Source organism: Calliphora vicina, chromosome 1 (assembly GCF_958450345.1).
Source record: "Calliphora vicina chromosome 1, idCalVici1.1, whole genome shotgun sequence".
In the NCBI taxonomy this organism is placed as follows: Eukaryota; Metazoa; Arthropoda; class Insecta; order Diptera; family Calliphoridae; genus Calliphora; species Calliphora vicina.
Window position 1 is genome coordinate 18,452,851 of NC_088780.1, and position 1,137,954 is coordinate 19,590,804.

General features: G+C 28.5%; 30 protein-coding genes, 1 long non-coding RNA gene and 7 other non-coding genes across 58 annotated transcripts; 22 read left to right on the forward strand and 16 right to left on the reverse strand.

Moving 5' to 3' along the window:
- Positions 1-474: 474 nt before the first annotated feature.
- On the reverse strand, positions 475-3,155 carry GlnRS (Glutaminyl-tRNA synthetase). The gene is made up of 2 exons (XM_065509451.1): positions 3,026-3,155; positions 475-2,969 (listed from the first exon to the last, which is right to left on the reverse strand). Exon 2 carries the CDS (start codon positions 2,955-2,957, stop codon positions 621-623), a length of 2,337 nt encoding a protein of 778 aa, XP_065365523.1. The 5' UTR covers positions 2,958-2,969; positions 3,026-3,155; the 3' UTR covers positions 475-620.
- Positions 3,156-38,018: 34,863 nt separating this feature from the next.
- Positions 38,019-45,208, reverse strand: by (blistery). The gene is made up of 2 exons (XM_065512360.1): positions 44,922-45,208; positions 38,019-44,840 (listed from the first exon to the last, which is right to left on the reverse strand). The coding sequence occupies exons 1-2, from the start codon at positions 45,196-45,198 to the stop codon at positions 42,040-42,042; spliced, it is 3,078 nt and encodes a 1,025-aa protein (XP_065368432.1). The 5' UTR covers positions 45,199-45,208; the 3' UTR covers positions 38,019-42,039.
- Positions 45,209-85,148: 39,940 nt separating this feature from the next.
- alphaTub84B (alpha-Tubulin at 84B) lies at positions 85,149-87,446 on the reverse strand. The gene is made up of 2 exons (XM_065513363.1): positions 87,286-87,446; positions 85,149-86,785 (listed from the first exon to the last, which is right to left on the reverse strand). The coding sequence occupies exons 1-2, from the start codon at positions 87,286-87,288 to the stop codon at positions 85,436-85,438; spliced, it is 1,353 nt and encodes a 450-aa protein (XP_065369435.1). The 5' UTR covers positions 87,289-87,446; the 3' UTR covers positions 85,149-85,435.
- Positions 87,447-89,135: 1,689 nt separating this feature from the next.
- Positions 89,136-89,719, forward strand: e(y)2b (enhancer of yellow 2b). The gene is made up of 2 exons (XM_065514584.1): positions 89,136-89,330; positions 89,396-89,719. The coding sequence occupies exons 1-2, from the start codon at positions 89,275-89,277 to the stop codon at positions 89,619-89,621; spliced, it is 282 nt and encodes a 93-aa protein (XP_065370656.1). The 5' UTR covers positions 89,136-89,274; the 3' UTR covers positions 89,622-89,719.
- On the reverse strand, positions 89,683-92,699 carry Mco4 (Multicopper oxidase 4). Its single transcript, XM_065498877.1, has 4 exons — positions 92,639-92,699; positions 92,211-92,567; positions 90,417-91,651; positions 89,683-89,961 (listed from the first exon to the last, which is right to left on the reverse strand). Exons 1-4 carry the CDS (start codon positions 92,697-92,699, stop codon positions 89,707-89,709), a joined length of 1,908 nt encoding a protein of 635 aa, XP_065354949.1. The 3' UTR covers positions 89,683-89,706.
- Positions 92,700-97,410: 4,711 nt separating this feature from the next.
- On the reverse strand, positions 97,411-188,917 carry Alh (Alhambra). Of its 5 annotated transcripts, XM_065515239.1 has the most exons (13): positions 188,100-188,917; positions 176,281-176,797; positions 175,716-176,219; positions 174,845-175,646; positions 174,680-174,767; positions 118,126-118,606; positions 117,678-118,050; positions 112,323-112,944; positions 108,455-108,644; positions 108,237-108,389; positions 102,681-103,020; positions 101,509-102,349; positions 97,450-97,584 (listed from the first exon to the last, which is right to left on the reverse strand). In XM_065515239.1, exons 2-13 carry the CDS (start codon positions 176,633-176,635, stop codon positions 97,543-97,545), a joined length of 4,791 nt encoding a protein of 1,596 aa, XP_065371311.1. In that variant the 5' UTR covers positions 176,636-176,797; positions 188,100-188,917; the 3' UTR covers positions 97,450-97,542. The 5 variants fall into 5 exon arrangements, with proteins under 5 accessions (XP_065371478.1, XP_065371311.1, XP_065371232.1 ...); XM_065515160.1 differs by having other exon boundaries at positions 101,509-102,346; positions 174,845-176,219; XM_065515080.1 differs by having other exon boundaries at positions 174,845-176,219.
- A 1,509-nt stretch (positions 188,918-190,426) lies between these two features.
- On the forward strand, positions 190,427-195,048 carry LOC135963568 (secernin-3). Its single transcript, XM_065515523.1, has 4 exons — positions 190,427-190,534; positions 190,622-190,972; positions 191,031-191,471; positions 194,530-195,048. Exons 2-4 carry the CDS (start codon positions 190,823-190,825, stop codon positions 195,007-195,009), a joined length of 1,071 nt encoding a protein of 356 aa, XP_065371595.1. The 5' UTR covers positions 190,427-190,534; positions 190,622-190,822; the 3' UTR covers positions 195,010-195,048.
- Positions 195,049-216,393: 21,345 nt separating this feature from the next.
- Positions 216,394-222,112, forward strand: Asator (asator). The gene has a single exon (XM_065515643.1). It carries the CDS (start codon positions 217,029-217,031, stop codon positions 221,346-221,348), a length of 4,320 nt encoding a protein of 1,439 aa, XP_065371715.1. The 5' UTR covers positions 216,394-217,028; the 3' UTR covers positions 221,349-222,112.
- A 7,887-nt stretch (positions 222,113-229,999) lies between these two features.
- On the reverse strand, positions 230,000-231,629 carry LOC135948725 (ELMO domain-containing protein 2). Its single transcript, XM_065498139.1, has 2 exons — positions 230,790-231,629; positions 230,000-230,730 (listed from the first exon to the last, which is right to left on the reverse strand). The coding sequence occupies exons 1-2, from the start codon at positions 231,303-231,305 to the stop codon at positions 230,299-230,301; spliced, it is 948 nt and encodes a 315-aa protein (XP_065354211.1). The 5' UTR covers positions 231,306-231,629; the 3' UTR covers positions 230,000-230,298.
- Positions 231,630-245,298: 13,669 nt separating this feature from the next.
- On the forward strand, positions 245,299-247,951 carry LOC135949349 (uncharacterized). The gene is given in 5 exon segments (XM_065498878.1): positions 245,299-245,341; positions 245,412-245,464; positions 246,862-247,050; positions 247,378-247,633; positions 247,636-247,951. Coding segments are annotated over 5 exon segments (738 nt in total). The 3' UTR covers positions 247,833-247,951.
- Positions 247,952-249,394: 1,443 nt separating this feature from the next.
- On the forward strand, positions 249,395-251,724 carry LOC135948727 (uncharacterized). The gene is made up of 4 exons (XM_065498140.1): positions 249,395-249,510; positions 249,601-249,653; positions 250,914-251,096; positions 251,162-251,724. Exons 1-4 carry the CDS (start codon positions 249,477-249,479, stop codon positions 251,624-251,626), a joined length of 735 nt encoding a protein of 244 aa, XP_065354212.1. The 5' UTR covers positions 249,395-249,476; the 3' UTR covers positions 251,627-251,724.
- A 2,262-nt stretch (positions 251,725-253,986) lies between these two features.
- Positions 253,987-257,810, forward strand: LOC135949350 (uncharacterized). Its single transcript, XM_065498879.1, has 4 exons — positions 253,987-254,020; positions 254,095-254,147; positions 257,098-257,280; positions 257,346-257,810. The coding sequence occupies exons 1-4, from the start codon at positions 253,987-253,989 to the stop codon at positions 257,808-257,810; spliced, it is 735 nt and encodes a 244-aa protein (XP_065354951.1).
- Positions 257,811-276,649: 18,839 nt separating this feature from the next.
- Positions 276,650-288,422, forward strand: LOC135948760 (pancreas transcription factor 1 subunit alpha). The gene is made up of 3 exons (XM_065498198.1): positions 276,650-276,840; positions 276,932-277,236; positions 288,015-288,422. The coding sequence occupies exons 1-3, from the start codon at positions 276,650-276,652 to the stop codon at positions 288,353-288,355; spliced, it is 837 nt and encodes a 278-aa protein (XP_065354270.1). The 3' UTR covers positions 288,356-288,422.
- Positions 288,423-301,080: 12,658 nt separating this feature from the next.
- Positions 301,081-303,058, forward strand: meigo (Solute carrier family 35 member B1 homolog meigo). Its single transcript, XM_065515760.1, has 3 exons — positions 301,081-301,373; positions 301,435-301,902; positions 301,965-303,058. Exons 1-3 carry the CDS (start codon positions 301,169-301,171, stop codon positions 302,315-302,317), a joined length of 1,026 nt encoding a protein of 341 aa, XP_065371832.1. The 5' UTR covers positions 301,081-301,168; the 3' UTR covers positions 302,318-303,058.
- A 2,813-nt stretch (positions 303,059-305,871) lies between these two features.
- Positions 305,872-584,886, forward strand: SNF4Agamma (SNF4/AMP-activated protein kinase gamma subunit). Of its 9 annotated transcripts, none has more exons than XM_065516510.1 (13): positions 305,872-306,030; positions 334,822-334,970; positions 338,984-339,132; positions 438,737-438,840; positions 439,912-440,512; positions 440,576-440,698; positions 466,850-466,886; positions 528,714-528,847; positions 562,943-562,991; positions 581,767-582,057; positions 582,127-582,314; positions 582,646-582,849; positions 582,977-584,886. In XM_065516510.1, exons 2-13 carry the CDS (start codon positions 334,841-334,843, stop codon positions 583,793-583,795), a joined length of 2,829 nt encoding a protein of 942 aa, XP_065372582.1. In that variant the 5' UTR covers positions 305,872-306,030; positions 334,822-334,840; the 3' UTR covers positions 583,796-584,886. The 9 variants fall into 9 exon arrangements, with proteins under 9 accessions (XP_065372582.1, XP_065354126.1, XP_065372423.1 ...); XM_065498054.1 differs by having other exon boundaries at positions 305,873-306,030; positions 582,136-582,314; XM_065516351.1 differs by lacking the exons at positions 305,872-306,030; positions 334,822-334,970; positions 338,984-339,132 and adding an exon at positions 428,223-429,904.
- On the forward strand, positions 357,839-359,653 carry LOC135948826 (leucine-rich repeat-containing G-protein coupled receptor 6-like). The gene has a single exon (XM_065498280.1). It carries the CDS (start codon positions 357,887-357,889, stop codon positions 359,651-359,653), a length of 1,767 nt encoding a protein of 588 aa, XP_065354352.1. The 5' UTR covers positions 357,839-357,886.
- LOC135963843 (leucine-rich repeat-containing protein 15-like) lies at positions 365,154-367,346 on the forward strand. The gene has a single exon (XM_065515871.1). It carries the CDS (start codon positions 365,421-365,423, stop codon positions 367,197-367,199), a length of 1,779 nt encoding a protein of 592 aa, XP_065371943.1. The 5' UTR covers positions 365,154-365,420; the 3' UTR covers positions 367,200-367,346.
- Positions 392,240-400,134, reverse strand: Snmp1 (Sensory neuron membrane protein 1). Its single transcript, XM_065498192.1, has 7 exons — positions 399,685-400,134; positions 399,448-399,595; positions 393,641-393,895; positions 393,280-393,576; positions 393,020-393,229; positions 392,780-392,958; positions 392,240-392,716 (listed from the first exon to the last, which is right to left on the reverse strand). The coding sequence occupies exons 1-7, from the start codon at positions 399,951-399,953 to the stop codon at positions 392,479-392,481; spliced, it is 1,596 nt and encodes a 531-aa protein (XP_065354264.1). The 5' UTR covers positions 399,954-400,134; the 3' UTR covers positions 392,240-392,478.
- A 427-nt stretch (positions 584,887-585,313) lies between the features above and the next one.
- Smyd5 (SET and MYND domain containing, class 5) lies at positions 585,314-587,035 on the forward strand. The gene is made up of 6 exons (XM_065498214.1): positions 585,314-585,466; positions 585,522-585,898; positions 585,962-586,199; positions 586,265-586,442; positions 586,508-586,722; positions 586,785-587,035. Exons 1-6 carry the CDS (start codon positions 585,431-585,433, stop codon positions 586,920-586,922), a joined length of 1,182 nt encoding a protein of 393 aa, XP_065354286.1. The 5' UTR covers positions 585,314-585,430; the 3' UTR covers positions 586,923-587,035.
- A 528-nt stretch (positions 587,036-587,563) lies between these two features.
- Positions 587,564-588,820, reverse strand: Ddrgk1 (DDRGK domain containing 1). Of its 2 annotated transcripts, XM_065498582.1 has the most exons (3): positions 588,599-588,820; positions 587,692-588,535; positions 587,564-587,619 (listed from the first exon to the last, which is right to left on the reverse strand). In XM_065498582.1, the coding sequence occupies exons 1-2, from the start codon at positions 588,687-588,689 to the stop codon at positions 587,733-587,735; spliced, it is 894 nt and encodes a 297-aa protein (XP_065354654.1). In that variant the 5' UTR covers positions 588,690-588,820; the 3' UTR covers positions 587,564-587,619; positions 587,692-587,732. The 2 variants fall into 2 exon arrangements, with proteins under 2 accessions (XP_065354654.1, XP_065354585.1); XM_065498513.1 differs by having other exon boundaries at positions 587,564-588,535.
- A 650-nt stretch (positions 588,821-589,470) lies between these two features.
- On the forward strand, positions 589,471-590,640 carry eca (eclair). The gene is made up of 2 exons (XM_065498690.1): positions 589,471-589,664; positions 589,726-590,640. The coding sequence occupies exons 1-2, from the start codon at positions 589,532-589,534 to the stop codon at positions 590,241-590,243; spliced, it is 651 nt and encodes a 216-aa protein (XP_065354762.1). The 5' UTR covers positions 589,471-589,531; the 3' UTR covers positions 590,244-590,640.
- Positions 590,641-595,717: 5,077 nt separating this feature from the next.
- LOC135949259 (solute carrier family 15 member 2) lies at positions 595,718-602,797 on the forward strand. Its single transcript, XM_065498800.1, has 8 exons — positions 595,718-596,057; positions 596,148-596,357; positions 600,378-600,606; positions 601,064-601,338; positions 601,399-601,604; positions 601,703-602,011; positions 602,182-602,292; positions 602,349-602,797. The coding sequence occupies exons 1-8, from the start codon at positions 596,024-596,026 to the stop codon at positions 602,667-602,669; spliced, it is 1,695 nt and encodes a 564-aa protein (XP_065354872.1). The 5' UTR covers positions 595,718-596,023; the 3' UTR covers positions 602,670-602,797.
- Positions 602,788-610,501, reverse strand: nmdyn-D7. The gene is made up of 8 exons (XM_065498915.1): positions 610,377-610,501; positions 605,823-605,936; positions 605,597-605,763; positions 605,376-605,540; positions 605,107-605,308; positions 603,284-603,517; positions 603,095-603,208; positions 602,788-603,004 (listed from the first exon to the last, which is right to left on the reverse strand). Exons 1-8 carry the CDS (start codon positions 610,377-610,379, stop codon positions 602,867-602,869), a joined length of 1,137 nt encoding a protein of 378 aa, XP_065354987.1. The 5' UTR covers positions 610,380-610,501; the 3' UTR covers positions 602,788-602,866.
- A 1,394-nt stretch (positions 610,502-611,895) lies between these two features.
- Positions 611,896-615,097, reverse strand: p23. 2 transcript variants are annotated; one of them, XM_065499106.1, is made up of 4 exons: positions 614,890-615,097; positions 613,082-613,168; positions 612,764-613,017; positions 611,896-612,691 (listed from the first exon to the last, which is right to left on the reverse strand). In XM_065499106.1, the coding sequence occupies exons 1-4, from the start codon at positions 614,904-614,906 to the stop codon at positions 612,510-612,512; spliced, it is 540 nt and encodes a 179-aa protein (XP_065355178.1). In that variant the 5' UTR covers positions 614,907-615,097; the 3' UTR covers positions 611,896-612,509. The 2 variants fall into 2 exon arrangements, with proteins under 2 accessions (XP_065355178.1, XP_065355102.1); XM_065499030.1 differs by having other exon boundaries at positions 611,896-612,694.
- Positions 615,098-616,015: 918 nt separating this feature from the next.
- LOC135949582 (cytochrome c oxidase subunit 5A, mitochondrial) lies at positions 616,016-616,858 on the forward strand. The gene is made up of 2 exons (XM_065499214.1): positions 616,016-616,138; positions 616,223-616,858. Exon 2 carries the CDS (start codon positions 616,224-616,226, stop codon positions 616,668-616,670), a length of 447 nt encoding a protein of 148 aa, XP_065355286.1. The 5' UTR covers positions 616,016-616,138; position 616,223; the 3' UTR covers positions 616,671-616,858.
- Positions 616,859-619,282: 2,424 nt separating this feature from the next.
- Positions 619,283-622,623, reverse strand: Kyat (Kynurenine aminotransferase). 3 transcript variants are annotated; one of them, XM_065499272.1, is made up of 6 exons: positions 622,559-622,623; positions 621,841-622,010; positions 621,630-621,780; positions 621,322-621,558; positions 619,665-620,262; positions 619,283-619,607 (listed from the first exon to the last, which is right to left on the reverse strand). In XM_065499272.1, the coding sequence occupies exons 2-6, from the start codon at positions 622,008-622,010 to the stop codon at positions 619,387-619,389; spliced, it is 1,377 nt and encodes a 458-aa protein (XP_065355344.1). In that variant the 5' UTR covers positions 622,559-622,623; the 3' UTR covers positions 619,283-619,386. The 3 variants fall into 3 exon arrangements, with proteins under 3 accessions (XP_065355344.1, XP_065355414.1, XP_065355313.1); XM_065499342.1 differs by having other exon boundaries at positions 622,555-622,572; XM_065499241.1 differs by lacking the exon at positions 622,559-622,623 and adding an exon at positions 622,142-622,269.
- A 3,602-nt stretch (positions 622,624-626,225) lies between these two features.
- Positions 626,226-821,557, reverse strand: LOC135950209 (leucine-rich repeat-containing protein 15). Its single transcript, XM_065499776.1, has 3 exons — positions 821,088-821,557; positions 718,614-718,731; positions 626,226-627,934 (listed from the first exon to the last, which is right to left on the reverse strand). Exon 3 carries the CDS (start codon positions 627,898-627,900, stop codon positions 626,608-626,610), a length of 1,293 nt encoding a protein of 430 aa, XP_065355848.1. The 5' UTR covers positions 627,901-627,934; positions 718,614-718,731; positions 821,088-821,557; the 3' UTR covers positions 626,226-626,607.
- A 92,196-nt stretch (positions 821,558-913,753) lies between these two features.
- Positions 913,754-945,376, forward strand: Esyt2 (extended synaptotagmin-like protein 2). Of its 2 annotated transcripts, none has more exons than XM_065500089.1 (11): positions 913,754-913,875; positions 921,372-921,444; positions 929,131-929,584; positions 929,648-929,689; positions 932,603-933,154; positions 933,220-933,390; positions 933,825-933,910; positions 940,830-940,878; positions 940,944-941,558; positions 941,617-942,138; positions 944,921-945,376. In XM_065500089.1, the coding sequence occupies exons 2-11, from the start codon at positions 921,440-921,442 to the stop codon at positions 945,005-945,007; spliced, it is 2,583 nt and encodes an 860-aa protein (XP_065356161.1). In that variant the 5' UTR covers positions 913,754-913,875; positions 921,372-921,439; the 3' UTR covers positions 945,008-945,376. The 2 variants fall into 2 exon arrangements, with proteins under 2 accessions (XP_065356161.1, XP_065356125.1); XM_065500053.1 differs by lacking the exon at positions 933,825-933,910 and adding an exon at positions 934,281-934,378.
- LOC135949634 (U6 spliceosomal RNA) lies at positions 940,529-940,635 on the forward strand. Its single transcript, XR_010575885.1, has one exon. It is a non-coding gene; the product is annotated as a U6 spliceosomal RNA (small nuclear RNA).
- Positions 943,532-943,638, reverse strand: LOC135949635 (U6 spliceosomal RNA). Its single transcript, XR_010575886.1, has one exon. It is a non-coding gene; the product is annotated as a U6 spliceosomal RNA (small nuclear RNA).
- Positions 944,179-944,285, reverse strand: LOC135949636 (U6 spliceosomal RNA). The gene has a single exon (XR_010575887.1). It is a non-coding gene; the product is annotated as a U6 spliceosomal RNA (small nuclear RNA).
- Positions 945,377-946,109: 733 nt separating the features above from the next.
- On the forward strand, positions 946,110-946,216 carry LOC135949637 (U6 spliceosomal RNA). Its single transcript, XR_010575888.1, has one exon. It is a non-coding gene; the product is annotated as a U6 spliceosomal RNA (small nuclear RNA).
- Positions 946,217-946,649: 433 nt separating this feature from the next.
- On the forward strand, positions 946,650-946,756 carry LOC135949639 (U6 spliceosomal RNA). Its single transcript, XR_010575890.1, has one exon. It is a non-coding gene; the product is annotated as a U6 spliceosomal RNA (small nuclear RNA).
- A 725-nt stretch (positions 946,757-947,481) lies between these two features.
- LOC135949640 (U6 spliceosomal RNA) lies at positions 947,482-947,588 on the forward strand. The gene has a single exon (XR_010575891.1). It is a non-coding gene; the product is annotated as a U6 spliceosomal RNA (small nuclear RNA).
- A 693-nt stretch (positions 947,589-948,281) lies between these two features.
- Positions 948,282-948,388, forward strand: LOC135949641 (U6 spliceosomal RNA). The gene has a single exon (XR_010575892.1). It is a non-coding gene; the product is annotated as a U6 spliceosomal RNA (small nuclear RNA).
- Positions 948,389-959,731: 11,343 nt separating this feature from the next.
- Positions 959,732-1,016,815, reverse strand: REPTOR (repressed by TOR). Of its 4 annotated transcripts, none has more exons than XM_065500212.1 (7): positions 1,001,560-1,001,877; positions 997,418-997,807; positions 964,094-965,729; positions 963,201-964,028; positions 962,866-963,121; positions 962,323-962,448; positions 959,732-959,877 (listed from the first exon to the last, which is right to left on the reverse strand). In XM_065500212.1, exons 3-7 carry the CDS (start codon positions 965,525-965,527, stop codon positions 959,771-959,773), a joined length of 2,751 nt encoding a protein of 916 aa, XP_065356284.1. In that variant the 5' UTR covers positions 965,528-965,729; positions 997,418-997,807; positions 1,001,560-1,001,877; the 3' UTR covers positions 959,732-959,770. The 4 variants fall into 4 exon arrangements, with proteins under 4 accessions (XP_065356284.1, XP_065356241.1, XP_065356211.1 ...); XM_065500169.1 differs by lacking the exon at positions 1,001,560-1,001,877 and adding an exon at positions 1,000,984-1,001,414 and having other exon boundaries at positions 997,418-997,802; XM_065500139.1 differs by lacking the exon at positions 1,001,560-1,001,877 and adding an exon at positions 1,000,984-1,001,414.
- A 45,908-nt stretch (positions 1,016,816-1,062,723) lies between these two features.
- Positions 1,062,724-1,063,437, forward strand: LOC135949162 (uncharacterized). Its single transcript, XR_010575854.1, has 2 exons — positions 1,062,724-1,062,992; positions 1,063,045-1,063,437. It is a non-coding gene; the product is annotated as an uncharacterized LOC135949162 (long non-coding RNA).
- A 1,295-nt stretch (positions 1,063,438-1,064,732) lies between these two features.
- On the reverse strand, positions 1,064,733-1,067,277 carry LOC135951182 (BUD13 homolog). The gene has a single exon (XM_065500817.1). It carries the CDS (start codon positions 1,067,182-1,067,184, stop codon positions 1,064,836-1,064,838), a length of 2,349 nt encoding a protein of 782 aa, XP_065356889.1. The 5' UTR covers positions 1,067,185-1,067,277; the 3' UTR covers positions 1,064,733-1,064,835.
- Positions 1,067,278-1,137,954: the final 70,677 nt, after the last annotated feature.

The window sequence follows — 1,137,954 nt, forward strand, 5'->3', positions numbered from 1 at the left end:
AGTGGTGGCCAGGAATTTAAGACAAAAATATTTCCACAAATACATATGTATGTATGCATGAGGACTATTTTAAAATATTCGGACCAAATTTCGTATTTTTAGTTCCATTAGTTTCGGTCATATCATGTTATTAACAGCAGATGTTCGCTGAGGTGGGTCAACGTATTTCCACAAAACTTTGTCCATATATGTTTTACCGATTTTTTCAAACATTTTTCAGAAACTAGAAACAATAATAAATTTCATACCCTTAGAGGTCCTTTTATTTTGGCTCTATTGCACTTAAAATTCAGTTGATGAAAAAAATTCAAGTATTTGACTTAAATTGGTGGAAACCACTGTATATATTGTAAAATATCAATCCTTTAATATTAATTTATTGAGAACAAAGATTAATTACCCAAATTTTTCACTGTCCATTACACTGTATATCAAACACTAACACAGCATCTAAATGAACTGAAACATTGCAAATTCCAATTAATATATCAAATGTTTATTCGTTATAAAAATGTGTGTAAAGTTATTCAACACTAATTTTAACGCTAAAGCTTTTTTTGTTTCTCAACAATTCGTTCATCATATGTTGCTTCTTGAGGATAAGTAAACAATTTAATTGTTTACTTCTTACCAGCATCTTCCTTCAGACCCACTGTACGGTTAAAAACCACCTTTTCCTTAGTAGTATCCGGATCTACCGAGAAGAAACCAATACGCTCAAACTGGAATTTATCGTATACTTTGCACTCCAACAAAGAGCGATCAGCATACGATTGTAATACAGTTTTAGAGTCCGATTTAATGTCTGATAAAAAGCCTGCAGGCACTTCGTTAGGATCTTCAGGGTTTTTGTGTTTAAATAGCAATTCATATAGGCGGACTTCGATTTGTATGGGCTGAGACACCCATTGTATAAAGGCTTTTGGTTTTTCAGCCGTATCCGTAGACTGGCATTCGCAAACAAGTTCGGTTACATGACCGGCAGCATCCTTTTTAACTTCTTTCAGAGACAATACGAGATTGGCATGTCTCAAGCCAACAGTCTGGCCAGGAGCCAAACGACGGTAGCCCTTTTCTGATTCCTGTTTAAAATCACTTTGTTCTATGTACACCACACGATCTAAGGTGATTTTGTGACTACCCAATTCAGGATTTTGTGGGAAATTAGGTACTTCAATTTCTACCGGACCAGCATGAGGATAATTTTCTAGGGTTATTTTTAAAGGTTCCAATACCACCAATCTACGGGGGGCACTCACATTAAGAACATCTCTTACGGACGCTTCCAACATAGTAGGATCCACAGAAATTTGTGCGCCAGTAACACCCATTTGAGCACAGAAATTGTTGATTGCTTCGGCGGGGAAACCACGTCTTCTTAAAGCGGTCAAGGTAAACAAACGAGGATCATCCCAGTCATTAACAATTTTCTCGGTAATCAATTTAGCAATTTTACGCTTTGATACCAGAGCATAATTCATATTCAAGCGACCGTATTCCCACTGTACCGGACAGTAGATATCCAAGGCATTGCACAGCCAATAGTAGGAAGATCTTCTCGACTGGAATTCTTTGGTACACAAAGAATGTGTAATATTTTCCAAGGAATCACACAGACAGTGAGTGTAATCGTAGGTGGGGTATATACACCATTTGTTGCCTGTACGATGATGAGGTATAAATTTAATGCGATAAGCTACGGGGTCTACTTTACCCTCTTCTAAGGTTACTTTTAATCTCAAGGTAGCTGCACCTTCATCAATTTTACCATTTTTCATGTCTTCGAAAAGTTGCAAGGACTCTTCGATAGGACGATCGCGCCACTCACTAGGTTTGGGATTGAAACCCTTCATTTCATCAGCTGTCTGATGGCATACATAGGCCAAACCTTTGCGTATCAATACTACAGCCCATTCATATAATTGTTGGAAATTATCGGAAGAGTGAGTGATTTTGTAAGGTTTGTAGCCCAACCATTCTACCATGTCTCTAATGCCCACGAAGAACTTTTCCTCCTCCTTTTCGGGATTAGTATCATCGTAACGCAAATAACAGACGCCATTGTGGGCGGCAGCATAACCGAAATTGATATTAATGGCCTTGGCATGACCAATATGCAAAATGCCATTAGGTTCTGGAGGAAAACGTGTGTGTACTCTAGCTCCAGTTGCCTTCAAATGTTCCTTAAGTAAACGTTCGGTGTTGTCGGTGACCACATAGCCATCTGTCTTATAATTCTCACCTGGGGCATGAAAATGAACTTTAGTTTTCATTAATTCAGCTATGGTCTGAGCTCCATCAGTGCTTGCTTCTTCCTTTTTGCTATTGGCCGACTTATTGTCTTGTTTTTCAGCTGCTTTGGGTTTTTCCTTTTTCTTATCACCCTTAGCTAATGGTTTCATATCTTCTTCAGTTTTGGGACCCAACAAATCAAAAATTTCCACATCTATAGCTGCCTTAACACTCTTAGCATCAGCCCATTTTAATTGTTCTCTCACCTCTTGCATGATTTTGAAGGCATTGAAATGATAACGTTGTTCCAGCAACGCATCCTTATATTTCGCCACCTGTTGCTGTACTATCTTCTCAATTTCTTCGGGTGTCACCACAACACCTACGCCACACTCCTTATCCAATTCTTTCAAATTAATAGCTTGTCCCTTCTTCTGCACTTGCTTGAGTAAATACTCCAAAGCAGCATCCACTCTCATGGTAGAATCCAATTTTTTCTCCACAATATAATTTACCAGCAAAGGTAAATGTTCGGCACTTTGTGGTTTAATTTTAGTTGCCATATGGTACAGCAGCATACCTACACCTTCTCCCAATACAGCATCTTTGCAATGGTCCAAGGCCAATTGTAGATTTTTACTAACATTTGCATTTTTAGCCGTCTCTTTGGCTTTTTGTTCGCTCATGCCAAGAGCTTGAAATTTAACCACCAATTCTTCAGTCATTTTTCCACTAGACTAAAGGGAAATATGCTTGTTATTTATTTTATAGATAAGAATCATTATGGAAATACCTGTGCTTAAGTCGTAAATTGTGTAAATAATAGTTTAAATTACAAAAGAATGTGCCTGCTGATGAAATTATTTTATTTCGGCCTGCAACAATGTACGGAAAGCAACAACAAATACCGCAATGTGGCCAATTAAAAGGTTGCCACTTCTTTCACATACACAACATCTGTTTAGTGATGACACATTCGCTTCGCTTTGCCAACTTGAAATTAGTTTCATTTGCAAAAATATAAAGATATTGGCAACGATAGAGATTTTAAAATAATTTTGTTTGATTTTTAACGGTAAATTTTTAATTGGTTATAATTAAGGTGAGTTATAATTGTTATTTAAAGCTTTTTTCGTCTATTTATTGTAAAATGAACGCAAAAGTAGTGACTTATTTTTACCATGCATTTTCGTTCTTAAAATATTAGTGATATTTATATGGAAAGCAAAAACAAAATTTCAAAAATTTTAAAAATTTGTTTTTGTTTTATATACAAATTCTTAACAGAACAAACGCACCAAAATTCAAGCGTTGATTTGCCTTTCATAATTTGAAAATTTTGTATATAAAACAAAAACAAATTTTTAAAATTTTTTAAATTTTGTTTTTGCTTTCCATATAAATATCACTTTCGCGACGTGATTTACAAAATTAGGGCCTAAGAGAGCTACATACTTTTTTTGGGGAAACAAATTTTGGTGAAGAAAAAAATTTGGTAAAAAATTTCTGAAAAAATATAAATAAAAGAAAATCTGGTTAAAAAATAATTTTATGGCGTTTTATATGTTTGAAGGGTACATATCTGTCATTTATTCTCACTTAGTTATTGACACAAAGTTAGTTTTTGCTTCGAAAATGTCGCCAACAAAGCGTCATATGCGGAAACTTATGCTTTACTTCTTTAATCTGAACAAAAAGTGCCGCTGAAGCACACAGATTGCTCACCAAAGCTAATGGTGAATGTGTTCCATTGGTTTCAATGTTCGAGAGATCACCCAGGCCAGCCAAACAAGTTTGAAGACCAAGAAGCAAACAAGTTGAAGGCCAAGAACTCAACTTGAGTTAGCAAAATATTTGGGAGCTAAACAAGCAGCAATTTCAAAACGTTTGGGTAGTCCCCAAAAGCAGGGAAATTGGGTACCATACGAATTGAAGCCGAGAGATCTTGAAAGACGATTTTGTATGTCTGAAATACTGCTTGAACGCTATAAAAGAAAATCATTTCTGCACCGAATCATTACTTGAGATGAAAAATGGATCCATTACGATAACCCGAAGCGTAAGAGATCGTATTTGAAGCCCGGGAGTTAGGGGTCATATTACAATACTTTTACTCGTATATCAAGAAAATCATACCTAAAGCTACAAAAAAAGGGTCTTACACCATTAACACTGCCAAAAACTAACATACGATTTCACATTCAAATCATTCAGCAAAATGAAATGAAATAATTTAAATTAAACAATTCACCAAATTGGGCATACATACAAATAAATAAAGCTAATTATAAACATAATTTTGTTTTTGCTAGATATAATTTTAATTTTGAATTTAATTTCCTTTTCATTTTGTTTATGCTACCACCAACTTGCGATAGACGAATAACACCAGCCAAAATGTTAGACTTATTTAAGACCCACATACCCATGATAAATTCATGATAAATATTTCATTATTAAATATAAATAATAGATTTGGTATAAAGACAAGAAAAGTATTTCAATAAATAAATAAATATATGCATATGTACTTATATAAAAACTACGTAAATATATCAATTAAATTAAAAAAAGAAAGAGTTAAATATGTAAGTAGTTATAAGTTCTAATATTCTAAACAAACAAGTTTGAGTTAAAACCATCAAACCATTAATTATAATACACAACGTTCTATACGAGGAATATTTAAACAAAATAGATGTAGATATTGTGGCAAAAAAAAAAATCACAACTTATTTAAAGCTTTTAAAACTTGATTAAGTGTCGTGTACTGGGTGTGAGGTGCGAGATAAGTCAAACTTGAAAAAGCCGTATTATTGGATGTGATTAAAAATTATGGGTAATAAATCGTTGACAGCTCAAATCTGTAGATTTTTCTCAACATGAGATGATGACATTAGATTCCTTCATTATATAGAATGTTGTGTGGCATAATTATAAATTACGAGATATTAAAATGTGGCTATCGAAATAAATTGCTGATCTCAACTGTAAAAAATTTTAAAAACTCGTATAAATACACGCAGAGAAAATGCATGGTTACGACATCTATACTGTCGCAGCTGTTACTCTAGGTCTCAACGTAGCAATTTTTATTGCTAAGCACAAGCAATAACGTCGGCAGAACAACAGCAGAGCGATTGCTGATTGCTTTAGGTGGAGAAAACGTTGTCACAAATACAAAATTTTCAACACGAGAAGTTCTATGAAAAACTGAGGTGTATTTTACTTATATTTTGTGTTGAATGATTTTTTTCACTAATTTCTTTGTTTTTTTTTATTTTTGGTACTTAAATAAATTAAATATGTATGAATTTTTCGCACCGAATCATAGAAAGAAGAAATTTTACATTAATGACAACTGAACTGACAGCTTATTGCTTAGCAATAACCCTCTGTCTATACTAGACAAATATTCATCATAACAATAAATGACATTTGTTGTCAAGACAAAGTAGTCTGAGCAAAAGCACTAACAATTTTGTCATAACGAAGCAATAATACTAATATATGGTGACTATACCTGATAATTTTGTATCTTGACAACCATATTGACGTTTATCATGATACAAATTTATCATGTATAGACAGGGGATAATTTCTCAGGCAATCAGTAGAGCAATCATTGCGCAATAGATTGCTACATATGGCAATTTGCCGTCTACACTCGCAAATTTCATTGACGCAATCAAATTTGTCAATTGGAGCAATAAATATTGCTACCGGTTTCCCGTTTAACCGAAAAAGTGTGTTTTTGAAAAAACCGGTTTTGATTATTGTCTTTTAAAAACCGGTTAAACGGTTTCTGCTTTTGTCTTCAAAACAACCGGTTTATATTAAATTTTTATTTAATATAAATAAGTTATCCTTAAATTTATTTTTATTTGTGGACGCTAATGGGGAATGTGTTAAGAATTGTGTACTAAATCTTTGGAAATTTAGCTTTTTTTGAATTCTTAAGACTCTCTTTATGCAATTGCTTTATATATTTTACGAAATATTGTCAATTGCTATAATTTTCCAAAAAATAAATCAATATTTTTAAAAAATGATTTCAAAGTTTTTCATAAATATGTTTCAATGAGCTTTAGAAAAACCCGGTTTGTCAAAAAACCGAAAAGTTAAAAAAACCGAAACCGATGGAGTTTACAAAGATGATACTCTACCGGTTTGGATACTCTATAGTCAATGTATCCCTTATAGCCAGCAATTGTTACTAATGTCTGACCACTTTGCTGACTCCAATTTATATATTTTTGGTTATTTGACACGTATGTGCTCTTTGTAGTGCAGATTGAAGTCAATTGGTTACTTTATACAACCCATGTAATCTAGCATGAAGACAATTGTTACTTAAGTGTCTCTAAGTAATCTAGAGTGTAGTCACTTTAAACGTTTATTTTATACTGCACTATTTTGTGAAAATTATCATAATGTACAGCCTCCTCTGTTTCAATTTGACTTATTTGTAAACAAAATTAAGACAGTTTAATTTCTTCCCTATTAAAATGAAAAAATTCTTAGAGTTTTCTAAATAATCAACAAAAATTTGACTGGTCTCTGTCTGTTACTGGTAAATGGCATATAAACAATTTGTAATTTCTATTGTGCTGAGTGTTTATTGCTTATTTGTTTATTAATATATTCTTATGCATAGGAAAAAATAAATAAATTTCATTTAACAAAATAAATTCAATTTAATAATTTAAATAAAGTAAAGTGGAGAGAACACTTGAATAATTTTTCACTTAATGAAAACGAAATGAAAAGAGTATGTATGTATGTATGTATGTATGTATGTATTATATTTATTTGATTTTAAGTACATACGATTTTTTTATTTCTAACTTGGCGACATTTAACATTAACCCTTTAAAGACTTCAAGTGTCTTAAGTCATATTTATCTAAGAAATTTAGAATTTTTATCCACTTGATAAGAAGCTGTTTGTAAACATTCAAATAAATAAATGTTTGTAACGCCCAAAAATATTAGTGTAACACCCACCTTAAAGTATACCGATCGACTTAGAATCACTTTCTGAGTCGATTAAACGATGTCCGTCCGTCCCTCAGTCTGGTTGACTAGCTGTCCATGTAAACCTTGTGCGCAGAGTACAGGTTTTGGAGATATTTCGATCAAATTTGGTACATATTATTTTTTCGGTCCAAGGACCACGCCTATTGAAACTGGCTGAAATCGGTCCATTATTTCACCTAGCCCCCATACAAATGTCCTTCCGAAATTGGACTTTATCGGTCATAAATGTTTAATTTATAAATGTATCTCAACAAATTGCGCTCCAAATAAGTTTTATATATCGGTCCATAATTAGTCATAGCTCCCATATAAGACCCGCTTCCGAAAATCACTTTAAAGTGCATAAATCTCTTAAAAATTATGGTATATACACAAAATTCAACATAGTAAACTTTCATATAGACATAAATCAAACGACCTAATTTCATGGTGAACGGTCCATAATTGGTCATAGCCCCCATATAAGGCCCACTTCCGAAAATCACTCAAAAATATAAATTATTGAAATTTTAAAAGAAAAATGTTTTTGCTCTTTTACTTAGTGTAGGGTGTTATATGGTCGGGCTTGACCGACCATACTTTCTTACTTGTTTTAAGTGTAATAAGCCGGCCATACAAAATTAGTATGTAAACTATGGCTTAATGTCAAAAAATGCTAATATAACGGTTTGTTTTGGAAAATAAAAAAAAACACAAAATAATTAGATGTATTTAGATCATATGTATATGTAGCTACAATTTGTTAGATTTTTTTTTGCGCAAAGTTAACATAATTATTATATTAAGTTTTGTGTTGTGCCACTGTAGTATGTCAAAATTTTCTAATTATGTATTTTTGGAATTTTTCATTTTATTTCATTTTTTTGGTAATTTATCACTGCTGACTTATATAGTTTGTAATAGACTCATAAATTCACACACATACAACTTATTTAGGCATGTGTGAATGACAACAAACATAAAGCAACAATAACAAACAACAAGTGTCAGTGTGACAGATGTCAGCGAAAATAACAACAAACGTATTTATAAATAGTGATACTCTACATAATAGTTTCCACACCAATATTAAAAAAAATAGAAAAAAAAAACATAATAAGGCAAAAGAAAAGAAAAGCACACTTTCCCAACACCATCGCAATACAGTACAATAAACAATCAAACATTAAATAAACAACAACTAAATTGTTTAATTTTTCTATTTTTGTTACTTTTATTATAAAGTTTTTTTTGTTGTTGAACTATGTACGAGTTATTTAATTTCAATTGTTTGTTACATTTAATACGACGTACAACCAGCCCAGTGGCTAGTAGTAAGTAACCAATTTAATTTGGTTTTTTTTTAGCAGAACTGTTAAGAACTGTAATCATTATAAGAAATCGATTTTTTATCTGACCAAAAACCGATTTTTCATATGAAAAAACCAAAAAATCTAAAATCCTTAATAACATTGTAAATAAGCGTTTAATCGAGAAAAGGAGCACGATCTGTGATCACTCATATTTTTGACCTAAAATCGATTTTTAATATGAAAAAACCAAAAAATCTAAAATCCTTAATAACATTGTAAATAAGCGTTTAATCGAGAAAAGGAGCGCGATCTGTGATATTTCTAACCAAAAATCGATTTTTTATATGAATAGAGAAAAAAAAGCTCGATCTGTGATCACTCATATTTCTGACAAAAATCGATTTTTTATATGAAAAAACCAAAAAATCTAAAATCTTTCATAACATCGTAAATAAACGTTTAATCGAGAAAAGGAGCACGATCTGTGATCACTCATATTTCTGACAAAAATCGATTTTTAATATGAAAAAACCAAAAAATCTAAAATACTTAATAACATTGTAAATTAGCGTTTAATCGAGAAAAGGAGCTCGATCTGTTTTTCATATTAAAAAAACGAAAAATTTAAAATCCTTAATAACATTGGAAATAAGCGTTAAATCGAGAAAAGGAGCTCGATCTGTGATCACTCATATTTCTGACCAAAAATCGATTTTTCATATTAAAAAAACGAAAAATCTAAAATCCTTAATAACATTGTAAATAAGCGTTTAATCGAGAAAAGGAGCGCGATCTGTGACTCATATTTTTCACCAAAAATCAATTTTTGATATGAAAAAACTCAAAAAATCTAAAATCCTTAATAACATTGTTAATAAGCGTTTAATCGAGAAAAGGAGCTCGATCTGTGATCACTATATACAACACTGACAACACAACACAAATATATGCAAAAATATGCATTTAAGGGTAAAATATGCAAAAATATGCACTAACAAATCAATGCCAAAATTCTTAAATAGTTCTGAAACGTGTAAATATAAATATCTTATCCATGTGCTCATTAGACTCACCAGAAAAAACATGCATTTGCATATTTTGGTTTCCCTGGTGATCACTCATATTTTTGACCAAAAATCAATTATCATATGAAAAAAAGGAAAAATCTAAAATCCTTAATAACATTGTAAATAAGCGTTCAATCGAGAAAAGGAGCTCGATCTGTGATCACTCATATTTCCGACCAAAAATCAATTTTTCATATTAAAAAAACGAAAAATTTAAAATCCTTAATAACATTGTAAATAAGCGTTTAATCGAGAAAAGGAGCTCGATCTGTGATCACCCACATTTTTGTCTAAAAATCAATTTTTCACATGAAAAAACCAAAAAATCTAAAATCCTTAATAACATTGTAAATAAGCGTTTAATCGATCTGTGATCACTCATATTTTTGACCAAAAATCGATTTTTCATATGAAAAAACTCAAAAATCTAAAATCCTTCATAACATTGTAAAAAAACGTTAAATCGAGAAAAGGAGCTCGATCTGTGATCACTTAAATTTCTAACCAAAAATCGATTTTTCACATAAAAAAACTCAAAAATCTAAAATCCTTAATAACATTGTAAATAAGCGTTTAATCGAGAAAAGGAGCGCGATCTGTGATCACTCATATTTTTGACCAAAAATCAATTTTTTATATGAAAAAACCAAAAAATATAAAATCCTTAATAACATTGTAAATAAGCGTTTAATCGAGAAAAGGAGCTCGATCTGTGATCACTCATATTTCTAACCAAAAATCGATTTCTAACCAAAAAACCCAAAAATCTATAATCCTTAATAACATTGTAACTAAATAAATATCTATTTTCATATGAAAAAACTCAAAAATCTAAAATCCTTCATAACATTGTAAATAAGCGTTTAATCGAGAAAGTAGCTCGATCTGTGATCACTCATATTTCTAACCAAAAATCAATTTTTCATATGAAAAAACCCAAAAATCTAAAATCCTTAATAGCATTGTAAATAAGCGTTTAATCGAGAAAAGGAGCGCGATCTGATATGAAAAAACCAAAAAATCTAAAATCCTTAATAACATTGCAAATAAGCGTTTAATCGAGAAAAGGAGCTCGATCTGTGATCACTCATATTTTTGACCAAAAATCGATTTTTCATATGAAAAAACCAAAAAATTTAAAATCCTCAATAACATTGTAAATAAGCGTTTAATCGAGAAATGGAGCGCGATCTGTGCTCACTCATATTTCTAACCAAAAATCAATTTTTCATATGAAAAAACTCAAAATCGATCATAACATCATAATATTAATAGGCAAGTCGATTTCTTTAGACCCCTTTTACTCTCATACATTTAATTTGGGCAAGAAATATACCATTTTAAAGGGATTTATTCACAGAAGTGCAGAATATATATTTTATTAAAATCGGTTCAGTTTTTTAGGAGTTATAAGCGTTTAAATATGCTACTAACACATATGCAAAAACGTGTACATGTGAACCTTAAGCTAAAAAGTAAACAAAACATTGCGTGTTTGTTCAATTTGTTGTTGTAAATAAATAGGAGAAAGAATTAAACAGTATTGATTTCGCTCTGTTTTAAGTGAAAACAGAATTTAGTAATTTAAATTCGCTTTAATAAATATATTTGGAAGGTGTTTTTTTTTTATTTTCTAACTCCCATATGCATAAACAATTTTTAAATTTATCAAAGGTTTATAAACAAAATTTATTTTATAAACCTTTGACAAATTTAAAAAAACTGTTTATGCATATGGGGGTAAATATATAATTGTAGATAAGTAAATAGTTATTTTATAATTGTGACGATTTTCAACGGTTTATCACTGCATGAAGTTTAATCAAAATTGGGACGGGTCGGAAGAAATGGTGAGCCTCCCATACAAAGTAAATAGTTATTTCTAAATATTTTGTGAAATATAATTGCAAGATTCTTCAAACTTAGTCTAAATGGCTCTTTTATAAATTTTCATAATTTCGCTGAAATTGTTCGGGATTGGAATAGTGGGCGTGGCACACCCTATACAAAGTATATAATTAATTTCGAATATCTGTAGAACTATAATTGTAAAAGTGTTTAAACTTTTAGCGAATTAATATCTTATTACTGTGCGGAGTTTAGCTGAATATAGACGGAATTAGATTAGAGGGCATAGCACCCAAAATGGGAGAGGTCGGAAAAGGATGTGAGTCACCTCCCATACAAAGTAATAATTGCAAGGTTCTTCAAACATTGTCCGCATAGATCTCTTACCATTTTACACAGATTGGCTGAAAATGGTCGGGATTGCATTAGTGGTTATGGCGCAAAGTAAATAATTTTTAATATCTGGAGAACTATAATTCTAAAAGAATTTAAACTCTGTATCAATCAATTTATTACCATTTTAAGGAGGTTAGCTAAAAACGAATTTATTCCTGATCCCTGTTCGAAGTTTAGCTAAGCATGATCGGCTTATTAGGATTGACCCCTCCCTTATAAAGAAAAGTTAAAGTAAAGCTTGATATTTACATAAAAGGTTTAAAAATGGGTGGGATCAGAGCAGTGGAGTGGTATCTCCCATACAAAATTAGTTAGTTATTTTCGACTATCAAGTGAATTGTAGTTGAGAGATTCTCAAATTTTATATGTGTTATTTTCGTATTTCCATTCATATTTTTTTAATTTTACTAGGGTAGGGGTAGCGAAGTGAACCGGGTTATGCTAGTTGTAAATAAGCGTTTAATCGAGAAAAGGAGCGCGATCTGTGATCAGTCATATTTTGTGACCAAAATTCAATTTTCATATGAAAAAACTCAAAAATCTAAAATCCTTCATAACATTGTAAATAAGCGTTTAATCGAGAAATGGAGCTCGATCTGTGATCACTCATATTTTTGACCAAAAATCAATTTTTCATATGAAAAAACCAAAAAATCTAAAATCCTTATTAACATTGTAAATAAGCGTTTAATCGATAAAAGGAGCTTGATCTGTGATCACTCATATTTTTAACCAAAAATCGATTTTCATATGAAAAACTCAAAAAATCTAAAATCCTTATTAACATTGTAAATAAGCGTTTAATCGAGAAAAGAAGCTCGATCTGTGATCACTCATATTTCTAACCAAAAATCAATTTTTCATATGAAAAAACCAAAAAATCTAAATTCCTTAATAACATTGTAAATAAGCGTTTAATCGAGAAAAGAAGCTCGATCTGTGATCAGTCATATTTCTACCCATAACATTGTAAATAAGCGTTTAATCGAGAAAAGGAGCGCGATCTGTGATCACTCATATTTTTGACCAAAAATCGATTTTTTATATGGAAAATCCAAAAAATCTAAAATCCTTATTAACATTGTAAATAAGCGTTTAATCGAGAAAAGTAGCTCGATCTGTGATCTATATATATAAAAGAGTAACGTTACTGACTGACTGACTGACTGACTGACTGACTGACTGATTCATCATCGCACAGCCCAAACGGCTGAAGCTAGAATCACGAAATTTTAACTGTGGGTTCCTCCCTCTCCAAAACGATCCGATAAGAAGGGATTTTTGGAAATTCGAACGTTTAGGGGGTAAAAAAGGGTAAAAACGGGTAAATTCGGTAACCTTATATCTTCAAAACTAATAAAGATACAAAAAAACTTAAAATAGCATGTTACTCCATTTAAAAAATAAGCTGACAGGTGTTTCGTACTTTTTGGAAATTCGAAACTTTTAGGGGAGAAAACGGGTAAAAACTGTATTTTGGTACTTTTTTTGCACCCTATGTATCTTTTAAACCAATAAACATAGAAACAAATTTTAAATCGTATTCTTTAATTAACAAAAAATAAAAAATATAAGTTTGGTACTTTTTGGAAATTCGAACCTTTAAGGGATAAAAATTGTGTTAATTTTTGGTACTTTTTCATAAAATATGTTTTTCTATAATTTGACATAGACATACGAATATTTTATTATGAGCTCCCACCACGTTACAGAAATTTATTTGAATGAAATTGTACCACCTCAATGGGGATAAAAAAGGTACCAAAAAGGGGATAAAATCGGGAAAATACATTATATTTGAAATTATTAAGCCAATTTTGATAATTTTTTTAACGTTGGTTCCTGGATTCATACAAAAATTAACTAACAGCGTGTTATTTGCAACTCGAGTACCAAGGTGTATATTGGGCCAAATCCAGGTAAACAGTTTGGTACTTTTTTTAAAACATATTTATTCTTGGGCACATTAACACAGATTTTAATATTTTGATACATGCCTATAGCATAAACAATTTTGGCAAAATGGAATATTTTTAAATTTCAAACTTGAGGGGTGTTCAAGTAAGAAAAGGGAAATTGGTACTTTTCTCCTAATGGTACTTTTTTAAAATTTTAAATTATTTCAGTTATCGACATTAAAGTTAGCTGATATTTATTTGAGTGAAGTTAGTGTTAGGAATAGGGGATAATATTTAGGTACCAAAATGTGTGAACTGAACTATAGGTACTTTTTTGTTCATCTAATGGTACTTTTTTGAAATTTCTATAATAATGGACTTAGAAACATGAAATTAAACATATATGGTCCTAAGTGAGTGAGATTCTAGCGGGGGACTTTTTGGTACTTTTTCTTTATTGGAATGGTACTTTTTGTAATTTCTTCACCAATGAACCTAGAAACATGAAATAAAGCTTATATATAAACCGAGTGAGTGGAAAACCACAAGTGTGGGTTTTTTGGTACTTTTTCTATATTCTAATGGTACTTTTTTGAATTTTCTATAACTATGGACTTAGAAACATGGAATTAAGCATATATGGTCCTAAGTGAGTGAGAATTCTAGGGGGAGACTTTTTGGTACTTTTTCTTTATTCGAATGGTACTTTTTGTAATTTCTTCACCAATGAACCTAAAAACATGAAATTAAGACCGGAGTGAGTGGGAATCTACAAGTGACTGCTTTTTGGTACTTTTTCTATATTCGAATGGTACTTTTTGTATTTTCTGTAATAATGGACATAGAAATATGAAGTTAAGCATATATGGTCCTAAGTGAGTGAGAATTCTAGGGGGAGACTTTTTGGTACTTTTTGTTTATTCTAATAGTACTTTTTTGAATTTTCTATAACAATGAACTTAGAAACATGAAATTAAGCATATATGGTCCTAAGTAAGTGAGAATTCTATGGGGAGACTTTGTGGTACTTTTTCTTTATTCGATTGGTACTTTTTGTAATTTCTTCACCAATGAACCTAGAAACATGAAATAAAGCTTATATGGAACCGAGTGAGTGGGAAACTACAAGTGGGTTGTTTTTGGTACTTTTTCTATATTCTAATGGTACTTTTTGAATTTTCTATAATATAATGGACCTAAATATGAAACTAAGCGTATATGGTCCTAAGTGATTGAAAATTCAAGCGGATACCTCATGGTACCTTTTGTTTATTCTAATGGTACTTTTTTTAATTTTCTATAGCAATGGACTTAAAAACATGAAATTGAGCGTACATGGTCCTAAGTGAGTTAGAATTCTAGGGGAGACTTTTTGGTACTTTTTCTTTATTCGAATGGTACTTTTTGTAATTTCTTCACCAATGAACCTTGAAATATAAAATAAAGGTTGTATGGACCAGAGTGAGTGGGAATCCGCAAGTGTATACTTTTTAGTACTTTTTCTATATTATAATGGTACTTTTTTGAATTTTCTATAACAATGGACTTAGAAACACGAAATTAAACATATGTATATGGTCCTAAGTGAGTGAGAAGTCTAGGGGGAGAATTTTTGGTACTTATTCTTTATTCAAATGGTACTTTTTGTAATTTCTTCACCAATGAACCTAGAAACATTAAATAAAGGTTATACGGACCCGAGTGGGTGAGCAACTACAAGTGGGTGCTTTTTGGTACTTTTTCTATATTCTAATGGTACTTTTTGAATTTTCTATAACATAATGGACCTAGAAATATGAAATTAAGCGTATATGGTCCTAAGTGAGTTAGAATTCTAGGGAAGACTTTTTGGTACTTTTTCTTTATTCGAATGGTACTTTTTGTAATTTCTACACCAATGAACCTAAAGCCATGAAATTAAGCTTATATGGACCCGAGTGAGTGGGAAACCACAAGTGGCGGATTTTTGGTACTTTTTATATATTCTAATGGTACTTTTATTGAATTTCCTATAATAATGGACCTAGACTTTCCAAAAAAATCGAAGAATTTCAAAACCGCGGTTTCGGTTTTAAAAACTTAAAAACCGATCGGTTTTGTGATAATTTATTAAATCTTAAGTATTATAGAAACAAAATTAGTTGATAATATAGAAAATGATATACAAATCTAAAATTCAAGCTTGACGGGTTATGGTTTAGTGAATGCGAATTTAAAAGTGATAATCAATGGTACTATTTCCTTATTGCAATGGTACTTTTTGAATATTTTATAATAATAAACATAAAAATTTAAAAATAGGAACACATTTTGCATTTTCTATAATAATGGACCCAGAAATATGAAATTAGACATTTACAATTAGATTCACAAAGTGAGACTTGATAGTACTATTTCTTTCTTCTAATTGGGGTGGCGAAGCGCACCGGGTCAGCTAGTCACTCATATTTCTAACCAAAAATCAATTGGTTAGGAGGAGCTTGATCTGTGATCACCCACATTTTTGACCAAAAATCGATTTTTTATATGAAAAAACTCAAAAATCTAAAATCCTTAATAACATTGTAAATAACCGTTTAATCGAAAAAAGGAGCTCGATCTGTGATCACTCATATTTTTGACCTAAAATCGATTTTTAATATGAAAAAACCAAAAAATCTAAAATCCTTAATAACATTGTAAATAAGCGTTTAATCGAGAAAAGGAGCTTGATCTGTACTCATATTTCTGACAAAAATCGATTTTTTATATGAAAAAACCAAAAAATCTAAAATCCTTAAAAACATTGTAAATAAGCGTTTAATCGAGAAAAGAAGCTCGATCTGTGATCACTCATATTTTTGACCAAAAATCCATTTTTCATATGAAAAAACCAAAAAATCTAAAATCCTTCATAACATTGTAAATAAGCGTTTAATCGAGAAAAGGAGCTCGATCTGTGATCACTAATATTTTTGACCAAAAATCAATTTTTCATATGAAAAAACCAAAAAATCTAAAATCCTTAATAACATTGTAAATAAGCGTTTAACCGAGAAAAGAAGCTCGATCTGTGATCACTCATATCAATAAATTTTCATATGAAAAAAACCCAAAAATCTAAAATCCTTCATAACATTGTAAATAAGCGTTTAATCGAGAAAAGGAGCACCATCTGTGACACTCATATTTTTACCTAAAATCGATTTTTAATATGAAAAAACCAAAAATTTAAAATCCTTCATAACATTGTAAATAAGCGTTTAATCGAGAAAAGGAGCTCGATCTGTGATCACTCATATTTCTAACCAATAATCGATTTTCGATATGAAAAAATCTAAAATCCTTAATAACATTGTAAATAAGCGTTTAATCGAGCTTAAAGGAGCGCGATCTGTGATCACTCATATTTCTAACCAAAAATCAATTTTTATGTTAAAAAAATTAAAAAATCTAAAATCCTTAATAACCTTGTAAATAAGCGTTGAATCGAGAAAAGAAGCTAGATCTGTGATCACTCATATTTCTGACGAAAAAACCAAAAAATCTAAAATCCTTAATAACATTGTAAATAAGCGTTTAATCGAGAAAAGAAGCTCGATCTGTGATCACTCATATTTTTGACCAAAAATCGATTTTTCATATTAATAAACCAAAAAATTTAAAATCCTTCATAACACTGTAAATAAGCGTTTAATCGAGAAAAGGAGCGCGATCTGTGATCACCCACATTTTTGTCCAAAAATCAATTTTTGATATGAAAAAACCAAAAAATCTAAAATCCTAATAACATTGTAAATAAGCGTTTAATCGAGAAACGGAGCTTGATCTGTGATCACTCATATTTCTGACCAAAAATGAATTTTCATATAAAAGAGCGTTTAATCGAGAAAAGGAGCTCGATCTGTGATCACTCATATTTCTGACTAAAAATCGATATTTCTCACCAAATACCAAAAATCAATTTTTCAAATGAAAAAAACCAAAAAATCTAAAATCCTTAATAACATTGTAAATAAGCGTTTAATCGAGAAAAGGAGCTAGATCTGTGATCACTCATATTTCTAACCAAAAATAGATTTTTTATATGAAAACACCAAAAAATCTAAAATCCTTAATAACATTGTAAATAAGCGTTTAATCGAGAAAAGGAGAGCGATCTGTGATCACTCATATTTCTGATCAAAAATTGATTTTTTATATGAAAAAAACAAAAAATCTAAAATCCTTAATAACATTGTAAATCGAGAAAAGGAGCTCGATCTGTGATCACTCATATTTTTGACCAAAAATCGATTTTCATATGAAAAAACTCAAAAATCTAAAATCCTTAATAACATTGTAAATAAGCGTTTAATCGAGAAAAGGAGCTCGATCTGTGATCACTCATATTTCTAACCAAAAATCGATTTTTCATATGAAAAAACCAAAAAATCTAAAATCCTTCATAACATTGTAAATAAGCGTTTAATCGAGAAAAGGAGCTCGATCTGTGATCACACATATTTCTAACCAAAAATCGATTATTGATATGAAAAAACTCAAAAATCTAAAATCCTTAAGAACATTGTAAATAAGCGTTTAACCGAGAAAAGGAGCTCGATCTGTGATCACTCATATTTTTGACCTAAAATCGATTTTTTATATGAAAAAACCAAAAAATCTAAAATCCTTAATAACATTGTAAATAAGCGTTGAATCGAGAAAAGAAGCTCGATCTGTGATCACTCATATTTCTAACCAAAAATCGATTTTTGATATGAAAAAACCAAAAAATCTAAAATCCTTCATAACATTGTAAATAAGCGTTTAATCGAGAAAAGGGGCTCGATCTGTGATCACTTATATTTCTGACCAAAAATCTATTTTTTATATGAAAAAACTCAAAAATCTAAAATCCTTCATAACATTGTAAATAAGCGTTTAATCGAGAAAAGCAGCTCGATCTGTGATCACTCATATTTCTGACCAAAAATCAAAATAAGCGTTTAATCGAGAAAAGGAGCTCGATCTGTGATCACTCGTATTTTTGACCAAAAATCGATTTTCATATGAAAAATCGAAAATATCTAAAATCCTTAATAACATTGTATATAAGCGTTTAATCGAGAAAAGGAGCTCGATCTGTGATCACTCATATTTCTAACCAAAAATCGATTTTTGATATGAAAAAACCAAAAAATCTAAAATCCTTCATAACATTGTAAATAAGCGTTTAATCGAGAAAAGGGGCTCGATCTGTGATCACCGACTAAAAATTAATTTTTCATATGAAAAAACCAAAAAATCTAAAATCTTTAATAACAGTGTAAATAAGCGTTTAATCGACAAAAGGAGCTCGATCTGTGATCACTCATATTTTTGACTAAAAATCGATTTTTCATATTAAAAAAACCCAAAAATCTAAAATCCTTAATAACATTGTAAATAAGCGTTTAATCGAGAAAAGGAGCTCGATCTGTGATCACTCATATTGCTGACCAAAAATCAATTTTTCATATGAAAAAACCAAAAAAAATTAAAATCCTTAATAACATTGTAAATAAGCGTTTAATCGAGAAAAGGAGCACGATCTGTGATCACTCATATTTTTGACCTAAAATCGATTTTTAATATGAAAAAACCAAAAAATCTAAAATACTTAATAACATTGTAAATAAGCGTTTAATCGAGAAAAGGAGCTCGATTTGTAATCACTCATATTTCTGACCAAAAATCGATACATCATAACATCGTAAATAAGCGTTTAATCGAGAAAAGGAGCTCGATCTGTGATCACTCATCGATCTGTGATCACCGACTAAAAATTAATTTTTCATATGAAAAAACCAAAAAATCTAAAATCCTTAATAACAGTGTAAATAAGCGTTTAATCGACAAAAGGAGCTCGATCTGTGATCACTCATATTTTTGACTAAAAATCGATTTTTCATATTAAAAAAACCAAAAAATCTAAAATCCTGCATAACATTGGAAATAAGCGTTTAATCGAGAAAAGGAGCTTGATCTGTGATCACTCATATTTCTAACCAAAAATCGATTTTTTATATGAAAAAACTCAAAAATCTAAAACCTTCATAACACTGTAAATAAGCGTTTAATCGAGAAAAGGAGCTCGATCAAAATCAATTTTCGATATGAAAAAACCAAAAAATCTAAAATCCTTAATAACATTGTAAATAAGCGTTTAATCGAAAAAAGGAGCTCGATCTGTGATCACCCACATTTTGTCCAAAAATCAAATTTTCACATGAAAAAACCAAAAAATCTAAAATCCTTCATAACAGTGTAAATAAGCGTTAAATCGAGAAAAGGAGCTTGATCTGTGATCACTCATATTTTTGACCAAAAATAGATTTTTTATATGAAAAAACTCAAAAATCTAAAATCCTTAATAACATTGTAAATAAGCGTTGAATCGAGAAAAGGAGCTCGATCTGTGATCACCCACATTTTGTGACAAAAATCTATTTTCATATGAAAAAACTCAAAAATCTAAAATCCTTCATAACATTGTAAATAAGCGTTTAATCGAGAAAAGCAGCTCGATCTGTGATCACTTATATTTCTGACCAAAAATCAATTTTTCATATTAAAAGAACGAAAAATCTAAAATCCTTCATAGCATTGTAAATAAGCGTTTAATCGAGAAAACAAGCTCGACTGTGATCACTCATATTTCTGACCAAAAATCAATTTTTTATGTGAAAAAACCAAAAAATCTAAAATCCTTCATAACATTGTAAATAAGCGTTTAATCGAGAAAAGAAGCTCGATCTGTGATCACTCATATTTCTGACCAAAAATCAATTTTTCATATGAAAAAACCCAAAAATCTAAAATCCTTAATAACATTGTAAATAAGCGTTTAATCGAGAAAAGGAGCTCGATCTGTGATCACTCATATTTTTACGCAAGATCGCAAAGTGCAGTTTTTAGTTACTGAGCCAGTACTTTTATGTTCATGCCTTCACTTAATTCCTTTATGCAACTGCAAACAACATACAATATATTATTTGTCATTTTGTACATACAATAATATATTTTTTTTGCAATTAGTTACGACACAGCAGCGACAGTTTAAGTTCCATTTTAATTACGTTTATACTACTGCTATAAGTAATATAGTTTTTGTTGCTGATGTTTTGCTATTATTAAAACTTTTTTTCACATAATTTTGTTTCGTTTTCAGTTTTCCAAAGATAAGATTAAATTTCAAATGATGATTTATTAGCCACAGTAGACGAATAAGCGCTCTCATTTTCTACTTTATTATTTCTGTTTTTTTTTCTATTTCACTTTGAATTAAATTCATATCAAAATTCAACAAAAAAAAAACTATTATAAAGAGTTTTGTTTATAAGAAAAAAATATTTGTGTGTACATGATCATCTATTTATATATAGCAGGTTAGCATGAAAAGTCTTTCAAAAATAACTCCTACTTCTAAGGAAACTTTTGCGAACTGTTCTAAATTCATTCAAGAAACTTTGTCAAAAATAATTTGGTATAGATGCGATCGCAATAACAATTTTCAAAGTCATGATCAAGTGAGAAGTATTATCATTTGATTCAATCGGTCACCTTGACCTCCTTGGGCGGCCCACTTTCCTTGACCTAATTCGTCGCCAACAATTTGGCAACACTCCAATGACAGTTGTTATTTATTAGAAACATAATAAGTGCGTCAATTGTCAAAACTTTTTCGCCTGCCTTCGTACACATGTACTTAAATGTGTATGCAAAATAAACTAAAGAGTGAGAGTGAGTGACTGATCTACAGAGATTAAAGGAGAGCAAATGTTTTTTTTTCATATTGTCTAAAGTATAATAGATATTTGCATATTAATTTACTATTAATTCAAGAGCTTAATTAAATATTTAAACGTCTGTAAAATTTAAATAAATAATGAAATATATACATTAGTATACATAAAATCTATTTGTTATTTATTCTAGAATTAATTAAAAATAAAAAATAAAAATAAAAATGCCCAACATGTTCATAAGTACATATTTGTTTATTTCCATAGACAAGGGTAGTTACAGTGACAACTGGCTAGTTATGAATTAAATATTGAATATTTTGTACACATTATTTGCCGGCATAAGTAAATAATTAAAGAAAATTAAATGTGTTGAAATTCTCATTTAGTAATTTGACAATTCAATGTAAATTTATTTAATTTATGTATTTGCTACAATTACATTAATGCATTTAATTATTGTTGCATTCATTTGAAATATGTAGGAATAAATGAATTTTTAATGAGTTTTTTTTTCAAATTCTTTCGGAAATTGTTTATTTGTAGTATTTAAAATAAAAAAAATCATGATAGAATTTTTAATTTATATACACACCCACTGAAACATGTATCTAAATTAAGAAATATGGGTTTTTATGCCAAATTATGTTTTCAAAAATATTTGAAAAATGTTTATCAATGTTATGCATTCTAAAGTTTTTTTTTATAAACAAAAACAAACTAATAACAAATATTTATCATGAACATTAATTCAGCTTTCGTAAATGCACCGAAATGACATCACTGCTGTTTAGTACGAGTATAGCTTTCGAAACCGCATATTTGGCATCACTGGTTTATGTCAAACGTGTTTGCAAAAACGTTAAATATTAAATGGTTGGCAATGATGGCACAAATTTTTGCAATTAAAGGAAAAACTTGCAGTATTGAACAAAGTCTGTTTTTGGGACACTGCTATATTGACCGCGATTCAATATCGCGATATTTACTGAACGTGTAGCATGCAGTGTTGATGGATCGTGATCCAAATAGCAGAATAACCTAATTTTGCGTGATCCATTACAATGGATCGCTATCCAAATATCACAATATACAGTGCCGGATTTAAATATTCACACTGCATACAGATTTATCTTTAATCTTCCATATTTTTTAAACGAAGCCCACAACTTTCGTACGGGTTTCAAAAAAATATTTATTTACATATAACTTATTGAAATATATGTGAAAAACTAAACATAAGTTGGCACATTTCAGAAAAAAAAATTAACTAATGTTTCGAAGTTCGATTTTAAGGGGACAAAAATATTCACACAGTTTCTTATTTTTATAAGAAAATAGTTTTTTTTTAATAGTTTAATATTTTGTGGAGTAGCCTATCTTTTTTATGACTTCATTTAATCGTCTTGGCATTGAATTGACCAATTTTTGGTGACGTCAGCTCCAATATTTTGCCATTCTTGTGACAGGATTTCGGAGGAGTCGGGAGAATGTGGGGAACATGATGCACTATCCATATTCGGACCTCATGGGCTGTGTGTTTGGAGTCATTGTACTGTTGAAAGTAGAAATGTTCCCTAGCTTTTACTTTAGAGCGCATTGTAGTAGGTTTTCTTTTAAAATATTAAGGTACACTGTTTTGTCCATTGAACCGTCGATGAAAACTAAGTTTCCTACACCAGATTCAGCCATACAACCCCACAACATGACACCTCCTCCACCATGTTTGACAGTGTTTACTACATTGTTCTTTTCCAATTCAGTGTTTGGCCTTCTCCAAACTGTTACTCTGCCTAATCGGACGGCAGAAATATATTATCTATGAATAGTATTCCGTTCCAGAAATCTTCAGATAAATTTTTATAAGATTGTTTGTAAGTATTTTTCAATCGGAAGGCAGAGTAACAGTTTGAACGTGTAGCAGTGTCCTAAACACATAAATTTTTCTTGAAGCAAGTCTGAGTTTATAGGAGAGATAGGAAAGAAGAGGGGAATACCTAAAACTTACTTCAGTTCTCTTTTGTTAATACCGTTTCCGGTATTCGGTTACAGATTCCATGGTAAAAGCCGCCGAAAAAAATGTGGTTATCAAAAATGGCAACAAAAAATTCAATTGTATGACGAGGAATGTAAAGTCACCAAACATCCCTTATGAAGCAGTATCGATAGTTGAGAAGGAAGGAAAAAACGTATATTTAAAAGAAAGAAGAACGGGAAAAACTACAATGCGAGGAGATAGAGAGTTAAACAACCTACAAAAGTGTATGTAGAGAATTTGGAATTAAGAATTTTTCAAATTATTAGCTTCCCAGATCCAGATGAAGAAAACAACCCAATGTAAGAACGAATGAGATCAGATAATACAGTGCAAGTAAGAGGTAGTCTGTACAATCTGAAAAAACGAAAGCATTGTATTGAAATCTCAGCATACTACCGGACATAGTACGCCGATGTTTCAATCCTTCTATACTCCAATAAGAGAAAACCTTGTCTACATGTGATATCGCCGCAAAACGTACACGCCTTTGCAGAATGAAGCGGTATGATAAAGTAGAAAAGCGACCCCTCTCAATTATTCAGATCTAAGGCTTAGAGTGAAATTTCTTCAACATTAAATGGAGAGCATTTAAAAGAAAGTTGACATGCTCTTGAATCGGCATAGTCGGTATGATATATATATATATTCCCCTCGATCCTATAAGGAGCATAGGGCCTCAACAAACTTCTTCCAGTCAGATCTGGTCACCGCAATAGTTTTTACTTCACTCCAGCTTTTATGCATTTTACTAGCTTCCATTTCAATTTGCCTTCGCCATGTATGTTCTGGTCGGCCTCTTCTGCGACTCCCCTGAGGGTTCCATTCGATGGTATTCCTGGCAATATCGGATAATGGCTTACGGAGTGTGTGTCCTATCCAGTTCCACTTTATTCTCTGTATTTCTACACACAACGGTATTTGACGTGTTTCAACCCACAGATTGTTGTTAGAGATAGTTCGTGGCCAGAAGATTCGTAGAACTCTTCGGAGACAATTATTCACGAAAACTTGCAAACTGTTAATGTCTCGGGAGGCAGCGTTCCAAGTTTCACAGCCATATAACAGTGTTGATTTTACGTTGGTGTTGATACTTTGCTGAGCTGGCCAAAAGTTTGTGTGGCTTTTTTCATTCGGCTTGCAATGTCTTTACTAGATCCCCCAGTTCGGTTTATAACAGCTCCGAGGTAACTGAATGTTTCAACTTCTTCTAATATTTCATTATTTATTAGAAATGGATTCCAGTTTACAGAGTTTATTCTCATAACTTTGGTCTTTTTTACACACAGAAAACAGATTCGTAATAGCAACCGAATTTGTTGTCAATCGAATGATTCGGTTGTACATATAGAATTTTTCGGTTTTAGTAACAGAAAATCAGTAGACAGAGAAGAATTTCGATTGAAGCAACCAAACTTTTGTTGCCACTTCTAAAATTTTATAGCCACAACTGTAAAATTCGGCAGAATCATTCGATTGGCACCAAATTCGGTTGTGAACACGAATCTGTTTTCTCTGTGTATATTGATTTTCAGCCCGGCTTTATATGATATGTAGGTGAGACACCTTAGTTGTGCGGCCATATCAGAATAGCTATGAGAGAGAAGGCATATATCGTCTGTATATTCGAGGTCCTCCAACCTTTCGTTCAGCCCCCATACGATCCCGCGGTTTTCCATCATTGCCTGGTTCATCACACTATCCAGCACTATATTGAATAACAGTGGGGACATCATACACCCTTGGCGAACGCCAGTGCCAACCTCAATCTTACGACTAAGCGTACCATCATGTAGAATTCTACAGCTTGCCCCGGAGTACATACTTTTTATTAATTGGTTGAGTTTAAGTGGTACCCCTTTACATTCGAGAGCATTCCATATGACGTTATGGGCCAGGGTGTCAAATGCCTTCTCGAAATCAATAAAGATAAGGTACAGAGGAGACCTCCATTCAACTAACTGCTCTACGATTACTCTTAATGAGTTTATATGGTCCACACACGACTTGTTATGACTTGTTGTTTCCTTAAATTTGGCATTAGTTCGTCCTTGCAAAGTTAAGCCAGACTCGATGGTTCCATTAACGTTCTAACATTCCATGTTCCAAATCTTGTCCGGGTTTTCATGCTAAAGGTCGTCATCAGTAAATCAGATCGAGTTGTTTCATTTGTTTCGGTTTTGTTAAACATTTAATTTTAAGACGAAGTAGCTTATTAGGCTTCCGCATCCGATACTGGTGCTGCCAACTGCCTTCCAGGCAGGCGTTGAATATGAGTTTATCGAAGGGTATATTCTGCTTCCTACTACTTCCTGAGACGCTAATCAAGCCATTCAGGGCACTCTGTTGGTAAAAAAAAATAAGTTTCACAGATAGTTATCTCCTACTGACCTGAGACGTTGTTCTATAGCCATTTCCCAGGGAATACCTGGCCTAAAGCCGAAGTTCGTGAGACATTACAACAAAGGAATCATTCCTGATCGCTCCCAAGTGAGTAGCAATCAAGAATTTTCCACCTTTACTTGCAATGATCATTCCCCGGAATGATATTGAGATATAACTACATCTCATTAAGAATCAGCGTCCCGCCGAATGAAAAACAACATAGTTGAGTCCGGTCGGCAGCTGATATAATATCTGGCATCAAATGCATAGAAATGTTTTTAATGGTCACATATTCATATACTACGAGGGTGAGTATAAAAAGTCCTCGCCTTTTTGAATGAAACACAGGTTTTTGGATAAAAAAATTATTTTATTTTTCGACATAGTCTCCTTTGAGCTCTATGCACTTTGGCCAACGTTAATGCAGACGAAATTCACTTTTTTCCAATTTCTCCATAAGTCACGAAGTAGCTATCAATGAACGTTAAACATAAACTAAATGAAGCAGCTTGTTCAAATTTTGACAGGAGTCAGCTGACTGATGCCTGTTGATAGGAGTAGTGTTGTCCTTTCCATATCGAAGTATATATAATATAATTACAGTTTTTAAACGAGATGAATTGTTCTAAGAACGAAACAGTTCCGACTTCTGGAACATAGTGAAACATCTTTGTTTGTTCCATAGTCTAGTATCGATATTCTCTGGAATAACTATCTAGTTTGGACGACATTGAGCAAATTCGATAATGAAGATTTGATTGGCATCAAAGACACTGTACCAGAATGATTCACAATCAATACATTTATGATTTAATTTAAGTTTCTCTTTGAATCATTCATTTACCGTCAAATGCAACAGTTCTTCGGAGCTCCTTCTCTGAAGAAATCAATAATTTGGACATCTGGACAACAACTTACTTTGGCCGATATGAAGGAAATTCGGTAATGAAGATTTGATAGACATGATGGATACTGTTCCTGATTGATTCCACATTAATTTGACGTCACACGCAACAGTTCTTTGGCGCACTTTCCCAAAGTCTTTGTTTCATACATACACAGAGAAAACATATATAGATTCGTGATAGCAACCGAATTTGTTGTCAATCGAATGATTCGGTTGCACACATAGAATTTTTCGGTTCTAACAACAGAAAGTCAGTTGACAAAGAAGAATTTCGGTTGAAGCAACCAAACTTTTGTTACCCTTTCTAAAATATTGTAGCCACAACTGTAAAATTCGATCACTAATGCAGAATCATTCCATTGGAAACAAATTCGGTTGCTATCACGAATCTGTTTTCTCTGTGTACTTTGGGCGATATTTGGGAAATTCGGTAATGAAGATTTAATAGACATCATGGATACTGTTCCTGATTGATTCCACATTACCGTCTAACGCAACAGTTCCTTAGCGCTGTTTCCCAGAAGAGTCTTTGTTTCATAATATCGATGCAAAATTCCGTCCGTAGTCTTAAGTTTAGTTTCATGATTTTGGACGATCTTCAGGAGTTTCGTTCTAAGTCAATATAATTCGTAAAATCGGCGAAACACCTTGATAATAGAGAGTGACGATTTGATTAAAACACATCGATAATCTTAAAAACATGACGGGAAAATATTCACGATTAAGAGTAACCCGCAATCGCAACATTTTTTTTTAGAGGATTTTCCCTAAAAGAAACAAAAAGTTTTTATTTATGGAATAAATTTATGAAACTTTGTTGCACCCAGAGTCCTTTAACGTTTTAAAAATGCCTCCGTATTTCTTAGTCATGAGTTTTTGATCTAACCTTTTGGTTCCGTTTTATAATATTGTCTGGTACCGCAAACGATTTTCCATGACGACTTTCGCCATAACTGAAAATCAAGCATCTCTCATTATCTAACCTCCCCAGGCCTCCCTCAACATTTTATATTACACAACATCTTCAACTACTTTTAATTGTTTAAAAAATAATCTTTCCTTGTATGTCTGTAATTTCAAAACAATTTAGATCAAATGAAACACAAAAATAAAAAAAATCATCTGCGTTTTAAACGGAAAATTTACGATAATTTGCAAACAAAACAAATGAATTAGAATGGAGAAAAAAAATACAAAACAAAAATAAATGTATTATAACAATATTTTCCAACAACATTTAATTAGTGCTCAATGTTTATAAAACGAACAAGTAGCAGTATTGTACAATTTAGTTTTATTTATACAAAATGTTTTTCTAGGTTATTTTTATAAGATAAACAATTCTCGTAGGAGTTATCTAAGCTTTTGTATACGTGTTTATATATGAAAAAAAAAACTATATATTTTTTTGTTTAATATTTCCAACACATTGAACAAATTCTATGACCAGTTTAATTATTTATTACATCACCCAAAAGACACCAACCAACCAACATGTTCGCTTGAACGTTCAACGTTTTGTTTGTTTTTATTAAGAAATTAAAACAATTATCGTTTGAAAATAAAATACTTGTACTACTAAATGTCCATCAAAGTGGGCATTTAATGTTTAAACATCTATCAACAAGTTGGAATTGAAAAAGACAAAAAAAAAATTAAATGAAACAAAACTCAAGAAATAACAACACAAAAGTGCAAACACGCCAAATGTTCAAATATTTTGATTGAAGTGGCTGGCTGGATGGATGGAGTGGATTGGAGTTTCTTTATTTAATTTATTTTTGGGCAACAAATTATGTTTGCAACATGACTTTATTTTTGGTTTTTATGAAATTTGACAAGGAATGTCTAGACTTGGCGTATTTTCACTAGAAATCGATTTTCTATTTATTTAAAAATTAAAAAGAAACATTGAAGGCTTAAGATCAGTTGTGGTAATCAATTTTGTCACACTATGACTCACTCTATAAATGTTTAAACTTGATGCATGTGCAAGCAATATTTTGCAAAGTTTAGCGTATGTTTGTAAATGCAGCAATATTGTTGCATCACTGCTGCATAATAAAAGTTTAATGTTTGAAGATGCATATTTGGCATCACTGTCTTACGTCAGAAGGTAGTGATGCCAATTGCAAATGTTTGGCAGTGATGCCACACATTTTATATCTCCATTAGAGAGATGCGAATGTTGCTAAGCGCCAGAGAACGGATTCTTCCTCCTTTGGATATACGTCTAATCTTATATATACCTAGACAAAGTCTGATCGAGATCCCAAAAGAGTATTGGTCCCTTTCTTTGCTAAGAATCAACTGAACAATCTGGATATTCTACATGTGACTCTCTGAATGCCCATTCATTGATCATATTCGATATCGCCGCTAAATGGATGCGAATGCCGTTACGCTCCAATGGTTCTTGTGAGGTATACCCGTTTTTTGCACACTCATCAGCATTTTCATCCGGTGAACCATATTAGCCCAGATAGCGCCGGATTTTTTTTTTTTTTTTGGGAAAATTTAATTTTTATTTCGGAAAGTAAATTCCTAATATACAATTAAACCACGAGAAAGAAACTTCTTTTATCAGCTGACGCTTTAAGGTTCAGAAGCTTCATAACATAAAATAAACAATGAAAATTAAAAAAAAAAATGTGCCTTTAAATGCACGTACAAAGCCGGTTTTCCCGGATTTCTGTATAATTTTCGCTTCGGAAACTTCGGATATGGCGTGAATTTCCGCTTGGAAAACGGTGCAGATATTAGGCGGTCTGAAAGATACCCTAAGCTTAAAATCATCAGAGAACATTTTCGATTCAGTGTTCGTTTCTGTCCTTTAACTTCCGAAGGTCAGAGTTTGCAGCCAAGTCTTCTCTTCTTAATAATCCGATTTCCTTCTCCTGAATTCTTATTTGTTAAACTAAAAAAATACATAAATCATTGTTGTTTTAAGAAATCTCTAAATACTTCAAATGTTTAACACCAATTTTAACAATCTATGATCTACAACACAAAATTTAGCATTTCTTTTTGTTTTAACATGTGATTAAAGGTTGACATTTATATAAAAACGAGTGTGTGAGTAATTTGGACTATTTTATATTACGATTCAAAAGAGCTATAGAGAATTTTGTTACGGTCGAATGAGCACCATCAACGCGTAACGTTCGATCGAGCTTACTTCCGATACTATTAAAAAAAATCATTATCTGATTAATAGTGTCCCACTAATGTCTGTCTAAGACAATCACCTCTGCTCCCTGATTGAATTTCTAGGTCTAAAGAGCAAGGGATCTATCAAGAATAGAGTCAGACCACTCGTCAAATGTAATATTCCCTAGATCATTAGGGATGCAAATGGGGAAGGTTCTAAATGCAACCAGAAGGCGTGCTATATTCCAGTTGGTCATTAAGTCGGGACCAAGACAACACACCACGCTTAGATATTATTTAATTCCTTAGGAATCTTTGTCTCTTGACAGTTAGGGCCGTGCAATCGTAGAGAAGTTAGAAAATCGTTTCCTTGTTTTCATTGTCGAAGGGAAGACCGAGTCGACTTGCATACTTACCTAGTACCCAGTGACCCGTTAATAATATCAGTACAGATACAGATATTTTAAGCAGGTCCCATTCTGGATCTATGCACAGGGACATAATCGAAAAAATTAAATCCCTGGTAGGTATTTATACAGCATCGAATATGATCCATGAATGCCGAACATCCTTAAATGAGATGACGAGCCATTCGACGGTTGTACTCACATGGGTACGTGGATACAGGGACAATGAGGGAAATTGTATTCCAGATTACTTGGCGGAAATAGGAGCCTTGATGTCGGAAGACAAAATAGACTTCCTTTGTGGAATCCCGTGGTCTACTTGCAAGGAACTGATACATGACGCATATTACGAACTTGCCCAAGCAAGCTGGGGTAATGAATCCACCTGTGTCATTTCGAGGATGATATGGCCTGCGTTGGACTGTAAACGCACGTCGTATCTACTTCGACTACAACGAAAACGACTCCGTGAGATAGTGGCGGTGATCACCGGGCATTGCACTTTCGGTACTCATGACGCAAGACTTGGTTACCTTATCACGACTTCTGCAAAAGTTGTCAGAATGAGGAAGACACCATCCTACACTTCTTTTGTAATTGGCCGGCACTGGGTGATCTACTTACCAGGCTTTTAGTTGTCCAGTTGTTGAGTAACCCCAAATCATTGGAGTTATCACATCCGGAAACAATCTCGATACTAGTATCACTATATTGTCCGCATATGCAACGAGATGTTCCACGTCCAACTTGCTTGGACTTAACGCTGTTGCCAAGACTTGAGGTAACATGGTTCTCGATATCATCATGGATATAAACTAGTTGCTGATCTACTCCTCAACATCCAAGTTAATAAGAACTAGTTGAATTGTAAGAGTAGCCATGTTGTCAAAAGCTTACACATTAAATTCGAGAGATCTATCTATAGCTCTTACAACCTCGAGTAGAACTTTTTCCATAGAGAGCGACCTTTATGATTGACGTTTTAACTACTTGAAAGCCGCTTGTCTGTCTGTCAGTCGTTGCCTTATATGAGTCTTTTTAAAGTTTGAGTAGCCGCGGAACAAATAAAGTATTGTTACGAAATTGTACTTGAATTCAAATATAACGATTTTAAGGGCTGATTTAAAGGTAGCATAATGCTTTCAAATAACAGTGCTGTAATAGCAAACTGTAACATATATGTGGGCATTATTAAATAAAAGCTTTCAGTTGATTTGATAGTAAGTTGGCAACGCTGTATTCGAATTCGAATATTCACTTAAAGAACATTGTAGAAAGTACACCACAGATGGCGTATGTATTAGTAAAATCTAGAATATTCGAATTTTGACAGTTAAAGAACAATCTAGAGTGCAGATGGCAGTGTTATAAATAGCGACAGAGGTTGCAATCATTAGTGAGTTTATCAGAGACGCTATTTGAATAAACATCAACTGAGTGCCTTAAAGTGTGCTGTATTTTTCAAGTGAATTCGTATACATTATAAAGTATCTGTATTTCTGAGAAGTTATAAACGTGTATAAAAAAAACATTGAGTGAATATTTAATTCTGTTGTTGTACATTTTAAATAAATAAAGAATTGTTACAATTTTCAAACTACTAAACGGCATTTATTTGCAATCAAAAGTATCCGGTTTATTTAAAGGAAATAAACCAGCGTTTTGAAAAGGTTAAAACGTAACAGTATCAAGGGATATGGAATAGGAATATTCACATATTTACTGATAGCAAAGCAGACATTACATCCCTAGAAAGTCTGTGCATCATATCAAAAATTGTCCATGACTGTCGGGTGTCTCTAGAGAAGATAGCGAAACAGTTATCGTATGGACACGGACACTTCCGAAAACCATAAATTCAAATGAATTCAGATGTGATATTGACGTTTCTTTTTTGAGGGGTAAAGAACCGGTCTCCTACAAACTTCATTTAAATGTCAAAGAAAATATTAGAAAGAGAACCCAATTGTTAAAAGGAACCATATAAATCTGCCCAATTTGCGATAAATCTGCCTAGAACTCATCTAAGGAACCTCAGGAAACCCATTTGATAAATTGAGTCGAAGAGTTCTTGGGCAATAAACACTTATCGACAAAACCTCCCTATCAAGAAGTGATTTAGGTAAAATCCATTAAAGAAAAAGGTTGTCTGGATAATGACGGCGGACAAGAAACATAGGACGAACATGAGATGGACACAAGATATCACAACGGGACCCACGCTTGGATAGCTGCCGAAACTCGCATTCTCATGACTTCTTCTAAGGATTTTGGAAATAAAAGTGATGTTAACCCTCCTCCTGTTGGCCGGAACAGGGTTAAAAGAATGTCAGAACGTCATTCATTATTCTGTGAAGCATCCATTGCAGGCCCAGTGGCCTTTAAGGGGGAAAAGGAGATGTTTTCATCGATTCTGGATAGTCATTATCAGCCCAGTTATGAATAAAAATTCCCCGGGAGTTTTTTCCCTTTTCTCATTTTTCCTATTCAAATTCAATGCGAAAAAATTCCCGGGGAACAAACTCCCGCTGAATTTTTTATTCATAATTGGGCTGTATATCTAACTAATAATCTCCGTAGCAAGATCCGTAAAGCCTGGGAAGTAAGTGTTTAGGTATTCATACGAAAGCGGAATAATCAAAACTGTAATATTACAAATTACCACGTACAAAACCAATATACTTTCATATAAAACCTATGACATACCAGTAATTTATTATTTATTACAAATAATGAAAAAAACCCTTTGGACAAAATTGATTAAAAAAACGTGCTTAATTCATTATTACTTTTATCAACAATAATTTACATAAAATATTAATGGAAAACAGCATTAAAATAGCCATAATTACGTGTAATAAATCACAATATTTAATAATTCATAACAAACAAAAATATAAATACTTTTATAAAAAAAAATACAATGAAATGAAATTGTACCATGACATTAACATATATGTTATTTGATTTTGTTAGGGGGAGTTGAAGGGAGTTCAATGTTTGCATGTTGACCATTTTCTAAGTATAATTGAAGTGTAGTTATTATTTTTTTTTTTGCTTTGAAAATATGGGGGCACATATTTTTGTCTATTTTTAAAATCAAGCATATTCAACGTAATTGTACTTGTAAAAAAAAAATAAAACTAAATTATTTTACTCATACCATATTGAACTCATAATAAAATACATAAATAATAATGAAATACATTTGAATTTGGTTAAAAATAAGAAAAATTATAACGAGAAAAATATTTCAATGGCAAAACAATAAAAAAGTGTAAAGAAATATTTAAATTGTTTTGAGAGTATGCCTAGATTAGGGTGAACAATTATTTGAGTATTTAAAAAAAAAAATATGACTTCCAAACTTTGACAGTAGAGAACTTCTGCCGGTCGGTCGGCTAACTACAGTATTATTACGAAGTAAGAATTATGGCCTCGTCTAATTATGCTTTATTACCTGGGAGCAAAGTATAAGAAGATCGGGACTTCGATTCTAGCTTCACTTGTTCATGCTTTTCTTATGAACTATTTGGGAATTATTTACAAATATATAGTTAAATATTGTTACGTTTTAACCTTTTCAAAACGATTGGTTTATTTCATTTAAATAAACCGGATTCTTTTGATTGCAAATAAAAGCCGTTTAGTAGTTTGAAAATTGTAACAAATCTTTATTTATTTAAAATGTACAACAACTGAATTAAATAGTCAATCAGTGTTTTTTTATACACGTTTATAAATTCTCAGAAAAACAGACACAATTTATAATGTACACGAATTTACTTGAAAAACACAACACACTTTAAGGCACTCAGTTGATGTTTATTCGAAAAGCGTCTCTGATAAACTCAATCACGACTGCAACCTCTGCCACTATTTATAACACTGCCATCTGCATTCTAGATTGCTCTTTAGTCCCGGTCCACACTGTGAAACATTTGCTGCAAAACATTTGAACTTTGTTTCATGTACATAAAGTTTTTGTTGAGTATTTCATCCACATTAACTGAATATTCGAATTCGAATACAGCGTTGCCAACTTACGATCAAATCAACTGAAAGCTTTTATTTAATAATGCCCACAGATATGTTACAGTTTGCTATTACAGCATTGTTATTTGAAAGCATTATGCTACTTTTAAATCAGCCCTTAAAATCGTTATATTTGAATTCAAGTACAATTTCGTAACAGTATTAATTAAGTTGATTGAAGATTTTTTGTAAATTACTCTCAAATTATTAAACTTTGGTTATTTTATAAATTAATCGAATAATCTTTATTCGTTTAATAATCTCAAAAAATTAGTATTTTGTACCCAAAATAAACTAAATTTATCATTTGTTCACCCCTTTTTTTCTGCCCCTTTCTCGTCTTAAATTGTTTAAATAATAGCAGAAGAAACACAAATTGAAATAATTTCTTTCAATAATCGTGTATTCAATTTTTGGGAAATATTAAGTATAAAAAAGTGAACACAAACAAAAAAAAAAATGAAGCAATCTGCTGTTTTTAGCTACTGGTCGCGTAAGCAACGAAAGCGCCGCCACCACTCACTCACTTTGTGGTGTACGATGAGTATATTGAAAGGTATTGTTTTGGACGCTGCAAACGAATGATGATGATGATGATGCCACAGCAAGCATATTGTATATTTTTAGCCTAAATAAATTTCACATTTGGAATAACAAATTATGAAGCATCATCAGCCGAGGCGAGCAGCACACAAAATAATATAAACATTTAAAATGTTTTTCTTCTGCGTAAAGAATAAGAATAATTCAAAACAAAAACAGGCGCATTAAATTGAAAAAGAAACGCAGTTAGAAGATTATATTTAAATTGAAGATTCCTTTTGTTGTTTTCTTGATTTCAGAGGTATAGGACAGACAGACACACATGTTTACATTTCATATTAAAGTTAATACAGTTGTTGGATGTCTCCCTCTAAAAAAAAGGGAGAAATATTGAATATTTCAATTAAATGGCTTTTGATGTTAATGACCCAATTTGTATTTTTGCTTACGAATTGTGTTTTTTTTTTAAATATTTATAAACATATTTCTGGGAAATATTTAACATTTTTGAAGTTATTAACACTAAATTAAAATGAGCAACAAAATGTTGAAAATGTTTTTGATTCCCTTTAAACCATTTTTTTTTCATAATAAATGAGATTTTCATTCTTGGAATCCATACATTTACTTGGAATTTATTTTGTTAAATCAAAATCATAGCGAATTTTTAATATCTCATATTGTTCTATTAGCCTTTGGTAAATGCAAACATATTGCAGCACTCGTACGGAAAAGCATATTTGGCAGCACTGCTTTACGTCAACAATTATTTACCCATCTATACCTGATACATTTTTATCATGATAAATGACAAAATGGTTGTCAAGATAAAAAATTATCCGGTATAGTCTCCATTTATTAGTATTATTGCTTCGTTATGACCACAATTGTTAGTGCATTTGCTCAGATAACTTTGTCTTGACAACAAACGTCATTAATTGTCATGATAAATATTTGTCAAGTATAGACAGAAGGTTATGCAAATGGTTGCCAATGATGCCTCATATTTTTGCCACCATCAGCATCAGTGATGCTCAAATTTACTGCACTTACCAACGAACCCTTTAGAAACCATAAAACACCAAATTTAAAACTATTTTTGGTCATCAACGATTTTTTAAATAGCAACCGAACGAGGACTATACCCGATGTGTTGATGTATCAATTTTTCTGGCAACATATGGATTCCGAGCCAAAAAAAATGCTCATCTTTTGAGACCAAGAACGAATCAAACCAATTCCGAATACTCTGTTTTAAGGTGAAGTGTATCCCAGAGAAAGCGAAACAAATACATATTAGTCGGTCTGGACTATAAAGCGGGTGAGGCAAATCTTCCCAACCACTTAATTTTTAATACTTTTAACAGTCATTGCATAATGTGGCCGAGGGATGTCATGATGGAATATTCGAGTTTCATGTCTGGCCGCATATTCTTGGCGTTTTTCGGCCAATTCTCACTTCCAATGAATCAGTTGTGTTCGGTCTGACCAGATTTCAGTAGCTCATAATCAGGCGCGGATCCCGGTTAAACCTTTGCGGGGGGGAATTAAAATTTGTTTTTCTTTTTCTTCCTATTTACCCCCTATGGATCCGCGCCTGCCATAATATATAAGACCCTTTTGCTCCCACCAAATACAAAGCATTACCTTAGCGCCAAGGAAATTTGGTTTTGGTGTCAATTCGGCTGGTTGGCCGGGCTTCACTTACGATCTCTTACGCTTCGGGTTATTGTAATGGATCTATTTTTCATCTCAAGTAATGATTCGGTGCAAAAATTATTATCTTTTTTAGCGTTCAAACATCATTTCGGATATGCAAAATCGTGTTTCAAGGTCTCTCGGCTTCAATTCGTATCGTTACGAAATTGTACTTGAATTCAAATATAACGATTTTAAGGGCTGATTTAAAAGTAGCATAATGCTTTCAAATAACAGTGCTGTAATAGCAAACTGTAACATATCTGTGGACATTATTAAATAAAAGCTTTCAGTTGACCATTGATTGTAAGTTGGCAACGCTGTTTGAATTCCAATATTCAGTTAAAGAACATTGTAGAAAGTACACCACAGATGGCGTATGATCTAGAATATTCGAACTTTGACAGTTAAAAAGAGAAATCTAGAGTGCAGATGGCAGTGTTATAAATAGTGGCAGAGGTTGCAGTCGTGATTGAGTTTATCAGAGACGCTTTTCGAATAAACATCAACTGAGTGCCTTAAAGTGTGTTGTGTTTTTCAAGTAAATTCGTGTACATTATAAATTGTGTCTGTATTTCTGAGAATTTATAAACGTGTATAAAAAATATTGAGTGGCTATTTAATTCTGTTGTTGTACATTTCAAATAAATAAAGAGTTGTTACAATTTTCAAACTACTAAACGGCTTTTATTTGCAATCAAAAGTATTCGGTTTATTTAAAGGAAATAAACCAAACGTTTTGAAAATGTTAAAACGTAACAGTATGTTACCCAATTTCCCTACTTTTGGATGAATCCTGCAGCTTAGTCCCCATCCAGACTGTGAAACATTTGCTGCAAAACATTTAAGTTTGTTGATGACAGGGAAAAGAGGAATGAAAAAGGGTACTCTGTTGAGTATGTCATCCACATTTATTCGTTCTCATTAGTTCTGTACAGAAATGTCAAAAACTGAAAAGCAAAAACTTCACAGTGTGGACCGGGACTTACTAACGTCTTAAAATAGCTGCTTAAGTAGCTCCAAATGATTTTGCAAGCTCTTGTTGAGTTTGACAATAAGCTTAATGCCTTCAATTCTTGGTCTTCAAACTTTTTTGGCTGGACTGGGCGCTGAAGTAACAGGTAGCTACAGATAGTAAGGAAATGCTAATTAAAACCTAAATTAGAGCATTTAATTGCATTAACTAAAACTATGTGGGCAGTTTACATGTTTTTTTTAAGGTGGACACCTCCACCTTACTGAGATTTCAATTCATATGTTTCAATATTAGTCGTATACCCACCAGTTTCTTTTTACAAATTAACAATTTGACAATATTGTCGTAGCCAAGTAATGAAAGAATTTTGTTTTATTTACATTTTTATCGATACAAGTTTTATTATTTTTTTGTTTGTTTTTTTATTACCAAATTTATATTTTGGGTCGGCGTTTTATTTTTTATGTCGCTCACTATACTAAATATTATAAATATGCGCGCGTGTGTGTTTTTTGTTGAATATATGTAGATTAGTGTGTATTTAATAATGCTTAAAAAAAGATTTTTGCTCACGCTCAAGATCAGTTAAATGTGTATATTTTTTCTTCTCAAATACATTAAAATACATTTGTATATATTTTTGTTAAAAAAAAATATAGAAAAGAAAAACAAACTTAAGGTTAAAAAATGAAAAATAAACAACATAAAAAATCATTTAAAATATAAGCAAACAAAGAAATGTAACGGCTTTTCTATTTTAAACCATTATTAAATTCAAAAATACTTTAACTGACCTTGAACTTCCTTTGCACCTTAAAACTATTAAAATTTATAAAAAAAAAATATTGTTATAATATTAATGGTTTTATAGATACTTTTAAATATATATTAATTTATACAAAGGTGTGTGTAAAGTTAGTTAGTTATAGAAAAAGAAATATATAATTGATTAAATCATTAATAAAAATGACTCATACTTCAAACATTATTGAATTTATAAACGAACGGGAGAATTTACGATTATTACTTTTTGTATTTTGTTCATACACATAAAAACAAGCAAAGCAAAACAACAAAAAATAACACAAATAGTTTAAAGTTTAAACAAATTGATTTGTTATCAGGTGAAAATTACTATAAACAAAATAATAATAATAAAAATACGAAATACCTAAAATTAAAAGCCATACATGTGTAAATTAGCTTCTGCCAAAGCAAAAACAAAACAACAAAGGTAAATACGAGAGTAAAGTTTATTTCTGTTATTATTATTATTATTGTTGTTGTTGCTGTCAATGTGATTGAACAGTTATTATTATTTATAGAGAGTTTACAATATGGCAACGCGACGTAACGTCTGTCTGTGCTAAATATATATGTGTGCGTGTGTGTGTTTGTATGTTAAAACCTGACATTGTAATTGTTTGCAAATATTTTAGTTTTGTTGTTAAAATTTATAGCTAAAAATCGTAAAAATTATAATAATAATAAAACAAAGACCATTTTAATTTCTAAAACACTTTTCTTCTTGCTTACTCACTACTACAACTATTTTTTTATTTTTATTTGTTTATTTGTTCATCTTTGTAATTAACTCAAGAGGCAAAACTACAATGGGGTCGGCCGGCGATGACGTCAATTATACCTAGCTAAAGCAAACAAAGCGCTAACAAAAAAAAAAACTTTCTCGTTTAAATGTTTTTGTTTTGTTTGTTTTTAATATAAATTTAAATTCCCTCATAATTTAGTGTTTAAAGCTTCCTTAATTTAATTTGCATACAATAACAAACAAAGTAAAAGAAATTTGAAGAATGTGAAATACTAATCATCATTTTAATTTTAACAGAAATTTAAAATTTCTGATTTCAATTTAATTTAATTTTGATAACAAAGTTTGAACACTAACTAAAAGTAATAGAAAAATCTAAACAATTTTTCTGAGATTTTAAAATTCTTAAAGTTTAAGTTTTTTTTAAGACATTTGTAAAATTTTTCTTACAATTCAAACACTTATTAAAATCTATTGGGATTTATTGAAAAATTCCGAATTACCAATTCGAAAAAATTTAACTTAAATCTCGATTAATCAAACTTATTTATGTGTCTTAAAATCTACTCAAAATTTAACAAGTTTTATAACATTTTAAAGAAAAACTCTTAATTTTTGGTAATAATACAACTTCAAATTGGCAACGCTGTTTTTATACGCCGCCATTTTAATAGCTGCCACATGATTTATGGTTGGCAATTTTGATTCTGTGAAGGAATAAAAAGATTATCAATTTATAGAAAACGGATCCAAAATATTCCGATTAAGCAACAAAATTGTTGGAAATAATAAAATGGGTGTCTTTGAATAAATAGCTTAAGTCCGTTTCTATTACTCCGCCCTTGATTAGCTGTCATATGATTTATGGTTGAAATTTTTGATTCTGTGAAGTGTTGTGGCTCACATTCAGCTCTTTAAGGAATAAAAAAATTATAAATTTATAAAAAACGGAACCAAAATTTTTCAATTCAGCAACGAAATTTTGGAAATAATAAAATGGATGTATTTTACTAGACGTTTACCATTTTATTAGCTGTCACATGATTTATGGTTGAAAATTTTGAATATGTGAAGTGTTGTAGCTCAAATTCAACTCTTTAAGGAATTTTAAATAAAAAAAATTATAAACTCATAGAAAACGGAATCAAAATTTTCCGATTTAGAAACAAAATTGGTTGTCGCACAGAATTGTTGTTGAATATTAATGCATTTTAATAAAATTCGAAATTTTGTAAAATTTTAAATCTTTGACAAATCTTTTGGTTCTCATTGAAAATTGAAATTTGGCTGGGTTTAAAAATTATCTTATTTTTGTATAAAATTTTCAAATTTTTTTCAATAAATCTTATATTTTCTTTTCAATATTTTTAAATATTATTAATTATTTTTTTGTCTGTCATAATCTATTAAATTCAGAATTTCAAATTTCTAATATTTTGAGAAAAAAATCTCTGTTTTTTATATGATGCTTTCAACACTTCGAAATATTTTTCAGAATCTTTTTTAAATTCGCTTAAAAAAACTTAAAATTTCTTTACTTTTGATTCATAAAATTTAAAAAAACTTCTTTCAATTAAAATTTTCAATATTTTTATCATCATTTTTATATCTTCGAAATATTATTGAAGTTTTTTAAAATTCGCTTCAATTGACTTTAAATGTTGAATCATTTCCAGGTTTTCTTTGAAATCAAAGCCAAACAAATACTAAAAATAGATCGAAATATTGAAAAAATATTCGGAATAAATTTATTTGTAAGGATCATTCCGAAACGCGTATTACATAGTTATCCATCGCTTTAAAATGATTTTCGTTCTGGTAAAAAATTCACTCCATTTATATTACAGTTATTTACTGTTTATTTGACATTCGAACTTGAAATATAAGTGGGGAAAAGTCAATTTCAAAACTTTAATAAATCTTAATTCTAAATCCATTTACTTTCTATACAATAATACTATTATTTGTGCTATAAAACTATTGAGTCATAAGTATTTTTCCACAAATAAGTTTCAATCGTTTATTAGGACAAAACAAATATATTTGAACTCAAAATTTAAAGAAAATAGGACTTGTTAATGAATAACTTTTGTCAATTAAATTGTTAGTTTTTCTGTGCAAATTTGTTGTATGCAAATATTATAAGAAAATATGGGAAGCTTAATTACAGGAAAAACCCAAGTTTGATCATTGAATAAACTAAAATTAGAATTTAGTTAAATTAAAATTCAATGACAGCCGAACATGCAGAATATTTAACATGAATACGACGAGTATTAGATTAATTTTTCAAAGGTGAGACACTACACAAATACTACTACAGAATATTAAATAGAAATATAAAAAATATATTAATTGAAACTTTAAAAGCCCTTAATTGCAATTACACTAAATCCCGTTTAGAATAAAAAATTAATCACAGTTACCCCCATTAACACGAAACCTGGTTAAGCGTTAATTAATAGTTATACTGTCGGTTAAAATTATTTTTGTATGAAAACTGTCAGTATAACTATTAGTTAACACATAACCAGACTTCGTGTTACTGGGGGTTATTACTTTTAAAAACTGCTAGTTAACTAAAAAACCTAAATTAATGCCGAACTGCTAGCAGGATTTCATATCCATATTAATTCCGCGATATCAAGAATTTGTCAAAATTTTTAAATTTAGTTTTTTTTTTATAATTTAAAGGTTACATGCTTCTTTTTCAACGTCATCGCCGCCGTTTTCTTTGATTTTTCTTTTTCTTTACCAACTTCCTCTATTTCCTGCTGCCCTACTTTTTTTAAACGATTCCTATTACCAATTTTTATGAAATCTAGCACATCCTCTTCTCAGAGAACATAGTTCTTTTGCTTCTCTGTGGGCAGAGTTTTGTTGACAAACGAGACAATAGCCGAGGCAGGTTGATTTATGGCCAAATCACAGAATATATGACACTGGTTATCCTTCGAGCTGGGCGAACTACGAGCCACAAAGGCGAAAATGGTTTTCTTCAAAGCCCCGACCACGGTGGTATTATCGTTGCCATGCTCCTGCATGGTCCACAGACGATGATCGGGATCGATGGCACAAAATGATATAATATCGGCTGTATAGTGTTTGCGGAAGAACTTCTTGCGTGTGTTATCGGTTAGGGTAATGCCTTGTTGGGTGACCTTAAAGTGGACCTCTGTGGGAGTGGGTGGCGAGGCTAGAGCATACATTTGGCGTATGGCTTTGCGTATGGCTTCTTCGCCCGTTAGAGATTCGGTATCGCAAGAGAACAGCCATAGAACATTGCAGGCTGCACCTTGGGTTAAGAGTTGTTTTTGGGCTGGTGTATGCTCGACTAGTGGTGGCACTAGATCACGTTCGGGTATATGCAACAGACAGGGCAAGGCCAGCTGGTTTATGGAGTGTTCATAGACCAAGGCCGAGAGGGAAGTGAAGACGGGTTCGTTGGCACAACCCTTTAGGCGTACACCCCGTGTAGTGGGTTCGATGAGGAAGTGTCTGACCAATTCATCGGGTTTGCCGGTGGCGGTCGAACCGGGTGGCGGCTGCGAAACACGCAATACCAAACCATAGGCATTTTTATAGGTGGTTGAATCGCGAACAACAAAAGTGCCGGGATTAGCATTGATTAGCAGAGAAATGGCTTCGTCGCGTGACAAGTTTGGTTTGTACCAGAATTTCGAAGAATCTTTAGCAAATTTCACTAAATGAGCAGCCACCTCTTGTGGCTCACTGTTGGCCATAGATAGACTAGAATTAAGGCGCGGTCTATAGTTGGTGCCATAGATTGTTTCCGTCGAGTAGTTGTGCTCTACAGCGGGCTGATAATGTTGTTGTTGTTGCTGGAGTTGCTGCGTCTGCTGCTGTTGCAGATAATGATGTTGCTGATAGCTGCCATTTATTTGTTTAGTGTTAAGTGTGTTGGTTTGTGAGGCGGCATAGCCATTGCTGCCGCCAGCAAATGGTGTACGCGGCGTAACAGGAAATGCTGGTGTTTCGGGGCGTTGTGAGGTTGGTGAGGGATAATCCGCCACACTCATAGTTGTGGTTGAAGTTGCAGAAATTGTTGCATTATTATTGTTGTTGTTGTGGCGATATGATGGCGTTGCTGGTGCCGATGCAGCAGCTGTAGCTAGAGATGATGATGTTACCTTTTTCGTGCTGGTGGCATAAATAGGTGACGATTCTCTATCCGTCATTGTTTGACCAAGATTGGTGTGCTCATGACCATACAAGTTGCCATTGCCATATGTGGCATAGTCAGTTGAACGCTGTGTACGTTGTAAAGTTGATGTTGTTGTTGATTTTGATGTTGCTGTGGTGGCCTCCAAAGGCTGCATCGTCATCATCGTCATCGTATTTGAACGTTGCTTGTTTGTGGCACCACTGCGCTCATCATAAGGCGTTGAATAAATGTCAAGCATTGAGGTTGGACTTAAAGTTTCTCTGTTGTAGTTGTTGCTGTTACTGTTCTTGGCATGTGTGGACGATGCTGATGATGAACTAATTGTGTGATAATTACGTTCTACATACGGTGACGCCAATGGAATGTCGCGCGTTTGATACAACTGCTGTTTCTGCTGTTGCACATAATGCTGTGGTTGCTGTTGCTGTTGCAGCTGACGTTGCGGTGCACTATCTATGGTATTGGTGCGTCGCCGCATTAAATCAACATTATCAACCTCATCGCGTTCATAATAGCGATCGTTCACATTTAGATTGAATTCAATATCGTAATTGTATTTGCTATTTTGACTCTGACTACGATTGGGTATTTGTGGAGGATACAATGACGACGACTTCTGAGAGCTGAGGGCAGGCGGTAATGTTGAGGGCAACTGTACGACGCCGTGGGAAATACGTCTGGGCGGTGGCACTGGTGAGGCCTTTGGTGAGCTGCCCAGATCATATGTTGTTGTTGAAGTGGTGCGATATTCGTTGAAAACCTTCTCACGACGCTCACGTAGCAATTCATCAAAATCATGTCGAGCTGGTGTTTTTGTTGTTAGTGTGTCACCACCAACACCACCAGTTCCAATACCACTGCCGTACATTGTTTTGTGGCCATAGTTATCGTTGTTACTGTTGATATTGCCATTTACGCCAAACTTGTCAAAGTTGTTGTCTCCAATAAAGCTGCCGTTCTTGTTGCTGTTGTTGCTATTGTTGCCATTACCAAAATTGTAGTGGTAGGTATTTGCAATAGTGTTGGTTGTGGAACGCGTAGGTGATCTACTGTTGTTGTTGCTGCCATTACTAAGAGTTTTACGCACCAGCAAAGGACTAGTAAGACGTGGTTGGGATTTGATCATGCTGGCATCTGTTTCATCCACCGTTTTTATTAAATTATTAAAACTATTATTCAAACCACTGTTATTATTGTTACAATTATTATTATTATAACTTTGATTATTATATTTCACTGTTTGTGAACAAGTTTCATTCAAATATTTGTCACTATTTAAACCAGCGTAAAAATTATTACGTTCACGATCGCGATCATTGTGTGTCAATAGATTAAAATTGACATCTTTGACACCACCAACACCACCACCACCACTCCCATTTAAAACACTATTCTGATTATTTGTGGTTTTACCGTAACCGTAATCCAAACCGAGTGCTGTATGCGAACGACCTGTAGAGTTTAAACCAAAATCGAAATCAAAATCGAAATCATATTCGTTACCGTTTTTATTATTATTGTTAGAATAATTACGTGATACCGTAGACGTCAACGACGACGACGACAATGTAGCGTTTGTATGTGTTGGCCTCAATGGCGTTGATGTTTTACTAATCTGTCCGTAACTGAATGGCAGCGAATTTTCACGGGCGTGATATGGTATCGCACCATTACTATTATTGTTGTTACTATTACTATTATTATTATTGTTATTTAGACTAACACTATTATTGTTATAATTTGTTGTAGCAAAACTACTACTCAATTTATTTGTTTCGCCAGCAGCGAAATCATCGTAATGCGACCGCATAGTTCGCGAATATTTTCAAGACTGCCTGCCATATGCTGCTCAATTCTCCAACAACTTTCAGTTCATAAGTGTCATATCGATACGTATGTATGTATGTATGCATGCACGTATATATTAATATTTAGGTGTATCTCTATCTATCAACAAACACGTATCTGTATCTGTGCTGTGCTTTGCTTGCTATTCATTCATTTAGCCAAATCTAAATTGGTGAGTAGAAACAATTTATTTACATGGCAGTGAGCAGTGAGCACAAGCAACCATTTGGGAGTGAGGGTATCTGTGTTTTGAGAGTGTCGGTCTAAATAGATGTGTTATTTGTATCTCACAAATACATAAAGAAACAGTGATGTAGCTATTGGGGAGCAAATTATTTCTTTAAATTCCAATTAGATTATAATGTTCTAGGGCTTTACTATGTAATAAGCAATGCTAATGGGAAAGCCAATTTAACTGATAGACCTCTGATTCAAAACTATATTCATAATCTCCTTGAATAGTTTACAGAAAGCTTCTCTGACATTTGGTTTTTAAAACTGTAAAGCTGACCTTGAAACTGTCTAATCATATTTCAATCTGAACTTAAACATTGAAGTGTTTTGTTAACAAACGATACAATAGCGGAAATAGGTTGTTTTATGACCAAATCAATATATGACACTGGTAATCCTTTGAGCTGGCCAAACGTGGAACAACAAAGATGAAAATGGATTTCTTAACGGCAGGAGTATCATTATCATACATACTCCTGCATGTCCACAAAGATGATGATCGGGATCTATGGCACAAATTTATATAATATCGGCTGTGTAGTGTTTGCAGACTTCTAGCGTATGTTATTAGTTAGGGTAATGTCCACTTGCGTAACCTTAAAGTTGACCTGTATGGAAGTGGATGTAGTGGGTAGAACATATTTTGTGTGGATTATTCGCCTGTTAAAGATTCGGTATCGCAACAGAACAGCCATAAAATATTACAGGCTGCACCTTAAACATTTCAGTGCTTCAATTCGTATGAGCAGACTCCCAAACAAGTGCCTTCCTGCATCAGATTATGGTGCAAAGACTTTTGGAATATTAAGGAACTTTCCGACGAACGGAAAGAGGGTTTGATCATTCCTAAGAAAGGTGATCGCAAGGAGTGCAAAAACTAAGCATGATAAACAAAGTAATCGCAAACATTATCAATATGAGACTTGCTAACTTCCTCGACAAAGAGTTTCGTTTGCGAACAGGCTAGATTCAAAGCTCAAAAATCCTGTGTAGACCACATAATCAGCCTTCGCATAATAATTGAGGAATCAATGAAAAGCAGATCCCCCCTATATCTGGTCTTCATCGACTTTGAAAAATCTTTCGACACACTTGTCCACACTTACCATTTGGAAAGCACTCACATGTAAAGGCGTAACTAGGAAAATAATAGGGATTATCCAAGAGCTATAGAGAAACGAAAATTGTCGTATACTTCAATAAAACTCAGATAGCGATAAGGTTTCTATTAAAGCTGGTGTACGACAAGGCTTCATCTTGTCGCCTTTACTAACATTGTCATGAGAAATGCCACTAGCAACAACAGAGGCATTACATGGGGTTTAAGCGGCCACCTGACCGATCTTGACTATGCCGACGACATATGCCTTCTAACACACAGTCACTCTGACATTGTGCAAAGCCTTCAAATGGTAGACACAGAAGCCTCAAATGCAGGACTCAGAATAAATATAAATAAGACAAAGGTAATGCGAATAAATGCAACATCCAACCGGTCATTCGCTATCCAAAACATCCACCTAAAATTGCACCTCTTTTGCTACTCGGGTAGCATCATAACATCGACTGAAAGCTCTTCTGATGATGTCTCAAATCGCACCATGAGAGCTCGTCAAGCTTTCGGCCAACTAAACACAGTGTGGAAATCACCATCAATCTCCACCCACACTAGGAAATAATTTTCAATTTGTGGGTTAAGTCTGTGCTCCTCTATGGCTGTGGAACGTGGAATATGGCTGCTAGAGACGTAAACACTTTAAAAGTTTTCACCAACAAATGCCCAAGAAGAATATTAAAAATCTACTGGTCCAACAAGATATCGAACACATACCTCTCTAGAGTCACACATCAAAGCCAAATACATTCCGAAGTTTTGAGAAAGAAATGGCAATGGATTGGATGTAACCCGTAATGTTGTTGACTGGAATTCGCAAGGTAGCAGAAGGAGAGGACGGCCTGCCCACACTTGGCGAAGATAGTTAGTTAGGCTTCGCGAGCAGGAAAAAGGCTGGCATAAAATTAGGAACTCAGCATCAAACAGAAACGACAGGAAATCTTTTGTTGTGGCCCTATGCTCCTTATAATAACTGAAGGAGTAACATGGAACTAGACGTTTCGAAAATCATATAGAGTATTCGTTTGTCATCTCCACAGCATGCTCCAACATATAATTTGGACCGAGTTTATAAATCTGTCATTGATTCAGGGTTTATTGTTATCTTGCTTGTGACTGTCTTTGTTCAAAGAGTCCTTTAAAGATGTTTGCATTAAATGGGATTATTTCAGGCATCCTTCTCTTTCCCTAGCGGATTTAAGATCCGTGTTTCAACATATTTTTTGGGTTAAAATCTTCATGTTTTACAATGTATAGTTAGGTAGCCTGACAATTTGAATTTCCGTCTTTCTAATATAGTACATTTTGAGTACATGACTTCGCATTAAAATAAAGTTTCATGTTTAGTTTTATTTGTGTTGTTGTCTTGGGATCCTCTCACTTAGATAAGTCCATTGACAATTTCCCTTTGATAATGATTTTGGAGTTGCCTGCTCAGTTGACTCTTGCTTGAACTACTTCTTCTCTTTTTGAAGCAACAAACCCAATCTTCTTTTTTAGCCATACCATCCAATCTTTTATGCTCATCTTGCTTCCTTTGATTAAAGTACGTCAGCTAGCGATATACAATTTGTGGTTAGGAAATATCCTGCAACTTTGTTTAAGAATTTTTAAAATTTAGTTAATTCCATTTTCATTACTTCTCCTTGTCATAGGAAGAGGTTTAATAAGGAAATTATATTAATAAATGGTAATGAAGAAAGTCAGCATTTCTGATAGGAGAATTAGGAAGAAAGTTGGTTTTACTAAGATTATAATATTATATGGATGGTTTGAAAACTGTCACACATTTTCGAGAATGCAGTCTGTGCCAAAGTAGACAGGTCTTACAGCTTTCCAGAGAGAAATTCGGAGAACACTGAGTGTTTTGATTATTTTTGGAAATAAAAAGTATGAATTGGCTACACCGAGAGCTCTCTTTCACACATTTAATGGTTCTGGATCTTATTGTGGTAACGAAGGTTCATGCCAGGATAATGGAGCATGATGGATAGATTAGGGTTCTGGATGTGGACGGACTTCTGAGATTGTCGAGTGACTCTATTGGTGAATCGAGTGTCATTCAAAAGTTCGAGGCATAGAGAAACATAGAGCGGAAACTAGAAAAAAACTCAAACAAAAAAATAACTCAAAATAATCACACATACGAGTGTTGTTTTTGTTTTCACATAGTTTTTTCTACTAATACATTCTCACTACTTAGGTTTCTGACAACTGAGTTAGGTCTTTAACAGGAGAGTTTCCGCTCTATGTCTATTCTCTATGGTTCGAGGAGTTGACTCTGCTCTCTGACGAGGAGCTAGATATCACTGTGATATCTACTAACAGTTAGAAGGCAGAGGGATCACCTCCCACCGACGAGGACAAGGGAATCCAAAAGAGCCGATAATTAGAAGGACTTCTGTAGGTTGTGCGAGGATATTGAGGAACTAGAAACAGTGGAACATATTCTGTGTAACTGTCCTAGACTACAGGTCAAAATGGAAGTGTACCCCTTCAAATCTATCTATCAACTGCATAGTCAATATCTATTCATTTCTTGGGATATATTGATCGAATTTAGATCTAGAGTTTTGTTTCAGGCTCCATCAGGGAATATACCATTTCCATGACCAATGAATCTTCACATCGGAAGCTCATCAAAACAGTTTCAACACATCGACTATTTCCGAAGGAAATTCAGCAACAGCCAATTAGGTGTTTTGTTATTGTTGATAACTTAAAAGGACCAAATATAGTCAATTTACCCAATACTGCAACAGCTGGAAGTTCTTTTTCTACCTAAGATATGTATTCTTAACTTTAGGAAATAAGCTTATTCTAATATTCAACAAAGTCACCTTCAAATGATCATGAGAGTTTAATGTTTACCATCTCAATGATCAAAATAATGTGATACGAATTTTTGTGACAAAACCAATCAATTGTTCTGGAATAAATCGTAAGGAGCTACATCTGAAGAATATAAATAAACGACTATTTATATACTGAAATACAGTATTTTTGCTTAGCTACCCAAGGACTGTTTCGCTTCGATTGATTTCTCAATTCTGATATGTTGTGATTTTTCAACATATTGCGGCTCCTATGGAATACTGCAATGGAACCGCAGCGGACCGCATTGTTTCGATTGCTGTCCTATTTTAGGTATGGATGTTGTGATATATTTGAAAAGTTTTCAATAAAGAGAATGATTTCAATAAAGGCATATTGAATATATTGGATTTGAACCCAATGTAATGCCACCAGTGAGCTTTCCATATTTTAAAATATTTCTAGGGGAACTATATATCCCTCTCTCCCCCAATAACACAACCCTTCTGGCACAATACGCCTTTATTGATATCATTCTCTTTACGATGATATTGTAAACATTTCAAATTGAGTAGGGGCCCAACTCACTCACATAGAGAGCCACTAGATTATGAGAGCCGTCTGATTCTCAATGCTCCCAGCCAAAGTTAAGACATTATCATTGCAGAAGTGTGTGTAACTTTTGCAAAGGTGTATAAGATAAACAGCTCTATTGGTTTATTGGTATTGCTTGAATATATATATTTTTTTTTGCTGCCATCCATTTGTATGGGTTTGTTTGTATTTTCTACGTAAAGAAAAAAACAAAATTTTTGTTATTTTTTTCGCTAGTGATGTCATCCGGCACAAGTTGTTTTTTAAACTTGTTTAAGTGATGTGTGCGGCTCATATAACACCAACAATAAGATACTTTAAAAACATCATACATACAAACATACACTACACTACAACAACAACAATTTATTAAGGCAAATAATGCGAGTAAGATGTACTGGTACTTGTACGAGTACCCGCACTCCATGAGCAGCCAGAGAGCAGTTAGTACTACTCTTTTTCTTTAAGAGTTTTCCTTATAGTCGTATTTATTACTATTTGTTTGAGGCGAACAATATTTTGTCAGCTTGTTTTTTTTTTATTTTTGCAAAATTTTTTGTTCATTGTCTGAGTGATCTTATGGCGTCGGTGTTTCCTTTTTTTATAAACTGATTTGTTGTTGCTCTGTTCAAGATTGTTGTTTGTTTATATCTGTGTTTCAATTTTGCAGTTGCTGTTGTTATTGGTTTTGTTGCAAATTCATATAGTACTCATATACATATATATATGTATTTAATACGAGGGAAATCTGTAGAGGTCTTTCAAAAGATACGTTTTCTGGAGCCACCAACTGAGCTAGCATCTAGAGAAAAGATTAACAAAATTAATAAGTTGCCAAGTTGTCTTTATTCACCAAAATGATGTTGAATTGCAAATATCCCACACGAAAATTGAGGATATCCTCTAATTAATGACTAATTTGCCTAAATTCCACTTTAAATACAATCGTTTAACTACTATGAAGAAGTTTAGGATCTATTTCTTAACAATGGACTTTTACAACTTGCCAACGATGTAGGAACTATCGACACCATGAGTTCTCCTGGACATATTGATGTCAAAGGATGCCTAGGAGTGTCTAACCACACGAAAATTGGGGATATCCTCTAATTAATGACTAACTTGCCTTAATTCCACCTTAAATACAATCGTTTAACTACTTTGAAGAAGTTTAGGATCTATTTCTTAACAATGGACTTTTACAACTTGCCAATGATCTAGAAACGATCGACACCATGAGTTCTCCTGGACATATTGATGTCAAAAGCTGCCAAGAAGTGTCTAACCACACGAAAATTGGGGATATCCTCTAATAAATGGCTCATTTGCCTCAATTCCACCTTAAATATAATCGTTTAACTACTTTGAAGAAGTTTAGGATCTATTTCTTAACAATGGACTTTAACAACTTGCCAACGATCTAGAAACGATCGACACCATGAGTTCTCCTGGACATAATGATGTCAAAAGCTGCCAAGGAGTGTCTAACCACACCAAAAATGGGGATATCCTCTAATTAATGGCTCATTTGCCTTAATTCCATCTTAAATACAATCGTTTAACTACTATGAAGAAGTTTAGGATCTATTTCATAACAATGGACTTTTACAACTTGCCAACGATCTAGGAATGATTAACACCATGAGTTCTCCTGGACATATTGATGTCAAAAGCTACCAAGGAGTGTCTAACCACACGAAAATTGGGGATATCGTCTAATTAATGGCTCATTTGTCTCAATTCCACCTTAAATACAATCGTTTAACTACTTTGAAGAAGTTTAGGATCTATTTCTTAACAATGGACTTTTACAACATGCCAACGATGTAGGAACGATCGACACCATGAGTTCTCCTTGACAATTGATATCAAAAGCTGCCAAGGAGTGTCTAACCACACGAAAATTGGGGATATCCTCTAATTAATGGCTCATTTGCCTCAACTCCACCTTAAATACAATCGTTTAACTACTTTAAAGAAGTTTAGGATCTATTTCTTAACAATGGACTTTTACAACTTGCCAACGATCTAGGAACAATCGACACCATGAGTTCTCCTGGACATATTGATGTCAAAAGATGCCTAGGAGTGTCTAAATTTAAACACAATTTTTCAACATGAAGTTTTGGATATATTTCGTTGATCTGCTTCTTCCAACAAACCTCAGATCAAGGAACCTTCAAAATCCTGCTTTCTCTGTACATATTGAACTTAAAGTTCTTACAACTCACCAAATATTTAGGAACTGTCAAACTCCTAGGCTTATTGATGTCCAAAGTGGTCAAGGAGTGACTAAATTAACTTACAAAGTTTTGCATATATTTTGAAAAGCTGGACGAAACGTAAATATTTCACAACAAACCAAAGATCACGGTTTCTCTGGATATATTGGATTTCTATGGATATATTGAACTAGAACTTCATACTTTGTGGGTTTCTCTGGACATATTGTATGTGAACTTTTTAAAACACAGCAAAGATCAAGGAATTGTCAAAATCCTAAGCATATTGAAGTCAAAATAGGCTAAGGAGAGTCTAAAATAACTTACTAAATTGAGTTGACCACAACTACAATTGTTTAACAGTTTTCAAGAAGTTTTGCAACTATTTCGTTAAGATGGACGGAACCGTTATCTTACAAAACTCGCAGATATCAAGTAACAGTCAAAATTCTGGGTTTCTCTTGAAAAATTCAACTTGAACTTCTTACTAGACACCAAAGATCAATAAATTTTCAAAATCTTAGGCGTATTTATTCCAAAAGAGGCCAAGGAGTATCTAAATTGTTTAATAGTTTTGAAGAAGTTTAGCAAATATTTTGTACGGTACGTGAACTTCTTACAACACATCATAGATTAAGGAACTGTCAAAATTCTGGGTTTCTCTGGACTTGAACCACACAGCAAAGATCAAGGAACTGTACAAATCCTAGGTGTTTTTTTCTCCATTACCCCACTTGGGGGCATGGCTTCCACAAAGCATCTCCATCTTATACGAATTGTTGCAGTTGTTTTTCGCGTATTTCCCATGTAGATTGCACTGTCCTAATTATTGAAGTATCGTACGATGTTGCCATTTGTCCATTGTTATTATTTGTATCAGCTTAAACGGTTGTTGTTCCAGCTAAGTAGATGATTGGTCTGCTATCTTCGAGTCCTCGGATACATGTATGATGTTGCCATAAGGATTCAAATGATTGTTATTATTACCTTGTGCCAGTTTAGTTAATCAATTGTTGTTCCAGCTAAGTAGATGATTGGTCTGCTGTAGCTGGTCTAGGGTAATGGTGCTGCCATCTGTCGTTGCCTAGAAACAACGCCCTCTGTGTATTTGGTGTAGTGTTGGGGAACCTTGCTGATCTTTGATTCCTACCTTTTTTCTTCCAGGGGGTGGCGGGCTGCCTGACATTTTCTTTTTCCATGATGTTATGTTATCCTATTTTCCAGGTGTAGGAGTGGTCAGGGGGCTTCTTGGATGGATTGTTTAGAGGGAGGTTAATTTTTAAAAACTCGAAAACCATGATTTAAATTATTCGTCCTCTGCCAGGGATCGAACCTGGGGTGCTGAGTTTTATAGGTAAGCATTTTAACCACTACACCATGTCGCGGCATGCTGCCACACAAATCCTACGTCGATGTCAAAAGCAACCAATGAGTGTCACAATCGTTCAATAGCTTTAAAGAAGTTTTGTCAAAACCTAGGTATCTCTGGACACATTGAACTTGAACTTCTTACAACACATCAAAAATTGAGAAACTTTCAAAATTCTAGGTTTCTCTAAACATATTAAACTTAAATTGCTCACAACACATCAAAGATCAAGACACATTCAAAATCCTAAAGGCCAAGGAGTGCTTCAATTAACTTACTAAATTGTTTAATAGTTTTAAAGAGTATCGGAATGTGAACTTCTTACAACGCACCATAGATCAAGGAACTGTCAAACTTCAGGATTTCTATGGAAATATTGAACTTGAACTTCTTAAAACCCAACAAAGATCAAGGAGCTGTCAAAATCATGGGTATTTCTGGACATATTGACGCCGAAATCCGCATTAGAGTGCCTGATAATCAACAAGATTTTGAAGGTCATTTATTTGGGATGTGCGAGGTATAATTACTTGGAAACATTTTTGAACATTGAAGCTATTTCAATGAGGCTTTGAAGACATAACAAACATATTTGGATAAATAATATGTTTGTTATGTCTTGAGAAAATTCCAAATTAAATTGAGAATTTCCATTTTAAATTGAGAAAATTCCAATTGAAATTGAGAATTTCCATTTTAAATTGAGAAAATTCCAAATGAAATTGAGAATTTCCATTTTAAATTGAGAAAATTCCAAATAAAATTGAGAAACTCCATTTCAAATTGGGAAAATTCCAAATGAAATTGAGAATTTTCAATTGAAATTTGGTGGAATTATGTTGTATAGCTCTACTGCAATATCCAGTAGTTATACAGGACTTGGAATCGTTAATTAATTCTTGAATATATAAAATCCTCTGCTCTCCTACTTTAGGAGGATTTACGGTTGGTATATTCATTTTTGACTTCACAATACTTTTGATTTTGGACCAAATTATCTTAATAGGGTTAAGCATTGGTAAATAGGAACTCAATCGTAAAATTGTTCCTGGAGAGTTGTCGAAAATTTCACGTAAACGACTGTGGCAAGGAGCATTGTCTCATACCAGAACGAGTTCAGATAACTGATTACCCAACTCTTGCTATAAACTCTTTTGACCCATTCGTTTGCGCTTTCGGCATCAATTTGAATAATGCCAGCGGTACCAATCGCACCTATCAGGTGGAAGTAGGTATCGAAAGAACTGTTCGGGATCCAACACCAGACCAACCATGTTTTCTACGACAAAATAAATTGAAATTGGTTTATCTATCCAGGCCACCACATCTTTCCATATCTGATATAATCGTTAATTTTGTTTTTTTTTAATTTAAAATAATTTATATAAAAGTTTTTTAAATTTTATTGAGAATTTTCCCAATTTCACTTGGAATTTTCCCAATTTCATTTGTAATTTTTTGAATTTCTCAATTTCATTTGGAATTTTCTCAATTTCAATGAAAAATGGTGTAGATGATACACACTTGTGCAGTCAATTTCTTTCCAAACATCATGAATTGAGTTACGAATTGTTGCCAAATCCATATATCCAGGGTACCTCGATATCGAGTGAAATTTATAGTATTTTCTTATTTCAGATTATGACATTAATATAATTTCAAATCATTCGATCACGAATGCGGTAATTCGTTCCAAGTTTTAGTTCCCTGTTGTAGTTTTCTGTCGATTTAAGGTCATTGTGAAAACAAATGTGTGTTTGGAAGAGTTTAACAAATCGTGTTATTTTAAAGCCATCATGAAATTGCAGAATTATTAAACGAAGTGAAGAAAACTTCCCTAGAAAACCGTTACAGAACTGTTCCCATTATTGGTTCTTCGAGAAGAGGGTCCTTTTCTAGTTCTCTCTCATAATTGGACAAATGATTAGTCCTCTTTTCCCATGTGACTATTGCGTGACACAAATTCCTAGCAGGGTTAATTAAATTAAAAAGTTTAACCCAAAATTAAGTATTTCTCTCTTATTTTCAACCAACTTTTTATCCAGCCCTCTTACACCAATTGATGCGCTCATCATCAGCAGCATCCATTCGTTTGAATTAAGAAAAGTTTTCTTTGTTTTTGTGGGTTTCACATTGTTGTTGTAGTTGGTTGGCAAATATTTTTGTTTGTGTCTGTCTGTTTGTCTATATGTTTGTTGTTTTTTTATAGTCATTGTTGTTAATCTAACGATCGTCTATAATTAATGAGTGAAACCATTCATTATGTCTAAAATGCCGTATTGTAGCTTTTTTTCCTCCTCCTCCTCCTTGTTCATCTTCTTGTACATCATCTTTAGTTTTCTGTTGTTGTTGTTGTATTTATTGGTTTGCTGCTGCGCTGTAATTTGTAAAAACTCTGTTGTATGTCGTATGAATGAAAATATGCGATTTTACCTTTTATTGACATAAACATATTTGTGGTTTTGACATTTGGTCGCCTCCACGCAAAATATGTTAATATCATACATTTAGATACATACTTGCACAAACATATATGCTTACGTTCGGTGTGGTCAATGTTGGAATTTTAAAAAGCACAAAGATTGAAATACTTTGTTGTAAACCTGGTGTTTATTGTTATGGTAGCAGTTTTGTGTTATTTCCCACTTTATATATAGTACACGGTATCGGCGAACTAATGATCCTATTTCAAATGCTTTTACTAATATTACAAATAACTTCATTTGTCACTGTAAATTTGGCCTTTTGCGAAGACAATATTGTTACGAAATTGTACTTGAATTAAAATATAACGTTTTTAAGGGCTGATTTAAAAGTAGCATAATGCTTTCAAATAACAGTGCTGTAATAGCAAACTGTAACATATCTGTGGGCATTATTAAATAAAAGCTTTCAGTTGATTTGATTGTAAGTTGGCAACGCTGTATTCGATTGCGAATAATCCGTTAAAGAACATTGTAGAAAGTACACCACAGATGGCGTATGATCTAGAATATTCGAACTTTGACAGTTAAAGAGCTTTCTAGATGGTAATGCAGTGTTATAAATAGTGGCAGAGGTTGCAGTCGTTAGTGAGTTGATCAGAGACGCTTTTCGAATAAACATCATCTGAGTGCCTTAAAGTGTGTTGTGTTTTTCAAGTAAATTCGTGTACATTATAAATTGTGTCTGTAATTCTGAGAATTTATAAAAGTGTATAAAAAACATTGAGTGGCTATTTAATTCTGTTGTTGTTGTTGTACATTTTAAATAAAGAGTTGTTACAATTTTCAAACTACTAAACGGCTTTTATTTGCAATCAAAAGTATCCGGTTTATTTAAAGGAAATAAACCAGCGTTTTGAAAAGGTTAAAACGTAACAATATATACAGCCGTCAATGGAGGGACTAATAAAATATATAATTTCCTAAATAATGAAGCTAATTCCCATCATTAAGCTTTTAAGTCAATGAAAATTCTCCAAAAAAGAAGATTATTGCAAGCTTTCAAAGTCGCCTATTCGGTGTTTAGCGTGTATTTTTTTTTAGGTTTTCGCCGGCAACACTGTTGCTTCAGATTAGTAGGAACTACCAAACCAGGTTTAAAAGATTCCTGTGGGCGAAATCTTATAAATTGGTTTTGATTAAATTTGGATCCAGCAGCAATCCGAAGTCCCCATTTACACTGTAAGATTTTATTTCAGACAGTTTGCACATTAATGTGTGTGTATGTAAGTATTACGAACGAAAACACAAAACGAATTGCAAGTACATCAGAATGTGTACCCGTTTCTATTCCTCTTGCCTCTCTTGCCTATAAAGTAAACTTTCATGCGAGGAAAATCTGCATGTGTAAACGGCGACAAACTATTGAGCATGTGGCTTGCACGACCACAAAAACAAACGTTTCACAACTTTAAATAAGTTTTGGATAAAGTTCCTAACATGCCAAAGATGAAATAACTGTGGAAACCGAGAGTTCTCTTGGGCGTATTGATATCAAAAGAGGCCAAGGAGTGTCGAAATTAACATACTAAGTTGAGTTGATCACAAACAGAATCGTTTAACGATCAATATTTCAAGCAACGATCAACATTTTGAGCATGAGTTTTCCCTGTCAACTAATTACTTAAAATATCCAAAGAAGAAGGCTGATGCATCCTCCTTTCTTTGCTTCGTCGATCTCAGCCCCAAAAAAACATCAAAAAAGAATATAATAAATAAATAGCTCATAGTATTGAGAAGAGAAATTGTATTGATGAGAGATATGACAAATACTGTAAAATGCGGCCAAATATACAACAACTTTGGAGGCGATCTCCACAAAGAACATTATTCCCACATATTTCAAGGAGGTAGACGCAAACAAATATCTAGATGATCTAAAACAAAGTGCCCCTATAACAGAGACTAAAATTGCCAACTCTGATCGCCAGAACAAAAAATTACATAGTAATGAATTAATGCAGAAGTCATGCATTAATTGTATTGCTTCGCGGGCTGTATTGCATGTGGCTTGTTTAAATCACAAGTCAAACATATTGATAACATGCAATTTACAATGTCACGAAGGCACCTCTGTAATCACACACAAAATTGTGCTAACCGGCAGCACTTGGATTATGGATAAAGAAAAACCTTGTTAGCTAATTACAAAACTATTAACTTCTACGAGTGAGGTGACATTTGTTGAGTGATATCCAGTGAAGAAATCTTCAAAGCTTTAAAATAATCTCGTATGAGGCTGCCTAATCCAGATCCATTCTGGCATAACAGAGTTCAGGATGAAGCAACTGCTTAATGCCTTCTGAAGAAATAAAGCTTGTGATCAGTGTCCTCTTGAAAATCCTTATATTTTCAATTCGCCAGCAAAGCCTACCTCAAGTTCAATGCTGGCATGTAAGACATGATCGAGATGTATAGAGAAGCCATGCAGGATATCCCTTAGAGGAGACAACAGTTCTATCAGTCAAAGAACACAAAGTCATGCTGACACATCAATTCCTTCTGGTATATCATCGGACTATACATTCAAACTTGGACATTCCTGAGTTGATAGCTACCTCGAGACATGTATCACAGGATCTAGAGGTATAGAGAATCCCAGCACGATATTGTATTTCGGCATCCCAACACCAGATGCCGAAAAGATGCTACCGCGGAAAACAAAAGCCATTCTGACACAACAGAGTTCAGGATGGAGCAACAGCCTAATGCCGACTGGTTACACAAAAAGCCTACTTCAATTCGTTCAATGGCTACCTAGAGGTATGTAAGACAGGATCGAGATGTATAGAGAGGCTGCCCATCACCACTACACATCCAAACTTTGACATTCCTGAGTTGGTGAGTACCTCGAGACATGTAAGACAGGAACGAATGGTATAGAGAAGCCCAGCTGGATATCATATGAACGTCGCACTTAGAGGCTAAATATACTGAAGATTCTAAAGCGGTGCCGTTCTGGCACAACAGGGTTTAGGATGGAACAACTGCCTAATGCCTTCTGGTTACACAAAAAATAAAGCTTGTGGTCAATGTCCTCTTGAAAAGCCCACTTCAATTCGTTCAATGGCCGCTACCTCGAGACATGAAGCTGCCCATCGCCAGATGCCAAAAAGATTCTACCGTGGAAAACAAAAGCCATTCCGGCACAACAGAGTTCATGATGGTGTCCTATTGAAAATCCTTATATTTTCACTTCGCCACCAAAGCATTCGTTCAATGGATTTATATATCCATTCAATTGAGGTCACTTGAGGATCACTTCACTAAAATGTTTTCTAAATCCCACATTCTACAATTTTAATAATGAACCAAAATCTTGATTCAGAACTCAACCATTTAAAGAATCTACTCATGAATGATTCACCTACTGACAACTGACAGTAAAGAAAATTTGTGAATAGATTATGGAATAACAAGTGGAAGTGTTCAATCATAATCAATTGTCAGTAGTTGAATCTATCGTAAGCAGATTCTGTAAATGGTTGAGTTCTGAATCAATATTTACATGAAATTTCTCAAAATCTTAATTATTGAGACTCCATTGCGAAGCACCTTAAGCAGTCAATAAGAAATTACCGGTTTATATCCAATTTATTTTGATTTTCTCCTATTAGGACTCCTTGCAGAGCCTAACTCTCAGTGTTTTCGGAATTTTCAAGGAGTTTTCAAGACATCTACTTGTATTTCCATAATCTATTCACGAACTTTCATTGCTGTAGACGAACATTAGGTTAATGTTTCGTGTAAAGATTCTGTAGAAGACTTCCTTGGAATAGAATCAATGTTTAACATGAAATTTCACAGAATTGAAGCAGTAGTGTATTCAAACCCTAATTTGGGAAGCCATTGGTATAGATCCAGGAGTGTCTGTGCAAAAAAACTTAACCAGGCAATAGGAACTGGGCAATTAATTTACAAAATATGTGGATTCTACTTCACTGAAGTACTTTGCTGAATTCATGTTTCTGGACGCACAGCAACAATCTCACTGAACTGAACTTTCAAGACGAATGTAATGATTTCGATTGAAAGATTAGCTGCAGTAGTTCTTTCGTATTCTATCCACGAACTAGAATAGAGATCTTTCTTGAAAAAAAACAGTTTCTTTGGGACAGAATCAATGACTGGTATGTCCCCTTTTACAATGCAGAAATTGAAAGGCAGACATTTTTCTAATTCTCTTTTGAACTAACCTAAACCTGTGTAAAACACACTCTACCTCTTGAACCCCTCGCCTACAAACTTCGTCTGTCTGACTTTCAATTTCTGCATTGTAAAAGGGGACTATGCAATATCACACAGACGTAACAGAGGTGTATTCGAATTCTACTTTGGATCCTAGCGCAGCTTCTGGAGGGAGTGTGTCAAAACTTAAGAAGAGTAGTAGAAGCCCGATTATTCAGCTGTCAACCAGCAAAAAAACATTTCTATCAGTTAAGAACAAGAAAGCTAGACTGAAATTTGCCAAAGCCCACATCCAAAAATGAAAGACAGTACTGTTCCCTGACGAATCCAAATACAACTTAAAAAGTTCCGCTGGAATAAGGCGTGTACGCAGACCAAAAGGAGAAAGACTGAATCCTAAGTATTGCAAAGGAACAATTAAACATGGAGGTGGCAATGTAATGGTCTGGGGTTGCTTTTCTGGTCAAGGATTTGGGCCAAATCATAAAATTTATAAGATTATGGATCAGTTCATGTACCGTGATGTATTGAAAGCTGTAATGTTGCCTTATGCCAGTGAAGAGATGCCAATTATAGGGAGCTTCCAACAGGATAACGATCCTAAGCACCCCTTCAAAGTTTGTAAGACTTGGCTACAGAGCAATAAGATTCAAGTTCTTCATTGGCCTGGTCAATCTCCCGATCTCAATCCTATTGAGAACCAGTCAATAATAGAGAGATTCAATTCCAAAATCTATTTTGAGTCTAGTCCACCGAGTCACCTTGGAATACAAATATTTCATCTCGAAATAAAATAAAACACTAAAACTGTATTAAAACCTCTAAGTTAGCCACACGGTTATACATACAAACTTGCATAAAAGGGGAGAAGGAGAAAGAGCCTCCATGTTACTCTTTCTCTAGCTCTCTTTCTCGTTTTAATTGCTTATTGTATGTGAATGTGTTAGAGTTCGTGTATGTATATAAAATTGATTTATTTACATTTAACTATGTGACTGACTCTCAATGTCAACTGAAGTCGAAATTGTAAGGCTTTGCGTTATAATTTCTTAAATAATTTTTTTTCGAGTCATGTCGATCGCTATGTTTGTTATGGTTTTGTTGTTGTTGTTGACGTTGTTGTTGTTTACCTTTATAAGCGAACATCTGTTGTTTATACATCCAAATTTTTAAGGTTTAACGTCATTTTGTGTGTTATGTCGCTAAGACTGGCCCCACACACTACTCACTTGAAGATGTCTCACATTCTCACACATGATAAATTGCAAAAAAAAAAAAAAAAAAACATTTTGATGGTTGCTCTCACTTTCGCTTAAAAAAAAAAGATCAAAATTGTTCACTTAACAAGACAAAAATTGTTTGTGTTATACAGTGAGTTGCAAAAAAAGTGTTTAGCTCATTTGAATTACAAATTCCAAAATGGCCTATAGTCATCATGTAATTAAAATGTAATTTATTCTTAAATGTTTGTAGTTTCATTCATTTTTAAATTTTTTTTTAGCTGTGATATTATTTTGAATGAATTACAAATTATTAATATTTGTTGAGTATTTGTGTATTTTATAATTAATGACATCTACGGATGTTTATACTGACATTTAAATCAAATTTACATAGAATGTGACATGAATACTAGTAATTGTCAGATTTGTTGACATTTAAATATTTAGCCGCAGTTAATGCTTCATGTTTCCAAAGTTTTGTTATTAAAGTTATACGATTTTTCTTTTGGATATTTTAATAAATGAAATTTAATTAATTTTGAATATTTGGTTGATGTATTTTGTAAATTTAGCTACCAATTATAATTTAATTAATAATAGGGGTATTAAGTTATTAAATTAACATAATTTGTTTAATAAATACGAAGATGGTCTTAAAATTACTCGACACTAGCTAAGTAAAAAATGTTCTCGGCATACTTTTCTTGCTTGATATGTAAAATTGACCAGTTTCAATTTCACTGAGACTCTTTTTATAGCAAGAAGAGTGGAGTTCCTCCTTAAAGTACAGTGGTTGACAAAACAATGGAAACTTTTCCAAATATTCCATATGTAGCCCAAAATTTAAAATATTTTTTTTAGTATTTTACTTGTATAGTTTTATTTATATAAATTAACTGAAAAACAAACAACATAATTAATTATATTCTGAAAAAAGGGAACAAAATTAAAAATATTCACTATATCGTTACTGACAAAACAATGGAAACTTTTAAACTTCTGCAAGAAAGAATTCTAAAACGAAAATAATATTTAAAAGAACGATGTAAAAAGCATCCTGTTTACAGTTATTTTATTTTATTTTTAAATTCTGGTAATCTTTCACAATTTCTTTTTCTAAGTTGTTCGCATAATTGATTTTTTCAAAATTAACGAAAATGGCTAAAGTTAAGATTTGTGAAGACTTAAAAAATAAAATAATTAACGATTTTAAAGCTGGTTTAAAACAAAAAAGTATCTGTGACAAATATTCAATAAATAAATCAGCAGTTTCAAAAATTATAAAGAAATTTCGTGAGACCGGTTCTGTAAAAACTCAACATTTAGGAGGAAGACCTCGTAAGACTACTCCTAGTCGAGATAATTTAATAGCGAGAGAGTTCAAGAAATTCCCAAAAATAACTCCTCGAGAGGTTGTTAATAGCCTAAAATTAGAAATAAGTAGCCGAACAGTTAGTCGCAGGGCAAATGAGGCTGGTCTTGGTTGCTATCGTCCTGTGAAAAAACCACTCATTTCTAAAAAGAACCGTTCTGCTTGTCTACAATTTGCCAGGGATCATTTAAACTGGTCGATACAGAAATGGAATACTGTCCTCTTTTCCGACGAATCCAAATACAATTTAAAAGGCAGTGATGGGAGAACATTTGTAAGACGACCAAAGAGAAAAATATTAGATCCAAAGTACACAAATAAGACTTTAAAGTTTGGCGGTGGCAATATTATGGTATGGGGATGTTTTTCAGGGCAAGGTATGGGCCCAATTCATATTATAAAAGATACCATGACAGGTATAGGATACAGAACCATATTAAACGATGTTATGTATCCATACGCTGAGGAAAATATGCCCCTAGTTTGGAGATTCCAACACGACAACGACCCGAAAAACACCTCTAGGGTTGTAACCGAGTGGTTACAATTCAACGAGGTACGTGTTTTGAAGCGACCTGCCCAATCGCCAGATCTCAATCCCATAGAAAGTCTATGGGAAATTGTAGATCGTAAAATAAGGACCCAAAATTACACCAGGAAGGAAGATTTATCGGAGGCGGTTATAAGGGAATGGCAAAATATTTCAAAGGAGACCATTGACTCTTTAACTGATTCAATGCATCGTCAATGTGTAGCAGTTATAAAAAATAAGGGATACCCAAAAAAATATTGAGTTATTGCAAAGTTTAGACCATATTTGTTAAAATAATACCTAAGTTTCCATTGTTTTGTCAATGCCGTAATAAAGAAATCTTTTAATTTTGTTTTCTCATTTTTAGAATTTCATTATGTCCTTTAATATTACAAAAATGTTAAAATTTTTTAAAAAATTATTTCAGATTTTAGGCCACTAATGAAATATTTGGAAAAGTTTCCATTGTTTTGTCAACCACTGTAGTATATCCCTATTGAACAACGCATTTATTTTATGAAACTATGTCATTATGCAGAAACTCCATTTGAATATTTCATGCAAATTCTGTTCGTATACATGATCTGATCCTGCCTGATATGTCTAGAAGGCGACTTCAATGGCATCTCAACTGTTGTATCACCATGACATTTTATATCTGACATTCAGAATCTTTGTCTCGTGGACTAGATGAATGCAGATTTGGATTTCGTGCTTGATTTGTCACCATCCTTACAGAAAGATTTGTAGAATATATATTAATTCAAAGTATTGACCATTGTTATCTATGACCTTTTCTCATCTTTCTGGCAACATATGGATTCCGAGCCAAAAGAACTGCTTATCTTTTGAGGTCAAGAATGAATCAAGCCAATATCGGATACTCTGTTCCAAAGTGAAGCGCTTCCCAGAGAGAGAGAGAGTTCTGCATGGATCGAAACAAATAGTAGTCGGACGGGGAATGGTCTGGACTATAAAGCGGGTGAGACAAAACTTCCCAACCACTTCATTCTAAATAGTTTTTAACAGTTATTGCATCATGTGCCGGAGCGTAGTCATGATGGAATATTACAGTTTTATATTCATGTTCTGGGCGTTTTTCGGCCAATGTTCGATCTTAAAACGAATCAGTTACATTCTGTACAAGTTCCCTGTGATGGTCTGGTCAGATTTCATCAGCTCATAATCGATAGGACCCTTCTGCACCCACCAAATACAGAGAATTACCATGGATATTTGGCATTGGTGTCGATTCGGCTGGTTGGCGGGTCTTCACTTACGATCTCTTACGCTTCGGGTTATTGTAATGGATCCAATTTTCATCGCAAGTAATGATTCGGTACAGAAATGATTTTCTTCAAGCGTCATTTCAGACATTATCTCGGCTTCAATTCGTATGGTACTCAATTTCTCTGCTTTTCGATGAATTCTGCGAGTTTTACAACAATCTTCATGGAGAAATGCCTCCAATTCTTGGTCTTTAAACTTTTTTGTCTGGCCTGGGCGATATATGTCAAATTCACCACTTCTAAACCGCATAAAACATCTCTCGCACGTTCAAACCGATGGAACACATTCACCATAAGCTTTAGTGAGCAATTGGAGTGCTTCAGCGCCACATTTTTTTTCAAATTAAAGAATTAAAGCAAAACTTCCCGCATACGACGCTTCGTTAGTACAAAATTCGACATTTCCGAAGCAAAAAAAAATGTTTACTACACTATAATGTTCAATAACTAAGTGAAAATAAAAAAAACCGCGTTCAAAAGATACGCCATCTATTGTAAATCCCGCATTTTTAAGTCATACACCGAATATTATCAAATATATACATTTTATATTCTCATCATACACCGAAAGATCATGTCTCACATATCTTGAGAGTAAATTCGAAGTCATAATAAGACCAGTCAGTCTGTAATGATCCATAAGCCTGCTTGTTGGCAGCTTTGTATATTTCATCACTCCAAGACCTCCACAACCTGCCTACGATTCTTGGAACTTCGCTCCGAAACGACTCGAGTCTCGGCAATAGTTTGTCAACTCAGCGATATCTGTATCAAATGGATGTTTTTTCATCGGTGAAGAATTTTCGACGACAGCACCTTTTGCAACAACTAACCTGGCAATCGTCTTGTATTTAGTCAACAAAGTTTCTTTATCTAAGGTCCAAGAGCATTTGGAGGATCTTGTTTCTGCAGTATTTACCAATAAGGGCCGATCAATGTTGCCATTCTGAGGCGTCCATGTTTCTTTTCGCAGCGTCTGTCAAATCTATTCTTTATAATTCTGTCAATGATGCCAAATCACAGTGGAAACTTTATTATCACATACAGTGAGCCTCAAAAGTGAGTATACACCAAAAAAATATTTGATATTTTTTAAGATAATGAAAATCCTAAAATTTATTCATCGATTAAAATTTTAATATTTCGGTTTGTTGGAGATTGAGTTGAATAATAGATTCGGTTGTGAAAAAAAGATTTAAGTCGGACTATAATAATTTTCATGATCCTAAAAAAATCATAAAATTCGCGGTTGTTTACTCACTTTTGAGGCTGTGCATATAATTTGTTCGGTAGTGCAAAACGTCTTTATCTTCACCGGAAATTGGGGTATATGAGAAAACGTCAACCTGCAAGAGGTTCAGTAGGTGGTAATGCACCCACAAAAAGTTACTGTTTGGTGAGGTAAGTAATTGTTGGAAAACAACGTTGGTGAGAACATCTTTCGTCAATGGCGAGCGCTACAGATCTATGGTAAACAATTTATTTTGGGCAGCATTAAACCATATGGACGTGGACAACATGTGGTTCTAGAAGAATTATACAAAGCAAACTGTGCAATGGACAGTCTGTCTGAAAGGTTTGATGATATGGTTCTCTCGTGTATGTGTCATAAATTGGCCACCAAGATTCAGCAATTTGAGCCCGCTAGACTTTTTCTCTGGGAGGTTTTCTGAACTTGCAGATCTATGCCAATAAGCCATAATCGACAGGTGCCCTCAAAATCAATATAATCCAGGAGATCGCTCATATTCTACTGAATCTATACGGCAGAGTCAATGAAAATTGGTGTTTCTCAAATGATAGTAGCTGTAGTTAATATGTACTATTTCTCTTGACATTGAGATTCTTCTAAATGTGATTACATATGTATTTTTTATCCTAATCTTTCGGGGAACGATTCTGAAAGTACTATGGAGCGCTCGTCATTATTCCCAAAAGTAATAATTGTATTCTTTGCAATTTTTTAATATTAGATAAAGAGGCTGTTCCACATGACAGAATTCTATATGACCATATTAATTTTACAACGGCCATATACAAGAATATCCTGTAGTTTATGTTTAGAGCTGAACGAGAACCGATGAGCCAGTGCATTTCAGTAGACATTAGTTCTATATGGGTCACTTTGGATTCCATATGGTAGGTCAAGATGGATACCAAGTTACCATACATGGTTTTATTTTGAAATCCTGATATTGTTAATCTGTATTGATGGACAACTATATTTATCTAAAGTGAACGTCTCCAACTCATTGATGTAATATTGGATTTTTCAGATGCTGGCATACATGACCTTGCAACATCAACCGGTCCTTATTGAATCCCCTTTACTTCACAATTTGCGCTTAATTGAAATGGCATGAGGTGGATAAATGGAAACTTCTTAAATCATTGTTTTTCACAATCGGTGTTTCGACGTCATCGATTCCAACATCATCCTGATAATCATCATCAGGATAATGTTGGAACTGTTTTGTGATAACTGCAGGTAATTATCATCCACTTGAACTTTTGGATTTCCATTGCAAGGAAGGTTTGTCTCTTCCACTTGTTCACATTCCGGATTTCTACGTTTTCGACATATTTTAGTTTTTCTTCGAAGGTGTCCAGATGGATGATGGACTAAGCAAATGAAATTTTTAACAGAGAGCATATAATCCGTCATGATAGTGCGGCAGTCAGCATATGAGATCAGTTGCACTCCTTGTGAAGTTTCGCGGAGTTTATAGAGGTAGGAGTATACCGGGGATACCGTCCTGGTGATATTCCTCTTTTTGGACGATTGACATAGTCAAGCTTCTTATTGTTGGACAGTTTGAACTGTAGGAAGTGGAACTTGTGAGTAGAGATGCCAAACGGGGAATCCCGTACCCGAAAATCCCGCGGTTTTCGGGATTTCTTAAACCCCGAAGCCCGGGATTTTTTAATATCAAATCCCGGTTTTCATAAATAAATTGGGGAAATTGTCATTTCTGTGTGCCTTTTTTATGCATTTTGACATTCTAAATGCCCGAATATCGCAAAGTGATGTTCAGCAAAGTTGTTATGCTCAACTCCTGCTACAACATAGTTAATAAAGGAAAGCGGTATTTTTGGTTTTCCTAGAGTGGTTCTCTGGAAAATCAATTCTTCACATTTTTTTGTAAGTTATCTAACAAAACTCAATTTAAATCCTCTTCAAACGAAATTGATTTTATCTCAGATGAGGAGCTCGAACAAAATGAAAATATTTTGATTGCTCAAAGGCTAAATGATATTATTAATAAATGTAAAAAACCCATATAACAATAACGAAACCAAGTTATAATGTAGATTTGCAACTTGCAAAAGAAATAGATCACTTTATTTCTGTAGGAACAAGAGGAAAATACTTGCAGATTTGTTATAAGTATTTGCAAACGGTTTTGCCAATATGAAAGATGTTTTTCGGCAGCAGCATATGTCTGAAACAAAATTCGTTCCAGAATGGCAGACGAAACTATAGATGAAATAGTATGCTTTTTACTGTCTAATAAAAATTAATTGCTAAATAAAAAATTTACTTTCAATTGTAAAGACATAATTATGTACGTTTATCTATATATATATAAAAGAGTAACGTTACTGACTGACTGACTGAATGACTGACTGATTCATCATCCCACAGCCCAAACGACTGAAGCTAGAATCATGAAATTTTAACTGTGGGTTCTTCCCTCCCCAAAACGATCCACTAAGAAGGGATTTTTGGAAATTCGAACGTTTAGGGGGTAAAAAGGGTAAAAACGGATAAATCCGGTAATCTTATATCTTCAAAACTAATAAAGATACAAAAAAAACTTGAAATTGCATGTTACTCCATTTAAAAAATAAGCTGACAGGTGTTTCGTACTTTTTCGAAATTCGAACCTTTTAGGGGAGAAAACGGGTAAAAACTGTATTTTGGTAATTTTTTGGCACCCTATGTATCTTTTAAACCAATAAACATAGAAACAAAATTTAAATAGCATTCTTTACTTATCAAAAAATAAAAAATACAAGTTTGGTACTTTTTGGAAATTCGAACCCTTAAGGGATAAAAATTGTGTTTATTTTTGGTACTTCTTCATAAAATATGTTTTTCGAATATTTTACTACGAGCTCCCACCACGATACAGAAAATTATTTTAATAATATTTTACCAACGCAATGGGGATAAAAAAGGTACCAAAAAGGGGATAAAATCAGGAAAGTACATTTTATTACAAATTATTAAGCCGATTTTGATAATGTTTTTAACATTGGTTCCTGGATTCGTACAAAAATTAACTAACAGGTTGTTATTTGGAACTCAAGTGCGAGTGTGTATATTTGGCCAAATCCGGGTAAACAATTTGGTACTTTTTTTAAAACATATTTATTATTGGGCACATTAACACAGTTTTTAATCGATTGAGACATGTCTGTAGCATAAACAACTTTTGCAAAATGGAATATTTTTAAATTTCAAACTTGAGGGGTGTTCAAGGAGGAAAAGGGAAATTGGTACTTTTCTCCTAATGGTACCTTTTTAATATTTTAAATTATTTCACTTATCAACATTAAAGTTAGCTGATATGTATCTGAGTGAAGTTAGTGTTAGAAATAAGGGATTATATTTAGGTACCAAAATCTGAGAACTGAACTATAAGTACTTTTTCATTCTTCTAATGGTACTTTTTGAATTTTCTATTACAATGGACTTAGAAACATGAAATTTAGCAAATATGATCCTAAGTGAGTGAGAATTCTAGGGGAAGTTCCTAGGAGGAACTGTTTTGTAATCATGATATTGTTACGAAATTGTACATGAATTCAAATATAACGATTTTAACGCCTGATTTAAAGTTGCATAATGCTTTCAAATAGCAGTGCCCAAACTTTAACATATCTGTGGGCATTATTAACATTGAATAAAAGCTTTCAGTTGACCATTGATCGTAAGTTGGCAACGCTGTTTGCTGCGACCGTATATTCGAATTCGAATATTCAGTTAAAGAACATTGTAGGAAGTACACCACAGATGGCGTATGTATTAGAAAGCTCTAGACAGTTAAAGAGAAATCTAGAGTGCAGATGGCAGTGTTATAAATAGTGGCAGAGGTTGCAGTCATTAGTGAGTTTATCAGAGACGCTTTTCGAATAAACATCAACTGAGTGCCTTAAAGTGTGTTGTATTTTTCAAGTGAATTCGTGTACATTATAAAGTGTGTCTGTATTTCTGCGAATTTATAAAGGTGTATAAAAAAACATTGAGTGACTATTCAATTCTGTAGTTGTACATTTTTAAATAAATAAAGAGTTGATACAGTTTTTAAACTACTAAACGGCTTTTATTTGCAATCAAAAGTATCCGGTTTATTTAAAGGAAATAAACAAGCGTTTTAAAAAAGTTAAAACGTAACAATATTATGATCCCTGGCCGAAAGATCCATTGCTTTTTTGTTAATTTTGATTATGGGGTATTGAATTTTACCTCCTTAATTCATGTGGTGAACAGTATTATCAATGACATGATAATACAGTCGTCTGCATATGTGATCACTTGTACTCCTTATCACAATTCTTTTCATCATATTTTTGGACAATTTGGACAGCAGGATTAGAAATAATGTGGGTGATAGTACACAATCCTGTGTGAAACATTTTCTATTTGGAAATGTTCGACATTATTTTTCAGAGTTCAGCTTAAACTGACTCTAAACCTAAGCAAAATTGTATCTACTTTTAAAGGCTTTCCTCAGAAGCATTTATTTGCGAAGTAACAGTGCTAACAAATCGAAGTAAACGACAACGATTCATCTTATAGCCTAAATTATTTGTCTCGTCACTCACTGTATTGTGTTACATTTCTAATTAACAGTCTTTGGCTGTTATTCTTGCCAGTTTTTTTAATAGAGAAATAAAACGCAAAACATATTTGAAATATTCTAGACTAACAGATATTAGCGAATATGATCCAATATGACCTCTCTCTCTTTCTCTCTCCTCACCAACAAATAGTTTATGTTTCCACTGTTGATGCTAGTTTTTTCATTACAAAAATATTTCGTATTTTCCCCCTACATTTAGACATGTGCTTCAAATATGGTTGAATAGACTGGTAGTTGTTGTACAAGTAGTAGCAGTAGTTTTTTTTAAGTTTTTTTTAATGTTTTTCATTATATGGGGGCTGTGTATTACGGCTATAAAGTGGGAAACAACAAAAACTATTATTTGTTTATGTTATACGTGTCATTAATATATTTGTTTGTACTTTAGTTTTGTTTAATATTTGAGTATTTCTTTTACACTTTATGCTCCAATTGTTTATATAATTTGTTTTCATTCACCTTTTTTCTGTTTATTTAAATAGCTACATGTGTTTGCCTATAAATATGTAAAATAATTTGCTAAAACAAAATTTGCCAAAAAAAATAAAACAAAAACCCGTTAAAATTAATGTTTGTTCTTGTGTGATAGAATGACGCTTCTCTTTACCATTTCCTGTTTGTATGGGAGCGAGCGCAAACATTGTTTCACTAAACTTCCGCCTTCAAACATTATCATCAATTTTCCTCCATTTATACTTTCATATAATTTACAGGCAATTTTCCATATTAAACAGAAGTTTAAAAGAAGTAATTCCCAGCCTCTTGCTCTCTCGGATTTCCATTGCAAGGGGAATTTGTCTCTTATACTCAGTAATGAGCAGAGGAATTAAAAAGACGGCCAAAGGGAAAGGCGGCTGAAGCACACCGAAGTTTATGGTGAATGTGTTCCATCAGTTTCAACGGGCAAGAGATTGTTTGTTCGGTTCATAAGTGGCGATTTTGACACGGAAGACAAAGATCGCCCAGACCAGCCAAAAAAGATTGTAGATTGTTGTAAAAATCATTAAGATTTTGCAAAATCATTGGGAGCTACTCAAGCAGCAACTTTAAAAAGTTTGCGAGCAGCAGGATTCATCCAAAAGCAGGAAAATTTGGAACCACACGAATAGAAGCCTAGAGACCTTGAAATACGATTTTGCATGTCAGAAATGATGCTTGAACGATATAAAAGAAAATCATTTTTTCACCGAATTATTACTTGAGATTAAAAATGGATCCACTACAATAATCCGAAGCGAAAGAGATCATATCGGAAGATCGGCCCACTTTATAGTCCAGACCCTGTGCCGTCCGACTACTATTTGCTTCGATCGATGCAGAACTCTCTCTCTCTGGGATACGTTTCAATATTGGAACAGAGTATCCGATATTAGCTTGATTCGTTCTTGGCCTCATAAGATGAGCAGTTCTTGTGGTCTGGAATACATATTGTTACGAAATTGTACTTGAATTCAAATATAACGATTTTAACGGCTGATTTAAAAGTAGCCTAATGCTTTCAAATATCAGTGCTGTAATAGCAAACTGTAACATATCTGTGGGCATTATTAACATTGAATAAAAGCTTTCAGTTGACCATTGATCGTAAGTTGGCCACGCTGTTTGCTGCGACCGTATATTCGAATTCGAATATTCAGTTAAAGAACATTGTAGTAAGTACACCACAGTTGGCGTATGTATTAGAAAGCTCTAGACAGTTAAAGAGAAATCTAGAGTGCAGATGGCAGTGTTATAAATAGTGGCAGAGGTTGCAGTCGTTAGTGAGTTTATCAGAGACGCTTTTCGAATAAACATCAACTGAGTGCCTTAAAGTGTGTTGTATTTTTCAAGTGAATTCGTGTACATTATAAATTGTGTCTGTATTTCTGCGAATTTATAAAAGTGTAAAAAAAACACTGAGTGACTATTTAATTCTGTTGTTGTACATTTTAAATAAATAAAGAGTTGTTACAATTTTGAAACTACTAAACGGCTTTTATTCGCAATCAAATGTATCCGGTTTATTTAAAGGCAATAAACCAACGTTTTGAAAAGGTTAAAACGTAACAATATGTTACTTTTCTATAGAAAATACTTTAGCTAAAGCTGAAAATCATTCTGAGTCTATATTTGTTTAGCACAAAAGTTTTGATCTTTTTTGATATCATCTTACTAGGGAATACATTACTTTAAAGAAATTAACTCATTTCTTCTAGGTTGTGGTAGCTTTGTGAATGTGTGTGGCATTTTTGCTATATAAATTCATATTCTCATTGGCGTTTTTCTATTTTATGTGATTTTAATTTCATGACTACACGCAAATGTTAGGATTTCTATCAATTCAGTTTGGTTGTTGTTTTTTTTAGCATTTTCGTTTTTTTTTTGTTCACAATTTGCGAAAATTGATTTAAAATGCGGTCAAGCGTCAAACGCGGCTCCTTTTGATTTCTGCCGCATTTTGTTGTAATATTGACAAGATAGTTGGTTGATTGCTGTTGTTATTATTGCTGTAAAATGTAAGGCCAAGAAGAAGGAGGTGTGTGTGTGTAGTTGAAAGATTATTATAGAACAGTAAGAGAGCGAAGAAGAAAAATAAAAAAAAACAAGGAGTGTCAATGCAAGTTATGCATGTGTAATTGATTTATAACCTTAATAGAATTTATGATAAAAACAACAACAACAACAGCAACAAAGAAGACTGATTTTGCATTTAGAAAAATAATAAGAACAAAAAAATTAAGGCAATTTTTTACAAAAAAAATATTTTATTCATCAATATTATTAGTATTAGTGATATTAAAAAGCGATTATTCGAATTCCAACAAAATTTAAAAACATTTTGAAAAAAAAGTCCCACATTGAATAAAAAATTATTTAAAAATTTCTAAAATACACATTTGGGGTATTCACACGGCCTGCTATTAGTCATATTGTCATAATGTCCTATTATATTATAATAGTTGTTGTTGTGTTGTAAACAAAAAAGTATTATTTTATAACAAAACATAAACATAGTTCAAATAGTCATTAGTTTAGAACATAGAGAATTATTCATAGAGACGAGACACTCCGATTTGTCAAACAAAAATACAACAACTCATATGTCTGATACAAAAACAAAATACATTGACTAGCATGTATTTTGTTGTTGCCAGAGATAGGTTTTTGACAACAGACTTAGGTTTCTGACAATTACGTCTCGTCTCTATGTTACCCTATGGTTTAGAACATTTTGGTAAATCAAAAGAAATTTTTTTTTATTTGTTTTATAAAATTGCCTGATTTTATTTATGTCAAATTGGAAAATTGTTGATTTTTATGGTGAAAAACTAGTTTTGGATAAAACAGTGTTCATGTCGGTAATACAGTTACAATATATCGACATTGGCGATTTTTCCAGCGATAAATTGCTGCGATTTTTTTGTTTGTTGACTAGATGTGTAGAGAAGTGATGGACAAGTGGATACGATAAGTTGTAGGATAAAACAGTGCTCATGCCGGCAATACAGTTAAAATCTATCAACATTGGCGATTTACCCAGCCATAAATTGCTGCGATTTTTTTGTTTGTTAACGAGATGTGTAGGCTAGTTGACATGATTTTAATTTTTTTAAGTACTATTACATATTCAAAATATCCTAGTATATACTTTTGCTCATTTGATACTATCAAACTGTATTCCTGTAGACTCTGAATGATTTTCTGCTATAGCTAAAGTATTTTATATAGAAAACATGATGTATAACAGTATTTTATATAAAAAATCTTCATTATAACAGAAAATCTTCAGTATAATAGCGTTTTCCCTAAAATAATCGGATGTATTGTTGAATTTTCTATAGAAAAACATCAGAAAAAATAATTATCTATCAGTATAATAGTATTTTCTATAAAAAATCTTCAGTATAGCAGCATTTTCTATAGAAAATCCTGTTTGTAAGAATATTTTCTATAGGATATCTAGTTTATAACAGTATTTTCTATAGAAAATATTTTGAATAACAGTATTTTCTGTACAAAATTTAGTTAATAATTGATTTTCAATACAAAATATTGTGTTAACAGTATTTTGTATAGAAAATCTTTTTATTATCAGTATTTTCTATAGAAAATATATTGAATAACAGTATTTTCTATAGAAAATCTTGTGTAAAACATTATCTTCATTCGCAGAATTTCTATCGAAAATAGAATCACTATAACTGGATTTTCTATAGACAAACACGTTTCTAACAGTATTTGCTATAGAAAATCCTGTGTATAAAATTTTTTTTGAAAAAAATAAATTGATTAAAATCAAATTTAACTTGTCAACGAAAATCGTGCTAAAAATAAAACTGCATTATCATTAAAATGGATATTTTTTTAAGGAAATCCTAGGAAATGTACCAGAGAAAAGTTATAATATTACATAACATTAAATTTGTATAATCTCAATTCATAAAAGTAATTACATAATAGTTATTTAATTAAAAAAGTAGAATTTTTAAATTTTTCTATAAAAAATAAAATTGACTTAAATAGAATCACAAATAACAACTATGCAGTATTAATTTTTTAAATAAATAAAAAAAATGTTTCCTTTTGTATTTTCATAACAATTTGGATAAAAATAACGTTTTATTACCATTAATTAACGTTTTGTGAATACTGTCGGTAAATTTAAAAACAAATAAACAAACGTTTTTTTTATTATCTGCTTAACGGTCAAAACTGTGTTTAGTATACATATAAATATGGTAACACCGTTCACACTGCGCAGTGCTACCAACATTTAAATATCATAACACAAGAAAAGCATTGCCAGAGTTGAATATTAGGTTGAAAAAGAGGCTGCCAAACAAAATTAAATGATAAACAAAAAGCGGAAATCAATAAATATATGTAAAAATTAAAATAAATGTAGATGTAGTAAAACTAGATAGATATATGTATATATATTAGATGAAAATACAATAAGTAGCAAACATTTTAATGCAAAAACCTATAACTAATAAAAGTAACTTTAAAATAACAATATTTTTAATTTATGTAACCCTATGTTTTTATTAAACATTTAGCTCATTTAATTCTTCACAGTAACATAAGGAATTATGTTTTCCACTTTATTAAAAGAATTTTATTTTGCAAATTTAACATAAGAAATAAACAAATTGTTCGTTTAGAAATTCGTAAATTTTATAAAAATAAATATGAAATATGGCTACATGAGTAGCCATATTTGGTTTCAATTGCTTGAATTTATGTAAAATATTTTGTCACATTATTAACTTATTTAATTTTATTTAACAGTTTTGCAATATAAAGCCAAAATAACAATATAATAGCACCTAGTACCCCTATTATATTTCAATTTAAAGAAAAATCTATGTATTTTTCATTCATTATAGGTATACCCAAGAATTGTATTATGCATTATGTCATATCCCATTTCATGATTTCATTACTGTTTTAAATTGTGACCTCTAAACCACCCAATTAAGTAAATAAATACTTGAATTGAGAGAATTTTTGTATTTTTGGTTTGGTTTTCTGTGTTGGTTGTAACACTTCAATCTAGCATCTGGTTTTATTTGTACAGGAAACTTTTAAGTAATTTTTGAAAATTACTTTAATTTCCATGGCAATTAAAAGTAGCTTAAGTGAAATTATGTTTTATTAAAACATTTCTTCAAAATATTCCCATCTCTAGCCTGTAGAAAAAGAAGAGAAATTCCAAAAGCTATTTTATATCTGGTAATACAAGAGTAGTTAATGGTGATAATGGGAAACCAGTTTTAACTATTTGCCTAATATGACGTGCTGTTCTCTTTTCTTTAGCTTTTTTTTTTTTGAAATAAATAAATAAAGTATGACTGTGTTTTGCCAAATTAAGGCACTTGTTTATAGCGACAATAATAACAGTGTGACAGCGTGATTTAAGACGCCATACCTGGGAGAGCATATAAAAACAAAATTATTTGAAAATATTGTATAAATTCAAAGTGATAGTAATGTAGGTGTAGTATATAGAAGAGTGTTAGCAGACAACTTGAGCCATTTACAAAGATTTTACTTCGATTTAAAACTCGCCTACATTGTGATGTTTAGAAAAGAAACTACTTTTTTTTAGATTTAAGATTCATTTAGTTTAATGTGTGGGTTTCTGTTGTTGTTCGTTACGAGTTTTGAAACAAAAAACAAACCTTTTTATTTTCAATTTCATTAAAACTTTTGTAGGTATAAAATGAAGGTTTAGAGCTATTGAGTAATTAATTTAGGTAAAAGTAGTTAACTATAATAAAATGTTTAAGATATTTAACTATCTTCAGAAACTCCAATTTTAAAATTTTGTAAAACAAATTATAAATATTTTTCGAGTTCCTTTTTAGGTTAAGTTAATGCAAGACAATAAATTTAAATAAATTCCTTGTTTAACTTGAGGTGGCCGCAATTTGAATTCCGCAGATACCAGAAAATCAATAATTTTTAGTAATAATTTATCTAATAGGCTAAATTTTGTTACTATTTCCAAAGAATAACACTATTTCAATAAATCGTTTTCGGTTTCATATGAATTTTTAGATAAAATTGCTTATTTTTATAGTAAAATTTTTGGAATATGTAAATAAATCTTTCTGTCTTAAAAAAATTTATTTTAAAATTTTGTAAAACAAATTATAATTGAGGAGTCGCAGAACAAAAGTTAATTTTTCGCACATTTCAAATTTTTGGGAAAATGAATTTTATTTATTTCGCCCCCTTAAAAAACTGCATGAACCTGAAAATGTTTCTTACTTATCAATATCAATAGATACATCTAACTGCCATAAGTCACCACATTAAATGTTAAGGATGTTTGATATAAAACCATTTTAATATCGGAAAAATAACCTTTTGTTAAAAAATAAAAAAAGTACGTTTTGTTAAAAACAAAATTAAAAAGTATGTTTTTTAGGAGTTTTTTTTAACGATAATATTTTAAATGAATGTTTTTAATCCTGATCTAGTATATAAACAAATTACATATTGAAATTAAATACATTTTTTAAAAAATAAAAAATATATTCACTCTTACGACTGTTTCGTACTAGATTAAAGATAAAATGCAAACTGTTTCTTTAATCTAGTACGAAACTGTCGTAGGCGTATGAAGTTTACGCCAACCACGATAAGGGTGATTATAAAATGTTTGATAAGATGCGAAAAAGTACCTTTTGTTCTGCGGCTCCTCAATTATTATTTGAGTTCCTTTTTAGGTTAAGTTAATGTAAATTCCTTGTTTAGCTTAATGAAGCTGCAGTTTGAATTTCGCAGATTTCGGTAAAATCAAAATTTTTAGCAATAATTAGTTAAATAGGCCAAATTTTGTTTAATATTTCGGTTTCATATGAGTATATCAAACTTTTCTGTGAAAATGCAAAATTTTAAAATATATTTGGCTGTGCCGAATCTTATAATACCCTTATATTCAAATATATAAAAAAATAATTTGGTAGCAAAATGTTTAAGTGAAAAACAAATTTTTGGAAAAAAAGTTTGGTTATAAAAATTTTAGGTGAAAAAAATTGTTTGTTAAAAAAAAAAAAATTTGATAAGTAACAAACTTGGTGGATTGTTCTGAACTCTTACTTTATTTTTACAACAGTTTTTGTTTTGGCAGTTGTAACATAGGTTTAACTGGTCGAAGATGCTCAGTTAAACCTAGATTATAAAGTAAATAAACAATAAGTTTTAAGTGGTAAGCAAAATAAGTCAAAAATTGTATGTCTTGAGTTACAGAACATTTATTTTGATATATATCCCACCCGCATCCCACTAAGCAACTAAAATCCTCTTAAAGGAATGAACCTAAACTTTCTTTTGAGCAAAAAGGGCACATTTTGGAAAAAAAAGATAGATTTTCCAAAAAAAAAAGTCAAAAATTGTACGTCTTGAGTTACAAAATATTTATTTTGATAGATATCCCACTTGCATCCCACTAAGCGACCAAATAGCTCTTCAAGGAAAAAAAATAAGCTTTCTTTTGAGCAAAAAAAAAAATTAAATGTTTTTGATTATGCAAAAAAAGTCAAACATTTTATGTTTAGAATTGCAAAACATTTATTTTGCTAGATATCGAACTCGCACCCACTAAGGTCTTCAAGGAAAATATCTAAGCTTTCTTTTGAAAAAAAAGGACCCATTTAAAAAAAAATCGGAAAAAAAATTTTTTTTCGAAAGATTGAAGAAACAGCTATCTAAACTATTTGGGACACATTTTGCCAAAAATTAATAGGTAATAAGCAGGGAAACCGGAAATATGCTCTAAAAAAAGCGTTTTAGGCGCTTTAAATATGCAGTAAAAACTTTAAAATATGCTCTTAAAATTTAAAAAATATGCTCTTAAAAAAACAATCTTTTACAAAATTTTTAACCAAAAAAAATTTACTTAAATTTTCAAATAAAAATCGTTGTCTATTGGATCTGAAAACATTTTTAAACATAGAAAATGTTCTTTCGACATCAACTGATATTACAGGAGCAAATTTAAAAGACAATATTTCTTTAACACTTAGAACGGTTAAGTTTGAATTAGAACTAAAATTTGATATTTAGATGGAGCTATTATTAAAATAGTGCTTATTTTATATTAAAACAAGTAAGAGAGCTTTATTCGGCTCTGCCGAATCTTATATACCCTTCACCTAATTATACTTCAAAATAAAAAATTTAAATATTTTTAGGTGAACAAACATTTTTTTCAGTTTTTTCATTTTTTGGATAAAAAAATTTTTTGAATTGTTATTTTAAATTTTAAAAAAATTTCTGTTTTTTAATTTTTTTTTTTGGTGAAAAGCCATATATTTTTCAATTTTGAATTTTAAACAAAGGAAGTAAAAACCTGTAACACAACAGCGAAAAATAAGTAAGACAATATTTGTTTTTGATAAACTCAAAATATGCTATTAAACAGTAAAATATGCTCTAAAAACGCAAAATATGACATAAATATGCTCTTAAAACAAATATATGCAAAAATATGTATTTATGGGTAAAATATGCAAAAATATGCACTAACAAATCGATGCCAAAATTCTTAAATAGTTCTGAAACGTGTAAATATCTTATCCATGTGCTCATTAGACTCACCAGAAAAAACATGCATTTGCATATTTTGGTTTCCCTGGTAATAAGTTACATGGATGAGAAAAAACACATGTTTGACCAAAATGTCAAATTTTGACATTTGACATTCTTGACCGATTTTGTTGAAAAATTGTGTCTGAATTACAATCCAATAGGTCTAACCTTGGTACAAATTTCATCCCGATCGGAAGATATTGATTTCAAAAGTTGGTTCACTTGACATGTATCCATATATGAAACTTATTCGTGTTGAATTTTATTTGGATTCTAACATATTTCAGAGATTAATGCTCATTAATGAAAGTTTCGAGAGTACTCCTTATAAGGCAGCTATGGTAAATTATAGACCATCGGTTCTAAATTTGGTAGTGAGAGTTTAGCTTATATAAAACTTCTTTGTGTTGAATTTGGTTTGGATATCTATATAATAAAGATATTTGTGAGAGCTTAACTATTTTTAAATGGGACAGTTGTAAAGGGGTAAAAGAAATAATGGACCGATTCTAACGAAATTCGACAGACTTTCTCCATTGGCAGAAGAGTTTCATAGAACCGCCTGTCATGGGTATGAAAAGAAATTTTGTAATAAAACTTCCTTATATAATTACATATTTTTATCTAGAATGATAAAAAACAATCTTCTTTCACCTGCCACGTAATCTTAAACAAAACAAACACCTTTTCCTATTTTCTTATTAAATAATAAAACAATTTTACAATTTTCCATCTTCCCTTTACTGACCTTTAAACAAAATTCCTTATATGGCTATGAAAAACATGCCGCATTAATGACTCATCAGTTGCTGGTGCTCAAAAAAGGACTACATATTGTTTTCTTATGTACACACAAACATGGCACAAGAAGAAAATCGATAATTTTAAACACATCCATGGTAATACATAACTAAAATATATACATACATACAACATGCATACAAATATGTATGTATTCCTATGTAGTATATAAAATGAAAGTATGTACATAGAATGACACATTCTGTTTTGTCGATAAGTTTTTAAGGAGTGGTTGGCAGATGGCTGCCAAAATGTAAGTCTGTAATGTAATTTATACACTATTCCACTGCATTCTAAATATGTCTGTACTTATAATAATAATAGAGACAGAGAAATTTCCGTTTAAATAATAAATTTAGGCAGTTGGTGTGAGTTTTTAGAAAATAAAGCAGGTAGAAATTTTCTAAAATAAAACCATTAAATATTTCGTGTGGGTTTTTCCGCTTCAGAGACTAAGCGTTCTTATGAAGTTTTAAAGCATTTTTCATTAAATGTAAATGCATTTCATGCTAATTAAAACAATTAAATGACTTTTTAATAACAGCATTTTAAGCTATTTTTTTTTAATTTCAGTTTTCCTTCCAAATAGTTTTATGCTCCACACTGAAACAGAATAATTTTAAATAATGCAAATTGAGATTTCGGATGTCGAAGTTTCAGTTTAATAACCATACTAAAATGTCATGGAATTCTCAATATGATCGATTTATCATCATACTGGGGGGTTACTGCGTAACTTAATCCGAATACGAAAATGTTCGAAAATGTGTGCTAAATGCATTGTAAATCGAAAAGATTTTCTTGTGACCCTGGTTTATTTAAAGTTGTGTAACTCCTAAATTGTGAGTGCTAGGTTTTTAAGACCTTGTTATGAAATTTGTTACACTTTCAGAGAGGCACTTCCATTTGCATTATATACATAGTCCATTATCTAAACTTTGGGCCACCACAAATGTGAAAACAAAACCTAGATACTGTCTTATTAACGAGTCCTCAATGGAACACTATCACTCACACAAGATCACATTTTTCAATCGATTTGACGATAATTTTGTAAATGTCCAGGTTTTACATAACTAATGAAAAACTGTCAAAAATCTAATAACCAGCTAACTTGTATCTTTAGAATATCAGGAGCCGGAGTTTTTTCCCTTAGGCACAATATGTCCCATTTGCAAATCACCCATATTCCGTGTGTGGAACAGGTTTTATTCAAACAATTAAACATTTTTCAACAGTTTGGACAATCGACTGGAAGATAATCTTTGAATATTTATTCTGAAACAGGCCATGTTTCAGAATAGAATTCTAACTACAAGAAGATTTTTTCTTTAACATGACAGCAGCCGGAAGTTTTTTGCTTCGCTGGTATAAATAGTCGGAAATTTGTTCACCTCCTGAGAAGGAACTTTAACTAGCCATAGTTTATATAGAACTTTGTTAACTTCAAATAGTAGTTTTTTTTAAGAAAATTATAAAATTACAAATTAATTAGCAACTCACCCAGTTCTAGGCGCTGCATATTTGATTGCACAAGTTGAACCATTTGTTTTAATCACTCTCTCAAGATTTTTCGATCAATTTTACACAAATTAATTACTATTTCTTTATATAGATTTTAAAACCCATTTACAATTTTCTTTTTCTTATCACTTTTTACAATTTTATCTTAAAAAACACCAACAAACATAACTTTAATATTTTACAAAAAATTTTCAATACGTTGTGATTTTGGCGCTTACAAAACTGTCACTAAAACTGCAATGGCAACGTTAAACGACAGGCGACAGAAATTTACATGCTGAAAACTTAAAATGATGCGACAGGCGATAAATAAAAATCGATACTGCTATTAATACCACCATCAAAAAAGATTTTTTCACAAATACTCTCTTGGACTGGGCAATATCAGTCCATGATTTAAAATTCTAAGTTTTATGTGAAAAAAAATATTAATGAAAACACATAACATATTTGGATTTGATCATTTATCCAATCTGTTCCATTGTGGACTCAATAAATGATATATTACCAACACCACTAGCGACCATACACCCCCAAACCATTACACCACCAACACCATGGTTTTTTTTTTTTTTCCATGGGTAGCCACTCTTCAAGCAGCTCACTTGGGTCCATTCAAAACTGATCCCATTGTGATACCCAGGGGGTAAACATCTTGGTATTAATTATACGTCCGTTGTTTCCAGGCTAAACCAACCAGATTCTCTGATGAAAGAGTAGATTCGTCTAGGACTATGGTTTACTATTGGCAACAGATTGTATTTTTCAAAAGTGGCCACAATATTTTTCTACCCTTGATCCCAAATATGTAGAACTTACTTTCATCGGAAAATAAAACACGCTCCCAGAACTCGTAAGGCTTATTTTCAGAAATAAAAGGTTTTCTACGTGCCACACGACTGTGATAGTGTAATGGTTTGGGGGGATCATTAACGTATAGTATAAAAAGAAGTGGTTCCAAAACTGAGCCCTGTGGAACACCTGCAAAAAAGGGGAAGTATCCCTGGATATACCCCACCGATATCAACAAACTGATGCCTATCAGACAGATACGAATACACCAGCCTATAAGCAGAACTTGAAAATTCGAAAATACCACCTAATTTGTTAATCAGTACAGAGTAATTAATTGAATTGAATGTCTTGCTTAAATCTAGAGAAAGCAACGTGGTCAATCTATTCCTATTTAGATTATCCCGAATTAAATCTGTTAAATTTAATAAAAAAGAAGTAGTATTGTGTCCACGTCGAAAACCATATTGAGATGGGACAATGTCCCTATCAACAAATACAAAAATTTGATCTTTAAGAATCCACCTTCGAAAGCGCCGGAAGTATTGAAATTGGTCTAAAATCCCCCAAACCACGGACAACTCTGGATTTAGGGATAGGAACAATCCGAGCTACTTTCCATGAAGATGGAAATGTATAAGTAGTCAATATAGAGTTAACATGGAAAATCAAAAAACAAGAAATGTAAGGAAATATAATCTTAAGAAAGCGAATGGGAATGCCATCAGTTCCCACTGACCTAGACTTAACCTTACAAAGAGCTAGCCATAACTCATCCTCAGTTATGCTCCTAAAAGAAAAAGATCCATAAGAATTGCCAAAGTCAACATCATTAGACCGATACGAGGTAGCAACATTAGCAAAATATACAACTTCGAAGAACAGCAAATATGCCACTTGCTGCTAATTTTGAATTAAATATTTCTGTCTTTGCTAGATAATATATCATTTCACGGGCGGTTATTGTGCAATTTGATGCGAAAGAAAGCGTTTTCGAAATGCAATGTAAAAAGCAGACAAATTCGAATGAATTTCTTCAGGGAATATACTATCTAGGTATAATCTAATTCAAAAAAGCTGCCCAAATACAGAGTAAATGGAACTCTAACAATTTAGATTGATTTGGAACACTCAGATAACGTAAAGACTATTTTTTTTACAATTAACTTATAACGTAGATTAATAAAACTAAAGAATTTTGAACGCTGGATATTTTTTTCTTTCATTTAGGATTATCTAGTTTAATTAAATGTATAAAATGCTAAATACTGAATTAAAAATATGCTAATTTCTAACATCCTTGTAATGCCAAGATTTAATATTATTCAATTTATCTGCAAAGATTTTCATACTTAAAATATTATATGATTATAGAATTTAGTTCAGAGGAACAAAAGTTATTTCCAGAACCGTTTATAATAAAATTATTTAATTTAGCTTCAATCATGTTCAATTTTTGTTGAGTAGTGTAAATCGATAGATTCATTTCAATGCTAAAGCAAATATACTTTGAACTTAGCGGCTACTAACTAACATTTATAATAAACTAAACAATTTTAAATAAATTATACTTATAGGGCCTCTGCTTACTACGTTTACTACTTTGTTTAAACAAATAAAGTAAATCAAACAACTTAATATCTTTGTGGGCAGTGATTTCATCCAAATTTAGTCATGTTTCAAATGTATGTAACTCTAAATAAAATGTAAATGAAATCATCATAACAGATAAAATTATTATTATTCATTCATATGACCATAAAAGGCAATGTGTGTGAGTTACAAATAGAAAAAACTCTATACAAAAATAGTTATAATAAAAACCCACCACATAAAACTCTTTATAATAAAGACCAACACACAGCAACAAAAGATATTAAAGGCAGCTGGCTGAGCAGTTGCTAGCAACAAATAGAACGCTGAGAATATAGAATGTTTAAAAAAAACTGTACTTGGCAGGAGGGGAAGATATGAAAAATCATAAATAACAACGACGATTCATTAATGAATGAGTCATAGCTAAAGAAGTCTGAGAATTACGGAAGTAATGTTGTTCATTATCTCTAAAGTAATTTTTCAAACATTTTTGTCTTGAGTTCAGCCATTTCTTTTATTTCAAGTTGTCTATTTTTAAATTAGTTATGTCTTCCGCTTATACACACACAAGTGCTGTTTATGCACCATGCATTTTTAGTTTCCACCGATTTATTTTTACGAAAAAACAAAAACGAATACAAAAATACCCACAAGTTCATTAAACTTGAAACAGTCATTTCAACAAGCCCATTTTCTATTCCCATCTGCCTTTTGCTAACATTTCCCACAAATTCTTCCAACTAGATAAAACTATTTTTAGTTTCTTCTAGTGGAAATCTTTTCCCATTTTTCTTTTAATAAAAAAACAATAAAATTTATGTTTTGGAATTTTTCATTCAATGCAGCTTAAGCCATTCATTTATTATGTTTTTTTCATAGTATAGCTTTTTTTTCGTGTTTAAAGTGCATTTCTTTAATTTTTTTTTAGTTCTTTTTTTAAATTTGAAAATAAAAAATTTACAAGGGGTAAAGGATTCGTTATCATTAAGAGTTTTGTAAGTATATTGAATGTTTAGTTGGGTTTCAGCTAAAGAGGTCGAGAATTTTTTCAATACACGCTTCTTCTTTGTCTTTTTCGAGGATGATGATGGGTTTGGCTGCTTAATATTCTTCAGCACCTTCGCCCTCACCGTCACCGGAGTCCATACCGACTTCCTCGTAATCCTTTTCGAGGGCAGCCAAATCTTCACGGGCCTCGGAGAATTCACCTTCTTCCATACCCTCACCGACGTACCAATGGACGAAAGCACGCTTGGCGTACATCAAATCGAACTTGTGATCGAGACGAGCCCAAGCCTCGGCAATGGCGGTGGTGTTGGACAACATGCAGACGGCACGTTGTACCTTAGCCAAATCACCACCGGGCACAACAGTGGGTGGTTGGTAGTTAATACCGACCTTGAAGCCAGTGGGACACCAGTCAACGAATTGAATGGTGCGCTTGGTCTTGATGGTGGCAATGGCGGCATTGACATCCTTGGGCACAACATCACCACGGTACAACATGCAACAGGCCATGTACTTGCCGTGACGAGGATCGCACTTAACCATCTGGTTGGCGGGTTCGAAACAGGCATTGGTGATCTCGGCGACCGACAATTGCTCGTGGTAGGCCTTCTCGGCTGAGATGACGGGAGCGTAGGTTACCAAGGGGAAATGGATACGTGGGTAGGGCACCAAGTTAGTTTGGAATTCAGTCAAATCAACATTGAGGGCACCATCGAAACGCAACGAGGCGGTGATGGAGGATACGATTTGGCCAATCAAACGATTCAAGTTAGTGTAAGTGGGACGCTCAATGTCCAAGTTACGACGGCAAATGTCGTAGATGGCTTCATTGTCGACCATGAAGGCGCAGTCAGAGTGTTCCAAGGTAGTGTGGGTGGTCAAAATGGAGTTGTAGGGTTCTACAACAGCTGTGGAGACTTGGGGAGCGGGATAGATGGCGAATTCCAATTTGGATTTCTTGCCATAATCGACAGACAAACGTTCCATCAACAAGGAAGTGAAACCGGAGCCGGTACCACCACCGAAGGAGTGGAAGATCAAGAAACCTTGGAGACCAGTACATTGATCGGCCAATTTACGGATGCGATCGAGGACCAAGTCAACAATTTCCTTGCCAATGGTGTAGTGACCACGAGCGTAGTTGTTGGCGGCATCTTCCTTACCAGTGATCAATTGTTCGGGATGGAACAATTGACGGTAGGTACCGGTACGTACTTCATCGACTACAGTGGGTTCCAAATCGACGAATACGGCACGGGGCACATGCTTGCCAGCACCGGTTTCGCTGAAGAAGGTGTTGAAAGAATCATCACCACCGCCGACAGTCTTATCAGAAGGCATCTGGCCATCAGGCTGGATACCGTGTTCCAAGCAGTACAATTCCCAGCAGGCGTTACCGATTTGTACACCAGCTTGACCGACATGGATAGAGATACATTCACGCTATAATGAAAAAGATAAAACAGAAAACAATGTGTTAAAAACGATTGCAATATTTAAATTGGTGAAACTATTTTGGCATAATGACGTTAGTTAATTAGCAGAAAAAAACATGACGTCAACTTTTTTTTCTCTTCTCTATTTTTCCCCCTTTCTATTATTAATGCATGGGTGCGGCCGGCTTCAAGAGGTAGAGAAAATTTGCACAAGAAAATGTATGTATACTTTTTCTTTTAAACAATATAATAACCGGTGAAATTTGTTTTTCTTTTTTCAATTGTTTTGCATTTCATTCATTTTCACAAAAATTTGAAGAATTTTATATATAATACACAATAACGTCCAACACACATGGCGAAATTCTAGATCATTTTTTTTAATGTTATTGATTTTTTTGTACATTATTTTACTACTACACTGTTTTTTCTGCTAATTTAACCAATTTCATTAGTTTTTTTTTGTAAACAATTTGTTTTTCTTTTATCAATCTTTTAAAAACTTACCATTTTGATAAATTAGTTTTCTTTTTACACACAAGGAGAATAAATTCAAAAGTTTATTTGTTGTCTTGACGTTAAGTTCGGAGATGCCGGCTATGAAGCTTACCAAACTGATATCGAATGATTCAAATTTTGGACTACACTTGTATTTATACGCTTTTCAACAAATACAGACGACGCCTACTTCGTTTCATTGATTTCGCATAATTGCAGTGCATTTCAATGTTGCCAGCACTGCCGAGCTGTGTTTAGTTGGTATAATTGTTACAAAAATTGGCAGCACTGTGACGTATTTTAAATGTTGGCTAAGCTGTAATAGTTTATTAAGTAAAATGGATAAAACAGTTTTATAGTGTGATTTGAATTTGGTGAAGTATTTAGTTTAAAAAATAATTAAATTGGTATCATTTAACAATTAATTGCTGTTGATCTTAATGTGCACCTTTTTTAACATTGTTTGAAGGTAAGTTCAACATTTTTATTGGTATTTAAATCAGTATTAAACCGTTTTGTGTTTGTTTAAAGAAGCTGCCACATAGTGAGACATTATTTTCATTTGTAATTATAAAGTGGTACAAATATGTAAAAATGTTGTGCAAAATTCATTTCAACTGAATTAAGTTTATCAAATGTTTTGTTTGTTTCAATTAGATAACTTTGTGGAAATATATGAAGTGTAAACCAACTGGTAAATGCAACATGGCAAATGTTTTTATTGTAAAGACATGACACTCCCTGCCTCTGATTTTACAACCTCATTTTTAAATGATCAGTTTGGCAGTTTTCATAACAAAACTATTTTGTGCAAAAGCATAATTTAATTTTTTTATTCAAATCTTCGACCATAGATTGTTAGCTTTGTGACTGTTGTATCAATAGGGAATTTGTTTTCTGAGAAAAAACATCTGTTACATAAACTTAATCCACAATAAATCGTGTTTTTCATAAATAATTTAAATTGTGTATTTAAAAAAACAACAGTTTGGATTTTAGTATTTTTTTGTTGATAGAAAATCTTAATTATAAGTATAAAATCGTTAAATTTTTTTTAGGAGTTTTGGGATTTTAAAATCATATAAAATAGTTGATATCTGCTATAATTAATGAATTATCTGAACAAATACGGTATCATTGAATAATGCTTCAAAATTATTTTCATCTGTTATAGAATAGAGCACAATATATATTGTGAACCAAAACTACATATTGAATTCTATGACAGTACTTAAGAAAATGTCGATATACCGAACAAATATTTTTAGGGAAGTCGTTCGATATACCCTAGAGTAGAAAGTGTAAATAAAAAGTGTAAATAAATGTGTGTATCGGAAAATTGTAACCCCCTGTCTATACTTGACAAATATTTATCATAACAATGACGTTTGTTGTCAAGACAAAGTTGTCTGAGCAAAAGCACTAACAATTTTGTCATAACGAAGCAATAATACTAATAAATGGAGACTATACCTAATAATTTTATATCTTGACAACCATTTTGATGTTTATCATTATAAAAATTTATCAGGTATAGATAACGATAACAAAAAGTTGCCCACTTTGTTTTCTTGCGACTCCGCTCCCCATTGGGAGTCCAAATTCAAATCTTAAACTCAACAACACCTCTATGGCCATGGGAAATTTCATTTAAAATTATAATTTGTTCCCAGTGGTATGTGCAGTAATCTGACATATTTTTCATATGAAAATACAAACAATTTTATCTCGAATACTAAAATGTTAGTAAAATTTAAATTGGAATGTTAAAGTCGATAATGCCGTGCTATTTTTAAAGTTGGCATTACTGTTGATTCTAAAACAACTCTGTTATGTTTAACAATGAAGTCGATAATGCCGTTTACCAAATGTAAACAAACAACAAATATTTTTGGTGAAATTGTGAAAGAAGCCTCTACAAAACTAGATTTTATTCAATATTAACGGTATTTTTCATTATACAATACAGCAGCCAACATAAGTCCATTACGAAATAAAATGACTTTAACAAAAACCGTAGATCAAATGACGATTTTAAGTGGAGATAGATCCAAGTAAGTTTTGAATATCAAAATTCCTGCCAAGAATTCTCTACAATAGCTCTACCACTTTCGCACAGACTTAAAGATTTACTTTGCAATCGTTTGGCTGAATGTGGTTGGCGTGATGAGGTGCGTCTAATGTGCCGCACCATTATCAAAGACAAAGGCAACAATGTCAAAGTGGAACAACTAATAACCGAAGTTACACCTAAAGCACGAGCCATTGTACCAGATGCTGTCAAAAAAGAATTACTCATGAAAATCAAGGCCATATTAGCTGCCCAAGAGGGCATAGACTTGTAGCATAATTTATAACTTAACTATTGTATACAAAAAATAAATTAAACAATTATTTTCTTTTAAAAAAATGTCCATTAAATAAATTTATTTAAGACACTGAATTGCATAAACCACAATTACTAACGGGACACATTTTCATTTGAGTATCTTCACCCACACGCAGCACAGCCGCCATGCCATTTTCCGCATGTGTAGATATGTGACAATGGAAAATCCAATAGCCGGGATTATTGGCATAGAAACGTATAATTGTATAGCCATAGGCGGGTACTTGCACAGTATCTTTAAGGGGAGCCTTGGTAAGACGTCGTGGTAGTGGAGTACGGCGATCGATTTGTTCAATCTGAAATTAATAATATAAAGTTTAAAATGTATAATTAATAATTAGCAATATCTTTCCTCAAATAATCGATTCGATTTCTACACCAAAACTATTTGTTTCTTAAATTTAATGAGATTTTAAAATGACATGTTTCATTTCATAATCTAAAATATGGATATCTAATGATAGACATTTGAAAGTCCTTTCCAACGAAGTAGAAATTCGGACCAACAATCGGCCAAATTGGGAAAAAATATTTTTTAACCGAATTTTGTTTTCACCGATTGAAAATAGCTTTTAATCATTTAAAGTGATGCCTTAATAATATGTAATTAAGAAAAATATGTATACAGACTTGTTTTTCATAGAATTTTTGTTGGCAAATCTTCATTACTACGATTTTTTGCACTTAAACCCCTACAAATGTATATGTATTTGTTTTTAGAAAAATAGAGAGAAAACAGAAATATATTTACCTTATCTATTTTATCTTCGCCCAACACACCCATACCCACAACACGAAATGTATAGCCGTGTAAATGTACTGGATGTGCAGTATTCGATTTTCCCGATATCACGATTTCTATGTGTTTAAAAGCCGGAACTTGTAAAACATTCGAGCACTTGCAATGCCGCTTCAAACAATTAAAGCCCAACCCTAATTGCTGAGTACGATTACAAAACAGTTTGCCAATGCCTAAATTACGTGTTTGCAATAGCGATACTCTGGGCATAGTAAAGGTAATATCATCCATTTGAAAGAGAAAGGCACCCCCACGTATAACCACATTCATACTAGTATATAATGTCATATCGGGACTTTGAGTTGGTTTATTTTTGAATAGTAAAGCTTTGACATCATTAAAACCAAAACGTTTACGACTTGCCGATGTACTAATATCTAAACCATTCATTTCCACAGCATTGGGTGGCTCATAGGAATAATTGGGTGCAGCTCCTTTGGGCATAGCCAGACGATCAGCACCCAAATAGTGTAAAACAGCTTCTTGATGTAATTTATTAATTTCACAAAATGTATAACCTTTGATACGTATCCAATAGTTGTCCACCGCGCGATTAGCATTCAATACAAAATCAAAACGTTCGCCACCATGGAAGGTAATTTTTTGCACAACTACGGGTTCAATATCATTGCCATCACTTGATATTACCACCAAATCATGCTGATCGATGCTTAAACTAACCGGACAATTGGTAACGCCATTGAATATTACACGAAATCTATAACGACCGCCACGAGCCACAGAGAATTTGGAATATAGTATAGGCTTTGTAGGATCCTTTAAATTGCGACCCAGACCATTGATTAGTATACTCTTGGGTACCGTTTCATCCAAATCTTTCATCCAATCTTGCAGCATTATAATATGTTCCGTATAATCGAAATCATATAATTTTGCATGCATATTATCTTTGCGCGGTTGACGCACCACCATACCACCGGCCAAACCAAATGCTCTTTGATGATCTGTATGACTATGCCACCAGTGAGTTCCGGCATGATCGATCTCAAAACGATAGCGATAAGCTTGACCCGGTTCTATGGGATACTGGGTTACATGTGGTACACCATCCATATGGGGATTTGATGTCTGATGCATACCATGCCAATGTATGGTGGTTGTTTCATGCATACTATTGATTATATCGGCCACAATGGTATCGCCATTGCAAGCTTCAATCACCAGACCTAAAGTTTGAAGGGAATACAAGAAAATAGAAGAAAGCAATATATAAAAGGACTTGGAAATTTCACGCCTCCTCTGATTTTTCAAAAAATAGTGGAAATAAATCTCTAATTTCTAAACGGATAGTCCGATTTTAATAAAATTCATGGTTATAGAATATGGACAAAAATGCCATTTTTTGTACTGCGTAATTTTAGTATGACCTTAAGTTTTCGCTTTTAAACGAATTCTTACATTTTGGTGGTTAGTAAATCGAATCGTTTTACTTTCAATGCACAAAATCGTGTGATTTAAAGAACTTCAATTTGTCAATTAATTTTTTATATTAACAGGGAGGGAAAATATTTTTAGAAAACTCTTATTTCGGATTTTTTAAATACTCCCAGACTTTCTCCTAATAATTTAAGGGTCCTCACAGACATTTCCTACTGATTTTATACTGCTGACATTTGATAAAATTTATTCATTTAATTCATGAGAAAGTCAAAATGTTTCATCAGATCTTTTACATGAATATAGTTTAAAAATTGTTTGATTTCCCGCTTTAACTTCACTACTCACCTGGCAGTTGACCATTCACCACCATTACCTCAGTTCGCGTACCATCAGCATATTTGCAATCATCAAAACTTGAACCTTGGAAATTATATGCATTTACATATTCCCGATTGCCGTATTTATAACGATTTTTAGCATCTAAATAACGTGAACACCCCGGACCCATAGTTTCATCATAATGCACCACCATATAATAGTAACAGGTCATTTGTTGATTGGCCACACATTCCCGTTTGCAGGGATGATCTTGTAGATTATCACTGCGGGCCATACGCCAGTAGCGGGCTTCGCCAACTGTCGCAATTTTTGGAAATAATTTACGTATTTCATCAAAGCGCGTTGAAGGACGATTTGCATAAACTTGCAAAAAAAAAAACAATTATTTTTTTTTAAACTCTTAACACCAATAACAAATAAACCGTAATAAGTACCTTGCTTTACATCTAATATGACTATGCTTAATATCACAATAAATAACCGATATTTGTCCATGACTCTTTTCTGTGGTACGGTTCTATTTCAACTAATATTACAAATTTAAATCTACCGCCGCAATTTGTTTCTTGAGGAGTCAGTCAGTCAGTTGGTTGTCTACCTTTCATTTGATTTATTTCTGTTAACTTATAATTACCGTGTAATAATAATAAAAAAAACACAAAAGTGAAAGATATGAGCGGTTGTTATCATTATTTTCAAGAAGTTTTTCCCTCTTTTCGATGAATAATTATTGAAAACAACAAGCAATAATAGTCATTGATATTTAAGATTGATCTAGTCGGTTCGGTCGGAGTACAGCGATAGATGAGTTAACGACATGTGTATCTTAATAATTATTATTCATATTCAGATATTATAGTTTATCACAATATTTTGATTTCTATTTTAAGGTCATATTTGTAATCATTCAAATATTCCTCTTTGTTATTTAACTTGACGCAAATGTCAATGCGAGAACAATTTTGATCTGGGAAATGCTTTCATTGATAAAGCTTATGTCATTTCCGTTAATTTTATGGAAGTTGATAAATTTTAGGTTTGTTGAAAAATTATGGATTTTATACAAGAGTTTTAATAATAAAAATAGATTTTTGGTATAAAATATGAGTGATCACAGATTGAGTTTATTTTTCCTTAAATCGCAGTATTAACAAAGTTATTAACGATTTAAGATGTTTTAGTTTTTATACCCTTCACGTTATTATAAATTTGTCATTCCGTTTGTAATTTCCACAATATAATTTTCCGACCCTATAAAGTATATATATTCTGGATTCTTATAGATAGCGGAGTCGATTAAGCCATGTCCGTCTGTCTGTCTGTTGAAATCAATTTTCTGAAGACCCCATATATCTTCGGGATCCAAATCTTCAATAATTCTGTCAGACATGCTTTCGAGAAGTTTGCTATTTAAAATCAGCAAAATCGGTCCACAAATGGCGAAGATATGAGGACAACCTCGATTTTTACCTATTTTTGATCTATATCTGTATTACTAAGTCATTAATATAGACAATATGGATATCTAATGATAGATATTTCAAAGACCTTTGCAACGACCTATATAAGACCACAGTAAGTTGGACCTACAATGGGTCAAAATCGGAAAAAATATTTTTTAACCCGATTTTTTTTTTCACAAAAAAAAATTTTAAATTTAAAAAAAAAAAATTTAAAATAACAATTTTTCCAAAAAAATTAAAAAAACAACTTTGAAAAAAAATATTTTTTTTACCTAAAAATGAGGATGCACTAAGTAAGGTGAAATCAACAACACAGCTGATTTTTATTTATCTATTTTGAAAGTGCTTGAGTTTTGTCAAACTGAATTTATTTTGAAAAATTTATAAATTTTATTTTCAAAGAAAAAAATGTTTAAATCAAAAAACATGAATGAAAAATATTGGATAAAGCACTATTAAACCGTTGTTCTTTTTCAACTATAATTTAACGGCCGTTTTTTAGTTAATATGCATAAATAACAAAAGCTTTGTGTTTACATTAGTAATGGTTTTGTCAAAGATTATTTACATTGTGTGTTGACATAAAAAATAATAATTTTAAAAATTCTAACAAAAATTAAAATCTCTTTAATTTTGAAGCAAAATTTTGCTAAAATCAACGTTAATAAAAATAATAAATAAAAAATACAAAATAATCAGGTGAGTATCAATAAAATTGAACTTAAAAAATAAACATCCCATTAAAAAAATCTAAAAGATGCCAAAATAAAATTTGTTTATTTTTTATTTGATAAAACTTATGCACTTGTCAGCAAGAAGTATTGTGTTTGTTGTCGAAACGCTCTCACCTTACATATTACATCATGCCTAAAAACATAGTAGAAAAATAGAAGGTAGTTTCATTCTCTCTTTATTTTTTCAAATTCTATATTCTTTGAAAAATATAAAAAAAAATTACTTTCAAATTGAGCTAAGAACAATGCTAATTTGTGAACATTATTTTAAGAATTAACAAGCATGAGTTCCATTTTCCCCAACTGCGAAAATACAAAATATTTTTGCAACAATTCAAACATAAATTAGTTTAAAGTCAATAAATTACCCAACAAACGACAAAAGTGGCTGAATATATGTAAGGAATTGAATAAATAACATCCAACACTACATAATAGCGGTATTCACAATCTTGTGGAAATGGTCTAGCATCATTGCAAATGCAAAATTTTACAGTAATCCAATAACAAAATACACACAAAAACCTATACAATTTTGCATTTGCAATGATGCTATACCATTTCTACAAGATTGTGAATACCGCTAATACATTTTTATTTAAATTCTAAATTGTAAATTACACATTTTTTTATAAAAAATTTCACGAAAATAAAAATAATTTTTAGGAATGTGGCAACGCTTTTTATATTGATCACAAATAAAGGAAACTTCAAAAAACCTTATTTAAAAAAAAAAAATTTATTGGAACTACCTTCTATATTATCATGGCTAAAAATATTTAAAATTTGTATTTTGAAGTATAATTTGGTGAAGGGTATATAAGATTCGGCACAGCCAAATATAGCTCTCTTACTTATATATACTAAAAATATGAGTGATCACAGATTAAGCCTAGATTCCTTTAAATCCCAGTATTAACCCAGTTATTAACGATTTATGATATTTGAGTTTTTTATACTAAAAAACGATTTTTGGTATAAAATATGAGTGATCACAGATTGAGCTTATTTTCCTTAAAATCGCAATATTAACCAAGTTATTAACGATTTAATGTTCTGTTTTTCTATAGCGAACGTGTGCTTTGAGTGGACGTTTTACATGTATTTTGTTTTTGTTACAATAACAAAACACATGTTAAATTTCCACTCAAAGTACTATTTCGCTATAGAAAGTGAAATCGCTGCATTAACCAAGTTATTAACGATTTAAGATATTCGAGTTATTTTATACTAAAAATCGATTTCTGGTATAAAATATGAGTGATCACAGATTGAGCCTAGATTCCTTATAATGGCAGTATTAGCCAGATTAAGTATTAACAAGATATTTGAGTCATTTACTACAGAAAAAATCGAATTTTCAAAACTCCCTTCCCTGGATAAGGAGAGGGTAACGTTTGGTCCAAATTTCATATTTCTATCTTTATGCGTTTGAGCTGAGCCGTGTTGAATCGGTCAGAAAGAAATAATTACCTTTTGAGTACAGTTTACACAAAATAATAGACATGTTTGATGTTTTTTTTATATAATCCTTTAAATTTTATTATTTTACAATATTAAAATTTTTATATATTTTTTATACATGTTAAACTAAATAAAATTTCGTTTCGTACACTCGAAAGAGGGAATTCTAAGTTAAACAAATAATAATACAACTAATCAATTTAATAATAGTACAATTACAAGTATTTAAACATTGTTACAATATTAATAATATTTTAATTATTCATTTAACACTACTTTTGTATATTGTAATATAATAGATTAATTTGTAATTATTTGTATTATGGTTATTTTATAAACAAAATAGGATTGAGAGTTTAGGTTTAAGGTGGTTGGTTGAATGGTTGGTTGGTTGGATGTTTGGTTAAAATAATGAATACACAGGAATTGGTTTTGTATTACTATAATATTAATTAATTTAAAAAAAATAAAACAATATTCGAAAACATTCTTTCAAAATACAACTTTAAACAAAAATGTATGCACAAAATCTATCATCTTTCGGTTAAGTACATAAAACGTACTTTTTTGCTGATATAAATAAAACTCTACTTTTATGATTTTAAGAAATTGTTTAAATTAATTAACAAATTGTTAATTATACATATGTATACATATTTACTACTCCTATTATAAACTATAAATAAGGTAAATTCACTTCACTTTGTTTTATCATGGCGAAATTAAAAACTTTTGGATTAGAGCGAAAGTTTTCAATTTCACCAGAGTTAAAAATGTTAATATGTGTGATTGACTACCTCACTATTATTTTATTATTATTATTTATTGTATTTTCCTTTAATGATTCAATAAGGAGTCTATGGAAAAATCTTTCAACTTGGCTATAGACTCGTCATTGTTATTATTTATATTATTATTATTATTTATTTGAATGTTATTGTTGCTGCTACTACTACTGCTGCTGCAGTTGTTTCGGTTATTGTTGTTGCTGTTTAATTTATTATAACCTGTATTTGTATTTAATTGTGTGTTTGCTGCTGTTGTTGTCGACGTTACTTGATGCTGAGTTTTCATTTTATTACGCGGTTTACGTAAAAACTTTGTGGATATATTAAATTTGCCCGTTTTGGGTGCCTGACGAAAATTTCTCAATTCATTTAGCGTGTTGGCGGTTTTTTCCATTTCCAGATTGTTGGCATCAAAACTTTTTAAAAATCTTTGGACTTGTTGCAACTGTTGTTGAGTTTGGGCTGAGGATGTGGCCATTAATTGCTGTTGCTGTTTGGCTTTCATTTCCGTTTCATTTTCATCTTCGGCTTCATAGTTTTCAGAGTGCTGGGACGAGGATTGTGACTGCAGGGAATCGCTCTCTTCACTGTCATTGATGATTAAGGTGGTAGTGGTAATTTTTGGATTATCCTCTAATTTTTTAGCCTCATCTGTAGCAGCTTTAGATGTTGCGGCTTTTTTAACTCCTTTTGCTTCCTCATACTCATCGTCTGAAGATAATGCTATGATTTCTTGGGGTTTTAAATCATTTGCTTTTATTGTTGCTTCTACTGTTGATTTTATAGATTTTGTTTTAATACTTTTGTTGCCATCTTTATTGTGATTATTTTGTTTTGTATTGGATTTCTTGGTGGATTTCGTTGGCTGCTCTTCAAGTGAATATAAATTTCAGCTGGCCTTTGGTATGTTATCGTTTCGCCTTAGTTGTGACTGTTGGTGGGGGGGAAAATTGAAAATAAAATTAAATTTTTTGTTAATAATTAGTTGTTTAGTAAATGTTTTTCATAGTTATTTAAACTAGAAGACATATTCAAATGTGATTACAGTGAATTTTAGTTAAATTTTTTGATTAGAGAAAAGTTAAATATAAAATATTAATCTCGGATATATTGACTTTGTTCTGTAACTCGAGTGATTTTAAAAATGAATAGTTGATAAATTGATGTTCTGAAATAAAAACTTCATTTACCAATTTGGGCCTAATTCACTAAAATCTTATTAATTGAAAAATAGATTTGAATTGATGAAAAGTTGAAACAACCAAAAAATTGTAATAAGTTATACCCTTCACCTCCGTTTGTAATTTCCACAATATAATTTTCAGACCCTATAGATAGCGGAGTCGATTTGTCCGTCCGTCTGTTTGTTGAAATCAGCAAAATCGGTCCACAAATGGCTGAGATATGAGGAAAAAACCAGGACAACCTCAATTTTTGACCTATATCTGGATAACTAAGTCATTAATATAGACAATATGGATATCTAATGATTGATATTTCAAAGACGTTTGCAACGACGAATATAAGACCATAGGAAGTTGGACCTTCAATGGGTCAAAATCGGAAAAAATATTTTTTAAACCGAAATTTTATTTTCACCAAAATATTTTTTTTTTTAAATTTAAAAAAAAATTTTAAATGTCCAACAAATTTTAAAATTTTTTAAAAAAAAATTAAAATTTCGAAAACAAAAAAAAATAACTTTGGAACAAAAAATTTAGTTTTACCTAAAAATATTTAAAATTTGTATTTTGAAGTATAATTTGGTGAAGGGTATATAAGATTCGGCACAGCCGAATATAGCTCTCGTACTTGTTTTTTAATGGATTTGAATTAAAGAATACTTGAGTGATTCAATAAGGAATGAATTCGATACGTTTGGAGTACTAAGGAGTTAAGACAACGAATTAATTCGTGCTGAATGCTTTAGTATAACTGTTAAGATAATATATTGTATTTAATTTGATTTAGAAAATCGAATAAAGAATTAATTCAATTGAAAATTCGATTGAAACTGGTTTATTAACTCGAAAGTAGAAGGAGTAAGTAAACATGGAATCGATTTACAGAAAACCAAAATATTTAACATAAAGGGAACAGTCAAATGGACCCACGTGAGCTGGACGGTTATCTGTTAACCTATATGTAATGCAAAGAACAATACAAAATCGAATAATCGAGTGATTTCAATAACGAATTATTGAAATAAATCATGTGTATAGATTTTCAGAACACTAAAATAAGAATTCGGTTTACAGAACACTCTGAACATTATGTTTACAAAATTAAACATGTCTCAAATCTTTTCCATAACTAAAATTCACTGCACTTTTAGAAAATATAATTAATAAATATACATACAGATGTTGACTTTAATCTAGTAACGAAAAACATGATGAAATATTAACTTTACATTAAACATTTTTATTATAGCAGTAATGAACAATTGAAAATACGACAGTATGTTGGTTTCTCTGACAGTTAGGTAACTGGGAGCCAAAAACATAATTCTGTTGTCAAAAATCTAATTGATGAGAATGTATTTTGTTATTGTATCACCAATATGTGTGAAAAGTGAGTAATTTTGTTTAATTAAATAAAATAGAAATATACATAGAGACGAAACTCACAAACTCATTGAGCTAATAATACACAGCGGAAACTGTAAAAAATCAAACAACAAGTTCCAGCCGTTAAGCAAGTAGTCAGTGTTGCCAAATTGGCAAACAAAAATTTGTGATTGCCCTCTGACAACGCAACTGAAGTCCGGTTGCCACCCAAAATCGACCCATTATTTTTTTTGCAAAAATTATTTTTTGTAAAAACGAATTTTTATATTAAAATTTTCAATACTCCATAAAAATATCAACTAATTCATTACTGCTTTAATTTGAATGCAATTTTAAATGATTGTTTTGACTGGATTTAAAGTCTTACTTAATAAGTATGTATAAACACTACAAAACACTAAAATATCAACTAATTCATTACTGCTTTAATTTGAATGCAATTTTAAATGATTGTTTTGACTGGATTTAAAGTCTTACTTAATAAGTATGTATAAACACTACAAAATCACTTTAATAATATATTGAATTTTTAAAACTATCACCACATACGTTTGTACACTACGCTAGAGATATCAATTCTCAAATTTTTATTCAATTTCTTTACCAAAAACTTGAATATTGTTTTAATATACTGCCCAATTATGAATAAAAATTCAGCGGGAGTTTGTTCCCCGGGAGTTTTTTCCCATTGAATTTGAATAGCAAAATGAGAAAAACTCCCGCGGAATTTTTATTCATAATTGGGCTGATAGAGAAAACGTTAAAAATTTGGCTGCGAAAAATCTAAATGAAAATCTCATGACAAATTTAAAGTATTGGTACCTTTATAATTCAGTAAACTTTTTTTGTGGTTATGTAATAATTGATTACATCCGTGTTTTGGGAGATGTATCAAAACAAATTTTAAAAATTCAATTACTTAAGAGATTCGTATTTAGCTTAAAACTATATTTATAATAAAACGTTAAGCAAAATTTGTCGACAACATTTAGTTACATAGGTATATTTGAACCAGAGTTTCGAATTAATTAATTAAATTTTAGTTTAATTCACAAAATCTTAATACGGAATTAAAAATATCAGCTCTTCATTTCATAAATCCATTTCCAACATCTAATTATTTAGTTTCATTCATTTTATCGGTGAATTAATTCATAACAAAATTCATTCAACCTTTGAATGAATAAATTTTTGAATTAAAATATTTGTTCTTTATCGAATTTTGTTTTTGTTTAGCTTTTAATGAATTGAAAAATTGAGCATTTTTGTAATAGATATGAATTGAAGAAAAATTAAATAATTCAATACATTTTTAAACTTTGAAATTGATTAGAATTCAATGAACTTTGAATAAGGAATGAATTCAATACATTTTAAATTAGGCCTACGAATTAATTCATTAATGGAATGGTTATGAGATAAACTTAATTTTGATTTCGAAACTGGAATAATTAATTCTTTCGGAACTTTGATTGCAACAAATTTTATTACATTGTTGACAAATTTTCGGAAAATTCATTAAAATCATGCTAGGCAATGTATAGCAACTCTCAAAATGTTGCAAACAATTTGCCTACGTTTATAAGCATTATATGAAAAAGTATGAAATAGTTATTGATTAAAATCTAGCTATGATAAAAAATCTATGAAACACATCAAACAAATATGTTGCTGGGGGTGGGGGTGTTTTAGGTAGGGAAAATATAAGAGGGGTTGGTACTTGGTTGGGTGTTGTTGATATTTATTATAATTATTTTTTTTAGCGGTTGAGGTTTGGTGGTGATGATGAATGTAAAATTTTGAGATATCAAAATGAAAACAAAAACAATAAGAGTAACAACTAACACATTTAATTATTTGCCAAATATATTGATGTAGATTTTTTTATATTTCGTTTTTATATACACATGAAGTGATGAGTTGAATTTGATTACAAAAAAAAAAGAAACGCGCCAGGAGAGTTATTCATTATTTATGTTATCTCTCTTTCTTTCTGGTTTGGGTATGTCTGTCTGGTTGTTCGGTCTTTAGCAACATAACCAAAACAAAAACTCTCTCGCTTGTAAAAATGTTGCGCCACAATGTTGCTAGACATTTTTTTGTTGTATGTTGTATTGATTACAAAAAAGAAAAACAAACAAGCATTATGAATGAATGAGATGAGTTTTAACATAAAATGTGTTTTTTTTTTTGTTTTTTTTTGCTTCTATTGGTATTTTTTTGTTTGTTTGTACACATAAGTATAAAAGAGGCGCTTTCGATTTTATTTTTTTTTGACAAACTACCTGAAGATGAGGTTTATAGGGCCCTGGATAATTGACGGCCGCAGAAGTAGAAGAAGAGGTGTTAGCACCAACACCGCCGCCACCAATGTTACTGTTACTAGTCGTATTGTTTAGGTCATTTAGACAAGATTTTGTTAAACTAAGACCACCAACACCACCACCTTGGATACAAGAAGCAGACGATGCCATAATAGAGTTGGCAGTGTGGGAAGTAGTGGTAGAGGGTGCATGAACAACACTACTACCACCAGCCGTCTGTTTAAGGTCCGTCTCATTTAGTAAGGCCGACGATGATGCAGAGGAGGAGGACGAGGAATAACCACCTAAACGATTGCCAGCTGTGTTGGTAGTATTTAATGTTACATTACCTCCAATACGCGATGTGGTCATTGGATGAGGTTCATGGTGTATTGCATGAGTGGCATGTGCTGTTGGATGAGACGATAAGTGCGTGTGATGATGCTGTTGTTGCTGTTGCTGGGAAGGAGGAGGTTGGTGCATTGCAGAAGCAACATGTTGCATATGATGATGTTGCTGGGAATGTTGTTGTTGCTGCTGCTGTTGCTGGTGCTGATGATGCATATGATGAAGTTGTTGATGCTGGTGCTGTTGCTGATGCTGCTGCAAACGATTTGCAGAGACTGCTGCTGTTGGTGGCATTGTTGATGAAGCCGTAGCTGCGTGCACTATTGACGATGATGCTAATGAAGCAGATGATGACGACAAAGCAGGCAGCATATTGACCATATTATTACTGCTGCTGCCGCTGCTGTTGTTATGTGCTACAGCTGTACTAGTTGGTGCTAGTTGTGAGGCCGCTGATGTTGAAGCAGGATGTCTACTAAAGACAACACAATCATTTATGGCATAAAATTATAAATAAAATTTTGGTTTTAATAATTTAAAGCGCACACACATATAAAAACGAGAGAGTATTATTATTTTTTTTCTAATTCGCAAATTATTACTCAGTTAAATAGCGCGTTGTTTAAATTTTATACAAAAAAAGGACTAAAAGGGAAAGTTAAAAAACAAGACACGATAAATAAAAATTGCTAATCAAAAGGGATTAAATAAATATTATAAAGTGCCGGTTACAACTTAATTTTTATCATTGACGTTAAGATGGCGTATAAAATTAATCAAAATTGTAATAACAAAAACAAACTTACCTCATAGCTGAGTGTGGCATTGTGCCAGCACTCATGGTCGAAGAACTATTAGAGCTTTGTCTAAAATCTAAACCATTCTCTATATTACTGCCTCCCATTGACGTTGAAGATGCTGATGTTAAACGACCCATTCTGTCATTTCCAACTGCTGGTGCCACCCCTGAGCCACCTCTGGAGGTACTCGATGATGTAGTACCCGATATAGAGGTTGTTGCTGCTGTTGCTAATGAAGCCGCTGTAGCAGCCGACGATGATGTTAGAGTGGGTGTAGAGTTTATGGTGGATGTTGGGGCTTGAATGGAGGAGGTTGTTGTGCTACTATTACCGCCTGACGTTGTAACTGTAATAAACGATTTTAATCGTATATTTTTGTTGGATTTTTAAGGATTTTTTTTTTTAATTTAGTGAGAATAAAGAGATTGCGATTTTTTTTAAGTGTAACGCTAGAGTCCTAACGAAACAGGTTTATAGGCAAAAACAGAACTGAAATGAACATATTCAGCCCAATTATGAATAAAAAATTCCGCGGGAGTTTGTTCCCCGGGAGTTTTTTCTCGCTGAATTTTTATTCATAATTGGACTGATTATTCCAACAAGAAATCATTATTCTTGTTCGAAACATACCAAAATTTTTCATAATATTAATTTCCAAAGCATTCACTTTACATTGTGCACTCCATTAATCTTGTTATTCCATTTTAAACAGAAAAAATTGTTTTTTGAGGGAACATTCAGAGTTAAGAGAGCCCAGAGTTAAATTACAAACGTTAATTGCCACTTAAAAGGTCTAGACAAAACGTTCTAGATTTTGTACAATACGCTAAGTTAAGGGTAATAGAGGAATATGGTCACTTATCAAAGGTAATTTAAAGAAAACGGAACAATCTGTAGATGAGTTGTAAAATTTGTAAAAAAAATCCAAAAACATTGATACATTTTTTTATTGTTTTTATTTTAAAAATAAGTTGCCTCTATTTGTTTTTTTTTTAATTTTTGTGTGGAATAATAAATTGGACCTAACCTCCGTGCTGAATTCTCCTATGCATTAAATAGGATTCCTGTATAATTTTTGCAACAACTGAAAACACATTCAAAAAGCGATTGACTTTTTCCTTCACAAAATTATAATGTTCGCTATTTTCATTTGCGACTGGGTGGGCAAATTTGAGGTTAAAAAGTAAACAGGCTTAAAAACACACTTTTTTTTGACAATTCAGTTTTATTGTCTCCAAATCTAAAGAAAAAATATGGGAATTAATAATGGGATATGATTTCGAGCAAGTGTCCACCTCTAGCACTTCGGTAAAAAGCCCTCTATGGTTCAAACTTTTCAAATTTGTTCTAAATAAATGTCAAAGGATGACAGCTCAGTTCTTGACATTTCATCATTTGACAGCCTTGCATATCCTGTATCATAGAATAATATATCCATAGAAGCGTTACTGAGAGGGAAAAAACCTAAGTCTGTTGTCAAAAACCTAAGTCGTGAGAATGTATTAGTACAAAGTTTTGAGATTGTGTTGGTGCCTTTTTAATTTTCACCAGACACACTGAGTTGTATAAAAATGTTTAAATTTTAATTTATGTAAATTTTCTTCTATTTTCAATACCAAAAATTGAAACTCTGTTCAATAAATTAAATTCCACCAGAAATAAAATTAAGTGTCAAAAATTAATAAAAAATATTTTTTTTTCGTTTGAGCAAAATTAACGTGTTTCGGAAATAAAATGTGCTGTAAATTGTTAAAAAAAAATCATAAAATAGTGTATAAAAGTGTAATAAAGTGGTTCGGTCTGTATTTAGTCGGAAAATCAAAGGTAAAATTTCAAGTATTTTGATGTGTTAATTTCTCTCACAAGTATGTTGAATTCACATATCACAAGCAAGGTTGCCAACTCTTCAGCTCAGAAAATGGCTAGATTTAGAATTAAAAATGGCTAGAAATGGCTAAAACCCAAAATAACTGAATACAAATTCATAAATATTGTCTTTTTATTTAGTGAGATCGACTTTACTAGTATGTAGAATATTACATTTCTTAGCAGATTAAAATATTGTAATATCAACAAAAATTGGTTCCTTTTTGATAAATTAAACAAATTTCTGGGCACTTATAAACAAAATCGGATCCATTAAATAAATGCAAAATTGATTTTTGAATATGACTGATGTGTTTGCTTTGGAAACAATTTCGCAGCCTGTTCTCATCAAATCCTCTATATACGATTTTTTCTTTGTCATTTGATGAAAAATATTGTTTTATTTTTAAAAAAATTTCAAGAAAAGTTTAAAATAAAAAAGGCTACGACAGAATAAAATGGCTAGATCTTCCGGCTAGATTAAATCTAGCCATTTTTTTATGGCTAAATGAAAATAAAATCGCTAGATCTAGCCGAAAAATGGCTAAATTGGCAACCTTGATCAAGTACGTGTGAAGAGAGGAATTATTGTTACTCTCAGTTGTGCCTCTAGTTGTACCCTATGTCCTGTACATTCTCGATATTGATAGAATAACGAACAACAGTGACAGTTGGATGCTCGAAAAGTTAAGAACTTTCGTATTTAAAACATAAGCTTTCATGTTTTTTTCATGAAATTATTGGCATTCTGTATTCATTTCTTAGTGCCATTTTCTCAATCTCTGGTTATCGATTTTCGTAACGTTATACTTCAAATTAATATTGGTTGTATGACTTAAAAATGCAATTTATTAATTCTGTATTTCTGATTTTAATTTGACAGCGTTTATGATATTAAGTGCCCTGGAGACGATCAAATAAACACATCAATCACATAGTTGTGTGCGTGTAGTCGTTCTTTTTCGGCTATACGTACACGTTATCGGCAATGATTGATGAAAATCAAAAAGTTTTGATTTGTTGTGATTGACAATCAAATTTCGTTTTCTTTGCGTTTGCCGTTCACGGATGAAAAAAAATATTCATATTATGTATTTTACGTCTCTGATTAACAAAAAAAAACTCAGTTACTTCGAGATTTTTGGTAATAATGGAAAAGTGCGTCCAAATACAAATGATGATTGACGTATTTATTTGTACGTCTTCTTTAAAGCTTCAAGCATACGACACTCACACATATGCACTGATTGACGGGTTTATTTGATCGTCTCCAGGGCACTTTAAAGCAAAAGTGAAGTTTTTAGTACAGAAACTGATTCAAAATTTTAGAAAAACATATAATTACAAAGAAATATCAATTCCACTTTGAAAACTGAAGAAGCAAAATACGATCGGAATAAAATTCTGTGACAGGCTTGATGGATTCCGAGCAAAAAGAACTCTTTGGAGGCCAAGAACGAATCAAACCAATTTCTCTGTTGCAAAGTGTAGCATATCCCAAATAGGGCGTTCTGCATCGATCGAAAAAAATTGTAATCGGACAGGGCAAGGTGTGGACTATAAGGCGAGTGAGACAAAACCACTTTATTCTAAATACTTTTTAAGAGGTATTGTAACATGTGGCCTAATGTCATAATGGAATATAACGGTTTCATGTCTGTCCGCATATGCTGGACGTTTTTCGGCAAATACTTGCTTAAAACGAATCCGTTGTGATCGGTACAGGTTCCCTGTGATGGTCTGTCCAGATTTCAGCAGCTCATAATAGATAGGACCCTTTTGCTCCCACCAATTGCAGAAAATTACCTTAGCGCCATGGATATATGGCTTTGGTGTCGATTCGGCTGATTAGCCGGGCTTCGGGTTATCGTAATGCATACGTTTTTCATCACAATTAATGATTCAGCAGTTTTTCAGATATATAAAATCATCTTTCAAGGTCTCTCAGCTTCAATTCGTATGGTACCCAATTTCCCTGCCTTTTGATTAATCCTGCAGCTTGCAAACATTTTAAAATTGCTGATTGAGTAGCTCCGAATGGTTTTGTAACTTCTTGTTGAGTTTGACAACAATCTTCATGGAGTATTGCCTCTAATTCTTGCTTCAGCGGCACTTTTTTTTTTAAATTAAAGAAGTAAAGTAAAACATTTCGCATATGATGCTTTGTTGGCACAAAATTCGACATTTTCGAAGCAAAAAAAAACTTTGTTTATGATATGTACCCTTCAAAATGACATAATTATTAAAAACAAAAATCGTGTTCAACAGTTTCGACATCTATTGTAAATCCCGCATTTTTAAGTCATATCCAGTTTCTGTGGCAGTTATTCTTAATTTTAAGATACAATTTACAAATAGATAATTATCTCACGATTTGTGTAATTGCAATTGAAACAATAAATTAGTATTTAAATAACATTTGTTATAATAAAAGTACAACTAAATTCCCTGTATGTACTAACAAGTGATTAAAATTATAAAAGTGCATAAATATAAATCTATATATTTTTTTATTGCATAAAAAGTGTGAAAATGTATGAGAAATTTTGAGTATGGATCCAATAACCAGGAGAAGAAGCCATTGTAGAAGAAATTACAACAATAAAAAGGGAGTATATATGAATATGAATATAAAACAAAACATGCGCCACCATATTAAAAAATAAATAAAAATATTTAGAAAAGCAAAAAAGCTTTTTGATTTTGTTTGTTTGTTGTTTAAAAAAAGAATTATTCTTTATTGAATTGATTTTTGTTTTGTAATTAATAGAATAGATTAACTTTTATTTATTTTTTAAACAAATAAAATTTAAGAAAAATAACTTATTTAAAAAAGAGAATTACAATAAGCCTAAAAAAGAAATAATAATAATAATGATAATAAATGTAGTAAATTTTTTATTTAAAATTAGTTTAAATAAAACACGTTTTTATAAGGTAAAGTTTTAATTAAGTATGTATAATATTTAAGAATTAATTACAAATTATTACACACAAGTAAAAAAAAATTAAATTAAAAAAAAAGGAAATTGTATTAATTTGAAGGTTTGATATTTGATTGAATTAAGCTTAAAAAATGAAAAATATACATACACAATTTAAATTATATAATACATATTTAAAAGTTGTATTAAGTATTCAAAATATATGTATAATTGGAAAGGTAAGAGTGAGTGTGTTTTGTGTGAGAAAAATTTAAACTATATATACAAAAAATATTAAGTGAAAGAGAAATTAAAATTAAAAAAAAAATACACAATATCCAGTTATAAATTTAAAATGTATGAATTAATTGGAAACAGAAAATATGTTAAAATATTTGCATTTAAAGAATTATAAAGATAAAATAACTTATTTTCTTTAATAGTTTATTATAATATATAAAAAAATATAGTAGTTTTTTTAATGATAAACTTATAATTAAATGTAGCTTTTATTTGAATATAATTTAAAAGTTTTTTTTTTTTTGTTAGTTTCTTTTAATTAATATAAATTATATTTGTTTTGTACGCTTTTTATTCTTTGTTTAAGAGCCAGGTTTTGTGAGAGAACAAATATTTTGGTTGCATTCTTTGCTTTTTTTTTAAACAGACACAGAGTTTAGTTTTCAATTATCCCTTTATTCTCTAGTGTTTCTAATTAAGGGACAAACAACAAGACAAGTTGTAAATTTCTTGTTTTCTGTTTCCTACTTACCTTGACTCTGTGTTGTGTTTGTATTTAAGGGTATAGCTAATCTAGCATTAACAGCTAATAAATGGTCACGTCTTGCTATTAAACTGGACACATGTTCCTCTAATCGCACATTTTCCGTTTGCAATTGATGTAAACAGGATAGGAGAGAGGCAACTGTAAGACAAATTTTTAGATTTTTTTAATATATAAAAAGATTTTGTTTTAGAAATTGAACTTACTGTCAAAGTGTTGGGCTTGCTCCATTAGAAATTGTGATCCTTGTTCCCATTGCCTTTCTAATAGCTGTTCCAGACTCTGGGGTATTGCCAGATTACCATTTGCTCCGCTGCCAAACATTGAAGCCAAAGGACTGGGACCGGTGGCAGCCACAGTTGTTGTGGGGACAGCTGGTGTGGTTGCAGTATTGCGCTACAGTAAAAAAAAATTAAGAATACATTAAATTGAGTATTAATTAAGGCTTTAAATTGTAAGAAATTATTATATTTTAAAGTTTCAATGTTTTATTTAGTTTATCCCAGACAAAAACCTTTTCAAATTCAGTGCAAGTGAGTAAGACCTAGAGAAAACTAAGAAAAATTAAGCCTTAAATGTCAGCGGAAAATGTTTTGCTTTAAATCTGTCTCTATTATTTACAGTTAGTGAAAGCATTTGAACATTAGCAATGAAATTCCCTGAAATCAAGTCACACTACTCCATCCCTTAGTCCCCTTTTACAATGCAGAAATTGAAAGGCAGACAGACGAAGTTTGTGGACGAGGGGTTCAAGAGGTAGAGTGTGTATTACACAGGTCTGCCTTTCAATTTCTGCATTGTAAAAGGGGACTTATGGATCTAAGTTCAAATGTAGAAATTGAAAGGCAGACCTGTGTAATACACACTACCTCTTGAACCCCTCGTCCACAAACTTCGTCTGTCTGCTTTTCAATTTCTGCAATGTAAAAGGGGACTAAGGGATGGAGTAGTGTGACTTGATTTCAGGGACTTTCATTGCTAATGTTCAAATGTATCACTAATTTTAAATAATAGAGACAGATTTGTCTTCTTGACCAAATGAAAGCAGCAAATGAATAAATGTCTAAATGAAAAGTAATTTCTGGAAACCCAACTGTGGTAAAGTCGATTCAAGGTTTTGCGGACTTTTTAGCTAAAGGTTGGTCAAATTTGAGGTTATAAAGTAAAATAGCTTAAAAACAAAGTTTGTTTTGGACAAATTCAAGTGTATTGCTACCAATGTAGAAGAGAAATATGAGAATTAATATTGAAATATGATGTCAAAGTATGAGGCAAATATGTCCAACTCTAGTATGTCAGAGGGTGGTAATATCTTTGAACCATATTGTTCAAAAACGCCTTGCTTATTTCTCCAATCTAGCGGCGAATTCCATATTTCAGAGCATCAGTTGTTGTGGTTTCAAATGGCCCCAGAGATAATCACCCCTATCGGCAATAACAAGCGAAATTTCTGTTCCCATGAAATATCCATTTCCCTCGAAGGAAAAATTGCTATCGTGATATTCCTTTTCATTCACAATAGTTGATTTTGTTCGTAACAGCTGTTTATTGTTTACAAAATTCCATTTAAAAATTTCACAAATGGGAAATTTTTTTCACGTGAACAAAGTTGATGAATGAAAAATGGGAAAAGGGAACACATTTCATGTGAACTATTGATTCGCGATAGGGGTGAATAGTCCAGTGGCTTTAAATAACAAGAACGTCATGACCAAATCTAGAAATTACGCGACCGGGAAAGTTTCTCATGCAACAATTGAATCCTTACGGCCACTACGAGCCTATTGTTGTGGTCCATCGTCAGCTGCAGTACCATAAGTCTCGAATTTAGCGATTGAATTACGCCCAGTGATCACTGAAAAAGTCTGAAAAGCTGGTCGAATTTTAGAAAGTGATACAGTAAAATGTTCACCATTTGGTTAATAAATTTTCACAATTAAAATTCGTTGTTCAAGAGAGTAACATTTCATGGTTAAAATTTCCCAAGTTTGTACAAAATAAATGTCAAAGGAGGAAAAATTATGTGCATCCAAGGGATGAATGCTCCAATTTTCATAATCGAGAAGCTAATCAGCCGGCTGGCAAACTAAACTCGGTAGTTTGGTTCTACGAAACCAATTGCCTCTAAGGATGCTAAAGTTCTAATCAAGTAAGTACCCTCTGCTTTTGCAGATGGCAGGGTGATTTCGAATCAATTTACCCAAATATAGAGTTGGAAGTCTGACAAGTATTTTTACTGAAATTCAAGTTGAAAGTGTAATTCAAACCTTGAATTATAGTCAAGCAATTGAATTACTGTTGTATTACACTTTATTTCAATAGCATTCTCCAGTAAAATGGAATCATAAATTCAAGCCAAATGTTTTTTGTTTGAAAAATATTTAATTTTTTCAGTTTTAAAACAATTACATTTGCATTCAAATCAAATTCCAACAAAAGGTTCAAGTGTTTGAATTTTTGGGGCTTTGGTGCTTATTGGGCTAGCTTTACCTCCACACCAGTCTCCTCACTTCTAGGTACTTTCCTAGGCTAAATTCTCAAGCCACAAAAGGACATTCACAATTGTGCAGTTCGCTTATTAGATATTAAATTTGGGTGAGGTGACAGAACAAGTAAAAATCTAAAGGAAGATTGCTTTTTCCAAGATCTAGAGTCCGAAACATTTAGCTACACGATCGTAGATGAGATTGAGCAAGGAAGATGCAAAGGATTATCTAATTAAAGAAATCATAATTTCAAAGGGAAACCTCATTATAACGTAGGAAGATAGTTGCCATTCAGTAGTTAAGCAGTTCGATAAAAAAAAAACACAATTCAAGGATCCAGAGTCCGAAACATTTGAACACATGATCGTAGATGAGATCGTACAAGGAAGTTTTAAGGAATTATCGAATTTTCGTAAGGAAAATCTCATTATTTCGTAGGAAGATGCTGATATTCAGTAGTTTAGCAGTTCGAAAAAACACACTTTCCAGGATCTAGAGTCCGATACATTTGCCCACATGATCGTAGATGAGATCGTACAAGGAAGTTTTAAGGAATTATCTAATTTGTGGAATCATCATTCGTAAGTAAAATCTCATTATTTCTTAGGAAGATAGCTGTCATTTTACAGTTAAGAAGATCGAGGAAAACACACTTTCACACAGTCCGAAACATTCGCCTACACGATTCTAGATGAGATCGTATAAAAAAGTTGCAAGGTATTATCTAATTTGAGGAATCATCATTCGTAAGGAAATTCTCATTATTTCGTAGAAATTTCATTTTGTAGTTTAGAAGTTCGAGGAAAACACACTTTCAAGGATCTAGAGTCCGAAACATTTGCCCACACGATCGTAGATGAGAGTTTCACGGTTTTATCTAATTTGAGGAATCATCATTCGCAATGAAAATTTCGTAGAAAGATAGCTGGCATTTTGTAGTTAAGAAGATGAAGGGAAACACACTATCAATGATCTAGATTCCGAAACATTTGCCTGCTCTATTGTTGATGAGATCGCAAGATGATCCAAGCAAAGGCAATCAGCCCAATTATGAATAAAAAATTGTCCGGGAGTTTGTTCCCCGGGAGATTTTTTTCCAATGAATTTGAATAGGAAAAATGAGAAAAGGAAACAACTCCCGGGGAATTTTTATTCATAATTGGGCTGAATATGTTTCGAGGAAATGGAAAGTTGTTTATTACAAAAAAAAAAAATTACTGATTCAAATGTCTTGTTTAAATTTCGAATGGAATTAAATACAAAAGTCAACCTAATTTAATTAAAGGCCTGTTCCAAGCAAATAACAATAAAGCCAGCCTGTTAGTTCAGTTGCCAGTATTGTAGTCTACAATTAAGGCCCTAACATGTAGTCTGTGACTTTACATTGGTCTTCACTATTCAACTCATTGAACTAAAAATGAATTCTAAGTGCTGTTTTACCCACATCAAATTTACTTGCGCAAGGCTTGAGTTTCCAGATGAAACAGGAGACAAGATTGGAAAGATTTTTTCCTTAAACTTGAAGTATGTGAACCAGCTCTAACATAAAATTTAATAATTAAAATGTATAACATTAAAGTACACTTACCATTTTCCCCGGAAACGGCACACCCACAAATTGTGGCGCCTGCGGATCAGCACTGTAAACACTATGATCCTGTATCTCCATACTCAATTGATCGGATAACTTCTGGGCCACACTACTATTTGGATTTAATTGATTGCCCAACATATGAGCGGCGGCAGAAACATTTATCGTCGAAGAGGTTGTGGTGGTGGCAGCCGGTGCTAAAGAGGAGACAGCGGCTGCTGCTGTAGCTGCTATGGCGGCACTTGCTGAAGTGGTGGCGGCTGTGGCACCACCACCATTTTGGAATATTTTAATATCTTTGAGATCATTTGAGGCTACATTTGTGGTGGTGGTGGTGGTGCTGGCAGCTGTAGAATCCTTAGCCTTGCGGCCACGTTTACGCTGAGAACCAGCCTCTGAGCCCGGTGAACTGGGTGGTGAATCTTTAATGGTATTTGAGGCTGCTACAGCTGGATTTGTATCAATACTGCTGGGTAGATTTGTGGCACCTGGTTGGGGTTCATAGGAGAATTTCAAGCCACCGCCGCCACTTAGCAGCGAAGAGGAGGAACAAGAACTGGCGGTGCTGGCATTGCTGATGTTAAACGAGGAAGAAGAGAAGACACCACTATCAGGAGTTCTGATGTTGGAAGTAGAGGAGGAGGAAGATGTAGTGGTAGTTGCAGCAGCAGTAGTTGATGATGTCAATGTTTTGTGGGATTTTGTTGATGATGACGTTGAGTTGTTGTTATTATTATTGTTGTTAAGTTTATTGGAATTTGTGTTGGTGGTGGTGGAGTTGGTGATAGTAGTAGTAGCGGTAGTGTTGTGATTATTATTATTATTAGTGTTTGGTTGATTGTGGGGAATGTTGTTGGCATTTGTTGGTGGATTATTATTATTGTTATGGTTATTTTGTTGGTTGCCATTTAAAGTAGTAGAAGTAGTAGTGGTGGTGTTGTTGGTGGTAGATATTGTTGTTGTTGTAGTTATAGGCAGGGTAGTAGAAGAAGAAAGAGAATTTGTAGAAATTGTGGTTAATGGCAAAATTTCTAAAATATCATTATTATTATCAGTTTTATTAGCAGCAACATTTTGTGAATGTTGCATTTGTTGCTGCTGTTGATTTAGTTTATTATTAGTTGAAGCATTAGTAGTAGTAGTAATAGTAGAAGTAGTTGTAGTAGAAGAGGAGGTAGAGGATGAAGAAGCATGGGAAGAGGAGTTAGTTGTTGCAATAGCAGAGCTAGGATTTAGATTTTGGGAAGAGTTAGAAGTACTGGCAGTAGCAGAAGAAGTATTGGTTTTAGTCAGAGATGAAGAAGCGGTTGAAGAAGTTGATGATGTGGCAGAAGCATTAGTGGTGTTGGTAAAAGCGGAATTGTTATTATTGGTATTAGATTTATTGTTATTATTGCTGTTGCTGTTGTTTGTTTTGGTCAAACGCTCAGGCGATACATGTTGTTGTGGCTGCTGTTGTTGCTTGCTGTTTGAAGTATTGGCTTGAGCTGCAGCAGCCATTTGCTGTTGCAAATGATTCTGTTGGGCTCTTAGCATTTTCTTATTCAAAGGTTTATTGCTGTTAGTCGATGTTGTTGTGGTTGTAGTAGGTGGTGTTGGCGCTGTGATAGCTGTGACATTTGTATTGCTACTACTGTGGTTATTATGATTTTTACTACTACTACTAGTACTGCTATTGCTACTACTATTTTGTGAACTATGACTACTGCTACTAATAAGACTATTTGCTGCTGTGGTAGCTGCTGTTGAGTTTGTTGCATTATTATTAATAGAATTATTATTGCTACTGCTAGAGTTTTTAGTATAAGTAGTAGAAGAAGAAGAGGAGGAGGAAATGCTTTGGTCATTGTGGCTGTTGTTATTATTTTTGTTGCTATTATTGCTAGACGAATTCGTTAAATTGGTTGCTGTGTTGTTATTAGTGGTAGTAGTAGCAGCTGAAACACCACTTGATCCGGCGGCGGCTGGCAATGGTGAGTTTGTATTACTTTTTCTTCTAAGCGCTGCAGTAGTTGAGGGAGAAGCTGATGATGATGAGGAGGATGATGCTGCTGCCTGTTGTCTGGTTACAGCAGCACTAGATGTCGTAGTTTCATTACTAGTATTGCTGCTGCTAGAACTTTGCAACATTACCACCGGTGAGGCTGATGGTGTGGCCGTTGGTGTGTTAGAGGGTGTTGAATTACGTGTTGAGGGTGTTGGTGTGCTGCTGGGCGGCGGTAATGATAAAGGTGAGGGAGCTTTAGGTGATGGTGTGGCTGTAGTCAAATCATTATGATAATGTTGTTGCTGTTGTTGGGGTACTGGTGATGAGGATGATGAGTTGGCCACTGTTGTAGAGCTAGCTGCCGCTGTTTTTGTTACTTTCTCTTGGGGTGGATTAGAAGCGCTGTCGTTATTAGAGCTAATTTGTGATTTATTAGAGGCTGCCCGTTTTTTGCCCGATCTTGAGGTAGACTTTTGATTAGCATTCTGTTGCTGTTGTTGTTGCTGCTGTTGTTGTGCTTGCAACATACTACTTTCACCTGAGCGTGATCTATTTTAATCCAATCGTTTTTTTGTATTTGTTTTTGTTTTGTTCAATAATAGTGTCATGGTGAAGTTTATTTATTTGTTTTTTACATATAATTTATCATTAAATTATAATAATACGGAAAAATTGCATTGTTGTTTTTTGTATTTTTTTAATTTTAAACAAATTGTTTTTTGTGGAAAGAGAATAAAAAAACATTGAGAGAAAAAATAGAAATAAAATTTATATTTCCTTTGGTTTTTGTTTTTTTGACATTTCTTATTAAAAATGAAAGAGAAAATCTTTGTTTTTAATGATTAATATGTGTGTGTGTACAAAAAAAAATTATGTTTGTGTGAGTTGTTGGGAGGCGGGGGAGAGAAGATGTGGAAATGAAAATAACAACAACAAAAAACTTATTTAATTGAATTTTTTTCTTTTTTTCCAAAAAAAAAAATAAAACAAAACACATAAAATCATAAAAAAAATTTAAATGCAGGGCGGGGAAAATTAAATGGTTTAATTGCAATGAAATGATATACAACACAAAACAATTGAAATTATTAAGGAAATTAAAGCTTATTAAAGGGAGGAGGGGAGGTCCTCCTAAATTATTATGGGGAAGGACAACTATAGATTTATTTAAAACTATGAACTTGGAACTTATGCTGCGGATATCATTTTCAAATATTCAATTAAAAATGGAACCCTAAAATATCAACTTTAGAAGCGAATAATCCATTAATATTATCAAACATACCCATTAACCCCTGGCTATGTTGAGGCCGTATTAGGAAATATTAATTTAGTATCTAGGGAGATTTGAAAAGGCAGATAAGAAAGCATTAAACCCTCTGAAGATACTGAATGAACCCTTATTAATTGTAATCTTAAGACATATTCATTCAATATTTAACCTTCATCTTACACTTGTGTAGGAAACCACACAAAATTTATCTTTTTTTTTAAAAAAATTTTCAAAAAATCTGTTAACGATGTCAATAAAATTTCAATTAAGCACAGAAAATGGATTCAGAAATTTTTTGATAACGAGATATTTTAAAAACTAAAAATTACGTTGCTATCCCTGTTGTGTGGTTTTCCACACACATGTAATTTCCATGTATTTTGCACTAGAAACAGCATTTTTTCTTTAAATGTGATGTTGACTACAGAAAACATAATATTGGTAGTGTAAAATAGGTAGAAAATTAAAATTACGCTGTTGTGTGGTTTTCCACACACATGTAATTTCCATGTATTTTGCACTAGAAACACCATTTTTTCTTTAAATGTGATGTTGACTACAGAAAAAATAATATTGGTAGTATAAAATAGGTAGAAAAATAAAATTACGTTGTTTTCCTGGTGTGTGTGGTTTTCCACACACATGTAATTTCTATGAATTTTGCACTAGAAAAAATTATATTGCTAGTGCAATATAGGTAGAAATAACTTTTGTGTGGAAAACAATCCATGAGGGTAAACAACGTAAATTATAGGAAGAAAGGAAGCCCTAACACAAAACCATAAGACATTTCTTTCAGACAGAGTTAGGAAATGGATGATAAGGGAGAGTTAATTATGTTTCTCTTAAGTTTAGTATAAATTTATATACATTTATTTCTTTTTCTTATATACAAATTAGCAATTTTTTGTTAAAATTTCGAACAGCAACCAGTAATAACAATTTTGCGGGGAGAAAACAAATTTTGTTTTTGTTTTAATAACAAAAAATTTTATCAATAGCGTTTGTTTAAACAATTTTTTTTTAATAAAAGCAAGAAAAATAATTACAGTCCAATAATAACCAAAGACTTTTTGTGAGACAGATGTTTAAGGAAAAAGAAATTAATTAAAGATATCTTAAAAAATAGATAAAACAAAATATAAAAAAAGCATGCATAATTAAGAGTAATGTATAAACGGATTAAGAGAGAGGAAAACTTCTTTAGATTCTCTTGACTCTAAACAAAATTTCTTTAGAAACCTCTTGAATATAGAGAAAACTCCTCTAGGTTGTAGAGACAATTTCTTTAGAAAACTTCTTGAGATTCTAGAAAATAATTCTTTAGAATATTTCTCTAGATTCTAGAGAAAATTTCGTTGGAAAATTTTTCTAGAGAAAATTTATCTAAATTCTTTATTCTAAACAAAATTTTTTTAGAAACTTCTCGAATATTGAGAAAACTCCTCTAGGTTCTAGAGACAAATTCTTTAGATTCTAGTTCAAATTTCTTTGGCAATTTTTTTTAGAAAACTTCTCTTGATTGTTGAGAAAATTTCTTTAGAAAAATTCTTTACATTCTATAGAAAATTTCTTTAGAATTTTCTCTAGATTCTAGAGAAAATTTCTTTAGACAACTTTTCCCGAATATAGATAATATTCTTTAGAATAATTCTCTAAATTTGAAATGAAATTTTCTCTTGATTCCCGAAAAAATTTCTTTAAAAAAACTCCTCTAGATTCAAGAGAAAATTTCTTTAAAAAACTCTATCGAATTTAGAAAAGAATTTTTTAAAATATTTCTCTAGATTCTACAGAAAATTTCGTTAGAAAACTCCTCCAGAATCTAGAGAAAATATATCTACATTCTACCCCTACACCTCTCTCTCTTCTGTTTATACATCTACAAAAAACTTATTCTGTAAAACAAAAAGTTTTGAAATATTCAAATTATTTCGAAATAAACTCAAAACCTTTTCTTTTACAAAATAAACTCTTTAAATAACTTAAAAACTCAACAAAAATAATGGTGTTAATGTGTGTTTAAAAAAAAATCGTGTGTAAAAGTGTAAAATTGTATTTTAATAAAAAATAAAAGAAACCAACTACTAACCTTGATCTACGTATAGGAGCTGACTCTTGTTCTTGTATTTGACTAACTCTGGAGGATTGTTTTTCATAGCTGATCTTTAAATTGCCCGTTTCAGTGGTTGAAGCCGTTAAATTAATGCCCGCCGATGTAGCAGAGGAGGAGTTGTTGGCTGAAGACGCTGTGGGATTAGGTGATTTACCACTTTGATAAATGACACCATGTTGTTGAGGAGCGGCAGGAGAAGGTATTGAGGTGGTAGATGAAGCTGTAGCATTAAAAGGTGATTGACGATCTAAAGTATTGGCTGCAGCGGATGAAGATGATGATAAGGAGGCGGCAGATGATTGCTGTTGTAGCTGACTAGTTGAGCGGGTATTTTGTGCGGCTGTATGTTCTAAAAACAAGGAAAAATAATTTCGTAATAATTATAATTTGGAATTTAATAAAAATTCATTAAATTGATGATTACCTCCTGTGGTCGCTGTATTTGTGGGTATATTTATTCCAGGTACATTCGCTGTTGATAGTGGCACGGAAACATATAAACTTGGTGCATTGCTGGCCGTGCTGCCCGGCGCTGTTGTAGTTGCTGCTGAGCCAGCTGTTGATGTTGTCGTCGTTACATTACCACCATTTGCTGCTGCTATGGCTGCCTGTGCAGCGGCATAACGTTCTTCTCTTTCTTTGGCCGTTATAGAACTTGATGATGATGATGCCGACTTATGCCCTGTTGTCGCCGATGATGACGACGAACCTGTTGTAAGTTTGCCCTCATTTGCATTCGTTTTATGATGAGACGCCGACGATTGATTGTTGCCGGCTGGATTCGAGGAGGCGGATGAGTGTGTGTTTGATGTTGTTGATATTAAAACGGCATCTCGACTATTTTGTGATGATGTTTCGGCATTGATTAATGATTGATGTGTGGGGGGACTTAATTCGGTTTTTTGCTAAAAAGAGAGACAAAAAAGGCAAAGGAATGGATTAATTAATTATAAAGACAGCGAGGTTATATTTGATTTAAAATAAAATGATTTAATAAATACAAGTTATATTATTAATGGCGGGTAACATTAAACCATTACCTCACAAGAGCTTGTTTCTTTGTATTAAAAATAGCCACGCCCACATTAAAAGGGTGTGGCAAACTATTATGCCCATTTTTGAAAAAAAGTCTTCAGCTTTTTGAAAACTTTGAACATTTTTTTTTAAAATATTAGAAACTGATTGAGATCTATCTGGAGGAAGAATTGGGTTATTCGGTACAAAATTCTTGCTCCACTACTGTATTTTTAAACCTTTGGGGATTTTTGTATAAAAAACACAAGATAGAGTAATTTTACAAGATATTTTATCCTGAAAATGTCTGTAAACTTACGAAAAAAAATCATTAAATTACCACACAACCCTCGTAACCCAACAATGTTCCTTCATTTAAGAGTCTAAACTAATTTGGGTTAATTATTGAGTGTTTTTTCTCTCTGTATGTTTTTCCAACTAAAATGCACACTTCCGCTTTACTGGGAAATTGCAAATAGTGTGTGTTAGAGATAAATAAATGAAATGAATAATGCATTGCATAAACTTCAAACACAACAAGTACCTAAATATCACTATAATTAAGTAAAAGAATTTTACACAAAATGAAAGAGAATAAAAATCCATATTTTTAAGAGCGAATCAAAAAAAAAAATCACGACAAACAAAAGAAGAATTGTAAACAAATATGACGAAGACACAATTGTTAAAGCAACAACAAAAATCAAATACAATATGGGAAAAACTGAGAAAAGAAAAATGGGGAAATAAAGCAACAACGGCAACAAAAGTCAATGTTGCAATATAAAACGTCATCGTTAGTTAGTATTTGCTGTTGATATGTATAGACAAACTGAACAAAAATTAAACACACAAAAACAACAACAACAACAAAAAACATGAATAATAAACATAAAAATGCATTAGAGCGACAGGTTGAATGTACTAAGACCCCAAAAACCAACAACAACAATGAAAAAGAAAAAAAAACGAACAAGCATCTGCATACAAGGAAATGACAAACAAGAAATAGAAACAAAAAAAAAGCAAAACAAAAGAGGAGACAAGAGAGAAAGAGGGTGTTATAGGTGGAGGTTGTTGTCAAGAATAAAAATATAAACACAGACGCACACAAATACATACACGCACATATTTCATTTAGTCAATAATATTTGTGTGAATGATGACGAATTTATTTATTTTTTTTTAAACAAAATAATAATTTTCTTTCACAACCCAGCGGGAGGGTGATTAAAGCTTAACAAAAACCAAAAGAATAAACAAAAACATTGTGATTAGAAAGCTTATACTAAATTCTAAAAATAAATTATTTTAGAATTTTTGTTTATTTTGTGCATTTTTCTCGTTATGTATGTAGGTATAATTTGAAATAAGGAAGTGTTTTTGTTTAGATTTTCCAAACAAAAATTATTTTTAGATAAATATTTGTGTATAAATAATAATTGAATATGACAGATATGATTGGTTAAGGGAATTAGTTATTTCGTAGGTAGGTATATATCAAAAAAGTACACCAGGAAAAGGTGGATTTAATTATTTCTTATTTTTTTTTTTTTTTAAATATGCAATTTTCTTTAGGAATTACATCCATGTATTTATGTGGTAGTTTTAAAGTATTTTATGTAAAGATGTTTGAAATATTAATGTTCGCACTTTTTACAGCTTTTATTTGAGTTTGATGGTTTTATTTTTCTGTATTTTTAATTTAGAATAATCTAAAAATTGTTTTCTGTTTAAAAAGTCCAAAAACCGTAAATATGTACCTTTTAGTTTAAAAACATTGAAACATTTTTTCTATTTAGAAATCCATGGATTTTGAAAAACACCAAAACGTCTGTAAGTTGGATACTGGACCAGTTAATAACACATATCATATCAATAATTTCATTCCAAAACAATTCATTTATCTGCCATTAATTGACACCTGAAGTAAAATATGATAAATTGTTTCCGATGCAAATAGAACAAGTAAGAGAGCTATACATATTCGTGTGTGCCGAATTTTGTATAACCTTCACCAAATTATACTTTAAAATAAAATATTTTTAAGTAAACAAAACTTAATTTTTTTTCGAAATTGTTTTTTAATTTATTTTAAAAATGTTTTTTTAAATTTTTTTTTTTAATTTTTATTGAAAAAATGTTCATGACAACAAATTTTTTTGGTTAAAAAAAAAATGTGGGTTAAAAAATATTTTACCCGATTTTGACCCATTGTAGGTCCAACTTTGAAATATATATCATTGGATATCCATATTATCTATATTAATGACTAAGTATTCAAAATGAGGCTGATCAAAATCAGGGAATGCAAGAACACTTCAGACACTTCAGTTAACAAAGTTTTTAGTTCATTAAAAGCTTGTAATGCCTCTTCCATAAGAGTAATAGCTACTTTTCTGGACATGTTTGCCTTGATTTGTGGGTTATCATCACCTCTTGTGAGATTCGTCAAGGGTTTAGCAACCTTCGCGTAGTCTCTTATAAATTTTCTATAAGATGTAATACCGAGAAAACTATTCAAGTCTTTAAGTGTTGTAGGAGGAGCTAAATTTTGGATGACCTCCACCTTACTTGGGTCTGCTCGTATCCCATCGCCGGAGACTATATATCCTAGGAACGATACTTCCGTTTTAAGAAAATAAGTCATCTCCAGATTAACCCTGAGGTTTGAAGCTAATAATCTCCCAAATACACATCTACGTTAATACAGTTTTTGTCATTTGGAGGTCCTACCTAATTGTATAACCTGCAGTTGCGATTTTGCATCATCATGAATAATCAGATTCCGACGAACCTACGTAGTCATCACAGCACATTTAATTTATTGTGAATGTTCTTCTTCTTCCTCGAAATTGACATTCATTGTGAATGACCAAATCAAACAAATTTAAGTTACTAGAATTTATTAAACACACATTTAGTGGATAGCATCGTCAAAAATAAAAGAAATTACTAAATCATTTATTAAAGAGCCTAATAATAAAATAATTATGTTGTTAATTTAAAAGGAAAAACCTTTTTCCCTCATCTCACTTAAAAACATTCTAAACAAGTTAAAACAACTAACAGAAAAAAAATCACAGAAATAAAAAGCACATAATAAAGACACACATAGAAAATGAAATGATTTTATTGTTTCTGTTTCCAGTTTTATGTTCCTCAAAAAAAAAAAAACAACACAAAAATCATCATACAAGTCAAGCAACAACAAGAAAGAAACAGAAATAACAACAGCAACAAAAAAATTAAAAGAAACTAAACCAACGGATGGCTAAAGTTACGCACCACATAAAAATGCAGTCAACCAACAACACCCGCTGAGCAGCAGCAAACTTTTCTTGTTGTTGCTGTTATTGTTGGTGTTTAGCAACAATTGGTACAATTTCGATAAGTTGTATGCAGTTGTGTGTTTTATTGTTTGTGGTTTAGAGAGAATGACAGTTTAAAAGTTATCGGAAATAAAAGCAAGAAAATGAAAACAAAAATAAGCAAATAATTGCATTTTAAAGAAACAGAACAAACTAACTAAAAATTGGCCAATATATTGTAGCTTTTTTTTAACAAACAGGATGCGGTCAAGTAAGATGTGTTTTAACAATCATACAAAATAAAGGATCATTTATAATAACTGTGTAGGTACCTTTATAAATAAGTAAGTAACCAGACCAGATGACGCATATTTATTGATTGAGCGGTGGTTGGATGTTTGCGGTTACAAAGAAATTGCATGTTTCGCTAGCTAGTTTTTTCTTATTATTTTAGTTTTGCAAATCGATATTTAATTAGAGTGTAGTGCAGAGCGTTGTAATATTCACAACATGTTTGTGTCATCGTCAGCCATATGAAATGGCCGGCAGAATTATGAATAATGTTTAGGGGGTTAATTTCCAATAAAAACAACAACAGTTGTTATTGGTTGTGGTGGTCAGTCAGTCAACATGTTGATTGTTGCAAATTTGTAATTTTAATAAAAGGTGATTATTAATAATTATTATTGTGATATTTTAAGTAGGTTTAATAAAAGGTTTTCATTTAGAGTTGGTAAGTTTTAATCATGATTAATGTAGCTATAAAACTTATTAAATTTTACATAAATTCTTTAAAATTTATTAAATTATTGCTTTAGTATTATAGAGTTTTGCAATTTGTTTTAATTGTAAATAATATGATGTGATGATTGCACAAATGTATGGCATTAACCCCTTGTCTATACTTGACAAATATTTATCATAACAATTAATGAAGTTTGCTGTCAAGACAATGTTGATTGAGCTGAAGCTCTAAACATTTTGTCATAACGATGGAGTCTATACCTGATAATTTGTTCTCTTAACAACGATTTTGAAGTTAATTGTGACAAATAAAGATGGCTTGACGTAAAGCAGTGATGCCAACAAAGCGTTTGTCGAACACTGATTTTCTATGCAGCATTGATATAATATTACTGCATTTACGAATGGATTGTGTTGTTAAATTACATGGTAGGAATAAAAGGAAAATTACATATCCTGATTTACTGTCGCTTAAAAGGCCTCTAATGTACTCAGACAAAGTACCATTTCCTGTAGATTTGTCGGACACAGAGATGGTGGAAGTTTTTTTTTGGAAGAAAAATATAGCGATTTTGATGTCTTAAGTGTCCTATCAAAAGAGAGAGATCTGAGCTGCTAGCATCTAGACCATTGGTAGGCAAAAAGAGGCATTTAATTTGTGTGCTCTTTTGGGTAAAAAATAAAATATCCACAACAACATCAAGAAACTGTATGAATTGTGTGTATTTTTACGCTCTATTACGCTCTTTTGTTCACATTCGGGTTGTTTGACGAAAATCATCGTAACCTGAACAATATGAACGCCTACCATAGATCTAGACTCAAAGATAGAAATATTTTAACTCGAGGTTGCGAAAAAGAAAATTATGTAGTCTTTTGTAGCCTTTTAACAAAAATGGGACTCTCAAATCTGGTGATTGAAGATTCAAAGGGAAGTTTACAATGTGTTTTTCGAGATATTGGTAATAAGCATGCAGCTGTGTATATTGCGAAATTAAAGGAAGAAGCCTTCAGCTAAAGACTGAAAATTACAAGGAATTATTTATAGAACTTTTAATTAGCTTTAAAAATTGTGGATGTGATCACCCCTATCGGCAATAACATGTGGAATTTATGTTCCCACGAACTTTTCATTCACAATAGTGGATTTTGTTCGTAACAGCTGTTTATTGTTTACAAAATTCCAACAAAAAATTTCACTACATGGGGAATTTTTTACGTGAACAATGTTGATGAACGAAAAATTGGAAAAGCGAACATATTTCATGTGAAATATTGATTCGCGATAGAGGTGAATGAATGATTTAGAAGAAGCTGCTTGGAAATCTTTTATTGCCGTTGTGAAAAATGTCTTAGGAATTGAAAAGGCTGAAAATTACAAAAAATTAGTTATAGAAATTGATTTAGCTTTAAAAATCGTGGATGTATTATGAACATGAAAGTACACTATCTGTGATTTGGACAAGTTTCCTGAAAATCTTGGATCGTATAGAGAAGAACCGTTTAAATCAAGATTTAAAAGTGATGGAAGATAGATAAGATCGCAAAGATGAACATATAATGGCAGATTACTGTTGGAGTATCACACGGGAGTGTCCTAAGGACTTCCATTGTAGAAAATCTAAAAACGAAGCTTCTTATTTGTAAAATAATGTAAAATCGTTTATTATAGTTTTTTACCCCTGCAATACTGTATATATGTATAAGAAGCCCCCACATAACTTTGAAACATAGTTTGTTTTCTATTAAAATCCGCCCTCAAATGGGAGATTTTTCAATAATTTTTTTTCACCAAAAAATTTTTCAATATTTATCATGATTTGGCTCAGACGAATATATTAGTTTTATAGAATAGGGCGGATTAAAGAAACTTTTTCATTGAAATTGTTTAAAATTAATGTTTGCTTGTGGTTTTAGATAAATTTTTTAAAATGTTTGCTTTACATTTAAATATTTTCGAACAAAAAAAAAAACTTCAAAACTGTTTAATACTTGAAAACATTAGCTACACTTGTCTTTAAATCGTATGATTTACAGAATAGGGCTGATTAAAAAACGTTGCCATTGAAATTGTTTAAAAATAAATGTTTGCTTGTGGTTTTTCGATAAATTTAAAAACGTTTAGTTTGACTTACACTTAATATGTCTTCAATATTAAACTTTTCGTAATAAAAAATTGAAATCAAAACAGTTTTAAACTTGAAAACTTTAGCTTTTGTCGTAATCGTAATTTTAAATTGTACTTTTTATCGAATAGGGCTGATTAAAAAACTTTTTAATAGAAATTGTTTAAAAATAACTGATTGTTTGAGGTTTTTAGATAAATTTGAAAGCTAAATATGCAAATATTAAAGATAAAAAATAATTCCCACGCAAAAATAAAATAATAACAAGGAATTTAAGTAAACAAATGGTGCCGCTCCAATATTTGTATTAAAATTATGTCAAGGGCTTATATTCAATAAGAGATATCTGCAGTAAAGATAGTGACCAAAACGGCAGATAAAGCTCTTGATGAGTTTCCTTTTTCAAAACCAATTTTTTTATTTATAAATAATAAGTCCATCCTGAAATGAGCTTTATATTTCCAAAAATTTGCAAAAAAATATTTAATTTCCTAAAAATACTTTTAAGCTTATCCGCCCTTTGTTTTAATATTTTTCCTTCCAATTTCACAATATTACTCAATTTTATATAACCCTTAATAAAAAACATTTAGTTATGTTTGTTTCCTTTAAAGGAAATACGATATTTATTACTGAAAACTATTAAATTAATTTTCCGAATTATTTTTTTCATGGGAACAATTAAACTATGTACTACCATTTCAGCTAATGTTTGTTAGATTCCAACCCTTTTAAATCATTAGGAAACACAAAAAAAAATGAACAAAACATCAAAAGTAAAGTATAAATAAAATATTGAGGTTAGGTTTGCATTTGGAATGTCAATCCCCTTTTCTGGTGTTGGTTTTTTTATTGAATTTTTATTTGTATAAATAATTTATAACAGACGTTCAAGGGTTGTTAAACATTATTATATTACAATATCATCATGACGGGGGGAAAAAATTGGAATGAATTTAATGACAAAAAAAACAACGGTAACTGCCACAACTACTTGTAACTTCATTTAAAGCAAATGTTGCCACAATCGTAAAATTTAACAAATCAAAAACTAGACACAAATTTTATTTTATTTAAATAAAACCTATTTCAGTTACCAAGTATTTAATTTATTAATTTCCTATAACACATTAACCAGTTCAAACTCCATAAAACAATTACAATTGTAATTAATATAATAAGGCAGCCTATATAAACGATAATAGTGTCATTATAACATTTCAATTAAAAAGCGTCTGAAAATCGCCAATTCTGGCAACATTGCTTGTGATTGCATACATTGTAATAAGCTGGCAGTTATTTTGTTTTGTTTTGCACCCTCTTTTATGCTTTCTACTCTCTCTCTCTCACACTCTGTCTCTTTTAGTTTCAGGATTTTTTTTAAATCTCTTGCCCGGTTTTTATAAAGAAATCCTTAGTTGTTGTTTTTTTTTGTTTCAGTAATGTTCTTTCATGTGTGTGTATGTTTTGTTTTGTTTGGTCACTTGTTTTTTTGTTTTGTTTTACAGACTTAACAACTCTTTACCGTACATTTATTGTTGGCATATGTCCTTTTTAGATTGTAGTTGTTGTTTTACATTGCCTACTTCAACTTCAATTGTTTGTCAGAATTATTTCGACTATTGTGATGTTATATATTTATTTATTTTTTTTTTGGGGGTCTACGTGACTTTAACAACATCTGCGCAGAATTTGTATACTGTTTGTGTGTTTGTTATTTCTTGTTTCAATCAAATATTTATGATGATTTTATTATGTACGCCAAAAGTAGAGGAAGTTGTCATAAAGTGTATAAAGGAAAAATATAAAGTTTTTGAAGGATATTTAGGAGCAGATTTTTAAGTTTAAAATAAAAATCAAATTTTATTAAATTTAAGTCCTGTCAAAGGAAATGAATCATTATGAAATAGAGAATTTACTTTAAAAGAAACAGCAAAAAAATAACTGTAATTTGAGAATTTAGGATCAAAAGATTTTCTACATATTTGACTATTTTTTTTTATTTTTTTGACAGTTTATGTCACGTGTTTACAATTTTAAGAAAATGTTTAACAAATTTCTACTAATTTACCGATATTTTGTTAAAATTAAAAGTTGTTTATATTAGAAAACGTCAAAAATGTACAGATTCAGATTTGCAGATCAAAAATGTGTAGATTTTCTATATATTTGATAATTTTTTATATTTTTTTGACAGTTTATATCTCGTATTTACAATTTTAAGAAAATGTTTCACAATTTTTTACTAATTAACCGATATTTTGTTAAAATTAAAAGTTGTTTGTATTAGAAAACGTCAAAAATGTACAGATTCGAGAATTATTTCAATATTTTCTGAACATTTACAGATTTTTTGACAGTTTACGTCCAGGGGCCGAATTACCGCACTCGTGATCGAATGAACTATCGTATCGAAAAATGATTTCGATATCGCAATTATAACAAAATGTACTAAATTTCATGCTCGATATCGAGTGCCGTAATCTCAAATCAGAAAATTACGATCGAATTTACTCGATATCGAATGCGGTAATTCGGCCCCAGTATTCACAATTTTAAGAAAATTTCTACAAAATAACAGATAGTTGGGTAAAACTTTGATTTGATGTTGAAGAATTATTTCAGTATTTTAAGTTTTTTTGACAGATACGGAACGTATTTATATTTTTAACCTCCAGTAACACGAAGTCTGGTTATGTGTTAACTAATAGTTACACTGACAGTTTTCATTCAAAAATAATTTTAACCGGCAGTATAACTATTAGTTAAGGCATAACCAGGCTTCGTGTTAATGTGGGTAAGAATAGTTTTTACAAATTTCTACTGATTAACCAATATTTGGTTAAAAACTTTAAGTCGACTTTATTAGGAATCATCAAAAATGTGCAGATTCAAGATATTTAATAATTTTAAAGAATTATTTCAAACATTTACTGATTTTTTGACAGTTCATGTCCGGTATTCACAATTTCAAGCAACTATTTCACAAATTTTGTCTTATTAATCGATATTTAAATCTGGATTGTATTAGGAAACGTCAAAAATGTGCAGATTCAAGATACAAATTTTATAATTTTTAATAATGATTTCAAAATTTTCTAAACATTTTATTAATTTTTTGACAGTTCGTGTCCCGTATTCAAATATTTCACAAATTTCTACTGATTAATCAATATTTGAAACTGGATTGTATTAGGAAACGTCAAAAATATGCAAATTCAAGATATTTAATAATTTTAAAGAATTATTTCAAACATTTACTGATTTTTTGACAGTTCATGTCCGGTATTCACATTTTCATGCAACTATTTCACAAATTTTGGCTTATTAATCGATATTTAAATCTGGATTGTATTAGGAAACAATAAAAATGTGTAGATTCAAGATACAAATTTTATAATTTTTAAGAATGATTTCAAAATTTTCTAAACATTTTATTAATTTTTTGACAGTTCATGTCCCGTATTCAAATATTTCAGCAAATATTTCACAAATTTCTACTGATTAATCAATATTTGAAACTGGATTGTATTAGGAAACGTCAAAAATATGCAAATTCAAGATATTTAATAATTTTAAAGAATTATTTCAAACATTTACTGATTTTGACAGTTCATGTCCGGTATTCATAATTTCAAGCAACTATTTCACAAATTTTGGCTTATTAATCGATATTTAAATCTGGATTGTATTAGGAAACATCAAAAATGTGCAGATTCAAGATACAAATTTTTTAATTTTTAAGAATGATTTCAAAATTATCTAAACATTTTATTAATTTTTTGACAGTTCATGTCCCGTATTCAAATATTTCACAAATTTCTACTGATTAATCGATATTTGACTCTCGAATCTATTAGGACACGTCAAAAATATGCAAATTCAAGATTTTTTTTAATTTTAAAGAATTATTCTATTTGGAAACGTCAAAAATGTACAAATTCCAGATATTTTATAATTTTAAAGAATTGTTTCAAGATTTTCTGAACATTTTTACTAATTTTTTGACAGTTCATGTCCCGTATTCAAATATTTCACAAATTTCTACTGATTAATCGATATTTGATTCTCGAATCTATTAGGAAACGTCAAAAATATGCATATTGAAGATTTTTTATATTTTAAAGAATTATTCTATTTGGAAACGTCAAAAATGTACTGATTCAAAATATTTGATCATATTAATGAATTATTTCAAAATTTTCTGAACATTTGATTGATTTTTTTGACAGTTCATTTCCCGTATTGACAATTTTAAGAAAAATTTTCACAAATTTCTACTGATTGATCGATATTTGAGACTCGATTCTATTTGGAAATGTCTTAAATATGCAAATTCAAGATATTATATAATTTTAAATAATTATTTCAACATTTTGACAGTTTATGACTCGTATTCACGTTATTCAGAAAAATAATTCACTAATTTCTGCTGATTAATCAATACTTGAGTCTCGATTATATTAAAAAAGGTGCAAATTCATAATATTTGATAATTTTAATGAATTATTTCAAAATATTCAAAACATTTAGACAGTTTTCAAATTTATCAGAATTTTTTTTACAAATTTCTAAAAAGTTCGGCAAAAAACTAAAAGTCTATACTATTAAAAACATCAGAGATGTGTAAGTTTAAGATATTTGATAATTTTAAAGAATTATTTCAATATTAACTGATTCAAATTATACAGATGAACCAGTATTTGTATCGATTTTATTTCCAAATATTCTTTAAAACAATATTTAACTAAAATCAGATTATTTCCTTTATTACTAAAGATTTTAAAGAAATAAAATAGTTCACTTTTATTTCCTACGTATTCCATCTGTATTCCATACAATTTATCTAACATCTTTGACATTTTGTCATTTCTGTCATTTGCTATGTGACTTTGACAGCTAGTTTGACTTGTCATTAATAAATTATTTAAACAGTTAAGAAATCTATATTTACAATTTACAATTTACGTTTGAGTTTATTATATTATTGTCAGCATTAAAATATTCCATCTCTTACAATTAGATGTATAAAATTATGGCTAAACAACAGGTGTTATTCTTGTTTTCACACTTTTTTTAAATAAAAAAAAAACATTTTTTTCTGCATTTTTCATATGGCCTGCAGAAATATGAGTGTGAAATTGTGTAAACCATACATTAACGTAGGAGGTCAAACTGAAAATTACGCTTTTTGAAAAATTTCCTCTGTCATTAAAAAGATATCAAATTTTGAAGCATATTGAGAGATTGATTTCCATTTTAATGACCGGAAGTTTCAAAAGAAAGACTGAAGACTGATAGATCATGTGAAAGTTCTAATATCGCTTTCAATATCTATCGAGAGACAACATCGAAAGAGTGTGTTTTACAATTTCCGTTCAATGGGTTCAACTGCACGTGTTTGTTCTTTGCAAAGATCCGATATTATCGCGTAGAAGCTCTGCTCTCTTGTTTTATAAGAATTAACTACATAATGAATCGTTTGACAGCTTCGAAGGTTTGGCAATGTTAAACCTCAATTTAGACATGTTTGGACATGTTCGTGACTTTTCGTAAAATTTGTCCAGTTACAATAAAAATCTACAGATCAAGGGAAGGAAATTCAAGCTGAAGAACACTTAGTTGGATTTTTTCTCCAATTAGGACATAATCATGCTGTGAGCGATTAATGAATTCATGAGATCAAGGAACATTCAAAACAGTTGCTTTCGCCGAGCTGTTAGACCAATGCGGCCAATGGTCATAGCTATTTTAGGATCCACGAGGCTTATTTTAAAAAAAATGCACGCCATAATAGATTAATTCTTTGTAATCCTCTTGATAACAAGCAACATTCAAAATCGTTGGTTTCTCTCGTCTGATAGACGCTGAACAATCGTAATATGGTTTACTAATCTTCCAATGATCCGTTTAACATTGTCTTCAGCCTAGAAATATCTTTCTAATTACGATTAATAGGTTCATTTGCCCCATGTTTCCCCAACTATTTTGATGAGCCGGTCATTCACAGAAACGATGGAAGACTGTCAAGAGTCATTGAAAGGGAGTCTACTCTCATGTTTACCGCTCGCCCAATGAGCCATTAACACTGTCGTCAGCCAAGAAATGTCTATTCGATTAGGATTCATAGGCTCTTGGCTGCTATTTGTCCAACATCGTTCACTCGTCCGCCCAATGTTTCCTCAACTATCTTTGTTCTCTTCGAATATTCTCATAAAACCACGAAATACTGTCTCCTTTTTTCCCAAGATCTCTAGTCTCATGTTTACTGATCGTCCAATGACCTGTTAACTTTGCCATCATCTTCGAAATCTCTCTTCAATTATGAATTATAATATTGTGGCTAATTTAACTCGTTATATTGTTCGCCCAATGTATCCACAAATATTTTTGATAGAGAGATTCACAGAAAATATAAAATAATGTCTTCCAAGATCTCCACAAAAGTCATCAGCTTCAAAATTTCTCTCTCAATGTTCGAGCTCAGATTCTAGTCAATAAGAAATTTGATGTGGTTTTAAAACTGTCAACAGGGAATTTATAAAATTCTGGACGTCTTCAGTTCCGAATATCCTGAAAAATTCTATCGTTTCGTCAGGTCCGTCCCGAGTCACTGGTGTGTTGCAATGGTTTCACAATTGATTTAAGATCACTAAATGGTGGAAAAACGTATTTGACTCCTGATTGATATTAAGCTGGAGCTAAAAGATCCCAAAAGTGGGAAACAAATTGGGAAAAGATTTCTAAAGCATCAAAAAATTTTGATAATTTTCCGCACATTTTTAAAGTAATTTTCAGTCAGCTGCCATATGTTTATAACAGTACAACCGTTAAAATTGACATAACTGTCAATTTGTGTTTGTTTCTGTAGCTGTTTTTTCTCCACGTTTTAGCGGTTTCTCAAAATATTAATTTCAAATCCTTAAGCAAACGTTCTTAAAGCATAAATAACATAAATAAATGTTTTAAAAACACAAAGTATTTTTAAAGATGCCAAAGGAATAAAAAGCAATTGTAAACACCTGCTTCAAAACAAAAACAGCAAATTGTACAGCCCTCATTTACAATAAAATAAATACATATTTAAACAAAAAGAAAAACAGAAAAATATAAAAATTACAAAACATGTGCAATGAGATGGCAGACATATTGGACATAACAAAATTCACAAACAAAATAAAAAGATGATGGGTGATTATTTATTAAATTGATAGAAATTTAAAAGTGCAGCCTTTACAACATCGATAACAAATGTACATTAAATAAATGTTACAACAACATTGTTTCAATTTTCTTAAGGGAATCATCATCAAGAAAACCAAAGAAAAGGAACAAGCTGTAGATACAGGCAGTAAAAATAAATTTAAGAAAACAGCTGTAGTTTATTTGCTTGTTTCTCTCTCTCTCTTTTTTTTTATTGTGTAAATGTGTGCTATTATCCTTTTTTTTATTCTTAAACCAGCTACAGGATATGCTGGCATAGGTATGATGTGTATGTGTGTTTAACAATAAGATCAGTTATATAACTAGATCTTTCTAGTGTTTTTTTTTAAGCAGATGTTGTTTAGGCATTTGCTAACGTTTTTATTGTTCCTTTTTTTCCAGAATTTTTTAAGAATATTCCTCCTTTCCTTACAGCTGCTTAGGTTTTTTTTGTAAAGGATTCTTTTTAGGATTTGAATATCATTAATAAATATATAGTTCACACATGTAGTTTGAGTGACAGGATTGTCGTTAAAATTTGTTTTTTGTTTTTTAAATGAAATTTAATCTAATGTTATTTTTTTAAGGTATTCGAAAGAAAGGGCTTAAGTCAATAATATATGTAAATTATAATTGTACACTACATTATTATCCTAAGATGCTTAATCCACTTTGAGTATACATATTTAAATAGGAAATTGATATAGGGTTGGTATCTTCCTTTGGGCCAGCTGTCTTTCCAAACAATGGGTTATATGAAACAGGAAATTTATTTCCGGTGTTGTCCTTGAAATCTATGCAAATAAATTTGTAATGCAACTATTTGTTTAAATCTCCTTCCGCCAAAAGAGAATTTAGCCACTGGGGGTCCCAAAGATCTTAAGAATGTCCAATCATTGGCTTAATTCGTGGAATTTGGTATATTTATAGGTAAAGTATTGTAATAATTGCTTATATCTCCTTCCGTGAAGAGAAAACATACACTGAGTCACCCAATAATTTTAAGAATGTCCAATTAATGACTTACTTTCCCTAGACTAGAATGTGATGTTTTTGAAATTCCTTGATGGATCCTCGAATCCACTATGAGAAATCCTCTTGTCTTTTTTTCGGTTGGTTAATAGTTGCCACCTTGGACTTGTTGGTCAACAGACTCACTTTACGACTTTGTTTCTATTCCATCTGGATAATTATGCCTCACGATTAGGAACTAGAACAAAGACTCATTCCAATTGCGGGTCGAAATGCGTTAGATGGAGGAGTATGCTGTTTGTTTTTTTTCTTTACAGGGCTATCAAATTGAATTATGTGGGGTTTAACCCAAAGTCAAACCAGTCATCTTGGCTAAGTTTATCAATGGACCTAACATGGCTTTCTTTATTTCTTTTGCAACCCTGGAGAATGCCAATATTCCAACTATTACTCGCTTGATCCTAAATTGACTTGACGTCTTCGTTTCTATTCCATCTGGATAATGAAACGATTTTCACTGTGCAAGTGTCTCAAATGTGTTGTGTTGGCTCCATTTATGTCTCACGTTTCGGAACTAGTACAAAGACTCATTCCAATTGCGGGTGGAAATGCGTTAGATGGAGGAGTATGTTTGTTTTTCTTCTTTACAAGGCTATCAAAGTGAATTATGTGGGGTTTAACCCGGAGTATGATATTTATATTTCTTCTTTACAAGGCTATCAAAGTGAATTATGTCGGGTTTAACCAAAAGTCAAGCCAAAGATCTTGAAAATGTCCAATCAATGGCTTAATTCGTGGAATATGGTATATTTATAGGTAAAGTACTGTAATATTTGCTTATATCTCCTTCCGTGAAGAGAAAATATATACTGAGGGACCCAATAATTATAAGAATGTCCAATTAATGACTTATTTTCCTAGACTAGAATGTGATGTTTTTGAAATTCCTTGATGGATCCTCGAATCCACTTTGAGAAATCCTCTTGTATGTTTCGGTTGGTTAGTGGTTTTACTTGATAGTAGTGCCGATAGGACTATACTATGTATAGGACTCTATTTCTAGTTCCATAATGATAACCTGTTTAGGTATCCAAGATCACCACAACAGCCATTGAATTAACAGCCTGAAGGTATCCGCTTGTTTACCGATCATCCAATGATCCGTTAATACTGTCTTCAGCCTACAACATTTCTTTTGGTGAGATGGACGTTTGCAGGAAAGATTTAACCAACTGCGATAATACTCAATGAAAAAGAGTCTACTCTCATGTTCACCGATCTTCCAATGGTATACCATCAGCTTAGAAATGTCTCTATAATGATAGTAGAGTCGGTAGGATCTAGACATTTACAGAAAAGATGAAGGAATGTCTTCTTTATACCAGCTGCGACAATAGTCCATGAAAGGGAGTCTACTCTCAATGTTCATTGATCTTCCAACAATCTGTCTTTAGCTTAGAAATGTCTTGTCTGCTATTTGTTTAACATTGTCTCATTAAACTCGTAAATTCATTCGCCTAATATTTAATCAAATATCTTCGTTTTCTTTTCATAGATGCATAATGATTTGGACACTCACAGAAAAGATGAAAGACTGCATTCCAAGAACCCAACAGTTGCTTCATAATGAGATGCCAAGCAGATTCTTTAAGATCCCGGCAGCAGCGACAATAGCCACTGGAAGAGAGTCCTTGTGTATTCGCTTGGTTACCGATCGTCCATTCGCCTAGAAATTTCTCCTCGATTACGATTCATAGTTTCATGGCTGCTATTTGTTCATGATTGTCCCAAATATAAAAATCGTTAGCTTAATGTTTTCCGAACTATAATTATTCTCTTTTCATAGATGAAGAGTAATTTGGACGTTCAAAGAATATCAGCCTAATTATGAATAAAAAATTCCGCGGGAGTTTGTTCCCCGGGATTTTTTCCCATTGAATTTGAATAGGAAAAATGAGAAAAAACTCCCGGGGAATTTTCATATAATCCGTTCCGTCCTATCATATAATCCGTTAACAATGTCATCAGCCAAGAAATGTCTCTCAGATTTGTCTCATTTATTTGTTCGTCCAATGTTTGACCAACTATTTTGATGAGTCGGATGTTCACAGAAAAAAATTAAAGAAAATTTTTGACAAGATCCCGGTAGTTGCGATAAGAGTCATTAAAGTGGAGTCTACTCTCATGTTTACCGATCGTCCAATGACTTGTTAACACAGACATCAGCCTCGAAATATCTCTCCAATTAGGAGAGATTAATTTGTTCGCCCAATGTTCCCCAACTATCTTTGTTCTCTTTGCATAGATACAAAATGTGTGGGACATTTACTGAAAGAATTATTTTTCTCAAGATCCGGAAGCTGGGAAAATAGTTTCATGTTCACCGATCGTTCAATGACATGTTAACACTGACATCAGCTTCGAAATATCTCTTCGATTGTGAATCATAAGTCCTTGGCTAATTAACATTGTCTCATTAAACATTTTTGTTCTTCTTTCATAAATGGCTGCAATGTTTCGTTTCAACAAGTCTTTTTATTAGATTCTAAAACAAGAAACAGTTACACAGTAGCTTACTATGAGCCATTTGTCAAGGCGTCTACCATGGCAGACGGAAGAAAACTATGTTTTTAGACTTGTTCGGTACCAATCCTCCTGGAATAATCTATCGTTTCGATAGTTCCTTGGTCATAGGTGTAATAATTGGTTTACAATTACGAGATGAAGCAAAAGCTTATTTGACTCCTTTCCTTCTACAAAAATCTATCCTTTCGATAGCTTCTTGAACTCAGCCATGTTGTACTAGTTCCATGATTGTCTTACGTTTAAGAAAAGGAATTAAAACTTGTTCGAATTACGGTCGCAATTGCTTTGGGTTTGCAGAAACTGATCTGATGTTTTTAGGCCAACAGCAGTCATTATGGCTTTGTTGGTTGGCAGACCCAACTTAGTGTTCTTTATGTTCCAGGTAGATTCTATCTTTTTATCTCTGGTGCCATGAAATAGCTCTATTATTGCCTTGAGTGATCTAAATGATACAAAATCCCATTCGAGTTAGGTTTGCATTTGCCTAATTAGCCACATGAAGAGTATGATGTTTTAAGGGCCATTACAATCATTTTCCATTTGCAAATCCTTGAGTAATATTTTCTGCGGATTGGTTTCACCCTTTTCAAGATGATCTATATGAATTAAAAAGGATTCAAGTCAAAGACTCATTCCAATTGCAGGTGGAAATGCGTTAGATGGAGGAGTATGATATTTGTATTTCTTCTTTACAAGGCCATCAAAGTGAATTATTTCGGGTTTAACCACAAAAGTCAAGCCAAAGTTGACCTTGTTGACAAACAGCCTAACTTGACTCGAAGACTTTGTTTCTATTCCATTTGGATAATTAAATAGTTTTCACTGTGCATTGATCTCAAGTGTGTTGTGTTGGCTCCATTTATGTCTCACGTTTGAGAACTGGTACGAAGACTCATTTCAATTGCAGGTGGAAATCTTTAGATGGAGGATTATCAAGATGAATTTTGCTGGGTTTAACCCAGTCACCTTGGCCTAGTTGATCCATAAACCCATCTTGGCTTTCTTCCTTACTTTTCCACCTGGAGAATGTTCAATGTTCCGACTAATACTTGGTCTCAAGTGTGAAACCAAACATAGGGAAGGGAATATATCATGTTAGTTTTATATATAGGACATCAATGATCAATTTGAAGTTCTCCAAGTTTTAATATTTTCTTATAATACTCTTTTCTTAGGATTGACCTACTTAAATAAAGTTTTTTTTTTTAAATATTTCTTCTAAACATTACATTTCACTTTTATTATTTAAATTATCAATTTTTTCTTAAGCTTTAGGCTTGTTGTTCATTTGTTTTGTTTTCGGCAATTGATAACATTGCTCTAATTTTGTTTATGGTTTAACAAATCCAATTCCCATAGAGATTACGAGTAGAATTGCATTTCATTTTCTTGCCATGATGATGATGCAATCTGGCATGATTTAATTTTGACCATTTTTATTTCTTTTATTTCTGTTTCGAAATTATTATGTTTAGGATTAGAGTTTGATTTAATTTTATCACCACCAAATAACAAAACAGAACATAAAAAAGAAGAGTGTAAATTTGTTTTGAAACAGATGGCCGGTTATTGAAACAGGAACAGATGTGTTGCCTCAATTGTGGTAAAATTCTAATTGGAATAGTTGGTTTTCTTGGGTGTGAGAGTGATAAAAATGTCTAATTAAATTTATTTCAAAAAAAGTATTGTAAATTTTTTAACTATTTGAAAGACAATCATTCAAGCGGTCAGTTAGGCTCTGAAAAAGTACATGTTGAGGGTCCGCAACGAAAGATCAGATAAAATGATTACCAATCGAATGTTCCAGATTAATTCAAGCGAATTTTAAGCTCTAATTCATGTTGTTGAAAGAAGATTAAATTTGTTCCACATCAAGTTAGGAAAAGATAATCGATTCATTGTGACAAATCTGATTTATAGTCAAAAACAAATCTTCCAGCTCTTGACGAAACTGTTATTTTGGAATAGACCCCGGTTCGGGTTTGTCATAGAATCCAATCATTGTCGGGGAATCGTTTTGGAAAACGATAAAAAAGATACACTTCACTTATGAAATTCTATAAATTTTTTTTGTTTAATCGATAAAGAATTTAATTCTAGATTGAATATAAAACCCATAACTTTCGAGTTCACGAGACTAATGTTCTTTTTCTGTCGTTTTCAAAACCGATTCCGACAATGATTGGATTCTAAGACAAGCCCGAACAGGCCGGTTACTGTGTAACTCAATCCGAAAACGAAAATGTTCGAAATTGTGTGCTAAATATATTGAAATTCGAAACGAATTCCTTTTGAATCGAATTAGGGGGGTTACTCCCCCAGATTTGTTGTGATGGACCAAAATATTCACAGATTTTTTGGTTTCTAGCTTAATAAACTCAGGGGGTTTACTGAGTAACTCAATCCGAAAACGGAAATGTTCGAAATTGTGTGCTAAATATATTGAAATTCGAAAGGATTTAATTTCGAATCGAATTAGGAAGTAACCCCCCTGTTGAGATCGAAGAATTACGAATGAAATTTCCGAATTTTTGTCATCCCAACTTAAATTTGTCTGCCGAATTTATGTCACCCCAACCTAAATTTGTATGCCACAAAAGGAAAATACGGTCATTCCCCAGTTGAGAACGAAGAATTACGAATGAAATTTCCGAAATTTTGTCACCCCAACGTAAATTTGTCTGCCACAAAAGGAAAATTCGGTTATTAAGACTGATTTATTCAACTAGCTACAAAACCTGTTTCGTATGTGTAGTTGAAAAACAATCCCCCAGTAGAGAACGAAGAATTACCAATGAAATTTCCGAATTTTTGTCACCCCAACTTAAATTTGTCTGCCACAAAAGGAAAATTCGATCATTCACCAGTTGAGAACGAAGAATTACGAATGAAATTTCCGAATTTATGTCACCCCAACCTAAATTTGTCTGCCACAAAAGGAAAATTCGGTTATTAAGACTGATTTATTCAATTAGCTACAAAACCTGTTTCTCTTTGTAGTTGAAAAACAATCCCCCAGTTGAGAACGAAGAATTACGAATGAAATTTCCGAATTTATGTCACCCCAACCTAAATTTGTCTGCCACAAAAGGAAAATTCGGTCATTCCCCAGTTGAGAATAAAGAATTACGAACGAAATTTCCGAAATTTTGTCACCCCAACTTAAATTTCTCTGCCACAAAAGGAAAATTCGGTTATTAAGACTGATTTATTCAATTAGCTACAAAACCTGTTTCTCTGTGAAGTTGAAAAACAATCCCCCAGTTGAGAACGAAGAATTACGAATGAAATTTCCGAATTTTTGTCACCCCAACTTGAATTTGTCTGCCACAAAAGGAAAATTCGGTCATTCCCCAGTTGAGAACGAAGAATTACGAATGAAATTTCCGAATTTTTGTCATGCCAACTTAAATTTGTCTGCCACAAAAGGAAAATTCGTTTATTAAGATTGATTTATTCAATTAGCTACAAAACCTGGTTTCTCTGTGTAGTTGAAAAACAATCCCCTAGTTGAGAACGAAGAATTACGAATGAAATTTCCGAATTTTTGTTACCCCAACAGAAAAATTCGGTTATTAAGACTGATTGTTTCAATTAACTACAAATCCTGGTTTCTCTGTGTAGTTCAAATACAATTTTGAGAAAATCTTAAAATAAGTTGCAAAAACTAATTATAAATATTTACCCCAGACAATAGGAAACGTATTTTCAAATTATGCGGATACGCAGTGGCCGTTGCACCCGTCACACAAATGCCCGCCGATGACGAGGAACACGAGGCCGGTGAGGCCGAAGCCGATATCGTTGACAGCGACGAAGGCGATGACGAGGCAGAGGTGTGCTGATGATTATGATGCTGGTGCTGATGATTGTGCTGATGATGTTCACGTTCCCTCTCGCGTTCCTTATCACGATGTTCTCGATGCTCCTTGCTGTGACGATCACTTCTATGCTCACGATCATGATCTTTATCACGATGTTCGCGATGTTCACGATGCTTTTTGTCTTTTTCGCGTTTTTCACGCTTCTTTTTCTTGTGTTTGCGGCTCTCCTTGTAGTCCATCATTTCGATATTGTTATTATTCGATTCCATGGAGACTACGGTAAAGGCAGCCTCTATGGTGGTGCCCGCTGCTTGTGTGGAGGGTGGTGGTGGTGCTAATTGATCGTTTTCATCGTGCGGCGGTGTTGTATCCATGGCTGTTATGCCAGTTACTAGGTTGGCAGTTTTGGGATTGGATGGATCCACCGCAGTATCCATCATCATCATTTTGAAGTAGGCGGTGGTGGTGGTGGGTGGAGTTTAGTTGTTGAACTTTAATTTTTTTTGTATTATTTTTTGTTGTTTTAGTTTAAAAAAATATCACAGTTATTTTTTTGTAATTTTAATTTATTTTTTTTTACTCTTTTTTTTAGTATTTTGTTTTGCTTCTCTTTTGTTTTTTACAGTGTAAGAGATATTAAAATGATTCTTAAAAATATACTTAAACGTGCATTCATTTTGTTTTGTTTTATTTTATTTAATTTTTTATTATTAAATAAGTTTAATTGATTTTTTTTTTATAAATTATAGGGTTTCTTATTAAATTTTCTTTTTTATATTTATAGGCAGCACTGTTTTAACTACTACCACCATTACACTTTACCACCATTATTTATTTTTCTTTTATTTCTTTTATTCTTTTTTTTTGTTGTTATTGTATTATTGGTAACAGCAACATTAAACATCAAATCAAAGAAGAATCTGTGATGTCTGGTCTAGTAAATAATGCTGCTGCTGCTTGTGTTGTTGTTGTTCTTTTTGCTGTATTTTTTTTTGTTGTATTATTGTTGTTGTACAACATTTATATATATATTTTTCTCTTGTATTTTTCTTTTACATTTATTTTTTTTTTTTAGGTTGGCGACGTTGATATTTTAGGTTTAAACACAATAACAGCAACAAACAACAACTATATACAATTCAATGGCCTTTAAATGATTATGGAGCAGAGGTATCCACCAACAACAACAACAATAATAACTTTAAAACACTCACACATTCATAATATTATACAAAATAAAATAAAATACAAAATTGAGACAATTGACGTTGAGTTTTTATGTTGGCAATAATGAAGAAGCAGCAGCATAAAACACACAAAATAATCAAACGTCAGTAGTTTTGGTGCCAACAGCATAAACGAAAATCACTTTGAAAGAAAAACTCCAAAAATCACAGCCATTACTCAAGAAAAATATATTTTTGTTGTATTTTATTTAATTTTTTTTGGTTAAAAAAACTTAAAACCCACAATAATGACGAGAAGGAGATCAAAAAATAATAATAATTGAGTAAAAACAACAAAAAACACACACACGAGTTTTTATTTTTTAAAAAAAATTGTTTTTGTTTTATCATAAAAAAAAAACAATTAAAACATTTAGTGGCGAACGCGCGTTTATACAAAATAAAAATCCAACGTTTTAATGCTGCGTCTGTGGCTAAACGACTGACTGACAGTTGAATTGGTTGGTTGGTTAATTCTACACAGCCATAGAAAAATATCATGATATCACACACACTTCCACACACAAATATGCTTTTTATGCTCTCTCTTCTTTTTTTTTGTTGTTTCCACTTACACTCTTTACTCACAGACACACACTCATCAAAAAGGTAAACAGAAAACAACAAACATTTGTATAAGTAAAAATAATAACAAAAACAACAACAGCCTACTACTAGCCGTTTATTAACCTAAAATTAAGCAGTGAGTTAAAAGCAATGCTGCCAGATTTAGACGTTTTTTGAGACTTCAAGCCAGCTTTCATAATTTTGAGATTTTTCTTGTTATTATTAGACGCAGAAGTGTTAAATAACAGAATAAGGACTGAGATCGAAAATTTTTTTTAATTTGATTGAAATTATCATTACAATTTACAAAAAATATTAGTTTTATAGTTCTAATCAATCATCTCCCATGAAATATCCATTTCCCTCGAAGGGAAAATTGCTATCGTGATATTCCCCTGAACTTTTCATTCACAATAGCTGATTTTGTTCGTAACAGCTATTTATTGTTTACAAAATTCCATCTAAAAGTTTCACAACATGAGGCAATTTTTTCACGTGAACAAATTTTATGAACGAAAAATGGGAAAAGGGAACATACAATGGTTGACAAAACAATGGAAACTTTTCCAAATATTCCATATGTAGCCCAAAATTTAAAATATTTTTTAAAAATAAATTTTTTTTTTTAGTATTTTACTTGTATAGTTTTATATATATAAATTAACTGAAAAAACAAACAACATAATTAATTATATTCTGAAAAAAAGGGAACAAAATTAAAAATATTCACTATTTCGCTACTGACAAAACAAACAAAACAATGGAAACTTTTAAACTTGTGCAAGAAAGAAGTGTAAAACGAAAATAATATTTAAAAGAACGATGACAGTTATTTTATTTTTAAATTCTGCTAATTTTTCACAATTTTTTTTTCCAAGTTTTTCGCATAATTGCTTTTTTTCAAAGTTAACGAAGGTGGCTAAAGTTAAGATTTGTGAAGACTTAAAAATTAAAATAAAATAATTAACGATTTTAAAGCTGGTTTAAAACAAAAAAGTATCTGTGACAAATATTCAATAAATAAATCAGCAGTTTCAAAAATTATAAAGAAATTTCATGAGACCGGTTCTGTAAAAACTCAACATTTAGGTGGAAGACCTCGTAAGACTACTCCTAGACAAGATAATTTAATTTAATAGCGAGAGAGTTCAAGAAATTCCCAAAAATAACTCCTCGAGAGGTTGTTAATAGCCTAAAATTAGAAATAAGTACCCGAACAGTTGGTAGCAGGGCAAATGAGGCTGGTCTTGGTTGCTATCTTCCTGTGAAAAAACCACTCATTTCTAAAAAGAACCGTTCTGCTAGTCTACAATTTGCCAGGGATCATTTAAACTGGTCGATACAGAAATGGAATACTGTTCTCTTTTCCGACTAATCCAAATACAATTTAAGAGGCAGTGATGGGAGAACATTTGTAAGACGACCAAATTGAAATAGATTAGATCCAAAGTACACAAATAAGACTGTAAAGTTTGGCGGTGGCAATATTATGGTATGGGGATGTTTTTCAGGGCAAGGTGTGGGCCCAATTCATATTATAAAATATACCATGACAGGTATCGGATACATAACCATATTAAACGATGTTATGTATCCATACGCTGAGGAAAATATGCCCCTAGTTTGGAGATTCCAACACGACAACGATTCCAAACACACCTCTAGGGTTGTAACCGAGTGGTTACAATCCAACGAGGTACGTGTTTTGAAGTGGCCTGCCCAATCGCCAGTTCTCAATCCCATAGAAAGTCTATGGGAAATTGTAGATTGTAAAATAAGGACCCAAAATTACACCAGGAAGGAAGGGAATGGAAGCGCTTATAAGGAAATGGCAAAATATTTCAATGAAGACCATTGACTCTTTAATTGGTTCAATGCATCGTCGATGTGTAGCAGTTATAAAAAAATAAGGGATACCCAACCAAATATTGAGTTATTGCAAAGTTTAGACCATATTTGTTAAAATAATATTTAAGTTTCCATAGTTTTGTCAATGCCGTAATAAAGAAATCTTTTAATTTTGTTTTCTCATTTTTAGAATTTAATTAATTATGTCCTTTGTTTTTTGTTAAATTAAGTTAATAAAAGTATACAAATAAAATACTACAAAAATGTTAACATTTTTTAAATAATTATTTCAGATTTTAGGCCACTAATGAAATATTTAAAAAAGTTTCCATTGTTTTGTCAACCACTGTATTTCATGTGAAATATTGATTCGCTATAGGGATCAATAGTGATAAATTTATGAACCATTTCCGGAACACTTTCATTAAGTTTTTTTATAGAGCTTTCTTTCACTTTATCTCCGTTTAAAATCTATCACACTTTTGGACACCTATTTTGTGCTCTTCAATTCTCTTTTAACAAGAGCCCAAAATCTCTCCACTGGCCTTAGCTCCAGGCAGTTTGGAGGATTTGCCTATCTTGGTACAAATTCCACATTATTCACCCCTATCGCGAATCATTATTTCACATGAAATATGTTCCCATTTCCCATTTTTTGTTCATAAACTTTGTTCATGTGAAAAAATTTCCCATGTTGTGAAATTTTTAGATGAAATTTTGTAAACAATAAACAGCTGCTACGAACAAAATCCACTATTGTGAATGAAAAGTTTAGGGGAATATCACGATAGCAATTTTCCCTTCGAGGGAAATGGATATTTCATGGGAACATAAATTTCACATGTTTTTCACGATAGGGGTGATTGTTCTTGTACCACTCAAGACCTTTCTTACCATAGCGACAGGATGCCAAATCAGACCAAAAATAAGTGGTCACATTAAGAAGTCTTATGAATCGAAGCATCCTCTTTTGTAAACATTCCTGGATGTAAATTTCGGTATTTATAGAGACCTTTGTAACAATTGTTTGGCTACTTTTGCCGCAACTGCATATTGCTTGCCCTACCAAGAACTTTTATGGAAAATGTTCAGCTTTTGGGTCCTAAAAAATAATATTGACCCGGAAGCTGCGACAAATTTTCCAGAACATACGTTTCGTCCTCCATTATACATCAGGTATATATTTTTTTTCATAAAATTTGATTTCAATTTCCGTGCTCTGTCTTTGGCCTCTAAATTTTTAGCATCGTTCCTTTCGTGAACTTTTTGCGCCTTGTATGTTTTTAAAACTGCATTGGCTTTAACTTTTCGTACTAAATAGTCTGAGTACTGAGCTAACCGGACTGCTTTCCTACCGGATGTGTTGGGAGCTCTTTTGAAAATGATTTCTATTTATTGGCTTTAGAAACATGATGAGGACCATTCCTTATACCTAAACCAGATTTTCTATCAACGGACAAGTTCTCCCGATACTGTTTAATAACATTTAAATCAGTTTGACGGCCGACCTTTGATTGTTTGGCCAACTTTTTGTAGGACCAAGTTCGGTTTTGTTGAAAATATTTAATAATTTTAGTACGCATTTTTTCTAATCACTCATTTTATATTGAAACATATGATCGAGCGATGTCATGATGGAATGTTACGGTTTAATGTCTGGCTGCATATTCAATGCTCGCTTCAAACGAATCAATTGCGTTCGGTACAGGTTCCCTGTGATGATCTGACCAGATTTCAGGAGCTCATAATAATTTGCTTCCACCAAACAAAGAGAATTACGCTAAGCATGGATATTTGGCTTTGGTGTCGATTCGGCTGGTTGGCCGGGCTTCACATATGACTTCTTACGCTTCGAGTTATCACAATGGATCCAACTTTCAAGGTCTCATAATTTCCCTGCTTTTGGATGAATCATGCAGCTTGCTAATGTTTTGAAATTGCTGATTGAGTAGCTCCCAATGATTTTGTAAGCTCTTGTTGAGTTTGACAACAATCTTCATGGAGTAATGACTCCAATTCTTGGTCTTCAAATTTTTTTGGTTGGCCTTTTCGATCTTTGTCTTCCTTCCAACTCTCGAATGTTGAAACCGAAAGAATACATTCACCATAAGCTTTGGTGAGCAAACGGTGTGCTTAGACGGCACTTTTTTTTTAAATTAAAGAAGTAAAGCTAAACTTCCTGCGTTGGCACAAAATTCGATATTTTTGAAGCAAAAAAAAAAAAACTTATCTTTACACAACAACAATGTTCCTTAATACGCCGATGCATTCAATCAACAATCTTTTCACAATGAGAGATATCAATCTCATTTCAAATGTGGTGTATTTTATCCCAAAGTTTAATTACACTTTTCTTTTCAACCTGGGCCACAATTTATCAATGGGGTTTAAACTTGGACTTTGTGCTGGCCACTTAATAATATAAAACATGGGTTTTCATCTTTGGACAAGTTTATTTAACAGTCCCACTGCATCACGTATGTTTTCAGCCAGGGTAATTTTCTTTACGTATTGATGCCATTGATTTGTACCAGTGGACCAACACTAAAGTAGAAGAAACATCCCCTAACAATTATGGAACCACTTCTTAGACTTGCTTGGCAATTCATGTTTAAATGCTATATGAATATAAAAATTAAATCTGTTTATTTTCGTCTCATCTGACCATAAAACTCGTTTCCAGTCTTTGTCCGACTATTCAGTGCATTTTGCCTTGTTTTTCTGATATTTACTTTTTATCAGAAATAATACCATGTTGAAATAACAGTTTCATTTAAGGAAAAAACTTAAATAATGACAGCCAATTCGACAGCAAATGTAGCTTCAACAATATGGCCGCTATCAACTGTCAAAGTTCGAGAGTCCCTATTGGGTCACACTACTCAATGAGATTTAGAAACTAGATCAAGACTCAATACTAGTGGGAAGATTAGTTGATCCAAACTGTCGTATTTCCAAGCAGTTAATCACCCCTATCGGCAATAACATGTGAAATTTTGTTCCCATGAAATATCCATTTCCCTCGAAGGGAAAATTGCTATCGGGAATATCATGATGAACTTTACATTCACAATAGTTGATTTTGTTCGTAGCAGCTGTTTATTGTTTACAAAATTCCATCTAAAAATTTCACAACAAGGGAAATTTTTTTCACGTGAACAAAGTTGATGAACGAAAAAAGGAAAAGGGAAAATATTTCATGTGAAATGTTGATTCGCGATAGGGGTGAATGTTTTCCTTATAGACAGTAATTGTCACTAACATCTGATCACTTGTCTGACTCCAATTTATATATGTTGGGTCATTTGTTAGGTATGTGCTCTTTGTAGTGCAGAGAGAAGACAATTGGTTACTTTAAACATCCCAAATAATCTAGCGTGAAGACAATTATCACTTAAGTGTCTCTAAGTAATCTAAACTTTAATTTTTTAAGAAATTAAATGTATTAACCATTGGATCTGGCATCTACGGCAACATTGCATTAAGAGAGAGGAAGAGAGAACGTAATAGAGAACACACACATTTAATTAACAGGGTTGGGTATTTTCAAATGGCAAAACAAAACGAACAAAATCGCTAAATTGCATTAAATAAAAATGTTTAAACACATTTTTTTACTTAAACTTGTAAAAAGGGAAAACAATCCATAAAGAGTTATTACATCACAAGAATTACAAATGAAACTAAAAGTTCAAAAATCAAATTTTTGGAGGACAAATTTAAATGTTTCATTGATAATTAAAATACTTTTAAAATATAATAAAATCTCCTTTTTATAGTCGAAAAATTCAGAAATGGAAATATTTTAAAATAAATAATACGAAAACTACTAAAATTATTGATATATTTTTGCATATTACTATATTTATAGGTTAAAAGATTAAAATATAATTTTTTTAAAATGGAAATAAGCTTTTTATATAATTAATACCCTAAAAAAGCCAAATAGAATTCTTGTAATCCTCAAAATTGCTCGACCGCCAAAATCTCTTTAAAAAAAGCGCCATAACTGCAACACCCAATAATAAAACTGCATTTCTTGTTCCAAACGTGTGTGCAAATAAATTAACCAAGAAAAAAAAAAACTGAATTTGTTGGTGGTTGCTTTTAAGTGATGAGAGAGAGAGAGGGAGAGTGGTTAAATATTATTTTAGAAAAATCTCTTTTGTTCTAGATTGCAGTCACGCACAGTGTTGCCAGACAAAGTTTACCTTATGTCCCCAATCTGAAAGTCGATGTCCCCAAAAAATCCCCATTTGAAATCCCCAATTTTGTCACCATAAAAAAAATTAAATTATATTGTTAATACTAAATTTTACTATGTTGAGTTTAACAAACTAAAGTTGCAATCTGGCATAATAACATACGACAAGCATTTTTACATCTATTTACCTCATTGTCAGTTTTCAAAATGTTGATTCATCGATTTTGGAACAAGTTGTTTGGAAGATGTCATTTTACTTTGAAACCTGCCAAAGAATTCTTGATGTTTATCCGATTTTTGTATGAATTAGTTTTTATAACTCCTTGAGAAATCAAGAGCTTTATAATATTCGATTTTTTATTCCAGAAAAAGAAAGTATATTTTGTAAAAAATGGACAAAATAAGCCATAATTTCACCGCATCGGAAGTGGAATCCATTTAAATATAATTTAAAAAAAGCATTGAAAAACTCATTGTCGTATTAAAATAGAACTTAAAGATAACACTCTGCTGCAAAATAAAACTTTTTGTCAGAACTTGAAAAGCGACCCAATGGTGGTTGTAGACCTAGGTGAGGGAATACTAAAACCGTTTTCAAAGATTTTGAAACTTCCTCAAAATTTTGAGTTATTTTGAAAAAAACTGTTTTAAGTAGTACTTAGTACCTCTAACTCACACATTTTGCATATTTTTTTCGTCGTTTTTCAAATTCAACAAAGTTATTTTAATTTTTTTCTATGAAAACCTATTTTTTACACAGTGTTTTAAAGACAATAGAATATATAGAAATAAACATTACTTGTCGAAATCGGTTTATATTTGCAAAAGTTATTAAACTTTTTCGAAAAAAGTTCCAAAGAAGGGTATATTGAGTTAGAGCTGATGTTTGCAACGTGCAAAAATATTGTCCCAATACCCACCTTAAAGAATACCAATATGTTCTGGATCACTTTCTGAGTCGATTTTGCGATGTCCGTCCGTCCATGTAAACCTTGTAATCAAACTACAGGTCGTAATTTCAAAGATAATTTGGTACAAGCTCTTGTATTGCCCCAAGGACGAAGCCTATTGAATTTGATTGGAATGGGTACATCATTTCTCATAGCCCCCATACGATTGCCCTATCTGAAAATAGTTAAGCTGTCATAAATATCTTAGTTATATAGATATAAAAAACAAATTCAGCAAAAATAAGTTTTATATATGCCGAACCTGCCTCACCAAATTTACCATATAATGCCCACATCCGAAAATTATTTTAATGAGTATAGATTTCTTAAAAATATTTCAAACTCAAATAAAATTCAACACAAATAGTTTTCATATACATATACAGAAGACATGTTAAGAACTAAATTTTCTTTATACATTGCAATAAAAATGTATATCAATGCATTGGTATAAGCTTTCATATCAAAATAAGTATTGAAATGCTATTAAAATCAAATTTTGTTTTTTTTAGATATTCTTAACAAAAACAATACTTATAACTTACAAATGTATCAAAAGATGCACGGTATTTTAAAACGTAATCAGTTTTCTTTCCAAACCCGTTTAAAAATATAAAGTCGGACAAAAACTGACTAAAGCTGGCCCACACGGAATGATTTGTTCGCCTGATTTGTGATTGAAAATTTTCAATTACTTGTGATTTTTATCGCGCACATCCCCATTAACAAGTAACAAGATGTCGAACACGACCAAATCATAATCACAAATCAACCGTGTGTGGCCAGCTTAAGTTACAGGTCGACGATAAGTTGAAGAACATCATTGAAAACTTTTTTTTTTGAATAAATTCTGAATTTGAGGATGTTTTTTGAAATTTTTTGACATTTTTTTCACTTTCGCACAGTGTAATTAACATTTAAATACGAAGTCAAAAATTGGCTCCTAGAGAATGATTCAGCTTTCTGTGTTTAGCAAGAATTTAAAACAATTTAATATCTGTGAACTTTTGATGAAATCCTTTTTTAATTTTTTTATTATCAAAATAGTGTCCTGGAAACGAAAAATCTAAAATTTTTGTGTTTTTCATCAAATTCTGAAGAAATGAAAGAAATAAAATATGATTATTTAAACAAAATATAAAACCAAATAGATTAGAAATTGAAATGTTTGTCAATAAATAGCTCTTCTGCTTTATTACTAGGCCAAGTACTCTACATTGTGAATACCGTTAATGTCTAAAAATGTAAAATCCCCAAAAATGGATGTAAATCCCCAAATTTTGTTAAAATCCCCAAATCCCTCCCCACGAAATTCTGTCCACAAAAAAATCTTGAAATCCCCAAATTGGGGACAAATCCCCACATCTGGCTACACTGGTCACGCATACACGTGCATGAAACAATCTCGCTCTTGCACAAAACTACCTTAACAATTTTGCTTATATTCTCAGTCACTCTATCTCTCTTCTCTCCCAACATTGTACTATTACAAAATTTTCCCATAAGCATGGCCAATAAAGAAAAGCAAAAAAATTAATAATACTCATACAAAAAAGTTCAAATCAAATAAAATTGTATGAAAAACAGACAAAAAAAGAAATAAAAAAAACACACGGACTCAACATAGACATTGCCGGTTTCTACAATCTGCACGTAGGCACAATATTTTTCCCTCAATACCTTTTGTTATTCTTAAACACTGCGATGTGTTGCGTTGTGTATAGGAACAAAAAAAAAAAGAAATAACAATGAAAGCAACAGCAACAATAACAAAGTCTTGTTGTACAGTTGTGGTAAGAAATGTACTAAAAATAAATACAAATGAAAAATATCCCCCCCAAATGTTATGTAGTTGCCACATGGATTAACGATATAATCGTCATGATAATATAAAAGTTGGTCACTTGATTAGAGGTTTGGAGGACGTTAAAAAATATCTTCACTATAGATTATTTTATATTCCAAACTTCGTTTTAGGCTAGTCGAATTTAAACAAGGTACGAGCAGTGGTGAATACGGGCTAATTCAACGGAATTCATTAATTTTCTATACCTATAAGCAGTCGGATCGAGTACCTACAAGAGTTTTGGTCCTCTCCTTTGCCAAAAAGGACTTCTACAAAATGGCCATTCATCGATCATGTTCGGAATCGCCACGATGTGAATGTCGCATCGCGAAAAAGATTCGTCCAATGACGAGCCTCTTATTGTACACATCTTAGCTCGACAGTAGTCAAGACCATCAGCGAAAATTCTTGAGTCTTTGAAGCATCAGTGTAGATTGAGATCTCATAATAAGGAAGGATAGAGTTTGCCATCCAGTCTTCTTTGGTCGGTATTCTCGGCTCATGACTCTGGACCTATCGACATGGTGGTATCCAAACTGGGTTAGGGAATATATACAATCCATTTCAACTTCACCATGATGGAACTGAGAGCCTTGGTTGGTAAAGGACTGTCCGAGCAGTTATAAATGGTCGACGACTCTTAAATGAATTCCTGTTCGCTATAAAGTAAACTAAAGCTTGGAACCTTTATTGTGCAGTCTGAGAGATATCCGATCATTTCGAACCTCTAAACGTTTCCGCCTTTGAACTATCAGTGTAGATTGAGATTGCATAATTCCAAAGTACATAGTTAGCGGTTCAGTCTTCTCTGCTGGATATTCTCGTCTTAAAATACCAAGAATCATTCACACAGATCCTTTCATGATCCGATACCCCATCTCATTCTGGAGTCCAAGCTGGGTTTGTGGATGTATACAATCCAGTAGACATTTGAAAATGTTGAAAGGGAGAGCTTTGAATGCTTCAGGACTGCAAAGTAGACATTAATGTTCGAAGACTTTTGTTTGAATTCCTGTATAAATTTCCGCTTGGATAACGGTGCCTATCAGTCTAAGAGACACCTGAATGTCAACGTAGATAACAATGGTCGAAGATTGAGTTTCTGTAAAATTCTATCAGCCAAAGCTATGACGTAAATTGAACATCGGTGCAGTTACTGGACAGTCTGAAAGATACTCAAAGATCAAGATCATCAGAGAAAATTACCGAATGAGACCCCGTTTTTGTCATTGAAACAACAGTGTATATTAAAATTGTATCCCAAATGACTGTGTTTGCGTCCCAGCCTTCACTGGTCGGTCGGTATTCTATCAAAATTCGAAGTGGGGTAGCCCATAATCTGATTACCGACACCATATTGACCTGCTCATGCTTTGTAAGGTGGTACTATGACCAGTACAGTCTTGCTTCAGTCCGCCAGACTATTTAAGTCTTAGAGCCAACTTAACAAAAGTGTTTCTAATGAAAATATATAGGAGAAGTATGTTCAGCATCGCCTTAACACTGGATTGTTTGAGGAGTAGAGCTCATCGACCCCATTGATCGCAAGACTAGTTAGTCTCTGTACTTCGTATAGAGTACAGAGATGTGTTTTGGTCTTCACCATCCTCCAACAAACAAGTCCAACATAATCCAGGATGGGTCTGTGTGTACACTCAATGTAAAATGTATTGTTTGAGTGCCCATCTTTTCCCAAACGTCTTTCTACCTGTGTAAATTGCATAATGAGCCTTTCGGATACAACTCTCAGCTCGACAGATATTTGACTTCTTTTGAGAATTCCAAAGTAATGCCATCCAATCGAAGAGGCCGGAAATACTGGTAAAAATGTAGCGTATTGAAGCTCAAAGCTGATTCCATTAGTTTACTTATGGTGGGAAGAAATTTACCTTCTATAAGGAACACGAGGTCATCAGCATATGCAACTACCTTGGTGCCTTTCAAAGTGAACAGGATTGCATTTACGACAAGGTTTCCAAAGATTAGCGATATAACACCAACTTGCGGAATGCTTCTTCTCACAAACTTCATTGTACTACTCAATACTGCACTCGCATTTTGGTCCTGCTCATGGGAATTTTCCCCCATCCAGTCCATTATTCGTTCATTCATTCTCTAAGCAGCTCAGGACTTCAAAAATTGATGAAATGTATCAACATTGTTTAATGCATCTTCAATATCCAACAATGATGTATCCAATTGATGTCTTCCTTATCGATAGTTCATGCAATGCAGTTGACACTGACGTTCCTTGCAAGTAAGCGTGTTGTGGCTTTTAGCAGTTACTCGCTGAGAGGATACTTTTGACATGGAAGTCAAGCAGTGTTTTAAATAAGAACGACGACAGACTGATCGATGTACATTCCTTTGCATTGTTCTCTGCCGCTTTTGGAATAAATGCCACTGTCAACTCCATTTACTCTTTAGGAATGTACCCCGATTCGAGACTGCCCCTAATGATTCTGATTATCCTGGTCACGATGGCGCTGACATTCACGCCTATCGTGAAAAACATGTGACAATAAACAATATGTTCCCATGAAATGTCCATTTCCCTCGAAGGGAAAATTGCTATCGTCATATTCCCCTGGATTTTGTTTGTAACAGCTGTTTATTGTTTACAAAATTTCATCTAAAAATTTCACAACATGGGGGATTTTTTCACGTGAACAAAGTTTATGAACGAAAAATAGGAAACGGGAACATATTTCATGTGAAATATTGATTCGCGATAGGGGTGATTAAGTCCATCTGCCTGGACTTAATCCTAGGCGGTGCTGTGGAATTTCTTCAAGACTGCTCCCTAATGATTCTAATTATCCTGCTCATGATGGCGCTGACTTCATGTTTAGACTATTTGGCTTATAATCCTTGGCGATGTTGTGGAATTTCTTCAATACTGCTCCCTAATGATATTGATTATCCTGCTCATGATGGCGCTAACATCATACTCAGACTGATTGATCTATAATCCTTGACGATGTTGTGGAATTTCATCAAGACTGCTCCCTAATGATTTTGATTATCATGCTCATAATGGCGCTGACATCATGTCCAGGCGGATTGGTATAATCCTAAGCGGTGTTGTGGAATTTCTTCAAGACTGCATCCTAATAATTCAGATTTAGCCAGCTCATGATGGCGCTGACATCATGTCCAGGCGGATTGGTCTATAATCCTTGGCGATGTTGTGGAATTTCATCAAGACTGCTACTTAATGATACTGATTATCCTGCTCATAATGGCGCTGACATCATGTCCAGACTGATTGGTCTATAATCCTTGGCGGTGTTGTGGAATTTCTTTTTCGCTTTTGGAATACCACTGCAACCTCTCTACTTTCTTTAAGATTATATCCCGACTGTAGGCAGCCTCTAAAGATTCTAATAAGCCATTAGGCTGATATCTCATGTTGTATTAACACTGAGAAAATGTCATCTGGCCTGATTCGACAAATATAGAAATTATTGATAAAAAAAATGTCTCAATTTCGGTTATATCAATTCTAATTAACTTATAAAACTTGTTTGCTATACATTTTTAATAAATAGTGTGTTATAAATATTAATATTGGGTTCAAAAATACAATATCAGTGAAATAAATCCTTATAATCATCATAAAACTTAGTTTTATCAGTTTAAACAAATCTGGCAAGCCTTAATTAAACCCGCAACAATATCAATAACAATAGTAGAGGAGAGAGTAATAGTAACAAGTACTAAAAAGAGCAATGATAAAAAGAGAGTAATATTGTTAAGGTGACACTAACTGAAAAAGAGCAAGCAACAAGACAACAATATCTTAATAGTGGTAACTAAAGTTTTGTTTTAACTTTAAATAAATAACATTTAGTTTAGTTATTTAAAGTAAGAAACAATCAAATCTTATCGTTAACTAAATACTTTTGACTAAAATCAAGATTACGACAGGAAGTTATAACAAAAAAAAAACTTGTGTAAATTAAGCAAGAAAAATGTTGGAAAAGAAACACAAATAAATAAATAAACACTAAATTAGAACACAGACAGAAAACTACTTACAATTGTGTTTGAAACTAAAAAAAAAAATAAATAAAAACCAAAACACAACAACAAATATAAAAAAAAATATAAAAAAGAAGTACAAATCATACACATTTGTAAGTATGATTGTGTGTAAGGCCCAATGTCAGTGCCCTTTTCGGTTTCTTCTATATTTGTTCATTCTGTTGTTGTTGTTGTTATTATTGTTAATAATAATGCTGTTTGTCTGTAGCAGCCAGCTACTACTTATTGCTATTTTTGCTGTTATTTAGATTCTGCTACTGAGTTTTTAACACATTGTTGTTGTTGCTGCTTGTTTTTTTTTTTGTCTTAGGCCTTAAGAGATTGTATTTATTATTTAAAAAAACATTGTATTTTGTTGGTTATTAGTTGTTTTAACTATTTTTAGTTGTGTTTTTTTTATATAATTTCCGTTTTGTTTATAAACATGGCCATGTAGTAGTAGTGTCATTGTGCTGCCAGAGTAGCAGAACAATTGCATAGAAAGAATAGAGAGAGAGATACAGAGAGAGAGTGTGTTATTATTACTTAATAGTGCTGCTTCTTATTATCCATTACTCAAATGCAGTTTATTGTTGTATTTTTATTAAAAAAATCTTATCGTCATCATAATTGTCGTCACAATTACGCTCACTTTACCACACCAGGTGTATTATTCACAGCAGGGATGGAAAAAGTACAATTGCATTTGTACTTTTCCGTATTTTAAACATTTAAAACTCTGCTTTAATAGCCCAAACAACAAATTAAATCATAATACCTAATTGGAAACTTTAAAACTGTAATATCAGGCAATATTTCGAAAAACAGTTTAGGTTTTGGAAATAATATTTTCGGTACCATTGGGAATTGTTACTTATCCAGGCCTGATTCATACCCACTGTTGTATTTGTTTGTGTAATACAATTTCTTATTAAGGTGAGAGAGTGTGTGAATTTTAAGTGAATGAATTGGCTGAGTAACTGATCTTTAGGTAATTTCCTAGTGTTTGAGAGTAATTTGAACGGGGGGAATTTTCATTTTAATTCACTCACGTACAATATTTCGCAATAAGTTATTAGAAAAATGTTCCAAATAGCTACAAAACAACACGCGTTTATACAATTATTAAAATATTTTGTATTTAAGAGTAGTAAACTCCATGAGATCAGTGCCAGCTAATTAAATATTTATTATGGGGAGAGGACAAGCAAGTTGCATTAGATCAAATGGAAAACCCCTAAAATATTATTTATATTGATTTAAAAGGGAATTTCTGTAGTATAAATTCCGTTAAAAATTTCATTAATATTCTTACACATTTAGCAATGTCAAATAAAGGGAAAATCCCTTTTTAATTGAAACAAATGTGTTATTAATGATTAAATTGATAACAAGCGGATATGACTCGAGTTATTTAGTAACATTTAAAAGAAATCATTACTTGCTAAAAATTGCTTCGTAAGAAACAAATCTGAAATTCAAATAAAATTACTGAAACAAATCAATAATTCTACACTTGGGAATTTCTGGGAAACTGTAAAAATTTCAAATTATTAAAGTTTTTCAAAGGTTTTAGTTAATTTAAGACATATTTTTAAATTTTAGAAATTCCTATTTTGGTTATGAGAAATCCCTTATTTTAGGAATTTGGGGGAAACATTAAAAACTGCTAATTATTAGTTTTTATTATATAATAAAATAAATTAATGGAAATATTCAACTTTTAGCAAAAATCCCAGAATTCCGAATTTAGTTAGTGAAAATCCCCCATTTGGATATTTCTGGGAAACTATAAAAATTGCAAATTATTGATTTTTCTAACAGATTTTAGTTAATTTAAGACATATTTTTAAATTTTAGAAATTCCTATTTTGGTATTGAGAAATCCCCCATTTTAGGAATTTGAGGAGAAACATTAGAAATTGCTGATTATTAGTTTTTATTATATAATTAAATAAATTAATGAAAATATTCAACTTTTAATAAAAATCCCAGAATTCCCAATTAAGTTATGGAAAATCTCCCAAGTGGGAATTTCAGGGGAACTCCAAAAATTGCAGAATATTGATTTCTATTATTTTTTTTTTCTCCACAACTCCTGCAGCATATGGCTTCCACAAAGCATCTCCTTTTTACTCGGTTCTCGGAAAATCCCCCCATTTGGTAATTTCTGGGAAACTGTAAAAATTTCAAATTATTGATTTTCCAAAAAGATTTTAGATAATTCAAGACAGTTTTTTAAATTTTAGAAATTCCTATTTTGATTATGAGAAATCCCCCATTTAGGAATTTGGGGGAATCATTAAAAACGTCTTATTATTATTATTATATAATTTAAATAAATTAGTGAAAATATTCAACTTTTAGCAAAAATCCCAGAATTCCCAATTTATTATTGATTTTTCTAACCGACTTTAGATAATTTAATACATTTTTTTAATTTTTTGAAATTCCTATTTTGGTTATGAAAAATCCCCCATTTTAGGAATTTGAGGTGAAACATTAAAAACAGCTTGCGTTTATTATATAATTAAATAAATAAATGAAAAGAGTTGAAGTTCTGTGATATTAGTATTAAGTTTGACTTATAGTATATGTTTGTGTTGTAATGATTATTTATTTATTTATTAATTCTGTGTCGTGAAGTCCAGTTTTTTAAATAATAAGTTAATTGACAATGTAAACAATAGAATTTCAATTCAACAATAAAAGAAAAACCCCTGAAGAAGTTTGAAACAAGCAAACGAAACGTTGGGTAAATAATAATAAAAATGAAAATACTTTGATTTTTATTTACACATTTGGTAACAAATGATTGACCATAAATAGCCCGTAAGATTGGAATCTTAAAAACTAAAATTGTCAACATCATTGGTCATAAATAGAAAACTAGAAAAATATTCCACTTTTAATAAAAAATCCAGAATTCTCAATTAAGTTATGGAAAATCTCCCAAGTGGAAATTTCAGGGGAACTACAAAAATTGCAGAATATTGATTTTTATGTTTTTTCTCCACGCCTCTTGGAAGCATATGAATTCTACAAATCATCTCTATCTTACTCGGTTTCCTGCCCAGTATTCCCAATTTAGTTAGTGAAAATCCCCCATTTGAAAATTTCTGGGTAACTGTAGAAATTGCAAATTATTGACTTTTCTAACAGATTTTAGTTAATTTAAGATATTTTTTTAAAATTTAGAAATTCCTATTTTGGTTATGAGAAATTCCCCATTTTAGGAATTTGGAGGAATCATTAAAAACTGCTGATTATTAGCTTTTATTATGTAATTAAATAAATTAATGGAAATATTCAACTTTTAGCAAAAATCCCAGAATTCCCAATTTAGTTATGGAAAGTCTCTCAAGTGGAAATTTCTGGGGAACTCAAAAAATTTCAGATTATTGATTTTAATGTTTTTTCCACACCTCTTAGAAGCTTATGGCTTCTGCATTTCCATCTTACTCGGTTTTCTGCCCAGTATTCCCAATTTAGTTATGGAAAATCCCCCATTTGGTAATTTCTGGGAAACTGTAAAAATTGCAAATTATTGATTGTCCAACAAGATTTTAGTTAATTTAAGATATTTTTTTAAATTTTAGAAATTCCTATTTTCGTTTTGAGAAATCCCCCATTTTATGAATTTGGGGAAATCATTAAAAACTTCTGATTATTAGTTTTTATTGCATAATATAAATAAATAAGTGAAAATTATAGAATTTTAGCAAAAATTCAAGAATTCCCAATTTAGTTATGGAAAATTCCCACATTTGGGAATTCCAGGGGAACTCCAAAAATTGCAGAATATTGATTTTTATTATTTTTTTCTCCACAACTCTTGGCAGCTTCCTATGGCTTCCACAAAGCATCTCCACGTAAGATTACATTAGCGGAGTTCACTATTAAGTGCTAATTTTACCGTAATCCAATAACAAAATACACACAAAAACCTTTACAATTTTGCATTTACACTTTCGCATGACCATAAGCATCAAACACTGAACTATTTGTGTTCTTGGGTTTAGAAGCCTTGAGGATTCCACTCTAGCGTCATCCTTGTAATACCATTTTACTGATAGTGCGGACGAAAACTGTTGCATTTTTTTCTTCTATTATTGTCTTTAATTTTTATATAATAAAAACGTTCTTGTTAAAAATGTAAAAAAATTACCAAAAAAAAAAATACTAATTTTTGCAAAACTTTGCGATTCTTTACATATTACACAAAATCTAGAGTTGGCAACACCAATCACACACCAAAGTTTATGTTGTTACAACAAAAACAACATCAAAGTTTATGAAAATGATGCAAGTTTAATAACAACAACAAACATAATAACAAATCTGACTCTCAGTTAACTAAGATACACTGACAAACCCATGAACACAAGACAAAGGAGTGAGAGCAGGATATAATAGCAACAAGCCAACAACAAACCAGACCAGACCAAAAACCAGCCAGACACATTGCCAGACATTTGAATGGCCTAAGCGAAAACAAAAAAAGCAAAACCAAGGGATGATAAGGCATAAAAAAAACACGGCTACAATAAAAAGTGGGAAAGGATGGGCGTTTATTATAAATAAAAGAAAAAAAAAACACAAAATTGCACAAAATTGTATTTCAAAATAAAGGTAAAATTATAATATTTTGGGTTTTCGGTTCAAAATACCTATAACTTTTGCAGCAAGCAAGAAGTTATAAGGGGGCACAGGAGTTAGAAAATTGTCTTGTCAAATATCAGACAACACACTCTTAACTTTAAATTAGTTTTTCTTAAAGAACAACAAGAAGGGAATTGTATGTTATGTATATTGTTTTAGAATTTTGAATATTTTTTTCTTCTGTTTAAAAGGTAGATGTAGAAGAAGTAGCAATTTAAATATAAATAAATGTAAAAATAAGCTAAAGCAGAGTGGTGTACGTAAAAGTATAAAAAGGTTATAATTTGTTTAGTTTGGGTTGACTGGCTGGTTGGTTGGTTGATTGTTTAAATGGCTAGTTTGTCCGTCTGTCAGTCTGGCAGGCTGAATGCTTGATTTGGCTTATGTGTGGAGTTGTGGTATGAGTGATTGTGTCTGTGTGTGGCGGGGCTTGAGGTGCATACGTGATTTTTATATTTTGTTTGAATCTCTATCAGTACTGGTTGTAGTTATTGTTACATTGACTCAGTTGCCAGATAAAGAAAATCTTTTTAATTTTACAAACAAATAAAATTAATATTCAAATGCAGCACTTAATATTCTCGGATAAAAAGTTTTACCGAAATCCCCAATTTTAGACATTTGCCGATTATTAGTTTTAAATACAAAATCCCAGGATTTACAATTTAGTTATGGAAAATCGCCCACCTGGATTTCTGGACAACTCAAAAAAATGCACATTATTAATTTTCCTAACAGAATTTAGATAATTTAATACATTTTTTTAATTTTTCAAAATTCCTATTTTAGTTCTGAAAAATCCCCCATTTTAGGAATTTGAGGGAAACCTTGAAAACAGCCGATTATTAGTTTTTAGTACATAATTTAAATAAATTAGTGAAAATATTCAACTTTCAGTCAAAATCCCAGGATTCCCAATTTAGTTATGAAAAATCCCCCAACTGGAAATTTCTGGGAAACTCCAAAAATTGCAGATTAATGATTTTTCAAAAAGAATTTAGATAAATTAACATGTTTTTTTAATTTTTTGAAATTCCTATTTTGGTTATGAAAAATCTCCCATTTTAGGAATTTGGGGAAACATTAAAGAACGACTTATTATTAGTTTTTATTACACAATTTAAATAAATTAGTGAAAATATTCAACTTTTAGACAAAACCCCAGGATTCCCATATTAGTTATGAAAAATCCCCCATCTGCGAATTTCTGGGAAACTCCCAAAATTGCGGATTATTGATTTTTCAAACAGACTTTAGATAATTTAATAAATTTTTTTAATTTTTTGAAATTCTGAAAAATTCCCATTTTAGGAATTTGCGGAAAACATTAAAAAACGACTGATTATTTGTTTTTATTATATAATTTAAATACATTATTGAAAATATTCAACTTTCAGCCAAAATCCCAGGATTCCCATTTTAGTTATGGAAAATCCCTCGTCTGGGAATTTCTGGGAAACTCCAAAATTTTCAGATTATTGATTTTTCTAACCGACTTTGGATAATTTAACACATTTTTTCCTTTTTTAAAATTCCTATTTTGGTTATGAAAAATCCCCCATTTTAGGAATTTGGGGGAAACATTAAAAAACGACTGATTATTTGTTTTTATTATATAATTTAAATAAATTATTGAAAATATTCAACTTTCAGCCAAAATCCCAAGATTCCCATTTTAGTTATGGAAAATCCCCCATTTGGAAATTTCTGGGAAACTCTAAAAATTTCAGATTATTGATTTTTCTAACCGACTTTAGATAATTTAATACATTTTTTTAATTTTTTTAAATTCCTATTTTGGTTATGAAAAATCCCCCATTTTAGGAATTTGGGGGAAACATTAAAAACAACTGATTATTAGTTTTTATTATATTTATATTTAAATAAATTATTGAAAATATTAAATGTTTATGCTAAATCCCAGGATTCCCAAATGAGTTGTGGAATATCCCCCTCTGGAAATTTCTGGGAATGTCTAAAAATTGCAAATTATTTATTTTTATAACAGATTTTCAATAGCATAGTAAGTTTATTTAACTTTTAGCAATTCCTATATTTGTTATAGACAAACCTCCATTTTGGGAATTTATGGGAAACTCTAAAAATTGTTGTATAGTTTTGCCATTTTGGGAAATTGCTGATTTTAAATAAATTAAGACTTTTGTTACACCATTAACAGAAAATCCTAGAATTCCGAATATCCCATTTTATTACAAGCAGCACGTTATTTTTAGAAATATGAAGTTTTTTCTCGAGGCGTTTGCAACCAATACTAGCCTTATTTGACCTGCTGCTAGCAATTCGAGAACTAATTTTCAATCACCCCTATTGTGAAAAACATGTGAAATTTATGTTCCCATGAAATATTTATTTCCCTCGAAGGGAAAATTGCTATCGTGATATTCCCTTAAACTTTTCATTCACAATAGTTGATTCTGTTCGTAGCAGCTGTTTATTGTTTACAAAATTTCATCTAAAAATTTCACAACATGGGGAATTTTTTCACGTGAACCAAGTTTATGAAAGAAAAATGGGAACATATTTCATGTGAAATATTGATTCGCGATAGGGGTGAATATTATATTTATTGATAACCTGCCGGAGCGTAATTTTTGGGAGTATCTTAAACTCTCTCGGTACATATTTGATCATAGTCCTCATATTAAGAACACTTCTAAAAATCACGCCTAATTCTCTGATAAATATCGCAATTAGTTTGTAATTCGACATCAATTTTAAAACCGATTTTATACAATTCAGTACAGCTGAATACAACTTGTTCTTGGTCAAAGCCAACTCGTTACCGCCATTCATTATTTATATCATAAAATTAATGTTTGTTCATTTAATTATCACAAACCTATTAAAGAACCCCTAATTTATATCATTTAGTTAAAATAACCATCATATTCCAAACAATAATCATTAAAACACCGCTTTTGACCTAAAAAAAAGTCGTCAATTTTATTTACTTTCAACTATAAGTCAAATCTGGCAACAATGATTGATGGCGGTGATAGTTGATAACACAAACACACACACACCGTAGACACATATAGAAACAGCAACAACTAAAAAATAATAACAAGAAGAAGAAGAGGCAACAAAATAAATACCAAACGAAACCAAATAAAATTAGTGTAGAAAATATATAAAAGTTAAGTGTTTAAGGAGGGCGTTTTGTTAATGTTAAGAAAAAGTCTAAAACAAACAATTGAGGTAAAAATAAAAACAACAACAACAAAAAACATTTCAGGCAGAGTCAGTGTTTGCAGTATGAGTGTGTTTGTAAATTAAATAAACATGTTGTTGTTGTTGCCTGCATTGCCAGACACGTGATTATGTCGGCAATAATATCTGAGACAAACAACAACAACAACTACTTATGTATACAATAAATTAATGTACAACAATAAGAAAAAGAAAAAAACATGTGCATTATGCAAATTATGACAGCAAATTAACGGTATTTGTAAAAGAACGCTAAAAGAATATTTTAACAATTTTGTTGGGATAATTATGTATGAATATTTTTTGATTAATTAAATCAAAATAAAGCAAGCAAAGTAAAAAAAAAATAAAAACTACTTATACATAATTTGGTTAAAGTTCAATACCTTTTTAGATTAATACAATTCGTCAAAGCTGTTTGCTGTTAGCATTAGCTGACTTATTCCCAAATTGGTTTTGCATTCAAAAAAGGGGAAATAGGTATTGTTTTGTTGGTAGAACTGGGGGAATTTTGTTTACACAAAATGGAGAAAATAGAAGCAGAGATGCCGGAGTGTAGAAACACAAGCTTGCGGATTTTAATGCGGATTCCGCTTCTCAGGGAAAATGCAAATTAAATGAAGCGGTACGGATATTATTATTTGTTTTCTTCTTCTTTGCCAGTAAAATATAAGAAAATCACTTGGTGCTAAATCTGGAGAATAGGGCGTATGAGGGAGCAATTCGTAGCCTAATTCAGGGTTTTTTTGCCATGGAAACTGCACATTTATGCACCCTTGCATTACCCTGATGAAAAAGAACATTTTTATACTCATTAAATAGACGCAATAACTTGGCATAATATTAGCAATTGATTGATTCCAAAAAATGGTCGGCTGACAAAGTCACCTTATCCGTCAGTCTTTGGCGGCGATTACCCCTAGAAACTCAATGTTTCGACTGCTGTTTGGTCCCTGTTGCATTGTGGTGGATCCACGTTTCGTTCACGGTTCCAAAACGACGCAAAAACTCGTCCATATTGCGATTGAACAACGGCAAACACTCCTGCGAAGTTGTCATACGATTACGTTTGTGCTTCCACAATCTCTTATAGGCAACCTTATATCAATTGTCAATTGTTTCGGGTGTAGATACCTCAACTGTGCTTCCAGAGCATTCGGCATCTGCTTTTACGACCACAACGAAATTCGGTAAACCACTTTTTTACCATTGAAATTTATCCCATAGTATTTATCGAGCTTAGCCTTGGTTTTTCGCAAACAAATTTTCTCCTTAATTCACACTGTGGTAGTCTGCTATCAATGGCTGTCAAACATAAACTAAATGACGCAGCTTGTTCAAATTTTGACAGGAGCCAACTGATAAATGCCTGTCGACAGGAGCAGTGTTGCCCCTTTCGGTTACGAGGAGGGAAATTCTAAAAGTAACGAACTCATTGACCCGTATTTGTATAAAAGAATCTCGAGAGACATGGACTTCAAATACTCGACATTTGTAAAATACTCCAAGATAAGATAATTTAATAGCAAGAGAGATTACAAAATTCCATAAAATGACGTCCCGGAAGGTTTGTTCTCCAATTGTTTGTCGCAGGGCAAATGTAGCTGGTCTTAATAGCTATCGCCTTGCGAAAAAAACCTTAGTTCTATAAAAAAACGATACAATTACATTTAAAAGGCGTTCCTGCCTTTAAATTTAAATAAACCAAGGTGTTTGTGAGATATCATCGAAATTGTTTCTTAATATGAAAGGCCTATCGATGCCATTATCTATGGAATATAACATCGTGCAAATGTCCTCTGGATGGAGCGAATCCGAAATGTCAAATTTTCCATGACTCTGGCTCATAAATCAGGCTGAATGTGAGCGATGGTATGGGTTATGTTGGCATTGAGGGCTGCTGTGTTTTGTGGCTTATTCACATAGACATGTGAGATGACAATGCCCTCAAATCGTTCGTGCAGAATGTCCAATGTCGTATTGTCTGTTGAAACCAAATGTCGTTGGTGTCTATACCATCCAATTCAGGTCAAAATAATTTGCTAATCATTGACCTATAGCGCTAGCCGTTGACGGTGATGACCTAGCCAACGATATTCTAAAAGAAATATGGCCCGATGATATCGCCAGCCCATAATCCACATCAAACTGTGACTTTTTCGGGATACATTGGACGCTCTTTGATCTCATGTGGATTGGTATCCTAACAAATTGAACAATTTTGTTTGTTGACGTTCCAATTCATCCAGAAATGGGCATCATCGCCAAAAATTATATTTTTAATGAAACTTAAAGTCAGTTTCCAACTGTTCTAGAGTCCATTTTGGTAAAACAATTTTATTATTTGCACGTGTCGTTGAACGATATATCCGTCCATTGTAATTTGGCAAAGCTAATTGAACAAAATGACAGCCAATTCCACAGATGTAACCTCAACAATATGAGGCAGTGATGGAAGAGCATTTGTAAGACGGTCGAAGTAAAAGAGACCGGACCCTAAGTACACAAATAAGACTGTCAAGGCCTGTTGTTCAGTGCAAGTTATGGGTCCAATTCATATTATAAAAGATACTATGACTGGAATTGGATACAGATTTATTTCAAACGATGTTATGTATCCATACAATGAGGAAAACATGTCTCTAGTTTGAAGTTTCCAGCACGACAATGACCACAAACACACCCCTGGGGTGTAACCGCGTGGTTACAATCCTAGTTTGAAGTTTCCAGCACGACAATGACCACAAACACACCCCTGGGGGAGTAACCGAGTGGTTACAATCAAAGGAAGAGCCGTTTCAATTTATACCCGATATTATATGTGTTGTTTTGGGAGAAAATACATGTTTTCAAAAAAAACTAAAAAAAATATTTTGAAAATTGTAAAGCTCACGATCGGTTATCACTAGACCCAAAATATTTTGTGAGACATCCGGAAGTTGTTTCTCCATTGAAAAACCTTCGAAGACAGCAGAATTATTACATCAAAAACAGTTTAGCCATATTTCTATAACTAATCTTGATATACAGTGGTTAACAAAACAATGGAAACTTTTCCTAATATTTCATTAGTGGCCTAAAATCTGAAATAATTTTTTAAAAAATTTTAAAATTTTTGTAGTATTTTATTTGTAAATTAATTTAACAAAAAATAAAGGACATAATTAATTAAATTCCAAAAATGAGAAAACAAAATTAAAAGATTTCTTTATTACGGCATTGACAAAACAATGGAAACTTAGGTATTATTTTAGCAAATATGGTCTAAACTTTGCAATAACTCAATATTTTGTTGGGTATCCCTTATTTTTTATAACTGCTACATCGATGATGCATTGAACTAATTAAAGAGTCAATGGTCTCCTTTGAAATATTTTGCAATTCCCTTATAGCCGCCTCCGATAAATCTTCCTTCCTGGTGTAATTTTGGGTCCTTATTTTACGATCTACAATTTCCCATAGATTTTCTATGGTATTGAGATCTGGCGATTGGGCAGGCCACTTCAAAACACATACCCCGTTGGATTGTAACCACTCGGTTACAACCCTGGAGGTGTGTTTCGGTGCGTTGTCGTATTGGAATCTCCAAACCAGGGGCATATTTTCCTCAGCGTATGGATACATAACATGGTTTAATATGGTTCTGTATCCTATACCTGTCATGGTATCTTTGATAATATGAATTGGGCCCATACCTTGCCCTGAAAAACATCCCCATACCATAATATTGCCACCGCCAAACTTTACAGTCTTATTTGTGTACTTTGGATCTAATCTTTTTCCCTTTGGTCGTTCTCCCATCACTGCCTCTTAAATTGTATTTGGATTCATCGGAAAAGAGGACAGTATTCCATTTCTGTATCGACCAGTTTAAATGATCCCTGGCAAATTGTAGACGAGCAGAACGGTTGTTTTTATAAATGAGTGGTTTTTTCACAGAACGATAGCAACCAAGACCAGCCTCATTTGCCCTGCGACTAACTGATCCGGTACTTATTTCTAATTTTAGGCTATTAACAACCTCTCGAGGAGTTATTTTTGGGAATTTCTTGAACTCTCTCGCTATTAAATTATCTTGTCTAGGAGTAGTCTTACGAGGTCTTCCACCTAAATGTTGACAGCCGTATTTATAACCAAAATTTAGCATGGATTTAACATACAAGTTATTTATAATGTATTTCTTATCCACTCGCTAAACGCATGTTAACGAGCGATCAAAGACTTGCTAAGTCTTTAATCAACAGCTGTTTTGTGTCAAAGTAAATTTGTAAATAAACATATAAAAGTTTTGTGTGGGAAAAAATTAAATTATTTAAAAATGATGCAAACTCTTGACCAATTAGACAATTTAGAGTTCTTAAGAGGTGAAACCCAACGTCGGTTAAAAAAAAATTTACATTCAAATTTCAAAATTTGAGGGAAACAAGTTAAATATAAATGTCAAGAAATACATCAGAGTTGATTTTTTTCATTTTTTTTTTTAAATAGTTGGCAATACATCACACTTTTCAGAGTTGATTTTCATATAAATTATTGACAGACAAAAGAGCATCATAAATAAACTCTTTGCTAACTTTCTGCTAAGCTTAATCGGTCTGCTAGTTAGCAGATCGTTGTGTGCGATGTATACACAGTGGCTAATTTTTCGTTATAGATACGGCCGTGAGTTTTTACAGAACCGGTCACACGAAATTTCTTTATAATTTTTGAAACTGCTGATTTATTTATTGAATATTTGTCACAGATACTTTTTTTGTTTTAAACCAGCTTTAAAATCGTTAATTATTTTATTTTTATTTTTAAGTCTTCACAAATCTTAACTTTAGCCATTTTCGTTAACTTTGAAAAAAAAAACAATTATGCGAAAAAGTTAGAAAAAAAAGTTGTGAAAAATTACCACAATTTAAAAATAAAATAACTGTAAACAGGATGCTTTTTACATCGTTCTTTTAAATATTTTCGTTTTACAATTCTTTCTTGCAGAAGTTTAAAAGTTTCCATTGTTTTGTTTGTAGCGAAATAGTGAATATTTTTAATTTTGTTCCCTTTTTTCAGAATATAATTAATTATGTTGTTTGTTTTTCAGTTAATTTATATAAATAAAACTATACAAGTAAAATACTAAAAAAAATTTTTTTTTAAAAAAAATATTTTAAATTTTGGGCTACATATGGAATATTTGGAAAAGTTTCCATTGTTTTGTCAATCACTGTAAATACAATATTTCCCCCTTCAGCTCAGGAAAACTTTATATTCATTCACTAAAATTAACCTTACATTTACTTATTTTTAAAAAGTACCTTCCCCCTCCCCCTCTTCTACCATCTTTAAACAATTATTCTCTCCATTACAAAAATAAATTTGTCTAAAACAGTTTGCTAAATGTCATAAAAAAAACCCAACACGTGCTAAAAAACGACATCCTGCCGTTTTGTAATGAGTTTCCAAAACAACAACAAAATACAAAACAATACTCATGATATTTATGACAGTCATAAATGTCCAACAAAAAAAATATTAAAAAAAAACACTAAACAAAGCCAAAAATCTAATGAAATCTATTTCTCAAATGAAACAGCACTAAATTAAGGTGTCACAGTAGTTGTCAAAAAACAATAATAAAAGGAGTTTTATAAAAAAGGAAATAAAAATGAGAAAGAACAAAAAGGATGATGATGATGTATGGATTTTCAAATAGATTCGTTTTGCTTTCAAGGTTATTTACAATGGCCTTTTAAAAATGTACAAAATTATTAGTTTCGCCAACGTTGATGTGCATTGCCACACGACAAATACATAATAAAACGGCAGGGTTACAATTTTGCAATACACCAACCCAGTGGGTGATACAAAGTTATGTTGCACTGCACCACTTGAGTTTTCTTGTTAGTTTTTATTACCACTAAAGCCACATAATATGAGCAGCAGCAGCATAATACCTAGTTATTAGTTTTGCTGAGATAACATTTAAGAATTATTAATATTATAGCTAACAAAACGATTTGGATTTGTTAATGGTTATGTAGACAGCTAGCTAGACAGACAGATGGAGTGTAATGCAGGGATTATTTGAATTTAAAGTTCGAACAAATTTGTTGAGCTTAATAATAAAGTTGTATTAATTGTATGACGAAGCATAAAGAACTTTTTGTTTAAGCAAAATTTTTCAAAACTACTTGATTCTTTGGAATAGGCTTGCAATCACATTAAATCCAAAGGGATAGAAACATACAGTGGTCGACAAAACAATGGAATCTTTTCCAAATATTCCATATGTAGCCCAACATTTAAAATATTTTTTTAAAATAAATTTTTTTTTTTATTATTTTACTTGTATAGTTTTATTTATATAAATTAACTGAAAAACAAACAACATAATTAATTATATTCTGAAAAAAGGGAACAAAATTAAAAATATTCACTATTTCGCTACTGACAAAACATTAAAAACTTTTAAACTTCTGCAAGAAAGAAGTGTAAAACGAAAATAATATTTAAAATAACGAGATAAAACGCATCCTGTTTACAGTTATTTTGTTTTATTTTATTTTTAAATTCTGGTAATTTTTCACAATTTCTTTTTCAAAGTTTTTCGCATAATTGCTTTTTTTCAAAATTAACGAAAATGGCTAAATTTAAGATTTGTGAAGACTTAAAAATAAAAATAAAATAATTAACGATTTTAAAGCTGGTTTAAAACAAAAAAGTATCTGTGACAAATATTCAATAAATAAATCAGCAGTTTCAAAAATTATAAAGAAATTTCGTGAGACCGGTTCTGTAAAAACTCAACATTTAGGTAGAAGACCTCGTAAGACTACTCCTAGACAAGATAATTTAATAGCGAGAGAGTTCAGGAAATTCCCAAAAATAACTACTCGAGAGGTTGTTAATAGCCTAAAATTAGAAATAAGTACCCGTACAGTTAGTCGCAGGGCAAATGAGGCTGGTCTTGGTTGCTATCGCCCTGTGAAAAAAAACACTCATTTCTAAAAAGAACCATTCTGCTCGTCTACAATTTGCCAGGGATCATTTAAACTGGTCGATACAGAAATGGAATACTCTCCTCTTTTCCTACGAATCCAAATACAATTTAAGAGGCAGTGATCTGAGAACATTTGTAAGACGACCAAAGGAAAAAATATTAGATCCAAAGTACACAAATGGTATGGGGATGTTTTTCAGGACAAGGTATGGGCCCAATTCATATTATAAAAGATACCAACCATGACAGGTATAGGATACAGAACCAAATTAAACGATGTTATGTATCCATACGCTGAGGAAAATATGCCCCTAGTTTGGAGATTCCAACACGACAACGACCCGAAACACACCTCTAGGGTTGTAACCGAGTGGTTACAATCCAACGAAGTACGTGTTTTGAAGTGGCCTGCCCAACCGCCAGATCTCAATCCCATAGAAAATCTATGGGAAATTATAGATCGTAAAATAAGGACATAAAAATAACACCAGGAAGGAAGATTTATTGGAGGCGGTTATAAGGGAATGGCAAAATATTTCAAAGGAGACCATTGACTCTTTAATTGTTTCAATGTAGCAGATATAAAAAATAAGGGATACCCAACAAAATATTGAGTTATTGCAAAGTTTAGATCATATTTGTTAAAATAATACCTAAGTTTCCATTGTTTTGTCAATGCCGTAATAAAGAAATCTTTTAATTTTGTTTTCTCATTTTTAGAATTTAATTAATTATGTCTGTTTACGCCAAAAACAACACTTAGCGATTTCCTAATTTTCCTAATTTCCCTGCAATTCCTATTTTCCTCAATATATACTAATGCAGAATGCTATGTGTTGCAGTATAATTCCACTTGTCATTACGTACTAAATTAAACGTCAAGGGTCGTAAATACTTCTCTTTGCGAGAGATACAAATCTAACTCTAACCTGTTCACATCGCTGTATTACTCCTACTTCTTCTACTTGGTAAGAATCCATCCTTCAAGCAATTGAATAAATAATTCGAAAATATACTAATTACTTGGTTTTATTTATTTCTATTTTCCATATTCATTTGTCCAATTGTTTTGAGTAACAAAATCTGAACAATTTTGTTTCGGCTCAGAGAGTTTGAACATCTCTTCCAATTATCCAGCCTTTCCCCCCTTCACACAGCTTTCCTTTGTTTTTTATGTTAAATTAAGTTAATAAAAGTATACAAATAAAATACTACAAAAATGTTAAATTTTTTAAAAAATTATTTCAGATTTTAGGCCACTAAGAAATATTTGGAAAAGTTTCCATTGTTTTGTCAACCACTGTATATTCTGTATCCTTATAGATAGCGGAGTCGATGTCAGTCTGTTGAAATCAACTTTCCGAAGCCCCTAAATAACTTATATACACGATTCATACATCAAATTCACCGGAATTTTCTTAAAATCGATAAAAAATCGTCCACAAATAGCTGAGATATAAGGAAAAAACCAAGACAACATAGATTTTTGACCTATTTTTGACCTACATATATCTGGATTACTAAGTCATTAATATAGACAATATATCCATATTCTATCTAATGATAGATATTTCAAAGACCTTTGCAACGACGTATATAAGACCATAGTAAGTTGGACCTACAATGGGTCAAAATCGGAAAAATATTTTTTAACCCGAATTTTTTTTTTTCACCAAAAGTTTTTTTTCCGCTAAATATTATTAAAAAAACAATTCGAAATTTTTTTTTCCAAAAACAATTTGGATTTTTTTTTTTTTTTACCTAAAAATATTTAAAAATTTTATTTTGAAGTATAATTTGGTGAGGGTATACAGTGACGGACATTACAATAGAATCACTACCAATATTTCATTTAAAACCAGGAGCAATCATAAGGATTGGTGTGGGCCAGAAAATATAAAAAAGTGGCAAAATGTGTTGTGGACAGACGAAACGACCATTCATTTAATTGGTAGTGATGATAAGACATGGGTTAGACGTCCAAAAAATGGCAAAAACCAAAAACGTTTAAACATGGTTGGGGAAATATTATTATATGGGGATGCTTTTCTTGGTATTGCGTTGGTCCAATTTATTGCATTAAAGAAAATATGGATAAGCACTTGTATGTAAATATTTTGGAGAATGTTATAAAGCCACATGCAGAATGGAATATGCCCTTAAAATGGCTCTTCCAGCAAGATAATGACCCAAAGCACACATCAGGTCTTGCCAAAAAAAGGTTTTTATATAACAAAATTCATGTTATGGAATGGCCGTCTCAATAACCAGACTTAAATCCTATGGAAAATAGTAAAAGACAAACTTATTGTTAATCTAAGTTATTAAAACACGCAGTGGTTTTATAAAAATCGTTTAATTGTATTCAATTTATTTGAGGTAATGAAAAATTATATTTCAATATTTTTTCATTCAACAAACAGTTTACAATAATGTTTCTATGATTTTATAATACAAGTTGTTTTCAATTAAAGTACAATATTTTGTTATTAATTGTACAGTAACAAAACTCGGACCTGAAAAATTGAAAAACAAGGAAGAACTTTGGCAGAAAATTCAGGAAATATGGTATGCAATTTCCCGATCTACATGCGAAAGTCTGTTAAATTCAATCCCCAAAAGATTTGATGCTGTTATTAGAAATAATTGATATGCAACAAAATATTAAGAAAACAACGAATTCTTATGATGATTTTTTATTTTTAATCATTTTAAGACTGATTGATTCTATTTGTATGTCGAATATTTTATTTAGTCTTTTAGATTTGACATCGTTTTTAACATAAGAATGTGTTATTTTTTTCTATTTATTGTTTACGTTATGAGCATTAATATATAATGAACAAATTTTAAATTTTGAAATCAAATTTTGTAGTTTTACCTCTTTAATCGAATTCATATGTAGTGATTCTATTGTATTGTCCGTCACTGTATAAGCTTCGGCACAGCCGAATATAGCTCTCTTATATTTGATGTAATTTTAAAACTTAAATGAAGCCGAAAGCCTTAGTTGCTAGAGCTTTTTTTTAATTATAATTTTAATTGTAATTAAAATTGATAATTAAATAAATAAATAAAAATAAAATTTAAATAAATAATTATGTACTTTTAATATTAAAACCCTTAATCGAGTACTCGTTACTCAAGTAACCACTATATTATTTTCAGAATTCAGTATCGTTTTTGTTGCTAATTACCTTAAACATTTTTTTAGAAATTATAACAATTCGTAAACGGTTAATTAAGTAACCATTAAAATTCTTTAAGTAACCACAACATTTAAAATTCATAAATTATACTTTATTAAGTATCTGGGCAAAACAATACTGTTACGAAATTGTACTTGAATTCAAATATAACGATTTTAAGGGCTGATTTAAAAGTAGCATAATGCTTTCAAATAACAGTGCTGTAATAGCAAACTGTAACATATCTGTGGGCATTATTAAATAAAAGCTTTCAGTTGACCATTGACCGTAAGTTGGCAACGCTGTTTGCTGCGACCGTATATTCGAATTCGAATATTCAGTTAAAGAACATTGTAGAAATTGAGCTTTCTAGATGGTAATGCAGTGTTATAAATAGTGGCAGAGGTTGCAGTCGTGAGTCAGTTAATTTTTTTTTTTTAATAAAAATACCTGATGGCAAAGCAAAACGCAAAAAGCCAGGATATCCCACACAAAGGAAAAAAACACGGGAAAACGTTGGGCATTGAAAAATGCCTACTTCCTCTAGTATAACGCTGTTAGTGACTAACGGTTGATTATTTCCTAAAACTTAAAAACGATCTCGTATGTTAGCTTCCTTAATGAAACTAATTAACTGAGAGTATATACCGATGTCATGAGAATTTAATAAGTCAAAAAGATTAGTGAATTTACGAAATAATTGGTGTTAAATTCTAATATCATTGAATTCAGAACAGTGAAAGATAAGATGCTCAGAATTGTCGATCATGTTACAAAAATCACAAACATCAGACGATCTCTTACGTATCATGTGAAGGTAAACGCCACTATAACAGTGGCCACATAAGAGCCTATTAATAATCTTGATGTCAATTGGATCCCAACCAACACCCCTGTGCCAAGGTCTTGCAGGTATTTCATTGAAAAGAGAGAAGAAGAATCGTCCAGACACTTGAGATCTGGTCCTGTAAAAATCTAGCCACTCTTGATTAAGAGAATTCCTTATCCTCACAAGAGCATCCCCATACGAAAGTCTTACCTCTAAGGGAGCGCCAAGAGAAACGGCCTCTTTGGCCAGGTAATCTACCCTCTCATTGAACCAAACTCCAACATGGGCAGGAACCCATACTATATGTACCTCAAGGATATGAGAATCAACTATAGAATTAATAATATCCGATACTATAAAGTTCCTCGAACTAGCACGTCCCAACAAAATACACGCATTTCTACTATCAGTGTAAATAACAAGACGCGAGTTATTATCCTCAATGGCTATATCAACAGCCCTTTTAATGGCAATTAAATCTCCAGACAGTGATGAAAATCTCTCACGTGAACTGTACAAAAAGAAACGTCCAGTGAGAAGATTAAAAACAGCACTCCTCGATTATGAACAATGGCACTGGATCCATTGTTCATAATCGAGGAGTCAGTATCAAACAAAGTAAAATTTCTCATTTTATAGAAATCAACCGACGAACGATAGTGAGCACCAAGGACCTCCTTCGACATACCTCTGTTCCTGTTAAAGGATGACTCAATAATAATCCTAATCTTGTTACTAGTGCCACATTCACCAAGTGACGGAATCGAGTCAAAAATATCCTTGTATTTCCCGTAGGCAAAAGAGTAACTGTTCTTTAGATATGAGGGTGCCGCTCTAATCAAATCCATAAGAGACGGGTTATAACACGCAACCTTTAAAAGCTCCTTGGACGCAAGATAGACCGATCTAAGATGAGATGGCAGTTCGTTCGCCAATACATAAAGAGTCAGTTTATCAGAGACGCTTTTCGAATAAACATCAACTGAGTGCCTTAAAGTGTGTTGTGTTTTTCAAGTAAATTCGTGTACATTATAAAGTGTGTCTGTATTTCTGCGAATTTACAAACGTGTATAAAAAAACATTGAGTGACTATTTAATTCTGTTGTTGTACATTTTTAAATAAATAAAGAGTTGTTACAATTTTTAAACTACTAAACGGCTTTTATTTGCAATCAAAAGTATCCGGTTTATTTAAAGGAAATAAACCAGCGTTTTTAAAAGGTTAAAACGTAACAATACGTTAATTTTTTTCATTTTAATCGCTTTTGAAGTAAAAAAAAACTTAAAATTTAAATTTTCTCATATTTTTGATTAATTTGTCTAACGAGTACCCATTATTCGGGTACCTTTTTTTAGTAAAATAATAAGTTTCAGTTTATATTTCTATACACAAATTAAAATTAAATAAAAATGCATTGTTTTTATTATTTTTTTAATTTTCTTAACGAGTACCCATTACCCGAGTAACCTTGTTAATAAAATTTGTTATATCTTCTACGAAACTTTTCAGACTGGATTTCTTATAACATAAAACATTTAAATGTCCTTCAGGAGTTAACATCATTTGTTTTTAAATGATTCTTCTTTTTATACTTCTATTAAATAAATTTTTAAAAAAAAAAACTTTTACACCTACCTTTTTCGAGCTCTTTTCAATTTCCTTTTCAAAATCCGTCAAAGGCGTTAAGGTTACCGTAACATCTTTAATAATATCGCGGAAAGGACTTGAAAAAGAAAAAACAAAATAAATCACAATTAAAACTAAAAACCAAAACTAAACCCTGCAAAAGTAAAAACCCACCTATTCACTTCATCCGTTGCACTCAATTTGGCCTCATTTTTGCGTTTCTTGGCAAATGATGATGATGACGAGTTTGATGTGTTGTTATTTAAGTGCAAATTTGAGCTGGAGTTATTGTTGTTGTTGCTGCTGCTGCTATTAGCCGGCAAGGAAGATTGTGAGTTATTTGAATTTTTATTAAAACTGGAACCCAAATGTGTTCCAGCAGTTGTATTATTATTATTGCCAGTTGAAATTATATCCATGGGTGTAGGTGTTAGATTAGTACCATCTGAGTGCAGTTCACTAAGAAAATTTGAAGATTGTGCTTGATTTGTAGCCGCTGAAAAGGGATTTTTCATTGTATCCTTAACACTGCTAGATGAGGAAATATTTCCGTGTAAATTTGCCGCTGAACTGGTTTGTGAAAATGGCATACTATTCGAACTGTGGTGGGTGGATAGATTTTGCACACCAGACGAGTGATCGAGAGCAAAGGGATTTGAAGCGGTTAGAGATGATGAGGATATTGTGGCTCCTAGACTACTGCTGTTGATCAGAGAATTAGAAGAATTAAGCAGGGAACTGTTGTCCTTATTCTTGGATGACTTGGAGGATTTTTCACGCGAGTCGCGTGATGAAAATGAAGAATCCTTACTGGAACTGGAGATTTTATTCATATTTTTACTATGTTTACCACCATCCTTGCCATCCTTGTAACTACTCGAAGAACTGCCCGTTGAAGATTTCAGATTTGCTGATGATGATGATGATGTGTTGGTGCCCGCACCGGTGGCTGGTAATGAGTTACTACCACTAAAACCTGTAGAAGATGATGTGGAATTAGTTGGATTAGAATGATTAGGATTAGCTGTAGCTGATCCTGTCAAACCTGCCGCTGTTGTATTGCTAAGATTATGTACAGAGTTTGAGGATGAGGTGAGATTTCCCACATTCAAATTGGAACTAGATGATGATGAAGACTGTTTGGTGGCATTCGAAGATTTTCGTTGTTTCGATGATGAAGATGACGCTGACGTTAGATTGGTGGTGATTTTAATGCTGGTGGCCGATGTCGAGGATGCTGTTGTGCTCATGGTCGAGTCAATTTCCTTTTCCGGTGAAGACCCTGAATCGGATGATGTATCATGGGCTATGGGTTTATAGGGCGGTATGGTTTTAACATTGCCGCCTTTCTTCAATTTGCTGTAGTGATGCTGACAGTAGCCGCAATATTTGACATTGTCCAAATAATTGCCCGCCTCCTCACACAGCAAGCCCAAGCTTTGGGCACAAGTGACATGGAATTGTTGCTTACAATTGGATTTATTGCACTGCATACAGGCGCCTACAGTGGCGCGATGTGGTTTACCCAATTCCTGGCATATATAACAATCTAGAAGTGAAAAAAAGGCAATTAAATCTAACATTTCCAAGTGATAATAATCTAAACTTACTTTTGCCATACCTCTCCTGAGGTATCAATTGCAGTATTATGGGTTCCATGGTGGTTACATTACCGAATCTCACTTCCGGTATATACAGCGCACACACCACATGAGCCCAACCTTGATTATCGGTCTTCTTCAGCGCCCCATCCCGTGAGGGACACAGCTCACAACGCACACGCGTTGAACGCTCCTGACTTTCACATTTACGACAAAACCATGGCCCCGTGGGCACGGTTACGATTCCATAACAAGCTTGATGCACAGCAACGGTACAGTTTTGGCCATCACAATATACGAGCGGGTTTTCTGGCCAACCACGCTCATCTGAACATACACAACATCCGCCGACCATCTCCTTCATTGTGGTCTGTATGAACCTTTTACGCTTGCGTGAATCTATTTTTGCAAAAATGCTTCATAACACAACCGGAGTTAAAAATTATGTAGATTTAATTATTTAAAGTTGAGTTGTTGATGCCGTTGATTTTGGAAAGGACTGGAGTTTAAATTTGAGTTTAATTATCTGTAAGAATATTGAAAAGGAAAGAATTTATTAAAGTAATTTTTCAGATTTAAGTTTTAATTTTAGAAAATTTTTAATCTGAATTATTTTGAGTAAAACATATGCTGGTATATGATGTTAGGGTTAGTATAGGACTTCGTATAAGAGTTTAGACTCAGTATAAGACAGCAATCTGGGAAAATTGTGAAAGGCTGACATCATTTTCTATAAAAATGTTTGTGTAGAACAGTATTATCTACAAAAAATGTTCTGTATAACAGTCTATTATAGATCATTTCGAGTATTGCAGTTTTGTTTATAAAATTGTGTATAACAGATAATTAATTTTGAGTATAACCGTTTTTTTCTATAGAAAATTTTCGGTATAACAAATTTTTATATAAAAATCTTTGTGTTTATCTTTGTTTTCTATAGAAAATATTTGGTATAACAAATATTTCTACAAAAATGTTTGTGAACAAACTTTTTTCTATATAACATTTTTTGTAGAACAGTTTTTCTATAGAAATTTTTCTATTTTTACAGAACATTTTCTGTTTAACAATGTTTTCTATAAAAATGTTCTGGTTTTTCTATAGAAAATTTTCGGTATAACAGTTATTTATATAAAAATCTTTGGCCCATAATCATAGTCAGAAATAAAGAATACTTTAAGAGAATTAAACTCGACTTTACTCAAGAGTGGACTTTAGGTCTATCATAGACAAGTTTAAGTATACTTCTGACGTTGAAGTCGACTTTAAATATAAAACTAGCTGAAGCTGTTATTAACTCGTTTAACAACAGCATCAGCTGTTCTTCACCAAGTAAAAAAGTTCGGCAGAAAGTAAAAAATGTTTAAGTTACAAGATATTGGTAGAGATTTTGCAATTATTGAACAGTTATCAATAAAATTAGTACCAAAATATTATAATTATTATATTCTTCTTATATATTTCATTTTTCCACAACAAACAACTTTTTTTCTTTAGTTGTCCCTTTTACTTTTATTGTTTACCTTTTTTGTTTTTTTTTTAATTTTGTATGTCAGCTTTTCAGCGTTGCCACTTGTCTGTATTTTGTTGTATATTGTATGAAAACATTTTCTACATTTGCGGTGGCACCCAGTTAAAGTCGATTCAATTTAAAACATACTTTAATTTTGACTATACATAGTTGCAAAATAATTAAAAGCAGGTTTTTATTTTAAAGTTGTTTCTAAAAAGAACCGACTTTAGTGTTTGACTATGATTATGGGCCTTTGTGTATAACCCTTTTTTCTATACAACATTTTTGTAGAACAATTTTTCCATAGAAAGTTTTTGCTACAAAAGATTTTTTGTATAACAGCCTTTTCTATAAGAAATGTTCGGTTTTTTCTATAGAAATTTTTTTTGTATAACAGTTTATTCTATAGATAATATTGTCTATAACAGTTTGTCATTACGTTTGTAATTTCTACATTTTTCATTTGCAAACCCACAAATTATATATTCTGGATCGTTATAAATAGCGAAGTCGATATAACCATGTCCGTCTGTATGTTGAAACCAAATAACTTACAAACATGATTGATACATTAATATATCGCGAATTCTCCCAGCTCGGTTGCTATCGACCCACAAATGGCTGAGATTTAAAACCGGGACAACCTCGATTTTTGGCCTATTTTCGATCTACTATATCTGGATTACTAAGTCATTAATAATACATATGTATAGACAATATGGATATAAAATGATAGATATTTCAAAGTCCATTGCAACGATGTATATAAGGCTATAGTAATATGGACCTACAATGGGTCAAAATCGATAAATATATTTTTTAAACCGAATTTTTTTTACCCAAACAATTTGTTTGACATACATTTTTTCCACTAATAAATTAAAAAAAATAAATTTTTTTAAAAATTAAAAAAAAAATCAAAATTACCAAAAAAAAATTTTTAAAATTAAAAAAAAAAATAGAAAATTCTTTTTTTTAATTTTGAAAAAAAGTTTAATTTTGTTTACTTAAAATTATTTTTATTTTGAAGTATAATTTGGTGAAGGGTATTTATACAGTGGTTGACAAAACAATGGAAACTTTTCCAAATATTCCATTAGTGGCCTAAAATCTGAAATAATTTTTTAAAAAATTTTAACATTTTTGTAGTATTTTATTTGTATACTTTTATTAACTTAATTTAACAAAAAACAAAGGGCAAAGGACATAATTAATTAAAAGATTTCTTTATTACGGCATTGACAAAACAATGGAAACTTAGGTATTATTTTAACAAATATGGTCTAAACTTAGCAATAACTCAATATTTTGTTGGGTATCCCTTATTTTTTATAACTGCTACACATCGACGATGCATTGAACCAATTAAAGAGTCAATGGTCTCCTTTGAAATATTTTGCCATACCCTTATAAGCGCCTCCGATAAATCTTCCTTCCTGGTGTAATTTTGGGTCCTTATTTTACGATCTACAATTTCCCATAGATTTTCTATGGAATTGAGATCTGGCGATTTGGCAGGCCACTTCACCCCTAGAGGTGTGTTTCGGGTCGTTGGAATCTCCAAACTAGGGGCATATTTTCCTCAGCGTATGGATACATAACATCGTTTAATATGGTTCTGTATCCTATACCTGTCATGGTATCTTTTGTAATATGAATTGGGCCCATACCTTGCCCTGAAAAACATCCCCATGCCATAATATTGCCACCGCCAAACTTTACAGTCTTATTTGTGTACTTTGGATCTAATCTTTTTCCCTTTGGTCGTCTTTGTAATGTTCTCCCATGACTGCCTCTTAAATTGTATTTGGATTCGTCGGAAAAGAGGACAGTATTTCATTTCTGTATCGACCAGTTTAAATGATCCCTGGCAAATTGTAGAAGAGCAGAACGGTTCTTTTTAGAAATGAGGGTTTTTTTCACAGGACGATAGCAACCAAGACCAGCCTCATTTGCCCTGCGACTAACTGTTCGGGTACTTATTTCTAATTTTAGGCTATTAACAACCTCTCGAGCAGTTATTTTTGGGAATTTCTTGAACTCTCTCGCTATTAAATTATCTTGTCTTACGAGGTCTTCCACCTAAATGTTGATTTTTTACAGAACCGGTCTCACGAAATTGCTTTATAATTTTTTAAACTGCTGATTTATTTATTGAATATTTGTCACAGATACTTTTTTGTTTTAAACCAGCTTTGAAATCGTTAATTATTTTATTTTTTAAGTCTTCACAAATCTTAACTTTAGCCATTTTCGTTAACTTTGAAAAAAGCTGAATTTAAAAATAAAATAACTGTAAACAGGATGCTTTTTACATCGTTCTTTTAAATATTATTTTTTCGTTTTACACTTCTTTCTTGCAGAAGTTTAAAAGTTTCCATTGTTTTGCTTGTAGCGAAATAGTGAATATTTTTATTTTTGTTTCCTTTTTTCAGAATATAATTAATTATGTTGTTTGTTTTTCAGTTAATTTATATAAATAAAACTATACAAGTAAAATACTAAAAAAAAAACAATTACTGTATATTCTGGAACGTTATAAATAGCAAAGTCGATATAACCATGTCCGTCTGTATGTTGAAACCATACCAAATCAATATATCGCGAATTCTCCCAGCTCGGTTGCTTTCGGCCCGAGACAACCTCGATTTTTGGCCTATTTCTGATCTATATCTGGATTACTAAGTCATTAATATAGACAACATGGATATAAAATGATAGATATTTCAAAGTCCATTGCAACGATGTATATAAGGCTAGAATAATTTGGACCTACAATGGGTCAAAATCGGGAAATATATTTTTTAAACCGAATTTTTTTTTTACCCAAAAAACTTATCATAACTTATTTTTCGCTAATTAAAAAAAAATAATTTTTTGAAAAATTAAAAAAAAAATTTTTAAATTACAAAAAAAATTTAAAAAAAAATATTTTTTTAAAATAAAAAAAATCTAATTTTTTTTTAAATTTTGAAAAAAAAAAATTATTTTGTTTACCTAAAAATATTTAAAATTTTTATTTTGAAGTATAATTTGGTGAAGGGTATTTATATAGCTCTCTTACTTGTTTCTTTAGAACTTGTTGTGTATTGCAGTTTCTTCTATAGGGAATGTTGAGAATAACTGTTTTTCAAAGATAGTATGTATAGCAGTTTTCTATAATAAATATTGTATATAACAGTTTTTTATAATGAAAATATTGAGTATAACAGTTTTTTTCTATGGACAATTTTGTGTAAAACACTTTTTCCATAGCAAATGTTGGGTATAACAGTTTGTCAAAGATATGTATAACAGTTTTTTATACAGAAATATTTTGTGTATAACAGTTTTTTTTATAGAAAATGTTGTATATAAAAATGTTTTCCATCGAAAATTTTCAGCATAACAGTTAATTCTATACAAATATTTTGTGTATAACAGTTTTGGGTATATGACTTAAAAATGCGGGATTTAAAAAAGATGGCGGATCTTTTGAATGCGGTTTTTGTTTTTAAATAACATTTATCTCATTTTTATTGAACACTAGTTGACCGCTATTTATGTACTAATGTAAAGTTTCTCAAACCCACATTCACCTGCCTGTTCTAATTTATTTGCAAATAAAATATCTAAATTTGTACTGCATACTTTGGGGGCATTTACTATTACAGTTGACTGGACTGAAAAAAAAATATTCCGAGTTTTACCCGGAATTTTTGAATTTTTTTCTTTACAAACCATTTCCTGAAAATTTCAAATCGATTAAAAAAAATCAGCCAAATCTGGAAGGACAGTTTGGAAGTATGTGAGCCCTATATTTATTTAATCATTCAAATAATAAATTCCTCTTTTTTGACATCTCTCTTTCCCCCTTTATACTGTCATGTTTATTTAACTGAATGTCAAACAACTTAAAATCATATGATGTTTGTTGGCAATAAATTACAAATAACATTAGAATAAATAATACAACAAAAAACACACAGCAAATATTCTACAATGTCAAGGTTACATTTTCAATTCCAACGACTACTCGAAACTACAAATAATGCATTAAAATGCATAATAAATTTACGGAATAAAAAAAATGTAATGTTTAACAATTAATATAATTTAGCATTCTTAAATACACTTTAATTCAAAAAAAAAATACCCACAAATTTTTGTTTAAAAATCGGTTTAAATTTATACATTTTGATTTGTAGTGATACTCCAAAAATGTGCACATCAAATAAATCTTACAAGTTGAATGACCTTTTAAAGAAATCACAAAAATTATATACCAAATTCATATAAGAAATAAACAAACAGTATACAAAGAAGAAACCAACAAGACAAACGGAATATGTTGGGAGAGAAAAAACAAAAATAAAACATTTTCTAATTTCAAATTCAAAATAACAGCCGGTATGTTCAATACAAAAGAGAATCATGGAACAGAAATCAAATCTAACCAAAATATTAAAGAGCATAGACAGCAAAAAGAATATGTAAACAAGCTGCATCAAAAGTGAAGTAAATTTTAACATAAATAAATAAATATAAAAAAACTTATGTAGTAATTTTCAGTTCAATTGAGAAATGTGTTTTAGAAGATAATGATGACTGTGGAAGCTACAAAGAAGATTTATTTTCAAATGGAGATTTATTTTTATGACGGAAATGTCTGCAAGTACAGGAGAATTGGTGTTGTACAAAGCAAGCAAGTTTAATATAAAATAATTTTGATTTTAAAAGGATAACATTTTTTTTAATCTTTCAATCTCCCAAAAACAATTATAAATTTATCTTCTATATATATAAAAATGAAATGGTCCATGTATGTAATGTCATCACGTGAGAACGGCTGGAGCGATTTGGCTGATTTTTTTTATTCGAATCGAAATTTTCAGTAGATGGTTTGTAAAGAAGAAAAACTTCAAAAATTCCAATTAAAACTCGGAAATTATTTTTTTTGTGAGTCCAGTCAACTGTAATAAAAAATGCTCCCTAAAGTATGCAGTACAAATTTAGATATTTTATTTGCAAATAAATAAGAACAGGCTGGTGAGCGTGGGTTGGAGAAACTTGAAGAACTAACATTAGTAAATGCTACCGGGCGAAGACGAGGCGATCAACTAGTTTTAAATAAGATAGAATCCTGACTCATAGGTCCTATTGGCAGGATTCATCAAGACCTGTAGCCTTGCTATAAGAATTTACTAGTATGAGTTTAAGATAGGGAGTCTGAATATAGAAATATAATCACACTATATGATTATGCTCATAATTTCACCTCCGTAATGAAAAAAGACGTCATTATTACAGATTTGCAACAAATGACAGTTGTCAAACAAGTAATATCAAACCGTATGTTGATTTTGATGTTCTGCAACCACTTTTCAATGATTGTGGTTTTCAGAACGAGAGCAAAAATAAATTTTTCAATAGGCAACGCATGTGATACATATTTGTCATTCTTTTCAAACCACAACCATTGTGACATTTTCTTTTGTTTGGTTTTTATTGTCATATTTCTGAAACAAGCTGATTCATATCAGTATAATTTGTGACTACCGTCTTATGCATTAATCGGCATAGCGTAAACATGGAATATGTATTAATCTGAGCAATAGTGATATAAAATTAAACTTTAGTTCGCCATCAAAATAGTGTACTTTACTTTTTCTATAGAAAAACAGTTGTAAACTAAATTTTTATATAGAAAAACTGTTATACACAAAATATTCTAAATAAAAAACTGTTATACACAACATTTTCTTTAAGAAAACTTATCCACAATTTCCATCGAAAAAACTGTATACAAAAAAATTTTTAAAAAAAACTATTTTATACTACATTTTCTATAAGAAAACTGTTATACATAAAATGTACTATAGAAGATTTTTTATTCAAAATATTTTCTACAGAAAAAATCTATTATGCATTTATAGAAAAACATAGTTATAAACAAATTTGTCTATAGAAAAAAAAACTGCTAGGTATACACAAAATTTTCTATAGAAAATCTGTTATACACTACATTTTTACAGAAAAAAAATTTTATACAAAAATGTTTTTATATAAAAAACTGTTATACGTAAAATTTTCTTTAAAAAACCGTAATAGACCAATGTTTCTTTAAAAAAAAACTGTTATACACAAACATTTTTATAGGAAAAACTTATAAAAAATTCTACAGAAAAATATTTCCATAGAAGAAACTGTAATACAATCAAATTTATAGGGAAAAACTCTTATACACACAACTATCTATAATAAAAAACTGTCATACAAAAAATTTTCTTTACAGAAAACCGTAATAGACCAATGTTTCTATAGAAAAAAATATTATACACATATTTTATAGAAGAAACTGTTATAAAAAAATTCTTTAGAAAAAACTTTCCATATCAAATTTATACGCAAAATTTTGTACAGAAAAACTGTTATACACAAAATGTTTTATAGAAGAAACTGTTATACAAAAAATTTTCTTTAAATAAAATCGTAATAGACCAATTTTTCTATAGAAAAACTGTTATACAAAAAATTTTCTACAAAAAAAGTGTTATACATATGTTATATATTTTTAGAAACATTTATAAAATTTCTTTAGAAGAAAATTTCCATTGAAGAAACTGTAATACACTAAATTTTCCATAAAAAAATATTCTATAGAAGAATTTTTCGTAAAAAACTGTAATACGATCAAATTTATAGAAAACAAATAAGAGAGCTATATTCGGCTGTACCGAATCTTATATACCCTTCACCAAATACAAATTTTAAATATTTTTAGGTAAACAAAAAATATTTTTTTCCAAAGTTTTTTTTAAAATTTTTTGGAATTATTTAATTTTTTTTTTAAATTTAAAAAATTTTTTTTTTGTTTTTTAATTTTTTTTTGGTGAAAAAAATAATTCGGGTTAAAAAAATATTTTTCCCGATTTGGCCTATTGTAGGTCCAACTTACTATGGTCTTATATACGTCATTGCAAAGGTCTTTGAAATATCTATCATTAGATATCCATATTGTCTATATTAATGAATTAGTAATCCAGATATAGGTCAAAAATCGAGGTTGTCCTGGTTTTTTCCTCATATCTCAGCCATTTGTGGACCGATTTTGCTGATTTTAAATAGGAAACTTCTCGAAAACATGTGACAGAATTATTGAAAATTTGGATCCCGAAGATATCTGCGGTCTTCAGAAAATTGATTTCAACAGACGGACATGGCTATCTATAAGGATCCAGAATATACAGTGGTTGACAAAACAATGGAAACTTTTCCAAATATTCCATATGTAGTCCAAAATTTAAAATATTTTTTTAAAATAATTTTTTTTTTTTTCGGTATAGTTTTATTAATATAAATTAACTGAAAAACAAACAACATAATTAATTATATTCTGAAAAAAGGTAACAAAATTAAAAATATTCACTATTTCGCTACAAACAAAACAATGGAAACTTTTAAACTTCTGCAAGAAAGAAGTGTAAAACGAAAATAATATTTAAAAGAACGATGTAAAAAAAAGCATCCTGTTTACAGTTTTTTTATTTTATTTTTAAATTCTGGTAATTTTTCACAATTTCTTTTTCTAAGTTTTTCGCATAATTGCTTTTTTTCAAAGTTAACGAAAATGGCTAAAGTTAAGATTTGTGAAAACTTACAAAATAAAATAATTAACGATTTTAAAGTTGGTTTAAAACAAAAAAAGTATCTGTGACAAATATTCAATAAATAAATCAGCAGTTTCAAAAATTATAAAGAAATTTCGTGAGACCGGTTCTGTAAAAACTCAACATTTAGGTGGAAGACCTCGTAAGACTACTTCTAGACAAGATAATTTAATAGCGAGAGAGTTCAAGAAATTCACAAAAATAACTCCTCGAGAGGTTGTTAATAGCCTAAAATTAGAAATAAGTACCCGAACAGTTAGTCGCAGGGCAAATGAGGCTGGTCTTGGTTGCTATCGACCTGTGAAAAAACCACTCATTTCTAAAAAGAACCGTTCTGCTCGTCTACAATTTGCCAGGGATCATTTAAACTGGTCGATACAGAAATGGAATACTGTCATCTTTTCCGACGAATCCAAATACAATTTAAGAAGCAGTGATCGGAGGACATTTGTATGGCGACCAAAGGAAAAAAGATTAGATCCAAAGTACACAAATAAGACTGTAAAGTTTGGCGGTGGCAATATTATGGTATGGGGATGTTTTTCAGGGCAAGGTATGGGTCCAATTCATATTATAAAAGATACCATGACCGGTATAGGATACAGAACCATATTAAACGATGTTATGTATCCATACGCTGAGGAAAATATGCCCCTAGTTTGGAGATAACGACCCGAAACACACCTCTAGGGTTGTAACCGAGTGGTTACATTCCAACGAGGTACGTGTTTTGAAGTGGCCTGCCCAATCGCCAGATCTCAATCCCATAGAAAATCTATGGGAAATTGTAGATCGTAAAATAAGGACTCAAAATTACACCATGAAGGAAGATTTATCGGAGGCGGTTATAAGGGAATGGCAAAATATTTCAAATGAGACCATTGACTCTTTAATTGGTTCAATGCATCGTCGATGTGTAGCAGTTATAAAAATAAGGGATACCCAATAAAATATTGAGTTATTGCTAAGTTTAGACCATATTTGTTAAAATAATACCTAAGTTTTCATTGTTTTGTCAATGCCGTAATAATGAAATCTTTTAATTTTGTTTTCTCATTTTTAGAATTTAATTAATTATGTCCTTTGTTTTTTGTTAAATTAAGTTAATAAAAGTATACAAATAAAATACTACAAAAATGTTAAAATTTTTTAAAAAAATATTTCAGATTTTAGGCCACTAATGAAATATTTGGAAAAGTTTACATTGTTTTGTCAACCACTTTATTACAAATTTTTAGTAGTTTTTTTTCAATTTCACTTTCAGATATTATTGAGTTTTTTCCTTCTCCTGTAAAGTACATAACTAAAAGTTGATATACGACCTTTCTATATTAAGCCATTGATATAATCTTTTTAATGGAAATCTATTCATATAATTTATTAAAATCTACAGAAATGAATTTAATTTCATCTCGCTCCAATTAGAAAATTAAAAATTAGGTATAAGATTTATCACACCTTAAGCCCATAGTGCACATAACAAAAATAAATTCAATTATACTTTTCTTCACGTATGATTTAATAAACTTAATATGAAAAAACCTGAATTTACTTTAAAATTCTCTAAATTCTACATTTTACACAAACACAACGCATGCACCCCAATTTAACATTTTCATGCTATAAAAATTTACAAACAAAACAGTAGAAAAATGAGGACACAGCATATTTTTTCTGACTTCTCTGCTGCTTCTTTTTCTTTTTTTTATTTGTAAACAAAAAATGCTGACATAACATTAAAATGCACACACACAAACAGCTTCACATAAATATTCACAAATAAATATGAATAGGAAAATATAAAAGAAACGAATGACAACTATACAATAGGTGTAAAAATAAATATGTAAATAAAAGAAAAGTAATGACAATTAGAAAATAGCAATAATAAAACAAAATAAAAGAGAACAAAAAGAAGCACGGAAAACAAAATCTCAAACAAATAAGAAATAAACTATAAATGAGGGAGGATGGATGATGTTTGATTGGAAGATAAAGATGGTTAACTACGCTACGCTACTACATTACAAGTAACTGTGAATAGTTAGCACAAGAAAACAACAACAAAATGCAAAAAAAAAAGCTTGTAAGTAAAATTAAGGGGGGAAGCAAAGAGGGGGTAGGTTGATGTAAGTAAGCTCAAGGAAAGCTGTTGTTGTGGTCGTTACACACAAATATGCAATGAAACTGATGTGATGGTGATGATGATAATAAAAAAGGGCGCTTTTTTTCTCTAAAGTATATGAAAAAAAAAAAGATTTGAAAAATTTTCTGGTATACTAAAAATCTATTGATTTTTTTTTGTAAAAATAAAAAAAAGTAAAAATATATGCAAACAATTTTTGGGTTCCATAAAACTAAATAAATTTATGAATAAAATCACAAAAAAGCGCGTAAACATAACTTTTCACTACAGCTAAAGTGGTCAAACAACGCTTTAAGTTAAAAAAAGTGGTCTTTGGCTGAATACTTAGCGGGTAAATGAAGAAAAGACAAGAAAATAAAAAATAAAAAAAAAAACGTAACACGCCTTTACGAAAAAAGCACCCAAGTGTGTAAAACTTGTTTTGCATTTTTACCAATTTTATATAAAATATTTCAAGAATTTTATAACAACCATTAAACAAATAATCTCAATTATTTTACATTTAAATACAAAAACTCACTTTGTCCTAAATATTTCTTAAAAACTTTATTGATTTTCTCCAGGTTTTCTTAACACCAAACACACGCACACACACTCTTTACAAACTTAAAGGCAGAGTTTAGTCAATTTTCACTTGTTCTCTACACTTTTTTTTTATTTTTTTAAATTCATTAATTTGCTTTTAAATTCCATATTTTTATAATTTATATTATATTTCGTTAGATTCCAATTATTGGTTTTAATAATTTTCTATAAAAATTTCACTAAATTGTTTGGTTTATTTTAATAAATATCCCTTTTATTTTAAAACCAGCACTCACTAACGTCAATGTTCTTAAAATTCTTTTTTTCTACGTAGACGTTAAGAATATCATATAGAAGTAGAAGAGAAAACGAAAGAAGACAAAAAAAAACTGTAATCAAAAACAATTCGAAAAAAATACACTTTGCATTTTCACATGGACACACGCACACACCAACACTTTATTTTGACTTGTTTTCATAATTTCAGTATTCTTATTGGATTTAATGTGGGCGAGAAAGAGATGGCTGTAGTTGCCATCAAAACAAATATGACAAAAAAACAATGGCTGTAACTGAACGTACCCTTTTACCAATAGACAAGAAATACTTTTTTTTTCTTTCTGGCTAAATTAGTATCTTTTTTAGTGTTTTTAAGCATAAATACAATTTAGCTTTCGCCTATTTTAATTTGTTATTAGAAATTAATATTTATACTATATTTCTGCTATGTTTTTTTGGTTTAAATTGTTATGTTTTCTAGAAATATTTGTAAAAATTTCTTTGCACCATTTTCACAACGCACTTTATTCGATTGGGAGAAATAAAAACTATTTGTTGTTTCTCTTTGGCTGTGTATTCAGGGTTGGAAAAGTTGATAGGTTGGTAATATTTGTGTGCGGCCATCAAAATTTGAAGCAAATAAATTTTCAATTAATAAAACAGCTATTTTAAAGATTATAAAAATAACATTAGAAATGTACTGTAAAAACTGAACATTTGGAAGTAAGACCTCCTAAAACTACTCCAAGAGAAGATAATTTAATAGCAGGACAGTTAAGTAAGAAACTCAAATTATCAATAATCTGTTGCAGCAGTGCAATTTAGGATGGTCTTGGTTGATATCGCTCAGCGTTTTCATCTTATTTAAATTTGAAGTGTTTTATATGTTTAACATAATTTTGACTACACATGTCTCTAAAATTACTTGTCCCGTCTTGAAAATCTATCATTTTATTAGTGTGGACATGAACATAACATTAACAAGTGGTATCCAAACGCGACAAATTCATGTGTGGGCAAGAAATTGTTCGCTAAGTGAAAAAATTTATTGCTCAACACGTGGGGTTATCAAAATATACACATCGTGATTAAAATTTTCCTATAAAAAATAAATAGATATAAAAGCTTTTATTTTTACATGGTTTTTTTATGACCTTTATAAGTTTTTCAATTGTGGTTGATCTTAATAACTGTTAACATTTTTAAGAAATTATAGAAAGAATATAATGAAAATGAGATAATGCAGGGCCGAGATGGTTCGAAAAAGTAACAAAATTGCTAATTTTAATTTAAGCTGTTAATAAAAAATTATGATTTTTTGCAATATTTATGATTTTTGTAAAAGTGATATTTTTTATGATTTTTAGTTAAAATGTTTGATATTTTCTGATTCAATGATTTATAAATTTATTATTTTAGTGCTATAACACAAAAAAATTTACCATTGAAATGAAAGTGCACCCGTTATTTTCGGTCTCTGGTTTTAATCGAATAACACTTTCCATCTCTGCTCTGTTTCAATGAAAGAGTAGTGACTATGAAGCGTTTTTATGGTTCATAAATCGTCACTTGATAATTGTTTTTTCAGAAAAATTATAAATTTCATGGAATGGTTCAGTGCGATAAAACATTAATCAAGAACGTATTTTTAGACTTATTTATGTTATATGGAGGCTTTGAAAAACATAATTCAGCCAATAAACAGACATGTAGTAAGACGTTCATCATTAAATCCACTGTCCAATATATCAGTATCCATAATTTATACATAAATAAATATTACAGAAATTAGAATCGGAATTAAAAATTTAATCCAAGCCAATCCAACCTGAAATTATAAAATTTTTCGTTCTATTCATATATTTTCTTCATTAAAGATTTATTCATGAAATCAAATCTCCCCCCTAAAAACACGCTAAATTAACAACATTGCTTAAGCTCAGCAACCCTGTGTTTACATTAAATAACAGAGTTGATTGTTGTACCAAAAACAGGGGGCAATAATAAAGTACTTTTTAGCCCCCTTCACTACTAAATGACAGTTTGACAAAATAATTTCAATCGTACATTGGCTTTGCAACACTACAAATCACCCTTCCGCATATTTGAAAGTAAAAAATTTGTCATATACCCAGACGCATACAAGAAAAGGTGAAGTGAATTGCCCACAGAATAATTAATTAACAAACTAAAGAATAGCAAAGTAAATTATAAAAAATTTTCTTTTATAATTAACAGAAATTACCATTTATTTGGCTAAAAATTCGTAAATTTTTTAAGCATTTCCTGTCTGTTATTGGCGAGCTTGTCACTGTGTGTGTGTGTGATATTATTGTTGGGTCGTTGACGTTGGCAGCTGCTGATTGAGAAAAATCAATTTTCTGCGGAAGTTTTTTTGCTTTGATTACTTTTGCTGCAATCAAATATTATTAAACAAAAATGAGTTCTCAAGGTAATTGTTTTGTTGTCATGCCACCAAATTGTGCCACAGACACCGTCATCTTGGGACGTAATGCCGAAAATGAAAGTTTGGTGGGTGTGGCCCAAGAAGTCTGCTTTTATGATAATTCCGAGTCTCTAGAGGGAAAGGTGAGTGTGTGTTTAATATTTCAAAAGCCTTGGAAATGATATAATTTATTTTTCATAGAATGAGTTGGTAGGCGAAGCTGATGCCTTGAGGGTTATATTGCAAAAACCCCAGCCTGGAGTTTGGGGTGGTGACTGTGGCTCTAATGAGCGTAATGTCAGTGTGGCCATCACTTGGAGTAATGATGCTGAATGTGACTTGACGGCATTCGATGTAGTACGTTTATCTTTGGCCACTGCCGATTCTGCTGATTCGGCTGTGGATCGTGTAGGAGATTTAGTGGCCCATCATGGCAACGACGACACTAAATTCAGTTTAATTATCTGTGATCCTTCAAAAGTCTGGCTGATTAGTTGTGCTGGCAAATTGTGGGCTGCCCAGCAATTAACCACGGGCTATCATCATTTGCCCAGTGATGGTTTGGCGGTGACCAAAACTATTGACAAATCTATTGAGGGGTTGGCTGATGCCTTGAAGACTTTGGGATGCTGGGATGGTGAGGTAAGTTGTGGCAGTAAGAGATAATTAATATTGATGTCTGCTGAGTTGTCCATGTTAAGTTAACAGAGTAGTGTTAGGTTTATAACAGAAATATGTTATATTTACAGACAACTGCTAAAAAGCTTAATGGGGAACGTTATATAGTTAAAGAGGTCATAAAGATTGACAATTATTTTTAAGAATTTTGAAAAATTAATTTTTTATGGTAATTAACTCATACTACTAATCGTAGTATGAGTTGAAGTACGATTTTGTGATAGACGTTACTACAAATCGTACTATTTCCTTTGAAAAAAATGACAAGTAATAAAAATATCACAAAAATCAAACATTTTTGATTTTCATACATCGTTAGTACGACAACATGATACACGTTACTAATTTCATACTTATACGATTTATCGTACGACTTATCGTAACGTGTATACCTAGCATTACATACACGTTATAATATATGTACAAGAATACAGTTGATGTTAAGTCTAACAGCGCAATTTTCTGTTACTATTTATATACACAGTGTCATATTCTAGTAGTTTCATGAATTATCTATCTAACAGACAAAACTGTAAAACAATGGAAAATTCTACTCTGATTTTTTTACACTTTTACACAACAAACACATGAACAAGAAGCCACAAAAAAAAATACAACTTTTTTTGTTAATAATGTTATATTTCTAGAGCTTTTAACAGCTTTAACAGTTAATGCTGTCATACCAACAAACAATGTTATCAAAATTGTTGATAAGTAGAAGTTGTGAGCACTGGAAATGTTTATAAATGAATGTTGTAAGCAGCCGTTACAGAACGTTAAAGTCAAGTCGTTAGTGCAACTTCGTAATAATATGTTGGATCGTTATAGATCGCGGACGATAGTCATGTCCGTCTGTATGTTGAAATCAACTTACCGTAGCCCGCAAATTTAACACGAATTTTTTTTCACCAAAATATTTTCCTTAAATTTAAAAAAACATTAAAAATTTTTTTTTTTTATTTTTATGTTTTTTCTAAAAACTCAAAAATATATTTTTCGAAAAGGCTTTCAACAAAATTTTTAAAAAAACTTCATAAAAAAATTAAGCTATTTCACAAAGTTTTAATTTAAAATTCACAATAAACTTTAAAAAAATTTAAAAAAATTATAAAATTAAAATTTACCCAAAAAAAATATTTAAAATTTCGATTTTTTCAGAAAAAATTTTCAAAAATTATACAAAAAAAAAAAACTAAAAAATTTCAAAATTTGATTTTTCGGTAAAAATTTATTTAAAATTTTACATAAAATTAATATTTTATTTAAATTCACATAAAGATTTTAATAAAATTTTCTTTCACAAAAAACTTCTAACAAAATTTTTTAAAAAATTAGCTTTACAGTAAAATTTTATATAAAATTAAAATTTGTAACAAAGCTTATATATATAAAAAAAAAATGATTTTCAGAAAAAGCTTTTTAAAAAAAAATTGCAAAAGTTAATTTTTACAGTCAAATTTCACATAAAACTTAAAAATTTTTTTTTAAAAGAAACTTCCAAAAAGCTTTCTTTTTTCAAAAAAATCCAAAACAGGCTTTAATGTTTTCAAAATTAATTTTTTTCAAAAATTATAAAAAAAAATTTTCAAAAATTATAAAAAAAAAATTAAAATACGGTAAAAATTTAAACAAATTTTGACATAAAATTAATATTTTATTTAAATTCACATAAAGATTTTAATAAAAGTTTCTTTCAATAAAACTTCTAACAAAATTTTTTAAAAAATTAGCTTTACAGTAAAATTTTATATATGTACATAAAATTACAATTAGTCACAAAGCTTATATATAAAATTCTTAAATAATTGATTTTCAGAAAAAGCTTTTTAAAAATATTGCAAAAGTTAATTTTTACAGTCAAATTTCAAACAGAACTTCACATAAAATTAAGCTTTCACAAAGCTTTTGTTTTATTTTTACAAAAAAAAATTTAAAATTTTTAGTTTTCTGAAACTTAAACAAAATGGTTTTTATTTAAAATTCACGTAAAACTTTAAAAAAGATTTTTCAAAAAAACTTCCAAAAAGCTTTCTTTTTTCAAAAAAAATCTTCATAAAAGATTTTTCAACAAAGCTTCCAACAAAAAATATCCAAAACATGTTTTCAAAATTGATTTTTTAGAAAAAGCTTCTTTCTAACAACATACATACATATTTTCAAGAATTATTTCACATAAAATTAAGCTTTTTCATAAAGCTTTTATGTAAAATTCACAAAAAAATTTAAAAAATTGTGTTTTACAGTAAAATATCTTATTAATTAAGCTTTGTTAAGCTTATAAAAACACTTCAACAATTAATTTCAGAAAAAGCTTAAAAAAATAGCTTTACACTAAAATTTCAAACAAAACTTCACATAAAACTTTTTTCAAAAAGCTTTTGTATTTAAAAAAACTTCTGAAAAGACTTTTCAGAAAAAGCTTCCAACAAAAAAATTTTCCAATACATAAGCTTTTCATTTCAAAATTTATTTAAATAATCGAGCTCATTGGGCCATTTACGATTAATACAATATTTTTACAATTAAATAATGAAGTAAAATTACAAAAAAAAAAAAAATTGCTAAATTGATATTTCAATATTTCTTGTAAATAGTTTTTTTCATAAAATGATTTTAAAACAAAAAAAGCTTCTCACAAAAACTTCAAAAAAAATTTCTAAGAAAAGCTTCTAACAAATTTTTTTTTTTTAAAAATGACTTCTACAGTAAAATTTTAAATAAAATGAAACTTTTGTTTTCAAAATTGATTTTTTAGAAAAAATTTCCAACAAAAAAATTTCGTTTTACTAATTTTTCCGAAAAAGCTTCTAACAAAAAGTTTTGAAAAATTTGCAAAATTTACACACTATTAAGTTTTGTTTAAAAAGCTTTTTTCATATAAAAGCTCTTCACAAAAAAGCTTTTAAAATGAACTTTTTCACATAATAAAAGCTTTTTACAAGAAACCTTAAATAAAACTATGTCTTTCCCATAAATATATATTTCTTTTACTAACAATTTACATTTTCTCTTCCGTGTCTAGGGCGACCTCAACTTTGCTGCCTGTTTCGAATGTTCTCCCAACTCCTCCACCGACTGGAGTGGCGATGAACCCTCCGACGACGGCTCCTATTCGCTAACCAGCATGTTCGAGACTTTACGCTCTGCCGCCAATGCGGCCACCTCACGTTCGGCCAGTGTTTTTGTGTTGTGCAATAATGGCATTTCATGTCACTGGTTCACCGCAACACCCAATGCCAGCGAATCGGTATTTAAACCGTTCGTATTTGCACCACAACCCAAAATATCACCACTCACTAAAGTGCCAGCTGATAATGAAATAACATTATTGCACAAACTGCATGGACAACGTAAGCCGGCCTCTCTGGAGCATTTGAAAGCTTTAGAGGCCGCTTGTGTTGAAGAAGTAGCCGCCTATTTGGCGGAACATCCCGAAGTCAATGAGGAATTGGATGAATTGATGAAGGATTGTGTAGAAGCTGAGGTAAAATTCTATCGTTAAATTGAAGACGTAAGTCTTTAAGCTAAAAGGAAATAATGTGATGCTGATTGAAAAAACAAAAAAAAAGATTTTTTTATATTTGAAAACGAAAACATTTTTACGATTATCCTCGTCTCTGAAAACACAAGCTTGCTGCTAAAAAATAACAAAAAAAATATGAAATCTATTTAGTATTTAAGTAACAAGTAATAATTATTGAAAGACTTGTTGAAAAATCAAGCTTAAGCTTTCTTTTTGGTCTGATCTTGTTTATTTTTTTTTAGTTTTGTTTAAGTAATAATTATTGATTTATTATAAATCTCATTTAAAGTGATATTTTATTTACATATATATTTTTTATTAATTTTCAGTTTGTTTTTGTTTTATTTTATAGAAAAAAAATGTAAATTTCTTGCATTTAACAGTGATTTTTAAAAAAAAAAAACGAATTTAATTTAATTTTTAAAATGCCAATTATTTTACTGAAAACAAACATTCCTCATTTGAAAAATTTTATGATTTTTAATTTTAATTAATTTTAATAGTAAATAAAAGACTTATTTTTAAAACTCAGTGCGTAGAGAGAGCAACTTTCTACAAAATGGCCGCTCAATCTTATGTTTCCTTTAAAATATCAAAGTATTAATTTGTAAAACTCTTTATAATTAATTTTATTTATTTTTTATGTTTTTTTTTTATTATTATTATATACAAATATTTAAAACTTTAAACGCATCAAAATTTTGTATTTGTCTCTCTATAACTCTTAAAAATAATTCATATTTATTTCAATACGTTTTAATGTAACAGAGTATTCGACAAACAACAAGTGCATAAATATTTATATGACAACTAAACATATAACGCAGATACATATTTATATATATTTAACTACTATATATAAAAATAAACCCACAATGTAAAACCGAAAATAATTCCGAAAAAAAATAATAAAAACTTAAAAACGATAAAGCAAATAAAAAAATAAGGAGAGATTTTCTTTTTATAATGGCAGAAGAGCGAAAAAGTACCATTTGTTGTTTTTAACTTCATTTAGGAACTAATATGGCAAATTGTATGTTTCTAAGCCCCTTAAATTTGAAAAAACATACATTTATTTTCACCAAGAATAAGTATCCTTCGTGAGAAGGGTAAATATAAGTTTGTCATTCCGTTTGTAATTTCCACAATATAATTTTCCGACCCTATAACGTATATATATATTCTGGATCCTTATACAGCCCAATTATGAAAAAAAATTCCCCGGGAGTTTTTTCTCATTTTTCATATTCAAATTCTATGTTAAAAAAAAGAAAAGGGAAAAAACTCCCCTGGATTTTTTTTCATAATTGGAATGATAGCGGAGTCGATTAAGCCATGTCCGTCTGTCAGTCTGTTGAAATCAACTTTCCGAAGCCCCCAAATAACTTACATACAAGAATCATACATAAATATCTCCGGAATTCTTCCGGCTCGAATGCTATTTAAAATCGAGAAAATCGGTCCACAAATGGCTGAGATATAAGGAAAAAACCAGGAAAACCTCGATTTTTGACCTACAATGGTTGACAAAACAATGGAAACTTTTCCAAATATTCCATATGTTCCCAAAATTTAAAATATTTTTTTAAAATAAAATTTTTTTTTTAGTATTTTACTTGTATAGTTTTATTTATATAAATAAATTAACTGAAAAACAAACAACATAATTAATTATATTCTGAAAAAAGGGAACAAAATTAAAAATATTCACTATTTCGCTACTGACAAAACAATGGAAACTTTTAAACTTCTGCAAGAAAGAAGTGTAAAACGAAAATAATATTTAAAAGAACGATGTATGTAAAAAGCATCCTGTTTACAGTTATTTTATTTTATTTTTAAATTCTGGTAATTTTTCACAATTTCTTTTTCTAAGTTTTTCGCATAATTGCTTTTTTTCAAAGTTAACGAAAATGGCTAAAGTTAAGATTTGTGAAGACTTAAAAAATAAAATAATTAACGATTTTAAAGCTGGTTTAAAAAAGTATCTGTGACAAATATTCAATAAATAAATCAGCAGTTTCAAAAATTATAAAGAAATTTCATGAGACCGGTTCTGTAAAAACTCAAGATTTAAGTGGAAGACCTCGTAAGACTACTCCTAGACAAGATAATTTAATAGCAAGAGAGTACAAGAAATTCCCAAAAATAACTCCTCGAGAGGTTGTTAATAGCCTAAAATTAGAAATAAGTACCCGAACAGTTAGTCGCAGGGCAAATGAGGCTGGTCTTGGTTGCTTCGTCCTGTGAAAAAACCACTAATTTCTAAAAAGAACCGTCTACAATCGTAGACGGAAAAAAAGAATCGTCTACAATTTGCCAGGGATCATTTAAACTGGTCGATACAGAAATGGAATACTGTCCTCTTTTCCGACGAATCCAAATACAATTTAAGAGGCAGTGATGGGAGAATATTTGTAAGTACACAAATAAGACTGTAAAGTTTGGCGGTGGCAATATTATGGTATGGGGATGTTTTTCAGGGCAAGGTATGGGACCAATTCATATTATAAAAGATACCATGACAGGTATAGGATACAGAACCGTATTAAACGCTGAGGAAAATATGCCCCTAGTTTGGAGATTCCAACACGACAACGACCCGAAACACACCTCTAGGGTTGTAACCAAGTGGCTACAATCCAACGAGGTACGTGTTTTGAAGTGGCCTGCCCAATCGCCAGATCTCAAACCCATAGAAAATCTATGGGAAATTGTAGATCGTAAAATAAGGACCCAAAATTACAACAGGAAGGAAGATTTATCGGAGGCGGTTATAAGGGAATGGAAAAATATTTCAAAGGCGACCATTGACTCTTTAATTGGTTCAATGCATCGTCGATGTGTAGCAGTTATAAAAAATAAGGGATACCCAACAAAATATTGAGTGTTATTGCAAAGTTTCGACCATATTTGTTAAAATATTCAAATGCCGTAATAAAGAAATCTTTTAATTTTGTTTTCTCATTTTTAGAATTTAATTAATTATGTCCTTTGTTTTTTGTTAAGTTAAGTTAATAAAAGTATACAAATAAAATACTACAAAAATTTTAAAATTTTTTAAAAAATTATTTCAGATTTTAGGCCACTAATGAAATATTTGGAAAAGTTTCCATTGTTTTGTCAACCACTGTATATCTGGATTACTAAGAGCTAGTTTCTTACTTATCAGTTAAACTCAGCTTAACACGCTGTTATATTAATCTTGAAACATATTTTGCCGGAATTTAACCAATGATTGTGTTTCTCACTAGTGGATTAATTTTGTTAGCATTGCCATACTTTTCAGTCAAATCACATGTTTATTCTTCAAATTTTTTCATATAAATATGGCAATACTATACATTTTATAAGAAAAAGCAACCGCGTTACATAACTTTTTTTGTAAATTTTAACTTTCTAAAAGAAAAAGCGACATAAAAGTATATAAAATGTACACATCTGCTCAAAATAATAGATACACCTAATTGGAAAAAATTTAAATGGCGGTAACATTGAAAATTTCCTCGCAAGCGTTAAGAATACATCATATTATTAAAATTTCTATCTGGCAATGTCATGTCAGTCAAAAATCTGGCAACTATTTGCTTTCATCTTGATTTTTAAAAACGAATTTATTTGAATTACAAAAAATTATTTGCTCATAAAAATAGATACACATCAGTAATTTGTAATTTGTTTATATACAATTTTTTTTTTGTGCAATTTTTTGTTCCTATTTACGTGAAACAGTAAGTATAATTTAAATTTTAGCAACAATTTTATAAAAAATAGGACTCTTTTGAAGAAAATGGGACGAAATCATCATTGTACCGAAGATGAGAAAAAAATTGTTCAAACGATGAGAAATCAAGGAAAATCATTACGGGAAATAGCAAAGAGCATAGGAAGATCTTTACATTTTGTCCAAAATGCTTTATCTAAAAAACAAAAAAGAGAAACTCGCGGTAGACCAAAGAAAACCAGTCCAGAAACAGATAGGCGGATCGTCCTTATGGTTAAAAAAGACCCTTTCATATCATCGAAAGCTATTTCTGCGGAGCTATGTAACGAAATCAGTCCACAAACAGTTCGTCGTCGTCTTTTACAAGCTAAATTGCCGGGAAGAATTGCCAGAAAAGTGCCACTAATGCGCCAAAAAAATATCAAGACAAGATTAGAATTTGCTAAAGAGCACTTACAATGGTCCGGGTGTGAAGGCGAAAAAAAATGGAGAAATATTTTATGGAGCGACGAAACAAAAATAAATTTGTTTGGAAACGACTGCCAAAGAAATGTACGCCGACCAAAAGGAAAAGAATTCCACGTTAAATTTACAAAAAAGACGGTAAAACATGGCGGGGGAAACATAATGGTTTGGGGTTGCTTTTCATGGAATGGTGTTGGTCCGATATTCCGAATAGAAGATACCATGAATGCTAGTGGGTATAGAGACATATTGGAAAACGTAATGCTTCCATATGCATCGGAAAATATGCCATTAATATGGACATTCCAGCTGGACAACGACCCAAAACATAGTTCAAGATTAGTTAAAAACTGGTTCTTGGAGAATAACGTACCTGTTTTAAGCTGGCCCAGCCAATCCCCTGATTTAAACCCAATAGAAAACTTGTGGAGTGAATTAAAGATAAGGCTTTCGAAGGAAGTTTTCAAAAATAAAGACGATTTATGGGAGAAAACGCAAAAAATATGGTACGAGATTCCATTGGAGAAGTGTCAGAACTTGATATCCAGTATGCCCAGAAGAGTGGAGAAAGTTTTACAAAACAAAGGTGGATATACTGGATACTAGCTTTACTTTAATAATAAACTAATTTTTTTAAGATAAAATTTATTAGCTTTTGTTTAATAAGAATTTTTAAAAATGTATCTATTATTATGAGCACCAAATTTTTCGAAATTTAAGAAATTTAATTTACTTTATAATATTTATTATTAATTATGCAATATTTTGTTTTTGTTTTTTACTCTCCTTTTAACTATAAATAAAAATCGACTGAATTTTTTTTATAATTTTACAATATACCATTATTTTTTTTCGTTTTTAAAAAATAAATTTTGGTGTATCTATTATTTTGAGCAGATGTGTATATTACAAATTATATTGATGTTAATAAAGCAAATAAAAACAAAGAGCTGCTGTGCTGAATTGTTTATTTTATTTTCCATCTGTTTGTGCTTTGGCATTTTATACTTAGGTTTAACTCACCAATGATGCTCAGTTAAACCTAGATTATATAGCATATAAACAATAAGTGAGAAACACAATTTTTAGTTTAATTTAGGTTTAAGCGAAGAATGTAGATTATCTCTATTCCAGAAACTAGCTCTAAGTCATTAATATATGGATATCTAATGATAGATATTTCAAAGACCTTTGCAACGACGTATATAAGATATAGTTGGATATGGGTCAAAATAAGATGTGGGTCAAAATCGGAAAAAAATATTTTTTAACCCGAATTTTCTTTTTGGCTGAATATTGAAAAGAAAATTGAAAAAACAAAAAAAAATTTTAAATTTAAAAAAAAAAAAATAAAAAAATTAAAAAAAACAACTGAAAAAAAAACAAGTAAGAGTGCTATATTCGGCTATGCCGAATCTTATATACCCTTCACCTTTGTTGTGGATGCATTATTATTTTTTATAATTAGTATATAGGTATGTATGTACATTGCCCACTTTCAGCGTACAGCATCCTAAATTTATCAAGAACACAAAAAACAACAACAACGCCAAACGAAACAAAACACCAAAAGAAAAAACAAAATACGCAAGGCAATGAAACCAACACACATCCAAACATACGTTTAATTGTATAAAAAACAACAAAAACGCCAAAAGAAACAAAATACGCAAAGCATGCACATTCAAACATACGATTTGTTGATTTTTTGTAAAAAAAACCAACACACAACCAAACAAAAGTTTAGTTGTATAAAAAACAACAACAACGCCAAAAGAAACAAAACACAAAAAAACAAAATACGCAAAGCTTGCCCATCCAACCATACGTTTTGTTGTTTTTTTGTCAAAGCATGGAATACATTGTGTTTTTTGATGAAATTTTCAGAGGTTGTCTCGGATTTTTGCTCATATCTCCGTTATTTATGGACGGATTTTGCTGATTTTAAATAGCAAAATTCTCGAAAGTATGTCTGACAGAATTGTTGAAGATTTGGATCCCGGAGATATCTGGGGCCTTCAGAAAATTGATTTCAACAGACAGACAGACAGACGGACAGACAGACAGACAGACAGACAGACAGACAGACAGACAGACAGACAGACAGACAGACAGACAGACAGACAGACAGACAGACAGACAGACAGACAGACAGACAGACAGACAGACAGACAGACAGACAGACAGACAGACAGACAGACAGACAGACAGACAGACAGACAGACAGACAGACGGACATGGCTTAATCGACTCCGCTATCTATAAGGATCCAGAATATATATACTTTATAGGGTCGGAAATGAAAAATGTAGAAATTACAAACGGAATGACAAACTTATATATACCCTTCTCACGAAGCTGAAGGGTATAATAAATTTTGTTACCTAAAAATAATTAAAATTTTTATTTAAAAGTATAATTTGGTGAAGGGTATATAATAGGGTATTCAATTAATCGGGGTTCTGGTTTAATCGGTTAATCGAGCAAATAATTAATCGGGTTTAGATTTATTCGGTTAATAATCGGTTAATTTAAAATTATTCGATTAACCGAATAATTTCTATTTTAATTTTAAATTGAAAATACAACAACGAATTTTGTGTACAAAAACATAAAAAACAGCAAATAAGGTATTTGAGATCATTTTTGTAAACATATCGCCTATTTGCTGCAACAACGTCATAACTAAAAAATCCATGTTTTTTGAACTGAGTAATATAACCTTTCATATAGTTTTATCAGTTTTCAAAAAACATCAAAATTAAAATCCATGTTTTCTCGTATATTTGATAAGTAAAAATTTGGGTTAAATACATATTAGAAAGATATTAACATCTACTATTTAAATTTCTGAAATCGCATGATTTCTTGAAATTTATTTAAGAAATAGTAAAATGTCATAAAACATTCAAAGACGTTTTTCTCGAAACGACTTTTTTTTAATTATGACGTTGTTGCATCAAATGAGTTGTTTAGGGTTTTAGTGAGATCTTCTGAAATAATTTTTTTATAAAAAGAATATAATTTAATAATTTTTTCTTTAGATTTAATAAAACTTTTCTTGGAAAAAAACTCTTTCGCTGATTGTATATATTGGAAAAATCAAAAGCATGATAAAGAATATTCCTTTTTGGATTGTTTTAGATTTTAATTAATTTAATAGTTTCGTTTAGTTATGATAAAAGACTCATTTAAAAAAAAAGTTTCATCTATACATGTAAATACAAAGTTTCAAAGACATGTAAATTAAATATGTCAGTTGTTATACATACTCACTAATCATGTTTATTGGATGTTCAAAAAATATCTAATTTTAATTTGAAATTTGTATTTGAATTTAAAGGGAAAACTAAATACAAAACAATTTTTTAAAGTTCAAGAAAAGGAATTTCGGTTAATCGGTTAATCGACACAAATTAATCGGTTTATTTGTTATTTGAAAATCGGCAATTTTAAATTATTCGAACAGTTAACCGTCCAAAATTAATCGGTTAACCGATTAACGGTTAATCGATTGAATACCCTAGTAGAGACGGCACTTCACTCATTAGAGATCTATCACATCGAGAGATCTATCGAATTCAGCAATTTTAACACTCGCCTAATGGAGCCTTTAATAATGTGAAATCTGCAATCATAATATCAGCGCTATTGCTCCTTAGGACTTGACCAATCCATTGTTATGTTCATTAGATACCTTCTGAATTAAAGGATCATTCGCTCTAAAATTTGAACGACTACAATATCTAGATATGCCAAAAGAGGCACCCCCAGGGGGATATACTATCTCCATCCCAATATTTGGTGTGGTTTACATGCCGAAGGTATCATCCGAAACCGGTGTCAACATTACCGTGAATGGCGAACGCTACAGGCAATGGAATTATTTTTCATTTTATTTTTCTTTATTGAAACTTTCTTTTAATAAATTTACAATGTTTAAATCTTAACCGCTGCAATAACCAGCATAAGTATTGGATAAATTGGTTATATAACAATCAAAAGTATCCGGTTTATTTAAAGGAAATAAACCAACGTTTTGAAAAGGTTAAAACGTAACAATATATTGCTCGTTCTTTTGCTTCTAAGTTCTTTAGCGCATTACGATTTGGAACTTTATACGACTTCAACCCAGTATTAGCTTTGGCTCTGCGCCAAAAGGATTTAAGGCATTTAACTTTAGGAGTTGCTTTTCTGATAGAAGTGTTCGGTGCTCTTCGAAAAAGTTGTACGACTTCTTTTGCCTTAGCAATATCTGTTGGACCTATTTTTCTTCCTGATCCAGATGTTCTTTCAATGTTTAAGTTTTCCTTATACTGTTTAATGGCTTTTGAAACAGTGTGACGATGAATGTTCAGATTTTTTTTAGTATTTTTTTAAAAGTCCATATTGGATTTGTTTGAAAAGTTTTAAATATTTTTTCACGTACTTTTTTCCGCCGCCCATTTTTTAATATTTTTAAAAGCTAACTTGATTAAAAAATTAACAATTCGTTGGACCAAGGATAAGTTTTGGCTGGAATAGTGTGTATAAGTTTTTTCTGACTCACTCTTTAATTTCATACTTGTACGATTTATCGTAACTTGTATACAATTATCAAAAAACCAGCGTTTCCGAATGTATGCGATTTTATTATCAAAAGAATATTTAAAAAAAATATTAAAAATTTAGTAACACAAAACTCTAATCAGAATTATATTAACGTACTTACACAAATACTGTTAATTTAATTTATCTTTATTGAATTCGATGTTTTTAGTGTTTTACTGATTAAAGACGGCTGAATTGTTTATTTACCTTTAAAAATATACATATATGTACATATGTACATAATTAATGAAATAATATAACATGATTATGAGTCGTGATGATTTTTTGAAATCTTTGTGACAAATTTGACGATTTTCTTCTCAATTATGACTATTTTTAGAATAAAAAAAAACAAATATTTGAAAACAAAAACAACACTCGTATGTGTGATGATTTTTAGTATTTTTGTTGTTGTTTGAGTTTTTCCGCTATGTGTTTTTCTCTCACCTGATTAATACGTCTTGTAATTATTATTTTTTTTTTATTTTTAATTAACATATTAAAATGTTTTATACTCTTCACCAACATATGTATAATTTAAGATAAAGATGGAAAATATTTTTTGATAACAAAGAAATTTTTTGATGAAAATATTATATTGGTTGAAACAAATTGTGGGGTAAATAAAACATTTTTTGGAGAAAACTAAAATTAAATTTAAAAAAAAAAAATATTTATCCCGTTTTTTACGGGATAAATAGTAACGGACAGCAGAGTAACAGTTTAGAGAAGGCCAAACACTGAATTGGAAAATAACAATGTAGTAAACACTGTCAAAAATGGTGGAGGAGGTGTCATGTTGTGGGGTTGTATGGGTGCATCTTAGTTTTCATCGACGGTTCAATGGACAAAACAGTGTACCTTAACATTTCTATTTTCAACAGTACAATGGCCCCAAACACACAGCCCATGACGTCCGAATATGGATAGTGCATCATGTTCCCCACATGCTCTCGACTCCTCCACAATCACCTGACATGAATCCCATAGAACATCTGCGGGATAAATTAGGCGGACGTGAAGGAAAGCACCGTATTATTAGTAAGACTCAACTTAAAGAAGTCCTGTCACAAGAATGGCAAAATATTGGAGCTGACGTCACCAAAAATTGGTCGATTCAATGCCAAGACGATTAAAAGAAGTCATTAAAAAGATAGGCTACTCCACTAAATATTAAACTATTAAAAAAAACGATTTTCCTATTAAAAATTAGAAACTGTGTGAATATTTTTGACCCCTTAAAATCGAACTTCGAAACATTAGTTCATTTTTATACCCTTCACCTTCGTGAGAAGGGTATATATGTATAAGTTTGTCATTCCGTTTGTAATTTCTACATTTTTCATTTCCGACCCTATAAAGTATATATATTCTGGATCCTTATAGATAGCGGAGTCGATTAAGCCATGTCCGTCTGTCTGTTGAAATCAATTTTCTGAAGACCCCAGATATCTTCGGGATCCAAATCTTCAATAATTCTGTCAGACATGCTTTCGAGAAGTTTGCTATTTAAAATCAGCAAAATCGGTCCATAAGTAACGGAGATATGAGCAAAAAATCGGGACAACCTCGATTTTTTACTTATTTTTTATCTATATCTGGATTACTAAGTCATTAATATAGACAATATGGATATCTAATGATAGATATTTCAAAGTCCATTGCAACGATGTAGATAAGGTTATATTAAGTTGGACCTACAATGGGTCAAATTCGGGAAAAATATTTTTTAACCCGAATTTTTTTTCATCAAAAAATTTTTTTTGTCATACATTTTATTTAAATTAAAAAAAAATTTGGAAAAAAAAAACTCTTTTTAAAAAAAATTAAAAAACAATTTCAAAAAAAAAAAATTGAAAACAAAAAAAACTTAAATTTTGTTTACCTAAAAATATTAAAAAAAAATTATTTTATTTTAAAGTATAATTTGGTGAAGGGTATATAAGATTCGGCACAGCCGAATATAGCTCTCTTACTTTTTTTTTCTAAAATGTGCCAATTTATGTTTAGTTTTTCCATATATTTCCATAAGTTATATGTAAATAAATATTTTTTGGAAACCCATACGAAAGTTGTGGCTTTCGTTTAAAAAATATGGAAGATTAAAGATAAATCTGTATGCTGTGTGAATATTTAAGTCCGGCACTGTATATACAGTGCACTTGCGATAATATGAACTAATTAAAACCAGGACAGTTCACTTTTGCAAGATTGTTCATATTTGCGAATGGCATCTAATTCCCATCAACAGCTAGGGAAGTTCAAAAATAATTAAGCAGTTGAATTAGAATTTAGCCAATACGTTAAAAAAACAAAAATTCATATTTTAAAAAACTTTAAAATATGAACAGCTTAGTTCACTAAGTTCATATTTTAGAGTACCCTATGGAAGTAAAAACTGTTCATATTTTGGGGTGTTCATATTATCGCGAGTGCACTGTAAGTTATTTGGGGGCTACGAAAAGTTGATATCAACATACAGACGGATAGACGCACATAGCTATATTGACTCCGCTATCTATAACGATCCAGATTATCTGGGTCCTGTCAAATACTTAACTCAACTATCAAAAACTTAAGTGTTGAGAATATATGTATTAGTAAAAACACTATCAGCAAAATCATAAATAAAAATCCCCATTTTTCCTATTCAAATTCAGTGTTTAAAATGGGAAAAGAAAAAAAACTCCCGCGGATTTTTTATTCACAAACTCCACTCGTATGTGTGCTGATTTTGAGTAATTTTTTTTTAGTTTCGGCTCTATGTCTATTTCTCTATGATTTTTGGCAACTGAGTTAGGTCTTTGACAGGAGAGTTACCGATCTATGTGTCTATAGCTGTATAATTTTACGTGCAGAAACTGAAAGGCAAACAGACGAGGTTTGTTGGCGAGGGATTGAAGAGGTAGAGTGTGTAGTACACAGATTTAGGTTAAAGAGAGTGAGAAAAATGTCTGTCTTTGAAAAGTGACAGAGGGTTTCCACTAAAGTATCCAAAACCAAAATCCGGTCAACCGGTTTTTTTATCTTTGTAAACTCCACCGGTTTCGGTTTTTTGACAAATCGGATTTTGTAAGTCGGTTAACCAATTTTAATGAAATATATTTTCTAAAGCTCATTCAAATATATTTATGAGTAGCTTTGATACAATTTTTAAAAATATTGATTTATTTTATAGCAAATTATAGCATTTCACGATATTTCGTAAAAGATATAAAATAATTGCATACAGATAGAGGCTTAAGAATTAAAAATTCAAAATTACCGAAGATTTAGTACATAATTCTTAACGGATTTCTCATTAGCGTCCACAAATAAAAATAAATTTAGGTCACTGGTTCAGATCCGGTTCGAAGGACCATGTACATTTGGGGAAATTGTTTAATTAAATATTTATTTAATTATAAATAAATATTTTTGCAACTGAGAAATTATAAGTTGAGGATTTGGTGCTTTGGAAAAAGAAAATAAGAAATAAAAACCAAAGGAATTAGTTTTAAAAAAAGAGATTTTATTTTAGCAAGAGATGCTTACCCTCTGGATGATGTATTGAAATTTAATTTTATGGTGGCATTTACACTTTGATTTAAAATCATGTCGTTTTTTTTGTTTTTCTTTTAAAATCCCTAGTCTGCTTTTACACAGGGCAATTTTTCTTGCGCAAGTCTAGAGTTTATAGGAGAGAGAGGCAAGAAGAAAGAAGAGGGGTACACACTTGCTTGTACTGGCAAGTCTCTTCAATTCTCTTTTGTTTTCTCATTTTCAATATGGCGTCTATTAGGTTTTGACATACAAAATTGCTCACAGAATTGCTGTGTGTAAACAGACGAGCAAGTTTAAAAGGGAATCGACGAGACTTGCTTCAAGTAAACTTGCCCTGTGTAAAAGCAGACCTACGATAAAATTTATCAACTGATTAATAACAAATTAAAAAAAATTCTCATTTCTGTTACTCAGACTTCATTACTTCAATGTGATAAATAAGAAGTAATGAAATCTGAGTAACAGAAATGAGAATTTTTTTTTCCATAATTTTTTAAAAATTACTAATAATTGCCCAATTCACAATTGATGTCGTAGTGTGTAGCATTGTATGTCATAAATATTTTTCAAACAAATTTTTCGAAACAAAAACAAAACATGAATAAAAAAAATTACGACACCAATTGTGAATTGGGCAAATATGTTATTGTATGTAAATAAAAAAGAAAGTAACAGTTATTAAGAACAAGAACAAATGAATACCAAACCATTTAAATAGAAATCATTTTATAACTGTTATTTTCAGTGATTTATTTTTATCACAAAAATATAAATCACAATTTGGGTTTTTTGATATATGGACGAGTTATTTTCGATCTCTGCTTATAACTAATTAATAATTTATACAATTTAATTCATATATGTAATTCAATTCATACAATTCATTAATAAAAATAAAATGCATTATGCTAATTTAGACAGAGACCTTTTTCGTATTAAATAAAAATTTAATATAAACCGGTTAACCGGTTTTTTTGAAGACAAAAACCGAAACCGTTTAACGGTTTTTTTAAAACACAATAATCAAAACCGTTTTTTTAAAAACACACTTTTTCGGTTATTTGGCGGTTTTTTGGACATTCTAGTTTTCAAAGCAAAAGTTTTTTTCATTTCATAATTAAAATAAGAATCTTTGTTAATGTAAAATTTAAAAAATTTAATGAAATTGTAGTGAACATTTATTGTGAATTAAAAATAATAAATTTTGTATCACTCTATCTATCATAACCACTACATACAACCTTTTTAGATAATCACCATTGAAAATTTGACAATTCATCTTAATATATCCCCAAAAATTCAAGCACTTGAAAATTTTGTTGGAATTTGATTTGAATGCAAATATACATAATTGTTTTAAACTTCCGCAAAAAACATATGACTAGAATTTGTGTATGTTTCCTTTTTACTGGAGAATGAAGTACATGTTCCCAATTTTGTATAATTTTTATTATTTCTACAAAAAATCTGTAACTTAACATATTGATATTGAATTTATTAGACTTCAAAGGTACAAGTTTTAAAAAAAAGTATTGGAAAATATAGAAGATTTGACACATTTTCTACTGAAAATCTTTTTCATTATCAATTCGTCCTTATGACGACATAAGCTAATCTATATCTGTAGTATATTTATTTCATAAATTGGATAGATATCTATAACAGAAGATAATTACACAATATCTTGTTATAATTTGGAAGAAAATCGTAAATTTTGTAAAGTATATATACAGCTATAAAACCGTTTTATCAACAAAAATCGATTTTTCGTAAAAAAAAAAAATATGTTTAACGATATTTCATATATTTCGCACAGATGATAATCAGTTATGAGGCATGGCCTCCCTCATACAATCTACCGGATATCTTTCGCAATAAGAATTGATTGTCGCAATAATCATTTTATGTTATTTCGAATAATTTTTGGAAAATTTTGTTTATAGGGTTAGGCAAGTTATGATTCATACTCTACTCAAAAAAAAACTACATTATATACATACATATATACACATAAAAGAAAAATATGCATGTATACATACATATATACAAGAAGTTCATAAAAAAATCTATAGTAATAATCCATGATATGAAAAAAGAAGGTAGTTTTTTTTATTCTCTCTATATTTCTTTTGGAAATTCTCTTTGTGACATACTGAAGGATGTTGACGTTTTCTGTTAAATTCGTGCTACCATATTTTATATATGGGAATTTCCCATTTTCATTTTACATTGAAAAAAATTTGTTTACACATAAAGAATTTTCCATTATAAAATGTGGTTCACAAAAATAAGAAATTGCTTATTTTACAAAAAAAAAAACGAAAAGCAAGAAATAAAATGTGTTAATTTAAAATAAATCACAATTTCACAAATGTTAAAAAAATACTGCAAGACAGCAAGAAATTTTCATAAAAATCGCTAATATTCAAAATTGGCTACATACCGTTAACGCTAAGCTGCCGTCAATTCTAATAACGTTATAGCTGAAATATTATTACTGAAATAATTTAAAATACCGTTATCCCATTTGTTTTCCGTAAAGACTGATTTGTGATTGAAAATTTTCAATTACTTGTGATTTTGTGCGCGCACAGCCCCATTAACAAGTCGAACACGAACAAATCGCACTCACAAATCACCCGTGTGTGGGCAGCTTAATTGAGTTTATTGAAATCTATTTCACATTTGTCCCATTTTTATACCCTTCACCTTCGTGAGAAGGGTATATATGTTTGTCATTCCGTTTGTAATTTCTACCTTTTTCATTTCCGACCCGATAGCGGAGTCGATTAAGCCATATCCGTCTGTCTGTTGAAATCAATTTTCTGAAGACCCCAGATATCTTCGGGACCCAAATCTTCAATAATTTAGTCAGACATGCTTTCGAGAAGTTTGCTATTTAAAATCAGCAAAATCGGTTCACAAATGGCTGAGATACGAAAAAAAAACCAGGACAACCTCGATTTTTTGCCTATATCTGGATTACTAAGTCTATAGACAATATGGATATCTAATGATAGATATTTCAAAGACATTTGCAATGACGTATAGAAAACCATTGTAGGTCTAATGGGTCAAATTCGGAAAAATATTTTTTAACCCGATTTTTTCAACAAAAGTTTTTTTCGCTAAATATTAAAAAAAAAATTTTTAAATTGAAAAAAAATGTTTTAAAAAACAATTCAAAAAATTTTTTTCCAAAAAATGAAAAAACTGCAAAAAAAATAAATTTTGTTTACCTAAAAATATTTAAAATTTTTATTTTGAAGTATAATTTGATGGAGGGCCGAGTTCACTCGGCCAACGGCTGACAACTCAGCAAAGACTGGTATACTAATTAAGCACTTTTTCCTATTGTAAACATTTGATAACAGTAATAATCGTATTCGAATATGGGGGTTGTTATTCAAAAAAGACTATTTGGCATCACTGCTTTACGTCAAAGCTGTTTTAATGCAGTGATGCCACAAATTTGGTCAATTTGTTTGCAAAAACGCAAGCGCGATTTTAAAATTATTGCCAGACTTACGGTTTTCAGCAGCTCACTTAAGTTTTTCTTTACTTAATTGTACTGGAGGTCAATTCAGGATTATGATAAAATATAGTGAAAAAAATTTATAATTTTTAATTTATAGCTATTTTTCATTCAACTTTTACATTTAGAATGGTTGTTATTCTAATTATAAAAAACTTTTTTGTTACGGAAATCATTTATTAATTTTTGATTTATTCCTCCTTGAATCAATAACAAAGTTTAATAAATTAAGTACCTATAATTTTAATAGTAGATTAAAATATTTATTTAAGTAAATACTTTTCTAGTCATAGTTTAAATTTATTATTATTTTAATTGATAATTTTATTATTTTTGATTAGGTTATTTTTTCAGTGTTGTAATTTCTGTGAATAAATATTTTAAAACTTTTTTTGAACTAACTCATTAAATGTTTCTCATGTATAGTTTTAATCACAGATAAAAACGCATAGATCGAAAACTCTCCTGTCAAACACCTAACTCAGTTGTCAACAATTTAAGTGGTTAGAATGTATTAGTAAAAAAAACTATGTGAAAATAAAACTATTTTGAGTAATTTCTTTGTTTGAAATTTTTTCAAACGGTTACAACCCTAGAGGTGTGTTTCGGGTCAACGACCCGACATGACAACGTCGTGTTGGAATCTCCAAACTAGGGGCATATTTTCCTCAGCGTATGGATACATAACATCGTTTAATATGGTTCTGTATCCTATACCTGTCATGGTATCTTTTATAATATGAATTGGGCCCATACCTTGCCCTGAAAAACATCCCCATACCATAATATTGTCACCGCCAAACTTCACAGTCTTATTTGTGTACTTTGGATCTAATATTTTTCCCTTTGGTCGGCTTACAAAGGTTCTCCTCACTGCCTCTTAAATTGTATTTCGTCGGAAAAGAGGACAGTATTCTATTTCTGTATCGACCAGTTTAAATGATCCCTGGCAAATTGTAGACGAGCGGGACGGTTCTTTTTAGAAATGAGTGGTTTTTTTCACAGGACGATAGCAACCAAGACCAGCCTCATTTATCCTGCGACTAACTGTTCGGGTACTTATTTCTTATTATTTTAGGCTATTAACAACCTCCCGAGGAGTTATTTTTGGGAATTTCTTGAACTCTCTCGCTATTAAATTATCTTGTCTAGGAGTAGTCTTACGAGGTCTTCCACCTAAATGTTGAGTTTTTACAGAACCGGTCTCACGAAATTTCTTTATAATTTTTGAAACTGCTGATTTATTTATTGAATATTTGTCACAGATACTTTTTTGTTTTAATCCAGCTTTAAAATCGTTAATTATTTTATTTTTAAATTTCACAAATCTTAACTTTAGCCATTTTTGTTAACTTTGAAAAAAAGCAATTATGCGAAAAACTTAGAAAAAGAAATTGTAAAAAATTACCAGAATTTAAAAATAAAATAACTGTAAATAGGATGCTTTTTACATACATCGTTCTTTTAAATATTATTTTCGTTTTACACCTCTTTCTTGCAGAAGTTTGAAAGTTTCCATTGTTTTGTTAGTAGCGAAATAGTGAATATTTATAATTAATTATGTTGTTTGTTTTTCAGTTAATTTATATAAATAAAACTATACAAGTAAAATACTAAAAAAAAAAATTTATTTTAAAAAAATATTTTAAATTTTGGGTTACATATGGAATATTTGGAAAAGTTTCCATTGTTTTGCAACCACTGTATATTTGTGTCATGGTTTTAAATTATTAAAACAATTTAGCAGTTTTCCTGTTTAAAGAATGCTCTAAATATTTCATTAAATTAACTCAATTAATTGAAATTACCCAATTTTGTAAAATATTTGGTAAACTATGTACACAAAAAAGCATTTATAAAATTATATATTAAACGAAAGGCAACAAAAGAATCCAAATAATGTAATGGTAATGGTATATACAAATTAATGAATTCGCCTAAATTTCTTGTTAATTTCGCATTGAATTGGATTTTCTGTTAGAAAAAATTAAATAAGGAAATTAATCTTCCAATTAGAAATCTTGTTTAGTACAGAAAACTCCAAATGCAAGTGATTTGAATGCTACGGTTCTTGCAATGTGCATGTAACATAATTTCACAGCTGATTTATGAAAATTTAAAAAATTTTAAGTTTTTAATCATACATAGGTATCTCCAAACATTTTATGAATAAGTTGTTAATAGTTACCGCTAATAACCGTAGTTACTGCTATGCCAACGTTACCCTAAAAATATAGTTACCAAAATAACTGATATCAAAATACAGTTACTGAAATAATTGAAAATATCATTGCCTCCAAATAAAAATCAAGGTTTAAATATTAAATTAATTGAATGTAAAATTTTAAAATTCAAAAAAATTCCGAAAATTTAAAAAAATATCACAAGTTTTGCAAAAAAATATAAATATAAATTTGTCCAAAAATCCACAATTTTTAAATTAATAAATTTTTTAAAAAATTTTTTAAAATTCAAAAATTACAATTTTGATAACTTTTTCGAACCACAAATCCACAATTTTACAATTAATAAATTTTTTAAAAAATCGTAAATTTTACAAAAAAATCTACAACAGTACAAAAAAAATTTATAAATCGTTAATTTCACAATTAAAATTTAAAAAAAAAATCACAATTCTAATACTTTTTCAAACCACAACAATGATTCATATTCATCACATTCTTTCTGAATGTAAAATTTTAAAAAAATTTCGATTATTTAAAAAAAAATCACAAATTTTGCAAACAATAGAATATTATTCAAAAAATCATAAATTTTTTAACATAAACTTAAAAAAAAAATCATAATTTTTTTAAAAATCATTAATTCCACAATTAAAATTGAAGAATTTCGCAATTCTGATACTTTTTCGACCCATCTCAAAACTGCATTAATTCATATTCATCAAATTATTTCTATAAAAACTAGAGTTTCGTGTTAGATTTTAACCGAAACCGCGGTTTTTTACTTTTAATTAATACTAATTCAGGATAGCATGTCTCTAGTTTCATGTTAATTGATTCATTGTAAAGTTCCATCCCATTTATAACGTATTCTTAGAATAAAAAAGTACCATAAATATCCACATTTTGTATTCCCATTCAGCATCATGATTCTGGGACCACTATTATAGATAAATCTAAAGAAATGTACCACTAAAGTCACATTTTGTGAATTCTAACTCTTTCAGAATCATTTTCGGTTTATTATTATAAAATAGTCAAAAAGTATTATTAGTTGGAGAACAGTACCTGTGAGTTCAAAAAATATAATTTTAAGAACAAAACTTCTTAGTTTGGTTTAGTTCTCCTTTTTTGGTATCATAATATCATTGAGCCTCCAATTCTTGATTATTTCTTTACTGAGAAGCATATTAGGCAACGTTAATGTACAGTAGTTGACAAAACAATGGAAACTTTTCCAAATATTCCATATGTAACCCACAATTTAAAATATTTTGTTTAAAATAAATTTTTTTTTTTTAATATTTTACTTGTATAGTTTTATTTATATAAATTAACTAGAAAACAAACAACATAATTCATTATATTCTGAAAAAAGGGAACAAAATTAAAAATATTCACTATTTCGCTACTGACAAAACAATGGAAACTTTTAAACTTCTGCAAGAAAGAAGTGTAAAACGAAAATAATATTTAAAAGAACGAGGTAAAAAGCATGCTGTTTAAAGTTATTTTATTTTTAAATTCGGGTAATTTTTCACAATTTCTTTTTCTAAGTTTTTCGCATAATTGGTTTTTTTCAAAGTTAACGAAAATAGCTAAAGTTAAGATTTGTGAAGACTTAAAAAATAAAATAATTAACGATTTTAATGCTTTTAAACGGTTTAAAACAAAAAAGTTTCTGTGACAAATATTCAATAAATAAATCAGAGGTTTCAAAAATTATAAAGAAATTTCGTGAGACCGGTTCTGTAAAAACTCAACATTTAGGTGGAATACCTCGTAAGACTACTCCTAGACAAGAGTTCAAGAAATTACCAAAAATAACTCCTCGAGAGGTTGTTAATAGCCTAAATTAGAAATAAGTACCCGAACAGTTAGTCGCAGGGCAAATAAGGCTGGTCTTGGTTGCTATCGTCCTGTGAAAAAACCACTTATTTCTAAAAAGAACCGTTCTGCTCGTCTACAATTTTCCAGGGATCATTTAAACTGGTCGATACCGAAATGTAATACAGTCCTCTTTTCCGACGAATCCAAATACAATTTAAGATGCAGTGATGGGAGAACATTTGTAAGACGACCAAAGGGAAAAAGATTAGATCCAAAGTACACAAATAAGACTGTAAAGTTTGGCGGTGGCAATATTATGGTATGAGGATGTTTTTCAGGGCAAGATATGGGCCCAATTCATATTATAAAAGATACCATGACAGGTATAGGATACAGAACCATTTTAAACGATGTTATGTATCCATACGCTGAGGAAAATATGCCCCTAGTTTGGAGATTCCAACACGACAACGACCCGAAACACACCTCTAGGCTTGTAACCGATTGGTTACAATCCAACGAGGTATGTGTTTTGAAATGGGAAATTGTAGATCGTAAAATAAGGACCCAAAATTATACCAGGAAGGAAGATTTATCGGAGGCGGTTATAAGGAAATGGCAAAATATTTCAAAGGAGACCATTGACTCTTTAATTGGTTCAATGCATCGTCGATGTGTAGCAGTTATAAAAAATAAGGGGAACCCAACAAAATATTGAGTTATAGCAAAGTTTAGACCATATTTGTTAAAATAATACCTAAGTATCCATTGTTTTGTCAATGCCGTAATAAAGAAATCTTTTAATTTTGTTTTCTCATTTTTAGAATTTAATTAATTATGTCCTTTGTTTTTTGTTAAATTAAGTTAATAAAAGTATACAAATAAAATAATACAAAAATGTTAAAATTTTTTTTAAAAAAAATTTCAGATTTTAGGCCACTAATGAAATATTTGGAAAAGTTTCCATTGTTTTGTCAACCACTGTACATATTAAAAAAGTACCATTAAAAGAAAGAGTACCAATTTTCCATTATCCACTTGAATTTTTAATTTGTATAGCATTTCCTATATTATTAACTGATTTTGTTTCTATAACATTAATATTTAACAAATTATCACATAACCGAAATAAAACCGAAACCGATCGGATTTAAATTTTTTGAAATCGAAACAGCGGTTTGGAAATTCTTCGGTTTTTTGGAAACTCTAATAAAAACCACAAAAACTTATAAACTGTTATTTTGAGTGATTTATTTTATTATTACAAAATAGATATAAAAATCACAATTTGAGAATTTTGTTTAAATGAACAAGTAACTCGGTCTCTGCTTCGAATTTGGTGCTTTTTTTTCTTATTTCCATTTCCTTTCTTTTATTCTCAATGTACCGTTACTGTTGATTTTATTCTTCTTTTCTTTATTTTTTTTTCTCTATGTACTGTTTTACTCCACATCATATCGATTTCGATGTGGCAACCCTCGGCAAAGGTCATTTTCTGACAGCGAGTATTTAGTTTCTTCTGGTTATTACTTATTTTTAGACACTAATAAATATTGATTTTTTGGGCTTGTCTAATGTGCTGAATAATTTTTATAAATTAAATAAAATAAGTCGTTACAAGGCGAATTTACTACTATGATGATATCGCCTTGGTGGTTGTTATTAAAAAATTAAGTTTTCTGAAAATATTTCGTGAAAATATTACATAAATAATTTATATATATATCTATACATGAGTATATGATGAGAGTGCTAATGACTCGACAGCAGCAGCAGCAGAAAAGAGAGACCCTCCCACACATTATGCTGAAGAATGAATATTGCCACAACAAGCTGGTAGTGAAAATAAATCAAATGCATTTAAGAGATCTGCAAGTTTACCGCAATAAACAACAGACCGATATTGTGCCACTTTTAGAGGGCCGAAGAACCACAGTTGCAGGCAACAACTAAATCGAAAAAATTATTGATTTTTAACACACAACAAACATCCTTATTAGAGATTGATACGATAAAAAGCTTTGAAAAATTAATAAAAACGGTCAGTCAATCAAACAATATATAAATATATAGAAAGTAACGTATAGAGAGTTGATAATTGTGTGTGAATTTGTGTTTAGTGGTTGAAATGACTTCGGAAGATCTATTACAGCCGGGACATGTTGTCAAGGAGAGATGGAAGGTGGTGCGTAAGATAGGTGGTGGTGGTTTTGGTGAGATCTATGAAGGCCAAGATCTTATAACACGCGAACAAGTGGCTTTAAAAGTGGAATCGGCTCGTCAGCCCAAGCAGGTTTTGAAAATGGAGGTGGCCGTACTTAAGAAATTACAAGGTAAAGAACATGTGTGTCGTTTTATAGGCTGTGGTCGCAATGATCGTTTCAATTATGTGGTAATGCAGTTGCAAGGTAAAAACCTGGCCGAGTTAAGACGTGCCCAGCCTAGGGGAGCATTTTCTTTGAGCACTACTTTAAGACTGGGTCTGCAGATACTAAAAGCAATAGAGTCTATACATTCTGTGGGATTTTTGCATCGTGATATTAAGCCTAGCAACTTCTCCATTGGCCGTTTGCCCTACAATTGCAGGCGTGTCTATATGCTGGACTTTGGTTTGGCCCGCCAATATACAACGGGCACCGGTGAGGTACGGTGTCCACGTGTGGCGGCTGGTTTTCGCGGTACGGTGCGTTATGCCTCAATTAATGCCCACAGAAATCGTGAAATGGGCAGACATGATGATCTGTGGTCTTTGTTTTATATGCTGGTGGAATTTGTTAATGGCCAATTGCCTTGGCGAAAAATCAAAGACAAGGAACAGGTGGGCCTCACCAAGGAGAAATACGATCATCGTATCTTACTGAAACATTTGCCTTCCGATTTAAAACAATTTTTGGAACACATACAGTCCTTAACCTATGCCGATCGCCCCGATTATGCCATGTTAATTGGTTTATTTGAGCGCTGTATGAAACGGCGTGGTGTCAAAGAGTCCGATCCCTATGACTGGGAAAAGGTGGATGCCACGGGCAATACAGCCACAGCCACCAACATCACTTGCAGTCAATCCAATCAGATTAACCATGCCCAGGTGAAGAATGAATATGTTCATGGCAACATAACACAAATGACCGTGGTGGCGTCCAATGCCAGTGGCACGGAATATTTGCGTAAACGTAATGATGTTGATACAGCCACTGTGGCCAGTGCCGAACTCTTACAACATGCCAAGGATAAGGTGGGCCATAAAAATTGCAACAACAACTCACCGCAATTGGAGAATAATTTCCAAAATCTTAATAGTAATAATCAGAATAACTCCAATAAGACGGCAGCTATAACCACGGGTGTGCGTAATATCAATATGAATGAACCGCCGCCGCAGCAAACACCCAGTCAAATGATGATAATACATGGCCAAAGTGAAAAGGGCATGATGACCCAACATGCTGGCGTTACACCGGTCTTACTGAAAAGCAACGTCATGGCCACCAGCTACAGGACAGAGCCCAATAAACCAACACATAATATATTTCAAAACAAACATGCAGTGCCGCAACAAACAGTTTTAAACGCAAAAAAGACAGTAACTTCTCCCCTAAACCAGAACAACTCGGCTCCTGTACATCACATTAGCAGTCAAAATGTTATAGATGCCATGTTGAAGGCTGAGGAGGGCACAACATCTACTTCACTCAATGGTGGTGGCCGTTTGCGAAAAGTTAATATTGTAGCCGCCAGTGCTATGGCAGCTGATGATATGAAATCGGCCAACATTAGCTTTGGTGAGGAGCAGCAAAACAATGAGCATGCTGGGGCGGGCAATTCCTTGAATTTAGAGGCTACACATTTAAAAAAAACTACACAAATTCCTAGTGGTGGCATCGGTCGGGAGGGTCAATGTGTTGTAAAATCGTCTTCAACCATTTTGAATAAACGCTGCTGTTCGTCCAATAGCAATGTGGCAGCAGCGGCGGCGGCGGGCGATGAGAGCAAAAGTGTATTCTCCAGTCGCTTGCAAAAAACCACTAACCTATTGAATCAACAACAGGAAGGAGGCGGCGGCGGCAATGAATCGAATTGTGCTTTTGAATCGGAATACGAGCCCACGGCATTTTCGCTAGAGGTGGCCAATCGCAATTCGCAGCCTTCGTCGGTAAGTAAAAACCATTGTGCTATGGAAATCAACAATTCGGTGGCTACTACAGCTCCGGCTACAGTTCCTGCTCCACCACCTGCCCGTCGTTCCAAAACCTCCACCAATCTGAGGCCCTCCTCAGTGGCCGGTTCAACACAACGTCTCAACAGTAGTGTGTGTGCTGCAGGCACCATCAGCAACACAACAAGAGGCAGTGGCGGCGGCGGTGATCATTCCGTTACCCAGTTTGCGCTCATAGATGATGAGAATGTGTCTGCCCTGCAGCAGGTCACCAAGGGGGGAGGGGCCGTTACTTTGGACAGCCAGTGGAAAAGTCATTTCGATGATTCCGAAGACACCACCGATAACGAGTGGAAACAGGAAGCCCAGAATCCGGTACAAAAAGCCAAATTAAGTTTCATCTCTTTGTCGCATCCAAATTTATCCGAAGCATCCTTAATACAACATCTAAATGAACAGCAACAGTATTGTTTGGATAACTCGACACGACTACCAACTCAAAACCAAAGCGAAGCTGTAGCTGTAGCTGCTGTTATTAAAAAAACCGGCACAGATGAAACTAAACACGCTAACGAGCAGGCTACACAAATTAAATCTTCCTGCTCGGCTGTTAAACTTAAGGCAGCTGTTAAATCTCCTAGTCCTCCTAATATAGCTCCATGTTATAACCCCAAGAAGTACAATTTAAATATAGCCGGCATAGAAAACTATGCCCAAGTGCAGGCCTCCATACCACAATGTTGGTCCGAACCGGCCATAGGTAATGCCTTGCGCCGAGACCTAGAGCCGCCCATTGTGCAGCAGGCAGCCTTCGACAACATTGTTTATCGTATGGATATAACACGCAATGTTTGTGTGCGGCAAGTGCAGGCAGAGGCCGCTGCCTTGCCGCCTAACGAAACCCAATTATTGAATAATTCCTCTGGTAGACAAACTAATGGAGTGGATAATGCTCTGGCCGGGGCTAACAATGATCTCACTAGTTTGGCCAATAGGGCCATTACTAAGCGACGCAATAGTTTACCTAATGTAGCAATGCCCAATCTTTTAAGTGTGTTGGGCGGTGGTGGCGACCAGAAACCTATGGATAATACTCAAAAATGCCAGAATAAAACAACGGCATTACCTTCTAGCTACAACCTAATACAATATGCAGTCAATTCAAACAAAGATGTTCAAGAACAACAACCTCTACAGAAATCCAATTTGGAGGTGGACTTTGGGCCACAACAAGACGAGAGTTGCATTAGCGGACGTTTGGAAATACGTGTGATTCCCAAAGAATCAACTTTGCCAAATGAATTGATCTACTATGGTTCGACTACCATCCAAAGATCACCCAGTCAACAGGTTATACTGGTAAATGCCATACGAAATGATGATGATGCTGATGGAGAAATTAAACCAAAAGATATTAAAACGGTAACTTGTGAAGATACACACGAAATAGCCAATGAGGAGGGTAAAACCTCTAGGGATTTTGTAGATGAGGAAGAAAGAAATGAGCTAAAGAACAACACACATAATCCCAATGATTTAAATACGGCAGGAGGACTGGTAGGTCCCACTGCTATAAGCAAAATACCCATATTGCAATCGAATCTCCGTCAAGCTAAATGCGCTTCGTGGGCCGGTGGTGAGTTGACCTCGCAGCCACAAGTCAACCAAACACATCTTAGCCGCAACAGTAGCCAGGGTAGACAAACGTTTAATGCAGCTGCTCCAGCTGATGCAAATCAGTTTAATGAAGCCTTGCCATCTTCCACTACCGCCGGCAACACCAAACCAAATGTTAACGAAAAGTCTGACAGTGTAAGGCGACGCCGTGACTCAACGGATAAATATATAACAGATCCTTCGCAATTACAATTACGCTTTGCTCGTCCATGTTCCCGCAACAGCAGTCGGACACGAGGAGTGCCTACCGCTTTGTTGGGGCAATTCGATGATAACTCCACAGATACATCCGATGATCAGCAGCAAACTGGTGGTGGTAGTGGTAGCAGTCGTAGAAAGTCCTCTATGAGATCGAGTGCAAAGTCGTTGGGGTCAAGTGGTGGCGGTGTTGGTGTTGGTACTGAACAAATTGAATCCCCCAATGGTTGTACCGAAAACGAGATGCTACTTTATAATTTGCTTAAAGATTTTGGGAAAATCGAAAATTCGACAGCAACGGCTACAGCTACCGCAGCAACAACAACCGCAATACCTAATGATATTACGCCACCACCTGGTGCACCCAAAATAGAAAATACAGCACGTTTAAGACGTTATAGACATAATGTAGATTAATTTATGTATTTTCGAATAAAATTATTTAATATATACAACATATATATGTACTGTGTGAATCAAAATAAAGTATACAGTTAGTAGCCCTAGAGAATTGCATAGAGCGGAAGCGAGAGCTTGCTGTCCGAAACCTAAATGGTAAAAATAAATTAGTAAAAATAAAACAAACACTCACTCACACTCATATGAGTAATTTGTTTTTGAGTAAATTTTTTTTTATTTATTTTTAGCTTGAGTTTTTTGTTTTTTTGTCTTCTAGTTTCCGCTCTATGTATAGTTCTCTATGATTAATATTATGTTAGTAAAAAACATTAATTAATTAAATTATATTTAAAAAAAAAACAAATGACAGTACGAAAAATCGAATATTGCAAAATTCAATAAACAAAAAATATATAAGCAGAGTTTAAAATCAATAGAAACAGTAAGCAAAAAAATTAAATTAAAAAAAATCAAGAAAAAACCAAAAACGAAACACATTTAAAACAAATAAAAAAAATACTTAATTCACTTCTTTCTAAAAAAAAACAAAAAACATTGCAAATTAAAATAAACGCATCAAAAACAAAGTAAATAAACAGTTAAATAAATTCAATAAATATTTAAATGCATTTTTTATACTTTGTTTGTTTGTTGTTTTCCTTCTAGTCATAGTCTGCAAGATTTTTTTTTTTAAGTAAATATCCGTTGTGATTCTGTTTCTTACTACTTACTTACTTACTTCTATTAAATAAAGCTTAAATTAAAGACTTCTGTGGAAGAAATGGTTATTTTTAATTAATTTTCTATCAGGGTGGGAATTGAGTTCTTATAGGGGTTAACTTCACCTTTTTTAATTTGCTAAACAGAGAATTTATCACTCCCTTCTGGTAATATAATAAATATTATCTTTTACCACATAAATATGTAAATTTCTAAGATAAATTCAAATTGACTATGTTTTCTATTCAAATATACATTTATAGAATGTGGCTATGCCTACTACTTGGCATTGGCAAAACCATGGAAGCTTTTACATTTCTTTAAGGAAGAATGTCGCAACCATAGAGCAACAACTAGAGTGGAAACTAGAAAAAAACTCAAACAAAAATTTTACTCAAAATAATCACACATACGAGTGTTGTTTTTGTTTTCACATAGATTTTTTTTTACCAATACATTCTCACCACTTAGGGTTTTGACAACAGAGTTAGGTCTTTGACAGGAGAGTTTCCGCTCTATGTATATTTCTCTTTGGCGCAACAAAAACAAAAAAAGAGAGTTATATCTTATATACCCTTCACTAGATTATACTTAAAAAAAATTTAAATATTTTTAGGTGAAAATTAAAAAAAAAATTTCCAAATTTTATTTTTTAAAAAAAAGTTGGGAAATTTTTTTTTAAATTTATTAGTGAAAAAATTGTAGAACAAAAAAAATTTTTTTGTTGAAAAAAAAAAAAAAAATTCGGGTTATATTTTTCTCGATGTTGACCCATTGTACTTCCGACTTTCTTTGGCCTTATATACGCCGTTACAAAGGTCTTTGAAATTTCTATTATTCGATATCCATATTTGCCCAATTCACAATTGGTGTCGTAGCTTCAACAATTTTACAATATTTAATCTGGGGATTCTGCAATATCAAGTCCAAGAAATTGTGCTACTTCAGGTGGATGGGTCCATAAATCTACTGGACGTAGTGAAGTAGGGCTGGCTGGACAGTTGAAAATGTGGAGGGTATCATGAGTACCCTGACCACATGCTGGGCATAAGTTGAGGACGTCACGGTCTATGCGGGACCAGAAGGAATTAAACCTGTTGCTCCATCCTGAGCACAGTTGTGCCAGAACGACTCTTGTTTTCAGCGGAATTGATGGCGTCTCTATGAATGTCGTTCAAAGCTGTCATATACGAGCTACGATCCAATGGATCCTGCACATACCTCTGTAAGGTCCTGTCTGACATGCCTCGGGGGAGACTCCAACTGTGTGATGTTGAAGTTTGGATGACTCCCCTCCGGTGACATCCCAGAAGAAACCGGTAGAACCTTAGTTTCCTCATGAAGGTGGTGTTCGGAGGTAATTTGGAGGCAGCCTGTAACGGTCCTTAAAGCTGCATTTTGACAGCTTTGAATATTTCTCCACTGAGTATCACTTAACGAAGGCGACCACACTGGAGCATCATAGTTAACGACTGACCGGCCAATTGTCTTGTAGGTTGCTAGCAAGGTTTCTTTGTCCATACCCCAAGTGCTGCCGGCTAGTGCCTTTTGGACCTTGTTCCTATTTCGCAGTTTGTCCTGAGGATGTAAAAAGGCTATCAAAAGTGACACCCAAGATTTTCGGGTGGTTCACTGTCGGAATTTGTACGCCGTCGACTATGATGCCTAAGTGATAGCTGCAGGTTACGTGTAGTGAAGAAATTGTGAATTTCGTTGAGATAACCATTTACCAAACCGCAAAGCTCATCAACGTTGTGACCTGTCGCAAAGATGGTGCAGTCGTCCGCATAGGTGATAACATCCACACCCTGTGGGGGCACTGGGAGTTTAGAGAGGTAGAAGTTAAACAGGAGTGGCGACAGGACCCCGACCTGAGTCCATATTGTATATATTAATGACTTAGTAATCCAGATATAGATAAAAAAATATATCAAAAATCGAGATTATATCTCATCGATTTTCTCGATTTTAAATACCAACCGAACCGGGTTTATAGCGGATATATTGATGTATAAATCATATATAAGTTATTTGGGGGCTACGGTAAGTTCAACATTTATGGATATATCGACTAAGCTATCTGCAACGATCCTTAATATAGAAAGACCCTAACTCGTGTGGTCCGCTCATATATCATATTTAGCCAACAATTCTCGACTTAAACAAATAAGAGAGCTACATTCGCCAGTGTCGAATGTTATATACCCTTCACCAAATTATACTTCAAAATAAAAATTTTAAATTTAAGTAAACAAAATTTATTTTTTTAAATTTAAAATTTTTTTTTCAATTTTTTTTTAATATTTAGCGAAAAAAAAACTTGGTGAAAAAATTCGGGTTAAAAAAATTGTTTTCCGATTTTGACCCATTGTAGGTCCAACTCACCATGGTCTTATAAACGTTGTTGCAAAGTTCTGTGAAATATCTATCATTAGATATCCATATTATCTATATTAATGACCAGGGAAACCAAAATATGCAAATGCATGTTTTTTCTGGTGAGTCTAATGAGCACATGGATAAGATATTTACACGTTTCAGAACAATTTAAGAATTTTGGCATCGATTTGTTAGTGCATATTTTTGCATATTTTACCCCTAAATGCATATTTTTGCATATATTTGTTTTAAGAGCATATTTATGTCATATTTTTGCGTTTTTAGAGCATATTTTACTGTTTAATAACATATTTTGACTTTATCAAAAACAAATTTTGTCTTACTTATTTTTCGCTGTTGTGTTACCGGTTTTTACTTCCTTTGTTTAAAATTCAAAATTGAAAAATAGATGCCTTTTTTTTTAATATAAAATAAGCACTATTTTAATAATAGCGCTATCTAAATATAAAATTTTAGTTCTAATTCAAACTTAACCGTTCAAAGTGTTAAAAACATATTGTCTTTAAATTTGCTCCTATAATATCAGTTGATTTCGAAAGAATATTTTCTATGTATAAAAATGTTTTCAGATCCAATAGACAACGATTTTTATTTGAAAATTTAAGTCAATATTTTGTAATTTATTGCAATAATAACCTTAATTGAAGAAGTGACTTTATATTTATATAAAATATCATCAAAAAATACCTCTCGAGGCCTTTTCATAGCTTAAGTTCCTATTGTTTTTATGTTATACTTGTTTTAGTTCATGTTATTTTGTTTATTTTATATTACTTTACCTTTTTAGAAATGAATTGTATTAATTTTTTTAGATAAAAGTATATTTTTGGGTTAAAAATTATGTAAAAGTTTGTTTTTTAAGAGCATATTTTTTAAATTTTAAGAGCATATTTTAAAGTTTTTACTGCATATTTAAAGCGCTTAAAACGCTTTTTTTAGAGCATATTTCCGGTTTCCCTGTTAATGACTTATGTGCTGTTTTTCTATAGCGAACGAGTACTTTGAGTGGAAATTTAACATGAGTTTTGTTATTGTAACAAAAACAAAATACATGTAAACGTCCACTCAAAACCCCCATTCGCTATAGAAAAACAGCACATTAGTAATCAAAAATAGGTCAAATACCGATTTTCTCGATTTTAAATAGCAAACGAGACGGAAAAATTCCGGAGATATTGATGTATGAATCGTGTATGTAAGTTATTTGGGGGCTTCGGAAAGTTGATTTCAACAGACAGACAGACAGACGGACATGGCTTAATCGACTCCGCTATCTATAAGCATCCAGAATATATGTATATACTTTATAGGGTCGGAAAATTATATTGTGGAAATTATAAACGGAATGACAAACTCATATATACTCTTCTCACGAAGGTGAAGGGTATTAAAAGGTAAGGTAACGATATATACTTTGTGGGGACGCAAAAAAAATGTGGAAATTACAAACGAAATGACAAACCTTGCCACTCATGGTGAAGGGTATAAAAACTCAAGTAATATAAAGAGAAATAAAATGAAAAAAAGGACAGGGATTCTCAGAGTCCTGTTACCTAAAATAGCCAGCATATTGCCCTGATAAAGCCTAACAGATTAGCTAGATCATATTTAGCTATAACCCCCAGTCATTTTTGCCTGAGATCCTGTAATCTAGGACAGTTACACAAAATATGTCACACTGGTTTCTCAATATCCTCGCTCATCCTACTTCTGTGTCTTGTGCGCCTATATCCCATTTACCAATGTAGGCTCCAATTGAGCAGTGCCCGGTTATCACTCCTACTAAAGACCTAAGACTTTTCCTATCCAACCCAATTAGTATTCTTTGGCCAAATAGCCCTCGACACCCGGCAATCCGTCCTAATATACCAGGATTGGTTCGTAGATCCCCAGAATATTTCAAAGATCAACTTATAGTTATGGCATATATGAGGTTTAACCTCCCAGTCCCTATTAATATAGTCCAGAGCCGAATCCTATCTGGCCAGTTCATCTGATATCCCATTTCCCTGTATGTTACAGTGCCCTGTTAAACGATACAATCTGATAGTTCCAATAACACATGCATTTCAAAGCCCTCAGTGCTGCCTGACTACATAAATTGTCATTACATTGCCATTTCCAGATCGCTAGGAAGAGGCTGCATTCGTCTGGGAGTCTGTATGACTCTGGCTCCAGTGCCAGCCAGATTTCATTCCAGCTGTCCCGATCCATACCACTCGTCCCTACATGGGAACACATTTAAGGGTGAAATACCGAAGTCTAAAGTTGTCACCCTGTTCCGAAGTTTCAGAAGGTATACTAGACTGATCAATTACACCGAACTACCACATACAAGAAAGGTAGGTTTAGATGAAAAATTAGCTTATAACTCAGATGTTTGTGTTTAGATTTTCTGGATTTTAAATTTCAACCGAAACAGGACTATAATCTTCACTTCTTGCGAACACGTTACTTAATTTTCAAGCGTATTATAAATTTTCTGATGTAAATTATCATTGTCAATACCTATGCAGTGAGCTCTGAATTGTAAATTAATTTATTTACCTGTGATGTTGCTGTTATCAATCCTGGTCGGAATCTTTTTCTGCTGCCCTTAGTCAAATATATGACTGAGGTTTTTTAGAGATAAAAGGAAAGTTTATTTATTGAGTCACAATTTGTCCTGAAATCGATTATCTTTCGATTTAGATGTTGAATAGCTAGGTTAACACATAACTTCCTTATGTCGAACCACATTATTCATTTTAATCATGTCATTTCCATGTTTCTGTAAACTTTAGGATATAAAGTTTTGAATTCGTTTAGTATAAATCTCATAGTCCCCTTCCGTGTTTCAAATTTCATTAGCAATCATCCCTTGGGGACATTATTCTTATTTTTCCATATTTTTGACGGTTTTTTCACACCAAATACTGCAAATGAGCTATAAAATGTTTTTCCAGAAATTTGAAGTCTCATTTTTGTTTTAAATTTAAGAATTTCCATTGTTTCTTTCAAGTTATACTTCAAACAGTAGGATTTGTGTTGCCTTGTCTGATTACGTTTGTAATTATGGTCGCCTAGCTTCTGGTAAATTATCCTTAGGATGGTAGTTGGTATATTTATGTAATATATTTTAAGATGAAGAGGTTTCCCAATTTTCCACAACGATTTTAGTTTTTTATTTAAAACTAATATAGTCGACCAATTCCACTCGCGATCATGCTGTTATAGAACAACGACTATGGAAACCTGAATTATTTATTGTATTCTTTTTAATTATTTTATATTATTTGCGAAATGCATTCAAATTTTTATCGACAAAATTTTTGCCGCCAACTGACATTCTTCTTTATTCTCCTAATAGAGATGTCATATTTACTTACTTTCGAGTAATGGATTATTTTCTTACTACTTGAGGTAATCGGTACCAAATAAATATTTGGTAGAATTTTTTAAACTAAACTGATCCGGAAGTTATTTGAGCAACTCTTTTAAGATACTTTTATAAGTTTTAACATTAATAATCTGCATTTAATAAGATCACGATATTCTTATAAGAAAAAATAATTCCCTTCATCTGTAGCAACCGATAAGAAGTTCAGGATGACTGTATTAGAATTTTAATTGCTCAATAACTGATTGTGCCACGACTTGGGTTCTATAGTTGAAACAAAAAGTCGAGTTTTCAACTTTAAATTTTTTTAAGAGTCGACTATTTTTAACTCTTTCTTTTTTACTCAGTTTATAAAATTTAAAAATAAAAACATTTTAATTTTCGGCTTTTTTTACTTCGCCTGGGTAACGATCTTGAAGCGATGCGAGGGCTTATATACACTCTGTGGTCTAGACCTCCTTTGTGATTGAGCATGTTCTCCTGGCACTTTCGCAAAGGAGGTCGCGACTTCAAAGGAGCGTATTAACTAAAGGTTACTCATCTTGTCAAGATATTGGGGCGATAGTGTGTCCCATAGCTGTCGCGTCAAATATTATGACATATATCATCTCGTGATATTCACACTTGAGTTCGCCACTTGTATAGTAGAGGCTTTACCTGGGGTACCACGAAAAATATAGACTATACCTGATAATTTTTTAACTAGACAACCATTTTGAAGTTTATCATGATAAAAATTTATCAGGTATAACCAGGGGGTTATAAAAGAGTTGTTAAAACACATGGTTTAACAACCGTGTTAAAACATTGAAAAAATGCTAACATGATGGGTCTATACCTAACACTAACACCATGTTAGTGTTAATGTTAAGCATTTAATGCCAGTTGTAGACCCAGTGTGAACAATTTTGTCATAATGAAGCAATAATACTAATAAATGGAGACTATACCTGATAATTTTTTATCTTGATAACCATTTAGACGTTTATCATGATAAAAAATTATCAGGTATAGACAGGGGCTTACAAAATATTCTGCAATCTCAAAATTTATTTTTTATTTTAAAATCTTGTGGCATAGAAAAATGTAGGCCAGTCATCACAATGTTTACGTTGAATGTCAATAGCTATTGATTTTGATCAAAAATAGGTACGTAACTGTATATTACTCAGATAGGCGTCGTGTTTTCACGACGTCGGTATATTTTTTCCAATACTGTTAGGAATCTTCGGTTATTTTTGGGTTGTTTTGGTCATTTGCCAATTGGGCTTGCACAATAGCAATTGTTGTTATAATCTTACATTGGCCGATGACGTAGCTTGAGGTGGCTGGACACTAACGGAATTCATTTTGAATGATTCACCTAAATTCAACTACTTAATGAACCGGCGTTTGACCTATTTTTTCAAGTATTTGTTTTACTGGTCAACCAAACTTATTTTGCTGTAGGCTGAGAAATTCAAGTTGAAAATAAATTTTGTTCTCGCAGGTATGGAACCTTTATTATTTCTGGTCACTTTGATAATTTTGGTTGCAAGCAAGGACTTTTTCTTATTTATAAAACCTTTCTCAATGCTCATTAAAAAAAATTCACAAAATGTCCAACAGCAACTCCTAATAAAAATTAATTTCTTATACACTCCCAATATGATTGCAAGAAAACACAAAAATCAACAAAAAAAATTCTTGTCCGAGAATCATGGAGTATTTTAAGAAGGGCATTTTGTATGCTTTCAGTGGACTGGCGACTCCAGACCAATTATTAAATATTTTAGATCATAGATTCTGGAGATGAACTCATTTTGAGTAGGTATTTATGTTCAAAGTCGATGTTATTTTTGATAAAAACTTGAATCTTGAAACAATACAATTTATAAAACTTGTTCTTATTAACATGGTTTTGTGAAATACTTTGGACAACTAGCCAATAGAGAAATATAAAAACATAGAGCGGAAACTCACCTCTCAAAGACCTAACTCAGTTTTCAAAGTCATAGAGAAAAAAATCAAACTTCGGATTTTGACAACTAAGTTAGGTCTTTAACAGGAGAGTTTCCGAATGTGAAAAGAATTATTTTCAGTATTTCATTTGTACGATATTTATCTAGTTTTTGCTCTATATATATTTAACTATCTCTATATTATCCTATATTTAAAGAAAGAAACCCCATTTTATTACATTTCTAATTAACACAGAGTGCATTTTTATTCAAAATTTTTCAATAATTATATTTTTAGACATAAAGCTTATTTTATTCTTTTTCTAATTTTATTAAAATATTCAAAATATTACATTAATTCATTTATCTTTTATCAATTTATATTAGCAAAAAAATCTATTATACAAAATATTCACTTTACTAATTACTTTACACAATTGCTTTTAATTCACTCAATTTTCAATTTTTTTTTTATTTTACAATTAAAATTTCAATTTACTTTGTATTATACAAAGTATAACGTATTATACTAAACCTCCTCCACCACCAGATTGGTTTTAAACAATGTGTTATCTCGTTGTAAAGCCTCCATAATTGTGATTTCAAAACTTTGGTAGATTTCACGGAAATCCATAATATCCGCTGGCTCCGATTCCAACCAAAAACGATCGAATTCGAACAATAAGTAACAATAGAATTTGTGGAAATGGACCAGAGAGCAGGGTTTTTTGGTCGATTGGGCCACATTGTAAAAATGGGTTTTGGCATCGCCGTTTTTGAGTAGACGATATGCCATAGCAGTGAGATTTATGCCTACAATGGCAAATGTATAGCCCAATGTGGGATGCATGGAGTGCAATAAAACATGCTGGGCGGCTTCTTTGTATTCACGGGCAAAATACAGGAGATTTTCGAGACCCAACATGCCCATGCCACGGAAATCGGTTTTGGGATCGTCGCCCTATGATTAGATAAGGGCAAATTATTATGTTTTTAAACCATTCTTAAAAAAACACTCACCTGAAATCCGATTTCCTGCCACTGTTTCGAAATCCTACCATCCAAAGGCTGTTCCGGCATAAGATTTTTCCACAGTTCCAGCAACTTTTGCTCGTGATCCAAATTATCCGAATCGTAGGGTTCGGATCTCAAACGCTCTACTTCATGCATTAAATGCTTATAGCTCCATATTTGCAAAACACAAGCTCCAAATAAGGCACTAAAATCTGGATGTATGCGCGATTTAATATGTTTTACTCTCTGCACCACAGCTATGGCTTGCGAAGGAAAACGTCTCAATTCCTCCTCAATACAATGTTCGGCAGCTTCATCTAATTCTCTCAGCATTTGTTTAATTTCCAATTTTTTGGAGAGCAATAAAGATCTCTCCACCTGTTTGGTGCGGCTAGCACCAGCTTGGGCTCCATAGCAGATACGCTGCAGTTCACATAAGCGGGTAAAGGTGTGCAGGAACCATTTGATAAATGGCCTGATATACACAAATATTAGAGGTAAAACTTTGTCTAAAAATAACATTTTGAGATTCTGTTGTGTGCTGTCGTTGTCTTAACGAGTTTATATCATTTAGCTAGCCAAAATAATGGATTTAAGTAGAAAATTGCTATTATTTATGACACCCACCAATGCACAATGTTGTCATAGTTACTCCCATAAGTCACTTGAGGGATTTTAGAATATATATTTCATCACTTAAATTACCATGGACGTTAATTAAAGTCTTATTGATTTTCTTTTAGTAGTTAGTGTTTTTAATTATTAAACTTTTGTTTTTTAATTTCTTGTATAAACTATTTGTTTAAATATTGGCTTGTTTAAATTTATGAAATAATTAGAAAATGTTATTACATCGTTTGATTCGCTTAAAAATTCTACTGTTTTTTCTTGCAAAAACAACCATGACAACAACAAAAAACATTGTTTGTATGGAACAGCTGTCAATTGCAGTTGTTGTTGGTATATTTGCTTATGCTCGAGTTGCCAACTATAAACAAATGTTCTATCAGTGTTTGGTAACGGTACTTGTGTACACTATCAGAAATTAGTTATTATTAAAAGAAATTAGGAAAAATTAAAAGATTAGACATTTATAGCTTAATAATGTTGTTTTTGTTATTTTTAATAAATAAACTACATTATTATAGTAATAATATTAATATTTAGTTGATTTTTTATATATTTTCATTTTCTCAATTGCTCATTCCTTAATTTATTAAAAAGAATCATACTTTAATTGGTAAATCCAAGGCCAATATTTTAATAAAAAGTTGCAACAATTAACTTTTCCTTTTAATGTGTTATTTTACAAGACCTACTGAAAATTAAATAAAAATTTCTATTTGATTCTTGAGTAAAATAATTATTGATTTATCTAAACTAACGAAATTGCATTGTAGGCACCTGACCACCCACAACTCTAGTGACTTATATAGAGCTGTTAAGAAACTGTCCCACAGCTATACTGCAACAATAAAACCTCTAAAAATAACAATGTCGACTTAATTACCTCTGTGAACGATCAACTGGTATTACTCTGATTTGCTTGCACCTAGCAGGGACAAAGAAAACTTCAACATCGAAACAACATGCCCTATTTTATCCGAGGTTGTTAATGTGATAAGTTCTCTTAAGAACAGGAAATCACCAGGATTAGATGGTATTCGCTCGAGCTCAAATAATCTTTCTCCTCATCGCAGACTTCTGGGAAACGGAGTCACTACCCAGTGAACTTAAAGAAGGGGTTATTTTCAAAATCCCGAATGTAACACTTCTCAGCATGATTAATAAAATAACCCAGCGGGAAAAATGATAGGACTTCAGTTTGTAGGCCTTCTAGAAGACATACTCATTCTAAAAGATCCGATATGAATCCCCTTCTAATAACAAGTAAGTAAATGAAAATAGTCTACATCAAAAAATAAAATACTCTGCCACTCTTTGATTAACTCTCTTTACAAATTTACAAAAATAAACGTGAGCCAAGATAGCGTCGACGAGATAGCGTCGATTTTGGGAATTTAAAAAACCGGGAAGTCGAAATACCCAATTCATGGGAATTAAGAAAATCGGGAAGTAAAAATACCCAATTATATAGTAATATTAATGCAAATGGAAATAAAAGCAAAAAACATAAAACCTAAGAAATACTAGAAAACTATAATTTAATTTTAACAAAAATTACTAGTTGGAATTTAGGTATAAGAAGGTTAATCAAAAATGGCAAAAAAAATCGTTGCTGATCTACCACGGGAAATATGGGAAGTGGCTCGGTACAAGCCATATATATTATGAAAGAAGACAGTTTTTGGAACATAATGAGACAATCGTGCTAAAAATCGTGTGAATGGTTCCAGAGAAAAATAGGTTCCTCCAAAATGGCCAAAAAAAATCGTTGCTGATTTATTACGGGACACATGGGAAGTGGCTCGGTACAAGCCATATATAATATGAATGTAGAGGGTTTTTGGAACAAAATGAGCCAATCGTGCTAAAAATCGTGTGAATGGTTCCAGAGAAAAATAGGTTCCTCCAAAATGGCCAAAAAAAATCGTTGCTGATTTATTATGGGAAATGTGGGAAGTGGCTCGGTACAAGCCATATATATTATGAAAGAAGACAGTTTTTGGAACATAATGAGCCAATCGTGCTAAAAATCGTGTGAATGGTTCCAGAGAAAAATGACTTCCTCCAAAATGGCCAAAAAAAATCGTTGCTGATTTATTACGGGACACATGGGAAGTGGCTCGGTACAAGCCATATATAATATTAATGTAGAGGGTTTTTGGAACAAAATGAGCCAATCGTGCTAAAAATCGTGTGAATGGTTCCAGAGAAAAATAGGTTCCTCCAAAATGGCCAAAAAAAATCGTTGCTGATTTATTACGGGACACATGGGAAGTGGCTCGGTACAAGCCATATATAATATGAAAGTAGGGGGTTTTTGGAACAAAATGAGCCAATCGTGCTAAAAATCGTGTGAATGGTTCCAGAGAAAAATAGGTTCCTCCAAAATGGCCAAAAAAAATCGTTGATGATTTATTACGGGACACATGGGAAGTGGCTCGGTACAAGCCATATATATTATGAAAGAAGACAGTTTTTGGAACATAATGAGACAATCGTGCTAAAAATCGTGTGAATGGTTGCAGAGAAAAATTACTTCCTCCAAAATGGCCAAAAAAATCGTTGCTGATTTATTACGGGACACATGGGAAGTGGCTCGGTACAAGCCATATATAATATGAAAGTAGTGGGTTTTTGGAACAAAATGAGCCAATCGTGCTAAAAATCGTGTGAATGGTTCCAGAGAAAAATAGGTTCCTCCAAAATGGCCAAAAAAAATCGTTGCTGATTTATTACGGGAAATGTGGGAAGTGGCTCGGTACAAGCCATATATATTATGAAAGAAGACAGTTTTTGGAACATAATGAGACAATCGTGCTAAAAATCGTGTGAATGGTTCCAGAGAAAAATAGGTTCCTCCAAAATGGCCAAAAAAAATCGTTGCTGATTTATTACGGGACACATGGGTAGTGGCTCGGTACAAGCCACATATATTATGAAAGTAGAGGGTTTTTGGAACCAAATGAGCCAATCGTGCTAAAAATCATGTGAATGGTTCCAGAGAAAAATAGGTGCCTCCAAAATGACCAAAAAAATCGTTGCTGATTTATAACGGGACACATGGGAAGTGGCTCGGTACAAGCCATATATAATATGAAAGTAGGGGGTTTTTGGAACAAAATGAGCCAATCGTGCTAAAAATCGTGTGAATGGTTCCAGAGAAAAATAGGTTCCTCCAAAATGGCCAAAAAAAATCGTTGCTGATTTATTACGGGACACATGGGAAGTGGCTCGGTACAAGCCATATATAATATGAATGTAGACAGTTTTTGGAACAAAATGAGCCAATCGTGCTAAAAATCGTGTGAATGGTTCCAGAGAAAAATAGGTTCCTCCAAAATGGCCAAAAAAAATCGTTGCTGATTTATTATGGGAAATGTGGGAAGTGGCTCGGTACAAGCCATATATATTATGAAAGAAGACAGTTTTTGGAACATAATGAGACAATCGTGCTAAAAATCGTGTGAATGGTTCCAGAGAAAAATGACTTCCTCCAAAATGGCCAAAAAAAATCGTTGCTGATTTATTACGGGACACATGGGAAGTGGCTCGGTACAAGCCATATATAATATGAAAGTAGAGGGTTTTTGGAACCAAATGAGCCAATCGTGCTAAAAATCATGTGAATGGTTCCAGAGAAAAATAGGTGCCTCCAAAATGACCAAAAAAATCGTTGCTGATTTATAACGGGACACATGGGAAGTGGCTCGGTACAAGCCATATATAATATGAAAGTAGAGGGTTTTTGGAACAAAATGAACCAATCGTGCTAAAAATCGTGTGAATGGTTCCAGAGAAAAATAGGTTCCTCCAAAATGGCCAAAAAAAATCGTTGCTGATTTATTATGGGAAATGTGGGAAGTGGCTCGGTACAAGCCATATATATTATGAAAGTAGACAGTTTTTGGAACATAATGAGACAATCGTGCTAAAAATCGTGTGAGTGGTTCCAGAGAAAAATAGGTTCCTCCAAAATGGCCAAAAAAAATCGTTGCTGATTTATTACGGGACACATGGGAAGTGGCTCGGTACAAGCCATATATATTATGAAAGAAGACAGTTTTTGGAACATAATGAGACAATCGTGCTAAAAATCGTGTGAATGGTTCCAGAGAAAAATGACTTCCTCCAAAATGGCCAAAAAAAATCGTTGCTGATTTATTACGGGACACATGGGAAGTGGCTCGGTACAAGCCATATATAATATGAAAGTAGGGGGTTTTTGGAACAAAATGAGCCAATCGTGCTAAAAATCGTGTGAATGGTTCCAGAGAAAAATAGGTTCCTCCAAAATGGCCAAAAAAAATCGTTGCTGATTTATTACGGGACACATGGGAAGTGGCTCGGTACAAGCCATATATAATATGAATGTAGACAGTTTTTGGAACAAAATGAGCCAATCGTGCTAAAAATCGTGTGAATGGTTCCAGAGAAAAATAGGTTCCTCCAAAATGGCCAAAAAAAATCGTTGCTGATTTATTATGGGAAATGTGGGAAGTGGCTCGGTACAAGCCATATATAATATGAATGTAGAGGGTTTTTGGAACAAAATGAGCCAATCGTGCTAAAAATCGTGTGAGTGGTTCCAAAGAAAAAAGACTTCCTCCAAAATGGCCAAAAAAAATCGTTGCTGATTTATTATGGGAAATGTGGGTAGTGGCTCGGTACAAGCCATATATATTATGAAAGTAGACAGTTTTTGGAACATAATGAGACAATCGTGCTAAATATCGTGTGAGTGGTTCCATAGAGAAATGACTTCCTCCAAAATGGCCAAAAAAAATCGTTGCTGATTTATTACGGGACACATGGGAAGTGGCTCGGTACAAGCCATATATAATATGAAAGTAGAGGGTTTTTGGAACAAAATGAACCAATCGTGCTAAAAATCGTGTGAATGGTTCCAGAGAAAAATAGGTTCCTCCAAAATGGCCAAAAAAAATCGTTGCTGATTTATTATGGGAAATGTGGGAAGTGGCTCGGTACAAGCCATATATATTATGAAAGTAGACAGTTTTTGGAACATAATGAGACAATCGTGCTAAAAATCGTGTGAGTGGTTCCAGAGAAAAATAGGTTCCTCCAAAATGGCCAAAAAAAATCGTTGCTGATTTATTACGGGACACATGGGAAGTGGCTCGGTACAAGCCATATATATTATGAAAGAAGACAGTTTTTGGAACATAATGAGACAATCGTGCTAAAAATCGTGTGAATGGTTCCAGAGAAAAATGACTTCCTCCAAAATGGCCAAAAAAAATCGTTGCTGATTTATTACGGGACACATGGGAAGTGGCTCGGTACAAGCCATATATAATATGAAAGTAGGGGGTTTTTGGAACAAAATGAGCCAATCGTGCTAAAAATCGTGTGAATGGTTCCAGAGAAAAATAGGTTCCTCCAAAATGGCCAAAAAAAATCGTTGCTGATTTATTACGGGACACATGGGAAGTGGCTCGGTACAAGCCATATATAATATGAATGTAGACAGTTTTTGGAACAAAATGAGCCAATCGTGCTAAAAATCGTGTGAATGGTTCCAGAGAAAAATAGGTTCCTCCAAAATGGCCAAAAAAAATCGTTGCTGATTTATTATGGGAAATGTGGGAAGTGGCTCGGTACAAGCCATATATAATATGAATGTAGAGGGTTTTTGGAACAAAATGAGCCAATCGTGCTAAAAATCGTGTGAGTGGTTCCAAAGAAAAAAGACTTCCTCCAAAATGGCCAAAAAAAATCGTTGCTGATTTATTATGGGAAATGTGGGTAGTGGCTCGGTACAAGCCATATATATTATGAAAGTAGACAGTTTTTGGAACATAATGAGACAATCGTGCTAAATATCGTGTGAGTGGTTCCATAGAGAAATGACTTCCTCCAAAATGGCCAAAAAAAATCGTTGCTGATTTATTACGGGACACATGGGAAGTGGCTCGGTACAAGCCATATATAATATGAAAGTAGAGGGTTTTTGGAACAAAATGAACCAATCGTGCTAAAAATCGTGTGAATGGTTCCAGAGAAAAATAGGTTCCTCCAAAATGGCCAAAAAAAATCGTTGCTGATTTATTACGGGAAACATGGGAAGTGGCTCGGTACAAGCCATATATAATATGAATGTAGAGGGTTTTTGGAACAAAATGAGCCAATCGTGCTAAAAATCGTGTGAATGGTTCCAGAGAAAAATTACTTCCTCCAAAATGGCCAAAAAAAATCGTTGCTTATTTTTTACGGGAAACATGGGAAGTGGCTTGGTACAAGTCATATATTACATGAAAGTAGACAGTTTTTGGAACATAATGAGCCAATCGTGTGATTGGTCCGAGAAAAAAATGACTTCCTCCAAAATGGCCAAAAAAAATCGTTGCTGAAAATAGTCGGAGTCAAAAAAGTCGTTTAAAGTAAAAAGTCGAAAGTACGAAAAGTCGACTTTTCATAAATTACTAGGTCGACTTTTTGAAAAACGGAAAAAGTCTAAAGGTCGAAAAGTCGACTTTTTGAAAATCGGAAAAAGTCGAAAGGTCGTAAAGTCGACTTTTTGATTCAACTATAGATCCCTAGTTTATACGTAGCATATTCGCTAATAAGAAGGATTTGCAATAAACTAACTCACGGTTTATATGTATTTCACTTTGGTAAGTCCCCTTTTACAATGCAGAAATTGAATCAGCAACGATTTTTTTTGGCCATTTTGGAGGAACCTATTTTTCTCTGGAACCATTCACACGATTTTTAGCACGATTGGCTCATTTTGTTCCAAAAACCCCCTACTTTCATATTATATATGGCTTGTACCGAGCCACTTCCCATGTGTCCCGTAATAAATCAGCAACGATTTTTTTTGGCCATTTTGGAGGAAGTCATTTTTCTCTGGAACCATTCACACGATTTTTAGCACGATTGGCTCATTTTGTTCCAAAAACCCTCTACATTCATATTATATATGGCTTGTACCGAGCCACTTCCCACATTTCCCATAATAAATCAGCAACGATTTTTTTTGGCCATTTTGGAGGAACCTATTTTTCTCTGGAACCATTCACACGATTTTTAGCACGATTGGCTCATTTTGTTCCAAAAACTGTCTACATTCATATTATATATAGCTTGTACCGAGCCACTTCCCATGTGTCCCGTAATAAATCAGCAACGATTTTTTTTGGCCATTTTGGAGGAACCTATTTTTCTCTGGAACCATTCACACGATTTTTAGCACGATTGGCTCATTTTGTTCCAAAAACCCCCTACTTTCATATTATATATGGCTTGTACCGAGCCACTTCCCATGTGTCCCGTTATAAATCAGCAACGATTTTTTTGGTCATTTTGGAGGCACCTATTTTTCTCTGGAACCATTCACATGATTTTTAGCACGATTGGCTCATTTGGTTCCAAAAACCCTCTACTTTCATAATATATGTGGCTTGTACCGAGCCACTACCCATGTGTCCCGTAATAAATCAGCAACGATTTTTTTTGGCCATTTTGGAGGAACCTATTTTTCTCTGGAACCATTCACACGATTTTTAGCACGATTGTCTCATTATGTTCCAAAAACTGTCTTCTTTCATAATATATATGGCTTGTACCGAGCCACTTCCCACATTTCCCGTAATAAATCAGCAACGATTTTTTTTGGCCATTTTGGAGGAACCTATTTTTCTCTGGAACCATTCACACGATTTTTAGCACGATTGGCTCATTTTGTTCCAAAAACCCCCTACTTTCATATTATATATGGCTTGTACCGAGCCACTTCCCATGTGTCCCGTAATAAATCAGCAACGATTTTTTTTGGCCATTTTGGAGGAAGTCATTTTTCTCTGGAACCATTCACACGATTTTTAGCACGATTGTCTCATTATGTTCCAAAAACTGTCTTCTTTCATAATATATATGGCTTGTACCGAGCCACTTCCCACATTTCCCATAATAAATCAGCAACGATTTTTTTTGGCCATTTTGGAGGAACCTATTTTTCTCTGGAACCATTCACACGATTTTTAGCACGATTGGCTCATTTTGTTCCAAAAACTGTCTACATTCATATTATATATGGCTTGTACCGAGCCACTTCCCATGTGTCCCGTAATAAATCAGCAACGATTTTTTTTGGCCATTTTGGAGGAACCTATTTTTCTCTGGAACCACTCACACGATTTTTAGCACGATTGTCTCATTATGTTCCAAAAACTGTCTACTTTCATAATATATTTGGCTTGTACCGAGCCACTTCCCACATTTCCCATAATAAATCAGCAACGATTTTTTTTGGCCATTTTGGAGGAACCTATTTTTCTCTGGAACCACTCACACGATTTTTAGCACGATTAGCTCATTTTGTTCCAAAAACCCTCTACATTCATATTATATATGGCTTGTACCGAGCCACTTCCCATGTGTCCCGTAATAAATCAGCAACGATTTTTTTTGGCCATTTTGGAGGAACCTATTTTTCTCTGGAACCACTCACACGATTTTTAGCACGATTGTCTCATTATGTTCCAAAAACTGTCTACTTTCATAATATATATGGCTTGTACCGAGCCACTTCCCACATTTCCCATAATAAATCAGCAACGATTTTTTTTGGCCATTTTGGAGGAAGTCATTTTTCTATGGAACCATTCACACGATTTTTAGCACGATTGTCTCATTATGTTCCAAAAACTGTCTACTTTCATAATATATATGGCTTGTACCGAGCCACTACCCACATTTCCCATAATAAATCAGCAACGATTTTTTTTGGCCATTTTGGAGGAAGTCATTTTTCTATGGAACCACTCACACGATTTTTAGCACGATTGGCTCATTTTGTTCCAAAAACCCTCTACATTCATATTATATATGGCTTGTACCGAGCCACTTCCCACATTTCCCATAATAAATCAGCAACGATTTTTTTTGGCCATTTTGGAGGAACCTATTTTTCTCTGGAACCATTCACACGATTTTTAGCACGATTGGCTCATTTTGTTCCAAAAACTGTCTACATTCATATTATATATGGCTTGTACCGAGCCACTTCCCATGTGTCCCGTAATAAATCAGCAACGATTTTTTTTGGCCATTTTGGAGGAACCTATTTTTCTCTGGAACCATTCACACGATTTTTAGCACGATTGGCTCATTTTGTTCCAAAAACCCCCTACTTTCATATTATATATGGCTTGTACCGAGCCACTTCCCATGTGTCCCGTAATAAATCAGCAACGATTTTTTTTGGCCATTTTGGAGGAAGTCATTTTTCTCTGGAACCATTCACACGATTTTTAGCACGATTGGCTCATTATGTTCCAAAAACTGTCTTCTTTCATAATATATATGGCTTGTACCGAGCCACTTCCCACATTTCCCATAATAAATCAGCAACGATTTTTTTTGGCCATTTTGGAGGAACCTATTTTTCTCTGGAACCATTCACACGATTTTTAGCACGATTGGCTCATTTTGTTCCAAAAACCCTCTACATTCATATTATATATGGCTTGTACCGAGCCACTTCCCATGTGTCCCGTAATAAATCAGCAACGATTTTTTTTGGCCATTTTGGAGGAACCTATTTTTCTCTGGAACCATTCACACGATTTTTAGCACGATTGGCTCATTTTGTTCCAAAAACCCTCTACATTAATATTATATATGGCTTGTACCGAGCCACTTCCCATGTGTCCCGTAATAAATCAGCAACGATTTTTTTTGGCCATTTTGGAGGAAGTCATTTTTCTCTGGAACCATTCACACGATTTTTAGCACGATTGGCTCATTATGTTCCAAAAACTGTCTTCTTTCATAATATATATGGCTTGTACCGAGCCACTTCCCACATTTCCCATAATAAATCAGCAACGATTTTTTTTGGCCATTTTGGAGGAACCTATTTTTCTCTGGAACCATTCACACGATTTTTAGCACGATTGGCTCATTTTGTTCCAAAAACCCTCTACATTCATATTATATATGGCTTGTACCGAGCCACTTCCCATGTGTCCCGTAATAAATCAGCAACGATTTTTTTTGGCCATTTTGGAGGAACCTATTTTTCTCTGGAACCACTCACACGATTTTTAGCACGATTGTCTCATTATGTTCCAAAAACTGTCTACTTTCATAATATATATGGCTTGTACCGAGCCACTTCCCACATTTCCCATAATAAATCAGCAACGATTTTTTTTGGCCATTTTGGAGGAAGTCATTTTTCTATGGAACCATTCACACGATTTTTAGCACGATTGTCTCATTATGTTCCAAAAACTGTCTACTTTCATAATATATATGGCTTGTACCGAGCCACTTCCCACATTTCCCATAATAAATCAGCAACGATTTTTTTTGGCCATTTTGGAGGAACCTATTTTTCTCTGGAACCATTCACACGATTTTTAGCACGATTGGTTCATTTTGTTCCAAAAACCCTCTACTTTCATATTATATATGGCTTGTACAGAGCCACTTCCCATGTGTCCCGTTATAAATCAGCAACGATTTTTTTGGTCATTTTGGAGGCACCTATTTTTCTCTGGAACCATTCACATGATTTTTAGCACGATTGGCTCATTTGGTTCCAAAAACCCTCTACTTTCATAATATATGTGGCTTGTACCGAGCCACTACCCATGTGTCCCGTAATAAATCAGCAACGATTTTTTTTGGCCATTTTGGAGGAACCTATTTTTCTCTGGAACCATTCACACGATTTTTAGCACGATTGTCTCATTATGTTCCAAAAACTGTCTTCTTTCATAATATATATGGCTTGTACCGAGCCACTTCCCACATTTCCCGTAATAAATCAGCAACGATTTTTTTTGGCCATTTTGGAGGAACCTATTTTTCTCTGGAACCATTCACACGATTTTTAGCACGATTGTCTCATTATGTTCCAAAAACTGTCTTCTTTCATAATATATATGGCTTTTACCGAGCCACTTCCCACATTTCCCATAATAAATCAGCAACGATTTTTTTTGGCCATTTTGGAGGAAGTCATTTTTCTATGGAACCACTCACACGATTTTTAGCACGATTGTCTCATTATGTTCCAAAAACTGTCTACTTTCATAATATATATGGCTTGTACCGAGCCACTTCCCATATTTCCCGTGGTAGATCAGCAACGATTTTTTTTGCCATTTTTGATTAACCTTCTTATACCTAAATTCCAACTAGTAATTTTTGTTAAAATTAAATTATAGTTTTCTAGTATTTCTTAGGTTTTATGTTTTTTGCTTTTATTTCCATTTGCATTAATATTACTATATAATTGGGTATTTTTACTTCCCGATTTTCTTAATTCCCATAAATTGGGTATTTCGACTTCCCGGTTTTTTAAATTCCCAAAATCGACGCTATCTCGTCGACGCTATCTTGGCTCACGTCAAAAATAAATTGCTTGTTGACTACCAGCAGCCCATCATAAGTAGGCCTTCTCTCAGCCCTCTAACAGCAGCGAGTATGCAAGGCCATGGCTCGCAATGACACGCCGTGTAAAATTGAAATGACTTTGCCATCCTTGTGTCTACAAAATGAGGCATTTAGGAAGGCCTCTTTACATTTTTCGCGCTGGAAATAGCAAATATCACCAAACGAATCTCAGAGGTTGTAACACACAGATAGAAATGAACAAATGACAGTTTCAACGATACGACAGCCAAGCTGCAGAAACTACCCAGAGGGAAAAATTATAAGACTTCAGATTGTAGGCCTTCTAAAAGGCCTCTTTACTGCATATTTTTCCCGCTGGGTAACAAATATTACAGAGGTCTGCGAATAAATATCAGCATAACGAAATAATTACGTGTTAATGAAGTTCTGCATTAAAAACCTTGAACTGGACGATGTTGACTCCTTCAGTTACTTGGGTAGCATTATAATAATGACTGGTCACAAAAGCCAGACAATCCAATATGCTGAAATCCGTCTGGAGCTTTCGAACTATCGTTCTCGTCGTGTGAATCTTAAAATATTCAACACAATGGCTGTGAAAAATGGAATGCTGTACCGCGAGGTATCCAAAGGCTGGAAGTGTTTGTAAGTGTTTGAATTAAGCACTAAAATCAAGAAATACATAACAATAATCATAAAAATAACAAGTTACAAACATAAATTACATGTATTTGTATTCTCTACGCCTTAAACCTTAACTCAAAGTTAGAAATAAAGTTCCCTTATTCTGTCAATGTTATTTTTTATGTTAAGACAAAAAATTTGCACGTGTAGACGAAGGGTTATGTTTACTTACGAATCATCCTTCATATATATATAGTGTTGCCAACTATTAGCTTATGCTTTTTTACAATTGAGACCGCTGACTACAAGCGACAGACGATAGGACACACTTTTTGTTATTTAACTAAAAAAAATTAAAAAGTTCATTTAAAAATAGAGAATTTTATAAAAATGAAAGAAAATCTATTTTGGCTAGGATATCACCAGCAAGAATTCGATTTTATTGCTTTCCATCGGACGATTAATTAATTTAACTTGGGAGAGTATGTTACAAATATTATTTAATTGCTCAACATAAAAAAGCTCAAAGCGGAGTTTTAAGACTGACTTAAAAGTTTAGCTTCAACTATGAATAATGGATGAACAATCCCCTTATTACTGTAGTGTTTCACTTTAAAGTTAACAACAAGAAGAGCTAATTTTAGTTTTCTATATTCCTTTAATTCAACTTTTCATCATATTTTATTTTGCTATTTCTATTCATCTACCACTGTGCGTGAGATCATGTGATCGTAAGTAAAACTATCTCATTTAATAATAGAGAAAATTTATTTTTAGACATTCATGTCTACAATAAATTATAGTAATAACTTATAATAGTATATAATTTAAATATTTGCTATTAGAATTTTAGTAAACACACACTTTTTAACCGCATTTGTTAGTGACATTATAATATTATTTAACTTATCAAATTACACATCGATTGAGAGCTCTGTGCCAATTTTTATTTCCAATTTTCTAATCATAATAAGTCAATTAGTAATAAAACTGTCTTGCATTAAAAACAAACGCGATTAACAATTATCACGCACATACAATTAAAAAGATATGAGTAAAATTATTTAAAAAAAATTTAGGGTTAGGTCGAATTTGATAAACATTAAAAAAAGTAAGAACAAATTTGTCAAAAGTGTTCAGTAAGGAGAAAAATGGTACAAATGATTCTAAAATAATAGAAACAGCATTTAAATTAACTATAGTTCATAGCTCGGTTGACATTACTTCTGACTTTCTCATATATTTGTTAAAATATCAGCAAAGTTTAATTGGTTGTCGAGAGTTCTTTCCTGAGGAAAAAAGTTTCTGTTAATATAGCTATCGCTGAGTTGAGAATCTTTGCCCCAGAGAGGTTCGGGTGGTTCCGGAACATAGATCTAATTGTTGTTGTATTAATATTTTTATATTACTACATTCCTGTAATATTGACTGAATACTGATATTTGAACAAATATATGAGTTCTATTATTGTCAAGCAAATTTATAATAAAATTAATTTGTTATAATTTACTTTAAACACAAATTAAACCAATTTATTAATCGACAATGGTCATTAAACTTTTTAAAACCAAAATAGGTCTATTATCTCAAAATTTCCCATTGGCTCTATATATGACGTCATGATGATTTTTACTCTTTCATACATTTAAACATTTATGCTTAACATAAAAACAAATCTTTATAGATTTGAATTTTTTAAAAAAATTTTATCAGTTAATTGCCAAGTGTACCAGCTAGACGTCGGTAAAATCAGCAACCACCAACGAGGTTGTTTTTATATTATTTTTAAATTAATACTTAATCATTGCTGGCTAGACTTTGCTACAGAAAAGTTAAAGTAATTTAAAATACAAATAAGCCAAAAATTATTAAAATGAAACCCAATAATGGCAGACTTTGGGCCACAATTTGTGAGGGTAAGTTGAAAGTTAGAAATTTTTATTGAAAACAAAAGTGTATTAAGCAATATCTTTGGTTAAATTACAGATCAAATTGAGATACGTTCATTGACCGAGGACAAACTGGAAGAATCTTTGGATGTAAGTTTAAAAATGCAAAATTTTTAATTCAGAAGAACATTTATTCAGAACTTTATGCTTTAAGAACGGGATTAGTTGAAATCTTATGTACTTGTTTCAAATTCAAATAGATTTTACGTAAATACGTAGAGGAAAAGCTATTTCATCATTTTTTTTTTTACCTGGAGTCTGACATTCTTAAGAGTGAGAAAATTAAAAACTGTTACACTAAAACGGTTTTTATACTAAAAAAAGGATTTTATCCTAAAAAACGGTTTTCATGCTAAGAACGGGTTTTATACTAAAAACGGGTTTTATACTAAAAAAAACAGTTTTTATACTAAAAAAAAACAGTTTTATACTAAAAAAAATTGTTTTTATACTAAAAAAACTATTTTTATACTAAAAAAACAGTTTTTATACTAAAAAAAATTGTTTTTATACTAAAAACCTGTTTTTATGCTAAAAACCTGTTTTATACTAAATGTTATTATTATAAAAACCAGTTTTTATTCTAAAGACCAGTTTTTATTCTAAAAACCAGTTTTTATTCTAAAAACCAGTTTTTATTCTAAAAATCAGTTTTTATACTAAAAACCAGTTTTTATACTAAAAAACCAGTTTTTATACTAAAAAACCAGTTTTTATACTAAAAAACCAGTTTTTATACTAAAAAACCAGTTTTTATACTAAAAAACCCGTTTTTATACTAAAAAACCCGTTTTTATACTAAAAACCCGTTTTTATACTAAAAACCCGTTTTTATACTAAAAACCCGTTTTTATACTAAAAACCCGTTTTTATACTAAAAACCCGTTTTTATACTAAAAATACGTTTTTATACTAAAAACACGTTTTTATACTAAAAACACGTTTTTATACTAAAAACACGTTTTTATACTAAAAACACGTTTTTATACTAAAAACACGTTTTTATACTAAAAACCAGTTTTTATACTAAAAACACGTTTTTATACTAAAAACCAGTTTTTATACTAAAAACCAGTTTTTATACTAAAAACCCGTTTTTATACTAAAAACCAGTTTTTATACTAAAAACCCGTTTTTATACTAAAAACCAGTTTTTATACTAAAAACCCGTTTTTATACTAAAAACCCGTTTTTATACTAAAAACCCCGTTTTTATACTAAAAACCCCGTTTTTATACTAAAAACCCCGTTTTTATACTAAAAACCCCGTTTTTATACTAAAAACCCCGTTTTTATACTAAAAACCCCGTTTTTATACTAAAAACCCCGTTTTTATACTAAAAACCCGTTTTTATACTAAAAACCCGTTTTTATACTAAAAACACCGTTTTTATACTAAAACCCCGTTTTTATTCTAAAAACCAGTACTAAAAAACCCTTTTTATACTAAACATTATATTCTAAATCATATTTTCTATATTTTTCAGGTTTTAGAAGGTTCTTTCTTTTTATATGAATCCGTTGCTGTAGCCACCAAAATAAATTTACCTGAAAATGTACAAGGTCGCAAAGATTTACGCGAACTGTCGCGTGTAACGGCCGATGATGGTGTATCGCTAATTGCTTTGGAAAAATCCACAGGAAAGCCAATAGCAGTGGCTTTCAATAAAATGCAAGTGAGTATGAAAAACGAAAAATCTAGACGCGCAACTACAGACAAATATGAAGTTTCAGTACTTGCCAAATTACTGTTTAATTCTGACTAAAACCTGTAAATCTGACTAGTACGGAAACATGCAAAATACTTTCGCTACAATTGCTTCTGATGGCTACAGTTCAACGAACCTGAGCCTGAACCATTGGGTTATATTTGTCTTGAAGTGTTGCCAATGCAATGATTGCTTAAACTGTCAGTTGCAGTTGAAGCCAAAGTATCAAGTCCTTCCTTTCTTAATATAAATTCATAAATCTAACCTCTCCAATTCTCTATCCCCTCTTTCCAGTTCATACCCGACAACGGCGAAGAAGTCTTCTTTCTTAAATTCCGCAAAGAAAACGCCAAATCTCCCAATGCTCAATCTCTCATGGACTTCATGGCATCGGTCGATGCCCAATACGATGTCTTTGAAAAATTCAACATAGATTGCACCTGTGAGCTTATGTTCTTGGCCACTCTACCGCAATGGGAACGCAAAGGCATTGCCAAAGCTCTAACCAAATACACCATCGAGCTGGCGAAAGAGCTGAAAAACGGCAAAGGTCTTCGCTGAGATCACGTATACCACAAGCCGTTACCGCCATATTTACCTCGATGTTTTCGCAAAAAGTTGGCAAAGCTGCGGGTTTTGAGGTGGTGAATACGGTGCCCTATACCCAGTTTTCGTTTGAGGGTAAAACGTATGATCAGCGTGTGGATCCCTTGCATAAGGGTTGTGATCATGCGGTGTATTTGATTTAAAGGATAGACCACATTTTTCTTTTTCGGATAAAGATGAGTTTTTGTAAAACCAATAGATTTTAAAATTAGATAAATATTTTTACATTTATTCATAATGAAATTTATTAAGAATAAGGTGGCTAGTGTAAAAAAGTAAGAATTTTAATAAAAAATAGAAAAAAGTATAAAATAATAATAAAACTAAAGTATAATTCACTCAACAAAAAATCAGAAAAATATTTTAAGGAGTTCTATGTTAAAACTTGAAACCAGTTTTTATATTAAAAACGAGTTTTTATATTAAAAACGAGTTTTTATATTAAAAACGAGTTTTTATACTAAAAACCCGTTTTTATACTAAAAACCCGTTTTTATACTAAAAACCCGTTTTTATACTAAAAACACGTTTTTATACTAAAAACACGTTTTTATACTAAAAACACGTTTTTATACTAAAAACACGTTTTTATACTAAAAACACGTTTTTATACTAAAAACACGTTTTTATACTAAAAACACGTTTTTATACTAAAAACACGTTTTTATACTAAAAACACGTTTTTATACTAAAAACACGTTTTTATACTAAAAACCAGTTTTTATACTAAAAACACGTTTTTATACTAAAAACCAGTTTTTATACCAAAAACCCGTTTTTATACCAAAAACCCGTTTTTATACCAAAAACCCGTTTTTATACTAAAAACCAGTTTTTATACTAAAAACCAGTTTTTATACTAAAAACCAGTTTTTATTCTAAAAACCCGTTTTTTTGTAAAAATCAGTTTTTTATTATAGGTTTTTGCTTGAAAATTCACTTGAATCATGCTTGAACATGTCGGCAGTAATCCTTTATTATACTTTTGGAAATTGTTTAAGTAGTTTATCATCTCGAAAAAGTATTTTTTTTAGAATAAATTAGCTTTATTTCTCTTTTATTATCAAGCTCAGAGTTCAACAAAAAGTTATTTTTAAAACAAGCTTTTCTTGAAAGGTCATTCTAAAATTGTTTAGTCATTGCAATTTATTTCAATTTTACACTAAATATTTTTTGTTCATTGACGAAGACACGTTTTAAAATAGAACAATTTAAAAGTGTCATCCATTCATGTGGCAAAATTCTTAATAGAATTTAAACTATTGTAAATATACATACATCTATCAATTGGTTTGTTCCCATTTTTCTATCCCACTTTTTTTTGTGTCTTCAATTCAATTAATATTAAAGACTTTTCTATTAAATAAAGGAAATATCATTCATTATATGGGTCAAACACAATGTTGTCGTTTTCATTTATAATAGAATCTCTCTCACTCTAATAGATCTGACAAATGTTTGTAGAGATGATATGAGTGATATATTTAATTAAAGTTTATTTTAATTCATCTCTCCTCTCTTTTGTTAAATTGTTTGCTCATTATTTAAAGATCTATTAAATATCTGTGTGCACATGATTTGAAAAAATTGAGACTGGAAAAATTCTTTTGTTATAGTACGTACTCGTTTAAGTACTTTATTTGCAATTGTTGGGATTTTCATATGAATAATATGAAAATTGTTGTATTTAAGTTTTAGTATAAAATCTTAAGGGTTGCTAAACGGTCATTGAATTTTAAAACTGTACACAAGTTTCATATTTAAAATAAAGAAAAAGTGTAATAAAAATGCATTCCCAATGTTTGCAGTTAATTTGTGATGGTATTTATTTAAATTTTGAGACGATAAAGTTGAATTATTTTTGATTAATTGTGCTGTGTTTTTTTATTTATTGTAATGTGAATTTTTTAGGTCAAGTGGAAATTGTAAAAATAACTGAGGATTTATATGATGCTGCCATAGAGGTAAAGTATTTTCTTAAAAATAAAAATTTTAATTTTATACAAAAAAAATTTTGTTATAAAATAAAAAACCGTTTTTACCCTAAAAACAGTTTTTATAATAAAAAACTGTTTTTATACTAAAAAACTGTTTTTATACTAAAAAACTGGTTTTATACTAAAAAACATTTTTTATACTAAAAAACATTTTTTATACTAAAAAACATTTTTTATACTAAAAAACATTTTTTATACTAAAAAACTGTTTTTATACTTAAAAAACTGTTTTTATACTTAAGAAACTGTTTTTATACTTAAAAAACTGTTTTTATACTTAAAAAACTGTTTTTATACTTAAAAAACTGTTTTTATACTTAAAAAACTGTTTTTATACTTAAAAAACTGATTTTATACTAAAAAACGGTTTTTATACTAAAAAACTGTTTTTATACTAAAAAACGGTTTTTATACTAAAAAACTGTTTTTATACTAAAAAACTGTTTTTATACTAAAAAACTGTTTTTATACTAAAAAACTGTTTTTATACTAAAAAACTGTTTTTATACTAAAAACTGTTTTTATACTAAAAAACTGTTTTTATACTAAAAAACTGTTTTTATACTAAAAAACTGTTTTTATACTAAAAAACTGTTTTTATACTAAAAAACTGTTTTTATACTAAAAACCCGTTTTTATACTAAAAAACTGTTTTTATACTAAAAACCCGTTTTTATACTAAAAACCCGTTTTTATACTAAAAAACTGTTTTTATACTAAGAAACTGTTTTTATACTAAAAAACCGTTTTTATACTAAAAACCCCGTTTTTATACTAAAAACCCGTTTTTATACTAAAAACCCGTTTTTATACTAAAAACCCCGTTTTTATACTAAAAACCCCGTTTTTATACTAAAAACCCGTTTTTATACTAAAAACCCCGTTTTTATACTAAAAACCCCGTTTTTATACTAAAAACCCCGTTTTTATACTAAAAACCCCGTTTTTATACTAAAAACCCCGTTTTTATACTAAAAACCCCGTTTTTATACTAAAAACCCCGTTTTTATACTAAAAACCCCGTTTTTATACTAAAAACCCCGTTTTTATACTAAAAACCCCGTTTTTATACTAAAAACCCCGTTTTTATACTAAAAACCCCGTTTTTATACTAAAAACCCCGTTTTTATACTAAAAAACCCGTTTTTATACTAAAAACCTGTTTTTATACTAAAAAAACGGATTTCTTTAAATATTCCCACCTTTAACTTTATTATTTACTTTCAGTTATTTCGCAATTACTTTATGAAATATGAAAATGTCAGCATAGCCTGTAATCTGGCCGACTCTCCCGAAACAAATAGCGAAATGATGCTGCTAATAAAGTCGATATTAAAAGACAATATCTCCTTTGCTGCCAGAGATGTTAAAACACAAGAACTGGTGGCCATATGCATCAATAAATTACTGGTAGGCATATTCGTAAATTAATTAAAATCTCTCAATTAAAACCTTTCTTTAATTTAATTGTTTAGAATCCCTCCGCTCAAATAACCTTAGATGAAGTTTTCGCCTCCTTCCAAACCCCCAATATGCAGACAGTGGGTAAATATCTGCACACCATTGAATACACATATGACATCTTTCAAGAATGGCAAATTGATTGTGTCATTGAGTTGAGTTTCCTCTCCACCCGCACAGATTATGGTAGACGTGGTATTGCCTTATCTTTGGCCAAATATCTGCTTGAATATGCTGCTAAGTTGAAAGAGGGAAATGGAGAGGAGTCACAACAGTTGCCGGAACATTTAAGGGGACAAAAACCTAAAGCTATAATATCGGCTTTAACCTCACGCTACTCGCAGATAGTGGGCGAGAAGTTGGGTTTTGAAACTTTATTTAAGGAAGAGAATGCTAATTTTTCATTTGAGGGCAAGACATTTGCGGAAAAAATAGATGCCATACACAAGTATTCGATATTTGCGGCCAAGAGATTGTGATTGCTGTTGTATGTAATTTAATATTTTAATAAGAAAAATAAAAACTTTGTATCTTTAATTCTTTATAAACAAAGATCTTAAAAGAAATAATTAATTAATGCTGCTCTGCGTTTTTTTTTTTGGTTATTAATAGTTGGCCTTACTGTTTAAAAGTCAGTTATAGAGAGAGAGAGAGAATTACAAAGAGAGATAAGCTTATTGTTGATTCTTTAAGTACCGTTTTTTAGATTGTAAATTGAATTTTAAAATTTATATAAGGGATTGTTGCGGGCTTTTATTTTTTTTTTATCCTTTTGTGTTAAAGCATGTGTTTTTTCATGTGTGTAGAGTTAAATAATATGGAATACTAGAGTGCAATTGTGTGTATTGATATCCTTAGAGGTTTATTGAGAAATTGACTATCGAATTTTGTGATAACAAAGCTTCATGCGGGAAATTTTGCTTTACTTCTTTAATTTGAAAAAAGTGCCGCTGAAGCATACCGACTGCTCCCCAAAGCTTAAGATGAATGAGTTTCATCATTTTCAACTTGCGATAAATGGTTTGTGCGGTTCAGTACTGGTGATTTTGACAATGAAGACAAAGATCGCCCAGGCCAGCCAAAAAAGTTTGAAGACCAAGAATTGGAGGCATTACTCCATGAAGATTGTTATCAAACTCAACAAGAGCTTGCAAAATCATTGGGAGCTACTCAATCAACAATTTCAAAGCATTTGCAAGCAGCAGGATTCATCCAAAAGCAGGGAAATTGGGAAATGATAAAATAAAATCATTTTTACACCGAATCATTACTTGGTATGAAAAATGGATCCCTTACGATAACTCGAAGCATAAGAGATCGTATGTGAAGCCCGGCCAACCAGCCGAATCAACACCAAAGCCAAATATCCATGGCTTTGGAGAAATAATCTGTATTTGGTGGGATCAAAAGGGTCCTATCTATTATAAGCTGTTGAAATCTGACCAGAATATCACAGGGATCCTGTTCCGAACTCAACTGATTAGTTTGAAGAGAGCATTGCCTGAAAACTGACCAGAATATGCGGCTGTTAAAAAGTATTTAGAAGGAAGTAATTGGAAAGCTTTGCCTCACCGCCTTATAGTCCAGACCGTGGCCCGTCCGACTACTATTTGTTTCGATAGCTGCAAAACGCTCTCTCTGGGATACACTTCAGAACAGAGTATCCGAAATTGGCTTGATTCGTTCTTGGCTTCAAAAGATGAGCAGTTATTTTGCCGCGGAATCCATATGTGACAGAGAGATGGGAAAAGGACATAGCAAACAATGGACAATACTTTGAATACGTTTATATTGTACAAATGTTTCAAAATAAAAGCTAACAATTATAAAAAAAATCCCTCATTTTTAAGTCATACACCCAATAAAAAAATAAACTGAATGTTTCACGAGACACTCGGTTCTGTCAAAGAAAAATAACAGAGAAATCATCAGCCCAATTATGAATAAAAAATTCCCCGGGAGTTTTTTCCCTTTTCTCATTTTTCCTATTTAAATTCAATGGGAAAAGACTCCCGGGGAACAAACTCCCGCGGAATTTTTTATTCATAATTGGGCTGATGATTTCTCTGTTATTTTTCTTAATTATTCATAATTGGGCTGCATATGTCTGATACAACAACAATGTCAGTTGCTGCCGTTTTCAAAATAATTAAGCAGTTGACTACACGGCGACAATTGTTGCTAGCGGCATTTGTAGTCATTTAGGTTTTTGAAAATAACGTATCGTCTCTATGTTACATAAAGGTTTCACCTACCACGTGAATTTCTCATGATTATGCTCAAATGTCAACAGGACAAAACATGCATTTGGCAATAATTTAAAACTAATAATGACTCAATGACGTTTTTATACTAGAAAAAAACCCAATTTTACACTTTTGTTTATAAATTAGTTCAAGTGGCTCAAGTACAAAGTATATTAAATATCTTTGTGTGAACTTATACAGATATTTATTTTAATGTTATGATTTGTTATTCTTTAAAATAATCTCTAGCATCTTAATAGTAAAATATTGTATTTATATTGATTTATTTGATTTATCTATTCTTAAAATTAATAATAAACAAACCTTCTACAACGCGTGGCAGACATAATTAACACGTGCCGTGATAAGAAAATTAATAAGAGATATGTATGTGTACTATTTAGTTTAGTTTTAAAATTAAGTACTTAAAGACTTATTTTTTATAAATAAAGTTTAATATCAAACAAATGTTTAAAAGGAAGAACGGTTTTCTTAAGAATAATATAAAGTTTTACATAAAATCTAAAGGGTTGCTAAACGGTCATTGAATTTTAAAAGTTTCAGATTTAAAATAAGTAATATTTGATAATAAAATGCATTCCGAATGTTTGCAGTTAATTTGTGATGGTATTTATTAATTTTGAAAATTAATAAATTATTTTAGATTTAATGTTTGGCATTTTTGTAATGTGAATTTTCAGGTCAAGTGGAAATTGTAAAAATAACAGAGGATTTACATGATGCTGCCTTAGAGGTAAAGTATTAATTATAATTTAGTGTTAAATACTGAAAAGTTTAAATAAAAATACAGATTTTAAAATATATATTTCAATAGAATAAAAACAGTTTTTTTAGAACAAAAATAGTTTTTGGTATAAAAACAGTTTTTTAGTACAAAAACTTTTTTTTAGTATAGAAACAGTTTTTTTGATACAAAAACAGTTTTATTAGTACAAAAACTGTTTTTTAGTATAAAAACTGGTTTTTAGTATAAAAACTGGTTTTTAGTATAAAAACTGGTTTTAGTATAAAAACTGGTTTTTAGTATAAAAACTGGTTTTTAGTATAAAAACTGGTTTTTAGTATAAAAACTGGTTTTTAGTATAAAAACTGGTTTTTAGTATAAAAACTGGTTTTTAGTATAAAAACTGGTTTTTAGTATAAAAACTGGTTTTTAGTATAAAAACTGGTTTTTAGTATAAAAACTGGTTTTTAGTATAAAAACTGGTTTTTAGTATAAAAACTGGTTTTTAGTATAAAAACTGGTTTTAGTATAAAAACTGGTTTTTAGTATAAAAACTGGTTTTTAGTATAAAAACTGGTTTTTAGTATAAAAACTGGTTTTAGTATAAAAACTGGTTTTTAGTATAAAAACTGGTTTTTAGTATAAAAACTGGTTTTTAGTATAAAAACTGGTTTTTAGTATAAAAACTGGTTTTTAGTATAAAAACTGGTTTTTAGTATAAAAACTGGTTTTTAGTATAAAAACTGGTTTTTAGTATAAAAACTGGTTTTTAGTATAAAAACTGGTTTTTAGTATAAAAACTGGTTTTTAGTATAAAAACTGGTTTTTAGTATAAAAACTGGTTTTTAGTATAAAAACTGGTTTTAGTATAAAAACTGGTTTTTAGTATAAAAACTGGTTTTTAGTATAAAAACTGGTTTTTAGTATAAAAACTGGTTTTTAGTATAAAAACTGGTTTTTAGTATAAAAACTGGTTTTTAGTATAAAAACTGGTTTTTAGTATAAAAACTGGTTTTTAGTATAAAAACTGGTTTTTAGTATAAAAACTGGTTTTTAGTATAAAAACTGGTTTTTAGTATAAAAACTGGTTTTTAGTATAAAAACTGGTTTTTAGTATAAAAACTGGTTTTTAGTATAAAAACTGGTTTTTAGTATAAAAACTGGTTTTAGTATAAAAACTGGTTTTTAGTATAAAAACTGGTTTTTAGTATAAAAACTGGTTTTTAGTATAAAAACTGGTTTTTAGTATAAAAACTGGTTTTTAGTATAAAAACTGGTTTTTAGTATAAAAACTGGTTTTTAGTATAAAAACTGGTTTTTAGTATAAAAACTGGTTTTTAGTATAAAAACTGGTTTTTAGTATAAAAACTGGTTTTTAGTATAAAAACTGGTTTTTAGTATAAAAACTGGTTTTTAGTATAAAAACTGGTTTTTAGTATAAAAACTGGTTTTTAGTATAAAAACTGGTTTTTAGTATAAAAACTTTTTTTTAGTATAAAATCTGTTTTTTAGTATAAAAACTGTTTTTTAATACAAAAAAACTTTTTTAGTACAAAAATAGTTTTTTGGTACAACAGTTTTTTAGTACAAAAACAGTTTTTTAGTTCAAAAACAGTTTTTTAGTACAAAAATAGTTTTTTGGTACAAAAACTGTTTTTTAGTATAAAAAAAATTTTTAGTATAAAAATGAGGCCAAGAATGAATCAAGCCAACATCGGATACTCTGTTCCAAAGTGTAGCGTATCCCAGAGAGAGCGTTCTGCATCGATCAAAACAAATAGTAGTCGAACGCGGCAAGGTCTGGTCTATAATGCGGGTGAGGCAAAACTTCCCAATCACTTCCTTCTAAATAGTTTTTAAAAGGTATTGCAACATGTGGCCGTGCGTTGTCATGATGAAATATTACGGTTTCATGTCTGGCTGCATATTCTGGGCGTTTTTCGGCCAATGCTCGTTTCAAACGAATCAGTTGCGTTCGGTATAGGTTCCCTGTGATGGTCTGACTAGATTTCAGCAGCTCATAATAGATAGGACCCTTTTACTTTCACCAATTACAGAGCATTACCTTAGGGCCATGGATATTTGGCTTTGGTGTAGATTCGGCTGGTTGGCCTGTCTCCAAATACGATCTCTTACGCTTCGGGTTACTGTAATGTATCCATTTTTCATCTCAAGTAATGATTCGGTGCAAAATGATTTTCTTTTATAGAGTTCAAGCTGCATTTCAGACATACAAATTCATGATTGGTGCCCCGATAGACTAGACGATAGTGTGCTGGACTATCAATCTGGAGGTTGCGGGTTCAATTCCCGCCAGAGCCTCTTGTATTTGCAGACAAGTAAAAGTTTGTTAAAAAAAAATTCGTCTTTCAAGGTCTCTCGGCTTCAATTCGTATGGTACCCAATTTCCCTGCAAGCTCTTGTTGAGTTTGACAACAATCTTCATTCAGTAATGCCCCCAATTCTTGGTCTTCAAACTTTTTTGATTGGCCTGGACGATCTTTGTCTTCAGTCTCAAAATCAGTACTTCTGAATCATACAAACTATCTCTCGCAAGTTGAAAACGATGAAACACATTCTCCATAAGCTCTGGTGAACAATCGTTGTAATTCAGCGGTACTTTTTTTCAAATTAAAGAAGTAAAGCTAAACTTCCCGCAGATGACGCTTTGTTGGTACAAAATATGACATTTTCGAAGCAAAAAAAAAAACTTTGTTGTTTAAACTATAATGTTCAATAACTAAGTGAAAATAAATCAAGGATATGGACCCTTCAAAATGACATTTAAGTTATTGAAAACAAAAATCGCGTTCAAAAGATACGCCATCTATTGTAAATCCCGCATTTTTATGTTATACAACCAATATTATAAATATACAGCTAAATTTCTAATCCCTAATTATATTTGCTTTAAATATTCTAACCCCCTAACACTTTATTATTCATATTGTACTTTCAGTTATTTCGCAATTATTTCATGAAATATGAAAATGTCTGCAACGCCTGCAATCTGTTGGACACCCCTGAAGCCAGTAACGAAATGATGCTGCTAATGAAAGCCACATTAAAAGACAATATCTCCTTTGCCGCCAGAGATGTTAAAACCAAAGAACTGGTGGGCATGTGTATCAATCAATTAATGGTGGGCTTAGATAACATTTAAACAAAAAAGTCTCTATATTAAACAAAATTAATTCAACTTTTTAGAATCCCTCCGCTCAAATAACTTTAGATGAACTTTTTGCCTCCTTTAAAACCCCCAATATGCAGACAGTGGTTGAATATCTGGACACTGTTGAATGCACTTATGACATTTTCAAAGAGTGGCAAATTGATTGTGTCATTGAGTTGCTTTTCCTTTCCACCCGCATCGATTATGGTAGACGTGGTATTGCTTTATCTTTGGCCAAATATCTGCTTGAATATGCTGCTAAGTTGAAAGAGGGCGAGGGAGAGGAGTCACAACAGTTGCCGAAACATTTAAGGGGACAAAAACCTAAAGCTATAATATCGGCTTTAACTTCACGCTATTCGCAAATAGTGGGCGAGAAGTTGGGTTTTGAAACTTTGTTTAAGGAGGAGAATACAATGTTTTCGTTTGAGGGCAAGACGTTTGCGGAAAAAATAGATGCCATACACAAGTATTCTATATTTGCGGCTAAGAGATTGTGATTTATTGTTTGTATGTAATTTAAAATTGTAATAAAATATTAAAAAAAAATATTAGTTCTTTATAACCAAACAATTAATAATTTTCTTAGTTGGCATCACTGTTTTAAAGACCGTTACATCGAGAGAGAGAGAGAGTTACAAAGAGAAATCTATAAGTGAGATAAGCTTATTGTTGATCCTTTAAGTACCGTTTTTTCGTTTTAAAATTTGTGTAAGGGATAAAGCACACAATTATTTTATTTCAATTTACAAAAGCAGATTTTTTGGGAAATGTATTAACTAACCCCCTTGTTAAACAATTGAGTTTTTGATCCTTTTGTGTTAAAGTATGTATTTTTACATGTGTGTTGTGTGTAGCGTTAAATAATATAGAATAGTAGAGTGCAATTGTGTGTAATGATATCCTTAGAGTTTAATTGAAAAATTGACAACAAAATTTTGAAAAAAGGAGGTTATGGTTGATTGTTTTCAATTAATAGGAATTTTTTTTAGGTTATGAAACCTTTATTAAAAAAAAATATTTTAATTTTATATTTGAGTTTATAATTATATAGAGTTTGAATGAGATAAATATTTGAAATTGAAATTTTATGGGAAATTTATTAAATAAGACTGAATGAAGCACACCGATTGCTCACCGAAGCTAATGGTGAATGTTTTTTTTACTTTTCAGAAGTGGTGATTTTGATACGGAAGACACAGATTGTCCAGGCCAACCAAAAAAGTTTAAAGACCAAGAATTGGAGGCATTACTCCATGAAGATTGTTGTCAAACTCAACAAGAGCTTGCAAAATCATTGGGAGCTACTCAAGCAGCAATTTCAAAACGTTTACAAGCGGGAGGATTGATCCAAAATCAGGAAAATTGGGTACCATACAAATTGAAGCCAAGAGACATTGAAACACGACTTTGCATGTCTGAAATGATGCGTGAACGATATAAAAGAAAATAATTTTTGCACCGAATCATTACTTGCAATGCAAAATGGATCCATTACTATAACCCGAAGCGTAAGAGATCGTATGTGAAGCCCGGTCAAGCCCAAAGCCAAATATCCATGGATTTAAGGTAATTCTCTGTATTTGGTTGGAGCAAAAGGATCCTATCTATTATGAGCTGCTAAAATCTGGCCAGACCATCACTCAGAGGGATGGCTTCATACATTTTTTAGCAGAAATTATAAAGAATGGTTGTAGATCACCGAAAAGTATATGGACCAAACTAAGAAAAAAATAAAATTTTATCAAAATTGACCACGCCCACTGCCCATACAATCTAAATAGATTTTTTCGCATAAAATATTTCCTATCCAAGTAAAAGTCTAGAAATTTGGTACAAAAGAAGAACGTATGCTAAGTTTTATTAAAATCAGCCATGCCCACCGCATACCGCCCATGCAATCCAAATTATAAGGAGTGTTCGTAGAGCATTGAAATTTGGCACCGAGAATTATATGGACTAAATTAAGAAAAAATATTTAATTTTATCAAAATCGTCCACGCTCAACGCCCACTGTCCATACAATCCAAATTGATTTTTTATATCCAAGCAAAAGTCTAGTACATTCATTTATTGAAACAAAAAAGGAACGCATGCCGAGTTTCAATAAAATCGGTCACGCCCACCGCCCACGAAACCCATACATAGATAAGAATTTGTTTGATATTTCGTTTATTATTCGACAAAAAATGTTAAGTTTTCATCCTGTTCCGAAAACTATTTTTTTTAATCGAAACAAGACACTCCCACCTTTCATTTTATTAAAAAAAACAGCTTGGGGGAAAGTGGGGCTACATTTTTTTTTCCATGGAAAATCAAAAATAAAATAATTTTTAGAGACTTATAGATTTGGGCATATCTTCTTAAGCTGGGTTTCCGCATACACCGTAATCGGCGCCGATAACGAAAACTGAAACTGAAAAACGTTGGTGTTCGTAACCGTCTCGTTGCTGAATTGTTTTAGTTTCAGTTGGATGCGTTGCGGCATAAAACAGAAACGAAATCGCACATTAAATATAATTTCACTATTTTTGACAAAATCTATTATATTTTCTTCTTTCAATAAAGAAATTTTTTTTTTTTATTCATTTCGATTTTCTTTAAATTTTAAATAAAAAAATAATTAAAATAATTTCGTTCCTACAGCACCGAAAACAACCTACTTGTAGTTGTTTTCGTTCCGGCCCCAAATGACCGGTTTTTCGTTACTGATCGGTGCCGTTTCGTTGCCGATTTTTGAAACGAACTTTTTTTCGTTGCAAATGTATGGAATTTCGTTTTTGGTGCCGATTACGGTGTATGCGGAAACGTAGCTTTAACGGTTTATGATATCCCAATATTTTTCTTTTTTTTATTTATGGAGAAATGTTATATTTTTCAAATATGTTAAAGGTAAATGGTATTATTAGCAAAATTATACATATATAAACCACTGAATTGCGTGAAAATATAAGTAATTTTTTGCATGGACATTACTTAAATTTTTTAAAAATAAAATTAAATTTTTCTTAAAACTATAAGTGTACATTTCATCTTTAAGCATTTCTCTACAAAACTGCATCATTTGATTTTTGAAATTGAGTGTTTGAAAAATTGACTTTTTGACACCAAAATCCCTCTGTACAGGGAACTTGTACCGAACGTAACTGAAGCGCCCAGAATATGCGGGTAGTTAGACATGAAACCGTAATATTCTATCACGACAACACTCGGCATATTACAATACCTTTTATAAAGTATTTAGAATGAAGTGTTTGGAAAGTTTTGCCTCACCCACATTATAGAGCAGACCGTGTCCCGTCCGATTACTATTTGTTTCGATCGATGCAGAACGCTCTCTCTGAGATACGCTTCACTTTGGAACAGAGTATCCGATATTGGCTTGATTCGTTCTTGGCCTCAAAATATGAGCAGTTCTTTTGGCTCGAAATCCATATGTTGCCAGAAAGATGGGAAAAGGTCATAGCTAACAATGGACAATACTTAGAATAAATTGATATTGTACAAATGTTTCAAAATAAAAGCTAAAAATTTGAAAAAAAAAATACACATTTTTAAGACAGTTCCGTGCTATTGGCAACCTGCTTATTCTATCTGACAAGTTTAAGGGCCGTTTTCTCAATGTGGCCGGTTGTCGATGGCCACATTAAACAGCTGATTTATGTAAACATGTTGTCACTTGAAGGCAGGGTTCCCAACTTTCACATCTATTTTGAGAGGTACTGCCATCTGAAAATAATGTTTTTTGTCGGTATATTGAGAAAACCAAAATTGTTAAAGGACAATTTATCGGCCTAATAAATTTATGTCGACATTTGGTAACAGGCAGTTTGTCGATACATTGAGAAAACGGGCCTAAGAAATTCAAAGGTTGGCAACACTTTTTATTATATGATGAATGCAGGTGTTTAAGTCACCAGGGATGTTAAATTTCCCTTTCTAATTTAGTTTAGATTATTCAATATTTATTATCTTAACAAATTTCTAAAATAATTATTAATTATTTTATTTGTAAATTCTAATATTATAAATACATAGTTTGCTATTTGAATATTTCTAAGTATTTAGATAAATATTGAGCTGGTTATGGTTGATTTCAATGATTTCCATAACTTGTATTTTACTCATTATAGAATAAATAAGGAAAATTTGTTATTAATTAGATAAAATTTATAATTGTTAGTTCATTAATTATACAAAATAAATAAAAACAGTGTATTTAAATTTGTATTTATCCATTAACACAGCTGTTAAATGGGAGCTCATTCATGGGAAGGTATTGCAGTACGACAAGATCAGCAACAAATTGCCTTCTATAAAACCCACTTGATCGACGAGATATTCTAGAATTTTGTCTTTATCTTTTGACGACAAGATAAGATACAGAATTTTAATATTATATTCTATCCACTCTGTTGACGACAAGATGGGCGACAAAGTCCTGCAGCTAGACTTATTTCAAACTCAGTTAGTGTGCACTTTTATAAACATTCTTTGACAACCAGAAAAATGCCTCCACTTCATTACAAGATGAGCGAAATAGTAAAAGTCTAATTAATAATTTTATTTTTCAACATAGTCTCCTTGGAGCTCTATTTTTTTCTGAAATGATTTCATTGTTTGAGTCAAATCTCTTTCCGTCGAGACTTTTCTTCATGTTTATAAACAATAAATAGTCACTCGGGTTTAAATCCGGAGAATAGGGCGGTAGAGAGTGCATTTCGTAGCCTAATACATGGATTTTTGCAATGGAAACTGCACATTTGTGTACCCTTTTGTGCACACGATTGTGAGCAAATGCGGGAGCCATTTTGTGGTAAGCTATCTAATACTCAAGTGATCCTTCAAAATTGAAACCACTGAGCCATGTAAGATGCCTATGGCTTCCACAATCTACCGCACTTTCAATCTCCGATCGGCCAATAGTGAATTTTTTCAATTGTTTCGGGTGTAGAGACCTCAACTGGGCGTCCAGAACGTTTGGCATTTTTCCTGCTTGTACGGCCACAATGAAATTCAGTAAACCACTTTTTTACCATTTAAATTAATGGTGCAGAGTTCGCATAGTATTTATCAAGCTTAGCTATTATTTGAGTGATGTTTTTTTTTCCCCAAAAACCAATGCTTAATCAGCTGATGAAATTCACTTTTTTCCAAATTTCTCCTCAAGTCACCTGCTATCAATGGTTGTCAAACTCAAACCACAAAGTATACAGAGATGTCAAATTTGACGTTTCAAAAATTCAAAATCAGATGATAGGGAGTTCTCTTAAAAAGGGATAGCAAATATTTTGTGCTACAATATCAGTGATGTGTTAAAGCAAAACGCTATACACAACGCGAATATGATGAAAAGGGCAGTTTATAAAGAAAGAGACAAATAGAAAACGAGATTATTTTCTGTCTCGTGACGCCTCTGTATACTTTGTGACTCAAACTGAAGCAACTGCAGCAGCCTGTTTAAATTCTGACAGGAGTCAACTGACAGATGTCTGTTGACAGGAGCAGTGTTGCCCATTCAGCCGGGAAATTCAAAAAGTAAAAAGATGGTATCAGGATTTCAAATTTTGAAGCATTCATAAGGCCCTCTTTGGGTATCTTTTAACTGTTTGATGTAATTAGAATGGTAAGTCACAAAATAAAATGCTCTGGATTTGAATTGGTTACGATATTCTTCTATTACATCCTTAAAGTCAAATTTTTTAAGAATATCACTCTGAATGCACATAATTGACAAGTTACATTGTCATTCTTGTAACCAAGGCGTATTAAAAAGGTGAGTGCGTCCCGGCAACAAATACAACAATGCAAAAACAACAGGCAAATTTGTTTTTGTTAAAATGTACGGTAAATGTCAAAATCAAGGCGAATTAAAATATTACTATATTATTTACAATAACAAATGTAAACATAAACAAAGTTTGACATATAGTGTACATAAAACCACAGCGAATTAAGAAACAGCTGATTTTATGCACTCACCTTGTTAATACGCCTTGCTTGTAACATAATTGTTCGTAATTCGTTATTCTCTTAAGCTATGAAAGTGAACACTCTCTACTACAATTTAAAATCATTAAGGAAAGGAATATTCTTGAAGCAACTTCAACGTTTGGAAAATTTTGCTGTAATTTGTGGGACTTTGCTGAAAATCGTCAAAAATAAAGTCCGATAGAACTTACGAATGGGTTAACTGTCATACTGCGCCCACTTTTTGACATTTATGATCAGTAACCATCATGAATATAATGATGATGATTGAACAAAGCTACAAAATGATCCAAATTTACTTTGAAAATCAGTCATCGATTCGCTCAACTTATAGACGATTGTTTTTTTAAATTGCATTCATGATGAGGATAATTTTTGGTTTAACGGGTTTGTTAATAAACAAAAATGCCGTATATGGAATGAGATCAATCCACAATAGCCAATACAGACTCCATTACATCCAGTTTACACGCTGTTGGCATCATTGGACCTTACATCTTCAAAAATGAACGGTCCAATGAGTTACGTTCATTGGAGATCGTTACTGCATCATGATCCGGGTGAGATGTGGTTTCAACACGATGGCGCTATGCATCGACCGCAACCATTATTAAAATAAAAATTTGGCGATAACTAGATTTCATGAAATGGATCTGTCAATTGACCTCTAAGGTCTTGCGATTTGACATGGATTGCGAACCAAAAGAAATGCTCATCTTTTGAGGCCAAGAACGAATCGGACCAATTTCGGATAGTCTGTTCCAAAGTGAAGCGGGGCACGATCTGGACTATAAAGCGTGTTAGGTAAAACTTCCCAACCACTTCATTCTAAATACTTTTTAACAGGTATTGCAACATGTGGCCGAGCGTTGTCATGATTGAATAATAAGGTTTCATGTCTGGCCACATATTATGGGCGTTTTTCGGCCAATACTCGCTTCAAACGAATCAGTTGTGCTCAGGACGGGTTCCCTGTAATGGTCTGTGTAGATTTCAGTAACTCATAATAGATAGGAAGCTTTTGCTACCACCAAATTCAGAGCATTACCTTAGCCTCATGGATATTTGGCTTTTGTATCAATTCGGCTTGTTGATCGGGCTTCACATACGCTTCGGGTTATTGATTCTGACCCAAAAATGAATCAAGCCAATTTCGGATAGTCTGTTCCAAAGTGAAGCGTATCCAAAAGAGAGCGTTCTGCATCGATGGAAACAAATAGTAGTCGAACGCGGCAAGCTCTGGTCTATAATGCGGGTGAGGCAAAACTTCCCAATCACTTCCTTCTAAATAGTTTTTAAAAGGTATTGCAACATGTGGCCGTGCGTTGTCATGATTACGGTTTCATGTCTGGCCGCATATTCTGGACGTCTTTCGGCAAATGCTCGCTTCAAACGAATCAGTTGCATTCGGTACAGGTTCCCTGTGATCGTCTGACTAGATATCAGCAGCTCATAAAAGATAGGACCCTTTTACTTCCACCAATTACAGAAAATTACCTTAGGGCCATGGATATTTGGCTTTGTTGTCGATTCGGCTGGTTGGCCTGGCTCCAAATACGATCTCTGACGCTTCGGGTTACTGTAATGTGTCCATTTTTCATCTCAAGTAATGATTCGGTGCAAAATGATTTTCTTTTATAGAGTTCAAGCTGCATTTCAGACATACAAATTCATGATTGGTGCCCCGATAGACTAGACGTTAGTGTGTTGGACTATCAATCTGGGGGTTGCGGGTTCGCAACCTCCAGAGACTCTGGGTGTATCTGCAGACAAGTAAAAGTTTGTGTCTGTTAAACAAAAAATTCGCCTTTCAAGGTATCTCGGCTTCAATTCGTATGGTACCCAAACGGCTTGATTTGCAAACTATGATTGAGTTTGACAAGAATCTTCATGGAGTATTGCCTCCAATTCTTGGTCTTCAAACAGGTTTTTGGCTGGCCTGGGCGATCTTTGTATTCCATGTCAAAATCTCCACTTCTGAACCACACAAACCATCTCTCGCAAGTTGAAACCGATGGAATACATTCACCATAAGCTTCGGTGAGCAATCGGTGGGCTTCAGTGGTACTTTTTTTCAAATTAAAGAAGTAAAGCTAAACTTCCCGCAGATGACGCTTTGCTGGTACAAAATTCAACATTTTCGAAGCAAAAATAAACTTTGTTGTTTAAACTATAATGTTCAATAACTAAGTGAAAATAAATGACAGATATGTACCCTTCAAAATGACATATAAGTTATTATAAGTTATTGTTGTGAATCCGCATTGTGAAAAAAAATTCCATTTAACTTGCAAGATTAACCCCCATTTTCTCAATATCTGGTTATCGTTTTTCGTAACGATAAACCTCCAATTAACATTTTTTTTTTGTATGAGAACTGTCAGTTTATCGTCACGATAAAAAATAACCAGAGATTGAGAAAATGGGGGTAAGATTAAGGTTATTTAAAAATATTTTAAATTCAGAAGCCATAGAAAGGATGTTGAATATTAATTAATGATTTCTGCTCTACATTTTAAAGGATTATTTTACTAAATCACCTATTTTTCTCCTCTCAACTTGATTAATGGTTAACAATTGTTATAGATTTCATCGCAACAATTATAAAGCAATACAATTTAATCCTTTTTCAGTTTTATTAATCCTTAAACATTAGCAATTTGTAATAATTAAAAATCCATTTAAAAACTACAAATTTTATTAAAGAATTTTGTCATCAACCAACCAGCATAATTTGCCACGTTTTTAGTTCAAATACTTAAAATAAACAAAAATGTTAAAGCAAATAAAACAATATTAAAAACCCTGCAGCATAAAAAAAACTATGCAACATTAGTTACCCTGCTATCTACTTGCAAGGCTTTTAATTGGCGAATTGAATAACTGCCTGTGAATGCCAAGGGGTTAAATGACACTTTGAATCAACAATTTACTTTAGAAATTACTAAAGCAGGGTGTTCATTTGATGGCATATATGTAAAGCAAACTTGAGAATTGTTATCTTCAAAACTACCGGGTTCTTTTAAAAAACATCAGAAGAGGGTGTTCATTTTTTAATGGTTTGAGTGTCAAAATATAATTTTTCATTTTTACTCATCACCATCGTCATCGTTCGCCTTGCACCGTTAAACACTCTCATCGCATGAGGGTTAAATTGAATGATTTTCGTCATCGATGTCTTCAATGTTTGATGTCCTTTTTTGTCTTTATTTTGGGAGAGTGAGTGTGTGTTCATGTGTATTTTGATGATGTTGTGCTTTTTTTTTGTTGTTTCTATTTCACTTTGTTGTTTTGTTGTTCTAAATCAATTCCTACTAAGGTTACCATAATAAACAAATTTGTTATTTTGTTTACTTGAGCAGGAAAAAATAGACATTTGCTGTTGTTGTTGGTATTATTTTTTTCTGAGGCAGCTGTATAAACAAATTATTGTTTTTTTGGCACTCATCAAAATAATATAGATTTTGATGGAATTGTTGGAAAGCAAAAGAAAAAAAGGAAATGTTGTTTTATGTTTGGAAATTAGTCAAAACAATAATTTCAATATTTGGGCGGGCATTGACATTTAAAAAGAAATTCAGGGAAATTGTGTTATGCATTCATTTTAATAAATTTCCTTAAAATCAGCTGAAGACGAATGAACTCCAAGAGCGTCCTTGTCCATTTAACTTCCCTATAACTCTAGGAGATAGTTCCTTGACACACTAGTTACCCAACTATCTACTTGGACCTAAAAATTTACAGAATTAGCATATTAATCTTGTTCATATTTCGTCTTAAATATCGCAGTCAAACGCTTTAATAATTTAGCTAGAAATTGTTCTTCTTTTGGGGATTTATAATCCAGAGCGGATCATTTTCATAAGAATACGAGCTACTAGAGGAATATGTAGGGAAATTGCTAGAAGGATTAACGCTTCCGCATAAAAATAAGGTCAACAGCTATTACAGCTATATGCTATTGGGAACAAAGGGCCACAACGAATCTATTCCATTCGATTCGGTTCGATGATAGTTGTTTTACTTCTCTCCAGCTTAGATCACTACGGCTGACTTCGATGTTCAGTTGCCGACGCCATGAGTGTAACGATCTACCTACTCTTCGTGTCCTACCCTGTGTGTTCCAGTCAATGGTAATTTTAGCTGTGTCATCTGAAGGCCTGCGCATCGTTTGACCAATCCAGCGCCATTTGAGGTTCAAGATATCAATATGGACTGGCCGCTGATGTGTTTGTCTCCAGAGTTCCGTGTTACATATGGTGTTAGGCCAGAAAACTTTTAATATTCTTCGGAGACATCTATTAACAAACACTTGTAGGAAGTTTACGTAGTGTTCTGTCGTATTCCACGTCTCGCATGCATAGAGGAGAACAGACTTGACACAAGAGTTAAATATAACGATCTTGGTGTTCTTGGATATGGTAGAAGATTTCCATACTGACCGAAGGGTACCGAATGCTTGGTTGGCTCGTGCGATTAATGACAGGTAACAAAATGACGAGACTTCTTCTAGTTCAGTGTTGCCTATACGGAACTTGTTGGTGAAGAGGTAGAAACATGCCTCCATCTTTGTCTTAAAAAGTCAAAGCCAAGGTAGGACGGCAATTGTAAAACATCAAATAGAAGCGAAGCGAGGCCAATTAAGCAAGTGCCCAGAAGTATTCCTCTAGCCAACGACGTGAAGAAGAGAGATGAAGAAGCTGGCTGGAGCGGAATGGACTTATCGCTCCATCTTCAAGTCCTTGGGGCTCTCCCGTGGTTTAAGTTAAGCAGAAAGAAGGCATCACATGATTCTGCTTCAATTAAAGAAAACTACACGATGTCACCAAGAAGGATAGCTACTAGCTACCAAGAATTGACGAAAAGAATACGAGCTACTGACGGAATATGTAGGGAAATGGCTAGAAGGATTAACGCTTCCCGATAAAAATAATTCCAAACAGCTTCTGAATTTGCCTTAATATGGCAATTATAAAACATCAAATAGAAGAGAAGCGAGGCCAATTAAGTAGGCGAACAGAAGTATTCCTTCTCGTATTAAAGCTTCTCGATAAAAATAATTCCAAACAGCTTCTGAAGAAACATGCCACCGTATATGCCTTAATTTGGTAATTGTAAAACATCAAATAGAAGAGAAGCGAGGCCAATTAAGTAGGCGAACAGAAGTATTCCTCTAGCAAAACGAAGCGAAGTGAAGCAGCTTCAAATCCTTGGAATTCACCCGTGGTTTAAGTTAAGAAGAGGGATGGCAACACACGATTCTGCTTTCTGCTTCAATTATAGACAGCCGCCTTAAAAGGTCAAGGCCAAGGTAGAAAGGTAATTGTAAAACATAAAATAAGTTGAACGACGTCACCAAAAAGGACTCGCTACCAATAATTGACACCCTAGGCATGCTAGATGAAACAAAATGGTTCTCCACATTGGACTTGCAAAGTGGTTACAGATTTCGGACAAAGACAAAGAGTAAACAGCCTTTAGAACGAGTGATGGGTTATGACAGTTTAAAGTGATGCCATTTGGACTCTGCAATGCACCAGCCACATTTGAGCGTTTAATTAAAGGAGTGTTTTGAAAGGACTTTACTGGAAGACATGTTTGGTGACATTATTTTCGTGGGAAACGTATGAAAAACCTTGAAGATGTCCTTAAACGAATATCAAAGGCTGGACTCAAACTTATTGTAATGAAATGTGCATTGTTCCAGAAAGAAGTTAAGTATTTTGGACATCGCGTAACAGCAGAGGGAATATCAACAGATGAAGATACAATTCGAGCTGCAAAGGACTGCAATTCGTCCCAAAAGATATTCGATATTCGTCCCAAAAGCCGAATATCATGTCTTCAAACGCAGGACTCAAACTTAGTGTAAAGAAATGTGTATCGTTCCATAAAGAAGTTAAGTATTTGGGGTATCGTGTAACAACAGACGGAATATCCCCAGATGAAGATAAAATACAAGCTGTAAAGGACTAGTCTTGTCCGAAAAGTCTTCATTACCGACGATTTGTACCGAATTTTAACAGTGTAGCCGAAAGATTACATTAGCTAACCAAGAAATGTCGACTATTTCAGTGGAGTGAAATACAAGAATTGACATTCCAGCTGCTAAAGGAAGTGCGAGCGAATACGGAATAGACGTTGTGCTTTCACAGGTGATCAACGCTGATCTTAGGCTATTACAGCCGAATACTTCCAAAGCCTTAGCGAAACTACTGTGTAACGCGACGTGAGCAACGTGAACTGAGAACCGATCATTTTGACCTCATATAGTTGCTGCAATTTGAACAAGCTGAAGGACAACTGGCTCGTTGGATTGAACAGCTTTAGATTCATTACCACAACTATCTGTATGGTCAACAATTCCAACTGAGAACCGATGATTCTGTCCTCAAGTGGCTGCAGCAATTTAAACAACCTGAAGGGCAACTGTCTCGTTGGATAGAGCGGCTTCAGAGCACCGGAAAGATTTGAACCGGGGTAGAAATTTTGAATCTGCAAAGTCTACGGAATAAGAAAAACCAGAAAAACTCCGCTTCATCCTCAATCTGATGATCGAAAGATTTAATCGTACTCTGGAGAAATTTTTAAGAAAAATAGTGAGTTCACATAAAAAGGACTGACGTACAGATCAGCTGTTCATGACTCTTGAACACCAGCAAAAATTGTCGTTGGAACCGAGCTGAAATGGCCTGGCGATTTATAATTTGATATTAAACCCTCAGCAATAAATGAAGAAAATGAAAATTCTAACCAGGACGAAGAGCACCTAAACGAATTCCATGAATTCATATGCAGACGAATAAAAATGACGAGGGACATAATGAAAGCTAGATATGATCGAGCAGCGAATTCTGAAGGACTTAACGAAGGCCAGCTTGTACTATTGTATAACCCACATCATAAGAAAGGAATGTCTTCCAAACTACAAACCCATTGGTATGAACCAAACATGATGATTAAGAAATTAAACGACTTGGTCTACAGAAATATAAGAGCACGAGATCTAAAATGAAGGTCGTACGTCTAGAACGATTAGCTGGCTATGGGAAAGGTGAATCTCTGACTATTCGGTACGAACAGACTTAAGTGGGGGGAAATTACATTATCAATTTGAATTTCGTAACTGTAACGGATGCTTTCAACATTCATTAAAAAACACGAAGTTTAACATAAACTAACTTTTTATAACTTAATCTTTTTCAAACTATTTATTTATTAATGTACTTTATTAATAACTGGTACCTGTTCCCCCACCAGTCAAGGAATGTTATCAGTTATGTGTTGGTTTCTTAAGGAATGTTGTGGCAATTTCTTTCTTTGAATCATCTATATAAACCTTCGTACTTCATAACAACATTACATTGTATAATCTCCTAATTGAATATCGTAGATAACAAAACAAGTTGTAAAAGTCAAAATAAAACAATCCCCTTATGATTTATTAACAGTATCCTCTTGTTTTCAAAAACTTGTTGTGATTTTAAGTGGCCACACGTGGCTTACAACTTAGAGCACGCGCCGTCAGCTAGTATTTACTACAAATTACAATAGTTTAACAAATGTTGATCTTGATTTGATACGACAACAAATAATAATATGTTTTCCATATAACATTTCGATTGGGAGTCAATAATGGCTTTTATTTGTTTGTAATATTCCAATTAGTTCAATCGATAATGTTTTAAAAGCTATTTTCGAAATTTCAACTTTTTGGACTATGTTCGAAAATTCGAACTTAATTTCGAAAATTTTAAATTTATGCCAAAATGTTGGTTTTGTTTTAATTATTATAAAAATTTAATAAAATTTGAATTTTTTTTGTATATCCTTTGATTTAAAAAATTCGAAGTTAAGAAATTTTGTGAAAAATTTAAAATTGTATTATTTTTATTAATGTTAAAAGCTATTTCCGAAATTTCTCAATTAGTTCATTCCAACGATAATGTTTTAAAAGCTATTTCCAAAATTTATACTTTTTGGACTCTGTTCGAAAATTCGAACTTAATTTCGAAAATTTTAAATTTATGCCAAAATGTGGTTTTGCTTTAATTATTATAAAAATTATATAAAATTTTAATTTTTTGGTATATCCTTTGATTTAAAACATTCGAACTTAAGAAATTTTGAGTTAAATTTAAAATTTTATTATTTTTATTAATGTTTTAAAAGCTATTCCCGAAATTTGTACTTTTTTGCCTATGTTCGAAAATTCGAACTTAATTTCGAAAATTTTAAATTTATGGCAAAATGTTGGTTTTACTTTAATTATTATAAAAATTTAATTAAATTAAAATTTTTGTGTATATCCTTTGATTTAAAAAATTCGAACTTAAGAAATTTTGAGTAAAATTTAAAATTTTATTATTTTTATTAATGTTTTAAAAGCTATTACCGAAATTTCTACTTTTTGGACAATGTTCGAAAATTCGAACTTAATTTCGAAAATTTTAAATTTATGCCAAAATGTTGGTTTTGCTTTAATAATTATAAAAACTCAATAAAATTATATTTTTTTTGAATAACCTTTCAATTAAAAAATTCGAACTTAAGAAATTTTGTGTAAAATTTAAAATTTTATTATTTTTATTAATGTTTTAAAAGCTATTTACGAAATTTCAACTTTTTGGACAATGTTCGAAAATTCGAACTTAATTTCGAAAATTTTAATTTATGCCAAAATGTTGGTTTTGCTTTAATAATTATAAAAACTCAATAAAATTATATTTTTTTTGAATAACCTTTCAATTAAAAAATTCGAACTTAAGAAATTTTGAGAAAAATTTAAAATTTTATTATTTTTATTAATGTTTTAAAAGCTATTTCCGAAATTTGTACTTTTTTGCCTATGTTCGAAAATTCGAACTTAATTTCGAAAATTTTAAATTTATGGCAAAATATTGGTTTTACTTTAATTATTATAAAAATTTAATAAAATTTTAAATTTTTCGTATATCCTTTGATTTAAGAAATTCGAACTTAAGAAATTTTGAGTTAAATTTTAAATTTTATTGTTTTTTTAAATGCTTTAAAAGCTATTTCCAAAATTTCTACTTTTTGGACTATGTTCGAAAATTCGAACTTAATTTCGTAAATTATGCCAAAATGTTGGTTTTGCTTTAATTATTATAAAAATTATATAAAATTTAAATTTTTTGGTATATTCTTTGATTTCAAAAATTCGAACTTAAGACATTTTGTGAAAAATTTTAAATTTTATTATTTTTATCAATGTTTTAAAATCTATTTACGAAATTTCTACTTTTTGGACTATGTTCGAAAATTCGAACTTAATTTCGAAAATTCAAAATGTAAGCCAAAATGTTTGTTTTGATTTAAAAAATTCGAACTTAAGAAATTTTAAGAAAAATTTTAAATTTTATTATTTATAATAATGTTTTAAAAGCTATTACCGAAATTTCTACTTTTTGGACTATGTTCGAAAATTCGAACTTAATTTCGAAAATTTAAAATTTATGCGAAAATGTTTGTTTTGCTTTAATAATTATAAAAATTTAATAAAATTTTAATTTTTTTGTATATCCTTTGATTTAAAAAATTCGAACTTAAGAAATTTTGAGTTAAATTTAAAATTTTATTATTTTTTTAAATGTTTTAAAAGCTATTACCGAAATTTCTACTTTTTGGACAATGTTCGAAAATTCGAACTTAATTTCGAAAATTCAAAATTTATACCAAAATGTTTGTTTTACTTTAATTATTATAAAAATTTAATAAAATTTTAATTTTTTTGAATAACCTTTGATTTAAAAAATTCGAAGTTAAGAAATTTTGAGATAAATTTAAAATTTTATTATTTTTATTAATATTTTAAAAGCTATTTACGAAATTTCTACTTTTTGGACTATGTTCGAAAATTCGAACTTAATTTCGAAAATTTAAAATTTATGCCAAAATGTTGGTTTTGCTTTAATAATTATAAAAACTCAATAAAATTATATTTTTTTTGAATAACCTTTCAATTAAAAAATTCGAACTTAAGAAATTTTGTGTAAAATTTAAAATTTTATTATTTTTATTAATGTTTTAAAAGCTATTTCCGAAATTTCTACTTTTTGGACTATGTTCGAAAATTCGAACTTAATTTCGAAAATTTTAAATTTATGCCAAAATGTTGGTTTTGCTTTAATTATTACAAAAATTTAATAAAATTTAAATTTTTTTGTATATCCTTTGATTTAAAAAATTCGAACTTTAGAAATTTTGACTTAAATTTAAAATTTTATTATTTTTTTAAATGTTTTAAAAGCTATTTTCGAAATTTCTACTTTTCGGACTCTGTTCGAAAATTCGAACTTAATTTCGAAAATTTTAAATTTATGCCAAAATGTTGGTTTTGCTTTAATTATTATAAAAATGTAATAAAATTTTAATTTTTTTGTATGTCCTTTGATTTAAAAAATTCGAAGTTAAGAAATTTTTGGGAAAAATTTAAAATTTTCGAAAATTTAAAATGTTCGAAAATTCGAACTTAATTTCGAAAATAATTTTAAATTTTATTATTTATAATAATGTTTTAAAAGCTATTACCGAAATTTCTACTTTTTGGACTATGTTCGAAAATTCGAACTTAATTTCGAAAATTTAAAATTTATGCGAAAATGTTTGTTTTGCTTTAATAATTATAAAAATTTAATAAAATTTTAATTTTTTTGTATATCCTTTGATTTAAAAAATTCGAACTTAAGAAATTTTGAGTTAAATTTAAAATTTTATTATTTTTTTAAATGTTTTAAAAGCTATTACCGAAATTTCTACTTTTTGGACAATGTTCGAAAATTCGAACTTAATTTCGAAAATTCAAAATTTATACCAAAATGTTTGTTTTACTTTAATTATTATAAAAATTTAATAAAATTTTAATTTTTTTGAATAACCTTTGATTTAAAAAATTCGAAGTTAAGAAATTTTGAGATAAATTTAAAATTTTATTATTTTTATTAATATTTTAAAAGCTATTTACGAAATTTCTACTTTTTGGACTATGTTCGAAAATTCGAACTTAATTTCGAAAATTTAAAATTTATGCCAAAATGTTGGTTTTGCTTTAAAAAATTATAAAAACTCAATAAAATTATATTTTTTTTGAATAACCTTTCAATTAAAAAATTCGAACTTAAGAAATTTTGTGTAAAATTTAAAATTTTATTATTTTTATTAATGTTTTAAAAGCTATTTCCGAAATTTCTACTTTTTGGACTATGTTCGAAAATTCGAACTTAATTTCGAAAATTTTAAATTTATGCCAAAATGTTGGTTTTGCTTTAATTATTACAAAAATTTAATAAAATTTAAATTTTTTTGTATATCCTTTGATTTAAAAAATTCGAACTTTAGAAATTTTGACTTAAATTTAAAATTTTATTATTTTTTTAAATGTTTTAAAAGCTATTTTCGAAATTTCTACTTTTCGGACTCTGTTCGAAAATTCGAACTTAATTTCGAAAATTTTAAATTTATGCCAAAATGTTGGTTTTGCTTTAATTATTATAAAAATGTAATAAAATTTTAATTTTTTTGTATGTCCTTTGATTTAAAAAATTCGAAGTTAAGAAATTTTTGGGAAAAATTTAAAATTTTCGAAAATTTAAAATGTTCGAAAATTCGAACTTAATTTCGAAAATTTAAAATGTATGTCAAAATGTTGGTTTTGCTTTAATTATTATAAAAATTTAATAAAATTTTAATTTTTTGGTATATCCTTTGATTTAAAAAATTCGAACTTAAGAAATATTGTGATAAATTTAAATTTTTATTATTTTTATTAATGTTTTAAAAGCTATTTTCGAAATTTATACTTTTTGGACTATGTTCGAAAATTCGAACTTAATTTCGAAAATTTTAAATTTATGCCAAAATGTTGGTTTTGCTTTAATAATTATAAAAATTTTAAATTTGTTTGTATATCCTTTGATTTATAAAATTCGAACTTTAGAAATTTTGAGTTAAATTTAAAATTTTATTCTTTTTATTAATATTTTAAAAGCTATTTTCGAAATTTCTACTTGTTGGCCTATGTTCGAAAATTCGAACTTAATTTCGAAAATTTACAATTTATGCCAAAATGTTGGTTTTGCTTTAATAATTATAAAAATTATATAAAATTTTAATTTTTTGGTATATCCTTTGATTTAAAAAATTCGAACTTAAGAAATTTTGAGTTAAATTTAAAATTTTATTATTTTTATTAATGTTTTCACAGCTATTTCCAAAATTTCTACTTTTTGGACTATGTTCGAAAATTCGAAATTAATTTCGAAAACTGAAAATTTCATATTCGAAAATTTATTAATTAATTTATTGGCACAAAGTAGATATTTAGTCTGTTTACTGTATTGTTTCCTTTCACACTGTTGTTGCGTGCCAAAAACCCATAAATTTCACATGTTCTGCTTAAATTGTGTTGGCAATTAAAATGTTTTCTTAAATTTTACAATTAAAATTAATTCGTTTTTTTATTTTTTGATAAAAACTTATAAATTATTTTTCCATTTCATTATATTTATTCTTGTAAGCATTTAATGCTTTAACAAAAAAATTACTAGCCTGTGATTGGCTATATGAAATTGAATTAGGCAACGCCCCTTGTCTTTCAAGTCTGCCGACAGCCATGAAAAAGATATAAATGTTTGTTGTTTGGGTAGTTGTTGTTATCAGGAAAACCACCCTTTATTATAAGGGCCCACCACTGATTTCATATTTATTTTTTTGTTTGTGATAGCGCCAGGATATGTTTTCAATTCTATACAATATTTAAACGTTAACGAAAAACGGAAGTGAAAAGACCTTAAAAACGGAAGGAATAAATAATTTGAACAAATTTTTGTAGTGTAACGATTAACGGGTCAATTAACAAGTGTTAGTTTTACACACAAACTCACTCACTTGCTCTCAAAAGAACAACAACAACAAATAATAATAAAAAGAGCATAAAATAAAACATAAACAAACAAAGGCATGCATGTGTCAATTAATTGCAGGCACGTTTCAGGAATTAAGTGGAAATTTTTAAAGAAATAAAGATTTCAAATAAATAAATTTGTAAATACAAGTAAAAAGAGGTGTTTTTTTATAAAACCTTACAGTGTTTTAATAAAATCTACATACATAAATATTGTGTAATCTAATCTCTTCCAAAACATAAAAGTGTAAACATATTTACAATATAATAATGGCAAACAAGTGAAAAATAATAGTGAACAGTGGATAGATAACAAACAAAAGTTGTTAAAGTCAAAGCCCCCTTACTATTGTACTCAGACACTTGTCTAAGTGGCCACACGTGTCCTGCAACAAACCTCAAATTAATTTAAAAAAAATTTTCATCATGTTCTCCATGGATAATTTCGATTTGGAATCAACAATGGCCCGCCATTTCTTCGAAGGCTCTCAGGCCACCAATGGCTCTTCTTCCTCCAGCTCGGAGTTTTTCTTTGGCGATGACAATAGCTCTGATACGGATGATGATGATGCCTACAGCAGTGGCTTTAACAGTGACCAAGAGAACAATGAAAAGACGTAGGTTTTCTTTTACAAAATAATCTTTATACCATGACCCCATTTAATCTAGTAGTATTTTCAAATGTTTTCTGTCTCCCTCTAAAAGCAGACGTTCACATAAACGCCGCCTGAAATGTGCCTCACAGGTGGCACAACAGCGCCAGGCCGCCAATTTACGAGAACGTCGCCGCATGCAGAGTATTAATGAGGCATTTGAGGGTCTGCGCTCGCATATACCGACGCTGCCCTATGAGAAGCGTTTGAGTAAAGTGGATACTTTGAAGCTGGCCATTAGCTATATAACGTTTCTAAGTGAAATGGTGAAGAAGGATAAGAATGGCAATGAGCCGGGCTTAAGTTTGAAGCGAAATTATCAGAAAGAGCCGCCAAAGAAGATTATTTTGAAGGATAGAAGTGAGTATAAAGAGACTTTCTTTAAAATTAACACTATTTTTTAAACTGTCAACTTATGAGAATGAAAGAATTAAGTGTTGGAAATTGAACCAAGGAGATAGCACGTATAGATCATCCTCGTAATAGCACAATGGGATTCATTCTCCCATCTTGTCTGAACAAGTTCATAATAGACATTATTTATTCGTTGTTTACACGTTTACAACGGAATGTCACATAGGAAGTCCATTTCATCTTCAGATATCAAGGCGCCTCTTTTCGCCAAGTTATCAGCAATACAATTGCCTTCATTATCCCTGTGTCCACGTACCCAAATGAGTAAAACTATTGAATGTCTCTCATTTAAGGACGCCCGGCATTCCTGAACTGTAATTGATGTTGTATAAACACCTATCTGGGATTTAATTGTAATATCTGAGCCAGTTGGCCGCTCTCTTTATTGTAAAATTTTATTTGGAATTGACCATCTGAATTAGACGAAATTTAATTAGTTTTATTTTCATAACAAGACAATGTTTTCTAATTGTTGTCCTCCAGTTTAAAACATCTTAACTTGAGTTATTCTAATTCAAATTTAATGAAAAACTACCCTTTATGTTTTGGAATAACTTGAAGCATTGACAGAGAGACTAAAAAAAAGTTATAACCTCGTCGTTCAAATTGCAAAAAATTGTAAAATTTTTCAATTTATTTAATCTGAAATTTCTTATTTAGGGCTTCTCATTTATTCTGGAAGGTCATAGGTTTTTTATGAATTGCATTGACATCTTTCATAATTAAAGACATTTTGATGTCTTCTTTAAATTAAGTCGTTTCTTCCATGATGTCAATGTCATGTCAATCATTGACATATTCAATAAATATTACCATTAATAACACGTGGATCCCAGAAAACACTTATTACTCACAATATAACCCAAAACTGATTCATTGGATCAGATTTTTTTTACCCGCTAATAGAACTTCAATCTTGTCCGTCCTTGATGACTCGAACACGGAAAGTTTTCATCAAGGTCCTCCATTCGAATGAGTTGAAATCGAAATTATCGTTATCAATTTAGTGATTTTTAACTATCCAAACTGTAAACAGTCTGCTTAGAGTGTGGGGTATTTTCTCCTGAATAGACTTTCAATTTAAATATTTTCTGAACTTATAGAATGATTTAACCAACAATTAAAGCAAAGTAGCCGACACAATGAAAAAGTGGTTGAAATGGAATTGCGATTCCGTCGGTTCTAGGACTGTCAAAGTCAGCGGATTGTTTCACATATAAAATTGAGAGATTTCTAATGTTCAAGTCTTGATCTGTTAAATATCCGCTTACACATTCCCTTCGAATAATCAAACATAAACAAAAACCTAATTATTTAGCAAACTATTTAATTTACTGGTAAGATCCCAGTATGCAAAATGATTCGAAGTTATGTCGAAAATGAATCATTTTTTCGTAAAATTTTATCGATATCGACTTCGATATAATGTCGAGAATGTGCGTGTTTTCCTAAGTAGAGTGCAGAGCGATAAAGAGTCGAAAATTATTTATTATTCTGATTCTAATTTTTATCGATATACTATACCTTTTTCGGTATTAAAAATGTTCTAAATTGATTCGATTTCGATTAAATATATGAACAATTTCGTATACTTTATACCATTGGGCAATTTCTTCTTGAAATAATGCGTATTCAATACCTTTATTATTATCCAATAATGTTTCGTTAGATGTGTTTTCATTTTCAAATGCAATAAACTCTGCACATATTTCTGATGTTTGCTGATTATGAGATTCGAATTGTCAAAAACGACATCAATAATTGGCTGCGCTTTTCTTTTAAGACGTCTTTGATCCATTTTTCGTATTAAACTATATTTTTATGAATATGTTATTGTTAGGATAAGAAATAAAATTTTATTTTCTCACAAATTGACAAAAGAATAATATGAATGTATATGAATTTGTCAATTTGTGCAAAAATAAAATTTGACATTAAAAAAAAAATTCGAACATTATTCGCCATTTCTATAAAATATTAAAATACGATATTCTAAAAAATGTAGATTAGATAGAGCATCATAATAAATTCATATTTTCGATTTTAATTCGAAATAAGTTCGATAAAAAGAACTGACTCGAAATATTGCATACTGGGATAATCCTTGTGAATCTTTACAGGGTTAGTTTAAAGCCTTAATCGTGGATCTTTATAGAGTCAGTTTAAAGCCTTAATCTTGGATCTTTATTGAGTCAGTTTAATGCCTTAATCGTGGATCTTTGTAGAGTCAGTTTAAAGCCTTAATCGTGGATCTTTATAGAGTCAGTTTAAAGCCTTAATTGTGGATCTTTATAGAGTCAGTTTAAAGCCTTAATCGTGGATCTTTATAGAGTCAGTTAAAAGCCCTGATCGTGGATCTTTATAGAGTCAGTTAAAAGCCCTGATCGTGGATCTTTATATAGTCACTTTAAAGCCTTAATCGTGGATCTTTATAGTCAGTTTAAAGACTTAATTATGGATCTTTATAGAGTCAGTTTACAGTCAGTTTAAAGCCTTAATCTTGGATCTTTATCTCGTCAATTTAAATCCTTAATCCTGGATCTTCATCTCGTCAATTTAAAGCCTTAATCCTGGATCTGCATAGAGTAAATTCAAAGCCTTAATCGAAGTCAGTTTAAAGCCTTAATCGTGGATATACATAGAGTCAGTTTAAAGCCTTAATCCTGGTTCTTTATAGAGTCATTAAAAATCTTAATCGTGGATCTTTATAAAGTCAGTTTATAGCCTTAATCGTGGTTCTTTATACAGTTAGTTTAACGCCTTAATCGTGGATCTTTATAGAGTCAGTTTAAAGTCTTAATATTGGATATTTATATATTCAATTTTAAGCCTTAATCGTGGTTCTTTATAGAGTCAGTTTAAAGCCTCAATCGTGGTTCTTTATAGAGTCAATTTAAAGCCTTAATCCTGGATCTATATAGAGTAAATTTAAAGCCTTAATCGTGGATCTTTATAGAGTCAGTTTAAAGCCTTAAGCCTGGATGTTTATAGAGTCCAATTCAAAAGCCTTAATCCTGGATCTGTATAGAGTAAATTTAAAGTCTTAATCGAGGATCTTTATAGAGTCAGTTTAAATCATTAATCGTGGATCTTTATACAGTCAGTTTAAAGCCTTAATCGTGGATCTTTATAAAGTCAGTTTATAGCCTTAATCGTGGTTCTTTATAGAGTCAGTTTAAAGTCTTAATATTGGATATTTATATATTCAATTTTAAGCCTTAATAGAGTCAGTTTAAAGCCTTAATCGTGGTTCTTTATAGAGTCAGTTTAAAGCCTTAATCGTGGATATTTCTAGAGTCAGTTTAAAGCCTTAATCATGGATCTTTATAGAGTCAGATTAAAGCCTTAATCGTGGATCTTTATAGAGTCAGATTAAAGCCCTGATCGTGGATCTTTATAGAGTCAGTTTTAATTCTTAGTCTTGGATCTTTATAGAGTCAGTTTAAAGCCTTAATCGTGGTTCTTTATAGAGTCAGTTTAAAAACTTAATCGTTGATCTTTATAGAGTCAGTTTAAAGCCTTAATCGTGGATCTGTATATCGTCAATTTGAAGCCTTAATTGTGAATCTTTATAGTCAGTTTCAAGCCTTAATCGTGGAACTTTATAGAGTCACTTTATAGCCTTAATCTTGGATCTTTATATATTCAATTTTAAGCCTTAATCGTGGTTCTTTATAGAGTCAGTTTAAAGCCTTAAACGTGGTTTTTTATAGAATCAGTTTAAAGCCTTAATCGTGGATCTTTATAGAGTCAATTTAAAGACTTGATCGTGGATCTTTATAGAATCAGTTTAAAGCCTTAATCGTGGTTCTTTATAGAATCAGTTTAAAGCCTTAATCGTGGATCTTTGTAGAGTGAGTTTAAAGCCTTAATCGAGGATCTTTGTGGAGTGAGTTTAAAGCCTTAATCATGGTTCTTTATAGAATCAGTTTAAAGCCTTAATCGTTGATCTTTATAGAGTCAGTTTGATGCCTTAAACGTGGATCTTTATAGAGTCAGTTTAAATCCCTCATAGTGGTTCTTTATAGAGTCAGTTTAAAGCCTTATTCTTGGATCTTTATATATTCAATTTTAAGCCTTAATCGTGGTTCTTTATAGAGTCAGTTTAAAGCCTTAATCTTTATAGAGTCAGTTTAAAGCCTTAATCGTGGATATTTATAGAGTCAGTTTAAAGCCTTAATCTTGGATCTTTATTGAGGCAGTTTAATGCCTTAATCGTGGATCTTTATAGATTCACAATCTTTATACATGTAGTAAATTTAAATTTCCTAAAATTAATTCATTTAAATATGAAACTTTTCTCACACTTCAACTTTGTATGGTTAGCAAATCAAGCATGACAAAATTGTTACTAGTAATCATACTAATCATAACCTACAAACTGACCATGTCTCATAAAACAGGAACAGGGAAAAACTTGCGTGTTCAATAACGCCCACCAAAGCGGCAGCAGCAGCTGTTTTACAAAAACTCTTGAAACTATAAAATAATTAACACACAATAAGGCAATCAAAACTCATTTGCTATAGTATGTTTTTATAGGAAAGCGATAAACGATCTTTTAAATATTCAAATAAAGTTTATGAAAATATTTTCACTGAACGATTAGTTTGCTAAAAATAAAATAAATGAACACGTAATCATCATCAGATCTTCCATCAATGTCAAATGCTTTAATATTCATTCATTGATGCATTCATTGAGTTATTTATTCCCGTTTTTGTGATTACGATTAGTTAATAAAGACCATATGGATTTGGGATTTTTTTGGGCATAAAAAGATCCTTATCTTAAATGCTGATACTTTTGTTTTTGCATCTCCCATCTAAACCAGAATGGTGGTTGTTGTGGTTGCGGTAAAGTTATAGCGAGACATGATACCACAAAAACAACAACTATAATGTGTATTAGTAGTGGTGTTGTTGTTGTTTTATAAAACAATATTGAGTTCTAATGAAATCCAGAGTTTTCATGATATAGCACCACGTCTGTCTGGAACTAATTAAAATTTTCACACTTTTGTATCCCTGTCTAACAGTTTGTATCCTGTAGCTGCTATAAAAACCATTTAAAATAATTTGTTTTATAACACTGGGAGCCGAGAGGGAGAGATATGTGCTTTAATTTGTTGCAGTTGAAGATTTTCGTATTGAATAAATGGCTAATAAATTTGAAACAATTTCGTTACGGTTTTTTGGTTAATAATTTTTCTATACAAAATGTATGACATGACGTTTAAGGATTAAGAGGAAAGCTGTAAAATTTTGTATTATTTTATAACAGAAATGGAAAAAGGAAATACATAGTTTTGAATGAGAGAAAAAAGGGGTAAAGTTTTTTAGGGTAATTTTTTTTAGAGAAAATTTAAAAAAATTTGTGTTTTTTTTTTGGAGGTATCATTTAGAAAAGTCAAAACAGATATAAATTTGAGCTCAATTTAGGTATAATTTGTTTTAAAATATTCAAATTTAAGTGGTTAGTGAAATATAGGACCGGTTTTTTCGAATAAAAACCTTTAAAATTTAAATATTGTGATTTGAGAGATTGTTGTCGCTTTGATTTGCCGCTGAGAGAGAATATATAGCCACAATAAGGACGGTAGAAGAGCAATTAGATTGTTTTCTCAAGTACATTTAAAGTGAATGAAAAACCTAGATATTTTTATAGTGAGTTTAAAGCTTTTTTTTTATAGTCAGTTTAATGCCTTAATCGTGGATTTTTACAGAGTCAGTTTAAAGCCTTAATCGTGGTTCTTTATGGAGTTAGTTTAAAGCCTTAATCGTGGATCTTTATAGAATCAGTTTAATGCCTTAATCGTGGATCTTTGCAGAGTCAGTTTAATGCCTTAATCGTGGATCTTTGTAGAGTCAGTTTAATGCCTTAATCGTGGATCTTTATAGAGTAAGTTTAATGCCTTAATCGTGGATCTTTGTAGAGTCAGTTTCAGACCTTAATCGTTGATCTTTGCAGAGTCAGTTTAATGCCTTAATCGTGGATCTTTGTAGAATCAGTTTAATGCCTTAATCGTGGATCTTTGTAGAGTCAGTTTCAGACCTTAATCGTTGATCTTTGCAGAGTCAGTTTAATGCCTTAATCGTGGATCTTTGTAGAATCAGTTTAATGCCTTAATCGTGGATCTTTGTAGAGTCAGTTTAATACCTTGATCGTGGATCTTTGCAGAGTCAGTTTAATGCCTTAATCGTGGGTCTTTGTAGAGTCAGTTTAATGTCTTAATCGTGGATCTTTTTATAGTCAGTTTAAAGCCTTAATCGTGGATCTTCATAGAGTCAGTTTAAAGCCTTAATCGTGGTTCTTTATTGAGTCAGTTTAAAGCCTTAATCGTGGATCTTTATAGAGTCAATTTAAAGCCTTAATCGTGGATCTTTATAGAGTAAGTTTAAAGCCTTAATCGTGAATCTTTATAGAGTCAATTTAAAGCCTTAATCGTGGATCTCTGTATAGTTAGTTTAAAGCCTTAACCGTGAATCTTTATAGAGTCAATTTAAAGCCTTAATCGTGGATCGCTGTAGAGTTAGTTTAAAGCCTTAATCGTGAATCTTTATAGAGTCAGTTTAAAACCTTAATCGTGGATCTTTATAGAATCAGTTTAATGCCTTAATCGTGAATCTTTATAGAGTCAGTTTAAAGCCTTAATCGTGGATCTTTATAGAGTAAGTTTAAAGCCTTAATCGTGAATCTTTATAGAGTCAATTTAAAGCCTTAATCGTGGATCTCTGTAGAGTTAGTTTAAAGCCTTAACAGTGAATCTTTATAGAGTCAATTTAAAGCCTTAATCGTGGATCTCTGTAGAGTTAGTTTAAAGCCTTAATCGTGAATCTTTATAGAGTCAGTTTAAAACCTTAATCGTGGATCTTTATAGAATCAATTTAATGCCTTAATCGTGAATCTTTATAGAGTCAGTTTAAAGCCTTAATCGTGGATCTTTTTATAGTCAATTTAAAGCTTTAATCGTGGATCTTTTTCTAGTCAATTTAAAGCTTTAATAGGGGATCCTTTAATATAAATTTAAAGCTTTAATAGTGGATCTTTTTATAGTCAATTTAAAGCTTTAATAGGGGATCCTTTTATATAAATTTAAAGCTTTAATAGGGGATATTTTTATAGTCAATTTAAAGCTTTAATCGTGGATCTTTTTTTAGTCAATTTAAAGCTTTAATAGGGGATCCTTTTATATAAATTTAAAGCTTTAATCGTGGATCTTCTTATAGTCAATTTAAAGCTTTAATCGTAGAATTTGTTATCGACAATTTAAACCCTTAATCCGAGATCTTTTTATAGTCAATTTAAAGCAATATTCCTGGATGTTTTTGTAATCAATTTAAAGCTTTAATCCTAGATCTTTTTATAGTCAATTTAAAGCTTTAATAGAAGATCGTTTGATAGTCAATTAAAAGCTTTAATAGAGGATTGTTTTATAGTCAGTTGAAAGCTTTAATAAAGCAAAGTTTTATAGTCAATTTAAAACTTTAAATTAGGATTTTTATTTGCTTTCTGATGCATTAGTTAGCATTCTGGTCCAACTGAAGCAAAAGTTCTGTAAAATTTGTTTAATTATGCCACACCACTGGGCTGTCGAGCTGTCAATAACATTAAACAGTTTGCTCTCAATTTCTATTTAGTTGCAAACCCTTGAGATGTTCCAACTTAAAGAACTCTACCAGATTATTTCCAACCAATAGTTGCTCTGCAAAATCTAAGGCTGTTTATCTAAAGCAAAATGTATACCATCCCTCCTTTTCCCCCTCAATAGCAAAATATTTATGATTATTCATTGAGATAAAATGAATAGATAGAAAATTTACCTTGATATCATATATTATATTAAATATAAAACATACAATATAATAATACACCTTCGCATATACAAAATAATGATTTCACTGACATCCAAATAATTACAATTGTGGGAACTATCTAAAGCTTTGACAGCTGGAATTTGTAGCAAAACCCAACTACAAACAAAATAAGTATAAATGTAGCAAGTTTATATTGTAGTCTATAAGGCAGGGAAAACATTCTACAAAGAAATTATCTACTAGAGGGGTTTTGTGTGTGTTGAAAAACACGCAATGTATTGAATAATATAAAGCTCCCCCCCCCCCCAAAAAAAATACATTAAGGATTCTATCGTTCTGTGTAAAATTTAATCCTGCCAACTGCACGCCTGGCAATTGTTCACACCATTTGATAAAGAAAAGTAGACAAGATGAGGAATTGTTAATAATGATGGAAAAACATGGATGTTAAAGAAAAAACAAATGAGTACAAGTTCAGAGGATGATGGATGTTAAAGTAACATGATGATGATGTGGTAAAAGAGAGAAGTGATTCGAGAGCAAAATGGGAGGAGTGTTAAGTGTATCCCTGATATTTGGCCATCATAGATTAAATGTTGAAAGGAAAATGCAAATAAGTTTATTTATAGGGGAAACTGTAAAGGAAAATGAAGTACATAAAAATCTCCAACACTCTTCTAGTCATTGAAACTTCTTTATTGCAAATATCCTTAAAAATCTAAAGAATATTTAAAAAGAAGATGTATTAAATCCATAATTAAAAACTTTATCTACCGAACAAAATAGTTTAATGTACAAATTTATACACCAAACAGAATTTATACTCCAAACAGAATCTTGATGGAAAATACAGGCTAAAGACAAAGGTATCACAACTGAAAGTATACAATCAGATTTTTAGTTAACAGCTAAGTATAACCAGTTGTCACAAACTTGACTATTTCCTCAAAGAAAGAACTCCTACAATTGCCTGCGACTGATCTTAGCCTTCTGTTATATCAACGAAATTTAAGTTTCTGAATTCAGTTGCAAATCTTGAATGAAATGGATAGATTTGGAAATTTTCTTGAATAAATAACTCCTCCCCGAATGAGATTGTTAGTGTCTTTTCAGTTAACTTTCACAATATAAATTTATTTATAGTAATGGCCATTGTTAGCTATGACATTTTCCCATCTTTCTGCCAACATATGGATTCCGAGTCAAGGAATGAGGCCATCAATAAAATTTCGGTTGCAATACCTGTTAAAAACTATGTATGAGACCAGGAATGAATCAATCCAATTTCGGATACTCTGTTCTGAAGTGAAGCGTATCCCAGAGAGGGCGTGTTTCGGGTCGTTTTCGTGTTGGAATCTCCAAACTAGGGGCATATTTTCTTCAGCGTATGGATACATAATATCGTTTAATATGGTTCTGTATCCTATACCTGTCATGGTATCTTTTATAATATGAATTGGGCCCATATCTTGCCCTGAAAAACATCCCCATACCATAATATTGCCACCGCCAAACTTTACAGTCTTATTTGTGTACTTTAGATCTAATATTTTTCCCTTTGTTCGTCTTACAAATGTTCTGCCATCACTGCCTCTTAAATTGTATTTGGATTCGTCGGAAAAGAGGACAGTATTCCATTTCTGTGTCGACCAGTTTAAATGATCCCTGGCAAATTGTAGACGAGCAGAACGGTTCTTTTTAGAAATGAGTGGTTTTTTCACAGGACGATAGCAACCAAGACCAGCCTTATTTGCCCTGCGACTAACTGTTCGGGTACTTATTTCTAATTTTAGGCTATTAACAACCTCTCGAGGAGTTATTTTTGGGAATTTCTTGAACTCTCTCGCTATTAAATTATCTTGTCTAGGAGTAGTCTTACGAGGTCTTCCACCTAAATGTTGAGTTTTTCCAGAACCGGTCTCACGAAATTTCTTTAAAATTTTTTGAAACTGCTGATTTATTTATTGAATATTTGTCACAGATACTTTTTTGTTTTATTTTTTAAGTCTTCACAAATCTTAACTTTAGCCATTTTCATTGGAATGGAACGGAATACTGGTAATGCAAATAGTAGTCAGTTGTTGCCTTAACCTCTCGCACTAAGAAAACATCTTGAACATTTCCCATGACTACAAGTTTCAGCTAATTGCTGGGGAGGCTTTTATTTTGCTACAAAAAATTAGCAACACTTAATCAAGCACTTGAGCAAAAGACCACAAAATTTAACACACCCGCATTTTGAGAGCTGTTGATTTTAAGGACATCTCGAACAAATTTGAGCAATAAAAAAAAAGCAACAAACAAGTGTTTAAGGAAGGAATGTAAAGAAGGTTAATGGGAGAAACAAACACCACCCTGTTTTTTTTTTTTTTTTTTTTTTTTTTTTTCAAAGAAGAAAATGATAAGCCCAACATTCTGATTGGAAGTTGGAAGCCTGTGTATGTATGTTGTTTTAACAGACAATTAAATTCTCAGCATGCAGCTGCAATAACAATTGTTTTGTGTTTAAAAAGGATTTTTTATTTCGGCAACATAAAACCGCCCTTATTTAACGAAACGAAACAAAATCTTTGACACTTCAAACGTCATTTTTATTTTTACCACTAATGGCATTGTAATGTAGACACTAATGTTTTCTCAAGTGTTATTTAATCAAATAGCAAATATTTAAGCAAGCAAACGAGTATTGAACACAAAAAGGACAGGCTCATTTTTGAACAATTTTAAATAGGAAAAGTTTTTTTTCGTAAGCCTTAAAAACCCCTTTTTCATTGTTTGAAAGGATTTAATAAGGATAAACAGCTTAAAAAATATTTTTTAATTTTAAAATTAATTTTCTAATACTTAATTAAACAAGACTCTAACAAGGCTTTTTTGTAATTTTTTTCTTTTTATTTATTTTTACAGCTGGTGGCATTTCACATTCCTTGTCTTGGTATCGCCGAGGTGATCGTTATCCGGGTAGCAAACTATATGCACGTACCTGGACTCCTGAAGATCCTAGATCTCATCACAGTCATCATTCGCATCATCAGCAGCAGCAGCAGCAACATGCTCCTCTAAGCCAGCAGCAGGCCTCCACACAATTACCGCTTACACGCTGCTACAATTCTAATAATTCCAATCATTCCTCCGATTCCGCCATAGACAACTCTTCAGCTAATGATACGTCTGCCACAACGGCAGCATCTACCACCCAGACATGTCATGATCTCTTCAATGAAATGCATCAGCAAAATGCTTTATAAATTAGGGGGGCAAACATCCTGGATGTTTAAATTATGTGTGCAATTATTAGCAGGGCTATGAGAAAATCTGGAATAATATCATAAAAGGAAATTTTCCTTAAAAACTTAATCTCTTCCAACCTAAGTTTACGAAGAGATTAAGATTAAACTTCGTTCATTCTTTCTTTGACTAATTTCTAAATTATCTCTGAATTCAAGAGCTTCAATAACTGTTAACGTTAGTGTCTATTATGTGATCGTATCTCTTTCAAATCCTAGGTTAGGTTCCATGGGCAGCCGCTCCTCTTGGATCCATTCAAATCTGATCCCATTGTGATACCCAAGGGGTAGACAGCAGGGTATTTACAATACGTCCGATGACTCCATATTAAAACAACCAGATTCCCGGATGAAGCCATAGATTCGTCTGAGATTTATCCTTGATAGCTCGTCCAAGCAATGTTAGGAATGGAAGTCCGAGAATACGTTCTCTTAAGTTTGTCAGAGCCGGGCTTTGGCAGATAAGCTGATACACAGTCTCTTGCTCTTCTTCATTATGACAGCTTCTACAGTAATCATTGTACCGTAGGCCTTCAAATCCTATAAAATCTTGGATAATTTTTAAAGTCGATTAACTTTAATAGCATCAAGTATCCATTACACACTATATTGTGTTAGAGAACTCAACCCTATTGTCTCTTCCAAAGTCTAGTTTCGAAATTGATTTGATTGGGGAGCTAGGCAGTTGTAATGTCAGAGCCGGGCTTTGGCAGATAAGGTGATACACAGTCTCTTGCTCTTCTTCATTATGACAGCTTCTACAGTAATCATTGTACCGTAGGTCTTCAAATCCTATAAAATCTTGATAATTTTTAAAGTCGTTTAACTTTAATAACATCAAGTTTCCATTACACACTATATTGTGTTAGAGAACTCAACTCGATTGTCTCTTTCAAAGTCTAGTTTCGAAATTGATTTGATTGGGGAGCTAGGCAGTTATATTACCGTTTTATTTATCTAAACAGTACACAGTGCCATCTTCTAGTAGTTTCATGAATTATCTAACGGAAAAAACTGTGATGTTTTAGTTCCACAATGTTAATGTTATCAGCTTTAACAGTTAATGTTGTCATACTTATAAACAATGTTAATAACAGCATACTATCAACATTGAGATATTTGCAGATATTTTTTTTTTATATTATTCCTGACTTTAATTTCTAGGCCTTACAATATGTAATTAAATCTTAAAACTAAACAATTATTGTTCTCTCAGTGGAGAATCATATTTGCAAAATTAGGTGAGTGGTAAATCAGCTCTACGCAGCCTCGAGCTGTCTTGAGTTACTGTAAGTAGCCTTGCGAGCGGGTTCGGATGATGATGTAATTTTGATAAATAAGCTTCACGAGTTTTTCTGAATTCATCTTTGACCATGGGTATATCTAAGTCTCTGTGGATGTTCTCGTTTCTTAAGTACCATGGAGCTCCCGTCATGGTTCTAAGAATTTTGGATTGTGCCCTCTGTATAAGATCTATACTGGTATTGCTTGCTGTTCTCCATAATTGGATTCCGTATGTCCAAATTGGTTTTAAGACTGTCTTATACAGGATGACTTTGCAGTTAAGGCTTAATTTCGATTGGTGGTGGATTAGCCAGTGTAAATTAGAAGCTTTAAGTTTCATGTGGAACCGCTTGGCTTCTATGTGCCGACGCCAAGTAAGACGTCTATCTAAATGAATGATAAGGTATTTGCAGATATGAAGATTAAACTTCTCTCATCGGTTTTATCCGTCAAATGATTTGATTGCCTTCCTACTACCAACAGCTACAACCCAACACAAGTTACTTGATGAGGTAATTAATTAATGGCTCCAGGTCTAGCAAAACACTGATTATTTTCTTAGTCGATTAGCTTCAGAAACTCTATGATGTTGGAGAACCCAACTTGATGTTTAAGTTTTCTTCTTGATCTAGTTGATCAGCTGTCACAAAGTTTCCTTGCCTCTTTAACACTTTAAAGAATAAGTTTACATTTTAGTCAATTTTCTGCCTAATTTATAATATTTATTTCAGATTTTTTTCTCCAGCCTTTCTCTTTAACAACCAAACTCTAGTCTTAAAAAAAAAACATGGAAAACATCCTAGTCTACTTACAATTAACTACTAGTCATTATTTATAAAAATTTATTAGGTATGTTAATGTTAGAAAGAATCAGATCATGATTCTAAAAAGAAACCAAACAATGAAATTCAAAATTATATGAAAACTATTCTGTGGTATACATTTTAAGTTAAGTTTTATAATTTGTAAAAATATGATAAACTATTGATTTTTATTTTTTTTTAAATTAATTTCTTTTAGTAATAAGTTATAGGATTTATTTAATATTAATAAAGAAATACAATAAAATAAACATTATTGTTTTTAATAATTTGTGAACTTTAACAGATAAGGAGTGAGATCGAAAAATTCTTAACACACGTTTTTCATTACATTTTTTAACCCAAGTATTATTTGAATTTTTTTTTGATCAAGTTACCTTTGAAAAACATGTCAGTTATTATGTGTAATGTCAATTATATTAATTTTTTTGTTAATCTGATTAAAATGAGTGACCAGAAAAAAGTGCGTACTGAAATTATTAAATATTTTCAACAAAACCCAACTTGGTCTTACAAAAAGTTGGCCAAGCATACAAAGGTCTGCCGTCAAACTGTTTCCAATGTTATTAAACAGTACCGGGAGAACTTGTCAGTTGATAGAAAACCTGGTTCAGGTAGAAGGAATGGTCCACATGATGTTTCTAAAGCCAAAAAAATAGAACGCATTTTCAAAAGAGCTCCCAACACATCCGGTAGGAAAGCAGCCCGGTTAGCTCAGTGCTCGGACTATTTGGTACGAAAAGTTAAAGCTAATGCAGGTTTAAAAACATACAAGGCTCAAAAAGTTCCTGACAGGAACGCTACTAAAAATTTAGAGGCCAAAAACAGAGCACGGAAATTGAAGTCAAGTTTTATAAAAAAATATTCTTGCTGCATAATGGATGACGAAACGTATGTTCTGGCAGATTTTTCGCAACTTCCAGGTCAAAAATTTTATGTTGCTGATGCTCGAGGGAATGTTGAAGAAAAGTTTAGGACCCAAAAGCAGACAAAATTTCCCAGAAAGTTCTTGGTATGGCAAGCAATATGCAGTTGCGGCAAAAGAAGCCACTCATTTGTTACAACGGGCTCTATAAATACCGAAATTTACATCAAGGAATGTTTACAAAAAAGGCTGCTTCCATTCATAAGACTTCATAATGTGTCCACTTATTTTTGGCCTGACTTGGCATCCTGTCACTATGGCAAACAAGCCCTTGAGTGGTACAAGAACAATAATGTGGTATTTGTACCAAGAGAGGCAAATCCTCCAAACTGCCCGGAGCTAAGGCCAGTGGAGAGATATTGGGCTCTTGTTAAAAGAGAATTGAAGAGTACAAAAAAGGTGTCCAAAAGTGTGGTAGATTTTAAACGGAGATGGACTACATGTTCGAGCAAAGTGACAGAAAGCACTATAAAAACGTTAATGGAAGGGTTTCCGAAAAAGGTTCAAAATTTCATCACTAGTGATTAAAACTATAAAAATAATTTTTTTTGTAAATTGTAATAATAATTTCAATCAAATAAAAAAAAAATTAAAGCTGTAAGTTTAGTGGTTTCTTTTTTATAAACATATATGTATGTTAAGAATTTTTCGATCTCACTCCTTACTTTAGATTAAAAACAGGTTATTCAATTCATGTAGGTTTGTATTAAAATAAACAGGAGAATGTTATATAAAATTCCAACAAATTGAGACTTTTTGATTGGAACAGAACAGCGACCCTATAATTCTGAAAGGGCATGTTGAGTAGATAATTTTTGTAGAATAAACTTATAGTCCAGCTGATCTTAATTCTTTTTTACAGTGGGTCAAAGTTTTAATTTTTTGATCAAAGGTAGCATTATACTAACTGAAACAAATTTTGTAAGTTAATATCTGAGAGAATTCTTATTGTCAGAGTTATATTGTGAAATTTTATGGGGATCATTTTTGTGGAAGATCTTAACCCCCTATCTCCTATTTTTAGGGGTCAAATTGACCCCTTTTTTGAGAAAATCGAAAAAAGTCCTTTTGAAAAGGACACTTAAGGATTAAAATATTCTACGAACTTTTTTGCCGTAAAATTTCATTGGGGGTCACCAAAGACACAAAAGTTGTAAATAGAGCCCTTTACGCTTAATTAGCAAAATTACACGCCATATCGGTTCTCACATTTTTTATAAATATCTCCAAAAATCCAAAGCGATTTTGTTATTCATTTGTTTCGCAATTCGTGTCTTATGCATTAAACACATTCAAGACAGCAGGCTACGAACTTCAATCTGTCAAAAATAAAATGCACACGTTTATATGGAGACGATTATTTTAACGACAGCACAGCTACACGGCCACACGACTACTCATGCCGATGTAGCCGAATTAGGCTAATTTCTATTTTTGTCAACTACAAAACAGAAATAGTGTTGCTAATATAATAAAAAAATGTAAATCAAATTAGTGCTTAAAAAAATATATTTTTTTTACTTAATTAAGAGAAGTTTCTGATAACCATATTGAAATAAATTAATAACAGGTACATAATTAATTATAACCATATATATATTTTTACTCAAAATAATTGTTTCAGTCTTAATTACTTTGGAATTTTGTACGGTTATTTTTTATTAAAGTGGCACCACTGAATTATTAATCAGCTGTTTACTTTGTAGCTGTCGTCTTTAAAATAATTCAGTAGCTGCCACACGACTACAACTGTAACCAGCAGAATTTGTGTTCGTGTAGTCGTGTAGCCTGTTGTCTTGAATGTGTTTAATGCATTAATCTCTTCAATGATGGTTGATATTTTATCTATAGACCGAAGTATATCTTCTGAATGGTATAACACAGTGAAACAAAATCGAACTTTCCGAATCGGAATGGGATAAAACCAAAAGCAAGTGAAAGCTGACGTTTTCCACAACAAAACCCTCAAGGCTTTTTTTTAGTTTTTTATAGGCATTTGATGTTGGTTTGGAATGCTTTGATAAAATAAAACTTATTTATTTTTATTATCCTGGAAAGTTGTGGTATCTTACTGTTTTTGGGGTCGAGGATTCCTTCACCTTCGAGAGAAGGGTATATATAATTTTGTCATTCCGTTTGTAATTTCTAAATTTTTCATTTCCAACCCTATAAAGTATATATTGTTACGTTTTAACCTTTTCAAAACGTTGGTTTATTTCCTTTAAATAAACCGGATACTTTTGATTGCAAATAAAAGCCGTTTAGTAGTTTAAAAATTGTAACAACTCTTTATTTATTCAAAGTGTACAACAACCACATAATTAAATAGCCACTCAATGTTTTTTATACACGTTTATAAATTCTCTGAAATACAGACACAATTTATAATGTACACGAATTTACTTGAAAAACACAACACACTTTAAGGCACTCAGTTGATGTTTATTCGAAAAGCGTCTCTGATAAACTCACTCACGACTGCAACCTCTGCCACTATTTATAACACTACATAACCATCTAGAAAGCTCTATTTCTACAATGTTTTTTTAACTGAATATTCGAATTCGAATACAGCGTTGCCATCTTACGATCAATGGTCAACTGAAAGCTTTTATTTAATAATGCCCACAGATATGTTACAGTTTGTTATTACAGCACTGTTATTTGAAAGCATTATGCTACTTTTAAATCAGCCCTTAAAATCGTTATATTTGAATTCAAGTACAATTTCGTAACAATATATTCTGGATCCTATAAGCCATGTCCGTCTGTCTGTGGGTTGAAATCAACTTTCCGAAGCCCCCAAATAACTTACATACAAAATACATCAATATCTCCGGAATTCTTTCGTCTCGGTTGCTATTTAAAATCGGAAGGAAAACCCCAGGACAACCTCGATTTTTTTACCTATCAATTCGAAAAAATTTAAATTTAAAAAAATAAAAATCTTTAAAATTTAAAAAAAAAAATAAGAAATCGATTCGAAAAATTAAAAAACAACTTTGCTATTTAAAATTGAGAAAATCGGTCCACAAATGGCTGAGATATAAGGAAAAAACCAGGACAACCTCGATTTTTGACCTATTTTTTTTACCTATATCTGGATTACTAATTCATTAATGACGTATATAAGAAGTAAGTTGGACCTACAATAGGTCAAAATCGGGCAAAATATTTTTTAACCCGATTTTTTTTTTTTTACCAAAATTTTTTTTCGCAAAATATTAAAAAAAAAATTAAAAAAACAAAAAAAAATTTAAAAAATCAATTCGAAAAAATTTAAATTTAAAAAACTTAAAATTTTAAAAATCAATTCAAAATTTTTTTTTTCCAAATAATTAAAAACCAACTTTGTTATTTAAAATTGTGAAAATCGGACCACAAATGGCTGAAATATAAGGAAAAAACCAGGACAACCTTGATTTTTGACCTATTTTTTACATATATCTGGATTACTAAGTCATTACTATAGACAATATGGATATCTAATGATAGATATTTCAAAGACCTTTGCAATGACGTATATAACCATAGTACGTTGGACCTACAATAGGTCAAAATAGGGAAAAAAAATTTTTAACCCGAATTTTTTTTCACCAAAAGTTTTTTTCGCTAATATTAAAAAAAAATAAATTCGAAAAAAATTTCAAATAAAAATTTAAATTTAAAAAAATAAAAATTTTAAAAATCAATTCGAAAAAAAAATTTTTTAAAAACAACTTTGCTACTTAAAATTGAGAAAATCGGTCACAAATGGGTGAGATATAAGGAAAAAACCAGGACAACCTTGATTTTTGACATATATGTATCTGGATTAGGTCAAAATCGGGAAAAATATTTTTTAAACCAGAATTTTTTTTTCACCAAAAGATTTTTTTCGCTAAATATTAAAAACAAAAAATTTAAAAAACAAAAAAATTTAAAAAAAATAAAAATTTTTAAAATTTAAAAAAAAAATTTTTTACAAAAAATTAAAAAATAAATTTTGTTTAATATTTAAAATTTTTATTTCGAAGTATAATTTGGTGAAGGGCATGCCAGAATCAACCAGGTAATTTCCCTAAAATGTCAAACAAAACTGAAAAATATCAAAATGGAATGTCTAAAATAAATAAATTAAATTCCGGTTTTGTTGAAAAAAATCAATTTGAAAAGTTTATGTGTGAAAAAAAAATAGTTTTATGAAATAAAAATTTAAAAAATTAAAGTTTAACGCAAAAAATTTCTAAAAACGTGCACAAATCAAATGAGAACATAAAGTGATAACATCCATTATACAATAACTGTAGAAGGTAGAATCACTAGGGAGAGTTTTCAATATTTTGCCTATAACGTCAAACTTTGATTTTGATTTTTTTCATATTTTTTTATATTTTCTTTTGTTTGACGTTACAAGAATTGTATAATTGAGAATTTATTTTCTACTGGGTGTACCTTATGTTGTTGTATCATGATAATATCCATAGTTTGACGTTGTAGGGGTAAATATTGACAACTCTCCCTAATAATTGTACCTGGTTGATTCTGTCATGGTGAAGGGTATAATTTGGTGAAGATATTTATTTTAACCTAAAACTCTAGCGCTGTCATACAAATTTAGCTATTTCTTGTAGATTGTCATAGGAAAAACGGTGTTTTACTTGTTAGATAATTTTTATGAAAATACCTCACTATACAGAAGAGAATGTCCAAACATTGATCTTAATTTTTCCTGCCTAAGCGGTGTAGGTCCATTACTTTAAATGGTTAGGGGAGTAAGCATACATTTCATAACGTTATTCAAATACTTGTTCTAGTCCTAGGTCCTATTCGATTAGAACTTAAATGATATTCAGAATTTTGAAATAACACGTTGTCAGGAGTGCTAAGATCTTCTTTAGCATTATTCTGATCTTTTAAAACTCCATTAAAATCACACCTGTGCCTAGTATGTTATAAAAGTATGTATAAACAATTATATTTGAGTACTAAAATGGTTTATCAATTAAGTTGTTTATTTTATTAACTCTCCCCTGGTTTATGGTAATAATTTCATCTTTTGACAGCTGTCCTCGAAGATTTCAAAATTCTGATAAGATTTATAAACTGATTATATCATAAAAACAACATTTATATAGGGTTTTTTTGTTTAATTAAAGTTAGCCACCACCCGGCGTATAATTAAAATATAAGCACGAGTACAAATAATGATTTTTATCAAGATGGAAATGGAGAGAAAAAATAAAAAATAAAACGATTTTTGTTTAAAGGTATAAGGGAACTCAGATTTATTGACTTTTTCAGATGACAGCTATTCTTACTCAATGTTCCTATTTTTTTCCATTAAAGAAACTAATCTAAAATAAATTGTTAGAAAAAATATTTTAATTTTTAAAAATTTTATAATATTTTTGTCTTATTTGATAGACCACTACACAAACTTCCATTTATATTAAAAATAGTAAAAAAATATTCAATAATATATTTTTTATAAACCCTCAAACTTTATTACTTTTTGAGTTTAAAGCTAAATTTCCAATATCCAAATCTATTATTCATTCATTTATGCGACTATCTAAAGCTCTTTATTGCACTTGTAGCTTAAAATATAATAAAACAAGTAAATTATAACGAAACATTTATCATTTTACACATGTTAAATGTCAATAAGGGTTAAAAACATAATCATTTGTCAAACATAAAAAAAAACCCGAACACGAATATTCATTCATTTTCTAACAAATTTCTTTATCAATTATTAAAAAACATAGAAATATAGACAAACAAGAATTATTTATTGAACACCTGGATTTATGAAATAACACAATAACAAAATAATATGATGTGTAAAAAATGATATCGAATACAAATCATGTGTTGTGTTGAGGCTAAAGCAAAAAAGGGGGTGAGTTGTTTTATGTGGGTGTAAAATACCCAACAAATTGACCCTAGTTTTCTGAAAAAAACATAAAATAACTAAAACACGCACATTAATTTTTACAAAATAACTCAAAACTAGAAAATTATTTCCGCTTTTAAATTGCCAAACAATTGTTCTATTTTTTATTTTTTTTTATAGTAGACCTTGAAAAGGATGATAAGGATGTGTAAATGCTTTACTAAACCCAGTCAGCCGTTAAATATTTGGTGTTAAAAAACAATTAGTTAAAGATTTTAGAAAAATTCTAACATTTTGGGTTAAAAAACTAAACTATTTCAGGGAAATTTGAAAGAAAATAATTAAAATGAAAAATGATTATGAGATTTTAAAAAATTGTAACGGTTTCAGTTAGAAAATGATTAATTTTTGTGGTGAATGTTATAACAAATGTTTTAAGTTTTAAGAGCTACTCAATCATCAAATTCAAAACGTTTGCAAGCTTGTTGGCGACAACATTTTCTATAGAAAGTCTTGTTGGCGACATCATTTTCTATAGAAAATCTTGTTGGCGACATCATTTTCTATAGAAAATCTTGTTGGCGACATGATTTTCTATAGAAAATCTTGTTGGCGACATCATTTTCTATAGAAAATCTTGTTGGCGACATCATTTTCTATAGAAAATCTTGTTGGCGACAACATTTTCTATAGAAAATCTTGTTGGCGACATCATTTTCTATAGAAAATCTTGTTGGCGACATCATTTTCTATAGAAAATCTTGTTGGCGACAAGGTTTTCCATAGAAAATCTTGTTGGCGACAAGGTTTTCCATAGAAAATCTTGTTGGCGACAAGGTTTTCCATAGAAAATCTTGTTGGCGACAACATTTTCTATAGAAAATCTTGTTGGCGACAACATTTTCTATAGAAAATCATGTTGGCGACAACATTTTCTATAGAAAATCATGTTGGCGACAACATTTTCTATAGAAAATCATGTTGGCGACAACATTTTCTATAGAAAATCATGTTGGCGACAACATTTTCTATAGAAAATCATGTTGGCGACAACATTTTCTATAGAAAATCTTGTTGGCGACAACATTTTCTATAGAAAATCTTGTTGGCGACAACATTTTCTATAGAAAATCTTGTTGGCGACAACATTTTCTATAGAAAATCTTGTTGGCGACAACATTTTCTATAGAAAATCTTGTTGGCGACAACATTTTCTATAGAAAATCTTGTTGGCGACAACATTTTCTATAGAAAATCTTGTTGGCGACAACATTTTCTATAGAAAATCTTGTTGGCGACAACATTTTCTATAGAAAATCTTGTTGGCGACAACATTTTCTATAGAAAATCTTGTTGGCGACAACATTTTCTATAGAAAATCTTGTTGGCGACAACATTTTCTATAGAAAATCTTGTTGGCGACAACATTTTCTATAGAAAATCTTGTTGGCGACAACATTTTCTATAGAAAATCTTGTTGGCGACAACATTTTCTATAGAAAATCTTGTTGGCGACAACATTTTCTATAGAAAATCTTGTTGGCGACAACATTTTCTATAGAAAATCTTGTTGGCGACAACATTTTCTATAGAAAATCTTGTTGGCGACAACATTTTCTATAGAAAATCTTGTTGGCGACAACATTTTCTATAGAAAATCTTGTTGGCGACAACATTTTCTATAGAAAATCTTGTTGGCGACAACATTTTCTATAGAAAATCTTGTTGGCGACAACATTTTCTATAGAAAATCTTGTTGGCGACAACATTTTCTATAGAAAATCTTGTTGGCGACAACATTTTCTATAGAAAATCTTGTTGGCGACAACATTTTCTATAGAAAATCTTGATGTCCCCAACATTTTCTATAGAAAATCTTGATGTCCCCAACATTTTCTATAGAAAATCTTGTTGGCGACAACATTTTCTATAGAAAATCTTGTTGGCGACAACATTTTCTATAGAAAATCTTGTTGGCGACAACATTTTCTATAGAAAATCTTGTTGGCGACAACATTTTCTATAGAAAATCTTGTTGGCGACAACATTTTCTATAGAAAATCTTGTTGGCGACAACATTTTCTATAGAAAATCTTGTTGGCGACAACATTTTTTATAGAAAATCGTGTTGGCGACAACATTTTTTATAGAAAATCGTGTTGGCGACAACATTTTTTATAGAAAATCGTGTTGGCGACAACATTTCTTGTAACGTCAAACAAAGGAAAATATGAAAAAAAAAAATCAAAATCAAAGTTTGACGTTATAGGGCTAAATATTGAAAACTCTCCCTAGTGATTCTACCTTCTACAATTATTGTATCATGTATAGCAGTGATGTTCAAAAATAAAAATGAAGATATTTGGTGAGAGAGCTACCCAGCAAACATAATGTCAAACACTTAAAATAATAACAAAATGAAGAAAGTTTAAATTTAGAATTTTTGTCAAATAAAACCAATTTATTAAATGAATATAATTTAAATTTTAAGGAAATGAAAGAATATACATTATACGGCCGAAATACTCTCAAATTTTTTATTTATTTTTAACTTTGTTTTTTTGTGTTCAATTGTAATTGAAACGCGTGTGTTTGCTATGCTTCATCCAAAAACCAACCAACAACAATGCTTATTGAATTTCTGAAAAAATGAGACATTTATTACGCTCTTTAAAAGAGCGTAACAAATGTGTTTAAAATTTTTAAACAATTGTTGTGTGGGATGAACATCACTGATGTATAGAACCAAAATATTAACCATTTTGTGAAACCCCATTCCACAGTGAATGCCTTAATACAACCCTGTTAAACACAGTTGTCGGCACAGGTGTCTACTATTTATTTGGCAACAACTCATTTGCACAAACAGTTTTCATTCTTGTTCTAATAAACACAGCTTTCTGCAAACAGTACATACACAGCTGTTTATTTGACAACAAAAACCACTAATTTGCACAAACATTGCTATTGTTATTACAACAAATGCAGAATCTTAAAATAAATTTTTCAATTTAAACTGTTTTTTTATACAATAATTTGAGATATATTTTATATTTTTCCTAATTTACAATTGAACCTTAGAGAATCATTAATTATTTAAGACAAATTAATAAAATTTCATGAAATTAACATCAACTTTTGATTTTTAATATAAAATCAACAAAATTTAAATTATAACGGTCATACTGTAGCATGCTAATAATATTTTGCAAGTTACCATTCCTTAGTGAATGATTGCTGTAATACAACTCTGCTTTACATACAGCTGTGCATTTGACAACAACCACCTATCATTTGCATATTTTTGTTCTTATTGTTGTAACCAAGGCGAATTTATACAAGGTGGAGTCAGTCAAACAGCTGATAATTTTTTTTTTCGCTTTTTGGTTCTAACAATTGTCAAATCTTGTTTTTATATTTAAATATCTACATATTCTAAGCTTATTAACAAAATATTTATTGTTTACATAAACAAGTAAAGCCCTCACTATTCAATTATCTACACTATATTAAGTTTAAATACTTATTTGTTAAATTTTTCATTTTGGTTTTTTGACATTTGTTAAGACCAATCATTGTTTTTGTAGAACTAACACCACCTTGTATTAATTCGCCTTGGTTGTAACTTTCAAAAACATACCAACACATAAACACACACTGCATACACAAACAGCAACAACTCGAAGAAAAATATAACAAAAATTAACTGACGTGTAAAAAAAGAAATTCTAGCTCGTCTAATAACTGTGACATGAATATCTAACAAAATTAAAAGAAAATATTCAATAAAACAAGGATTTTTTAATATAAACTAACAAGTGTTTAATTGTGTTGAGTTAAAGGTTTTCAATTTTTTTTTACTCACTATGATGATACCGGAAAAAAGCCGCTTTCTTGTATTTGCTTTGGGCATATTCTTTTGTTATTTCTTGTATGGGATTCTGCAAGAGAAAATAACGCGTGGACGCTATGGCCAACAAACCAATGAAGATGGTAGCATAGGCGAGAGATTCTCCTATGCACTGGCTCTAGTGTGGGTGCAATGTTTCTGCAATTATCTCTTTGCCAAAGGTGAGTGTGTAATTCAAGGGATAATAAGTTTTGATGCATTCTAGTCTTTTATCATTAACAGGTTTATTAACCGTAAGACCACAAAAAGAAGACACAACACATTCGGGTTACTATGCTGTCAATGCTCTTACTTATTTGCTGGGCATGGTCTCCTCTAATATGGCCTTGCGTTGGGTTCCTTATCCCACCCAAGTTGTGGGCAAATCTGCCAAACCTATACCAGTTATGATTTTGGGTGTTCTAATTGGCCGTAAGGTGTATTCCGTGACACGTTATGCCTGTGTGACTGTCATTGTATTGGGCGTTGTGTTGTTTATGTATAAAGAGGGCAAGGCCTCTACGGTCGAGTCATATGACAGTAACGCCGTCTTGGGTCAGCTGTTGTTGATCTTGAGTCTGTCTATGGATGGTTTGACGGGTGCTGTACAGGATCGTTTGCGATCATCAAGTGCACCCTCGGGTCAGCAAATGATGTTGGCCATGAACTTTTGGAGTTCCATAATGTTGGCTGTTGCCTTGATAGTCTCAGGTAAATAAAATTCAATGACTCTTTAGCTTTTCGTTTAATCATAACTGTTATTGTTTCTTTAGGTGAAGGCATAGAGTTCATACACTTTGCCAGCCGTCACCCCGAACTCTGGAGCCATTTAGGTTTGCTGGCGCTCTGTGGCTGCTTGGGCCAATTGTTCATCTTCCTAATGGTGGCTGGGTTTGGCCCACTCGCCTGCTCCGTCGTCACTACCACCCGTAAATTCTTTACCGTCTTGTGCTCGGTTGTTTTGTTTGGCAACGTTTTGATAGCACGTCAATGGTTTGGTGCTGTACTCGTGTTTGCCGGTCTTTTTGCCGATATGTTTTATGGCAAAAACACATCAGCAGCCGGCAAAAAAGCCACTGCAGTGAAAGACAAAGATTATGAGGAGAAAAAGAAATTGTCATCCTAGAAATTGGTGCCGTTGCCACAAACTGCAGCAGCTCCTTTACAACCATATAAGATTACAGTGTAATTTTATTCCATAGACAAACAGCCTAACCACAAAAGACATTTTAAAGTAAATTGCTGTTAAAGTCGACTTTTCGGATTTTGTGGTTGACAGGCTTAAAGTTTTTTTATTTAAATTTTTATACAAAATAATAATTATTTCAAAAGAAATGAATAATTTAAATTAAATTATGATTTCTAACAGTGCAAATTAGTAAAATCAACATAAAAATCATAAAGTAGTCCACAGCTGTTACACTTTACTTGGCCAAATTAAAGCATGTTTTCTTTGGCCATTTAAGTTAACTCAAGAATTTATATTTTTAAAATATAATAGACAATTATTTTTAATTTTAAATTATACTAAATTAGAAAGACTACTAAAATGTGTCAAAAATTCACCGACTAAACTTCATAATAATAAAGTTTGCTTACAAATTAATTTCTTTAAATTATTAGTGAAATTTTAAAAGAAATTAGAAATTAGCTCAATTTGTTTCACACTTTAATGGAAAATTTTATTAAAGAAAATCATTTCTAAACTAAAGACCAAACATATTTGTAGAAAAATTTGTTGATAATGTTGTGCAATTGCTGCAACATCAGTTGACTTTAAAAATGTAGTGTAATTATTGTAAAAATTAACAATAAGATAGTACTGCAATAAAATTAAACTAAACTAAATAATAAAAGAATAAAGAAATTTGCATTTTTGTTTAATAGATAAAAAGTTTTCATAGAAAAGATGGTCGCCCACAAGAAATCTTGTTGTGGGCGACAATATTTTCTATAGGAAATCTGATGATGTTGTCGCCAACAAGATTTTCTATAGAAAAAGTTGTCGCCAACAAGATTTTCTATAGAAAAAGTTGTCGCCAACAAGATTTTCTATAGAAAAAGTTGTCGTCAACAAGATTTTCTATAGAAAAAGTTGTCGTCAACAAGATTTTCTATAGAAAAAGTTGTCGTCAACAAGATTTTCTATAGAAAAAGTTGTCGTCAACAAGATTTTCTATAGAAAAAGTTGTCGTCAACAAGATTTTCTATAGAAAAAGTTGTCGTCAACAAGATTTTCTATAGAAAAAGTTGTCGTCAACAAGATTTTCTATAGAAAAAGTTGTCGTCAACAAGATTTTCTATAGAAAAAGTTGTCGTCAACAAGATTTTCTATAGAAAAAGTTGTCGTCAACAAGATTTTCTATAGAAAAAGTTGTCGTCAACAAGATTTTCTATAGAAAAAGTTGTCGTCAACAAGATTTTCTATAGAAAAAGTTGTCGTCAACAAGATTTTCTATAGAAAAAGTTGTCGTCAACAAGATTTTCTATAGAAAAAGTTGTCGTCAACAAGATTTTCTATAGAAAAAGTTGTCGTCAACAAGATTTTCTATAGAAAAAGTTGTCGTCAACAAGATTTTCTATAGAAAAAGTTGTCGTCAACAAGATTTTCTATAGAAAAAGTTGTCGTCAACAAGATTTTCTATAGAAAAAGTTGTCGTCAACAAGATTTTCTATAGAAAAAGTTGTCGTCAACAAGATTTTCTATAGAAAAAGTTGTCGTCAACAAGATTTTCTATAGAAAAAGTTGTCGTCAACAAGATTTTCTATAGAAAAAGTTGTCGTCAACAAGATTTTCTATAGAAAAAGTTGTCGTCAACAAGATTTTCTATAGAAAAAGTTGTCGTCAACAAGATTTTCTATAGAAAAAGTTGTCGTCAACAAGATTTTCTATAGAAAAAGTTGTCGTCAACCAGATTTTCTATAGAAAAAGTTGTCGTCAACAAGATTGTCTATAGAAAAAGTTGTCGTCAACAAGATTTTCTATAGAAAAAGTTGTCGTCAACAAGATTTTCCATAGAAAAAGTTGTCGTCAACAAGATTTTCCATAGAAAAAGTTGTCGTCAACAAGATTTTCTATAGAAAAAGTTGTCGCCAACAAGATTTTCTATAGAAAAAGTTGTCGTCAACAAGATTTTCTATAGAAAAAGTTGTCGTCAACAAGATTTTCTATAGAAAAAGTTGTCACCTTCAAGATTTTTTAACTTTTTAATGAAAATGGTCCGTCATGAGTATTTGAGTGAAATCTAGTTTTAAAGTCAAAGCTACAAACATATATTGAAAGAACTTACCTTTTATCAGGAAGAAATCAGCAATGGAGTTTAAGAAATCTTAATATTTTTATGAAAAAATACAAAATATACACATCTTTATGTTGAGCAGTCAAAGTTTTTTGTTATACTAAATTTTAGGTAATAGTATCGATACCGATTTTTTAATTGACACACATTTTTGAATATTTTTTATTTAATTTTATTTAAAAATATATTTTCTTTGATATTGAATATTTTTAAATTTTGTATTTCACTCATTTTTTAATTTAAACTTTTCTTTAAGATTTCATTTCACTTTTATTTAATTTTTCATTTAAATCTTTTTTTAATTTGTTTAGTAATCATTCAATTACTGCTGATTTTTATTTAATTTCTTTAAATTTTTGTAATCAATTTCTATTTCCTTGTAATTTTTTAATAAACATTTATCACATTAACTAAATTTATTTTTCCGGCTTATAATATAAAACTAATACGATTTTTCATTTAACTTAACGAATTTTTTGAGCTTAAAATTGCCAGCAATTTGAGCTGTTTTTATTTGCTAATTTATTTACTTAAAAAAATACGTTGCCAACAATATTTTTATATATTCACAAACTTTATAACATATTTTATCAATAAACTATTAAATTGTATTTAATTTTCAATTTAAACTAATTATTAAGTTAAAAGTAAAAATTCCTATGTTAAAATCAACTAATCAAGCAAATGTAAAAGAAGAAACTGACGGATGTAAGACAAAAACAACAACCATAAAGAAATTTCCCGCCATTAATTAACAATCATGAGCTTTGGTATATATTGCAGCATTGTCATTCTTATAAGAACATTTAACTGCTGTGTTAAGGCAACTCTGTTAGCTATATTAAAACAACAAACAGGAACTGAGAAAAAAAAACACACAGAGAGAGAGCAAGAACAATTCTAGCTGCACAACAACAAAGTAAACGAAAATATGAATGAATTTTGCACAGTAGAAGTCGTGAATTTATGCTCGTCTACTACGGTCGTTGTGTTAAATTGTGTACTAGTACAAAAGAAATTTGTTATAAAACAGATAAAATTTAAAAGAAGAAAGAAAAATATCCTTTATAAAAAGAAAACTAAGGTTTTCTGATTGAAAATAAATTAAAAAAGCTAATAAGAAGTGTTTGTTACTATTTAAAAAAAGCAATTTTTGTTTGTTAAGTTAAAAAGAAGGAAAATTGAAAAGTTGCAGTGAGAAAAAAATAGCAATGAAAATCCTTTACTTTACAGAAAAAGTGGTGTAAATGAAAAAAATTTTAAGTATTTTACAGAAAAAAGTCTAAAACCTGTTTATTTTTATTAAAAAGTTTTAAAATATTTGTTTAAAAATAACTTTTAAAAGCTAAACAACAACAAAATTTTTGCCAGCAAAAAAAAAAATTAACAAAAATAATTTGTTTAAAATAAGTGCAGCAGTAGTAGCGCTGTTTAATTAAAGTGTGTGTGTGTGTGTTTTAAAAGGCAAGTGTTTTGTGCAACAAAAAAGAAAATAAATTTTGTTTAAACAAAATTTATATCATCCGTTTAAAGAGTTAAAGTAAGTACAAATAGTTTTTTTCATTACTTTTTGGCTAAAAATCATTAAATTGTTTTTGTTAAGATTCGTCATGTATTTTAAAACCTTAAAAGGGACACATACAATTTTTCTTTCAACTTTTTCCTTTTTAGTTCAACTACCACCCCCTGTCTGCTTTGTTATGCATTCTCCTGTTAAGCCTACAAACAACATTTGTATTTCTCCTTTTCCTTACACACTCTCTCTCGCACATACATATTTACCATCATACTCCATGATGATGATGGTCATTATGACGTGCATGATGTAGCTGTTGTTGTTGTTGTTTGCTTGCTTGCTCAGCTGTTTTGTGTTTTGGTCGGTATTTTCTTTTAACCTGCAAATTCTTAACGACAATAATTGATTTTTATCAGAAAACAACAACATTTCGGTAATATAGATAGATATATTGTTAAAAATAATAGTAATAAATTTATTTTTAAAACAAAGGGGCGACTGTGGTCACACTATAAACAATTGTGATAACAATACACTGTACAATCTGGGAATTTATAACAGTAAATTTATGGAAGTATGATTAAATGAGAAGGAAATATACACACAAACACATGCCATTTTACATACGGATTAATAAATGCCGGTTGTTTGTGTAATTTATAGGGGCGAGAAAGAGAGTTTAGATTAATTATAACAGTTTTATTGTTGTAAAACTGTAAATTTTCTTAAGTAGTTGTGTTTTTAACTTCCTTTAGAACTTAACGAAACTTTATTTTGAAAACTAACAAAGTTTAAATGCATTTGAAGCTAAGTATATTATTTTAACATGGATAAAAAGTTATTTTTTGTCTTAATTGTTTTACCTAAACAAGCTTATTTTTAATACCAAAATAAAATTTGATTTTAGGTCATTTAAAATAGGTACTTAACGAAACTTTATATTTGAAACCAAAAGCAATTCAATAAATTTGAGGCAAGCCTCATTTAATGTAGTCCTCTATTATAGAAATTATACAACATTTAAAATTTTTGTTAATTTAAAAAACTTAACGAAATATTATTTTCTAAAGCAAACACACTTAAATACAACTTTTTCTTTATTAAATTAACTTAAAATTCTATTAAAACAAATACAAATTTTTGATTTTTGTTAATTTAAAAAAACTTAACGAAACTCTATTTTGAAAACCATACTAGATAAAAATTATTTGTTTGTTTACACTTTTTCGTTAATTAATTTTATTTATGAATCTAGAAAAAAAAATTAATTTTGGAAATTTTAAAAAATTTAACGAAACTTTTTTTTAAAAATAAAAGTATTTCTGTAGATTTTTTACTATAATCCTTTAATGCGCATTAATTTTAATTTAATTCTGGAAGATTTTCTTATTTTTCAAAATTTTAAAAAACTTAACGAAACTTTATTTTGGAAACCATACTAGCTAGAAAATATTTGTTTGCATAATTGTTTTAGTTAAATATACATAGTTATTTTTAAATTCAATGTAATTTTTAAATTTTCTAAATTCAAAAAACTTAACGAAACATTATTTTTTATACCAAAACTATTTGAAACATTTTATTCTGTTATTCATCTATTACAAATTAAATACTATTCAAACAAATACAAAATTTAAATTTTTGTTGATTTAAAAAACTTAACGAAACTTTATTTTGGAAACCATACTAGCTAGAAAGTATTTGTATGCATATTTGTTATAGTTAAATAAATTTATTCTTAAATTAAAAGAAATTTTAAAATTTTGGAAATTTAAAAAACTTAACGAAACTTTATTTTTTAAACGAAAAATATTTAAAACATTTCTTTATTATATTAATTTATTGTGCATTAAATACTATTCAAATCAATAAAAAGATTTAATTTTTGTTGATTAAAAAAACTTAACGAAACTTTATTTTTGAAACCCTACTAGTTAAAAACTATATTTTTGTATACGTATTTTACTTAGATAAACAGGTTTTTAAATCTAAAAAAAATTGTAAAATTTGTAAATTTAAAAAACTTAACGAAACGTTATTTTTTAAACCAAAAACACTGGAAAAATTTCTTTAGTATATTCCTGTATTGATCATTAAATTCTATTCAAATCAATAAAAACATTTAATTTTTGTTGATTAAAAAAACTTAACGAAACTTTATTTTCTAAACTAAAAGTGTTGCAAAACTTTTTTTAATATATTACTTATTAAATACTAATCAAATCAAGAAAATTTTCTTATTTTAGGGAATTTAAAAAACTTAACGAAACTTTATTTTGGAAACCGCTTTAGCTTGAAAATATTTGTTTGCATATTCGTTTTAATTAGACAAAGTTGTTTTTTAATTTAAAGAAATCTTTAAATTTTATAAATTTAAAAAACTTAACGAAACTTTATTTTCTAAACTAAAAGTATTGGAAAACTTTTTTTAATATATTATTTTATTACTTATTAAATGCTAAACAAATCAAAAAATTTTCCTATTTTAGACAATTTAAGAAACTTAACGAAACTTTATTTTGGAAACCGGTTTAGCTAGAAAATATTTGTTTGCATATTCGTTCTAATTAGACAATGTTGTTTCTAGATTTAAAGAAATTTTTAAATTTTATAAATTTATAAAACTTAACGAAACTTTATTTTCTAAACTAAAAGCATTGGAAAACTTTGTTTAATATATTAATTTATTACTTATTAAATACTAATCAAATTAAGAAAATTTTCTTATTTTAGAGAATTTAAAAAACTTAACGAAACTTTATTTTGGAAACCATTTAAGCTAGAAAATATTTGTTTGCATATTCGTTTTAATTAGACAAAGTTGTTTTTTAATTTAAAGAAATTTTTAATTTTTAGAAATTTAAAAAACTTAACGAAACTTTATTTTCTAAACTAAAAGTACTAGAAAACTTTTTTTAATATATTAATTTATTACTTATTAATTACTAATCAAACTAAGAAAATTTTCTTATTTTAGATAATTTAAAAAACTTAACGAAACTTTATTTTGGAAACCGGTTTAGCTAGAAAACATTTATTTGCATATTATTTTTAATTAGACAAAGTTATTTTTTAATTTAAAGAAATTTATAATTTTTAAAAATTTAAAAAACTTAACGAAACTTTATTTTCTAAACTAAAAGTACTGGAAAACTTTTTTTAATATATTTATTTATTACTTATTAAATGCTAAACAAATCAAGAAAATTTTCTTATTTTAGGGAATTTAAAAAACTTAACGAAACTTTATTTTGGAAACCGTTTTAGCTAGAAAATATTTGTTTGCATATTCGTCTTAATTAGACAAAGTTATTTTTTAATTTAAAGAATATTTTTAATTTTAGAAATATAAAAAACTTAACGAAACTTTATTTTCTAAACTAAAAGTTTTGGAAAACTTTTTTTAATATATTAATTTATTACTTATTAAATGCTAATCAAATCAAGAAAATTTTCTTATATTAGAGAATTTAAGAAACTTAACGAAACTTTATTTTGGAAACCGGTTTAGCTAAAAGTTTTTTTTTTTGCATATTCGTTTCAATTAGACAATGTTATTTTTAAATATAAAGAAATTTTTAATTTTTAGAAATTTAAAAAACTTAACGAAACTTTATTTTCTAAACTAAAAGTACTAGAAAACTTTTTTTAATATATTAATTTATTACTTATTAAATACTAATCAAATTAAGAAAATTTTCTTATTTTAGGGAATTTAAAAAACTTAACGAAACTTTATTTTGGAAACCGTTTTAGCTAGAAAATATTTGTTTGCATATTCGTTTTAATTAGACAATGTTGTTTTTAAATTTAAAGAAATTTTTAAATTTTAGAAATTTAAAAAAACTTAACGAAACTTTATTTTCTAAACTAAAAGTAATGGAAAAATTTCATAGCTATATTTGTTTATTAAACATTAAATTTTATTTAAATAAGGAACATTTTCTTAATTTGGGTTATTTAAAAAACTTAACGAAACTTTATTTTTTTAACGAAAAATATTTGGACGAAAATTTTGCCATTTTCTTATAACTGAGATGAAATACTATTAAAATGAAAAATAATTTAACAATTTTTGTTGAATAAAAAACTTAACGAAACTTTATTTTTTCAACCCAAAATAGTTGAATCAGTTTTTTACTATTTTCATTTAATATACATTAAAGTTTATTCAAAACAAAACTTTCTTCTTATTTTGGGGAATTTAAAAAACTTAACGAAACTTTATTTCTTTAACGATTAATATTTATAATAAAATATTTTTATATTCGTTTAAAGAATATAAAATATTATAAAAATAAATAAATTTTTCTCATGTTTGTTGTTGAAAAAAACTTAACGAAACTTTAAGTTCATAAAAAACATTTCTTTTTTAATATTATTTATTTTTCTAAACCAAAAACTTGTTTAACTATAGCATTTCTTTTGTCTAATGCAATTTTTACAATTGCTGTAAATAAACAATTAAATTGCAAAATATTGATAAAAACAATTAATTTTTATTACAAAGTAATTACTTTTTTACAACGCTCTATGATTAACCTTGTCTTCTTAGTAAAAAACTTACAAAAAAAACCAAATATTTGCAAAAGAACATTTAATAATAAAACATACAAAAGAAAAACCCACACATGTACACAAAATAACGTCAGTTAGTCAGCCATTTAGATCTTCACATGATTTATTTTTGCTTTAAAAAAGATTTCATTAAATTCTTTAAATAATTCTAATAAAAAAAATTGAAAAAAAAAAAATCTAACAGAAAAAAGGCCAATAAACGCATTTGACATTAGATTTACAGAGGAAAGCAACCAAATTTTGTAGTATTTTTAAATGTAAATTGCACATTTTTTTCTCTCATAGAGAGCATGAGAAAGAGAGAGAAAGTTCTTCTTCCCCTTGGCTCTTTAAAAACCAAAAAAAAAAACAAAATGTCATTGAAAACTAAGCTAAACAAAATCAGTCATCAGCTATGAAATAATTTTGTTTGCATAAACAAAATTTCAAACAAATCCACCCTCTTTTTCTTTAATAGTTTTTTTTTTATGTAGGTTTTTTGTTAAACATATTATTATTATTTTGTTGCTGTTACTGCTGTTCTGTTGTTGCTGCTAAACTGTCACTATACCAGACCATTAAACACCATCACAGTGATGTCATCTGTCACATGTTTTGGTCAATACAAATACAAAAAAAAATAGAAATAAAAATCGTCAACCAACAAAATTCTATAAATAATCACTTGTTTTCGTTGTTTTTTTTGCTGTGCTGTAGGTTTTCATCTTTTTTTCTGTTTAAGCAGCTAAAGAAAAAATCCTCTAGACCGTTAAACATTGAAAATAAAATTAATATGTAGCAGCAACCAACAACAACTACGTCAAAATAAAAAAAAAAAATCAATATTTGTTTTGGTTTTAATGACCATTTGCATAAATCATAAATAAAATGGAAAAACGCCATTAAATGGTTCATAGAAAATTGAATAAAAATTCCAAAGGTTGCAGACTCTAAAATGAGATGGATAAAAATCAACAGGCTTTATGACATAATCCTACTAATTGAAGGGGATAAAAACGGAAAACATTAGTGAAATGGAAAGATATAGCCACAAAAGGGGTTCAGGTTGTCCCTAAATGAATAATTTAAGAATATTCCTTATCAATTATAGGCCCTCTTTAAGGACACATGATATTCAATCCTAGCTACCAAACAACCTGAAGAAATAGATCTAAACTACTAGAGCGACCGACCGATTACACTAATACCCCGGTTTGCGTCGCTAATTGGGCCTGGACTCAAAACGAAGCACGATTTTCCATACATTTGTATTGATTTTCATTTAATTGGTTCCTAGATTCATAATTTTTGCTGAAAAAATACATAGATTTTTCAATACAAACATTTTCATATTAACGCCCCAACTTCGAAGCCATGCGACGCAAAATGCAACAAAAACTATGCAAATCGAAGCACTAACGACGCAACTTCGAAGCCATGCAACGCAAACTGGAACAAAAGCGACGCAACTTCGAAATCACAGAAATTTTAAAAGACGCAACTTGGAAACCGACGCAGAACGAAGCGAACGCAAACCGGGGTATTAGAGTATAGTTGATACCTTCCTTGACGGCTCAACCTCACGGTGCTCTTGAGACTGGATAGAATCAATGCGTCTATCACCGCCATTGTGTGGCTTGCAAGGAACACCCAGATCGTGAGCTCGAGCTATATCATCCCCGCCATCATTGCTAGTTAGCAAACGGCAAAGCCCACGATAATTATCAAAGCAGCAACATCCGGCCCGGTAATCCAGTCCGACTTCAAGTCTGCTACTTTTAAGATAGTAAGATACGAAATTTGTCACTAGCTCAAATATCAGTCCTTTAACCAATGCTTTGGGGTTTAAACCACAGCCACCACGTGTTCTAAACTGCTAGAGCGACCGACAGATTATAGTTGATACCTTCATTGACGGCTCAATCTCACGGTGCTCTTAAGACTTGCAAGGAACACACAGATCAATGCATCAATGGGTTTAAACCACAACCACCACGTGTTCATCGAAGTGACCTCACAATCGATCCAACAGGACAAGTGCTGGAGCTCAATAAATCCCCGTGGTCCAATCAATTATAGCCAATTATTGGCCCTCTTTGAGGACACATGATATTCAATCCTAGCTACCAAACAACATGAAGAAATATGCAGATCTAAACTGCTAGAGCGACCGACAGATTATAGTTGATACCTTCCTTGACGGCTCAATCTCTCGGAGCTCTTAAGACTTGCAAGGAACACACAGATCAATGCACAAACCCTTGCTCGTGAGCTCGAGCTATATCATCCCCGCCATCATTGCTAGTTAGCAAACAATCCTGGCAATCCAGTCCGACTTCAAGTCTTGTTCTTGTAAGATACGAAATTTGTCACTAGCCCAAATATCAGTCCTTTAACCAACGATATTCTACTCGCTTTAAGGGTTTAAACCACAACCACCACGTGTTCACCGAAGTGACCTGACGATCGATCCAACATGACAAGTGCTGGAGCTCAATGGATCCCCGTGGCTCTACATAAAGTTTCTAGTCAGCTGCGAAGTTAAACAATCAAATTCTTACCAAGACTGAGCACCTCGGAGCTCCAGTTTCGCCACATATTTTGCCTTGAGGCGTAAGATACGAAATTTGTCACTAGCCCAAATATCAGTCCTTTAACCAACGATATTCTACTAGCTTTAAGGGTTTAAACCACAGCCATCACGTGTTTACCGAAGTGACCTGACGATCGATCCAACAACACAAGTGCTGGAGCTCAATGGATCCCCGTGGTTCTACATAAAGTTTCTAGTCAGCTGTGAAGTTAAACAATCAAATTCTTACCAAGACTGAGCACCTTGGAGCTCCAGTTTCGCCCCATATTTTCCCTTGAGGCGTAAGATACGAAATTTGTCACTAGCCCAAATATCAGTCCTTTAACCAACGATATACTACTCGTGAACTATTGTGAACATATGGCCACGCGAGGTTTTTGGACCTATTGCCAACCTTCTAACGATATTACTCCACACACGGTTACCTTCCACTTCCAGGAGTAAGCTCGAAATATGACGCCAGAATATAGACAGAAGTTTCAGAAAGGAACTGTGGTCTTGGATCTGGTGTATTCTGTGACGAACTTGGGATATCTCCCAAACTCTTCCCAATGAATGTAGTGTTTCAGGCTGAAAAATTTCCAATCATGGTACCTTTGACAGTCAGGCGGCACTTCTCTCATTGAGTTGCTAGGCTGGGTATTTTAACTGACATTAATTAGTTTGGGTCTAGTTTCAGTTAGCAAGAAAGAGTTCTGCTTTTAATATCCCCAAATCGGTTTCAACATCCTCAGATGCTTTCTTCAAAAGGCTGAAAATAGATAGCGTAATTTAGATACATGGAGGGTGGTCAAGTTAATGTGCCCCTATATATCCAGGTATATAAGAGATATATAAACGGGGCACTGGGTACTAGGACTACCCTTCAAGGACCACTGTCGTAGTTGCAATGATAAGAAAATTCCAACTTCTCTGCGGATGTCCAGCCCTAACTGTCATAATTAATAATCCATCCTTGGTGAGTTATCCGGGACTAGACTTAATGACCTATTGAGATATCTCAAGGCTACAGTTTTTCCGTACCTGCGATTTAAATTTCGATTATTTGGCCATTTTTTTTGGCAAATGAGCTCTATTTCCTTGCTGTTATAAATTTTAAGTAAAACCTATTCAGAATATTATAGTCCAGATAATTCTAAATATACTATACTCTGAAAGTTTTACTAAAATTTGAAAACGTTAAACCTTAAATCGTGAAGGTCAAAGATCAAATTTTTCAATATTTGGAATTTCTAATTTAAAGATATAGAAATGTTATTTATTTTTGGGCCGATTTTGAGGAAACTTACGAAAATGTATGGGCCAATGCTTGAAAGTCTATAGCGTACAGGAAAGGGCGAAGGTGATTATTGGTGGCAGTAGTAGTGATTCGCTGGAGCATCGACGTAATGTGGGCTGCTTATTTTATATACATTTCACTTGTTTGAGTGTCAATCCTATTGTTCATTGTTTACTTATCTCATTTTAGATTTATTTATTTCATTGTACTAAATAAGAAAGCATTGTTTTTTTTTGCTTAATTCATAAATCACTTAGAGCCAGTTTTTGACTTCGTATTTAAATATGAATTATATTTAAGTTCTATTTAAATGCGAAAATGAGTTTCTCAGTGCTTTTTTAAATGATACTTAAATGGCCGACGTTGGTCATTTAAATTCTATTTAAGTTTCATAAACTATCATAAGTTTTTGACAGCTGACTTTTGTTGTTTGGTTTTTTTTCACTCTATTGTAGTAAAAAAAAAAACAAACAACAGCGTCTTGCTAAAAAAAGCGTCTTGCAAAAACTACAATTCCGATGCTGGGCAATTGGAGCTTCTTTTGTGCATTTTCCTACCAATAATTTTATTGTTTAATAAACTTTTATTTCTTATTGGGCAAAATGTATCAATTTTTGTTTTGGTTGAACAGCTGTTTTAAGCAAAACTATCGATAAATTTTTGATATTTAGTAGTGCTACCATACTTTTATCTTATTTAAATAAGACAAATTATGTAGCACTGAAAAACTCAAACTGTATTTAAATACAACTTAATTTTAAGTTAAAATTAACTAAATACGTATTTAAATAACAAGTCAAAAACTGGGCATTAGCCTGAACATTTTTAATAAAATCAACATTTTTGCGCCAAATGATAAGAAGGTTAATTTACAAATATGATTTTTTATAGCCTTCAGCATGAGTGGCTGGGGTATATATAAGTTTGTCATTCCGTTTGTAATTTCTACATTTTTCATTTGCTACTGTATAAAGTATATATATTCTGGATCGTTATAGATAGCGAAGTCGATATATCCATGTCCTTCTTTCCGTCAGTATGTTGAAATCAACTTTCCGTAGCCCCCAAATAACTTACAAACATAATTGATACATCAATATATCGGCAATTCTTCTGACTCGATTGCTATTTAAAATCGAGAAAATCGGCCCACAAATGGCTGAGATATAAGGAAAAATCGGGAAATCATCGATTTTTGGCCTATTTTTTATCTATATCTGGATTACTAAGTGATTAACATAGATATCTAATGATAGATATTTCAAAGTCCATTGCAACGATGTATATGCCAGTAATTTGGACCTACAATGGATCAATATCGGGAACAATATTTTTTAAGCCAAATTTTATAAAAAAATGTCTTTGTCATACATTTTTTTTCACTAATAAATTAAAATTTTTTTTTTAAAAAAGTAAAAAAAATTTAAAATTTTTTTTTTAAATTTTTTTAAATTTATGAAGCTTACTTATTTGATCTATACCTGGATTACTAAAAGTTAAAAAAAATTTTAAATTTTTTTTTAAATTTAAATTTTTTTTTTATTTTTTAAAAAAAATTTGTTGTAATTTATGAAGCTTATTTGATCTATATCTGGATTACTAAGTAATTAATATAGACAATATGGATAGCTAATTATAGATATTTTAAAGTCCATTGCAACGATGTATATAATGCTATAGTAATTTGGACCTGCAATAGATCAAAATCGGGAAAAATATTTTTTAAACCAAATTTTTTTTAAAAAAAAAAAATTTTTTGTCATACATTTTTTTTCACTGATAAATTTAAAAAAAAAAATATTTTGTAAAAAATTAAAACAAAATTTTTTTTTTAAATTTTGAAAAAAATAATTTTTTTTTACTTTGGTGAAGGGTATATAAGATTCGGAACAGCCGAATATAGTTCTCTTACTTGTTAATAAATTAGTTTAATGAAACTATTGTTGGTTGTTATTTAAAATAAAACTATAGTTTATATTTATTTAATATAGGGAATCTAATTTATGATTTTATTTTATAGATTTGTGATACATATTTTTTTGCTTTTGTACCTCTGGCTTATCTTTATTTTTCGATTGTTTGAATATTATAAATAATTTATTTGTTGGTGTTTATTCAAAGACACCCTCATGATTAGCAACTATGCGAGTTTTCATGATTATGACAAAATGATTAAATGAAATTTATTATTATTGTATAGAGAAAGGTCAGTATAGATTTATTTAGAAAAAAAATAAAAATAAAATACCTATGACAAGTACAATTTCCAAGGAAATTTAAACAGAATTTATAATAAATTTAAAATGAAATTCAATTTCTATAAAACTAGATATTTTCATTAAAACCCCAGTTTTTAGCCGGGAGCCCTTTTCAATAGTGTTATTAAAATATTGAAATTTAATTGAAAAAACACACTTTTACTTTTTTTTTTTTTAATTTATTACACATTTCAATTGATATAGCAAATGTTTATAATGGAATTGAAGGATGATTCTTTTCACTTTTCAAAATTCTACAATTCTATACATTTCATCATCAATTGAAATACATCCATACATACAGTGGTTGACAAAACAATGGAAACTTTTCCAAATATTCCATATGTAGACCAAAATTTAAAATATTTTTTAAAAAAAAATTTTTTTTTTTAGTATTTTACAGTTTTATTTATATAAATTAACTGAAAAACAAACAACATAATTAATTATATTCTGAAAAAAGGGAACCAAATTAAAAATATTCACTATTTCGCTACTGACAAAACAATGGAAACTTTTAAACTTCTGCAAGAAAGAAGTGTAAAACGAAAATAATATTTAAAAGAACGATGTATGTAAAAAGCATCCTGTTTACAGTTATTTTATTTTATTTTTAAATTCTGGTAATTTTTCACAATTTCTTTTTCTAAGTTTTTCGCATAATTGCTTTTTTTCAAAGTTAACGAAAATGGCTAAAGTTAAGATTTGTAAAGACTTAAAAAATAAAATAATTAACGATTTTAAAGCTGGTTTAAAACAAAATAGTATCTGTGACAAATATTCAATAAATAAATCAGCAGTTTCAAAAATTATAAAGAGATTTTGTGAGACCGGTTCTGTAAAAACTCAACATTTAGGTGGAAGACCTCGTAAGACTACTCCTAGACAAGATAATTTAATAGCGAGAGAGTTCAAGAAATTCACAAAAATAACTCCTCGAGAGGTTGTTAATAGTCTAAAATTAGAAATAAGTAGCCGAACAGTTAGTCGCTGGGCAAATGTGGCTGGTTTTGGTTGCTATCGTCCTGTGAAAAAACCACTCATTTCTAAAAAGAACCGTTCTGCTCGTCTACAATTTGCCAGGGATCATTTAAACTGGTCGATACAGAAATGGAATACTGTCCTCTTTTCCGACGAATCCAAATACAATTTAAGAGGCAGTGATGGGAGAACATTTGTAAGACGACCAAAGGGAAAAAGATTAGATCCAAAGTACACAAATAAGACTGTAAAGTTTGGCGGTGGCAATATTATGGTATGGGGATGTTTTTCAGGGCAAGATATGGGCCCAATTCATATTATAAAAGATACCATGACAGGTATAGGATACAGAACCATATTAAACGATGTTATGTATCCATACGCTGAGGAAAATATGCCCCTAGTTTGGAGATTCCAACACGACAATGACCCGAAACACACCTCTAGGGTTGTAACCGAGTGGTTACAATCCAACAAGGTACGTGTTTTGAAGTGGCCTGCCCAATCGCCAGATCTCAATCCCATAGAAAATCTATGGGAAATTGTAGATCGTAAAATAAGGAGCCAAAATTACACCAAGAAAGAAGATTCATCGGAGGCGGTTATAAGGGAATGGCAAAATATTTCAAAGGAGACCATTGAGTTATAAAAAATAAGGGATACCCAACAAAATATTGAGTTATTGCACAGTTTAGACCATATTTGTTAAAATAATAACCAAGTTTCCATTGTTTTGTCAATGCCGTAATAAAGAAATCTTTTAATTTTGTTTTCTCATTTTTTAGAATTTAATTAATTATATCCTTTGTTTTTTGTTAAATTAAGTTAATAAAACAAAAATGTTAAAATTTTTTAAAAAATTATTTCAGATTTTATGCCACTAATGAAATATTTGGAAAAGTTTCCATTGTTTTGTCAACCACTGTATAAAATAATTGTGTCTTTTCAATTGCGTTTTCACAAAAAAATTTTGTTCTTATTTTATATTCTTTTTTTTCGCAAACTATAAACAATAATAAATAAAAATAAAATGTACTTGATGTGTTGTGTATTTGTATATATGAATATTTTTTGATTCGTTATTGTTTCTGATTAATCTATTTTTATAAATAAACACAGGCATAAACAAGCAGACACATTGCATTAAACAGAAATACACTCATCATCATCACTGGCAGTCAGTTGTTGCTGTAGTACATGTTGGTGGCATCCTACATTTCAATTATTGAATTGATAAGAATATTTCATAATATGATGTGAGTGTTTGTAGGCATTACAAAGTTCATTCCCTTTTAAAGCATTGAAAAAATGCAAAAAAATTTAAATTTCTATTTAGAAAATTATGAAAATTTACTAACAATGATGAATCATTGTTATTAAAATCCTTAAAATGGGAGGAAAAACACCCAAAAAACCCTTTACTTATTTAAAATAACTGTAAAATGCAAATGCAAGCTCTTTACCCAAGAAAAACCTTCTCGCTCTCTCTCTCTTACTCTTTAGAAAACAAACATGCACATTCACACAAACCCATGCATACATACTGTATGTTTATGATTGCATGTTTACCGTTAAAATGAGTGTAAAAGAAACAGAGCAAAAATTATGATGATGATGCTTTAATAAAATTCACGTGTTTATTATTTAACTCAAATGAATACATACACACACACACACTCCCATGCATTATTCGTTTTTTGTTGTTTATTATTTATTTAGTTTTTCTTTTGTTTTTACCTACATGCAGTTTTTGTTTTGTTGCATTTCAAACTACGAGTGTCCATTTTTGTTTATGTTTTTCTTTGCTAGCTGTCTGTCTTTTTCTGTTTGTTTTGTTAATTGAGTATAACATGTGCCACATTGTTTTCTTTATATGCAGAAAATGTTTATTTTCTTTTGTTGTTTTATTTTTAATACTTTTTTATACATGCCTGTTTTCTATAGTATATTTTGCGGCATATTTTTATACCCTACACCACCATAGTGGGGAGGGTATTATGCGTTTGTGCAGATGTTTGTAACGCCCAAAAATATTAGTCTAACACCCACCTTAAAGTATACCGATCGACTTAGAATCACTTTCTGAGTCGATTAAACGATGTCCGTCCGTCCGTCCGTCCGTCCGTCCGTCTGGTTGGCTGGCTGGCTGGCTGGCTGGCTGGCTGGCTGTCCATGTAAACCTTGTGCGCAGAGTACAGGTCGCAATTTTGAAGATATTTCGATCAAATTTGGTACATATTACTTTTTCGGCCCAAGGACCAAGCCTATTGAAACTGGCTGAAATCGGTCCATTATTTCACCTAGCCCCCATACAAATGTCCCCTCGAAATTGGACTTTATCGGTCATAAACGTTTAATTTATCTATGTATCTACACAAATTTCGCTCCAAATAAGTTTTATATATACAAAATTCATGTCACCAAATTTTGTTACGATCGGTCCATAATTAGTCATAGCTCCCATATAGACCCGCTTCCGAAAATCACTTTAACGTGCATAAATCGCTTAAAAATGTTGGTATACACACAAAATTCAACATAGTTAACTTTAATATAGACATAAATCACACGACCTAATTTTATGGTGATCGGTCCATAATTGGCCATAGCTCCCATATAAGGCCCACTTCCGAAAATCACTCAAAAATGTAAATTATTGATATTTTAAAAGAAAAATATTTTTACTCATTTACTTGGTGTAGGGTATTATATGGTCGGGCTTGACCGACCATACTTTCTTACTTGTTTTTATTATTTACTTTTTAATACTGTTTTTCTGTTTATTATACTCCTTGTGTTTGTTTTTATAATCTCTTTTCTTGTTTTTAGAGCTTTTAGGGTAATTTACTGCCGTAAAAATAATAAAAGCTTTTCTTAAGGAAATTATAGAAAGTGCGGTTAGAGAGTAAAGAAAATAACCGTTATTTTAGATATTTTTTTCAAAATCACTTAAGGCGTTTTCTTTTCTAGGAAACATTTTGAAGGTAATTTTTTTGGAAATTGTTTTTTATTTTAATGAAAATTAACTCTTATATTCATAATTAATTTTTAACTTTATAAAAAAGACCTATAAAATAAAATTTTACAAATAATTTTTAATAAACTTACCGCCATATGCATAAACAATTTTTAAATTTATAAAAGGTTTAGGAATTAGGAGTTAAAATACAAAAAAATTTAAATTATTTAATAACCGTTTGTTATTTTGTAGAAAATTTTTACAATTTTGGGAATGTTTTTAAAAAAGATTTTGGGAATATGTTAAAAAAGTAATAAATTGTGTGTCCTATGTGAGTTGTCAAACCGGTTTTCGAATTATTCGAAAAACCGGTTTTTTTTTTAAATTTTCCGTTTTTTTTAATCCGGTTTTTACAAAAGGACGGTTTTCGAGTTATTCGACAAACCGGTTTCGAATTATTCGACAAAATCGAATATTTTTTAAAATTTATTTTAAGATTTTATGCTATTATTTTTAATAATTTTAATACAACAAGTAAGAGAGCTATATTCGGTTGTGCCGAATCTTATATACTCTTCACATACTTAAAAATATTTTTTTATTTTTTTTAAAAAAAGTTTTTTCCATTTTTTTTTTTTTTAATTTTTTATTTTTAAAAAATCTTTTTTGGGGAAAAATAATTTCGAACCGGTTTTTAAAAATTATGCTTTTTCGAATTTTTCGAAAACTGGGTTTTAGAATATGTCGAATATTTGACAACTCTAGTCCTATGTGATTAAAATTACGAAGTTCAAAAGATCCCGAAAACAGCAAGCGTATGATTGTTATTGATTTTAAAAATTAATCGATCATACGCTTAGTGATAAATATTGTCTTTCTTCTCGATAATTGGGTCTATATTAAAGCTTAAATGAGACTAAATAAATAACTACGATTGGAGCTTAACTAAGACTAAATAACCGGATAAATAAATAACTACGATGGCAGCTTAACTAAGACTAAATAAATAACTACGAATGAAGCTTAACTAAACCGAGATCGCCGTTGATATACAGTGGTTGACAAAACAATGGAAACTTTTCCAAATATTTCATTAGTGGCCTGAAATCTGAAATAATTTTTTAAAAAATTTTAACATTTTTGTAGTATTTTATTTGTATACTTTTATTAACTTATTTATTAACTTTATTACTTTTATTAAATTCTAAAAATGAGAAAACAAAATTAAAAGATTACTTTATTACGGCATTGACAAAACAATGGAAACTTAAGTATTATTTTAACAAATATGGTCTAAACTTTGCAATAACTCAATATTTTGTTGGGTATCCTTTAGTTTTTATAACTGCTACACATCGACAATGCATTGAACCAATTAAAGAGTCAATGGTCTCCTTTGAAATATTTTGCCATTCCCTTATAACCGCCTCCCGATAAATCTTCCTTCCTGGTGTAATTTTGGGTGCTTATTTTACGATCTACAATTTCCCATAGATTTTCTATGGGATTGAGATCTGGCGATTGGGCAGGCCACTTCAAAACACGTACCTTGTTGGATTGTAACCACTCGGTTACAACTCTAGTTGTGTGTTTCGCGTCGTTGTCGTGTTGGAATCTCCAAACTAGGGGCATATTTTCCTCAGCGTATGGATACATAACATCGTTTAATATGGTTCTGTATCCTATACCTGTCATGGTATCTTTTATAATATGAATTGGGCCTATACCTTGCCCTGAAAAACATTTCCATACCATAATATTGCCTCCGCCAAACCTTACAGTCTTATTTGTGTACTTTGGATCTAATCTTTTCCCTTTGGTCGTCTTACAAATGTTCTCCCATTTCTGTATCGACCAGTTTAAATGATCCCTGGCAAATTGTAGACCAGCAGAACGGTTCTTTTAAAAATGAGTGGTTTTTTCACAGGCCAGCCTCATTTGTCCTGCGACTAACTGTTCGGCTACTTATTTCTAATTTTAGGCTATTAACAACCTCTCGAGGAGTTATTTTTGGGAATTTCTTGAACTCTCTCGCTATTAAATTTATCTTGTCTAGGAGTAGTCTTACGAGGTCTTACACCTAAATGTTGAGTTTTTACAGAACCGGTCTCATGAAATTTCTTTATAATTTTTGAAACTGCTGATTTATTTATTGAATATTTGTCACAGATACTTTTTTGTTTTAAACCAGCTTTTAAATCGTTAATTATTTTATTTTTTAAAACTTTACAAATCTTAACTTAGCCATTTTCGTTAACTTTGAAAAAAAGCAATTATGCGAAAAACTTAGAAAAAGAAATTGTGAAAAATTACCAGAATTTAAAAATAAAATAACTGTAAACAGGATGCTTTTTACATCGTTCTTTTAAATATTATTTTCGTTTTACACTTCTTTCTTGCAGAGGTTTAAAAGTTTCCATTGTTTTGTCAGTAGCGAAATTGTGAATATTTTAAATTTTGTTCCCTTTTTTCAGAATATAATTAATTATGTTGTTTGTTTTTCAGTTAATTAATATAAATAAACTTTACAAGTAAAATACTAAAAAAAAAAAATATTTTGAAAAGTTTCCATTGTTTTGTCAACCACTGTACGTGCACTAAAGAATGGCAAGGCACCAGGCGTAGACATCAAAAATCCTTAAATGCGTAAGGCTGATCCGAGTCTTAGCGCTGAAATAATCACACCTCTTCTCAGAGACTTTTGGACATCCCACTGTCTTCCTGCTGAATTAAGTGCAGGAGTGATAATTAAACTACCCAAAAAGGTAGTTTAATTAACAGAATGCAGGAACTGGCGGGATATAATCATGTTTAATCATGATTAATTAAGGTATTAGCGAATATAATCCAAGCTACACTGTCATCATATATTTCAGCAGATCTTCGAAATGAGAAAGCTGATTTCAGACCACACCGATCATGTAAATAGCCTACTATTCTTAATGGAGTCGTTGGAATGGCGATCACCACTATGTCTGATATTTATCGACTTCGCTAAAGCATTTGATACTATCCACCATCAGGCAATTTGGCAAGCACTTCGAAGCAAGCGAATTTTAACTGAGCTAATCAATCTTATCAGAGATCTGTATGGCAACTCAACAAGCCGAGTACTGTATGAACGCTGGTTAAGCAATCCGATAGATGTAAGCACTGGAGTACGACAGGGATGTATCTTATTTCCGCTGTCATTCAATATTGTATGGGACTTAAATAGGCAGCAATCAACTCGCATTAGAAGACGAATTATATGGGGTATATACTGTCGACTGGAGGATCTTGACTACGCTGATGATATTACATAACTTTACCGATATATCAGCCAAATTGGAACAGATACATCAGCTGACATATGGTGTTGGTCTTCATATTAAATTCGACAAAACTAAGGTTCTACGTATTAATACAACTAATCTCTCCAAGTTCAGAGTCAACAACATAGAGCTAGAGGATGTGCAATCGTTTTGCTACTTACGATCCAACACAGGCGGCTCTCGTGATGATATTGAATATCGCATAGGAAAAGGAAAACACTCATTTGGTGCATTACCAAGAGTATGGAAGTGACCACAAGTACATATAAGAACTAAGCTCTGCCTATTCTCCTCAAATGTTCGCTCCACCCTGCTATATGGATGTGGGTCCAGGAATGAGCTACAAGAGATACATAATCCCTGCTAGTATTTATTAACCACAGCTTGCGAAAAATATTACGAATATTTTGGTCGAACGTAGTTTCCAACAGAAAATTTCTGGCAAAGAACAGACGAAACATCAATCCGCATAGAAATTGCAAAGAGGAAATGGAGCTGGGTTGGCCATATTTTGAGAAGATATCATGATGATATATCACAGATGGCAATTGAATGGAAGCCTTAAGGCAGCAGAAGAAGAGGTAGACCCGCTAACACTTGGAGAAGGCAACTTGAATCCGAAATTATTGAAACAGGAAAAACTTGGTTTCAGATGAGACTAATGGCAAGGGACAAATCCCAAGGGAAGAATTTCATTACGGCTCTTTGTTCCTACTTGGAACCATAGAAATCGAGATATATATAAAGCTTAACTAAGACTAAATAGAAAGCTACAATTGAAGCTTAACAAAGACTATGTAAACAGCTACAATTGAAGCTTAATAAAGACTAAATAACTACAATTGAGCACAGGGAATCTGCACCGAACGCAACTGATTCGTTTGAAGCGAGCATTGGCCGAAAAACGCCCAAAATATGCGGCCAGGCTTGAAACTGTAATCTTCCATCATGACAACATTCGGCCATATATTGCAATACCTGTTAGAAGGTATTTAGAATGAAGTGGTTGGTAAGTTTTGCCTCATCCGCTTTATAGTCCAGACCGTGCCCCGTCCGTTGACTATTTCTACGCTCTCTCTGGGATACGCTTCACTTTGTAAAACAGAGTATTCGATATTGGCTTGATTCGTTGTTGGCCTCAAAATATGAGCAGTTTGTTTGACTGGGAATCCATAAGTTGTCAGAATGATGGGAAAAGATAATAGCTAACAATGGTCAATACTTTAAGTCATACACCCAATACATAACTACGATTGAAGCTTAACTAACACTTTATAAACAGCTAAGATTAAGATTTTGTAAATCCCTATGATTAAAGCTTAACTAAGACAATATAAAGATTTAAGACTGAAGCTTAACAAAAACTCTTTAAAGTGCTACGATTAAAACTTAACTAAGACTCTATAAATAGCTGCTATTGAGGCTTAACTAAGAACAAATAACAAAAATTGAAGCAGAGTTATGGCTCTATAAAGGCCAACGATGAAGCTTAACTAAGACTCTCTAAAAAGCATAACTAAGACTCTATAAACAGCTACGATTGAAGCTTAACAAAGACTAAACAAATAAGTACGATTAAAGCTTAACTAAGATAATATAAAGAGCTACGATTAAAGCTTAACTAAGGCTCTGTAAAAAGCTTAACTAAAACTGTATAAACAGCTACGATTGAAGCTTCACAATGACTATAAAGAGCTACGATTAGAGCTTTGTAAATACCTACGATTAAAGCTTAACTAAGACTCTATAAAGATCTACAACTAAGTCTTTAAAAATAGCTAAGATTGAAGATTAGGAGTATCTTAATTGATTTTTAAAGTTTTTTTTTTTAATTTAAACCTTCAGTTCGTTAAATGGCAAAATTTCGCTATATAAATATTCATTATTAAATGTTTGCAGGTGTTTTCAAATCAGCTGGTGTTATTTTATTTTCTTTAGGAAAAAAGCTTTTCTAGCACTAGTCTCTTTGTTAAATACCATTTTCCACGCACAAACACATACAAACACGTTTCGTATCTCTTTTTTTAAAAGAGCAATTTCTAGTGATGCCAACTTAATTTTTAATTAGGAAATAATGGTAAACAAAAGGGTAATTTTAATGTTTTAGTTGTAGTTCAATATAGTTTTTCAGTTGTTTTGCAAGCCTAAGCTATAATATTAAGAATATGTAATAAAATAATTTAATACAAAGAGTATTTCAGTTGCTAATATTAAATTGTTTAAAAAAAATAACAAATTTTATATGAAATTTTACTGTTTTTCTTTAAACTCTTGTTATGGATGTAATTGGTGCTTTTTTGTATTGTTTAAGTAGTCATCACTTTAAACAAACACTTGAAGAAATTTTCCCTATTTTGTAGTCTCTCTGCGAATGCCAACACATGCGCAAAACCAAAAAACCACAACAAGAGAAAACCAAGTCTCCCAAATTTTCTTTACAATAGGAGATTTTAACAACAACATTGTGTGGTTGTGTATGATTGTTGTTGTTTTATTTATTTTAAAGATTTTTCCCTGTTTTAAAGTGAGCGAATGAATGTTTTTCACAGTTTTTTATTTATTTTTTTTTGCAAACACTGTTTATTTGGTCATAACCATAACAGCCAACAATCAATTCAACCAAGTGTACTAAAATATACTAAACAAAATCTATTAAAACCATTAAAAAAAAAGAAGAAAAAAATATAAATAAAAAAATATGCACATAAAGCATAAAATTATTAAAAGAAAAGTTGTGTGTAAATTTATGCATTAAAAAAAAAGAGATTAAAAGAAATTTTCTATTTTAAAAGCAAAAAAAAAAAGCGAAACCAGAAAAAGAAAGATTGCATAAAACCCTACAAAGTCAATAGTGAAAAAGTGGAAAAATAAAAAAAAAATAATAAAAAGAAAAATAACAACAAACCCTCAAACAATTAATATAATATACCAAATAAGTTGACATAATAATTTATATTAAAACTAAATGTGTCATAAATTTCCTTAATAACTAAATTAAAAATTTTCTTTTAGAATTTCAATTGCCAAATTTTCTTATTTAATTGTAAATTTTAATTACTTTTTTTACGCTTACATTATTTTGTTTAGTGTTTTGTGAGTGACAAACAGTGTTTGCTTTAATTTCCGTTTCAAATTTAACAACATTTTCCGTTAGTTGTACGAAATTTTGATTGATTTCTGTGTTTGTTGGCCAAACACTACTGTCAAAATTACTTTTCGTTTGAAGTGAATAGAGAGAGGGAGTGAGTGGTAAGTGTTGTATTCTTAATGAGTTCAGGTGAATTTTAATTATAAAAAAGAGGGTGTTTGTTAGACAGTCAAGGACAAATGTAAATTGCAGGCCCATAGAAGGCATTGGGGGGGATAAAATCCTTTTATATAAGTTAGCATGTGCTAAACATTGATTTTAATATTGGATAGATGACTTAAAAATGTGAAATTTTATTTTGAAACATTTAAACAATATAAATTTATTCAAAGTATTGGCCATTGTTAGGCCAATCCCATCTTTCTGGCAACATATGGATGCCGAGCCAAAAGAACTGCTCATCTTTTGAGGCCAAGAACGAATCAAGTCAATTTCGGATACTCTGTTCTAAGGAGAAGCGTATCCCAGAGAGAGCGTTCTGTTTCGATCGCAACAAATAGTCGTTGGACAGGGCAAGGTCTGGACTATAAAGCGGATGAGGCAAAATTTCCCAACTTCTTCATTCTAAATAGTTTTTAACAGGTATTACAACATGTGACCGAGTGTTGTCATGATGGAAGATTACAGTTTCATGTTTGGCCAATGAACACTTCAAACGAATCAGTTGTGTTCTACAAGGTGGCGCAAAAGTAAACTTCCAATGTTTTTTGGCTGTAATTAAAAAAATAATGAAAAACTTTGATTCTTCTTGTGGATTATTTTAATTTTTTTTACATCAAGTCGAGAATATGATGTCATAAATGGCCGCCGCCATAGTTGATTGTCATTTGAGCCCTTTTTTATGGCATTTTCCATCACTTTGGCCAAAACTTCCGGCGATAGGACCTCACACTCTTGACGGATATTGTCTTTAAGAGCTGCCATAGTCTGAGGCTTGTTGACATAAACCCGCCAATTCAAAAAGCCCCACAAAAAGAAGACTGGATCGGTCAAATCAGGCGATCTTGCTGGCCAGTGCAAATCACCAAAACGGGTGATTAGGCGCCCGGGAAATGCATGCTTCAGCATATCGGTTGTGGCACGTGCAGTGTGTGCCGTTGCACCGTCCTGTTGGAACCACATGTTTTCCAATCCCAATTCATCAAGTTGCCGCAAAAAGAACTCGTTGATCATTGCTCTGTAGCGCTCACCATTCACAGTAACCGTTTGGCCCGCGACGTCTTCGAAGAAAAAAGGTCCGATGACTCCTCCAGCGAAAACAGCACACCATACAGTGACTTTGAGCGGGTGTAATGGCTCTTCGTGGGTTATTCAGTGCCCCAGAAGCGTAAATTTTACATATTTACGTACCCGCTAAGATGGAAATGCGCCTCATCACTCATGATTATTTTTGATGAAAAATCATCTTCCTCTTGGTGGTGATTAAGGTCAAATAAATAGTCAGCAATATTGCGCGTTCTGGAGCAGTGTAGCGTAACATTGTTTATTAACGTGTATTTCGCCTGTGTTTACTACACAAATGTCAAAACAGAACTGACATTAGGGGCCAATCGCAAAATTTATAGCATTTTCTGATAGGAGGATTACTTTTGCGCCACCTTGTATAAAGCATTCGTGTGATGGTCTGGCCGGATTTCAGCAGATCATAATAGTTGGGACTCTTTTGCTACCACCAAATACAGATCATTAGCTTAGCGCCATGGATATTTGGCTTTGGTGTCGATTTGGCTGATTGGCGGGGCTTCACATGCGATCTCTTAAGCTTCGGGTTATCGTAATGCATCCATTTTTCATCGCAAGTAATGATTTGGAGCAAAAATGATTTTATTTTAAAGCGTTCAAACATCATTTCGGACATGCAAAATCCTATATCAAGGTATCTCGGCTTCAATTCCTATGGTAACCAATTTCCCAGCTTTTTGACGTTTTGAAATTGCTGCTTGATTAGCTCCCAATGATTTAGCAAGTTTTTGTTGAGTTTGACAACAATCTTCTTGGAGTAATGCCTACAATTCTTGGTTTTCCAATTTTTTTTTTGTTGACCTGGACGATCTTTGTCTTCCATGTCGAGATCACCACTTATGAACCGAACAAACCATCTCTCGCAAATTGAAATCGATGCAAAACATTCACCATAAGCTTTGGTGAGCAATCGGTGGGCTTCAGCGGCACTTTTTATTCAAATTAAATAACTAAAGCAAAACTTCCCGCATATGACGCTTTGTTGGCACAAAATTCGACATTTTTGAAGCAAAAAGAAACTTTGTTGTTTACACTGTAATGATCAATAACTAAGTGGGAATAAATGACAGATATGTATCCATCAAAATGACAAAAACAAAATCCTGTATCAAAACATACGCCATCTATTGTAAATTCTGCATTTTTAAGTCATACATTTACATATAAATGAAGCATTTTCGTCAGAAACTCCAATTGAGGGACTAATATTCAATCTTATGTCTTTAATAGACATCAATATTGGAACTTTATAGAGCCTTAGTTAAGTTTTAATCGTAGGTATTTCCATAGTTTTAGTTAAGCTTCAATGGTCGCTATTTATAGTCTTAGAACTCTCTATATTGTAGCTCTTTGTCTTAGTAAAGATTTAATCATAGGTATTTACTAAGTTTTAGTTAAGTCTTTGATAATCTCTAATCGTAGCTCTTTATTGTGAAGCTGCAATCGTAGCTGTTTATAAAGTCTTAGTTAAGCTTCAATCGTAGCTGTTTGTAGAGTCTTAGTGAAGCTTTAAATATATCTTGGTTCCAAGTAGGAATAAAGGGCCGTAACGAAATTCTTCCGTCTTGATCTGTCCTGTGATATTAGTCTTATCTCCGACCGTTTCGCTAATTTCGGATTCTAGTTGCCTTCTCCAAGTGTTAGCGGGTCTACTTCTTGTTCTGCTGCCTTAAGGCTTCCAGTCAATTACCATCTTTGATATATCATCATGAGGTCTTCTCAAAATATGACCAAACCAACTCCATTTCCGCTTTCAATTTCTATGCGGATTGGTGTTTCGACTGTTTGCCAGAGGCACTGCATGTAGAGTTCCAGGACGCACATCCATATAGCAGGGTGGTGCGAACATTTGAGGAGAAAAGGCAGAGCTTCCATACTTTTTGTAATGCACCAAATGAATGTTTGCTTTTCTTATGCGATATGCAATATCATCACGTGAGCAGCCTGTGTTGGATATGATTCATCCTAAGTAGCAAAACGATTGCACATCCTCGAGCTCTCTGTTGTTGACTCTGAACTTGGAGAGATTAATTGTATTGATACGTAGAACCTTAGTTTTGTCGAAATTAATATGAAGACCAACACCAGATTCCAGCTGATACCTCTGTTCCAATTTGGCTGATATATCGGTAAAGTTATGGGCGAGCAGGCAAATATCATCAGAGTAGTCAAGTTCCTCCAGTCGACCTTTCATACCCCATGTAATGCGTCTTCTAATGCGGGATGATTGCTGCATTATTGAGTCCAATACAATATTGAATAACAGCAAAGATAGGATACATCCCTGTCCTACACCAAAGCCTACACCAATCGGATTGCTTAACATGCATTCATGCAGTAATCTGCTTGTTGAGTTGCCATACAGAGCTTTGATAAGGTCGATTAGCTCAGGTGGAATTCCCTCGCATCGAAATGCTTGCCAAATTTCCTGATGGTAGATGGCATCAAATGCTTTGGAGAAGTCTATAAATATCAGATATAGTGGAGATCGCCATATTCCACCGACACCACTATGATACGTAGGATATTTATATGATCGGTGTGGTCTGAAACCAGCTAGCTCATTTAGAACATCTGCTGAAATTGATGATGACAATTTAACATGGATTATATTCGCTAACACCTTATTAATCATGGTTAAAAGAGTTATACCCCGCCAGGTTTCTCATTCTGTTAAGTCTGCCTTCTTGGGTAGTTTAATTATCTGTCCTTCACTTAGTTCAGCAGAAAGAGAGTGGGATGTCCAAAAGTATTTTATAATAGGTCTTATTATTTCAGCACTAAGAATCGAACCAGCCTTAAGCAGTTCAGGATAGATGTTGTCTAGGGCTCGTGTCTTTCCATTTTTCTGGGCACGTATAGCATTGGCGATCTCGGTTTCGTCTGGACAAATCATACTCAAGTCGAATATAATTTAATGTTGAGTACAGTGAGGCGCTCTTGGTCTCTATATAAAGAAGGAAACCTCTCGATTGAGGAAGTCCATTTGTCTTGCCAAAATATAAAAAGGTAGTGTAAGAGAAGGCTTTTGAATTCCTTGTATATTTGGGCCAATCTTGATGGCTCCAGAAGCGTTCTAATATTCCATGTTCCGAATCGTATCCTTGATTTAAAGCTAAAAGTCTTCAACAGTTGGGTATCATTTTGCTTTTCATTCGTTGTGGTTTCTGTCATCCGGAGAGTTTAAGAGGAACCTATGGTTAGCCGATCACAGCCGATTTTGGTATCGGGATTGATGTTGTCTACGTCTGGTGCCTTGCCATTTTTCAGTGCACGTATAGCATTGGCCCTCTAGGTTTCCTCTGAGCAAATCATACTCAAGTTGGATCTGATTTAATGTGAAGTACATTGAGGCGCTCTTGGCCTCTCTAGAAAGAAGGAAATCTACGCCTCTCGATCGAGAAAGTCCACTTGGCTTGTCAGAATATAAAAAGGTAGTGAAAGAGAAGGTTATAGTTTCTGAATTCCTTGCATATTTTGGCTAATCTTGATGGTTCCAGAAGCTTTCTAATATTCCATGATCCCAATCGTATCCTTGATTTAAAGCTAAAAGTCTTCAACAGTTGGGGATCATTTTGCTTTTCATTCGTTGTGGTTTCTGTCATCTGGAGAGTTTAAGATGAACCGATGATTAGCCGATCGTAGCCGATTCTGGTATCGGGATTGATATTGTCTACGTCTGGTGCCTTGCCATTTTTCTGTGCACGTATAGCATTGGTGCTCTCGGTTTCGTCTGGGCAAATCATATTCAAGTCGAATCAGATTTAATGTTAAGTACAGTGAGATGATCTTGGCCTCCCTAGAAAGAAGGAAATCTACTCCGCTCGATCAAGGAATTCCTTGCATATTTGGGCCAATCTTGATGGTTCCAGACGCGTTCTAATATTCCATGTTCCGTATCGTATCTTTGATTTAAAGCTAAAATTCTTCAACAGTTGGGAATCATTTTGCTTTTCATTCGTTGTGGTTTCTGTCATCCGGAGAGTTTAAGAGGAACCTATGATTAGCCGATCACAGCCGATTCTGGTATCGGGATTGATGTTGTCTACGTCTGGTGCCTTGCCATTTTTCAGTGCACGTATAGCATTGGCGCTCTCGGTTTCCTCTGAGCAAATCGCACTCAAGTCGGATCTGATTTAATGTTAAGTACAGTGAGGTGCTCTTGGCTTCTCTAGAAAGAAGGAAACTTACTCCGCTCGATCAAGGAAGTCCACTTGGCTTGCAGGAATAAAAAAAGGTAGTGAAAGAGAAGGTTGTAGTTTTTGAACTCCTTGCATATTTGGACCAATCTTGATGGTGCCAGAAGCTTTCTAATATTCCATGATCCCAATAGTATCCTTGATTTAAAGCTAAAAGTCGTCAACAGTTGGGGGTCATTTTGGTTTTCATTCGTTGTGGTTTCTGTAATCCGGAGAGTTTAAGATGAACTGATGATTAGCCGATCACAGCCGATTCTGGTATCGGGATTACCGATTGCAGCCTCCAGATATGCATTTTTTTCCAACTAGTTGTTGAGATTGGCAATTGAGTGGCGCCAATTACTCGCCACGTTGTTCCATAATTGGAGCTTAATTAAGAGTCGAACCAGCCTTAAGCAGTTCAGGATAGATGTTGTCCAGGCCTGGTGCCTTGCCATTTTTCTGGGCACGTAAAGCATTGGCAATCTCGGTTTCGTCTGGGCAAATCATACTCATGTCGAATCAGATTTAATGTTAAGTAAAGTGAGATGATCTTGGCCTCTCTAGAAAGAAGGAAACAAACTCCGCTCGATCAAGGAAACCCACTTGGCTTGCCAGAATATAAATGAAAGAGAAGGATATAGCTTTTGAATTCCTTGCATATTTGGACCAATCTTGATGGTTCCAGAAGCGTTCTAATATTCCATGTTCCCAATCGTATCCTTGATTTAAAGCTAAAAGTCTTCAACAGTTGGGGATCGTTTTGGTTTTCATTCGTTGTGGTTTCTGTAATCCGGAGAGTTTAAGAGGAACCTATGATTAGCCGATCACAGCCGATTCTGGTATCGGGATTGATGTCTACGTCTGGTGCCTTGCCATTTTTCAGTGCACGTATAGTATTGGCGTTCTCTCTGAGCAAATCGTACTCAAGTCGGATCTGATTTAATGTTAAGTACAGTGAGGTGCTCTTGGCCTCTCTAGAAAGAAGGAAACCTACTCCGCTCGATCAATGAAGTCAACTTGGCTTGTCAGAATATAAAAAGGTAGTGCAAGATAAGGTTATAGTTTCTGAACGCCTTGCATATATGGGACAATCTTGATGGTCCCAGAAGCGTTCTAATATTCCATGATCCCAAGCGTATCCTTGATTTAAAGCTAAAAGTCGTCAACAGTTGGGGATCATTTTGGTTTTCATTCGTTGCGGTTTCTGTAATCCGGAGAGTTTAAGATGAACTGATGATTAGCCGATCACAGCCGATTCTGGTATCGGGATTACCGATTGCAGCCTCCAGATATGCATTTTTTTCCAACTAGTTGTTGAGATTGGCAATTGAGTGGCGCCAATTACTCGCCACGTTGTTCCATAATTGGAGCTTAATTAAGATTATATAAATACCAACAATTTCAGCTTAACTAAAACTTAATTAAGACTATATTAAGACCTACTATTAAAGTTTACGCTTTAGGTTGCTATTACCTATTAACGATATTAAATAAACTGTAAAAAAACTATTTAAATTTACTTAACAAAATGTTAAGTTCATTTAAATATTATTTTCCCCCACTTAATCAGCATTCTTTAAAATGTCATAAATTGTATATCAAATTAAGCAATATGTCTGCCATCCATCATAGTGACGCAAAAAGAAAGATTGCCAATTTGTTTGGTCCAACTAAAATGACACTTACTAATAACCAAACAAAAAATACAATGTAAAGGATTCAAATACAAAAAAAAACAAACACGTGGGTAGGCTTCTGAGTGGGAGGATGACAATCTAGCAACAGTTGAAAACGAGAAAAAGAAAAAAATAAACTCAATTATGAGTTATTAATCCATCATTAGGAATGATAGCAATAGACACACAGGATAAGGCACTTTGAAAGCTCATACTAATAATACTGGGCGCCTGATATGACCACATTTGAGAGTGAAATATATGAAAACAATGTAAAAGAAGGTGGCTCTACAATTTATTGGATTTTTTTAAAATAAATTTTAGAAATATTGCAACGTTGTATCAAATATCATTGATTTTTTTTTGTGGTCCTCTCTCTCGCTCTCTTTTATATATATATTTTTACTATTATTATGTTGGTTGTCAGGTTTCTATGGGCTTTGTTTAACTTTCATGCATTGCATGCTTAAAGGACATTAACATGCTTTAGACATGCCGTTGTTAGTTTGACCTTTTGGTATTTATATGAAAATATTTGTTGGTTTACAGCCAAAAATAATAATAATGTTTTTAATACTGTTTGTTTAAGGCTTTAATAATTTAAACGAATTTTCTTTTCTATTTCAGTTAAAATAACGTTTACAAAATGCCGAATACCGGTGGTGGAGGCTACGAAGAAGTAGCCGCCGCTAGACGCGGTCGCTTTCGTGTCACCTCAACCCAACCTCAAGGTCCGCCAGAAACAACATTGGGCCGTTTTCGTTTAATGCCAGCATGTAAGTTATAATTGTAATATATAATGTTCGAATTATTTCTGTTTTAGTTTATTTTTATTTTTGGTGTAATTGATTCCGTTGTGTGTTATCAGTAACGCCATCTTGGGTGTAATTATTAGAGTTAGTTAGTTGGTGGTGAGAAGAGTTGAAATGTCATCAAATGTTTAATATGAAATAAATTGAATTAACTGAAAATTGAAATTAGGAAAAAGTAATAAAAAGAAAAAATAATGGTTTAATTGACTAAAATTGTTTGTGCCTACAAATCTTAATCAAATCTTTAAAGACGAGAGAGCAATATGTCCAAATATCTCCAAAGCTTAACCAAAACCATATAAAGGTCTACGATTACTGTATAACTGAGACTAAATAAAAATCTACAATTGAAGCTTAACTAAGACTATAAGATCTACGATTACAGCTTAACCAAGTCTATATAAAGATCTACGATCACAGCTTAACTAAGACTATATAAAGATCTACGATCACGGCTTAACTAAGATCACGATTACAGCTTAATTAAGACTATATAAAGATCTACGATCACAGCTTAACTAAGACCACGATTACAGTTTAACTAAGACTATATAAAGATCTACGATCGCGGCTTAACTAAGACCATGATTACAGTTTAACTAAGACTATATAAAGATCTACGATCACAGCTTAACTAAGACCACGATTACAGCTAAACTAAGACTATATAAAGATGTACTATTACAGCTTAACTAAGACCACGATTACAGCTTAACTAAGACCACGATTACAGCTTAACTAAGACTATATAAAGATGTACTATTACAGCTTAACTAAGACCACGATTACAGCTTAACTAAGACTATATAAAGATGTACTATTACAGCTTAACTAAGACCACGATTACAGCTTAACTAATACTATATAAAGATGTACTATTACAGCTTAACTAAGACCACGATTATAGCTTAACTAAATCTATATAAAGATCTACGATCACAGCTTAACTAAGACCACGATTGCAGCTTAACTAAGACTATAGAAAGATCTCCGATCACAGCTAAACTAAGACCACGATTACAGCTTAACTAAGACTATATAAAGACCTACGATCGCGGCTTAACTAAGACCACGATTACAGCTTAACTAAGACTATATAAAGATCTACGATCACAGCTTAACTAAGACCACGATTACAGCTTAACTAAGACCACGATTAAAGCTTAACTAAGACTATATAAAGATCTCCGATCACAGCTTAACTAAGACCACGATTACAGCTTAACTAAGTCTATATAAAGATCTACGATATCGGCTTAACTAAGACCACGATTACAGCTTAACTAAGTTTATATAAAGATCTACGATATCGGCATAACTAAGACCACGATTACAGCTTAACTAAGACTATAAAGATCAACGATTACAGCTTAACTAAGACCACGATTACAGCTTAACTAAGATTATAGAAAGATCTACGATCACAGCTTAACTAAGACCACGATTACAGCTTAACTAAGACTATAGAAAGGTCTACGATCACCGCTTAACTAAGACTACGATTACAGCTTAACTAAGTCTATAAGATCAACGATTGCAGCTTAACTATGACAATATAAAGTTCTGGGTTAAAGCTTAAATAACAAACTATAAATTTCTACAATTGAAGCTTAACTAAAGCTATAAAGGTCTACGTTTAAAGGTTTTCTTGGCCTAAGTGTAAAGCTTGACCAGGAATATGATTATAAAGCCCTACAATTCTAGATTATACAATAATAGAATTGTAGGAATAACAACACTATCACGCTGAGGAGTACAAACAGAAATTGGAATTTTACAACAGTCTTATCAAAGCGCTTCATGATGTCAGAAGATTCGACATTTTCATCTTTCTCGGTGACTTCAATGCTCAACTGGGTGACAAAAACACTGGCCTGGAATCGATAATGGGCAGCTGCTGATTTAGAAACATGACCGATAACGGCTACTTCCTATCGGATCTCTTTCTCAACTACAGTCTTGTCTTTGGCGGCACACTCTTCCCTCATAAGCGGTTTCATAAGGTGAAGTGGGTATGACCCGATCGCGCAACCGAAAATCAAATTGACCACATCGCCATCAGCAAAAAATGGCGTTGATCACTGCTGAATGTTCGTAACGGACGTGGTGCGGATATATCGAGTGATCACCATCTCTTAATCGCCATCATACGGCATAGGCGACCCGTTTTACCAACGCCATCAGGGACTCTTATCAAGAGAGAACAACCAGACAGTGAGGGAGATAGATGGGCTTACATCAAAAATAACCTGATCAATGCAGCAGAAGAACACATAGGCTACAGGACCTCACCCAAGAAGCCATGGTGGAATCCTATAAATCAGCGTGCAAAGCGAAAGAACGGAGTAAATTGCGCCAAAAACAGAACTGCTAAAGCTCTAGCCCAATACGACGGATTGGACAAGATGGTGAAGAAAAGCTCAAGGACCGATGAAAGGCATTGTAGCTAATAAATTGCAACAAAAGCGTAAGCAGAAGCAGATACCCTTCGCTGCCGAGACCTCTTCCAATCAGTGCGTCAATTAACGAACACCACATGCTCTACCACCAAACCTTTAATGGATAGCAATGGTGAAATGTCTACGTCGAAAGACAGACAGATTAAGATATGGGAAGAATACTACACAAAATATCTCTCCACCACCTCAATCATCGACAGCCAGCATATGCACCTGTATTCAACACCAGAAGGACAATCGATTTGAAACCCACCTGACAACATACATTCAGAGTTATTGAAAGCCGACTGTATACTAAGCGCTGAACTCCTGCATCCGCTCATATCGGACTTCTGGGATAGTGATTATAACTCTGCTGCCAAAGAAAGACAACCACTCTGATTGCAAGAATTGGAGAGGAATAACGTTATTATAGCATGGTGAATAAAATAGTAGCGCATATCATTAATAAGCGACTATATCAGAAAATGTGTCACGTAGACTACGGAACGAGCAGGCTGGTTTTAGATCGCATCGATCATACATCGACCATGTAAACACATTGCTCACACCGCTCTACTTGTGCTTTATAGACGTCGAGAAAGGGTTTGACATGTATAAAACACAATGTAATTTTGTGATCACTAGAATGCAAAGGAGTCCCCAGCAAAATCACCAGTCTAATCAAAAGCTTGTATGTCGGCGCCACCTGCTAAGAATGCCTTATGATGATATCGCCCGTTCAGCTCTGAATTGGAGTCTCAGGGTTGTTGCAGAAGAAAAAACTTAGCTTTAGATAAAGTAGAATTGAATGAATTTGTTAAGGACCTATGCTACTCCTAGGAACTACATATGGGAATATATTGTTACGAAATTGTACTTGAATTCAAATATAACGGTTTTAACGGCTGATTTAAAATTAGCATAAAGCTTTCAAATAGCAGTGCTGTAATAGCAAACTGTAACATATCTGTGGGCATTATTAACATTGAATAAAAGCTTCCAGTTGACCATTGATCGTAAGTATGGCAACGCTGTTTGCTGCGACCGTATATTCGAATTCGAATATTCAGTTAAAGAACATTGTTGAAAGTACACCACAGATGGCGTATGTATTATAAACCTCTAGACAGTTAAAGAGCAATCTAGAGTGCAGATGGCAGTGTTATAAATAGTGGCAGAGGTTGCAGTCGTTAGTGAGTTTATCAGAGACGCTATTCGAATAAACATCAACTGAGTGCCTTAAAGTTATACATTATAAATTTTGTCAGTATTTCTGCGAATTTATAAACGTGTATAAAAAAAACATTGAGTGAATATTTAATTCTGTGGTTGTTGTACATTTTAAATAAATAAAGAGTTGTTACAACTTTGAAACTAATAAAGGGCTTTTATTTGCAATCAAAAGTATCCGGTTTATTTAAAGGAAATAAATCAACGTTTTGAAAAGGTTAAAACGTAACAATATTTGTTTAAAATTAATTCAATTTCATTTTATATCCATTTTTAATAATTTGTATATTTTCTTTTAATTTTCAGCAAATTATGGCACTATATCACCCATTTTACAAAGAGGCCGTTTTGCTGTCATACCAGAAGAGCCACATGGCTCTCCCGCGCAAGGTACACCGCCAGCAGAACGGTCTTTACGTTCACCCTCGCCGGAGTGGGATTTCGATATAGAACAGGTAAGTCGTAACTAACTATATTTAATAATACAACAAAAAGAACGACTTTTTAGCAATTAAACTAAATAATTTATAGTTATAAATATAATAACAAATAAACAAATAAAATAACCCCCATTTATCATTAAAGGGTTAAACCATAACTCCTTACATTTGTTTACAGCTGTTAGCAACAGTGTTTATGTTGTTTGTTTCATACGGGGTATTTACTTCTCTTTCTCATCTGACTCTTTGTCTGACTCATTTTCTGCCCTATATGAATGATGTTATTAACTGATGGTGTCATAAATAAAACAACCAGTTTTTTTATTTTATTTATTTCAATTCTCATCACTTTTTCATTTTGTCTGCGATGATTCTTTTAAAAAACAGCTGATTTCTTGAGGAGGTCATTTATTGTTTATTTTCTTCTTGTTGGTTTCTTCTTGTTTGCAAACAAGTTTTTGTTGTTGTTATTTACTCGCTCACACATTTCCACACACACTCATGTGTGTGTGTGTGTGAACACAACAATTCCATTGTGTTTCTGTTTCTGATTGGAATTATTAAATGTAAACAATACGGTTTTTTGCAGGAATGTTGAGGTTATAGAACACGCGCCTATTGTGTGAAACGGTATTTTTAGGAATGTGTTGTGAAGTGAAACATTAAAGTGAACGTGATAATTATGCTGCCAGATTATTTTAATAAATTGAATAGGTTAAGTATTTCACAAACTCATATTTTGGATATATGTAGGTATCTGTAAAGTCACTTTTTCTGACAACTTTAACATTCAATGTCTTCAGAGTTTGAAGATATTATTTCATTAATTTATATAAATAAAACTAAAAAAAAATTTATTTTAAATTTTGGGTACATATGGAATATTTGGAAAAGTTTACATTGTTTTTTCAAGCACTGTATATACTTTGTGGGGTCGCAAATGGAAAATGTAAAAATTACAAACGGAATGACAAACTTATATATACCCCTGCCACTCATGGTGAAGGGTATAATGGCAGATATGACCCTTCAAAATGACATATAAGTTATTAAAAACAAAAACCGCGTTCAAAAGATACGCCATCTATTGTAAATCCCGCATTTTTAAGTCGTACACCCATCTTATGTTATTAAATAGTTTTAGTAAACCTTCAATTATGGGTTTACGCAGATAATTAAAATGTTGTAGATGAGCTTCAGAAACAAGTACTATTTCTGCAGAATTGAAGTGCTGGAACTCTTTGGAGACAAAAAAATTTTGAGCCTGGCAACACTGCAAGAAACTGTATGAAAATTTTGAGTATTGAGTGCTTTTTGAACTAAAAAAATGTAAATCTGTCTAAGGCGAGTTCATAAAATTATTTTTTTTAACGTAATTCTAAGATAAATTAATTTTAAAAAAATCTTTGGAGACAAACTAATTTTGAGACTAAAAGGATAATAAAAAGGCAAATTTGAGTATTGAGATGCTTTTTGAACTAAAAAATATAAATCTGTCTAATTAGAGTTAATAAAATTATTTTTTTAATGTAATTCTAAGATGAATTAATTTTTTATAATTTTTTTTTTTAATAAATCTATATATATAATATAAAAAAAATTGTCTACTATGTCCGTTATAGACTCTGAGACCATGGCAAAATAAAATGTTTACATTATACCGCTAATGCCATTTATATATTGTTACGAAATTGTACTTGAATTCAAATATAACGATTTTAAGGGCTGATTTAAAAGTATGCTTTCAAATGACAATGCTGTAATAGCAAACTGTAACATATCTGTGGGCATTATTAAATAAAAGCTTTCAGTTGACCATTGATCGTAAGTTGGCAACGCAGTTTGAATTCGAATATTCAGTTAAAGAACATTGTAGAAGAAAATACACCACAGATGGCGTATGATCTAGAATATTCGAACTTTGACAGTTAAAGAGCAATCTAGAGTGCAGATGGCAGTGTTATTAATAGTGGCAGAGGTTGCAGTAGTTAGTCAGTTTATCAGAGACGCTTTTCGAATAAACATCAACTTAGTGCCTTAAAGTGTGTTGTGTTTTTCAAGTGAATTCGTGTACATTATAAAGTGTGTCTGTATTTCTGAGAATTTATAAACGTGTATAAAAAACATTGAGTGGCTGTTTAATTCTGTGGTTGTTGTACATTTGAATAAATAAAGAGTTGTTACAATTTTTAAACTACTAAACGGCTTTTATTTGCAATCAAAAGTATCCGGTTTATTTAAAGGAAATAAACCAAACGTTTTGAAAAGGTTAAAACGTAACAATATACATATAAAAAAACCACTTGACCGATTTTGATGAAATTTTCAGGAAATCTTCAGAATAGCCTAGCGGGTAACACTGTATAGTCAGATTTTTGATATTCGGTCTGTGGGCGGAGGGGCATGTAAAAATCCAATTTTTGCATTTACCGCTAATGCATATATTTCATAAAAATGGATGTGTGTATATATGGCTGGACCGATTTTGATGAAATTTTCACGTAATCTTCAGAAAAGCCTTTTGGGTAACAGTGTAAAGACAGATTTTTGATTTTCGATCTGTGATACATAATTCTGTTTACTTACAATTTTGCATATTAGGTGCAAAATTGTTAACAAGTTAGAATGATGATGTTAACAAGCTCGATGACCAAATACAATTGAAAGTGCCTGGCGAAACAATAAATTACAAATCGATTGACACAGTAATGAACGAAGAACAAGTCGTCAATTACCCTGAATTTTTGAATTCATTGGAACCAGCCGAAATGCCACCACATGTATTAACATTGAATGTTGAATTACCGACTTTTTCCGACACTGTATATTAAAGTCGAGATCGAGATGCAATATAAAACAGATGTTTTCTAAAGGCCAGCAACGCGGACCGGATTCAGCTAGCTTAACTATAAATGTAGTTTCTACTTTGTTCAGAAAATATTGAGTAAGGTGCAATTAGTATTGTAATTTTTTAAAAAAGTATTCAATTTTTAGTAACAAAATATTAAGGGTCCTCAAGTAAACTCTTAAATGACACGCAAACTGTGAAATCTATTCATTTTTACACTTTCCCAAATTAACAAACAAAAATCGTATGGAAATAAATAAATCAGCTGGTTTTATTTACTTTTATTTAGGAGAAATAAAATATTATTTTTTACATGTGAAAATTGTGTGACTTTGGAACATAATGATTGGTTAGAATGTCATTGTGCATGGAAATATTAACCACCAACAGCTAGAACATAAGCAAAATTATCCAAACTATGTTTAACATATTAACTTTCATATTTTCAAGATCAACTTAATTATTTTTATTGTAAATTTTATTAATTTTAAGTAATTTATTTTATTTCTATTCGATCTGCATTCAAATTTCAATAATTCTATTGAAATTATAGGGTATAGCTAGTTTCGCCTTTACCTATTACATATTTTCACAATGTTACCACGATCTGTTTATTTATCAGCATTTTAACACATCTGGCAGCATTGAGTGCTGAAAAAGCTCTCTTTACTTTTTGTTTCTTTCATTGCACACACACACGCACGCATTTTCACAACAAAAGCAGACAAAAATTCTGAGCAAAAAACAACAAAAACACACACACATGTGTGTCTGTAAGAAAATAAAGTAATTAATAACAACAACAACTACAATAACACGCGATATTTACTAACTAACAGAGGAATGGAATGAAATGATAATGAGACATTTTAAGGCTGTTGTTGTTGTGGTATTTGTATTGTTGATTATTTTATTGTTAAGTAAATGTGTAAAGTAAAACAACAACAACAACATACACACAAACTGGAAAACATTTTGGAATTGGTAAATTGCAGTTAGTGTTTCGTAAACTGTTGAACCATATGTACGTGTTTTTGTTTTCTGAAATTCCGAAAAAATTAACATAAAAAAAGAGTTTAAAGAGTTTTTTTTCCCTCCCTCTTAGAGTGTTTCGTTTTTTGTGTTTGTGGTAATAAAAAAAGTTTTTTTCTTTTTTTGCGTTTTGTTGTTATCATATCAAAACGTGCAAGGCGTTTAGTGGAATATATAAAAGAAAAAATCTTGTATAACAAAATTGATAAATAAAAAATAAGTTATATATAACAAATAAATAAAACAAAGAAGATCTTGAAAAGATCGTATGTTAAACAAAAAAGAGAATTAAAGCAAAAAGAAGTTTGTGAAAAAAAAATTAAGAAAATTAAAAATTTGTGAAAGCTAAGCATTAATTACTTTACAAATTTACAAAAAAATATATAAAAAAAATAAGCCTCGTGTTTAGAAGAGAGAAAATAAAACAAAAGAAATACAAAAAAAAAATTATTAACAAAAAAGATAACACAAAAACGAAGTTGTTGATAAAAGCTGGCAAACATAAAACAACTTAAAACTGAATCTAGGGAAACAAAGCAAAATTACCAAGTCGTAATTAATAAAATGTTATTATTTATGTGATCTTTTCTTTATGTTTTCGTTCGTCATGTTTCATTTTTAATTGTTTTCTTTTTGCTACAAAGAACTTTTTTTAAATTACATACTTATTTATGTATTTCGAAATTTTGTTCAAAAACACCATTTTTTTCCAAATAGAAATTCATTTGTTTGCTCTTTTTTCTTAACTAAAATCAGCTGTTGTTATCTTTAAAGAGCTGCTTAAGGGAATGAGTAATAATTTAATTAAAAAGAGTTATAAACTAAAACAAAGAGAGTGTATGAAACACAAAAATTTCCCCTTTGCCAGCCATTATTTATCATAGTTTTCTATTTTTTAATAAAATTTTTATTATTGTCTTGTTAAAATTTGTGCTAAATCATCAAAATATCTTTTTGTTTTGTTAATTTCCTGGATTTTTTTTTTTTTTTAAATAATTTAATTTTAAAAACAAATGTTTGTTATAATATTGATCTGTCACTGTATGTAGTATGTTTTTCAATGTCTTAATTCTCGGCCTCACCTCTCCCCCTGCCATTAAATTGTTTTGTTATGTTTTTATGGAAAATTTATGGCAGAGATGGAAAATTGTGTTCATTAAAGAAAACTTAACGAAACTTTATTTTCTAAACTAAATACATTTGTAGGGAACTTTTATTATTTTCTTTTAGCATAGATCAAATACTTTTTAAATCTCTAAAGATTTAAAATTTTGTTAAGTTTAAAAAACTTAACGAAACTTTTTTTTTCAAACTGAAGTAGCTAGAGCATATTTTTTAAAATATTTATTTAAGTTACTGAAGATTTAAATTAATTCCAAAAAAAATTTCAAATTTTAGACATTTTGAAAAACTTAACGAAACTTTATTTTTGAAACTAAGCCATATTGAAGGAATATTTTGTTATATTCTTTTAGATTAGAGGAAATATGTATTAAATCTAGAAAGATTTTTAATTTTGGCCTTTATAAAAAACTTAACGAAACTTTATTTTTCAAACTGAAGTAGCTAGAAAATATTTTTTAAAATATTTATTTAAGTTACTGAAGATTTAAATTAATTCCAAAAAAAATTTCAAATTTTAGACATTTTGAAAAACTTAACGAAACTTTATTTTTGAAACTAAACAACATTGAAGGAATATTTTGTTATATTCTTTTAGCTTAGAGGAAATGCGTTTTAAATCTAAAAAGATTTTTAATTTTGGCCTTGGCTAGAACATATTTTTTGCTATATTTGATTAAATTACTGAAGATTTAAAGGAATTAAAAAAAAAAATTTTAATTTCGACAATTTTGAAAAACTTAACGAAACTTTATTTCCTAAACTAAAGAATATTGAAGGAATCCTTTATTATTTTTATTTAGATAAGATCAAATACTTTTTAAATCTATAGAGATTTTTAATTTTGGCCAATTTAAAAAACTTAACGAAACTTTATTTTTCAAACTAAAGTAGCTAGAACATATTTTTTGCTATATTTGCTTAAATTACAGAAGTTTTAAATTAATTCCAAAGAAATTTTTTAATTTCGACAATTCGGAAAAACTTAACGAAACTTTATTTTCTAAACTAAACAATATTGAAGGAATATTTTGTTATATTCTTTTAGCTTAGAGGAAATGTGTTTTAAATCTAGAAAGATTTTTAATTTTGGCCTTTTTAAAAAACTTAACGAAACTTTATTTTTCAAACTAAAGTAGCTGGAACATCTTTTTGAATATATTTATTTAAATTACTTAAGATTTAAAGGAATTGCAAAGAAATTTTTTAATTTCGACAATTTTGAAAAACTTAACGAAACTTTATTTTCTAAACTAAACAGTACTGAGGGAAACCTTTATTATATTCTCTTAGATTAGAGGAAATATGTATTAAATCTAGAAAGATTTTTAATTTTGGCCTTTATAAAAAACTTAACGAAACTTTATTTTTCAAACTGAAGTAGCTAGAAAATATTTTTTAAAATATTTATTTAAGTTACTGAAGATTTAAATTAATTCCAAAAAAAATTTCAAATTTTAGACATTTTGAAAAACTTAACGAAACTTTATTTTTGTAACTAAACCATATTGAAGAAATATTTTATTATATTATTTTAAATTAGAGGAAATGCGATTCAAATCTAGAAAGATTTTTAATTTTGGCCTTTATAAAAAACTTAACGAAACTTTATTTTTCAAACTGAAGTAGCTACAACATATTTTTTAATATATTTATTTAAGTTACTGAAGATTTAAATTAATTCCAGAGAAATTTTCTAATTTCAGACATTTTGAAAAACTTAACGAAACTTTATTTTTGGAACTAAGCCATATTGAAGGAATCTTTTATTATATTATATTAAATTAGAAGAAATGCGATTTAAATCTAGAAAGATTTTTAATTTTGGCCTTTATAAAAAACTTAACGAAACTTTATTTTTCAAACGGAAGTAGCTAGAACATATTTTTTTGCTATATTTGCTTAAATTACAGAAGTTTTAAAGGAATACCAAAGAAATTTTTTAATTTTCGCCGTTTTGAAAAACTTAACGAAACTTTATTTTCTAAACTAAACAATATTGAAAGAATCTTTTATTATATTATTTTAAATGAGAGAAAATGCGATTTAAATCTAAAAAGATTTTTAATTTTGGCCTTTATAAAAAACTTAACGAAACTTTATTTTTCAAACTAAAGTAGCTAGAAAATATTTTTTGGTATATTTATTTAAATTACTGAAGATTTAAATTAATTCCAAAGAATTTTTCTAATTATAGACATTTTGAAAAACTTAACGAAACTTTATTTTTGCAACTAAGCCATATTGAAGGAATGTTTCGTTATATTCTTTTAGATTAGAAGAAATGCGTATTAAATCTAGAAAGATTTTTAATTTTGGTCATTTTGAAAAACTTAACGAAACTTTATTTCCTAAACTAAACAATATTTAAAGAATCTTTTATTATATTATTTTAAATGAGAGAAAATGCGATTTAAATCTAAAAAGATTTTTAATTTTGGCCTTTTTAAAAAACTTAACGAAACTTTATTTTCGAAACCAAATAATATTGAAGGAATCCTTTATTATATTTATTTAGATTAGAGGAAATACTATTTAAATCTAGAAAGATTTTTAATTTTGGTCATTTTAAAAAACTTAACGAAACTTTAAACGAAAGTAACTAGAAGTTCTTTTTTAATATATTTATTTTAGTTACTAAAGATTTACACGAATTCCAAAGAAATTATCTAATTTCCATCATTTTGAAAAACTTAACGAAACTTTATTTTCTAAACTAAACAATATTGAAGGGAACTTTTAATATTTTGTTTTAGAATACATAAAATACCTTTTAAAGCTATAGAGATTTTGAATTTGAAAAAAACTTAATGAAACTTTATTTTTAAAACGGACCAAACAAAAACACAGCTTGTTCAAATTTTGACAGGAGTCAGCTGACAGATGCCTGTTGACAGGAGCAGTGTTGTGCCCTTTCAGTTAAGAGCAGGGGAATTCAAAATGTCACAGACTTATTGATCCACCCTCCTAAATTTCTTATTTAAATTGAAAATCATTTATTTTTTAACAAAACTAAATATTATTTTGTTGTTTATAGCACTGCAATTCCCCTCCCTGTTTTATAGTAAACATTTCTTTGTGTTCAACACAAATTAATTAAAAACAAGAAAGAGAGTAATATTCGGCAGTGCCGATTCTTATAAACCCTTCACCAATGTTTTCTTTAAAATAAAGATTGAAAATATTTTTTGGCAAAAAAATTTTATTTGCTACAAAATTGTTTGGAAAAAAATTTTTTTGGTTAAAAAAAAGTTGGGTTAAAAAATATTTTTTACAATTTTGACCCATTATAGGTCCATATTACTTTATATACATCGTTGGAAAGGTATTTGAAATTTGTATCATTAGATATCCATATTCTCTAAATTAAATAACTCAGTAATCTGATATATGTAGAACAAAAATAGGTCATAGTACGAGATAGTCGTGGTTTTTATGCTTATATCTCAGCCATTTGTGGGTCGATTTTCTCGATTTTAAATAGGAAACGAACAGCGACTATAGCGGATATATTGATGTATGAATCATGTATTTGGGGGCTAGGGAAAAATGATTTCAACATACAGTAGAACTTTATGGGGTTGCAAACGGAATGATAAACTTTTATATGTTTACGCTTGCAACTCATGGTGAAGGGTATGCTCTTAATATTTAAAATAATTAAAACACTTGAAAATTAAAAAAAAACAAAGAATTTTAATTTGCTTAACTTTAGTTAAGAAAACTTTTAGAAAATATTGACATGTTTAATAAAACTAGACCTGTCAGATTGCTATTTGCAAATGACAGCACAAAGAAATAGAAAAAGATCACATAAAATAATGCATGGTTTTAAGGAAAGGAAATGAATATATAAAAATTTTAAAATATTTCTTACATTTGAGAGAAGTTCAACTTTGTGATTTACCCTTTCAATCAGCGGCTAAGATGCTTCCTACTATACAACCTTTTTTAATAAAAATTCTAATGCTTAGTAAGACATTAAAACAGTGCTTGAAAACTTATCAGCTAATTTAAAATTCTAATAATTTAATAACTTATTATTCTATTTTCAATGTTTTCAGTTAACGTCATCCTTAATTATTAATACAATTTCGTATAAATACAAAATAAAAAAAACAAAGTAACAACTAAAACAAAATCAAAACAAATCATTTATCTCTCTTAATAACAGCAACAACAACAACAACTTCATACTAAAAATAAATACATATCAATAAAAAGAGAGCCATCTATCTCTGTGTGTTTTTAAAAAAAAAAAATATATTTACAGTTATGTTGTTGTGACTGTCTAAAAGAGTTTGACATATCAATAATAAAAACAAATTAATAAATGTGTTGAAAAATTAATTATTATAGTGTTTTTTTTTTTGTGTGAGAGTGTGACAAAAGTGTTGATTTATTAGTGAGAAAAAAAAACAACTGATTAAAAAGTTTTTTTTTGGCGATAATTGTTAAAATTAAGAAATAATTTTATAAAGTTCCGGCTTAACTTATAAACAACAGGTGGGTGTAATTTTATTTTACTATTTTATATACATTTTTTGATATTTAGTTAAGGGAATCTCTGTTTAATAATTTTATTATTAAAATTAGTCAATTAGCAGCATAAAAACAATGTTTTGTTTTTATGCTGCTTCTTTTTCTTTGATGTTAATCATTCAGTGTGAATGGCAGCAGTGTTGCCACTATAATTTTTAAGAGATTTTCTGCTATAAACTTAACAAAACAGAAACATTTGTTTAAATTTAGTAATAAAATGCTGAAGTTAGTTAAAATTTCAATGCTTTTCAAATGTTAACTTTAAAAGTAGTTAAACTTGATTTGTTTTCAATAAAATTTGGTACTTTTTAAAAGGCATTTTCTAAATTTATTATTTAGAAATTGCTTTCATATTTATTTTTATTTTAAAAATAGTTGCCCGTTAACCACATGTTTTTATTATAATAATTAGATCATGTCTTAATATATTTTCTATTTTTTTTTTTTCAATTTAAGGTTATAAATCATTTTTATTTGTTTTACGGTTCCTTCAATGCAGTTTTTCTGTTACTTTCTTTTATTTATACCCTTCATTTTTTTTAATTATTATCAACAAAAAAAAACTTAATATTTCCACGGGGCTTAAGTGGTCTTAAGTATTTTTTAACATGTTTTGCTTTGTTTTTTTTTTTTTGTGTCTCTAAAGCAAATTCCAATTGTCATTTAATTAGTGACAGCAAACAAAAACTGGGCGCGTGTTTGCGAAATTTTTTTCATTAACTATTTTCAACAGTTGTGGTTAAATAAAAAGCAGTTTTATAAGGGCAGTAAAAAAAATTTTAGTTTTTTATATTTTTCTTTACTAAATTATCAGCCCAATTATGAATAAAAAATTCGCTTGAGTTTTATTCCCTTTTACCATTTTTCCTATTCAAATTCAATGTTGAAATTCGGGAAAGGGAAAAAAACTACAGCGAATTTTTTATTCATAATTGGGCTATAATTACAGTGGTTGATAAAACAATGAAAACTTTTCCAAATATTTCATAAGTGGCATAAAATCTGAAATAATTTTTTAAAAAATTTTAACATTTTTGTAGTATTTTATTTGTATACTTTTATTAACTTAATTTAACAAAAAACAAAGGACATAATTAATTAAATTCTAAAAATGAGAAAACAAAATTAAAAGATTTCTTTATTACGGCATTGACAAAACAATGGAAACTTAGGTATTATTTTAACAAATATGGTCTAAACTTTGCAATAACTCAATATTTTGTTGGGTATCCCTTATTTTTTATAACTGCTACACATCGACAATGCATTGAACCAATTGAACCGAAAAGTGTCAATGGTCTCCTTTGAAATATTTTGCCATTCCCTTATAACCGCCTCCGATAAATCTTCCTTCCTGGTGTAATTTTGGGTCCTTATTTTACGATCTACAATTTCCCATAGATTTTCTATGGGATTGAGATCTGGCGATTGGGCAGGCCACTTCAAAACACGTACCTCGTTGGATTGTAACCACTCGGTTACAACCCTAAAGGTGTGTTTCGGGTCGTTCGTGTCCAAACTAGGGGCATATTTTCCTCAGCGTATGGATACATAACATCGTTTAATATGGTTTTGTATCCTATACCTGTCATGGTATCTTTTATATTACGAATTGGGCTCATATCTTGCCCTGAAAAACATCCCCATACCATAATATTGCCACCGCCAAACTTTACAGTCTTATTTGTATACTTTGGAACTAATATTTTTCCCTTTGGTCGTCTTCTCCCATCGCTGCTTAAATTGTATTTGGATTCGTCGGAAAAGAGGACAGTATTCCATTTCTGTATCGACCAGTTTAAATGATCCCTGGCAATTGTAGACAAGCAGAACGGTTCTTTTTAGAAATGAGTGGTTTTTTCACAGGACGATAGCAACCAAGACAAGCCTCATTTGGCCTGCGACTAACTGTTCGGCTACTTATTTCTAATTTTAGGATATTAACAACCTGTCTAGGAGTTATTTTTGGGAATTTCTTGAACTCTCTCGCTATTAAATTATCTTGTCTAGGAGTAGTCTTACGAGGTCTTCCTCCTAAATGTTGAGTTTTTTCCAGAACCGGTCTCACGAAATTTTCGTTATAATTTTTGAAACTGCTGATTTATTTATTGAATATTTGTCACAGATACTTTTTTGTTTTAAACCAGCTTTAAAATCGTTAATTATTTTATTTTTTAAAACTTCACAAATCTTAACTTTAGCTATTTTTGTTAACTTTGAAATAAAGCAATTATGCGAAGAACTTAGAAAACGAAATTGTTAAAAATTACCAGAATTTAAAAATGAAATAAAATAACTGTAAACAGGATGCTTTTTACATCGTTCTTTTAAATATTATTTTCGTTTTACACTTCTTTTTTGCAGAAGTTTAAAAGTTTCCATTGTTTTGTCAGTAGCGAAATAGTGAATATTTTTAATTTTGTTCCCTTTTTTTCAGAATATAATTAATTATGTTGTTTGTTTTTCAGTTAATTTATATAAATAAAACTATACAAGTAAAATACTAAAAAAAAAACAATTTTATTTTAAAAAAAAATATTTTAAATTTTGGGCTACACATGGAATATTTGGAAAAGTTTCCATTGTTTTGTCAACAACTGTATATTTTTTAACTAAATTTCCTGAATTTTTATTGTTTCCCACCATTTTATTTTCAAATATGGCAACCTTGCAACTTAATAATGTTGGCAATGTAGCGATTTACTACAATTAAGTAGAAATTAATACAATTTTGCTTAGAATACAGGAAATTAATAACAAATAAGCTATTTAACTGTTCAAAAAATATTATTTTTTAAGGAAAAACATTATTTCCAAATAGAAAAACTTCTTTAAATCCCATATTTTTAAATTGAATTTAAAACTTTTAAGCTCTAAGCTGTGTTCAAAGCGATTTTTTTTCTAGAATATCTTCTGTATCTAAAATTCTTGTCTTTCTATCAATTTGTCTTTTCTTTATTGAACAATTATCACAATTATGTTGTTGACGTTTTTTTTTTCCTCTCAAATTAAACCCAATTACATATGTATTTGTTTTGGGTGTGTGTGCTTTTTGAAACTATTTTTAAATTCTTCCAAATATTCTACCCTAATCTTTCCTAATTATTTTCTTGTTGATGACTTGGGTACACACAGAAAATTATAGACAGCTAAATAAAAATACATAGTTTAGAGTAATTTTCCTCTACAAGATCAGCGTCAGCATGATGATGATGAAGATAATGAGGAGAGAAACATTGGGTTTGGAAATGAGAAATAAGTGGTGGACAAAAGAAATAAAAGAAAATGTTAGTCTAGACAGTAGTTTAGACTCTAGTCTCTAGTCTAGTCTCTAGTCTAGATTCTAATCTCTAGTATATTCTCTAGTTTATTATCTAGACTAGTATCTAGTCTCTAGTCTAGACTCTAGCATAGTCTAGTTTCTAGTTTAGTCTCTAATCTTGCCTCTAGCATAGTCTAGTTTCTAGTTTAGTCTCTAATCTTGCCTCTAGCATATTCTAGTATCTAGTCTAGTCTATAGTCTAGTCTCTAGTCTAGTCTCTAGTCTAGTCTCTAGTCTACTCTCTAGTCTAGTCTCTAGTCTAGTCTCTAGTCTAGTCTCTAGTCTAGTCTCTAGTCTAGTCTCTAGCCTAGTCTCTAGTCTAGTCTCTAGTCTAGTCTCTAGTCTAGTCTCTAGTCTAGTCTCTAGTCTAGTCTCTAGTCTAGTCTCTAGTCTAGTCTCTAGTCTATAGTCTAGTTTCTAGTCTAGTCTCTAGTCTAGTCTCTAGTCTAGTCTTTAGTCTAGTCTCTAGTCTAGTCTCTAGTCTAGTCTCTAGTCCAGTCTCTAGTCTAGTCTCTAGTCTAGTCTCTAGTCTAGTCTCTAGTCTAGTCTCTAGTCTAGTCTCTAGTCTAGTCTCTAGTCTAGTCTCTAGTCTAGTCTCTAGTCTAGTCTCTAGTCTAGTCTCTAGTCTAGTCTCTAGTCTAGTCTCTAGTCTAGTCTCTAGTCTAGTCTCTAGTCTAGTCTCTAGTCTAGTCTCTAGTCTAGTCTCTAGTCTCTAGTTTAGTCTCTAGTCTAGTCTCTAGTCTAGTCTCTAGTCTAGTCTCTAGTCTAGTCTCTAGTCTAGTCTCTAGTCTAGTCTCTAGTCTAGTCTATAGTCTAGTCTCTAGTCTAGTCTCTAGTCTAGTCTCTAGTCTAGTCTCTAGTCTAGTCTCTAGTCTAGTCTCTAGTCTAGTCTCTAGTTTAGTCTCTAGTCTAGTCTTTAGTCTCGTCTTTAGTCTAGTCTCTAGTCTAGTATCTAATCTAGTCTCTAGTCTAGTATCTAGTCTAGTCTCTAGTCTAGTCTCTAGTCTAGTCTCTAGTCTAGTCTCTAGTCTAGTCTCTAGTCTAGTCTCTAGTCTAGTCTCTAGTCTAGTCTCTAGTCTAGTCTCTAGTCTAGTCTCTAGTCTAGTCTCTAGTCTAGTCTAGTCTCTAGTCTAGTCTCTAGTCTAGTCTCTAGTCTAGTCTCTAGTCTAGTCTCTAGTCTAGTCTCTAGTCTAGTCTCTAGTCTAGTCTCTAGTCTAGTCTCTAGTCTAGTTTAGTATCCAGTCTAGTCTCTAGGTTAGTCTCTAGTCTAGGCTCTAGTCTAGTCTCTATTCTCTAGTTTAGTTTCCATTCTAGTCTCTAGTTTAGTCTCTAATTTAGTCTCTAGTCTAGTCTGTAGTCCAGTCTCTTGTCTAGCCTCTAGTCTAGTCTAGGCTCTAGTCTAGTCTAGTCTCAAGTCTATTATCTAGTCTATTCTCTAGTCGCTAGTCTAGTCTGCAGTTCTCAGTTTTTTCTTATTTCTATAGTTGATAGCATATTTTTTTCGCACCCTCCCCACAGTGCGATCGCTGCTGATCATGTGTAAATATGACTGCTGTATACAAAACAATCTTCTGATTAAGTGTATTGTGCAGTGTGTAGTTGTAGTTTTTCAATATATATATTTGTTTTCCTTTTAAATAGATGTATGGGGAGTACTTTACTCAATCTAATAATAATAATAATAAAAATAATAATAATAAAATTGTATGTAAACATTTTAATCAGTAGCAATTGAGGCAACTCAAATACAAATTGAACTAAGAAGAAACCATAAAGACTTTGTCGGGGAGGGGCGCAATTGAGGAAATTTCTTAAGAGCCACAAGTTGTGTGTGTGAATATTTGTAACAAATTGGCAAATAAAGGAAAATTTTATAAACATTTTTTTTTTTTGATAAAAAAAAGTGTTAAATTTCGTAATTCAACAAAAGCAAACAGAGTAAATATTAGAAAATTTATTTTTAAAATGTGCTAAAAGGTTTCTTTTGTTAAACCACAAACAGATTTTTTTTAAAATAATTATGAATAAATTGTTAAAAGGTAATTTACAATTTTTTTTATTCATAAACAAAACAAAAAATATTTATTTTTTTCAAAAAAAAAAAAAAAATAAAACTCAAAAAACACTTAAATAGCCATCACATGCTTAATATTTATGTTTATTTCTTCATAAATATAAATAAATATTTTGAATATTACATTTGGCCTGCTCATATGATTGCTTTTTCTAAATATTTGTTTAACATTAACGTTTCTTTTTTTTTCTTTAATGTTTGTTTTTTCATTTATTTCATTTTACAATATTTTTGAGTGTTTATGAGTTTTTTTTTTTTATTTCCCAAAAGTTTATTGAACTGCAAAAATACGACATTTTTGTTATTCGTTTAATTTTATCTTCAATATTTTTGTTTACATTATCGACTTTAGTGACTTATTTTGGTTATTTATAAAATGTTCACAAAATTTATTTGAAATTCTACAAATTATGAATAATTTGAAATTTATTTAAGGAAACTTTTGTGTTTCTTTTGTTACATACTCTAATGGTGGCATTATTTCCCATTCCCTCTGTTTACTATTTAATATGGCATCCCTTTTTCATGTCTCTCTTCTATTGTTTACATTTTGTTGCTCTTTTCTTTTAATGCTGCCACTTTGATGTTGTTGTTTTTGTGCTTTCTCATTGTTTTTCACTCACTAATGATGATTAAATTTCTGTGGTTTTTATGAAATATATTTATTAATTTAACAATTTTAATGTCTCTATTTTTGCTTAAATAAGTTGTGTTTTGTTTAGCTTTGTTGTTGTACGTATTTCGCAATTATTTGCTTCATTAAATTGTAGGTAAAATGCAGCCAAATTTTTAAGATTTTATCGTATTGTTTTTTTTTTTAATTTTTATCCAAATTGTTTTAATGACTTTAATGGCTTATTAAATGTTAAAAAATTAGAATTTCCTGTTTTTTATTTAAATATACATTTAAATAAAATGATTATTTGTTTAATATATATCTGGAAATAAACAGATAATATAAGTGTTAAATGCAATCAGCTAAAGTTTTGAAACTAGAGACTACTCTAGAGTCTACAGTAGGGTCTACAGTAGAGACTAGACTAGAGGCTAGACTAGAGACTAGACGAGAGACTAGACTAGAGACTAGACTATATACTAGACTAGAGACTAGAATAGAGACTAGACTAGAGACTAGACTAGAGACTAGACTAGAGACTAGACTAGAGACTAGACTAGAGACTAGACTAGAGACTAGAATATAGACTAGACTTGAGACTTGACTTGAGACTTGACTTGAGACTTGACTTGAGACTTGACTTGAGACTAGACTAGAGACTAGACTTGAGTCTAGACTTGAGACTAGACTAGAGACTAGACTAGAGACTAGGCTAGAGACTAGACTAGAGACTAGACTAGAGACTAGACTAGAGACTAGACTAGAGACTAGACTAGAGACTAGACTAGAGACTAGACTAGAGACTAGACAGAAAATCCCCAATATAGATTTTTCCGCTGAAATTTATGGATTCATTCTCTATATCCATCGTCCTTTTAACTCTATGAACATTTCTTCAGGTTTGGAAACAAGAAATAGTCACTCAATGCTAAATCCGGAGAATACGGCAGAAGAGGTAGCATTTCGTAGCTTAATTCATGGATTTTTTCCATGGAAACTGCACATGTGTGCACCCGATTATGATCATTCAAAATTGAAACCAATGAGCCATTTGAGATATCTATGTCTTCCACAATATCTCGCACTAACGCTACATTTAAGCTCCGTTACGAGGGTTGGGCTCACGAATGTTGAGTCGACGAAAGATGCAGTTTCTCCTCTTCTGAACGTTTGGGAATCCCCATCCTTACAAAGCACGAGGTGTGGGTTTGCAAAGGTCTACAAAAGGATACGGGAGAAGGACATCATATCGTGATTTATTTCAATTGTTTCGGTTGTAGAGACCTTAACTGGGAGTCCAGAATGTTACGCAGCTTCCCATTGAAATTGATGGAGCAGACTCTGTTCCCATATAGCATTTATCAAGCTTAGCCTTTATTTGAGTGATTCATTCTTTCATGCTTTTCTTCAAGTCACGCGGTATCTTCTATCAATGGCTGTCAAACACAAACTAAATGACGCAGCATGTTCAAATTTTTACAGGAGTCAACTGACAGATGCCAATTGACAGGAGCCGTGTTGCAATTTCAGTTAAGTGACGGGATTTATTGACTTATCCTCGTATTTGCGTTCCTCCGTACGTTTTCCGGATATTCTTAACACTAGTATTTAGACCAGGTGTGTTATTATGTATTTCGATTCGAAACGAAACACTTTCGAAATAAAATGTATAAAGCATACAAATTCGAACGAATTTCTTTTCGAAATGAGTTACACAATAACCCCCCAGAGATGTTAGGTTGCTTCTCGAATGCAACGCAAATATTTTTTTTTTTTTTTTTTTTTTTTTTAAACAAACTGCGAAGCATTTTGCTTGTCTGCAGATACACCCAGAGTCTCTGGCCGGAATCCAACCTGCAACCCTTGGATTAATAGTCCAGCACACTATCATCTAGTCTATCAGGGCACGCATATATGACTATGACTATAGTTAACTGTAGCTGTAAATCTATGACTACTATAGGAAGCATTCTCATATAACCCGTTACATTTTATTCACACTCTATACAAAAACCTATTGTTAATTTAAAATTAACACAACTCACATAAAATTCTACATACTAATCATAAAATTAAACTGAATAATTAGTCACAAAATATTCCAATTTCCCCATAAAAAAATGTTTATGGTCTGCAGGCACATGTCACCATTGTGTAGGCTCCCCCTCTCTCCCTCGATCTGTCTCTTTCTCTCTCTCTTACGCTTTAAAATTTTCCCTTACTCTGAGCAGATACGATTAATTTGAATTAATGTAACCATAAATTAATAAACTTACAAGTCTCTATATGAATTTTTAAATAAAACACATAAAGCAGATGATACCGCTTTTCTAGCTGTTATTTCCTCCTCCATCCCACTTAAACTCCTCTTGGTTACACTTCCTATAGCATTGACATAGGTGGAGGTCAATTAAAATCGTAAAAAAATTCATATGAAATACTTAAAATTTCTATAGAATTGACTAAAATAGATAGATACACATGAATAAACAAATTCGAGCGGCCAGAATCATCTAGCCAATTTTCTATAAAGTATTATTATTAATAATTTTTGTGTTTTTATTATTGTGTGCAAAAAAAATTAAAGCAAAATAATGTGGCAGAGTAAAAAAGAAAAAAAACATGATTAAAAAAATATATATTCGCATTTATATATTGAAAATATCTATTTAATATGGATAGATACAGTGGGTGAGAAAAGTGTGAGAAGGATTTGAAATATAACGATCGACTAATTGATCTAAATATGTTTTTGTATTGTTTGTAAGGTAACATTTACAAGGTCTTGGAACTTTTTGGATGTCTACTGATGGATTGTTTTCATTCCTGTTACTCTTACAATAACATCAGACCCAATTCAAGAGGGTGAGATGGTTTTTCGAGGGACCTATTTCTTTACCAAAAGGACGTATTCCTTTAGCAATAACTTTTAGATTCTTTCTGCTATTCATTTGACTTTACAACTGAGAAACAGAGGACCCACTGTATTTTAAACAATATATGAATGTAGATTAATTTATATTATTAGCATGTAAGTATTATTACATTCTTATTAAGGTAAATCATCACCAAATAGTTTAAGATACAAAACAATAAACAAAATAACAAAGAGGAGAATTGCAATTGAGAAAAAACTTAAAATATTCAGTTCAAAATCAAACGTTGAAACCTGAACACGATCGGCAAACGGCATAGCAAAAGAAATTTGAAACCATGAAAGGATTTAAAGTATTTTTTATGATAATACTAACCTTAAAAGCCATTAAAACGGCAACGAAAGCTGAAACTCCACATGATAAGGACCAAGGTTCTGCAGCAGCACCATCAAAGCATGAAGAAGATCAGCAAGAAAATCTGATCCTAACCTCCTATAAAGATGATTATGATGAGGAAGAACTGAAAACTCCCTTGAAACAAATTCAATTGTATAACGATGATGAGAGATGCAGTGAGAATGGCTTGTGTTCCGACATGGATTATGGCAATAGAGATGAGGTGGTAACATTTGCTCGCAAACTGAAAATACGCTTTACCTCCCAGACCACCTATAAAGTCTTAGAATCCAGGAATTCTTGCTGTTTGACATTTAAGAACTCGAAATTTGCCAATTTTCCTTTAAATCTCTTTGAGGCCTTTAGGATAGAGGAGCTGGACTTTAGGAATTGTTCGTTAAAAACCTTAAAACGAGATAATTTCCTTAGAGCCGAAAATTTAAGCATACTGTTGATGTCCGAGAATCTGTTAAGCGAAATCAAACCCATGCTATTCACCTATGTCGACAATTTATCGTTTCTCTTTTTGGATAGCAATCGCCTAAGCATCTTGTACAAAGACAGTTTTAAGGGTTTGGACAAGCTAAACTATTTGGATTTACACAACAATTTTATAGAGACTCTGCCCTCGCAAATCTTCAGCTATATGCCCTACTTGCAACAAATAAATTTATCCCAAAATCGGCTCAAAATCATAAAATATTCCTTGTTTGCTTACAATCCCCGGCTGTTTAGCATACACTTGCAAAGAAATAATTTAAAAGCTATACAGGAATATGCTTTTAAGCATCAGGAGACTTTAAAACATTTGGATATTTCCCACAATTCCAATTTAAAAACCTTGGTATGTGTCAATCTAAAGGTGGAATATTTATGGGCCAAAAATTGTTCCTTGAAACGCCTCAATATCTATGGTGAAGTGGTAAATGGGGATTTAAGACAAAATTCCCTTAAAGAATTGTATTTTAATCAACCGGAATATTTGGAAACGTTAAGTTTGAAAGACAATAGCCTAGAGCAAATCTCCTGTTTGCAACGAGCCACCAACTTGCTGGATTTAGATGTCTCCCACAATCCTCAACTAAAAACTTTAAACGATTTCTATCAATTCAACTCTTTGGAAAGATTGGATCTTAGCAATACCTCACTGCAGGAAATACCTGTCAACATAATAAATTCTTCACCTAAATTAAGAGCCCTTAATATCTCCTTTAATCAGTTACAGGAAATTAAACCCTTAAATTTCAAATATCTACAGAAATTAACACAATTCTATATACATCACAACAATTGGCAATGTTACAATCTACAGCTACTAATGGATAAAATAATAAAACCCTTGAAAATCTCCTTTACACGAGATAAATACGATCACAACTTCCCTGGAGAATATATACAGGGTATTAAGTGTATGCCTGCTAGAGAACAAACAGATTATGACTATCAAATGGACTCGTATAGCTCTCGGCAGTTAGACATCACAGCCCAAGAGCTCTTCAATAGTTCAAACTCCCTCAAACAGGAGTTTCAAAACTTGGAATATATAAATGATGCAAAGGAATTGAGTCGTGAATTTAAGTCTATTTTTCAAATTTATGAACAAAAATTCAACTGGATTTTTAATAAACTAAACAATATGGATTTGCGTCTTAGGAAATTTGAACGTTTAAGTGAGAGCTTATGGCGTAATGTTGGCATTATGTTTTGAAAGATAAAGTCAAGGGGAAAGATAAAGTTTCAGTAAATTAATATTATTTTATTGTATATTTATATTTAATCTATATATTTCAATTATAATAAACTAATAAAGTTTGCAACTTAACGAACATTATGTAAAGAAGGAGTTTTAAGTTTAAGGAAGAGTATTCAATTTGTCTGCCAAGAAAAGGGGAGTTTCAGGATTTTTCCTCCATTTGTCTTTAATATTATTTTCTACAAATGAAGAACACCTGGTTATTTTGTGATCTCAAGGAATATGAAGTCTTTCTTTTCTTCACATTGATATTAATTTCCTTCATTAAGCTTCACATAATTCGTTCCTTCAAGTGAGATTCCGGAAGTCTTTCCTTTTTTTGCTCTCTTTGCCACTTGACAACCATTTTTTTTGTGATATCATGGAATATGATCACATTACAATTAATTTCCTCCATTAAGTCTGCTACGAAACGGAGTTTCAGGATTTTTCCTCAATTTGTCTTTAATATTACTCTACAAATGAAGAACACCTGGTCATTTTGTGATCTCAAGGAATATGAAGACTTTCTTTTCTTCACATCGGAATTAATTTCCTCCATTAAGCTTCACATAATTCATTCCTTCAAGTGAGATTCCGGAAGTCGTTCCTTTATTTGCTCTCTTTGCCACTAGACAACCTCATTTTCTTTTGTGATATCATGGAATATGAAGTCTTTCTTTTCTTCACATCGGAATTAATTTCCTCAATTAAGCTTCTCATAATTCGTTCCTTCAAGTGAGATTCCGGAAGTCGTTCCTTTTTTTGCTCTCTTTGCCTCTTGCAACCTTATTTTCTTTTGTGATCTCAAGGAATATGAAGTCTTTCTTTTCTTCACATCGGAATTAATTTCCTCAATTAAGCTTCTCATAATTCGTTCCTTCAAGTGAGATTCCGGAAGTCGTTCCTTTTTTTGTTCTATTTGCCACTTTTCCTGTTTATTTTTGTCACTCTACCGATGTCAGCAGGTCATATATGGAAGCGCTATTCACTTCTCCTTTCTTTTCGTTCTTTCTTTTCCTACCTATGCCAATTGGTGGATCGAATTTGCTTCCATTTGATTTCACAGTGTTCTTTCTTCAAGTGAGAAATTGAAAATCTTACTATACACTTCTATTAATTGTATTTCCAAGCTGGGAATAGGAAGTCTTCCAATTTGGATTCCTTACAAGTAAAGAACTCGAATCATATCTTTGAAACACTCAACCGATGCCAACAGTGCAGCACCTTTGACAAATTTGTATTCACAAGTGAATTATAGGAATATTACCATTCCTTGTTTCTCTATCATTTCCTACAGGCGGAAAAACTAGAACGAGTTGTTCCCATTTGGCTTCACACCAATGAGAAAAAACAAGTCATTGTTTTTGTCACTCTTGTCTCGATGTCACATGTTGCACTCAGAAACACTATAGACTTCTCCGATTTGTATTTACAAAAGTGCTCTCTTTCTTTATGCAGGAATTCTATCTTTGAGACTTTGAAACAATGCCAATAATTCAGATTGATAAGTTCAACTCACTTCTTCCTCTACCAATGGCAACAGGCAGACAAGTGAAATAAATTGCTGACATTTGACGTTGCCGCTTTCTTTTCATATTTTTCTAATGAGAAACAGAAAGTCGTAATTTTGCCATTCTATGAATGTTAACTGTCACTATATCGATGTCAATAGGGTCCTTAATTGTATTTAAAAGTGGGGCATAGGAACTCTGTAAGTGGGGCATAGGAACTCTGTACTAATGTCAATAGGAGGATCCATTGAAACGAATTTATTGTGGCTTCACAGAATCCTTCTTCAAGTGTAAAAGAAGAAGTGTTATCCTTTGACACTCTACCAATGCCAAGGTAGGAAGTCTTTCAAGTGTTGATTCTTTAAAGATGCAAATAAACCACATTTGGGTTCACAGATAATTGACACTGTTGATAACAACAGGCTGTATTTTCATGTGTAAAGCGAAACCAAGAGCAGAATATCATCAGATAATTCTTCCAGTTGTCTAAAAGATCTAGAAAGTTCAAGCATGGTCGTGATTAAACATAACAAGTAAATAACCCTACCGATACTAGCAGCAGTGTAGCAGTATAGAACTCTACTTCAATTTATCTTTAAAAGTTAGATCTAGAAGGTCTATGTCAACTCTTGGTTTAAGCGGTAGGAAACTCTCCTATTTGACACTATGGATATCAGTGCAGGGGTACGTAATTCTCTTCCTTACAAATGGAATCCATGAAGTCTGTGTCAACTCATTGTGAAGCTGTACACAATTCTTCATCTATAATTACAAAAGAGATCCGGGATGTTCGAGCCAAAAATTTCATGAAGCGGCATGAGATCCAGGAAGACTATGTTAATTCAAGCGAAGCCAAATTAGACTAATTTAGGTATGAGATGGGATTCTCCCATTCCTCTTTACGAATGAGATCCAAGAAATCGATGACGAAGTGCCAAGAAATTCCATCATTTGACTTCACTGGTTAAGGAGATTGTTGCTAACAACCGGCTCTTGGTGGATGTGTGAAGCGGTACGCAATTATTTTATTTGTCTTTACAAATGAGATACATTAAATTGATGTCAACTCTTGGATTAAGTGGTAGGAATTTCTCGCTTTAGGCTTTATTTCCTTGAATGTTTGCCTTTACAGGAAGTCAATTTTGACTCATGGATTATGCGGTACGAAATTGCTCCATTTGTCGTCGAAGGTAAAAAAGGACTCATTTAGACTGTGAAACCATATGGAATTCTTCCGTTTGTCTAGAAATTCAAAGGTAATGTACACTGTTGTTGCCAGTCAGGATTCATTTGGATGTGTGAATCGGTAAGGCATTTTTCCATTAGTCTTCACAAATAAGATCCAGGAAGTTGAACACAGACTTTCTTATGGATTAAGGAAGAGGAAAGGTTAAGAACAATCAATTTGGATATGTCAAACGATACGCAATTCTTCCATTTATCTTTACAATTGAGATCCTGGAAATCTATGTAAACAAATGAACTAAGCGTTTCGGAATTCTCTTTATTTGGCTTCGCATGTAACGAATACGATCCATAACAAGACCCCATTTAGATGTGTGAAGCTGTTCTTCCATTTCTCTTTACAAATGAGATCCTGAAAGTGGATGTTACCACGTCTCATAGAGGAAGCGGAATGTTGTTCTTGTATCTAGAGGAATAAGGAAAGCTCTTTTCTAATACTGTTCCTTGTCTTTGTGTTAGGACTATTTAGTACTTCTATCGAATCTTTAAACTTTCCTCTAAGGATGTTTAAAGGGATATATCTGATTCTTCCACAATCCTAAATTCAAACTTAACAATTTGTAATGATTATTCCAACTTAGACGTACCATATGCAATTCTTCCGTTTGTCTAGGAATTCAAAGGTAATGTACACTGTTGTTGCAAGTCATGATTCATTTGGATGTGTGAAGCGGTGAGGCATTTTTCCACTAGTCTTCACAAATAAGATCCAGGAAGTTTGACACAGACTTTCTTATGACTTAAGGAATAGGAAAGGTTAGGAACAATCCATTTGGATTTGTCAAACGGTACGCAATTCTTTCATTTATCTTTACAATTGAGATCCTGGAAATCTATGACTAAGCGTTTCGAAATTCTCTGCGGACCAACAATTCCCCATTTAGATGTGGGAAGCGGTTCTTCCATTTCACTTTACAAATGAGATCCTCATAGAGGAAACGGAATGTAATTCTTGTATCTAGAGGAATAAGGAAAGCTCTTTTCTAATAATGTTCCTTGTCTTTGTGTCCTATCGAATCTTTAAACTTTTCTCTAAGGATGTTTAAAGGGATATAGCTGATTTTTCCACAATCCTAAATTCAAACTTAACCAATTGTAATGCTTATTCGAACTTTGGTCTTTAGTCAGTCTGCTTATTTCCTGGCTGTACCGTAAAGTTTGAGGTACAACCAGGATTCCATGGGCTGCTTCTCCTCAAGCAGCTCACTTGGGTCCATTCAAATCTGATCTCATTGTGATACCCAAGGGGTAGACAGCAGTGCATTTACAATACTTCAGTTGCCTCCAAATTAAACCAGCCAGATTCCCGGATGAAGGAGTAGATTCGTCTAAGATTCATCCTTGATAACTCATTCAAGCATGATAGGAATGGAAATCCGAGGATGCGTTCCCTCAGGTTTGTAAGAGGCGGGCATTGGCAGAAAAGGTGGTACACAGTCTCTTCCTCTTCTTCATTATGACAGCTTTTACAGTAATCATTGTACCGTAGGCCCAATCTTCTAGCATGTGTCCCGATTAAAGGAGACAATTAGCCTTATTTGCTCACGACGGTATTCTATAAGTAGATTCGTCCTGTTGGCATCATATACGGCCCAAGTCGACCTTGCTGTAGCACAGGAAGGTTCATTAGTCCATCTGTATTGTGCAGTCTCATATAGTTTCTGCTGAACAGCCCATATTGAATTTAACAAGGGAAATACCAGAAAAGGGGTCGATCGCCTCATCACTCATCATTGCACCCATTTTGGCCAAATCATCTGCTATACAATTACCCTGATCTCCATCATGTCCAGGGACCCATATAAGCGTTATCCTAGAATGTCTCGCTATCTCATTTAGGGATACCCGGCATTCCTTGGTTAACCTAGATGTCGAAAAGACACCCGCTATTCCGTTAACGGCAGCCTTGCTGTCAGTAAATATACAGTTGGATGCACGTTTAATAGCTGTAATTTCTGCCTGAAGAGCAGTACAGAAGTTAGGTAGCCTAAAGTAGGATTTTATCCCAAAGTCCTCAATATAGAAACCTCCACCTACCCTGTTTCCCCTTTTAGAGCGATCAGTTTGAGGTATAGAATCTTGAAATTCTTGGAGAATCTCACTCCTTTTGAATGAATTGTGAATGGATATTCTTCTACTGAATCTTTTGATGGACATTGAATGGTTGCATAGCTAAGCAAGTCAATATCAATCACTACAATGAATTTGTTTGCTGACAAATCATTAGATTAATTCTGCTCAGCGGAAAGATGTGATTCACTACAGTCTTCCTTTAGTTATATATTTGAGATTGCAATAGCTCCATCTTAAGGTCGGAGAGAAGGTATTGGCGTCACTTTCCTTTAATGAAACCTTAACTCTACTAAAAGTAATGAAGTAGGACTTGGATGTGGAAAAAACAATTGAATAGAGTGAGGATCATTCGGGAAGGAAGATCATTCGGGGAAAGAAGATATATCATAAGAATCCATCCCCAATCCTGGATGAAAATCAAATTATCCAAAGATTTTACGGAAGCAGTTTTGTTCCGCGGCAAATTCTTAATCTGACATCTGTTATAGGAGCTGCAGTTAGATTAATTTATTGCAAATTTATTTGTTATTAACGACGACATTCCTTTTGGCTGCCACTGTGGTTTTAAACAATGTATGAATGAATACAAACATATTGTACATTAACGAATACACTAAATAAATGAATGTATGTATCAATGTATATTCCACATATAATTATTACTTTTTTATTCTAAATAATCACAAAATAGCTTCGGATACATACAACAATAACAATAAATAAAATAATATACATATAATAAACACAAAAATTGTGCAGTCAAACGTGGAGGAGAATTCAAAATGAAAAAAATACAAAAATATTCAGTTAAAAATCAAACGTTGAAACACGAACACGAACAGCAAACGGTATTGAAAAAGAAATTTTGTGTGAGAATAGAATCTATTCTTTTGTTTTAAACTAAAAAAACCATGAAAGGATTAAAAATATTGTTTATGGTGATATTGGTTGTAAAGGCCATTAAAACGGAAACGGAAGCTGAGTTACAAGATGAAGAGAAGGATCAAGGTTCTTTGGCACAATCACAGCAATCCCAGGAAAATGAAGATCAGCAAAGTGTCAGTGTTGAAGATGGAAATGAAGATAATGCGGATGATAAGGCAGGACGCAATTTGACAGCCATACAATTGTATACCGATGATGAGAGATGTAATGATATAGGCGTGTGTTCTGGAATGGATTATGGTGATAAAAGTGTGGTGGTAACATTTGACCGCAAATCACAGATACGTTTCACCTCTGAGAACACCTATAAAATCAAGGAAGCCAATTATTTCACTTTGACTTTTGTCAACTCCAAATTTGCCAATTTCCCTTTAAATCTCTTCTATGCCTTCAAGGTGCAGGAGCTGGATTTTAGGAACTGCTCGTTGGAAACCTTGAAATGGGATAATTTCCTTAAGGCAGACAATTTAAGCATACTGCTGTTGTCCGAGAATCTATTGACCGAAATCAAACCCATGCTATTCTCTTATGTCGACAATTTATCGTTTCTCTTTTTGGATAGCAATCGCCTAAGCATGTTGTACAATGATAGTTTCAAGGGTTTGGGCAAGCTAAACTTTTTGGATTTACACAACAATCTTATAGAGACTCTGCCCTCGCAAATCTTCAGCTATATGCCGGGCATACAACAAATAAATTTGGCTGGAAATCGCCTGAAGATTATACAAGATGCTTTATTTGCTGAAAATCCTCGACTGTTTAGCCTGCATCTGCAGCAAAATGAATTAACTGAGATACAGGAGTATGCCTTTCAAGAGCAGAATATCTTAAAATATTTGGATGTTTCCCATAATACGGATTTGGAAACTTTGGTGTGTGGCAATGTGAAAGTGGAGAATTTATGGGCCAAAAACTGTTCTCTTTATCGGGTCAATATCTATGGCGAGGCGGTGCATGTGGATTTGCAACAAAATAATCTCAAAGAATTGTATTTTAGTCAGCCGGAATATTTGGAAACGTTGCGCTTGAAAGACAATGAATTAGAGCAAATCTCCTCTTTGGCTCTCACCACCAACTTGAGAACTTTCGATGTCTCCAATAATCCCGGACTTAAAACTTTACCCGATTTATGGCAAATTAACTCTTTGGAGAGACTGGATCTTAGCAATACCTCTCTCAAAGAAATACCCATTACGGTATTGGCTTCTCCCCATAAATTGCGTTCCTTAAATGTCTCCTTTAATCAGCTGCAGGAAATTAATCCTTTAAATTTCAAATATTTCGAAAAATTATCACAATTTTATATACATGAAAACAACTGGAACTGTTACAATCTACAAATGCTCATGGACATGGTGATAAAACCCCTGAGAATCTCCTATACTCACGATGAATATGACAGCAATTTTCCTGGAGAATATATACAGGGCATTAAGTGTATGTATCGTTTGGAACCATTAGATGATGAATATTATGTGGATTCTTTAAGTTCCCAGCAGTTGTTGGAGAATAACGCCCAAGAGGTTTCCAATATCTCACCCTCCAATATACAGGAGTACAATCAATTGAATTTTGAACATGCCAAGGAAATGGAGAAATTGAGACGTGAATTTAAGACTATCTTTGGTATCTATGAGCAAAAGTTTGCCCTGGTAATGGAAAAACTTAATGACATTGATATGCGTTTGAAGTCCTTTGAACGTTTTAACAAGACCTTGTGGCAGCAGGTTTCCATTGTGGTTTGATAAAGGATAAACAGTTGTTATCACATCAAAATCAAATTTATGTTAATTAACAGTATTGTAATGTATATTTGTATTTAATCTCGCTATATATCTTTGATAATAAATTTAAATATTTTAGTACTTAAAGAAAGCAAAATGTAGTAAAAAGAGATGGTTTAATTTGAAACGATAAAGTTCAAGGATAGGGTTTAATTTGTAAAGTTTTGTTTTGTTTAGGATTTAAAATATGAATATTTAAAAGCAATAATCAAAATTTTTTTGGAAAAAATTAAATTTAATCCAAATGCAGCGTCTATAGCAGATGCCAAAACGAATTTGCCGCGGAAATCTAAACTGCTTCCGTAAAATCTTTGGATAATTTGATTTACATCCAGGATTGGGATGGATCCTTATGATATATCTTCTTTCCCGAATGATCTTCCTTCCCGAATGATCCTCACTCTACTCAATAGTTTTTTCCACATCCAAGTCCGACTTCATTACTTCCAGTAAAGTTAAGGTTCACATTAAAGGATAGTTAATTTAAATTAATCCAAATGCAGCGTCTATAGCAGATGCCAAAACGAATTTGCCCCGGAAATCTAAACTGCTTCCGTTACATCTTTGAATAATTTGATTTACATCCAGGATTAGGGATGGATCCTTATGATATATCTTATTTACCGAATGATTTTCCTTCCCGAATGATCCTCACTCTACTCAATAGTTTTTTCCACATCCAAGTCCGACTTCATTACTTCCAGTAAAGTTAAGGTTTCATTAAAGGAAAGTGGCTCCAATATCTTCTCTTTGACCTTAAGAAGAACCTATTACAATCTCTAATATCTAACTAAAGGAAGGCTGTAGTGAACCAGATCTTTTCGCTAAGCAGAATTAATACAAATTCATTGCAGTGATTGATATTGACTTGCTTAGCTATGCAACCAAACCAAAGTTTCAGTAGAAGAACATCCATTCACAATTCATTCAAAAGGAGTGTGATTCTCCAAGAATTTCAAGATTCTATACCTCAAACTTTATGGTTTACGGTACAACCAGGAATTCAGCAGACTGACTAAAGACCAATGTTCGAATAAGCGTTAAAAATTGTTAAGTTTGAATTTATGATTGTGGAAGGATCAGCTATATCCCTTTAAACATCTTTAGAGAAAAGTTTAAAGATTCGATAGGACACAAAGACAAGGAACATTATTAGAAAAGAGCTTTCCTTATTCCTCTAGATACAAGAATTACATTTCGTTTCCTTTATGAGACGTGTTAACAACATCCACTTTCAGGATCTCATTTGTAAAGAGAAATGGAAGAACCGCTTCACACATCTAAATGGGGACTTGTTATAACTCTTCTTTCCCGAATGATCCTAACTGCAGTAGTTAAGGTTTCATTAAAGGTCTCTTTGACCTTAAGAAGGATCTATTGCAATCCCTAATATCTAACTAAAGGAAGGCTGTAGTGAACCAGATCTTTCCGCTGAGCAGAATTAATCTAATGATTTGTCAGCAAACAAATTCATTGCATTGATTGATATTGACTTGCTTAGCTATGCAACCATTCTATGTCCATCAAAAGATTCAGTAGAAGAATATCCATTCACAATTCATTCAAAAGGAGTGAGATTCTCCAAGAATTTCAAGATTCTATCCCTCAAACTGTCTGGTTTATGGTACAACCAGGAAATCAGCAGACTGACTAAAGACCAATGTTCGAATAAGCATTACAAATTGTTAAGTTTGAATTAAGGATTGTGGAAGAATCAGCTATATCCCTTTAAACATCCTTAGAGAAAAGTTTAAAGATTCGATAGGACACAAAGACAAGGAACATTATTACATTCCGTTTCCTCTATGAGACGTGTTAACATACACTTTCAGGATCTCATTTGTAAAGAGAAATGGAAGAACCGCTTCACACATCTAAATGGGGACTTGTATATCTCTTCTTTCCCGAATGATCCTAACTACAGTAGTTAAGGTTTCATTAAAGGAATGTGGCTCCAATATCTTCTCTCCGACATTAAGATGGACCTATTGCAATCTCAAATATCTAATTAAAGGAAGGCTGTAGTGAACCAGATCTTAATCTAATGATTTGTCATCATACAAATTCATTGCAGTATTGATATTGACTTGCTTAGCTATGCAACCATTCTATTTCGATCAAAAGGTTCAGTGGAAGAATATCCATTCACACTTCATTCAAAAGGAGTGCGATTCTCCAAGAATTTCAATATTCTATCCCTCAAACTGTCTGGTTTATGGTACAACCAGGAAATCAGCAGACTGATTAAAGACCAAAGAATAATCATTACAAATTGTTAAGTTTGAATTTAGGATTGTGGAAGAATCAGCTATATCCCTTTAAACATCTTTAGAGAAAAGTTTAAAGATTCGATAGGAGTACTAAATAGTCCTAACACAAAGACAAGGAACATTATTAGAAAAGAGCTTTCTTTCCCTATTCCTCTAGATACAAGAATTATATTCCGTTTCCTTAATGAGACGTGTTAACAGCCACTTTCAGAATCTCACTTCACACATCTAAATGAGGTGTTGTTATTATGGATCGTATTCGTTACATGTGAAGCCAAATAAAGAGAATTCCGAAACGCTTAGTCCAGTTGTTTACATAGATTTCCAGGATCTCAGTTGTAAAGATAAATGGAAGAATTGCGTACCGTTTGACATATCCAAATGGATTGTTCTTAAACTTTCCTATTCCTTAAGTCATAAGAAAGTCTGTGTCAAACTTCCTGGATCTTATTTGTGAAGACTAGTGGAAAAATGCCTCACCGCTTCACACATCCAAATGAATCTTGACTGTCAACAAATGTCATTGAATACCTAGACAAACGGAAGAATTGCATATGGCTTCACATGTCTAAATTAGGCCTTTTTGATAATTTTGTATTTTACCTTCGACGACAAATGGAGCAATTTCGTACCGCATAATCCATGAGTCAACATTGACTTCCTGTAAAGGCAAACATTCATGGAAATAAAGGAAAAAATAAAAATATATATTTTTTTTTAAATATTTTTATTTAAACAAAATTATTTTTTTTTCCAAATTGTTTTTAAAAATTTTTTTTCGAAATTTTTTAATTTAAAAAAAAAAATTTTTGGGAAAAATTAATTTTTAAAAAAAAAAAATTTTTTTGGGAAAAATAATTTTTGACAAAAAAAATTTTTGGCAGATTCTACTGAAGATACAATTTTAAATGATTTAAAATATATTTAAAAGCAATAAACACAATTTTAAAAAACATTTGAAGAATCGTAAGTCCTTTTTATCGCTTTAATTACCTAAAAACATTTCAAAACTCTATTATAACAAACATCAATCATTTTATTTTTGCAAAAAAAAAAACAATTGAGATTTATTTGTTTTTGTTTTTGCTGGTAATATCTTGTCCGTGGAGTTTTTAAACATGTTGCTATGCCCACAAATAATAACAAACACACAACAAACATATTGAATTGAAATCATTTAATATTAAAACACAAACATTTGCAATCATACAAATTGATGGGAATAAATAAATAAATAACAAATAAATGAAAGAAAACAAAGCAAACAGATTGACATGACAAAGCAGTAATGCCAAATAAGAAATGTTTGCAAAAATTCTTAATGTTTTTTTTTTTTAAATTTGCCATAAAATCATTAATATAGCAAAAACGCCAATTTCACAAAATATTGTTAAGTTTACAACAACAACAGCAAATCAGAAATTGATAATTTCAGAAAAATTTTAAATAAAATCGCCAATATTACAAAATACTTATATTTATACAAAATATTAATAATTTATAAAAAAATCGCTTATTTCACAAACATTTTACAAAAAAATCGCTAATAATACAAAAATGTCCAATTAAAAACAACACAAATTTCATTAAAAAGTGTTAATTTTAGAAAAACATAATAAAAAAATCGAATATTTCACAGCCATTTCAAAAAAAAGCGTAAAAAAAACGATTTCACTAAAATGTTGAAAAAAAAGGTCTGTAGAATCATCATATTACAAATCAATCAAATCGCCAATTTTCACTTTGTGAAAGAAATTCTCAATTTCAGAAAAGTTCGTAAATTTCACAAAATATTGAGATGTTACAAAAAATCGCCAATTTTATAAAAAAAAATTTAAATTTCATAAAATTGTTTAATTTTAGAAAAACATAACAAAAAATCAAAAATTTCAATCACGCCAATGCAAAAAAAAATAAATTTAAAACGCTTATTTATTTAAAAAACAAGCGATTTTACATAAAATTTTGAAATCGCTGATATTGAAAAATCGCCAATTTCACAAAATATTGCTAAGTTTCCAATAATAAATCAAAAATTGCTGATTTCAGTTAAATGGTAAATTTCAAAAAATTCTAAATTTCATAAAGTGTTCTAGAAAAACAAGAACAAAATCGCCATATAAAAAAATTTACATAAAATTTTGGGAAAAAAATCACTAAAGATCTCTAAAACCGCTGATATTACAAAATCTCCAATTTCACAAAAATTCTTAAATTTCACAAAATATTGATAAATAAAAAAAAGTAAAAAAATTTTACAAAAAATCGCTAATATTAAAAAAATCGTCAATTTAAAAAAAATCACATATTTCAATAGTGTTCTAGAAAAACAAGAAAAAATCAAAAATTTTACAGCAATTTAAAAAAACTTGTTTTACATAAAATTTAAAAAAAAATCACAAAGGTCTCTAAAATCGCTGGTATTACAAAATCGACAATATCACAAAAATTTACAAATTTCATGAAATATTAATAATTTCAACAAAAATAAAACAAAATCGCCTAATTGCTTCAAAACATTTTACAAAAATCGCAAATATTACAAAAAATCGCCAATTTAAAAAATTACTAATTTCAATAAAAATTTAAAAAACTTGTTTTCAAAAATTTTTACATAAAATTCACAAAGATTTCTAAAATCGCGGATATTTAAAAAAACGCTTATTTCCAAAAAAAATCGCGATTTTATAATAAGAAAATATCAGGAAAAAGTGTTAATTTCAGAAAATACAATCATTTCAATAAAATTTCTGATTTGCATAAAATCGCTAATAGAAAATCGCCAAGTTTCACAAAAAAACCTAATTCAGGAAAAAAAACATAAATAAATTTAAAAAAAAAAATGGCAAATCTCATATAAATAAATCGCTAATATTATAAAAAACGCCACTTCCACAAAATATTTATAATTTTTTTGATAACAGAAAAATCGCTAAATTCTCAAGAAATTTCTAATTTCAAAATATCGCTTATTAAAAAAGTATTTACATAAAATCGCTCATATTACAAAAATACAATTTCACTTAATATTTACAGTTGTACAAAACAAAAGTTTTAAAAACTATAGTTCACAAGGAAATTTCTAATTTAATAAAAAAATTTTATGATTTCACAAAAATTGTATATAAAATCGCTAAAAAAAATCGCCAATTTAAAAAAGTTCACAAAAAAAATTTTAAAAAATTATTTTTGTAAAATTGAAGATTTTAAATAAAATCAGAAAAAAACTAGTTTCACAAGAAATTTCTAATTTAAAATAATTGCTCATTTAAGAAAAATTTTACATAAAATCGCCAATTTAAAAAAGTTCATAAAAATTATTTTAAAAAATAATTTTTGTAAAATTGGAGATTTTAAGTAAAATCAGAAAAAAAATTGTTTCACAAGAAATTTCTAATTTAAAATAATTGAAAAAATAGCATGAACAAGATTTAAAAAACGCTTAGTAATTAAAATTAGCGTTTTTTTTAATAAAAAAAATTTTAAAAGCTTTTCTAAATTGGCGATTTTTTTTCAGCGATTTTATGTAAAATTATTTTGAATAAGCGATTATTTTAAATTAAAAATTTCTTGTGAAGTAATACTTTTTTCTGATTTGTTTTTTGTGTAAAATTTTATTTAAAATCTCAAATTTTACAAAAATCATCAATTTCACTAAAACTGCATAATTTCAAAAAATCGTTAATATCGCCGACATTATAAAATTCTCCAAATTTACAAAAAAAAGACATAATTTTCCAAAAAGGTGCAAAAAAATCGCTAAAAAACAATTTAACAAAAAATATCTAATTTTATATAAAAACAAGTTAGAACGGTATATTCGGCTTTGCCGAATCTTAAATACCCTGCACCTGCATACATATTTTTTAGGTTGATATATATGGGAGCTATAACCAATTATATGGGGATTAGTTATGACGAATTTCAACTTAATAGCGATATTTATAAGATATTTATGCTAATTTAAGTGATTTTCGGAAGTGAACTTTATATGGGGGCTATGGTCAAATATGGGCCGATCCACAAAAAATTTAGTGATGTGATTTCTTTTAGCACGAAATTTATTTTTGCTGAATTTTGTATGGATACTGCAATTCTGAAGGCATTTATAGACCATGGAACCATATTTCGGGAAGAAATTTGTATGGGGGCTAGGAGAAATCATGAACCGATTCTTATAATTTTCAACAGAGTTAGTCCTTTTATTATAAAAATAACGTGTGTAAAGTTTTATGGTATTATCTGCAATATATTTACACAAATAACCAAAAATATGTGAAAATTTTAAATTTTATTTTTAGGATGTCTCACATTTTGGTTCATAGCTCTGGTTCTACTGAACCGATTTTACTGATTTTCAATACCAAACTGCATAGGTCAACAATAAACATATTTTTTGCAAGTCTACCAATTTTGTTTGCGTATTTTGGAAGTGAGCGTGTTTTACACAGACACACAGACGGACATGGCTCAATCGACTTAGAATTTCATAAGGATCAAGAAAATATATACATACTTTGTTGGGTCTCAGATGAATAAAAAAAAATTCAAAAATAGAAAATTTTAAAAATTTTTTATTTCTTGAAAAGCTCAAACTTTTCACCTTCACCACAACTGCATTATATCAGAAAAGTCACTAATTTCACTAGATATTATATAATTCGCCAAATTTACAAAAAACAAAACAGAATTTTCAAAAACATTTTTCTGTTTGAAAAAAAATTGCAGAATCGTCAATTTCACAAATAATTTTAATTTCAGAAAAAATCGCTACAAATTTTTTTTTTTTCAAATTTTTTAATTTCACCTAAAATCGCAAAAAAGGTCACAGAGTCGTCAATTTCAAAAGTAATTTTAATTTCACAAAAAATCGCTATAAAATTTTTTTTTGAAAAATTTTTAAATTTCACCAAAAATCTCCAATTTAACAAAAAATCTTTAGGTTTCAAAAATATCATACATTTTAAAAAAATCTTCAATTTCGCAAAAATTAAACGGTTGCGGGAAAAATAAACATTTCCACCAAAAAAAAAATGCTAATTTTACAAAAACTTCCTGATTTTTTTATTCTATTTATAATTTCCCAAAAATCTTTTAGTTAGAAAAACTTTAAAAATTATTTTTATAGCTCCAAAATTAAATGAAATTATAGCGGTAATGTTTAATATTTAACATGTTTTGTTCTTAAAATTGATTAAATTACAAAACGTAAAACACAACAATTTCTTACTTTTCTAATTTTAGTACAAAAAAAAAAAAAATTATTAAAAAGATTGCTGAAAAATAAAGTCATAAAATCATCATTATTTTTTTTGGAAGAGAAAAGCTAAATTGATGGATGTATTCAATAAATAAATTGTGCTGTTCTATATATTTCCACTTTATTTATAAATATATCTTTTATTTTATGGTTGCTTTTTATCAATAATAATAATTTTGCCTGGCTTGCAACAACTTACTTGCTTGGGTTAATGGTTGATGATGATGAAACGAAAGAAAAAGAAAAAAAAAAAATTGGCAATTGTACAAAAAAACATCTGATTTCAATGAATGTTTGTTTGTATGCAATTAACTGTATTGACATGTAAACATTGCAAAGGCAACAACAGCAGCAACAACAAAAACTAAGGCATTGACAACAACCAGGAGCATAATGAAAACAAAGATAATAAAAAAGAAAGGTGAATAAACGTTTTATTTATTATGATGATGACTGTGATGTTGTTGCTTGCATACAACACTGTATAGAGAATAATAACAGCAACAACAACAATAACAACAATCAGAAAATGAAAACAAAAGTTGGCAAAGCGAATTACAGGCAGCACACATTCATAGATACAGTAGGTTAATTTAACAACTTTGAAAACATAGAAATGTGACTAATTGAAAGCAGAAATATAGGATAGAATAGTTTTAATAGAAATAATTAAATAATTTTAAACATTAGGTTATAATTTAAAGAGAAATTTAATAAATTCTAAGAATATTTTTAGGAAAATTTTAAGAATTTTTTTCTTAATGTTTAAATGACATAATTTTTAAATCTTTTGCTTACAAATTTTATATAAAAAGAAGTCTTTGCCCTTAGCTTGACTTAATTTACTTTTGTTATTTATTTATTTGATTGTTTGTTTTCACATAAATTTATTAATTCGAAAATTTTCCACACACACTTTTAATACTAAAAATACCTAATAAATATTATAATATTAATAATTTATTCAACAAAACAATTAACAAGTTTACAAAAGATTACAAACAAACTCAAAAATAATAATAATAATAAAAAAAATGTAAAGAACTCCACCCTTTCACTTAAAGGAATTAATTGACAATTAAATTCAATCAAAATAATGTGTGTGTTTAAGTTAAAAGCGGCGGTCACAATATATAAATTAATAAACAAAAAAATAATAAAATTAATCAGTTTGTATTTATATTGAAATGAATATAACAACAAACAAATAAAAACAATTACGATAATAATAAAATTATGAAAATAGAAAAAAGTATTTATTGAACAATTAATAATTTGTTGCAACAGTAAAAGCTAAAACAAAAAATAATTTTCCAAAAAAAATCAGTTCAAAAATCTTTTACCCAAAAATTTGTTTAAGAGAAATAGGAAGGAATACATGATTTGAAATGTAATTTGAAGCATATAGTCAGTAAACAGACTCTTTGACAGCAGTGCCTAACTCTTTATTTGTGTAAAAACACCTAACTCTATCCAGCAGTTAAGCAAGTAGACAATGTACCCCTTATAGACAGTAATTGTCACTAAGGTCTGATTTGCATTTTATATATTTTGTGTCATTTGACACATATGTGCTAGAACTAGTTCAAATTATAAAAATTTCCTTGTATATTATACGAAAATGTAATAAAATTCATTAATTTTAAACAAAAATATGTAAAAATTTAACTTTTGTATATTCGCCTTGTTGTCATTTCTCTGTGAGTGTCTGTTATAGAGTTACCAACTTTTGTTGGGTGAAAAAAATGTTGTTTATTCTATTAAAAGCTCGATTAAGCATAAATTCCATATTTTTAGCAAATTTGTAATGAATCTTTAAAACTTTAATGCATATTGTTGCCAATTGTCTACATTCCAGTTCCACTTAATTTTAGGCGAATATAAGCTTGATACTAATTCAGATTCTGATTCAGAAAAATCAAATGGGGTACGAAAAGTTTCAGCTAACGAAATTCTAAATCAAACTAAAGCTAAATGAAATATAGTAAATAAAAATCCACTAAATATTTGATACTTTATAGAAAAATAAAAGTTAAAATCATGCATTTAAGGGTTAAGGAAAAATTATTTTCAATCATTTTTACCCTTTACTGTTTATTTAATTGTGTGGCCATAAGATTGTTTTGCTTATAAAATAAATGAAAATAAATAAATAAATGATGTTGTTTTTGTCATTTGTGCTGCTGTAAACATTGACAGACAACTTGGCACCGTAATTATTTGACACAAAGAAAAATAATTGCTTTGTAAAATAATTTTTTAAAGATTTTTTCTTTTTTTTTCATTTAAAACAAAATAAACAATTTAACAACTAATGATGATTGCACAGCTAAATTATATTTAAGGCTAAAGAAATACCTATAATTTATTATTTAAACATAAAGAAGAGGGAAAAAAACACCACAAAGAACTAAAAAAATTATGAGGAAAAATATGATAATATCGCTAAAATAAAACAGAACAAAAGAAATAAAGGAATACAAATTACGAAAAAAAAAATATTCCATTATATTTCAGTTATGACACCAACAGAGGCAGATACCAGCATTTGAAATATGGAAAATTAAGCCAGGAAATTACAATAATAAACAATACTATCAAATTACAATATGAAATATTTCTATTCAATTAGTATGCCAAATGTAATTGTAAGCATTTTGCAATTAAACTACAGCAGGGACATTCTACACATTTATATTTATAATACGGCAGCTCTTAATCAAAATGGCAATGTCATACAACAACCATTTAGGAAAAAGGTAAACAAAACAAACAAATGTAAACATACAACTGCAGATTAACTTAAGAAGTATGAGTGAAGGAGGAAGAGAGTGAGAGAGAAAGGTGTTGCCAACTAACTAACTTGTTATGTAGAAGTATCAAAGGGTTAAAGACAGATAAGAGGTAAATTGTTAAAAAAAGCTTGTTAAAACAGGAACTAATTTAGGAATCTAATCTTAATTAAAATAAAATCACTGATTTCTTAAAAAAATTTAACAAAAAATTCATAAATTTTACAAAGAAAACATAATAAACAAGAAATATTTATAATTTGAAAAAGGAAATCAAAAATTTTACAAAAAATTTAAAATTTTACAAAAAAAAGTAGCAATTTCAAAACAAAATTTTGGCAATTTAAAACAAATTTTATATTTTATATAAAACTAAAAATCGCCAACTTTAAAAAAGTCACCAGTGCTAAAATCATTAATTTTACAAATATTTATATTTTAATAAACATCAAAAATTCCACTAAAAATCCTAATTTTCAAATTGAAACTTTTACAAAGAAAAATCTTCAATCTTATAAAAAAAACCGACCGCGATTACACAAAAAAAAATGAATAATTTTACAAATATTTATATTTTACTAACAACAATTTCACATAAAATCGTAACTCTTAAATCAAATCGAAACATTTACAAAGACAAATCTTCAAAATTAATTTAAAAAAAATCTCCAATTTATTAAGAAAAATCATGAATTGTTGGTTTTTTATTTAAAATAATCTTGAATTTTACAAAAACTAACAATTTCCAATAAAAATCTCTCAAAAAACATCGCTTATTTTATACAAAATCTTTATACAACCTGAACCATTTTTTTAAAATTTAAAATGAAAATGGAAAATAATAAAAAATCCTAACACTTACATATTTTAACATTTATTTTACTCCCAAGACAAACATTAAAAAACCATCTAAAACTAATAAAGCAGCTCCATTCACAATCAAGTAAACAAACAATTAACTTAACCCTTAAATGCATGATTTTTACTTTTATTTTTCTATAAGTATCAAATATTTAGTTGATTTTTATTTATTATATTTCCTTTAGCTTTAGTATGATTAAGAATTTCTTTAGCTGAAACTTTTCCTACCCCATTTGATTTTGCTGAAGGAGAATCTGAAGCTTATTTTCGTCTAAATGTAGACAATTGACAACAATATGCATTAAAGGGTTAAAAGCCCGCTAATAGAGAATTCTAGCAGAAAATCGTTAAAAAATCCTTTTATAACAAATATTTTTAAGTGATTTATTTTGTATAACTAAACATAAGTGTTAATTTGTTTAAGTTGAATAGGGGGAGGAGTTATTTTACAGCTGCGATTTTTATAAATGAAATTTAATTTTGTTAAATAAAGAAATATCAAATTCTTATTCTAGTAAAAACAAAAAAACACTAAGATATTGTTATTGTAAAGAATTTGTAAAAACTTTAAAATGCATTATGGCTGTTGTTTTATAATATCAAATTACGAATGCAAGACTTTCAACCACAATGATTGTGTTATATATATTTATGTAATTGAAAACTTAAACACTTGAAAATCTAAAGAAAAATATTAAATTTATTGTACAGCTCTTTCTTTTTTAGAAAGACATGTTAATTTTAATTTCATTTATACATAATAGAATTTTGTTTTTATAAATAAGTATTTTGAGGAATATTTTTAGTGTAAAATTTGAAAAATTTTGATTTGTTAGGTTTTTTAGTGATCATTAATTTAAGTTTTAAAGTAATTTTCTATATTTTGAGAATTAAACATGTTAAATTGTTTGAAATATAGGCTGTTGTTAGGCTGCAGAAAAGATATTTCATTAAGATATTAGTTGTTAATATGAAAATATTTAAAGAAAATTTATATTATTTTAAAGAAAAAGATAAATAAATTACTTGAAGTGTAATTTTGTTAATCTCTTCCTTAATTTGGTTTAATTTTAAATCAATTTTCACTTAGTATCTGGCTGTCTTGTTCCCACCTTTCGCAAGTGTTTGTTACTGCATTGCCAACTTTTATTTGGGGGGAAAGCTTTGTTTATTATGTTACCAACCAGCTTTAAAAACATATTTTTAGCATTTTTATTGATTTTTTAAAGAAAAATTACAGTATTAGTTAATGATTTTATATAAATTAATAATTTACTTAAAAACAATCACTATTGAAGGTTCCCCTCTTTAAACGGCAACAAAATTTCTTGCGAATATTATGCGAAATTTGTTTATTTTTTTAGTAATTAGTTGAATAAATGTTTTGATAAGTAATTTTATTTATGTTCCCTTTAATTTTGAACTATTTTTTAAATAAATTTTCACTTAATGTTTTCTGTCTGCTTTGTTAATATTCTTGACTTGGTGTTGCCAACTTTGGGTGGGGGGAAAATGCTAGGTTTATCTGTTAAAATCTTGATTAAACAAAAATTCAAATTCTTTAAACTATTTTTATTGATTATTTAAAGAAAAAACACAGTGTTAGTCAACTATTATAAATAAATTAAGTTTTTGTGCTTGAACATGTAATTTATTTTATTTATTTTAAACAAAAATGTGTAAAAATGACATGAAATGTAATTTTTTGTTAAAATTCCCCTGATTTTTAACAATATTTGAAGACATTTTCACTTCACTGTCATGAGGCAGCCTTGTTGTCACTTCTTTGTGAGTGTTTGATAGAGCGTTGCCAACTTTTGTTTGTTAAAATCTCGCTTAATCCAAAATTCAAATACTTTAAACTATTTTTATTGATTATTTAAAGAAAAAACTTGGTATTAGTCGACTATTGAAAATAAATTAAGTTCTTGTACAGGAAAATGTAATAAAATTTATTTATTTTAAACAAAAATGTGAAAAAATGACATGAAATGTAATTTTTTGTTAACATTCCCCTGATTTTGAACAATATTTGAAGACATTTTCACTTCACTATCATGAGGCAGCCTTGTTGTCACTTCTTTGTGACAACACGAGTTGCCAATATTTTTAGGAAAAAAAGCCAGGTTTATCTGTTGAAATCTCGCTTAATCCAAAATACAAATACTTTAAACTATTTTTATTGATTATTTAAAGAAAAAACTTAATATTAGTCAATTATTATAAATAAATTAAGTTCTTGTACACGAAAATGGAATAAAATTAATTTATTTTAAACAAAAACATGTAAAGATGACTTGAAATGTAATTTTTTGTTAACATTCTCCTGATTTCGAACAATATTTGAAGCCATTTTCACTTCACTGTCATGAGACAGCCTTGTTGTCACTTCATTTTGAGTGTCTGTTAACAGCGTTGCCAACTTTTTTTGGTGGAAATAGCTGTTTATCATTAAAAACCCCGTTTAAACATAAATTCACTTATTTGTGTCATGTGACAGTCTTGTTGTCACTTCATTGTGAATGGCTGTTTTAGAGTTGCCAACTTTTGTTTGGGGGAAAAACGCTGTTTATCATTTAATATCTCGTTTAAATATCTATTCTAATACATTAAGGTGATGATTCTTTAAGGAAAAATCTAGGTTTTAGTTAGCAATTTTATAGAAATTGCTAAAAATTGATTTATTAATGTAAAAAAAAAACCTTTAAAACATTTAATGTTTCTTAAGAATTTTTCCTTTTAAATTTAATTTGATGTTAATTTGTCACAACAATTTAACATTTTACAAAATAATTTTATTGCTTTAACAAAATTTGTTTATTTGCTCGTATTTATCTAAAGATAAGCTTATATGAGCACATATATTAAAATATATTCACGAGTTTTAGTTTAGAAATACAGTAAATATCACGTTGTTTGGTTTTTATTTGGTATTTTTTTTAATTTTAAGAATTTTACAACATTTAAAAGGAATTTGTTTATTTTTTTTTTTTAAATAAAGAAACTACTATTTGTTTTGTAATACTTTTTTTTTTAAACTAAACTGATGATGACATGGCATTGTAAACTCGTGCTATAGTTTCAACTATTATTTGTTTCATTAAAATGTATAAGGTTATATTTCTGTATTAATAAAATGGCAGCTGTGTTTGTCACAAAATCTTCGATTGGCAACTCCTTCAATACATAAAAGGTTGGCAATGTGTATGTGCTGCTAGAAACTAGCAGCAAATATGATAATTTAGTTCAGATGGAGCATAAATAAAAATAATAATGCTTTGATATTCATTAAAACATTGAGTCTATTTTTCTGTTGTCCTAAATATGGACTTTTAGCTCCAAAATACTTTGAGGTTGGGAATTATTTTGAAAGATTTTGTGAAGTAATATTGAAATTATTTATACTTTTATGAAATAAACTCTTTATTTATACAATTATTTCAAACAATTCACAACACTCAACTGAAATGAAATAAAAGGTTTACCGCAATCGCCAACCAAAGCACCAGCCCCTTCCCCTAACTTTATTATACCCCTTTAGCAACTCATTGTGTACAATGTAGAGCAGAAAAATAAATATTTTTAATTTGATAAAAATATATTCTAATTGCTATAATAACAATTACTGATCTCATGATGTTAAGACTCATAAACAATTTTATTGTAAATAAAATACACACAAACAATATTATACCAGATTATAGAAAATTATATTTGAACTGAAATTATGTACTTTTAACATAAAACAATTAAAGCAATTACAGCTAAATGAAAGCAAAACAATTTAAAGATTCAAAATATTACAAATATGTCACGTGCTTTTAAACATTTCGCCCTTACTGTCGAAACAAAATTGTACAAAAAAACACATAAAATGTGATAAATTTTGCTTAAAATATTGTCACATTTTTCGGGTTTTTGTGTTCAGTTGGCAATAAATCAAAATAATTTCATTTACATTATTAAGACACAATAATAAAATCGACTATAACAGCATAATTTCACTTTCGTGTCGTTTTGTTAATTTAAAAATAAGCTTTTATTGCGAATAATTTTTTATACAAAGAGAAAAACACCTGCATTTTTTCTTTTAAAAAAAAACATTTAAATTTTCATGACTTAGAAACACAAAATTCTCAGAAATGATTAATGAATAAAACAAAATTAAGAACAATAATAAGAAAAAAAAAAACACTTTTCAATAAAATATAACTTTAATCGTGATTAAGCCTAAATATAGTATTTATTTATATAAAGTTTGAGGCGCTTTCCTTAAATAATCATCAAACTAACCTACAAATTAGTGAATTTATGTTTAAACGGGGTTTTAAAAGTTAAACAGTGTTTTTGTCCCAAACAAAAGTTGGCAACGCTGTTAACAGACACTCACAAAGAAGTGACAACAAGGCTGCCACATGAAACAAATAAGTGAATTTATGTTTAAACAGGGTTTTGAATGACAAACAGCGTTTTTCCCCCAAACAAAAGTTGGCAACGCTGTATCAACCACTTACAAAAGTGTCAACAAGGTTGCTTCTTGAAAAAGAAATGAAAATGGCTTAATTTATTTTCCATATTTGACTAATACCAAGTTTTTTCTTAAAATAATCAATAAAAATAGTTTAAAGTATTTGAATTTTAGATTAAGCGAGATTTAAACAGAAATACCCGTAACAAAAGTTGGCAATTCGTATTAGCCACTCACAAAGAAATGACAACAAGGCTGTCTTATGATAGTGAAGTGAAAATGGCTTCAAATATTGTTAAAAATCAGGGGAATGTTAACGAAAAATTATATTTCAAGTAATTTTTTACATATTTTTGTTTAAAATAAATGAATTTTATTACATTTTCCTGTACAAGAACTTAATTTATTTTCAATAGTTGACTAATACCAAGTTTTTTCTTTAAATAATCAATAAAAATAGTTTAAAGTATTTGAATTTTGGATTAAGCGAGATTTTAACAAACAAAAGTTGGCAACGCTGTATCAAACACTCACAAAGAAGTGACAACAAGGCTGCCTGATGACAGTGAAGTGAAAATGTTTTCAAATATTGTTCAAAATCAGGGGAATGTTAACAAAAAAATTACATTTCAAGTAATTTTTAATTATTTTTGTTTAAAATAAATGAATTTTATTACATTTTCAAGTACAAAAACTTAATTTATTTATAATAGTTGACTAATACTGTGTTTTTTCTTTAAATAATCCATAAAAATTGTTTAAAGTATTTGAATTTTTGTTTAAGCAAGATTTTAACAGATAAACCTAGGTTTTTTCCCCCCAACATAAGTTGGCAACACCAAGTCAAGGAAGGTAACAAAGCAGACAGAAAACATGAAGTTAAAATTTATTTAAAAATAGTTCAAAATTAAAGGGAACATAAACAAAATTACATATAAAAACATTTATTCAACTAATTACTAAAAAAATTTCGTATAATATTCGCAAGAAATTTTGTAGCCGTTTAGTGGGGACCTTTTATAGTGATCGATTTTACAAAAAATTATTAATTTATATAAAATCATTAACTAATACTGTATTTTTTCGTTAAAAAATCAATAAATATGTTAAAAATATGTGTTTAAAGCTGGTTGGTAACATAATAAACAATGCTTTTTCCCAAATAAAAGTTGGCAACGCAGTAACAAACACTTGCGAAAGGTGGGAACAAGACAGCCAGATACTAAGTGAAAATTGATTTAAAAATATAACAAATTAAGTGATTAATTATTAAAATTACATTTTAAGTGATTTATTTATCTTTTTCTTTAAAATAATATAAATTTTCTTTAAATATTCCCATATTAACAACTAATATCTTAATGAAATATCTTGCTGCAGCCTAACAACAGCCTATATTTCAAACAATTTAACATGTTTAATTCTCAAAATATAGAAATTTACTTTAAAACTTAAATTAATGATCACTAAAAAACCTAACAAATCAAAATTTTTTAAATTTTAAACAAAAAAATTGCTCAGAATTTGTATTTATAAAAGCAAAATTCTATTATGTATAAATGAAATTAAAATTAACATGTCTTTCCAAAAAAGAAACAGCTGTACAATAAATTTAATATTTTTCTTTAGATTTTCAAGTGTTTATGTTTTCAATTACATTGTATATATAACACAATCATTGTGGTTGAAAGTCTTACATTCGTAATTTGATATTATAAAACAACAGCCATAATTCTTAGTGTTTTTTTGTTTTTACTAGAATAAGAATTTGATATTTCTTTATTTAACAAAATTAAATTAAATAACTCCTCCCTCTATTCAACTTATGCAAATTAACACTTATGTTTAGTTATACAAAATAAATCACTTACCCCCATTAACACGAAGCCTGGTTATGCGTTAACTAATAGTTATACTGTCGGTTAAAATTATTTTTGTATGAAAACTGTCAGTATAACTATTAGTTAACACATAACCAGACTTCGTGTTTCTGGGGGTTAAAAATATTTGTTATAAAAGGATTTTTTAACGATTTTCTGCTAGAATTCTCTATTAGCGGGCTTTTAATCCTTTAATGCATATTGTTGTCAATTGTCTACATTTAGACGAAAATAAGCTTGATACTAATTCAGATTCTCCTTCAGCAAAATCAAATGGAGTAGGAAAAGTTTCAGCTAAAGAAATTCATAATCATACTAAAGCTAAAGGAAATATAATAAATAAAAATCAACTAAATATTTGATACTTTATAGAAAAATAAAAGTAAAAATCATGCATTTAAGGGTTAAGTTAATTTTTTGTTTACTTGATTGGGAATGGAGCTGCTTTATTAGTTTTAGATGTATTTTAATGCATGTCTTGGGAGTAAAATAAATGTTAAAATATGTAAGTGTTACGATTTTTTATTATTTTCCATTTTTATTTAAAATTTTAAAAAATTGTTCAGGTTGTTGTATTAAGATTTTGTATAAAATAAGCGATATTTTTTGAGAGATTTTTATTGGAAATTGTTAGTTTTTGTAAAATTCAAGATTATTTTAAATAAAAAACCAACAATTCACGATTTTTCTTAATAAATTGGAGATTTTTGTGAAATTAATTTTGAAGATTTGTCTATGTAAAATTTCGATTTGATTTAAAAGTTCCGATTTTGAATGTGGAATTGTTGATGTTTAGTAAAATATAAGTAATTGTAAAAATATTCATTTAATTTTTTTACAAAATTTTTCTTTTTGTGTATCTTTTTATAAGATTGAAGATTTTTCTTTGTAAAAGTTTCGATTTGAAAATTATGTTTTTTTGTGGAATTGGTGATGTTTATTAAAATATAAATATTTGTAAAATTAATGATCTTAGCACTGGTGACTTTTTTAAAGTTGGCGATTTTTAGTTTTATATAAAATAGAAATTTTTTTGTTAAATTGCCAACATTTTGTTTTGAAATTGCTACTTTGTTTTGTAAAATTTTAAATTTTTTGTAAAATGTTAGATTTCCTTTTTCAAATTATAAATATTTCTGGTTTTTTAATGTATTCTTTGTAAAATTTATAAATTTTGTGTTAAATTTGTGATTTTTTTTAAGAAATCATTGATTTTATTTAAATTAAGATTAGATTCCTAAATTAGTTCCTGTTTTAACAAGCTTTTTTAATAATTTACCTCTTATCTGTCTTTAACCCTTTGCTACTTCTACATAACAAGTAGTTAGTTGGCAACACATTTCTCGCTCTCTCTTCATACTTCATTCATAGTTCTTTAGTTAATCTGTAGTTGTATGTTTACATTTGTTTGTTTTGTTTACCTTTTTCCTAAATGGTTGTTGTATGACATTGCCATTTTGATTAAGAGCTGCCGTATTATAAATATAAATGTGTAGAATGTCCCTGCTGTAGTTTAATTGCAAAATGCTTACAATTACACTTGGAATACTAATTGAATAGAAATATTTCATATTGTAATTTAATAGTATTGTTTATTATTGTTATTTCCTGGCTTATTTTTCATATTTCAAATGCTGATGTCTGCCTCTGTTGGTGTCATAACTGAAATAATGGAATATTTTGTAATTGTTTTGTGTAGTTTTTCATCATTTGTATTCCTAAAGTGTTATTAGCTTGGTTTTTTAAGTAACATTTCAGTTTTTTTTTTAAATTTTAAATTTTTTGTTAGAAATTAACACATTTTGTTTAATATAATAAATGATTTACATTTTAAAGCCAGTAAAAATAACAGCCCTGACATTTTCGTTCATGCAAAATATTTTTAATTTCTTTAACTTTTATATTACTAACTTAAAGTTCACATAAATCACTTTATATGATAAATCGTAACAAATAATTGCTAAAATAAAAGTGGATCCCTTATTTTGGGATTCAGTGCAAGATTGCGATTTAACAAAATTGTTTGTTTAATATGTTTGATTAATTTTAAACAATTGCAATTCTGTTTTAAATTATGTGAATTTTTTCAAGGCTTATTATTGTATTTTGTTTATATAATTAAACATATTTGTTTATTAAATTGTGTTTTACAGAATTTTTAACAATTCCCTTTCATATAATACAAATAATAATCCAGCAAATATGGGTTAAATAAGTCTAGAGCACTAACCATTTGTTTATATTAAAACAAAACTTAAACAAACATGGAGGACACTTGAGTGTTACAAACAAACACTCTGTTGCTTTCGCTCTCACTCTCACTCTTTATAAATATGTATGTGCATATGTAAGTATGTAGCACTCACACGCGAGTATCTATCTCTTTTTGTTTTGTTTTCTTTTTGCCGCAAAATGACAAAAGAAAACAAAATGTAAATAGCAACAACAACAACAATAATAATAATTTCTATGCCTAAATGAAGTCATGCATATTCAATTGAAAATCAATTATAATTTCGTAGCAAGAAAAAAAAAACAACTAAAAGAAATACAAACGAAATTGTTTGTAAGCATTGAGTAGGAAACTAAATAATAAAAGCAACAAGTAAATAAATTAATGCAAATTAAGCTTAAACAAAATAAATAAATAAATTCCTTTAAAAGAATATTTAAAGCATTTATATGTAGTGACGCAAAGTTATATTTTTTCACATTTTTTATAAATATTCAATATGTATGTGTAAAAGTTTTTTTATATTCTATAATTATTTTAAGCTTTTAATAAATCAAATTTATTATTTATGGTTTATTGAAACATTGAATACTATTTAAATTATTATTTTATTATATATAGACGTCCAAATGTCTATTTTAAATTATTTTTTTTATATCAATACTTTATGTTTACTTCATTATTGTTAAGTGTTGATTATTTGTTAGAGTAAAAGTTTTGTAATCTTATCTATAATTATTTGGGGTTTGCTTAAAAATATTTGTATTGTATTGTATGGTATTATAATTACGTTTTTAATGTTCAAAAATAACCTAGGATTGACCTATATACAACAATTATTCCATACCTGTGTTATCATATTCTTAGGTATTAAATATTACAGCTCTGTTAACGAAAAGATCTGGCAATTTCTAAAGCAAATATGGCAACATTAAAATTTACTCCGGTTTGCGTACAACAATATAACGGGTTTTACTAGCGTTGCCAACTAACAGTGTTGCCAGCAAGCAAGCAGAAGAGGTTGGAAAATACAGCAAATTAGTGCTTTTCAAGTGTTTTGGTTGAAAAGTGTTGCGTACTGTTTGCTTTTTAAAAAAATACAGCTTAATTCTCTACAAAAGTTTTTAGGAAAACTGGATTTTATACCCTATTTCTTCCTCAAGTAAATTTTTGGAAATCTTTGAACTTTAAATTTCATTATGAATAAGGGAATAATTTTTAATGAAATTTTAAATTAATTTTCTATGGTAATTTTGTTTCAATAAAATAAAAATACCCTTCAGCAAGAGTGGTAGAGGTATTTCGTAATTTCGACATTTTTCATTTGCGACCTCACAAAGTATATACAGTGGTTGACAAAACAATGGAAACTTTTCCAAATATTCCATTTGTAGCCCAAAACTTAAAATATTTTTTTAAAATAAAAATTTTTTTTTTAGTATTTTACTTGTATAGTTTTATTTATATAAATTAACTGAAAAACAAACAACATAAAATTAACAAAATTAAAAATATTCACTATTTTGCTACTGACAAAACAATGGAAACTTTTAAACTTCTGCAAGAAAGAAGTGTAAAACGAAAATAATATTTAAAAGAACGATGTACATTATTTTATTTTATTTTATTTTTAAATTCACAATTTCTTTTTCTAAGTTTTTCGCATAATTGCTTTTTTTCAAAGTTAACGAAAATGTATAAAGTTAAGATTTGTGAAGACTTAAAAAATAAAATAATTAACGATTTTAAAGCTGGTTTAAAACAAAAAAGTATCTGTGGCAAATATTCAATTAATAAATCAGCAGTTTCAAAAATTTCGTGAGACCGGTTCTGTAAAAACTCTACATTTAGGTGGAATACCTCGTAAGACTACTGCTAGACAAGATAATTTAATAGCGAGAGAGTTCAAGAAATTCCCAAAAATAACTCCTGGAGAGGTTGTTAATAGCCTAAAATTAGAAATAAGTACCCGAACAGTTAGTCGCAGGGCAAATGAGGCTGGTCTTGGTTGCTATCGTCCTGTGAAAAAAAACCACTCATTTCTAAAAAAGAACCGTTCTGCTCGTCTACAATTTGCCAGGGATCATTTAAACCGGTCGACACAGAAATGGAATACTGTCCTCTTTTCCGACGAATCCAAATATAATTTAAGAGGCAGTGATGGGAGAACATTTGTAAGACGACCAAAGAGAAAATAATTAGATCCAAAGTACAAAAATAAGACTGTAAAATTTGGCGGTGGCAATATTATGGTATGGGGATGTTTTTCAGGGCAAGGTATGGGCCCAATTCATATTATAAAAGATACCAAACATGACAGGTATAGGATACAGAACCATATTAAACGATGTTATGTATCCATACGCTGAGGAAAATATACCCCTAGTTTGGAGATTCCAACACGACAACGATCCGAAACACACATCTAGGGTTGTAACCGAATGGTTACAATCCAACGAGATACCAGATCTCAATCCCATAGAAAATCTATGGGAAATTGTAGATCGTAAAATAAGGACCCAAAATTACACCAGGAAGGAAGATTTATCGGAGGCGGTTATAAGGGAATGGCAAAATATTTCAAAGGATACCATTGACTCTTTAATTGGTTCAATGCATCGTCGATGTGTAGCAGTTATAAAAAATAAGGGATACACAACAAAATATTGAGTTATTGCTAAGTTTAGACCATATTTGTTAAAATAATAACTAAGTTTCCATTGTTTTGTCAATGCCGTAATAAAGAAAAGAAATCTTTTAATTTTGTTTTCTCATTTTTAGAATTTAATTAATTATGTCCTTTGTCCTTTGTTTTTTGTTAAATTAAGTTAATAAAAGTATACAAATAAAATACTACAAAAATGTTAAAATTTTTTAAAAAATTATTTCAGATTTTAGGCCACTAATGAAATATTTGGAAAAGTTTCCATTATTTTGTCAACCACTGTATGTATGCTGGATCGTTATAGATAGCGGAGTCGATATAGCCATGTCCGTCTGCATGTTAAAATCAACTTTCCGTAGCGCCTTAATAACTTACATAAGTGATTCATACAACCATACATCGGGAATTCTCCCGGCAACCGAGCCGATTTAACTAAAAATTTTATTTTAAAGCGTAATTTTGTGAAGGGCATATAAGATTCGGCACATTCGAATATAGCTCTCTTACTTCTTTATCCTCAGTTTGTCCGTTTGGTGGAATAAATATGGGATCCAGAACGCGACAAAAAATAGAACAGTTTTTGGCTGCAAAAATTAACGATTTAAAATATAATTTAAAACGATACAGTACAATAAACTGACTTTCTCTTGAGTGTTGTGATGTTGAAATATTTGCATTCGTTTTTTTTACAAGCATGGTTTATCACGCGACATTTCTAAAATGAAATATTTTTTCCTCACATTTGTAATAAAAATTTGTTTAATTAATTTTAACTAAAGCTATGAAAAACACTCAAAACTTATTTAAAAATTGTAATTTTCATAAAATTTTTCTAAAAAAAAATTTTTGACGTCTTTTTTAAAAACGGCGATTTTTAAAAAACTTTCATCCGTTTTAGTGAATAAGATAAAATTGTGTTAAATTTTTAATAATTAATTTAATTTTTAAAAATCTGGGTTCTTTTTCTTCCTAATGCTGCCTTTTTCTTACAATTTTTAGTATACATGGCTAAAACCTGTATAAAACAATGTTAATTTTTCTTAAAATTGCAATTTTTTATAGGTTTAAACATTTAAATTATAATTTATAATCATAATGCTTTATTAATCATGAATATGGCTACACTGTGTTTGAATTTATACCATTTGTAGTATGGCAACCTCAAACACTCAATACAAAGAGAAAGAGAGAGAGAAATTGTTTACATTCACCGTAAAATGGCAACAGCTCGCAGGTTTGTGTTGCCAACTGTTTGAATGGTTAAATGGTATATGTAAATTAAAAATGAAGCGAAATATGCAGAATTTTAACTCAAAACAGCTAAAGTAACCCAAAATTATATAGATTTTCAATAATTTCAAGCGCGACTATTATTAAGGTTAAATTTTTATTAGTTTATCGAGGATTTCAGGTATTAAATTGCATAATTTGGGAAAAGTTCTTAATACAAATTATATTTTCTTAGTTTAAATTAAAATCTGCTTTATTTGGCTGCCTTTCCTTAAACATAACCACTATTTCAACATATGTTTATTTGATCTTCTTTGACTTTTATAACAGCAATAAATAAAATAATTGAACAATGTAAGATTAAATAATAAATGAAGCTACAAATGTAGAATTTTGATTCACTTATATATTCACCCCTATCGGCAATAAAATGTGAAATTTTGTTCCCATCAAATATCCATTTCCCTCGAAGGGAAAATTGCTATCGTGATATTCCCATGAACTTTTCATTCACAATAGTTAATTTTGTTCGCAACAGCTGTTTATTGTTTACAAAATTCGATCTAAAAATTTCACAACAAGGGGAATTTTTTCAAATGAATAAAGTTGATGAACGAAAAAAGGAAAATATTTCATGTGGAATATTGATTCGCGATAGGGGTGATTAATTGTTTGCAAGATTACTGTATTTTAAAACATTTTAAAGTTTAAATTAGCAATTAAATTACATAGTGTGACAAATTTTCTAAATAAAAATTTTATTAAATGAGCTTTATTAACTTGACTAATTTACTATTTTGCTTAAATTTGAAATAGCTCAAGAATTTATCTTCTTTTTTAGTTTAAAATTAATGTAAATTGCTTAAAGGTACTTAAATTAATGTTCTGTTTAATGAAATTATGATTTTTTATACGTTTTAATCTTTAAATTGCACTTTATCTTAAGTACGGCCACGCTAAATACATAACTATAACCTGCCTAGTACGGCAACCTTAAACACTCAGTGCAAAGAGAGGGAGAGATAGCGAATTTGTTTACATTCACTGTAAAATGATTACAGCTTATACATTAGTATTGCCAACTGTTTATAAGCAATCAGTTAAGCTATAAATTAAAAAGCAAGCAAAACAAATTGGTTTTAGACAAAAAACAGTGGAAATTGTTAATAATTTCAATTCTTATATTAAATATAGAAGATTTTTTTATAGTTTTTATTAAAATTGTTTTTATTTTCTAAACTTTTCTGTTTTGCTTTGTCAATTGAAATTGAAATATGTATTTTTAAGGGGTTAATAATTTTATAAAGTTGTTTACAATTTTTCTAATCTATCAAATTGTGATTATGTTATAAATATTTATAAAAAATATTAATTGATTTGTGTTATCAGTTGTGTGTAGTGTTTATTTATGTTGAGTTAAAATTATAGGATGTCTAACAATATTGCTTTCATTTCACTTCTTTAGCAAACATTTATTATCTCTAATTTAAAGAAAAATGTGACAAATTTATTTATTTATACTTCTTAAATCTTAATTTAAATGGTGCCTCTACAAGTTATGCTTTTAAATGATTTGTGCCTTTAAAATTTATCAACTTTTTGATTTGTCAAATCGGCCTGGGCTATGGCAGGTGGCTTATGCTCCACTGAATTCGTTATGTCAGTGACTGGCTTAACATTTGACACCTTATTGTCCTTGGGTGGTATGGTTATATCCAAACTATCCGTTTTTTTCATATACAAATAACCGCCACCCATTAAGCCCAGCAAAGACAAGGTGATCAAGGTCCAACGTAAGCCAGCATTAAAGCGTAGACCCCTGAAATAAATAAAAAAAAATTATTTAACAAAATGATTAATTAATTGATTAAAAAAAACCTACAAAAATAAAGTATATTTCAGCATATTGGTGTAGGTTTTATTTAGAGCAGCTCCTTCTTCCACCCAAAACATGGGCAACACCACACGCGGTATTTTGCTAACCTGTTCTATGGCCTCTACTGGCTCCAAGTCCATGCTAAACTGCAAACGTTTGCCAGCTCTCAAGGGTGTACCAGACATCTGTTAACACAAATTAATAGATTATAACTGAGTTAGGGGGCTTGACTGCTTCTCAACTTACCAATTCAAAATCTATAAAAATGGCATGATCATGTTCATTGGGATTTAAACCATTGACACCCTCTAACAACTTCGGATCAGCATGATAGAAATGTGGCAAGGAGGCTATAATGGGACCTCCGGTACAGGCCTGCAAACTCATGGTGCCCTGGGGTGGACAGGTTTCCGGATCGTCGGGATCATCACAGAAACAATGTAATTCGGGAGTGTTCTGGAGGGTTAAATAGATAAATAACATCCTTTTCCTTGCTTTCGACTTACCTTAATATCCCCAAACTCCAATGTGAAAAAGCTGGCTGGCAGACCAGCATAGGTAGTCTTGTGTACATAGTGGGCCCCCAATGAACGGCATAAATCCGGCGTAAAAGCCCACAAGCCCTCATCTTTATGCAGGAAAGGAGGAAATACAGTGGAATCGGTGCCGATTAATTCATTGCAAGCATCTCCCGGCCAAATATCCTGTTCGGGCTCGTCTTGAAACAAAATGATTTTACCCATTTTATGGACATTCTTAACGCCCCGACAAGCGGTAAATTTGCCAGCATCCGAATGATTGGCCTATAAGATACAAGCAAAAGAAATTCTTGCTCTCTCTCTCTCTCTCTCTTCCACCACAACTTACCGCCTGCATGAAGGAGAACAGAAAATGTGTATCATTCACTTGTTGAGCCTGTTTCACTTCGCCCGTATAGAAGGCCGTACACAAAGCCTTCGAGGCAAACTCCTCCGATGAACAGTCCACATTAAGGCCACGAAAGAATATATCCATGAAGGGGGCGGTGATGACACCTTTCTGGTCGCGAAATACTATGTCAATGGCTTTGACAATTAATTCCATCATGGCGGCCTTTTCGCGCAACACCACCACAGCAATGGGCTGAAAAGCAAAAAGAAAAGGGAGTGAAATTGAAAAAAGTGGGTGGTAAAATATGAAAGAAAATAGAAATTCAATTTACTTGGCTAATAAAGTATTGTAATTTGCGGCAATTATTTTATGATTGCTAATTCATAAACGTTTAGGAAAATTGTTTTGTTTCTAATGAATTTATTAAGAATTAATAGCTGGCAAAATGTAAAGAACTAAGGACTAGGTAGTTTATTAAGATGTTAAATGTAATTTAGCTGCTTTGAAGAATTTGTGAGTGTTTTGTGTTTTCAAAGGAATTTTAAAGTAAGGTTAGAAGGTCAAAAATTATTTGTCGATTTTTACAAATTATAACTTATGTTTAGCTAAAAATCATTGAAAATAAGGGTTATGAAATGAGTTTTGGTGGCAGGATTTAAGCTTTTGACCTTTATTAAAGATTTTTTTAAAATTTCTTTTTTTTAAATTAGCGATTTTGTTGTGAAAATAGCGATTTTTTTAAGAGATTCGAAATGTTCTTTTCCATGAAATAGTAAATTTTCTTGTAAAATTTACCTGAAATTCTGAATTTTATATAAAATTTGCGATTTTTTGTGAAATTAACAAGTTTTATAAAATGAGCGATTTGGATATTTTTATAAAAATTTAAAATTTTTGTAAAAGTTGGCGATTATTTAAAAAATTTTTAATTTTTGTTTGTTGTAAAATGAACGATTTCTTGCTACATTTGCAATTTTTTATGAAATTGGTAACATTTTTTAAATTTTGCGTTTTTTACAAAATAAGCGATTTTTTAAATAGGCGTTTTTTGTGAAATTTTTTCCTGAAATTCAAAATTTTATGTAAAATTTGCTATTTTTTTGTGAAATTAACGATTTTTATGAAATTATCGATTTGGAGATTTTTAAAAAATTTAAAATTTTTGTAAAATTTGGCGATTATTTAAAAAATTTTGAATTTTTTTGGTTGCAAAATTAACGATTTCTTGCGACATTTGCTATTTTTTATGAAATTGGTAAATTTTTTTAAATTTCGCGTTTTTTATCAAATAAGCGATTTTTTTAAATAAGCGTTTTTTTTAATTTGTTCCTGAAATTCAAAATTGTATATAAAATTTGCTATTTTTTTTGTGAAATTAACGATTTTTATAAAATTAGCGATTTGGAGATTTTTATAAAAATTTAAGATTTTTATAAAATTTGGCGATTATTTAAAAAATTTTGAATTTTTTTGGTTGCAAAATTAATGATTTCTTGCGACATTTGCAAATTTTTTATAAACATTTAAGATTTTTGTAAAATTTGGGGATTATTTATAAAATTTTGAATTTTTTTAGTTACAAAATTAACGATTTCTTGCGACATTTGGAATTTTTTGTGAAATTGTTTAAATTTCACGTTTTTTATCAAATAAGCGATTTTTTTAAATAGGCGTTTTTGGTGATATTTGTTCCTGAAATTCAAAATTTTATGTAAAATTTTGCGAGTTTTTGTTAAATTAATGATTTTTATAAAAAGAGCGATTTGGCGATTTTTATAAAAATTTAAAAGTTTTGTAAAATTTGGCGATTATTTAAAAAATTTTGTATTTTTTTGGTTGTAAAATTAAGGATTTCTTGCGACATTTGCAATTTTTTGTGAAATTGCTAAAATTGTTTAAATTTCACGTTTTTTATGAAATAAGCGATTTTTTCAATAGGCGTTTTTGGTGAAATTTGTTCCTGAAATTCAAAATTTTATATAAAATTTGCTATTTTCTTGTGAAATTAACGATTTTTATAAAATGATCGATTTGGAGATTTTTTAAAAAAAATAAGATTTTTGTAAAAATTGGCGATATTTTAAAAAATTTAAATTTTTTTGTTGTAAAATTAAAGCTTTTTGTGAAAACACGGTTTTGTGTAAAGTTTGAGATTATTTAAAAAATTCGAGAAGTTTTTTTAGATTTGTTTATGTTTTTGTAAAATTAACAATGGAATTGCTTAATTTTTTTCTAATTTCTAATTTTTTATGAATAAGCTTTTATTTTAAATGAAGACTTTTTAGATGTTTAAAGAAATTTGTTTTGCAGAATTGAGATTTTTGTGAAATTAGCGATTTTTATCAAAAGAACGATTTTTGGAAAAATTTTAAATTTTACGTTTTTTTTATCAAATAAGCGATTTTTTTTAAATAGGCGTTTTTTTGTGAAATTTGCTTATTGATGTAGAATTAGCAATTTTTTATAAATAAAGCGATGATTTTGAACCGAAATCTTTTACTTTTTGATATTGGCGTTTTTTTTTAAATAAAATTTTTGCAGAATTTGAGCATTAAAGATTTTTGTGAAATTAGCGGTTTTATGTAAAGTTTGTGATTATTTAAAAAATTTAAGATTTTTTTTTTTGGAGATTTTGATATGTTTTTTGTAAAATTAACAATGGAATTGCTTAATATTTTTTAATTTCTATTTTTTATTTCAAATTGAAGATTTTTTGTGAAATTTCGGATTTTTATAAAAATGACGAAATTTATCTTTTTTTTGGCAGAATTTGAGATTTTTGTGAAATTAGCGATTTTTATCAAAAGAGCGATTTTTGGAAAAATTTTAAATTTTACGTTTTTTATCAAATAGGCGATTTTTTTAAATTGGCGTATTTTTGTGAAATTAGCTTATTGTTGTAGACTTAGCAAATTTTGTATAAAGAAAGCGATGATTTTGAACTGAAATGTTTTACTTTTTGATATTGGCGTTTTTTTTAAATAAATTTTTTGCAGAATTTTAGATTTTTGTGAAATACGCGATTTTGTGTAAAGTTTGAGATTATTTAAAAAAATTGGAGATGTTTTTGGAGATTTGTTTATGTTTTTGTAAAAGTAACAATGGAATTGCTTAATTTTATTATAATTTCTAATTTTTTATGAATAAGCTTTTATTTCAAATTGAAGACTTTTTAGATGTTTAAAGAAATTTGCGTTTTTGTTTTGCAGAATTGAGATTTTTGTGAAATTAGCGATTTTTGAAAAAAAAAATTAAATTTCGCGGTTTTTATCAAATAAGCGATTTTTTTAAATAGGCGTTTTTTGTGAAATTTGCTTATTGTTGTAGAATTAGCAATTTTTTTATAAATAAAGAGATGATTTTGAACTGAATTTTTTTACTTTTTGATATTGGCGTTTTTTTATTAAATAAAATGATTAATGTATTTTTTGAGTATTAAAGATTTTTGTGAAATTAGCGGTTTTGTGTGAAGTTGGAGATTATTTAAAAAATGTAAGTTTTTTTTGAGATTTTGGTATGTTTTTTGTAAAATTATGAATAAGCTTTTATTTCAAATTGAAGATTTTTTGTGAAATTTCGGATTAATAAAAATGTCGAAAATTATCTTTTTGGCAGAATTTGAGATTTTTGTGAAATTAGCGATTTTTGGAAAATACGAGATTTTTTTAAAAAAAAATTTTTTTTTGTGAGATTTTGTTTTATGCTGTAAAAATGAATGATTTTGATGAAATTGCTTAATATTTTAAATTTTGCGATGTTTTATGAAATAAGCGATTTTTTGTAAATTGGCGATTTCTAGTGAAATTAATTATTTTTGTATAAAGATTGAAATTTTTAAATTTTTTTGTGATATTGGCGGTTTTTTTAAGAAATTATAATTTTTTAAATTTGATTTTTGGTTTGCTTTACAGAATATTTTTTTAATGAAAAAAGCTATTTTTGAAATTGGCGTTTTTTTACATTTTTAATTTTTTTAAATTTGATTTTTGGTATTTTGCTTTTCAGAATATTTTTTTTAATGAAAAAAGCTATTTTTGAAATTGGCGTTTTTTTACATTTTTTATATTCTTGTACAATTAGAGAATTTTTATGAAAAAACGACTATGAAAAATTTTGCGTTTTTGAAAATTTTACGTTTTTATGTAGAAAATAAGATTTTTTGTGGATTTTTTTTATTTTTTGAAAATTGGCGCTTTTTTTTAATCTAGCGATTTTTGTAAAATTATAGTTTTATCGTTTTAATAGCGATTTGTTATAAATCTTCTTTCAAAATTATAATTGTTTTTGTGGAAAATAAGATTTTTGATTAAATTTGAAAAATTAGCGTTTTTTATTTAATCTAGCGATTTTTTTTTTATAAAATTCACAGTTTTTTAATTTATGCCTTTTTATGTAAAATTAGAGACTGATTGGACCATCACCCAGAAACCAGTCAGTTGGCTAGTTCTGTAGCGATTATTATTATAATAGTTTAGATGAAGGAAAAAGAACTTGACAGCTTAATATTTTCTTTTTTGGATAATTTCATTTGTAATTCGAATCTTTTTACTCATATAATTGCTTCAAAATCTGTGTTTTAATAATTTTCCTAGTTTATTGCTCTAGCTAAGTTGATAAGAAGTGTTGCTTTGTTGTAGCTTTTACCAAGAGTGGGCATCACTAACAAATATGGCTGCCTATTTCATTAGAGCTGCCATATTGTTGTTAATGACCAGAGATGGGAGTTTGTGTTTATTATTTTAGATTTTTATATTAATTAAAGATTTTAAAGAAATATCATCAAATTTAATAGAATTTTATTAAGAAAAAGCTGCTGAATATCTTGAAATTAGACATTTAATGATTTGTTTGCCTTTAATCAATATAAAATATTTGAATATTTAAAAATTATGGATTTTTTCAAATGTTTTGGTTTTATTTTTAAACATTTGTACAATCAAAATTTATGCAAAGTATTGGCCATTGTTAGCTATGACCTTTTCCCATCTTTCTCTCAAAATATGAATTCTGAGCCAAAAGAACTGTTCATGTTTTGAGGCATAGAATGAATCAAGCCAATATCGGATACTGTGTTACAAAGTGAAACGTATTCCAGAGAAAATGTTCTCTGCATCATTCTAAATAAATAGCATTCGGTTGGTCCAAGGTCTCGACTATAAGGCGGGCAAAACTTCCCAACCACTTCTTTCAAGGTCTCTGGGCTTCAATTTCCAATTTCCCTACTTTTAGATGAATCCTGCTGCTTGCAAATTTTTTGAAATTGCTGATTGAGTAGCTGCCAATGATTTTGCAAACTCTTGTTGAGTTTCACAATAATCTTCATGGAGTAATGCCTGCAGTTCTGGGTCTTCAAACTTTTTTTTGGCTGGCCTAGGCGATCTTTGTCTTCTTTGTCTTCTGAGCAGAACAAATCTTTTCTCGCACGTTGAAACCGGTGAAACACATTCACCATAAGCTTTAGTGAGCAATCGGAGAGCTTTAGCGGCAATTTTTCTTAATTAAATCCCGCAGTTTTAAGTCAGACACCCAATAGTTATCACCACTTATGTTTTTGAAAACTGAGTTAGGTTTTTGATGGCAGAGTTTCCGATCTATGTGTTTTTATCTATGGCTGTGGCTTATATTCTTACCACTTAGGTTTTTGACAACTGAGTTAGGTTTGGTGACAGGAAAAGTCACCAAAGGGATGAAAGGGATGCCTTTCAGTAAGAAAAAGGCCTTGAAATTGATTTTTTAAATTTCTGTTTTTGAGTTCGTTGGAATATGACATTCTTTTCTTTACAGTTTTCTTGTTTTATACTTACCGCTATTAAAGGATGAATCATGGTTATCACCTCCTCCCCCGTTAGAGGAGCCGATGCCTTAGCATTGAATATAAATGTATTACGCATATGATAAGTAACCGTATCCTCTTCCTCATCATCTTCCAAATCATATTTGGATTTCCATTCACTTGTTTTATAAAAAAAAAAACAAAACAAATTTTGTTTAAATTTCAATATATTTTGATATTTTTTTTTTCAAATAGCTGCTCAACCTACTCAAACACAAATGGCCCAATTTCCTGTAAATTCGGTTTGGCTCCATTCAAAAACTCATTGGGATTTGTTATATTAAAAACATAAAAATAGAAATGTAGAGGAAACGGTGTATCCACCCATAACTCGCGTATATCCGAGCCAGGTTTCAAATTCACCTGTTTTTTTAAAATGAATTTCAAGATTTTCGGAAATATCAGCCAGCCATTCATTATGGCAAAAACGAATACTGCGCCCGAAACGATTAGCAATTTATTGCGATTTATTTGCATGGTAAAAGAGGAGCGTGAATGAGAATGAAATTTGAATTTTCTAAAATTTTTATAGAAATTTAAAACTAAACGAAATATATAATAATTGGTTAATAAAGCCAATTTGATAGTTTTAAATAAAATCTAAGTTTTTTTTGGTTTTTTTAATCTCAAAATTTTTCTTTCGACTCAACCGTTTTGCTTGAATTACTTGTTACAACTAAATAAAATTTACAATAAAAAAAATCTATGTGATTATTTTTTTTTGCAACATTATTTAGTGTTTTTTTCTATTCATTCATCGTTTTATTGGTACGTGCGAACTTTTGCAGTCAAAAACAAAACGTTTTGAGTTTTTTTTTTTTTAATAGTTTTCCATGTTTTTTTTATAATCTTTATTGTATGCAAAGGGAAAATCCTATTTGAGAACTTGAAAAGTACTTTAAATATGTAATTATTAATAGGTATTTTTTTTTGTTTTAACTCGTATCAATTATAAGTTTCAATATCATTAAGGTATTAGGAGAATTTTACAGGAGCTATTTCAGAAAAAATCTTAAGACTTCCCTTCGTTCCTACAAGGAGCATAGAGCCTCAATAAAATGCTTAAATATATTTCACTTCTCTCCAACTCTTGCCACTGATATTTAATTCGGCCTCAATCTGTCTTCTTTATGTCTGAGCTGGGCGTCCCCTTGCGGGTTCCAGTCTTTGGCAGTTCTAGTGATATCGTTATTCTGCCTTTTAAGGGAGTGACCGATCCACTGCCATTGGATCGTCTCCTTATTGCAATCGATAGGATTTGCTGGCTTCTTCCTTCCTGGAAGAATACACGTAGGATCTGGCGAAGACAGCGGTTCACGAATATTTGCAATTTTCCAGGATCCAGGTCAACCATTTGGGGGGAGAACAAAATTCAAATATTTTCTACATTTTTCATTTTCCCCTTTTTTATATGAAAACTTTTCGTTTTTTGGAGGGGGGGGGAATTTCACCCCCTCTGGAACCGCGCCTGCACGAACGGAAGGGTCGTTTTTACATTGGCATTGGAGATTGAAATTTTCGTAAGGCTGATTTCCAAATAGAATTTAGAAATGTTTGAGGTGCCTTCTGCAAGCAAGCGATTATCGATGTCTTCAACCGTTCCTCCGCTTTCACCAATTGGAAATAAATCGCTTCGTCACATTTATTTTCAAACCTGCTGGTTCCGCTATCACATTTGCCATTTCCCCCTTTTTTATATGAACACTTTTCGATTTGGGGGGCGGGGGGGTATTTCACCCCCTCTGGAACCGCGCCTGCACGAACAGAAGGCTCGATATTACATTGGCATTGGAGATTGCAATTTTCGTACGCAGAGATAAAAAGGCAGATTTCCAAATAGGTTTTAGACGGCCAAATGTTTGAGGTGCCTTCTGCAAGCAAGCGATTATCGATGTCCTCAACCGATCCTCCGCTTTCACCAATTGTAAATAAATCTCTTCGTGAAATTTATTTTCAAACCTGCTGGTTCCGCTATCAGCTTTACGCTTCACAACTTCTCCGCTAGATCTGAGTAGCTGTGAGCAAGGAAACAAATATCGTCTACATAATCAAGATCGTTTAGGCGATCCTGCAATCCCTCCAATATTCCCCTACCGTTATCGAAGGTTCTTCCAAGGATCATGTCCAGAACAATAACTTAACTCTCCCAACTCTCACCGTTTCACTCAGCAATTTGCCATATTTTATCCTACAAGAGGCATTACGGTATAGGCTTTTTAAAGAAGTAGGAGTTTGAACGCCAAATCTCATCGTGGTTTAGGCCTTCTGGAAGTCTATGATACTATTGGTGAGCTCCACTCTACAGATTGTTCCACAATGTGCTGGATGCTGGACTTATAGGGTCCGAATCCAGCTTGTTCCTGCCTTAAAGTTGGTGTTACCTTGTCGGAGATCCTTTTTGGCAATTATGCATAGAAGAGTAAGGCCTCGCCAGTTATTAGAGTCTGTGAGATTGCTCTTTTTTTGGGTATATTTATTATCACACTCTCAGGTCGTTGTCGAGATTTTCGCTCTCTCAGAATGTTCGAATGGTTGGCAGTATTATTCCAGCACTCGTATAAGGGTCGGACTTCAAGAGCTCAGCAGCTGGAGATTTGTTTCCTTTGAGAGTGCTAATTGAATTCGCGATCTATTTCATCCACGAGAAACTCACATAAGCATTCCGGTCGTATGAACTTTAAACCTCCTAAATATTTTCCTTGAACTTGAGTTGGCTTCTAACATGTTAAATTCTTGAATATTGTTTAAATAAGTCTAGTTTTTTTAAGGTTTATTAAGAATTTATTGACGAATAGTTCAATGTGTTTCATATCTATTAAGTGATTTAAAATATCTAACATTTTACGCTTGAAAGCAATTCAAATTGCTTACACTGTACAATAAAAGTAGGCATCCAATAATGAATATGAAAAGAAATGATTTTATAAACAATTTAATACATTTCGGCCAATTTTATTTCGATATAAAATAATATACCAGGTTATTGTTTGAAAAAAAAAGAAATACGTTGGAATAAAAACAAACAAAAGACAAGTTCACGTTCTTGTTTATCACAATAAGTAAATTGTTTGTCTCTTTACACATATTTAACGTTATAACGGGAAAAATAACCAAATAAGGCAGCCTTGCCGGTTAGAGGATTAAACATTAAAGAGTTAGTTTTCTCCTGTTCTAATATTGCAGTAAAAATCTAAATTTAATCCCTTTAAAATGACGAATTTTCTATAGCCTAACGCGCATAGATTGGAAACACTCCTTTCAAAAACCTAACTCAGTTGTTAGAAACCTAAATTGTGAAATGTAAGCCACAGCCATAGATAAAGGCATAAATCGGAAACTCTATTGTCAAAAAACTAACTGGTGAGAATGTAAGCCACAGCTTACATTGGCAACTCTTCTGTTACAAAACCTAACTCAGTTGTTAAAAACCTAAGTGGTAAGAATTAAAGGACGGCCATAGAAAAATACAGGCCAGCCCAAACAGGAAGTCCAAGAAATGGAGGCATTTCTCCATGAAGATTGTTGTCAAACTTAACAAGAGCTTGCAAAATCATTGGGAGCTACTTAAGCAGCAATCTCAAAATGTTTTCGAGCAGCAGGATTTATCCAAAAGCAGGGAAATTGGGTTTCATACGAATTGAAGACGAGAGACCTTGAAAGACGATTTTGCATGTCCGAAATTATGCTTCAACGCTATAAAAGAAAATCATTTTTGCACCGAGTCAATACTTGTGATGAAAAATGGATCTGTTACGATAAACCGAAGCTTAAGAGATCGTATTTGAAGCGAACCAGCCAAAGCCAAATATCCATAGCGCTAAGGTAATGCTTTGTATTTGGTGGAAGCAATTTGAATCGAGCAATATAAGACCAGGCATGAAACCATAATATTTAATCATGACAACGCTCGAAAATATTTTGCAATGCCTGTTAAAAATCATTTAGAAAGAAGTGGTTGGGAATATTTTGCCTCACCCGGCTTATAGTCCAGACCTTGCACCGTCCAACTACTATTTGTATCGATCGATGTAGAACGCTCTCTCTGGGATACGCTTCACTTTGGAACAGAGTATCCGAAATTGGCTTGATTCGTTCTTGGCCTCAAAAGATGAGCAAGTTCTTTTGGCTCGGAATCCACATGTTGCCAGATAGATGGGGAAAGGTCACAGCTAACAATGGCCAATATTTTGATTGTACAAATGTTTCAAAACAAAAAAATCTCGATTTTTTTCAAAAAAATCCCACATACATACTTGTATTGTCTTTGTTATACCCTTCACCTTTGTGAGAAGGGTATATATAAGTTTATCATTTCGTTTGTAATTTCTACATTTTTCATTTCCGACCCTATAAAGTATATATATTCTGGATCCTTATAGATAGCGGAGTCGATTAAGCCATGTCCGTCTGTCTGTTGAAATCAATTTTCTGAAGACCCCAGATATTTTCGGGATCCAAATCTTCAATAATTCTGTCAGACATGCTTTCGAGAAGTTTGCTATTTAAAATCAGCAAAATCGGTCCATAAATAATGGAGATATGAGAAAAAAACCGGGTCAACCTCGATTTTTGACCTATTTTTTATCTATATCTGGATTACTAAGTCATTAATATAGACAATATGGATATCTAATGATAGATATTTCAAAGTCCATTGCAACGATGTAGATAAGGCTATAGTAAGTTGGACCTACAATGGGTCAAAATCGGGAAATATATTTTTTAACCCGAATTTTTTTTTCATCAAAAAATTTTTTTTGTAATACATTTTTTTCCAAAAAAAATTTTAAAATTTTAAAAAAAAATTTGGAAAAAATTTTTTTTAAAAAACAATTTCAAAAAAAAAAAAAATTTGAAAAACAATTAAAAAATAAATTTTGTTTAACTAAAAATATTTAAAAAAAATTATTTTAAAGTATAATTTGGTGAAGGGTATATAAGATTCGGCACAGCCGAATATAGCTCTCTTACTTGTTTTCACATAGTTTTTTTTTTCTAATACATTGTCACCACTTAAGGTTTTGCAAACTGAGTTAGGTCTATGACAGCAGAATTTCCGATCTATGTGTATTTCATTATAGCTGTGGCATCCTTCAACTGAAAAACTTGGCAGCACTTTTCAGTTCTTAGCAGGGGTGGGGAAATAAGGTTAGAAAATATAGCGGAAATCTTTAAAGAATTAATGTAAGCATTTGTATAGAATGTAAAAGTATTTTAAGTTTTCTAAATGAACAATTTTTAATCTTAATAGTTCTTTACTTTTAAGGCCTACTGTTTACAGTGCATGTAATTGTTTATTTATTTTTTTTTTTCAAACATTTTATGCGTTTTAATATCTATAAATGCCGTTTTAATGTGATTTATTGTGAATTTTTTTTTTCTCTAAACGTCGCCGTTGACGTTGCTTTTTGTGTATCTTCATATAACGTCCCCCACCTTTTTTTTTATTTCATTTTAATGTTTTATATTGTAGTTTATTTAAGTAACAATTACTCTCGAAATTGATACGCCTCATTGAGCCAGAAAATACACTGAACTAAAAAGCTAAGAAAACTTGAAAGTAATTTAATTTCTATGGGTTGGCATCACTAAGAAATATGGCTGGCTATTTAACTAGAGCTGCCATATTGTGTTCAAAACCCAAAGATGGGAGTTTTTGCTTATTGTTTTATAATTTGACAGTATTTAAACTAATTAAAAGAAATTAAATGGAATTTTATTAATGGACTAATTCTTTGCTTTCAATCATTATAGTATTTAAAATTTCTGCTAGATTTCTTAAAAATTTTAAAATTTTTTTATAATAAAAAATCATTTGTTTTCTAATCTTAATAAATTTCTCTCAGTGTTTAGAAAACCTTTGTCATTTGCTTTTATTTTACAAAGTTGTTTTTTTTTTGTCGCTGCTTCTGTATTGAAAAGAAAAAGTTTTTCCATTCCATTAAAGGTATTTGCTAAAGTTTTTCCTTTTTTGTTTTCTATTAATTGCGAAGAAACATTATGGATGTGCAAAAATTCACACCATTTGGAAAAGGAAATTCTGCTATAATGACCGTGACTTTTTAAGAATTTTTAATTTGTTGCAATAACTAATTAAAAACAATAAATATTTATGCAGAAAGGACATTCAATTAAACAGTCACATGTAATTGAAATAGCTTTGACAAAGCTATCAAACAAGAAGGGACATTTGCAAAAAATCAGAAATGTAAAAATATTAATTTTTTTGTAAAATATGAAATTGGATGTGTGACTTAAAAAAGCGGGATTTTAAGCTTTTCATTTGAAACATTTGTACAATTAAAATTTATTTAAACTATTGGCCACTGTTAGCTATGACATTTTCCCATCTTTCTGGCAACATATGGATTCCGAGCCAAAAGAACTGCTCATCTTTTGAGGCCAAGAACAAATCAAGCCAATTTCAGAGTATCCGAAAATGGCTTTCCAAAGTGAAGCGTATCCCAGAGAGAGAGTTTTGCATCGATCGTAGCAAATAGTAGTCGAACGGGGCAAGGTCTGCACTATAAAGCTCGGATAAGGCAAAACTTCCCAGCCACTTCTTTCTAAACTGTTTTTAATAGGTATTGCAACATGTGGCCGAGCGTTGTAATAATGGAATATTAAGGTTTTGTGTTTTGGCGTTTTTCGGCCAACTCTCGCTTCAAACGAATCATTTGCTGTCGGTACATGTTCTCTGTGATTGTCTGGTTAGATTTCAGCAGCTCACAACAATTAGGACCCTCTTCCTCCCATCAAATACAGAGCATTATCTTAGCGTCATGGATATTTGCAGCCCAATTATGAATAAAAATTCCCCGGGAGTTTTTTCACTTTTCGATTTTTATACCCTTCACCATGAGTGGCAAGGGTATATATAAGTTTGTCATTCCGTTTGTAATTTCCACATTTTTCATTTGCGACCCCAAAAAAGTATATATATTCTGGATCGTTATAGATAGCGGAATCGATATAGCCATGTCCGTCTGTGTGTTGAAATCAACTTTCCGAAGCCCCCCAAATAACTTACATACACGGTCGCTATTTAAAATCGAGAAAATCGGTCCACAAATGGCTGAGATATAAGGAAAAAACTAGGACAACCTCGATTTTTGACCTATTTTTTACCTATATCTGGATTACTAAGACATTAATATAGACAATATGGATATCTAATGATAGATATTTCAAAGACATTTGCAACGATGTAGATAAGACCGTAGTAAGTTGGACATACAATGGGTCAAAATCGGAAAAAATATTTTTTAACCCAAATTTTTTTTTCATAAAAAATTTTTTTTTTGTCCTAAATTCTTTTTCCAAAAAAATTAATTAAAGAAATTTAAAAAAAAAAATATGAAAAAACTTTTTTTAAAAAAAAAATAAAAAACAATTTGGAAAAAAAAAATTTATAAATTTTATTTAAATAAAAATATTAAAAAACAAGTAAGAGTGCTATATTCGGCTATGCCGAATCTTATATACCCTTCACCTTTGTTGTGGATGCATTATTATTTTTTATAATTAGTATATATGTATGTACAATGCCCACTTTCAGCGTACAGCATCCTAAATTTATCAAGAACACAAAAAACTACAACAACGCCAAACGAAACAAAACACCAAAAGAAAAAACAAAATACGCAAGCCAATGAAACCAACACACATCCAAACATACGTTTAATTGTATAAAAAAACAACAACGCCAAAAGAAACAAAACACAAAAGAAAAACAAAATACGCAAAGCATGCCATCCAAACATACGATTTGTTGCTTTTTTGTCAAAAAAACCAACACACAACCAAACAAACGTTTAGTTGTATAAAAAAACAACAACGCCAAAAGAAACAAAACACAAAAGAAAAACAAAATACGCAAAGCATGCCATCCAAACATACGATTTGTTGCTTTTTAGTCAAAAAAACCAACACACAACCAAACAAACGTTTAGTTGTATAAAAAACAACAACAACTCCAAAAGAAACAAAACACAAAAAAAAACAAAATACGCAAAGCATGTACATCCAAAAACATACGTTTTGTTGCTTTTTTGTCAAAGCATGCAATACATTGTGTTTTTTGATGAAATTTTCAGAGGTTGTCTCGGATTTTTGCTCATATCTCCGTTATTTATGGACGGATTTTGCTGATTTTAAATAGCAAAATTCTCGAAAGTATGTCTGACAGAATTGTTGAAGATTTGGATCCCGGAGATATCTGGGGCCTTCAGAAAATTGATTTCAACAGACAGACAGACAGACAGACAGACGGACAGACAGACAGACAGACAGACGGACATGGCTTAATCGACTCCGCTATCTATAAGGATCCAGAATATATATACTTTATAGGGTCGGAAATGAAAAATGTAGAAATTACAAACGGAATGACAAACTTATATATACCCTTCTCACGAAGCTGAAGGGTATAAAAAAGTATTTTTAAGTATAATTTGGTGAAGGGTATATAAGATTCGGCACAGCCGAATATAGCTCTCTTACTTGTTTCCTATTCAAATTTAATGGGGAAAAAATTCCCGGGGAACAAACTCCCGGGGAATTTTTTATTCATAATTGGGCTGTTGGCTTTGGTGTCTATTCGGCTGGTTGGCCGGGCTTCACATACGACCTCCTAAGCTTCGGCTTATCGTAATGGATCCATTTTTCATCGCAAGTAATGCTTGGGTGCAAAAATGATTTTCTTTTGTAACATTCAAGCATTATTTCGGACATGCAAAATCGTTTTTCAAGGTCTCTCAGCTTCAATTCGTATCAATTTCCCTGCTTTTAGATAAATCCTGCTGCTCGCAAACATTTTGAAATTGCTGATTGAGTAGCTCCCAATGATTTTGCAAACTATGGTTAAGTTTAACAACAATCTTCATGGAGTAAAGCCTTCAATTTTTGGCCTTCAAACATTTTTGTATGGCCACTTTGTGTTCCTTGTCAAAATCATCACTTCTGAACCGAACAATCCATCTTTCGCACGTTGAAACCAATGGAACACATTCACCATAAGCTTCTGTGAGCAATGGGTGTTGTTTCAGCGGCACTTATATTTTCAATAACTAAGTGAGAATAAATGACAGAAATGTAGCCTTCAAAATGACATAAAAAGTTATTAAAAACAAAAACCCCATTCAATAGATATGACATCTATTGTAAATCCCGCATTTTTAAGTCATGCTCCCAATAGCAAAGTAACATTTTTCCTGTGAATCTGCAATTGACTTACTTTTGTTAAGTTTAAAGAGGTCACTTGTGGGGGAGTCGGGGGAATTCTGGAAATTTTCTTTATAAATAGATTTCAATAACACAATTTTGTTATCCATTTCAATGTTAAATTTATTTACTTTGAATAAAAATGAAAACAATTACAGAATTAAACAATCGAATGTTATTTAACTATATATTTTTCCACTATTTGTATTTTTTTTTATTTCTACTAAATGTTTTGCGTAAATGATAATGAAAAATTCATATAATTCACACCTGCTCAATATTCCATAATTATTTAAGTAAATAGAACACACATCTACCTGCCTACTCTATATGAATTTACTACACCCTAAAAATCAAATACACAAACAAATAATTACAATACTATTCACTGGTAACAACATTTTCTTATTTAAACTATTTTACCAAAGCAATTATAACAAGTCTACAATAAATAAAAGAGAAAATATTTAACAAAAAAATGAAATAATAAAAAACATGGTCTATTAAATATTTTATAGCCCACGAATATTTGCAAATACAATTGACACTTTAATTGCTTAAATAACAAACAAATGAATATTTAAATAACAAAAAATATTTGCCAGATACCTTGAAAATTTTCATGAAATTTTCAAATAAAACTTTAAATATAATAAAAACGTTTTTAAACTTATTTAGAATCTTTGAATTTGTTGTATATTTTTATGATTTTCATAAAAAGTATTAATTTTTATTCATTCTTCATTAGTTTTATAATAAAACTCTTAAAATAATAAAAAAAATTGCTTTTTCCTATAATGTAACACTGCAAACATTGGCAACACTAATATAACTGTTACTCTCTCTTAAACAAGAGATGCCACCATCATAAATTAAACATATTCACGACAGCAGACGAGCAAGCGATAAAAATTGCTAGGGCTTCAATTTGTAGGCATTTTAAAATATCTATTTACCCATTACTTAACTCATTCCACTCTCACCTTCTGCGAGAAGATGTTCTAGAAGAGCTTTGCTTCTCCTTCTAAAAACCTTCATACACATTCTAAATTACATTGCAAAATCACGTATAAAATACGTTTATTTAAAATTTAAACATGCTAGGTTTAGCAATTATTTAACTCTCTTTATTATAAATCGTTATATGAAATATTTTAAAAGATTTTCTTCAGTTTTATGCTGAATTCATTAAAAATATTTTCCCTAATAACCCTTTTTAAAGGCTTGTTTCATCATACCTTCAATTAGGCTTTTATTTTCAGTTTTTATACCCTTCACCTTCGTGAGAAGGGTATATATACATAAGTTTGTCATTCCGTTTGTAATTACTACATTTTTCATTTCCGACCCTATAAAGTATATATATTCTGGATCCTTATAGATAGCGGAGTCGATTAAAGCCATGTCTGTCTGTCTGTCTGTCTGTCTGTCTGTCTGTCTGTCTGTCTGTCTGTCTGTCTGTCTGTCTGTCTGTCTGTCTGTCTGTCTGTCTGTCTGTCTGTCTGTCTGTCTGTCTGTCTGTCTGTCTGTCTGTCTGTCTGTCTGTCTGTCTGTCTGTCTGTCTGTCTGTCTGTCTGTCTGTCTGTCTGTCTGTCTGTCTGTCTGTCTGTCTGTCTGTCTGTCTGTCTGTCTGTCTGTCTGTCTGTCTGTCTGTCTGTCTGTCTGTCTGTCTGTCTGTCTGTCTGTCTGTCTGTCTGTCTGTCTGTCTGTCTGTCTGTCTGTCTGTCTGTCTGTCCGTCTGTCTGTCTGTCTGTCTGTCTGTTGAAATCAGTTTTCTGAAGACCCCAGATATCTTCGGGATCCAAATCTTCAATAATTCTGTCAGACATGCTTTCGAGAATTTTGCTATTTAAAATCAGCAAAATCGGTCCACAAATGGCTGAGATATGAGGAAAAAACCAAGACAACCTCGATTTTTGACCTATTTTTTTTACCTATATCTGGATTACTAAGACATTAATATAGACAATATGGATATCTAATGATAGATATTTCAAAGACATTTGCAACGACGTATATAATACCATAGAAAGTTGGACCTACAATGGGTCAAAATCGGGAAAAAAATTTTGAACCAGATTTTTTTTTTTTTTTAAATTTTAAAATTTAAAAAAAAAAATTTTTTTTAACGTATATAAGACCATAGTAATTTGGACATACAATGGGTCAAAATCGGGACAAAATATTTTTTAACCCGAATTTTTTTTTCACCAAAAATTTTTTTTTGTCATAAATTCTTTTTCCAAAAAAATTAAAAAATTTTAAAAAAAAAATTTTTGAAAAAACTTTTTTAAAAAAATATTAAAAAACAATTTGGAAAAAAAAAATTTTTTAAAAAAATTTTAAAACATTTAAAAAAAATTGATTTTGTTTAAATAAAAATATTTTTAAGTATAATTTGGTGAAGGGTATATAAGATTCGGCACAGCCGAATATAGCTCTCTTACTTGTTTTAATAACGTATATGTCATTTTGAAGGATACACATCTGTCATTTATTCTCACTTAGTTATTGAACATTATAGTGTAAACAACAACTTTTTTTTTGCTTCGAAAATATTGAATTAAGATAACCGGAAGCGTAGGAGATCGTATGTGTAGCCCGGCTAATCAGCCGAAGCGACACCAAAGCCAAATATTCATGAATAAATTTATATTGTACAAATATTTCTATACAAAAGCTAAAAATTAAAAAAAAATCCCGCATTTCTAAGTCATACACCAAATAAAAACATTGTTGATTTTACTAATGGATCGGCACCAAATTTTGTTTCTTTATTTGTTGATCTGTATTCTCATTAAATGTTTTATTTGTTAAAGGATTCTTCAATGTTTTTGCAACACGCACTTCACAATAATTCTCTTGCAGTATTGGCAACACTAATTTTACAGCTACTCTCCTAAACAAGTGTTGCCAGCTTGAACAAAACAAACACAACAAATTGTTAAAAATAAAATATTACCCGCTGTCTACACTTGACAAATATTTATCATAACAATTAAAGACGTTTGTTGTCAAGACAAAGTTGTCTGAGCAAAAGCACTAACAATTTTGTCATAACGATACAAATATATGGAGACTATACCTGATATTTTTTTTATCTTGACAACCATTTTGACGTTTATCATGATAAAAATTTATCTGGTATAATTTCTTTTAATGAAAATAAGCAAAATTTTGCTGAATAAATATTTTAAATTTGTATTTTTTTCTATTTTCGGTACTTTTTTTTCCAATTTCTGTGAAATCATAATACAAATTTGTTAAGTTTTCTATTATTCTTAAGAGTTTGTATTCATTGCTTTGAAATTTCTTTTAATTTAAAAAATTCTTTGAAAAACCAACTCAATTTCAAATCAATTTTCTAAGAAATTCAATAATTTTTGCTAAAATGTATAACAAATGAAATTAGTTACACCCAAACATAATTGTATTTAATTTAAGTATTTGTTAAATTGTTTTAAAACAAATAATTAAAAACACTTAGCAACAATTGTTTAAGCATTTTCTAACCGGCTTTATATTATTACAAGCCAATACTAAATAGCTGTTTGTGTGTTTCTGTAATAGAAATCGTAAACCTTTTTAATTAAACTGGCTTTTCTTTCTTCTTGTTTGTTTAATATGGGAAAAATATGCAAATGATGCAAAAAAAAAATTCAAAATAAAAATAATTAAAAGTTAATGTTGATTTATTTATTACCTTTTTTTTTTTTTTTTTTGTTTAATTACATTTTTGTTATGGCTAACTTGTTTTTTAAAAAATTAATCAAGAAAAAAAAATCAATTAAAATTTAAATTTTGTTTAAACATTTTAAATAAAAATTACACATGACAACAAATTTATAAAAAAAAATCAGTTTAATCATTAGAATTGCTATAATTATTAAAAAGTGTTTAAAATGTTTCCAAATTATTTACTATAATATTTAATTTTTATATTTTAATGAGAAAGTATTATAAAAATAAAGAATTTTAATGCTTTCACAGTGAAATAGAATTTCACAGCTTTTACCAACATTAGCATCACTGATTGCAACCGTTATTTACACAAACAAGTGCTGCCCAGTTTTCAATGCTAGCAAATAACAATGATGCCAACTTATTGCTAACAATTACAAAGGAATATGACAAAAACCCATTGTAGTCCCCCAAATTGTGTGGAAAAGGGAACAATAAAGCAGGATAATTTAATAAGATCTATTTTCATAAAGTAATTTTCAAAATTGTCAACTAAATTCTATTTAGGTGTAAAACTGTTTAACTATTTAAAAAGTCTTAAACAAAAATCCATTATTACTAATTAGTGCTTGAGTGTAGGTGTTACTTCCCCTTGGCTTAACACCCAAAACAAAATCACAGTTAGTTAGTTGTTGACGTCGTGTGGTGTCATAAATGTGAAAAGTTACTAGAAGTAGTAGTAAATAGAGATAAAAATAAACATGTGTTTGCTAATTATCAACACTATTAGTAACTTAATCCGGTATATGATTTGATTTTTTTTTAAGCGTTGCACACTTGAATTATTATTAAATTAATTTACAATAGTGACAAGAGCAGAAAAAAATAACAATGCTATTTATTATTGTATAAGCTATAAATAACTAGTGTTTAAAAATAAATTTCTATTCAGTGAGTTTTTAAGAAAAAGAGCAATATTATTGGCTGGTATGAATTAAAACAAGTTATTAAAAACAAAAACCGCGTTCAAAAGATACGCCATATATTGTAAATCCCCAATATTTATAAGATAACTTATTAAAAGCTTCTTCTGTGCTTGTTTACATTTAAAAATCATTTAAAATCACTTAAATTATTGATTGAAATTGCAGTTCCTTTGTTATTCCAAAAGTAAATTATTTTCTACCATAAAACACTGGCAACACTGTATTAAACCGTTACTCTCACAATAAAGTGCTGCCCAATCTACAAAGACTTTAAAAACAATGTTGCCTACCTAATGATATCAAATAAAGAGAAATATATTAAAAAAAACTAAAAAAAGAGCGAAATTAAATCATCGGAAGAGGTAATAAGGCCTTTAATTACAGTAAATTTATATATATTTTCATTTAATTAGGAATTTTAATGAAAACATAAATGTTTTAAGCAGAATTTCTAAATGATTTTAAAAACCAATAAAAGCAATTTTTATACCCTTCACCTTCGTGAGAAGGGTATATATAAGTTTGTCATTTCTACATTTTTCATTTCCAACCTTATAAAGTATATATATTCTGGATCCTTATAGATAGCGGAGTCGATTAAGCCATGTCCGTCTGTCCGTCTGTCTGTTGAAATCAATTTTCTGAAGACCTCAGATATCTTCGGGATCCAAATCTTCAATAATTCTGTCAGACATGCTTTCGAGAAGTTTGCTATCCGTCCATAAATAACGGAGATATGAGCAAAAAACCGGGACAACCTCGATTTTTGACCTATTTTTGATCTATATATGGATTACTAAGTCATTAATATAGACAATATGGATATCTAATGATAGATATTTCAAAGTCCATTGCAACGATGTAGATAAGGCTATAGTAAGTTGGACCTACAATGGGTCAAAATCGGGAAAAATATTTTTTGACCCGAATTTTTTTTTCATCAAAAAATTTTTTTTGTTATAAATTTTTTTTCAAAAAAAAAAAAAAAATTAAAAAAAATTTTTTAAAAAATGTTGAAAAACAATTAAAAAAAAATTAAATTTTGTTTACCTAAAAATATTTAAAAAAAATTATTTTAAAGTATAATTTGGTGAAGGGTATATAAGATTCGGCACAGCCGAATATAGCTCTCTTACTTGTTAATCATACAGCTGTAAATTATTAACTGATCATAAAAATAACTGAAAATCACTTGAATCACTAAACATGACAATAATATGAAGTAAATGGAGTAAGTGCAGACAATATTATAGACAACTAAAGGATTAAAACGTCATTTTAAATTAAATCAGAAATAATATTAACATTAAAAAAGCAGCTCATTGCTGCTTATGAAGTTAATGTTAAAAACAAGTTTAATTTAAAAGTGTTTAACTATAAAAATTCAATAATTTTGTAGAGCCTAAATGTTAATTTATATTATTAATAGATTTGTTATGACTTCATGTTTGTGGGAGTAAATATTAATTATACTTATTATATAAAAATATTCACTAAAATCTGAATTGTTTTGATATTTTATTTTTAAATACAGTTTTCATAATAAGATGACTTGTTAGTTTTTTCTGTCTACCATGTAGTTTTGTGAGCTTATTGTTTTTTGTTGAAACAAAACTTGTTCTATTCACACGCTTAATTAAAGGTTTTGTTTTCATTTAAAATTGTACACTGACACTATTGTCTATATGGCAATGATAAGATCTTAGAAATAGACATAGTTACAATTTTAATAAACATTTAAAAAATATATAAATAATTTTTTTTTTATTAAGTAGAATTTATTGCAAAATTAAATCTAGAGTCGTTACAAAAACTTTATAATTTTTTACATTTATTGATTATTTTCTTAGAAAGGGTTTTTTTAAATGAATTTAACCATGTTTAGCTATATTTTCCTGATCATATTGTTAAACACCACTAAAATAGGAGGTATATAAACATTGGCAGCACTTATATAACAGTTACTCTCCCAAACAAGTGCTGCCACATTGTGTTATACTCTCAAAGCAGTAATGCTAAAGCAACTGCAAGCAAAAGATCTAAAATGAGTAAATTTTATAGAAAAAAGGCATTAGGATTATTTTTTAGATATTTTATTCATATTTTTATGTTATTAATACAAAAAGTAATACAATATATAAATTTTTAATAAATAAACTTTAAAACTATAGAGCAGTTCTTAAAAAAAATAAGTCAGTATTTTAAAATAGATTCATTTCATTTATTTAGTTCATTATTTTTATTTATTTATTGCTTATTACATGTATAACACAATTAATAATTAACACTACAGTTTTTTTATTTAGTAAGAATGTCATAAACAATAAAACTATAACAATAATAATATGTAAGAAAGAAAAGTAATAAATACTTAAAGGAAATATTCTCGATAATATAAAATTTTACTCATATAACTCAATGAGTCTTATAAATGAAAATTAAGTATGAGAGGGGTAGAGGTATCAAAACTATAAGATGGTGACGATAAAAATCACGTATTGTTAAGCAAACAAAACTTAAATGAAATTATTTTTATATTCACTAAACACGTGTCAATTGTAAAATAGAACTTGTATAATATAAATATTTAGTTGTTGATATTATTAAGTAAACAAAGGCAAATGCGAAAATGTTAGATTATAAGCAGAATAAATAATATGTAATATATTGTATAATTTTGTATTAATGAGATATTTAAAATAAAAAATAATATAAAAATTAAGTATTTTCTTGTATTAATCTTAAGAAAATTACATTACTGCTATTTCAAGCTTTTTAAACACTGGCAACACTGTATTAAACTGTTACTCTCACAATAAAGTGCTGCCCAGTTTTTAATGCGTACAAAAACAATGATGACAACTTGTAGATATCAAATATAAAGGAATATGTTAAAAACTCATAGTTTTCACCCAAAATTGCTTTGAAAAGAGCGAAATTAACTTATGGGAAGTGATTATACGGCCTTTAGCTCTAGTAAAAAAGAAATATTTTCTTTTTATTAAGAATTTTAATTAAAACTAATTTTAAAAAGCAGTAGTTGCTATTTTTAACTACACAACTGTAAATTATAAACCGATCATAAAAATAACTCAAAACCATTTAAATCACTAAACATGACAATAATATGAAGCAAATAGTGCAACATTTTATTGATATGTTCAACAGACTAAACAGCAGACACCTTTTTAAATCAAATCAAAATGTCAGTTCAAATAAAATCTGTTCATTGCAAATTCAACTTCACAGGAAATTGAAGCAAATTAAAATTCATTCATTTATTCATTGATTGTAGTTTTTTGTTTTTTTTTTTTGTAAATTCTATGAATTTTATTTAAACTTATCTCAAGAGCAAAAGTCAGAGGCGGCTTGTTTGTTAAAAAGAATTTTAAAATTTTCCAATCAAATTTTAAACTCGTTTTTATACCCTTCACCTTCGTGAGAAGGGTATATATAAGTTTGTCATTCCGTTTGTAATTTCTACATTTTTCATTTTCGACCCTATAAAGTATATATAGTCTGGATCCTTATAGATAGCGGAGTCGATTAAGCCATGTCCGTCTGTCCGTCCGTCTGTCTATTGAAATCAATTTTCTGAAGACCCCAGATATCTTCGGGATCCAAATCTTCAATAATTCTGTCAGACATGCTTTCGAGAAGTTTGCTATCCATCCATAAATAACGGAGATATGAGCAAAAAACCGGGACAACCTCGATTTTTGACCTATTTTTGATCTATATCTGGATTACTAAGTCATTAATATAGACAATATGGATATCTAATGATAGATATTTCAAAGTCCATTGCAACGATGTAGATAAGGCTATAGTAAGTTGGACCTACAATGGGTCAAAATCGGGAAAAATATTTTTTAACCCGAATTTTTTTTTCATCAAAAATTTTTTTTTGTCTTAAATTTTTTTTCCAAAAAATTAAAAACTAAAAAAAAAATTTTTTAAAAATTTTTTTAAGAATTTGGAAAAAAACTTTTTTTAAAAAAAAATTTTAAAAACAATTAAAAAAAATTAAATTTTGTTTACCTAAAAATATTTAAAAAAAATTATTTTAAAGTATAATTTGGTGAAGGGTATATAAGATTCGGCACAGCCGAATATAGCTCCCTTACTTGTTTCTTATTACAATTTACATTTACAGCAGTTTGTAAAATTTATGTTTAAAGTTTTGTTTTACAATTTAATTGTTGTTAAAAGCCTAGAATAGATAGCTTCTGGTAATTTACTACAATTTAATTTATTTGTTATTGGATTTAATTTTAGTTTTTTACACATTAGATTTATAATTAGTACAATTAATAAAACAAATAGATAAACAGGAAAATATTAATTATTAAAATAAAGATTAATAACAAAAGAATTTAAATTTAGCAACTTTTACTATAAATTTTTGAAAAATAAACTGGTTTTTACAGCTCTGAACTTTGGGCGTACTTTAAGTAATGCCAAGTTCTTGTCATACAGCATTGGCTGTAAACACACTGCAGCGATTATTTGTAACACTCAAGGCTGTTTGAAAAAAGGCGTTATATATTTAAGAAAGAAATTACTTTAAGCTTAACTTTTAATTTTAGAGATTCTTTAAGTTGTATGATTTAATACAAGCTTTTATTTATAAAGTATTTTGTTAACATCTATTATAATCCTATTAAAACACCCTGATGATGTTATAAAACTTTTTTTTTATTATAATTTTGTAATCCAACAAAAACAAATTTTTATTTACATTTAATAACACTAAGAAGTCATATTTTTTTCTAACATATAATACATTTTACATCATTTTTCTATAATACTTAATGACACACACCCTGTTTTTTTTATTTATTTCAATTTGTGATTGAGTAAGTGTACAGTGTTGAAGTGCATTATTAAAAAAAATAAATATAAAAGTCATTTCTGTTTATATTACATATTAGAAAAATGAACTATTGTAAAAAAAAGAAAAGCCCTAATAAACGAATTGTTAGAGAGCTACTCGAAAGAAATTGCTGCTTGAATAGCTGCCAATGATTTTGCAAGCTTTAGTTGGGTTTGACAACAATCTTGTCTGAGTTTCTTTACATTTCAAAATCATTTAAAATTACTTAAATTATTAAATAAAATAACAGTACCTTTGTTTTTTCAAAAGTAAATTGTTTTCAATCGTTAAACACTGGCAACACTGTATTAAACCGTTACTCTCACAATAAAGTGCTGCCCAATCTTCAAAGACTTTAAAAACAATATTGCCAACTCAATGATATCAAATAAGGAGAAATATGATAAAAACTAAAAATATAGTGAATTTAACTCATCGGAACAGGTCATACGACCTTTAACAACAGAAAAAACATATATATTTTCTTTTAATTAGAAATCATCACCATCTCTAGCACATTGAAACCGAAGGAACATATTTACAATTGCTTCAACTGCACTTCTTTTCAAATTGACGCTTTGTTGGCACAAAATTCGACATTTTTGAACACTTAATGTTCAATAACTAAGTGAGAATAAATGACAGATATGTACCCTTCAAAATGACATATAAATTATTTAAAACAAAAACCGCGTTCTATTAAAAATCCCGCATTTTTAAATCATACTGTCCCAGTGCTTTCTAGCGCTACAATTAATTACAGTTATTCAAGTTAGAGGGGCAGCTCTCTGTGCTCTCTTGCTCTTTTAGATTGCTCAGCAAGGTTGCCATATTGCTTCTTAGACTAAAAAGTCGTTGAAAATGGGAATTAACTATTTTTTTTTTAGAAATTTGTCTTGAATCTTTATTTATTTTCTTGTTTGTTACCAATTGTCATTACAAACCAATAATACCTTTGACATTTACAAACATTGTAATGTTTTGTACATTCTCCTTCATAATGCCATAATAATAATAATAATGATAATAATATGTATAAATATATAATTGTATAGAATTACATTTATATTGTGAGTGTGGCAGTTTATATTTCCAATTCAATAAAATTTTTATTCTATACATCTTTTATATGTATAAAATATTGTAAAACAAACACAAAACTGACATTACCCAGCAGTTAAGCGAGCAGTCAAAATGTATCTCTTTATAGCCAATAATTGTCACTAATGTCTGACCACTAGCTTGACTCTTTGTAGTGCCAAGAGAAGTCAATTGTTTACTTTATACATCCCAGGTAACATAACGTATAATTAAATGCCACTTTAGTGTCTCTCAGTAACCTAAAGTGTAGTCACTTTAAACTTATTCCCATGTAACCTGACGTGAAATCAATTGCCACTTAAGTGTATCTATGTAATCTAGAGTGTAAGTAGTTATTTATATTTTTCAAGCAATCGGTTATTGGATAATCAAGTAACCAGTTAGGTAGCTAGTAAGGTAAATGACTCTATGTATCCGGTATGTGAATCCAAAGTAGTAAACTTTGGACCAGCTATAAGACAAACTCATTTAAATCAAGGAGAATCGAAAATTTTGACCTCCTCTAACTCAGAGAGTTCTTGACTGAACTTGTTTGAAAAATTTTATTTTTTAATTTTATTAATTTTCATTTAGAGCTAGTTTCTTTGTTCGAATATTTGTATTTTTATTCGAATAATTTAATTTTTTTTATCGAATAATTTCGAAACCAATTATTTTATTCGAATAATTTTCATTAATTTATTATCAAATTTTAATAAACAAAAGTATAATTTTGAAATTTGAAAATTTTAATAAACAAACAACCGGTTTTTTATTCGAATAATTTTAAAATCCGGTTTAATTATTCGAATAATTCATAACGAAATTTTAGAAAAATTATATTATTTAAGGATTTTTGAAATTAAATTTTTTAATTCACAGAAAATTGTTCTTTTTATACGAATAATTTTATAACCCGGTTCAATTATTCGAATAATTAATAAATATTAATAATTAAACTTAGAAAAATAAAATATTATTCAAGGAATTTTTATTATCATTTTTATTAAATACAAAACCCGGTTTTTTTATTCGAATAATTAACCCGGGTTTTTGAATTATTCGAATAAAAAAAATTTTAAATCCGTGTATTTTTTTATTAATTTAATTAAAACTTGATTTCTAAGAAAATAGTAGTTTTTAACTAAATTTATTTTTTTTTATTCGAATAATTTCGAACTCAATTATTTTATTCGAATAATTTTCATTAATTTATTATCAAATTTTAATAAACAAAAGTATAATTTTGAAATTTGAAAATTTATATAAACAAAAAACCGTTTTTTTATTCGAATAATTTTAAAATCCGGTTTAATTATTCCAATAATTCATAACGAAATTTTAGAAAAATTATATTATTTAAGGATTTTTGAAATTAAAATTTTTATTTCACAGAAAATTGTTCTTTTTATACGAATAATTTTATAACCCGGTTCAATTATTCGAATAATTAATAAATATTAACAATGAAATTTAGAAAAAAATACATAGTATTCAAGGATTTTTTATAATCATTTTTATTGAATACAAAATCCGGTTTTTTTATTCGAATAATTCAAAAACCCGGGTTAATTATTCGAATAATTTTAAATCCGTGTATTTTTTTATTAATTTAAGTAAAACTTAATTTCTAAGAAAATAGTAGTTTTTAACTAAATTTATTTTTTTTATTCGAATAATTTCGAACCCAAATATTTTATTCGAATAATTTTCATTAATTTATTAACAAATTTTAATAAACAAAAGTATAATTTTGAAATTTGAAAATTTATATAAACAAAAAACCGTTTTTTTTATTCGAATAATTTTAAAATCCGGTTTAATTATTCGAATAATTCATAACGAAATTTTGGAAAAATTATATTATTTAAGAATTTTTTTAATTAAATTTTTTATTACACCGAAAATTGTACTTTTTATACGAATAAATTTATAACCCGGTTCAATTATTCGAATAATTAATAAATATTAATAAGGAAACTTAGAAAAATAAAATATTATTCAAGGAATTTTTATTATCATTTTTATTTAATACAAAATCCGGTTTTTTATTCGAATAATTTTAAACCCTGGTTAATTATTCGAATAATTTCAAAACCGTGTCCTGTTTTTAAAAAATTAATTTCAGTAAAACTTGTTTTCTTGCTTAGATTGTCCACGTGTTGAATTAACTAGTCAAGTAGCTAGTCCCGTAGCTAGTTGTCATCCTAAATGTTAGATAAAAATCACTAATTCGCGACAGTCTACCAGAACTGCTGGGAAACACAAAATTTTGTTCAATATTTCTTCTACTTTAATAAACTTGATGTGTATATATATTGTATGAACATAAAAATAATAACACAGAGTTTTATTGTTAATGTCTAATGTCATCTAATATGATATGCATTCAATATTGTATGCCAAACTGTAGCCAATATCAGTTCACTCATCCCCTGCATTGGTTCAGTTCAGTTCAATTGACGATTAATTGTCTTTAATTATTTGTTTTGTTTGGTTTTTTTATTCTATACTTTTCTTCGTTTTCTTTAGATTATGTTAACAATGATAATCGTCAAAGTTATAAAAAACATTACTCAGGGTTTATATTGTTTGAAATGTATTCACAATAATATTTGTGACTGTTTCACTAATTGTTTTGAATTTTCAATAAAAGTTATTAAATTATTAGTAAAATATATGAATAATAGATTAAATAACTGCTTACTGTTACAAAATATTTATTAAATTTATGATTAAACTAAAATTATCAATTTTTATTATAAATTAATAAAAACAAATCAGAGTTTTACAGCTCTGCAGCTTGACACTACTTGTAAGTAATGCCAAGTTAATGACATAATGAACAACTAGACAACAGAAACAAAAAGAACAGTAATGCAACTATTTTATGAAAACAAAGATTGTGAGCCTCAATCAAGGCTTTAGAAAATCATAAATTGTTTTGAAATTAATGAAAATCTTTAAAAATATTAATTTTAATACATTTTAAAATGATTGAATAATAAATTTCAAGATAAATAAACAAATATCTTTATTAAAAATGCTAACCATTGTTAGTTATATCTAATGACAGTTTGACTGATTGTTTTAAATTATTTATTTTTTTTGTTGTATTGTAATTTGCAACAAAGTGTTTAAGGAATTTCAAAAACTCTGTTATTTGTAATAATTGCAATAATTGAAAGATTTCAATTATTATAAGACTGTTTGATAAATAATTATCAAATATTTACAAATTTTGTTTAAGTATTGTAATTGTTTTGATATTTTTAGGAATTTATTTATTCAACAGGGGGTGAATTTTTCATAAATCCCAAATTTATTTGTATAAGTGGGCGAGTTATTTTCTGTGTCTCTAAATTTTAATGATCTTAAAGGTTGAGAGTAAACTGTTAATGACCTTTAATACATAATAAACAAAGTTACATCTATAATTCTATTAATACAGCCAGCCAGACATTTTTCTTAGTAATAAAAACGAATTAAAAAAATAAAAAGTCATTTAAAAAACCTCTAAAGTAGTCATGATGACGACTTTAAAAGGGTGGGGTAAACAAAATGTACAATAATTACCCAAAATGTGAATAGTTTTTTTGTAACAAACTATGAGAGGTTAAAAAAAGCAATTTTTATTAAAGTTTTTTTTTTAATTGCATTAAAACTGCCTGTAAATCATTTAAGTGTATTTTTTCAAATTCTTATAGTTTTTCAAATCAAACAATTGTAGTTTAAAGCTTACAGCCTAACCACAAAGGAAATTTTATAGTTTTTTTTTTATACGTTTGTCATTCCGTTTGTAATTTCTACATTTTTCATTTCCGACCCTATAAAGTATATATATTCTGGATCCTTATAGATAGCGAAGTCGATTAAGCCATGTCCGTCCGTCTGTCTGTTGAAATCAATTTTCTGAAGACCCCCGATATCTTCGGGATCCAAATCTTAAATAATTCTGTCAGACATGCTTTCGAGAAGTTTGCTATTTACTGATAGATATTTCAAATTTTTAACCCGAATTTTTTTTTCACAAAAAAAATTTAAAAAACAAAAAAAAAATTAAAATTTAAAAAAAAATTTTAAAATTTTAAAATTTAAAAAAAAAACATTTAAAATTTAAAAAAATAAAAAAAATTAAAATAACAATTGAAAAATTTTTTTTTACAAAAAATGAAAAAAAACAACTGGAAAAAAAATTAAATTTTGTTTACCTAAAAATATTTAAAATTTTGAAGTATAATTTGGTGAAGGATATATAAGATTCGGCACAGCTGAATATAGCACTCTTACTTGTTTTTTTAATGATTTTTTTTCAAATTCTTAGAGTTTTTCAAATCAAACAATTGTAGTTTAAAGCTTACAGCCTAACCACAAAGGAAATTTTAAAGTTTTTTTTGTTAAAGTCGATTTTAATTTAAAATATAACTTTTTGCTGTTTCTGTATTATAAAAAACATGTTAAAAAAGCCTTGAATACGTTTTTCAAACCATTTTGTACATTCAAATAATTGAAAATATTTTTCAAAAATCTTGTTTTGAAATAATAAAACAATCAGCCAAATTATGAATACAAACTCCCCTGCCGTTTTTCCCTCTTTTCTCATTTGTCCTATTCAAATTCAATGGGAAAAAATTCCCAGGGAACAAACTCTCGGCCAATTTTTTATTCATAATTGGGCTGAATATGTTAAATTCTGTTTGAATTTGGTTTTATGGTAAGAAATTTGAAATAATAGCAGACTTTATGGATTTTAAATAGACTGTTTGTCTTTTGTGGTTAGGCTGTTACAGTGTTGACTACAGTGTGGCCACAAATCGTACTGTATGATAACAACTTGGCATTACTTAAAGTAAACACAAAGTTCAGAGTTGTAAAAAACTATTTTTTTTATTTTACCTTTATTTTTAATAATAATTGCCATTAATTGCATTAAAATTTAACACCGTATCTTTACACAGCTTTAAAGATTAATTTTCTTAATGATTTTATATAAGTTTTCCTAATTTCTATTTATTTTAAAACCATAATCGTTACCATAATCGTTACCATAATCGCTATATTGTGTATGCAACTTGGCATTACTTAAAAGTAAACACAAAGTTCAGAGCTTTAAAAACCAGTTAATTTGTAGTAATTTAGAATAAAAAAAGATAATTTACTATAAATTACTCTTTTTATAAACTGTGAGATTACTCATTGCAGAATAAAATGGCCATGTTAATAAACAATTTTTAATTTTATTAAAGGAAAAAAGTTTTATTAGGAAATTTACATAAAATGTTTCATAAAATTTCCCTATTATCATATTTAACTTGAAATTTATTTTTTATATTTATATTTTTTTTTTTCTGACAACCCTGATAAATATTTTAAGTCATTTTCACATACAAATAAAAAAAAGTACCAAAAACTGTTACCGCCAAAAAGAAACAATCATTTAAATACAATATTTATTTTGTCTATCTGTCCGTCTGTCTCTCAGTCTACATTTAGTATGTTTTCAATGTTATTGAAAATTTTAATGACAGCAAATATACGACACGCATTATTAAATTATGACAATAATGTGTTCATAATAAATATTCCCCAAATGTGTCATAATTGTTTTTTGCATTAAACCTTAAAAGGCTTAAAGAACATGGAAGGTTTAAAATTAAATTATAGATATTAGTAAAAAAAAAATACATTCAGAACACTTCTTAAAATAATAACTATTTTATTTTATAATTAAAAGCTGGTAATCAGCAGGTAATTTATAGCAAATTAAATTGGTTTTTATTGTTGTTATTTATTATAATTGTAATTATTACAATAAATAATATATTTCTAGGGAAATATTAATTACAATTGTTAATTGTTATTAAAATTCTTATTGTTTTTATATAAAACTAATAATTAATAGCTAATAAGTTTAAATTTAGCTGTTTTTATTATGAATTAATGAAAAGAAACCTGCATTTACAGCTCTGATCTTTGTGTTTACTTTAAGTAATGCCAAGTTGTTGTCATAACGGACAAGCTGTAAATACATTGTAGCGATTATGGTTAATATTCCAGGCATAGGATAACATAGAGACAAGACGTAATTGTCAAAAACCTAAGACATGCAATAACAAAATACATGTTTGTCAATGTATTTTGTTGTTGTATCAGACATGATTTGTCACGTCTCTATGTTTAATTATCTATGCATCCGGGTTTCTATTTAGAAGTTAATCAATTATTTTGAAATGTCTGCAGATTACAGAAAAACTGTAATCTAATTAAACTAATATTTAATAAACTGCAAAGGATCATTAGTCAATTTTACAGCAATTAAAGCAGGGAAAGGCAACCTATACTATTGCATTTTACGATTGTATTAGTTATACACTCTCTCCGCTCTCACCACGAATCGGTGTTGCCAGTAAACTTTCGTCGCTTTTCCCCAATTAAAAATGTAAAATCTCATATTGTTCATCATACATCTTTAAATGTTGGGACATATTTTTTTTCACTGGCAACGCTGATTCTTAAATTGTGCGATAAAAAACGATACACAACCTGCTTGTTTGAGTTCTCAAGCTAGACTGATTAAAAGTTGTTTATTTCTCTACAATGCGTGTGCACACGTACGTAAGAGAAGAGTTAATGAAAAACGCGGCGCCCATGTTTTGCCTTTCCCTGAATTAAAGGAATACTTTTTTTAAAATTTAAGGCAAAATAGAAAATCTATATTAAAAAATGTTTCATTATAGCCAACAGTGTAGTTTTTACAGCTCTGAGAATTGTGTTTACTTTAAGTAATGCCAAGTTGTTGTCATACGGAAATGTGGCCATACTTTAGGGATTGTTAGCAATACTATTGGTCAATTCACAAGGTCTCTTATCAGTCATATTATCATAATGTCCTAATATATCACGACACGGCGGCTCGGCTTAACCGACTCTTAGGCATTCGGCGCAGGTCTCTGCTGGTTGGTTACGATAACACAATAAACATAGCTTACAGAGTAGTATTATTTTAGGACATGTTTTGCTTGAAAACTTATAACAACCATGTTGAAATATTAGGACATTATGACAATATGGCACGCTAAGAGACCTTGTGAATTGACCATATTATTAAATAAAATGTCCTAATTATACCCTTCACCATGAGTGGCAAGGGTATATATAAGTTTGTCATTCCGTTTGTAAATTCATTGCGACCCCATAAAGTATATAAATTCTGGATCGTTATAGATAGCGGAATCGATATAGCCATGTCCGTCTGTCCGTCTGTGTGTTGAAATCAACTTTCCGAAGTCCCCAAATAACTTACATACACGATTCATACATCAATATCTCCGAAATTCTTCCGGTTCGGTCGCTACTTAAAATCGAGAAAATCGGTCCACAAATGGCTGAGATATAAGCAAAAAACTAGGACAACCTCGATTTTTGACCTATATCTGGATTGCTAAGTCATTAATATAGACAATATGGATATCTAATGATAGATATTTCAAAGACCTTTGCAACGACGTATATAAGACCATAGTAAGTTGGACATACAATGGGTCAAAATCGGAAAAAAAATATTTTTTAACCCGAATTTTTTTTTCTTCAAAAAATTTTTTTTTGTCATAAATCCTTTTTCCAAAAAAATTAATTAAAGAAATTTAAAAAAAAAAAATTTGAAAAAACAATTTGGAAAAAAAAAATTTTTTAAAAAATTTTGATTTTTTTTAAATAAAAATATTTTTAAGTATAAAAAGGGTATATAAGATTCGGCACACATAGCTCTCTTACTTGTTCAACTTAATATTGTTATATGTATATTTCACTGTTTTTTAAGTAGTTTAGTAATGTATCTAAAACTAGTTTTAACTTTTATTACCAGCAGCCCGGTTAAGGGTTAATTTCTCATGATACTAAATTATCTCAAATTAGTCAGAACTTCTGTTAAGTAGCTTGAGCAGAGGGTGAATTTTTAAATGAACGAAAAACTCTTGACACTTTTAACTAAATAAATATTTATTAAGATATAATAATTTGTAAGAGAAATACCGCCAAATAAATGAGTCAATATGGAAATTTCTATGAAAGTAAACAACTTGAAATAATAATTATTTAAAGTATTAACAAAATGAAATAAATATTTTTAAACTGCTTTCATATTTTATAAATAATACTAAAGAAATTGTTGCATTCCCTTAAATTTTCAAAAAAAAAAAAAAACTATTAGAGTTTTTATAAAACTTAACAAAAACTGAATAAATTGTCCAATATTTTAATAATTTTGTTTTTATATAATTTAAAACCTTTTAAAATATTACTGTTTTGCTTAGTTTTTAATAATTAATTTAAATAAATTTCAGTTTTACAGCTCTGTAGCTAGACACTACTTTCAGTAATGCCAAGTTGTTTTCTTAAAGAAAAACTGTTTGGTCACTACAATTTGACACTTGTAAAGGTACAAATAGAGAAGAACTGATTGGTCACTAAATTTTTACCCATATAATTATCAGAAACTGAATGATTTTCAAACTCCCGAGTGTTAAACAGAGATTCCATAACTAAAGTTAACAAAACAAACAATTTTAACTTAATTTTATTATTATTTTCTTTTTTCATTTTACAGATAACTAAAAAACATTCAAAAACAAATAACAAAAAATTAGTTTTAAACATAAACATACACTCCAGCAGACAAGAGCCATTTAAAATCTGAAAATTTAAAAAAAAATTATCTTAAAGATAATAAAAAATAACCAGAAAAACAAAATAAAATAAAATTAAACAAATGTCGTTCAAAAGAAGATAATAATAGTATAAACAATTTAACCATATATTTTGTCTAAGTGTAACAATTCATTTTTAATTCAATTTAAAATAAAACTAAAATAAACAAACTTAAATAGAAACATTAATAAAAAAAACCCAACAATTTTTAAAAAATTAAAAACAAAAATTTCAAAATTCTCCTGCCTGCCCATTTAAAAAAATAATTCAAACCAATGGCCACAAATTGTGAATATATAGAGGAAAATCTAAGCCATCAAAAATGTGGAATTTCCAATTCGGCCTCCACCTCGAGTATGACACACGAGGAGAAACAGGATAGCACCGAAAAATCACCCAGTAAATCCTCATTTTCGGATACTTCCTCCGAAGTGGGCAGCACTAGTAGTGCGGTGTTAGGCACCACCACCCTACAAAAGTCCAAAAAACTACACAACAATGGCAATTTGCCCTTTGTACCCTCCATAGGCGACTGTGTATTCGAGGATGCTTTTGAAAAATCCATGGATGATTTGGAGCATGGCGGCAATGATGGCTATGAAACCGATTCGGAGACTTCGTTGAATGGTGAAACAGAAGAGCAGCCCTTTAAAGAATTGCACACAATTAATAGTGAGAATTTGACCTGTTCTTCGGGTTTGGGTTCGGGCCCCCTAAGAACCTTTCCCAAATCGAATTCTTTTGAGTATCACAGCAGCAGCACCGACTCGGATGATGAAGAGGGTGGCATTATACATGCAGCCATAAATATGTCGCCCAAATTCTGTAATTCCGATATCTTTCAAATGCGTCCCTATCTAATGCCCTTTATGGAGCGCCGGCGTTTGTCTCAGTGCAAAGAGGAGGAGGATGAAGATGAGGCTGATAAATCACCGCAACCCCAACAAAGTGATCAGGCTCCCAAGTTTGAGAGCAAAGCCAGACCCGCTCCCCCACCACCACCGCCCGCCAAAGATCCGGCTTCGGCGGAGAGATTTAAGGATTTGGAGAGATTAAGGCAGCAATTTATGCATAAAATTGATAGCATCAATACCAACAATCTGGAAGACATTAAAACGGTGACCGTAACCCCCGAAATGTCCTCACCACCGCCTCCTCCACCCATACCACCCACCATACTGCCACCGGCTCTCATAAATCTATTGGAATCGGCCAAATCTACAGCCGCCAAACCCTCCTCCTCTACCCCCTTAACCAGCAGTAACCCAACACCCCGTTCACCCAGCCCTGAAACTCTCATTATCCGGGGTAAATTTACTGTAACAAAAGCCCTAGAAACTCCCGAACTACAACAGCTACGCACCGAGGCTGATAAACTTAAACACTTGGACTCCTCCTCCAATGCCCACACCATTAGTTTTCCCAGCAGTTTTGGTGGCTACTCCTCCGTTCAAGGCCTATTCTCCCAACGCTATGGCAGTAATAAAAATTCTCCAGTTGCTACCCCTCATCTATCCAAGAAATTCTTCGATTCCTCTCTGGTCGAAATACGTACACCCACCGAAAGTACTTCATCGCTGAATACCTTAAATTTGGATGAGGCCACAAAATCAAGGAATAACTGTGATAATAGCATTAATAACTCCAACACAACCACAAAGACATCAGCCTCTTTGGGGGGTATGAGGAAACCAGAACGTGAATATCCTCATTTGGATGATGTATGGATCAAGAGATCATCAGATGTGGAACAGAATAGCATAGCACAAACTACAGCAGCGAACGCCTCCTCCGCCACTTTACCAAAGAAACAGTACTATACGACGGATGATAGTGCGGCTGAGAGTGGTCGTACCACGGCTGTTCAATCGGAAGATGTAAGTTTTGAATTCTTAAAAACGATTAAAAGGTGAAAAAGGGATTCAAATTATCTTAGCATAATATTGAACCATGATGTTAGTAAAGTTTTTTTAAAATAAGCATTTGTATATTCTACAATATTTAAGTATTGAAAATCAGCTAATTCGGTCCAGTACCTTTTATGTTAAACCCTTCCAAATTCACACATACTCCGAAGTGTGAGGAAGAATTTAGTTGTTTTTAAAGAATGTACTTTTTAGCAGGCTTTCAGGTCATGTTGTTCCAAAACAGCTCTTTCAAATTGGAGTTTTCTTTTACATTTTTCTTTTTTCTAAAAGGTACGTTTTTACTTTTCTACAAAAAGTACTTTTTTTTATTGAAAGTATTATTTTACTAAAAATTCTTTCCACTTTTGTGTATTTTAAACTATTTTTTTATTTCTCTATAAAAAGTACTTTTTTCACTTTTCTATAAAAAATACTTTTTTCACTTTTCTATAAAAAGTACTTTTTCACTTTTCTATAAAAAGTACTTTTTTCACTTTTCATTAAAAAGTACTTTTTTCACTTTTCAATAAAAAGTACTTTTTTCACTTTTCTATAAAAAGTACTTTTTAAATTTTTCTATTGTAAAAAGTACTTTTTTCACTTTTCTATAAAAAGTACTTTTTTCACTTTTCTCTTAAAAGGTACTATTGCTCAAAAGTACATACTTTCTTTCTACTATTTTTATTACAAAAAGCATTTTTACTGCTTTTGTCCTTTTTGTACTACATATTTTTACTATTCTTGTTAAATAGTTTTTTTATTTAAAAAGTATTTTTTTTTTTTTCTTATTTTTCTAAAAGGTACTTTTCTCTTAAAAAGTTCTGTTGCGTACTTAAGTACTTAATACTATTTTTATTACAAAGAGCATTGTTACTGTTTTTGTGCCTTTTTACTTGAAAGTACTTTTTTACTATTTACTTAAAAAGTACTTTTATTTAAGAAGTATTTTTTTTACTATTTATTTAAAAAGTACTTTTTAACATTTTACTTAAAAAGTACTTTTTTACTACTTACTTAAAAAGTAATTTTTTTGTACATATTTACTTAAAAAGTACAAATTACTTCAAAAGTACTATTTTACTTTAAAATTACTTTTTTACTATTTACATAAAAAGTACTCTTTAACTATTTTACTTAAAAAGCACTTTTTTACTATTTACTTAAAAAGTACTTTTTTACTATTTACTTAAAAAGTACTTTTTTACTATTTACTTAAAAAGTACTTTTTTACTATTTACTTAAAAAGTACTTTTTTACTATTTACTTAAAAAGTACTTTTTTACTATTTACTTAAAAAGTACTTTTTTACTATTTATATAAAAAGTACTTTTTTACTATTTACTTAAAAAGTACTTTTTTACTATTTACTTAAAAAGTACTTTTTTACTATTTACTTAAAAAGTACTTTTTTACTATTTACTTAAAAAGTACTTTTTTACTATTTACTTTAAAAGTACTTTTTTACTATATTTCTTAAAAAGTATTTTTTTGCTGTGTTTCTTAAAAAGTACTTTTTTACTATTTATTTAAAAAGTACTTTTTTACTATTTACTTAAAAGTACTTTTTTATTATGTTTCTTAAAAAGTACTTTTTTACTATTTACTTAAAAAGTACTTTTTTACTATGTTTGTTAAAAAGTACTTTTTTACTATTTACTTAAAAAATACTTTTTTACTATTTCTACTTAAAAAGTACTTTTTACTATTTACTTAAAAAGTACTTTTTTCTATTTACTTAAAAATAGTAAATAGTAAAAAGTACTTTTTTACCATGTTACATAAAAAGAACATTTTTACTATTTTACTTAAAAAGTCCTATTTACATAAAAAGTACTTTTTTACCAATTTACTTAAAAAGTATGTACAATACTTTTTTACTACATTTTCTAAAAAGTATCTTTTACTACTTTTCTTAAAAAGTACTTTTTATTACATTTTCTAAAAAGTACTTTTTACTACTTTTGATAAAAAGTACTTTTTCTACTTTTCATAAAAAGTACTTTTTACTACTTTTCCTAAATAGTACTTTTTACTACTTTTGATAAAAAGTACTTTTTACTACTTTTGATAAAAAGTACTTTTTACTACTTTTGATAAAAAGTACTTTTTACTACTTTTGATAAAAAGTACTTTTTACTACTTTTGATAAAAAGTACTTTTTACTACTTTTGATAAAAAGTACTTTTTACTACTTTTGATAAAAAGTACTTTTTACTACTTTTCGTAAAAAGTACTTTTTACTACTTTTCGTAAAAAGTACTTTTTACTACTTATGATAAAAAGTACTTTTTACTACTTTTCGTAAAATGTACTTTTTACTACTTTTCGTAAAAAGTACTTTTTACTACTTTTGATAAAAAGTACTTTTTACTACTTTTGATAAAACGTACTTTTTACTACTTTTGATAAAATGTACTTTTTACTACATTTTGTATAAACTTTTTACTACATTTCCTAAAAACATCTTTTTAATAAATTTTCTAAAAAGTAGTTTTTTCTATGTTACTTAAAAAGTACTTTTTACTACATTTTCTAAAAAGTACTTTTTTATAACTTTTGCTAAAAAGTATCTTTCTCCTAAGAAGTACTTATTACTATTTTGCTTTTAAATTACTATTTACTGCCTTGCTAAAAGTACGTAAAAAGTACTTTCTACTATTTTACCTAAAATTTACTTTTGCTACTTTTTCTAAAAAGTGGTTTTTACTATTTTTCTTAGAATGTATTTTTACTGCGTTTCCTATAAAGTACTTTTTATTGTTTTTCGTAAAAAAGTACTTCTCATTACTTTTTCTAATATTTTACTTTTTACATTTTTTCCAAAATGTAATTTTTATGTACTTTTTACCACTTGTTACTAAAAATAACTTTCTACTACTTTTTCTAAAAAGTAATTTTTATTCTTTATCTAAAATGTACTTTTTACCACTTTTCCTAAAAAGTACTTTTTACAGTTTTTTCTACAAAGTCTTTTTTACATCATTTCCTGAAAAGTAATTTTACAACTATTTTTAAAAAGTTATTTTTACTACTTATACAATTTCCTACTTTTTCTAAAATGTACTTTTTTTACCATTTTTCCTGAAAAGTACTTTACATTTTTTTTATAAAAAGTACTTTAACAGTTTCTTTTTAAAAAGTACTTTTTACAGATTTTTCTAAAAATTAAATTTTAGAGTTTTTCTAAAAAGTACTTTTAACAGATTTTTCTAAAAATTAAATTTAAAGTTTTTCTAAAAAGTACTTTTTACAGATTTTTCTAAAAAGTACTTTTTACTAAATTTCCTGAAATGTAATTTTACAACTATTTTTAAAAAGTAACTTTTGCTACATTTTCTAAAAATATTTTAGTACTTTTTCTAAAAAAGTACTTTTACTTTTTCTATTTTGCTAAAAAAGTACTTTTTACGGCATTTTCTTAAAAGTTATTTTCACCATTTTTAATAGAAATTACAAAAACTACTTTTGAATTTTATCTTAAAAAGGTACTTTTCTCTTTTTTCCTAAAAAGTACTTTTTTACTATATTTGTCAATATTTTTCCAAAAGTACTTTTTTGCTTCTTTCTAGAAAAAAAATATAAAATTATTATAATTTTTGTATTGTTATTAACCCAATTCAATTTGGTTAAGGTCAGTTTAAGTTTGATTTAACATAAATTAAACATTAATTAAAAAAAATGTTTGATTTAATCACGTGAATTAGTGACAAACTCAAAAACGTACTTGCTTATTTAAAAAATAAACTACAAACAACATTGTTGTTGTAGACATTTAATAACAAATTTTATAAAACCATATAAACAATACATCAGAAAAAAAGTAAACAATATGCAAAACAAGTTTTCAAACATCACACAACACTCAAACAAAACGTGCCCAAAAATTTAAATAACTTTTAATTTATCTATTGATATACTACAACTTGTTTTTGTTTAACATTTTTGCTTAGAAAATATTTAGAAATCTTTAAATAAATTTAAATTGTTAAAACCAAAAATTAAACCATAATTGTTACTTTTTGAGTGCTAAAATCTCCAGTAAATAAAAAGTATTGACGTCAGTTTGCCTATATGCTTTAATTTTTTAATTATTTATGACTACAACCCATTAAAAAAAAAATAAACTGAAATAATTCATAAAAATATGGAAAATCAAAAATTTGCTGTTTTAAATATGTATGTGCTAAAAAAATTTGCTTGTGTAGTCAGCCGCTTTATTGTGTTTTCAATGGAGACGTATGAAAATGCTGGTGTTGAGTTCAAATGAAAGAATGTGTTTTTCGCTTTTCTTTTGAAATTGTAAACAAATCATTTGCTTGTTTATTAATTAATTGTTTTTTTTACTTTTGCTGCTGCTGTTTGTTTACTTCTCTGGTGTTGTTTGTTTCGTTTTGCGAGCGGTATTTTGGCCATACCATTCTTTTTTACGCCTGCAGTTTAAACAAAACAAATATGTATTAAAAAAAGAAATTTTTAGTTTATATAAACCAGGTGGTGTGCAGGAATATTTATTTTTTTTTTAATATTTTAACACTATTGCATCATTGAGATCTGAATTTGTGATGCATTTGTTGTAAAAATTTCTGGCATCATTGTTTACAATTTGCATTAACAAATTGTTTGCTGTAAACTAGTAATGCCAAGTTTTACTATGTTACAGTGATGCTATATTACGGTATTAACGAACATAAATGTATCAAAAGTAAATCGAGATTCTAGTTGATAAAATATTTTCTAAAAATTATTGTAATTTATTTTATTAAAAAGTAATTTTTTCCTACATTTGTAAAACTACATAAAAGTATGTACTGAAATATGGTAAATTTCTTAAACATGATTTTTACTACTTTTCGTAAAAAGTACTTTTTATTACATACTTTTCCTAATGCATTAAACACATTCAAGACAACAGGCTACACGACTACACGAACACAAATTCTGCTGGTTACAGTTGTAGTCGTGTGTCAGCTACTGAATTATTTTAAAGACGACAGCTACAATTAAACAGCTGATTTATAATTCAGTGGTGCCACTTTAATAAAAAATAACCGTACAAAATTCCAAAGTAATTAAGATTGAAACAATTATTTTGAGTAAAAATATATATATGGTTATAATCAATTATGTACTTGTTATTAATTTATTTCAATATGGTTATCAGAAACTTCTCTTAATTAAGTAAAAAAATATATTTTTTTTAAGCACTAATTTGATTTACATTTTTTTATTATATTAGCAACACTATTTCTGTTTTGTAGTTGACAAAAATAGAAATTAGCCTAATTCGGCTACATCGGCATGAGTAGTCGTGTGGCCGTGTAGCTGTGCTGTCGTTAAAATAATCGTCTCCATATAAACGTGTGCATTTTATTTTTGACAGATTGAAGTTGGTAGCCTGCTGTCTTGAATGTGTTTAATGCATAATAAGTACGTTTTACTACATACTTTTCCTAAAAATAACTTTTGTTTTCAAAAATACTATTTTTACATTTCTATAAAAAAGTACTTTTTACTATTTTCCTAGAATGTACCCTTTAATAAAAAGTACTTTTTACAAAATTGTCGAAAAAGTAATTTGTACTAATTTTCCAAAAAAGTACTTTTTACTTCTTTTTCTAAAAAGTACTTTTTGCCACATTTTCTAAAAAGTACTTTTTATTACTTTTTCTAAAAAGTACTTTTTACTACTTTTTCTAAAAAGTACTTTTTACTACTTTTTCTAAAAAGTACTTTTTACTACTTTTTCTAAAAAGTACTTTTTACTACTTTTTCTAAAAAGTACTTTTTACTACTTTTTCTAAAAAGTACTTTCTACTACTTTTTCTAAAAAGTACTTTTTACTACTTTTTCTAAAAAGTACTTTTTACTACTTTTTCTAAAAAGTACTTTTTACTACTTTTTCTAAAAAGTACTTTTTACTACTTTTTCTAAAAAGTACTTTTTACTACTTTTTCTAAAAAGTACTTTTTACTACTTTTTCTAAAAAGTACTTTTTACTACATTTTCTAAAAAGTACTTTTTACTACTTTTTCTAAAAAGTACTTTTTACTACTTTTTCTAAAAAGTACTTTTTACTACTTTTTCTAAAAAGTACTTTTTACTACTTTTTCTACTTTGTACTAAAAAGTACTTTTTACTACTTTTTCTAAAAAGTACTTTTTACAATATGGTATAAAAAGTACTTTGTATTAATTTTTCTAAAAAGTACTTTGTACTAATTTTTCTAAAAAGTACTTTTTACTACTTTTTCTAAAAAGTGCTTTTTACTACTTTTTCTAAAAAGTACTTTTTACTATTTTTTCTACTTTGTACTAATTTTCCTAAAAAGTATTTTTTACTACTTTTTCTAAAAAGTACTTTTTACTACTTTTTCTAAAAAGTATTTTTTACTACTTTTTCTAAAAAGTACTTTTTACTACTTTTTCTAAAAATTACTTTTTACTACTTTTTCTAAAAAGTACTTTTTACTACTTTTTCTAAAAAGTACTTTTTACTATTTTTTCTACTTTGTACTAATTTTCCTAAAAAGTATTTTTTACTACTTTTTCTAAAAAGTACTTTTTACTACTTTTTCTAAAAAGTATTTTTTACTACTTTTTCTAAAAAGTACTTTTTACTACTTTTTCTAAAAAGTACTTTTTACTACTTTTTCTAAAAAGTACTTTTTACTACTTTTTCTAAAAAGTACTTTTTACTACTTTTTCTAAAAAGTACTTTTTACTACTTTTTCTAAAAAGTACTTTTTACTACTTTTTCTAAAAAGTACTTTTTACTACTTTTTCTAAAAAGTACTATTTACTACTTTTTCTACTTTGTACTAATTTTCCTAAAACGTACTGTTTTCTAAAAAGTACTTTTTACTACTTTTTCTAAAAAGTACTTTTTTAGGAAAAGGTGAAAAAGTACTTTTTACAAAATTGTCTATGAAGTACTTTTTACAAATTTGTCTAAAGAGTACTTTTTAGAATAACTAGTAAATTGTACTCTTTTGAAAAAGTAGTAAAAAGTACTTTTAGAAAAATTTGTTTAAAAAGTATTTTTTACAATATTTTCTAACAAGAACTTTTTACTATTTATTCTAAAAAAGTACTTTTTACTATTTATTGTAAAAAGTACTTTTTACTATTTATTCTAAAAAAGTACTTTTTACTATTTATTTTAAAAAGTACTTTTTACTATTTATTGTAAAAAGTACTTTTTACTATTTATTGTAAAAAGTACTTTTTACTATTTATTGTAAAAAGTACTTTTTACTATTTATTGTAAAAAGTAATTTTTTACTATTTATTGTAAAAAGTAATTTTTTACTATTTATTGTAAAAAGTATTTTTTTACTATTTACAATTTTGTCTAAAAATCGTTTTTTACTATATTTTCTAAAAAGTACTTATTATTACTATTTATTCTAAAAAATACTTTTTAAAAATGTTTCTAATTACTTACACATTTTGCTTTGTATTTTTTACTACTTTTTTATGAAATAATCGAGAATTTTTTTAAAGACCTTTGAATTTGTTATACTAAGCCTAAACGTACTTATTTTTAAATAGTACCTAAAAAGTACTTTTTTATAAAAAAATTTAATTTTCTTTGAAAGACCTTAAAATTTGTTTATAAAAGTACTTTTATACAAAAAAAACAAGTTTTTTGAAAAAAGTACCAAATTGGTATAAAATAATTGTAATTTTCTATACTAAAATTTTGAATTTTCTATTTTAAATCTGAAAAGTACTTTTTAGAAAATTCCAAAAATAGTACTTTTTTAAATGATCGTAAATTCAATTGAAATATTTTCTAATACACTAAATACTGTACATAAATAGTACTTTTCTAAAAGAAGTAGCAAAAAATTGTGGGTTACACCACTTTTGCGCTGATGGCCTCATTATATAAACAAATACATAGTAAATTGTCTAACACATAACAGAATTTCTATCCCATTGTTTTGCTGTTCAATCATTCATTTTAAAAGCACGTGACCTAAACAAGATTTTCAAATGAAATCTATTCTAAATATAATGCAATACTTCCTTCCATACGTGTTTTGCATGGCCATGCATATGTTCAAACTCAAAATCCATGACGTCATCACCAAATTTCACCCAGAATATAATAAATTTAAAAGCTTAAAAACAAAGCGAATTTTTTTATATTCAAATTTCAATTAATTTGAATATTTAAAGAATTCTGAAACTGAAAAAAAAACAAACAAACAAGAAACTTTAAATCAAAATGCATCTAAAAACATGGCTATAAATTTAAAATGTTTCATTAAACAAATTTAATAATTAAAATTTAAAAAAACGGGTTAAATTTTGTTTATGGAATTATTCTGACAATGTTTATATTAAAAAAACTGAAATGAAATTTCTTAAATTCAAAACGAATTAAGAAATAGAGTGAGTATTAACGCTTTGTCTATTTTGTTGGGGGGTGATTGTGGAGTTGCAGACACATGGTGAGTGTTTTTAGGTTTCAATTTCTTTCATTAATAAAAAAATTAATAAGGTTTCACTTGTCTTGTTTTTTTTTTGAGGGTTATAGACACGTTTTTATGACAATTAAACCGAAAAAATATTTATTATATTTGTGGTTTAATTGAATTTCTATTAAACAAAAACACCATGAATTATATTTAATTTGTTATGGATGCTTGTAATTGTGGTCATTGGAAGGAGATGAGCTTTTCTTCTAGAATTTCGTTTTTTTTTTACAGCAAAAAAGTCGTTCTTTTTTCTTTAAATTTGTATTAAATTAAAATTTCTCTTTAAACTAATGTTATGAATTTTTTGGAATTTCCAGGAACAAGATGCTAAATTACCCTCATCCAGACCGTCAAGTGCACCCGCAGAACCAAATGCCAAAGCAGCTCGCAAAGCATCCAAAAAGATGAAAGAAGAAGCCAGGTAAAAAATGCAATAATTAAATAGTTAAAAGTTCTGAAAAACTTGATATTAGGCAAAAAAAGTAATATTTTACTACCTTTTTTAAAAAATAAAATTTAAATGATTTTTTTAGTTAAATTTCTTTGTAAATCTCTTAAAACAACTTAAAATAATAAATTTTTATTTAAAAATCGTATGAATAAAAAAGTAGTATTTTACTACTTTTTTAAAATATCGTGATTTTATGAGGTTTTAGATAAAATGTTGTTTAAAATATAGTAAAACTAAAACAAATTTGTAAATTTCTTGAATATTTGAAATTTTAAAAAAGTAGTATTTTACTACTTTTTTAAATAATTTTGATTTTATTTAGCTTTCGATAAAATGTTGTTGAAAATATAGTAAAACTAAAACAAATTTGTAATTCTCTTGAATATTGTAATTTTTAAAAAGTAGTATTTTACTCCCTTTCCAAAAATAATTTTTTTTACCTCAAATTTTTTTTAGAATGTTATTAATTTAGAATAATTTGCGAAAATTACATGAATTTTGGAAATTTTAAAAAAGTAGTATTTTACTACTTTTTGAAAATTTTGTTTAATATTTTACTACCTTTTTAAAAATAACATTTAATTGATATTTTTAGTTAAATTTCTTTGTAAATGTCTTAAAATAATAAAACTTTCTTTAAAAATTATATTAATAAAAAGTAGTATTTTACTACTTATTTCCAAACTTGTTGAAAATATTGTAAAACTAAATTAAATTGCCAAATTTCTTAAAAAAAACTTGATATTAGATAAAAAGGAAAAAAAGTAGTAGTTTAGTACCATTTCAAAAGTACCAACGCAAAACTTTTTAAATATTTGTCTAAAATTTTATTCAAATTTTCATGTAATTTTATTAATTTCATGAATATTGAAAATTTAAAAAAGTAGTAGTTTACTACCCTTTTGATAAAATTAATTTTTATGAGTTTTTAGCTAAAATTTAGTTTAAGAAATTTAAATAAAAGGCATTATTCATTTGTGAAATATTAATGTGAAGAATAATAATGTTACCCCCTTTCTCTCTTCCCTTTCTCCTATTTAGACGCCAAGAAAAAGAAGCTAATCGCCGCGAAAAAGAAGCCCGCAAAATCGAACGTGAAACCGCCAGACGTCTAGAACGTGAAGCGGCCAAACTGGAAAAAATCAATCGCAATGCGGAAAAAATGTCACGCAGCACCGAACGTATGGGCGCCACCACACGCTCAGGCTCCCTCGAACGCAGGCGCAGTGGCGACGAGTCGCCCGTACTCAATCAATCGACCGTACATGGTATCGCTAGTCCCAATCGCCGACCCACCATATTCGATGTATTTCGGCAGCGTGCAAAATCCGATGCGAAAAAGCAAAAAATGCTCTTGGATCCATTGTCGGCAGCGGCCGCAGCCACGGGCAATGAAATGGGCAGTGCCAGTAGTACACATTCGGCATCGGGTGGTAGTGGTGGTGGTGTTGCAGGCGCAGGTGCCGGTACTGGTGTTATGAATTCCATGAAAGTAGCTTTACAAAATTCCGGCCTAATCGGTGGTGGCCATCATCAGAAACAGCATCCCGCCGTAACGATAACAACGGCCGATGGTAGTACGTCGGTGAAGAATAAGTACAAAGATGGTTCGGCACATCCCCATCAGGGTAGTGATGCTCATGTACGTTTTGATTTCTATAATTTTAATGGAATTTGGTTTTAAATTGTATTATTTCGTTTTCAGTATTATCATACAGTTACGGCTGTACGTAGAGCCGATGCTACCCGTTCGCCCATGACCAAAGTGATGGACTTGTTTAGACATCGTTCAAATTCTGCAGCCACAGAAGCTGATAAACGTAAAGCGGTGAGTTTTTCTATATTTGTTTTGTTTACATTTGCTTTAAGGCGTTATTACACTATTTGTTGGGTTTGCTCTAAGGGTGGTTGACTCGGCTAACTGGTGTTTAAGGTGAATTTAGTAAAGACACTTTCAAGTTGTTTTAAATGCTTTTATAGTAAGACTACCAACCTCCAGAGGGCGCTAAAGTTTATGTGAGACTAAATATATTTTTATTCAGGCATGATTGCAGTCAGTTTAAAACTATAGGTACATATTTAAAGAAATTATAGGAATTTAAGGAAAAATAAAGTAGTATTTTACTAATTAGTAAACATTTTAAAGTTTTTCATTTAAAAAAACAATAAATGAAAAAAAATTATATAAAACTAAAATAAATTGGCGATTTTTCATAAAAACTATAAAAACAAAAAAGTAGTATTCTACTACCTTTTTAAATATTAAAAATTGTTATAATTTTTGCCTTTTTTTATTTAGAATATAACTTAATTTGATAAAATTCCACGAATATTGGAAATTTAAAAAAGTAGTATTTTACTACCTTTTTCAATAATATTTTTTTTTTTGGAATTTTAGCTAAAATTTTGTTTACTAAACAGTAAAACTAAAATAAGTTGATACAATTTCTTAAAAAACTTGATATTCGGCAATAAACAAAAAAAGTAGTATTTTAATACCTTTTCAAAAGTACGTTTTCATGATTTTTTTAGTGAATTGTGTTTTAAATTATTTCAAAACAGATAAAATAAATAAAATTTCTTTTAAAAAACATATTCATGAAAAGTAGTTTTTCACTACCTTTTTCAAAAATAATGTTTTGATGAGTTTTTTGGTCAAAATTATCCTCAAAATATGTTAAAACTAAAATAAATTGGCAATTTTTCACAAAAACTATATTATGGGTAAAATAATAAAAAAGGAGTATTCTACTACCTTTTTAAATATTAAAAATTTTTATAATTTTTGCCTTTATTTTATATAGAATATAACAAATTTAACTTAATTTAATAAAATTCCATGAATATTTGAAATTTTAAAAAAATAGTATTTTACTACCTTTTTCAATAATATTTTTTTTTTTTTTGGATTTTTGCTAAAATTTTGTTTACTAAACAGTAAAACTAAAATAAATTGGAAATTTGTCATAAAAACTATATTATGGTAAAATAATAAAAAGTAGTATTTTACTACCTTTTCAAATATTAAAAATTATTATAATTTTTTACTTTATTTTAGTTAGAATATAACAAATTCAACTTAATTTGATCAAATTACACGAATATTCGATATTTGAAAAAAGGTAGTATTATACTACCATTTTTAATAATAAATTTTTTATGAATTTTAAGCTAAAATTTTGTTTAATGAACTGTAAAACTAAAATAAATGGTATAATTTCTTAAAAAAATTAATATTCGGTAATAAACAAAAAAAGTAGTATTTTACTACCTTTTCAAAAGTTACATTTTCATGATTTTTTTTAATTAATTGTGCTTTTAATTATTTCAAAATAGATAAAATAAATAAAATTTCTTTTCAAAAACATATTCATAAAAAGTAGTATTTCACTACCTTTTTCAAAAATAAAGTTTTGATGAGTTTTTTTGTTAAAATTATATTCAAAATATTTTAAAACTAAAATAAATTGGAAATTTTTCATAAAAACTATATTATTGTAAAATAATAAAAAAGTAGTATTTTAGTACCTTTTCAAATATTAAAAATTATTATAATTTTTGCCTTTATTTTATATAGAATATAACAAATTTAACTTAATTTAATAAAATTCCATGAATATTTGAAATTTTAAAAAAGTAGTATTTTACTACCTTTTTCAATATTTTTTTTTTTTGGATTTTTGCTAAAATTTTGTTTAATAAACTGTAAAACTAAAACAAATTGATACAATTTAAAAAAAAAAAAACATAATATTGGTAATAAACAAAAAAAGTAGTATTTTACTAACTTTTTTATAACTAAAATTTTAAAAATTTTTAGCTTAAATTTTATAAGAATATGAAAATTTTAACTAAATTTAACAAAATCACTGGAATATTCGAATTTTAAAAAAGTAGTATTTTTTACTACCTTTTTCGAAAATCATGTTTATATAAGTTTTTTCTTAAAATTATGATTAAAATATTTTAAAACCAAAATAAATTACTAAAATTTCTTTAAAATCTCTATGTTATCATTAAATTTTGAAAAAGTACTTTTCACTACTTTTTTCAAAATTAAAATTTATTGCTTAAAATTTCTTTTAACATGTAGTAATCCTGTAAATTACTAAAATTTTTGCTAAAATTCATTATTATAAAAAGTAGTATTTTAGTACTTTTTTAAAAAAATTAAAATTATTGAATTTTTAGCTTAAATTTTAAGGTAAATGTATTAAAAGTAAAACAATTTCATAATTTTTAATTATTTTAAAAAAGTAGTATTTTACTACCTTTTTAAAATATTTGATTTTTGATACTTTTTTACCAACAATTTGTTTGTTATATAACAAACTAATAAAAAAAACAAGGAAACTTTTTAATTTTATTGAATTTCCCATATATGCCCGCCATAAATCTCCAATTGCCCACATAATTTGAATTGATTAAAAACGTTAAAATTTCATTTTTTGCGTGCTTTAACAATTAAACATTTGCTAGAATTATAGAATAAGTTTATGACGCATTTGCTTGACTGATTAAGATTTGTTGTTGTTTCTTTATGATTAAACCGAATAATTCAAAAAGTTAATATAATTAATCAAAATCAAGCGTTCGTTCATAACAGTAAATAAACATCAGCAAAATATTGGTGCAATTGTAAATGACCGAACCGAAACCAATGTTTATTGATTGGAAATAATCTCAGGAATATTTTTCTCAATAACAAATACCAACCAACTGTAGACAAATAGGTGCTAAAGATAAGAGCCCAAGCAAGCGATAAAGAGCCAAATTTTGTTGAACTATTATAAAGATTTCTTATCAAATAGTGGTAACAACATACGACATCAATAAGCTCATTTTATAAAAATAGCAATCAAAACAAAAACACTTTATTGACAGCTGTCAATTTGTGTTTAAATAATTATGAACATTTAACATTTTAAAATTTTTTTTGAAAGAATCCACCTTTGATTTGTTTTAGTTGTATAAAAAGAAAAAAAAGCTTTTTTTCTACTTCCGTTATTTAGTTAGGTTTTACAGCCGCTCTCTCTCTCTCTTATTTGTTCTCTGTTATTGTTTTGGGGATCATTAAAGGAGAACCATAAATAAACCTGTATTTCATTGTTTTTTTAGTAAATAAACAGTGTTGGTCTTTATAGAAAAGCATGTGTGTTGAAAAATAATCTTAAAAATTTCTTTAAAAAATTAAAATGTTCGAAAGTACCAGAATAGTAGTATTTTACTACCTTTTTCAAAACTGCCAATTTTTACTTTTTTAGCTTAAATTTTTAAGAAAACAACCAAATTTAACTAAATTTTTGAAGTTAAGAAAAATATAAAAAAGTAGTATTTTAGTACCTTTTTCAAAAATTATATTTTTAGCAGTTTTTTGTTAAAATTTTGTTACAAATATTCTAAAACTAAATAAATCAGTAAATTTTTTTTAAAAAACTTAGTGTTAGTTGGTAAAAAAACAAAAAGTAGTATTTTACTACTTTTTTACTAAAAAATTTAAAATTTATGACTTTTTAGCTTCAATTTCATTAAAAATGGGATAAATTTCAAAAAAATCGTATAAAAATAACTGATTATAAGGATTTTGAAAAAAGTAGTATTTTAGTACCTTTTTCAAAAATCATTGTTTTAATTAAAATTTTCTTAGAAATATTGTAAAACAATAAAAAACTCCAAAATTTCTTTAAAAAATCATGATTTTAGGTAAAAAAAAATAGTAGTATTTTACTACAATTTAAAAAAATAAAAATTTATGATTTTTTAGCTTCAATTCATTAAAAATGTAATTAATTTAAAAAAAAATCGATAAAAATAATTTAATATTAGGAATTTGAAAAAGGTAGTATTTTAGTACCTTTTTAAAAAATCATAGTTTTAATGAGTTTTAATTAGATTTTGTTACAAATATTGTGAAACTAAAAAAAATTCTAACATTTTTTTTTAAAAAACACTTGATATTAGGTAAAAAACCAAAAAGTAGTATTTTACTACAATTTAAAAAATTTAAAATTTATGATTTTTTAGCTTAAAATTTATTAAACATTTTATAAATTTAAAAAAATCTAATAATAATAAATATTAGGAATTTGAAAAAAAGTAGTATTTTAGTACCTTTTTCAAAATTCATAATTTTAATTAAAATTTTGTTAGAAATATTTTGAAACTAAAAAAAAATATAAAATTTCTTTTAAAAAAAACTAGATATTAGGGGAAAAACCAAAAAGTAGTATTTTACTACAATTTAAAAAACTTAAAATTTATGTTTCTTTTATTAAAAATGTAATAAATTTAAAAAATCTGATGAAAATAACTGAATATAAGGAATTTGAAAAAAGTAGTATTTTAGTACCTTTTTCAAAAATCATAGTTTTAATGAGTTTTAATTAAAATTTTGTTAAAAATCAAAAATTTCTTTTAAAAAAACTTGATATTAGGTAAAAAAAACCAAAAAGTAGTATTTTACTACAGTTTAAAAAACTTAAAATTTATTATTTTTTGGCTTCAATTATATTAAAAATGTAATAAATTTAAAAATATTGATAAAAATAACTGAATTTTAGGTATTTGAAAAAAAGTAGTATTTTAGTACCTTTTTCAAAAATCATAATTTTAATGAGTTTTAATCAAAATTTTGTTAGAAATATTGTGGAACTAATATTATGGAACTAAAAATATTGTGGAATAAAAGTAGTATTTTACTACCTTTTCAAAAAAAATATATATTCATGATTTTTTTTATTTACTTGTCTTTCTAAACGTTTTGTGAACAACATAATAAAAACGTAGTATTTTACTACCTTTTTCAAAATCGTATTTTCAATTAATTTTAGTTGAAAACTGAAGATTTCATTAAAAAATCAAAATTGGCTCAAAAATAAAAAAAAAATATTTTACTACTTTTTTAAAAAATTAAAAATTTATGAGTTTTAGCTTAAATTTTATTTAAATTATAACAAATTTAAAGAAAATCTTAAAATCACTTGAATATTGCTAATTTTAAAAAAGTAGTTTTTTACTACCTTTTCAAAATTTTTTTAAATTATTTTAAATTTCTTACAAAAAATCATATTTTTAGTTAAAACCTTGTGGGAAATATAGTTAAACTTAATTAAATTACTTAATATTAGGTAAGAATTTAAAAAGTAGTTTTTTACTACCCTTTAAAAATTTTAACATTTCTGTTAAATTTTGTTTGTAATCCAATAAATTTAAACAAAAAATTATAAAATCACATAAATATTGGAAATTTGAAAAAGTAGTATTTTACTACCTTTTTAAAAATTAAATGTTTATTACTTTTTAGTCAAATATTTGTTTAATAATGTTTTAAAACTAACAAAAAAATCTTAACACAGAAATAAATTCTAAATTTTGGAACTTTGTTTAAGTTTTAATATTTTATTTTAAATTAAAAATATTTTCTGTAAATAAAAAATAACAACAGTTATTCAAAATTTACTTTTTTGTTTGTTATTTTCTTTCAAATATCACTTTGGTACTTTTGCCCTTTCCGTACAATTGTACCTTTCATTCCTAACCACCGGCATAACACACGAAGGCGTATGATTTATAATTTTCTATCATTTAATTTAAGTACTCATACTCTCATGAGTACCAGCACTACTCTTTAGTTTATGGTTTTGTTGTTATTGCTTTTTGTTTACATTTAACGGTAAATGCTGTATTAGTATGAACACAACAGAGAGCTTTTGTTGTTGCTCAATATAATCCAGCTAGATTGAGCAAATCTAACGGAGACTAAATAAAAACAAACAAATGATAGCAAAAAAAAAAACAGTTAAGTCAGCTGTTTATCTGTCAGTCGAACTAAATAAGTAGACATTTTATTTAGTTGTTTTTTTTTGTATTCTTTTTAATTTAATTTTGTTTTACGTTTAAGTATTTATTTTTTTTAGTCCAATTTTGTTGCATCCATATGACGGGCCAGCGTGCGCGTTTAATAATTAACAAAATTTTCAAATAAATACAAAATTTTATAAAGAACAAAAAAAATAAAAATAAACAATTCTGTGTGTGTGTTTTGTTGTTGTTGTTTATTTTAATAAAATTTTCATACGTGCTTGTTCGTTGGTTTGTTTCTAAACAAAATATTTACATGAATGAAGAAAATTTTACAAAATAATTTTTAAGCAAAAAAAGAAGAATTTAACAAATAATAATAATTGAAATGTTATTAAGAAAAAAAATGTATTAGAAAGTGTTAATATTTAAGTGTTTAAAGTGCCATAATTAATAAATAAAAATTTAAAAAGAAATTAACAAAAATATTCCTTTAAATTGTGATATAATTTTCTTTAAAAAAATAAGAAAATAATCTGTGATTTTTGTGGTATAAAATAATTAAAAATCATGTCAGTTACAAAAATATAATAAGAAAATTAAAACAAATGGAAATGTCTTGTTTTTATTTATGACACGGGACATCAAAACAACAAATTTGTTTCTAGATACATACATGTCATTTAAATTGATTAATAAATCTTATGTCACAGAATCTATGATGCTCTCCCTGGATTATTTAAATATAATTTATGTTAATTTTTTAAAATTTATTTAAATGATTTAAAAGCTATTTTATGGTTTTTTAAATTTTCTTAAGATTATTTACCTATTTCGACTTAATTTTATGGATTAATGTAGAACAAATTGTTCAATATTCTATTATTATCCACAGAATTCCCATTCAAAGAATTCAAAAATTTTTTTAAATTAATTTTATAAATTTTTTAATCTTTATTAAGTAAATCTTCTAGAATAATAACAATAATAAACAGTTTTTGATGATTTTTTAATCTAGCTTTGGTTATCGTTTTCCATAACGATATACTTCCACTTAATATAATTTTTGTATGAGAACTGTCATGATAGAAAATCTCGATAGATTGAGAAAATGACTAATTTTTATTTTATTTGACATTTTTTTACAAGATCTGTAAAAGTTTTAAACAAAATTTTATTAGTTTTCTTAATATTAAAGGAATTTTTTATAAAGATTTTATGGAATTAACAAAATTTTGTATATAGATTACTTTTAATTACTTTAGACTTATTTACATCTAAATTCCCTAATAATTACTCCTTTTCCTGTGTCTTTAAACATGTTTTCCTTTAAAATGGCATCTCTTCTTCATTTGATTTGTTAGTCAAGCTTTGGTTTGTTTACATTACATTCCCTTCAAATTGAAACAGTTACAACAAAAGATAAACAATACACAAAGCTACCAGATAACAGAATGTTGCCACATTTACATTGTGTCATATGGTAGCTTTGTGTATTGTTTATCTTTTGTTGTAACTGTTTCAATTTGAAGGGAATGTAATGTAAACAAACCAAGGCTTCAATAATTTTGATTTTTATAAAGAAAATGTAGATAGAAGTAGGGAAAATTGGAACAAAAAACTGAATTTTAAGTTAAAAGAAGCAATGTTTAACATTTTTTTTAAACAAAAACTAGATAAAAACTTTAAGTCATATTTTAAGCTAAACTATCATAACTTAAAAAAAAAACTCTAATTAAACAGGCACTTCGCTAAATTTACAGCTGAAAATCTTTAAAATAAAAAATAAAACTTCAAAAAATAAAGAGAAATCGAAGAAAAAAAGTTTCATGGCAACTTTTTAGTGAATTTTAATCATTATTTAAATAAAACAAGTTAGAGAGCTATATTCGGCTGTGCCGAATCTTATATACCCTTCACCAAATTATATTTTAAAATAAATTTTTTAAATATTTGTTGGTAAACAAAATTTAATTGTTTTTTAATTGTTTTTCATAAAAATTTTTTTCCAAATTTTTTAAATTTTTTTTTTTGGAAAAAAAATTATTAAAAAAAAAATTTTGATGAAAAAAAAATTCGGGTTAAAAAATATTTTTCCCGATTTTGACCCATTGTAGGTCCAACTTACTATAGCCTTATCTACATCGTTGCAATGGACTTTGAAATATCTATCATTAGATATCCATATTGTCTATATTAATGACTTAGTAATCCAGATATAGATCAAAAATAGGTCAAAAATATATGTTGTCCCGGTTTTTTGCTCATATCTCCGTTATTTATGAACCGATTTTGCTGATTTTAAATAGCAAACTTCTCGAAAGCATGTCTGACAGAATTATTGAAGATTTGGATCCCGAAGATATCTGGGGTCTTCAGAAAATTGATTTCAACAGACAGACAGACGGACATGGCTTAATCGACTCCGCTATCTATAAGGATCCAGAAAAATGTAGAAATTACAAACGGAATGACAAACTTATATAGGGTATATATAAGTTTGTCATTCCGTTTGTAATCTCACGAAAGTGAAGGGTATAAAAACAGGACAGAACTAACTAAAAGGCAGTAAAAATAGCGATAAATCTGTTAGATAGGCAGCATAACCAACTAATTATTTGTTGTATAACTTAAAAATACGAGATTTTTTAAAATGTTTAACTTTAATTTTGAAACATTTGTTCAATATAAATTTATTCAAAGTATTGCCCTTTGTTAGCTATGACCTTTTCCCATCTTTCTGGCCACATATGGATTCTCTGCCAAAAGAACTGCTCATATTTTGAGAGCTAATCAAGCCTATTTCAGATACTCTAAAGAAGTGAAGCGTATCCCAGAGAGAAAGAGCGTTCTGCTTCGATCGAAACAATTAGTAGTCGAAGGGGGCAAGGTTTAAACTATAAAGTTCCCAACCCCTTCATTCTAAATAGTTTTTAATAGGTATTGCAACATGTAGCCGAATTTTGTCATGATGGAATATTACAGTTTCATGTCTGGCCGTTCGGCCAATGCTCGCTTCAAAGGAATCAGTTGTGTTCGGTACAGGTGCTCTGGGATTGTCTGGTCAGATTTCAGCAGCTCATAATAGATAGGACCCTTTTGCTCCCACTAAATACAGACCCTTACCTTAGCACCATGGATATTTGGCTTTGATGTCGATTCGGCTAGTTGGCCGGACTTCACAGACGATCTCTTACGCTTCGGGTTATCGTAATGGATTCATGATTCCATCGCAAGTAATGATTTTCTTTTATAGCGTTCAAGCAGCATTTCAGACATACAAAATCATCATTCAAAATCTATGGGCTTCAATTCGTATGGTAACCAATTTCCCTGATTTTGAATGAATACTGCTGCTCGCAAACGTTTTGAAATTGCTCATTGAGTAGCTCCCAATGATTTGGACAGCTCTTGTTGAGTTTTACAACAATATTTATAGAGTAATTCCTCCAATTCATGGTCTTCAGACTTATTTGGCAGGCCTGGGGGATATTTGGCTTCCGTGTCAAAATCATCACTTCTGAACTGCACAAACTATCTATTGCATGTTGAAACCGATGCAACACATTCACCATAATCCTCTTTCTATAACTGATAAACGTCAAACTGGCTGTCAAGATAAAAAATTAGCAGGTACAGTCTCCATTTATTAGTATTATTGCTTCGTTACCCCCTGTCTATACTTGACAAATATTTATCATAATGAATGAATGACGTTTGTTGTCAAGACAAAGTTGTCTGAGCAAAAGCACTAACAATTTTGCCATAACAAATCAATAATAATAATAAATGGGGACTATACCTGATAATTTTTTATCTTGACAACGATTTTGACATTTATCATGATACAAATTTATCAGGTATAGACAGGGGGTTAGTGCTGTTGCTCTTGACAACAAATGTCATTAATTGTTATGATAAATATTTGTCAAGTATAGACAGGGGGTAAGCTTTGGTGAGCAATGAGTGTGCTTCAAAATTGGAAATTTTCGAAACAAAAAAAATTATTGTTGTTTACTCTATAATGTTCAATGACTAAGTAAGAATAAATGACAGATATGTACCCTTCAAAATGACATCTAAGTTATTAAAAAGAAAAACCGTATTCAAAAGATATGCCATCTATTAAAAATTCCGCATTTTTAAGTCATACATTTCATTTCTAAACTTATTTTTAAATTTTTATTGCAGTTTTTGGCAATTTTTTTAATAAATTTTCTTATTTTTCTAATATTAAAAGTACTATCTATAAATATTTTATATTATTTTATAAAATATTGTGTAAAAATTACAATTACATTTTTCTTTATTCTTGATGGCAACTAAATTTACTCATTTTATAACTAAGACTCATTTTGCTTGCAAAAAAGACTTGGCATCACTTTTGTTTCATTTGCTCTTCTCTGCTCTGGTTTGTTTACATTACATTTCTGCACACAGTTGCAACAAAAAGGTAAACAAAGCTGTCAGATGATATACAATTTAATTTAGACATGTTAAAGATTTTTTTGAAACATAAAACCAATAAAATAAAGGAAAATTGACAAATACAACAAGCACATTATATTTAAAGTAAAAACAGATTAATTTTAATTAAAATTAATTTTTAATTGAAACTAAGTAAATTTTTAAAAACTTTGATAATTTTGCAACTAATAATCTTAAAGAATTTAAGATAATCTTTAAAACTGTTAGACAAAATTCTTTTTAAAAAAAAAACTTAACATTCACGTGCTTAACCACCACCCACAGCACTCGCTGAAACCGCTAGACACAGCACAGCACAACTGAGTAGAGTGGCTGCCACAAAGTAAACACAAATACTTTTACAATAAACAATTAAATAATGCATGTTTGTAATAAATAAAGGTCGTTTCTATTATAAAATTGCAATAAAAACGAACGAAAATTTTCCCAACAAGTGTTTTGATCTTTTGTTGCTTATTATTTGTGTTGTTTTGTTTTAATATAAATGTGGCACAGATAAAATAAAAGATAATAGCAAATGATAACTACTATAGGCTGCTTAATAGAAATTTATAATTTCTATTAAATTGTTTAATGCACTTTTCACACATTCTTTAACCCTATCTATGTCTATACCAGATAAATTTTTGTCATAATAAACGTCAAAATGCTTGTCAATATATAAAATTATTAGGTATAGTCTGCATTTATTAATATTATTGCTGCATTATGATAAAATTTGTAAAGCTTTTGCTCAGACAACTTTATCATGACAACAAATGTCATTAATTGTTATGATACATTTTTGTCAAGTATAGACAAAACGGTTAAGGCTTTATGGCAGCATTAAACAGGTTGGCAACGTGTTAACTGTGAATGTCACAAGCAGAGATGGACAATTAAAACTAAGAGAATTTTAAAATTCATTATTTTTTGCCTTTTTAATTTCATTTTTTCTTTTTTTATTTACTTTTATAAATAATAAATTGTACTATATTTCTTTTAAGTAAATATATTAATTTCTTGTTGTTTTTTTTTATGCCTCTAATCTAATTACGCTCAAAATTCAAACAATTTAGCAGCAATATGTTAATGAGGAAGGCATAAAATAAAAACAAAACACAACAATATTAATATGTATGTAAATTTAAAAATACTATTGTGTAAAAGAAACGCCAAAACTAAAAAAAAAATTATATTACAATTCGTAATAATTTCAATGCAAATATTTTGAAAAACATTTCAAGTTCAGTAAATTTGTGAGGTTGTAAAAGAAAACTAATATTTTGTTCTTAAGCTGATTTAAAACTTTTTGGAGCCAGCATAAAAAGGGAAAAGAAAATTCAAGGCAAGGTTTTGCAAATTTGTCAACTCAAATGGAATTAAATTCAAACTAAGGCTTTAATAGCAAATGAATTAGTTTTAATATATGTCAATACAATTAAAATTTAACCTATACTAAGGATTTATTGGATGTATGACTTAAAAATGCTGGATTTACAATAGATGGCGTATCTTCAATCTGTTCTTTATTCTCAATTACAAAATTTTTTTGTATGCTACCAAATTCGGCAAATTTTGTTTGTTGACGTAGCCTTTCATGCAGAAATGGGCCTTATCGTTGAATGAGCGAAACGTTTGGAACGTTGAATTTCGATAAAACAATTTTTATCATTTGCAGGCAAAACAAACTGAATAAATGACAGCTGTAACTTCAATAATATGCCTTGTGTCAGCTGTCAAAGTTCGGAAGTCACTATTGCTAATTTCTATTTCAATGTTATTGTCACAAGAAATTATTGTTTTAAGAATAATGTGTGGTTACTCTTTGGTACAACATTATGGAAATAATTTTATTTTAAAATGTTTTTTAAACAAATTTTACTGTTTGTTTAACAATAAATTAATAACTTGAATAAGCTTTTTCTTTTAAAATAATTTATTTGCTTAAAACAGTTTTATGTTGTTGCTATTTCTTTATTTTGGGATATACATACATATATTTGTAGTATTCTAAAGTGAAAACACTTGTCATAAATTTGTTAAATATTTTGTTCAAAAAAAAAAATTTAATTTAAAACATGTGATTAAGTATTGAGTGAGTTAATTTTAACAAATACACCAATTCCAATGGAAATTTATAAAATTAAGTTAATTTTTATAGGAAAATTGTTTTAATTGTTTTCCTTATAAACATTATTGTAATAATTGTTTAGGAACATTTTAATTTTTTTCAACTATTTTCAATTATTTTTCTTATAAATTCTCGTGATCACAATTTTCTTTATAAAACAAAACATTGTAACACTGCAGCTTAATAAAAGGTTATGGTACGAACAATAGCAGTTGGCAACGAACTACGCAGTTGGCAACATTGCTTTAGGTCAAACGTTTGTGCAGGCAGTGATGTCATATATTATTGCTAAACCCGCCTCAAATTAAATATCAATGATGACTACATTTAACAAATATTTAGAAGCATCCTTTTTCTCGCTATAATTACCAGAGCTGTAAATGAATCATTCATTTTTTAATTAATTCGCGAATCATTCACACAAAAAATGTATTGAATGAAATTTGAATCAATTCAAATGAATTTGATGAAAATGAATTGCAATTAATTTTCAATTCATGTGAATTAATTCAAAATCAATTCAATTTAAATGAATTGGAAATCAATTGCAACTCATTTCTGCCTAATTCGTTTGAATTGATTCAAATTTCATTCAATTAATTTTTTGTGTGAATGATTCCCGAATTAATTCAAAAATTAATGATTCATTTACAGCTCTGGTAATTATAACGAGAAAAATGATGCTTCTAAATATTTGTCTAATAAAATTTAGCAAATTCATAATCAATTAAAATCAAAAAAGAATGATTCATTTACAGCTCTGATAATTACAAATTAAATGTAGCTTTGTTCGTTACAAATTACAAAAGTTCCCCTTACGGACATGTTTCTTTATTATTGTGTTGCTTTCAAGGTTGGCTACCGATTCGAAGGTAACGCTAAAATAATATTCAAAAATTTGTCTTTTCCTTTATTTCCCACTGAAACATTAAAGTAATTTCATTAAAATTGTTACATTTTTTTCAAATATATTCCAATTTCTTTTATTATTCTTGTTTGGAAAATTTCCCCTCTTGATAAGATTTATTGCGGTTTCCTCTATGGAAGTAAAATAGTATTTATTATTGTGTTTTTTTTTCTAATCTTAGTTCCAGCCTTGTTAAAATTTAATCTTTTAAGTGGACCTACCTTTGCTTTTTTTTACAAAAATAAATCATTGAAAATAATTTCAAATATAGATTAGCTAATTATTCAATCAGTATCTATCTATATAGTTGACGAAAAAACCCCATATATTTTAGCCAACTTAAAAGAGTTTCTTCCATAAATATACGACTTATTTCTTTAGCTGAAAAGTATCAATAAAATATTTAATACCATTTGAATAAGATAAGATAATATGGCAAAATAGAGAAAAAAAGCTAAATGATTTATGATTTAAAGAAAGAAAGTAGCAACCCAGTAGGAAAGTTAAGACTATCTGATACATTTTTGGTTTAATTGTAGCTGGGCTAAAACAGTGGTTTTGTGGAAATATGGTAGCACTGAAATGTCGTGTGTTTTTCTTCTTCTTCTTTGAGGTTGTCATTCACCCAGATTGACTGCAGTGCTGCCAAAAGGTAAACAAAACATCCTATAGGTTTTTTATGGTTTTTAGTCCAGATCAAGAAAGCCATTCAATACTAATTATTGGCAACATGATGTTAATATTCTGCTGGCATTAGAACAAAAATATAAGAAGAGACTGTGTTGGTGTCTGCAGCCAGTTCAATATGGAAATCTATGTATATTGATTGTAAATCCATTAATTTTTTATTATATTTTAAAATATTTCTTATGAAGTATCAGCTATCTAAACTATTTTTAAGTTTTTTTTATAAAAAATTTTTTAGAATTTTTTTTTTGTTTAATTTTAACTTCCGTTTTCTTGTTTGCTTACATTGTCATTAATATTTTATTCATTTGTATTTATTTAGGTGTAAATATTGTATAAAAAAACATAGTTTTGGTTTTAATTACTTTCTAAAAAAAAATAAGTTGATTTTTTAGATTTCTTTTGTTTGAGTTTTTTCTATAATTTATCATTTTAATGTAGTAAATTTTTATTTAATTTTAAAGGGTAAATCTTTACAAGTTAATATTTGTTAGAAAGTTTTCTAAATATTAAATAAATGTGGGCGTATCTTTTCAACTCGGTTTCTCTTTTTAATAACTTATATGTCATTTTGAAGGATACATATCTGTCATTTATTCTCACTTAATTATGAAACTTTGTAGTGTAAACAACAAAGGTTTTTTGCTTCGAAAATGTCGAAGCGTCATATGCGGCAAGTTTAGCTTTACTTCTTTAATTTGAAAAACAAAATGCCGATAAGTTCCATTGGATACAACGTGCGAGAGTTACCAAATAATATTCAATGAATGTCAACCATTTAACAACATTTAAACAGTCTGAAAATTTCCTCTTTTTACTTTAAAAATTGTTTACCAACAAATGAAGCACCCTGTTCTTTCTTTATGTTTTATTACAATTCATTCACAGACATCAAAATCAGATAAAATAACAACTAATATAAATCTACAAATTTGTTGTAGTAGCCGTAATTGTACAATTGTTTGTTGTTGTTTAGTTTGTCTGTCTATATGTTTATTTTCTATTTAGAAATCATTTTATTTGTTTTACAATTTAAGTTTTTTTTATTATTATTATTATTTCTCTGTGTAGATTTCTTAAGGTCAGCCAGCCAACCAATTTACTTTAGTCTGGGATGGTTGTCCCGGCTACGATATTAATTGAAATCTTAAATTAAATAATAAAACTTACAAAAAACTTAAAATAAATTCTAATTATATTAGATAAATACTTAAAATTGTGTTTAAATGTAAAGGTTTTTGCTATATAATAAATGGAAGGTTTTATAGAATTTATTTAATATAGATTAGGGTCCTTACACTTTTGTTTCTTTTGGATTTCGATCAGTTATTTATTTATATTAAGGGCCTGGCTCACTAAATGCGAACGAATATTTTCTTTCTTATTTTATATTGAAAACAACAAATAAATTTGAATTTTTTTATTGTTTTCAATATAAAATAAGAAAGAAAATGTTCGTTCGCATTTAGTGAGCCAGGCCCTAAGTGATTTCTTTTGAAATAGTTGGCATTACTGTTAAAATATCATCCCTGTTTTCTGTCTGTCTCTCTCTCTCTAAAACACGGTGTTGCCAATTAGTCCCATTCATATGTACAGTATTGTATTTTTAACAGCAGAAAAGGTTTTATATCGCTTGTTTGTTACAAATTTATGAATGAAACTACTTAAAACTCCTTATTATAATAAAAATAATAATATTTAAATAACAGATTTGTTATTTTTATATTTTCAAATACAAAAATCAACAAAATTAGCCAGCATTTATTAAACATAGTGGACGATGCCATAATTGAAACAATTTTAATAATAACACAAAGGAAAAATACAATTTATCACAAATTCTTTATTAAAAACTGTAATTTTATTGTTTTGCATATTTAAGATTTCAATATTAATTGTAATCTTAAATTAAATTATAAAACTTTTACAAAATTAATACAATTTTTAAAGATATTATGAAAATTATCAAAATTTTATTTAAATTTATTGATTTTGGCTGTATATTAACTTAAATGTTTGATAAATTGTAGTAAACAAAACAATAGTGTCACTATACTTGTGTGTCTTACAATTTTGATTGGTTGTTGTCTAGTTTTTTATTTATATTAAGCGTTTTATGTTGAAATAATTGGCATTACTGTTAAAATATCATCCCTGGTTTCTCTCTCTGTCTCTCTCAAAAACACAGAGTTGCCAATTAGTTTAATTCATGTGTACAGTGTTGCATACATTAACAGCAGAAAAAGTCTTATTTCCCAGTTTATATTCAAAATTAATACAAATTTATAAAAAAACTGCTTTAAATTCCTTTTATATATAAATAATAATATATATTAATAGAACTGTTAATTTTTTCTATTTTGAATTAGAAAAATCTACAAAATTAACCATATTTTATAAAACATAGTGGAAGGTACAATAATTCAGAAAATTTTATGTTTTAAAAATCTAATGATATTATGAACCAAGGTAATTACAAGTATAACATTTTTTTTTTGTTTATGTTGGCAGGAGCTGTCAAATCTGCCTATTGATTTTGTTGCTCTTATGTTTTTGTAGTATTTGCCGCAATGAACACTATAATCAGCTGATCGTTTGAACACACCTTGTTCTGAACGTAATTCAAAAGTAATTAAATTGGCATTCTCTCAAATTAACTTAAATTGTATTGAAATTCCTTGATTTTTGTGCTTTTTGCTCTATATAAACTTGAATTTGTCATAAATTTTGTAAAAAAAAATCGATACAGACCATTACAGACCTTGTTCTGAACCTAATTCAAAATTTATTTAATTGGCATTCTCTCAAATGAACTTAAAGTGTATTGAAATTCCTTGATTTTTGTGCTTTTTGCTCTATATAAACTTAAATTTGTCATAAATTTTGTAAAAAAAATTCGATACAGACCTTTCTTCTGTTCATTCTTTAAGTTTCAATTAGTTTTCGCATCTAATTTGTTTATATTAAGCGTTTTCTTTCGTAATAATTGAAATTACTGTTAAAATTACATCCCTGGTTTCTCTCTCTGTCTCTCTCTCTAAATCACAGTGTTGCCAATTAGTTTAATTCATATGTACAGTGTTGTATACATTAACAGCAGAAAAGCTTTTATATCGCTTTTTATATTAAAAGTTAATACAAATTTAGGAAAGAAGCTGCTTAAAACTTCTCATTATAAAAAGATAATAATATTTAAATAATAATCTGTTAATTTTTTATATTTTTAAATAGAAAATTCCAAAAAAATTAGCCAAAATTAAGAAAAAAATAGTGGAAGGGTCTATAATTCAAAAAATTGTATCCATAGATCTGCTGAGTTTCTAGATTTTTAAATAAAAAATCAATAAAATTAACAAAAATTCTTTATTAAAAAGTGTGATTTTATTGTTTTAAACATTCGGTAAAAGATAATTTCAATTTTTTTTAAGCATTTTTCAGAAGAACTCTACCATTTTCATTCCAAAGTTATAAGATTTCAATCTTGCTCTTTTCGAAATCATATCTTTCCCAAAATTTTTCAAATGTTAAAGAGAATATTGCAGCATATCAATTCATTAATAGGAAATTTGTTGTTTCTTATTTATTCCTATTAGCTTTACTTCCCCCAAAATATTATGTGTCTTTCTTAGGTGCAGTGCAGCTCGTTGTAATGCGCTGTAAATTTGACGTGCTGAGAGTGCATTAAACCTGACAAATTGTTTATATTTTATTTTTTTCTATACTTTTATTTAACAATCCATTTATTGAAAAATACAATATTTATTTTAGTCTTACAACAACTCAACATTTATTTTCCGGTCGTTCAAAGTATCATAAACTACAAAAAAATCTCTGACTAATTAAAACAGTTGGCTGGCAAGAATAGTATTAAATAATATAAATCTTTTTATAGAAAATCATTAAAGAAGCCGAACAATTTGTCAATGTAGTAAAAATATTTATTAATTATAAATTTTTCAAAAATTGTTTATGTCAGGAGATGGCAGTTTAAATTAAAGTATATGAATTACTTACAGCACGAATTTTTATTTCTTAGGCTTAGGCTTTCAATTTAAATTTGCGTTTAAAAATTTAAACTTTCGAAAAAGCACTGCAATGTTGACAGTTCGATAAGGATGCATCACTGCTGTATTATTATTTAGACGATTTGGCAGCACTGCTTTACGTCAAACGGCTTTTAATACAAATAGTTGGCAGTAATGCCACGTATCAGTGAAGCCACTGCATCATTTTTTACATGAAAAATAATGCAAATTTCTGTTTAGAAATACCAATGATTTCTAAATTGTGTTACTTTCATCACTCACCTCTACGTCATAACATTTAAACAGGTGACAACTCGAGAACACTTTAATTTTTTTATGAATAGTTTTTTTTTATCTAACTAAAAATTTACTTTTTTTAAATAAAACAAATAAAGCAAATACTACAAAATATTATTTGTTTATTTCATAGCTGTAAATTGTGAATATTTTTATTCAAAATATTTCCAAAAGCTTAATTATTTTTGAATTTTAGTTACATTTAAAAAAATAAATTTATATTGAAATCATTCTATATTATTCAAAATAGGATATTAATTAATATATATCTATTTAGAATATAAAGCATTAAATATTATTTGATTTCAATAGAATACGATATTAAATAAATTATACTTAAAAGTTTTTAATAAACATTTATAAAATTATACTAATAGTATTTGTATTTTAGTAACAATAAGTTGTATTTTATTTATTATATAATGAATAGATTTTAAAATATTCTAATCAATATGAAAACATGTAATTATTTTCAAATTATATTTTTATAGTAAAAATGAAATATTAATTTAGTTTATTCAACTAGTTATGAATAAAATATTATTTTACTTATTCGAAAATTTGTTGATAGATTTTATTCAAAGCAATTTTCTTTGAATAATTTTATTTCTCCAAAAAAAAGAAAAATATTTAAATATTCAACAAAAAATTTTATAATACTTTTTTATTCATAGAAATTTTCTTTGAATAATTTTATTTGTGAAAATAAAATCAAATATTTTAACAACAAATTTTTGAACAATTTTATAAAAAAATATTTTTGTTTGTGAAAATGAGCTCGGACGATAAAGATTTTTCTTCCGAGGATTATGAAAAAGATCCTTCGTTTGCTATAAATAAACAAAAACAACTTTCAAAAATAATTCAACGATATTTTGAACGTCTAATTTCACTTGCAGGGTTATTAAATAGCCTTAGGAGGAATGCCATGTAAGACGATCATTTTGAACAACTAGTTACTTTAAAAACTGTTTTTAAAAATAATTCATTTTCTTCTTCACAATTTAAATTAATAATAAACCTCAAATTGAAACCATTAATCTGTGTCCATATTCTAGTGATAATCAATGATTAATTAGTAGTTTTTAAAAATAGAATATTAGATATCAGAGAAACAATTGGTCAATTCACAAGGTCTCTTATCATGTCATATTGTCATAATGTCCTAATATTTCACAATGGTTTTTATTGTTTTTCAAGTAAAAAGTGTCCTAAAATAATAGTACTCTGTATGCTATGTTTATTGTGTTATCGTAACCAACCAGTAGAGAGACCTTCGCCGAATGCCTAAGTGTCGGTTAAGCCGAGTTGCCGAGTCGAGATATATTAAGACATTATGACAATATGACTGATAAGAGACCTTATGAATTGACCAAATATCTAAGAAAAAACAAGTTGAATCTGAAAAAAATTTGTAATTCGTTTCGAAAATAACTTTTTCAACTCAGAATGCAATCAGAAGACATTTTACATCAGTATTATTGTGAAATAAAAATATTCTTTAACATTTATTAGAATTATTTCTATTCTGTAATTTTTGGAAAAATAAATTTATTTGTTTCAAATTTGTGAGAAATAAAAATATTTCTAAAGTTTTACTAGAATTATTTCTATTCAATCATTTTTTGTTTGAATAATTTTAGTTTTTTGTGTTTTGTTTGAATAAATATTCCAAAGAAATTAGTTGATTTTATTTGTATCTAAATGAAATAAATTTAAATTTTATTCAACTTTGTTTTATTTGAATATATAAAATTTTACTATTTTCTAAAAAAATATCAATATAATTTAATTAAACTAATATAAAATGATTTTATTTATTATTTATTTGGTTTTAAAAGATATAAATATGCATAAATTTAACTGTAAATATTATTAATAAATTAGAGAAATACTTTAATTAACTAATAAATAATTTGGAAAATAAATATTTATAATTGGAAACAAAAGCTAAAATAATATAAAAAATATTTATATTTTGTATTTTATTCACAAGTTACAGCTATGGTTTATTTATTAAATTTAACAAGACAGAAACAAAAAAACCTTAAACTATAAACACACAGAAATAAACTTAAATAAAATTGATAATATTTAAACAAATTCTTATTAGATAACAGTTAAGTTATTAAATAAAATCTACAACTATTGAAAATAACATACACACTTCAACTCTTTAAGCACTCTCCAAAAACCTTGTCTACGTCAAAAATGACACTAAAAATAAGAATCTTGGCAACAAAATTAATTTATTATAAGGAAGTGGGAAAATTAAACAAATGTAAGAAAAGGAAACTTAATTTAAATGAATTCAAAAATTAATGATTTAAAAATGAAGAATTTACAATAGATGGCGTAACTTTAGTAGGCGTTTTATGTTTTTTTTAGGTCATATACCCAATTTATTTCTGATAATTAAATTCATTTTTGGATTATAAATACATTTCAATTAATATTTTTTAAATATCAATTTGAGCAGCAAAATTTTACAGCTCACTGCTCACATATTAAATTTTGCTCTTTAAGGGGGTTAATTAAAACACTTAAAAAAACACATTTTAAATAATTTAAATAAATAAACAATAAATATATTTTTGTATTTATTCTTAGATTTCCATATAAAAGAATATATAACAAATAAAACCAAGAAACTATAAATGTTGCCATTTATTTAATTTACCTTGAAATACTTATAATACATTTTCATATTTAGTAGTTTTTCTTAAGTAAATGACAAGATGTTTTTAATTGCCATGCCTCTATTTAGACAGGCAATAAATTAAAATTTGCATAATTTTTAATTAGAAATGTAGAATAATCTTAAAATATTCTTTTGTTTCCGCAGCATGCTTATGAAATTAAAAAAAAAAAAACATTAAATTATTTAAATTTAGGGCTTTTCTTTATATATTAATTGAATTTGTTTATAAATTGTGTTAAACATAACAATAGTTTCTTTATACTTTTGTTTCTTACAATTTTTATTATTTTTTGTGAGTAAAGAGTCTTCCAATTAGGACTTCCGAACATTGACAGTAGATAGCGGCCATATTGCTATGTCTGTCAAATTAGCTATCATTTATTCAGTTTGTTTTGTGAAATCACCATGTACGAATATAGAGTTCAACAACATGTGCAAATGTTAAAATTGATTTGTTTTTTATTTTAAACAATTTTAAAGATAGGAAGCCCTTAATGAAGAACCCTTTTTAAGCGTGTTCTTTAAATAATAATTGCCATTACTGTTGAAATGCCATCCCTGGTTTCACTCTCTCTCTCCCTCTCTAAAACACATGTTGCCAATTATTTCAATTCATATGTTCAGTGTTGCATACATTAACAGCAGAAAAACTCTTAATTCGCAGTTTATATTCAAAATTGTTAAAAATTTATAAAAGAAGCTGCTTTAAACTCATTTCTATAATAAAAATAATAAGCTATTTTAATAGATCTGTTAATTAGCTAAATATATAAAACTTAATGGAAAGAACAATAATTCAGACACTTACAATTATATCTATGAAGGAATGCAAGCTAATGAAAGAAAGCAAGACAAAGCATTCCTTTAAATATTCCCTATGTTTATGTTTAACAGAAGTTTCTTTACAAGTAGGTTAGAAAATATAATCCTTAGCTTTCTTATTGAATTTTTTGAATATTTTTCAGAAGAATTATACAATTTCCAATTTCAACATTTTGAAGTCATAGTATTTCTTAAAATTGTTTATATATTAAACAAAATATAGAGCCTCCTGCCAATGTTCCATACAATTTTAATTAGTTTTTGTATATTATTTATTTATATTAAGCAGTTTCATTAAAAAATAATTGGCATTACTGTTAAAATGAAAATCCCTGGTTTCACTCTCTCTCTCTCTAAAACACAGGGTTGCCAATTAGTTTAATTCATATCTACAGTGTTGCATACATTAACAGCAGAAGATTTCTTATTTCCCACTTTATATTAAAAATTAATTCAAAGTTATAAAAGAAACTGCTTTAAATTCCTTTTATAATACAAATAATAATATATATTAATAGATCTACAAAATTAGCAAAATTTTATAAAACATAGTGGAAGATAAAATAATTCATACAATTTTATATTTTAAATATCTAATTATATTATGAACTTAATTAAAATTTTATTTAATTGGCATTATTCTCTCAAATTAACTTATATTTTATTCAAATTCCTTGATTTTATGGCTCTATGCTCAATACTAACTTATATTTGTCATAAATTGTGTAAACAAAAATCGATACAGTATCTTCATCTTTTCCTCCTGGTATAAATCAAGATCAGCGAAACAGCTTGCATTTTTATAATTTCTTTGGTGTTGATAGCTCTCATAATTATAAGCACAAAAACGTTAATATTTTTCCCTGCTCTCTCTTAGTTTAAGAGTTATATGAATTTAAAGTCAATACATATAATAGTACATTTCTCATATATTCGGAAAACAAACTGATCGTTATGGGTATCATTGAATAGTGCTTCACAATACCTTTAATATGATATATAATATGGTACAGTTTATTAATATTGTGAACCAAAAATTCCTTTTTGATTTTATATGACAGTACTTCAGAAAATTTTGATATACAGAAAAAGTGATTTTAGCGAAGCCGGTGTTCGATACACCCCAGAGTTAAAAGTCCCTTCACCCGGCCGAAGGCCGGCAATACAGAAAATGTGAATATTAACAGAAAAAAAATTATGAAAATATAAACTGTTACGCGGATCTTGATTTGTTCCTTCCTCCTCTAAGTTTCGATTAGTTTTCGCATCTTAATTGTTTATATGAAACGGTTTCTTTCGTAGTAATTGGCATTACTATTAAAATACCATCCCTGGTTTGTCTCTCTCTCTAAAACACAGAGTTGCCAATTAGTCCCATTCATATGTTCAGTGTTGCATACATTAACAGCAGAAAAACTCTTATTTCGCAGTTTATATTCAAAATTGATACAAATTAATGAAAGAAGCTGTTTAAACTCATTTCTATAATAAAAACAAGTAAAAGAGCTATATTCGGCTGTGCCTAATCTTATATACCCTTCACCAAATTATAATTCAAAATACAAATTTTAAATATTTTTAGGTAAACAAAATTTATTTTTTTCTTTCAAAGTTGTGTTATTCGTTTTTTGGAAAAAAAATTTTCTAATTGTTATTTTAAAATTTTTTAGATTTAAATTTTTTTTTTTAAATTTAAAAAAAATTTTTTTTTGTTTTTAATTTTTTTGGTGAAAAAAAAATTCGGGTTAAAAAATATTTTCCGATTTTGACCCATTGTAGGTCCAACTTACTATGGTCTTATATACGTCGTTGCAAAGGTCATTGAAATATCTATCATTAGATGTCCATATTGTCTATATTAATGACTTAGTAATCCAGATATACGTCAAAAATAGGTCAAAAATCGAGGTTGTCCTGGTTTTTTCTTCATATCTCAGCCATTTGTGGACCGATTTTGCTAATTTTAAATATAAACCTTCTCGAAAGCATGTCTGCCAGAATTATTGAAGATTTGAGTACCGAAGATATCTGGGATCTTCAGAAAATTGATTTCAACAGACAGACGGACATAGCTTAATCGACTCCGCTATCTATAAGGATCCACAATATATATACTTTATAGGGTCGGAAAATTATATTGTGGAAATTACAAACGGAATGACAAACTTATATATACCCTTCTCACGAAGGTGAATGGTGTAATAATAAAATATTTTAATATATCTGTTAATTTTTTATATTTTAAAATAAAAGAATCTACAAAATTAGCCAAATTTTATTTAATTGTCATTATTCTCTCAAATGAACTTAAATTGTATTAAAAATTCTTTGATTTTAGGGCTTTTTGCTCAATACTAACTTATATTTATCATAAATTGTGTACAAAAATTCGATACAGTCCCTTCATATTTTCCTCCTTTAACTTTCGATTAGTTTTCGCATCTTATTTGTTTGTATCAAGCGTTTTCTTTCGTAATAATTGACATTACTGTTAAAATGCCAACCCTGGTTTGTCTCCCTCTCTGAACCACAGTGTTGCCAATTATTTCATATTATGTTCAGTGTTGCATACATTAAGAGCAGAAAAACTCTTATTTCCCAGTTTATATAAAAAATTAATACAAATTAAGGAAAGAAACGGCTTTAAACTTTACTAAAATATTAGGCAATAAACAATTAGCTTAGAAGAAATACAATTTATTCAAAACAGACCTTTAAAAATTTACTAGTTTTATGTTAGACAAAAGAGCTTTCACAATCATTTTAATATTTAACTTTATTTCTATATTTTTTGAAAATTTTTGAGAGAAATTATACAATTTCAAACCTATTCTTTTCGAAATCATTGAATTTCTTAAAATTTACTATATATTAAACACAAATTTGGAGACTGTTGCCAATATTATAGAACATATTTCATAAAAAGTAAAGAATTTAAAAATTATTTTATTCTTGTATTTTACTGTTCAGAGGAAATTTCCTAACACGTGCATTTATTTTGCAGAATTCTCTGCGTAAAATATTATAATAAACAAAAGCTTTAAAATCATCATGACTTGAAGTAATTTCTTATTGTTTTTTAATAAAAATAATTAAATATAAATAAAACATTACGATATTTAAAACTTCAATATTTGTTCAATTCTTAAACACTAACAAAAAATATATTATAAAAAGCTCTTAACACAACCCAGTATGCAACATTTCGAGTCAGTTCTTTTTATCGAACTTATTTCGAATTAAAATCGAAAATATGAATTTATTATGATGCTCATATATTTAATCGAAATCGAATCATTTTAGAACATTTTTAATACCGAAAAAGGTATAGTATATCGATAAAAATTAGAATCAGAATAATAAACGATTTTCGACTCTTTATCGCTCTGCACTCTACCTAGGAAAACACGCACATTCTCGACATTATATCGAAGTCGATATCGATAAAATTTTACGAAAAAATGATTCATTTTCGATATAACTTCGAATCATTTTGCATACTGGGAATTGTTTAAACAAAGTTATTTATTTTATTTAACATATTAAATGAAAAAGTTGTTTTAAATTTCTTTAAATGTTTTTGTAACTGACGGAAGTATAAGTTGTATTAAATTAAACGCCCTCTTACGTTAAATATGATAAAGAAAAAAGCTTAAAAAAGCTTTATTTAACTAAGAATTCTCTTAAAGTGGAAAGCTTTAGCTATTTTGTGCTCTAATATATTCTCTTTGCTGTTTTTAATACAGTGTCAACAAAATGTAATTAAACACTTGGAAAAGTATAGAAAATATAAATACAAAGGCTGTGTTAAAACAAAATACAAATTATTTTTTTTAAAATTAAAAAAAAAGAAACTAAACTATACAAACACCTACTAGTATTTAAAATATTAATTTAAAAAAAAATAAATAAAAATGTCGGCGGTTAAACGTTGGATTATACGCCATGCTCACTCATCATCGTCCTCTTCGTCGTCCTCGAAAAACCAGCGTGGCCGCAGTCAATCCTTAGATGTACAAGCTTTGGAACGCAGTGGCATACGTACAATAATGCAAAGTGTAAATGACGTTTTATATTCTTTATATTAAAATATTTTTCATAATATTTATTTTATTTTTTTTAAATTCTTTTAATTACAGCGTGCAGCGGCGCATCAACAACAGCTGGCAGTACAAAGTAAGTACTTTTTCAATTCAATTACATACTTTTAAATTTTATTTTATTAAAAAAACCATGTGCAAGTACCAAGTTTATTTTTTACTATTAGTTGTTTTACAGCAAAAAATAATGAGAGATGAAAAAGTTTAAAAAACTTTTCATACAAAAGTTTGTCTCTATACATTTTTTCTTTTGACTTCCAAAATGTAATAGTTTAAGTTTTAATATAAAATTACAAATATTTTTGTTTAATAACAAAAGCAATATTAATCTAAAATTTTTTTACAGCTTTATTTTAAGATTAATCATAAACAATTTTTAAATTTATAAAAAAAAATTTAAAACAAAATTTCCATAGAAAATTTGTTTTATAAACTTTAAAACTCTTTAAATATTATAAAAACTATTCTTATAATGTTTAATAATTTAAAAAATTAATTTATTTAGCAAAAATAACTTTATTACTTTAATTTTATTATAATATTTTGTTCAGTGTACTTGGTTATGTTTACATTCCACCAAAGAACAGCTATTTCTCATTTTCCCTTACCCCTCTTTCTCGCTCTCTTTCTCAGTCGTTGTTTTTATTGTTTTGCTAAAAACACTTGTTCGCCATATTTATTCTACTTGTTTTTTCTTGCCTATAACATTTTCAACACATTCCTCGTATAAAATCTCAATAAAAATTAGTAATAATTCTAATATTTATGACACAAGATGGCGCTTAACAATATAAAAACAAGATTGTTGACAATAACAGCTGAGAGTGGGCAGCTTTAAAGCAATCAACATGAACATAAATTGTACAAAGGAAATGTCAACAAAATGTTTAAAGTGAGACGATTTGTAGTGAGTGAATTTTTACAAGACTTATTAAAATTACAAACACAAAATAAATGAAAACAAAACAAACAATTAAACGTGATCGTTTATGTAATTTTTGTAAATTTGCGTACTTATTTGTTTATTTTATTGTGATAAACACAGTAGCCACAATTCTGTGTTTATTTTTATTTGTTTGTAATTATTTATAAATTTCTAATTTGTTTGTTCTTTTTTTTTTGTCTATAATAATAATAATGTAAATGGCAATATTAGTTTTGTTTAGTTTAATTAAGTGTTATAAATATTTATCTAGTGTATGGTGTGGCAATAGAGGGCTTAAATATTGAGCTATATATTAAAATAATATTTAAAAAAAAGGTTAATTAACAAAATTTCTTTAATGCGGCTCCTACAAATTACATAGATATGAATCAATTGGCTCCAGTAATATGGCAATTTCGTTGCCTATTGAAATTTTTTATTTTTCTCTCGCTCTGCAAACTAGTCATTGATAAGTGGTGGTAGAACATACGGTACGATATAACATTTTTATACCCTACATTACCATAGTGGGGAGGGTATTATGCGTTTGTGCAGATGTAAACGATGTCCGTCCGTCCGTCTGGTCGGCTGGCTGTCCATGTAAACCTTGTGCGCAGAGTACAGGTCGCAATTTTGAAGATATTTCGATGAAATTTTTTACATATTATTTTTTCGGCTCAAGGACCAAGCCTATTGAAACTGGCTGAAATCGGTCATAGCCCCCATACAAATGTCCTCCCGAAATTGGACTTTATCGGTCATTAATGTTTAATTTATATATGTAACTCCACAAAATCCGCTTCAAATAAGTTTTATATATACAAAATTCATGTCACCAAATTTTGTTACGATCGGTCCATAATTAGTCATAGCTCCCATATAGACCCGTTTCCGAAAATCACTTTAACGTGAATAAATCGCTTAAAAATGTTGGTATACACACAAAATAAATCTCACGACCTAATTTCATGGTGATCGGTCCATAATTGGTCATAGCCCCCATATAAGGCCCACTTCCGAAACTCACTCAAAAATATAAATTATTGAAATTTTAAAAGAAAAATGTTTTTGCTCTTTTACTTAGTGTAGGGTATTATTTGGTCGGGCTTGACCGACCATACTTTCTTACTTGTTTACAACTGTCAGTTGTTGCATAACTATAACTGCTGGCTCACACATGTCAAGTTTACTTGCGCAATTCTTGTGTTTGATGATGAAAGAGGAGATTGAAACTATTTTTCATCCTCTCTCTTCTATAAACTAAAGATTTGCTCATGTAAACTTGACGTGTTAGAACCAGCATTAATAATCTGTGGGCGGCTCTGCTCATACTGCCGGTTTATGTATTTACTGCCTAAAATCCCAGGTTAGCATCACTGTTAGCAGAATGTGAATTAAACCAAAGTTGCCATATTTTAAATTTTAGCCAATAACATTGCTTTGGAGCAGAGTTGGATAATTTGATATGTAAACTTTTAAAATAAAGAAAAGTTTCTGATTTTTTTAACGAAATGGAGAATTTTAATTAATAATTTACAAATTTTAGAAAAATAAAAATTGTAGTTATATTTCATGTGATTAATTTCTATTTTATAAATAACTTTCAATGAAAATGTTTAAAAAAAAAAAATATCCAAATGAGCAGCAGGATTTTACAGCTTAAAGGCGTTTCATTAAATATAATGAAAAAATTTACATAATTGGTAAATTCATAAGGTTTCTTATCATGTCATATTGTCCTAATGTCCTAATATTTCACAATGGTTTTTATTGTTTTTCAAGCAAAAAATGCCCTAAAATAATACTACTTTGTATGCTATGTTTATTGTGATATCGTAACCAATCAGCAGAGACATGCGCCGAATGCCTAAGTGTCGGTTAAGTCGAGCTGCCGAGTCGTGATATATTAGGACATTATGACAATATGACTGATAAGACACCTTGTGAATTGACCAAATATAAATAATAGTATTATAGTATGTATAATATAGTTTAACTATATTTTGATTTCCTTATAATTAATAATATTTAAATAATTACAAAGAATAGCTAAACACAATTTCAAATAATATAAATAAATAAAAAATACATATTCTTATAAACTTAATATAATTATATTTAAATTTCCTTTTAATTTATGTATATTATTTAAAAAAATACCAAGAATAACTAAAATTTCAAAATAACAAACATAAATTTTTACATTTTTTTAATTTAGCTTGAATTACACGTCATGTTTTTGCATTATTTTGTATTTTTCTTATGAACATGACAAGATAATTTAAATTGTCTTGACTAAAAACCCTTTATCATAAATTCTTTTTTTTTCATTTATATTCAAATACTTAGAAAATAATAAAAATTATTAAAAATCTTTGTTAAATAAACCATAAAATCCTTAAACTATAAGAATAATTTAAAATTACATGTCTAAATTGTAAAATGCAGCAATGAAATTATATTCAGTGGCATCCCCTCCCTCTCACTTACTTAAATGGCGGCTTTAAAAGGTAAACAGAAAAAAAACAGCTGTTTGTTTTTATTTCTTTATGTTCCTCCTATACGTATGAGTAATTTGTTACACATACGCTCTATTGAGAGAAACAGCTGTTTTTGTTTGGTGAATTGTTCAATTGCCATGTTAGCAACTTATATTATCTGTCTACCCCTTGTAGGGCATTTTTATTGATACGTGGGCGGCTTTTTATTTTGGTTGAGGAGACAGACTATTGGTTCGTGCCTTGTTTAGTGGTAGTTTGCTTTTCAAAACGCAATACTATTTTAATGTTTAAATATCAAGTAAACAAACTAATAAATTTTTAAGAAATTATTTTAGTATTTTTAAAGAAATTAAAGCATTTTTGAATTTTGTTAATGTACGTAGTTAAGTGTCTGACTTAAGAGTGTAAAGAGGCACAGTGGGGCAACTATAATAATAATTAAATTTATAAATAAAATTTTTATACAAACAAATTTATTTTATTAAGAAAATTAGATTATTTTGTGAAATTGCTACAGTTTATTAATGGCCTTAGAAGGAATATTCTTTTAACAATTACAGCGATTTTTTCTATTGCCCAACATTGTATTTCTGTTTATTATTCTAAACCACACAATTTGTATTTAATTAATCTAGAAATTATTTGCTACAAAATTGCCTAAGTGCTATAATAAATTATTAAATATTTTCTTATTAAAATTATGGCAAACGCCTTAGGCGTTAAGATTTTAGTAGCCTCTCTATCATAGCTGTAACTTGTGAATAAAATACAAAATATAAATATTTTTTATATTATTTTAGTTTTTGTTTCCAATTATAAATATTTATTTTCCAAATTATTTATTAGTTAAATAAAGTATTTGTCTAATTTATTAATAATATTTACAGTTAAATTTATGCATATTTATATCTTTTAAAATCAAATAAATTATAAATAAAATCATTTTATATTAGTTTAATTAAATTATAGTGATATTTTTTTAGAAAATAATAAAATTTTATATATTCAAATAAAACAAAGTTGAATAAAATTTAAATTTATTTCATTTAGATACAAATACAATCAATTAATTTCTTTGGAATATTTATTCAAACAAAACACAAAAAACTAAAATTATTCAAACAAAAAATGATTGAATAGAAATAATTCTAATGAAACTTTAGAAATATTTTTATTTCTCACAAATTTGAAACAAATAAATTTATTTTTCCAAAAATTACTGAATAGAAATAATTCTAATAAATGTTAAAGAATATTTTTATTTCACAATAATACTGATGTAAAATGTCTTCTGATTGCATTCTGAGTTGAAAAATTTATTTTCGAAACGAATTACAAATTTGTTTCAGATTTAACTAGTTATACCCTTCAGCTTCGTGAGAAGGGTATATATAAGTTTGTCATTCCGTTTGTAATTTCTACATTTTTCATTTCCGACCCTATAAAGTATATATATTCTGGATCCTTATAGATAGCGGAGTCGATTAAGCCATGTCCGTCTGTCTGTCTGTCTGTCTGTCTGTCCGTCTGTCTGTCTGTTGAAATCAATTTTCTGAAGGCCCCAGATATCTCCGGGATCCAAATCTTCAACAATTCTGTCAGACATACTTTCGAGAATTTTGCTATTTAAAATCAGCAAAATCCGTCTATAAATAACGGAGATATGAGCAAAAATCCGAGACAACCTCTGAAAATTTCATCAAAAAACACAATGTATTGCATGCTTTGACAAAAAAAACAACAAAACGTATGCTTGGATGTGCAAGCTATGCGTATTTTGTTTTTTTTGTGTTTTGTTTCTTTTGGCGTTGTTGTTGTTTTTTATACAACTAACCGTTTGTTTGGTTGTGTGGATGTGCAAGCTTTGCGTATTTTGTTTTTTTTTGTGTTTTGTTTCTTTTGGCGTTGTTGTTGTTTTTTATACAATTAAACGTATGTTTGGTTGTGTGTTGGATTTTTTGACAAAAAATCAACAAATCGTATGTTTGAATGTGCATGCTTTGCGTATTTTGTTTTTCTTTTGTGTTTTGTTTCTTTTGGCGTTGTTGTTGTTTTTTATAAAATTAAACGTATGTTTGGATGTGTGTTGGTTTCATTGCCTTGCGTATTTTGTTTTTGTTTTTTCTTTTGGTGTTCTGTTTCGTTTGGCGTTGTTGTTGTTTTTTGTGTTCTTGATAAATTTAGGATGCTGTACGCTGAAAGTGGGCAATGTACATACATACCTATATACTAATTATAAAAAATAATAATGCATCCACAACAAAGGTGAAGGGTATATAAGATTCGGCATAGCCGAATATAGCACTCTTACTTGTTTTTTCTTAGTTTGGGAATGGAAAAATTCAGGGAAATTGGAACCCTAGTTCTCTGATATCTAATATTCTATTTTTAAAAACTTCTACTAAATCATTGATTATCACTGGTTTCAATTTGAGGTTTATTATTAATTTAAATTGTGAAGAACAAAATTCATGAATTATTTTTAAAAACTGTTTTTAAAGTAACTAGTTGTTCAAAATGATCGTCTTACATGGCATTCCTCCTAGGGCTATTTCATAACCCTGCAAGTGAAATTAGACGTTCAAAATATCGCTGAATTATTTTTGAGCATTGTTTTTGTTTATTTATAGCAAACGAAGGATCTTTTTCATAATTATCGTCCGAGCTCATTTTCACAAACAAAAATAATTTTTATAAAATTTTACAAAAATTTGTTGTTAAAATATTTGACTTTATTTTCACAAATAAAATTATTCAAAGAAAATTTCTATGAATAAAAAAGTATTCTAAAATTTTTTGTTGAATATTTAAATATTTTTCTTTTTTTTTGGAGAAATAAAATTATTCAAAGAAAATTGCTTTGAATAAAATCTATCAACAAATTTTCGAATAAGTAAAACAATATTTTATTCATAACTAGTTGAATAAACTAAATTAATATTTAATTTTGACTATAAAAATAGAATTTGAAAATAATTACATGTTTTCATATTGATTAGAATATTTTAAAATCTATTCATTATATAATAAATAAAATACAACTTATTGTTACCAAAATACAAATACTATTAGTATAATTTTATAAATGTTTATTGAAAACTTTTAAGTATAATTTGTTTAATATCGTATTCTATTGAAATCAAATAATATTTAATGCTTTATATTCTAAATAGATATATATTAATTAGTATCCTATTTTGAATAATATAGAATGATTTCAATATAAATTTATCTTTTTAAATATAACTAAAATGCAAAACTAATTAAGTTTTTGGAAATATTTTGAATAAAAATATTCACAATTTACAGCTATGCTCTCTATAAATAATTTATACATTGTTTTAATAATCACTAGAAATTATGACGTTAACTGTGATAGGCCTGGCTGCTGGCATTTTGTTTTTATTATTTTCATTTCATTCCCTTTAACATGAAATTCCCATTCATGTATGGCCACAGAAAAAACAAAGTTATTACCATTTTTTTTCTCGTTTTGTTGATTTTTTTACACAGCCGTTGTGTTTCTGATCAGTGTTTTTTTATTCTTGTTCCTTTAATCCTTTATTCTTGTCTGTGGTTGTTTTTTTGTTAGTTCTCCTGTTGTAAATACTAACCTTGTGTTGACCTTGAAATAAAAATATTGCGCATTGACAAAAATAATATGTGAGAAAGAATTACTTACTCTCATCACACATATTAACAGACAGACTGACAGGCATACACTCAGTTATTACATATAACCAGGCCTGCCAGATTTGCCAATTTTTTTAATTAAAAAATAGCAAAGTGACGATAAGGTGATTTTTGCATAAACAATGCCGATTTTTTAACGAAATTTTATTGAAAACAGAGTCAAGGATGAATATCAGGAATTCCAGCCAAAGAGCACAGAAAAAAATACAAGTTATTGACCTTGGATTTTCCAATTAAATTTAGATAAAATAATTTTTTAATTTTAGGTTTGAGCGTGGTTAAGTTTTAGTTTTTCAAAACGCTTTAATAACGGACAATTAAAAATTTATAAAATGTTTAGAAGATTAATTTTCATATTTGTAAACGTTTTCATATGAAAGTATTGGCTTTGTTCCTGTTTTACAGGAAATATATTTGTATAATTTTATATTTTTTGTTTTGTAAGACCTTTATTTTAGGGTTAATGATTTTAAAAATTAAAATTTTCCAAAAAAAAACCAACTAAATTTGTCTATGAATTTTTGAATTTTAAAAATTTTTTTAAAAAAAGACATAATTTCCTACACTTTGATATAAAATAAGCATTTCCTAGTCAAGATTATGGATTCCAAATCAATAATATACAAGAAATTTGCTGAATCTTGTCGTTTTTTAATATATATATTTTGACACTGCATTGCCGACTACTGCATTACCAAACATCATAGAAAACCACAAGATGAAGCTAATTATTGCAAGTTATATATTTTAAAGCCGTTAATGAGATCAATGTTTAGGAAATTGTTTCTTCTTTTCAAAAATGTATAAAACTTTTAAGAATTTTAAAATTTAATAGAGGATTTCTCCACCAAACAGCACAGACAAAATGCATGTTATTGACCTTCCCAATAGACGTTTTTACAGGAATTCAAGTTGAAAGCAAGTGTAATTCAAGCCTTAAATTATAGTCAAGCAATTGATTTACAGTTGCTTTACACTTTGTTTCAATAGCATTCTCTAGTAAATAGGAAACATAAATTCAAGCCATAATTTCAAATATTTCACAAGTTTTATACATAATTACGTTTGCATTCAAGTCAAATTCCAACAAAATATTCTAGTGCTTGAACTTTTGGAACCTTGATGCTTATTGGGTTGGATCTTCCCATTTAATTTCGATAAAATAATTTTTGCTTTTTTTTAAAAAAAATCTGAAATTTTTTAAAAAATCTGAAAAATTTATTTTTAAATAAAGTTCTAGTCGAATTTTAAAAAACAAGAGATTATACTTTAAATAAAAAAAAAATTTAAAAAATTAATTTTTATACCAAAAATTTTTTTTTTTGTGAAAAAATTCATTTTAAATTAAATTTTTCGCTATTTCGTTATAAACGACGTTGGAAAGGTCTTTGAAATACAGTGGTTAACAAAACAATGGAAACTTTTCCAAATATTTCTTTAGTCCCGGTCCACACTGTGAAACATTTGCTGCAAAACATTTTTAAATTCTCTTTTGAAACTGCATTCGTGTCCACACAGTGAAGTTTTTGCTTTTCAGTTTTTGACATTTCTGTACAGTACGAATACGAACGAATAAATGTCGATGACATACTCAACAAAAACTTCATGTACATGAAACAAAGTTCCCTTTTTCATTCCTCTTTCCCCTTTCATCAACAAACTCAAATGTTTTGCAGCAAATGTTTCACACTTAGGACTTAGTGGCCTAAAATCTGAAATAATTTTTTAAAAAATTTTAACATTTTTATAGTATTTTATTTGTATACTTTTATTAACTTAATTTAACAAAAAACAAAGGACAAAGGGCATAATTAATTAAATTCTAAAAATGAGAAAACAAAATTAAAAGATTTCTTTATTACGGCATTGACAAAACAATGGAAACTTGGTATTATTTTAACAAATAGGGTCTAAACTTTGCAATAACTCAATATTTTGTTGGGTATCCCTTATTTTTTATAACTGCTACACATCGACGATGCATTGATGCAATTAAAGAGTCAATGGTCTCCTTGGAAATATTTTGCCATTCCCTTATAACCGCCTCCGATAAATCTTCCTTCCTGGTGTAATTTTGGGTCCTTATTTTACGATCTACAATTTCCCATAGATTTTCTATGGGATTGAGATCTGTAACCACTCGGTTACAACCCTAGAGGTGTGTTTCGGGTCGTTGTCGTGTTGGAATCTCCAAACTAGAGGCATATTTTCCTCAGCGTATGGATACATAATATCGTTTAATATGGTTCTGTATCCTATACCTGTCATGGTATCTTTTATAATATGAATTGGGCCTATATCTTGCCCTGAAAAACATCCCCATACCATAATATTGCCACCGCCAAACTTTACAGTCTTATTTCTGTACTTTGGATCTAATCTTTTTCCCTTTGGTAGTCTTACAAATGTTCTCCCATCACTGCCTCTTAAATTGTATTTAGATTCTTCGGAAAAGAGGACAGTATTCCATTTCTGTAACGAAATGATCCCTGACAAATTGTAGACTAGCAGAAGGGTTCTTTTTAGAAATGAGTGGTTTTTTCACAGGACGATAGCAACCAAGACCAGCCTCATTTGCCCTGCGACTAACTGTTCGGGTACTTATTTCTAATTTTAGGCTATTAACAACATCTCGAGGAGTTATTTTTGGGAATTTCTTGAACTCTCTCGCTATTAAATAATCTTGTCTAGGAGTAGTCTTACGAGGTCTTCCACCTAAATGTTGAGTTTTTACAGAACCGGTCTCACGAAATTTCTTTATAATTTTTGAAACAGCTGATTTATTTATTGAATATTTGTCACAGATACGTTTTTGTTTTAAACCAGCTTTGAAATTGTTAATTATTTTATTTTTTAAGTCTTCACAAATCTTAACTTTAGCTATTTTCGTTAACTTTAGAAAAAGAAATTGTGAAAAATTACCAGAATTTAAAAATAAAATAACTGTAAACAGGATGCTTTTACATCGTTCTTTTAAATATTATTTTCGTTTTACACTTCTTTCTTGCAGAAGTTTAAAAGTTTCCATTGTTTTGTCAGTAGCGAAATAGAGAATATTTTTAATTTTGTTCCCTTTTTTCAGAATATAATTAATTATGTTGTTTGTTTTTCACTTAATTTATATAAATAAAACTATACAAGTAAAATACTAAAAAAAAAAAAATTTATTTTAAAAAAATATTTTAAATTTTGGGCTACATATGAATATTTGGAAAAGTTTCCATTGTTTTGTCAACCACTGTATCTATCATTAGATATCTATATTGTCTATATTAATGACTTAGTAATCCAGATATACATAGATAATAATAAGTAAAAAATCGATGTAGTTGAGGTTTATTGCTTATATGTATATCAGCAAATGTAAGCTAATTTTAAAGGCCTTTGAAATATAGTTACATTTTTAAAATAATTCAGGATGATTCTTTTCATTGTTCCGATATTTCAACTTTAAAGTGCCGACTATGACGATATTTTTCATAAAATTTATCTGGCAGCTTTGCATACAACAACAAATACAGCAGCAACACATAAAACAACAAACAAAAAAATGCATTTCTTTGTTTTTGTTTTATTGTTATTTTTTGTTTAATGCAGAATGAATGGTTTTCTTTACGAGTCAGATAATGTTGTTGTTATTTCTTTTGCTGTGTGTATTTATCCAGAGAGAAGAAGAAGCACAGTATGTGTTTTTTTTGCAAGGGTTTCCTTGTGTGCATTTGGTCATATTCAGTGTTACCATATGTAGAGTTTTCCTTTGTTTTTGCAAGTTTTTTTAGATGTAAAAAAGAAATTTGTACAGTTTTTCTAATTTTATTTATAATTTAAAGAAATTATACAAAAAGGCTCTATTAGCTGTCGTTTATTAAAAAAAACTATTGTTATAATATTCACAAAACAATGTTTTTATACTATGGATGGATTTCAAAACTCCTGTTTCAAATTTTATATTGAGTTTATGGCATATTAAAAATGTTCGATCTCCACATTGATTTCCTTAAATCAGTAAGTTTTATTTTGAGGAATTTAATGATAAATATCTCTCATTTTGAAATAAAAATTTATTTTTTCAGAAATAAGTTCTTTAAAAAAAAAGAAATGTATATATGGCAACACTGGTCATGTTTGAAACATAAAATATATACAGTCAAGTCAAAACGTGCTTGTTTGAATGCATTTCATTTTTTATAAGCATTTATGTTATTTATTAAGTACGTTTTATGTTTAGTTAGGGGGAAATGAGTGATGATAAATAAGAACATTTATTTTTGTTTGTATAATAAAAATTTTGAAAAAAATCAGTGCATATTTGTTTTTAAATAAGGTTTTGATTATTTAAAATGTGTAATAAAAGTAAAATTTTCAATGAAATTTTATATTTTTATAGATTTTTAGCTTGACTTTAAAACGTTTCTAAAATTTTATGATACAACAAGACTCTACTCTTAAAAAATATTAAATGAAAATTGAAAAATTTATAAAAAAAAAATCAAATCTAAATTGCTTTATTTATTAAACCCAGCTTTCCTTTCCCCTACTTTCAGACATTTTTCATATGAAATTTTGCCTAAATGGAAATTTATAAACAAAAAATTTAATTTTAATAATAAAAGTTTGAAAAAAGTTATTTATTATTATAATTATTTACTAATTTTATTAAAGGCCTCAATAGTGAAATTTTTTGTAAAAATTGTTAAATTTACCTTTTTTCTCATTGAACTTATCTGGTAGCCCATTTTACAAATCTACATACATTAACTTATAGTGGCATCTCTATCTCTCTCTCATACTAAAATGGCGACTTTTAAATGTAAACAAAAAAACAGCTGTTTGTGTGTTTCTCTGTTTTCCTACCATACGTATGAGCAATTTTAGTAAAACAACAGCTGTTTATGTTAAATTCCATTTTTAAAGCTGATAATTTAGTGTTTAATTGATTTTTAAACTAATTTCTAGATATGTAACAAACTCATATTAAATTTCTAGTCCTTGTGTCCACATAAATTACTCAAATTCATTTATATTTAGTAAAAATATGAACAAATTACATAAAACTAAAGTTTATATTCAAAATCGTCAACCTTAGGCGAGTTTTCTCTTAAAATTACGTGTTAACCCAGCTTACAACTGAACAGAAATTAATTTAAAGTGGCATCTCTGTCTTTCTCTCTCTCTCATACTAAAATGGCGGCTATTGAATGTAAACAAACAAAAAAACAGATGTTTTTGTATTTCTCGGTGTTACTACATTACTTACAGAGAGAAAACAGATTCGTGATAGCAACCGAATTTGTTGCCAATTGAATGATTCTGTCTTAGTGACCGAATTTTACAGTTGTGGCTACAATATTTTGGAAGGAGTAACTAAAGTTTGGTTGCCTCAACAGAAATTCTTCTTTATCAACTGACTTTCTGTTGTTAGAACTGAAAAATTCTATGTGTGCAACCGAATCATTCGATTGGCAACAAATTCTGTTGCTATCACGAATCTGTTTTCTCTGTGTATGAGCAATTTTAGTAATGATACAGCCCGGGAGTTTTTCCCCTTTTCTCATTTTTCCTATTTAAATTCAATGGGAAAAAACTCCCGGGGAACAAACTCCCGCGGAATTTTTTATTCATAATTGGGCTTATACAAATTATTTTGTTAAAGCTGATCATTATTTATTTCTAGATATGTAACAAACTATGTAATATTAAATTTCTAGCCCTTTTAGGGCATTTAAATCAGAATGTGGACGTGGATTTAATGGGGAAACTGTTGGTTTGTCCGTGATGAAAAATTTATAAAATGTTTAGAAGATTAACTTCCAAATTTGTTTCTTCACTTCACTGCATTGTGAACATTTTCATATGAAAGTATTGGCTTTGTTCCTTGTATTTTTTTGTTAACTAATTTTGTGTTAGACCTTTTCAAATAGTAAATGTAGGGAAATTGATTTTAAAAATTAAAATTTTCCAGAACTACATCAACTACATTTTTTCATTCCTTATTCTATTAATTTTTGAATTCTTTAAATTTTTTAAAAATAAGACACAATTTCCTACATTTTGATATAAAATAAGCATATCTTACCTTTTTTACTAGCCAAGAATTATGTATGCCAAATCAATAACATATAGGAAATATGCTGAATTTTGCCGTTTTGCATTATGTATGTATTTTAACACTGCATTGCCGACTACTGCATTACCAAACGTCATAGAAAATCACAGGATGAAGCAAATTACTGCGTGTTATATATTTTGAAGCCATTGATGAGACTAGTGGAACAAATAAGATATAAATATTATATATCAATATTATATATCAAAGAATTGTGTCTTCTTTTCAAAAATGTATGAAACTTTTAAGAATTGAAAAATTCATGGAGGATTTTTTGTAAAAATAAGGAGTCAAAAAATTGTAAATCATTTTTTTAAAATTTAAATTTTTAAAATCAATTTTCATATAATTGCTATGTATAAAATATTTAAGAATTAAAAAATTCATAGAGGATTTTTTGCAAAAATAAGGAAAAAATATAAGGAAAAAAAAATAAAATGAATTTATGAATTTTTTAATGAAATTTTGCAGTTCTAAATAAGTGTATGTTTATAATGAAAAAGTGAAAAAAAAATTATTAATAATAAAAAAAAACAATATATAAGAGATAATCACCCCTATCGCGAATCAATATTTCACATGAAATATTTTCCCTTTTTCCATTTTTCGTTCATAAACTTTGTTCACGGGAAAAAATTCCCCATGTTGTGAAATTTTTAGATGGAATTTTGTAAACATTAAACAGCTGTTACGAACAAAATCAACTATTGCGAATGAAAAGTTTAGGGGAATATCACGATAGCAATTTTCCCTTCGAGGGAAATAGATATTTCATGGGAACACAAATTTCACATTTTTTCACGATAGGGTTGAATATAAATCCATATCCACGTTTTTTGTAGATCTCTTCTATAACAATCCTTCAAATCGAATTGAGAACTAAAGTTTTCGGTCATTTTAAATATATAGCCGAGGTACCCCAATTTGGGGCCTTGATGCTCCATCACCCCCAAATTTTAAAATATAAACTCTACTACATCTGAGGAGCCGCAAAACAAAAGTTACTTTATTGAAAATTTAAAAAATTTTGGGAAATTGATTTTTTCTACACCATTTCCAATTGTATTTCAGAAGTTTCTAATTGTATTTCAGAAATTTCCAATTGAATTTCAGAAATTTCTAATTATATTTCAGAAAATTCCAATTCAATTTCAGAAATTTCCATTTATATTTCAGAAATTTCCATTTATATTTCAGAAATTTCCAATTATATTTCAGAAATTTCTAATTATATTTCAGAATTTTCTAATTATATTTCAGAATATTCCAATTATATTTCAGAACTTTCTAATTGTATTTCAGAATTTTCTAATTGTATTTCAGAAATTTCCATTTGTATTTCAGAATTTTTAATTTATATTTAAAATGTTTCTAATTGTATTTCAGAATTTTCCAATTGTATTTCAGAATTTTCTATTTGTATTTCAGAAATATCCATTGGTATTGCTATTAGAATTTTCTGAAATACAAATGGATATTTCTGAAATACAATTGGAAAATTCTGAAATACAATTGGAAAATTTTTAAGTATAAAATAAAAATTCTGAAATACAAATGGAAATTTCTGAAATACAATTGGAAAATTCTGAAATGCAATTAGAAATTTCTGAAATACAATTAGAAATTTCTGAAATATAAATGGAAAATTCTGAAATATAATTAGAAAATTCTGAAATATAATTAGAAATTTCTGAAATATAATTGGAAATTTCTGAAATATAAATGGAAATTTCTGAAATATAAATGGAATTTTCTGAAATTGAATTGGAATTTTCTGAAATATAATTAGAAATTTCTGAAATTCAATTGGAAATTTCTGAAATACAGTTAGAAACTTCTGAAATACAATTGGAAATGGTGTAGAAGATTTCTACACAAATATAAATATCCTCTATAACATGTGTAATTTTATTAAAATCCGACTATCCGCTTAGAAGTTACAAATTTATTCCATTTTTTTCAATTCCCTTACTGTATGGTGGGTAGTGATATTCCACCGCATTATTTTATTTTTAGCGGGATCATTGCATCTTTAATTAAACATTTTTCTTTAGCAAAACAAGTTTGAAGTATTAAAAAACTTAACAACTTTTATTATTTATTTCTATAATTTGAATTATCTTACTTAATATTCCTTCTTTTCATTGGAACTTTCCCCCACTTTTCCTGAAAATGAGTTTTTCTTTGAAAAATCCCCCAAAATTCCAGTAAAATAAATCAGACCTTCAAAGAAACCGACCTTAACCAACTGTAGCTCGTGGCAATTATTTATTATATTTTTTTTTTTGTTTTCATATTTTAAGAAAATATCAATATGACGCCATTCATATTAAATTTTGTGAGGGAGTGTCCTTGTGGCCACCATTTCAAAATTCATGAAATTACACTTGCTAGCAAAGAGGGTTAACTAGCTTTCTATTACACTAGTATGCTCAAATTTCCCATTATACAATGCAAAATGACAGCAAGATTTAATATTTAACAAAAATGCTTTTACAATTTTCCCAAAACAAAGCAGAATATATTAAAAATCTGCCTAGCTTTTTGTGTTTGGAACAGGGCCAAAACAGACCCAAAAACACACCCTTTTAATGGTTTTTTGGCATGTTAAAGAAACTGAACAATAGGAAGAAGTAGAGAAAAAAACACGGATAGCTCTACATACTAGTACATACATTATTTAGACACGTAGAACACAGAGCTAGCATGCTGGCCAATCTTATTGTATGTAATACATATAGAACATAAACAAAACAATTCTAGCCGGCATGAAAAAGGTAAAAAAAAACAAGCACCCAGTGTATGGAGTACGTGCCAAATGTAACGTAAAAAATACTAGAGGGTTTTTAGCAGAATTGTAGCAAAACAAACTAGAAACTGTAAACATAATTCTCGCTCTTTTAGTTCTTCTCTCTCTCTCTCTCTCTCTCGCTTTTCTCCACCCTTATGGACAATTCTTTTAAATTCCACAAAAAATGTAAGTTAAGTCATTCAGTATTTTAAACTACACGTTACATAAACATAAATACTAGTTTTTACAAGATTTTTACTATCAAGATAAAAACCATGCCTTGTAAAATAAAAGAGAACTGTTAAAATTCAATGTTATCATTATTTATTTGTTTACAATACTTTTCTCTTTCTCTTTTTATTGTTTTCTTTCGCATTTTTAAAATTAATTTATGTTCTACATGCTTTGAAATTTAATGAGTTAATTAGTTAACAATTACAACGTAATTTAATAAACATTCATTTAAATAATACATTTGTTTTACATAAATTTGTTTAAAACATAAGACAATTTGTTTGATTTGTCAATAATTTGTTAAAATTTAGAATATTTAAATAGATTAAATAGGGTTTTAATAATATTTTCCTTTAAAATACGTGTTTTTATCAAAAATATAGCACCTATAAGGCAACTCTGTATTTTCTGTATGCTTCTTCTTTAGTTTTTATTGTACTTTAATATTTGTAAACAAAACACATGTTTGTATGTCAGCTAGTTATTTGTATGTACATATGTATGTGCTTGTGTTTGTGTATACATGTGATGTTTGTTTCAATTTGTCTTTTGGTTGTTGTTGTTTTTCCTGATTACTCTTCAGATTTGACAGCAGACCTGCCAATATTGCCGTTATTTAAACAAAAGGATTTTATTATGAAAATTAAATAAATTCTTGTATTTATGTTATAAAAGCAACTTTTCCATTGTTATAATTTTATAAAATAATGATTTGAAATGGATTATGTTCATAAGCAAGTAAATTATTTTAATCATTAATAGAATTAACACTATTTTCAATTATCAAACTGAATTGCATCTTTTGTCAAATACAAAAGAAGGTTCTTTTCAAAACCAACTTTAAAATAAAAACCAGCTTTTAATTACTTTTCAACTATTTATAGGTAAAATTAAAGTATGTTTTAAATTAAACCGACTTTAATTGGGTGCCACCTCAAATGTATAAAATGTTTTCATACAATGTTTTCATACAATACTTTCTACAATGTTATTTAACTGAATATTCGAATACAGCGTTGCCAACTTACGATCAAATCAACTGAAAGCTTTTATTTAATAATGCCCACAGATATGTTACAGTTTCCTATTACAGCACTGTTATTTGAAAGCATTCTGCTACTTTTAAATCAGCCGTTAAAATCGTTACATTTGAATTCAAGTACAATTTCGTAACAATATTATCTTGTCTATGGTGACCTAAAGTCGACTTTAGTTATCTTAAAGTATAATTTAGACTATTTTTATGGGCCATGGTATTTACATTAAAATTAATTTATGCACACTGTATAAGAACTACTTTGGTAATAAAAACAGTTTTTCTTTAAATTGTTCAGCACTGTTTTCTGTGTCAGCTGATTTGACAGTTCTCGGTGTTGTTTTGTGGTTAGTTCTAGAAGCGACCAAGACATACAGCCTGATTTACTGATTAGACCTTCAGGTTCCGCCAAGTATTTAAACATTAATGCCATAAAATTATCTTATTAACAAAGCAAATTGGATGAATATTAAAAATGGGGTTATCTGTTTTATTTCAATTGAAATTTCTCCTTATTTATATTTGGTGTATGACTTAAAAATGCGGGATTTTTTAGATTTTATTTTGAAACATTTGAAACAATATAAATTTATTTATTTATTGTTAGCTATGATCTTTTCCCATCTTTCTGGCAACATATGTATGAATTCTGAGCAAAAATAACTGCTCTTCTTTTGAGGCCAATAGTGTTATGCTTTAATCGAAATAAAATAGTACTCAGACGGGGCAAGGTCTGGTCTATAAAGCGGGTGAGGCAAAAATTCCCAAACACTTCTTTATCAATTCTTTTTAACAGGTATTGCAACATGTTGCCGAGTGTTGTCATGATGGAATATTACAGTTTCATGTCTGGCCAATGCTCACTTCAAAGAAATTAGTTGTGTTAGGTACAGGTTCCCTGTGATGGTCTGGCCAAATTTCAGCAGCTCATAATAGATATGACCCTCTTGCTCCCACCAAATATAGCGCCATGGATTTGAGGCATTGGTGTCAATTAGGCTGGTTGGGCTGGTTGGGCTTCACATACGATCTCTTTCCCTTCGGGTTATCGTAATGAATCCATTTTTCATCGTAAGTAATTATTCGGTGCAAAAATGATTTTCTTTTATAGCGTTCAAGCATCATTTCGGACATTCAAAATCGTCTTTCAAGGTCTCTCGGCTTCAATTCGTATGGTACTCAATTTCCTTTGGTTTTGGATAAATCCTGCTGCTTCCAAACATTTCGAAATTGCTGCTTGAGTAACTCCCAATGATTTTGCAAGCTCTTGTTGAGTTTTACAGCAATATTCTTGGGGTAATGCCTCCAATGTTTGGTCTTCAATATTTTTGGTCCGCCTGGGCGATCTTTGTGTACGTGTCAAAATCACTACTTCTGAACCGCACAAATCATCTCTCGCACGTTGAAAGCGATGGAACATATTCACCATAAGCTTTGGTGAGCAATCAGCAATCAGGTGTGCTTCAGCGACACGTTTTTTTGCAAATTAAAGAAGTAAAGCAAAACTTCCCGCATATGACGCTTTGTTGGCACAAAATTCGACATTTTCGAAGCAAAAAAACGTTGTTGCTTACTCTATATTGTTCAATAATTAAGTGATAATAAATGGCAGATATGTATCCTTCAAAATGATATATAAATTATTAAAAACAAAAACCGCGTTCAAAAGCTAAGCCATCTATTGTAAATACCGCATTTTTAAGTCATACACCCAATATTTTTTGTTAAATTTGACCTCTAATTCATTTAAATTATCAAACAGCCCTTTGGCGATTCTGTTATGTAAATATAAACATACTGTAGGTAGCTCAGTCTTATAATTTTGTGTATGAATCGCCTAATCTTTGTTGAAACGTGCTTTAGCTGTTATGGGTGACTCATTGCTAGGAGTAGAAACCATTAAGAATTTTATTAAAGATGAACATTTAAGTATGATTGTATGATGATAAAATATTAATATTTAAAACTTGCACTTATTTTTTCGAATTATTAAAGCAAATGACTAAGAAGATATATAATTTGTTCTATTGAATTTCATTTGGTTTTAAATATAATTTCCTTTTTTCTTCTTACCTCTATAGCATCTGTCCTATACCTTAAAAACTATCCTTTTAACTTTCCCTCTACCCTGATGGAAACACCCATATTAATCACTTTATACTTAAGTCATCTTATCTATCTTTCAGTTTATTTATGTAAATATTTACTTGCTCTGTTTACAATAACAGTAAGTATCATTATATTCTCTCAAAGTACAATTCACACTCCGTTATACATACATATGTACGAGTACATCCACTTGTAAATATGTAGTATTTATTCAACAACACCACAACATTGTGGTTACAAAATTGTACAAACAATTTAAACAAAAAAATAAAAATATATACTTAATATAAAGTAAATAAATAAAACATAAAGAATTGAAATAGTTAAAAAGCTATAAAAAAAATACAAATAAATAAGGAAATTATAAAATGAGCAGTAGAAAAGCCACCTAAAGCTCAAAGTATACAGAGGTGATAATTTTGACATTTCAAAAAAGGCAAAATTCAGTTCCTGGGGGCAGCTCTCATGGAAAGAGAAAGATTGGGTGTATGACTTAAAAATGTGCGATTTACAATAGAATATCTTTTGAACGCGGTTTTTGGTTTTTAATAACTTATATGTCATTTTGAGAGGTACATATCTGTAATTTATTCTCACTTAGCTATTGAACATGGTGCTGCCAACAACAAAGTTTTTCTTTGCTTCGAAAATGTCGAATTTTGTAACAACAAAGCGTCATATTCGGGAAGTTTTGCTTTACTTCTTTAATTTGGATAAAAAGTGCTGCTAAAGCACAACGATTTCTCACCAAAGCTTATGGTGAATGTTTCATTGTTTTCAACGTGCGAGGAGATGGCTTGTTCGCTTTCGAAGTGGTGATTTTGACACGGTAGAAGACAAAGATCGCCCAGACTAGCCAAAAAAGTTTAAAGACCAAGAATGGGAGGCATTACTCCATGAAGATTGTTGTCAAACTCAGCAAAAGAGCTTGCAACAATCATTGGGAGCTATTCAAGCAGCAATTTCAAAACGTTTGTGAGGAACAGGATTCAACCAAAAGCAGGGAAATTGGGTAACATACGAATTGAAGCCAAGAGTCCTTGAAACACGATTTTGCATGTCCGAAATGCTGCTTGTATGCTATAAAAGAAAATCATTTTTGCACCGAATCATTACTTGCGATGGAATCATGGATCCATTACGATAATCTGAAGTCTAAGAGATCCTATTTGAAGCCCTGCAACCAGCCGAATCGATACCAAAGCTAAATATCCATGGTGCTAAGGTAATTCTCTGTATTTAATGGGAGCAAAAGGGTCCTATCTATTATGAGCTGCCTAAAGCTGGCCAGACCATCACAGGGAACCTGTACCGAATACAACTGATTCGTTTGAAGCGAGAATTGGCTGAAAAATACCCAGAATATTCCGTCAGAACAACGCTCGGCCACATGTTGCGAAGTTTCACCTCAACCGCTTTATATTCCTCGCACGAATACTATTTGTTTCGATCGATGCAGAACGCTCTATCTGGGATACGCTTCACTTTGGAATAGAGTCTCCGATATTCGGGGTTGTTATAGAATCCAATCATTGTCGGAATCGGTTTTGAAAATGACAAAAAAGATACATTTGACTTATGAAATAAAGATAAAGAATTTAATTCTAGATCGAATATAAAACCGATAACTTTCAATTTCACGAGAACAATGTACTTTTTTCAGTCGTTTTCAAACCGATTCCGACAATGGTTGGATTCTATGACAACCGCGATTGGCTTGATTCGTTCTTGGTCTCAAAAGCTGAGCAGTTCTTATGACTCGGAATCCATTTGTTGCCAGAAAGATGGGAAAAGGTCATAGCTTACAATGACCAATACTTCCAATGAATTTATATTGTTTCAAATGTATCAAAATTAATACTAAACATTTGAACAAATTCCCGCATTTTTAAGTCATACAGCCAATATAAAACTTGTTTATCTTCTGTCTCGTGACATTTTTTTTATTTATAATTTTATTTCAACTCTTTTTGACATAAGTTTTGGATTTAATGATAAAATTTTTTACAATAAAATCTAATAATTTATATGACAATAACAGGTTTTAGATTGTGAAATAAATTCTATTTAATTTAGATAAATTTTGTGAGTGGGCTTTGAAGTAAGATTTTGAAAGTGTTAAACAAACAAGATATTCCTTTAATACAATTAAAATTAAGTCACGTTCGCCACTGCTGTTATATTGTAACATTGCAATTACAGCCATAATAATAAAAGTTTAGCGCTCCGGAAAATTATAGTTGGCATTACTGCTTTATGTCAAATGTTTTAAAGCCATCGGTGGTCAGTGATGCCACTTAGTTTGGCATTAGTTTATTTTTAAATGAAAAAGGAGCCAATCAAACACTGTCGCACTAATGCACACACAAATTTGTCTGTATTGAAATAGTTAGCCTTTAATTTCAATTGATTTACCAATTTACCCTCTCAATACTTTTACTTTCTGTTAAAAAAAATTTAACATCTTCTTATTAGCTGTTTATTTATGTCTGACTTCAAATATATGTATCTCTCTGTTAAGGTTATTTTATTAACATCTAATGTTATTTTTCTCGTTTCTTTATGTTTCTATTAAATTCTATCACAGTCTTGAACAAGTTATGCATAACATTTCACGTGTTTAACATAGAAACCACCACCAACTTATGTTAATTTTTAGTGTTTATGTTATATTTTATGCGTTTTAAATTTCTAGTGTTTACTTTTTATTATCTAGAAATTGAGATTGGTTATATTTAAAAATTCTGCGCAATATGTAGTTTTAAAATTAATATTTATTTGTCTACGTTTTAATTAAGTGTAAGATTTGATATATTAATTTTAAAAGCAGTAATAGATAGGGTTAATATTGATAAAGAAGTGCAGTTTAGTTTGTTTACCATCATAACGCCCAAAAATATACCGATCGACTCAGAATCACTTTCTGAGGTCCAATTTTCACACACCATTCGCAGTATACCAGGCTGTATTTCAGCAATAACGATAGTCTCTGGTTGATTTGCTTAGACCTGGAACTTTACATATCCTCAGAGAAAATAATCGAATGGCGCCAAAAAAAAAATATTTTTTAACCCGATTTTTTTTTTCACCAAAAGTTTTTTTTCGCTAAACATTAAAAAAAAAATTTTAAATTTAAAAAAAAAATTAAAAAAACAATTCGAAAAAATTTTATTTACCTAAAAATATTTAAAATTTTTATTTTAAAGTATAATTTGGTGAAGGGTATATAAGATTCGGTATAGTCTTACTTGTTAAAATTGTGTGACATTTGCTTTTAAAATTTATCTGATTTCAATGGTTGTTCACCTACAAACAATATTTTCTTGTCTGACTTTCTATAAAAATGCAAATTGCGAGTAAATTTGCAATCTTTTTCTATTTAATTGTTAAAAAATGTTATCACTTTTTTGTGGTTTCTTATTTTAGTTGCAAATTTAAAAGATTATTATACTTATTACGTTTTAATTTGAACATATTATCACAAAATCTAGTAGGTATAATTGATAAATTTAGCTTTGATTTGTAAACAAAGAAATTCTTTAAAAAAAACAAAGGTCTAAGGTGTTATACATTAAATTCTCATAATGATAGGTTTATTAAAATGTTTAAAATTAAAGGCCCAAATGCGTCATTACCTCATAAATGGGGCAATGTAAACTGTTTCTTATTATTAAACTAAAAAAAAAATAATTTAAACTTGAATACATTGAAATTTCGATAAAAAATTTATTAAATTTCATATATTAAATCCTTTTAATTCTTTGGAGTTCTTAAAACGCAACAAAATTACAAATTGCTTAATATTAAACACTATCGAGTACAAATAATAAAGAATATAATGATCCAAATAACAATTTTGAAATCATAAAATTCACAAAACTAATGAAGACATATAAACAAAACAAGTTACTTAATATTAAACACTACTGAGTACAAATACTAAAGAATATAAAACAAATTATAAATTAAATCATAAAAAAAAACCTTAAAACAATATTTCTTTAAACGTTTTAGATGTGAAATAACTTATTTCCACATGGCATCACTGTTTTTAGTAGTTTTGTTATGCTGTTAACTGTTAACATTACTCATAACGCCTCTCTTTTCATTATGTTCTGCTCTCAACAACAGTGAGAATTACTCACACTTTTAAACATTGTTTATTTTATCTAACATCATTGGGGGGGCTGTTTTGTTTACTATATTTTCTTCAATTTGCTTTGATATTTTTCTTCTTCTTCTTTCTATGGATGGGAGCTGCTGCTGCTGCTGCGGCTACTGCCTATGTCGCTGCTGCTACTCCGGTTTTTTTTAAGTTTTCTTCTTGCTTTCGTTTGTATTTTTTTATTTTTGTTTGTTTCAGTCTGTCTGTTTTGATATCATAAAACGCATTTTTTGTTAAACAAATATTTCAGTCAATTTTAAGCAACCTCATGGAAGAGACGTGAATATTTTCAGAATTATAAATAATATTTTTTCTAGTAGAGCTTCAAGATATTGTTCTATTTTCTTTAGTGATTTTTTATGTGATACAGAAAAAATCAAAGAAAAACAAAGTGAATAAAAAATAAGCAACAAAAAACACAACAACAATTAATATAATTTGATTGATAAAATAAACAAATAAAGAGTAAAAAGAAAACCAAGAAATATTTAAGAAATGTTACAACATAAATACGAAATCTAAAATATGTAAATACCTATTAAAGAAAAAGAAATTTTCTTAATAACACAAAAAAAAAGGTGTGAGAAATTTATTTAAAACAAAAAATTTTGAAATTTCAAAACTGAATTAAAGAAATTTTAAAAAAAAGTGAACATAATTTATTAAAATTGTAAAAAAAATATTGAATATTTTGTTTGATAGTTACCTATAGCTACCAATTGAATATTCATAATATAATTTTTTGTGATGTTTGAATTTAATTAAAACCGGTTTGATTGAAACAAACAAAAATTCAAGTTTAAGGTTTTTTTTTTTTTAATTACGAAAATCAAGTTTTAATTAAGCAAAAAAAAACAAATAAGAAGTTATAAATTATAAAGTGTCTGCTGGGTATTTTTGTCTATTAAATAAACAAAAAAACCATTAATAATAAGAGTAGAATTCCTACTAGAAACAAAACAAAACACCCTTTATGGGGCTTCTTATTTTATAAATTAAAACAAAATTACGTAAGTGTTTTTTTAAATATTTATCTAATTTATATTTTTGCCTTAAAATAATTTATTTTTTGAAACAAAAAAAAAAACAAAAACGTGCTTAATGTGTTGTGTTTTTCGAATAATAATGTGGACAGATTTTTTTTTAAATATTTTTAATTTCAAGTCACATGAACAATAATAAAAATAATGCACAAATATTATAAAAAATAAATTGAATATTTGGTTTAAGCTGTATAATTAGTATTTTGCCGGTTTTATATTTATTACTTTTAGCCTTAATGGAAGGCTACCGGTGTTGATAGGTATTTGAAAGTTGTCTAATTAAAATATATTATCGTTAAGAGAATTAAAACTTTCTTAAATGCCCAGATAATTGCATCACTGCAGCAAAAAAAAATGCATTATGTCAAACAGTTTTAATTAAGAACCCCCAGGCCCTATGCTTAATTTTTATTTCTTAACATAAGCAAGAACATCGGCAGAATAATGATACTTTCTTTCCAAATTTTGATGAATTATTAAGCAATATTTCACACCTGACATAATTATTTCTTAGTTTATTGCTCGTGGAGACCCCATGCCACATACATAATTTTGCAATAACAGCATTATTTTAGTTTCAAATACAAAACAGTTGCAGTTTAATTTATGTATTGAAGCAAATTCAATGAATAAACCAAAATATTAATAAAATTGAATGGAGAATTTTTTTTCTGTTAAATTTAAAGCTTTTCATAACTTCAGCTGGAAATATAATAAACGATTGAAGAATTTTGTTTAGTGAAAACAATATTATGGTAAAACAAGTAAGAGAGCTATATTCGACTGTGCCGAATTTTATAAACCTACCCCAAATTTTGCTTTAAAATAAAATTCTTTAAATATTTTTAGGTAAAAAAAATTTAAAAAAAAAATTATTTTTAATTTTTTATTGAACAATTTTTTTTTTTTAATTTTTCACAATTTTTTTTTTTAATTAGTGTTAGAAATTTTATCACAAACACATTTTTTTTGGTGAAAAAAAATTGGAACTAAAAAATATTTTTCACGAAAAATTTATTTTTTAATTTTTTTTTTAGATTTTTTTATTAATAAATTTAAAAAAAAATCTATTTCAAAATTTATTAGTAAAAAAAAATTTTATTACAAAAAAAATTTTTTTATAAAAAAAATTTAGGTTAAAAAATATTTTTACCGATTTTTATCCATTGTAGGTCTGACTTACTATGGCGTTATATGATTCGTTGCAAAGGTCTTTGAAATATCTATCATTAGATATCCATATTATCTATAGAAATTACATAGATCAAAAATAGGTAGATAAAAAATCTAGGTCATGGTTTTTTGTTTATATCTCAGTCAATAGCAACATAAGCGGGACTATAGCGGATTCAGTGATGTATAGATCATTTGTATAAGTTCTTTGGGGGTCTAGGGAAAAGTGATTTCAACATATAGACGGACATGGCTATATTGAATCCACTATCCAAAACGGTTGAGAATATATGTAGGTATATACTTTGTGGGGTCACAAATGAATAATATAGAAATTAAAAAAAGAATGACCAGAAGGCACGGTTCCTGGTCAACCATTTAAGATGGAAAATAAAGTAAAATTTATTTTAATTCTTTATTTTTTTCCTTTTTTATATTAAAACTTTTTGATTTTTTCCCTCGCCTGCCCTTCCCACTTATGTTGAGGGGTATAATAAGTATATTTTCAGTTTTTTTATATATAATATTCTTTTATTTTGCTCCTCTTATGCACGCGCCTTACTGTAAGTCACATGATTTTAAACGTCTGCCCCCTTTTTTCTAAAATACAAAATTTATAAACAAAGCATGTGATGGTAATATGTTTTTTCCATACCACACCATAAATAAAACAAGAAAATTGGTATGTTTTTTTTATTTCACTCTAACTAAAAAAAAAACGAATAGCAAATCTCATTTAAAAATAAGTGTGGATAAAAATATATAGAATTATAAAAAACACATAATAATATTGCTAGCCATTTACACGCCAACTTAAGAATAAATTTATACACAAAAATTATATAGATTGTTTTTTCTTTAAAGAAGAAAATTATGAAAATAAATGTTCGCCGGAAAAAAATATGAAAATTAAAATAATTTCTCAGAAGTGTCATAAGAAATGCCACAAAAATATAAATGAAAAGGATTTTTTTTATTATATTATAGATATATGACTTATTCTTCTTCATTGCACAATTTACCATTTTTAATTTACAATAAATAAATCTTAACTTCATAATTAAACGATATTAATCTAAAAATCGTTAAATCTGCCAAGTCTAACTGTAACTATCTTTCTTTCTTCTTCTTTCTCTTTGTTTTCAATAATTTACATTAAATCTGGTAACTTCAACACTCCTTCATCTTCTTCTTTTTTGCTCCATCTCTCTTTGTATTACGAAAAAGGTTGCCAGATTTGCTTATAAATCTGTCTAACCCTTATAATTTCTTCAGTGTATTTTAAAATTACGTAAAACACAAACCATTTGTTACCGTTTTTTTTGCGGTATTTTTCAATAGATTTAAGATAAATTGAAATGAAACAAGATAATTTGACAGCTGGCTTTTGTCAATTATTGAAAACAAAAACGTGTTTGCTACCTCGAGCTGTTTATAAACATAATTAATGCAAAATTTATTTAAATTTAACAAATAAATTAGAAAATTATAATAATGAAAACAATATAAGAAACTTGTTTTAAAGAATTGAAAAGAAATTCTTAGAATTTTTGGCTTAAAATTTGGAATTTATTAAAAATAACAAGGAACTTTGATGGCTTTAAGTAAACAAAAGAAATAAATACAAATTCCTTTTATTATTTTTTCTATTTAATCACATTCCCTTTAAAGTGATTTTATTTTCAAGCTTAATCATTTTTATCATGCTCTAGGTCAGTTTTATTTTTTTCTTTTCAATAAAATTGTTTCTATTTCTAGTCTATTGTTTTCTTTAGACGTTGAAATTTTAGTAGTAGCTTAGGAATTTAATTTATTTTTTTTTTGTTATTTCTAACATAAACAAATATATTAAATAATAAATATAATCTTTACATTTGGCAGCTAACAAAAAAGAATAAACAATGGGATTTTTGCGTTTAATTGAAATTTGTTTTTACACAAATTATATGCCTCCACAATAAACCTATTTATAATTTTTTTTTTTTGGTTTTGTAATAAAATGGATTTTATTACTGTGGTAAATTTTTCCATTTCATTTAAATACTTAGATGTTTATTTGTGTGTTTTTTTAAGAATAAATTTCTCAATTAGTAATTGTAAATGACATAAGTAAGTTACACAGAGAAAAAATATAACAAATAAAACTTTAAATTTGATTAAATTATGAAAATTGTAATTGGCATGTCTATTTTGAATATTTATGGTTAAGCTATCTTTACACTATCTGAAGTCTGATCAAAGTTGAACATTAAAAACTCATATTAAAGTCTTTTCAAGCTAAGAAATGAGAATTTTTTACTTTAATTTGAAGGTATTTTATTTTTGAGGATTATTCCATAAGATTTTTTTAAACATCTCAATGTTTTTGAAAAAACCTGTACTATTTTGTATGCTATAGACTTTAAAATGAAACAATGCTTTAAATAAAAATATATTCCATTGAAATTTAAAGGAAAATCATAAAAAAAATTTTCCATAAAATATTAAGTGACAAAAATGTCCCATCATACCGGCTTTTAAACAACAGTTAAATGAATAAATTATAAAGAAATCCAATGAATTTTTATAATTTTATGTAAATTTAATAAAATGCCAACAACTAAATATTTAAAATCGTAGTTATTTAACTTATAAAGACGCATTTAGCCACAAAACTACACATTTCATTTGCATTTGTATCAATAATATTTGCATTCCTGACAGTGTGATTGATAAGCTGTTGTTTTTGTTGTGGGGTATGGGGTAAGAAAATAAAGTAAACAAACATACCTTCATACAACAATTAAAACTGAGTAGGAATGTCAATTGAGAGTTTGTGTGGATGTGAGTGCTTGTGTAAGAGATTGTTTATGTTGCCAAATGTTCTAATTGGTGGAATTTCATGTAAAACAACAACAACATTTGTTTACATGAGAATTCTGTTTTCTTCTTCTTGTAGTTGGAGTTGTTGTTTGCAAACATTTTTACTAACAGGGTTGTATTAATCATTAATTGAGGTCAAATATTGGGATTAATGTAAAAATTAGTTTTATTTGCTTTTAATGCAAAGCAAATTTTAAAAGATTTTCTTATAGGAATTTATTAAAGTACAGCAATATTTGCCATAGTTTTTTACAAATGTTTAAAAAAAATTCTTAAACTTTGGTTAATTGAAATTTCAATAAAAAAAAATTTTGTTACATAATTTTTAAAATCTCCATAATTCAAACAATTTATGTGTTGTACTTAGCTATGTACTTTTGTTTTGTGTTAAATACGTAAAAACTACGCCTTAAATATTTAACTTTTTTACCAGAAACTATTAAAACAGAGTAATTTTCAAGTTTATAGTATTGTTTATGCCGGTCTTTTTTTATTTTAACCACCAACCCATGTATATAATAAAATTAGTAACAAAAAAAAGAAGCAAAAAAATTGCTTTTCTAGAGGCAAAACAAAAAATAAGACTAAAACAAAATCCAGAAAATAAAACAAAACAAAAAAATTAAACTAACTTTTTTTTTGTGTGCTTCTTCATGCTGTTGTTCAAAATAATAAACTGCGCAGTTTTAAAATAAATTCTTTCGTTCTTTTTCATGCTTAAAAACAATAAAATAAATATTTTCAAATATTTTTTTTGTTTGTTTTCTTTTTTTTTCAAAATATGTTTTTTTTATTTGTGTTTAACCATAATTGTAGGCAATAGAGTAGTGAGTGGTTGTTTAAAAATAAATGACGTTTCTATAAAACAACTTAAAAAAATAAATAATTTAATTTGAAAGTAAACAACCATAAAAATCCTCTTTGATTTCAATTTAAGTAAGTAATGGAGGCCATACAAATTAAGTTGTTTTGATAGCTCTATTTTTTAGAGACACCCTAAATGGAGTTGCACAAGGTTTTGCAGTTCATTTTTACATTTTCAATTTAAAATTTGTTTTATTTTACTTTTCTAAGAACTTTTAAAAAAAAATAATAAAAATTTCTTACTATTTTTTTTTTGAACGTTGGCCATTTGAACGTTACCATTGTTTTGTCAACCACTATTTTTTGGAGTTTTAAATCTAACCTATGGTCTGCTTAAAATAGTTTTAATTAAATGTTTTTCAATACTTTGGACTTTTAACTTTTAGCGATAAAAGTTCTTTAATTAATAAAGAAAGCATCATTAGAAATGATAAATAAAATAAATTAAGTAAATAATTCAATAAACATTCTTAATCATAAGCTACTTGTTGAACTTTCTAACACTTTTGGCAACATATTTTCTAGTTTTATTAAAATATATAGATTTTTTAATATTATTACGAGTTTTTTCTCTAAACTTCTGGATTTCACTGAATAAAATGCCTCTATTTGGATAAACATTATTCAATTCAACCATTTTACATTACCCGAGGTCTCCACGTAGCAATTTTTATTGCCACAATTGTCAAATATTAGTTGGCATCCCTATTAAAAATCCTACCAATGGCAACCTTTCTTATTTACACTCTGGCATCTCTTTGCCAGAGAGTAACAGAGATGGAAAGCTGCAGTTCAACAAACTTTAGCGCAAATTAAAAAAAGTTGAGTTTCGAAGTATGTAATGTATGATTAACATGTGCTGGTCACGAAGGGACTAATTGATTTTTACTTTATCACCTTTTTGCAGCTGTCAGTTGCAATTGAAAACAGCATAATTTGGGACTTTAATAATTTTATGAAATTTAACTAGAAAACCTAATAAAAATGTAATTATTTTATTCATATTGTTATTGTCAACAGCATTTTCTTTTATAAATACATATGTATGCAAAACTTTTCTATTTATTTCCTGTCAATTTCTTGTTTAAACTTCTAAAATTAGTTTTTAATTGCAAAACAAGTAATAAAACTTGGTTATATTTACTTGAACTTTATTTTTATGATGTTTTATTATATATAGACGTAATGTAATAACTTGCAAGAATAAAAGGAAATTGTTAATTAGGTAAAAAAGAGAAGGAAATTTTAATAAAAGTTTTAATTAGAAAAATAATGAACTTGAAAAGGCAACTAAACTAAAATAAAGAAAATGTTTATTAAATATTTTTTATGAGTTTTATAGCAATGAGCAATATATTGAGAAACCTATATAATTTTATCTTTAATAAATATTACAAAAAAATGGAAATTAAAATGAAATATTTTAAAAATTATCCAGATAAGAGCGATAAATGATAAGTGAGCGATAATGAAAACAAAGCAATAAATTTATAATGGTTAGTTTGAATAAATTTTCTAACTGACTGCTAATCTTCTGAGAAAACAATAAAAACATATTTGTTTAACAATTTAACGAATTATAACATTTCCATTTTTATAAAATATTTATTTTTAGCATCATAAATCTCTATTTATTATAAACATTGGGAATATACCTATTGGGCAACCTTACTTTGGCAGTCCGCCAGTCTGGTAGCTCTTTGAAACTTGTTAAGTTGCCAAACTCTTTTTAATTAAACTCCCCTCCTTTAAAAAAGTTACCAGACTTGTGTTTTTCTATTTATTTAATTCTGTAGCATTTTATTTTCTGCATATTGCTAGAATTTTCTTGTATGTTTTTGAATAATTTCCACTTCAGCCATTTAGCAATTAAAAATTTGAATATCATTTACATTAAGTGCGATCAATTTAATTAAAATTCTAACTTAATTAACAGAATATTGTTTAATTAAACTCTTCTTGACCCCATTTACTATAAAACATTACTTTTTTTCTTTCTTTAGCTTATTTTTTTATACAAAATTAATTATTAATTCTTGTTTATTAAGTTTATTATGCAAAAAATGTTTTTTTTCTGTTTTCTTTAACAAATAATGAAATAATTTATACAACAATGCAAAGTTCAATTATTCAAAACCCAACACAATTTGCTTTAACAACAACAAAAATATGAAATAATTGTAAAATAAATATTCAAAAACAAATTGCTTAATATATAAAATTGAATCATCCATGTTTAAGGCATAATTTACAAAGGGACAAAGCGATTTTGGAAACCTTTAGAAATATTTTTTAATTTATGCTTTAGAGAATTTTAATTTATAAAAAAACAATTGCAATAATTTAACACGTGACTTTATATTTTGCAGCTTGTAAATAGTTTTGTTTTTTGTTTAAGAAAACTATAAATAAACTTGTTTACTTTGAAATAAATTGTTGTTTATTTATGGTATTGTCTATATTTGAGTTGCTATTCCGTAATTTAGTTATAAAAATACCCAAAACTTACAAAATATACTATGGAATTGATTTTGAAATATGGATAGGAAATTTATTTTGAAAATTTGTATGGAAATCATATGATATCCGATTGTTTTTCCGAATTAGGGGGTAAAAAATTAAAATATAAACAATTGTTTAAGAAAATTTGTATTAAAATCCTGCTATTATAGCTTAGTAAATGTCATAAAGTTCAGCACACAGGGGTTAATAAGAAAATTTCAATATTTTAAATGTTAAAAATATTTTATTTTGTTAAATTATTTAAACTAAACTTAATTGACATTAAAATAAAGTGTACAACATTATAAAATCATTTAAAAGAGTGTAAAAATATAAATATTACAACAATTTAACTAAATTTAACAAAATCAACTCATTTCACCACACCTAACCTAAACTCAACTCAACACTTTGCTGTTAATACAGCTTCTCTGGCAGCTCTAAGACATATAATTACAGTGTGTGTTGTTAATCTGGTAACTTGACACTTTACATTGCATGACATGAGCTTGTTGTTGTTTATGTTAAGTACTCAGAAAAAGAAGGCTTGGCCGGAGCTGTTGTTTTTTATAGTTTTGTTTTTCTTTTTAAATTACAATGCAAAAAAAAAAACACAATTAAGATATGTAAATAACACACCATAAAACCATATAAACAACAAACAAATCATTTATACAGACTTCTAGTAGAAAAGTTCATTTTATAGTTAAAAATTTTATTAATAACTTGTTATTGTTATTCTTGTTAAGTGTCAATATGACACTTTTGACAAATGCAATGCAAGAATGTCTAACAGTTTTGTTGTTATTCTTATTGTTTTAATAAGTGACTATGTAGCAATAAATTAAATGGCGTGATGAGGTGTTTTTCATTATTTTTTTTATATCTTTTTGATTGAATTGTTGTAATTGTTAAGCCATGTGTAAATTTGTTTACAAACAATAACAGATTTATTATTTATATCATAAACAATAACAACAATATTAAATAGTTGTTTTTTGTAGTTTCAACTAGGAGAGAGCGATAGATAAACAAAACAATAAAGAAAAGGTCATAATTGAATTTACATAATAAAATCGTTAAAAGTTTTATGAAAAAAAAAAAAAATTGTTAATTATAGAAGTTATCTATATATAGTTTTATATTGTAGTTAAAACAAGGTTCAATTGTTTTGCAATAACTGGGAGGAAATTTTAATTTTTTAAACTCACTAACAGCTGATCTTTTGGTCGGCTTTTGATCCAGTTTCAGGGGGTTAAAACCTTTGGTACTAAAATATTTTGGTTTTTCCATACTTTTGTTGTTAATCGAGGGTAGCTCAATAAGTCCGCGTCTTTCTGAATTTCCCGGCTCTTAACTGAAAGGGCAACACTGCTGCTGTCAACAGGCATCTGTCAGTTAACTCCTGTCAAAATTTCAAACATTGAAATTGATGGTGCGAAGTTTCCATATTATTTCAAGCTTAGCCTTTATTTATGTGATTTCCGCAAAAAATAATGCTTAATGAGCAGATGAAATTCACTTTTTTCCAATTTCTCCTCAAGTCACGAGGTAGTCTGCTATCAATGGCTGCCAATTGATAACTCTGCACCATCAATTTCAATGGTAAAGAAATGGTTTACTTAATTTCGAAAGATGCCAAACGTTCTGGATGACCAGTTGAGGTCTCTACACCCGAAACAATTGAACAAAATCAGGATATGGTGTTGGCCGATCGGTGTTTAAAAGTGCGAGAGATTGTGGAAGCCATAGGCATTTCACATGGCTTAGAGGTTTCAATTTTAAATGATCACTTGGGTATGATAATGCTTTCTCATGCAAGATGGCTGCCACGTTTGTATTTTATTTTGAGACATTTGTTCAATATACATAAATGTATTGGCCATTGTTTGCTGAGCCAAAATAACTGCTAAGCTTTTGAGGCCAAGAAAGAATCAATTCAATATCTCGGAAACTCTGTTACAAAGTTAAGCGTATCCCAGAGAGAGCGTTCTTCATCGATCGAAACAAATAGTAATCGGACAGGGCAAGGTCTGGACTACGAAGCGGGTGAGGCAAAACTTGCCAACCACTTCATTCTAAATACTTTTTAAAAGGCCGAGCGTTGTCAAGATGGAATATTTCTGTACCATGTCTGGCCGCATATTCTGGGAATTTTTCGGAGAATGCTCGCTTCAACCAAATCATTTGCGTTCGTTACAGGTTCCTTGTGATGGTCTGGCCAGATTTCAGCAGCTCATAATAGATATGAACATTTTACTCCCACCAAATACAGAGTATTACCTTAGCTCCATGGATATTTGGCTTTGGTGTCGATCAGGCTGGTTGGCTGGGCTTCATATATCTCTTACGCTTCGGATTATCGTAATGTATCCAATTTTCATCGCAAGTAATGATTCGATGCAAAAATTATTTTCTTTTAAAGCGTTCAAGCTGGATTTCAGATATGCAAAATCATCTTTCAAGGTCTCTCCGCTTGGTACCCGATTTCCCTGCTTTTGGATGAATCCTGCTGCTTGCAAACGTTTTTAAATTCCAGCCCAATGGTTTTGCAAGCTCTTGTTGAATTTTACAACAATCTTCATGGAGTAATTCCTCAAAATCTTGGTCTTCAAATTTTTTTGGCTGGCCTGGGCTAACTTTCACTTCCGTGTTAAAATCCCCACTTCTGAACCACACAAACCATCTCTCGCATGTTGAAACCAATGGAACCTATTCACCAGAAGCTTTGGTGTGCTTCAGCGGCACTTTTTTCAAATTAAAGAAGTGAAGGAAAACTTCCTTGTTATGACGCTTTGTGGGTAAAAAATTCTCCATTTTAAAAATTCGTTTTTTCATAAAAATTGTTTGAATCACTTATCATTCGCGTTCGAGTAACAGACAGCTAATCTTTGAAACTGTTTTATTAACAACCTAAAGCAAATTATTCAGGATCCATAAGTTCTTATTCAGCCCAACTATCAATAAAAAATTCCCCGGGAGTTTTTTCCCATTGAATTTGAATAGGAAAAATGCGTAATTTTTATTCATAATTGGGCTGTTTATGTTTTAAATTGTGGAAAAAACAATGATTTTATTGTTTTGTGATAGCAACCGAATTTGTTGCCAATCGAATGATTCGGTTGCACACATAAAATTTTTCAGTTCTAACAACAGAAAGTCAGTTGATAAAGAAGAATTTCAGTTGAGGCAACCAAACTTTAGTTACCCCTTCCAAAATATTGTAGCCACAATTGTAAAATTCGGTCACTAAGATAGAATCATTCGATTGGCATCAAATTCGGTTGCTATCACGAATCAGATTTCTCTGTGTAGAAATTTTCGGATGTAATTTTTTAACAAACCTCGTACTATATTTAAAATTTATTTTAGTTTTCCTAATTTGTAATAAGATAAGATAAAAATATTTTATTTAGTAACTATTATAACTATTACATGTTTTCAAATAGAATTTATAGCATTTTTAAGGCTAACTATATTTAATTGATGTAGGTTTCTCTATCAGTTCATCATATGCCTAATTTAGTAACTAAATTGTATAGCAATTTTTATTTCGCAACTTTTAGATAAATGGAAAATAACTTGAATAGATTTCCTTTTATGTAACCAAGTTATTTTTTAGAATCAATCATAAATCTGTAATTACTGTAAATAAAGGGAATAAATATAACAATTGGCAACATTATTTTTCTAAACCACTGTATTTCTTGGCGTATATAACAACAACAACAACAGCAACAACATTTATATTGTCTGTCATTCAGAGTTGCAAAGAAAATGCAGCCATTTTTAATTATTCGTATGTTTGTTTACAAACTGCCATGCAATCACACAAACATACCTCTGAGTACCGGTAATAGTATAAGTGAGAGAAGAGTGTCCAATATGCAGCAGCATGTTGATTTCTGTGTGTCATTATTGTTGCTGTTAATTGTTGTTGCCAGATTATGTGTGGGTGGGTGGGTGTTTATTAGATTTACATTTGCAGCCAATATTACCTTGTCATTTAGTTACATTTCTGTGTTAATTTCCGCATCATTAATTATATTCAAATGAAATTAAATTACTTAAGAATATATTTAAAGGCATACCTATCTGTTTTGTTTTTAATACATCTGTGTAGCAGCAGTTCTTTTTAAACTATTTTAAAACTAATTAGAAAAAAATATTTCATTTATTTCGAATTGTTTTAGTTGTGGAAATTGACATGTGTAATGTGAAAAAAAAAATACGCAAGCTGCACAAAATTCTTTGACTTCCTTCCGCTTAAATTAGTGAGGAGCAATATTGTTGTATTTTTTTTTTTTGTTTATATGAAGGCATTTTATTTAATTTGTTTCATTTATTTAAGCGTTTTCTTTTGTATACATAGGTTTATATATTTCGCGTGTGTTTTTAACAAATAATGAGCTGTTTGTTATTTTTTTTTATATAAATTACATTATTTTGTTTTGTTTAAATAAAATAAAATGTAATTTTGTTTATTAAACCTTGAAATGTTTAATTTGTAAGGCAACAACAAAAAAAAAATTAAATAATACAATACAAAACGGTTAAAAAAAATATTTTTTTATACAAAATTGCATAAAATTGTGGGTAATATTAGACTTTGTTTTTAAATTGCAACATTTTAAAAAATTTTATCATAAATTTTTATTTAAAACAAGTCAGAGTGCAGGATTCGGCTGTGCCATTTGCCTCGAAAGGCAAATTTGATATCGTGATATTCCCATGAAATTTTCATTCACAATAGTTGATTTTGTTCGTAACAGCTGTTTATTGTTTACAAAATTCCATCTAAAAATTTCACAACATGGGGAGTTTTTGCACGTGAACAAAGTTGATGAACGGAATACTGCTCAACAGTGTTCCGGGGGGATATTTGTATGGGGGCTAGGTGAATATTGCCAGCACCTTTCGTTTGGGAACTAATGTGTTTTCAACAGACGGACGGATATAGCTAGATCGTCTTAGAATCTTATGAGGATGCAGAATATGCAGATTTTTGTGGGTCTGTGATGAATATTTCAATGTGTTACAAACGCAATAACAAAATCAATTTACCACTTAAATTGTTTCTTACTTAACGTAAGAAAAATGCAAGAACTTTTATGGTCTGTGCCGAATCTTATATACTCTTCACCAAATTATACTTTAAAATAAATTTTTTTAAATATTTTTAGGTAAACAAAATTTAATTTTTTTTAAAAAAAGTTTTTTCCAAATTTTTTTCCAAATTTTTTTAAAATTTTTTTTTTAAATTTTTTTTTTTTAGTTTTTAATTTTTTTTTCTAAAAAGAATGTATTTTTTGATGAAAAAAAAATTCGGGTTAAAAAATATTTTTCCCGATTTTGACCCATTGTAGCCTTATCTACATCGTTGCAATGGACTTTGAAATATCTATCATTAGATATCCATATGGTCTATATTAATGACTTAGTAATCCAGATATAGATCAAAAATAGGTCAAAAATCGAGATTGTCCCGGTTTTTTGCTCATATCTCCGTTATTTATGGACCGATTTTGCTAATTTTAAATAGCAAACTTCTCGAAAGCATGTCTGACAGAATTATTGAAGATTTGGATCCCAAAGATATCTGGGGTCTTCAGAAAATTGATTTCAACAGACAGACAGACGGACATGGCTTAATCGACTCCGCTATCTATAAGGATCCAGAATATATATACTTTATAGGGTCGGAAATGAAAAATGTAGAAATTACAAACGGAATGACAAACTTGACTTATAAACTTATAAATCATAATTTTGAATACGAAATTGTTACACATTTTTCAATTTATTCTTTAAATTTAATTTTAAAACATTTAAAAACTAGAATAATATAATGGAAAATGTATTATTAACCACAATAAGGCAGTCAATAAACAAAGAAATATTAAATTTATCTTTTGAATACAAATTTTGCATTTTTTTGCTTCATTTCTAAATTATAAAACACTTTCTTCTTATAAGCAGTTGGTAACACTAACACTTAAGCTGCGGCCATTTTGCTATAATGCTCTCTCTCAGTGTAATGAGAATTTCATGTTGCCACACAGCTTTATATTTTATGTCTTCTTAGAAACAGTTGGTAACACTAATGCATGAGCTGCGGCCATTTTGCTGTAATGCTCTCTCTCAGTGTAAAGAGATTCATGTTGCCACCTAGTTTTATACACAGTGTGGCCATATCTGTTATTATAAAAGTAAAATGAATATAAGAAACGGGAAAATGATCTGAAACTTGGGTTTTTATATAAAATTTAAATTCATTCAGTGAAAGCATACAAAATTTATAAAGAGTTTTAGACAAAAAAAAATCTAAATCCAACAGTTATAAAATATATGAGGGATTTTATGGCCTAGCTGAGTTTACTGAACAAAAGTTAACAAAACATTTTTTTTTATAATCTCCCCTTTTTTCTGTAGGGTATAATTATAAATATTTTATTAAATTTAATTACTAACAACATGTTATCCTTGTATTATAAACTGGTTTTTTTGTAATTTCATTTAAAAATATAGATATTTTAACTTAATTTCATATTATTTTCTTTTAATCTTTTTTTCCCTACCCTCTTTAACACTTTTTTTTTTGCAAAAAAAAAAATTAAATAAATTTTATTAGATTCTTGTTAAATGGTCACAAGGTTACTATTCGCTTTGGCTGGTTGTCAATTTTTTGTTCAGGTTATTTCTTTCAAATGATATTTTGTTCAAATATTACAAAAAAAAGATGATTGAGTTCAAGGTTGCTGCTAAATATGTGGATGAAATTATTTTTGGGGGTTCAATGCACCAAGTAACTGACTGACTGTGCCTGGCTTCTTAATAAGTGTGTTTAATAATTTCTATTTTTCAATATCAGCAACGCCGAAAAAAACCACATATTTTTTTTAATGGTTTTTTGAACTTTTGCAAAAATTTAAAAAAAAGAGGGCAGAAAAGTGTTGGCAAATGTTACAGAATTTATTTAAATAAAAATTTGGAATAAAAACAACACAAACAGTGATGTTATCAGTAACAAATGTATGGCATCTTCTAAGAGAAAAGTAAATAAAATGGCGGGGTAAAAAGAGAATCAGAGTTACCAGACAGGATTTAAATTCGTAAATACTGACTTTTTTGAGAAAGGGGAAATAAAATGGCGCTCAAAGAAGAGAATAAGAGTTACCAAGTAGAATTCAAATGTTTTAATTTAAAAAAGCTGGAAATAATCACAAATGTCCTGTAAAATAGGTTATTTTAATAGAAAAATTTTATTAAAATAATGAAAAATAAAACTTAAGACTTTTAGAAAGGTTTTTTCAATAATTTTATGTATAAATTATTTATTATTGATATAATTTTCAATAAATCATTTTGATTAAACACAATTTCTAAAGCTTTGTTTGTAAATTAATATTAAAAACAATACAATAAGCTTTATTTTATTAGTAATAATGACATTTTAATTAATCTAAACTATATAAAGTCAATTTTATATAAGAAAAATTTATTTATGAAAAAGAGTTTGAATTAAAAATAAAATATTTTTCAATTTATCATATTTTGTTTAATTTATTTTGACTAAAAATTATAATTGAATTAATTTTTGTTTTTGTTTTTATCTTAAAACAAATGCCTGAAATGTTTCTATTGCATTTAATATCCAATAACAACTCTAGAAAATTTAAAAATGTTCGCACTCTCTTGACATTGAATTTACAATGAATTTTAATTAAGTTTTATTTATTTTTAACTAAAACGTAACGTTTTTATGCGTGTTTTCAAACCCCCCAGCCACTTTTTTGCAATAAATTATACAAAAAAATCAACAAAAAAGAGGCAAACCTCATGTATATGTTTAATACTGGCATAAAATTTTCATTTATTATTATTTTTTTTCAATTACAATAAAACAAGAAGCTAAAAAACTAATGAATTTTTAATTAAATATATTTGAAAAAACGCTATATAGTCATCATCATCATCATCGTAAGCATGTGTTGTCAACGAACAACGAACTTTGATTTTGAATATTTGTTCAGTCGTGTTCTCTGACTGAGTGACTCAAAAACGTGGATTTTGATTTCTTTATTTTGTTTAATATTTTTGTGCTTTTAATAATTTATGGCATTAATTGAGAATTTAATTTGTAGGGAGGTCGTTTATTTATTGAAAAAAAAAATGGCATATATTTAATAGAATCAAATGGGACTTACAGTTTTTAAGAAAAATGGATTTTGAGAACAAAAAGAAGAAGAATACTTAAAAGATTTGGTTATTATTAATTTAACAAACAAAATTCCATAATATTTAAGTCTTTTTCAATAGTTTTCTGTTGTATTAATCATTTCTTATCATTTTGTAAGAGTTTTGCTTTCAATTAGTTGGCAACACTGCATACAAGATGGCATTGTTTACATTTCTCCCACTCTCAGTTAATATAGTGCTGCCATACTGAGAAATATAAATTATAGTAGGAAACTGTTTTTGTTGGGCGAATTAAAGCAAATTCTTGTGGGATTTGTTCCTTTTAATGATTTCCAATCAATTTTATTATTATTTACATAGAAAAATATTATTTTGAGATGAGATTGTTATTTTTTTATAGATTTAATGTAAAATTTTAAGAAAATGTTATAATTTGAGGTGATTTTTAATAAAATTTTGGAAGATTAATTTTTTATTGCCTGCCACTGTGTAATACGTCATATTCAAATTTATGTACCCTCATACGTGCCACAAAACTGGCACGTTTTAAATTTTTTTCTCCTCCTCTTTTTTTATTTTTTTTATTAATGAATTCTTATGATTATTTACAGCAATTATAACATGCAGACACAAGTTTATGAAAACAAAAATGTCCAAACAATTTTATCTTGTGCATTGTTATTAAATGTTTTTGACATTTTTTTTAAATATTAATAAAAATTCAAATTTTTGTTAGGGCTTTCTTGGAATTTACTTAATAAAAATAATAATCTTAAGTTTTTTTAGCTTAAAAACATTTATGCAAATTAAAATTCCTAAAAGTATGTATATATTTTAATTTACAAGAGTGTTAAGTCAACACAAAGTGTAACCTACAGTTAGGCAATTTTACAAGAAATAATAAACATAATTTACATATTAAATATTTGATGATAAATATTAAAATAAGCCTAAAAGCATGCTTTTAAGAATGCGTAATTTTCTATTCAAGTGTTTTTATCATTTTAATTTTTTTATTTAATCGCCTGAAACTGTGCTACATTTTTTCTGACGCCTACACTTATACTCTACAAAATTGCTGTACATATATTGTTTAATTGTTTATTTTCGCTTATTAATCAATATTGACATTTAACTTAATGTTTTTTTATTGCTGTTTTTATATTTACTGTCACATTTTTTACCACTGTGGTCCCATTAAGTCAAAATCAACAAACTTCCGGCTTAACATGACGAACGTTATTTTTTTTTCAAAGAGCAAAAAATAAACCGTCAGCCAGTCAGTCCACTAGCCAGACATGCAACCAATCAGCTGTATTAAATTACCAAATGTAAACTTATTTAAAAGTTAATTTCATTTTATTGTAATTGTATAATTTTGTTTATTTATGTGTAAATAATTTGCTTTGTTTGCTTAAAATTTACATTTTTGGTGAAGATAATTTGCATAGACGTTAGACAACAGGAAGATATTCAAAATGTTTGTTTATTGTCGGGGATTGTAGATTTTTATAACCTTCGCCATGAGTGGCAGGGTATAAATAAGTTTGTCATTCCGTTTGTAATTTCTACATTTTTCATTTACGACCCCACAAAATGGAACGTAATCGACACAATCGGACCTTAAATGTCTGAGATGTAAGGAAAAATCCATAACAACCTCGATTTTTTACCTGTTTTTTATACATATTGTTACGTTTTAACCTTTTCAAAACGTTTGGTTTATTTCCTTTAAATAAACCGGATACTTTTGATTGCAAATAAAAGCCGTTTAGTAGTTTGAAAATTGTAACAACTCTTTATTTATTTAAAATGTACAACAACAGAATTAAATAGTCACTCAATGTTTTTTTTATACACGTTTATAAATTCTCAGAAATACAGACACACTTTATAATGTATAAGAATTCACTTGAAAAATACAGCACACTTTAAGGCACTCAGTTGATGTTTATTCAAATAGCGTCTCTGATAAACTGACTCACGACTGCCACCTCTGCCACTATTTATAACACTGCCATCTGCACTCTAGATTGTTCTTTAACTGTCAAAGTTCGAATATTCTAGATCATACGTCATCTGTGGTGTACTTTCTACAATGTTCTTTAACTGAATATTCGAATACAGCGTTGCCAACTTACGATCAATGGTCAACTGAAAGCTTTTATTTAATAATGCCCACAGATATGTTACAGTTTGCTATTACAGCACTGTTATTTGAAAGCATTATGCTACTTTGAAATCAGCCCTTAAAATCGCTATATTTGAATTCAAGTACAATTTCGTAACAATATTTTATGTTGAATTGGGAGTACTTTTCTGTAAATTTTTAATTATTCGCCAACCTAGACTTTAAATTGTGTTAAGTTTTATGTTTCACACATTTGCACATTCAGCACTATTAACCCTTCGTTTTCTGTCTCTCCTTTGTGGCATTTTAATAAATTGTTATTAATTTATTGTCCTTATTTTGTTAGTTTTTAAGTTTTTCCGATATTTCTTATTATAATTCTCTGATTTTTTAACTATTTTTGGTTGTATTAATCATTTATCTACTCTTTGTATGTATTAGGCTTTAAATATGTTGGCAACACCAACTCAAACATGTCATTGTTTACATTTCTCCCGCTCTCAGCTATTATAGTGCTGCCATATTGTTTACTAAAGGCAGCTTTTTTATAGAGGTGGGTAATTTTAAATTGAAATAAAACAAAGAAAAACGTTTTTAATATTCATCCAATTGGCTTTATTAATTAGATAATTTTATGGCATTAATGTTTAAATATGATTTCAGGCATGCATCGGGCTGCGGCTAGTGCGTACATGGAGTAAACTTGAGGTTACGAATAAATATTTTACTATAATAGAATATACGTTTTATTTACTTATCTATATATAAAAAATGAAATGGTCCATGTATGTAATGGCATCACGTGAGAATGGCTGAAGCGATTTGGTTAATTTTTTTTTATTCGATTGGAAATTTTCAGGAAATTTGTAAAGAAAAAAATTCAAAAATTCCGGGTAAAACTCGGATTTTTTTTTTTTTGATTCCAGTCAACTTTAATAAAAAAAGCCCGCTAAAGTATGCAGTACAAATTTAGATATTTGTTTTTTTTAAATAAATAAGAACAGGCAAGTGTATGTGAGTTGGAGAAACTTGAAGAACTAACATTAGTAAATAGCTACCGGGCGAAGCCGTGGCTATCAACTAGTTAAATAATAAAAATAAATTGTTTATTATTGACAAAATTATTAACAAAAAAATAGAACTTTTCTGTTAGTGATATAACAAAATTTTGCAATCATTTGTTTTTGTTAATGTTTGTTAATTTTAAAGTTCTTAATTTATTGCCTTTAATTTCCTCTTCAAACCCACTATGAGATTCATTGAAGCGTATAATTTTAAAACAAATATCTTTATCAAAAGCATTATGCCACATTAAATATTTGTATATTATTGTTTATGCTCCTAAAAATATGTGAATAAATAATATATTCATGTGAAATATGTTACTGTTTAAAGAAATCAAAGTAAACGCCCACAAATACACATGTTATTTTCAACACAATCTGTTTATCCCTGAAAACCCTTTAACATACGATAAATTTAATTTAAGTTTAATAATAATAAATGCATATTTTTTTTTAATATTTAAAGTAACTAATAGATTGCAGAGCTCATTTTTTAAATTTTTTTGTTAACTAATCCTTTTAGTAGCAACTTATGTTAACAAACCAAAGTTCCCTTAAAAATATAACGTAACTTATTTAATGTAAAGTTAAACAGCTTATTAAAACACCTTTTTCGATAAAAAAAAAACTAAACAAAATTGTTACAAGTTTTGTGCATTTAATTCTCCTAACAGCTGCTTTTTACCTGCTTTCCCTCATACTTTTCTTTCTCTTAAATGTCATATTTAAGTTTATTTTGCTTTTCTCAATCAATCAAATATTTATATTTTAAATATGAAGGTTAATCACGTAAAAGTTTAATGTATCTGGAGATTTCGGCTATAATATTATTTTTCTTTTTTTTATGATATTTAATACTTATTGACTTGGGTCTAGTATGTTTAGGTTAAATGAACTCAAAATATTTGTATTGTTAACAAATATTGCAATATTTAACATGTTTTGTTTGCATAAATGTCATAAATTTGACATATTAATTTAAAAGGATAAATATTATGAGTTGGGTGAAAAATAAACATATCGTTTTTCTTAATAAAATAAGCAACATATTGTAAAAAATTGATTTAATTAATTGCCTTAATTCTAAAGTATATTTTAATAAATATTTTAATATATTCAACCAAAAATTTAATACTTTATGGTAAATAATGTCAACCTTTTAGGATCTGAATAGTGGTTACTATTTATCGAAGTTTAAAGACGTTAAAATTTTAGTTTTATTATTTTTTTTTATTTATTCTCCATAAAGTAATGGAAATTTTGTTTACTAATCCCGGCTTAAACTCCATATTCTATTAATAATATGGCAACTTTAACAAGAAACAGCTGCAAAACAAAATGTAAACAAATTTGCGAGGTTGTCAATTTTCAACATGTTTACCTCTAGTATGGCAACTTAACATTTAACTTATGAGGTGGTGGTAAATTTTACACCCTCTCTACATTTTTTTAAGTTTTATCAAAAAGGCTTGCGAAATAATATGCCTATTTTTTTATACAGAATAAAATTTTTTCTCTTTTTTTAATTTTTATAACCTTCACCTTCGTGAGAAGGGTATATAGCGGAGCCGATTAAGCCATGTCCGTCTGTCTGTCTGTTGAAATCAATTTTCTGAAGACCCCAGATATCTTCGGAATCCAAATTCTGTCAGAAATGCTTTCGAGAAGTTTCCTATTTTAAATCAGCAAAATCGGCTGAGATATAAGGAAAAAACCAGGACAACCTCGATTTTTGACCTATATCTGGATTACTAAGTCATTAATATAGACAATATGGATATCTAATGTTAGATATTTCAAAGTCCTTTGCAATGACGTATATAAGACCATACATAGTAAGTTGGACCTGCAATGGGTTAAAATCGGAAAAATATTTTTTAACACAATTTTTTTTTTACCAAAAAAAAAAAATTAAATTAAATTTTATTTTTTTAAATTTAAAAAAAATTAATTCGAAAAATTTTATTTTCTTTTTTACCAAAAAAAAAAAATTTAAAATTAATTTTTTTTTTAAATTTAAAAAAAATAAATTCGAAAAAAATTTTTTTACAAAAAATGAAAAAAAACAACTTTGGAAAAAAATTAAATTTAGTCTACCTAAAAATATTTAAAATTTGTATTTTGGAGTATAATTTGGTAAAGGATATATAAGATTCGGCACAGCCGAATATAGCGCTCTTACTTGTTTTCAATTAAAATTGTTGTCTTTTATTTTTAAAAAGCAAATATTAACGAAAAAATGTTTTTTTTATTTAAATATTTTGCAGAAGTTCTAAGTTGTAAAATTTACAACACCTCAGTAACTATATAAAAAATTTGTATGTCATAAGTTAAAGGTTAAATTAAAATAAGTACTAAAATAAACTTAAAATCGCTTGCTTATGTTCTGGAAATTATTAAGTGAAATTTCACTAAACATGTAATCATCCCCCGTCTAGACTAGCCATCAATTTGTTCACTCTAAGAACAATTTTGCTAGCCCACATGAATTTTTCTTGTTTGGACAGCTTTTGTCAATGTTATGTTCCTGTCCACACAAGACAAATTTATATGTGAACAAGAAATTGTGCGCTAGGCATAATATTCTACAGATTAAATGATTTATTGGTAAAATTTATACAATATAAAATTCAATTCATTGGAATAAATTAATTTATATTTTATAATTTCTTAAAATAGCTTTAAAACATTACAAACTATGCGAAAATTTTTATAATTTATTTGTTTTATTGATTTTTATATTAAAGCTAGGGTTTTTATATAAAACTTTTTCTTTTTAAAGAACACATTTAAAGTTATCCCTTGTGGTTTTTTTTACATATAATTTGTTTAGCAAACTTTTCTATTTTCACCTTCATTTGTTTCTTTTGTCTCCCTAAAAAATGGCAAACAAATGATGCAACATTAAATAAAACTTTTATTTATTTAAATATCTTACATTTAAAATGATGTAATATGTCACACAGGAACTGATTGATGACCAAACAAAATAGACAACAAACAAGCTTAAGGCTTAATATTCATTTAAATAAAATATAACCCTAAACAGTGGGAGTGCAAATTGCAAATTATTTCTTGATATTGCTGACAATTTGTTACAATCTACACGTTTGCAAGTGTGTTGTTTTCTTAAAAGTTAAAAAAATAATGTGCTTTGTAAATGCGCCTTTTTGATGCATGATTTTCTTTATCATAGTTGGCATCACTGGGTGAAATGTAAACAAGAGAGAATGTAACGGTATTGGCAAGTGTCAATTGACAGTGTGTGCAAAACAATAGAATTAAGGGAAATTATTGACATTTAAGCTTAAAATTTATGCTTTCTTGTTAAATTAGATAAAAATTAATTAATTTTCATACTCATTAACTTTAAAGGTATAAGAAGTAAGTCTCTAAAATAACTTAGTATTAATTAATAAGATAGACAGTATTTAATAAGAAATTTGAGCAGAATTCAAATACGATTTAAGAAAAATGTGATTTATCTTGCTTTTTTATTCCTCTTTAAACCACTGTAGCTCAACCAAGTAATTTATCTTGCAAAACTTTCAAAAATCTGTACAAAATTTTGACAAATTTTACAAGACAAAAACACAACATTTCTGAGTTATTTCAACAACTAAAAAAAAAACTATTTCCCCTTAAGCCTAAAAGTATGTTACACAATAACATCATGCAACTTATACAATATGATTTCTAGAAGAACAAGACACAACAAAATGCTTTGTTTCATAATTTGTTTGCAAAAAAAAAAGAAGAAAACCTTGAAACCTACTCAAATGATTTTTAAAAGCAAATGAGAAAAGAAAGAGAAATTTTATACAAAAGAAAGAAACGAAACAAAGAAATTGTAAATAAATAGGTGTATATAAGTAAACAGCCTAAAAGTAGGCTTTATTTTATTATATTTTTTCCATTTCTTTGTAAAAACAATAAGTATTTTTGGTATTTAACTTCTTAAAGCCTTAAAACAAAAGACCTGCGCAGTTTAAGTTTAACTTTAGTTGTTAGTTGAGCTGTTAAGGATTTTGGTAGCTGTTTTTAGGCGCCAGTCTGATAACTAGTCAATAACCTACAAAGAATTTTTGGTGGCGTTTAGTGGTGGCCTAGTTTAAAGGTTGTAGTAAGACTTCAATTTTGTTTTTTTTTTTTTTTTTAAATAAAAACAACGTAATAAAACAGATATTTGAGCTGTTTTTTTTGTAAACCAAATATTTTAGTGCTGATGTGTTAAATTCTTTTCAATACTAGTGTGTTGTTATTATCTTTTGTATTTTTGTTTGCCATATGACTTCCAACTCATGTCATATTTATTTTAGTAATTTGAGCTGGCAATTGAAAGTGTTTTTTTTTCCAACTTTTTTTATACCAAAAAAAACTTAATTTAAGCATTTTTTGTTAAAAAGAGTATAATAGTCGTAATTTAGCCAAAATTAAAAAGTAATTAATGCCAGGTCATCATTTACCTTGAACGTGATTTTCATGTTTTAACAGGATGATATTTCATATTTCAGCATTTTTGCAATTTTTTTGTTTTTTTTTTTTCAACAAATTTAAATAGACATTATAAGAAATTTTTTTGTTTTTTTTTTATTATGATTTGATGATTTATTTTATGCTTTAGATTTAAAATTCAGAAAAAATAGAGATTCACAAAAAATGCTGCAAAAAATAACAAAGACTTTTACAAAAACTGTTTAAAATAGTTGTTACAATCAGCTTTTTTACATTACAGAGGATATTTGTTGAATAATCAAGCCTTTAAAACCGCTTTTTCTATTAATAATATAGCAACTTTTATCAGAATAACAGCTCAACAAAATGTAAACAAAGTGCAGCATTGCCAATTTTCAGCATGTTTACCGCTAGTATGGCAACTCGAAATTAAAATAAGCTCTAAATTAACCTTAAAATCGCTTGTTTATTGAAATTTTGATGTTTAATTCCTTTAAATATAACATATTCTTCCGATTAAATGATTTATTGGTAAAATTCATATAAAAAAAATAGTAAAAAAGAATGGCCCATAATCATAGTCAAACACTAAAGTCGGTTCTTTTTAAAAAACAACTTTAAATTAAAACCCCGCTTTATATTATTTCCCAACTATAGTCAAAATTAAAGTATGTTTTAAATTGAATCGACTTTAACTGGGTGCCACCTCAAATGTAGAAAATGTTTTCATACAATATACAACAAAATACAGACAAGTGGCACCGCTGAACAGCTGACATAGAAAATTAAAACAAAAACCAAAAAAGGTAAACAATAAAAGTAACCGGGACAACTAAAGAAAAAAAGTTTTTTGTGGTGGAAAAATGGAAAAGATAAGACTAATATCATATTTAGAATATTTTGATACTAATTTTATTAATAACTGTTCAATAATTGCAAAATCTCTGCCAAATTCTTGTAACTTAATTTTTTTTACTTTTTGCCGAACTTTTTTACATGGCGAAGAACAGCTGATGCTGTTGTTAAATGAGTTAATAACAGCTTCAGCTTGTTTTATATTTACAGTCGACTTTAATGTCAAAAATATACTTTAACTTGTCTATGGTAGACCTAAAGTCCACTCTTAAGTAAAGACGACTTTATTTCTATTAAAATATACTTTATTTCTGACTATGATTATGGGCCAATATGTTTTATTCAGTTTTGAATAAATGTTATCCAATCAGCAACTTTTGGCATAAATGTTTTAAAAAAATAACTGTAAACTATTTTGTTACCCTGTGTAATTAGAGGCCAATATATGATATGTTATTACACCCAAAAGGTATGCTTTACTATTTGTTGTTTGCTGGTCATAACAATTACCAAGAGAGATAAAAAATAACAAAATGATAAATTGCTTGCCTTTGTATTCTAAAGCTTTAAAGCATGATTTTTTTTAATAACTAAAACGTGCTAATGTTCTTAATTGTTCTTTTTTTACACTTGTTTGAAAAGAATTTGCTTTAACAAAGGAAAATTTTAAACACGCCTAAAAGTATACTTTAAAAAGATAACGAAAGTAATTTATTTTGAAGAGGTTGCTTGCTACATATAAAGCAGATTTTATAGGGATTTAAAATTAAAAAAAATAAGGTTTATTTTATATTTTCCACCTATATAAATATTGAATTTAATAAAACAATTTAGTAGGGGAAATAAATTGTACAAAATAAGCTCTTTTTAAAAGAATGAAATTGAGAGACAATTTGTTTCTTTTTTAAAAGCTTTAGATTAATATGTCTTTTGCAAAAAAGTAAAAGATATATTTTATTGTAAAACAAGTACTTACCGGGACATTTCCCTGAATTGTTTCCAAATGTTTACAATTCCATGCTTTTTAAATCACTTTATAATCTTGAAAATGTCAACAACATTTTATTTATTTTATTGTTAAGCTATTTGAACAAAACCCTCTTTAAAAAACTGTCATTATCAAGATTTTTGTCTAAATATAATAAGTGACTCAATTTTGCAAAACAAATTTCAAGCAGACAAATCAATTTAAGGATTACTTTAAGTTAAATTTAAAAATGTAACCCCCATTAACACACAATCTAGTTATGTTTTAACTTACAGTTATTTTGTTGGTTCAAATAATTTTTAAATGAAAATTGTGAGTTTAACTTTAGGTTAAACTGATAATGGGGATTAAGAAACATTTTCTATTCTCTACATAATCAAAGCCTACCTTAAGGATACAAATTAAAATTGAACAACATTTTTTATTTTCTAAATAATTAAAGCATATCTTAAGGAAACAAACTAAAATTAAATATTTATAGAAAAGTTTTTCTTTTGTTTTATAAAGTAAAGCATACTTTTAGGCAGTTAAAAAGGAAATGGTAAATAAATATTGATGGATAACTTATGTAATCTATATACAGCTTTTTTCCATATGTTTGCTAAGAATTTTTTTTTTATTTATCCAGTAAAATAAAACTTATAATAATCTAAGAAAATTATTCAATCCTAACAAACTTTCGTTCATACATACAATGTAAAGACACTCATATTTCCAATCAAAATCACTAATGCAAGAAATTTCCAGGTTTATGCTTTAAAAAAAAAACTTTTTCTCATTAAATATTCTATTGCTCTTAAAGGAAAAATCCTTATTTGAAGCATACCTTAAGGATAATAACCATGAGTTTTATTTTTTCTCCACATAAGTGGTTCTCAAAGAAATTTAATACGTAGAAACATTTTCAATGTGTGTTAAATATTTCATACTTTTAGTTAAGAAATTTCTTTTATTTTTGTTTTGTAAAAAACTTTTTTCAAACTTATTTAAAGTTTAATTGCCAGTTTAATTGTTTGCTTTAAAAGTTATTGGGTTAAATTGCTGTTATAAAATAAAAAAAAATGTTTTATAAACCTGCTAACTTTATAATTTCTCTCTGCTAATGGAAATTCTTTAGGCAGCATTTAAATTTCTATTTTTAATTAAATTATTTTTTTTTTTAAATAAAATAATTTTTCTTCTTTCTCAAACCTTTAAAACACCACCACAATCTATGGTTAAAATTATGGTTTTATTTATATTTCTTATCGCTGAAAAAAACGCATTAAGTTGAACATTAAATAAATAAAAAAATAATATAAGAAAAATATGTGTATGCAGTTAAATAGCAGATTCTTTATAATAGAAATTAATATTATTTTTAGTACTTTATCGCTAGAATAATACTTTTTAACTTCATTAAATGCGACAACAAACAATTGTAATATAAAAAAAGCAGAGGTTCCCAATCCCGAATTTTCCAGTGAACTAAAATATTCCATAAATTTTATATTTTCCAACACTTAAAATGACAATTTCAACTTAATTATAGATTTTCCAAAGAGTTTTCTATTTAATTTTAGTTGAATTTTGTTTATTTTAAAGAAAATATCTTAAAATTTGCTTAAAACAAATTCTTGTCCCTTTTTACACGATTTATTGCTTAAAAGGTCATTAAAATTCATTCATATTAAAGAAAATATCTTATATTTAGCTTAAAACAAAGTCTTATCCCTTTTTAGATGAATTATTCTTCAAGAAGCCTTTAAAATCGCAAATTTACTTTCACAACCATGTGGTAGCACTGTTTGTTACATTTGTTATACATAAGCAGTGCTGCCAACTCTTTGTAACCGCCACAAAACAAGCAAGCATCAGCAAACTCGCTAAAAAGCTTTAAAACTAACTGAATTCAATTTATTTAACAAAAACGAGACTTTAAACATTATTTTTAAGCTATTTTATTTAATACTAAGGCGTTTTATTAAAAATTTAAAAAAAATCGCTAAATTATCTACTCTGTACGTAAGTACTCACTCAACACATTGAAAAAAAAACACACAATTAAGTGAAATAAAATTAAATATAAATTAAATAAAAATAATAATAATACTACACAACAAAAAAACAGTTCAACAAGGCAAACAACATGACTGATAAAAGCCTTGAGAGGGGTACAACAACAATATAAATATGAGAGTTTTTATTTTTTCTTCTTCTTACTATATACAACAAGTGCTGTTTGTAGTCAACACTTAACAGATTTATTTTGAAATAAAAAACGAATTGTAAATGCCCTAAATCCCAGGCAAAGAAAACTGCCTTCTTCTTTTGACAATATGGCCATATTTTTAGGAACCAAGACATTAGATCAAAATGTAAACAAAGAGCCAGGTTGTCATATTTTTGCAGTGAATTGTGGTAGCTCCAGTTAGACAGTGGCTTTTTAGTATTATGTGTCTTCTTCTTGTCTAAATAACATAAAATCTCCTAAAATTTTACCATCTCCTATTGTAATTTTAAGCAGGTGACAAGTTACCGCATTCGATATTGAGTAAAATGGATCGTAATTTTCTTATTTGAGATTATGGCGTTCAATATCAAGTAAGAAATTCAGTACAATTTATCATAATTTCGATATCGAAATCATTTTTCGATACGATAGCTTATTCTATCACGAATGCGACAATTTAGTCCCAGGATTTATGAATAAACATTTTTTGACAACTACTAATTTGTAGTAAACATTTCCAAGAGGGTGGGAGAAATTACAACCGTTTGGTGTTGTGTAATTAATGTTTATCCACTTTAGTTTGTAAATTTGTTGATTCTTTGGATTATTAATAATTTATACAGTAATATTTGTGAAGATAATAAAGGATCGATTAATGTTTTCGTTTAATTAAGTTCACTTGACTTATTTAATCAAAATGTTTTTGAATAAATTACAATTAGCTTACTTTTATTGGTGTCAAAGGTATTTTTCAGTTATTTACTCTTGGGAAATTAACAAATTAAATAATAAATAAAATGTGCAGCTTTTTTCTAACTAATAATTGTCACAATAAATAAACATTTCAGTTTTAATTTGAAATTTGCTAATACTTCTCACTATTTTCTGTTAAAATTCCACATTTTGTAAATTATAAAATAAAATGCAGGGTATTTCTTCATCTTTAATAGAGAGTCTAGCTTCTAAAGAGAGAGTTCTGGCGAGAGAAAAAAACACAGCTGCATTTTGTAATACTGCCGTTATGACAACACTGCAGCAGAGTTACCAATTGTGTTTTGTTTTGATTTTATGTAAACAAAGTTGCCGTATTGTGGGAATGTTATTAACCTTCGCTTTACCAAAGGTTTTTTATGTTCATGGTTTACCAATACCCACCCGGGTGACACTACACTTCTATAAATATATGCGACGAACGAAATTTTAAACAATTGAAAAAACCTTATTAAAAGTTTAAAATGTTTCTATTAAATTCTATAGAACTCAGTGAATTTGTTCAGTGAGTACAAATTTCATTTAAACCGAAACAAAATTAAAAAAAATATTAAACCAATAAAAACGATGTGGTCACCCGGGTGGGTATTGGTAAAGCGATGGTTAATATGGACATTGTTTTACAAATAGCTAAAACTCTAAATAACGAGACTGAAATTTATCGCAATTATAGAATTTTCCTGTAAATTTGCTTTAAATATCAGTTGTTTGTTGTTCAACTATTTTGCTTTAAATCTCCGGCTTAATTTAAGTAATTTAATTAAATTCCTATATCGAGCTTATGTTAAGACTCCTCAAAACCATTTAAGTAAATCCTTAAGCTGAATATTATCGTAATAATTCGCCATAAAACCTTTCTCTAGGGCTTTATTTAACATTTTATAAGACATTTGACAGCAATTTATTTAGTTGGCCACAAGAGTTTTCTTTATTTATTTCAGCTGATCCCTAGAGCATAATATTTCACTCATAATTAATGCATGTTATGTACAAAAAAAAATTGTCCTTTATTTTCTATTTCTATACATCTTTTGTTGTTAATTAAATGGAGAAGCATTAATTTTTTATGAGATTTGTAATTTATTTTTTTTTCTAGCATAACTTGTACTCTACTTATTAGACATTAATTTTGCTGATAAGGGGAAGGTTGAGAAGGTCAGTTGGGGGTTGCCCAAAAGAATAGTAATGAAAAATACTTTATATTAGAGCAAAAGAAAATCCAAAATCTAGACAACACGTGCCCCTATGCACATGCTTTATACATACACATTTTATTTTGTACGCCCTAAATGTAGGCTACACAAAAAAATTTGTTTTTCTAGTAAGTGAGTGAGTTGTAGTAATATTTTGTATGTATACTGAAAATCTTTACAAATGCTCCATGAATGAATGTTGTTTTTGGGGGTAATTTTTTTCAGGGGTTTGTAGTACTCTAAACGAAAGTAAAAGTATTCGTTAGAAACGAGTTTATACATTCGTTGAACTCGTAGTTTTTTTGAGGGTTTTCTTTTTGTGGCTTTGAAAGCCAAAAATCGCATGACGCAAGTGTTTACTTAACGATTGTTATTATAAATTTTCATGTTCTTTTCCCCAGCTTATTTTGTAATCTGTATGTAAATTTTCTTTGCTTTCGATTTAATTTATTTTTGTGGCTTAAAGTTTTATTTGTTTAGAAAAAGCCTTAATGTTATAAAATATAATTTGATTTAAAATTAGTTAAATCCATAATATGAGGCCGAAAATAGACTATTTATATTTGTATTACTATAAATAGCTAATATTTTCAAGTTATTTGTGTTAAAGAAATTAAAGATTTTTGGGTTAAAATTTGATTATTGAATTCTTTTGAAATAAAAATAAAAATTTGATTTTGGAATATTTGCATTAAACAATTTTTTGTTTAAATATTAAGTACTTAGGATTCTATTCATGTTTTATTGTTTGGAAATAAACACTGTTTGTTTAAACTTTGTTTTGAGAAGCTTTTTTAGTTCATTATTAAACATGTTTAATGAAATAACCTCGTTTTGCGATTTAAAAGGGTTGGTAACGCCATTTTCTATTAACAATGTGGCTGGCTACTTTTCACGAAAAAAAACCAATCCGACAAAATGTAAACAAAGCTTCGTGTTGCCATATTTGTTTGTATAGTGACAGCTCAGCTTAAATAGAAAGTGACTTTAAAAGTAATTTATTTATTTCATATCAAGAGTCTAGATTTCTTGGGAAATTAAAATTAAATGTCTGATTTAGGAATACAAAGAAAAAAATTACAATAAAAAATTTACATTAAACAAATTGTGTTTAATGAATGTTAAAATATTAAGGTTCAATTCTCATTAGAGTTTTAAACATAAGCATATAGTGATTAAAGTTTGTTTCCAGAGGCTGTTTTAGTTCATAATTAAAATTTTTTCCTAAAATTAACTCGTTTATGTGATTTAAAATGGTTGGTAACGCCATTTGCTCTTTACAATGTGGCAATATTCAAGATAAATGTAAACAAAGCATCGGGTTGCCATGTATTTTTTTTTGGGTATTGGCAGCTTAGCTTAAATGAAAGGTGACTTAAACAGTTTGGCAACAGTAATTTGGCATATTATAAGGTTTCTATTTCTAGAAAATTTAAAGTCTAGTTTAGGAATACGCAGCAAAATGAGTTAAATTATTTTTTTAAACAAAATTTGAAAGAATTAATGATGGAAATCACTTTCAATGGTTTAAAATTAAACTATTGTCTGGTTAAAATTGCTTTCAAGAGACTTTTTAGTTTATAACTAAACATGTTTCCTAAAATAAACTCAGATTTTAAATAAATCGAACAAGTCGTTCTCCAGTTATACTAAAAAAATGTATTTTATTATGGTTTAAAAAAAATAATTTATTAAAAACTTCTGTCTTAAAAATTAAGCCCCCAGAAAAACAATTGTTTTGTCACCCGGTGTTATCGATTTCTAAATAAAATATAAAATTTCTATAGTACTGCCTTGAATATACATCTGTTCTGTATAAGTTTTTTTTTTATATTTATTAATAAAAACTTATAAAAAGAGAGAGAGAGATAGTGAAATTGAGAATATGATGTGATGACTTAATTTAAAGTAATTTGTTAAATTTCTATCATTCTTTTTTTTATTATTATCATAAAAATTTGTTTGCTGATTGATATTCACATTACGCTTAGATAAAATTATTATTGTTGTCTACAAAAACAATAACAAACTATAGTTTTTTTCTAGCATTGACGTTTCATTTTACTAGACTAGACACAATGCTAAAATTAAAAATTAAGAAAAATTACACACAAACACAAAAAAAAATTAAATAAAAATGATATAAATTTAAAAATAAATAACAACCGGCAAAAATATAAATTTGATAAATAATTATTATACACATGTATGCTAAAATATAAACACAATAATAGCAACAAACAAAAATAAAAAAATATAACATGAGCACCACACAACAATATAACAAAATAACTTTGACTTATTTACAGGCCGTTCAACTGTCGTAGACAAAAAAAAAAAGTTTTATTGCACATTATTGCAGTGCTGCAACAGGCATTTATTTTGAGTTAATACTATTTACTACAACCAAGGTGGTGTTTGTCAATATTCTTTAGCTATGAATGTTTGTTTGTGTAGTGGAATGATGGTGGTGTAATATTAATAAACAACAAACAATACCCCACCTCCCCTCCTTTTCAGACTTAACCACCCACATTATGTAGTAGATGTAAATGTGCATAATATAGTGATAATAACAACAACAATAAACCACAAATGTAAATAAAGCAGAGGTTTTTAAAACAATAACAAATGTTGGCAAGCAAATGAAAACAAACAATAATTAGCAGTTATATGCCAAAAACAATAATACCATAATAAAAAGCAAAAAACTAAACTCTCCTTTTAAGAACCCCAACGAAATACAGAGAGAGTGGATACATTAATATTTACTCGGAGAGTGAGTAAGTGTACTTTTATTTTTTTCGTAAACAAGCTTGAAAAAAAAGCATTTTCTTACAACAAATATATTGAAAACAATAAACACTAACATTTAGTATTGCCACAGCTGTTGTACAGCTTTCACAAATAAATATTTCTTGAAAGAAATTGAAATTTTTATTAAATTAAAAAAATATATTTATTTATAAATAGCAAAAACAATGTGACTTTAAAGTTAAAATATATTTAAACAAAAAACAAACAAAGTGTCTTAAAATATTTTAACTAAATGAAAAAAAAAATAACTAAAAATTGAGTGAAATAAAGTAAAATAAAATATAGAAACCTAAAAATATAAACAAAGTTTTTTAAATTTTTACTAAAAATAATACAAATAATTAAATAATACATTATGCATGGCATAACACATTTGTATCGCCAGCATGCCATTGAAAAGCAGCTGAGCTCAGACTGTTGGCAAAACGGCGGTAGTGTTGGTGCCGGTGCAGCCGACACTTCCAATCATCATAATAATACTTCATCATCATATGCCCGCAGTTATGTACGTGATAGTGCCAGTCTTAATTCCTCGTCCGAATATGGCTCCCTAAGAGGTACCAGCCGTTTAAGTAGCATAGATTCAAGTTCTAGCTCTAGTTCCTCGACAAATTCAAAATCACCTAATTGGTCTCAGGGTAAGTTTTAATGAAGGGATGATAACAAAAATGTGTTTAAAGGAAGGAAATTTTAAAAAAAAAATCGGGTTAACAAAAAAGTGCCTCTACTGGGAAATACCGCTTCATTTAAAGCTTTGTAACCTATGGCAACGCAGCAGCAGAGTTGTCATATGATGGGGAACATATTAAAACGATCGCGAATAGTGCTGCGAATTAAGAAAATTCATTAAATTAATGAAATTGATATATAAAATCCCGTCTAATAGAAAAAATAAAGGACATTTATTTGAAAAATTAAAATTACAAAAAAAAAACGAGAATTTATGGGAAATTAAATATAAAATTATATGTAGAATGTAAATAATGCGGAAATTTTTAATAATAAGTTCGCGAATAGTGTACAAATTTATATAAAAAATTACCAAAATAGAGGAAAACTGAAAAAAAACTAATTTATTAAAAGAAATCAGGAAAAATGTTTCAAATTTATTTAAAAAAAAATAATTATATACAAAACTGTCTGTCTTTAAGAAAAATTCGGTGATTTTATTTATTTTTTGAAAAGATAACCAAAATTTTTAAAATTTATTCATTATTTTTATATTTACAAAAGTGTCTTAAGAAAAATTGGATAAATTTAATCAAATTTTATTAAAAAAAAATTTAAACAACAATTATTAAACGTGTATTTATAATACACAATTATACAAAGAATTTAAAAAAAAATTTTATTTTTTTAAAAAAATCTAAAATTTTTTTTAAAAAAATTCGATTTTTTTAAAAAAAGATTTTAAAAAACACAACATTTAATAAAAAATAATCTGCCTAAAAATAATAATTTGTTAAAAAAATTTTAGATTTTTTATAAAATTTTGGTTTATTTTATTCTGTGTATGTATTATTGTGATTTGTTTAAAAAATTTATAAAAAATTGTTGAATTTAATGATTTATCAAAATATGCTTACAAGGAATAATAAAAATATCTACAAATTTGTTAAAAAAAATAAAAATTAATTTCAACTTTTAAAAAATGTGGAAATCTTTTAAAATTTAAAAACAATTTATTATCCAAATTTAATTTTTCAAAATAAATTTCCGAGAAATAATAAACAAACAAAAAATAATTTGTTGAAAAAGTTTTAAAAAAATTTTGAAATTTTTTAAAAATTAAAAAAAAGAATAAATATGTAATTTTTCAAATTAAACTCCCAAAGAAAAATAAACAAACAAAAAAGAAAATTTTTTTCCAAAAAATAAATTTTGAATTTTATAAAATTAAAAAAGAAATTTATCAAAATCGAAAATCTGTAGAAACAAAAATTTAAAAAAAAAATCAAATTTTTTAAATGTTATAAAAAGAAATTTTATTTTAAATAATAAGCTGAAGAATAATAATAATTTGTTAAAAAAATTTTCGATTTTTTTTTTAAAAAATTCAAAAAAAAATTGTTGAATTTAATGATTACGAAAAAAATAAAAATTAAATTTATCAAAAAGGAGTAATAAAATAATAATTTTCTAAAAAAATAAAAATTTATTTCAAATTTTAAAAAATTTTGATCTGTTTTGGAAACAAAAAGTTGGAATCTTTTCAAATTTAACAAAAATAAATAAATTTTATCCAAATTTAATTTTTCAAAATAATTCCGAGTATAAACAAACAAAAAATAATTTGTTTCACAAATTTACAAAAAAATTTTAAATTTTTTAAAAATTAAAAATAGAATAAATATGTAATTTTTCAAATTAAACTCCCAAAGAAAAGTAAACAATCAAAAAACAATTTCAAATAAATTTTGATTTTTTAAAAATTATCAAAATCGAAAAACTTTCTAATTTTTTTGAAAAAAACTTTCTAATTTTTTTGAAAAAAATTTCTAAATTTTTTTTTTTCAAAATTCGAATTATTTAAAAATAAAAATTAAATTTATCAAAAAAGATAATAAAATAATAATTTTCTAAAAATTTGTTAAAAAAATAAAAATTTATTTCAAATTATAAAAATTTTTGGAATCTTTTCAAATTTAAAAAAATAAATAAATTTTATCCAAATTTAATTTTTCAAAATAAACCTCCGAGTGATAAATAAACAAAAAATTATTTGTTTCACAAATTTAAAAAAAAAATTGAAATTTTTTTAAAATTTAAAAAAAAATAAAAATGTAATTGTCAAATTAACTCCCAAAGAAACATTAACTAATTTAAAAAAAAAATGTTTAAAATAAATTTAAAATTTTTATCAAAATCGAAAATCTCTAGAAACAAAAATCTTTAATTAATTTTTACATAAAATTTATAAAAAAAATACTTCGAAAAATGTGATAAAAACAAAAAATAATTTGTTTCACAAATTTAAAAAAAAAATATAAATTTTTTTAAAATTTAAAAAAAAATAAAAATGTAATTTGTCAAATTAACTCCCAAAGAAACATTAACTAACAAAAAATTATAATTTTAAAAAAAAAATGTAAAATAAATTTCAAATTTTTATCAAAATCGAAAATCTCTAGAAACAAAAATCTTTAATTAATTTTTACATAAAATTTATAAAAAAAAATACTTCGAAAAATTTAAATTTTTCTTAAACTTTTGTTAAAAAAAATAAATTTAAAAAAAAATTTGGAATTTTTTTTAAAAATTTTAAATTTTTTTAAAAATTAAAATAATTTTATTTTTCAAATTATACTCCAAAGAAAAATTATAATTTTTAAAAAAAATTTCAAAATAAATTTCAAATTTTTATCAAATTCGAAAATCCGTAGAAACAAAAATCGTTAAATAAATTAAAATAAAAAACAATTTATAAAAAAATAACTTCGAAAAATTTAAATTTCCTTAACAAATAGTTTAAGGAAATTTAAATCTTAAAAAAATTAAATTTTAAAAAATTTTTGAAATTTTATAAAAAATAAAAAAAAAATTAATTTGTCAAATTAAACTCCTGAAGAAAAATTAACAATAAATTTTTTCATAAAAAAATTTCAAATTTTTACAAAATTTTTATCAAAATCGAAAATCTGTGGAAACAAAACTCTTTAATTAAATTTTAAATAAATTAAAATAAAAAACAATTTATAAAAAAAATAACATCGAAAAATTGAAAGTTCCTTAAACTATTTGTAATAATCTTAATGAAATCAGCTCAATTTAATACTTTTAAATTTAAATCCACAAATTCAAAATTTAACAAAATAGTAGTGAAAACTTATTGAAGACAAAACACGAAAAAAACTTTGAAAAAAGGATACTGAGTAGTCCAGAATCAAAACATTTTCATTGGAATGGAATTATTCAGATCTTTTTAATTCTCCTAAGATCTCGTTTAAAGATCGCACTAGTTTTGTGGAGTAGGAAGAAAACAATTTCGAAATATAATTTACATAGATGATCGCAAAACTGTCCTTCCTTTAAACACACTCGCTACATTAAACAAATCTGGGGATTACACATTATTTCTCTCTCAGACAAGGTAATCGAAAGTTTGGTTAATGCCTCCAGTCCTCAACCGGTGCCGGACACCCAGAAATCCATAACAAATCATTATCGCAATTCACCCACACACAATGGGGCACGCAGTTCCTATGACAGCTATGGCAGCAGTTTCAAGCGTACACCCTCCTCGAAACGCAGCGTATTCGAACGATCGCACAGTCCCGCCGTTTATAGTGTAAGATTTATTAGCTAAAAAACAAATTAAGCTAAATATATAATTTATTTTACTTTTAACACCAAAAAAAAAAAATAAACCAAAACAGAGTCTACGCAAACCTAATGTTCAGGAATACAACAATTCACCGCCCACCCAGGCTGGGTTCTTCCCACACGATCTAGACGACATCTATGAGAGTAAACAGGATCATCAGTATTTCACCTATTCAGGACATTCGACACAACGACAGGAACGCCCTAGCATTAATTCAATATTTCATCGTGTTGGTGCCGCACCAGCCTCCCTGGACGAGTACTCTTCCAGCAGTCCCATGCGACATTCGCTAGACAGTGGCTGTGCAGTTATACCACGCTATCGTTTCGACAACAATAGTTTTGTTAAATCGCTGAGTATTAATGAAGATGAGGATGCCGGCAAAACTTCCACACCCAAAGAGCATAAACACAAGCACAAAGATAAGGATCATCATCATTCGATACAGGAAATGCTTAAGCATTTTGGCAAGAAAGTTCACATTTGGCCGCGTAAATCTCATGACAACACACCCAGCAGCGTTTGTACTTCACCGCAAAATGATCCGCAGGAGAATTTTCGCATGCGATCGAAAAGTTTAGATGTGAATACGATCAATCGGCCCAATCGTATTTTAGCGGATTGTGGTGCCACCTATAAGATATTTGATAAGATTGTAAAAGAAGGTAATTCAAAGGGTAAGGGGATTTTCTAACTAATCTATCTATAATTGTTGTTGTTTCAGTAAACTCTTGGTACTTGCACATCATTTATTTTTATTTTTTTGGAAATTTTTCCCAATTTATTTTAAGCTTCATTTTTTGGAATTTTTTGCAAAGCAATGAAAAACTGTGTTTGACAAGTGTTTTAATTTTGATTTCCTTGTTATTTCTTATTGCTCGTGTGTTTAGGTGCTCATATGCGTCGTGCTTCAGCTGATTTGGAAAAACGACGTGCTTCAGTTGGTGCTGCCAGTCGGGGCTTACGTGGTGATGGTACCTTAGATCCACATCATGCCGCAATATTATTTAGAGATTCAAGAGGGGTAAGTGTTGAATTTCTTTTTTATTTTGTATGTTTAAGTTTTAAAAGAGACAGGTTTAAAAAATACATGAAATCATTGCACCAGAATGAGGTGGAATGAAACGAAAATGATTGAATGACGTCCAATTTGGGCCACGAATAACACGAACAATGTTTAACTCCAAGGGGTCAATTGTTAATGGGTTTAAAAGCATAAACCATTGATTTCATGTGACCCCAAAGGAATTAATCGAGAGGGGTCAAATTGCGTGACCTTGAAAGCCAATTGACAGGTCCATTTCTCGAAATCAAGTTTTCGCCAAGTTTTGATTTTAATAAATCGATGGTTACGTTCGCCGTTTGGCACATAGGGCCACCCTGTTGAAACCACATCTCGCCCATATCAATGTCAGACATATTTTCAAACAAAAAATCATTGATCATGGTGCGGTAACGATCTCTATTAACCGAAACATGAGCTACGGTTTCATTTTCAAAGAAATAATGTACGATGATGTGCATTTTTCTGGATGAAATGGAGTCTGTTGTGAATTGATCTCACTCCATATAAGGCAAAAAAAAGAAACTGTTGATTCTAATCGCTGAACAAAATTTTGCGATCGATGACTGATTTTCAAAGTAAATTTGGATAATTTGGTAGCGTTGTTCAGGCATCAATCTATTTACGAAGATTTGTTAGAGTATACTGATCATCCATGTCAAAAAAGATACTGTCAAACGATCTGTCATACTGAGCGACAGATCGTTTGAGAGTTAACCGTTTCATAAGTTCTATCGAGCTTAAACAAACAACCTTTACTAGCATTGAAGAATATATTCCCATCATTTTAAAGTGATGTTGAAACCACATCTCGCCCATATGAATGTCAGCCATATTTCCAAACCAAAAATGGTTGATCTTGGTGCGGTAACGATCACCATTGACTGAAACGCGAGCTTACGCTTCATTTTTGAAGAAATAAGGTCCGATGATGCCATTAGCATGTAAACCGCACCAAAAGGTAAATTTTTCTAGATGAAATGGAGTCTGTAAAGTCTGTTGTGAATTGATCTCCCTCCATATAAATCAAAAAAAACTGTTGAGCCTAATTGCTGAACACAATTTTGCGATCGATGACTGATTTTCAAAGTAAATTTGGATAATTTGGTAGAGTTGTTCAAGCATCAATCTATTTAAGAAGATTTGTTAGAGTTACTGATCATCCATGTCAAAAAAGTGATTGTCAAACGATCAGTCATACTGGGCGATAGATCGTTTGAGAGTTAACCCTTTCGTAAGTTCTATCGAGCTTAAAAAACAACCTTTACTAGCATTGATGAATATATTCCCATCATTTTAAAGTGATGTTGAAACCACATATCGCCCACATCAATGTCAGACATATTTACAAACAAAAAATGGTTGATCATGGTGCTGTAACGATCTCCATTGACTGCAACGCCAGCTACCGCTTAATTTTTGAAGAAATATAATGGAGTCTGTTGTGGATTGATCTCACTCCATATAAGGCTCCAATGAGCCTCATCGCTGAACACAATTTTTCGATAAAACAGTCGTGTATAAGTTGCGCGAATCAATGACTAATTTTCAAAGTAAACTTTGATAATTTGATGGCGTTTCTCAAGCATCAATCTATGCATGATGATTTGTTAGAGTATACTGATCATTAATGTCAAACAAGTGAGCCCAGTATCACAGATCGTTTGAGAGTTAACCCTTTTGTAAGTTCTATCGAGCTTAAAAAAACAACCTTTACTAGCATTGAAGAATATATTTCCATCATTTTAAAGTGATTGATTGAGATTGAAGATAAGTCGGATTACTAAATCTTCTTTACAGTATAACACCATCATAGTTTGTCTCTTCTGATAAATAAAACTTAGTATCAAATTTTATTAGGCTGCTCTATCCCTTTTTATATCCTTCAGCTTCGTGAGAAGGGTAAATATAAGTTTGTCATTCCGTTTGTAATTGCCACAATATAATTTTCCGACCCTTTAAAGTATATTGTTACGTTTTAACCTTTTCAAAACGTTTGGTTTATTTCCTTTAAATAAACCGGATACTTTTGATTGCAAATAAAAGCCGTTTAGTAGTTTAAAAATTGTAACAACTCTTTATTTATTCAAAATGTACAACAACCATAGAATTAAATAGCCACTCAATGTTTTTTATACACGTTTATAAATTTTCAGAAATACAGACACAATTTATAATGTACACGAATTTGCTTGAAAAACACAACACACTTTAAGGCACTCAGTTGATGTCTATTCGAAAAGCGTCTCTGATAAACTCACTCACGACTGCAACCTCTGCCACTATTTATAACACTGCATAACCATCTAGAAAGCTCTATTTCTACAATGTTGTTTAACTGAATATTCGAATTCGAATACAGCGTTGCCAACTTACGATCAATGGTCAACTGAAAGCTTTTATTTAATAATGCCCACAGATATGTTACAGTTTGCTATTACAGCACTGTTATTTGAAAGCATTATGCTACTTTTAAATCAGCCCTTAAAATCGTTATATTTGAATTCAAGTACAATTTCGTAACAATATATATTCTGGATCCTTATAGATAGCGGAGTCGTTTAAGCTATGTCCGTCCGTCTGTCTGTTGAAATCAATTTCCTAAGGACCCCAGATATATTCGGGATCCAAATCTTCAATAATTTTGTCAGACATGCTTTCGAGAAGTTTACTATTTAAAATCATCAAAATCGGTCCATAAATGGCTGAGATATGAGGAAAAAACCAGAACAATGTCGATTTTTTTTTACCTATATCTGGTAAATCATTAATATAGACAATATGGATATCTAGTGATAGATATTTCAAAGACCTTTGCAACGACGTAGATAAGACCATAGTAAGTTGGACCTGCAATGGGTTAAAAATTTTTTAAACCATTGCAGGTCCAAAAAAAAAATTTAAAAAACCAAAAAAAATTTTTAAAATTTAAAAATTAATAATAACAATTCGAAAAAAATTTTGTTCAAAAAAATGAAAAAAATACTTTAGAAAAAAATATTTGAAATTTGTATTCTGAAGTAGAATTTGGTGAAGGGGATAAGATTCGGCACAGCCGAATATTGGTTAATGCTAATATTGCATTTTCATCTTAAAGTGATAAACACTGGAATTGAATCATTCGCGATAATATTTATTAATTGATTTAAATAAAAATACTGCATATTTTTAAGATGATTATCATAAACTACCATGGACTCTACCTAAAAATGTTTGAGCCTTAAGTAGAATAGGAAAATATTTTTAAACCATTAGGATGCAAAAACGACTCCGAGTTAGTTTTTTTTTCTAAAACATTAGCACACCAGCAAGTTATTTCTTTATTTTAAAAAGTTTCGTCCTTGAAATTAAACCTGCTTCTAAGATATTGTTACGAAATTGTACTTAAATTCAAATATAACGATTTTAAGGGCTGATTTAAAGGTAGCATAATGCTTTCAAATAACATTGCTGTAATAGCAAACTGTAACATATCTGTGGGCATTATTAAATAAAAGCTTTCAGTTGATTTGATCGAATATTCGAATATTCAGTTAAAGAACATTGTAGAAAGTACACCACAGATGGCGTATGTATTAGTAAGATCTAGAATATTCGAATTTTGACAGTTAAAGAACAATCTAGAGTGCAGATGGCAGTGTTATAAATAGTGGCAGAGGTTGCAGTCGCTTTTCGAATAAACATCAACTGAGTGCCTTAAAGTCTGTTGTGTTTTTCAAGTAAATTCGTGTACATTATAAATTGTGTCTGTATTTCTGCAAATTTACAAACGTGTATAAAAAACATTGAGTGGCTATTTAATTCTGTTGTTGTTACATTTGAATAAATAAAGAGTTGTTACCATTTTCAAACTACTAAACGGCTTTTATTTGCAATCAAAAGTATCCGGTTTATTTAAAGGAAATAAACCAGCGTTTTGAAAAGGTTAAAACGTAACAATATTTCTTAAATTAATAAAACGCAAAAATCTTGTTTTTATATTATAAATTCATTGATCATTTATTTGAATGTTTGAATACATTTAAATAGGATTGTATGCAAAATGTTGCCTTTCTTGTCATAGATTTATTGATTTTGGGGTTTCTTCGGGCCTTTAACTGCTTTTTCCAAAGTTGTTTCATTATTTTTCAAAGGATTGTGATGTGATTTAGTTGAATCATGTTGTCTCCTCCAGTCAAAACATTTGATCCTGGAGTTTCATTGATAATCTAGATTTTTAGCTGCATAAGGCCACCATAATTGAAGCTGTTGAAAGTATTAAAGAGCTCTTAGGATGACATCTTGGATGTTGTAAATACTGGTTGTTGTCTTTGCTATTGTTTCCTTAGGATGATGCAGATACTGGTTAGTATCTTTGCTATTGTTCTTTTGTAATCTCAGTAAATGTAGTGCCAAGAAATTTCTTTTTTGCTCCAGCAAATTATAGATCTGAAAAAAAGAATACCAAAGGAACACGACACTAAAAGTGTGGAGAAGTCCACACTTTTAGTGCCGTGTATATCAGCTTCATCTTAAAGTTTTTTTCAGCTTCATCATATGAAGCCATCTTCAGAAAATCTGAAAAGAAAAAACTGAAAACAATTTTGTTAGAAATGGATATTTAATGGCACTCTTGAAAATTTGTCTCTTGGATTGTAAACTAGGTGGAGCTTTGACCCCTTCAAGATTTGTTAAATCGCTTGGAAATAAAGATATCTCAGAATAGAAATCCCTTTGATGGAAGATAATGCTAATCAAAGCATATTTTTCTGGGAACAAGTGAGCGAAGGCTATTTGCTTCGAAAATGGAATAGTGAGGTTTGACCGATATCCTTTTCATGATTAACTCCTGAAGTAATTTATCTGTGAAACAAGTTGAAATTCAATATTTGATTCCAGTTTACTGTGAATCCCACATTAAGCTGTTTTTGGGGAGAAAAACATCCAGGATATCTGGAAAAAGCAAATGATTTGTTGAGAAAAAGTTTTGCAAAAAATATAAATGAAACCATCATATGATCAATGAAACATTGAGAACCCCAGTTCTTAAAAAGATTTATTAAATATTCTCCACTCCAGAAGCTGTTGTAAGATTAAATTATTATTGTGAACATTTAATCATCAATCGAATTTTTCTGTGAATCCAAAGCTAAACATCCTGGATATCTGAAAGAAGTAATTGATTTGTTTAGAAAAAGTTTTGCAGAAAAATATAAATGGAAGAGTAATATCCAACATTAAACACTCTAGAAGATGTTGTGAAATCAATTAAAACATTTAAAAAGTCATTTGAATTTATTCCAATGTGGTTTAATGCTCCTTAAAATCCAAAACGTGTTCCTATTGCTGCTCCTTTGCTAATGTAGATTTAAAACTTCATAGTCTTTGAATGTTACTAAATAGTAGTGAACATTTATATCCAATTTGTTTTGTGAATCCAATATCAAATCCGATTGATGCAACTGGGGAAGAACAGTTCATTCCCCAGCACTCCATATATACTCGTATATCCAACATTTTGCACTCCAGAATATGTTGTAAAATCAATTTCAACACAAGGACAGAGTTATCCCAGTTTTTAAATTCCTGTAGTTTAGACTCCTTCTGCAATTCCAATGTTAATTGAGAGCCAGACATCCTTAATACCTGCAAAAATAAATAATTTCTTTAGATAACGTTCTGTAAAACAAATAAAAAGGAACCATCATCTGATTGATGAAACTTGGGAAGCACAGTTCAATTCCTCTCTACTATTCCTACACTGCAAAAGATGTTAACTCAAGGAATGAGTTACTTCGCTAATATAGTGTAGATCTGTAGACATTTAACATCAGTACAATGTTAATGAAGAGCCAGACATCCTTAATACCTGCAAAAGTAAATGATTTCTTTAGAAAATGTTTTGTGAACTAAAATATGAAACCATCATCAGATTGATGAACCATTTTAAATCGATTTGAAATACATATTTAACCAATACTTACATGTAATACAATTGCTATTTATTTTTTGATTGTTATATTCAGTTCTTATCGCTTTTATATTCACACCGAAACTTTCAAAAATTGTCTACTACCGTTTCACGCACTTAAAGTTGTTCAGAAACATTTCTGAAAAAAATCCCCTTGAACTTGAGATGGAATACTCTTTATTCATCAATATGTAGATCGATATTTAAAGAATCGTTTGTAATTATTCCAATGTGTTTTAATTTTCCTTTGAGTTCAGCTACATTTATCCCTGGTATCTTTGTTAACTTCTGGAGTAATATTTCTCAGAAACATTCTTAGTAAATTAAAATCCAAAACGTGTTCCGTTTGATGCTCCTTTGCTAATGAAGAAACAAAACTTCATAGTCTTTGAATGTTCCTAAATAGTAGTGAACATTTATATCCAATTTTTCTTGTGAATCCAACATCAAATCCGATTGATGCAACTGGGGAAGAACAGTTCATTCCCCAGCACTCCATAAATACTCGTATATCCAACATTTTGCACTCCAGAAAATGTTGTAAAATCAATTTTAACTCAAGGACAGAGTTATTCACGTCTTTAATTTTCTGTAGTTTAGACTCCTGGTGCCATTCCAATGTTAGAGCCAGACATCCTTAATACCTGAAAAAATAATTTCTTTAGAAAACGATTTGTAAAACAAATTAAATGAAACCATCATCTGATTGCAGAAACTAGGGAAGAACAGTTCAATTCCCACTACTATTCCTACACTGCAAAAGATGTTGCGAAATAAATGTTAACTCAAGGAATGAGTTACACCAGTCGTTAATATACTGTAGTATCTGTAGACATTTAACATCAGTCCAATGTTAATGAAGAGCCACACACATCCTTAATACCTGCAAAAGTAAATGATTTATTTAGAAAATGTTTTGTAAACATAAATATGAAACCATCATCAGATTGATGAACCATTTTAAATCTATTTGTAATACATATGTAACCAATACTTACATGTAATACAATTCTTATTTATTTTTTAATTGTTATATTCACTTCTTATCACTTTATATTCACACCGAAACTTTCAAAAATTGTCTACTACCGTTTCACGCACTTAAAGTTGTTCAGAAACATATCTGAATCCGCTTGAACTTGTGATGGAATACTCTTGCTTCATCAATATGTAAATCGATATTTAAAGAATCCTTTATATTTATTCCAATGTGTTAAAATTTTCCTTTGAATTCAGCCACCTTTATTCCTGGTATCTTTGTTAACTTCTGAAGTAATATTTCTCAGAAACATTCTCAGTAAATTAAAATCTAAAACGTGTTCCGTTTGATGCTCCTTTGCTAATGAAGAAACAAAACTTCATAGTTTTTGAATGTTACTAAATACTAGTGAACATTTATATCCAATTTGTCTGTGAATCCAACATCAAATCCGATTGATGCAACTGGGGAAGAACAGTTCATTCCCCAGAAGATGTTGTAAAATCAGTTTTAACTCAAGGACAGAGTTATCTCATGGTGCCATTCCAATGTTAATTGAGATCCAGACATCCTTAATACCTGAAAAAATAAATAATTTCTTTAGAAAACGATTTTTAAACAAATAATATGAAACCGTCATCTGATTGATGAAACTGGGGAAGAACATATCAATTCCCACTTATAATCCAAAACTCAAAAGATGTTTCAACATCAATTTAAGCTCAAGGATGGAGTTATTCCAGTCGTTAATTTACTGTGGTATCTGTAGACATTTAACATCAGTCCAATGTTAATTAAGAGCCAGACATCCTTAATACCTAAAAAAATAAACAATTTCATTAGAAAACGTTTTGTAAAACATATTAAATGAAACCATTGCTAAAACTGGGGAAGAACAGTTCAATTCCCCAGCACTAATCCACACTACAAAAGATGTGAAATCAATTAAAACTCAAGGATTGAGTTATTCCAGTCATTAATTTACTGTAGCGTTGACATCTAACATCAGTACAATGTTAATTAGGAGCCCGGTTAGCTAAAAAAGTTAATGGTTTCTTTAGAAAATGTTTTGTAAACAAAAATATGAAACCATCGTCAAATCGATTTGAAATATGTAACCAATACTTGCATGTAATATAATTTTTATTTATTTTTTGCTTAGTATTTTCACTTATCAACTTATATTTTTCAATTTTCACTTTATAACTTTTAAAAATATATTTTGGTACCGACCGTTTCACGCACTTGAAGATTTTTAAAGACATCTCTGTCAGCAATCCGTTTGAACTTGAAATGGAAGACTATAGTTTCGTCATTTCACATCAATATTTGAAGAAACTGTTCTATTTATTCCAATGAGTTAAATTTTTCCTTTGAGTTCAACTTTTCAATTTTATATATTTCACAACTTCCAAATAATTGACTATTAAGTCTACTTGGTTACCGTTTCACGCACTTAAATATGTTTAAAGACATATCTGTCCAGAAATCCTCTTGATTTTGAATTGGCTGTTCATTGCTTTGAGATTCCAGATCAATATTTAAAGAAACTTTTGTATTAATTCCAATGTGATTTATTTTTCCTTTGTGTTCAGCATACTTCCTTTCCACGTTGTTATTTCCTTTACTTCAAGTACATCAATGTACTTTTACAATCGGTTTTTTGCTGGCTGTGTTCCTGGAATATAAATTTGTTAAATCGGTTGATAATATGTAATCAGCACTTACATGATATTTTCATTGTTTATTTTTTTAATTTTCACACTATAACTTTTAAAAAATTGTTTAGCAATTATAATTTGCTACCGTTTCACGCACTTAAAGATTTTTAAAGACATCTCTGTCAAAAATCCGCTTGAACTTGAAATGAATATTGAAAGAAACTTTTGTAATTTATCCAATTTGTTAATTTGTTTCCTTTGAGTTCATTTGATGTAACATTACTTCCATTCCACGTTGCTATTGCCATTTCTTCAAGTAAATCATAATAATGCTTTTCCAATCGATTTTCTCCTTGTATGTGGAGTTCTAAAATGCTTCCATTAAGATCAATTTTAAAATAGATTTGAAATATTTATGTAATCAGTACTTACATGTAATAGAATTCCTATTTATCTTTTTTGTTGGAATTTTCATTTTGTATCACTTTTTAAGTTTCACACTATATCGTCAAAAATTGATTTGCAATTATACTTTGCTACCGTTTCACGCACTTAATGATGTTTAAAGACATCTCTGTCAGAAATCCGCTTAAAATTGAGATCGAAAAATATTGTTCCGAGATTCCAGAAGAAACTGTTGTATTTATTCCAAAGAGTTTTACTTTTTTCCTTTGAGTTTGATATTCATTGTCCTTTTCCACTCGGTTGCTGTAAAATGTGTTCTTGAAAATCAGTTTTTAAAATTGGTTTGAAATGTGTATGTACTCGTATGTAAAGAATACTTACATGTTTCGGCTGGTATTTCAATTTTTTAAATAATTTTTTTTTAATATTTTCACATCACAACTTTAAAATTTTCGCACTTTAATGACATCTCTGTCAGAAATCCGCGTGATTCAAGCTAGAGCTTAGATTAAAAAAATCTTTGGAATCTTGAGATTGAAGCGAGAAGAGTGTCGCTTAAGCAAAGATCCAGGATCTTTGTTCAAATGAACTCTTCTTGAAGTTTTTGTTCAATTATTTCTCCCAGTCACACAAAGACTTTGTAAATGCTTCAATTCCGCAACAGTTTTCTTTCTTATAGACAGACATCCTGAAAGCAAGTAGAATTTCTGCCAGTCATCCTAGAATTGTTTGAAGCCACTCAAACAGTTCTCGCTAACGCTGCTTCAGATGAATTTAAATTTGATTGTCTCCTTCAACTCAGAGACAAAGACTTGTTGAGGAGTTGTATATTCCTTTCCAGTCGCCATGCATTTGGTAGACATTCCTTTGAGAGTTAAACAGCAGACTTGATTCTTTTGGACTGCTAAAGAGCTGAAGGATTAATAATGTCTGTCTTGAAGTAAATGGAAATCCTGTCTGCCTTGTTTGAAACATGTAGATATCCTGGATATTTGTGATCCTCGGTGTCGCAATTCAAGTTTCGATGTCTTCATGGAGTCCAGAGACTAAGTACTTATTAAAATCCGTAGAAGTCCAGACAGATTAATTGAAGTTTCTTAGTCTCTTTAGAAAGTCACTAAATCAGAGACTTGGTGATTTTTCTTTCTTGTTTCACTTCTTTGCAAGTTCATCAGCACACTTATTTCAGCTTCCTTCCAGTATCACACAAACATCTTGGAGTTTTCAAATCACTTCAGTTTAACATGCACTTCGTTCTAGAATAAAAATAAGAAACATAATGCATGCTTGTTGAGTGTTTGTAACACACTGATTTTGAGTTTAAATTTGAAACCTTAAGAACCAAAGCTGAAAATGTTTCTACTAATCTCGAACTACCTGCTGTTACCCAAGGTCAACTTTTAGTACGTGCTTAGGTAGTTGTCTGCCTATCTAAATTAGTTGTGGACCCTTAATTGTTTTGCACATTTTAAAGAGGAACAAACAGTTTTAATCTGTTTAGGGAAATTGTTTGCTGTGGAAATTTCCAGCAGCTGTGCAAAATATGTGTTGGACATACCTGGTTTTCAAATGAAAAATGGCAGCTTAATATTTGGAAATGGTATTTAGCTGATACAGTATTATGCCTTTGAAATAAAGAAATCGAAATTGATATTGAGAAAATACAAATTGGCGGATATTTTTTAGAAGATAACTTCTTCATAGTTCGTAAGAATGTAAGAACATTACATTCTGCAAGTTGGGATTGTTGGATCGGGTTTTAAAGGATTCAATATCTTTATTGAAAAGCTATTGAAGGCTAATTTGATTGTTAAAATGCTTCACTCTTCTATTTTTTTAAAGAATAAAATGAGACAATTTTTTGTTTAAATTTTAAATTCATTAATCATTTATTTAAGTAAATTTTTATTAGGATTAGTTTACAGAATATTGTTTTCTTCGTCATAAATTGTTTGATATTGGAGTTGGAGTGAAGAGCTGTAAAATTCTTGTTACAGAGCCGCTTCATTATTTTTTAAACGATTTTGATGTATTCAGTAGAACCGTGTTTAATGTAGAAAGTAGACTCTTCATATATAAACGATTAATCCTGGAGTTGACAGGATTAGTTAGAACTGTAGCTGTATTAGACCATTATAATTAATGTAATTTTGGGTATTTAAGTCGTCTTAGGATGGCATACATCCATGAACTTATTCATGGATGTAGCTTGTTGTGGTTTGTAATTTCACTATTGTTTTCCATTGCTCAGGAAAATTATATTTTTCTGTGAGCCCAACATCCAGGATATCTGAAAAAAAATAATTGTTTTGTTGAGAAAAAGTTTTACAAAAAAAATATAATTGAAACCATCATATGATCTATGAAACATTGAGAACTGGAAATATTTAACCAATACTTACCTGTAATTTAATTCTTATTTGGTTTTTTTTGCTGGAATTTTCACTTTTTGTCACTTTTATATATCCGAAATATAAAGTTATTAAACTTTGCTAACGTTTCACGCACTTAAAGATTTTTACAGACATCTCTGTCAAAAATCCGCTTATATTAAAGATTTTTTGGAACTGGAGATGAAAGACGATTGCTTTGAAACGAAAAGAGTGTCGCTTTGCCCAATATAGTCAAATCTCAGCATTAACTGATATCCTTGTCTAGATTAACTTCTTAAGTAATTTCTCTGTGAAACATCCTGGATGTCTTTCATCTCCAGACATTCATTCTTCTGAATAATCAGAATTTCATAGTCTTTTTGGAGCTTAATGCTGAAGCATCACCGTAGAATAATCCCAGGCAGTGAATGTTCATAAATACTTTCTAGTGAACTTTATATCCAATTTTTCTGTAAATCCAACATCAAGTCCGATTGATGCAACTGGGGAAGAACTGTTCATTCCCCAGCACTGCAATAAGTACTCATATATCCAACTTTTTATACTCCAGACGATGTAAAATCAATTTTAACTCAAGGACAGAGTTATCCCAGTCTTGAATTTCCTGTAGCTTAGACTCCTAATGTCATTCCAAAGAGCCAGACATCCTTAATACCTGAAAAAATAAATAATTTCTTTAGAAAACGTTTTGTAAACGAATAATATGAAACCATCATCTGATTGATGAAACTGGGGAAGAACAGTTCAATTCCCACTACTATTCCTACATTGCAAAAGATGTAACGAAATAAATTTTAACTCAAGGAATGAGTTATTACAGTCGTTAATATACTGTAGTATCTGTAGACATTTAACATCAATCCAATGTTAATAAAGAGCCAGACATCCTTAATACCTGAAAAGTAAATGATTTCTTTAGAAAATGTTTCGTAAAACAAAAATATGAAACCATCATCAGATTGATGAACCATTTTAAATCGACTTGAAATACATATGTAACCAATACTTACATGTAATACAATTCTTATTTATTTTTTTCATTGTTATATTCACTTCTTATCACTTTATATTCACACCGAAACTTTCAAAAATTGTCTACTACCGTTTCACACACTTAAAGTTGTTCAGAAACATTTCTGAAAAAAATCCCCTTGAACTTGAGATGGAATACTCTGGATTCATCAATATGTAAATCGATATTTAAAGAATCCTTTGTAATTATTCCAATGTGTTTTAATTTTCCTTTGAGTTCAGCTACTTTTATTCCTGGTATCTTTGTTAACTTCTGAAGTAATATTTATCAGAAACATTCTCAGTATGCTCCTTTGCTAATGAAGATTCAAAACTTCATAGTCTTTGAATGTTACTAAATACTAGTGAACATTTATATCCAATTTTTCTGTGAATCCAATCCGATTGATGCAACTGGGGAAGAACAGTTCATTCCCCAGTACTCCATAAATACTCGTATATGCAATATTTTATACTCCAGAAAATGTTGTAAACTCAATTTTAGACTCCTGTTGCAATTCCAATGTTAATTGAGAGGAAGACATCCTTAATACCTGAAAAAATAAATCATTTCTTTAGAAAATGTTCTGTAAAACATATTAAATGAAATCATCATCTGATTGATGAAACTGGGGAAGAACAGTTCAATTCCCACTACTAATCCTCCATTCGAATTAATGTGAAATTAATTAAAACACAAGGATTGAGTTATTCCATTGTAGCGTTGACATCTAACATCAGTCCAATGTTAATTAGGAGCCCGGTTAGCTGAAAAAGTTAATGGTTTCTTTAGAAAATGTTTTGTAAATTAAAGTATGAAACCATCATCTGATTGATGAAACATTTGTTTAATCGATTAAAATATGTAATAACCAATACTTACATGTACTGTAATAATTATTTAGGATTTTTTATTTTTATTTTCACTTCTTATCACTTATATTTTTTTTAATTTTACACCAAAACTTTTAAAAATTTCACGCTATACGTGCGTGAAATTAAAGGTTCAGAAACATATCTGAAAAAACAATCCGTTTGAACTTGCTTCGACAATATTTAAATCGTCATTTAAAGAATCCTTTGTATTTATTCCAATGTGGTTTATTTTTCCTTTGAGTTCAGCTACTTTATCCATTGCTTCCTTATCAACTTTCTGTGAATCCAACATCAAACCCGATTGATGCAACTGGGGAAGAACAGTTCATTCCCCAGTACTGCAATAACTTTTTACACTCCAGAAAATGTTGTAAAATCAATTTTAACTCAAGGACAGAGTTATTTCAGTCTTTAATTTTTCCTGTAGCTTAGACTGTTAATGTCATTGCAATGTTAATAGGGAGCCAGACATCCTTAATACCTGAAAAAATAAATAATTTCTTTAGAAAACGTTTTGTAAAACAAATAATATGAAACCATCATCAGATTGATGAAATTGGGGAAGAACAGTTCAATTCCCACATAAATTTAAACTCAAGGATTGAGTTATTCCAGTCGTTACTGTAGTTTCTGATAACATTTAACATCAGTCCAACGTTAATTAAGAGCCAGACATCCTTAATACCTGAAAAAATAAATAATTTCTTTAGAAAACGTTTTATAAAACATATTAAATGAAACCATTGCTAAAACTGGGGAAGAACAGTTCAATTCCCCAGCACTAATCCAACACTACAAAAGATGTGAAATCAATTAAAACTCAAGGATTGAGTTATTCCAGTCATTATTTTCCTGTAACGTTGACATCTAACATCAGTCCAATGTTAATTAGGAGCCCGGTTAGCTGAAAAAGTTAATGGTTTTTTAGGAAATGTTTTGTAAACTAAAATATGAAGCCATCATCTGATTGATGAACCATTTGTTAAATCGATTTAAAATATGTAACCAATACTTACATGTACTGTAATTCATATTTTTGTTAAATCTTTTATATTTTTTTCAATTTTCACTTTATAACTTTTAAAAATATACTTTGGTACCGACCGTTTCACGCACTTGAAGATTTTTAAAGACATCTCTGTCAGCAATCCGTTTAAACATGAAATGGAAGACTATTGTTTCGACATTTCACATTGATATTTGAAGAAACTGTTGTATTTATTTCAATGAGTTTAATTTTTCCTTGGAGTTCAATTTTTTTTTAGGTTAATTTTAAATTTTCACATCACAACTTCCAAATAATTGACTATTAAGCCTACTTGGTTACCGTTTCACGCACTTAAAGATCTTTAAAGACATCTCTGTCAGAAATCCTCTTGATTTTGATGGTTGTTCATTGCTTTGAGATTCCAGATCAATATTTAAAGAAACTTTTATATTAATTCCAATGTGATTTATTTTTCCTTTGAGTTCAGCTTACTTCCTTTCCACGTTGCTATTTCCATTACTTCAAGTACATCAATGTACTTTTACAATCGGTTTTCTGCTTGTTTGTGTTCCTGGAATATAAATTTGTTAAATCGTTTTATAATATGTAATCAGCACTTACATGGTATTTTCATTCTTTATTTTTTAATTTTCACACTATAACTTTTAAAAAATTGTTTAGCAATTATAATTTGCTACCGTTTCACGCACTTAAAGATTTTTAAAGACATCTCTGTCAAAAATCCGCTTGAACTTGAAATGAATATTCGAAGAATGTTTTGTAATTTTTCCAATTTGTTATTTTTTTTTCCTTTGAGTTCATTTGATGTAATATTACTTCCATTCCACGTTGCTATTGCTATTTCTCCAAGTAAATCATAATAATGCTTTTCCAATCGATTTTCTCCATGGATGTGAAGTTCTACAATGTTTGCTTGAAGATCAATTTTAAAATAGATTTGAAATATTTATGTAATCGGTACTTACATGTAATAGCATTCATATTTATCTTTTTTGATGGAATTTTCATTTGTATCACTTTTTAAGTTTCACACTATAACGTCAAAAATTTAATTGCAATTATATTTTTCTACCGTTTCACGCACTTAATGATGTTTAAAGACATCTCTGTCAGAAATCCGCTTAAAATTGAGATCGAAAAATATTGTTTCGAGATTCCAGAAGAAACTGTTGTATTTATTCCAAAGAGTTTTACTTTTTTCCTTTGAGTTTGATATTTATTGTCCTTTTCCACTCGGTTGCTGTAAAATGTGTTCTTGAAAATCAGTTTTTAAAATTGGTTTGAAATGTGTATGTACTCGTATGTAAAGAATACTTACATGTTTCTTATTTTGCATTTTGGCTGGTATTTCAATTTTTTAAATCATTTTTTTTTTAATATTTTCACATCACAACTTTAAAATTTTCGCACTTTAATGACATCTCTGTCATAAATCCGCGTGATCCAAGCTACTGCTTAGATTAAAAATTCTTTGAAATCTTGAGATTGATGCGTATTTCCTTGGAACGAGAAGAGTGTCGCTTAAGCAAAGATCCAGGATCTTTGTCCAAATGAACTCTTATTGAAGTTTTTGTTCAATTATTTCTCCCAGTCACACAAAGTCTTTGTTTTAGTTGTTCCTGCATTTCTTTTATCCAGCCATTCTTTCGTAAATGCTTCAATTCCGCAACAGTTTTCTTTCTTCTAGACAGACATCCTGAAAGCAAGTAGAATTTCTGCCAGTCATCCTGAAGCCACTCAAACAGTTCTCGCTAACGTTGCTTCAGATGAATTTAAATTTCATTGTCTCCTTGAGCTTAGATACAAAGACTTGTTGAGGAGTTGTATATTCCTTTCCAGTCGCCATGTATTTTGTAGACATTCCTTTGAGAGTTAAATAGCAGAGTTAATTCTAGCTGAAGAATTAATAATGTGTGTCTAGAAGTAAATGGAAATCCTGTCTGCCTTGTTTGAAACATGTAGATATCCTGGATATTTGTGATCCTCGGTGTCGCAATTCAAGTTTCGATGTCTTCATGGAGTCCAGAGACTAAGTACTTATTAAAATCAATAGAAGTACAAGCAGATTAATTGAAGTTTCTTAGTCTCTTTAGAAAGTCACTAAATCGGAGACTTGGTGATTTTTCTTTCTTGTTTCACTTCTTTGCAAGTTCATCAGCACACTTATTTCAGCTTCATCTTGGAGTTTTCAAATCACTTCTCCGTTCTAGAATAAAAATAAGAAACATGATCCATATTTGTTGAGTGTTTCTAACACACTGATTTTGAGTTTAAATTTGAAACCTTAAGAACCAAAGCTGAAAATGTTTCTCCTAATCTCGAACTACCTGCTGCTACCCAAGGTCAGCTAGTAGTAATAACTTAGGTAGTTGTCTGCCTACCTAAATTAGTTGTGGACCCTTAATTGTTTTGCACATTTTAAAGGGAAACAAACAGTTTTAATCTGTTTAGGGAAATTGTTTGCTGTGGAAATTTCCAACAGCTGGTCAAAATATGTTGGACATACCTGGTTTTCAAATGAAAAATGGCAGATTAATATTTGAAGATGGTAATTAGCATTAATGCTGGTAATAATAATAAAATTGTTTTCAAGTTACAATTTAGGAAATTCAAATTAATATTGAGAAACTACAAACTGTTTACACAGTGATGTAAAAGTGAAGAAAAAAATATGCACGGATGCTCACGTAGCAATTCTGATGTTGGAGTCTATAGATTATGTAAATACTTCGATCACTTTGTAATAGTATTCATAAAGTCGCAACTTCAAGGCGTCATAGATAAGTTATTTTAAAACTAATTTTAAAATTTCCTTTTAAATAGAAAAAAATTTATAAAAATCGGTAGGAAAATGGTTGCAATAGTTTAAAGTCTGGATGCTCCACGATTAAGCAAAATACAGAACTTGCGTGTTCTGTATATTTTTCCATATTTCTACGACCGTAAAGCAGACATTTTCCAACCGATTTTCAAAAAATATTTTTTAAATAAATGAAACATTTTGTGGGCCGATTTCCCCGAATTTAAATAGCAACCGAACCGGGACTGTAACGGATATATTGATGTATGAATCATGTATGTAAGTTATTTGGGGGCTTTGGAAAGTTGATGTCAACAGACAGGCGGACATTGCTATATCCACTCCGCCATCTATAACGATGCAGGAAAATGTGGAAATTACAAACGGAATACCAAACATACCACTCATGGTGAAGGGTATAAAAACATTACTGGATGTCAACTAAATCTTTTTTAAAAATATTACTTTATACTTTAAACAACTCAAGCTCTGGTTCCTTACCCCCCCCCCTCTACCGCTCCAGGAATTTAACTTAAATGGTTTGTTGTTTACATTCACAACACCGGCTGCTTATTTTGTAAATGCATTTCTTAATATAGCGGACGGACATACGGCATTCAAACTGTTTCCGTTTACTAAGCAGGTTGTTGTCATATTGTTGTATTCAAGGTCTCCCTCCTCATTATAATTACTTATGCTGTATGTGCTGTTTTATCCCCCTCCCCCCAATTTGTTTTGAATTTAACACTAACGGCAACTTAGCAATACATGGTTTTATTTTTAAACATTTTAACTAATTTCATTTTATTATAATTTCTTTGCCTTTCCCTATAACAAATGCGTATTTGCTTAAATTTCTTTTTTAATTCAGCTTCTTTTTTCATTTATGAATTAACCTCGAACTTTTATTTAAAGGTTCTTGATTGAATGGGCTATTATACCACAAATATTACATTAGTTTTGTTGTTTTATATTAGTTTTTTTTTTAACATTTAGTTTTCAACCATTAACACTTGAAATAGCTTTGAAGTGAATACACTTGTTAATTAAAAGAAAGCTTTTATAACAAGAAAAAAAAGCTTTTTTTTAAGTAGTATAATGATATAAACAGAGAAATGTTAACAGAAAAGTTTATTATCAAAGTGTGGTGATAAATTGACATGTAGAGGGCGCTGTTGTTAGTAAATTTATTTACTGTTATTAACAGAGATGCCAATATGTAATAAGTAAAAAATCGTCAAAATGTAGTTTTTGTGGTTTGCTAAATTTTTGTGTGGAATATAAATTTGTATAACAGAAATAACTTAAAACATTCAAGTTTTGGCGAGGTTTGTGAGTTTCTTGAAGGGTAGATATAGGCACTATGAACAAGTATTGGGTATTATTGAACATATTAGGACTAAAGGATTATTTTAAATAAATTATTAATTTCTTAAAAATTCATGATTTAGTGATTTTTCGTTAAGAAAAATTTTAAATTTGAATTAGTGTAAAATTCGAAGAAATAATAATATCGTAATAAAATTTGATCGAAAGGTCTTTTAATCAATGGATTTGTAATTATTAATTGCTTTTAGTTAAATATGGAATTTCCCGAAAATGGGGGAAATATGTTAAAAAAAAATTCAGTTTTTTTTAATAAAAGATGCCGTTATTTATCGTTTGCTATATTATTATAGCCTGCTTCACAATAACGAATGAAAATTATCGTTCGCATTCTAAGCGAAAGAAAGCGAATTAGTTTTCTTTCGCTTAGAATTCGATATTTTTATAATCGCGGAGAGAAATAATATCAATGGCCCATAATCATAGTCAAAAATAAAGTACATTTTAAGAGAATTAAACTCGACTTTACTTAAGAGTGGACTTTAGGTCTATCATAGACAAGTTAAAGTATACTTCTGACGCTGAAGTCGACTCTAAATATAAAACTAGCTGAAGTTGTTTTTATCTCGTGTGTTCTTCGCCGAATAAAAAAGTTTAAGTTACAAGATATTGGTAGAGATTTTGCAATTATTGAACAGTTATCAATAAAATTAGTACCAAAATATCGTAATTATTATTAATTAATCTTATCTTTTCCATTTTTCCTCAACAAACAACTTTCTTTAGATGTCCCGGTTACTTTTATTGTTTACGTTTTTTGTTTTTTTTTTAATTTTGTATGTTAGCTGTTCAGCGTTTCCACTTGTCTGTTTTTTGTTGTATATTGTATGAAAATATTTTCTACATTTGCGGTGGCACCCAGTTAAAGTCGGTTCAATTTAAAACATACTCTTACGAAATTGTACTTGAATTCAAATATAACAATTTTAAGGGCTGACTTAAAAGTAGCATAATACTTTCAAATAACAGTGCTGTAATAGCAAACTGTAACATATCTGTGGGCATTATTAACCTTTAACTTATGAGGTGGTGGTAAATTTTACACACTCTCTTCATTTTTTTAAAGTTTTATCAAAAAGGCATGCGAAATAAAGTGCCTGGATTTTTGTTTCAATTAACATTTTGCTTTATTTTTTTAATTTTTTTAAATTAAAATTGTTGTAACTTATTTTTGAAAAGCAAAAATTAAAGGAAAAATGTTTTTTAAAGTAAAATTTTTTGCAAAAATTATAAGGTGTAAAATTTACACCACATCTGTGACTATGTCAAAAATTTTCACGTCATAAGTTAAAGGTTAAATAAAAGCTTTCAGTTGATTTGATCGTATTCGAATATTCGAATTCGAATATTCAGTTAAAGAACATTGTGGAAAGTACACCACAGATGGCGTATGTATTAGTAAGATCTAGAATATTCGAATTTTGACAGTTAAAGAACAATCTGGAGTGCAGATGACAGTGTTATAAATAGTGGCAGAGGTTGCAGTCGTGAGAGAGTTTATCAGAGACGCTTTACGAATAAACATCAACTGAGTGCTGTGTTTTTCAAGTGAATTCGTGTACATTATAAAGTGTCTGTAGTTCTGAGAATTTATAAACGTCTATAAAATAAAACATTGAGTGACTACTTAATTCTGTTGTTGTACCTTTTAAATAAATAAAGAGTTGTTACAATTTTCAAACTACTAAACGGCTTTTATTTGCAATGAAAAGTATCCGGTTTATTTAAAGGAAATAAACCAACGTTTTGAAAAGGTTAAAACGTAACAATACTTTAATTTTGACTAATAAAAAGAAGGTTTTTATTTTAAAGTTGATTTTAAAAAGAACCGACTTTAGTGTTTGACTATGATTATGGGCCAATGCCTTTTAAAAAAATAAAAAAACGATAAAAATAGATACTAGATATCTGTATGGAACTTTTTTCTATTTTATTTCAAATATTATAATTGATATATAAAAAAATAGATCCTTCAAAACAAAAAAAAACGACCAAATTTAAAACAAAAATCAATGTAAATATCTCTTGATATCTAGTATTGTCTAAATGTACAATTTCTTGACATTCAGATAAGATTTGAATTTTTGGTGATTTTTTTTTAATTTTTTGTAGACCAGAGGCTAGCGGCCCATTAGTCCCCTTTCCAACTATTAACCCATATAAATACAAATAAACTCAGAAACACCTCAGCACTGATTATGTGAAATTTCATCAAGATATCTTTAATTGTTCACGAGCTAAAGAATTATTTTCAACAAAAAAAGTTTCTAAATGACTGAGAAGTACAAAATAAATCGCCAAAATAACCAAAACCATTTATTTTGGAGTTGTAGTATTGCGAATTGTATTTCGTCAATTTTGGCGAATTCATGGAGTTTTTGGTATTTTGGCGATTTATTTTGAATATCGGCGTTTTTTCATATTTTGGCCGTTTCTGCGATGAAATAATCATCCAAAACAGTCCATAAATGCCCTACATCGTTTATATATAGGTTATTTGTTTCTTGCGTAGCAAAATAATACAAAAAGTTGCAAAAAAAAACTACAAAATCAAATAAAAAAATCGCCAAAACTTCAAAATGCATTTTGGAGCTTTTTCATATGATTTAACAATTTTTTATATTTTTTATTATTTGCGCAATTTTTTTTTTTGCAATTTAGATTTTTTTCTCATTTTGGCAATTTATTGGGAATTTTGGGGATTTTTCATTAGTCCCCTTTCCAACTTCGAACCCATGTAAATACAAATAAACTCAGAAACACCTCAGCACTGATTATGTGAAATTTCATCAAGATATCTTTAATAGTTCACAAGCTACAGAATTATTTCCAACACAAAAAATTCTAAATGACTGTGAGAAGTACAAAATAAATCGCTAAAATCCAAATTTCACGCTTAATCAATTAATTTTGTGTTCTTTTATTTTTTCCGCAAATTTTTTGGGAATTTAGAGTTTTTTTCTCATTTTGGTGATTTTTTTCCTATTTTGGCGGTTTTTATGCCTTTACCATGATCGATAAGATAAAGGATAGATTAAAAAACAGTCAAATCTCTTATAATTATTTCTTAATTGTCTGTGTTGAAGGAATCATACAAATAGGTCTACAAATGGTGGAATTTTCTCCAGAAAAATCTAAAAAAAATCTCTAGATAATCTTGTGTATAACTGTATTTTCAATAGAAAATGTTTGTATAACAGTATTTTCTATAGAAGTTTTCTGTATAACAGTATTTTCTATAGAACATCTTGTGTATAGCAGTATTTTTTAAAGAAAATCTTCAGTATATCAGTATTTTCTATTGAAAATCTTGTATAGAAATCTTCTGTATAACGGTATTTTCTATAGCAGTCGTCTGTATAACAGTTTTTCTATATAAAATCTTGTGCATAACAGTATTTTCTGTATAAAGTCTTCAGTATAACAGTATTTTCTATAGAAAATCTTGTGTATAACAATATTTTTTATATAAAATCTTGCGTATAACATTGTTTTCAATAGAAAATCTTGTGTATAACAGTGTTTTCAATATATAATCTTGTGTATAACGGTATTTTCTATAGAAGTCTTCTGTATAACAGTATTTTCTATGGAAAATCGTGAGTATAACAGTATTTTCTATAGAAAATCTTGTGTATAACAATATTTTCTACAGAAAATCTTGTGTATAACAGTATTTTTTATAGAAAATCATGTATTTTCTTTAGAAAATTTTCAGTATAATAGTATTTTTTTTATACAATCGTATGAGCTCTTTGTAGTGCAGTGAGAAGTCAATTGGTTACTTTATAGATCGCATGTAATCTAGCGCTAAGACAATTTTCACTTAAGTGTCCCTAAGTAATCTATAGTGTAGTTACTTTAAACTTTTATTTTGTGGTTTTATACAAATTGTATTGATATACAGGCCTGTCACACATTTTATTCGGAATGGTTTCAATTCCGTAGTTTTAGGTTCTTCAGATTCCGTGTAACTTATTAATTCAAAAAATATTTAATAATTTTGTATTTCTGATTTTAATATTAAAACAAAAGTGAAGTTTTTGGTACAGAAATTGATTAAAATTTTTACAAAAACAAAGAAATATCAATTCGATTTTGAAAACTGAATGTGGTTTCATTACGAACGAAATTTTCGTTTAACTTTTTCTGAAGAAGCAAAATGCGGAATTAATTCCACTTTCGATCGGAATGGAATTCTGTGACAGGCCTGATAATTCTCATACAGTTTATTTTCTTTTTGCTGAAGTATACTGACATCCCATCACCTAGCGTGAAGTCAATTGTCACTTTAGTGTCTCTAAATAACCTATAGTGTAGTCACTTTAAAGATTTATTTTGTACTGCATACAGTAGTTATTTTACCCACCAGAATTATTCCATTGGAGAGTTGTCGGATGAAGGTTTGTTTACAGGCAATCGGTTATTGGACTGTTTATGAGATGTTTTTTTAACTAACTATTTGATGTCAATTAAATGTTTAAATAACTAGTTGACTCTATGTAACCGGTATGGGAATCCAATGCGTTGAGTACTGTGGACCAGCCATTAGACAAGCTCAAAAGGGTCAAAAAATAACTAGTCACGTTGGTAGTTATGTAACTTAAATGATAGGTAAAATCACCAGTTCGGAACAGTCGCCAAGAACTGTTGGGAAATGACTGAGATAGGGAAACCAGTTTTTCAATTCTAGTGAAATTTTTGCCTTTAATAAGTTCTGAGTAAATAAAATTTAACGGTGACGTCTGCTTACAAGTGTGCAACTTAAATTATTCTAGCTAAATAAATAATTTTCTTAATTTCGGTAATTTTATAACAGAAATAATAAAATTTGTAAGTTACCTATTAATTTTGGGAACGACTCGTTATAGAGCTCCTCAAATATTTAGTATTTGTTAGGTTTTGGTATTTTTTAATCAAACAAATATTTTATATATGGCAACGCGGCTTTTAGATCTCTCTCTCTCACACAGTATCTGTTTGTTATTCTTGCTCTTTTATTGTTATTTTTTTTAATAACATATTCGTTCTTATTCTTCTTTTTTTCTCTAATATTTTAAAGAAGCAGCTCAGCCCGTTTAAATTAATTTACACCTTCTAATCAATTGTGATTAAGCTATTATCATGCGAATTATCATTAGATTCCTATTTTTTTTTAAACAAATTCACAGGTTGTTTTGACAACTTCATTTAGTTTAGTTCATTTGAAATGCGTCTACTACTGCATGACAGACCATAATTCTTTTGTATTTGAACATTTTTTTTACACATTTTTTTCTTAAGTTTACGTCATTTATTTTAATTATTGATAAAGAATCTTGACTCATATGTCTATATAAAAAAATTATATTTGCTTTTTTAAACACATTCTGCATTCTGTATTTGCTTTAGGAATTTCAAGTATTAAATTAATGACAGATAAAAACAAAAATAAATACAAAATTTGGGTTAATTTTTTATTTTTATAAAGAATAAAGTTCTTTTGCAAAAGATCATCCATCCATGGTAGACATTGTACAGAGTTTATATAGTGGGGGGAAGCAGAGATTTTTTTTGTTGCTCGCCTGTTTTGCTGTGTAGACAAGAACAAATAGCAAAATAAAAACTCACTTGCCTTGAACAGTGGGGCTGAAAGTAGACTTTAGTTCAAACATGTTGGCTTAAAAGGAAAACAAAAAAAATATTTGGCTTAAGTAAATTAAGGAATATTTAGCGAATAATATAATATGGTACAATTTATTAACATTGTGAACCCAAAACTAAATATTGAGTCTATATGCATACAGTGAGTGACAATACAATGGAAACTTTTTTGAAAACTGTATTCCGTAATTTTGGATTAACATTTTTCTTAGAAAAATTCAAATTTACTAGATTTCATATTAAAATTCCTATTAAATTTATAGAACGTAATTATATGGAAACTTTTAAAATTTCAAAATACAAATTTCATAAGATTTTTTTTTTGGTTTCTGACCTATTAATTGAATATTTGGTAATGTTTCCATGTTGATTTATAAAAATGTCATTATGAATTGCAACATTACACTTAAAATATTATTTTTAACCACTGTGCAATGAAATTTGATCTCTGACCTTAAAGACAATTACGATTTGTAGACAAGTTTATTTATTAAATAAATTAAATTAAGCCTACAAAAACTGTACTTTAATTTAAGAATAATCTTAAATTGAACTAAGTTTTACGCCAAAAACTATGAGCTGTGGCAAAAATAAATAAAATTTCTTATGAAAAATTGGTGCGTGCGAGGTTATTTGCCTTAAAAAACAAAACGTTTTACATAAAGCAGTCTTGACAAATAGTCATCAAATACTAAACGTGTAATTTTAATGCATTTTCAATCAGGGATGGCTAAGTTATACGATACCATCGTGCTTTTTTTGGTACTATTTCATATTGAAAAGTACCATGGTACTCTCAAGACTCATTTGATACTTTCAATAAATTTTCAGTATTTGATGTAAGAATAATAATTTACAAATTCCTATGGACTCTGAATGATTTGCTGCTAAAGCTATCTAGTTTCTGTGGAAAATTATGAGTAAAACTGTATTTTATATTCAAAAATCTTGTGTTTCAAAGTATTTTATAAAGAAAATCTTAAATATAACAGAATTTTCTCTAGAAAATCGTGTGTATAACAGATTACAGTACGTGTATTACAGTATTTTCAATAGAAAATCTTGTGTATAACAGTTATTTCTAAAGACAATTTCCTGTAACAGACATTTCTATTAAAAAACTAGTGAATAACAGTCATTTGTATAGAAAATCTCTCATTTCTATAAAAAGTCTTGTATATAATAGTCATTTCTATTGAAAATCTTGAGTATAACCGTCATTTCTATTGAAAAACTTGTGTATAACATCCATTTCTGTAGGAAATCGTCCATATAACAGTCAATTCTATTGAAAATCTTGCGTATAGCAGTCATTTCTATAGAAAACCTTGTGTATAACAGCAAATTCTATAGAAAATCACTCATTTCTCATCTCATTTCAATCTTGTGTATAACAGTGTTTGCAATAGAAAATCTTGTGTATTACAGTATTTTCCATATAAAATCTTGTGTATAACAGTATTTTCAATAGCAAATATTGTATATAACAGTATTTTCTATAGAAAATCTTGTGTATAACAGTATTTTTTACAGGAAATCTTCAGTATAAAATTATTTTCTATAGAAAAGCTTGTGTATAACAATATTTTCTATAGAAAATCTGTGTATAATTGTGTTTTCTATAGAAAATCTATGTATAATTGTATTTTCTATAGAAAATCTTCAGTATAACAGTATTTTCTATAAAATTCTTGTGTATAACAGTATTTTCTATAGAAAATAGTGTGTATAACAGTGTTTTCTATAGAAAATCTTGTGTATAACAGTATTTTCTATAGAAAATCTTGTGTATAACAGTATGTTCTATAGAAAATCTTCAGTATAACAGAATTTTCTCTAGAAAAATCGTCTGTATAACAGTATTTTCTATAGAAACCCTTGTGTATATCTATATTTTATATAGAAAATCTTCAATATAACAATATTTTCTATAGAAACCACACAAAACTTAGCTAATATTAAAATTTTAAATTTTAGTACTCTGAGATTTTTAAAAGTTCTATGTACACGCCATTTCCCTTTAGGATGTATAAAGGACCGCCACACTACATTTTTGTAAATTAGGTTAAGTTAAAAAGACTTGTTTTAACTGAAGTAAAAAAAATAAAATTTTGTGTTTCAATTATATTTATCAGGCCTGTCACACATTTCGTTCGGAATGGTTTCAATTCCGTAGTTTTTATTCCGATCAATTTCATTTTAGGTTCTTCAGATTCCGTGTAATTTCTTAATTCAAAAAATATTTAATAATTCTGTATTTCGGATTTTAATTTGACAGCATTATTTATATTAAAACAAAAGTGAAGTTTTTGGTACAGAAATTGATTTAAATTTTAAGAAAAATAAATAATTACAAGCAAATATCAATTCCACTTTGAAAACTGAAAGTGTCTTCATTCCGAAAGAAATTTTCATTTTACTTTTTGTGAAGAGCAAATTAAGGAATTAATTCCATTTTCGATCGGAATGGAATTTTGTGACAGCGAAATGGTGGTGACTTTTGTCCATCTGTGTAGGTATTTGAGTATTAATTTGATACCGAAAAATATTTTCATTTTCCATGTCTGTTTTCAATGTTTAATTTTCAATTTAATTAAAGAGTTTTTTTATGGATTTAATACCACAGTGCAATCTGCATTATGCTTATTTCTTCATACAGTACCTACTTTTTTTCTTGTTTTCTTTGCTTTGTTTACTTTTGGACTGGCAGAAATTGTTGAAGTTCTTTTAAATTAAAAAAAAAATACAAGAAAAGAAAACCAACAACAACAATTCTGCTTTATTTGTAATTCTTTAAGGTTGTATATATGAATATGTTTTCTTGTTGCTTTTATATACGTACTCAATGCTGTTGTTGTTTTCATTATTTTCTTCATTTTTTAGTTGTACTGTAATTTACTTGTTCTTTCTCCTGTACTCTTTACTAAGTAACAGAGATGGGAGTTTATGATACATCACTGTGATAAATAGCAAACTTTCCAATAAATTAGATACATAGGTTTCTTACTTAACAAACTTTCATTATTTATATTTCAAATAACACAAGCTGCTACCTATTTAATTTTTAAAACTAAAAATCTTTTATTTCTTTTAGATTTTTGAAACTAAATGAATAATTACTAAATTTTCCATCTCTGCCATATAAGTACTCACTTAACTAGCAGAGTGTAATAGTTAAATTGTATTATTGTGTGTTGTTGTTGCTATTGCAATATTGTATGAATGATGGTCTCACTAACAGAAAAACAACACATTGTTTCTGTTGTTGTTGTTTCGATTATTTTATTTATTTATTTTTTTTTTTAATTTTTCGTATGTTTATCTGTTTTTCCATTTGTTTCTGTTGTGTTTTTCTGTGTATTTAGCTTTTGAATACTCTACCGAGTAGAGTAGTCGTCTACTCATTCATTTAGGTTTTGCCAAAAGAAACCAGTTTCAATTTATGAATACTAGTGATCGGACGTTGAACGTGGATTTAGCTTGAAAAAACGAAAAATTTCGCATAAATAGCGTGTATTATACACACAAACACTAGTGTTATTGTGAAATATTTATTTTTTTTATTAATAAATTAATACAAATTGTAAAAAATTAAAAATAATAAAAAAAGAAAAGGAAGTGTTGTTTTTGTGTAGACTTCAAGGTGTAAAATTAAAGAAAGAAACAAACAAAAGAAGTTGTAAATTCTTAAAAGTTTAACAAAATTCTTTGTTTACCATGTTTCGACGTTACTCACTGTTCGATAATACGGCTCCGCGTTTGTCCGTACTACCCCACAGCACCAATAACAGCACTAATAACAGTCGTAAAAATTCCCTGGTCCAAGTGCCCGAAATACGCGTTAGTCAAGCCAGTGGCTTGCCACTGCCAGCTACCAAACAAATCACCGCCCTGCAGCAACGTAAATCTCGCTCCCTTAGCAATTCTCCGGTGTATCGTAAAAAGAAATATGAAAATCTACCCACTCTTATAGATCATTACTACGACTATACCGAGGAAGATTTGGATAATCTGCAAAAGAACGATCAAGACAAACAAAATTTGCACAGAAATTCCCTTGTTAATACCACACAAATTAAAAACAATCATAAGATTTCCAATGAAAATATTAATAACAGTGATGATGATAAGATTGATGGTCTACGGCATTCACAGCACGTAAGCCGCAGTCGCGATAGTAAAACGGATAGTAAAAGCCGTCGTAATTTGCATAGTTTTGGCAATAGTATCGGTCTAACCAGACATCGACGTTTGCAAATCAATGATGTATCCCCCTCAGCGGCCGCCACTACTACAGCAACAGCTGCTTCGAGTGTAATTGGTGGTATTGGTGGTCATTCACTTGCAAAAGAAAATCATTTCAGTGGCGGCAAACCTTTACAGCCATTAGTTTTCAATTCTGCCAACACACAACAGCAGCAGCGTCGCCTCTCTTCCCCCGTTCATAGTTGTTTATTAGTTCGTAGACGTAGTGATTTCTCAGATCCCTCATTTGCGGATTTACCACCATTATTTAATTCAGTTAAGGTAAGTTGTTTGTTTTTGCATTTGTTGAGTGCGTACTTTTTTGTTGTTGTATAAAAATACTGCAAAAAAAACATACACAGAGATTCAAAGAGAGTATAACGCAGGGATGGGTAATTGGGTATTATACAACTTTTTCCATTAAACATGAGCACAATTATGAATATCCTCAGGAATTTTTTTCCTTCACACCAGTTTGTTCCCGGGAAAAATCCTCCTATTGTAAACTCCTGGAGGATACGTAAATAAGAGAGTGGCAAAACAGCAAGATTTCTTATAGAAAATACTGTTATACACAAGATTTTCTATGGAAAATACTGTTACACTAACGGTGTCTTATGGAAATTACTGTTATACTGAAGATTTTCTTTAGAAATTACTGTTATACTGAATATTTTCTTTAGAAAATACTGTTATACTGAATATTTTCTCTAGAAAGTACTCTTATACTGAATATATTTTTTAGATAATACTGTTATACACAAGATTTTATATAAAAAATACTGTTATACATAAGTTTTTCTATTGAAAACGCTGTTATGCACAAGATTTTCTATTGAAAATACTGTAATATACAAGATTTTATATAAAAAATACTGTTATACACAAGATTTTATATAAAAAATATTGTTATACACAACATTTTTTATTGAAAATACTGTTGTACACAAGATTTTCTATAAAAAACACTGTTATACACACGATTTTCTATAGAAAATACTGTTGTACACAAGATTTTCTATAAAAATACTGTTATACTGGTGATTTTCTATAGAAAATACTGTTGTACACAAGATTTTCTATAAAAATTCTGTTATACACAAGATTTTCTATAGAAAATACTGTTATGTACAAGAATCTCTATAGAAAATACTGTTATACACATAAATGTCTTTAGAGAATATTGTTATCCACACGATTTTCTATAGAAAACACATATACTGAAGATTTTCTAAAGAAAATAATGTTATACTGAAGATTTTCGATAGGCAATAGAGTTATACAAACGATTTTCTATAGAAAACACTATCATCCATTTTCTTATCGATTTTCTATAGAAAATACTGTTATACACAAGGGCCCATAATCATAGTCAAACACTAAAGTCGTTTCTTTATAAAAACAACTTTAAAATAAAAACCTGCTTTTTATTAATTTGCAACCATAGTCAAAATTAAAGTATGTTTTAAATTGAACCGACTTTAACTGGGTGCCACCGCAAATGTAGAAAATGTTTCCTTACAATATGCAACAAAAAACAGACAAGTGACAATGCTGAACAGCTAACATACAAAATTAAAAAAAAAAATCCAAAAACGTAAACAATAAAAGTAACCGGGACATCTAAAGAAAGAAAGTTGTTTGTTGTGGAAAAATGGAAAAGATAAGATTAATATCATAATTACGATATTTTGGTACTAATTTTATTGATAATTGTTCAATAATTGCAAAATAACTACCAATATCTTGTAACTTAAACAATTTTTTCTTTGTGACGAACTTTTTTACTCGGCGAAGAACAGCTGATGCTGTTGTTAAACGAGTTAAAACCAACTTCAGCTAGTTTTATATTTAGAGTCGACTTCAGCGTCAGAAGTATACTTTAACTTGTCTATGGTAGACCTAAAGTCCACTCTTAAGTAAAGTCGAGTTTAATTCTCTTAAAATGTACTTTATTTTTGACTATGATTATGGGCTAAGATTTCCTATAGCAAATTCTGTTATACACACGATTTTCTATAGAAAATACTATCAACTTATCCATCCCTGGTTCGCTCTTTACATTGCTGACAGCATACAGTGATGACAACTTTTAAAAAAGCATAAAGTATGTCAATAAATAAAAAAAAGCAGCTAAATAATGGGAAATTTCTCCTAAAAATGGAAGTTTTTGAATATTTAACATGAAACGTTTGAATAAATTAATCCTAAATAAAATAAGGAGTGAGATCGAAAAATTCTTAACATACATATATGTTTATAAAAAAGAAACCACTAAACTTACAGCTTTAATTTTTTTTTTATTTGATTGAAATTATTATTACAATTTACAAAAAAAATTATTTTTATAGTTTTAATCACTAGTGATGAAATTTTGAACCTTTTTCGGAAACCCTTCCATTAACGTTTTTATAGTGCTTTCTGTCACTTTGCTCGAACATGTAGTCCATCTCCGTTTAAAATCTACCACACTTTTGGACACCTTTTTTGTACTCTTCAATTCTCTTTTAACAAGAGCCCAATATCTCTCCACTGGCCTTAGCTCCGGGCAGTTTGGAGGATTTGCCTCTCTTGGTACAAATACCACATTATTGTTCTTGTACCACTCAAGGGCTTGTTTGCCATAGTGACAGGATGCCAAGTCAGGCCAAAAATAAGTGGACACATTATGAAGTCTTATGAATGGAAGCAGCCTTTTTTGTAAACATTCCTTGATGTAAATTTCGGTATTTATAGAGCCCGTTGTAACAAATGAGTGGCTTCTTTTGCCGCAACTGCATATTGCTTGCCATACCAAGAACTTTCTGGGAAATTTTGTCTGCTTTTGGGTCCTAAACTTTTCTTCAACATTCCCTCGAGCATCAGCAACATAAAATTTTTGACCTGGAAGTTGCGAAAAATCTGCCAGAACATACGTTTCGTCATCCATTATGCAGCAAGAATATTTTTTTATAAAACTTGACTTCAATTTCCGTGCTCTGTTTTTGGCCTCTAAATTTTTAGTAGCGTTCCTGTCAGGAACTTTTTGAGCCTTGTATGTTTTTAAACCTGCATTAGCTTTAACTTTTCGTACCAAATAGTCCGAGCACTGAGCTAACCGGGCTGCTTTCCTACCGGATGTGTTGGGAGCTCTTTTGAAAATGCGTTCTATTTTTTTGGCTTTAGAAACATCATGTGGACCATTCCTTCTACCTGAACCAGGTTTTCTATCAACTGACAAGTTCTCCCGGTACTGTTTAATAACATTGGAAACAGTTTGACGGCAGACCTTTGTATGCTTGGCCAACTTTTTGTAAGACCAAGTTGGGTTTTGTTGAAAATATTTAATAATTTCAGTACGCACTTTTTTCTGGTCACTCATTTTAATCAGATTAACAAAAAAATTAATATAATTGACATTACACATAATAACTGACATGTTTTTCAAAGGTAACTTGATCAAAAAAAAATTCAAATAATACTTGGGTTAAAAAATGTAATGAAAAACGTGTGTTAAGAATTTTTCGATCTCACTCCTTAAATGAAAAGTAACATATTTAAATTATTATATTTTTGAATTTGTTTTACCTTTTAATGAATATTTAAGAGTTTTGTTTTTCAAAAATAGCTATAGTGTCATCACTGAAAGCTTTAAATTTGTTTATCTTTTGTTTAGTTAATAAAAATTACTACCTATATATAGTAATATTCAGCTTGATTTCTGTTGATAATAACAATGATCAGTTAAGGTTTGTTTGTTTTTATTTTTTTGGAGCACCTATTTGTTTGTTTGTTTTTTGTCATGGTTGTGTTTTTATTTGCCAGCCTTTATTTGTATTAAAACAGTAAAGCCTATAATAAAGGTAAATTAGTTTGGGTGGTTATAAAAAGATAAAAATTCCGAAAAAGAAATTATTACATAGCAAAACTACATTGAAATAATTCAATTTTAAAACAAAATCCATTTAAAATTAACAAAAGTTGAAGTTATTGTTTTCAAAAGTGTCTATGAATTATCGTCATTTTATGACAAATTGTTTTTACTACTATTACACTTGTGATATGTTATCAACAACTTAAAAATAATTACAATCTTAAAGAATATTTATTAGGTCCTCAGCATTTTTATAAATTGACTCTTACACTTAGATAAATAACAAATTTTGATTGATTTGATTTCAAAACACCTGATAAACACATGTGTTTATTACATTCAAACATTCTGTTTACTTTAATCTTTATTATTAGGTTCCACTGTTGTTTTTCAGTTTATTTACACTTGTAATTTCATGTTTACAATCTCTCTCTATGACACACCCCTCTCTCATTTCCCACACTCTTTTAATCTATATTTACATTTTTAATTAACTTTAATAAATATTGCATGTATTGTAGATTATAATAAAAATATTTAATTTATTAAATGTTGTAGAAAATTAGTTCAATACATGTACATATGCATTTTTTTTTGCAAACAAATATTAAATGATGGTTGACATGTTTAACTAGTAAAATTAAAAGAAAATAATCACTATAATTTTAATATTTAGTTGATACCTATGTAAGATTGTGTGTTTGAGTGTTTGTGTGCAAAGAGAAATGAGGAAGAAGAATATTAAAAAAGAAAACGGTAAAATTCTTGTGAGAGAGCAGTGTTGCCAAATTAATGTGTAAACTTGTTTACATTAGAGAAGTGATGCAAAATATTGCGTTAATTTGTATAGATTAAAAGATAAATATTTTAAATCAATTAAAAACTATAAAATAATAAATTTGTTACTGTTTTATATGGATTTTATTGCAATTATTTTAATTATATTAAAATTGTGTATAAAAAATAAGTTTAGCATTTGTTTGTGACTATTAAAAGAAAAAGATAAAACGTTTGCCAAATTAATACGTACATAATTTAAAAAATTATGAAACTAATTTTTTTGGTAAAAAAAATGTCGGGTATTTTTCCCGATTTTGACCCATTGTAGGTCCGACTTACTATGGCGTTATATACGTCGTTTCAAAGGTCCTTGAAATATCTATCATTAGATATCCATATTGTCTACATTAGTGACCAGATATAGATCAAAAATAGGTAAAATTCTATAATGTCCTGGTTTTTTCCTTATATCTCAGCCATTTGTCGGCCGATTTTCTCGATTTTAAATAGTAACAGAACCGGCTCTATAGCGGATATACATATTGATTTATGAATCATGATTTCAACATACAGACGGACATGCCTATATTGACTCCGCTATCTATGAAGGGTATAAAAATATAATGTTCTAGGTCTTTCCGTCGCTCTTGGGGATATTTAAAAAATATTTCTTAATTTGTATAGATAAAACAAATATCTTTAATTTTCTTCGTTATGGGACTGGTATACACTTTTTAAAATAAATTTTCTGTTATTTAAAAGGGGGAACAATTTAATTTATTGTAATATTTATTTGTATTATTATTCTTCTGGAAAATATGATTTCTTATCTTTATTTACTAAAAAAATTATCACGGCATTGAAGTTCAATTGTTAATTACTGCGTTTTTTTTTTGTGTTTTATTTATATTTATAACAATGATTTGATTAAAAAAAAATGTGGAGATTCAAACCCAGCAAAAAATTTGAAAAAAAATTGTAATATATTTAATTATTTTCTAAAGTATTTAACTTATTTATAATACATTTATTTATTTATAAATTTGTTATTTTTTGTATTTCCAGTTGCCTGTTGCCGATCCGTTCCTAGAGAAAGTAAATCTCTCTGATTTTGGTAAGTGAAAGAAATTATTTTAAAATTATTTGACACTTTAATTGATTTTGTTTTTGTCTCAAAATAATGTGAGGATTGTCATTCTATGTTAAACACGCAAATAACTAGATATTTAAAGAAATTACTAAATAATGACTCAACGAAATTTGTTGTTTATGTATTTTGGCACTTGATCAATAAGTTAAAGATTATGTTGTATGGTTTTTATTTTCTGGGGGGCGAAAAAAGCTATAAATTATTTTTGGGGTTAAATGACAATGCTAACAAAAACGTGTATATGTTTCCACAAATTTAGAAAATTTAAAAATAAACCTAAAATACTGACAATTTTCTTTTGTCAAAGTCAAGTAAAGACATAAATACTTATGTTTAAACAATTAGAATGAAGGTGCTTTAAAAGATTATATAGCTTTTATTTAAAAACCAAATAAATTCACCAGAAATTACTATATATCCAGACAATTTTGTATATGAATAGATTTTTTTGAAATTGACAGAAATTGACACTTAAATAATGGATAATTAAGCATTTTAGAAGATTTTTGTTATAATTCTGTCTACTGATTCGAGTGTTATATTAACCCCCAGTAACACGAAGTATGGTTATGTGTTAACTAATATTATACTGACAGTTTTCATACAAAAATAATTTTAAACGACAGTATAACTATTAGTTAGCACCTAACCAGACTTCGTGATAATGGGGGTAATAGTTATTATTTTTATTTTACACTTAGCTATGCATTAATTTCAATTCTAGGCATATTCTTATGTATTTTCCTTTTAAAATTCTCAAATAAGCTTAAAATCTCTTTATTTCCTTTTATTTGTTTACATTTTAAATAACTCTTGTTGGCATCACTGCTCTCACCATTTAAACAGTTATACTGCAGTGTTGCCAATACATATTAAAAAAACTTCAGCAAAAAACTACATTAAGTTGCTAAAATTTTTGTTTTATATAAAAAAGTTAGCAAAATGTAAATTTTTTCATTTAAGAAATACATTTTCAGTCTTTAGCAAGCCTAAATGGCAACACTTTAACAAAAAATTTACATGTTTTCATTTAAATCCGCGATCGGCAGACATATACTACTACATTTTGCACTTGTATAAGTGTAAGAGCGAAAAAACAAGAAAGGAGAAATAGTTTTACTCTCATCTTTACTACAAAACAGGCATGGAAAACTGAACATGTTAACTAACCTATTTGTCTAGCAATTATTGTATATTAAAAAATAATAATTTACAAGAAACTTCTAAAAACCCAATTAAGCATCTAAATGTGAGAGAAAAAACATTTAAAATAGTTTATAATTCTAAAAACTACTTAATATGTAGTGTAGATGCTAAAAAAAAGTACAACAATAATATGAATTATCCACCTCTGCATTAACATTGTGTTTTCTATGCGTGTGAGTAGTCTGTGTAAATTTAGTAACGCCCACAATGCACAGTGCATAGGAGTTGCCGATCCCGGATTTAAATGAAGCTCTCTTTCTCTATATTTACTACATAAAATCTATTTAATTGAGTGGGTGCAAAGTAAATTAATAAAGTAGACTCAGTAGAATAGCTGACTATTTTTTTTACTTTGGTCTGATCTGTCAATTCACTTATGGTTGTTGTGGCGAAAAATACAACAAGCCCAAAAGCAAAAACAACAACAGGCAACTTTGACAGCTCAGACCTTAAACCAAAAACAAAATTGCTTGTGGTTTTTGTAAATGTTGTATTTGTTGTAGTACTGTCGCTACTTTATTAATTTACTTTGAGTGGGTGTTCATATTTTATTATTGTTATTGTTGTTGGAATACGTTTGATGGTCTGCCAAATAAAATAAACAAGTGGTTGGTTGGGGGTCGATTGGCTGCTACTACACTGTTTACTGTGGGGAAAACAAATTTAATATATTATTTGATTAAATATGTATTTATTTAGGAATACTTTCTGTATTAAGTTGTGATAATTAATGGGCATTATTTTTATCGCACAAATAAATATTATACATATTAAAATTCTTATGAAAAAATGTTTTAAAAATATAGGATGTTTATTAGGGTGGGTCAATTTGTTGACCAAAATTCGTAGACAGGAAATGATTCTAGGAAAAATGCTAAGGGACTTTGCCCTAGAAACCATAGGTCTAATATGGTATTTGGGAAAAATTGTTTTTTTTTTACCATAAATTTTTTTTTCATCAAAATCTATTTTCGTAAATTGTACATAAGATTCATCACAGCCGAAAATAGCTTGTTATAATAATAATCTTGTATTTTGCCATATTATGTTTGGTTAATGTAGTATTTTTCATAATTTTTTTATCATTTATTACTTAAAACGACTATTTTATAATTTGTTGTCCCTAATACAATGCTGACGATTTTTCCTCTAAACAAATATGTTAGCTCTAACTATCATATATTTATTATAACACACCATTTTACTTTATTTAAAAAGATTCAACAGTTTCACTTTCCTTTGACAAAGGTTTTCCTTTTCAAAGCTGAACCGAACAAAATGTCGTACAATATTCACACACACAATGTCCTCCCCTTTGACGCCATTTTACTTTTAAGCAGGGATGGACTGTTTAGTGCTTTTCCGAAATAATATAATTTTGGGAGTTTTTTTTAGAGAAATAAAACGAAATATGGAGTTTTCTTAAACAAATTTTAGAAGAAAAGGAAATATTTTTGAAAACTGTAATTACCATTGTATTATCACTTCAAAGTATATAGCAACAACAGTGTTTTTAAAATGCTTTTGGTGTAGAAAATAAAGTTTCGTTAAGTTTTTAAGTTGGCAAAAAATAAGATTTTTTTCTAGATTTAAATAGGTAGTCATTTATATTAATCGAATATGGATTGCATCTCTATTTAAAGCCTTTTGGTTTAGAAAATATAGTTTCGTTAAGTTTTTTTAATGACCAAAAATATTAAAGTTTTCTTGATTTAAATAGTAGCTTATTTATATTAAACAAATATATAGCAAAAGTTGTTTTGAAAAGCTTTTACTTTAGAAAATAAAGTTTCGTTATGTTTTTTAAATGCATAAATATAGAAAATTTTCCTAGATTTAAATAGCTGATTATTTTTTATAAACGAACATTGCAAAATTTGTTTTGAAACGCTTTTACTTTAGAAAATAAAGTTTCGTTAAGTTTTTTAAATGCCTAAAAATGTTAAATTTTCTTAGATTTAAATAGTAGTTTATTTATATTAAACGAATTTAATATAAAATTTCTTATAAATTTCTTTTGAAAAGCTTTTTATTTAGAAAATAAAGTTTCGTTAAGTTTTTTAATTGCATAAATATAGGAAATTTTTCTAGATTTAAATAGTAGCTTATTTATAATAAACGAACATTGCTAAATTTGTTTTGAAACGCTTTTACTTTAGAAAATAAACTTTCGTTAAGTTTTTTAAATGCATACAAACATGAAATTTTCCTTGATTTAAATAGCTGCTTATTTATATTAAACGAATATAGCGAAAGTTGTTTTGAAAAGATTTTATTTTAGAAAATAAAGTTTCGTTAAGTTGTTTAAATGCATAAATATAGGAAATTATTCTAGATTTAAATAATAGCTTATTTATAATAAACGAATATAGCGAAAGTTGTTTTGAAAAGATTTTATTTTAGAAAATAAAGTTTCGTTAAGTTTTTTGTATGCTTAAAAATATGAAATTTTCCTTGATTTAAATAGGAGCTTAGTTATAATAGACGAATATATCAAAAATTTTATTGAAATGCTGTTGGTGGAAAAAATAAAGTTTCGTTAAGTTTTTTAAATGGTCAAAAATATTTAAGTTTTCTAGATTTAAATAGTAGTTTATTTATATTAAACGAATATAGCAACATTTGTTTTGAAACGCTTTTACTTTAGAAAATAAAGTTTCGTTAAGTTTTTTAAATGCATAAATATAGGAAATTTTTCTAGATTTAAATAGTATCTTATTCATAATTAACGAATATATCAAAAGTTTTATTGAAATGCTGTTGGTGGAATAAATAAAGTTTCGTTAAGTTTTTTAAATGGCCAAAATTTTTTACATTTTAGAGATTTATAGTAGCTTATTTATAATAAACGAACACAGCATAATTTGTATTGAAAAGCTTTTTTAGTTTATAAAATAAAGTTTCGTTAAGTTTTTTAAATGCATAAAAATATGAAATTTTCCTGGATTTAAATTGGAGCTTAGTTATAATAGACAAATATATCAAAAGTTTTATTGAAATGTTTTTGGTTTAAAAAATAAAGTTTCGTTAAGTTTTTTTTAATGGCCAAAAATTTGTAATTTTTTCAGATTTTATAGACGAATATCGCAAAATTTGTTTTGCAAAGCTTTTAGTTTAGAAAATAAAGTTTCGTTAAGTTTTTAAATGGAAAAAGCTTCAATAGTTTGGCAAATAAAGCTAAAGATGTTTTGAAATGTTGGCTTAACAAAATTGTTTCGTTGAGAGTTCTCAATAGTAAAGAACAGAAATTTCCATCCCTGCTATGTTATTTCTTTTAAAGTAAAGAATTCACTCTTATTGGTTTCAAAAAGAAAATTGATTGCATACTCAGACATCTGTCATTTTCTCAATTATTTAGTTGTTTATTGTTTATCACCTTCATACTTATTTTCTTGACACCTACATACCTACGCTGAAAATTTTTGAAAAAGCTTTCTTTTTAGAGACAAGTACAATCACACATACATACACATCTGCTCAAAATAATAGATACACCAAAATTTATTTTTTAAAAACGAAAAAAAATAATGGTATATTGTAAAATTATAAAAAAAATTCAGTCGATTTTTATTTATAGTTAAAAGGAGAGTAAAAAACAAAAACAAAATATTTCATAATTAATAATAAATATTATAAAGTAAATTAAATTTCTTAAATTTCGAAAAATTTGGTGCTCATAATAATAGATACATTTTTAAAAATTCTTATTAAACAAAAGCTAATAAATTTTATCTTAAAAAAATTAGTTTATTATTAAAGTAAAGCTAGTATCCAGTATATCCACCTTTGTTTTGTAAAACTTTCTCCACTCTTCTGGGCATACTGGATATCAAGTTCTGACACTTCTCCAATGGAATCTTGTACCATATTTTTTGCGTTTTCTCCCATAAATCGTCTTTATTTTTGAAAACTTCCTTCGAAAGCCTTATCTTTAATTCACTCCACAAGTTTTCTATTGGGTTTAAATCAGTGGATTGGCTGGGCCAGCTTAAAACAGGTACGTTATTCTCCAAGAACCAGTTTTTAACTAATCTTGAACTATGTTTTGGGTCGTTGTCCTGCTGGAATGTCCATATTAATGGCATATTTTCCGATGCATATGGAAGCAATACGTTTTCCAATATGTCTCTATACCCACTAGCATTCATGGTATATTCTATTCGGAATATCGGACCAACACTATTCCATGAAAAGCAACCCCAAACCATTATGTTTCCCCCGCCATGTCTTACCGTCTTTTTTGTAAATTTAACGTGGAATTCTTTTCCTTTTGGTCGGCGTACATTTCTTTGGCAGTCGTTTCCAAACAAATTTATTTTTGTTTCGTCGCTCCATAAAATATTTCTCCATTTTTTTTCGCCTTCACACCCGGACCATTGTAAGTGCTCTTTAGCAAATTCTAATCTTGTCTTGATATTTTTTTGGCGCATTAGTGGCACTTTTCTGGCAATTCTTCCCGGCAATTTAGCTTGTAAAAGACGACGACGAACTGTTTGTGGACTGATTTCGTTACATAGCTCCGCAGAAATAGCTTTCGATGATATGAAAGGGTCTTTTTTAACCATAAGGACGATCCGCCTATCTGTTTCTGGACTGGTTTTCTTTGGTCTACAGCGAGTTTCTCTTTTTTGTTTTTTAGATAAAGCATTTTGGACAAAATGTAAAGATCTTCCTATGCTCTTTGCTATTTCCCGTAATGATTTTCCTTGATTTCTCATCGTTTGAACAATTTTTTTCTCATCTTCGGTACAATGATGATTTCGTCCCATTTTCTTCAAAAGAGTCCTATTTTTTATAAAATTGTTGCTAAAATTTAAATTATACTTACTGTTTCACGTAAATAGGAACAAAAAATTGCACAAAAAAAAAATTGTATATAAACAAATTACAAATTACTGATGTGTATCTATTTTTATGAGCAAATAATTTTTTGTAATTCAAATAAATTCGTTTTTAAAAATCAACATGAAAGCAAATAGTTGCCAGATTTTTGACTGACATGACATTGCCAGATAGAAATTTTAATAATATGATGTATTCTTAACGCTTGCGAGGAAATTTTCAATGTTACCGCCATTTAAATTTTTTCCAATTAGGTGTATCTATTATTTTGAGCAGATGTGTATGTACATTTATTTATATACATATGTTTGTGTGCATATGTTGTAAATAACGGTTTATGAATCCATTTCATTGTGATTGAGATGTAGTGTTTTTGTTTTTCTTATTTTCTCAATTACTCTCGTACTATCAAAACAATGGAATAACATGATTTGTTGTAATTGTAGGGAGCATGTTTGTGTGTGTGTGTATGTTTTCTTTGCCAATTTATCTTGTGGGAAAAATGTTGCCAGAATGTTTTCTTTGGTATTTTATTAAAGGGTAGGGTATTCCAATCCTGTCTTGACAAGCGGGCAATTTCTTGTCCACACATGAATTTGTGTGGTGTGGACAGGAACAAAACATTGGCAAAATGTGTCCAAACAAGACAAATTCATGGGCTCATGGCTAGTCATAATAGGGATAAAGAATTTCAACAAATCGGTTAATTTTAATTGATTTCTGATTAATATTATACGATGAATTTAAATACAAGCATTATTAAAAAATAAATCTGATTAAAAAGTAGAAGAAATATTAATGATTTGATTTTTACTAGTTATTTATTTTTATTAAGGGATACTTAAGTTATTTACCAAACATTTTATTTTTTTGTTTCGCTTTTTATTTGTTACTGTTGAATTTGTCCTCCCCCTAATCCATCTGGCAATTCTGAGATTTTTATTGTTTAGCATAGTTTTGTGAAAAATCTATTGAAACTGTTTTCTTTTGAGCATATTCCCCCGTATTTGTTTTTGCAAAAAAGAAAAAAACACTTAATGAAAATCTACACAAGGTATTCTTAATTTTTGTTTGTGTCGTTTTGATACAACATTTTTTATTTTTTTTTTTGAAAATAAATAGCAATAAGAACAAAAATGCGAGCAAAAAAAAAAGAGTGCTGGTGTTTGAAACTAATTTATTTTCAGTTTGTTTTGAAATTTCGAGATGTTTAGAACGATATTGAGATGATCAAATTTAAATTTAAATGTGTTTAAAAAATTTATTATATAAATAAGCCAAGCAAATAAAATAGAAATATTAAAGATAAATAAAACAATAATATTTAAAATAATTATTTGAATTATCCCCTAAACAATAACTAAAACGGATGTTTTCTTAAAAAAAAAGAAATGTGCTTAAATCTAAACTAAAATCAAAACAAAATATTTAAAACCACCACCAAAAAATAAATAAATTAAAATAGAAAATAGTATGAATCTATTAGTATAAATAATAAATAAATAAATTGTTTAAAATTGTGTGTGTATTTTCGCCGATGCTGTTGTAGTCAGTCTCTTGCCTAAACGGTTTAATTTATTTATTTATTTGTAAATTAATTTAAATTAGTTTCAATTATTTATTTAATAATTTTTGTTAGCCCAGAAAAAAAAACACTGCTGCAGACATGATGACAACCATTTTATTAAACAATTTTTTTTTTTATTAATTCAAACATTTTTATAATTTTCTTTTTTATCATGCTTAAAATTTAATTTTCATTTTGATATATACAAACTAATTTCCATTTGTCATAAGCTTCATCAACATTTTTCATATTTATTTATTAATTTTCTTTTTTTAAAAAAAAAAAAAATCTTTGTTTTTTGGTTATTTTGTGGGCGTGAATTTGGCAAGATTTTTATTTTCATTTAACGTTAGTCTGTCTATACAGGGCTTTTTTTTTTGTTTGTTTATATACTTTAATTATTTATTTCTTTTTTTTAATTTTTTTTTACTTAAATGTTTTTCTTTTTTTTTTGATGTGAGATCTTTATCCATATTTAATATTTCAATTATCTTTTTGGACTTTGCATTAGTATTTTGAAATGGGTTATTTTATTATTTTTTTAATGCACATACCAGCAATACTAATAATTAAATAAGAAATCAGGAGATTGTTTTATTGAAATGTAGAAGAAATTATATTATTTTTTTTATTTTAACTAATTTGTTCTTTTTACTGGAGAGTTTTAAACCAAAATATTTAGATGCTTTTAATCTGTCATCTTTTGTATGTTTAGCATTAGAAAACAGCCTGTTTAGCATCACTGTTTTAGATATAACGGTTTTTAAGGCAACTGGTTTTTAGTGTTGCCATACTTTGTTGACTATTCGGTTACTCGTTACAGTTTCATGAACATTTTAGTTCGATTCAATATTAATGATTTATATGTGCTTTTTTCAAATCCGTAAACCTTTTTTTAATATCTTCTGTATGTTAGATGATAAAATGTCTGCATATGTAAAGTTTTAAAATAAAAATAGAATTACATTGTCTGTTTTGCTGCACAGTAATACTGAAAACATTTAACGCACTTTGATCAATGAAACAACTTTGACCTATTTAAAAGAAAATTTGTGTCATCTCGTCCAAATAGGACTTTAGGATTTTAAATGTGTTGAAAAAAACCAAAAGGATTTGGGGGTGACAGTTGGATGCTCGTACATTTATTTTCTTCTTTTAAAAATAATATTTCAAGTTTCTTTTCATGGAATTATTAACTATGTGTCAAATGAAATTCCAAAAATGACCAATTTTACAATTTACAGCAAATTGATTGAGATAACCATAGAATTTTGTTTTGAAAAAATTGTTATGCTCCAAATTTTATATCTTAAAAATAATAGGTTTCTTTACTTCCAAAAAAAATTATTCCTGATGCAAATAGAAAATTTATCAAACAAATGTTTATAAAACAAACACAAACTCCGAAGCGTTTTGCTTGTCTGCAGATACAGCCAGAGTTTCAGGCGAAAAACGAACCCGCAACCTTCAAGTTGATAGTCCAGCACACTATCGATAGTCCAACATTTTAAAATAACTTAAGACCAGGTTTTCAAATGGGCTTTTAAAGTATTATGACAAAATATTACGTAATTCAAAGCGAGTCATGAACAACCTATAGTTCAAGTACTTTTACTTTGGTCAGCGTCAAAATTGCTAGCAAGAGAGTTTAAGAAATTCCCTAAATTTTTTCTCCGGGAAGTTATCAATAATATGAAATTGGAAATTAATTTTCGTGCAGTGCAAATGAGGCAGGCTGGTCTTGGTTGCTATCGCCCCTCCAAAAAAAACTCTTATTTCTTATTTGCCAAAGAACTGGTCGATACTGAATTTTAGATCCGAATGCAATTTAAGACTTAGTAATGGGAGAACATTTGTATGGCGGTCGAAGGTAAAGAAACTGCACCCCAAGGACAAAGTCAAGTTTGGCGGTGGATCAATTCATATCATAAAATATTGTGACTGGAATCGGATATAGATCCATTTTAAACGATGTTAGGTAGGATGTAATGCTGAGGAAAATACCCGAGTGGTTACCATCCAATGAGATACGCGTTTTGATCGCAATCCTAAAAGAACCAAAGATCTAGAAATAGTAGTTGTGGTTTCAGTAATAAAATGTTTTTAGGATAAAGCTACTGATTGTGGCACTTTGTCCGATTCTACAACAATAAACTAGGCTGACAGGAGGTAAAAAGACAAAAAAACAGTTGATTTTCAGTAACAGTTTTCCGTCTATTGTTATCCAAACCAGTGGTATTGCCATTCATGTTACTCAACTGTACGCCTTCTCACTCTAGCTGCGGAAAGACGGGCTCCTGAACCGCATTACCAGATGATACTTGGTATCAAACCGGAAGTAGGGAGCAGCTGGGGAAATTCTAAACAAAGAAATCGCTTCTTGTTATCGCCAAGTGCGAAAAACCCCGCCACCATGCGTGTCTAAAGATTTTCTTTACAACTTCCTAGTCAGACTTTTGCTACTGGACATGCAACAGGAAGTCTTGCGAAGGATTTCACATACAGAGAAGCTATCGAAATTTTCCAAAATTTTTCAGAATTTCTTCAAGAAGGCGAATTAAAAAAATATAAACGACTAACGAAATAACTTTCTGAAAATCATTTTGGAACATAATCGAAAATCCATAATTTCCTTATAAGATGCCAAAGTTATTTATTTTATACTAGTTGACTGCCCCGGCTTCGCCCGGTAGCATTTACTCCAACCCACCTACACCTGCCTGTTCTTATTTATTTGCAAATAAAATATCTAAATTTGTACTGCATACTTTAGGGAGCTTTTTTATTACAGTTGACTAGAACCCAAAAAAAAATCAGAGTTTTACCCGGAATTTTTTAATTTTTTTTTCTTTACAAACCATCTCCTGAAAATTTCGAATCGAATATAAAAAAAAATCAGCCAAATCGCTCCAGCCGTTCTCACGTGATGCCATTACATATATGGACCATTTAATTTTTATATAGATTTACTTCATTTAAGCTGTCAAACTAATACACGTTATATATTCTATGTAACACAGCCTGTACGAAAAACGTTTTTACAATTTAAAAAAAACAACAACAATTTTCATTTACAAATACTGTTTGTTGTTATTATTCTTATACCAAATAGTAGGTATATTTTTTGTATTATTTGTTTTCACAAAACTTTACTGGTTTGTGTGTTATCAAAAACAAAAACAAATACAAAAATAAGAAAAACAAATGTAAACAAAAGCTTTTGATGCTGCCAGTAGCATTTACTGTAAGTGTGCTGCCATATTTTTTTGTTGGCAAATGTCAAGGTAAATTAAAATCAAAGCGAAATTTGCATTTTTCGCAATTTTACTTGCAAAAGTAAAAAAATTATCTAGAATTATTAAAGAAAATCTCTGTTTATTATATGCATTTAAAATAAAAGGAAATAGCATGAATTTTTCTAATATTTTTAACATTTAGTAGCGTCATTATTGCATACATACCTGCCTTGACGCCTTTTTTTACAAAATGATTCAATACTTTGTTATTTTAATTAAATTTCAGTTAAAAACTAAACGAATTTTGTATTTGTTTTTCTTTTTGTTTATTACAAAATAATTTACATTTACATTCAAAGGAATTTACTGCGAACGAGGTACAAGCATTAGAAAGATTTATGTATTTTATTTTTCCTCATGATACATTGCCAAAGAAAATAAATTTAAAAGATTTTTGTTTAATTTATTTCTTGCTTTTCCACTACCTTTCCACTACATATATAATATGGCATTTTGCAAAACAATAGATAGATAGTAGGACGGCTTCCTGAAGGCGTCATTAAATTTTTCAACATTGTCTGGTTTATTTTGTGGTCGTGGCGTTAATTACGAAAATTGTTGAACAAAAACCCCCCAACGAAGCCATGCTAAATAATATATGTAAATATATACAATATATATAATCAACCAACCCCAAAATATGAAAAAAATTAGCCACATCTGTTGCATTTGGCCAAAACAAAACTGAGAAAAGAATAAAAATAAAACAAAACTGAAGAGGTATAACTAACAACAAATTACATTAATTTTTAATGCCAACAAATTAATTAGCCACAAACAATTATTGTAATTTTCTGTGTATTTTTAAAGAAATTTATTATTATTAAAGACTTTTTTTTAAAAAAAAAATAAATAACAGAAACTTGGCGGTTTTTGTTTGTAACGAAATTATTTAAGAGATTTTTGAGACAGGGAATTCGAAAGAAAACACTTCCGAATTACTCTGAAATTGGAATATTGTCTTTATCGATTCTATTTAAGATATAACCCCCCTAGTTTATTTCGATTACAACAGTATTAATAATAGGAATAAACTTTGTACAAATCAAAGACCCCTTATACATAGTTTTGAGTATATGTTAACTAATCACAATCTTGTGAGTCTGAAAAGATAATCACCCCTATCATGAAAAACATGTGAAATTTATGTTCCCATGAAATATCCATTTCCCTCGAAGGGAAAATTGCTATCGTGATATTCCCCTGAACTTTTCATTCACAATAGTTGATTTTGTTCGTAACAGCTGTTTATTGTTTACAAAATTTCATCTAAAAATTTCCAAACATGGGGAATTTTTTCACGTGATCAAAGTTTATGAACGAAAAATGGGAAAAGGGAACATATTTCATGTGAAATATTGATTCGCGATAGGGGTGAATATTGAATATATTTCGCCTGCTGGTGCGGATCTATTATCTATAGTTAACCGAAAAGTGTTAGTATAAAAAAGAGAAACGTAAAATAAAATTTACTTCATTAAAACTTCCCCCACCACAAATGGTTGACCTGGATCAGTGCCTGATCGCCTGGATTACTACCGACCATTTTGGTTTATTGATTGGTAAAATCATAAGATAAAACATTGACATCGAAGGGTGCCCCGATAGACTAGTCGATAGAGTGCTGGACTATTAATCTGAGGGTTGCGGATTCGATTCCCACCAGAGACTGTGGGTGGGGGTTTTTCAAAAAAATCACTGATGGGCAACAATTATACTTTTGATGTGTTCATGAAAAGTCCATTTAACGATGGCCGTATGTTGACTGAAATAGATTTTCCAAAGCTTCACGATAACCTAAAGACAGTGGTATCAGTTCCAGTTCCTTTTGAGTCCATATTTTGTGATTAAGGTCTGGCGATTGGGCAGTCTACTTTAAAACAAGTACCTCTTTGGAATGTAACCACAACTATAGAAGTGTTTGGAATACTTGTCGTGCTGGAATCTCCAAACTAGGATAAAGTCGTTCAAAATGAATCCAGTAATATTTTTTATGATATGAATTTGACCCATAGCTTGCCTGAAACATAGTCGCCCACATCATAATATTGCCACCGCCAAACTTAGACCCCTTTCACACGAGGCAATTTAGTTGCGCAAGTCTCTTGCCCAACAACAAAACAGCATGTAAAATTTTCTTCTCCTTAACCCGACATTACCTCTGGCATCTACAAACACGAGAGACTTGCGGAACTAAATTGCCTAGTGTGAAAGGGGTCTTAGCTTTCTTATTTGTGTATTTGGGGTCCAGTCTCTTTCCCTTCGGTCGTCTTACAAATATTCTACCATCACTGCCTCTTTCATTTATGTTGTTACCAGTATAAATGTTCCTTGGCAAAATGTATACGAGCAGTTTTTCCACGGGACGATAGCAACCAAGACCAGTCTCATTAGCGTTGCCACTAATAGTTCTAGAACTAATTTCATTGTTGATAACCTCCCGGGGAGAAATTTTTGGGAAATTCTTAAACTCTCTTGCTATTAATTTATCATGTCTTGAAGTAGTTTTATGTGATAGTCCTACCAAATGCTAAGTTTTTGCAATCCTTGACTCACGAATTTTTTATAATTTTTGAATTAGCTGAATATTTATCACAGATAGGTCAACAAAATAGGTATTTGTTTGTAAGATTGGAGTCAAATGTTTTTCCGCCGATCCATTCGTGTGGTTTGGAAAAAGAAGTAGTCACTCGGGGCTAAATCCAGGCAATAGTGCGGATGAGGGAGCAATTTGCCTGCACATGTGTGCACCCGATTGTGGAAAGCTTTGTAATACCCAAGTGATCATTCAAAATTGAAACCATTGAGTCATGTGAGAAGCCTTAGATTGTTCAAATTTTGTCAGGAGTCAACTGACAGATGGCTGTTGACAGGAGCAGTTTTGCTCTTTCAGTTAAGAGACCGGAAATTCAAAAGGTCACGGACTTATCAAAAAAGTTTCCATTGTATATTGCCACGCTCCTATCAATGTCTTGAAGACATGGCCAACTGGGGTGTTGGTCATGTCTGTATTCCATGTAAAGCCACCTCAAGAAAAATGTTTTGTTACAAAAAAAAATCGCTTTTTAGCAAAAATAAATCGCTTTTATGTCTCATTTGCTTCGTTTAATTCACAACATTTTCAACATTGTACATTTTTTTTCTAAATTAGCCAACTGCATATAAATCATTATTAAAAATTGTTGTCGTAACATAAATTTTCCCAAGACACAACAACCGCAACAACAAAAAGAAAATCATTTGTTTGCAAATCATTTGTTTGTAAATAAGTGTGATTTAACATTGATTTGGTGAATATTTCACACACACTGACACATTAATGTCTCATTTTCATAACAATTAATTACAATAACAACAACACATGCTTAATTTACACACGTTTAGTGAAAAACAAAACAAACAATCAAACAAAAATAAAACGACTAAAAGGAAGCAAAAACAACAACAATAAAATGAAATTGTCTTGATTTAATGTCTGTCGTCTGCAGTAGTAGTGTTTTTATTTTTATTCCTAGTTTCTTTTCTTATTTATTTTAGTTTTTCTTTTTATTTTTTCTTAAAAAAAAAAATAGTGTCTCTAGTCGTCGCTATTTATTTCTCTATTGTTGTAGATTTATTAGTAGTGTGAAATGAACAATTATTTTAAATTATAAATTGTGTTTATTTTTTTTTTATTCTTTTTTGTATTTGATCTATTGTGATAAAATGTTCTAAATGCATTTTTATACAAACACATTCATTCATTCACACACATACCACAACAACAACAACAAATTTAACGACGAATTTAATGAGTTAAATCGCGTTTATTAAACGCTCAAGTTCGTTTGTCTCTCAACCGCGCCGCGCTGTTGTGTTATCGTTATTATTTGCCGTGATTTCGTCCGCATGTTACAACTCCATTTCTATTCAAATCATGCCGGTCGCTTGGTCCTTCGTCCTGGTCAAAAACCGAATCCAGATATTGAAATTTATCCGTTAGAGAGTATTAAAGAATTCGAACATGTTTCCCAGGCATGGAAGCGTTGTTTAGCGGGAATTTTAAAGAAAAGTGTACAAAATAGTAAGTTAAATCATTAATTGGGGTTTTAAAATAAAATTAATATATAAATTATTAGTTTTTTAAATAAAAAGACAAACCACCATTTTCTCAATATTAATTAATTAACATTTTTTTGTATGAGAACTGTCAGTTTATCATCACAATAAAAAATAACCAGAGATTGAGAAAATGGGAGAGAGTCTTCTAAAATTTTATGTTTATACCTACTTGATGCTAAAGTTTCATTTAAAACTGTATATTTTATTTAAATTTGGAACAAAAGTTTACGGGTAACGGATTCTAGATGACTTTAGTAATTTAATTAAGGGTCTGATCAGAAAACAATTGAAATGTTTGTCTGAAAATCACTCAGTTTCAAAATAATGTTTGAGTGGATTTCTAAAAAAAAAATATTTTTTCCAATCTTGTTGGTTCTTCAAAGCATTGTCGATGTGAAGGATGTAGTAAAAAACAGGGGGCCGAATTATCTCATTCGATATCGAGTAAAATTTATCGTATTTGAGATTACATTCGATATGGAGCAAGAAATTTAGTGCATTATATCATAATTTTGATATGATAGCTCAAAAATATAACATAGCTTTAATTTAAAAGTCAAAAAAATTTCGATTTTTCAAAAAAAAAATTCAAAAATTGTATTTCTTAAGTAATAAATTGTTTATTATGATAGATATCCCACTCGCATCCCACTAAGAGACTAAAAATATCTTAAAGGAATGGACCTAAGCTTTCTTTTGAGCAAAAAAATAAAAAATTAAAGAAAGGGCCCATTTTGAAAAAATTTTGCCAAAAAAAGTCAAAAATTGTATGTCTTGAGTTACAAAATATTTATTTTGATAGATATCCCACTCGCATCCTACTAAGCGACCATAAGGATCTTTAATAAAAATATCTCAGCTTTTGTTTGAGCTAAAAAAAAAATTTAAAAAGGGTCCATTTTGAAAAAAAGTCAAAAATTTTATGTTTTGAGTTGCAAAACATTTATTTTGATAGATACCGAACTCGTATCCCCCTAAGCGAGGCCTTCAAGGAAAATATCTAAGCTTTATTTTAAGAAAAAAAGGGCACATTTAAAAAAAAAGTAGAAAAAGTTTTTGATTTCGGAAAAAAAATATTAAAAATTTTTTATTTTTTTTTTGTAAATATTTTTTTTTTCGAAAGATTGAAGAAAGAGCTATCTAAACTATTTGGGACACATTTTGCTAAGAACAATAGGTAGTAAATTACTTGGATAAGAAAAAACACCTGCTTGGCCAAAATGATAAATTTTTACCCCCTCTAAATCAGAGAGTTCTCGACCAATCTTGTTAAAAAATTGTGTCTGAGTTACTATCCAATAGAACTAATGGTGCAAATTTCATCCCGATCGGAAGACATCGATTTCAAAAGTTGGTTCACTTGACATGAAATGCCCCATATGTAAATGGGGGCAAAGTCCATGACTTTTTGAATGAAACACAGGTTTTTTGGATAAAAAAAATCATTATCTCTTTCAACCTAGTCTTCTTTGAGCTCTGTTTCTCCAAATTTTTTTTATCCCTTCCAAAAAATAAGATTTGTTTGAAGTCATCAAAATAGGTTGGAGTCAAATCTCGAGCCATTTCTTTAGGTTTGGAAACAAGAAATAGTCACTCGGTACTAAATCTGGAGAATATAGCGAATGAGGGAGCAATTCGTAGCCAAATTCATGGAGTTTTGCCATGGAAACTGCGCATTGTGAGCAAACAAGGCAGCCATCTTGCGGTAAGCTTTCTCATACCCAAGTGATCATTCAAAATTTAAACCACTGAGCCATGTGAGATGCCAATGGCTTCCACAATCTCTAACACTTTCAATCTCCGATCGGCCAATTTTTTCAATTGTTTCGGATGTAGAGACCTCAACTGCGCGACACAACGAAATTCAGTAAACCATATTTTTTTTACCATTGAAATTTATGGTGGAAAGTTCCATTAATAATGTTTTTTTTTCCGCAAAAAATAATAACCCCTTTCGACAATAACATGTGAAATTTATGTTCCCATGCAATATTCATTTCCCTCCAAGGGACAATTCACAATAGTTGACTTTGTTCGTAGTAGCATACGGCCTGGTAAACCAGTCCCATATATGATCTCTGACTCCCGGCCGAGTGGTTCTGACACCACACCTCGACCGAAAACCAAGACCAGCGATCATTATATCACGAATGCCACGTTTCCTGAGTACTTAGCCAACTCCTATCTGCTACTTTTAAATCCCCTGTTGTTTCGTCTAACAGCACCTAGTAAGATAAAATTGATGGCCCGAAATTTGTCACTAGCTCAAATAACAGTCCAACGATTTTCTACCCGTTTTGGGTTTTAAACCACAGACACAGCCTACTCTCCGAAGTGACCTACCTCACCAATGATCCAGACAGGACAAATTCCTGAGGCTCACTGAATCCCTGTGAATATTGTCAGCTGCGAATTAAAAAAAAAATTCTTACCAGGAATGTGGTCCGTGCTCCTCAGGGAACCGGTTTTGACATAAGTCTCGTATTTGAGTTATATATAAGTTTGTCATTCCGTTTGTAATTTCTACATTTTTCATTTGCGATGCCACAAAGTATATATATTCTGGATCGTTATAGATAGCGAAGTCGATATATCCATGTCCGTCTGTATGTTGAAATCAACTTTCCGAAGCCCCCAAATAACTTACATACATCAATATATTGGGAATACTTCCGGCTCGGTTGCTATTTAAAATCGACTATTTGAAATCGGCCCATAAATGGCTGAGATATTAGGAAAAAACCGGGAAAACCTCGATTTTTGGCCTATTTTTTTTATCTATATCTGGATAACTAGTCATTAATATAGACAATATGGATATCTAATGATAGACATTTCAAAGTCCGTTGCAACGATGTATATAAGGCTATAGTAAGTTGGATCTACAATAGGTCAAAATCGGAAAAAATATTTTTTAAACCGAATTTTTTTTCATTTAAAATTTTTTTTTGTCATAAATAAATTATTTTTTGAAAAAAATTTTTTTTAAAAATTAAAAAAATTTAAAAAAAAAAAATTGGAAAAAACTTTTTTTAAAACTATTAAAAAAAATTTAAACTAATTTTTTAAAAACAATTTAAAAATAAATTAATTTTGTTTAAATAAAAATATTTTTAAGTATAATTTGGTGAAGGGTATATAAGATTCGGCACAGTCGAAAATAGCTATCTTTCTTGATTTCTTTAAAAAAGTTTTTGTATTCAGCTACATTTTTCCCGAATACTGTCCGATTTTTGGCCTAATACTAAATCTATCTAGCGTGTACGAATTTTTGGCCTAATACTACACCTATACCGAATATTTAGTGGAACTCCAGAAATAAGATATATTTCTTGTTGGGTCTTTTTTATTATTTTCTCTCGATATTACCGACTGACTAATAAAGAAATGAGATATTTTCTGGAACGTTGTAAATTATTTTTTTTAAACTAAGTTTACTAAATTTAAAAGTGTCAAATTTATTTCCAAATCTTATTAATATGGAAGATTAGTAAGACAACAATTAAGAGCCTGATTCGGAAACATGAGCAGAAAACAATTTTAAATTATTTATATGAAATTCACTCGGTTTCCAAATAATTTTTAAGAGTTTTTTTATGCAAAAATTTTAAAATTGTTTACCGGTCAGGTCCATAATTAAACTCTTTTTTTCTGTTCTTAATTTCTTATTTTAAATATCCCTATAATTTACTAATTGTTCTTGTTTGTTTTATGTCTCTCTTTGCAGAAGAAGATGATTCTCAGATATTTGTAAAATTTTTCCGTTTCCACAAATGTTACGATCTGATACCCACATCAGCCAAACTGGTTGTCTTCGATACACAATTATTGGTTAAGAAAGCCTTCTATGCTTTAGTCTATAATGGTGTGCGTGCCGCACCGCTCTGGGATTCACAGAAACAGCAATTTGTTGGAATGTTGACCATAACAGATTTTATAAAAATCTTAAGAATGTATTATAAATCACCGAATGCCTCAATAGAACAATTGGAAGAGCACAAATTAGATACATGGAGAAGTAAGTTTATATTATTACAATTATTAATTAGATTTTATATTCATTTAATTTGTTTTTTCATATAAATTGATTTAACAGGTGTTTTACATAATGAAGTGATGCCATTAGTTAGTATTGGTCCAGATGCTTCGCTATATGATGCCATTAAGATACTCGTACACAATCGTATACATCGATTACCTGTTATAGATCCCGCAACGGGCAATGTATTATATATATTAACCCATAAACGTATATTAAGGTTCCTGTTTTTATATGTAAGTAGAAAAGGAGAAATGGGAAATATTTTTAGAGTGTTCATAAATACAATACATTTTGTGCTGAAATTTAACATGGTTCCAAATGATTCTTTAATTTTTTGGATTGATTTCAATGCTTTAAGCAAAACGTCAGTCTTTACGGCGTTTTACTTTTTACAATTTGGCATCACTGTTGTCATTCCAGTTGAATGATAATTTCAAAGAAGAAGAAGACTTTAAGCAGTGATGCCAAGTATGCTGCAAATTTATTGTATTTACGAACACACTTTTTCTTTATTTTTGCTAATGTTCATTATTAATGGCGTTTTTTAATGATTTTTTGTTACAGATTAATGAATTGCCTAAACCTTCTTATATGCAAAAGAAATTGCGTGCTTTAAAAATTGGCACCTATGATAATATCGAAGTGGCCGATGAACACACTAGCATTATAACAGCTTTAAAGAAATTCGTTGAGCGAAGAGTATCCGCCTTACCTTTAGTTGATTCCGAAGGACGTTTAGTTGATATCTATGCCAAATTTGATGTTATTGTAAGTATATTTTGTAATTAAATTACGTGATTTCAGTTATCAAAAATTGAATTCCTACATTGCATTAAAACAAATCTTACAAATTCTCACAATTCATGATTTCTCTTTCATTCAATTCCTCTTACAGAACCTGGCAGCCGAAAAAACGTACAACGATCTCGATGTCTCCTTGCGCAAAGCCAACGAACATCGCAATGAATGGTTTGAGGGTGTGCAATGTTGTAATTTGGACGAAACCTTATACACCATCCTCGAGCGCATAGTACGCGCCGAAGTCCATCGTTTGGTGGTGGTCGATGAGAATCGCAAAGTCATTGGTATTATTTCGCTATCGGATATATTGCTTTATCTTGTGCTGCGGCCCAGCGGTGAAGGTGTGGGCGTGTCAGAAAGTTCTCTAAGAGCCTCAGATCCTATACTACAGAGAAAACTGTCCGATGATGAAGATGCCACATCGCTAGACAACAAATCACCCTCAGTGGGTTCGGGTAGTCGCAGTCTCATCGAAGACATACCCGAAGAGGAGGTTTTTGGCAGCGGTGATAAGGTGGCGAAAGACAGCGATGATAATGTGGACAACAACAGCATAAACGATAAAGTCAATAATAATCAGGAGGATAGTGTGTCCACAACGGAAATTGTGGTGGAACAAGGTGTTAAAGCGACAAATGATACGAGTGTTCTTCAAGCGGAAATATCATTTGCCGATGAAGCCGAAGAGGATGCTAATAGTAATGAGGATGAGCAAAGGGGGCAGGAAGAGGAGGACGACGACGAAGATGATGATGCTAAGGATGTGATAAGCGGTAATTGTGATAATTTGAAAAAATCAAACACCACCAATAACACAAATTCATCAGCAGATGATGCGGAATTAACAACAACGGCGGCTGTTACAGCCTTAAATCAAACAACAGCTCGTGAAATGGCTCTTGTTAGTGAATAAATACATTAAAAACAAAGCATAATTATTTAAATATTTAATAATTACTATACAACTCTACAACATGTGTGTGAATATGAAAGAATAATTATGGTAATCATTCAGACATATATAAACTTTTCTTCTTTTTTTTTGTAATATTAATTTAAAAGTTTAGTGCAAAGAATTTAGCAACAAAGGAAAATGTTTATAAAAATTCACATCATATAATTTATTAACAAATTTCTAATTATCTAAAATTGCAAATGGTAAACAAATTCAAACACTTTTTCAATTTACAAACAATATTTCAAATTTAGTTTTTATTTAAAGCCTATTTATCTATATTAAAATAGTTTTTATAAAAAGGAAACCAGTAGAGAAAAACAAACATGTAAAATATAAAGTTTTTTTAACAGTTTATTTAAGAACACAAAACACTTAATTTAGTTTTGAAAATACAAATCCAAACAAGATTGGTAAAATATTTTATTTGTTAAAGTTATGTGAAGCTTAAAAAATCTAAAAACAAAACTTTAACTTGAAAGATTATATTGTTTAATTTAAGTAAATTTAAAAGAACATAACACACAAGAAGCGTCATTATGATTTAAAGCCAAATATGTTAAAATAGTTTTATGATTTGTTAAAAATTTAATTGAGAAAAAAATGAAAACAACAAAAATAATTGGTGTAAATTTTGTTTATTATTTTAATTTAATTTAATATATTAAAATTGTAATTGTTTTAAAGAAAAGCGTAAAATTGCAATATCTTAAACTTTTGCTTAAAGCCAGGCCTAAAAATATTACAAATACAAACACTTATAAAAAGTTTAATTACCAAATGAAACCGGCTTATAAATAACACCTAAAACCCAATTAATTAATAATTCTTTCATAAATTATATTGCATTGCAAAATGAGAAAAAAAATACAACAAACAAAATTATTATTATTAATATTATATTTATAATTTTAAGTGATATTTAACTTAAAGCTAAATGTAGTTTCTAAAAATTAACTCCAAGATAAAAAATGAGAAATAATATTAAAATATTTGAAAATAAACATACAAAAAAATAAAAAAAACATTGTTGAAACTTAAAAATAAAATTGTTTTAATTGAAATTAAGAAAATATATAATTCAAGTCATTAATGCACGAAATTAGTCATAATCCCTTCATTTACGCTTCATTTGGTCAGTCAAGTTAGCATAAAAATGCATGATATCAGTCAGTCATAATGCCTTCATTAACTTCACAAATATTATTGAATTCATGCATAAAAATTTCATGTATACATGATATCATTTACCAAACTCCTATTCAAAAATAATTTACATAAATAAATGCAATAATTTTAAAACATTTAAAAAGCCGTTTTATCTTAAAATACAACTCTGCTTTGAAAACGCTTAAAGGCTGGTAAAAAGTATAATAAAAATGCCTTAAAGTATGCTTTAAAAATCAATGTATCACAAACTTTACTATATTGCCAACTAAACATGCCTTTGTAACTGTGTTCATTACACATAAGCAGCGTTGTATTTTGTGACAAGCACATGCCGATGAGCAGCAACAAAAAAATAAATACAAATCAAAACAAATATCACAAGCTAAAGGACCCTAAAGTTTAACTTAATACATTCTATTGAAAATGTATTCCTTTGATATTAAAGAGATACCAGGAAAGGTTAGTTTTACAAAAATCTTGTATATAACAATTACATTGACAAAATTTATTACAGGGGCGTGCCATGTTGGCTACAAAAGCCTACAACGTGGGAGATGTCATATTTGAAGAGGAACCTTTTGTCTCAAGTCAATTCTCTTGGAATTCAGCTTATGGCTATGCCGCTTGTGATCATTGTATGCGTCCTTTGGAAACGGTTACCGAAAATGTAAGACGTTTAGCCAGTAAGCCAGCTTTGGTGGTACCACTGGTGGAACATGATCCCACCAAACAATGGTTGGAACAATTTTGTTGCTGTCCCAAGTGCAAAGTGCGCTACTGTTCGGAAGATTGTCGTATTGAGGCCTTAAAGAAATATCATCGTGTCGCCTGTATGGGTAATTATAGGGCTGATGATTCACATCCCATTAATAGATTAAATGAAATATGGAAGTGAGTATTTTTTCAAATTTATTATAAGATGTTGTAATTGAGCGGTTGTTTGTGTTTTTATAGAAAAATGCATTATCCTCCTGAAACTGGCACCATAATGCTTTTGGTACGTTTAATGGCCATGTATCAACAAAGCACTAATAAAACCGAATTTATGGAAACTTTACAATCATTCCAATCTTTGATTGTGAACAAGGAACAGCAAATCTATCACAAAATGCTGGGTGAAAATTTTGAAATTCAAATGGAACAACTTTTTGCTGCTTTTTGTGAAGCTTTTCAGGGAGAAGAGTTTGCATTGGTAAATTCAAAGTTATTTGCATTCAATTTTGAATATTGTATGTTATTTCATATTTTATTTTGCAGTTTACTACTCCTGATTCCTTTAAAACACTTATGGGTTTGGTGGGTACTAATAGTCAAGGTGTGGCCACTAGTGTTTTAGCAGAGTGGGTTAAGAAGGTATCAGATTTACCTATGCCCGAAGCGGATAAAAATAAATTGGATGAATACATAGATGATCTGTATAATAAAGTGGGAGAATGTAAGTATTTTGCAATTAAAATATGCAGAGCATTTGAATCAATTTGCAAATTTATATAATTACAGTCGCTGGCGAATTCTTGAACAATGAAGGTTCAGGTTTATATTTACTGCAAAGTAAAATAAATCACAGTTGTGTTCCAAACGCCCAATCAACTTTTCCATACTCGAATGATATTGTAGTACTAAAGGCCATACAAGCCATACAACCGGGTGAAGAAATTTGTATTTCATATTTAGATGAATGTCAATTGGAAAGAAGTAGACATTCCCGGCAAAAGGTATTTGTGTTTTAAACCATAGAATTGAAATAAATGTTAATTATTGCGTGTTTGTTTTTCAGATTCTTAAAGAGAATTATATTTTTGTGTGTCAATGCCCCAAATGTCAATTGGAGGCTAACGATCCCGATGAAACTAGTGAAGATGAATTTGACGACGATGAAATGGAAATGGATGATGACGATGATATGGACGACTGAATAAATTTTGGACTCTTTAAAATCTGAAAACAAGTAGTTTTTTTTTTTTGTAAATTTGCAATAATTAAATGGAAGAAATATATATTTTTAATGTTAAACTAATAAACTAAAAATGTTTTGATTGATTCATGTGGAGAATTTATATTCTTTACCAAAGTATACTTTTCGATAAAGATTGATGGGAAGAAATAGTTCGTGGTAAAAATAAAAATTGAAAGTGTTTTCATTCCAAAAATAATGTTCCTCTCACTTTTTCTGATGAAGCAAAATACGGAATTAATTCCAATTTCGATCGCAATGGAATTCTGTTACAGTGGGAGGGGGTTATAAAACAAAAGTCGTGGGAGTCGTAGTTTTTTATCTCAGCTGTCTGGCGGATTTTTCCTTCACTCATGGTGTGTTTCAAAAGTACTAATTACATTAATGTTCTTTTTAGCAGGAATCGTAAAATTACTTAATTTTAATATCACTAAATAAAAAATACTTACCTTAATAATAGTCCATATTTCTGACAGCTCAGAGTGAAATACAACAGCTTGCAGTATTTTAAATTATTAAGAACAAAACAATGATGACTTCTAAACTGATGAATAAAAATATAACTTCAATTTGTGGCACAGTGGAAACACCATACAGATATATGACCTTGATTTTAGTTTCTTAAGTTAGTAAACCAATTTAATTTTTCGTATTTACACTAGAAAAAGCAAAATAAAAACTATATTCAATAACAGAAATGAAGAACCAGGAAATTAAAAGTTATACCTACATTATCTCTAATATTTTTAACAAAACTCTCCTGCACTTAACTTAATTAGTATCCACAGGTGTTAAATTGATTAGATTATTACTACTTTCGGCCAACTCTGCTATTGAAACTCTACCTCTTTGCCTGATAAATTTAGCTACCGATTTGAGTTCCTCTTCCGAAATGTATATGAATTTACCACGATCATCTATGACACCGGTTATAGTGTCATTGGCTTGCAGTTCCTGTATACGTTCAATGACCTGTTGCGTTTTCAATTTGAATTCTGTGGCTAAATCTTCTAACACCACAACTTTGTTGTCTTGTATGTATTTTATAAAATCAGCCAATAGATTTTCTTTTTCATCTTCACCTTCTTCGAAACCCTCTTCTTCGACACTAAAGGCGGCCTTCATTTTCAAATACTCTTCATGTTCTTTACGCTCCTGTTCTTCGCGGGCCAAACGTTCTGCCTCAACTTGTTTGCGTTCTTCTTCGGCTTCACGGTCTTCTAGCTTTTTACGTTCTTCCTCCAATTTGGACTCTTTGGCCTTTTTCTCTTCACGCATTTTCATTTCTTGTTCACGCATTAAACGTTTTTGTTCTTTTTGTTCCATTTTTGCTCTCTTCTTGGCACCCATTTTTTCATCTAAAACTTGACCTTGTGGAATATCACCTTGTTCGTTGTCATTATCACTGTCTTCATCATTGAGGGCATTATCTAAGGCAGCCGCTGCGTTACCAGCAGCAGGTGCAGCATTTTGCCTTAAGCGATTACGTTGATTGCGTACAATTTGAGCTCGTCGTGGTACACCTTCTTGGGCCCGTTGAGGTACACCACGTTGTTGTTGTGGTTTTTTATCATCTAAATAAAATTGAATCGAAATAAATATCTGCTAAGATACGAATGCATTTTGCAATAACCTACCTTTTTCGGGTTTTTTCTTTTGCAAGAAAAATAGTGTTACTAATATCGCTAATAGGGCTGTAGCTATACCTATTAATATAGTTAAATCCATCTTGTATATATCAATTCACACTTTGTGGCTTATTTTTGTAAAATAATCGAAATTTCACAAAAATCTATGCAAACGTCAACAAATTTCTTTATTTTTGTAAAATATGCAACTTCTTTTGTCTATCACATGCTCTATGCATTGATAGCCCTACCAACAGGGTGTTCCAGGTGTTTTACTATTATGAGGTCAATTTAAAAGTTAAAAATTAGCACCCAGAGTTTTAAAACACTTTGCCTGACCGAAGGCCGGCAATATAGAAAATAAGAATTTTTAAAGGAAAAAATATGAATTTTTAAAGAAAATAAAATATGATTTTTTAAAAAATATGAAAATACCGTCAAACTTTGATTTTTTTCATATTTTTTATATTTTACTGGGACCTTGATTTGTTCCCAGTGTTGTTTGATTAGCGTCAAAATGAAAATGAGTTTTATATTTAGTTTGATAAACATAAAACTTTGTTTGATTTTTATTTTAAAATCCATTTTCTGATTTTTGTTTGAAAAAGTCATCAATATTGGAAACAATAAATAAAACTCATAAATGATTTATTTATCTAAGGATTTATGTATTCTAATAAACTTATAATTTTTTTCCTAATTCTTTGATTATTTTTGAATTTAGATTTTAAAATTTGACAAAAAATAACCCACTGTAAACATAGACACTCACTAAGAAATGGCAACATCTTTGTTCTAGCTTTTTCTTGTCAATTTGGCATTTTGTGTAGTGTCAAACTTTTTCTCATGACGTGTCGAGTTAAATAAAATAAAAAAAAACACAAAAATTAAATAGAATTTTAATATAAATTAGTTAAAATAAATTGAAATATTAATTCAAACATGTCGAAACAATTACTAGCTTTAGTGGCACTGTTGGCCTGTTGCAATACAGTATTTGGTTTATATTTCCATATTGCCGAAACAGAACGCAAATGTTTCATAGAGGAGGTACCCGATGAGACTACAGTAATTGGTGGGTTATACCTAATAAATGGGCTCAGAAACATGATTAACTATTTATTTTTGTATTACAGTGAACTACAAAGTGGAATTATATGATCCCCGTTCAAATGGCTTTATGCCCTCATCACCCGGCATTGGCATGCATGTTGAGGTACGTGACAGCGATGACAAAATTATACTCTCTCGTGTCTATAGTTCAGAGGGCCGTATCTCATTCACCTCCCATACACCGGGTGAACATGTCATCTGTATGTACTCGAACAGTACTTCCTGGTTTAGTGGTGCTCAATTGCGTGTCCATTTGGATATACAAGTTGGCGAACATGCCATTGATTATGCCAGTGTGGCCCAAAAGGAAAAGTTGACTGAATTACAATTGCGCATACGTCAGTTGTTGGATCAAGTCGATCAAATAACCAAGGAGCAAAACTATCAACGTTATCGTGAAGAACGTTTCCGTCAAACTAGCGAAAGCACTAACTCCCGTGTACTCTGGTGGTCTGTGTCCCAAACTGTTGTCTTGGTGTGTATGGGCTTTTGGCAAATGAGACATTTGAAGAGTTTCTTTGAGGCCAAGAAGTTGGTGTAAATTTTGTGTCGCCAATGCATCACACACACGCAGTCTTCTAGGGATTTAGTATCAATTTGGTGATTTCCGTAACGTACGAAACTGACATTTGTTTATATTTTTATTTTTTTTATAATCATAGTCCTCTTATCATTAATTTAAATTCGATTTGTGCAGAAATTCATTAATTTGAAAATTGCCTCATTTAATGCCTGTTCATAATGTTTATGTTTAATTACACTAAGCACATTCACTAAATAGTTTCGATATTAAAAAGCAATACATATTGTGGAAATCTAATAAAATTTGTTTAAATTGTTCAATTTGATATGCGGAAGAAACGAATTATTTTCTTTAATTTAGTTTAATATAAAATTCATTTTTTAAATAAAAACAAAAAACAAAATTAAAGGAATAATTTTTTTAATTACATTTGTATAATGAAAATAAAACATGGAAACTTGCTTTGAAGTATTTGTAATTTAGGGAGCCGTAGAACACATTCTTTCAAATTTCTTTTTGTTAAATTAGCATTTTTTCTAATCTAAAACGTGGTGTTTGAAAAAATCGATTTCATAAATATTAGTAGAGCCCGTCCAAACATTTGATTTCGGTTTAGGTAAAAAACGGCCTATTAACAGTATACAGTATTCAAACTTATACAGCCCAATTATGAATAAAAAAATTCCTTGGGAGTTTGGTCCCCGGGAGTTTTTTTCCATTGAATTTGAATAGAAAAAAAGAGAAAAGGGGAAAAACTCCCCGGGAATTTTTATTCATAATTGGGCTGATAATGAAAAAACAAAGATTGCGAAATTTTAAAGGAGAAATAAACACTTTAGTATAAAATAAATGTCCAAGCATCCTGTTCCCTAAACAAAACTTTTCAGTTCAAGACGAAAAGTCGCTGCTGCATAAATAACATTTTTTTTGGAAATTAAAGTGCATTTAAAAATTGTTTCGGTTTGGTCGAATAATAATTTATTGGATTCGGTATCGGCTAGAAAAAACCGGTTTCGTTGGGACTCTAAAAATTATTTAAATTTTTTAATTTAGATTCGTTTGTATAATGATTTTTTATTGTATTTTTTTAATTAAATACATACCTATAAGCATAGACCTAACTAAAAGTTGTCAGAAACCTATGCCTGTAAGTATAAAAAGGGTATAAAAACTCTAAAACGTGAATATATTTATAACCAAACATGACTAATTAATTTGTTTCTTTTGTATGTAAAATATTATTTTTTTATCAAAGAAATTCAATTTTTAAAGTCTAATTATGTGTGCCTTATTCCTTTGTTAAAAACAACATGCAGAAAAATTGCGCTGGGATAAAAAGTAGAGTAAAAAGTAGTTATAATCTTTAAGCTTTGTTAGTATTATTAGTATAATTTTACAGACATGTGACTATGGATCAATGATGTCGTTATCACTTTTAAAGTAAGTCGTCTACTGTTGAACTTCAGCAGACTGGTTTAAATGTAAATGCAAGAAGAAAAAAGGAAAACTTTTATTATCTATATGGTCACATGTTAATATTTTTATTAAAAATTATAAAAAGAATTAAAAAAAACAATAAAAATACCGCGAACAACAGCCTTTTAAAAGTGAATAGGTCTATAAATTTAAAATGAGATCAATTAAATGCAAGTATTTGTGTACACAAATTAATATAATGATAACACAAATTAATAAATAATTATGCATTTATATAAGTATGTATACATATGTATATGTATGTAAATTTTAAATTAACAATGAAAACAAATCATCATTAATGGAATTTTTCCAAAAATATATACACAAATTATGTATTTATTTTCAAAATTATTGAAATGATCCGTGACTTTCACATTTACATCAAATTCAATTAAATCTGCAAAATATAACAAGAAAAGCTTGACGACATTATGATATCGATGGAGTTTATAGTTCAATGACAAAGTTTTTGTCTTGCCACCACTAACAATACAAATTTAACCTGAAGTTAGCACTATGATGTTCAATATGAGTCTGAACATATAATTCAAAAACACGAACAGATAACAATTTTTAAATGTTTGTATGAAAAACACTTTCATATAATTTTTTTAATAAATTTTCTATCCATGTTTCTGAATCAGGCCCTTAATTTTGGAATATCTCAATTAAAAATGTAAATTTAATTCAATTTTTAGGAAGCTAAAATAAAGGTCTGTCACAGAACTTGTACGAAAGTTTAAATAATCGTATTCTCCAATTCGTAACGTTTTGGTTTTGCTTCTTCAGCTTCGTAAAAAGAAGCTTAATAGTTTTCACTTTCGTACGAATTTGATGTTCGTACATTAAGATAAGTGTTTAGGTTAAGAATATTGTTAATTGGGGTTAAAGTATTGTTTTATTGTAGTGTGAAATATTCGGCTGTACCGAATCTATAACTAAGTATATTTTTATAAAAACAATTTTTCATTGAAATTCTGCTTAAAAATATTTTTCCCGAAATTGGCACAGCGTATTTTATATGTACACGAATTAGTAATAAAATTTACAAACATGAAATTGTTGCAAACATGAAAATAGCAGTACCACTAAACTTTCAAATATTTTATAAATTAAAGATAAGATTAAAAATTTGAATATTTATTTTAAAACTTCATATTAAAACAAAAAAATAAAGGTCGAACAAAATGTTGACATAGTCTTATTGGGACTGCCTTCCAGATTTTTTCAACAACTTCACAATGCTGCTCGTCATTGGATGTTTTCGAATCGTATACAGATTTTGAATGTCCCCCCGAAAGATGTTCAATAGGATTGAGGTCAGGGGATTGTGACGGCCTCTCCATAACCTTAATATTATTGACACGAAACCATTCCTTAGCTATTCGATTTGTGGTATTTCAGTGCAGTGGTATTTCTTCACTGCTATATGGCAACATTACGTTTTGCAGAAATTCAACATAGCCATGTTGGTCCATAAAGTCATTTATTTTATGTATTTTTGCTCTTAAAAGATGTTAATAAGCTCTAAATATATTCACATAGAAAAATTTTAGTGTTTTTATACCCTTCACCTTCGTGAGAAGGGTATATATAAGTTTGTCATTCCGTTTGTAATTTCTATATTTTTCATTTCCGACCCTATAAAGTATATATTTTCTAGATCCTTATAGGTAGCGGAGTCGATTAAGCCATGTCCGTCTGTCTGTTAGTTGAAATAAATTTTCTGAGGACCCCAGATATCTTCTGAGGATCCAAATCTTCAATAATTCGGTCAGACATGAGAAGTTTGCTATTTAAAATCAGCAAAATACGTCCATAAATAACGGAGATATGAGCAAAAAACCGGGACAACCTCGATTTTTGACCTATTTTTGATATATATATGGATTACTAAGTCATTAATATAGACAATATGGATATCTAAAGTCCATTGCAACGATGTAGGTCAAAATCGGGAAAAATATTTTTTGACCCGAATTTTTTTTTCATAAAAATTTGTTTTTGTCATAAATTTGAAAAAAAAAACTTTTTTTAACAAAAATTAAAAAACAATTTCGAAAAAAAATTGAAAAACAATTAAAAAAAAAAATTAAATTTTGTTTACCTAAAAATATTTAAAAAAATTTATTTTAAAGTATAATTTGGTGAAGGGTATATAAGATTCGGCACAGCCGAATATAGCTCTCTTACTTGTTCCTATTCAACTCATCTTGGAAAAAGATGTTAATTTATTAGAATAAAAGTTCATTTAATGATAAACATTAAAACGTGTTTAACTCGAAAGATTAGCAACAGATTTAGGATGTGCACAAGATGGGTTTATTTATGAACAGCAGTATTGGAAACAGTTTTGTAATTCTCGAAATTCGGAAATTTCGAAACTCGGAAAAAAAAATTTAGTTGTCAATACAATTGATTAACCCATTACCGGTCTCTGTCCCCATATGAGGATATCTATTTAAAAGCCGGTAACTCTAAGAAAAACGATATGTATTTTAATACATAAATATTGTAATCAAGGACATTGGCTAGAAAAGAAAATACAAGTATCATTTTTTGTGCTTTCAATTTCGATACACTTTGTTAAAACAGTTTAAGTACTGTTATACCCTTCACCATGAGTGGCAAGGGTATGTATAAGTTTGTCATTCCGTTTGTAAGTTTTCCATTTACGACCATTTTCCATTTACGACCACACAAAGAACATATATTTTGGATCTTTATAGATAGCGGAGTTGAAATAGCCTTGTCCGTCTGTATGTTGAAATCTACTTTCCATAGCTCCCAAATAACTTACATAATTCATACATCAATATTTCCGCTATAGACCCGGTTCGGTTGCTATTTAAAATCGGCCCACAAATGGCTGAGATATAAGGGCAAAACCACGCCAACCTCGATTTTTGACATATTTTCGATTTATATCTGGATTACTATGTCGTTATATATATTATGCATATGCTTTGTACCAATAAAACCAATAATTTTTGGAAGTTTTTTGTTTTGATTATTTTTAATTAGACGACCGTTAATGGGTTAAAAATTAATTGTTAAAATTATAGGAAGCATATTAAGAATCCTTTAATATTTTACAAAATATTTTAAAAGGCAATCGAAATAGTATTAATGTTATTCCGACACTATCAAACCACTAAAATAAAGTAAACTACATTTTAAAGACTTGCATTCACCCAATTATAATTGGATTACCTGGTTCTAATTAGAAGAAAAGTTATCAGACAAACATTTGCATAGGTACCACCAACTTTCAGACAAGAGAGAAGCAACAGAATAAGAAAAACGATTAATCAAAAATATATAAACAAATAACACAGATAACAGGCATTGTTATCGTGGGAAGAACGAGAGCAATCGTTGACTGGCAGTCAGTCGTCAACAGTGAAAAAAAAAGAAAAAACAATAACAAAAACACATAATGTCTCGTGAAAAATTATTGTACAAGATGAATTGAATTAAACACACGTACAAAGTGCCGTATAGCTTACGACAACAGATAGATTCTAAGTTAAACTGTTGGAATACACTTGTTAAGAAATAAAATAATTTGTATATGTGTAGAAAGAAGACAAACGAACCGAAAGCCACAGATATCAGGCAAGCAGCCAACCAACGATAGATACAACCGTCAGAACGCCATACAAATACTAGAGGGAAAAAAATGTAAAAAGTTGAGTTTTAATTCATTGCAACAAACAGTATTTCACGAGACTTTAAACAAGAAAAACCTACAATACGAATTGTTTTGAAAATCTTAAAAAAATAACGGTCAATAAATAAATAAAATAATTATTTAATAAATACATACAATAAATTGAATTCAAACTAACACTCATTAACAAAATCAAGTGATAATATAGAAGATGGTGGTGTAAATATTTGTAATTAAATGAAAAATAAATTTATTGTGTTTTGTACTTAACATTTTTTATTTTTTTTTTACAAAATTACCTTGCTCGTTTTGAATACCGTGAAATTTGAGTAGACATCAACAATTCTATGTAAATACATACATACATATGTACATATTTATATGAACAAGTAATATTTAGCTGGTGGATAGTATGGTGGTGATTGTGCTCTAACAGTCAACTGACTTGAAAATCACCGTATTTGCGGTTGATAAAGCCCTGTACCTATATAATATACATTACATGCATACTTTACTATTATAGTATATTTTAAAAAAATAATTCAACAATTTGTTATTGTTTTTTTTTTAATTTAAATAATAAAAAGTTATTTTACTTCAACATCAAACATCATAATATTCCAGTGCACAAAATAAGAAACATACAATGTTTCGAGCCTCCCAAATTGCTAGTGAAGAAAGTAAGTTTTACATAGTATAGCACATATGTATGTATTCTTTTTATGATTTCAAAGATAATCAAAACAATTTTATCTAAAATTTATTTAAAGCACTACCTGCCTTGGGTATATTAACCCTAAAAGATAATGAACCAGACATCTCAATGTTGACTTCCATAAAATCCAAACAAGGAAATACAAAATCTGAAGGCTATGGCCTTGTAACACAATTGACGCCCAGGCGTATCAGATATCCTAGGGCCATAGTATTTGTATTAATGGCGAAATTATTTGAAGCCTTTGCTGCAAACGGTATAAGAAGTAAGTATTTTGTATGTGTTGTGTTGTGTTGTAAGTAAAACCTTAAAATCATTACCGTACATTATCAACAAGTGTAAAGTCTTCAAAAACAAACACCTACAATCATTGAAAGTTGAGAGCAAAATAATAGCAAAGAATGGAAAATTTAAAAATATTAAATTATGTTATTTTTACGTTCACTAATTTTTGATTTGAATATTTTAAATTGAATCTATAGAAATAATTACTTTTGGGATACGAACAAATTAAAAAAAAATAATGTCAACAGAACAAAAGTACGGCCTGAGTTTTTAATTTCCCGAACTTTTTCCATTCGTAATAACAAATTTAAACCAGTATTATTGTCATTACTTTTTCTAAAAATTAATACCCTCGTATATATAATGATTCCCGTTTTTTAAAAAAAAAACATTTTTGGTTGTGATAACCGAATTTATTGATAATCAAATGATTCACTCTAAATGACCGAATTTTTCTGTTGTGGCTGAATATTTTTTGTAGAGGTGAGAAAAATTTCACATATGAGGAAGAACAAAAGGTACTTTTTTGAAAATTTTGGGAAATTGATTTTTTTTAGAAGATTTCAACCCAAATATTATAAAAATACCAAAAAGTCAATTTGTAAAAAAATTCGAAAAAGTACATTTTGTTCTGCGGCTCCTTATATATGTGTGAAAATATTTGAAAAATTAAATGAGAATCACATGGAATCTAGCAAACACTATTGTCCCTAATTAGCTGATCATCACTTTAATTTAATGTACATATGTCTATTTATTTGTTTGTACCTTATAGGAGGCTAATCCACTAAACAGATTTTCTAGAAATGTATCTTTCTCTATACCTGGAAGGAGCTGTAGGCTATTTTTTATTTTGAAATTTCAAGTGGGCGTGGCACCTCCCATACAAAGTAAATATTTATTATGGAATATCTGGTGAACTATAATTGTGAAAACTAATAAACTAGGCGGGATTTGTTTTGAAACCAATCTGTTCTATTTGTGCAGAAATAATACTATAACATTAAGAAGAAAACTGATGAAAAATAAAAAAACTGTAATTTTTTTGCTATTATGAACCCTAGTTGCGAATCATGCATTTCTATTTTATAAAACGAAGCAGTATTTCCGTTTCAAGCCAATTTTTTAATGTGCAACCAAGTTTGAAAATATCGTTTTTATATCAGTTTTCTGCCAAATAAATTTGCTATAGAAAAACAAATTTTTCTATGAATATCCCACAGTTTTTAAATAATTTTTGAGTGTTTTTCATACAAAAAATTGAAAATTGCTTTCCTTTCGTGTTTATGAATCAGGCCATAAATGTTTGAATCATAGAGAATAGACATATACTACGTTTATTCGCAAATAAAAATATTGCAATTAGAAAAAAATGCCGCATAAACAGTGAATTAATTTTTTATTTGCGAATAGGCTACGTATAAACGTAGTAATAGAACGGAAACTGTGCTGTCAAAGACCTAACTCAGTTGTCAGAAACCTAAGTGGTGAGAATGTATTATTAAAAGACAAGTAAGAGATCTATATTCGGCTGTGCCGAATCTTATATACCCTTCACCAAATTATACTTCAAAATACAAATTTTAAATATTTTTAGGTAAACAAAAATTTTTTTTTTCGAATTATTTTAAATTTTTAAAATTTAATTTTTTTTGTGAAAAAAAAATTCGGGTTCAAATTTTTTTCCCGATTTTGACCCATTGTAGGTCCAACTTACTATGGTCTTAAATATGTACGTCGTTGAAAAGGTCTTTGAAATACCTATCATTAGATATCCATATTGTCTATATTAATGACCTAGTAATCCAGATATAGGTCAAAAATAGGTTAAAAATCGAGGTTGTCCTGGTTTTTTCCTTATATCTCAGCCATATGTGGACCGATTTTCTCGATTTTAAATAGCAACAGAGCCGGAAGAATTCCAGAGATATTGATGAATGAATCGTTTATGTAGGTTATTTGGGGCTTCGGAAAGATGATTTCAACAGACAGGCAGACGGACATGGCTTAATCGACTCCGCTATCTATAAGGATCCAGAATATATATACTTTATAGGGTCGGAAAATTATATTGTGGAAATTACAAACGAAATAACAAACTCTTCTCACGAAGGTGAAGGGTATAAAAAAATCAAGGCAGTCGTGGCTTTTGCTCATTCACTTAGTCGCAAAACTCTACATACGATTTAATATCTTCAATAGATTTCACTATTTTGTTCTAATACAGTACCTCGATTTCTTCAAACTGTTGCATGGCCAACGTTTTCAAAAAGGTTAAACTAGTATTTTTGTCTGTAATAATAAATTAAATATTTCAAGAATGTTGCAAATGTCTTTTAAATATCTATCATTAGATATTCATATTGATCATATTGGTCATATCTCAGCCATTTGTGGACCGATTTTGCTGATTTTAAATAGGAAACTTCTCGAAAGGATGTCTGACAGAATTATTGAAGATTTGGATCCCGAAGATATCTGGGGTCTTCAGAAAATTAATTTCAACAGACAGACGGACATAGCTTAATCGACTCCGCTCCGGATCCAGAATATATGTATATACTTTATAGGTTCGGAAAATTATATTGTGGAAATTACAAACGGAATGAGAAACTTATATATACCCATCTCAAGAAGGTGAAGGGTATAAAAACAATGTGAAAACAAAAACAACACTCGTATGTTATTATTTTGAGTACAATTTTGGTTTGATTTTATACGGTTGCTATTTAAATTTGGGAAAATCGGCCACACAAATGCCTGAGATATAATAAAAAAAACAGCGATTACCTCGATTTTTTTAACCTATTTTTGATCAATATTTAGATTACTATGTTAACCTTGAAATATAAATACGGGCTGGAAATACAAGTTTACAAAAACGTATACTAGATAAGAGTGTTAAAATAGCGTAAAGCTATTTCAAGGAAAATAATTTTTAATACACTTTTCCTATGTTTATTATTACTCTTTAAAATTTCATTGTTTATATTATTGATGTAGATTGACAGATGTTCAGCATGAGATAATGACACCAAACAATTTCCGGTGACGGTTTGTCAACATCTGAACAATATTAAAATTTTACTTTAATCATTATTTTTTATGTTATAAATAAAGAAATGTATAAAATTTCTTTCGTTTGCCACCTTTAGTTCATATTCCCATTAAAATTTTAAATATTTAAATCGTTTTTTGAACAGAATTTAAAAAATTTAATTAATACTTTAACGATGATTCACTCATAAAAATTCGGACAGATAAATATTAACCTAAGTGCATTATAATTGTTTTGATTTTTGTGAAATTAGGTCTATGACGCTGGTACGTGTGTTAATGATATGTCTGGATTTGGTTTAAACAATTTCTTAAATTTAGAAATGATTAAATAAAAAACAAAAGAAATTGTCTTAATATTAAAAAAAATAAGAAAAAAATTTAACAAAATAACATTAACAGTGAAGGCCAATATAAATTCAAATATTTTCCCAAAGAATTTTTCATTAAGAATTTTTAAATTTTTCAAATGTTTATAAAACAAAATTTCCATAAACATTTTTTTATAAACCTTTGATTAAAAATTATTTTTTAATTAGATCTGCTTACTTTACTACTTCTACTTCTAAGTTGTAGTGGCTTCTCTCGAATTCTAACTTTAACAAAAATTCTACAAAGAAATAGTAAGATAAGGGAAATTTCATTTACTTTTACGTTATTATACTCTACACTGTTTTATTTGCATTGACTCTTGATGAATGCACTAAATTATTTTGTTTGATACATATATTTTTTGTCGCTATTATATTCAAATAATCAAGTTATCAGTTTATTTTCTAGCTTTTGTTTTTTTTATTTGCATTATGATGCTTCAAATCATAATCTTTATTATTGGTATGATTTATCTGTTTTTTATTTTTTTTAATAACAAGTTCAGAACCTTAAACAGATTTTTTTTTATATAAAAAAATTCATTTAATTTTGTTTTCTATTATATTTTCAGCTATATTGGCATTATACCTACGCGATGATTTGTATTTTAGCGAAAGTTTGTCAACAATAGTTTTACATATTTTCAATTTCTTTGGACAATTTTGCCCTATATTTGGAGCTATACTGGCCGATAGCTATATAGGCAATGTTAGGACAATAACGGGCTTTTATTTTCTCTATGCATTTGGTTGGATACTGTTGGTGTTGACGGCATTGCCATATATGGGAATATCATTGGTGTAAGTTGGTATATATAAAAATATCAAGTACTACTCAGATTTGAAGGATTTAGAAAAATGTAGGAAAAATATACTGAGAATTTCTACCGATAGAACTTACAAAAGTGTTAAGTGTCAAACGAACTGTCATACTGCGCTCAATTTTTTACTTTTATGATCAATATACTCTGGCAAATCATCATGAATAGATTGACGCTCGAACAAAGCTACCAAATTATCAAAAATTTACTTTGAAAATCAGTCATCGATTAGCGCAACTTATAGACGACGGGGTTTTTTAAAATTGTTTAAATTTGAAGGAGAAAATATAAGAAAAACCGAACTACGGATTATTTCTTTTTATTTTATTTATTCATTCTTGTAAATCTGACTAGCACGTAAACTAAGCTAAGGCTTATTATTAATTTTCTCATTTTGAAAAATAAATTTGTTAAAAATTGTTTCATTTCTCTTTTAGATTTCTGGTTTCCATTTCATTGTTATTTATAGCCATTGGTAATGGCTCTTCAAGAGCCTGTCTAACTTCCCTGGGTGCCATACAATTTCAACTGCCTCAACAGGCCAAACAATTGGCGGAATACTTTAGCTTATATTATTTTGTGTATTATGTTGGCATATTCTTAAGTAAAATACTACCGCCCATGGTAAGAGCCAACACAACCTGTTTCAATAAAACTGGCTGTTATCCGGCAGTATTTGGTACTTTGGCTACCTCATTCTTTGTAGCATGGTGTAAGTGTATTAATAAATATATTCAAATACTTTATATCTAAACTACTTCTTACCTTTAAGTGACTTTCAACATTGGCAAACTGTATTACAAGGAAGAAAAGCTGAATGAAGAAAATATTTTGCTGAAATTCTATGGTTGTATTAAGCATGCTTTGGCTCGGAAATGGTCGAAAAATTCGGCCATAACAAAACGTTCTTATTGGCTTCACTATGCGGTGGGGAAGTACGATGAGACATTTGTCAATGATGTGGCTAAAGTTTTGAAGGTAAAATAAAAAAATTTAGTACAAAGAATGGGAGACTTTTTGGAATTTGAATATATAAATAAATCCTTTAATTACCTTTATGTATTGAATTTCTGTAGCTGGCCAAATTATTTCTACCACTGCCCATTTATTTTGCCCTACTTGCTCAACAAGACTCCAGTTGGACGTTTCAGGCTTCACAGATGAATACCACAATAGTGCCGGGAATAACCATACAACCGGATCAGGCCAAAGCTATGGGTCCCATATTTCTATTCATTTTAATACCTATGTGGCAGTATTTAGTGAAACCTTGTTTGAAATGTTGTTTCAATTACGAACTGCAGCCATTGCAAAGTGTTACATTGGGAGGAGTGTTTTCAGCATTTTCCTTTATATGTGCCGGGGTGCTGCAAAGATATGTACTGGTAAGTTAAAGTCAAGATAATCATTGTAGAAAATGAAGCATTAATTTTATCAAAGGTTTATTATAAAACAAAATTTAAATACAAAATTTGTTTATAAACCTTTGATCAATATCAAAATTGATTAAGAATAAGGTTTTAAATATTTATTTTTACTTTCCTTATAATTGCAGTCCATGCCTTTTAAATCCGTTAATGTATTATGGCAAATACCACAATTTATTTTGATCATGTTGGGCGAGTTATTGCTGTCCATACCCGGCTTACAATTTGCCTTTACACAGGTGGATCGCATGTCTATAAAAATATCAAACAAACATTTTAACATTTCCTTTTTCAGGCCCCCGCTTCTATGAAATCTGTGGTCACTGCTGCCTGGTTTCTGAATAATGCCTTTGGCAATCTTATTGTGGTGTTAATAACACAACTAAATTTTTTTCCCACACAAAGTGATGAATTTTTCTTCTATTCCATACTCATGATAGTGGCCATTGTTATTTACACATTTCTGGCCTACGATTATGTGTTACAAGAACGTCTGGGTCATCATTATGCTAGTCAAAATTCTCTGGAGGTTGGAGACACAGAAACCACCCCACTTTATAATTTAAGAGATGATGCACCCAGCACAAGTAATAATACACAAGTTGTTGATGTTTAAATGGTAGTGCATAGTATTAAATTATGTTTTTTTTTTATGTAAAAAAAGTGATAGTTAAATTTTGTTATTAGTGTTAAGAAGCATGAAACGATTTTTAAGAAATAAATAAAGGAACAACTTTTATAAAATTATTTATATTTAACTAAACATAAAATAATATTAGTTAGGAATGTTTTAAAGTATTTATAAAATATAAATTAATCTAAAATTTTGAATAAGTATTGAATTTCCAATATGGTATCATCGGGTAAATCAGTGCAATGGACGGCATTTAAGGTTTTACTAGAGCCATATTTAGCTCTTAGTGTGTGCGGACGTAAAAGTTTGGCAATTTCCTAAAAATAAAGAAGTAACCAAAACAAATTGTAGAAGCAAACAAAAAGGAGGCAACTGGTAAATTGTTCTTAAATAATAATTCAACATACCGGATCCATAGGTCCACAAAATTTACGAAATTCTTCATAACTATTTTTATTTGCATCACTGCAAACAATTTCCAAAGACATACTAACGCCACTGGCCAATTGAGTAACCATGGGCTAGAAAAGGTAAAGCAAATAAATAAACATTTGTTTAAAATTAAAATTATATGTTGAGTTCTGCTTTAAACTTACTATATATTCTGGTACAATCCCTCTATAAACTTCATAAAATTCACTGCAATTCACCTTTTCCAGAATATGCATTCTTAAGGCAGTAATTTTAAAGCCATTTGAGTTTATCTCCTGTATTATTTTACCCAAATTACCCTCTTTAATGGCATGTGGTTTAATAACAGCCAAAGTGGAATTTTTCATTTGTACGGCTATTTGTAAAGCACGTGTGTTATTGAAAAAGAAGTTAGTGTCCTAGAAATCATAATATTTATCATATAATTTAAATGAAATCAATTTAAATGAGGCTTAAGTTCAATAAAAAGTTTAAAAAAAAGTAAATTTTAGGCCCTAATTTTGTAAATCACTTCACAAAGTGATATTTATATGAAAAGCAAAAACAAAATTTCAAAAATGTTAAAAATTTGTTTTTGTTTTATATACAAATTCTTAACAGAACAAACGCACCAAAATTCAAGCGTTGATTTGCCTTTCATAATTTGAAAATTTTGTATATAAAACAAAAACAAATTTTTGAAATTTTGTTTTTGCTTTCCATATAAATATCACTTTGGTGACGTGATTTACAAAATTAGGGCCTTATTAATTGGTAGCGTTGTTCTATCATGATGATTTGCCGGACTATACTAATCATAAATGACAAAAAGTGAGCACAGCATGATAGTTCGTTTCACAGTTAACCCTTTCGTAAGTTCTATCGGGCTAAAATAAACACCCTTTACTAAATTAACCCAAAACCAGCCAAATTTATTCATACAATCGGTCAAAATATGAAAATCTGTAGAAAACTCTAAGTAGAAAACTTATAAACAGCCCAATTATGAATAAAAATTCCCCGGGAGTTTTTTCTCTTTTCTCATTATTCATAATCAAATTCAATGGGAAAAAACTCCCGGGGAACAAACTCCCGCGGAATTTTTTATTCATAATTGGGCTGAAACAATTTCCCGGAAATATTTTTTATAAATTTCGGAGAATTTGTTCACGATTAGGAAACATATTGAGGAGTTTATTTAACAACTTGCAATTATTTGTCAACTTTCCGACCACGAATCTCCGGACATAAAATCACGATTAAAAAATCTCTATCATCAAAAGAATGTATTTTTATACCCTTTACCTTCGTGAGAAGGGTATATATAAGTTTGTAATTTCTACATTTTTCATTTCCGACCGGAGCGGAGTCAATTAAGCCATGTCCGTCTGTCTGTTTGTCCGTCTGTCTGTTGAAATCAATTTTATGAAGACCCCAGATATCTTCGGGATCCAAATCTTCAATAATTCTGTCAGACATGCTTTCGAGAATTTTGCTATTTAAAATCAGCAAAATCGGTCCACAAATGGCTGAGATATGAGGAAAAAACCAAGACAACCTCGATTTTTGACCTATATCTGGATTACTAAGACATTAATATAGACAATATGGATATCTAATGATAGATATTTCAAAGACATTTGCAACGACGTATATAAGACCATAGTAAGTTGGACCTACAATGGGTCAAAATCGGAAAAAAAAATTTAAAAAACAAAAAAAAATTTTAAATTTAAAAAATTTAAAATAATCGAAAAAATTAAAATAACAATCAAAAAATTTTTTTTCCAAAAAATGAAAAAAACAAGGAAAAAAAAATTAAATTTTGTTTACCTAAAAATATTTAAAATTTTGAAGTATAACTTGGTGAAGGGTATATAAGATTCGGCACAGCCGAATATAGCACTCTTACTTGTTTTAATATGTTTTAACAATTATGACCAGTTTAGATTATTGAGAACAACAATTTGTGATTGCTTTAAAATTTATTTAAAAAAAGACAACTTACCCTTTCAACATCATCATCGTTTTGTGAGCAATAAACACCATTGCGTATATCTTCTCTTTCAAACAGGCTTCTCAAAGGTTTAGTTACCTCACTGTTCACATCCTGAACTTGATTTATACAATTTTTAATTTTTTCCACAGCATTATCGGCTATCAATTCGAAGCCTATAGAGGGACCCGTCAGCAATTGATTCATAAGAACTCTTTAAAAGAAAATTATTAAGATTTATTTAAAATTTAACCCCTCACTCAAAATAAAAGAAAACTTACGATGTTTGCACATCTCCTTTGTTGCGTTCATTTAAAAACTCTTTAACCTGTTCGGCCGTAAACTGTACCATTAGACCTTTACTTAAGCTAAAATTACTATCAATTAGAGAACATAACACCGCACCCAAATGCTGTAATATACTGTTCTTAAGTAAAATAAAGGTTCTGTAAAGAAATAAATATTTTATCAACTAATTCTAATCATATTTTTATTTACTTACTTTTTGCGGTATTTGGCTAAAGTGTTTTTCGTTATATCATCACCATAATCTACTATATTAAATTGCCTGCCGAATATATTAATTTTTGAACCCACAAAAAAATCTCTTTCGGATAACTCGGGCATTTTATTGCGTCTTAAAAAGGTTTTATTGGTACGTTGATCATACTAGGTTATAAAAATATATATTTTCTTATAAATTTTATTTATATATAACGAATACTTACTATTTCAATGGCATTGTCTTGTGCGTAGTATTGTATTGTAAAGACTCGTGTTATGCCTGCCTCTTCCTGGTACCATTCGGCTATAAATGAAAGGCGTCTAACACTTCGATTTGCCTTTAATGGGAATAAATATAAAACACAATTTTAGTTTCAAAACAATAGCATTTTACCAAATATATCGTAAATAACATTGTAAATACTGCGATTTAAAGGAAAATAAGCTCAATCTGTGATCACTCATTTTTCATACCAAAAAATTTTTTTCTTTAAAATGTTGGCCATAGCCCAACTTTTTTATATAAACTCTCAAAATATCTAAATTCACTAATAATTTGGCCAATAAGCGATTAATCAAGAAAAGGAGTTCGATCTGTGATCACTCATATTTCTGACCAAAATTCGATTTTTTATATAAAAACTCAAAATATCTAAATTCGCTAATAACTTGGCCAATAAGCGATTAATCAAGAAAAGGAGTTCGATCTGTGATCCCTCATATTTCTGACCAAAATTCGATTTTTTATATAAAAACTCAAAATATCCAAAATCGCTTATAACTTGGCCAATAAGCGATTAATCAAGAAAAGGAGTTCGATCTGTGATCACTCATATTTCTGACCAAAATTCGATTTTTTATATAAACACTCAAAATACCTAAATTCGCTAATAACTTGGCCAATAAGCGTTTAATCAAGAAAAGGAGTTCGATCTGTGATCACTCATATTTCTGACCAAAATTCGATTTTTTATATAAAAACTCAAAATATCTAAATTCGCTAATAACTTGGCCAATAAGCGATTAATCAAGAAAAGGAGCTCGATCTGTGATCACTCATATTTCTGACCAAAATTCGATTTTTTATATAAAAACTCAAAATATCTAAATTCGCTAATAACTTGGCCAATAAGCGATTAATCAAGAAAAGGAGCTCGATCTGTGATTCCTCATATTTCTGACCAAAATTCGATTTTTTATATAAAAGCTCAATATTTCTAAATTCGCTAATAACTTGGCCAATAAGCGTTTAATCAAGAAAAGGAGCACGATCTGTGATCACTCATATTTCTGACCAAAATTCGATTTTTTATATAAAAACTCAAAATATCTAAAATCGCTAATAACTTGGCCAATAAGCGCTTAATCATGAAAAGGAGTTCGATCTGTGATCACTCATATTTCTGACCAAAATTCGATTTTTTATATAAAAACTCAAAATATCTAAAATCGCTAATAACTTGGCCAATAAGCGATTAATCAAGAAAAGGAGTTCGATCTGTGATCCCTCATATTTCTAACCAAAATTCGATTTTTTATATAAAAACTAAAAATATCTAAAATCGCTAATAACTTGGCCAATAAGCGTTTAATCAAGAAAAGGAGTTCGATCTGTGATCACTCAAAATTCGATTCTGTGATCCCTCATATTTCTGACCAAAATTCGATTTTTTATGTAAAAACTCAAAATATCTAAAATCGCTAATAACTTGGCCAATAAGCGTTTAATCAAGAAAAGGAGTTCGATCTGTGATCACTCATATTTCTGACCAAAATTCGATTTTTTATATAAAAACTCAAAATATCTAAAATCGCTAATAACTTGGCCAATAAGCGATTAATCAAGAAAAGGAGTTCGATCTGTGATCCCTCATATTTCTAACCAAAATTCGATTTTTTATATAAAAACTAAAAATATCTAAAATCGCTAATAACTCGGCCAATAAGCGTTTAATCAAGAAAAGGAGTTCGATCTGTGATCACTCAAAATTCGATTCTGTGATCCCTCATATTTCTGACCAAAATTCGATTTTTTATGTAAAAACTCAAAATATCTAAAATCGCTAATAACTTGGCCAATAAGCGTTTAATCAAGAAAAGGAGTTCGATCTGTGATCACTCATATTTCTGACCAAAATTCGATTTTTTATATAAAAACTCAAAATATCTAAAATCGCTAATAACTTGGCCAATAAGCGATTAATCAAGAAAAGGAGTTCGATCTGTGATCCCTCATATTTCTAACCAAAATTCGATTTTTTATATAAAAACTAAAAATATCTAAAATCGCTAATAACTTTTCCAATAAGCGTTTAATGAAGAAAAGGAGTTCGATCTGTGATCACTCATATTTCTGACCAAAATTCGATTTTTTATATAAAAACTCAAAATATCTAAAATCGCTAATAACTTGGCCAATAAACGATTAATCAAGAAAAGGAGCTCGATCTGTGATCACTCATATTTCTGACCAAAATTCGATTTTTTATATAAAAACTCAAAATATCTAAAATCGCTAATAACTTGGCCAATAAGCGTTTAATCAAGAAAAGGAGTTCGATCTGTGATCACTCATATTTCTGACCAAAATTCGATTTTTTATATAAAAACTCAAAATATATAAAATCGCTAATAACTCGGCCAATAAGCGATTAATCAAGAAAAGGAGTTCGATCTGTGATCCCTCATATTTCTGACCAACATTCGATTTTTTATATAAAAATTCAAAATATCTAAAATCGCTAATAACTTGGCCAATAAGCGTTTAATCAAGAAAAGGAGTTCGATCTGTGATCACTCATATTTCTGACCAAAATTCGATATTTTATATAAAAACTAAAAATATCTAAAATCGCTAATATCTTGGCCAATAAGCGTTTAATCAAGAAAAGGAGTTCGATCTGTGATCCCTCATATTTCTGACCAAAATTCGATTTTTTATATAAAAGCTCAAAATATCTAAATTCGCTAATAACTTGGCCAATAAGCGATTAATCAAGAAAAGGAGTTCGATCTGTGATCCCTCATATTTCTGACCAACATTCGATTTTTTATATAAAAACTCAAAATATCTAAAATCGCTAATAACTTGGCCAATAAGCGTTTAATCAAGAAAAGGAGTTCGATCTGTGATCACTCATATTTCTGACCAAAATTCGATTTTTTATTTAAAAATTCAAAAAATCTAATATTGCTAATAACTTGGGCAATAAGCGATTAATCAAGAAAAGGAGCTCGATCTGTTATCACTCATATTTCTGACCAAAATTCGATTTTTTATATAAAAACTCGAAATATCTAAAATCGCTAATAACTTGGCCAATAAGCGTTTAATCAAGAAAAGGAGTTCGATCTGTGATCACTCATATTTCTGACCAAAAGTCGATTTTTTTATATAAAAACTCAAAATATCTAAAATCGCTAATAACTTGGCCAATAAGAAAGAGTTTAATCAAGACAAGGAGTTCGATCTGTGATCACTCATATTTCTGACCAAAAATCGATTTTTTATATAAAAACTCAAAATATCTAAAATCGCTAATAACTTGGCCAATAAGCGATTAATCAAGAAAAGGAGCTGGATCTGTGATCACTCATATTTCTGACCAAAATTCGATTTTTTTATATAAAAACTCAAAATATCTAAAATCGCTAATAACTTGGCCAATAAGCGTTTAATCAAGAAAAGGAGTTCGATCTGTGATCACTCATATTTCTAATCAAAATTCGATTTTTTATATAAAAACTCAAAATATCTAAAATCGCTAATAACTTGGCCAATAAGCGATTAATCAAGAAAAGGAGCACGATCTGTGATCATTCATATTTCTGACCAAAATTCGATTTTTTATATAAACACTCAAAATATCTAAAATCGCTAATAACTTGGCCAATAAGCGTTTAATCATGAAAAGGAGCTCGATCTGTGATCACTTTACACCAAAAATCGATTTTTAGTATAAAAAACTCAAATATCTTAAATCGTTAATAACTTTGTAAATACTGCGATTTAAAGAAAAATAAGCTCAATTTGTGATCACTCATATTTTATACCATAATCGAATACCTATCTTAAATCGTTAATAACTTTGCAAATACTGCGATTTAAAGGAAAATAAGCTCAATCTCTGAAGGGTCTTTGAAATGTGTATTACTAGATATTATCGAGATAGACGTGGTTTTTATAATTTTGTAGATGCGTACTTTAACATTATTTCATGATAGGGATCTTTATTTTTGTCCCCTGTTCTGTAAATCTTATCCGAGTAACGTTTTCGATTTTAAAACGAATTCACATGATTTGGTGTTCTGTAAATCAAATCCACATGATTTACTCGTTATACTTTCGAGTATAAAAATCTGTTTCAATGTACAATGTCGTACGTTTTGCAGAACATGATTTTGTCTATTATTCGTTTTTGAAAATCACTCGATTTTACCCACAAGAGTTGACCCAGCTCTAGTTACTGACCCCAGCTCTATGGGAATAAAAAAGCAGCATGAATTGTTTCCAAATTAGATTTATGAGAACAATAAATGATGAATGTTTCACGTTACAATAGTTTAAAAACTTTAAAATTGAAGACTTTAATTGAAATTATAATTGTATGCCATCGACTAAATAACTGTATTTGCTCTGTTAATTACATTAAAATTAACATTTGAAAAGTAATTAAAATTTTTTTCTTTTTCACTATTTTCATTAAACTTTTTTCCAGCAGCTGAATAAATATATTTTTAAGCCCTTGACTTTTATAAATCAATCAAACTATACTCACCATTATTGTTTATTTAAATATAGCACAATTTTATTAAAAAGCTAATTTCCTGACCGGCAAACTAAAAAACAAATCAAAACAATAATGACAAATTCCGGTTGCTATGAAAGGTTTGTTGTGACAACGTAAACAATGCTGCCATAGTAAACAAAAACGCCACAAAAAAACAAACCTGCCATATAATTTGTTTGCATTTATACTGTTTTAAAGAAATTTATGGCAAATTTGTGTAATTGTTATTTTCCACAAACACTCTCTGACAGAGATGAGCGATCCCGTGATTTTTTAAGAACGTCGTTCTCAGTGAACGTGATTTATAAATCACTGTTCTTTTAAACAGTGATTGCGATCACGTTTTATCTATGTTAAGCAAAATAACAATTATGTTAAGAAGAATAGATTACGTATTATTTTCATTCTTATCTATAAATTTATAACACAAATTGGAATTAAAATTTAATTAATTACTTACTTTTTTTATTTTTTTTTTTATTTTAAAACTCTTATCTATATGAATGAATTGTATTACTCTTTTTAAATATCTATAACTTAATTTTTAATTTACCAAGAGCCGATAGCCAGTGTAGCTAGTGCTCATTCTTTAATATTAGATTTATAATTTATTATAAATTTAATAAATAATAATAATAATATTTTCATTCTTAAATCTGTTCATATGTTTACAAAAAACTAATATTTGCTGATTTAAAAACGTCTGTAAAAAAAACATAGGAAAATAACAGAATTAAGCAAATGCAACAAAATATTAAGAGAACTAACTGATATGTTACTAACATTTTATTTTATACACTGTGTTGGAGATATATAAAATTATACGCCTAAAAATATGCAGTAACTGCTGTTACCAGTGAATGTTGAAAAATATAAAAGAACGACATTTAACAGTTTGTTGAAATACGTAAAAGAACGACTTTCTCCACTTGTTACCAGTGATTTTTAAAAACGTTACCAGTGAATGTTGAATAATATAAAATAACGACATTTAACAGTAGAAATATATTAAAAGTTATCAAAAACATTACCAGTGAATGTTGAAAAATATTAAGAAACGACATTTAACAGTATGTTGAGAAAAATTAAAGAACGACTTAAATGTACCTGTTACTTGCTATATTCAGTAACTGTTGTTACCAGTGATTTTTCAATCACAGTGATTAAATCACAGGTATGGAAATATCGCTCATCTCTACTCTCTGTTGATAGTTTGTTTGGTGTTGAATATGGGCATTATCGGTCCATGATTTCACCTAGCCCCATACAAACGTCCCCTTGAATACTGTGTTCTAAGTACTCAGAATTATATCGGGCACCAATTGAAAATTTAATTTTTCTAGAATTTAGCCTTTCCCCTTCAATTAGATATCTACTAAACGGTTGTGTAATTCGATTCGAAAATCATTCGAATTTTGTATAATTTATACATGGAAATTTGAAAATGTTTTCTATCGAATATAATTACACAACAACACCTTTATTAATCTTCAAGAAAAAACATTAATTATTTTGAATATTTTCCTTTTTGATATTTATAAAATTAAATTTTTATTTTGCAAATAACTCTTAATCATATGCGATTAACTTCCCTTATGTACAGGAATCATAAATTTAATAAGAATTTGGTATTCGTTTTTTGTTGTTTTGACCTGTGTTTTTCATGAATCGAATTTTCGAAAAGGAAAAAAAATTTAAAAAAAAAAATCTAATAAACATAATAAATATTACTTGCAACATTATTTTGTTTGTGATTGTTCGTTTTTTAAATATATAAAGTGTATTTGTTTTCCTTTATATAGAATAATGCTGAAGCATAGTTCTAATATATTTAAGAATAATTTAAATATAAAGTATTTTCATGTAAAGGTTGGTAATTTTTCTCATCAATATCTGTTAAATAATCTGAGTGTATATATTATTAGTTTATTTTCTGAAGTCAACGTTATCTGTTTAATAAGTGTGTGTGTATGTTTTTTTTGTTTTTAATGTTCTGGGTTTTTAATATTTTCATAAGAGAATATTTCAAATTAAATTGTTTTGTTTAAAAAGCAATTAATGTTCATGCTAATATTAAGAGAAGTAATTTAATATTATAAAAGTTTAACACTAATAGCTAAACTATTTTTCTTGATCCTTCTTTTCTTCTTCCTTTTTGTCATCTTCGTCATCATCATTTTGTGATAGACTTGGAATATTGTCATCCGAATCATCGTCATCATCGACATTGAAATCATCAAATCTATTTTCCATGCCTGAACCCGCCAGCATGTCATTAAGTAGGAAATTTGAAGAGCCATTATCTGCTGAATTAAAAAAAAATAACAATATTTTACAATTTGTTGTTTAAGTATTTTGTATATTTTATTTCTTACCTTCTTCATCATCGGACTCATTTTTCCATTTGGTGAAATTGGCTTTAAGGAAATGCAATTTAGTTTTATCATTGGTTAATGATTTCCAGAAGGGACCTGATTCTTTTTTGTAAATGGTAAATTCAATACATCTGCCAATATTTTTACTTGTGACTTTTTCGGGATTAACGGGATTTAGGAAATTTAATGTGACTTCGTATTTTTTTTCATCGAGCACATTGGTACCCTTGAATGTTAAACTATTCTCTGTCACCCTGTTAAAAACGATAAAACGTTAAGATAATTTTGTGATTTAGATAATTTTTTTTTAATATTTACTTGTGTTCAATATCCTTGCATTCCACATCGATGATGACGTAAAGTAGTTCATGTCTCTGGGCCCAAGAAATTGGTGGTGGTACTGTTCTGTAATGGAAAAAGAAGAAAAGTTAGTACTTTTATTTACATTATTTACTCAAGATGAAACATAACAGGGCCTGTCCAATATGGAAAATACACTGAATTTTGCAGTGTTCCAATTATTATTTTGATTCAAACCCGTCCACTTTTTGCCAATTCACTTTAATTATTCAAATGAGAATCAAATTTATAACAATTGGTCTACTACCAATTGGAAAAAAATTAAAGGTCTTAAAACAAGATGGGCAGCACATTTTATAATTTGAATGCTATAAAAGACCTTATTTCTGAGTTAATAATCAATTTATCTTTTAAATTGTTTAAGAGTTATAGGCCTCCAAATAAATTCTCTTCAGCAAAGCTAGTAGTGTCACGCGTCCGGTTTAATGACGTCCATATTGTTTAAAATGCAAGCTGTGCTAGGTATCCTGTTGTGCTAGCTTTTATTCGGAAATAAAATCATAAAATATCTTTTCAACTATTATTACCGCTAAGCTACCGTAAACTTAAAAATACCGTTACCGAGACTCTATAAATAATTTAAATTATAAGGAGGCATTTACATTATGACTTAAAATTCGATTCGAAAGGAAATCGTTTCGAATTACAAAGTATTTAGCATACAATTTCGAACATTTCCGTTTTCGGATTGAGTTACGCTCTGCTCTTTTTTTCATGTATCGGAAATGAAGGCTTGTAGGGAAAAAAATATGAAACAAATCAAGATCCCAGTAAAATTTTATATTTTCATATTTTTTTCTGTTAATATTAAATTTTGGTATTTCCGGTTTCCGACGCTCGAAGGGATTTTAAATCTGAGATGCATGAAACGCTTAAAACCCTTTTTCTGTATATCAAAATATAAACTCAAAATTAAATGATTTTCAAGTCCTATAACTGCTAATCTAAAATAGAGCAGGCGATCTATCATCACAAAAATAATTAGTATAATACAATGATCTTTATTTTGGTTTTTCCTTTATAAACGTTTCGGTTTCGGTATGCGGCCATATTTTATCCGAATGTCGAATATTTCCCTTCCCATTTATTAACCACGTTTGCTACTCATATGGCATCTCTTTGTCACTCATAAAGAAAAACAGTCTGCCTGAAATAGCGGCACAACAACACACAAATATAAAAAAAAAAAAAAGAAAAACTCAAACAAATTTCGAGAATATGCCAAATGACTAAACCTAACCTCAAATAATTATTATATGTTTAATTTTTCCAATTTAAATTAAAACACAATTTTTGCAACAAACAAAATTACTTCAAATAACAATTAAGCAAGAACCAACTCATAAAAATACGTCACCCCTAACTACAATTTATTAAAAACAACAACAAAATGTGAACATGCAATTTTAACAAAAGCAAATGAAATGTACATAATAATGAATGCCGGGCCCGAGGAAAACGAAAAACAATAAAAACACGCGTTTTACGAAAAACAAGAGACACACACCACAAAATTGGAAAATTTAAATTAACATAAAATTAAGTAAACATTTATTTATTTAAAACACTAACTAAAAAAAAAGAAGCCAACAAAACCTAAACCCTTAGAGTTTAGTAACCTACCGCCCTGATTAGATATAATGTGGTGTGTGTGCATTATAATTATCATACCATGCCTGCCTCCTCGTTTTTTCCTATTCATTCTCATTTGGCTCGACAAATTAGTCTTTTTTTACGTTTTTTTGTGGTTAAAAATGTGTACGTACCCTGCTGTTGGAGCCATTTTGAAGTTTAGGAGTTATATTAATATTTGGTAGTTTTTATTAATTAATAAAATATTTAATAGTTTTCTTTTTATTCCACCGTAACTAAAAGCGTATAATGAAAAATTTCAACGCCTTTTTTGTCGCTTTTTTGTGTGTGGCCAGTAGAATGAAATTTGCACCCGATTCCTCTTTGAAATGAAAAAACTACTAATTTCGTTTTATTGGCATTTTCGGTCTTGTCATTTTTGTTCAGTGATGGTAATTTAGCGATTTTGCTGTCAAAGCTGGCGATTTTTAAAGTAAATAGGCGGTGAAAAAAGTAATTGGAAGTTCGAGCGATTTTTTATTATACGAAAATTAAAAAAAGGATAATGTGCGGTAGTTTTCGCTTAATTGATCAAGAACACCTCCAATAAATAAATATTATTTTAGGTATACGAGGAAATTCCACTTTAATTGAGTTTCGATTAATTGCATTACCGTCTTAATTAATTCATAAAAAAACGCAAAAATTCCGCGATGTAGTTCGAAAACTTTAGTATTTAATAATTTCAAAAAGTCGAACTTTTGCTGAAACTATATATCTCTAAATGGCGTATCTAAATAAATAAAAGGGTAATGTTACTGACTGACTAATCATCGCACATCCCAAATGCAAGCTAGAGTCATGAAATTTTAACGTTTCTATATCCCCATACAAATCCACTAAAAAGGGATTTGTGGAAATTTTGGTAAAAAATTATAAATTGGGGTAAATTTGTTAATCGTATAGCTTCTAAACTAATACAAATATAACAAATTGCTGGATTTATGTCAATTTAAACTATGCGAAGAAGAAAATATTTGTTTTATGTTTGACAAACTGTTATATTCAGTTAACAATTGTCTTTCCAACATAATATAAAACACTAATATCGAATAAAAACACTTAATTTAAAAGGATTTCCCTAAAATATAAACAACTTGTGAAGATGTGTCAACTAGAGAGCTATATATAATTTTATTACATATTTAGCGGGTTTTGATATGAAAAGATTATCATCACTGATTTGGCTGTACATTCTATTTACAGAGTTGTATCTCCATAGCAATAGAGCTGCCATTCTTATTTTAGGTTTCCTAGCATGATACACCCTGTTTTTCATTCTGTATGTTCCCACAAACTTGTTTGTGACTTAATGGGATTTTGACGTTTTGTCATTTTCTGTGTAGATTTTTCTCAACGCGAACAAACCAAAGAGACACTCAGGTTGATAATCGATTACTTAACCAAATTTTTCTTTTCATTTGGAATTAATTTATATTTGTATTTTTCTACTAAATTAAAATATAGAATGTTCCGTCTTGCTGCCAGTCAGATTTCCAACGGATTACGTAGCTCCATTGGAGCTACTTGCCGTATTGGTGCCGTACGTGCTGCTCACGGTCATGAAATCCCTGCCGAAGAATTCGACAAGCGTTATGAAGATTACTTCAACCGCTCCGACATCGATGGCTGGGAGGTACGCAAGGGCATGAACGATTTGTTGGGTATGGATTTAGTGCCAGCACCCAAAATTGTCGATGCTGGTTTGAAAGCCTGCCGTCGCGTCAACGACATTGCCTTGGCCATCAGATGGTTGGAAGGTGTTAAGGATAAGTGCGGTGACAAAACCGATGAAATCTATCCTTACATCATCAACTCCATTCGCCCCACCCTCACCGAATTGGGCGTTCCAACACCCGAAGAATTGAACTACGATAAACCAGAATTGGCCCTTAAATCTGTGTTCGATATGTAAATTAAATTTAAAATGTCATACTTTGTATTTAGCAACAACAAAAAGAAGAAAAATTGATGAGCTTAAGAGGCGACAAAAAGAAAATTGTTATTTAGACATAATTAGTTAAATTATGTAAAAAAACAAAAACATCTTGTGAAGACGCCGCAACTAATAAAAAGTATTCATAAGATATTTACAAAAAAAAACCTAATAATTCCTTTGGAAGATGGCAAATTTTCTTAACTTATGTAATCATATGGTAAGTATAGTGCTAATGTATGAGTGAGTGTAGTTGTTGGTTGAAGTTGTCAAATAAGCAGACCAAAACAAGTGAACAAATGTGAGGTTAGGTTAAGGGCAATAATCGCATTGTTATTGTTGTAATAGTTAACAAATACAAGTAATTAATAATGAAAGTTGAGCTTTTTCTATGTGCTAAGGATTTGTTTTATTAGAATAGAATTTTTATGTTGAAAAATACCGTTAGAAACTTACGAATTTCATAAAAGAAATGCAAACAAAATCAGGTGACCATACTTACAGAAAATGATAATACCCACAAATAAGGGTGTAGAATGCACAAAATATCCTAATTTTCTTTAAAAACAGTATTTTTGGTATAGAATTGAAGTTTCAATACTCTTCAATAATTTTACACATTAAAAATTACAATTTTCGATGTAAATGAAGGTGAATTATTACTTTAAATAGAAATCAAGACATTTATTGTTAATTTTAATATATTGAAGAGAAATTTTAAATTTCAATCTGTTTGATTTGGCGCTTAATATTGAATTTAACATAGATTTTGCATTTTTCGTAAGTCTGCCTAATTAGATTATAAACAGTGCACACTGGTTTGGAACTAATTCGATAACTCGTGAACGATTGGAGATATCTTAATCCAAGAATTCAGTTCTTATCCGAATGTCAAGAAATTCAGATACCATTTTAAAATATTTATAAAAAATATGCTTAAATATGTGGGTTATCTTAGTTCAAGAGATATTTATGTTGACAAACATAACCTAGGTTCGGAATATTTTTTTTAAAATATCGCTTAAAAATCTGATAAAATTTCAAATAGATAAAAGCTCCAAACCGTAAGCTGATTCATATAAAAAGTTGCTCGCATACAAATTCGAAACATCGAAAATATGCCATATTTTTCTACGTTTTTCTCCGTATCTACCTTCTCCAGAAAACGTAAAACGAAAATTTCTTTCGAAATGAAACCACTTTCAGTTTTCAATATTTATTTGTTTTTATAAAAATTTTAATACATTATTTCTGTACCAAAAACTTAATTTTTGTTTTAATATAAAAAACGCCGTCAAATTAAAATCAGCAATACAGAATGATTAAATATTTTTGGAATTATTAAATTACTCGGAATCAGAAAAACCTAAAACGAAATCGATCGGAATAAAAACTACGGATTTGAAACCATTCCGAACAAAATGTGAGACATACCTGATAGTTCCCTAGCCAAAACCTTCGCTACCCGTAAAATATATGTAAAATGAGTGTGCTATTCGCACAAAGTTTGAATAATCTCGTAATTATAGTTCTCAAGATATTTAGAGGTGACTCACCCCTTGGATGGAGCGGTCCCTCCCATTTTTTGGTTAAACTTCATGCAGTGATACGAAATTGATTCATATAAAATTTGAAGGCTTTCACAATTATAGTTTTCGAGATATTGGAAAATAACTATTTACTATGTATGATAGGTGCCACGACAGTTTCGTACTAGATTAAACATAAAATGCAAACTGGTTCTTTAATCTAGTACGAAACTGTCGTAGGCGTAAGACGTTTACGACAACCACGATAAGGGTGAATAAGAAATTAATTCGTTTAAATACAAAATACCGTCCATTTTTAGACAGCTCGCCAGATATTCTAAAATAACGATTTACTTTGCATGTGTGGAGACACGCCCATTTTCAGGCTGGATGAGCACAATGATACCGAAGTAATTTCCGAGATGTTTTGCGGATTAAACCGTTGTAGTTCTCCAGATATTTCATAACTTTAGTTTGTATGGAAAATGCCACGCCTACTTTCAAAACAAAAGCCTATTGTTCCTTACAGATATAGGGGAACATACAGTAGAAATTTCAAGAGGATATAGGTAGTGGTTTAGGTCACAAACAAATAAATAAACAGACATATATTAATTTTTCTATATATAAAACATTGAAGATGATAAGGCTGATTATTTCTCTTATAGAAAAAAAGTTCCTTCTGGCTTGTATACATTTTCTATATGCTTCTGAAAGAAAACTTAACTCAAATGCGTGAAAAATAAAAATTGGCTGATTTAATGCATTAGAATCCTCCTCATCTTTCTCTAAACAAGAACCGGCTATAAAAAAATATTCCTCATTTATAAAAAAAACTCACTTTTTTTAATACATTTTCCTAGTTTTAAGAATTTCGGTATGTAAGTGAAGACAATGGCAGAAGTTATCCACCATTGATTAAAAAACCGTTCGTTCTATATAAGTTCCAAATTGTATTACGATATCTTAATCCGTTCGAATTTTACACTAATTCGAATTTAAAATTTTTCTTCAAGAAAAATCAATAAATCTTGAAATTTCAAGTAAATGTTACACTGAAAATTTGTCCATTGTTTATAAACATTTTATTGTATAATATCCACATTTATTCGGTTCAAATAGTATAACAAAAAAAATATAATAAACATAAACCATTAAACCAAAAATTAGTTCTTCTTCAATTTCTCCAAAAGCTCCGAAGCTTTTTCCAAATTAGCTTGCTTCTTAATAAAACAATAGCGCACAAAGTTCTCACCCAAATTCTTATGAGACTCTGTGTAAAAGGCACTAGGAGGTATACCCTGAATACCCATATTCTTAGTCATCCATTTGGTGAATTTGTAATCACGATATTTATCCGGTTCAGAGTTAATATCAATTTTCTTTTCTGCAACATGAACAATATAATTAATACAAACAAATAAATTAATGAAAACAATCCCACCTAAATTAGTCCAATCGGCCAACATGAAATAGCCACCCTCTGGTATGGTGGGCTTCATACCAGCTTCTGTCAAAAACTTAGCCATATAATCCCGCTTCACCTGCAACTCACGTGGCAAACTCTTGAAAAAGCATTCATCCGAATCCAACCGGGTCATTTCCAATTCAAAACCTCTAGCTACAGCTTCTTGCAGGGGTGTGGGGCAAGTGTACACTGAATTTTGATGTACCATTTGTAGATTTCTAATCAAATTGGCTGGACCATAAGCCCAACCGGTTTTCCAACCTGTTACCGAAAATGTTTTACCAGCCGAACCAATGGTCACTGTACGCTCCCACATGCCGGGCAAGGTACAAATACGTATATGTTTATTATTTTCAAATGTCATCCATTCGTATACCTCGTCCGATAAGCAGAGTACATTCCACTTTTTACATAAATCCGCAATAAGTTGCAATTCTTGGAGATTGAATACCTTACCGATGGGATTGTGTGGTGTATTCAAGATGATCATTTTGGTTTTATTGTTGAACAACTTTTTCAGCTCATCTTCATCCAATTTCCAGTCGGCTGAGGAGATGGCACCGTCGGTTTTGGTCTGTAAAGGGAGGAAAATTTATAAATTTTTAATTAAATAAAAAACCAAGTGGATTAAAATAAATAATTAAAATAAATTTGTATAGCTAGAAGAGTCGATGTGCCCACGTCCGTGTGTCTGTTGAAATTTACTTTCCAAAGCCACCAAATAACTTACTTACATGATTGATACATTAATATATCGGGTATAGTGCCGGTTTAGTTGCTATTTAAATTTGGGAAATACTACCATCAAATGGCTAAGATATCAGCAATTCAAGACTACCTCGATTTTTGGCCTATTTTTGAACATTATCTGTCAGTAACATAGATAATATGAATATCTAATGCTAGACTTTTTAAAGACTTTTCCAACGACATGACGCCATATTAAATTCGGACCGATAATGGGTCAAAATCGGGAAAGAATATTTTTAAATCGATTTTTTTTTCAACAACCATTGTTTTCAATCTTTATCTAATATACTCTGCTGTCTTAGATGCCTTAATATGGATTTATTCTCCACCAAAATGAAATGGTTGTAAAATTAATTGGAGTACGTGAACACATTCCTGTTAATTCTTTATAAAATCATTAGAATTAAAGCAAAAATAACTATTTTATTCCAGAATATAAATTTTTCCCAAAAAAATTATTTTAGGGGAAAATAGATTTTCTTAACTCTGGCATCTCTGCACAGAAAAAGGAAGTAAAATAAAGGAAATTGAATTTAGTTTGAAAAAAATTGAAACCCAATGCAAGTGTGTAACAAGTTTGCAAAATAAAATAATAATTTAATTAATAAAATACTCGAGGCTTTTTAAAAATATTTGGAAATTTGTGTTTTCAATCATAATTTAGGAAATTCTTAATAAATTTCCAAAAATAAATGAAAGAAAGAAATAAAATCGTAGTAACTTCAGTTAAAGTTTGTGAAATAAAATGGTGGTTTAATAAAAAAAAAAAAATTGCCCAATAAAAAAAGTGTTAAAATATTTCCTTGTTACTTTTGCAATTAAAAAATTTGTGTTAAATTTTAAATACTAAGCTTTCTTTTAAAAAAAATATATGAATAATTACCGGTTTTAAGGGAATAAATTTAGCTACACCTCCCGCCATTTTCACCATAGGTTCATAGCAATCGAAAAATGGTTCGATAATAATAACTTCATCGCCCACATCAACATGACCCATAATAGAAGAATATAAAGCCTCATAAGCTCCCGAGGTAATAAGAATCTCATTCAAAGGATTCAATTCACGCTGCACTAGCTTGGAGTATAAAGTGGCTATGGCTTGTACCAAACGCATGTGGCCCTGAAATAAAAAAACGAACAATAACATGACAAGCAAAAAGGTAAGAAAAATATTTAAAGAAAAACACTTACAAAACCTCTAGTGTATTGATGCAACAAAGGATTTTCATCGTTGGCTATATCGGCCAAAGCTTTAGTAACATATTCCGGGGCAGCATCATCCGGAAAACCTTGGCCCAAGTTCAAGGGCTTGTATTGCATGGCCAAAGCAATATATTCATTCCTATAATTGAATTTTGTTGAAAATACATATTATTTTACATTAAATTGTTGCTTAAATTACCAAACACTTGGCGTGCTGCCTTGTAATCTCTGTGGCAAATCAAATTTCTCCATTACACTGCTGCTATATTCACGTTTTGTCAACCGCTGTTGTAGTAGAACTAGTCTGCCGGGGTTCGTTGTAGATCGTTTGGTTAACAAATACAAACTATTATTAAAAACTTTAAGCATCTGTGTAAAATACAAAAACAAAATAATACATAAAACTTGATTAACTTTGTTAACATGACAATTTATTGATAAGAATGCTTTATCATGTGTAAAAAACTTGTTTTGTTCACTAAATATTAAATTATGCTCACTTTTTTCCTTAATTTTAAACTAATATCACAATTATTTAAATGCAGCTATGTTTTTGTTACACAAAATTATTATTAATTAATAAAAATTTAGTATGTTTATTGCATAATAAGCTTGCATATAAAGGTCTTTTTGCAAAATGATAGCAAAAAAATATGTAAATAACAATAAAAACTATAATTTATTGTTTTTGTAAAACAGGGCCCGGTAAAGCAACAACAATTTGCCTTTTGTTATTAAATTTTTAAGTTATATGAAACACCCTGTAGTTAATGAATTTATTTATGTGGCAGACGTACACTTATTTATGCAAATTATGTATTTTATATTTCAATTAATTTAAACAGAAACAGTTTTTTGTTATAAATAAGTTTCCTTTTTCATAATTTAAAGTATTTTTCTTAGTTTTTTATACCTACAAGACTTTTTGTTGTTTTCTGTTTGTTGTAAATTTGAGGCTGAAACAACAACAAAACCAAGATAAACAGCTGTTTAGTAGTTGTCAAAATAGTTAAGGTTGCCAATGTCTTTGAAATATTTGTAGCCAAATACAACTCTGTTAAACAAAATAACGGTATTTTCCCAATTTAAACTGTTTCAATTACCCTATGTCTCCACGTAGCAATTTTTATTGCTAAGAATTCCCTAATTCCTTAAAAAAAATATAAAAAAATTACCTTTTTTTCTTGTTTTTCTTCCTTTATTGATTTATTAATTTCTTATCAAAATAATTATTACAACTAACAACAGTTTCGTTTTTTTTTTGTTTTCAAAAAATCATTATTATGTAATTCAAAAAATTTTTAAAATAAATCCAACTTAAATTAATGTTAGTTCATGTGTGTAAGTAAATAAAATAAAATATTGTAAGTAATAATTTGTTATTTTCGTTTGCATTAATTTGTAATTATTTAATAATTAGTAATGAAAGTTTTATATTAATTAATAAGAAAAAAAAAATAAACTTGAATCTACTAACTTAAATCACAGATATATCTAAGGTTAATTGTTTTGAAATGTTAAGATACGTTTGCATTTTTCTGTTTTTTGTAGATAATGATATGATTTTCGTTATTCTTTTTTTTTCTTCTCAAATACTTATACTAAATGTGTGTTTTTTTTGTTTCGTTTTATATTTTTAATTAACAATTTTAAAAGTAAAAAAAATATAAAAGAAAAAGGGTATTCACTTAAAAATACACATGGTGAAATAATTCATTTTTAAATTAAGTAAGCAGAGGTCTGGGAAATTATTTGGAATTTCAAATTGATCAAGAGTTTTTCGACATAACAATTAAAATTATTTCAAATTTGTTTTTTTTTTAGAAATTTGTGTTAAAAAGATTAGAAATTATATCCAATTATAATTGAGAATTCCTGTCGAATAAATGGTTCACAGCTAGAAGCGTATAACACATTTTGTTATTATTTTTTTGGAAGAGATAAGGTCTTGAATTTAATGATCGTGAAATTAAAGTATTTTTTTTGATTTTAGAAATTATTTTTTAATTTGATTCAAACACCAAATAATTTTTAAAGTGAAGTTTTTTGATATTTTTAGTAAGAGTACTTTTCATCAAATGTCCCTGATAGTATTTATTAAAATTGTCATTCAATGATACTACATTTGTTAATGGCTTTATGTTCGAACATGGCTAAATATAAAAATTCTGTATCATTGGAAAACTTATTAAAGTAACTAAGTCTTGAAAGTAAAAAATTACGCAACTTATAGGAGATTTTAAGGGATTTTTTATTTAATAAAGGTAACCTATAACAAAATTCTGTATTATTGAAAAGGTAATTTTCGAAAAACTCAGCGTTCAAATTGTTCGTACTTTTTTTGGACTTTTGCAACTAAAGCAGATATTTAAATCCAAATTTGGCAGACACTTCCGCCGAAAAATGTTGCTCTCTAACCTTTACCTGATTATATTTCCCTGCTCAGTTTTGGAATCCTTTAAGTTGCAGTTGAAGATTAATCCATGAAAAGTTCAATGTAACTGAACTAGAACTGAACTAGAACTGAACTAGAACTGAACTAGAACTGAACTAGAACTGAACTAGAACTAAACTAGAACTGAACTAGAACTGAACTAGAACTGAACTAGAACTGAACTAGAACTGAACTAGAACTGAACTAGAACTGAACTAGAACTGAACTAGAACTGAACTAGAACTGAACTAGAACTGAACTAGAACTGAACTAGAACTGAACTAGAACTGAACTAGAACTGAACTAGAACTGAACTAGAACTGAACTAGAACTGAACTAGAACTGAACTAGAACTGAACTAGAACTGAACTAGAACTGAACTAGAACTGAACTAGAACTGAACTAGAACTGAACTAGAACTGAACTAGAACTGAACTAGAACTGAACTAGAACTGAACTAGAACTGAACTAGAACTGAACTAGAACTGAACTAGAACTGAACTAGAACTGAACTAGAACTGAACTAGAACTGAACTAGAACTGAACTAGAACTGAACTAGAACTGAACTAGAACTGAACTAGAACTGAACTAGAACTGAACTAGAACTGAACTAGAACTGAACTAGAACTGAACTAGAACTGAACTAGAACTGAACTAGAACTGAACTAGAACTGAACTAGAACTGAACTAGAACTGAACTAGAACTGAACTAGAACTGAACTAGAACTGAACTAGAACTGAACTAGAACTGAACTAGAACTGAACTAGAACTGAACTAGAACTGAACTAGAACTGAACTAGAACTGAACTAGAACTGAACTAGAACTGAACTAGAACTGAACTAGAACTGAACTAGAACTGAACTAGAACTGAACTAGAACTGAACTAGAACTGAACTAGAACTGAACTAGAACTGAACTAGAACTGAACTAGAACTGAACTAGAACTGAACTAGAACTGAACTAGAACTGAACTAGAACTGAACTAGAACTGAACTAGAACTGAACTAGAACTGAACTAGAACTGAACTAGAACTGAACTAGAACTGAACTAGAACTGAACTAGAACTGAACTAGAACTGAACTAGAACTGAACTAGAACTGAACTAGAACTGAACTAGAACTGAACTAGAACTGAACTAGAACTGAACTAGAACTGAACTAGAACTGAACTAGAACTGAACTAGAACCGAACTAGAACTTATCCAAAGTGATTAAAATTTATTTCCAAACATTCAGATTTTTTGCTGAGTTTTTTTTAACATTTTGCAAACCTTGTTTTAAAGTGATGGAGTGAGACATTAGGATTTTAAAAAATAGTTTTTTTTTTATTTATTGAAAACTTTAAACATAGTTTTTGTGCTGTGTTGAATACCCTTAACATAATTTGAAATAATTATAAGTTAAGAACAAACAAATTAAAAGAACTATATGCTATGTTATATATTTAGTACATTTATATATAATTATTATTAATAATATAAAATATTTTTTAAAATTAAAATTTATTTTAAACAAACTTTTTTTCTTTCTTTTTTTTTGTTAATAATATGTATTTTTATAAATTTAAATGCAACATGGTCGTTATATTTTCAAATTTTTTATTAAAATAATTGACGGAAAATATTAATTAAAATTTTAAATGATCAATAAAATACCTGATTAATTGTTTTAAAAGATTAATTATTAAAATTAATTCCTTTTTATGTTTTAAGTTAAAAGAAATAAATTAAATAAAGAGTTTAAACAGAGGGGCCCGTTTGATGTTGATAAATATTGCTACGATCAGTTAAAATTTTGCTATATAGTTAAAGGTGGATTTATGTTTTTAAATCATTGATTTAGGAAAGTTTTATTTTTCTTAATTTTGTGGCTTATTTTTTCGAAAAGTGTTCAATAGTTTGTGGAATATTCAATAATTTTATACAGTTTTATAATGTAGACCTTATTACCTATCTTTTGATATATAATAAGCTTAATTTTGTTTAAAACCAACTTCAAATATTTTAAGCCAAAAATACCACTTTTTAACAAAATTTACAAAGTTTCAATATTTATTATATGTAAAAGCTTAAAGCTTTTAAAAGCTTTTTATCCATAAATTAAAAGTTTAACTCCTGCTGTTAAAATATACAAAGTTTTGTACCGATCGTAACAAAAGTTTGAAAGATCTATAACTTTCAATTTCAAAGGACCCATTGTTTATGCAAAAATATCTCATTTTTTAGGTTTAATGGCACAAATTTTATAATTTAAGGAGAATTTTAAAGAATTTATTAATAAAAACAAAAATAAATAACTGACTAATTTAAGGTTTACTGTCTTCTTAAGATTGCAAAACTAAAATAATAAAAATGTTATTTTAGTTTATTTAATTTTTCTGTTTTAAATATTTTACATGTTTTTACTGCAGCAGGATTAGTTATTAAGTATATTGTAGTTAGGTTGTTTGTTTTGGGGGTTGAGGAGTAGAACGGATTCTAGGAGGGATCTACAAGTCAAGTTTCATGTTAACACTCTTCTAACGCTTGCTTAGACATGAACTTCAGGACAATCTTCATCTTTGATGGTGGTATATTGTACCTTTTTGGCCACATTATCGAAGACGGGTGTAATCATAAATTTCAATTTATCACGACTAACATAAATCAAGGCTATAACCAGACCCAGCAGTATCATGCTCAACACAATCAACAAGAATATCAGAGTGGCAGTGTGTCTGGCCAAACCTGAGTCTTGGTGCATGGCACCATAATGATTGTCATTGGCAGTGGTGAACATGATGGTGGCTGCTGCTATGGCCGCCGAACATTCGTTCATATCCAGCTCCAAAATCGGCAAAGGATCCACTTTGTTGTGGAAACACATCAATGTTTCCTTGTTGCGCACCGTAACATTGGTCGAATGAATCCAAGTGCGGAAGGGGCTTATTTTACAGTCACAGGTGAAGGGATTTAAATTAAAGTCCACTATTAAATTGGTATTGCGATCGGGTCGTGCTTCCAACTCATTCAGCAGCAGCAGATCATGGGTCTTAACAAACTCAAACTTATTGCGCTCCAAATCCAAAAATCTCAAATTCTTCAAGCAATTCACCTCAAAATTAATATCCTTCAGGAAATTATCACCCAAATGCAAGTCTCTCAAACTGGGTAGATCACAAAACACCTTGCGGTCCTTAAAATGTGTTATTTCATTTTGTTCCAAATGCAATTTCTCCAATTTGGTCAATTGGCTGTTCATGAAAATGTCATGTAAATCCTCACTCAATTGCGGAGAACTATTGTCATCAAAAGCATCTGTCAAATGCAAACTTTGCAAATTCAAAAAGTTGGAAAATACTCTTGGATGATGATGATTCATTTCATCATCATCTCTGGATATACTTAAATTATTATGATTCAATATAAGTCTTTCCACATTTTGTACATGATGATAGGATTTGCCTCTTATTTCTCGTATATGATTATTGCTCATGTCCACAATTTTCAAATTCTTATAGTTGTTTATCGAGCCGAATACATTCCAGGGTAATTCGGGTATAAAGTTGCCAGTAAATATCAATATTTCCACTTCTTGTGGCATAAATTCCAAAACACTGGTGTTCCTCAGACCAGCATTAGTACAATTGACCACATATTGATAGGTGCTTTCGTACATTTCATGGCCACAGTTGCAGGCTGCTGGAAAATTAGGTCCGCAGGTGGTGGATGAGGTTAAAGCGAAGGTATTGGAGGTCATTAGGGAACTGCTAACAAAGACCAGCAAAAGGCTTAAGATGTGTTGCAGTTTAGTGCCTACAAATGTTACCCTAGGAGCGACCATTTTGTATGTGTTGTGTATTTTGGTGAGAGAGGATCTGCAAAAAGAGAAGAGATAGGAAAATGTTAGAATATTCGGAAACAATTTTTCAGATATTCTAAAAAAAGAATAAAGATTACAAAAGATAAAGGATTAATTTAAAATTTTACTATAAAAAGATTCACAACTGTAAAAGATCAAGGATTAGTATACAATTTTAATATCAAAATATCCACGATTGTGAAAGATCCAGGATTAATGTAAAATTTGACTATAAAAATATTCAACATTGAGGAAGAATCAGGATTAGTGTAAAATTTGACTTTAAAAAGATACACGATTGAGGAAGAACCAGACTTAGTGTTAAATTTGGTTATAAAAAGAACCACGATTGAGAAAGAACCAGGATTAGTGTTAAATTTGGCTATAAAAAGAACCACGATTAAGGAAGGACCAAGATTATTGTAAATTTTGACTAAAAAAGATTCAAGACTGAGGAAGATCCAGAATTAATGCCTAATGTTATCATTGATGAAGATCCAGGCTTAATGCAAATTTTTACGATAAAAAGATCCACGATTGGGAAAGATCCAGGATTAATGCAGAATTTCACAATAACAAGATCCACGATTGAGGTAGATCTAGGAATAATGCAAAATTTTAACATAAACGATTGAGGAAGCTCCAAGATTAATGAAAAATTTGACCATAAAAAGATCCATGATTGAGGAAGTACCAGGATTATTTCAAAATTTGACCATAAAAAGATCTACGATTGAGGAATTTCCAGGATTAATTCCAAATATGACCAAAAAAAGATCCACGATTGAGGAAGATTGGCCATAAAAGATTCACAATTGAGGAATATACAGGATTATTGTAAAATTTGACCATAAAAATATCAAAATTGAAGAAGATCCAGGATTAATGCAAAATGTTACCATAAAAAGATCTACGATTGAGAAAGATCCACGATTAATGCAAAATTTGACCAAAAAAGATCCACTATTGAGGAAGATTGACCATAAAAGATTCACAATTGAGGAAGATCCAGGATTATTGCAAAATTTGATCATTAAATGATCCACAATTGTGGAAGATCAAAGATTAATGCAAAACTTGACCACAAGAAAATACACGATTAAGGAAGATCCAGGAATAATGCAAAATTTTACCATAAAAAGATCCACGAATAAGGAAGATCCAGGATTAATGCAAAATTTTACCATAAAAAGGTCTACGATTGAGGAAAATCCAGGATTAGAGCAAAATTTGACTACTAAAAGATCCACGATTGGAGAAGAACCAGGATTAATACGAAATTTTATGAAAAAGAGATCTACGAATGAGGAAGATCCAGGATTAATGCAAATATTGGCCATAAATATTGGCCACGAATAACGAAGATCCAAGATTAATGCATAATTTGGCTATAAAAACGTCTACGATTGAGGAAGGACCAGGATTAATACTAAATTTGACGATAAAACTGTCCACGATTGAGGAATGCTATAGAAAGTTCCACGAATATGGAAGATTCATGATTAATGTAAAATTTGGCTATAACAAGATCTAAGATTGAGGAAGAACCAGGATTAATGCAAAATTTGACGATAAAAAGATCCACGATTGAGGAAGATCCAGGATTAATGAATAATTTGGCCATAAAAAGATCTACGATTGAGGAAGAACCAGGATTAATGCAAAATTTGAACATAAATAGATCCACGATTGAGAAAGATCCAGGATTTGAACATAAAAAGATCAACGATTGAGGAAGGACCAGAATTAATGCAAAATTTGACCATAAACAGATCCACGATTGAGGAAGATCCAGGATTAATGCGAAATTTGACCATAAAAAGATCCACGATGGAGGAAGCTCCAAGATTAATGCAAAATTTGACCATAAAAAGATCCACGATTGAGGAAGATCCAGGATTAATTCGAAATTTGAGTCTAAAAAGATCCACGCTTAATGACTTTCCAGGATTAGTGCAAAATTTGACTGTAAAAAGCTCCACGATTAAGGAATTTCCAGGATTAGTGCAAAATTTGACCATAAAAAGATCCACGAATGAGGAAGATCTAGGATTAGTGCAAAATTTTACCATAAAAAGATCCAGGATTAGTTAAAAATTTGAATACAAAAAGATCCACGATTGAGGAAGATCCAGGATTAATGCGATATTTGAGTCTAAAAAGATCCACGATTGAGGAAGATCCAGGATTATGCAAAATTTGACTCTAAAAAGTTCCACGATTGAGGAATTTCCAGGATTAGTGCAAAACTTGACCATAAAAAGATCAACGAATAAGGAAATAACAGCGTGTTTTTTATTTTTTATTGTAGTTCGTTCTATCCAAAGGCGTATTCATTACAAGGTGGTGTCGATAGCACAGCTGATTATTATACCCTTCACCTTCGTGAGAAGGGTATATATAAGTTTGTCATTCCGTTTGTAATTTTTACATTTTTCATTTGCGACGCCACAAAGTATATATATTCTGAATCGTTATAGATAGCGGAGTCGATTAAGCCATGTCCGTCTGTCTGTCTGTCTGTCTGTTGAAATCAATTTTCTGATGACCCCAGATATCTTCGGGATCCAAATCTTCAATAATTCTGTCAGACATGCTTTCGAGAAGTTTGCTATTTAAAATCAGCAAAATCGGTCCATAAATAACGGAGATATGAGCAAAAAACCGGGACAACCTCGATTTTTGACCTATTTTTTTTATCTATATCTGGATTACTAAGTCATTAATATAGACAATATGGATATCTAATGATAGATATTTCAAAGTCCATTGCAACGATGTAGATAAGGCTATAGTAAGTTGGACCTACAATGGGTCAAAATCGGGAAAAATATTTTTTTTCATCAAAAAATTTTTTTTGCCATAAATTTTTTTTCCAAAAAAAAAAAATTTTAAAAAAAATTTGGAAAAAACTTATTTTAAAAAAAAATTGAAAAACAATTAAAAAAATAAATTAAATTTTGTTTACTTAAAAATATTTAAAAAAATTTATTTTAAACTATAATTTGGTGAAGGGTATATAAGATTTGGCACAGCCGAATATAGCTCTCTTACTTGTTTTTTTCTTCACTTGTTTAGAGGCTAGAACTATCAACTTCACAAACGGTCAGCTAACATAAACAAATTGTATTTGAAAATGTTGTACTTGTTGTAGAATCGCTCTCACCTTATAATGAAAAAGTCTTGGTCTATCCCTTACTACTACATTTAGAGTTGGAAAAAAGCCGACCTAGTGTAGAATGGAATGTAAAGAATATTAAAAATCCTTGTGTATTGTTGGTGTTCTGTCAAAACTTTAATCTTTTATATTGTTTTCTTGTTGCCTAACTAACTTTTCATTACTTTAAGAGCTTTTCTTCTATCATTTTCCAAACTTTCTTACATATAATCCTTTTCAATAAACTATTTATTCAATCTAAGCTTGTCAAAAGAATATAAATCCAAAGATGTTGTCCTTTATCTACAATCTAGCCTTCAAAACGAAAGAAAACCAAAATGTATTTTCAGTTGAATAGAAACTGAGAAACAGAGAACCCTAAGTAAATACGAATTCACAAATTTACACAAATATTAAGTGTTGTCAGTCAAAATGTCATTTTCGCTAAAAGTCTAGAGAGCATCATCTTGCTACTGCGACTACACTCTATTATTTGGAAAATGTTTATTTTAGAAACTTAAAGGAAAATAAAACTAAACGACTAAACGTTTAATATTTGTAATTGTAAGTTAGGGTTTATACGTATAAGCACAAAAATAAAAAGAATAAAAAAAATCTCCAACTAAACTGTTATTTGAGAAGGTTTTACAATATACTTACAAACTATAAAACAACAACTACAGCAATCAATTGATATACAGTATGTGTTTCTGTATAAATCTACAACATGAGTAATACTTAAGTCCCCCCTGGCAAACAATTCAAATACTCCTTCTCCTCCTCCTCTTCTTGCTTGCTCACCGTACTCTCTCTCGTACTGGCAAACCGTAACAAACCAAAACCGTTATAAGAGGATACTTACACTCATACCCACTACAGTTACTTACACTTACACTCTGTAAACTACTGCAACACCAATAACAACAATAACACACTACAATGTTCAATTGTTTTGTTATAAGAAGTGTGTGTGTGTGTCTGTGTGCATGTGTGAAGGAAATATTTGGGAATTTTTTTTATTGCAAATCTTTTATAAATGTGAGGTTATTTGTGCAATGCATGTGCAATATGCATGTGTTAGTTATCAGAAAATGGTATTATTTTTAAAATGCATTGACTACTACCAGTTTTTTGTGGCTTTGCATTTGCCAGAGGAAAGTGTGCTTAGAAATATGAAACAATGTAAAAATCTTAAATAAAGGGATATTCGATTGAGGAAGATCCAGGAATGATGTAAAGTTTGGACTATAAAAGGATCCATGATAGAAGAAGATCCAGATTGAAGATCAAAGATTAATATAAAATTTGGACTACAAGGGGATCCACGATTGAGGAAGAACCAGACTGATGTTAAATTTGAACGAAAAAAGGACTACAAGAGGACCCACGATTGAGAACGATCCAGATTGATGGAAAATTTGGACGAAAAAAGGAATAAAAAAGGATCCACGAGTGAGGACGATCCAGATTTATGTAAAATTTGGTCGAAAAAACGGCTACAACAGGATACACGATTGAGGAAGATCCAGATTGATGTAAAATTTGGACTGCAAAAGGATCCACGATTGAGGAAGATTCAGGATTGATGTAAAATATGGATTGCAAAAGGAAGCACGTTTAAAAAAGATCAAAATTAATGTAAAATTTGGACTTCAAAAGAATCCACGATTGAGGAAGATCCAAATTGAGGTAAAAATTGGACTACAAAATGATCCACGATTGAAGAAGATCCAAATTGAGGTAAAATTTTTACTACAAAAGGCTCCACGATTATAGAAGATCCAGATTGATGGATCTTCCTCCACGATTTAGGAAGATCCAGATTGATGTAGAATTTGTATTACAAAATAATCCACGATTTAGGAAGATACAGATTGATGTAGAATTTGGAATACAAAAGGATCTATGATTGAGGAAGATCCAGATTGAGGAAGATCCAGACTGATGTAAAATTTGGACTACAAAAGGATCCACGACTGAGGAAGATCCAGATTGATGGATCAGATGTAAAATTTGGAATACAAAAGGATCCACCATTGAGGAAGATCCAGACTGATGTAAAATTTGGCATACATAAGGATCCACGATTGAGGAAGATCCAGATTGATGTAAAATTTGGCATACATAAGGATCCACGATTGAGGAAGATCAAGATTGATGTAGAATTTGGAATACAAAAGGATACACGATTTAGGAAGATCCAGATTGATGTAAAATTTGGAATACAAAAGGATCCACGATTTAGGAAGATCCAGAATGATGTAGAATTTGGAATACATAAGGATCCACGATTGAGGAAGATCAAGATTGATGTAGAATTTGGAATACAAAAGGATTCACGATTGAGGAAGATCAAGATTGATGTAGAATTTGGAATACAAAAGGATTCACGATTAAGGAAGATCCAGATTGATGTAAAATTTGGCATACATAAGGATCCACGATTGAGGATGATCAAGATTGATGTAGAATTTGGAATACAAAAGGATACACGATTTAGGAAGATCCAGATTGATGTAAAATTTGGAATACAAAAGGATCCACGATTTAGGAAGATCCAGAATGATGTAGAATTTGGAATACATAAGGATCCACGATTGAGGAAGATCAAGATTGATGTAGAATTTGGAATACAAAAGGATTCACGATTGAGGAAGATCAAGATTGATGTAGAATTTGGAATACAAAAGGATTCACGATTAAGGAAGATCCAGATTGATGTAAAATTTGGAATACAAAAGGATACACGATTTAGGAAGATCCAGATTGATGTAAAATTTGGAATACAAAAGGATCCACGATTTAGGAAGATCCAGAATGATGTAGAATTTGGAATACAAAAGGATTCACGATTGAGGAAGATCAAGATTGATGTAGAATTTGGAATACAAAAGGATTCACGATTAAGGAAGATCCAGATTGATGTAAAATTTGGACTAAAAAAGGATGCACTATTTAGGAAGATCCTGATTGATGTGGAATTTGGACTACATAAGGATCCACGATTGAGGATGATCAAGATTGATGTAGAATTTGGAATACAAAAGGATACACGATTTAGGAAGATCCAGATTGATGTAAAATTTGGAATACAAAAGGATACACGATTTAGGAAGATCCAGATTGATGTAAAATTTGGAATACAAAAGGATCCACGATTTAGGAAGATCCAGAATGATGTAGAATTTGGAATACAAAAGGATTCACGATTGAGGAAGATCAAGATTGATGTAGAATTTGGAATACAAAAGGATTCACGATTAAGGAAGATCCAGATTGATGTAAAATTTGGACTAAAAAAGGATGCACTATTTAGGAAGATCCTGATTGATGTGGAATTTGGACTACATAAGGATCCACGATTGAGGAAGATCAAGATTGATGTAAAATTTGGAATACAAAAGGATCCACGATTGAGGAAGATCCAGACTGATGTAAAATTTGGCATACATAAGGATCCACGATTGAGGAAGATCAAGATTGATGTAGAATTTGGAATACAAAAGGATTCACGATTAAGGAAGATCCAGATTGATGTAAAACTTGGACTAAAAAAGGATGCACTATTTAGGAAGATCCAGATTGATGTAAAACTTGGACTAAAAAAGGATGCACTATTTAGGAAGATCTTGATTGATGTGGAATTTGGAATACAAAACGATCCACGATTGAGCATGATCCAGATTGATGTAAAATTTTGACTACAAAAGGATCCACGATTGCGGAACAACCAGATTGATGTAAAATTTGGACTACAAAAGGATCAACGATTGAGGAACATCCAGAGTGATGTAAAATTTGGACTATACTTCCTGGATTGATGTATAATTTGGACTATAAAGAATTCACGATTACGGAAGTTCCTGAATGGATGTATAATTTGGACTATAAAGTATCCACGATTAAGGAAGTTCCTGAACTTATGTTTAATTTGTACTATAAAGGATCCACGATTAAGGAAGTTCCTGGATTAATATATAATTTGGACTATAAAGGATCCACGATTAACAAAAGTTCCTGGATTTATGTATAATTTGGACAATAAAGCATCAATGTTGGAAGTAGATTGAAATAAAAATATAAGTGAGGATGATCAAGGATTAATGTGAAATTCGACTATAAAAAGATCCACGATTAAGAAAGATATAGGATAAGTATACAATTTTATGATTGAGGAACATTCATGATTGATGCAAAATTTGGACACTATTGAGAAAATAATTAATGGACAATAATAAGATCCTTGGAGATTATGCAAGACTGATGTACAATTGTGTCTATCTAAAGATCTACGATTGATATAGAATCATGATTAATGTAATCCAAATTTTGAACTCTGAAAAGATCTGTGTTTGATGTATATAACATAGATTTTTTGCGGATACCTTCTCCTATTTTTGCAATCTTTTCTTGCCATCATTTTTTTTTTGTGTGTTGGTTTCTGTAGTTATTGGCAATTTCTATAGATGAGTGTTTGGTTTGCTTTTCTGTTGTTTGAAGAAGAAATATAAATTTAGAGTTTTGTACAAGGACCTAAAGAACAAAGCTATAGGAAAATCAGAACTGAGTGCGATAAAGAGTAAAGGAACGATATTTTTTTTTTTGAGTTTGCCTCAGTTCAGTTATTGGTGTTAAAAAGTGTTTATTTTGTTTTTAACCACACAAACTCGTAACTCATACCACTTACATATAGCCAGGGACACACAGAATCACATAAGGATATGTATATGATAACATCCTTTTAGGAGAATGTATGTATGAATCCCTACATTTTATATTTACTTTTGCAATGTTTTCTTTACTTTTAATATCTCAAAGAGTTTTTTTGTTGTTGTTGTTAATGTTTGTTATAAAAAGGACATTGGGGAGTCATTTTTAGTGTCCGTGTGTGTGTCTATTCTATACTTTTGTTGTTGCTTCGTTTTGCTAAAGGATTCTAAAATACTGTTTTGTTAAGAACATTTTATTACCAAAAGCTGAAAGTGATAAGACCAAAAAAATATACAAAATCTAAATCCACACTTCAACTGTAATACTTGGGGTGTGTTTAAAACTTATAATTTTATATTTAATAAAAAATTAAATTAGTTTTCTGCTGTGTGTAACAGTTTTAAGGTTAATTTGCAACATCATTAATATTAAATTTAAGTGTGTGCGAAAGTTGTTTTGTGTGCGATATTATGCATAAATATTAATGTTAATTATAATTTTTGCTTGGTAATAATTTCAAATGAAAGTATAACTAAATTACCTTCACGGAGAATTATTCTTGTGGAAAAGTTTTTCAGTGGCATGCTAAAGATGTTGAAAAAGTAAGGAATTTTAAGTTTAAGATGCAGTTTGTTGGGCAATTTGGAGTGGTAATAGAAAATTGGGTATAAAAGGATCCACTATTAAGGAAGTTCCTGGATTGATGTATAATTTGGGATATAAAGGATCCACGATTAAGGCAGTTCCTGGATTAATGTGTATAATTGGGACTATAAAGGATCCACGATTAAGGAACTTTCTGGATTGAAGTATTATTTCGACTATAAAGGAATCACGATTAAGGAAGTTGTATATTTTGTACTATAAAGGATCCACGATTAAGGTAGTTCCTGGAATGATGTATAATTTGGACTATAAAGGATCCACGAATGGGGAAGTTCCTGGATTGATGTATAATTTGGACTATAACGTATCCACGATTTTGGAAGTTCATGGATAGGTGTATAATTGGGACTATAAAGGATCCAAGATTAAGGAAGTTCTTGGATTGATGTATAATTTGGACTATAAAGGATCCACGATTAAGGTAGTTCCCGGATTGATGTATAATTTGGACTATAAAGGATCCACGATTAAGGTAGTTCCCGGATTGATGTATAATTTGGACTATAAAGGATCCACGATTAAGGTAGTTCCCGGATTGATGTATAATTTGGACTATAAAGGATCCACGATTAACGTAGTTCCTGGATTGATGAATAATTTGGACTATAAAAGATCCACGATTAAGGGAGTTCCTGGATTGAAGTATAATTTGGACTGTAAAGAATCCACGATTAAGGAAGTTCCTGGATTGATGAATAATTTGGACTATAAAGGATCCAAGATTAAGGAAGTTCTTGGATTGATGCATAATTTGGACTATAAAGGATCCACGATTAAGGTAGTTCCTGGATTTCGACTATAAAGGATCCACGAATGGGGAAGTTCCTGGATTGATGTATAATTTGGACTATAAAGGATCCACGATTAAGGTAGTTCCCGGATTGATGTATAATTTGGACTATAAAGGATCCACGATTAACGTAGTTTGTAGGATTGATGAATAATTTGGACTATAAAAGATCCACGATTAAGGGAGTTCCTGGATTGAAGTATAATTTGGACTATAAAGATTCCACGATTAAGGAAGTTCCTGAATTGATGTATAATTTGAACAATAAAGGATCCACGATTAAGGAAGTTCCTGGATTGATGAATAATTTGGACTATAAGGATCCACGATTAAGGAAGTTCCTGGATTGATGAATAATTTGGACTATAAAGGATCCACGATTAAGGGAGTTCCTGGATTGAAGTATAATTTGGACTATAAAGAATCCACGATTAAGGTAGTTCCCGGATTGATGTATAATTTGGATTATAAAGGATCCACGATTAAGGAAGTTCCTGGATTGAAGTAAAATTTGGACTTTAGAAGGATCCACGATTAAGGAAGTTCCTGGATTGTTGTTTAATTTGGACTATAAAGGATCCACGATTGAGGGAGATCCAGGATTGATGTTTAATTTGGACTATAAAGGATCCACGATTGAGGGAGATCCAGGATTGATGTAAAATTTGTTAAAAAAAAGGATCCACGACTGAGGATGATCCAGGATTCATGTAAAATATGTTACAAAAAAGGATCCACGATTGAGAATGATCCAGGATTGATGTAAAATTTGTTACAAAACAGGATCCGCGATTGAGGAAGATCCAGCATTGATGTAAAAATTGTTATAAAAAAGGATCCAGGGTTGAAGATCCATTGATGTAAAATTTAAACTATAAAAATATCCACGATTGAGGAGGATGCAAGATTGATGTAAAATTTGGCCTATAGAAGAAACCACTATAGAGGAAGATCAAGTATTGGTGTACAATATTAGGCAATAAAAAGATCTACGATCAAGGAAGATCTAGGATTGATGTACAACTTGGATAAATTGTGTGTACTAAAAATTAATATAAATTTTAGCGTATTTATTCTTTGTCTTATATTGCGTACAACAAATATTTTTTTCTTTGTTGCCACCTTTTGTTTTACTCACATTTGGCTTTTCGTTTTCGTATCTTCTTGCCATTATTATGGTTTAACATTATCAAAACTTTGGCTTAAAACTTTTTCACTTAACGAAGTTAGTTTTGTTTCACTATTTCATGCTGTTGTTTTTCCATTTTTTGTGTAATTTCTTTTGGAAAGGAGGGCGTTTTATTTCACTCTTCCAACTTAAGTGCAAAGTTTTCTGCCTTCATGTGCATTTGTTATTTCCATCTCTCCGCTTTTGTTTCCCGCCTTTAGCCTTTAGAAAGCAATCATCAAATAGCTTCACATTCCATAAATCAGAAAAAAAATTCTTGGCTCATAAATATTCCCAGCAAAGCAGACGAAATAAATAAAATGGAAAAAGTGAAAATCAAATGCTTTGAGAATCTCTAAAAGTAGACAAACATTTTTTTTTGCCACAGACAGACTTGGTCAATGTTGACCTAGTAAAATGAAAGGGGCAGTAATTGAAGGTGGAGGTATTAAATTTTAGGAAACAAGTTTCATTAGTATGTAAATGTAGAAATAAAAACCAGATTTTATTAAAAACTTTTCATATTCCTCCTTTCTTTTCTGCTTTACAGTGACAAAAACTTTTAATTTGTATTTCTTAATGTAACAATTTTATTTCATTAATATGATTTTTGTCTATTCAAATTGTTATTATCATTGTTTTCAGCATCCTATTAAGGTATACAATGTCTTTTATAATTTCTTGGCTTTAAAGGTGTGAACAACAAAATTTTCGTAAAATATCTAACTTGTTTTTTCATTGTTTTATCCTTCGAGAACTTTAACAACGTTGTTATCCTTTTACAAGTTTATTTTGTTTTTTTTTTTGAGAAGCAGGGATACAACTGTATTTTACTAAGAAAACAACAAGGAAACTGTTAAAGGAACAATTTGGTTATATTTAATATCCCACTAAAAGTATACAAGAATGCTGCAACAGAAATTACTATAATCTAATGCATTCCATGATATTTGCACAAAACAAATGGGAAACAACAATAATGGAAAGGAATAAATTCTTAAATTTGAATTGGAAAAAGATTCAGGTTTTACACTAAATTTAGAGCCAAGTCTTACACTAAATTTACAGTATAAATAGAGCCATGTTTTACACTAAATTTACAGTAAAGATAGATTCACGTTTTACACTAAATTTACAGTAAAGATGGAGCCACGTTTTATACAAAATTTACAGTAAAAATTTAAAAATAGATTCACGTTTTACACTAAATTTACAGTAAAAATAGATTCACGTTTTACACTAAATTTACAGTATAAATAGAGGCAGTTTTACCCTAAATTTACAGTATAAATAGAGCCACGTTTTACACTAAATTTACAGTAAAGATAGATCCACGTTTTACACTACATTTACAGTAAAGATAGATTTACGTTTTACACTATATTTACAGTAAAGATAGATCCACGTTTTCCTCTAAATTTACAGTATAAATAGAGCCACGTTTTATACAAAATTTACAGTAAAGATGGAGCCACGTTTTATACAAAAGTTACTGTAAAAATAGATTCACGTTTTACACTAAATTTACAGTATTAATAGAGGCATGTTTTACACTAAATTTACAGTCTAAATAGAGCCACGTTTTACACTAAATTTACAGTAAAGATGGAGCCACGTTTTATACAAAATTTACAGTATAAATAGCGCCACGTTTTACACTAAATTTACAGTCTAAATAGAGCCACGTTTTACACTAAATTTACAGTAAAGATAGATCCACGTTTTACACTAAATTTACAGTAAAGATAGTTCCACGTTTTACACTACATTTACAGTAAAGATAGATTCACGTTTTACACTATATTTACAGTAAAGATTGATCCACGTTTTCCTCTAAATTTACAGTATAAATAGAGCCACGTTTTATACAAAATTTACAGTAAAGATGGAGCCACGTTTTATACAAAATTTACTGTAAAAATAGATTCACGTTTTACACTAAATTTACAGTAAAAATAGATTCACGTTTTACACTAAATTTACAGTATTAATAGAGGCATGTTTTACACTAAATTTACAGTATAAATAGAGCCACGTTTCACACTAAATTTACAGTAAAGATGGAGCCACGTTTTATACAAAATTTACAGTATAAATAGCGCCACGTTTTACACTAAATTTACAGTAAAAATAGAGCCACGTTTTACACTAAATTTACAGTATAAATAGAGCCACGTTTTACACTAAATTTACAGTATAAATAGAGCCATGTTTTACACTAAATTTACAGTAAAATTGGATCCACGTTTTACACTAAATATACAGTATAAATTTATCCACATTTTACATTAATTTTACAATAGAAATACATCCACGTCTAACACTAAATTTACAGAAAAAAAAGATCCATGTTTTGCACTAAATTTACAGTAAAAATAGATCCAAATATTTACGGTAAATTAACAGTATAAATAGAGCCATGTTTTACACTAAATTTACAGTATAAATAGAGCCACGTTTTTACTGTAAATTTACAGTATAAATAGATCTACGTTTTTACTGTAAATTTACAGCAAAAATATAGTCAAATTTTTACTTTAAATTTACAGTATAAAAAGATCCACGTTTTTACTGTAAATTTACAGTAAAAATAGATCCACGTTTTTACTGTAAATTTACAGTATAAAAAGATTCGCGTTTTTACTGCAAATTTAGAGCAAAAATAGATTCATGTTTTTACTGTAAATTTACAGTAAAAATAGATCAACGTTTTTAATGTAAATTTACAGTAAAAATAGATCCACGGTTTTACTGTAAATTTGCGGTAAAAATAGATCCATGTTTTTACTGTAAATTTACAGTAAAAATAGATCCACGTTTTTACTGTAAATTTACAGTAAAAATAGATCCACGTTTTTACTGTAAATTTACAGTAAAAATAGATCAACGTTTTTACTGTTAATTTACAGTACAAATAGAACCACGTTTTTACTGTAAATTTAGTGTAAAAATAGATCCACGTTTTTACTGTAAATTTAGTGTTAAAATAGATCCGCGTTTTTACTGTAAATTTGCGGTAAAAATAGATCCACGTTTTTACTGTAAATTTACAGTAAAAATAGATCCACGTTTTTACTGTAAATTTACAGTAAAAATAGATCAACGTTTTTAATGTAAATTTACAGTATTAATAGAGCGACATTTTTACTGTAAATTTACAGTATTAATAGAGCGACATTTTTACTGTAAATTTAGTGTAAAAATAGATCCACGTTTTTACTTTAAATTTAGTGTAAAAATAGATCCACGTTTTACACTAAATATACAGTATAAATAGATCCACGTTTTTACTGTATTTACAGTAAAAATAGTGTCACATTTTTACTGTAAGTTTACAGTATTAATAGAGCCACGTTTTTACTGTAAATTTAGTGTAATAGATACACGTTTTACACTAAATTCACAGAAAAAATGTTTTACACTAAATTTACAGTAAAAATAGATCCACGTTTTACACTAAATTTACAGTAAAAATTTATCCACATTAAATATACAGAAAAAAAAGATACATGTTTTGCACTAAATTTACAGTAAAAATAGAGCCACGATTTACACTAAACTTGCCAGTATAAATTTCCCATAATTTGCCGTTAGCATAAAAACTTTTCATCCAAGTAAATTATTTTCTTTCAAAACCATTCGCAAACAGAAACCTTCATTCTTAAACTCATTCTTTTAAACTTGTCACCAACAACAAGCCAAAATAACCCAGAAAAAAAAAACACTTTACAAAGAAAATCGAGTGAATAAAGAAAATTGTTCATCTTCTTATCTTTACGGATGCAATTTAAAAGTTTTTCGGCATCTTTTTTTTTGCAGCTTTTCAAGGCAATTTACGCATAAAACCCTACAAAAACCAACCAAGCAGAGCAGAGGAGCCGAGTAAAACTACGGAAGGAAACATTAAAAAAATATGAAAAAGGAAAATATCACAACACACTCACACAACTTGTGAGAGCAATGTTGTAAAGAAAAGTAAATAAAGTTTTTGAAATACATATAAAACGGAACAACTAGCAAAAATATTCTATGTAAATCTTTTGTTATGCAAAAAAAACGAAATAAATATATTTCTTCATAAACATTTTAAGTACATTATAAATACATTATTATAGTTAATGTTATGCAAATTTATTTATTTACTAACTAACTGAAATTTTATTTACTAGCTTAACTGAGAAAAATATTATTTATTAAAAGGTTTTCTTAAATAATTTAAAAGAAATCGATTTAAGTTTTCCATTTTTCTATGAACATGTTCCTTGAAATAGCTTTTTGTGTTAAATTTCATTATTATTATTATTCATTTCCAAAACTCGATGAAATAAACAATAAATATTCAATACTCATTGACATGCACTTGCATGCTCAGAATATAAAGTAGCAACAATTAGAAACACAAACAAAAGTATCAAAAATGAAATAGATTTGCTTTCCTTTCCTCCCTCTTATCAGGCTTTGCTTCTAAAAAATAAATTATTTTTGTTTGCCTTTTAAATGAGGCATGATAAAACTTGTACACTTGGAGACAAAATGAACTAAGTTTTGGACTATTTTACACTAAATTTGCTAAACAAGTAGAGTTGTGTTTTACACACAATTTGGGGTATAAATAAAGCCAAATAAATCGAACCAGATTTTACACTAAATTTACACACTTAATAGAGAAACATTTTACACTAAATTTGGTGTATAAATACAACTATGTTTTACATTAAATTTACACCATAAATAGAGCCACGTGTCTGACTAAATTTACAGTAAAGATGGAGCCACGTTTTACACTAAATTTACAGTAAAAATGGAGCCACGTTTTACACTAAATTTACAGTAAAGATGGAGCCACGTTTTACACTAAATTTACAGTAAAGATGGAGCCACGTTTTACACTAAATTTACAGTAAAGATGGTGCCACGTTTTACACTAAATTTACGGTAAAGATAGGTCCACATTTTACACTAAATTTACAGTAAAAATAGATCCACGTTTTACACAAAATTTACAGTAAAGTTAGATCCATGTTTTACACTAAATTTACAGTAAAGATATATCCACGTTTTACACTAAATTTACAGTAAAGATGGAGCCACGTTTTACACTAAATTTACAGTAGAAATAGATCCACGTTTTACACTAAATTTACAGTAGAAATAGATCCACGTTTTACACTAAATTTACAGTAAAAATAGATCCACGTTTTACACTAAATTTACAGTAAAAATAGATCCACGTTTTACACTAAATTTACAGTAAAAATAGATCCACGTTTTACACTAAATTTACAGTAAAGATGGTGCCACGTTTTACACTAAATTTACAGTAAAGATAGATCCACGTTTTACACTAAATTTACAGTAAAGATAGATCCACGTTTTACACTAAATTTACAGTAAAGATAGATCCACGTTTTACACTAAATTTACAGTAAAGATAGATCAACGTTTTACATTAAATTTACAGTAAATATAAATCCACGTTTTACACTAAATTTACAGTAAAGATAGATCCACGTTTTACCTTAAATTAACAGTAAAGATAGATCCACGTTTTACACTAAATTTACAGTAAAGGTAGATCCACGTTTTACACTAAATTTACAGTAAAGATAGATCCACGTTTTACACTAAATTTACAGTAAAGATAGATCCCCGTTTTACACTAAATTTACAGTAAAGATAGATCCACGTTGTACACTAAATTTACAGTAAAGATAGATCCACGTTTTACACTAAATTTACAGTAAAGATAGATCCACGTTTTACACTAAATTTACAGTAAAGATAGATCCACGTTTTACACTAAATTTACAGTACATATAGGTCCACGTTTTAAACTAAATTTACAGTAAATATAGATCCGCGTTTTACATTAAATTTACAGTAAATATAGATCCACGTTTTACACTAAATTTACAGTAAAGATTGATCCACGTTTTACACTAGATTTACAGTAAAGATAGATCCACGTTTTACAATAATTTACAGTATAAAAAGGACCAACTTTTTCACAAAATTTACAGTAAAGATAGATTCACCTTTTACACTGAATTTACCATTTTACACTAAATTTACACAATAAATTGATTTAAGTTTTACACTAAATTTACACAATAAATAGATCTACGTTTTACACTAAATTTACAGTAAAAATAAATCCACGTTTTAAACTAAATTTACAGTATAAATAGTAATGAAAACTAGATTTTCTAAATATTTCCTATAAATTAAAACATGCTGACGCGTTTATGAACACTATTCATTGCAGTGTTGCTTTGCAAACTGGGTTTATGAAGTCTTTGAGATTATTTTTTAATTTTTTTTTACAAAATTAAAATTTCTGTTGCTTAAATGAAGTCATATCTAATGGAAGAGCTAAATATTTGACAATATTTTCCGGTTATTTAACTTTAATTATGGGTTTTTAAATTTTATTTATCTAAGGCGTATGATTAATATTAATTAATGAAATTTTTACATTTTTGTTTATAACATGAGATCATGAAAAGCAATTAGGACTTTTTAAAAACTCAGTAAATATATACACCTAAGGCTTTCATAAAATGAACTTTGTTTTTGAAGAACTTAAAATTCAAATGGATTTTTTGGGAATATTTCAACATGTTTTAAAATTTACAAAAAAAAATATTTTATTAAATATTTTGACATATTTTCTTTTAGTGTTAAATATTTATAGAAAACCTTTTACTGGCATCAAAGCTCTTTCAAACAGCCATCAAACACATGCATTTGATGTGTAAACATTCTGCCAAACACACTTACTTATAAACATGCTCTTCAATGTTTTCTAAACCTGTTTTTGTTTGTGTATGTGTTTTTTGCTTTTGTTTTTCATTGTTGTGTTGTGTTGTTGTTTTGATTTTCAAAGAAAAATGAATTTCTTGGTTATTGTTATGAAGGTGGCTGCTGTAAAAGCATCACCACACTGCCACAATAATAATGGGAATATAGCAGTTTGCATGCAGGTGCATGCACCTCTATATAAAACTGTGGTGTTAACTTTTTAAGCAACAACACTTTGGTGTTTTAACATTATTATTTGTTATTGTTTACATTTAATGCCAAAAACAAAAACACAACACAACACAACTTATAAACCAACAAAGAAATCCTTGTAATACGAAAAATAAAACCAACAATGTGTGTAACAGTCGTACAAAGACAGGGAAAGAGAGAGACAGGAGAGGTAAAATTCAAGATGGAGTATTATGCATGAATATGTGTACGTGTGTCTAAAAGTGTTGTTTAGTATGTGTGTTTGTTAGAAATGTATTGTTGTTTGTTATTTAGCACAATTCTTATTTATTTACATACATATATATATACATTGGGGTGCCCCCAACTAAAACAAGTTTTGTATTTTTTTTTTAATTTTCCAATTGAAAATAAAAATTGTTTTGGTTTTAACTTATGAGTAATTTTTGTTAATACTATAATATTTAAAATGTTTTAATTTATTATCAATTTAAATTTTCAAAATCGCTTAAGAAACACGGCAGTTATGCCTTAAATTAACAAAAAAGTCCTAATTAATATTAATCATACGTCGTGTTGGACAAATTTAACATTTTCGTAAAATTTTTTGAAACCAACAGAAAAATTTAAAGTTTTTTAAAGCAAATGCATAAAATGAAGTTCTATTTAAAATTTTATTATAAAAAATTTGCACAAAATTCAAAATTATTAAATTTATTTTGTTTTACAGAAAACGAAAATTTTAAAAATTTTGTTTTAAAGACAAATAATTTAATTGTTTTAAGGTAACACTAGCTAAAATGCAAAATTTAATAATTATCTATATATTTGTATTTATTGTCAATTGAGGTTTTCAAATTCTTTTAAAAATTTCAGCAGTTATAAATAAAATTCTCAAAATATTCATAATTAATATTAATCATACGTCATGTTGGATATATTAAAATGCAAGATTTTCGTAAAATTCTTTGGAAAAAACAGAAAAGTTTTACGATTTTTGATTCTAGAGCTTAAAATAAAGTTATATTTATTGGGGGTATGACTTAAAAATGCGGGATTTATTCAAATGTTTAGCTTTTATTTTGAAACAATATAAATTTATTCAAAGTATTGGCCATTGTTAGCTATGACCAGCAAAGAAAGTAATTATTGATACATTAAAAGAAAATTATTAATTTTTCAATTCTAAATAAAAATCGTTTTGAATGTAATTTATTAGTAGTTATTGTTGATACTATAAAATTCCAAATGTTTTGATTTATTATCAATTTAAATTTTGGAAATTGCTTAAGAAACACAGGAGTTATGCCTCACAGTAACAAAAATGTCCTAATTAATATTAATCATACGTCGTGTTGGACAAATTTAACATTTTCTTAAAATTCTTTGGAACCAATAAAACAATTTAAAGATTTTTAATGCAAATGCATAAAATGAAGTTCTATTTAAGATTTTACTATAAAAAAATTTGCACATAATTCAAAATTATTAAAATTATTTTGTTTTACAAAAAACGAAAATTTTTAAATTTTATTTCAGAGTCAAATAATTAAATTTTTTTAAGGTAACAGTGTTTAAAATGCAAAATTTTATAATTATCTAAATGTTTTTATTTAATAGCAATTTAAATTTTCAAAATCCCTTAAAATTTTTAGGAGTTATAATGAAAATTCTCAAAAAATTCACAATTAATATTAATCATACGTCATGTTAGATATTGCAAAATTCAAGATTTTAGAAAAAGGGAACATCGACACCTTATTTTTCCTCCTTACAAACAGGGCCACCCTCATATACATACTTTACATACACATTTGATTGTATGTATGCATATGTATGTAACATAATAAAAGTGTACGTATTGCAATTGTGTACTAGTTTATAAATTGTGTCACATAGTTATATGGAGACTATAGAAACAACATTACATAGAAAATACAATGCAAGAAGCAATAATAATAATAACAACAACATGAAATACTCGTAACAAATAAGTACAATAAAACCTTAACAACAATACCTTGCATACATACCATCATAGTATAGTAAAGTATTGTTATAATACAAATGTATAACAATATATTTTATATGTATGTACGTCTAACAAAGTGAATGGAATTGTTGTCATAAACTTTTACACAGTTACACAGTGGGTTTCACACACAAATAAAAACTGAAAATCTGACACTATTTGGGGTAAACTAACTTAAAAAGAGAGTTTTTAAATTTTATGTATCTAAGGCGTATGATTAATATTAATTAATGACTTTTTAAACATTTTTGCTTATAACTCGGGAAATTCTTAAGCGATTTACAAAATTTTAAAACTTAATAAATCTAAACACTTTAGGCTTTCAAAACATATATAATAGTTTAAGAAAATTTTAAGAAATTCTTAAAAATTTTTGAGAACAAAACTCAAAAATTGGTTTAAAAAATAATTTACTTAAAAAGAAAAGTTATTTGAGGAAAAAATTTTATAAAACTAAAAGAATTTATTCCAAGCAACGCTGTGTAATATGTTTTAGATGCAAAGATTTTTGAAAAAATTTAAAAAAAAAAAAATTTCTCAGGAATTTTGTTAAACAAAATCATTTCTTGCCATTTATTGGTCAATTGGAATGTAAGGTTTTGTAAGAAATTTAAACATTTTATAGAAAAGCTTAAAATTTTACATAATTTTGTGGTAAGTTCTTTAAAAAATTAAGTTTTTCTATTTTATGTATCTAAGGCGTATGATTAATATTAATTATTTACTTTTTCACATTTTGGTTTATAACTCGGCTAATTCTAAAGAGTTTTGGAAAATTTAAAAACTTTATAAATCTAAATACTTTAGACTTTCAAAACATACATAATAGTTTAAGAAAATTTTAAGAAATTCTTAAAAAAATTTAACATCAAAAACCATAACCTCAAAAATTTGGTCTAAAAAATAATTTACTTAAAACTTATTTGAGGAAAAAGTTGTATAAAACTAAAAGAATTTATTCCAAACAATCTTGTGTAATATGTTTTATTAAAAAAAAAAATTCCAAATTTTTTTTTAAAAAAGTGTTTTTTTAAACAAAAATCATTTCTTGCCATTTATGGGTCCGTAAAATGCAATTTCTTGTAAGAAATTTAAACATTTTATAGAAAAGCTTTAAATTTTACACTATTTTGTGGTAAGTTCTTTAAAAAATTATATTTTTCTATTTTATTTACCTAAGGCGTATGATTAATATTAATTAAGGACTTCTTTACAATTTTTATTTATAACTCAAATACTACTAAAGCGATTTGGAAAGTTTAAAAGCTAGATTAAACTACACATTTCAGGTTTTTAAAGCATGAATATTTATTAAATAAAATATTATAAAATTTATAAAAAATGTTGATAATAAAAAATCCAAAAATTTTTTTGTAAAATTTATTTTGATCATTTTTGTTTTTTTTCTTAATTAATTAAAATATCGAGCTTTAAAAGTCAAGAGTAACGGAAAATATATTTATTTGGGACCATTTTTTTCGTTAACTTAATAAATATACGAGTTAGTATTTTTTATACACCTGTGACGTATGATTAATATTAATTAATGAGTTTTTTAATATTTTTGTTTATAACTTGGAAACTTGTAAAGCGATTTAGACAATATAAACTCTTGCTAAATCTACACACTTAAGGCGATTCAAACATGAATAATTATTTATCAAAATTTTAGAAAATTATTAAAAATGTTTAAAAAGAAAAATCTTTTTTAAAAAAAATTTTGAGAAAAAGTTCAAAAAAATCAGATAATTTGATCCAAAAGTTAAAAAAAAACAATTTTACGAAAATTTATTTAAAAAAAAATTATTCAAAATTTTTTTAAAACAAAATCATGGCTATTCCTTAATTAGTCTTTTAAAATGTTTGGTTACTAAGATATTTAAGAGTGTTGCCCAACTAATATTTTGTAAAAAGAAAAATATTGAAAATATTTTTTTTTTAAATTTTTATTTTGAATAATTTGTGAACAAAATTTTTATCAAAGTGTTTTATTTCAACTTCTCAAGTGTGTAATGATGTTATCTAATAAAAAACCAACATAAAATCTGACACTTTTTTAAACATAATTCATTTAATACAAGTTTTTCTATTTTATCTAAATGTGGCGTATGAGTAATATTAATTATTGACTTTTTTCATATTTTGGTTTATAACATGGAAACTTAAAAAGCGATTTAGAAGTTTTAAAAGCTAAATGAAACTGCACACTTTAAACTATAAAAAAAAGTTATAGTAGTAGTAGTAATGATACTAATTTATGAAGATTTTAAACATTTATTAGAAAAATTTTGTATAAAAAACTAAATTTGAGAAATCACATTAAAAACAATTTTTTTCTTAAGCCAAAATATTATTTGCAAAAAAATATTCTGTAAAAATACGAGAAATATACAATTCATGAATAATTAATTAAATTTTTTTTCAAGAAAAATTTGATTTATTTGTGATTTTTTAACTCAAAATCCTTTTTATCAATTAACTGTGCTTTACAAAAGGTACGCTAACTCCGGAGTGTACAAAATTAAAAATAATTACCTTTAAGAATGTAAAATTTTTGGAAGAAATCGAGTTTTTTAATATAAATTACCCATGGCGTATGATTAATATTAATTAATGACTTTTTTTACATTTTTGTTTATAACTTGGAAAGTTTTTAAAATATGTAAATAATTTAAAAAGTAATTGAAACTTAAGACTTTCAAATACTAATACTGTCCATAGTTTTTATCAAGCAATATTATTTGTTTAAACTATTAATTAATTAATTTTTTTTTTAGAAATTTAATTTTATTTATTTTTTATTTTTCAACTCTAAATCCTTTTTATCAATTAACTGTGCCTTACAAAAGGCACGTTAACTCAGGAGTGTACAAAATTATACATAATTATGCTTTAGAAAGTATCATTATCAAGGAAATCGAGTTTTTTAATATAAATTACCCATGGCGTATGATTAATATTAATTAATGACTTTTTTACATTTTTGTTTATAACTTGGAAAGTATTTTAAATATGTAAATAATTTAAAAAGTAATTGAAACTTAAGACTTTAAACTTTCAAATAGTAATACTGTTCAACCCATTATATAATTCTTATCAAGCAATTTTATTCGTTTAAACTAAAATATGATTGCATTTTATATTATTATAAAAAAACTAATGTTTCTTTTTCCTTTATAAATTTGAAAAAAGGAATGAATATTTCCTTACAATATTCCTTTATCAATAGCATTAAAGTATTTGTATATGTCTATCAGTTGTGTAAGATTGTTTAAATTATCGTTTTGCATTGAGCAGCTGTTTCAGTTACATAGGAATAACAAAAAATTTACTATTTTTTTCATTCTTCCCCCTTTCCATTGTAAGTAAACTATAAAATACTTTTATCAATTGTATATATGTATAAACTTTATTTGCCTGTATTGTACTTATTCCATTATATTTGTTGCCACTCCTGCTTCTTTACCTCCAGCCAAGTAGAACTAAATTTTCTTTGTTCAAAAAATTGTCATTTATATTGTAGTTTGCTTGTGTTTGTGGGTGACATTCCTCTCACTCTTTCTATGACTTTCTTATTCTATTCAGTTCATTCTTTATTTTTTTGTTCTTGCTTTATTCAAATGCAACAGCTTGCGACCACTGATGTGCATTCTCCAACATAAATTTAAACAAACAAAAAAAAAAGTTTTTTCAAACAAATTGTACAAAATGAAAAATTTGTTACAAAAGCCTTTTCTTTTTTTTTTTGGAAATTCTCATTCATCTCATCTTTCTATGTTTCTATCAGTCAGTCATGCTTTACTTTTTTTGTTGTTTGTTTTCATACTCATATTTCGTCTCTTGTCTTGTCCCGTTATTGTCTAGTTGTAGTTGACACAAGGACGTCACTTTTCAGCTCTTTTTGAATACAGTTTTTATCGTTTTGCATTTTATTCTTTCTTTGGCCGCCTGTCTATTCGTTCGTTTGCAGCCTAGGGGCTGCTACTACCATTGTCTGTCTGCTTGTCAGTCTAGTTTTTAAGCTTGTGCCCTGTTTCATTGAAACTCAAATACAAATTGGTAACATTGTTGTAGGCAAAAGTGTTTTGGTTTTATTGTAATATATGTACACAATTTGCATTTTGTTGTAAGTTATGTAAAGGTATTAAAAGAAAGTAAAAAATTAAAAAAAAAATGTATTCCAAAATTTTCTCCAACTGATATACTAAATAACCCCCTTAATTAAATGTAAATACATTTAACTGTGCACTAATAAATAGCTTTAAGTCTTATCAGTAATTATCTGTTAAAAATATTGAAATAATTTAAATAGTTTTAGAGTTATAAACAAAAATCTCAATAAAGTCGATAATTAATATTAATCATACGCCACATAGCGCCGTCAATGGTAAAAAGCTTGTATCTTCTAAACTACTGGCCCGATTGCATACTGATGTATGAACGAATCTTAGAGGCTTCATGAAAATTAAATTTTGGAACACCCTGTTAGAATACAAGGTGAGATACTGGGTATAAAGCTGATCAACTTTGGTTAGGAAAACATTGTAAAGCTTGGTTTTTCGCAAGTATCTTCGGTATTGGATGTCCAAATATGTTTCTACAAACATCTTATTTCCAATAACTTCAGAAATAACACGTTAAATTTTTTTTGTCAATATCTTAGTCCGTCTAGCTGTGAAAAATAATCAAAGCCAAATGAGTCTGTAAAATGGCTATATTATAACAAAAATAGAGCTCAATAGTTTTTAAAATTTCTCGGGGAGATTTCCATTGAAATCTGTCCATATCTGCTCCAGTTGGAAGCTAATGATGTATGACTGGACAAGTTGTTTAGAAGAATCAGATTTATTACCACTTTTTGGCGATTGACCCCACACAAGTTTTTAGCTTTATACTTTTATCCTTTCATACTTGTATACTTTTATATTTTTATAGTTTTATACTTTTATATTTTATACTTTTATACTTTTATACTTTTATATTTTATACTTTTATACTTTTATACTTTTATACTTTTATACTTTTATACTTTTATACTTTTATACTTTTATACTTTTATACTTTTATACTTTTATACTTTTATACTTTTATACTTTTATACTTTTATACTTTTATACTTTTATACTTTTATACTTTTATACTTTTATACTTTTATACTTTTATACTTTTATACTTTTATACTTTTATACTTTTATACTTTTATACTTTTATACTTTTATACTTTTATACTTTTATACTTTTATACTTTTATACTTTTATACTTTTATACTTTTATACTTTTATACTTTTATACTTTTATACTTTTATACTTTTATACTTTTATACTTTTATACTTTTATACTTTTATACTTTTATACTTTTATACTTTTATACTTTTATACTTTTATACTTTTATACTTTTATACTTTTATACTTTTATACTTTTATACTTTTATACTTTTATACTTTTATACTTTTATACTTTTATACTTTTATACTTTTATACTTTTATACTTTTATACTTTTATACTTTTATACTTTTATACTTTTATACTTTTATACTTTTATACTTTTATACTTTTATACTTTTATACTTTTATACTTTTATACTTTTATACTTTTATACTTTTATACTTTTATACTTTTATACTTTTATACTTTTATACTTTTATACTTTTATACTTTTATACTTTTATACTTTTATACTTTTATACTTTTATACTTTTATACTTTTATACTTTTATACTTTTATACTTTTATACTTTTATACTTTTATACTTTTATACTTTTATACTTTTATACTTTTATACTTTTATACTTTTATACTTTTATACTTTTATACTTTTATACTTTTATTTATACAAAAGTATATAATTTAGTTTTGAAACTGATTTTTTATATAAAGATTTCATTCTTTAAATTTCTTTGTTTTTTTTGTTTCTAGCAACTATTTATCTAACAGTAGTTACTTAAGTTTCACATCATTGAAAGTTCAAGCATTCAAGTACACTACCGTCATATTTCATCATAAGTTGATATTTATTTATACAGTTCCACACACATATACACAAACCCATTTGAATATTACTATTGTAAAGTTTATAGGGGTAACTATTTGTTTCTGTCTATAAAACACACTTACACAGAAAGTGTAGAAAAACAAATAAATGAATGCAAAGAGTAAAGAAATTGAAAAGGATTTTAAAGTTGTTGATCAAAATATATTTTAAGAGATATTTAAAAATTTGAATAACAATTTTAAATAAATTTGCACTTTAAAATGCTTTTAAATTAGTTGAATAAAATGCTATTTTTTAATTTTTTAGTTTTTAGCTTGAAAGCTTTAAATGTCATGGTATGGTAAGCTTTTAAATTTTTCAAATATCTGTAAAAATTTCCGAGTTGTAATCAAAAGTTTGGAAAAAGTCAATAATTAATATTAATCATACGCCCCTTATACATAAAATTTTAAAATTGAGATTTGATCTATATTTAATATTATTTTATAATTTTTTTTACTTTTTTTGAAATACTCAAGAATGGTTATTTTAATTTGATTCCATAAAATAAATTTTAGCTAAATAATGTTAAAAAAAATATTTTTTTTTTAATTTTCTTTATAAAATAAAAACTTACGTATTTTCTTAAGTTTTATTTTCTTTTATTTGCATACCTGTAATTAAAAAAAGAAAATTTCATTAGTTTTATTATTTTATAAAAATGTTGTCGAGTGTTTAATAAAAATTCTATAATTTTTTTTTAAAGTTCACTTTTTTTGTAGTTTAACACATAAAATGTTGGCAAAAGTGAAATCAATCAGTAATTGAATTCTTTTTATAACGTTAACTAAAACTTTTTCATAGAAACTTTTTTAAACCAAAAAAAACCTTGAAATATTGTAATATTTTTGAGAGATATTTTGTAAAGTTTGCAGGATTTTTCTAAAAGTTGGCAAATTTTATACGGGCAAAAAAGGAGTGAATCATACATAAAAAAAATTTGTTTGAAATAAAAAAATGGTTTAATGTTACTAAATCTGTAAAAGGGAAAAGTTAAAAGAGGCTTTGAAGGGGTAAATGTACAGATATGAAAATATTTGTTAAAGAGTAAATTTTTTAAATTTTAAATATCTATAAATCTTAAATTAATGTTAGATTTATACTACTTTTATATCTAGTTGAATAATTTTCTAAACATTATGCTCATATCTCTTGCTGTTTATTTAACTATTAGAAAAGTTTTATTTATTTTTAAGTGATAAACATTTTGTTTGCAAAAATTTCCATTAAAATGCACAAAAAACCAAAACTAACCAACAAATAAAACATTTACAAACAATAATAATTTAGAAATAATACTCCAACAACAAAGGAAAAACATAATGAAGGTTGCAGCAAAATAAACATTGGTACATTAAATAATTTGCTCTTAATGCACGGCTACCTGATATCAAACTGAACTAGAACAGAACTAGAACAGAACTAGAACAGAACTAGAACAGAACTAGAACAGAACTAGAACAGAACTAGAACAGAACTAGAACAGAACTAGAACAGAACTAGAACAGAACTAGAACAGAACTAGAACAGAACTAGAACAGAACTAGAACAGAACTAGAACAGAACTAGAACAGAACTAGAACAGAACTAGAACAGAACTAGAACAGAACTAGAACAGAACTAGAACAGAACTAGAACAGAACTAGAACAGAACTAGAACAGAACTAGAACAGAACTAGAACAGAACTAGAACAGAACTAGAACAGAACTAGAACTGAACTAGAACTGAACTAGAACTGAACTAGAACTGAACTAGAACTGAACTAGAACTGAACTAGAACTGAACTAGAACTGAACTAGAACTGAACTAGAACTGAACTAGAACTGAACTAGAACTGAACTAGAACAGAACTAGAACAGAACTAGAACAGAACTAGAACAGAACTAGAACAGAACTAGAACAGAACTAGAACAGAACTAGAACAGAACTAGAACAGAACTAGAACAGAACTAGAACAGAACTAGAACAGAACTAGAACAGAACTAGAACAGAACTAGAACAGAACTAGAACAGAACTAGAACAGAACTAGAACAGAACTAGAACAGAACTAGAACAGAACTAGAACAGAACTAGAACAGAACTAGAACAGAACTAGAACAGAACTAGAACAGAACTAGAACTGAACTAGAACTGAACTAGAACTGAACTAGAACTGAACTAGAACTGAACTAGAACTGAACTAGAACTGAACTAGAACTGAACTAGAACTGAACTAGAACTGAACTAGAACTGAACTAGAACTGAACTAGAACTGAACTAGAACTGAACTAGAACTGAACTAGAACTGAACTAGAACTGAACTAGAACTGAACTAGAACTGAACTAGAACTGAACTAGAACTGAACTAGAACTGAACTAGAACTGAACTAGAACTGAACTAGAACTGAACTAGAACTGAACTAGAACTGAACTAGAACTGAACTAGAACTGAACTAGAACTGAACTAGAACTGAACTAGAACTGAACTAGAACTGAACTAGAACTGAACTAGAACTGAACTAGAACTGAACTAGAACTGAACTAGAACTGAACTAGAACTGAACTAGAACTGAACTAGAACTGAACTAGAACTAGAACTGAACTGGAATCTGAACTAAGATGATTAGGCTGACAGTTTCTAACAACTGTTTTCTTACTGTGTCTGCGTGTTCAACTATAGAACCTGTAGAAAGTGTTTTGTTCTACTTGTTTAAAGGCTTTTTCATTTACAGACGTTTCTTTTGGTATTGATGAGGGTTATGTTTAGGCCACAAAACTACCTCATCAGGTTCCATAGTTGATTATAGAGCATAACAAAACCTACAAACTCACATAAACTTATGCCTACAAGGACTAATATACTAAAACACACACACACTGAACTATAACTTACTCACACATGCAACTAATGAGCCAGAAATGCAAGGTAGGGACATGAGCAATAATCATGTACGAAAACATTAACATTCACAATCACTCGTAGTTGGATGCATTAGAGAAATTGTACTAGATTCAGTGAATGCTTGAATTGGTTGTGACTCTTACAAGGTGGCTGTTAAGGATAAAATACATGCACTAGGGTAAATATACGAGAACACTCAATAAAGTGAATTTTCAAAGCAATATTTTGAATAGAATTCCTTTAAAATTTTAACAAAACTTTCTAGATTGCCTGCATATGTTGGAGGGTTTGGTATATTTTGTGGTTTTTTGTATTGGTTGGAAATGTATGTATTGCTTATTGCCAAGAAAACTTAATGGAGCACAGTTTTCGAGAAACTATAATGTTCTTTTGTAATCACATTTGTCGGTCGATACCACTAGAGTTCAGTGCAATTTTCTCATATATTTGAGTATTTACTTTAATCCTCTCTACAGATTTGTTCCTTTATTCTTTTTTTTTTGTAATGTTGGCTTTTTATATGTGTGTTTTATATATTTTGACAGAAAAAGTAAAATAAAATAGAAGCCAAGAGCGAAGGCAAAGGAAACTTTTTAATCATGTTTTATAGTAAAGACAGCCAATTGGCAAATTGCCACATGTTTAATGCAGCAGCAACAGCATGCAGCAGCTTTAGTTGATGTTAATTGCTTGGCCATTTTAAAAAGCAGTCAACATGTGGCACATAATACATTTAAACGAATATTATTCAGTTTTTTTTTTTGCTATGTAGCTGCCACTAGGAAAATTGTATTTTTAATATTATAAATGAATTGTCGTGCACAAAACTATATAAAATAAATTAAAAAATGTGCATAAATGACATTTCTCATTAATAAAAAAATAAAAAATAAAAAAAAACATCGTATTGATGCAGTTTGTGGTTGCTGTGCAATTTGTGCCCGATATTCGTTAAAACATAAATAGAACACAATTGCAATTTGTCATACAAATTGCTTAATATGCCTTGACCTAATAGGTTTTATCTTTTTTTTGAGGGGGGGAAATTGTAGTACTCTGTACAGAATAAAGGGACGTGTTTTGGTTGAAAAGATAAACTAGGTTTATTTATTTGAGTAAAACTTAAACTTGAGAGAATAATGTTTCAATAGAGTTTTGGGCGAGTTAAACAGGATTTAACTTTGAGATGAAGCAAAAGCTGCTTAATTCCAGTTTTTAAATTGTTATTTCACTTTGATATTACTGCTACATTGAGAATAGTATTTTTTAGTACTTTTTAAAAAAGTTTTTTTTAGTATTTTTTTAAGTATTTTTTTGGTACTTTTTGAAAAAGTACTTTTATGGTACTTTTTAAGAAAGTTATTTTATATACTTTTTGTGAAAGTACTTTTGTACATTTGAGAAAGTACTTTTTAAGAAAGTAGTTTTATGGTACTTTTTAAGAAAGTACTTTTATGGTACTTTTTGTAAAAGTACTTTTGTGGTACATTTTGTGAAAGTACTTTTTGAAGAAGTAGTTTTTAAGTATTTTTTTTAAAAAGTACTTTTATGGTACTTTTTGAAAAAGTACTTTTATGGTACTTTTTGAAAAAGTACTTTTATGGTACTTTTTAAGAAAGTACTTTTATATACTTTTTTTGAAGGTCTTTTGTACATTTGAGAAAGTACTTTTATGGTACTTTTTAAGAAAGTAGTTTTACGGTACTTTTTAAGAAAGTACTTTTAAGGTACTTTTTGTGAAAGTACTTTTGTGGTACATTTTGTGAAAGTACTTTTATGGTACTTTTTAAGAAAGTACTTTTATGGTACTTTTTGAAAAAGTGTTTTTTTTAGTAGTAGTGTTTAAGTATTTTTTTTTAAATACTTTTTTGAAAAAGTACTTTAATGGTACTTTTTAAGAAAGTACTTTTTGTGAAAGTACTTTTGTACATTTGAGAAAGTACTTTTATGGTACTTTTTGTGAAAGTACTTTTATGGTACTTTTTGTGAAAGTACTTTTATGGTACTTTTTGAGAAAGTACTTTAATGGTACTTTTTGAAAAAGCGTTTTTTTTAGTAGTTTTTTAAGTATTTTTTTTAAATCCTTTTTTGAAAAAGTACTTTTATGGTACTTTTTGAAAAAGTACTTTAATGGTACTTTTTAAGAAAGTACTTTTTGTGAAAGTACTTTTGTACATTTGAGAAAGTACTTTTTAAGAAAGTACTTTTATGGTACTTTTTGTGAAAGTACTTTTGTGAAAGTACTTTTATGGTACTTTTTGAGAAAGTACTTTTATGGTACTTTTTGTGAAAGTACTTTTATGGTACTTTTTGAGAAAGTACTTTAATAGTACATTTTTAAAAAGTACTTTTATGGTGCTTTTTGAAAAAGTACGTTTATAGTATTTTTTAAAATAGTAAATTTTTAGTATTTTTGAGAAAGTAACAACTTTTAGTACTATGTATCTAAAAAGTTAATTTTAGTACATTTTGAAGAAGCAAGTTTTTAATACTTTTTTAAAAAGTAAATTTTTAGTATTCTTTTAAAAACAAAATTTTTGTACTTTTAGAGAAAGTCAACTTTTATAACTCTATATAAAGTGAATTTTAGTACATTTTGAAAAAGTACGTTTTTATATTTATTTGAAAAAAATAAATTTTTAGTACTTTTTAAAAAAGTAAATTTTGAGTGCTTTTTCAAAAGTACTTTTTTAGTACCTTTTTAAGAAAGTGCAGTTTTAGTGATTTTTCAAAAAGTACAATTTTCGATTTTTTGAAAATATACATTTTCAGTACTTGTTGAAAAAGTAAATTTTCTGTACTTTTTGAAAAATTACATTTTGAGTACTTTTTTAAAAAGGTACATTTTCAGTACTTTTTGAAAAAGTACATTTTAAGTACTTTTTAGGTACTTTTTGAAAAAGTACATTTTAAATAATTTTTGAAGAAGTAAATTTTGAGTACTTTTCGAAAAAAGTAAATTTTGAGTACATAGTTTTTAAAAAAGTACATTTTAAGTACTTTTTAAAAAAGTACATTTTAAGTACTTTTTAAAAAAGTACATTTTAAGTACTTTTTAAAAACGTACATTTTGAGTACTTTTTGAAAAATTACATTTTGAGTACTTTTTGCAAAAGTACATTTTGAGTAATTTTTGAAAAAGTACATTTTAGGTACTTTTTGAAAAGTATATTTTAAATAATTTTTGAAAAAGTAAATTTTCAGTACTTTTTGAAAAATTACATTTTGAGTACTTTTTAAAAAAGTACATTTTAAGTACTTTTTGAAAAAGTACATTTTCATTACTTTTTAAAAAAGTACATTTTAGGTACTTTTTGAAAAAGTACATTTTAAATACTTTTTGAAAAAGTACATTTTAAGTACTTTTTGAAAAAGTACATTTTAAGTACTTTTTAAAAAAGTACATTTTAGGTACTTTTTGAAAAAGTACATTTTAAGTACTTTTTGAAAAAGTACATTTTAAGTACTTTTTGAAAAAGTACATACTATGTATATGTTCAGTACTTTTTGAGAAATAATTGTTTAGTACTTTTTAAAAAAATTAAATTTTGAATACTTTTTTGAAAGCGTGGATTTTTAGTACTTTAAAAATATTACATTTGTAGTACTTTTTGAAAGAGTAAATTTTTAGTACTTTTTGAAAAAATATTTTTAGTACTTTCTGGGAAAGCAAAGTTTTAGTACTTTTTGAAATATAAATTTTTAATACTTTTTTATATTTTTAGTACTTTTTAAAAACGTATATTTTTATTTTTTAGTACTTTTTGAAAAATGAAATTTTTAATACTCTTTTCAAAGCATGGATTTTTAGTACTTTAAAAATAATAAATTTCTAGAACTTTAAGAGTATATTTTTAGTACTTTTTCTAAAAAAGTAAATTTTTAGCACTCTTTGAAAATGTACATGTTTAATACTTTTTGAAAAGTTACTTTTATAGTACTTTTTTTATAAAAATTTAGCACGTTTTGAAAAAGTGCTAAAACTTTTTCTAGAAGTAAATTTATTTATTAAAGTGTACTTTTTTGAAAAGTTAAATTTTTATTTCTTTTTTGAAAATGTAAGTTTTTAATACGTTTTTTGGAAAAATTAATTTTTAGTACTTTTTTGGAAAAGTGTTTTTTTTTTTAAAAACTTACTTTTATCACAAAGTACATTCTTAGTATTTCTTTAAAAAAGGAAATTTTTATTATAGTTTTGAAAAATAAAAAAGAGTACTAAATCTTTTGAAATGTAATTTTTTGTACTTTTATTAATAATGTGGTATTTCCAGTTGCTTTAATATAGTAATATATATGTAGTTGAGTACCTTTCTAAAAATGGCATAAAGTTTTGCTACTACATTTTTTTAAAAAGTATTAGCATTTTTAATACCATTTTGAAATATGTAGAATATGAAGCGAATTTAGTTGCTTTTTAAAATAGTAGTATTTTTTCAAACCAGTAGAAAATGTACTTTTTAAAATAGTAGTACTTTTAGTACTTTTTAAATTTACAATCTTTTACATTATTTAATAGTTTTTTTTTCCATTTTTATTTTTTATTTTTCCATTTGAAAAATGAAGAATTTCAAGTTATTTGTTAAAAGAGTAGTATTTTTCAAAACAGTAGTAGTTTTTAGAGCTTTTTTCAAAATAGTGTTTTTATTACTTTTTCAATAAAATAATTATTGTAGTACTATTCTAAAATGTTAAATATTTTATTAGTACTTTTTTTTAAAAAAAGTAGTATTTTTAGTACTTTTTAAAAAAGTTGTATTTTAGTAAGTAGTATATTTGGTGAATTTTGTAAACGCAGAATTTTTAGTACTTTTTGAAAAAGTAGTAATTTTAGTACTTTTTTTAATAAGTATGATATTTTTAAAACATTTTTTTATAAAACTGCTTTTCTGAGTATTTTATATAGTATTAACAACTTTTTTTTAATTATTTCTTTTTCGTACTTTTTTAATAAAATAATTATTTTATTACTATTTGAAGTTCTATTTAAGTTTTTAGAACATTTTTATTATAAATTATTGTTTTTAGTACTTTTTAATAAAACAATTATTTTATTACTATTTGAAAATTTGTATTACTTTTTTTTAAATTTTTAATACTTTTTTTAAAAAGTTGTATTTTTGGTATTTTTTGTAAAAAATTTTTTTTAAAAAAAATTACAATTTTTAAAAAGGTACTAACTTTTTAATAATTGTAATTTTATTAATTTTTTTTAATGATTTTATTTTTTTAAAATTGTATTATTTTTCGAAAAAGTAGTATTTTCAGCTTTTTTTAAATTATTGTTTTTAGTACTTTTTTAATAAAATAATTATTTTAGTACTATTTAAATATTTTGATTACTTTTTTTAAATTTTTAATACTTTTTTTAAAAAAGCAGTATTTTTAGTACTTTTTTAAAACTAGTAATTTTATTACTTTTATTAATTTTTAAGATTTTATTTACTATTGTCCACTTTTACAGCGTCATGAATCAATAAATGATTCCATCAAATCCAGACATTTTTGTTTACTTTTCAATTCATATTTTTAATTTTAACTTTTTCGGAATTTCTTTGAACTTTCTTTTGCTGTCTTTCTTTTGATGTAACACAAGGTTTGATTGATTTTGATTGACTTCACTCTTTTACTTTCCATCAATCTGTTTCGCTTCTCCTCTTGCTTCTTATTCCTCTTTTATAACATTAGTATTGCTAAACTTTACATAACTATTCACTATTGTTATTACATTTTAATTCTTTTTTTCTTATTCATTTACTATTTTATATTGTATTTATTTGTTGTTGATTTTGCTGCTATTTTGTAGTAGCTTTTTGTTGTAGTTGTTGTTTTAAAACATGATGTTTATTTGCACATCATCCTTGAGTAAAGTATTTCATCTTGGCATAGTTTCATTTTATTATTTTTTGTGTTGTGTGTGTGATATATCTGGGATGGAAAAGTGTATCATGCTTATATTTTCAAATTTTCTGTAGTACTTCTGCAATTAATTTTTCTACACAGAGAAAACAGATTCGTGATAGCAACCGAATTTGTTGCCAATCGAATGATTCGGTTGCACACATAGAATTTTTCGATTCTAACAACAGAAAGTCAGTTGATAAAGAAGAATTTCGGTTGAAGCAACCAAACTTTTGTTACCCCTTCCAAACAGTTTTTTCTATAAAAATATTTATTTATAACCGATTTTCTATCAAAAATGTTATGTATAACAGTTTTTTCTATGATAAATTTGTGTATAACAGTTTTTCTCTGTAGAACATTTCTTGTATAACAGTTTTTTCTATCAAAATGTTTTTTTATAACAGTTATTTTATCAAAAATTTTGTGTATAACAGTATTTTCTATCGAAAATTTTGTGTATAACAGTTTTTCTATGAAAAATTATCTGTATAACAGTATTTCCTATAGAAAATTGTCTAAATAATAGTTACATCTTTGGAAAATTGTCTGTATTACAGTTTTTTAATAGATAATTTTGCGTATAACAGTTTTTTTTTCTAAAGAAAATGTTCCGTAATACTCCTACAATTAATTTTTCTATAGAAAATTTTAGTGTATAACATTATTTTATATCAAAAATTTACTTTGTAACAGTTTTTTCTTTACAAATTTTTCTTTATAACAGTTTTTTCTATGATAAATTTGTGTATAACAGTTTTTTTTCTATAGAACATTTTATGTATAATAGTATTTTCTATCGAAAATTTTGTGTATAACAGTTTTTCTATAAAAAATTATCTGTATATCAGTATTTCCTATAGAAAATTGTCTAAATAATTGTTACATTTTTGGAAAATTGTCTGTATTACAGTTTTTTAATAGATAATTTTGTGTATAACAGTTTTTTTTTTTAAAGAAAATGTTCCGTAGTACTCCTACAATTAATTTTTCTATAGAAAATTTTGTGTATAACAGTATTTTATATCAAAAATTTACTTTATACAATTTTCTTCTATAAAATTGTTTCTTTATAAGAGTTTTTCTATCGAAAATTTTACGTATAACTGTTTTTTCTATGATAAATTTGTGTATAACAGTTTTTTTCTGTAGAACATTTCGTGTATAACAGTTTTTTTCTATAAAAATGTTTCTTTATAACAGTTTTTTTATCAAACAATTTCTGTATAACAGTATTTTTCCATGATAAATTTGTGTATAACTGTTTTTTTCTGTAGAACATTTCGTGTATAATAGTTTTTTCTATAAAAATGTTTCTTTATAATAGTTTTTTTTTATCAAAAATTTTCTGTATAACAGTATTTTTCTATGATAAATTTGTGTATAACAGTTTTTTTCTGTAGAACATTTCTTGTATACAAATTTTTTCTATAAAAATGTTTCTTTATAACAGTTTTTTTTATCAAAAATTTTCAGTATAACAGTTTTTTTCTATGATAAATTTGTGTATAACAGTTTTTTCTGTAGAACATTGTGTGTATTACAGTTTGTTTATAACAGTTTTATTATCAAAAATTGTCTGTATAACAGTTTTTTCTATAAAAATGTTTCTTTATAACAGTTTTCTATCAAAAATTTTATGTATAACAGTTTTTTCAATGATAAATTTTTGTATAACAGTTTTTTCTGTAGAACATTTTGTGTATAACAGTTTTTTCTGTAAAAAATGTTTCTTTATAACAGTTTTTCTATCAAAAATTTTCTGTATAACAGTTTTTTTCTATGATAAAATTTTGTATAACAGTTTTTTCTGTAGAACATTGTGTGTATTACAGTTTGTTTATAACAGTTTTATTATCAAAAATTTTCTGTATAACAGTTTTTTCTATAAAAATGTTTCTTTATAAGAGTTTTTCTATCAAAAATTTTATGTATAACAGTTTTTTCAATGATAAATTTTTGTATAACAGTTTTTTCTGTGGAACATTTTGTGTATAACAGTTTTTTCTATAAAAATGTTTCTTTATAACAGTTTGTTTTATCAAAAATTGTCTGTATAACCGTATTTTTCTATGATAAATTTGTGTATAACAGTTTTTTTCTGTAGAACATTTCGTGTATAACAGTTTTTTCTATAAAAATGTTTCTTTATAACAGTTTTTCTATCAAAAATTTTCTGTATAACAGTTTTTTTCTATGATAAATTTTTGTATAACAGTTTTTTCTGTAGAACATTTTGTGTATAACAGTTTTTTCTATAAAAATGTTTCTTTATAACAGTTTTTCTATCAAAAATTTTCTGTATAACAGTTTTTTTCTATGATAAATTTGTGTATAACAGTTTTTTTCTGTAGAACATTTCTTGTATAACAGTTTTTTCTATCAAAAATTTTGTGTATAACAGTTTTTCTATCAAATATTATCTGTATAACAGTATTTCATATAGAAAATTGTAAGATAATATTAAGTATAACAGTTTTTTAATAAATAATTTTTTGTATAACAGTTTTTTTCTAAAGAACATATTCTGTATTACAGTTCTTTTGTCCAAATGTGTTACATTTTCCATGGCTGGTGCATGTGCAAGTGAGTTTGTGTTCGCTTGTATGTTCAGCAGTTTATATTTTGATATTTTATGTTCATTTCCCTTAACTTGTAACTAAACTATTCTTTCAAAAAGATTTAACAAAAACACTTTCTTCTACATCTTCATCTGGTTGTTGTTGTTGCTGCTTTTGTTATTCAGCTTCTTTAACAGTTTTATTTTGTACAACAACTTGTTCAACAACAATCTCTGTGGGTGTTGAATGTAGTTGTTGTAGTTTATTAAAGTGTATACAAGTCTCTCTCGCTCTTGCTTCCTTTCTCCCTCTCTCTCTCTATCTTTCTGTATAACGGGGTCTGTGTGCTTTTTGTTTGTTTTTGTTAAAAGGACTTGTTTTGTTTTGCTTTGTTTTATTTTATTTATTTAGATGTTTATTTTTTGTTTAGTTTTTCATGCTGTTGCCTGCTGCTGCAGTTGCTGCTACTGCAACTGCTGTATTTGTTGTTTAATATTTATGTATATTATTGTTAATTTAAGAAAAAGGGAGAGAGAGTGGGAAATTTCTGATTTTTTGTGTGTAAAAATTGTGTGTTTTTTTTGGTAAGAATCTAATGATTGCAATTTTAGTTGCTATTTTTTTTAGAGATTGTTTGTGTTTTATTAATTTATTTTGTTTATCTAAGAAGCTGCAGTTGTTGCCTAATGCCTGCTGTTGCTTTTTTGTTGTCTTAGTAACAACAGAAAAACAAGTTAATTGCTACATTTTCTTTTAAGCTTCAAAAAAAAAATTAAAGGAATTTTTTTGTGCAATAAAAGATTGTATTGAAATGTTGTTTTGAAAGAGATTAAACAAATCAAAATGAGTTTTTAACACAGAAAGGAAAAAAGTTAAAGAAAAATGACTACATGTTTTCTTAATTCATTTCATTCAGCTTTCTTTGCTTTACATTTAAATAAGTTATTAAGAAATTAAAAAGAATAATGGCAAAAACGAACACTATACAAAATTTAATTTAAAACAAATTGTTGTTGTTTCTTTCCCATTGTCAAAAGAACAAGTATTGAACATATTTTCTCTCCCTTTTCATCTACATACAATAGATTTTCTGGCTTTTGTATCCAGAAAAACAAGCTGCCATTGACTGATTGACAAACAAAAAAAAGAAGAAAAGAAAAAAATATGAAAAGATTTAAAAAATAACAATATGTTGTCAGAGAGAAAAAGAAAGGAAACAAATTTATATAAAAAGAGGAAAAGAAAACGGAAGAAAAACTTTAAAAAGTAAAAACAAGTCAAGGATAAGTGTTAAGGCAGGAAGACAGGCAAGGCAGCACATGTAAACATTTATGTAACGACGTCATAATAATGAAAAGGTAAACGAACAGGAACAAATGAATCTCAATAACAAAGAAACAAATTTAAACTACGAAAGTTTAACAGGGGCTAGGATGGTTGGTCTTATGGCTGGATTTTTTTTTTGGTTGCCTGACTGACTGTGTCTGGGTTTTCCTGGGGAAAACATTTGCAAATTTAATTCATTTACATTTTAAGCAATTTGTAAAAGTCGCTTTTTTAACACATGTATATAAAATACTTTATTTTTTACACACACTAACGCATAACATGCTCTTCTCTAAGTGAGACAACAGTGCAACAAAAAATTAAAAGACACAAAAAATTAATGGATAAAAATACTACTTTTTCAAAAGTTGTAAAAATACTACTTTTTAAATAGTTGTAAAATAATACTTTAAAAAAAGTAATAAAAATACAACCTTTTAAAAAGTACTGAAAATATTAAAACGTAGTAGAGGCTATTAAAAATTTTCAAAAAGGTAACTTTTTAAAAAAGTACTAAAAATACTACTAAATATTAAATTTGAATTAAAAAAATACTATTTTTTATTTTACTATTTAAAATACTACAATTTAAAAAAAGTACTAAAATTACTACTTAATGTTGTAAAAATACTACTTATTAAAAAGCAACAAAAAAATACTACTTTTTCAACTTTAAACTACTAATTTCATAAAAAGGTGCTAAAACTACTTTTTAAAGAATAGGACAGTAATAAAAATACTACTTTTTCAAAAGTTGTAAAAATGCTATTTCTTCAAAAAGTAACAATAATACTACTATTTAAAAATTGTTAAATACTACTTTAAAAAAGTAACAAAAATACTACTTTTTAAAAAGTACTAAAAAAATATTTTCATTTAAAAAAGATTGGTCATATTTATAACAAAGTACTAAAAATACTACTTTTTAAAATAGTACTAAAAATACTACTTTTTCAAAAAGTACTAAATTTACTACTTTTTAAACATAAAAATACTACTGTTATTAAAAGGTGGATAAAACTTCACTTCAAAGAGTATCATAAATATTACTTTTTAAAAAGTACTAAAACTACTACTTTTTAAGAAGGTACTAACCATATCAATTTTTTTTAAAAAGGAAGAACATACTAATTTTTTATAAATGAACTAAAATACCACATTTTAAACAGTACTTAATACTAAATTTATAAAAAGTACTAAAAAAACTACTTTTTCAAAAGTACTAAAAAATATTTTATTTTAATAAAACATGTATTTTTAGAAAGTACTAAATTATATTTAAGAAATTACTAAAAATACTACATTTTCAGAAAGTAATAAAAATACTACTTTTTAAAAGTTGTAAAATAGTACTTTTCAAAAAGAAATAAAAACACTTCTGGAAAAATACTACAAATATTTTCATTTAATAAAAGGTAGTAAAATGCAAAAAATAATAAAAATACTACTATTTGAAAGTTGTAAAATCTGTATTACTTTTAAAAAAGTAATAAAAATACTACTTTTTAAAAAGTACTGAAAATATTTTCATTTAAAAAAGATTGTTCAAATTTTTAACAAAGTACTAAAAATACTACTCTTTAAAAAAGTACTAAAATTACTACTTTTTAAAAAAGTACTAAAAATGCTACTTTTTTAAAAAAGTACTAAAAATACTACTTACTTTTATTAAATGGTGGATAAAACTTATTTTCAAAGAGTATTATAAATATTACTTTTTAAAAAGTACTAAAACTACTACTTTTTAAAAAAGTACGAAAATACTATTTTTTATAAATAAACTAAAATACAACATTTTTAAAAAGTACTTAATTTTTACATTTTTACTTAATAATTAATTACAAATTTTTGGAGAATGTTTTAAATAACTTGTAAAATGTTTGAAAGATTTTGAAAATTTCTTCAAGTAATAAATTAAAACACTTAGGCTTCAATAAAATATTATTATTTAGCACAATGTAACTTAAAGAATCTAACAAAATTTGAGTTTGATATTTTTTTTTTAATTTATTTTTTTAACAAGCGAAATAATTTCATTAATTTATTATTTTATCAAAATTTTTTATTTTGAAAATCATAAATAGATCTTTATTTCATGTACTTGCATCAAAACCCTTGGAATTTTGCTGTTAGTTCCGAAGAATTTAATGAAAATGTTAAATTTGTGTAACATGACGTATGATTAATATTAATTCTGACTTTTTTGAGAATTTTTAGCATAACTTTTAAATTTTTTAAGAGATTTTGAAAATTTCAATTGATATTAAGTTAAAACATTTAGATCTTTATAAATTATTAATACTATTTACATTATAGCTTAGAGAAAATGCTAAAATTTGTGATTGAAATCAAACTTGGAAAATTAATTTTTTATCCAACAAAATAATTTCCTTAATTTATTATTTTATTAAAATTTTTATATTAAAATCATAAATACAACTTTATTTAATGCACTTGCATCAAAACCATTTGAATTTTGCTGTTAGTTTCAAAGAATTTAATGAAAATGTTAAATTTGTGCAACATGATGTATGATTAATATTAATTAGGACTTTTTTCAGAATTTTTAGCATAACTTTGAAATTTTTTAAGAGATTTTGAAAATTTCAATTGATAAAAAATTAAAACATTTAGATCTTTATAAATTATTAATATTTTTTACATAATAGCTTAGAGAAAATGCTGAAATTTGAGATTGAAATCAAACTTGGAAAATTAATTTTTTATCCAACAAAATAATTTCCTTAATTTATTATTTTATTAAAATTTTTTATTTTAAAATCATAAAAAGAACTTTATTTCATGCACTCGCTTCAAAACCCTTAGAATTTTATTGTTACTTACAAAGAATTTAATGAAAATGTTAAATTTGAGCAACATGACATATGATTAATATTAATTAGGACTTTTTTCTGAATTTTTAACATAACTTTTTAAATATTTAAGGGATTTTGAAAATTTCTTCAAGTAATAAATTAAAACACTTAGGTTTTTATAAAATATTAGCTTTTATCACATTGTAGCTTAAAGAAAATGGCAAAATTAGAGTTTGAAATCAAATTTTGAAAATTTTATTTTTTATCCTACAAAATAATTTCATTAATTTATTATTTTATTAAAAATTTTTATTTTAAAATCATAAAAAGTACTTTATTTCATGCACTCGCTTCAAAACCCCTTGAATTTTATTGTTACTTACAAAGAATTTAATGAAAATGTTAAATTTGTGCAACATGACGTATGATTAATATTAATTCTGACTTTTTTTAAATTTTTAGCATAACTTTTAAAATGTTTAAGAGATTTTGAAAATTTCTTCAAGTAATAAATTAAAACACTTAGGTTTTTATAAAATATTTGCTTTTATCACATTGCAGCTTAAAGAAATTGGCAAAATTAGAGTTTGAAATAAAATTTTGAAAATTTTATTTTTTATCCTACAAAATAATTTCATTAATTTATTATTTTATTTAAATTTTTTATTTTAAAATCATAAACAGATCTTTATTTCACGTACTTGCATCAAAACCCTTGGAATTTTGCTGTTAGCTTTAAAGAATTTTATAAAAGTGTTAAATTTGTGCAACCTGACGTATGATTAATATTAATTCTGACTTTTTTCAGAATTTTTAGCATAACTTTTAAAATGTTTAAGAGATTTTGAAAATTTCAATTGATATTAAATTAAAACATTTAGATCTTTATAAATTATTAATATTTTTTACATAATAGCTTAGAGAAAATGATTAAATTTGAGATTGAAATCAAATTTGGAAAATTAATTTTTTATCCAACAAACTAATTTCCTTAATTTATTATTTTATTAAAATTTTTTATATTAAAATCATAAATAAATCAAGGTCAATGAATTAGAATTAAAAACTGCCAAGTTCTAGTTTACAGTAACTCATTTCTGCCAAATATTTTTGCCACTATTAAATTAATAAAACAATTATTATCAAAAATAATACCGTTTTTAAAAATATGTAAAAACACTAAATTTTAAAAAATGAATAAAAATACTACTTTTCTAAAATCTACTACTTTTTAAAAAGGTAGTAAAAAATACTACTTTTTTTAAAAAAGTGCTTATTTTACTAGCAAACTTTATTTTTAAATCATTTTCATATATTTCAAGTTTCTTTTGTTGTTTTTCTCTCTGTTTTAACATAAAATATTATGTTTTTTTTACAAAATGAATGTAAAACTCACTGCTTCTGCATTATAACATTCCCTACAGCTGACAATGCACAGTGGTTTTTCATTTCTTTTTGCTGTTTAAATAGTTTTGCATAATTTTCATATAACAGAGATTTTTCAGCCTTCAAGGCAACTCCAACGCCCAACCACCCAATTTTTATACCTTATTTTTTTTGTTTTATTTAAAGCCTTCTTTTTTTTATACTTTGTTCCCTAATGTAGTGTGTAGAGGTAGGGGTGTGAATGTGTATAACTACTTGCCTGCATTTATGAAACTTTTATGGTGCCAAAGGCGATGCCAAAAATGTGTTACTTTTACACCAAAATGAGAAAGAAACTTGCAAAATGTTGTGAAAGAATGTTGGGAAAAAAAACAATGCTACATTTTTACATAATTTTTTTAGCTTATTTCATATATCAGGGCAATTTTTCTTTTTTGAAAAAAAATAAATAAATCTGCAGTGGTGCAGAGTAAAGTTTACTTAAAAAGGTACTAATTTCCTCAAATTCTAGAGAAATATAGGTAATTTATAAAGTATTGTTGATAGAGAGGGAAAAACCAAGATGATACTTGGTATTATTGGCTTATAAGGGAATAATATGGTTAATTTTTCTTTATTTGAAGAGAGAAAATAAAAAAGTGCAAAAATCTTTAATTTTCTTTATTTTAAAGCTAAAAATAAAAAAGTACTTTTTTTTGGTACTTTTTGTTTTTTATAGAGTTTTTGTTGTATAAAGAGAGAAATATTGGGAATTTTTTTAGGTAAAAATTTTAAGTACTTTTTGTTTTATTAAGTGTAATAAATATTACTGTAAAAAGGTACAAATATTGTTAAATTTCATTATTTTAAAGCTAAAAATAAAAAGTATTATTTTTGGTACTTTTTGATTTTCAATTATGGTTCATTTCCTAAGATAAAAATTTAAAGTACTTTTTTTTGTACTTTATACATTGTCAAATATGAGAAGTTCCAATATTTTATTAGGTTTATCCAAAAGTTCCATTAGTAATTTTAAAATGTTTATAGTTTAAGAAAAATATTCTTTCTGTTTAAATAAAAAATTTACCATCCTCCTCTGCCATAAAACAACCATGGTGTTAAAATTACAAAAGAACCAACAAAAATGCAGCAAACAAAGTGCCACAATAATTTTTTCTGTTGCTTTTTTTTTTGGTTTGAAATTGTCATCGCACAGTCTCACGTATAAAGTCTAAATATAAATGGTACGCGCGCGGTTGAAACAGCACGTATGTATGAATGGGTGAGCAAGAAAAAAATCACAGCTCAAAAAAAGGAAAAAACAAACAAAAAATCGAAACGAGGTAAAAGAGAAACATATTGAAATGACGTATCATATACACACACTAACTTACGCTAAAGACTTAATAAAATTAATGGTAGGAAATTTATTTTGGTCCATAACACCAACATTAAGGCATATATTTCAATATATAGCTGAGCAGCTGAGTCATTGACAAATTAAATGTATTTTTGATCGCACGAATTTATTGAGAAGCAATTAGTTTGTGGGGAAATGGTAATATAAAGGGTAACCCCTTTAAAGAATGGATACAATAAAATCAGATTCATATTTATAAACTTACTAAAAAGTAGAATTTTAGGAAATTTTATAATTTTTGTAACATGACGTATGATTAATATTGATTACAACTTTTTGGAGAATTTTTTAAATAACTTGTAAAATGTTTGAAGGATTTTGAAAATTTCTTCAAGTAATAAATTAAAACAGTTGGGTTTCAATAAAATATTATTATTTGGCCTAAAAAATCTAACAAAATTTTAGTTTGAAATTTTTTTTTTTAATTTATTTTTTTAACAAGTGAAATAATTTCATTAATTTATTATTTTATTGAAATTTTTTATTTTGAAAATCATAAATAGATCTTTATTTCATGCATTTGCATCAAAATCCTTTAAATTTTTTTGTTAGTTCCAAAGAATTTAATAAAAATGTTAAATTTGTGTAAAATGACGTATGATTAATATTAATTCTGACTTTTTTTTAATTTTTAATATAACTTTATAAATGTTTAAGAGATCTTGAAAATATCAATTGATAATTAATTAAAATATTTAGTTTTTTATAAAACATTAATAGTTTATACATTATAACTTAAAGAAAATGCTAAAATTAGAGATTGAAATCAAATTTTTGAAAATTTAATTTTTTATCCATCAAAATAATTTCATAAATTTATTATTTTATTCAAATTTTTTATATTAAAATCATAAATAAATCTTTATTTAATGTACTTGCATCAAAACCCTTTTGAATTTTGCTGTTAGTTCCAAAGAATTTATAGAAAATGTTTAATTTGTATAACATGACGTATGATTAATATTAATTCTGACTTTTTTGAGAATTTTTAACATAACTTTTTAAATATTTAACAGATCTTGAAAATTTCAATTGATAATTAATTAAAACATTTAGATTTTTATAAAACATTAATAGTTTATACATTATTACTTATAGAAAATGCTAAAATTCGAGATTGAAAACAAATTTTTTAAAATTTATTTTTTTATCCATCAAATTCATAAATTTATTATTTTATTAAAATTTTTTATATTAAAATCATGAATAGATCTTTATTTAATGCACTTGCATCAAAACTCTTTGAATTTTGCTGTTACTTCCAAAGAATTATTTACTGAAATTGTTAATTTTGTACAACATGGCTTATAATTACTATTAATTTTGAATTTTTAGTATAACTTGTAAAATGTTTAAGAGATCTTGAAAATTTCAATTGATAATAAATTGAAACATTTAGTTTTCTATAAACTATTAATAGTTTATATATTATAACTTAAATAAAATGCAATAATTTGAGTTTGAAATCAAATTTTGAAAATTTATTTTTTTTTAATTATTTTTTTATTGAAATTTTTTATTTTAAAATCATTAATAGATATTTATTTTATGCGGTTGCATCAAAATACTTTGAATTTTGGTGTTAGTTCCAAAGAATTTAATGAAAATGTTTAATTTGTGTAACATGACGTATGATTAATATTAATTCTGACTTTTTTGATAATTTTTAGTATAACTTGTAAAATGTTTAAGAGATTTTGAAAATTTCTTCAAGTAATAAATTAAAACACTTAGGTTTTTATAAAATACTTGCTTTTATCACATTGTAGCTTAAAGAAACTGGTAAATTTGAGTTAGAAATCAAATTTTTAAAATTTAATTTTTTATCCAACAAAATAATTTCATTAATGTATTATTTTATTAAAATTTTTTATTTTAAAATCATAAACAGATCTTTATTTTATGTAGTTGCATCAAAACCCTTTGAATGTTGCTGTTTGTTTCAAAGAATTTAATGAAAATGTTAAATTTGTGTAACATGACGTATGATTAATATTAATTCTGAATTTTTTGAGAGTTTTTAGCATAACTTTTAAAATGTTTAAGAGATTTTGAAAATTTCAATTGATATTAAATTAAAACATTTAGATCTTTATAAATTATTAAATAAAATGCTCAAATTTGAGATTGAAATCAAACTTGGAAAATTAATTTTTTATCCAACAAAATAAAATCCTTAATTTATTATTTCATTAAAAGGTTTTATTTTAAAATCATAAATAAATCATTATTTAATGTACTTGCATCAAAATCCTTTTGAATTTTGCTGTTAGTTTCAAAGAATTTATAGAAAATGTTTAATTTGTATAACATGACGTATGATTAATATTAATTAGGACTTTTTTAAGAATTTTTAACATAACTTTTTAAATGTTTAGGAGATTTTGAAAATTTCAATTGATATTAAATTAAAATATTTAGATCTTTATAAATTATTAATATTTTTTACATAATAGCTTAGAGAAAATGCTCAAATTTTAGATTGAAATCAAACTTGGAAAATTAATTTTTTATCCAACAAAATAATTTTATAAATTTATTATTTTATTCAAATTTTTTATTTTAAAATCATAAATAGATCATTATTTCATGCACTTGCATCAAAACCCTATGAATTTTGCTGTTAGTTCCAAAGAATTTAATGATAATGTTAAATTTGTGTAACATGACGTATGATTAATATTAATTCTGACTTTTTTGATAATTTTTAGTATAACTTGTAAAATGTTTAAGAGATTTTGAAAATTTCTTCAAGTAATAAATAAAACACTTAGGTTTTATAAAATATTTGCTTTTATCACATTTTAGCTTAAAGAAACTGGCAAAATTAGAGTTTGAAATCAAATTTTGAAAATTTAATTTTTTATCCTACAAAATAATTTCATTAATTTATTAAAATTTTTTATTTCAATATCATAAAAAGATCTTTATTTAATGCACTTGCATCAAAACCCTTTTGAAAGAAACTGGTAAAATTTGAATTTGAAATCAAATTTTTAAAATTAAATTTTTTATCCAACAAAATAATTTCATTCATTTATTATTTTATTAAAATGTTTTATTTTAAAATCATAAATAAATCACTATTTCATGCACTTGCGTCAACATCCTTAGAATTTTGCTGTTTGTTTTCAAAGAATTTAATGAAAATGCAAAATTTGTGCGACATAACGTATGATTAATATTAATTTGGACTTTTTTGAGAATTTTTAACATAACTTTTTAAATGTTTAAAAGATTTTTAAAATTTCTTCAAGTAATAAACTAAAACACTTAGGTTTTTATAAAATATTTGCTTTTATCACTATGTAGCTTAAAGAAATTGGCAAAATTTGACTTTGAAATCAAATTTTGAAAATTTATTTTTTTTTTCTTCAAAAATATTTCATTAATTTATTATTTTATAAAAAAATTTTATTTTAAAATCATAAAAAGATCTTTATTTCATGCACTCGCTTCAAAACCCTTTGAATTTTATTGTTATTTACAAAGAATTTATTGAAAATATTAAATTTGTGCAACATAACGTATGATTAATATTAATTACAACTTTTTTGAGAATTTTTAGTATAACTTGTAAAATGTTTAAGAGATTTTGAAAATTTCAAGAGATAATAAATTAAAACATTTAGGGGTTTATAAAATAACAATAGTTTATACATTATAACTTGAAGAAAATGTTAAAATTTGAGATTGAAATCAAATTTTGAAAATAAATTTTTTCAAGTAATAAATTAAAACACTTAGATTTTTATAAAATATTTGCTTTTATCACATTGTAGCTTAAAGAAACTGGCAAAATTTGAGTATGAAATCAAATTTTGAAAATTTAATTTTTTATCCAACAAAATAATTTCATTAATGTATTATTTTATATAAATTTTTTATTTTAAAATCATAAAAAGATCTTTATTTTATGCAGTTGCATCAAAATCCTTTGAATTTTGCTGTTAGTTCTAAAGAATTTAATGAAAATGTTTAATTTGTGTAACATGACGTATGATTAATATTAATTCTGACTTTTTCTTAAATTCTTAGTATAACTTTATAAATGTTTAACAGATCTTGAAAATTTCAATTGATAATTAATTAAAACATTTAGTTTTTTATAAAAAATTAAAATTTTATACATTATAACTTAAAGAAAATGCTAAAATTAGAGATTGAAATCAAATTTTTGAAAATTTAATTTATTATTTCATTAAAATTGTTCAATTAAACTCATTAATAGATCTTTATTTAATGCACTTTCATTAAAACCCTTTTGAATTTTCCTGTTAGTTCCATAGAATTTATAGAAAATGTTTAATTTGTATAACATAACGTATTATTAATATTAATTATGACTTTTTTCAGAATTTTTAGTATAACTTGTAAAATGTTTAAGATATTTGTAACATTTCGGTTTTTATAAAATACTAGCATGCAACCCGCTACTTCGTTAGCGAAAAAATGTGGAAATAACAAAACAACTACGTAAATTATTTTAAAATGTTTATTATAGAAATTTTAATTATTGCGTAAAGTAAATACACCTTACAATTGTTTGTAGTCCATGATATTTTGAAGTATTAAAGCATCTCAAAACTGCTTGCGTAATTGAAAATTCATAATAATAATTGCAAATATTAATAGTAGATAGATAAAGATATACTAATTTAATAATGTGTGTGAAGTTAAATTTCGAAATTTATAACCCTAGACACAAACCAGTTGAGTTAACAGAGTTATGTTTAAAAGTTTACATGACACCGTTAAACATTGTAAATCAAGGAAAGTGTATTCAAAATGGAATAATAACCACACGGTTGAACCTAATGTACCACTAATGATTGAAACGGGAACTAATCTCCCGTTTTTTCCAAAAACTAAGTCAAATCATAAATGTCAAACATAGTTTTATACTTTTGCGGAATTTTTAAAATTTAATTATTATGGATGGACGAATCTAAATTCATGGAAAACGGGAGAAGATGGGCAGATGGAACTTGCTGGAATTTATAGCCAAGGTGTTTTTCTATCATAACCCATGGTCATAACCCTTAACAGTGCGAGTTTTGATAGAGAAATTAAAATTTTTCGGAAATTTAAATTTCTTGGGAGGATGATCTAAATTTCTTGGAAATGGGAGAAGATGGGCGGAGGAATCTTGCTGGAATATTTAGGTAGGGTGTTGGTCTATCATGGTCCGTGGTCATAACCTTTAACAGTGCGAGTTCTGCTAGAGAAATTTAAATTTTTCGAAAATTTAAATTTTTTTGAGGATGATTCTAAATTCTTTTATAACGGGAGAAGATGGGCAGAAGGAACTTGCTTGAATTTATAGCCAAGGTGTTTTTCTATCATAACCCATGGTCATAACCCTTAACAGTGCAAGTTTTGGGAGGAAGAATTTAAATTTTTTGGAAATGGTAGAAGATGGGCGGATGAATCTTGCTGGAATATTTAGGTAGGGTGTTGGTTTATCATGGTCCGTGGCATAACCGTTAACAGTGCGAGTTCTGATAAAGAAATTTAAATTTTTCGAAAATTTAAATTTTGTTTGAGGATGAATCTAAATTTCTTGGAAATGGGAGAAGATGGTCTATCATGGTCCGTGGTCATAACCTTTAACAGTGCGAGTTCTGATAGAGAAATTTAAATGTTTCGAAAATTTAAATTTTTTGGAGGATGAATCTAAAATCCTGTATAACGGGAGAAGATGGGAAAATTAAATTTTTCGAAAATTAAAATGTTTTTGGAGGATGAATCTAAATTTGTTGGAAATGGGAGAAGATAGGTGGAATGAACTTGCTGGTATTTATAGATAAACTGTCCCACTATGATAATCTGTGGTCATAATATTTAACAGAGCGAGTTTTGATAATAATTTTTTAATTTTGACCAAAATCAAAATTTAATATACTTGGGAGGCTGAATCCGAATTCTAGGAAAACGGGAAAAGATGGGCGGATGGAACATGATGGAATTTATAGATAGGCTGTTAGTCTACCATCGTCCATGGTCATAACCTTTAACAGTGCGAGTTCAGAGAAATTAAATTTTTACGAAAATTTAATTTGGAGAATGAATCTAAATTTCTTGGAAATGGGAGAAGATTGGCAGATGAATCTTGTGGGATTCTGCATTTATTCTATAATTCAAAAATATATTTGAAAAAGCACAAAATATTTTTCTGATCTTCTTAGGAAAATTAATTTCAACTAACAGTCGTACATACACTCAGATGGACAAATAAGTGTTCACCAATTACCAATAAATATTCTTACTTTAATCATATATGTATATTTACAACTGTCTCAATTTACATCCATTGTTTAAGCCAAAATAAAAATTACAGCCAGAAGATAGATAATAAATAGTAGTAGTAATTGGTTTTTAAGTCTCATAGAAACTCACATTCTAACTTTTAGAATTTTCTATGTTTATGAAAATCAAAAATACTATTAAATAACTGTTAGTTCAAACGTCATTTCGGAAATGCTAAATCGCTTTTCAAGGTATCTCGTCTTCGATTCGTATGGTACCCAATTTGCCTTTTTTTTTGACAAATCCTGCTGCTTGCAAACGTTTTGCTTCTTGAGTATCTCCCTATGATATTGCAAGCTCATGTTGAGTTTGACAACAACATTCACGGATTAATGCCTCCAAATCTTGGTCTTCAAATTGTTTGGTTGTCCTGGGCCTTCCGTTTCAAAATCATCACTTCTGAACATGCACCATCTCTTGCACGTTGAAACCGATGGAACACGTTCACCATAAGCTTTGGTGATCTATGTGTACTTCTGCGGCACGTTTTTCAAATGAAAGAAGTAAAGCAAAACTTTCCACATATGACGCTTTGTTGGCACAAAATTCGACAAAAAAAACTTTGTTGTTTACACATAATGTTCAATAACTAAGTGAGGATGAATGACAGATATATACCCTTTAGAGTGATATAAAAGTTATTAAAAATTAAAAAAGGGGTTCAAAAGATACGCCACCTATAGCAAATCCCACATTTTTGAGTCATATACCCAATAGTTGAAATCAAATTTCAGTAAAAATATTTTTTTAAACACACTTTCAACATATTTGGGGTATTCAAACGGTCTGATTGTCCTAATATATTATGATAGTTTAAACAAATTGTTGTTGTGCTTCAAAAAAAGTGTTATTTTATGACAAAACAATGAACATAGTTCAAAAAGTCTTATTAGTTTAGAACATTATTGTTTGAAACACAACAAAAATTGTTTAAACTATCATAATATATTAGGACATTATGACAATAAGGACATTATGACAATATGACCTAATAGCATATCATTTTTTAAAATTTTAAAAATTGTGGTGTGAATGTATGTACATATACATTTTATTTACACGATAAAAACGTAATAAAACTTAATGAAGATTAATATATATATATGGAATATGAAATTAAAAAACTTACATTTCTAAGTAACGTAGAATTTTTTCTTTTAATTGAATTTATAAAATTTGAGCACTTATTATTACACAACTATTTTTTTTCAAATGAGTTGACGGTTATATGTAAATAGTGTTGTCTATTCATCGAAATAAAAATATTTAAATAAATGTTTGTGTAAACGATTTTATTTAAGCGAAAATTTATTTGTTATTATCTAAAAAAATGTTTTTTTTTATAAAGCGTGCAATTTGTATGAAGAATACTGGTAATAAGGTTTTAAACTTGAATTTTTTTCATACAAAATTTGTTCAACGTTTGGAAGCGTAAGCAATTTGTATGAAGAATACTGGGAAAAAAGTTTAAAACTTATTTCCATAGAATTTTATTTTAACGTTTGTCGTTGCGTTTTATAAAATGAGGCCCTAAATTTGTTTTATAATCTTTTGATAAATTGAATATGAATAAGGTTTTAATCATAGAGACACATATTGCGTAAATTCTGTTTTTTAAATTTATAAAAAGTTTCTAATACTACATTTGAGTGAGATATAAGTTGATTTTATAAACTTGATAAATAGAGTATAAATAATGATTTACTCATAGATACACATAGTGCTTTACATTTTAATTTTTTTAGGGTCTAATTTTATAAAACGAAACGACAAACGTTAAAATAAAATTCTATGGAAATAAGTTTTAAACTTTTTTCCCAGTATTCTTCATACAAATTGCTTACGCTTCCAAACGTTTTGTTTTATAAAATGTGGACCTTAATTTACTGAAATTGTTATTAAATTTTGCGAGAACAAAATTCTTATTTTAGCGAATAGGAATAAACACGTGATTTTTTTTTGAGAAATGCTTTAATGAATATATTTTTATGAATATTTTTTGTTTTGTTTCACATTTCAACAAAATAATTTGTTTTGTAGTTTTTTATCAAATAAAACTATAACATTTCAAATAGCATTAAACCAACTATATTTACAACACTGTTATTAATATTTTCCCTCATAAATTCCCATATACATTTCATATAACTGTATGTTGAATAAATTTTAAATTTATTGAATAAGGTGAAAATAATAATTTTTACAAAAAAGGTTAAGGTTTGTGTCTGTACTATTGGAATTTTCAACACCATTAGAATTCAACTAATGGTGAATAGGGTGAAAAACTATATATTTTAAAATAAAATTAGTATTCTAAACATGAAAATAAACATTCTGGTGTAGGCTAAGGGTTTAGACTACTGAACTGTAGCCGAACTACATCGGTTCGAATCTCAGTGGTGGCAAAACAATTTTATTGAAAAAAAAAAATAAAACTACTTGAATAGAATAGTAGAAATGAATTTCAAAAAAGTACCAATATAAGTGTACTGAAATTTGGCCCTTTTTACCCATTTGTATTTGACTTCCGAATAGCATGTTGTGGATTCTTTTTTGTGTGGTTGGAAGAATATTTTATCTTTTTTTATTTTTAAATTGAATAAATAATATCAAATCTCCGTTTTTATCCCGTTTTTTGTCCCCCGTGAAGAAATAATTTTCAAAAAAGTACCTAGTAATACGTACTATTTGAAAATAATAGTTCATGGAATTGTTAGTGAGAAAATACATTTTGATAAAAAAGTACCAAAAAAGAAAACAATTTTGAGGCCTTAGGAATTCGAATTTCAAAAAAGTACCAAAAAGATTTCTAGTTTTTATTGATCTGAGCCAGATACATTCAATATAATATTTCTATGTTTATTTATGTAGGAGATATACATGTTAACAGAGGGTTCTACGGGGACTATTTTTACCCCATATGGCCACTTGAATTTTGAATTTCAAAAAAGTACCAAACACCTGTCGGCTCTTTTTTTGATTACAGGCGGACGCATTTAAAATATTATTTCTAAGTTTATTTGTTTTGGAGATATAGAGGTACAGGTTTTACCCGTTTTTGCCCCATTTGTCCCCCTTAACGACCGAATTTCCAAAAATCCCTTCTTAGTGGATCTACATATTGTAAAAGGAACCCATTACCCGAATTTCAAGTTTCTAGCTTTAGCGGTTTGGGCTGTGCGATGATGAATGAATCAGTCAGTCAGTCAGTCAGTCACGTTACTCTTTTATATATATAGATTATTATTTAGCACATTATAGTTTAAAGAATCAACAAAAATTTGAGTTTGAAAAAAAAAAATTTTAATTTATTTTTTTTTAACAATCAAAATAATTTATTACTTTGTAAATTTATTGTTGTTTTTTATATTAGAATCTTAAATAAGTCTTTATTTTATATGTTTCTTTAAAAAAAATTGTTTTATAGTGTTCGCTTTTAAGAATTATATGAAAATGTTAAAATTGTATAACATGACGTATGATTAATATTAATTCAGACTTTTTTGAGAATTTTTCAAAATAACTTGGAAAATGTTTAAGAGATTTTGAAAATTTTAATTGTTTATAAATTAAAACAGTTATTATTATATTTTTTATAAAATATATTAATAGTTTGCCTATTAAAGCTTAAAGAAAAGGTTGAAATTTCAGTTTGATATCAAAAAAATAATTTTAATATTTTATAATTATATTAAAATCATAAAATGATACATAAAATTACTGTTTGAAATATCCTATTATCCCATTTCGTATTTATTTCCATTGCTCTTTGGCTTTTTCTCATTTTTGTCCTTAATTGCCAAGGATAATTATTGAATTTAACGTTAATTAGTTTTCAAATAAGGCATTATATGTTAAAATAAGTTAATAAAATAAATGAAAAGAAAAAAGACGAAAGAAACTTTTCTACTTAAGACAAAACTGAGACACAGTATTTCCTTTTGCTGGCGCTTATACCAAAAATATATACTTTTTTAAGACAAAAACTCTGCCAGGAAAACATAAAAAAAACTTTAACGACAAATTTCCAATTAAAAAAAAACATATTTAACGTTAAAGAACAGCGCAGAAACAAACACACAAAAATTAAATGTAAATTTTTGTGACTGCATGTCGTTGCTCTTGTTAAAGCAAATGCAATGAGTGGATGAAAATTAAGAAGAAGCTGAAGAAGAAGGAGAAGCAGCATGTTGTCAAGTAATAAGAAGAAGATCATGATAAAACGAAATGTCTTCGTTCATAAGTACGTGAGTAAAATAATTTGACTTTGCAAAACATGCGTGTAATACGTTTGTAAATAAACAAGCACAAATGCACACACCCATGCAAACACACACACACACACTAATGACAAACTTAACTCACACATACTAAGGACAAACTTAAGACAAGAATAAACAATCTGACAAACAAATGTATTAAAATGCACTTAGAAAAATTTTTTATTCCATCAACTTTGTGTTAATTTTTTTTGCATAATGTAAAATTTTTTTTTGGAAATTTTATTATTTATTTGAAAATCAAAATGTTGTTATTCATTAACCGTTAAAATTTTGAAAAGTGGTTAAAATTTATAGAAGTTATGCAAAAAAATGTGAAAAAAGTCATAATTAATATTAATCATACGTCATGGTGGACAAAATTTACAATTTCTTAGAAATCTTCTAAACTAGCATACAAACTTGAGGTTTTTTGAATCAATATTGAAAAAGACAAGCTAATTTAAGTATAATAATGTGGATTTTTCTCGAGATATTCAAATTTGCCACATTGTAGCTTCACTTCTTCTCCATTGTTATACAAAATTTTGTTTATTCATTTATTTTCTCTAAGTGTGCTGCTCATTAAACATAATTTCATGTCAACATGCAACTTTAGTATGTTGACAAACACTCGCATGTCTGACTTCTAAGTAAAAGACTCTGAATAAACAAATAAAATGGTTTCATAAGAAATAAAAGAAAACGTGCTATAAAAACTACAAACAAAACTTGTCACAAAATTGTTTCCAAAAGAAATAACAGCAGTTGACATCAGCAGCAACCTACAACCAACAGCAGCAACCAAAAATTAAACATAACTTAAAATAGCAACAATTTACTAAAAGTAATGACAACATTTCTAGCACACAGCTTTTACAATTTTCCTTAGTTTTACACGATGAAAACTGCTGAGAAAAAACTTAGAAAAACTAAAATGAAAATAAACAAAATTGTTGTTGAAATGTTGGTGTCATTCCACAAAAAAAAAAAAAATAAAGAAAAACGCCGGCGACTGAGTGGAGCAAGCGAGTGTAAATAAATTATGTATGAACAATTTATACAATAAAAAAAAATAAAAACTTTGCAATTAACAAATGTCATGGTACTAAAGACACGACAGCAGAAGAATTTAAAAAAAAAATACAATGAAATACAAAATCTTGGCATTTAACAAAAATACAAAAAAAAAGAATAGTATTTGAAGGCAATTAACGAATCAGTGATTTGGAAATATGCAATAAAAGCAAAAAAAAATTCAATATTTAAAATAACTTTTTAAGAGAACACTTAAAATAAATGATAATTACAATAAAATTACAAAGTAATAAAAAATGTTGTTTGTAAAAAAAATTAAATTTTGAAAATTTCATTTCAAACTAAATTTTTTAGCATTTTTGCTAAGAAATAATGTATAAAATGTTAATAATTAATAAAACTCAAAATGATTTAATTTATTAACCGTTTAAATTATCAAAATTTGTTAAATATTTTAGGAGTTGTGATAAAAATTCTGAAAAAAGTCATAATTAATATTAATCATACGTCATGGTAGACAAATTTAACATTTTTATTAAATTATTTGAAAGTAACAGCAAAATTCAAAGAACTTTGAGGCAATTAAATTAAATAAAGATCTATTTATGATTTAACAATAAAAAAAATTTAATAAAATAATAAATGAATGAAATTATTTTGCTTGTAAAAAAAATAAATTTTGAAAAAAAATTTCAAACACAAATTTTGTTAGCTTTTTAAGCTACATTGTGCTAAATAATAATATTTTATAAAAACCTAAGTGTTTTAATTTATTACTTGAAGAAATTTTAAAAATTTCTCCAACATTTTAAAAGTTATACTAAAAATGCTCAAAAAAGTCTTAATTAATATTAATCATACGTCATGTTATACAAATTTAAAATTTTCATAAAATTCTGGGGAATTAACAAAATAATTCAAAGATTTTTGATGAAATGTATAAACCAAAGATATATTTATGATTTTGAGATATACAATATTAAAAAATTATAAATTAATAGAATTATTTTGTTGGTTATAAAAATTAATTTAAAAAATTTTGATTTCAACTCAAATTTTTAGCATTTATGCTAAGAAATAATATATAAAATGTTAATAATTAGTAAAATTCAAAATGATTTAATTTATTAGCCTTTGAAATTATCAAAATTTATTAAACATTGGACAAGTTAAACTAAAAATTCTTAAAAAAAGTCATAATTAATATTAATCATACGCCATGTTATACAAATTTAACATTTTTATTAAATTCTTTGAAAGTAACAGCAAAACTAAAAGTTTTATGAGGCAATTAAATTAAACAGAGATCTATTTATGATTTAACAATAAAAAAATTTAATAAAATAATAAATGAATGAAATTATTTCGCATGTTAAAAAAATAAATTTTGAAAAAAAAATTCAAACACAATTTTTGTTAAATTTTTTAAGCTACATTGTGCTAAATCATAATATTTTATTAAAACCTAAGTGTCTTAGTTTATTACTTCAAGAAATTTTAAAAATTTCTCGATCATTTTAAAAGTTATACTAAAAATGCTCAAAAAAGTCTTAATTAATATTAATCATACGTCATGTTATACAAATTTAAAATTTTCATAAAATTCTGGGGAATTAACAAAATAATTCGATGATTTTTAATGCAAATGTATAAAATAAAGATTTATTTATGATTTTAAGATATAAAATTTTTAAAAAATTATAAATTAATAGAAATATTTTGTTGGTTAAAAAAATTTATTTAAACAATTTTGATTTCAACTCAAAATTTTTATCATTTCTGGTAAGAATTAACGTATAAAATATTAATATATAATAAAAATCAAAATTATTTAATTTATTAGCAGTTGAAATTATCAAAATTTGTTAAACATTTTACAAGTTATACTAAAATTTTTTAAAAAAATCATAATTAATATTAATCATACTTCATGTTAGACAAATTTAACATTTTTATTAAATTCTTTTAAAGTAACAGCAAAATTAAAAGTTTTATGAGGCAATTACATTAAATAAACATCTATTTATGATTTTATAATAAAAAAAATTAAATAAATTAATAAAATTCTTAGTTGGATAAAAAATTAATTTTCAAAATTTGATTTCAATCTCAAATTTTAAAATTTTCTTCAAGTTATAATGTATAAACCCTTGTTATTTTATAAACCCCGAAATGTTTTAATTTATAATCACTTGAAATTACCAAAATCTCTTAAAAGATTTTACAAGTTATACTAAAAATTCTCAAAAAACTGGTAATTAATATTAATCATACGTCATATTAATCATACGTCAAATTTTACATTTTAATCAAATTCCTTGGATGTAACAAAAATATTTTCAAGTTTTTAATGCAAATGCATAAAATAAAGCTACATTTATTATTTTAATATAAAAAAATTGGAATAATGTTACAAATTAATGGAATAATTTTTTATTGAAAAAATAAATTTTAAAAATTTAATTTTGCCATTTTCTTTAAGCAATAATGTATAAAATGTTAATATTTTATAAAAATATAAATGTTTTTATTTGATATCAATTGAAATTTTCGAAATTACTTTAAAATTTTGGGAGTTGTATTAAAAATTCTTAAAAAAGTCATGATTAATATTAATCATACGTCATGTTATACAAATTTTACATTTTCATCAAATTCCTGGGATGTAACAAAAATATTTCCAAGTTTTTAATGCAAATGCATAAAATAAACATTTTAATATAAAAAATTGGAATAAAGTTACAAATTAATGCAATTATTTTTTTGTTCAAAAAAATAAATTTTAAAAATTACATTTCAAGCCTTAATTTTTATATTTTCTTTATGCCATAATATATAAAATGATAATATTTTATAAAATCCTAAATGTTTTAATTTATTATCAATTGAAATTAGCAAAATCTCTTAAACATTTTACAAGTTATATTAAAAATTCTTAAAAAAGTCGTAATAAATATTAATCATACGTCATGTTGTAAAAATTTTACATTTTCATTAAATTCTTTGGAAGTAACAATAAAATTCAAAGGGTTTTGATGCAAGTGTATGAAATAAAGATTTATTTATGATTTTAAAATAAAAAATTTTAATTAAACTACAAATTTTAGAAATTATTTAGTTAGTTAAAAAATTAATTTTCAAAATTTGATTTCAATTTCAAATTTTAGCATTTTCTTCAAGTTGTAATATATAGACTATTATAATTTTATAAAAATATAAATGATTTAATTTATTATCACTTGAAATTTTCAAAATCTCTTAAATATTTTACAAGTTATACTAAAAATTTTCAAAAAAGTGGTAATTAATATTAATCATACGTCATGTTGCACAAATTTTACATTTTCATAAAATTCCTGGGAACTATCACAAACATTTCCAGGATTTTAATGTAAATGCATAAAATAAAGCTACATTTATGATTTTAATATAAAAAATTGGAATAAAGTTACAAATTAATGCAATTAATTTTTTGTTCAAAAAAATAAATTTTAAAAATTTGATTTTAAACTTCAAATATTTTAACTGATTGTCTATTAAAGTGTCTAAAATCTCTGAAAACATGTAGGAGTTATAGCAAAATATCTGAATGACTTAAAATTTAACAAATTTATATAAAATTCATTAGAGCACATGTAAAAGTTTAAGGTTTTTTGATACAAATCTATAAATTAAAGATTTATTAAACATTTTATTATAAAACGTTGCAACAAAAATTACAAATTACTATAAATTTTTTTGTTTATAAAAAAAATAATTTTAAAGATATGATTTCAAACACTAATTTTGCCATTTTGTTTAAACTATTAGGGTAAAATATGAATGTTTTTTAAACCTCAAAATGTTTTAGTTTATTGTAAATTTAAATTTAATAAATCCATTCAATATTTTAGGAGTTATGCTAAAAATTGTCCAAAAAGTCATAATTAATATTAATCATACGTCATGTTACACAATTTAATATTTTCCTTAAATTCTTAGAAACTAATGGCATAATTTGAAAGTTTTTGATGCAAATGTATAAAATAAAGATTTATTTATATTTTAAATATAAAATATTGCTCTAAAATGGCAAATTAATAACAAATTTTTGATTGTTAAAAAAATTTATTTTAAAAATATTATTTCAAACACAAATTTTTATCATTTTATTTGAACTTTTATGTATAATTTACAAATCTTTTATAAACCTTAAATGTTTTAGTTTATTAGCAATTATTTTTTCCAAAATCCATTCAATATTTTAGGAGTTATGCTAAAAAATAACAAAAATATCATAATTAATATTAATCATACGTCATGTAACACAAATTTAACATTTTCATACAATTTTAGGGAACTAAGAGCATAATCCTAAGATTTTTAATGCAAATCTATAAAATAAAGATTTATTAAGGATTTTATTATAAAATATTGCCAGAAAATTAATATTTAATAAAAGTTTTTTTTTTGTTAAAAAAATTTATTTTAAAAATATGATTTCAAACACAAATTTTGGCATTTTATTTAAACTATTATGTCTAATATAGGAATATTTTATGAAGATCAAAATGTTGTAGCTTATTAGCAATTGATATGTTCTAAATCTTTGACATATTTTAGGAGCTATGCTTATAATTCTCAAAAAAGTTATAATTAATATTAATCATACGTCATGTTAGACAAATTTTACATTTTCATCAAATTCTTGGAAACTAACAGCATAAATCGAAGTTTCTTGATAGAAATCTATAAAATAAAGATTTATTCTTATTTTTATTACAAAATATTCCAAGAAAATTACAAATTAATAATTTTTTTTGGTTTGTTAAAAAAATTTATTTTAAAAATATTATTTCAAACACAAATTTTTGCATTTTATTTAAACTATTATTTATAATATGCGAATGTTTTATAAACCTCAAAATGATGTAGCTTATTAGTAATTGAGATTTTCTAATTCTATTGGAAACTTTAGGAGTTATAGTAAAATATCTGAAAAAAGTTATGATTAATATTAATCATACGTCATGTTAGGCAAAATTTTCAATTTCCCTAAATTCTTGGAAACTAACAGAGCAACTAACAAAGTAAATGTTGATATGAATACTTAAAAAAATAAGGATTTATTTACAATTGTAATATAAAATTTAGATTAAAATTAAAAGTTAAAAAATTAATTCTATTTAAAAAAAAAAATTATTTTATTTAAAAGCTGAATTTTTATATTTTCTTTATTCTTAACAATGTACTACTTAAATTAAACTAATGTTACTTATATAGTTTAAAACTTTATTATGTACAATTTCCTTTTCCTTAATTGTTCTTCTCACTTTAAGCTAAAATGCAAATTATACATTTTTAAATGAAGGAAACGTAATTGAAAACAATTTATTTTGTCCACTTTGTATACATTTTAGCGAAAAACATACACGTGATGAAGTTAATAAATGTACAGAAAAATTAAAAGAAACAACACATGTGTATCCGCTCCAAGGATATTTTACTTTAATATTCAAATGTATGTTTAACTAAATGTATGAACAAATTTACTAAATGCTAACGTTGTTCTACATACAAAATATCCTTGAATGTTATAAACTGACTGACTAATTGCCTGACATTTGCTGAAGCAAAGAATGAGAATAAAAAACGAGCACAGCCTAGAAAATGAAAAAAAAACAAAAAAACAAAAAATTGTTTTAATTAAATGCAAGATTATGGCCAACAAGTAAAATGTTAAAGACACGAACATGTTTTTGCATGTAGAGAGAGCAGTGTAATGAAAAACGGAAAGAAATACTAGACACAAGAGGAAATGGTAGAAAAATGCTACTGAAAATGTATAATTTGAAAGCCGGAAGGGCCAAATTGAGCGATAAATGTAGTACAGACTGGCAAGGTCTTAGCTTAGTAAGGTTAAATATTAATATTTAAACAAAAGTTTAACTAAGGATTAAGTATCTTAAGTTTAACATATTTCTATTGTTGTTTTAAGGGCCCCTAGTTTTCCCTTTGCTGTTTTCAATTTCATGACTTGCTTTATAACTGAGTTTTACAAATGACTTTTATAACTTGTTAAATAAATTTTAACATGTTCATTTTCAAAATGATTTTTTTAAAACCCACAAGTTGTTACTCTTGCTTTAGTTTTTATACAAATTTATTACTAAAAGTTGATATTTTTAAATAAACTGAAATGTTTAAATTTATTATCTTTTAGAATTTTTAAAATCTTTTAAAAATTACCAAAGTTATAGGGAAATTTAGGAAAAAATTTATTAATTAATATTAATCATACGTCATGTTATACAAATTTATAATTTTCGTAAAATTCTTGAAAATAAAGCTAAATATTTAAAAAGTTTTAATGCAAATGCATAAATAAGAGATTTATTTAAGATTTTATTAAAAAAATTTTAATAAAATTAAAAATTATAAAAATTATGCTGTTTGAAAAAAAAATTATTTTAAAAAATTTATTTCAAACTTAAATTTTGCCATATTATTTAAGCTATACTCTATGAAATATTGTTTTTTAATACAAATTAAAATATTTGAATTTGTTATCAAATGAAATTTTTAAAATCGCTTAAAAATTTTAGAAGTTGTTAGGGAAATTCGCAAGAAAGTCATAATTAATATTAATCATACGTCATGTTAGACAAATTTAACATTTTCAGCAAATTCTTTGGATTGAAGTTGAAAAGTTAATGATTTTTTTTATACTATTTAATAAATTAAAGATTTGTTTACGATTTTAATAGAAAATGTTAGAATAAAATTGGAAATTATTGGGTGTATGACTTAAAAATGCGGATTTTTTTTTTTTCAAATTTTTAACTTTTATTTTGAAAATTCTTTTTTATAAATTTATTCCAAGTATTAGCCATTATTAGCTATGATATTTTGCCACCATTGGATTCCGAGCCAAAAGAAATGCTCATCTTTTGAGGCCAAGAACAAATCAAATCTGCATCGATCGAAACAAATAGTTTTAGGACGGGACAAGGTTAGGCGGGTGATACACTACTTTCCAACCACTTCTTTCCAAATAGTTTTTCACAGGAATTGCATAATGTGGCCGATCGTTGTCATTATAAGAATTTTACATTTAAAAAAATTTATTTATTTAATTTTCATTTGTTGATCCAAACTTTCTTAGTTTTTGTATAGAATAATGATGTTTTTTTTATGCTGATATGAAAATCTATCTGTTTTCATTCATTACGAATTCATATTTTTAAAATCTGTGAGAAATTGTAGGAGTTATGGTGCAAAACGTGGAAAAAGTCATAATTAATATTAATCATACGTCGTGGCAGTCAAAATTTAAATTTTTACTGAAATCTTCGAAACTAATAGGAAAATTGTAAGATTTTTGCTAGAAACACAAAATATTCAAATGAGTTTATGATTTTAACATAACAGCTGATTATAGAATTGGATTATTTTTAGAATTTTACATTAAAACAAAAAAAAAAAAAATTCTTAAATTTTCATTTGTTGATTCCTAAGTTTTCAAAGTGCCAGCTCTGTTTTTAATAGCTATTGTCATAATAATAAACAAACCAGTCTTTATAGAATTTGTGTAGTTGTTGCTGTTGTTAAGAATACAAAGAGAGAGTGAACAAGAGAAAGTGAGGCAGGATAATAAAAAGAACGTATCTTAAAATAATCGTTTATTTTTAATGCCTTTAAGTAAATCATTAATTTTATACTATTTTTAATGTGCAAGTATGTGCATTTATTTAATTTGCAAATAATCTCTAACGACTGACTTCATTTTCATGATTAAAAAAAAACTTTGTTTGTTTTTCTTTTCCTTTGTAATGCTCGAATAAAGAAAAAAAATATATAGCAAGCATAAACAGGTTGGGTTTGTTATGTTTTCTATTACTTTTAACCCAATTCCTACAATTTCCTTTAAAAAAAAAACGAATAATAATTATGAAATGCAATAAAAATTGTAGAAAAACAAAAATATGTATGTTTAACTAAAGAAAAAAAATAAAACAAACTAAGAGAAGTTTTTCGCATGTGTGTATGAAAACACTTGAAAGTAATTAATTTTTGTTTTGTTTTTGAACTACTATTTCAACATTACTCAAGTTACCTGCATTTGATATTTGTGTGAGAGTGTGTTTTTAGCAATATTTTCGCTTCTTAGCTTATGCTATAAAAACACAAACGTCGTTGTGAAAGTATCTAACACACATATGGATTTTTGAAGGGGTTGTTTACAATAAAGAAAGTAATTATAGCAACATTATAAAAATATTAATTTTTAAATATTAAATAAAAATCATTTTGTATATAATTTATTAACATTTTTTGTTAATGCTATAATATTAAAAATGTTTTAATTTATTATCAATTGAAATTTTCAAAATCGCTTAAGAATCTTGGGAGTTATGCCTCAAATTAACAAAAAAGTCATAATTAATATTAATCATACGTCATGTTGGACAAATTTAACATTTTCGTAAATAACTTTAGAACCAACAGAGCAATTTAAAAATTTTTTATGCAAATGCATAAAATGAAGTTCTATCTAAGATTTTATTAAAAAAATATTTCCAGAAAATTAAAAATTATTAAAATTATTTGGTTTCATAAAAAATTGAATTTAAAAATTTTTTTTTTAAAGCCAAATAATGCAATATTTTTTAAGTAACAGTAGCTAAAACGTAAAATTTTATAAATATCTAAATGTTTTTTTTTTTTATTTGCAATTAAAATTTTTAAAAATTTTAAGAGTTTTAAAGAAAATTTTCCTAAAATCATAATTAATATTAATATTAATTAATACGTTATGTTAGATAAATAAAAGCTCGGAAATTTGAAAAAATCTAGAATTTTTAAGTCATACACAAAATAAGTTTTATTTCAAACCCAAATTTTGTAATTTTCTTTAAGCAACAATATGTCAAATAATAATATTTTATTGAAATCGAAATGTTTTGATTTATTAACAGTTGAAATTTTCAAAATCGCTTCAAAAATCCAGGAGTTATAATGAAAATTGTCAAAAAAAGTCCTAATTAATATTAATCATACGTTGTGTTGGACAAATTAAACATTTTCTTAAAATTCTTTGGAACCAACAGAGCAATTTAAAAATGTTTAATGCAAATGCATAAAATGAAGTTTTATCTAAGATTTTATTAAAAAAAATTTCCAGAAAATTAAAAATTATTAAAATTATTTTGTTTTAAAAAAACGAAAATTTTAAAAATTTTGTTTTTGAGCCAAATAATGCAATTTTTTCTAGGAGACAGTAGCTAAAATGCTACATTTAATAAATATCTAAATGATTTTATTTAATTGCAATGGAAATTTTTAAAATCCCTTAATAATTATAGAAGTTATGCTACATAATCTGAAAAAAGTCATAATTAATATCAATCATACGCCATGTCAGACTAATTTCTTTAGTTTACTTCTAAATCTTTTATCTAAACTGTTTTCTTTTTCGTTATTGACTTTTTAACAGTAAAACTGCATGCTGTAAACTTAAGGGCTGAATTTTGAGAGTTTTAATAACTGCAGTTGTAGGTAAACAAAAACTGTGTGTGCAAGTATGTGTTTTTTTGAAAGCAGCCTGGGTGTGAAAAACACCACCCTATTTTCTTTACTGCTCAAAATTATATATTTTTTCATAATTTTCTTAGCTAACAAGTATTTAAGGTTGAAACAATTCAACATCATGTTCAAATATACTAATTGCATTAATTTTAGCAACGTATGAAGATGGTAATTTGTGTCAATGGTGGCAAAATAGATCAGCAGAATTCGAGGTAAATAAAACAGAATTTAAATGCAATTGATTATGAGGGGAACATAATGTTATTATAAGGGATTTAAAAATGTAAAAAATTAAAAAAAATATTATTTATTTTATTTAATATTTTTCCAAAATTTTGTATAAATATAATATAAAATTTTGGTATTGTTATGAAAATCAATTTGTTTTAATTTATTATCAGTTGAAATTATCAAAATCGCTTGAAATTTAAAGGAGTTATAATAAAAAATGTGAAAAAGTTATAATAAATATTAATCATACGTCAAGGTAGACAACATTTATATTTTCAAAGAAATTAACAGAGGAATTGTAAGAATTTTGTTACAAATTCAATATTTGTACACATATTTATGATGTTAATATAACAGAAGATTATAGAAATGCATTGTTTTAAGAAATTTATTCTGCAAAAATGAAATTTTAAAAAATTATTTTTTATTGATTAAATTTTTGAAACTTTTTGTAAGGAAATATAATTTTATTTTAGAGAGGCTATAAAGATCTAACAGTTTCAATTCATAACTATTTTAAATGATGAAAATCGCTTAAAAACTACAGGAGTTGTGCTTAAAAATGTGAAAAAAGTGATAATCAATATCAATCATACGCCATGATAGACAAAATTTACATTTTCACTGAAATCTTAGAAACTAATAAGAAAATTGTGTGACTTTTGCTACAAATACAAAATATACAAACGAATTTATGATTTTAATGTAATAGGTGATTATAAAATTTGATTATTTTTGGATTTTTTTATTAAAAAGAATAAAAATTTTAAAATTTTCATTTGTTTATCAAAACTTGCCTAGTTTTTGTATAGCTTTATGTGGTTATGCAGATGCTGATATAACAATATAACTGTTTTTATTTATTACAATTTTAAATTTTTAAAATCTGTTATAAATTGTAGGAGTTATGTTGAAAAATGTGAAGAAAAGTCATAATTAATATCAATCATACGTCATGATAGACAAAATTATATTTTGCTAAATTCTTAGGAACTAATAGGAAAATTATAATTTTGCTTAAGCAAATTTGTAAGATTAAGCTATATTTAAGATTTTAATAAAAAGAAATTTTTAAAATTTTCAAAAAATTAAAAATAATTTGTGAAAAATTGAGAAAAAAAAATATTTTTTTTTAAAAATTAAGGAAAATCAATTTTGAAATTTACCTCTAAATTTGTTTCAATTGTTTTTTGCAGTACAAACCAAAATATTTCATTTATTTAAAATTTTAAAAAATTTGTCTATGTGATCCAATTTTTCCAAGTAGCTGCATAGATTTATAGTTTTATTTTATTACTGACATACAAATCTAAATGTTTTTATTAATTACCAGCTGAAATTTTGAAAATCGTTTAGAAATTTTAGGATTTATGATGCAAAATGTAAAAAAGTCATAATTAATATTAATCATACGTCTAGATAGAAAAAATTTAAATTTTTATAAATTTCTTAGGAATTACCCAAAAAAATGTTAAGACTATTAAAGCTAATTTGAATAGGAATGCTTCATTTAAGATTTGATTTTAAAAAAAGATAAAATTTTTTAAAATTTAAAAAAAAATTGAAAAAAAAAATAAATTTTTTTTTTTTTTTTTAATTTTTTATTAAAATGTTTTCATAATTTTGATCAACGTTTTGATGACAAGATTCATATATTATAAATGATCAAGTTTTAGAATTTTTAAGATATTTTGCAAATTTCAGCAATTCTGTTAGAAAATTGGTAACAACTCTTAATTTTTTCGTGTTGCTAAAGATATTTATTCTTTTATATTGTTATTTTCATACAAATCTAAATGTTTTTGTTAATTACCCGTTGAAATTTTGAAAATCGCTTGGAAATTTTAGAAGTTATGCTGCTCAATGTGAAAAAAGTCATAATTAATATTAATCATACGTCTAGATAGACAAAATTTTAAATTTTTGTTAAATTCTTTAGAATTTACTGATTTCTTTTTAGATTTTTAAGCAGATTTAAAAAAGCAAGCTTTATTTAAGATTTAAATATAAAAAATTTAATTAAATCTTTGGAATTTTTTATGTTTTTCATACAAATTTTAAATTTATATACTGTTTTTTTATATCTCCCCAACAAATTTGCATAACCCCATAAACAATGCCATTCAAAAATCCCTTGTTTATTTTGTCTAGTTGTTAAATTACAAAACAAATACATAGTTTGTTTTCTGTGGCCATATTTTCCTGCTTAATATTCTCTCTCTGAAAAACATTTCCATATTACAAACCAGCACAGCAGCACCATTGCTATCGTCATCATCATCAACAGCTTTAACAAGCCACAAAGGAAACTGCACTTGGCTTTAAAGTCTGCTAGCTGTATTTTTGCCAGTTTCAGTTATTGTTTAAAAGGGGAAACTCAAAAAAAAAAAATAGGTTCTTGCTAAACAAATATGAAAGTATTTAGCAGACATATAAACAGGCATATCCTGAGCACATGCTCTATAACATGTAAAGCAAAAACTATCCAGGGAATATAGCCTAGCCGTAAATACATAGTCTAGTGCCGTATTTCATATTTGTAGTTTCTCAAAGGACTAAGGACATTTAAACAAAATGAACACAGACTGTATTTAAACACTATAACATAATAAAACACATGTGTTTTTGTAAATGACGTCACACTAAGTTGAGTTTGCTTCCCTTTTCAATTTATTTTTTTTTTAGTTTTTTTCCAGTTTATTGTTTAAAATATGGCAAAGTTTGTGGTAAATATCTAAAGTGTTGTATTAAATTAAAATTCTAGTTACCAGCCAAGAGACAGTTTTTTTCCCCTTATTAAATGATTTCATTTAGCAGCAATGTGTATTTGGGAAAATTGTGAAGAAAATGTAGGAAAAAATTCTAAAGTGCTGTTTGGGGATTTATAAAATTTTTACTTAAATATTATGAGTTTTAATAAAATGTTATCAGCAGAGCTTAAAAGGAGTGTTAAGCTTTATTTTAATGTTTGAATTTTTAAAATTGCTTAACATTTACAGAAGTTATGGGGATTTTGGTTAATTAAAACATAATTAATATTAATCATACGTTAAGTAGGACAGAATTTACATTTTGGTAAAAATCTTGAAATCTAGCAAAAAAAGTTTTGATTTTTTTTATTTTATTAAAGAAAATGGAAATAAATTTAACAATTTAAATAAAACTTTTGTTAAAAATTTTAAAATTTATTTTAAATTGAGTTTTAAATTTTTTTTTTTTAACAAATTTAATTTTTAATTTTATTTAAAAAAAAAACGCGGGAACACTTTGTTTTATTTTATTTCTTTTAAAAATTTTTAATTATTTTTTTTAAGAAAAATAATTTTTTAAATTTGATTTTAACTCCAATTTCTTTTATATTTAAGAATGAATTTATATAGAAATTATATTCGTTTTACAAAAATCAAAGTGTTTTAGTTTGATTTAAAAAGAAATTTTCAAAATCTCTAAAAAATTACAGCAGTTATTTGAAAATTTCTCAATATAATCATAATTAATATTAATCATACGCTATGTTACACAAATTTTACATTTTTGTAAAATTCTTTAAAGTAAACAGAAAAACTTAAAGTTTGTTTAATACAAATGCATAACATAAAGATTGAGCTAATATTTTTTCATTAAAAATTTTAATAAAATTACAAATTATAAAAATTAAAAAATCATTTTTAAATTTTTTTTTTTTTTAATGTTTGGTATAAGTAGTAAAATTTAAAAGGAAAATGATATGAGTTGAAGTGAGAAAGATAAACAAGCTTTAGTTTTGAGTTTAAATGTTTAACCCAGAAAACTATATTTACAATCTGTGATAATTTTTGCAATAAATAACATAATTAATGTTAATTATACGTCCTTGCCGATCTTCAACTTTAAACTGCCAATAAACCAAACAGTTTTCTTGTTTTTTTTAACATCAAAACAACTTGCATACAAATTTAAGCTAGGGTTGTGTGATTTTAAATGCTTGCAATTGATTGCATTATATATTTCCTTGTTTTTGTATAAATTTGTATTGACATTTTGATGCCGATATAAACATATAACTGTTTTTATTTATTTACAATTGAAATTTTCCAAATCCCTTTAAAATTATAGGAGCTGTATTGGAAAATGTGAAAAAAGTCCTAATTAATATTAATCATACGTCAAGGTAGACAAAACTTACATTTTCACTGAAATTCTCGAAACTAATAGGAAAATTGCAAGATTTTTGATGCAATTACAAAATATTCAGACGAATTTATGATTTTAACGTAACATGTGGATATGAAGTTGAATTATTTTTAGAATTATAAATTAAGAAAAATAAAAATTCCAAAATTTTTATTTGTTGAATTAATATTTCTTAGTTTTTGTATAGATTTATGTTGTTTTATTATGCTGATATTAAAATATAACAGTTTTTATTTATTACGATTTAAAATTTTTAAAATTTTAAAAATTAAAGGAGTTATGTTGCAAAATGTGAAAAAAGTCATAATTAATATCAATCATACGTCTGGCTAGACAAAATTTACATTTTTGCTGAAATCTTCGAAACTAATAGAAAAATTGTAATTTTGTTGATGCCATTACAAAACATATAGAAGAACTTATGATTTTAACGTAACAGCTTTTGAAATTTTAAATTAAGAAAAATAAAGATTCCAAAATTTTCATTTGTTGATTCAATATTTCTTAGGTTTTGTATAGATTTATGCTGATTTTTTAACTCTAATATGAAAATCCAACTGTTTTTATTTATTAAAATTTTTAATTTTTAAAATCTGTTAAATATTATAGGAGTTATGTTGCAAAATGTGAAAAAAGTCATAATTAATATCAATCATACGTCAAGGTAGACAACATTTTTAATTTCATTGAAATCTTCAAAACTAATAGGAAAATTGTAGGACTTTTGATACAAATACAAAATAAACAAACGAATTTGTGATTTTAATGTAGCAGCTGATTATAGAACTGCATTGATTTTGGAATTTAAAATTAAGAAAAATATAAATTCTAAAATTTTCATTTGTTCATCCAATATTTCTTAGTTTTTGTGTATATTGTTTGTTTTGATGGTGATAGGAAAATAGAACTGTTTTTATTCTTTAAGTTTAAAATTTTTTAAAATCTGTTAAATATTATAGGAGTTATGCTGCAAAATATGAAAAAAGTCATAATTAATATTAATCATACGTCAAGATAGACAAAATTTACATTTTAAAAAAAAACTTCTAAACAAATAAGAAAATTGTAAGATTTTTGACACGACACCAATATCAACAGCTGAATTTATAATTTAAAGCAGCAGAATATAGAATTGTATTGTTTTTAGAATTTTTAATAAAAAATATTTTTAAAATTTTCATTTATTGTTATAATATTTCCTAGTTTTTGTATGCTTAGAAGAAAATAAAACTGTTTTTATCTATTTAGGTTTGAAATTTTGAAAATAGCTTAAAAATTGTAGGAGTTATGCTGCAAAATATGAAAAAAGTCATAATTAATATAAATCATACGTAAAAGTAGACAAATCTTATATTTTTACAGAAATATTGGAAACTAATAAGAAAATTTTGAAATTTTTGATATAATATGTAAAATATAGAGATTAATTTATGATTATAGAATTTTTAAATGTAACAGCTGATTATAGAATTGGATTGTTTTCAGAATTTTAAATTATAAAAATAAAACTTTCTAAAATTTTTATTTTTTGATGCAATATTTCTTAGGTTTTGTATAGATTTATGCTGATTTTTTGATGATGATATGAAAATATAACTGCTTTTATTCATTACAATTTTAAATTTTTAAAATGTGTTAGAAATTATAGGAGTTATGCTGCAAATAATGAAAAAAGTCATAATTAATATTAATCATACGTCAAGGTAGGCAAAATTTATATTTTCACTGAAATCTTCTAAACTAATAGTAAAATTGTAAGATTTATGTCACAACACCAATATCAACAGCTCAATTTATAATTTAAAGCAGCAAAATATAGATTGGTATTGTTTTTAGAATTTTTAATAAAAAATTATTTTTAAAATTTTCATTTATTGTTATAATATTTCCTAGTTTTTGTATGTTTATAGAAAATAAAACTGTTTTTATTTATTTAGGTTTAAAATTTTCAAAAAAGCTTAAAAATTGTAGGAGTTATGCTGCAAAATATGAAAAAAGTCATAATTAATATCAATCATACGTCAAGGTAGACAAAATTCATATTTTCTTAAAAATTTTAGGATTTAATAAGGATATTTGAAGGTTTTTGTTAAAAATTCTTAAATTTAAGGCCTTATAATGGTTTTAATTAAGCTCAAATTTAAAAAAATTGGAAAATAATGGGTCAAAAAATTACAAATCAAAAAGTTTTATTGATAATTTTGATGTTTTTTAGACATTCTAAGCAATGATTTCCTTGTCTTACATACTGTATGTTATATTATATACCTAAATGCAATGGCTTTTAGTTTAGCTGTTAACGCTAGCTTCATCATTTTCGTCTTAATATTTTGTAATGCTGTGCTTTACTCTCCTCTTCTGTTCATCTTTAGTATTCTTTTGTTGTTCTTTAGTTTTATGAAAATATTTTTATTAAATGCTCTTTGGCGTGTTGATAAATGTACGTTTGAACAAAATGAAGTATAATAATTTTAAAATTTTCATTTCTTATTCACTCTCTACATCTTTCATTTCATGCATTTTAAGTTTACAGCTTTTGGCTGCTCAACAGCAAAAACAAAAAAACCATTTTAACTTTTAAAGAAAGAAAAAATAATAATATTTGCATATTTTAAGTGAGAATATACTTTATAGTTTATTGTTTTTTTTTCTCTTGTTTGGTGCAATTTTGTATTTTTCGGTTATAAATTTCGTTTCATAAAGTACTTTAAACCAGTATAAATCCCCAAAAACATAATATACAACTGTTTGCTCAATGGACTGCAGCAAAATGTACCAAATAATAAGGCTACTCGCAGTTTATGATTTGTGAGCAATTCACAATACAAGAAAAAATTATGACATTTATTTGATTTATGTAAGATTTCCTTAAACATTATTGTCTCTATGTGTCTCTAACTATTTATTTAAATGTGATGTGTGTGTTTTTTTTTTTATTGTGCAATATCTCAAGTTGTTTTCTATCTATGGCAGCAGCATAGTTTGTCAAATATGTCATGGCATATTGCCTTTAACCTCTGTGCTTTTTCAAGCACATATGTACAGAGAGAAATGCATTTTGTGTAAAACAAGAACAAAATTTATATTATATTTGTCTTTCGTTTTTTGTTTAAACAAAGAAAAAAACTTTTATTTGTTAAAGTAAAACTGTCAGTATTAGATGTTTGTTAAGGGTTATGTTTAAAACAGTGTTTTTGCTATAGAAATAACAAGAAAAATTTCTTTTAATAGAAAATTAGAAAATTTATCTTAAAATTATTTTTTTGTAATTCAATTTTTTTTAATATTTCATATGAAATTTAGTTATTTATGTAAATTTAGATAGAAAGTTTAAACAGTTTTCATTTATATGCCGTTAGAATTTTCTAATTCGCTTGAAGATTTTAAAAGTTATAGCTTAAATCATGAAAAAAGTCATAATTAATATTAATCATACGTCATGTTAGACAAAATTTGGAATTTTGTAAAAATCTTGGTAAATAAAAGAAATTTCTGAATTTTTTAAATAATTTATTTTAATGTTTTAAATGTATAACATTTGTATAAATTTAGTTTCTAAAAAAATAGTTTTTTATATAAAAATTTTTGTATTAAAAAAATAATTTTGGAAAATTTACATATTTTTTATTAAATTCTCTGAAAACTTTGAAATATTTTTATTTATTGTCTTGTGAATTTTTCAAAATCGCTTTAGAATTTTCTGATTTGCGGGCTAAAATATCAAAAATGCTATAATTAATATTAATCATACGTAATGATTGAACAGAATTGAATTTTCTTAAAAATCTTGTTAAATAAAGCTCCGATTTTTCATGTAATTTTTTTACGATCAAGCTTATTTATAGTTCTAATTGAAAATATAAAATAAATACAAACGATTTAATAAAATTTTTACTAATATTTTTTTTTTATTTTTGAATCCAAATTTAGTTAAACAATTTTTAAAATTTCTTTTAAATTCTAATGCCATTATAATCTTTGAAATGTTTTCATGAGCTGGGTTTTTGAATTTTCAAAATTGATTGAAAATTTTCAGAGCTATTGCCAAAAATATACAAATATCCATAATTAATATCAATCACACGTCCTTTGATATAAATTTAAATTTTTGTTCAAATATAGAAAACTAATGAAATTTTTTTTTGTATTTCTTAATTGATTTTGTTAACGGAGTCTCAATGTATAAAAATATCTATTACCTACTATTAAATATATGTATTTTTCCACAATTTTTGTTATTTAAAAAAACTCAAATTTTTGGGAAAAACTAAAAAAATTATTGTAGATTTACATGCCCTAGAAACTTTGAAATATCTTTATTTGCTATGTTTTGAAATTTTCAAAATCACTTAATTATCTTAGAAGTTATAGAATGAAATACCAAAAAAGTCATAATTAATATTAATCATACGTCATGTTAGACACAATTTAGATTTGAGTAAATATCTAAGAAAATAAAGGAATTTAACTTGCATTTCTTAATCGATTTTGTTAACAGAGGCTTTATTAATAAAAATATCAAACTCCTATTAACAAATTTATAAAATTTTTTAAATAACCAAAATTCTAAAAAAAAAAAATATTTTTCCATCACTGAAATTTTTGGAAAAAAACTAAAAAATTTATTGTAGATTTACATGCCCTAGAAACTTTAGAATGTTTTTATTTGCTAAGTTTTGAAATTTTCAAAATCGCTTATAAATTTTAGGAGTTATGAAGAAATACTTAAAATAAGTCATAATTAATATTAATCATACGTCATATTAGACACAATTTAGATTTAAATAAATATCTAAGAAAATAAAGGAATTTAACTTGCATTTCTTAATCGATTTTGTTAACAGAGGCTTTATTAGTAAAAATATCAAACTCCTACTATTAAATTTATATAATTTTCCACAATTTTTCAAAAACCAAAAATTCTCAAAAAAAAAAAAATTTTTTTATCACTGAAATTTTTTGGAAAAAAAATAAAAAATTTATTGTAGATTTACATGCCCTAGAAACTTTAGAATGTCTTTATTTGCTAAGTTTTGAAATTTTAAAAATCGCTTAAAAATTTTAGGAGTTTTGAAGAAATACATAAAATAAGTCATAATTAATATTAATCATACGTGCTGATAGACAAATTTTTTAATTTTTAATAAAATCCTGGAAATTAAAAGAAATTTAGAAATTTTCAAAAATTAATTCTTACAAAATCACTGTCTCTTATTTGATATATTACAATAAATTGTAGTTTAGAACTGCAAACATACAGAGCTACATAAACTCGGATATAAATTGTTGTAAATGTGGTGTTTAAATTTGTGTCACTTTGCATGTTGATGATATATCACCAATTCCTCTTACTAGAGCAGCAGTAGCAACAACATGATGTTCTACTGCTGCATAGAAAAGAAGAGAAAGTTTTTTTTCTGATATCTTTTATACAGTTTTTAGTGTTTTAACAGGAAAGTGTGAAAGGAAATACAATACACACTCTGGCAGTTATATAACTATATATAAAAGTATAGAAGTATTTGTTTAAAAATATCTTTAGCTGTATGTTTGTCTACACATTCGCATTCATTTAGACATTTGTGTGTATTGAAGAGAAGATAAATGTTGTTATGATGAGTTACGAGTATTACCATCACAATCAACATCACTATCATCATTTCATTTTGTCTCTAACACCCCAAACAGTTTTTGTTGAAAGTTTCCTAAAGTTTTTTTTTTTTTTTATTTGAGTGCTTTGCTTTTGTCTGTATGAGTATGTGCTGCTGCTGTTGTTCTTGTTTGTGGTTAGATTTTGTAAGATACTCATTCATATTCATACAAAGTGAGTTATTATTTTGAAAACAGAAAAACGGATATTTATGTTAAAGATGCTAAAGATATATTTGGTTTAGATGATTTATATTAAATCACAACAACAACTCAATTATGATGAAAAATTTAATATTGTTGTTGAAAATGTAAGATAAACTATAATTGAAATTTTGCAATAAAAATGAAATGATATGTTGGCATATTAAAATTTAATTAAACTTTTTTTGTATAGAGTTTGAGTTTATTTAAAAAAGGTTTGGGGTGAGAAATGGTTAAATTTAAATCAATATTTAGTAAATGGAAAGTGTTAGCTGTAATAGGCAGTTTTAATTTTTAAAATTGCTACAAAACTAAAAGAATTATGAAGAAATAAGTAAATTTTCATATAATTAATATTAATCATACGACACATAGTACTAATGTTTTGAATTAGAATAAATTAAGCTTTATTTAAGAGTTTTTGGTACACAAATAGCATATTTGTAATCAAATAAGATTGTTTTAATTAAATTTATAAATATATTGGGTAAAACTACGAGGGCCGTTTTATAAATTTTAAGGAAATTTTCTTAAAATCTTTAAATATGGATACAAATAGTTAGCAGTGGATAAAAACATATAAAAAACTTATAAATTATAATTACAAATTGCAATAAAATGGACTGAAAAATTTAATGAAATTTTTTTTTGAGTTACTGATTCAATTAAGCCACTTGGGTGTGAAAATGGCAAAATTACAAATAAATATATAAGAATTAGGAGGAATTTAAAGTAATATTCCGTTAAAATTTCTAAAATTACTGCAAAAATGGAAAAGTTTTTAAGATTTATGTAAATTTAGTCAGAATTAATATTAATCATACGTCATAGGGTTCTTTTTATTTTAAATTAAGATATTAGGCACAATTTAAGTATTATATAGATTAAAATTCTACCTAGATTAAAATTCTACCTTTGCTTTAATGAAAATCATTAAAAATGTGATGACAAAAGTACGAGGTACGATCTATAAGTGCTTAAAATTTTTGTATTTTAAAATTCCATGAACATTTTTTGAGTTACTTATTCAATTAAGCCACTTGGTCTAAAAATGGCAAAATAAAAAAGAAATATATAACAATTAGGAGGAATTTAATGCAATATTCCGTAAAAATTTCTAAAATTGCTGCAAAAATGAAGAAGTTATTAAGATTTATATAAATCTAAGTAAATATCTAAGAAAATAATGGAATTCAACTTGCATTTCTTAATCGATTCTGTTAACAGAGGCTTTATTAAAAAAAATTTCAAACTCCTACTATTAAATTTCCACAATATTTCAAATAACAAAAATTCTCAAAAAAAAATTTTTTTCTTCACTAAAGTTTTTGGAAAAAAACTAAAAAATTTATTGTAGATTTACATGCCCTAGAAACTGTGGAATGTTTTTATTTGCTAAGATTTGAAATTTTCAAAATCGCTTAATTATCTTAGAAGTTATAGAATGAAATACCAAAAAAGTCATAATTAATATTAATCATACGTATTGATAGACAAAATTTAGATTTGAGTAAATATCTAACAAAAGGAATTTAACTTGCATTTCTTAATCGATTTTGTTAACAGAGGCTTTATTAGTAAAAATATCAAACTCCTACTAACAAATTTATAAAGTTTTTTAAATAACCCAAATTTCAAAAAAAAAAAAATTCCATCACTTAAATTTTTGGGAAAAAATAAAAAATGTTTGTAAATTTATATGCCCTAGAAATTGTGGAATGTTTTTATTTGCTAAGATTTAAAGTAATATTCCGTTAAAATTTCTAAAATTGCAGCAAAAATGTAGAAGTTATTAAGATTTATGTAAATTTGGTCAGAATTAATATTAATCATACGTCATAGTGTTCTATTTTATTTCAAATTAAGATATTAGGCACAATTTAAGTACTATTTAGCTTAAAATACTTGCTTCTGATAGAGTAGAATTGCTTAAACGAAAACAATTAAAATTTTTATGACAAAAATACGAGGTACGATCTAGAAGTGCTTTAAATTTATATATAATTAAATAATTCTGATTTAGAAAAGAAATGTAAGGATTTGGGTTTAAATTTAATGTAATACTAAATAGGTTACAAGAAACTGCAAGTGTTTAGATAAGTTTCCTGTTTAAATCTTGGAGATTGCTGGTGAAATGGCTTAGTTTTCAATGATATATAAATTTGGTTATAATTAATATAAATAAAACGCCTTAGTTGTAATTTCTCTTTAGAATTGAGCTTTTTTTTACTACAATTTAAGATTTTTTTTAGGTTAAAACACACAGTTTAGTATAGAAACATGATAATTTTATTCAAATTTAGACAAAATTTTGTAAAAAGCAACGAAAAGCATTGAATAACTGTTCATAAAATGCTCTAAAATAATTAGTATTTAGTAGAAACTAAAGAGTTATGTTAAAGTATTAAACAAATTAATTAAATTAATAATTTGATGTTCATAAATAAATATGTTTTTAAATTTGTTTGAATTTGTGCAAAATTTAATGTTAGAAACTTAAAAATGATAGATTAGTTATAAATTAAAACAAAACTAAAAGTGTTTGCAATTATTTGCTGTTTAAATATTAAAAATCTATAATAAAATAGAAATGTTATGAAGGAATTAGTAAAATTAGTCATAATTAATATCAATCATACGTCACAGTATACATTTCTCTTTAAAATACCAATAAATTGCCTGAGTGAAGCATTATTAACATTTAAACAATAGCTTGTGATAGAATCAAACTGGATTTAATAGAATTTATGAAAAAAATTACGAGGGCCGTTCCATAATTTTTTAGAAAATATATTAAAAGCAACGAAATTTTTGTTTAAATTGTTTATAATGGCTTAACCATAAAAAATATAATAAAACATTTAAACTATAAATTGAAAATTGTAAAGAAAAAATAATTAATTAAAATTTTATAAAATTTTTGCAATTTTTGATAAATTTCGAGGATAATACAATAAAAGAAAAGTAACAATATTTAATAATAACAAATCGAGAAGTATTTAAGGTCAATTACAATTTAAAATTTTATAATTAAATAGAAAAGTTAGGCATGAGTTATGCAAGAAATAGTTTAAAAACATGTAGCTTACGATAGTTTTTTTTTCTGTTTTAATTTTTAGTGAAAATTCTTTATGATCTTGGCTAAAAATAGTAAGAATATTGCTTAATAATACCTAGAAAATGTTCATGGTGCAACACTATTTAATATTTAAAGACTTTTACTTATTTTATAAAAGTATAAATCTTATTAAAGTAAAAAAGAAAAAAAAAGAAAAATTAATATTTCATATTTTTGAATTTTATATCATCTGCTTAAGTTATAAGCTAATTTTATTAAGCTACATTCAAACCATATATTTTAGCAATAATTTTCAGTTTAAAGTTGCAAAATATCTGCTAAAATAAGAAAGTTGTGGCTAGAAAACTAAAACAAGTCATAATTAATATTAATCATACGTCCCAGTACACAATAATTTAAAAAAAATATTTTTGTGGTATTTAAGTAATTTTCTAAAAGAATAACTATTTCTTATGAATAAGAATAATATTTAAATTTTAATTATTAAGAGATTTCTTGGGAAAAAAATACGAGGGTCGTTCGGCAGTTCTTTAAATTGAAATAAAATTTAGTAAATGTATAACATTTTGTTTTAATCGTTAAAACCTATAACTTTTCATATAAAATTTAGAGTTTTTGTAACAAAAATTATGAGGGCTGTTTTTCAAACTTGAAGAAAGTACGAGGGTCGTTTGTTCATTCTTAGAAAATAAGTAAAATATAGATAAATTTCTATTTTTTTTAATCCATTTAATATTGATCTTCAAAAAAGTAGATATTTGATTTACTTTTAAAAAATTACGAGGGTCGTTTTTAAAACTTGAAAAAAGTACGAGGGTAGTTTGTAAATTTTTAGAAAATAAGTAATATATAGCTGCAATGCTATGTTTTTAAATAATTTTGTAAAACATTTGTCAAATACAATACAAAGTCTAAAGGGGTAAACTTGAAAAATAATGTACTAGGATCGAACTTAAACACTTTAAAGATTCCGAATAAGCTTCATAAGTATATTATAAACTATTCCTATATATGTTTTTTATGAAAATAAGAAAAACTGAATTTTTGAAAAAACTTATATTTTAAAACTTGGAGTTTAAGTCTCCCTAAGTTGTGTGTGTTAACTATATTGCATAGTTAACGAAGCTGGATTAAATATTAATTTGTGGAGCTTCATTTTCATTTTAAATATTTAAAATCTATTAAAAAATACAAAAGTTATGGCTTAAAATGTATAAAAAGTCTTAATTAATATTAATCATACGCCACCATAAAAATATCTTTAAAAGTAAGAAAAAATGGGTTTTGTATTAAATTTAAATGAGATATAAAGGCATAGAAGGATAGCTATTAGAATATTTTATAAAAATTTAAAATTTTATTTCTAAAAATTGCGAGGGTAAATTTAACTTATTATCTGTAATTTATATTCTAAACATTTGTATTTCATTTAAGCTCCTGTGAGATTCAATGAACTTCTAGTATGATATTATTGCACATTTTCGTTTTTATTTAAAACTGATACAGATTTTTAATCACTTATTTATATAATTTGTCATAGCTGTCTGTCTGCATGTTCTTTTCACATTTTATTTTACAACCAAATTGACAGATTTCAACTTCATTTCCTACAAATGAATTGAATTGCTTGATTTTAAACTGAAATTGTAAAAATGATTTATGAGTTTTCTATGCTGTAACCTAATTTTCATACTTAACATTCAACCATTTTACTATTTATTCCAAAGTAGAGACATAGAAAACTATTTAGTTTAACTCCTTAATGTATAAAACCATTTTTGTTTTAGTAATTCTCAGAAAAAAACCAAACATTTCTATGAGACTCATGTACAATTAAATTATTTAGTTTAGTGCATGAAAATGAGTCAGCAAATGTTCTTTTTTTTGCCTGTTATTTTTTTTTTTTTTGTTAAAATAGAAAGTAAATTTTGTGCTACACACGATGTGAGTAGTAAAGTAAAACCATTGAGACTAAATTACTTAGGTTCTAGTTTTTTTGGTTTGTTTTTAGTTTATTTTTGCAGCATATTTTATTTTCATTTAGTTGGAGCAGGAAAACATGTTGAAAACAAACATCTTTTACACATCAGTGAATAAATTGTGGGAAATTACATCATATTTGCCACATCATGGTGAAATTAAACATGGAAATGTGTTTGTTTGCATTTACATGGAATTTATTTGCGTTTAGTTGCTTTGTTTTTTTTTGCTAAAGGAAAGGGAAACCTTGTAAACTTAAAGGGCCTCTTTAGGGAATTTATATTAAGTTTACATCAAAATAACAAATTAGGCATTAAATGAAAACAGTTATTAAATCATATTTTTTTAAATTTTGAATTAAATTTAAATTAAAAGCATTGTTTCTTAAACAATCAATGATTTCAATTAACTTAATATAAAGCCTAAGGGGTTTACTGTATTAAGATGTAAAATTTATTAAAATCCAGGCTAAAATAAAAAAGTTATAAATAAAAATGTGGAAAAAGTCATAAATAATATTAATCATACGCCTTGATATACTTTTTTTGTTGAAAATATTAAAAACACTAGAAATTTTGCAGTAAAATACAAAGGAATTTAAAGGTATAACAGAAAATTAAGTAGAGAAGTTAAGAAAAACATTTAAGTATGGAAAAATGAATCACTGACTGTAGAAAAATAAAATATTTTAGAATTAAAAAAAATAAAAGTTAATTAAATGAAATATTTGAAGACGCAGTTACTTTAAATACCTAAAATAAACAATAAAAATAGTTAATAAAATGTTTTTTAAATATTTTTCAGAAAAAAAATTATCAAACATTTTTTTTATACATCACAATCCAAGAGTTGTGAGGTTTTAATAAAGCTATTATAAATATAACTTCAAAACTACAAGTGTTTCCTATCACAAACATTTAAATTTTTGGAAATCGTGGCAAAAATATGAAAGTTATGGTGAAAAAAGTAAAACAAGTCGTAATTAATATTAATCATACGTCACCCTATACTTTTCTTGAAAAATTGAAAAAAAATCCTTTTTCATTTAAAATTTTTGTTACAAAATAAACAGGAATTTAATTGTTTAAGGAAATTACATCAAGAAATATATATGATATACATTAAAAATAGAAAAAAAATATGTAAAACATTTTCAAGAAAAAATTAAAAAAAATATTGTTCCACTTACAGGGCATCATGTAAGAGTTAAATAAATATAGTGAAACAATTTGATCAAATAAATTAAAAACCTGAAAAGTTCACTGTCATTTACAATTAAAATGTTTAAAATCGTTTCAAAAATACCAAAGTTATGGCTAAAAATGTAAAAATAGTCATAATTAATATTAATCATACGTCATGTTAGGCATTTTTTTAAATATGCTTAATTTAAGCTTAAACATAGAATTTTTGTAATTTTAACCATAATTAAAGTCAAAGCAACACAACTGTTAACAAATTAAAAAAAAATTCAGAAAAAATACGAGGCTCGTTCATAGTTTTGGGTAAAAAAAATTAAACAAACGAAAAATGTTATTTTTTTATATAAATATAAATATAGTTCTTAACATTTTAAAATATTTTGGAAAAAGTACGAGGTCCGTCTCAATAATTGTTTAAGAAAAAATGCCATAAATTTTTAAAACAATTCATTTATAAAGAAAATTGTGTAGAACTGCTGAAAGAAGATGAATGTTTCAAAAAGATTCTAATAAAATTATAGGAAATGTTTTCTCTCTTAATTTTTTTTCACAATTTTAGCAGTTTAGGACCAAATAAGTTGATTAAGAGGCAAGTATAAGCTTTAGTAATGACACAGTTTTAAAGATTGAAGTATTGCTTGCCATAAGCCGTTTAAATATTTAAAAGTCTTGTTAAAATAAAAAAGTTAGGGTTAAAAATGTAAAATAAGTCATAATTAATATTAATCATACGCCTTAATAAATATTTCTTAAAAATAAGCTTTATTTAAGTTTTTATGAAGTTTTCTTTGAGTTTAAATTATAACCATCTATAACAACAATAAATTTGCTTCCAAATTTAAAAAAAAATACAAAAAATTACGAGGGTCATTCCAAAATTATCCAAAAAATTTAACAAATTCATATAAAAATCATAAATTTGAAAGATAAATCTAGTGTTATTGCCTAAAAAATTGGTTTTACAATAAAAAATAAGAATAATAAGAATTATTTTCAAATATTTTTTTTATGTTTTTTATTTGAAAACAAAATATCAGGAAGTTAAGAAAACCTTAGAGCTAAATAATGTAATACATAGAAAGCAGCAAGTCTTGAGCCTAAAACTCTATAAAAGTTTTAAGGATATTGCTTAAACTATGATAGTTATTGTAAAAATGTAAAATAAGTCATAATTAATATTAATCATACGTCATGTTATATATTTATTGAAAAAAGTAATTTTCGAAGTCAAATTTAAGCTTTTCTCAAATTTAAAAAGTGGTTTATGTTAGAATCCTAAAAACTTTAAATGTAAAATATTTTGGTATACATATACGAGGGTTGTATCATAAATTTCATTTAATTTTAATAAAATTTGTTGATTGCACAAATAAATTACAATACAATTCTAATATATTTGCTTAATTTTTAAAACTTTAATTTCTTTAACCAAATTTTTTAACCAAAATTTGGTATTTTAATAGCTAAACTTCCAAATCCTTTCAATATTGGTTTTCTAACCCTTAATTATTTTGCCACATCTTCAAAAGTAAGAGTCACATTTATGTGTAAATGTGTTATATGTGGTTTTTTGGTTAAAATAAATCTTCTTTTACTTATTTGACTCAAGAAAAACCACATTTTATCACTCAACCAAACCATTACAAAGAGGTTGTCCTTAATACTCAGCAATCTTTGACATACAGCTTTTCTGTTTTCACTACTAAAATGTGTGTGTATGCACAAATATTAAACGGATATTTTAAATGTAAATTTGAAATGTTATCATACATATGTAACCCTTCAAAAAAGAGAAACTTTTAAATTTCCTAAATGAATTTGGGAAATTTGGTTGCCAGGATATTCGCAGTATTCAAATGGGGGGGATTTTTTTTTTGTTAAATAAACAATAAACGTTTTAGAAATAAATGTGTGGTTACAGAGAAAAACATTTGCATGATGCAAATACACATATATAAGCGCATTTACATATACTCTACAAATATAAGAGGATTTTTTGTCATACTGCAGGTTAGTTATAGTATTAGGTATTTGAATTGGAACATTTGGAAGAAATTTATGAAAATAAAAAAATAATTTCTAAAAAAAATTTTTTTTTACTTTAAAACAAAATATAAGCCAAATATGAAAACTTTATAGCCCAATAATTAAATATATAGTAAGCTACAGGTTTTGATTATATAACGCTATTAAAATTTTAAAAATCTTAACAAAAATATGGAAGTTATGGCTAAAAATGTAAAATAAGTCATAATTAATATTAATCATACGTCATGTTATACATTTTTTGAAAAAAATCATTTTAAAGCTTGATTAATGATTTTTTTTAAAATTTAAAAAATGGTTTATGTTCGAATTAACGACAGTTTATAGAATTATTAAATATTTTTTGGAATTTATATGCGAGAGTCGCAGCAAAAATTTAAATTCTATATTAATTTTTCAAATTACATTAATACTTGAGAAGTTATATAAATTTAGTACTTGAATTCATAATTATTATTAATCATATGACTGTCTAAACACATTTCTATAGAAATATAAAAATTTTGATTTTTAGCTAGGCTTACAAATATTGAAAATTTGCCTATTATTCTTAAAATTTGTATATTAAAATAATTTTTTTTTTGGCCAGAATATTACATTTATGTAAAATATTACTGTTTTTCGCTTAATTATTTTTTTTGTTAACCAAAATTATGAAACGAGCCTCGTATTTTTTCTGAAAGTTTTTTAAATTTGTTAACAGTTGTGTTGCTTTGACCTTAATTATGGTTAAAATTACAAAAATTCTATGTTTAAGCTTAAATTAAGCATATCTAAAAAAATGTCTAACATGACGTATGATTAATATTAATTATGACTAATTTTATATTTTTAGCCATAACTTTGGTATTTTTTAAACGATTTTAAAAATTTTACTGGTAAAAGACAGAGAACTTTTCAAGTTTTTAATTTACTTGCTCAAATTTTTTTTTTAATTTTTTCCAAAAAATGTTTTACAATTTTAGCTAGGCTTAGAAATCTAGTTTTTTATTAAAAAACTGAACTGTTTTTGAAGCAACTACGTTTAAATCATTAAAATCCTTTGAAAATTACAGAAATTATAATGAATTTAGTAAATCAAGTCATAATTAATATTAATCATACGTCACCGGTATACTTTATATACAAATTATTAGGCTAGTCTTGGAAATATTGTATTTTCTATAGAAAATATGACTCTTTTAATATTAAAATAGCGAAACTTTGAATTCATAAACAAATTTTTGTGGAAATAACTATCAAAAAACTATCATAATTTTCAATTTCAAAAAACAATTTTTTTGTTAGATAGCAGATGCGCTCAGAAATTTTGTCATTTATAAACGTATTGAACTGTTTTTAAAGCAAATGCGTTTAAATCATTAAAATCCTTTGAAAATTACAGAAATTATAATGAATTTAGTAAATCAAGTCATAATTAATATTAATCATACGTCACCGGTATACTTTATATACAAATTATTAGGCTAGTCTTGGAAATATTGTATTTTCTATAGAAAATATGACTCTTTTAATATTAAAATAGCGAAACTTTGAATTCATAAACAAATTTTTGTGGAAATAACTATCAAAAAAATATCATAATTTTCAATTTCAAAAAACAATTTTTTTGTTAGATAGCAGATGCGCTCAGAAATTTTGTCATTTATAAACGTATTGAACTGTTTTTAAAGCAAATGCGTTTAAATCATTAAAATCATTTGAAAATTACAGAAATTATAATGAATTTAGTAAATCAAGTCATAATTAATATTAATCATACGTCACCGGTATACTTTATATACAAATTATTAGGCTAGGCTTGGAAATATTGTATTTTCTATAGAAAATATGCCTCTTTTAATATAAAAATTTTGAAATTTTGAATTCATAAACAAATTTTTGTGGAAATAACTATGAAAAAAATATCATAATTTTAAATTTCAAAAAACAATTTTTTTTGTTAGATAGCAGATGGACTTAGAAATTTTGTATTTTATAAACGTATGGAACTGTTTTTAAAGCAAATGCGTTTAAATCATTAAAATCCTTTGAAAATTACAGAAATTATAATGAATTTAGTAAATCAAGTTATAATTAATATTAATCATACGTTACCCTATACTTAATATACAAATTATTAGGCTAGCCTTAGAAATATTTTATTTTCTCTTTAAACATTTTTCTATAGAATTATAGAAATTTTCAATTAAATATAAAATAATTTTTTTTTTGTACCCAAAATTATGAAACGGGCCTCGTATTTTTTCTGAAATTTGTTTACAGTTCTATTGCCTTGAATTCACTTACAGTTAAAATAACAAATTTAGTTTATTTAAGCTTAAATTAAGCATATTTAAAAAAATGTCAAACATGACGTATGATTAATATTAATTATGACTATTTTTACAGTTCTAGCCATAACATTGGTATTTTTTAAACGATTTTAATAATTTTAATTGTAAATGACAGAGAACTTTTCCAGTTTTTAACTTATATGATCAAATTGTTTCACTACTTTTATTTAACTCTTAAATGATGACCTAAGTGGAAAAATATTTTTTTAATTTTTATTTTGAAACTTAATAAATATACAAATTATTAAAAATTTAAGATGTGTTTTAAAAATTTATATTTTTTTTTTAATTTCCAGAATATATGTTTAATTCCTTTAATTAAAATATAAATATTTCCAAACATTTCTATTTTCTAACACCTACTGTATAATTTTCTATGCAAATACCCTGGAAAAGCATATGAAAATGTGTGTCTGTATGTTTATGCTAAAATAATAGGGGTGTTTGAATGTACTCAACCACATTATTTGCACGTTTCAGCAGTATTTTTGTGAAATTTTCTCCCCTTTTTGTCAACTAGTGTATGATAATTTCGTAACAAATTTCCTTAACACTTTGCTCACATTAAATTATAAGTATTCTTTTGTTTTTAACTATATTGTGGGTATTTAAAGCAATAATGTTTTCCTGCATACTCTCATCAGTTATATGGAAAAGAATGGCAGGATTTATTCTTATACATATGACATTTATTGTTTAAAATTTGCATTCAGTGTGTGTTTCTCTGTTAAAAGTGTGATAAAATTAATTTTATTCTCTTTTGTAGTGTTCATTTTGCTAGCTTTAATTTTATCTTTGTTCTTTTTTATTTAATTTGTTTTACATTCATTTCGAACAATCATTATTCTAGAGAATTAATGCTTAAATAACATTATTGAATGACTGTAATGTTCAAGTTAAACATGATAGTATTGAATAAAGGTGATAAAAAAAATGGCAGAGAAAACAAAGAAGACACAGTAGTTAAGTAAAGAATAAAAAGAGTTTTAAATGAAATTAAATTTGACACAGAAATTTAAAAATTCTTAACAATTAAATAAAAAAATTATAATTGAATTAAAATTTTTGTTATTTGGTGTTTTCATTATATCTGAATTATAGCTTTATTAAGTATGTTAAACTGTTTTCTTTATAAAAAACCTTGTTTAATTGAAATCATTTAAGAAATAGTAAAGTTATATGGGTTTAAGTGAATTTAGTCATAATTAATATTAATCATACGTCACAGTATACACATTTCATAAAAATTTCAAAATATTATGTTTTCTGCAAGATTTTTTTATTTTTAAGGACTTATTTTAATTAGTAATTTTATATTACATTTAAAATTTGTTAAAAATTCTAAAAGTTTTTATAAAAATATGAAATTTAAAAAAAAAAAATTATTATTTTTTTTCAATTTTATTAAAAATTGTTTCAAATTCAATTGAATGTTATTTGTTTGTAATTTAAGGCGATAAATGAAAATTTATAAAAATTAAAAATTATTTTTTTTTTTAGAAAATCGAGGACAGTTAATCCATATTATTAAATATAAACTAATGAAAAGCATTCAGTTATAAAATGTCTTGAATTCTAATATGAGCTGCTTTTAGAATGTTAAAAAAGCTTCAATTTACCTAGAAATAAGCTTAATTTGAATAAATGTACACCTTAACGTATGATTAATATTAATTATGGCATAATTTACATTTTTAGCCATAATTGTGTTTTTTATGTAAAAAATATTTCAAATTTCAAATGAAATTTATGCTTAACACTTGCAGTTTTAAATCACTTAAATCATGGAAGTCTAAGATCTTAACAGTTTTCTCTAATGTTGTTTTAAACTCCATTTTTTTTTAAATTTTTATTTGAGAATATTTCTTTATACAGTTTCATATAATATCTTTATTGAAATAAATATTTTTAAGCCAGTATTGTGGTATTTATGTAGAAAATTAATGTTTTTCTCATATTTTTTTTGTACCAAAAATTATAAAACGAACCTCGTATTTTTTCTGAAAGTTTTTTTGAATTTTTTAACAGTTTTGTTGTTTCGACTTTTATTGTAATTAAGATTACAAAATTTCTTTATTTAAACTTAAATTAAGCATATTTAAAAAAATGTCCAACATGACGTATGATTAATATTAATTATGACTTATTTTATATTTTTAGCCATAACTTTGGTATTTTAGCAACGATTTTATAAATTTTAATTGTAGATGACAGAGAACTTTGCCGGTTTTTGAGATATTTGATCAAAAAGTTTCTCTACATTTATTTAACTCTTACATGATGCCCTAAGTATTTTGGTTAATATTAATTATGACTTGTTTTACATTTGTAGCCATAACTTCCCTATTTCAGTAACAATTTTAAACATTTTTAATGTTAGTGATAAAGAACACTTCTTGATTTAAAGCTTTGTCAATAAATTGTTCTATTACAAACACTTAAACCTCATAAGCTGCCTTAAATTTAAAAATATTTTTAAATTTCTTTTTGCTGAAAATATTTTTTAACATTTTATTAAGCAAATGTATTGCTTAACATGAGTGAATGCTACTGTATGCTAATTTGTAAATATTCATTTGAATAGAAACAAACAATTTTAAATTTGTTTTGTGAAAATTAAATTTGTGTCTCTTATTTTTTAACTTTTAACGATATTTACTTTAATTTTTGAAGTTTTTATTTAATTATTTAAGTGCTTTTCCTTGAAACATTAAATAACTTTGCACTTCAATTCGCAAATTCTGGATTAATGTGGAATTTTGTAGTATTTTCTAAGAAAAGTATAGGGTGACGTATGATTAATATTAATTATGACTTGTTTTACATTTTTAGCCATAACTTCCCTATTTCTGTAACAATTTTAAACATTTTAAAAGTAAATGATAAAGAACACTTGTAGTTTTCAAGCTATTTGATTAAATTGTTCCATTACAAACACATAAATATCATAAGCCGGCTGAAAATTTAAAAATATTTTTAAATTTTTTTTTGCTGAAAATATTTTTCAACATTTTATTAAGCAAATGTATTGCTTAACATGAGTGATTTGCTACTGTATGCTAATTTTTAAATATTCATATGAATAGAAACAAAAAATGTTAAATTTTTTTTGGAAAATTTAATTTGTATCTCTTATTTTTTTTTAACTTTTATTTTGCGATTTTTGATTTAATTTTTTAAGTTTTTATTTAATTATTTAAGTGCATTTCCCTTAAACCATAAAAAACTGTGCATTTTAATTCACAAAATCTGAATTAAAGGGGAATTTTTTACTATTTTCTAAGAAAAGTATAGGGTGACGTATAATTAATATTAATTATGACTTGTTTTACATTTTTAGCCATAACTTCCCTATTTCTGTAACAATTTTAAACATTTTGAATGTAAATGATAAACAACACTTCTAGTTTTAAAGCTTTGTCAATAAATTGTTCCATTACAAACACTTAAATATCATAAGCCGCCTTAAAATTAAAAATATTTTAGGAATTTTTTTTTCTGAAAATATTTTTCAACATTTTATTAAGCAAATGTATTGTTTAACATGAGTGATTGCTACTGTATGCTAATTTTTAAATATTAATTTGAATAGAAACAAAAAATGTAAAATTTTTTTTGGAAAATTTAATTTGTGTCTCTTATTTTTTTTAACTTTTAACGATATTTGCTTTAATTTTTGAAGTTTTTGTTTACTTGTTTAAGTGCTCTACCCTTAAACCATAAAATAACTGTGCATTTCAATTCACAAATTCTGGATTAATGAGGAATTTTGTAATATTTCATAGGAAAAGTATAGGGTGACGTATGATTAATATTAATTATGAGTTGTTTTAGTTTTTCAACCATAATTTTCTTAATTTAGCTCCGATTTTAAAAAATTCAAATGTATGTGACTAAGAACTCTTCTAGTTCTAAAATTATTTAATTATTTTTCCTAGATTCTTTTATTTTGTCATATATTTCTTTACTTATTCTAAACCACTGTATTTGCATTTCCAACAATTTGTTTTAGTTTTACTTTTTTTGTTTCTTTAGCTTCAAATCGGATTAGCAACATAATGAAAACATAATGAACTCTTTATATTCATTATTTTGCAAGTGTTTAAAGAGCAACTTACTCATACTTATACCCTGGCTCTAACTCTTCCTCCCTCGTCCTCTCTACCCTAAACTCATGCAACTATTGTCACTACATATTTTCATTCTGTTTAGTTTTTTTTTTTTCATTCTATAATTTGTTGTTTTTCTTGCTGCTGTTGGTCCATTTTATTTGGAAACTTTTTTTCTAGTATTTATTGTGCTTTTCAAGATTTAAATTAAAAACTCTTTAAATGAGTGTTGCAGGAAGAGACTTAGACAGAGAGTGAGAGCTTAACACAAGAACCAATCAACATTAAACTCAATTAACACTTTAACTGTGCAGTTTTTTTTTGCTGTTGTTGTTATTTGTTTGTTTTGTAATTTACTTTGGTTGTTAGGGAGAGTGTGTGTTAGAGTATTTAACAAATTGTGATAATGACAGAAATGAAAGAGAAATAAAATAATGGACATGGAGTTGTTAATTAAAGTTGTATTTAGGAATTTAGAAGAGTTTGTTGAAGTATTTTGGGGGTTTTAAAGGATTTTTAAATCAAATTAAACAAATAGAAATAGAAATTTCGCACAGCTATATAAGAATATTGAAGTTTACTTAAAATATTTGTGGGTAAATCCCTTCTTGCCAAGGTTTAAACAAAATATACTTAATGCTTGTTTACACAGCCCTTAGTTTAAATAAAAAATAATATTACTTTAAATACCTTTTAGTTAAAATTTCTGCTTTATGAGCTGGTTATTGCTGTCTTAAGTAGGAAATCCTTTTTTATCATTTAATCCCTTTCTTGGCACGGAAGTTTAAACGAAGAAAGACAACTTTAGCTGTAAGTAAATAAAATATATAAATGTTTAAATATAAAAAAAATCAATAAATACAAAGATTATTTATAAGGTTCTTAAAGAAAATGCTTTAAATTAAAGCATAGAAAACCAACATAATATTTCAAAATATGCTAGACATGACAAGGTCTATTCAAGATTTTATTTCTATTACTGAAAACATAAAATAAATGCGTTATTTTATACAAATTTGACAAAAAAAAATTATTTTTGTCATGACATAAAAATGTCACATAAATTAAAATTTTTGTCATGACATAAAAATGTCAGACATAATACTTAATATATTTAAAATTATGAAAAACATATTTTTTACAAAAATTTAATTTTTGTCATGACATAAAAATGTCTCTTAAATTAAAATTTTTGTCATGACATAAAAATGTCAGACATAATACTTAATTTATTTAAAATTATGAACAATCTTAGAATTAAGCCCGTTTAAAAAACAAACTTGTTTAAAGTTTTAAAAAATTAAATAAGTAATACTTTTTGTCGTGATATAAAAATGTATAAAATTAAATATTGTCATAACATAAAAATGTCAATCCTAAAAATGACAATCTTAAAACAAAAATATGATTTGCTAATAAAATTTTAAGTAAGGTTTTACATAAAAATAGCAGGTCATTAAAATTATGTTGTCATAACATAGAAATGTCACCCTGGTTTTTATGTAAAACAGCATAAAAACCAGGTCATTAAACAAATTTTGTCATAACATAAAAATGTCAAGCCTGAAAATATGTTTTCTTTAAAAAAACATGAAAAACATATTGCTGTGTTTTTTTTAATAGCCTGAAAAATATATAATTTTTTAAAATTAAAAGTTATGGCATGACATAAATATTTTCTACTAAAATTTTTATTTATGTAGTGACATAAAAATGTTTTTAAATTAATTTTTTTTCATGATACAAAAATATCAACAGAAAAAATATTTAATTTTTTAGAACCTAAAAAATATATATTTTTATTAAAATTTATGGCATGACATAAAAATGTCATGACATAATAATATTTGTTATAACATAAAAATGTCAAACCGTAATTTTAATTTCTTTTCTAAAACCTTTAAAATATGTATTTGCTACTAAAATTTTGACATAAAATAGTCTGATAATTAAAAATGTTTGTCAGTCAAGCTAAAAATTGTGTTAATTTTAAGAAAGAAAAAGAAAAATTAAAAATTTAAGAAAATGTTAGCTTTTATATTTAATTTATGTCTTGACATAAAATAGTCTGAAAATTAAACATTTTTGTCTTGACATAAAAACGTCCACCCTAAAAATGACTATTATTAGTTTTTTTTTTAAATATAGGAACATTAGTTTTTCATAAAAAGTATTAAATTCTGTTATAACATAAAAATGTCAACAAAATTTGTGTTTTTTTTTTCTTAAATCTTGACATAAAATGGTCGGTTATTAAAAATGTTCGTCATGACATAAAGTTTCAAAAAAAAAAATTATGTCATAACATAAATCTAACATAAAAATGTTATGCCATTTTTATGTCTTGACATAAAATTAATTTACAAAATTTCAAAGAAACCGATTTTGCTAACACGACAGAAGAATTCCATAATAAAAATATTTAACAATTTCCTTAAAACAAATAATAGGCGAAAATATATATCATAACATAATTTATTGTCTAATAGATGTATGTTATGACATTTTTATGTCTTGACATAAAATTAATTATTAAAAAAAAAAAATTAAAATAACAATATAAATTTAAAAAACATTATGTCACAACACAATTTATGTTCTAACATAATAATGTTAAGCCATTGTTATGTCTTGACATAAAATTGATTTCCATTATTTCAAAGGAAATAAATAAGAATACTAGCTTTTTTATTTCTTTAACAATTTTCTTAAACCAAATAATGGACGTAAATGTATATCACAACTAATTTATGGCCTAACATACATATGTTGTGACATTTTTATGTCTTGAAAAATTTTAATGAAAATTAATTTCCTATCATGGCAAAATAATTACAAGCTAAAATATCTGTTTCTTCTCAGGAACATAAAAAATATATTTTTATAAAAATATTAAATTTATGTCTTGACATAAAATAGTCTGAAAACTAAAAATTGTCATTGTTATTATTTTAGAAAAATTTGTTTTTCTGATAAAATTTTAATTTATGGCATAACATAAAAAATGTTAAGTTTTGCTATAACATAAAAATATCAAGACAAAATTTGTATTTCTTTTCTTAAAACTTGACATAAAATGTTTGTCATGAAATAAAATGTCAAAATAAAGTATTATGTCATAACATAATTTATGGTCTAACATAAAAATGTTAAGCCATTTTTATGTCTTGACATAAAATTAATTTACAAAATTTCAAAGAAAACTAATTTTCTATCACGACATAAGAATGCCAGCTTTTTTATTTCTTTACAAATTACTTTAAAACAAATAATAGGCGAAAATGTATACCATGACATAGTTTATTGTCTAATATATGTATGTTATGACATTTTTATGTCTTGACATAAAATTAATTATTGTAAAAAAAATTAAAATAACAATATAAATTTAAAAAAACATTATGTCACAACACAATTTATGTTCTAACATAATAATGTTAAGCCATTGTTATGTCATGACATAAAATTAATTTACATTATTTCAAAGGAAATAAATAAGAATACTAGTTTTTTTTATTTCTTTAACAATTTTCTTAAACCAAATAATGGACGTAAATGTATATCATAACATAATTTATGGCATAACATATATATGTCGTAACATTTTTATGTCTTGACATAAAATTAATTATTGTAAAAAAAAATTTAAAAATATAAATTTAAATAAAAAAAATGATGTCATAATATCATAATAATTTGTGGTTTAACATAAAAATGTTTTGCCATTTTTTTGCCATTTGTAAAATTAATTTACAAAATTTTAATGAAAATTAATTTCCTATAATGGCATACGAATACTAGCTTTATTATTCCAATAGCAATTTTCCTAATAGGCGAAAATGAATAACATAACCAAAGATAATTGTACATATGTTTCTTATGAGATTTTTTAAAATTAATTATTATAAGAAAAAATTTCAAAATAACAATTTAATTAAAAAAAAAAATAACATTAGTCATAATATAATTTATGGTCTAACATAAGAATGTTAAGCCATTTATATGTTTTGACATAAAATTAATTTACAAAATTTCAAAGAAAACACATTTTCTATCATGCTTTTTTTATTTCCTTAAAACAAATAATAGGCGTAAATGTATATCATAACATAATTTTTTGTCTAACATATTTATGGCTTGACATAAAATTAATTATTGTAAAAAAATTTCAAAATAAGAATTTAAATAAAAAAAAAACATTATGTCATAACATAATAATGTTAAGCCATTTTTATGTTTTCACATAAATTAATTTGCAAAATTATAAAGAAAACACATTTTCTAGCATGCTTTTTTATTTCATTAAAACATTGTAAAAAAAACTTAAAATAACAATTTAAATAAAACCAAAATATGTCATAACATAATTTTTGGTCTAACATAATAATGTTAAGCCATTTTTATGTCTAGACATAAAATTAATTTACAAAATTTCAAAGAAAACAAAAAAATTTCAAAGAAAATACCAACTTTTTTATTTCTTTAAAAATTTCCTTAAAACAAATAATTGGCGAACATGAATATCATAACGTAATTTATTGTCTAACATATATATGTTATGACATTTTCATGTCTTGACATAAAATTAATTATTGTAAAAAAATTTCAAAATAACAATTTATATAAAAAAGTATGTCATAAAATAAAAATGTTTTGACATTTTTATATCTTGACATAAAATTAATTTACAAAAGATAAATGAAAATTAATTTCCTATCATGACATACGAATTCTAGCTTTATTATTCCAATTTTCTTAAAACAAATAATAGGCTAAAACGCCATTTTTATGTCTAGACATAACATAAAAATGTTTTGCCATTTTTATGTCATGACATAAAATTAATTTACAAAAGATAAATGAAAATTAATTTCCTATCATGACATACGAATTCTAGCTTTATTATTCCAATAACAATTTTCCTAAAACAAATAATAGGCGAAAACGCCATTTTTATGTCTAGACATAAAATTAATTTAAAAAATTTCAAAGAAAACAAACAATATACCAACTTTTTTTATTTCTTTAAAAATGTCCTTAAAACAAATAATTGGCGAACATATATCATAACACCTAACATATATATGTTATGACATTTTTATGTCTTGACATAAAATTAATTATTGTAAAAAAATTTCAAAATAACAATTTAAATAGAAAAAAGTATGTCATAACATAAAAATGTTTTGCCATTTTTATGTCATGACATAAAATTAATTTACAAAATTTCAAATAAAACTTATTTTCTAGCATGCTAACATATATATGTCATGACATTTTTATGTCTTGACATAAAATTAATTATTGTAAAAAAATTTCAAAATAACAATTTAAATAGAAAAAAGTCTGTCATAACATAAATATGTTTTGACATTTTTATGTCATGACATAAAATTAATTTACAAAATTTCAAATAAAACTTATTTTCTAGCATGCTTTTTTATTGTTAAAACAAATAATAGGCGTAAATTTATGTCATAACATAATTTATGGTCTGACATAATAATGTCAAGACATAATAATGTCAAGTCATGACATAAAATTCAATTAAAAAATTTTAAACAAATCATTTTAAAAAATTGTCAAATTTATGTATTTCCAAAATGAAAATATTGGACTTTTATGTCATGACATAAAAATATCATGTAAGTAAATATGTATTTTTAGTTTTATTTTTGTTTCTTTATTATTTTGCATATTCCTGCTCTGGCTATATTTATGTCTTAAGAAAATATCAAAATATTTCAATTAAAAAATTTCCTCATTATGTGCAATATCATGTATTTTTTGTGCAACTTAACTGCATAAATTTAAAGTTCATTAGTTTATTACAAACTTCTTGCTCTCTGCTTTCCTTCCTTAAACTCTCTTAATCCATTTATCATACAATTTCCCTTTTTAAGTATTAACGACTTTGGCATAAAACACAATTTAATATAAAATAAATCCCTGTGGTTTTATCCGCTCACTCATACACTTCTCTGCAAACATACAAACATATCTCCTTCGTGCTCTCAACCACTAACTCAAAATTCAAACATATTGTGGCTATAAAACCACCACATACCACATGGCCACAAATTTCCACTATGCAAGCTTGCAACAATTGAACATGTTGCAGCAGGAGCAACAGAGCTGCTTGAACAAAAAATACATGAATGAATGAAAAAAGATTGAAAACAATTTTCAACAAAAATTCTTTTTTTTTTTGCTGATTTCTACGTTCATTACACTCACGACATGAACACCCAGTGCAGAAGAATAGAGAAGACATGCAACACATTCTACAAAATCTTAAACTTGTAAATCCATTGTCCTTGTTGGTAGCTGTTCGAGTGTGGTGGCACTTTTTGTTTTGTGTTGTTTTTTATTTTACTTTTTCTTTAAGCCATTTTGTCATAACTTTATGCCTGTTAGCAAGTCACGTGCAAATGTTGCGACAAGTGAGTTTTTTTTTTAAATATTTTCAAGACAATTTAAGGCCTGTTTTCTACTAGCATGAAGGAGTTGATATTTTACAGCACACCGGGATAGAAAAGAGAGATACAATTTAGAATTTCAAAATCACTAACTACATTACAGTTTCCATAAATCTTGGAACTTTATAAGCATTATTTCAAATTTTAATTTTTGTTTTCATTTTCCCCATTGTGCAAAGTTTACTTGGTTTTATCGGTCTGCCTGACTTACTGCTTTTTTAACTATAAAAAAATATCTCTTAACTTTTTTCTATTTTATTATTCTTGTTGAACTTTTTCTAAAGACTACTACGGGTTAAACAAAAAAAAAACGTTCTTTTTACGGCCAGACAAAGCCACAAATTGTTTTTTTATGTAGACAAGTAGATGGTTACAGTTTTATTTTATTTAAAGTTTTTTTGGTCTCTTTATTAGCTTTTAATGCGACATATTGGGGGAAATAATATTATCAAAGATTTTTGGGACGTTTTGTCTACTAACAAAACTATAAATATATTTAATAAAGATTTTGATGATAGACAAAAATGTCTTAAAATAAAGCAAGGATTTTAGTAAGTATGTACTTAAATCTAAAATTATTAAGAGTTTTTAAGAAAATTATGTATAAAGACATCAAGGGATTAAATTTAATATTTATGTTAAGACATAAAAATGTTCGTTCTATTAAAAATTATTTAAAAAATAGCTAAATTTAATACAAATTAGATTTTACTGGAAATATATCTGTCTTAACAGAAGTTTAATTTTTTTTGTGGAAATTTATGTCAAGACATAAACATATATTTCATGACATAAATATGTCCCCTTATTTTTTCTCCCATTAATAAAAAGTTTAACTATAAAAATTACAAATTAGTTTCTACTGGGAATATATCTGTCTTAACAGAAGTAACATTTTTTTGTGGAACTTTATGCCAAGACATAAAATTACTTTATTATTTTAAGCGATAATTTCTTTTTAAAAAATTGTAAATCATAATAGGAATTTGTCAATATATATGTTATGACATATATGTCATGACATAAATATGTCTCCTTATTTTTTTTTACTACCTTTAATAAAAAGTTTAACTATAAAAAATACAAATTGGTTTTTACTGGAAATATATCTGTCATAACAGAAGTTAAATTTTTTTGTGGAAATTTATGTCAAGACATAAATTTTTTTTATTATTTTAAGCGATAATTTCTTTTTAAGAAATTTTAAATCATAATATGAATTTGTCAATATATACATATGTTATGACATATATGTCATGACATAAATATGTCTCCTTATTTTTTTTACTACCTTAAATAAAAAGTTTAACTATAAAAAATACAAATTACTTTTTACTGGAAATATATCTGTCATAACAGAAGGTAAATTTTTTTGTGGAACTTTATGTCAAGACATAAAATTACTTCATTATTTTAGGCGATGATTTCTATTTATAAAATTGTAAATCTTAATATGAATTTGTCAATATATATGTTATGACATACAAATATTAACATAAATGTCATGACATAAATATGCCTCCTTATTTTTTTTACTACCTTTAATAAAAAGTTTAACTATAAAAAATACAAATTATACTGGAAATATATCTGTCATAACAGAAGTTAAATTTTTTTGTGGAAATTTATGTCAAGACATAATTTTTTTTTATTATTTGAAGCGATAATTTCTTTTTAAAAAAATTTTAAATCATAACATTAATATGTCAACAAATATGGTATGACATACAAAATATTAACATATATGCCATGACATAAATATGTCCCCATATTTTTTACTACCTTTAATAAGAATATTAACAATAAAATTGATTTTTAACTGAAAGGAAACAAAATTTGCTATTTATTTACAAAAATAAAAAAATGTCTGGCATACAAATATTTACATATATGTATGTCATAACATAAATATGTCCCCTTATTTTTTACTCCCATTAATAAAAAGTACAAATTAGTTTTTACTGGAAATATATCTGTCATAACAGAAGTTAAATTTTTTTGTGGAAATTTATGTCAAGACATAAAATTACTTCATTATTTTAGGCGATGATTTCTTTTTATAAAATTGTAAATCTTAATATGAATTTGTCAATATATATGTTATGACATACCAATATCAACATATAAGTCATGACATAAATATGTCCCATTATTTTTTACTCCCATTAATAAAAAGTTTAACTATAAAAAATACAAATTAGTTTTTACTGGAAATATATCTGTCATAACAGAAGTTAAATTTTTTTGTGTAAATTTATGTCAAGACATAAATTTTTTTTTATTATTTTAAGCCATAATTTCTTTTTAAAAAATTTTAAATCATAACATTAATATGTCAACAAATATGGTATGACATACAAAATATTAACATATATGCCATGACATAAATATGTCCCCTTATTTTTTACTACCTTTAATAAGAATATTAACAATAAACTTGATTTTTAACTGAAAGGAAACAAAATTTGCTATTTATTTACAAAAATAAAAAAAATTTCTGGCATTCAAATATTTACATATATGTATGTCATGACATAAAAATGTCCCTTATTTTTTTTTACTACCTTTAATAAAAAGTTTAACTATAAAAAATACAAATTAGTTTTTACTGGAAATATATGTCATAACAGAAGGTAATTTTTTTTGTGGAACTTTATGTCAAGACATAAAATTACTTCATTATTTTAGGCGATGATTTCTTTTTATAAAATTGTAAATCTTAATATGTATTGTAATGTTATGACATACAAATATTAACATATATGTCATGACATAAATATGTCTCCTTATTTTTTTTACTACCTTTAATAAAAAGTTTAACTATAAAAAATACAAATTACTTTTTACTGGAAATATATCTGTCATAACAGAAGTTAAATTTTTTTGTGGAAATTTATGTCAAGACATAAAATTTTTTTATAATCATAACATTAACATCAACAAATATGGTATGACATACAAATATTTACATATATGTCATAACATAAATATGTCCCCTTATTTTTTTACTACCTTCGATAAGAACTTTAACAATAAAATTAATTTTTCGTATTTATTTATAAAAATAAAAAAAAAATTCTGGCTGGACATAAAATATCAACTTCTTTTTTTTTATTAATTAATAACATGAAAAATCAATATTTTTGTTATGACATAAAAATGTAAATAATTATGCCATGACATAAATATGTCGGGTTATACAAATTAAACAAATTCTCTGAAATGTTTGTAAAAATTATTTAGAATTCTATTTACAATTAAAAATAACCTGTTCTAACATGAATTTTTTTATATGTTCTGTCGTGATATAAAAATGTCCCTTCATTTTATTACAAATTTTAATAAAGATTTTAACTATGAAACAAATTTTTAAGCGATAACTAAGAAAATTTGCATTCAATGAATTTTTTCTGCATAAAAATAAATGTCTGTCTTGACATAAATAAAAAATATATGTCATCATAAAATGTAAAATTTTTTAATTTTTTTCAGCCATAAATAAATATGTTTATAAGTCACAACATGAAAAATCAATAATTATGTTATGAAATGAAAATGTTAATGTTTATGTCATGACATAAATACATATGTCCCCTTATTTTTTTGATTATCTTTAATAAAAAGTTTAACTATAAAATTGATTTTTAACTGATAGGAAAAAAAATCTACTATTTATTTATAAAAATAGAAAAAATGTCTTGCTGGACATGAAATATTAACTTTTTTTTTATTAATTTTTATCTTTTTTAAAAAATTTTAATTAATAACATGAAAAAAATTTCTTATTTCTGTTATGACATAAAAATGTTAATAATTATGCCATGACATAAATATGTCGGTTTATACAAATTAACCAAATTCTCTTAAATTTTGGCAAAAATTGTTAAAATTGTACTTTCAATTAAAAATAACCTGTTCTAACATGAATTTTTTATATGTTCTGTCCTGACATAAAAATGTCCCCTCATTTTATTACACATTTTAATAAAGAATTTAACTGTGAAACTAATTTTTAAGCTAGAACTAAGAAAATTTACATTTTAAAATATATGTCTGTCTTGACATAAATTAAAAATATTGGTAAACATATATGTCAAGACATAAAATGTCAACCTATTTCATTTTTGTTTTAGCCATAAATACAAATTATTATAAGTCATAATATGAAAAATCAATAATTATGTTATGACATGAAAATATTAACATTTATGTCATAGCATAAATATGTCCTCTTATTTTATACTCCCTTTAATAAAGATTTAAACTATTAAATACATTTTTAAGCTTAAAGTAAAAAAAATTAAATTTTTTGAAATTTTATTTGTAAAAATATAACAAAAATTCCTGTCTGGACATAAAATATTAATTTTTTTTAATTATTTTTTTATCTGATAAATAATTTTAAAAGAAATGCAATTAAAAATATGTAAAAGTCAATATTTCTATTATGACATAAAAATGTTAAGAATTATGTCATGACATAAATATGTCTGTTTATAGAAATTAACCAAATTCTGTAAAATTTCCTAAAAATAGTTTAAATTTATTAAAATAATTTTTCTAAAAAAAATGTCATGACAAAATTTTAGGAAAAAAATCTGTCTTGATATAAAAATGTATAGAATTATTTTATAACAATAATTTTGTAAAAATTTATTAAATTCGAATAAATTTGTTTGTTTAAAAGAAAAAATGTCTGTCTTGACATAAAAATTTCAGCACTTATTGACATTTGATGTCATGGCATAAATATCTTAGCAAGTTAAAGTACTTTATTTTCTTTCAAATATAATGAAAATAACATAATTAAATTTAATTTTTCTTATCAATGATATTAGCAAATTATTCAGGCTTGAGAAAGTCAATTTTTATTAATTTCCAAGAACACGGAAAAAGTTATGTTTAGACACTTGGCTGAATGGAATGCATTTTCCAGGTTAGCCACCACCCCCTCCTTAGAACTCTTTTGTGTCGATGTAAGTGTCACTTGCAAACATCATCTATTTAACTCAACAGTTTTTTTTTTAATTAATGTCAAGACATAAAAATGTCAGCTTCATATATAATGATTTTTAAAGTCAAAAATTACTTTAAAATAGACTTTTAATCAATAAAATTTTAACATAACATTAAAATGTTAACATTTAAATAAAATTCTGTCTTGACAGATAAATGTTTTGAATTATTTTATACATTTTTTTTTTTAAATTTTTTAAAGTCAATATTATTTAAAATATGATTATAATCAAACCAATTTTATTATAACAAAAAAATGTTCATAACATTAAAATATTAACATTTAAAACAAATTCCGTCTTGACATAAAAATGTTTAAAATTCTTTTATAACAATTTTCTTGTTAAAATATATTCAATTCAATAAATTTAATTTTTTAAAAAAGAAAAAAAATTCTGCCATGACATAAAAATGTCAACAGTTTATTTATGTCATGACATAAACATGTTAGAACGTCAAAATACTTTATTTTATTAAAAATATGAAAAGAAAAAATTTCACATTGCATTAAAATGTTAACATTTAATACAAATTCTGTCTAGACATAAAAATGTTTAAAATTCTTTTATAACAATGTTCTTGTAAATTTTGTTTTTTCTAAAAGAAGAAAAAAAATTCTCTAATGTCATAAAAATGTCAACATTTTATTTATATAAAATTAATATGCAATACAATTTCTGTCTTGACATAAAAATGTTTAAAATTCTTTTATGTCTTGACATACAAATTTTTAAAATTATTTTACAATAATTTTCTTGTAAAAAAAATTTTTAAAGAAAAAAAATTCTGCCATGACATAAAAATGTCAACACTTTATTTATGTCATCACATAAAAATTGTCAGGAAAGAATAATGTCATAACATGCTAATGTCTGCTTTCTTGTTAATGTTTTTTTATTTTAGCTTTTTTAACCGGAAGTTTGTTTTTATTTATAAGATTTGAAATTTGATGTCATGACATTTTATGTTTATTTAAAATATGGCAAGAAAAAATTTGGTGTAACATTAAAATGTTAACATTTAATACAAATTCAGATTTGACATAAAAATGTTTAAATTCTTTTATAACCATTTTCTTGTTAAAATATATTAAATTCAATAAATAAAATTGTTTAAAAGAGAAAAATAATTCTGTCATGACATAAAAATGTCAACAGTTTATTTATGTCATGACATAAAAATGTCAGAATGTCAAAATAATTTAATTTATTATAAATACAATGAAATTATAATTTAATTTTTCTTAAATTAAGACAAGACATAAAATTGTCTGGAAAGATTAATGTCATATCATGCAAATGACTACTTTTTCGTTAATGTTTTTTTTTTTATTTTAGCCTTCTGAACCGGCTGTTTATTTTTAAGATTTGAGAAATAAGTTTTAATGTCATGACATAATTATTTCAGGACATAAACATTTTTAAACATACAAATACTTTATTTTTTTAGATTTAATATACAAATAAATTCGTCTTGACTTAAACATTTTGAAAATTGTTTTATAAAAATTTTCTTGCAAAAATTTATTAAAATCAATAAATTTAAGTTTTTAAAAGAAAAAAAAATTCTGTCATGACATAAATATGTCAACACTTTATTTATGTCATCACATAAAAATGTTAGAATGTCAAAATACTTTACTTTATTTAAAATATAATGAAAATTTAATTTTTTCTTAAGTTTATGTCAAGACATAAAAATTGTCAGGAAAGAATAATGTCATAACATGCAAATTTCTGCTTTATCGAAAATCTTGTTTTATTTTAGTTTTTATGAACCGGCTGTTTATTTTTATTTTTAAGATTTGAAAAATAATTTTAATGTCATGACATTTTATGTTATGCCATCAATATTTCAGGACACAAAAATGTTTAAACATAAAAATACTTTATTTTTTTACACAATAATTTAAATACAAATTAAATTTTTCCTACGTGACATAAAAATTTCATAACATGAAAATGTCTGCTTTATAGATAATGTTTTTTTACTTTAGATTTTTTAACCGGCATATTATTTTCATTTATAAGATTTGAAAAATAAATTTTAATGTCATGACATTTCATGTCATGCCATAAACATTTCAGGACATAAAAATGTTTAAACATAAAAATTATTTATTTTTTTTACACAATAATTTAAATAAAAATAAATTTTTTCTTACATTAATGTCAAGACATAAAAATTTCAGCTTCTTTTAAAAAGATGTTTATGTCAAAACATAAATATGCCTAATCCTTTGTATTATATATCTAATAAAAAATGCTTCAGTTTCCGTGTAACACACCTAAAAACTGCTTTAAAACCACCTCCTCTAAAACTTTACCGATGCCTTCAATGTTAAAGATTTAATTCTCTTGTCAGCAAAATTCCTTTAACTTTGTCAAGTGATTTCTTTTATAATAAAATACAAAACTGTCATAAATTATTAATTTATCAATTACAAACATTTGCTGTCCCGACCGACATTCCTCTCTCAACTTATCGTTTAATATGTTGATAATGACAGCGACGACGATTATGATGATGCTGCTGTTTGAATTTATTAATTCAAGTATTTGGCAAAACTCTCAAACTGCTTTTGATTGGAAATTATTGAAATGATTGTTTGATTTATTTATAAATCACAGTGTGTGCTTAATTGATTTTTTTTTGTCTGTTTGTTACACTTTATGCTTTAGTCAGTCATACCAGATGTCAGTCACATCTCACAATGACAACTACAATAAATGCTAGAAATTTGAAATAAAAACAATTTGTTATTTATTTAAATGACCACAGAAAGATAAAAAAGGCCAGACAGCTCTTAAGCAAATGCCTCTAATAACTGATGGGGGCGTTTTTCTTGAGCAAATAATTAATTTTATAAAAAAATTGTTTAATGATTTATGGAGCTGACAATTCAGGTACAATGACAAATATATTAAAAGACAACAGAGAAAATAATAAAAAAAATATTTTGTATTTGTATCGTTATTTTGTTTGGAGGAGGGAAAAAGGTTTGACTGTTGTTTTTCTGTTTTCGATTATAATGTTTTGTAACCTTAAAACGCTTCATTAATTTGCTGACATTTCACTTTTACTATTTTGAAACAGACACTCAAACTCATAAAGAGATTTGATTTCAAAAGATAAGAGGCCTCAAATATCAACTGAACTTTGAAGTTTAATTTACGAGTGTATTTGAGTGACTTTTTTTTTTGGAAAACAAAACAAAAAATAATAAAAGCGGTTTAATAAAGCATGACATGTAAAATTTTACTTTTCAATAAAACGAGCTTTGAATAATGAATGTTTGAATTGTATTATGCATTGTTCCGTTTCAGTTCATTTATTTTGTAATTTAAACAAGGTAGACAAATTATTGTCAAAAATAACTCTGCACATTTTTTAAACTTGATAAAACTGAATATAATATTTTGAAAACCTAACTCCTCTTTCACTCACTCCTTGTTCACTAAAAGTTCTATATTTATATCCATTTTTATTATCACCTCCCCCAATATGTTCTTTGTGAAATATTTTGTTTTTTTTTTTGATTTACCACACGCTTTATGCTGAAAATTCAAATTCCATTTTAATTCAGATTCAAATTCTGTCATTTATTATTGGTTTAATAAAATGTATGTATGTATATTTGTCACCACAAATGCGTGGCAAATCAAATGTCAATTTAATCTAAACTCATAGAATAATCAAAAATGATGTGGATGGCAAAACCGCTCAGTCAGTTTTAAAGAAAATCAAATTTATATAAAAAGGGACAATAATGACATTAATACCATGCTGTTTTATTGCTTTTTAAAAGAATAGAAATTCAGTATTTATGTACCGTACACAAAAACAAAATAAAGAAAATTGTGCTCAATGAGCACTGAGTGTCTATTTCAAGCTCATAATTAAGTCCAGTCAATAGTCTAATCATAAGTCTACTCCATAGTCTTAGTCTTAGTCTTAGTCTTAGTCTTAGTCTTAGTCTTAGTCTTAGTCTTAGTCTTAGTCTTAGTCTTAGTCTTAGTCTTAGTCTTAGTCTTAGTCTTAGTCTTAGTCTTAGTCTTAGTCTTAGTCTTAGTCTTAGTCTTAGTCTTAGTCTTAGTCTTAGTCTTAGTCTTAGTCTTAGTCTTAGTCTTAGTCTTAGTCTTAGTCTTAGTCTTAGTCTTAGTCTTAGTCTTAGTCTTAGTCTTAGTCTTAGTCTTAGTCTTAGTCTTAGTCTTAGTCTTAGTCTTAGTCTTAGTCTTAGTCTTAGTCTTAGTCTTAGTCTTAGTCTTAGTCTTAGTCTTAGTCTTAGTCTTAGTCTTAGTCTTAGTCTTAGTCTTAGTCTTAGTCTTAGTCTTAGTCTTAGTCTTAGTCTTAGTCTTAGTCTTAGTCTTAGTCTTAGTCTTAGTCTTAGTCTTAGTCTTAGTCTTAGTCTTAGTCTTAGTCTTAGTCTTAGTCTTAGTCTTAGTCTTAGTCTTAGTCTTAGTCTTAGTCTTAGTCTTAGTCTTAGTCTTAGTCTTAGTCTTAGTCTTAGTCTTAGTCTTAGTCTTAGTCTTAGTCTTAGTCTTAGTCTTAGTCTTAGTCTTAGTCTTAGTCTTAGTCTTAGTCTTAGTCTTAGTCTTAGTCTTAGTCTTAGTCTTAGTCTTAGTCTTAGTCTTAGTCTTAGTCTTAGTCTTAGTCTTAGTCTTAGTCTTAGTCTTAGTCTTAGTCTTAGTCTTAGTCTTAGTCTTAGTCTTAGTCTTAGTCTTAGTCTTAGTCTTAGTCTTAGTCTTAGTCTTAGTCTTAGTCTTAGTCTTAGTCTTAGTCTTAGTCTTAGTCTTAGTCTTAGTCTTAGTCTTAGTCTTAGTCTTAGTCTTAGTCTTAGTCTTAGTCTTAGTCTTAGTCTTAGTCTTAGTCTTAGTCTTAGTCTTAGTCTTAGTCTTAGTCTTAGTCTTAGTCTTAGTCTTAGTCTTAGTCTTAGTCTTAGTCTTAGTCTTAGTCTTAGTCTTAGTCTTAGTCTTAGTCTTAGTCTTAGTCTTAGTCTTAGTCTTAGTCTTAGTCTTAGTCTTAGTCTTAGTCTTAGTCTTAGTCTTAGTCTTAGTCTTAGTCTTAGTCTTAGTCTTAGTCTTAGTCTTAGTCTTAGTCTTAGTCTTAGTCTTAGTCTTAGTCTTAGTCTTAGTCTTAGTCTTAGTCTTAGTCTTAGTCTTAGTCTTAGTCTTAGTCTTAGTCTTAGTCTTAGTCTTAGTCTTAGTCTTAGTCTTAGTCTTAGTCTTAGTCTTAGTCTTAGTCTTAGTCTAGTCTTAGTCTAGTCTTAGTCTAGTCTTAGTCTAGTCTTAGTCTAGTCTTAGTCTAGTCTTAGTCTAGTCTTAGTCTAGTCTTAGTCTAGTCTTAGTCTAGTCTTAGTCTACTCTTAGTCTAGTCTTAGTCTAGTCTTAGTCTAGTCTTAGTCTAGTCTTAGTCTAGTCTTAGTCTAGTCTTAGTCTAGTCTTAGTCTAGTCTTAGTCTAGTCTTAGTCTAGTCTTAGTCTAGTCTTAGTCTAGTCTTAGTCTAGTCTTAGTCTAGTCTTAGTCTAGTCTTAGTCTAGTCTTAGTCTAGTCTTAGTCTAGTCTTAGTCTAGTCTTAGTCTAGTCTTAGTCTAGTCTTAGTCTAGTCTTAGTCTAGTCTTAGTCTAGTCTTAGTCTAGTCTTAGTCTAGTCTTTGTCTAGTCTTAGTCTAGTCTTAGTCTAGTCTTAGTCTAGTCTTAGTCTAGTCTTAGTCTAGTCTTAGTCTAGTCTTAGTCTAGTCTTAGTCTAGTCTTAGTCTAGTCTTAGTCTAGTCTTAGTCTAGTCTTAGTCTAGTCTTAGTCTAGTCTTAGTCTAGTCTTAGTCTAGTCTTAGTCTAGTCTTAGTCTAGTCTTAGTCTAGTCTTAGTCTAGTCTTAGTCTAGTCTTAGTCTAGTCTTAGTCTAGTCTTAGTCTAGTCTTAGTCTAGTCTTAGTCTAGTCTTAGTCTAGTCTTAGTCTAGTCTTAGTCTAGTCTTAGTCTAGTCTTAGTCTAGTCTTAGTCTAGTCTTAGTCTAGTCTTAGTCTAGTCTTAGTCTAGTATTAGTCTATTCTGAGTCTAGTCTTTTAACTTAGTTATTTCTATAACAGTTTATTGAATTGTGTTTAGATTTCAGTGTACCAGCGAATCTTCCTGTCATAGTGACCTGATTTTTTATTTTTTTTTATATTGATATTTTGTCTGTTAACTGTTTACAATCAAAGCTTTTCTATTAAAATTTATGTTTCTGATTTAAATATTTTATAACTTTTTTTTATTTGAGTTTTATCATCAAATATTGTAAAATAACAACTCTATGTTTGAACATTTTTATGGTTGAATAAAAATTGTGTCAATATGTTTATGGATTTAGTCAGTCAGTGAGTGAAAATTTTATTAACATGTAACAGCGTATGTGAGTTGTTTTTTTTTACAAAATAAAATAGAAAAACAGATATTTATTGCTTTGTCTATAATGATATGTGTGTGAACCCCTAGTTTTGTTAGATATAGTGGAAATATAAAGAGATTTGACTAGATATTATACAACTACTTTGTTACAAACATTTTTGAAAAACCTTTAAAAGATGCTACGTTGATTTGTACAAGATTTTGCTATAAGTTGTGTGTTAAGTAAATTTCTATGCGATTTTCCCAGCTTCCTTTGTCGGTTAAACTTTTAATGGTCTTTGTTATTTAATGCTAAACAAAAACAATAATTGTTTACGGTCTCAAAGTCCCAAACAAAGATAACACAACAAAAAACTATTAATTTAAACAAAAACCAGCGACTATTTCTATTTAACAAACATGTCAATGACATTTTGTGTGAAATGTCAAAAGCATACAATGTGGTATTTAACACACACTGACATATTTAGAAAAAGTCTCTCTCTCTACTCATATATACACAGAACTACAATTTGATTCAATGTGTTTTGTGGCCAAAAAGCCACAAACATCTATTAGTCCGTTGTTGTTTGTTGTAACGTGCAAAAACATGGTTACCTGTTTTTGTAGTTGGCCAAAGGCTTTAACTGAATTTTTTTTTTGTATAAATAGATTTATTTGTTTATTGTAAAACATTTATTTTAGCAGTAATATTTTAATGGCATTTTAGCAAATAATACAATTCATTGTTTAAAACTCTTTTGAAGTTTTTACACAGCAGCAGCCTGTGGGAAATTTTTGAAAAATTTGTTTGCTGCCTTTCAATTACAATTTGAATGCATATTTAATAATTTCCGTTTGCTTTAATAAGCAAATTATAGCAGCAGGATGTTTTAATGGTGAGAATTGTATTTAATAGTTTTGTTGTAGAGATGTTAATACAATTATTTCCACAAATAAAGAAAGGAAACAAAGGAAACCGGAAATGAAATATATTTTCCATATAGGTGAAATTGTTATTATTTTGTGGTGGTTGTTAATGGAAATTAAATGTTTATATATATACTTAAATGTTTGTTGTTAGTGTTAGTCCTATTTGTTTTTGCATTAACCATATTTTTGTTAAAATCAAAAAAAAAAAAAATTTTAAAAGTCAACATTTTATTAGTTAACAAAATTATTTTTTATGAAGTCCATTTTGAGTACATTAATTGGTGTATATGTGTTAGAATTTCGTTTAAAAATTTTAAAGTTTTTCTTTACTTTTCAAGATTTTAACAAAAATATAAATTTTGTCCTGCTAGACGTATGATTAATATTAATTATGACTTGTTTGCTAGTTTTGGCCATAACTTTCTCAATATTAAAGCTATTTCAAAAATTTTAAAGCTATATAAAATAAAACATTTCAGGCTTTATAATAATAAACATCTACTAAAATGTTTTTGAACAAAATTTGGAGAAAATGGAATTTGAAAAAAAATGTATAAATTTAATTTGAATTTTTTTTTCACAAAATTATTTTATAATTTAAATAATACATTTGTTTTGTAATTATTATGATTAATAAGCAATTCACTTTCAATTGGTATCAAATATGTATATAGTTTCTTGTCCACATGAGGAATAAAGGCATGTGAGCTTGTTATTCCTGAGTTTTTTTTATAATATAGAAATTACTTCGGCAATTCCTTATTGATTACATTAATTGTTGTATAAGTGTTAGAATTTCGTTTAAAAATTTTTAAGTTTTTTTTTACTTTTCAAGATTTTAATAAAAATATAAATTTTGTCCTGCTAGACGTATGATTAATATTAATTATGACTTGTTTGCTAATTTTGGCCATAACTTTCTCAATATTAAAGCTATTTCAAAAATTTTAAAGCTATATAAAATAAAACATTTCAGGCTTTATAATAATAAACATCTACTAAAATATTTGTTAAAAGAATTAGACAAAATTAATTTCCCAAGTTCCGGAAGAAAAATACATTTTTTTGTAAATATTTTTATATATTAAAACAATACTAGTATTTATTAACTATTGCAAAGTACACATAATCAACCTTGTTTTATTATAAAAAATGTATTATATTTCTTTCGCACATGTGAAATAAATGCACACAAGACTAAAATTCTTGAGTCTCCGTTTTTGCCATTAGTTTTTCAAGTACCCTTAAAAAACACTTTTATTTAAATTAATTTTTAATTTTTTTTAAAGCATTTTCCATGAAAACAACAAGTTAATAAACAACAACTATCTGTCACTCACATAAATAAAAATGACAATTTTTATTTTATTGCACAAATTTTTTTTTTTCACATAATTTTGTTGGTTTAATTTTAATAATGCTTTTAAATACATACATATATAAAATGTTTTGCAATACGAGGCAGGTATAAATTTAAATGATTTTTATTTAATTAAAAATGCCAAACACGTAGCTGTCAATGCAATAACGCAGAGAGAAAAATGTAGGGGAGAGAGAAATTGCAATGGTTTTGAATGTATATTAGGAGGGCTCTAGTTAAAGGGAAATAATAAATATCCATTAATGAATCATATAAAATACATACAAGAAATTTCCAACTAGTTCCAGCCAAAGAAATATTTTCGGTGATTTTAAATTTAAATTTTTTTCATTTTAAATTTTGTATAGAAAATCCTGTACACTATTTTGGTATTAACAAAATAACATTACAAAGTTTTGAATGTTTTTTATTGTTTGGTCTTGGAAGTATTACAATCGCTTTAAAATTGTGGAAGTTATGGTTTAAGTTAAGAAAAATGTCATAATTAATATTAATCATACGTCCAGTGGCACAAAAAATTAAATTTTTGTTTAAATCTTCAAAAGTAATAGAAATATTGAACAAAATTTGTTAAAATCAGTTAATTTAGGATCTTGGTTTATATTTTCAATAAAAAAATTTTCAAAATTTTATTTCTTCAAAATAGGAAATTTTTTTCTCAGGTTAAAATTTGATTTTTTCCTATTAATATAATAAATAATCTACATGATGGACCATTTTAATAAAATATCAAATGTTATTAAGAAACTGCATTAACAATTTTGCAATCGCTCGGTAATTGTGCAATCTATGGCTTAAAATAGCAAAAAAGTCATAATTAATATTAATCATACGTCAAGTGTGACAAAGTTTTAATTTTTGTTAAAATCTTTAAAAGTAATAGAAATATGGAAGAATGTTTGATAAGATCTGTCAAATTAGCAATATAGATTATATTTTCAATCAGAAAATTTTTAAAATTTTATTTCTCCAAATTAAGAAATTCGAATTGAAAATAAGAAATTATTTTTTTTCAATTTATTTGACAGACTTTTCAGCATAGTATTTTAACTAAAAACTGGATTAAAGTAAAAAAACTAATAAAATTAAATTATAAATTCATTTAAAATTTAAAATTTATTTTTCCTTATGTTAATACTATTATTTTTCCTATTGCTGTTCACTATAATTTTCATATTGCACCCTAGTTATAAAAGTTAAAGGGTTTTTCAACAAACAGCTTTTAAATTTTGACAATGGCTTATATTTTTGTTAGATATATAGCTTAAGATAGCAAAAAAGTCTTAATTAATATTAATCATACGTCTAGATAAACAAAATTTTACATTTTTATAAAATTATTTAAAAGTAATAAAGATATTTTGAATTTTTTTGATGGATTTAGTCAAATCAGGAACTTAGTTTATATTTTCAAGAAGAAAATTGTTTAATTTTTTTTCTGTAAGCTAAGAAATTATAGACAAAAATCTTAAATATAAAAATTTTTCAACAGTTTACTGTTATTATATTCTTAGTCTTTTTAGATGTAAAATCACTTTTAAAAACTGACAAACAAACGTCTAATTTCAAATTAAATTTTAAAATTTTTTTCTTCATGAAGTTTAAACAATATTTTCTGCTTTATATTTTAAAAATATATAACTTTAGGCATAATTGTTATTAAATTTGAAAGTTTTTAATTTGCATAACTTTAAATTTGTTTGAATCTTTTCCAAATTGTAGAAGTTACAGCTTAATATAGCAAAAAAGTCATAATTAATATTACTCATACGTCAAGTGGAACAAAATTTATATTTTTGAAAATTTCTGCAAAAGTCATTAAAATTTTTATAATTTTCTAATAGATTTACCATAATTTTAGTAATATCTAGATATTTAGATAGCACCTAACTTGGTGTTAATGGGGGTTAGTGAAATAAAACTCTAAGTTTAGTTTTTGAAAAGAAAACTTTTTAAAATTTATTTCTTTGAATAAAACACAAATATTAGTTTTGGTATATTAATGTGTTTTATAGTGTTTGCTTTGAATTTAACATCGCATTACAAAAATCTTTAAAAAAAATCACCAAAAACTAAAGCTCTTTATCATACTCATTAAAAATTTTCTTTAAGCGATATTTTAAGTTATTTATTTAACAACTAATTTTTAAAAAGGTTTATTGTTAGAAAATCTGAAGTGTTTTCTTATGTTTGGTATCAAAATTTTGAAAATAGCTCAAGAATTGTGGGAGTTATAGCTGAAAATATAAAATAAGTTATAATTAATATTAATCATACGTACAGACGGACAAAATTTTTATTTTTATAAAAATCTCGTAAACTAATTGAAATTTTTAAATTTTTTAAATAATATCGTCTAATTAATAAGTTAGTTTATATTTCCAGCTAGAAATTTTTAAATTTATTTTGAAAATAATTTTTTTTTTTAAATTTTTAAATTTTAAAAAATTGTCCCCTCCTATTGTTTAAAGGTATCTATAGACTATTGTCTATTTATTTTGCTCTTCATATTATGTATGCATTTGATTGTGTGATTGTATGTGTCTGTAAATATGTTGATAATTCATTATTAAATGTTTTAATTGCGCTGTTCTTTTATTGTTTATTATTTGCATTGTTATTATTGTCATTATTGTTGGTTGTTGCTGTTTGAGTTGATTAAAAACTAATTCAAATAAAATACAATATTAAAACAAAAGCATGCGAATTCAAAATTGAATCGAATCAAATCAAATCATATCATGTACACTGACAGACAATGAACAAATAAATGGCATTATAATTGTATGTGCAGCAAAATGGTTGAAAAAAATAACTAAATTTAACACTTACGTTATTGAAAATGGCCAATAAAATGTGGAAATTATTTGACAATAACAAATAAACATACAAATGTATACATTTTACACCTACAAACATAACAAATATCCCAAAAAAATTAGCATAAACATTAAATTGATTTGAATTTTTAAGCAATCTGGATTGAAAACTTATTAGAGCATAACCTAGAGATAGAAACAGAGGCTATATGCTTTCTAAATTTTTATTAGTTTTAAAGGATTTTAGAAAAATGTAAATTTTATCCCACTTGACGTATGATTAATATTAATTATGACTTTTTTCTTAATTTAGGCTATAACTTCTACAGTTTTCAAGGAATTTTAAAAATTTTATAGCCAAATAAATTAAAACAATGTAGATGGTATAAAAAGGAACTAATTTAGTTATTAGTTTTAAACCAATGATAGAAAATTAGATTTGAACTTTAAGCTTGTTTCCATAATTTTAGAATTACTGAATTTTATCTATTAGAAGCTCTTAAATTATTTCGGAAACAAAAATATTGCTTTTTATAACATCAAAACAATGATACTTTGTAAAATTTAAAATTTAATTTTTAATTTTTTTTTTAAAAAAAATTTGTTGGTTTATAGAAATAAATTTTTAATTTTTTTTTACTGAAAATAGAAACCAATATTTTAATTGCAGTGATTATGACAAAAAAAATTTCAATATTTTGTTAATTTCCCATAATATTATAAAAATAAAAATGTTGTCCCACTTGACGTATGATTAATATTAATTATGACTTTTTTCTTAATTTAAGCTATAACTTTTACAATTTTCCAAAGATTTTAAAAAATTTGAAAGCCAAATAAATTAAAACAATTAAGATGATATAAAAAAGAAATAGTTTGATAAATATTTTTAAAACAATAATAGAAAATTAGATTTGAACTTTAAGGAAAGCTTGTTTTCATAACTTTAGAATTACTGAATTTTACCCATTAAAAGCTCTTAAATTATTTCGGAAACAAATATATTGTTTGTTATAACATCAAAACAATAATACTTTGTTAAATTTAAAAATTTATTTTTAAAGTTTTTTAAAAAAAATTTTTGGTTTATAGAAATAAATTTTTAATTTTTTTTATTTAAAATTGAAGCCATTATAGTAATTGCCGTGATTGTGACAAAAAAAATTTTTAAATTTTTATTACTTTTCCATAATTTTATAAAAATAAAAATTTTGTCCCACTTGACGTATGATTAATATTAATTATGACTTGTTATGTATTTTGAGCTATAATTCCTAGAATTGTTAAGCGATTTTAAAAATTTAAAAGCTAAACAATATTAAACACTTCAAATTTTGTGATAATTATATAACATAAACATTATTTCCAAAATTAATAGAAGTAAATACAGTTTAAACTTCATTGGAGTAAATATTAATAATTTGAATTTGTTTAGAATTTTATTTTTTTATGCAAAAACAGTGAAATAAGGAATAATGTTCTTGATGAACATTTAAACTAACGTCGTAATTTGATTGATTCTAATATAAACTTTTCGATATTTATTGTACTTTCGCAGAATTTTACATAAATGTAAATTTTGTCCCAATGGACGTATGATTAATATTAATTATGACTTATATGTTATTTTTAAGTCATAACTCTCACAATTTTTCATTGATTTACAAATATTTTAAATCAAACTTTTAAAAACATTTAAGATTTTATAACAGAGAACCAATATAAAGTTTAGTGGTTAAATAAATAAAACAAAATAACATTTAAACTTTGAGAAAAGAAATTTATTAATAAATTTGCCAAGGAACATTACTTTTTAAAGATTTTTAATAGATATTTTAACTGCATCAAAAGCTTAAATATAAAGCAAAATCTATAAAACACTTAAAAATTTCAAAAACAATATTTTAGTTTTTTTTTAACTTCTATAAATAAATTTTGAAAACTTTTCTGCTTAAAAATATAAACTAGGATCTTTATTTCACAGATTCTATAACAAAAAATTCCATTATTGTTGTTACTTTCACAAAATTTTATAAAAATTAAAATTTTGTCCCACTTGACGTATGATTAATATTAATTATGACTTTTTTGATATTTTAGATTATAGCTGACACAATTTTGAAAGGATTTAAAAAAATTTAAAGTTATGCTAATTAAAACCTTTCAAGTTTTATAACAATTAGGCCTAAAAATAATTATTTTTGAAATTTATAACAGAAAATATAGTTTTAAATTCATGAAAAAAAATTTCAAAATATTATTTGTGATAGGCTTTTGTTTTCAAGTTTTTAAAAGTCATTTTGGTGCTAAAACTAGCAAAAATATGTAAACTATAATAAAATTTCTATATTTAAGGTTTTTGTCTCAAATTTTTTGGCTTTAAGTAACAAAATTTAAACAATTATCTTCTTAGAAATATAAAAAAGGTTCCCAATTTTATTAAATTCATCAAAAAATTCAAATTATCTGTATTTCTATTCCATAATTTTACTAAAATGGAAAATTTTGTTTATCTAGACGTATGATTAATATTAATAAAGACTATTTTTGCTATTTTAATCATTTATATGACAAATATCTAGGCGATTGCCAAAATTTAAAAGCTGTTCGTTTATAAACACTTTAAATTTAATAACTATGAAGCAATATGAAAATTATATTGAAAATTTATAGGAAAAAATAAAGTTTAAACATAAGGAAAACAAAGAATTTTAGATTTTAAATGAATCTATTATTTAATTTTATTATTTTCATTTACTATAACACAGTTTTTAGTTAAAAAAAATATGCAGGCAATTTTGCCAACTATGTTTATATTCTAAAAACTTAATTTCTGATTTTCGAATCAAATTTCTAAGTTTGGAGAACTAAAATCTTAAAAATTTTCTGATTGAAAATATAATCTATGTTGCTAATTTGAGTGATTCTATCAAACATTATTCCATATTTCTATTACTTTTAAAGATTTTAACAAAAATGTAAATTTTGTAACACTTGACGTATGATTAATATTAATTATGACATTTTTGCTATTTTAAGCCATAGATTGCACAATTAACGAGCGATTGCAAACAAATTAAGGCAGTTCCTTAACAACACTTAATATTTTATAACAATGGTGCATCATCATAATTATTTGTTATTTTAATAGAAAAAAATAAAATTTTAACTTGAGAAAAAAAATTTCCTATTTCGAAGAAATAAAATTTTAGAAATTTTCTTATTGAAATAATAAACAAGGATCCTAAGTTAACTGATCCTATGAAACATTGTTCAATATTTCTATTACTTTTAAAGATTTTAACAAAAAATTAAAATTTGTCCCACTTGACGTATGATTAATATTAATTATGACATTTTTGCTATTTTAAGCCATAGATTGCACAATTACCGAGCGATTGCAAACAAACTAAGGCAGTTCCGTAACAACACTTCATATATTATAATAATGGTCCATCATCATAGTTATTTATTTTAAAAGAAAAAAATAAAATTTAAACTTGAGAAAAAAATTCATATTTCGAAGAAATAAAATTTTGAAAATTTTCTTATTGAAATAATAAACAAAGATCCTAAATTAACTGATCCTATCAAACATTCTTCAATATTTCTATTACTTTTAAAGATTTTAACAAAAATGTAAATGTTGTAACACTTGACGTATGATTAATATTAATTATGACTATTTTCTTTATTTAAGCTATAATTTCTACAATTCTTAACAGATTTTAAAAATTCCAATGCCATTGAAATAAAAACATTTATAGCTTTAGTATAATTAAGTGCAACTAACAATTTCATTTAAACTAAATGAACAAATACTGCTCTAATGTGATGAAAATAAAAATTTAAGTTATTTTTATATTATGTTATTTACATTTAAATCTGTGTATCTAAATAACTTGCATTAAAATTAATTTTCAACATAAAATTTTTAGGTAAGCAAATATCTCTAAGATTTTTGTTTAAATTGTGTTTAAATTAATTTGCCTGTCAGTTATCTCTACTTCCTTTTCCATGTTATATGAATTTAATAAATTTACATACAAATCAAAAAGATATTTATTACAAAATTATTTTATTATTGTAATAATAAATACAATAAATAAATATTTAAGATAAATATTATGCTAATGAAAGGTTTCAGTTTTAGGAAAAAAATATTGATTTTGTTTAATATTTTGAAACAGTTTTTTTTGTGAGCTGTTTACAAGCTTAAATCTTATTTAATTATTTGTTTTACAAATTTTATGCATAATGGGCAATTTAACAATGTAAATAAGCAAACATAAACAAATTAATTAATGTAAGTAAACAAATATTGTGGGTGTTATTTGATTTTAATTTTAAACACAGATTTTATGTTGGTTTAAATACCAATAATTAGTGATATTACAATAAATGCTGGAGTTAAATAAAAATGTTTAGTAATAGGTTTTTAGCAATTGTCATATAAGTTGAATACAATATTAAATGAATTTGAAAATTTAAATTTTTTGAAATTTTTTTAAAAAATTTCCCTTAAATTTATAAATTTTTTTTCTGTTTTTAAAAGAAATTTTGAAAAATTTCTTATTGATTATAAATGTAAAGTCCTTTGTAGTAGTTTTTATATATTAAAATTTTTAATATTTCTATTACTTTCTTAGATTTTGTTTAAAATGTAAATTTTGTATACCTTGACGTATGATTAATATTAATTATGACTTTTTTGCTGTTTTATGCTATAACTTCTACATTTTTAAGACGATTTCAATAAATAAAAAGCTATTTAATTTAAAACAGTGCCATGTTTACAATAAACAACTATTTTCGAAAATATTCGTTCAATTTATAAGAAAAATTAAAGCTCAAAAATTATTTTTAAAAATTAAAAAAATTTTTTTTTCTTTTCCTTTATAATTTATTGTAATAAATGTTAGTTACATAACAACAGTAAGTAATTTTATTAGCCAAGTTAATAATAAGTTCACACAGCTCTTATGTTTCACTTCCCCCAAAGTCAAAATATAATAAATATTTATTTAATGCTGCTACCATCTCCAAAAAGTCTCTCTACCTTTTCTTTATTTCTATCAAATACTGCCAAATTTGCATGCACTCAAAAAAAAAATAACCAGAATTCCTTTATTTGACTTTCTTTTTATTTAAATACACTTTAATCACATGACCAAAAAAGAGAACGCGGCGCCAAAAAAATTCTTCCAAAAAAATGTTAAATAAACTGGAAACTGAAACAAGAAAGAACCAATATACAACAAAACTTGTTTAGTAGCGTTTTTTTTTTTGCAAATTCAAGTAGTATATGGGACACTTAATAAAGTAAAAAAACAGCACAAGAGTTTTACAGACAAAACAGAACAGAATGAAATGACAACAATAAAAAATCATATGAATAGTGTATGTTGTAAATGCAGCATAAAGATATGAACAGTATCATGCCTTTGCAACAGCAAAAGCTGAGGCACCTACACTAGTTTATTCACACACTCACAGATTTATACAAATACAAGCAGTTTGTGTTTTTTTGGCTGCCAACATACTAAGAACTTGTCATGCAACATATTGGTGGGTTTTTCAACTGTTTTTTTGTTGTTGTTTTGATTTGGATAAAATGTGGCCAAAAAGACAGAGGTAGAGGCAGGCTAGTGAGGAAAGTGGGAGACCATAATATCTACTTAGACATAGAGTTATGTTTTTAATATTTAAATTGAAACTAATTTTTTGTGGCTTTTGGTTGCAATTTTGTGTTAAAGCTAAATATTTTTTTTTAAATTTCTTATTTAAAATATAAGTTAATTCTTTAATTTATCCAAATTCAGAAAAAAAATTCTCATATTTCTATTAATTTCCTTGAATTTTACAAAAAATAAAAAAAAAAACAGGACGTATGATTAATATTAATTATGACCTTTTTCATGTTTTGCATTACAATTTCCACAATTTTCAAGCGATTTGCATAATTTTAATACCTAAGCTATAACAACATTTTATTTTACATAATTAAACACTAATTTCAATTAATTTCTGTTAATCTTTAAAAGAAAATAAAATTCAAAAATCAAGAAAAAAAAAATTTCATATATTTTATTTATATATTTTTTTACTTAAGAATTTTTTAATAAATTTCTTCTTTAAATTATAAACTAGCCTATGATTTTATAAATTTCATTACAATTTGTTTAATGTTTAAATTATTTAACCAAGTTTTTACAAAACTAAAAATTTTGTTTATCATGACGTATGATTAATATTAATTGTGACTATTTTGATATTTTAGGCCATAACTTTTACAATTTTTAAGCGATTTTAAAAATTTTAAAGCAATATAAATTAAAACACTTAAGATTATATAAAAATTTAACTAATTTAGACAAAGTTTTTAAACTAATAATGGAAAATTAACATTGAACTTTATGTTAAGAAAATTTTCATAATCTTACATTTTTTAAAATTATTTTGGAGAGAAGAATGTTTAGGTTTTTGTATAGCAAAAGCATTTTTTTTTTACATATTTTTACAATACAAATTTATTCAAAGAATTTGCCATTGTTAGATATAAACTTTTCCCATCTTTCTTGCAACATCTGGATTCCGAGCCAAAAGAATTGCTCATCTTTTGAGGCCAAGAACGAATCAAGCCAATACGTAGACTCTGTTAAAAAGTGAAGTGTATCCCAGAGAAATTCTGCATCGATCAAACCAAATAGTAGTCGGAAGGGGCATGTTCTAGAATATAAGACAGGTGAGGCAAAATTTCCCAACCACTTCTTTCTAAATAGTTTTTAACAGGAATTGTAACAAGTGGCCGCAGTTGGTGTCTTTCAGCGGCACTGTTTTTCAAATTAAAAAGTAAAGCAAAACTTCCCTTATATGACGCTTTGTTGGTACAAAATTCTATTTTTTTTTAATTTTTGGAGCAAAAAAAACTTTGTTTTTTACACTATAATGTTTTCTAACTAAGTGACAATAAATGACAGATATGTACCCTTCAAAATGACATATAACATATTAAAAACAAAAGCCGCGTTCAAAAGTTATTGCAAATTGTAAATATTGTCCCACTGGACGTATGATTAATAATAATTATGACTTGTTTTGTATTTTAAGCTATAACTTCCACAAATTTTAAGCGATTTGAATAATGTTGATACCCAACAACATAAAACATTTAAGATTTTATAACAGGACACCAATTTAAAGATATTTGTTAAACAAAATACAGAAAATAATATTTAAACTTTGGTATAAGAAAACTATTTAATCAGAAATTTAAATTTTTGGTGTTTTTAAAATATATTTTAGTTGCAAATATAAAGCAGAAGTATGCATTCGTATAGCAAAAATAATATTTGTGATTTTCGCCCCCATTTTTTTGGAATTGAAGAATTAAATTTTAAAAATATTTTTGTTTAATATAATAACTAACATCTTCATTTCAATGATGCTATCAAAATGTCTTCAAATTGCTTTATTATTATCCCAGAATTTTTAAAAATTAAAATTTTGTCCCACTTGACGTATGATTAATATTAATTATGACTTGTTTTGTATTTTAAGCTATAAATCCCACAATTTTGAAGCGATTTCAACAATTTTTACACTTACTTGACTCTTTTAAATTTGTTTACACAAAAACATACCTGAAATGAAAGAAAATTTATAATTTTTTAGATAAATTATTTAAAATATTAAAAAATAAAAAATAATTTTAAAAATGTTTTTTTGTCAAATGCTAGAACAAATAACTTAATTTAGGAAAAAATTGTATAAAAAACAGAAACGAAACTTTTAGTCTGTTTTTGAGACCTGGTAAATTCGAATGTTTCATATAGAATATTTAAATTAATATCGTTTATAGAAATCTGCTGAGATTTTTGTGAAAAATAAAATCTTGTCCATCAGACGTATGATAAATATTAATTCAGATTTTAATTCTAAAACTAAACAACATAAAGCTGTAAAAGCTTTAATAAAGTTTACGTTCTTTTTAAATTAGTTTGTTGTACAATAAATTAAAATAAGAATTTCAATTGAGATTTGAACATTTTTGTAATAATTTTTCTACTTTAGTGGCAATATATTTAAATATTTGTGGCTTGAATCATAAACTATAATTTTTTATAACCGTGTGCCAAAATTTAACAAAATCGTTTAATAAATTACTGTGATTTTACCAAAAATTAAAATTTTGTGTACCCAGACGTATGATTAATATTAATTATGGAAATATTGCTATTTTAGGCTACAACTCAGACAATTTTCAAGGGATAAAAAGAATTTCAATACCAATTAAGATAAAACACGTAAATACCAATTAAGATAAAACACGTAAAGCTAAAATTAATGTTATTCTTCAATAGTTATTAATATAATAGGGAAAAATATAACTTAAGTTGTGACTTAAATTTTTTTTTATTTTTTTTGTGATTTTAAAACAAATATGTTGAAATAATTGTTTATAATATCACAAACCATCAGCTTTAATAGGTGCCTATTAAAATAGCATAAAATTGTGTAAAAAATTTCTAAGATTTTAAAAACGTAAATTTTGCGTAATGTATTAATAGTAATAATGACTATTTTGCTATTATTAACTCCCATACAGACAATTTTCAAGGGATTTAAAAATTCCAAAACTAAAATAAACATGATGAGAATAAACAATGAAAGAACTTTGTTGAAAATAATTTAAAATATAAAAATTTTCATAAGGTTTAAAAAATCTTTGAAAATTTTCTCTTTCTAAAATAAAAAATAAATTTTATTTTTTATTTCTAAATCATAACTTATAAGACATATTACAAATATATAGAAAAATCACCAAAATCGTCTTCTAAATGGCTGAGATTTCAATAAAAATGTAAATTTTGTATACCTAGACGTATGATTAATATTAATTACATCTATTTAGCTACTATAAGCTATAACTCCCACAATTTTCAAGCGATTTCAAAAATTCAAACACCAAACCACTTAAAACATTTCAATCTTTATCATAATATATAATTGTGGTAAAACAATCAAGTATCAAGAGCCTAAAACAAATTAACTTTCCCCAAATTTTATTTTTAATAAAAATTAATATTTCTCACATTTCTTTATATTTTGAATTATTAATAAAATTACATTATTTTAAGCAATATCCTTTAAAAAAAGAATATTTATATAACCTTCTTTATGGTTATGTTTTAAAAACATTTGGTTGCTTTACAAAAAACAAGACCCAAATATGAGTTGGCTTTATTTTTATTGTACTCAAAGTTGATCTCATTATGCCAACTGGTGTTTTGGGTATTATATATTTTAAAATATAAAATGAAATTGTTGTTTCATTTAAATATTTAGCTTAAGTTTGCTTCATATTTGTTTATGGCTGTTTTATTATTAAAAGCGAAATGGAATTCTTTTATCCTGGACAAATAATATTTAAACAAATTGTCATAATGTTGCAGCATGTTTTTAATATAACAACGTTTAATTTTGTTTTATGGTCTTGTTGTATTAATGATTAATGTCCTCATTCCTTTTTTTCATTTAATATATTTGGAATTAAAAATATATATAGTCGTAAATTTGGTGGTCGATTTACGGTTGTAAATTTCTAGGACACTAGATTACTTTAATAAGTTATTTTAGTCTTGAATTATTTCTTGGAGTCATCGCTCCATGCTTGCGAAATATTATCAAGATCGGTTTAAAAATGTTTAAAATATCAATAAAAATAAAAATTGTGTATAACTAGACGTATGATTAATATTAATTAAGACTATTTTTATATTTTCTGCTATAACTTCTGCAATTTTCAAGATTTTTCAAAAATTCCAAAGCCCTACAATATAAAACATTGCAAACTTTATAAAAACCAATAATTTCATTAAATAATTTTTCAATTAATAAGAAAAAATGAGTCTCAAAATTATTTTTTTATTTTTATCTTTCAAATATTCTATTTCTGCCCCTGCCATCTTCCTTTTTCCATCACGGTCTTGGCTTGCAATAAATATCATTTCTATTTTTAGATATCATGCCAAACACCACATGAAATCTTGTGACTCAAAAATGTTATTACTGGAAAATGTCATGTTACTTATACTACCAATTTCACATTTTTTTTGTTTGTTTGTTTGTTTTATTTTGTAGTAATGCTTGTTTGCATATTTATTTGTTTATTTTGTTTAAAGGCATGTCAGTTTGAGAATTTTTGACTTTTTTATTAGGGCCGTATGTGAAGCTCATAAAAAAAATAGCAACAAAACAACGTAGGAAAACCAAATATCAACCAAAATACAGATGAACAACAAACCCACGCAATGTGCCACACAAAAAGCTAGATCATATGGGATTTGTTACAAATAATGGAAACTAGAAGTCAGCATGGAAATTAAGGCACACTTTAATAAAGAAATATGTAAAAATTTAAGCAATTTTTTTTTATTTTTTAAAAATGAATTATACAAAATAATACATTTTTTTAACTTATAATGTTATTTTCTGCTTATTTTCTTTATAAGTTTAAAGAAATAGTAAATCATTATGAACATTGAAAGGTTTTAATTTAATAAGTTTTTAAATTTTCAAAATCCCTTAAAAATTGTTGGAGTTGTAATCAAAAATATGTAAAAAGTCCGTATTAATATTAATCATACGTCTTGATAGACAAAATTTTTATTTTGCTTTAAAATCTGTCTAATAATAAAACAATTTGTCTGATTTTTGGCAACAATATATTTAAGATCTTAGTGGATGTTTATGCATATTTAAAAACTAGTTTTTTAGAAAAAAGTTTAATTTAAAAAAAATAAAAAAAAACAATACAAAATTATAAATTTTTGGAATTTGTGTTTTTTATGCTTTTTTTCTTTATAAGTTTAAAGACATGGTAAATCATTATTAACATTGAAAGGTTTTATTTAATTTAATCAGTTTTGAAATTTTCAAAATCCCTTGAAAATTGTTGGAGTTGTAACCAAAAATATCAAAAAACATAGAGTTAATATTAATCATACGTCATTTTTAATTAGCTTTAAAATCTGTCTAATAATAAAACAATTTGGCTGAGTTTTTTCAACGATATATTTAAGGTGTTAAAGGAACTTTATGCAAACAAAATTTAATAAATATAAAGTAATACAAAATTATAAATTTATTGAACTTATAGTGTTGTTTTCTTCTTATTTTCTTTATAAATTTAAAAAAATGGTAAATCATTATCAACATTTAGAGGTTTTAATTTATATATAATTTGAATTTTTCAAAATCCCTTGATAATTGTTGGAATTGTAACCAAAAATATCTAAAAAGTTCCTATTAATATTAATCATACGTCATGTTAGACAAAATTTACATTTTTCTTTACAACCTGCCTAATAATAACACAATTTGGTTGATTTTTTGCAACGATATATTCAAGGTATTAAGGAAAATTTAATCACTATTTTTGGCGAACAAAATTTTTGTTAAAAAAAATTTTGGGTGAAAAAAAATTTTAAAAAAAGAGAAACAAGTTTTAATTGAAAAATTTTTAAAAGAAAGTGAAACAAGTTTTGGCGATAAATAAAATTTTGTGAAAAAAAAGTTTTAATGAAAAAAAGTTTGCTGAAAATAGGTGAAAAAAATCTTGTTGGCTTATAACTTAGTTATTTGTGGACCGATTTTCTCGATTTTAAATAATAATCAATCATGTATAAAAGCTATTTTGTGACTGCGCTATATATAAGTCGCAAACGAAATCACAAACTTACCACTCATGGTAAAGGCTATACAAATACAGCCATAAAACGAATATAAATAATCTCTAAAGAAAAAATAGTTTAGAATTATCAAGCTTCGACTGTTTAACATGTTTAAGTTTTTAAATTTTTAAGATCGCTTGAAAATTTTATGAGTTGTTAACAAAAATATCAAAAAAACTCACAATTAATATTAATCATAAGTCATGATAGACAAAATTTACATTTTACTTTAAAACTCCCTCAATAATTTACTTATTTGGTTGATTTTTAACAACCATATATGTAAGACGTTAAGAAAACTAGATGTATATTCGAAACTTGTTAAAATTAAATAATGATTAAAAAAAAATTTTCCAAACCTGCTGAAGGGGAAAAAAATAAAATAATTTCTAAAAAAAAAATAGTTTAGAATTATAATGCTTCGACACTTTAGCATGTTTTAGTTTTGAAATTTTCACGATCGCTTGAAAATTGTAAGAGTTGTTAACAAAAATATCCAAAAACTTCAAATTAATATTAATCATACGTCATGATAGACAAAATTTAGATTTTACTTTAAAACTCCCTCAATAATTTACTTATTTGGCTGATTTTTAACAACCATATATATAAGACGTTAAGTAAACTATATGTATATACAAAACTTGTAAAAACTAAAAAATGATTGAAAAAATTTTTTCCAAAAAATAAAATTATTTCTAAAAAAAAATAGTTTAGAATTATCAAGCTTCGACTGTTTAGCTTGTTTTAGTTTTGAAATTTTCAAGATCGCCTGCAAATTCTATAAGTTGTTAACAAAAATATCCAAAAACTTCAAATTAATATTACTCATATGTCATGATAGACAAAATTTACATTTTACTTTAAAACTCTCTCAATAATTTACTTATTTGGCTGATTTTTAACAATCTTATATCTAAGACTTTAAGTAAATCATAAATGTATACAAAACTTGTTAAAATTAAACAATGACTGATAATTTTTTTTCCAAAAATGCGACTAAAAATCTATCTATTTATTATTCAGAAAATATTAAGCATGTTCAATAAGTATTTCTTATTGTAACAAATGGTATAACAATTAAATATTGGGCCTTTACAATTGTACTGTAACAATATTAAAAAAAACTACAGAAGTTACAGACAGCAGGCAGAAAATTTCTGGGAATTTCGTCACCAACAAAAAATTTCTTTATTAAAAATGTATGTGACACAAAATACCAACAGATTTAAAAATATCATAAAAAAAATTGACAACAATCATTATAAAAATGTATTATTTTTCACAAATTTTCCATTTGGTTTCAATACTAAGAAAAATAGATTCAAACAAATAAACAGTATAAAAAAAATTAAAAAAATTCTTAACAAAATTTTACCCAAAAGCCCAGTTTGCATAATGAGATCAACTTCAAACACAAAAACATTAAGAGGAAACATGACCTTTTTTTGGGAAAACAAGTAGTATAGTTTAACTAATTGCTTCATAATACATATAAAAAATGCAGGATATACCAAACATTTTTAAGGGTTTAAGGGAAATGTTATATTTTTTGGTTACAAACAAATTTGATTTGTTTTATTTATAATTCAAAAGGCATATGTGAGGAATGTTAAGTGATAATGAGGGGCATTTTGTATAAGAAAAAATTATTAAAATATTTAAAAATTAAGTTTTTAATAAAACTTGAAATGTTTTCAAACATTTAGTTTGGGAATTTTTAAAATCGCTTGAAAATTATAGATATTAAAGCTGAAAATAAAAAAATCATATAATTAATATTAATCATACGTTTAGGAGGGTTAATATTTTTATTTAAATGAAAGTCTAAGATATAAAAGATTTTTTTGAAACTTGATAAACGAGTTTAATTTATTAATGATTTCAGCAAGAAATTTTGTTGAAAATTTTTGAAATTTTTTCCGGAATTTTTAAAAATTGATGATAGAATCAATAAAACTTTTTAATTTATTAATGTTTTCAGCGAGAAATTTTCAATATTTATGGCTGAAAGATTTTGAATTTTGAAATATTTAACAAAAAAAAAAAATCATCTTCAAGATCAAAATCATAAAAAACTTTAAAAAATTCGAAATAAATTTTTTAAATCTTCCAAAATGTATGCTTTAGTTTATAAAACTATCTTACAGCAAGAATTTTTCAATATTTTTGGTTGAAAGATTTTGAAATTTTTACCGAAATTTTAAAATCTTGATGATATGGAATCAATAAAACTGTTCAAATTATTAATGATTTCAGCGAGAAATTTTCAATATTTTTTGCTGAAATATTTTGAATTTTGAAATATTTACCAAAAAAAACTTCATATTGAAGATCAAAATCGCAAAAAACTTTAAAAAATTCGAAATAATTTTTTTAAAGCTGCCAAAAATATGCTTTAGTTTATGATAATTTAGTTGTTTATGACCCAAAATACTTAATTCCTTTAGTTTCTTCTTACTAACTTATATTGACCTACCTGAACGTTATTAAAGATCATTCCTAGGTAGTTCATATGTTCTAGAAAGTTGTTTATTGTGATCTTAGGTACATTTTTGTAGTTGATTGTTTCCTTGTATTTTGAACGGTTTGCTATCTATGGACCTGAACAAGGGAAAAAAGGTAAAAAAAATCGAATTTTTTTAAAAATTGTTCGATTTTGATCTTGAATTTTTTTTCACTATGACATGGGCTACAACTTTGCCTCAGAGAGTAAATCAAAATTCCAAACTGTTTGCAAGATATGAGTCTGAGAAAAAGATCACTTTTTTGCAAAAATGACACCGAGGCCCCAAATCTTTGGGGGACCATAAAAAAAGTGCATGACTTTGGGTAAAACTGGGAGACACGGGTCTTTTTTTTGGTCTTTTATATTTTTTTGGTGTTCGTATAGTGTTATTGTACTTTCATTTAAATTTTTCCTTAAAAATTTAACGAATATTTTAAAAAATTGATTGCATTAGTATAAATTGAAATGTTTTACGTTGTTTAGTTTAAAAATTATTGAAATCTCAGGAAAATTGTAGAAATTGTAACTTAAAATATCAAAAAAGTCATAATTAATAATAATCATACGTCCAGTAGGACAAAATTTATATTTTAGTTCAAATCTTGGAAATTAAGAGAGAAATTTTAAAATTTTTCAATAAAATAAATAAAAATACAGTTATAGTTTATGATTAGTGATAAATATTTTTAAAGTTAATTAAAATTTTTGTATAAATTTACAAAATTACTTTTTATGAAATTTCGATTTTAATTTTTCGTTGAATATATATCTTTGTAAGATAGCTTAAAATGTTTAAAGTTATTTGGTTTTGAAATTTATTAAAATCGCTTGAAAATCAAACAAATTTCCTCACTAAATGTTATAATTAATATTAATCATACGTATAGGTAGAAAAAAATTTAAGTTTTATAGAAAACTTAAAGAATATCTAAACAAATTTAGGCTTAAGATAAAATTATCAGTAAAAGTTTGTGATTTAAGCAGCAAATTTTGAGAATATCTTGGAAAAAGTTATTATGGCTTCTCAAAATTTCATTAATTTTGCATTAGTTTTAGGTTTTGACGTTTTATATAAACAATTGCTTTTAAGTTTTGTTTATTACTATAAAGCTTATAATGTTTTGAATTGTTTAGTTTTGAAATTTTGGAAATCGCTTGAAAATTGTTTGAATTATAGCCTAAAATATAAAATAACTCCTAATTAATATTAATCATACGCCACCAGGGAAAATTTTTTATTTTTTAAAAAATCTCCAAAAATACTAAAAATATTTAAAAAATTTTAACGCATTTATTTGAATCTCTAAATAAACTAAAGCTTTAAATAACAAAATCTTTAAAAATTTTTGATTAACAAGAAAAAATTTGCCTTAAATATACAACATTGAATACAAAACTCCCCCTATATTGTATAACTTATATAGAGCTGCCACGCATTTAAATAAACTTATTTTAGATGGGTTATTTTGTCAATCACCTTCTTTGTATACCTTTACAAACTCTGTATATTATTTTTTGTGTTGCAAACCATTTAATTTAAATATTTAATACTTATGTTTGTTGGCTGCTACCATTTTTGCATGAAATTTTAATTCTCGTATTTAGAACTTGACTTTTGTTTTCGATCTCTCTCTCCCCATCTCTCCTCGATTTGTTTGTAAATTTATTTTTACAGGTTTTTGTGGTTTTCTAGGGCTCTTAAGGGAATTAAATTTGTTTTTTTTTATATTTTTCCCTCCAAAACCATTCAAAATTTTTATGAATTTTATTTTAACCAGCAGAGTGTGTGGTGGTGGTTAACTGAGTGCTTGACGAGATTATTAAGTTTGGTAAAAGCCAAAAAATATAAATTGTTGTTTTCAATTTTTTATTAAATATTAAAATTAAAGAGATGAAAGTTTTATTAACTGACATTCTAGGGCATTTATACATAAACTAAATTCATTTCAAATATTTAAAGCTTCTCTTTGTTAAGTATTTGTTGTTATGTTAAAATTGGGTTAAACAAATATTTTTATTTTTAATTTGAACAACACTTGTAATATTCCAAGCCAACTGTTTCTTTTATTTTTCAACTCTACCCTCCAATTTTTTTTCTGTATTTGTTCAGATGCTTCAGTTGTGAAAAATGATGTCATTATTATGAACATCATTGACAACAACAATAACAACTTTATTATAAATTTTTCCTATGCCTGGGTAGACACAAAATAAAGAAACATTAAAATTTTCCAAAATAAATCCCTTAACGACTCAACAAGATGAACTCTAGCAACCTTTGCCTACAACTACTAACTCACGTAAGTAGTCTAGAGCGCCAAACAGGGATGGAAGAAATAAATTAAAAAAAAGTCTGAAATAAATTTGGAGTAAAATTTTGAAAATTTCAAATTTCTAGCAAAAGTTTTTCATTTATTTAACATTTTATAGATCTTAACAATATTGTAGCAAAAAATCAGCCAAATCGCTTTATTTTTGGGAGAGTTTTAAAGCAAAATGTAAATTTTGTCTACCTAGACGTATGATTAATATTAATTTGGAATTTTTATACTTTTGGCCATAACTCTTACAGTTTTCAAGCGATTTTGAAAATTCTTAAACTTAACAATTTAAAAGTTCTCAAACTTGATAATCATGAACTAGTTTTAGAAATATTCCTTAAGTTTTATATCGAAAATTAAGGAAATCCAAAGATTTATAAAAAAAATTTCGTAATCAAATAAAATTACTGCAGCATAATGTTTCTCGTCTATTTTATTGAATGACTTTTACAGTTGTTATACTTAAAACGAGAATTAAAAAAAAATATCAACCAAACGTAGGGTAAAATTTTTAAAATTTCTAGCAAAATTTAAAGTCATACTTTTCATTTATTTAACAATTTTTATTATGTTTTGCTTGTGGCTGTAGATTATATAAGTCCTTAACTATATTACAGCAAAATATCAGCCAAATCGCTTTATTTTTGAGAGAGTTTTAAAGCCAAATGTAAATTTTGTGTACCTTGACATATGATTAATATTAATTCGGAGTTTTTTAATACTTTTGGCCACAACTCTTACAATTTTCAATCTATGTTGAAAATTCTTAAACTTATGAAATTAAAAGATCTCAAACTTTATAATGATGAACTAGTTTTCGAAATATTCTGAAAATTTTTGATAGAAAATTAAGGTAATTGAAAGATTTATAAAGAAAATTTCCACAAACAAATAAAATTACTGCATAAAAGCTGTGAATATTCTATCGTCTATATTTTTGAAGGACTTCTACAGTTATTATACCTAAAAAAATATGTCAACCAAATGTAGGATAAAATTTTGCAAAATTTCTAATTTCTAGCAAAAGTTAAAGTAAAATTTTTCATTTATTTAACAATTTTTAAAGAGTTTTGTTGGAGGTTGTAGATTCCTTAAGCCCTTAACTATATTGCTGCAAAAAATCAGCCAAATCGTTTCATTATTGAGAGAGTTTTAAAGCAAAATGTAAATTATGTTTACCTAGACGTATGATTAATATTAATTCAGAGTTTTTTGATACTTTTGGCCACAACTCTAACAATTTTCAAGCGATTTCGAAAATTCTTAAACTTAACAATTTAAAACAATTCAAACTTGATAATGATGAACTAGTTTTAGAAATATTCCTAAAATTTTTGATAGAAAATTATGGCAATCTAAAAATTTACATAGACAATTTTCGTTATGAAATAAAATAACGTTGATTCTCGTCTATCTTTTAAGGAATTCTACTGTTGTTATACGTAAAAAATATATCAACCAAATTTTGGATAAAATTTTGAAAATTTCTAATTTCCTGCAAAAGTTAAAGTCATTTTTTTCATTTATTTAACAGATTTTTATTAAGTTCTCTTACTCTTACAGTTTTCAGGCGATTTTAAAAATTCTAAAACCTAAATTGTTAACAATTCAAACTTGATATTAATATACTATTTTTAGAAATATTCCTTTAATTTTTTTATGAAAAATTAAGGGAATCAAATGATTTATATAGAAAAATATTACTGCATCAAAGCTGTGAATCCCTGACTTAATGAGTTACTCTTCTATTTTTCTAAAGAACTTCTACAGTTGTTATACGTAAAAAGAAAATTTAAAAATATTTTAACCAAATTTTAAAATCGAATTTTTTCATTAATTTAACAATTTTATTCAGTTTTGTTTGTGGTTGTAGATTCTTTATGAACTTAACTATAACGTTGTAAAAAACCAGCTAAATCGCTTAATTATTGAGAGAGTTTTAAAGCAAAATGTATATTTTGTCCACCATGACGTATGATTAATATTAATTCGGAGTTTTTTGATACTTTTGGCTACAACTCTTACAATTTTCAAGCGATTTTGAAAATTCTTAAACATAACAATTTAAAAGACTTCAATCTTGATAATGATGAACTAGTTTTAGAAATATTCCTCAAATTTTTGATAGAAAATTAAGGTAATACAAAGATTTATACAGAACATTTATGTTATGAAATAAAATTACTGTAGTAAAGCTGTGAACTACTGTTGTTTTACGTAAAAAAATATATCAAACAAATTTGGAAAATTTTAAATTTTTAGCAAAAGTTAAAGTAAAATTTTTCATTTCTTTAACAATTTTTATTAAGTTTTGTTTATGGCTGGAGATTATGTAAGACCTTAACTATATTTCAGCAAAAAATTAGACAAATTGTTTCATTATTAAGAGAGTTTTAAAGCAAAATGTAAAATTTGTCTACCTAGACGTATGATTAATATTAATTCTGAGTTTTTTGTTACTTTTGGCCACAACTCTTACAATTTTCAAGCGATTTCGAAAATTCTTGAATTAATGAAATTAAAAGATCTCAAGCTTGAAATATTCTTAAAAGATTTGATAGAAAATTAAGATAATCCAAAGATATATATAGAAAATATACATTATCCATTCCTGCCTTAATGTGTTTCTTGTCTATGTTTCTGAAGGACTTATACTGTTGTTATACGTAAAAACGAGGAGGCTCTAATGCTTAATTCCTTTTTGGCATACACTCTTCAACTGCTAGAAGAAAGGCATGACAACAAACTAAAGCCACGTAAGCGGTAAATGAAAGAAGAAAGTGTTGGTATGTGTCTAACTAAATTAAGTTGTGTATCTTTGTTCCTATTTAACATTATTTTAAATTAAGTTGTTGTTTATAGTCTGTCGTATTTATAATAAAATGGTCTCTTTTGTCTGTCTGAGGGTTTCGTTTCTAAATTCAAACGTCCTACTGTGTGTTTTTTTTTTTTTTTGTAAACATTTGTATATTTTCTTTTGGAAAAAAATAGCAAAACAACAACAAAATAATAAAAATCGTAATATAAATTCTAAAATAATGTGGTTTGTTTAACTGCAAAAAAAACACACACAACAACAGCTTAACACACACTCAATTTAAATTGTTACAATAAAAAAAATTCAGAAAAAAAAACACTCAAATAAATACAAGCATCATAAACAGCAAAATTTTTACTAACATTTATTTAACCATGTTAAATACCAAACAACAACACCAACAATAACATTATAATGCGAATAAACGGAAAAGATCTTAATGGAACAGCAGGAGTTCCCAGAGACTAAAGTAGCGCTGTTTCCATAGTCAGTTAGAGTGTGAAGCTTTGTTTAAGTTCAAGAGCAGTAGTACAAGCCTAATGATGAATAGGCTTTTAAAAGAACACTTTTAATGGTTTTGTGGTTATAAATATTTATTGGCCTGGTTTTTAATACAGGGATTTATATTCAATATTAAAATGTGCTTTTTTTTCTTAGATTGTAAAAGGGAAATAAATAAATTTAGAGCAAAGAAGAAAAATCAAGAGTAATATACAACTGGAAATAATCGTTTAGATCCTTTAGTACAAAAACTACAGAAACTGTTTTTGTAAATAAAGATTTGTTGTTGGAATTTGATAAAATATTTTTAATATTACCAGATTTTCTGTATAACTTTGGCTGATAATTTCTATAGAAAATTTATTGATAATTTTTCATTTTTTTTCTTTAGAAAATTTATTGATAATTTTAATGTTTTTACAGAATAGTTAAGGAATATTTAAAAAAATAGTTTGTCATTATCTAGTTTAAAATGTTTTAACTTAATTAGTTTTGAAATTCTGTAAATCCCTTGGAAATTGTATGAGTTATAGCCAAAAATATCAAAAAAGTCCAAATTAATATTAATCATACGTCTAGATGGTCAAAATTTACAATTTATTGCAAAACTCTCTCAAATATGAAAAGATTGGTTTGATTTTCTGCAATGATCTAGTTAAGGTCTCAAGGAATCTATATCAACAAACAAAACTTATTAAAAATTAACCCAAACATATTTAAATAAAAAGATAAAAATCAAATTTAACTAATTTAATAAAAAACAGTTTAGCATTATAAACTTTCGAAGCTATTACATGGCTGATTTTTTGCAATGTTATAGTTAAGGTCTTAAGGAATATGCAACACAAACAAAACTTAATACAAATTGTTAAATAAATAAAAAATTTTACTTTAACTTTTGCTAGAAATTTGAAATTTTCAAAATTTTACCCTGATATATTTTAAAATTTTCTTTTTATGTATAACAACTCTAGAAGTCCTTCAAAATGATAGACGACAACAACATTGAGACAGCGATGGAATATGCATAGCTTTTCTACAAAAACTGTATTTGATAATGAAGATTTTCAATATAAATCTTTCGATTATCTTAATTTTCTATAGAAAATTTTAAGAATATTTCTAAAACTAGTCCATAATTATCAAGTTTGAGATGTTTTAAATTGTTAAGTTTAAGAATTTCCGAAATCGCTAGAAAACTGTAAGAGTTGTGGCCGAAAGTAACAAAAATCACCGAATTAATATTAATCATACGCCTTGATAGACAAAATTTACATTTTACTTTAAAACTCTCTTGTTAATGGATAGATTTGACAGAGTTTTTGCAACAATATATTTAAGATCTTAAGAAATCTATAAATATAAAGAAAACTTGTTAAATTTTGAAAATGAAGGAAAAAAAATTATTTATATAAAAACACAAAAATTTAATTTTACAAATCTTAAAAAAAATAGTTTAAGAACTAAACAATGACTGGTTTTGAATTGTTCAAAATCACTGCAAAATTGTATGAGTAGTGGTCAAAAATATCAAAAAAGTGCGAATTAATATTAATTAAACAATTTATATTTTAGTTTAAAACTCTAGCAATAGTGCCACGATTTGGCTAATTTTTTGCAACGATATATTGAAGATCTTAAGGAATCTACAGCTACAATCAAAAATATCTAAAATTTGCAAATAAGTAAAAAAAATATACTAAAATAAACTAATCTTTATACAATATAATATAGAATTATCAAGCTTTGATTGTTTTTCTTAACATTGTTTTGAAATTTTCAAAATCGCTTAAAAATTGTGTGAGTTGTGAGCTAAAATATCAAAAAAGTTCGAATTAATATTAATCATACGTCTAGATAGAAAAAAGTTATAATTTACTTTAAAACTACCACAACAATGCAACGATTTTTTAGATTTTTTGCAACAATATACTTAATGTTTGCATCATTCTATTGAAGATTTTAGGGAATCTACAGCTACGAACAAAACTTTCTAAAATTGCCAAATAAGTGAAAAAATTTACTAAAATAAACCAACGAAAAGCGAATTTAACTAATATTTATGCAATATAATATAGAATTATCAAGCTGCGATTGTTTTTCTGGGTATTATTTTAAATTTTCAAAATCGCTTAAGAATTGTATGAATTGTGACCTAAAATAGAAAAAAAAGTCCATCTTAATATTAATCATACGTCAAGCTATAAAAAACTAAATTTTGTTTTAACATTCCTTCATTAAATCAAAGAATTGGCTGATTTTTTGCAACTTTATATTTAAAATTTTCAAAATAAATAAAAAAAATTATTTATAAGAAAAGACGAAAATTTAATTATTCCAGTTTCTTTTTTAAAAAAAATGTTTATAATTATCAAGCTTTAAATGTTTTTCATGGTTTAGTTTTAAAATGTTCAAAATCTATTGAAAATTGTAGAAGTTATTAACAAAAATATCAAAAAAGTCAGAATTAATATTAATCATACGTCAAGTTGGACAAAATTTTCAATTTGCTTTAAAAATCCCTTATTAAAAGAGTGATTGGGCTGATTTTTGACCAGCACATACCTGTGGTTTATGTTAAAAAAATATGAAACAAAAATAAAAAAAATAATTGCAGAATTTATGATAAAATTTTTTCCAAAAACTCGTTAAATTTTCACAAAATTTTGTGATTTTTAAATAAAAATTTCTAGAAAAATTTAAGTAAAACTTTTCATTTAATTAACAAATTTATTTGTGGTTATAGATTCCTTAAAACCTTAACTATATTGTAGCAAAAAATCAGCCAAATCATTTAATTATTGAGAGAGTTTTAAAGCAAAATGTAAATTTTGTCTACCCAGACGTATGATTAATATTAATTCGGAGTTTTTACATACTTTTGATCACAACTCTCACATTTTTCAAGCGATTTCGAAAATTCTTAAACTTAACAATTAAAAAGATCTCAAACTTCATAATCATGAATAAGTTTTAGAAATATTCCTTACATTTTCTATAGCAAATTATGCAAATCTAAAAAGTTACGTAGAAAATTTTCTTTATGAAATAAAATTACTTTGATTCTCGTCTATCTTTAAAGGTTTTCTTCTGTTATTATACGTTAAAAATATATCAACCAAATCTAAGGTGAAATTTTGAAAATTTAAAAAGTCCATTTTTTCATTTATTTAACAATTTTTATTAAGTTTTGTTTGTGGCTGTGGATTCTTTAAGCTCTTAACTATATTTCAGCAAAAAATCAGCCAAATTGTTTCATTATTGAAAGAGTTTTAAAGCAAAATGTAAATTCTGTCTACCTAGACGTATGATTAATATTAATTCGAATTTTTTGATACTTTTGACCACAACTCTCACATTTTTCAAGCGATTTCGAAAGTTCTTAAACTTAACAATTAAAAAGATCTCAAACTTCATAATCATGAATAAGTTTTAGAAATATTCCTTACATTTTCTATAGAAAATTATTCAAATCTAAAAAGTAGACAATTTTCTTTATGAAATAAAATTACTTTGATTCTCGTCTATATTTTAAGGCCTTCTTTTGAAAATGTGTGTGATATCATGTAAAATAGCAAGAAATTACATATTATAAATTCAGATTTCAGTTGATTCTTTATTTATTTTTTTTCTCCTAAAATTACTTTCCAATATATATTTATTGATGACCAGTTGTTTGGGGCAATAACAATAACATTGAGAAATTTCATAAAATCATTTCAAAAACACCAACAACAAAAAAATTATGTATGCAACACGCGCTCCATCAACATTAAAATGAAAGAAAAACAACCATTTACAAACAAATAAAATGAAATTCTGAGTAAAAAAAAATTAAATAAAATCTATCCTCTTATTCAATGTTTGAATTGTTACATGTTAAAATGACAACAGCAAATACCCAATGTGCAGCAGTGTTCGAGGGTATGTGTATGTAATTTAAATGAAAATATATATAACATGACATTGCATTGCATTACGTTGCAAATTGCAATGCAATGTGCATATGTTGTGGATGTTACAATAAATAATATTACGTTACTTACTCAATTATTCAACAATCATCATCATCCTCAATGTCGACAGCATTGATTCTTCATTTAAAAAAATTCCAAACAATTGTAGCCATTGTATTATATTCGGTATTAACTCTACCCACTCCCCCTGCAGCCCACTTTGCATTCAACTCTTGCCACACAATGGTTTCTCTACTCTTGAAAACTTTATTTGGTTTATAATTCAAGTACCGTTTGTACAGTTACTCTCCCTCTTTTACAAACACAAATACAAACACACACAACATGAGTACATGTAAATTAGGCTGGCCCCTATCTAGGTCTTTTACGATTTTCATAGTTCCCAAGGTCTAAAATTTGTCTCCAAAATCGAAAAAACCTAATACTGAAAATTTTAATAAAATCAGATAACCTTCAACATTTTATTAGAAGTTTCGAGATTTGGGTCAAAGTAGAATAATTAAAAAAAAGAAATTTTAAATTCAATATTGAAAAAAATTTCAATTAAAAACTTAGGAAAATCAAATTTAACTAATTTAATTTATAAAAATTTGTTTTGTATTATGAACTTTCGAATGTTTTACATGGCTGGGTTTTGAAATTTTCAAAATCGCTTGGAAATTGTATGAGTTGTGAGCTAAATTATCAAAAAAGTTCGAATTAATATTAATCATACGTCTAGATAGACAAAATTTACATTTTACGTTATAACTCCCACAATAATACAACGATTTGTACGATTTTTTGCAACAATATTCTCAAGGTCCTAAGAAATCTATAGCTTCAAAAAGAAGTGAAAAGTTTATGATTTATAGTTAAAAAAATATCAAAAAAGTTCGAATTAATATTCAGCATACGTTTTGATAGACAAAATTTGCATTTTTCAAATAAAACACCCAATAATGGAAAGATTTGTCAAAGATTTAAGATCTCTGACAAATTAAGCTTTTTAAAATTATCAAACAAATTTAAAAGTTGACTAAAATACTCCGACAGGAATCAAATTTAATCAATCTTTGTACATAATTGTATAGAATTATCAACTTTTGAATGTTTTACTTGGTTTAGTTTCGAAATTTGCAAAATCGCTTGGTAATTCTATGAGTTGTGGCCTAGTATATAAAAAAACTTCCAATTAATATTAATCATACATCTAGATAGACAAAATTTTAATTTTACGTTATAACTACCACAATAATGCAACGATTTGTCCGATTATTTGCAACAATATACTTAAGGTTTTAAGAAACCTATAGGTATAAACAAATAAGTGAAAAAAATTACTAATATAAACCAACGAAAATCGAATTGAACAAATCTTTATACAAGCATAGAATTATCAAGCTTCGAATGTTTTACTTGTTTTAGTTTTGAAATTTTCAAAATCGCTTGAAAATTGTATGAGTTGTGACCTAAAATATCAAAAAACTAAGAATTAATATTAATCATACGTCTAGATAGACAAAATTTACATTTTACTTTAAAACTGCCCTCAATAATAGAAATATTTGGCTGATTTTTGGCAATGATTTATTAAAGCTCTTAAGGAATATTTACCTACAAAAATTAACTAAAATAAACGTCCGAAAATCTAATTTAACAAATTTAAAAAATAAAAATTTTGATTTTAGTGTTTTGTATGCCTAAGTTTTGAAATATTTCTATAAAATAGTATAGAATTATCAAGTTGCAAATGTTTTACTTGGGTTTGTTTTTAAATTTTCAAAATCGCTTGGAAATTGTAAGAGTTATGACCTAAAATATAAAATAAGTTGGAATTAATATTAATCATACGTCTAGATAGACAAAATTTATATTTTACGTTATAACTCCCACAATAATACACCGATTTGTACGATTTTTTGCAACAATATTCTCAAGGTCCTATGAAATCTACGGCTTCAAAAAGAAGTGAAAAGTTTATGATTTGTAGTTAAACAAATATCAAAAAAGTTCGAAGTAATATTAAGCATACGTCTTGATAGACAAACTTTACATTTTTCAAATAAAACACCCAATAATGGAAAGATTTATCAGAGATTTAAGATCTCTGACAAATTAAGCTTTTTAAAATGTTCAAATAAATTTAAAAGTTGACTAAAATACTCCGACAGGAATCAAATTTAATCAATCTTTGTACATAATTGTATAGAATTATCAACTTTTGAATGTTTTATTTGGTTTAGTTTCGAAATTTGCAAAATCGCTTTGCAATTCTATGAGTTGTGGCCTAGAATATAAAAAAACATCCAATTAATATTAATCATACGTCTAGATAGACAAAATTTAAATTTTACGTTATAAATACCACAATAAGCAACGATTTGTCCGATTATTTGCAACAATATTCTTAAGGACCTAAGAAATCTATAGGTACAAACAAATAAGGGAACAAATTTACTAATATAAACTAACGAAAATCGAATTGATTTGATGTTTATACAAAAGAATATAGAATTATCAAGCTTCGAATGTTTTACTTGTTTTGGTTTTGAAATTTTCAAAATCGTTTGAAAATCGTATGAGTTGTGACCTAAAATATCAAAAAAGTTCGAATTAATATTAATCATACGTCTAGATAGACAAAATTTACATTTTGCTTTAAAACATCCTCAATAATGGAAAGATTTGGCTTATTATTTGTGCAATTATCCAGTTTCGAATGTTTTACTTGGTATAGTTGCCAAATTGGCAAAATCGCTTAGAAATTGTTCGAGTTGTGATCTAAAATATCACAAAACTCCGAATTAATATTAAACATTCGTCTAGTTTTAATCAATCTTTGTTGAAAATTTTATAGAATTATCAAGTTTCGCATGTTTTACTTGGTTTAGTTTCGAAATTTTCAAAATCGCTTGGAAATTTAATGAGTTGTGATTTTAAATATCAAAAAAGTTCAATTTAATATTAATCATACGTTAGGTTAGACAAAATTAAAATTTTTACTTAAAAATATCGCTCAATTATGAAACCATTTCACAACAATACTTTTAAAGTCTTTAAGAATCTACAGCTAAGAATGTTTTTCTTGGTTTAGTTTCGAAATTTTCCAAATCGCTTGAAAATTGTGACCTTAAATATCAAAAAAAATTTTCAAATAAAACACTCAATAGTGGAAAGATTTGTCAGAAATTTAAGATCTTAAGGATTCTACATCTATTAATATTTGGAAATAGATTTAAAAGTTTACTAAAATACACCGAAGAAAATAGAATTTAATCAATATTTGTACAAAATTGTATTGAATTATCAAGTTTCAAATGTTTTACTTGTTTTAGTTTTGAAATTTTCAAAATCACTTGGAAATTGTAAGAGTTGTGATCTAAAATATCAAAAAACTTTCAATTAATATTAATCATACGTCTAGATAGACAAAATTTACATTTTACTTCAAAATTCCCACAATAATGGAACGATTTGGCCGATATTTTGCCACAATATATTTAAGATCTTAAAGAATCTCCATCTTCAAACAAATCTAATTAAAATGATGCAAATAAATAAAAAAATATTAAATAAATAGACCTTTGCCTTTTCAAATATCTTCAGGGGATATTTTATTGTTAAATTCTAGTGACAAATGGATTAGAATCAATTTAATACAATTAAAGAGTTCAACAAACACAGATCTATAGGTCAAACTTATTAATAATATCACAGAACTTCAAATATTAATTTTATATTTTGTCTACCTTGACGTATGATTAATATTTATTCTCAGTTTTTTTATATTTTAGGTTACAACTCATACAATTTTCAAGCGATTTTGAAAATTTTAAAACTAAATCAAATAAAATAATTGAAACTTGATAATTATATATTTCATTGTATAAAAATTATTTATATTCGATTTTCTTTAGTTTATTTTAGTCAACATTTTCACTTATTTGTAAATTTTAGAAAATTTTGTTGGCAGCTCTAAATTCCTTAAGACCTTTAGTATATTGTTATAAAAAATCAAACAAATCCTTGCTTTATTGTGATAGTTTTAAAATGAAAATGTAAATTTTGTCTATCTAGACGTATGATTAATATTAATTCCAACTTCTTTTATATTTTACGTCACAACTCTTACAATTTCCAAGCGATTTTGAAAATTTAAAAACAAAACCAAGTAAAACATTTGCAACTTGATAATTCTATACTATTTTATAGAAATATTTCAAAACTAAGGCATACAAATCACTCAAATCAACAATATTTTTTTTTTAATTTTTTAAATTAAATTTTCTTCTGTTTATTTTAGTTAATTTTTGTAGGTAAAGATTCCTTAAGATCTTTAATAAATCATTGCCAAAAATCAGCAAAATATTTCTATTATTGAGGGCAGTTTTAAAGTAAAATTTAAATTTTGTCTATCTAGACGTATGATTAATATTAATTCGATTTTTTTGATATTTTAGGTCACATCTCTTACAATTTTCAAGCGATTTTGAAAATTTAAAACTAAACTAAAGAAAACATTCAAAGCTTCTACTATTCTATACTAATTTGTATAAAGATTAGTTAAATTTGATTTTAACTGAATTTTTCTAATACTAAACAAAAATAAGTTTTTTACTAAAATTTTCAGCATTTGGTTTTAAGATGTCGGGAAACAGTTCTAGACCTTGGGATCACCAAAAAATAGGAAAATTCCTATAATGGCTTAACAGCCACCCTAATGCACCAATATTCCAACAATTGTATTGTTCGATTTTGTATAAATTTTAATTTGATTTGTATATGTATGAGTACATTTACAAATAAAGAGTGTATGAGTGTTTTTGTGTATTTCCTGTGTAAATGGCATTTACAAAATTTTTGTAAAGTGGGCGTTTATTTTGGTCAACCCCAAATAAAGAATCATTAACCTTCCTTTACATCAAATATACAAAACCACCCCCCCCCCCCTTTGGGGCTGTAGTCCATAATTATTCCTATTTAGTAATGGAAAATAACAAAAATTTATGTTTACCATGGTTAGAGTAACTTTAGCTACAGTGCACAGTGGGGCAGAATCAACATTTTTTTTGGAAATAGATCTGGCATTTCTAAACGTCTGGTTCGATTGGGATACAATTTGATGTGGGCATAGACAAGGAGTATTCAAGTTTAAGTTATTAAAATTGACCCTACAAATGGTCCAGGGGCGGCGATATGGGGGATCAAATTAGTACCCTACTTTGAGCCCCCATAGCGCAGCCCCTGTAGCATTTGTAGCGTTCATTTTAATAACTTAAACTCGATTAGTCCTTGTCTATTTGTCCGTTTAGAAATGCCAGATCTACTTTCAAAAAATTTTGATTCTGCCCCACTGTGCAGTGGAGAGAAATAAAAAATTGTGCCAATAAAAAGATTTTCAATACATTTTTTCTATATTCAAAATAGATTTTATTTGTAGTTACACCTCCTGTGTTTACACCATGTTTATGCAAAACAACAGCACGCATCGTGTGTGTGTTGTTTTGGTGTTGTATTTCATTTCAACTTTTCTTGTGATTTTATGGCTTTAAGCTTTTGAGTGGAGGGTAATTAAATGTATTGTTATTATACCCTTCACCTTCGTGAGAAGGGTATATATAAGTTTGTCATTCCGTTTGTAATTTCTACATTTTTCATTTCCGACCCTATAAAGTATATATATTCTGGATCCTTATAGATAGCGGAGTCGATTAAGCCATGTCCGTCTGTCTGTCTGTCTGTCTGTCTGTCTGTCTGTCTGTCTGTCTGTCCGTCTGTCTGTCTGTTGAAATCAGTTTTCTGAAGACCCCAGATATCTTCGGGATCCAAATCTTCAATAATTCTGTCAGACATGCTTTCGAGAATTTTGCTATTTAAAATCAGCAAAATCGGTCCACAAATGGCTGAGATATGAGGAAAAAACCAAGACAACCTCTATTTTTGACCTATTTTTTACCTATATCTGGATTACTAAGACATTAATAGACAATATGGATATCTAATGATAGATATTTCAAAGACATTTGCAACGACGTATATAAGACCATAGTAAGTTGGACCTACAATGGGTCAAAATCGGGAAAAAAATTTTGAACCCGAATTTTTTTAAAAAAAAAAAAAAATTTAAAAACAAAAAAAAAATTTTAAAATTTAAAAAAAAATTTTTTTTTAAATTTTAAAAAAAAAATTTTTAAAATTTAAAAAAATTTTTTTTTTTTAAAATTGAAAAAAAAAAAAAATTTTTAAATTTAAAAAAAAAAAAATTAAAATAACAATCGAAAAATTTTTTTTTACAAAAAATTCAAAAAACAACTGGAAAAAAAATTTAATTTTGTTTACCTAAAAATATTTAAAATTTTCAAGTATAATTTGGTGAAGGGTATATAAGATTCGGCACAGCCGAATATAGCACTCTTACTTGTTGTTGTTATTATTGTTATTCTTATTGTTGTTGTTGTTGCTTTTATTGTTATTGTTGTTGTTGTTTACAATGAGTATCATGCCACCAGAATGCGAAACGTAGAAAAACCCAATAATAATAATGATAAAATATTGTAAGAAAACCAACGAATTTATAAGTTTATTTTACATAAAAACACACTTACAGCGTGAGTAAAAGAAAAATAACGGTAGGGCTGTAAAGGAGTAAAATTATTTAATCAAAATTCGAAATAAATTTTAAAAATCTTTCGCTAAATCTTTCGAAACTTTTCAATTGCACCCAAACCAAAATAACACTCCCTATATCTCCTAACAGCAAAATTTCATAATTTAAATATCAATAGTACTGAAACATAAAACGGAAAAAATCCCTTTTACTTTCAGTATTTTCCTATAAAATATTTTTTTTTAACAATTGATTCCTTTAAATCTCTTAATAAACCATATACATATGTAAGAGTGTAGTTTTTATGTGTAAGAGGTCTGTTTTATAAGACACAATCATTAATTATATGGTTAATGAATTTGAGGTAACAACAGCAGCAGCTACATTTTACAAACAAAAAAAAAATTAAAAGAAGAAGGGCTTTAAACTCAACGGTAACCAAACAATAAGACACTTAAATCTACATAAATTCTTCTCCTTCACTTTTGTGGGCAATAATTCAAGCCATAAATTAAAATAACGTTTTTCTGTGTGCAAAACCAGAATAAACAGCTAAAATTACTCCAATTATAGTTTGTACAGCAAATTCAAGGAAAGTGCCAAATGATATTAAAATGATTAAGGAATTTACACACAAATTAATGTTTAATTAAAATTTAACATACAATTTAATTCTATTGTAACCAATGATTGAAATAATGAGGGAGGAAATACATAAAACTTTATGCTATAATTTTGATTCTGCCAAGAAAATTTTTCAATCAGTTTGTTTTTTTTTTAGAAAAATTATCAATAACTTTGATTCTCTATACAAAATTTATCTATAATTTTGATTTTATATAGAAAACTCAAAAAGAGTTATCGATAAATTTGTTTTCTATAAAGCAATTTTAAGATAACTGTGAGTTTATTAAAGAAAAGTTATCGATAACTGTGATTTTCTACAGAAAATTTATCGATAACTTTACTTTTCTCTAGGAAAGTTATCGATAACTTTAGTTTTTTAAAGAAAAGTTATCGATAACTTTACTTTTCTATAGAAAAGTCATCGATAACTTTAATTTTCCAGAGAAAATTATCGATAACTTTAATTTTCCAAAGAAAAAATATCGATAGTTTTACTTAACTATAGAAACGTTATCGATAACTTTACTTTTCCACATAAAAGTTATCAATTTCTTTAGTTTTTAAAGAGCAGTTATCGATTTCTTTATTTTTTTGAAGAAAAATTATCGATAACTTTACTTTTTCATAGAACAGTTATCGACAACTTTACTTTTCTATAGAAAAGTTATCGATAACTTTACTTTTCTATAGAAAAGTTATCGATAACTTTACTTTTCTATAGAAAAGTTATCGATAACTTTACTTTTCTATAGAAAAGTTATCGATAACTTTACTTTTCTATAGAAAAGTTATCGATAACTTTACTTTTCTATAGAAAAGTTATCGATAACTTTACTTTTCTATAGAAAAGTTATCGATAACTTTACTTTTCTATAGAAAAGTTATCGATAACTTTACTTTTCTATAGAAAAGTTATCGATAACTTTACTTTTCTATAGAAAAGTTATCGATAACTTTACTTTTCTATAGAAAAGTTATCGATAACTTTACTTTTCTATAGAAAAGTTATCGATAACTTTACTTTTCTATAGAAAAGTTATCGATAACTTTACTTTTCTATAGAAAAGTTATCGATAACTTTACTTTTCTATAGAAAAGTTATCGATAACTTTACTTTTCTATAGAAAAGTTATCGATAACTTTACTTTTCTATAGAAAAGTTATCGATAACTTTACTTTTCTATAGAAAAGTTATCGATAACTTTACTTTTCTATAGAAAAGTTATCGATAACTTTACTTTTCTATAGAAAAGTTATCGATAACTTTACTTTTCTATAGAAAAGTTATCGATAACTTTACTTTTCTATAGAAAAGTTATCGATAACTTTACTTTTCTATAGAAAAGTTATCGATAACTTTACTTTTCTATAGAAAAGTTATCGATAACTTTACTTTTCTATAGAAAAGTTATCGATAACTTTACTTTTCTATAGAAAAGTTATCGATAACTTTCCCTTTCTATAGAAAAGTTATCGATGACTTTACTTTTCTATAGAAAAGTTATCGATAACTTTACTTTTCTATAGAAAAATTATCGATAACTTTACTTTTCCAAAGAAAAATTATCGATAACTTTACTTTTCCAAAGAAAAATTATCGATAACTTTAATTTTCCAAAGAAAAATTATCGATAACTTTAATTTTCCAAAGAAAAATTATCGATAACTTTAATTTTCCAAAGAAAAATTATCGATAACTTTAATTTTCTAAAGAAAAATTATCGATAACTTTAATTTTCCAAAGAAAAATTATCGATAACTTTAATTTTCCAAAGAAAAATTATCGATAACATTAATTTTCCACAGAAAAATTATCGATAACTTTAATTTTCCAAAGAAAAATTATCGATAGTTTTACTTTTCTATAGAAACGTTATCGATAACTTTACTTTTCTATAGAAAAGTTATCGATAACTTTACTTTTCTATAGAAAAGTTATCGATAACTTTACTTTTCTATAGAAAAGTTATCGATAACTTTACTTTTCTATAGAAAAGTTATCGATAACTTTACTTTTCTATAGAAAAGTTATCGATAACTTTACTTTTCTATAGAAAAGTTATCGATAACTTTACTTTTCTATAGAAAAGTTATCGATAACTTTACTTTTCTATAGAAAAGTTATCGATAACTTTACTTTTCTATAGAAAAGTTATCGATAACTTTACTTTTCTATAGAAAAGTTATCGATAACTTTACTTTTCTATAGAAAAGTTATCGATAACTTTACTTTTCTATAGAAAAGTTATCGATAACTTTACTTTTCTATAGAAAAGTTATCGATAACTTTACTTTTCTATAGAAAAGTTATCGATAACTTTACTTTTCTATAGAAAAGTTAGCGATAACTTTACTTTTCTATAGAAAAGTTATCGATAACTTTAATTTTCCAAAGAAAAATGATCGATAACTTTAATTTTCCAAAGAAAAATTATCGATAACTTTAATTTTCCAAAGAAAAATTATCGATAACTTTAATTTTCCAAAGAAAAATTATCGATAACTTTAATTTTCCAAAGAAAAATTATCGATAACTTTAATTTTCCAAAGAAAAATTATCGATAGTTTTACTTTTCTATAGAAACGTTATCGATAACTTTAATTTTCCGAAGAAAAATTATCGATAACTTTAATTTTCCAAAGAAAAATTATCGATAACTTTAATTTTCCAAAGAAAAATTATCGATAACTTTAATTTTCCAAAGAAAAATTATCGATAACTTTAATTTTCCAAAGAAAAATTATCGATAGTTTTACTTTTCTATAGAAACGTTATCGATAACTTTACTTTTCCATATAAAAGTTATCAATTTCTTTAGTTTTTTAAAGAGCAGTTAACGATTTCTTTAGATTTTTGAAGAAAAATTATCGATAACTTTACTTTTTCATAGAAAAGTTATAGATAACATTACGTTTCTCTAGGAAAGTTATCGATAACTTTAGTTTTTTTAAAGAAAAATTATCAATAACTTTACTTTTCTATAGAAAATTTATCGATAACTTTAGTTTTTTAAAGACAAGTTATCGATAACTTTACCTTTCTATAGAAAAGTTATCGATAACTTTAGTTTTTTAAAGAAAAGTTATCGATAGCTTTAGTTATTTAAAGGAAATTTATGCAGAACTTTACTATTCCAAACAAAAGTTATCGATAACTGTGATTAAAAAACTTTCTATAGAAAAGTTATTGATAAGTTTAATTCTTATAAAAAAGTTATCGATAACTTTAATCTCTATAGAAAAGTTGTCGATGATTTTAATTTCTATAGAATAGTTATGGATTACATTACTTTTCTATAGTAATCGATAACTTTACTTTGTTATCGATAACTTTACTTTTCTATAGAAAAAATATCGATGAACTTAATTTTCTATAGAAAAGTTATCAATAACTTTGATTTTCTTTACAAATGTTATCGGTATCTTTGATTTTCTCTAGAAAAGTTATATGTAACTAAGATTTTCGAGAACTTTCTTTTGATTTAAAATCTTCTTATTATCTATAAGTATAGAAGAGCAATATGATCCATTTTTTGTGTTATGTCATATTAAATTTCTTCAGCTTTATTAATAATAAATTCCAAAAGATACTCAAGCCAAACAATATTTTCGTAAAATCTCTAACAGCCCTTCATGGTGATTAATAAATTTAAATAATTTACAACTAATTTGAAAGGTATTAAAACTAATTCTAAACAATAAACTGAACTCATAACATAGATTTAAGTATTTAAACTTATCTTTTATACATATTTCAATGCACATACAATATAAAATTTGTGTATTTGTGTGTGTGAAAAAAGACAGAATATTGAAAAGTTTTTTTTTTTTTTGTTCAAAACTTTACTCATACATACGTATGCAAGCAACCACAATTGTGGTTTAAGCTTTTTAGCTCTGAAGCATTTGTAAGATTTCCCCACAACAGCTACAACTTGGCTCAAATAGCTTTTTATTTGTGTTGGGATATCATTTTATAGATACAATTCGAATGTAAAAAAAAAATTATTTTTATTTTTGGTTTTCAGTTTTTTTTTATTTTTTTTATTCAACGTATAAAAATAAAATTCTAAACTCGTACTGGTAATAAGCCTCAAACAGAGAAAAATAAAGTATTTATATAAACGTAAATACGTCTAAGAGTATCTAGACCGATTACCTACAGCCACGTACTTACAAATAAAAGATAAATTCTCGTATATGTAGCAGTATATGGGAACAACAAATATACATAAATACTGGCACTCACAGCCATTCATTTATTTATTCATTCATTCTACTACTAAATCTTAAAGGTACAACAAATCCAATAACGTATTGAAAGTGTAGCTGGAAAGAACTGCTCCCTATGAACACACGCTGCATGTTTTTTTGTGTTTGATGATAAAAGTGGCATCAAGCTAAAGCACGTACATTTTTTTCAATTCATTTTTTTTAGTTTTTAGTTTATTTCTTGTTATTTTAACTTATTTGGCCAAATACATAAAACTACTTTACCAGGTTGTTTTTTTTCTTCGTTCTTCCAAACGGAATAAAAAAAATTATAAAATAAAAAATGCAGTGAAAAAAAATCCTTGAAATGAGATAAAGTGTAGAAATGTAAAGAGAAGATGTTGCAAATAAATTACAAAATGCTGTGTATTAAAATATGAAAAAGAAGAAAAACAGCAAAAAATAGATTAAGCTTTCTTCTTAATGGTCTTTTTCTGATCTTTTTTTTTGAGGTTCTTTTTGATAAAAAATTAGAATTCTTATAACATTCTTTGGAACACTGTCATCGCACTTAATTTAAACACGTTCTTTGTGGTTGGTTTTTGGTTATTTTCTAAAGCTCTTTCTGCTTCATCAATATGCTTGATTAATTTTATAATATTTTTTTTTTTGGAATAAGTTGAATTTACCCTTCATAATAGGGTAAACATGTTTGTATAGGTTTGTTACTCCATTTGCTACACCCAATTTAAATGAAATCAATATTTTCTAGATAACAAACAATTTTAGAATTTCTAATTTATATTTCAATGTTTTTAATAGTCCCCTGTAGGTAGCTGTTCCAATTCAGACCCACCAGTCTCTAACTGAACTCGTTACCATTAGATTTTGAAATTTGTTGCACATAATTAAGTTTTCCCTCACTTAACTCAGTTTCAATATGTAGATGTGCTTTTATTTTGTTTTATTTTTTTGTGTAGCTCCTATAAAATTCGTTTTGGTTGCCTTACAAATCTAACTTGATTTCTTCCTTCTACATCTTTTTTATACTTATGTAGTATGTATATTTTTTAATATATTTTTTTTATTACTTTTCTTTGATTTTATCTTTTTTGATTAAAGTTGTCGTTTTAATTAATAACAAGGATTGAAGATGGATAAAAGGAATTTGTGCACAATAAATGCCCTAAATCAAGCAATAAGGGTTAGAATTTCTATAGACATGTTATCGATAACTTAGATTTACTTTCAAAAACTTATTGATATTTTAAAATTTTCTTAAAAAAATTTTTTCAATAACTTTGCTTTTATATAAACAAATTCATCGATAAACATGATTTTTAATAGACAATTTATCAATAAATATTATCTGCTATAGAAACGCTATCGATAACTTGAATTTTCTACAGAAAAGTTATCGATAACTTAAAAAAAACAAAGTTCTATAGAAAAGTCATTGATGACTTTGGGTCTTTTTAAAGAAAATGTATCCATAACTTTGATTTTTAAAGGAAAATTTATCGATAACTTTACTTTTCTATAAAAAAGTTATCTATAACTTTAGCTTTCTATAGAAAAGTTATCGATAACTTTACTTTTCTGTAGAAAAATTATTGATAACTTTAATTTTCTATGGAAAAGTTATCGATAACTTTACTTTTCTATAGAAAAGTTATCGATAACTTTACATTTCCAGCGAAAAATTATCGATAATTTTACTTTTTCAACGAAAAATTATCGATAATTTTACTTTTCCAAAGAAAAATTATCAATAATTTAACTTTTCCATAGAACAATTATCGATAACATTACCTTTCCAAAGAAAAATTATCGATAACTTTACTTTTCCAAAGAAAAATTATTGATAACTTTACTTTTCTATAGAAAAGTTATCGATAACTTTAATTTTTTATAGAAAAGTTATCGATAACTTTACTTTTTTATAGAAAAGTTATCGATAACTTTACTTTTTTATAGAAAAGTTATCGATAACTTTACTTTTCTATAGAAAAGTTATCGATAACTTTACTTTTCTATAGAAAAGTTATCGATAACTTTACTTTTCTATAGAAAAGTTATCGATAACTTTACTTTTCTATAGAAAAGTTATCGATAACTTTACTTTTCTATAGAAAAGTTATCGATAACTTTACTTTTCTATAGAAAAGTTATCGATAACTTTACTTTTCTATAGAAAAGTTATCGATAACTTTACTTTTCTATAGAAAAGTTATCGATAACTTTACTTTTCTATAGAAAAGTTATCGATAACTTTACTTTTCTATAGAAAAGTTATCGATAACTTTACTTTTCTATAGAAAAGTTATCGATAACTTTACTTTTCTATAGAAAAGTTATCGATAACTTTACTTTTCTATAGAAAAGTTATCGATAACTTTACTTTTCTATAGAAAAGTTATCGATAACTTTACTTTTCTATAGAAAAGTTATCGATAACTTTACTTTTCTATAGAAAAGTTATCGATAACTTTACTTTTCTATAGAAAAGTTATCGATAACATTACTTTTCTATAGAAAAGTTATCGATAACTTTACTTTTCTATAGAAAAGTTATCGATAACTTTACTTTTCTATAGAAAAGTTATCGATAACTTTACTTTTCTATAGAAAAGTTATCGATAACTTTACTTTTCTATAGAAAAGTTATCGATAACTTTACTTTTCTATAGAAAAGTTATCGATAACTTTACTTTTCTATAGAAAAGTTATCGATAACTTTACTTTTCTATAGAAAAGTTATCGATAACTTTACTTTTCTATAGAAAAGTTATCGATAACTTTACTTTTCTATAGAAAAGTTATCGATAACTTTACTTTTCTATAGAAAAGTTATCGATAACTTTACTTTTCTATAGAAAAGTTATCGATAACTTTACTTTTCTATAGAAAAGTTATCGATAACTTTACTTTTCTATAGAAAAGTTATCGATAACTTTACTTTTCTATAGAAAAGTTATCGATAACTTTACTTTTCTATAGAAAAGTTATCGATAACTTTAATTTTCCAAAGAAAAGTTATCGATAACTTTAATTTTCCAAAGAAAAGTTATCGATAACTTTAATTTTCCAAAGAAAAGTTATCGATAACTTTAATTTTCCAAAGAAAAGTTATCGATAACTTTAATTTTCCAAAGAAAAGTTATCGATAACTTTAATTTTCCAAAGAAAAGTTATCGATAACTTTAATTTTCCAAAGAAAAGTTATCGATAACTTTAATTTTCCAAAGAAAAGTTATCGATAACTTTAATTTTCCAAAGAAAAGTTATCGATAACTTTAATTTTCCAAAGAAAAGTTATCGATAACTTTAATTTTCCAAAGAAAAGTTATCGATAACTTTAATTTTCCAAAGAAAAGTTATCGATAACTTTAATTTTCCAAAGAAAAGTTATCGATAACTTTAATTTTCCAAAGAAAAGTTATCGATAACTTTAATTTTCCAAAGAAAAGTTATCGATAACTTTAATTTTCCAAAGAAAAGTTATCGATAACTTTAATTTTCCAAAGAAAAGTTATCGATAACTTTAATTTTCCAAAGAAAAGTTATCGATAACTTTACTTTTCTATAGAACTTATCGATAACTTTACTTTTCTATAGAAAAGTTATCGATAACTTTACTTTTCTATAGAAAAGTTATCGATAACTTTACTTTTCTATAGAAAAGTTATCGATAACTTTACTTTTCTATAGAAAAGTTATCGATAACTTTACTTTTCTATAGAAAAGTTATCGATAACTTTACTTTTCTATAGAAAAGTTATCGATAACTTTACTTTTCTATAGAAAAGTTATCGATAACTTTACTTTTCTATAGAAAAGTTATCGATAACTTTACTTTTCTATAGAAAAGTTATCGATAACTTTACTTTTCTATAGAAAAGTTATCGATAACTTTACTTTTCTATAGAAAAGTTATCGATAACTTTACTTTTCTATAGAAAAGTTATCGATAACTTTACTTTTCTATAGAAAAGTTAACGATAACTTTACTTTTCTATAGAAAAGTTATCGATAAATTTACTTTTTTATAGAAAAATTATCGATAACTTTACTTTTCCAAAGAAAAATTATCGATAACTTTACTTTTCCAAAGAAAAATTATCGATAACTTTACTTTTCCAAAAAAAAGTTATCGATAACTTTACTTTTCTATAGAAAAGTTATCGATAACTTTAATTTTCGATAGAAAAGTTATCGATTACTTTAATTTTCTATAGAAAAGTTATCGATAATTTTTATATTCTATAAAAAAAAATTCAATAACTTTGAATTTTGTTTGAGAAGTTATCGATGTTTTTAAATTGTCACTAACCATTTACAAATTTCATTAATGAATATGAATATTTAATAAATTTTATTGCAAAATCAGCAGTATGATATTTATATCATGTTCTGTTACAATTAAAAGTTTGATACAAAAATTAACCCATATCCTGTACTCATGGGTCAAAATTGTCTAAACAATTGTTAATGCTCTATATGAGAACGTTGCTTCTTTTGTGTAAATCGGTTAAATACTTAATACGAAATATTCAAACAAATATGATTCTTACAAATAAACTTATTATTTGTACTTAAGAATCATTACCAAATGATAATTAAATGTCATGTATATGAAAAACATTATTGAAGTACTGGCAAAGGGTTAACATTTAAGCCAATCCTGCATTTAAAATTATTTCTTTTTTCTAGAAAAAATTTAAAATTTTTAATCAACAATAAAGTTATAATTCTTGGAATAAAAACAACATCCAGCTAATAATAAAATAATATGTTTTCTTTTCAATCATTCCTTATTAAATTTATTTAAATTTATAGCTTTTTTTCCATAAACTTTTCTAAATAAAAAAAAATACAAATTTCATATGGGTTTAATACGAATTTCTAACACTGATTTGATTTTCATATTGACATGTGTGTGTGGGGGTTTTTTTCCAAGCCCGGCCAAATAAAATGAATTGAAAAAGCAGAAAAAATAAACAAAAATAGAATGAATATTGTACACGTTTCATGTTATTTATTGGTTTTTGATAAAAGTTGACATGACAACCGTGTTGCCATCATAAACAGTTTTCGCCAATTTCAATGGTATGGGAGAGAAGAGTAGAAGAGAATAGAGCAGCAGGAGGGGGACAAGTGCAGACATGCATGGCAAAATATATTGCAAGTTGCGAGCGAGCATTATTTTCAAGAGTATCGAATTTCAAGTTTTTGTTCTTATGACAAATAAGAAGAAAAGGAACTTTTAATCAGGGTTTAATGAGGGGTTAGTAAAGGTTTAAGGAAACCGAATTTAATCAATATAATATTAAAGAGTTTTTAATGAAAAACATTAATTTGGCTTATTGAAAGAAGTTTTTCTTTTTAATTTTTTAGAAAGCTTTCAGCTGTTTCCTGATAAATCCTTATTACTAATGCATGTGTCTGTTTTAATATTAATTTAATGTTCCTTTAAATAAAATATGCTTTCAAATCCTTTTTTGTATTTAAACTCCCTAAAATTTTAACAAATACAGCCACTAAACCAATATGCAGCCAAAGAAATATCGAATTTTTTTGTTGGTTTTTTTTCATCTACTTGTCATGCATTATTTTCCATTATTTCTCTTTTATTTATTTTTTTTGTTGCTTTGAGTTTTACTCATTCATGAGAGTTTTTTTTCCATGAAACTAAAAATATATTCATGATTTTATCTTTAAACAACAACAAAAAAAAAAAATGCAACAAATTTTGGCTACAAAAACGTGCTCAAAAATTGGAAGAAGAAAGAAGCAGAGTAGAATCGAAATGAAAATTAAAAAAAACTGGTTTTCGACTGAAACTTGATAATGTTGATAATGCTGCTGCTGCGTAAAAATGTGTCATGCATTTTCTAGGAAGCTGTTTTTAAATATTTTTTCAAAAAAAAAACCAAAATATTTTTTTTTATATTTAGATTAAAGGGACAAACAACTAGTTGGAGTGTTGTGAACGGTTGTAATGGAAATTAAAAATACTTTTAAAATATATTGCAATTTTGTGTCAAGTATTGGTAAAAAAGCGTTTTTATTAAATTTTATTTCAAAAAATTTTATTGGTTTTAAGAAAACAATCTCTTTCTTTAATAGTTATTTTATATTTTTAAAAAAATTGTGTTTTTATATGCAAAATTATACAAAAAAGCTTATTTTTGTATTTAATCAAATAAAAAATTCAACTTTTTGGGAATTTCTACAGAAAAGTCATTGATAATTTAATTCTTTTTTTCATTAACTTTTATTTTCATTACAAAGTTTATCAATTACACCAATACTATAGATATCGATAGTTATCGATAACTTTTCTATAGAAAAGTAAAGTTATCGATAACTTTTCTATAGAAAAGTAAAGTTATCGATAACTTTTCTATAGAAAAGTAAAGTTATCGATAACTTTTCTATAGAAAAGTAAAGTTATCGATAACTTTTCTATAGAAAAGTAAAGTTATCGATAACTTTTCTATAGAAAAGTAAAGTTATCGATAACTTTTCTATGGAAAAGTAAAGTTATCGATAACTTTTCTATGGAAAAGTAAAGTTATCGATAACTTTTCTATAGAAAAGTAAAGTTATCGATAACTTTTCTATGGAAAAGTAAAGTTATCGATAACTTTTCTATAGAAAAGTAAAGTTATCGATAACTTTTCTATAGAAAAGTAAAGTTATCGATAACTTTTCTATGGAAAAGTAAAGTTATCGATAACTTTTCTATAGAAAAGTAAAGTTATCGATAACTTTTACTTTTCTATAGAACTTATCGATAACTTTACTTTTCTATAGAAAAGTTATCGATAACTTTACTTTTCTATAGAAAAGTTATCGATAACTTTACTTTTCTATAGAAAAGTTATCGATAACTTTACTTTTCTATAGAAAAGTTATCGATAACTTTACTTTTCTATAGAAAAGTTATCGATAACTTTACTTTTCTATAGAAAAGTTATCGATAACTTTACTTTTCTATAGAAAAGTTATCGATAACTTTACTTTTCTATAGAAAAGTTATCGATAACTTTACTTTTCTATAGAAAAGTTATCGATAACTTTACTTTTCTATAGAAAAGTTATCGATAACTTTACTTTTCTATAGAAAAGTTATCGATAACTTTACTTTTCTATAGAAAAGTTATCGATAACTTTACTTTTCTATAGAAAAGTTAACGATAACTTTACTTTTCTATAGAAAAGTTATCGATAAATTTACTTTTTTATAGAAAAATTATCGATAACTTTACTTTTCCAAAGAAAAATTATCGATAACTTTACTTTTCCAAAGAAAAATTATCGATAACTTTACTTTTCCAAAAAAAAGTTATCGATAACTTTACTTTTCTATAGAAAAGTTATCGATAACTTTAATTTTCGATAGAAAAGTTATCGATTACTTTAATTTTCTATAGAAAAGTTATCGATAATTTTTATATTCTATAAAAAAAAATTCAATAACTTTGAATTTTGTTTGAGAAGTTATCGATGTTTTTAAATTGTCACTAACCATTTACAAATTTCATTAATGAATATGAATATTTAATAAATTTTATTGCAAAATCAGCAGTATGATATTTATATCATGTTCTGTTACAATTAAAAGTTTGATACAAAAATTAACCCATATCCTGTACTCATGGGTCAAAATTGTCTAAACAATTGTTAATGCTCTATATGAGAACGTTGCTTCTTTTGTGTAAATCGGTTAAATACTTAATACGAAATATTCAAACAAATATGATTCTTACAAATAAACTTATTATTTGTACTTAAGAATCATTACCAAATGATAATTAAATGTCATGTATATGAAAAACATTATTGAAGTACTGGCAAAGGGTTAACATTTAAGCCAATCCTGCATTTAAAATTATTTCTTTTTTCTAGAAAAAATTTAAAATTTTTAATCAACAATAAAGTTATAATTCTTGGAATAAAAACAACATCCAGCTAATAATAAAATAATATGTTTTCTTTTCAATCATTCCTTATTAAATTTATTTAAATTTATAGCTTTTTTTCCATAAACTTTTCTAAATAAAAAAAAATACAAATTTCATATGGGTTTAATACGAATTTCTAACACTGATTTGATTTTCATATTGACATGTGTGTGTGGGGGTTTTTTTCCAAGCCCGGCCAAATAAAATGAATTGAAAAAGCAGAAAAAATAAACAAAAATAGAATGAATATTGTACACGTTTCATGTTATTTATTGGTTTTTGATAAAAGTTGACATGACAACCGTGTTGCCATCATAAACAGTTTTCGCCAATTTCAATGGTATGGGAGAGAAGAGTAGAAGAGAATAGAGCAGCAGGAGGGGGACAAGTGCAGACATGCATGGCAAAATATATTGCAAGTTGCGAGCGAGCATTATTTTCAAGAGTATCGAATTTCAAGTTTTTGTTCTTATGACAAATAAGAAGAAAAGGAACTTTTAATCAGGGTTTAATGAGGGGTTAGTAAAGGTTTAAGGAAACCGAATTTAATCAATATAATATTAAAGAGTTTTTAATGAAAAACATTAATTTGGCTTATTGAAAGAAGTTTTTCTTTTTAATTTTTTAGAAAGCTTTCAGCTGTTTCCTGATAAATCCTTATTACTAATGCATGTGTCTGTTTTAATATTAATTTAATGTTCCTTTAAATAAAATATGCTTTCAAATCCTTTTTTGTATTTAAACTCCCTAAAATTTTAACAAATACAGCCACTAAACCAATATGCAGCCAAAGAAATATCGAATTTTTTTGTTGGTTTTTTTTCATCTACTTGTCATGCATTATTTTCCATTATTTCTCTTTTATTTATTTTTTTTGTTGCTTTGAGTTTTACTCATTCATGAGAGTTTTTTTTCCATGAAACTAAAAATATATTCATGATTTTATCTTTAAACAACAACAAAAAAAAAAAATGCAACAAATTTTGGCTACAAAAACGTGCTCAAAAATTGGAAGAAGAAAGAAGCAGAGTAGAATCGAAATGAAAATTAAAAAAAACTGGTTTTCGACTGAAACTTGATAATGTTGATAATGCTGCTGCTGCGTAAAAATGTGTCATGCATTTTCTAGGAAGCTGTTTTTAAATATTTTTTCAAAAAAAAAACCAAAATATTTTTTTTTATATTTAGATTAAAGGGACAAACAACTAGTTGGAGTGTTGTGAACGGTTGTAATGGAAATTAAAAATACTTTTAAAATATATTGCAATTTTGTGTCAAGTATTGGTAAAAAAGCGTTTTTATTAAATTTTATTTCAAAAAATTTTATTGGTTTTAAGAAAACAATCTCTTTCTTTAATAGTTATTTTATATTTTTAAAAAAATTGTGTTTTTATATGCAAAATTATACAAAAAAGCTTATTTTTGTATTTAATCAAATAAAAAATTCAACTTTTTGGGAATTTCTACAGAAAAGTCATTGATAATTTAATTCTTTTTTTCATTAACTTTTATTTTCATTACAAAGTTTATCAATTACACCAATACTATAGATATCGATAGTTATCGATAACTTTTCTATAGAAAAGTAAAGTTATCGATAACTTTTCTATAGAAAAGTAAAGTTATCGATAACTTTTCTATAGAAAAGTAAAGTTATCGATAACTTTTCTATAGAAAAGTAAAGTTATCGATAACTTTTCTATAGAAAAGTAAAGTTATCGATAACTTTTCTATAGAAAAGTAAAGTTATCGATAACTTTTCTATGGAAAAGTAAAGTTATCGATAACTTTTCTATGGAAAAGTAAAGTTATCGATAACTTTTCTATAGAAAAGTAAAGTTATCGATAACTTTTCTATGGAAAAGTAAAGTTATCGATAACTTTTCTATAGAAAAGTAAAGTTATCGATAACTTTTCTATAGAAAAGTAAAGTTATCGATAACTTTTCTATGGAAAAGTAAAGTTATCGATAACTTTTCTATAGAAAAGTAAAGTTATCGATAACTTTTCTATAGAAAAGTAAAGTTATCGATAACTTTTCTATAGAAAAGTAAAGTTATCGATAACTTTTCTATAGAAAAGTAAAGTTATCGATAACTTTTCTATAGAAAAGTAAAGTTATCGATAACTTTTCTATAGAAAAGTAAAGTTATCGATAACTTTTCTATAGAAAAGTAAAGTTATCGATAACTTTTCTATAGAAAAGTAAAGTTATCGATAACTTTTCTATAGAAAAGTAAAGTTATCGATAACTTTTCTATAGAAAAGTAAAGTTATCGATAACTTTTCTATAGAAAAGTAAAGTTATCGATAACTTTTCTATAGAAAAGTAAAGTTATCGATAACTTTTCTATAGAAAAGTAAAGTTATCGATAACTTTTCTATAGAAAAGTAAAGTTATCGATAACTTTTCTATAGAAAAGTAAAGTTATCGATAACTTTTCTATAGAAAAGTAAAGTTATCGATAACTTTTCTATAGAAAAGTAAAGTTATCGATAACTTTTCTATAGAAAAGTAAAGTTATCGATAACTTTTCTATAGAAAAGTAAAGTTATCGATAACTTTTCTATAGAAAAGTAAAGTTATCGATAACTTTTCTATAGAAAAGTAAAGTTATCGATAACTTTTCTATAGAAAAGTAAAGTTATCGATAACTTTTCTATAGAAAAGTAAAGTTATCGATAACTTTTCTATAGAAAAGTAAAGTTATCGATAACTTTTCTATAGAAAAGTAAAGTTATCGATAACTTTTCTATAGAAAAGTAAAGTTATCGATAACTTTTCTATAGAAAAGTAAAGTTATCGATAACTTTTCTATAGAAAAGTAAAGTTATCGATAACTTTTCTATAGAAAAGTAAAGTTATCGATAACTTTTCTATAGAAAAGTAAAGTTATCGATAACTTTTCTATAGAAAAGTAAAGTTATCGATAACTTTTCTATAGAAAAGTAAAGTTATCGATAACTTTTCTATAGAAAAGTAAAGTTATCGATAACTTTTCTATAGAAAAGTAAAGTTATCGATAACTTTTCTATAGAAAAGTAAAGTTATCGATAACTTTTCTATAGAAAAGTAAAGTTATCGATAACTTTTCTATAGAAAAGTAAAGTTATCGATAACTTTTCTATAGAAAAGTAAAGTTATCGATAACTTTTCTATAGAAAAGTAAAGTTATCGATAACTTTTCTATAGAAAAGTAAAGTTATCGATAACTTTTCTATAGAAAAGTAAAGTTATCGATAACTTTTCTATAGAAAAGTAAAGTTATCGATAACTTTTCTATAGAAAAGTAAAGTTATCGATAACTTTTCTATAGAAAAGTAAAGTTATCGATAACTTTTCTATAGAAAAGTAAAGTTATCGATAACTTTTCTATAGAAAAGTAAAGTTATCGATAACTTTTCTATAGAAAAGTAAAGTTATCGATAACTTTTCTATAGAAAAGTAAAGTTATCGATAACTTTTCTATAGAAAAGTAAAGTTATCGATAACTTTTCTATAGAAAAGTAAAGTTATCGATAACTTTTCTATAGAAAAGTAAAGTTATCGATAACTTTTCTATAGAAAAGTAAAGTTATCGATAACTTTTCTAGAGAAAAGTAAAGTTATCGATAACTTTTCTAGAGAAAAGTAAAGTTATCGATAACTTTTCTAGAGAAAAGTAAAGTTATCGATAACTTTTCTAGAGAAAAGTAAAGTTATCGATAACTTTTCTAGAGAAAAGTAAAGTTATCGATAACTTTTCTAGAGAAAAGTAAAGTTATCGATAACTTTTCTAGAGAAAAGTAAAGTTATCGATAACTTTTCTATAGAAAAGTAAAGTTATCGATAACTTTTCTATAGAAAAGTAAAGTTATCGATAACTTTTCTATAGAAAAGTAAAGTTATCGATAACTTTTCTATAGAAAAGTAAAGTTATCGATAACTTTTCTATAGAAAAGTAAAGTTATCGATAACTTTTCTATAGAAAAGTAAAGTTATCGATAACTTTTCTATAGAAAAGTAAAGTTATCGATAACTTTTCTATAGAAAAGTAAAGTTATCGATAACTTTTCTATAGAAAAGTAAAGTTATCGATAACTTTTCTATAGAAAAGTAAAGTTATCGATAACTTTTCTATAGAAAAGTAAAGTTATCGATAACTTTTCTATAGAAAAGTAAAGTTATCGATAACTTTTCTATAGAAAAGTAAAGTTATCGATAACTTTTCTATAGAAAAGTAAAGTTATCGATAACTTTTCTATAGAAAAGTAAAGTTATCGATAACTTTTCTATAGAAAAGTAAAGTTATCGATAACTTTTCTATAGAAAAGTAAAGTTATCGATAACTTTTCTATAGAAAAGTAAAGTTATCGATAACTTTTCTATAGAAAAGTAAAGTTATCGATAACTTTTCTATAGAAAAGTAAAGTTATCGATAACTTTTCTAGAGAAAAGTAAAGTTATCGATAACTTTTCTAGAGAAAAGTAAAGTTATCGATAACTTTTCTATAGAAAAGTAAAGTTATCGATAACTTTTCTATAGAAAAGTAAAGTTATCGATAACTTTTCTATAGAAAAGTAAAGTTATCGATAACTTTTCTATAGAAAAGTAAAGTTATCGATAACTTTTCTATAGAAAAGTAAAGTTATCGATAACTTTTCTAGAGAAAAGTAAAGTTATCGATAACTTTTCTAGAGAAAAGTAAAGTTATCGATAACTTTTCTAGAGAAAAGTAAAGTTATCGATAACTTTTCTAGAGAAAAGTAAAGTTATCGATAACTTTTCTATAGAAAAGTAAAGTTATCGATAACTTTTCTATAGAAAAGTAAAGTTATCGATAACTTTTCTATAGAAAAGTAAAGTTATCGATAACTTTTCTATAGAAAAGTAAAGTTATCGATAACTTTTCTAGAGAAAAGTAAAGTTATCGATAACTTTTCTAGAGAAAAGTAAAGTTATCGATAACTTTTCTAGAGAAAAGTAAAGTTATCGATAACTTTTCTAGAGAAAAGTAAAGTTATCGATAACTTTTCTAGAGAAAAGTAAAGTTATCGATAACTTTTCTATAGAAAAGTAAAGTTATCGATAACTTTTCTATAGAAAAGTAAAGTTATCGATAACTTTTCTATAGAAAAGTAAAGTTATCGATAACTTTTCTATAGAAAAGTAAAGTTATCGATAACTTTTCTATAGAAAAGTAAAGTTATCGATAACTTTTCTATAGAAAAGTAAAGTTATCGATAACTTTTCTATAGAAAAGTAAAGTTATCGATAACTTTTCTATAGAAAAGTAAAGTTATCGATAACTTTTCTATAGAAAAGTAAAGTTATCGATAACTTTTCTATAGAAAAGTAAAGTTATCGATAACTTTTCTATAGAAAAGTAAAGTTATCGATAACTTTTCTATAGAAAAGTAAAGTTATCGATAACTTTTCTATAGAAAAGTAAAGTTATCGATAACTTTTCTATAGAAAAGTAAAGTTATCGATAACTTTTCTATAGAAAAGTAAAGTTATCGATAACTTTTCTATAGAAAAGTAAAGTTATCGATAACTTTTCTATAGAAAAGTAAAGTTATCGATAACTTTTCTATAGAAAAGTAAAGTTATCGATAACTTTTCTAGAGAAAAGTAAAGTTATCGATAACTTTTCTAGAGAAAAGTAAAGTTATCGATAACTTTTCTAGAGAAAAGTAAAGTTATCGATAACTTTTCTAGAGAAAAGTAAAGTTATCGATAACTTTTCTATAGAAAAGTAAAGTTATCGATAACTTTTCTATAGAAAAGTAAAGTTATCGATAACTTTTCTATAGAAAAGTAAAGTTATCGATAACTTTTCTATAGAAAAGTAAAGTTATCGATAACTTTTCTAGAGAAAAGTAAAGTTATCGATAACTTTTCTAGAGAAAAGTAAAGTTATCGATAACTTTTCTAGAGAAAAGTAAAGTTATCGATAACTTTTCTAGAGAAAAGTAAAGTTATCGATAACTTTTCTAGAGAAAAGTAAAGTTATCGATAACTTTTCTAGAGAAAAGTAAAGTTATCGATAACTTTTCTAGAGAAAAGTAAAGTTATCGATTTCTATAGAAAAGTTAATCAAAAAGAATTTTCTGTAAAAAAAAGGTTTTTTCTCATAAAAAACATTTTTGTTCTTTATGAAAAGGGCTACAACATTGTCTCAGAGAGTAAATCAAAATTCCGAACTGTTTGCAAGTTATGAGCCTGAGAAAATGAGAAAAAAGATTTCCAAAGAAAATTATATAGATTTTTAAGGAATTTAAAGCTTTTTTATTGAATTAAGCTTTAAGTTATACAAAATATAGTTTTTGTGGTCAATCAGTTAAAAGCTTTTTTTTGGTGCTTTTTAACAAAAACTATTTCTTGGTAAATTTGTTTTAAGAAAAAGCTTTTTTAGATAAATTTTTTTGTGTTTTTAATAAAACAAAGTTTTTGGAAATAAAAACAATTTTGGTCATGTTTGACAAAAACAAAACTTTTTGAGAAAAAGTTTTCTAAAGAAAAAAACTTTTTTAAAGCTTTTTTTATGAATTGTTATGGTCAAACTGTAATATTAATGCATTTTTTAATAAATTTGTATTATTTCTTTTACAGTTTAAGTATGATTTAATTTTTTTTCTCGTTGTTTGTAACTATATGTTGGTTTTGTAGTGGCTTTAGGTTTTAATTAAATCATCAGCATTAAATGTTTTTAATAATAATAATTTGTTCGTCAGTTACAAGGTATTTTTTGCAGTTTATTTTTATTGTTTTGCAAAAAACTTTAAAGTATGAATCATGCTGTATGATGTTATTTTTTAACAAAGTTTATTTTTTGTTTTAAGTGAGTCAATCAAGTGTGTCAAGGTGTTTAATATTTTTTAATGAAATTATATATATTTTTATTTAATTATATTTTATAATTATGTAGAACAATAAACCCATTAGGAAATTTAAAAAAGCTTATTTAAAGAAGTTGAATTTAAGAAAAATATTGAAATATATTTAAACATTTTTAAAGGCTTTTCTAAAAATGATATGAAAGAAAATATTTATCAAAAATTTTTGTTTCCGCAAAAAAGGTTTTTTTTTAATTTTTGTTTTAATTCCAAATCTCATTATTTGTTGCTGCTTTAATTACAGTATTTCTGACCAGTGTGGTATTAATAAATTTTCCCCGAAAAACCAACAAATATGCTTTACATTTTCAGTAAACTGAGAATGATGTTGTAAATACATAATAAAATGTAAATTTAACTGTGATGTGATGAGAATCTCTTAATTACAATGAAATATTATTTTGCAACCAAAAAATAATAATGATGGTTTTAAAACACAAACATAGTTATTTTAATTAGAAGGGCTCATGAAAAAATAATACTCCATATTCATAGACAGAAAATAAAGTTTGTGTATAGAATTGGAATAAGCTTTAAGTTGATTAGCTAGAGCTTTTGATTAAGAAAAGTAAAATAAGTTGCTGTTGATTCTTTGGTTTAGCTAAACCACAGTTAGTTCTAAACTTAGATTTTCGAAATTAATTTTGGGTTTATTTTTCAAAACTAAAAAATTCATTAGGTCCGTTTTTCTTTAAATTATTTATTACATTTCCATTTGCTGTTCCCTCTCTACTACTCACAGTGTTTATGCAAAACTCATTAATATTAAAATTTATGTAAATTAAAGGTGGAATTTTAAAACTTCAGGCTAAATATTATACATCAGCAAACAAACTTAACAGTGAGGCAGCCAGCCAGCCAACAATTCAAGCATAAATTCAAATTCATTTTAAATTTAATGTAATTTATGGCTGTTGTTGATTTTAAATGTAAATAAATTTTATTAAAATAAACATAAAAAATTTCTTTGTTAAGAAAAAAAAAACAAATAAACTTTAAATAAAAACAAACCCATCATTTTAAAAAAAATAAATTTTTTATAACGGGGTGGAAAAAGACTTTATTAAAAGGAAATAGAGCGTATCAACTAGGTCTAATATAGTTTAACAAAGAGTCAACTTTCCTAAACATTTAAATAGTCGACTTTTCAATGTGTAGTTGACTTTTTTGGGTCTACTATTTTCGATTTTTTGTTCATATTTTAATAAAAACAAATCTAAAATATTTTTAAATATTTTTTGCCATGAAAATAAAAAAGTCGTCTTTACGACTTTTTTTAACCTAGTCAACTTTTATTAATTTTTTCACTATTTTTTCGATTTATAGAATATTTTAATACAAACAAATCTATTGATATTTTTTATTTTTTTTGCAATAAAAATGAAAAAGTCGACTTTTCGACTTTTTTCACCTAGTCGACTTTTATTAATTTTTTCACAATTATTTCGATTTATAGAATATTTTAATATAAACACATCTATTGATATTGTTTAATTTTTTTTACAATAAAAATAAAAAAATCGATTTTACGACTTTTTTTGCATAATCGATTTTTTTAATTTTTTCGATTTAAAGAATTTAAGTATGAACTTTTTATCCTATTTAAAGGGAAAAAGTTCATACTTGTTAGATTTATTGATGAGAAAAACGCCTGTTTTAAAAATTGTTAGCAATAAAAGTTGAAAAAAATCGACTTAACAACTTTTTTCCGTTAGTTGACCTTTTAAGTCTACTATTTTCGATTTTTTATCATATATTATATTAATGTAAAAAAAATCTTAAGATTTATTAATTTTTTTTAGAATAAAAATAAAAAAGTCGAGTTATCGAGTTATCGACTTTTTTCAATTAGTTGACTTAAGTCTACTATTATCAAATTTTTTATCATATCTTAATGTAAATAAATCTATTGCTGTATGAATTTTTGCAACAAAAATAAAATAAGTCGACTTTAGGACTTTTTCCAGTTAGTCGACTTTTATTAATTTTTTCAGCATTTTTTCGATTTATAGAATATTTTAATATAAACAAATCTATTGATATTTTTTATTTTGCAATTAAAATGAAAAAGTCGACTTCACAACTTTTTTCACAAAGCCGACTTTTTTTAGTTTTTTCGATTTACTGAAATTTAGTATGAACTTTTTATCCTATTTAAATGTAAAAAATTCATACTTGTTAGATTTATTGATGAGAAAAAACAATGTTTTAAAATTGTTAGAAATAAAAAGGTGAAAAAATCGACTTTACGACATTTCTTTTAGTTAGTTTCTAGTCTAATATTTTCGAATTTATGAGAATATTTTAATGTAAAAAAAAATCTTAAGATATTTATTAATATTTTTTTCTAATAAAAAGTCCACTTAACGACTTTTTTCAATTAGTTGACTTAAGACTACTATTATCAAATTTTTATCATATTTTAATGTAAATAAATCTATTGCTGTATGAATTTTTGCAACAAAAATAAAAAAGTCGACTTTAGGACTTTTTTCAGTTAGTCGACTTTAATAAATTTTTTAACCATTTTTGCGATTTATATAATTTTAGTATGAACTTTTTAACCGATTGATGAGAAAAACGCGTGTTTTAAATTTGTTTGCAAAAAAGAAAAAATTTCAGTCTACTATTTTCTTATTTTAATGTAAACAAATCTATCAATATTTTTTTTTAGCAATAAAAGTGAAAAATCGACTTTAAGACTTTTTTAATTTGTTCACCTTTTTTCGACTTATAGACTATTATTATTTTAGTATCCTTCTTAAATGTAAAAAGTACAAAATTGCTAGTTTTATTAATGAGAAGAACGCATGTTTTAACATTGATTGCACAAAAAAAAAAATAAAAAATCTACTTTACGACTTTTTTCAATTACTTGATTTTTTATATTATATTTTATATTTTAATGTATGTAAACAAATCCATCCATATTTTTAAACTATTTTTCAATTAAAATAAAAAAGTCGACTTTACGACATTTTCAGTTATTCTGAGTTTTTTTAATTTTATCGATTTATAGAACATTAGTATGAACTTTACACGAAAAAAAGTCCGAAATTCGAAAATGGTTATATAGATTTATCGTATGAATTTTCAAGCAATCAACGTTTCTATGAAAAAATTCGAAAATTTTACTAACTGAAAAAAAGTCGTAAAGTTGATTTTTATAAAATTAAAATTATCATTAAATTAACCATGTATTTATTACTTTAAAACAAAATAAAAATTCAAAATTAAATTCTTATTTTCAACTTTGACTTTTGCTAATTTACGAAAAGTCGACTTTACGACTTTTTTCATTTAGTTGAAATTTTGTAATTGTTTTTCGCAATTTTTACGGTTTATAGAATTTCAGTATGAATTTTCAAACTATTGACGAGAAAACGTTTTTTTTTTATTATTTTCAATAAAAAAAATAAATCAACTTTACGACTTTTTTCAGTAATTCATCTTTCCGTCTTTGTTTCAGCAAAAAGTCGATTGTTCGAAAGTTGATAAATACAACTCTCGTATGAATTTTCAAGCAATTGACTTTTTTCTGAAAATATTCCAAAAATTGTTTAACTGAAAAAAGGTCATAAATGTTAATCTTATCAGTGTATCTTACCTATATATTTATTACTTTAAAATATAAAACAAATTCGAAAATAAAGTATTATTTTGAACATTTTCCGTTTTTGTAATAGTGACTTATCGACTTTTGTTAATTTATGAAAAGTCGACTATGCGACTTTTTAAAATTTCTTTAATATTTTTATGTAAAAATCATGGTGGATCTATGGATGAGAAAAACTTTTTTTAACAATAAAGAAAAATCGACATTACGACTTTTTCAAGTTAGTCGACTTTTTTTTAGCAAAAACTCAATTGTCAAAATTACGATTTATAGAACCCTAGGAAGATTTAAAATTTCTACAATTTGGAAATCATAAAACTTTGAAATGCCTTTCCTTTAAATTTAAAAATGTCATAGCATAAATGTATTTAATGCTAAATAAAAACTTAAAGCAACTTAATGACAAACAAATATTTATCGCGAACAATTTCCTGTTTATTTACGAATATTTAGTCTATAAAAAAAATACAGATTAAAGCAAAAAAAAAAGAATAGTACAAAACTAGACTCTGTCATATGTCTACCATACACCCAAAAATTTGCCAATGCAGCACAAAATATAAATTACAACACATAGCCAGACACATACCCCACCAAAAAAAAATCGCTATCATGTTAATATGAATTATAACGAGTTTTATTTGGGCAGAAAGAACTAAATCACACACAAAAAATAATGCACAAAGAAAAAAACATTAAGCGAAAATGGCAAAAAGAGATAGGAATCGTATAATAAATAGAAAAAAATGTATACAACATGCAGATGGTAAAGGAATTTAAATACAAATATGTAACGGATGCGACTGACGCCGCTATATATTTAAAAAAATATATGTAAGCTGTACATATAATACAATAGACCAGCTCACAAAAAAAAATAGTTATGGAAATATTACTTGAGCAATTTGGGGTGACTGTGTCATAAAATTTAGGTGAAAACAACTAAGTTAACCAGTAACAGTTAGTTCACAATAAAGCTGCATGTCTTGGCCATAATATGTCGTTTAAATTTTTTAAAAATTTGCAAAAATATAAAAGTTATGGCTAAAAATGTGAAAAAAATCATAATTATTATTAATCATACGTCATGTTGTACATTTATTTAAAAATGGCTTATTTGGAGCAAAAATAAAGCTTTTTTTAAAATTAAAAAAGTGGTTTATGTTAGAATTCAAGACGTTTTATACAAACGAGAAATTTTTTTTGCATTTGTATACGAGGGTCGTATAAAAAATTTTAAAAATTCAGGTTATTCAAAAATAATTTTTATAAAAATTAATTATAAAGCAAAGTATTTGCATTACAATTGATTAGTTTTTAAATTTATAATATTTTGGCATAATTTTCAAATCTCTAAGCAATATATTAAATCAACTACAAACGTTTAATTGTTCAAATGTAATAATCTTTTCAATATTTGTTTACTAAACATTAATTGTCTTAACCTGAGACTTTATTAAGCAAACAGCTATTAAGCTACAAGTCTTAAGAATTAAACACTATTAAAAGTTTTAACATCTTAATAAAACCATGACAGTTATGGCTAAAACTGTAAAATAAGTCATAATTATTATTACTCATACGTCATGTTAGTTATTATTTAAAAATAGCCGTATTTAAAGTCTCATTGAACCTTTTTTTAAATTTAAAAAGTGATTTATGTTAGCACTCAAGACATTTTATGTAAATAGGAAATATTTTTGTAAAAATATACGAGGGTCGTATTATAAATTTTTAAAAATTGCTAATAAATAAAATTTATTTTAATAAAATTAATTTATACTGCAAAATAATTACAATACAAATGATGATTTCTTAAATTTAAAATGTATTTTCAACATTTTTAAAACTTTAAACAAAATATTTAACCAAATTCAATCGTTTATTAGTTAAAATTCCAAATTATGTTCTAAAAATGTCTCCAGGATAATAATAGGCCTCAAAGAGTTACACGTTGTGGTTACATCTATTTTTGTTTTAACAAATTCATTAAGTTAAACATATAATTCACCATTTAGAATAATTTTACTGGAACTGTGGCCAAAACACATAGCAATGTAATTGCTTTTTATTTAAAGTTTTAAAGAATTTTATTTTCGAAAATATTTTTTAGGTTTTATTGAAAATTTTGAAAAAAATCTTTCATAACTTTTTTAAATTGTTTTGTAAATCCTAAAAAAATTTAATGATGATATTCCCTAATTTGTTCTTAACATAGTTCTAGATCATTCTATTGCTCTATTAAATTTGTAAACCAGTGAAAATAGCGTTTTTACAAAATTAGTCCAAATTAATATTAATCATACGTACCCATGCACAATTTTACAAATTTCAAATTTGCTTTAAAACCAGTGCAGATTTACAAATTTTTATTAAAGTTCAAGAATGTCCTAAGTATTTACAATCCAGAAGCTACACTAATGTTTATTTTTTTGTGTGTGCATATTTGTCAATTGCATTTTAGTTTATTTTTTGTTAATTTAAAAATGTTTGTTTTTTTCCTTTAATACTTTTTGTTAGTGCTGACTCAATAATGAATGATTTAATAAAAATTGGTGATTTTTGTTTATTAAATTATTCATTTGTGTTTGTTTAATTATCTTTTGTTGCCATATAAGAGTAGAAAATAAACGCATTAACATAATAATGAAAGAAATTAATAAAAAAAACTAATTAAATTCACATACTTTTGTTATTAATAACAAAAAACAAATATTTTTATACCCTTCAACATAAGAGGCATATAAGTTTGCCATTCCGTTTGTTATTTCTACATTTTTAATATGCGACCCCACAAAGTTTATATATAATCTGGTTCGTTATAGATAGCAAAGTCGATTTAGCCATATCCGTCTGTATGTTGAAATCAACTTTCCGTAGCCCCCAAATAACTTACAAATATGATTGATACATCAATATATTGGGAATTCTTCCGGCATGGTTGCTATTTAAAATCGACAAAATCGGCCCACAAATGTGTGAGATATAAGGAAAAATCGGGTCAACTTTGATTTTTGGCCTATTTTTTATCTATATCTGCATTACAAAGTCATTAATATAGACAATATGGATATCTAATGATAGATATTTCAAAGTCCATTACAACGATTTATATAAGGCTATAGAAAGTTGGACCTACAATGGGTCAAAACCGGGAAAAATATTTTTTAACCCGAATTATTTTTTTTCAACCAAAAAATTTTTTTTGGCATAAATTTTTTTCTCACTTTAAAAAATTAAAAAAAAAATTGGGAAAAACAATTTTGACAATAATTTTTTTTAAAAAATTTTGAAAAAAAAAATATTATTTTTGTTTACCCAAAAATATTTAAAATTTGGATTTTAAAGTATAATTTGGTGAAGGGCATATAGCTCTCTTGCTTGTTTTTACTTATAAAGCCTTTGAAATACGAAAGCAGTGGGCGACACAAAGAGAAAAGTACAAGATTTTAATATTCTTAAAACAAGTCAAACAAGTTTTAAAATTGAAAACAAAAACTTAAATTTTTATTTATTATTTTATCAAGATTCATTAAAGTGTTTTTCATATTTCATTTAATTCTTTCATTTTTATGTCTTAACCTAAAAATAAGTTACTTTTCCAAGTCTCTTAATTAGCAACATTTATTTTCCTGGAATATTTGTTAATGACTAGTCATTGTTAATTCCAGAAAAAACTCCTCAGTTTTTATATTTTTCTTAACATCATGCTGTATACTGCATAATTCTTAGTTATTATTTGAAGAAAAAAAATCACTTTAAATTGATTAAGAGCATATTTTTCTTGTTTCTTATTTGTCCTCTTTAACAAAAAATAAAACACTTTTCATTCATTTGTCATTGTTATTATTATTGTTGTTGTTGTTTTCTTTTCTCTCCTTCACTTCAAAAACTCTTTAACTTATTTATCGCTTTTTTATAAGGCTTCTTCTGTTGCTACTACGTTTTTTTGTATTTAATAAAATCATGATTTTATTAAGTTAAAAAATTAACTTAACAGGCCTTTAACAATAACAATAATAGCAACAATAATGACGACAACAACAAAAACACATCCTACAATCCCACAAAAACAACAAAACATAACAATGACAAAAGCCAATAGTATCAAATGGCAAAAAAAAACGACTGACTTCGTTTTTATACTTTTGTATACAAGTTTATAACAACTGCAGCAACAGCAAAAACAACAATAACAAACAACAAACAACAAACAAAAAGAACTAAATAATGACAATAACAAAAAATGACGCCTACGGTTAAATTACATTGTTGTTGTTGCTGCCTAGTAGAAGGTTTTTGTTGTTTGCCTTTGCCTTGGCTTTAACAGTTAAACTCTTCTTCTTCTTGTAGTTGAGTTGAGTTGTGTTTTGTTTATATTCTGTTTCCCACCTCTCTCACTCTGCGCCATGTTTTTCATAATACTCTCTGTTTACAAAAAGGAAAATATGTGGTGTGTTTGTTGTTGTTATATGTGTGAGAGTTTGTGTTTGCTTATTCGTTCGTTTGTCGTTGGAACACGAGTAGGGGAACACGAAAATAAAATATTACAAGACATTGGCAAACAGAATGTTAATATGTTTGCAACGGCAACAGCAACAAAACATTACTTATAGTAAAAAACAACTACATAGCTAACAATTTTGTAACAGCTACGCTAAATAGCAACTACAAGGACAAAAACAACAATAACAACAAACAAACAAAAGGGCTACAACAGCAGCTTAACTCGGCAATAAGCTGAACAACTTGTTGGGCTTTATGGCTGTATTACAAAAAGGAGGAAAAATGAGGAAAAAAAGAAGCATAACACAGGGATGGATAAAGGTTAAATTTAAAAACAAGAGCAGAATTTTCTTAATTTTACAGATTTAAAAGTGCTTTTTATAATGTATGTATTTGTTTTTCATAGTTAAACTTCTTTTTAATTATAAAGAAATTTATCATTTTTGTTTATTTACAAAACTTAACGAAACTTTATTTTTTAAACTAATAGCATTTAAATTAAATTAGACAAAAAAGAAACTTTTTAAATCTTGAAAAATTTTCTAATTTTTAATGATTTAAAAACTTAACGAATTTTTAATTTTGTAAGTAAATTAATTAAACCTAAAAATTTTCATTAATTCTTGATGTTATTTAAACTTCTCTGCAATAGTAAAGAAATTTTGAATTTTTGTGCTTTTAAAAAGACTTAACGAAACTTTATTTTTTAAACCAATAACATTTAAATAAAAATTTTTGAATATTTATTTATTATAGTTAAATTAATATTTAAATCTAGAAATATTTTCTCATTTTTTTGAACTTTTAAAACTTAACGAAAGTTTATTTTTTAAACCGATAGCTTTTGAAAGAAAATATTTCTATATTCGTTTATTAGACATAAGAAACTTCTCAAATCTTGAAAAGTTTTCTAATTTATAATGATGTAAAAACTTAACGAAATTTTAATTTTTTCAATGAATTAATTAAACTTTAACATTTCCATTAATTGTTATTGTTATTTAAACTTCTATGTAAAAGTAAAGAAATTTTGAATTTTTGTGCTTTTAAAAAAACTTAACGAAACTTTATTTTTTAAACCAATAACATTTTAATAAAAATTGTTGTATATTAATTTATTATAGTTAAATTAATATTTAAATTTAAAAAGATTTTCTCATTTTTTTGAACTTTTAAAACTTAACGAAACTTTAATTTTTAAACCAATAACATTTAAATAAAAAGTTTTGTATATTTATTTATTATAGTTAAATTAATATTTAAATCTAGAAATATTTTCTCATTTTTTTGAACTTTTAAAACTTAACGAAACTTTATTTTTTAAACCGATAGCTTTTCAAATAAAATATTGCCATATTCGTTTATTAGACTTAAGGAACTATTTAAATCTAGACAAGTTTTCTAATTTTTGACGATTTAAAAACTTAACGAAATTTTAATTTTTTCAATGAATTATTTAAACATTAAAATTTTCATTAATTGTTATTGTTATTTAAACTTCTATGTAAAAGTAAAGAAATTTTGAATTTTTGTGCTTTTAAAAAAACTTAACGAAACTTTATTTTTTAAACCAATAACATTTTAATAAAAATTGTTGTATATTAATTTATTATAGTTAAATTAATATATAAATTTAAAAAAAATTTCTCATTTTTATCAACTTTTAAAACTTAACGAAACTTTAATTTTTAAACCAATAACATTTAAATAAAAAGTTTTGTATATTTATTTATTATAGTTAAATTAATATTTAAATCTAGAAATATTTTCTCATTTTTTTGAACTTTTAAAACTTAACGAAACTTTATTTTTTAAACCGATAGCTTTTCAAATAAAATATTGCCATATTCGTTTATTAGACTTAAGGAACTATTTAAATCTAGTAAAATTTTACTAATTTTTGACGATTTAAAAACTTAACGAAATTTTAATTTTTTCACTGAATTAAATAAACCTTAAAATTTTCATTAATTGTTATTGTTATTTAAACTTCTATGTAAAAGTAAAGAAATTTTGAATGTTTGTGCTTTTAAAAAAACTTAACGAAGCTTTATTTTTTAAACCAAAAGCATTTAAAAAAAAATTGTTGTATATTAATTTATTATACTTAAATATATATTTAAATCAAGAAATATTTTCTCATTTTTATCAACTTTAAAAACTTAACGAAACTTTATTTTTTAAACCTTTAGCATTTCAATTAAAATATTGCTATATTCGTTTATTAGACCAAAGAAACTTTTTAAAACTCGAAAATTTTGCTAATTTTTGTTGATTTAAAAACTTAACGAAACCTTTAAATTTTAATTAATTGTTAAAATTATTTAAAATTCTCTGCAGAATCAAAATGTATTACATATTTTCCTTCTCTCACTTAAAACCAATTAGTTTTGCAAAAATTACAATCGTACAAAACATTCCATCCCTGTCATGCACAAACACCATAAAGATACACAACTTGACAATCAGAGATGCCACATAGTTAAAGTTAAAATACTCCTAATGAAAGGAGGAGAATGTTAACAATTTCTGCATGTAATAGCAAATTACTGATTGTCTTTGTTAAGACATTTTTATGAAAGGTTTGTCTTACTAAAATATCCACAACTTAAACTTATCACTTCTCATTCATTTCTTGCCATTTTTATTTCCCCTTATCTAAATCTGGCAACATTTCAACACAATACCCACATTGCCTACAAAAATTTACATGATTAGGCTCAATGGGGGAAAAACTATACTCGTACATACTCGAATGTATTTCTGTACTTATAAACAGTCTGACAAACAAAAACCTTGACTGTATTAATCTACTGGTAAATGCAAGTTACAAACAGGGCCAGTAAGTAAACTACTGCTGCTGGGGTAAACATGCAAAGTGAATAGAATTTTTGCAACAAATTGAGATTTTGTTGGGCTGTATTGCGGCAGAAGACAGTTTTTTTTTATGATGCTGCTGCTGCAGTGTTATAAATGACTGGCTTTAAGGCTAAAATATCTGGGTAATATTAACTGCATTTCAGAGGTATTAGGGGTGTGCAGATTTTAAAACTTAATAGTTTTTTGGAAATTTCTATAATTATTTAAGAACAACTCACATTCGGAAGACATTAATGTCCTGGGAACCATTTAAAAACTGTAAAACTTGTAAAATATGAAATTAGCAGAATATTTAAAAAATAAAAAAACAATTTCTGAGAATTCCTAAAAACGTTTACGAAATCCCAGAAAAATTCACATTTCCCCGGACCACAAAAATAAAGAAAATAATTTTTTTTTAAATGTTTAGAAGGAGATAAGCAATAAAAATTGTTTCTTGGAAATTCCTAAAAATATTTAAGAAAATCCCACAAATTCCCATATTTCCCCGGATGACAAAAATAACTAAATATTAAGAAAAATTATTCATTTTTAAGATTTAAAATGAGATAAGCAGTAAAAAATTTGTTCCCCGAAATTCCTAAAAATATTTAAGAAAATCCCACAAATTCCCATATTTCCCCAGATGACAAAAATCACTAAATATTAAGAAAAATTATTCATTTTTAACATTTAAAATGCGATAAGCAGTAAAAAAATTGTTCCCCGAAATTCCTAAAATTATTTAAGAAAATCCCACAAATTCTCAAATTTCCCCAGGCGACAAAAATCATTAAAAATTAAGAAAATTGGTTATTTTAAATAATTAGTAGTAAAAAAAATGTTTCCTTGAAATTCCTAAACAATATTTAAGAAAATCCAAAATATTCCCACATTTTCCCGGGCACTTAAAAACTTGCAATGAATATCCTGGCATCTATTTGAAAAACTTTAAAAATTGCAAAAACTTAAATTAGACAAATATTTAAAACGTAAAAAACAAATTCTGGGAATTCCTAAAACGCTTTACAAAATCCCAGAAAAGTACATATTTCCCCGGATGACAAAAATTAATAAAAAATTAAGAAAACTATTTTTTTTAAATGTTTAAAAGGAGTTAAGCAGTAAAAAAATGTTTCCCGTAAATTCCTAAAAATATTTTAAAAATCCCACTTTTCCCCAGATGATAAAAATCACCAAAAATTAAGAAAAGTTGTGAATTTTAAACATTTAAATGGAGTTAAGCAATAAAAAAATGTTTACCAGAAATTCCTAAAAATATTTAAGAAAATCTCATAAATTCCCACATTTCCCCAGATGACAAAAATCATCTAAAATTACGATAAAAACAATAATTTTTAAACATTTAAAGGAGTTAAGCAGTAAACAAATTGTTACCCGAAATTCCTAAAAGTATTTAAAAAAATCCCACAAATTCCCATATTTTCCCGGATGTCAAAAATCATTAAAAATTATTAATTTTATAAAGCTTAGTAGTAAAAAAAATGTTTCCCGTAAATTCCTAAAAATATTTTAAAAATCCCACTTTTCCCCAGATGATAAAAATCACCAAAAATTAAGAAAAGTTATGAATTTTAAACATTTAAAAGGAGTTAAGCAATAAAAAAATGTTTTCTGGAAATTCCTAAAAATATTTAAGAAAATCCCACAAATTCCCACATTTCCCCAGATGTCAAAAATCATTAAAAATTATTAATTTTAAATAATTTTAAGAAGCTTAGTAGTAAAAAAAATGTTTTCCCGAAACTCCTAAAATTATTTAAGAAAATCCCACAAATTCCCATATTTCCCCGGATGAAAAAAATAACTAAATATTAAGAAAAAATATTAATTTTAAACATGTAAAATGAGATAAGCAGTAAAAAAATTGTTCCCCGAAATTCCTAAAAATATTAAGGAAAATCCCACAAATTCCCATATTTCCCCGGATGACAAAAATCACTAAATTTTAAAAAAAATATTAATTTTAAACATTTAAAAGGAGTTATACAGTAAAAAATTTTCCCCGGAAATTCCTAAAAATATTTAAGAAAATCCCACAAATTCCCACATTTCCCCAGATGTCAAAAATCATTAAAAATTATTAATTTTAAATAATTTTAAAAAGCTTAGTAGTAAAAAAATGTTTTCCTGAAATTCCTAAAATTATTTAAGAAAATCCCACAAATTCCCATATTTCCCCGGATGACAAAAATTACTAAATATTAAGAAAAATTATTCATTTTAAACATTTAAAATGAGATAAGCAGTAAAAAAATTGTTCCCCGAAATTCCTAAAAATATTAAGGAAAATCCCACAAATTCCCATATTTCCCCGGATGACAAAAATCACTAAATTTAAAAAAAAAAATATTAATTTTAAACATTTAAAAGGAGTTATACAATAAAAAATTTTCCCCGGAAATTCCTAAAAATATTTAAGAAAATCCCACAAATTCTCATATTTCCCCAGATGACAAAAATCATTAAATATTACGAAAAATTATTAATTTTTAACATTTAAAATGAGATAAGCAGTAAAAAAATTGTTCCCCGAAATTCCTAAAAATATTTAAGAAAATCCCACAAATTCCCATATTTTCCCGGATGTCAAAAATCATTAAAAATTATTAATTTTAAATAATTTTATAAAGCTTAGTAGTAAAAATATGTTTCCCTGAAATTCCTAAAATTATTTAAGAAAATTCCACAAATTCCCATATTTCCCCGGATGACAAAAAAAACTAAATATTAAGAAATATTATTAATTTTTAACATTTAAAACGAGATAAGCAGTAAAAAAATTGTTCCCCGAAATTCCTAAAATTATTTAAGAAAATCCCACAATTTCCCCGGATGACAAAAATCACTAAATATTAAGAAAAAATATTAATTTTAAACATTTAAAATGAGATAAGCAATAAAAAAAATTTTCCCCGAAATTCCTAAAAATATTTAAGAAAATCCCACAAACTTCCCCGGACTTAAAAAATATAAAAACTTAAATTTATAATATTAATCAAAGTCAATTATTGTTTCTTGAAATTCCCACAACAATTTAAAATATCCCAGAAATTACCACTTTCCCAGAAGACAGTGTTGAAAACACTGGAATTCTGTAAAAGATTTTGCTCGCCATTGAAAATATGTAGCACCCTATCGCAATTTATTTATATTTTTGCATTATATATAGATACTCTACAGCACTGGGTATTTACTACATCTTCCATTTCTTTGTTTACTGTATTAAGAGACTGACTTGAAAAGCGACATTTACATTAATTATAATTTTTGTTTCCACACAATGATGACACAAAGTTTTACTTTGTGTGTGTGTTCGTTGTTTATATTTTTATTTCTTTGCATTTAAAGCCTTAAAAATTAAAATTTAATTGGCGAACGTGTCAAAAAGGTGAGTGAGTTGAGAAAAATTGTTGTGAGTGAGAGAGAGAGAGAGTGAGAGCATTACAACCACTTACAGCACGTAAGCTTCAGAATACAATAACATGTTTGCAAAGCAACAAAGAATAATGACAAGGAGAAATTTGTTATTTACAAAATTTACATATGTAAATAAAGGTGTGATTAAGTGTTTAGGGAATTATTACAGAGTTGATAAATTAAGTAGGGTTATGCTACAATACTTAACAGATTATTACAAGGTGATGGAAAAATGAATAGTATAAATAGTGAAAATACATAGAAACACTATAATTGAAAGTTTTTCGTTGTCCGGGGAAATGTGGGAATTTGAGGGATTTCGTTAAATATTTTTAGGAATTTCCGGGAAACATTTTTTTAATGCTAAGATTCATAAAACTATTAAAAATTAATAATTGTTGGTGATTTTTGTCTTCTGGGGAAATTTGGGAATTTGTGGGATTTTCTTAAATATTTTTAGGAATTTCCAGGAAATATTTCTTACGCTAAGTTTCTTAAAAATATTTAAAATTAATAATTTTTCTTAATTTTTGTTGATTTTTGTCAACTGGGGAACTGTGGGAATTTGTGGGATTTTCTGAAATATTTTTTGGAATTTCCGGAAAATAGTTTTTTACTGCTAAGTTTCTTAAAAATATATAAAATTAATAATTTTTCTTAATTTATGGTGATTTTTGTTAACTGGGGAAATGTGGGAATTTGTGGGATTTTTTTAAATATTTTTAGGAATTTCCCGGAAACATTTTTTTACAGCTTAACTCCTTTTAAATGTTTAAATTTAATAATTTTTACTTAATTTTTGGTGATTTTTGTAAACTGGGGAAATATGGGATTTTCTTAATTAGTTTTAGGAATTTCTTGGAATCATTTTTTTAATGCTAAGCTTTGTAAAAATATTTAAAATTAATAATTTTTCTTAAGTTTTGATGATTTTTGTCATCTGGGGAAATAAGGGAATTTATGGAATTTTTTTTTAAATATCTTTAGAAATTTCGGGGAAAAATTTTTTTACTACTTTATTCCATTTAAATGTATAAAATTAGTAATTTTTGGTGATTTTTGTCAACTGGGGAAATGTGGGAATTTAAGGGATTTTCTTAAATATTTTTGGGAATTTCGGGAAACAATTTTTTTACTGCTAAGCTTCTTAAAAATATTAAAAATGAATAATTTTTCTTGATTTTTTTACTCCTTTTAAATGTTTAAAATTAATAATTTTTCCTTAATTTTTGTCAACCGGGGAAATGTGGGAATTCGTGGGATTTTCTTAAATATTTTTAGGAATTTCCCGGAAAATTTTTTTTACTGCTAAACACCTTTTAAATGTATAAAATTAGTAATTTTTCTTAATTTTTGGTGATTTTTATCATCTGGGGAAATGTGTTTGGGTATATTCAAAATTATTAATTTTTGGTAATTTTTGTCTTCTGGGGAAATGTGGGATTTTCTTAAATATTTTTAGGAATTTCGGGGAAACGCTTATTTACTGCTTAACACCTTTAAAATGTTTAAAATTAATAATTTTTCCTTAATTTATGGTGATTTTTGTTAACTGGGGAAATGTGGGAATTTGTGGGATTTTTTAAATATTTTTAGGAATTTCCCGAAAATAGTTTTTTACTGCTAAGCTTCTTAAAACTATTTAAAATTTATAATTTTTTATTAATTTTTGGTGATGTTTCCGGACAAAGACAAAAGTCTTCTGGGAAAAGGCGGAAATTTGTGGGATTTTTTTAAATATTTTTAGGTATTTCCCGGAAACATTTTTTTACAGCTTAACACCTTTAAATGCTAAGGGCTTTTCTTTAATTTCGTTAGAAACTTCAAGAAAAAAGTAATTTTTTGGTAGATTCCTATTAATATTATTTTTTAAAATATTTTTTTTTTAAATATTTATGTATTTTCAGTGTCGGGGAAAAGTTTAGCATTCTCGGGATTTTTTTAAATTATTCCGAATTTCTAAAATTAATAATCTATATTATAAAGGTCCTTCCAATTTAAGTTTATGCTAAATTTATTGATTATAAGTGTCCGGGGAAAATTTAAAATTTGTGGGATTTCCCTAAATTTGTTTAGGAATTTCCTTAAAACGTAATTTATTGCTTAACTCCTTTTAAATATTATTATTTAAAATATTTTCTTTACATTTTTAGAGATTTTGAGTGTCGGGGAAAAAGTGGGCATTTCTGGGATTTTTAAAATTTCCACGAAACTTGTTCTACTTTATTTTTAAATTATTTATTTAATTTATAACTTATAAATGAACAATTTTCATATTTTAAGTAGCCGGGAAAATATGGGAATTTCGGGGATTTTCCAAAATTCGTTTAGGAATTAGCAGAAAATATATTTTATTGCTTTTTGCTCTCTAAATATTTATTTGTAATATTTATTTTATAATTTGCAGTGATTTTAATTATCCGGGGAAATGTGGGGATTTCTGGGATTTTTCAAATTTTTTTTAGGAATTTCCAGAAAATTTGTTCTACTTTATTTTTAAATTCCTTATTTCATTTATAGCTTAGAAATTGAAAATTTTAATATTTTATGTAACCGGGGAAATCTGGGAATTTCGGGGAATTTTTAAAAAAATATAGGAATTTCCAGAAATTTTGTTCTACTATATTTTTAAATTACTTTTTCAATTTATATCATAGAAATTGAAAATTTTCATATTTTAAGTAGCCGAGAAAATATGGGAATTTCGGGGATTTTACTAAATTCGTTTAGGAATTGCCAGAAAATATATTTTACTGCTTTATTCTTTCTAAATATTTATTTGTAATATTTATTTTTTAATTTGTAGTGATTTTAATTCTCCCGGGAAATTTGGGAATTTCGGGGATTTTTTAAAAATTGATAGAAATTTCCAAAAAACTCGTTCTACTTTATATTTAAAATCCTTATTTCATTTATAGCTTAGAAATTGACAATTTTCATAATTTAAATATCCGGGGAAATATGAAAATTTCTTTATTCTAATATTTTTTTTGTCGAAAATATTCAAAATTTCATTACAAATTGTTGCCTGGGTTTTAAATACTGCTTGACTTGACATGCTGTAAAGTCAAAATTGTTTTTTAAGCCAGACACACTCATAAGTCAACATTTACATTGTCTTTATACATATTTACATACATGCATATGTACGTATGTAAATATGTATGTACAAGTAAGTACGAGAGTTCTATGGTTATTTCTATTATATATCTCGACTTATAACAAAGTGAAAGAAAACCCACTAAACAAACCAAAAAAAATTTGTTAAAATGTTAAACAAAAAAAAAAATAAATACAAAAATAATAAAGAATAAAGAATAGAAAAAGAAAAGCATCTTTTGCTGGTGTAAAAAAGGTATTGAGCCATGTGACATGCATGTTTTACAGCAGCCAACAAAAGAAACAACAACAAAACACCAACAACATCATTTAAACATATTTTACTTGTATGTTTTCTGGAGCATACTCTCGGTGGTGTGTGTGTGAGTGTCATATGCAAAAACCAACAACAAAAACATGTAATACAAAAGGTGTTTTATTTCTCCCAGAATTCATGAGTGTAATGTATGTATGTATGTTTGGATGTAAATGCGTGTAATGTAACAGAGTGCAGAGTATGAATGTGCGTTTTAATTTTTCTTTTTAGAAAATGAGTACATTTGGATCTCCTTACTACTCTTTTTGGTTTTTGGTTCTCCAGTTAGAAGAAATTGAAACCACAAACACACTAAATACAACAGCAGAATGTGAGGATTACACTATAAATTAACATGTTTATGCAGGTTTGAGTATAACTGGATTTATTTTTAATTTTAAGGAGAAGAATAAAAGAGAAAAACCATTAAGCTTAAAGTAAAGCTACCAGATGATAATAATAATTATAGAACTTCTAAGCTTGTGTTCATATTTCAACAAATTTTGCCATAACAAGGGAGGAGATATAGAAGTTTTAGATTATTGTCACAAATTGTATTACAAACAATTACAAAATTGTTTTTTTTTTGTTTACATGGCATGACCAAACATGACTCCAAATAAAATAACAGAAAATCATTAATATTTTTAGAAAAATTATAAATCCTAGCAATTGGCAACTTTGTTGTAAAATTTTCTTATTGTTTGTGGTCAAATGGAAGTAAATTTTTACTTGGAAATTATTGCAAAATCTTTATAATTAATAAAATAAATTATTTAACAACATTTTCTTCTTAATAAAACAATTTTTATATGAAAATTAAAGAAAAACTACGCGACAAGAAATTTAATTTTACGCGATTTTAATTTTCCGGGAAATATAGGAATTTCGGGAATTTTCCTAAATTTGTATACGATTCAGTAGAAAACCTTTTTTATTACTCTAATCGTTTTAAATATTTATTTATTTTATGAATTTTTTTCATTTTTCACGATTCTAGTTCTCCGGGAAACTGTGGGAATTTTGGGGATTTTCCTTAATTTTTTTAGGAATTTACAGAAAACTTGTTCTAACTTATTTTTAAATTACTATTTCATTTATAAATTAAAATTTTTTTTAATTTTTCACGATTTTAGTTCTCCGGAAAACTGTGGGAATTTTGGGGATTTTCCTAAATTGGTTTAGGAATTTACAGAAAACTTGTTCTAACTTATTTTTAAACTACATATTTCATTTATAACTTAAAAATTAAAAATGTTCATATTTTAAATATCCGGGGAAATAAGGAATTTGTGGAATTTAATTAAATTTGTATAGGATTCACTAGAAAACTTATTTTACCACTTTAAGCGTTTTAAATATTTATTTACTTTAAGAATTTTTTAATTTTTCACGATTCTAGTTCTCCGGAAAACTGTGGGAATTTTGGGGATTTTCCTAAATTTTTTTTAGGAATTTACAGAAAACTTGTTGTAACTTATTTTTAAACTACTTATTTCATTTATAACTTAAAAATTAATAATTTTCATATTTTAAATATCCGGGGAAATAAGGGAATTTGTGGGATTTTCCTAAATTTGTATAGGATTCACTAGAAAACTTATTTTACTACTCTAATTGTTTTCAATATTTATTTATTTTAAGAATTTTTTAATTTTTCACGATTTTTGATCTCCGGAAAACTGTGGGAATTTTGGGGATTTTCCTTAATTTGTTTAGGAATTTGCAGAAAACTTGTTGTAGCTTATTTTTAAATTACTTATTTCATTTATAACTTAAAAATTAAAAATTTTCGTATTTTAAATATCCGGGGAAATAAGGGAATTTCGGGGATTTTCCTAAATTTGTATAGGATTCACTAGAAAGCTTATTTTACCACTTTAATCGTTTTAAATATTTATTTACTTTAAGAATTTTTTAATTTTTCACGATTTTAGTTCTCCGGAAAACTGTGGGAATTTTGGGGATTTTCCTAAATTTTTATAGGAAATGAGGGAATTTCAGGGATTTTCCTAAATCTGAATAGGAATTAGCAGAAAAGCTATCGTACTGCCTTGTTATATTTAAATATATATTTAATAAATATTTTTATTTTAATTTAAGAGATTTTAATTTTCCGGGGAAATGTCAAAGTTTCTGGGATTTTTTTTTTTAAATTTTATGGGATCTTCCAAAAAAAACTTGTTATAGTTTATTTTTAAGTAATTTACTTCATTAATAACTTAAAAAATTTAAATTTTTTTAGATTTTAAGTACCCGGGGAAATGTGGGAATTTTGGGGATTTTCCTAAATTTGTTTAGGAATTGCCAGAAAAATTATTTTAGTGCATTTCTTTCTTTTAAATATTTATTTATAATATTTGTTTTTAAGTTTTAAGCGATTTTAATATTCTGGGGAAGTGTGGGAGTTTCTGGGATTTTTAAAAATGATTTAGGAATCTCCAGAAAACTTGTTGTAATTTATTTTTAAATCACTTACTTCATTTAAAACATATAAATTTGAATTTTTTAGATTTTAAGTATCCGGGGAAATGTGGGAATTTCGGGGATTTTCCTAAATTTGAATAGGAATTGTCAGAAAACGTATTTTATTGCTTTTCTTCCTTTCAAATATTGACTTATTATATTTTTTTGCAATTTTAATATTCTGGGGAAGTGTAAGAGTTTCTGGGATTTTTAAAAATTTATTAGGAATTTCCAGATTTATTTATTTTTAAATTACTTACTTCATCTAAATTTTATAACTATAAATTGTTTTGGATTTTAAGCATCCGGGGATATGGGGGAATTACCAAAAAAATTTATTTTACTGATTTTATTCCTTTTGAATATTGATTTATAACATTTGTCTTTAATTTTCAGCAATTTTAATTTTCTGGGGAAGTGTAGAAGTTTCTGGGATTTTTAAAAATTTTATGGGAATTTTTCAAAATTTGTTGTTCTTTGTTTTTAAAAGAATTATATTATTTTTATTTGAAATTTTATAACTTTTTATTGTTTTTTAAGTACCCATGATTAAGTGGGAATTTCTGGGATTTTCAAAAATTTTTTAGGAATTTACCAAAAAGTTATTTTATTTTAATTTTAAACCTTACACTCAAGTGCATATTGTTAAAAACAATTTTTATGGATTTCCAGCAATAATTTTTCCATTAAACAGAGAATTTAAAATGTAATTGGAGTTGTAGTTTTTTGCCATCAAAAGTACTTTCTAACATCTTCTGTAATTATTTACACATTTTTTTTTTTATTTTTTTTTTGGCCCAAACCAAATTGTATTCATAATCCTTTTAATTATTTTTAGCACAACAAAAAATAAAATTCTTATTTACACATGTAAATTTTTGTTTATTTACATTTAATTTGGCCACAATAAATAATGGTTTCGGTTTCAACACCCTCCTCTGACCACTGACTACTCAAACCCACTCACCCTAGTATTCTGGAAGTTTGCTAGCAATTAAGCAAATTCCCAGCATTTAAACCACTTTAAAAGGGTTTTTATGTTGTTTTGATGCAAAACTTTATAAATTTATGGTTGAGGGTTGTTGTTGGCAAAAAAATACATATCTACAGTATATTATTTGGAGAAAGAAGTGCATATTTATGTATGTAAGTAGATATATATAAAGTATCCATAAACAAATATGTTTGTTTAGTAGACAAATTAATGTAAATATTTATTTAAATAATAAGAGAAATATTAAAAAATAGTAATTTACTATTTTTTCAGATAGTTTTCTCTAGTTGTAAGGGGTATTTATGTATAAATATTTATTTAGCATTGAACGTTATTTAAGGGCTAAAAGAAACATTTTTATAGTAGATTCTTTTGCAATACAAACAATAATTTAGAACCCTAATTAAGCAAAATTCCAGAAATTCCCACATTTCCCGGGAAATTTAAAATTGCTGCAAATTGAAAAGAAAATTCAAAGTAAATAAATCATTAAATAATATTAAGAAGAAAAATATTTTTTCCGAGAATTCCTTATTAAATTTTGGAAAATCCCCGAAATTCCCACATTTCCCCGGATACATAAAATTGGAAAATTTGAAATTTTTAAGTTATATATGAAATAAGAAATTTAAAAATGAAGTAGAACAAATTTACTGGAAATTCCTATAAAGTTTTGAAAAATCCCCGAAATTCCCATTTTCCCCGGATACTAAAAATTGGAAAATTTAAAAATTTTTAAGTTATAAATGAAATAAGTAATTGAAAAATTAAGTAGAACAAGTTTCTTGGAAATTCCCATAAAGTTTTAAAAAATCCCCAATATTCCCACATTTCCCGGGAAATTTAAAATTGCTCCAAAATTCAAAATAAATTCATACTTAAATAATATTACGTAGAAAAACACTTTTCCCGAGAATTCCTAAACAAATTTAGGAAAATCCCCGAAATTTCCACGTTTCCCTGGATACTTAAAATAGGAAAATTTACATTTTTAAGTTATAAATGAAATAATTAATTTAAAATTGAAGTAGAACAAGTTTTCTCGAAATTCCTATAAAGTTTTAAAATATTCCCAAAATTACCACATTTCACGGGAAATTTAAAATTGTTCCAAATTGAAAAGAAAATTCAAAATAAATTCATACTTAAGTAATATTACATAGAAAAACATTTTTTCCGCGAATTCCTAATTAAATTTAGGAAAATCCCCGAAATTCCCACATTTCCCCGGATACATAAAATTGGAAAATTTGAAATTTTTAAGTTATATATGAAATAAGTAATTGAAAAATGAAGTAGAACAAGTTTTCTGGAAATTCCCATAAAGTTTTAAAAAATCCCCCAAATTCCCACATTTCCCGGGAAATTTAAAATTGCTCCAAATTGAAAAAAATTCAAAATACATGAATATTCAAATAATATTAAGTAGAAAAACATTTTCTTCCGAGAATTCCTAAACAAATTTAGGAAAACCCCCGAAATTTCCACGTTTCCCCGGATACTTAAAATAGGAAAATTTAAAATTTTTAAGTAATAAATGAATAAAGTAATTTAAAAATAAAGTAGAACAAGTTTTCTGGAAATTCCTTTAAAGTTTTAAAAAATCCCCAAAATTCCCACATTTCCCGGGAAATTTAAAATTGCTCCAAATTGAAAAGAAAATTCAAAATAAATTCATACTTAAATAATGTTAAGTAAAAAAACATTTTTTCCGAGAATTCCTATACGAATTTAGGAAAATCCCCGAAATTCCCACATTTCCCCGGATGCTTAAAATAGAAAAATTTTAGATTTTTAAATTATAAATGAAATAAATAATTTAAAAAACAAGTTTTCTATAAATTCCTATAAAGTTTTAAAAAATCCCCAAAAGTTGCCACATTTCCCGGGAAATTTAAAAATGCTCCAAACTGAAAAAAATTCAAAATACATGAGTATTCAAATAATATTAAGTAGAAAAACATTTTTCCCGAGAATTCCTATACAAGTTTAGGAAAATCCCCGAAATTCCCACACTTCCCCGGTTAACTAAAATAGAAAAATTTTAGATTTTTAAATTATAAATGAAATAAGTAATTTAAAAATAAAGTAGAAAAAGTTTTCTGAAAATTCCTAATTACTTAAAGACAATTCCAGAAATTCCCATATTTCCCAGCTGCTGTTTAGCACATACAACAAACTAATATTGCGATTTCCAAGAATTTTTTGAACTTAAAGAAAAAAACTTTAAAACTTGCCCAAACTTCCACTTAAGGTGTTACTTCCTTCCTTTAATTACTGAAATCTACCAACAAGCCAACACCAATTTCTATAATTACTTCAGTTTACTTTAGAGCTTCTTCTCAACATTTCAACTCAGTATCTATGTAAGTCTAAGTACATAACCCCTGTATGTTTAATTACATTTCATTTCAGTTTCTTTGCTGTTTTCATTTAATATTCAATATGTATAAAACTGATCTTAGTAGAAAAACCCCACACCTTTTAAGGAAATTTTTATTTATTTATTTTTTTGTTTAAATTGTTTGTGCATGCCAAACACGCGCCTCAACAAATGTTGTTGCCACATTCTTTCTTTAAAAAAATTGACAAGACCGACAAACGTTAGAAAATAAAAATAGAGAAAAAAAAAAGTAAAATTTTAAAAAGAAACACTTGAAATATTAAATGAAATTACAAAAAAGGAAACAAATTATTGTATAAAAATGTTTGTTTTTGTAACAAGACAAACAAACACAAAAAATAAGTACATAATAATAATACCCAGCAGTTTTAGGAGACTGTCCCGAACTAGTGATTTTACCTATCATTTGGGGTGACAACTAGTTACATAACTAGCTACTTGACTAGTTTTGTTAACACGTAAATGTCTTAAGCAGAGGGTCTATTTACTCTTTTGGATTACAATTAGACTGTCCGATAGCTGGTCCAAAGTAGTCAACGCATTGGATTCACATACAGGCTACATAGAGTCAGTTACCATACTAGCTACTTAATTGGTTACATAGAGTCAGTTATCTTACTAGCTACCTGACTGATTACTTGGTCAGCTACATAACTACCTAACAAAAACTTGGTAACGACTTGCATTTATTGAATAATTTGCTTTTCAATATCTTCCTCATACCGTCTGCATTACTTAGAAGTGGTTTGGTAATGTCTCTCATATATACAATATACAATACTTTTTTTTTACCAAATTCATAACTAAATCTTTATAAACCTTTGAATGACTACAATTTTGTTAATTCAAATTGATTTAAAGTATTTTTTTTTCTATCAATTTCTTTTTTTGGGTAATTTTGTAAAAATGAGCGAATTCACTAAATTGCGAATAAATTCAAAAATAATTCATACATTTTTATAATCAATATCTCATTTTGTTCCTATTACATGTGGCTTTGCAATAAAGTAATAAATCTGAACAATTTCAGCCGTTTTCGATTTTTCATGATTTTTTTAAAACAAACAATTTTTTTATTTTCACTTAAAAAATTTATTTTTTGCTTCAATTTGTTATTATAACTCCGAAACTACTGAGCCGACTGATACACAATATATATGTGAAAAATTGCACATAGCATGGGGAAAATGTTTTCAAAATTCAATCAATCGAAAGAAGAACATTAACTACTTAATTTTATGTATATCAAACAAAAAACTAAAATTTTGTGAAAATGAGCGAATTCACTTAATTGTGAATAAAATCGAAAAAAGTTCATAGATTTTTATGATTGATATCTCATTTTGTTGCTATTACATGTGGCTTTGCGATAGAGTAATAAATCTGAAAAGTTTTCCCGTTTTAGATTTTTCATGATTTTTTTAAAATAAAAAAATGTGCTATTTTCGCGTAAAAAATATATTTTTTGCTTCAATTTGTTATTATAACTCCGAAACTACTGAGCAGATTGAAACGTAATATATATATGAAAATTTGTACATAGCATGGGTTAAATGTTTTCAAAATTCAATCAATCGAAAGAAGAACATTAACTACTCAATTTCATATATATCTAACCAAAAACTAAAATTTTTTGAAAATGAGCGAATTCACTAAATTGCGAATATGTTCGAAAATAATTTATGGATTTTTATGATTGATATCTCATTTTGTTGCTATTGTATGTGGCTTTGCGATGAAGTAATAAATCTGAACAATTTTTGCCATTTTCGATTTTTCATGATTTTTTTAAAACAAAAAATTAGCTATTTTCACTTAAAAATATATTTTTTTCTTCAATTTGTTATTATAACTCCGAAACTACTAAACCGATTAAAAAGCAATATATAAACGGATTAAAGGTTATGTAAATTTAAATTTTTCTAAGTTTATTTTAATAATATCGGACAAACCCTGTTTGAGTTATCATTAATTATGTGGAGTAACGTCTAACAATATTTATAATTTTACTTAAACTTTTTTAAACAAATCTTCCTACCACAACTCTCCAATGGATTATTTCTAGCGGGTAAAATAACTACTCTCTAAAGTGCAGTACATAATTAACATTTAAAGTAACTACACTCTAGATTACTTAGAGACACTAAAGTGACAATTGACTTCACGCTAGGTTACATGGGATGTCAGTATACTTAAGCTAATAGAAAAATAAACTGTATGAGAATTATATCAAAACAATTTATGTAAACCAGTTTGTACGAATTACTTATAAAAATGCGATACTAAATTCAAGTTTAAACTGACTACACTTTAGATTACTTAGAGCCATTAAAGTGACAATTGTCTTCTTTCTAGGTTACCTGGGATGTATAAAGTAACCAATTGACTTCTATCGGCAATACAATTAGCTCTTACCTAACAAATGATCCAAAATATATAAATTGGAGTCAGCCAAGTCATCAGACATTAGTAACAATTACTGTCTATAAGGGATACATTGACTACTAGCTTAACTGCTGGGTACTAACAATATAGATACAACAACTTTACACAAATACATAATAAATATGTAGTAATTGTTATAACACAGTGCTACAAATATTTGAAATTTTTTAAATATTATTGGGTGAATGATTTAATAATGCGTGATTCATTCAAATTATTAGCTTTTATTTTGAATCATTTCGGACATGCAAAGTATTATACCCAATGTTCTTGCTTTTGGATGAATCCTGCTGCTCTCCAACGATTTGAAATTTTTGCTTGAGTAGCTCCCAATTATTTTGCAAGCTCTTGTTGTGTTTGACAACAATCTTCATGGAGTAATGCCTCCAAATCTTGGTATTCAAACTTTTTAGACTGCACTGGGCGATCTTTGTCTTCCGTCTGAAAATCAGCACATCCAAAGATACGCCATCTATTGTAAATCCCGCATGTTTAAGTCCCAATAGCAGAGTGCTACAAATATTTGAAATTATTGGAATATTACGAAGGCGTTTCAATTATTCCGCGACTTTTCGAATTTCTAAAATTCTCTTAACTGAAAGAGCAACACTGCACCTGTCAACAGGCAACTGTCAGTTAACTACTGTCAAAACTTGAACAAGCTGCGTCATTTAATTCGTCTTTGACAGCCATTAATTTGGAGGAGAAATTGGAAAAAAGTGAATTTCGTGTGCTCTTGGGAGCATATGGCTTCCATAAAGCATCTCCATCTAACACGATTTGTTGCAGTTATTTTCGCGTCTTTCCATGTAAGATTTCATTGTCCTAGATCTAGGATGCGTCTCCATGCATTCATTGGACGACCACGGCTTATTGAACCTTGAGGGTTCCACTCTAGCGCCATCCTTGTTATACTGTTAAGATTCGTTTGATGTCGTGTGATAATTAAGCACTCAAACGTAGGTTTAGCTTGATAAATGCTATGGAAAATCTGCACTATCAATTTCAATGGTAAAAAAATGGTTTACTGAATTTCGTTGTGGAAGATGACGAACGTTCTGGACGCCCAGTTGAGGTCTCTACAAATTAACGATATGGTGGATCGCAGTTTGAAAGTGCGAGAGATTGTGGAAGCCAAAGGCATCTCACATGGCTCAGTAGTTTCAATTTTGAATATTTACTTTTGTATGAGAAAGGTTTCCCCAAGATGGGTGCCTTGTTTGCTCAAAATCGACTACCAACGCGATCGTGTGACAACTTCTCAGTAGAATTTGGTGTTATTTAACCGCAAAACGTAACCGTGGACGAAACATGCTTCCACCAAGCCACACCAGAGACCAAACAGCAGTCAAAACAGTGGTTTTTTCGGGGTGAATCGGCGCTAAAGAGGCCAAGGTGGCCAATAAAGTCATGGCGATCGTTTTTTTTGGGATGCACGCTGCACAGTGGTATGAGAAAAGAGGGAAATAAATCTGTAACTTCTAAATCCTTCGTCCAACTTGAATGAAATTTCACATGCGCAAAGAGGAAGTGTTGTCGAGTTTAAGTTTTGAACTTGGACCTCATGACCCCACATTAGGACACCTCGGGTATGTTCAATTTTAAAAATGATCCTATTTCTTCGTTTGTGTTCCGATTTCAAAAAACTTACATATATAGAATCTTCTCATCGAGCACTACATAAAACCTCGTCGTAGCTATCAATTATCTTTTATAGCTTAGGAGATATTCGCTATTGAAAATTAAATTTTCAACATTTTTGCCCACCCTAATCCAGTTTTTTGATGACCGCAGTTCCAAATATTTCCCGATTTTCTCCACTTTTTTTATGGGATTAACAACAGATGTATATATCAAATAAAGAAAGAATTGGTTAAAACTCACGGCTGAGTCCAAAGTTACATGCATTTGAATTTTAAAAAAATAAAAAAGGATTTTTAGTTATTTTTTGGGGAAAAAAGTACTTATATTCTTTTCAAGTTATCTAAAAAATTTCTAAGAGGATGTATAATGAATATGTACTTTTTGAAAAGCTAATTTTACATCAAATATTTTAAATGAAAAAAAAAATTATAATTTTTGATACCGAGGGGACCAGGTCCATTAAAAAAATGCCTATTTTTTATGTAAAATTCAACTTTAGAGCAAAAATTCTCAAATCGCATAGTCGATATCAAAATATAGTAACCCATTTTAGATGGCCCAATATGTTCTTAATTATTTTGTAAATGGTTCCGATAACCCCGCCCCTAGTATGAATATTATAGCCAAAATACGAAAAAATACCATTTTTAGAATTTTTCAATACTTTTTTGGGAATTGCGGGATTCCTGATTATAAATTTCAAAATTTGTTTTCATTTTTCCATTTTCAATAAAAAAATCTATACAAGTGTAAAATTTCATTACAAAATATTTATAAATACAAATTTTATTTCAATTTGAAAAATTTTTTATCTATGCCAAAACTCATTAAAAAGCAGTTTTTGTCATATTTTTCAAAAAAGTATTCCATGAATTTGTTAATTGTCAAAAGTTATATACATTGTTGGAAAGTAGACAAAATCCTCTATCCATTGATATATAACATGACTACCTTATGTAAACTTAACAACTCCTAGATAATTTACCTATACCTTCAAAAGGATAAACAAAGCAATGGCGAATAATATGCCAACTTATTGGTACGATTTGAAAGAGACTTTGAAAAAAAAACGACCGCATTTGGACAATTAAAAAGTTCTTTTTCATCAGGACAATAAAAGGGTGCACTTGATGTGTAGTTTACATGGCAAAAAACCATGAATTAGGCTACGAAATGTTCTGCACTTTTCTCTGGATTTAGCCAAGAGTGACTATTTCTTGTCTTCCCAAACCTGAAGAAATGTCTTGGCGAAAAGAGATTTTATTCCAACGATGACAACATCTCATAAACAAATACCCATTTCAAGACCTCGACAAATCTTATTTTATTGAAAAATTGGAGAAACGTTGGACGGATCAATAAGTCCGTAACTTTTTGAATGAATTACAGGTTTTTAAAAAGAAACTTATTTTATTTTTCATTTTTATACCCTTCACCTTCGTGAGAAGGGTATATATAAGTTTGTAATTTCTACATTTTTCATTTCCGACCCTATAAAGTATATATATTCTGGATCCTTATAGATAGCGGAGTCGTTTAAGCCATGTCCGTCTGTCTGTCTGTTGAAATCAGTTTTCTGAAGACCCCAGATATTTTCGGGATCCAAATCTTCAATAATTCTGTCAGACATGCTTTCGAGAATTTTGTTATTTAAAATCAGCAAAATCGGTCCACAAATGGCTGAGATATGAGGAAAAAACCAAGACAACCTCGATTTTTGACCTATTTTTTACCTATATCTGGATTACTAAGACATTAATATAGACGATATGGATATCTAATGATAGATATTTCAAAGACATTTGCAACGACGTATATAAGACCATAGTAAGTTGGACATACAATGGGTCAAAATCGGGAAAAAAAATTTTAACCCGAATTTTTTTTTAAAAAAAAAAATTAAAAAACAAAAAAAAAAAATTTTAAATTTAAAAAAAAAATTTAAATTTAAAAAAAAAAATTTTAAATAACGATCAAGTATATGTATGAAGTATAATTTGGTGAAGGGTATATGAGATTCGGCACAGCCGAATATAGCACTCTTACTTGTTTTTTGTTAGCTCTAGGAGACTATGTTGAAAAATAAATTGAGTTTTTAGCCAAAATCCTGAGTTTCATTCAAAAAGTCACAGACTTATTGACCCGCCCTCCTACAAATATTAAGAAAAATATTTCATAGTTTAGATAAAATATTAAAATGTCCTTTAATTCTTATAATAATTTCATAATTTTTAATTGCTTACCTTGACTGGTTTGGCACAAATTCTGTCTGTCTGCCTCTGTCTTACAGCTATTTTAATATCTTTAGCTAATTTCCTTTTATTTTCACAAACTAATGACAAATTATTTATCTCTCTCTCTCTCTCTTTCTGTCGCTCTGGCCAAGAATAATGTATAAAACTTTTTAGCTTTTCTTTAAATAATTTATAGAGCTGTTAAAGGTTGTTGTTTGTGTGCACTTGAACTTTGGCGAACTAATTTAATTCCTTTTACTGCTGGCGTCAGTCACCCTCACAATCTTTGCATTGCAAATATAAATAAATCTTTGTATTAAATCCTTGGACAATTGTTAATGATGTTGAGTTTGCTAAGCGACGGCGTTATGTTTTCTTTAAGTTTTTTTTTTTTTTTTTTTTAAAAAACTTATGAATAATCGATTTTTGATTATAGTGTAATATTAAGTTAAATTAAAGAATTTGATGGATATTTCAATCTAGAAATAAATAAAGAAAAACTTTTTTTTTACTTTAATTTTAAAGGACAGTTATATATTTTCTTTTATTTAGTTTGTGAATTTATTTTTTCAATTAAATTTTTAGCGATTTATTTTGATTATGTGCTTTAAGTATCTGTGAGATAGTTTTGTATCTTTTAGAAACTTTTTAAGTTTGATTTGATTTATTTTTTTTAATTTTGTTATATTTTTCATAGAAACTTTTGTAAAATGTATCTTTTTACACACTTTAGATACATTTACGAAAATGTATCTTTCAGATACTTTTGTTTTTTTTTCAATGTATTTGATAAATTTCCACAATTTTTATTATAAAATCTATTTTATTTTAATAATATTTTGATTTTTATTACAATTTTATTATTTTTATTTAGTATCTTTTAGATAATTTTTTATCTTTTACAGAAAATTTATAAATTTCTTAAGGTTTTGTTACTTCTTGATTAAATCTTGTTCGATTATTTTTATTTTGAGATAAAAATTTATTTATTTTTCAATTTTGTAGATTTCTGCAATTTTATCTTTAAGATACTTTTGTATCTTTTGTTTCAAATGTAGCACTATTTGACAGTTTTCTCTATGAAATATATTTATTTGATTTTAATAACAATATCCTTTTAGTTTTTAGTAATTTTTGGAGTTTTTTTTTAAATTTTATCTTTTAGATACTTTTGTATCTTTTAATTGAAATGGCAAACTTTTTGTAGCTTTTTCTATCAGAAATAATTTTTCTTTTAACATATTGTTTATTTTCGTTTTTTTTTTATATTCATTCCTTCAGATACTTTTGTATCTTTTTGTTAAAATTGTATCTTTTACATAATTTTATATCATTTAGTAGAAATGTATAAACTTTTGCAGATTTTCCTACATAATATTGTTTTTTTTTTCTAATTAAAGCTAAAAATTTCACTTTCTTTTTATTATTTTTGATTTTTTTTAAATTTTATCTTAGAGATACTTTTGTATCTTTTGGCAGAATAATAAGACTTTTTCCAGTTTTCTTTATTTAGTTTTGTATAATTAAATGAAACAATAATTTTCTGTTTTTTTCGAAATTTTTTTTTAAGATACTTTTGTATCTTTTGATTGAAATGTGTATCTTTTGCTAGAAATATTAGAATTTTCTATGAAATATTGTTATTTTAATTAAAGGCACAAATTTGTCTTAATTTTTGGTTAATTTAAATTTTTTTTTAAATTTATCTTTTAGATACTTTTGTATCTTTTCTTTGAAATGTTATACTTTTTTTGCAGTTTTCTCTATGAAATGTTATTTTAATTAAAATTTCAATTAAATTTTTGTTTTTCTAGATTTTTCAAAAATTTATCTTTGAGATACTTTTGTATCTTTTGCAGGAAATGTTAAATTTTTTTAGTTTTTTGTATGAAATATTGTAATTTTAATTAAAACAAACTAATCTACTTACTTTTTATTATTATTTTTAACTTTTTTCAAATTGTATCTTTAAGATACTTTAGTAACTTTAGCTTGAAATGTAACAGTAATTGTAGGTTTATTTGTTACATATTGTTATTTAAATTAAGAAAATGGGTTTCACTTTAATTTTAGTTAATTTTAGATGATTTTCAAATTTTATCTTTCAGATACTTTTGTATCTTTTAAATGAAATGTTCAATTTTTTGCAGTTTTTCTATGAAATATTATAATTTTAATTAAAACAACAAATCTCACTTACTTTTTATTATTATTTTTAACTTTTTTCAAATTGTATCTTTAAGATACTTTAATATCTTTAGTTTGAAATGTGACACTAATTTGAGTTTTATTGGTTAAATATTGTTATTTAAATTAAAAAAAAAGGTTTCACTTTAATTTTAGTTAATTTTAGATGATTTTCAAATTTTATCTTTCAGATACTTTTGTATCTTTTAAATGAAATGTTCAAATTTTTGAAGTTTTTTTCTATGAAATATTGTAATTTTAATTAAAACAACAAATCTCACTTACTATTTTTTATTATTTTTAACTTTTTTCAAATTGTATCTTTAAGATACTTTAGTGTCTTTAGTTTGAAATGTGACACTAATTTGAGTTTTATTTGTTAAATATTGTTATTTAAATTAAAAAAAAAGGTTTCAGTTTAATTTTAGATGATTTTCAAATTTTATCTTTCAGATACTTTTGTATCTTTTAAATGAAATGTTAAATTTTTTAGCTTTTTCTATGAAATATTGTAATTTTAATTAAAACAAACAAATCTCACTTACTTTTTATTATTATTTTTAACTTTTTTCAAATTTTATCTTTAAGATACTTTAGTATCTTTAGCTTGAAATGTAACAGAAATTGTAGGTTTATTTATTAAATATTGTTATTTAAATTCACTTTTTGGTTAATTTTTGTTGTTTTAAAAAATTTATCTTTGAGATACTTTTGTATCTTTTGCCAGAATAATAAGACTTTTATGAGTTTTCTTTATTTAATATTGTGTATTTATATGAAAAAATAATTTTCTGGTTTAGTTTTTGGTTTATTTTAGATTTTTTCAAAATTTATTTTTAAGATAATTTTGTATCATTTGAGTGAAATGTAGCGCTTTTTCTAAATTTATTTATTAAATATTATTACTTTAATCATAAAAGTAAATTTTTCATACTTTTTGTTAATTTTTAAATTTTATCTTTGAGATACTTTTATATTTTTTTGACTGATTTATAAGACTTTTTTTCAGTTTTATTGAATTATTTTTAATTATTTATTTGATACTTAAACTTTTCATTTAGTTTTTGTTAATATTCGAAATTTTCCAGTTTTATCTTTGAGATACTTTTGTATATTTTGCTTGCAATGTGTAATTTTTTTTAAAAATATTGTTGATTTAATTGAAAAAATAAATTTCACTTAATATTTTGATATTTTTGTATCAAAGTTCAGTTTTTTTTTTCTAAATATTTAATTGAAAAAGTAAATTTCACTTATTTTTTTTATTTTACTTTTTTTTGAATTTTATCTTTTAGATACTTTTGTATCTTTTGTTTGAAATGTATGATTTTTTTGTTACTTTCTTTACTATTTATACAGATTTCACTTACTTTTTTTTGTTAATTTTCGTTTGTTATTTAATTTTATCTTTTAGATACTTTTGTATCTTTAGGTTCAAATAAATGACTTTTTGTTAAATTCTTTATTTAATATTTATTTTTTATTTAATTTAATGAATTTCACTCACTTTTTTTTAAATTTTAACTTTTTTTAAATTTTTATCTTTTAGATACTTTTGTATCTTTTTCTTTAAATACAAGATTTTTAGTTATTTTCTTTATATAATATTAATATTTATTTATTTAAAGTAATAAATTCCTTTTAATATTTTGATTCTGCTGTTTAGTTTTGGTATTATATACTTTAGATACTTTTGAATATTTTATTTAAAATATCTGCAAAGATAGAAAAAAATGATATGTGTTATTAATTAGAAAAAATCTTTTAAAATTTAAAAAATAATATAAATAAGATTGAACTGCACATTATAAGTTGAAGATACTTTTGTTTGGATTTGTTTTATCTGAAAATTGTTTCTAAATATTAGATATTCTCGGCTCCAAAAATAATTGCTTTAATTCGTTCAATAAAACTTTAAATAAAATTTTAAATCAAAATATAATTTTTTATTAAAAGATTTCAGAATTAATTTAAAACCAATATATGATTAAATAACTATGAGTGTTTAAAGTTAAAAAAACTTAAAGAATTTTTGGTTAATTCACAATTAGGGAAGAAAAGATTCTTAAAATAATCCAAATTTTATTTTAAATTATTTTAAACCTCAAGTATTTTATTGAAATTTTAATGCATTTTGCGTTTCTTTAGTTACACAGTTTTGCCCAAAGTCATGTACTTATTTTATGGGCCCCCAAAGATTTGGGGCCTCAGTGTAATTTTTTCAAAATGGTGATAATTTTCTCAGGCTCATATCTTGCAAACAGTTCGGAATTTTGATTTACTCTCTGAGGAAAAGTTGTAGCCCTTGTCATAAGGATCCCAGTGTTGCCCAAAGTCATGCATTTTTTTAATTATAGGCCCCCAAAGATTTGGTGCCTCGGTTTCATTTTTGCAAAAACGTGATCATTTTCTCAGACTCATATCTTGCTAACATTTCAGAATTTTGATTTACTCTCTGAGGCAAAGTTGTAGCTTTTGTGATAAAGAACAAAAATTGTGAACATATAAAATCAAAAAAACTTCATCTACAAGATCAAAATCGCAAAAAAATTTAAAAAATTAGATATTTTTACATTTTTTTCCCGAGTTCAGGTCCATAGTTAGCAAACCCTTCAAAATTCAAGGAAACAATCAACTACAAAAATGTACCTAAGATCTCAATAAACAACTTTCTAGAACATATGAACTTCCTTGGAATGATTCTTAACATCGTTTGGGTAGGTCAACATAAGTTAGTAAGAAAAAACTAAAGGAATTAAGTGTTTTAGGCCATAAACTATTAAATTATTATAAAGTAAAGCATACTTTTAGGCAGCTTAAAAAAATATTTCTAAATTTATTTCGAATTGTTTAAAGTTTTTTGCGATTTTGATCTTGAAGATGAAGTTTTTTTGATTTTATATGTTCAGAATTTCTGTTCTTTATGACAAGGGCTACAACTTTGCCTCAGAGAGTAAATCAAAATTCCGAACTGTTTGCAAGATATGAGCCTGAGAAAATGATCACTTTTTTGCAAAAATTACACGAGGCCCAAAATCTTTGGGGGACCGTAAACAAATAGTGCATGACTTTGGGCAAAACTGGGATACATGGGTTTTTTATTTTTTTGTCTTTTATCACGTAGGGTGTTCGTATGACTCACAGTGCTATTGTGTTATATTTATTTAATGAAATTTGTTTCTTAAACAAAAATTAAGTTTTTAGCTTGTTGAAAAGAAAAAAATAGTTTTATTTAAAATATTTGTGGCTTAAAAGTTATTTAGTTGTGTGGTTTTTTGAGAAATATTTTAAATATTGTTTATATTTCATTGATTTTAAATAAAGAGTGCAAAAATTTAAATGAAACCACTTAATTATTTTTGATTCTAGAAGAAATTCTAGCCGCCCCTCTTCAACTCACACCTAAATCTGAGGACACCCAATGACTGTTTCTCTATTACAGTCAAATATCAGAAAAGCAGGATAAACTGAATTGATTGCTACAACTGAATCGTTTTAGTACGCAGAAAATACATGAGAATCGTAAGTTTTTTCAGTACTTTTGTTAATCCGAACAAAAATCGACATCAGCATTGAAATATATTCGACATGTCGTGACATGTCCGGCAGTTAAAAGATTGGGAAAACATGACATTTTGTTCATACATTTGTTCAAATGTCATCAAAGACAAAATATCCAGGTTGTACATGATGACATGTCATCAAATCTATGATAGAAGCGAATCAGTGCAGGCATGTCGTGTGATTTTTCAGCTGATGGTCAATATGCATACAACATTTCTACACTATCTATGGATGAAGTTATCTGCAATTTTTCCACTGGGTCTTTAAATATTTATTTTATGCCACAACAATTTTTTAAAGCTGCTTTTGTATTTTTATTTATTTTTTTTTATTCAAAACTAAATTCTAAATTTTATTATTATTTAATCCATTTAAATGTTTATTTTAGCTATAATACTTTTTTATTTTGTTTCATATTGCTAAAAATAAATTAAGATCTGTTATTGTTTTGTTCACATTTTTTGTGAGTTTATTTTTGAATATATTTTTCTTCAATATCCTTAAAATAATTTTGTATCTTTTTAGTATATTTTCATTAAATAAAAGTGTTGTTTTAATTTAATATATATTTTTTTTTCTGTAAACATTTTGTGTGAATTTTTGATTGGCATTCTTAAGATTGTATTGTATCTTTTGTAGAAATTTTTAAATTTTATATTTTAGCATAAAACTACATAAATTTCATTAAAATGAAGTTTACAGAAATATTGTGGTTTTTGTTTTATTGTCAGGTAGAATTCTTAAAGATACTTTTGTGTCTTTTGCTAATATAAATAGCTAATTTCAATTTTTGTAATAAATTAACAAGTAAGAAAAATATTAAAAATAATTGTTGGTGATAAAATCGTAGTAGTCACAGTTTTCGCTTATAAAAGGACCAATAGGGTCAATTAGTCGTGACTTTATGAATTCTCATCCTCTTAACTGAATAAATAACACCGCTCCTGTCAACAGACATCTGTCAAAAAATTAGCTTGACAGCCATTGATGTCAGACTACAGCGTGACTTAAGGAGAAATTGGAAAAAAATGTATTTCTTCTGCTCATTAGCAATATTTTTCCCTCAAGCCAAGACTAAGCTTAATAAATACTATGGGAATTCTGCACCATCAATTTAAATGGTAAAAAAGTGGTTTACTGCATTTCGTTATGGCCGTACAAGTGCGGCATATGCCGAACGTTCTGTACACCCAGTTGAGGTCTCTACACGCAAAACAATTGAAAACAAGTAAGAAAGTATGGTCGGTCAAGCCCGATCATATAATACCCTACACTAAGTAAAAAAGCAAAAACATTTTTCTTTGAAAATTTCAATAATTTATATTTTTGAGTGATTTTCGGACCGGGGCTATGACCAATTATGGACCGATTACCATGAAATTAGGTCGTGTGATTTATGTCTATATTAAAGTCATTTATGTTGAATTTTGTGAGTATACCAACATTTTTAAGCGATTTATGCATATTAAAGTGATTTTCGGAAGCGGGTCCATTTGCGAGCTATGACTAATTATGGACCGATCGTAACAAAATTTGGTGACATGAATTTTGTATACATAAAACTATTTGGAGCGCAATTTGTGGAGATACATATATAAATGACCAATAAAGTCCAATTTCGGAAGGACATTTATATGGGGGCTATATGAAATAATGGAGCGATTTCAGCCAGTTTCAATAGGCTTGGTCCTTGGGACGAAAAAATAATATGTACCAAATTTTATCGAAATATTTTCAAAATTGCGACCTGTACTCTGCGCAGAAGGTTTACATGGACAGCCAGCCGACCAGCCAGCCAGACGGACATCGTTTAATCGACTCAGAAAGTGATGCTTAGTCGATTGGTATTAGGGTTGCCAGATTCAGATTTGCAAAAAGCTGGACATTGGGGTCTAAAAAGCTGGACAAATCAAAAAAAAAACTGGACATTAAAAAAATTACTGAGATAATGTTAATTTTGATTTGTGTAAATAATTTTTATTAAAATATATTTTTATCCATTGTAATCAACATATATTTGTATTAGACGGTACATGGAAACATTGAAAACTACAAAGCGTGGGTTATAGGTTTTGTTGAGTACATTACAAATTGTGTCAAAAACTTTTTCGAAAAAGTTTATAAACTTTTGCAAATTTAAACCGATTTTAACAAGTAATGTCTCGTTTTTTTCTATATACAATTTTCTTTAAAACATTGTACAAAAACATATATTTTCATAGAAAATTAGAATCACAATTAAATATTTTCATTTCATTCCTTAAAATTTATTTAACTAAACTTAAATTTGTTCGGTTCAGTCCGTCATATACATATGTATATTATTAAATACTAAAAACACTGCCACTTTATTTCGTTTTTGAGCTTACGGATTTTACCCCCAGTAACACGAAGTCTGGTTATGTTTTAACTAATAGTTATACTGACAGTTTTCATACGGAAATAATTTTAACCGACAGTATAACTATTAGTTAAGGCATAACTAGACTTCGTGTTACTGGGGGTTAGCCAATTCCAAACCTAGTGGTTTGTAAACCATTTTGAAAATCTCTTCAAACTTAATCTAAATTTGTTCGTATTAATATTCCAGCTCTAATCAGGTCGAATGACATTCGGTTTATTTCATTAGTATAAAGATTGTTTAACCCTCCGGCGGGAGAGAAGGTCCCTGGGGACCTTTTTCATTTCCTTGATGGTCCATGCGAAGTATACCGCCCCCACATGTATTCGAAGGAAATTTTATCTAGAAAGCGATCCGACCAATAGTTTAGTTTCTATTGAGATTTTGATGTGTTTAGTACGGGAACGTGTGAAAAGGTACTTGTACTGAAATTTCAACAATAGTTTTTTAGGCTTTTTCATATAAAAGTCATAAAAAATTAATAATGATATATATAAAAGAACATTTTTTTTCTAACATTCATTATACATGTATAATTAGTAAATAATAATAAATCAAAACAAACAAAAATTTTAAAAACTATAATATAATAGAATTACAAGGTCCCTGTGGACCTTGTACTCTGTTCATATTTGCGAAAAATTATGGTTTTTTCATGCGAAAAATTTTACATGCTGTTTGACAGCTAGCTGTTGGTTTTAATTTCGTCCGAAAGTGTGGAAAAATAAGGTTGCCAGATTTATTTCACATGTTTTCCACAATAACAACCGAGTACTACTTTTGCGAAATTATTTCGCATATATTTCATTCCAAATACTTTATATGTAGTTTGACAGCATTTCGCACGAAATTTTGAACAGAGTACCTAGCTTTAGGCGAAATTTTTTTAAAATGCTGTTAAATGCTTCTGATAATCCTTAACTTTTACATTCTTTCATATGACATGTATTCCCATACAACTTTTTTTGGAAAATTTCTATTTAGCTGGACAAATGAAATTTTAGCTTGAAACTGGACAGGCATCAAAAAAGCTGGACAATCCAGCCAAGTCCAGCCAGGCTGGCAACCCTAATTGGTATACTTTAAGGTGGTGTTAGACTTTTTGGCGTTACAAACATCTGCACAAACGCATTATATCCTCCCCATTATGGTGGTGTAGGGTATAAAAAACGTTATTGTAACAGACGCGGATCCATGTCAACTAGGGTATTCAAACGATTAATCGTTAATCCGTTAACCGATTAATTTTTGTCGGTTAACTGTTCGAATAATTCAAAAATGTCGTTTTTCAAATAACAAATAAACCGATGAATTTGTGTCGGTTAACCGATTAACCAAAATTTCTTATTTTTGCATTTTAACATATTTGTTTCGGATTTATTTTTCCGTTTTAATTCAAATACAAATGTCAAAGTAAAACATATATTCTGGATCCTTATAGATAGCGGAGTCGATTAAGCCATGTCCGTCTGTCCGTCTGTCTGTCTGTTGAAATCAATTTTCTGAAGACCCCAGGTATCTTCGGGATCCAAATCTTCAATAATTCAGTCATACATGCTTTCGAGAAGTTTGCTATTTAAAATCAGCAAAATCCGTCCATAAATAACGGAGATATGAGCAAAAAACCGGGACAACCTCGAATTTTGACCTATTTTTGATCTACATATATCTGGATTACTAAGTCATTAATATAGACAATATGGATATCTAATGATAGATATTTCAAAGTCCATTGCAACGATGTAGATAAGGCTATAGTAAGTTGGACCTACAATGGGTCAAAATCGGGAAAAATATTTTTTAACACGAATTTTTTTTTCATAAAAAAAATTGTTTTTGTCATACATTTTTTTTCCAAAAAATTAAAAACTAATAAAAAAAATTTAAAAATTTTTTTTTTTTTAAAATTTGGAAAAAAAATTTTTTAAAAAAAATTAAAAAAAAATTTTGAAAAACAATTTAAAAACAAAAAATTTTGAAAAATTTAAAAAAAAATAAAATTTTGTTTACCTAAAAATATTTAAAAAAATTTATTTTAAAGTATAATTTGTTGAAGGGTATATAAGATTCGGCACAGCCGAATATAGCTCTCTTACTTGTTTCTTTTGTTCTCCTTTTTTATATGAAAACTTTTCGGTTTTTTTTTGGGGGGAATTCCTATTTCACCCCCTCTATATCCGCGCCTGCACTATAATGATCAATAACTAAGTGAGAATAAATGACAGATATGTACCCTTCAAAATGACATATAAAATATTAAAAAGAAAATCCATCTTCAAAAAATATGTCATCCATTGTTTATTATTTTAGGAATAAATTTCCAAAAATTGGTTTCTTCTTTTTTTATAATAAACTGTTGATCGCCCCGCCCCGGCTTAGCCCGGTAGCATTTACTAATGTTAGTTCTTCAAGTTTCTCCAACCCACATACACCTGCTTGTTCTCATTTATTTGCAAATCAAATATCTAAATTTGTACTGCATACTTTAGGGAGCTTTTTTATTACAGTTGACTGGACTCACAAAAAAAAGTATTTCCGAGTATCTCCTAAAAATTTCGAATCGAATAAAAAAAAAATCTGCCAAATCGCCAAGTTGAGATACTGTTTTTGAATTTTTTAAAACTCTATTTCCTAAGAAATGTTTTCAGTTTTTAATTTTTATATTAAAATTTCCTTGTTTTATGAATTTTGTACACAAATATTGGTTAGATACTTTTCTATCTTTTTTAATTTTTTTTTTTTCAAATATTTACAAAAAATTTTTTTAAATCCAATTTAAAATTGATATTTAATTTGTCAAGAATTTCTTTTAAAATTGGTTTCTTCCCTTTTTTGTAATAAATATCATTGAGATGGTTTTTTGAATTTTTTTAAAACGCTATTTCTTAATAAATGTTTTGAGTTTTTAATTTTTATATTAAAATTTTCTTGTTTTATGAATTTTGTACACAAATATTCGTAACTTTTCTATCTTTTTTAATTTTTTTTTTTTCAAATATTTTAAAATTTTTTTTTTTAAGTCCAATTTAAAATTGTTATTTAATTTTAAGAAAGAATTTCCTTTAAATTTTGTTGATTTTTCAATAAATATCTTTGAGATACTTTTGTATCTTTTGGCAGTTAAAACACATTTTCTTAAAAATGTTCCACAGTTTTAGGTTTTTTAATAAAATTTCTTGAAAATTATGATTTGTAATAAATATTTGTTGATAAATTTTTTTTTCAGATTTTTTTGTATCTCAAAAATTTTTCTTAATTTTTTCAAATTTTTTTGAAATTTTTTTTTTAAATTTAATTTTCTTTCTTAATATTTTGTTTAAGTTCCACTAATATTATAATTTTATTTTCTGCTTCCCTTTAATTACTTGAATATTTCGTTTTATTACGAAATATTTTTTATTTATCACGTTCACAAATTATGTTTTTATTACTTTGCTGTGTGGGGGAGAGATTAATAAAATATTTATCATTTCATTTGTATCCATGTATCTCTGTTATTAATTCCCAAATATATTATACGTTAACAAATCTTCGAAATTTGTTATTCTCCTTTTCAATTTATTACTTAGTGAACACCTTAATTTAATGCTTAATATTCTTAAGAAGATTTTATGATATGAATCCTGCTAACTTTTGGGATTTAAATTACATATGCATGGAAATAGGAAACCACACCGAAAACACCTACAGACAGACTTTGAGGCGTTTAAGAATAAAAACAGGTTTGCAAATTTTTTGAAAAAAATTGATCAGAAAAACACTCACACTTAATTGGGAAGAATACAAATTTGGCAGAATTTTGCAATTTTTTTTTTTAAGAATTTCTTTTGATTTGTAACAATTTTCGTTAAAATTTTATAAAATTTTTGTTTTAAAAAGCCTCGTTAAGAGAATTTTAGAAGCAAGCCACACGCACACAATCTGATTCATAGACCGGTTATAAACAAACTGATTGGAGTTGATTGTTGTGTTGAAAACAAAAGGCGGCATACACAGCCAACAAGCCAGCCAGCCATTCATACCATCCGACAGACAGCTACAGATACGAACAGCACACACAGATACTAATCGAACCCACACAAACTCTTACAACTCATCGTATGAAAAAAATAAAACAACAACACACGAAGTATAAACAAAAAACAACGAACAACACACACGTTTGTGGAGGAGATGAGGCCAGACCCGATCTAAACTGAGTAGAGCAGAGCACAGCTCGGCACAGTAGACTAGAACTTGTAAATTTTTAGTGGCTTAAATCATGGTGACAGACGGAGATGCGGGCCCAGACGTTTAACTATATAAAAAATTAGTTGTCCAACAACTTTAAGCGGTAAAATAAAAACAAACAACAGAATTGACACACACAACAAAATTATATACTAACAATTGAAACAACAACAACACGAACACAACTTCAACAATGACGTTTAACGACATCCAACAACAACATTTTATTCAATAATTCATAACACGCATTTTCTTTGTTATTCATTGAAATGTTGTGTGGCAGCCTAAATGCATTTCGTTTTATGAAAACCGATCGAAAACAAAACGTTTATCCGTTTAAAAAATACACGTCAACCAACGGTTTAATTAAAACTGAAGCAAACTGGTCTTAGAACGACAAAGTTTTGCCACCAATGTCTGAACAACACTCACAGGCAAATGGTTGTGTTGTAAATCAACCTTCAAACATGTTGCTGTTGTAGGTTAAAGGTTTGATATCTTTAAGATACTTTTGGAAAGAAAAACAGAGAGAAAAAAAAGCAAATAAACACTTTTTTTAATAAATAAAGCAACAACTACACAAAACAAACAGACAGACAGACGAATGCGTGTGTAACTGTGTGTTTATTTTATATTTCACGACAACTTCAAATTAATATGACAGAGATGGCATGGCACCCAATTGGGTACTTTTGTTAGCAGGTACTTTTTTTTGGATATATGTAAATGGAAAGCAAAAGATATGAAACTAATTTTAAAAAGAAATCAATAGAAATTGATTTAGAATTTAAACTTTATTAAAATATTTATTAAAACTCCTTGTTTATAGCAGGCGCTGATCCAGGGGGGAAAAGAAATTCCGCCCCACAAAAAAACCAAAAAGTTTTAATATAAAACAAGTAAGAGAGCTATATTCGGCTGTGCCAAATCTTATATACCCTTCACCAAATTATACTTTAAAATAAAAATTTTAAATATTTTTAGGTAAACAAAATTTAAATTTGTTTCCAGTTGTTTTATCGAAATTTTTTTTTAAATTTTATAATTTTTTTTTAATAAAAACAAAATTTTTTTTTAGTTTTAAAATTTTTTTTTTAATATTTAGTGAAAAAAAAAATTCGGGTTAAAAAATATTTTTTCCGATTTTGTCCCATTGTAGGTCCAACTTACTACGGTCGTATATACGTCGTTGCACAGGTCTTTGAAATATCTATCATTAGATATCCACATTGTCTATATTAATGATTTAGTAATCCAGATATGGGTCAAAAATAGGTCAAAAATCTAAGTTGTCCTGGTTTTTTCCTTATATCTCAGCCATTTGTGGACCGATTTTCTCGATTTTAAATAGCAACCGAACCGGAAGAATTTCGGAGATATTGATGTATCATTCGTGTATGTAAGTTATTTGGGGGCTTCAGAAAGTTGATTTCAACACACAGACGGACAGACGGACATGCCTATATCGACTCCGATATCTATAACGATTCAGAATATATATACTTTGTGGGGTCGCAAATCAAAAATGTAGAAATTACAAACGGAATGACAAATTTATATATAACCTTGCCACTCACGGTATAAAAAGAAAAATGTAAAATAAATTTTACTTTATTTAGACAAAACCATGTTTTCATTAATTTTTGTTATTTAAGGCGTCCGGGGAAAAGTGGGCATTTCTGGGATTTTTTCTGATGTTTTGGGAATTGCTAAAAAAGTAATCTATTTTCACAAATTTTCTTCTAATTTAAGTTTAAGCTATTTTTAAAGTTTTCAAGTATCCGGGGAAATTTGGGAATTTTGGGATTTTTGAAAATTTGTCTAGAATTTGTTTTAAAAATAATAGAAATAATAGAAAATGTACTAGACCCTTATGGCATAAGGGTCAAAAGCCTGAGCAACGTCTAAAAAGACGGCAGAACAATATTTCTTTAATTCAAACGATTTTCTAATCTCTCCAGTTAAACGATTGACCTGTTCAATGGTGCCATGATGTTCACGGAAACCAAATTGGTGTACTGGGATAATGTTTCCATCATTCAAAAAAGGTATTATCTTTTCCTGGAATATTTTCTCGAATATCTTCGACAAACAAGGGAGTAGGCTAATAGGTCTATAAGAAGATGGCAGGGTTAAATCTTTACCCGGTTTAGGTATCATTATTATTTGAGAAATTTTCCAATTTTTTGGATAAATTCCTAGTTTCAAGATGGCATTAAACAATATAGATAGCACAATTATTGCCACATTTGGTAGGTTCTTAATCATTGTTGGCGTTATTAAATCATATCCCGGTGATTTTTTCAAGTTTAATTTATTTTTAATTACTCTATTAACATCCTCAGGACTAATATCGAATTGGGCTGCATTAGCCATTGTTGAAGCTGGCAGTTCTTCTAGTTCAAACTCATTTGCCGTGGAGTTGGGTTGAAATACTTCACTTAAATGTTCAGCAAATACTGAGGCTTTTTCTATAGCACTTCGTGCCCAGGTTCCGTCAGCTTTTCTTAAAGCGCTTTGTGCCTCTACCGGTGGCTTAATGTTCCTCGTTGCCTTCCAAAGAGAGAAATTTGTGTATTTTGTAGTCGTCAAACTTTTGATATAATTTTCGTTTATGCGGACAGCCTCTGCTTTGCAGCAGGTGATCTATTATGTTGTCATTCTCTTCTGAGTCTTCTCTTTTCGAGAAGAAGTCTTTCAATATCCGAACTTGAAATAGGCGTATTAGTTTTTGGAGGGATCTGGCACCTATAGTGTTCCAGAGCCGAAACAATCAATGACGTGAAGTCATTGACGGTCCTATCTATGTCTTCCTCACACTGTAAATTAGGATTTGTGTGGATATGACTGCTGATATATTTCCTATATTTTAGCCAATTTGTCTTAAAATACAAAGAGTCCTTAGGAAATCTTGGGATGTTGGGTCTCTCACAGTAATTAATAATTACAGGAGAGTGGTCAGAAGATAGATCATAGGATATTTCTGTGGATATTGCATTCCGAATAATATTTCTGCATATGGCGAAGTCTATTAGATCAGGAATTTTTCTAGGATCAGTTGGCCAATAAGTTGGCTGTCCAGGAGACACAAAATCTAAGCAATTTTAGCGATCAACTAGAGCTTTATACAGCTGTCTACCTCTGGGATTTACCAATCGCGAACCCCAATATATATGTTTGGCATTGTAGTCTCCACATGCCAGAAACCGATCTCCTAGTGTTATAAAGAATTCTTCAAATTTCTCCTTGGTCATCGAAAAACGTGGTGGGCAATATATAGAGCTCAGAGTTAAGTCTCCAGCTGGGTATTCAAGGCGAATAGATATTGCTTGCATATAATCCTTTGAAAACACATCTAGGGCATAGTGTCTCAATCGGTTTCTAATTATGATACCGGTACCGCCATGTGCCTTACCATCCGGATGGTTTGTGTAATAAAATGAGTATCCTGATATATTAAAGTTATATCTATTTGTAAGATGTGTCTCCGAAATTAACATTCTTAACATTGAAGTTTTAGCTATTTTTAATGATTTTAAGTGTCCCGAGAATTAAAGAAAATTTTCTGGGATTTTTCAAATATTTTTAGGAATTTTGAAAAAAAATCTTAAACTAAAAAACTTCTTTAAAACATTTCATTTATAATAAATTTTCTTTAATTTTTAGTTATTTTAGATATCCGGGGAAATGTGGGCATTTCTGGGATTTCTTAAATATATATGGGAAACGTAAAAGAACAGTATTGTACTAATTAACTCCCTTTATATTCTCATTTATAATATATTTTTGTGATTTTAGATATTTAAGGCGTGGGGGGACAAGTGGGCATTTCTGGGATTTTTTTCTGATGTTTTGGGAATTGCTAAAAACATACTTTCACAAAATGTTCTTCTAATTTAAGTTTAATCTATTTTTAAAGTTTTCAAGTATCCGGGGAAATTTGGGAATTTTGGGATTTATGAAAATTTGTCTAGGAATTTCTAAAATTTGTTTTAAAAATAATAGAAATTTCCAGAAATAATTTTTATACATTTCCAATATTCTTAAAATTTAAGTTTTAGCTATTTTTAAAGATTTTAAGTATCCCGGGAAATGAGGAAATTTTCTGGGATTTTTCAAATATTTTTAGGAATTTCGAAAAAAAATCTTAAACTGAAAAACTTCTTTTAAACATTTCATTTATAATAAATTTTCTTTAATTTTTAGTTATTTTAGAAGTCCCGGGAAATTTTAAGTGTCCCGAGAAAAAGGAAATTTTCTGGGATTTTTTAAATATTTATAGGAATTGCCAAAAAAAATCTTAAATTAATAAACTTCTTTTAAACATTTAAATTATAATATATTTTCTTTAATTTTTAGTTATTTTAGATATCCGGGGAAATGTGGGTATTTCTGGGATTTCTTAAATATTTATGGGAAATGTAAAAGAAAAGTATTGTACTAATTAACTCCCTTTATATACTCATTTATAATATATTTTCTTTAATTTTTGTGATTTTTTTTATTTAAGGCGTCCGGGGAAAAGTGGGCATTTCTGGGATTTTTTCTGAAGTTTTGGGAATTGCTAAAAACATTATCTACTTTCACAAAATGTTCTTCTAATGTAAGCTTAAGCTATTTTTAAAGTTTACAAGTATCCGGGGAAATTTGGGAATTTTGGGATTTTTGAAAATTTGTCTAGGAATTTCTAGAATTTGTTTTAAAAATAATAGCAATTTCTAGAAATAATTTTTATACATTTCCAATAATCTTAAAATTTAAGTTTTAGCTATTTTTAATGATTTTAAGTGTCCCGAGAAAAAAGGAAATTTTCTGGGATTTTTTTTTAATATTTATAGGAATTTCTAAAAAAAATCATAAACTAAAAAACTTCTTTTAAATATTTCATTTATAATAAATTTACTCTAATTTTTAGTTACTTTAGACATCTGGGGAAATGTGGGCATTTCTGGGATTATTTAAATCTTTATGGGAAATGTCAAAAAAAAACAGTATTATACTAATTAACTTCCTTTATATACTCATTTATAATATATTTTCTTTAATTTTTAGTGATATAAGTTATTTAAGGCTTCCGGGGAAAAGTGGGTATATCTCGGATTTTTTCTGAAGTTTTGGGAATTGCTAGAAAAGTAATCTACTTTCACAAAAAGTTCTTCTAATTTAAGTTTAAGCTATTTTTAAAGTTTTCAAGTATCCGGGGAAATTTGGGAATTTTGGGATTTTTTAAAATTTGTCTAGGATTTTATAGGATTTGTTTTAAAAATAATAGAAATTTCCAGAAATAATTGTTATACATTTTAAATATTTTTAAAATTTAAGTTTTGGCTATTTTTAAAGATTTTAAGTGTCCCGGGAAATGTGGGCATTTCTGGGAAATGTCAAAAAACTGTTTTGTACTGCTTAACTCCCTTTATGTATTTATTTATAATATATTTTCTTTAATTTTTAGTGATTTTAGTAATTTAAGGCGTCCGAGAAAAGGTGGGAATTTCTGGGATTTTTTTAATTGTATTGGGAATTGCTAAAAAAGTTATCTAGTTTCACAAAATGTTCTTCTAATTTAAGTTTAAGCTATTTTTAAAATTTTTAAGTCATCGAGGAAATTTGGGAATTTTTGGGATTTTTTAAAATTTGTATAGGAATTAAAGAAACAGTTCTTAAACTGGTTATACAATTTAAAATTTTCATTAGTATTCATATTTTTGTTTTTTTTTACTGATTTAAGCTGTCTGGGGAAAAGTGGGCATTTCTGGGATTTTTTTCAATGTATTGGGAATTGCTAAAAACATTTTTTACTTTCACAAAATGTTCTTCTAATTTAAGTTTAAGCTATTTTTAATGATTTCAAGTGTCCGGGGGAATTTGGGAATTTTGGGGATTTTTTAAAATTTAGTTAGGAATATCTAGGATTTGTTTTAAAAATACTTTACTTCAGAACAGGGTATCTTGGGAAATTGGCTTGATTCGTTCGTTCTCCAATTGTTAAATTACTGGATTTTGTGGAAAATAATAATTTACGATAAAAATATTCTCGAAATATAAGTTATTACCGGGAAATTCATAAATTTTAATTTATATTTGATTTCATTAAATTCTTAATGATTTTAGCCCTCCGGAGGAAATTGTTTTAGTGTTAAACAAGTACTTTTTTATCATCATACTATTTTGTCTATTTAGTACTTTATTTCGTTCCCTTAATTCGTACTCTTGTAAACCATCACTGTGCACTGTGCGTTTTATCTTGATATTTGTTGTTGTTTTTGTTGTTATAAATGACAAAATCAACATGAATGTTTATTTTGTTGTTTATTTTATTTATTTTTATTCTTTCATTCAGTTCTTTTACATCTTTTTTGTTCACGTTGTGCGGCTTGAAGGGTCATCAGATTTTATTTTAGTTGTTGTCATTTTAGTCTTCATCTATCTACGTTTTTTCTTTTGTATATTTAGATATTTTATTTAATTTTTTTTTTTCAATTTTCTCCTGACTATTTTGTTTATTTAGTTTTGTTATTAGCAGCACACTGAGAGTTTAATTCATTGACTTTTTGAGAGTTTTATTTCTACAAAGGTGGTATTTTTTATTGTTGGTTTTTTATGGGTAAAATGACACACAATTTTAACGATGAAACGGGATTTCAACTTTTTTTTAAATTTATTTTTGGGTTAAATGTCATGCTTAATTTGTGTATTTTAAGAGATTTTTAGAGTTTTTTTTTCTTTTGTGGTTTTAATGATTCTATTTCAAATTTGAAATGTTTTTTTTATATAAATTCTTATTTGATCGTAGGTGTTTTGGTATTATTCTATTGTTTAATTAGTTGTCTTGAAGATTTTTTTATCTTTAGATCTTTATCAATATTAATGTGATTTTAAAGCGCTTAATTGCTATTAAATAGTGATTAAATTAAATCCAATAGTTATCAAGGGATTTGCTTAAAGTATTTTAAAAGCTTCAGTGAATTAAATTGATTATAAATAAGGGAAACATTAATATTATAAAGTTAATTCAAAAAACAGATAACGGAGCAGTTTTTTAGAAATTGCGAAAACAATTTAAGAAATCCCGGAAAAATCCCTCCTGAACCCAGATTTCAAAAATGTCTAAAAATGTTCAGCAAATAAATTATAAATCATTATTTAAGAAAAATCAATCAAAAAAATATAAATTTTTAAATTCCTAAAAATATTTAAGAAAATCCCAGAAATTCCCACATTTCCCCGGATGACTAAAATCTCTAAAATTTATAGAAATTATATTAGAAATGAATATTTATGTAAAACCAAGTAAAAAAATACATTTTTAGAAATTCCCAAAAAAATTTAAGAAATCCCAGAAATTCCCTCCTAACCCTAGATGACTAAAATCTGTAAAAAATTACAGATAATATATTATAAATCAATATTTAAGAAAAATAAAGCAAAAAAAAATATAAATTTTTAAATTCCTAAAAATATTGAAGAAAATCCCAGAAATACCCACATTTCTCCGGATGACCAAAAGCTTTAGAATTTATAGAAATTATATTACAAAGGAAAATTTATGAAAAACCAAGCAAAAAAAATATAAATTTTTAAATTCCTAAAAATATTTAAGAAAATCCCCGAAATACCCAAATTTCCCCGGATGACCAAAAACTCTAAAATTTATAGAAATTATATTATAAATCATTTAAGAAAAATCAAGCAAAAATATTATAAATTTTTAAATTCCTAAAAAATATTTAAGAAAATCCCAGAAATACCCAAATTTCCCCGCATAATCAAAAACTCTAAAATTATATTACAAATCAATTTTTAAGAAAACCAAGCAAAAAAAATAAAATTTTTAAATTCCTAAAAATATTTAAGAAAATCCCCGAAATACCCAAATTTCCCCGGATGACCAAAAACTCTAAAATTTATAGAAATTATATTATAAATCAATATTTAAGAAAAATCAAGCAAAAAATTTTAATTTTTAAATTCCTAAAAATATTTAAGAAAATCCCCGAAATACCCAAATATTCCCGGATGACCAAAAACTCTAAAATTTATAGAAATTATATTATAAATGAATATTGATGAAAAACCAAGCAAAAAAATATAAATTTTTTAATTCCTAAAAATATATAAGAAAATCCCAGAAATACCCACATTTCCCCGAACACTTAAAATCATTAAAAATAGCTAAAATTTAAATTAGTAGAATAAAAATTACTTTTTTAACAAATTTCCAAAACATTTTTCAAAATCCCAGAAAACCCATCACTTCCCCGGAATCCGAAATTAACAAAATTCCAAGAAAAATTATTGGTAATAATTATTTATACAATATTAAAGCCGTTTAAGAAATTTTTCTGGAAACTGCTATAAATATTTTAGAAAATCCCGGAAATACACAAATTTCCCCGGACTTTTAAAAATATTAAAAATAGGAACATTTAACAAGATACATATATTATTGTTTCTAGAAATTCCCACAACAATTTCCAGAACCCCAGAAATTTCCAAGTTTTTCCGGAGGACTAATATCACTTTCTAAAGAACCTGAGCAATTTAAAATAATTTTCTAATAATCCCACAAATTCCCAAACTTCCCCGGACTTTTAAAAACTTTTAAAATAGCATAAACTTTTATTAGAGAAACATTTAACAAGTTATATTATATTTTCTAGAAATTCCCACAAAAATTTCAAAAATCCCAGAAAATCCCACATTTTCCCGGAGTACTAAAATCTCTAAAACATATATTATAACTGACTTTCTGAAAGAACCTGAGCAATTTAAAAAAAATTTCTTATAATTCCTATAAATATGTATATCAAAAATCCCACAAATTCCCATTTTTCCCCAGACAGTTAAAAACACTAAAAATAACATAAACTTATATTAGAGGAACATTTAACAAGATATATTAATTTTTTTTAGAAATTCCCACAAATATTTAAAAAATCCCCGAAATTTCCACATTTCTCGGGAAACGTAAAAACATTAAAAATAACATAAATTTAAAATAGGAGAATATTTAAAATTATAGATTAATGTTTTTAAGAAATTCCCACAAAATTTTCAAAAATCCCAGAAAATCCCCCATTTTCCCGGAGGACTAAAATCACTATAAATTTAAAAAAGTGTATCATAATTGTCTTGCTAAAAGATTTTAAGCAGTTTAATAATTATTTTTTAAAAATTCCCATAAACATTTAAAAGATCCCCCCCCAATTTCCACATTTCCCGGGACACCCAAAACCGTTAAAAATATCTTGAACTTAAATTAGATAGTTAAAAACACTAAAAAATATCATATACTTATAATAGGGGAACATTTAACAAGATATATTAATTTTTCTAGGAATTCCCACAAAAATTTCAAAAATCCCCAAAATTTTCACATTTCTCGGGACACACAAAAACATTAAAAACAACTTAAACTTTAATTATGAGAATATTTAGAATTATAGATTAACATTTTTAGAAATTCCTACAAAAATTTTAAGAAATCCCAGAAACTCCCACATTTCCCCGGACGACTAAAAGCACTATAAATTCAAAAAAGTGTATCATAATTGTCTTGCTAAAAGTTTCTAAGCAGTTTAATATTTATTTTCTTAAATTCCCATAAATATTTAAAAAATCCCCGAAATTCCCACATTTCCCGGGACACCCAAAAACATTAAAAATAACATAAATTTAAACTAGGAGAATATTTAAACTATATATTAATGTTTTTAAGAAATTCCCACAAAAATTTCAAAAATCCCCGAAATTCCCACATTTCCCCGGACGACTAAAATCACTATAAACTCAATAAAGTGTATCATAGTTGTCTTGCTAAAAGATTTAAAGCAGTTTAATATTTATTTTTTTAAATTCCCATAAATATTTAAAAAATCCCCGAAATTTCCACATTTCCCGGGACACCCAAAAACATTCAAAAAATAGCTTGAACTTAAATTAGATAGTTAAAAACACTAACAAAATATCATAAACTTATAATAGAGGAACATTTAACAAGATATATGTATGTATGTATTAATTTTTTCAGAAATTCCCAAAAATAATTAAAAAATTCCCGAAATTTACACATTTCCCGGGACACGCAAAAACATTAAAAATAACATAAATTTAAAATAGGAGAATATTTAAAATTATAGATTAATGTTTTTGAGAAATTCCCACAAAATTTTCAAAAATCCCAGAAATCCCCACATTTCCCCGGTGGACTAAAATCACTAAAAATAAAAAAAATTATATCATAATTGACTTTCTTAAAGAACCTAAGCAGTTTAAGATTTATTTTTTTTTAATTCCCATAAATATTTCAAAAATCCCCAAAATTTCCACATTTATCGGGACACCCAAAAACATTAAAAACAGCTTAAACTTTAATTATGCGAATATTTAGAATTATAGATTAACATTTTTAGAAATTCCTACAAAAATTTTAAGAAATCCCAGAAATTCCCACATTTCCCCGGACGACTAAAATCAATAAAAATCAAAAAAATTATATCATAATTGACTTGCTAAAAGATTCTAAGCAGTTAAATATTTTCTAAAGATTCTAAAAACGTTAAAAATAACATAAATTTAAAATAGGAGAATATTTAAAATTATAGATTAATGTTTTTGAGAAATTCCTACAAGAATTTAAAGAAATCCCCGAAATTCCCATATGTCCCCGGATGTTTAAAATCACTAAAAATTCAAAAAAGTATATCATAATTGACCTGCTAAAAGAATCTAAGCTGGTTAATATTTATTTTTTAAATTCCCAAAAATATTTTAAAAATCCCCGAAATTTCCATATTTACCGGGACACCCAAAAACTTTAAAAATAGCTTAAATTTTAATTAGCAGCATATTTAAACAAATTCCCACAAGAATTTAAAAATCCCAGAAATTGCCATATTTCCCCAGAAGACAAAAGTCGCTTAAAATTTAAATAAAATTTATTTTGAAAGATTATTTAAAGAGAATCAATTCCTACACATATTTAAGAAAATCCCACTAATTCCTGTATTTCCCCGGCTACTAAAAAAAACTAAAAATAGCAAAAACTTTGCAAAATTTTTATATTTATCCTTCCCTTTTGCAATTTTGCCTGTTTACAAAACACTAAAAATTTAATATAGAATAAAAACCATTAGCAAAATTCCCTCTCAACCGCAACAGCTGTAAATTAACATTTCCCTTGTGTTTTATAGGTTTTTCTGCCCCCTTTTATACCCGGTTTACTTTATAATAATGCCACCAGACGACTTCCTTTTAGAACAACAGGACAATGAAGAGCACAATAAAGCTAATAACTGATAACAAAAAGCTTAAAACAACAGCATCTAAAGGAAAAATAAAACTTAATATTAGGATAATGGCACCTCTAGCTAAACAATGGATGATAAAAAACATTTCGTTTTTGTTTTTTTTTTGTTGGGGAAAATCCTGTATTTAACGGCTAAAAATTCAATGTCTATTTTTTTTTGTAATGTTTTGAAGGCTCCTAGAGTTTAAGCTTAAATAAGGATTTTAAGCCTGAATGCTTAAAATGACTGGAAATACAAACACCAGGCAAAAAAGAGAAAAATTACGGTTGAATTATTTGGTATTAAAAGATTTAGAAAAAAAAGCACCATGAAGTTTTTTTTGTTACAAAATATGTTTGTAGAAAACTAAGTGGTTGACAAACATTTGGTCAAATGTCAATAAAGGGCAAAAGGTGCTAGGTTATCAAATGTACAAAACTTTAATCAGATGTCATCACATTTTCTTCTTTAAATAGTTGCTGAAATGTATTTTAAACCTTAAATCTCTTCTAATTACTGCCGCTTTTATGTTTACATTAAATCGTAAAAAGAACATATTAATTACACATTATTATTATACCCTTCAGCATGAGTGGATGAAGGATGAATTTGAACTTGTCATTCTGTTTGTAATTTTTACATTTTCCATATATATTCCTGATCGTTGTAGATTGTGGAGTCGATATAGCCATGTCCGCCTGTCCATCTGTATGTTGAAATCAACTTTCCGTAGCCCTTAAATAACTTACATACATGATTCATACATCAATATATCCGCTATAGACCCGGTTCGGCTGCTATCTAAAATCGAGAAAATCGGCCCACAAATGGCTGAGATATAAGCAAAAAACCACGACTACCTCGATGACCCATTTTTTATCTATATCTGGATTACTAAACCATTAATATAGACAATATGGATATCTAATGATAGATATTTCAAAGACCTTTGCAATGACGTATATAAGACCATAGTAAGTTGGACCTACAATGGGTCAAAATCGGAAAAAATATTTTTTAACCCGAATTTTTTTTCACCAAAAAAAATTTAAAAAACAAAAAATTTTTTTTTAAAATTTGAAAAAAAAAAAATTTAAATTTTAAATTTTAAAAAAAATGTAAAATTTAAAAAGAATTTTAAAATTTAAAAAAACAATTCCAAATTTTTTTTTTCCAAAAAATTAAAAAAAAACTGAAAAAAAAGTTTTGTTCACCTAAAAATATTTAAATTTTTTATTTTGAAGTATAATTTGGTGAAGGGTATATAAGATTCGGCGCAGCCGAATATAGCTCACTTACTTGTTTTTTAATGTGTTTAAATATTTCAATGTTTTTTTTTTAATGTCTCATTTTATAAACTAAATCTATGTATTTGTTGGATTAATTTTCATAATTTAAAACTAAAGTGTTAAAAAAACCTATTTGAAATTTAAACCAATTTTTTCTAAACTTTATATAGTTATTTTTAGTTGTGTATTGCTGCTGTTGTTTTATTATCTTAGTATTATTTTATTGTTAAATTGTATTTAGTTATTTGTTTTGCCATGGTTAAATAAGTTTTAAACAACATGAGTGTGCATGTTTTAGATTGGCAGAATGTTTTGATGAATTTAAAGGCGAGGCATTTGGAAAACTGATTAAGTCTGTTTAGAGGATTTCTTAAAAATCTTCCCCAAAAGCCAAAAATTACTAAAAATTGCAAAAGTTTTATAATATTACTGCTACTAATTGTTGAAACATATTTTTTTAAATTCCCAAACTAATTTCAGAAAATTCCAGAAATTCTCACACTTCCCCGGACACATAAAATTACTGAAAATTAAACAAAAATTAAAATAAGCTTATATTTTAATAGTAGAGTATTTTTCTAGGAATTCCCATAAAAATTTAAAAAATCCCCAAAATTCCCACATTTCCCCAGATGTGTAATATCATTAAAATTCAAGATAATACATTAAAAATTAATAATTAAGAGACTTTAAGTAGTTTAAGATTTTCGTTTTTGGTAAATTCCTATACAAATTTAAGGAATTCACCAAAATTTCCACATTTCCCCGGAAATGTAAAAATCACAGAAATGCCCATATTTCCCCGGAGGTTTAAAATTACTAAATATTTAATGAAAACATATTATAAGACAACATTTTAAAAGTTAAACTTTTTTTTTGGAATTCCCAAACAAATTTTAGAAAATCCCAAAAATTTCCTCATTTCCCCAGACTCTTCAAAACATTAAAAATAGCTTAAATTTAAGTTAGGATAATACTTTCTTAAAATTCCCACAACAATTACAAAATCCCCGAAATGCCCATATCCCCCAGGCAAACTAAAATTACTGAAAAGAAATGAAATTTTATCATAAGTAAATAATTAAAAGCATACAAGAAGTAACATTTACATTTTGTAAATTCCCAAACAATGTTTAGAAAATACCAGAAATTTCCAACTTCACCGGATAATCGGAAGATCTATTTAGACAATTTGGCGACTCGATTTTTTTAGTAAATCCACTAAGAGTTTAACAAATCCCCAAAAAGACGCTTAGAAATGAATATTTAAAAGGAGTCTTTAAATTCCTTTACAAAGTTTTGAAAATCCCAGAAATTCCCACACTTAAACTAATAAAATTACTGAAAATTAGACAAAACTTAAACTAAGTGTAATATTTTAGTAGTAGAGTATTTTTCTAGGAATTCCCAAAAAAATTTCAAAAATCCCCAAAATTCCCACATTTCCCCGAATGACTCAAATCACTAAAAAATTCAAGATAATACATTAGCAACGAATAATTAAGAGACGTTTTTTGGTAAATTCCTATATAAATTTAGAAAAATCCCAAAATTTCCACATTTCCCCGGCTTTTAAAAAACATTAAAATTAGCTAAATCTTATATTTATAAAACATTTAAGTATTAAATTATATTTCTAGAAATTTCCATATTATTTTAAACAAGTAAGAGAGCTATATTCGGCTGTGCCGAATCTTATATACCCTTCACCAAATTATACTTTAAAATAAATTTTTTTAGGTAAACAACATTTAATTTTTTTTTTAATTGTTTTTCAAAATTGTTTTTTAATTTTTTTTAAAAAAAGGTATTTTCAAATTTTTTAAAATTTTTTTTTTTTGAAAAACAAATTTATGACAAAAAAAATTGTTTGATGAAAAAAAAAATCGGGTCAAAAAGTACTTTTCCCGATTTTGACCCATTGTAGGTCCAACTTACTATATATAGCCTTATCTACATCGTTGCAATGGACTTTGAAATATCTATCATTAGATATCCATATTGTCTATATTAATGACTTAAGGTAGGGTCAGACTACGCAAATTATTTGACACAAGATGTTTCATGTGTTTGATCAAAACTACATCAAATAATTCTTGGGTTGATTTTGTGTTCACACTGTACACATTTATTTGCCATATTTGTTTAATCAAACTACACCGAAATACTAACAAACACACAAAGGGGAAAATATATTTGACTTGTGGTCACATTTATGATAATATTTGTTCAAAATAATTATTAAATAAAGCTGCAAAACAACTTTAATTTCTTTCATCAATAAAAAAGACATTTCTAGAAAGTAAAATATTACCAGATTTTGCTTTACATTAGAAAGAATTATGAAATTTCAGTACTTTTATTTAAGCGTCTAATATTTTATGTTTCTAGTTTGAACACAAAATATTTTTGCACTGCAAACAAGAAAACAGCTGAATTTGGTCAAACAAATTTATTTGCCAATATGAAAACATTCTTGTAATGTGACCAATGTGTGACCACTAAACAGCAAATATTTTCCTGCATTTTGGGTATTTTTTTATTTGATCTTGCAATTCATTTGCAAGATCAAACAGCGTCAAATAACAGCTGTTGCATCATGTGTTATCGCAAAAGTAGTGTTGCTATATCTTAAATTAAAAATCGCTAAATAATGAAAACAAATCGCGAAAAGAACACAAGCTTGAACAATTTAATAATATAATTATTAAATGTTTATTTATTAAATTATATTACTATCACAATTAATACTTGAAATTGAATGGAAATGTAATCATGTTTTATACTTGAAAAATATTTGAAATATTAAATATTTTTCAAACAAAAAACATATGGCTTGAATTTATGTTTCCTTTTTACTGGAGAATGCTATTGAAATAAAGTGTAATACAACTGTAATTCAATTGCTTGACTATAACTCAAGGCTTGAATTACACTTGCTATCAACTTGAAGTCCAGTAAAAATGCTTATTGGTTTTTTAATACATATTATTAATCGAACACGACTTTTTCCAAACTTTTTTCATTCAGAATAAGAACATGTTCACAAATATTGTTAAATTTTATGGAAATGTTTACCTTTTTTATATAAATTTTTAATTAATTCCAATTCAATCGCAATATCTAAAAATTTATAATAAAAATTTTTGTATGATACTAAAATCAGAAAAGTGAAAAATGCTATTAGACATATTCTTCTTCTGCAGTAAAAAAAAAATTAAACAGATCATACTGTTTAAGAATTATTTTTTAATTACAATCAATTCATACTATTTATGTATGTATAAAAAATTTTCTTTGATTTTAAATTCAATCTGTATAAAATTTCAGTTAATATTCCATATGTACATATGAGCAGTTTTAAATTTTGAAAATAGACAAACTCCATGTATAAATAAAAAATAATCAAACATCAGACTATGTTAAACGTATAAAAATATAAATCGCATAAAATTGCAAAAATCGCAACATAGACTACATGTCTTCAATTAGTTTTTCTCCCAGTATGTCATCCTAGGCTGAATGACTTTTATGTGAAGAAGAAGACTTCATTTATTGATGCAATTATTTAGTGAAAATAATTTAAATAACAAATATTCAAGAAATATTGAATATCTATTTATGTTTAAAAAAAAAATAGTGAATTTGTGTCTTTAATTTAGTACGAAAAATATTTAAATAATCTCCTCTTATTTTTCCGCCATGCTGAGCAAATAATTTTCTGTTTTTTTCTATTTGATCAAACAATTATTTTATGAAAGTGTTTGATATAGTGTGACCACACGGCAAATATATTTACTGATTCTTTTTCGCAGCAGTTTGGTCAAATAAAAAGTGAAAAATTAAATTCAATATATGATAACAAAATTCAATAAATCTCTAATAAAATGATTACTTTACAATTCGAAATAAGTGCTTTAACCTTAAAAATATTTGCAAGATCAAATTATATATTTTTAGGTATTTATATAGCTAGTGGTCACACTTTGTTCACATTAAGAAAATATTTTGTTTGCCGACAAATAATTTTGTTTGACTAAAATCATCTGTTTTGTTGTTTGCTCTAAATTTTATTTGTGGTCAGATTCAGGCAATGAAATATTTGACGATAAACGTCAAATATTAGCTGTGTGTGACCGTACCTTAAGACATTAACATAGACAATATGGATATCTAATGATAGATATTTCAAAGCTCATAGTAAGTTGGACATAAATGGGTCAAAATCGGATAAAAATATTTTGTAACCCGAATTTATTTTCATCAAAAATTTTTTTTTGTCATAAATTCTTTTTCCAAAAAAATTAATTAAAGAAATTTAAAAAAAAAAATTTTGAAAAAACTTTTTAAAAAAAAATGTTAAAACATTAAAAAAAAAATTTGATTTTGATTAAATAAAAATATTTAAAAAAAAAAATATTTTTAAGTATAATTTGGTGAAGGGTATATAAGATTCGGCACAGCCGAATATAGCTCTCTTACTTGTTTTTTCCACATTTTGTCCACATTTCCCCGGACGACTAAAACTTTAATAAGTTTTAAGAAAACATATTAAAAACTAATATTTAAACAAAGTAAAACTATAAAATCTTTTTTTTTTGGTAAATTCCTAAACAAACTGTATAAAATGCCCAAAATTCCAAAAATTCAGACACATAAAAATATTAAAAATAACTAAAACTCAAATTAGTAGAAAGTTATAGAGCAGTAGTGAAAAATACAGTATTTTCTATAAATTCCCATAAACATTTAAAAAATCCCCGAAACTCCCATATTTCCCAATTTTCCCGGACGACTAAAATGTAAATAAATTTTAATAAAACACATTAAAAACCAATTTTTAAAAGGATTCAAGCTATAAAAACTTTTTTATGTAAATTCCCAAACAAATTGTAGAAAATCCCCAAAATTCCCTTTTATCCCCAGACACATAAAAACATTAAAAATAACTAAAAATCAAATTAGTAGAAAGTAGTAGAGCAGTAGTGAAAAATACAGTATTTTCTAGAAATTCCCACAAATCTATATAAAAATCCCCGAAATACCCCCATTTCCCAGGACAACTCAAATCACTTAAAATGTAATGAAACTATATTGTAAATTAATAAGAATATGAAATTCTTTACAAAACATCTAAATATCCTTTTGTTTTTCAAGTTAACTTAAAACGTGTTAGTACTTTCTTGGTCCAAAACGTTGCTAATTTAACTTCAATGTAACTTCTGTTCGAAACATGGTTAATTTCCGCCGAAAATTTTGTTATTTACATGCCTCTAACATACATACAATACAATTACATTCGACAGAATACACACACACACATAACATACATACACTCTCTAACACACATACAGATCCATTAACATTTATATGTTTGTATTTGTATGGTTATTGATGTTGTTCCTGCTGTAATTGTTATTTTTTAAACTTAAAAATAACAATGTTAGCATTGAAAAAGTAAGAGAGCTAGCTAAATTCAGCTGTAACGAATCTTATATACCGTTCACCACAACATACTTTAAGATAGTCTGAAAATATTTATTGCTTAAAAAAACTTAATTAGTGAAAGCAACAGACCATCAATCATAAATGGAGTTGAATTCGGCATGTTCTCAGATGCACCAACGACAACGTAGCCAAGATGGCAATTGAATAGAATCCCCAAGGCAGTAGAAAAAGAGGCAGACCCTCTAACATTAGGAGGAGACGAATCGAAATTGAAATTCTGGGCCGAAGTGAAGCTGATAGCACAGGATGGCAATTTGGCAAGATAGTTTCAGCAAAGTACTAAACGAATGGTACTACTAACACCACAAAAGTACCATTTTTCATTCCTGTTGCTACAATTTGTAACTTTCGCAGTCTATCCCTGCAAACTGCTGCATACTACATACATTTTAAGTATTTACAAATGCAATTGCAAAAGTATTTGTATTGTTTTCATTACATCTACTCTTGCATGTGCATGCTTATGCATGTCTCTTGCTTGTTTGTTTATTTGTTTTTGTGTACTGTAGTAATTGTGGTATTTTTCATACGATTTTATTTGGTTGCAAAATGCAAATCAAGTATTTTATTTATTCAACTGTAATTAATTAGGCAACAAAAAAAATGCCCAACAAATTTTTACATTGAAAAAAAAGACTCAAAAATTAAACAGGAATTACATTAAAGTGTTTTTTTTTTGCAAACAGAACAATAACAAAAACATGAAGGATAAAAATAAATAAAATCAAATTAACGGTAATAAAATCATATTAATAAATATGAAAATTCTCTTAAACCTTTAATATTCAAAGAATTTGTAATGTAATATTTTAATAGGAGATTTTGCAAACAAAAAAATTAAATATTTTTATATTGGTTTGGTAAATTTGTTTAATATTTAATCTTTAACTCTATTAGTTTTTGCCCTTAACTAAATATTTTCAATATTAACAGATTGTAGTTGTTGTTTTAGGGTCGTTTATTGGCTAAAATCCTTAACTGTAAGGTGTTAGGCATTTGTTTGTAATGTCATGTGTTTATTATTTATAACACACTCATATGGAAGTAGTTTAGAGTGGGAGGGGGGTATAATAAAATGTTTTTGGTTGAATACGCTCATAGAAAAAATAAAATAAAAAGTTGCTTAATTTTCAATTAACCTTTTAAACAAACCACTTCAAATTCCTTGACTTTCTCCTACACTTGGTTAAATTTCAGTTGGTCCGGGGAATTATAAGAATTAGTGAGGATTTTTTTACAGAAAATTCTTTTTTTTGTTTTTTTACAATAATCCTTTCCTAGTTCAAGCTTTTGCTAATTTTAATATTTTTTAAGATTCCGGGGAAATTTGGGAATTTCTGAAATTTTTTTAGGAATTTAACAAAACAATATTTTACTGCTTTTCTTAACTGATACTTTTTAAATATAAATTTATTATATCTGTTCTTTAAGTGTTTGAGGCGTTTTGGGGCTTCCAGGGAACTGTGGGCTTTTAGGGGATTTTATTAATTTATTTTGGGAATTTCTAGAAATGATAATACTCCGTTTAAATATTCTTCTAAATTAAAGTTTTGCTATTTTCAATGTTTTTAGGAGCCCGTAGAAATAAGGGAATTTATGGGATTTTTTAAAATGTGTTTAGGAATTCACAGAAAATCAATTTTACTGCTTTTTTATACTGTTGCCATTAAAATAATAATTGATAATAAATTTTCTATAAATTTATGTGAGATTTCAGGCATCCGGGCATCCGAGGGCATTTCGGGGATTTTTAATTTATTTTGGGAATTTAAGAAAAAGTTGTGTCAATCATTTAATTATTCTTCTAATTAAAATTTTTGCTATTTTTAATATTTTTTAAGAGTCCGGGGAAATTTGGGTATTTCTGAAATTTTTTTTAGGAATTTAACAAAACAATATTTTACTGCTTTTTTTACTGATCATTTTTAAATAAAAATTTATTATATATGTTCTTTTAGGGTTTGAGGCGTTTTGGGGCTTCCGGGGAACTGATGGCTTTTAGGGGATTTTTTAATTTATTTTGGGAATTTCTAGAAATAATAATCATCCTTTTAAATATTCTTCTAAATTAAAGTTTTGCTATTTTTGAAAGTTTTAGAAGCCCGGAGAAATAACGGAATTTATGGGATTTTTTAAAATGTGTTTAGGAATTCACAGAAAATCAATTTTACTGCTTTTTTATACTGTTGCCATTAAAATAATAATTGATAATATATTTTCCATAAATTCATGTGTGATTTCAGGCATCCTGGGATCTGAGGGCATTTCGGGGATTTTTAATTTATTTTGGGAATTTAAGAAAAAATTGTGTCAATCATTTAATTATTCTTCTAATTCAAGTTTTTAGATATTTTTAATATTTTTTAAGAGTCCGGGGAAATTTGGGAATTTCTGAAATTTTTTAGGAATTTAACAAAACAATATTTTACTGCTTTCTTAACTGATACTTTTTAAATATAAATTTATTATATCTGTTCTTTTAGGGTTTGAGGCGTTTTGGGGCTTCCAGGGAACTGTGGGCTTTTAGGGGATTTTTTAATTTATTTTGGGAATTTCTAGAAATGATAATACTCCCTTTAAATATTCTTCTTAATTAAAATTTTGATATTTTTGAAAGTTTTAGAAGCCCGGAGAAATAAGGGACTTTATGGGATTTTTTAAAATGTGTTTAGGAATTCACAGAAAATATATTTTACTGCTGTTTTATACTGTCTCGATTAAAATAATAATTGATAAAATATTTTCCATAAATTTATGTGAGATTTCAGGCATCCGGGGATCCGAGGGCATTTCGGGGATTTTTAATTTATTTTGGGAATTTAAGCAAAAATTGTCTCAACCATTTAAATATTCTTCTAATTCAAGTTTTTAGCTATTTTTAATATTTTTAAGAGTCCGGGGAAATTTGGGAATTTTTGAAATTTTATTAGGAATTTAACAAAACAATATTTTACTGCTTTTTTTACTGATCATTTTTAAATAAAAATTTATTATATATGTTCTTTTAGGGTTTGAGGCGTTTTGGGGCTTCCGGGGAACTGAGGGCATTTAGGGGATTTTTTTAATTTATTTTGGGAATTTCTAGAAATGATAATCCTCCGTTTAAATATTCTTCTAAATTAAAGTTTTGCTATTTTCAATGTTTTTAGGAGCCTGGAGAAATAAGGGAACTTTATGGGATTTTTTAAAATGTATTTAGGAATTCACAGAAAATCTATTTTACTGCTTTTTTATACTGTCTCAATTAAAATAATAATTGATAAAATATTTTCCATAAATTTATGTGTGATTTCAGGCATCCGGAGGTCTGAGGGCATTTCGGGGATTTTTAATTTATTTTGGGAATTAAGAAAATTTTTTTGGCATTTTTTTGTTTTGAGGTTTCCGGAGAAATGTAAACTTTGTGGAATTAACGAAATTTATAAGCAGAACGTTTTTTAAAGCTTGGCTTGTTGTTAATATTGATTTATATTAATTTATGTTTGATTTTAGGCACCCGGGAAAATGTGGGCATTTCGGGGATTTTTTTTTAAATTTTGGGAATTTCTAGAAACTACTTGGCTCCACCTAAATATCCATTGTGAATATTTTTCAAACAAATTCATACATGATTTCAGCCAATTTTTTAATGTTTTCCGGTTTCCGGGGAAATGTGAAAATTTGTGGGGTTAACGAAAATTTATAAGGATAAAGTTTTTTAAAGCTTGGTTTGTTTTTAATATTAATTTATACTAATTTTTGTGTGGTTTTAACCACCTGGGGAACTGTGGGCATTTTGGGTATTTTTAAAAAATTTTGGGAATTCTTAGAAAAATTGTATAACTGGTTTTTTTCTGCTGACTCCACCTAAATATCAATAGGGAATATTTGACCAACAAATTCATATTTGATTTCAGCTAATTTTTGTTTTTTTTAATGTTTTGAGGTTTCCGGGGAAATGCGAAAATTCGTGGAATTAAAGAAAATTTGTAAGCAAAACGTTTTTTAAAGCTTGGCTTGTTCTTAATATTAATTTATACTATTGTACAATAATTTAGGTGTGATTTTAGCCACCCGGGGAACTGTGGACAATTTGGGGATTTTTTTTTAAATTTTGGGAATTTCTAGAAAATGTTTCCTGCTCTTTAAAAATTCTCCAAATTTAGGTTACTGCTGTTTTGAAGTGTAAGCGGAGATGAGAGAATAACATTTTTAGTAATTTTAAAGGTCTCCGGGGAAATATAGAATTTCAGGGATTTGTTTTAAAGTTTTAGGAATTTCTAGAACATGTTTTTTTTACTTTTGTTAATATTCAATTTATTTATGTTTTTACTAATTTTAGGGTCGTCTGGGGTTATATTATGGGAATTTCTGTGATTTTTACAAATGTTAAAAGAATTTTCACAAAATATTTTGCTTTTCAAATGTTCTATTAAATTAGATTTCAGCTATTTTAGGTGGATTTTAAATTTTTATTAATTTTATGGTAATCAGGGGAAATATAAAAATTTTCGGGATTGGCTTAAGAAATTGTTGGAATTTCAAAAAAAAATTTCCACTTTTTACAATATTCTCCTAATTTAAGTTTTTTTTTATTTTTAATGTTTTTATGAGTCCGGGGACATTTCGGTATTTATGGGATTTTCTAGAATTTGTTTAGGAATTTACAAAAAAAGTGTTTTATTGTCCTTTTAAATATTAATAATAAATATGCTTTCAGTTTTTAGTAATTTTAGGGTTCTCTAGAGAAATGGGTATTTCTGGGATTTTGAAAAAAAATTTTGGGAATTTCTAGAAAATGTTTTTTACTCTTTAAATAGTCTCCTTATTTAAGTTTAAGATATTTTATATTTTTTTTGGAATTTATTCCTTTTAAATATTCATTATTTTGATTTTAGAGTTGTCCGGGGAAATGTGGAAATTTGTGGGATTTTGAAAAAAACTTTGGGAATTTTTATAAAATGTTCCCTAGTCTTTAAATATTCTCCATATATAAATTTTTGCAATTTTTAATATTTTTGTGAGTCCGGGGACATTTCGAAATTCATGGGAATTTCTTGAATTTGTTTAGGAATTTACAAAAAAGGTGATTTATTGTTTGATTCCTTTTAAATATTGTGTAATAATAAATATGCTTTCAGTTTTTAGTAATTTTAGGGTTCTCTAGAGAAATGTGGACATTTCTGGGATTTTGAAAAAAATTTTGGGAATTTCTAGAAAATGTTTTTTACTCTTTAAATAGTCTCCTTATTTAAGTTTAAGATATTTTTAATTTTTTTTTTGGAATTTATTCCTTTTAAATATTCATTATTTTGATTTTAGAGTTGTCCGGGGAAATGTGAAAATTTGTGGGATTTAAAAAAAAAACTTTGGAAATTTCTAAAAAATGTTTCCTAGTCTCTAAATAGTCTTCTTATATCAGTTTTTGATATTTTTAATATTTTTATGAGTCCGGGGACATTTCGGAATTCATGGGATTTTCTAGAATTTGTTTAGGAATTTAAAAAAAAAGTGTTTTATTGTTTGATCCCTTTGAAATATTGTTTAATAATAAATATGCTTTCAGTTTTTTGTAATTTTAGGGTTCTCTAGAGAAATGTGGACATTTCTGGGATTTTGAAAAAAATTTTGGGAGTTTCTAAAAAACGTTTCCTACTCTTTAAATAGTCTCCTTATTTAAGTTTTAGATATTTTTAATGTGGAAATAATGTTTTTTAGTAATTTCTGGACTGTATGGGGAAATGTGGGAGTTTCTGGGATTTTTTACATTAATGTGGGAATTACAAGAATCTATTAACTGCTTTTAATTTAAGTTTTTAAGTGTTTAAGGAAATTTTTGGGATTTTCCAAGGTTTTTTTATGAAATCTACTACTATTTTCCATATTTTTCGAGTGTTTTTTTGGCAGATAAAGCTTTTAGATTATTAGTGGTAGCAGCAGCAGCAGTAGTAATAGTATTAGTTATTGTTATCATATTGTCAGCATAATGCCTTTTCTATATCCTAAGGGTATTTACATATATGTAGTTTCCCAAAACCAAAACTAATTTTATCATCGTAAATATTCGTTAGTTACATGCTGTTCTCTAATGACATCAAACCTCCGGACAATAAACAACCAATATTTCTCCTACTAAATGAAACCAAAAATTCACATTTCAGTTTTAATATTAACATTAATATAAACCATAAAATCCGTTTACTATAACACTAAACATCAAGTGGGTAAACAAATTTTAATGAGATATTTTCCCCAAAAAATTTCCAGCTTTTAAAATTAATAAAATACCAAATATTTATTTTTAATCATAAGAAAAACTAAAATTTATTTGAATTTTCCCTTTTGTCTTTAAAGTCATTTTAATCCCCCTTATAGTTTTGTTGTTTAAAAGTAATAAAATGTTTTCTAAGATTTTGTAGCTTTTTATCCCATTTTTCTGTATTTCATGATTCATCTTGTTCAAAAATTTTTCTTCATTAAGCAGACATAAATTTCATATTTTCAGATGTTTTATGATTCTTTTTGTCATCATTTTTTTTTATTTTTTTTGTTTTAGTTTGTCATGTACGAGTATTTATTTGTTGGTAGGAAGAAGCTAAAGGCGCTGATGATTCCGCTGAATATTATATTTGTCATTAACCAATGTTAAGGTACAATTTAAATGCTTGTGGGGGATTGTTTCGATGTTGTCTGTTGTAGTTGTTGTTTTATCAAATACCTAGAGGAGAAACAACTGAACCATTTTGGGAATACAAGATACATACTTGCGTTTAGTGAAGATAGAAATGTTGTAGTTTAGTTGATTTATATTTTTAGTGTGTGTAGACGACAGAAAGTCGGATATAGTTAATGTGTCGCGTGTTAAATTTGGAATAGGGAGGTGCAATAAATATTAGAATAAATCTTAACTGCTAGCTCTTATAAGAAGATGATATTTGACGATCCACAAAAAATTTTCTTAAATTTTTAAAAACTTCCCATGCTCTTTACTAAATCATTTAATACGAACTATTTTCCCTCTACATAAAATATATTGAAATTTGATTAAGCAACTCAATGATTTAGGATTACCGCCCTAATGTTTTTACAGTAATTTCCATTTCTTTCAAAGAATACATAGAAAATTTAAACGAAACTCTATAAATAAAAATTCCATAGAACAAAGTTTTCCATGATCAAAGCAAAGTGCACTTTATTAAATTGCATTTTGGGAAGAGAAAAAGAAAAAACAACACAGTAAAATTAAGAATTGAAATGAAAATCTCTTTTATTTAAAGAAAAATCAAGAAATTTTCAAAAGAAAAGTATCAAAAAATAAAAAACAGAAAAAGTACCATTTGAATACCATTTAAAAAAGTACTTTTATGACAAAAAGTAAAAAATATGAGAAATATTACTTGTTAAAAAATTAAAAATAACAAATTAATACAAAAAGTACTTTTTTAAAAAAGTACTATTTGTAAAAAAAGTACTTTTCTAAAAAAGTACAATTTGTAAAAAAGTACTTTTCTTAAAAAGTATTATTTGTAAAAAAGTACTTTTCTAAAAAAAAGTACTATTTGTAAAAACTATTTTAAAAAGTACTTTTTCGGCAAAAATTAATCAAAATGAGAAATAATCCGTTTTAAAGAATTAAAAATTAAACAGTAATGCAAAAAGTACTTTTTTTAAAAAAAGTAACAATTGAATACTACATATTTGAAAAAAGTAGTATTATGACGAAAAGTTATAAAAAGCTTTAGATTTCGTGAAAAAAAAAATATTTTGAAAAAAGTACTATTTTTAAAAAAAGTACTTTTCTAAAATGAGCAAAAAGCTCAATTTGAGATTGTTAGATTTGTAGAATAAATTAATTACTAAGATTTAGTACTATTCTAAGATGGTACTTTTATTAAACACTTTTCTAAAAAGCACTACATATTTGTAAAAAAGTACTTTTCTAAAAAAAGTACTATTTGTAAAAAATTAAAATTTATTAAAATTGTTAGTTTTGTACAATAAATTTTATATTTAAGCGAAATTACTAAGCTTTAGTACTATTCTAAAATGGTACTTCTTTAGTACTATTTTAAAAAAGTACATTTTTGGCAAAAAGTTATCAAAATGAGAAATAATCCGTTTTAAAGAATTAAAAATTAAACAGTAATGCAAAAAGTACTTTTTTTTAAAAAAGTAACAATTGAGTACTACATATTTGAAAAAAGGAGTATTATGAGGAAAAGTTATAAAATGCTTTAGATTTCGTGGAAAAAAAATATTTTGTATAAAGTACTATTTTTAAAAAAGTACTTTTCTAAAATGAGCAAAAAGCTCAATTTGAGATTGTTAATTTGTAGAATAAATTAATTACTAAGATTTAGTGCTATTCTAAAATGGTACATCTTTAGTACTATTTTAAAAAAGTACTTATTTTAAAAAAAATTTTAAGAAATAATCCGTTTTAGAGAATTAAAAATTAAACAGAAATGCAAAAAGTACTCTTTTAAAAAAGTAACAATTTAGTACTATTTAAAAAAAGTAGTTTTTGCTCTAGATTTCGTAGAAAAAAAAATATTTTGATAAAAGTTCTTTTCTAAAAAAGTACTATTTGTAAAAAAGTACTTTTCGAAAAAGCGCAAAAAGCTCCATTTGTTAGTTTTGTGGAATAAGTTTTAATTTTAAGAAAAAATTACTAAGATTTATTACTATTCTAAAATGTTACTTTTTAAGTACTATTTTAAAAAAGTCATTTTTTTAAAAAAAGAACTTTTTCTAAAAAAAGTACTTTTTAAAAAAAAATTAAAAATGTAACAGAAATGCAAAAAGTCAAATTTTAAAAAAGTAGTTTTTGCTTTAGATTACGTAGAAAAAAAATATTTTGATAAAAGTACTTTTCTAAAAATGTACTATTTCTAAAAAAGTACTTTTCTAAAAATTGCAAAAAGCTCCATTTGAGATTGTTAGTTTTGTAGAATAAGTTTTAATTTTAAGAAAAATTACTAAGATTTAGTACTATTCTAAAATTTACTTATTAAGTACTATTATAAAAAAATTACTTTTTTGACAAAAAGTTATTAAAACGAATCAATTTTAAAGCATTAAAAATAAAACAATAATACAAAAAGTATTTTTTAAAAAAAGTACCATTTGCGTACTATTTGAAAAAAAATAGTTAACACAAATTGAAAAAAGTACTTTCTTGAAAAGAGCAAAAAGTACTAATTGAGTACTATATTCAAAACGTAATAAAAACCTTATTTTTCCAAGAAAAATAAAATATATGGCCAAACTATTTAAAAAAGTACTATTTTTAAAAAAGTACCTTTTACCCAAAAAATTATAAAAAAAAATGTAAGTTAACAGAAATTAAACATCTATTAAGTTTCTATTATAAACATTTTATATTTCTGAAAAAGTAATATGTATTTACTAGTGAATACTATTTTTAAAATAGTACTTTTTTGATTAAAATATTTAAACATTATTTGTTTGCTAAACAGACAAAAATCAATTGAAATGAATTTACAAAAAAATCAAAGTTTCTGAAAAATTGCTTCATGAGTAGGTATTATTTTTAAAAACGTACTTTTTCACCAAAAGTTATACAAAGTGTAGGTTTAGAGAAATTAAGCACCAATTGAGTTTATTTTATCAAAATCTAATATTTCTGAAAAAGTTCTTTTATGATCAACAGCTGCAAAATATGTGTGCTTGCTAAATACAATAAAACAAATCAATTAAGATTATTTTACATAAATTTTAGTTTTCTGAAAAAGTACTTTTAGTACTATTTTAAAAAACTATAAAAAAAACGAGTAAAAAGCGTTAATGTGCTGAAATTCGAACTTCAATGGGGTATATTTTGACTAAAATAGAAGATTCCTAAAAAAGTACTTTTTGGGTACTATTTTAATAAAAGTACTTTTTAGCACTATTTTTAAAAATGCACATTTTTGGCTAAAAGTTGTAAATTGTATTTGAGCATAATTCGACTAAAATTAAACATTTATGTGCTGAAATTCGACATCAATGGAGTTTATTTTGACTAAAATTGAAGATTTCTAAAAAGTACTTTTTGGGTACTATTTTAATAAAAGTACTTCTTGAGTACTATTTTTAAAATAGCATTTTGTTGAATAAAAGTTGTAAATTGCATTTATGTGCTAAATGAAAGCAATCAATTGAGAATATTTTTTTAAAAAGTACTTTTTTGGTAAAAAGTTGTTAAAAGTGTAAGTTAATAGAAATTAAATAAGAATTAAGTTTATTTCTCAATAATTTTACATTTCTGAAAAAGTACTTTTTGAGTACTATTTATAAAAAAAAAGATTTTTATTGAACATATTTGACAAAAATTAGTTTCTGAAAATACTTTTTGCACAAAAAGTTGTTAAATTATAAATTTACAGAAATTAAACTCAAATTGAGTTTATTTGACAAAAATTTAATATTTCTGAAAAAGTACTTTTTGTGTACTATTTTAAAAAAGTACTTTTACGACTAAAAATTTGTAAAAAATGTTTCTTTGCTAAATAAATATAATAAAATAAGCTTATTTGACAAAAATTAAATTTTGCTGAAAAAGTACTTTTTCGTACTATTATAAAAAGTAGTACTTTTATGTCTAAAAACTTTAAATAATGTTATTTGGCTGCAATTAAACACAGATTTATATTATTTTTATTAAAAATTCAAAATTTATTAAAAAGTACTTTTTGGGTACTATTTCAAAAAAGTACTTTCATGACTAAAAATTTGTAAAAAATGTTTCATTGCTAAATAAAATTAATCAATTTGATAAAAATTTAATTTTGCTGAAAAAGTACTTTTTAGTACTATTACAAAAAATAGTATTTTTATGTAAAAAAAATTGTAATTAATGTTAGTTAACTGCAATTAAACACAATTTAGCTTATTTTACCAAAAATTCAAAATTTATTAAAAAGTACTTTTTGGGTACTATTTTAAAAAAGTACTTTTCTGACTAAAAATTTTTAAAAAATGTTTCTTTGCTAAATAAAAATAATAAAATGGCTTATTTGACAAAAATTTAATTTTGCTGAAAAAGTACTTTTTCGTACTATTATAAAAAATAATAGTTTTATGACTAAAAATTTGTAAACAATGTCAGTTAACTGCAATTAAACACAGGTATAGCTTATTATACCAAAAATTCAAAATTAATTAAAAAGTACTTTTTAGGTACTATTTTAAAAAAGTACTTTTCTGACTAAAAATGTTTAAAAAAATTTATTTGTTAAATCAAAATAATCAAATAAACTTATTTGACAAAAATTAATTTTTTCTGAAAAAGTACTTTTTAGTACTATTACAAAAAATAGTACTTTTATGTAAAAAAGTGTAAATAATGTTAGTTAACTGCAACTAAACACAGATTTAGATTATTTTTATCAAAAATCTATAATTTATTAAGAGGTACTTTTTAGGTACTATTTTAAAAAAGTACTTTCATGACTAAAAATTTGTAAAAAATGTTTCTTTGCTAAATAAAATTAATCAATTTGACAAAAAATAAATTTTTCCCGAAAAAGTACTTTTTAGTACTATTACAAAAAATAGTACTTTTATATAAAAAAATTTAAATAATGTTAGTTGGCTGCAAATAAACACAGGTGCAGCTTATTTTACCAAAAATTTAAAATTTATTAAAAAGTACTTTTTTGGTACTATTTTTTAAAAAGTACTTTTATGGATAAAAATGAAGAAAACTGAGGAAATCAAAAATTATTTTAGTGTATTTTAGTTTACTACCCAAAAAAAGTACTTTTATAACAATTGTTAAAACCTAAAGTTTTGTCCAAAAAAAAATACTTGAATTTAACTACTTTTAAATACAAATACTTTTGATTTAATTTTCCTCTTTAATTATTAAAATTTTCTGTGAAAATGTTATCAAATATTTACAATTTTTACATTTAAAAATTCTTAACAAAAGCAAAAGTTAAACAAACGAACATTAAGTGCATTTTCACTTTAAGAGTGACATTAAATATTAATAAACTAAAATTTAAATACATTTTAAAAGTGAACACACACAGAAATCATTTCAGTCATCACAATCTTGTATGTTTGCAAATGTTGTGAGAACATGGACGGCTGAAAGGATTGATGTATTTTAAGTTAAAATATCAACAAAACAATAAACACAAAATAATTCCAGATATGTGGCATTCTAAATAATTAATTAAACTAAATTTAATCCGGCAACTAGCATTCAAATACCATACAGCTCTTTATCTTTAAATAATACTATTTATACAACATACAGCATAATTTAGTAGTTATCTTGTAGACAAGTTGAAAACATATAAAATTAAATTTTGTAAATTAACAACAGCATTTGTCAAGTAAATCTATGTGAATCTGAATTAATAAATAAGTAATTTTTCATGTTAAAATATGACGAGAAATGGTGTTGTAGTATTTGCAGCAAATATGTAGCTGCATTAGTAGTTAGTATTTGTCCTTTGGTTGCAGCAGTAGTAGTTGCTGCAGCAGCTTTAGATGGATATTAGGAAAATTGTTGATGTTGATTGCAGTGACATGCAATTATTGCTTGCATTTACTCGTCAGTTTAAGTTTGTACAAGTACATGTGTACGCATTTATATTGTATTTGGTAGTGCATGTCAGTCAGTTAGTCTAGTTTGTCTGTCTTTTACACCATCAGCATTAAGACAGTGCAGCAAACTACTAACAAGCTCTTAATATTAAAGCAATTTCACTTTTTAGCAGTAAATTCAAGCTAATTTGAGCATGCACATATTCACGTTTAATTTTGGATGGGTAAAAGGACAGTCAAGGGTAAAAGTAATGGTTCAATACAAATGCTATTTCAAAAGAGATTCAAATAAAAATAAAATGTGTAAAATGTAGTTGTTTTAAAACAAAAAAAATCAAAAAATTTAACTTTTTTCATACTATTTTTAAAAAAAAGTACCTTTTGGAAAAAAAATTTTAAAAAAGTGTAAATTTACATAAAATTAAGTTAGTTAGTTAGTTGGCTGCAATTGAACACAGATTTAGATTATTTTTATCAAAAATTCAAAATTTATTAAAAAGTACTTTTTGGTTACTATTTTGAAAAAGTACTTTTTTGACTAAAAATTTGTAAAAAATTTAATTTGTTAAATAAAAATAATCAAATGAGCTTATTTGACAAAAAATTAATTTTTCCCGAAAAAGTACTTTTTAGTACTATTACAAAAAATAGTACTTTTATGTAAAAAAAATTGTAAATAATGTTAGTTAACTGCAATTAAACACAATTTAGCTTATTTTACCAAAAATTCAAAATTTATTAAAAAGTACTTTTTGGGTACTATGTATTTTAAAAAAGTACTTTTATGAATAAAAATTTGTAAAAAATGTTTCTTTGCTAAATAAAAATAATTAAATGAGCTTATTGACAAAAATTTAATTTTGCTGAAAATGTACTTTTTAGTACTATTACAAAAAATAGTACTTTTATGTAAAAAATTGTAAATAATGTTAGTTGGCTGCAAATAAATACAGGTGCATCTTAGTTTACCAAAAATTTAAAATTTATTAAAAAGTACTTTTTTGGTACTATTTTTTAAAAAGTGTAAACTTACATAAAATTAAGTACCTATTGAGTTTATATTAAAAAAATTTAATATTTCTGAAAAAGTACTTTTTGAATACTAATTAAAATAAGTATTTTGATGATAAAAATGTGTAAAAGGTTAAAGTGTGCTAAATGAAAAATATCAGTTTATTTTGTAAAAGATTTTTTTCTTCTAAAAAGTGCTTTTTTAATACTAATTTAAAAAAAGTATTTTTTGCAGAAAATTTTTTAAAAAAACATAAATTTGCAGGAATTGCACACCAATTGAGATTATTTTACAAAAATCTAACATTTCTGAAAAAAGTACTTTTTGCATACTCTTATCAAAAAAGTACTTTTATTACTAACAGTAGTAAAAACTGTGTGTATGCTTTCTAAAAATAATCGATTGAGCTTATTTGACAAAATTTAAAATTTTCTGAAAAAGTACTTTTTTGGTACTATTTTTTAAAAAAATACTTTTTTTTTGTACTAATTTCAAAAAGTACTTTTTGCTCAAAAAGTTGTAAAAAGTGTAAGTTTACCGAAATTAAACACTAATTAAGATTATTTTACAAAAATCAAACATTTTTGAAAAAGTACTTTTTGAGTAAAATTTAAAAAAAGTACTTTTTATGACTAAAATGTGTAAAAAGTGTTTGCTTGCTAAATAATAAGAATCATTTGAGCTTATTTTACAAAAAATTATTTTTTTTTGAAAAAGTACTTCTTTGGGTACTATTTTTAGTACTAATTTTAAAAAGTACAGAAATTAATCCCCAATTGAGATTATTTTACAAAAATCTAACATTTCTGAAAAAGTACTATTTGAGTACAATTTAAAAAAAAGTACTCTTTATGACTAAAATGTGTAAAAAGAGTTTGCTTGATAAATAAAAATAATTATTTGAGCTTATTTTAAAAAAAATTAATATTTTCTGAAAAAGTACTTTTTTGGTACTATTTTTGTACCAAAATTTTTAAATTTTCTTTGAAAACATGTTCCTTTACGCCGTTTTGTTCGACATGATGTCAATTCTTGGTTCAATGACTCTCGTATTGGGAGTGCAAAACGTGAGAGGAATGCGGCTTATCGTGCCTATATTATGAATAAAACGGTTGAAAGTTTCCAACACTTTCGTATTTGTCGCAACAGATTGAAATCGATCATAAGAAAAATTAGAAGGAGGGAGTGCATTAATTATTTTTCTAACTGTAATCAGAAACAATTGTGGACGAAATTAAGGTCTGTTGGGGTGCTTGAGGATAATGGGATTGATTTCCCACTTAATTTGGATGATTTCAATGACTTTTCATGTATGTCTCAACCAACGTCAACTGATTCTGCATTTGATCCCATGTCCCTGCACAACGTTGAAGGCTTTTCATTCAGTAATGTAACTGAGAATGAAATATGTGCAGCAATTAACCAAATAAAATCTCATGCAATTGGGGCGGATCGAATTTCTCTTAAATTTTTAAAGTTAATGTTCCCAGCAATATCAAGACAATTTACACATCTCATTAATTTTATTATTACCACCTCTGTAGTACCTGACACTTGGAAAGTTGGTAGAGTTATACCAATTCCCAAGGTTAAATATTCAAAGGATATGACAGATTATAGACCAATAAGTATTCTCCCAGTATTCTCGAAAGTTTTGGAAGTTATTTTGAGGCAGCAGATGTTGGATTATTTGGATAAATCAAGAAGGATAAATGACTATCAATCCGGATTTAGGAAAGGGTATAATACTACAGCAGTGTTACTTGATATAACTGAGACCGTTAGAATAAATTTGGATAATGGGAATGTGAGTGCTTTAATATTTCTTGATTTTCGGAGAGCATTTGACTCTGTCAATCATAATATTTTGATAGGAAAACTTTTTAATCAATATGGTTTTAGCTCGTGTGGTTGCAAACTTATTTATTCTTTTTTATGTGGCCGTAATCAATTTGTGCAAGTAGGGACTTTAACTTCACAGTCTAAGTGCCTAAATAGAGGTATTCCACAAGGTTCTATATTGGGACCTTTGTTGTTCTTGTTGTATATTAATGACTTGTTTCAAAAATTATCTTTTTTAAATTGTTATACTTACGCTGATGATATTCAACTTTTGGCAACTTCACAAATTTCTGATTTGCAAATGTTTCAAAACCGTATTAATGAGGATCTTGGACATGTAGTGGAATGGTCTAGGGAAAATTATTTTGAATTGAACCCTGTGAAATGTAAAGTAATGATTTTTTCGAGAAATTTGGATGTGAACTTAAGAATAATGATCGATAATGTTCCTTTGGAGATTGTGTCCCAATATAAGACATTAGGTGTTATTTTGGACAACGATCTTTCATTTAATAAACATGTAAATCTTGTTATTAATAGAGTTTGTTTAACATTACGTGGCCTTTATAGTGTGGCTTGTTACTTGCCATTGGCTGTGAGACTTCGGGTTGCTGTTTCCACTTGTCTTCCACACTTTCTATATTGTTTGGAGGTTTACTCGGGCACTTCTGCCGCAAATATTTTAAGACTACGAAGATGTTTCAATAGGGTAATTCCATATATTTACAGTCTAAGTATTCGGGAACATGTTTCGGAATACCAAAAACTAATTTTGGGATGTAAATTTGACCAATTTATAAATATGAGACAAATTTTATTTTTCTATAAGACAGTTAAATATGGAAATTTTTCATACCTGTTACAAAAATTTGTTTTTGGTAGTTCTAGTAGAACGCACACGATGATTATACCTAGACACTTCTCACTCGTTATGAATCGTTCGTATTGTGTGACTATATCTAGATTATGGAATACAATGATTTCATATGAGGATCGTAGATTTTCACATAGTTTGTCAAATTTCAAAATGATTTTTCTATCTAATTTATGAAAGAATTTTGAATCGATATTTTTGCCAGTCGAAGCTGACTATGATACATTCAAACGGGTAAAACTATTAAAAGAGTCAATATTTAACAACACATCATTTTGTATTGCTCTAAAAATTTTTTTTAAAAGTATTTAATTGAATACGCTCTTTTTATAATTTTAATTTGTTTATTATACCATGGGCTATCAATCTTTTTTTTAATAATATTTAAGTTTGTGCAAATAATAGGGAATTTCTTCATATTCTTTTTTTTTCTTTCTTCTATTTCACTAATTTTGTAAGTCATATAAATGTTTGTATTAATACTTTTATTAATGTAATTAAATTGATTCAGTTGTAGTCCTGCTAATTTTGGCCCTAAGGGCTTGCGGCATTTTTGAAATATAAATAAAATAAGAAAAATAAAATAAAATAAAATAGTATAAGTTTACAGAAATTTAACACCTATTGAGATTATTTTACAAAAATCTAACATTTCTGAAAAAGTACTTCTTGAGTACAATTTAAAAAAAAAGTACTTTTATGGCTAAGATGTGTAAAAAGTTTTTGTTTGCTAAATAAAAAGAATAAATTGAGCTTATTTACAAAATATTTTCTAAAAAAGTACTTTTTTGGTATAATTTGTAAAAATACTACTTTTTTAATACTAATTTAAAAAAAGTACTTTTTGCAATAAAAGTTGTAAAAAATATAAGTTTACAGAAATTAAACACCAATTGAGATTATTTTACAAAAATCAAACATTTCTCACAAAGTACTTTTTGCGTACTATTATAAAAAAAAGTACTTTTATGACTCAAAAATGTATAAAAAGTAATTGTGTGCTAAAAAATTCTTATTTTACAAAAAAATTTTTTATTCTGAATAAGTACTTTTTTCGTATTATTTTTGAAAAAAGTACTTTTTGCTCAGAAAGTTGTAAAGAGTGTAAATATACAGAAATTACACAACAATTGATTGTATTTAAAAAAAATTCATTTCTGACAAAGTACTTTTTTGGTAATATTTTAACAACAAAATTTTTTGCTCAAAAATTAAAATAGTTGTAAGTTTACAGAATTTAAACACAAATTCAGATTTTTGTACAAAAAACTTAAATTTTTTTCAAAGAGTACTTTTATAAAAAAGTACGTTTATAACAAAAATGCGCAAAAACCTTTAGAAAGTGTAAATTTACAGAAATTAAACAACAATTGAGTGTATTTTACAAAAATAATAGCATTTCTGAAAAAGTACTTTTTGGGTACTATTTTTAAAAAAGTACTTTTAGCTCAAACATTTTTTTAGCTTACAGAATTTAAACACAATTTCTGTTTTTTAGACAGAAAATTAACATTTCTCAAAAAGTACTTTTTGAGTACTATTATAAAAAAGTACTTTTATGTCTAACATGTGTAAAAAGTAATTATTTGCTAAATAAAAAGCTTATTTTACAAAAAATTATTTTTTTCTGAAAAAGTACTTTTTTCGTACTAGTTTTTAAAAACGTACTTTTTGCACAAAAATTTGTAGAAAATGTATATTTACAGATATTAAACAACAATTGAGTGTATTTTACAAAAAAAAAAAATCATTTCTGAGAAAGTACTATTTTGGGTACTATTTTAAAAATGTAATTTTGTGACTAGAAGCTGTGAAAAATATTAACTTTTACTTCTCTGAAATGATTACTTTTTAACCATTATGTAAAAAAAAAGTAGTTTTAGGGCCAAAATGTGTAAGAAGTAAAAAATACTTTTTTGGTACTTTTGTAAAAAGTGTAAATGCCTAGAAGAGTACCATTTCTGAAAAAGTACTTTTTGAGTACTATTTTTAAAAAAGTAATTTATGCTAAAAAAAATCGTAATTAGTGTATGTTTACTGAATTTAAACACAAATTCAGTGTTTTGGACAAAAAATTTTAAATTTTTCAAAAAGTACTTTTTGAGTACTATCATAAAAAAAGTACTTTCATGACTAAAATGTTTAAAAAGTAATTGTTTGCTAAATATAAAGCTTATTTAACAAAAATTAAATTTTTTCTGAAAAGTACTTTTTCCGTACTATTTTTTAAAAAAGTACTTTTCGCTCAAAAAGTTGTAAAAATATTTAAAAAGTAATTGTTTGCTAAATAAAAAGCTTATTTAACAAAAACTAACTTTTTTCTGAAAAAGTACTTTTTTCGTACTATTTTTAAAAAAGTACTTTTTGCTCAAAAAGTTGTAAAAAGTCTAAATTCATCGAAATTAAACAATAATTCAGTATATTTTACAAAAAATTTGCCTTTCTAAAAAGTATTATTTTTGGTACTATTTAAAAATGTACTTTTATGATTAAAAGTTGTAAAAAAATATTACTTTGTTTAAAGGAACTCTTTATATTAAAGTGTAAATTCATAGAAGTTAAACACCAATAGCATTAAAAAATTACTTTTATGACTAAAATATATAAAAAGTAATTGTTTGCTAAATGAAAAGCTTATTTTACAAAAATTTATTTTTTTCGTACTATATATGTTTTTAAAAAATTACTTTTTGCTCAAAAACTTGTAAAAAGTGTAAATTCATAGAATAGCTTTTCTGAAAAAGCACTTTTGAGTACATACTATTTTAAAAAAAGTAATTTATGCTAAAAAAAATTGTAATTAGTGTATGTCTACAGAATTTAAACACAAATTCAGTGTTTTGGACAAAAAATTTTAAATTTTTCAAAATGTACTTTTTGAGTACTATCATAAAAAAAGTGCTTTCATGACTAAAATGTTTAAAAAGTAATTGTTTGCTAAATATAAAGCTTATTTAACAAAAATGAAATTTTTTCTGAAAAAGTACTTTTTCCGTACTATTTTTTAAAAAAGTACTTTTTGCGCAAAAAGTTGTAAAAAGTGTAAATTCATCGAAATTAAACAATAATTCAGTGTATTTTACAAAAAATTTTCATTTCTAAAAAGTACTATTTTTGGTACTATTTAAAAATGTACTTTTATGATTAAAAGTTGTAAAAAAATATTAGTTTGTTTAAAGGAACTCTTTATATTAAAGTGTAAATTCATAGAAGTTAAACACCAATGCATTAAAAAAAGTACTTTTATGACTAAAATGTATAAAAAGTAATTGTTTGCTAAATGAAAAGCCTATTTTATTTTTTTCGTACTACATATTTTTTCAAAAAAGTACTATTTGCTCAAAAAGTTGTAAAAAGTGTAAATTCATAGAAGAATAGCATTTCTGAAAAAGTACTTTTTGAGTACTATTTTTAAAAAAGTAATTTATGCTAAAAAAATCGTAATTAGTGTATTTTTACAGAATTTAAACACAAATTCAGTATTTTGGACAAAAAATTTAAAATTTTTCAAAAAGTACCTTTTGAGTACTATTATAAAACAAGTACTTTCATGACTAAAATGTTTAAAAAGTAATCGTATATTACAAAAAATTAATTTTTTCTGAAAAAGTACTTTTTCCGTACTATTTTTTAAAAAAGTACTTTTTGCGCAAACAGTTTTAAAAATATTTAAAAAGTAATTGTTTGCTAAATAAAAAGCTTATTTAACAAAAACTAACTTTTTTCTGAAAAAGTACTTTTTCCGTACTATTTTTAAAAAAGTACTTTTTGCGCAAAAAGTTGTAAAAATTGTAAATTTACAGAAATTAAACACAAATTGAGTGTATTTTACAAAAAAAAATTGAATTTCTGAAAAAGTACTTTTTTGGGTACTATTTTAAAAAATTTAATTTTTAACTAAAAGTTATAAAAAATATTAGTTTGCATAAGGAGCTCTTCATTTTTTTAATAAAATTTTCCTTTTCACTGTTTTAATAACTACATTTGTATGTACTGTGTATGTCAATACTAATTTTCTCTCTCCCGGAGTTTGTACTTCATATTGTATGTGCAAACCCTTCCTTCGAGTACTATCAAATAATGTTTATGTGTGTGTGCGTGTGTGTGTATTACTCACACAACTAACTCTTGTTATCTGCTGTGTTTTAATCTGAAAGTATGTGTTTATGTGTGAGTAAGTATGTTTGCAGATCCTTAAACATTATTTGGAGTACACTGGCATACACACACACAGTCATATTCATTTATTAGCGTATATGTATGTATATGTGGTTGTATGTTTTGTTTGTATTCGTGCGTGTTTGAAAATTTCCCATTACCAGTCTGCCAGGCTGACTGGCTGTGCGTGTCACCACCGATGATGAATGCTGTTGGCTTTTGGGCTAATTTGCCACATAAATACAAACTACACTGATGTTGATGTTTTGCTGTTGTTGCCACTTTTACTACTGTTTTACTGTATTTAGTCATTGTACTTTGAACTCTACAACAAGAACAGCAGCAGCAGTAACATGAATCTGAATTTTACACTCAAAGAATTAATGTCAATAAGTCACAGTTTAAGCGATCAAGGGTAAGAATAATAGGGAATAATAGAGACATTAACTAAAATACTTAATGGTTCAAGTGTTTTTTTTAGTTTAAAAGCTAATTATGTAATAAACTATAGCATAATTTTAGGCTTTATAAGGAAATATTGAATTTCCTTTTTTAAGGCTGTTAAATATCAGGATTTTAAAATTGTTTTACAGTTTTTTTGCCATCATCTAGTTTGTATATACAAGTTTTTGTGTATGTGCATTCATTAGCAGTTTAGCATGCAGCTTTTGTAAAATCTCTACTTTTGTTTAGTTGTTTTTAGTGTTTTTTTTTAGAATCGTTTCATTTAAATTTTTTGCTTTACCTCTGCTGTGAATTTTAAAATCGCTAAATATTGTACCGCATGCAATTTGCCATTAGAATACCTAAATACAACAACTACATATATATACAAAGAAATTCTACATAAACACTTCTACCAATGCAAACATACATACATACACACATATATGTATAATTACATATACAAACATTTACACACTTCATATATGAGTGTTTTGTGTTCATAAAACTTTTCGCTTAAAGTTTATTAACATAGAATGAACTTTGATTTTGAGTTTGCCAGGCTGGCTGGTTAGGAAATGCAACACATTTTTTTAATTTCAGCATTATGACAGGATTTTTAATTAAGAGTTCCATTTGTTTTTCAAAAAAAAAAAAAATTGCTGCCTAACACTGGAGCCTATTTTTACTCAACAATTTCAAAGAATTTAAAAAAAAAATCTGAAAAAGTACTTTTTTTAGAACTAAAGACTTCAGCAAAATGGTAATAGATTTCCAGAAGATTTAGGATTTTGGCTTTTTTTGAAGCGTCAAAATTGTCACCTCTGTATACTTTGTGTTGCTAACTAAGAAGAACCGAATGAGCTTGTGTTTTTTTAAATAGATTTTTCTAAAAAGGTATCTTTTTGGTACTATTTTCATGACTAAAACTTATAAAAACTTAAATTTTTTAGTAAAATGCAGAAAACTAGCAAATAAAAAAAGCATTTTTTTAGTAAATGTGGCTTTACAAGTCCTAAATAGTCTTAATTTGCTAAAGGAAAACAACCAATTGCGTTTATTTTCTAAAAAAAAAAAATCGGAAAAAGTACTTTTTTGGTACTATTTTTCAAAAAGTATTTTTAAGCCGAATAGTCGTAAGAAACGGTAACTTTTTGGCAGTATTTTTATAAAAAGAGAAATGAAAAGAAAAATATGAAATCAAAAACAATTTTTCTGAAAAATTAGCTTTTTGGTACTATTTGAAAAAAAGTACTTTTATGCCTAAAAGTCATAAAAAGTGTTAATTTGCTAAATAAAACAACAATTTGAGTTTATTTTCTAAAAATAGCTTTTTTTCTAAAAATTACCATTTTGGTACTATTTTTAAAAAAGTACTTTTAAGCCACATAATTTTAAGAAACGGTACATTTTTGATACTATTTTCAAAGCAGTATTTTTGTGACTAAAACATATAAAAAGTGATATTTTTTTAGTAAAATAATTTGTCTGAAAAAGTACTTTGGTACTATTTAAAAAAATGTCCTTTTAACCTAAAAGTCATAAAAAGTGATAATTTGCTAAATAAAAACAACCGATTGAATTTATTTTCTAATTTTTTTTTTATTTTTCTAAAAAGTACTTTTTTGGTACTATTTTTAAAAAAGTACTTTTAAGCCAATTTAAGAAAACAATATTTTTGTTACTATTTTCAAAGCAGTATTTTTAGGACGAAAACGTATAAAAAGTGAAACTTTTTAGCAAACTGCAGAAAAAGTAGGATATAAAAAAATAGCTTTTTGGTACTATTTGAAAAAAAGTACTTTTATGCCTGAATGTCATAAAAAGTGCTAATTTGCTAAATAAAAAAACAATTTGAGTTTATTTTCTAAAAATAGTTTTTTTTCTAAAAAGTATCATTTGGTACTATTTTTAAAAAAGTACTTTTAAGCCCAATAGTCGTAAGAAACTGTATTTTTATGACTAAAACTATAAAAAGTGAAATTTTTAGTAATATAATTTGTCTGAAAAAGTAGTTTTTTGGTAATATTTGAAAAAAAGTCCTTTTAACATAAAAGTCATAAAAAGTGATAATTTCCTAAATAAATTCTAATTCTAAAAAGTACTTTTTTGGTACCATTTTAAAACAGTACTTTTAAGCCAAATAATTGTAAAAAACGGTACTATTTTTAAAGTCTTTTTATAAACTGTTGAAAAATAGGAAATCAATTTATCTGAAAATGTAGCTTTTGGTACTATTTGGAAAATACTACTTTTATGCCTACAAGTCATAAACATTGTTAATTTGCTAAATAAAAACAACCAATTGAGTTTATTTTCTAAAAAAAAAAAATTTCTAAAAAGTACTTTTTTGGTACTATTTTAAAAAAGTACTTTGAAGCCAAATAGTCGTAAGATACGGTACTATTTTCAAAGCAGTATAAAAAAAATATTATTTTTTTTAATAAACTGCCGAAAAATAGGAATTTAATAACCATTTGTTTGATAATTTAGCTTTTGGTACAATTTGAAAAAAAGTACTTTTATGTCCACATAAACATAACCAGTGTTAATTTGATAAATAAAAACAGTCAATTGAGTTTATTTTCTAAAAAAATAATTTTTTCTAAAAAGTACATTTTTGGTACTATTTTAAAAAAAGTACTTTTAAGCCAAATAGTAGTAAGAAACGGTACTATTTTCAAAGCAGTATAAAAAATATAATTTTTTAATAAAATACCGAAAAATAGGAATTCAATAATCATTTTTCTGATAACGTTTTTAATAAACTGCCGAAAAATAGGAATTTAATAACCATTTGTTTGATAATTTAGCTTTTGGTACTATTTGAAAAAAAGTACTTTTATGCCTACATAAACATAACCAGTGTTAATTTGATAAATAAAAACAGTCAATGAGTATATTTTCTAAAAAAAAAATTTTCCTAAAAAGTACTTTTTTGGTACTATTTTAAAAAAAAGTACTTTTACGACAAATAGTCTTAAGAAATTTATTTACAGGAATTAAACACCAATTAAATTTATTTGACAAACAATTTTCATTACTGAAAAAGTACCTTTAAAGTAATTTTTCTAACTTAAACTCATAAAATTAAACACAAATCGTAATTTACACAAATTTTACATTTCTGAAAAAGTACTTTTGGTCTTCATTTTTGAAAGTACTTTTATGGCTAAAAATTTAAAAAAGTGAAATATTTTACAAAACTACAAACAGAAACCAATTGAGTTGTTTTCTTAAAAGTACTTTCTGAGTACTATTTGAAAAAAGTATTTTTATTACTAAAATGCATAAAAAAGAATTGTTTGCTAAACAAAAAGTATCAATTACAAAAACTAAACTTTTTTGAAAAAGTACATTTTTAGTAGTAATTTTAAAATAGTAGTTTTTAAAGGAAAAGTTGTAGGAAGTATAATTTTACAGAAAATAAAAATTAAAATTGAGTTTATTTTACAAAAATTTAAATTTTTCTGAAAAAGTACTTTTTAGTACTATTTTTAAAAAAGTGTTTTTTTAAACAAAATATCATAAGAAGTGTTAGTTTGCAAAAATTAAGCACCAGTTGAGTTTTTTTGACAGAAAAGCCAAATTGTCGTTAGACACTGAACCTATTTGGTACTATTTTTATGATTAAAACTTATAAAATGTGAAATTTTTTATAAACTGCAGAAATCATTTTTCTGAAAAAGTAACTTTTTGGTACTATGTATTTGAAAAAAAGTACTTTTGTACCTAAAAGTTATACACAATGTTAATTTGCTAAATAAAAACAATCGATTGAGTTTATTTTCTAAAAATTTGCACAAAAACTTGTAAAAACTATAAGTTTACAGAAATTAAGCACCATATAAGATTATTTAGTGAAAAATAACATTTCTGAAAAAAGTACTTTTTGAATACTATTTCAAAAAACGATTTTTATCATTAAAATGTATAATAACGAATTGTTTGCAAAATTTAAAGTATCAATTGTTGTTGTTTTACAAAAATTTAACGTTTCTGAAAAAGTACTTTTTTGGTACTTTTCTCAATTAGTGCTAAATAAAAACCATCAATTGATGAGCTCTTATACAAAAACTAAACTATTTTGAAAAAGTACATTTTTAGTACGAATTTTAAAATAGTACTTTTTGAAGAAAAATTTATAATAAGTATAATTTCCCAGAAAATAAAAATTAATTGAGTTTATTTTACAAAAATTTTAATTTTTCTGAAAAAGTACTTTTTTAGTACTATTTTTAAAAAAGTGTTTTTTTAAACAAAATATCATAATATCATGTTAGTTTGCAAAAATTAAGCACCAGTTGAGTTTTTTTGACAGAAAAGCCAAATAGTCGTTAGACACTGAACCTATTTGGTACTATTTTTATGATTAAAACTTATAAAATGTGAAATTTTTTATAAACTGCAGAAACCATTTTTCTGAAAAAGTAACTTTTTGGTACTATGTATTTGAAAAAAAAGTACTTTTATACCTAAAAGTTATAAACAATGTTAATTTGCTAAATAAAAACAATCGATTGAGTTTATTTTCTAAAAATTTTTATTTTTTTCTAAAAAGTACTTTTTTGGTACAAAGTACTTTTTTGGTACTTTTTTAAAAAAAGTACTTTTTGCACAAAAACTTGTAAAAACTATAAGTTTACAGAAATTAAGCACCATATAAGATTAGTTAGTGAAAAATAACATTTCTGAAAAAAGTACTTTTTGAATACTATTTCAAAAAACGATTTTTATCATTAAAATGTGTAATAAATAATTGTTTGCAAAATTTAAAGTATCAATTGTGGTTGTTTTACAAAAATTTAAGATTTCTGAAAAAGTACTTTTTTGGTACTTTTTTTAAAAAAGTACTTTTTGCGCAAATAGTTGTAAAAACTATAGGTTTACAGAAATTAAGCACCAATTGAGTTTATTTTACAAAAAATAAACATTTCTGAAAAGGTACTTTTTTAATACTATTTAAAAATGACTAAAATGTGTAAAAATTTATGTAGAAATTTAAGAAAATAAAAAATAGTTTAAATTCCACCAATTACAGGGTGCTTAATTTCTGCAAACTTATGCTTTTTACAAATTTTTGTGTAAAAAAATAGTACAAAAAGTCCTTTTCTGAAACGTTAAATATTAAAATCTCCTTAAATTAAATATAAAAATTGAATTGTTATTTTGATAATTCAATAAGAAAATAACTTGAATGCTGTACTTAAAAGTAAATATTAAATAATTACCATTACAAATACAATCATTTTGTTGTATTAAATGTTAATTTATTTATTTATTCATAACAACTGTTGCTAAACACACTTCGTTACAAAACTACACACAAACACATCCTTGCATAAATTAATGCCAATACAAACAAACAAATATATTTACATACCGCATGCACAGTACCCAACATTTCTAGGTGACAGTCCCGAACTAGTGATATTACCCATCATTTAAGGTGGGAACTAGTTACATAACTAACTACGTGAGTTCTTATTTAAACACGTGCATGTCCTAAGCAGGGGAAGAAATATCCTAGACAGTCCAAAAAATAAACGTTTAAAGTGACTACACCCTAGATTACCTAGAGACACTTAAGTGACAATTGTCTTCACGCTAGAGTACCTGGGATGTATAAAGTAACCAATTGTCTTCTCTCTGCACTACAAAGAGCACATACATGTCAAATGACTCAAAATATATAAATTGCAGTCATCCAAGTGATCAGACATTAGTGACAATTAATGTCTATAAGTGATACATTGACTAGTTTCTTAACTGCTGGGTAATTACAAAAACATACAACATTTTGGTTTATTGTGGTATTTAGTGGCTTTTTTGGTTAAAATGCCTGTTTGTGGTTCGAGACCGGCTGATGCTGTTAACAAACCAAAACTAACTCCCCTCCCCCTCTCTCTACTCTTTGTGAAACTCTGCCTCTTCCATTCACTCTTCATCAGTTGAATTGTGTGTGTGTGTGAGAGTATTCATGTGCAATAAGAAGGTCAATTTCATACATTTATCTTCAATAAATAATTGTGTAAGAGAGTGAGAGAGGGAGGGAGTCAGAGAGGGAGGTAGGTAAAAGAGCTTTGTTTAGGTTTTAAGCAGGATATTTGTGTTTGTGTGTTCTTAAAATTAACAAAATTTGTTACTTAAACTAAGAATGTGTGTATTTGTTTCCTGTGTTTATGTCCTGTTTCTCAAGCAGGCAAATTTAGTTTGGCAATAAATATTTGAATTCCATTTCAATACGAAATTGTTTAAATCTTTTAAATGAAAACTTACAATTGAATAATGGCCTCGACAAATGTACAAGAACTTAATGTGGTCATTGGTGAATTAAAATTAATTATACAACCTGGTGTAGATTTCAGTTGAGTGTGTTTAGCAGAGGAATTGCAAATCAAAATTATTTACAACTAAGTATAAGATGTTCTTAATGAGAATTTACTGTTTTAATGAGGTTATGCTCCATTATAATTATATTGATTTAAGAAAATCTTTTCTCCGTAAAATTTATGTAAAATGTATGACAATTTCATTTACAAATACATTCACAAATGAACTTTTTGCATTTTTTTCTTTTCTTTTCTTTTTTTAAATTTTTTATATGAAAACCCTTCGGTTTTTCTGGGTTGGAATTCCTATTTCACTCCCTCTGGATCCACGCCTGAGCTAAGTAGAAGATTGGTAGTGGGAAACCACTGTATGTCGTTTCGAGAGAAAGAATTTTATAGAGGCGCAAAATATTTAAAATAACAGTTTCATTATCGACAGGGAAACTGTAACCTCAAGTTCTTGAGATGATATGTGAAGATTTTTAATCAGATTCCAGAGACAATTATATTAAAGATGATGTAAATTTTAGACCCAAATCAGTAGATACTAATCAAGCAGTCTCTTAATAATCTGATCTAAATGCACTTAAGTCTAACTAATTTTACTGATAATATTATAATGGTAAAGATGGAAAGCTGAAATTCTTCGGGTTGTCATCGAAACCTCAACTGAATTTCTACGATCGCACATCACATCAGTCTGGGAGGTGGAAAGGCTAACTTCAACTTGGAAGAATGGCAACATCGTTAAGTTACTGAAAGGTGGAGACTTGAAAGATTGCAACAACTGTAGAGGAATTGCTCTGCTTAATACCATATACAAGATATTAGCAGTAGAGCACAATCTACGAGATGAACAGGCAGGTTTCCGGGTAAACAGGAGCTGTGTAGACGCTCAAACGCATTATTATAGAACAATCCCTAGAATGGCTTACTCCCCTTTACCTACTGTTCGTAGATTTCAAGAAAGCCTTTGATACCATGGAAAGCATTGAGAAGAAAATGAGTACCCAAGAAAATAACTCGAATCATCAGAGCTATGTAGAACGAGGATGCAGAACTCTCAGTTCTTCACAATGGGAATATAAGTCAACCATTTTTATAATTTTATACTTTTATACTTTTTTACTTTTATACTTTTATACTTTTATACTTTTATACTTTTATACTTTTATACTTTTATACTTTTATACTTATATACTTTTATACTTTTATACTTTTATACTTTTATAATTTTATACTTTTATACTTTTATACTTTTATACTTTTATACTTTTATACTTATATACTTTTATACTTTTATACTTTTATACTTTTATAATTTTATACTTTTATACTTATATACTTTTATACTTTTATACTTTTATACTTTTATAATTTTATACTTTTATACTTTTATACTTTTATACTTTTATACTTTTATACTTTTATACTTTTATACTTTTATACTTTTATACTTTTTTACTTTTATACTTTTTATACTTTTATACTTTTATACTTTTATACTTTTATACTTTTATACTTTTATACTTTCATACTTTTATACTTTTATTCTTTTATACTTTTATACTTTTATACTTTTATACTTTTATACTTTCATACTTTTATACTTTTACACTTTTATACTTTTACAATTTTATACTTTTATACTTTTATACTTTTATACTTTTATACTTTTATACTTTTCTACTTTTATACTTTTATACTTTTATACTTTTTTACTTTTATACTTTTATACTTTTATACTTTTATACTTTTATACTTTTATACTTTTATACTTTTATACTTTTATACTTTTATACTTTTATACTTTTATACTTTTATACTTTTATACTTTTATACTTTTATACTTTTATACTTTTATACTTTTATACTTTTATACTTTTATACTTTTATACTTTTATACTTTTATACTTTTATACTTTTATACTTTTATACTTTTATACTTTTATACTTTTATACCTTTATACCTTTATACTTTTTTACTTTTATACTTTTATTCTTTTATACTTTTATACTTTTATACTTTTATACTTTTATACTTTTATACTTTTATACTTTTACACTTTTATACTTTTACAATTTTATACTTTTATACTTTTATACTTTTATACTTTTATACTTTTCTACTTTTATACTTTTATACTTTTATACTTTTTTACTTTTATACTTTTATACTTTTATACTTTTATACTTTTATACTTTTATACTTTTATACTTTTATACTTTTATACTTTTATACTTTTATACTTTTATACTTTTATACTTTTATACTTTTATACTTTTATACTTTTATACTTTTATACTTTTATACTTTTATACTTTTATACTTTTATACTTTTATACTTTTATACTTTTATACTTTTATACCTTTATACCTTTATACTTTTTTACTTTTATACTTTTATACTTTTATACTTTTTTACTTTTATACTTTTATACTTTTATACTTTTATACTTTTATACTTTTATACTTTTATACTTTTATACTTTTATACTTTTATACTTTTATACTTTTATACTTTTATACTTTTATACTTTTATACTTTTATACTTTTATACTTTTATACTTTTATACTTTTATACTTTTATACTTTTATACTTTTATACTTTTATACTTTTATACTTTTATACTTTTATACTTTTATACTTTTATACTTTTATACTTTTATACTTTTATACTTTTATACTTTTATACTTTTATACTTTTATACTTTTATACTTTTATACTTTTATACTTTTATACTTTTATACTTTTATACTTTTATACTTTTATACTTTTATACTTTTATACTTTTATACTTTTATACTTTTATACTTTTATACTTTTATACTTTTATACTTTTATACTTTTATACTTTTATACTTTTATACTTTTATACTTTTATACTTTTATACTTTCATACTTTCATACATTCATACTTTTATACTTTTATACTTTTATACTTTTATTCTTTTATACTTTTATACTTTTATACTTTTATACTTTTATACTTTCATACTTTTATACTTTTACACTTTTATACTTTTACAATTTTATACTTTTATACTTTTATACTTTTATACTTTTATACTTTTCTACTTTTATACTTTTATACTTTTCTACTTTTCTACTTTTATACTTTTATACTTTTATACTTTTATACTTTTATACTTTTATACTTTTATACTTTTATACTTTTATACTTTTATACTTTTATACTTTTATACTTTTATACTTTTATACTTTTATACTTTTATACTTTTATACTTTTATACCTTTATACTTTTATACTTTAATACTTTTATACTTTTATTCTTTTATACTTTTATACTTTTATACTTTTATACTTTTATACTTTTATACTTTTATACTTTTATACTTTTATACTTTTATACTTTTATACTTTTATACTTTTATACTTTTATACTTTTATACTTTTATACTTTTATACTTTTATACTTTTATACTTTTATACTTTTATACTTTTATACTTTTATACTTTTATTCTTTTATACTTTTATACTTTTATACTTTTATACTTTTATACTTTCATACTTTTATACTTTTACACTTTTATACTTTTACAATTTTATACTTTTATACTTTTATACTTTTATACTTTTATACTTTTATACTTTTCTACTTTTATACTTTTATACTTTTATACTTTTTTACTTTTATACTTTTATACTTTTATACTTTTATACTTTTATACTTTTATACTTTTATACTTTTATACTTTTATACTTTTATACTTTTATACTTTTATACTTTTATACTTTTATACTTTTATACTTTTATACTTTTATACTTTTATACTTTTATACTTTTATACTTTTATACCTTTATACCTTTATACTTTTTTACTTTTATACTTTTATTCTTTTATACTTTTATACTTTTATACTTTTATACTTTTATACTTTTATACTTTTATACTTTTACACTTTTATACTTTTACAATTTTATACTTTTATACTTTTATACTTTTATACTTTTATACTTTTATACTTTTCTACTTTTATACTTTTATACTTTTATACTTTTTTACTTTTATACTTTTATACTTTTATACTTTTATACTTTTATACTTTTATACTTTTATACTTTTATACTTTTATACTTTTATACTTTTATACTTTTATACTTTTATACTTTTATACTTTTATACTTTTATACTTTTATACTTTTATACTTTTATACTTTTATACTTTTATACTTTTATACCTTTATACCTTTATACTTTTTTACTTTTATACTTTTATACTTTTATACTTTTATACTTTTATACTTTTATACTTTTATACTTTTATACTTTTATACTTTTATACTTTTATACTTTTATACTTTTATACTTTTATACTTTTATACTTTTATACTTTTATACTTTTATACTTTTATACTTTTATACTTTTATACTTTTATACTTTTATACTTTTATACTTTTATACTTTTATACTTTTATACTTTTATACTTTTATACTTTTATACTTTTATACTTTTATACTTTTATACTTTTATACTTTTATACTTTTATACTTTTATACTTTTATACTTTTATACTTTTATACTTTTATACTTTTATACTTTTATACTTTTATACTTTTATACTTTTATACTTTTATACTTTCATACTTTCATACATTCATACTTTTATACTTTTATACTTTTATACTTTTATTCTTTTATACTTTTATACTTTTATACTTTTATACTTTTATACTTTCATACTTTTATACTTTTACACTTTTATACTTTTACAATTTTATACTTTTATACTTTTATACTTTTATACTTTTATACTTTTATACTTTTCTACTTTTCTACTTTTATACTTTTATACTTTTATACTTTTATACTTTTATACTTTTATACTTTTATACTTTTATACTTTTATACTTTTATACTTTTATACTTTTATACTTTTATACTTTTATACTTTTATACTTTTATACTTTTATACTTTTATACTTTTATACTTTTATACTTTTATACTTTTATACTTTTATACTTTTATACCTTTATACTTTTATACTTTTATACTTTTATTCTTTTATACTTTTATACTTTTATACTTTTATACTTTTATACTTTTATACTTTTATACTTTTATACTTTTATACTTTTATACTTTTATACTTTTATACTTTTATACTTTTATACTTTTATACTTTTATACTTTTATACTTTTATACTTTTATTCTTTTATACTTTTATACTTTTATACTTTTATACTTTTATACTTTCATACTTTTATACTTTTACACTTTTATACTTTTACAATTTTATACTTTTATACTTTTATACTTTTATACTTTTCTACTTTTATACTTTTATACTTTTATACTTTTTTACTTTTATACTTTTATACTTTTATACTTTTATACTTTTATACTTTTATACTTTTATACTTTTATACTTTTATACTTTTATACTTTTATACTTTTATACTTTTATACTTTTATACTTTTATACTTTTATACTTTTATACTTTTATACTTTTATACTTTTATACTTTTATACTTTTATACTTTTATACTTTTATACTTTTATACTTTTATACTTTTATACCTTTATACCTTTATACTTTTTTACTTTTATACTTTTATTCTTTTATACTTTTATACTTTTATACTTTTATACTTTTATACTTTTACACTTTTATACTTTTACAATTTTATACTTTTATACTTTTATACTTTTATACTTTTATACTTTTATACTTTTATACTTTTCTACTTTTATACTTTTATACTTTTATACTTTTTTACTTTTATACTTTTATACTTTTATACTTTTATACTTTTATACTTTTATACTTTTATACTTTTATACTTTTATACTTTTATACTTTTATACTTTTATACTTTTATACTTTTATACTTTTATACTTTTATACTTTTATACTTTTATACTTTTATACTTTTATACTTTTATACTTTTATACTTTTATACTTTTATACTTTTATACTTTTATACTTTTATACTTTTATACTTTTATACCTTTATACCTTTATACTTTTTTACTTTTATACTTTTATACTTTTATACTTTTATACTTTTATACTTTTATACTTTTATACTTTTATACTTTTATACTTTTATACTTTTATACTTTTATACTTTTATACTTTTATACTTTTATACTTTTATACTTTTATACTTTTATACTTTTATACTTTTATACTTTTATACTTTTATACTTTTATACTTTTATACTTTTATACTTTTATACTTTTATACTTTTATACTTTTATACTTTTATACTTTTATACTTTTATACTTTTATACTTTTATACTTTTATACTTTTATACTTTTATACTTTTATACTTTTATACTTTTATACTTTTATACTTTTATACTTTTATACTTTCATACTTTCATACATTCATACTTTTATACTTTTATACTTTTATACTTTTATTCTTTTATACTTTTATACTTTTATACTTTTATACTTTTATACTTTTATACTTTTATACTTTTACACTTTTATACTTTTACAATTTTATACTTTTATACTTTTATACTTTTATACTTTTATACTTTTATACTTTTATACTTTTATACTTTTATACTTTTATACTTTTATACTTTTATACTTTTATACTTTTATACTTTTATACTTTTTTACTTTTATACTTTTATACTTTTATACTTTTATACTTTTATACTTTTATACTTTTATACTTTTATACTTTTATACTTTTATACTTTTATACTTTTATACTTTTATACCTTTATACTTTTATACTTTAATACTTTTATACTTTTATACCTTTATACTTTTTTACTTTTATACTTTTATACTTTTATACCTTTATACTTTTATACTTTTATACTTTTATACTTTTATACTTTTATACTTTAATACTTTTATACTTTTATACCTTTATACTTTTATACCCTTATACTTTTATACTTTTTATGCTTTTATACTTTATACTTTTTTAATTATACCCTACACCACCATAGTGGGGAGGTTGTCAACATAAATGACTTTCATATAGACATAAATCACACGACATAATTTCATGGTGATCGGTCCATAATTGCTCATAGCTTCCATATAAGGCCTACTTCCGAAAATCACTCACGAATATAAATTATTAATATTTTAAAAGAGAAATGTTTTTGCTCATTTACTTAGTGTAGGGATATAATACCCTACACTAAGTAAATGGGCTTGACCGACCATACTATCTTACTTGTTTTTATTAAAAATGTTTAAATTTGAATGTAACAGTTTTATTTTTATGTATTAAACCAGCAGTCATTTTCAAACTTTAACATTAAAATGCTTTCAAAATGTTATCATTAAGAAAAGCTCTTATATCACACATGCTCCAGCATGTTACAACCTGCAACAAACTGTTTTACAACATCAATGACTGCTGACATCATTTTTATGTTTTTCTTGTAAACAATTAGAATTATTACAAACAGCTGTTAAAGCATACAAATTTCCCCCAAAAATATTGTACGCCACAAAGCTTTATTTGTTTAAAAAGTAAACAATTTACAAAAAAAGCTTTTCTAGAAAGTGCGCCAAAAATTTTCGGTAAAAATAGAAGAAAAGTTGCTCTCATTTTTCTCTTGTTCTCTCTCTACTTTACTTCTAGCATGGCTGTATTTTTTTTATACTTTTTACTTTTCCTTCTCAGATACTCTCTCCCTCTCTCTATAAATTACAGTATTTTGTTTTCCTTGTAGTTGTTGTTTTATTCAGGATGTGGGTCAAATCATGTTTCACTTCATTCTACAACAGCAATCAAATAAACAGTTGTCTAACGGTTGTTGAGTGAAACGTACTTCTTTCGAATAAATTGTGAAACGGTTTATAACGAAATCCCTTGCTAATTAATCAATAAATTAACAAAAATAGATAAAATTGTTTGGAAACAAAAATTCTATAATAAAAACAAGCAAATTGAAATTGTAATTAAATTAAAAATTATTTACACATGTTAATACATGTGCTAATGCTAAACAAAATATTTAAACAGTGCAATTGTTAACTTCTAAAGCAGGTGTGACAAATTCTGAAAATCTTTTAAATATTTAAAAAATAAAAGGCTTTAAAAATTGTTATTAATTCTCTAAACGTGTCTATGAACTTTGTAAATTATGTTGCAATTACATGAAAATGATTTAATTTAATATTGTATCTCCATGTTTTATATTTTGGCTTGTAAATTTATTATTCCAGTATTCATCATAGCTATAAATATTTAAAGAAAACCACCCTTAACTCCCTTACTTTTATAACATTTCTATTAGTCAGCCTTTATTTTGTAATAAAATTGTCAAAAGGTAGGCATGAGTAGTAGAAGACAATTTATCACTTCAATGTTAATATCAAATAGAAAAGAGGTTCCCAAATAGTTGAAGTACAGGCAAGGTCTAGACAAAAATAATATAAAACAGACAGACAGTTGCTTTTCAAAGTGTTACAGAATAAAAATAACGTTACTGTCACGAACGCGACATTCGTACGCCTTTGAAGTGAAACAAAATAAAGTAATCTGAACAATTTGTTTGCGCATATCCGAAATGTTAAATTTTCCATAATTTTGGCGTATAAATCTGGCTGAATTTGACCGATTTCATTGGGTTATGTTAGCTTTGAGGTCTGTAGTAGTTTGTGGCCTATTTGCATAGACCTACGACTTATGACAATGTTTCAACTGTCAAAGTCCCTATTGATGGGCCCTAAATATTTAGACATTTCTGTTTATGAAGATTTTTTTTTCGGTCACGGAAATAACCATATTTGTTTAGACTTTTAAGCTAATATGCTTTAAATGCTCTGAGATTTAAGAATCCCCTAAAATGTTTTTCTAAAAATTATTTTGTTTGGCGTCTTACAACTATTCATTTTATGTATCTGTATGTATGCAAAGGGTGTTCCTAAATTCACCCAAGATATGAAAAAAAACAAATGGCTTAAAAAAGCAGGATTTACTTTTAACGCGGTTTTTGTTTTTCATATTTTATATCAAAAAAATGTTCGAGATGTTCAAAATATTGTTACGAGACTGCATTATCAATTTGAATTTAACGGATTTAACATAATGTTTATCAACATTTTCATCACTAGACACTTCTATTTACTTATCAACAACATTGATAACATGCTGTTATTAACATTAACTATTAAAGCTGCTAACATTAACATTTAAGTTACTAAAAGCTCTAGGTGATCATTGTGGAAATAGAACATTCTAGTTTTGTCCGTTAGATAATTTATGAATCTACTAGAAGATGGCACTGTGTATATAAATAGTAACAGCGAGTTGCAGGACAGTTGTAAATTTGAATGAATAAATAAATAGTTGTTACAATTTTTAAACTACTTATCACTTTTGTTTGCAATTAAAAGAATACGGATTAAAGGAAATAAACCACCACTTTTAAAAGGTAAAAATGTAATAATATGAACCATAAACAATATGGGCTTGGTTAATTTAAGAGTAGAATGTATACTTTAAATTTAAATAAAATTGGAGAATTAAATTACCCATTAGAAAGAGTATATATCATCTAGGGTGATCTATTCTTCGACATTTTTAAGAAACCGGTTTTCGGATTCTTCGAAAAATTGTAATTTAACCGGTTTCGGTTTTTATAATAACCGGTTTTTTGGAAAAATATAAAAACGCATAGAAATAACAAGAATAAAAGTTTTATTTATTAAAATAATAGTGATTAAAACAATTTTGATTACTTCTTTTATCCCTCACAAGGTCTTTGGTTCAACTTTGACCCATTTTGAAATTAATATTTAATTTTTTCTAAAAGTGAGTGCTTGATATTTTATGAATTTTATTTCATTTCAAATGTTTTATTAGGTTTTTAGAAAAATAAATTGGCAAAAAAAAATATATATAAACTTGTCTTTATATATGTATATATAAAAGGTCTTTTGTTACATTTTTTCAAAGCTATGGTACTACAATATATCTCTTCATCATACTTGCGGAACTACTGTTTTTCTTATCCTTCAGAAAGTCTTCGAAATTAAAAACGTACTCCTTTTTTTAAAAAAGTAGTATTTCAACTCCTTTTTTAAAAAAAAGTAGTTTAAAAAAAGTAGTAGACTTTTTTTACCCATTTTGAAATAAAAAACGTACTCCTTTTTCAAAAAAAGTAGTATTTCTACTCCTTTTTTTAAAAAAAAATTGTATTTTTACTCCTTTGTTTAAAAAAAGTAGTATTTTTACTCCTTTTTCAAAAAAAGTTGTATTTCTACTCATTTTTTAAAAAAAGTAGTATTCTAATCCTTTTTTTTAAAAGTAGTATTTCTGCTCCTTTTTTAAAAAAAGTGGTATTTCTACTCCTTTTTAAAAAAGTAGTATTTCTACTCCTTTTTAAAAAAGTAGTATTTCTACTCCCTTTTTTTGAAAAAAGTACTATTTATACTCCTTTTTTTAAAAAAAGTAGTACTTCTACTCCTTTTTTTTAAAAAAAAATAGTATTTCTATTCCTTTTTTAAGAAGGTAGTATTTCTACTCCTTTTTTTTAAAAAAGTAGTATTTTTACTCCTTTTTCAAAAAAAGTTGTATTTTTCAAAAAAGTAGTATTTCTACTCCTTTTTTAAAAAAAAGTAGTATTTCTACTCCTTTTTTTAAAAAAGTAGTATTTCTACTCCTTTTTTTTAAGAGTAGTATTTCTACTCCTTTTTCAAAAAAGTTGTATTTCTACTCCTTTTTTTAAAAAAGTAATATTTCTAATCCTTTTTTTTAAAAAAGTAGTATTTCTATCCTTTTTCAAAAAAGTTGTATTTCTACTCTTTTTTTTTTAAAAAGTAGTATTTCTACTTCTTTTTCAAAAAAGTTGTATTTCTACTCCTTTTTTTTAATAAAGTAATGTTTCTACTCCTTTTTTTAAAAAAGTAATATTTCTACTCCTTTTTTTAAAAAAGTAATATTTCTACTCCTTTTTTTAAAAAAGTAGTATTCTACTCCTTTTTGAAAAAAGTTGTATTTCTACTCCTTTTTAGTAGTATTTCTAATTCTTTTTCAAAAAAGTTGTATTTCTACTCCTTTTTTAAAAAGTAGTATTTCTACTCCTTTTTTTAAAAAAGTAGTATTTCTACTCCTTTTTCAAAAAAGTTGTATTTCTACTCCTTTTTTAAAAAAAACTAATATTTCTACTCCTTTTTTAAAAAAAGTAGTAGTTCTACTCATTTTTTTAAAAAAGTAATATTACTCCTTTTTTTAAAAAAAATTGTATTTTTCAAAAAAAGTAGTATTTCTACTCCTTTTTTAAAAAAAACTAGTATTTCTACTCCTTTTTTAAAAAGTTGTATTTCTACTCCTTTTTTTTAAAAAAGTAGTATTTCTACTCCTTTTTCAAAAATGTTGTATTTCTACTCCTTTTTTTAAAAAAGTAATATTTCTACTCCTTTTTTTAAAAAAGTAGTATTTCTACTCCTTTTTTTAAAAAAAATAGTATTTTTCAAAAAAAGTAGTATTTCTACTCCTTTTTTAAAAAAAGTAGTATTTCTACTCCTTGTTTTTAAAAAATAGTATTTCTACTCCTTTTTTTAAAAAGTAGTATTTCTACTCCTTTTTCAAAAAAGTTGTATTTCTACTGCTTTTTTTAAAAAAAGTAGTATTTATACTCCTTTTTTAATGACTTTAATTTAATTTCAAATGTCAACAACTACGTTAGGTTTTTAAAAACAAAAATCTATTTTCTATCTGGGTCAAATTTGACCCGAAGATCGTTAACAGCAGTTAATTTGAAGACCTTATGAAGGTAAAATTATGTATCTCTTAGGAATATGTATGTATATCGATTTTTTTTTTGTTTTTATAAAACTAGACATTGAAAATTATCTTTTACTTGGTGTATTTGTAGGACATATAGAAAACATTGTGACATTTTCTAAATATAAAAAGTCTTCTAAAATGGTTGAAATATTTGTTTTAATTTTTTGGATTTTGAATATTTTTTAAAGTTTTTAATACTTTTAGTGTATAAAAACACACTTTTAGAATATTCGAGGAGAAAAGCCGACCTTAGCAAAGAAAATTGGTTATAACCGGTTATTAAAAACCGGGCCGATCACCCTAGTACCATCCAAGCTATGAAGTTGAACTTCATTTTTGTAGATAGTTGTAATTTTCCAAAGAAAATAACAGTTTTTTATATTCAATTAAAATCATGCTTTCATTTTTGGAACACCCCTTATATACAACTAATCTCTTATATGTTTCTATTTACAAACACCTACCCACATGTACAATGAAAACTTCTAGACAAATGTCTAATGGTCTAGTCTGATGGGGTTTTTTTTTTAGTCCAATTACTTTCGAAAACTTTTCTTGTGTGTGTTGGCAGATTGTTGACAACAACAAAAATTTAAATACAACATACAGAAATATAAAAGGATTTTATATCCTTTTTCATTTAATTCTGGTTAAACATCAAAAAATCTTGCACAACTTGTACAACATTTGAAATTTGCTATGACATTTACCTTTGGGGAGTTTAAAGAGATTTTATTTTCTTTTTTTTTAATATTACCCTAAAGAAATTCACTGAAATATAAAGTATTTTTTTTAAGAATTTTCTTGCTATTTTATAAAGTATATATAAAATGTTAAAAATAAAACAGCAATAAAATACTTGCTGGCCTTTGTAATAGAAATAGCAGCAAATTAAATTTGACTTAAGAAAGGAAATTCAAATTTCCTTTGACTTATTTTAAAGCTGACATAAAAAAGACCGGGTGAAACTTTTTGACATTCATAACACAGGTCAATAGCAAAACAAAGGCTTGAATAACCACTATATAATAATTTGATGCACCATGGCTATATAAGTACAAAAATGGTAAAATTTTTCAATTGTATGGATTTGAAATTATAAATTTTGATAACTTAAAAAGAGTTAGTCCGATATTATTAAAATAAACTTAGAAAAATGGGGAAAATATTTTAAAAATTCTCAATTTTATGCATATCAAACAAAAAAACTAAAATTTTGTGAAAATGAGAGAATTCACTTAATTGTGAATAAATTCGAAAATAATGCATCGATTTTTACGATCGATATCTCATTTTGTTCCAATTACATGTGGCTTTAAGATAAATCAATAAATCTGAACAATTTATGACATTTTCGATTTTTAATGATTTTTTTTTAAATAAAAAAAAAATATTTTCACGTAAAAAATATATTTTTTGCTTCAATTTGTTATTATAACTCCGAAACTACTGAACCGATTGAAACGCAATGTCTATATGAAATTTTTTACATAACATGGAGAAATTGTTTTCAAAATTCAATTAATCGAAAGAATAACATTAACTATTCAATTTTATGTATATCAAACAAAAAACTCAAATTTTATAAAAATGAGCGAATTCACTTAATTGTGAATAAATTCGAAAAGAATCCATCGCTTTTTATGACCGCTATCTTATTTTGTTCCTATTACATGTGGCTTTAAGATAAATCAATAAATCTGAACAATTTATGACGTTTTAGATTTTTCATGATTTTTTAAAATAAAAAAAAAATCCTATTTTCACCTAAAAAATATATTTTTTGCTTCAATTTGTTATTATAACTCCGAAACTACTGAGCCGATTGAAACGCAATGTCTATATGAAATTTTTTACATAACATGGAGAAATTTTTTTCAAAATTCAATCAATCGAAAGAATAACATTAACTATTCAATTTTATGTATATCAAACAAAAAACTAAAATTTTGTAAAAATGAGCGAATTCACTTAATTGTGAATAAATTCGAAAAGAATCAATGGATTTTTATGATCGATATCTCATTTTGTTCCTATTACATGTGGCTTTAAGATAAATCAATAAATCTGAACAATTTCTGACGTTTTCGATTTTTAATGATTTTTTGACGTTTTCGATTTTTAATGATTTTTTTAAAATAAAAAAAATTTTCTATTTTCACCTAAAAAATATATTTTTTGCTTCAATTTGTTATTATAACTCCGAAACTACTGAGCCGATGAAACGCAATGTCTATATGAAATTTTTTAAATAACATGGAGAAATTATTTTCAAAATTCAATCAATCGAAAGAATAACATTAACTATTAAATTTTATGTATATCAAACAAAAAACTAAAATTTTGTGAAAATGAGAGAATTCACTTAATTGTGAATAAATTCGAACAGAATCAATCCATATTTATGATCTATATCTCATTTTGTTCCTATTACATGTGGCTTTAAGATAAATCAATAAATCTGAACAATTTCTGACGTTTTCGATTTTTAAAGATTTTTTTCAAATAAAAAAGATTTTTATTTTCACGTAAAAAATATATTTTTTGCTTCCATTTGTTATTATAACTCCGAAACTACAGATCCGTTTAAAAAGCAATATATATGTGAAAATATTTACAAAGCATGGGGAAATTATTTCCAGAACTCAATCAATCGAAAGAAGAACATAACCCACCCAATTTTATGTATATCAAACAAAAAAACTAATATTTTGTGAAAATGAGCGAATTCACTTAATTGTGCATGAATTCAAAAAGAATCCACCGATTTTTATGATCGATATTTCATTTTGTTCCTATTACATGTGGCTTTAAGATAAATCAATAAATCTGAACAAATTTTGACGTTTTCGATTTTTCATAATTTTTTTAAACAAAAAAAATTGCTATTTTCAGTAAAAAATATATTTTTTGCTTCAATTTGTTATTATAACTCCGAAACTACTGAGCCGATTGAAATACAACATATGAACGGATTAAAGGTTATGAAAATCTCAACTATTCTAAGCTTATTTTAATAACATTGGACTAACCCTTTTGGAGTTACAATTACTTATGTGGAGAAATGTCTAAAAAAAATTTATAATTTATAAAAATTCTATTCTACTTTTATATTCCATTCTTGACCCTATATAAAACCGTAATAAATAGTATTTAAAACAGCTTTTAAATTTCCTATAATTTATATATTTAAATAAACAATTTAATGATTTATTTACAACCTATTTGCTTTAACTTTCTTTTAAAAAATTAAAACTTTGAAAGTTATAAAAACCTCATACAAATTCTTATTCAGTCTGCTAGCAAGACCACAACAATACAATAAAAAATGCCTATTTTAAAACATTATAAAATTATTATTATTGAAAAACAAACCTCAATTTAAGCTTAAACAATTTAACACACAATATTTTTGATCAATGTTTTTTATTTCATGCCAACATCATAGTGACTCTTAGAAAGTTTTTTTTTTTTTTGCCTTCTTTTGTGAATAAAAACACCTGCAGTGTTGATTTTATTTGTGCATAAAAATATACTCTACAGGAAATTGAAAAGAAAAAACTATTTTAACCAACTACAACAAGACTTTTGTTGAGTAGTTTTGCCTATTCATTGAAACCTTCCCGCGTACATCAAGGCGTATACGTGTTCTTTTGTTACATTTATTTGTGATTCATATTTCTTATACGTTCTGTGGTACAATAAAGATTTTTTTATGTCTTTATTATTTTTATTGTGCTAGAAAAAAAACAGTAACTAAGCTTAAGGGTTTTACTGGTGGAGCATTTAATTCAGTTAAATTTTGTCTTCCTGGTGTGTTAATGGGGACTAAAGACATCTTTTTAAATAATTAAAATTAGTTACAAGGGAAAGAAGAAATAAGAAGAAAATACCGGTGAAAGTGGGTATATAAACTCAAGAATTACTCAATGAAATCTTAAAAAACATATTGGAATTCAGTGGAAACTATAATACAAGAAAGTTCACCTACTTAAGCGTTTAAAACTTTTAGAAATGTTAACTTAAAATCCATTTTTATATTCCACACCATTTATAACTGTATTTCAGAGGTATCTATTTGTATTTCCGACGTTTTAATTTATACTTAAAAACTTTCTAATTGTATTTCCTAATTTTCCACTTAGGAAGTGAACTTTGGTCGCATGATTTCCTTCTATATTAAAATTTTTATATTGAATTTTTTCTGGATACCAACATATGTATTTTAAAGTTTAAAAATTCTTTTTTTTTTCGATTTTTTTGTAATTTTTTAAAACAATTTTTTTTTTAAATTTATAAGCGAATATAAAATTTGACCCAAAAGAACTGCTGCTCTTTTGAGGTCAAGAACGAATGAGACAATTTCGGATACTCTATTCCAAAGTGAAGCGTATCCCAGAGAGAACGTTCTCCATCGATCGAAAATCAAATAGTAGTCGGATGGTGGAACTGCCGTTAGTGTGAAAAAGTTCAATATTTTTGATTGACGGAGTTTTAAATTGGCGTATTTTTGAATCTAATTGAGATATTGACTTGAAATTAACTTATCTAAACAAAAAAATTTGTTGGGAATAAATGTGGATCAAATTGCTCCTAATATTTGCAATCCTATTAAAATTTTAATACAAATTTTAGTTTTAGAAACTCAATAAATATGTAATAAAATCTTTAGTTATTAACAAAACTCATTGAAATTTTCAACGTTTTTTTAAAATTGTCATTCTAAATAAGAAAATGTTAAAAACCTTGTCAAAAGGTCAAAGCGAATCCCACAATTCCTAAAAATTGGAGCGAAAATCCCAAAAATGGTATTTTTTAAAATTTTGTCCATAGGATCCACATTTCCTTCGGGACTGGGAAAATGCTTTGGGGATAAATAGGGAACATATCAAGGTTTCCAAAGCTGCTTCCCGGTTTTTGATCCCAGCTTTGGGATTTTAGAACATGTGGCCCAAAGTTGAAATTTTGATAAAAAAAAAATAGGTCACATTCCGAAGGGCGTGGGGGCGACATACTCGAAAAATGTGACATCTTTTTTATACAAAAATATTCTTAAAAAAGATACCTTATTGAAAAATATAAAATTGTTATATCTCCTTAAAGAAAGTTTATTTTTAATAAAAAAAAAGTTAAGTCACCTTTTCTCCCAAAAAACAGCAAAAATATACTATTTTTTGAATATTTAAATTGAAAATTCTTTATTTTTATATCCATAATTGATATTGCTCTGAAATCTTTTGTATGTTATTTGTAATTTAGTTGCCTAGCTAACAAAAAAAAAACGAGTCCATTCGGTCCAAAAATCCGACCTATATTTTTAAAAAAGGGGAACAAGGTATGACAAAATTTTAAAATTTCAATTTTGAACTGCCTATAACTCGGAAATTATAAGAGATAAATAGCACACGCACGGTTTTTCAAGACCTAGCCGAGCGCTTTCCAAAAATATAAAAAACTTTGAAATCGGATGGGAAACAAAAAAATTGCATGTGTTAAAAAATTTTATATTTCGAAGGTACCCCACTTTGAGTCCCCATAGCGCCGCACCTGGATCATTTGTAGGGCCCAGTTTAATAACTTAAACTCGAGTACTCCTTGGCTATGCCCATGTCAAATTTTATCCCGATGGGATAAGCAGTTTAGAAATGCCAGATTTATTTCCAAAAAATTTTGATTCTGCCCCGCTCGCTTCAAACGAATAAGTGGCGTTCGGTACAGGTTCTCATAATAGATAGGACCATTTTGCTCCTACCATATACAGAAACTTATCTTAGCGCCATGGATATTTGGCTTTGGTTTCGATTAGGCTAGTTGGCCGGGTTTAACCTACGATATCCTACGCCTCGGGTTATCGAAATGGATACATTTTTCATCGCAAGTAATAATGATTTTGTTTTAAAGCGTTCAAGCAGCATTTCAGACATACAAAAACGTTGTTCAAAATATCTCAGCTTCAATTCGTATGGTAGCCAATTTCTCTGCTTTTGGATGAATCCTGCTGCTCGGAAACGGCTGCTTGAGTAGCTCCCTATGATTTTGTAAGCTCTTATTAAGTTTTACAACAATCTTCATGGAGTAATTCCTCCAATTCTTGGTCTTCAAACTTTTTTTTAGCTGAAACCGATGAAACACATTCAACATAAGCTTCGGTGAGCCCTTCGGTGTGCTTCAACGGCAGTTTTTTCAAATTAAAAAAGTAAAGCAAAAACATTTTTCTTTTAAAATTTCAATAATTTATATTTTTGAATGATTTTCGGAAGTGGGCCTTATATGGGGGCTATGACCAATTATGGACCGATCACCATGAAATTAGGTCTTGTGATGTATGTCTATATGAAAATTAACTATGTTGAATTTTGTGTGTATACCAACATTTTTAAGCGATTTATGCACGTTAAAGTGATTTTCGGAAGCGGATCTATATGGGAGCTATGACTAATTATGGACTGATCGTAACAACATTTGGTGACAAGAATTTTGTATATATAAAACTTATTTGGAGTGGAATTTGTGGAGATACATGGGGAATTTCATGTCAAGTATATTTATTAGAATATTTATTTTGATAGATATCCCACTCGCATCCCACTAAGGGACTAAAAATATCTTAAAGGAATGGACCTAGGCTTTCTTTTGACTACAAAAAAAATTTTAAAAAAAGGGCCCATTTGGAAAAAAAATCGTATTTGCAAAAAAAAAAAGTCAAAAATTGTAAGTCTTGAGTTAAAAAATATTTATTTTGATAGATATCCCACTCGCATCCCACTAAGCGACCAAAAGGGTCTTCAAGGATAATATCTAAGCTTTTGTTTGACCTAAAAAAAAGATTAAAAAAGGGTCCATTTTAAAAAAAAAAGTCAACAAAGTTTTTGATTTTGCAAAAAAAGTCAAAAATTTTATGTTTTGAGTTACAAAATATTTATTTTGATAGATATCCCACTCGCATCCCACTAAGCGACCAAGTAGGTGTTCAAGGAAAATATCTAAACTTTATTTTAAGAAAAAAAAAAAAAAAAAAAAAATAAAAAATTTTAAAAAAATGTCAAAAAAGTTTTTGATTTCGGAAAAAAAATATTAAAAATTTTTTATTTTTTTTTTAAATATTTTTTTTCGAAAGATCGAAGAAATAGCTATCTATACTATTTGGGACACATTTTGCTAAGAACAATAGGTAATAAGTTACATGGATAAGAAAAAACCCCTGTTTGACCAAATTGTCAAAATTTTACCCCCTACAACTCAGAGAGTTCTCGACCGATGTTGTTGAAAAATTGTGTCTGAGTTACTATCCAATAGAGCTAACCTTGGTGCAAATTTCATCCCGATCGGAAGACATCGATTTCAAAAGTTGGTTCACTTGACATGAAATGCCCCACATATATAAATTAAACATTTATGACCGATAAAGTCCAATTTCGGATGGACATTTGTATGGGGGCTAGGTGAAATAATAGACCGATTTCAGCCAGTTTTAATAGGCTTGGTCCTTGGGCCGAAAAAATAATATGTACCAAATTTTATCGAAATATCTTCAAAATTGCGACCTATACTCTGCGCACAAGGTTTACATGGACAGCCAGACGGACGGACATCTTTTAATCGACACAGAAAGTGATTCTAAGTCGATCGGTATACTTTAAGGTGGGTGTTAGACTAATATTTTTGGGCGTTACAAACATCTGCACAAACGCATTATACCCTCCCCACTATGGTGGTGTAGGGTATAAAAAGTAAAGCAAAACTTCCTGCATATAACGCTATGTTGGTATAAAATTCGACATTTTTGAAGCAGCAAAAAACTTTCTGGTTTACACTATAATGTTCAATAACTAAGTGGGAATAAATAACATATATGTGTTCTTCAAAATGACATAAAAGTTATTAAAACCAAAAACCGCATTCAAAAAATGCACCCATTTTTAAGACATACACCCAATATTTCAATGCATATAAGCACAAAATTCTCATACAAAAGAACTATTTTTTGAACAATAACATCTTAAAATAAATTTACAAATTATCTTCCACAAACAATCTTGTAATGACAAAATGATACTTAACAATTTTTTTTAAAGAAAAATATTGATTTCTAACATGAAAAAAACATAATTTCCCTGATTTTTTTAAATAAAATAGATCTTCCTTTATATGTAATAAAACCTTACACCTATTTTCTTTGTTATTTATCAATGTACTACCCATAATAATGCTAGTAATGGTCTAAAAATGATTTTTCATTTATATTAATATTACTCATACGTTTAGGTGTTCTACTTTTAGTTTTTCTTTTCTAAATATTATCCCTTAAGAGTTTTAAAGCTTTTAAAACATTATTTTCCACCATTAAGTTTTATATTCTTGTATTCTTTTATAAAAAAAACACTTATTTAACACGCTTTAAGCTAAGAATTTTATTATTTTTTTGCCATTTAAGTTCATTTGACCATAACATTCACATTTACTTATGACTGCCACCAGCTGAGTCCAGCAGTTTTCATAGACATATCTTTTTTTTAATGCCAACAAAATTTACTTTCTCCTTTGTTGCCTCGCAGGCAAGTTTGAGTGACATAAATGAGGCGTAGATACAGAGATATGAGTATCAAATAGCAGCAGCTGCTGCTTGATGTTGTGTTGTTTTTGTCATTTCAAGCTTAAACAACTTACGTTTAAATATGTTTTTTTATATTTTTTATTTTCCTCTGTAGTTTCCCCTTGTTTTAAGGTATTTTAACACAGTTTTTTTTCAGTTCTTTTGCATTTTTGCTTTAAATGTAGATATAGAGTATTTTTGTGTTTTTTTTTTACTTTTTATTTTTCCATGAATTTCATAGAAACACTCAACCTTGAAAACTTTCAACATTTTGTGTTTGTTGGAAAATGATGTACAGTGGGTTTTTCGATATATTAGTTCAAAAATATTTGTGGATATTTTTGATTTGATTGAAAGAAAACTTGAAAATAATCAGTTCAATACTCTGAATTTGGGCTATCTGTAGTTCACTCTATATTTAAATTTGTCTTCTTTATCCATAACATTTTGAAAGCTTAACTCTTTTAGTATTGCTGCTCCAAATTTTGTAACCAAAAAGGCAATAGTTTAGAAGTTATTAATCATAATACTCCAAATTTTGTAACCAACAGCCCAATAGTTTAGAAATTATAATTTCTGTCAACCCACTGTTCACGGAGCTTGGAAGTTTTTCAACGTCTGTTTAATCCAACAACAACAAAAACATGATTTCTTAGCCAAATTGAAGTCTTATTCAAATTACAACAACAACCTAAGCATTAATATCAATCTTAAACATTGTTTTTCTTAGAAAAATTTATATTTGTAAAAGGCAGCCTCATATTTTGCTTTACAACTTTTTAACTACTCAATCAATTTGGCTGATTTTCAATACCATAATACCTAGGATAATGATAAACATCCTGAATAAATATCATTCATATCGGTTTAAAAGTTTTGAAGTGAGCATGATTTACACACACATAAAAATAAACTGGAGCTAAATTCACGTAGAATTTCCATTATAATCAAACCTATGATTGATATATCTTAGCTAGACATTAGCAATTGTTTCTCACACTAAGAAAACATGATTTCTTAGCCACATTGAAGTCATATTCACATTACAACAACAATCTAAGCATTAATATCAATCTTAAACATTATTTTTCTTAGAAAAATCTAAATTTGTAAAAGGCTGCCTCATATTTTACTTTACAACTTTTTAGCAACTAAACCAATGTGTCTGATTTTCAATACCACAATACCTAGGACAATGATAAATATCCTGAATAAATATCATTCATATCGGTTTAAATGTTTTGCAGTGAGCATGTTTTACACACACATAAAAAAATCCGGGCAAAATTAACTTAACAATCAAAAATATTTTTAATAAATCTTAGCAAAATATTACTAATTGTTTCAAATAACTATTTTTATCTCCCTCAAACCCACTGTTTAAATAAATTTCTCATCATCGTCTATTCAAAACCAGATGAGCGATAATAAAACTACAACCTACAACAGTTTGTGGTTATTGTAATGTTAATCTACTATACATATTTGTGTATTTAATAGTAAAGCTCTCGTTAACATGATGACGATAATGATGATAATCATCATCATCATCTTCATCCTGTCTATTGTCATCATTATTATTTGTATCCTCAAAACACAAATGTTTGCTATAGTAATATTTTAACAAATAAATAAATATATATTTCATAAACAACTAAAGCAAATCAACTGGCCCCTTTTCATAGGAAACAGGCAACGGATAACATTTATTTTGCACAACTATCTAGAGAATTACAGGGAAAACTAACAGCATATAACTCTAACCAGAAACGGATATAAAGTGAATAGTCAAAATCAAAATATGAAAAATGTAATGCTGGTAGTGTCAGGTTTTTATAATTCTCTCAGATATGTTGTGAGTGAAGAAAGGGTGTGAAAAATGTGAAGGAAACTTTAACCATTAACGGAAATGAAATTAGTTTTTTTTTGTACAAAAAGGGGAAACATAATTGTTTTTTTTATATAATTTACAACATCATGAACATGATTGCCATAAACATATACTTAATTACTACAATCATTTTAACGCACATCCAGTTCAAAAGTGGCACAACTCAAAATTTAATTTTTAAATTACAAAATTTTGAATTGAATTTTGATTTTGAACTAGGTGTGCGATATATATGATTGTAGTAATTAAATATATGTTTATGGCAATCATGTTCATGATGAATCATTATATTGTATCATAATATGTTGTTATCAGAATATTAACTACCATATCTAACAAAAACTAAAATTCTGTGAAAATGAGCGAATTCACTTAATTGTGAATAAATTCAAAAAAAAATCCACCGATTTTTATGATAAATATCTCATTTTATTTCTATTACATGTGGCTTTGAGATAAAGTAATAAATATGAAAAATTTTAGACGTTTTTGATTTTTCATGATTTTTTTAAAATAAAAAAATTTTCTATTTTCATGTAACAAATATTTTTTTTGCTTCAATTTGTTATTATAACTCCGAAACTATTGAGCCGATTGAAACGCAATATATATATGAAAATTTATACATAACATGGGGAAAATGTTTTCAAAATTCAATCATTCAAAAGAAGAACATTAACTACTCAATTTTATGTATATCAAACAAAAAACTAAAATTTTGTGAAAATAAGCGAATTCACTTAATTGTGAATAAATTCCAAAAAAATCCATAGATTTTTATGATCAATATCTCATTTTATTCCTATTACATGTAGCTTTGCGATAAAGTAATAAATTTGAAACATTTTTGACGTTTTCGATTTTTCATGATTTTTTTAAAATAAAAAAAATTTCTATTTTCATGTAAAAAATATATTTTTTGCTTCAATTTGTTATTATAACTCCGAAACTACTGAGCCGATTGAAACGCAATATATTTGTGAAAATTTGTACATAGCATGGGGAAAATGTTTTCAAAATTCAATCAATCGAAAGAATATTATTAACTACTCAATTTTATGTATATAAAAAAAAAAACTAAAATTTTGTGAAAATAAGCGAATTCACTTAATTGTAAATAAATTTGAAAAACATTCATAGCTTTTAATGAGCGATATCTCATTTTATTCCTATTACATGTAGCTTTGCGATAAAGTAATAAATTTGAAAAATTGTTGACGTTTTTGATTTTTCATGATTATTTTAAAACAAAAAAATTTCTTATTTTCATGTAAAAAAATATATTTTTTCTTCAATTTGTTATTATAACTCCGAAACTACTGAGCCGATTGCAATGCTATATATTTCTGAGAATTTGTACATAGCATGGGGAAAATGTTTTCAAAATTCAATCATTCAAAAGAAGAACATTAACTACTCAATTTTATATATATCAAACAAAAAACTAAAACTTTGTGAAAATGAGCGAAATCACTTAATTGTAAAAAAATGCGAAAAAAAAATCCATAGATTTTTATGATCAATATCTCATTTTGTTCCTATTACATGTTACTTTGCGATAAAATAATAAATCTGAACAATTTCAGACATTTTCGATTTTTCATGATTTTTTTAAAACCAAAAAATTTGCTATTTTCATGTAAAAAAATATATTTTTTCTTCAATTTGTTATTATAACTCCGAAACAACTATGCCGATTGAAACGCAATATATTTTTGGAAATTTGTACATAGTAGGGGGAAAATGTTTTCAAAATTCAATCATTCAAAAGAAGAACATTAACTACTCAATTGTATGTATATCAAACAAAAAACTAAAATTTTGTGAAAATGATCGAATTCACTTAATTGTGAATAAATTCCAATAAAAAAACCATAGATTTTTAAGATCATTATTTCATTTTGTTCCTATTACATGTAGCTTTGCAATAAAGTAATAAATTTGAAAAATTTTTGACGTTTTCAATTTTTCATGATTTTTTTAAAACAAAAATTTTTTATTTTCATGTAAAAAATATTTTTTTTTGCTTCAATTTGTTATTATAACTCCGAAACTACTGAACCGATTGAAACACAATATATATATGAAAATTTGCACATGGCATGGGGAAAATATTTTCCGTATACAATCATTCAAAAGAAGAACATTAACTACTCAATTTTATGTATATCAAACAAATAACTAAAATTTTGTGAAAATGAGCGAATTCACTTAATTCTGCATAAATTCTAAAAGAATCCATCGATTTTTATGATCGATATCTCATTTTGTTCCCATTGCACGTGGCTTTGCAATAAAGTAATAAATATGAACAATTTTTGACGTTCTCGATTTTTAATTATTTTTTTAAAATAATTTTTTTTTTTATTTTCATGTAAAAAATATTTTTTTTGCTTCAATTTGTCATTATAACTCCGAAACTACTGAGCCGATTAAAACGCAATGTATATGTGAAAAGTTGTACATAGCATGGGGAAATTGTTTTCAAAATTCAATCAATCGAAAGAAGAACATTAAGTATTCAATTTTATGTATATCAAACAAAAAAACTAAAATTTTGTGAAAATGAGCGAATTCACTTAATTGCGAATAAATTCGAAAAGAATCAATCGATATTTATGACCGATATCTCATTTTGTTCCTATAACATGTGGCTTTGCGATAATGCAATAAATCTGAACAATTTATGCTATTTTCGATTTTTCATGATTTTTTTAAAACAAAAAATTTTTTATTTTCATGTAAAAAATTTATTTTTTGCTTCAATTTGTTATTTTAACTCCGAAACCACTGAGGCCATTGAAACGCAATATATAACTGTATTAAAGGTTATATAAGTCTCAACTTTTCCAAGTTTATTTTAATAAAATCGAACTAACTCTTTTTGAGTTATCATTAATTATGTGGAGAAACGTCTTAAAAAATTTATAATTTTATTTAATTTATTTTTTTTTTTAAAAATTATAATTTTAGTACTGAAACCACAATACATAAAAATTGTGTATTGGTTTAAATTTTTTTCGATTTTGTTGCTTTGAATTATTTTTCTTGATGTAAATAATGTAAAGATTGATATAAAACATTTATTTTAGACTCTTAAGCTTTTTGTTATTGCAATTATAGCTTAAATATCTATTAAATCAACTAGTAATGTAATAATTATGATTATCATAATCATATTATTTACATTTATACAATCATAATTATTACTAGACATTATTTAATTCCCTTAATGTACAATAATATTATTAATTACACTTCTCATTCTTTGCCCTTTTAAGTTTCATGCCACAAACAATTTAACAACATATTATTGTTAATAATTTAGCAAAAAAAAGTAAATAAAAATTTAATTTATTCATTTACTATTTACCTTCATAATTTATTTAGCAAAACAAAACTCTCTGCCATAATCGTGTCAACTCTACACAATGTATTCAATCAATTTTTTGTTTTCAGCCAAAAACATTTGAAATTTTTATTACGTGACTGGCATTAAATGTTTTTCTGCTTTGTTTCAACATTATTTTTATTATAAGGGGAATAATTTGTAAAACATTGAATGTGTTTAGTGCTGCAAACAGGGTGTAATATAGAAAATGTTTGGTAATTTAAGAAAATTTCCTAAAATGCTTTTGTATATGTATTTTAATTTACCCACCCTTTATAGAGGAAGTTCTTCTTACACATACATAATTTAACAATTTCAAATACTTTACAGCAGTGATGGGCACTTATAGCCACCAGGGGCCGAACAGGGTCAGCTATTTAGCTTTAAACAACATTAATGATCATCTTTAAATTTATCAAATAAATAACAAGTAAGAGTGCTATATTCGGCTATGCCGAATCTTATATACCCTTCACCTTTGTTGTGGATGCATTATTATTTTTTATAATTAGTATATAGGTATGTATGTACATTGCCCACTTTCAGCGTACAGCATCCTAAATTTATCAAGAACACAAAAAACAACAACAACGCCAAACGAAACAAAACACCAAAAGAAAAAACAAAATACGCAAGGCAATGAAACCAACACACATCCAAACAAACGTTTAGTTGTATAAAAAACAACAACAACGCCAAAAGAAACAAAAAACAAAAAAAAAACCAAATACACAAAGCTTGCACACCCAAGCATACGTTTTGTTGTTTTTTTGTCAAAGCATGCAATACATTGTGTTTTTTGATGAAATTTTCAGAGGTTGTCTCGGATTTTTGCTCATATATCCGTTATTTATGGACGGATTTTGCTGATTTTAAATAGCAAAATTCTCGAAAGTATGTCTGACAGAATTGTTGAAGATTTGGAAACCGGAGATATCTGGGGCCTTCAGAAAATTGATTTCAACAGACAGACAGACAGACAGACAGACGGACAGACAGACAGACAGACAGACAGACAGACAGACAGACAGACAGACAGACAGACGGACAGACAGACGGACATGGCTTAATCGACTCCGCTATCTATAAGGATCCAGAATATATATACTTTATAGGGTCGGAAATGAAAAATGTAGAAATTACAAACGGAATGACAAACTTATATATACCCTTCTCACGAAGCTGAAGGGTATAAAAAAAAATCACAATAAACCGCTGTTCAGATTACACGAGAGAAAGAAAGTAAAGAAACAGGTTCTCTTTATGCCGACCACTGCTTTACACATTTTCAAATGTGTTTGTTTTCGATTTTCTTAGTTTTTGTTGGTTTTAAGGCAGTTGTAATGTAAACAAAAGCGAAGAACTTCCAAAAAAAATAGTAATTGAAAAGTTGCTTCATCGTATTAATGACGTAATTTGAATTGTTTTGTATTATTACTTCACAATAGACAGACACACACTGGTATTCATTTGTAAAGTTTTTTTTAACATTTAAGGCATTTAAATGTAAATATATTTTTGCTGTAAAATATTAAACAAATATTTCTCAATATTGTTTCTTTTAAGTTTAATGTAAAAGTATTTTAAATTACAACATATTGTTATGAATCTCGTGTGAATAATTCTATTTCAAAATACCTGTGTAAATAATTGAACAAAATATTCTTAATATTGTTTAGAAGAAAACCGTTTGCACCATTGTATTTATATTTCAATTTATACAGGTTTATAAAATCATTTTTTATTATCTCTTGGCATAATGCTGTAATGCCTGCGATGGATATAAATGAAAATTTTATTGCATACAATGAAATCTGTTATAAGGAAACGGAAGTTGCAAGTAATTTTAATCGTACTATGATTGAGTTTAAATAAAAATGTAACAATTTCAACTTAAATACCTTAAGTAAACTTTATAAAAATTATGTAAATAATGATAATACATGGTTTTTATGCAAATGTATTGGACAAAAGCCTTTAAAAGTAATATTTTACCTTGTTGACATTAAGTAAATAATTATTTACCTTAAGTAAACATCATGTAAACAATAAAATAACATCATATTTATTAAAAACTAGTTGACCGCCCCGGCTTCGCCCGGTAGCATTTACTAATATTAGTTCTTCAAGTTTCTCCAACCCACATAAACCTGCTTGTTCTTATTTATTTGCAAATAAAATATCTTAATTTGTACAGCATACTTTAAGGAGTTTTTTTTATTACAGTTGACTGGACTAAAAAAAAAATGTCCGAGTTTTATCCGGAATTTTTTTTCTTTACAAACCATCTCTTGAAAATTTCCAATCGAATAAAAAACAAGTAAGAGAGCTATATTCGACTGTGCCGAATCTTATATACCCTTCACCAAATTATACTTTAAAATAAATTTGTTTAAATATCTTTAGGTCAACAAAATTTAATTTTTTTTTAATTTTTCTTTAAAAAAGTTTTTTCCAAATTTTTTAAAAAAATTTTTTTTTAATTTTTTTTTTTAGAAAAAAAATTTATGTCAAAAAAATTTTTGATGAATATTTTTCACCGACAGACAGACTGAAATGGCTTAATCGACTCCGCTATCTATAAGTATCCAGAATATATATACTTTATATTGTCGGAAATGAAAAATGTAGAAATTACAAACGGAATGACAAACTTATATATACCCTTCTCACGAAGATGAAGGGTATAAAAATCAGCCAAATCGCTCCAGCCGTTCTCATGTGATGCCATTACATACATGGACCATTTCATTTTTATATATATAGATTATTCGACAGAAGTTATATTAAATAATAGTTTACATTGTTGACATTATGTAAACAATCTAGAATATTCAATTGTTTACCTCGAGTAAACTGTAGGTAAATATAGTGTATATTGTTACTAAATCATTATACCCTACACCACCATAGTGGGGAGGGTATTATGCGTTTGTGCAGATGTTTGTAACGCCCAAAAATATTAGTCTAACACCCACCTTAAAGTATACCGATCGACTTAGAATCACTTTCTGAGTCGATTAAACGATGTCCGTCCGTCCGTCCGTCTGGTTGGCTGGCTGGCTGGCTGGCTGGCTGGCTGGCTGGCTGTCCATGTAAACCTTGTGCGCAGAGTACAGGTCGCAATTTTGAAGATATTTCGATCAAATTTGGTACATATTACTTTTTCGGCCCAAGGACCAAGCCTATTGAAACTGGCTAAAATCGGTCCATTATTTCACCTAGCTCCCATACAAATGTCCCCTCGAAATTGGAATTTATCGGTCATAAATGTTTAATTTATCTATGTATCTACACAAATTTCGCTTCAAATAAGTTTTATATATACAAAATTCATGTCACCAAATTTTGTTACGATCGGTCCATAATTAGTCATAGCTCCCATATAGACCCGCTTCCGAAAATCACTTTAAAGTGCATAAATCGCTTAAAAATGTTGGTATACACACAAAATTCAACATAGTTAACTTTAATATAGACATAAATCACACGACCTAATTTTGTGGTGATCGGTCCATAATTGGTCATAGCTCCCATATAAGGCCCACTTCCAAAAATCACTCAAAAATATAAATTATTGATATTTTAAAAGAAAAATATTTTTACTCATTTACTTGGTGTAGGGTATTATATGGTCGGGCTTGACCGACCACACTTTCTTACTTGTTTTTATCTAAAACTATTTCAACAAAAATTGTATGAAGTAATATTTTACATTGTTGACATTATGTAAACAATGTAAAGGATGTGCAAAACTATATAACCCAAGTAAGAAAGTATAGTCGGTCAAGCCTAAAGAGCAAAAACATTTTTCTTTTAAAATTTCAATAATTTATATTTTTGAGTGATTTTCGGAAGTGGGCCTTATATGGGAGCTATGACTAATTATGGACCGATCGTAACAAAATTTTGTGACATGAATTTTGTCTATATAAATCTTATTTGTAGAGCAATTTGTAGAGATACATTTATAAATTAAACATTTAGGACCGATAAAGTCCAATTTCGGAAGGACATTTGTATGGGGGCTAGGTGAAATAATGGACCGATTTCAGCCAGTTTCAAAAGGCTTAGTCCTTGGGCCGAAAAAATAATATGTACCAAATTTGAGCGAAATATCTTCAAAATTGCGACCTGTACTCTGCGCACAAGGTTTACATGGACCAGCCAGCCAGACGGACGTACGGACATTAATCGACTCAGAAAGTGATTCTAAGTCGATCGATATACTTTAAGGTGGGTGTAATATTTTTGGGCGTTACAAACATCTACACAAACGCATTATACCCTCCCCACTATGGTGGTGTAGGGTATAACTATTGAACAAAAACTATTAATCGTATTAATTTACATTGTTGACATTATGTAAAGAATTGATTTGTTCAATTAAATATAAATAAATATGTATAAACTATGTAGAATATTAAAATAATAGAAGTTTTCAATTGTTTATCTCGAGTAAACTGTATGTAAATAATGTAAAGACAACCAAATCGATTTAACCCAAAACTATACAATAGAAGGCATATCTTTTAAATGTGGGTTTTTGTTTTTAACAACTTATATGTAATTTTGAAGGGTACATATCTGTCATTTATTCTGACTTAGTTATTGAACATTACACAGTGGTTTAAAAAGTTTTTTTTTTGGGAATAATTCGGTATCTTGGAAACTATTGGAGATATTATTACGAAATTGGATTTTTGGCCATTTTTTTAAAAAAATTGAGACCCGAGGTGACCAACTTTGAAGGGCTAAGTAATGGCCCCCATTAGGGCTAGGAAACTGAACAAACGTAAATCAACTCAAAAACACCTAAGCTCAAACCATGTGAGTTTTCGTAACAATATCTCCAATAGTTCCCAAGATACCGAATTATTTCCAAAAAAAAAAAAAGTTTCTAAACCACTGTGTGTCATACGAGTAAAACCCCTTAATTACAGCCGCCTAAAATTTTATTAGCTGCTAACTAATCACAATTGTCCTTCACCAAATCCACATTAATTTCTTTCTAATTAGTCATTAACTTTTAGTTTTCGCTTTAAATGTTAATGCAGATTAGCTCTGCTTGTAAACAGAACAATTGTTATATATTAGTTTGTTGTTGCGCCTAAAACTGGCCGGCAATTAAAAGCAATTGACACTTGAAGCAAACCTCAAAGAACAAAAACCAAAAAAAATTTAATTAAATTTTAACCAAAGCCTACAAAAGAAACAAGAATTAAGAAATAAACCAATAACAACCATATGATATGAAGACATTTAGGCAAAAAAACAACACAATACAATAAACATAAAAACAACTACAACAGCAAATAATTTACATATTAATTACCCGGCAGTTTCAAATGAAGTAAATGTAAAGCTTTAAGTCTGTAATTTTCACTAAAGTCTAAATATTTGTTTGATTCCAATTTATATATTTTCGGCTCTTTTGTCCTTATGCAAAAGAAAAGTCATCAATGGGTTACTTTATATATCCTAGGTAATCTGGTGTGAGAACAATTGCCGCTTTAGTGTCGCTAAGTAATGTAAAGTGTAGTGACTTTCAAATAATTTGTTTGTATTGCAATTTAGAAAGTATTTAATTTATTTTCCAGAAGTAATCTATTGGAGAGCCATTAGTCACTTATTGTCCCTTTGTTCTTTATGACAAAGGCTGTAGCCTTTGAGAGTAAATCAAAATTCCGAACTGTTTGGAAGATATGAGCCTGGGAAATTGATCACTTTTTTGTAAAAATGACACCGTGGGCCTAAAACTTTGGGGGCCCATTAAAAAAGTGCATGACTTTGGGCAAAACTGGGAGACTGGTGTCCGTATATGGTTATTTTTATTCGTGTTGCACTGTGTAATTAAATGAATATGAATGGCAAATGTTGCTGTCATCTGCAAAACAATATATAGGGTTGGAAGTTTGACGTAGAAGTTCGTTTAGAAAGATAAGACAAATATTATTATGACCTTTTCCCATCTTTGTGGCAACATATGGAATCCGAACCAAAAGAACTGCTCATCTTTTGAGGCCAAGAACTAAGAACTAAGCCAATTTCGCATACTCTCTTCCAAAGTGAAGCGTAACCCAGAGAGAGCGTTCTGCATCGATCAAAAGAAGTAGTATTCGGACGGGGCAAGATCTGGACTATAAGGCAAAACGCCTCACCCACTTCATTCTTAATAGTTTTTAACGGGTATTGCAACATGTAGCCTAGCGCTGTCATGATGGAATATTACGGTTTCATGCCTGGGTTTCATGTTTCGGCAAATGCTCGCTTGAAACGAATAAGTTGCGTTCGGTACAGATTCCCTGTGATGGTCTGGCCTGATTTCAGCAGCTCATAATAGATAGGACCCTTTTGCACCCACCAAATACATAGAACTACTTTAGCGCCATGAATATTTGGCTTTGGTGTCGATTCGGCTGATTGTCCAGGCTTCACACTCGATCTCTTACTCTTCGGGTTATCGTAATGGATCCATTTTTAATCGCAAGTAATGATTCTGTGCAAAAATAATTTTATTTTATGGTTGAATCATGATTGAATCATTTCGGACATGTCAAAATCGTCTTTCAAGGTCTCTCTCTCGGCTTCAATTCGTATGGTATCCAATTTCATTGCTTTTGGTTGACTTCAGCTGCTCGCAATCATTTTAAAATTGCTGCTAGAGCCCCCAATGATTTTGCAAGCTCTTGTTGAGTTTTACAACAATCTTTATGGAGTAATGCCTCCAATTCTTGGTCTTAAAACTTATTTGGCTGGCTTGGTAGTTCCTTGTCTTCCGTGTCAAAATCACCACTTCTGAACCGCACAAACCATTTCTCGCTTGTTAAAACACATACAATTTTCTGAAAATAAGCGAATTCACTTAATTGTGAATAAATACGAAACTAATCCAAGTATTTTTATGATCGATATCTCATTTTGTTCCTATTACATGTGGCTTTGTGATAAAGCAATAAATCTAAAAAATCTGCCGTTTTCGATTTTTTATAATTTTTTTAAAACAAAAAAATTTGCTATTTTCACGTAAAAAATTTATTTTTTTCTTCAATTTGTTTTTATAACTCCGAAACTACTGAGCCGATTGAAACGCAATATATATGTGAAAATTTATACATAACATGGGGAAAATGTTTTCAGAATTCAATCAATCGAAAGAAGAACATTAACTACTCAATTTTATGAATATCAAACAAAAAAGATAAATTTTGTGAAAATGAGCGAATTCACTTAATTATGAATAAATACGAAAATAATCCATAGATTTTAATGATCTATATATCATTTTATTCCTATTACATGTGGCTTTGTGATAAAGCAATAAACCTAAACAATTTCTGCCGTTTTCGATTTTTCATGATTTTTTCAAAACAAAAAATTTTATATATTCACGTAAAAAATATATTTTTTGCTTCAATTTGTTATTATAACTCCGAAACTACTGAGCCGATTGAATCGCAATATATATGTGAAAATTTGTACATAACATGGGGAAAATGTTTACAAAATTCAATCAATCGAAAAAAGATTATTAACTACTCAATTTTATGTATATTAAACGAAAAAGTTAAATTTTGTGATAATGAGCGAATTCACTTAATTGTGAATAAATTCGTAAAAAATTCAATCGATTTTTATGACCAATATCCCATTTTGTAGCTATTACATGATGCTTTGCGATAAAGCAATAAATCTAAATAATTTCTGCCGTTTTCGATTTTTCATGATTTTTTTAAAACAAAAAAATTTGCTATTTTCACGTAAAAAATTTATTTTTTTCCTCAATTTGCTATTATAACTCCGAAACTACTGAGCCGATTAAAACGCAATATGTATGTGAAAATTTGTACATTGTGTGGGGAAAACGTTTTCATAATTCATTTAATCAAAAAAAGAACATTAACTACTCAATTTTATATACAGTGGTGGCCACCAATTTAAGACAAATACTTGAATTTTTTTCATCAACAGAATTTTAAGTGCTATAGAGCCAAAATAAAAGGACCTCTAAGGGTTTGAAATTTATTATTAATGTTTCTAGTTTCTGAAAAATGTTTGGAAAAATCGGTAAAACATATATGGACAAATATATGTGGAAATACGTTGACCCACCTCAGCGAACATCCGCTGTTAATAACATGATATGACCGAAACTAATGGAACTAAAAATACGAAATTTGGTCCGAATATATTATAATAATAAAATTATAATGATATAAATGTGAGAAAATATGTTTATCTAAAAAAAAATTTTTTTGGTCAAGTTGTAGAAAAATTGTATGTGTTCATGGTGAATATGTGTGAATTGACACAGTCGAATAAAACACACTTGTGTGTTAAAACAGTCCTCATGCATACATATTTGTGGAAACATTTGAAAAAATAATTGACAATTACATGGAATTTAGCAAACAATTTTTGTATTAAATTCCTGGCCACCACTGTATATCAAACAAAAAAGATAAATTTTGTGAAAATGAGCGAATTCACTTAACTGTGAATAAATACGAAAATAATCCATCGATGTTTATAATCAGTATCTCATTTTATTCCTAATTACATGTGGCTTTGCAATAAGGTAATAAATCTGAATAGTTTTGCCGTTTTCGATTTTTCATGATTTTTTTAAAACACAAAAATTAGCTATTTTCACGTAAAATATATATTTTTTGCTCTAATTTGTTATTATAACTCCGAAACTACCAAGCCGATTAAAACGCAATATATGAACAGATTAAAGGTTATGTAAATTTGAAGTTTTCTAAGTTTGCTTTAATAATATTGGACCAACCCTTTTTGAGTTATAATAAATTATGTGGAGAAACCTCTAAAAAAAAATCACAATTTTGGAAGAAAAAAAATTTTAAAATCTATCCATAGAATTGAAAAATTTTACCATTTATGTACATAGGTAACCATGATGCATCAAATCTATATAGTGGTTAGTGAAGTCTTTTTTGCTGTTGACCTGTGTAATCTATAGAAATAAATCCAGTTTGTTTATTTAATTCAAGTCTTAAATTTTGGCACACACAATGGTCGGGGAACTTTTTAATAACTCTAAATTGTTTTATTATATTTTTGAGTTTTATATCTTTTTAAAAAGATAATTTTATGTTTAGATTACGATTTATTATAAGTATATTCTCATCCAGAACTGCTGGGTTACACATATAAACAAAACAACTGAAAACATTTACAAATTTCAAAGACTTTTAAGAGAGCTTTGCTCTCGTGGCAGCAAAAGCTTTTAAAGAGTAAAAAGAGTATTTTTGCTTGATTAAATGAGATACATCTTGTTTTATAATTTTCTCAAAAGAAAAAGAATCTTTGAAATTTAAATACTTCTTCAATTTAGTTAGTAGTTTTTAAAACGTTGTTTAGAGCGGTTGTGAGCATACAGTTTTTTATATTCAATAAGAAAAAATATATATTAAATTGTTTATTATTATTGTTGTTGCTGTTGTTTAAAATAAATTAACAGTGTTTAAGGTAATAATCCGGTTTTTGTGTAAAGAATTTCCAGCTCAGCATTTTAAAGTGACTCAATTCCAATAAAAATAAAACATTAAAGAAATGAAAACGTGTTGAAATTTCTAATGTATTTAAAATCTAAACTGAAAATCAAGCGTACTACACAAAATGTATTAATTGAAATTGAAAAACAAAACAAATTTTGAAATTTTTCAAATTTTAATTTAATCTATGGTGAATTTTAAAATAAAATTCATTTCTTATAGACATAAATATATGAGTGAAAATATCTATATGTTAAAATCTATGTGTGTGTTTTTTTTACTGTTGTTTTCTTAAAATATTCTTTAGCAATATGTTTATTTTAAATTGTGTTAATTTTTTGTTTAAAAATATTGAATGTTTTTTTTTGTTTTGATTTGATTGTACAGTGAGTGTTAATATAATAGAAACTTTTTAAATTTGTTTAAATTTATTTAAATTGTGATTGATTGCTAGTTTGTTATTATTATTGTTGATTTTTATGTTTTTGAAATGAAATATTTAAAATTTGTTTGGATAATTGGCATAGTTGTCTAAAATTTAAATTTTTATAACAAAAATATATTCTAAAAGTTAAACTGTTCCAGTCATAGATAAATACACCTAGATTGGAAACTCTGCTATCAAAGACCTAACTCAGTTGTCAAAAACCTAAGTGAAACCTATGTGAAAACAAAAACAACACTGTTATGTGTGAAGATTTTGAGTAATTTTGTTGTTTGAGTTTTTTTTCTAGTTTCCGCTCTAAATATTTCTTCTCTATGGTTTCAGTTAGGTAGAGAGTTAGGTCTTTGACAGGAGACTTTTCGCTCTATGATTACAGTCATCTATGTTATAAGAAAGATGAGTAAAAAATTTGTGGAATTCGTTCAAAAATATATTTAAGACTGAGAGTTTTTCATATAAACAGCCCAATTATGAATAAAAATTCCCCGGGAGTTCTTTCCCTTTTCTCATTTTTCCTATTCATATTCAATGGGGAAAAAACTCCCGGGGAATAAACTCCCACGGAATTTTTTATTCATAATTGGGCAGAAAATGTTTCTATTCACTTTATTTATACATAGACAACCTGTTAGTCATAGAGAAACATAGAGCGGAAACTAGAAAAAAACCTCAAACCGAAAAAATTTTCAAAATAATTACACATACGAGTGTTGTTTTTGTTTTCACATAGTTTTTTCTACCAATACATTCTCACCACTTAGGTTTCTGACAACTGAGTTAGGTCTTTGACAGGAGAGTTTCCGCTCTATGCCTATTCTCTATGCTGTTAGTAAAAATGGTCGCTTTAAACAATAGCAATTCTAGGCCTTAGTCTATACCGATGACTAGGCGACCAAATATGGATTCTTTAGATCCCAAATATGGAAATTGTGGGACTAACAAAGCCATCAAGGCCTTAAAAAGACTATGTAATTCATTGCTTATGATGATTTTGATCAAACATACATTATTGGGTTCAATGTTTGGTTCTCTTGTTTATTAAACAATTACAAACGGCGAAGCCTTTTAGATTGTCTGCAGACACACCCAGAGTCGAACCCGGGAATCGAACCCGCAACCATAAGATTGATAGTCCTACACACTATTGTCTAGGCTATCGGGGCACCTCTATCCCCAAACTGTTAGCTGTTAAACTGTTGTGTTTTTATACCCTACACCACCATAGTGGGGAGGGTATAATGCGTTTGTGCAGATGTTTGTAACGCCCAAAAATATTTGCCTAACACCCACCTTAAAGTATACCGATCGACTTAGTATCACTTTCTGAGTCGATTAAAAGATGTCCATCCTTTCGTCTGGCTGGCTGGCTGTCCATGTAAACCTTGTGCGCAGAGTACAGGTCGCAATTTTGTAGATATTTCGATAAAATTTGGTACATACAATTTTAAACTATTGAAACTGACTGAAATCGGTCCATTATTTCACCTAGCCCCCATACAAATGTCCTTCCGAAATTGGACTTTATCGGTCATAAATGTTTAATTTATAAATGTATCTCCACAAATTGCGCTCCAAATAAGTTTTATATATACAAAATTCATGTCACCAAATTTTGTTACGATCGGTCCATAATTAGTCATAGCTCAAATATAGACCCGCTTCCGCAAATCACTTTAAAGTACATAAATCGCTTAAAAATCTCGGTATACTCACAAAATTCAACATAGTAAACTTTCATATAGACATAAATCACTCGACATAATTTCATGGTGATCGGTCCATAATTGGTCATAGCTCCCATATAAGGCCCACTTCCGAAAATCACTCAAAAATATAAATTATTGAAATTTTAAAAGAAAACTGTTTTTGCTCTTTTACTTAGTGTAGGGTATTATATAGTCGGGCTTGACCGACCATAATTTCTTGCTTGTATTTTTTTTTTGGTTGACTTGAATCGACTCTAGGTTACTTTTCATAAGTAAAATAACTCTAACTCTAAACTGGAAAACAAAATTAAAACTCGTGCACATGATACTAGTGGTGAGTAAAGTAGCTAGTCCTTAAATATTCGAAATGTGTACAGCTTGCACTAACAAGGGGCAGTAAATTGATAAATCAGCCTGCTATATATACTTTGTAGAGAGTAAAATGGCTTATCACTAAAGTGTTAGGAAAATAAAAACATTAAACCCACTACATTGCACATTACAAAGGGACACTAAGTAACTAATGACTCTACAATAGATAATTTTTTGAAAGTAAAATATCTACTTTCTAAAGTGCAATACAATAAAAAGTTTAAAGTGGCTACACTTTAGCTTACTAAGAAACACTAAAGTGATAATTAGCTTCATGCTAGATTAGTTACCTGGAATAAATAAAGTAACCAAATGACTTCTTTTTGTATTACAAAGAACCTATGCAAACCTAAAATATATAAATTTTACTAGGCTAGTAATTAGATATTAATAAAAATTACAAACTAAAAATCATAAATTGTGGACTTAAAAAACTGGGACTCTATTTATAACCTAAGTTTATTCTTAATATATAAAAATACTTATGTAATTCTTATGAAATCTTTAGATTTTGAGCAGAGTGTGTTTTTTTTTCTTTCTAATAACGGAAACCACATTATTATATTTAAATAAAAGCACAAGTAATTTTCAATTAAAACCGCATTAGTATGTCAGGGTCGTTACTTAGAGTTCTAAAATTACACAAACTAGGAAAGAATTTGAAAAAAAACCAAACCTATTTTAATATTTGTTGGTGATTCATCAAATATAAATATATATTTCAATTGGTATTTTAAAAAGACCACAAAACACCAGTGAATTTTTGGATTTTTTTTAAGATCATGAAAATCATTTTTTTCAGAACCGAATCTATTATTCAGCCCAATCTCCAACAAATCAAAACTTTTAAATTTTAATCGATGGTTAGATTTTTGGATTGTCATTATCTTAAAAAAAAAAATAAAATAATTTTTGGTGTTTACTCATTTTTGAGGCAATCAGCGCAAAAGTGGTCTAACCCCAAACTATTTACTTTGTTGTATATTCAACTTACACCACTTTTGCTACATTACTTTGTTATATTAGGCTCTGTGCAGAAACGATTTTTTCTCACTTTTGTATTGATAGTTGGTAATGTAAGGATTGTATGTAACGCTAGAACAGCATCAAAAAAATTAAGTAAGAGAGCTATATTCGGCTGTGCCGAATCTTATATACCCTTCTCCAAATTATACTTCAAAATACAAATTTTAAATATTTTTAGGTAAACAAAATTTTTTTTTTTTTGTCTTTATCATTTCTTGTTAAAAATGTTTTTTTTAATTCTTATTTTAAAATTAAAATTTTTTTTTTTTAAATTTTAAAATTTTAAAATTTTTTTTGTTTTTTAATTTTTTTTTTTTGGTGAAAAAAAATTATTTTTAAAAAATATTTTTTTTTTTTTTACCCATTGTAGGTCCAACTTACTATGGTCTTATATACGTCGTTGCAATGGACTTTAAAATATCTATCACTAGTTGACCGCCCCGGCTTCGCCCGGTAGCATTTACTAATATTAGTTCTTCAAGTTTCTCCAACCCACATACACCTGCTTGTTCTCATTTATTTGTAAATAAAATATCTAAATTTGTACTGCATACTTTAGGGGGATTTTTATTACAGTTGACTGGACTCAAACAAGCTGGTTTTAGCCGGAATTTTTTCTTTTTTTCTTTACAAACCATCTCCTGTAAATTTCGAATCGAATAAAAAACAAGTAAGAAAGTATGGTCGGTCAAGCCCGACCATATAATACCCTACACTAAGTAAAAGATCAAAAACATTTTTCTTTTAAAATTTCAATAATTTATATTTTTGAGTGATTTTCGGAAGTGGGCCTTATATGGGAGCTATGACCAATTATGGACCGATCACCATGAAATTAGGTCGTGTGATTTATGTCTATATGAAAGTTTACTATGTTGAATATTGTGATTATACCAATATTTTTAAGCGATTTATGCACGTTAAAGTGATTTTCGGAAGCGGGTCTATATGGGAGCTATGACTAATTATACACCGATCGTAACAAAATTTGGTGACATGAATTTTGTATATATAAAACTTATTTGGAGCGAATTTTGTGTAGATACCTGTATAAATTAAACATTTATGACCGATAAAGTCCAATTTCGGGAGGACATTTGTATGGGGGCTAGATGAAATAATGGACTGATTTCAGCCAGTTTAAATAGGCTTCATCCTCGGGCCGAAAATAATATGTACCAAATTTTATCGAAATATCTTCAAAATTTCGACCTGTACTCTGCGCACAAGGTTTACATGGACAGCCATCCAACCAGCCAGACGGACGGACAGAAAGTGATTCTAAGTCGATCGGTATACTGTTAGACTAATATTTTTGGGCGTTACAGACATCTGCACAAACGCATAATACCCCTGGTGTAGGGTATAAAAATCAGCCAAATCGCTCCAGCCGTTCTCACGTGATGACATTACATACATGGACCATTTCATTTTTATATATATAGAAGATTAGATATCCATATTGTTGACTTTGGTAATCCAGCAAACTTCTCGAAAGCATGTCTGACAGAATTATTGAAGATTTGGATCCCGAAGATAGACAGACAGAGGACATGGCTTAATCGACTCCGCTATCTATGAGGATCCAGAATATATATACTTTATAGGGTCGGAAATGAAAAATGTAGAAATTACAAACGGAATGACAAACTTATATATACACTTCTCACGAAGATGAAGGATATAATTATGGGTTACACAATTCAGAGTTCCAATTCGTTTTTATAAAGCAAATGTGACTGTTTTAGTAGTCGTTTTGGCAAAGCAATAGTGGCTATTTTAACTGTCGTTTCTATGAAGCAATCATTGCAGTTTTATCACTCGTTTTTATACTCGTTTCTGTAGTCGTTTTTATAAAACATTTGTGGCTGTTTTTGGAACTCGATTTTATAAAGCAATCGTTGCTGTGTTAATAGTCATTTTGACAAAGCAATAGTGGCTGTTTTAGCAGTAGTTTTTAAAACTGTTTTAGTAGCCGTTTTTAGAAAGCAATCGTAGGTGTTTTATCTGTTGGTTTTATAAAGAAATCGTTTATGTTTTAGTAGTCGTTTTTATAAAGCAAATCGTGACTGTTTTAGTAGTCGTCTTGGCTGTTTCAGTGGTCGTTTTTATATAGCAGTTGTGGCTATTTTATTAAACATTTATATAAATCACTCTTATAAAGCATTTTTGGCTATTTTAGCAGTCGTTTATATAAAGCAATAGTGGCTGTTTTAGCAGTCAATTTTATAAAACATTCGTGCCTGTTTTTATAGTCGTTTTAATTAACCAATTTTTACTTTTTTAGCAGTCGTTTTTATAAAGCAATCATGGATAGCTTGCAAGCCGATTTTATACAACAACCGTGGCTATTTTAGTAGTTTTTTTTTAAACAATCCTGGCTATTTAAGTAGTCGTTTATATAAAGCAATCTTAGCTAATTACGTAGTCGATTTTATAAAGCATTCTTGGCTTTTTTACATTCGTTAGTATTCGTTTTTATAAAGCAATCGTGGATGGATTTACAAGTCGATTTTATAAAGCAATCGTTGCTGTATTAATAGTCGTTTTCACAAAGCAATCGTTGCTGTATTAATAGTCGTTTTGACAAAGCAATAGTGGCGGTTTTAGCAGTCGTTTTTTTAAGCTATCGTTGCTGTTTTAATAGCCGTTTTTATAAAGCAATCGTAGCTGTTATAAAGACATCGTTCATGTTTTAGTAATCGTTTTTATTAAGCAATCGTAGTTAATTTAGCAGTCGTTCTTATAAAACAATCGTGGCTGATTTGGTAGTCGATTTTATAAAGCATTCTTGGATATTTTAGCAGTCGTTTTTATAATGCAATCGGTGCTGTTTTATCGCTCGTTTTTATTAAGCAATCGGTGCTGTTTTATCGCTCGTTTTTATTAAGCAATCGTAGCTGTTTCCTGCACAGAGAAAACAGATTCGTGATAGCAACCGAATTTGTTGCCAATCGAATGATTCTATCTTAGTGACCGAATTTTACAGTTGTGACTACAATATTTTGTAAGGGGTAACTAAAGTTTGGTTGCCTCAACTGAAATTCTTCTTTATCAACTGACTTTCTGTTGTTAGAACTGAAAAATTCTATGTGTGCAACCGAATCATTCGATTGGCAACAAATTCGGTTGCTATCACGAATCTGTTTTCTCTGTGTGGCTTTTTTGCATTCGTTAGTATTCGTTTTTATAAAGCCATCGTGGATGGATTTACAAGTCGTTTTTACAAATCAATCGTTGTTGTACTAATAGTAGTATTTAAAAAGCTGTAGTGGTAGCTTTAGCAGTCGTTGCAATTCAGTAGCACTCGTGGCTCTTTTAGTAAAGTAGTCATATTAGTGAAGCAATCTTGACTTTTAGTAGTGGTTTTTATAAAGCAATCGAGGCAGATCCAAGTAGAATAAAATATCAATACTTTTCTTAGAAAATACAATATCAGACTTTCAAAATGATGAATCAAAAATACTTGCACTCAACCCCATATTCTGAACTTTGTAACATATAATTAATTAAAATTGTTATAGAAATGTAAAAAATTGCATTCAAAAATAAAAATATTTAAATTTTGAATTTTGTTTTAGTTTTAGTTTTTCTGCAAAATTCAGTTTTTTGATTCAACATTTCGAAAGTCTGATAATTATTTTTTTTTCCTGGTAAGTTATTGTTTATAAATATTTTAAATATAAATACAGCATATTTCATACTAAGTCAAGGTTTAAGTTCTGGACTTCAATGATGTTCGAAACAAACATATTTTTTCAAAATAAAAATATTGACAAATTTATATTTTTTTTAAACAAGTTTTTATTACATTATTACTTACTATATACAACGTAACTTAAACATAAATTGTGATTATTTTTTTTACATTTATTAATTTTTATTTATTTTCAATTTCTTTTAATTTTCACCCCCTTCTAGATAACGAACACATTACACAAATCTGCATATTTTCCTGCATGTTTTAGTCATTTTTAAACACACACAAAATGAGGTGAGATTTTTCTTTTAATTTAAATTATTATTTATGAAAAAAACTATTTTTAATTTTTAAAACAAAAACACATACTAATAATTATTTTGCAAAATGTCCTTCATTTTATATTAATGAAACAAAAAATCATGATAATAAATATAAAATTTTTAATATCATGAACATTTTCTTTAACACTCTCTCAAGTTCAAGTTCATTAAAAATACCCACTGTGTCATAATTAGCTTTTACTATAGACTCTCTATGAATTTAGTGCCTAGTGCAGTGGTCGGCACTAATAGCCACTAGGAAAAGAATATGTTGGTTAAATAAAACGAATGTCAACGAAGTTCAAAAATATATGAAATCAACAACTTGAAAAAAATTACGCTATCCGGAAAATAAAAATAAAAATAATTTTGATTTTAAATTTTTTTTACACAAAAATTTACAAAAACAGTTTCTATAAAATTTAATAAAATTCGAAATTAGATAATAACATAATGATTCCATAAATTAAGAAATTATTTATTAATCAAGATATTTTCGTTAAGAAAAACTTACGATATCATGAAAATAAAAGTAGTTTAATAAATTTTATGAACATAATTTTAAAAAGGTTTTCAATGAAATTAAAAAAAAAATACCGAAATTAGTTAAAAATATGCTGATTTTGAAAATCAAAAACTTTTTTATAAATTAAGCTGTTTGCTTGAAGAAAAATTTACGATATCGTGAAAATAAAAATAATTTATTAAATTTGATTTACAAAATTTTACAAACAGAGAATTTATAAAATTCGAAATTGGATTAAAATAAGTAGATTCAAGAAATCAACATCGGTTTTATAAATTAACATGTTTCCTTAAAGAAAAATTTACGATATCGTGAAAATAAAAATAATTCATTAAATTTTATTCATGATATTTTACAAACTGGGTTTTTATAAAAGTTTATAAAATCCGAAATTAGATTAAAATAAGTTGATTGTAGAAATCAATTTTTTTTAAAAAATTGCATTGTTCGCCTGAAGTAATAGTTACGATATCGTGAAAATAAAAAATATTTTTATCCAACCAATTTTACAAACTGAGTTTTTATAAAATCCGAAATTAGCTTATAATAATTTGATTCTAGAAATCAATTTTTTTTTATAGATTAAGCTGTTAGCTCGAAGAAAAATTTACGATATCGTGAAAATAAAAATATTATATTTACAAAATATTACAAACTTAGGTTTTAGACAATTTTATAAAATCCGAAATTAGATTAAAATAAGTTGATTCTAGAAGTAAAAAATGTTTGAATAAATTAATAGGTTTGGTTAAAGAAAAATTTACGATATCGTGAAAATGAAAATAATTTATTAAATTATATTTAAAAAAATTTACAAATTGAGTTTTTATAAAAGTTTATAAAATCCGAAATTAGATTCAAATAAGTAGATTGTAGAAATCAAAAGATTTTTTATAAATTAAGATGTTAGTTTGAAGAAAAATTTACGATATCGTAAAAATAAAAATAATTTATTCAATTTTATTTACAAAATTTTACAAATTGAGTCTTTATAAAAGTTTATAAAATCCGAAATTAGCTTCAAATAAGTAGATTGTAGAAATCAAAAGATTTTTTATAAAATAAGATGTTAGCTTGAAGAAAAATTTACGATATCGTGAAAATAAAAATAGTTTATAAAATTTTATTTGCAAAATTTTACAAATGGAGTTTTTATAAAAGTTTATAAAATCCGAAATTAGATTCAAATAAGTAGATTGTAGAAATCAAAAGATTTTTTATAAATTAAGATGTTAGCTTGAAGAAAAATTTACGATATCACGAAAATAAAAATAATTTATAAAATTTTATTTACAAAATTTTACTAACAGAGATTTTATATAATTTTAGAAAATCCGAAATTAGATTAAAATAAGTAGATTGTAGAAATCAAATGATTTTTTATAAATTAAGATGCTAGCTAGAAGAAAAAATTACGATATCGTGAAAATAAAAATAATTTATTAATTTTTTAAAATCCAAAATTAGTTTAAAATAAGTTGATTGTAGATATCAAAAATGTTTATATAAATTCATATGTTTGGTTAAAGATAAATTTACGATGTCGTGAAAATATAAATAATTTATTTAATTTTATTTTCAAAATTTTACAAACTGAGTTTTTATAAAAGTTTATAAAATCCGAAATTAGATTAAAATAAGTTGTTTATAGAAATCACAAATTTTTTTATAAATTAATATGTTAGCTTTAAGAAAAATTTACGATATCGTGAAAATAAAAATAATTTATTAAATTTTATAAAATCCAAAATAAGATAAAAATAAGTTGATTGTAGAAATCCAAAAAAAAATTTATAAATTAATATGTTTGCTTGAAGAAAAATTTACGAAATCGTAAAAATAAAAATAATTTATTAACATTTATAAATGAGCATATTTTCATTATGCCGAGCACTGGGTTAAAATCATCCCCGCCTTCCTACACGAACTTATTTGATGCGTGTAAACAAAAAAAAATTGTTTATTATTTTTTGTACTTTTACCTCTACTCAATGTTTTTTTTAAAACTACCACCTTCATACCACATGCAACAGGTGGTTGTTCTCCCAAATGCTCAAAGCTTTTAGGAAAAACAATAAAAACAGCGGCGGCTAAATATTGAATGTTTGCCAAAAAAAAAATACATATATGGTTTTACAAACACAAAATATACAATTGCACAGGTATTTTCTAAACACCGGTAGAAGAATTCTTGAGTAAAAAGGAGAAATTAACACTTTTAAGGCAAACTCTAGTAATGTGTAATAAAAGTAGATATATTCCTATTAAATTTAAGTTGAACTATTTTTCATTTGCTTTTTTTTTTGTTGGTCTAGTTTTATCTTTGTTTAATTATAATTCATCATTTATTTTTAACGTTCTATATTAAAATTCCAAAGCTCTATTTATCTTTTTGTGACACAAACTTCATTTCATCTTACTTACCTTTATTTGCCATCATCATCAACAACATTGTCATTGACTATTTAATGAATTTTATATAAATAACAAACAACAAAAAACTTTCTAATTAAACTCCACCACCCACATGGCATGATTCAATTATTTTACGATGCTACTTGTGCTTTAATTTTACGTCGCACTTACAAGTGCCCCACAGTAGTTTGACATAATGACATATTTATACCCTTCACCTTGAGTATTAACAAACTTATGTATATAAAATTTGCCATTAAGTTTGTTATTTCTACAATATTTATTTGAGACCCTATAAAGTAGGGGAAATTTATATAATTATGTTAGTATGTTAGTGTAAATCAAATTACCGATGGGCCCATATAATTTACATAAACAAATATTAGATATATTTATCAGATGTATGTTCAAGATTTTTGGTATTGAAAATCAGAAAAATTGGTCCATAAATGGCTGAGATATGAGCAACAAACTACCACAATATTTTTGCATATATCTCGAATACGGAGCTCTGTACATAGAGAATGTGTATAACAAAAGAAAGCTTTCGATTCTCACACAAAAAAATTGTTTAATTTGTCTTTATATAATAAAGTGAAGTGTATATAAGATTCCCCATAGCCGAATATATAATTTTTACTTGTTTATATTGTATATTTTTAATAATGTTGTATTTACGTGATAAGTTTTTTGATGTTACAAATATAAATTAATATTTTGTTCATAAACTCTATATCCAGTTTTCGATAACAGACACGAGAATTAGTTATTTGGCATCAATAAATAAAAGCGAAATTTTCATCCATATGATGGTTGGGGTTGTTTTCATTGAAATAGATAATTGTGCAAAAATAAGGCAAATAACGATTTTCTATCATATCATGAAATTACAAATAATTTTATAAATTTCTTCAATAAAATTTTACCAAAAGCGTTTTTATAAAATTTAATATAATTCGAAATTAGCAAAAAGTATGACGAATCTAAAAATAATCCAGTGTTTTATAAATCTAAATAATTTCAGGAAGATAAATTTACGATATCATGAAAATAAAATTAATTTATTAAATTTTATTAAAAAACTTTAAAAAAAAGAGTTCTATAAAATTAAATAAAATTCGAAATTAGCTAAAACTAAGCTAATTCTAGAAATCAAAAAGTTTTTTAAAAATTAAGTTTGTAGTAAAAAGAAATATTTACGATATCAGGAAAATAAAAATAATTGATCAAATTTAATCAACACATTTTTTATAAAAATAGTTTTTATAAAAAGTAATAAAATCCGAAATTAGCCAAAAGTATGCCGAATATAAAAATAATCCAGTTCTTTATAAATCAAAATAATTTCAGGAAGATAAATTTACGATATCATAAAAATAAAAATAATTTATTAAATTTTATTAAAAAAAAGAGTTTCTATAAAATATAATAAAATTCGAAATTAGCTAAAACTATGCTAATTCTAGAAATCAACAAGTTTTTTAAAAATTAAGTTTCTAGTAAAAATAAATATTTACGATATCATGAAAATAAAAATAATTGATCAAATTTTATCAACCAATTTTTTTTAAAATAAGTTTTTATAAAAAGTAATATAATCCGAAATTAGCTAAAACTATGCCGAATAGAAAAATAATCCAGTTTTTTATAAATCAAATTTATTTCTGGAAGATAAATTTACGATATCATAAAAATAAAAATAATTTATTAAATTTGATTAAAAAAAATTTAAAAAAGAGTGTCTGTAAAATTAATTAAAATTCGAAATTAGCTAAAAGTAGCCTGATTTTAAAAATCAACATGTTTTTTATAAATTAAGATATTTGCTTGAAGATATATTTACGATATCATCAAAATAAAAATAATTTAATAAATTTTATTAACAAAAATTTACTAGAAGAGTTTCGCCAAAATTTACAAAATTCGAAATTACATTAATATATGTTGATTACAAAACTAAATAAGTTTTTTAAAATTTATCATATTTTATTGAAAAAATATTTACGATACATTTATTATCAAAAAAAGTTTTTCTAAAATACAATAAAATTTTAAATAAGATAAAACCCTGTTTTAATGCAGAACAATTTACGATAAACGATATACATACTGGAATTTTAAATATTATTTAGAAAAAGAAATAATACGTTATACAAAAACTTGGACAACTAACTTTTAAAATTTTATAAAAACCGAAATAAGAATATAATATTTAGATTTCAAAAATATATCAGTTTCTAGAAATAAGTAATATTTTACATTCAAAAAATTTACGATAAACTTAAAATAATTTTCAAGCTTCCTCAGCAGCAAATTTTAAGAAAAATATTTAAATATGAGTCTGTAAAAGTATTTAGTAAAGTATTTCTTTTTAATGATAATGAGATTAACATAATCTCAACATTTTTTTGTATTGTTTTCCAATCCATTTGCATAATTTCTTATATTTAAGTGTTTTTTTTCAATTTAAATCGAAATCTTTGTGGAGTTCTTGAACTATTTTTAAATGAATTTAATATTCTCAAGAGGTTCTCTCTTAATCACTGCAGTGTTATTTTTTGAACACACTTCTTCTCCATATTTCCGTACCAGTAATAATGACCTTGAGCTCATAAAAACCTCAAACTAAGCAGAAATCTGTGTCAATCAACTTTATTTAAAAAAATACTATTATATTTATGAGCATTATTTTGCTGCGTATATACACGTACTTCTTTCTATATGGATGTCTATGACATCATTTTAAATTCTTTTTCGATGTTCGTGTTATTTTTTTTATTCTGTTTTCTATGGAAATTATGAAAATTAACTGATGGTGCAAAACTCTATAACAACAAAACATTGTTTATAGAAACAAACAAAAAATTAAGAAAGAAATATGTAAACCATGAAAGCAAAACAGCTCGAATTGAATATACCCTTTAGGTCAGTGGTCGGCAATATCATGAAAATAAAATAATTTAGTAAATTTTACGAATCGAGATTTTTTTAAATTTAATAAAATACGAAATAAGCTAAAAAATATGGCGATTCTAGAAATCAACAAGTTTTTTATAAACTAATTTTGTGGCATAAAGAAATATTTACGATATCATGAAAATAAAAATAATTTATTAATTTTTATCAACAGATTTTTACAAAAAAAAAGTTTTGTAAAATTTAATTAAATCCGAAATTAGCTAAAACAATGCTGATTTTAAAAACTATCAAGTTTTTTATAAATTAAGATTTTAGCTGGAAGAAAAATCTACGATATCATGAAACTAAAAATAATTTATTAAATTTTGTTAACTAAATTTAAAATTTAATAAAATTCGAAACTACATAAAGATAAGCTCATCTCAAAACTATATAAGTTTTTTAAAATTAATCATATTTTAATGAAGATAAATTTACGATATCCTGAAAATAAAAATAGTTTATTAAATTTTATAAACCAAATTTTACAAATCAAGTTTCTAGAAAATTTAATAAAATCCGAAATTAGTTGAAGCTATGCTGATTTCAAAACTAGACCAATTTTTTATAAACGAAGGCACTTTCATGAAGAAAAATTTACGATAACCCGAAAATAAAAATTATTTCTTAAATTTTAAAAAAAGAGTTTCTACAAAATTTAATAAAATTCGAAATTAGCTAAATGAAGCCTGATTTGAAAAATCAACATGCTTTTTGTAAAATAAGATACTTGCTTGAAGAAAAATTTACGATATCATGAAAATTAACAGTTTAATAAATTTAATCAAGAAAAATTTTACAAAAAAAAGTACTGTGAGATCTAACAAAATCCGAAATTAGATAAAACTATGCTGATTCTAAAAATTAACAAGGTTTTTATAAATTACGATTTTAGCTGAAAGAAAAATTTACGATATCATGAAACTAAAAATAATTTATTAAATTTTATTAACTAAATTTAAAATTTAATAAAATTCGAAATTCCATAAAGATATGTTGATAACAAAACGAAATAAGTTTTTCAAAATTTATCATATTTTAATAAAGAAAAATTTACGATATCCTGAAAATAAAAATAATTTATTAAAAAATTATAAAAAAAAGAAAATTTTATAAAATCCGAAATTAGCTGAAACTAAGCTGATTTCAAATATAAATCAGTTTTTTATAAATGATGATATTTTCATGAAAAAAAATTTACGATAACCTGAAAATAAAATTTAATTTTATCAAACAAAATTTAGGAAAACAGTTTCTATAACATTTACCATATTTTAAGTTTCCAATATCACACCAAACTTAATTGTGAAACCACTTTCATTGTGTAGGATGCCAAATTATAAACAATTCAATTCAAAACAAGCATAACATAAAATCTATTAGCATCTATATATACTTAATTTGCAAATTTTATAAATGTATATGTATTTGTATAAGTATTTGAATTTCAATCTCCATTCTCTACTCATTAGCATTAAATATTTATTTATAAAATAAAAACAAATTGTTCATACTTTGTTAAAAATTTCTTAAGAAATCCACAACAATACTAGAAATATTAGAAAACACAATTTTGCAAAACTATGATTCATATTTGACTTTATACAACACAATAATAATTTAGCGCGGCTTTTTGTAGAGCCACAAACAACAATTCAAACGAATCATAAAATTTAAACTTATTTATAAACAATTATTAAGCTAATTACTTATATGCCAAACATTCTTATCAACAATTTATTTTGTATTTACTTACAGTGACTTTGAAGAATCTCCCCAACCTGCGGACACAGAACCGCTTTTAATTTCACAAGCCCCTTTGGCTGAAATAAGCGAAACACCACCCGATCCCATTGACTTTGACGTCGAAGAGGAAAAAGAAAACGAAGTGGCTGAGGCTAAAAAATTGGATGATATGGCAGCCGCTAGCAAGGAATTGGTTAGTGATGCTCCGCCAAAACCTTCAACTGCCGAGGACAGTATATTTGCTGTCATTTATACGGTGGCCAAAAAAGTCGCCATAGTTGGTACAATTTATGCTGTCGGCTATATGGGTTGGTCGGTGGCATGGCTTATTGCTCCCGTTATATTGTCAGTGGCTCGTGATCGTTTCCGCAAGACAACCGAACATAAACGCAATATTGCCAAGGCCTCGGCTATGGCTTCAGAGAAGGAGGTGATATTGGCTAGAATTGATGAACTGCCAGCCTGGGTAAGTTAAAGGTATTATTATAGATAACTCAAGTTTGAAATTGATTTTCTCATTTTGTGTTAGGTATACTTTCCCGATGTGGAGCGCTGTGAATGGGTCAATAAGGTAAATACTTATTTGAAATCAAGTTAATGAAGTAAGAGTGTTATATTCGTCTGTGCCGATTCTTATATACCCACCACCTACAGTTTTATGGTTGTTATAGTTCTCCTAGAGTTTTATGGTTGTTATAGTTCTTGGAAGGGGATATTATGTGGGTGCTATTGACAATTATGGACTGACCGATATAAAATCCAGTAGTATAGCTGATCAGTGTAAAATATTGGTACGATATGAATGCAAGCTTATAGAAGCTATGACAAATTATGGGCCGATCTTTGTAAAATACTAGTTGACCGCCCCGGCTTCGCCCGGTAGCATTTACTAATGTTAGTTCGTCAAGTTTCACCAACCCACATACACCTGCCTGTTCTTATTTATTTGCAAATAAAATATCTAAATTTGTACTGCATACTTTAGGGAGCTTTTTTATTACAGTTGACTGGACTCAAAAAAATTCCGAGTTTTATCCGGAATTTTTAATTTTTTTTCTTTACAAACCATCTCTTGAAAATTTCGAATCGAATAAAAAACAATCAGCCAAATCGCTCCAGCAGTTCTCACGTGATGCCATTACATACATGGACCATTTCATTTATATATATATAGATTATACGATGATTTTTTATAAATATTAGTCGAATTTTAACCTGATAACTATATTCATCTATATGGGCTATTACGAAATATGTGCCGATATCCATAAAATTCCGTACTGTGATTTTTTATACATTTTGATAATTTATGTTGAATTTTAACCTGATAACGATAAGAGATTTATGCGTTTTTTAATGGTTTTCAGAATGGGGTCTATGGTCATATATGTACCGATACAAATAAAATATCCTTTTGTGATTTCTTTTTACATGGAACCTATTTTTGGTAAATTTTGTATGGATAATGGTATTCTGTAGGCATTTATACGCTATAGAGCCATATTCCGAAAATAAAGAAAATAGCAAAACATTTTTCAAAAATATCAAATTTTTTTGAGATTGTCTCAAGTTTTGATCCAAAACTCTGGTTTTACTAAATCAATTTTGCCCATTTTCAATACCAAACACTTCTGGTTCACAAATAATACTTAGGGTTAATTTTAGCCCCATTCGCTCAACGCCATATCGTTCCAACAACAGACGGACATAGCTAGATCGTATTAGAATTGTATGCGTTTATAGGGTGTTTAGCTTATTTCAGGACAAAATTCTAAAGCATAAAAGTATAAAAGCAAAAAAGTATAAAAGTATTAAAGTGTAAAAGTATAAAAGTATAAAAGTATAAAAGTATAAAAGTATAAAAGTATAAAAGTATAAAAGTATAAAAGTATAAAAGTATAAAAGTATAAAAGTATAAAAGTATAAAAGTATAAAAGTATAAAAGTATAAAAGTATAAAAGTATAAAAGTATAAAAGTATAAAAGTATAAAAGTATAAAAGTATAAAAGTATAAAAGTATAAAAGTATAAAAGTATAAAAGTATAAAAGTATAAAAGTATAAAAGTATAAAAGTATAAAAGTATAAAAGTATAAAAGTGTAAAATTATAAAGTCACTAAATCACTTTTTTAAGAAAATCAAGCAAGAGAGCCAAAACATATCGATGGCTTAATATAGAAAGGTCGTAGCTCGTTTTTTTCAAAATCGGTTTTTTTACATATTCTTGTAGACAAAACTCAAATAGACCTCCCTAAAAAATTCAGTTTCCTATGTTGATGAATAACAGATTTACAGTAATTATAAAAAAGCCCTAACTCATTTAAAAATCGTTTGAAAGAAAAACACCTAACTCATTTAAAGTGGAATTCATATATTTTGGTTTATATTAAAACAAACTACTTTTCTAAAAATAGCTTTTGATATAAAACAAATTTTTAGTTGTTTTTTTTCCAATTTCACATACTGATATTATTGAGTATTTTCCTTCTCCTGTAAAGTAACTAAAAGTTGAGATACGAACTTTCTATATTAAGCCATCGATATCTACTTTAAGATAAAAATTTTAAACAATTTTTGCTGAAAACAGAAGTATACTTTAAGAAAAATATTAAAAAAAATTTTTGGTAAAAAAAAATTGGGGTGGAAAAAAAGTGTTCTAAAAAATGATGAAAAACAATTTTGGTGAAAAAATCGCGGTTTTTTGCTTATATCTCAGCCATATGTGAACCGATTTTTCCAATCTATAGTAAATAGATGTATAAGTTATTTGGTGGCTTCGGAAAGTTGATATCAATTTATTTAAAATTCCTATCATTAGACATCCATATTGTCTATTTTAATGACTTAGTAATCCAGATATAGATCAAATAGTAAAAAAAATCGAGGTAGTCGTGTTTTTTTGCTTATATATCAGCCATTTGTGGACCTATTTTCCCGAATTTATTATTTATTTGCATATTTGGACGCATCAGAAAGTTGACAGACAGACTGAAAATATGGAAATTATAAAAGCAATGAAAAATGTATATTATGGTTGAAAAAAAATTGAGTGACTTAAAATTTCCTGATTCTTACCCATTGTGGGTCCGAATTTCTATGGTGTTATATAAATCGTTGGAGAGGTATTTAAAATGTCTATCATTAGATATCCATATTGTCTATGTTAATGACTTAGTAATCCAGATATACATATATCAAAAATAGTTACAAAAATCGAGATAGTCGTTTTTGCTTATATCTCAGCCATTTGTGGGCCTATTTTCTCGAATTTAAATAGTAACCTAAGCGGAACTATAGGGGATATATTGATGTACAGGACGGATGGCTATATCGAATCCGTTATCTATATCGATCCAGAATAGGTATACTTTATGGGTAAATAACAAACTCATATTGAAGGATATAATAAAATATGAAAGCTATTCTTTTTAGATTCTTAATGTTCTTAAATATGTTTTAACTCTAATATTATTTTCCTTTTCCAGATCCTGAAACAACTCTGGCCCAATGCCAATCACTTTGCCCGCACTCTAGTCAAGGAGACCATTGAACCAGCTGTCGCTGAATCTCTGGCACAATATAAAATGAATGGTTTTCGTTTCGATCGCATTATACTGGGCACCATACCACCACGCATAGGCGGTGTTAAGGTGTACGATAAAAATGTGGGACGTAATGAGATCATTATGGATTTAGATCTATTCTATGCCAGTGACTGTGATATTAATTTCTATTTGGGAGGCATGAAGGGTGGTATTAAAGATTTCCAGATACATGGCTGGGTGAGAGTGGTGATGAAACCGCTGATACGTAGTATGCCTTTGGTGGGGGGCTTGCAGATATTCTTTTTGAATAATCCCAATATTGATTTCAATTTGGTGGGTGTTATTGATTTTATGGATATGCCGGGCTTAAGTGATTTATTGCGTAGAATTATTGTGGAGCAGATTGGCAATGTAATGGTGTTGCCCAATAAGCTGCCCATAACGTTGAGTGATGAGGTGCCGGCAACGGCTTTGAAAATGCCTGAACCAGAGGTGAGTTTTTTTTTGCTGTTGAATTAAAGAATAAAATAATAATTTAATGTTTAATGGTTTATTAGGGCATTTTACGCATACATGTGGTGGAGGCTAAGGACTTGATGAAAAAGGATATAGGCATGCTGGGCAAGGGTAAATCCGATCCTTATGCCATTATCAATGTAGGCTCTCAAGAATTCAAAACTCAAATTATTGATAACAATGTTAATCCCAAATGGGATTATTGGTGTGAGGTATGTTGTTTATTTTTTCTTTTTCAAAAAAAAAAGTTTCAATTTATTTTGTTTACCAAATTGGCTTTTGATACAATTTTATGATTTCCTAAACAAAATTCTGTTTGTTTTTTTCTGTTACAAGCTCTAAGCACAGTTTTTTTGGAATCTCAATTGTTTCAAAATTTTCTATATTTATTGTTCTGAAAAGTAATTGCATGAAATTTTTTTCTTTTTTTTATTATATAAGAAGTTTTCTTTAACATTTTATGTATCTGTTTTGTTTTTTGGTTTAAAATTTCATTTTATTTGTTTATTTTTTTCAACATACTTTCACTATAAAACTCAAATCAATCAAAAAAAATTCAAACAAAATCTATACTCTCCTTATCCATATTAAATGTGATTGATAAAACCACTTGATCACTAATATTAAAAACAAATCAAAAAAAAAGGCAAAAATATTTGTTGAAATGGGTCAAACTTGTGAATTTAGCCTATTCGATGCTGATGATTCGAAAAAAGATGAGCCTTTGGGAAGGTAAGTGTAAACACACCACACAAACACTCAAAACTAAATACAAAACAAAAATTTTGAAAAAAAAAGATTCAAAAATTATTAGGGAATTTAGAGGGGGGAAAAATGTCTCAATGTGTAGTATTCGTAAATGTCAAAGTAAAATAATTAGCTCTGATTTATATTAAAGTTTTATTAATCTTTAAAAGAAATAACTGCTTTATAATAAATCAGGGGATTAGTGTTTAAAAGTAAGTAAAACGTATTGAAATGTTTGCTACTAACAATTTGCCTGCAGCCGCCTAAAATTTATTGGAAATTAATTTTAATGTTATGAGTAAAAAACCAAACACTGTAACTAAACTATTGTGAAAATCTTAAACACTTTCTCTAGGCCATTGTTAATTCTCCCATAGGCCAAGAGGTGGTATTTCATTTATGGGATTCTGATTTATCGGATTTTGGTATACAAAATGATGATCCATTGGGCAGGTGGTGTATAACAACAATTTAACGAAACTAAAAACAAAACCAAGCATGTTCAAATATTTCAAATTAAACCCAGATCTCAATAAACCATTTATGCATGTCCTAGCTACTCAAATAAAAAAATCTAACTTAAACTCTCTCATTTCTCTGTCTCTAACTAACTCTTTACCATAATTTACTTAAATACATATGTAAGTAGTTTATAGTTCTCTCTGTTTTCATGTATTGTCTCTTAATTATGGCTGTAACTTGTTGTCCTTGTCACTTAAACGCATGTTCACTAAACTTGCTCTCTGTCTCTCTGTCACTTTGTCGCTGTTTTATGCCTCTTAAATTAAAGCCAACCTAGCACTCTTTGTTAACTGTCATTTATTGGTGAAATTTTCTTTTATAATATCAATAATTAATTGGTTTACAAATTAAACACTATTTGCACTTCATATGTATTATTGTTTTGAAATAAGCAAACACCTACCTGTCTTTATTGTTTTCTCTAAAAAAAACTCAATTAAATGTCAAAATTATTTCTACGTTTATCTGTTATATTGTCTTTTCCAATGCGCTTACACTTTGTTGAAATTTGCAAAAACTAAAATGTTGAAATTGTTAAAAAAAAGGCCGTGGTGGAAGTTACTCAACTTACTTTCATCAGTTTCCGTTTATATGACTGGGATCGCACTGGTGATGATGAATCTTTGGGAAGGTGGGAGTTTTTTTGTTGTCTTTTTATTATAGAAATTTTAAGTAGTTTTATGTTTTTTTTTCTTAAATATTAAGTAGTAGTGAAGTGTTCTTTTTTTCTATTTTAATTTTGAAATATTTTTTTTTTAAGTTTCTGTAGTACAGCATTGAATGTCTTTATTTAAATCTATTTGGAATAGTTTTATTTACTTTGAAACAAAAATCACATTTCTCTTTAAAAATTTCTTTGTCTTCAAAAAAAAAAAATTCTGTGAAATCATTTATCATTAATTTCAATCAAAACTTTATTCAATTTAATCAAACATTGGGTACATTAATGAGATTTTTAGTATTGAAAACACAGGTCAAAAGCAAAAAAATGCTTCACTTACCACTATATAGATTTGAGGTATCATGGTTACCTAAGTACAAAAATGGTAAAATTTTTGAATTCTATGTAAAGATTGTTTTTAAAAAAGTTTTTTCTAAAATTGTGATTTTTTTTACATGTTTCTCCACATAATTTAAGATAACTCAAAAAGGCTTAGTCCGATTTTATTGAAGTAAACTTAGAAAAATTTAAATTTACATAGCCTTTAATCTGTTTATATATTGCGTTTCAATCGGCACAGTAGTTTCGGAGTTATAATAACAAATTGAAGCAAAAAATATATTTTTTACGGGAAAATAGCAAATTTTTATGTTTTAAAAAAATCATGAAAAATAGAAAACTGCAAAAATTGTTTAGGTTTATTACTTTATCGCAAAGCCACATGTAATAGCTACAAAATGAGATATCGAACATAAAAATCGATTAAATCTTTTCGAATTTATTCACAATTAAGTGAATACGCTCATTTTCACAAAATTTTACTTTTTTATTTGATATACATAAAATTGCGTAGTTAATAATCTTCTTTCGATTGATTGAATTTTGAAATCGATTTTTCCCATGCTAATATACAAATTTTCACATGTATATTGCGTTTCAATCGGCTCAGTAGTTTCGGAGTTATAATAACAAGTTGAAGCAAAAGATATATATTTTACGTGAAAATAGCAAATTTTTTTGTTTAAAAAAATCATGAAAAATGGAAAACTGCAGAAATTGTTCAGATTTATTGCATTATCGCAAAGCCACATGTAATAGCTACAAAATGAGATATCGAACATAGAAATCGATTGATTCTTTTCGAATTTATTCACAATTAAGTGAATTCGCTCATTTTCACAAAATTTTAGTTTTTTGTTTGATATACATAAAATTGAGTAGTTAATAATCATCTTTCGATTGATTGAATTTTGAAATCAATTTCCCCATGCTATGAAAAAAATTTCATATAGACATTGCGTTTCAATCGGCTCAGTAGTTTCGGAATTATGATAGCAAATTGAAGCAAACAATATATTTTTTACGTGAAAATAGCAAATTTTGTTGTTTTACAAAAAATCATGAAAAATCGAAAACGGCAGAAATTGTTTAGGTTTATTACTTTGTCGCAAAGCAACATGTAATAGCAACAAAATGAGATATCGAACATAAAAATCGATTGATTTTTTTCAAATTTATTCACAATTATGAATTCGCTCATTTTCACAAAATATTAGTTTTTTTATTGATATACATAAAATTGAGTAGTTAATAATCTTCTTTCGATTGATTGAATTTTGAAATCAATTCCCCCTTCCTATGAAAAAAATTCATATAGGCATTGCGTTTCAAACGGCTCAGTAGTTTCGGAGTTATAATAACAAATTGAAGCAAAAAATATATTTTTTACGTGAAAATAGCAAATTTTTTTGTTTTAAAAAAATCATGAAAAATCGAAAACGGCAGAAATTGTTTAGGTTTATTACTTTGTCCGATAGCCGCATATAATAGCAACAAAATGAGATATCGAACATAGAAATCGATTGAATCTTTTCGAATTTACTCTCAATTAAGTGAATTCGCTCTTTTTCACAAAATTGTATATTCTTACAAGCGTGTACTTTGAGTGTGAGTTTTACATGTTTTTTTTTTTGTTACAATTTTCGTTACAATAACAAAACACATGTAATTGAGAAATATTAGGACATTATGTCAATATGATCTTGTGAATTGAGCAATAGTCCCCTTTGAGCTCAATGCACTTTGTCCAACGTTTCTGCAATTGTTTTATTCCTTCCAAAAAATAAGATAAGTTGAGTTTATCAAAATAGAGTTTGTTTTGATTTCATCGTTAGAGTCATATCTCTTTCCGCTGAGACATTTGTTCAGTTTTGGAAACAATAAATAGTCACTCGGTGCTAAATCCGGAGAATAGGTAGGAAGACGGAGCATTTCGTAGCCCAATTTATAGATTTTTGCCATGGAAGTACACATGTGTGAACCCTTTTTGTGCTCGCGATTGTGATTAAACGAGGCAGTCATCTTGCCGAAAGCTTTCTCATACCCAAGTGATCATTCAAAATTGAAACCACTGAGCCATGTGAGATGCCTATGGCTTCCACAATCTCTGGCACTTTCAATCTCCAAAACCATATCGTGATTTTTGAAACTGATGATGTAGATTTCCCATAGCATTAATTCAAGCTTAGCCTTTATTTGAGTGATGGTTTCTTTCCGCAAAATTAATGTTTAATTAGCAGACTTTTTTTCTAACTTCTCCTCAAGTCACGAGGTAGTCTGCTATCAATAGCTGTTTAACACAAACATAAATAACGCAGCTTGTTTATATTTTGACAGGAGTCAACTGACAGATGATGCCAGTTGACACAAGCTGTATTGCCCTTTCAGTTAAGAGCCGGGAAATTCAGAAAGTCGCAGACTTATTGACCCACACTCGTATATGTTCTTTAGTTTTCTAAAGGTACTGAGAACGTGTTTAAATGATTCATTAGATATTTCGCCAGCTAAAACTTTTATTGTTTTATAAGTAATGAGTTAAAATGTAAAATTCTGAATCTTTACTACTGACACAATTATATTTGAACTCATTATTTTAACACGGCGACGTCATTGGAGTACTTACCGCAACCCCTTATAAATATTTCATTACTTAGGTTCCTGCTAGGGAAAAATTTCCCGTGAATTCCGGGTCCGGGAGACTTAATAAAAATTTAATTTTTAAATTCTTAAAGGAATTATTGGTGTATGATTTAAAAATGCCGGATTTTTTAAAATTTTTAGCTCTTATTTTGAAACATTTGTACAATATAAATTTATTCAAAGTATTGGTCACAGTATAGATTCTGAGCCAAAGGAACGGATCATCTTTTGAACGAATCAAGCCAATATCAGATATACTGTTCCAAAGTGAAGCGTATCCCAGAGAGCGATCTGCATCGATTGAAACAAATAATAGAGGGACGGGACACATTCAACCCAACTACTTCATACAGGTATTGCAACATGATGTAATATTACGGTTTCATTCATTCATTTCAGTTGTGATCGGTACAGTTTTCCTGTGATGGCCTGGTCAGATTTCAGCAGCTAATAATATATAAGATACTTTTGGTCCCACCAAATACAGAGCATTTCATTAGTGGAAAGGATATTTGGCTTTGGTGTCGGGTTATCGTAATGTATCTATTTTTCATTGCAAGTTCTTTTATTGAATTGAAGCAGGATTTCAGACATACAAAATCGTATTTGAAGGTCTCTTAGTTTCAATTCGTATGGTACCTAATTTCCTTGCTTTTGGATGAATCCTGCTGCTCGCAAACGTTTTTAAATTGCTGATTGAGTAGCTCTTAATGATTTTGCAAGCTCTTGTTGAGTTTGACAACAATTTTCCTGGAGCAATGCCTCTAATTCCTGTTGGTCTTCAAACATTTTTGGCTGGCCTGGCCGACTTCTGAACCGAACAAACCATTTCTCGCACGTTGAAACCGATGGAAGATATTCACCACATTTGGTGGTTAGTTATAGATAAACGTTAGCAAAGTTAGGCAAAAATTCTTATCAGATCTTTTGTGAATCGTATTATAAAATTTCTAATGACAAGTAATATTTTGTTTTTCATTTCCTTTATTTGTGGCCTGGAACATATCATACTGAACCAATTTTAATGGGTCTCCCAGTTCTTTCCATTTAAGATAGTTTAACTCGAGGTTTCTGCAACTCTATTTTTTATTTTTCTACTTTTGGAGATCCTAAAAACTTTTGCCATTTGATTTCATTCAATTATATTGCAAAACTGTTGCAAATTGGATGATTTATCTTCTAATAATGTCTGAATAGCGTCATGCTAATTTTTATGTCCCGGATTTATTTATTTTCAAGGGTGGTATAAATTTTAAGAGCCTTGATTTTTTAAAAGTGTGTAAAATAACTTTACACCATCTGATCTCCTTACTACTTTCAGCATCTCTATCTAAAAATTAATACTTCTCTCAAGTATAAAACGGATTTTGGAGCTTCTACATTACATAAATCTTATAGGTGACGATATAGAGTTGATTTTTAGTTGAATACATCTTCATATCATTTAACCTTATCAAAGATTTCGGATGATCTATTCACTTAAGACGATATAAAAATCCGATTTAAAAATCCTGATGACTCCTATTGTTCTCAAAGTTGTCAATAATGACTCTCATGTATTTGTTTAAATATAATTATTAAGTTCGAAAATTTTCTTAGGTTTTTAGTAACTTAACAAAAGCATGTGAAAATCGGAGAATACTAGTTGTTAATGCCGAAAGCCTAATCATTCTTCTGGCTTTAATAAAAGATATGAGAAAAGTTTTACCCCTTTATTTCAATCTATATAAAGGCTGAAAGTTATGAAAAGCTTTCTATCTCTTTCCCCAATAATGCCCAAAAGCATCTGTCAACCTAGTCAACATGCCCAAAATGTGGTTTCCGTTTTAAACTTAGGATATTTGTACTCCCTTGAAAAGAATCCAATAAATTATCCTCATAAAATTCTAACTTCTTACTTTTTCGTTGTTTAATTTTTTCTTCTGATTTCCTATTGGGTTTGTTTCATGAGCAAAATAATATCGGCTCCGAGAATAATTATAATTTCCAACCAGATTCCTGAAAGAAGCTTTTCAAATAAACACTAGTATTAACAGTTCGTTCATAATTTAGAGGTTAATAGGAGAGCTGGAATGTAAATCTTCTAGGCAATTGAAAAAGTTATGAATTATATTTCGAAATTGTCTCAATGATTTATTAATAATTTTTTTTTTACTCAGTATACTATTCTTAAGGCTCGGTGAAATTAAATGCATTAAATTCATATTCGATTTAAAAAAAGGGCACTTTTCTGCACTTTGTTAATAATATGGGCGGTCTTAACTACCGCATACATTCAAATCTATGAATTTATTTTCTACATGAAAATCTTTTCAACACTTTCATCCCGCCATTTCACACCCCTATTTTCATACAAATTTTCTACCACAACACAAAAAAATTCCCATATTCCTTTTCCTTGAAACAATTCGTATAAATAAAAAGAAAAACATCTAACCTTCGTTCTTGCTTCGGCAGAACATATACTAAAATTGGAACGATACAGAGAAGATTAGCATGGCCCCTGCGCAAGGATGACACGCAAAATCGTGAAGCGTTCCACATTTTTTTGATCAACATTTTCTTATAAAAACCAATCATCATCTCTTACTAACCAAATTCTAATAACTTACTAACAATTAGAGACATTTTAATAGAAAAGTTTTATGAGTTCTTTTAGTTCAGTTCAGTTACGTTTACAATTTTTTTAAATACAAACAATTCTGAAATTAATTTTAATATTGTAAAACTAAACTTTTACAGGGCATCTATCGAAATTATCAATGCGGTTAAAAGAGGTGTGGTGGATACGGTGAGTTTTAAGGAATTATTAGTAAATAAATTGTTTATTGATTTAAAGAATTATTTTATTCCCAGTGGTTAACCTTGGAAGATGCCAAACATGGTTTGTTGCATGTACGCCTACAGTGGTATAAACTTACCGCTGATCCTTCGGACCTACAAGCCGCTCTCTTAGAAACCCAACTACTTAGAGTAACCTCCATGAGTACTGCCTTATTAACTGTTTTTATTGACTCCTGCAAGAATCTCAAACAAGCTCGTGTTCACTCGAAACCCGATCCCTATTTGGTGGCCAGTGTGGGCAAACAGAAGCAGCAAACAGCCATGATTATGCGCGATGATTCACCGGTATGGGAACAAGGCTTCACCTTCCTGGTGGGCAATCCCGATAATGATACTTTGCAAATTAAAATCTACGACCAAAAGACCGGCAATGAAATTGGTCAATATGGTTATGTTATAGCCTCCCTAATGAATAAGCAGAATATGGAGCTGGTGTCACAACCTTTCCAAATTCAAAAATCGGGACCAGAATCTAAACTAATAATGTCTCTGTCCCTGAGGATATTGAAAAAGGCCGAAATTATAGAGGACCCAGACAATCCAGAGCCAACTAGCAATTACCCGCAATTGTCGCGCACCACATCTGTTAGCAAAACGCCCAGTATACACGAGAAAACCTCACCCAAGGTAAGCTGAAATAAATTATTAAAATTAAGCTAAATTACATAAAATTATTTTCTTTAAGGACTTACAATCTCAATCTAGTCGCATTTCTTCAACCGAATCTCCTTTGACCGAAGAAGAGCCCAACCTAAAAGTCTCCACTTCTGCCAATCTACAATCGATTACACCACCCCGCAGTCCTAAGCCATTTGTTGCCGCCCTAATAGGCGGTGATTCGGTATTAACTCATCGTGTACCCGATTTAACTTCCTCACCCGGAGAATTCGGTTTGGGCCGCCTGCAAATGACTTTACACTATATGGTGCAACGTCAAAAACTGTTTGTTACTATTCACAAGATAATGAATATTCCCCTGAGAGATCCGACCAATATACCCGATCCTTATGTTAAGTTATATTTATTGCCGGCACGCAATAAAGAATCGAAACGTAAGACCATTGTGGTGAAGGACAATTGTAATCCGGTGTATGATGCCACTTTTGAGTATTTGATATCAACGGCTGAGCTGATGCAATCCGAATTGGAGGTTACGGTGTGCACCCAAAAGGGTTTCTTGTCGGGCGGTAGTCCTATTATTGGAATGGTAAGTGTACTGGGGCTGGGATAATATTCAAATAGTAAATTTTAAGATATTTTAATACTATTGTAGTTCTGTGGTGCGAATTTCAAGATTTTCTATAGAAATTACTGTTTTATACAAGATTTTCTATAAAATGACTGTTATACCCAAGATATTATATAGATTGTTCTAATATACATAAGATATTTTATAGAAGTTACTATTATACACAAGATTTTCTATAGAAATGACTGTTATACACAACATTTTATAATGGAAATTACTAGATTTTCAATAGAAATGACTGTTATACGTAAGATTTTCTATAGAAATAACTGTTATACACAAGATTTTCTATAGAAATGACTGTTATACACAAGATTTTCAATAGAAATGACTGTTATACGTAAGATTTTCTATAGAAATGACTGTTATACACAAGATTTTCTATAGAAATGACTGTTATACGTAAGATTTTCTATAGAAATAACTGTTATACACAAGATTTTCTATAGAAATGACAGTTATACACAACATTTTATAATGGAAATTACAAGATTTTCAATAGAAATGACTGTTATACACAAGATTATCTATAGAAATGACTGTTATACACAAGATTTGCTATAGAAATGACAGTTATACACAACATTTTATAATGGAAATTACAAGATTTTCAATAGAAATGACTGTTATACATAAGATTTTCTATAGAAATAACTGTTATACACAAGATTTTCTATAGAAATGACTGTTATACACAACATTTTATAATGGAAATTACAAGATTTTCAATAGAAATGACTGTTATACACAACATTTTCAATAGAAATAACTGTTATACACAAGATTATCTATAGAAATGACTGTTATACACAAGATTTGCTATAGAAATGACAGTTATACACAACATTTTATAATGGAAATTACAAGATTTTCAATAGAAATGACTGTTATACATAAGATTTTCTATAGAAATAACTGTTATACACAAGATTTTCTATAGAAATGACTGTTATACACAACATTTTATAATGGAAATTACAAGATTTTCAATAGAAATGACTGTTATACACAACATTTTCTATAGAAATAACTGTTATACACAAGATTTTCTATAAAAATAACTGTTATACACAAGATTTTCTGTAAAGAATGACTTTATATACAAGATTTTCAATAGAAATGACAAACAAACATCCAAACATTTTTGAATATGCAAAATTATTGAATAAATTGAAATTATTGAAATTATTGCTGATCATGATGACCTTCCTAGAGGGAAAGAAATTAAAATAGTGATTGGTTTCGAAAAGCCATCATAGAGTTGTAAAATTTCGGTATTTCCGACTACTCAATACTTTTTTTTGGGTACTTCAACACTTAATAGAAAGATGTTTAAGAAAATTTTTCACAAAAAAATGTGGAACGCTTCACGATTTTGCGTGTCATCCTTGCGCAGGGGCCATGCTAATCTTCTCTGTATCGTTCCAATTTTAGTATATGTTCTGCCGAAGCAAGAACAAGGTTAGTTATTTAAATGTAGTATTTGTACGTACATTTTAACGAAAAAGAAAATGAGAATTTTAAAATGAAAATAAAACACAGAAATGTGCATTGATTTCAAACAAATACGGAGTAGGTAGAAAATCTTAAAAGTAGCTGGAGATTCTTATAAAACCACCCTTTCTAGAGGCACACACGAGTATAGTTTCTTGTATAAGAAACTGGTTAAACAAAAGCAAGACATTGAAGTATAAATAGATAAATACTTTGAGGAATACATTAAGTACTTTGGAAACTAACTCAGTGGTAAATTATTGTCAATGTTTTAAACGTACTAGACTAACTTCCTAGAATTAACTTCCTAGAGGGAATGAAATTAACAGAGAACTAGTAATGTGAATGGTTCTCAAAAGCGCTAGACTAACTAGACATATAGAAGGATTGCAAGTCGATTTTAATCGTAATCCCAATTAATAGATTGAAGATTCACGAATATAACAATCTTACTTGTTTTTACATGAAAGATGAATAGAAAGATATTTAAGAAAATGTTCACAAAAAAATGTGGAACGCTTCACGATTTTGCGTGTCATCCTTGCGCAGGGGCCATGCTAATCTTCTCTGTATCGTTCCAATTTTAGTATATGTTCTGCCGAAGCAAGAACAAAGTTCTATATTTCAATGTTCTATTTGTATGTACATTTTAACAAAAAAGAAAATGAGAATTTTTAAATGAAAATAAGCCACACAAATGTGCATTCATATCAAATACAAATAGGGAGTATGTAGAAAAATTATAAAAGTCGATAAGTTATAAACCACCCTTGTTCAGATGCACAAATGAATAATTTTACATTTGCGACTGTTTAAACATTGAAGAATTGACTTTGAAGATCACATTAAGTACCTTAGCTACGAACTTGGAAGTAAATATTTGTCACATTTTTTTAAAGGTACTAGTCCCATTTTGTCTTGTGAAAAGGGAATCACTTAACTGAACTAAATGTGTTAAAATGTTGACAATTTATCAATGAATTTTAAACTAATTAGTTGGTAAAATATAATGTCAATTAATTTTAGTCTGAGTAAAAGACGGTAGTCTTAGTTAAAGACGGTAGAAATAACGTACTCGATTGCAAAAGTCGATTTATATAACCCTAAAACGCACCTTTTCACAGGGAAAAACTGACACCCTTTAAATATTCGTTGATTGATTTATTATTTTCATTTTAATTTTCTATTTTTAAAATTCGTACTTTTATATTCATATTTTATTTATTCTCTTCTCTTATATTCACAGCTCAAAATTCCCCTTAATGAAAATGAAATCTCTGAGGAAGGCCTAACAACTTGGTTCGATTTGCAGCCAGAACATAAACATGACTAAATTTGAAAAAGAATAATAATAAATACTGTAATCTCGTAATATACTTTTTATTTTTGGATACAACTTAACAAAAGAAATCATATAATACTAATAGCTCTCTCTATCTTTTTATACACTTAGAAATATATTGTTTTTTACAACAGCTTATTTTTCTTATAAAAGTAATTGATTTGTATTTAGTTTTTTTAAATACGGTTTATAGCTCAAAATATATGTATGTTATTTTAACAAGTTTATTTTTCTATGTTTTTTTTTCTTTTTATTTTAAACAATTCTTCAGTTCTTTTTGTAAAATTTTATAAATATTAATAAAAGAAACTATATTTATGTTAAAACTAAATAAATTAAAATAAAAAAGAATTAATCAAACTGGTGTTTTTCTTTAAATAATAACTGTTTATCCGTAGGTAATATAAACATGCTCTTCTGTTCTATCAATACTTTATTTTGTCTGAATTTTGAATCAAAGTTTTAATGTAATTTCAATCGATTTCATTCATAATTTTTGAAGCAATGTTTCATCTTTTTCTAACGAAATAAAGCCCAGAAGTCAAATTGCAAAATTGTCTAAAAAATATGTCAACCCACAACAAAAATGATAATAATTTATTAAAACAATTGCAAATTTATTTTGCTAAAAACATTTTATATAAAATTTTATTCTACATATGGTTTTTAAAAACAATAAAATTCTTTATTGTCCTTTAAAACAAAAATTTCCTTTTATTATTCACTTAATATTAAATATTTTTTTATTAAAACACTTACAAATTTATTAAATATTATCTTAAAACAGTAAATTTATCTTCTCAAATAAAATTAATTTAAAATAACCAACAAGATCCCCCACACCACTTATTTTGTTATAAAATACACCAACATGGCATCACCCAGCATGCGCACTCACCATTAAATATAAATACAACTCTTCATTGTTTATTTACACCACTCAGCTGTGTGGTGAGAAATTCACCACTAACAAATATGATAAACAACCCTGTTTTATAAATAATTTATATGTAAACAATGTATTTGTTAATAATTCCCAGATTCTTTTTCGTTAAAATGTACGTACAAATAGAACATTGAAATAGACAACTTTGTTCTTGCTTCGGCAGAACATATACTAAAATTGGAACGATACAGAGAAGATTAGCATGGCCCCTGCGCAAGGATGACACGCAAAATCGTGAAGCGTTCCACATTTTTTTGTGAAAATTTTCTTGAGCCTATTCGTATCATTGACACATGTTCAACATAAATTTTTATACAAATTTTCTTAAAACCTCTTTCTATTAAACAACAGCACAACATTTTCAAGGTAAATTTTACACATTGCTGCTCAATAAACGGTTTAAATTATGATCTATGAAACTAAAAAAATAAAAAATGTAAATTGCGGGTAAACCACACATCCCTAGTTAAAGGTTTATCTATTTATTCTTCAATGCCTTGCATTGTGTCTCTAAAAAAGGGTGGTTTTATAATATAGACCTTGTAATCTCTAGTTACTTTTAAGATATTCTGCTTCGTATTTGTTTCAAATTAATGCACATTTGTGTGTTTTATTTTCATTTTAAAATTCTCATTTTCTTTTTCGTTAAAATGTACGTACAAATACTACATTTAAATATTTGCCTTTGTTCTTGCTTCGGCAGAACATATACTAAAATTGGAACGATACAGAGAAGATTAGCATGGCCCCTGCGCAAGGATGACACGCAAAATCGTGAAGCGTTCCACATTTTTTTGTAAAAATTTTCTTGAACATTGAGTACCAAAAAATGTATTGAGTAGTCATCGGAAGTATCGAAATTTTACAACTCTATGATGGCTTTTGGAAACCCAATCACTATTTTAATTTCATTCCCTCTAGGAAGGTTATCATTATCAGCAATAATTTCAATTTATTCAATAATTTTGCCCATTCAAAATAGTTTGGATGTCTGTATTTTGATATTATCAGACCAATTATGAAAAAAATTCGCGAGTTCGAGAGTTTATTTCCTTTTCTTATTTTTAACATTGAATTTGAATAGGGAAAAATCTCCCAGGGAATTTTTTTCATAATATAATTTTATGAGAAATTATGGAATAAAAATAGTACTGAATGAAGTCCTAATTCCTGATAATTCCTTTCCTAGAGTAAAATACATTGACATTTTTTTTATCAAAATTATGTGTTTCTTTTTCACAAGACATGATGGGTCTAGTGCGATTAAAACATTTGATAATTATTTATTCTTTAATGTCTTGCATTTGTTTAACCAGTTTCAAGTGTAATATGTGTGCCTCTAAAAAGGGTGGTTTTATAATACAGACCTTGTGATCTCTAGCTACTTTTAGGATTTTCTACCTACTCCGTATTTGTTTGATATGAATGCACATTTGTGTGGTTTATTTTCATTTTAAAATTCTCATTTTCTTTTTTGTTAAAATGTACGTACAAATACTACATTTAAATATGTAACTTTGTTCTTGCTTCGGCAGAACATATACTAAAATTGGAACGATACAGAGAAGATTAGCATGGCCCCTGCGCAAGGATGACACGCAAAATCGTGAAGCGTTCCACATTTTTTTGTAAAAATTTTCTTGAACATCTCTCTATTAAAAAAAATTTAGTACCTAAAAAAATGTGTTGACATTTTACAACTTTATTATATGGCCTTTGGTAACCCAATTACTATTTTAATTTCATTCCCTCTATGAAGGTTATCATTAATTTCGATTTATTCAATAATTTTGCCCATTCAAAATTGTTTGGATGTCTGTATTTTGATATTATTTAAATAAAATTAGATGATTATTATCTCTTTATTTAATTTTATGAGAAATTATTGAATAAACAGTACTTAATGGAGTCCTAATTCCTGAAATTTACTTTCCTAAAGTAAATTTCACTGACATTTTTTTTAACACAATGATGTGTTTCTTTTTCACAAGACACGAGGGACTATTACGTTTAAAACATTTGACAATAATTTACCCTGAAATTAGTATATATCCAAAGCACTTCATGTGTTCCTCAAAGTACATTTCTATTTATTCTTCAATGTCTTGCATTTGTTTAACCAGTTTCAAGTGTAATAAACTCGTGTGTGCCTATAAGAAAGGGTGGTTTTATTATCTCTATCTACTTTTAAGATTTTCTACTAACTCCGTATTTGTTTGATATGAATGCACATTTGTGTGGTTTATTTTCATTTTAAAATTCTCATTTTCTTTTTTGTTAAAATGTACGTACAAATACTACATTTAAATAGCTAACCTCGTTCTTGCTTCGGCAGAACATATACTAAAATTGGAACGATACAGAGAAGATTAGCATGGCCCCTGCGCAAGGATGACACGCAAAATCGTGAAGCGTTCCACATTTTTTTGTAAAAATTTTCTTAAACATCTCTCTTTTAAAAGTGAACAAATTTTGACCCAATAAGTTGGTCGGTATATGAACAATTGATCGAGAACTCATTAAAACGCAAAGCAGCTGGTGGGATGATTTTAATTAAACTAAACTGATAAACTGACAAAAATTTTATCGGAAAAAATTTCAAAAGTTAGCAAATGCGAGTGTCAGTTCATGCACGAATATGAAATTTTCTTAGATGGTAGAACATGGAGCTCCTCTAATCCCTTTAAATTTACTTACATAAAATTGGAATAAAAAAGACATTTGTTTTTATTCCCAGTTTTTTTTATTACTCTGTTTTATTTGTATTTTCTTTTGCTTTAAATATATAATTTTTAAATGTTTTTACAATGAAACTCTTTTTTTGTTGGTTTTTTAAATGTATGTATAAGTATTTAAATATTTTATTACATAAATTGTGTGTAAGTGTATTATTTGTTTGTTTTTGTTCTTATTTAATAAATCTTAAAATTAATAAAAATTTATAATTTTTTCCAACACAGTATTGTAGTATGTATTTAATTTTAAATGTTTTGTTTGTTTAACTTTTAAAAATAAATTGAAAAAAAAAACATTAACAGTTTTTATTATGGAATTTTCCATTCAAGTTAAGTTAAGAGTTTTGTTTTATTTTTATTGATTTTTTTCTTTGAATTATTAAAACAAACAAAAAATCAACAAAATTATCACATTAAATTATATACAAAAATATTTTTAAGTTTTTACATTTTAATAATGTATTTTATGTTTATTTGTTAGTTTATATTTTAATATAAATAATTTCCTTGTGTTTTTTATTATTAAATTTTTTTATTTAATTTTTTTGTATGTTTTGAGGTAGTTTATTTTCCAAATTTATGTTTGTTTGTAATTTTTGTATTTCTTTATAGAGTTTATATATATTTGATTTTTGATATTTGTTATTTTAAGATTTCAAAAACCTTTTTTTATTTTTGGTATATTGTTAATTATGAAATAAGTAGCTGAAGCTCAGTACAATTGGTGTAAAAAATTTGGTTTAATAGGAAGTCGCAAGAAAAGAATGATTTTTTTAAAAAACGTTATTAATAAATTTAAAAAAAAACAAAAAAAATATAAAATTAAGAAATAAAAAAATCTTACTGCTTGCTGTAGGATTCGAACCTAGGTTGTAAAAGCAATAGCTCTGGTAGTTCATTAGTTCTCATTTATATATTGGGTCCTAGGTTCAATCCCTGTTGAGGTCATGATTTTTTTATAATTTTTTTTTTATTTTTTTCTTGTAATAAGACGCATATTTTTCAAAATAAATTTTATAAAATCGATTCAATGCTAAATTATTGCATATTTTGATTTATAAGCAGCAATTTAAATAACTAGTGACCCAAAATTGACACAAAATTTTAATTTGCCGCCATTTGTGCAGTCAAGTGTTGCTAACCAAAAAATAAAACAGCAGTTTAAAAAACGAGTGAGCCAAAATTGACACACAATTTGAATTTGCCGCCATTTGTACATCCAAGAGATTCTAACCAAGAAATAAAATTACAGTTTAGGGTATGATTTTTGAAAAAAATTTCAGGAATAATGAAAGTTTGGCGGCCACAGGTTTGAACATCTTCCTAAGCTATGAAACACATTTGCAACTTGGTAGCTTTGTATATCCTACAAATAGCGGATTTTGGGGTTCAGAGAACATTCATGTGATATGCAAAGAAACCAATACTTCCACAACATTTCACGTTTTGGAGCGCATTTTGGACTGGAGCGATCATTGGACCATACTTATTTGAAAATGAGACTGGTCAAGCAGTGACTGTTACTGGTGCTTAATATCGCTTCATGATAACAGAGTTATTTCTGCTTTAATTGTACATTTTTTTGATTTGAGGGCATGGTCACCTGACATGGTGATAATGTGAACTGGCCACCGAGATCGTTTGATTTGACCCCGATTTACTTTTTCTTGTGGGGTTTCCTTAAGTCGCAGGCCTATGCGAATAAGCCTAAAACCACAGCAGCCCATAAAGCCAACATAACCCAGACCATCGATCAAATTGAGAATGAGTTCAGCCAGAGTCATTCGGATGCTCGCGGACAATGGCTTCGATAGGCCTTTCATTAATTTGAAAAAGACTTATGGCGAATGTGCTTCATCGGTTACAACTTGCGATATATGGATTGTGCGCTTCAGAAGTGTAGATTTTGACACGAATTGGAGACATTACTCCACGAAGTTTGTTGTCAAACTCAACAAGAGCTTGCTAAATCATTGGGAGCTACTCAAGCAGCAATTTCAAAACGTTTGTAAGAAGCAGGATTCACCAAAAGCTGGGAAATTGGGTACCATACGAATTGAAGCCGAGAGACCTTGAAAGATGATTTTGCATGTCTGAAATGCTTCATCAACTTTATAAAAGAAAATAATTTTTTCACCGAATCATTATTTGCGATGAAAAATGGATCCATTACAATTACCCAAAGCATAAGAGATTGAATGTGAAACCCGGCCAACCAGCCATATCAACACCAAAGCCAAATATCCATGGAGCTAAGGATATAGTCTGTATATAGTGCTAGTAAATGGTTTCTATCTATTATGAGCTGCTGAAATCTAGCCAGACTATTACAGGGAACTTGTAACAAATACAGCTGATTAGATTGAAGCGAGAATTGTCCGAAAAACGCCTGTCCGGAATACCTGTTAAAAACTTTATAAAAGAAGACCGCGCTCTGTCTGGGATACGCTTGACTTTGGAACAGAGTATCCAAAATTGGCTTGATTCGTTCTTAGCCTCAAAATATGAACAGTTCTTTTGGCTCTGAATCCATATGTTGCCAGAAAGATGGCAACATATCATAGTAAATAATCCCTCATTTTTAATCCAATATTTCCCATATTGTTTAGCAGTAAATAACCTATGGATATATTTAATGACTTTTTATAAAGCAAGTTATAGTAATATTTAATAAAATAATAAAAATTAATTAATAAAAATATTCACAAAAATATAAAATTAAAAAAAATAATTAATGGTTGCTGTGGGATTTGAACCTGGGTTATAAAAGCCATAGCATTTGTATAATCTTAAATTTTCTTATTTTTCATTTAAAAACATAGTTCCAGGTTCAACTCCTGCTGAGGTCATGAATTTTTTTTTTAAGTTTATATTTTTTTTATTTTATTTTTAATTTTAAAAAATTGTTTAAAGTAAAATTATGCTTTATTTTAATTTAAAAGTCGCAGTTTAAAGTAAATTTTAGACAAGTAAAAATAATTCACGAAATCAGGGATGTTGTGAGGAACAATATTGAAAATCATTTGCCAGATTTTCTATCAGTTAATACCCTAAGGATGTTTTTAATGATTTAAAACCTAGAGATTATTTGCTGTAGAGATTTGAGAAGTTTTTTGGGGTTGTGCTAGAAATTTTGAATTAAATAAATAAAGATAAATATAAATAATAAAGGTAACTAAATCAAAAATTTTAAATTTACTTAAATAAAATAAATTTAAAATCTTTCCTTATTTCGACTTCCTATTTTGTACAATATTTTTGGATTTTATTTCAATTCACAATTAACTTCTTTCTTTTACAAAATCGTTTGGAGGGCAGGTTTTATCGCATTTTATATGTATTTGAAATTTCCATAAATATTATTTTGTTTTTCAACAATTTATATAACTTCTTTGTAATTTATAATTATTAATATTAAATATTATTTCTTAAACTGTAAGTTTAGTATGTATGTAAGTAATATTTTTATTTTTATGTAAATTTTGTTTTGTATATAAATAAATAAATAAATTTTTTAATGAAGCACATTAATTTAAAGCACATTTAAACATTTATAATTTGTAATTTTTTGTTCGTCTGTTTTCTGTTTTTCCTTACCGGTCAATTTGTGACCCTGCTTTAAATATCTCGTCATTTTTTTGGTCAATTTTTTATGTTTTTTCTTTTCAATTGTGTTTTATTTTTATCTTATAAATAATTTGTTGGTTTTATAATTATTTAAAATTAATTTTGATACCAGTTATTAATGTATATTTTATGTTTTTCTTTTTGTTATTATTGAAAAATGGCTTTTGGGTTTTAAATAATTATTTAATTAAATTCTTTATTAAAATGTTCCCTTAAGCATAAAATGTATTTTTGTTTCTTTTCTTTTAGTCTTGTTTTAAATTTCAAGAAGAGGAGGGAAATATTGGTTTTATTTAAACAAACGGCTAACGAGCCAATATATTAAAATTATAACCTCACTTTTTTTATCATCAAAAATTTATAACCTCACTTTGTTAATACAAATTTATAACCCCACTATTTGTAATTTGTTATACAAATCATTAACAATTGATTAATTACAATTTTTTTAATAAATATGGAAATAGTTTAAGCCAATAATCAGCTCTGTTTACCATTTGTTTGTAAGTCCATTAAATTGGTTCAGCTATTTAAAAAAATCAATTTTTTTCACTTTATTTTTAATTTGTTTAAATTGCCACTTTTTCTATTACATTTGTATTCCATTTAAGTGTGTCTTTATTCGTTGACATTTTCTTTTAATTAGATTTCAAATATATTCCCCAGTTTTCAAATATTTTCACAGTCTGGTGACATTTTCATATGCGGGCACACAAAAAATCGAATTATAGATGGACCAAATCAGATTGATTTTCTTCAACTGACATTTACCTCCCGACTAGCAATAACGATGACCGAATAACGGTCTAGGTTATGAGTTTGGAAATATTCATAGGGTCATCAGCTGTGTTTTCATTTTCCCCAGAAATTTTATTTTATTTTCTTTCATTTCAATTTGTTTGTAAATCCTAAATTAATTTCTTAACTATGAATTTGAACTTATTTATACTTATTCTTTTTATAATTTGATTTCACATTCAATTTTGTTTTTCTTAATAAACCATTAAATTTTTAAAAATTTTTGTACATTTTTACAGGAACTTGCGTGCTAATTTCTTTTTTGAAATAGTTTTTAATTAAAAATCATAGATTTGTTTATAATAAGGGTGTTACTAAAGATTTTATTAAAAAAAAGTTTAAATATACTTTAGAAATTAAAACATATTTTCAATACCCAGGTTCTATAACACACATGTTGGTCGGAAGAGTTTCTATGCCTTATAATTATTCCGATAGATATTATTCTTCGCATTCCGTTTGATATTGTTAATTCCCCAAAGATTTTATCAGGTCTGACACACAATTCGTTAGGATCGATTTAATTTTAGCATCTTTAGATTCCGTTGGATTTTTTTTAAATCCAAAAATATTTGTTTTTCCGATTTTAATTTGTCAACGTTTTGTATATTAAAACAAAAGTGATGTTTTTGGTAACAAAATTGATTAAAAATTTTGGGAAAAACCTGTAATTACAAACAGATATCAATTCCATTTAGAAAATAGAAAGTGGTTTCATTCAGAAAATATTTTTCGTTTTAATTTTTCTGAAGAATCAAAATACGGATCGATCGGAATGAAATTCAGTGCAGTTGGTTTGAAAATCGCTCAAATCCCTCAGGAATTAAACTCTTTCAGTACTTGGCCACTGTTTAATTCGTTTCCAAATAAAAAAAAAATATTCAAAATAAAACTCCCTCAAAATTAAGTTTTCATTTCAAATTTGAAATAAAAAATACTAATTACAATCAGAGCTTCGAATTATAGAATTCAATTTGAGCATAATTCACTTAAATCTTAATTCGGATTAAAAAAATATTCGCAATTCATTCCAGAAATCCATTAAAAACAACTAAAACTTTAGCTTCATTCAAAGGCTTTTATTTAAATATAATTAATTCAGAATGGAATTCATTCAACCTTTGAATGATTAAATTTTTAATAATTTAAATCAAAAATGGTATTTTTAAGCCCAATAGAACTTACGAAAGGGTTAACTGTCAAACGAACTGTAATTTTTTTGATCAGGATACTCTGGCAAATCATCATGAATAGATTGACTCTTTAACAACGCTACCAAATTATCTAAATCGATTCGTGCCACAAAATTGTGTTCAGGGGCAAGGCTCATTGGCTTAACGGGTTTGTTATTAAATAAAATTGCCTTATATGGAGTGACACCAATCCACAACAGACCATACAGACTCCATTATATACAGAAAAATGCAACACTGTTAGAATCATAGGACTTTATTTATTCAAAAATGAAGCCGTAGCTCGCGTTACAGATAGTTTTCCCAACCATGATCAATGATTTTTTGTATGAATAGCGCTGGGTGCCATAATACGACCGCAACTATCGATTTATTCAAATTAAAATTTGGCGATAAATTGATTTCGAGAAATTCGTAAATTTTACATATGATTATCTTTGACGTATGTCAGAATATGATTATCTTTCCAGGGTTAACCCCCTGGTTATAACTGATAAATTTTTATCATAATAAACTTCAAAATGGTTGTCTAGATAAAAAATTATCAGCTATAGTCTCCATTTATTAGTATTATTGCTTTGTTATGATAAAATTGTTAGTACTTTTGCTTTGTCTTGACAACAAATGTCATTTATTGTTATGATGAATATTTGTCAAGTATAGACAGGTGGTAATGGAATTGTTAAGAGATAAAATTTAATTTTGGAAATGGAATTAAGAACTCTTTCGAACCTTTAATGTCATTTATTGTAATACATTTTAAATTAAAAAAAAAATATCTTTGAAAACCCCTTAATTTTAATAAACAATTCATATACATTTCAATTTAAAAAAATCCTAATAAAATGTAATTCTTAACTTTTTGTTTACATTCTTTTTTAATTCAAAAAAAATTATAATTTTCAAACATTTACAATATGAACAATTTTAACAAGAAAATAATTTGTTATAAAAACTAACCTACAAACTAATTCGTTTCACTGTCATTTCAAATTTAATCTTTTAATTTTTATCCAAATAAACCATTTCATTTTCGTTTTTTTTTTATTAAGTTTATAACTTAATTTAGTTTTAAACTCTGTTACTTAAATCACTTGTTTATTACATAATTGTTACATTTTTTCTTTCAAGTTTAATTAGTTAAACAAATCTAGATTTGTTTAAACAGTTTTAATTTTCAAAATAATTTTGAAAATTTCGTTTCATTGCCCTTTAAGTTACAATACATTTTAGAAGAGTATCAGTAAATTAACTTTTCTTTGTTTTATATTGAAAATTTTAAGCCTAAATATTGTAATTTTTTAAAAAAGCAAACTAAATTTGTAATTTAATTAAAAATCTAATAAATTTTGAATAATGAACACAATACGTTGCGTTAAATAATGCTTTAAATACATACATGTGTAAAGAATTAAATAAATTTTGATTGAAATAACAAATAATTGAAAGCAAAGGAACCAGAAAACAAAAAATGTTTGGATTGAAATCACAAATAATTGAAAAATAGTTAGCAGAAATCAAGAAGTTTTTTTCGTTGTAAGAGAAATGTCTCATAAAATTATTAAAATTTAAATCTAGGATATTAAAGGAAAGTAAAATTTGAATATAAACCTTGAAATATAAAAACTACACCATTTCCAATTGTATTTCAGAAATTTCCAATTATATATCACAATTTCCATTTATATTTCAGAAATTTCCAATTAAATTTCAGAAATTTCTAATTGAATTTCAGAAATTTCCAATTATGTTTCAGAATTTTATATTTCAGAAATTTCTAATTGGAATGTTGATCCACAGTAATTTCTGTTTTATGGAATGGAGTTCTTGTTAAAACAAGCCATTAGTTTTAAATTATATCTTTAAAGTGTTTCCTTCCCCTTTTAAAATGTTAATTTTTTATGAAAAAAAAGTTATTTTAAAAATTTTACATCAGGATTTTTATTAGTAGTAATAGCATAATTAAAATGTATACATTATGGAATAATGTTTCTATCGCGGAGTTAATCAGGTATGTGATGAAAAACGATTTAGATGCAAAAACGATTTCAATTTCGTTTGAATCGTTTCATAATCCAAATATGCTTCAAAGGGAAGTTATCGAAATTTAATTTTCACATTAATTAAGGTAAACAAATGCAGAGTTGCTTTTAGCTATAAAAATGATTCGGAATGAAATAAAAATGGAATATGAAATCAATTGAAATTCATCACACCTAAATCGTTTTAGAGATTGATTTCAGTTTTGAAAACGATTGTTTTTCATCACATGCCTGAATGATTTTCTTAGAAACCTTTAAAATCATTAAACAAACGAAAAATGTAGAATTTATAAAATAAAGGTGTCCGTCGATAAAGTTAACAAGTGGAGGAGAAGAAGAAGAAATCATACTGGCCTGTCACACATTTCATTCGGAATGTTTTTAATTCCGTAGTTTCTGTTCCGTTTGATTTCGTTTTATATTCTTCAGAATCCGTGTTATTTATTAATTCTAAAAATATTTAATAATTCTGTATTTCTGAATTGAACTGAATGAAGTTTTTGGTTCAGAAATTTTAGAAAAACAAATAATTACAATGAGATTTTCAATTTCACTTTGAAAACTGAAAGAGGTTTTATTTCGAAAGCAATTTTCGTTTTACTTTTTCTGAAGAAGAGAAATACGGAATTAATTCCACTTTCGATCGGAATGGAATTGTGTGACAACCTAACCTTTTAAAATGGTTTTGTTTCTTAGTTTGCAATGAAGATAAAAGACGAATACTTCAGCAAAATTTCAAACCATTCAAAAACAATAGAATACAAATTATACAAACATTTTAATAGAGCTACATGTGACCAGGAAATACAAATTGTTTCAAAGCTGACAGAAAGTTCAATAACGACTTAATCATTAAGAAACGAATATAAAGGAAACAAATTAAGAGAATCCAACAAAGCATCTCTTGGAATTTATATTTTATTCCGCCCAGGTCGTGCATAGAACTTTTAAATAGCAGATTGACAAGGAAATGTTTTAGCTCATGCTAATTGTGTTAATTTTTCTTCGTCAAATACAGTAAATATTTTTGTTGAACTTTTTTCAGTAACCTAAGATTGGCTTTAACCCTACGGAGTACAAGGTCCACAGTACAAGTACCTTTTCACACATTCCCGTACTAAACACATTTAAATCTCAATAGAAACTAAACTATTGGTCGGATTGCTTTGACTTTTTTTTAAACGATTCTAGATAAAATTTCCTTGGAGTACATGTGGGGGGGGGCGGACCATCAAGGAATAATTTCAGTTTGAAAATGAAAAATGTCTCCAGGGACCTTCTCACTCGCCGGAGGGTTAAACAAACAAAAAAATACATTGAATCCTAAGACAGCACATTACAATAAAAATCGTTCCCATATACTGTCAACTCAGCGACAGCGGAAAGAACTCTAGAAAGCTTAGGAACTGTTGAAGCAACAACAATAAAATTAGAAAGAAATGGAATGCCAGAACTATAAAGAATTTTAAGATATTGGACAACGAAAATAAATCTAAAAAATTGATACTGTTCAATATATTTCGATATGAAATAAAAAAAGGTTTCTTGACACTGCTCGAATGGCTGCTCAAACTGCTAAAATTCGGAATTATTAAAAGATAATTAAAGAAATATGTATGCTGAAGCCATAGAGAAATGCACATACATAGATCGGATACTCTCAGGTCAAACACCTAACTGGGTTATCAAAAATCTAAGAGGTTAGAATTTATTAGTAAAAAAATCTATATAAAAAGAAAAACAACACTCGTATGTGTGATTATTTTGAATAATTTTTCTATGTGTATTTCTCTATGGTTAAAACTAAAGGCAACTATTTATTTGTAAGCCTTGAAATATTCAAGAAAAACTAAAAAGAAATCTACAAATCCTGGGGCCGAATTACCGCATATGATATGGAGTAAAATCGATCGTAATTTTCTTATTTGAGTACGGTAATTCGGTTTACGCTACTAAATGAACACTTTTCTCACTCAAAATAAAAATTTTGTTTAAAATAAACAAACCAAATGATTTAAAACAATTAATTTCTATTAAAACCAAAACTAAATTCGAAACAAAAAGCTAAATTCAAGATTTAAAGTCAAAAAAAAAAATATCAAAATCAAATAAAATTATACAGGTTTTTTTTAGTTTTTTTTTTCTTTGATATTTTACGTATTAAATATGGGTTGGTTTATTTAGAAAAATTATATAATAAAGTTATAATAAGTGTAGGTAATTTTGTTTGTTTTTCTCTTCGTAGATAATTTTAAACTTAAATATAAAGCATAAAATATAAAGAAATTAATAGAATTAAACTTAAAAAATAATAGAAAAAAAATTAAAAAATATATCACCTTGTAAAAATATGTATGTATTTCATAAATGGGTTTTTGTATTGTTTTTCTATACATTCGCTTGCAAAAAATATTTCAAAAACAAAACAATATTTAAATTAAAAGTAAAAGTAAGAATAAACATAGTTTGTATAATGTTTATAAGTATAATTAAAAATTATATAAAAGTATAAGTATTTTTAAATATTAGTTTTAACATATATAAATAGAATATATATGTTTATTATATATTTAATAATAATTAGGGGATTAAAGAAACATTTAGTGCGTTATAATGATGTTTTTATTATAAAAAAAAGATTTGTTTCAGTTTTGAAAACTTTCTTTCACAATTTTTGTTTTTTTTCAATTCTTTAGGTTTTTTTTCTTATATAAAACTTAAACAGTAACCATATAGAACAGTATAGTTTATTTAAAAGTATTTATTAAAAAAAGAAATAAACAAATTAATATAAAATAAACTAAATGACCCCTTTTTTTATAAACAAAAGTCTTGTTTACCAGTAACAAAACATTAACAAAAAATATATTTCATAAAAAAAATAAAATTAAATTAATAAAAACTATAGTTTATAAAAATCCAACATTTCCAGGGTCTTAACTAACAAACTAATAGAAAATTAATATAGAATGTTTACAATTCTAGTTTCAATTTCCTTTTCTTTTCTTTAAAAAAGTTTTTATATTTAAAAATAACATAGTAGCAGAAAGAAAAACTTAACTTAACAAACAAATGCTTAAAATCATAAAACTAAAACAGAAAATAATCAATAAACTTTAGTTTTATACAATTTTTTCTTTTATAATAAAAACAGGTAAAACTGGTAGCATTTTACAAAAATGTTAATATTATTATTATTATGATTTCATTTTGTATTATTATTATTGTTGTTTCTTACTTGGTTTTATATACTTTCTCGTTTTCTTTATTATTTTTTTTTATTTTCTTTATTTTTCATTTATATTTTTAAAAAATATATTTTGCCTCTTGTGTTGCAGTGTTTCATCTTTGTATTGGTTTTAGTTTAAACTTGGTTTCGTTTTTTTTTTAATTTTAAAGTCGTTTTTAAATGTTTAGGTATTTCTGAGTTCTTCCAAACCACCTGTGGGTTGGCCATTTTTCACATTTTCCAAAACTTTATTTACAAAATCGGTGCTACCGCCAGCAATAGCTAAACCTCCTGTAACGACAAAAAGAAAAATAAATAGAATTATTAAAAATGTGAATATAAAATGGCAAATAAAACAAAACGATTCCCTACCTTCATCTTAATTTGTTAGAAATATTGAAAATTAATTTATAATCAGTACTAAAATATTGAACAACTTATTTTTTTTAAACAAATTTTAGGTATAAAATGTTTGAAAAGTTTTTTAAGCTTGAAATTAAATCGAATTTTAGGAGTCTTACAAAATTTCTATTAAAAATTTGCTGTATTACTTTTCTAAAAAGGCAGACTTACAGAATTTACAGGAATTTTCACCCCTATCGGCAATATCATTTGAAATTTATGTTCCCATGAAATATTTAATTCCTTGAAGGCAAATTGCTATCGTAATATTCCCATGAACTTTTCAGTCACAATAGTTGATTTTGTTCGTAACAGCTGTTTATTGTTTACAAAATTCCATGGAAAAATTTGTCAACATGGAGAATTTTCTCACGTGAACAAAGTTATTGAACGAAAAATGGGAAAATGGAACATATTTCATGTAAAATATTCACCACTATAGTGAAAAACATGTGAAATTTATGTTCCCATATAAATATTCATTTCCCTTGAAGGAAAAATTGATATCATGATATTCCCATGAAATTTCATTCACAATAGTTGATTTTGTTCGTAACAGCTGTTTATTGTTTACAAAATTCCATAGAAAAATTTCACAACATGGAGAATTTTTTTAGGAGAACAAAGCCCATGAACGAAAAATGGGAATAGGGAACATATTTCATATGAAATATTGATTCGCTTTAGGGGGATTATCAATTTCTATCTACAAGATATATTTATCTCATGATCTATCAAGCATACACCCTCCCTCCATATTTTCTTTAGAATTTTGACTGCTATTATCCATCTATCTTTATATTTATCTCAATATGCAAATAATGACTAAATAGATACATTATTTGCATAAAAATAACCCTTAATAATGCATTTGGGGGTTCAAATTAAACATTTTTTTTAATATTTAAATAAAGGTTGGGCAAATTTGAGGTTATGAATTATAAATTGGCTTGTTTTTTATTTGACAGATTCAGTTTTATTGATAACAATGTAAAGAAATATGGAAATTAATAATTGCATAAAATGTCGGCCAAAATGTTAAATCACATTTTCAAAGACGCTTCGTTTATCTTGTCAATATAGCTCGGAATTTGAATTTGCAATGCATGAAATGTCTTTCAAATGTCCCCAGAGAAAATAGTCAAGCAGCATTAAATAACAAGAACTAGGCTGCCAATTAACATAGCCAAATCGAGAAATTACGCGACCGGGAAATTTCTCATGTAACAAGTGAATTATTTGGCCGGCTGTGAGGCTGTTGCGCCCTCTAGCTGATGAAGATCTACCTCTGGTGACCAAACAATTCAATTGTTGCATGAGAAATATCCCGGCCGTATAATTTTTCGTTTTAAAGCTCATTCTCAATACCTTGCTGTACAGCGGCAATGTTTTACTCATTACAGCCAAGTGTATTGTTTTGGTCGACTGTCAGCTACCGAACCGAGAGCCTCAATGCGATTAAATTCGGTCTCTGAAGGAGCCTGATTACGTGGAAAAGCTACTTGAATTTTACAAAGTGTATTGTTTTGGTCGACTGTCAGCTACCGAACCGAGAGCCTCAATGCGATTAAATTCGGTCTCTGAAGGAGCCTGATTACGTGGAAAAGCTACTTGAATTTTACAAAGTGATACAGTAAAATGTTCATACTTATGGAAATAACTTTTTACAATTACAATTCGTTATTCATGAGTACAGCATCATAACATTATTAAATGTTCCCAAGTTTATAAACAAAAGCTCGATAGAACGAAAGGGTTAACTGTCAATCAAATTGTCATACTGCGCTCACTTTTTGACATTTATCATGTATAGATTGACGCTTGAACAACGCTACCAATTTTTACATATTTACTTTGAAAATTAGTCAGCGATTCGCGCTGACTAACAACTGTTTTATCGCAAAATAGTGTTCATGAGTTTCATATTTTTGGCTTTGGAGTGAGACCAATCCACAACAGACCCTACAAACTCCATTACAACCAGAAAAATGCACCGTTTTTTAGCGGTTTACGCGCAGGTGGCAGCAGCGGTCCATGCTATCTATCCATGGCGCTATCTGTATTTGACGGGATCAAAAGGGTCCTATCTATTATGAGCATATACCGAAAGCAACTGATTCGTTTGAAGCGAGCATTGGCCGAAAAGCGCACACAATATGCGGCCAGACATGAAACGCTCGGCCAATTATCGAAAAAAAACGTATTTTAATAAAAAATATAACTTTTTCGTTTATTTTTTAAACAAAACTTTCTTATTATAACTTCCTTAAGTAATAAATCTTTCAAATTTGTTTCAAACTTGCTGTAATATTTAAAAAAAAAATACCAACTCACCTATAGCATGTTTATAAATTCTTTCAATTTGTTGTTCCACATCCTCGGCATTTTCGCCCACATTTTGTTTGCGATATTTCAAAGCAAGATTCTGTTTAATATCGCTAATAGCATTTATTAAACGTTCTGAAAAAGAAAAAGTAAAAAATAATTTAAAAAAATTATAAATAAACTCCACCATAAAATAAATACACGAAAAATGGAAGAATAGAGCGAATAAATCACAGATTAATACAGATATGAAACAAATGAAAGTTCACAAAAAAGTAATATTAAACCGTATGGTTATTTTGACGTTCTACAACCACTTTTCAATGGTTGTGGTTTGCAAAGCAAGAAAACCCTCTTTCCAAACCACAACCATTTCGACATTTTCGTTTGTTTTTCTATTGCCATATTACTGGAACCAGATGATTAATATCTGTGTAATCTGTGGAATAAATTTAAGAATTTAATATATAATTCTGCCAATAGAATTAAATTTGTCGCTCTTCTATTCCCATCTAGCTGTAATTTATGTTGTACACCTTGAACTAAACTTACTATGCTCGATTTCCAAACCATACAGCTTAATTTTATTGGCCTCATGTTGAGCCTTCTTTTTCAAACGGCAGGCCCGCGAAGCCAGTTTATTTTTCTCTTTGCGTGACTTGGGTCTCACATTGAAGGGCAGTTCGGACACGGGAGTCATATCGTTAATGGTGCGACTTAAACGATCTAGTTCTTTGCCTATATTGTGTAATTTACGAGGATTAGGAGTCAAGTCATTGCCATCACCTTTGCGTGCTTTGCCACTATGCTGTAATGAGAAATTAACATTGAAAAAGCAAAACATATTAGTAAAATTCTTTTGTTCTGATTTTAATAATTTAAATCACCTTATACACCTTTATGCCTCTAACAGAACAATTAGGACTAAATACCGGATCGGTGACCTCATTCAAAATATGAGGATCTTCCAATTTCGACTGGAACACCAAACGTTTGCCTTTGGGTCCTTTGGCCTGTACATTGTACTGCCAAAAGAATCTCTCTTTACCTTTTGATGAGGACAATTGGTTACTACTCGTGGAATTCGAACGGCCATGTAGGGTGGAACTATCATCTTCATTATCGGAACCATTGTCCGAGGAGCAGTCGTCATAGTGATCACTATTGTAATCGGTTGAAATGTCATCGTCATCATCTTGCGAGTAGTCATGGCCATCGGGTGACAAAACACTGGCGGTACTCAGGGATGAGAATGACTCGGCTTCGGCCAAGGAACTGGTAGAAAGTAAATGCTGTCTTGGTTCTCTACGCATCCAAATGTCGGCGGGTCCTAAATGTGTGGGCGCCGACGAGGATAATCTGGATATTGTGTTGCCTTGTTCATTGGCCTGATAGAATTGCTTGCGAGCACTATTCACGCTTATCACAGGAGCATTCGAGGATGCTGAACTAATGTTGGCACCATTTGTACTACCAAAACCACTGCTGCCACTGCTGGGACTCAAAGCATTGGTGGTCATTAGGAGACCATGGTTAGCGGGTACCGAGTGGCCCAACAGTGCAGACGAATTGTTGCGATCGGGTGATATGGAGAAACCTTTTTTCAGCAGCTCTTGCATGTTGCGTGACTTAACCTGACTCTGTTGGTATTGTGAACGATTGGCATGAGGTGGTGGTGGCGTTATGGAATTCATTTGTAAAGGTGAATGAGAAGGCTGGAAAAGGAAAAACGAAATTCATAAAATTTGTTTCAAAATATGGAAATTTAAAAAAAACTTACTAGACTACCGGGTGAAAAGTTGCTATTGTGTTGTTGTTGTTGTTGTTGTTGCTGTAATTGATGTTTATTTGGTGTACTGTGATAAATTTCATATGGACTAGAGGAACTTTGATGATTTTGTTGTTGTTGCTGCTGCTGCTGTTGGATTTGCATTGCATTTGTTTGGTTGGAGTTGCCGTTGCCATTACCTCCTTCACCGCCCGCATTAGAGTTCTGCATCGATTGTAATTGCGAGAATTGTTGTAGCTGTTGATGTTGTTCCTGTTGCTGTTGTTGCAAGAGTTCCATGGGTGGTCCCATACCCGGCGAAGGCGTACTAGATTGTGCGGCTGCATGCAAAGACGGTGATAATAAATGAAACGAGTGACCACCATCATCATGAGAACCCGACGACGGTAAAAAGTCCTCCAAGTTGCCTATATCTTCTAAATTGCCTATATCACCTTCAAAATCCCCAAAAGCCGTATTATTTACATCCGTCTTATCCAGCGGAAAGATATAATTCTCGTCTATGGAAAAGGGTTCGTGTTTGGTGGAAATAGCACTGCCTATATCGCTCCACATGGAATTGGTGGCCAGATTTGAGTCGTACATCAGAGATGAGGAATCATCTGCATTGGCGGTGGAATTGAGAAAGGTAACCACCCCAGTTATATCAGTAGAAGTGGACATATTTAGATTATTGGAGTTACCACTGCCACTACTGCCGCTGCCAGCGCCATTACTACCCACTGAACCGTTGTTATTACTAAGAGGCGATGAAGGATCTTGATTGTAGAAGGGTGATGTTAGGGAGGCGCTAGAATTCTGTCCGGAATTAAGACTCTGTGAGGCGGCAGCAGCACTTAAGCTGACATCTTGCAGCAGTGAAGGCGACAAAGAAGCATCTAGAACATCCAAAGCATAATCGGAATAATCAGACAACAAACCATTATGTTGCTGCTGATTTTGTTGCTGTTGCTGCTGTTGTTGTTGCTGCTGCTGCATATTGGCTGAAGAAGACATCATGCTATTCATATGTTGCTGGTGCTGTTGCTGCTGAAGATTCTGTTGCTGATGATGCAATAAATGACTAAGAAATGGACTGCTGGTGGGATGATGGTGTGCCTCGTCTTGATAGGGATTATGACTTTGATTTGGATTATTACTACGTGGTATACTGATGGCATTCGTTAGCATAACATTACTACCGCTATTACCACCACTGCCACTACTACTGCTGCTGTTGTTGTTGTTGGTTGGTGTGAATAGAGAATTTGTGCCAATACCTCCGCCGTTGCTTGTGTTCGTAAAAGTGGCTGCAAATAATGCTGTGGCCGATCCTACGCTGCTTGTTAAACCCAACGAATACAAATCGTATTTCAGTGGATTACTGCTATTGGAAGAGGTGTCGAATAATTCTGTCGACATGGGAAATAATTGATTTTCTGTCATTGTATTTTAAAATTTAAAGAGTTTATTGCAAAACTCTTTATTTTTATGTTGTGTGCTGGGGCTTTTTGGAACCAAAGCCTTTTGCTGTTTTCCGTTATGTTTGTTGTTAAGCCCACCCGCAATTTATTTGGGGCTTGACCTCTTAGGAGGTCTTTTATTTGAAAGCGAAACTACTTTTAGGGCTGCTGGTTTGTTGCACAAACTAAAAAGAAAAGAAAGGAAACATAATTATAGTTTGGTGTATAAAAATAATCAGTGTTTATATTTTAAATAAAAATTTATAAAGTTTTTTAGAAAAATATAAAATTTCATTGTAAATTGGTTGAAAAATCTATAACAATGCAGAGATTTCGAATGCTTTTATATTGTGGAATTAAACTGAACTAGAATATGAACTAGAACTGAACTAGAACTGAACTAGAACTGAACTAGAACTGAACTAGAATTAAACTAGAACTGAACTAGAATTAAACTAGAACTGAACTAGAACTGAACTAGAACTGAACTAGAACTGAACTAGAACTGAACTAGAACTGAACTAGAACTGAACTAGAACTGAACTAGAACTGAACTAGAACTGAACTAGAACTGAACTAGAACTGAACTAGAACTGAACTAGAACTGAACTAGAACTGAACTAGAACTGAACTAGAACTGAACTAGAACTGAACTAGAACTGAACTAGAACTGAACTAGAACTGAACTAGAACTGAACTAGAACTGAACTAGAACTGAACTAGAACTGAACTAGAACTGAACTAGAACTGAACTAGAACTGAACTAGAACTGAACTAGAACTGAACTAGAACTGAACTAGAACTGAACTAGAACTAGAACTGAACTAGAACTGAACTAGAACTGAACTAGAACTGAACTAGAACTGAACTAGAACTGAACTAGAACTGAACTAGAACTGAACTAGAACTGAACTAGAACTGAACTAGAACTGAACTAGAACTGAACTAGAACTGAACTAGAACTAGAACTGAACTAGAACTGAACTAGAAATGAACTAGAACTGAACTAGAACTGAACTAGAACTGTAGCAATCTATTATACTACTGCTATTTAATTTTGCATTAATGAAATTATATTTCATTAACTCCCTTTATGATTAAATTATATAAAAATAATTGTAACGACGCATTAGATTAATCCAATTTAAATTCTCAGCTGCTTTAAATGTTGCAACCAGTCGAGACATTTCCATCATACAGTTTGTACAACATTTTTTTTTTATTACAATAATTATAATTTAAAAAAAATAAGAACAATATAATAATCTTAAATCAAATGCCCCAGACAATGGTCTACTTACAAATAAGGACAACTTGCATTTTAATACTTTTTAATAAAAAAAGAAAATGATAATTATCAATATCAATATAAAACATTTTAAATTTTAAATAAAACTTAAAAAGTTTTAACTTCCGTTTTAAAACTTAGTTCAAATTGAAAAAGGGGTTCAGGGCAAATCAATTTCCAAGGGTCATACATATAATGTCTATAATATAAAATTAGTTTATTTTAATTAAATATGATTAGATTTACATTTTCTTTGTTGCAATACAGTCTTCAATAATTTCGTCTTAAATTATTATTTTTGTTTTGTCTAAATTACTTGTATTTGTTTTTATTTTTTTTTAAATACAAAAACACTTTAAAAACGTGTTTCAACTCGTGCCATACTTGAGTATTGAAAAAAAAGTAATAATAAATATTTCCAAACAATTACACTTAAAAATTGTCTACAATTAGTTTTAAAAACAATTGGGTGGCGGGAACTGGCAAAAGCTGAGTCCATGTATTGGAAAAATGCAAAACAACACAGAAAAATCCCTAGACAAAGAGACAGTCATATAAACAATTTGACAGACAAGTATCTCTCAATACAAAAACAAAACAAAAAAATGCTAGTACCACCATCAAGCCAGTCAATATAGACAGACATTTGTCTATCTTTTGGTAAATATTCTAGACAAGTGACAACCAGATTGTTATCGGGCGAGCTGTGGACGTGTTGAAAACATACACAGCCACAACAATAAAAAAAACAAATTTAAATTACAAAGCGCTCATGTTTGCAACAATTTGCAACTTAAAAGATTTGCAAAATTGTTAATGTATTAACAAATTGTGTAAATAAAATATTTTTTTACTTGTTTGTTTTATATTTAATGAGCTTTAACAGACAAAGAATTATATAAAAACAAATAATTTTAATTATATATTTACACTAGTAAATGAGTGTGAAGTTATTTTTTAAAAAATTGTTTATAATGGAGGAAATTGAAAGGGGGTACTAAGATTTGAACTAGAACAGAACTAGAACAGAACTAGAACAGAACTAGAACAGAACTAGAACAGAACTAGAACAGAACTAGAACAGAACTAGAACAGAACTAGAACAGAACTAGAACAGAACTAAAACAGAACTAGAACAGAACTAGAACAGAACTAGAACAGAACTAGAACAGAACTAGAACAGAACTAGAACAGAACTAGAACAGAACTAGAACAGAACTAGAACAGAACTAGAACAGAACTAGAACAGAACTAGAACTGAACTTGTATTAAAATAGAGCGAATCTATTAAATATTTACTAAAATATATATCCTGCGTATTCAGTCTGATCAGTTTAAATAACTTATAGTAGAGTACATCATTACTGTTAATTTTATTTTGTTTTTTGCAAAGTAATGTACAAGACAAGGGCTCTTAAAAGGGGCGTTAAAATGTATGATCACTTTATTATTTTTGTTATTATCAGACTCATATGCAAATACACACATGATGCAGCACGTTGTATCAGACTCTCATACATTCTCAATTAGTTAGCCATAAGAGAAAAAGCAAATTGCATTAGTAAATATTTAAATATTTGCGCGGGCTTTTGATTGAAGTGCGCTTTTTGCTTGGACTTTGAACGTCTCGTTGCTGTGAGATGTGGAAAATATCAGTATGAAATATTGAATATTAAAAGAGTTAAAAATGTCTGCTACATTTACATATATAAATAAATCGATATTCCAGACTTCAAATGTCAAATGACATTTGTCAAAATTCTTAAAAGATCAACAAAGTTGGGAAATTTCGAAAGTTTTTCCCAACTTTTTTTATGAATGTCACAGGTTATCATGGGTTTTATTTCAACAGTCCCAGATGATGACAATCTCATCTGAATGGGGAAAATTTTCAACTGGGAATTTTTTCTATTAATCAATTCAAAACGGAAACTGTTCGTTTTCTTGTCTTCTTAAAAAAAAACTCAGCAGGGGTTAAGCTATGTATTTAATTAAATTGTATGGTTTATTTATTAATAAAACAGTTATTATTATTTCTCTCTCCCTTGCGCTCTGTCAGTCTTGTAATAAGAGTATAATAACTTTTGTAAATATGAAAAATGTAACTAAAATGTTAATATTTTATGGTAATTTTATGATTATTGATTGTTAAACAAATACCGTTAACTTAAAATACATAAACAATGAAAAGTTAATACAGTGAAAACTTGTAATAAAGGTCGGTTCATGTCAGTTCAAGTGACAGTTATAATTGGCTAAGAACAACTTTTGTAGACTGAACTCAAATCGAACTAGAATCTGAACTGGAATCAGAACTGGAATCTGAACCAGAACTGAACTAGAAGAGAACTAGAACAAGAACTAGAACCGAGCTAGAATTGAATTAGAACTGAACTAGAACTGAACTAGAACTGAACTAGAACTAGAACTGAACTAGAACTGAACTAGAACTGAAACTATAACTGAACTAGAACTGAAACTATAACTGAACTATAACTGAACTATAACTGAACTAGAACTGAACTAGAACTGAACTAGGACTGAACTAGAACTGAACTAGAACTGAACTAGAACTGAACTAGAACTGAACTAGAACTGAACTAGAACTGAACTAGAACTGAACTAGAACTGAACTAGAACTGAACTAGAACTGAACTAGAACTGAACTAGAACTGAACTAAAACTGAACTAGAACTGAACTAGAACTGAACTAGAACTGAACTAGAACTGAACTAGAACTGAACTAGAACTGAACTAGAACTGAACTAGAACTGAACTAGAACTGAACTAGAACTGAACTAGAACTGAACTAGAACTGAACTAGAACTGAACTAGAACTGAACTAGAACTGAACTAGAACTGAACTAGAACTGAACTAGAACTGAACTAGAACTGAACTAGAACTGAACTAGAACTGAACTAGAACTGAACTAGAACTGAACTAGAACTGAACTAGAACTGAACTAGAACTGAACTAGAACTGAACTAGAACTGAACTAGAACTGAACTAGAACTGAACTAGAACTGAACTAGAACTGAACTAGAACTGAACTAGAACTGAACTAGAACTGAACTAGAACTGAACTAGAACTGAACTAGAACTGAACTAGAACTGAACTAGAACTGAACTAGAACTGAACTAGAACTGAACTAGAACTAGAACTGAACTAGAACTGAACTAGAACTAGAACTGAACTAGAACTGAACTAGAACTGAATTAATGTCAGATTTGATGTATCTATTGTTTGAAATGAAAATGAATAAGTCCCTTTTTAGGAGTCTCCACAGTTAACAGTTATCTTGACCATAAATATGTTAACTGGTTTGCCTTGAGTTTTAAGAGCAAAACAACAATAAAAACACATGTCTGCATTAGTGGAAAACCATAAAAAATACATAGAGGCGACAAAAAACTTACAGAAATATGGGTGTGGGTTCCAATAACAAACAAAATATTTTATAACAAATTAAAGGTGTTTTTTACATTGATTTTTTTTATAAATTTTGCAAACAATACAATTTGTTACATTTTATAAGATAATAATAGATAGAAATAAATTTATCAATAAAATTTGTGACAAAATTACATTAAAATGAAGTCATAATAATGTTTCTGAAGATGTTATTTATTATAAAAAAAAACAATATTTGTTTTAAAAATGGTAAAGAAGGATACCCTCTAAACCTAATCTCTATTATTTAAAATTTGAATTTTGACAAAATGAGGAAAAACTATGAAACTAATAAACTTTGAAATAAGAAAATTATAAACACAAGTGTAGAATAGAAATCATATTAAATTTTATTCAAAATTCAGCAAATTATTAAAATTTTCAATAATAAATTAAATAAAAAAAATGTTTGTCTAAAAACACATGTTAACACAATTTCAATAACTCATTAAATATGTCAAATTTGAATACAGACATACACATTTCATTTAAAATTGAAACTGACATAAAAATCGCCAAAGCATGGTATTTGAAAAATTGTAAGTTGTCATAAATTAAAATGAAATTTCTTTGTTATCAATACTTATTAATTCCTAGTAGAATTTGTTTTCAAAAATAGTTTTTTTTTATATTATTGTTTTAATAATTTGCGGTGTTATTATTATGATTTTTTGTTTATACTGTTTTTGTTTGATTATTATGATAACTATTCTTCATTTTGTTTTGTTAACTAAATTTGTTTTTAAAAATCTTGGATTATTTGTTGTTGTGTCCAGGTTATAAAGTTTTTTTTTTCACAAAATTTGTTTGCAAAACAAAAACAATCCAATTGTTAAAAAAATTTTAATAATAATAAAGAACACTCCAAGAAATTGTATAATATAGAAATAAAAAATAAATAAACAAGATTAGTTTCTGGATATTCAGGTCGCAAAATAAATTTAAAATCAAAATATTTAAAGTACCTGCATAGATTAAATTGATTAAACGTATTTTATTTAAATTCAAAATTTATTTATGAGTTTGTTTGTGGTGTTTGTTTTAAGAATGATGAAATTAAAAAAGATATTTCAATACAGTGGGAGAGAATATGTCAAGCTTTAAAAGCACATGGCAAAAAATCACAATACAATTCAAAATATTGGTTTCGTTTAGCCTTAAAAAATAAAGTTTCGTTAGGTTTTTAAAATACACAAAAATAAATAAGCAGCTAAACATTTCTATTAGTTTTGGTTTAAAAATAAAAGTTTCGTTAAGTTTTAAAAATAAACCAAATTATAAAATTCTTCTTGATTTTAAAAGATGCTTATGCATATTAAACGTATTTAACATAATCTCCGTTAAAAAGTTTTCGGTTTCGAAAATAAAGTTTCGTTAAGTTTTAAAAATAAACCAAACTTAAAAATTCTTCTTGATTTTAAAAGATGCTTATGCATATTAAACGTATTTAACATAATCTCCGTTAAAAAGTTTTTGGTTTAAAAAATAAAGTTTCGTTAAGTTTTTTAAATAGACGAAAATAGAAAATTTCTTAAGGATTTAAAAGAATCTCAACTGAGTAAAACAAATATGCAAGCAAATAATTTCTAGAAGTTTTGGTTTGGAAAAAAAAGTTTCGTTAAGTTTTAAAAATTGTTCGAAATAAGAAAATTATTCATGATTTCAAAATAAGCATATGCTGGTTCTACGAATATAAAAAAATCCCTCCTCAAATGCGTTTGGTTTCGAAAATAAAGTTTCGTTAAGTTTTAAAAATTTTTCAAATTAAGAAATTTTTGTAGATTTTAAAACAATATTATTATGCATGTTCAATAAATATAAAAAATCTCTTGTTAAATACTTTTGTTATAAAAAATAAAGTTTCGTTAAGTTTTTTAAATTCACAAAAATAAAAAAATTCTTAACAATTGTAAAGAATATCAACTAAGTAAAACAAATATGCCAGCAAATTATTTTTATTGCCATTGCTTTGAAAAATAAAGTTTCGTTAAGTTTTAAAAATTTTCCAAAATAAGAAATTTTTGTACATTTTAAAACAAGCTTATGCATGTTTAACGAATATAAAAAAATATCTTATCAAATACTTTTGGTTTAGAAAATAAAGTTTCGTTAAGTTTTTTCAATACACAAAAATAAAAAATTGCTTAATCAATTCAAAGAACCTCAACTAAGTAAAAAAATATAACAGCAAATAATTTATATTGGCAATGGATTGAAAAATAAAGTTTCGTTAAGTTTTAAAAATTGTCTTAATTAAGAAATTCTTTTTGATTTCAAAAGAAGCTTATGCATATTATACGTATTTAACAATATCTCCGTTTAAATGTTTTTGGTTTTGAAAATAAAGTTTCGTTAAGTTTTTTAAATTCACAAAAATAAAAAAAATCTAAACAATTCTAAAGAATATCAACTTAGTAAAACAAAGATGCAAGCAAATAATTTCTAGAAGTTTTGGTTTTGAAAATAAAGTTTCGTTAAGTTTTTTAAATTGTCCAAAATAAGAAATTTTTGTAGATTTTCTAACAAGCATTTGTATGTTTTATTAATAAACAAATATCTCAGTTAAAATGCCTTTGTTTAAGAAAAAAAAGTTTCGTTAAGTTTTTTAAATAAACAAAAATAAACAAAATTGTTATGAATTCCAAAGAACTTCAACTAAGTAAAACAAATATGACAGGGAATCTTTTAAATTAACAGTGATTTGGAAATTATGGTTTCGTTAAGTTTCATAAATAGAGAAAAATAAGACAGTTTTTAAACCTAAAATAGGTATAAAAATTTAGAAATTAATTTTAATTTAGAAAATAAAATATTATTTTTGTGTGCTTAATTACAATTCACACTGTAATAATACCTAACTTAACACCACACTAAACAAATAAATTATTAAACTTAAAAAAAAGAAGTTATTCCAAACCAAAACAATCTAAAAACATAAACACTCAGAGAAAAGAACTCTACACTTTAGTCATACTCACTCACATGTTTCTTTTATCGTGCAAAATAACAACAACAACAACAATTACAAAAAAAACGTGTAAATATAAAAACAAAATTAAAAGTAATAACGAAAAAACAGCAAATAAATGTGAGAATTTATGTAGGTATATTTATTTATTTGAGTGTATGTATGTACTATAGATATTTGAGTTTGTATATAGTAAGTATGTACGTGCAATACATAGTATATTACACAGTTATTAACCATACTCAAGGTCAAAAGTGTTTATTTTGTTCGAGAATTTGTTTTTGTCTTAAATTTTATCATAGTTTCTGTTTTATTTTTGATATTTGGCTTTCGTTTTGATTGTAGTAGTATGTATGTATAGCCGACTGACTCAATTGTTTGTAAAAGTTGGTGGAGAGCGAATTAGAAGAAAATGACTGACAGCTTTTTTGTTTTTTAGTATAACAATAATAATAATAACAAACATTTTGTTTTCGCCATATAAACAAATAAAAACAACAAAGAAGAAAATGAAAAAAAGTGAATGTAAAATTAAAAAAAATAATAAAATACAAGATAAGCTTTTTTTATTGCTGTGTTTTTTATACATTTGTGTAAAAAAAAACAGATAATTTGTTAATATGTAGCTATAAAATACAGAAACACTTAGCAAAATTAAACACTCGAATAAAAATATGAGTATTTCACAAAACCATATGATTGCTGTTCACATTTGAAGAGAAAAAGAGACAGAGAATTCACTAAATACATCACTTAAATGCAGTATTGCCAGATTTTAATATTTTATGGGCATTAAACTGATTTTTCAATAAATAGATACTGGACCCAAAGTTTACATTCATTGTACAAGAACTAAAATAGCATAATCAGGCGATCTGGAACTATCTGAATTTCATATAATTTCTAAACATTTTATGATTGTCACAAAAACGTAAGAGGTTTAGGAGAGATTATCAGATACGTTATTTGATATATATTTCTAATATTTGATAAATTCCAATATTATTGCTTGTGCAAGAAGCTCCACCCTCCTCAGAATTTTCGAGAACAAAATCAAATTATGAATAATTTTGTTATAAATTCTTCCAATCTGATTTATTATATTAGAAATTTTTAAATATATTAGAAATTTAAAAAAAAAAAATAAGTTATGTTGTTATTGTTTTACAACATAAATAAATATTATTCAAATTGTAATTGATTAAGTATATGCCTTCTAAAACCATTATTTTTTAATGAAATATCTTGAATTCTAACATAAACCATTTTTTAAATCCCAAAAAAACATTAATTTGACATCAAATAAGCCTTTTTTATTAACTGTCTAACATGACGTATGATTAATATTAATTATGACTTATTTTATATTTTTCACCATAATTGTCAAATTTTTAATAAAATGTTTAAAATGTTAATAGTGTTTTATGCTCTAGACTTGCAGTTTTATATATATTTCATAGTTAAATTCTAAGGTTTTCATACGTCCCTCGTATTTAGCTTTAAAGTCAAAAACTGTCTAACATGACGTATGATTAATATTTATTATGACTTATTTTACATTTTTAACCATAATTGCCAATTTTTTAATAAAATCTTTAAAAGGTTAATAGTGTTTTATGCTGTAGACTTGCAGCTTTATATCTATTTCATAGTTAAACTCTAAGGTTTTCATACATCCCTCGTATTTATCTTTAAACTCAAAAATAGAATTATTTTTTCAAAAATATTTCACATTTGCATAAAACTTCACAATTTTTAACATAGAAATACGTCTTTTTTAATAAATACATAACATGACGTATGATCAATATTAACTATGATTTAATTTTTATTAAAATGCTCAAGACTTGTAACTATTTCCTTATAGAATTCTAAATTTTTCATAACTTGCTCGTATTTGTGGAGTATCTTTGAAAAACAAAAAAAATGCCGCTAAAGCTCACCAAAGCTTATAGTGAATGTGTTCCATCGGTTTTAATGTGCGACAGATGGTTTGTGCAGTTCAGAAATGGTGATTTTAACACTGAAGAAAGACAAATATCGCCCATGCCAGCCAAAAAAGTTTGAAGACCAAGAATTGCAGGCATTACTCCATGAAGATTGTTGAAAAACTCATCAATAGCTTGCAAAATAATTGGGAACTACTCAAACAGCAATTTCAAAACGTTTGCGAACAGCAGGATTCATCCAAAAGCTGGGAAATTGGGTACCATGCGAATTGAAGCCGAGAGGCCTTTAAAGATGATTTTGCATGTCCGAAATGATGCTTGAATGATATAAAAGAAAATCTTTTTTGCACCAAATTATTACTTTAAATGAAAAATGGATCCATTACGATAACCCGATGTGTAAGAGATCGTATGTGGATCCCGTCCAACCAGCCGAATCGATACCAAAGCCAAATATCCATGGCACTAAGGTAATATTATGTATTTGGTGGGTCCTTTCTATTATGAGCTGCTGACATGTGACCAGACCATCACAGGGAACCTGCACCTTAACGCAACTGATTCATTTGAAGCGATTATTTGCCGAAAAACGCTTAGAATATGCGGCCAGACATGAAACATTAATATTCCATCATCACCACGCTCGGTCACATGTTGCAATACCTGTTAAAAACTATTTAGAATGAAGTGGTTGGGAAGTTTTGCCTCACCCGCTTTATAGTCCAGACGTGCCCCATCCGACTACTATTTGTTTCAATCCAAGCAGAACGCTCTCTCTGGGATACGTTTCACTTTAAAACAGAGTATCCAAAATCGGCTTTGTTCTTGGTCTCAAAAGATAAGCAGTTCTTTTGACTCGAAATCCATATGTTGCCAGAAAGATGGGATAAGGCCATAGCTAACAATGGCCAATACTCTGTTTTAATTTATATTGTACAAATGTTTCAAAATAAATGCTAATAATTTAAAAAAAATACCGCATTTTTAAGTCTGGACACAAAATACTTTGAGAAATATCATAAAACAAACCAATGTATTGAGGGAGGTTCTACAAAAAGTATAATTGATTTTCATCCAAATCCATAATCATTTCTAAACATTGTGTAATTTTTTACTATTTAAGTTAAATTTATTAAGTTTATTTTGCGTTTAAACCTAAATTATTAATATTAAATATAAAGCCAAATTATGAAAAAAAAATGTCCAGGGAGTTTTTTCCCTTTTCTTATTTTTGAATAGGAAAAATGGGAAAAGGAAAAAAAAACTTCCGGGGAATTATTATTTATAATTGTTTTAATGTTTCTCAAATTATTTCTAATTGCCCAATTCACAACTGGTGTTGTAGCGTTGTATGTCGTAAATATTTTTCAAACAAATTTTTCGAAACAAAAACAAAACATTAATAAAAAAAATTACGACATACAACGATACAACGCTACAACACCAGTTGTGAATTGGGCAAATATTTCTAAAGAAATATTTAAAATTTTATGAATTTATCACCAAATTTACACAAATACCATCTGGTAGCTTTGAATTCATCACTTGTTTTGATTTCGGTTTGTTTATAAACAACTACAAACAATAATAAAGAGACAGGGAGAGACAGAGAGAGAGAGTGAACAATGAAATGAGACAGCCAGACATTTTAGTGAATATTAAGTGTTTTTGTTTTCTTATTAATTCTTAACAATAAGAAATCAAAAGAAAAAAGCTTTTTCTAACAAGCTTTTATAATTTTGTTTTGATGATAGAACACATTTTTTGTGTTATTATTATTATTTATTTGTGTCTGTTTTGTTATTGTTGTTGCTGTTGTACGCGGTGAGAATAGAATTTAAAAAGTGATTTTTTTTTGTTTACATTTTTGTGTTCTTCTTCTTCTTGCGGGTTGTGGGGGTATTTATTATTGTTGTTCTGTTTTTGACTAAAGTAAGAGTAAGAGGCAGGAAGAAGAATTTATAAAGATTTGTTATACAAAGTACCTATGTGTAGTATATTAAAACAACAATAACAACAATAATAAAAATATTAATAATACTACCTATATCTAGTATAATTTGTTTATACATATATATACATACTTATGTACATAAATATAATATACATAGGTATATAATAGTTTTTTTTATATGTTTGCTTGTATGTCTGTATATCAGCGAAATGCAATGAGCTCTCAAATGAGCTCTCTTGTTTTTATTTTCACATGTACGCAAGCATACACATTGTATAAAAACAGTCAGTCTCGCATGAGCATTGATAGAAGCAGGCTGTGTTACGCTTTTATGCTTGTTTATTTCATTATTTCAGCTATTTGTTTTTGTTTTTGCCAGAGAATAATTCTCAACTCATACAACTACAATATCTAAAAACTGTAGTGGTGTGAGTTTGCATTTCGCTGCTGTATATTAAGTGTTTTATTATTGTTGCTGTTGTTGGTTTTTCGGTTTTGTTTTCACTTTGGCTCTTGTTATTGTTTTTATTACAAATTTATTAATATTGTTGTTGTTATTGTTATATTTTCGTAGAATTTTCATGTTTTTTTGTTGTTGTTGCTGATGTTACTCTGTTTGCTGTGTATGACGGCAGTGATAATAATAAATAAAAGTACCTACGAGTACAAATGTACTTAAAACAATTTTGTTTTGCTTGTATCTACTATTTTGTTTGCCATAATTGAAAGGCAGCTATTTAAAGAAATTGTTAAAGAAACCAAAATGTTTATATTAATTTTAATTCAATTTAAATTGTTATTAAAATTAAAATTTATTGGAAAATAAAATTTAAAAAAAGAAAACGTTCAATCAAAGAACTAAATTTTAAATGTAACCAAAGAAAAGCTTTTAAATTTCTGAAAAATAGAAAAAAATTTCTAAAGCATAAATTTGTAATAGGTAGGTATAAATCAAAATGATTCTATTACGAAAAAATAAAAAAAATTAAAGCTTTTTAAAAAAGCTTTATAAATTCTGAACAAAAAAATATATTTTTTATGATTGTATCAAAAAAGTTCTAAAATATGCATAAATTTAAGCTTTCACATTATTTATAAAATAAATTCCAGAAAAAGCTTTAAGAATTGTTCATTTTCTGAGTACCTACCTAGTTGTCTATTATCCTATTATCTGAGTTTGTTAAAAAAGCTTTATAAATCCTGAAAAAATCAATTTTAATGATTATATCAAAAAAGCTCTAAAATAAATGCATTTAATAAATAAGTTTTACATTATTTATAAAATAAATTCCAGATAAAGCTTTAAGAACTGATATTTTTCTGATTTGATAACTAAAAAGCTTTATAATAACAAAATGAAAAAAAATCTTTAAAAATGTTTAGAAACTAAAAAAAATTCTTAAAAATGTAGTAGTGAAAATTGTTTAAATAGGAATACAAAAACTAAACATTAAAAAAAAAGTTTTTTTTTTCTGATTTTATCTAAAAAGCTTTAAAATTAAAAACTTTTAAATAACAAAATGAAAAAGTTCTTTTAAAAAAGTTTAGAAATTTTAAAAAAAATACAAATTCAAAGTGCTTTATAATTTGATTTTATTAAAAAAGCTTAAAAATGTAATAATAGAAAAGCTCTTTAGTGGAAAAAATAGGTATGTACACAAAAATCAAATATTTAAAAAAAGCTTTAAGAACTGATCTTTTTCTGATTTCATCTAAAAAAGCTTTAAAATGAAAAATCTTTTAAATAACAAAATGAAAATGCTCTTTTAAAAAAGGTAAAAAAATATACAAATTCAAAGTGCTTTAAACTTAGTGCATTTATCTAATTTTATTAAAAAAGCTTAAAAATGTCATAGAAAAGCTATTTAGTGAAAATCGTTGTAAATTGCTATACAAAATCAAATATTTAAGAAAACTTAGATTCAATTTTTTTATATTAAAAAACCTCTTAAATATATAACTTTTAAAATAAAAAAATAACAAAAATTAAAATAATTGTAAAAAAGCTTTTAAATTTTGAAGAACATATTCAAAATGCTTTAAAATTGGTGTATGTAATTTTCTGATTTTATTAAAACGCCTTAAAAATGTATAAGATAAGCTCTATAGCAGAAAATGTTTTAAATATATAAAAAATTAAATTTTTAAAAAAAAAAACCTTTAAAATTCTAAAAAATAAGATTTTTTATATGTAAAAGCTTTATAATTAAAATAGAATAAATTGATAAACTTTTATAGGTATATATTTTATTTTTTTCTAAATTTATATAAAAAGCTCTAAAATTAAGAAATTAGAGCTTAATTAAATAAGCTCTAAAAAGGAAAGCTTTTAAGAAAAGTTTCAAAAGTTTGTTTAATGTTAGTTTTTGCCAATTTTTTTTTTAAAAATCTATAAAATTAAGAACTTTTTATAAAAAAAACTTCTTTTGTAAATTTTATTAAAAAAAATCAAAAATTCTAAATAAAATTTTTTGAGCTTTTTTTAAAAAAAATTTCTCATTCTTTGCACAATACTTTCATAAGCTTTAAAATTAATGTTTGTCTCAAATCTTTAAAGATTTTTTAAATTTTTTTAAAAAATAAGATTTTTTATATGTAAAAGCTTTATAATTAAAATAGAATAAATTGATAAACTTTTATAGGTATATATTTTATTTTTTTCTAAATTTATATAAAAAGCTCTAAAATTAAGAAATTAGAGCTTAATTAAATAAGCTCTAAAAAGGAAAGCTTTTAAGAAAAGTTTTAAAAGTTTGTTTAATGTTAGCTTTTTTAAAATTTTATCTAGAAATCTATAAAATTAAGAACTTTTTTATAAAAAATTATTTTTTTTTAAATTTTATTTAAAAAATTCTAAATAAAAATTTTTGAGCTTTTTTAAAATATTTCTCATTTTTTGCACAATACTTTCATAAGCTTTAAAATTAATGTTTGTCTCAAATCTTTAACGATTTTTTGTAAATTGAAAAGCTTAGTTTCTAAAATAGCTTTTTTAAAGCTTAAAGCTTTTTGTTTATACACTTGAAAAAAATTCAATTTTTTGAAAATTTAAAAAAAGTTGTTTAATTTATTTATTATTATACCCTTCACCTTCGTGAGAAGGGTATATATATAGTTTGTCATTCCGTTTGTAACTTCTACATTCTTCATTTCCGACCCTATAAAGTATATATATTCTGGATCCTTATAGATAGCGGAGTCGATTAAACCATGTCCGTCTGTATGTCTGTCCGTCTGTCCGTTGAAATCAATTTTCTGAAGACCCCAGATATCTTCGGGATCCAAATCTTCAATAATTCTGTCAGACATGCTTTCGAGAAGTTTGCTATTTAAAATCAGCAAAATCGGTCCATAAATAAGAGAGATATGAGCAAAAAACCGGGACAACCTCCATTTTTTACCTATTTTTGATCTATATCTGGATTACTAAGTCATTAATATAGACAATATGGATATCTAACACAGTACAACATTCTTCAGTTCATTACTTTGGGACTCAATTCTGACAATTGCACGTGAAAGTAGCCCCAAAAATAAGAACTTCTGCATCATTAGTTTTGTCAAGTTGGCTGCCGTATTAATTTAATGGCCATACGAATTTGTTTTCCTCAAGGTGGATTTTTATCACTTTTTCTATATTTTAGCACGGTTATATCTCGTATACCGTACGGAATATCTCTTTTGTGGCTGAAGCAAAGTTGTAGATATTGAATAGTAGAAAAAAAGTACGGAACATACCTACCCGAAAAGGTGCATCCAGTGCCTTAAAAATCGCAAAAATGCCCATTTTTTTAATTTTTTACCAATTTTTCACCTTTTTTGCTCAATAGCTGGATTACAAATCCAATTATGGACTGATCACCATGAAATTAGGACGTGTGATTTGTGTCTATATAAAAGTTATTTATCATGAATTTTGTATGTATACCATCATTTTTAACAGATTTATTCACTTTAAAGTGATTTTCGGAAGCTGGTCTTATATGGGAGCTATGAATAATTATGGACCGATCATAATACAATTTTTTGACATGAATTTTGTATATATAAAACTTATTTGGAGCGAAATTTGTGTATATACATATATAAATTAAACATTTATGACCGATAAAGTTCAATTGCGGGAGGACATTTGTATGGGGGCTAGGTGAAATAATGAACCGATTTCAGCCAATTTCAACAGTTTTCGTCCTTGGGCCGAACAAATTATATGTACCGAATTTGTTTATGATCGGTCCATAATTAGTCATAGCTCACATATAAGACACGCTTCCGAAAATCACTTTAAAGTGAATAAATCTGTTAAAAATGATGGTATACATACAAAATTCATGATAAATAACTTTTATATAGACACAAATCACACGACCTAATTTCATGGTGATTAGTCCATAATTGGATTTGGAATCCAATTATTGAGCAAAAAAGGTGAAAAATTGGTTAAAAAATTTAATAAAATGGGCATTTTGGCGATTTTTAAGGCACTGGATGCATCTTTTTCGGGTAGGTATGTTCCGTACTTTTTTTCTACTATTCAATATCTACAACTTTGCTTCAGCCACAAAAGAGATATTCCGTACGGTATACGAGATATAACCGTGCTAAAATATAGAAAAAGTGATAAAAATGCACCTTGAGGAAAAAAAATTCGTATGGCCATTAAATTAATACGGCAGCCAACTTGGCAAAACTAATGATGCAGAAGTTCTTATTTTTGGGGCTACTTTCACGTGCAATTGTCAGAATTGAGTCCCAAAATCATGTGTTGTACTGTGTAATGATAGATATTTCAAAGTCCATTGCAACGATGTAGATAAGTTGGATCCACAATGGGTAAAAATCGGGAAAAATATATTTTGACCCGAATTTTTTTTTCATAAATTTTTTTTACAAAAAAAAAATTTGAAAAAAAATTTAAAAAAAAAAATTTGAAAAAAACTTTTTTTAAAAAAAATTAAAAAACAATTTTGAAAAACAATTAAAAAAAAAATTAAATTTTGTTTACCTAAAAATATTTAAAAAAAAATATTTTAAAGTATAATTTGGTGAAGGGTATATAAGATTCGGCACAGCCGAATATAGCTCTCTTACTTGTTTTTTTTAAATTTATTAGTGAAAAACTTACTATGGTGGTTGTCCTGGTTTTTTCCTTATATCTCAGCCATTTGTGGGCCGATTTTCTCGATTTTAAATAGCAACCGAACCGGGTATATAGCGAATATATTAATGTATCAATCATGTAAGTTATTTGAGGGCTAAGGAAAGCTGATTTCAACATACAGACGGAAAGACGGACATGACTAATATCGACTCCGCTATCTATAACGATCCAGAATATATATACTTTGTGGGGTCGCCACGCCACGCCACTCACTCATGGTGAAGGGTATAAAAAAGCTCTAAGAATTTGATACTAGAACAGAAAAAGTTTAATTAACATAAAGCTTTTCTCATTATTTAATGCAATGAGAAATTTAGTTTAACATACAATAAAAAAGTTTGTTAAAGCTTTAAGCTTTATAAATAAATTTTGTAAATATTTCAATAAAAGTAATTATTAAAAAAATTGTAATAGAAAAATTGTGGTAAAATACTAAGAAAATTGAAAACAATTTGTGTTGCCATTAAACAAATACTTTAAGCTAGATTACAACTTGTTTACCAATTTTCCTTTTCCAAAACCTCAAAAATCCATTACATCAATATGACAAGTTAATTTCAAATCAAAATAACAACAACAACAAAAAACCTGCAAGTAATCAAAACAAAACTGCAAATAATTTCACAACAATTTTGCAAAATTACAAAAGCTTTCTCTGTTTTTTTTTTTTTATTTTTGGTTTGTTTGTATTATTATTAATGCAGTTTTTGCTCTCTTTATTTTATATTAAAATTGTTGACAAAAAAACAATTATTTAATTCTATACTATATGTAAATAAATACCTACTATATTCTATAATTTTTTTTTATTGTTTATTGTGGTTCTTTAGAATTTCTTTGTTTTAAAAAAAGATGTTTAGAAGGCTTATACAGCAAGAGGGAGGGAGGGCCGAACGCCAGAGGGCTTGTAAACTAGTTGTTTTGTTATTGTTATTGTTTTTTTTTTTTTTTTTAAATATTGTAATACATGTGCTGCAGTAACAGAATTACAGAGATTCATTCTGTCTTTAGGTATTAAAATATATGCAAGTAAAAACAAAACTGGCAAATCGAATCAAATCAAAAAAAAAAGACTCATCTACGTAATCGTAACAGTCAATGGGTCATATATACTTGTACTTACGTACTTACGCCAGTCTATTACATGAGGTTCTTTCTTATTGTTGCATTTTATTTATTTTTATTTCGAAATTTATATAATAACGTATGTGTGTGCTGCTGTGCTGTTAGTTTTCGTATTATTTATAATATATTGCACTAGATTGTACAATATACTATGTAGTATAAAGTGTGAATTGTTTGTATATTACATTGGCGCCATATTTCATTTACATTTACTTTGATTGAAATTTTTGAAATTGTTTTCATGTTAGTTTTCAGCCATGAGGGTTGGGAGGGATGTTAGGAAATTGTAAAGGTGAGAATTATGTTGCAATGAATTTAAAACACTTAAGAGAACTATATTTGACTGTGCTGAATCTTACATATCCTTCAGTAAAGTAAATTTTAAGAAAAAGTTTGATCATAATTTTGGATAAAAAAAATTATTTGTTGAAAACAAAAAATTTTCTATTTTTTTTTAAAAATATTTTTTTATATATTTGTGAAAAAATTTTATTAAAAAAAATTTTTTTTTGATAAAAAAAAATTCGAGGTAAAAATATTTTCTTCGATTTTGACCTATTGTAGGCCCAACTTACGCCGTTGCAAAGGTCTTTGAAATATCTATTATTCGATTTCCATATCTATCTATATACATAACAAGTAAGAAAGTATGGTCGGTCAAGCCCGACTATATAATACCCTACACTAAGTAAAAGAGCAAAACCATTTTTCTTTTAAAATTTCAATAATTTATATTTTTGAGTGATTTTCGGAAGTGGGCCTTATATGGGGGCTATGACCAATTATGGACCGATCACCATGAAATTAGGTCGTGTGATTTATGTCTATATGAAAGTTTACTATGTTGAATTTTGTCAGTATACCAACATTTTTAAGCGATTTATGCACGTTAAACTGATTTTCGGAAGCGGGTCTATATGGGAGCTATGACTAATTATGGACCGATCGTAACAAAATTTGGTGACATGAATTTTGTATATATAAAACTTATTTGGAGCGCAATTTGTGGAGATACATATATAAATTAAACATTTATTACCGATAAAGTCCAATTTCGGAAGGACATTTGTATGGGGGCTAGGTGAAATAATGGACCGATTTCAGCCAGTTTCAATAGGCTTGATCCTTGGGACGAAAAAATAATATGTACCAAATTTGATCGAAATATCTTCAAAATTGCGACCTGTACTCTGCGCACAAGGTTTACATGGACAGCCAACCAGACGGACGGACATCGTTTAATCGACTCAGAAAACTCAAATCATTGGGAGCTACTCAATTAGAAATTTCAAAAATTTTGCGAGCTGCTGGATACATCCAAGAGCAGGGAAATTGGATACCATACGAATTGAAGACAAGAGACCTTGAAAGACGAATTTGCATGTCCGAAATGATGCTTGAAAGCTATAAAAGAAAATCATTTTTGCACCGAATCATTACTTGCGTTGAATAATGGATCCATTACGATAACCCGAAGAAGCGTAGAAGAAGAGATCGTATGTGAAATCTACAACAAAGCCAAATATCCATAGCGCTATGGTAATGCTCTGTATTTGTTCGTAGCAAAAGGTTCCTACCTATTATGTGCTGCTGAAATCTGGCCAGACCATCATTGGGAAGCTGAATATGCGGCCAGACATGAAACTGTAATATTCCATCATGACAACGTTCGGCTACATTTTGCAATACCTGTTAAAAAGTTTTTGATAAGTTTTGCCTCATCCGCTTTAAAGTCCAGATCGATGCAGAATGCTCTCTCTGGGATAAGTTTCACCTTAGAACAGAGTATAAGAAATTGGCTTGATTCGTTCTTGGCCTCAAAAGATAAGCAGTTCTTTTGGCTCAGAATCCATATGTTGCCAGAATGAGGGGAAAAGGTCATTGCTAATAATGGCCAATACTTGGAATAAATTTATATTGTACAAATGTTTTAAAATAAAAGCCAAAAATTTGAAAAAATAAAAAAGGAAAAAAAAGAATTTTAATTTTTTTGCCTCCCCAAATTGTTCTATAACATTTCTATTTCTGGAGACTTCTAATTGTGAACAATTAACAGCAGTTTACTTAAGAAATTGTATTTAAATTGAAATATAACGGTTTATAACGGCTGGTTTCCAGTTACATTATGTTTTTCAACATTTCTATTTCTGGAGACTTCTAATTGTGTACAATGTTGTTTACCAGTCGATTAACAGCCTTTAACATATGTGTGGATATTATTAACATGGCTATAAAACATTATAACATTAAATAAAAGCTTTTAGTTGATCATTGTAGAAATAGAACATTCAAGAAGCACCAATAGATGTAGTAGGAAACATCTAGAAGGAAATGCAGTGTATATATAAGATGAAAGCGAGAACATCAACCAGTCAATCTAATTTTAAACATCGTGAAGGTAAGATAAATTGAACTGCCTTACAGTAGTGAATTATAAACGTGTGTGAACACATGACTATTTAAAACTGTTGTTGTGTACATTTGAATAAATAAAGAAGAGCTGTTACAAATCTTAAACTAAACTGCTTTTATTTGCAATTAAAAGAATACGATTTATTTAAAGGAAGCAAACCACTGTTTTTAAAAGGTAAAAAACGCAATACTATGTTGAAACTTTGATTAATTTAATTTATCGTGTGAAAAGGTTAAAGTAAACTTATCAATGCTTAAAAAATTGTGACTAATTTATAGAAATCATAGCAGACTTTTGTAAAAAGTAGACAAAAAGAAGACACAAGCTATTTAGTAACAATAGAGATATTGGTAAACTAATCTATAAAACATAACTTTCAAACCAACCCTCGTATTACACACATTGAATGACAATTTTCGCTAGTCATTACAAAAAATAAAAGAAAAAAATTATATCTTTGCTAACCTATTTATACATCTCATATGATTTTCTTCTCAGAAACAAGTAAGAGAGCTATATTTGGCTGTGTCGAATCTTATACATCCTTCACCAAATTATATTTCAAAATACAAATTTTAAATATTTTTAGGTAAACAAAATTTATATTTTTTTCCAAAGTTGTTTTTTTTTTAATTTTTTTCGAATTGTTTTTTAAAATTTTTTTTTTTAAATTTTCAATTTTAGCGAAAATAATTTTTGGTAAAAAAAAAAATCGGGTTAAAAAATATTTTTTCGATGTTGACCCATTGTAGGTCCAACTTACTATGGTCTTATATACATACGTTATTGCAAAGGTCTTTGAAATATCTATCATTAGATATCCATATCGTCTACAGTGGTTGACAAAACAATGGAAACTTTTCCAAATATTTCATTAGTGGCCTAAAATCTGAAATATTTTTTTTTAAAAATTTTAACATTTTTGTAGTATTTTATTTGTATACTTTTATTAACTTAATTTAACAAAAAACAATGGACATTATTAATTAAATTCTAAAAATTAGAAAACAAAATTAAAAGATTTCTTTATTACGGCATTGACAAAACAATGGAAACTTAGGTATTATTTTAACAAATATGGTCTAAACTTGGCAATAACTCAATATTTTGTTGGGTATCCCTTATTTTTTTATTACTTCTACACATCGACGATGCATTGAACCAATTAAAGAGTCAATGGTCTCCTTTGAAATATTTTGCCATTCCCTTATAACCGCCTCCGATAAATCTTCCGTCCTGGTGTAATTTTGGGTCCTTATTTTACGATCTACAATTTCCCATAGATTTTCTATGGGATTGAGATCTGGCGATTGGGCAGGCCACTTCAAAACACGTACCTCGTTGGATTGTAACCCTAGAGGTGTGTTTCGGGTCGTTGTCGTGTTGGAATCTCCATACGCTGAGGAAAATATAGGGGCATATACATAACATCGTTTAATATGGTTCTGTATCCTATACCTGTCATGGTATCTTTTATAATATGAATTGGGCCCATATCTTGCCCTGAAAAACATCCCCATACCATAATATTGCCACCGCCAAACTTTACAGTCTTATTTGTGTACTTTGGATCTAATCTTTTTCTCTTTGGTCGTCTTACAAATGTTCTCCCATCACTGCCTCTTAAATTGTATTTGGATTCGTCGGAAAAGAGGACAGTATTCCATTTCTGTATCGACCAGTTTAAATGATCCCTGGCAAATTGTAGACGAGCAGAACGGTTCTTTTTAGAAATGAGTGGTTTTTTTCACAGGACAATTGCAACCAAGACCAGCCTCATTTGCCCTGCGACTAACTGTTCGGGTACTTATTTCTAATTTTAGGCTATTAACAACCTCTCGAGGAGTTATTTTTGGGAATTTCTTGAACTCTCTCTCTATTAAATTATATTGTCTAGGAGTAGTCTTACGAGGCGTTCCACCTAAATGTTGAGTTTTTACAGAACCGGTCTCACGAAATTTCTTTATAATTTTTGAAATTGCTGATTTATTTATTGAATACTAGTTGATCGCCCCGGCTTCGTCCGGTAGCATTTACTAATGCTAGTTCTTCAAGTTTCTCCAACCCACTCACACCAGCATGTTCTTATTTATTAGCAAATAAAATATCTAAATTTTTACTGCATACTTTAGGGAGCTTTTTTATTACAGTTGACTGTACTCACAAAAAAATGAACTTCCGAGTTTTACCCGGAAATTCTTTAAAATCGTTAATTATTTTATTTTTTAAGTCTTCACAAATCTTAACTTTAGCCATTTTCGTTAACTTTGAAAAAAAGCAATTATGCGAAAAACTTAGAAAAAGAAATTGTGAAAAATTACCAGAATTTAAAAATAAAATAACTGTAAACAGGATGCTTTTTACATCGTTCTTTTAAATATTATTTTCGTTTTACACTTCTTTCTTGCAGAAGTTTAAAAGTTTCCATTGTTTTGTCAGTAGCGAAATAGTGAATATTTTTAATTTTGTTCTCTTTTTCTTTTCATACGGACATGGCTTAATCGACTCCGCTATCTATAAGGTTAGGGATACCTTTCTATTCCATAGAAAAGTCATGGATATCTCTTCTATTCTATAGAAAAGTCATAAATAACTTTTCTATTCTCTAAAAAAGTTATCTATAATAAGCTACTGTACATTTAATGGCGTTTGTGTAATTTGTATAAATTAAAATTCTTAATTAATTCAAAAAAAAAAAATTTTTTTAAAAATACAACTTTTTTTTCAAATTCTCACTTGTTTAGTATTTAACAGAAAAATTAACACAATTTTGTGAAATTTCAAAAATCAAGTATTGCCTTTTTATTTTCCAAGAAATTTCCATAAAAGTTGTGATTTAAAAAAAAGAAAGATAATAATTTTAAGCAAATAAACAAACAGCTGTTAAAATATTTGTTTAAAAATAAAGCTAAAGCTAATAACATCACTCACTATCTTACTTGAGAACCTGCTACTCATCTAAATCGAATAACAGAGAAGCTTTTAGACATAGCACTACATCATCAGCTGATTCAAATGACAGATTTTTATTAAAAGAGTATAAAGCTTAACCAGCAGTTAACTACCAATTGTAGTTTAAGTGATCAAATTATCATGTGTGAAGTTGAAATTTGAGTTAAATTCTGTTTAAAAAAAAATAAATTTATGATAAGCAAAACATTTTTTTTTGTGGAAAAATTAAATCTAAAACACACACTCAAATATTTAGTTCTTAATCATATAATTTTTCACATTTATTAATCTAAAATACTAAATGTCTATAAAAACTGTCAGTCAGTGAATTTATTTTTTTTTTTTACAAAAAAAAAGCTACTGTTTACTTAAGATAAGTTTACATTGTTTATTATTTATTTGTTTTTGATACAAAAATAAGAATTTTGAAACTCATTTTAAACTAAACTCATGCATAATGTGTTGAGTTTGTAAGCTGTTTCCTAGATTAGTTGTAAAATTACTTATACATAGTTGTAATCACATTTTTTATATGTATAATTAATTTTATTTATATTTTGTTATTTGTGTAAAACAATATTCAAATACATATGGTTTCAAGAGAGCCCTCCCGTCTGTTTTTCCCCCCTTTAAAGTCACGTGTTAATTGAAACTTTTTATAGAAACAAACTAAACAAAAAAGAAAAAACGCTGATAACAAATAAGTCATTGAGAACTTATAAAATAAAAAATAAAAAGTAAACAATTAGATGAATCGATAGAACTCGTATTAAAGGTGGCCAAATAAATATAAATAAATTCATTTTAAAGAGATTAAAATTAGTTAAAAATAACAATAAAAGTTACAAAAATATAATTTTGGTTAAATAAAAGTTCAAAGAACTTTTTTTTATTAAACTTAAAGACAGACTTTAAATTTCAGAATAAAAAAAGTTTTAAAAACTTCCAAGCTTGTGAAAAGCTTTCTTAGCTACCCTCAAATTAAAGCTTTTTAAAAGCTTTCTTATATTTCCTCAACTCATTTCTAAATTAAACTTCAAGGACCCCCTGGTAAATTTCCTATCTTCAAACAACAACAAAAAAGTTCAAAACTTTTGACTTTTTTCAAATTCATTCAAACACCAATTGACGTAGAACCGCAAACAGCATGACGTTAAACAAAAACATAAATAATTGTTCCCAGTTTGTTGTTCGTTCGTTCGCGTTCCTTCAATTCTATATAGAATAATTTGCAAAATCGTTTTGTGGGTTTTCGTTTTTTTTTCTCATCTTGTTCAAATAAATATGATTGTCAATTGTTATTTTATTGCATCATTATACGAGTACAATAAATTTGTGGGTCAATACAATATAAAACAAATGATAAGAGAACTCGTTCATACACATTGAAACATTGAAACAAAAAGGAAGAATAAAAAAAAAACTAATTTAATCAAACAAGTAAAGAAACAATGCTTTAAATAAAATTTCCTTAGGAAGCAAAAGATTTTAGAAATTTAAATACAATTTTAAGTAAAAGGAATAAAGTTCAAAAGAAGTTATTCAAAGAAAATGTATGAATAACTTTTATTTGTAGAGAAAAATTAAAGCTAACTATAATTTTGTGCAGAAAAGTTATCGAAAACATTAGTTTTGTATAAAAACTATAATTTAAAAATAAAATGTTGTAAATAACATTAATTTTCAAGGATATTTTGTACAAAAATTTTAGTTTTCTAGAGAAAAGTTATCGAATACTTGAATTTTTTTAAAAAAAATATCAATAACTTTTATATTCTCTAGTAAAGTTATCGATAACTTTATTATTTTACAGAAAAGTTATCGATAATTTTATTATTCCATAGAAAAGTCATAGATTTTTTTATTATTTCTTAGACATGATCGATAACTTTACTTATCTATAGAAAAGTTATCGATAACTTTATTTTTCTCAAGAAAAATTATCGATAACTTTACTTTTCCATAGAAAAGTTATCGATAACTTTACTTTTCCATAGAAAAGTTATCGATAACTTTACTTTTCCATAGAAAAGTTATCGATAACTTTACTTTTCCATAGAAAAGTTATCGATAACTTTAGTTTTCTAGAAAAATGTAATCGATAACTTTATTTTTCTCAAGAAAAATTATTTATTACTTAATTTTTTCCCAGAAAAATAATCGATAACTTTAGTTTTCTATAGAAAATTTATCGATAACTTCATATTTCTAGACAAAAGTTAGCGATAACTTAAATCTTTTGGAGAAAAGTTATCAATAAGTTAATTTAACTTAATTTTTCTGGAGAAAAATTATCGATTACTTTATTTTTTTTAGAGAAAAGTTATCGATAACTTTAATTTCCTAGAGAATAGTTATCGACAACTAAATTTTCCTATAGAAAGTTATCGATAACTTTTCTTTTCTATAGAAAGTTATCGATAACTTTACTTTTCTATAGAAAGTTATCGATAACTTTACTTTTCTATTGAAAAGTTATCGATAATTTTACTTTTCTATCGAAAAGTTATCGATAACTCTATATTTCTCAAGAAAAATTATCGATAACTCTATATTTCTCAAGAAAAATTATCGATAACTTTATTTTTCTCAAGAAAAATTATCGATTACTTCACTTTTTTCCCAGAAAAATTATCGATAACTTAATTTTTCTAGAGAAAAGTTATCGATAACTTAATTTAACTTAAGTTTTCTGGAGAAAAGTTATCGATTACTTTATTTTTTAGAGAAATGTTATCGATAACTTTAATTTTCAATCGATAATTAAATTTTTCTAGAGAAAAGCTTAATTTTTCTATAGAAAAATTATCGATAACTTTACTTTTATACAGAAAAGTTATCGACAACTTTATTATTCTATATAATTTAGCGATAACTTTTAGATTCTATTGAAAAGTTATCGATAACTTTATTTTTCTACAGAAAAATTATCGATAACTTTACTATTCTATAAAAAAGTTATCGATAACTTTACTATTCTATAAAAAAGTTATCGATAACTTTACTATTCTATAGAAAAGTTATCGATAAATTTACTTTTTTATAGAAAAGTTATCGATTACGTTTCTGTAGAAAAGTTTTCGATAATTTTTCTTTTCTATAGAAAAGTTATCGATATCATTACTTTTCAATAATTTTCTTAAATTTTCTACAGAAATTTCTTCTACATCGATAATTTTCAAATAGTTGTTCTTAAAAATCTATTGTTTAAATTACAATCCTTGGGCCATTTATTAAAAAAAACCATTCCATTAAGTTGTCATCATAAGAGTACATCTCTTCTCTCTTGCCCCCTTTAGCAAATGTATTTCCTCTAAAATCTTACAATTTATTGTGTTTTATTGTATTTATATACTCTACATTTACTTAATTCTAAAATGTATTCACTGAATGGAATAAATAATAAAAAATCAATTTCGAATGAAATTTTAATCGGTCATTGGCTGTTATTGGCCTTGAATACTAGAAAAATAAAACAGACAATTGTATCAATTTTTTAAATGAATATTTGTATCTCTTATTCAATTCTACTACTACTTCTTTAATAGAATTTAAATTTTGTATTTAAAAAGTAGCAGAAGACCAACAAAAAACAAACAACAAATTTTATATCGCTTTACAAAGAGATCAATTTGTAACGAAAAAAATAAGAAAACAGATTCTTTACGAAAAAATTTCAAAGACAAGCGATCGATAGATAGATAGATCGAGTAAAGAAAAAATTATACTTAAGAAGAAAAAAATGTAAACAAAACAATTCAAATATCAGCCAATTTATTATTATTTTTGTATCTATTTAGTTTTTAGTTTAACAAAATGTTTTCCTATACTTTTTTTTTATAATTGTAGATATTTTATATATTTTAGTGGTTCTAGAAGAGAGAGAAAATGGAGGATTAGCAGAAAATGTTGGGCAAAAATTTTGAAATATACATAGAATAGTCATAGACAAATGTTTAAACTAAGTAGAGATATAAAAAATTAAATACATATGGACATTTTGTTTTGTTTTTTTGTTTTGTTTTGTTTTGTTAATATACCACCAACGGCGACGTCATGCTCATCTAAAGTTATTTAATATTTGTTTTTAGGTTTTATTTTTCCTCTTTATATTTGAGCACATTCTATGTTTAAACATACATAGTTATCACACAATCTGCTTCAGTTCCCATACTTTGAGTTTTAACCAGAATAGAAAAAAAGCAAAAAAAAGGTTTTATTTTATCAACAACAACTCATTGAATTGACAGTTTAAAAGATATCGTTAAACTAAGGATTAGTTAAACTACGAGTTTAAGAAACGTTTAGTTTCAATAGAAAACTGATCAATAACTTTACTATTCTATGGATAACTTTTCAATTCTATAGAAAAGTTATCGATAACTTTACTTTTCTATAGAAAAGTTATCGATAACTTTACTTTTCTATAGAAAAGTTATCGATAACTTTACTTTTCTATAGAAAAGTTATCGATAACTTTACTTTTCTATAGAAAAGTTATCGATAACTTTACTTTTCTATAGAAAAGTTATCGATAACTTTACTTTTCTATAGAAAAGTTATCGATAACTTTACTTTTCTATAGAAAAGTTATCGATAACTTTACTTTTCTATAGAAAAGTTATCGATAACTTTACTTTTCTATAGAAAAGTTATCGATAACTTTACTTTTCTATAGAAAAGTTATCGATAACTTTACTTTTCTATAGAAAAGTTATCGATAACTTTACTTTTCTATAGAAAAGTTATCGATAACTTTACTTTTCTATAGAAAAGTTATCGATAACTTTACTTTTCTATAGAAAAATTATCGATAACTTTACTTACTTTTCTATAGAAAAATTATCGATAACTTTACTTACTTTTCTATAGAAAAGTTATCGATAACTTTACTTACTTTTCTATAGAAAAGTTATCGATAACTTTACTTACTTTTCTATAGAAAAGTTATCGATAACTTTACTTACTTTTCTATAGAAAAGTTATCGATAACTTTACTTACTTTTCTATAGAAAAGTTATCGATAACTTTACTTACTTTTCTATAGAAAAGTTATCGATAACTTTACTTACTTTTCTATAGAAAAGTTATCGATAACTTTACTTACTTTTCTATAGAAAAGTTATCGATAACTTTACTTACTTTTCTATAGAAAAGTTATCGATAACTTTACTTACTTTTCTATAGAAAAGTTATCGATAACTTTACTTTTCTATAGAAAATTTATCAATAAAATTAATTTTCTTATAGAAAAGAAGGGGGCTTTAAAAAAATATTTCATTATTTAGCACAATCTAAAGTGATCGTGGAACTAGTTATATCAGCAGATATGTTGATGATAGAACAATAAAGATTGCGAATTTCTATTTTGTTTTTATTTGACCAAAAGTAGGTTGAGCTATTTAAAGACTAAATGTTATTGTTTACTTTTTTTTAGATTTTAAGCAACCCACTCATGTACCATGGACTAATAAATTTTATTTTTTTTAGTACATTTTGTCAAAAAAAAAAAAATAAATATTGAGGTGATAAGATACGAATAATAAAATGTTCGGTAGAATAATAAAAAAAAATGATGAAACAAATTTCCTACTTTTCGCCTGATAAAGTAGTCAAGATAAAAATATGTGTAGGGTGTTAGTTTTACAATAATTTGAACATAATTATGGCAAATAATATAAAAAGCTGGAGATAGAAATTAATGTAAATCATTTGTAATTTATTTTAATCATTTATAAACATGTCATAATAACAATAATGATGGCAAATTTAACATATTTACTTTTTTTTTTCTTAACTACGGTTCAAAGTGTTGACGACTTGAATTTTCATATAAATAATTTTATTCGTCAACTTAAAGAGTAATAATTATTTAAGTGTATCGTCTAGACATTGCAAAAATATTATTATTTAATGTACAAATGCGCTATAAATTATGTCTCATACTATTACATTTTCAAGTGGTTGGCAAAGACAGAACAGATGATTTATTAACACATTAGATAGTGGGCGAAGGACCATAAGTGTCAGAGTGTGAAGGACCACTATTATCAACATTTAAAAGAGACAAAATTAGAAAGCAAGGTAGGTTTAACATTACGAGCTAGAACTAAATGTGACAAAAGCCCTAACCAACTTAACTTGCTTATGCAGTAAGTTAATTTATAGAATTTTAAAAGCACTTGATAACAAAATACTTATTAGGAATTTATTGCTGTTATAGCAGCAAAAAAAAATTATTATAATTATTAAGAATACATAAATAATCAGGTGGTTTTGTAATAAAAAAAACATGTCATGAATGGTTTTAAAAAATAATAACATTCAATAGACAACTTTCAGATTTAATTTAAAATACTTTGTTACAGATGGTAAATTTGAAACCACAAACCAGCTACATTATTACAAAATGTCAAATATAGAACTGAGAGTCTTTGGCCAGAGACAGACGACAAGTGATGTCATAGTTAAGTGAAGAAGAAATAAATAAAATAAAAAAAAATAAATTTTATAATTTTTTCCACATGTTTTTTCCTTTGTTAATTCACATAAAAAACCATCTCAATTTATTAAACAGATTTGAACAATAAATAAAATAAATTAAAAGCATTAATTTATAATTGAAATTTTAGAACAACAAATGTTTGAACATACAAACAAAAACAGAACATTTTTATTTACAGACAATTCAATTTTCTACAAAAATATTTTCGAACTTTTGATTGTATCGATAACTTTAATTTTCTATACAAAAGTTGTAAATTTTCATAGAATTTAATTAAATTTTCATAAAGACAAAACATATCGCTAACATTAAGTTTTTAGAGAAAACTTACGATAACTTTTAGTTTTTAGAGACAAGCTATCGATAACAATTAGTTGCTTTAGAAAAGTTATCCATAAAAGTTATCGATAAATTCATTTTATATAAAAATCTTATCGATAACTTTTGCTTTATAGAAAAAATTTATCGATAACTTTTGTTTTCTATAGAAAAGTTATCGATAAGTTTTGTTTTTTTTATACAAATTATCGATAACTTTAATTAATTATAGAAAAATTATCGATAATTATTGGTTTCTATAGAAAATTTATCGATTACTTTAGTTTTCTATAGAAAAGTTATCGATAACTTTTGATTTCTATAGAAAAGTTATCGATAACTTTTATTTTCTATAGAAAAGTTATCGATAACTTTTGATTTCTATAGAAAAGTTATCGATAACTTTTGATTTCTATAGAAAAGTTATCGATAACTTTTGTTTTCTATAGAAAAGTTATCGATAAATTTTGATTTCTATAGAAAAGTTATCGATAACTTTTGATTTCTATAGAAAAGTTATCGATAACTTTTGATTTCTGTAGAAAAGTTATCGATAACTTTTGTTTTTTATCGAAAATTATGGATAATTTTAGTATTCTATGTAAAATTTCTCGATAACTTTTATTTTCTATAGAAAAATTATCGATAAGTTTTGTTTTTTTTATACAAATTATCGATAACTTTAATTAATTATAGAAAAATTATCGATAATTATTGGTTTCTATAGAAAATTTATCGATTACTTTAGTTTTCTATAGAAAAGTTATCGATAACTTTTGATTTCTATAGAAAAGTTATCGATAACTTTTATTTTCTATAGAAAAGTTATCGATAACTTTTGATTTCTATAGAAAAGTTATCGATAACTTTTGATTTCTATAGAAAAGTTATCGATAACTTTTGTTTTCTATAGAAAAGTTATCGATAAATTTTGATTTCTATAGAAAAGTTATCGATAACTTTTGATTTCTATAGAAAAGTTATCGATAACTTTTGATTTCTGTAGAAAAGTTATCGATAACTTTTGTTTTTTATCGAAAATTATGGATAATTTTAGTATTCTATGTAAAATTTCTCGATAACTTTTATTTTCTATAGAAAAATTATCGATAACTTCTTTTTTTAGAGAAAAGTTATCGATCGCTTTAATGTTTTTAGAGAAAATTTATTGTTAACTTTTGTTTTCTATAGAAAAGTTTTTGATAACTCTAGCTTTCCCTAGATAAGTTATCGATAACTTTGGTTTTTTCCCTGGAAAAATTCTAGATAACTTTAGTTTTCTCTAAAAAAATTTGTCAATAACTTGTATTTTGACATCTATTTTAAAAATCTTTAGCAAAACATATCAATTTTAATAAATTCTACCTAAAATTTATTGATTCCCCCAATTGTTTGTCTGATTTTTTGCTACTCCCTGTATGTTAAGCTGTCACTTTTTGAAATTCTCCTCCAAAACATTATAAAACAAAAGATTATTAAATAGAATTTTTCAGTTAGATAATCAAAACAAACAAAAATCTATTTATAGAAGTATTTAATACAAATTTAAAGAACGAAACTTGTTTTGTTCGTTCGAAAATTTTGTTTGACAAACACGAGAAGCCCTCCCCTTAAGAAAAAATAATTATAAATGATAAATGGTTGTTAAATATTTGTGGAAAGAATACAATTAATATTGGTTTTTTGTAATAAAGATGAAGAGGAAGGAAATAATAAAAATATGGAAATATTTTTGTTATTCCACAAAAACATATATTTTTAAGTTTTAATAAAACATTTCTTACTAACCTTTAACAAAAAGTTGAAATAAGGTGAATTAAAATCCACAAAAAGATAAAAAAGGGTTTCCAAAATTTCACCAACTGCTTCTTTGTAGATTTAATATTTTATTTGAATTTCACAATAATTTGTTCAATATTTTTGTTTTTTTTATAAAAAAGGTAAACAAAATTATTATTTGTATCTATTTAGTTTAAAACAAATTTATAACATTTTTATATTAATTTATTTAGTTTGTGTTTGTTTGTGTTATTAATACAAATATGTATTTATTTGTTGATGTTGTTGTTGTATGTTTTATTATTTTATTAATATGTTTTTCTTTTTATTTTATGCAATATTATTTTGCTACCACTGTTATTATTGTTGTTGCTGTTATATTTGTGTTAAACTTCTATGCTAATTGAATAGAAAAAGAAGCAGAGAAAAAAAACATGGTTTATTATTATTGATGTTGTTGTTGTTATTATAAATGTTTTTATTTGTATATATCACTCTCAAACACACACACTCAGAGTCATGTGTAGGTACGAATATGTGTTTTCGTCATTCGTATTGTTCGTTCAGGTATCACGAAATCATTGCGTGTCAAAACGATTAATTTTATTAAACTAATACACTCTCACTAAACATCTATCTCAACAACAAAAACACTCTACTTCTTCACTAACACTCATTCTCTAGTCACTCAATCATTCACTTTTTTTTTTTTTTGCTGCTCACTGTGCTGTATGTTAATTTGTGTGTTTATTTAGATGGTTTTTTTACTTATTGGTACAAGAATTTTTAATTATAATTCAAATTATAAAAAAATAATTATTATTAATATTTTTAATTAAATGTAGCAAAAATAGAATGTTTATTTTTCTTTGTTATGAATAGAAAAATAAAACAAAACAGGTGATTTTTTTTCAAGTAATTTTAAACAGATTTTAATTTAGTAATTGTTTACAAGGAAAAGCTAAATTAGTTATTATTAAGTATTTTTTAGTTAACAATTATTAAAATTTGATTTGACACCATTTTCAATTATTAAAGAACTTTGCATTTTTAGACAAAATATAAAATTAAAAAATTTTTATAAACAATTTTATTTTCTGACCAAAAGTTATTGATAACTTTTACTTTTTATAGAAAAGTTAAACTTTTTACATTTTTTCTAAAGATTTCATTTATTACCAAAAAGTTAAAGATAACTTAAATTTTATATCAAAATGTTAAAACTAACTTTAGTTTTCTATACTAAAGTTCTCGATTTCATTTATTTTATAGATATAATTAATCCATTTTATTTGTTTTGCAAAGAAAATTTATCGATAACTTTAATTTTTTATAAATATTTATCAATAACTTTACTTTTCTATAAAAAAGTTATCGATAACTTTATTTTTCTCTAGAAAATTTATTGATAGCTTAATTTTTCTCTAGAAAATTTATCGATAACTTTATTTTTCTCTAGAAAATTTATCGATAAATTTATTTCTCTCTAGAAAATTTATCGATAACTTTAATTTTCTATAGAAAAGTTATCGATAACTTTAATTTTCTATAGAAAAGTTATCGATAACTTTAATTTTATATAGAAAAGTTATCGATAACTTTAAGTTTCTATAGAAAAGTTATCGATAACTTTAATTTTCTATAGAAAAGTTATCGATAACTTTAATTTTCTATAGAAAAGTTATCGATAACTTTAATTTTCTATAGAAAAGTTATCGATAACTTTAATTTTCTATAGAAAAGTTATCGATAACTTTAATTTTCTATAGAAAAGTTATCGATAACTTTAATTTTCTATAGAAAAGTTATCGATAGCTTTAATTTTCTATAGAAAAGTTATCGATAGCTTTAATTTTCTATAGAAAAGTTATCGATAACTTTAATTTTCTATAGAAAAGTTATCGATAACTTTAATTTTCTATAGAAAAGTTATCGATAACTTTAATTTTCTATAGAAAAGTTATCGATAACTTTAATTTTCTATAGAAAAGTTATCGATAACTTTAATTTTCTATAGAAAAGTTATCGATAACTTTAATTTTCTATAGAAAAGTTATTGATAACTTTACTTTTCTAGTGAAAAGTTATCGATAACTTTACTTTTCTAGTGAAAAGTTATCGATAACTTTACTTTTCTAGTGAAAAGTTATCGATAACTTTACTTTTCTAGTGAAAAGTTATCGATAACTTTACTTTTCTAGTGAAAAGTTATCGATAACTTTACTTTTCTAGTGAAAAGTTATCGATAACTTTACTTTTCTAGTGAAAAGTTATCGATAACTTTACTTTTCTAGTGAAAAGTTATCGATAACTTTAATTTTCTAGTGAAAAGTTATCGATAACTTTACTTTTCTAGTGAAAAGTTATCGATAACTTTACTTTTCTAGTGAAAAGTTATCGATAACCTTACTTTTCTAGTGAAAAGTTATCGATAACTTTACTTTTCTAGTGAAAAGTTATCGATAACTTTAATTTTCTATAGAAAAGTTATCGATAACTCTACTTTTCTAGTGAAAAGTTATCGATAACTTTACTTTTCTAGTGAAAAGTTATCGATAACTTTACTTTTCTAGTGAAAAGTTATCGATAAATTTATTTTTTATATAAAAGTTATCGATAAATTTATTTTTTATATAAAAGTTATCGATAACTTTTCTTTTCTATATAAAAGTTATCGATAACTTTTCTTTTCTATAGAAAAGTTATCGTAATTTTTCTTTTCTATAGAAAAGTTATCGATTTCTATAGAAAAGTTATCGATTTCTATAGAAAAGTTATCGATAACTGTAATTTTCCATAGAAAAGTTATCGATAACTGTAATTTTCCACAGAAAAGTTTTCGATAACTGTAAGTTATCAACAATTTTAATTTCTATAGAAAAGTTGTCGATAACTTTAATTTTCTTTATGATTTATAATAGATTTAAGTTTTTCTTAGAAAAATTAATGTTTTTTTTTAATTAAATAAATTTTTTAATTTATTAAAGAAATCACTGTGTTAAATATTAATAATATAAACTATTTGTGATAATTCACTTGTCACACCACGCTATTCACAAAATTTTTGTAGATTCGACCTTGAAATGATAAAAAAAAAATAGATTTGAAAACCAACAAAAAACGTTTGCTAGAATTGCTTTAAAATTATATTTCCTTCATTTATGTAGGTATATTTAATCTCGCTAATTAGGCAAAGTCTTAGAAAACCCTAAATTGTTTTAATTACTTAACAGCTGCTTTAATTAAACAGCAATATCGTTTAATTACCCCTAGAAATGCTTAAAGTATAATGAGAAATGGTGTAATTGTGGTGATGAAAACAATTTAGTAAAACTAACGCATAATTGTGTGAGTGTGATGATACACCAGAGTGAGTAACACAAATAGCGAGAGAGAGTGAGTGAGAGAGATAGAGTTGGGGAGTGAAGACCGTTACAATTTTATTTGTTTTTATTATAAGAAGAGTATTTAAATATATTTCATTTAGTTGAGTTGTTTGTTCTTGTTGTTTTTGTTGATTTTTGTGTGTGTTTTTTGTTGTTGTTGTCTATTATTTCTTTGACATTTTTACATACCTCTACGCATACCCCACACTTAAATAAAACAATGTCTAAACACCATCATACAGTGAACAAAACAAAATAAAGACCCAAAGTAGGGGGAGACAAATTATTTGTTTTTGTTTTCTTTTTTTTATATATATTTTTTAAATGTAGATTGTTGTTGTTGTTGTTTTGTATATGTATATTGTATTTATATATTTTTAGTATTCAATATGTAAATAAATTATGTAAATTTTTGTTTTAGGTTTTAAAATCTATTCTGGTTGTTGATTTTTGTTAACACTTATATTAAAACAAAACTCAAATATATTTTGCTTTTTAATAGTTTAAAAAAAAATCATTTAAAACTGGTTCGCGTTTCAAAAAAGAAACCAGCTTCAATAATTTTATAACGTTTTTATGTTAATTCTGATTTTTTTTCTTCTTCACACTTTAAACTTTTTCGAAAATATAACTGTTGAAATTTTTTTTTTTTATTTATTTCAAAAATATCTTAAATTTTTTATAAAAATGTTCAACATATGCTTTGTTGTGTTTAAAACAATTTATATTTTTTTAAATTAATATTTTCACACTTAATCTTCTTACACTTGTTATTGTAACATTTTTATTTTTACAGCGGTTGTTTTTTAAAGTTTTAAATAATTTAAAAATTAAATTTTAAATTTAATCTATAAATTTATTTAGTTTCAGTTTTTTTTTCTTTTGAATCTCTTTAAAAGTTCAATTTTTAAATTCTACTAATTCAATTTCTTTTTTCTTCCGTTTTAAGCGTTTTGTGAAAAATAACGTTCTTGACCGTTTGATAAAAATTTTTACAATAATCATACGTCCCACTATCCAGCAAGTATAGGCAGCCATTTATTTTGCTGTTTCTAAAAACGATTCTCTCTCTCTCTCTTTTTGTTGTTTAAGCACTTGTGTGTGTGAGTGATTGCTCTTTGTGAGTCTTTGAAAAAAAGCTTTTTCTTTTTATATTTCTTTGTTTATGTATATTTGCCATATACTTACATAGTATTATGAAGCTAAATTTGCTCTCTGTTTATTTATATTTGGTTTTTGTACAACAACAACAATAATCTTTATTTACTATCTGTTCCAGGTTCTGTTGGACTCACTCTTCAGGTCCCCTTTTAGCATTTCTTTGTATTCTTTAGTGGTTTATTTTGTTAAATTTCATATAAAATGTAGTATAGAAAATAAAATATAGCAAAGCTCAGCTGTTTCAGAGTGTGCGCTTTTTCAAGACGAGGGAGGATTGTAGAACTTTAGGGCAAAATTTATCAATTACTTAAGTAAATTGTTTGATAACTACAATTCTTTTTAAAATATCCATATTTTTTTATAAAAAAGTTAGCAAAAACTTAAATTGTCCATAGAAAAGAATAATAAAGTTATCGATAACTTCACTATAGAAAATGAAATGAATGAGCTTTTCTATAGAATAATAAAGTTGTCATAAACTTTTCTATATCATAATAAAGTCTTAGATAAATTTCTATAGAATAATAAAGCTATCGATAAATTTTCTATAGAAAACAAAATTATCGATAACTTTTCTATAGAGAACATAAGTTATCGATAACTTTTCTATAGAGAACATAAGTTATCGATAACTTTTCTATAGAAAAGTAAAGTTATCGATAACTTTTCTATAGAAAAGTAAAGTTATCGATAACTTTTCTATAGAAAAGTAAAGTTATCGATAACTTTTCTATAGAAAAGTAAAGTTATCGATAACTTTTCTATAGAAAAGTAAAGTTATCGATAACTTTTCTATAGAAAAGTAAAGTTATCGATAACTTTTCTATAGAAAAGTAAAGTTATCGATAACTTTTCTATAGAAAAGTAAAGTTATCGATAACTTTTCTATAGAAAAGTAAAGTTATCGATAACTTTTCTATAGAAAAGTAAAGTTATCGATAACTTTTCTATAGAAAACAAAAGTTATCGATAACTTTTCTATAGAAAACAAAAGTTATCGATAACTTTTCTATAGAAAACAAAAGTTATCGATAACTTTTCTATAGAAAACAAAAGTTATCGATAACTTTTCTATAGAAAACAAAAGTTATCGATAACTTTTCTATAGAAAACAAAAGTTATCGATAACTTTTCTATAGAAAACAAAAGTTATCGATAACTTTTCTATAGAAAACAAAAGTTATCGATAACTTTTCTATAGAAAACAAAAGTTATCGATAACTTTTCTATAGAAAACAAAAGTTATCGATAACTTTTCTATAGAAAACAAAAGTTATCGATAACTTTTCTATAGAAAACAAAAGTTATCGATAACTTTTCTATAGAAAATAAATCTTATCGATAACTTTTGTTTATAGAAAATTTAAGTATCGATAATTTTTCTAAAGAAAATTAAAATACATAATCGAAAACTATAATTTTCTATAAAAAAATGTTCAATAACCTTTTTTTCTAGAGAAAAGTTGTGGATAACCTTTGTTTTCTATAGAAAAGTATCGATAACTTTTGTTTTCTATAGAAAAGATATCGAGAAAAGCTCTTCTCTACTGAAAAGTTATCGATAACATTTGTTCTCTATAGAAAAGTTATCGATAACTTTTGTTTTTTACAGAAAAGTTATCGATAACTTTTGTTTTCTATAGAAAAGTAATCGATAACATTTGAATTCAATAGAAAATATATCGATAAGTTTTGTTTTCTATAGAAAGTTTTCGATAACTTTTGTTTTCTATAGAAAAATTATTGATAACTTTTGTTTTCTATATAAAAGTTATCGATAATTTTTGTTTTCTACAGGAAAGTTATCGATAACTTTTGTTCTCAATAGAAAATGTATCGATAACTCTTATTCTCTATAGGAAAGTTATCGATTACTTATGTTCTCTATAGAAAAGTTATCGATTACTTTCGTTTTCTTTAGAAAGTCTATCCATAATTTTCATTTTCTATAGTGAAGTTATCGTTATATAGTTATATGTACTATAGAAAAACTTATCGATAATTTTAATATTCCATAGAAAACTTATCGATAACATTAATTTTCTTTAGAAATGTTATCGTTTTCCTATATAAAATTTCCTATAGAAATCGTTTTGATAACTTTAATGTTCTATAGAAAATTGATCGATAATTGAGCTATTTTATAGAAATCGTATACATAACTAAACTATTCTAAAAAAAAAGGATAATCAATTTTTTTTCAAAATTCTTTCAGAAAATAAAAAAATAAAACTGAATTATATCCTCCACCCTCGCATTTCCCTGTTAATTTTAAAATAAACACCACTTTATTAAAAAGTATTAACATGTATCTCTTTACACTCATTCACACATCATACTCTTTATCCCCCTCCCAAAAAATTCCAACAAAATCTTTGTATGAATCTTTTTTTACATAAATAGTTTTTACTATTTTGTTTTGTTTTTAATATTCGTTAATAAATTAAATAAATACAAACAAACAGCCAGACACACCAACAACAAAAACAACAAAAATATTCAACACATGTTTTTTTCTCTGTGTTTTAATTCGTCTTTGTTTATTTCCTTTCCTTCCGCTCTGTGTTTTGCAAAATGGCTTTTCATCTCTGCTGACTGACTTGACTCTCCGTTATAGTTGGCCGTGTACAATGATGTGTTTATATCTCGGTATTTGTTTTGAACTTCCTTTGTTTATGTCTATCTCTTGGTATGTGCAGAAAGTAGAGAGGAAAACAAAACAAACAAACGAAAAACAAAAAAAAACATGGCAAAACTTAAAACCAGTGTGTGGGGGAGTGTGTTTGCATGTGTGTGTGAAAAGTGTTTTACACATTTTTCTTATACATTGTGGGTGTTTAACTCCCCCGATTGTAGGGAAAATTTGTAAACATGTTTTTCACTTTACTACACTCACACATTCAGACACACTCTCTATTTATGTTTGTATTTAAATGTTTTTGTTGTTATTAATAAGTGGTGATGACTTTTTGTGTAAAAAATGTGTGTGCTTTTTTACTTCTTCATTTATTTCTTCGAGATTTGAGGGTGGAAATTGAGAAATTGTGGAAATTTTTGTTTTTGGTTTTTTTTATTTTTTTTTTATTTCAAAAAAAAAGTCTTTTGTGCCAAAGAATTTTTATATTATTGTTTTGTTGTCAGTACAGTTACGTTTAAATTGAAATTGACATACATATTGCATTAATTTGTATGATGTGTGCGAGTCCAAGGGGTGTGGGGGATTTGAATTCAACAGGATGACATACTACCAGGAAAAATTAACAACAAAGAAGCAAAAGTTGACAAAATTTTCAACTTTTCCTTTTTGTTTGGTGGAACGGAAGAAAAGAAAAGTTCATGGCCATGAATAAACAATTTTAACAGCAAGTTCAACGAACAATACCATGGAAAAATAGGCGTGTTCAAAATAGGCAGTTAAAGAAAAGTAAATATTATTGATTTGGATAAAAACAGATAATAGTTTACAAAATTAAGTGAATACATTATCTTGTGCCACCGCAAAATTTACCATGTTCTACCCTAATAAAGGCAATGAAAATGATTTTAATCTTTTAAATTTGAAAACATTTCTAAAATTTTAAATTATTTTTCATGACCAATTTTGAAATATGTATGTAAATTTATGCTGCAATTAAAATATATATACTATATACATATATTTATGTTGTAATTAAATTATGGCTTTTTTTGCTTACAAAATGAATGCATGACACACTGACATTAAAATATTTTTTATGGAAATTTTGTCAGTAGAAAAAATATAAATTATATAAAAGCATAAAATGTTCAGCAATATTTTCTCATTTTTATTACCGACTGACAGTTTTTGCAATGAAATTAAAAAATGTGGAATCTAACTAAAGTTTATGCAAAATGTTTCATAAATTTAAGGCTTGCAATTTATTTTTGTCTTTTATAGCATGATTTTACTGTATTGTAAAATTTAAATTATAAACTTAAACCATAAAATGTTCAAGGACTTTTTTTTATATATTTATGAACGGTGCGTAATTAACATTTGATTTTCTTTGTTTATATTTTAATAATGAAATTATTTTAATAAGAAATTGTTTCAAAAATATTTAATAGAAATAATTTCTATAGAAAATTGACGATATATAAATTTTTGCATACAGAAAAGTTATCGATAACTATAATTTTCTAGAGAAAAGTTATCGATAACTTTACTTTTCTATAGAAAAATTATCGATAACTTTACTTTTCTATAGAAAAGTTATCGATAACTTTACTTTTCTATAGAAAAGCTATCGATAACTTTACTTTTCTATAGAAAAGTTATCGATAACTTTACTTTTCTATAGAAAAGTTATCGATAACTTTACTTTTCTATAGAAAAGTTATCGATAACTTTACTTTTCTATAGAAAAGTTATCGATAACTTTACTTTTCTATAGAAAAGTTATCGATAACTTTACTTTTCTATAGAAAAGTTATCGATAACTTTACTTTTCTATAGAAAAGTTATCGATAACTTTACTTTTCTATAGAAAAGTTATCGATAACTTTACTTTTCTATAGAAAAGTTATCGATAACTTTACTTTTCTATAGAAAAGTTATCGATAACTTTACTTTTCTATAGAAAAGTTATCGATAACTTTACTTTTCTATAGAAAAGTTATCGATAACTTTACTTTTCTATAGAAAAGTTATCGATAACTTTACTTTTCTATAGAAAAGTTATCGACAACTTTACTTTTCTATAGAAAAGTTATCGATAACTTTACTTTTCTATAGAAAAGTTATCGATAACTTTACTTTTCTATAGAAAAGTTATCGATAACTTTACTTTTCTATAGAAAAGTTATCGATAACTTTACTTTTCTATAGAAAAGTTATCGATAACTTTACTTTTCTATAGAAAAGTTATCGATAACTTTACTTTTCTATAGAAAAGTTATCGATAACTTTACTTTTCTATAGAAAAGTTATCGATAACTTTACTTTTCTATAGAAAAGTTATCGATAACTTTACTTTTCTATAGAAAAGTTATCGATAACTTTACTTTTCTATAGAAAAGTTATCGATAACTTTACTTTTCTATAGAAAAGTTATCGATAACTTTACTTTTCTATAGAAAAGTTATCGATAACTTTACTTTTCTATAGAAAAGTTATCGATAACTTTACTTTTCTATAGAAAAGTTATCGATAACTTTACTTTTCTATAGAAAAGTTATCGATAACTTTATTTTTCTAGAGAAATGTTATCAATAACTTTATTTTTTAGAGAAAAGTTATCGATAACTTTACTTTTCTATAGAAAAGTTATCGATAACTTTACTTTTCTATAGAAAAGTTATCGATAACTTTACTTTTCTATAGAAAAGTTATCGATAACTTTACTTTTCTATAGAAAAGTTATCGATAACTTTACTTTTCTATAGAAAAGTTATCGATAACTTTACTTTTCTATAGAAAAGTTATCGATAACTTTACTTTTCTATAGAAAAGTTATCGATAACTTTACTTTTCTATAGAAAAGTTATCGATAACTTTACTTTTCTATAGAAAAGTTATCGATAACTTTACTTTCTATATCATGTCTTTTCTATAGAAAAGTTATCGATAGCTTTAAAATTTAAATTATTTATTTTTCAGTCGAAACTATTAAGCTAAGTATTAATTTTAGCACCAGTACCTGCAAATTAGAACCAGTCTTAACCAGTTGTAACCGATTTTTTTTAATTGCGACTCACACTATAGCTCTAACTTAGAATTCAAAACAATTGGAACAAAAACAAAGTTTATGCAAATTTTGTTTTTCTTTTGTTGTTGGTATATTTTTTTTTCCTAAAATTTAGTTTTAAAACTTCGCCGTATAAAATTTTGCATTAACCTGTAGCACATTTTTTAATTGAATTCGTTGTTTTTGTTTATTTTGTTGGGTGTGAATCAATCAAAAACAGAAAAACAACAAAAAGTAACCGGAAAAAAGTAAACAAAATCGCGAATAGACGTCATTTTAAACGTCATATGAATATAATTTTCAGGTTTTTAACAAATGTGAGTTTTGTGCAAAAATGATAACAACAAAAAACTAATAAGAATATTTTAGTTCTTTTCTATAAAAACAATAAATTACAAAATGTGCCAAGTCATGTTAAACGCGAATGACCCATCAATTCCATGTTTTGGTAGCTTCAAATGTTCAGTGTTTTAGCAGAAAATTTCTCGGCATAGACTGAAACTCCTAGTTTATTATAGAACCCAATTTCGAATTATTTTCAAATTAAAAATTTCAACCTAATATCCTTTGCAAATATTTATTTTATATTTTTTTCTTATCTTTTTTAAAACTTTTACACTTAAAACTTAATAAAACATAAAACCCTGCATTTAAAATTTTTCCTCAATATGTCCTTGAGGAGAAATAAACCAATTCCTAGAAATATAAACCGAATGTATTTCATGTTATTTATTTTCTTTTTCAATAAATCATGAAACATAAAATGTCAAAGTGGAAAAAAACACTTCCTGCTACTACAACTCCTACTACTGAATCTACTACTTACTAGTACCACACATTCACATAGTATTTGTGGTTCAATAAAATTCCTAGTGAAAACAAAAAAATACGACGCAAAAATTTATAAAAAGCATCCTTTTTTTTATTCCCTCAGTAATGTTTGGGTTTGGTCTGTTACCCCGAAAACTCCCACGTTGCTTCTAGATTTGATCATTTCAATTTCCCTGCCCTTTTACCTAAAAATTGTCAACCAATTCGCTGTTTTTGTGTACATTTCTTTGTTGTTTTCATTCTGTTATTCTTGTTATTTTGGGTTGTATACTAACACAAAAAAAAGAGGGAGCTAACGTCATCATCAAGGCCTACTCCTACGCATGTCCTTCTTTCTTGTGTAGTAACGTAGTAGTAGTAGAATTTTATTTTTTGTTTGTATTAATTTGTTGTTGATTTCATAATGCTGGCTACTTCGAGTTGTAGTCGTGGCTTTGGCTGTTGAAATTGTATCGTATTTTTTTATGGAAAACATGATTGTTTTTGTATGTATTTTGTTTTTATTCCTCAATTTCACAACAAAAATATTAAATTAAAAGGAAAATGCCAAAAAGAGAGTAAGAGTGGGAGTAAATGGTTAATGTTAACATAGAAGAAGAAAAATACATAATAATATAACACTCAAAGAAAAAACACTTTTTTATGGAAAAATAAAATTATCGATAACTTTTGTATAGAAAATTCATGATATCGATAACTTTTCTATAGAAAGTTGAAGATATCGATAACTTTTCCATAGAAAAGTAAAATTATCGATAACTTTTCCATAGAAAAGTAAAATTATCGATAACTTTTAAATAGAAAAGTAAAATTATCGATAACTTTTCCATAGAAAAGTAAAATTATCGATAACTTTTCCATAGGAAAGTAAAATTATTTATAACTTTTCCATAGAAAAGTAAAATTATTTATAACTTTTCCATAGAAAAGTAAAGTTATCGATAACTTTTCTATAGAAAATTAAAGTTATCGATAACTTTTCTATAGAAAATTAAAGTTATCGATAACTTTTCTATAGAAAATTAAAGTTATCGATAACTTTTCTATAGAAAATTAAAGTTATCGATAACTTTTCTATAGAAAATTAAAATTATCGATAACTTTTCTATAGAAAATTAAAGTTATCGATAACTTTTCTATAGAAAATTAAAGTTATCGTTAACTTTTCTATAGAAAATTAAAGTTATCGATAACTTTTCTATAGAAAATTAAAGTTATCGATAACTTTTCTATAGAAAATTAAAGTTATCGATAACTTTTCTATAGAAAATTAAAGTTATCGATAACTTTTCTATAGAAAATTAAAGTTATCGATAACTTTTCTATAGAAAATTAAAGTTATCGATAACTTTTCTATAGAAAATTAAAGTTATCGATAACTTTTCTATAAAAAGCAAAAGTTATCGATAACTTTTCTATAAAAAGCAAAAGTTATCGATAACTTTTCTATAGAAAGCAAAAGTTATCGATAACATTTCTATAGAAAGCAAAAGTTATCGATAACTTTTCTATAGAAAGCAAAAGTTATCGATAACTTTTCTATAGAAAACGAAAGTTATCGATTACTTTTCTATAGAAAACAAAATTTATCGATAAGTTCCTATAGAAAAGAAGAGTTATCGATCATTTGTCTATAAATCCAAACGTTTCTCTAAAACAATAAAGTTATCGATAAGTTTACTATAGAAAACTTAAGTCATCGATAACATTTTTATAGAAATTCCAGATATCGACAACTTTTCTCCGGAAATATTAGTTTTTTCGTTATATTTTTTCAGTAAAATTAAATTTTTCCAAAACTTTTCTCTTGGAAAAGTTTTCAATAACTTTTCCATACAAAAGTATAAGTTTGGTACAAGTTTTTATTACAATTTACCGTCATTTTTTCTTTCAGTGTAAAATAGGGATTATTTACCTTTACGTTAGTAGACATTAAGTAAAGAGCAAAACAACATGAATGATTATGTATATGAGTATTTACTATGTATTTGTATAAGTATGGGTGGGTATAAAGTCATAGCCTTGGAGCCAGCAATATCAAGTTTTTTTATATAGAAATTATGTTTTTTCTTTTATTCTTCTCTTAAACCCTTCGTATTTCCCTCTCTCTAATTTACTCGAATGTCCGAGGATTATATTTGTAAGTGTGTTTAGGCTAGAACCAAAATATCTTCTACGAATAGTATTTATATTAAAGCAGCTGTCTAGTCTTCAAAGAATTTGTGGGAGTTTAATGCTTTTTTTGTGTATAATTTTCTTCCTACGGCAGGATATTTTTTTTTTATTTATTTTTGCTTTTACTAGTGCCATCCATCCATGTTATAATGAATTGAATTACGAGTACAATAATTTGTTGTTGTTGGTTTTGAAAGGAAATTTTGTGTGTTCGCATTTCATTGACGTAAATCTTAAGTTTTGTAGTACTACATACAGCTACTTTGTTGTTGTTTTGTCTCCTCTCTTTACTCCCTAATAAAAACAGGGACTCTTCTTTGTTTTGTTTATTTACATTTGGCGTGGCAAGTATGTTTATTATTATTAGTTTTTCCCTACTTCGTTACCGTTACCCTCCCACAATTACTCTCAGTACTCAGCTTCTTCTTTTTCTCTTTCTTTAATGTTTGGTATTTTGTTCTTGTTCTTGTTTTAGTATTTTAATTTCCTTAAGCTGTTGATTCGGTGGACTTTCAATTTTCTTTCTTTTTTTTATTATATTTGTTTGTTTTTCTTGTAGCAAATTTAAGTTTCAAGGCCATGTTTATTTATTTCTTTATTTATTTTTTCCATAAATTGTTTTTCCATTTGAGTTGGCTTTATTTGCCGCAAATTCGGCTCCTATTAAATGTTTGGGAACATTATCATGTGTTGTGGTTGCCAAAATACCTAGGAAAATTTTGTGTTTAAAAAAAATCCCTATGAATTTCTATTTAATGAGATTTTAATGAAAGGTTTTATCAACATGTACTTTTACGCAAAATTAAACTTTGCGGCGTAATTGATTTAGGTATATTTATTTATATAAAAATGTAATACCTTTTCTACACAAATGTTTCAGCAACCAGATCCTTTAGGTGTTTTTGCGTTGGTGTATTATGGCTAGGTAACCAAAGGATATTAAACTTTTTATAATTGAAAGAAAAAAGTTTTGCTTAAAAAGTGTTATTTTGACATTTCCACAAACATATGTAAATGTCAAAGTGACAGGTGAGATTTTTATAAAACATTAGGTGTCTAAGTAGCGGCTGAAGATGTTATTATAATAGAAAGAGGATTGTGTTAGACAAGGACAAGTTGTAATGAGTTTTTTTTAGTGTAAAAGTGACAAGTGAAACTTTTTTGAGGCATATGAATAATCAAAGCTGATTTTATGTTAAAGAGGTGTCAAAATAACAAAATTTGAGAAAAACATATGTAAAATTTATTGGCAAAAGACAGTTTGAAAGCCATAGAGCTACGAGAGAAATTGTCAAAAAGTCTGCTAACCTTTTATTTGTGACATAAGAGAAATAAAGTGACAGCTGACATTTTATTGTGACAGAAAGTGATAGAAGTGAAACTTTCTGGTGAATTTTTTTTTGTAAACAAATTTACAAAATTATAATTCAGATTTTTTATGTGACAGAACGTAAAAAATTTGTTTTTTATGACAGAAACTGCTAAAAAATTGTATTTTATAGAAAGCTGAGACTTTTAATGTGGATGAAAGTGACAGAAAACATAATGTTTGTGAAAGTGAAGATTTATTTTGAAAGAAATCAAAGTGACAGCAAATATATTTTAGTAAAAGAAAGTGTTAAAGTGACAACAATGTTTAAATGACAGCGGAAATGTGTTTTGTGACAAAAAGTGACAGCTGACAGAGATTTAAGAAAACGCATTTTGGTGACAGTTGTTTAGAAATGATAGAAATTAAAAGCTGATGTTTCTTAGTGTCAGAGAAGAGATTTTTTGCGACCGATTGAGATTTATTGTGGAAAGATCAGGATTATTTGTGACAGATATATGAAGTATCGAAGATGCAGCACAGATTTCTTTGGAAGAAAGTGATATCAAACTCTTTTCTTTTTATAGTTTTGACCAAAGTATAATGTTGTGACAAAGCGATAGCGGACAATTATTTTGTGAAAATTAATGCCAAAGTAGCAGGTATTGTTAAGCGACACTTCTTAGTTACAGAGGTTGTCAACTTTATTTTGTTTAAAACAGAAAGATTCAAACTTTTTTGTTACCGAAAACCTTAAACTAAGAATTTTATTAAAAATTCAAAATGACAACTGAATTTTTTTACAGAAACTGACAACAATGAATTTCTACAGTTACAGAAAGTGTCAAAGCTACAACAGTGACTTTATTATAAGAAAATATACAAAAAAAGCCAAATGAGAGCTGAGAAACCTTTTAAAATGAAGAATATTAAAGTGACATATAAAATGTTTATAATATTGTCACTGTTTTACCTTTTAAAACAGGTGGTTACTCTAACAGAGCCTACGATAAACTCACTAACGACTGCAAGCGCAGCTACTATTTATACGCAGCGCCATCTTCATTTGAGTAGCTTCCACCATGATCTTAACGGACAAAACTAGAATATTGGAATTCTAGAGCTTTTAGCTGCTTCAATGTTAATGTTAGCAGCTTAAAAATTTCGTGTACTTACAAAAAAACTGCGTGCTATCAACATTGTTGATAAGTAGAACATGATGATTGTTGCAGACAGACAGATCGTTAATGCAAATTCATAACAATTTAATAATAAACAGTAGTAAAGTGGAAACTGAGATTTTTATTAATAGAAACAATTTCTAGAAGAATTTATTAACAATAATATTGATGAAATTATTCATAACTAGGATCGCCTGGTGGTCAAAATTCGACCACTAATAAAGAAATTATACAGTTTCTTTTGTTTATACGCAAAAATATTCTTCACGTTTGTGTACAAATGCACGTGCATGTATTTAGATGTGCATAAACATGTTGTTGTTGTTTTTCAAGCTAATTTAAAATGCTTTTTACCACTTTTATGAAAAGAATTTAAAAAAAAAATATATTGTGCACATCTAGAGAAAATAACCTTTTAAACCATATAAGTTTCATCAAAATTGGTGGACAATAACATAATTAAAAGTGTACCACAAAAAAACGTGTGGCCTATTTATATATAAGATGACAACTTGGACCTTTTAGTGACATAAATGTCAAAGTGACAGCAAAACGAAAAGCGGAACCTTAGTATTTTTGTCACTATATTGACGAAAGGCTGGAAAATTAGACCTTGAAATTTTTAGTGACAAACATGTCAAAGTGACAGCTAAAACGAAATGCAAATGCTTAGGCTTTTGTCTCATGAATATGCTATTTGTTAAGCACAGAGTACACAATTGACAGGTTAGAATTTTTATGACAAAAAATTTAAAGATAAATTAAAGAGAGTCTTAGCTGAATAGGGTTTCCAATCGTGTTTTTTTTTTTCTAGAAAATACTGAGAAATTATTCTAAGCGAGTTGTTAAGTTTTCCCTAATTTATTTGACACGTAAACAACGAAAGGTTGTGACATGTTATATATCAATGGATAGAGGATTTTGTCTACTTTTCAAAAATGTATATAACTTTTGACAATTAAAAAATTCATGGAATACTTTTTTGAAAAATATGACAAAAATGCTTTTTATTGAATTTTGCATAGATACAAATTTTTCAAATTGAAATAAAATTTTTATTTATGAATATTTTTTAATGAAATTTCACAGTTGTGTAGATTTTTCTATTCAAAATGGAAAAATAAAAACAAATTTTGAAATTTGTAATCAAGTATCCCGCAATTCCCAAAAAAATCTTGAAAAATCCCAAAAATGGGATTTTTTTGTTTTTTGGCTATAATATCCATAATAGGGGCGGGGTTATCGGAACCCTTTGCAAAATAATTAAGAACTTATTGGGCCATCTAAAATAGGTTACTATATTTTGATATCGAGTATGCGATTTGAGAATTTTTGCCCAAAAGTTTAATTTTACATAAAAAATAGGCATTTTTTGAATGGACCTGATCCCGTCGGTATCAGAAATATATAAATGTTTTTTTCATTTAAAATATTTGGCGTAAAGTTTGCTTTTCAAAAAGTACAAATTCATTATACATCCTCTTAGAAAATTTTTAGAAAACTAAAAAAGAATAAAAGTACTTTTTCCCAAAAAAAAAAATTGCGAAAAATCGCCTTTTTTAATTTTTTTATATTCAAATGCATGTAACTTTGGACTCAGTCATGATTTTTAAACAATTCTTTCTATTGTTAATCCTATAAAAGAAAAATGGATAAAATCAGAGAATATTTGGAACCGCGGTCATCAAAAAACTGGTGTAAAGTGGGTAAAAATGTTGAAAATTAAATTTTCAAATGCGAAAATCTCCTAAGCTATAAGAGATAATTGATAGCTACGACGAGGTTTTATGTAGTGCTCGACGAGGAGGTTCTGTAAACGAAGAAATAGGATCATTTTAAAAATTGAACATACCCGATGTGTCCTACTTTGGGAACCCCTGGTCCCGCTCCTGGTGGGGTCATGAGGTCCAAATTCAAAACTTAAACTCGACTACACTTCCTCTTTGCGCATGTGCAATTTCATTCAAATCGGCTTAAGGGTTTAGAAGCTACAGATTTATTTCCCTCTTTTTTTATTGTCATACCACTGTGTGCCGAGAAATTTTTGGGAGTTTGGCCAAATTTGAAGGGTATAGAAACAGGACTCTAGATGCCAAATTATTGAAAACCGAAAATAGTTAAAGTTTAAGCTGAAATCTTTTTGCGACAATGAGTGTAACTGTTTAGACATATAAATTAATTCTATAACAAAAATAAATACAAGTTAATGTTGTAAACATCATTTTAATTTAACTCTACTTTGAATTAAAAAACACATCGCCCAGAAGCACCCTCTAAAATATCAATCAATTTTTAATTAAATAACTTGGAAAAATGGTAAAAAATTTTAAAACAATAAAACCTTTTTGCTAAATCTTTAAAGCCGTCTATTAAAAATCAAATTAGAACTCTTCTAGGATGGAATTTATTGAAAACCACTAGGATTTAAAGGGTAACTGAGTTAAAGTATATAAAAACTCATTGTTTATTTTAGAATTAATAAAAAGTTCTAAAGGATATTTTCTAGCAATCAATTAATAAAAAGAAATACGTATTTTTTAGTGAAAAAAATCCTATAAAATAGCAAATGTAAAATTCCCTATATTGTTTTGCTATTTAACAACAAAATAAACAGGATTGTTTATTATTACTCTCCTCTTTTCAAAATGGCGTAATCAAAGCAATACACAACAAAGAGAAAAGAAGAAAATTAAACAAAAACAAATGTTTTGTAAGATGTTGCCATAGTTAATGCATTCTGCATTGCTGTAATGTAGTTATGCATTACTCTCCTCTTTTCAAAATGGCGGCATCAAAACAATTGTCTCCAAAGAGAAAAGAAGAAAACAAACAAAGACAAATGCTAAGATGTTGCCATACTTTAATTGTTTTTGTATAGTTGTAAATGATTATAAAGAGTCTAATTTGAATTGAATGAGGTTATGTTTGCCACGATTAATTCCAAATAAAGCAAAGATAAGTATGACTTAATTTATATCAACGGAAAGCAAATTGTAACTACTTTTTGAAAATAGATACATTATTTTAATAAATTAAACAATTGTTACAAATTTTTATAAAAAATTATAAATAAATTTTTACTCTAGAAAAAAATTTGTAAACATTTTAAAATATTGAAATGATTTTTGTATATTAACAAATATCTGAGAATATTTATAGAATTATGTTAATTTTTTTTCTCAAAATGTTTAAAAATATTTGCTAAATATAGACTTTATTCCACAATTAACAAGTTCCAGACAATTTTAGAAATTTCAAAATTTAATTTGTAGCCAAAATCATTTATCAAACTGTAATAGGTAGAAAAGCAGCAGCTAAAAGTAATAAAGACTAACACTCACAATCAAGTTTAATGACATTCCAAACATATTTACAATTATTTGTTTTTGTTGTTCTACTGTTGCAATATTAAACCTACAAATTAAATACATATTTAAATAATTCTTGACATGTGCTGGTTTTTTTATTTTAATTTAAATATAATATAAAACATTTGTTTATTGTAAAAATTGAACAACAACAAATAACGTCAATGGCATAGAAATTATAATTGATATAACAACCTATTTTTTTTTTTAAACTTACCTTTTAACAATTTATAAACAAATCAATTTCATCACAAAAACAAACAAATTTGTTTTGCTTGGAGTGCAAGAAACTGGAAATAAAAAATAAAATAAAGGAATTATTTAAAAAAAAAAAACAATTTAATTTTACATTAGACTTTTAGACACGAGTGAATGAGTTTTATAATTACTACCCCCGAATAAAATTATTAATATTAATTCATAACCCTAGGTCTCCACGTAGCAATATTTATTGCTGCAATTGTCAAATTTGATTGCGCCAATGAAATTTGCGACTGTAGACGGCAAATTGGCATATGTAGCAATCCATTGCGCAATGATTGCTCTACTGATTGCCTGAGCAATTATTGCTAAGCAATAAGCTGTCAGTTTAGTTGTCATTAATGTAAAATTTCTTCTTTCTATGATTCGGTGCGATTAATTTATACATATTTAATTTATTTAAGTACCAAAATGAAAAAAACAAAGAAATTAGTGAAAAAAATCATTCAATACAGAATATGAGCAAAATACAACACAGTTTTTCATAGAACTTCTCGCGTTGAAAATTTTGTATTTGTGACGAACGTTTTCTCCAACTAAAGCAATCAGCAATCACGCTGCTGTTGTTCTGCCGACGTTATTGCTTGTGCTTTGCAATAAAAATTGCTACGTGGAGACCTATGATTAATTTGTTTAAACACTTGTATTTTCAGCATGTCATTACAGTTAAACTGTCATTACCAGTAGTGTCAAGTGCTAAAAAATAAATTTTTTAAAAACTCAATTTTAAAATTCAATTAATTTTGTTAAAAATTCTATATAAAATTACAATTTTATCACTATTTTGTAATTTTTCCTGAAGAAGTTTTGGTAACATTGGTAATTTTTTTTTAAATATCAGCTGATAAATTTGAAAATAATATGGAAAGAAATGGGCTGATATTTCTTTTGGAAAATTTTTCAATTAAAAATAAAAAAATTCTTACGAAATCATTTATTAATTAAATTTATTCCTTATTTCATCATAAAGTTTACAAAGACGACATCTGAAATCATGTCATTAATATGCAATGCAATAAATATTTTATAATTTATTATTTTTAGTTTTAAACAATTATGAAACTAAAATTAGCATAAATAATTTATGTATTAAATACAATATAAACAATTCATACCGCCCTGCATGCGCCCTATCCCCCCTTAAATACCTATTTTTATCCCTAACTTTTTAATTTATAACTATTAAATTAAAATAATTTAAAATAATTTTAAATTAACTAAAAACAACAATTAATTCTTTCTCTATTAAATAATAATAATATCTTCCTCATATAACTTTTACATTTTATTAAAAAAAACATTTAAAAAAAATTAATGGACTGGTGGTACCATTTAAAACTAGATAAAAACCAACAACTGGTACCATTTTAAACATCACAACAAACACGTGACTTTAACTTGCACTCTCCTACACACTCCCACCATTTTGCATAGAGAGCAAGAAAACAATAACAAACCCAAACAAAAACAAATTTTCTTTGTTATTGTCTATTAATAATGGTTGGTGGGTGCAATATAAAATGTGTAAATATTTATAATATTTGTTGTTGTTATTATTGTTTTGTAAATATTGGCTGGTATTTATTTTTATCATTGTTGTTGTTGCTGTTGTTCTTTTTTTACAGCCGCTATTAAAATATTGGCCATTATGTGCAAATTTTCTTCTTTATTTATTTTTTTTGTTTGTTGTACATTTTACAAGAACAAAGAATTTTTGTATATTTTTGTAAATTTAATTTTCAATTTAATTTAATTCAAAAAAGTCTTTATTTTTTTTTTGCTTTGGTAGTGGACTTTGTTCGTTAGTTCCATTGACGTTAAAAATAATTTGTGATCGTCATTGGAAATTTCGCTATTAGAAAGTAAAATGCATTATTAGTTTGTGTTTAGATTTGATTAGAGAATACTATTGCTCCGATTTGCCATTCCGACAATAAAAATATTGTTCTATTTTAATTTTTTAAGAATAAAACAAGTAAGAGAGCTACACATCTGCTCAAAATAATAGATACACCTAATTGGAAAAAATTTAAATGGCGGTAACATTGAAAATTTCCTCGCAAGCGTTAAGAATACATCATATTATTAAAATTTCTATCTGGCAATGTCATGTCAGTCAAAAATCTGGCAACTATTTGCTTTCATGTTGATTTTTAAAAACGAATTTATTTGAATTACAAAAAATTATTTGCTCATAAAAATAGATACACATCAGTAATTTGTAATTTGTTTATATACAATTTTTTTTTTGTGCAATTTTTTGTTCCTATTTACGTGAAACAGTAAGTATAATTTAAATTTTAGCAACAATTTTATAAAAAATAGGACTCTTTTGAAGAAAATGGGACGAAATCATCATTGTACCGAAGATGAGAAAAAAATTGTTCAAACGATGAGAAATCAAGGAAAATCATGACGGGAAATAGCAAAGAGCATAGGAAGATCTTTACATTTTGTCCAAAATGCTTTATCTAAAAAACAAAAAAGAGAAACTCGCGGTAGACCAAAGAAAACCAGTCCAGAAACAGATAGGCGGATCGTCCTTATGGTTAAAAAAGACCCTTTCATATCATCGAAAGCTATTTCTGCTGAGCTATGTAACGAAATCAGTCCACAAACAGTTCGTCGTCGTCTTTTACAAGCTAAATTGCCGGGAAGAATTGCCAGAAAAGTGCCACTAATGCGCCAAAAAAATATCAAGACAAGATTAGAATTTGCTAAAGAGCACTTACAATGGTCCGGGTGTGAAGGCGAAAAAAAATGGAGAAATATTTTATGGAGCGACGAAACAAAAATAAATTTGTTTGGAAACGACTGCCAAAGAAATGTACGCCGACCAAAAGGAAAAGAATTCCACGTTAAATTTACAAAAAAGACGGTAAAACATGGCGGGGGAAACATAATGGTTTGGGGTTGCTTTTCATGGAATGGTGTTGGTCCGATATTCCGAATAGAAGATACCATGAATGCTAGTGGGTATAGAGACATATTGGAAAACGTAATGCTTCCATATGCATCGGAAAATATGCCATTAATATGGACATTCCAGCAGGACAACGACCCAAAACATAGTTCAAGATTAGTTAAAAACTGGTTCTTGGAGAATAACGTACCTGTTTTAAGCTGGCCCAGCCAATCCCCTGATTTAAACCCAATAGAAAACTTGTGGAGTGAATTAAAGATAAGGATTTCGAAGGAAGTTTTCAAAAATAAAGACGATTTATGGGAGAAAACGCAAAAAATATGGTACGAGATTCCATTGGAGAAGTGTCAGAACTTGATATCCAGTATGCCCAGAAGAGTGGAGAAAGTTTTACAAAACAAAGGTGGATATACTGGATACTAGCTTTACTTTAATAATAAACTAATTTTTTTAAGATAAAATTTATTAGCTTTTGTTTAATAAGAATTTTTAAAAATGTATCTATTATTATGAGCACCAAATTTTTCGAAATTTAATTTACTTTATAATATTTATTATTAATTATGAAATATTTTGTTTTTGTTTTTTACTCTCCTTTTAACTATAAATAAAAATCGACTGAATTTTTTTTATAATTTTACAATATACCATTATTTTTTTTCGTTTTTAAAAAATAAATTTTGGTGTATCTATTATTTTGAGCAGATGTGTATATTCGTCTGTGGCTTCACCAAATTATATTTCAAATTCGATTTTTTTTAAATTTTTTGGAAATTTTTTTTTTCGAATTATTTAATTTTTTTTTTAAATTTTAAAAAAATTTTTGGGTTTTTTAAATTTTTTTTTTATGAAAAATAAATTTGGTTTACAAAATATTTTTTCCGATTTGGACCCATTGTAGGTCCAACTTACATACTTATATACGTCGTTGCAAAGGTCTTTGAAATATCTATAGTTAGATATCCATATTGTCTATATTAATGACTTAGTAATCCAGGTAGGTAAAAAATAGGTCAGAAATCGAGGTTGTTCTGGTTATTTGTTCATTTGTGGACCGATTTTGCTGATTTTAAATAGGAAACTTATCGAAAGCATGTCTGACAGAATTATAGAAGATTTGGATCCCGAAGATATCTGGGGTCTTCCGAAAGTTGATTTCAACAGACAGACGGACGGACATGGATTCATCGACACCGCTATTTATAAGAATCCTGAATATATATATTTTATAGGGTTTTATATAGGGTCGGAAAATTATATTATGGAAATTACAAACGGAATGACAAACTTATATATCCCCTTCTCACCCAGGTGAAGGGTATAAAAATATAAATAAAACTACCTTTTTTTTAAAAAAAAAATAACCTTTTTTAAAAGTAAAAGTACTTTTTTTTACTTTTAAAAAAGTTAATTTTTAAAAGTAAAAGTAACTTTTTAAAAATAAATGTATCTTTTTTAAAATAAAATTAACTTTTATAAATAAGTACCTTTTATAAATAAAAGTACCTTTTAGCAATAAAAGTACCTTTTAGCAATAAAAGTACCTTTTAGCAATAAGGGTACCTTTTAGCAATAAAAGTACCTTTTAGCAATAAAAGTACCTTTTAGCAATAAAAGTACCTTTTAGCAATAAAAGTACACTTTTAGCAATAAAAGTACACTTTTATCAATAAAAGTAACTTTTTTTAAAAATTAAAGTATGTCTATATATATAAAAATTAAATGGTCCATGTATGTAATGTCATCCCGAACGGCTGGAGCGATTTGGCTGATTTTTTTAAAGAAAAAAATTCAAAAATTCCGGGTAAAACTCGGAAATTCTTTTTTTGTGAGTCCAGTCAACTGTAATAAAAAAAGCTCCCTAAAGTATGCAGTACAAATTTAGATACTTTATTTGCAAATAAATAAGAACAGGCTGGTGTGAGTGGGTTGGAGAAACTTGAAGAACTAACATTAGTAAATGCTACCGGGCGAAACCGGGGCGATCAACTAGTTTTCAATAAATAAAAGTACCTTTTTTAAAAATAAACGTACCTTTTATAAAAATAAAAGTACCTTTTAAAAAATAAAAGTACCTTTTCTAAAATAAAAGTACCTTTTCTAAAATAAAAGTACCTTTTATAAAAATAAAAGTACCTTTTATAAAAATAAAAGTACCTTTTATAAAAATAAAAGTACCTTTTCTAAAATAAAAGTACCTTTTCTAAAATAAAAGTACCTTTTACAAATATAAGTACCTTTTACAAATAAAAGTACCTTTTACAAATAAAAGTACCTTTTACAAATAAAAGTACCTTTTACAAATAAAAGTACCTTTTACAAATAAAAGTACCTTTTACAAGTAAAAGTACCTTTTACAAGTAAAAGTAACTTCTACAAGTAAAAGTACCTTTTACAAATAAAAGTACCTTTTACAAATAAAAGTACCTTTTACAAATAAAAGTACCTTTTACAAATAAAAGTACCTTTTATAAATAAAAGTACCTTTTACAAATAAAAGTACCTTTTACAAATAAAAGTACCTTTTACAAATAAAAGTACCTTTTACAAATAAAAGTACCTTTTACAAATAAAAGTACCTTTTATAAATAAAAGTACCTTTTATAAATAAAAGTACCTTTTACAAATAAAAGTACCTTTTATAAATAAAAGTACCTTTTACAAATAAAAGTACCTTTTATAAATAAAAGTACCTTTTATAAATAAAAGTACCTTTTATAAATAAAAGTACCTTTTACAAATAAAAGTACCTTTTACAAATAAAAGTACCTTTTACAAATAAAAGTACCTTTTACAAATAAAAGTACCTTTTACAAATAAATGTACCTTTTACAAATAAAAGTACCTTTTACAAATAAAAGTACCTTTTACAAATAAAAGTACCTTTTACAAATAAAAGTACCTTTTACAAATAAAAGTACCTTTTATAAATAAAAGTACCTTTTATAAATAAAAGTACCTTTTATAAATAAAAGTACCTTTTATAAATAAAAGTACCTTTTATAAATAAAAGTACCTTTTATAAATAAAAGTACCTTTTATAAATAAAAGTACCTTTTATAAATAAAAGTACCTTTTATAAATAAAAGTACATTTTACAAATAAAAGTACCTTTTACAAATAAAAGTACCTTTTACAAATAAAAGTACCTTTTACAAATAAAAGTACCTTTTCTAAAATAAAAGTATCTTTTCTAAAATAAAAGTACCTTTTACAAATAAAAGTACCTTTTACAAATAAAAGTACCTTTTCTAAAATAAAAGTATCTTTTCTAAAATAAAAGTACCTTTTCTAAAATAAAAGTACCTTTTCTAAAATAAAAGTACCTTTTCTAAAATAAAAGTACCTTTTCTAAAATAAAAGTACCTTTTCTAAAATAAAAGTACCTTTTCTAATAAAAGTACCTTTTACAAATAAAAGTACCTTTTACAAATAAAAGTACCTTTTACAAATAAAAGTACCTTTTACAAATAAAAGTACCTTTTACAAATAAAAGTACCTTTTACAAATAAAAGTACCTTTTACAAATAAAAGTACCTTTTACAAATAAAAGTACCTTTTACAAATAAAAGTACCTTTTACAAATAAAAGTACCTTTTACAAATAAAAGTACCTTTTACAAATAAAAGTACCTTTTACAAATAAAAGTACCTTTTACAAATAAAAGTACCTTTTACAAATAAAAGTACCTTTTACAAATAAAAGTACCTTTTACAAATAAAAGTACCTTTTACAAATAAAAGTACCTTTTACAAATAAAAGTACCTTTTACAAATAAAAGTACCTTTTACAAATAAAAGTACCTTTTACAAATAAAAGTACCTTTTACAAATAAAAGTACCTTTTACAAATAAAAGTACCTTTTACAAATAAAAGTACCTTTAACAAATAAAAGTACCTTTTACAAATAAAAGTACCTTTTATAAATAAAAGTACCTTTTATAAATAAAAGTACCTTTTACAAATAAAAGTACATTTTACAAATAAAAGTACCTTTTACAAATAAAAGTACCTTTTACAAATAAAAGTACCTTTTACAAATAAAAGTACCTTTTACAAATAAAAGTACCTTTTACAAATAAAAGTACCTTTTACAAATAAAAGTACCTTTTACAAATAAAAGTACCTTTTACAAATAAAAGTACCTTTTACAAATAAAAGTACCTTTTACAAATAAAAGTACCTTTTACAAATAAAAGTACATTTTACAAATAAAAGTAGCTTTTACAAATAAAAGTAGCTTTTACAAATAAAAGTAGCTTTTACAAATAAAAGTACCTTTTACAAATAAAAGTACCTTTTACAAATAAAAGTACCTTTTACAAATAAAAGTACCTTTTACAAATAAAAGTACCTTTTACAAATAAAAGTACCTTTTACAAATAAAAGTACCTTTTACAAATAAAAGTACCTTTTACAAATAAAAGTACCTTTTACAAATAAAAGTACCTTTTATAAATAAAAGTACCTTTTACAAATAAAAGTACCTTTTACAAATAAAAGTACCTTTTACAAATAAAAGTACCTTTTACAAATAAAAGTACCTTTTACAAATAAAAGTACCTTTTACAAATAAAAGTACCTTTTATAAATAAAAGTTACTTTAAATAGCGGATATATTGATGTTTCAATCATGCAAAGGGTTCGTAATTATACTTTTTTCTTTTTATTGTACGTTTTCCATGTTCTAAATTAACCTAGAAATATGAATTTGGAATTAAGTGCAGTAGTTTTGTCAAGTAGGAAAGCTTTCCCTATGGATCATTTAAATTTTTAAGTAAGAAAATATTTGTAAGGAAATATTTTCTTTTATAAGAAAATCCTTTTCATTTATTATTTTTATTATTTCAACTTAAATATTTACCTTGAAAAATGAAATTGATGTATCCTTGATAATTTATAAATTACTTTACTAACACAGTAAGTAATTGCACAATATTACATGGAGTTCCTTAAAACTTTGTTTTAAACAAGTTAATTTTTTTCTTCTTTTTGTTCAAACTATTATTTTTTAATAAATAATAGTTATTTAGTCCTTTATATAAAAAGTAAACACTTTAACTTTTGTTAACAATAAAAAAACAAACAAAAATAGAGTTCTTAAAATGTATAACAAATTTAGAAAAAACAATAACTAAACTACTACTTTTACTACTAACGAATTTACGCGAGTTACTTAAAGTTAACGCAGAAACAAAAAAATCCAACGATGAAAAAGAACGACCGACTTCCCTGAATTGCACCAGAAAACTGTGTCATACAGTCGTTTTCCCATTGATAATAAAGCAACCTAAAGGAAAGCATAACAGAACTCAATAAGAAAGAAAGAAAAAAAAACGGAGAGAAAAAACAGGAAGAACATGAACATCCTTGAAGTTTTTACATCGCGAGTTTTATTATGAGGACATTGTGTGTGGTGGAAATAAGTACAGGTTTACGCGAATAAACTACACAAACAACAAATTTTATTCACGAAGGGGAGTTTTATTACCGAAACCAAGCAACTACAACAATAAGCAGCATAAAAAGTAAACAAACACCAAAGATTAAGAGATTGAGAGCGAGAGAGTGGAGTATAAAACCCCTTTGGCTCAAAGAAGAAATTCCTTTATGCAGAAAATTAATTTCTTTAAACTCTCTTCTCTCTTAAATATGCTCTCAATTAGAAATCTTGAATGATAATCCTCGTTATCATCCCTTAAAGAAACTTGTTACAATTGAATGTGGCATAAAGTAACTTCCAAGTTAAAGTTATTTATTTTGTTTTCGCTATATCTTTTGTAGGTTTTGTTTAGCTGTAAGTGAATATAGGAAAACGAAGGAAAATAACAAAAAGTACAGCAGCAACAGGATAAACATGAGTCAACTCCTTGGGGAATTGCTATTATACAATCAATAGTAGAAAGCATAACAATACGCCGATAAAATTCCCCAAAATGAAACAAAATATAAATAAACCCTTTTATAATTTTGCAGAATTGTTACGAAATATTGCAAACATAATAAAAGCAAAACAGAAAAACTATTTTCGAAGTAACTAGAGGAGGATTCTACCTGCCAACTCAAAATAAATTTTGGTATTTTTTCATTTTTATAAAATATCTACTATCATTCCTTATCTTACGTAATTTCTAGTGTTCTTTTTACTAGGAAATTGGTCAAACGTGCTTGATAAACATTCCTGGTTGTAGTGATAAAATCTTACGTCATTTAAGTAAAAAAAGAACTTTACTTTTTAGTATTTAAAAATCAATATTTGGTGGGAGATATAAGTGTCCCTCTTTTCGTCTAGGACCTCTTATTAACGATCTATGAGTGATTTTAGATTTTTCATATAAAAATCGATATTTGGTGGGAAATATAAGTGATCACAGATAATTGTCCTTTTTCATCTAGGACCTCTTATTAACAATCTATGAGTGATTTTAGATTTTTCATATAAAAATCGATATTTGGTGGGAAATATGAGTGATCACAGATTATTATCCTTTTTCGTCTAGGACCTCTTATTAACGATCTATGAGTGATTTTAGATTTTTCATATAAAAATCGATATTTGGTGGGAAATATGAGTGATCACAGATTATTGTCCTTTTTCTTCTAGGACCTCTTATTAATGATTTATGAGTGATTTTATATTTTTCATATAAAAATCGATATTTGGTGGGAAATATGAGTGATCACAGATTATTGTCCTTTTTCGTCTAGGACCTCTTACTAACAATCTATGAGTGATTTTAGATTTTTCATATAAAAATCGATATTTGGTGGGAAATATAAGTGATCACAGATTATTGTCCTTTTTCATCTAGGACCTCTTATTAACGATTTATGAGTGATTTTAGATTTTTCAAATAAAAATTGATATTTGGTGGGAAATATGAGTGATCACAGATAATTGTCCTTTTTCGTCTAGGACCTCTTATTACCGATCTATGAGTGATTTTAGATTTTTCATATAAAAATCGTTATTTGGTGGGAAATATGAGTGATCACAGATTATTGTCCCTTTTCTTTTTATGCAAACTAAAGTGAAGGGTTTATAAAATTCGTCTCTACCGCATATAAAACTGTAACATATTTATTCCTTTAAGTAAATGGAATTAAAAAGAAAAATTAGCTTTGGTTTATTTGCATTTTTCCAGCTCATAACTATAATTATTGAAAAACACTTAACTTACGTTTGAATTGCAACAAACAAACGGTGGGATACCGAAAATTCTATAAAATTTGCCTATTGAGATTGGTTGGCAGGCAGTCAGGCTGGTTGCTTGATTCACAAATCATCACTCTCCCTATGATTAAAAAGCATAAATGTTTTAAACATGCAAGGACTCTGCCAAACGGGGAACATTTAAAAAACACTTAACAACCCAGTACAGAAACGAATTTGTAATAATTGCTGGAAAAACTTAAAATGCGAAAAGTAAATGTTGCGTTTTGGAAATTGTCATAAATTAAAATTATAATTTTTATTTGCATTTCTATTGATATGAATTGCTTTTCAGCGTTATGCAAGTCATTAAAAATTCACCCTTCCTCCCCATCTTAAGCTACAGTAAAGGTATTTAGGCTGGCTGAAAAGGGAAATCCTTTTCTTTATGATCCTTGGTTTTTTTTAAAGAAAGCCATAAATGTGAGACAGAGAGAGAGAGCGTGTGTGTGTTTTTGTTGTGTTAAGCCATAAAAATTAAAAATGCATAATTTTGTTTATGATTTGTATACCGGATCCTTTCGAATTTCTTTTTGTCTTGAGTTTGTCTGGCATGAAAAATTTCTTTTTAATTCTCTTTTGAAATTTGCTTTATACAATAGGGAGTTTTTCCTTTTCTTTTCAAAGGCTGTTTTTTTTTGTTCCTAAGTTGTCATAAATCCTGGTTGAAAATTTTTGTAAGGAGAAGATTTAGTTTTATTTTTTAATTTCAACACATATCCTTTGTAAAGATATCACAGCGGTAAAGTTTTTCCAACTGGTTTTGTAATGAAACTTTTAATTCCAAGCATTAACCATTGAAAATCATTCAATATTCATGTGTGTTGGTGTCCTTGTGCTAGATATTTGCTGCTATTCACTCCACTTTTTTTTTTATTTAAAGTTTCTTAATAAATGGCACATATTTATTTGTAAATCAAGTATAAAGAAAAGGAGCTGCAATATTTTTTTATTATTGTTAATACAAAAACATTTCTTTATGGGGTTTCTTTTTGGAGAACAATACAAACTTCTACTCTACCTCAATAGCTACCGCTTGTTCCCTTTTTATTTCGAATTTTTATTGGAATTCCTACCGAATCATCTTCTTTTATTCGTATCCTAAATTGTAATTTTATGTCTGTGTTGTAAAATTTGATTTGTTATGGAATTCCCTTCTTCATAGATGTAGTTAGTTTTTGGTTAGTGATTTATTAGTTTATCCATAAACTGGATTTGTGTTTTTATTTTATTGTTTACAATGATTTAATAAACCATGACATACTGAAATTGCCCTAGACGTACAGACATTTATGTCTTGTTGCCTTTGTTAACTTTGCATCTTGTTAATGTTGTGTTAATGGTTTAAAGTTTGGCTGTTTTATTTCTTATTTATCTGCATAGTGTAATTGATTTTATGTTATAGTTTTTAATATCAGCGTGATTTACGAGGTTCGTTAGAATATTTTATTCTTTAATAGTGAAAAAGTATTATGTCTTCTTTTAATGTGAATATTTGATTAACAGTCATAGCTAAAAGTGGTCATAAACTATTAGTTTCCAGTTATATTTCCAGTTAAAATGGTGTTAGAAAACATTCGACTAAGTCAGGGATCTCTTCCTGAATGAAAGAAATTACTGCCATGCAAATGAACTGTTAACCCGGCTTCTTAGTAATTTATCAAAGTTGCTCGATCTCCTTTATTTAAAACAAATAAGAGAGCTATATTCAGCTGTGCCGAATCTTATATACCCTTCACCAAATTATACTTCAAAATAAAAATTTTAAATATTTTTAGGTAAACAAAATTGATTTTTTTCCAAAGCTTTGTTTTTAATTGTTTGGGAAATTTTTTTTTCGAATTGTTTTTTTAAATTAAATTTTTTTTTTAATATTTAGCGAAAAAAAAACTTTTGGTGAAAAAAAAATTCCAACTTACTATGGTCTTATATACGATTTTAGATTTTTCATATAAAAATCAATATTTGGTTGGAAATATAAGTGATCACAGATTATTGTCCTTTTTCGTCTAGGACCTCTTATTAATGATCTATGAGTGATTTTAGATTTTTCATATAAAAATCAATATTTGGTTGGAAATATAAGTGATCACAGATTATTGTCCTTTTCATTGTCCTTTTTCATCTATGAGTGATTTTAGATTTTTCGTATAAAAATCGATATTTGGTGGGAAATCTAAGTGATCGCAGATTATTGTTCTTTTTCGTCTAGGACTTCATATTAACGATCTATGAGTGATTTTAGAGTTTTCATATAAAAATCGATATTTGGTAGGAAATATAAGTGATCAAAGTTTATTGTCCTTTCTCTTCTAGGACCTCTTATTAAAGATCTATGAGTGATTTTAGATATAAAAATCGATATTTGGTAGGAAATAGGAGTGATCACAGATTATTGTTTTTCTTCTAGGACTTCTTATTAACGATCTATGAGTGATTTTAGATTTTCTATATAAAAATCAGTATTTGGTGGGAAATATGAGTGATCACAGATTATTGTCCTTTTTCGTCTAGTACCTCATTAACAATCTATGAGTGATTTTAGATTTTTCATATAAAAATCGATATTTGGTGGGAAATATGAGTGATCACAGATTATTATCTTTTTTCGGCTAGGACCTCTTATTAACGTTCTATGAGTGATTTTAGGTTTTTCATATAAAAATAGATATTTGGTACGAAATATGAGTGTTCACAGATTATTGTCCTTTTTCGTCTAGGAGCTCTTATTAACGATCTATGAGTGATTTTATATTTTTCATATAAAAATCGATATTTGGTGAGAAATATAAGTGATCACAGATTATTGTCCTTTTTCATCCAGGACCTAATATTAACGATCTATAAGTGATTTTATATTTTTCATATAAAAATTTATATTTGGTGGGAAATATAAGTGATCACAGATTATTGTCCTTTTTTGTCTAGGACCTCTTAATAACGATTTATGAGTGATTTTAGATTTTTCATTTAAAAATCGATATTTGGTGGGAAATATAAGTGATCACAGATTATTGTCCTTTCTCTTCTAGGACCTCTTATTAACGATCTATGAGTGATTTTAGATTTTTCATATAAAAATCGATATTTGATGGGAAATATAAGTAATCACAGATTATTGTCCTTTTTCATCCAGGACCTCTTATTAACGATCTATAAGTGATTTTATATTTTTCATATAAAAATCGATATTTGGTGGGAAATATAAGTGATCACAGTTTATTGTCCTTTTTCGTCTAGTACATCATTAACGATCTATGAGTGATTTTAGATTTTCTATATAAAAATCAGTATTTGTTGGGAAATATGAGTGATCACAGATTATTATCCTTTTTCGTCTAGTACCTCATTAACAATCTATGAGTGATTTTAGATTTTTCATATAAAAATCGATATTTGGTGGGAAATCTAAGTGATCACAGATTATTGTCCTTTTTTGTCTAGGACCTCTGAATAACGATTTATGAGTGATTTTATATTTTTCATATAAAAATCGATATTTGGTGGGAAATCTAAGTGATCACAGATTATTGTCCTTTTTCATCCAGGACCTCTTATTAACGATCTATAAGTGATTTTATATTTTTCATATAAAAATCGATATTTGGTGGGAAATATAAGTGATCACAGTTTATTGTCCTTTTTCGTCTAGTACCTCATTAACAATCTATGAGTGATTTTAGATTTTCCATATAAAAATCGACATTTGGTGGGAAATTCGGCTAGGACCTCTTAACGTTCTATGAGTGATTTTAGATTTTTCATATAAAAATCGATATTTGGTGGGAAAGATGAGTGATCACAGATTATTATCCTTTTTCGTCTAGGACCTCTTATTACCGATCTATGAGTGATTTTAGATTTTTCATATAAAAATCTTTTTAAGCAAAATAAAGTGAAGGGTTTATAAAATTTGTCTCTACCGCATATAAAACTGGAATTAAAAAGAACATTTTTTTTAATTGTTTTTTTTAATTAAATTTTTTTTTTTAATATTTATCGGAAAAAACTTTTGGTGAAAAAAAAACTTCGGGTTAAAAAATATTTTTTTCCGATTTTGACCCATTGTAGGTCCAACTTACTATTGTCTTATATACGTCGTTGCAAAGGTTTTTGAAATATCTATCATTAGATATCCATATTGTCTATATTAATGACTTTGTAATCCAGATATAGGTCAAAAATCGAGGTTGTACTGGTTTTTTCCCAGCCATTTGTGGACTGATTTTCTCGATTATAAATAGCAACCGAGGAAGATAGCCGGAGATATTGATGTATGAATCGTGTAAGTAAGTTATATGGGGGCTTCGGAAAGTTGATTTCAACAGACAGACGGACAGACGGACATGGCTTAATCGACTCCGCTATCCATAAGGATCCAGAATATAAATACTTTATAGAGTCAGAAAATTATATTGTGTAAATTACAAACGGAATGACAAACTTATAGTATATACCCTTCTCACGAAGGTGAAGGGTATAAAAATTTCAAGATACGGAAAATTTGTATATTAAATAAAAGTTCACAGGGAACATAGAGCGTCTACAAATTCTCTTCACTTTGCTCGATCATTAGAAAGGATCTTTGCTTGGTTCCAAGACAGATTGCGAGATAAATATTTCTTCATGGTTTCCAGCCCAGTATAGCAATTTCTCAAAATATCACCGATCCATAACCATTTGCGTCTGCAGATCTCGAATTCAATTGGTTTGCAGTTCGCCAATATGAGCAGGTGTTCATTGGTTACCCAGTTAGACAAAACAATTTGCAGGATTTTGTTATAAGCACTTATTATAGAAAACTTGTAACTTCCGGCGTGGAGATTGTGTTGTGCTCCAGGTGCTGCAACCATTTGTTGTGGTGATTTCATTTTCCCTCTATATTTTGAGCAAGGAATGTAATGCGGACCGGGATTTATTGATTCTGTCGGCAATATCGCCACTAGAGCCACTGTCATTGCAGATTGTGCTTTCAAGGTAAGAGAAAGAGTATAAATCCTCGATCAGCTTTCCTCGAAGTGTTAGGGGTACCGTATTGCTAGTATTAATCCGCATCAGTTTATTTTTCCTTGTATTTCTATTGAGGCCAACATTATTGGCACTAGCTGATCGGCGCTCTACTTTTGCATCAGAATATAACTCGCGAATAAGGAGGATTATTTTCGCAGGGATCCCTTGCAACTCAGAGCATCTTATAGCGCTAGTCTGGATACCGTGACGAAGAACGTGACGTTCGAAGTCTACAAAAACTAGATAAAGACTGCTGTTAAATTTGCCATTTCGTTCTTCTTTATTAGTCATTGATTTCTATTATCTTCTCGTAACTTTCAACAGGCGTCACTCAGTTTGACTTAGTAAAACGTCAAGTGTTAGGGGTACCGTATTGCTAGTATTAATCCGCATCAGTTTATTTTTCCTTGTATTTCTTTTGAGGCCAACTTTATTGGCATTAGCTGATCGGCGCTCTAGTTTCTGTGTTATGTCATCGAAACGATGTCATCAGTAAAGTCGGTATCATGAAGGAATATGCCATACGGCTCTTCTTTGTTTGTTTGCTGAAGTTCGCAGCCCAGGAGCAAAAGAAATTGGGTGGAAGACAAAACTCATCCATGTTTTACTCCTGAGCCGAGTTCGAATGGCCCCTGTATCGCACTTTGCATTTGTCATCAGAATATAACTCGCAAATAAGGAGGATTATTTTCGCCTGGATTCCCTTGCAATTCAGAGCATCTTATAGTGCTAGTTTGGACGAAGAACGTGACGTTCGAAGTCTACAAAAAGTAGATAAAGACTGCTGTTAAATTTGCAATTTGGTTCTTTTTTATAAGTCATTGATTTCTATTAACTTTTCGTAACTTTCTACAGGCTGTCACTCAGTTTGACTTACTAGAACGTCCAAGGATCTGTCTCAATATTAGACAAAATGTTTGCCATCCAGTTTTCCTGTCTTTCCGTTTGATTATTTTTCTTTAAAAAGCTTCAGCAATTCAAATATCTCTTCAAGTACATATCGTCTACAAGTCTTTTTATGCGTCCCTGGATTTCGGTTACCTTGAGGATTGTATGGTAGATTATTTAATGATTATTTGATCCCATACTAATAAACTGTTAACATTAATTGATCAAACTTTTACGGTCTCCAAAGATCACGCTTTATGTTTATATATGCCAAAGTCTGTCTTCAAATGTTCACCATTATCTCACGGCAAAGTCTTTGATTTCAATTATCTTCTCGAAACTTTTTACAGGATGTCACTGTATGATTGACATACAGCAAGATAGCGGTAAACCGACCAAATGATCGATCTCATCAGCTTGTAGACGTGAGTGAGCCTATTTTGGCCAGTTCATACGCAATAGCATTGCCAGGTACACCAGAGTGACCAGGCACCCAGAATTACTCCAGGTTAGAATGTCTCATTATCCGGCATTCATGTACCAATCTGGATGTCGAGTAGATGCCAGATAGGGATTTTCGAATATTCACACCTAATAGCCTATAGTACTTCATCCAGTGTACCGGCCTTTTAATCGCTGAAATCTCAGCTTGAATTACACTCATTGATCATGTAGCCTGAAACACACTCTCTTCTGAAGATGGGGAATATAAAAGACACCATCCACCCCAACCGCAGACTTGGAGCCATCTGTATATATGACAAGCGTGTCCATAGTAGAAGGAGACTCGTCTGTCAATAAAGGGTAAGGGAGTGCAATAGTCAATATTAACAGGGAGATAATATATACTTCCCAAAATAGACGCATGGCCAGTACAACTAGACCTCCATGCTCCTACAGTACTTAACCTAACCGCTGAATTTGTGGCAAATTGTTTGGCCATTAGCCAGTGCATCATTACAAATAGAACACGAGACGGAGTACTGCGCAGCGCACCCGTAATCATTAGTGCAGATTTTCGCAGGATTACCTCAATTATCCCACAGTAGGTGGATTTACTTAGAGCCTTCCACCATAGTGGAAGTGAGTTTAAGGGTCCTGTATTTTCAATATATTGAACGATTTGCCAAATAAGCCTTAAATATTAATCACAAAACTTGACCTAATATTTAAAGTAACCTTTAATGAAACTTTTGAAATATGATTAATCATATTCCTAGCCTGTCAATATTTTCCCACAATCCAAATTTGCTTTGTTAACAACTCCTCTTTGTCTGTTGATTAAACAATGAATAAGAAACCATAGATCACAACCTTTTTAAATATAAAACAAAAAACTTCAATAGTTTTACAAAAAAAGAACTAATGCTTAAAACTTTGAACTGAACCTCTGGTATTTTCACAGTTTTAATAAAACTAAAGGAAAATTTCTAAACAAAAATCAAAACACAGGCTAATTGCCAAAGATTAATTATATATGTTACACATCCTTAAATATTACTCGTACAACAAAAAAAGTTCCTGTACTTCCTTCTTTTATGATGAAATGTCAAAAAGGAAGTTCATATTTTATGCCAGAGCCAGCAAACCCAACAATTTCCAAGAATAATTGACATTATTAAAATGAAAAATTGTTTATAAATTAGTGGTAATTTATAAAAAGCAAGATCCTGCAGAGTTTCAATACTCAACAATAACATTAAGAAAGGCAGGAAAAATCATAGTTACTTCTTTAAAAAGCTAGAAAACACACCCTTCAACTCATTGCAAACAAGAGTTTTCAAATGCTGTGATGATGATGTTGGCATCTCTTTCCATTTTGTGTACGAGTATTTATGGTCAAGCTCTATTACAGTGTAAAATCAGTTCCGGTTTAAAATTCCTTCACGAATCATTTGCACACGTGCAAACTAGGCATTAGCATGGACTGGTTTAATTCAAACTAGTTTATTTAATCCGCAACATACATTGTTCTAAAGAGCTTCACATTGTTCCCAATCAAAAAACAAAAGACGACATTGATGTTTAAAAATAAGGAAAACTTTAGGGTTTTTATTTGATGTGTTAAGAAATCTGTAAAAAATAAATGAAATTTTTACAGAATTCTATGATGTTCTTTAATGACCTCAGGCTTTTGTTTGGTAAATTATAGATTTAGGTTTATTAGAGAGTTGATGGTTTTCAAATTTTTAATGAAAAGTTATTCAGAAAGAAATTAAATGAATACACTGAGAAAATGTGAAAGAAGGATATGTATTATTTCCAATAATCAAAATCTAATTTAGCTTTTAATTAAACATGAAAATCCTAGAGGTCTGTGATAAAAATTGATGCAGATGTCTCTGACATTTTTAGTTTCGAAAACGATTGGAATTCGTGAATAATTTCCAAATAATTCCCATTCTTCCAAGGCCCATTAGAACACCAACCCAATACGTCTTAGGCTTATAAGGAGCAATACAATCTGTCACTAAAACTTGCAACGAATTTATCCTAAAGAAATATGAATTTGAGATTATGGACGTATGTATTTGAAAGGCCGCTCAATCGTTTATCGTTGGTGAAATTCAGCTAAGCTGACTTAGTTTGAAAACATCATAGGATCATCAAGCTAAAGACAGTTTTCACAATCTTCCAATTATCTTCACGAACTCTTTACCATGAGTGACCGATACAAATCTGATACAAATTGATGCAGAGGTCTCTGACATTTTTAGTTTCGAAAACAATTGGAAATCGTCAATAATTTCCAAATAATTCCCATTCTTCCAAAACCCATTCCAACACGAACCCAAGGATCAGTACAATCTGTCACTAGAACTTACAACGAATTTATCCTAAAGAATTATGAATTTGAGATTATGGACGTATGAATTTGAAAGAACTCTCAATCGTTTATCGTGGATGAAATTCAGCTAAGCTGACATAGTTTGAAAACATCATAGGATCATCAAGCTAAAGACAGTTTTCACAATCTTCCAATTATCTTCACGAACTCTTTACCATGAGTGGAATATAAAATTTGTACTGCGATGGGTAGTCATCTAGACGCGAGGCAGAGGCTTAAGTGCAAGGAACCATGTAGGCCGTGCTGGCAGGTACAACCATACTAGAGGGGCTCATGATGAGCACGTACTAAGAACTACCCTTCACTTTGTCAAGTAGCGTCTGCATATCCCCTATGTGGCGGCTACTTGACGTTTCTGTCAGAATGTTCTCCCTTTCATTGAGATTGGGCCTTCTTGACAGAACATGTCCGTTTTTGGATCCCTTGGGTCCTCTGTCTCTTACAGAGTCCAAATCCACCAGCATCTGTTTCCCACATTGGGCGGCTTGTTTCACCCCCTGGCAACTAGGTATAAAATGCAATTTTTATGTCGGTCCGTCCCATAATGAAAGACATCAAACCGAGCCCCATGTATCCGGTCGGGGGCCTCATAATCTCCGGGGACCCTATTCCCGCGGCGAATCGAGTGTTACTGAGATCCAGGTTAGTTCGGTGGCGACACCTGGCCGAGCTCGCCGAAGATCAATGTAGTGTAACTCAAGCTGATATCTCAGCGATTAAAAGGGCGGTACAATGGGTGAAGTACTAAAGGTTATTTGGTGTGAATATCCCCGAGGGGTCATCCTGGCAACTGGGTATAAAATGCAATTTTTATGTCGGTCCGTCCGATTATGAAAGACAACAAACCGAGCCCCATGTATCCGGTCAGGGGCCTCATAATCTCCGGAGACAGTATTCCCGCGGCGGCGATTTCAGGTCGCGGTGAATAGAGTGTTACTAAGATCCAGGTTAGTTCGGTGGCGACACCAGGCCGAGCTCACCGAGGATCAATGTAGTGTAACTCAAGCTAAAATCTCAGCGATTAAAATGGCGGTACACTGGGTGAAGAGCTAAAGGTTATTTGGTGTGAATATCCGAATCTGCACTAACATTAAACCTGCTATTAAATCCTTATCTGCTGTCTACTCGACATCCAGATTGGTACATGAATGCCGGGTATCTCTTAACGAGATGGCGAGACATTCTAACCTGGAGTTATTCTGGGTGCCGGGCCACTCTGGTGTACTTGGCAATTCTATCGCGGATGAACTGGCCAAAAGAGGATCACGTCTACCAGGTGATGAGATCGATCTTCTAGTCGGTTTACCGCTATCCTGCTAGAAATCACTCATACAGCGTAAATTATTTGAGTCTGCACAGCTCAGATGGTCTAATCTTACAGATTGCTCGATATCAAGGCTTACTTGGCGCATTCATGACCATCATAGGTCAATGTCCCTCACGGGGCTATCACGGGCTAGGTTGCTTGCTCTGATATCAGTACTTACTGGACACTGCTTGATTGGTGCGCATGCTAGGAGACTGAACACTCCATATAACGACTTCAGCAGAAGTTGCCATGATGAAGACGTGGAGGAAACTGTAGAACATCTCCTCTGTCTTTGCCCTGCTCTATCGGTGGTTAGGACTATGACAATCGGTAGTCCTTTTTTGCACCTCCTAGCTGATCTATCTACTGTGGATGTCAGGAAGATATGTTCGTTCTTCCGTGCGTCTGGTTGGTTCGGCACTGAACCCAATTCCCACATGTGAAGGACCTGAGCATGATGGCATCACAAATTATGGACCCAAGTGAGCTAGTTAATACCATAACCTGCCTTCATAAACTAACCTTATGGGTAATCAATACATTAAAATGCAAACAAACTTGTACGTGATCCGATTCTCCAACATTGAACTCATCAATGGGAAGACATTTGAGTCTTAAGAGCCTTCATACCAACCCATATAACTGACATTCCAACATTCATATCATCCATACGATAACGTCATGTCATTTGCTCTTAAGATCGTTAAAATCAGTCATCTTTAAGTCACCACGCAGATATCGTTAAGATCTCACGACTAAGTAAATCGAACATTTTCAATCTCCAAACTATCACATCTATGGTCTTCTGAGTATGAGTTGTTGTTGTAACAGTTCCACTGTTATCGAAGGTTCTTTTCTGTAGGAAAAAACTTTCAGTTGATAAAGCTTGAGATTGAGACATTGATCGTTCCAAAAAAGAGCCAAATATAAATGGAGACGTAATTTCCTATTGAATAGATGGAATACGAAATATCTTTCAAGACATCTTAAACCTCGGAAACACCAGAAGTCAGTGTAAAATTCCTAAAAAATTACAGCTCGTATAGGTTAAGTTAGGTTCCATGGGCAGCCGCTCCTCAAGCAACTCACTTGGGTCCATTCAAATCCGATCGAAGGGGTAAACAGCTGGGTATTTACAATACCTCCGTTGTATCCAAGTTAAACCAAACAGATTCTCTGATGAAGGAGTAGATTCGTCTAAGATTCATTCTTGATAGCTCAAGCATGATAGGAATGGAAATCCGAGGATGCGTTCCCTTAGGTATGATAACATCAAAATTCAAAATGAAATCAGCAATCGGGAATGAGATTAGCTACGAAAGTTAAGTATCGTGCGATAATCGATCAAATGCCTTGAAAGTGGCTGGGCATCTGTCTTACTCTTCCCATTGTGGTGCATGAATAGAAATCAAGGTTTTGGAAGAAAAGTCATTCGATCGCCAGTAGAGCCAATTTTAATTAATACACAGACAAACCCGATTCGTAATAGGAACCGAATTTGTTGCCAATCGAAAGATGAATAAAGATGAATTTCGTTTGAAGCAACCAAACTCTTGTTCTAAACTTCCAACATTTTGTAGCCGCAACTGTAAAATTCGTTCACTAAGGCAGAATCATTCGATTGGCAACAAATTCGGTTGCTGTTACGAATCGGTTTTTTCTATGTACTCATATTAAGAGACTGATCATAACATTTGAGAGTGATGATTGGGCGGTAGTTATATGGGTAGGAGAACATACCTACACGGTATGAAAAGCTTGAATAGATTTCGGAATGAATGAGCTAGTGATTGTGGAACACTTTTTCGAAACAAATGCGAATGCCATCCGGTCACTGAGATTTATTTGCATTGAATTCAACCATAACTGTTGGAAGATCACGACTTTTGAATAACATCGTTCTAGAGTAAAGATTGACTGATGGTAGAAACGTTAGAGCTGCTAGAGATTAAGGACTGAGATCGAAAAAACCTTAACACACGTTTTTCATTAAAACTTCTAATCCAAGTATTATTTGATTTTTCTTTATCAAATTTACCTTTGTAAAGCATTTTGTTGCTAATCTGATTAAAATGAGTGACGAGAAAAAAGTGCGTACTAAAATTATTAAATATTTTTAACAAAACCCAACTTGGTCCTACAAAAAGATGGGCAAACAATCGAAGGTCTGCCGTCAAACTGATTCCAATGTTATTAAACAGTATCGGGAAAACTTGTTCGTTGATACCTGGTTCAGGTAGAAGGAATAGTTCACATGATGTTTCTAAAGCCAAAAAAATAGAAAACATTTTCAAGAGCTCCCAACAAATCCGGTAGGAATGCAGCCCGGTAAGGTCAGTACTCGGACTATTTGCTACGAAAAGTTAAAGCCAATGTAGGTTTAAAAACATACAAGGCTCAAAAAGTTCCTGACAGGAAAAGTGCTAAAAATTTAGAGGCCAAAGACAGAGCAAGGAAATTGAAGTAAAATGGATGATGAAACGTATGTTTTGGAAAATTTTTCCCAGCTTCCGGGTCAATATTTTTATGTTGCTGATGTACGAGGGAATGTTGTTACAAAGGGCTCTATAAATACCGAAATTTACATCTAGGAATGCTTACAAAAGAGGATGCTTCCATTCATAAGACTTCTTAATGTGTCCACTTATTTTTGGCCTGATTTGACATCCTGTCACTATGGTAAACAAGGTCTTGAGTGGTACAAGAACAATAATGTGGTATTTGTGTCAAGAGAGGCAAATACTCCAAACTGCCTGGAGCTAAGGCCAGTGGAGAGATATTGGGCTCTTGTTAAAAGAGAATTGGAAATTATTATTTTTCAAAGACAAACGTTTCAATGTTTCTTTTAGCAAATCCAACTAGATGTTGAGATGTTTAGATGGTAAAGATGTTGTGGATGCGAATTGTCAACGTATGCATTGGCAATAGTTTAAGAAAGCCTACTCGCACTGTAATATCCAAAACCTATACATCGTTCTTTTCATCGCTCTTGATCTCTCATATCTCACCTATTAAATGAAACTATCAAGTCTAGCTTGAGTGCCAATGCTTTTCACTTGTTTTATTCCGAAAGAAATGTCAAATGAAGAATGGGATTTTAAGCATATTCCCTTAATTTATCTTACTTATGAACTCACAAATTTTCAATGACTGATCTAGTCGCAAAATGTAAGAAAATGTATGAAATTAAAAAGATCCTAATCTAGTTACTTAGCGTACATTTGGAACGTGTTACAGCCTTATTTAAATAAATCTAGAATTCCTCCCATCCCCAATGTAAATGTAAAATAAATTCTACTTTATTTATCCCCCTCCCCCTCAAATGGTTGACCTGGATCCGTGCCTGATACAAGCTATATTAGCATGCCAATATTTGACAAACAAAACAACGATCAACGTCCTTATTTAGGTAACAGAACTAAGACAGCGAATGATTAGAACTAGTTCATTTAGTACAAACAATTGTTCAATAGAACTAGTTCTTCGATCACTAGAAGTCATATATCTGTGTTGCTAACTAAGATAACTGGATACTAACTTATTAACTCAAACGATATGTTGACTGGATATTGGGTTCTAACAATGATTTCTAACTAAATTTTTTCCCAGTGCATTTAAGGATGTTACCACTGATTACTGCTCTTAAGAATACAATATTTACGAGTAAATGCTGTTATTTTTCTATAGAAAATCCAGGAAAAAAAACAAAACTGATCCTTTAGCCATGCAAAACTAAATCTAAACTCAAGCATTGTTAGGACATCCCTCATTCTAAAAGAAAAGCGGAGCAACTCAAGTAGAAAAAAGCATCTATCAAATACAATAGAAACAACAAAAACACAATAGCACCAACAACAATATAAAATACAACAATAACAATGATTTAAATATCAAAGCCAAATGAGATCTTGAAAACAAAAGAGGGATTTATTTACACAGCAAAAAACATCATCATCATGTAATGTAAAGTTATTTCACAGGAGTTTAAATTAAAAAACTTGAACTATTCGCGCACACACACCAAAGGAATGTTAAAGAATAGTTATCAGGATGTAAGTAGTAGTGGCTTCTTCTAGCATTTCTAATTCCAAATAAAAACATTTTATCATCAAAATTTGATGTCATTGAAGCAACTGACTGACTGAATCAAGCTAGAAAATCATTTACAAAAACAATAAAGTATTTGAAAAAACCACCCCAATTTGAGATTTTGAAAAACTTTTTTTTTTACCCTTGTTAAACAAAAAAGTAATGTTTGAAAGAAATTCAAAAAAAGGGGGAATTTGAAGGAAAAGACCTTCTTCCCTTATAAAATGATTTAGTTTTTCTTGAGCGAAAAAAGGGGGACTTTAAGTACACGGTAATGTGGAAAAATAGCAAAGGACACAGACAGCTATTTAAATAAATGAAAGCATTCAGTATTTTTTGTTTTAATCGGTTAAAATTTTTAAAAAATTCCAAAAATTCATAACTTATAAATGGATCCTTGCCAGCAAACAATATTTTGAATTTTAAAGTACATAGTTATATTTAAGGAACTTTCTTTCTGAAAGAGTACTTTTTAAAATATGTACTTAAAAAATAAACTGTTTGCAAAATAATTTTTAAAAAAGTACTTTTCAAAATTTTTTAAAAAGTACTATTCGTAAAAAGTACCTTTTTGAAAAAATATTTTTAAAACAGTATCTTTTTTGGAAAAATACTTTCCTTTTTTAAAATATGTAGTATCTTTTTAAAAAAAAGTACCTTTACAGAAACAAAAAAATCCTTTTTGAAAAAATAATTTCCACAAAAGTATCTTTTAGAAAAAAGTACTTTTCAAAAAAGTACCTTTTAGATTTTACTAAAGCACCTTTTAGAAAAACTACTTTTGAAAAAATTATAAAATGTACTTTTTTCTAAAATGTAGCTTTTTGTAATTTCCAAAGAAGTACTATTTTAATACATTTTAAAAAATTGTGATTTTGAAAAAGTACTTTTTTGAAAAATACTTTTCAAAAAAGTACATATTTTACAAAAAAAGATTTCAATAAAAGTACCTTTTAGAGAAAAATACTATTCAAAATAGTACCTTTTAGATAAAAATATTATAAAAAGTAATTTTAAAAAAAAGTAAAAAGTACCCTTTTGAAAAAATAACTTCCAAAAAAGTATCTTTTTGAAAAAAAAAAATACTTTTCAAGTACTTTTTTGTACTTTCCAATGTACCTTTTAGACAAAAATAGTATTACCTTTTGAAAAAAATACTTTCCAAAAAAGTACCTTTTAGGAAAAGTACTTTTGAAAAGAGTATAAAAGGTACTTTTTTTCTAAAATGTAGCTTATTGAAGAACTACTTTTCAAAAAAGTACTTTTTTAATACATTTAAAAAAAATTATGTTTTTGAAAAAGTACCTTTTAGAGAAAAATACTTTTCAAAATAGTACCCTTTAAATAATAATATTATAAAAGAAAACTATTAAAAAAGTACCTTTTTGAAAAAAACAACTATTCAAAAAATTAACCTTTTTTAAAAATAACTTTGCAAAAAAGTAATAATATTAAAAAAAGTAAATTTTTAAAAAAGTACTTTTTTGAAAATGTACTTTTTCCAAAAAATGCCTTTTAGAAAAAAAATCCTCAAAGTATACCTTTGAAAAAAGTAACTTTTCCAAAACTTTTTTGTTAAAAAAATACTGAAAAAAGTAAAATATTATTGATAAAGTAACTTTTAAAAGAAAACTATTAAAAAAGTACCTTTTTGAAATAATAATTTACAAAAGTAAAAAAATATTTAAAAATAACTTTGCAAAGCAGTAGCTTTTTAAATAAAAAAATATTTTTCAAAAAAGTACCTTTTTAAAAAATACTTATCCAAAAAGTACCTTTTTGAAAATGTACTTTTTCCAAAAACTACTTTTTTGAAAACAAATTCAAAAAGTATATTTTTGAAAAAAGTACATTTTTGAAAAAATACTTTTTTGTTAAAAAAAATACTGAAAAAAATAAAATATTGATATTGATATTAAACATATTTTTAAAAAAGTACCTTTTTAAAAAATACTTTTCCAAAAAGTAGTTTTTTCATACCTTTTTGAAAAAAAAACTGTTCATAAAATTAACATTTTTTAAAAATTACTTTGCAAAAAAGTACCGTTTTTAATAACAAAATATTAAAAAAAAGTACTTTCTTAAAAAATACTTTTCCAAAAAGTACCTTTTTGAAAATGTACTTTTTCGAAAAACTACCTCAATACCTCAAATACCTTTCAATACCTTTTTGTTAAAAAAAAATACTGAAAAAAGTACTCTTTAAAAGAAAACTATTAAAAAAGTACCTTTTTGAAGAAATACAATATTTAAAAATAACTTGTTTGCTAAGTACCTTTTTGAATAACAAAATATTTTATCAAAAAGTACACTTTTTTAAAATGTACTTTTTCCAAAAACTACCTTTTTGAAAAATAAAAAATTAAAAAAATATAATTTTAAAAAAAAGTACCTTTTGCAAATCTTTTTGAAAAAATACTTTTTTGTTTAAAAAAATACTGAAAAAGGTAAAATATTAAAAAAGGACCTTTTAAAAACTTCAAAAAATTAACCTTTTTTAAAAATTACTTTGCAAAAAAGTACCTTTTTAATAACAAAATATTAAAAAAAAGTACTTTGTTAAAAAAACCTTTTCCAATAAGTACCTTTTTAAAAATGTACTTTTTCCAAAACTTTTCCAATAACAAAATATTAAAAAAAAAGTACTTTTCCAAAAAGTACCTTTTTGAAAATGTACTTTTTCCAAAACGTACCTTTTTGAAAATGTACTTTTTCGAAAAACTACCTTTTTGAAAAAAATTAAAAAAGTACCTTTTTCAATACCTTTTTGTTAAAAAAAAATACTGAAAAAAGTGCCCTTTAAAAGAAAACTATTAAAAAAGTACTTTTTTGAAGAAAAAAAAATATTTAAAAATAACTTGTTTGCAAAGTACCTTTTTGAATAACAAAATATTTTTCCAAAAAATACACTTTTTGAAAATGTACTTTTTCCTAAAACTACATTTTTGAAAAAAAAATTCAAAAAATATAATTTTAAAAAAAGTACCTTTTTCAAATCTTTTTGATACTTTTTTGCTTAAAAAAATACTGAAAAAGGTAAAATATTAAAAAAGTACCTTTTAAAATAAAACTATTTAAAAAGTACCTTTTTGAACAAATAATTTCCAAAAAGTACCTTTAAAAAAACTGTTCAAAAAATTATCTTTTTGAAAAAAAGTACCAATATATTTTTAAAAAATAATACTTTTCCAAAAAGTACGTTTTCGAAAATATACTTTTTCCAAAAACTACCTTTTTGAAAAAGAACCTTTTAAAAGAAAACTATTAAAAAATTCCCTTTTTTTTAAAAAAAAAAAAACACTTTTCTTAAACCCTATCAATTTACTCCTTTACATCACTTCTCAAGGTTTTAATTTATCGCTATTTTCCTGATTCTTCATTACATTTGGGTGACGCTAGCTACATACATTTGCCGACACTGCATAAAACACACAAGAAACTAGGGTTACTTGGCGATTACAACACAGGACTCGTACTTGAGAGAACAAGCACAATCTTGAAAGGGCATAATCATTGTGTTGCTTTTGAAGGCAAAGACATTTTCAGTTCCTGGTTAAAGCCTGCTGTTAAACGTGGTGCTTGAATTGCTGCCTGCCAGCCAATGCCATTAGAAAGAAGAAGTATTTGCAATATTACTGGTATATAGTGGATGTTGGCTGCGGAACACGTGCTATACATTTCAATAAATTATGCAAAAAAAAGAATAAAAACTAGAACTAGAAAAAAGGGCTGCATGTAACACTATTTAAATTACATCTCAACAGAAAAAAAACCTTCACTTAGCAACAGCAAGCTGACAAGAAACAAATTTGGCTTTACTTAACAGTTTACTTAATTTGGTTACATTGAAGAAAATACATTTTAAATGTTTTAAATTTTAATAAATATATAAGAAAAGTATTTAACATTTATGTCTTTAATGGCCTACATTTTGAAATGCACTCATCATGGTTCTTAAAATATTTATATTTTCCATATGGTAATCTTTTTTTGGTTTTTTGGTATAAAATCAACAGCATTAAAGTCTTGTGGTCAATAAATATTAAGAAATTAATAGCAATTAGCTTAATAACAAACATTCAAATGAATATGGAAACAATTTATAATAAAATAAACAAAGAAGCTGAGAGATTATTTATTTTAAAATAACAAAAGCATGGAAGATTGCAAGTTCAAGGTGGGAGAGTTTAAGTTCAATTTAGTCCAAAGCTTTTATAAGGAAGACAAATCGAAAATTATAAAAGGAAAGCTACTGAAAACACCTTAAACACCTTTTCAGCTCGACTACCGTTATCTCTAAAACACCGTTACCAAAATAATCATAATTAACGTTATGGCGAGAGATGATTTGTGCGGTGATTTTTACACGGAAGACAAAAATCGCCCAGGTCAGCCAAAAAAGTTTGAAGACCAAAAATTGGAGAGAATTTTTAGAGCTTGCAAAACCATTGGCAGCTTGTCAAACAGCAATTTGAAAACGTTTGCGAGCATCAGGATTCATCCAAAAGCAGGGAAATTGGATACCATACGAATTGAAGACGAGAAACCTTAAAAGACAATTTTGCATAAAATCATCCAACCGAATCGACACCAAAGTCAAATATCCATGGCTCTAAGGTAATTTTCTGTATTTGGTACGACCAAAAGGGTCCTATCTAATATAATCTGCTGAAATCTGGCCAGACCATCATAGGGAACCTGTACCGAACGCAACTGCTTCGTTTGAAACGAGAATTGGCCGAAAAAGAAAAGATCTTATTAGCACCGAATCATTACTTGGATGAAGCAGGATTCATTCAAAAGCAGGGAAATTGGAAACCATACGAATTAAAGACGAGAGACCTTAAAAGACGATTCTGCACCGAATCATTACCTGCGATGAAAAATGGATCCATTACGATAACCCGAAGCGAAAGAGATTGTATGTGAAGCCCGGCCAACCAGCCTAATCGACAACAAGGTGGGAGCAAAAAGGTTCTATTATGAGCTGCTGCAATCTGGCCAGATCATCACAGATAATCTTAAGTGAACGCAACTGATTCGTTTGAAGCGAGCATTGGCCGAATAACGCCCAGAATTTGCGGCCAGACATGAAACCGTAATATTTCATCATGACTCGTCCGGCCCCATGTTGCAATACCCGTTAAAAAGTATTTAGAAATAAGTGGTTGAGAAGTTTTGTCTCGATCGATGCAGATCACTTACTCTGGGATACGCTTCACTTTTGAAATTACTGCTTGAGTAGCTTCCAATGATGTTGCAATATCTGGTTGCTAGGATTTACACTCAATCCACTATCGATGCTCCATCGACTTAGTATTTAGAGTGCCGCCTCCAGTCCTTGCTATATCGTGCTCAGTAAAAAGTATTTAGAAATAAGTGGTTGAGAAGTTTTGTCTCGATCGATGCAGATCGCTTACTCTGGGATACGCTTCACTTTGGAAATTGCTGCTTGATTAGCTTCCAATCATTTTGCAAGCTTTGGTTGCTAGGATTTACACTCAATCCACTATCGATGCTCCATCGACTTAGTATTCCGAGTGCCGCCTCCAGCCCTTGCTATATCGTGCCCAGTAAAAAGTATTTAGAAATAAGCGGTTGAGAAGTTTTGTCGCGATCGATGCAGAACGCTTTCTATGGAATACGCTTAACTTTGGAAATTGCTGCTTGAGTAGCTTCCAAAGATGTTGCAAGCTCTGGTTGCTAGGATTTGGATTGGAGCACTATCGATGCTCCATCGACTTAGTATTCCGAGTGCCGCCTCCAGCCCTTGCTATATCGTGCCCAGTAAAAAGTATTTAGAAATAAGCGGTTGAGAAGTTTTGTCTCGATCGATGCAGATCGCTTACTCTGGGATACGCTTCACTTTGGAAATTGCTGCTTGAGTAGCTTCCAAAGATGTTGCAAGCTCTGGTTGCTAGGATTTACACTCAATCCACTATCGATGCTCCATCGACTTAGTATTCCGAGTGCCGCCTCCAGTCCTTGCTATATCGTGCGCAGATGAATCCCTGAAACTGACACCGCTTTGTCATCCGCATAGGCGGCAGTTTTGTAGTTTTGGGAATCTAATTTCCTAAGCAGACAGCTGCGATATCGTGCCCAGATGAATCCCTGAAACTGCCACCGCTTCGTCATCCGCAAAGGCGGAAGTTTTGTAGTTTTGGGAATCTTATTTCCTAAGCAGACAGTTTAAAGCCAAATTCCACAGGAGTGGAGATAGGACAATCCCTGGAGAGTGCATTTTTTGGCAGATTTAGAGATCGTAGTCGATCCAATTTTAAAACGAATGGTCCTATAATACAGTCAAGTCCTAAGGAATATAGGGCTGATATTATGGTTGCAGATTTCACATTATTAAAGTGCTCCTTCTATATTCAAAAAGGCCACGAGCGTGTAATTGCTGAATTCGATGGAACTCTAGATCAGCGAAGTGCCGTCTCAAGTGATCTTGCCTTGGCACAGGCATCTTGAGAGGTAATGATTCCTGATCAACCGACATTCGTATGTAAGTGTCAATGAATCTCTCCAGGGTTTTTGAGCAACAAGGGTGAAAGACTTATCGTTCCAATTTAGAACGAATGTTCCTATAATTCAGGTGGTACATAATGAACCTTACAATGGATTGTTCAAGTCCTAAGGAATAATAGGGCTGATATTATGGTTGCAGATTTTACATTATTGAAGGCTCCTTCTATATCTAGAAATTGATGAAATCGATAGATCTCTCGGTGTACCCTACTAGTGAGTGAAATGTCGTCTCAACTTAATACAGGCATGTTGAGAGGTAGATAAGGATTCCTGTTCAACCGACATGTCGCGACATTCGTATGTGAGTGTCAGTGATTCTCTCCAGGGTTAACGGTCTCAAGCATTGGTAGGCAAAAAGAGGCATTTAATTTGTGTGCTCTTTTGGGTAAAAAATAAAATATCCACAACAACATCAAGAAACTGAATGAATTGTGTGTATTTTTACGCTCTATTACGCTCTTTTGTTCACATTCGGGTTGTTTGACAAAAATCATCGTAACCTGAACAATATGAACGCCTACCATAGGTCTCAAGTCATTTGCCTTAGTGTGTGAAACTTTGGTTCGTTTCGGGATGAAGGACACATTACATTCGGTACATGAGACCCAGGCATAATAAATAGTTATCAGCCATGGTGTGATTTGAACTGCGTTGTTTTACAGGTCAGCCGGTATAATACTATTCGGGCCAGTAGATTTTTATGGATCAAAGTTCCCAATGTAAATTATACTCATTAATCTCAATTGAGGATGAAGTCCGACTATACGGTTGGGTTTTATAAGACGTAGTTACCGGCAGGCGTCTTGGAAAATGAGTGTCTATGAGCACCATCCTGTTTATGGATGTAACCTTGAACGGTTGGAAATTTAGATACAATCTTACGCAAGCGACTAGTCCCGGAGGATCTTTCGATGCCACCAAAAATCCCTTCATGACTTTCGCTTTGCATTCTGACCAGATTTTTGAATTTATTCAATGACGACTTATAAGATGATCAGTCGCTTGATATTTTAGTCTCATTGAAAAGTCTGGGACATCTCCTTCTTTTAAAATATAATAACTCAAATTAAATATTCCTTGTTGCTTTCGTTTAAGCTGGAAAAAATTAAGTGTATTTCATTTATCTATTGTCTTTCAATTACAATTTTTTCTACGTTTCCATTTATTATTAATCTGCAACAACCTTCAAACTTGCAACTTCAATGATTTGATTTCATTTTATTTTGCCATTTCTAACCTCAAACTAATGGCGAACAACTACATATTTATGCATTCGCGCCAAATTGCAAAAATAAAACAGGCATAAACAGGTTTTTATGTTTACTGGAACAAACAAGCAAGTACGAAACGAAACCAAAGTCTGTGTATAATAAAATGCATCAAATGTTTTCAACAACAATTATGCGGACAGACAAAATAAAAAGCATTTTATTCGTGCTACATTTATTGCATAAATTATGAAAGAATATGTAGAAAAAAAAAAAAAAAAAAATAAACAAAAAAGAACAAGAACACGTTTCATTTCAATGTGTTGTTGGGTTTTGTTGTGATGCTTGTTTTTTATTTTGTTTGGGTATGCGTTTGTATGTATGAGTGCATTCCCAGTTGGCCAAATGGTCGTATACGACATTCAGCCCAATTACGAATAAATAAATACCCCGGGAGTTTTTTCCCATTATTCCTATTCAAATTCATAATTGGGCTGATAGTCTTTGGCGATTTACTATGTAAGATAATTTTGAATTTGCCCCCTTGTCGCTGAAGTTGGCTTTAACGTTGATGTGTAAGAAATCTTCGTTAATGACAAGATTAGCGACAATGACAGCGACAACATCTTAAATATTGTCTTCTATAGACTACTTTAGGTTAACAGGCAGCTGCATGGTGGAGATAGGAAAGAGAGTAGCTCACTTGGGTCCAATCAATAGGTCCCTTTGTGTTACCAGAATGTAAAGATAAACAAGAGAGACAGATAGAAATGAAAAGAGAAGGGTGCAGTCAGATGGAATAAAGTAGTAGAAGAAGTGTGTTATGCACCAGTCAATTGACAGATATCAGGTCTCTCCATGGAGATTCCCGTGTCTGGCTTGATTAACCAATTGCTACTCCTAATAAAGGCATTGGTGCACTCTAACTTCATGACTGAAAGCTCAGAAAGACTATTAAAGAAACAATGTCCCAAAAACGTTGAACGTAAATTTCCTAATGCCGAAAAATTACAAGGAAGACGACAAATGCTCTCATCCTCCTCTTCACTTTGACAACTTCTACTGAAATCGCTAAAGGGCAGGTCGAGTCTCCTCGCATGGTTGCCAAATGTGCAGTGTCCGGTTATCACCGCCACTACATTACTAAATTGTTATCGTGTCTGGCCAAGAAAATATGTTCTCCCCCTCGGTTTAGTCGGGCCATTTTATTCTGGTTATCTTACAAGTGGGTTCACATCCCCGTCTTGTCAGAGCGAGCTCATAGTAAAAGTTACTAATTTGTAGCTTGCAAGTAGATAAAGGAATCCCGCATACAGAGTCTATCAGCCCAATTATGAAAGAAAATTCCCCGGGAGTTTTTTTCCTATTCCAATTCTATGTTAAAAAAACAAAAAGGGGAAAAACTCCCAGGGAATTTTTTTTTCATAATTGGGCTATATGACTCCGTCAGGCATAATGGCGACTTTTTTTGACTTTTGCAACACTGTTGCCTATAATATCTCCGTGTCCACGTACCCACTGTTGAATGTCTCGCCATACTATTTAAGGATGCCCGTCAATCGAGGACTAAGTTAGATGTTGTGTACACCCCTTGTCAGAGATTTTATTGGGGCCTGACTGTCAGTATATATACGAATGTCCCTGCCTGATATCTTGCTATAGACTATGTTAAAGACCAGATGTTAGATAATGTCTTCAGCATTGTCTTCCATCAAACACACATGGCGACAAGATAAGCGATAATGTTATCATATCTCTAACTCTGTAGACGGCAGTAAGCGCGATATAAACTTAAATATTGTCTTCTATCAACCACACATGATGACAAGATGAGGTAAAAGGGCTTTCATTTGTGTCGTCCCCGCTAGCACTTTTCTTATTGGTTGTGTAGGACACAATGCATTTCATGGATTTAGCAGATGCTTGCTGGTTGGAAAACGGGTAGATCATGTTATTGTCTATTCTGATATCCAAGGTGAAAAAAGAACAGATGAAATGTTTAACATGTAAGAGAGCTATATTCGGATGTACCGAATCTTATATATCCTTCAACAAATTATACTTTAAAATAAAAATTTAAAAAATTTTTAGGTAAACAAAATTTAAAAAAAATAGTTTTTAAAATTTTTTTAATTTTTAAAATTTTTAGTTTCAAAATTTTTTTTTAATTTTTCAAAAATTTAATTTCATTTTTTTTTTTTAAATTTATTAGTGAAAGAAATTTTATAACAAAAAAATTTTTTGGTGAAAAAATTTCGGGTTAAATATGTTTCCCGATTTTTACCCATTGTAGGTCCGACTCTATTATTGGATAATCCAGATATAGATAAAAACGATTACGAGAGCTACATTTGGCTATGCCGAATCTTATACCCTTCACTAAATTATACTTTAAAATACAAATATTTAAATATTTTTAGGTAAACAAAATTTAAAAAAAAATTTAATTTTTTTTACCAAATTATATTTCAAAATAAAAATTTTAAATATTTTTAGGTAAACAAAATTATTTTTTTTTCCAAAGTTGTTTTTTTTGTTTTTTCAATTTTTTTTTTTTTAATATTTAGCGAAAAAAAACTTTTGTTGAAAAAAAAAATTCGGGTTAAAAAATATTTTTTCCGATATTGACCCATTGTAGGTCCAACTTACTACGAAGTTGAAGGGTATATAAAATTTAAATTTATTTATGAGAAAAAATTTTTTTTGGTCAAAAAAAAGTTCGGGTTAAAAAATATTTTTCACGATTTTGACCCCTTGCAGGTCCAACTTACTATCGCCTTAAATACATCGTCGCAATGAACTTCTATATTATGCATATTGTCTATATTAATGACTTAATAATCCAGATATAGATCAAAAATAGGCCAAAAAGTCGAGGTTGTCCTGGTTTTTTCCTTATATCTCAGCCATTTGTGGACCGATTTTCTCGATTTTAAATAGCAACCAAACCTGTAGAATTTTCGATATATTGATGTATCATATAAGTTATTTGGGGACTATGGAAAGTTGATTTTAACTCCGCCATCTATAACTATCCAGTTGTTGTTTACAAAATTCCATCTAAAAATTTCACAACATGCGGAATTTTTTCACGTGAAAAGTTGACGAACGAGAAATGGGAAATATTGATTCGCGATAGGGTGATGGTTACTGAATTTTCTATTGAAACAATGCATTTAATAGATTTAGATGTAACGACGAAATTATTAAATGAGATATTAAAACAAACATCCATGATAAATACAGTTGGTTGCATCCCTAAAGAATTAGATGAGGTAAAAAGATGGAAATCTACCAACTGGTATTGTTGGTATTTCCTACTTCTCCACTGTGCATAGACACTTTTGCAGTCCAATTGTTTTAAAAATAATTTATCATCTCCGAAACTTTATTACAAAGTAGAGGACGATAGTTGACGACAGAACGTTGAGTTTTGTCATCCATATAAGCGTTGATGACAAAGTGAACGATTTGGGAAATATTAATTCGATATTGTCGTCTAAATAGTCGTTGAAAACAAAAGTGGACGGTACTGTAACCGACATAATCGTCGCCTATGTAATAGTTGACGACAAATTTTACGATATTGAAATAGTCGTTGACGACAAAGTGGAAGGCCCTGTAACCCACATAATCGTTGACGATAATATGGTGGAATTAATCTTCTAATCTTAATCTTTTTATTAACATATAGAGGAATTTTTCAATCTTATTTCGTAAACGACAAACAGAGCGACAAAGTCTCTCTTTTAGTTGTCCACGATTTCCTGACATTTGTTCGAAAAAGTCGACGTTTTATTGCGGCTGTCCTACATTTGCCTTCGACCACTTTGTCATGCACCCATCATTGGGGATGTCTTGAAGACGTGGCCAACTGGGTTGTTTTGATTGTGATTATTTTGTTTTGTTGTTGCTACTGTGGCTGCCATTCTTGTTGATATTTTGGAGCTTTTTTTGTGGTTTTGTTATTGTTGCTGTTGTTTCTTTTTGTTTGTTCTTCAAATGCCAGCCAGATGTATAAATGCCCTTGTAAATTTGAACATACAATTCAGCAAAAACAAACATTTCAAGTGCAAGTTCAAAACCCAATAAGAAGAGCAATTCGTTTTATTGATTTTAATTTCATAAAAACTAATAAATTAGCTTGAAAATATATACAATTTCAAATAACACTACAAAATGATTAGACAATTTAGAAAATATAGAACAATTTTCAAAGACTTACCAAAGTGGCTTTGTTTGTTAGTTTTTGCAGATATTTACTTAATAATTTCTCAATATTTAAAGTTTAATTACTTTTATAAAGTTAAAGGCACTTTTGTTTTCACATATTTTCTAGTTTTTGTAAGTTTTTAACACTCTTTTCATAGTTTTTTTTAAGTTAAATCTTAAAATGTTTTTTTAATAATAAACACGCGTTTATAAACACATACTTGTCCAACAAGAATGACACGAAGAATAAAAACAACAAGACAAAAGGAAAATAAAAATATTTACAACAGAGCTGCCAATCTTATAGGTTTTTGTAGAAACAAAAAAAATCTCTTTTGATAACCATAATTTTTGTTTATTTCATATATAGAAATGTTTAGTCTTATCTAATATTTAAATATTTTTATTAATTTTTGTATTATAAATAGCATTTTCCTAAAATTTTATTTCATCATTTGGTGTTTTTTCTAAATTATTAGAGTTGGTAACTCTGCGTTTTGTTCTCAATGATTTTGTTGTTGTTTTTCTTGGTTTTGTTTTCTTTATGCATATTCACAACACTGCTGTAGTTTAAAACAGGGTTGTTCAATAGAATAGGATCAGAGTGAATAGAAGAATTGAAAACAATGATTCTGTTTCATTCCGTTTAATTTTATTGTGAATGGAAATAAAAAAACGTATTTAAATTCATTGAAAATTGAATTTTAAGTTAAATTTTAAGACATCAAACTCAACAAGAGCTTTTACAATCACTGGAAGCTACTCAAGCAACAATTTCAAAATGTTTGCAAGCAGCAGGATTCATCCAGAAGCAGGGAAATAGTTTACCATACAAATTGAAGCCTAGAGACCTTGAAAGACGATTTTGTATGCCTGAAATACTGCTTGAACGCTATAAATGAAAATCATTTTAGAACAGAATCATAAGAGATCGTATGTAAAGCCCGGCCAAACAGCCGAATCGTCACCAAAGCCAAATATCCATGGCGCTAAGGTAATGCTCTGTATTATGAGTTGATGAATTCTGGCCAGACCATCACAGGGAACCTGTACTGAACGCAATATATTCGTTTAAAGCGAGCATTGGCCGAAAAACGCCCAGAATATGCGGCCAGACATGAAACTCTAATATTCTATCATGACAATGCTCGGCTACAAGTTTAAATACCTGTTAAAAACTATTTAGAATGAAGTGGTTGGGAAGTTTTGCCTCACCCGCCTAATAGTGTAGACTTTGCAGAACGCTCTCTCTGGTATACGCTTCACTTCAGGACAGAGTATCCGAAATTGGCTTGATTCGTTCTTGGCCTCAAAAGATGAGCAGTTGTTTTGGCTCGGAATGTATATGTTGCCAGAAAAATGTCATAGTTAACAATGACCAATACTAAAAGTTTTTAAAAATCCCAAAAATATTTTTCATAAAAAAATAGTTTGGTGAAAAAAATAATGGTCGGTTACCGATTCAATACGGTAAAAATGTAACGTTAATTTGGATTACATATTTCTTAAATGTATTTTAGCGGTTGTTGTAACAGCTCTGCTGTCGTTGAAAGTTCATCTCTGGGGAAAAAACTTCTGATAGATGCAGCTGTTGCCGAGATGACAATCTTTGGCCGAAAGAGATTCCGGTCGTTCTGGTGCGAATATCCAATTGTCATGGGAACGTATTTTTGCGGTAACGGTATTTGCTTTTATTTCTGAATTAAATTACGAATAATGTTTGAAATAAGTTGACAAAGTTGGTATATATTCTATTTCAAATTCTGAGGATTTAAATAAACTCAATTATTTAAATTAATTTTTATAAGATAAAATTATGAATATCGATAACGATGGTTGACAAAACAATGGAAACTTTTCCAAATATTTCATTAGTGGCCTAAAATCTGAAATAATTTTTTAAAAAATGTTAACATTTTTGTAGTATTTTATTTGTATACTTTTATTAACTTAATTTAACAAAAAACAAAGCACATAATTAATTAAATTCTAAAAATGAGAAAACAAAATTAAAAGATTTCTTTATTACGGCATTGACAAAACAATGGAAACTTAGTTATTATTTTAACAAATATGGTCTAAACTTAGCAATAACTCAATATTTTGTTGGGTATCCCTTATTTTTTATAACTGCTACACATCGACAATGCATTGAACCAATTAAAGTGTCAATGGTCTCCTTTGAAATATTTTGCCATGCCCTTATAACCGCCTCCGATAAATCTTCCTTTCTGGTGTAATTTTGGGTCATTATTTTACGATCTACAATTTCCCATAGATTTTCTATGGGATTGATATCTGGCGTTTGGGCAGGCCACTTCATAACACGTACCTCGTTGGATTGTAACCACTCGGTTACAACCCTAGAGGTGTGTTTCGGGTCGTTGTCGTGTTGGAATCTCCAAACTAGGGACATTTTTTCCTCAGCGTATGGATACATAACATCGTTTAATATGATTCTGTATCCTATACCTGTCATGTTATCTTTATAATAATATGAATTGGGCCCATACCTTGCCCTGAAAAACATCCCCATACCATAATATTGCCACCGCCAAACTTTACAGTCTTATTTGTGTACTTTGGATCTAATCTTTTTCCCTTTGGTCGTCTTACAAATGTTCTTCCATCACTGCCTCTTAAATTGTATTTGGATTCGGACAGTATTCCATTTCTGTATCGACCAGTTTAAATGATCCCTGGCAAATTGTAGACGAGCAGAAGGTTCTTTTTAGAAATGAGTTGTTTTTTCACAGGACGATAGCAACCAAGACCAGCCTCATTTGCCCTGCGACTAACTGTTCGGGTACTTATTTCTAATTTTAGGCTATTAACAACCTCTTGAGGAGTTATTTTTGGGAATTTCTTTAACTCTCTCGCTATTAAATTATCTTGTCTAGGAGTAGTCTTACAAGGTCTTCCACCTAAATGTTAAGTTTTTACAGAACCGGTCTCACGGAATTTCTTTATAATTTTTGAAACTGCTGATTTATTTATTGAATATTTGTCACAGATACTTTTTTGTTTTAAACCAGCTTTAAAATCGTTAATTATTTTATTTTTTAAGTCTTCACAAATCTTAACTTTAGCCATTTTCGTTAACTTTGAAAAAAAGCAATTATGCGAAAAACTTAGAAAAAGAAATTGTGAAAAATTACCAGAATTTAAAAATAAAATAACTGTAAACAGGATGCTTTTTACATCGTTCTTTTAAATATTATTTTCGTTTTGCACTTCTTTCTTGCAGAAATTTAAAAGTTTCCATTGTTTTGTCAGTAGCGAAATAGTGAATATTTTTAATTTTGTTCCCTTTTTTCAGAATATAATTAATTATGTTGTTTGTTTTTCAGTTAATTTATATAAATAAAACTATACAAGTAAAATACTAAAAAAAAAATTTTTATTTTAAAAAAATATTTAAAATTTTGGGCTACATATGGAATATTTGGAAAAGTTTCCATTGTTTTGTCGACCACTGTATTATAACTCAATTCCATTTGAAGGAGATAATAATTTTGGAATTTTGACTAAAATGGACTTAGCATATTTGCATTAAACAAAATGGATTTAGCTCTTCTTTATACCATATTATAACAACGAGAAAAAACGAAATATTTGTAGGCTTTTTATTTAGCAAGCACTTTATTTTTATTTATTATAACGTTTTATATTAAGTAGGTACTTAATTTTCTTAAAAATTGAACTTAGCACTTTTGCTCACTAACCTAAAAATATATAGAATTGCTTTATTTAGATGATTAACACAAATTTGCGGTTTTGAAACATACTATGTATAGAAAATATATTGATGGTTTCATAATAAATTGTTAAAGACTCAAACACTAATGATATATAAAATCTCGTTCAATTAAGTAATTTTGCGCTGTAATTTTACAAAAGTTTTAATAATTTACATATAAAAAGTACAAAAAAAAAAACAATTTTAATTTTAAAAAATTCAGAAAATTATAAAAAACAACTTAATATTACTTAAGATATTTACAGGTGGCTATAATGTGATTAATACTTTTATAATTTAAAAAAAATATTTGAAAACCTAATACAATCTAGTGTTTGACAAGTGTTAATACTCAGTATTGTAGTCTAAAAATATCTTAAGTAGTTTTGTAAATATTTCGAAATTTCTTGGTACAAGCAGCGATATTTTTAAATGAACTACAATTTTTTATATCATAATTTTTATATAAAAACTTTTCTACATCCGTTAATAAATACTTACTACTATTTCCATTTCATTTAGATACAAACATGTACATATGCAAGACGAAAAGTCGGATTCCTTTAAATATCACCACTATAGGTGATGAAAATGTGGGCAAAACTTGTCTATGCAAAACCTACGTAAACAACATATACGAAGAAGAGTTTATACCGACATTTCTCCACTGTTTTGACCTCAAGATAACTGTTGATAAAAAGAAATACAGTCTGAGCTTATTGGATACTGGATGTGGCGAGGAATATGCTCATTTAAGAGCCACGTACTATCCAACTGTAAGTAAATTACCCATAATATACATAAATATGTTAACAAAACTTTACTTTAATATCATTTATTATAGACCAGTTGTTTTCTCTTGTGTTATTCCGTCTACAATCGCTATTCCTTTGAAGCTATTGAGCATAGATGGTTGCCTGAAATTAGTAAATATGCCAAAAATACGCCAGTAGTTCTAGTGGGCACTAGATTGGATTTGGGCACTGCGAATCCAGAGGAATGTGTGACCGCAGCCGAGGGACTTCGTTTAAAGAAAAAAATTAATGCCTATTCATTTGTGGAGTGCTCGGCCAAGGAAGGGATTAATCTACAAAATGTTTTTGTAGAAGCTGTAAGAGCTGCAAAATCTACATTAAGGGAAAAGAGAGGAAATAAAATAAAAGAATGGTTACATTTGTGAAGAGGACTATTCTTCCCATTATGAATTTCCGAATGAAACTATAAGATTTTTAAACAGATACCCAACATTAACAAAGACTACATACTTACTACGGGTGAGAAAATCTGCTATGATAATCCATATTAAAATGAATGCCAATACCATCCCACCAGAAGAATTTAGTTCAATTTCTCTGTTATCAAATTTTCGGAAAGTCTTTCAACATGTACTGAAATAGAAATTGGAAAGAGAATCATCCTTTAAAATTTGTATTTAAGATACAGAATTCAACTTACCAAGCTCTCACTCACAACTTTCGTAACAAAGGACCTTTGCTTCAGCTTGTCACAAGCTAACCTTATTTATTCAATCCTTTCCTTCACGAAGTAATTCAACAGCTCTTCTTTAATCTGATGACTGTTTAAATTACTGTCACAACTTGTCCCCAATTGAAGCTTTAAAATGTGATGGATTTCAACCTTGGGCTCATTATGTTATTGGCCAAACGTTTCAATTACACTTTTCATGACAATTGAGATTTGAAAGCAAAACGTAAGAATAAGTAAAAATACACTGCTAGCTTTTAAACTGTTTACTGCCCCTATTACCGTTTACAACAGTTGTACATGGTGGCGCAAAAGTAAACTTTCGATGTTTTTTGGCTGTAATTAAAAAAATTATTAAAAATGTTGATTCTTCTTGTGGATTATTTTTATTTGGTCTTTTAATTTTTTTACATCAAGTCGAGAATATGATGTCTTGTAAATGGCCGCCGCCACAATTGATTGTCATTTGAGCCCTTTGTATGGCATTTTCCATAACTTTGGCCAAAACTTCCGGCGATAGGTCCTCACATTCTTGACGGATATTGTCTTTAAGGGCAGCAAGAGTCTGAGGCTTGTTGACATAAACCCGCAACTTCAAAAAGAAGTCTGGAGCGGTCAAATCAGGCGATCTTGCTGGCCAGTGCAAATCGCCAAAACGGGAGATTAGGAGCCCGGGAAATGTATCCTTCAGCATATCGGTTGTGGCACGTGCAGTGTGTGCCGTTGCACCGTCCTGTTGGAACCACATGTTTTCCAATCTCAATTCATCAAGTTGCGGCAAAAAGAACCCGCGACGTCTTCGAAGAAGAAAAGGTCCGATGACTCCTCCAGCGAAAACAGCACACCATATACAGTGACTTTGAGCTGGTGTAATGGCTCTTCGTGGGTTACACGCGGATTTTCAGTGCCCCAGAAGCGTAAATTTTGCTTATTTACGTACCCGCTAACATGGAAATGGGCCTCATCACTCATGATTATTTTTGATGAAAAATCATCTTCCTCTTGACCGATTATTGGTCAAATAAATAGTCAGCAATATTCCGCGTTCTGGAGCAGTGTAGCGTAACATTGTTTATTAACGTGTATTTCGCATGTGTTTACTACACAAATGTCAAAACAGAACTGACATTAGGGGCCAATCGCAAAATTTATAGCATTTTCTGATAGGATTACTTTTGCGCCACCTTGTTGTATTTTTTAAAATGCGATCATGATTTACATTTGCATTTTAAAAAATACAACACTAAACACATCTGTTGTAAACGGTAATCGGGGCCTACAATTATTTCGTTTTTTCTCGTTGTTATACTGTAATATGCAAAAGTGTTAAGTCCATTTTTTTCTTCTCATTTAAATGGAACTGAGTTTAACAACGTTTTTTTATATATAATTGCTTCAAAATTGTTTTAATTATTAGTTTATTAATTTAATTTTAACAAAAAAAAAAAACATAAATCATAAATTTTGTATGAATTTATAGGATAATTTAGAATAATTTTGAAACTGATATAAATTAATCTGGTTCCAAAGCCCATTGAGAGCAACTTTAGAGACAATAGAGACTGTAAATGAAATAACAGAATTAAAATTGTAATAGTAAAGAGGAAATTCTGCAGGAAAATCCGTTAAGTCTTCTTCAAAATACAAAATGAATATGCAAAAGAGCTAAGTCCAATTTGTTTTTGTCAAAATGTCAAATTTATCATCTCCATGAAATGGAATTCATTTAACGTTTTTAAATAAAATAATCGCTTCAAGTTCTTATTAATTTTTAGTTAATTCATTTAATTTTAATCGAACAACGTAAATCCGAAATTTGTTTAAGCAAATATTGGATAATTTTTAAATTTATTATCATATCGACTGCTGATATCAATTAATCTGGTTCCAAAGCCCATTGAAAGCTACTTTAGTGACAATAGAGCGTGTAAATGAAATAACAGAATTAAAATTATAATAGTAAAGAGGAATTTCTGCAAGAAAATCTGTTAAGTCTTCTTCAAAATACATAATAAATATGCAAAAGAGCTAAGTCCATTTTTTCTCTCAAAATTATAAATTTATCATCTCAATCAAATGGAATTGAGTATTTGTTGAAATAAATTTGTTGTGGAAATAAATTTGTTTAAGCAAATATTGGATAATTTTGAAATTTATTATCATATCGACTGCTGATATCAATTAATCTGGTTCCAAAGCCCATTGAAAGCTACTTTAGTGACAATAGAGCGTGTAAATGAAATAATAGAATTAAAATTGTAATAGTAAAGAGGAAATTCTGCAAGAAAATGTGTTATGTCTTCTTCAAAATACAAAATAAATATGCAAATGAGCCAAGTCCAATTTTTTTTTTGTCAAAATGTCAAATTTATCATCTCAATGAAATGGAATTCATTTTAACAACGTTTTTAAATACAATAATCGCTTCAAGTTCGTATAAATTTTTATTTAATTCATTTAATTTTAATCGAACAACGTAAATTCAAAATTTGTTTAAGCAAATATTGGACAATTTTGAAATTTATTATCATATCGACTACTGACATCAATTATTTTGGTTCCATAGCCCTTTCACAGCTACTTTAGTGACAACAGAGTCTGTTAATCAAGTAACAAACTTAAACTTTAAAAGTCATGAGGAAATTTTATAAGAAAATTAATGAAGTCCTATTCGAAATACTAAATCAGTATGCAAAAGTGCTAACTAAGTCAATCTTTTTCTTCACAATAAAATATTTTTTCTGTTATAGGTGTTATATGGGTGGGGGCGGATAGGTTCAATTACGGACCGATCCTCACAAAAGTTGGTAGAAAGATTTTGGTACATATTGGTTATAGAACTTAAAATTGCTTGATTTTTCAAATGACTGTACAAAATAAATTTATTCAAAGTACTGGCCATTATTTGATATAAACTTTTCCAATCTTTCTGAACTCAAAAGAAAACTGCTCATATTTTGAGGCCAAGAACGAATTAAGCCATATCGGATACTCTGTTCTAAAGTGAAGCGTAATCCAGAGAGAGCGTTCTCCTTCGATCCCTACAAATAGTAGTCTAACGGGGCAAGGTCTGGACAATAAAGCCAAACTAAATAGTTTTCAAGATGGAATATTAGACCCCTTTCACACTTAGCAATTTAGTTGCGCAAGTCTCTTGTGTTTGTAGATGTCAGAGGCAATGTCGGGTTAAGGAGAAGAAAATTTAGCATGATGTTTTGTTGTAGGGCAGGAGACTTGCGCAACTAGATTGCCTAGTGTGAAAGGGGTCTTACGGTTTCATGTCTGACCGCATATTCTGGGCATTTATCGGCCAATGCTCGCTTAAAACGAATGAGTTGCGTTCGGTATAGGTTTCCTGTGATGGTCTGGCTAGATTTCAGAAGCTTTGGTGGCCCGACCAAATACAGAGCATTACCTTAGCGTTATGGATATTTGACTTTGGTGTCGATTCGGCTGGTTGGGCGGGCTTCAAATACGATCTCTTATGCTTCGGATAATCGTAATGAATCCATTTTTCAACGCAAGTAACGATTCGATACAAAAACTATTTTCTTTTATAGCGTTCAAGCATAATTTTGGACTTGCAAAATCGTCTTTCAAGGTTTCTCGCCTTCAAATCGTATGGAACCCAATTTCCCTGCTTTTGGATGAATCCTGCTGCTCGCAAACATTTTGAAATTGCTGATTGAGTAGCTCCCAATGTAATGCCTACAATTCTAGGCCTTCAAACTCTTTTGTCTAGGCCCTAGACGATCTTTGTCTTCCGTGTCAAAGAAAGAATTATGAAAGGAATGAATTCAATACGTTTGAAAGTAGTAAGGAATTAAGCCTATGAATTAATTCTTAATGAATTCATTAACGGAATGGTTAAGAGATAAAATTTAATTTGATTTTGATATTTGTGTCTCCTGAAAACTTTACAATTTTTAACTTTTTATAAAAATTGAAATATCCTTTCGAAATATGTAAACTATTTGGCTCCAAAGAAAATTCTTGGAAAAAAATTACATCAAAACAATTAAATAGCGATTTTCTTACCAAAATTACGACAAATTTTTAAAACTTTTTTACAATGATCTCAATAAGGCCCCTCTAACCTCACTATAGGGTAATATTTAGGGTAAAATGTAACATGGTCCCATGCCTCTCAAAATCATTTAAGTACCTCGAATTGTACGAACTTATACAATTGAAAAGTAACGGAATGTAATGAGAGGCTAATTTTCTATATACAATTTTGCGGTTTCAGAAGATACTAAATATACTTGAAGAACAATGCAATGGTTTATTAATAAATTGATAAAATACTCATGAGTTAATCGTAGGTTTACTATTGGTACATAAAGTCTCGTTCAATAAAGTAATTTTCTGTAAAATTCTACAGAAGATTTAATAATTTATTAATCGGTATTTGCATAAAAAACTAAATATTAGTTAAGAAGTTGTGTAAATATTTTGAAATTTCTTAGAGCATTAGCGATATTTGTAAACTTTTCTAAAACAATTAATAAAAATATGGCGAAGAGTTTGAATCATTTAATTATCAACATACTGGGTAATGAAAATGTGGGAAAGACTTGTCTCTGGAGAACCTACATAAAAGATATATTCAAAGAAGACTTTACTCCAACAATTTGCCACCGTTATGACTGCCTGATAAAAGTTGATGGAAAGGAATACTGTTTGAGTTTGGTGGATACTAAAGGTGCACAGGAATATGAGCGTTTAAGACGCATATTTTATAGAAATGTAAGTAAATTAATTACTAAGAAAACCTTTCCATTAATATCATTTATTTTAGGCCAGTTGTTTTCTTTTGTGTTATTCCATCAACAATCGCGATACCTTTGAAGCTATCACAAATAGATGGTGGCCCAAAATTCGTAAATATACCAAAAATACACCTGTTGTTCTAGTGGGCACTAGATTGGATCTGTGCCGATCGAATCCCGAAGAATGCGTAACTATAGATGAAGCGGTTTTTTTAAAGGAACAACTAAATGCCTATTCATTTGTTGAGTGCTCGGCCAAGGAACTGAATAACCTACAGAATGTTTTTGTAGAAGCCGTGCGGGCTGTTGAAACAAAATCTAGATTAAAGGAAAAGAAACAAAATAAAATAATGAAAAGAAAAGAAAGAAAAGTGATATAATAAAAATATATATTCTCCTTAATTAAACATTGAATATTATAATCGCGTTTTGTACTCAATTAATTAAAAATGGTTGCAGGCCAGTGGCTTGACATCCGGGGCTCGAACATAATGGATTATCTACCAGTAAACAACATAAATATCAACAAAGTTGCTCTCAAATGTTTATGAAGTCACGGTGATTCTAAATGCCTTTATAGTCTAGTCATTGTCAAGTCATTAGTCTAGTCATAGTCTAGTTATAGTCTATTCATAGTCTAGTCACAGTCTAGTCAAGTCATAGTCTAGTCATAGTCTGGTCATAGTCTGGTCATAGTCTAGTCATAGTCTAGTCATAGTCTAGTCATAGTCTAGTCATAGTCTAGTCATAGTCTAGTCATAGTCTAGTCATAGTCTAGTCATAGTCTAGTCATAGTCTAGTCATAGTCTAGTCATAGTCTAGTCATAGTCTAGTCATAGTCTAGTCATAGTCTAGTCATAGTCTAGTCATAGTCTAGTCATAGTCTAGTCATAGTCTAGTCATAGTCTAGTCATAATCTAGTCATAGTCTAGTCATAGTCTAGTCATAGTCTAGTCATAGTCTAGTCATAGTCTAGTCATAGTCTAGTCATAGTCTAGTCATAGTCTAGTCATAGTCTAGTCATAGTCTAGTCATAGTCTAGTCATAGTCTAGTCATAGTCTAGTCATAGTCTAGTTATAGTCTATTCATAGTCTAGTCACAGTCTAGTCAAGTCATAGTCTAGTCATAGTCTGGTCATAGTCTGGTCATAGTCTAGTCATAGTCTAGTCATAGTCTAGTCATAGTCTAGTCATAGTCTAGTCATAGTCTAGTCATAGTCTAGTCATAGTCTAGTCATAGTCTAGTCATAGTCTAGTCATAGTCTAGTCATAGTCTAGTCATAGTCTAGTCATAGTCTAGTCATAGTCTAGTCATAGTCTAGTCATAGTCTAGTCATAGTCTAGTCATAGTCTAGTCATAGTCTAGTCATAGTCTAGTCATAGTCTAGTCATAGTCTAGTCATAGTCTAGTCATAGTCTAGTCATAGTCTAGTCATAGTCTAGTCATAGTCTAGTCATAGTCTAGTCATAGTCTAGTCATAGTCTAGTCATAGTCTAGTCATAGTCTAGTCATAGTCTAGTCATAGTCTAGTCATAGTCTAGTCATAGTCTAGTCATAGTCTAGTCATAGTCTAGTTGAAGTTGATATTAGGAAAAATCTTTAGAACGTTTGCAACAGCCAAAGAAAGTGCATAGCCTGTTATTATAAACCAGTTTCCATGATCTTTATACTCAAAACTAGATCACTAGTCATTTTTCAAAATTTAATGCAAATATATGTTATTTAAAATTTTATTTTTTTTACAAATTCACAAATCTTTGTAAACTATAAAATAAAAAAAAGTACCTTAAATAATAAACATACTAAACATAAACCTACATTACATATCTTCCACACTATACTTATAGGCTTCATCCTGTCGTGCTCGCTTTTCACTTTGTACAGCAAAGTATTTCTTTTCAAAACCATTCGAACGGTCTACACCATCCCACCGATAGCCGGGACGTATGCCAAAACGATTTTCGGGAAATGCTCCCTCATAACTAGGCATTTGCGGTTTGCCCGATTGTTTTTCTTTTTCCTGGCGTTTCTGACGCATATACTGCAGCATGGGATCTTCAGCTCTTTCCTGCTCTTTGAGATGACGTTCGAGATCCTCATCATTGGAGTAGCGCGCCAAAGGCTTACTACTCTCATGCTCGTGCTCGAGCATACGATTTTTGTGATCCTCGATTTGTTTGAGACCCTTGCCCCAACGATCGTACAGGTGTTTTTTCTTTTCTTCGTGTTCTTCTTTACGTTTGCGCTCTTCGGGATCTTCTTCGGCCGCTTCTCGTGCTCGCCGGCCCTTGCGACCGGTTGAACGTACTTGTACCTCGGCATTGCGTCCCGATACATCTGAGGACATTTTCTGAAAGAGTACATCTTCTTGTTTACGTCTTTCTAGGGTTTCTTTTTGCAGAGACTGGGCATCTTGTAAGCCGGCTTTTTTACCTTCTAAAGTCTTTCCAGGTTTTGGCTTGTGGGTGGGTGGCGGTGAAAGACTTTTTTCTGATTCTTGCTTTTCCCATCGGGAGCGTCGTGGTGGCGGCACTGGTGGTGGAGGTGATAGGCTTTGTGAAAGTTTTTCTCTTTTTATGCGTGTGGGGGGAGAGTTTTTACGTGATCGTAATGGTGATTGATCAGGTGAACGTTTTCTGGATCGCAAAGGGGAATTTCTATTTTTCCTGGGCGGTGATTGATCAGAATTTCGTTTTCTGCGTGGAGGTGAGTGATCGGGTGATCTTCGTGTTTTTCTGGTGGGTGATTGATCGGGTGTTTGTCTTCTTGATCTTTGTGGTGAATTTCTGCTTTTACGAGGTGGTGATTGGTCTGCGAAATTTCTTGCTTTTCTTGGGGGAGATTGATCCGAGTCTTTTCTCCGTCTAGGTGGAGATTGATCTGGTTTTTTAAATCTTCTAGGTGGTGTTTGATCTGAATCTTTTCTACGACGTGGTGGTGATTGATCGGAATTTCTTCTTCTAGTTGGAGGAGTTGGACTTTTACCCCTTCTTGGTGGTGGTGTTGATTGATTGGGCGATTTTTTTCTCTCATTTCTAGCAGGACTTTTCTGTCTTCTTGGCGGTGATTGATCAGAATTTCTTCTGCGCCGCGGTGGTGAATTATTGGGTGAACATTTTCTAGCTGGACTTTTACCTCTTCTTGGTGGTGATTGATCGGGCGATCTTTTTCTCTCATTTCTAGGCGGACTTTTCTGTCTTCTTGGTGGCGTCTGATCAGAATTTCTTCTGCGACGCTGTGGTGAATTATCGGGAGTGCGTTTTCCATTGTTTCTAGCTGGACTTTTACCTCTTCTTGGCGGCGATTGCTCGGGTGATCTTTTTCTCTCATTTCTAGTCGGACTTTTCTGTCTTCTAGGCGGTGATTCATCGGAATTTCTTCTGCGCCGCTGTGGTGAATTTTCGTGTGAACGTCTTCTATTGTTTCTAGCAGGACTCTTACCTTTTCTTGGCGGGGATTGATCGGGCGATCTTTTTCTCTCTCTTCTTGCTGGACTCTTGCCTCTTCGTGGCGGCGATTGATTAGAATTTTTTCTTCGTCTTGGTGGTGAGTGATCACATGAATCTGCTCTACTTTGCCTTTTAGCAGGAGACTGTTCTCGTTTTCTATAGGGTGGTGATTGTGGTTCAATTTTGATTTTATGTCTTCGTTCTGGGGATTGCTCATGTTTTCTACGTCTTGAGGGCGATTTATCACTTTTCGATTTTCTTGGGGGACTTGAAGAAGATGACTTACGTTTCCGATCTTTTCTCCTAGGCGGAGAGTTATCCGGCGATCTATTTGAACGTTTTTCTTGTTTTATTTTAACTAAACCTGCTTTGCGTCCCCATAAATCTGATTCCTTTTGTCCAACGTCTATCCTGTCATCTTCAGGTTCATCTTTTATAACAATACTTTTCCATTTTGGCACTTTACTATCGCTGGGCATTTCCTCTATATATTCACCAACTATCTGGGGAGCATCATCGCCGGTCAGCAGCAATTCTTCATCAATTTCTTGACCATTATCCAAATTATTTATATCATCATCGATAATTTTAACTTTCACAGCAGACGATGAGGACTTTTTATGTTTCTTGTCTTTTTTCTTCTTCTTCCCTTTATCACCAGATAAATACTTTTTAAGATATTCTTTTTGATCAATTTTTGTTACTGAATGCGAAGCCATTATTATATTATTACGATTTTATTAGAAAAAATAATAAAATTAAAGAAAAATTTGCTGGAAAAACGTTTGTTGTGTGTAAAAATAAAACACACACACGCTCAATTAAAAGAAATGTCAAAATCAAGCTTCTTCTTTTTCTGCCATTCACTGTAGAGTAAGAACGAATTAGTGTTGGTCAGTAAGAATTGTATGGTGATTAATGCAACCCTGTTAAATGTTATTAACAGAGTACTGTTATACTTGAAATGTTGTTAGAAACGGTAGTTTTTTGTCATTCTTAAAAAAATGGCCATCTTGTAAGTGAAAAGTTTAGCAAAGTTTAGTTTAAAGTGGTTTTTTGCTAATAAATTAATTCAATTTAAACTATAAATTAGTTTATCAAGTGTTTTAGTGTAATCTTAATAAATAAATTGTAAATTTTTGATTGTTTCAACTAAAATACCTTAAAAATTGGGTAATTCCTCAACAGCTTGTTGGCTGAGGCTAAAATATAATACAGCTTAATATTAAAACTTAACTTACTTAATTCATGCTTTTTTAAATACAATCGTGCATTGCATCGAATTAAAATTGTTAATCGAAATTAATATAAATCATACATAAAATTTCACTTTTTTTTACAAAATAAAAACCTTTGTATTTGGCGCTATTATTTATGCAAAACTTGTAAAGTGCAGCAATAAAATGACATTTGCATAAGTGTGTAGTGTTGTGTGAGCAAGTGCATGTGAGGAAAGAAATCATAAACAAACTTAAAGAAAACAACAATAACAAAACAGGAGACATGACTGATAAGTGACTAGCAACAAAAACAACATTAAGCTAAACAACAACAGGTTAGTAAAACATATGTTTTCGTCCTACTTTAAGATGTCAACTTTTTTAAGGCAAAATAAGTTTAAACCGTTATAAATTTGAACCTTAACTTTGATTCACCCAACAATTTGTTGGTTTTTTTTCAGTTCTAATTCATTAATTTTATTGCTATTTAAGGTTATCTAAGAAAATACAATTTGTTTTATTGGATTTTTTTTTAATTCCAAATATCTTATAGCATTTAACAACCATGCTCTGCCCCTAATGAAAATAAGGTGTGTTTCATTTTAAAGATTGCTATGAAATTTATACAAATAATTTGAATTCAGAATACTGGGTAATAGCTACTACATGTTGAAGAAGAACGACAAATAAATGTTTTGTGAATTGGAGCACAAATAATTATAACCTTAAAAATTATTTAACGTGAATAAAATAAATGACAATTGTTTTCAAGAACATTTATTTTTTTTTCTAAATTGCGGGAGTGAAATTTAATTGGTTATTGTGCAATGGATTAACTTACAGTGGTGGAAAAAATAATAGAAAAGAGAAAAGAAAAATATAACTAAATGTTAGAATTTGATGTTCAATATCTCAAGCTATTTGGATTTTATAATGTACCTTAGATTGTCCCTTATAAACCAAAATTCTTTTTTTTTTGGGAATTTTGGAACGGGTACCCCTATTGTTTTTATATACATACAGTGGTTGACAAAACAATTTAAACTTTTTTGTAGCCCAAAATTTAAAATATTTTTTTAAAATAATTTTTTTTTTTTTTATTATTTTACTTCTATAGTTTTAATTATATAAATTAACTGAAAAACAAACAACATAACACTATTTCGCTACTGACAAAACAATGGAAACTTTTAAACTTCTGCAAGAAAGTAGTGTAAAACGAAAATAATATTTAAAAGAACGATGTAAAAAGCATCCTGCTTACAGTTATTTTATTTTATATTTAAATTCTGGTAATTTTTCACAATTTATTTTTCTAAGTTTTTCGCATAATTGTTTTTTTTCATAGTTAACGAAAATGGCTAAAGTTAAGATTTGTGAAGACTTAAAAAATAAAATAATTAACGATTTTAAAGCTGGTTTAAAAAAAAAAGTATCTGTGTGAAATATTCAATAAATAAATCAGCAGTTTCAAAAATTATAAAGAAATTTCGTGAGACCGGTTGTGTAAAAACTCACCATTTAGTTGGAAGAAGACCTCGTAAGACTACTCCTAGACAAGATAATTTAATAGTGAGAGAGTTCAAGAAATTCCCAAAAATAACTCCTCGAGAGGTTGTTAATAGCCCAAAATTATAAATAAGTACCCGAACAGTTAGTCGCAGGGCAAATGAGGCTGGTCTTGATTGCTATCGTCCTGTGAAAAAACCACTCATTTCTAAAAAGAACCGTTCTGCTCGTCTACAATTTGCCAGGGATCATTTAAACTGGTCGATACAGAATTACTGTCCTCTTTTCCGACGAATCCAAATACAATTTAAGAGGCAGTGATGGGAGAACATTTGTAAGAGGACCAAAGGGAAAATGATTAGATCCAAAGTACACAAATAAGACTGTAAAGTTTGGCGATGGCAATATTATGGTATGGGGATATTTTTCAGGGCAAGGTATGGGCCCAATTCATATTATAAAATATACCATGACAGGTATAGGATACAGAATCATATTAAACGATGTATCCATACGCTGAGGAAAATATGCCCCTAGTTTGGAGATTCCAACACGACAACGACCCGAAACACACCTCTAGGGTTGTAACCGAGTGGTTACAATCCAACGAGGTACGTGTTTTGAAGTGGCCTGTCCAATCGCCAGATCTCAATCCCTTAGAAAATCTATGGGAAATTGTAGATCGTAATATAAGGACCCAAAATTACACCAGGAAGGAAGATTTATCGGAGGCGGTTATAAGGGAATGCAAAATATTTTAAAGGAGACCATTGACTCTTTAATTGGTTCAATGCATCGTCGATGTGTATGTAGCAGTTATAAAAAATAAGGGATACCCAACTAAATATTGAGTTATTGCAAAGTTTAGACCATATTTGTTAAAATAATACCTAAGTTTCCATTGTTTTGTTAATGCCGTAATAAAGATATCTTTTAATTTTGTTTTCTCATTATTAGAATTATGAAGTATAATTTGGTGAAGGGTATATAAGATTCGGCGCAGCCGAATATAGCTCTCTTATTATTATGTTTAGTTAAGCCAAATCTGTTTGTATAGCGTGTATGAAAAGCGTTCTTATAAAGTGTCAGTGGATCAGCCAGTGCAAGTGAACTACATCAAGTCTTGCTTATATAGAAGAGAAAGGAGAGGAGTATGAATAGATCTTCCTCTTTATCTGCCTTTCTCTTCTACAAACTCAAAACTTGCGCAAGTAAAATTAATGTGTGTGAATCCAGTATGACTTTAAATTTAACATTGACGCCCAGGGTGTGCTTCTATTCTGTGTGTTTTACAATGCAAGTATGAATTCAATTTTAACATGATTTAATTTTAAAGTTTTTGTTGTGACAATTCATAAAGATGATTAGGTTTATTTTCGCATTTATTCCTGCGAGTTTTGCATGATTTGTAACGGTTGTGGAAAACGATTTATAAAAGAAATTTAAAGTGAATTTCAGGTGCATTGTCATCTAATTTGATTTCATTTGGCGGGGTTCTTCTTTAATATTTGCATGTATAGTTTGTTCCATTAGGGACTTCCGAAGTTTGACAGTTGATGGCGGTCATTTATTCACTTTGTTTTGTGAAATCACCATGGACGGATACAGCGTTTAACAGTACGTGCAAATGATCAAAATTGTTTTTCTGCTTTGTTCGTTTTTCATAAAAAAATCACTTTCAGCGGTGAGCAACATTTGAGGATAAATAACTTTATTACCATTTGTTGTCTAATTAAAAATATTGTAATTGGGTTTCTAGCGAAACATCTTATTTGATTATGTCTCGAACTTCAACTAGTCACTACAAGAGGGCGTTGTGTTTTTAAAAATCTAATTAGATAAGTTGTTTGGTTAATGTGATAATTCACTGCTCACAAACAGTCAAGTAGAGTTGAAAGAACAAAGTTTTTATAAGACCACACCCAAGTGCCATTAAGGGCTAATTTCCATTTTAGTTTTAAATACTGGACCTCATGTTATATTTTTCTTAAGTTTCATCAAAATCGTCTCAAAAATAAATAACATTTCGCTTTACCTTTGACCTTCAGGATTTAAAGTTTAACGTTTTCTAATTTTAGTAAAATTTTCAGAGTATATTTAGAATTATCTGGACTATAATATTCTAAATGGGTTCCACTTAAAATTTAAAACAGTAAGGAAATTGAGCTCATTCGCTAAAATATGGCCAAATATGTACATAATTAGTTTTTCTAGAAAATTTCAGAATTTAAATCGAACTTTAGGAGATATTTTCATAATTTTTTCATATTTTTATTCCTTATTATATTCCAATGAGTTGATCAAAAAATTCTGAAATGTGTTTAACAATATTTTTAAAAATTTAAAAATGGAGTTTTGAAACGCATTTCTTTTTTTTCAAATAATAACCTGGTATATTATTTTACCTCGAAATAAAATTGGCCGGTTACAGGGTTAAATTCTTAAAATGAGAAAACAAAATTAAAAGATTTCTTTATTACGGCATTGACAAAACAATGGAAACTTAGGTATTATTTTAACAAATATGATCTAAACTTTGCAATAACTCAATATTTTGTTGGGTATCCCTTATTTTTTTATAACTGCTACACATTGACGATGCATTGAACCAATTAAAGAGTCAATGGTCTCCTTTGAAATATTTTGCCATTCCCTTATAACCGCCTCCGATAAATCTTCCTTCCTGGTGTAATTTTGGGTCCTTATTTTACGATCTACAATTTCCCATAGATTTTCTATGGGATTGAGATCTGTTGATTGCGCAGGCCACTTCAAAACACGTACCTCGTTGGATTGTAACTACTCGGTTACAACCCTAGATGTGTGTTTCGGGTCGTTGTCGTGTTGGAATCTCCAAACTAGGGGCATATTTTCCTCATTGTATGGATACATAACATCGTTTAATATGGTTTTGTATCCTATACCTGTCATGTTATCTTTTATAATATGAATTGGGCCCATACCTTGCCCTGAAAAACATCCCCATATCATAATATTGCCACCGTCAAACTTTACAGTCTTATTTGTGTACTTTGGATCTTTTTCCCTTTGGTCGTCTTACAAATGTTCTTCCATCACTGCCTCTCAAATTGTATTTGAATTCGTCGGAAAAGAGGAAAGTATTCCATTTCTGTATCGATCAGTTTAAATGATCCCTGGCAAATTGTAGACGAGCAGAACGGTTCTTTTTTGAAATGAGTGGTTTTTTCACAGGACCATAGCAACCAAGACTAGCCTCATTTGTCCTGCTACTATTTAGTTCGGGTACTTATTTCTAATTTTAGGCTATTAACAACCTCTCGAGGAGTTATTTTTGGATATTTCTTGAACTCGCTATTAAATTATCTTGCCTAGGAGTAGTCTTACGAGGTCTTCTTCCACCTAAATGTTGAGTTTTTACACAACTGGTCTCACGAAATTTCTTTATAATTTTTGAAACAGCTGATTTATTTATTGAATATTTGTCACAGATACTTTTTTGTTTTATACCAGCTTTAAAATTGTTAATTATTTTATTTTTGAAGTCTTTACAAATCTTAACTTTAGCCATTTTCGTTAACTTTGAAAAAAAAACAATTATGCGAAAAACTTAGAAAAATAAATTGTGAAAAATTACCAGAATTTAAAAATAAAATAACTGTAAACAGGATGCTTTTTACATCGTTCTTTTAAATATTATTTTCGTTTTACACTTCTTTCTTGCAGAAGTATAAAAGTTTCCATTGTTTTGTCAGTAGCGACATAGTGAATATTTTTTAATTTTGTTTCCTTTTTTCAGAATATAATTAATTATGTTGTTTGTTTTTCAGTTAATTTATATAAATAAAACTATTTAAGTAAAATAATAAAAAAAAAAATTTTATTTTAAAAAAATATTTTAAATTTTGGGCTACATATGGAATATTTTGAAAAGTTTCCATTGTTTTAGGTCAAAAATAGGTGAAAAATCGACGATGTCCTGATTTTTTCCTCATATCTCAGTTATTTGTGGACCAATTTTGCTGATTTTAAATAGGAAACTTCTCGAAAGCAGAATTATTGAAGATTTGGATCCCCAAGATATCTGGGGTCTTCAGAAAATTGATTTCAACAGACAGACGGACATGGCTTAATCGACTCCGCTATCTATAAGGATCCAGAATACTTTATAGGGTCGTAAATTTATATTGTAGAAATAACAAAAGGAATGACAAACTTATATATACCCTTCTCACGAAGGTGAAGGGTATAAAAAGTGAAATAAATAGGGAAAACAAGAAAAAAAAAATATCTAAATATACAATAAAAATTTATAAAAGAACAAACAATACAACTCTCTATCTATCTGTTGTAGTTCAAACACAGAGAGGAGACAGTGATCCCTGCTATTGTTGAGGGCTGGTGATTAAAAAAGAATATGCTACCGTTTCTTTTTAATTCACATTCATATATGTACAAACAAATGTAGTTCCATCCGGCATTGACTTGAATATCATGTACACACCACAATCCTCCTCATTTCCAACAACTCCCAGCAGTTCTAGGAGACAGTACCGAACTAGTGATTTTATCCATCATTTAGGGAGGGAGCTAGTTACTTCAATAGCCACATGACTAGTCATTTTAACACGGGCATGTCCTAAGCTGGGGGTCAATTGTCTCTTTTTGATTACAATGGGACTGTCTAATAGCTGGTCCAAAGTAGGCAATGCATTGGATTCACATGCTGGTTACATAGCATCAGTTACCTTACTAGCTTTGTAACTGATTACTTGATTAGTTACTTGACTAGTTATTTTAACACGTGCATGTCCTAAGCAGGGGATCAATTGACCCTTTTGATTACAATGTAAATATGAATATCTGGTAGTCAACGCTTCTGGTGGGTAACATAAAGTGCAGTACAAGAAAAATGTTTGAAGTGACTTCACCATAGATTACTAAGAGACACTAAAAGGACTATTGCCTGCATGCTATGTTACAGGTGAGATCAGTATTAAGCAAAAATATTAATAAACTGTATGAGAATTATATCAACGCAATTTGTATAAAACCAGTTTGTACGAATTACTCACAAAACGTTTAAGTGACTACACTCCAGATTACTTAGAGACACTTAAGTCGCAATTGTCTTCACGTTTCATTACTTAGGATGTATAAAGTAACCAATTGTCTTCTGTCTGCACTAAAAAGTGCACACACATGTCAAATGACCAAAATATATAAATTGGATCAGACAATTGTGACAATTACTGTCTTTAAGGGATACATTGACTACTTTCTTAACTGCTGGGCTACTACATACTTCATTATGATCAACATTGTCAGCAATATGATCATGATGATTGTGCTTATTTCGTTTTATTTTTATTCGTATTCGTATTACTTTGATTATGGTCATATTGTTAGGAAAATGCAAACTAAACGCAAGCACGCGAGTGCAACAACATACAATGCACATTTTCAATCGTACCCCCGAATTCCTTCTTCCATATTCCTACTTGAATCAATATGAGCCCAGAATATATTGTACACCCAACACTGCTTTAATTACAAAAGAATGCTTGCGAAGGCATATTTGCTGTGATTCATTATCTATGAGTTTTGTTTGGCATGAGTTTAATGTGGTGACGGCGTAAAGAAGACGACAATGCGACGGAGGCGAGGTATAAGAACAAAATGAAGATGATCACTTAAGTTGGATTTGGCGAGTGCAGAAGTTTAAAGGATGATAGTCATTTCGAAGAATTCTTTGGCTCTTTAAGTTAAAACTAGGTAATTAATACAATACGACCAGATAAATTCATCGGCTCTGGGTCGGCTAACTTGTAATTATAGCTATGGATGCAATTCGAGGATCGGACGGCTATCAACAATTTATTGGCTGCAACTAGTTAATGAGTACGATCCGATGAGATAAATGCTTCGGATGTCGCTTGTCTAACTTCGGATTTTTAGCTACGGTATTAGTACGAAGTAAGAAAGAGAAACCAGCCAAAGAGTGCGACTCCATTGTTGATAATCACAGGGCGATAAGTTCTTCAACTCTTCTCGAACATTCTTTCAAATTCAAAAAACTATCACTCAATGCTAATCTTGAAATGAAATGGGATCTCTGCACCATTAATTTAAATGGTAAAAAGTGGTTTACTGAATTTCGTTGTGGCCATACAAGCACGCAAGATGCCGAACGTTCTGGACGCCCAGTTGAGGTTCATACTCCCGAAACAATTAAAAAAATTCACTAGATATGATGCTGAACGATCGAAGATTAAAATTGCAAGAGATTGTGGAAGCCGTAGGCATCTCACATGGCTCAGTGCTTTCAAATTTTAATGATTACATCTCATACCACAGATCAGCAATGAGTAGTGAAAAGGTGAGCGGACACTTAAAAGTATTAAAATCTAGTTGACCGCCCCGGCTTCGCTCGGTAGCCTTTACTAATGATAGTTTTTCAAGTTTCTCCAACCCACATACACCTACCTGCCTGTTCTTATTTATTTGCAAATAAAATATCTAAACTTGTACTGCATACTTTAGGGAGCTTTTTTTTATTACAGTTGTCTGGACTCAAAAAAAAAAATTCAGAGTTTTACCCGAAATTTACAAATCATCTCCTGAAAATTTCGAATCGAATATAAAAAAAATCACACAAATCGCTCCAGCCGTTCTCACGTGATGCCATTACAAACATGGACCATTTCATTTTTATATACATACTAGTTGACAGCCCCGGCTTCGGCCGGTAGCATTTACTATTGTTAGTTCTTCAAGTTTCTCCCACATACAACTGCCTGTTCATATTTATTAGCAAATAAAATATGTAAATTTGAACTGCATACTTTAGGGAGCTTTTTTATTACAGTTGACTGGACTCAATTTTTTCCAAGTTTTACCCGGAATTTTTTTTCTTTACAAAACATCTGAAAATTTCGAATCGAATAAAAAAAAAATCAGCCAAAAATTTCAAAAATCCCAGAAAAGTCCACATTTCCCCGCTACAATAAAATCTTTAAAATTTAATATAACTTACTTTTTAAAACAACCTGAGTAATTTAAAATAATTTTCTGGTAATTCCTACAAATATTTAAAAAAATCCCACAAATTCCCATTTTTCCACAGATAGTTAAAAACACTAAAAATAGAATAAACTTGTATTAGAGGAACATTTAACAAGATATAATACTTTTATTAGAAATTCCAACAAAAATTTCAAAATTCCCCAAAAAAATTAAAAATACCAGAAAAATCCACATATCCCCGGTAGACTAACTAAAATCATTAAAATTTAATAATAATTTCTAAATAAATCTAAAACAACCTGAGCATTTCAAAATTATTTTCTGGCAATTCCTAAAAATATTTTAAAAATCCCACAAATTCCCATTTTTCCCCACATAGTTAAAAACACTAAAAATAGCATTAATTTATAATAGAGGAACATTTAACAAGTTATATTACTTTTTAAAGAAATTCCCGCAGAAATTTCGAAAATCCCACATTTCCCCGGTAGACTAAAATCATTAAAATTTAATAACAATTGACTTTCTAAAAGAACCTAAGCAATTAAAAAAAATTTTCTAGTAATTCCTACAAATATTTCAAAAATCCCACAAATTTCCATTTTCCCCAGATAGTTAAAAACATTAAAAATATCATAAATTTATAATAGAGGAACATTTAACAAGATATATTTTTATTTCTTGAAATTCCCACAAAAATTTCAAAAATCCCAGAAAAGGCCACATTTCCCGGTGGACTAAAATTATTAAAATTTAATAATAATTGACTTTCTAAAATAACCAGAGCAATTTAAAATACTTTTCTTTTAATTCTTACAAATATTTCAAAAATCCCACAAGTTATCATTTTTCCCCAGATAGTTAAAAACACCAAAAATCGCATTAACTTATAATAGAGGAACATTTAACAAGATTTATTACTTTTTTTAAAAATTCCCACACAATTTTCAAAAATCCCAGAAAAGCCCACATTTCGCCGGTAGACTAAAATTATTAAAATTTAATAATAATTGACTTTCTAAAAGAACCTAAGCAATTTAGAATAATTTTCTGGTAATTCCTACAAATATATCAAAAATCCCACAAATTCCCATTTTTCCCCAGATAGTTAAAAACACTAAAACTATCATAAACTTCTACTAGAATAACATTTAACAAGATATGCTCCATTTTAAAGAAATTCCCACAAAAATTTTAAAAATCCCAGAAAATTCCACATTTCCCCGCTAGACTAAAATCATTAGTATTTAATTTAAAGATCAAATGTTTGATACTAACAAATTAACCAAAAAAAGTAGATGAAAATGATATACCAATGATGAGCCAAAACTCGCCGAGAAACAATAATTTAATCACGGAAATCCTGGAGAACATAATCAACCAAACCATAATGAACACAATTCTCGAGTAAAGCAGAATAGGTCCCAGAACAGGTAAGACTAACGTTTAAGTCTTGTGTCGAATGGCAAGACCCAATGAACACAATTCTCAAAGAAAGAGGTATAGATCCCAGAAAACCTAAATTAAAGAGATCTGAAATTAAAGAGATCATGTTAGTTGCAATAAATTCTTTTAAACTACTGGACCTCTTGCTACATTTCCCCTCTCAACATCAGAACATTGAAAAAACAACAACTAAAAAATTGTCAGGGAAATATGGATGAATTGCATGAAGTATAAAGTGGAGCGAACGCGCAAATACTTTGGCGAATTGTTGTAGTTTATAAATAAATTTAAACATACAAAAATAACACATTACAAACTTAAAATTATATACCTAAATACGAGTATATATGTATATAGGCTTGTTTGTACGTTTTCCACGCACTAATATTTAGTTGTAAATAGCTGCAGATCTTGGAACTGGTTACGCTTAGATGAATGTCTTATGCACTAAAAAAAACCATCGGTAGTTGCTTACTAACCTACTTGCAACACTTTTAACGGGAGCATGTTCTTACTAATTATCACGGATGTGGGTAGAACCAAATTGTACATCGAACTAGCGAATTTGGTGGTGGAAACCCACTGGTGAGGAAACCCACTGACAAATTAAGGCACAACTTATTTATGTCAACGATTATAGTGGATTCCACTTGATGCCAGTAAACCAGATATTTCCCACTTTAAAAACTGCAGGGTTCATTGAAGTTCTTATTTTAATACCCTTCACCATGAGTGGAAAGGATAGATATATAAGTTTGTCATTTCCTTTGTAATTTTCAATTTTTTTTAAAAATCGAAAATAGCAAAATATTGTTTCTTGAAATTCCCACAAAAAAAATCCAAAATCCCAGAAAAATTCACATTTCCCCGGTGGACTAAAATCATTAAAATTTAATAATAATTAAATTTCTAAAAGAACCTAAGCAATTTAAAATTATTTTCTGGTAATTCCTACAAATATTTCAAAAATCCCTCAAATTCCCATTTTCCCCATATAGTTAAAAACACCAAAAATATCATAAACTTATATTAGAGGAACATTTAACAAGATATATAACCTTTTCTAGAAATTCCCACAAAAATTTCAAAAATCCCAGAAAAGCCCACATTTCCCCGGTTGACTAAAATCATTAAAATTTAATAATAATTGACTTTCTAAAACAACCTGAGAAATTTAAAATAATTTTCTGGAAATTCCTAAAAATATTTCAAAAATCCCACAAATTCCCATTTCCCCCCAGATAGTTCAAAACACTAAAAATATCATAAACTTATATTAGAGGAACATTTAACAAGATATATTCTTATTTATAGAAATTCCCATAAAAATTTCAAAAATCCCAGAAAAGCCCACATTTCCCCGGTAGAATAAAATCATTACAATTTAATAATAATTGACTTTCTAAAACAACCTGATTAATTTAAAATAATTTTCTGATAATTCCTAAAAATATTTAAAAAATCCCACAAATTCCCATTTTTCCCCAGATAGTTAAAAACACTAAAATATCACAAACTTATAATAGAGAAACTTTTAACAAGATATATTCTTATTTCTATAAATTCCCACAAAAATTTCAAAAATCCCAGAAAAGTCCACATTTCCCCGCTACACTAAAATCATTAAAATTTAGTAATAATTGACTTTCTCAGAGAACCTGAGCAATTTAAAATAATTTTCTGGTAATTCCTAAAAATATTTTAAAAAATCCCACAAATTTCCATTTTTCCCCAGATAGTTAGAAACACTAAAAATATCATAAACTTATATTAGATGAACATTTAACAAGATATATTCTTATTTCTAGAAATTCCCATAAAAATTTCAAAAATCCCAGAAGAGCCCACATTTCCCCGGTAGACTAAAATCATTAAAATTTAATAATAATTAACTTTCTAAAAGAACCTGAGCAATTTAAAATAATTTTCTGGTAATTCCTACAAATATTTCAAAAATCCCTCAAATTCCCATTTTCCCCAGATAGTTAAAAACACCAAAAATATCATAAACTTATATTAGAGGAACATTTAACAAGATATATAACTTTTTCTAGAAATTCCCACAAAAATTTCAAAAATCCCAGAAAAATTCACATTTCCCCGGTGGACTAAAGTCATTAAAATTTAATAATAATTTACTTTCTCAGAGAACCTGAGCAATTTAAAATAATTTTCTGGTAATTCCTAAAAATATTTTAAAAAATTTCCATTTTTCCCCAGATAGTTAAAAACACTAAAAATAGCATAAACTTATAATAGAGGAGCTAGAGCAAGATTATTACTTTTTCTAGAAATTCCCACAAAAATTTAGAAAATCCCAGAAAAGCCCACATTTCCCCGCTAGACTATAATCATTAAAATTGAATAATAATTGACTTTCTAAAAGAACCTAAGCAATTTAAAATAATTTTCTAGTAATTCCTACAAATATTTTAAAAATCCCAGAAATTCTTATTTTTCCCCAGCTAGTTAAAAACACTAAAAATATCATAATCTTATAATAGAGAAACTTTTAACAAGATATATTCCTTTTTAAAGAAATTCCCACAAAAATTTCAAAAATCCCAGAAAAGCCCACATTTCCCCGCTATACTAAAATCATTAAAATTTAATAATAATTGACTTTCTATAATAACCTTATTAATTTAAAATAATTTTCTGGTAATTCCTAAAAATATTTAAAAAATCCCACAAATTCCCATTTTTCCCCAGATAGTTAAAAACACTAAAAATATCATAAACTAATATATAAATCATTAATAGAGGGACCTTTAACATGATATATTACTTTTTCTAGAAATTCCCACAAAAATTTCTAAACTCCCAGAATTTCAAAATTCCCAAAAAAAAAATTTAAAAATCCCAGAAAAGCCCACATTTCCCCGGTAGAATAAATCATTAATATTTAATAATAATTAACTTTCTAAAAGAACCTAAGCAATTTAAAATTATTTTCTGGTAATAATTTCTAAATATATCTAAAAAAATAAATCTAAAACAACCTGGTAATTCCTAAAAATATTTTAAAAAATCCAACAAATTTTTTAAAAAATCCAACAAAACACTAAAAATATCATCAATTTATAATAGAGGAACATTTAACAAGACATATTATTTTTCTAGAAATTCCCACAAAAATTTCAAAAATCCCAGAAAAATCCACATTTCCCCGGTGGACTAAAATCATTAAAATTTAATAATAATTTACTTTCTCAGAGAACCTGAGCAATTTAAAATAATTTTCTGGTAATTCCTAAAAGTATTTCAAAAATCCCACAAATTCCCATTTCCCCCAGATAGTTAAAAACACTAAAAATATCATCAATTTATAATAAATGAACATTTAACAAAATATTTTACTTTTTTTAGAAATTCCCACACAAATTTTAAAAATCCCAGAAAAGGCCTCATTTCCCCACCACGCTTAAAAATGTTAAAAATATCATAAATTTAAATTATGAGAATATTTAAAGTTATAGAATTATTTTTTGCAGAAATTCCCACAAAAATTTCAAAAATCCCAGAAAAGCCCACATTTCCCCAGTCACTTAAAAACATTAAAAATATCATAAATTTTAATTGGGATAATATTTAAAATTATAGATTAATTTTTTTTAAGAAATTCGTACAGAATTTAAAGAAATTCCCACGTTTCCCGGGAGGACGAAAATCACTAGAAATATGATAACTATTTTTTCAATTTAAAAAATGTTTTTGCTCATTTACTTAGTGTAGGGTTTTATATGGTCGGTTTTGACCAACAATACTCGTACTTGCTTTCTTGTTATACCCTTCACCATGAGAGCCAAGGGAATATATAAGTTTGTCATTCCGTTTGTAATTTCCACATTTATCATTTGCGACCCCATAAAGTATATATATTCTGGATCGTTATAGATGGCGGAATCGATATAGCCATGCCCGTCTGTGTGTTGAAATCAACTTTCCGAAGACCCCAAATAACTTACATACACGATTCATACATCAATATCTCCGAAATTCTTCCGGCTCGGTCGCTATCGAGAAAATCGGTCCACAAATGGCTGAGATATAAGGAAAAAACTAGGACAACCTCGATTTTTTACCTATTTTTGACCTATATCTGGATTACTAAGTCATTAATATAGACAATATGGATATCTAATGATAGATATTTCAAAGACATTTGCAACGACGTATATAAGACCATAGTAAGTTGAACATACAATGGGTCAAAATCGGAAAAAAATATTTTTTAACACGAATGTTTTTTTCATCAACAATTTTTTTGTCATAAATTCTTTTTCCAAAAAAAATAAAGAAATTTAAAAAAAAAAATTTGAAAAAACTTTTTTTAAAAAAATTAAAAACAATTTGGAAAAAAAATTTTTTTAAAAAAATGTTAAAACATTAAAAAAAATTTTGATTTTGTTTAAATAAAAATATTTAAAAAAAAAAATATTTTTAAGTATAATTTGGTGAAGGGTATATAAGATTCGGCACAGCCGAATATAGCTCTCTTACTTGTTATACCCTTCAGCTTCGTGAGAAGGGTATATATAAGTTTGTCATTCCGTTTGTAATTTCTACATTTTTCATTTCCGACCCTATAAAGTATATATATTCTGGATCCTTATAGATAGCGGAGTCGATTAAGCCATGTCCGTCTGTCTGTCTGTCTGTCTGTCTGTCTGTCTGTTGAAATCAATTTTCTGAAGGCCCCAGATATCTCCGGGATCCAAATCTTCAACAATTCTGTCAGACATACTTTCGAGAATTTTGCTATTTAAAATCAGCAAAATCCGTCCATAAATAACGGAGATATGAGCAAAAATCCGAGACAACCTCTGAAAATTTCATCAAAAAACACAATGTATTGCATGCTTTGAGAAAAAAACAACAAAACGTATGGTTGGATGTGCAAGCTATGCGTATTTTGTTTTTTTTTGTGTTTTGTTTCTTTTGGCGTTGTTGTTGTTTTTTATACAATTAAACGTATGTTTGGTTGTGTGTTGGATTTTATGACAAAAAATCAACAAATCGTATGTTTGAATGTGCATGCTTTGCGTATTTTGTTTTTCTTTTGTGTTTTGTTTCTTTTGGCGTTGTTGTTGTTTTTTATACAATTAAACGTATGTTTGGATGTGTGTTGGTTTCATTGCCTTGCGTATTTTGTTTTTGTTTTTTCTTTTGGTGTTCTGTTTCGTTTGGCGTTGTTGTTGTTTTTTGTGTTCTTGATAAATTTAGGATGCTGTACGCTGAAAGTGGGCAATGTACATACATATGTATATACTAATTATAAAAAATAATAATGCATCCACAACAAAGGTGAAGGGTATATAAGATTCGGCATAGCCGAATATAGCACTCTTACTTGTTTTTCATTTACTTTTGTTGTTTTGTTATTACGCGTATAATTTTTTATTGTGCATATATTTTTTTGATTTCATTATACATAATTATTATGATTATTTTTGATGTTGCATTCAGTTCATGTTGCTGCCTGCTTCTGTTGCTGTGTTGCAGCTAATGGCTCTCAAAAGTTTAATTGTTCCTTTTTGACTTTTTGCCACTAATGTCGTGTAATCTTATTTTTATTGACTGTGGATTATATTTTTGTGGTGTGATGATGATGACTTTTTATGTGTTTAATTGAGTAAATGTGAGTGTGCTTTTTGGAAGATACTGGGAGTTGCACTTAAAGAAAAATAAGTACGGAAATACTAGCCGAAGCTAGGAGTAGATAGAACTGGCTTCATTTACCTCAAAGGAGAAGTGTCTTCTCAAAAAGCATCACCGTCATCTTCACCAGTACCAAATAAAAAATTTAGTTGATATCTCACACACACTTTGTATTACCCTTGGGGAAACTAATACAAGAACTCAAAGTCCTTTGCCTGGGGTAAATCCCGAACAGTGGAATATTAAGGATAAGTGGAACATGCAAATAATTACCAGCAGATTTACTACAATCTCTTTGAATTGTATTTTACATGTCAGTGTACATTTTAATCTGAAAACTGTAAAAAAAAGAAAATGATGATGATACAAAAAGAAAATTGTTTGTTTTCTTTTAATTCCTTTTGACATTGTTGTACATCAATGCTGTGTGAGTGTGTGACAGAGAGAGTTTTTTGTAAATTTCGGTGAGAATCGTATAATTCAAGAGTGAATGACATTATTTTAGTTTTTGTTGCTGTAAATGCCAGTATTACGACATTTACAAAATGAAATACGTAAAAAGCATAAAGAATTAAATCAGCCACAACAAAAACAACATATGTATGTTTGCACTATGTATTTTAGTACATAAAAATAAACTAGAAAGCAAACAAAAAGTTTAAGGTAATTATTACAACAATTGTCAATCAAACAACACTACAATTTGGTCATTTTGTTGTGGCAGACAACGATAGCGACGCATCATTGCAATGGACAACAATGAATGGGGGCACCACTCATCGACAGCAATAACAACAACTACTACAACGTGTGAGTGAGTGAGTGTGTAAATAATTTTAATTTAGTTCTGTTTTGTGTTGTGTTGTTAGTGGTTTGTGTCACCACACCACTCAATGTGGCACTTTTGTCGTTGGTACGTCCGTCCGTCCGTCTGTCTTTTCATTCTATGTTCTGTGGTGGTGTGAATTATGATTTTTTGTATTTTTGATTTCAAATGGTCATGCGTTTAATGATTTTAGGGTGTAAATTATGATGACAATGACGGCATATTTATTCTCTTATTATTATTTTTATCAACACAATTTAACGCAGTTTGGCTGGTGACAATACGTGCTAAAGTGTTGCCGCAGTCAGTCGTTACAGCAATAAACGAATTATAATTGCAACCAACGTTCAAATACATAAAATATGTTTGAGTTTTCCTTTTTTTTTATTTTTGCACACTGTCTAATGAAAAGTCAAAGTAAATACTCGTATGTATGTTTGCGACAAGGTGGTCAGATTAGTATCATTACGGAAAAGTGCTGTTTGTTTATATTGTCCTGCTGAGAATTATGATTTGCCAAAACAGTTCGTTCATACTAAACGGTGGGCAAGAGTATTTGTTCAAGAGCATTTGCTATGCGTGTGTCATGATTTGTGTGTCTTAAACACTTTTGATTTAGTTTTTGTTACTTTTATTTTAAGGTTTGCATGGAAATTTTAAGATTCTCACAGCAATTAACAAGCAGAACTTAAAATGGGTTCCAATGTTCCATTGAGGGGAAGGAACACCTTTCTTTACTCCTAAGAACTGCTTAAAGTCCGCCTTCTGCAGACCAATTTATAAGGCTTCCGAGATGGAGAGAGTTAGAATAGTGCTACTGACACCATGCTCTTTGATTTGGATGATAGACTTTTTATTAGGGTATTCATTCGACTAATGATCGATCGCCATTTTTGATTAACGAATAATTCGAACAATTTTATGTAGAATAATCGAATAAAACGAATAAATATTCATATACAGTGGAAACTTTTCCAAATTTTCTTATATGTAGCCCAAAATTTTAAATATTTTTTAAAATACAAAATTTTTTTTTTGTATTTTACTTGTATAGTTTTATTTACATATATAAATTAACTGAAAAACAAACAACATAATTAATTATATTTAGCCCAATTATGAATAAAAATTCCCCGGGAGTTTTCACCCTTTTCTCATTTTTCCTATTCAAATTCAATGGGAAAAAACTCCCGGGGAACAAACTCTAGCGGAATTTTTTATTCATAATTGGGCTGATTATGAAAAAAGGGAACAAAATTAAAAATATTCACTATTTCGCTACTGACAAAACATTAAAAACTTTTAAACTTCAGCAAGAAAGAAATGTAAAACGAAAATAATATTTAAAAGAACGATGTAAAAAGCACCCTGTTTACAGTTATTTTATTTGATTTTTAAATTCTGTTAATTTTTCACAATTTCTTTTTCTAAGTTTTTCGCATAATTGCTTTTTTCAAAGTTAACGAAAATGGCTAAAGTTAAGATTTGTGAAGACTTAAAAAATAAAATAATTAACGATTTTAAAGCTGGTTTAAAACAAAAAAGTATCTGTGACAAATATTCAATAAATAAATCAGCAGTTTCAAAAATTATAAAGAAATTTCGTGAGACCGGTTGTGTAAATACTCAACATTTAGGTGGAAGAAGACCTCTTAAGACTACTCCTAGACAAGATAATTTAATAGCGAGAGAGTTCAAGAAATTCCCAAAAATAACTCCTCGAGAGGTTGTTAATAGCCTAAAATTAGAAATACATAAGTACCCGAACAGTTAGTCGCAGGGCAAATGAGGCTGGTCTTGGTCTTCGTCCTGTGAAAAAAACCACTCATTTCTAAAAAGAACCGTTCTGCTCGTCTACAATTTTCCAGGGATCATTTAAACTGGTCGATACAGAAATGGAATACTGTCCTCTTTTCCGACGAATACAAATACAATTTAAGAGGCAGTGATGGGAGAATATTTGTAAGACGACCAAAGGGAAAAATATTAGATCCAAAGTACACAAATAAGACTGTAAAGTTTGGCGATGGCAATATTATGGTATGGGGATGGGGTATGGGCCCAATTCATATTATAAAAGATACCATGACAGGTATAGGATACAGAACCATATTAAACGATGTTATGTATCCATACGCTGAGGAAAATATGCCCCTAGTTTGAAGATTCCAACACGACAACGACCCGAAACACAGCTCTAGAGTTGTAACCGAGTGGTTACAATCCAACGAGGTACGTGTTTTGAAGTGGCCTGCCCAATCGCCAGATCTCAATCCCATAGAAAATCTATGGGAAATTGTAGATCGTAAAATAAGGACCCAAAATTACACCAGGAAGGAAGATTTAACGGAGGCGGTTACAAGGGAATGGCAAAATATTTCAAAGAAGACCATTAACTCTTTTTAATTGGTTCAATGCATCGTCAATGTGTAGCAGTTATAAAAAATAAGGGATACCCAACAAAATATTGAGTTATTGCAAAGTTTAGACCATATTTGTTAAAATAATACCTAAGTTTCCATTGTTTTGTCAATGCCGTAATAAAGAAATCTTTTAATTTTGTTTTCTCATTTTTAGAATTTAATTAATTATGTCCTTTGTTTTTGTGTTAAATTAAGTTAATAATAATAAAAGTAAACAAATAAAATACTACAAAAATGTTAAAATTTTTTAAAAAATTATTTGAAATTTTAGGCCACTAATGAAATATTTGGAAAAGTTTCCATTGTTTTGTCAACCACTGTATATATTTAAATTTATTAATTTATTAAAAAAATCAGCCAAATCGCTCCAGCCGTTCTCACGTGATGCCATTACATACATGGACCATTTCATTTTTATATATATAGATTACTGCAAGAAGTTACAATTCTAAAAACAAATCTTTCAAAATTATTAACTTAGGACTTGAACCAATGAAAATAAAAGGTACGGAATAAAATATTTGTTATTTAGCTGGGGAGATATTAGAAGAATCGCAATTAATAATCAAAATATTAACTTAGATTAAGGTAGAGTTGAATGTGATGGAGAATGTGATTTTGAAACGGTCGTCGAAAGTGATATAGATGATGATATTTATAATGATTACATTGAAATAGATGAAGGCCATGATATTAAGAATGATAAACACAAATATTGCAAACTAACGTTTTGTTGCAAGAAAAGCATGGAGTTCGTCTTATACATGATTTTGAACATCGTTGGACATCTTTGTCTAACATGATAATAAACTTTTTGCGTATTTGTAAATGCGTCAATCATGCACTGCCTGACTTCAAATTAGCCACGTTCACTGACAATGATATCAAACTTTGGACAGAATCCCTTTATTGTGTAATTCCCTAAGACAACTTTATTAAGTAACGATTCGAAACCCTGATAGAACTTGAGGGTATAATAAAATTTGTTATAAATAATTTAGAAAAAGTGAATAATTCATTTACTAAAGAATTAGTTACTCATTTTAAAACCCTAACGACATAAAGAGTTCTTAATACTTTTATATTGTATTTGAATTCAGGCTCATGTCCAACTAGCTGAAATTTTTTAAAGCATATCTCCAAAACGGAAACTATAGGGTTTGCTAGTCAATTGTTTTGTAGATTGTTCGGGAGTTAATCTGATCAGAATATTTCTGATGAAAATTTAATGATGGTCTTTGTTTTTTAACATTATCAAGACTTGAATTGTTAACTTTAACGTTATTTTTAGTTTTCCTTTAACAATAAAATATTAAAAAACCTACATTCTACTACTTCATTCTTTACTTTAAAAAAAAAAAAAAAAAAAATTTCGAATAATTCGATTAATTTTAAACGTGTGATCGAATTATTCGAACAAGTTAAAATTTCTTATTCGAATTATTCGTTTTATTCGAACAAGAGAAAATTCGAATATCCTATTATTTATCTATTGAAATGCTGGAATTCTGAAGCTACACAGACTCCAACGTTTTGCTAACATTGTTAGTCATTTCAGGTAGCCAAACCTTTCGCCACGGTCTGTTATTTTTTCAGGTAGTGAATATTTGTTTCCAAGCAAACTACTTTCAGCAATATTGTATCAGTTTGAACAACATAACTGTTGAAAGGAAGGGCAAGTTTGTTTGCTGATCGTCGAATGATCTGTTATTTAGATCCTAAGGACAGTGGTATATGCTCTGAGTTATTTTCTGACTATTCGGAATAAGGATCACTTGCCAATAATAGTCGGGGAAAATTTGTTTGTCCTCGTTCTTTGACCAACATTCTGACTACACAACATGTTTTACGGAAGGAGAGATCTCATACGGAAGGAAATATGTTTCTTAGACCAACACTCTGACTACACAACATATCTTACGGAAGGATAGTAAGAGATCTTGTGTAGTCAGAATGTTGGTCTAAGAACGAGTTCATCAATGCTTTCCCGAAAATTATTGAAAAGATATCCTTATCCCGAATAGTCAGAAAATAACTCAGAGTACAACTGTTCGTCTTTCTAACTTTGAATAACCTTCCGTAAGACATCAGATATTTTGTTCAAAGACTATAAAAGAAGGCTTAAGGTTATTGAGGTTGTGTACCATACGTTCTAGACTTCCAGCATCTAGATACAAATTGTTAATCGAAGTCGAAATTAATCCTATCGTCAAAATTTTTATTTTTTTTGTGAGATTTCATCTTTGGAGTCAAATCTCTTTCCGCCGTGACATTTCCTCGGCGTTAAATCCGGAGAATAGGATGGATGAGGGAACAACTCGTAGCCTAATTCATGGATTTTTGCCATGGAAACAACACATGTGTGGAACCTTGCGTTGTACTGGCCAAATTTTCATTAAATCGACCCAATATGTTGGCATAATAGTTGCCATTGATTGTTGTTCTTTGGAGCCAATTCAACCCGAGAAACACACTGTTTTGACTGCTGTTTGGTCTCTAGTGTGTTGTGGTGGATCCAAATTTCGTCCATGGTTACTAAACGATGCAAAACTTATCCATATTGCGGTTGAAGAACCCTAAACACTCTTCCTGCAAAATTGTCACACGATTGCGTTTGTCGATTGTGAGCAAACGCGGCACCCATTCTGCTGAAAGATTTCTCATACCCAAATGATCATTCAAAATTGAAACTAAGCCAAAGAAGATGTCTATGGCATTCACAATCTCTCGCACTTTCAATATTCGTTCGGTCAACACTATATCGTGAATTTTTTCAATTGTTTCGGGTGTAAAGACCTCAACTGGGCGTCCAGAATATTTGGCATCTTCCATGCTTTTAGGGACACAATGAAATTCAGTAAACCACTTTTTTTACCATTGAAGCTTATGGTGCAGAATTCACATAGCTTTCATCAAGCATAGCTTTGGAGGCACAGTGAATGAAATTAACGAAATTAACTTTTTTTTTCATTTTCTCCTCAAGTCACATGGTAGTCTGCTATCAATGGCTGTCAAACACAAACTAAATGACGCAGCTTATTCATATTTTGACAGATGGCTATTGGCAGGAGCATTGTTGTCCTTTCAGTTAAGTGGCGGAAATTCAAAAAGTCGCGCTCTCGTATTAAGGTTATTTTATATTCCAGTAGGAATCCATATCCAGTAAAGATCTATTTTTTCCAAATCTTTGTTCTGTTGATGGAGCTTAGCCAGAAACTTGAAATCTTTCTAAAAAGCATAAAGCTCATGAACATAAACTTGCTTTTGGGAACAGTGGAACCTAAAAAGTATTAAAAACGTTGTTTTTGAGAGGATCATCTACATTTTATGAATAAGTTGGAAAGTACCTAATTTTACAAGTATTTTCACAGAAAAACTATTGTGATTCAAGTCTTTAAATAGTAACAACTAATTTTCTGTTGAACTTATTACATTTTTATAATGAAAACTGATTTCCAACTAATCTTTTTTATTTGGTGTAAACAGATTGTTGACCCAATCCTAGATCTGCTGGGTAGAATCCTTTCCCTACTGCGAAGGCAAACTAATCTCTAGCACAATTTAGCCGCATTTAGAGCTTGCGAGACTTTGGATTAGAATTAAGTGCTGCTGACACCTTGCTCTTTGGTCCAAATGACAAACCATTCATTCATTGGAATGCTGGTATTCAGTAGCTTCAGACGATCCAAAGTTTTGTTGTCATTGTCAATTAATTCAGGTAATCGAAATCTAGCTCTAATTTTCCCGGCCACATCGCGGCAGTTTTTTTGTTATCCAGATAGTGGAGCAACCGACAGCTGTATTAAGCGGATATTTTTTACCCAGGAAACAACTATTCGCAACATTGAAGCTGTTTCAACAAAATAGCTCTTGAATTGAAGTGCAAGTCTCCTTGCATGTTTGCTGATCATCCAATGAGCCAGTCTTGGAATTTCCAGTTTCTATTCAAACTTATTAAAGCATGTTTCTCATTGTATTTTCTGACATACTCTAATTGTATGTTATCTAGGATTTGCCTCCTGAAGATAGTGTCTGAAGTTACCAATTTAAGCAGTCCCAAGCTAGATATTACTTTTGCCTAACTGTCGACAAAATAAACCAATGTATCTACCAATATTCATAGTTGGTAGCCTGAAACATATTGGCTTCATATAGAAGATTGTAAGTGATCATATTCCGGATCCGCAAGAAGTCAGTAGTCAGTTCAGGATCCTCGTATACTCATTGGTGACCCGATAGACAGTAGTATGCTGGACTATCAATCTGAGGGTTGCGGATTCGATTTCCAACAGAGACTCTGGGTGTTTCAGAAGATAAGCATAGTTTGTTTGCTAAACAAAATTGACATAGTATCTCTCCGCAGCAATCCAAACTAACATGAAATGCTCTTCAACAGATACCAATGTTTCCAAGATTATTTCTGTTATGTAGAACTTTACACGTTTCCCTAGTCGCCAATATCTTAGTCTGGAAGCCCGAGTTACTCAGAAAAGGTTCCAGAACCTATAACACAGTTCATCTTTTTCAAATTACCCCAGAAGGCAATACACTTCTGGAAGAAATTTAAACTTTCAACAACCTTGCAATGATCATTAAAGGTTTTATATGGTTTTGCTTCCACAAAATTTCCTGACCAGAGATCCGTATGCCGAATAATCAAAAAATACCTCAGAGTATCCAGCACTGTTCTTATTAATAACTTCGAAGAAATTTCCCTAAGACACCCGACCGGTCTGTTCAAAAACTATGACGGAAGACTAAATGTTTCAAAAAAGAGAGATTGAGAAGTAAGAAGGTTTGAAATATTTATACCAATTAACCTTTAAAAGGACGTAAGACTCTCTCTAAGTCTTTACATCCCTTTTTTGAAAAATTCTTTTAACTAACTTTAACTAATAATGTCATGTTCTCGCTAAATAAATATACGATTGTTTATATAATCTCAATACTCCCCTTGTTGAACTAAATAAATTCATTCTTTTATTTGTTATATATACTTATATTCAGTCATTCTTCTTTAAATTACTAAGCAGAAATTCAAGTTAAAACCTAAAACACCCCCATTCATATTAAATAAATACTTTCATACGTTTTTACTTTACTTTGGTTTTTCCTTATTTTAACCCTAATTGTTTAACAAAAAAAAGAAAAAAAGTTGCCATCAAAACTTGGCATTTTCAATTGCTATTTAAATATAATAAAATTTAGTTCTTTTGTTTATGAATTTCCAAAAAGGAAGTTCATTCATTCAAACGTGAATTCGTGTTTTTATTTACACAAATGATGAAACTTTTAGCTACCAAATGTAGTTGTTTAAAGCCAATACTGTTAAATGAAAGACCTTTAAGAAATTATTATTCATAAGCGGTATTTAAACATTAACAAACCAACACCTGAGTACGACATTGTGGAGGAAGTAATTGTCGCGGTATTATTTTTTTTTTTTTGATAGAAATTATAAATATAACGAAATTTTATAATTGAAAGGTCAGTTTAGAAAAGTGGAAATCTGGAATATGATTATTTAATACAGAGAAATCTGTGTAAATGAAACAAATAAGTTTGTTGACTTCCGCCGAAAGTTTATTGAATATGATTCACTGAAAGTTGAGGAGAATATTTGACAAATATTTGGGAAACGACAAGCTGAAGCTTATTCTACTCGGAAATAGATCATTGAAAAGTCAATGCATCCTTAGTTAGCGGCAATTATGAAGAATATTTATCATGTTTATAAACATTTCCATCAGTAGAAACGTCGACTTATCAACATTCACTGTGTTAAAGCTGCTAAAAACTCCAGATGATCATTGCGGAAATAGAACATTCTAGTTTTGTTCGTTAGATAATTCATGAAACTACTAGAAGATGGCACTGTCTTATAAATAGTAACAGCGAGAGTTACAGACCAGAGCTGTTAGTATATCAACTGTATTACCAGAGTATTTTTGTAAATTATAAAGTGTGTTTTTTAGAAGAGAAGCAGTTATTTCAAAATAATGATGGTAAAAAATGGCAGCTTTTTAAAGATTTACTGTATTCTGCAGCATTTAACAATGAACGATCTCAGTAATTTGTTTAAAAACAGAATAATTTCTTTCATTTGAAAGATCTCCATCCAATCTATATCAAAGCTAGATTCTACCAACAGTAGAGGCTGTTTCGTTTCATACACTTAAATATTGGAGGACAGACTTTGAACGAAATTAAAAATATTTGAACGAAAATCTGGATTTGTGAATAGTTTCGTTACATAGGTAGGACTATTTTAAAATAACTCGAGTTAACGAAAACTAATTGGTAAAGCCTTTTGTATTCTTATATCAAAAGAAAAATTATGATCCAAATAGCTATTTTCCTCCACTGGTAAAATTTATTGTATTTAACTGCAATCCGTTTCTCCTATACAACGATAGTAACGATTTGCTTCCACCCTTTTTATACCCTTCACCATCGTGAAAAGGGTATATATAAGTTTGTCATTCCGTTTGTAATTTCTACATTTTTCATTTCCGACCCTATAAAGTATATATATTCTGGATCCTTATAGATAGCGTAGTCGATTAAGCCATGTCCGTCTGTCTGTCTGTTGAAATCAATTTTCTGAAGACCCCAGATATCTTCGGGATCCAAATCTTCAATAATTCTGTCAGACATGCTTTCGAGAAGTTTGCTAATCAGCAAAATCGGTCCACAAATGGCTGAGATATGAGGAAAAAACCAGGACAACCTCTATTTTTGACCTATTTTGGATTACTAAGTCATTAATATAGACAATATGGATATCTAATGATAGATATTTCAAAGAACTTTGAAACGACATATATAAGACCTTAATAAGTTGGACCTACAATGGGTCAAAATCGGAAAAAGTTGTTTTTGAAAAAGTTTTTGTTAACAAAAAAAAAAATTATTTTGAAGTATAATTTGGTGAAGGGTATATACGATTCGGCACAGCCGAATATAGCTCTCTTGTTCATGATGAAGTTTTATTTAACAAAAGATTGGGAACACTCTGTTGCATCTGAAATCCATATCATTCATAACTATCCTGACATTTCCCTGAATTCTTAACTCTGTGCGACAAAGATATTCAGATTTCTATATTGATCTAATTAGGAGATGTCGTTTTTCATTTAGAGTTAAGCGGCATTCAACGTCTTTTCTTTTGCTCTGAAAGCGACTTCAATATCAAACTAAGCTCTTAGGTGCTCTGAATGTTGTATCTTGGTGAATAAAACATTGTCACCTTCGGTTTTGCTTGACCTCGTGGCACAGAATATCTTCAATTTGTTGAGCTTAAAGCACTAATTAGCATAACTTCCAAAACGTTGAGAAGTGTGTTAGATCCAACTTTTTATCTTATATTGTCTCAAATTCTTTTGAAAACATACATATTAATAGGTTGGTTAACCCTGTAATTCTGTTGAGACCATAGGCACTCAAATTTGTTAATGAGTCATTTTGTAGATTCTGTTGCATTAGGCCAAAGAGTGGTTGTCTTCTCTAGGTCTTTCACACTTAGCTGGAAAGCGCTTCATCCTTGTTATGTTCTTGTTTGAAATGATTTTTGCCTTAGAATAACTAGTCGCAGCCACTACAACCTAAACTAAATAGAGGTACTTCGAGTAACTACTCCGAGCTACTGAAACATATAGAAGAAGTGAAGTAAATGTACTTCCACAATAAAGAATCGTCTGTTGGGTTTTTATGCTTTTAAACAAGGAGCGGTCGTCTTCCCGAGGATCTTTCTCTCTTCTCTCTCTGTCATCCCCTGATTGAACGATTTCTGTTACTATTTTGAGTTTCGACGTTTAATGCTGGGCTTAATTACGAGCTAAATCATTTTAGATTGGCTGACACATCTTCCTTCACAGCATTTTATGATCTTCTGCTGAAGGGTACTTCGTCTTTATAATGCTCTTGTTAGTAATGAACTTATCCTTGGAATAATTCCACCTACCTTTACTACCATGTTAAAGAGTCATTTGGTTATTTCCTACCAGGATCTTCCTCCCTCTGATTGTTCTCGTCAATTTAAATTTCTTAAAGATCTTAAATTTCTACTACTTTGAGCCACTACCTTCTACGGGATCCATCAGAAGTTCAACCACGTCAGATTCGATGGCTTCTTATTCTGTTGGAGACACCCTTGTCACTTGTCGCGGCAACCAATAAAAATTTCTTTTAAAACCAGGTTGAAGAGTAATGTTTGCGATTTATTACCATCTGCTTCGGGAAGGTACTTCGTTTTTTTTAAGAATAATCATTGCCTAACTCAAGAGTCAGGCAACAAGAGATGTGTTGCTATTTTCCTTCGATAGATCACCACACTTGAGATCTTTATACTGGTACCAAAGAAATATACAGCCCAATTATGAATAAAGAATTCCGCGGGAGTTTCTTCCCCGGGTGTTTTTCCCATTGAATTTGAATAAGAAAAATGAGAAAAGGGAAAAAACTCCCGGAGAATTTTTATTCATAATTGGGCTGATAGTCTCTTTAAACATTCTCCTTGAGGAGAGAATGATTGTGTGTGTAAAACGAAACCATATAAAGAACAGTTATAACAGGTCATGAAATAAGGACTTCCGAACTGACAATTAATAGCGGTCATATGGTTGAAGCTACATCTGTCGAATTGGATGTCCACCATGGACGGATATGACGACGTGCAAATGATAACATTGTTGTATAAAAATGGGTTTCTGCTCGGGCTACGTTCCTCGTCTTCGCCCATTTCTGAATGAATGGTTACGTCAACAAACCAAATTGTCGAATTTGGAACGATACCAATCCACAAGAGACCCAGAGCGTCCAATGCATCCCAAAAAGTCACCGTTTGGTGTGTCTTTTAGGCTGGCGACGTCATTCGTCCATATTTCTTTGAGAATGACGTTGGTCAGGCCTTCTCAGTCAACGGCGAGCTCTATAGGTTGATAATTACCCATGTGTGTGAAGATAAATTCGTATTTAACTAGTAGAGACACAAACCACATTTTGTAACAGAGCTTATTTTGCAGTTAACAGTGCACTGTTATGCATTTAACATAGATAGTATTTAAGAGGTTGTATATTTAGGAGGCTAATACAGGAGAATGGAACCAAGTCCATGACCAAAACTATATTGAAGTGGTACTCCATGAGGTCTGTAATAATGAAATATCTAAAATATTTATAGAATTACCAAATTTGGATGTCTGTTTCGAAAACAAATTCTTTAGAGGATCATTGGTAAAAATGGCCATTTTTGGAATGGTACACGTAACACACTATATAGGTTTGGTAGTCCAAGGGGTGCCTAATGATGCACTATTAGTGGGATAGCTGAACTAATTTTGGGATTTGAGAAAATTCACTTTCAAAAAAATATTATTTTTGAAAAAATTCTTTAGAGGATCATTGGTAAAAATGGCCATTTTTGGAATGGTACACGTAACACACTATATACGTTTGATAGTCCAAGGGGTGCCAAATGATGCACTATTAGTGGGATAGCTGAACTAATTTTGGGATTTGAGAAAATTGACTTTCAAAAAAATATGATTTTGAAAAATTCTTTGGAGGATCGTAAGTAAAAATGGCCATTTTTGGAATGGTACACGTAACACACTATATACGTTTGGTAGTCCAAGAGGTCTCTAATGATGCACTAGTAGTGGGATAGCTGAACTAATTTTGTGATTTGAGAAAATTGACTTTCAAAAAAATATTACTTTTGAAAAAATTCTTTAGAGGATCATTGGTAAAAATGGCCATTTTTGGAATGGTACACGTAACACACTATATACGTTTGGTAGTCCAAGGGGTGCCTAATGATGCACTATTAGTGGGATAGGTGAACTAATTTTGTGATTTGAGAAAATTGACTTTCAAAAAAATATGATTTTGAAAAAATTCTTTAGAGGATCATTGGTAAAAATGGCCATTTTTGGAATGGTACACGTAACACACTATATACGTTTGGTAGTCCAAGAGGTCTCTAATGATGCACTAGTAGTGGGATAGCTGAACTAATTTTGGGATTTGAGAAAATTGACTTTCAAAAAAATATGATTTTTAAAAATTCTTTAGAGGATCATTGGTAAAAATGGCCATTTTTGGAATGGTACACGTAACACACTATATAGGTTTGGTAGTCCAAGAGGTCTCTAATGATGCACTAGTAGTGGGATAGCTGAACTAATTTTGGGATTTGAGAAAATTGACTTTCAAAAAAATATGATTTTTGAAAAAATTCTTTAGAGGATCATTGGTAAAAATGGCCATTTTTGGAATGGTACACGTAACACACTATATACGTTTGGTAGTCCAAGGGGTGCCTAATGATGCACTATTAGTGGGATAGCTGAACTAATTTTGTGATTTGAGAAAATTGACTTTCAAAAAAATATGATTTTGAAAAAATTCTTTAGAGGATCATTGGTAAAAATGGCCATTTTTGGAATGGTACACGTAACACACTATATACGTTTGGTAGTCCAAGAGGTCTCTAATGATGCACTAGTAGTGGGATAGCTGAACTAATTTTGGGATTTGAGAAAATTGACTTTCAAAAAAATATGAGTTTTGAAAAAATTCTTTAGAGGATCATTGGTAAAAATGGCCATTTTTGGAATGGTACACGTAACACACTATATACGTTTGGTAGTCCAAGGGGTGCCTAATGATGCACTATTAGTGGGATAGCTGAACTAATTTTGGGATTTGAGAAAATTGACTTTCAAAACAATATGAGTTTTGAAAAAATTCTTTAGAGGATCATTGGTAAAAATGGCCATTTTTGGAATGGTACACGTAACACACTATATACGTTTGGTAGTCCAAGGGGTGCCTAATGATGCACTATTAGTGGGATAGCTGAACTAATTTTGTGATTTGAGAAAATTGACTTTCAAATAAATATGATTTTGAAAAAATTCTTTAGAGGATCATTGGTAAAAATGGCCATTTTTGGAATGGTACACGCAACACACTATATACGTTTGGTAGTCCAAGGGGTCTCTAATGATGCACTAGTAGTGGGATAGCTGAACTAATTTTGGGATTTGAGAAAATTGACTTTCAAAAAAATATTATTTTTGAAAAAATTCTTTAGAGGATCATTGGTAAAAATGGCCATTTTTGGAATGGTACACGTAACACACTATATACGTTTGGTAGTCCAAGAGGTCTCTAATGATGCACTAGTAGTGGGATAGCTGAACTAATTTTGGGATTTGAGAAAATTGACTTTCAAAAAAATATGAGTTTTGAAAAAATTTTTGGAATGGTACACGTAACACACTACATAGGTTTGGTAGTCCAAGGGGTGCCTAATGATGCACTATTAGTGGGATAGCTGAACTAATTTTGTGATTTGAGAAAATTGACTTTCAAAAAAATATTATTTTTGAAAAAATTCTTTAGAGGATCATTGGTAAAAATGGCCATTTTTGGAATGGTACACGTAACACACTATATACGTTTGGTAGTCCAAGGGGTGCCTAATGATGCACTATTAGTGGAATAGCTGAACTAATTTTGGGATTTGAGAAAATTGACTTTCAAAAAAATATGAGTTTTGAAAAAATTCTTTAGAGGATCATTGGTAAAAGTGGCCATTTTTGGAATGGTACACGTAACACACTATATACGTTTGGTAGTCCAAGGGGTGCCTTATGATGCACTATTAGTGGAATAGCTGAACTAATTTTGGGATTTGAGAAAATTGACTTTCAAAAAAATATGAGTTTTGAAAAAATTCTTTAGAGGATCATTGGTAAAAATGGCCATTTTTGGAATGGTACACGTAACACACTATATACGTTTGGTAGTCTAAGGGGTGCCTAATGATGCACTATTAGTGGGATAGCTGAACTAATTTTGGGATTTGAGAAAATTGACTTTCAAAAAAATATTATTTTTGAAAAAATTCTTTAGAGGATCATTGGTATAAATGGCCATTTTTGGAATGGTACACGTAACACACTATATACGTTTGGTAGTCCAATGGGTGCCTAATGATGCACTATTAGTGGGATAGCTGAACTAATTTTGGGATTTGAGAAAATTGACTTTCAAAAAAATATGATTTTGAAAAATTCTTTGGAGGATCGTAAGTAAAAATGGCCATTTTTGGAATGGTACACGTAACACACTATATACCTTTGGTAGTCCAAGAGGTCTCTAATGATGCACTAGTAGTGGGATAGCTGAACTAATTTTGTGATTTGAGAAAATTGACTTTCAAAAAAATATTATTTTTTAAAAAATTCTTTAGAGGATCATTGGTAAAAATGGCGTATATAGTGTGTTACGTGTACCATTCCAAAAATGGCCATTTTTACTTACGATCCTCCAAAGAATTTTTCAAAATCATATTTTTCTGAAATTCAATTTTCTCAAATCCCAAAATTAGTTCAGCTGTCCCACTAATAGTGCATCATTAGGCACCCATTGGACTACCAAACGTATATAGTGTGTTACGTGTACCATGCCAAAAATGGCCATTTTTACCAATGATCCTCTAAAGAATTTTTAAAAATCATATTTTTTTGAAAGTCAATTTTCTCAAATCCCAAAATTAGTTCAGCTATCCCACTAATAGTGCATCATTAGGCACCCCTTGGACTACCAAACGTATATAGTGTGCTACGTGTACCATTCCAAAAATGACCATTTTTACCAATGATCCTCTAAAGAATTTTTTCAAAAATAATATTTTTTTGAAAGTCAATTTTCTCAAATCCCAAAATTAGTTCAGCTATCCCACTACTAGTGCATCATTAGAGACCCCTTGGACTACCAAACGTATATAGTGTGTTACGTGTACCATTCCAAAAATGGCCATTTTTACTAATGATCCTCTAAAGAATTTTTTCAAAAATCATATTTTTTTGAAAGTCAATTTTCTCAAATCCCAAAATTAGTTCAGCTATCCCACTACTAGTGCATCATTAGAGACCTCTTGGACTACCAAACCTATATAGTGTGTTACGTGTACCATTCCAAAAATGGCCATTTTTACCAATGATCCTCTAAAGAATTTTTAAAAATCATATTTTTTTGAAAGTCAATTTTCTCAAATCCCAAAATTAGTTCAGCTATCACACTAATAGTGCATCATTAGGCAGCCCTTGGACTACCAAACGTATATAGTGTGTTACGTGTACCATTCCAAAAATGGCCATTTTTACTAATGATCCTCTAAAGAATTTTTAAAAATCATATTTTTTTGAAAGTCAATTTTCTCAAATCCCAAAATTAGTTCGGCTATCCCACTACTAGTGCATCATTACAGACCTCTTGGACTACCAAACGTATATAGTGTCTTACGTGTACCATTCCAAAAATGGCCATTTTTACTTACGATCCTCCAAAGAATTTTTCAAAATCATATTTTTCTGAAATTCAATTTTCTCAAATCCCAAAATTAGTTCAGCTATCCCACTAATAATGCATCATTAGGCACCCCTTGGACTACCAAACGTATATAGTATGTTACGTGTACCATTCCAAAAATGGCCATTTTTACCAATGATCCTCTAAAGAATTTTTTAAAAAATCATATTTTTTTGAAAGTCAATTTTCTCAAATCCCAAAATTAGTTCAGCTATCCCACTAATAGTGCATCATTAGGCTCCCCTTGGACTACCAAACGTATATACTGTGTTACGTGTACCATTCCAAAAATGGCCATTTTTACTAATGATCCTCTAAAGAATTTTTTCAAAAATCATATTTTTTTGAAAGTCAATTTTCTCAAATCCCAAAATTAGTTCAGCTATCCCACTACTAGTGCATCATTAGAGACCTCTTGGACTACCAAACCTATATAGTGTGTTACGTGTACCATTCCAAAAATGGCCATTTTTACCAATGATCCTCTAAAGAATTTTTAAAAATCATATTTTTTTGAAAGTCAATTTTCTCAAATCCCAAAATTAGTTCAGCTATCACACTAATAGTGCATCATTAGGCAGCCCTTGGACTACCAAACGTATATAGTGTGTTACGTGTACCATTCCAAAAATGGCCATTTTTACTAATGATCCTCTAAAGAATTTTTAAAAATCATATTTTTTTGAAAGTCAATTTTCTCAAATCCCAAAATTAGTTCGGCTATCCCACTACTAGTGCATCATTACAGACCTCTTGGACTACCAAACCTATATAGTGTCTTACGTGTACCATTCCAAAAATGGCCATTTTTACTTACGATCCTCCAAAGAATTTTTCAAAATCATATTTTTCTGAAATTCAATTTTCTCAAATCCCAAAATTAGTTCAGCTATCCCACTAATAATGCATCATTAGGCACCCCTTGGACTACCAAACGTATATAGTGTGTTACGTGTACCATTCCAAAAATGGCCATTTTTACCAATGATCCTCTAAAGAATTTTTTAAAAAATCATATTTTTTTGAAAGTCAATTTTCTCAAATCCCAAAATTAGTTCAGCTATCCCACTAATAGTGCATCATTAGGCTCCCCTTGGACTACCAAACGTATATACTGTGTTACGTGTACCATTCCAAAAATGGTCATTTTTACTAATGATCCTCTAAAGAATTTTTTCAAAAATCATATTTTTTTGAAAGTCAATTTTCTCAAATCCCAAAATTAGTTCGGCTATCCCACTACTAGTGCATCATTAGAGACCTCTTGGACTACCAAACCTATATAGTGTCTTACGTGTACCATTCCAAAAATGGCCATTTTTACTTACGATCCTCCAAAGAATTTTTCAAAATCATATTTTTCTGAAATTCAATTTTCTCAAATCCCAAAATTAGTTCAGCTATCCCACTAATAGTGCATCATTAGGCACCCCTTGGACTACCAAACGTATATAGTGTGCTACGTGTACCATTCCAAACATGGCCATTTTTACTAATGATCCTCTAAAGAATTTTTTCAAAAATCATATTTTTTTGAAAGTCAATTTTCTCAAATCCCAAAATTAGTTCAGCTATCCCACTAATAGTGCATCATTAGGCACCCCTTGGACTACCAAACCTATATAGTGTGTTACATGTACCATTCCAAAAATGACCATTTTTACCAATGATCCTCTAAAGAATTTGTTTTCGAAACAGACATCCAAATTTGGTAATTCTATAAATATTTTAGATATTTCATTATTACAGACCTCATGGAGTACCACTTCAATATAGTTTTGGTCATGGACTTGGTTCCATTCTCCTGTATTAGCCTCCTAAATATACTACCTCTTAAATACTATCTATGTTAAATGCATAACAGTGCTCTGTTACAAAATGTGGTTTGTGTCTCTACTAGTTAAATACGAATTTATCTTCACACACATTAATTACCCTCTTCTCTTGTCCTTCATTGGATGATATGGACATCAACGATATGTGGTTTCAACAGGTCGGCGCTACGTGCCAGACAGCTCATCACACATTGGATATTCTGTACGAGCGATGTGAACTACAAACCACAGCGAATAAGCCTACAAACCACAGCGGCTCCCAAAGCCAACATAACCCATGCAATCGGTAACATTTAGCCGGATTTATGCACCAGAGTCATGGAGAATTCAACATTTCGGATGACCGTAAAATTGAAAACTTCTAAATTCGTTGTTTTCAATTTTAATGTCATAGAATTCATGACTTTGTAAAGAATAGTTTTACAACAGTTATCGAGAGTTTTTTTTCGTGGGGAAAAACTTTCGGTTGCTATAGCTGTCGCTGATTTGATTCGGATCGTTCTGGAACTTATATCCAATTATCGTGGAAACGCTTTCGATTGATACAGCTGCCGCTGGTTTGACAATTTTTGAACGAGTGAAACTCGGGTCCTTCCGGAGCTTAGATCCAAGCTGTCGCTGATTTGAACATTTTGGGGGTAGTGAGATTCCAAACGTTCCGGAGCTTTTAGGCAATTGTCGTGGAAACGCTTTCGGTTGATACAACTGCAGCTGGTTTGGCAATTTTTTGGCCGAATGAAACTCGGGAACCTTCCGGAACATAGATCCATTTGTCGTGGAAATGCTTACGGTTGATACAGCTGTCGCTGATTTGAAAATGTTTGGGCTAGTGAGACTCCGATCGTTCCGGAGCTTATAGCCAATTGTCGTGGAACCTCATTCGGTTGATATTGCTGTCGCTGGTTTGACAATTTTTGGCCGAATGAAACTCGGGAACCTTCCGGAACATAGATCCTATTGTCGTGGAAATGCTTACGATTGATACAGCTGTCGCTGATTTGAAAATTTTGGGCTAGTGAGACTCCGATCGTTCCCAATTGTCGGGAAAACTATTTCAGTTGATAGTGCTGTCACTGGTTTGACAAATTTGGCCGAATGAAACTCGGGAACCTTCCGAAACATAGATCCAATTGTTGTGGAAATGCTTACGGTTGATGCAGCTGTCGCTGATTTGAAAATTTTTGGGCTAGTGAGACTCCGATCGTTCTGGAGCTTAAAGCCAATTGTTGTGGAAACGCCTTCGGTTGATACAACTGCAGCTGGTTTGGCAATTTTTTGGCAGAGTGAGACTCGGGATCCTTCCGGAGCTTAGATCCAATTGTCGTGGAAATACTTGCTGTCGCTGATTTGGAAATTTTTGGGCTAGTGAGACACCGATCGTTCCGTAGCTTATAGCCAATTGTCGTGAAAACTATTTCAGTTGATACTGCTGCCGCTGGTTTGACAAATTTGGCCGAATGAAACTCGGGAACCTTCCGGAACATAGATCCAATTGCCGTGGAAATACTTACGGTTGATACAGCTGTCGCTGATTTGAACATTTTTGGGCTAGTGAGATTCCTATTGTTCCGGAGCTTATAGCCAATTGTCGTGGAACCTCTTTCGATTGATACTGCTGTCGCTGGTTTGACAATTTTTGACCGAGTGAAACTCGGGAACCTTCCGGAACATATATCGAATTGTCGTGGAAATGCTTACGGTTCATACAGCTGTCGCTGCATTGAACATTTTTGGGCTAGTGGGTGAAACTCGAGATCCTTCCGGAACATAGATCCAATTGTCATGGAAACGCTTTGAGAAAGTGTCTGTGTTTGCTGTACTATCTGTGACTATGCTCTGTTATGTTTAGTTGGCTCATGTGGATTGTTACAAGGTCGATATCTTAGTCTCGCTGTCTTCCTTAGTATGACAATAGATGAAGGAGTGTTAGGTTATTACTAAAACACAATTACCTCTTCTTAACCTACTAATTTATTTTCACTACTATTTCATGTGACAAATACAAACTCCCTCAAAAAGAACTTTTCCTAATAACACTTTAGTTTAGTGAGTTTTCTGACAGTCTTTATAATTTGCCAGATTCAGCAAACGATTAGTGTATTTTAAGTAGTTCTTCTTCCTGCATATTAAACACTGTATTGGACAGGAAGTGTAAGTAAAGTATTCTCTAACCCCACATGTCTGTTTAAATAAATAGCATTCTTATTAGCAGCACAGTTCCCCTTTAGTATTCCATTTATTGGTACATTAGCAAGTTTACATTGTAGCGACGAACGTTTAGTACTGCGTAAATCAATACTCTTCGATTATTAATGTATTTTATTTTTATTATAATACTTTACTTATATAAACACACACTGTTCTTTTCTATTGTACTGACAGCAATGAAAGAATGAAGCTATGAGTAAAAGTACATGTACATTCTACTTGAATTTCCATCATGGTTTTGTTATTTTAGAAGACCCTTTTTTATTGTATTTTGTTTTAGCTGAAATACAAAGAAAAGGAATAAATTGTAACAATAATAAATATTGTTAAATACACATTAATAATGAATCTGAGGACTAAAAACTCTCATGTCCTTTTTGCCACAACTCTAACCAAAAAAAAAAATAATGCAAAATTATTGTTGTCCTTTTTTGCTTTAATTGAACAGCAATTTTTCAGAGTTCACACTTATGCCTTTAGAGTTTGGTGCGAATATTTATTTATTTATTATTATTTTTAATAAATATTAAATTTTTATATTTTTGCAATTTGATATTCCTCCACCTTCTATATTTATTTACAACTCACTGTTCGATTTAATATCAAAAATAAACAATCTATGGATTTGTGTGGACCAACATAAATACTTTTACAACAATAGGAAACTTTTCAAAAACAGGGTAGAAACCATTGGATGGATGTTTATATGAAAGGAACGAACGTGTACGTGATAATCTTTGAAAAACAATTTTTAATAAAACAATTCATTGTTTGCGCACACACGTTTCTTAAAGGCATCGGCATCATCATCATCACCATGGTCTTCATCAGCTCACACTAAACATCATACATTTTACTAGTAACTGGCAAAATTCCTCCTCCTCCTGCTCCTTTTACTTCCATAGATTCCTGATGTCTGTGTTTTCTTTTTTTTGCTTATTCCAACTTTATTTATTTACAGACATATGCAAAAATATTGAAAATTTAAGAATAATAGTGAATCATAAACTCATTGTAAGTAAATACAAATGTAGTGCCCTTAAATTGAATTCAATTGTGTTTTTTTTTTCTTGCTTTCTTGAAGGAAATTTACTGAAGAAAATTGCTATCAAAGTCACCAAAATTTTTAAATAAGATTTCATTGTATTGTGTTTAGTTTTTTCCTTCAATCTTTATCTTCTTTTCCATATGCTAATCATGAAAATTTCATGTTGCCAGGGAGCAGAAATGATGAATTCTTAACATTTGCCAGGTGTCAGGTCACGCATAATTTTGACAACAATTTCATGCTTGAAAATTTGGGATATTGTTTAGAAATGTTTGGAGTTTTAATAAGATTTTGGTCTCTCTTCCTTTTCATATCTCCAAACTGTTTATTTTTGTAACGAATTATTATTAGCACTGCGACCCATAGGATCTTTTGTGTAGCCTTATATTTTTCATCCTAACAGATTTAGGCTACCTATAAAGCCAAGTATTCTATTTGGTGAGAGATCAATTACGTCCCCCGGGGCCATTAAGGCCCTTCCGAGCCATTTAGTTCTGCATATTGCCAGCATTGGACAGTCGCATTAAACATGTTCAGAGGTTTCGGTATGGAGTCCACAAAACCTACACTGTTCATTCTCAACATTACCTAACATAAATTGGTGATACTTCAAACCACAATGTCCGGTGAATAATCCATTAAGTATCCTCAAGTCAGCCTTTCCGAGCTAGAGCAACGACTGAGATCTACGTTTGGATAGGGTAATGAATCCTGGTAAATTACAGCAAAATCGGGCAAATTCCGATTCAACCCAAGAACGAATACGTTCCATAGTGTATCCACGTGGGATACCAAAGAACAGTTCAGGACCTATAAACGAGCGTCGAGCGCCCATGTTGTCAGACATAACAAAAATTGTATTATTCCTTAATCACCTTCTTAAACATTCATTGGAGCATATGAGGAGGCGTAAATCTCCGCCTGAAATATTGATGGGAATGTACCCATTGGGATACGCCTTTAAAAATTGGGACCATAGATACCAGCCCCAGTGTCACCATTGATCGGCATTATTCTGCCACCATGTCTGATTTAACCACTCGTCTCTTTCAGGTATAAGGACACTAAACTTGCTACTTAACACCAGTAATGAATAGATCCAAGTTTCTTTATTTCTATTAAAGGAATTACTACATTAGTAAAACATTTAAAGTCTTTCTCTTATTTTTGTTCTTATTATTGAAACAAGTTCAGTCTTGATCGACTATCCTTCTCAAATATTTCAGTTGAGAGGAGATATTCCCAAACTAAGTATATCCTAACAGCTTTTGTTGGTATCTTTACACTTCTTTAATGTCCAAACAGTATCGATTGTTATTTTAGAATTCAATTTTTAATACAATTTTAGGAAATCACTTGACAATACCCGATTAATCTCCAACTGTTTATATAGCAGCTGAATGTTTAGCGTTTTTCCCCTTCCTGGAATTTAGCATTTTATCTCACATTCCTAGAATCAATGCACCCTTCTAAAACTGACCATTGATAGTCGAAGAAAAATGACGTTGCAATTAGGAGCTTTCTTCGTCATACTATATTAAATCAGGGGGTTCTGCATGTTTTTCAAGACCAAGAAATTTCGCTACTTCGAATGGATGAGTCCATAAATCCATGGGGCGTAGTGAAGAAGGATTGGCTGAACAGTTGAATATGTGGAGGAGAACCCTGAACACATGCTGGGCATAAGTTGAGGACGGCTCAGTCTATGCGGAACCAAAAGGCATTAAGCCTGTTGCTCCATCCTGATCTTAGTTGTGCCAGAACGACTCTTGTTTTGCACTGCAGAATCTTCTGGGCGTCTGCTATCGGTCATTGTAATGTAGTCATTTTTGTCATTACATTTGCTGGAAAAGTTATAATTTAACATTCATCACTGACATCATAAGAAAGACCTCTCCTAGACAGTGAGAAAAACGATTTAATGCAGCAAATACCCTTACCCCCATTAACACGAAGTCTGGTTATGTTTTAACTAATAGTTATACTGACAGTTTTCATACAAAAATAATTTTAACCGACAGTATAACTATTAGTTAAGGCATTACCAGACTTCGTGTTAATGGGGGGTTAGTGTAGTAACTTCCCTCGACTCAATGGCTCATTGTGATATAAGAGGAGGGAGGCTTCCTCAACCGCATAAATAATCAAATCTTTTAAGCAATAAATTTAGAATCCACCAAAGCCGATTAAAAATTCTGTTACAAATAGAAGTTTCCCTCGTCACTTCCGTCATCATAGTACCTGGAAAAGTTATATTGATCAGGGACACCATAACTAAGTCGTCGTTTCTATATAATGATGGCTTAGATTTATTGGTATCACAAAGAAGTTCCAAAGCATTTGAAATCTCGGTAACTCTGTGGTATGGAAAGAGTCATATTGAACTCATTTAGAGAAAGCGGAAAACGCTTGAGTTTCTCCGGTCGCCGAAATCCTGCCGCTTTTTACCTTGTGGACTTTTTTTATAGAATTTTAGAATTCGTTTTTGTTCATGCTTAAAAGTAGAATCAAAACTTATTGGAAGGTCTTCCACCAATTTATTTTTTTTATTCCTTCCCAAAAAATAAAATTTGTGAAGGTCATCAAAATCGATATTTGTTTGTGAGCCATTTCTTCAGCTTCGGAAACAAGAAATTGTCACTTGGGGCTAAATCCGGAGAATAGAGTAGATGAGGGAGCCTAATTCATGGATATTTTTCCCATAAAACCGGAACATGTGTACACCCTCTCAAATCTCTTTCCGCCGAGCCATTTCTTCTGCTTCGTAAACAAGAAATTGTCACTCGGGGCTAAATCCGGAGAATAGATTGGATAAGGCTGCCAAATTCAAAGATATTTTCCCATAAAACCGGAACATGTGTGCACTGTTTTGTGTACACGATTGTAAGCAAACATGGCAGTCATCTTGCGGAAGGCTTTCTCCAACACAAGTAATCATTCAAAATTTAAACCACTGAGCCATGTGAGATACCTTTGGCTTCCACAATCTTTCCGATCGGCCAGCATCATATCGTGAATTTTTTGAATTGCTTCTGCTATATTCTGGGCTTCCAGAACGTTCGACTTCCTATATAAAGCAGTTGTAACATCAAAATGGATATTTGACATCCAGTTATGGGGCCTCTTCTTCCAATATCGAAAGGCTACAAAGAAAACAAGACTCTTCTAAATAATAACAAGTGTTCTTTGGTACATTGCAAAATTATAACATCCATAGGGTTCTCAATGTTCCTACAATGCGCGAGGAGATAAAATACTCCACTTTAAACTACATAGACAAATTACTAGATCATTCAAATTCCCTAAAGACCATTGAATGAGTTCTAAGGACTATTGCGATACTGATAACAGGCTCTATAAGGTCTACTTCTTTTAAACTGTGAGACTGAATGAACCTTGTCGATTACTACCTCGCAAGAACATCTTTTGACATGCAATTCTATATAATATTTAACAGGGATATATGGCTATAAAAGGGTTATAAAAGGGGTAATAGGGTCGGTGGAGTTTTTTTTTATCGAGAAATATGGGACAAAATCCTACTTCAGACAACATAACTTCTGCACTGCTCTTCAGTCGGAAATTACTGCCATAAAACGTGCATCCAACTGTCGGAGATATTATCGAATATCTGGCGATATTTGTATGTATATTTACTAGGGTATTCGAATTATTCGATTTTTCTCTTGTTCGAATAAAACGAATAATTCGAATAAGAGATTTTAACTTGTTCGAATAATTCGATCACACGTTTAAAATTAATCGAATAATTTCAATTTTTTAAAAAAAGTAAAGAACGAAGTTTTGATTTCGGTTTTTAATATTTTATTGTTAAAGAAAAACAAAAAATAACGTTGTTAATAATTCAAGTATTGATAATGGTAAAAAACAAAGTCCATTATTAAATTTTCAACAAAAATATTCTGATCAGATTAACTCCCGAACAATCTACAAAACAATTGACTAGCAAACCCTTTAGTTTCCGTTTGGAGCTATACTTTACAAAATTTGAGTTAGTTGCACATGATCCTGAATTCAAATACAATATAAACGTATTAAGAACTTGGTTATTTTGAAGTCAGGCAGTGCATGATTGACGCATTTACAAATACGCAAAAAGTTTATTACCATGTTAGACAAAGATGTTTAAAGATGTTCAACGATGTTCAAAATCATGTATAAGACGAACTCCATGCTTTTCTTGCAACAAAACGTTTGTTTGCAATGTTTGTGTTTATCATCAGATTTATTAAATACTAGCTTGACCCGGTGCGCTTCGCTACCCCTGTCGTAGTAAAATAAAAAATATATAGCCTATTGACGCTTCGCAGTAAGGATCTATCTACGTTCCATATTTCAATAAAATCGGTTCAGCCGTTTAGGCGTGATGCTCAAACAAATAAACAAACCAACAAACAAACTTACAAAGACATTTATATATTTATAGAGATTTTGCAACACTTACGTACGCTGTTAATAACATCACTTATATAAATATATTTTAAGATCATGGCCTTCATCTATTTCAATGTAATCATTATAAATGTCATCCTTAATATCACTTTCGACGGCCGTTTCAAAATCACATTCTCCATCACATTCAACTCCACTTTAATCTAAGTTAATATTTTGATTATTAATTGAGATTCTTCTAATATTTCGCCAGCTAAATAACAAATATTTTATTCCGTACCTCTTATTTTCATTGGTTCAAGTCCTAAGTTAAAAATTTTGAAAGATTTGTTTTTAGAATTGTAACTTCTTGCAGTAATATTTATATATTTATAGAAGGAGCTATCGGAACACTCATATACAGTGATCGAAAGCCCACTGTAAAGACAAAGTCTTTAGTTATTTGTCGAATTTCAGAAACAATACAATTTTTGTGAGTCATTATTATTTATTAAAATTTGAAATTATGAAAAATTTTAAGCAATTTAATAAATTTAAATATATATGAACATTTATTCGATTATTCTACATAAAATTGTTCGAATTATTCGTTATTCGAAAATGGCCATTTTTAAATTGTTCGAATAATTATTCGTAAGAAATTATTCGATTAATCGAACGATCATTAATCGAATGAATACCCTAATATTTACCGATAGCAAGCCTGTCGTTGATGGAATAGCTGGTATCTTCACGACATCTAGGTTAACCAAGGAATGCCGGGTTTACCTAAAAGAGATAGCGAGACATTCTAGGATAACGCTTATATGGGTCCCTGGACTCGATGGAAATCAGGGTAATAGTATAGCAGACGAATTGGCCAAAATGGGAGCGATGATGTCTGATGAGGAGATGTATCCATTTTTAGGTATTTTCTTTGTACAGCAGGAACTATATGCAGAATTGGAACACATGCTAGAAGAATAGACCTACGGTTTACCGAATACTGTCCCACCTATTCTGCCAATGCCCGGCTCTGGCAAATTCATTCTTGAGTTATCAAGAATGAATCTGAGACTCATGCATTCCGTCATCAGAGAACCTGTTGGTTCACCTTGGAAACAACGGATGTAGTATAAATATACTGCTGTTCACTTCTTGTGTATCACAATGGGACCCAAGTGAGCTGCTTGATGAGTGGCGGGCCATGATGATTTAGATTAGATCTCCTTGCAAAATAATTGCTGTCCTTTGAGAGTCACAGACGCCTTAAAAGAATGGAAAACATGGACCTATCCAGAAAATTTTATGAATGAACACTTATTGTTGATTATTGCAGTGACAATAACACCTTTATTTCTAATTTAGCTTAAGGTAATAATGATTATTGTGAGTTTCTAAATAGAAAAATTCTTAAGAAAACAAGAAAATTTAAAATATTTCTTAATTAATGGAAGAAAGTAAATATGTAAATGACCAGAAGCGAGTCAAACTGGTCTATAGAGAGAATCTGTGTGCTATGGTCAAGAGACAAAAAAATAACTGTCAAAAACACTAAGGATGTATGAAAAGAATATTTCTTTCAGAATGTATGAAAGGAATATTTTAAAAGTTGTCTAAACAATTAAAATTGTAAACTTTTTAAACACTTCCTTTCACTACTAGCACATGTCTTACCAGCTTTAAACATGTCAATAATGCTTTAAATACATAGACTACTGCAGGCTACACAGCTACAAGACTACAAATTCCGTTTGCAGCCATCGACTTCTTTAATTTGAAAAAAGTGCCGCTGAAACACACCGATTGGTCACCAAAGCTTATGGTGAATGTGTTTCATCGGTTTGAACAATGGTTTATGCGGTACAGAGCGGTAATTTTCAAATGGAAGACAAAGATCCCCCAGGCCAGTCAAAAATGTTGGAAGACCAAGAGCTGGCGAAATCATTGGGATCATTTCAAAACGTTTGCGAGCAGCAGGATTCATACAAAAGCTGTGAAATTGGTTACCATACGAATTCAAGATGAGAGACCTTGAAATACGATTTTGCATGTCCAAAATGATACTTGAACTCTATAAAAGAAAATGTTTGCACCAACTCAATACATGCGATGAAAAATGGATCCATTTCAATAACTCGAAGCGTAAGAGATCATTTTTGAATCCTGGCCAACCAGCTGAATCGTAACCAAAGTCAAATATCCATGACGCTAAGGCAATTCTCTGTATTTGGTGGAAGCAAAAAGGACCTGAAATCTGACCAGACCATCATAAGGAACCTGTATCGAAAGCAACTTATTAGTTTGAATCGAGCATTGACCGAAAAACATGAAAACGTAATATTCCAACAAGACAACGCTCGGCCACAGGAACATTAGGATCGACCAAACTATCCATTGTCTTTGAACGAAGAAAGCATAACTGTTTGGAATTATAGAATTTACCAACCATTTTCCAATGATATTCCAATACTCTCTCTCTCGTGATCGAGGTCAAAAGAAAGTTTTATGAAACTGTCACCTCAACTGCCGACTAGCGACTGCAATCGCCCAATCCACGATTGATCGGCCAACAGAATCCTAGTACTTATCAGGAACGACCAAACTAGTTTGTCGTCTTTGAACGATGAGTATGTATATTCTAGAAGAAAGCATAACGGTTTGGAATTTTAGAATTTACTAACCATTTTTCCAATGATCTTCCGATATTCTCTCTCTCTTTCTCTCGCGATCGATGTCGATAGAAAGTTCCGTGAAACTGTCACCTCAACTGTCCACTAGTCAATACAGCTCCCAATAGAAACAACAGGATCCGAAGAATAGCATAGTCGCGACCAACAGTAACCTAATAAATGGTGCTCTTTTTAGAGCCGAGAGTCCTTGAAAGATGATTTTGCATGTCCGAAATAATCGTCATCATATAAACGTGTGTATTTTAATTTTGACAGATTGTGGTCGGTAGCCTGCTGTTGTCAATGTGTTTCAAGCATTAAGCATCCTCTAACGTTCATTTTCTAAATGTGTTTTTATAACAACGGTAAATACTTCATACCGAAATATAAAACTTTCCAAGTTTAACTCAAATAAAGGTAAATAATTCTATTGTCAAACTCTAGTTTGCTGTCAGTTTTGACATTTAAACTACTTAAAGTGGAAATTAGTTCGTTCGTTTGTGTAGTGGAGTGGAGTGTATTGTATTGTGGTCCGGCCATTGCAATGCATTGATGTGAAGTTAATGAAGTAAATAATTGAATTTTCCTTCTTTATTTTTTACACAATTGTCATTATCATCATTGTGGAAATTGGCACACAACACAATATGTTTAGAGGTAGTGGAGATATAGAGCTGATGGTGGTGACATTTTCCTAGCAAATTATCCCTCAGTTTGATGTTATATTTAGAGCTAAAAATAAAAAACGAAATACTGAAATGTGTGCTTGAATAAATTTGCTGTTTATTTTTTTTTTTTGGTTTAAAATTGAATTAATTCCTTAAAAAAACTGTTTTTGTTGTGTGTGCTAAATTGTTTCTCCTCTTCAGTTAACGTACGACTGGTTCCTGCGACCGGTTGATTGGCATGTGAGTGACTGACCGGCACGTTACGTTCGTGTAACAAACGTTTTGGCTTAGTTTAGTTAGTAGTGATCTTTATTTTCGTCGTCTGGTTTTCAAATTATTTATTTACTTTTCTTAAAATGTAAAAATTCAAAGGTAGTGCGTGAGAGTGTTTTGTAAATTTCTTTAAAAATTCTTTCCAACGACTTGTTTTTCTGTTTTTCATACATATGTGTGTTTTGCTTGCACAATTTGTTAAGAAAATATAAAAATAATTGTTTACTGTTTGAAGAAAAACCTTTTATTTATTGTTTTTGTTGTTGCTATTGTTATTTGTGATGTGTCTTGTTTTGTTTTATTTCATTTTACCAACGCACTTATCTCTTTAATTTTTTTTATTTTTTTTTACATTTTATTTACTCTGAGCAAATATATTTTTAAGCATCATTCCTCTTCTCTAGCACAACGAGACGTATAATACTATTGTACGAGGAATGTACATTTGGGAGCATTTTTATTTTGTTTTTTATTTCGTCCTCATTGTATATTTATGAGTATGTTGGCTAACCAACCCAACCAGTCAACCAGCCAGCCAGTCAGTCAGTCAGCCCATCTTTAAAACAACAACATTATTGCCATAAACTCATACTCACACATGTTAGATAGATAGATACAACAATGTAAAACTGATTGTGTGTGCGTTCTGTGGCAGCCTAAAGTGCATTAAGTTTTGTTTCATTTAGATCAGTTTGGCTGGTTATTGTTGTACGAGGGCAATCTGTTATAAATCATTTGCTGGTTACAGCAAGTCGGCCAGAATTCCAAGTATAACGGCTTGGAATTCTAGAATTTACCAACCATATTTTCAATGATTTTCCAATACTCTCCGTCTCCTGATCGAGGTCAAATGAAAGTTCCCTGAAACTGTCACCTAAACTGTCCAGTAGAGACTGCAATTTCCAATCGATGCAACAGGATCCGAAGTGGAGCATAGTCGCAGCCCAATGTCTACGATTGATCGATCAACAGAAACCTAATACTTATCAGGAAAGACCAAACTAGTTTATCGTCTTTGAACGATGAAGATGTATCTTCTGGAAGAAAGCATAACGGTTTAGAATTATAGAATTTACCAATCATTTTTCCAAAGATCTTCCGATATTCTCTGTCTCTCTCTTGTGATCGAGTCCGAAAGAAAGTTCCGTGATACTGTCACCTCAACTGCCCACTAGTCACTGCAACTCCCAATCGAAGCAAGAGTATCCGAAGTAGAGCATAGCTACAGCCCAATGACCACGATTGATCGACCAACAGAACCTAATACTTATTAGGAACATCAGGATAAACAAAGATATTGCATCGCATTTGAGCTACGAGCGCACTAGCGACTCCAATTTCCAATCGAAGCAACATGATCCGCAGTAGAACAAGTCGCAGCCCAATGACCACGATTGATCGATCAAAAGAACCTAATACTTATCAGGAACGTCAGGATCTTTGAACGACGAGGATATATTAACTTGAAGAAAGCATCAACTGCCCTCTGGCGACCACGCAACCCAATCACCACGATTGATTGACCAACAGAAACATAATACTTGTCAGGAACATCGGGTTTGACCAAATTATTTCATTGTCTTTGAACGACGAGGATATATCAACTTGAAGATAGCATCAACTGCCCTCTGGCGATCATGCAGCTCAATGACCACGATTGATCGACCAACAGAAACCTAATACTTATCGAGAACATTAGGATCGACCAAATTATTTCATCGTCTTTGAACGACGAGGATATATCAACTAAAAGAAAGCATCAACTGCCCTCTGGCGACCACGCAGCCCAATGACCACAATTGATTGACCAACAGAAACATTATACTTATCAGGAACATCGGGTTTGACCAAATTATTTCATCGTCTTTGCACGACGAGGATATATCAACTTGAAGATAGCTCAACTGTCATCTGGCGAACACGCAGCTCATTGACCACGATTGATCGACCAACAGAAACCTAATACTTATCGAGAACATTAGGATCGACCAAATTATTTCATCGTCTTTGAACGACGAGGATATATCACTAGAACAAAGCAACGGTTTGGAATTATAGAATTTACCAACCATTTTCCAATGATTTTCCCATACTCGTATCTCGTGATCGAGCCAAAAGAAAGTTCCATGAAACTGTCACCTCAACTGCCTCCTAGAGACTCTAATGTATAATCGAAGCAACAGGATCCGAAGTAGAGCATAGGCGCAGCCCAATGACCACGAGGAATTGGGCCCAATGACCACGAGGATCGACCAAACTATTTCATCGTCTTTGAACGACGAGGATATATTAACTAAAAGAAAGCATCAACTGCCCTAGCTACTGTAATTTCCAATCGAAGCAACAGGATCCGAAGAATAACTTAGTCGCAGCCCAATGACCGTAATTGGTCGATCAACAGAAACCTAATACTTATCAGGAACAGTAGAATCGACGAAACTCTTTCATCGTCTTTGAATGACGAGGATATTTTAACTAGAAGAAAGCATAAACGCTTGGAATTCTAGAATTTACCAACCATTCAATGATCTTCTGGTAATCTCTCTCTCGCAATCTAGGCTGAAATAAAGTTCAGCGAAACAGTCACCTTAACAGCCCACTAGAGACTGTAATCATCCGATACTCCGTAAAGCTGTCACCTCAACTGTCCACTAGCGACTGTAATTTCCAATGATCGATCACTAGCAACAGGATCCGAAGTAGGACATAGTCGCAGCCCAATGACCACGATTGCATCGACCAACATAAACCTAATACTTATCAGGATAGACAAAGCTATTTCATCGTCTTTGAACGACGAGCAGAAGAAAGCATCAACTGCCCACTAGCAACTTCAATTTCCAATCAATGAAAAAGGATCTGAAGGAGAACATAATCGCAGACCAATAACCACTATTGATCGACCTAGTACTTATCAGGAACATCAGGATCGTCCAAACTATTCCATCATCTTTGAACGACAAGGATATATCAACTAGAGGAAAGCTTTCAAGGATGCTGTGATTCATCTGAAGAAGCAGGGGCATTATCTATATTTGAATATCGAATGGGATTCCCAGTTCGATTTCCATTTAATATCATCCAAAATCAAAGTGTCTGATTTGTAGAACAGTTCTTCTAAGTTTTAAGACTTTGGATGAAGCAGAGATCCCTCACAACTAAACACTGCAATAAGAATGTTGGAATAGGGGAGGTAATTCACATGGAAAGCCATTATTAGTCTGTCCATTAATAAGGTTAGCCGTGGCATAATGAGTTACGCTACTAAGAAGTCTGCCTTATTTCAAATAGTCTCAAAGATTCAGATGTTTTCTGAAAACAGCTCTATTTAAACAAAGGAATCTCAAAAGCCAATGTTTATTTTGAAAATTTTATATAGTTTTTCAAAGGCCTGTTCTTACTACCCTCGCCTTTAAGTATATTTGTTCATCCATATGCTACCATAAATATTTGAGTTGTTTCTTCTTGCTTGTGTTTTATTTAAGAAAAAATAAAAAAAAAACTCATCAGCAACGAAGGTCTTCAAATACAAACATTGTTCTGTGCGTTGATGTGCCAGTGATGATGGTCACAACAAGGAATGAGTACTAAAAACGCATTCGTTTCACAAAAAAAACCAAATGAAATATCGTAAAAAAAAATAAAGGCTAAACAACGTTAAGTGCTTGAAATAAATAAAAAAAAGAAAGAAAATACTATAGTCATCATTTATTCCCTGGGTTTATTATTGTAAAAATTGTTAACTAGGATGAGTTGGTTGTATTTAAAATTCATTTGTTTTGTGTTTCTTTTTTTTGTTAACTTCTTTTTAACCACATGATTATTGATATTTTACAAACAAGTCAATGTAAATACTCGTAAGGTTTGATTATATTAATGGCTGGCAACGTGTTTTGTATTTTTTTTTGTCTCTGTTCGTTTTTGGACCAGGGAAAGTGTGAATTGTAAGTTTTGGCCAATGACAGCAAAGCTTTTAGTTAAATGAAATTGTATACTATAATTAAACACAGTTTAGATTGGTGGATACTTAAATACATATAACAAATTTTTGTTATTTATATTGTAATTATTGTTTCAAGTTCGAATTTTTATTTTACAATGAAGAAAAATATTTTTTCTTTTCATACAAATTATTCAATGCTTATAATATAATTACAAAATTTAATAATTAAAGTATAAACAAAGTATTTTATTTCTACACTCCTCCTCTTTGTTTACAAATTATATAAGTCCTAAAAGTTTTCTTAACATTAACAATCGTGTTTTAGCAAGTGGTTTTGTTAGAATATCTGCTATCATTATATCAGTAGGACAATACTTAAGGTTTATAAACTTTTGAATACAATAATCCTTTACAAAATGATATTTTATGTCAACATGTTTTGTTCTAGCATTAAATTTTTCATTTAAAACCATCTTAATGCAACTCTGATTATCTTCCATAATTGTAATCGGTGTATTTACTTTATTATTCATTTCTTGAAGTAGTCCATGAATCCACTTCGCTTCTTTACATGCTTCTGACAATGCTATGAATTCGGCTTCAGCTGTAGAGAGTGAAACACAACTTTGCTTTCGACATGACCAGCTAACAACTCCACCATTTAAATAAAATGCGTAACCACTATGCGATTTCCTATCAATTTTATTTTCAGCCCAGTCTGCATCCACATATCCATATAACTGATTATTTTCTGATGCACTACTTAATCTTAACGATAATTTTGCTGATCCTTTCAGATACTTCATAACTCTCTTTACTTCCTTCCAGTCTTCTTTAGTTGGTGCTTGAGTTTTCTGAGCTAATATTGCTATACTTGCTGTAATATCTGGTCTTGTATTTACTGATAAATATAGAAGTGATCCAATAGCTTTTTGATACAGCTTATTGTCTAAAAGTATTTCTGATTCTCCAATTTTGTTATATGAAGGTATTAATGGAATATCTGAAGATTTTGAGTCTTGAAGTCCAAATTCATTTATAATTTTCTTGATATATTGTTCTTGACTAATTAAATAATGACCTTCTTCATCTTTAGTAACTTCCATTCCGAGATAGTGTTTAATTGGTCCCAAATTAGACATAGTGAATTTTGAACATAACATTTTAAAAATTTCTTCAATAAATTTTATATCTTTACTTGCCACAATCATATCATCAACATATACCAAAATATAATCTACATTCTCTTTTGATTTTCTTATATATAAACGAGGGTCCATTGAACTTTGACTAAATTTGAATTCGGTTAATGCCTTATGAATACATTGATTCCACGAACGAGCAGCTTGTTTCAAACCATATAAACTCTTTTTAAGTAAGCATACTTTATCGATTTCAGCTCCTCCTGCATAGCACCAATCCACTGTGACTTCTCCTCCTTAATTGAAATGGCTTCATTGAAATTATTTGGATCTGGTGATATAATGGCAGAATTGATTTGAAATCGACTTGGAAGTACTCCTTTATTGACTCTATTAGACACGCGTCGAACAGCATCAGGACTTTGAATAGCATCTTCAAATGTTTCTCCAGTACCAGACCATTCAGAATCAGAAATTTGGTTATCAGTTGTAAAACTGTCTACACTTACTACCGTATTTTCTGAAATGTCATCAGTATCTTCAAAATAATTGCTCTCGTCTGGATTTGCTACTTCATTTTCGACATTTTCTACTTCATTTTGGGTTTCATCAATATTTTCTAAATGTTCTTCATTATCATGAGTAATATTCATAGGCAAATAAACAACTTCCTTATTATTATCTTGAATTTCATTATGAAAACTGTTGTTACAATTATCTATAGAATCTATGAAAACAACATCACGAGAAATCTGTACCTTATTAATTTTTGGATCTAAAATTCTGAATCCTTTTGAATTAAAGTCATATCCAATAAAAACTTTACGGATCGCCTTTAAATCAAGCTTCTTCCTTTTTTCTTTTGGAACATGTACATAACATAAGGATCCAAATGTGTGAAAGTTCTTTAGTGATGGTTTCTTTCCATATCTCATTTCGAAAGGCGTTTTTGATATACTCCTTGAAGGTAGACGATTTTGAATATAACATGCCATCATTAAAGTTTCACCCCAAAAATGTTTGTTTAAACCTGAATCAATCAACATACATTTCACCATTTCTATTAAAGTACGATTCTTTCTTTCTGCGACCCGATTTTGCTGTGGACTATATGGTACGCTATATTGAATTTTAGTTCCACATTCTGATAAGAATTGTTTAACTTTTTCGCCTATATATTCTCCACCTCTGTCTGATCTTATAGCTTTTGGATAATGACCGACTTGATTCTTTATTAAATTCCAAAATTCAACTAATTTGCTATAAACTTCACCTTTTGTCTTTAAAAGATATACTGAACAATATCTGCTATGATCATCGATAAATGTTACAAAATATTTATAACCACTACAAGTTACAGGAGATATAGCGCCACATACGTCAGAATGAATAAGTTCAAAACAATTAGAAGATCTCGAAAAACTTTCTTTCGGAAATGGAGTTCTCGCAAATTTTCCTTGTAAACAAATTTCACACGTTTCCTTGTCATTCTTGCATTCATTTATTTCTATGTCTGTAGCTAAATCATTTTTTAACAATTGTTTAATACCTCCTTCATTATGATGACCAAGAACTCGATGCCAATAGTGTATACAACCTTTATTACAATTACGAACTGAAAAAACTTTTTCAGAAGTTGCATTAAGTGTGTACAAACTATTTTTAAGATAAGCTTTACAAATAATCTTAGAATTTTTCTCTAAAATACATTCATTTTTAATAAAACTTACAGAATAGCCTTTCTCAGTAATTTTCCTAACTGATAATAAATTTGAATTGAAATCCGGAACATAGTAAACATCACTCACAATTAAGGACATATCTCCAATCTTGATTTTGCACATCCCCTTACCTTTAGCCTGAGAACTGTTTCCATTTGCAACACAAATTGACTGACCTTTATCATTATAGTTGATTTCACTAAATACTTCTTTATCATGGGCAATATGGCAACTTGCGCCCGAATCTATTATCCATGAAGCTTGATTCCCGTTCTCCAAATTAGTCATCAAAACAAATTCATTTTCACCTTTATCTTCTATTTCTTCAATAATGTTTGCAGACTTTTTATTATTTTTACACCACATTTGATATTTATGACAATCTTTTTTAAGGTGACCAGGCTTCTTGCAAAAGAAACAGGATTTGCTTTCTTGTTTCCTCACGGCCTTTGACTTCAAAGCGGAAACATTCGACCCATCATCACGAGACAATTTTTTAAAATATTCTTCTAATAGCTTTCCTTTAACAGTTTCCATTGTCAAATCTTTATCTGGTCTTACCTCAAGAGCAGTAATTAAACCGTCATAGCTTGTTGGTAAACTGCTAAGGATCATTGAAACTTGCCAATCTTCTGAGAAATTCTGATCTCCAATTGCCCGGAGTTTGTCGAATAATTCCATCATAGAATTTATATGAATTTCCATATTCTCACCTTCGCCTAACCGCATGCTGCATATTTTTCGCATTAGGTGCACTTTTGAACTTAATGTAACACGTTCATGTTGGTTTTGCAGTTTACTCCATGCATTTCTGGCTGAGATTTCATTCCGAATATGTATAAGTTGGGAATCTTCGATACACAAACTTAAAACTGCAAATGCTTCCAAATCTTTCTTTCTCCAAGCATCTGTGTCCTGAATTGGCTCTTGAATCACGGACCACAGATCTTCCTTTATTAGATACATCTTCATCTTGAATTTCCAATTATAATAATTGTCTTGATTCAGCTTTTCTATTCCATAAAATCTGCTTTCGCTCATCTTGATTTATTACCCTTGATTTCTTGATATCCTTTATTGAATGTAATCCTTAAAAAATGCGTCTTATGAAACAACAATGGCCCATAACCTATTGTAATTATTGTTTCAAGTTCGAATTTTTATTTTACAATGAAGAAAAATATTTTTTCTTTTCATACAAATTATTCAATGCTTATAATATAATTACAAAATTTAATAATTAAAGTATAAACAAAGTATTTTATTTCTACAATTTAATATCCATTATATGGGTTTTTTGTTACTGTTAAAAATGGTGTTCCTTGAATTCAGTTAACGTTTGTCACATTTGATTTAGCAATGAACTCATCATTCTTCAATGTTTTCTTTTATCATTTCTTTCTTAACCGTGTATTATGGAATCAGGAAACATTTCCAATAGGATTTTCTCAAATTGCCTCAAAATATTCTATAAGTTAAATTATGTGACTTGTATTCTAATTACTGTGATCTTGTTAGTTTATTGACCCTCCAGAATACTTTTGTCTTAGAGGTAAAGGGTCTTTCATTAAGCGCTTTATTTCTTTCTTTAAATTTAAATAAAACAAAGAGTGTGTGCGAGCTGTAATCGAAATTTTGTATACTTTGGAATCTAACATCGTGCAAATGTCCGCAGCGGCTTCGCTATGTGACGCGCATCGTAAATATCCAATTTTACATGACTCTGACGCATAAATCAGTCTGATTTTGACCTATTGCAAGGGTTATGTTAGCTTTGAGGGCCGCTGTGGTTTGTGGCTTATTCGCATATTCCTGTGACTTAAGAAAACCCCACAAGATAAAGTCTAACTGGGTCAAATCGCACGATCTCGGTGGCCAGTTCACATCATCTCCGCGTGAAATGACCATGACCTCAAATCGCTCATGCAGAATCTCCAATGTGCCATGAGCTGTAAGGCACTAAGCGCTGGCCTGTAGAAACCATATGTCCTTGGTGTCCATATCATTCAATTCAGGTCCAAAGAAGTTGGTAATCATTGACCTATAGCGATCGCCGTTAACGTTGATCAAAATCCAACATCAAACAGTGACTTTTTCGGGATGCTCTTGGATCTTATTTGAATTGGTATCGTCCCAAATTCGTCAATTTTGTTTGTTGACGTATCCATTCATCCAGAAATAAACCTCACCGTAAAATGGACAAAGTGTGCGGAGCATTTCCCGAACAGAACACCAATTATGATAAAAGAATTTTATCATTTGCGCTTGTTGTTGAACGCTATATCCGTTAATGGTGATTTGGCAAAACAAAGCTGAATAAATAACAGCCAATTCGATAGATGTAGCTTCAACAATGTCCGCTATCAACTGTCAAAGTTCGGAAGTCCCTATTCCTCAAAAATTAAAGACAAAATGTAATATCTTCTTTATAGTGTACTCATGTTCTTTGAAGTGTACTCGTATAATTTCCTCATTTGGGATCTGATGTCAGAGAATAATCGAACTCTGATCAACCAGAGTGATAAGGAGAATGTTCAAGTTCAAGTCAAAGCTTCTCTCTCCAACTGAAGTTACAGAGTCCATCAACCCAGAGATACCTTAAAATGTTCGTTCTTCACTGCGCATAACCTGCAACTTTCACCTAGAAAGTCTTCGGCAACACACCTGGACGAAGGAGGAAAAGCTCAATTTAGAGGTCTCCTGTGAAAGTCGTTTTAATTCAAATCGTTTTTAATGCAATCACGCGCAAATTGTAAAGTAGAAACAAGGTTCTCTAAGAGCTAGCCGGCATCACTTGGGCCATGGCTAAAGAAATCTTGTTTGGCTTCCGTTTCCAGTTTGGCTTCCGTGTCCCAAATTGTTGATCCTGCTGGGTTGCTACCTTATTTTGTCCAAGCTAAGATGATTATCCACAGATATGGATATATGGAACTGTTTGAAGTTACAGAGTCCATCGACCAAGTGAAACCTTAAAATGTATACCTGCAACTTTCACCAGCAAAATCTTCAGCAACATACATACATGGACAAAGGAGGAAAAGCTCAATCTTAGCATCGTCATTGAGGGGGTCCAAATTCCTACTGCGAACCTTTCGAAAACTTTAGAGGTCTCTTATGAAAGCCTTTTTACCTTCTCAGCCGGCAGCACTTGGGCCATGTTTGGCTAACTACAAGGCATACTTTTCCGTTTCCAAAATATTCACGCTATAGTAAAATAGAAGTACTGTCCCAAATTGCTAAGCTCTGCTTGATCCAGCTGGGTGGTTGCTACCTTATTTTGTCCAAGCTAAGATGATTATGCAGAAGATATGGATAGATGTAGCTGGTTGAGATGAAGAAGTCTCCACACATGAAGCCTTCCTCAATGGAAAACTTTTGAATCCAACTATTCCGTTATCAAAATCATTTCAATTCTTGGATGGATTAGTTATTGGAAAATATTCCATTTTCTGTTGGACAGATTCCACTATTATACCTACGTGACCACCTTGTTATTGTTTATCCTAGAGTAAGCAAGCTAATAGAGTAGGCAAGTTGCAATAGTAACATGTAAAGTCCGAATTTAATTCTGCAGATCTGGCTAGTCGAGGTCTATGTCCACAAGAGCACAAGGGATAAACCGAATCTTGGTGATTTCAGCTCCAATGGCTACGGGAAACCGAGTCTTCTTAATACTGACCTGGAAATGAAAACTGTTGAAGGCCAAGAACGAAACCAAAGTGAAGCGTATCCCAGAGAGAGAACTCTGCATCAATCGAAACAAATAGTAGTTGGATGGAGTACGGTCTGGACTATAAAGCGGGTACTATAAACTTTCCAACCACTTTTATTCTAAATACTTTTTAACAGGTATTGCAACATGTGGCCGAGTGTTATCATGATGGAATATTACGGTTTCATATCTGGCCTCTTATTCTGGGCGTTTTTCGGCCACTGCTCGCTTCAAACGAATCAGTTGCATTCGGTACAGTTTCCCTGTGATGGTCCGGCTAGATTTCAGCAGCTCATAACAGATAGGACCCTTTTGCTCCTAGCAAATACAGAGCATTACCTTAGCACCATGGATATTTGGCTTTGCTATCGATTCGGCTGGTTAGCCGGGCTTCACATACGATCTCTTACGCTTCGGGTTATCATAATGGATCCATTTTCGAAATTGCTCCTTGAGTAGCTCCCAATGATTTTTGCAAGCTCTTGTTGAGTTTTACAACAATCTTCAGGGACTAATGACTAAAATTCTGTGTTTTCTAACTTTTTTAGCTGACCTGGAAGGTGTTTGTCTTCCATGTCAAAATCACCACTTCTTCCGCACATTGAAACCGATGAAAAACATTCACCATAAGTCCTACATTCAATACGATTTTGAAGATGCTACGAATAAGCGGAGTATTTTCTCAAACTTTCAACAATATCTGATAACAGGTTTGAAATAAAAAAGCCATAATTTTCCAAAGGTTTGTCATTGAGTTATCGTCCTCTTGAGATTGAATGTTGACTATTTCTCAAATGTAAACATTTGAGGATCTTTTTATACTGTTATCTCTCAAACTTTGTTAAATATTTGATTATAGGTTTGGAATTACATTTGATATCAAATGATAAAGTCGTAATTTTGTCAAACGTTTGACTTTGAGTGCTGGATTATCCTCTCCATTCTTTGAAGATCTCAACACGGCATCATCAGCATCTTGGATGATGAGCATTTGAAAATTTGATAATAATAATCTTGCTGGATACCGTATGAATTTCGCACTTGGAGAAACCCCCCCTCTACCATTAGTGGGAATAGTTTAGTACAGGAAGCAAATGACTTCCTGTCGAAATTGAAGCCAGCTTGGAGTAACTGACTTAAAGTCTTTTTGCTTGGCATTTGGCCATAATTTCCAGTAGATTATGAAGTCATCTAGTGGAAGTAATCTTAATCTTTACCTTTAAGAGTCTACAGTTTGAGTGATTTTTTAAATTCCTTAAAAGCTTGTTGCTGCGAAAACAGATTTCAAGGGAAAATAAGGCATCATGGGAATTTTGATGAATTGTTGTTATAGATACAGTAATCGCCTTTTTAATTGACGAACTTTATATAGAAAATGTAAAGCAACCATAATTCCCTGCTAATTACTAAGCTGATCCTTGTTTTTTTTATTTTAAGAGATTTAATTGCTTTACAATTATGTTTTTTTTTACCTCTAAACATTAAAACTTTAATTTTGTGTGTGTGGTAAACTAGATCTAGATAATATTGTTGGTATTGTCTTCATTTGTTTTTGTTCTAATGTTCCTTTCCCTTTTGTGGTTTAAACAAATACAGGAGCACAGTTTGGTTTAAATGGGTGTGAAGAGATATTAAAGATTTTTTTTATTATGAGTAGGTATTTCTCTATTGTCCTTGAATTGTGCCACTTGAATAGTTATATAGAAAACTAAATATTTTTTTTTCTAAAAATCATTCAAATAGAGTGTTAAAGTTTTTAATTGTTTTGATGTTTGGATTTTTTTTATTCATCCGAATTTTGTGTGAATGTGTTCGTTACCTATTTAGGAACAAATTGTCAATCAACTTCAATTTATCAAAACTTAAGTGTTGATTGCCTGAACATCTGCCTTAACATGATTTGCTGCAACCCCTTAATGATTCATAATTGCAAAATATTTTCAAGTGTTTTCGAAAGAAATATTTAGAAAGAAAATCATCTAGAAATTTCTCAAGAAAAAATTCAAATACTAAAACAACATTTAAATACAAAAGTTCCTTTTTATACCCTTCACCTTCATGGGAAGGGTATATATAAGTTTGTAATTTCTACATTTTTCATTTCCGACCCTATAAAGTATTATATATTCTGGATCCTTATAGATAAGCGGAGTCGATTAAGCCATGTCTATCTGTCTGTCAGTCAGCAAAATCGGTCCACAAATGGCTGAGATATGAGGAAAAAACAGGACAACCTCGATTTTTGACCTATTTTTGACCTATATCTGGCTTACTAAGTCATTAATATAGACAATATGGATATATAATGATAGATATTTCAAAGACCTTTGCAATGACGTATATAAGACCATCATAGTAAGTTAATCCGAATTTTTTTTTTTCACCAAAAAAAATTAAAAAATTTAAATTTTTAAAAAAAAAAATTTAAATTTAAATTTTTTTTTTTTAAATTTAAAAAATTTTATAAAACAATTCGAAACATTTTTTTTCCAAAAAATGAAATAACTGCAAAAAAAAAATTTGTTCACCTAAAAATATTTAAAATTTTTATTTTGAATTATAATTTGGTGAAGGGTATATAAGATTCGGCACAGCCGAATATAGCTCTCTTATTTGTTTTCATAGGCCTTGCAATGGAGATATGTGGCAATGATTCAAAGATAAATTTGCATTTCACAATAACCAACAACACAAAGAAATCAATTTTAATAGATCCTCAAGTTCATATCCTGTCTTCACATCTGTTTAATCTGTTTCGAATTAAGGAACATACACTCAAAATCCCGTCAAATTTAAATTGTTCCTCAACGCGCTGTTCTGTATCCACAACGATTGAAAAGGAACAGCTATAACAACATCAGCCCCATTTATTTATCGCAGCTTTCACTTCGTTTCGCAAGAAATCTCAATTTATCACCTGGAAAAGGAGTAAACGAAAATATTGGCTTCAATCTCTCTCTCATTCATCCTGCTGAGGATCAGCCAGTTGTTCCGGAATTTTGAGATCACACACTCAAAACCCTGTAAGATTTTCCGTGAATAGAAAAAAATCATTGGGAGCGAATTCAGGACTGAACGTCACTTATTTGAGGAGCTCATAATTACTGTTTTTCTTTAAAATATTTTTTTTTTTAAATTTCAGTAGACCATTCCAAATTCACTTTCTTACGACTATGTGGTATTAAGTCTGGCTGTTCCGTAGAAACTATTAACATTTATATTCCTCCTTCTTGAACTTGCTTACTGCTTAGTCTAAGCCATAAAACCAAGATTCATCCATTGTAATGATCTTATAGAAATTGTATTTCCGTTGACGCAAGAGTTTTTTAGGCGCTTGTAAAATTTTGCGATATCCAAAGGGACATTTGGCTATTTATTTGGGACTGGGAATTAGATAGACAAATCGACAAACGGAATATTCCAAAAGTTATTCAGCCCAATTATGAATAAAAATTTCCCAGGGAAAAAACCCTTTTCTCATTTTTCCTATTTAAATTCAATGGGAAAAAACTCCCGGGGAACAAAGTGCCGCGGAATTTTTTATTCATAATTGGGCTGATTATCACTCGATAAAATTAAGCTCAAAATATGTCATATAGAGGAGTGAGGTTTCTTGGTGTGGCCTCATTTCAAAATGACTACAGTTTTCCAACATTTTTGTTTGGCCCAATAAGGGTTTTTTAGGCGTTTGGCAAATTTTGCGGTATTCAAAAGGAAACAAGTTCGGCAGTAGGAAACCATATATGCAAGTACTGAAGTTGGGCTGGCTGGACACTTAAATGTGTGGTGGTGTGTGAGAACCCTGATCACTTGCTGGATATAAGTTGTCTTGTTTTATACGACATTCATACGGTTAATGTCGTTCAAAGCTGCCATACACCAGCTGTGAGCAAATGTATATACCTCTTTATACTCTCCTCGTATATACGTAGGTCCTGTGTAGCATGCCTCAAGAGAGCCTCCAACTGCGTGATGTCGAAGTTTGGATGACTCCTCCGGTGACATCACAGAATGGACTGTTGCTTCAACATGACGTAGTGTTGATAACGTCTCCATGAATGTTGTTCAAAGCTGAATTTTACCAGCTGTGATCATATGGATCCTGCACATATCTCTGTATGCTCTCCTCGTATATACGTAAGTCCTGTTTGACATATTTCGGGAATGTCTCCAACTGTGTGATGTTGAAGTCTGGATGACTCATCTGTTGACATGCCAGAAGGAACTGTTGCTGCTAACAGGACGAAGCGTTCATTGACCGAGAAGATGGTGTTCAGAGGTTATTTGAAGACATACTCTGGAGGTCCTTGATGCTGCATTTTGACAGATGGAGCAGCATAGTTGGCCAATGAAAAACCAATCGTCTTGTAGGTAGAGAGCACGGTTTCTTTATACCTCAAGTGCTGTCGGCTAGTTTGCTATGCCGACCATGATGCCTAAATTTCATCTTCTTCGTTCGGTGGAGTAAGGTGTTGCTGATGACTTCGTTGGTGATAACTGTAGGTTACGTGCAATAAAGAAATTGTGAATTTCGTTGAGGTAACCATTTACCAGACAGTCGAAGATACTTGTTAAGCTGTGCAGTGCAAATCACAGAAGTTATTATCAATGGCTAAGAGTGGCTTTAGGACTGTATAGATTTTATGGTTTTTAGGATGAAACCTCGTAGCATGCACTTTGCGATTTCCGATTATTGCGATCTTATAAAGGTTTCATGATGTGACCCCATTTGCTCCACGAAATTAAAATAAAGTTTGAGTTTCATTCGTGAACTCTGGTAAACTAAAGGCCTTTGCTCGCTTGGGTTCAAACTGCGAAGAATTTTGCTAGCCTACTTATACACCAAGAGTTTCTGAAGAGAATCGAACCCGTAACTCTCAGATTGACACTATCGTCTAGTCTATCGGAGCATCCATCTCTTTGATCTAATACATAATTATCCATACAAACATGACTAGAAATAAAAACCAAGTATTCATTAATTTCTAGATGATGATCTAGATCAGGGAAAGGCAACCTATACTATTGCATTTTACGATTGTATTAGTTATACACTCTCACCACGAATCGGTGTTGCCAGTAATCTTTCGACTCTTTTCCCCAATTAAAAATGTAAAATCTCATATTGTTCATCATACATCTTTAAAAGTTGGGACATTTTTTTTTCACTGGCAACGCTGATTCTTAAATTGTGCGATAAAAAAAACAATACACAACCTGCTTGTTTGAGTTCTCAAGCTGGACTGATTAAAAGTTGTTTATTTCTCTACAATGCGTGTGCACACGTACGTAAGAGAAGAGTAAATGAAAAACGCGGCGCCCATGTTTTGCCTTTCCCTGATCTAGATAAAGATCCTGGGAGGAGACTAATATTAGTCTCCTTCCAGGATCTTTATCTTTAACTGTATCAAATCGCAAACATTAGATACGATTCAGTGCATTCATTAATTTGAATATAATGATCTGGCAATATTATACTTCTCCGAGTGAGGTTTCTTGGTGTATCCTCATTGGATCTATGAAATGTATTTCATTTCTCTCCGGATTATATCTCTTTGTTCTAATCAAAGTTATCCATACAAACAGGTCTAGAAATAAAACCCAAGCATTCATTAATTTCAAGATGATGATCTGCCAATAATACTCTCCTACCTGGATCTTTAACGCTACCAAAATGATGAACTTGCTATATTAGTCTTCTTCTTGAATCTTTAACTGTACCAAATCGCAGAGATTTGGTGAAATTCATAGTATTTAGTTACTTCAAGATGATTTTACTATATTATTCATCACTCAGAATCTTTTGGTTCCATTGAGATATGAAACACCATTCCGCAGAAAGTTTTTATCATTAATTTCATCCCACAAAAAGTCGATAATCGTTCGTTCTTTCAAGATGGAGACAACACTTTCATCCACACCCACGTACATTTTCGTCGGAATGATGAAACAAAACTTTATATCTCTTTTGCAAAAAGTTTGTAACATTTCCCAAAACGACTCATATCGTTCCGTTGAAAAATAATAATCATCCTTGTCGTGTAAGGCGTTTTACGCCATCTGTTTCTTTAATCTAGTTCGAAACTATCGATGGCATAAAACGACAACGACTTAAACGATAATGCTGAATAACTGATTCAAGATTTCCAACGGAAGAAAGCTGTCGGCCTCATAAAAAACATGAGATTCAAAAAGATATTTTTCTTTGAACTTTGGATAATCTGCCTTGTTATGAAAATCAAAGACGATCTAGCTATTATCCATCTCTTGGCTGTTGAAAGTACAATATGGCTTAAACGATTAGTGTAAAAGTTTGATATAGAAAATGATTGAAATCGATTCAACACAGAAAGAATTATAATACAGTTAAGTCTATTTAAAGACTTGAAGATCATTTGCTACAAATATCACATGTTTATTAATAATATTAAAGCATTCATTACTCTCCAAATAATTCTATACTTCTAATTAAACATTCTTTAAAATAACAATATAATCCCCATGAATGTACCAACATTTTTCATATGATGTATTTCTAATGAATGCTGCCATCATATAAATTTCATTAAACTATTATTTTTCTAGAAATTTTAAATTTAAAACGTATAAACCGTGTGATCATTACACAGTGGGCTGTCAAAACTTTACACTTATATTTTTATTTATTAAACAAACTCAATATGAAAACGAACAATAGGCTTTAGTTTATAGGATTATGATACGTCATCTGTAAAAACACAATGTCTCTAACCACATTCTAAAGAGCGGATGATGATGATAACACTGATCATGATGATGATGATCATACAAAACAATTATGAATTTTTAAATAATAACGAAAACCTTCGACATGATACTGCAAAAAGGAAAATGATTGTTTGAATTATTACTGGAAGTATTTTTTTTTTATAAATATTTGAAAGACTAAACAAACAATGATGTTACCATAAATGCTTCTTTTTTATTATTTTCATATCTTGTGTTCATCCTTTAAGTGAAATCTCATCAAGTACTTCTTGTGCAAAACTACCTGCATTTTTTTTTCATTCTTGAAAATGTTTTCTTAACAAAACAAACAACATAAAAAATCTTTTTATGGAAAAGTAAACATTATGAAAGCATGAAAAGAAACTAAACTAAAAGTTGTGGTCTTTAGAAATTTTTTACAATTTTAAATTCTAAAAAACAAGAAATAATGAACCAAAAAAAATTGAAAACCTAATTACCTTTAATCAGTTTACCTTATGAGTGGGACTTAATTGTATTATTATTACTGAATGTAGTATGTTGTTATTTACTCTTATCATCCCTCAGAGTAACACCTTATTCATGAATAATAATGTGCCAGTGCCACGATACCTTATAATTAATATGTTGTTGTTTTTTTCATTTCATTTCTTTTAGATTCAATTTCATTCAATTTTTAATATTGTTATATTTTGGGGAGCCCAGCGGCAGAGTTGCCGCTAGGTTTTTACAGAGTCTCGGGAAAAGGTTTAAAAATACCAAAATAGCTAAGTTGTTTTAAAAATCGAACGTAAAAACTTTCATTACAAAGGAATTGGTTAATTGGTTCCATTTAAGGACCACTTCCGAAAAACTCATTAACCAACATAAATATCTAAGATACCATCGATATTGAAACAAATTTTTAAATATCGTTCCATATCTGAACATAGCTATACATTTTAAGACCACAACTAAAACAGTTTTAACTTGTGCTACTTAAATCCCCTAATTATAGTTCCCTTTATTAAGCCATTCAAAAAAAAAAACACCCTAAATACCTGTATTAACATTCTGGCATCATTGTCTAACGGGATCTGTAAAGAACGAAATTTAAATGATTTTAATTGGTGTATTGCGTGTAGGCACTGAGAATAACAATTCAACCAACCAACAAAAAAATAAACATGTAAACAATGTTAAAGAGTGTAATAAAGCAGTAGCAACAAAAAAAAATAAATACCAGTACACACAAACACTTATACAACTACTTACAGTTACAGAAAGAGTAAAGCCAGCCATCCAGCCAGCCATGCTGCTGCTTGCTCATTGTTGTTAACTACGCACTCACTTATACACTAATACTACATACAGATATAGAGTACTTGTGTGAACAAGTAGTAGTAGTAGAGTAGAGTACGTATTACAATCATAAGCACACTTTTTGGCGCTTCATAGAAGAAGAAGAAGAAGGTACTTTTACTAAATAAGTACATACAACAATAACAAGCAAAGTAAAGCAAGCGAATTATAAAAATAAAATAAAAAATAACACAAAAATATTGTAATATCACACACACAATGGGGGCACATTGTTAGGGAAACAACAATAACAACAACAGCAGCAGCAGCAATGACGAAGGCGACAATACTCTTGACTGTAATACTCTCAAAAAAATTCCTAAAATGAATATGTAATAATGACATGCCGGCAGGGTACATTATTTCATTTCTTAAACACAGCCACTGCAAATTGTAATACAGACCAGGGAGAAATACAGAGAGAGAGCGAGTGTGTATTACAGAAGTTTTAATTACAGAGAGAGAGCTATACAAATGAATTTATTAATAGGAGAGTAGACAGTGTTCTGTTATTGTATTGTATTATGACGAATGAATAAGTTAAATTGCATACAATTAAGGGGTTCATTAAAATTCTTCCGAGCCACTACCCTGGTATATCAAAAACGCGGGCACGTTTAGAGCCCCTTGTAAAAACTGAGATCACGAAAAATTTTTAAAAATATTTAAAAAAAAAAACTTGAAATCCAACCAAACCCACTGGCCCGCAACATATTAGATAACCGTGGCCACACTCGATTAAGAAGGAGGGACACAGCAGACCTAATCCAAAGACTAGAAGGAAGAATGTCAATTTAATCAAAACAACCATGAATAAACAATTTTTCGCTCGGCACTGGCTGGACTAATTAAAATAATAGTTATTAGATATTAGATTTGAACCACTTATTGTTAGTTCATTAAATAATGAAGATACAATAAATAAATGAAAATGAACGAAATGTCTCTATGTAAAATCTGCATTGTAAATTGATGGTATCTAAGACTGTAATGTCAGACAAATTGTCCCCTAAGTATGTACTAAAATCGATTTTAACAAAATAATAACTGCTGGACGAAACCTAGGATAACCGTTTTACATGCCTTAGTCGGGATAAATCACCATACTGGCGGCCGAATACCCATACAATCCAGGAATTCTCTCCCTAGTACAGCGTAGAGCGGGGCCTATCAATGGTTCCGGTCATATAAAATTCCCAGTATGGCCCTCTGCACCAGACACCCAACACAATTTCAACCCATTATGCACACCGAGTTTATTTACAAATGTAACGCAGTCCATGACGATACTCAACCTTATAACCTAAGAGGATACGGCCCTAAGTGCAATCTGGATATAAAACATCACAAAAATCATCTCCTCAAACACTCAAAAACACAAATGAGTATGCCGCCTTTAATGTCTCTTAAATTGTTTTTGTTTAAATGATAATTTTAAGGCATTTATGTATGTTTAAATATAATTTCGCCTCGGGTTATGTGTACATAGCTTAATCTGGAGGTCCAAATGACAATAGTTGGAATGTGTTACAAATTCATACATAACTGAAAGATTGTAGACCTATCCTTATTCCTATTGAGAACTTTAGCTGATTGAAGTTCATCTAAGAAGATCTATAACCTATCTGTTGCGACCGGAAATACATTAGTAGCTTTCTTGAGTGTAGAATTAACCTTCTATAATGCCACACCGGGTTGGATTATTTCGGCTTCTTATTGCTTCTATAGAGAGACTTCTGATCTCCTACCATTGTAATATCCCTGTGTGGCATTATAGAAGGTTCCTTCTACACTCAAGAAAGCTACTAATGTATTCCCGGTGCAGTTATCATTTCTAAGGTGCTTAACCGTGGATCTCCATGAGGTGGTGTTTTATCACCCTTACTGTGCAGTATATTCACTACTCATGGAGACTGTTACGATAGCAGATAATGTCTCCTTATCAGAGACTGCAAAATAAGTTGGATAATATCTAAAGCAAAATGGAATCGGCACTCCGGACAATCTCTCTCTGGAGCACTAGGAGTGGGCTATGTGTAATCCCATCAAAAACAGATCCAGTATTCTTCTGTGGAAAATACAAGATTCCTATCTTTCGACTGCCCTATTTGAATGGCATGAAACTAACCTTATCCAATAGCACAAAGTAATTGCACAGAGAAAACTGATTCGTGATAGCAACCGAATTTGTTGCCAATCGAATGATTCGGTTGCACACATAGAATTTTTCGGTTCTATCCACAGAAAGTCAGTTGATAAAGAACAAATTCGGTTTTCTTTGTGTGGAAGCTATTTTGGATTCAAAGCTATCCTGGAATCAGAACATGAGAAGAGAACTTGTGGAATAACACCTAGGAATACTAAATGGCTCATCGACATGGTCCATGCTAATGTAAGGATCTCTTAATTGTTGAATGGGTCTTGGCTGATCACCATAAGTCCTTTGATAGAATCTTACGGACTTCGGCACTGATGGTCACACTATTCCGCGTGATCGATTATGGAAAGTTGTGTTAGTGATCACTGTTCGGTGTGCATTAACTTCCCATATAATGACTTCTGTAGGAGTTTCTCATAACAGACGGCGGGATGGCCATTGAACGGTTCTGACTGACCAGAGACTAGTAATGCTGGGTGAATTTGTTCTTACATAACCGGAAGAAAAGACGTCAACAGTCAGACGTCAACTAATGGTTTGGTTGACTACAAAAATTGGGCTCGGAAAATGGATTTCAAATGACTTAAAGGAAGGACTATTTTATTAATATACCAAAAACAGGAGACTTATCACAATCCAAAAATTGTTGTTCCATAGCCCTTATCAATATCTCAAACAAGATAATCCCTCAAGTCATTAATAAAAGACAATCAGTCGCATTCGATCCGCTTCTCTGCAATGAGCAGGCTGGCTTCCGTGACCGCAAATCATGCATTGACCATATCAACAATTTACGGATCATAATTTAGCAATCTGTTAAGTGGAGGACGACGCTCTACTTGATATTCATTGATTTTAAGAAAGCTCCGCTACGCTTTCCCATTCAGCCATATGTAGTACGCTTGCATGCAAAGGCACCCCAAAAAAAAATTTATATTGCAAGCCCTATATCACAACGCAGACTGTGGAATTCTTCATGATGGCTGTATTAGTGACTCATTCACAATTTAAACTGTGGTGAGAAAAGGTTGTGTTCTGTCGCCCATACTTTTTAATATCGTCCTGGACAACATAATAAGAAGAGCCTCCTGTGAACAGAGGGAAATTTCTTGTTGATTCAATAGAAGGCTAGAAGAGCCCGACTATGCCGACGACATATGTCAACTATCCCACAACTTCAATGATATGCACGCTAAGATCAATGCTTTACAAACTGAAGCATCAACGACTGGTCTAAAAATAAGTATTGCCAAAACTAAAGCAATGAGAATTAATGCTTCTAACAATAGAGCATTCGCAATTGTTGGCCAGGCAATCATCGCGTACATTGCCAGCGTAACCTTTATGCATTAAACGCATTCAAGACAACAGGCTACACGACTACACGAACACAAATTCAGCTGGTTACAGTTGTAGTCGTGTGGCAGCTACTGAATTATTTTAAAGACGACAACTACAAAGAAAACAGCTGATTTATAATTCAGTGGTGCCACTTTAATAAAAAATAACCGTACAAAATTCCAAAGTAATTAAAATTGAAACAATTATTTTGAGTAAAAATATATATATGGTTATAATTAATTATGTACCTGTTATTAATTTATTTCAATATGGTTATCAGAAACTTATCTTAATTAAGTAAAAAAAATATATTTTTTTAAGCACTAATTTCATCTACATATTTTTATTATATTAGCAACACTATTTCTGTTTTGTAGTTGACAAAAATAGAAATTCGGCATGAGTAGTCGTGTGGCCGTGTAGCTGTCAGAGCTGTTAATGAATCACTCATTTTTGAATTAATTCGCGAATCATTCACACAAAAAAATGAATTGAATGAAATTTGAGTCAATTCAAATGAATCTGGTAAAAATGAATTGCAATTCGTTTCCAATTCAAATGAATTGAATTGATTTTGAATTAATTCAAATGAATTTGGTAAAAATGAATTGCAATTCGTTTCCAATTCGAATGAATTGAATTGATTTTGAATTAATTCAATTCATTTACAATTCATTTGAATTGAATTGATTTTGAATTAATTCAAACGAATTAGAAAAAAAATTAGCAATTCATTTTCAACTCCGACGCGAAATTCGCAGCATATTTAGCAGATTCTTCAATGTCATTAAGTATGCAGTATAATTAATCGACGGTTAAAAAGTCTTCCTTTAAATATAATGCGCCGTTACCATCGTCAGCTGGTGTTGAAAGATTATTTTCGTACGCCTCTATTCTAAACATCCCTAAACGTAGATTTCTTTCAGATGATAATTTTAAATTCATCATAATTAGCCTTATTTATGAAACTCAATTGTGTTTTGAACTACATACATTGTTATTTTTCCTGATTTTTGATTATTTTTGGAAGATAGTTTTATTTTTTTGAAATAAATATAATATAAATATTAGCAAAAAGTTTGTTGTTGGGTGGTCGTGGGTCACAAAATTTCAAAAATTATTAATTGCTTCTTGAATATTAAATATGTTTTGTTGTTCAGCATATTTCAAAATAAAAATCAGTTCTTCTTGAAGAAATAAACTCCAAACACCATGTTTTAATTAATCAGGCGCGTATACAGGACAAAAGCCTTTTTGTACTGGATATTTTCATTTTGGTAGGAGAAATCTTTCATTCCCCCTAGAGATTTGCTCTTGAATTTGATTGATTGCAACTCATTTTTGAATCATTCATTTGAATTGCTAATTCTTTTTTCTAATTCATTTGAATTAATTCAAACTCAATTCAATTCAAATGAATTGTAAATGAATTGCAACTCATTTTTACAAATTCATTTGAATTGGAAATGAATTGAAATTCATTTCTGCCTAATTCGTTTGAATTGATTCAAATTTCATTCAATTAATTTTTTCAATTCAATGAATTAATTCAAAATTTAGCTAATTCATAATGAATTAAAATCAAAAAAGAATGATTCATTTACAGCTCTGGTAGCTGTGATGTCGTTAAAATAATCGTCTCCATATAAACGTGTGCCTTTTATTTTTGACAGATTAAAGTTGGTAGCCTGCTGTCTTGAATGTGTTTAATGCATTATTGTCAGGTGAACCCAGTGAGTTCATTGTGCGCACCGAGTTCATTCCATGATGTCCAGCTGTCCATAACAACACCAGACCTCTCTTGATATTATGATAAGGCCATATCACACGGCATTACACGGGTTATCCCAAGCTAAAAGTATCTTCTATATGAATGTGAATCGTGGAATTCAGCGCATAACTGGCCTACCTAAACAAAAGCGTAAGACGGAACGTTTTTTTCCGCTTAGCTTTAACGCTGAAATGTCATACCTAAATAAAAGCGTCAACGCTATGTCAAACAGCAAACACAAAATTATCAAAAAAATAAATATAACAACACGGATTATTTAAACAATAAAGTAAATTACGATAAAAGTGTTTCTGATTTTTGTTTTGTGATTTGTAAACAAAAATTTTATAAAAAAAAAATAAATATTAAAGTTTAAAAAATGAGTTTTTTGCTTATTTGTTTCTCCTTCTTTATTTGTTTACATTTGTTGTGTTTTGCAACTAACTTCACTATTAAACGCGCTGTCAAAATTGAATTTTCCAATTGCAAAGCGTTGTCGCCGCGTTATTTCGGTATGCTACATACAAATTGTATGTAGCATACCGAACTAAAACTAAAAAACGCTTGCCGCCCGTGTTTAGGTATGCCAGTAAGGATGTTAACTCGCTGCCTGCGGAGAATTTTAAAAATATTCTAACCAGTTACGATATCCAATGAAAGGTTATGGGTCCAAACCTAAAAAATCCCCGCAAACGTCGAGATCCAAAAAAGAAAATACCGCTGGCTAGGACATATTCTACGGAAGCCTGTTGATAATGATACAAGACAAGCAAGCGAATAGAACACGCAAGGAAGCCGTAGAAAAGGAAACACTTGTATCGGACAAATCAGAATGGAATAAATTTGTTATGGCCCTATGCACATTGTAGGAACTACGGGAACTTATATATATCTGGGGTCGCAAATGTGAAAATTACAAACGGAATGACAAACTTGCCACTCATGATGAAGGTTATAAAAACAGTAGCTAAATGATGATGAGAGAAATACAATAAATTTGGTTCTGTAAAAAATAGTTGAATTGCCAAAGTTGCTTGATGTTTT

Excerpts from the sequence above, each read along its gene's own strand:
- GlnRS (XM_065509451.1), bottom strand. The coding sequence starts at position 2,957 with ATGACTGAAGAATTGGTGGTTAAATTTCAAGCTCTTGGCATGAGCGAA.
- by (XM_065512360.1), bottom strand. The coding sequence starts at position 45,198 with ATGCGGTCGCATTACGATGATTTCGCTGCTGGCGAAACAAATAAATTG. Across the intron at positions 44,841-44,921 it reads GTTGACGTCTACGGTATCAC|GTCGTTCGCATACAGCACTC; the intron begins GTAATTATTCTA and ends TAAACTCTACAG.
- Mco4 (XM_065498877.1), bottom strand. The coding sequence starts at position 92,699 with ATGGACAAATATCGGTTATTTATTGTGATATTAAGCATAGTCATATTA. Across the intron at positions 92,568-92,638 it reads CATATTAGATGTAAAGCAAG|TTTATGCAAATCGTCCTTCA; the intron begins GTACTTATTACG and ends TTTTTTTGCAAG. Across the intron at positions 91,652-92,210 it reads GGTGAATGGTCAACTGCCAG|GTCTGGTGATTGAAGCTTGC; the intron begins GTGAGTAGTGAA and ends TTCAAACTTTAG.
- Alh (XM_065515080.1), bottom strand. The coding sequence starts at position 176,635 with ATGAAGGAGATGGTCGGCGGATGTTGTGTATGTTCAGATGAGCGTGGT. Across the intron at positions 174,768-174,844 it reads GCAACGGATGAAGTGAATAG|TCCTTTCCGCGATATTATTA; the intron begins GTGGGTTTTTAC and ends TTCTTTTTCAAG. Across the intron at positions 103,021-108,236 it reads AAACACAACACAGAGTCAAG|TTACAACGTCAGGCGGTAAT; the intron begins GTAAGTAGGAAA and ends CGTTTATTACAG.
- LOC135963568 (XM_065515523.1), top strand. The coding sequence starts at position 190,823 with ATGAGTTCTCAAGGTAATTGTTTTGTTGTCATGCCACCAAATTGTGCC. Across the intron at positions 190,973-191,030 it reads CCGAGTCTCTAGAGGGAAAG|AATGAGTTGGTAGGCGAAGC; the intron begins GTGAGTGTGTGT and ends TATTTTTCATAG. Across the intron at positions 191,472-194,529 it reads TGGGATGCTGGGATGGTGAG|GGCGACCTCAACTTTGCTGC; the intron begins GTAAGTTGTGGC and ends TTCCGTGTCTAG.
- Asator (XM_065515643.1), top strand. The coding sequence starts at position 217,029 with ATGACTTCGGAAGATCTATTACAGCCGGGACATGTTGTCAAGGAGAGA.
- LOC135948725 (XM_065498139.1), bottom strand. The coding sequence starts at position 231,305 with ATGTTATTTTTAGACAAAGTTTTACCTCTAATATTTGTGTATATCAGG. Across the intron at positions 230,731-230,789 it reads GGCAGGAAATCGGATTTCAG|GGCGACGATCCCAAAACCGA; the intron begins GTGAGTGTTTTT and ends ATCTAATCATAG.
- LOC135948727 (XM_065498140.1), top strand. The coding sequence starts at position 249,477 with ATGCATTCCCAATGTTTGCAGTTAATTTGTGATG. Across the intron at positions 249,511-249,600 it reads TTTGCAGTTAATTTGTGATG|GTCAAGTGGAAATTGTAAAA; the intron begins GTATTTATTTAA and ends TGAATTTTTTAG. Across the intron at positions 249,654-250,913 it reads TATATGATGCTGCCATAGAG|TTATTTCGCAATTACTTTAT; the intron begins GTAAAGTATTTT and ends ATTTACTTTCAG.
- LOC135949350 (XM_065498879.1), top strand. The coding sequence starts at position 253,987 with ATGCATTCCGAATGTTTGCAGTTAATTTGTGATG. Across the intron at positions 254,148-257,097 it reads TACATGATGCTGCCTTAGAG|TTATTTCGCAATTATTTCAT; the intron begins GTAAAGTATTAA and ends TTGTACTTTCAG. Across the intron at positions 257,281-257,345 it reads TGTGTATCAATCAATTAATG|AATCCCTCCGCTCAAATAAC; the intron begins GTGGGCTTAGAT and ends TCAACTTTTTAG.
- LOC135948760 (XM_065498198.1), top strand. The coding sequence starts at position 276,650 with ATGTTCTCCATGGATAATTTCGATTTGGAATCAACAATGGCCCGCCAT. Across the intron at positions 276,841-276,931 it reads CAAGAGAACAATGAAAAGAC|ACGTTCACATAAACGCCGCC; the intron begins GTAGGTTTTCTT and ends CTCTAAAAGCAG. Across the intron at positions 277,237-288,014 it reads GATTATTTTGAAGGATAGAA|CTGGTGGCATTTCACATTCC; the intron begins GTGAGTATAAAG and ends TTATTTTTACAG.
- meigo (XM_065515760.1), top strand. The coding sequence starts at position 301,169 with ATGATGATACCGGAAAAAAGCCGCTTTCTTGTATTTGCTTTGGGCATA. Across the intron at positions 301,374-301,434 it reads CAATTATCTCTTTGCCAAAG|GTTTATTAACCGTAAGACCA; the intron begins GTGAGTGTGTAA and ends TATCATTAACAG. Across the intron at positions 301,903-301,964 it reads TGTTGCCTTGATAGTCTCAG|GTGAAGGCATAGAGTTCATA; the intron begins GTAAATAAAATT and ends TTGTTTCTTTAG.
- LOC135948826 (XM_065498280.1), top strand. The coding sequence starts at position 357,887 with ATGAAAGGATTTAAAGTATTTTTTATGATAATACTAACCTTAAAAGCC.
- LOC135963843 (XM_065515871.1), top strand. The coding sequence starts at position 365,421 with ATGAAAGGATTAAAAATATTGTTTATGGTGATATTGGTTGTAAAGGCC.
- Snmp1 (XM_065498192.1), bottom strand. The coding sequence starts at position 399,953 with ATGCAAATAAATCGCAATAAATTGCTAATCGTTTCGGGCGCAGTATTC. Across the intron at positions 399,596-399,684 it reads ATTGGGCCATTTGTGTTTGA|TGAATGGAAATCCAAATATG; the intron begins GTAGGTTGAGCA and ends TTATAAAACAAG. Across the intron at positions 393,230-393,279 it reads TGGAGTTTGGGGATATTAAG|AACACTCCCGAATTACATTG; the intron begins GTAAGTCGAAAG and ends TTAACCCTCCAG.
- SNF4Agamma (XM_065516351.1), top strand. The coding sequence starts at position 428,303 with ATGGCCACAAATTGTGAATATATAGAGGAAAATCTAAGCCATCAAAAA. Across the intron at positions 440,513-440,575 it reads ATCAGGGTAGTGATGCTCAT|TATTATCATACAGTTACGGC; the intron begins GTACGTTTTGAT and ends TTTCGTTTTCAG. Across the intron at positions 582,315-582,645 it reads TAAGGTTCCTGTTTTTATAT|ATTAATGAATTGCCTAAACC; the intron begins GTAAGTAGAAAA and ends TTTTTGTTACAG.
- Smyd5 (XM_065498214.1), top strand. The coding sequence starts at position 585,431 with ATGTATTCCTTTGATATTAAAGAGATACCAGGAAAG. Across the intron at positions 585,899-585,961 it reads AGATTAAATGAAATATGGAA|AAAAATGCATTATCCTCCTG; the intron begins GTGAGTATTTTT and ends GTGTTTTTATAG. Across the intron at positions 586,200-586,264 it reads AGGGAGAAGAGTTTGCATTG|TTTACTACTCCTGATTCCTT; the intron begins GTAAATTCAAAG and ends TTTATTTTGCAG.
- Ddrgk1 (XM_065498582.1), bottom strand. The coding sequence starts at position 588,689 with ATGGATTTAACTATATTAATAGGTATAGCTACAGCCCTATTAGCGATA. Across the intron at positions 588,536-588,598 it reads AAAGAAAAAACCCGAAAAAG|ATGATAAAAAACCACAACAA; the intron begins GTAGGTTATTGC and ends AATTTTATTTAG.
- eca (XM_065498690.1), top strand. The coding sequence starts at position 589,532 with ATGTCGAAACAATTACTAGCTTTAGTGGCACTGTTGGCCTGTTGCAAT. Across the intron at positions 589,665-589,725 it reads CGATGAGACTACAGTAATTG|TGAACTACAAAGTGGAATTA; the intron begins GTGGGTTATACC and ends TTTGTATTACAG.
- LOC135949259 (XM_065498800.1), top strand. The coding sequence starts at position 596,024 with ATGTTTCGAGCCTCCCAAATTGCTAGTGAAGAAA. Across the intron at positions 602,012-602,181 it reads TGCTGCAAAGATATGTACTG|TCCATGCCTTTTAAATCCGT; the intron begins GTAAGTTAAAGT and ends TTATAATTGCAG. Across the intron at positions 602,293-602,348 it reads TACAATTTGCCTTTACACAG|GCCCCCGCTTCTATGAAATC; the intron begins GTGGATCGCATG and ends TTCCTTTTTCAG.
- nmdyn-D7 (XM_065498915.1), bottom strand. Across the intron at positions 603,209-603,283 it reads GGATTGTACCAGAATATATA|CCCATGGTTACTCAATTGGC; the intron begins GTAAGTTTAAAG and ends TACCTTTTCTAG. Across the intron at positions 603,005-603,094 it reads TTTGTGGACCTATGGATCCG|GAAATTGCCAAACTTTTACG; the intron begins GTATGTTGAATT and ends CTTTATTTTTAG.
- p23 (XM_065499030.1), bottom strand. Across the intron at positions 613,018-613,081 it reads TGCAAGGATATTGAACACAA|GGTGACAGAGAATAGTTTAA; the intron begins GTAAATATTAAA and ends CGTTTTTAACAG. Across the intron at positions 612,695-612,763 it reads TGAGTCCGATGATGAAGAAG|CAGATAATGGCTCTTCAAAT; the intron begins GTAAGAAATAAA and ends TTTTTAATTCAG.
- LOC135949582 (XM_065499214.1), top strand. The coding sequence starts at position 616,224 with ATGTTCCGTCTTGCTGCCAGTCAGATTTCCAACGGATTACGTAGCTCC.
- Kyat (XM_065499272.1), bottom strand. The coding sequence starts at position 622,010 with ATGCTTAAAGTTTTTAATAATAGTTTGTATTTGTTAACCAAACGATCT. Across the intron at positions 621,781-621,840 it reads GGCAGCACGCCAAGTGTTTG|GAATGAATATATTGCTTTGG; the intron begins GTAATTTAAGCA and ends ATTCAATTATAG. Across the intron at positions 619,608-619,664 it reads GGCCGATTGGACTAATTTAG|AAAAGAAAATTGATATTAAC; the intron begins GTGGGATTGTTT and ends TTCATGTTGCAG.
- LOC135950209 (XM_065499776.1), bottom strand. The coding sequence starts at position 627,900 with ATGGTCGCTCCTAGGGTAACATTTGTAGGCACTAAACTGCAACACATC.
- Esyt2 (XM_065500053.1), top strand. Across the intron at positions 929,690-932,602 it reads GCTGTGAATGGGTCAATAAG|ATCCTGAAACAACTCTGGCC; the intron begins GTAAATACTTAT and ends TTCCTTTTCCAG. Across the intron at positions 942,139-944,920 it reads GTAGTCCTATTATTGGAATG|CTCAAAATTCCCCTTAATGA; the intron begins GTAAGTGTACTG and ends TTATATTCACAG.
- REPTOR (XM_065500259.1), bottom strand. The coding sequence starts at position 965,527 with ATGACAGAAAATCAATTATTTCCCATGTCGACAGAATTATTCGACACC. Across the intron at positions 964,029-964,093 it reads ACTTTTCACCCGGTAGTCTA|CCTTCTCATTCACCTTTACA; the intron begins GTAAGTTTTTTT and ends TTCCTTTTCCAG. Across the intron at positions 963,122-963,200 it reads GAGGCATAAAGGTGTATAAG|CATAGTGGCAAAGCACGCAA; the intron begins GTGATTTAAATT and ends TTCTCATTACAG.
- LOC135951182 (XM_065500817.1), bottom strand. The coding sequence starts at position 1,067,184 with ATGGCTTCGCATTCAGTAACAAAAATTGATCAAAAAGAATATCTTAAA.